We start from the raw sequence: 1,145,249 nt of genomic DNA, 5'->3' as shown, positions 1-1,145,249 counted from the left end.
CTGGGTGGGGGGAGGAGCAGCTGTGCCAGCCGGTTCTACCAGCTCCGAGACTCTGAACCCTGGTGGCCCTCTCCTGCAGCACAGGCCCTGCAGGTGCACAGCCCAGCTGGACCTCGCCAACCGCCCATGGGGGGTGCGGCACGGACACCTGATTCTAAGATGGCGGGACCGATAAATAGGAGTCTGGCTCTGATCCAGAAACCCCGTGTCTCCCTCCTATCGAGACATAAATAAGCCTAGATATAAAAACATGCGACATGGCATGAGGACCTCTACCTCTCCGCAGTTCGACCAAAGATGGATCTCTTTGTATGAGCTGCTTTATTGCTTAAATGTTCTAGAACGGGGCAGAGGGGTATGTGAAGAAAAAAACCAGGGAAGAGATCATTCAACTCTGTGAATATACTTGAGGGGGATGGGTTACATATTTCATCATATCTAAGATACTGAAAGCTATAGGATGATCCGTTATTTTATGCACCACTAAGAAAATAAGAAAGCTGCCAGACTCTGACACGGTGCTTCTAGAATCTCAGAAGTTTTATTTTCTTGCAAGAAGTCTTTTAGACTTATTTAGAAGTCAATGCTTATCCTATAAGGGACATAATCTGGGGACAGAAGGGCCCCAGCGTCCTCACCCCAGCAGCTCCGTGCTGGCTCCTAACTCTCCCTGAAGCAGAGGGATCCCACTGAATGGAACCCGCACCCACACAGGGAAAAGAACCTTCTCTGGGGGGCCCGGCACTACTCCTCCCGGCCAGGAGCCTGCGGCCACGATTCTGCATCTTGAGAGGAAAGCCCACGTCTGACTGCCCACCAGGCTGGCTCCAGAACCCTCTCAGTGCCTGGCACGGAGTGGGTTCTGGGGGGTGTTGGATTCATTCCCTCCCACATACACTCACTGAGAGCCCAGAAAAGGGAAGAGCGGTTGAATCACTGTGAAAACAGGTGTGAACTGAGTGTCGGACTCCTTCTTAATGAGGCTTACATTTTAAAGCCACAGACCCCCACCTCGCAAGTCAGGTGACCATGGAAGTCAGGAAGTACAGAGAAACAGGAAAGAGGTGGAGAGGTAGGGCGAAGATGAGTGTGGTTGTCGCTTAAACAAAAGGGACAGGAACCACAGTCCTCCCAAGTGCCGCGGGACTAACCTCCATGTTCATCAAAACCCCTGCTGTCCTGAGACTGAAGATGTGAGCACATAGACGCGTAATCTCTGAAAGCAACGACCCCGAGGTCCTGCCCTGGGCCAACACAGCCCTCCTGGGTGACAGTGCAAAGGAGGGTGGTCACCAGATTCACAGAAGGACAAAGGAGCAAGAGAAGGGCATGATTCTCATGAGCTAGAAGTGGCTCCTAAGAAGTGGGCTTGTTCAACGGAGCGGGAAAGAATGATCTCCGAAGTGTTTTTTAATACACAATTTTTACTCTTAACATGATTGGAAGGCAATTCTGGAAAGAACATTATCCAGAGGTCAGCGGAAATTGCTTTCGGTGGAAAAGCTATTACCAAAGTTTAAAACACAATAAAAGAGTTTAATAAAGTGTCCAGCTTACAAAATAAATCTGTAAAAACCAATAGCTTTGTTTTACACCAAAAACAACTTGGCAGAAAATGTAACAGGAGGAAAATTCCATGCGCAGTCGTAACAAGGAAGGTGAAATACCCAGAAACGATTGTCATAAGGTGTGTTAAAGCCCTCGATGAACACTTTAAAGTTTCCTCGCGGAGAGAGGATATGTCATAGTCCTTATAGTGGAACAGCTGACGTTGTAGTTTGAATTTTCTGTGCTGTAATTCTCCTTGCACGTGTAATAATCTGCTTTGGTGTCTGTATTCCCCACCATCCTGTAAACTCAGTGATGCCAAAGGCTCTCTGTTTCATTCCCTGCTGTGTTATGGTGTATTTCCAACTTGCCGCTTCGTAGCAGGTGCTCAGTAAATACTGGTTGGATTGACGAGCCGAGATGGAGATGACCACAAATCTAAGTGGTTTTAAAGGAACCTGGAGAATCCAAGATTGAGCCCCAGAGTCCCCACGAATGACTTCAAATGACCGTGGTTTTTCAACTATTGAGAATTTAATTGTCCCAAGACAGTGTTCCTAGAGCCTCGACAAAGAGCGTAAATATTACCTCCCTTAGGCATCATTCCCAGCAGTGGGTAAAAGTGGGCAAATAATCCTCCCCGGGAAAAAGATCATTCCCAGGAGGCAACAAGAGCCAGAAGGTTCCCTCTGATGTCTTAGCAGTGCTGGGGACCAATGAGACTTCTTACAGTGTTCCGGAGACTTCCTTGGAGAACAGGAAATGCCTCCAGGACCTCCAATCTTGATCACATTAGCAAGCATGATGGAAGGAAACTCTGTTGTTGCTTGAAACTGAACCTAACCTGATAACCGCAGTCTTTTCTGTCTCTCGCAGCCTGGGAATCCAGCACAGAAGGCACACAGTGATGGAACTGAACCCATCACCTCTTCTTGAAGACATGGGTGAGGGCAGGAAAGGGACAGCTCTGGAAAGGGGTACCCTGTTGTATTCATTTGAAAGGGACACCCAATTGTGCAGTGGAGAACACTAGTGAGTCTCTGGTCAATGAAGAGAGGCCCACAGCCTATTCTGGGGGGTGAAAAACACCTGTGCATATTAAAAGGGAGGAAGGGGGTTGGGTTTGCTGCAAGGAGGCCAAGAACGGCAGAGGAGAAAGTGAGAGACAGAACCAGAGGGAGGGCTGGAGCCCAAGTCAGTGAGAATGATCAGGCATCTTCCAGACAGAAGTCCAGCGCTCAGGGAGCCAGGCACACCAACAGAAGTTTGTACCAAGCAAGGAAAAGGAGCTGAGCTCCAAGCCTATGCCTCGTGCATAGGGTAGAAATCAGTGGGGGCGGGGTGGGGGAGAGGTAGAGTGCTGCTAAAAGTCAACCCCGATGTGCAGAAACCACAGGGCAATTGGAAGCCAGGACTTGGGAGGACAGCCAGGTTCCTAGGAAGGGAAGCCCCAGGAAACTCGTACGATGCAACGCATCCCAGGGGCAGATGAGTCAGCCATGCAGGGGGTCACAGATGACCTCGCCCCGCACCGGGCAGGACAGACCACCCTTATCGTTCAAGTCCCATAGGATACCCGCAAGAGCCCGATGCACGTGCAACCCGGGCTTGTCCATAAGTTGCCCAGAGACGAGTGGCAGGAGCAGCGTAGCCAGTGAAGACCGATGGAAGGAATTTGGGACATCTGGGCTCAAATGGGGAGCCCTGGGGATGAGATGGTCATCTCCAAAGTGGGAATGGGAGTGTGCTTTTTATCGGTTAGGATTCTGGAGGGCAAAATGGGAGCAGAGGATAGAAGCAGTAGGAAAAATAACTTGGCCCAAATATGAGGGGGACATTCCTGGCGATCAGGGGAGCCCGAACATCAATGTGACTTCCCGTGAACAGCGCAAACTCTTCTCACCTGAGCCGCGAGGCAGAGGAGGTGAGAGCCCAGCTCGGGTGGTCTGGGGAGCGGAAGCGAGCCTGAGGTGCCTCCTTGGGATTCTGTGGTTCCAATTCCCCCGAGCATCCCCAGTATGACTGCCAACCCCTAGTGACCAACATGGGAACAGAGATCTGCACAGGCCAGAGGCAGCTCCTTGCAGCAGTAAAGACAGGACCCTTTGGGGATCATGTCTAGAGTAAGAACAGACACAGTTGTGTGAACCTGGGGACAGGTGGGCAAAGACTTTTACCAAGGTCTTCCAAAGACACTCAGCACGTAGGTCTTTCCTGGGGGGGGAGAGACTCCCAGAACATCTCCTTTCCCAAGTCATTGACTTGGTGTCACAGAAATGGGCAAACAGGGGGTAGTCCCCTGTGTAGACTAATCCAGTGTTAAAGGGCATCTGTGCTGAGACCCTAGAGGGTTGGGTGGGACAGCTCAGAACCAGAAAGCCCGAGTGTCTCCCTGAGGTGTCTTCCACCATGCTGGGAGGTCCTACAAGACCAGGTTCCATCATCATCCGGTGACCGTGGGACCAGGAACAGGAAATCTGGAGTCTCAGCTTCCACGGTCGTGATAACGCTGGAGTACTCTCATCCTCGACCAGAAGAAATAGACTCTGGGGCAGGGATTTCAAAATGTCACTGAAGACTCTCATTAAACACCATTGCTTCGACCTTTTCGTGTTGCTGATACACTTGGTTTTATTCTGCCCGTTCCCCCCACCCCCATCCACCCCCTACCACAAAAACTGGCTTATATAACTTGAGCTTCACAGAGTGATGTAAGGCAGCGGGCTTCAGGGTAAAACCAGGCTCTCAAACGATCCAGCGCAAGGAAGCATTGAAGAGCTAAATAGGGTCTGGAATTTCGGGAGAGCAGGTTGGGTAACAACATCCCTATCACCGCCATATACAATTTTCTGGATCCTTGGATACAACAGCACCAGGAAAATGGCGGTTTATGTAGCTAAACATTGCTTAGACGGGTATAAAAGAGTATTGACTTAAAATTTACGGCCTCATGGTAAGGGAAATTCTATAGCACAAACATCTCATCAACAGGAGGCTGACCTGAAGCTCTTTAAAAAGATTGAGTGAAAATGATCCAAAAGGAAGGATGTGAACAGTGTAATTTTCTTGGTCCAGCCATTATACTTGAAGTGACATGTTTATTTCTTTCTTAATAAAAGTTAGAAGCTACAATTCTCTCAAGCACAAAACCCTTGAGTTTAGCCAGCGTTTGATTAAGCAAGTAAACACGCCACAAAAGCACTTAGGATTTGGCTGAAAAGACAGTTACCGCTCAGGAAAGTGCTGGGATTTTATAACGAAAACTTCCATGTCACCGAAAACAGGGTGTGCTGGTGTGGGGCAGACGAATCCTGGGATCCATTCGTCATTTTTTTAAGTAGGTTAGTTTTCTCTTAACTCAGACATTAATTGACTACCAGACGGCACTAACACGGTGTTTTCAATCTACGGTGAAAATTATGTTTATCCCTCCGAGCCCCACGGCTTTAGACAGAAGGCTGGGGGCGTTGGAGAAGAGTGTTGTGCTCCTCAAAATACAGAGCCCTGACAAATTGACACACGAGGAGCCTGACCTCGGAAGACTTACAAAAATGAGCATAGGGGCGTCTGGGTGGGTGAGTCGGTGAAGCGTCCGACTTCGGCTCAGGTCGTGATCTCACGGTTCGTGGGTTCAAGCCCTGCGTCGGGCTCTGGGCTGACGGCTCGGAGCCTGGAGCCTGCTTCGGATTCTGTGTCTCCTTCTCTCTCCCCCCACACTTGTGCTCTCTTTCTCTCAAAAATAAATAAACATAAAAAAAATAAGCATATACATGCCAAAATTTTGCAAGGGACAAAAACCAATTCTAAATAACTTAAGTCGAAAAGGGAAATGAATAGCTGGGAAACTCATAGGACAGAGTGAGGCCAACAGTTGTTACAGTGCACTCAGGTGATCCCCCCCCCCAACACACACACACACACACACACACACACACACACACACACCGGTTTCTCTCTGAGCTGGCCTCGTCCCCTCCGGTTGGCTGGCCGCAGAGGTCAGCCATGCCCCTCTGAGCACTCTAGCCTACGGAAGCCTTACAGCCTCATCGCCTCCCAACCAGACAAGACAAAGGCTTCTCTCCAGTTGCCTTTTTTGTTTGTAACTGCAGGGAAGGACTCTAACTGGGCAGCTGAGGTCACAAGCCCATCTCTGGACCCATCCCTGAGACCAGGTGTGTGGGTAGTCTAACTGGCAGTCCTTGTCAGGGCCCCCCGATTAGAGCAGCGGGAAGAAAGGGCCTGCAGAGAAGGAGGGCGATCTTGGGTACTGAACAGTGTCACCCTGGTGCTTTCCTCTTCAGCCTTTCTCGTAGGAGCCCAGACACGCAGGGCAACCAAGCCAAGGCAGTTTGCTCCCACAAGGCCCCGCCCAGAAGCCATCAGCCGCACATGGTTCTTGACTCTTGAAATGTGTGCAGGGTGGGCCCAGAGTGGAAAACGCACACTGTATTTCAAAGGCATGGTGGAAAAGGAATGTAAACTGTCTATTGACCACAAATCGAAATGACAATCTTTTGGCTGTATTAGCTTAAATACAACACATCACTGGCATTCATTTTACCTGTTTTTTGGTTTTTGTTGTTTTCTTACCTGTTTAACGGGGGCTATTCGAACGTTTAAATTACATACGTGGCTCCTGTCCTCTTTCAGTTGGGGGTGGCTCCTCTGAGATGCAGGGTCATGAGGGACTTTGGTCATTTCCCTAGCACCTGAGGCAAATGAACCTGGCAAATGGTGGGTGTATGGACTGGAGGACAGGAGCTGACTCTCCTTCCGACACGAGCACGTTGTTAGAGTCTCGGTGTGTTTGCTTCTGTGACGTGCATGTTTTTTCTTACACTAGCCAGAGTCCCTGCTTTGGTGTCTCCAGGCCGTGTCCTCATGAGAATTATATCAAAGATGGGTGTCCATTTCTTTTTTTTTTGTAATTTTTTTAATGTTTATTCATTTTTGAGAGAGCGAGTGGGGGAGGGGCAGAGAGGGAGACGGAATCCGAAGCAGGCTCCGGGCTCCGAGCTGTCGGCACAGAGCCCGACGCGGGGCTCGAACCCGTGAACCATGAGATCGTGACCTGAGCCGAAGTCAGACGCTTAACCAACTGAGCACCCCCAGGCACCCCCATGGGTGTCCATTTCTTTAGGGAGGCACAGAGCATCAACCAATCCAATTAGGAATCTTCGTCCGGGCTGCAAAGCCATAAGTTGGGGAATCTTCACATCACCCCATAATGCAGGTTGAGCAAGTGGAACAATGATTCAGGGGACAATGTACGTGTTTCCAGGGTCATGCGTCAGATTGCAGACGCAGTCACCTTGGACTCCCGAAGCGCCAGCCATCTGATGAACCTGAAGAGCCTTTCTGTGTGATGCTGCTGGCCCGTTTTCTACATGTGACCCGTTTGTCTGCAGGAGGCTGATTCAGGGCGGGGAAGGAATGAAAGTCTGTGTTGGGAGTTCATTGTCTTCCAGTCAGAAGGCTTCAGGTGGGAAATGAATTTGGATAATACAGCCTCACTTCTCTGTCTACACAAAGCACACAGGACTTTGCATATATGACCGAGTCCTCGCCCAGCACCCCGGGAGAGGAGGAAGGCAGATCTCTGCTTTTTGGTTGACGATGGGAGGATTCAGAGATGTCTAGTTTGGTCAAAGCCCGCCCCTAAAAGTTGTGACCTAAAAGAAATCCTCCAACCTTCCCGCGTGCTGGCTTCTGTCTCGGTTATATAAGAAGACATTCAAGGACCCTTGAGAAAATATTTCTAATTGCAAACCACAGCTGCCTACTCCAACGAAAATAAAATGCAAAAGTCCGCCATGGCCTCTGGGACCCTACAGAATCCGACCACAGCCTGCCTACCTGCTGTTCCTCACAGACATGGGCTGGTCCTGCCACAGGGCCTTTGCCTGGGCAGTGCTCTCTGCTGAAGCACTTTTCCCTTGGACCCTCACCTCCTCATCTCCTTACCTCCTCAGAGGGCCCCCCAGATAAACCCCTCTAAATTAATGCCATACCACCCCCTCTAGACTCGAACCCATTAGCTTGGGTCTCTTCGGGACACATATTTTTTTTAATCATTTTTTAATGTTTATTTATTGTTGAGAGAGACAGACAGACAGACAGAGCATGAGCAGGGGAGGGGTAGAGAGAGCAGGAGACACAGAATCTCAGGCAGGGTCCAGGCCCCAAGCTGTCAGCACAGAGCCCAACGCAGGTCTCGAACTCACGAACCATAAGATCGTGACCTGAGCCGGAGTCAGATGTTTAACCAACTGAGCCACCCAGGCGCCCCAGGACACATACATTCGAGATGGAATCATCAATCATCGGCGTAGTGGTTTATTGTCGACCTTCCCCTGATAAAACGTAAGCTCTTGGAGGCCAGGGACCATGTTGGAGATTGTTCTCTCCAGATTTCCAGAGTCCCCAGCTGTGCGTGATAGGAAATGAATGAAATTTACACACACATCCACACACATGTGCAGGCGAGGACAGGAGACGGCATACCCAAAGTAGTGTTAGGCAGGTGTTAATGGTTGTGACCCCCACCTCCCACAAAACTCAAATGTTGACGTGCTAACCCCCAGGACCCCAGAAAGTGAATTTACTTGAAGCACGGCTTATGGCAGATGTAATTCGTTAAGCTAAAAGGAGGTCACACTGGAGTTGGGTGGAACCCTAACCCAATGGGACTGGCATCCTTAGAAAGAGGGAAACATTGAAGATAGATAAGCGCACAGAGAACACGCCATAGGAAGATGAAGGCAGAAATTGGGATGGTGCTTCTCTACGGCAACGAATGCCCAGGATTTCCAGCAAACCACCAGAAGAGGTGAGGGGAACAGAGTCTCCCTCACAGCCTCCGAAGGAACGAACCCGGCTGGTAGCTTGATCTTGGACTCTCTGGCTTCCAGAACTGCGAGACAGTGTAGTTGTTGAATCTGCCTAGCCTGTGGTACTTTGTTAGGGCAGCCCTAGCAGACGAGTGTGGTGGTTCTCATGATATTCAGATAACAGGTCTAAATGCTTTACGGTGGTGGGTAGGCACATGTCAATCTTCTTTTTCTTTACCATGTGCTCACAGCTTGCAGCTAGAAAAAAAAAAAGTCACCGTTTTCCCGAAGAAACAGAGTGAGCTGTACGTTGAAAAGCTATGATGGAACGCTATGGTTGAGTTTTATCCAACCACCTTGTTCCATCGTTTCCTCTCGATGGGCCATCCCGGCCACCTTCTTCCCCGGCCCTACACCACCTCTGGCCTCTCAGGTCATCACACTGAATCCCAACTCAGTGCCTGAGAGGATCTGGAAGATGTTCTGGATCGGAATAAGTGCTCAGGGAGCCCTAGTTGACGCCTTTCCTCTCCCTGAAGCAAAATAGACCCATTTCTTTTCTTTTTTTTTTAATGCTTACTTATTTCTGTTTTGAGAAAGAGAGAGTGCAAGTGGGGGAGCGGCAGAGAGAGAGGGAGAGACAGGGTCCCAAGCAGGCTCTGAGCTGTCAGCGCAGAGCCCAATGTGGGGTTCAAACCCACGACCCATGAGATCACGACCTGGGCCAAAATCAAGGGTCGGACGCTTAACCTACTGAGCCTCCCAGGTGCCCCCAAATAGATCCATTTCTAAAACAGGTCTCGCACTGCCAATTCGTATGAGCTACTGTGTTTATGAATTCAAATACTTCATCGCTCATGAAACATTTGTTGAAGGTCTACTGTGTGCTAAAATTCTGGTCAGGGCCAGAAGAACATACAGACAAATAGTACACCCTCTCTACTCCGAAGACCTTACATCCTACACAGTGCAAAGTGAGTAGTTCAGGCAAATAAGCCACAAAGCACGCCAACAGTGCCCTGAGAAACACAACTGGGGGAGGGCCTGGGGGGTAGAAAACCAAAAAGAGGACTGGTTTCCAGCCTGGAAGGGCTGGCGCCATAGCACCCCAATCCATCCGTGAGAAAGACAAAAACAATGTAAAAGAGTATCTGTTTGGAACATTCGAGACTTGCCCAGGGAATGAGGACCGCTATTTGTTGACCTCTGGTGCAGTATTCAATAACCACAATGGTCTGCAAAAGATAAATACAACATGTGTCTCTCTTCCAATTCCATATTTGTGTGGCGATCGATTTTCTCCACACACTTTAATCAAAACAACATACTGACACAGGCTGAATTCAGGAGCAGATATGAGAGTCTAGCTGTCTTTCATGAAGGCAGACGTCAAAGAGATTTGAAAAATAAGGTAAAATGATGTCACTTCTGTCAGTATTTTTGGTTTTGAAGACAGAGAAATTTTTTATAAAAATATGTTTTAAATCAATTATGAATAAACAAATTTCTCAGGTTTTAGTATGGTAAATGTTAATATACATACAACCCATAGTAACAAAAGCTGTTTTGGGACTTCAGCAATTTTTAAGAATGTAAGGGGATCTGGAGACTACATATTTTGAGAATCATCTATCTAAAACACTTACTGAAATCGACCATATGCTATCGACAAGCCTTGACAAATTTCAGTTTGGGAATTATTCGGAGTATGTTCTCTGACCAGAGTAGAATTAAGTCCAAAATCAATTCTTTAAAAAAAAAAAAAAACAAAAAAGACTAGGAAATCCCCCATGTTGGGAAATCCATTCACGTCTAAATATCCTATGTGTCAAGAAGGAATCTCAATGAAATTTAGAAAATAGTTTGAAGTAAATCACAATAAAAATATGGTATCACAATTCATGGGACCTACATTATGGTGTACTTACAGGGAAGTTTGTAGCACCAGATGCATATATTAGAAAAGAAGAAAGGACCAAAAGTAAGTGTTCTAAATATCTACGTCAAGAAGTAAGAACAGCAGAAGCAAATTAAGCTCAAAATAAGTAAGAGGGGCGCTGATAACGTCAGAAATAATGATTTAAAGCACAAATATTTGATGGAAAAGTCAACATAAAACAAAAATGTCTTATCTGAAAAACTAAAAACTTATAAACCCTTAAAATACTCATCAAGGAAACTGGAGAAAGCTTAAGTTACCACTAACTTTGATATGGAAATCTGACAGGGATATTACAAGAAAGAAAAATGACCAGCCAATTTCCCCTATGCACGTAGGCCAATAATCCTAAATAAAGTATCAGCAGATCGAATTCCATCATACTAAAATAGGATAAGGCACCATGGCAAAGCCAAGTTTATTTTAGCAATTCCAGATTGGTCGACCACTCAAGTGTCAATGACATGTGCCAACCACACATGCATATACTGTCATACAGGGAGACTTGAGTTTCTGGTCCAAATTATAAAGAGCTTGGAAGTCCTCACTCTCATCCTCACAACAAGAAAAATGCTGAAGAAACTGGAAACCAGCAGGTCTTACACCAGCAGAGAATCGAGGCCACGGCACAATCTGCTGCCCAGAAAACCAGACACACGGAGAGCAGACACGGGAGCCCGCGGTGGGGCCGTTACCTACAGGACTGCTTTCAGCCATCATCGAGGACTTTGAGCCATCATCAGTGCGGACAAGTTTGAGAGTTCAGAACTCCAGGGGTGGGGGGGCAGTGTTAGCGGGCTGCCCCGAGTCTAACATCCGGGAGCCATGCCAGGTTCTCCCTGGGGAGACACCCTCCAGCTTCTAGCAGGGAGAGGGGCAAAGTCACCATTGAGAAACATGTCCGGAGTCCTCTGTTCTCCTTAACTGCTGCCCTCAAGGAGAATTATTTCACCAGAGCCTAACCTGGGTCTTACCAGGACCTCAGTGGCTTGGGGGAAGGTAAACACTAACTCAGACTCAGGAGACTGAGGCCTAATCTTGGCCCTACAGAACACCCCCCTTGCCCCACACTGTTCCTCCACCTCCATAGGGCTCCTGCATAAGAACTGGGAGGGGGGGTGTTACAACTAAAGGTTACCGTACAACTCTAAGGTTACTGCCAACCCTAGACCCCATCTAATGAGTCTCTAAGAAAACCCCAAGACAACGGGGAGGCACAAATAAAGACCCTGGAAGAAACGTTAGCCTCTGATATCATGGCTACAGCAAACGGTAAACATGGTCTGCCACCTACCAGGTCAACAGAAACCTCACACTAACGGCCTACACTTCTTTTGCCCAACACATAATGTCAGGCTTTCAACAAAAAATTACAAGGTGTGCTGAAAAGCAAAACATACAGTTGGAAGAGGCAAAGCACGTCTCAGAACCAAACTCTGATATGGCAGAGATTCTGGAATGATCAGATCAGGAATTTAAAATAACTATGATCGAGATACTAAGAGTTTTCATGGAAACAGAGGACAACAGGCAGGAGCAGATGGGTGATGTGAGCAGAGAGACGGCAGTTCTCGGGACAGAAGCCAAAACGAAACGCCAGAAATCAAAGATTCAGTAGGGGATGCTTTGGATGGGCTCATCCGCAGATTGGACGCGACCAAGGAAAGAGTCAGTGAGCCTGATGATACGTCAGTGGAAACTTCCAGAACTGAAACGAAGAGAGAAAAAAAAGAATGCAAAAGGTGGAACGGAGTATCCAAGAACTATAGGACAATTACAAAAGGTGGAGAATATTACAATAACAATTCCATTTGTGACAACATATGGAAATATTACATACTTAAGATAAATCAGAAGTCAGCAAGCCCTCTGCATAGAAAATCACAGAACAGGGGCGCCTGGGCAGCTCAATCAGTTAAGCATCTGACTTTGGCTCAGGTCATGATCTCGCAGTCCGTGAGGTCGAGCCCCGTGTGGGGCTCTGTGCTGACAGCTCGGAGCCTGGAGCCTGCTTTGGATTCTGTGTGTCCCTCGCTCTCTGCCCCTCCCCCACTCACTCTCTGTCTCTATCTCTGTCTCTCTCTCTCTCTCTCAAAACTAGGTAAACACTAAGCATTTTTTTTAATTTAAAAAAAAAACCACAGAACATGACCGAGGAAAAGTAAAGATGTAAATAAATAAAAAACATACCACCTTCGCAGACTGCAACACTCAAAACTGAAAGATGTTCATTCTTTTCAAATTGATCGATTCAATATAATTCTGATTAAAAATCCCAGAAAGCCTTTTTTTCTATAGAAACTGAAAAACTATTTCTATAATTTTTATGCAATGCAAAGGCCCAAGAGCAGCAAAGACAATCTAAAAAAAAACCAAGTTGACACTTACAGACTTAAGTGTCTTCAGTTATATTATATTATATTATATTAGTCTTTAGTTATTAAGACTTATTATAATGTTATGGTAAATAAGACACAAAGAAAGACTAAAAATGCATAGAATAAGGAGTTCAAAAACAGACCACACAGAGTCGTTTTATTTATGAGAAAGGTTGCATTTCAAAGCAGTGGAGAACGGATGATCTTTTCAATAAATGATCGGTTAAGTATCCATATTATAAAAAATGCATCTAGCTTCCTATTTACATCTTGAACAAAAATCAAGCCCAGTTGGATTATGGGCATAAATGAGGAAGGCATAAAAAATTTCTACAATTTAAGAGAATGTAAGAGAGTATCTGCACGATCTGGAGCAGCAACCTTCTTTAGCGGGACACAATTCATATTAAACATACCAGGAAAAATAATACAGATTAGACTGTGTGAAAATTAAGATCCTCTGGTCAACAAAGACAACAGTAAAGGAGAGAAAAGGCAAGCCATGGAAGGGAGAGAACATTTGCAACACACATGTCTGACAGAGAATGCAAGTCTACAATAGTTAGGGAAGCCTTCCAAACAATTTAAAAAACGAAAAAAGCAGACGATCCAATAGAAAACTGGACAGAAGACTGAATCTAATTTCATAGGACATACAAAATACCCAATAAGTGTGTAAAAATGTGCCCAACGTTTCAGTCATCAGAAAAAGGCAAATTAAGGGGAGCCCTGGTTGATATCAAGCATCCAAATCTTGATTTCGGCTCAGGTCATGATCTCACCCCATGTCAGGCTCTGTGCTGGCAGTGAGGAGTCTGCTTGGGGTTCTCTCTCTCTTTCTCTCTCTGTCTCTCTCTCCCTCTCTCTCTGCCCCTCCCCTGCTTGTGTGCTCTCTCTCTCCCAAAACAAATAAAGAAATAAAACAACAAAAAGAGAAAAATGCAAATTAAGAGAGAGCACTGTACCCTATGAAAACTTAAAGATGGGCAAGAACAATTGTGGGCAAGGAGGTGAAGCCTCTGGAACTCTCATACACTGCTGGGGGGTTGGGAGTGCAGTCTCTGGAAATTTCTTTAGAGGTATCTACCCTAATTGAATATATGCATACCCTATGACACAGCCATTCTTCTTATAGATATATAATCAACTGATTCCATACAAATATACACAAAAAAGGGATGGGCGAATATATTCATAGCAATATTATTCATGATAAGCCCACACCAGAAGCAATTCCAATATTTGTCACTAGTAGAGGGAATCAACTGTGACATGTTCACGGAATGACATTCTAGTATGGTAATCAACACAAATGAACTAGAGTGATATGCAACTAACGGTAAGGATCTCACAGGTAATCAGATAATAGGAAATGAAATAAATCAGACACAACCATTTGCATAAAATCCAAAAAAACAGGAGTGCCTGGGTGGCTCTGTCGGCTGGGCGTCCAACTGTTGATTTCAGCTCGGGTCATGATCTCGTGGTTTGTGAGACTGAGCCCCGACAGTGTGGAGCCTGCTTGGGATTTTCTCTCTCCCTCTCTTTCTGCTCCTCTCCTGCTCTCATGTGCACACACACTCTCTCTCTCTCTCACAAAATAAGAAAATAAACATCTAGAAAAAATCCAAAAAAAACAGGGAAAGCCAGTCTTTGGTGGCAGAGTGAAAATAGCAAGTGATGCTGGGAGGTGGGTGCCTGGAAGGGGGCCCTGGGGTCCCAGGGTGGTGACGCTGTCCTGTAGCTCCAGCCATCTGTGTGCCAAGTGCACGGGTGCGATCGCGTTGCGGAAGTTTATCAGGCCGCACTCCCATGATATAAGCACACTTTTCTGTGTGTGTATTATATGTGCAATCGAAAAGCTTAGTTTAATGAACAAAAGCCAGGGGTCAATTTTATATAGTTGGGGAGGAGCCTGAACCCTTTCAGAAGAATCTAGAACGCCATCTCTATTTTCATCCCGAGGGCAGGCAGTGTTGTCCCTCCATCCAGCCTTGTGTTATTCACCGATCCCAGAGCAGTAACTGACTCATGGCGACTCAGGGGTCAGTAGATCTTTGATGAATGAGAAGCAAGAAAGATGCTTCCCTTGCTGTTGAAATTCTCAGGACAATGGTTCTCTTCCGAATATGGAGTCTAATTTGCCACTTCTTGAGCCTGGGCTGGTCTTGTGTTCTGCTCTGGCCAACAGGAAGCGGCAGAAGCAAGCAGTATGGGGCCAGTCTGGAGGAGGACCAAAGCACCCAGCTGATAGCTCCTCAGCCTCCAGATGCAGAACCCCTCGGCTGAACTGCAGGGAACCTCAGAAGCCTGAGGCAGGACCACCCACGCCCAGGCAGGCCCACCACCACCCAAATGACCCAAAGACCTGTAGGCAACCATCAACGGGGTTGCTCTGAGCGACGAAATGAAATAGTCTGCTACTCAGAAATAGTGACCTGATTAAACAATCCCCCCAAGGAGGCTTTCCCAGACACTACAATAAAAATGATGCCCCTTATGGTTTACTGCAACCTGCGTGCCATAGTGGTCCTGGAAAGCAGTGTCGGTGTCTCAGCTGTTTGGACCCGATTTCCAGCCTCTTCTCCCTTGCCTGCCTTTTCTACAGATGCCACAAATGCTACAGCTGATGTCCCAGCTTCTTTTGCAGTGTGGCCTTGGGGCCTGCTGGCCACTTAGATATATGCAGGAATCTGCTCTTAAACCTTCCTTTCCTCTCTCTTCTTAAGCATGCCTGTGACCCCTCGAGGAGCCACAGTCATTCCTAAGGCAACGTTGAAAGAGCCCCTTATGGTGTCAATGAATAGGGAGGCCAGATTTAGAAAAACAATTAATTGTTAACTAGAAGAAATACAGGATGTCCTGGTCAACTGGAATTTTAGATAAACAAAGAGTAGCAATGTTTCAGTAGACGTATGCCCCAAATATATCATTGTTCCAAAGTCTGTCACGGAGACGCACATCAGCCCTGGGATTAAACCCGCATTTGCTTCCTCCCTCTCCCTGCCTCATACAATCCTAACCGGTGTTTTCAAACCGACCAACGTCTCTGCTAACCCAGCTGGCTCGCTTGGCACCCACTTCCTGTCAATACTTCATAGATATTGTTCCGCCATCTTCTGTCTGCCAATGGCTCCAGAGAAACCTCTGACGGCCGTCCTATTTTCTTCCAAATCTGTAAATAACAATTCTTTCCCGTGGGAAGCTTCTGGGATCTTCTGCTCACCCCTGGAAGGCAGTGGCATTGCCAACCTGGGTCTGTGAGTGTGGCTTTTCATGAGTCCCCACTGGAGCTCAGCTGACCCTTCTCGTCTCTAGACTCAAGCCCTCTACCGCGTGGGGAGTGTGTTCTCACATCTGCACAGATAATGCCTCTCCTCCAAAGTTACTCTATCATCTGTATATGAGCTGTCAGGGGTCGAGCATGCAGGTTTCTCCTTTTACTTCCCCCTTGTGATTTTTATCTCTAACTCTTTCTCTGGGTTTTGAGATATGTCTTCCACCTCACCTGCCAGGCCACTAATTTGGGTCCAAATGGAAGCCATCATCTCTTTGAAGATAGGTACTTAATTTTTTTTTTTAATTCAAAGTAATGCTTCAGCTCCAGTCCACGCCGTGATGGAATCAAGTGTTCTTGCTGTTTTTTAGGGCAGCTGCTGTCTTCTGTAGTGAGACTTTTTCTGGCTAGTTGATGGTTTATTCTTCCTCTCCCAGCCTGCTGGGATCCCTGAATTCCTTGTTTTTCTTCATTGCCTGCTTGAAGCTCTCCTCACCCTTGAAGCCATGCCTTGTTGCTGGGGCGCCTCGGTGGTGGTAGCCCCCGAGTGGCGGGGGCTCAACAGACTCTGTGGTGTCTGCTCAGGTCCCTGCCTGCAGCTGGGCACTGGCCCCCAGCTCCCGATTTCCCCAGCTGCAAGGTCGTTGCTCTCTCCATCTCAGAAATGGGCCACTGGGCTCACCGGATCAGTTTCCCTGAGCCATCGGATCCTCCAGGGTGGGGCTTACTGGCTGGCTCCACCCTTCCAAATGGGCGTAGGGATCTCTATGAGCTGGCACTGTAGAGCCCGAGCCTCACCCCAGGGCTCTGCCCAGAGAGGTCCAGCCTCCAGCCTCTACGTCTGCCTTACGCCTTGTGGGCCCTGCCTCTCCTGAGCCCAGGAGAGGCAGCTGAGAGTTGAGTCAAGAGACTGAGAAAATAGTATCAAGGGTATGTTTTCCACCACTATCTCCCCATAAATGCCCTCCACTTTTTATTCTAGAGTTTTGAACTTTGTATGATGGTACATCACATTTTTAATCAGAAAAAAAGAAATATTTTAATACCAAAAAGAGCTTTAGTTAAAGCATCACAAAAAGAGAAACAGGGATGCCTGGGTGGCTCAGTCAGTTAAGCGTCCGACTCGATTTGGGCTCAGGTCATGACCCCAGGGTTCATCAGATTGAGCCCTGAGTCGGGCTCCATGCTGGGTGTGGAAGCTGCTTAAAATTCTCTCTCTCCCCCTGTCTCTCTGCTCCTCCCACACTCAAGCTCTCTCTCTCCCCGAAAAACAGAAATAAGTTGTAAAAAATTAAAAAATAAAGAGAGAAACAAATGTATTTGACTTCATTAGGTCAGAATTTCTAAGTCTCCTACTTCCAAGATCATGCCCAACAAAAGACGGGAAGCCACTGTGTGCAGCAACCATGGACCGGTTACGTGAAATACTGCGTGTCCGTACGGAATGTAGTCCGTACCGCGTGTCCGTACGGAATGTAGTCCGTACTATGACTACAAAGCTATAAAGAAGACGAAGATCTGTGTGCACTGACTCAGAAAAAACACCTGCTTTTTAATGGCAAGGAGAAAGCGTGGGGCAGAGTAGTGCGTGGTGTTTTTCTGTAAAGGGTCAGCCAGGAAATATTTTAGGCTTATGGACCACAGGGACACCGGGTCATAACCACCCAACTGTGCTGTGTTAGCAAGAAAGCAATCATGGACAGCACGCAAACGAATGCCTATGGCTGTGTTCCAATAAAACTTTATTTACAGAAGTACAAGTAGTGCCCGGTTTGCCCCAGGGACCACCGCTTGCCAACGCCTAGCATAGCAGAGAAGCCCTCAAGTGATTTCCCATGAGCTACACTCTTATATAATCTAGTTCCCTCGGGTGTACTGAGTCTTTCTTTTCAGCCAATACAAGATGGCAAAAAGAAGTTTTGCAGATGTAATTAAGATCCCAAATCAGCTGGTTCTGAGTTAATCAAAGGGGAGCTCGTCCTGGGAGATCTTAACCTAATCAAGCGAAAGCCCTTATAAGAGACTCTTTGAGAATAGAGATTCTTTTGCCAGCTTTGAAGAAACAAACCACCATGACTTCATAGCTGCGAGAAGATGAAGTCAGCCGACAGCTTGAGGGAGGTTGGAAGCAGATCTTTCTAGAGTTGAGCCTGTGAAGAGAATACAGTCCAGCCAACGTGGTTTTTTTTTTTTTTTAGTTTTTTAATGTTTATTTATTTTTGAGAAAGAGAGAGACAGTGTGAGCAGGGGAGGGGCAGAGAGACAGGGAGACACAGAATCCGAAGCAGGCTTCAAGCTTCAAGCTGTCAACACGGAACCCGACGAGGGGCTCGAACTCACAAACCCTGAGATCATGACCTGAGCTGAAGCTGGATGCTTAACCGCCTGAGCCACCCAGGGGCCCCCAGTCAACATGTTGATGGCCACCTTGTGAAACCCTGTGTGAGACCCTGGCTAAGCAACACTCTTGTTCCTGACCCACAGACACTGAGATAATAAATATGCATTGTGTGAAGCCAGTAAGTTTGCGGTAATTTGTTACACAGCCTAGAAAACTAATATGCCCGTTGTATGAAGTCTGCCATCATTTACGTAAGAAGGGAAGAAAATAATAATATATGTGCACCTATTCTTAACTTTTTATAAAGCAACATTGGAAAGATAAACAGGAAATTAATCAAATTACCCACAGAGCGAGGGAGAAATGGTCAGGTATCCAACGGCTGGGGGGCAAGACTTTTCAGACCATAATATTTTGTATTGTGTGGCTATTTCAACCGCCTAAACTGATTATCTATTCCAAAAACTAAATTAAATTTTGAAAGAAATCTGCTTTCCCATTTAGTAATCACACACCAGCTTTCAGATATGCACCTCTCATGCTTTACAGTTACCACTTACGTTCATGATATCTTTTGCCTTGATTCTTTTCTGTATCAACGCTACTAATATAACCTGTTTCTTTTTCCTTCAGAATGTCTTCTTTTAATCTCAAATGGCCGCCTTCCTCATTGTTGTTCTCATGGCCCCCGACACAGGGACCAGCATGAGGGACACCCCGGTGGATGCTTGCCAAATGAATGAATGAATCATGACAACCCTCATCTGGGTGGTTTTCTTCATGGTGAGCCCACTTGAACAACTTCTGGTCTACAAAACCCCTCCCCCTGTGGTCCCGAATTTACTCTGTACTTGAAATAAAGCATCTTCACAGAACAAGCCGCCTCACCGCCTTCTTACCACCCACCTACCGTCAAGAGATGTTGATGAAACATGATTCCTTAAGCATTTTAAACATCTTTCGGGAATATGTTATGCAGAAAAGACATAGTGATGGCAACAGCAAAACACGGGCATCTGTTATTCACTGGCTCGTTTTCTGAAAACAACTTTCCATTTTTCCAATCTGCTCACTCTCAGCTGAGCCATCTTGAAGAGGTCACCGCACACGGGGACCGAGTTGGAAGATTTGGCACAGCCACTGTGCCCTCTCTTCCTCCCTCCAACCTAGCTCTTCCCTGATCAAAGTTCAATTTGGGAGGCCCAGCTACTCTACTCTCCAGTCTATAGGCTCTTCATTTGCTTGGCAAGTGGACCTCTGTCTTGTTCCAGAGATAGAGGCCCAAGTGCAATGTGTTCCCCAGAACCAAGAATCTAGATTTTTTCCCCCTTTTATTCTCTTCTGTGGACTAGAATCCTCTCTCCTTAGCCCATGATGGCTCTCTGGAGCCAAAATGAGGGTGGTGGGAGTTGAAAGGAGAGATAAAGAAGGGCAAAGGACAGGTTGGGCCAAACCACCAGGAACCCAGAAAGGCATCCTTAACTGTGGGTGAAGGTTGAAGGGTCAGGCTGTCCTCAAGCTTCCACTGGGCTCCAGCAAGGAGTTCTCTTGGCCTGACTCAAAAGTGATACAATCTGAGATGTGGGGGTGGGCTTGGGAGTGGAGACAACTTCTGGTACAAGTGCACATGCACATGGGCACACACACACACACACACACACACACACACACACCACAAGGGCTTTTCCTGGCAGTTAGATGCCTTACAATGCTCCCCCAGAGGTCTGCTAATCTGTCCTATCAGTAGCAGCTGCATTGGAGCCCCCATGGGCACTCTGGGGTGATCACCATCTGCTGGAGCACTTACCAAGTTCCTGTCATGTGCTCCTTGGCCTGTTAAGCAAAGACTGTCTAGACCCCAGTACCCTGTGCTCTTTTTTTTTTTTTAGTCTTATCTTAGTATCACCCAAGCTCCCAACCCAGAGAGATGGCATTAAACAGTCCCCGGCTAGAGGTGGGGAAAGGGGTAAACATCAGCACACAAACATACAAGATTTCCCAGGTGGCAATAAAAAGTTTCCAGCTGAATCCAAAGAACCAATATGGAGAAGAAAATGTTCACAATATATTGTTAAGCTAAAAACAAGGAGGTTATAAAGCAATGTGTTCTACAATCCCATTTTTCCAAATGTATCCATTTTTACAGTTATCTTAAGTTTCCCCAGCACCTTAGATTCACCTACCGGACCATCGTTTCTGCATGTCTACCAGTCTGTCTGCTGTCACTTCCAACATGACGTGTCCTAAACTGAAGTGAGGGCTCGCCCTTCTGTCTGCTCCTCCTACAGCTGCCTCCGTACCAGGAGAAGGCGGCCCCATTCTTCTCAATGATTAAAGCCACCATAGCTCTTCTTCTTTTTCCAGCAGGTGGTCAATTCATCAGTTGCAATAAAGTTGAAACAATCTCCTGGAGAGTAGATAGCAACAAAGACAGAGGAAACAGGAGGAAATAAACGAGAAAATTAGACATTCAGGCTAAGAGATACAACAGCCTAAGAAGTACAGTCACTGTTGCATGGGGTAAAAAAGACAGAAAATGAAAGAGAGGAAATTATTATTTTTTAAAAACTGATAGAAGTTTTCCAAGGACTAACAAATCTGAGTTTCCAGATTGAAGACTTTTTTTGCAAGTTCTCAGCATAAATGAATGAAAATAGATCCACGTCACAGCCCACCACTGGGAAATTTAGAGTCCAGGGATGCAGAGAAGATCCTAAAATGTCCAGAGAGAAAATTCAGGCCGTGAACAAGGAGTCAGGAACTGGAACAGTGTTCAGTCTCAAAAGAGAAGCTCTAGCATTGAAAAGAAAGAGGAGTGATGCCTTCAAACTTCTAAGGGGAACTTATACCAAGCCAAACATATTTGGGGAGAGAATAAAGACATTTTCAGACATGCAAGTTCTCCAAACATTTCCCCCCTGAGGACTCTTGTTAGAAAACCACTGCAGGATGTGTTCCACCAAAACAAAGGAGTAAACCACAAAAGAAGAGAAGGGTTCTAGAAAGCAGGAGTCCATCATAGGAGACAAGAGAAAGTATTCTCAAGATGATGGTAAAAAGAGGCCTGAGATGCCAATGATGCAGTAAGGGTGGAAAATAACCAATGCAGATGGAAAACATGAGGGCTGGAGTGGAGAGAACCCACCAAGAAAAAAGTGGACCTGAGAAGTTATCAGTATGTTTCTCCACACAGAGTTTTGACAGACTTTGAAGACAAAATACTGACACTAGGTACAAAGAGACTAGGAAAAACAAGGCAGTTATTAACTCCAGGGAAAAAAAAAGTTATATAAGGAAAGAAATTATGTCATAGTATATATATATATGTTTCAACTGTGAATCATGTAAATATGACCAAAATATAGTCAAGATAATATAAATGCCAAAGGCCAGTCTGAGAAATTATAACATTACATGTTGAAAGGACGTGGTGAGGGAAGCAGAGAGGAGGCTGGTGTAAAAAAGCCACAGCGTCCTCCTTTCTCATGGAGGAAAGTCATTAGATACTAATGAAAAGCAAGAGCAGAATATTCTTGTTATTTAGAAATAAGGAAGATCAGAAAAAAATAAGACACCTAAAGTTGATGAAATTGATCACCTCTCAAAAGTGTTCATGGGGGTGAGGAAGAGAGGGACAGTGGACTTTGTTTTTATCATAAACCTCATAGTACCTTTTAAACTATGTATACATTTATGTATACATATTATTTTTTAAGTTTATTTATTTACTTTGAGAGAGAAGAGACTGTGTGCATGTGCACGCACACACACACACACACACACACACGTGAGCACGTGAGGGGCAGGGAGAGAGAGGAAGAGAGAGAATCCCAACCAGGCTCCATGCTGTCAGCATGGGGCCCAGTCTCACAAACTGTAAGAGAGATCGTGACCTGAGCGAAAATCAAGAATCAGATGCTTAACCAACTGAGCCACCTAGGCGCCCCTACACTTATTCTTTTGATTTAAAAAATTGTTCAAAATAATACAAAGTCACAATGGAAGTCACCATGAATTTCCCCAAAATAAAAAAAAAAAAAACTTCAATTTTATAAAAATAAAGAAGAAAGGTAAACTCAACAAAATTTAAATCAACAAGAACAGGGAAATTAACATTCTAGAGAATTTTTTACTCTGGTCTAATCTATTTTCTCTCAGTGAATAGGTTTTGTTGCCACTGATTTGTTTTACTCCTTTTATATAAATTCTGAGACATCATAATACAAATTTGAGGTTTTTATATAAACCAGGCATATATATTACTCAGTGCTGTGTTTTGGTACCTGGCACAGTGCCCAGCATCTAGCAGCTTCTTGTTGACTTGAGTTAAAGGAACCTGATCTTCTTTGGGTCTAAATTTCCTCAGATTTTCTCAGGGGTTCCTTTAAGAACCATCTCCATGAAAAACATTTCTAAAATTTCTGTGAAACTTTGCAGAGACATTACTCATTAACTTGCTTAATGTTCCTTTCAGAAGGATCCACAAGATAAATTTTTCTCTGAATTTAAAACCCACCAAAAGAGTCAGTCTTCTGATAAAATGGTATCTAGTGATGAGAATTATGTAACCTCACTTTTGCCTTAACTCCTAAGGCTGGAAGTCTACCTTAGGTTAATAACTTGGAGCAGCTTAGATTTAATAGACTCTAAATTTTTTTAATGCATATTCAGGAGATAGAGAAGGAGTGATTTTCTCCTTTTTCTAAGGTATTGATTTTTAAATAGATATTTATTATTGAGACCAGGAATTGCTTTTTCCACTTTTTTACAGACCTGGTAGTGGAAAAGTTTCATTTCTTTTCCTGAATGGACATCCAAGTATCAGAAGCCCTGGAATTCATACAACTAAAATACTGCCACTGTATAGAGTTCGCAACAAACTACATTCTTCATGTTTGACTAGCTGGGTAGAATATGCATTTACTGCTCTTGATAATGGATCCAGGACCATCACAGGAACTCGGCCCCAAAGAAATCCTAGGGTGTCCCCCTAGGGATCCCATCCGGACAGACTTAGGATGCTGGGTTGGCAAGATGCTCTCCAGATTTTTCCTTTTGGAAACTCCTGTTCTCGGTAGGCTGACTCTTGCCCCGCCAGTCAATGATTTCACTGCACTTGTATTAAAGACTTTCATCTTCCACCGTGGCTTCTCGTTGGAAGCACAGGATTTGAGTGAATTGTCAGAAGAAAATTGTCTCTGTGTTTCTCATCTTCAGTCTGTGACCCTTAGCCCCCTGTACTGTGAACTCAATATCTTCCTCTCTCAAACAGCATCTTTCATTCTTAGTGATCATGAGCTTTGTCCGTGCTTGACTGTGAAAACAATGGGCTTGCCATTGGCTTCATTGCCATGGCATCCATCCATTAGAAAAATGCCATGAACTATCAAGCAAGCTGTCAGTGATCATTGCTCGTTTTCTTTCATAAATTTGAGTGAGTGTGCCAGCTGGTTGTCTGACCAGCAGTGAGAATCTGCATTGCTTTGTGGCATGTAAGATCAGGACAGTTATGATTTCATCAGAGACTTCCATTCTAAGGGTCCGATCCCCAAGCAAAATGACATGCTAAACATCTTCAGATCTGTTCCAGAAAAAATGGTGATCCAGACAACTTTACCTAGGTGACAGCCTCATCTTGCCTTTGAGAATCCTGCATAGATTTCTTATTCTTGGATATGTATAAACAGAGTGCCTGCCATAATAGTGTCATGGGTCTGTGGCTTACTGAACTTGACATTTTGAAGGACCTGGTCGACAGAGGCCAGTGGACAAAACAGCACTCAATTTTTCAAGTTGAGGATGGGTACGTAGAATCTGTCTCTTCAGAAGGAACTCAATCAAGTGTCTGCGGTGAGAATGTGGAGGTCTGTCTTTCTAACACTTGAGCTTGGCAATGAGATGGTTCTAATTGTTGAAATCTTCTTCACCCAAGTGGATTTATCCGGATGAAGATTTGATATAAAAGATTCTATCATCTGAAGGGAAATAGACACAACAAAATGCTCTTTCCAAGATCCAAGATCAATATAACTCTTTTATCACCAATCTTCTTGTCCAAGCCATGAGCAGAGGTTATGCCTGGTTCAGGCAAAGAGCTTTTAAAGTAAGCTAAAACTGGGGCGCCTGGGTGGCGCAGTCGGTTAAGCGTCCGACTTCAGCCAGGTCACGATCTCGCGGTCCGTGAGTTCGAGCCCCGCGTCGGGCTCTGGGCTGATGGCTCAGAGCCTGGAGCCTGTTTCCGATTCTGTGTCTCCCTCTCTCTCTGCCCCTCCCCCGTTCATGCTCTGTCTCTCTCTGTCCCAAAAATAAATAAACGTTAAAAAAAAAAATAAAAAAAAATAAAGTAAGCTAAAACTGAAATAAAAACACAGTAACAATTCTCCTGCAATTTCCTTCATCGTTTCCAGAAACGCAGAAGGGAACTTCTCAAGACTTTGCTCTCCTTCCCTGTACTCCACATGGGACCACCACTTTCTTGTGTCATTCACATATACCATTGCCCACCATTACCACCATCACGGCTATCACCATCATTATGTGAACCCAAAAATATCCAAATAAATCCTCAGCGTTGAAATGGTTTCCATGGGTTTCACTGTAGTTTGATTCACTGCACCACTACTAATCATTTGATCAATCATTCTGTGTTTGTAAAGGCCGCAAAGCTTGGGATCAGTTTCCCTGATCGTTGGCTGTGATCTCCATATTCCTTCAATAGAAGACACCCACATAAAGATTAATGTTGCCAGGATCAACAACAACCTCAGATCCATCAAATATTATTGCAATTCCTCAACCAGGAGAGCACAAAGCTCCAGAGAGGATGAGTCTGGCTGACGGAAGAGTAATAAAGGAAAATAGGAGCTCTGCCTTGTGGAGTAAACAAAAGCTGACTTACGATAATTGAAAGTTTTATGTCTCTTTATAGTCTAAACTAGAGATTTGTTTCACCTTGGATGTAACATAGCATTTTAGCTCTTTGAAATTATCTTGCATCTGACAGTTTGTCCATTAGTCATAACTAGATTACATTAGTCACTGACTAAGACTAGAGATGATTCTACATGGTAACAAAGTCATGTTTAAAATAGGCTCAGAAATGTTTTTTTTCCTGTCTTTTATGTTGACAAAATGTTTCCCAGTATTATGTAGCTCTTGTTCTCTTTTCTATTTTTTTTAAATAATTTTCTTAACAAGACCTCATGTTTTAAGAGGAATATTGTATGTTTTTCACGTAGAAGAGAACACAAATGACTCATTCCTCTACAACAGGACTGTAACATTTGCTATTTGGTTCTAGGCTTTCTAGAGACTACAACAGCTCACTTTGAGCAAATGTCGCATATTGGATTCAAGTTACAGGGAAGATCTATTTGTCACCCAAAGCTCTCAGTCACGGTAGATCTAGGCCTAAACCAGGACTGTTTGGCCATGTTTTGTTCTATTTGCCTCAGAGAGCTGATACCTCTGCTTCTGTGGAAATAGCACCTAATGGCACTCTTCACCATGTGAAGGGTTGCATAAGAAAACCTGAATTAGGGGCGCTTGGGTGGCTCAGTTGTTTAGGCGACCAACTTCACCTCAGGTCATGATCTCATGGTTCGTGAGTTCGAGCCCCGTGTCAGGCTCTGTGCTGACAGCTCAGAGCCTGAAGCCTGCTTCAGATTCTGTGTCTCCTTCTCTCTCTCTCTGCCCCTTCCCCACTCATGTTCTGTCTCTGTCTGTGTCTCTCAAAAATAAACGTAAAAATTAAAAAAAAAACAACCTGAATTAACTGCACCATGTTTTAAGTTTATTCCAGGAATGAATAAATAAATAGACACTGGTTTTGTGTTCTGTCTTCATTTATTAGAACAGAACTTGACGCATGTGAAATCCTTAGTAATTGTTAGCTATGCAGTTATGATTATCCTGTTCCTTTGCCATTCTGTTTCACACTTTCTCTCTCACCCTGACTCTTGAATTTCCTCGCTCTTTTCTCGTTCCCTCTGGTCATTTGTTTTGCATACTGGATGTCCTGAGAGAGCTTATACATGAGTGTCACCAACAAGATTTATCTAAAGGGATGCTCACAGAGTGTGCGTGGTGACAGAAAATGTGGGATCTAAAGAAGGGTCGGGACAGCACCTTCTAATGGACGCATTAGTTAGGAAGCTGTCCCTGTCACGTTGGCCAAAGCGATTTCCCAAAGACTGCCTTTTTTTTTGAGAGAGAGAGAGGATCTTAAGCTCCTATAGGAGTTTATCACCTGACTTGGTCCACAATAGTACAAAGCTGGTGGATTGGTTCGACCATCAATCCAATCATAAGGAGGGAGCAAAAGTCCGGATAAAATAATAAAGTAAAATAAAATAATAAAATAATTTTAAAAATATTTTAAAAATAAAATAATTTAAAAATCTTTAAAATGCACTCACAGCCTGGCGAAAATTTCAGACATATATAGTGGGTTGAATAGCGTCCTCCCAAATTTCATGCACACCCAGACCTGTGGATGAAAACTGATCTGCAAGTTTTTTGCAGACATAATTAAAAGGTGAGGTCATACTGGATTAGAGTGGACCTTAACCCAGTGACAGGTGTCTTTATAAGAAAAGGGACATTTGGGGATAGAGAGACACAGAAGGAAGATGGCCGTGTGAAGAGGCAAGTAGAGGTTGGAGTTCTGGTACCAAAGCCAGGGAACACCAGAGATTGTCAGCAACTTCCTGAAGTTGGGAGAGGCAAGGAAGGATTCTCTCCTAGGCTTCTCGGAGGGAGCATGGCCCTGCCTACACCTCGATTTCAGACTGCTAGCCTTCAGAACCGTGAGAGAATAAATTCTCACTATTTTAAGCCACTCTCTTTGTGGCAATTTGTCACAGCAGCCCTGAAAAACGAACACAACAGAAAGGGAATTCACTTTGAGGGCATTGGTTAAATCAAGGTAAACTAGGGCCTTGGTTCCCATGGGCTCAGAAGATGTGGTGAGCAAGAGAGAAGGCCCAGGACCCCTTAAGGTGAGGAATTAAGTAGGAATCTCCACTCAGTTCATAAAGTAGGACCCAATAGTATATGGGGAAACCAGCAAGAAAGCTACCCCCACCAGAGGCCACTGACAGGAAATTGTCTCCAAAACTGGTACTGGGTGAAAAGGAGCAAAACCCCACCCTGAAAATCTGTGGCAGAAATCAGTCTTCACGCAGTTTGAGGTCTGAAGTCACATGCCCGGATTGTGTGAAAGGTCTGTGAGTCTAAGAATCAAGGTCAGGGTGAGTTGAGGCTGATGATCCCCTAAACGTCTGCAGAAGCAAATGTAAGTTTGTTCTGGTGCGCCCCCCCCCCAATCAGCCACATTGCGAAGAACTCCTAAACACAAACTCAGCTCACTTCCAAGAGTCACAAAACACAAAAGGAAATAAGGCAACACAACCCTGAGAGAGCAGAATCCTCAACCAGCTGAGTCAGACCTGCAAAGACTTCTGCCCTTGAATTATCTGATGCAGTGGATGGAATTAGTCGTTTAAGAAATTAAGACAATAGGGGTGCCTGGGTGGCTCAGTCAGTTGAGCAACTGACTTCAGCTCAGGTCACGATCTTGCAGTCTGTGAGTTCAGGCCCCGCATCAGGCTCTGTGCTGACAGCTCGGAGCCTGGAGCCTGCTTCGGATTCTGGGTCTCCCTCTCTGTCTGCTTCTCCCCCTCACATGCTCTCTCTCTCTCTCTCTCTCTCTGTCAAAATTTATTTCAAAAATAAATAAACATTTAAAATTTTTAAGAAAAAAAAAGAAATTAAGACAGTAAAAGAAAATTAAAGACCTGAATTAGTGTAAGAGTCCATAAATACGAACCAGGAGGTTTAGAAAACAAACTTGAACTCGTGTAAATAAAAGCACAATAATTCAAGTGAGAAACTCAATTAGACACAGGTGAAGAGAGAATTAGCGAGCTAAAAGATGGGCTGGAAGAAATCTCCAGTGTGGAGATGCTAAGAATCAGAAAAGTCAGGAAATACGGAGGATCCAGTAAAGAGACTGAGCATGCACCACAGTTCCATAGGGGGGAACAAATAAGAGATAGTTACAATATTTGAAAAGATAATAGCTGAATGAATTCCAAGCTAGGACAGATAAAGAGAAATCCTCACCTAGCAAATAGTGCAATTTTCAGCACACCACAGACAAAGAAATAAAAGCCAATTGCCTTCGAAGGGATGACAAACTGGGGAGACAGCTGATTTCTCGACAGCAATAAAAAAAAAAAGCTGCAAGACAGTGGAATGATATCTTCCATAAACTGTGAGACAATAACAGCCAAATAAAATTTTATATCCTGTGGGAGGGGAAAAATGGCTTTCAAGAATGAGAACAAAATAAGGTCATTTTCAGATCAGGAAAAACCGAGAAAGTTTACTACCAACAGAACTTCACTAGAGGACAGTAGAATGCAGGTACTTCAGGCAGAAAGAAAGTAATTGCACGTTGATGGTGCGAAATGAGAAAGAGTAATGGGTAAAGACACGGGTGGATAGAGACGAATCTAAACAAAATTGACTACATAAAGGAAGAATAATTTCTTGGGGGATTAAACATTTTTAAAAAGATAGGGCTAAAATACATAATATGTCACTGGGGAGGGGAATAAATGGGGCTAAACTCTTCCGGTGCCCTTATCGTGGTCAAGATTGTCAGAAGTGGATATTCGCATTAAAATTAATTTCTAGAGTAAACGAAAGGGACGCGTGCAACAAACTAGCACAGGGACAGACGAAATAGAACAACTATTCACTGATGAATTCAAAGCAAGCAAGACAGGAGGTGGTAAGCAAAAAAAAAAAAAGAGAGAATAAATAGACAGCACAAATGAAGATGTTAGAAATGCCTCCAAATCTCTCAATTACTACATTTTTAAAAGGGACTGGATATTTCAGGTTTAAAACACATACCAAGTTGTATTTTTTTTTTAAATTTTTTTTAATGTTTATTTATTTTTGAGACAGAGAGAGACACAGCATGAACGGGGGAGGGATAGAGAGAGAGGGAGACACAGAGTCGGAAGCAAGCTCCAGACTCTGAGCCATCAGCCCAGAGCCCGACGCGGGGCTCGAACTCGCGGACCACGAGATCGTGACCTGAGCCGAAGTCGGACACTTAACCGACTGAGCCACCCAGGCGCCCCCCAAGTTGTATTTTTGAGTCCAACTGGATCTAAACATCCAGCTACCTCTTTTTATAAGACACACACTGGGGGCGCCTGGGTGGCTCAGTCGTTTGAGCATTGACTTCGGCTCAGGTCATGATCTCACAGCTCGTGGGTTCGAGCCCCGCGTCGGGCTCTGTGCCGACAGCTCAGAGCCCGGAGCCGGCTTCGGCTTCCGTGTCTCCCTCTCTCTCTGCCCCTCCCCTGCTCGAGCTCTGTCTTTCTGTCTCTCTCAAAAGTAAATAAACGAGGGGCGCCTGGGTGGCGCAGTCGGTTAAGCGTCCGACTTCAGCCAGGTCACGATCTCGCGGTCCATGAGTTCGAGCCCCGCGTCGGGCTCTGTGCTGACTGCTCGGAGCCTGGAGCCTGTTTCCGATTCTGTGTCTCCCTCTCTCTCTGCCCCTCCCCCGTTCATGCTCTGTCTCTCTCTGTCCCAAAAATAAATAAACGTTGAAAAAAAAAAATTAAAAAAAAAAAGTAAATAAACGATTAAAACAAATTATAAGACACTCACTAAATCATCTTGCTACAAAGAGATTACAAATAAAAGGCTGAACAATACATATTAGGACAATATTAAACAAAAAGTAAACTAAGGGGGTGCCTGGGTGGCTTAGTCAGTTGAGCATCTGACTCTTGATCTCGGCCCAGGTGTTGATCTCAGGGTCATGAGTTCAAGCCCCGTGTTGAGCTCTGTGCTGGGCTTGGAGCCTACATAAATAAATAAATAAATAAATAAATAAGAAGTCAAGCAAACAAAGAGACTAGGATATTTAATTAGCTACTGATAGCTAAAACTTAAGGCAAAAAAATGCTAATGGAAATAAGGTTACCATAAAAAACTCAAGTATGGTTCACCTGGCAGATATACCTATTCACAGAGCTTACACATAGAACAAAAAGTGGACAGAACTACAGAAGGAAACAAAAATACTCAGTATCGTAGAGAGAGACTTTAACATGCCTCTTCTAGTAATTAACTGACCACCCACTAAGAAGTTGGCCCCAGGACTGTGGCAGGGGATACAAGATAAGTACTGTGCCAAAAAAAAAATACAAGATAAGTCACTGTGCCAAAAAAATACGGATATGCTCAAGGAAGGATGGGGTCACGTCAAAAGAATATACAAGTCACTTCGAAGGGGCTCCCATTGGCCAAATCTCAGACAATTTGAGTATCAAAATTAAAAAAAATGATAGTAATAGATTACTACTCTTTGACTAAAATACAAATCTATTATATATATATATCAATTAGTAATTAATCCGTAAAAGAGAAAGAGAGGCTCTCCTTTACAATAGAATGCCAACTAACAAATCCCAGAGATCATAGAATTAGAAAATTGTTATTTGGCAACCAAACAATAATAATAATAATAATAATCGATCCAGGTGAAAATTATCAACAGATGCCAAATCTGAAGAAGTAAAGCCTGATGGGGAATAAAATATTTACATAGTCTCCAAGTATCTCCCCACAGGATATTTATTAACTACTTATCAATTGAGAAATTCATCAAACATATTAATTAGCTACACAGCAGAGAAACCTGACAAATATCTGAACCAGGTGGGGGAAGAGCTAACATCAGGCACGGTACCCGCTGCCCACTCTGTGTCCCGACGTGAGGCACCGAGAAGACACAGCGTCACTTCTGGGAGATTCCTGCCTGCACAGCATCACCCGAATCACACGCGAGGAAACGTGAGACAAAGGTGAACTAGGAGACACTGCACAAGGACAGGTTTGGACCCTTCAAGAAGCTCAAAGTCAGAGAAAGAGGAGGAACAGAATGAAGGAGACCAAAGAGGTGTGGCCACCGAATGCAGCGTGTGATCCTGGACTGGATCCTGACCCACGAAGGACACTGTTGGGAGCTCTGGAGGGTTTGGTGCTGTCACTGCGTCACTGCCGATGTCCTGGTTTTAACAGCCGAATCTTGTATATAGAAGCATCGCACGCAGGGAATACACCAAAGTGGACAGGATACCAATCTGTCATGTCCGCGGCTTATGCCCAGTAAAGCCAATGCCCCTCGACCGGGAAAAATCCTCTCTGCCGTTCTAGAATATGGCAGCTGGGCGTTCTCTCCCACCTCCATTTTATTACCACAATGAACACCCTCCCCAGAGCCGATGAATACGCTCACCGGAGAGCTGGGAGCTCAGTCTGACTTTCCAAACATCCAGGACAGATTGCGACACATGCAAATACAGAAAAAAAGTGAGAAGAAGGGACAGTGAGAAACCTTGGGACAGAAATCACCCCCCAGAACAAAGCCACCAGGCCTCTCCTCGCTTCGCAAAATGCCCGGTGCTTGAAATTGATATTCTTTCTTCAACCATCGGTCGGAACTGAAACGAGCCTTCTTGCCCTGGAGGAGAGTAAACTTTGCGCACTGTGACCTCCCAAACACTGGTTATAGTCCTACGATTCTCTGTGCGAACGGAATCCCCACCACTTGCTAGACAGCATACTGTGGAGGAGACAAAAACCACAAAACCACATCAGATGCTTCTCAGTCGGCTTCCTCGTCCAGAAAGCAGGGTTAATACAAGCGGCCTCAGAAGATCGGCTCCGGGGCTCAAACGCAGCAACGGGGTGGGGAGCCCGCACATACAAAATTATGTAAACTATTCAGTAAAAAATTCGGTAAATCATACCTGTTTTTATTCTCACTTATTTGTGCGGATGCATTGCTATTTTCCCCAAAGCATTTGGGGATGAAAAGATGTCGAAGGTGCTCCACTTTGCATTCAGCCTGTTACGCTGTTTAATAACCCATCAGTAAGAAAAAAAAATTTTTGCGTGTGTTTATTTATTTTTGAGAGACAGAGAGAGCGTGGGGGACGAGCAGAGAGAGGGAGACAGAGGATCCGAAGCAGGCTCCACACTGACAGCCCAGAGCCTGACGCGGGGCTCGAACTCACAAACCGTGAGATCATGACCTGAGCCGAGGTCAGATGCTTAACCGACTGAGCCCCCCGGGCGCCCCAATCTCAGGCCTTTTTTTTTAAAAAAAATAAGTAAAATTGCTTTTTAGTGACCAAGTCTTCATTTAACTAAACCCGAATCCTGACACCTTGGAACACACCTTCGCCAGTCATTTGCTTGAGTCATGAGTTTAGAGATCAGATTTCTTTGGTATCCAAATTCGAGTAAACGCATCAGTTTTCAAATATCACATTACTGAGCTGGCAGGCAATGAAAGGAAAAAGGAGAAGCGTGAGCGCCAAATGTTAACTCACATCCCAGAAAGAAAAGCGACGATGAATTAGTTCTCTCGAGACTTCGCGGATGCTTAGAAAGCGGTGTGAGGCCTGACGCGGAAAGGAAGGAGCTTCGGGAGAAGCCCGAGGTCTAGCTGACCGGTTGAGCCATCTAGATATTGGCCTAGGGTTTACCTTGATATAAAAATCTGGGGGCGCCTGGGTGGCTCAGTCGGTTGGGCGTCCGACTTCGGCTCGGGTCACGATCTCGCAGTCCGTGAGTTCGAGCCCCGCGTCGGGCTCTGTGCCGACAGCTCGGAGCCTGGAGCCCGTTTCAGATTCTGTGTCTCCCTCTCTCTCTGCCCCTCCCCTGTTCATGCTCTGTCTCTCTCTGTCTCAAAAATAAATAAACGTTAAAAAAAAAAATTAAAAAAAAAAAATCTGAAGTAAGTCCAGGAGTGTTAGCCTTTCACACTGCAAGAGTTTAGGGCTGGGGAAGGATCACAGTGTAATTATAACATACGTGGCTATAATTAAGATCTTCTCTAATTAGCGAACAATCTTGCTGGGGCTTGTCACGCCCCCCACGGTGCTCTCCTCACGGCATCCTGGGAAGTCCTTTAACCGAAATCCCATCACGTTCCCTTCCTCACCCTGCACAGCTCCACATTTTCCTAAGAAGAAAGATAAGTCTTTGCATCTTTTCAACAGCCTCACCAGCCGTGTGCGATCTGCCTCCCTTCCTGGCCTCGCCTCCTTCTGTGTCCCCCACCCTCGCTTCAGTCTGGCCACACCATCCCCCCGCCCATTGTCCCTCTGACAAGTCCAGCACGAAGCTGCCACAGTGCCTTCGCACTGGTTGTTCCCGCTGCCTGGAACGCTCCTCTCCAAAATAGACACCTGGCTCAGTCCCTCCCCTTCTTCACCTGTTTACTAGAATGCCACCTTTTCCATCAGGCTCACCTGCTCACTCAAGACAGACCTGCAGCCTCCCCCCCCCCACCTTCTCAGTCCGAATCTTTATCCCAAACCCACTTTCCTTGTCTTCCCTAGCCTCACCACCTTCAAGTATTCTGTATACTTTTCTTACTTACTGCGCTCTCTGCCTCTCTGCCCTTGCCAAAAAGAAGCTCCCAAGAACAGAGAAATACTTTTTTTTTTTTTTCCACTGGCGGGCTCAGGTACTTGATCAGGGCCTGGAACAAAGACGACAGTTGATAGATATTTTGTGATTTATAGATGGGAGTTGCGGCAGACCAGGACAGGCAAGTTTTCATGAACTCTTACTCCCTCAAAGTTTGTAACAAGGCAGAGTCTCGTTATGAAATATCTGTTCAGCCAGCCTTTTCCAAGGAGGCTAATCGACCTGTCCCATATATCAAGTGTTCATCAGAGGGCTGCGGGGAGGGGGGCAGAAAAATAATCGCTGGGGGGACTCATTGTCCTCGATCTCGCAGCGGTAATGAGAACAAAGGTTTGTAGTGTGTGTGCAGTTTACAAAGAACTTGCACATCCACGCTGTCATCGGAGCCTCTGCATCTCTGTGAATTATGTATTAATCATGTTGCACACCCTTCACCCTTGATAAAAACCGATGTTTGGAGAGGCGCAAGGTCACCTGGCTAACAAAGGCTCCGGGGGCGGCGGAGGGGGGGGGTCGGTTTGGGGAATGGAAATGCCTGTTTCGAAACGACCCCACTCTGTGCACCTGCCTCGCTGAGATAATCAACACTCGCGAGACTGTTGGTAGGATTAACCATTCGGGGAACTTTCATCGCTGTTGTTACTTGTTTGCGTTCACCTTTTTACCTTTCGCGCAGAATAACGCAGATGCAGGAACTCGTGCTGAGCAGATGTGCGATTTAGTGAACTGTTATGGGATGAACCTTGTAACCACCACCCAGGGCAAGAAATAGAGCTCTGCAGTCACCCCAAAAGTCCTCCGGGGGTGGTGAGCCCTCCCTGTCCAGACCCTCCCTCCCACCAAAGGTGACGATCATCTCAGCTCCTGTAGCAAAAAGTTTCTTATGTTGCTTTTTAGTTTACCACCCAATGTGTGTCCTCAGATACTACAGTTCACTTTTTAGCCATTTTTCAAAACTTGGTAAATCTCTTAATCAATAGTTGTCCCTGCCATTATCTCTCTTCCTTAAAGTGTATCTACTGAAGAATTTATTTTTTTTTTAGTTTATTTATCCATTTTTGAGACAGAGAACACAAGCAGGGGAGGGGCCGAGATAGGGAGAGAGAGAGAATCCCAAGCAGGCTTTGCACTGTCAGTGCAGAGCCTGACCCAGGGGTCCATCCCACGAACCATGAGATCGTGACCTGAGCCGAAAACTACTGTTGGATGCTTAACCGACTGAGCCACCCAGGCGTCCCTCTCCTGAAGAATTTAGAACTTTTGATCTGCAGGTTGGACAGCACAGTCTGGAACACGTGTGCACACACGAGAGCATACTTGCGTACGAAAAACAGCTCTTGAGTCCATGCTGATATTTCAAATTCAAAGCCAGGACTCAAGGGTTCTTATTTGGTCTCTTTTGTATCATACCTGCATAACCCATCTTCGATCCCCAGAATCCACATTCTCAGAAACACAGGGGATGACAGACTCAGAATAGTCTATAGCTTACCCATCCGCTTTACCCCTTCTCATCCACACGACCCAGAACACTAACACTGGCACCACCAGGAAGAATGTCTGAAAATGGCCAAAACAAAAACAAAAACAAACAAAACAAACCCCAGCGAAATACCCCCCACAAACCTCCTTTTTCAAAGGTGGTGCTATATCTTAGTTCTCAGAATGAGAGATGTCACACAGCGTACTCTCCTTTTTAACCTTCACTTAGCACGTAATTGTTTTTAAGACTGATGTGTAACTGACCTAGAACATTATATTAGTTTCACGTGCACAACATGATCGTTTGGTACACGGACGTATTGAAAAATGTCCACCACCAGGAATATGACGTGGTATTCTGCTCATTTGAAAGGCGTTCCATAGTGGCGTTCCTCGGAAGGGCTCATGGGAATAGTTGTCCCCAAAGCCTTTCCTGCTGATAACCATTCATCAAGCCCTTTATACTTGATGGCCAGTTTATTGGCTGAAGAATCCAGTATTTTCATTTTTTTCCCTTGAGTGTATTACATGCGTCCTTCCCATTTTGCAGGAGGAGGGGGCACAAAAGGCTAATGACATGGACTCTTATTTCCATTTTTTTTTAAGTAGTCCCTGCCCCCAGCACAGCGCCCAATGTCAGGCTTGAACTTAAGACCCTGAGATCAAGACCTGAGCTGAGATCAAGAGTCAGACACCTAACTGACTGAGCCACCCAGGCATCCCTCTTCTTTCCTTATTGAATGAAGTCCTCCCTTTGCCTGGTTGGCCCAAAGAGGTTTTCTTTTTCCCTTTCTTTCTTTCTTTCTTTCTTTCTTTCTTTCTTTCCTTTTACCTTTTTCTTTAGAGTCTAATAATTGTATTAGAATGTCTTGATGTTGGTTGTTCTGTATTGATCATCTCAGGGCACAGAGATTCCTTTGAATACAAAGTTTCAAATATGTATTGTTTAATCTCGAGCAACTTTTCTTGAGGTATCACTATTGATACTAAGTCGCAGTGTCTTCTCCATGGACTCTGGTTACCCGGTTATCCTCTTTGCCTGTCTTCAACGTTGGCCACCTTTTCTCTAACATTTTTGCTCTCTTCATTTCTTTTTCTTTTTTAATAATGACATGTAACTGACACAGAACATTATATTAGTTTCAGGTGCACAACATGATCATTCGGTACACGTATGTATTGAAAAGTGACCATGGCCATAAGCCTATTTACCATTCCATTTCTTTTTTATTTAAAAATTCCCCCTTTCACTCCTCATTTCTCATAAGGCACTGCTGGTCATTCCATTTGCTCCTATTTTCCTTCTAGCTTAGTCTTCACAACAAATTTTCCTTCTTATTTCCAACTCTTTATCAAGGTACATTCCCTCATTCTAAGCTTTTCTCAGGGTGCCTGGGTGGCTCAGTCGGTTGAGTGTCTGACTTCAGCTCAGGTCATGATCTCACAGTCTGAGTTCGAGCCCCAAGTTGGGCTCTGTGCTGACAGCTCGGAGCCTGGAGCCTGCTTCTGATTCTGTGTCTCCCTCTCTCTCTGTCCCTCCCCCACTCATGCTCTGTCTCTCTCTCTCTCTCTCTCTCTCTCTCTCTGTCAAAAATAAATAAACATTAAAAAAATTTAAGCTTTTCTCATTTATGTATTGTATCATCTTCTTGATACCTTTGAGCTCATTTTGAAAAGGCATGTCAAAGTTTTGATCTGTTATTTGTAGGTTTTTTAAAAAATATTTTAATGTTTTATTTCTTTATTTAAATTTTTTTATGTTTATTTATTTTTGAGAGAGGGAGACAGAGCGTGAGTGGGGTAGCTGTCAGCACAGAGCCTGATGCGGGGCTCAAACCCACTGTGAGATCCTGACCTGAGCCTAGGTTGGGTGCTTAACCAATAGATCCACCCAGATACAGCAATGTTTATTTATTTTTGAGAGAGAAAGAGAGAGAGAGACAGAGCATGAGCAGGAAAGGAGCAAAGAGAGAGGGAGCATTTGCTTTTTAAAACATGAGTGGTTCAGCAAAGTAGACATTGGTAGGATATGTTATGTTATGTTATACTACATTATGATCTACTATATACATATGTATTTAATATATTTTCAGAGACACTTCTATGTTTACATAAGCCGACAAGACATCCCTTAACTTCTTCCCTCCCCAGTAGGCAAGGGCGGCACATCCTGTCACTAATGGGTGTACGATCCGGACAGAAATCTAATGCAGGTTCTGGTCCAGTGCGTCTGGCGTAGGACTAGAGCTTCCGCATCTCTACCAGCTCCCAGGTCATGTCATGCAGGTGGTCCACACACCGCAGCTGGGCCAGTGAAGGTCTGGGTGTCAGCAAATTGTCGACACATTGCCGGAAGTTCAGCCAACACACGATTCTAATGAAGGATCGCTCTCAGATATTTCCCCCAATAGGCACTACTCCCAGAAGAGTTGTTTATTCTTTTTAATAATAAAAAGAAACCTGAAATCCAGTACAGGCTACTCTGAGGCCAGTATTATGCTCCGCAATGTCACACTTTCTCACTTAATCCTCACTTTGTTCATTTTTATCAATGCTAAGGTAATTCTCAGATTCGTTTGCGCTTTGGCTGGAATTGGGGGGCACACCTGAGTTTGTGACTCCAGACTCCTGTCTCCTCCTGCTACTCCCTGCTGCACCTTGTACACAATTCGCTCTTCTGGACTTTGTCATCTGGACCCAATTTTTTCTTCATTTCGATCCCAAATAGTCATTAAATTTTTAACAAGGTCTCTCTCCCCTGGTTTCACCATGTGCATCAATTTGGGGGGAGCGCTTCACAAACTCAGCCTCATCCTGCCCAGAGCTATCATCTCCGTCACCACAGCTGCCATTTAGAAAGCGAGAAAACCAATACGTGGCACGAGAACATCGTTCCTTCGCTAAGGGGCATTCTCAAGGCATCATCGTGGCGTTTCTCGCTACTTGACGCTGAAGGAAAGCTCATCAAACACGGCATGCGTACGGGTGTCATTGATTCCGCCACCGCCCTCAGTTCATGTTCGATGAATAATGTTACTCGTCTCTGGAATTTAGGAATGCGTGGAGAATAGGAGAGTTTGATAGCTGGAGAAGAAAGGAAACATGCCAGTTTCATAAACCAGGAGCAGGGTTGTGCCTTATCCACTGCAGAACGGGGTAGCCAACCCACTGGAGGGTATCTGCCTACATGCACATCCCCAGCCCTACCCTCCGCGTCTGACTGCGGAGGTCGGGGAGCCTTGGAACCGCGTTTGGGACAAGCCCTCCAGTGATTCCGATGCTCAGCCCGAGTAAGAAATCGCTGGTGGCAGGCTCCTTGTGCAGGATGCCCCCAGGACACGCCTGGCCGGCTTGCACGGTCATGCCACAGGCGACTGTGACCCGGATGCAACTTCCCTTGCCTCGCCCAGCGTCCCGGCCAGCTTTGCTCAGCAGAGGGGTGTTCTCTGGCCCCCGACTGCACACTCCAGCAGCCCCTCTGCTTCCTTTCACTCATGTCTAATTGACAGTCCAGTCTTACAGCCATTATAGTTTTCTAGCACAGCTGTTGGAATGATGGATTCTAGAATTCAAGTTTTCAGAGTATTCGTGTCTCATCCAGGGGTGCTGCAGCAAAGCACCACAGAAAAGGGGTGCCATAAACAACAGGCGTTGACGGTCCGCCGTTCTGGAGGCTACGAGTCTGAAATCGAGATACGGGCAGGGTTGTTTCCTTCCTAGGGCCATGAAGGAAGGAGCTATTCTCAGCCTCTCCCCTCGGTTTATAGATGGACATGCCTCTGGCTTCCTCTCACCCCTCCCCCCATGGTCTCCCTCTCTGCCTGTTGCTCTCTGTGTCCAAATTTCCCCTCTTACCAGTTGTATTGAACTAGCACCCTCCTCCGCCATGACCTCATCTTAATTCGATCACCAGCAAAGACCCTATTGCAAAATAAGGTCTCACTTGCAGGAATTGGGGTTAGGACTTTGACATCCTTTGGGAAAATCTGATTCAACTGGAACCACCCGTTAGGCTATTGCACTTGAAAAGATCACTGTGATCAGAAGAGCATGTTACGGACTTTAGAAACCGGGGGCGAGAAGCCATTTAAATGAGTCCGATTGAATCGGATATACTCACAACTCATTGCATAATTGCATTATCTTCCTGCTGGTTCCTGCTCCAAGGGCCCCTGTCGATATGTTTATGACTATCCCCTCCTTGTTCACTAAGTGATGAGTTGGGGAATCCCTCTTACCCACAACAAGGAAATATTCTTTGCCCCAGACACGCTATCTTGCAAGCACTGTAAGCCACGTTGTTATTAGGAAGACTAATTAATGTGGAACATGTCAACTGGCACAAAGTCAGTGTTTGGCAGGTGAATCGGGTAAATTCCCAATCTTTTAAGTGTCCATCTGGACCAAGTTCTTGGTCTTGGTCTTCTCCTGGTGAGTGAAGCTAAGAAAATCAGGCCCTGCCGTCGCCCCTTCTCCTATGTCCTGTGCCCTGTGCCCCCGTGCCCCCTCGGTGTCCCAGGGGCCCAACGAATCCCTGCCTTCCCTCCGTATAACCCCCGGGTGCTGACTTGTACAGCCCATTTTGAGTTGCGCCTGACTCCCTGTTCAGGTGTGGTCTGCAGGTGATCTGAGGGGCATCACAGGCCCCCGAGGGTCAGCAGAGCAGGAGTCTGGGGTGGCCCCATGGTTCCTAGCTGGCGTGCAGCTGCAGAAAGACAGACAGAAATGCTTTGCAGAGATTTCAAAGCTTAGAGCCACTCCGGGTGTTTCCATCAACTGCATTCATTTTACACCATTTGCCAGCTTTCCCACCAGACCTCCTGCTCCTCCTGTGTGCCCCCCGATTCCGTAGGAGAAGACCATCGACCACACACCCCAGCCAGTCACGCTAGACTCCTCTCCACCTGCTCTGCCCAATCAGGTGTCGCATCTGAGCTGTTGGCCCTCTGACCACCCACCTCTCTGTGGCCCCACTGCCCTCGCTCAGATCTTTATCCACCCCCCAACAAACTATTGCAATAGCCTCTCGCTGGGCAGATCAAGGAGGACAGAATTTGCCACCCTAAAGTGTGTCTCCTTGGCATGGGGATTACTTTAAGCTGGTTATTTTTAAGAAAATGCAGGCACAAGGGAAGCTCTGAAAATTTTGAGTAGAAGTACCCTTTTGTAAGAAACGCTTAACATTCGGGAAATCTCCACTCGTCACCATGTCTCCCGGTGATCCCAGGAAGAGGGGGATGCCTCAGTCTCTAGAAACTCTTTTTTTTTTTTTAATTTTTTAAATCTTTATTTTTGAGAGAGAAAGAGAGAGAGAGCATGAGCAGAGGACAGGCAGAGAGAGAGAGTCAGACAGACAGACAGACAGAATCCGAAGCAGGCTCCAGGCTCTGAGTTGTCAGCACAGAGCCCGACACAGGGCTTGAACTCACGGACCACAGGATCATGACCTGAGCTGAAGTTGGACGCTTAACCAACTGAGCCACTCAGGCGCCCCTCTAGAAACTCTCATCAATGGGAAGGCAAGGACTTATGTCTGCACAACAACCTTATCCTTGTTTACAGAGCTTTTCCCAGCTGCCACCCGCCCCCCCCCCCCCGCCACAACTGTACCCCACCCTCTTCTTTGGTCTCTAGCTAAAGATGGCATTTAAGGAGATGATGGTTTGGGCCACTCTGGGGAGTTACTCGGCTTTCCTGGGGCTCTCCCTCAGATAAAGGAGACAAACGTGTCTTAAACTCGTTTTCGTTTTTTCTTCTGTTCATCTGTCTTATATCCATTTAATTATTAGACCATCCACAGAATCTAGAAGAGAAGCAAGGGATATTTTTCCACCCCTACCCTGACTACCTCTATTTCTTCGAGCAGAAGCGAGTCTTTGAGCAGGGCCCCAGGACTGGACCGGGAAGCCAGGAGTGCAAAGCAAGATGTCAGCAGGCCTCACTGTCACCGAAGTTTCTAGGGAAGATTGCTTCCTTGTTTCTTCTTGGTGCTGGTGGTCCCGGTGCTCATCGGCTTGTGACAACATCATTCCAATCCCTGGTCCAGTCTTCATGTGGCTTCCTGTCTGTGTGTGTGTGTGTGTCTTCTCTTTTTATAAGGGCACCAGTAACATTGGATTAACGAGTCATCTTACTCCGGTATGACCTCTACTTAAGTAATTGTACCTTCACTGACTCTGCTTCCAGATCAGGCCACATCCTCCGGCTGGGGGTTGGGGGGGGTGGTTCAGGCTTGGACATAATCTGGGCCTATGGGTCTGGACAAGTCAAACCATAATGGGCAATACATTCACTTTTAAACTTTTTAGTGACAAGAGGAAAGTCGATATTAGAGCACGTATCACCCCAGTCAGACACTGGACCCGTCCTCTTCCTGCCTCAAGCTACTCTTTGGAACAGCAGGAGACTCACAGAGGAGGCCGAGGACATGGAAATCCTTGGGCGGCTTCCTGGAAGCACCTTGGGAATCATCAGAGGGGTCACGTTCCCGCCTTCGTTTCCGGGTCTCAAAGCAGTTCAGTCTGAGTCAATACAACACAAACCTCCTCGCAACATCCGTCAGCACCCATGTTCTCTCTTGGATTTACACAAAACCAAGTCAAATGTTCGGCCGAATCTCTCCCCTGGGGATGAACCAGGCGGTGGCTGGTGGTCACATCAGGCGGTGGGGGCGGCCGCATTTAGCTGCAGACACATTCGTACCTTCGCTTGTTTTCCTGTAATGAACCCAGCTCCCCAGGTTGTAGAGGAGCCCACAGTCCCAGGACCCCAGAAGCCGTCACGGGGCCAAACCCAGCACTGGGTCCGGGGTTAATGTACGTATGTCAGTGGCAGCAAATACTGGCTCCTGGGGTTGCCAGGCTGGGGAGGAGGGGCGTCCGTGAAGTTGGGTCTCACCACTTTCTTCCCCCAAGGAGAAGATGCTTCTGCGGTGAGAACAAGTGAAACCAGGCAGGGGTGCATGGGGTCAGAGACGAGAGAGCCTGTGAGCTGTCCTGGGCGAATGGAGTTTCGTCCCGTGCCAACCACACTGGGTCTTTAGCCCTGCCCGCCCTCACGGAGCCACATCCTCATTCCTAAGACCCTAAACCTATTGGTAGGTCGCTTCTTTTCTTTTTAATATTTATTTTTATTTTGGAGAGAGAGAGAGAGAGAGAGAGAGCAAGCGGGGGAGGGACAGAGAGAGGAGGGCAGAGGATCCGAAACAGGCTCTGCTCTGACAGCAGAGAGCCTGAAGTGGGGTTCGAACTCACACACTGCGAGGTCACGAGCTGAGCCGAAGTCTGATGCTTGACTGAGCCACCCAGGCGCCCCTTCAGTTCTGATGGCATCCCTGAGTCGTCGCTCCTGCCGCGGACACTTGCCCGTCGAGCTGGCCCTACAAGTGGACGCTACCCCAGCCCCAGGCCTGACTGCCATCTGCTCCGGACGGTCCCCCAGCCACACTCCACCTGCCTCCATCACCTGCCCTGCGGGATGCAGGAAACACAAATACTTTAGGCATGATACATTTACATTAATTTCAAATTAATTAACAGTAATTTTGCTCATCTCCTTAGAATTCAGTTAATTAATTAGGTAGGCCGTGACTGTACATTTTTTTATGCCAGGAAAAGACCGAACAAGGCTTCTATTCTTTCTCCGGCTTGAACGTCGCCTGAGATCCCGCTCGTGTAGCTGCCCTCCCATCAGGGCGGACATTCCCAAGGGCCCATCGCTGGATGTAAGTATTTTAGGCCCCACAGAGGACTTCGGAGGTCACTGTCTGAAAAGAGCTGAGCGGCCGGCTGGGGACCTGAACACTGATGAGAGAGAGAGAGAGAGAGAGAGAGAGAGGGAGAGATGCTTGGCCACCTCCCGCAGCTGCCAGCTGATGGGGACCGCGACCCTTCCCACAGCTCCCTGAGGCCCTGACCGGCCGCAGCTGCTCGGAGCACAGTCGGCCTTTGTGGAAACCAGAGAACGAGCAAGTCAAAGGGGCGGGGGGATTGGAGCCAGTGAGTCAGCTGGGTGTGCCCCGGGAGCTCAGCGGGGGACCACCGGGTCCCCTTTCTCCGCCCGGCCTGCACGTCTGCGGCACGGGAAACGCAGGTCCGCAAAGGGGACCACAAGGCGACGACAGCACAGAGCTTCCCCCTGGAGGCGAGGCCAGCCTCCCCGCGTGGCCTTGCGCCCCCTCCGCGCTGGCATCCACGCATCTCCGGCTGGCCCCGGGGACGCACACCGCCTCCAAAGTCAAGAAGCCCGTGGCCTCGGAAGCTGAACCAGCCCACCAGCTGCTGAGTGAGGGAGCTGGGGTCAAGGTCAGGCCTGCTGCCCCACCGCCCGGCCTGACCTTCCTGGTACAGTGACTTCCCAGACGGGTCCCCTGCTGATCTGGGGACCCGACGTTGAGATGGGCGTCTTAATCACGCAGAGCTGCCGATGGCCCCGCGACGGGGATGGCTCTCACGGGGGGGGGGGGGGGGGAGTTTGCCCCCTGGGGGGACATTTGGCAGCGTCTGGAGGCATTTTGGGTTGTCACAACCTGAGGTGGGGGGAGTTTGCTACCGGCATCTAGCGGGGGACGGTCAGAGACGCTGTCAAATATCCTACGAGGCACAGGACGGCCCCAGCGCAAAGAACTATCCAGTCCGAAACGTCCATTGTGCTGAGGTCGAAACACCCGCCCTACAAAATCTTGCGGGAACAAAGTCCATACCGGTATTCTGAATGAGCCAAAAACATGGTTAAGGGAGAGCACAGCCTGCTGTCCCCAATTATTCATTATTTACCAGTATTTACCGGGCGCCCCCTATGAGCCAGACATTCCTCTGACTGCTGGGGATGTAACAGTGAACCAGACAGACAAGGCCCTGGGCGCCTCCAGGAGATGTTAAAAGAGTGGGCCCGAGGGAGAAGACAGAAACAAAGCTAATCAACGCATTTTTTAAAGGCCAGACCCAGATAGGGGCAATCCTGCCACAAAGTAGTGTAACAGGGAGGGATTTTGATCTGGTGGTCAAAGTGGCCCCCTGCAGAAGTGACGTGTAGGCGGGGGTCTGAACCACCAGAAGGAGCCATCCCCTGACCAACCAATCAGGAGAGAGAGCTTTCTAAGACCGTAAAGATGCGCGGCAGGAAGGGGCCTGAAGTGTCTGAGGAACAGACAAAAGGCCAGTGTGGGAAAGGAAGAAGGGAAGGAGGGGGTGGGGACAAAACCCCCAGGGCGAGAGGCAAGGGGCTTAGATTTTCATCTGGGTGCAAGAAAATTGGCTGCAGGGCTTGAGGGAGGAGGGCGAGGGCTCCCGTCTGCTTCCAAAGATTATCCACTGATGGAGGAGAAGGGGTCACAGGTGGGCAGGGCAGTCGATTGAGATGGTTGGTTACCACGTAATCCGGGGGGGAGTGGGGCGAGGCTTAGACGGTGTCACAGTGCGGTAGAGAGACGCGTGACCGTGCACAGATCGGGGGCGTATTTCAGAATTAGGGGCTGCTTACGGAGGGAGAGGTGAGGGCAGCTCACGAGCCCAGCACAACTCCTATGTTTGGCTTATGCCACGGAGAGCTAGAGGAGAAGCAGAGCGGGGTGGGGGGTGTGGTGAAAACCGAGCGGTTGGTTTTGGCCACTTCCGTTTCAGGTGCACAAGCGACCCCCGGGGGGGCGGTGAGCAGGCAGCTGGATCGGGAGTCCCCACCACGGCGGGGCTGGAGAGAGAACGTCGAAGCTTCTCGGAAGTGACCGACACAGATCCTCCTCCCCATCTGGCTTGCGCCACTAAATGGGGCACCAGTGGGGTAAAAGAGCTGCCATGAATTAAGCCGGGTAGGTCCCCAACACCTGCCACTGTGTTCTTCCCAAGCACAGCAGGTGACTCTTTTCCTCTCCCTGTGACCGCGTGCAGACCGCCCTCTGGCAGCAGCCAGCTCAGGGCTCTGATGCCCGGTAAGTGAGCGGGAGAGGGGGAATGGGCGCTGGAGAGGAGCAGGGCCGTGGGGAAGGACAAGAGCAAACGTCACCGGGTGCTGGGACCCGGGCACACACACTCTGACATTTCCATGGACTCAGCCCCGCAGGAGAACGGACAGGCCTTCGCTGCCCTTGAGGGAGGAGGGAACACAGCGAACTTGCAGTTCCGGGAAATTTGCAAACGTGCCTGGAATTCTGGAAGCGGACCTGGTCTTTCTTGAGGAAGTGGCTCCCCTGACCTTGTCATAATGCCTGCCAATGCGGTGGCTGGAGCCTGAGGCCCCGCCGCCGGCCCTCAGCGAAGGCTCCCCAGGCATCCCGCCGGGTCTCCCGCCTCTCACACACCACGACAGAGGCAAGGGATGGCCCGCTCACGACCAGGGACTAAGGTCTTCGAGTTAACGACCTTTTTTTTTTTTTAATTTTTTTTTTCAACGTTTATTTATTTTTGGGACAGAGAGAGACAGAGCATGAACGGGGGAGGGGCAGAGAGAGAGGGAGACACAGAATCGGAAACAGGCTCCAGGCTCCGAGCCATCAGCCCAGAGCCCGACGCGGGGCTCGAACTCACGGACCGCGAGATCGTGACCTGGCTGAAGTCGGATGCTTAACCGACTGCGCCACCCAGGCGCCCCTTAACGACCTTTTAAAAAAGAAACAGCTCAGCCTTGTCTGATACAATGGTTCCCGAATTCTTGGGGGAAGTAGCTGGGCCGAGACCTGCTTCAAGGACACGCCGCGCAGGGCAGAGATGGAAGCGGAGAAGAAAGAAAAGGAACGTTTCCTCGCTGCCCGAGTACATTCCGAGCACACTCAGCGAAGCAAGATGTACTTTTTCATCGGCATTCCCAACAACCCTCCCGGCTGGGTGATCGGCTACTGAGATTCAGAGAGGTTGCGTAACTTGCTCAAGTGGCTTAACAACAATGGGGGACAGCAGGGGGAGGACCTCTCAACCCTGGGGTCTTCACAAACACCTGGGGCCACTCTCCTGCTGTCCTGGTGGCTCTTGCAAGCTGACACATTGCCCTTGGCTTCTTGGCCGGCAGGCAGACCTTCTGGTCTCTAACGAAATTTCTGGTGACCAAGTGCGGCCGCTTATGGTGCATAGTTCGAGAGTCACCAGATAACCATGGCTGGTCGGCTCAGTGGCTGCTCCGTCTCCAAAGGCTTGTGGTGTTGGAGGATCACGGCTACCATGTTCCTGTCCCATCCCGTCAACCAGCCAGCTCTGCCCCGATCCACTTTCCAATCCCTCATCCCGACTTGACGATATCTGGATTGCAAGTCTTGAAAGATTTGAATAACCTAATTAGCTTTGCTATTTGCCTTTGGGTTGGGGAGTTTCCATTTTTAGCAAAGTAGAAGGTGATCCACAAGAGGTTATTTAAATTGGGCAGTTCTCTGCAATCCAAGGCAAATAGAGGGGAAATAAACTCACTGACACCGACAAGGCCGAGAAAACTGTCAGGAGCACTTCACTCTAACCAGGGATCAACTCTCGTCTACGTGAAGTCAAAAGGTAGATGTTACTCTTGGTTCTGAAGCAATGCAAAGTGTTTTTCTCGTGTATTTACGATTTCTTTTTCCAGTGAATCTCACTGTAAGATGACTTTTATTGAACAAATTTCAACAAATTTGTTTTATCGAACAAACGTATCTATGCCGGATACCATTCCATGAGATCTACGAGTATTGTCTCAGTTGTTCCGTTAGTAACACGCTAAGGTAGATACTTCTGCTATTTATGTATCGTAGATGAGGAAGCCCAGGCAGAGGAGCACCCACGTTCACCAGCAATCAGGTGACGTTTCCAGGATCCAAACTCAAGCTCCACTCTGCTACATCTAAAATGGAGAAAACACAACAACAAAAGAGTCCCTATTTTTAAAATAAATTGGAGAGAATCACTCTGATGTCCCCAAGCATATTCCAGTGTCTTTCTTCTTTCTAAACCACACACTCCATAATCGTGTAACTCTGCCCTCGGGGCTGGCAATCACCAAGTCCTTCTCTTTGGTTCGGAAAAATACTCTGTAGCCTATGGATAAACAGATTCCTTTTTAGATTAAGTTGTTACTCATAACACAGAGAACAAAATGGACCTGTTTGATTTTTGGCGAATAGTACTTCTGTTAAGTTGTCGGAGTGACCAGATCGTATCTGATGGATGAAAACAATTAAGTGCAAGAATCAGCTGTGATAAATTACTGCATCAGAAGGCAGACTCTTTTTTTATTCCAAGACCTCTGAAGAGTGTTAAGAGTAGATTAAACACATTCCTGTAGGAGAAAGGTAGGTTATCAGAAAATTCTGCTTTTGAGTCTGATGAATTGCTATTTATTAGAATGGAAGTAGGGGAAGTCCTCTATATTAAGAATGTGTCTCCTGAGTCGCTAGTATCCATTTATCATGCAGCATCTCATATTGGAAGCCCTGGATTGTGCATTTTACCAACATCTGATATATTTATTTCTCCCCTTCTGCCATCATTCTCCGCCCCTGCTTACCTAGCCCGGATCCCACCATTTAGCAGATATATTATTATTTTATTAAAACTCCTACTCCCTGTACCCTGTCCTTTTTCCACACTCCCAGAAAAATGCCATATCCTGGTCTAGCGTCACAGTCTGCCAACTTAGTTTCTTTATCTCAGTTCCTAACGTCCTAAATTGGAGACTCGGGCCACAGGCGGTTCACGGTCTCCAGCCTCAGCTGGACCTCAGTGCTCTTCTCAGTCCTTTTACTTGTTCTCCACTATGCACTGTAGTGGGCAAAATGAGAGCTCCCAAAGATGTCCACTCCTAGTCCCTGAAACCCAGACTATACTACCTGGCATGGCAAAAGGGACTTTGCCGATGTGATGAAGTTAAGGAACCAGAGATGGGGAGATGATAGGGGTTCTAATGAGAGGTAGGTCAGAGGGTCAGAGTCAGAGAAGGAGATGTGACCATGGAAGCAACAATTAGAGACAAAGAGAGAAATTAGAAGATGTTACACGGCTGGCTTGGAAGATGGGGTATGGGACATTGAGCCAAGGACAAGGCACGGCCTCTAGAAGCTGGAAAAGTCTAGAATACAGACCGTCTCCTAGAGCATCCAAAAGGAACAGAGCCCCACCGACACCTTGATTTTAGCCCAGCAAGACCTGTTTGGGATTTCTCATGTCCAGAACTGTAAGAGTAAATTTGTGTTGTTAAGTCCACAAAGTTTATTGTAATTTGTTACAGCAGCAGTAGGAAACTAATATACTTATTATTCTCATGCCTTCAGAAAATACACCAAAACGTCACCTCTCTCTTCACCAGCTCTAGAGTTTTGTGTACTTCTCAGTGGACCATCCCACCTACCATTTTATACCCACAAAACATTAAGTTAGATATTCCTTCATCAGCTAGTCACAGGTCCCTCTCCTACCCCCACCATACATACACACAAACCCCTGTTCCTGACCCTATGTCTTGTAAACAACCCTAAAACCATTGGTTCCATTGGTCTTTGTCTATAATCTTTCTGTTTTCAATTTTATCAGTACTGCTTGTATCTTTATTAGCTCTTTCCTTCTACTATTTTTGGGGTTAATTTGCTTTATTTTCCAATTTCTTACATTTCTTAAAGTGGAAGCATGGATTATTCATCTGAGAACTTTCTTCTAATATAAGCACTTAATGCCATTAATTTTCCTCTCAACACTGTTTTAGCTGCATCCCACAAATCTTGAAATTTTGTGTTTTCATTTTCATTCAATTCAAACTATTTCCTAATTTCCCTCGTGACTTCCTTTTTGACTCATGGTTATTTCGATGCTTCTGGTTTGATTTGCCAATACTTGAGGTTTTCCCAGATACTTTGATTTTAATTTCTAGCTTGATTACATTATGATCAGAAAAATTCTTCTTTTTCATGCCAGTTTTGTTCTGTCTGTCAACACAAGTGTTCTTGCCTTACCCATTCTTAAAAAGAGACCTAATCTCGTATCTTACTTTGCCATACCTATTATTCTCTAAACTTCATTTATCCGTGTCTCCTTTTGTTCCCTCTTATTCACTCCCGAACCCTCCAGTGATTTCTGGTTTCCTCCTACTTTCCCAAGCCTGGGCCTCAGGACTCCCACTGATTCCATAAGCTTCCATAGCCTTCTAAGAATTATTCTTTTTTATTTAAAATATCCAGAGTTCGTTTCATGTGCTTCTAACCGGGCATCCTAACAGATGTCACTTAAAAACACCAGAAATGTGCCCTTCAGCCACACCATGTCATAAATCCTCTCCCAGTTTCAGCATCTTGTCACCATAGGAACCACATCTTGTGATACGTGGCAGCCTATACAGAAGTGTAGTGTTACAGCAGCCAAGTGGGGAGAACATTTCAAGAAGGAAGAGATAACAGATTAGGGCACATTCTGTTGAGAGGCCAAGTAAGGTGGAGGGGAGCCAATGACCCTTATCCCAATGGGCTGTGGGAGTGGGGGCCCTAGATGGAGGACGAGAAGTCACCGTACAAAGCTTAGTAAAGAGAGAAGCCAGGGAAGGGAAGTGTGAGAGAAAGTGTACTAGGCAGGCAGGTGTCTGGGGGGAACTTGAGTGTGGAAGACACATCCTTGGCTGGGTTTTTAAGCCCCCAACACTTGTTCTTGGGGATGGATGAGGCCCATTCCAGCCTGCAGTACTCCAGGCTCTGGACGACCCATCAAATTGGGGCTCTTAGCCTGAGCGCCCCCCCTCACACACTCTGAGCCCTGTGCACAAGCCTGGGACATGTTTACAACAGCTTCGGACCCTAGTCAGTGAGGTGTCATTCATCAGGCTCCTCGATAACACCATCAACAAGGTCTCCGGCATACACTTCAAAGGGCAACTTTTCCAAGGTCTCACTGAATTTCTCTGATAACCCAAGACAACACAGGGCTCCCAGGAGAACCACCATCCCCCGTTGGCCCCAGCCTGAAAAGCCAGGCTATATTTCACTTCTTTCATAGCAAAGAGGTCAGAGCTCAAAACTGTCTGGGTTTGGGGCACCTGGGTGGCTCAGCTGGTTATGTATCTGACTCTTGATATTGGCTCAGGTCATGATCTCACAGCTATGAGATCAAGCCCCTCATCGGGCTCTGCAATGAGCCTGAAGGCTGCTTGGGGTTCTCTTTCTCCTTCTCCCTCCGCCCCCTCCCCGACTCGCGCGCTCTCTCTCTCTCTCTCTCTCAAAATAAATAAATAAATAAACATTTAAATAAAACCATCCGGGTTTGATTTTACTAGCTCTGTACCCTTTGGAAAATGCATCCCTCTATGTCTCAGTTTCCTGAGAATTCCTTAAGAATTAAGCTGCATCCCCGGGATTTCTGACCAGCCGAGGAGCCCTGGGACGTGGCCAACATTCAGCAGCAGAACGTTCCCAGTGTCCTTGCGGGCATGAGGGGAGTGCGTGCAGGTGTGAGAAGGTATGTGCAGGTCCGAGGCCAGAGCCAAGGAGAAAGGGAGGGACGAAGGGGTTGGAAGGCAAAGACTGTGGGGAGGGGGGAGGGGAGAAGAGGAGAAAAAAGAAGGAAATGCAGCACATCTTCTTGCATAGTTTACAAAAATAATTCCCGTTAGTAACCTGTCAGCGTGCTCAGGATTCGCTTCTCCGTGTGTCTTCCCGTGGTGATGCCCTCATCCGGCCAGGGTCTGGGTTTCAATTAACTCAAGGTAAAGCTTAATATTGTATTCAGCCCCGGCCTTCATGTGACTGAGAATAAGCCTGGGGAGTTGCAAAGATGATTAAGCGAAGAAACAGGACATAAAGGTGGGCTCTGACGGGAAGGAAGGGCCCACCGGAGACTTACAACGCTAATTACACGACGCAAGTGATCTCTGCAGGGGGACCGGAGCCTCTGTTTCCTTTGAAGCTTCTCTCCTTCTGATCCTTCTGTTTATCCAAATGATATCCCATAACAAAGCAGAGAGCCGAAACTGCAGAAAAGTAGAATCCTAACGTTGCCGCGATCTCACTGGAATTGGGTCCCAGAGGATGCTGAATCTGGAAGGAGGTCGGGGAAGGAGGGAGAGAGTTGCCTTCGCGGCTCTCGTGTGGGGGCCACGACTCCCGGAGAAGCCTGACCGACATCTTTCCGCAGTGTGAGCGGCTTGTCTTCTTTCCCAAGGTTGCCCCCAGAGAGGGTTTGCGTGTGACTTTCCGATGCACGAGGTGATAGCCAGAAGGGCCGTTGTTCTGATTACCGGTCTTGCCTGTTGGGAGCACAGGGCGTCTGGTTGACAATATAACCTGGTTCCTGCCCAGCCAGGCGGCTGAAATGCAGTCAAACTGGCAGCAAAGTGTGTGGACAGGTCTCCCTCCCACTCTCCGATGCAGGGTCCGAGTCCCCCCCAAACTCCCCACTCAGTTCCGGCAGCCCCCCGGGGTCTACTGTGCTCAGGATGTCTCTGGCCATCACGGGGGTGGTCCTGCGGGCCCCACATGGGGCTGGTCCGGGTGAGAACACCGACCCTGACCGGCTCCCAGGCCCAGGATGCCGAGGTCTCCGCACAGTGCGCCCCCTGGCTCTCTCCCTGCGAGGACCCCTGGGGGAGTGTTCTGGGGTCCTGGTCCCCCCGGCCCCGCACCTGCACCGCTCCCACCTCCAGGAAGCAGCACTGGTAGCATCATCCCTCAGGGCCCAGAAGTGGTCCGTGGGGCTGAGCGGGGGAACAGAACACACCCCATGTTGTCCCCTCCATGGCCGGTCCTCATCTCTCGTCCTATCCTTCCCCCTTTCAGACCAACCTGTGGAAAATAGCAGTCTGGGCCTTGGTCACACCAGCACCATAGATGCCCCGTGTCTGGGCCCTCGATAGGCTGTGGCCAGATCTCTGTCTAGTCTGCGAAGTAGAAGGAGCTGTCGGTGTGGGAGGGGGGACAGCAGAGGGGCAAGTCAGAACACCCCTGTCTTCTGCTTCTTCAGCAGTGACCTCTGGGCAGCCCTGTGACCTTGGCCTCAGACAGGTGGGCCAAGGGCTGATCCCAACACCTGCCCTGCCCTCTCGGAGGAGCAGATAACATACGAGCGCATGACTCAGAGATCACAATGTGCTGTGCAAATGCTAGCTTACTGTCATGAATAACAATGACACTGAGAATAATATTTATGGTGACAGATGAGAATACTCTGAAGGAAACCTCATTGGATGAGCTTGGTCCCTCTGCTTTACCCAAGGAAGAAAGCAGCCAAGGTCTAAGCCCATCTCTAGGAAGCAGAGGGCACGGCTCCTCACGTGTCCCCCACCCCCACCCTGTGGCTCCCAGGACGGGAACAACAAGGAGGGGGTGGGGTGGCAGGGTGTGCTGGTTCTGATAAGCTGGTAAAACCGGGTGGGACTTTGCTAGGGGAGGAGGGCCCTCTTTGATAAAAGTACAGCTTAGCGAAATCCCCCCTTGCATGTGTTTGGGGGTGCTGCTGTAGCAAAACATCAGACACCAGAAGGCTAAACTAACAGGCATGTGTTCAAATACAGCCACCGTCCCAGGCCCTGGGAGCTAAGACTTCAACATAGGAATTTGGGGGGGGGGGAGCCCGTTCAGCTCCTAACATTGATTATTATTTCATCTTCCCACAGCGCAGTGAAAAAAGGTCATGAAAGATAAGGAAACTGAGGACCACAAAATTTCTTTAACTGCCAGGGGCCCTCGGAACCCGCTGCCCGCTGCAGGGCATGGGCGGGGACACCAAGGCTGTGCCCAGATCAAGGGGTCCCTGGTGGCCCTCCCGGTGACCGAGCACAGCGTGGAGAAGGGCTTGCCCGCTTTCTATCCACACAGGTCACACGAAAGGGCAGGTCTGTGCTGGGTCCCCTGGACTGGCAGGGACTTTGCAAGGTCCTCATCGGGCAGGGTCTGGGGCTCCCCTGAACAACCTCCCTCCCCAACAAACCTCGTGCTCCTCACTGCCCACCCCCCACCCACCTCAGTTCCTGCAGACGGTACGAGGGTCCAGACCTGCAGATTTCGGGAAGACAGATGAACCACCCAACTTCCTCTGATGCTCAGTCATCCTTGGACGTGTGGGTTGGGGCGAGGGACGTGGGTGTCATGTACGTGGTGAGTATCATAAGCCCCTTAAATATACTGAAAGTTGGTCCAAACTGATATTATTTACCTAGTGTACCTACGGACTTTTTCTGGAAGGACACGCTGGAAAGAGGTCCCAGGTGTCACAAGAGAAGAGCTGGGGGCGGGGACGGGGCATGAAGGGGCTTCTGCCCAGCAGACAGGACACTGCGAAGGCTCAGGCTCAGGGGCTCCCGGTAGCAGTGGGGTCCCAGCCGTGCGCTCACACAGACCCGCGTTTTTGTGAGACTCACCAGCACCACTCACTGTGTTCTTTTCCTGAGCCGGGAGCCTTTGAATTATATAAACCTCTGGCCCCCCGCCCCCAGAAGCTGACAGCACCCCGCTTTTCACAACCATGCTTTTGGACACTTTGAATTTTTCCCACGTGGGCGTATTACAGTGTAACTTTGTTTCGGTCGCTGTGTCACAGCCCAGAACCACCCGGCGGAAAGGGGAAAGGAAGAGAAGAAAATGAACACGCGGGTCAACTCTACAGAAAGATCTTGATGTCTCAAAGAAGGGGACGTGCAGGACACGGGAAAGGGGAGTTGTTTTTTTTGTTTGTTTTTTTTTTACAAACCCAAAACTCAGATGAAATGACCCATCAGAATCCCTTTCAGTAGTTACTGCCCGGGACGGGAAGACAGCAGCGTTGGTAAAGCATCTTTCCCGGCCCCCTTGGGTGTGCGTTCCGTGCCTGCGGGGGACCCCGGTCTGCAGATAGGGAGCTGTGCTCCCCTTCTGGCTGAGAGCGGCTCACAGACCCAGCGGGAGCCCAGTGGCTGGGCCCACCCAGCAGGTGTCTGCATGGAGAAAGGAACAGAATCCCTCCCAATCAATCTCCCTTTTAGGAAGCCCTTCAAAGCCCGCTTCCCAGAAAGGGAATTAGAGCCCGGCAAGACAAAGGCTGCCTTGCAAGGCTCCTGCGAGACAGGGCGGGGAGGCAGGCCCTCCTCCAGGGATGTCCAGTGTTCCCATGAGGGGGAAACAATACCAGACTGTGTTCGGGCCCCCAGCTGCACCGATCGGCTCAATGCGCGGCTCCGGACTTCTCGCTCAGCTCCTGTCCCGGCTGCCCCTCCTGAAAAAGGGAATCACCACGTTGAAGAAGCTTAGACGCCCTCACGCCGATGACACAGCGCGAAAACCAGACGTGGTGCTCTCCAAACGTGAAGTCTCTCTCTTTTGTGTCGTCCAGTCTCCGTGTGCGAGTGGTGGTTGTAACTTAACCCAGACACGGACTGGAGCGCAGAGCCCCAGATTTGCTAGACAAATCCTCTCTGGGGAGATCCTAACTCCTGTGTGAGGTCAGCGCCTCTGCGGGCCTTACCCCGTTTCTGTGCGTGTATCCATTCGTCTTTCAGACCCTTTGGCTCGATCAGGTTGCCCCTCCCACGGCCCCCCGTTTCACTCCTCCCCTCTGTTCATAATTCTGTCCCGCTTGCTAGATGGATCGCTTTGGGCCACACGCTTCACAAACCACCGGGCAGGCCTGTGCTCGACCAGACCCCTGGGGGAAGCATCAGGCCATCAGGGGTGATGACTCAGGGCAGTAACTCCTGGGAGGGGGCTGGGTACACGGGCCCTGGAAACGTGGCGGAGGGGTCACTGCTGAACACAACTGGGCTTCGTGGGTATCTTTATTTGTCTTCCCTGAAGGCTTGGGATGTGCACATAGTCACCTTGAGGTGCCCAGATTTTGATGAGTTGGTCTAAAATGAATTGGAAAACAGGGGAGCCTGGGTGGCCGTTGAGTGTCTGACTTTGGCTCAAGTCATGATCTCACTGTTCATAAATTGGAGCCCTGCATTGGGCTCTGTGCTGACAGCGTGGAGCCCGCTTCGGATCCTCTGTCTCCCTGTCTGTCTTTCCCCTCCCCTGCTCACACTCTCAAAAATAAATAGGGGCGCCTGGGGGGCTCAGTCGGTTGAGCATCCGACTTCGGCTCAGGTCACGATCTCGCGGTCTGTGAGTTCGAGCCCCGTGTCGGGCTCTGTGCTGACAGCTCAGAGCCTGGAGCCTGCTTCGGATTCTGTGTCTCCCTCTCTCTCTACCCCTCCCCCACTTGTGCTCTGTCTCTCTCTGTCTATCAAAAATAAATAAATGTCAAAAATTTTTTTTTCTTAATAAATAAACATTTTTAAAAAGCCAATTGGAAAATAAGGGCACCTGGGTGGCTCAGTCCTCACTCGGTTGAGTGTCTGACTTCAGCACAGGTCACGATCTCACGGTTTGTGAGATTGAGCCCCGCGTTGGGTTCCGTGCTAAGAGCGCAGAGGTGCTTGGGATTCTCTCTCCCTCTCTCTCTGTCCCTACCCGGCTTGCACTCTCTCAAAAATAAATAGACATTTTTTAAATGAATTTGAAAACTGAGAGGCGTACCTGAAAATGCCTAGATGACTTAGAGAAGCACATCCCAGGTCTAATCTGGTCATCGTCAGCGCAAGTAGCTGGTGATCCAGGGACGCTCTGTCCACTCCAGAACTTCAGAAGGAACAGAGCAGGTCATGGATTGAGTAAAGGCACGGGCACACAGTACACGTGAGCCCAAAAAGACGCTCGGCCAACAGGGACCTCTAGTCCCAATCTTTCAGACCGGTTCTTGAGGATTTATGCACCAAAATGTTCATGTCGTAGGATTAACAGAGCCGCGTAAATTGGTTGCATGTCACAACACTCGCAACAACTTGCTGAGTCAGGCGTTGTGTCTGCTGTGAAGTTATGGGACTAGAACGCGTGGTCACAGCACAATAGGGTCTCATCTGATGGAAGCGAGGGCAGGACCATCACTCCTGACTGTTCTGCTTGATATTTTTGGAAGCAAACAATTCTAGAAGCACAATCCCCAGTGGCCGTGAGGCATTAAATGGAACACCGTACTCTGTGTGATGTGTGGAAACCCACGCAGGGAAAGACTTGCATGGGCTCCATTCCAGAATGTTCATTCCTGGATCGGCCCGCCCTGGGAACCTGACTCTGCCCGCCTGGGGCCGCCGGTTGGGATGCCCACCCTTATCCCAGGACCCCGTTCAGATCCCAGCCCGGTTACCCCCAGGACCCCGTTCAAATCCCAGCCCGGTTACCCCGAGCCCTGCAGGCTGGGTAACTTCCGTGTTCATTTCTCAACTAAACCAGAAATAGAGGCGCGGGCTTTGGCGTTGCTACGGGAACTCACTGTGATACTGTGTGCTTAGCCCGATGGCCCTTGGTAAGTGCTCAACAGAAGATAAATATTATCGTAAAAGAGAGATGTTATTATTCATCAATGCTCCGAAGGAGCCCTCTGAACAAAACGTTGCCCGAGAGCAGGAAGGATTGGTGTGGGATGAAGGGCATCACGTCCATGACAAATTGTTAACCAAAGAAATGCCCCCGCCCGGCTCCTGTGGAGCAGACCCTCCTCCTAGTCGCCACCCCGGCTCTCGTGAACCCCATACGCCCCTGGACACCCCAGCGCTCTGTGCAACTTTGCAGCGAGGAGCTAACACAAACCACAGCCCCTTCCCGGGTCTTGCTCTCTCTTTCTCTTCCAGCTGCTGGAGGTTCACAATTTAAGTTGAGCCCCCAAGTCTTCATCACGTGCATTTCTCTACCTTTGGATTCTTTACACGCCAAAGACTACTGCACCGATCTGAGCAGTGCAGGAAACTAATGAAATTCACTTTTCTTTCAGGGTGCTCCAAGGAAGGGGAGCCGTCACGCCTGGGGGAGGAGCGCTCTGTGCTTTCAAGCCCCCCACAACTCCAGGTGGAACAGAAGCACATGGAAGGCCCCTTGTGTCTTTGTGTGTGTGTGTGTGTGTGTGTGTTTTCGTGGGAAGAGAATTTCCAGATGAGGTGTTGTGTTCCTTAATAGCACAGAGGTCCCTGTTACCTCTTGTGTGTTTCTTCATCACTCACCACCCCCCCTTCCCCACGGCAACAACAGCCTGAAGTTTTGCTTTAAAGAGTAAACATTTATTTAAAAGTTGTTGTTCTGCCGACCGAAGTTTATGAGGTTATCGATATCTACCTGGATCTGTATCTACATATTATATACATCTATCTCATAAATCTTATCTTAATACCTATGATATATTATCTCTCTAAATCTCTCCATGTCCTATTATACATGATCTCTCTCTATATCTACGTATTAAATGCAATTTGGGACGTGTCCCTGAGCCTCTGTCACTTGGCGTTTGCTGTTCATACATGGGCTTTGCTGTTGGCACAGTTGTGTGTTTGTGGTTGTAGAGCTCATCCGTGTGTCCAAATGTGCATTTCTAAGACGCGGGATTCTGTTCCCCACCATGCTTCCCAAAGCGCTCCCTCCTCTTACACACAGATCTAAGATCCAGAGAGAGTCCCTATTTGGGAACATTGCCTATTTCCGCAGACACAGATTTCTGTTCCTATTATCAGAGCTAATGAAATCTATCCAGCCTAACCTCGGATCTAGAATGCTCTCTCTCAGACAAAAGAGAGAGAGAGAGAGAGATAATACCCAACGCGAAAAGCTCGTGTTCAGCCAGAGATCTCAGTGATGATTCCAAGAAGCAGACCCCGCGGAAGAGACGCAGCTCGTGGGTCTGCTTCCATACACAGAGCATTTGCGGCTGGCTCTCTGGTGACACTGGACGGAGAAGCCTCCGTTCTAATGGTCCCTCTGCCTGACCGGTTTTGCATATGACCAGGCTGCGGCCTCCACGCAGTCTCGGGGGCGATCCCGGACAGCCGTCCTCTGTATCCACAGCCCCGCCTGTAACTGACTGCAGGGGTTTGTTGTCTGCAATTTCCAGCACGGCTATAAATTCCGCCTCTAATCTCAGGCTCAGAGATGTCTTTCTCCGTCTTGCCAACACCACACAAACGTCTGCGGGGCCTGCTTTTAATAAACAAAGAGGGACGGGCAGAGGGCCAGAGAAGAAAATGGTGAGCCACAGAAAGCATCTCTCAGATAGCTAGCTCTCTCTCTCTTCTGACTGAAGCCCCCGCTCCCCGCCCACCCCCCATTCCTACTAACCATAATTATTTGCCGTGACTCACCCGGTCCTTAAAGAGAATATTAAATATGGTCTTATCCACGCAAAAAGCAGAGATATAGTGTGATAACCTGCCCAGGGGTAGCATGTGTTTTAAAATCTGGAGTTGGCGGGTTAATTAAAGGTAGCGGTTTTTAACATATATTGGTTCCGTGAGAGGGAGAGCGTGTGTTCTACGAAAGGAAGTTATGAATATGATGGATTTACAACGTCTCTGTTGGGGTTCCTCCGAATCATTAATATGCTCATGAGAACTGGGTCTCCAAGAAAGAGCTGCTAGGTTCACCGTTTCCCACCTGTCTTTGACCACAGATCCCTTTTTTGCAAGAGTATCTTTCTGGACGGAGGAGTTGTTCGGGCGATTGGCTTTGGAAACACTGATGTAAGAATGCGCTTCCGAAGGTGAAAGTGAGGTCCTCGAGGCTTAATCGCCTTCCCAGTCGCTCGCTTTGTGTGGCAGCAAAGCTGGCCAAGCTGGGAAGATGCGTGGCCTCGCGGGCCGTGGCAGACGGCTGTCAGTGGCTCGGACGGTGCGAGACTGCAAGACTGGGGACTCAGACTGGAGGCAGGACGTCTGGGCCAGGTGCGTGGGGATGGGCCCACGGAGGTGGACGGGAGGGGTGAGGGTGTTGGTCCCCCCCGTGCTGACACCCACCCCAGAACGCCCACCATAGAAAAGGCACTAACCCAACAGGCAGAGGGAGTGACTCCTTCCCCAGCGGCAGACGTCACGGCCGATGATCTCTCTCCCCACCCCCCACCCCCAGCCTCTCGATGGCCCTCAGCTGCAGCGAGCTGTCTCGTCAAGGTTCCACCCTTCCTGAGCACAGCCTGTCTCCAGCGACTGCTTGATGCAAAGTTCAAGGCTTAGCCTGTTGCTTTGACTCAAGACAGCTCTGAACGGCCGTCCCAGCCCCGGAGCTTAGCAGAGTCCTCAGCCGTGACTGCGTTAAGGTCTAACCTCTCCCTCTACCCAGGTCAGCCTGAGTGCTCCCCAAGTGTGCTCCCTAATACACTTCCGGAAGGCGTGTCTCTATCTCAGGCTCTCAGGGAACCTAAGAGAAGACACCTGGATTAGGGGCAATTGTGCTCTGATATTCCATCCACAAGAGTCCAGATTATCGGGGCGCTTGGGTGGCTCAGTCGGTTGAGCGTCAGACTTCAGCTCAGGTCATGATCTCGCGGTTCGTGGGTTCAAACCCTGCATCGGGCTCTGGGCTGACAGCTCAGAGCCTGGAGCCTGCTTTGGATTCTGTGTCTCCCTCTTTCTCTGCCCCTCCCCCACTTATGCTCTGTCTCTCTGTCTCTGAAATATAAATAGATATTAACATTTTTTTAAAGTGCCCCCTGGTCCAATGCCCAGCACCAGAAGACCTATGTGGCCAGAAAATCAAAGAACACAGACAAGTCAGATGGATGAGAAGATGACACTGAAGACAGTCCCCGGCCGCTGGTCTCCAGCCAGGACACCATAGTCCCCTCCCCTGAAAGGCTGATATTGTTCTCCCCATTTGGTAGATGGAAAAACTGAGAACAGGGAGGGACCCCCCCACCACCTTAAGAGTCTGGAACACATTAGAGGTTCATTAAACCTTTGTTGAGGGTGGAAACATTGTTGAGGACATGTCCTTACTCCGTTGCACTGAATGCAGGTTTTGAGACAAGATAACAGACGACCTACACCGTCCTGGGCGTGAAATGCTTGGACATTGGCCATTCATTCAACAAACGTTTATTGGGCCCCTTCCATATACAAGACCGTCCTGGGTGCGGGGGTCCCCTCACAGTCCCCAAGCTGCAGATCGTGGGCGACATTGCTGGGATTCCTGGGATGCAGGTATCACCGTCTGTCTCCACAAACGATCCATTCTCAGTGGGGACCCCCAACCGAGAAATTCCTGTCTTTCCAAAGGGAATAAACAGATTACACAAACCCTCTGACCGCCACAGCCCAGGAACACGCACTGACTGTCCTACTGACGCACCGACAAAGCTTGCTGAGATGAAACACGGAGCTACTTTGGTGAAAACAAGTCGGGCAGACGGCCAGCACCCTTACAGAGCAGCCTGGACAGAGCCCCCTAGCAATCCCCCGTGATGTCTGCTTAAAGTGAACTTTGAGCTTTTTGTATTAGAGCTGAGGCTGAAAATTACTCCTCAGCAGATATAAGGAGGCTTTAAAATAAAAGAGCTGTATTCTTAGCACCGTCTGTATGGGACGGAAACAATGAGAAACATAGAGGGGAAAATCAGCAGAAATGGGGAGAAGGGAAAACCAGATGGGTCAGCACCGAGGCAACCCCCTTTGCCCCAGGGGACAAGGGTTGTCACGACCTCTCGTGAGGAGGAAACGGAGTCTGGTTGTTGTAGATGATTGTACTTAGTTACGTTACCGTAACTGCTGTGTGGTCCTGAACTCAGTATCATCAACAAAATCTTGTCATTCTGTGCGGCCTCAATTAAGGACACCCACCAGGCATTGACACATAGTCCCCTAGCCGTGGAGGGTCTTAACCGATAACTAGTTGAGACTCTGGTCCCCAGAGCTCACGCAAACTCCCTTTGAGGATTCTGTCTTCACAAGACTTCTTGCTTTGTGTGTGTGATACGCATTGCAAGCTGACACCTTCACGGGGAGCCGAACAGATCTCAAGAATCCTCAAGACTAGAAATAGAATTTTAATAAAATTGATACAAATGTTTCACACCTTGCAGAATTCGTTCGGCCATATGAAAGCTGGTCAAAGAAAAGGATCCAAGGCACTGTGAGCTGTGGTTGCGGGGAACACTGGTGACACAGAACTTACAGACGAGGCCGGCATTAGAACACACAGCAAAATACAGAACCTGAAAACACTATTTAGAAGACAGTATGATTCTCGGAGGCAGATGAATTTGATGCATTCATCTAACGTTTGTCCTGCATCTACTTTGTGCCCGGCACTGTTCTAGGCGTTGGAAATACAATGAAGAATAGGACCGAGGTGCCTGGGGGGCTCAGTCAGTGAAGCATCCGACTCCGGCTCAGGCCGTGATCTCGTGGTTCGTGGGTTCTGACAACTCAGAGCCTGAAACCTGCTTCGGGGTCTGTGTCTCCCTCTGCCTCTGCCCCTCCCCCTGCTCATGCTCTGTCTCAAAAGTAAACATTGAAAAAAATGTAATGAAAAAACAGAATAGGATGGACAGCTTCCCGGCTCTCGTGTCACTAAGGACGGATGACCTATTCTGTCACACTAAATTATTGCTAGTGAGGATCTAAATAGAAATACGTGCTTTCCTTGTGCCGTCTCTGTGCTAAAAGGCACACAGTGTCTGGTTAACAGCAAGTGAGGACAATCCCTAAGAAGGCGCTTGGGAGGGAAAAGAAAGCCAGTGTCAGGGGGGCTTGGCCCTCTGGTCTATGCATCTCCCGCCCCCGGGATTCACTGCCCAGCACTGTTATCTTGGAGGCTGCACTTCAGGCTCCGGAATGGCGAGGGGCTCCACACCTCTTGGACGGATTCCCCCAGAAGTAGAATCAGAGACATACATTCCAGTGCGGGGGGGGGGGGGGGGTGGAGGGGGCGGTGACAACAGGACACACAGGTATGGGAGGGGGCGGTGAGAGAGACAGGCAGAAAGCCAGGAAGGGGTCTGTTGTCAAATAAGTTCCTACTGTGGCTCAGTGCTCTGGGGACTCTGGACGCCATCTGGGATCATGACCGGGGGTTATCTCGCGTCATTCTGGGGGGAGGGACCTGGGCATTTATCCACCAGCTCCCCTCAGTCAGGGCTAAGGGGGTTGCCTGAGCGGGGAGGGCACCTCCCCGGCACTTCCAGCCCACCCAGCGTGTGGGCAGCGTAGGCAAGGAGATACAGATGGTCGCCGTTGGGAGTCTACCGGCTGCACAGAAATGTAGGAGCCAAGGGATGGGGGAGAGGCCGTCACCAACAGCATCTGGGTCAATACTTGCCATGAAGTCTCGGCTGCAACCCGCCGTGCATTTGTCTAATATGCACTTAACTGAGACCCGACCAGCGGCCAGGCCTTCTCTGGACACGGTTCCTTGTCTAGAGCTGGCAGGGGGCACTTCGGACGTATCGCGGCCAGACTGTCACCTTCGACAGAGGCCACTGCCCGTGCTGCACTGAATTTGTGCCTGACCAGTCTAAGTGAAGAGGCATGTTCCTCCAGTGAGGCCCCGGCTGTTTGGCCTGTAGTATCTTCACATCCATTCCTGTTGCCTCTCCGGCCTTCTCTCTTCCTAAAGCTCCAGTCACCAAAGGTGTCTCTATTTTGAGCTGGAGGGACACAAGAGAGGGCAGACAGAATGAGAGGTGAGATTCATTAATCACTCACTGGCGGTCGGCATGGTGTCCGTCACCTTCCTAATTCCAGTCTTCCCCCCTCAGAATCCCAACTCAATGTCTCTGTCCTCCGAGGGTCTCTGGACCCACCCCACCTGTCAGGTCCCCTCTGCTCTCCGTCCGACACATCCTGGGTCACGCCTGCCTCTGCCAACCATGCCTCTCACTCACTGAAGCTTAGCCAAAGAAGGACAGAAGAATGAGCAGGGACACCTAGAAATTGAGAGAAGAGCGGAATTGGCAGGAAGTAGATTTTGCTGCCACGGATGATGAGGCCTGTTGAACATGGCTGACAACGTGGCAGGAAGTGTGTGAAGCAAAAGGCAGGAAGAGAGGAAGCCAAACTCATTACCTTAGAAGCTGCCTGCCCGAGGGTGACTGGGCATCAGTGTGTCTGACTGTGGCACCCGATGGAGGGAATCGAAAGCCGTCTTTTTCCCGGCCACACCGCCGCGCATGTGCGATCATTTGCCATGAAGGCTGAGACAAGGACACGGGCAGCTGACTGTGGGCCACTTTGGAGAGTCCCCATTTCTGTCCCAACACCAAGGAGTTCTAACCTATTTCCTCTCTCTAATATAAATTAAAAGTGCCTCATTTTTCAAGCTTATTTGGTTATCAGCAACACTGAACATTTTTTCCATTAGCTAATTGTCCCTTTGCATTTTTTATCTTTTGTGAATCCCCTCTTTGTGATCTTTACCAATATTTCTTTGGGTTATTTTCCTTATTGGTTTTCTTTTTCTGTCAGAGACGATTCGAGTATTTTCTCTTGGTTTTATTGGCCTCCTAAATTTTTAGCATTTCTTACCATTCACAAGTTTTGTGATGTTATGGTTTAATTTGGGTTGGATTGAGTTTGGTCTTTGAAGTTTCATGCAGCCACGTATTAATCATTTTAGCCTCGGTGTCCCATCAAGAATGGCCCTTTTCCTCCCAGAATTATAAATCAGCTTGGTTTTGCCGCCTTCCAGGGAGAAAGGTTTTTTTATTTGTTTTTGTTGGGAAGGAAGCAGCTGTTGTTAATTTACTCTTTAATTCAAATGCATGAATCATTGCTCGTAGAGCAAGAAAGAAACTCAGACAATAACATGGCTCACACATCATGTGAGTAAGAGGTGTTTGCTGCCCTTCAGGGGACGAGGCTGGAGCAATGACGTGACCGGGGCAAGTCCCGTGCACGGTGACAGCAAGAGGAGCTTGGGACACAGCCCTCTGCTTTGTAGTTCTGGAAGATTCTGGCTATACCACCTCCATGAGTCACCGCTTTTATGAAGTTCCCTCCATTCAGCTGCCCCACCCGGCGGGGGTTAACGTCTCCTAGCAACGATGGGTTCACCAGTAGGTCCCACACGACCGGCACTCACGCCGCCCACCCAGCCTCCACCACCAAGAAGCAGCGAGCCCCGCATGCCTCCAGGATGCAGCCAGACCCCCCTCGTGAGGGCTCAGAACACTGGCAATCCCAGGCTCCGCCCTTCCTGCCCACACCCCACCGTTCCATCTACCTGCCCCTCTTCCAGATGCTCCACATGCCGTTCCCAGGCCCCATCTCCGAGAAGCCAGTCTTGAAATCGTTCTGACATTCGCAAGTAGCAGGTCCCAAAACAGCCAACTCCAAACGACTTTTCCAATTGCTTCGTTGCCGGGTACTTTGTGGTTGGGAATTGTACCTTACTGAATATCGCTTGAATAAGATAGATTTATGAAAGATTTCTCTATGCAGTGATTTTCAGTTTAATGTCACCTAAACTGTAATCGATGTTTTAAAGGATCCTCACTTAATAACCCTCTCCACCTCACACTGAGAAAACGCATTCCTTCAAACCCCCAAAATCAAACCTACAGATTTCGGACACTTACTGGGTATCACCAAGTGGTGTTCGATTTACGGCAAATTCGGTCCCCGGGTCCGCGTCCTCTGCGATGGGGGCTTGCCGGCCCCTCCCATCAAGAAGCAGGGTCTGTTCACCCGCCCTTGAATCTGGGCCAGCTCTGTGGCGAGCTGCAGTGAAGAGGGTGAGTCAGAGGTGGCCCTGTTCACAGGAGCCCGTGGGATTCTGTCTCTCTTTCTCAAACCTTCCCGTCGCGATGCTGAGAAGCCCAGGCTTGTCTGCTGGAGGGACGTGAGGAGTCTCATGGCCAAGCCAACTCTTCTCAGTTGTCCCCGCGGAGCTCCAGATGTGCAGAGAGCCCGGCCAAGTTCAGCAGAGCCTCTGAGCTAAGCCCAGCGCGGGTCAGCGGAACGGCCCCATGGACCCACAGAACTTGGAGCAAACATTGATGTTTATTGTCCTGTGCCACCGGGGTCTGCTCGTTATTACCCAGGGTCATTGCAGCAATAAATACCGGGTGGCAACGTGGATGTTGATGGCTCAAAAACATACACCGATGCCGTGCATTCAAGTGGCAAAAGTTCAACCAAGTCCTGCCCTCCAGGAAGGTACAGCCTCGTGTGAGCCTATACAACAGCACCCGGGATCTCCTGCGCTGCGCCCTATTAGGTAGTGACACAAAGCATGCTCTGTTGGCACGGAAAGGGGTGTCCTCAAGGATCAGGGCTCCAGAGAAGACTTCCGGGACCCAGGAGATACGTCTCGAAGGATGATCTTTGACTTTGCACGTGCAAAGGCCCGGGGCTTAATGCGCCACAACAGCATGGCATTTGGGCCTAACCGAAGCACAGAATGGTGCGGTGCAGTGTTCTCCCTCAGAGTCTCCTGAAGGCCTAAAAGGACTCACGTCTCTGAGCTCCAGCCCGCAGTTGCTGATTCAGCGGGTCTGGGCTGGAGCCCAGGGATTTGCATTTCTAACAAGAGCCCAGGTGATGCTGAGGCTGCTGCTGGAAGACCCACAGGTATAGGGGTTAAGAGCCCAGCGCGACTTCACCGGAGGGACCTAGGACGCTGTTCTGGTAGGCTCTTGCCGTTTCCGCCACTGGGAAGCAGGAATCATAACGCTCACGGCCTCGTGGGGCTGATCAGCGAGCAGTGAATGAGCTGACGCGTAAAAAGCCTGCAGCCCAGAGCTGGGTGCACCGGGGGACATTCGGGAAGATGAACAGTCATTGTCACCGGTGTTCTTTGAATTGTCCCTGTTGCTGGAGCACCGCACAGCCCCGGAGCGGGGAGTAGACGGGCCAGGCCAAGAGGGGCCCAGGTTGGGTTTGACCCCAGGGACACACGGAGGCTTAGAGGGTCGTACGGTGGCTGTAACACCTTTAGACTCACATCGCAGGACAATCGCGTGGGCACCAGAGTGAAGGATGAACTGGTGGAGAACGGTGAGCCCGGAAGGAACAGAAGCTGTTGGAGGGGCATCTGGTCATTTCTGCGCGCACCTCGACGAGTGACGGGGGCCGAGAGGGCACATGCCGATGGGAGCCTCCTGCCCCTCCTTTGATGTGGGCGCTCCGAAATGTCCCTCGTGTGGATGCCACGTGGCCGTCTAGTGGGCCAGAACAGATGCCTCCCAGGGATCACACGGGCCCACCCGCCCGCTGCCAGTCTGCCCACTGCAGGAATGGACACCAGGCTTCCGAGAGCTTCGGGTCAAATGCCTCAGAGTCCTGCCTTCCTTCCCTTGGCCCCCTCTCTCCCTGTCTGTCTCCTTCTTCCTCCACCTCTGTCGTCTCTCTGTCTCTGTCTCCCAGCGTCCAGTCCTTCAGCAGACCCTACAGCCCAGCATCTACGACATAACGGGAGCCCTTGGTCACCTCTGTCCCCTCCAAATGGCAGCCAGAATGCCCTTAAAGTGGCAGTCGAGCGGGTCCCAATGACCCTCATGACTCACAATCTGAAGCCCTCACAGCCCACAAGGCCTCGCCAGCTGCGTTCCACACCCACCCCTCACTCTACGGGCTCCATCCATGCCGGCCCCTCGCCGTGCCTCCAGCTTCACACACCTACCTCGGGGCCTTTGCACTGGCTGTCTCCTTGGCCGAGACAGTTCTTCCAAGGGCAAATGTGCCACTAATGCCCTGTCTTCACTCACAACCCTCTTTCTCACCACCTGAGCATCTCCCTTCTCCCACAGATTTCTCGTCTCTCGTTGGGCTCCTCACTGCCTTGTGTACCTGCTCACAGTCTGCGTCCTTGCTTACAGGACAGTCCGGGAGGGAGAAGACGGGCCTGCTCTGCTCGGGGCTTACCCCTGGCTGCTGGACAGTGCCTGGCATCATGGGCCACCGTCACTGAACGTGTCCCCGAAGACAGAGCACCTGCCCCTGCATGACAAAGGCAGCCCCATCGCGGCCTCCGGCCCCGTCCCTTCACCAGGGCCCCAAAGAGAAGCACCTGGTCTGCCTCAGTAACAGCGGGGCTCTTTGGCCTGACTCGAGTTCGGGAAAGACAGCGGTTTTTATGAAGTTCCGTGCGTCTGGGGCACGGATATCACTTGCCTGTATCTGCAGTGAGATCTCATCCGTCAGCACAGCCTCAGGGGGGAACCGAATTTCATCACTGGGGCTCATGTTAAGGGGAAAATATGTATGTCAAGACACGATTTCTTTGCATTTCTCTCCATCTCTCGTGACTATAAGACATTCTGTTTGGACAGTTTCGTGACTTGGAAGCAGCACTGAGGCTCCCTCCCCGCCCAGGTCCCGGCATCAGGAATGATGAATGGAAGGCCAGGAACGAAGCTGTGTTTATTTGACTAAAGGCTCCGAGTTCCCAAGCAACGAGGAGAGGAGGTTGATCAAATCCCTCCCATCTGCTGGGGGCAAAACCTTTTGCTGACAGGTGGCCTCACTGTCCATATTAATAGAGCTCCGGGACAAAAACTAGCCTTCCGGAATATTCTCAGGGCAAGCTCCACTCAAAGTTCAAAGCCAACCGCGCGTGTTTAAGGCTTGTCAACGGATTAAAGTGGAAGATTAAGAACACTCTGTTTTACAATTTTTAGCTAAAAGGGAAAGACATTAAAGTTTTAAAACCTTGAATTAAGAATAGATCCTTTCTGGCGTGGGAACCATAGCGTCCAAACTTCAACAACCAAAAGTGCGTCAGACGTAGGAAGAAACAAGAGCTTTGTTCTCACTGAAGGTTTGTGCCACCAGTTTGGGAAATCCCCCAGGAAACTGGCCTTGACCGTTTCCTCTCCTTTCCCTGTGATTGCGGCTGACGGGGAATGAAATTAGGGAAGCGATTCACTGTTGTCTGTGCCTCAACACCGTTAGGAGCTCACCGCCATGCTGTGCAGAAAGAACATAATTTACACTTCCAACAGCCATCAGACGCCAACAGCCTGGTCCTTACAAATGTCAAAGGCAATGAAATATGCCACTTACGCAAACGTCATGATGGATACGGGTCTCAGAATTCTAACCCACACTCCTTCAGACTTTCTTCAATCCATGGGAAAGCTCTGACGAATCTGACAAGAGGATTTGGGCCGGCTTATCGTGTCTGGGGCCAAAACATCACAGGTCGTGACTGCATAAAACACCGTTCTGTTCCAGATTTTTCCAGCCTCTGGACGCACGTGATTGTCTTCAGTGCACACGGTCGGCTTGAACTATTTGGCTTTAACAAATCAAGCACCTGTGTTTGTAAACTCCAGATGTGTGTTTCCGTCTCAGTTCAACTGATTTGTTAATTCTCTATGGCTACTGGAGCAAATCACCGCAAAGACAACGGCTTAAGACAATACCAATGTACTTACTATCATACAGTTGTGTAGGTTAGCGGTCCTATGCTGTCCCACTGAGCTAAAGTCAAGGCGTCTTCAGGCGGCTTTCCCTCATGGAGGCTCCGGTGGGAGAACACATGCCCTTGCCTTTTCCAGGTCCTGGAGGCTGCCTGGTTCCTCGGCTCTCAGTCCCTTCGTCTTGAGGGTCAACCAATAGCGTGTGAGTCCTCATCAACCCATCACTCTGACCTGCTTCTACGGTCACATCTTCTTGGACACTGACTCTTTTCCTCTCCCACTTTTCCTCTCCCACTTTTTTTTTTTAAATTTTTTTTAATGTTTATTTATTTTTTGAGACAGAGAGAGACAGAGCATGAGCAGGGGAGGGTCAGAGAGAGAGGGAGACACAGAATCCGAAACAGGCCCCAGGCTCTGAGCTGTCAGCGCAGAGCCCGATGCGGGGTTCAAACTCACGGACCGTGAGATCATGACCTGAGCCGAAGTCGGACGCTTAACCGACCAAGCCACCCAGGCGCCCCTCCTCTCCCACTTTTAAGGCTCCTTGTGGTTACATGGGGGTCCATCAGGATAAGTCAAGAAAATCTCCCTGTTTTAAGGTCAGCTGATTAGCAACCTTAGTTCTATCTGCAACCATAATTCCTTTTTGCCATATAATGTAACAAGCCCACGGATCAGAGATCAGGACATGGGCATCTTTGGGGGTCATTTTTCTGCCCACTACGTTAACCAAATTAACCACAAAGATACCCCACACTCAAAGATATTTACACACATGCACACGCTGTGCACACGCACGCGCGCACACACACACACACACACACACACCCTGACAATATTTCAGGCCCTAAACCCCAAGATAAGTAGCCAGCCAGGGTCCAACACAAGCTCGCTGGCCTGCCATGCCCCAGCCAGCACCCACCCTCCTTCTTGTATCATTGTGCTATTTAACCGCAGTGAATGATTGAGGCTTCACCGATATCCGAGCCTTTGAAATGTCAAGACAGCAAGGTATAAAAACACTCAGGAATATGCAAGTTTAGTATATTCTTGCAGGATGACAAAATGATGTCATAAAGTACAAATTAACTTTAAAACAAAATTTCCCGGGGCGCCTGGGTGGCGCAGTCGGTTAAGCGTCCGACTTCAGCCAGGTCACGATCTCGCGGTCCGTGAGTTCGAGCCCCGCGTCAGGCTCTGGGCTGATGGCTCGGAGCCTGGAGCCTGTTTCCGATTCTGTGTCTCCCTCTCTCTCTGCCCCTCCCCCGTTCATGCTCTGTCTCTCTCTGTCCCAAAAATAAATAAACGTTGAAAAAAAAATTTATAAAACAAAATTTCCGATGATGGAATCCTCTCGTAGACACCAAATAAACTTATGGGTAAAAGCAAATTATTTTAAACATGCATCCTTATTCCAGTCTTGAAATATGCATTTCTGGTCATGCCTTCAATATGGCACCCACATTGCTAAGGACGTGACAATGCCCTAGAAGAATAAGGCAGCAGAAATAAGTTTATATTCGAGAGAAGAGGACGGGCTGATCATGGTTCTCTCATCCCTATAACAAAATACATCTGATGTGTTAGATATCCCAAGTAACAGAATTCAGTTATGCACATTGGTGTCATTTTTACTTAACTGCCTAATTACATTTACTTCCCTTACACAGTTATGTTGGGGAGTCGAGAGGGCACTCAGTCGGGAGACAGGAGGGCCGAGGTCCTATGTGAGCCCAGCACCTGTTGAGCATCATGAACAAGAGGCAGCCACGGAAACTCTCTGGGCTTTTGCCTCCTTACTGGTAATAAGAGAATGGCCTTAGCAACTTCCAAGATGTCTCTCAACTTGCTTCTTTATGGTCTAGGCCAGGTTGGAACAAGAGAGACAATGAGGGGGCAAAAATCCTATTGGATTCTCAATATGCAGACACATGAGTGAAATACTATTATTCAAATGGGGGTTGACCAGTTGTCCCCAGCCAGCACCCCCACCCCCTCCCAGGTCACAGTAGCTTCTGCTGGTTAGAATGTTTGAAATAGAAAGAATCCCAGGAAAGGGCTAGCCCTATGCAGAATTCCTCAGGCACTGAGCATGATTCTGCCTTTGCTGGGTCCATCAGTTCCCGTGGCGGACTCTCTCTGGGCTTTCCCTCCTGCAGCTCCCGTGACCCAGGTGGATGCATCTGGGTTGTGAGCGGTCCTCTGTGTCCATTCTTCCTCCAGCCCAGGTATCTGCTGGGACCCCTCTGCATGGCCTCTGGGACAAGACCAAGGCAACTCACATGGTTCTCTTTCCAGGATTGTCCACATCCGGTCACAGGAAATGTCTGCATTCCTCATCCTGCCTGTGTCTGGGAGTATGGTCAGTCCCAGCCTGGCCTCTCTGACAGCCATAGGCTCCCAGGGCTTTCTCAGCCAAGAAGCCCAAGCATCAGGTCCTTCCAGTTGCACAGAACACAGTTCAGACGTTCCCCCATCCCTGTGGGTGAGTCGTCCCCTCCTCACTTAAGGCAAGAAGATGGCGGGGGGCTGAGGGGGGAAAGATGCTCATAAAACACTATGGTTCTCTTGTCACACATTTCTTTCTCTCCATCTGATCTTTCTGTACATCCTTAACCCTACATGCGTGCTTAGGAATTGTGAAGCATTGGGGCGCCTGGGTGGCTCATCAGTTAAGCATCTCACTCTTGATTGCGGCTCAGGTCATGATCTCACAGTTCGTGAGATCGAGCCCCATGTCAGGCTCTGCACTGAACCTGCCTGGGATTCTCTCTCCCTCTCTCTGCCCCTCCCCTACTCATGAGCGTATGCACTCAAGCTCTCTCTCTAAATCAATAAACATTTTAAAAAAGAAATTGTGGGGGCCTTTGGGTGGCCCAGTCAGTTAAGCATCCGACTTCAGCTCAGGTCATGATCTTGCGGTTTGTGGGTTCAAGCCCCGCGCCAGGCTCTGTGCTGACAGCTCAGAGCCTGGAGCCTGCTTCGAAAGAAATCTGTGTGTCCCCTGCCCCTCTCTCTCTGCCCCTCCCCAACTCATGCTCTTTCTGTCTCTCTCTCTCAAAGCTAAATAAACATTTTAAAAATTAAAAAAAAAGAATTGTGACACATATTTCTAGAAAACTTTGTCTTGTAAATTTTGTCTGCCAAAGGGGGGCATGGTCTCCCATTTGGTAAATATCTATCACATAGGGACCTTCATCGAATTTTAATTTAACCACCTGGTTTATTTACCTGAGAGAAATGCATCATTAGCTTGGGAGGCCTTCCCCACATGGGTTCTCACCAGGCAGAGCTCCCGCTGTATTCAGAGAGCTCCTTGAAGGATTCGGAGAGCCCAAAGAAGGAGCACTCCTCTAGACAGGAAGGAGAAGCCCACCCTGGATCTCAACACCATGCCTATATTTGGATCCGATTCTAGCCCGGGACGCAGGTCTGGTCGGTGAGGTTGAGGAAGAATCTACCAGGGGCTTTGGAAGAGATCTTCCTTGCTCTTTATAAGAGACCAGCAGGATAAGCAAGTGTGTTCCATCCACGTGACGGACTATTATTTGGCCATGAGAAGAAGCAAGGCAGCCTTAATGTGAGTGAAGCTTGACGACAGCATGATGCTGAGCGAAGGAAGCCAGACTCGAAAGCCCACCTACCATATGATTCCATTCACATGAAAGCAAACCTTCTTCTAGAGACAGAAAGCAGATCAGTGGCTGCCAGAGCCTGGAAGGAAAGGGGAACGGGGAGTGGCTGCTAACAAGATGCCATTTGGGGTGACAAAAATGTTCTGGAACGAAGTAGAGGTGACGATTGACAACATGGTGAACGATCTAGTGGTACTAAATTATACACTCTAAAATGGTTTAAATGGTGAATTCTGTGTTATGTGAATTTCATGGCAACTGGGGGGAGGGAGGGTGGCGAGGGAGACCAAGAAAGAGTAGGTGTTTTTCTGCAACTCGCACGACAAAGGAGGACAGTCACATGACCTGGGGGACAGGCTGGGTTCCAGCCCAGCGCCCAGGATGGCCAAGCACAGAAGCGCCCAGAGACGGGACCTTGACGTCTGTCTGAGTCTCCACACTCAATTCTGGAACATCCCAACCTATGGGTTTCTCACCGTGGAAGAATTTTTTTTTTTTTTTAATGTGCCGTGTCAAAGCAGAACTCCTTGGAACAATTATTATCTCCTTTCAGACCGCTACACAATTTCCTTTTCAACTAACCGCTGAGCTGAAAAACGCCAGTTTGCCAAGAAACATTCCCTCGAGTTCCCAAAGGATGAGAGGCTTCTTTCCTGTCCCCTTGAGAAAGTCTCTACCCAAACAGCGGAACTGAAGAAGAGATTTGATTTCGCGTCCATTCCGGATATGATTCAACCCATTTTGTTATGGGCTGGGGCGGGGGAAGGGCAGGGACGCGGGAGCAGGGGGGCCACTGGCGTGGTTGAGTTTGGGGTTTGTTTCCTGCGGCCTCTGGACTTGTGTTGCGGTGTCTCAAGAGTATAAATACGTCCTGCAGGAATCACGGAGTAAGGGCATGCTCGTGGCCTGAAAGAGGCCAGTGTGGCCGGTCCGGCCCCGTGAGGCAGGGACGTGAGGACCAAGGGCTGCACGTGCGCCCAGGATGCTGTCCAGCTGGGAGGTCACTCGGCTCGTGTCTTGCGTCCATTTCTTCAACCGCCCCTCTAGTCAGCGGCCCCAAATAGAATTACTTTCATGGCACTGAGATTCAGAAATCGAAATGAAGTTTGCAACTGAGGGTGAGAATCGTCTACCAGGCAAAAAAGAAAACCCAGCTCTGGTCCCCGGGGGGGGGGGGGGGGGGACTTTGCAGGAAACGGCTCCCGGCTGACTATGCTCTGCAAGCCCAGCAGAGATTGGTAGAGAAAAGGGAGCAAGGTCTGAGAGCAGATGATAAGAGCCGGGGAGGGGTCCCTGCAGAGCTGATAAACTCACCCCTGGGACTCGGAGCCGACAGCTTCCCCCAGAAGGGCCTGGAAATCAGCTCCTCGGGGGGAACGGGTACGACGACCAGGTGATAACATTTCTGCAGATTTTATTTTCTTCTTCATATTTCTTTCTGATCAGCTCACAGGTCCTGCAATAAACATGGATTGTTTCCAAAATAAAGGGGGGGGGACCCTTACTTTTTAACATATTTTTTTAAATTTTTTTAATATTTATTATTTTTGAGAGAGAGACAGAGCGCAAGCAGGGAAGGGGCAGAGAGAGACGGAGACACAGAATCTGAAGCAGGCTCCGGGCTCTGAGCTGTCAGCACAGAGCCTGATGCAAGGCTGGAACCCACGAACCGCGAGATCGTGACCTGAGCCGAAGTCAGACGCTCAATCGACTGAGCCACCCAGGCGCCCCAAACATATTTTTAATTCACATTGTCTACAAGTGCACGTGAAGATAAGTTCTGAAGGCAAAGTTCTTCCACACAGTCTTGCATTTAAAAAAGTTTTTTTTTTTTAGCACGTCTTATGACACTCAGCCTACTACGGAAGTGTTTTTCTGGAGTGCGGATCTGGTGGCAAAGTCATTGTCTTTACTCTCTGCTCTCAGGATAGTGCAGGCGGCTTCATCCAGGCGGCTCTGTCCGCAGCGCGCTGCCCAAAACCTCATGGAAACAGTTGTGAAACACTTACTTTATCTAAACTGATGGTATTCGGCCCATTGAACAAAGTTGGGGGAAACACGTTTCGGAGTTTGATGTTTAAACAAAACCGTAAGGCTATTGGGTGGCGAAGGGGGATGTTGCCCTCGATGATGTTTCTTTCAAAGCACCCGGAATTTGAGGTATTTCCTGTGCTAATATGGTCACAGCAATTCTGGGTGGGCAAATATCTGCAGACCTCATGACCGCCTCTTTACTAATCACCAAGCAGAAGAGGAGAACCACAAGACGATTTCTGACTCAGAGACACTCACATCCAACATTTTGCTTTGCGGGAGACTGCCTTCCTAACATTTACTGGAAACAAAAATGCCAGCCACGCCCCGAGCAAAGATCACTCAAGCTTTGCCTCCACTCTCTGCATGAGGAGACAGAGCCCCTTTCTGTCCGCCAAGTATTTTAAGCCTCCTTTAGAACTTGAAAATGTACAGATTTTCACAGATGGTCAACGCCACTCGCGTGAGTAGAGCACTTCTCATGTGAAAATACTAACCAAGTTAATAATGGTGATGATCGCAGTAACAAAGCTGATGCGTGGGCCCAGCAGCAAACGTGACCTTCCTCTGTGTATCTTCTCCCAGGATGGCGTCACGGGGGAGGGGGAACTGGCCGTATCCCAGCCACCCCCCCTAGTCAGCCACCTTGCACCTTAATTAAACAGAGGGTGTATGTGTGTGTGTGCGTGTGTGTGTGTGTGTGTGCACGCACATATAAATCTTAAAGGTTTTGATTTCAAAGCTGAGAGTCTGGCCTCTCCCCCATGGTCATTAACGCCTAGCACACGCTGAGTCTTCATGGACCCCGTTTCTAAGGCAGGAGGAGGGGGGAACCTGACCCGGTGCATCCCTTCTGAGTGAGCTGCTCCAGTCACGTGTTTTCCCAGCAGTCAGCTGGCCATTTGTAGAAAACTGCAAGCCCCCTTACCCTCTCTGGTGCATTGGATTACGCCCCCCCCCCAAAAGATATGTCCAAGTCTTAGCTCCCAGTAGCTGCCAATGTGAACGTATTTGGAAATCGTGTTTTTATAGATGTCATTAAGCTAAGGATCTCAAGGTGAGCCCAAAATGGATTTAGGGTGGGCCGTACTCCCACGACTGGCGTGCCCCTGTAAGAAAGGAGGGCGAGACTGGAGACACGGAGACAGAGGACACACAGGGAGAGGGAACCAGAGGCAGCGATCGGAGCAGTGCGTCTGAGCCAAGGACTGACAACTGCCCTCAGAAGCTGGGGTAGAAGTTTGGAGAGGGACTTTCTAGAAGGAGCACCTTGACTTTGAATTTCTGGCTCCAGAACAGAGAGAGAACACATTTCTGCCGTTTTAAGCCACAGGGTTTGTGATCAGCTGATATGCAGCCCTAAAACATTAATACATGCTCCTGACCTAGAACCTGGTGGTTCAGCCACAGTCTCCAAACTCTGACTTATTCTGCCTCCTTTTAGCTGCCAGCCCCACGGAGCCCAGCGCTCAGCCTGACCCACTCCAGACTTTTCTGCTTGCTTTCTCCCGCCCACCCATCTGAGCCCTGACTGCACCTGAATTACAGGGAGAGGTTTCTCTTTAATGTTAAAAAAAGATTCAATGCTATAAATGCTCTATACGTTTTTTAAGTTTTCATTTAAATTCCGGTTAGTTAACATACAATGTAATATTAGTTCAAGGGTACAACGTAGTAATTTAATACTTCCATACTTCACCCCGCACTCGTCACAAGTGCATTCCTTAATCCCCATAACTTATTTTTTTTATTTTAACTTCTTTTATTTTTTATTGTTTTAAATGTACACCCAAATTAGTTAGCATCTAGTGCAACAATGACTTCGGGAGTAGATTCCTTAGTGCCCCTGACCCATTTAGCCCATCCCCCGTCCCCCAACCCCTCCAGCAACCCTCAGTTTGTTCTCTGTATTTAAGAGTCTCTTCTGGTTTGTCCCCCTCCCTGTTTTTATATTGTTTTTGTTTCCCTTCCCTTATGCTCATCTGTTGTGTCTCTTAAAGCCCTCATAGGAGTGAAGTCATATGATTTTTGTCTTTCTCTAATTTCGCTTAGCATAACACCCTCCAGTTCCATCCACGTAGTTGCCAATGGCCGGATTTCATTCTTCTTGATTGCCGAATAATACTCCATTGTGTATATATACCACACCTTCTTTATGCATTCATCCATCGATGGACATTTGAGTTCCTTCCATACTTTGGCTATTGTTGATAGTGCTGCTATAAACATGGGGTGCATGTGTCCCTTCAAAACAGCACCCCTGTATCCCTTGGATAAATGCCTAGTAGTGCAGTTGCTGGGTCGTAGGGTAGTTCTAGTTTTAGTTTTTTGAGGAAGCTCCATCCTGCTTTTCAGAGTGGCCGCACCAGCTTGCATGCCCATACAGGGAGAGTTTTTAAGCAATAGAGAGACAGAGAGACGAGGGTCCCACCAAAGATCAAAGATCCATTAAGACTGTCTTGGGGGTAGAGGGGAGGGTGGTGAGGCTCGAACACCTGAATTTTTTAACCACCTCCAGTGTGGTAATGTGTAGCCAAAGTACAGGACGCAGCACCAGCCACGGGGACTTCGGCCAGCGGCCACCCCCCCCTTCTCCCCACACACTGTCCCCCGAGGTCCCTTCTACAGCCACAGTGATTATGGCTCCCTGCACCGCGTGCCTCAAATTTGAGGTTTGATGAGAATTTCCTGGGTAGTCAGTCAAAGTGCAAATTCCCTGGACCCCACCCAAAGAGATGAGTCTGTAAATCTGGGGTAGGTCCAAGAATATGAGTTCTTAGAATCGTGAACTTTGTTGTGCATTAGAATCCCCTGGGAGCTTCGCAGGAAAAAAAAAAAAAAAAAAAAAAGCCCAGACCACATCCTCAGACCAATTAAATCAAAAATTCTGGGGGAAGCATAGTGGCATCAGAATTTTTAAAATTTCCCAGCTGATTCCAACAATAAACCACTGTTTCAAGAAGTACCTATCGTGTACCGGGAACAACGATGAGTAAAAGAAATGATCCATGGCTTCCTGGGGGGTATTATCCAGGCAGATAATGAATATCCAGGTACTCTTCATTTACATACACAAATAAATATGCAATTCTAAACCATGCTGGGTACCCTGATGGGGAAGAATATAGTACTCTCAGAAAGACGCCTGTGGAATCAGAAACTGCCCTGTGAGCAGGAGTTGGAGATAACAAGTGGATTGGGGGCCGGAACAGCCCAAGTAGAGAGAACATCACATGCAAAGGCCCTGGGGCAGGAGAAAAACGTTACCTTTGAGGAATTCAGGGGCCTTTCAGGAAAACAGAGCAGGAGCAGGTTGGAAGTGGGGGGAGGGCGGAGGCAGACCGAGCTAGCTGTGTGGGATGTGTTGGTTTGAGACGTGTGGGGGTTACCCACATTGAGATGATAAGCAAGCAGCTCCACACACTGGTCTGCCCCAGGTTTGGGGACCCGAATCTAGCAGTCCTGCCCTTAGAAGGTGCCGCAACCACGGGCCACGTCGGCTCAGTTGAGAATCATCCTCGATGGCCCCCTCCCTCCCTGTGCCCCCAGCCAGTCGGGTATAGAATCGTTTCAATCCCCGCCCCCCCAGGTCCACCCTCTCATCTTGGTCAGTTGCCACCACGTCTGCCCCCGGCGTCAGATTCAAGAATCCAGTGTCTCTCCTCCCTGATCTGTCCTTTACCCCTCCCCCCCCGCCCCACCCCACTCCAGAACAAGCCGATCCAATCATTTCTCCCTCTTGCTCGCGTCTTTGCCACAACTCAGGGTCACCAAGGGGACAAAATAGGACATCCTCGGTACGACGATCTAAGCCCCGTCATCTGGCCTCTGCCTGCCTGTCCAGCCTCGTCTGCACCCCAGACCCTGGGTCCACCTGCTCCCCGGCCTCACTGAGTCACTGGCTGTCACTGGCCACCTCACCCCCCACCCCCCCATACCGAGCGTCCCAAGGAAGCAGGACCTTTGCATGTGTAAGACCCACAGCTCCCTTAGGAGTGTGTCAGGCGGGCACCTGTCTTCTCCTTTACGGGGGTGTCCTCTTACAACCTCCGACGGGTGATACAGATGGGAGCCATTGTCTCCTACACACCCATGGCCACCGCAGCCCTTCCCTGGGACTTGTGAACCTGGGATCAGAGGGAGAGGGTGGTCAGTGCCCTCCTCTCTGCAACGAGCAGGGCACGCTCACTGGTGTCCTGGCTTCCCACCAGCGGAGGAAAACCCATCTCCAGTGCGGAGAACTGAGGCTGGCGTGAGCACAGAGAAACAGGAGGAAAACGCCCCGACGGACCCGCTGACGCCCAGCCCGGGTGCGCACGACGCCGTGCGAGCCCGCCGAGCTTCTCCGCTCAGGTCTGAGCCACTTTGGATTCGAGGACTCTCCTTGGCGGCCTCAACACGTGAATCGGATGGTATTGGCGGGGAGAGAGTGGCCAGGAGGTTTGGGGGCAGGTGAGAGCACGGTCCCCACCAGTGAGACGGCTCAAGCCAAGACAGTCACGGAGCCCAGGAGAGAGGCTGAGGCGGCCGCTCAGCGTCTGGGATCCCAGAGCTTCTGAGCCTTTTGTCCCCCAAAGCTGGGGCTGCCTGTCCGGTGAGGACTTCCTGGTCGGCCGAGGCCGTGCGCAGTCCAGCGGTGGACGTCTTCCAAAAAGGCAGCGGTGACAAGGGCAGTAATGACAAGGGTGTGGAATGCTTAACCCTGGTGCCTTCAGACCCCCACTCCCCCAGACACCGTCATCTTTGCCTGCCGAGAATGTACCCTCGAGTGGCCTTTGGGGCCTCCCATCTGCTTCCCCGCCCCCTGCCGCCCCCACGATTTTCCAGTCTCAAAACCACCTGCTTCAGTCCCTGGTAAGTGACGCCCGTGGCGACCCTGCACAGGTCTCCTCGGATTTCTGCCCTCATGGCTGAGCGACAACCGCACTGGGGGGCCACCGCCTGGCTCAGGATGGAGGGCCGAGAGGACAGGGGCGGACGGAACTTTATGCCTGACTGTGCTCGCGGCCCGGAGGTCTGTGCCCACGCGCTGAGCGCAGACCGAGCACCCAGGAGCTTTCTCCAGCCACGCCAGGGCCGGGCCCGCCCTCCTGGTGCCTTCCAGAACCTCAGTCCAATTCCTGCCCACGTGGCACGTCCGAGCGTCCCCAAAAGAAATGAACTCAAGGAAATGTGAGCCGCAGGAAGCCTCTTAGAAAAACTTTGCGTTAAAGAGTTACATATTAGTGCTCGGTGCATAGCTACTTTCTTCTGGGTTTTCGGGCCTATTTTAAACCACGTGTCCTCACCTTTGGCTCTGTTGCTCCCACACACGGTTCTCGAGAAACGTCGTCAAGCCACAGCTCTCCGCCTTTCCGGCTCCTGGCAGGTCAGAGCTAAAAGAGCAGCAGAAAAGGGCACGCCTGTCAGGACGGAGGCCGTCTGCCGGGCGGTCAAGCGTGTGGCGGTCACACAGACAATCTTCGACACAACAGACCCGAAATCAAACTATCCTGGTCACATCAACCCCAGGACACCTGTTCTCCGCACCCCAGCACCGTCCCCACCCCAGGTGCCCCACCTCTGATCGCCAGATACCCCTGACGCGACAACCCCCATCCCCTGCTCTGCCCCCTCCACACTTGCTAGGATACCCACCTGTCACCTGTCACCTCTGTGCATCGTGTCTCTCTTTCGCCCCTGCCTGACCACGCAGTATTTCTGCTTGAAACCTTTTCACAGATCCTTGTTTCCCACAGGATAAATTCCAAAACACCTTCTCTTGACATCCAAAACCCTGCACTATTTAGCCACTGCCTATCCTTCCAACCACGCCGCTTGGGTGACCATCTTTGCCAGTTTTCTTGGGACTGAGGAGGTTCCCGGGATTTGGGACCTTTAGTACCAAAGCCAGGAAAATCCCAGGCGAACGGACACACGTTGCTTTTCACTCTGGAAATGCTGAACTGTGCGTAGTTCTAGTATAGGCTGAGTGCTTACGTCATCCCCAAATGTATATGCTGAGGCCCTACCCCCTCGTGGGATGGTATTTGGAATGGGGCCTTCGGGAGGTAATCAGGTTTGGAAGAGGTTTGGATGAGGTTATGGAGGTGGGGCCATGATGAGACTGGTGTACTTATAAGAAAGGGAACACAGAGGTCTCTTGCCCTCTGTCTCTCTCTGTCTCTGTCTGTCTCTCTCTCTCCTTCCTCCACCCCTTCCTACCTCCCTCCCCTCCCCACCCCATAAGCTCACGCTGAAAAAGGGCGCTGTGAGCACACATTGAGAGGGTGGCCATCTACTAGCCAAGAAGCAAACTCTCTCCGGGCACTGATTCAGGCGGCACCTTGACCCTGGACTCCCAGCCCCCAGAACTCTGAGAAGTAAGTGTCTGTTGGTTAAGTCCCCTGGTCTGTGCTACCTTGTGGCAGTGGCCTGGGCTGACGAGGAAAGTTCCCTACAATCTCTCCAGGACTTTCCCACACAAAGTGCTGTTCCAGAGCTTCCCTCAGCCCGGACTCTTCCCTGATCCCTCTTTTCACCTGGTTCACCGCTGTTTACGCTTCAAGACAGTTCAGGAGGCCCCTCGGCCTGGACCTGTTTCTTGACTTCTCCTTGGCACACACGTGGCCGAGCGGGCATCTCTCCTCTGTCCCACGGAGGACAGAGGAGACAACCTCAGACATCTGTCTGAGGATGAAGCTATTACAGGGCTGCGGTTGGGCTGACCTCCTCCTTGGGTGTCTGGCTCTCTCGAGAGAGGGGATATCATCACGGGCAGGACCTCGGTCTCAGTCATCTTGTATCCTGAGCCTGGCTGGACGCTGACATGTAGGAGGTGGTCAATCAGCGATTTCAATCAGTTAATCCATGACACCCATGCAGAAACAGCTGCTAAAAAAAAAAAAACAAAAAAAAAAACACCTAAACTCATTTCCAATTAGCCCTTTGGCCATTTTGAACACACACATTTTCCAGTTGAGCTTTTTAGGTGTGCGGGTTCCATGAGGAAACTGATCCAGAATTGGCCAGCAGTCCTGGAAAGACTTCAGTGTCTAACGACACCGTAATGATTAATTTTGGAAATATGCTCTCAGATGCTTAATTTGCTGAACATTTTGGAGGGGATTGACACAGTCACTAAACATGTTTTAAATTTGACCCTATGAATACGTCCTTGTGATTCTGCAAGGACTGTTACAGATTTAAATGGTACAATAAATATAAAGGTGTTTCAAAATATGTAGGCACTGATATAAATATCGCACACTATCACTGAGGTCATTCCCCCTCGATATTGCCGTGGTGACGTCTCCCGAAGCACCCAGCATGCTGAGCGTAAGAGAAATGGGAGATCCGGAGAGTTCCTCTGCCCGCTAGCACGCAGCTCCCCCCAGTGATGACTATGTTCTGACTCTCCAACTCCATCAGACCAAACGGGGACAACACCATCTACCTTACGGGGTTGGAGTGCAAATAATGAGCTGGTAAACGAACAAAGCCTGAAGCCCCAGAGGAGGATGGTGTCGGTGATGGCGTTGGGTGAGGATGTCCCTGGAGTGGAGTGGAACTGGATAAGATGGCTGACGGTGTTCATGACGCTGGTGTTGGGTGGTGGGTCCCAAGGCTGTCAGGTTGCCTTGACAGGGCTCAGGTGTCCTACTCATAAGGAAAGGGTTCAGTAAATGCTGACTCATGGACAGAACAAGTGGCTTAAGAGTCATTTTATTCTGCCACACTTTCTCCACCATATTGAATTCGACAGGCTCAAGGATGTATGATATTATCACAGTCCAACTTACATTAAAATAAACATGGCACCTAGGCTGGCTTTCCAGGGCCTGATTTTCCTACTTGATAATGATTACTCCAACTAAAACATGCTTCCAAATATGAAGATTTTGAATGTTTTGCCTTCTCCCTTGCTTCCTTTTGCCCATCTATGGTCTCAGCTTGTTGTATGAGCCCTACCGTACAGCTGGGGACTTTCTGGCCTGGCCTGGTGCAGAAGCTCCTGCCTCCATGCCCGGTGCACCTAAGTGTGAACACACAGAACTGATCTTGCAGCTTCCGGCTGCTTTTCCCTCGAGAACCACTTCCGAGCAGTGACTAGAAGAAAGCTCCAAGCTCGGTTCTAAAATTAGAAATAGCCACTTTTAATTAAGTCTAGGTTTTGGCAAAGAAGTCATTGCAACTCACAGTTGATCTCTGAGAGTAAATCAAGAAGTCACCAAAGGCATGTGACTCCTTCTTGGCCAGACTAGAGGGGTCACCGCCCGTGTCTGTGAATCAGAGGGAGCACCGTCGCTCGGCCAGCTGGTTTTTCCCAACCAGACACCCACACTACAACTTAATGATTAGCCATTATTCTTCCTTTCCTCCCCTTCTAACCACTCCTGCTTTAGCAAAGTCCAGACTCATTCCACAGATGCTTATGTGAGAGGAAATCTACATTAAACCCAGATGAGAAAAATATGCTTGAAAGACGAAGAAATAATTTAGTGCGATAATTGAAGGCTTAAATGCATATATATTGGCATTAGTCTGTGCATAAAAATTGTAATGTACCAGTGATAACTACATGGGAGTTCCCTAAGGGAGTCCACATAGCCACAGCATGGGACCATAGTAAAACAGTGTCATAACATGGAATCTGCTTCTAGGTGCAGAATAAATTAGATGTGTTTGCCTGGCACTTATAGGCTTTACTAATAATGAGCTCTCATTGCATACATTTAAGCTTTTGTGTTGTCATTTGACTTCCTCAAAAATGTCTGTTATTGGCATTATTTAACTCAAGATCATGAAACTGGGATGTAGAAAAAGCCCAGCATTCTAATTGAGGAAAAGAGACACTATGTACTACTCTCAGAGCTCTCTATTAAAATAGAACCAAAGAAATCAGGGGCGCCTGAGAGTCTCAGTCAGTTGAGCAACTGAGTCTTGATGTCAGCTCAGGTCATGATCTTGCAGTTTGTGAGATCGAGCCCTGCATCAGGCTCTGTACTGACCATGTGGAGGCTGCTTGGGATTCTCCCTCTCCCTCCCTCCCTCCCTCTCCTTCCCTTGCTCATGTTCTCTCTCTCTCTCTCTCTCTCTCTCAAAATAAATAAACTTTAAAATGTTTAAAAAAGAACCAAAGAAATCATAACCAAAGTTACCTAATTAAAAGCAAATCCTTATACTAGCAAATCAAATTCTACAGTATATTAAAAGAATTATTCACCATGATCAAGTGGGATTCATTCCTGGGCTGCAGGGCTGGTTCAATATTTGCAAATCAATCAACGTGATACATCGCACTAATAGAAGAAAGGATAAGAACCATACGATCCTGTCAATCGATGCGGAAAAAGCATATGACAAAATACAGCATCCTTTCTTAATAAAAACCCTCAAGAAAGTCAGGAAGGAAAGAACATACCTTAACATCATAAAAGTCATATATGAGAGCCCCACAGCTAATATCATCCTCAGTGGGGAAGAACTGAGAGCTTTCCGCCTGAGATCAGGAGCACGACAGGGATGTCCACTCTCACCACTGTTGTTTAACATAGTGTTGGAAGTCCTAGCCTCAGCAATCAGACAACAATATGAAATCAAAGGCATCCAAATTGACAAAGACGAAGTCAAACATCTACAGATGACATGAGACTCTACATGGAACACCTGAAAGACCCCCCCCCCCAAAAGCTACTAGAACTGATACATGAATTCAGCAAGTTCACAGGATATAAAATCAATGTACAGAAATCGGTTGCATTTCTATACACCAATAATGAAGCAACAGAAAGAGATATCAAGGAACTGATCCCATTTACAATTGCACCGAGAACCGTAAAATACCTAGAAATAAACCTAACAAAAGAAATAAAAGATCTGTATTCCGAAAACTATAGGAAGCTTATGAAGGAAATTGAAGAAGACACAAAGAAATGGAAAAACATCCCATGCTCATGAATTGGAAGAACAAATATTGTTGAAAGGTCGATACTACCCAAAGCAATCTACACAGTCAATACAATTCCAATCAAAAACAGAGCCAGCATTCCTCTCAGAGCTAGAACAAACAATCCTAAAGTTTGTAGGGAACCACAGCAGACTCCAAATAGTCGCAGCAATGTTGAAAAAGAAAACCAAAGCTGGCAACATCACAATCTTGGACTTTAGCCTGTACTACAAAGCTGTAATTATCAAGACAGTATGGTATTGGCACAAAAACAGACATATAGACCAATGGAATAAAATAGAGAACCCAGAATTGGACCCACAAATATATGGCCAACTAATCTTTGACAAAGCCAGAAAGAGTATCCAATGAATAAAAGACAGTCTGTTTAGCAAATGGTGCTGGGAGAACTGGACAGCAACATGCAGAAAAATGAACCTGGACCGCTTTCTTACACCATACACAAAATAAACTCAAAATGGATAAAGGACCTAAAGTGAGACAGGAAACCATCCAAATCCTAGAGAAGAAAAAATGCACCAACCTCTTTGACCTTGGCTGCAGCAACTTCTTACTTGACATGTCTCCAAAAGCACATGTCAAAGCAAAAATGAACTATTGGGACTTCATCAAGATAAAGAGCTTCTGCATAACAAAAGAAACAATCAACAAAGCTAAAAGGCAACCGAAGGAATAGGAGAAGATATTTACAAACGACATATAAGATAAAGGGTTAGTGTCCAAAATCCATAAGGAACTTACCAAATTCAACACCCAAAAAGCAAAAATCCAGTGAAGAAATGGGCAGAAGAGATGAATAGACATTTTTCCAAAGAAGGCCTCCAAATGGCTAACAGACACATGAAAAGATGCTCAACATCACTCATCATCAGGGAGATACAAATCAAAACCACGCTGAGATACCACCTTGCACCAGTCAGAGTGGGTAAAATTAACAATTCAGGGAACAATAGATGTTGGTGAGGATGTAGAGAAGGGGAACCCTCTTGCACTGCCGGTGGGAATGCAAACTGGTGCAATCACCCTGGAAAACATCGTGGAGATTCCTCGAAAAATTACAAACAGAGCTACCCTACGACCCAGCAATAGCAGGGCTAGGAATTTATCCAAAGGACACAGGAGTGCTGATTCATAGGGGCACATGTACCCCAATATTTATAGCAACACTATCAACAACAGCCAAATTATGGAAAGAGCCCAAATTTCCATCAACTGATGAATAAAGAAGAGGTGGCTTATATATACAATGGAATACTACTGGGTGATGAAAAAGAATGAAATTTTACCATCTGCAGCAACGTGGATGGAACTGGAGGGTATTATGCTAAGTGAAATGATTCAGTCAGAGAAAGACAGATACCATATATTTTCACTCATATGTGGAATTCGAGAAACTTAACAGAAGAACATGGGGGAAGGGAAGGGGAAAAATAGTTTCAAACAGAGCGGGAGGCAAACCATAAGAGAACAAACTGAGGGTTGATGGAGGTGAGGTGTCAAGGGGGCAGAAAAAATGGGAGATGGGCATTGAGGAAGGCACTTGGGATGAGCACTGGGTGTTGTATGTAAGTGATGAATCACGGGAATCTACTCTCAAAACCAAGAGTACCCTGCATACACTCTATGTTAGCTAACTTGATAATAAATTACATATATATATATATATATATAGAGAGAGAGAGAGAGAGAGAGAGAGAGGGCATGCACACATCCTCGACTTGAGATGCGATTTTAGTTTTGATGTTTGGTTACTTACATCCGTCACTCGTTCATTGACTCGCTCACTATTTCTTGAGCATTTCTCCTGTGCAGAGCACTGTTCTATGAACAGGATATAATTGTTTAGGCATTTGTTATATTCCAAAGGGAACCTCCCGCAAAAAATTAAGTAGAATAAACTGTAATATGTGATGAAGTTCAAGTTACTGTCTCACAATCTCATTAAACAAAGCTATAGTATAAACTCAAGTGTAGAGACATCTTGGATACTCTTCATTTCCCTAGTTAATGACACTGAGTTTTAAAATGTGGAAATATTTAGGGGTGCCTGAGTGGCTCAGTCAGTTGGGCGTCGGGCTTCGGCTCAGGTCATGATCTCATGGTTTGTGAGTTCGAGCCCCGCGACGGGCTCTGGGCTGATGGCTCAGAGCCTGGAGCTGCTTCAGATTCTGTGTCTCCCTCTCTCTCTGCCCCTCCCCAACTTGTGCTCTGTCGTTCTCTATCAAAAATAAGTAAATGTAAAAAAAAAATTTAATGTGGAAATATTCATTTCCTTTCGTCTAAAAATGTATATAATTTCCTACAGGGGAAACCATTTTTAGGAGCACTAAGAACCCTGATGCACTTAGACTTTAGTGCCATTTTATTTTCCCCCTCAAAATAAAATCTTCTCCAAAGAATGTCCCTCTTTCCAAACATTTCTTTCCAGACATCCTGGGCTTAGCCGTGTCTAAGAAGTATAACCGCGAGAACTCATCAATGGCCTGGACTCTAAACTCTGGATTTGTCGTCTTAATTCTGCTCCTGGCTCTTTTGGGAGCAGAGCCCGTGTGAGAAAGCAACTCCTTGAAGGAGAGCTTTCCTGACTTGGAAGCAAAGGCTGTCCCAGTGTCAGTCACCGGAACATTCCTCAAGACAACAGCCTCGAGTGACTCGGAACTGTGACATCGGCAGGTGTCAGGGTGCATGTGCCAAAAGCCCCGGATGTATTCCTCACAGGTGTCCTCGCACAGCGAGGCAACCCTTTGGGAAAGCCATGGACACACGGACGCACCCATGCACGTGTCTTTGAGAGCATCCATGAATGAGCGCAAGGGTAATTCCCGAAGACCAGAATGGCTGGGGGCGGCGGGGACACTATGTGGGGAAGGGTCTATGTCATGGCCACATAACCAACTTTGAATTGACAACCGGGCACCCTGCTTTGAAAATATCCTTTGGCCGCTAAAGAATTTCTACTCAACCCTTTCCCTGTGTTTTTGTCCTCTCCCACCTGACTTCCCCAACGCCTCTCACCTGGGATTATGCCTCCTCCCTGGTCTGGAAATAGCTCTCATGACTCCGAAACTCATTCCCCCTCTCACAGTGAAATTCTGCCCCAGGCCCTCCTCTGTGCACCCGATGCCAGGAAGGTGCTCAACAGGATCTGAATGATTCCATTGCCAGGGTCCACCTGAAGGTAACAGCGATTATAAGGGAAAACGTATTCTTCCTTTATCGTTGTCCTGTGGAGCGTTGCTCATAATTGTGACACACTGAAGGCAAATGATCAATAACGCAAACATTTAAAAATTAATTCTGCTAGTGGTTACCTAGGGCTGGGGGAGGGGGAGACTTGGGAGTCATAGCTGAAGAGCATGGCGTTTCTCTCTGAAGCGATAAAAATGTTCTAAAATTTGGGTGGCGGTTGTATACAACTCCATGTATATACTAGACACTTTAATTGTACACTTTAAATGAGTGGATCGTGCACTAAATAAATCAATATCTCAATAATACTATTGCCAATACTAATTACGCTGTATTCTTATGGTGAATATATGTCAAATAAAATATATGATAGTGAAGTGATCTGGTCCTCCGCCCTCAAGACCACCTGTGTTTTCACCTACTTGTTTGGGCATTCACGTTTCCTATTTGTCATCTGGCTTCTACATCGGCCTGTTCTTTAAACTCAGCTTCTGGGGCGCCTGGGTGGCGCAGTCGGTTAAGCGTCCGACTTCAGCCAGGTCACGATCTCGCGGTCCGGGAGTTCGAGCCCCGCGTCAGGCTCTGGGCTGATGGCTCAGAGCCTGGAGCCTGTTTCCCTCTGTGTCTCCCTCTCTCTCTCTGCCCCTCCCCCGTTCATGCTCTGTCTCTCTCTGTCCCAAAAATAAATAAACGTTGAAAAAAAAAAATTTTAAACTCAGCTTCTATTACGACTTAGTTTGTTCTTGGATCCCGCTCTCTGCTCTGGCAATGACTTTTGGACTAAAATGCTTGGTCTTGGAGCCCATGAATCTCTGGATTTGATTTTCCTTCTGGACCATTCAAGAATCTTGAGCAATCCAACTACACATTGGCTTTGCCTGAGAGCTACCCTATATCCACTGTCCCGCTAGAATGCATCCCTGCCCTGCCCAGGACCAGGCTAGGCCAGGGCCAGACAGGTGCTCAGGACACATTTAAGGAGGCACTGACTCTGCAGAGGGTGAGAGCAGGGACAGTGCCCGAGTGTGTGTGCCTCCTTAAGAGAAAGTCGCTCACTCAGCATAATACCCTGCGGTTCCATCCATGTTGCTGCAAATGGCAGGATTTCATTCTTTCTCATTGCCAAGTAGTATTCCATTGTATATATAAACCACATCTTCTCTATCCATTCATCAGTTGATGGACATATGTTTTCACTCATATGTGGAACTTTAGAAACTTAACAGAAGACCATGGGGGAGAGGGAGGGAAAAAGTAGTTACAAACAGAAAGGGAGGGAAGCAAACCATAAGGGACTCTCAAATACAGAGAACAAACTGATGGGGGGCAGGGGGGAAAGGGAAATGGGGGATGGGCATTGAGGAGGGCACTTGCTGGGACGAGGACTGGGCGTTGTATGTAAGCGATGAATCATAGGAATCGACCCCCACCACCAAGAGCACACTGTATACACTGTATGTTAGTCAACTTGACAATAGATTATATTAATAAAAATAATAATAAAACAAAGAGAAAGAATCCCTCGGGTTGGAAAATTCGAAGAGGCATCCCTCTCAGGTGTAGATCCTGCTCTTGCAAGGACACGAGAGTGAGCCCCTCGTTAAATGTTGTGTCCAGAGTGCCTCTCTACCTCACCGACGCCAACCAACCAGAAGGCAGCAAGATCAGACACCGGACAGGCAGGGTGTGTTCCACGCTCAATTGATAGCCTTTATCCCTTTGTTAATACTGTCCTTTTTTTTTGCCAACACATTATACATGCTTAACAGTGTTCACTCTTTCAAAATGTAAGACTCCAAATTTAATCTAGTCCATCGAGCAAAATTTGTTTTGAGGTCATAGGAACAGAGCACGATCAGCAGCACAAACGTCCCACGTTTCCCTTAATAAAAATTCAAGAGGTAAGGCAGAGTCCTTGGATAGGACCTCGAGAGTATGCCTCTCTTATTGGAGTCACCCAAGAAATACTGGAACGTATCGCCTGTTCCCTGTCCCAGCCTGGGGACTTCAGGCTGTTCTAGGGGCCGGCTCGGGTCTTTGGAAGCTATATTCACATATACTTTGTATCAGCAGAGTAGAGCAAACCGGTTCCCTCCCCTAATCAACTCTCCTGGAGGAACGATGTCTCTTCCACTCTACTTGGCTTGGGTATCATATGGAATCTGACCCATGCCAGGCTTCAAGGATCGTCACGTGACCCTGGTATGGCCAATCATTCTTCATTACACCCTTCTTTCCAGTGGGCCCGTGGCTCCGTGGAACCAACCAGAATCCTGCATGACAACTGACATGCACGCACAGTGGAGCTGGAGGTAGAGGTGATCTCTCTCCCCGCGAGGTTCTCAAGCTGGTCAGACCCTGCGAGCTGGCAGCGACTGGGGGCCCTGCTTGCCAGCATGCTCCGCTGTGGGGTAAAACCACCACTGAGAAGGGCAGCCCCTGAGGATACAGGCAGAGACCGAACCCCGATGGCGGTGTTTCAGTGCTGAATCCAGCTGGACCTTCAGCATGGCGCTGTGGTGGGCCTCAGAAATCTGAGTCACGTTTCTGTCAGTTGTGACTCTGTGCGAAGAAAGCAACCTGAGGCCAAGATCGTACTCTCATTCAGCATCTCCCCCTTCCTGTCCATCCTAACTCCTTCACTGTCTTCCCTTCCCGCCTCCTCCATGCCCGCCATCACCAACATTCTTTCTCATTCCGACTCAGCAACTCCTATGACAGACTCACCAGCACAGGCCATCTCTGTGGTCTCCTCATCCGTCAGAACATCTGACTTCACCCTCGGGGTTCTGAATTCGCGGTATCGTGGTGTAGACACTGGCCTGTGTGTTCCCCCCGGATGCATGAAGCCTCTAGCGCTTGACTCCAGAGAGAATGGCAGCCACGATGGCGCACGTCCAAGGCTCTCGAGGTCGTGACAGCACGGTGACCGCTAGCATGTAGCTTTTCTTCATCCCATATGGGCCGAGGTGAGTTGGGAAGGGCTTACTTATCAGCTGAGACCATGCTGGGCAGAGCTATCTAATTCATGCAAGTAGAAGTAGAAGGAAATCATATGCCTCCAAGATTTCTAAGATTAAGACACACAGTGGCTGGCTTCAGCAGGGGCAATGTGAAGAAATGTGGATGCATTACTAAGGAACTGGAAATAAATACTAAATGTTTGTAGTGAATGTTTGAAAAGCCAGATTCGTGGGTCTTCTCATTGAACGGCTAACAAAAGTGGGTATCTTCACAGATCCACGAACACTCTTTCCTTGTTAGGTATAAAATGGATTTTCTCTTTTTTTTAAGTTTGTTTATTTGTTTTGAGAGAGAGAGAGAGAGAGCACACTCACACGAGTAGGGGAGGGGCAGAGAAAGAGAATCCCACGCAGGTTCTGAGTTGACAGTGTGGTACCAGACAGGGGCTCGAACCCACAAACCATGAGATCATGACCTGAGCCGAAATCAAGAGTCAGACACTCGACCGATAGAGCCATCCAGGTGCCCCTAGACTGGATTTTCTTAAAGGCTATGGACGTTGTTCAAGCACAACAGCCTTGGGATAAAAACATTCATCATCAAATTAGTCATGGGAATAATAAGAGATTAAAAACATCCAAGAGAGAAGGGAGTGGATATTCTGGTCCACGCCATTCAGTGGGCGGCAGGTCTCTGGATAAGGTGTCAAGCAGGAGATCAGCTAGGAGTAAGGACCCCAGCAAGAGACTTTCCATGGTACCGATTAGGGGCCAATGACTAAAGCCATTTGGTTCGACAAACACTGAAAGCAGAGGAACCAGTTGAAGGAAGACAGATTCAGAGTCCAAGCAGGACAAGAACAGATAGCGAAAGACCTTGAATACTAAGCTAAAGATTTGGACTTATTCCTGCAAGAGGTAGGAAGCCACAGGAGGCTCTGGGCCAGGTCTGGTGTGAACAGCGGTGTTTCTGGAAGATCATGTGGCCTCACAGAGAGGTAGACAACAAACGGACAAGAAATGCAGGGGTGCCTGGAACCTCAGAACTGGATGGCACAGTGTGGTCGTTTGGATCAGATCCAGCGAGATACTTGAGGCCGGGAACCCCCGGGCTCTGTGGGCATGAGTCGGTTTGTGTGAGAGACAGGAATCCTCCTAGGGGGAGATTTCATGCTTGAGCCCCCAGAGATGACAAGATCAAACCAGAGAGAGGAGCCAGGAGACCTTTTCTTCTCCAGCCCAACCCCAAGAACTGAGGGGACGGGGTTGTGAGCAGAACTCAGATGAGCTGCTCCTGTGAGGACCTTTGCAGGGATCAGGGCTGGGCCAGCTGTCACCTGAATCACCGGGGACACAGAGGGGAACATGAGTCAGAAGGAGAATGTAGCTTCCTCCTGCCCCTCATCGCCTGCCTGGTCCCAGAGAGACTCCAGGTTATGTGGGACTGATGCTCATTTATATAACATACACGCCCTCTCTGACAAAGGGAATCCAAAATCACAATCTAATTGGATGTGAAAAGGAGTACATCTTTTGCATGAAAAAAACAACAAGAAATTGCGATTGTTAAGTAACCAACAGACATCACACTGTCCAGAACAGTATTTTATTAATTACCTGACACACTCATGTAATGTGATTTTCTCTTTCCAGATGTTTTGGCCTCATGCTCTCGATGCCTTTTAAATTTGTCAACAACCCGATATCATTTTCTACAGACAGGAAAAAAGGTAAGTTAGGTGGTCAAGCAGGATTAGGGTTTTCGGAGTGATAGCGCGGGCAAGTTTCAGCTTCGCAAACCTTTATTGGTAACGTCATATAAATTTTTGGAAATGTTATCAAATCTAGCGACGTTTCTATAAAATTCATATCGAATAGGAGGTGTAAGAATTATTCGGGGGCATTCCAGAATATCTAGTCTGTTAACTAATGCTATTAGTTCATATTTTCTGGATTGATGACATTACTTCAGAATCTTGTCACCGATGTCCTCACTGGAGTGATGCATTACAAGCGTATGGTTTCACTATTGGGATTTTGTATCGAACAGGGAGAAATTAGTAAGATCTCCCAGAGATATGACTGGGCAAGACCTGTCATGCCAACGGAAGAACATGGGCAGAGACACGTGGCAGGGGCACAAGTTTGCTGGAACGGGAAGCCGGCAGCAGTGGGGGACAGGACTACGCCAGGAGGTAGAAATGCCAGCACATGTTCGATGCTGGCACATGGCTGAGACTTTTCATCCTTTAGGTTAAGAAATCAAACACCAGGTTTTGGACCCAAGCCCAGGAAAGCCAAGGCTAAGTTCATTATCATTTAAATGAGATAATCCAAAATTTGAATCCTAATTGCCACTGACAAGCTTATGGACTTTGTTGAGAGTAACCAGACTCTCCGTGGAGATGACTTCACTCTGTGCGCGCTTGAGTAGAGTATATACACAGCACATATATATGGTCTTGACGTCTGCTTCTTGGAGGGCCCAGACTAATGCAGTAAATATTTTATTTACATTTATTTTATTTTTCCCCCTTTTTTTGAGAGAGAGAGAGAGAGGTCAAGCAGGGGAGGAGCAGAGTGAGAGGGAGAGAGCAAGGCTCAATCTCAAGACCCTGAGATCACGACCCGAATCAACATCAAGAGTCAAACACGTAACCGACTGAGCCATCCGAGTGCCCCTGTTTACATTTAGACATTATAATTATCCATGCAATATTAACATTATCAAAAATTCGAAGGCTAGAAAAATTACCAATGCAATAGTGATAACAGCTAACCATCATGGCGCACGTCCCCATTACCAGCTCTGAGTGACTTCCTACGCTGGTCTCTTCAGACCTCACAGCGTACGAGGAGAGGGGTGCTGCTGGCATCCCCGTTTTACAAGTGACGAAACTGAGTCAGGGAGAGGTTAAGAGATTAGCCCAGAGTCCCACAGCAGCTAAGTGAAAAAGTCAGGACTGAGCAGGCAGGGGCTCGCCCCCATCCTGAGCCCCGGTTCTGCCACTCGGGCTTCTGTGCAGCCTTCCAGCCTGCAGTGAGCTGCCTGGTTAGCTCTCGACCTGCCATCCTCCCTTAGTCTCTATCTACTGTGTCCTCTGTGTAGATGCCATGCAACTTATTTAAGCTGTCGCCGCGTCTTCTGGGCCACTTACGTAGAACTATCCATTGGTCCTTGTTGGGTCTTTGTTTGCCCCATCCCCGCCTCAATGGACCCCATTCTAGGAGAAAACAGAAGCTGTCCATTAGGATGCAGAGCCCATTCCTCCTGGGCACACGTAGGTGCTCAATAAAACCTCGCCAACCGCTGTTGTACGTCATCAGACTGCATGTAAGATTTCACGCCTGCTTTCCATTGATGTCACGCCATGAACACTTCCCATGCTGCCACCGAGTCTTCGTGACTACGGATTTTAATGACTGGTCATAGACCTCGGCTACTAGACACGGACATTTAATTAACCATTCCAAACTGAGACATCCGGAGCTCCTGATGATAAAAGGTAGTGGTATAAAAGGCGATGTGATGAGCATTTCCACGTACACAGCTTTTCTGTTGCAACCAAATTCAAAATAATCTGGGAGCTCAGAGATGAGGAAAGCCCCCAGTTGAGTGTATTTCCGCTTTGACCCACTCTGTCCCCCAAAGCACCCCGACGCGAGGCCTAAGTGCTCATCGCAAGGCGGCAAACAGCTTCGCATTCAATGCCAGACCTCCCTGACCTAGAAGTGTCATCTGAGTCCCTTATGCAGGGCACTGCTTAAGGCTGCTGCTTTCCTGTTAAGTCCTGGCCTCTGCCAGGGGCCTCTGGACCTCCGCCTCTCTCCTCCTGGTCCCTCCACCCCTGGTCAGCCTCCCATCTCCTACATTCCTATCACACACACACACACACACACACACACACGTTAAAATGTTTACAGGCCCACCTTTGCACTTTCCAAAACTCACTAAGGAGCTGCAGAAAATCAAGGAGCCTCAGCAGCTGTCAGTTTTGACATCAGACTTGTCTTTATTGTGGGCAGATTTAGAGGGATGTTCCTGCCTCTCATGCCCCGGGGGCTTGCACCTCTATGTGGCGTCTGAGGTCACCGTAGATGTCAGGCCACCGTGCGAGCCCCCGGAAGGAAGCTGCACAGAGCATGATGCTATGGGGCCGGTGCACGCAAGTGGCCTCAGGAAGACAGGAGTGAGCCTGGTGCTCAGGGGGGCATGAGACGTAGATCCTCAGAGCAGAAGCCACATAACTGTCCCTCACACACAGCTTGTCACGGTGGTATTTGCAGGCACTTTGTTAAGGTGATCAGTCACCGGGGACCAAATGCAGCCTCCCTCCTCCTCACGCTGGAAAGTGTTTATAACACAGTTAGGGCAGCATAAGAAATCCCGGGTGCGGTCGTGGGAGACCAAGGGCCAACATTCATTGAATACCCTTGAGGTGCCTGGCATTGGGCCGGCCGGCACTCCGCCTGCCCTATTTTCCCAAGCTGAGTGAGGACAGGGCTTGGTACACAGCCGCTCGCTGATTGCACGAGTAACAGAATCCTCAGACCATGACCTGAGTTACTGGTGCCGTCTGCATTTTATAGACTGGGAACTGGCGTTCCGAGAAGTTAAGTTCAAAGAGCTGGTAAACAGGAGGGCCCGGTCCCAGCCTCCAACGGCCCCACCTTCCTGCCATGATCCTTGTCAGCGGTGCCCCAGATATCCCTGGACATCAGCAGACGGGGTGCTGCGTACCCAATGCTGCTCTTAGGCAAATCTTCGTAAAGAGACGTTTGCCTTCCAAGTGCACCGTTGAATCACAACTGCACAGGGTATGATTTCCCATGAACTCAGCAGAGGAACTTACATTTGAGTCAGTTCCAAGCCAAATAGTTCAACAGAAGCCCCTAAGATATATCCCCTGAAGGTGCCGTTCTTTGTGCTGTCTCTGATTCACACACACACTCTACATATCGGCGGTAGAAAGGAAGACTTGAGAATTCTGCCAACAAACAATGTGCTTCAGGACTCTGAGACCTGGAGAGCTGAAAAGAATCACGAAAACCATGTCTGCCAGTATTTGATTTCACGCTTGCTCCTGAGAACCCACTAAGATCACAAGTGCAAGTAGCTTCTGAGTCTGGAAGTTACCGGGTGAACTGTGTTTTAACTCGTGCCGGAGTGACGTTCGTCAAAATCACCTTCAGAAGAGGACTTTCCAGAGGCTGCCAAGGGGAAGATCATGGTACGGACTTTCCGAAGCAGATTTTATGTCCAACATTCCTAACCTGGGTGATTGTTTTAAAACAAACACAGCAAAGTTGGCCATCAAATTTCCTGTCACGCCCCGCGGCCTCCGGTAAGAAAAGCCCACAAGAGCATTAGAGCCAGGACGGAGGGGACCGCAGGCCACGGGGGATATTTGTGGGGAAAAACAGCAAAGCCTGCTTCTCATAAACCGATGAGGTCGACACACCTGATCACTGATCGTTGGCTAAAAGTTCCCCTGAAACACACACCAGACATTCATACGGGAACTGCTTAGGCAACACAGTGTTTATTTTTATAGCAAAACCAGAATTCTGCCATTATATGCCTGGTAGGATCCATATCAACACAACATCAGGCTTTTGAGAAAGTGAAGATGGTGTCTACTTCAGGAAAGGGTCGTAGTGGCGGCAAACTTGGTGGTGAACATGACGTCATCCCCTGGACAGAGACCAGATCCCCTCAGAGTCCGGACCAGCTCCTCAAAGGAGTGAGAAGTGGGGCCCAGGTGAGAAGTGGGGCCATCGGATAAACACACCCCTCCTGGGTTTTCAGGCTGTACCGGGAGAGTCTTTGGAAGCCTTGTGTGGGTAAGTGAGAGTTGCTCGCCATTTCAATATAAAGTAAACGAGCATGCTTTGCCAAAACACATTTACCCAACTGAAACACTAGTTGTGTTTATGGAGCGTGGTTGGTGGATGCGTTTTGCCTAATTCCATCTTCCTCAGAATGACTCAACAGGAGTAGGCACAGATCCACAGGGTTATGCCATTAAATAAGGTCATGTGACATGACCTGCTCTGGGACACTCAAACCCAAGATCATCCAAGCCCAAGAGCATCCAGGGCAGAAGGGCACCCAAACTAAGGCCACCCAAGCCCAAGACCACCCAAGCCCGAGGCCATCCAAGCCCAAGCCCACCCAAGCCCAAGCCCACCCAAGCCCAAGCCAACCCAAGCCCAAGGCCACATAAGCCCAAGCCAACTCAAGCCCAAGGCCATCCAAGCCCAAGCCAACCCAAGCCCAAGCCCACCCAAGCCCAAGCCAACCCAAGCCCAAGGCCACACAAGCACAAGCCAACTCAAGCCCAAGGCCATCCAAGCCCAAGCCCACCCAAGCCCAAGCCCACCCAAGCCCAAGCCAACCCAAGCCCAAGACCATCCAAGCCCAAGCCCACCAAGCCCAAGCCAACCCAAGCCCAAGGCCATCCAAGCCCAAGCCAACCCAAGCCCAAGCCCACCCAAGCCCAAGACCATCCAGGACAGAAGTCTTGGGAGGTGAGTCAGGGGTCCTTTTCCTTCCTGCTTAACCTCAGCTGACAGCGAGTTTGACACTGCAAGCTTTGCTGGCCGTCTAAATAGTTTGCCTTGAAGCCAACACTCAAAGACCCTACACAATGTCTGTAAAGAATCTCTTGACAAAGCAAAGAATCCTTTGGTTACATATGTACTCACCTCTTAAATCACACGTTTGCTATAAAACAAACCAGCACAGCTACTGTCTGGTAACCACAAAGGGCAGTAATTTGCTTACAACTCAGAATGAAGATTTATCCTCGAAATGGACCCTTTTCACCCAGTAGCGAATATCTGCATTCAGGGCACTGGTGCTGGAATTGCTTCACTCCCCTTCGGAGATTGTGTTTTCTGGAGCCTCTGGACGGGCTCGGTGACTCTGTGGAGGTCCTTCACCACAGCTTGAGCTCTGCCCCTGAGGCCCACGCCCTGTCACCCGGCTCAGCCAACAGCCGTGTGCAGAAACCAGGGGAACAGGTGGCTCTCTCCTCCTGGAACCAGTTACTGGCTTCTACGTTCCTGCTTCTGTACACGGCCCCACGTCCTGAAGCCTCACTTTGAAGACAGCAGCTCCCATGTGAAACCCAGTGGGCAGAGAAGGTGGCAGTGACCGGGATCCCTTCTCCGAGCCACAGCACGGTGGCCTCAGTCTGCCTTATTGTCACTTTCCTCTCCGCCAGGACTCCTGGCCACAGGATTCTGTCTGGAGTCGGTATAGATGACTCATGTTCCAAGAATTCTTACACTTCACTTGAAAGACCAGCCAAGGAGAGGAAACTCCCTTGCGTCTGGCGTCCTTCTGGGGGCCGTGGGGGATGGTGGTGCTCTCTCCGGCAGGCAGGGAAGGGAAGGCTGTTCTGTCACAAAGCTGTAGATGTATCTGTTTCCTGAAGTTGCTGTTTATTCTGCTGAAGGCTGAGAATACCGAGTGAGAAGAACGTTCGATTACACCCAGAAATACGGCTCATGTGGATTCTCGGAGGGATTGGTTGATGATAATAGGGCTTTCTGAGACAAGCATCCGTGATGGTCACAAATACCTATGAACATCTGGGGCCTGGTTCTCTCCTTTATATTCAGCAAATAAATAATAGCATAGATCATTCTAGAAATCTGGCCCCGGTGTCCCATGGCACAAGCTCAAACTAGAGCTCTCAGGTTCCTGCACGGAAGGATTCTTGCCAATATGTGAAAAGAGGGATCCACATGCCAATAAGGGCAGTAATGCAGATTAAAGAAATCCCTGGGACGCCTGGGTGGCTCAGTCAGTTGAGTGTCTGACTTCAGCTCAGGTCATGACCTCACAGTTTGTGAGTTTGAGCCCCGCATCGGGCTCTGTGCTGACAGCTCAAAGCCTGGAGCCTGCTTCGGATTCTGGGTCTCCCTCTCTCTCTGCCCCTCCCCTGCTCATGCTCTGTCTCTGTCTCTCTCTCAAAAGTAAATAAACATAAAAAAACTTTTTAAAGAAATCGCTGTGCCGTCCCCAAATCTAGTTCTGAAGCCCAAGCCGGCAGGAACTACCCCAGAAACTTTGCACAGTGGTACGTGAGCTCATTGCGAGCTGTGTCCGCATTGACCAGGGCCCCCCATCACACCCAGAACCAAGAGAGCCTGAGGTGCGCCCCACAGGGCTCTGCTCAGAGGTGCCTCTCCGAGCACAGATGCCCAGATATGCAAGAATTGGGTAAGCTACTTGTTAAACTGTTAGTAGCTGGAAATAGTCCGTGGTGGGAGTATTTATACCACAGAAATTGGCAAATGCTACAAATCATAGCTTTCTTTCTTTTTTTTTTTTTTTAAAGATGATTTGCCAACACACCATCGCCCGAGCTGGAGTAAAAAGAAGGAAACGGATCCAGCCAGAGGGCAGCACTGGCAGGCGGGTCCCCGGGTTTGAAGGGTGTGAACCACCCAGACTTGGCTTGATGGGTCCCCACGTCTGGACACGTGCAGCCGCGGTGAACGTGGTAACAGGCGACCAGCAAGCGCCAGCTGCGGGTCGGGGAACCGAAGGCTTTTCCCAGGCGGAGTAGATGCGCCCAGCCTGGAGGAAAGCAAGCGGCGACCTGTGAAGAGAGCAGCTGCGGAGACGGCGGGCCAAATGAGGGGACAAGGCAGAGCCAGGCACATCCGAGAACAAGGTGCATCTGGACCAGGATCTCCCAGGAAACACACGAAAGGGCAACCTGGTAAAAGGCAGGACTCTGTAAGGCCATACTGGATCGGGACACGGGCTCTCAGTTACGCAAAGGTACTGTGGCCACCGCGGCCAGAGGGCTCCCCGATACACAGGTCACTAACTAAAATACTATCATGTTAATCGTGTTTATGTAGGACTCGCCCTGCTCGGCGCTATTTAGAGAGCTTTACCTGGAATATCTCATTCCGTCTTCACAGACACAGCACGGAATAGAACTTGCCGACTCCATTCTACACACGAGGAAACTCAGGCACAGAGACTTTATTCAGCTACGGGGCAGAAGGGCCAAGGCTGGAACTCAGGCGGTTTGACTCCAGGCCGGCTCTCTGCGCCCCCTCGGGATTTGCCGGTCTCTGCTTCCTACAAACTTTCACCCACCGGTTACAGTCTCACCCTCTAGAGGCCAGAAGGGAACAGCGGTTGCTCTCTCTACAAGCCTTCAGATACTTGAATGCAACTGTCATACCTCCCGAGTCCCGTTCTGTTCTCCGGGCTACACATCCGTTGTTCCCTGGGCCACTCCTCCGGGGACACGGCTTGGATTCCCCACGCGGTGAGTGGGCCGTGGGCAATCCAGCAGGTCAGTCTCTGTGGGCAAGATCCGGGATCCGTAGAGTGCGGGTGCCACGTCCTTTCTTCCATCGTTGTCAACCTCTCTTAAAACGCTAGCCAGTGAAAAAAGGACAAACTTCAGCACCGTGTGTTGCAGGGCCGGGGGCAGGGGGCGCCTGGGTGGCTCGGTCGGTTAAGCGTCTGATTCTTGGTTTCAGCTCAGGTCATGATCTCACAGCATGTGGGTTCGAGCCCCGCATCGGGCTCTGCGCTGACATTGCTAAGCCTGCGTGGGATTTCTTTCTCTTTCTCTCTCTGTCCCTCCCAGCTTGCTCTCTCTTTCTCTCTCAACAGATAAACATTAAAAAATTAAAAGAAAATAATAATAACAGTACGCTGGTAGGGTTTCCCTTCTGTAAAGTGGCTGTTTGTGTCTGAAAACATACGTGTGCACACACATAGTGTCTAATCTGTGCAGAAAAAAAAGTCTCCCAGAGGAGAAGACGGCACCGCCCCCCGCCATTAGACATGGGGGGTAAGACTGGGGATGGGAACAGGCAATGGAGGGATTCCACACAAAACATGCTTCTGCGGGGACTGAAGCTTGCGCAACAATCATGTATTGTTTTATTGTTTAAAAATTAGGGTAAAAAACATGGACTTCTGGAAGCCCTTCCTTGACTCTCCTTTTTAAAAGAAGCGATTTAGAAGCTGTGTTTCGAGGGGCGCCTGGGTGGCGCAGTCGGTTGGGCGTCCGACTTCAGCCAGGTCACGGTCTCGCGGTCCGTGAGTTCGAGCCCCGCGTCCGGCTCTGGGCTGATGGCTCGGAGCCTGGAGCCTGTTTCCGATTCTGTGTCTCCCTCTCTCTCTGCCCCTCCCCCGTTCATGCTCTGTCTCTCTCTGTCCCAGAAATGAATAAACGTTGAAAAAAAAAATTTTTTTTAAATAAAAAAAGAAGCTGTGTTTCGTAACGCGAAGATGGAATCTGCAAGAAAGCAAGCAGAAACCTGCTCACATCCTAATTTCATTCTGACTCTCACGATTCAATTCGATTTCAACTCACCCTTTTCCCCAAAAGGCTAATACGAAATTTTGAAATTCATGGTCCCCAGCTCCTGCTGGGGTCCTGGGGCAGCAAAACAATTTTCCAAAGATGTGATAGATGCACAGTCTCCCCCCCACCCCACCCCCGAGGCGTCTCTGGGTGTCCGGGACCACACGCCTGGCAGCTTCGTGCTTTATTGGCCGTTTCCAAGCCCATGCCGTCGAGGGGAATAGCAAAGCAGCCGATGATGTCGCAAACCCTTCCAAATGTGGTACCTGGTACTCTTCCCCGTCACCTGCTTCTGGGGGTGCTCAAGGTCTTCGTGACCCCACAGGGAAAGAGGACAAGACCTCTGGCAGGCCTGGAGCAGACGCTTCACGAAGCTGCTCGGTGGGGAATGTTCTGGAGCTGACGAGGCCTGGCCTCCCGTGCCTCACCAGCTGCGGCGCTGCATGGAGCCTCGGTATCACCTTTTCAAGGCATGGAAACCAAGCTCCGTGGAGGGCAAGTGAGTTGCCCCCGGTTCCAACCACTGGGGCCAGCTACATTCTTTCCGGCCCACAACGACACATTTGAGCCAGAATGTGGACAGTCTGGAGCCTGCCTCGAATACCACGGGGGGTTAAACTATGTCAGCCTCTTCAGGAAGCAATTTGGAAAGATCTGTCAACGTTGAAAATTCTCATGCCCTCTGACAGCTTCACTTCCAGGAATCTATCGCACACATACTCCCATGTGTTGAAACGATACGTGTCCATGCACATTCGCTGTAGCATGATGTGTATCAGAAACCAATTAGAAACGACCTAAATATCCTTCCAAAAGCAATATTCAAATACATCAGGGCACACAAGATGGGATCTATGTAGGCTTTTAAATAAGAAGGGGGGCACCCGGGTGGCTCAGTCAGTTGAGCATCTGACTTCGGTTCAGGTCATGATCTTGTGGTTTGTGGGTTCGAGTCCCGCGTTGGGCTCTGTACCGACAGCTCAGAGCCTGGAGCCTGCTTCGGATTCTGTGTCTCCCTCTCTCTCTGCCCCTCCTCCACACGCATGCACTCTCTCTCTCTCTCTCTCTCTGTCTCTCAAAAATAAATATTTTTCAAAAATTAAAGAAGGAAGCAATTTGAGGGGCTCCTGGGTGGCTCAGTCAGTTAAGCAGCTGACTCTTGGCTTCAGCTCAGGTCATGATCTCACAGTTTGTGAGTTTGAGCCCTGCATTGGGCTTTGCACTGACTGTGCAGAGTCTGCTTGGGATTCTCCGTCTCTCCCTCTCTGCCCCTCTCTCTCTCATTCTCTCTCTCAATAAATAAACTTAAAAACAAAAAAAAAAAAAAAGGAAGCAGATTGATACACCCCGATGTGGAATGAGCCCTGAGAGGTAGCATTAGGTATCAGAGGAGGGAAAGCCGTTTGAAAAGTATGCATGGGTGTGTGTGTACAAAGGGGAGGGGGACAAAGATGTCCAGGCTCAGGACACATCTCATATGCTTGGACTATGTCTAGAAGGGGACACAAACACAGGCAATCCCTCTTGATTGCCACAGGGAGAGGGAAGAAGGCACGAGGGGGACCGGGCCCAGGGTCAGGGGGCCTAATATTTACTCTCAGCCCCTTTTATTTTTTTGAAATTTTTTATGAATGTTTATTCATTTTTGAGAGACAGACAGAGAGAGAGACATATAGCATGAGTGGGAGAGGGACAGAGAGAGAGGGAGACACAGAATCTGCATCTGAAAAGCAGGGATGCCCAGCTCACGTCTGCCATGAGCATTCAAAGGAAGACACACGATAATACCTCCCGGTGCCTGGCACGTAGTACGTGCTCCGTAAAACGTTCGACCTGTTGAACGTGAACAACGCAGAACATCGCAGACCTGGGAACAGGCCCTACACCCTCTGAAATTCCTCCCGTTCAGCCCTGGCACGCGCAATTCCCCTGTGTCGTCCCGCGTGGCTGTCTGATATTCCACTGCCGGGAACTACCGTTTTCTTAGCGGCACATTTACTTTGCTTTGAAATTTTCAGAGGTAAAAATACAGACGTGAGATAAGCATCTTTGTGTGCATAGTACATATCTTTTTTCAAACGTCCTTATTTTAGGGGCACAACTTTCAAACAAAGGGGCGAACTTTTTGGGCCAGTTGGGTGTTCGTGAACCGTAACGCATTGCTACGACGTTGACATTTGGAAGCCCCTAGTCTAAAAACAAAAGCCCAAAAGGAACGAGTACGGGGGGCAGGGGAACAAATATGGCCATAAGCAAATATGGAGCCCGGGTTAAAAAGAAAAAGGATTCAAGGTTAGTCTGGATGGGAGAACCAGGTGTCTGCTTAAATCTTCAAACCCCAAACCATCTCTGGGGCGACCAGAGTCCTGTGACATTTTAGGACCTGTGCGCAACCTTTTGGCTAAAAGCAGAATCATCGGAAGGTCCGGCGTCTCAAAAGCCTAAAGACGCGTGACATCAAAATGCAGAAAGCTTTCATTTCCTCTGTCCCCCAGAAAGAAGTCTTTTACCTGTTGAAAGAACAGCATCTTACAGGCGGAAGAGTGGGAGGCTCCCACGCCCAGGCAGGAGGCCGGGGTACTGGGGGGAACGGGAGCTTTGCTGGGGGGCTGTGGGGTCACAGTGGCTGGTGACCTTGGACGAGGCAGTTTCTCTGCCCACGGCGCCCCGAGCCCCCTCTTGCCTCTGTCCCCACGCCTCCCTCTCCAAGAGCCCCAGCCTCTCCCAGCCACACTCTCTCCCACACGGGCTGTCAGGCTCCCTGTCTTCCCACCCACCCTCTCTGGGAGCTCCGCATTGTACAGCAGGGGAAACTGAGGCCACACTCGCTCTGTCGAAGCTGAGTGCGGCCCTGGGCCCTCGCCTCGCACTCGCGGTGGGACCCACAGCGCTGGTCCTCTCCCTCCCACCCCCTCCTCTCCTTCTGTAGGTCCTCACGGCAGACCTTGGAGCCCTGTCTTCACCACCTGGCTTCCAGAACTGTGGCGATTAATTCCATCCCAGCTCGTCCCGTGGCAACAGGAGGGGGTTTCCTTTCTCTGGACAATGCCCTCCACCTGACAGCAGTTTTGACATCACTTTCTTGCCCCCGTGACCGGGGTGGCCACCCTTCAGCTCACCCCAAATCTCACCGTCCTGGCCTCACTCCCCTTCTGGGTGGTAAGTTCTTCCTGCCTTTCGTGCCTCGCCGAGAGTGCTTTGCACTTGACCCCTCTCCCGGGTCAGATCTGGGAATATACACAGAACAAACTCCAAAGACAGAGGCTTTCATAAGCACCAGAAACGTTTATTTTTATTCTTTAGAAACATCAAAGTGACCACTCACTATGTGGGTTTTTTTCAACTTAATTTTACTTTTTAAATCAAATATGGGTCCTCCTCACCCGAGTGGGAGGCCTCTGGCTTTTAAACTCGATGTTTCTCTTTTCCGTAGAGATCCAGACATCAAAATGGTAACTGCTGGAGTTTCAACCATGACCATGACCTCATTTTAAAATCCAGTGTCATCTGGCTCGGACCCAGTGGCCAACAGTATTCAGCTCCCCGACCTCCTGATGGAAAAATATCTCTGGTGGCCTTGTTACAGGGAAGAGGTGAAAAGAGGATTCTCCAGGGGCTCCTGGGTGGTTCAACTGGCTGAACGTCCAACTCTTGATGTCAGCTCAGGTCATGATCTCACGGTTCGGGGGTTTGAGCCCCATGTCGGGCCCTGTGCTATCAGCGAGGAGCCTGCTTGGGATTTTCTCTCTCCCTCTCTCTCTCTCTCTGCCCTCCTCTCCTCGCTCACTCTCGCAAAATAAATAAATAAACTTAACAATGTTTTAAATTTTTACAAAGAGGGGTGCCTGGGTGGCTCAGTCCATTAAGTGTCTGACTTCGGCTCCGGTCATGATCTCACGGTCCGTGAGTTCGAGCCCCGCGTCGGGCTCTGTGCTGACAGCTCAGAGCCTGGAGCCTGTTTCAGACTCTGTGTCTCCCTCTCTCTCTGGCCCTCCCCCATTCATGCTCTGTTTCTCTCTGTCTCAAAAATAAATAAATGTTAAAAAAAAATTTAAAAAAATAATAATAAAGTTTTACAAAGAAAAGAGCATCCTCCAAAAATCCAGTTGTGAGTTTCCTCATCCAACCCTCGCTCAGAAGGTGTCATTCTGTGCTCAGTGGTCCAGATTCCGCAAAATAGCCCACAACTCCCAGGATCGAGGTCAGAGCTCCCATCCAAAGACCCTCAGAGCATGGCTGCAGTCTCACATTCTGCTCCTACCCTGGAAGTTTCCAGAAATAACAAACCCTTTCCACCATGGTACACCATCTCCTAGGGAGTTTAGGATTTTTTTTTTAAATCATTTCATTAATTTTGCACATTACTTGATAAAGAAATAGTTTAAGGAGTAAATAGCTACTCTTTATTTTAGATGGGTACATTATCAGAGATTTATTATAGGTTTACAACCCTGTACTCACAACTGCAGAACCCAAAAAGCTCTGATAAAGAGAAGTTCTTTCTGTGTTTAGCATAAATTTGTCTGCAAATCTGACCTTAACTGCCATGAGGCTATTCAGAGTCTATATTTATCCTACGTGGTATGAATATTCAGAGGACTCACTACAGAAATATTAATGTCCTTAATTACAGGCTATAGCCTCAAACCCCGCTACGGGGTGTTATATAACATAGGACACACACAGTGTATTACCTCTTTAAAATGTTAAAAATTCTGAAATCTGAAACACATCTGCCTTAAGATTTTTAGCTAAGGGGTTTTGGACCAGTATAAATGTATCGTACTATAGCTCTTAGTAACATATGAAATATGTCTTTAAAAATCTAGAGGGTCAGGGCGCCTGGGTGGCTCAGTCAGTTGGGCGTCCGACTTGGGCTCAGGTCACGATCTCACAGTTTGTGGGTTCGAGCCCCACGTCGGGCTCTGCGCGGACAGCTCGGAGCCTGGAGCCTGCTTCGGATTCTGCGTCTCCCTCTCTCTCTGCCCCTCCCCTGCTCATGCTCCGTCTCTCCCTGTCTCTCAAAAATGAATAAACGTTAAAAGATTTTTTAAAAAAATAAAAATCTTTTCCTATGTAAAGTAATGCCAACCCCCACTTTTCTTCCTTGTAGTAGCTTTAAAAAAAATACAGCCACCCTCAAAAGATGGAACTTGATTCTCCTCCCCTTGAACGAGGACCGGAGTAAGAGCCTCACTTCTAATGAAGCAAATACGTAGAAGGGCTAACGTGTCATTCCAAGCTAGGTGAGAAAAGCGATGCGGCTTCCATCGTGGATGCACATGATCCCTTACGCTCTGTCTCTCTCAAACCACTCCTCTGGGGGAAGACAGCTGCTACGGAGTGAGCTGTCCTGTGGAGGAAAGGATCAAACGTTGAGTAACTGTGGGCGAGGGGGGCTTCAGCCAACATCTAGCCAAGAACTGAGGCCCTCAGCCCCACAAAGCATTCAGATCTGAGGTCGGTCAACAGCCCCAGAAGTGAGCTCGGAATTAGCTCTCGGCCCCAGTTAAGCCTTAAGATGAGAGCTGAGGCCAGGGAAACACCTTGACTAAAGCTTCATGACAGCTCCTGAGCCAGGCTCCCCCACCCACCCCGGCCCCTGCCCGGCTAAGCTACTCCCAGAGAATCTGAAATAACAGATGGTTGTTGTTCAAAGCTGCTAAGCGTGGGGTAATTTGTTACACGGCAATAGATAGCTAATACATCTCTCAGTGTTTTCTACCTAAGCATCCTAGTTCTTTCTTCATTGCACATGATCGCAAGCTGAAGATTTATTTAGTTTTTAATTTAGTTGCTTGTTGTTTATCTTCTCCTATGAAGGAGGAGCCAGAGGGTGTATTCAATGTTGTACTCACACCCATGTAATGCAGGGCCTGGCTCACAGATGTTGAATGTGCACGGAAGGATGAAAGGAGAGGGAGGAAAGAAAATTATTCTGGGGATAGAACCGGGGAGGCAGTGATCATTTGAAAGCTCCAGACCCCAGAGAACAGTCCTCCCCTTCTCCTGACCTCGTCTAGGTGGTCACCAGGCCTTGTGGACTCTGCCCTCTCCTCCCTCGGGCATGTCCCCTCCCCGCCGGCCTCACCGCCAGCCTCCATCGCTCCTCACCAGTGTCCTCACGGGTCTCCCTGCTCCCACCCACCCCCACTAATCCATTCCAAACACTGAACTGTGCACCAGTTGGGGAAAAGGAGAGAATACAGGGTAGTCGAAGGTCCGTCTCTTTCTTCAGGGTCTTAAAGGAGCCTATAACCACCCCCCAAAAAATTAAGAACCCAGTGGCTCAGTATGAGATTTCTCTTCCTACCGCCCTCCTTCAACAAGACAAGAGGAGAAAGTTAAGCCAAAGTATCATCAGTTCTAGAAAGAGTGACAGCAGCTCCCCTCCTGCTCAGGAGGGTAAACCACACCATCTTTCCAGAAAGTCGTTTAGCCATAGGTTCACAAAGACTTAGAACCATCATACTCTGCTTCCCAGTGATTCCACCCCTAAGACTCCAGCCTGAAGGTGCGTCCTGGGACTGAGCACAAGTTTGAATAAAGATCCGTCTACGCACATGTGCAGCTCAGTTAGCTTCCAGCAGATTGGAAGCAACCTGGGTACCCAACGATGGTGGAAGGAATACATAAACTAGGAATTAGCCTTTAAGTGAACGTTATTCACCCAGTGAAATTATCCTTTCACGTATTTTAATGACAGCAGAAAACGCTCACACCAGAATATAATGAGGTGTTCTGTATAAATGCACCTCTATTCTCTAACGCACACACAACGACTGAAAAAGCACATCACGCTGTGGCCACCGATTATCTCTGAACAAAGAAGTAACGAATGGACGATCTTCATCTTTCTCGTTCCATGCATGGTCCCCATTTTCTATGTTGAGCAAGGATTGCTTTAACATGCAGCCAAGAATTAGCATTTTCTTAAGAACGAGGAGGAAAACAATCTGACATAACATCCAAGGGCCTTGTTTGCAGTCTCCGTGCGACGTGCCTGCAGTGACGCTGCCACGACCAGCAGTCGTGTCCACGGGGAGACCGAAATCCAGGTGACGGGAAGGTGCCACCCTCTCCCTGAGTGTCCAGTCCTTCGACTTCAGGGACAGCCCAGCAGTGCCGAGTCTGGGAAGGCTGCTGTCAGGGACGGGGCTGGAATCCAGTGGGCCGAACGCAGCAAAGGTTGACTTTCTGCTGGCTCTTTGGGGGTGGGGACGTGACATGGGGGGACGTTACCCCACACCACCCTGCGGCACTCAACTCACTCTTCTCTGGAGGTGCTGCCACACGTGACTCACAACGTCCTCCGGGCATGGGTCCTCAGAGAAGGCGGGGGTGAGGGGATCCTGCAGGGGAGACTTGGTGGCCGGGCTAGGACGTGGACTTCGGCATTTTTGCCCAGTTCCACAAGCCCCATCTCAGTCCTGTGGCTCCCGCTGCCTGCAGGGGAGCACTGAGAAGTGCACTTCAGCTGGACGCCCAGGAGGAAGGGAGAACAGCTCTTCCGGGGCGTCGAGGAGCCCAGCACCATCCCTCACCACCTCCCAGCCGCCAGCTGGGCAGAATCTGTCACCTGCAAGGCAGACGGCATCAATTTCTGGGCGTGTGGCTCGCGGCAGCCTGGACCCAGGTCCGTGTCAGCCGGGTCCTCGGCTGCAAAGTCCGTCTCTCATCTACTGATCCAATTTCCACCACTCCTCTTTGCTGGAAGGCAAAGGTGGATGTGGGTGGCCGATCGAGAGCGAGAAAGCCGGATGGAAACCAGGCTTCTCTCGCGCAGAGTGCTCCCGCCCGCCAAGTCCTCCTCCCTACGTCTGCCCTCCCCACGGGGGCAGAAGGAGGGAGGGTGCAGGCACCAGGTGATGGCCTCCCTCCGGCCACCTCATCTCCCTATAGAATGAACCGTGCACAGTCCCCCCAGTCACACGACACGACCCAAGCGAAGCCCCAAAGGAAACAGGTGACAGAGAAGGTGTGGGCTGTGGGCGCGTGAATGCCGAGCTTGTGGCAAACTCTTCGGCAAGAAGTGGGCGTCACACTAAAATACATTTATTGTTTCAACCCTATGGGGGGGCTCAAGATTCTTTACTACAGCGAAAGGCTTTAGAAATGAAGTCTCTCTTTAAAGTCTAATTGGATCCTCAGGGGCCGCAGATTTATTCTGCAGAGGAGATTCAGTAAATGTGCCTCGGGCTCCCAAGGAGAATCCCAGGGCGAGCTGCTCCCACAGGGGCACGAAGCTTCAGCCCAACAGAGGGCTCTGCAGAAGGGGCCAAGGTCACGGAGGACAGACCCCGGGAAGTCACACGGCCAGCAGCCGGTCCCAGGCGAGCATGCGAGTAAATGCCCGGACACAGCACTGCTCAAAATTTCCCAGCCAAGCATTTCAAAGACAGAACGGCCGTGTGGGGGCTGGAGCTCTAGCCCTAAGGGGGTGGCCTAGAGTAGATTTCTTTATTTATATTAAAAATGATCGGGAGGGACGCCTGGGTTAAGCACCTGACTCTTGAAGTCGCCTCAGGTCATGATCTCGCGGTTCGTGAGTTCGAGCCCCACGTCAGGCTCTGCGCTGACCGCTCAGAGCCTGGAGCCTGCTTCGGATTCTGTGTCTCCCCCTCTCTCTCTGACACCCCCGGCTCACACTCTGTCTCTCTCTATCTCAAAAATAAACGAACATGAAAAAAATTTTTTAAAACATACATAAACAAACTTAAAAGAATAATAAAACGAATGAAATGCATGGGAACCCTTTATCCACTTACATATTCTTATACTCATATATAAAAATATATATTGTATACTTTATATACATTATTATATATTGTATATAAGTAATAAATATTTTAATATAGTATACACCAATAATGAATACATATATTCGTTTAACATCACAAAAATTACCACCAAGCTACTGTTAATGTGCTACGGGTTTCCTGAGGTTTCATTTCATAGCTTAGTCTGACACCTGCTCTACTCCAAGTGTGGACCCCAACTGCCAGCCTCAGCGTGCCCCCACCCCCATCTGGAGCTGTGGGAAATGCAGAATTTTGGTCCCATCCCAGCACTGTCACCAGATCCTGGGGTGACTCATTTGCACATCAAAATTCAGGAAATGCTCCGCCAGGTGCTTTGAAGAGTGTGGTCGCCCTAACTTGGGAATCATGGCTGTATAGGACTTTCCGGAAGTTCTGTTTGTGATTCTTACAGCCCTCTACCTCATTCTCCAGTTTAATTTTCTCCAGAGCACATATTTGTGTGTACATTTAGAAAATAAACTGCATGAAGCAGGATCTGTGGCAGACCCATACCCAGAGAATCTTGCCTGTAGTAAGTGCTCACTAAAAAGGAATTTGAGGGGCGCCTGGGTGGCTCAGTCGGTTAAGCGTCCAACTTCGGCTCAGGTCATGATCTCGCGGTCCGTGAGTTTGAGCCCCGCGTCGGGCTCTGTGCTGACAGCTCAGAGCCTGGAGCCTGTTTCAGATTCTGAGTCTCCCTCTCTCTCTGACCCTCCCCTGTTCATGCTCTGTCTCTCTCTGTCTCAAAAATAAACGTTAAAAAAAAAAACAAGGAATTTGAGTGAATGGATCTAACTGGAAGAGAGGAGAAGAGCTGGATGTGAAAGGTAAATCAGGTGTTAGTCTTTTTATGGGAATTTCTCTATAAAGAGTAATTTTTTTTTCTCTTCCGAAAATCAGAAGCAAAAAGTCGTACTGGAATTTTCATGCAAAAACCTCTACCTAAATGTTCAGCGTGGCTTTATTCATGATAGTAAAAAACTGGAGGGGCGCCTGGGTGGCGCAGTCGGTTAAGCGTCCGACTTCAGCCAGGTCACGATCTCGCGGTCCGTGAGTCCGAGCCCCGCGTCAGGCTCTGGGCTGATGGCTCGGAGCCTGGAGCCTGTTTCCGATTCTGTGTCTCCCTCTCTCTCTGCCCCTCCCCCGTTCATGCTTTGTCTCGCTCTGTCCCAAAAATAAAAAAAAAAAAAATATTAAAAAAAAAACTGGAAACAAGTTAATAGACGGTGGTATACATAGACCACAGGACACTCCTTGGCGATAAGGAGTGGACTACTGATGCACTCAACAGCTTGGATGGGTCTCAGGGCCGTTACCGTGAATGACAAAAGCCAATCCCCCCAAAAAGATATTGCTATCCATTGAATGTCTGTGTTTCCTCCAAAATTCAGATGTTGAAAGACTAGCTCTCAAGACGATGATATTAGGAGATGGGAGGGATTATTTTGGGAGGGGATTAGGTCATGAAGACAGAGCTCTGATAAATGCAGTTAACGCCCTCATAAGAGAGACCCCAGAGGGCTCCCCCACCTTGTACCGTGTGAGATCACAGCAAGAAGTCTGAGAGCCAGGAAGAGAGCTCACATCAGACACTGGGTCTGTCGGAGTCTTGATCTTGGACTCCCCAGACTCCAGAAGTGTGAGAAGTAGATTTCCACTTTTATAAGCCCACCAGTTCATGATATGTTGTTATAGCAGTGCTGACAGGCTAAAACAGGAATTATACAATTCCATTTACAGACTAGTGGTTGCCCAGGTTGACGAGGGAGGAAGGATGTGAAAGGGCAGCACGAGGGATCTTTAGAAGGACGGAACAGTTCTGCATCTTAACTGGGGTGGTGATCACACATCTGCACAGGTGATCAGGTGGTGCAGGACCATAAACACACACACACACACACACACACACACACACACACACTACACGTGCAGGTAAAACCAATGAGATCTGAATAAGGTCTGTGTATCGTACCTATGTCAATTCCTACATCAGTTTCCTGGCTTTGATATTATGCTATAAATATGTAAGATGTCACCATTGAGGGAAACTGGGTTTAAGCATACACGAGGCCATTCTGTACTAGTTTCGCGACTTCCCGTGAATCCCTATTTCAAAATAAAAATTTTTTAAGGTGTTACTGAAATGTTCATGGTTGAGAGAGGGAGGATGTCTTGTTTGAAAACATTTAAGAGGGGCGCCTGGGTGGCTCAGTCGGTTGAGAGCCCAACTTCGGCTCAGGTTATGATCTCCCGGTTCCTGAGTTCGAACCCCACGTCGGGCTCTGTGCTGAAAATTCAGAGCCTGGAGCCTGCTTCGGATTCTGTGTCTCCCTCTCTCTCTCTGCCCCTCCCCCACCTGTTCTCTCTCTCTCCCTCTCCCTCTCTCTCTCTCACTCTCTCTCTCAAAAAAAAAATAAATAAGGGCACCTGGGTGGCTCAGTCGGTTAAACATCTGACTTCGGCTTAGGTCATGATCTCCCGGTTCATGATTTCGAGCCCCGCGTCGGGCTCTGTGCTGACAGCTCGGAGCCTGGAGCCTGCTTCGGGTTCTGTGTCTCCCTCTCTGCCCCTCACCTTCTTGTGCTCTGTCTCTTTCTCTCTCAAAAATAAATAAGCATTAAAAAATTAAAAAAATAATAATAAATAAATAAACAAACAAACATTAAAAAAAGGTTTTTTTTGGCTTTGAAGAGATAATTGTGTACTGTTGAGCATGACCTACCCATAGATGTGCCTGGGTTTCTGCTGTACAGAATGTCTCCCTAAGAGAGAGCAGCGGAGACAAAAGCAATGAAGCCTCTATTTTCACCTGAGTTTAGGAGAAAACAACCCACGAGGACTCAGCGTCTTACTCCCCACGTGCCAGTCCTGGGGCAAAGTCTGGGCAGAGAACTGCCCTGTTCAGGTGCGGGAGGACTGAAAAGACACACGAAGAAGGCTGCACCCGGCTTGGGAGTGACAGTGACTGAGACCTGCCAGGAGCCCCACGACTCAAGCAACGGGCACTGGTGTCCATCCAGGGAGCCACCTCCTTGTCCAAGAGGAGCCATCGCGTCACCTCCGTCACCAGCCACAGTCTTCCTGAGGAAGCGGCACCACGGGGAGAATCTCTCCCCGACCTGGACCCGCCGTGTGGAGGGAGGAAATGGGGGCAGGCCACGGGCGACCTTCACCTGCCCTTTCCTACTCTTCGTCCCTCCGCACGGAGCCCGTCCCTCTTCTTCATGTCTGGGCACACGGTTCTCGCTCGGGTCAGACTGTGTGTGGCCTAGAGGAAATGAAGGAGAGCTCCAGAAATAACGGCGCTATTCTGAAGGCAGATACGACAAAGGCAGGCCTTGAAAACTCAGAAGCCCGCGGGGGCTGGACAGGAAAGAGAGCGAAGGGGACCACGTGGGCTGTGTGAGCCGGACAGCACACACCCCATCTGACGGGAGCAGCGGCCGACCGCTCCCTGGGGACCCAGAACACCCCGACTGTCCACTTCCCAAGACAAGCTGGAAACCTGGATTTTTATGTCAACTGTACTGTTTTATATGTAACGACAATGTTTAAGACACCGCTTATGCCGACAACAGCTCGCTGGTTCCTACCAGCCCCCCATGACACCCTGGGGAAGGAGGCAGGGACCACAGGGGGGCCAAGACGTCGGTGTGCGGCCAGGGGACGCTGGCTCCCGGTGGCGACTGTCTTATAAATGACAAGGTCACTTAGGATGACCAAGGCCAAGTGGGGGCAGAGCCGCTGGCCCCCTTCCCAGCCTGTCTGGGAGGAGAGGAACTCCCGAGTAATTTAAGGGCAGAAGACTGGTGTGGGGAGAGGACACAGCGTGAGGAAAAGCTCAGTTCACCGCTGGCATGGGGGCTGGTCAGGACAGAAGCAGAAGCCGGGCAGAAGCCCATTCTGAGAAAGGACTGGCAGCAGAGTCTATTGGGATGGAACTTTCCCAAGATAGAGTCAGGAGGAAGATGGGGCTGGAACAAAGCCTTAGTCATCAGAGGACGACAGACTCCAAGCCCAGCCCAGAGATGCCTGATTGAAATCCTGGGGACAGGAGACTTGGAGCTAAGATGCAAAGAGGGATCCTCATCACAAACCAGCCAGACCTGGGCTGGAGAAGACAAGGCTTTGTCCCCACTTGTCCCCAGAGAAGCCCACACAGTGCTCCCACCCCCACCCCCACTGGCGTCAGCAGAAGGGTCAGGGGAGCAGCTGGGTGCCCACAGAGGGGCCAGAGCCTCCTGTCCTTAAATGCAGATGCGACATTTCTAAGAAAGCCCCAGAATGAAGGGGGGAGAGGGCGCCAGCCATCAGATAATGGTGGCAAGAAGCTACATGTTTCAGTGTGGAAACCGTACACATTCGACTTCGCTCTTGGGGCCAAGAAAGCACAGCAACCATTTGGGGCATAATGTTTCACTTCCCTAAGGTCACGGGCTCCTTGAAGGCAGGCACGTCTGTCTCCTTCGTTGAAGCCTCTCTCCAGCCACTAGAAACACGTCTGTATTTGGTAGCGTCGATACTTAGCCGGTCGAATAAGTTCCCCCATAGCGTTTCGCCACTGTAGACCCTCATGTGAACAGCCCTCAGGCTCTCTGCGGCAGCCAACCAGTTTCCGGACATTGAACCTCAGGTGCGAGCAAAAACGAGAAACAGATAAGCGGGAAGCTACCCCTCTTGCAGAAGACACGGAGGGACGGGTCCCCCCGCCCCGGGGGGCCGATTCCCCTCCGCCGACCCTACGAATCCGCCAGGCAGTTCCTGGGGCTACAGACATCACAGCTTGAAACGCAAGCAAGGTCATGTCATCCAAAGGGAGGTCACGTTGTACAAGGTCATGCTGGACAAGCAAGGTCACGTTGTGCACGGACAAAGATGCCAGTGTGACCTCTCCCTCGGGTGGCGGCTGCCTAAACTCAAGAGAGGAGGCCCCTTGGGAAGGTATTAGTGATACCCGAGCACCTGCATCGATGGGGACAGGAAAGTCAGAGCAGCCTTTACTTTATTAGGCGGGCACGGAGGGCAGAGCGAAATCAAACCGCAGAACATCAGCCTCCTCCAGCCAAGGGGTCAGCGGCACCCGGCAGGCACTGACACCTCATACATATTAATGCCATTGGCTCAGCAGTTTCTGAACGTTCTTGAGTTTCGGCTCTGCCCCAGCGCTTCCTGGGACAAGGAGCCAGGTTGAATTAAGGCACAACCCTCACGGTGTTGTAAAATGTTGAGTTTCACTCTATTATTATTTTCTCCTTCCCACCCAAACCTCGAAGTTTGCATTTATCTGGAGTTATTCCTGACCAGGGCTAGTCACGGTGTCCCTGTTGAGACGCATTCCAAGCAGCTGAGGTGACCCTCTGCTCCACATCAGCATCTCCTCACGTTTACCAAGTCTAATTCCAAAGGGAAAATGACACGAGGTCATTCTCCCAGTGGAGAACCAGCTTCCTTGAGCCGCGTGGTGTAGACCCAGCGACGTACAGACTTGAAGCGGCATTTCAGCTCTGCTGTTTTTTGCCTGCGAGCGTTGCTGATCTGGGCAAGTCACTTGGTTTTTTTAAGTCTCGGTTCAGCACCTCTAAGGCGTGGAAAATAGAACCTGTATCAGTTTCCTATCACTCCTGTAACACAGTATCGCAAACGTGGGCGATTAAAACAACCCAAACTTATTATCTTATAGTTCTGGGGGGCCAGAGTCTGAAATGGGTCCCACTGGGCTAAAATCCAGCTTCTTGACGTGTGGCCTCTCCTCTGTCTTCAAAGCCAGCGATGACCGGTTGAACGCTTCCCACACTGGGTCACTAATTTCTGCCTGCCACTTCCCTTTATAAGAGCCCTTGGGCCCACATGGATCATCTAGGATAAGCTCCCTCTTTTAAGATAAACTGATCAGCAATCTTGATTCCCCTTTGCCACATAAGGTAGTATGATCCAGGGATTAGGAAAAGGACATCCGAAGGGGCCATGATTCTATTGACCACAATATTTATCTCACGGCATGACCTAAGGTTGGCGTGGGGGCAAACGGCACTGCGCTCGCCATAGGCTTTCTCCGGAAGCTGGATACGCCGGGGCGCGTTAATGCCGGAAGCTGGAAAACATGCACAGTCCTTCATCGTTCCTTCCACCTGCTCGTTCTAGTAAGGGCGGCTACCCCACGCTGCCCGCCCAGCGTGCCAGGACAGAGCAATCATCCATCATGGTCCAGCCAACCTCCTTTTGCCTTCCTTTGCCTGGAATTAAGATGACAGCCACACTCATTGTCCAAACTCACTTACTTTCCACCTGCCCGCCAGCAGCGATGACACCAAGTAGGGCGCCCACAGGACAGACACATCAGACCACATGTCCATGAACCTTTCCTTTTGACATTTGGGAGGTAAACCCCAGGATCCCTCCTGGAGAATACAACCCCCTCATACACTCTTGAAGCCACTAAGCCCGCCTCTCAGGAGACACGTTCAGTGGCCAGTCTCTTCTTGACCCAGTGGATGCGCAGGAAGCCTCCACGTGGACATGAGTGGCCGGGTTGTGCAACAATCCCAGTTCTCATTCACTCTGAGTCCCTCCCTACATCCTTGTCCTCTAAAGCCTGAACACTACCGAACAGACAGGACATCCTCATTTTCAGGTGGCCTTTCTGCTTAATATACGCACCATTCACCAAGCTAACAGTCTGTGCAGCCCACATAACCAAAAGTCCCGCTAAATTGTCCAGGGAAGTTTCTGGAAATGAGTCAACTCTATAGCATCCAGTTATCATAGCTATACGACTTGAAGGGCATGAAAGGAGAGGAGAAGTCTATGTATTCTCCCATCAAATGACCAAGTTAGGAGCCGCCGATGTCTCTTCAGCAGACAATGTGGTACAGGAACAAGAGTATGAGTTTGGACCAAGTCAACGTCGGGTCGAATCGTTACGCCACCATTTTAGAACCGTGTGACCTTGAGCTGGTTAAACTCTCTGGATCTCAGGGTCCTCACCTGTACATTCTCAAGAATACCTACTTTGCGGTATTATCCTCAGAAAGGAAAGAGAGAACACCTACCAAAGTTGGCACATCTGGTACCAAATTCTGCTCTCACTGCCTATGGCTGCTTCTCCAATGACCCCAGCACACGGTGGATTAATCAGCAACCATTTTATCGTATCTCACATTCAAAGAGCAGGCGCTCAGGCCGGCCCTAGCCAGCAGACTTCCTCCGCCGCTCATGTTGTTGGCTGGTGTCCCTCAGCATTACTCAGCTGGTGACAGACTGGCCTCGAGGATGCACAACAGATTCACTGATAAACAGTCACGTCTCATCATTCACACTAGCTGTGTCCTATAAAACTGCCCTGAACCCTGAACTAGTGAATCCTGAGCCACAGATCCTAGGGGAAATTCAAGGTTAGGTCCCTGAGAGCCTCCGCTCCCCAAATTTGTGTCAACTGATCCATATTTAACCTTGGTTTATGAGTGTTTCTGTTTAAAGACACTTTATTTGATATACGTTTCTTCAAAATAATTAGATTTGTTCCAATTATAATCTAGCAGTGATTCTCTATACAAAATCTTAAAACCCTGGCTGAGAAGGGTTTAACATCCTCCTGACCCCGCGTAATGTGACCGTGAGTTCCTTTGGCCTTCCGCCTCACCACAGTGCTGTCCACCATGTTTCGTTTATTTTTCTTAAATCAGCCACCATCTCCTGAATCCACGGATTCAGCTGCTTTTCCGTAGCATCCTCACACATATACATGCTCTGTTAGCACTTTCGGAAGTGGCCTCACGTACAAATTGGCAAATTTCCCCTTTCTTTTCCGCAATGTACCATATTGTTGATTCATTAACTCTGAACTCGCGGCCAACAGCACCAGAACCCGCGGCTGAACGAAGCTTCTCCCACTCTCGTATTTTCTCCATAAGCACGTCACAGCCTTCCTGAGCGTGGGAGTGCGAGACAGCTCTTCGGCACTACCCTTGAGGCCACTTGAAGCAGCGAACTCACCGACACACAGCACAAAAATGAGGGAAACGTGGCACTAAGTGGACCGTGAAAAGGACCCTTGTCTACACTATGAGAGCGGAAATAAGAAAGACTTGCCCATCTTCTGCTGGGCACGTGCATGTCCGGAGACAAATTCTTTCGCCCCACCGCGCACATCCGTGAATGACCACGAAGGTGCTGCCAGCATTGATTTGGAGTTACAGATAAATTTTAGTGAGCAGGAAAATCCGCAAACTCAGGGCCTTTGAATAACGAAGATCAACTCTGTCTGGTGTTTTTTGTGTGGTAATGGCTGGAGGGCCACGAAGTCTGTCCACCAGGGCGTCTGCAGGTGGCTCTCCAACACGGTGGCCTAAAGGTAGCTGGCTTTCATGTGTAGTGGCTGGCTTTCCCCAACGTGGGCGTCCTAAGAGAACAAGGAAGCAGTTTCGTGATCATTCCCGACCTAATTCTAAAAGCCACGCAGTGTCACTTCTGCCACATTCTGTTGGTTGCAGGAGACCCCAGCTCCAAAGAGAGGAGAATCTTTGTAAAATACAGTCTGCTGTAAAACCGGAAGAAACAGCAGCTATTATCTGATGCAAAACAACAACAACAAAAGGTGTTTCAACCAAATGCCCCCAAGCTTAGAAGCAACTACTCAGAAGGATCGCCTTTATAATCTCCTCCTACCCCACAAGACTTTGACAGCTGGCAGGATCTCTGCCCTGGCTACATCTTCAAGGAAAAGAAAGATTGGAGCTGAGGAGAATGGCAAGGAAGCCAGCCAGTCACACAATCCAGGATTTTGGAGAAAAAAATCTTAGAAGTCTTTAAACCCAATTAGGACCATAGTCTGGTCCCAGCCAGGAGTAAGGAATTCACATTTGAACCGCCATGATCTAGAGCATTGGTTTACTGAGGAACAAGCGTCTGGAAAGAGTGTTAAAACGCGGGCTCGGGCAACCTTGACTTAAATATACGAATCCGTAGGTCTGTAGTGTTTTTAACAAATACTCCAAGTTATCTCGGCAGAGCCACTAGAACAGGTGCCCTTCTCCAACCCAGGAACCTGGAGGAAACGATCAGCCCCCCTACCATCAACTCAACTCAGCTCCTTCAGGAGCTATCAGAGATCATTGTGAGGCACTTGTAGACTCCCAGGTCTACTGAAATGGCTGCTGGGCCAGGCCCATTTCCCCAGCTGACATAAAGGCTCCGGGTCTCCCTGACTCTGCCATGGAGCTGGAGGGGATGATGCCACACGTTCCAGTGGGACAACGGAAATCCTCCCTGAGAGGCACCGCACTGCCAGCCACGTAACATGGTCAGCAGAACGATGCTCCCACCAATCCCTGTCCCCATACCTGGAACTTATGGATATGTCACCGCACTGGCAAGGGAATTAAGTTGCAGATGGAATTAAACAAGTCCTGCATTGTACAGTCACTAACTTTTCATGCTGATAAAAAGACAACACAATGGATGATTGGCATAGAGTGGGGGTTCAGTACATGGCAAAGAACATGACTGGAGGGCTTCTTTACTTTGCCTTATTCTTATCTTCCAACACGTTAAACTAAGCATTCAATTTTGCGTTCGTAAAAGAATAGTTAATGCAGAGAATTTTGCAGAAAGCGTGCAGTAAGGCGACCAACACAGGCTTGAAGGGTTAACATGGAGCTTTTCTGTAAACATCAGTGACCAGTAGTCTCCTTTGAATTCATCCAGATTCTAGAATCACTTCCAGTCTTTATAGTCAAAGGTGATAGAAACATATTCAAGCACACAAGAAATATTTACAACTCAAATCACAGGCAAAGGGCCGATCTCCCTACTACATATCGAGATCCTAGAAAGTATTAAGAAAAAAGACCTTAAAGAACGAAACAGAAGCAAGGACAAACGACGTGAAGGATATGAATAGCTACTTGACGGAGAAGAAAATACAAAGGGCTGTTGACACAATTCAAATGCCCTGAGCCTCTCCCATAATGAGAGAAAAGCAAATCAAAAGTGTACGAGAACCCAAAGTTTAATAACACTGCCAGCAAAGTTCTCAGGGAGCAAGTGCCCTCATGCACAGCCAATGGAAATGGAAGTTTGTAGAGTCCCAATGGAGAGTCAGTGGACAGTATCTGTCAAAATAACAGGTCAGTCACTCACCCCACTGAGCCACCCAGGTGCCCCTAAAAGCATTATCTAGTAATTAAAATTTTTAACGTTCCAAATTGCAAACAACAGACGTCTCTTGAAGAAGATAAGGAGTGTGACAGAATGGTTAACAGCAAAATACCTTCCCCTCATGTAAACACAAACAAGTAGCTTGTTACAGGAGAGATGCGGTCATTAAAGTTTAGAAGCACAGATCATGTTAGCCTTTTAAAAAAAAATTTTGTTTTAGTTTATTTTGAGAGAGGCAGAGAGAGCGTGCTGGCATAAGTGCGGGAGGGGCAGAGAGAAAGAGAGACAGTATCCCAAGCAGGGCTCCCGGCCGTCAGCGCAGAGCCTGATGCAGGGCTTGAACTCAGGAACCGCGAGGCTGTGACCTGAGCCCAAATCAACAGTCAGATGCTTAACCAACTGAGCCACCCAGGCACCCCTACGAAAAACACAATTGTATTACGGTTAGATCAAAAGGCGTTAAAGGGAGACGTTCTTGGATTGTGTTCTGCATTGGTCCCTTAAGAAATGACCAGATTTGGGGCGCCTGGGTGGCGCAGTCGGTTAAGCGTCCGACTTCAGCCAGGTCACGATCTCGCAGTCCGTGAGTCCGAGCCCCGCGTCAGGCTCTGGGCTGATGGCTCAGAGCCTGGAGCCTGTTTCCGATTCTGTGTCTCCCTCTCTCTCTGCCCCTCCCCTGTTCATGCTCTGTCTCTCGCTGTCCCAAAAATAAATAAACGTTGAAAAAAAAAAAAAAAGAAATGACCAGATTTGACATATTTTTAGAACAGAAGTCCATCACCAAATCGTGCCCTTTTAGTTACACAAACTTGCGTCCGACCACAGTCTTTCCTAATTCCTCGATTAGGAATTAGGTTCAAATCATTTATCGTCCACCTGGGATTAGGAATTAGGAATTAGGATCAAATCATTTATCATCCACCTGGGACACTTTATGGAGCTAAAACGACACTCGGTAATTGTGCAGGGACAAAGACCTAACCCAGGCTGCCAGTGCAAACACAGACACTCTATCTGTTATGGAATTCATTATAAATGTAAACCGCAGAATATTTATAAGGCTGGTTTGGCTGCAATGAATCGCATCCCTCCAGTTATGATACGAATTGCTTCCAAAGGGCGTAGGTTGAACTATTCCCTGTAAAAGCACATTGCACAGGCCTGAATCCGTTCACAAACCCCCTGCAAACTCTCTAGAGATCTATCCACAAAAGCACCCGACTTCGGTCAAAATGAAAGATGTGTCCACGATGATTAATGACCGCCCGGATAAGTGAGATGACGCCTTTCTAACGTTACTCTTGCTGTGGTTTGCTGGAATTTACTGCGGTGACATCACAAGGGTTGCAATCGCTTTTCAAAAGTGACCTTCTCCCACGTTCGTGTCGCTCCAGTATCAGAAAAGAAAAGTTCTCCCTGACTGCATCGCACCAATGCACTGGTGGTAAATTAAAATCCACATGTACCGGGTTAGAGTAAACATTAAGTCTTGCTTTCTAATATCTGTTTTGACAGACACTATTTGGTAAAGAAAGAAAAACTAGCCATTTGACACAAGTAAAATGCAAAACAAATTTTCGAGAAATGACTCAGGAATCTCTGAAATCCTAATCTGCCTTTAAGCATTCCACAGCCTCGGAAATAATAAATGTTTGTGGGGGGGACCTGAGTTAGCTCATTAGATCCGGGGACAGGCTGGGGACACTGCTGCCTTGCCGGGAATACCCCCCGGGGGACCTTGGTTAGCACTCTGCCCAGCTGGTTGAACCACGTTCAGAGATTCTAAACTGATCTCAGGCCTCCTTTAGAATAGATTTCTCGCAATGTCCTCCCTCCCTCATTTGTTAAAAAGCTCAGACTAAATCACTCACCCGAGGGAGGTCTCGAGGTAACGCCACCTTCCGCCTTCTCGGGATGAAATTCGAAGAAGCGGCCAGACTTCCGTATCGCCCTTCGCGAAGGACCCTTGTCCCGTTTGACCGTCTCGTAGACAACGCGCCCAGAGGGACCCAGGACGGTTTGCAGTTCTGATGCATTTTTCCTGGCCTGTGATCCTGTAGATAACGCTCTGCCTCTTCTGCCCAACAAGGGAAGTGTCTGTGCCCGGTGCACTGTGACTCTTGTCTCAATCTTTGGGTCACGTGGATTAGGAATTGGAAGCTCAGTGAATGGTGCCTCTGGTAGGCTCCGTCCCAAAGCCGCAAGAATTCGCCCCATTTTATGTGAGTAACTTTGCCTTTGCCAGCTTTACTTGGCCTTCTTTGTAACAACAAAACAGAACAAATGACTACAGTCGGTTTCAGAGCCAAAGGGCCGGCAAGAGGATTGGTGCTGAAGCCTCTGGAACGTTTAGCCAAGGGCCAGCGATGTCTCCACCGGCGTTAAGTCACTACCGGCGGGGCTGACTTCACTCTGAAGTCACAGCCCGTGTGGTTGGGACGCTCTTTTCCAACACTAGGGCATGAAGAAACGTGTGATTTAGTTTAGACTAAAGCTGCTCTTACTTTTTATTTTTTTATCATTATTATTATTATTTTGAGATAGCATGAGTGGGGGGCGAGCATAGAGAGAGGGAGAGAGAGAGAATCCCAAGCAGGCTCCGCGCTGTCAGCACAGAGCCCGGCGCGGGGCTTGAACTCACACACCATGAGATCGTGACCCGAGCCAAAGTGGGACGCTTAACAGACTGAGCCACCCAGGCGCCTCGAAGTGCCGGTTTAAACCGGCCACATTCTGCCCCTGCCGCGAGCCGGCGGGCGGGCGGGCCCCCACCTTCCTTAGCCCTGCTGCTTCTCAGGGAGATGGTCACACATTCGCCTCCACGACACTTTCAGAAACACGCTGGTTTCCTGCCTCTTAACGACCATCCACATGTCCGCTTCCTGGATTTTCTTTAACCCAAACTATTTCAAATCTATTGCCCGCACAAACCTCACGGCCTCCTATCCCAAATGGCATAAAGGGCCAGAGGAGAACTTGTGTGTCTTCTGAATCTGAAGCAACGTTGTCTGTGACGACGTTAGTCGTACGTCTCAGAAAATGCAAAAATGGTATTTGTCAGACACACTAAGGTGATTATTTCGGCCTTCCAAATAATAACACTTTATACATATATAATAGCTTTGCATCAAAGTTGATCTATGTTTCAAAACCTCTGGGCCCTGTCTGAACACTCAGATATGGGACTTGGGACAAGGCAGGGAAAAAATAAAACAAAGTGTCTGGGTGTTGAGTCTCTCCTGTGTTACTGCATTTTTTATCTCATTTAATTCACAACAGCCCAGAACTTGATATTATCATTTTCCTATTACAGATGAGGAAACTGAGGCTTAATGAAGTTCCATACCTTGCCTGTCCTTCCATCTAGTGGAGTCCAGATTCGAACCATATTCGACTCCCTGTGAGCCCATGTCCCTGGGGTCAGGGATAAAGGACAGTCCCTTGAGACACAGAACCTTGAGCGGTAAACCAACTTCCTGCCAAATAATCTAGCATGTGGCCTAAACCAGCGTATTAGCTTCGTTTTTTCTTTTTAATTTTTTTTAATTTCATTTATTTGAGAGAGAGAGTGGGGAAGGGGTAGAGAGAGACAGAGAATGCCAAGAATCCTGATGTGGGCCTCGAACTCAGGAACCAGGAGATGATGATCTGAGCCGAAACCAGGAGTCGGATGCTTAACTGATTGAACCACCAGGTGCCCCTAAACTGGAGTATTAAGTATTCAGACAGAAAAAGAATCATCCATGAAACAGTGGTAAAAGGCTATCTTCAGATATGACCTAAACCTGCTCCTCAAAGGACAACTGGGGGGCCTTGGTGACCCTGTCATACCGATGGGACAGCTTGCGGCCGTCTGGTCAGGAGGCATCACAGCTTCAACATATATCCAGGGTAGCAAAGAAAGTCACGCCGGGGAAAGGGATTATCTCCATAGGCTGAGCTGAACCGTGTCTTAGGACACAGTAAGGTCACACTGATCAGGGGAGGGTCCAAGACTCAGGAAAAACCAATGGTATTGGAAAAATCAGAGAGCAAGCTTAGAGGAAGCCGGGACAGACCCCAGGGGAGCGGCAGGTGCCCAGCTGCTGGGCTATTGGAACGAGGGGTGAAGTCACGTGGCAGGGAGCCTCCGTCCTGGGGCACCCGCCATGCTCAGCATTGCCTTGGAAACTCAGCAGGGAAAAGGCCCCGGCCACTGGCCTCACCACCCCCGCTGCCCAGCTCTGAGGAAGCACGCGCGACAAGAATCCTCAGGACAGATGCGGGAAGGCTCTGGAAGCCAGCGGCAAATGCATCCAAAGCCAGTCCGCTGGGCAATGAGAAAAGAAATAGAAATTTCTTGTAACCAAAAAAAAAAAACCCGACTACACATCTTCCCCAACTTGTGAAGGGATTATGTGCCGCTAAACCCGTCCACAGTGGAAAACACCGAAAATCGAAAATGCGTTTAATACATCCAGCCCACCAGACCTCAGAGCTTAGCCTAGATGACCCCGAACGTGCTCGGAACACTTACAATTTGCCTACAGTTGCCCCAAATCATCTGACACAAAGCCTGTTTGATAATGAAAGTGCTGATATGTCATGTGAGGCACTGAATACTGTGCTAGAAGTGACAGACAGCTGTGTGGGCACAGAGCGGTTGTCAGGGCATGGGTTGTTGACTCTGGTCATCGCTGGCTGACTGGGAGCCACGGCCGGCCAGCATCACGAGAGAGGCTCAGGTCGCACGTCGCCGGCCCGGGGAAAAGATCCAAATTCCAAATTCCGAGCACGGTTTCTCCTGAACGCCTGTCGCTTTCACGCCCTTGTAAAGTCCTAAAGCCAGAAGTCAAACCATCGTACTCCGGGGACCATCCGTAGAAGTCTAAGAATCAAAAATTGGAGTCTTCTCCTTTGGAAAACATGTCGCCTACAGTGGCTTTGTTTCTCAGCTGGTGCCCAGCTCGGCCACAAAGCACAGCAGGTGTCTCCCGCTTGGACAGAACGGGCAGGACGGAGTGGATTCCAGGTGGAAAGAAGACGAACGGAGGTGGAAACGTTGGAAAACACAGTGGGTGTTTGGGTGATATTGAGCCAAACGGCGTTTCAGGCATGGGCTGCGTCCCGGAGGAAGGGGTGCATGCGGAGTGGGGCTCGGGTGGGTTCTGCAGGTGTCTTCTCAGCTGTCACCTCCTCCAGCCGGGCTCGAGGCTGAATCCCAGGCCAGGTGAGCCAAATGGGATTCTTTCGCTGCTCCGTGCCTTGCTGAGTCGCCTGTCTGAACTTCCCCTCCGAGCAGAAGTGCGGACGCTGCCCCGGTAACACGCAGTGCCCAGGAACCTTGGAAAGGAGTAGGGAGGGCGTGTCCACCGGATGCTTCCAGAGACGATTTCTGGACAGCGTGATGCAAACCTTCGGCATGTCCACATGTGTCGTTGAGCTCAACATACCAGCAAGCATGTTTCTGAGATGCTTAGAAAGGAAGACCTCTTCCCTGCGTTGCTTGAAAGGAAAAGTCTGGACTTCTCTCTCTGCAGACGCAGAAGCATTATTTTCTCCATTTTGCTACATTTTTCTCTGTTCCGGTGTTTATGTGGCTTATTTACTAATATTTATTTTATTAGTAAGAGGTGCTTTTAAATTTGCCCTCGTGAAGAAGTGGAATTGAGAGCTTCTTTCCTCTACATTTCCAGTGTTGAGCTGTCCTCTGCCTTGCCTGTCCAAACGCACCACCTTTGTTCTCTATAGACGGTTGTTTCCGAATGACTTTCGCTCAAAATTCTAAGGACGCCACTCCATGGCTTTCTGGATTTTTGACTCGGTGGAGAAGTCAGGAGCCATGCTGATTTCTCACTCTTTGGGGGTTTTCCGATTTGTTTTTGTTTTCATTGCTGCCTTTTTTTTTCTGTTTGTTAAGAGTCCCTTCTTTACATCTGAAATAAGACAATATCCAGATGTTGGACTCTTTTCATGAATTTTGCTTTAATTTTAATGAGCCTCTTCAATCTGAAGGACGAATTTTCTTTAACTCAAGAAAATTCCTATTTGTTTACGGCTTCTTTTCCATTTGCTCTATACTCTGACCTGCACATGAGGTCCCCCTGAACTGTCCTCTGTGCCTTGTTTGTGCCCATCACTTTCCTTCCTCATGTCTTTCATGTCCTTGACCTTCATTCTTAGGTACAAGGAGAATTTCTCATGTATAGTATCTACCTAACTGATCCAGTTTTCTACTGCATAGAATCTGTTACTCATTGCCTCCATTTAGGATTTTAAATTCCACTGTTGTGTTTTTCATCTCCGCACTTTCTTGCCTGATCCCACCAGTCTTCCTCTAGGATGGCCTGCTCAACTTTCACAGGTTGAATCTCTTCCTGAATGTTCTAAGGAATGCACACTAGCAAACTTGCAACCTTTTCTCCTATTCCTTACAGAACACCATTTCATTGGAAAACATCTCTTCTGGTTTCTTTTTGAAGCATGTTTTTGTATTTGCACTGGTTAGTGACGTTTTTTTCTATAATATCACTTTATAAGGCTGTTCATTTTTTTTCTGCCTCTGTTAATACTTACAAACTGTTTGTTTGTTATCAGGAATCAACATGAATTTTGACATATATTGTTCAAATCCCTCCAAATGCCTTGGACTCAATGAAATTGAAAAACATTTATAGAGATTTAGCCAGCCAGATCAGGTAGGCAGCACTGTAGAAGGAAGAAACCTGAATCAGCACTGTGGCAACCCAGAGCATTATCTCTGTACCAGAGAGCCTCTTCCCAGCAATGAACACTAGATTTATGCTTCAAAAATATCCAAAATAGCTTGACTTAATCTAAACATATCTTGAGTTATAAAAGCAAATTAAAAAATAGTACAGTTGTCCACCACATCAACACACTAAAAAAAGAAAAATCACGTGATCATGCTAACAGATCGGAAAAAGCATTTGACAAAGTCCAACTTACGTTCATGGTAAAATTTTTCAGTAAAATAGGAATGGAGGGGAACTTTCTCAACTCTATAAGGAATAGCCATAAAAAACTGACAGCTAACATCACACTAAATGGTGAGAGACTAGAAACTTTTCAACTAAGATCGAGTACAAGGTTTGTCGCCTCTCCCCACTCCTTTTCAACACTGTATTAGAAGTCTTCGCTAATGCAATAAGGCAAGAAAAGGAAATAAGAGGTAGACTGATTGGGAAGGAAAACATAAAAACTGTCTTTGTAGATGACCTGATTATCTTTGTAGAAAATCCAAAAGAACCGACCAAAAAACTCCTGGAACTAAACATAAGCAATTATAGCAAAGTTGCAGGGTACATGGAGAAGTAATAATTATAGTATACAAAACTATACTGTTGTGTTATAAAGGGATAATACCGTACAGAGTATTTTGTAACTTGCTTTTTTCACTTAATGGCATACCTTAGACACCTTTCCACTTCAGCGCATGTAGGTCTCCTTCCTTTTTCATAGGTGTCTAGCATTCCATTACATGATATCAAATTCATTCACCCAGCATAGTACCGATGACCGTTAAGTTGCTTCAGGATTCATCGGTTAGTTGATTGGTTGGTTTTTGCTTGCAGTATGATTTCATAGCCCCCCTTATTACTTAAGTTTTCCTCTAAATCTTTTCAAAACACAAAGGCATTTACAAAAATGTGTCTATTAATGTAAAGAAAAATTTTCGAATGACGCCGTTAACAACGATTACCTCTGAGACGTGAGATCGGAGAGGTGGGTCACGTGGCAGAAACGTGCTAACATACTTCCTTTTATATCCTCTTCTACCATCAGCGTTCTTACAAGTGAATGTAATGCTTTTCTAATTTTCATTCAAACGGTAAATCAATAAGGCTCCAATAACAGTTGCACAAATTGTTCTTCTTCTGTAGGGCTACGTCTCAAGGGAAGTATCCAGAAGTTAGCTTACAGGGCTAAATGGTATGCTCTTGAAAGCGTTGTGCCGACTCTCATGTTCCGGAGGGATTCCAGAGGTTCAGCAGTCTGGGTTCCCACCGGCAGGAAAAAAAGAGTGGAAGTTTCACCCGCGCATCTAGTGCAGAGGATTTGGTCTTAAAATCCATCAGAAACGATCGATGGAAATGCTGAAGCAGGTGCTGTGTGATACAGCTGCTTTCTTGTCTGGTTGCCGATCTGGATCAAAACCCTGAGGGGAGCGCCAGGGACCGTCTCTTCTCAGGAAAGCTCGGAGAGGTAGCTGGGGCGCGGAAGGGTGGCAGAATGGTCAGGTAACTGACGAGTGGAGCTCGGGCTTTGTCCAGACAGGGTTCCCACCTGTTTCTTAGAGATCCTTGGTTCTACCCTTTCTGTCGCTGGCTTCTCTTGCGATCACAAGGCACCTTCCACGGCAGCCAGGGCTTCGGCTACTTAGCTCAAATACGCAGGGAGGAAAACAAGTTGCTGAGCTTTTTGGCTGATGGGGCCACCTCTGAGCCAATCGCTGCGGCCAGGTGACTGACATGCCGACCAGCTGCGGTCAGCAGTTGTTAAGAATCAGTCACACTCGCAGGAGGAGAAACAGGTAACTGTAATTAGCTGAGATCGATCAAGACAGGGCCCTGCCACCCTGGAGGAGCTCCCTCCCCACCCGAACCAATCCGTGCCACTGCACAGAGACAGAGGTGGCCGGGCACGGTGGCGGGAAACCCACTCCGTGTAGCACATCGGTATTTTCCGTGGATGGAAATGAGAAAAAGAACAACATGTACTGAGCCTATATTACATGCTAGGCCATGAATGGGGCCTTTACTATTGAATCCAAGCCTCACGACAATCCTTTGAGATAGGCGCTGTGACTCTTATTGCACAGATAAGAAAACTTTGGCTCAGAGAGTTTGAGTCATTTGCCTAAGGTCACACAGCTAATATGCATCAAAGCTTATCTCACTGATTTCATATGCTGCTTGGCACAGCTTGCTGATAACCTTGAAGTGCGTCCAAGTTCAGCAAGATAAATACATTTTAGATCTTATTCCTTTGAGGTCTTTTTTTTTTTGGTTATTGTTATTTAAAAGTCATGTGGAGTTATTTGGAATATATATATATATATATATATTTAAGTCTAAAGTCAGAAGGAAAGATTTGTTTTGTTTTTTCCAATTAAGCATCTTCTAGCAGTCGAAGTATTTGGTTTGCGTTATCAGATTCTGGCCTAGAACCAGATGATACGAATGAATCACAGCTAGTGTGCTATGAATATGCACCTTGTAGAGCTATTATGCGGCACCCAGGTGCGCTGCACTTTACAATATGAAATCAAATCTCTGCCCTTGTCTCGGGTGAGCAATTATGACATCACGAACTGGGCGCTTGGATGCAGTTCAAAGAGCCGAGGGCACGTTACGAAACCCAGGAAAAGCACACGCTAGAATTCCAGAGAGGTCACACAATCGCCCCCAGGCTTGCAAAGCTGATGATAGCAACTCTCGGCGGGACCTGGTGGAGAAAAGCGACGAGTGCACATTTGTGCCTTTTCCCGGAGAGAACAAGCGTGGTCGAGAACTGTGTAGCTTCGGCTACAGTGAGTCTCCCAGAAAACCTGTTCCCCAAGGACTTCATGGGAGAAGAAAGCCCACATTCCCTGCAAACCTGGGGCTCCCTGCTCCATCACCAGCATGTGAGATCGGACCAAGAGTATCTGATGGAAGTTCTGGGTGCGGGGAGGGAAATCACGCGGGGGCGAGCAGGGGAGGTGGAGGCGGGCGCCTGGGTATGTGTACCGACATACACACCCCTGTGTGGATGGTCGTCTCTGCCCACGTAGGGGGACGTTCCTGTGCAGCAACAGGGGGGGAAGCAGCCGGAGAAGGAAGGGTTATACAGCCTCAATTCTCTGTGCTCAGGAAGAATTACAGTTAGGAGCTGTTGTCTATGAAGGAGGAGTTATTCCACAGATCTGCACATCTAAGCAACAAAGAAACAAAGACCAAAAACAAAAACAAAACCAAAAAAAGATTTGAAGGCCTAACATTTCCTTAGGATCCATTTTTCTCTCTCTTTTTAAAGTTTGTTTTGGGGAGAGAAAGAGAGCAAGCAGGGGAGGGGCAGAGAGAGAGGAGAGAGAGAATCCCAAGCAGGCTCCGTGCTGTCAGCACAGAGCCTGACGTGGGGCTTGACCCATGGTCATTTGTGTTTCTGACTGCGATTGACTCCTTCCTGCTTTTTTTTATTTTTTTTATTAAAAAAAAATTTTTTTTTCAACGTTTATTTATTTTTGGGACAGAGAGAGACAGAGCATGAACGGGCGAGGGGCAGAGAGAGAGGGAGACACAGAATCAGAAACAGGCTCCAGGCTCTGAGCCATCAGCCCAGAGCCCGACGCAGGGCTCGAACTCACGGACCGCGAGATCGTGACCTGGCTGAAGTCGGACGCTTAACCAACTGCGCCACCCAGGCGCCCCCCCTTCCTGCTTTTTAAGCAAGTTCTGCATCTAATGGAAAGTTTGCCTCATGGGGTCATCTCTGTCTCCCTCCCCGAATCCAGCCAGAGATACAGGGAGATTATCACTTACCTTTTACGCACTTTGAGTCTCCCTGAACTCCCCTTGCAGCCTGGGTCCCCGGGATTCTGGGAATTCTGGGCGTGTGGGGCATCACAAAAGCTCCATGTGCATGGGGACAGATGCACCTCCTCTGAGCACACGTGTGCTCCATTGTCCCACTGGGTTTTGCTTACAAAACACAAGTTCAAGCCAATAATTCGAAGGAGCAAATAATTTAATAATTACTAATAATTATTAATTTCAAGTTAATAATTTCAAGCAGCAAAGTATCAAACCAAGCACAGGGAATCTCGGAGCACAGGGGTCACCTGTCCACAAAGCTGGCCCTGCTCCTGGTAACAAACATCACAGTAAGTGGTTTGGCCAATCAGATTGTCTCTGTCGGGAACTTAAACACAGGTGTAACAAGGAGAGAAGCATCAGTCACCTTGAACCCGGAGGAGGAGCAGAGGAAGGAAATACCTGAGCCACAGAGGAAGCACCGTGACGACTATTCATAAACTTCTGGTCCTGAGGTATCCGGAATTTTCCTTAGCTTCCCGTTTCTATCTCTGCGTGCTCTGCGCTCCATACAGTTTCTGCGTTTTGCATGAGGTCCGGATGTGTGGCTCAAGTTTTGCTTATTACCACACTTATCCTCGTGATCCGTCTGTCATTATCCAGCATAATGTGAATAATTATTTGTGTCTTGCAGCCAGGAGTTCGATAAACACTTAACGTAAATGGTTGCTATTGGTATTCTAATTTTTTCGCAAGAGGACGAGAGACAGCTGGATTTAGATAAAGGAGCCCCAAGAAGGAATGTGTCAATGTCCCTAGCACGCGAGCTGAGATGGTACCTGTTCAAATAGCAACTTCCTTTGTTAGACAAACAAATGAAATGGTACCTGTAGTTACCGGATTATTCAACTCACTCCCTCTCTCTCACTTTCATATATATTCATATATATTCATATACATATATGTGTGTGTGTGTGTATACACATACATATACACAAAATCACAAACAACCTGAATGTCCAACAGTATAAGATTAGCTAAATAGATTATGTCATTTGGATGATAATTTATTCAGGCAACAAAAAGCATGTTTTTTTAAAAAAAAAATGTTTAGCGGCATACCTGTGAAGATGGTCATAATATAACTGGAAAAGCAGAATAAACATGTGTACGTACCTTAACATTGAGAATGATGCTCTGAAAGTAAAATATTTGTTTATTTATTTATACGAATAGAACAAAAAACTATAAAGCTACAAGCTATTTGTCTCTGGACTGAAAGATTCATAGTTGTTGTTTTTTTTCTATTTTCCATTTTGAAACTTTTAATTTTTAGGTCTATTGGAGGAGATGATATAAAATTAGTAAATTGCTCCAAGAAATCGAATCAATTCCGATCGTTGTCATGCCACACTCAATACATAACGTTATAATTATGATTTGACCTCTCATGCAGTTAAGTAGAATGATTAAGACGATGTGTTTCTGAAGTCAAAGAGCCCTTGGCTCAAACTGTAGGTCTCTCATTTTCTAGCTCTTTGACCTTGAGCAAGAAAACTTAATCAGCCTGTTTCCTTATCTGTTAGATGAAGTTTTTAATAAATAACCACTTTTAGGACGATACTTCTTTGTTTTAAGTTTGTGTAGTAATTTTGAGAGAGAAGGAGAGAGCACGAGTGGGGAAGGGGCAGAGAGAGAAAGGGAGAGAGAATCCCAAGCAGGCTCCACGCTATGCTGTTAGCACAGGCCCTTGCACGGGACACAAACCCCCGAACCATGAGATCAGGACCTGAGCCGAAATCAAGAGTCAGGCACTTAATCGACTGAGCCTCAGGGTGGTATTTCTTATAAGAAGTAAATGAGATGATTCATTCCCTTCCTCTTTTCATCCCTTGTTCATTGTGTATCTGAGTGACTAGGGTCGTGGCTGGCACATAGTTGCTGCTTTATAAATAAATATTCAGTGAGTGAGTGGACACATACAAATTCACATGCACGCTGTGTGAAGGTAATGGGAATCACAACAAAATCAGGCCAGTGTAATTTTATTTTATTTGCCACCTTTTTTTTTTTTCTGGCTGACATTTTGTGTGACCTGTGTTACGTAAAAATAAATATCAACTTCAGCTTCCTTTTCTTAAAAAAATCGTAATGTTCTTTTATGTTTTGTCTATAAGCTTTCGGTTGAGGATCCGAGGTGACATTATAACTGATGATACCTCCATTTAACTCTTTCTAATTAAATTTGTTTATTTAATATTTAGCAAGTAACTGATTCACTGGGTTCAAAACTTTAAATGGTTTAAAAATGGTAAAGAGGCAATATCTCCTTTCTTCTCCTGTTTTGGTCTCTCCTCTTCCTATCATTCTCTCCAAACAGATAACCAGTTGTCAATCTCTTAGGTGCTTCTCCGGAGATTTTTAAATCTATTGTCATTTAAGTTTTGGTCCCCCCAAAATACATCCAAGCCTAATACCCAGTACCTATAAATGTGACCCTATCTGGAAATAAGGTCTTTGCGGGTGTAATTAAGTTAAGCATCTAAAATGAGACCTTCCTGGAGTTAGAGTGGCCCTTATGTCCAAAGACAGGTGTCCTTCCAAGAGAAGAGAAAGGCAGAGGAAGATTTGAGATACAAAAGGACCATGTGACGATACAGGCAGAGATCGAGGGGATAGTAGTTTTTACTTCTAACCTCCGGAACCATAAAAGAATAAATTTCTCGGGAACCTGGGCGACTCAGTCGGATGAGCGTCGGACGTCGGCTCAGGGCATGATCTCACGGTTTGTGAGTTCGAGCCCCGTATCAGGCTCTGTGCTGATGGCTCAGGTTCTGTGTCTCCCTCTCTCTCTGCCCCTCCCCTACTCGCGCTTTGTCTCTCTGTCTGTGTCTCTCTCTCTCTCAAAAAAATGAATAAACATTAAAAAAGAATAAATTTGTTTTTAAGCCACCCAGACTTTGGTAATCTGTTACGGCAGCCCAAGGAAACGAATGTAACACGTAAGCAATGTAAGAGCATCCATTGACTTGTATTCACCATATAACAGTCGTTCTTAGAGTTTCCATGTGTTAGCTATACTGTTGTTCCCCAAAGTCAAAACCCTGAACAGTTTTAAACCATAGGAAAGTTGGGCGAGAAAATGTTTTCTACTCTCTGACAAAGCTGGGGCTTTAATTAGATGTTTCTTGAGCTGTCGCCTCTGGGAATTTCACAACACATAATTTAACCTTCTTTACCGTATGAAATATTCTATTAGAACAAACAAGATCAGGGCTCTTATATTCAGCTCATCTTACCCAGAAGGCAGGCATTAACCCTTCTGTCTCGAGAGAGTGGGAACGGGATGGAAGGCGCATCCGGGGGGCACTGGGGCGGTCAGCGTCCTGAGGAGCTCCGGGGGCGGGCAGAGGGGGCTTGGGAGGGCCGTTATTTACAAACGGAAGCACTTCAACATTTAGCAGCGTGCAACGTGCTGGTGCGTGGAACAGCCGCCTACAGTTCCCGTGGGATTAGTATGAGCGCGCGTCGCCAGATCCTTCCACCCCCGTCACCCTGTCCGATTCTACAGTAGTGCTCTAAGGTCACCTGCTCTCCCCATTTCACAGATGCAACCACTGAGGCGTCCAGGATACAAAATGGCTTTTGCACCGGGGTGGAGCCAATAATAAGCTGTATACCTGCTTGCACCCATATTTGGGGATTCCAAATTCATTCCTTCGTCCTGGTAAACAACAGCTGCTTTTTCAAGGACAGCAAATCCGCCCTGCTCAGGCGCACGACTCTGTGCATCCCATTTGAGACGAGAGAGGCAAACGGAGCTGGCCCGGGGCGCGAGGACCGGAAGAGAAGTTGGCGTCAAGGGTGCCGCGGGGGCTTTCGTGAGGACCGGCTTTCCAAATGAAGCACTCTCAAGCCTGTGCCCTTGACCCTGACATCACGATGGGGGTGGGCTAGGCGGGCAGACGGACCTCCTCAGTGAATTACCGGAGAGGAGTCCCCACCAGAGCGAGAAAACGTGCCCACTTTGCCCAAGACGTAGCAGAACGTGGTAACTCAAAACGCCAAACGAAACATTTCAAAGGGAGCCGCGTTAAGACGCAGGTGCTATCCAAAAGGGATTGTGTTATGGGAGAAGGGCACCTCGTTGCATTGCTAACAAAGCACCCAGCTCCCCTCCAGCAGGGGAAACCGCAAGGCCGGCCCGACCCGAGGCCTCCCAGGGAGGTGGGTCTCGTGTTCTCGGGCTGCCTCGTGCTGATGAGGGTATCTCTGAAGGTCAGCTCGAAAGATAAGCAGTTGGTCCAGCAGTCTTGTCTGAGAAACGCCGGGCCGTGGCTGAGGTCGGCATCCCTTTCTACAGGCTTGCCGGCCGAGGAAATGAAGCATCTCTCTCTTTCTAAAACTCCTGTGGGCCCAGCAGTTGCCAGAGTTGAAGCAGGAGGTGTGCTGGGTGCGCAGTTTTTCATGCTGCATTTGCATATTTTATTCCTGTTTGAAGGTTGAATAACGGGTGCAGGTTCTGAGCAGTCGAAACTCTACATAAATCACCAGCCAGGCTGTGCTCAGGTGAACCTTGCCCCACTTTTGCTTCCGCTGGTCTCCACGAATGAACCCCAGGCGGACGCCTCTGAGGATGGAGATCCGGGGGCTCAGAGGGGTCCGGGGGAGGCCGATGTTTTTCCCGACGGCCAAGGAGCGTGTGGTCTGTGGAACGTCAAACAGCGCGGGAGGCCGGCCTTGCCCTGCTTAACCCGAGCAAGGACTGAAGGCCGCCCCGTGGTGGCAAACGCTGCCAGTCCTTGTCACTAGGGGTGACACTAGGGGGCTAGATGATCTCCGCGGAACACACGACACGCTGGGAGATACCTTTGTGACAACGACTCAGGAAAAGATGTATTCGGCCCCACCATTAATGACCTACCTGATGTTCTATGGTGTGTTTAGGATGAGAGATAAAGGGAAAAGAGTCTCCACCCAAAATATAGTAAATTGACTACATGTTATCAAAACTAATAAGAAAGGTGGGGCGCCTGGGGGGCTCCTTCGGTTGAGCGTCGGACTTCGGCTCAGGTCATGATCTCGTGGTTCATGAGTTCGAGCCCCGCGTCGGGCTCTGTGCTGACAGCTCGGAGCCTGGAACCTGCTTCCCATTCTGTGTCTCCCTCTCTCTCTGCCCGTCCCCCGCTCCCACTCTCTTTCTCTCTCAAAAATAAACATTAAAACTTATTCTTTAAAAAAAGCTGGTAAGAAAGGTTAAGTAAGCTGTTGGGCCCAAAATTAACATGAAAGTGTCCATGGTGGAAATGATATGAAATCCAGGATTTACTCTACAATCGTTGGGCAGGGAGGGGGCGGGGGATTTGGTGAGACAGAGAGGAAGTGAGTTAGTAATTGTTGAGGCTTGGGTTTCAGTCCATTAGGGTTTCTTTTTCTATCAAGTTGTAAATGTTTCTGAAACTTCCCACGGTAGAAAAAAGAATTTAATATTTTATTTACAAAGCCCATCAGACACATTAAATTAAACCTTCCAAGAACTGTGATGCACCTATAAAGAGAAATCTGTCTATAAAGAGACAGACACAATATTCCTGGATGGGAATTTTTGCTATCGTAACAACATCGATGTTCACCCTAATTAATCTATTAACTCAATATGGTCCCAGGCAAAATTCCGACAGGCATTTATTGGAACTTGATTCTTAAGTTCATATGAAGAAAACATGTAGGAAAAGCAATACAATTAAAAAAAAAAAAAAGCATTGCACTGCTTCTCGTCAAACTATTTCAACTATTTTTTTGCTTCGGGACATTCCTAATTCTTCTAGAATGGAAAGTTCTTAAGGCGACTTCAGATCAAAGAACTGATCTCCTATCAAAGTTTTCAAATCGTTTCTTATCCCTGTGACTCTGGAAGCCCTTGATCGTGTTATGGATGTGGCCGTCAGGAACAGCCCAGGTTGCGAGCCGGGGGGGTGTCCTTGCAGCCAGAACATTCTCAGCCCTCCCAGAGGGGAGGAGGGGCAGTGGGGCCAGAGGTGGCACAGACCAGAGAAGGCAAAGCCTGGGGGAGGGCGGTGGATTCCTGTCTCCCGGCAACGGCCAGGGAGGGCGCCAGAGGACGAACCGGGCTGAAGAAACGATGTGGTCGAAGGCTGGCGAAAGCAGTCCGTGCCTAGTGGTGCCGCCATACAGGTCCCAGGCGAGTAGAGAAGTCACCCTGGGTGTCACAGCATGAGTGTCATGGGACAGAGCACTGGGAGTGTGAATGCAGTTACCTGCATCTTTGTCCACCATCAGCCAGCTGTCAGTCACTGTCACAGCAGAATTTCACCCCTTGATGGAAGACGGGGCATTGCCAAGTGCATGTAAAAACCATCAGTGCCGTTCCAGGGGCGCCTGGGGGGGGGGGGTCAGTCGGTTAAGCGTCCGACTTCGGCTCAGGTCACGATCTCGCAGTTCATGAGTTCGAGCCCCGCGTCGGGCTCTGTGCTGACGGCTCGGAGCCCGGAACCTGCTTCGGATTCTGGGTCTCCCTCTCTCTCTCTGCCCCTCCCCCGCTCCCACTCTCTGTCTCCCAAAAAATAAAAACATTCAAAAGAATTTTTTTAATTTAAAGAAAGAAAAAGAGAACCATCAGTAGCATTCTAGAAGAGCCCTTTCCATATTCCGCTTGGAAAGAGAGGCGCACAACCAGTATGTATCAAAGTTAATTACCTGGAGGCGTTGTTTTTCAAGAAACAATAAAAATTATATAAAAACAGGGGCTGCCGAGACAGGGCCTTGTAATGATGATGATACGTACAGGGTTTTAGCTTCTTGAATTGCAAGTCTGTGACCCACAGAAGTGGGTGTGAGTAGAGCCGGTACAGTTGTTTGCCGAGAAAATGTCACGCTAAATATAATTATTTTCTGAATACCCTCTTCCCGTCTCCAGTGCGCAATAAGATGGAAATCACCAGGTATCTTTGGAAATCATCTCCGAGTTGGAAACATTTGGGTATTACAGAAAATTGAAAAATTTACTGGGGGGAACAATTACCCTACTTTTCACATATTGTGCAACCGGGACAAGAACCTACAAATAAAATAAGGCTTCTTCTTAAGGCAGCCATCAAATAAAAAAAAAACAAAAAAAAAACAAAAAAAAAAACCTCTGGCATCATCATAGCAGAAATCAGTGTGTTTTGAAGGGCAAAAAACTACGAATTGGAAAGAATTTTACTATTGCCTAACAGATACGGACCCCAACAGACATCATTTATTTTCTCAACTTTGGGGTTATTCCGTGGCTGAGCGATAATCCCCTGCACAACTGTGGTCAAGCACAAGTGTGGCTTCTAGGCACTGAGAGCGATCGGAGGCAGGTACAGCCTCTGGAATGAAGGGCGATACTGCATTCCAAGCCCATTATCAGTCCCTTTGAACCCATCTCTAGCTATATACCACACGTCTTTGCAAATGGAACGGGTGACTAAGACATATAATAGGCGTTGTAAATATGTATAAACATGAACCATCTTGAATGTCAAATATTCTAATAAAACAAAAGCAGATATGTTTTCCTCATTACCCACTCAAATATATTCTAGTCCTTTTGTTTGATAATGAACTTCTTACTCTATGCCAGTTCATTCTGCTTCTCGGACTGTTTCTCACTTCTCCTTTTATTTTAAAAATTTTTTGAGGGGCGCCTGGGTGGCACAGTCGGTTAAGCGTCCGACTTCAGCCAGGTCACGATCTCGCGGTCCGTGAGTTCGAGCCCCGTGTCAGGCTCTGGGCTGATGGCTCGGAGCCTGGAGCCTGTTTCCGATTCTGTGTCTCCCTCTCTCTCTGCCCCTCCCCCGTTCATGCTCTGTCTCTCTCTGTCCCAAAAATAAATAAACGTTGAAAAAAAAAAATTTAAAAATTTTTTGAGAGAGAGGTGGGGGGAAGGGGGGCAGAGAGAGGGGGACGGAGGGTCTGAAGTGGAATCTGTGCAGACAGCAGCGAGCCCGATGTGTGGCTTGAACTCAGGAACCACGAGATCATGACGTGAGCGGAAGTCTGACGCTCAACCGACTGAGCCACCCAGGTGTCCCTCTTATTTCTCCTTCTGGAAAGACCCGATGAGAGTCTTCAATCGGAGGCGGCTAGAGGCAGAGGCAGCTATGAAGACAGAAGGCACATACATACAAATGTCTTCTTTCCAGGTGACGTTTCATCATGACTTCTGGGTCTCCAGCCATTGTGACAGGGGCCCCGGTAACCCAGAAAGCCCACAGGCTATGCCCTACACCGTAGCTGGCCTCGTACCCCATCTGGAACCCCATCACTGATGCTTGAAAGTCTGAGATCTTGAGATGAATAATGATTAACCAAGACTAAATGTTTGGAGTTCCCCTTGCTGGAACAGCTCGGGCAGAACCCGTAAGAGAGGTCACGGGAAATGGTACCCCCCGTGAGGGGAGCAGCTGGCATTCACACAGGGAAACTCGGAGGGGCTGGGGGTCCAGACACCATTGATGGAGAGGGGCTATAAACAATCCGTGCCTTTCACATTTTCTCTCCAGCTGCTCCGAGTGGTAACACCTAACGGCTCAGCATGACCATCTGTATCATGGCCGCTAGGAGCCTGGGGAGAGCTCTCACTTATTAACCACTGACTCATATTATTAACTGTCCCCAGGTGACCAAGGAGGCAAACAAGGACGAGAAGTTTGGGGCACTTACTGGAAGTCACTTAGAGGTAGAAAGAGGAAAAGCTATAATACAGGGCAGAGGGCGGGCGGGGTCCAGCAGGTTCACTGCTCTGCGCCTCCCCTGCGCTTAGTAGGTGCTCTGGAAACCGCACTGAGCAGGTTGCAATCAGTAGCAAAGAGGCATTGTCCCTGGGCTGGGCAGCACAGAGTCGCAGCCGAGGAAACCAAAACACGAAAGGAATTCATGTCGTCACTCTGTGTCTCAAAAATGCCAAAGGGAAAACAGACAAGCACTGAGAGGCAAACCTTCTTTGACACCCTTTTCCTTCTCGACTATTCCTCATCTTGCGCCAACAGCTGCCCACTGCTTCCAAAACTGACGTTCTCCTCTTCAGATCTGCCCCTGGAGAAGCCCACTCTGAAATCCAGCCCTAATGGCTCCCAACCTTTCCTTCCCCCTGCCCTTTTACCAGAACGTGTAGATTCTCTTCCTGCTAGACACGCTTTCTCTTTCCAGATCTTCACTACTGGGGCACCTGGGTGGCTCAGTCGGTTGGGCGTCTGACATCGGCTCAGGTCACGATCTCGCGGTCCGTGAGTTCGAGCCCCGCGTCGGGCTCTGTGCTGACTGCTCGGGGCCTGGAGCCTGCTTCGGATTCTGTGTCTTCCTCTCTCTCTGCCCCTCCCCTGCTCATGCTCTGTCTCTCTCTGTCTCTCAAAAACAAATAAATGTTAAAAAAAAAAAAATTTAACAGAATCTTCACTACCTTCCCAAGGGTCCAGGCTGTGAACCCACAGGCACACACACGCGCGGGCACACACAGTCACCAAGTTGGAAAGAAGGAAGCAGTGTGTTCAGCAAGAATTTCCCCACGCGGAATGCTGGGCATCAGATTGTGTGCCCTGACTTGATGACATTATTTTGACCCAGGTCAACCCACCCCCCCCCCTTTGGCTCCCTGCCCTGAGGGCCACCGTCAAGGGGTCTCTCTCAGCCTGAAGAAGTTGTTTCAGGGTGTTTAGCACGCCTACTGTTCCATTTGTTTGTTCGTTTCTGATTTTGTTTTCCAGAAACGTTGCGTTTTTGTTTGAGTTGGTCACATAAAAGATTTCTGTTCGAGAATATAGTCTAGACTTATGAAATGTAACTCTCACTGGTTTTTTTATTTTTTTATTTATTTTTTATTTTTTTTTTAACGTTTATTTATTTTTGAGACAGAGAGAGACAGAGCATGAACGGGGGAGGGTCAGAAAGAGGGAGACACAGAATCCAAAACAGACTCCGGGCTCCGAGCAGTCAGCACAGAGCCCGACACGGGGCTCGAACTCACGGACCGCGAGATCATGACCTGAGCCGAAGTTGGATGCTTAGCCGACTGAGCCACCCAGGTGCTGTTTTTTTTTAAACTGTTTTTTTTTAAATGTTGATTTAATTTTGAGAGGGGGGGAAAGCCGGGGGGGGTCGGGACAGAGGATCCAAAGCGGGCTCTGTGCTGACAGCCAAGAGCCCGATGCAGGGCTCAAACTCAAAACTCATGGGATCACGACCTGAGCTAAAGTCGGAAGCCTAACCCACTGAGCCACCCAGGAGCCCCTCAGTGTTTTTCTTTTAAATTATTTCTTTACTGTCCTGGTTTTGTCTTTATCTTTTCACTGTTATGAGTAGAATTGTGTCCCCCTGCCCCGCCCCACCCAAATTTCTTGTGTAGCAACCTTGACTCCACGGTCTCAAAATGTGAATTTATTTGGAAATAAGATCATTGCAGATATAATTAGTTAAGATGAGGTCATACTAGCCTAGATGGGTCCTGATCCGACACGACTGTATCCTTAGAAAAGGGCAAATCTAGGGGGCACGTGGGTGGCTCAGTCCGTTAAGCATCCGACTCTTGACTTCGGCTCAGGTCATGATCTCACGGCTTATGAGTTCAAGTCCTACATTGGGCCCTGTGCTGACAGTGTGGAGCCTGCTTGGGATTCTCTCTCTCTCCCTCTCTCTCTGCCCCTCCCTCACTCTCTTTTGCACTGGTGCTCAATCTCTCTCTCTCTCTCTCTCTCTCTCTCTCTCTCAAATAAATAAACTTAAAAAAAAAAAAAGAAGAAGAAGAAAAAGTTTGACAGAGGCACACACAGGGAGGATGCCCCGTGAGCACGAAGGCTGGGAATGCACTGTGTTTCTACAAGCCAAGGGACACCAACGATGGCCGGCAAACCACCAGAAACTCGGGGAGGGGCCTGGAACAGATTCTGTCTCATGGCCGCAGAAGAAACCGACCCCACGACACCTTCACCTGGCACTTCCGGCCTCCAGAACCGGGACGCCCAGTTTGTGACCCGTTGTTATGCGACCCTAGCGAACGAATACGGACTAATACCAATAATCTCCTGTTCTCCCTCCACTCCTGACCCTTACATTTTGTTGTCATCCTTACGTCTCTTTCTCTTCCTTTTGATTTGATCTATCTGAATACCTCAATCTTGTAGTATTCAAACTTTGGATCTCTGCTCCTTTGTTTTTTTTTTTTTGGTTCTTTGGGTGACGTATCCTCCTTTGCCTCTGGGTCTCTCAGTAATTTATCAGGTGGGTTTTATCAACTTTTGGCCCTGTCGTCAGCAATGACTTCTTCTCACTGTAGCCGGGAGCGACGGTGCAACAGAAGTGTGCACCCCACAAGCCCCCGGGGTAGTTAGCGCTTTCTTCCTTTTCTCTGTGTCCACAAATTTTCCTTAATGGATCTTCCATTTCTTTCCGTGTTGATCTTCTAAATATTTTCAGCGTGTTTATCTTGAGGCTCTCCCGCCAAAAGCCTTCCCCTGGGACAATGATGATTCTCTCTGCCCGGATTAAACCCTGGGTCGTTGGAATGTGTTGTTTCCTATGCCATCCATCAACACGTCCCTTTCGGAGAGAGAGCCACCCCACGCGCGGGCCACCCCCACGGTCACACAGGGGCCAGTGCTAGGTTGAACGCTCTTCTCTTGCTTCTTGAACTTTGTGCACGGGGCCCTGCAAATCAACTTGTCTTGTTCGGAGAGGAGCGTTTTCTAACATCCAGAGCTTTGTGTCTTTAACCGCTTGTGTGCCGAGCAAGTTGCACACACTTCGTGTTATGCGACAGCAGGTCCGCCAGGAAAGGAGCATCTGTGTGAGCCATGGGCAGGTTGTCCTGAATGTCCCGCTTGGTTTTCATGGAAGGAAGCCCAGAAGAGGCTCTGCGGTCAGTCTTTTCAAAGCATTTCTAGGCAGCCTGCCCTGAAAGTGGAGTATTTCCAGTAGGACTGGGGCTCATCAATACACAAAAATACGTTGTTACAGTCTTCGATGCCTAAAAGAGGAGTTTAAGTGAAAAGAATTCTCTTTTTTTTTTTTAAGATCTGATGTTTAAGTAATCTCTACACCCAACATGGAGCTCGAACGCACAGCCTCGAAACGAGAAGTCACGCACTCCACCGACGGAGCCAGCCAGACGAACAAAAGAGAATTCGACAGCCGGATGCCGGGCTGTTGAGTGACACTCCAGCTCTCGCTGGAAAGATCACGAGGCCTGTAGGTTTGGCAAACTCCCGGACCCCAGCTTGCAGCAGCCCCGTATCCCCCACAGGCCCCACGGCGCAGTGCGTCTTTTGTCCACAGACGATCTCAGCGGCTGCCAGCTATCTGGGCCCACCTCGGCTTACCTCCCACCCTAAGTCACCCCGGAGACTCAAGGCCCATCTTGACCCGCTGGTTACATCCCTGCCTCCCTCCTCCTCCTTTCCAGACCCTTCCCCTGTGTGGCCCTGCTCTCGCTGTCCAGACCCCTGGAAACACAGTAACACCCACTTTCTTAGTAGAGGTGGCCTCAGAGAATGTCTTCTTGATCTGCTGGGGTTTTCAGAGCGGGCCTCCCTGTCCACCGTCCTCCCCTACTTGCCTTCTCACAGCTGAACAAAGCCAGCCTCCCCAACCCAGTGAGGGGCCCTCAGCCCATGCACAGGCCTTGACTGCTGACAGATTCCCAGCATGCCCCAGTTTCCTCTCATAAAACAAAGCAGAACGGAACTCATCAATATGCAAAAATGTGTTTTCATAGTCTCCAAAGCCTGAAAGAAAAGATTTTTTTAAAAAATAAGGCCACAAGAGCTGTCGGTTAAATTTTCTTTCTCTTGTATCCCAAAAATACTATAAATATTTTTGTTTTCATTTCTTTTTTTTTTTAACATTTATTTATTTTTGAGACAGAGAGAGACAGAGCATGAACAGGGGAGGGGCAGAGAGAGAGGGAGACACAGAATCTGAAACAGGCTCCAGGCTCTGAGCGGTCAGCACAGAGCCCAACGCGGGGCTCGAACTCACGGACCGTGAGATCGTGACCTGAGCCCAAGTCGGACGCTTAACCGACCAAGCCACCCAGGCGCCCTTTTGTTTTCATTTCAACAAAGAAGAAAACTGTATTTGACTTGCCAAACATTGCAAAATTCATCTGGCAAATAAATGTTTAAGAACATCTAATACGTTTTTGAAGAAGAAAGGTGCTGAACTGAGACGTATTCTAAAGAATACCTTAAAAACATACCCTGAAAGCAAAACAATGATGATTGAAAAGGAGAAAAGAAAAAGAATGACAACAATGCAGTGATGGCCCAGAAACAGAAAGGGCAAAAGCACGTGCTATAAATAAATGTAACATGTTATAAAGGTAAAGTCACAAATTAGTGAAGAAGTGAAACATTTTTCAGCCAAACCACATGTGTAAAATTGACTAAGAATTTGGGAGACAGAATTAAGTTCTTACTTTTCATCTTAAAACCAAATGAATTCCAGATGGAGTAAGGATGTATATAAAACAAAGCCATAAAAAAAAGAGGGGGAAAATGTGGTGAAAAATTTATGTCACGTCAAGGTGAAAAGGGGACACCAAAGATAGACATGTTGACAGGATCGTTCTGACCAGGATTGCCAGACATTTACGAGGCCAGAAATACAGATTACAAATCACAGCCCACGTATCACAAGTATAAATATCCGAAAGTTACAAATCAAGCTAACACACTGTTAAGTGAAATCTGTTTTATCCTTCTAGTTTGACAAATATACTGTCATAACAACAGAAACAGAAATTTGCATAAAGCTATGGTTTTCATAGGATCGGAAGTCGCCAACGTATCCAAGACGGAATTTAATAATTATTGTGTGTATCTGGTGTTCTGTTGCTGAGCCAGCAATATTTGGGCCATCCGCACAACAAATATATACATAACTAGTAAAATCTGTTATATTTTTTCTATAAAAATGCTTTTCGTATCTTCACTTCAGCAAAAATCACTGTGTTTATTTTTTAAATTTTCCACAGAATTTACACTCCGTTGACACTAATGTTCTAAGGGATTAAAAAGCGAAACTTAGGGGCACCCAAGTGGCTCAGTCGTTTAAGCGCCCAGCTCTTGACTTCGGCTCAGGTCATGATCTCACGGCTCATGAGATCAAGCCCTACATTGACCTCTGTGCTGACAATGTGGAGCCTCCTTGGGATTCCTTCTCTCCCCCTCTCTCTCAAATAAACGTTACAAAAATAAACTGTAAAATTTAATTACATTCCAAATGTACAAAATTTGAGTGACGTTAGCACATTTTCAAATAATAGTTTTCTTCTAAAACATCCAAGATCACCTATTACAATTACAAGGCCAAGTTCTAATTCATGGCCATCAGAATTTTAAATGATCATTATTTATGTAGAGCAGCGTTTTCACACATATTTTCATTAAGTCTTACAAAATATTTTTATTTGTTTTATATTAAACATAATTTATTGTCAAATTGGTTTCCATACAACCCCCAGTACTTATCCCAACAGGTGCCCTCCTCAATGCCCATCACCCACCTTCCCCTCTCCCCCACCCCCCATCAAAATATTGTAATAAAAATAACGCTATTTGCAAGTTCAGCATTCACAGTCATGGTTGCCAACATAAAGCAATGGAATCACACTCCACACTTACGTTCACATGTGTGTGTGAGAGAGACACTAACCCTTACCGAGAAAGTAATGTGTGTGTGCACATTGGTCTGGAGACAAGGAGACTGTGAATTATTTAGGATTACAACATGCTCCTTGCCACCACATGCAATCATGAATGTCCTGCTAATCTGGAAAGACCTCCAGATTCAAGAACTTGCAGGTGCAAAGAAGAGAGGAAGTGGACCCTCAATCTAAGCAAAAACTTACACTTTAATATGCAAGAGTGTGTTTAATTCATACTCCACAAGAGACAGGTTTTGACCAATCTGTCCTTTTTCTTCCCAAAGCACTCATATGCCCTAGTGGTCCCCGCTCAGGAGCAGAGGCTCCCCTCCACTTTAACAATTGCCCAACACACATCTTCGGGACGTGATCACCTTTTATCGCAGAAATAGGCAAGAGGCGAGAAATTTTTTTCTAGGAACGGGAGTGACGGTGGTCACAACAGCTGTCCTTTCGGGTATGGACCCCACTGTACCGATGGCAAGCATTTCCACCTCATAAAGGGCGTTGGCTTGGGCAACATTTTAAAAAATCACCTTCTTATAAAACAAACAAAACAAAACACCCATGAATGAAATAAAAAAGCAAACTAGAATATACATGGCTATGTACACACAAAACTAAGGATTAACACCATTGCTATGTTAAAAAAAAACTCTTGGGGCGCCTGGGTGGCGCAGTCGGTTAAGCGTCCGACTTCAGCCAGGTCACGATCTCGCGGTCCGTGAGTTCGAGCCCCGCGTCAGGCTCTGGGCTGATGGCTCAGAGCCTGGAGCCTGTTTCCGATTCTGTGTCTCCCTCTCTCTCTGCCCCTCCCCCGTTCATGCTCTGTCTCTGGCTGTCCCAAAAATAAATAAACGTTGAAAAAAAAAATTTTTTTTTAAATAAAAAAAAAAAACTCTTACAAATGATTTTACACATACCAGCCCCCAAAGAAAAATGCCCAAAGATTAACAGCATCAAACAATTCACTAAAGGAAAACTATAGATGGCAAATATATATACACACACACATATATATGTATGTGTATATATATGTATATGTGTATGTATATATACATATATATGTATGTATATGTGTGTGTGTGTGTATATGTGTGTGTGTATGTATATATCACTCAAACTTATTAAAGGCTCACCTTCCAGGTAAAAGGGTCTTGATGGAGATCCTAAGTGGCCTAAAGTCTTGCTATTTGCAAGTTTGAGAACAGCAGGAATCAGAATCCACAAGGACGTGGGGGTTAGGGGAGAACTGTGAAGGCACCGAGGATCTCAGGAGGCAGGGGGGTGCAGGTCACAGCCCACAGAGAGGTCCAGGATAGAGGGGCCTGTCGACTTCACCACTGGAGTCTGGAGAGGAAGGAACAGAGCGGCTGCACTATATCCCGCAGGGTATTTTCTGCAGCCCCAGATGACCAACCACCGCCATGGTTGTTCTGCTGGTCCGTTACGTGTCACACATGGTGCTAGACGCTCGCCGGGGACACTTGTTTGGAATCTGACAACCTTTACTTCTTCCTTTGCCCGGAGACAAAATACGGTGCATGGCTCTTGGGAGGTCACCAGGGATCCCTGAAAGAGTGACTCAGTAACCTGATGGCTTTTGCCAAATGCAGGTTTGCAAATCAGGGACCTGACGCTGGTTTAATTAGCCACGTCCTCTACTAGCTCAGAAGTTTAAATAGCTGCTTATAGTTATTTGCCCTCTACATCTAAAGCATCACTTCTTGTTTTTTAATAAAACACACGGCTAAAAAATGTTCTGCTACCACAACTAATTTCAACCAACAATAAACACTTAAACTAGAATTTCAGGACGAATAGGTAGTGAGTCTAAAAATAATTTCTTTTTATTTGACATTAACTGTGCTAAGCACCTTTTTGTTTAACAAAGGACTTTAGAAGTCCTTATTAAAAGGAAATATTACAAAAGCCAGCTCTTGGAAACCAGCGCCTATCATAGATTTACATATTAAATAAGAGTAGCCCAGATAAAATTATAACACCCTTTCCCAAGTCATCCCTTGCCTAGCCATATTCTCATTGGGATACTGTGCTAAAGAAAGTGGAAATAATATTATCCTACCTTCAGCTAAACTAAGATCATCACAACCTTAAATTTCAATTTACAAAAACACTGTGCTCGGTGTGTCTGGGGGGCTCAGTCGGTTAAGTGTCTGAGTCTTGATTTCAGGCTCAGGTCATGATCTCACAGTTTGTGAGACTGAGCCCCACATCACCCTGCACTCATAGCATGGAGCCTGTTTGGGATTTTGTCTCTCTCTCCCCCTCTCTCTCTGCATGCCACCCCCACTCTCCAAATAATAAATAAATGAACTTAAAAAGGTAAAAACATTGATTGTCCATTGATCCAGTAGATTATTGCACGATGCTACTCTCTTGGACCTCCCACCGGCATATTACCACCTCTACTTCATAGAGAAACTCTTCATGGAAATTACATTTGATCTTGGAAATAACAGAAGAATTGCAAACAAAAGTGTTAATCACTTACACCTTTGGAAATGAAAGACCCATATGTTGAAAACTACAAGACATTAATGAAAGCAATGGAAAAAGACACAAATAAATGGAAAGGTATTCCATGTTTGTGGACTGCAAGAATTGATATTGTTAAAACGTCCATACTACCCAAAGCAATACACAGGTTCGGTGCAATCCTTATCAAAATTCCAGAAGTATTTTTTGCAGAAATAGAACAATCTTAAATTTTGTATGGAAACATAAAAGGCCACAAATAGCTAAAGCAATCTTGAGAAAGAAAAACAGAGCTGGAAACATCACGCTCCCTGATTTTAAACTATATTACAAAGTTACAGTGAACACTATGGTGATTCCATAAAAGCATACACAGATCAATGGAACAGAATAGAGAGCCCAGAAATAAACCCATGCATAAATGGTCAATTAATTTACAATAAAGGAACCAAGAATATAAAATAGGGAAAGGACAGTCTATCTGATAAGTAATGTTGGGAAAATTGGACAGTCACATGCAAAGAATGAAACTAGACCACCGTCTTAACACCACACACAAAAATTAACTCAAAGTGGATTAAAGGTTTGAACATAAGACCTGAAACCATAAAGCTCATAGAAGAAAACATAGGTGGTGAGCTCCTTGACCTAGGTCGTGGCGATGATCTCTTGAATCTGCCACCAAAAGCAAAAGCAACAAAAGATAAGACAAGTAGGACTACGTCAAACCAAAAGGCTTCTGCACAACAAAGGAAACAGTCAACAAAATGAAAGGGCAACCTACCGAATGGGAGAGAAGAATCGCACATCGTATATCTGATAAGAGGTTAATATCCAAAACACAACATACAGCTCAAGAGCAAAACGATAAGCAATTTAATTTTAAAAAGTGGACAGAGGACTCGAATAGGCATTTTCCCAAAGAAGACATCCAGATGGCCAACAGGTGCATGAGAAGACACTCAGCATCCCTGATCATCAGGGAAATGCAAATCAAAACCACAATGAGATAGTGCCTGCCACGTGCTAGAACAGCTAGTAACAAAAAGACAAGAAATAACAAGTGTTGGCAAAGATGTGGAGAAACGGGAACCTTCATGCGCTGTTGGCAGGAATGCAAATTGGTGTAGCCACTGTGGACAACAGGATGGGGGCTCTTCCAAAATTAAAAATAGGACTACCGTAAGATCCAGCAATTTCACTACTAGGTATTCATCCAAAGAAAGTGAAAACACTTACTTGAAGAGATACCTGCACTCCTACGTTCTTGGCAGCATTACTGACAAAAGCCAAGATATGCAACCAACCTAAGTGTCCACTGATGATGGATAAATGAGTAAAGAAATTGTAGTGTTCATATATACATATATATATAATATATATATTATGATAATGGAATATTATTCAGCCATGAGATAGAAGGACATCCTGTCATTTGAGACGACATGGATGGACATTGAGAGTATTGTGCTAAGTGGAATAAGTCAGACAGAGAAAGACAAATACCGTGTGATCTCTCTCATAAGTGGAATTAAGGAAAGGAAAGGAAAGGAAAGGAAAGGAAAGGAAAGGAAAAGAAAAAAGAGAAAAACCCAAGCTCAGAGATATAGGAAATAATGGTTGCAAAAGGCAGGAGTTGGGGGTAGAAGAAATCAATGAGTTGTTTTGTTATGTTTTGTTTTTAGTTTAAATAAAATTCATAACAATTTCAAAAAAAAATCATATATACATTTCACTGAAATTACAAAAAAAAAAAAAAATCCTGAGATGCTGTTTTTCCCTGGATCATGCTGTTGGTGCTCGTGTGTGGCTGTACTTCAACCATTGGTCTAAGTTCACATCACACCCAACAGTTCTGTGTCCTGAGGGTTAAGGAGAACAAGCCTAATAGTGCAGGCACACATAGTAGGTGCTTAAAAAATACCTGTCTAATGAATGCTAATGAACTGTGTGCTCGCTAGACCTCTCTGTGCTTATGACTGTTTCCAAGAGCACAAAACGTTCTTGAGATCTGGAACCGCTGACCCCTTATAGCCAGTTGTGCGGGACAGAAGCCCATGGCTTGCGCCCCAGACCCTGCACTGGGGTGGGGCGGATGCAGGGGGAACCCGCAGAGATGCTCCGTCCGGCGGGAACCATCACTGTGTCGAAGGGACGCAAAGTTCTCCGGACGTGGCTCAGGAAATCGACGATGAGACCACACAGGGCGACTTGTTGATGTGTGACGGGAAAAGGGCAGGTGTCAGGCAGGAAGTGAACACTGGGCTGGGTGAACAGAGGGAGCATGGGGATGTGTTAGATCTTAGTCCCTGGGATGAGCACGCCCAAAGCCAGGAGGGAAGGACCATGAATGGAAGCGGGACAGACAGTAGACCCATCACAGAAATGAAAATAAGGCCCAAAGCCAAGGTCCAGGTGGAATGACTCGGACCTGCAGGAGGTATGGGGCTCAAAAATAAAGGAGGGGTCACTTATAACGACCCGCCCCAGTCAGACTAGCTGCAAAGGGGAAAGCTCGCTAAGCCTCTCAGGGCCGTTCTGACCACGTTTCGACATCTGTCCAAGAAGTAAAATGCAGTGCAGTGGGGGGGGGGGGGGGGCGGGGAGGATTGTCCTTGGGACCCCAGCTAAAGGAAGAGGAGGGTCTTTGAGGCTGGGCTACAGAAGTGGGAACCGACACAGAAAATTACCGTTGGACGGAAGTCATTCGACCAAGGGTATAAAATCATTTCATTTGACCCAACGTGTTTATAAAAACGGGGAGAAAGGGGAGGGTGAGGTAATTAGGCGGGAGTTGGGCAGTACGATGTAGCCCGTACGGATGCACAAGAGAAGACAGTTACAAAGAACCTTTTGTTTAAACGTCTGTTATAGAGACTCTCCATTCTTAAGTCACACCTGTCACTTCCTACTGCCGTGAAGAAGGCTTTTGACAGCCTTCAACAAAAAAAGGTTGCCGTGTGTCCTGTCTAGCACACCTTTCCGGGGTCTCCGCTCACTGCCTTTGAGCTACATTAAAGTCTGTAAGTTGTAGAACAGAAGTACCAATGCAGTTTTCTCTTTTTGTGTGTAAAAATGCAAATTAGTGGTGTCTCCCGGAACGCGACTGATCGCCGACCGGTTTGCACCTCTTGGTGAAATCGTTTCTGCATCTTGCCTGCTGTTGTCTGTATGATAGTTTGTATTCTCCTTTGAACAGGTTGTAATATCTTGCTGGTTCCCTCATTCGTCAATGAGTTACAAGAATTCTTTTTATTTTTATTCTTTTTTTAGAGAGAGAGAGAGAACGCAAGAAGGGGAGGGGCAGAGAGAGAGGGAGACCCAGAATCCGAAGCAGAATCTGCCAGCGCAGAGCCCGGCGTGGGGCTCAAACTCACGGACCGTGAGATCATGACCTGAGCCAAAGCCCGATGCTTAACCGACTGAGCCACCCGGGCGCCCCTAAAAATTGTCTTTTGACACTACGCAAGGGGTGAGACACCAGAAAGATGTCAGGTTGTATTTACGTGTACATTGGAACAGGAATAAAAAACTCAAAATAACAGCACTCACGACAGAAGTTCTGTGAACCAGTCTTGGGAAGCCCTGGCTCCTCCCACCACCCCCCTCCCCCAGGGGTTGGAATAGATCGTGCGGCCCTGGGCAAGTCCGGGCCTTTCTCTGGGACTCAGTTTCCCCCTCTGGGGAAATCAACACTAGCTCCAGTTTCTGTGATCCCACACCGTCCATTCAATTTGATTTGTTTTCGAACAGGGGGCTCATAACCAATCCCTGGCAAGTTTGAATTTGAAATAAAGGAGAGGGTAGGACGGAACGGACAAAGTGAAGTCCATTCGCTAGGAACACATATATCTATATATTCAGAACCGCCAACAGTTCCAAATATCATGAAATTGTTAAAAGTTATTCTTTTGCAAATCTTTGATGAGTATTTATAGGCCCGCATTTAGCTGGGCAGGAAGGTAGGGAGTGGGTGTGAAAAGGAGTTACCAGCTGGCCGCCGCGTTGGGACAGGTGGCCTGTCTCGAGGGACAGCTTTAGAGATGCTTTCAGAAGTGATTACAAATCCGAACCGTCCACCCACAGGGAGGAGGAGAGACTGGAGCTCCGAGTTCACTCACCAGAGCACTTGACCCTGAACTTGTGGGTTGGGCGTGCAGGCACCTGGTGGGTCCTAGCTGGTCAATCCTTGGCGACGACAGGGATGCTGGAGGCAAGAGACAAGAGACATGTGTTGTGAGTGCAAGGCAGGACACCATCCGGTGCTGCCCTCGGGCCACAGGAAGGACTGGGGTGGCCACTTCGGTGGCTCCCTAAGGTGCCCATGGCCTGGCTCCCTGTCAGTGCCAGAGCCGCTCTGGTCAGAAATCAAGGCACGCACACAGATGCGGGAGGCGCAGACCTGGTCCGCATACATGGTAATGTTCCCGTGGTCTTTAGATGTCATTCTATCCGGCTTCATTTGCCCTCTTCCTTTTTCCAGGAGAAAAATGCCTGATCACTCCCATGTTCGTGCCTCAAAGGAGAGGCCTCGATTTCTCATTCCTCTCGCTCTGCTTCGCGAGTCAACATGAAATATATTTTACAACAACCCCGTAAGGAGAGCCGCATTTTCGGCCCGCGCACAACCCAGGTAAAATCACCTCTTACGCAAGAAAGTTCACCGCTATAAGTTCAAATTGTCCCCCGAGCCAGTAAGATCCTGTTCCTAGAACCTGCGTACGTTTTATGCCTCGCTTCCTGTTACCAGGACCTAAATCTTCTGGAAAGGAGTCGTTAAACCAGAGGAATGTTAACCAGCAGATGGGTCTCGTTTTCCCACATCTGGCCCAGCGCACATTTCTAGTTGGATGAATGGTGGTGGTAGTTCTCACTCACTCCTTCCAAGTCCCATTTGACACAAGTCTGCAGCTGTGTGCAGCACAGGCCTGGCCTGGTTTCTGAGTTGTCCCTTCAGCAACACTTCCCTCCTTCTTCTGATGCTGTGGCTGGTCTCTCATTTTAGGGGTTGTGCTTCCGGTCCTCTCTGCCGATGCAAAAATGGGTCAAAGAGGAAATGTGAGCTCCCTGGCTTGTGTTCGTCGTAGCATGGCACGTGGCTCAGCGTGACAGATGAAAAGGACCTCGTCAGTCTTAAAGAGCTACACGAGGTCAGTGGCCCAGGTGACACGACCCCGGAGATAAATTCAATCGCAGTAAGTCATTCGCAGAGATTATTTTGCTCTGGCCGCCATCTGCTGTGTGAGCTCCCGACCTTTCCTTCCACCCACTCCCCCCTGCCCCCCGCTCATCGCTGGGGTGTCTCCCGGGGAAGCCTCACGCGGGCCACGTGCAGATTCTCATCCTTCTGCTGATCTGTAGCTGAGTGTCTGGTTATGGGCGAACGAAGCTCAGATTCAAGCAGAGGCCCATGTTTCCGTCTCCCAGGTAAAACTTGGCCATCTTGGCAAGTTTGTCTTTTTTTGCTCAAGGATCCTTTCCTGCAAGGAGGCGTGGAACGATGAGCCACCCTTGCAGTGAGTTCTCAGCGGCTCTCCTGGCGTCGCCTCTCGGGTTCCCCAACTCTTGAGCGAGGTTTGGCGGAACGGGGGATTCCTTTGAGAGGTGTCGCTGAAGCCACTGGCATCCCCTCGCCTACACCGTGGTCCATACAGAAAGTTGGCTCCTTGTTACAGAGCTCAACCTCATTTAGCTCTAAGGAACCTCAAGCTTGGAGTGTCCCGAGTCTCACCTGGGTGGCCAACGGGTCTCGAGACCCCCGGGGGAGGATCGTGCTTCGGAAGAACGAGAAGTCTGAGCCCAGAGCCTGGGTCTGCACCCAGAGAGACCAACTTGTCTTGATTTGCCAAGGACATGTCCAGGGAATTGACTTGGTCCCAGGAAAATGAGACAATTGGTCACCCTACCTGTATTTCATGTGTTCACTGGTGGCAGCGGTGGGTACCTTTCTGACCTGTTTGCTCCACAGGCATGAGAGCGTTCCAAGGGAAAAGCATCTCTTTCCTGGAACAACCTCTTCCACCATCAACACGCATGTCCCTACCTCCGTGGGAAGTCCATCCTTCTCCCTCTTATGACTTCTACGAGGACACAGAAGCTTCCCTCTTCTAGAAGTGCTGCAAGGTGCTGCGATAACTAAACTAGGACTCTTGGTTTGAAGGCACATTGGGTATGGCCCCCAATGCCCATTCCAAAATAAAAATGCTCTACACCCCCAATGCCCATTCCAAAATAAAGGTCAGTGGGAAAGAAAGATTCCTGACCAAGCATAAGACACTGTAAATGCCAGGCATAGCTGCTGATCCCTCCACTTCGCCAAGCCTGCTTTCACCTCAGGCCCTTTGCACTGGCTCTTCCTTCTATTTGAAATAGGTTCTCACCCTTCAAATCTTTGCATGGGCCACTTCTGCACTTCATCCAGATCTCTGCACAACGTCACCTCCTTAGAGAGAGCTTCCGTGATTAATACGGCTGCAAGTACACTTCCCCGTTCATACTCTGCCTTGTTTGTCTTGACAGCCTTAATACTGTCCACACTTTATGTCTCAATTTGCCTGTGATACCTCTTCTCCACTAGCATGTAACCTTTATCGAGGAAGGGACTAATCGCGTTCATCACTATTGTGCCCCAGTCCCTGGGACACTGCTTGCAAAATAGTGGATGCTCAGTTCAAAACGCCAGTGTCATGGAAAGAAGTGTCACTTGGTTTCTTGGGTTCCAGATAAGATTTAGCATATCACACTCCGTACATATTATATAGTAATGGTCCGGTGACCTCCCCTGAAAGCCTTCTCCACATTCTCTAGGGAGGTCCAGACATTTCATGGATACTTCTGGTACTCACCATCTGGGATTTCTAACATTGTTCAGTTTAAGTAGCTCGCCTCCACGCAATTTCAGTCTTTTAAATTGGTCCAATCCATGAGACGCTCAGAAAAGTCCCTTGTGTCAAGGAAGATGGAGATCACTATACTGTGGCAATGCTAGCAACTTAAAAAAGAGTGCTGAAAGAAAGTCAGCAAGACAGAGGTGCAAAGAACACCATAAATTTGCATGATGCAATCGATGTGATTGACTACCCAACAGCAGAACACACATTTTTTGCAAATGCATACGGACCATTCGCTGATATAAACCATGTGCTGTCTACAAAGCAAGTCTTAATAAGTAAGAAGGGTTAAAATCATATAGAGTTTTTTTTTAACGGACAGAATATTTGAATAGGCTCTTCACAAAGGAAGATATATGAATGGACAAAAAAATATCATGAAACGAGTTCATTCGCATTCGCGATTCCGCGGGAGAATGATAATGAAAACCGTCGTAAGGTAGCAACCACACTCACTGAAATACCTAAAATTAACAAGACTGACAATACCATGTGCTGGAGAGATGGTGCACCCTCTTTGGAAAACCAACCAGCACTCCCTTGCGAAGTGAGACATATACCCACACTGCCCCCCCACGAGTCCACTGCTGGGATTTATCCAAGATCACTGAAAGCATCCTTTCGGAAGACTCGCGCAAGAATGCTCGCAGCACCTTTCTTCCTAACTGCCAAATCGGGACCACAAAACTCAGGTCTCCACTCACAGGAGGACCGAAAAAGCGACCACTGTGGTGTATTCATACAATGACTAGTACTTAGAGACCAAGTACCGACTCACTACTGATCCATACAACATGGACCGCAAATCTCCGTGATCCCAGATAGATACTGCATGGTTCATTTGCATAAAGCTGGAGAAATGACAGATAAGCCACAGTTACAGAAATCAGAGCTGTAGTGCCTCTATGAGGCGGGGCATTGACAAAAGGTGGCAAGAGGGAAGCTTCCGGAGTGATCGGCGTATCGTATATTTCGACCGGAATGTTGGTTTTGCAACCATCAAAGTCATCAAACCGAACACTTAAGATCTAAGCGTTATATTCCATGTGTTTCCAGACGATACTAAGCTAGATTTTTAGTGATGCAAAAGTCAAAGCAAAGAAAAGATCTCATCAAAAACATGAGAGTAGCAGGTGTTCTGGGGAAGAAACACATTTGGGGGGCTTGGAGTCCTGGAACGCTCTCATCCTCCACCTTGGACAGGACTTTTGGTTTCATATTTGTTAAAACACATATTCTCGGGGCGCCTGGGTGGCTCAGCCGGTTAAGCATCCGACTTCGGCTCAGGTCATGATCTCACGGCTCGTGAGTTCAAACCCCAAGTCAGGCTCTGTGCTGACAGCTCAGAGCCTGGAGCCCACTTCGGATCCCGTGTCTCCATCGCTCTCTGCCCCTCCCCCACTCATGTTCTGTCTCTCTGTGTCTCTCAAAAATAAACATTGAGAAAAAAAATTTTTTTAAAGAATACTGCATTTTCAGGATTCCAGGATACCACGATCCTAATACTTCATTCTCGGTTAGAGAGTCCCAGTTTCTATGACGATGTACTGCCCCCAGCCATCACCACCTTTTTCTGAGATCCCTTATAAAGGAGCTATGACATTTGATAGCAAATCCTGGATATGCAGCCGAGGGAATAGTACATGATTTTGACAATGCATTTCACGCTGAAACGCAAATGGGTGTGCATTCAGACTGTACATCACACACACTTGTAGGGTGTTAATTACTTGGAAAACGGAAATGCAGTGTTAGCGCCCTTTCAGAGCTCAGATCTGTCCTCAGTTGAAAAGGGGTGAGTATAAGCAGCCTCTGTCTCCAGGTCCATTTACAGGCAGATTCCTGGAAATACCAGGGGACTCATAACGAAACCTTGCTTCTCAACATAATCCCAAAGCATAGAGTCTGTTACTAAAACAGCAAGACTTCAATATACAGTTTTATGTTCAGCCTATTTTAGGACACCAAAAGTATGAGGATTCGTGGGCATTTTGTAATTTGTTCCTGATTTCTTTCCATCGCTCTAGAAATTGCATTCATCTGTATGATTTTAGTCCCTGGGGTATTTAAAAAAAAAAAAAAGGCAAGAAAAAGCACGGAGCATAGGTCTCAGGCATCTATCCAAAGGTGGCCTCACTACTAAGCTAGCCCCCCGGGAACGAGCTGGGCTCACTGACGAACGGGTTCAAGGGGGTCATGCCAGATTCGGGAGGCCATTCTATCACAAAAGGCATGCTCGACATTATCTGCCATTCTCTGCAGAAACACCTACTGAGGCCAGGTAAGGGGGGACCACAGAAGAAAGCAGCCTTTGCATCAGCGTGCACCAGTGAGCCCCGCCCCGTCTGCCCGTTCCGTCCATATCAAATCCTAGGTGCACAGCTTGGGGAAGAGCCCATCATTCCAATGATGCGTTTTACAGTGAAACCCCACGGCTCACCGTTGTTCAGAGACGACCAGTAAAGACAGAGCACCGGACTCCTTGGGGTCAGCCAACAAGGAGCCATGCTCTAGCACCGAGTAAAGGAGGGCAGGATGAGGTCCCCGTGAGCCCTGAACGCAGTCATCCAAGCAGTCTAGGCTTTGAACAAATGCAGCAACACACCTCCACCACCGTGGCCCAGTCTTGTGGTTGGTTCCCCCAGTATGAGGTCATGCTCTCTGCACCCCAGTTCTGGGGCGTGGGTCCTGTCTGTATAGAGAGCAGTGATGGTACCGAACGTTGCCCGACCCTACCCCATACTCTCGATTATGACATTTGTTAGGGACCGGATCGTGTCCCCTAAAAATGCAGAGGTTGAATTCGGAGTGCCTCAGAATGTGAGCATGACCTCCGAGAGTCCTACGAACGTGGGATCCGAAAATCTGTTCTGTAGCTCTGAGAGTCGCAAACTGAATTAAAATTCACTGGAACTCTCCTCTGGGTAGGCACAGTTCTTGGCACGTGAGAGCATCCCAGTTAGGAAAAGACAGAGTCCTTGTCATTGAAAAGATGAGAAACAAACACGCAAAAAAAAATTGAATAATCAAAATTCCGAGTAACAGCTCAAGGGTCACAACTGGGTGGATACCATATTGCGGCCCAAGGATAATCTCTAGATGACTTGAAAGATAAAATTGTTATTGGAAGAATATCGAATTTTAGACCAAGTCCCCGGGACATCTAGAAAACATATTTTCCAGCAGAGTGACTAATTAGGACACATCTGCTATGTGGTCAGTTTCATGAAATCTTGGTGACACCATCCAGTGTTAGGACCTTGATAAATTGTGACGTTTCTAGACTTGGACACAGTGTTGGTTTCTATTTGTCTGTTTTTCACCAACACTCAACTCAGGGAATGCAGATGTGTCCGATTTGTGGATTTCTATAATCAATATGAGGTTCCAATGTTTCCGCTCTAGCCACTTTGGAAGCGACAGTTTCCTGTGCGTGGGTAGGGCTTGCTCAGCACCCATAGGAAGGTGCGCCCCGAATCCCCACCTAAGAAAATACACTTGGGTGGGACAGCTGGTTGGAGGCACCCAGGGACACCCTCTGAAGCTAAAAATAAAGACGCTTAGGTTTAGTGCCCATGTTGCATTATCTTCTCATTACCTCCTCCATTAGCACAAATCACTTAGTGGTAAAAAGCACATCAAAACTATCACACAAGCACGAATCTTACCATAAACTCTCCTCCGAGCTCTGCGGAAGGGTTTCCGTAGCCCCGTCAGACAAGTTCTTTTCCCAGAACTGCCCCTGTCACCTCAGGGAGAAAGGAAAGGGCTGGAAGCATTTTTTGGAAAGCAAGTGACATAACGCAGGCTTTCTCGAGCTTGACTCCCCGAGTTACACTTGACCAGAGGATGCTCACAGGCGTGACACAGCCCCCGGGGGCTTTGCCGGGGCGGAGGGGCAAGCCACCGCTCTCTGGCTGTCACTCCGATGCTTTTCTTCCAACCCAGCAAAACGGATGCCAGCGAGTGAGGATGGTGTCCTGGAGGTAGCAGCTCAATTTATTCTGATGCAAATCGTTCGCTAACTTTGGTCCTTTACGTATCTGCCGTAACAAATTGTGCGGGGTGTTCCAAGTGCGTCTGATACCCCCCATGGGTTGCAAACCCCGGAGAGAAAGAGCCAACACAGAGTATAGAATAAAGCAGCCCCCACCATGTGAAGTAACGCACGCCAAAGAAAAAACAAGAGTCGCATTTATTTTGCAGGCATACGCAAAACTTCAGCACAAAGCCTCAGAGCCTTGAGTGTAGACGTGCTTAAGGGAACCCTTTCTCTCTTACCAAGTGAGGTGCTGAAGGCACCAGTGAGGGAGGATCACAATTTTCACGCCAAAAACTGGAATACATCTGCTACAGGCAGCTAGAAAACAGACGAACTATCTAAATTCCAGATGGTTCTGTAAGATCTGAGAGATGTCGTGAAGTCAGGAGAGGGAAGGCCCGTGCCATCCAGCCAAGAGGGGGACAAAGGTGGACAATTAGGAATGGGAGAGGTTCTGGAGAGGCAGCAAGGACCCGAGGCGCTGCCCTAACCATGTGACAACGAGGAGCGCGTGTCTTGTGTCCTGGTGCCCAGGGTGGCGGCACTGGGTCGTGTCCATCGGGCGCAGCCGTGAACCAAACATTGGAATCTCTACCTGTGATGCTCAGGTGCCCCTCTCCTCTACGGGACGGTGAGGACGCCACAGATACCTGCCTGCGTCTCTTGTTGGATAAGCGTTTCTGAACATGGCGGCCACTGCCCAGAACACGGCAGAACCGAATCTATTCACAAAACGGCGGGGGCGCCGACGGCCAAACACGTTTCCAGCGCTGTTGTGAAAACCGCTGCAGGCCTGTGAAGTTGACATTGTTCTCACTTCTTCCTGGCGATCCTATAAACTGAACTTTGCAAGCCGATTCCTAAAACGTAAATATTTAGAAGGCGTGCTTGGTGATAAAAATACTCCATTAATAAATATTTAGGGAAACCAAAGTGTTTCTGCAAATGGTACCAAGATGAGAAATTCTTACAGCAAGAGAAAAAAAAAAAGTCTGAGGTTACTCATAAATGGCCAAGCCACTTGAATTCTTTGTTTTGAGAATCGAAACTTACTCCACAAAGTTGAAGGAATCCAAAATCCCCAGAAACTGAAATGCGTGCAAGGGTTAAACCTCTGGGCAGCGAAACAAAGGATACAAATTGAAAGGCGGCGGGAGAGTTTTGAGGAGATGGAGGCGCTCCAGAATGTTCTCTGTAGAAGATGGCCAAACGGAACACACACACGCATGTGCTCACACACACACACACACACACACACACACGCAGTTATGTTTTGTCATTGGATACTTTTTGAAATATGTATTTAAAGGAGCAAAAATTTGGGGGGTTGTGGGTGGCTCAGCCGGTTAAGCTCAGGTCATGATCGCACGGTTTGTGAGTCCGAGCCCTACAGCAGGTTATGGACTGACGGCGTGGAGCCTGCCTGGGGTTCTCGCTCTGTCTCTCTCTCTCTCCCAAAATAAATAAATAAACTTTAATAAAATGAAAGTAAATAAACATAGGAGCAAATTTTCGGAAGCTGCTGCAGCACAAGTAGTTTCCTGACTATGGTGCCATCGTCATTCTCGTGCTGTTTCGTGCAGTGGGTACTGACTGAGCCCTGAGACACCGAGGGAGAGGGTGGGACTCAAAGACAAAAGACCCCAAGCGCAGGCTTCGCCCTCCTGGGCTTGGGGACAAAGGGAACACACCCGGGCCTGAGGTACAATCTGCAGTGAGCATCACCCATTGTCGTGAGAACAGCAGCAGGGGGACTTCTCTGTGGCGGGAGACTCGGGCGGCCCACCCTTCCTGGTGCGCCTGGGACTGCCCAACCGAGTACCCAAAGTCCCTGGAAACTGCATGGTCCTGGGCCAGCGGCCGGGGGGTGGGCAGGCAGGTGTTCGGGTCAGGGAGGAACGGGGTGCCGAGATGACAGGAGAGAACCGAACCTGGGTGTAAGCTGGGGATCGTCAGCACGAGGACGACAGATGGTACCCAACCGCGGGGCAGGGGTTTGGGCCCCCTCCCCGGGACACGGTGCGCGTGCGTCTGGGACCCAGGCACCGGGATCGCCCTTTCCCTGGGAGGCTTTTCCCTCCGGGCTCCGATGCCCACATGCCCCGTCTCCCTTTCCAGTTCTCTTCCAACTGGCGCATGTTTACCCCTGTTTACCCCCGTCTCACCACATTTAGCCCTTCCCTTTGTGAGGGCATTGCGGGGCTCTGTTTTTCTAATTCCAATTTATTCCTTTGACGTGGAGAGTGAACCCATTGCTACTCCTTTCTCCCTTCCAGTCAGCTCAGCCACTACCACAAACACCACCGACACTGACTTGTCACAGTTCCGGGGACAAGCTGGGAGTCCCGGATGGGCCCAGCTTGGGGGGGCTGGGCCTGCTCTGCGGAGATCCCTCCTCCAGGTCTGGGGCCCGCCCCTTCCCGCTGTGACCCCCGTGTGGTGGGAAGTGGGGAGACAAGGGAGCTCTCTGGGGGTCTCCCACTCAGGTGCTAGTCCCACAAGGAAGACTCCACCCTCGTGACCTAATTACCTCCCAAAGGCCCCACCTCCAAACACCATCCCAGGTCGGTGAGGGGTTAGGATTCCAACATACCAATTTGGGGAAGACACAAGCATACACTTATGTCCTCCTGTATTAGACAGTGGGCTGTGGTCCTTCTGTTTGCTTCTATCAGCACTCTCCCCGGCAGAAAACAGGTATTTACCAAAGCCAATTTTCTCCAAATCCCACTTAATGGGAACCAGGAGCAGTGGAAGTGATGAGGCAGGAGAGCGTCTAATCCAGACTTGACCTCGGACAGGCGAATGGATGCATGACGAAGACGCAGAGAGACACAGAGCCACCGTGCTCCCTCCCATCACCCGGCCTTCGTGGCCACCATCCCAAATACCCCCACCTCCGAAATGGTGCTCCCCAGGGTCCCTTCAGACCGTGCCTTCTCCTTTATCCGAATGTCACGCCCCCCGCCAACATACAGCAAGTTGGAAAACAAAACCTGGTCACCCTCTTGCTATCTTCCTCCTTGTCCTCACACGTTGAGGAAGTCCTGAGTGCTGGCCGTCCGCCTTCACCTCCCAGGCCTCCTCCAACCCTCCGCCGTCTTCCCTCTGCCCCCCTGCCCCTCCTCCATGGCTATTGCTAAAGTGATTCATTTTCCCGCTGCCAATCCAATGGATGTTTTCCTGCGTTTCTCTTTTTAGCCATCCTGCTGACACCAGACCCTGCTGATGCGCTCATATACTTGAAATCTTTTCTCTACCTGTCTCGAAGTCTCCTATCTACCCCGGATCCCTATTACTTTGACTGCCCTTCCTTAGCCTTCTTCCACCTCCTCTTTGGATGTTCATTTACTCACTCAACAAACAGCTATGCAACATCACCTATTTGCCGGTGCACAAAGCCGTGGCAGTAGCCTCTTCTCTGGCAGAATTTACAATCCAGCATGCAGGGAGAGGGAGGGAGAGCAAGGGGTGACGGACAAACATGGAATGAACAAGTGTGCACTCTGATGTCAAAGAACTCTGTGTGTAGGCAAAGTCAGAGCTGGTCAAGGGTAGCGGTCGAGGAGGTCTCTAAAGGGAGAGAGGTGGTCGGAGAAGGTGTCTCCAAGAAGGACACAGTCGATCAGAGATGGGACAGGGCGAGGGTCTGGGGGAGCGCGGGTCTGACAAACAGAACAGCAAGTCTAGGACGCCGAGCAGGTGCCTGGTAGGTTGGAGGGAACGTGAAGGCCAAGGTGCTTCGGCGTAAATGACAAAGTCGGGGCCTGCACACGGAGGAAAAAATGCCAGCGTTCTCCAGGCTGCTGTCTGAGCCTTCTCTCCCTTACATTTTCGTAGAGGAGCCTTCTCATCCATCTTCAATTAAGCTTCTGTTAAGCCCTTCATCCCGGTGACTCCAAATCTACAACTCCAGCCCGTACCTCTCAGTCAAGCGTCAGACCCGTAGTTAAGGCATCCGAGACATGACGCACCCAAACCTGACCTCAGCATTTCCTCCCAAACTGCCACCGCTCCTCTTCTGGGATTCTCCATTCCCGGGGGGGGGGGGGGAGGGGGGACACGTGGTCCACTAGGAAACTGGGGCCCCTTCACTCAGCCGCCAAACTGTGGTTTCTGCCTCCACAATCTTTACTACTTTGGGGGAGGGGGACACACAAGGTAGTCCGTAACGGCTCGTAAATATTTGTTAGATGAAAAAATGAACCTGGAATCTTGGGGCTGGTGGGGACTTCAGAGGCGATCTAGCCCATCTGCTTATGGGACCCAAACTGAGAGGACAGAGTGAGCTATTCCGGGTCACGCAGGCAGCAGGGAGCACACGAAGGACTGCACAGGCTTCACTTGTTAGGAAGCAGCAGCAGGTGCACGGCTTGCTGGGAAGGACATCGGATGTCAAAGAGACCTGGGTTCTGGGTGCCTGGGTGGCTCAGTTGGTAAAGCGTCCAACTTTGGCTCAGGTCATGATCTCACGGTTCGTGGGTTCAAACCCCACATCACGCTCTGTGCTGACGGCTCAGCACCTGGAGCCTGCTTCAGATTCTATGTCTCTCTCTCTCTCTCTCTCTCTCAAAAATATATAACCATGAAAAAAAAACTGTTTAAAGAAACCCGGGTTCAAGTTTCTGACAATGCCACTTTCTGGCTCTGTGCGATCTCAAGCAAACCTAATTAATCATCGAGAACGATTTCGGCAGAAGGGAAAATAATATGAGGTAAAATGTGTAGCATCACACCTGGCACTCTAGAAGCTCTCAAGAACGGTGGGTTAAATTTGACTCGGTGCTTCCTGGGGGAAGGTGCTGCCCTGGAAAGCGCGCTGTGGCTCCTAAGATGATGCAGACAGTCTGTGCCTTTGACGGACTCTTCCTGCGGCTGCTGGAGAAACGGGACGTGACGGTGAGGCGGGCAGAGGGTCCCCACGCTGGGGCTGGGGGGTCCCCCTGCAAGGCACGGAGCAGAATAAATGTCGGGAAGAGCTTCTCGTGGAAACAACTGACGAAGCCTTGGGAACTCGAGGTCTGCATTCTGAGCAAGGGCATCAACAGAGGACCCATCACCCGAGAGTGCAAGTCCCCGCGTGACAGATGCAATAACAAGACCGAGTCAAGGGGGGCTTGTGCAGACGACATGGGTCAGGTCTACGAAGGACGAGGAAGCCTCCCACCGCCTGAGCTCCACACCACAGCCTCTGGGAGGAAGAAACTGGAAGTTGCATCAGACGCGGAGGTTTGGGGAGTCTTTTAGTGCGCAGTCTGGAGTTGTACGTTCTGAATACACTTCGGTACTGGATGCACACTTCTAGAGCAAGTGTTTTGCTGTCGAAAAGAACCCTCACGTCTGAGACTCCAGAAACAGATGGTCCCCCTCCCTCAGTCTATGAGAGCTTAGATTCTGATGCTCAGGGGAAAAGGCAAGGTAACCTCGCTGACCCCCTTGCCCAGTGTGCCCTCTCTGAACACGGCCAGTTACCCGGAGAGGGAGCAGGGTGAACTCTGCGGGTCACCTGCCGCCTGCCCTCTGACCCACCTGATCCCTGATGTGGCCTTGTCCCGGGAGAGCAGCTGGGGGGCCCTTCAGGCTGATACCCTGAGTAATCAGCCTAGAGGGAGGCCACTGGAGAGGGATCACCCCAAGGCCAACCCCATAGCAGGCCGCCTCCCAACGCCGTCCCCTCCTCCTATGTAACGGTTCCAGCGAATGCTAAACACTCCGCTGGCCAGAGCAGAGGTCTGCTGACAGCTTCTGGATTCATCTCCGGGGCGAGCTGCCTGCTTTCAGATAAGCAGCGAGGGCTGTTGGCAGCCAGGGAGGAATGAATCATGAGGGAAAGACCTAGACTATCTTAGAGTCACGACAAGCATGACCCTCCCCTTTGATGCCAAGAGAACGAGAGCGGCGGGGATCCAGGCACCGGACGGTGGCTGGAATCTCAGAATCTGGTGTGAGGCCCACCCACAGCTCGGTTCTCCCTCTCTTCTAGCCGGGATCTCCTCTGAGTCATCCAAATTCCCCGAGCCTTGGTTTCTGCATCAACCACATCTTCGATTTCCTGCGTTCCGCTACTCGGACATTCGACGCTCAAGAGAGTGAACAACTTGCCTGCCAGGACAGGTTTCAGTCAATCCAGATCTCATACTCTTTATTGGGCCTCCCGCTCCTAAGCCCCTTTCCAGTGGCCCTAATCACCCTCCAGCCAGGTCCCAGACAGCTAGTGACAGTCCTCGCGCCCCAGAGTCTGAGGCGGTTTTTCTAAACGACTAACCCTAAGCCTGTTCACCCTGCCTTGACCGTCCCTTCCTGTTCCTCACCCGTATCTCCCACTCTCTCTGCCTCCCCACTGACCCTGGTTCTTCTCCACGTGGCCGTGTGTCCCATCCTTCTCTAAGGGACCGTATGATAAACTCCCTCCTTCATGACCGTCCTTTCCACGTCCGTGTGTCTTACCATACCTGATTAAAACAAGTCTTGGATACTCTTTCTTTAAATTTTATTTTAGAGAAAACGAGAATGCGGCGGGGGAAGGGGCAGAGGGAGAGAGAGAGAGAGAGAGAGAGAGAGAGAGAGAGAGTCTGAAGCAGGCTCCACGCTGAACACGGAGCCCAATGGGGGTTTGATCGCACGACCCACGGATCATGACCTGAGTGGAAATCAGGAGTCGAATGCTCCACTGACGGAGCCACCCAGGTGCCCCAAGGCAAATCGTGGGTACTCTTAAAATAGTTTCCATAACTTCAAAGAAGGGATGATGAAAACTATGTCTACCTCAAAGGGTGGCTATGGGGATTGAGTATAGTTGCCCACCTAAGGGACTTGGCATAAGGTCCCTGTCGGGGCCTGATAAAGCACGGTGATTATCACCATCATGAGCACCTGGAAATTTCTATATGCCTGGGCTTCCAATGATGCTGCCAGAACGTGTCTGTCTCCATCCCAGGGTCCTCTTTCCCTTTTAATGGGCTCAGGTGGGCCCTCTCCTGGCAACAGCAAAAGGCCACCATGCTTCCATGCAGCTTCTGTCCCACCGTGCTTCCAGAAAAAGTCTGAGGTTCATGCCCCATTGGCTTACTTGAGTCACGAGTCCCTCCCTAAGGTTTGGAGGTTCTGATGGGCAGGGCCAGAAGTTGGGGGTGGGGTCATCCCCATCAGAAGCACACATACGAGAGGGTGATTCCTTAGAGGAAAACTGGGGTACACGAGTGAGGGGTTCTCTCTCTCAAAAATAAGTAAACTTAAAATTTTTTTAAATAGTGATCTCAAGTCCCCAGAAAGGGCAATGAAGACAAAAATGCGGCTAAGATGGCTAAGAGACAAAGAAAGGTTCTTATCACACAATAGTATAAGAGGAAGGAAGGAAGGAAGGGAGGAAGGAAGGAAGGGAGGGAGGAAGGAAGGGAGGAAGGGAGGAAGGGAGGAAGGGAGGGAGGGAGGTAGGGAGGGAGGAAGGAAGGGTGAGAATGCCCTTCCTAACATCTTATCCATGGAAAAACCCACTCCACCAGTAGACATAACAGCAGAACAGAAGAAAAACTTAGAGGTTTTACTAAGGAGTATCTGTCCACCTCCATGCTCTGTCATTAGGAAGAGATTCAAATGTTGCCTGTGGCTTCCTTATAAATGAAAAAATTTGTATTTGTAGTTAGATTTTATATAGGCCATGGTTTTTAGACTGAGGTGCTATTTTACGGTACGATCCTCCCTTTCTGACAAATAGTTATTTCTTGGGAACAATAATTTCCTCCTGTAGGGCTTTAGACTTCCGGGATTCTGAAGGTTCCCAAGGTTCTCCTTCCCACCGCATGGACATCCTTGGGTCTTTCTGGGGTGACTGCTGGACAGGACGGGGAAGCAGTGTGCTTCACGGTGAGGACAGCGCAAAAAGGAAGCCGCATTCCCCACTGTTGCATTGTGACGGTCTTCCCAGGTTCTGGAAAGTCTAACCCCAATTTAAAGCCGTATTTAAGCCCAATCTAAACCTACATTGGTATGACCAGTACTAACTGATTAAAAAAAAAAGAAGAAGAAAGAAAGAAAGCTACTGCCCTGGGCCATGTGGCCAAGCCACTTGCAGAGAGCAGGTAAATATCAGCCTCCCGGTAGACGTTTTTGCTGATCGCACTGTTTCCTCCTCACGAAATTGGCCACGGGTTGTAGAACTGTCATCTCTGCTGTCTATTCCCAAGCCGACTGAGCACTTTTATTAAATTCTCACGGTGTGACATTGAAATACTCCCTGTGGGGAGGCCTGGCCTTGCGCAGTTGGGGTGCTCCGGGCTGCACAGGACTCCCCGGGGTTAGAGCTACACTTTGCGTCCGGCCCATGGACACATCCCGAGCCACGCCGCACACGCAGGCTGCCCCCTCCGAGCCCACAGCCCCTCCAGCCTCCAAGCCTGGCACTCGCACTTTCCACCTGGATGCCGCCCCTGTTCCCTGTTCCTACACCTGTCACAGTTGCATTCAGTCTCAGCCATCCAGCCATGAGGGTCCCCGTCCCCTCAACTAGGCTGGGTCAGGGGGCTGTCCTGTGTGCATCCTGCCACTTACTTGACTACCTAACACTCTACAGCATAAGTGCTTGTTCTCACAACTTCCTAGCCAGAAAGATCTAGAATGCACTTCTTTTCTTATCCCCGGGTCTAGCATGTTACCTGACATACAATAAGCATTCCAGACACTAACTGTTAAATGAATCACTGAATAAATGAGTAGGACTAGGAGTATCTATTTAGAAGTATTTCTAGAAGTTTCCTGAAAGCCCCAGAACTCCCCTCAGCTGACTATTTTGTCCGCGTCCCTTCTGGACTCTGCACGAGAGACTCGCGTGCTCCGGTGATGCCCTAGTTATGCCCTTGTGTGTACGGGTTAATTAAGGACAACCAGCAAGATGGAGGGCTAGGTGTCACAGCATCTCAGAGGCTCCCCAGAATGGCAAACGGGTCACCCAACATTTTCTGACTAAAACAGACAGTCTCTCGTAAAGCTAGTGCCTGACGGATTTCTTGGCAAAGCAACTTTCTCTGAGCTGCCGCAGGAGTGGCAGAGGACGGGGCAGTATCTGGACGCCCCACATCCCTATACAGGCAATAGGCTTTAGGGGCCCAGCACCCACCATCTCTCTGTCCTCACCTGTCCCTCTGTCTTCACCTCACTTTTTCACCCCAGACACGTAGGGCATCATTTCAGCTTCCTAAAGGTGAAAAGCTCTTTCTGGCTTCAGGGTCTTCGCACATGCTGTTCCCTCTGCCTGGCATGCTCTTCCCTGGCTCCTTTCACTTTGTCTGATGTCACCTCTCTTGACAGGGCCCTGCCTGGCCATCATACCTAAGGCAGGTGTCTCCTTTCTCAGCCTCTGGCGCTTGCCTTTAGGGCAGGTGCCACGAGTAAGCTGGCCCCTTTCCCGTCTCAAACCACTTCTGGTCTCTCGGCACCACGAGAGCAGAGCTGATCCTGTCTCTCCCAGCCTCATATTCTCAGGGGCTGGCACACAGTAGGTGTTCAAGAAATATTTCTCAAGTACACAAACCTCATTCTTCAGGCTTATGAATCACGCAAAGACCACCTTCTCCCTCCACTTAAGTCCACAGAGGGCATTTATTCAGGCTACGGTTTTCACATTCTGAGTTGCAGACAACAAATGTGAAATTCCATTTGGCCACATTGATGATTCACTGCCTGTTTTATGGAGTCGATTGGAAAAAAAAAATGCCTTATGCCTTATACTCTTTTCTCCCTTAGCTGTGTTTTGTATCTTTTTATTCTATTTTCTTCTTCTCACGGGCAATTTGGTCATTCCTGATTTCACGTCACCAAAAGAACAGTATTCTTTTTATTTCCTTGTTGAGAACGCCCTCGTCCATAGAGAGATACTTTCACGATGGGCCTACGTGAAATTTCTGGGTGGTTCCACCCTAACAGGAAGTGTATTTTGCAGGCGGCCAGAACGCTATAACATGAGCAAGTTTTGGCGGAGTTCAGGACCATATGTGGCCCTTGGGAGTTTTCTTCTTTGACCTGCTATCTCTGGGGCCGCTGTGTCTATTTTGAGAAGCACTTAGAGTGAATCTTCGGTGGTGGCGATTGGTGCGGATTAAGCTTAAACTACTGCGGGTTGAAATAACAGAGGCACGTGTTGACAGTCCAAACCACCCCACTCCCTTCCTCTAACCTATCTGTGCATTTTGCTTTCCTACACTCAAGAATCTTCCTAGAATGGCATTTTTCCTATGCACAGAATACAGACCCTTCTAGAAGAGCCCACACTCGTGGAGGAATCCTTTTGTGAAGTCTGAAGTTCGCTTTCTCAGCCTGTCTCCTCGACTCTTTCCCCTCAGAGCAAAGTTACCAAGTTGTCCCCTTAAGAACTACAGGGACTCGAAAAAAAGGTATTTCTGTGCACAGATGATACAAACCTAAGATTGCTCTCTTGGGTTTTATGTGACTCAAAGCACACGTGTAGATATGTGCGTGTGTAAGTAATGATGACAAGGGCTTATGTGTATAAATAATATACACGCAACACGGAGCGATCTGCATGCATTCTCTCCCATCGAATCCTTGCGAGCACTGCACCCATTTCCAGATGAGTAAACACCCAGCCGTTAAGCGGTGCGGCTGGCATTCAGCCACGGGAAGCCCCATCTCAGTGCCCATTACAGCCAGCCTGGCTTCCTCTGTGTACTTGAGCTTGTGTTTACACATACGAGAGTGAGTACACACATTCACATCACACACCCGTGTAAGATAAATTCAGGCACAAACACACTAACACATATGTAAATGCTTAGGAAATGTTTCTGCAGGGACATATAATAATGCACTGTTAACCCGTGGACTCTAGGGAGAAGGTATGAAATTGTTACACAACACACTTTTCTAATCATCCCTGCCCTTTGAAACAAACATGCGTTAGTTTCGTACCTAAACCCCCAACTTACTGATTTTGCTGTACATGTTCCCACTAGAAATGCTTGTTGGGTCATTGAACGTTAGGAATAGCTTACGTGTTTGTTTGTTTTTTTCTTTTGTCTTTGGAAGGGCAAGGAATAAAAATTGGTGGAACGAGAAAGCATACATTCAACAGGAAGCAACCTCTTGAGACCTCCTTGCCTTCAAGAACAGGAAAGGCAAAAAGAGTCCGCACACAACTTACCCCTAAACGTGTAACGTTGTCGCCCAGCTTCTCCCAGACCCGACTCTGGCTTTCTTATTTGATTATTTCTGTGTGTGGAATGCTGATCTGTGCTAATCTGCTAAACAGTTTACATGCAGCATTTAATTTTCATATTTGTTTAGGAAACTGAGTCACAGAGAGGTAAAACAGCCAGAGATTCAAGCCCAGCAGGCTGGCTCCTGGGTCAGTGCTCTTAGCCTGTCCTGATACCATTGAGAATTTCCTGGGCCCCCCAAATGCCCCTTTGATGTTCTCTTCCTCTCTGAGTCTTCTCTACCTGCCCTTTCAGGGTGACTGCCTCCTTTTAAAGGCTGCAACATACATTTTAGGGCTAATTGTATCATTTGCAGGAATTCAGTTGCCCACACCAAAATCAGAACACCAATATTCACCCTTCTTGAACCATGTCTCTGTCTTCCTGTGTCCTCTGAAAATCCAGGGTTTGCATTTAGAATCCTGTGCTCCCGTGAGATCCTGATACAGCACATAAAATGAGCATAATAAGGGGCGTGTGGGTGGCTCAGTCAGTTAAGTCTCCGACAGGCTCAGGTCGTAATCTCATGGTTCCTGAGTTTGAGCCCAGCATCAGGGACAGCTCAAGCCTGGAGCCTGCTTTAGATTCTGTGTCTCCCTCTCTCTCAGCCCCTCCCCTACTCGTGCTCTCTCTCTCTCTCTCTCTCTCTCTCTCTCTCAAAAATAAATAAACATTAAAAATTTTTTTAAATGAGAATAATAAAAGTATCTGCCCTACTGGTTAATGGCGAAAAAGGACTCAAGGGGTAACTAGCTATGGACCTTGGTCAGCCAATGATAGCTTTTGTCCCAGGAAAGACCCCTGATTCCTCCAGGTTTCTGCATTGTCGAGGGCCCTCAGTCGTGCAGGGGGGACTCCCGTGCTGCAGTAAGAAGGCTGGCAATTGCCGGAAGTGGTTAGAATCCAGTGTCCAGAGTGGTCTCAGGTCAAATTCTGGTTCTATTACTTTCTTGCTGTCCAATCAAACCCTGGAGCTTCAGTCTACGCAAATGTGAAATGGACTAAAGAGAGTAGCCAAGTATGGGATTTAGGATTAAGTGTGTCACCCCATGGAAAGTGCTTGCCACGCAGTAAGTCAGCGGTGGTTCAATTTACTGAGCATTTATTGAGCGCTTATTGCATGCCTGGCTTAGGGACACAGGCTTGGCGAAACGTAAACGGTTATGATGCTACGTATTCCACTTGCATTCTGCGCAGCAGGAAGTACTCCTTCTTTGTAACGTTCACCGTGACTGCCTTTCTTTTCGTCTTACTTTTCCATTTTGCACTTGCCCTCACAGCCCCGCAACCGCCTGCATTCCACCGTCCTCGACCGGTGTTAGAAACAGGATTCTCAGAGTTAGGCACCACCCTCCGCGTCCTGGCCGACGCTGGAGGATCCAAACCTCACCCAGGGGTCCCTCTTGGAGTTCTCCAAGAAGGGGTGGGAGGACAGGGGTGCGGGGAGCACAGGAGCGTGACCGAAAGGTCACTATGAACCAGGCGCATCTAGATCTGCTCGGTGCCAGGGACCACGACCCCGGGGGCGCCCGGCGACCGGGACCCCATTCTCCGGGCTGGCGCCGGGAGGAGGAAGAGGAGGAGGCACCGAGGCCAGGTCCCCGCCGGGGGTAGGAGAGCCGCGGCGCCACCCCCCGCCGGCACGCTCTCTCCCGGGCGGGCCTCCGGCGGCCCCGGCACAGCCCCGCCCCTGCAAACCACACCCGGCTCCGGCCTCCCGGAGGCCCCGTCGGCCCCGCCCCCTTCACGCTCGCCCCACCCCCGGCCTCCGGCGACAACGGCTCGGCCACGCCCCCTAATTATCCACATTCCGCCCCCCGGCCTCTCGGCTGCCGCAGCGAGGTCCGCCCCTCCATGTTGGCCCGCCCCCTACTTATTCCTACCCCGCCCCGGCCTAGCAGCCGCCTGGGCTAAACCCCGCCCCCACGGCCTCGGGGGAGCGGGGGGACCCGCTGGTCCACACCCCGCCCCTGCCTCTGGCCCCCCCCCCCGGCCCCATGATCGGCCACGCCCCCTCCGCTCTTGCCCCGCCTCCGTCCGATAGGCCTGCGGAGGCCTGCTCCCCCTCCCTGTCCCCCTTTCTCCCTCACTCCCCGTCTCCCAAGTAGCCTCGGCTCAGGCACCGCCCTGCCCCCAGGCCCCGCCCCGGCGCGGAGACCACCCCTCCCCTCCGAGCCCGGGTCCCCGCCTCGCGCGCCCCGCCCCCGCTCCCGCCCCCGCCCTCGCGGCCCCGCCCCGGCGCGGGGACCACCCTCCGCCCGCGGAGGCGCGGGCCGAGCGCTCGGGGCACTCTCGGCGGTCCCGGCCGTTCGCCGCCGCCGCGCGGAGATTCGCGCGGAGATTCCGCGGAGCCGCGCGCGTCCCCGGCCGGGCTGAGCTCCCAGACCGCGACGAGAGCCGCAGGAGCCCGCGGGGACGCAGTGCGAGCCAGGTAAGCTGGCGGCAGCCCGGCCGTCCCCTGCGGGCCGCTCCCGCCCCGCGCCCGGCCTCGCTCCCGCGGCGCCTGCCGGGGCTCGGCGGGCTCGCACCCTCGTGGGCGCCGATCGCTCGCCCGTCGCCTGAGTTCGGAGCTCCGGCTGCCTGGGCACGGCCGGCGCCGGGAGGCTTCGGGAAGACTCGCGCCCCTGGTCGCCTCCTGGGCTCCCGAGTCACCCCGGCGCAGGCGGCCGGGCCGGGGTTCCAGGCGCCGAGCCGCTGTCGGAGCCCCCCTCTCCTGGCCCTGGCGCCTCCCAGGCAGGCCCTGCGGGGTGGCCCGGCTCGGTGACCGCACGCGTCCCCGGGGCGCCCCCTCGCGCGGCCCTGGGGAGGAGAGGGGCCGCGCGGTCCCGGGTTAAACTTGTTGGTGACAGTGCATATTTCAACTTCGGAGATCCCTCGTTTTAGGATGGAAATGAAAATCCCGGGTTCTGGCCCGGCTGTCCGGTGAGCGAGCAGCCGCGAGCTGATAGCGCGGGCGGCCGGCGGGTGGGGACGGCCGGGAGAGAGGCACGTTGTTCTCCCAAGTGATGTTTCCCGGGAAGCCGGCTCCGCGCTGCGGATTGGTGGTGCCCGGGAGTGCGGGCGGCTCCTGGCCCGCGGCCGCTCCTGCAGCCGGGGGACCAGGCCGGCGCTGGCCCTTCCCCGGGGTGCCGGGCGGCGCGCGGGCGGCGGGCCCTCTACGTGCCGAGAGGCCGGGGAAGTCTCCCGGCCAGTGAGATTCAAGAAGGGGACGTTGGGCTGGATTTTATTCGTACTGATTCTTGGCAAGTTAATGCAGCAGATTTGCACTGTGTCCTCCATCAGTAATAAGTTCGTGTAACTTTTGATCACAAAAGCAGTATACGCTTTGGGTAGAAAACGTAATAAAGAGAAAAACAGTAAAACAGAAACCATCTGTGATCGCACTCTTCCTACCTGCCTTCAATGTTTACATTCTTGGGGTCACAGGCTTGCCGATTTAATGAGTAAGTTACCACTGGAGCCTCTCCTGCCTAAATCAAAGTAATCGCTTTATGCGACTCTACCCTTCCGCACCCTTCCAAGTGTGATGGTCTCTGAACACCAAAGTTTGGGTTTATTGGCCTGGCTCCCTTCTCAGCTGGCCACGGGTTCCCTTCCTGCAGGCCTGAGGTGGAGAGAGAGGGCGCAGTCAGCTTAGAACACTGGGTAAGACTTGATTGGCCTGGTGCCTCTCCACCTTCCCCTGTGGTTTTGGTTCCTTGCCTTGTAATAATGAAGGTAATGATTCTCAATCTGCTTCTCAGGCCACCATAAAAATTAATGGGTGGTTTGCAAAGCGTTTTGACATTCTTGGATGGACAGCGGCTGTACTTTAAGGGGCTAGGGAGCGTTTTGCTGTTCCACGTTGCTGTCGTCATCAAATAAAAACAGTCTACCTCCCACCTGGCCGCCCTGACCAGGAAACAGTCTCTACTGATGTCCGGTGGGGCCTGGAGAACGTTCCTGGCTCCCTGCTCAGTGCATTCTGTCCAACAGGTCGGGGAGGGGGCGGGGGCTTGGAAGGAGACAGCACCCCCCCAATCCGCCTCCTCGCTCTGCTTTCCGCCTGTGGGCGGTTGTGGGGAGGGTGAGGGGAGACTGGCATTAAGTGGGCCCCCCGTTGCACAGGCCCCCGTGCCTGTCCATCTGTGGAATGCCAAGGCCACGCTGATCCCAGAAGGAACAGTTAGTTCTGGGAGGACTCAGAAAGTGAACAAACCTGGCTTCCTAGGGATTTGTCTTACAGCTCGCTTGTTTACTAAACGAACAATGAGCAGCTCAGATCTGCGGTGCCGGAGAAGCTTCTGTGAGCTTTAGTTTTTTTCCTGTTGTTCCAAGACGCAGGCCCCACACTTTGTGGCCTTTGAAAACAATTACTAGGGACTCGGACCTGGTGTGCGAAGCCCGCGTGGGGAGCGGTGCACGCACGTTGCCTTTTGTTCCCCCGGCAGAGAAACCACGGTGGCAGAGCCTCTCTGTAGGCCGGTCTGCAGGGCGCCTGTTTGTCATTTGATAGTTTCGTGTGTTTATTGTTGCTACCACCAGCACTTTGATCTGCCCAAGGTCTAGCTGATCGCAGCCCAGACACAGGGGGATTTCCAGAAGGACCCAGAATGAGGGCTGGACAAATTGCAGCTAAGTGTCCTTAACTGGGCCGTCTGCCAATTAGTGTTGTGCTCTTAATTTTCTCGGTGGAGGGAGGAAGAGGCAGTCTTCCTGAATTTTCTCCCTTGCTGTTGTTTGCTAACTTGATTTCTGGTTACCCAGCAGCCTGGAATTACTTTCCTGCGGCTGCTGGTGCAGACTTCTTTCTTATTCTAATGGCTTCTAGTCCGTCGATAAGGTATGCTAATGTGAATGGGGTTTACGCCCTTGGGTCCTGGGAGGCCGCTCCCACATTTAAATCTTCAGATCGCAGCCAGTTCCTTGTGGGAGGAGGCCCCCTGGCCTCCCTCCGCTTCTTAGGGGAAGCCCTTGACCCAAACAAGGTTTAGAATCCCTGAGTTCGACCCTTGCCGACCTCATGCCGGGCTCCACGCAAATGTCTGTGGCTCCCTGTTTAGGGCATCAGCCTTGTTTTGACTGAGTAGAAGCTGCTGTCGTAGTGAGCGGGCCTTGGGCCAGCCACGTGGGTTTTCCTTAGGTCTGTTATTTTCAAATTCAACACCTGAACCGGGCAGTGCTGTGACTTTTCTTCTGAGAACTGGAGTCAGGCCCCCGGGATATTTTCGAAGGCCCTGGAGATGCACACTGGGGCATCTTTGCCCCGAGGTCACTGCCTGACAACCCAGTTACTGGGAAAAGGGTCACCCAGCAGCTGCCTAGACATCACCCAGAGTGCTCTGGCTGGCTTTGCTCCTGGCCCAGAGGGGAGCCTGGGGTCTTTCAGTGTTTACACTCAGCTCCCAGGACTCTGCGCCTCCGGCCTCCCCAGCTATTGGCACAATAGAAGCCCCACCTTCCGCCTTCACCCTCCGCGGGAGGGACAGAAAAATAATTCACCGAGTCCCCGAACACCCAGGGCACAGTCCCGCGACTTACTCAGGATCTCTCAGGAAGCCTGAGCCTGCTTTTCAGTGGGCCCTGGGGCATCCGTGTGTTACGTAACAGCACCTGGTGCCATCTGGCCGCACGTCTTAAGGGAGAGGATGTCAGTATTCGGCCTTTCGAAGGCAAGAGAATGCAGAAGGTATTTTAGAAATAAAGGGGTGTGTTTCAGGGAGGGAAGGGTGAACCCCACCCGGGGCATCACGGCCCCCCATCCGCCAGGTGACCCAGTGCCCGCCCGAACCAAACGCTCAGTAAGCGAGTAAGATTTCAGGAAGTAGAGAGGTGGGCTGGGTTCACCTAATTGAAGTTGAAATTTGGGGCGGTTTGGGGGCAAGAAGGGCTTACGAAGCATCGGGCCTGGAGTGCACGCTTAAAAATCCCTCCAGACACCGCGAGGGGTTCCATTTTACAAGGAAGCTACGAGAATTTAAGCAGCTCTCACAACACAGTGGTCCAAAAAGTGCTTGAGCTGAGAAATCAGCCTCTATCTGCCTGAGCCCAGAGCTCGTGATCGCATCTCCCAGTGTGCTAAAATGAAAGATATTCATACCTTTGGGTCACATGAAGCCACGCACAGGAAAATAGCAGAGTACCTGCCTCCCTTGCACAATTCTAAAAAAGCTTGCACTCTGAAGGTGAGACATCTCTAAAACCCGTAAAAATCTCTGCAGCCTAAATGGAAGGCAGCCGGTTGGCACCTTTATTCCCCAGGGTTGGGGGGGGAGCGAGCTGTGTCCCGCCCTGTCCGCAGGGTCAAGGTTGATTTCTTTGGGAGACTGAGGTTTTGAAGTTGGGGTAACTCGGACAGGAGCCACCGTGAAGTCTGTTCTGGTACCAGGAAGCGAGGGTATTCCGGGCAGATGAGGTCACTAGAACAAGGTAAAGATTATGGGAAGTCTGTTAAGTCAATGTAAGATAAGGATTCCGCCTTCCGCGTCGTAATCAAATAAATGACATGCCCCGCGATTATGCTTATCTGCTCATTAAAAGCTTGTCTCTGGAGAAACTCTCTGCTGGTTCCTGTTAGCCCCACTCCTCTGAACGACTTGAGAAGAAAACTTCCCGTGGAAGGCTTCTGTGGTTCCAGAATTCCTGGTACTCCTTTCTCCTCTCTCTGTCTTCCTCTTTCCCCCGGTCTGTGGGACTGAGGCAGGAAACCCTGTCCCATTTTTAGGAACACGCAAGCCTGCTCGGGTCCCCGGGCCTGGAGGGAACAGAGGTGTCCTTTGCCGGCCCTCCCGGGCCTGTGCTCCACTGAAAACCCCACTCTCCGAGGAAAGGAACAAAGAGCCTTTCTGGCGGCACCTGCCGGTTAGGGTGCTGTCGTGTAAACACCCCCTCTGGCACCAGCTGCGGCCCTAAATGTCGCACAACCTGTGGGAGCCAGTGGGAGCCGGCTGCAGCCCGCCTTCCGTTGCACTGAGCCTCCGCAGCCCGGCCCCCTTTCCGAGTGGGGGAACCCGTGACCCAGTCGCCCGGCTTCTGCCCGGACCGCGTGTGCCCGGCAGCTGGGCCGGGAGAGGACGTGGATGTCGCTGGTAGCCTGATTCGGCCAGCCTCAAAACGTACTGGATGTTGAAATCTCCTGGGAGATTTCGTAAAAATCCACCTTCGCCAGCCTGGTGCCCGGTGGAATCCAGATCTCTGAGGGTGGGGCCCAGACACGGGCAGTTTCTGCAAACTCCCCGTGAGAATCCCCGTTCTACTCTAGTACTCAGGGCTCCACTCCGCCGAGGTGGGGGAATTTGTAGGAAGGACTGGAGATGTGGTTTGGGACCGGGTGGGGCAGACCCGGTATTTGAGGCCAGGGAAGGTTTTTAGGGCCAGGTTCTTGGAAAGGCAGGCAGAGGTCCCCGATCTTCCCAGTTGCCATTTGGAGACCTTACTCCGTTGGCCCTTTCCTTCCGTGGGTGGCGATCAGCATACTTCCTGGTGGTGCCTTGGTCTAGAACAGAGAAGGGTGTTCGTGGACAAAGGGATCGGGATCAAGCCAGGAGGCCTGTCCTTGGGGCGATCGCTTCTTGGGTGGGTTTTTGAAGAGCTGATTTTAAAGCAGAGTGCCGGAGTCGAGAGGAGCTTCCCAGGACCACCCAAGCGAAGAAAGGAGAAACTAAGGGCTTTGTGAGTCTGAGCTTGGTTACACACATAATCTGATTATTTGGTCTCTATCATCATTAGCAGCCAAATTATTTTAAAACAGCGAGAGCTCCTTGGGAGACAGCAAGCACGTGGGAAGGGGGGAGCGTCCTTGAACTTCTGAGCCAGGCTTGTTAGCAGGCCTGTTAGCAGGAAGAGGGAAGCGAGGCCCCCGGGATGCAGAATTGGAGGAGGCGTCCCTGGGGTTGTTCCCTTACAGGGTGATGAGACGAGGAGGACCGGTTGAGAGGTTGAGAGCGCCGACTGGGGCCTCGTTTCCTTAGGGTTGAGCCCATGAATGTGGAACAGCTCACTGGAGACTTGAGTGTGAGCTGGGGCCCCTGGGAGCACGCTTCGGGTCACCCCATGAAGATGGGGCAGGAAAGCCAAGGGGGAGGAGGAAAGAAGCTGCTGGAAGCGGGAGACCATGCAGGCTCTGTGTCCCACCGAGCCAGGCAGGAGAAGATGGGGTGTAGAGGAAGGGGGTTGAGAGCCTGACATAAACAGGGTGGTTGTGGGGTTGATCAGAGAAGCAACATCAGGAAGACAGGGGGCCCCTGGGTTTGGCTTGTTAGACCCGTGTGATTGTGGTGGTTGGAAGCTTCTAGAAAAAAATCGAGAACACCGAGCGTGGACCACTGAGAAGAATGTTAGCGGTAAAATAAATAGGACTGTCGTTTGATGGTGTCGAGACCAGAGGGACCCAGGGCTGGGTCAGAGGGCCTGCGATGCTCCAGGGCAATGAGTGGGTGAGTGGCCCCAGGTCCCCTGAGGGAAGGAAGGAGATGGTTGTGGGTGGTTGTCATCGGGAAGAACAGGTTACAGAAGACTTCCCCAAATGCCTTTTCGCCCTGTGCTCATCTGGCTCGTTTTTTTGCTAGCCTTTGGGGGGTGCTGGCTGGGGGGACTCCTGGGTGCAGGCCCCTTCTCGAGAATCCCTTCCTGGATCCCCAAGATGGGGAGCTGACCCTGCTCCCTGCATGTGTGTTGACCGCTAGGCTGGACACTGCTCAGCACCGGTTATACTCGATCGCCACACCTTCCGTGCACAGACAGTGTGTCCCCTGAACGTGGGAACTGACAGGTGGAGAGAGGGGCTGACCAAGCTGAACACTCAAGGTGGTGACCTCCCGTATAACCATTTGGGGAGCACGTTAACATTCTCTTCTTAGACATCTTAACAGTTCAAAACGCACACTGGGTGGCGGAAGTAATTTCTGGCTTTTAAGAATTCTGGCCTGTGAATGGTAATCAGCTTACTCGGAAATGTCGAGTGGCACCTCTGTCACTCTGCCATTTAACGTTTCATTCAGCGAGGCTCACCCCACCTTTGCTTACCCATTTTCCGCTACTGCCCCAAATTCAAATGGAAAGGATTTGAATTTTTAATAGGTTTTGAATACAAAGAAGTAAGTGGAATATGCTAACGCTGCACATGCGTTCGACTCTCTGTTTCTTATGACCCTGAGAATCGTGGCTTTGAGAAGTGGTATCACATGTGTGTACGTGTCCTTTGGGCGAATGGAAAGTCAAGGCGCTGTGTTGAAATTTCACTGGAAACCGTCACTGGAGCTGATACAATAATACGTGTAAATAACTCACGTAAAGTGCCGGAATCGCTCAGTTGACGGCGCGGAGGTCCACGGTCACAGTCAACATGGTCGTCTGCTCTGATCGGGTCTCCCTTTTCCTCTCCGTCGCCCCCATCCCGAATACCCCTCGCGGAAGTTGGGCTATTTGTTTTTCCCCCTTTGTGGTTACAGAAATCAGTGTTCAAGACGTTTACAGGAGAAAAGCTCTGTCCCTCAGAGTCCTGGTGTCCTGGCGACACCTGTTGGATATTTTACCTTTGTAGTGCCGGATGAGGAAACCGCAGTGTCCCATTTTGTTCACGTTTCAGGCCCTCGTCAGAGGGTGCTGGCTGAGGGTGACGTCTCGGGAGATCGGACACTGGCTGTACGTCCAAAATGAATTTCTTCGAGTTCATGCGGCGCACGTGTTTCGCTCGTATTTTATTAGAACCATCTATGATTTCAGGACTGTTCACCTGGGGACAAGTGTATGCTGGTCACAGAGACAGGTGCCTGAGGGACCTTCTCTGCTCCGTAATCAGGGCTGTGGCGGATGCTGGCAGTCACAGGTGGTATAGTGACTGTGGGAAGAAAGGAAAAGGCCACCAGGAGTTCATTTTCTCCAGGTGCGAGCCTTGTCCTTTCCCTCACTTGTATTTTATTTGTAAATATCTTAAGAGCCCGAGAAATTCAGTTTCAGGTAATTTGACATTTAGATGCTCATCTTTCGGAATTGTAGTTACTGTTTGAAAGGGATACACACGCACACACGCACGCGCACACACTTGAAATACTACTATCCACCTTTTAACATGGAGATTTTTCTGTGGTTTCAAGTATTCATCGGGCTTTTCCTCCTTGTCAGGCACTGTGCCGAGTCTCCTATAAATGGCCTTTTCTTTTCAGTCAATTAGGAAACAGCCTGACTTGCACAAGCGAAAGTCACACGTGCTTCAAGGAAAATCTTCAAGGAAAATGAAGAATGAACCGACCAGCCCCCTATCTTGTTCTTCCAGCCCTGTTCTTTGTACACAAGCTGCTGTCCGGGAACAGAAATAGGTGAAACTTAAGTTTTTCACAGACCGGAATCCGGGAAGTTCCTCTTTGCCCTGGTGTCTCCAATGACTCGGGGCACACCTGGGGTTTCTCAGTCCCATGCACCTGTCCGTGTCTGGAACTTGGGCTTTTCTGTTTACTTCTGATTTTGACACTGGACAACTTCGAGACCCGGCTTTCTTGTCTGGGAAAGGGTGGTGTAGTGCTTACTTCTGGGAGCTGGGAGATGTCGACGCGGAGGTGTGGATTTTACCGCATCAGCCCCGTACCTATCCTGGGAGGTTTTTGTGACCGTGGCCTCTTTTGAGTCCTGTGTGCACCGCAGGTTTTTCTTAAATACTGAGTAAATAGAGATTCTTTGGTGATGTTTCGCCATCTGAATTAAACCGGAGTGCAGGGCTTCGATATTTTTAGGTGTTCAGTCTGACCTTTGGCCCGCGTACAGGCGCAGACTGATGGCGTGATGTATTGGTAGATGTCTAAATAAGGATCACTTCCCCAATCCTTGCCCCATTCCTCAAATTTCTGGGAGCAGGAGGAAATGGGAGGGATACAGTCAGCAGGTTGTGCCCCAGGCTCAGACCTGGGCTGGATTGTGGCTCTGGCTGGTCTCACGTGTGGGGGGACCAGCAGCCGGTCCCTGGTGGCCGCTGAGCCTGCGTTTTAAAAGGCCTGACCTGCCCGGACTACCCTGGGGGCTGCGAGTGGGGGGACTGAGAAACGTGTGTTTAATGCAAGTACTTTTTAGATAAACACATTTTTCTGGAGGAGTTTATTGTGATTGTTTCCTTCTTTTCTCTTAAAAAAATAAAAAGACCTCTCCCCCTGAGGTTTTTTAAATTAGTCAAGTAATCATATGTTCATCTTAGAAACATTACAAAACGTGGGGCACCTGGGTGGCTCAGTCGGTTAAGCATTCAACTCTTGATTTCAGCTCAGGTCGTGATCTCAGCGTTTGTGAGTTCGAGCTCCTTGTCAGCCTGCTTGGGATTCTCTCTCTCCTCTCTCCACCCCTCCCCTGCTCGTGCGTGCTCCCTCCCTCTCTCTCTCTCTCTCTCTCTCTCTCTATCTCTCTCTCTCTCTCCCCTCTCAAAATCAATAAAAGTAAACTTAAAAAAATATAAGATGCAAAAGGAGAAAAAAGTTCACATCACTGGAAGTCGGCCACTCACGATAACCACTCCGGTGTGGACAGGACATTTTTCTCAGGGTCTGTCTGACGTCTTCAGAGGTCAAGTCCAAGCCCTTGCAAACAGAGCAGCATGGTAGAGTGGGGACTTGTTCAGTGCGCACCTGGTGCGTAGCAAGTCCTTCTTATTTTTGAATGAACTCTGTGCTTTTGAAAAACTGCTTTTTACCTAAAATTGTTGCTGACGTATTTTCACATCAGCAAACACAGACTTGGACCCCCAAATGACCGTCAGATTTGTACGGGAGGTACCCTCTTTAACAAATCCTTATTCAGAGACCATTTCCAGCTCCTCTGAAATTATAAACAGTACTACAGTGAACATCTCCATACACACATCTTTCTTTCAGTACATGTAAGTTTTTCCTTTGGATGAATTTTTTTACCACTATTGTGCTCAAATTCTCCAGAGGACTTCTAATTCTATTAACGGTTGGACGAATGTGTAATCGCTACTCAGAGAAACACCTCCAAAGGCAGTGACCTTGAGAAGAGTGTCTACATCCGATTCATGCAACCGGGTGAACTTTAAGACCAGCCTTTGACCTGCCGGTACCCCAAACCCTCATGCTCTGCATTGTGAGGTTTTGGGGTGGGCTTGGAAACGCACACCTGAATTTTAGGATGTGCACTTACACGCGGGTTTCAAAAACATTAACATCTGGGGGGGAAGTGTGCGTCTGAGGACACAGGAGGAGTTTCTGTCGGAGGTCCTAGGGGCCCCCTCCGCCCTGGAAAGGAGTGACTGATGATTTCCTCGCCGGCTGCTTCAGGAACTGTCATTGCTAGGGGCCCCCCCTGCCCCCCAGGGCCATGTCATTCTGGGCACGGGGGTGATTTGTGGGGCGGTGTCTCTGATCAGCTGTGAGGAGACAGACTGCGGTTGGATCTGGTGGGTCTGGCCCAGGGCAGCGCCCCAGACTTGGTTTTCAACTTCCAGGTTCATTAAGAGGAGAAAGTGCTTGCTGCCTTCCACGGACAGTGAGGCCGTCCTTTTGATTCCTAACCGCGGTCTGCTGTCACAGGACTTCTTCGTTCTGGCAAGAGAGGAAGACTACGTTCGGGGTGGAATGTGTTTTGGCCTGTGTCCTCAGCGTGGCTTTGCAACGGGGGCCTGGCTGCCTCCTCTTGGCACAGCCGCGGCCATGAGTCACTGCTCACCTATTGTAACATGAGGCAGCACTGTGGAGGCTGACGGGAAGGCCTGGGGACAGCTCCTTCGCTCTGGGTATTTGTTCTCGGTGGAGTTTGGGGGGCGGGGAGCCCCTAGACTGGGCCTGAGCGCTGAGCCTTTTGTAACTCTCCGGGGCGCTGTCCCTGGCCCTGTTCCCCCCGATTAGCTGTTGTTTGACTCAAAGTCCTTCATTCCCTCACTCACACTGACCCTGCTCTGTGCCAGGCAGGAGGCTGGAGAAACCACTGGAGGAGGCCTCTGTCTAGGGAAGTGGCCGCCAGAGTACAGGAGGAGAGGTCAGGGTTCGCGAGGTTAGGGAAGCAGCCACCAGTGTACAGGAGACGAGGTTAGGGAAGTGGCCACCAGAGTATAGGAGGAGAGGTCAGGGCTCACGAGGTTAGGGAAGTGGCCACCAGTACAGGAGGAGAGGGCAGGGTTCACGAGCTGTGCTGGGGGCTCAGGACACTAGGTGAGAGACAAAGAACTGGGCAGGCGCCTGCAGGGGACTTGGGGGCGGGGGCAGTGGGTAGTTGGGTGAGCACAGGAAATCAAAGGAGGTGACTGCTTTCTGGGAGACCCTGGTGGGGGATGCCAGGGGCAGGTGGCTGGATGGAACAGTCCTTCTGGGCTTCATTCAGCTTTGAACTTCAGGCCCTGGAAAAACTTGATTAAACATGTGGGCGTGACTTGAAAGGGGTCTGACACCCTCCCCTCACCCCGGATCACCTCACAGCCCTCCTCTCCCCACCTGGGACTCCCGTGACCCTGCCGGGTGACCGGCCACTTCTCCCTCCCGACCTATTAGGAAAGTCTCCTACAATCATCCAACTAAATGACCACTCTGCGCAGGGTTGCATTACCTTTGTTAACAGGAATGACACAGGAAGCTAAGGCAGCTGTCAGATTAGTCAGAGAGCCACAGCATTTTTGTGTTCCAGAAAGGAAGAGGTATTGAGGAAGAAGGGGAGGTCTTTCAGCAGAAGCAACATCAGAGGGACCCTGTGACGGAGATCAGAGCACCTCTCCTGGGTCGCTTGTCTCCGACGTGTGCACCCAGGCCGTGGCGCACAGGGGCGTCAGGGTGAGCCCTGGCTTTCCTGGTCAGGCCCAACCCCCCAGGCCAGGCCATCCTTCCCCTCCTGACAGCCCCCTCCAGGGACCGCAGCAGCCTGAGCCGCTGAGAGGCCGTGGCTTTGCTGACCGTCCAGTGGATTTCTGTGTTTAACCCACATTGACCTGGCTAATCCCGGTTCCGCTTGGGGGGAAACTTCAGTACAGCCTTCTGTCCCAGGAGGACAACCCGCCGTCCTCAGCGTGCCCGGGGTAAAACCATTACTTTTTCAAGGTTAAAAGAACATGACTGAAAAGCTGGAACATGATGTCACAAACACCGCTTTTTTGTCATTAGTGGAATTGTCAAGAAATTGGCTGCTGGCTAAATTGGGAGTCTGATTATTTTTCTGGGAAGGAGCCGGGTTATTTTGATGAGCAGGAAAAGGGAGAGAATGGCAGTGATCCCCTGGGGGGGTGGGCAGGGGGTGCGCAGAGGCTGGGAGTAACAGGTAAGGGAGGCAGGCAGGACACAATGCCGAATTATGGCTGAGCAGACGACTGGGACTCAGGCACTCGGGGGGGAAAAACCTGAGCGAGTGTGACTTCGAATACGTCAGGTGGTTTGTGGTTGTCCTTTGCCTTCAGGTTTTAGTGCCGGGAATTGCAAATAGGCAGTCGGGGCTGGAGGGGAGCGCCCAGAAGTAAGCAGTAGTTGTTTGGATGTGTACAGGGGCGGGTGAGGGCTGGGGTGGTCGTCACCGGTCTCCCCCCAGCCCCCTCCATTGTCTTCCACAAAGCAAGGAATCTACACATTGAAACTGTTGTGGAAGAGGAGAGGAGGAGAGAGAAGCGGTAGCTACCTCCCCCTGCACCTGCCCCTGCAGGCAGCGAAACCGTTTGGTCCCGACTTACCAATGAGGACACTGAGGCCAAGAGACTCATGGATGTGTCCGTGGACCCTGCGAGGACCTGGAAATACCAGGCAGTGAGGAGTTTTACGTGGTGCCAGTGCCTGGATGTGAACTGACGGGGTTGTTTGCCGAGGCACTTGACCGGGGGGGGCTCTCCGTGTAATGGTTGTGGATAGCAGAGTGGAGGGGCTCAGATCGCTGAAAATGACCACCCCAGACGTGTCCCTGGAGGACGGTTGTTCACGGGTACTTCTGGGCTCAGCACCGAAGCAGGGTTAACTCGCTTTGACTGCATGTCAGGGGCCGCGCGCTTCTCCCCAGCCCCCACCCCCGCCACGCTTGTGTTAGACACCGGCGTCTCATTTTTAGTCTCCCGTCCACACCCTGGGGGGGGGGGTGTCTGTGTCTTTGATTCCCATATCTTGCTTTGAATTGTAAGGATACTCAGAAACTTTGGAAGCCAAAGTCATTTTCCTGGACGTTCTTGCATAGCACAGATACGTTATGCATATGTTAGTAGTGATGGTTAATCGTAGTAGAAGAGAGGTCAGTAACACTTGCTCTGTGCATCCCATGGCTTCACGGCTTTCCCAAAAAACTCTTTGTCCTCACGACCCGCGACGGGAGGACTCTTGCCATCTCTGTGGAGCGGGGAAACTGAGGCACCGGGAGGGTAAAGGACCTGGCAGAGCTGTGAGTGCAGAAGCAGATTTGAATCCAGGCTGTCGTGCTACACTGCTCTGCGCCCCCCCCAGCTGGGTGCCCGGGGCAGGGAACCCCCCAGGGCAAGCGAGGTGATTTCCGGAACCAGGCCAGGGAGCAGCGTGGGGGCAGTGCTGTGGGCACACAGGCAAGATGACGTCTCAGGCGAGATGGGCATGGGCAGGTGACAGCCAGGCGGGTACTCTGGACCGTTCCAGTCCACCAGCAGGAGCCAAGGGTGGAGCAGCCCCTAACGCTGGGAGGTTGGGGACCTGGGCAGGAGAGAGTGTCCACATTGCCTCCCGACTGCGCCCTCACTTGGCAAGCCCACGTGAGCCCTCCCGCTGTGCCGTGTGGCCGTGTGACCATTTCCCTCTCGTTCCCATCGAAGGTGGCCCTTGGCAAGAAGTACACCACATCGGGCACCGTACGGAGCTCTCCGTTGAGATAATCGGGAATCGTGGATCTTCACAGCCCTGAGCGGTAGGTGTTCAGACAGCAGTCTTTGTACCCGAGAGGTCTGCCCTCAGATATCCCCCATTTTGGGGTGCCTTTCTGAATGGCCATTATCCGTTGAACTAAGAATCAGCACAGTACGAGAAGCCCCCTGCCCAGATGGGTGAAGGAGCCCCTGCTTTTCCTGCCACCCTTGGAGAACCCCCGGTGGGGCTCCATTAGGTGGTGGCGGCCACTCCAGGGCCACCTGGTCCTCCATAACCTGGCCGCCACTGATGGGATGAATGGTAGGCAGGCCCCCTCTGGGTTGTAGTCACCCAGAAATCTGGAACTCAGGTTAGCTTGATGGTAGAGGTGATGACTGATGGAAAGTTCCAGAATGTTGGAACCCAGAGGGAATAAATGGAAATGGCAGCATCAGTAGAACCATGGCGGGGGGGATGTGTGGTTACAGTTGGTTTTCACAGTGGGGCCTTCCAGACATAGTCACGTGATCAGGGCCTAGAGCCAGGTGGACCCTGAGCTATTCTCTTTGTTCTTTAAGTATTTAGTTCTTTTCCTTTTCTCTTTTTCTCTCTTATTTTCTAGTTAGCTTCTGGTATTACTGCATTGGGGCTCAATAAAGGCCTCAGGAATGCTTCCAGTATTTTCGAGTATTCCTTGGTTACTTGCACAGCAATTGCATTTTCTCCAGGACAGGGAGTTTGACGCAGGTCGATGAGATTAAGCTCCTCGATGATGTTGTGGTTTATGTCGGGTTTTATTTAGGTTGGGTTTATGTGGTTTATGTGTGTTCCGCGTGTGGGCCCATCGGATTTCGAGAGCTGGGCTCACGTTCCTGGAGGTGACCGCGGTTCCGCCGTTTTCTCTGGACGACCGCTAACGGTTTCGGTGAGCATGATAACCAGACCCTTTTGCCACTTTGCGGTTTTCGTTTTGTCGGTGTAAAATTCCTCTTTTGTGTGTGTTCGACATTTCCGGTCCCGTTTTCTGGGTCGTTTTGTTTCTGATGGATTTCACGCCGCGCCTAAGCCATTCGCTGGCGGATGGACCGCCGCTGGCTTTGTCGCCACCTGATCTTTGAAGAGTTTGCGTCTCGGCCCACTTGGCGAGCTCCTTCTTCCGGACGCGGGGGTTACGCCAAGTCCCGGGGCTCTGGTCTACTTAGCTCGAAACGACACGGAGAGCGTTCCCGCCGAGGTCACCTGACGTATGTCGGGACTGCGTGCGGTTCTCGTGGACTGTGCCCCGTGGGCCACGTGAGAGGCTTGGCCGGGCTCCCGTCCGCCACCCCTCCTCTTGTTTGGGCCCCCGGCCCAGTTTTCACCGAGAAGCGTGACTTGTGTGTTGTTGGGTCCACCGATCCTGTCACCCAGGTTTCGCTGTGTGGAGATTCTAATTAGTTGGGTTTTCCAGTGCTGTGTGCGTCTGCTTTTGGTTTGGGGCATTTAATGCCTTCGTCTGGGGGTGCCTCTGGGATGTGGCAAGGGTCTAGGTCCCAGCCCCTGCCCCGGTGCTCAGAAGCCCCCTTCTCTGTATTTGGGACGTGGCGTTGATATGTGTGCTGGTGGGTTTCTGTGGGACTCCACAGTCGCATCACGTCCCGTGCGCGCTGACGTCAGCTGAGAGCCGTGTGGCTCTGTGACCCCGGGCGTCCCCCTTGTTCTAACCATCCATCCATCCATCCATTCGTTGATTCCCCCAGCGAATGCACACTGGTGGCTTCAGCCTGCCGGGCACGGTTCACCCCACGGCGTTTGCGTTTTCCCAAGAACTGGAAATACGATCTGGCCTGCAGGTCGCCGAGGCCTTCCTGGCTTTGCAGAGTCAGCCTAAACTTTTCGGTGTGGCCTGCTTCCGGGGACTGGCAGGCTGGTGTCCGAGCAGTTGGATCTCTGACCTGCTCTTGCCTGCATCCGCCAGGCCCCGCCCCCAGATTCCACGGTGGTCCCCTAAGTGATGCGCGTTCGTACCCCTGGGCTTTGCTTTTGCTGCTTCCCGCCCAGCGGGACCCTCTGCCTGAGGCCTTAAGGCTACATGGCTGCCCCACCCCCACCCCCAAACAGGGACCCTTGGCGCCTTACGTCTCAGTGCCAGCTGCATTGGTCAGAACTCAGAAGTCGCCAGCATTAGCACCGAGCCCGGCACAGGCGCGTTCCTTACTTTTGTTTTTAAGTTTACTCATTTTGAGGGGGGGGGGGAGGGACAGAGAGAGAGAGGGAAAGAAAGAATCCCAAGCAAGCTTCACTGTCAGCGCAGAGCCCGACACGGGGCTTCATCCTGGGAACCGTGAGATCGTGACCTGAGCTGAAAACAAACGCCAGACGCTCAACCGTCTGAGCCCCCCAGGCTCCCCACTTTTCCTTGAAAAAAAACCTCAGCAGATTTAAATTTTGTTTTAGTGTTTATTTATTTTTGAGAGAGAGAGAGACAGAGCACAAGCAGGGGAGGGGCAGGGAGAGAGGGAGACACAGAATCCGAAGCAGGCTCCAGGCTCCGAGCTGTCAGCACCCAGCCTGACGCGGGGCTCGAACTCACAGACCGCAAGATCATGATCTAAGCCGAAGTCAAATGTTTAACTGACTGAGCGCCTCCTCCCCCCCCCCCCCCCCCCGAGGCGCCCCTGAACCTCAGCAGGTCTAGAATATCACCTGTGAGGATTACAAACATTGCTCAGGTCCCTTCCCTAGAGAGTTAGTTGGCCTGGGGCTGGGGTCTCTGTGTCTCTAAATTTAAAAGCATCCTAAGGTGACTGTAGGCCCAGCTGAGAAAATCACCAGGTTAAAGTGACCCCTCCCCCGTGGGAATACACATCTTGGTTCTCATTCCCAAGATGGTGTTTTTTCTAAACTTTTCGCGTGCCTAAATCTGTATTGTAGGAATAATAAGTGCTTTTGTAGCCATTCCAAGTACTACGGCCACGTAGAAGGTGAAAAGTGAGTCTCGGCTCCAGGGCCTTGGCTGCGTTCCTCGGGCAAGTGACCTTGACTGCCCTTGACCTCTCGGGCCGATTCCACTGAGCCGACCTGCATCGCTCGGGTTTCTGTGTCTGGATTCCCAAGTGCTGTTCAGGTACAGTTTTCTTTTTTGTTTGTTAGCAGGGTCACTTTTGTCACGTAAAACAAGGGGAGTGGACGTTCTTTTTTTGTTGTTGTTTTTCCCCGCTGCTTCAGACCCGTCTTGCGGGTACCAGGCCCGACTCGCAAGGAGTTTGGCGCGTGTCGTCGTAGGGTGTGGCCGGACGCGAATTTCTTCAGAAACAACATGAGGAAACAAAAGAGGCTGTTGTGTACGACCTTCCTCGCTTTAACTTCTTTTTAATTGTGAACACAACCAAAAAAACCCCGCCTGATACGAAACTTGCCATCGTAATGGTGTTTAAGTGTAGAGTTCAGTAGTGTAAAGCGTGTTCACACGATCGTGCAACAGATCTCCACAACTTTTTTGCATCTTGCAAAAGCGAAACGTACACTAAACCTCCCCATTTCTCACCCCCCACGCCCCGCCGCCCCCGGGGACCACCTTTCCACCCCCTGATTCTACTGACTGTGTTAGATACCCCCTCCGATGCGTGGAATCATCCAGTGTGTGTCCGTCTGTGACGGGCCTCTTTCACTCAGCGTGACGTCGTCCGGGTTCATCCGCGCTGTAGCGTGTGACCGGATCTCTTTTCCCTTTCAAGGCAGAACAACGTTCCACTGTGAGGACAGACCCCGTTTGCTTCACGCGTTCGTGCACCCGCGGACATGTGGTTGCACTTCTTGGCTCTCGAGCGTAATGCTGCTCTGAACCTGGGTGTGCAAAAATAGCTTTCAAGACCCTGCTTTCCGTTATTTTGGGTGCATACCCAGAGGTGGGATTGCTGGATCCTATCGGTGGTTCTCGTTTTAATTTCTTTGTTAAGTTAATTTATTTTGTTTTATTTATTGTTTGTTTATTTAGTTTTGAGAGAGAGGGAGACAGACAGTGTGAGCAGGGGAGGGGCAGAGAGAGAGGGAGACACAGAATCGAAGCAGGCTCCAGGCTCTGAGCTGTCGGCACAGAGCCCGACGCGGGGCTCGAACTCACGGACTGTGAGATCATGACCTGAGCCGAAGTCGGACGCTTGACCGACTGAGCCACCCAGGTGCCCCTAAAGCTAATTAATTTTAGAGAGACAAGAGACAGAGAGGGTGAACAGAAGAGGGGCAGAGAGAGAGGGAGGGAGAGAATCCCAGGCAGGCTCCATGCTACCAGCACAGAGTCCGACGCGGGGCTCAAACTCACGACCGGCAAGATCATGACCTGAGCTGAAACCAAGAGTCGGACCCTTAAGCAACTGAGCCCCCCAGGCGCCCCCTAGGTTTAACTTTCCGAAGCACTGCCATCCTGTTTTCACGACGGCTGTACCTTTTTCCATTCTCCGCACCAGGACGCCAGTGTCCCGGGTTCTCCTGTTTTCTGTTTCTGTATGTTTGATCCGAGCCGCGCTCACGCAAGTCAAGTGATACCGGGGGTTTATGATTTGCCCTCAGTGATTATTGACATGGAGTATCTTTTCATGTGCTTGTTGGCAGGTCTGCGGTTTCCAAGTGGCATTTATTTACTTAGATTTTCCATAAAGTGCTTTTGACAAGCCCTTTTTATAGGTACACTTTATGGGTACACACGGCTTGTGGTAAAGACGAAAACTCTAGTGAATCGTCCTGTGTGTCCTCCCATCACACAGTAGATTGGGGGGGCTCCTTTCTTTCTTTCTTTCTTTCTTTCTTTCTTTCTTTCTTTCTCCCTTTCTTTCTTTCTCCCTTTCTTTCTTTCTTTCTTTCTTTCTTTCTTTCTTTCTTTCTTCCTTTCTCTCGTAAGAGAGAGCACGAGCTTGAGCAGGGGAGGGGTAGAGAGAAAGGGAGAGAGACTCCCAAGCAGGCTCTACATGCCAGCGCAGAGCCTGATGTGGGGCTCGAACCCCCACAAACCATGAGATCATGACTGGAGCTGAAATCAAGAGTCGGAAGCTCAACCCGCTGAGCCAGCCAGGCGCCCCGGAACCTTATTTCTGAATAGATCACTTAGAAGAGGAGTTTCTTCGTGAAACGAGGGAACAAGCCTTCCCCTGGCATCGCTCCCAGAGAGCCACCTTCCTTCCCCCTTGCAGATTATTTAAAGAACCTATGTAACGAAAGTCCACTGCGATGAGCAACCTCTAAAACACCCATGTGTCCCCGGGGACCTGAAATCTGAGACTAAAGGCCACCCAGTGACTGCAAAGCTTGGCCCTTCATTGTCTGTTCTGTTTAGGAGCGATCCATGCTAATCACAGATTTAGAAAACGCAGCCTGCGGAAGAAATGAAAACTCCTCTGACTCCCGGTGGCTCCCTCCCTGCGAGGTAAATCACTAGGACATTCTCAGAAGTAGGGCCCATCGTGCTCAGTCCTGCAAACCTGCCTTTTCACTCCGTGGCCATGGGAACAGCGTTTGCTGGCCGCACTGACGTCACCGCGTGCCATTCGGCGATATTGCCGCCCTGGCGCCGGGTGGAATGCTCTCTTCCGGGCGGTGTTACTGGTGGAACCCTTGACGACCCCTGAGTTGACTGCCCCCTCCTGTGCGTGCCTGGCCAGTCTTGCCCGCTGGATGGGTGCCCTCCCTTGGCATAAGTCCTTCAGCACTCTCTCCGTCCTGAAGTCAAGCCAGCGAGGCATTGGTGACCACCCTTTACGTGGCAGGCACCGGTCTGGGAGCCATTCTAGCTTTGGGAGAAGAAATACACAGTTTGAGCCTTCTGGAACAGACAGGAAATGCTTTCTCGCACTTCCCTCAGCCCTCCTGCCCTTTCTACAGCCTGCATTTGGGACGACTGCAGGGGGCACTGCCCCCGTAGACTGCGAGCCCTTTGCCACGTGTTTTTCCGGGTCTAGGTTGACAGGTGCGGTTGGGAGACTTCTCCTGAGCCTCTGACAAGGAATGTTTTCCGTTATCGTGGGTCAGCGCCTCGCCAGCCCCGGGAACACTCATTCAGAGATCCCCGAGAATGGTGACCTTGGCCCGCAGTGCTCCCCGTGAGACACTTCGTTGGGCAGAGCAGGTGGGGTGGCTCAGCCTGTGTTCGCACGGCTCTAAGCTACCAGTGATCCTGACTCACAACTTGGAGGTGGGCACCTCTGGGATCTTCGGCCTGTCTGGGCCCCGAGGCTCCTGCCTTGGTGATGGGCTGGCCCTGGATGTCAGCGTGGCCCTTGGGTGCTCGAGGAGACTGGGGGCTCCTTCCCTCACTGGCATGGGATTTCCTGGCTCAGAAAAATCTCAGGGATTCGTGGCCGGGCACAGCTTCTCCAGCTTCTCTCTACCTCCTCCCTCCCCGTGGCGCCCCGTGTGTTCACTGGGTGGTGCTGGGGTGCTTTTTGGCTGATGAGTGGGAGGCGGGAGGGAGTTAGGTGGGTCCTAGCCAGTCAGTGCGCCCACACTGGAGGGGATACAGTTCATCTTTAGCCACGGCAGGCCTGCCCGTCCGGGACACGTGGCGATTTGTAACGGGGATAATCATAAAGCTCACCCTGATTGCAGGCGTGTGTGGCATCCTCCGGGCACACATCTTGGCCTTGCCCCTGGGGATAGGCCGCGCGTGGCCCAGCCAGCAGCTGCCTGGCACTTTGCGGAGTTTGGGGCCTGGAAAGGGGAAGGCCGGGGGGGTAGGGTGCAGGAGCTGAACTGTCACCACCCCGAGGAGCCTTGGGCCACAAGACTAAATGTCATGTGGTGTCCTGGAACAAAAGAAAGACACCGGGGAGAAACCCAGGGAATCTGGGTAAAGAACGGACTTGGTTAATTATAATGTATCTGCGTCAGGGACGTTGGACAAATGTGCCCTCCTCACGCAAGAGGTCAGTCACCGGGGAACCCGGGTGTTGGGCAGTAGAGGGCAACTTCCTGCGTTTTCTCCCCAGCTTTTCTATAAACCTAAATCTAGTCTGAAAAGAAAGTTCATCTTTAAGAATAGACAAGAAGAGCGGCAGAGAAGTGAGTGGGCAACGGCGGGGTGGCCGGGCTGGCCCTCTGCCCCCGTGTCTGCGACGCCTCCGCCACGGTCGGTGTCAGCATGAGGGTGTCCTGCCGATGCCGGCCAGTGGTACCGGGTGCCCCCTGCCAGGAGGAGCCCGGGGCCCCCCGCACCCCGGCCAGAAACGGCCCTTCTCTACAAAGCCAAGTGCAGTGGGCCCGGACCGCTCCAGGTCAGGCCGTGGCCTGTCTCTCTCCGTCAGCACATTCTTTGTTCTCTCCCGGACCAGACGTTTAGAGGTGAGCTGCTCTCCTGGCCAGTGAGGCAGCTGGCTTCTAAACACAAACACGGATCATCTTTTTGCCAGGTGAACTTGAGAAAGGTAGCAGAGCAGCAGAGACAATGGGCCCGTTTATAAGCTGCTCTGAAAATCGGAGTCCAGAACATTGGGCTTCGTAGCGAGCACAGGTGTTGGGGGCCAGAGCCCCGCTGGTCCTGTTAGCATCTCGGGGTCGATGCACGGAAAACAGGGTGAGATTGTCTCTTGTCTGTGTGCACAGAGTACACACGGCCGCTCTGAAGGGTGTGCTCCTTGAGATGTTTTTGGTTTATGCAGTGAGTCGGGGTTCAGGGAGCAAGCAATGTTACATTCCAGCTGCACACGCGTGTGCACACACGCACACGCACACACGCACAGACTTGTGGTGCACAGGCTCACAGGCACAGAGTTTGGAGTCTTAGGCAAGAAGTCTTTCTTCCAGGACCCACCTCGAGGAGGGCGGGTGGACAGAATGCTAGTCTCCGGCTGGACCCGACGTCTCCCAGCCCAGCGCTTCTCAGATCTTAGGTGCTCCGGAATCACCCCGGGATCTTGTTAAAATGCAGATTCTGGCACAGAGGGCCTGGGGTAGGTGCATTTCTGACCGGAGACTGCGCTTTGAGTGGCCGGGGCCTCCGCGATCAGCAGAGTCTCAGTCTGGGCTCTGGGCTCGCGGTGGCGTGGCATTCGGGAAAAGTGGACTCGTGCTTCACGCTTTGGGGCCGGGGCTGAAATTTTGCCAGAAGGGTGAACTGGGAGATAAGCCTGACCGTGCGTAGAGGGACAAGATTCGGCGAGAAAGAGACGAGGAGGTGGCAGGGGGGTAGGAGCAGTAGGCTTGAGAGCGTCCCAGGGGGCCTGTGTGTGTGCACCTGGGGTGCCGTCATCAGAGAATGACAGCTGTGAACACTTCTGTGGCGCTGACCGTGGGCTTGGTGCTGTTCCAAGTGCTTCACACATGCTGTTCATTCCCCACGGCAGCCCCGTGAGGTGGGCCCCGTTTGTGCCCGTTTTTTGAGATATGAGCGTTTCTGCTGCCCGCTGAAGCCCTGCAGGTAAGAGAGGGTGGGAGCTGGGCCCCTGAACGCTGGGGGGTCCAACGTCTGCTTGGAGGTGCTCAGGTGGGACAGGTGGCCTTTCCCGGCCGATGCGTCGGCACTCACGCGCATCAAAGCTCTCGGGCCCTGCACTGGGTCAGTGCCAGCCACCTGGGAGCTTCTGGACTCCACCCTGCTCAGGGACGAGCACTGGGGCCCCGAGGGCTCCCGGGAGGCGACCTAGAGCCGGGAGGGCGCCTTTAGGGTCCTGACTGCACCGGGGACCCCTTCACGGCTGGCCGGGCTTTCCAGAAGGTCCTTCCCCTGGCCTCCCTTTGCTTCTCAAACCCGGGTGTGTGTCTCTCCATCCCCGACCGAGACTGGCGGCACTTTGCAGCTCAAAACCACAACCTTCCCCATCCAGTCCTGGAAGAAGCTCGTCCAGATTCCTTACATGCTTAAGGTATGTGAGGGAAAACACATTTTCTGGTCCCTTCTCTGGTAGAAACAGGCAGTGCGGTTTCTCCCGGAGAAGGCCTGGTGTTTAGGGGGCTGGACTTCCAGAAGTCTTTTCTCCCTTGGGTCCCTTCCTCCCTCTCAAGATGCCATCGGGCCGCGGGACAGGCGTCCGGAGAACAAGGCGACCGCCACCGCCATGGGCCTGGCAGGGGGTTCGCTCTGCTGCCCAAAGCAGTTTTGTCTCCCTCAGACGATCCATTTATGGTTGGCGTTTCTTCATGCCATCTGGAGAGGCGCTTCGTTCACCCATTCACTCAACAACCGCCTGAGAGCCGGCTCTGACCAGGGTGCGGAGGGCTGGCCCAAATGCACGGTCCCAGGCGCCGTCTCTCCTCTCAGCCCAGACGCTCTGGCCCGCAAACCCCGGAGGTCAGGCTGGCACACGCTCAGGCTACTTGTGCCCGCCGACCAGTGCCGACCCGTGCGGGAACTCTGGCTGGGCTGGTTCCCTTGCTGCAGACGGCACGTCTCTCTTCTGTAAGCCTGCGTAGAAAGTTCTTTTGTTCGGCAATATTGGCATGACTGAATCGATGCTGCAGCCAAACAGGATGTGGTCTGGGTGGCTCCCAGCTTCCAGCCATCGGTGGTTCTTGTTTGCAGTTGCCTCAGGAGGTAACACCCACGGCCACCGCCCGCCACGGCGGGGCACAGGGCACTTCAAGGCCCTGGAGGGGAGCCTCCGGTCTGATGCAGGGAGACTGAGTTCTGCAGCGCCTCTGACCCCGCCTTTAACTGCAGGGAAGGGAGTGGGGGGAAGACGCGCGGGGCCAGTTCTGAGTCATAATCCAGCCTTGGAGGAGAAGGCTTCCAGGTAGAGCTTGGAGGCCTTTGAACTTAGTTTGCTGGGAGGGGAGACGAGGACTTCCAGGTGGGCCTCCCTTCTAGGTCGAAGCTGGTCTGTTTCTTTGCAGGGCGGGGTGAACAGGAGGCGGCTGTAGTGTGCGGGGCACCTGTCCTCCCTCTTCCATGAGGTGCCGGAAGGCCGGTGCCGTGGTCCCTAAATCTTGAGAAGATACAAAGAACGCTTTGGGGGGGTGAACAGGAACTCACAAACGCAATGAGCGCCTGTATAGACCTGTAGCCACTACCCAGGCCGAGACATGGAAGTTTACCTTTGAGGTCCCCGGCCCCTCCCCCCGTGCCAGTGTGTTTTATCCAAGATAGCGTAAGCGTTCAAGTGGCCCCCTAACCTGAACTTTGTGGTTTCCCCCTGCTATTTATAGTCTTTCCACATTAGCCAGTAAACATTGGGTCCTTAAGCACTGCCCTCTGGTTTTCACATCCGTAATGTTTGTATTGATGGAAGCATGCACATTCTGTTTGAGGCTGGCTGACCCTAATAGGGTCCCCAGTCATCCCCACCTGGGATCCACGCCCTTGGCTCATCCCTCCCCCTGGTGTGGCTGGCCCGGCAACCTGCTTCAGACAAGATTCTTCCGGTGATGGGTGCCATTTAATGATAAGGTTACCTAGATTCTAACTGCTGGATAACAGCCTTTATCTCTTGCTTGCTTTGATAAAGTAGGATGCCATACAGAGAAGCCCACTTGGCGAGGACCCGAGGCCTTTGGTCCAGTAGCCAGCAAGGGGTTGAATGGCGCCAGTAAGTACGTGAGCATGGACAGGGGGCCTCCAGATGAGCCCCTAGCCCTGGCTGACATCCTGAGTGTAGCCTGACGTCACAGCTGAGCCACATCTGGATCCCCAACCGCAGAAACCACAAAATAATAAACGTGTAGTGTGGGGTCATTTGTTACGCAGCGCTGGCTAACTGATGTGTATTCTTCTGAGAGTTCCTTTCTGGCTGCACACCGTGTCCCTGAGGTTCACCTGTGCTGTGATAACCTATAGCTGTAGTTTATTGACTTTTACTGCACTGTGGTTTTCCACTGTATGTTAATACCCTAGTTTACTTACTCGCGGGCACCAGAGCGCGTTCACAGCCCTTGCTGTTACAGCCTGCATGCAGATGCCCATCTCTGGGAGCCGTCTAGCAAGGGGCCAGCGTCACTTCCCGCAAGCACTGTTCCGGGTCGTGGTCGTTCGGTTTGCTCCACACCGCCACCATTGTCCCATGTTGTGTGACTTTTCATTTTGGGAGGAGGTCTGATGGAAGGGAGAGGGCATCTGATTTGCTTTAATTTATGCTTTCATGACTATAGCTAATATATTAATGTTTATTGGCTTTTCTGGTTTCTTCCGAGGTGAAGGTCCCTTTCAGGGTTTTTAACCGATTTTCCTTATTGGATTGCAGGATATCTTTGAATTTTGCTGGAGAATGAAACTTTCTTGGCTTTGAGTGTTGCAAGGGTTGCTTCCCAGTTTGTTACTGGGCCACAGGGGCGTTAACAGTCCCAATAACGTACATTCTGAAACCTCTCCCGAGGGGATAATCTGCAGCATTGCTTTGGAGGGTTCCACTTCTGGCCTGTGGTCCAGTCTCAGGGCCATGGCTGTGCCTGTGAAATTAGGCTCCTGGTCTGGGAGTACTTTCCTGTCCAAGGAGCTCCTGTCAGTCTCTGTCATTCTAGAGAAATCCGTGAGTCAGTGCTGGGACCCGGGTTCCATGTGCGCCGCCCCCCCCCCTCCCCCCGGCAGGTCTAAATCCGCATTTTTCTCTGCGGTCCAGATTGCTCTGCATGTGGGTCTGGGGAGAATGTGCCCCGCGTGTTTAGAACGAGTGCATTCCTGAAGAAAGTTAAAGTTAGAGAAAGCGGCTGTATTTCCTGCCATTCAGTGGCAGTTGGCTTGTGTTTGTTTGCACAAGGATTTTTCTGGTAACAATCTGTAGTCTGTTTCTGGTGGAATGGGAGGCGAAGTCATGATTTTGGGGATGGAGGTGATCTGTTTCCATGGCGATCTTTGTTGCCGGAGAGCGGCTGTGTGTTTGTGAGCTCTTGCAGATGATGCAGGAATGGAAAAATATTAATGGAAACAACCCTTTCGTCCAGCCGGCAAGAATTATTTTATTTTTTAACAAAGTTCTTTAGTGGGAAGTTACTATCTGGGAGCGCACCTCTTTGTTGGTGAAGTCTGGCAGGAGTGGCCCTGGTGGGCTTGGCCGCTGATTGCCCTCCTCCTCCCACCTCTCCCCTTGAAGCGAGCCTTCTTGGGAAGTCCCATCTGGCACAACCTGGAGTGGCCACCCCGTCACCCCCCACCCCTGTAGGGGTGCTAGGTTTAGCAAGTAAAAATGCACGACATCCAGCTATATTTGACTGTTTGGGACATACTTACGCTAACAAAATTGTTCGCTGCGGATTCGAAATTCACATTTAATGGGATGTCTCTGGAGATCCAGCGTGTGTTCTCTGCCGATCCCATGCCCCCTGAGCCCCGGCTGTGCTTGGCAATCCTGGATCTTGGTCTCTCGTGGTGCCTGGGCCTCTCCCAGGTACGGAGAGGACATCACCTGCTCGTGGCCGACTGGCTTGTGGCACCTGGGGACACACCTTTGGCTTCCCCAGCTTTGCTCCGTCCTCCTGCCGGCCGCTGTGGGCACCGAGCTGAGGCTGGGAGTCACAGAGATGCCTTAGGGCTCACAGCCTGTCCAGTGGCGGCGGGTAGCTCGTAAACGCAGAGTCGGGTCTGCCTGCTGGAAGGCGCAGGAGCGAGAGAGCCTGGAGACATGTAGCACCTTCTGGAGAGCCGGAGTGCTCATCAGACTCACCCCCAGGGAACAGGGAGGAGCTCGCGTGTGCGGGAGGCCCCGGAAGTGCCACCCTCTAAGTGGGGGGTAGGGGGTGTTGCCAAGAGCTGAAGTGACAGGCTTTGTCGGGGGGAGGGGGAGGGGCTGGACCCTGGGTTTATTATTTCTTTTGCACGGGCAGGGCAGGGCCTGGGGAGGCCTTCGCTACTGGAGCAGGCGGGATGTGTGTGTAGGAGTTTAGGGTCAGGCGGTGGAGCTGGTCAGTGAGAGGAATTGGCAGTGGGCGCTAAGGAGGCTGGGGGTGACACGGGGCCAAAGCGGGGAAGAGCCTTGGGATGGCTCCGGAAGGCCGGGCTCCACGCGGGCAGGTGGCCGGCAAGCAGGGCACCTTGTGTTCAGGAGCCGGGGAAGCGGGTGAGGCGGCGGGCAGGTAGGTGTGCGGAGGACGGGGCGGCTGGGACCCCTTGGGAGGCGGGTGATGAGCTGCTCAACATCAAACGGCAGATCGCAGCCACCTGGGGGACTTTCTTTTACTATCAGGCGACAGGTCCTGGTGATGGAGCGTCGTCCCCGGGGGCCAGGCGCAGGCCTGGGGCCGGCGACACGGCAGTGAGCGGACAGGCGGCTCCCGCCCCCAGGGGCCCAGCCGGTTAGCTGCTTACAGAGACGGCTGCTGGCTCCTCCAGGGGCTCCTGGAGTGTCCACCGCGTGCCAGCTGTGTTCCAGGGCGTTCCGGCTGAACAGGATGAAGTCCCTGCCTTCGCGGAGCATTTTCCTCCGGTGGAAGAGAAAGGAAATAAACAAAACAACAGCACAGAATGTCTAGAGTGATCCGCGAAGTCAGCCGAGGGGGCCGGGGGGGTGGAAGCGTGCTGGTTTGGGTGGATATGTGGGAGCCTGAACGACGGCCCCCCGAGATAGTCCTATCCTCATCCTAGGACCTGTGAGGGGTGCTTTAAATGGTCAGAAAGGACTTGGCAGATGTGATTAATGGAGAGAGACATCGCCCTGGATTCTCCTAAATATAATGTAGTGACAAGTGTCATTTTAAGAGACAGGCAAAGGGGATCTGACCTTAGAGAAGGCCTCGTGATGACCGAGACCAAGATCGGGGTGGTGGGCTTTGAGGATGGAGGAGGGGCCACAAGCCAGGAACGCAGGTGGCCCCTAGAAGCCAAAAAAGGCCAGGAGACAGATTCTCTCCTTGGAGCCTCCAGAAGGAACGGAACCTGCCATTGCCCTGACTTTAGGACTGGTTTCAGATTTCTGGCTTCCAGACTGAAAGTGAATGAGGTGGTGTTTTAGGCCACCAAGTTCTTGGGGGGTCGAGGAAGCGACATTTGAGCAGAGCCCTGAATGCGGCTGACTGAAAGTCACAGCTCATGGCACTTCCAGAAGGCTGGGGTGGGCGTCCCTGCTGGTGTGGGCTGGGGCTGCGGGGCCTGAACCGGGATCCAGGCCCAACTTAGCGTCAGGAACTCCTTGGAAGCCATGAGCTCTGATGGCCTTGGCCTCCAGCCTGCACGTGAGCCACAGCGAATTTATTTTAATGTGAAAGGTCAGTTGGAGTACGAGGACCCTTTGCGTTTCCCCAGTTTAGCTGAATATAAATGTATCTTATTAATGGAATGGTGGTGGAAAGGAAAAGTTCCTGTTTCACATTTGCCTTGTGTTCTGGTTTGGGACCCCCAAGTGCAGAGCCTGAGGTAAGGACGTGGGGACCGGTAGCGGGGAGCCAGGAGTTTGAGTTGAGAGCGGGGATAAGCAAGTGCAAGGTGAGTGAGTTTCTGAGCTCATGGTCACCGTGATGCTGGGGCTCCTTCATGCTGGGGACCGTCCTAGGAACCATGTGACTATGCCATAGAACCGTTCCTTGGAGGACAGGAGGCTGGGGCACTGACCCAGGGCCGCCCCAAGGAGCGTGTCCCTCCAGGCTGAGTGACGGCTGAGGCCTGGGGTGTTGCGATTGCACCTGTCCGTTTGGAGAGCATCTTTTCAGCACAGCGAGGGGGCAACAGATCCAATACTGTGTGGCCTTCGTGTAGTCTAGACTTGGTGACGGTTCCCTGGGGACGTGAGAAAGGCTGATAGTTCGGCTCCCTCCAGCAAGAGCCGAGACAGCCAGCAAAGTCTGGCTTAATGACTGTCGGCCATCAGTGTGACAGGAGGTGTTCCAAGGATCATCAGAGAACGTTCAGATGTGTGTGGGAATGAGGGCGCACGGGGATCACGGGCCGCACACCTGCAGAAGGACTTCTGTGCCGTGTGCCTGGCGTCCTCCCTTGAGACCTGCTGGGTGGCGCCTTCTCTGTGCCCCAGCAGCCCCTTCCCCTCCTCGTTCTGCGCTCAGACGAGGACTTTGTCTCTCCGTGTCTTCCGTTTCCAGCCTCGAATTTCCCTGCCTGCTTTCTCTTCCTTCCAGCTCCAGGATGCAAAACCCCAGTTTCTTACTTACCGCGCTGCCCCGCTGTGCTTCACGAGGAGCAGAGGCCCAGTGGGATCTTTGAGACGACAGAGTGGCCGGTTGACCCTCGAAGCTCGTGTCCCCCAAACCCGAATGAGCAGCAGCCCCCGAAGCTCGAGCCGCGTTTATAGTGGTGTTAACCTCTCGTGTTTAATCGGTGGTTGCTGATCAGGAAGGCAAGCGGAAGCAGGTGTCCAGAGCAGTCCCTGGGCGGAGACACCGATCATACGGGTGCAGGTGGCTTTGTTGGGAAGTGCGAGACGGCAGTGAGAACCCACCTTTCACGCCCCCCGATGACCACCTGGACTGCTGCGTTCTGACCAGGACCCGGTTCCACACGTTCACCCTGTCGCCGGGAGCTGGGGGGACCAAGAGGGAGCTGATGTTCCACACAGCTATGCCCTTTGCCAGCCTTGCCGGTGGGCAGGGGGGCACGGCGGTCACCCAGCCCCGTGCCCCCAAGGGAGACCTTTCCCCGGGTGGACACCGCTCCGGTGGCTTTTCCAAGTTTGCAAGGTTTTCTTAACTCTTTCTTTTTTTCTTGTTTGAAGATTGCGGTTTTTTTTTTTTTTGGTTTTTTTTTTTTTAAGTTTAATAAGTAGGATATTCCCCAAGGATGGGGACTGCTTTGCATTTCGGGATAACAATGTGCTTATCTCAACAAGGAGATCTAGAAACTGCAGATTCATTTCGGGTAAATATTTAAAACTACAGAATGGTCCTCTTGTCCCATTATTTGGGTCTCGGGCTTCAGAAAATGTTTATTCCAGTCAGTGATTCTGTCACTGACCCAGTTTTTATATATGCTTCGCGGGTGTGGCTTGTTATCTGCGGAGGGGAGTGGTCTGTGATATGTAGTCAAATTTAACGAATTATGAATCATTTAATGCCCCTAGTGAGTATCCTGCCCTTTGCTCCCCCGCTCCGGCTGGGCTTTCTAAACTGTGGGTGTTTCCACGGTCCCCGCGGCGAGGCTGGCGGAGGCCCCCCGGGCCCCTTTACGAGGCTGAATAGCGGAGGGGGCTCTCGAGGGCCTTAGTCTGGGATGAGTCAGGCGTGGAAGGGAACTGGAATCGGTCGGAAAAGCCGACCCCGGGGGGCTCCAGCTGCATTTCTCCCTCTTGTCTCTTTCACTGTTGCTGAGGTGACAGGTTGCCAGGGTGAAGGTTGGACCCCAGGAGGGAGGATCCGAGAGGTCAGGCGGCTGGCGGCCCTGGGCTCTCCCTGCCGTCGGGGAGGGGCGAGCAAACACGGAGGGCGCCCCGGGGGAGGAGGTAGCCGTGGGGTTCTGGAACAAAGCCCGAGTCAGGTGATTCCCCGCGCTGCCCACCGCTGAGGCAAAGGGGTGAGACTTCCCACGGTCACAGCATCCGGACAGAGCCAGGACCCGAGTCCCTGTTCTGTATCTGACAGCGTCCAGGTGTTCAGCACACCAGACTTCGACTTGCGCCCTCGCCCAGGACTCACTCCTGAACTCCCTTCGCCTCGTTCAAGCGGCCCATTTGACTTCCTCCTGCTTGAAAAGCCCTGAGAGGTGTTTTTAATCTTCTCCCTGCCTTGGAGACATCAGTCTTACCGCAGCCTGCTTTGTCCTCCTCTGTTGGCTTTGCATTTGACCTTTCTTCTGTGGCTCGGTCACGGGTGCTGGTCTGGCACCGAGCCTCGTGACCCCCGCTCTCCGCCACCGGACCTCGGCTCGGCCATCTAAAGCGTCCAGTCTTCGTTCTCCCATCTCGGAAATGGGCACAACGGTTCCTGCCTTTGCCCACCTCACGGTGTCATTGTGGGAAACAGCCGAGAGGCTGAGTGGGAAGGTATGTGTGCAGCCATCATGCGTTGTTCCAGTGGTTCTCGAAGTCTGTTCCAGGCACCCGTCGCGTCACCATCACCTGGTGGAGCCCAGCGGTCTGTTGTGGTGAGGCCTCCAGCGAGTCTGACCCGGGCTAGGAGGAGAACCGTCGCCTGATGCAAATGTTAAACGTTAGGTTCTCACCCGTCTATTTATTCCCCAGGCGTTTTGTGGGGTCTCTGCTCTTTAGTCGGCACCAAATATCTGGTCTTGCGCGTTCCAAAGAGGAAAAAGAAAAGCCTAATTGGACAGACTGTAGCATGGCACGGAGAGCCCTGTTTTACCCTTGAGGAAACCGAGGCGCAGACTCAAGTTAGGCCGTTTGCCCGAGGCCGTCCAGCTGGTGAAGGGCCGAGCTGCCCCGTGGGCCCACGGACGTCCTGCATCCACGCGGCTGCCTTCCGCCACCCGGGCCGCTCCCAGACGCCACTCCCTCCCTGACTGGAGCTCGTCTCCCTCCCACTTATTCGGGGGAAAAGTTACGGGGGTCAGACTCAAAAGCCCCGGATGCTGCCCTGGGGAAGCTGTCTCCTTCATTGTCACTTGGCCAGACGCTGGACTTACACTTCTGGTCCCCCACGGGAAGCCCAGGATCACAAGCGGGTCAGATCGCCCGCGTCCTTACGTAACCACCCGGCAAGGTGGAAAAGTTAGTCAAAGCCTGGAAGAACAACTTTCCTTTTTTTGTTTTTCTTTCTTTCTTTTTTTTTTTTAATGCGAAAGCCCAGGCCCATGCATCTTCCGTTGGGTGAAGGTCTTCTCCGAGCGAGTCTGAGAGCAGGGTCTGTTACCCTGTTTTCCGGCTTCAAGTCACATAACAGCACAAAGACGCCAGGGAAGCAGCCTGGGTCCAGTCGTCTTATTTTTCCCTCAGGTGTTCAGTGCCGTCTCATTCGGCCACCTGCTCTTAAGCGATTCACCTTCATGGAGCCTTTGCGGAATATTCCAGCTGATTTTCGTGGAAGCTGCCCTTGTGCACACTTGGCCATTTGTGTCATGTGATCGTTAAATACGGAAAGATTTCCATAACAGGCCCCCCACCCCCCACCAGCTGCAACCAGAGGGGACAAAAACCCAGAGGACGAGAGGCAGCGTCTGGCCACAGGAGTGCGAATCCACGTGTCTGAGACAGAGAGGGGACAGAGAGTGCCTCTGTCACACACACAAATGGAAGCCTCCCCCTGGGGAGGAGGGACAGCCAGACACGCCGGCCATCGCACACAGCGACCAGCACGGACTTGTTCCCGCGTCAGGTGCCCCGGAGGAACCCACAAGTCGTGGAGAGTGAACGGATGGACCCGTAAAGAAACCACCGTGGGTGGCTGGCGGTCTGTCTCAATAAACCCCTGTCCCCTTGTGCTTAATTTTCTGTTTTTTTTTTTAATTTTTTTGTATTTATTTATTTTTGAGAGCGAGAGACCCAGAGCATGAGTGGAGGGAGAAAGAGAGAGGGAGACATGGAATCCGAAGCGGGCTCCAGGCTCTGAGCCGTCGGCACAGAGCCCGACGCGGGGCCCGAACCCACGAACCACGATATCATGACCCGAGCCGAAGTCGGACGTTCCGCCGACTGGGTCCCCCAGGCGCCCCATTTGTGCTTAACTTTCAATACAGGTTTAATACAGGAGAGAGGAAAGGCTATTGCTTCTCGCATACCCTGTAAGACTTGAAATGTTGTGTAATTATGGGAAAGGTCCGTGAGCCAGGTCCCCATTCTGTGTGAGGAAAGTTCAGCACGTACATCAGGTGAGATTTCAGACACTTTCATTTGGCTCTGTAATCCACCACCAGGCTAAATACGTTGTCCGTTAACAGCGTCGAGTTTCAATTTTGATAACATTAGATACAAAGGTCGTTGCCCGTTACCAAAGTGCCACGTTTTCAGTTTTATTAATTGGTTATCTTGGAGTGGAATGGTGTTCTTCCATGACGAAAAGCCTGGGGTGAAGTCCACGGTCAGGCCAGGAGATCCCGCTTTGTCTTGAGGGTCACTTGCATAAAAACTACTGGTGTTGCCCTTGGGGGTCGGGGGCGGGGGGGGGGTCACCGCTGCCCTTGGGAGGTCAGGGATGCCTCCATCACTGAGGTTAGAGGTAGGTCTAGATAACAATTTTGAATTGATGAAGTTTGCCTTTGGGGCCAGTTCTCTCTCTGTTTCTGGCCACAACCCCTATTGTTTTCTTTCCCTCCTTGTTGCCATATCTCCTCCTACCTACGATCTTGGCCAGCACGTCTGGCGTTTAGCCAGGCACCTGTGGATATATGCCCACTTCCCTTTGGCCTGAGCCAACCACGGCCTGGCCCTCTGCCCCATTGCGCAAGTAGGGCCGGGAGGGAAATGGGGTCGGCCGACTTTCCCCGTAGAAGGTCAGACAGTGACTATTTCCGGCTTCGTGTCCCCTCTCCGGCCCGGCTGCTGAGTCCTGGACGTACATAAGAACTAAGGACAGAACGTACACACACGGGTATGGCTATGTTCAATGCAACTTGACTTATGGCCACTGCAACTTGCATTTCATAGAATGCTCACTCACGAAACATTCTTGTGTTTGTTCCCCCCAAACTACTTACGAATGTAAAAACATTCTTCGTTCGTGGGCCACGCGAAGACAGATGCAGCACCGGATTTGGCCCTTGGGCCGAAGTTTGCCGCTGATAGAGGACGGGAATTTATCTGGTTCTGCTTTCCCCTCTTGCTCTGCTACTGTGGTCCCTTTTAGGACGGCTGTGTGATGAGGGTGAGCCAGTTCCTGTCGTAGAGACACTCCCGAGTCCGGCAGGCTCGGGGTGCGAAGGTTCCTTCAGCACATGGCTCCATACATGTCCCTCTTGGTGGCTTGGAAACCTCAGCAAGTCTGTCATTCCCACAGCAGCCCCTGAGGTGGACGAGAGGGATCATGGGAATTTCTTTTCCCGTCTCGCAGAGACGGTGTTACGGATTCCTAGGGCTGCTGTAGCCAAGTACGCCGTGGGTGGCTTAAGCACCAGAAATGTACCGTCTCACGGGTCTGGAGGTTAGACGTCTAAGATCGAGCATCGACAGCACTGGTGCTTTCTGAGGGGGTGAGGGCGCGTCTGTTCCACGTTTTCCCCCTGCTTCTGGTGATTCGCTGGCCATCCTTGACGTTCCTTGGCTTGTGGACACATCCCCCGATCTCTGCCTCTAGCTTCACATGGCGTTATCCGTGTGTGTGTGTGTGTGTGTGTGTGTGTGTGTGCGCCTCCAGATCTCCCCCTCTGTAAAGTCAGATAGGATCAGGGCCTATCCTAAGGACCTCGTTTTCCTTCCATTCCCTCCGTAAAGACCCTATTTCCAAATAAGGTCACATTCTGAGGTCCTGGGGGTTAGGGCAAGACTCCAACATAGGAACGTGCGGGGCAGGGGGGCACAATTCCCATGTTACAACAGAGGAAATGGAAGGCCTGGCTGAGCGTCTTGTTGGTGACCGTCCTGGGGTGAGAATGTAGGACCAAGCTGTCACCTCTGTGTTGGTATGAATATAGTTTCCCATCTAAATGTCACAAGCCTCTTGGTATTCATGCACCCAGCCTTCCAGACCTTTTTCAAGTAGGGTAAACCCTCTGTACTTGTGTCTTCAGCCGAGACTGTAAGCTGCTAAAACAGCTACTGACAGGTGCCCAGGGACATTGGACTGTGGGCAAAGACACTTGTGTTTGGAGACTCCCCAGATCAACAGAATCTTGTGTATCCTCCGCATTGCTTTTTGACAGCTCGGTGGTTCTTGGGGATTCCCCTTAATTTTGTCCAATGACAGCGTTGACGTTTCTTGAAATAAAACCAGGGAGTGAGGCATCTTCCCGACTTCAGGACTTGATGCCCACTTGATGAACATACATTAAGTCCTGTGGTTTCTTCTGGGGGGCCGTGGGGACTGGGGGGCCCACTCAGGCACATGGCCACTCCCTGGGGAGAGCAGCGCTTCCCCGAAATACCACACCAGCTCTCCTCCAGGAAAGCTGGTCGCTGTGCAGAAACCTGGGGCTCTTGGAGGGGTAGAGCATGGAGCTAGGGAGTTGGAGAGGGGCCAGCAGGTCCTGTCCACTCAGTCCATCCCCCCTGGACCTCCCGGGCAGGACCATTCACAGCCAGACCCCCTCCCTTCCTGCACTCTCAACACCGAATTGCCAGAGGGTTCCGTGTGCGTGTGTGTGCACGCGCACCAAGTACCTGCCCAGCGTCCAACACAGACAGCTCTGAGCCAGCTTGTTGGGCAACACGGGGTATTAGGTATAAGGTAGGAGCTGACCCAGTCACCCCCACGTCTGCCAGAGACTCGTGTGATGCAATACAACTCAGCTTCAGGGCCACGGGTCTGTAAGCGAAAGTTCTCTCCCTAAATAATCCTCTGGAAGGAGCGAATGGAGAGCCCAGAGAGCTTGCAAGGAAGGTCCTTACCCCAAGTGCCGAGTGACTCAGCCCTTCATTCAGCAGTGAGTAAGCGTGTTGTGGTAATCTCTTCACGAAGAAAAATCCTGGCAACGTTTTCGAGTTAAGACGAGGTAGCAGCCTGCAGTTTCCCAGCAGAGGTTTATTTTGTGCCTGGGAGATGGGCTCTGGGTAGCCCGGGGCGGGGTGAGCCGCAGCAGGGGTGAGGGAGGCCAAGGCAGGGATCACGTGGAGGTGCTCCTCCAGAACTCCGGCCTCGCCGGCCTCCCAAGTACCCAGCCCGCACAGGGACCAGAGCAGGGGAACGAGGCCTCCAGAGCTGGCACCCGGTCAGAACGAGGCTCGAGATTCCCAAGACCCCAGCCAAGATTGAGGGGTTTGGGGAACAGGAAAGGAGGCACCCCGAGTTCTGGAGTAGGCTGGTATCGTGACTTGGGAGGAGTGACTTTTCGCAACGGGAAACGCGGGCTATCCTGTCCTCACCGTCGAACAAGTTGGGATCAGAGAAGTCTGAAGACGCAGAAGCCCCCGTGAGCCCCCTTGTGTTAACATTGTCACCACCTCCTGTCCTTTCTCGGCGCCTTGAGCACATTATCCCCTTTTAACGCGATGAGGTCTCCGTTCTGTCTTGCCATCAGTCTTCCAAGGGCCGTGAGCGCCTTGCTGAATATTCGGGGAGTCCCTTGAGTCTCCTCGAGTCTTGGTGAATATTCGGGGAGTCCCTTGGCCCCCGTGGGTAGCAAGGTGGACGCATCCCAAACCAACGTGCCGGGTGGACAGCGGCCTCTGGTTTCCTGTGCCTTGAACGTCCTGTCCCCATCCCCCCCCTCCCCCCCGCCTTTTTCTGGCTCCTTTAGGATCTAAATCTTCTGTCGTGTTTGAATATATTTTCTCACATTGTTGCCTTTTTCAGCGCTCGTTGACTTTGATCGAGCTGTCTGCCTTGCCTCTGTGATTTCATTCATTGCTTGCGAGGTTTAGAAGTTCTGTCTACCTCGAGATTAACTGTGTACGTGCCACATTTTCTCTTCGCTTCGGGTTGGTTTCTTCCTGTCCCCACGCCTCTCTGTACATCTGGAAATTGTTTACGTTTGAAGCCCCCGGGCGGGGGGTGGGGGTGGGAGGGCAGACAACATACTCCCCGCCCCCGCCCCATCTCAGCATCACAGGGAATGATTCCTAATGATGCCCCTTTTCATCGCGTGTGACATATTTACACGGAAGAGGGTCTGTTCCGGGGAAGGGGCAGGGGCCAGGGGGCCTTGATTTAAGGGGGGCCTCCAGAATGAGATTTCAGCCTCACATTCCACGACGTGATGGGGCCGGGAGGGAGTCACGCATTGGTGACCTTCAGCCCCGCCGCTCTGTCCTGCCATCCCCGCTTCAGGAGTCCTTCGCGGCCGTGGGCTCTGTAGTGTCGCGTTAGTTAGGTGGGATTCGAACCACCTCCTCCTGAGCGGCCCGCCCTGCGTGGTGTGCGTGAGGAGGCAAACCCCACTGCCGGCAAGGCGACTGGACTGTGTCTCTGGGGTTCAGCTCCTGAGATTGTCGTGTGGAGCTAAGACTGCTGGTCTCTGCAGCAGATGTAAGAGCAGGTGAGGGAAGACACGGCACTGGGGAAAAAAACAGCCAAGGGGAAAAAAAAGCCTTTGTCGCAGGCCGGGCTGCCCGGGAGGCCAACTCTGACACAGGTCTTTGTGCGGGAGGTCGACTGGGGGGATGCATGCTTGGGGTCCGCCCTGCCGGGGCAGGGCTTGCAGAGGGAAAGCGGGGCTGCGGTGGGTCTCAGGGACGCCTGGGGAGTAGGGTGGGGGCGGCTGCCCGGGGAGGGTCCCCAGCATCCCCACCTTGCCGTGCGAACGTGGCTCGGAGCACAGGGGACTCTAGACCTGGAAGGGGTTCCGGCCGACCGACGCCCTGAACCCTAGGCACCCCCTTGTGTCTTGCAGCGCCCCCCTTCTCTGGAAGGAAGGCCGGTTCCCGGGACTTCTGCTCTGACGTCTGGAAGCCCGTGGCAGGTAAGCCGCGCGGGCAGGGTGTTGGGGCGGGTGGCCGCCCCGGGCCTGCTTCGTGGAGACTGTGTGTGGTGTCGTGGCCAACGTGCACAGACCCGGATGGGGAGATGGGCCCGTACACCTGCAGAGCAACTCCCGAGGGAGGAGTCACTTCTGGAAGCTTCCTGGCCGTTTATGGCACGGCACATATCTCCCTCGGGGCTCTCTTGTCTTCTTATCCTCCTCCGCTCTCAGGGTCCCCAACACGGGAAGGTCAGGTGGCACCGGTGTGCCTGGCACCGGTGACTTCCCTTCCTGGCGCCACCAGTGGAACATTCTCGCTCTACCCAGAAACCAGATGGGCAGCTTGCTCTGCCCTGACAGCCATGGGGCAGAGCCCAGGTTAGCTGTCCTTCTGTGTATGCACAAAGGAGTTATTCTTACAACGGGAGAGTTTAGGAGCTCCCAAACAATGACCACCGGCGACGGGGTGCGGGTTGAGAGAGTGCCATGTGGCCGCGGTTACGGGTCGCCCACCCCGGAGCTCTGGGAGGGCATTTGTCCCGGAAACGCGTTGGCAGGGCGTCAGGAGGAAGCATTACCAGCCGTCACCAGGAGCAGGCGTGCCGCAGCAGCGAGAAAGAGAGAATGGTGTCCTCGTGGAACGTTCCCGGGTATTTTCTTGGCTTTTCCTTTTTTTTTTTTTTAACTTTCATTATTGAAGGTGCAGTTGACATACAGTGTTACTTGGTGAGTTCCAGGCGCACCGTGTTGTGACCGGATAAGTCCGGATGTAACTCCCTGCTCCTCGGGGAAGTGGAGCCCGCGTGGGATTCCACTCCAAAGTGGGATCCTAGCAGCTCGTGACTCTTACTCGCTTGGCCAGCCATGGGACAGTCACCTCGGTGGGGTCGTCTACACAGCGTGGTGCAGGCTTCCTGTGTTTAAAAACCACACACGTGTCCTCCCCCCGGGTGAAAGGATCAGATAGAATTACATGGAGCCTCTGGGTAGGAGAGGGGAGCTCGTAAGGAATGGCTTAGAGGCTGCTGCCTTCCAGATCGTGTCTGAGTGATAAAAGCCCTTCCAAATAAAGTGGACAGCTGCTTGACTTATTCCAGGTTTTTCCTTAAGCCTTATGTATCCTCTGTTCAACTGGGGAGGGGGCTAGATGGCTGGATTCTGTTCCAACATTCTTATCCCCCCACCTTGTAGATCAGGTCTCCTTGTTCCCCAGTATCTGCAAGTGCTTTAGGACGGAAGGAATGTTTGGGATGTCTGCAGGTTACGCCCTGGGGGCTTTTAATAGTGATGTAAGGAATTTAGGAGCCTTCTGACCCCAGGGTCAGTGCGGCACCCCCCCCCCCCCGCCCTGCCCCCAACACTGAGGTCTCAGGATTTAAAATACTTCTGCCCTTGCCTTATAAGTACAGCCCCTTGCCCTGGAGGCTGCGGTCTGTTTGGATTGCAGCAAAACCCAGTGAAAGGCATCCAAATTCCTAGCATTCTTCTGGCCTGGCATTGGCCAGAATGCCAGGGGTTCTGAAATCAACGAGCAAACACAAAGCTTGGCTCTTTTCTCTAGATAAACGTGATAGACACCAGTGGGTTGTACAACACGACTCCCTGTCCGACCCCCACGTGGTCTCATCTCCGGGGTTGGATGCGGGGTGCAGCTTGGCAAGTGCAGGCCACCCCCTCCTGAGTAAACAGCAGAAAGTTAGTGGGAGCCCCTGCCTGGGACCCCTCTCCTACCCCAGCAGCAACCTGAGTGGTATTCACGTGGCTTGCTTTTCCTGGCATTGAACCAGGCAGGGTTCCCAGGGCGGCAAGTTGCCTGTGAAGAGGAAACAGGCTGGTGGGACAGCGCCTTCCTTCCAGACAGGAGCCAGAGTGGTGCCCCTTGTCTCTGTCTTGGCATAAAGGGCTCCCAGGAGCCTGGGGAGCTTGTTTTGGGGGCTGAAATTTAGGGGAGTGGATGTGTGTCCTACAGCGTTTAAAGAGATCATCTGCTGGCTGTGGCCAAAAAAAAAAGGGGAGGAGGTTCTTAACACATGTGGTCAGTGTTTGTGGCTTTCCCCCCACGGGAACGTAAATGCAGTTTTTTCTTTGTGCATTTTAATATTCAAGATCTGATTTGTGTCAAGTTCATCGTGCGGTGGGGCTTCCCAGGGTTTCAATGGGGATGTGCAGAGTTTTGCTGGTGCCCGATTCTGTGATTTGCCTGTAATCCCAGCAACTCCGAGTTAGAGTCTTAACCTGTTAGCGAGCGCCTTGTTACCACCGCCAGACATGGTTTGTTAAAGCACCTGCTTTAATGTTGGCTGCTCAAGATGATGGACCAAGGCAGGGAGCAGAAATGAGCCCTGACTCTGTTTCTCATCACTTTAAGACCAGTGTGAATGACCGTGTCGCCGTGTCTCCAGCAAGTACCAGAACTTGGCCCTACATCTCCTCGGGAAGTGTGCCAGCCGAGGGCAGAGCTCCGTTCCTCCTCCGCAGGGGAGACCGAGGCTCGTTCCCACGGTTCTGCCAGTGCCTGGGAAGGCTTCCAGTCACCACCCTCCGCATGTTGTATCTGCTCAAGCCCTGCGACACTCTTGTTGTCCTGCCCATTTTACAGATCAGAGATGTGGCTCAAGGGAGTACCTCATTCAAGTTCAAGTTCAGAGAGTCATTAGGAAGTAGAGAAGGCACTCCTTCCTTGCCCGCCCCCCTTTACCTTGATCCTGGGAGGGCGCTTCATGGCTCACGTGGGCTAGGGTCTCCGGGTCCAGTGCTGGCCAGTGGAAACAAATTGCAAGCCACAAACGTGAGCCACAGAGCTCATTTTTAGAGTAAACAGCTGATCACGTTTCTTTTAGAACTCTAAATTTACCTGAAAGTCAAGGATACGATTCAGGAATGAGTTGCTCTTAAAGGAAGGTACCTTTCAGCTACCTGGATTCCTCTTCTGGAGGAGGGCCAGCCCTGGCCAGGCGCCCTCTGTCTAGACCACGTCAGAATCACCTGCTAATTCTTTTCAGGGGCTACTTTTCAGACCGGGGATCTCCAGACCTTTCTGATTGTGTGGGGTTTGGGAGTGTTTTGTTTTGTTTTGCAGTGAAATTCATGTAACATCCAATTCGCCATTGTACTTTATTTATTGATTGATTATTTAAAAAAAATTTTTTTTAATGTTTATTTATCTTTGAGAGAGAGTCAGAGCGCGATCAGCGGAGGGGCAGAGAGAGGGAGGCTCAGAGACACAGAATCCGAAGCAGGCTCCAGGCTCTGGCACAGAGCCCGACGCAGGGCTCGAACCCACAATCTGTGAGACCACGACCTGAGCTGAAGTTGGAAGCTTAGCCAACTGAGCCACCCGGATGCTCTATTTTTTTTTTTTTTTTTTTTTAATTTTAGAGAGTGAGAATGTACACACACAGGCACATGGCAGTGAGCAGGGGAGGGACAGAGAGAGAGAGAGAGAGAGAGAGAGAGGGAGGGAGAATTTTAAGCAGGCTCTACACTCAGCGCGAGCGTACGCGGGTCTCGCTGAGCCGCCCAGGTGCCCCTCAGTTAACCGTTTTAAAGCGTACCATTTCCTGGCATCTAGTGCCTTCCCCGTGTTGTGTAGCCACCGCCTCTCTCTGGTTTGCAACGTTTTCATCACCCTGGGAGCAGAGCCTGCACCCGATAAGCAGTTACTCCCATCGTCCCCCTGCCCCCCCGCCCCCACCCCCTGGCTACCACTAAGCGGTTATTTTTTGCGGTTTGGGTCTGGCCCCAGTGTGTACGGTCTTGAGAGCCTCTTTCATATGCCCTTGAGACAGAGCAGGCTAAGTCCCGCATTGTCCCCGGGGTGACACCCAGGCCTGCTTGGACTGCCCCTGGCCAGATGACCTAGAGGCACCCGTTCTGCACCTGCCGAGCGCGGACACCCCCTGGGGCAGGGGCTGACCTCACAGGGTCAGAGGGCGTGACCCAGGAGCAGGCAGAGGGCAGCCCCTCAGCCATGCGTCCGACCTGAGACAGCGCTCAGCCTCTTTCAAAACCTCTGCGTGAAAATGCCTCACATCGGTGCCGCCTCATTAAGTCAAGGGTGCAGTTGAATCTGAGTGAGGTCGCGGGCCAGCAAAGTACAATCTGGGGAATGTGGACAGATGAGAAACCCGAGCCACTCCCGGTGAGGGGTTACACTCAGAATGGCACCTGCCTTCTTAAAAGCCTCCTGTGTTAGTTGTGTTAACCCTCCTACCCGGCCTGCCTGAGGACAGATGAGAAATTTTTAACATACTTGAGGGTTTGGAGATAAAAGGTGTGAGTGAAGGAAGAGTCCACCATTGTTTATTTCAAGAGCCTCCCAATCTCTGGCTAAACCCCCGCTCAGACGACAAAGAACCGATCTAATCAGAAACTCCCACATTTCCCTATCTCTCTGGCTTGAGTTTACCCCTTTGTTAGTTCATTGTTTAAAGCTGACGGGGCCGGCTGCACTCGGGAAGGGCAGAGTGAGTGTATTTTATTCTCTGGTCAGAAAGCGTCCACGCAAAGAGCTTAGCGCTTTCATCTGTCCTGAGTATAGACGAGTTTCAGTAACGAGCCCGTGAACATTTTGCGGACGTTAATTTCCTTGGCCTTCACTTTACTTGTCTGTAAAAATAGAGCCAGTGTCTAGAAAGTTCCTTCAGATCAAATCCAATTAAATATGCACTCCAACTTGCTCAAGAGTGGGGCGCCTGGGTGGCTCAGCGGTTGAGCAGCTGACTGCGGCTCAGGTCACGAGCTCACGGTGCGTGGGTTCGAGCCCCGCGTCGGGCTCTGTGCTGACAGCTCGGAGCCTGGAGCCTGCTTCGGATTCTGGGTCTCCCTCTCTGTCTCTGTGCCTCTCCCGCTTGTGCTCTGTCTCTTTCTCTCTCTCTCTCTCTGAAAAATAAGTAAACATTAAAAGACTTTTTTTTAAATAAAAACTTGCTCAAGAGGAAGAAAAAGGATTATCAGAAGGATCGAGACCAAGCATAGTGGGTTACGGAGGACCCGAGAACCAGGATTTGAGAAATGAAGCTGCTTTCCAAGAATTGGATGCCCACCCCCGCCCCCCCTTCTCCCCACCCCTTCATGCTTCTGCCCTGTCACCTGGTCTCTGCTGCTCACCCAGCGTGCACCTGGCCCAGGAATGGCCTCCAGCCAATGCACCGCAGTCCTCAGCGGGACCTGCCCCTGGGCCATGTTGGCTTCCGGCACCCGGGAGTCGCTTGGGCCAGCTCATCCTTTTGGGCCAGTCCTCGCTGAGTCGTTGGGTCAGCAGGCAGGTCGTGGACTGGCTCTCCGGTAGGGGGTGTCCCTCTCGGACCCATCAGGGGGATGGGCGCGGGGCCACGGGCGTGTCCCTGGGCCAGGCAGTGACGGCTGATGGTCCTCCCGGGCAGGTGAGAAGGAGATCTGCATTCACCCTCACCTGGACTTACATGCAGTTTCCTTTCCCTCCTTCCCTCTCGCCTCCCCCCTCCCTCCCCTTCCTTCCTTCGGGACCTGGCACCACCCCATCATTTTGGACTAGCCATTTAGCCCCTCTGGGCCTTCCTTTTCTCGTGTCTTTATTGAGGGACCGAGCATCCGCCATGTGGCTCCTCCGAACATGCGGTTAATGTGGTCAAGGGGGCGGCCCTCCCCTGACATTTCGGTCCACGCTGCCCATCAGGCACGTCGCCCTCCCCACCTCGGGCTGTCCCGAGGGTCCCAAAGGTCAGAAGAGGGATTAACATGCCCCACTGGCCAGAGTGAATGACTTGGGGCCCCTCTTTCCAAGAAGTGAGCAGCTGGCCTGCGGGACGGCCGGGCAGAGGCGCCAGCCTGGACCTTCCTGGCACACTCTGGTGGTGTTTTGTCGGCTGTCGTCGGGCAGACGCATGTCCTGGAGCTCTACCTGTGATGCGCCCGGGACCTGCTTTCCCGCTCTGTTGAGAGTAAGAAGGGACTTCAAAGACCCTGGGGCCAAGCCTTGCATTTGACAGGAGAGGAAGCAGAAACTTAAAAAAAGCCGGCGTCCAAGCTCAGCGTTTTCCCAAGGTCACGGTGTCTTCCCAAGGTCACGGTGTCTTCCCTTGACCACCCGGCCGTCTGCTATCCCAACAGGTCAGGGGTCCGCCCTGGTGAGGGTCTGCCATGTTCTACACTGTGTGGTGTGCCTGTCGCCTTGGCTCCTTGTGAACACGGACCCCCGTCCCCCATGCCCCCCATCCACCCCCCAGGCCTCCCTGGACTCTGTGCTCAGTAAACACAACTTGATCCTTTTTCCTTCCTTTTCTGTCGTCACTGGAAATCCTGTTTACACTCTGTTCCCTGTAGGAGCTGGAATGTGCAGCCTCCTTCAGTTGTCCTTGAAATTAAGTGTCACCGAGTGATGCTTTAGGTTGGCCTAGGCTGGCCTCTGACAGTGTTCACCACCCTCTGGGTTGCTCCTTGTCCTCTTGAACATCATGTTTATCAGAAGCGAGCAGATGTGTTTCACCTGGGGCCCACGGCCTCCTAGCGTGGTGCTTCTAGAGAGTCTGTGGCAGAACTTTACAGGTACAGGTGGTTTTCTGAAGAGAAAGCCTGTAAGCCCTTACCAGGTTTCTCAAAGGATTTGCACCCTCAAAAAGGCAACAGTTCTGGACTTGGAAGGAAGCCCACGACAGGCTTGGAGATCAGATAAATTGGAGATAAATTAAGCGGGGGTCGGGTCCCACCGAGGCACCGAATCTCTCTCCTTGGCTGGAGTACTGAGCGGAAACCAATGTGGAACTGGACAGAAACCGGTTAAATCTCTTCTTTCTTTACCTTCCCTTTGTTTCTTTTGCTTTTTGTTCAATACAGCTATCATTTGCTCAGTTACAGAATGGGGAAGACTTGGCTTATGAAAATGCTTTGGATTTTCAAAAAAACAACACACGAAGAGCAAAGGCGCCGTGCAGGTGGCTAATGGAAACCCAGCGTCCACATTACCAGCAGGCCATCCGTGGGTCCTCCCGAATTGTTTAGGTTCCACGGCGTTGAGGTCTTGAAGCAGCATTAGAAGAGGAATTAATGAATTGTGGCTTTCAAAGGAGGCTATTTCTTTTTAATGAATGGTACAGGAAGTCCTGGGGCCAAAGTCAGATCGGGCAAAGAGGAAGCTTCAGGGAGAGAAATGTTACTTGTATGGTGTTTGAAGACCTCTTCTGTAGCTTTGTTTCGTATTTAAATTTCACGCAGCACTTTACAGTTTGCAAAGCTGTCTTAGATTTGTTCTAGATCTCCGCAGGGAGAGGTAGAGCGAGCCACATATTAACTACTAGCCTCGTCATACAGATGAGGGAGCTTTGTGCCTCTAGAAACTGAACGGGGATTAAAGTGAGGTCAGACAGAACCTTCCAACCTCAGCACCATCACCCAGGGTCCCCATAATAAGAGATCTGGGGTCCCGTGGTGGAAGGCTAAAAGCAGGGTTCTGGAATTGTCCATCTGGAGAAGTGGCCCGACTCTAGCGGAGTCCAGGGGCTCCTGGATGGGCCTGCCGGGAACAGTGTTCACCAGATTCCTATCTGGCTTGGATTTCTTGATTTCAGAGGGATTTAATGAGAACCAGGCCCCCATCTGCCAGGGCGTGAAGATTGATCAGGGGGCAGAGTTGCATATAAGTCACCAGAAAATAGTTTGCCCACCTTGGGATGCCAAGTTTCTGTGGAAATTTCTTCAGGGCACCACACGGGAGTCGGTGTCACAGTGAATCTGAATGAGGCTGCGTGAGGCCCGCCGTCGAGAGGCCCTGTGGACGGGGGGTGGCCAGGAGGCAGAAGGCAGCACCCCCACTTTGCAGTCCTCTGGCGAGTCTGGACCAGCACGACCCAGAGAGTCTCTGCTGGCCCCAGATTCAGACTCAGGGGGGGACTTACATCCTACAGACCCAGGCCACGGAGGCCAGGCTCCCAGTTCATGGATTTGGTGGGAGGGGAGCAGACGCTTTGGTGAGCGCATCCTGGCTCGGGGGGTGCAGCCGCTGGGTGTTGCTTTACCGGTTGGGAGAAGAAGAACCCTCTTGACCAGTGTGGTTCTGCAGGGCTGCGGTCCAGACCCTGGAGAGAACCTGTCTGGGTGACCAACAGCTGTGTGGCCCCAATGACTGACCCGCCGTTGTGCCTTAATTTGCTCATCTGTAAAATGAGAATGAGGAGCTGCAGTTACGCGAGCGTGGTGCCTTCACGACTGCGCTCCCACCTCGTACAGAAGCGCATCTGTGGATAGAGCTGGTCCCGCAGGGACGGTGACAGGGGCTGGAGGCTGGGGGACGTTGCGTGTCCGCGTCCGAGTGGCTCCAGGGCCCAGCCCTGGCCTCCCTCAGCTGGACCATGGGCACCCCCCGTGTGTTCCCGCTTTCGCTTAGTGAGCCGGAGTTGGGTCTTGAGAGCCCCAAAAAACACCCCAGCTGGCCCCACACCTGTCTCTGTTCGGGGTGTGCGGTCGCAGCGGGACCCCCGTGCTCCCGGTTTCTCTGTCAGCACCTGTGGCCACTACCGCCTCGATCCCGCCTGTTCGCGGCTTCTTCCTGCACCTGCTTTTCCCCCCGAGTTTTCCTTTCCTTTCTCCTGACTGCACGTAAGTTCCTTTTGTCCTGTAGTGGTTTCTTCCTGGTTGTAACTGACAGAAGCCTCCGTGTGTACACGCTTCTCAGCGAAGGCGTCTTTGCGGACCGTTGGCCCAGCACAGACACAACATTTTAGCCCCTTAATGGGTTCCTGACGGTCACATTTTGAAAGCGTCCCAACTGAGCGATGTTCGGCATAGTCACGAAGTGGTGCAACCACCACCTCTGTCTAGTTGCAAAATATTTTACCCAAAAAGAGACCTGCGAGCAGTCACTCGACCTCCCTCCGTGGCCCCAGCGCTGGAAACCGCGAACCTGCTCTCCGTCTCTGTGGATATGTGCCTGCCTGGAGCCCCACGATGTGTGACTTTTTGTGACCGTCTTCTTCCCTTTGCCAGAGTGTTCTCGGGGGTCATCCGTGTTGGGGCATGTGTCAGAATTGCCTCTCTTTTGTGGAGAGTAACGTCCATTGTGTGGCTGGACCGTGTCTTGTCGGCTTCTTCTGTCCGTGGACACTTGGGCTGTTTCTTCCTCTTGGTGATTGCATGTAACGCTGAGGCTCGTTTCTATTTTGATGTTCTAACTAAATTCTACGGGCTCTCTTCTCTGCTCCCAGCTCTTGGAGAGAGACCGCTCGCTTTGGGCTCCAGCCCCCCCAGCCTGCCCCCGTGCCAGTCCCAAGAACCAGGGCTTGACCCAATTGCTTCTTTGTGAAAGTCCTTTCGAAGGATGCTGATCCGAGCACACCGTCCCCTTCCTGTCGGGACTCTCGAGTGACAGCTCAGCCTGTTCCCACCCAGTGAACCGCCAGGGCAGGGCCCGGGAACCTGCACTTCTCAGACCCCGACTGACCTGGTTGGTCGCTGCCAGTCTCGGCTGCCTGTCTTCCCCGGTTGGAGGGCCCATCAGACGAGAAGCAGATGCAGGGGCGCCCCCTGGTTCGATCGGGTGAGGAAGCAACTCTTGATCTCAGCGTCGTGAATTCAAGCCCCACGTTGGGTGTAGAGATGATTTAAATAAATAAAAGTTTTTGAAAGGTTTAAAAAATAAGAAGAGGCAGATGTTTACTGAGCCCTTCCCGACAACCAGATGTTAGGCGACCGCACTGGGCGTCCCGAGGTTGTGTCCCTGCGCCCCTGACGGTGCAGGTGCCCCTGCAGCTGTCCAGCTCTGGCCCCCTGGCTCCAGATACTAACCAATCCTGTCCTGGGCTCGCTGTGGTGGAGGACGCCCGAGGATGCTGCCCTCTCCCTACCGGGGCGTGGGCTGGGCACCGACCCTTCCCGCCCACAGAGCAGGTGCAGACCGAAGCCGGATAGCAGGTGGGCGGTGGGGCCTTGGACTTCGCCTCCTTTGTCTCTTCCTGCTTCGAGCCAACCAGGCTTTTTCCTCCTCCTCCTTTCTGTCTCCCTTCTTTCCCCTCCCTTCGTTTCCCCTCCCCTCCCCTCCCCCCCTCCCCTTCCCCCTTCTCCTTTGGAATCTCTGAAGGGCTACTTGCTGTTTTGGGCGGTATCCTACCTAATATTCCTGGGTCTTAGTGAAGAATAGCTCAGTCAGAAATCCGCGGGATAGCACTGCTATGGGAAACAGAGCATATTCCCTTTTATTTCTAATGCCTTTTTAAGGGTGATACAAGAACTTTCCAGAAAGGAGCTGGTGGGGTGGAGGCAGCCAGTGCTCTAGGATTCTCAGCACCGGCGTTCCCTGCACGCTGAGCTCACCTCACTTGCCCCCTGGGGCCACCAGCCGGGGAGATCCCTGCTCCACCAGCGTCCAGACCACTGAGAGGAGCGCTGCCACAGGCCTCCAGGGCCACCCCTCCGTCCTGTGGCTGTACCCGGGGACCCAGAGGAGGGCAGAGACCAGGAGGTAATAGGGGAGGGCTTGTGTGGCATCACGGTGAAGGTGAAGGTCGGGGGCATCACACAGCACCTGTGTGTCCTGGGGCGCGTTGCTTCTCCGGATCTGTTTCATCATCGCTACTAATCGAACCTGCCTTGGAGACGTTTATTGGAAGCCAGCCTCGCCCACCCGTTCGTCATCTGTGCTGTCTTGGGCCTTCGGAGGCGGAGCTGAGGGGTCACAGTAGAGGCCCACAGAGCCTGCGAAACTCCCCGCCTGGCCCTTCGTGGCAGTGCTGTCCCGGGACATTGGGCAGCGTCTGGGGACATGACCGGTGGCCGCAGCTGGGGCTGGGAGTGCTACTGGCATCCAGTGGGTAGAGGCCGGGATGCCGCCCGCCTCTCCACGATGCACGGAACAGCCCCACGGCAAGAAACGACCAGGCCCCAGATGGCAGTCGCCCCGGGGTTGAGAAATCCTGTTTTCCAGAAGTGGTTTTCTGTGTTAACTGGTTGGGGAAGGGGGCGTCTAGGACGGGTGATTCTGAGTGGTGCCCTTGGCTGGGATGGGGATGCAGGGGTGCAGGGGGGGAGGCGAGGCCAGCGTGTCGCCGTCCTGAGTGGGTGCGGGAGGCAGATGGCTGCCATAGAGACGTGAGCTTGGGGATCAGCAGAGACGAGGCGGCCCCGTTGCTCGGGGCGGCCTAGCTGTGGCGAGGCTCACCCCAGCCTTGGGGGGAGGGCAGGCAGGTCTGCTGGAGATCCTGGAGCCCCTCGCCCTGACGCTTGGGAGCGGGGAGACCTTGGACCAGTTCTGTCACTTCTCCGAATCTCGGTTTCTCGACTGTACGGTGGAGGTAGTGATCGTCTGTCTCGGGAACAGGTGCGCGGAAGGCACCTAGAACAGAGCCTGCCAGTCACTCAGTGTCCAACAGGCGCTGTGCGTGCTCGCGTCCACAAACCGCGTGGCTCAAAACCACGGGAACGAGTTCTCACAGCCAGGAGGCTGCAGGTGTGAAATCCGGAGACTTGCAGGACCACGTTGCTTCTGGAAGAGCCCACCCTTGCCTCTTCCCGGCGTCTGGGAAGTCTCGACGGGGGACCCGCCGTCTTGACGGTCTTCGGCTGGTGGCCGCATCTCTCGGATCTGTCTCTGTCTCCACGTGGCCTTCGTCCCTCTGTGTCTGTCTGGGTGTCTCTGTCCCGATCTTCCTCCTCTCGGAGGGACACCTGTGATTGGGTTTAGGGCCCACCCTAATCCGGTCTAACCTTACTTCAACCTGATCGCATCTGCACCCTGTTTCCAAATACCAAGTTCACAGACGCTGGGGGTCAAGATCTAATGGACCTTTTCGCGGTAGGGTCGGGGGAGGGGGTGCATTTAGCTGACAGCGGTCGGTGTGGTTGTCTGGATTGCCTGTGTTACGGTTTCTGTTGGAGTCCGTGTGCCTTCGGCCTTTCTGCGGGCCGGCTCAGCAGGGACAGGCTTACTTCTCTCTGTTCTTGTAGCAGCTGACGTGGCATGTGGCCGATGCATCTCTGTAGTTGACTGAAATTAAGGACGACCCCCCCCTTCTGACGACCCTCGTCGTTTTCAGAACAGCAGCCTGTGCTAGACGGGCCTCAGGAAGGCCGCGAACCTAGGAAGTCTGGCTTTGGAGAGGCAGCCACATCCCTAAACGGTGAGGTTGGGACAACCCGCGGGCCGTTCACTGGTTCAGGTCTTTGCCGAGCGGCTGTCACTCTGCGCGGGGCGCTATGGGGCTGCCTGCTGGAGGACACCGTCCTCGCCGGGCCCGGAGCTTGCAGCCCAGCTGGAGAGGCGCTCGTTTAAATACAGTCGTAGTCAAGTGATTGGGTCCCATGGTGCCTGGGGCGCCGGGGCTGGTGACTGCAGATGTTGGCGTTGGCGCCCAGAGAAGCTTGCTGGTGTAAGGGGTCTGGAGCCTCCTGGCAGCTTCCTTTCTGCCCTGCACGGGCTCGCGGAGCACCCCGAGGGACAGCGGGCCGGAGGAGACAGCAAGGACAGGAACTGGGGACGGAGCACCCAGCTCCCACAGTGCCCCCTCTGCATCACAGCACAGTCAGTTCAGGGCTTGAGGACCAGAGCCGGTGTGACCCGGTTTGCTGGGCAGGTCACCGGAACGGGCCCTGGGTGCGCCGGTTGAGAAAGGTGCCGGTTAGGGGCTCCGTGAAATTCTTCTCGTGGGGCCTGAGGGAGAAACCAGAGTTAGCCTGTCAAGTGCACCTTGTGTTGTCTTCTCGAATCTGTGTGTCCTCCAGTCCCTCCGAGATGACTTTGCGCCTCTCGTATCTGAGTGGGGCGGGTGGCCCTCGTCACCAGGAAAGTGGGCTCTTGCTTTTACCGGTGACCCCTGTGCCCGCGAGGCCTGGCCTCATCCCAAGCCACGCACCGTTTTCCTCTGTTACCTGCCCGGCCCGCCGGGCCCAGCTGCGCACCAGGCTGCCCAGGCAGGAGCCAGCCCCAGGCCCTCTCTCTCACCGCGTCCGTTGATGTGCCAGGTGCGGTGGCCTCGCTCAAAAGCTGTGTCCACCGGAGCCACGAAAGGTGAACGTAGTTGGAAACAGGGTCTTTGTAGATGTAATCGGTTCCGTTAAGATGAGGTCGTGTCTGGGGCGCCTGAGTGGCTCGGTCGGTTAACCGCCTGACTCTTGATTTTGGCCCAGATCCCGATCTCGTGGTTCATGAGGTCGAGCCCCACAGCGGGCTCCGCGCTGATGGCGAAGAGCCTGCTTGGGATTCTCTCTCTCCCTCTCTCTGCCCCTTCCCTACTCACAAGTGCACGTGCTCCCTCTTGCTCTCTCTCAAAATAAATAAACTTAAAAAAAAAAAAAAAACTGGAGGTCACGCCACAGTCGAGTGGGCCCTGATCCCGTGACTTGTGTCCTTAGAAGGCAGCTGTGTGAAGACCGTGGTGTGGAAGCCGAGATCAGAGCGCCCGGAGTCGAGGAGAGACCAGGATTGACAGAGGGGACAGAGCAGTTCCTTTGATTGAAGCCGCCCAGTTCGTGGCGACTGATTCCAGCGGCCGTGGGAAACAGACCCATCCACCTTGTCCCAGCCTCGTGAGCGGGGAGGCGCTGGACGGTGCGGGCCGTGGGGCTCAGGGAGTGTGTCCTGTGGGTGTGTGGGCCGGTAACAGTGCCGGCCACGTAAGCCCTTGCCCGGGGCTCTGAAGCCTTCACCCCTCAACCTTGACTAGGAGGAAAGCCCGACCCCCGCTCCCCTTGGCGAATGTGGGCAAGTGGAGGCCAGGTTGGGGCATCGGCTGCAGGTGGTTCTAGCTGATACCAGAGGGTTCTGTCTACTGCAGGGAAGCCCTCCCGTCATTGGAGGCGCCACGGTGGATGTTCTGTCCCTCTGAGAGCGCCCCAGGCTGGGACCCGGAGCCCTGGGTTCTCAGCTCTGCGGGACTGATGAGCTCTCTGACTTGGGTCAGCAGCTCCGCGTTTCTCTTCTGGTCGCTTCATTATACGCCGAGCGAGGCGTGCTGTTACTGTATCTGCACACGTCGTGCGCTGGTCCCGAGCGCGTGAGCTTTCACGCACCCTTCCACCCGCGTGGCCACCCTCCCGTCGCCGGAGAACCTTCTCCGGGCCCTTCTTCCCTGCCGATCCCGCCGTCTCCCCTCGACCAGTATTCTGGTTCCCAGAGTCAATTTCCACCGTGCTCGTGGGTCACATGGTGTGTGCTCTCTTGTGTTGGGCTTTTTCTTGGCCATAATTCCCGTGGGCTTCCTCTGTGTTGTCACATGTGAGCGTTTCCAGTTGGTGGACACGGGGCTGTTTCCAGCGTGGGGCCGTTAGGGATAAAACCCCCGCAAACATCGTCAGGCAGGCCCCCTCCGTGGACAGAGGCTTCTTTTCTCCCGGGCACGTGGGCCCAGGGGTACGATTGCCGTGTCTGGCACACGGAAAGTGTCCCAAAGCGGTGGATGTGACTGACACTTCTGGCCGGATGGATCTCGAGGGATTCGACCGCCTGGAGCGGGCGGGGGGCAGCCGGTGGGCAGATGGGTGGGACCCGGCTCCTCCTGCAGACGCCTGCCCGGCCCCCCTTTCCACCTACACGTAGAGCTACTGCGTAGTCCCCTCGCCCTTGCCTTGGGCTTCTGCCAAGACCCAAAGGATGGGCTCTGCTTCTGAAGATGGAACGCTGTGCCCTCCGGGCCTCACGATGCACAGCGACTGCTCCCAAGCGCTCGACTGTGCGTTTATGTGGTTGGTTCGGTTCAGACCCCGGCCCCCCACCGCAGAGCTGGGCTCGATCGGGACCGCAGGTTTATCTGCACGGTAACCACACCAGGAGACCGTCCCGGGGGTCCCTGCTCTGCAGGGACTCACCGTGTCACTTTTCTCTTAGGACACACACGGATCTTCTCAAGGTCAAAGTGTTCTCTCTCTCTTTTTTTTAATGTTTATTTATTTTTGAGAGAGAGAGAGAGGGACAGAGCATGAGCAGGGGAGGGACAGAGAAAGGGGGAGACACAGAATCCAAAGCAGGCTCCAGGCTCCGAGCTGTCAACACAGAGCTCGATGCGGGGCTCGAACCCACGAACTGTGAGGTCATGACCTGAGCCACCCAGGCGCTCCTCGAAGCGTTCTTTAAGACTGAGTTGCCCATCCTTTGGCAGAGCTCCCATCACCTGGGCATTCGGAGTCTGCACCCGATGGGGGACCAGTGACTCCAAGAGCCCTGTTGTGTGTGCCTCGTGCACGTCTGCAAACGAACTTCGCCTCCAAGAGTTTAGTGTGGGGGGCGTGTTGACTCGGGACCTGTGTGTGACACCCAGAAAGGGCTGCTGCTTCGGGGTGCCTTTGCGCTGGGAGTTGGAGCGGGGGACTCGGTGATGGCAGAGCAGTTTCGGGAGCATCGGTTGAAGGGTTTGGCCAGCAGCAGGCGGGGAGAACCTTCCAGGCAAGGGAAACAGCCTTGGCTGAGCGGGCCGCATTGGGTTTTCAACAGGGGGGATACTTTTAGCCGGTCAGAGGGTGGGCTGACCCAGCATCACACATGAGGGCAGTCACAGGGGAGAGGCTGGGCGGGAGATAGCGGGGGTGGGTGAGCAGATGTTATCTTGGGGGCAGAACAAATGAGGATTTTTTCCCAAATAATGAGGCCACAGAGACGGGGGCAGGGATTTCAAGGGTGTCGGGGAAGGGCCACGTCCTCACCCGGTAGAGTTTGTTTGGGTCTCGAGGAGGCCAGGTGGGGGGCACCTCAGCCCATCATTTGCACTTGAGGCTGGTTCTGTGTTGGGGCGCGACCCCTCGGTGGGTGGGCGCGTGGGTGCAGGCTGCTCGGCGATTCTCTGTCCTGTCTGTGCGTCGTGGTTACCTGAGAGCCTTGGCAGATCTCTGGACTGGGAAGTATTTGAAAGCCTGCACGGGTGCTTGTCAGCGGCATATCCAGGGTCGAGCAGCGGTGACGGGGACCGCTTTGGGGCTCAGGCGCGTGAGGGCCGTACCAGCTGGAGGCTGTGGACGGAAGAGAAAGGAGACAGAGAGGGGATCACGCTGGCCGGTGGCTCCGATCGAAAGGAAAAATAACATTAATCGTAGCCCTCGCGGAGGATAGCGGTTCTCAAAACGGGTGCTTTCGCCACCGGGGACGCTTGGCAGTGGCCGGAAACATTTTGGGCGGTCTGGAGTGGGGACGCTCCTGGCTGCTAGTGGGGAGACGCCAGGGGTACAGCTGAACGTCCTCCGGGGTGCCTGACAAAGGACGATCCCGTCCAGGATGTTCACGTCCCGAGGCTGGGGACCGCGACCTGGGGAGCCGGCACTTACGTATCAGCACATTTCATCCGCACGCTTTGCGGAGGTGGATGGTGTTATCCCTGTTTCATAGAAAGGAAGCGAAGGCACCATGCAGCTGAGAGTTTCAAGCTTGGAGCAGTGACATCACTGAGAAAGTGGGGGCGGGAGGAGGTCCTCAAAGGTGAGAAAGTGGGGACCTTGGTTTTGAATAGATGATGACGTTGCCAAGAGGAAGTGCAGAGGATTCGTGGCTTGTGGGACACCACGAAATCGAGTCCCTGGTACGGAGCTGTGTGGGGACACCAGTGCCATTCCCATTTGTGTCTGTTCCCCGGGGAACACGGCGGGGAACGACAGACCTCGAGGCCCGCTGTGGGCCCACCCGGCAGGGCAGGTTTTGCTGTCCTCCTGCAGGTGCCCGAGGCTCAGAGAGGTTCAGTAACTCGGCCAAGAGCACACAGCTCAAGCTGGTGCTCACGCTCAGATCGACCCTGGAGCCCCGTGTTTTCTGTGCCACCTCCCCTAAGTTCAGTCCCCACTGCAGTCCGAGGGTTGGAGGAGGAAGACGCGGGCGATAATTTAATGGTTTACTGAACATCAGGTGAGGAGACCGAGGCCCGCGGCCGAGGACAGAGCCGGGATGGGGCCGGCTGTGGGGCTGGAGGCCCGGGCCAAGCGTATGAATGCGGGCTCATACGTCCGACTTGGGCTTAACCAACTCACAGTCAGGATCTCACGGTTCGTGAGTTCGAGCCCCGCGCCGGGCTCTGTGCTGACAGATCTGAGCCTGGAGCCTGCTTCAGATTCTCTCTCTGTCTCTCTCTCTCTCTGTCTCAGAAGTAAATAAACATTAAAAAAAAAAATGCCTTCGAAAGGCCGCTGTGGTGACTTGGCCAGACTTTTCCAATAACACTTAGGAGGTACAAGTCCACAGTTGCCCTTTGCCTGCTGACACCAGACTCCTCCTTCAGGAGCCTGAGGTGAGCACTCATCAGCGGTGCCCTGGTCGCTGGGGACCCGGGGATGGAATGTTCTGGAAGTGTGGAGGCAAGGTCACATGTTTCAGTTGAGTCCGTGACTCTCTGTTTTAGGACCTTGACTCTTGTCTGCTTCCTGGCGTTCCGGTCGTATTAGATGTGACGGAGAGGGAGACACAGGGGGAGTACGCTGGGACAGGCGTCTATTTTCCTGGGGCCGCCGTAACAAAGTACCGCAGACCGGGCGGCTGAAAGCGACAAGTTCACAGTCGGGGTTCCAGAGGCCAGACGGCCGAGATCACGGGGTCCGCAGCGTTGTCTCCCTCTGAGGCCGTGAGGCAGACGCCGTGAGAGGCCTCTCCCCCTGGTGTGTGGCCAGCCAGCTTCTTCGCGTGTCCTCCCACTGCCCCGCCTCTGTGCCCAGTATTCCCCTTTATAAGGACCCCAGTCACAGTGCACGAGGGTCGTCCCAGTCACTTCGTCTGCACCGGATCATCCACCAAGATCCTATTTGCAGTGAAGTCCTATCTGCAGGTATCAGAGGTCATTTGATGAGGCACCCGTGAACCCACCTTGGTGTAATTCTTCACCACAGCAAACGGTAGGTCTCTGGACCACGGTGGTGCAGTTGGACAATAGCGAGGAAAAAAAAGGATATTTCGCGGGGACTCCGAGCACTTGTTGATGGAAAGTACAGGGCTTGTATGGGCGCTGGGTCCCGATAACAGCCTCCCCTCTGACCTCTGCGGACTCTTTCCTGTGCCTCAGGCCCTGTGCACCGCGTAAGGGCATCACCTGTCGTGGGAGCTCTCAATACCGCTTTGCCTTCCTCGGGCAGGCGAGGACAGTCGGGCACAGAGAGGTCGGGGTGAGTGTGGCTGAGGTGGTGAGTGGTCACATGGGGACCTTCTGAAGCAGTGAGCAAGACCTGAGTGACAACAGCTGTCAGCAAAGTGAAGTTCGGGGGGACGGAGATTGCCCGCCAAAGGGAACTGTCGGTGCCAAGGTCCTGGGGCAGAGATGATTTGCATTCGGAACAGGAAAAGTACCAAGAGGGAAAGAAGGTCATGGAAGGCTGGGTGGGGCCAGATCGGGGAGCCCTGATAAGTCTGCTAGATTTAATCTAAGTGCAGGGAAATGCCACTGGAGAGACTTTGTTGAGAGACCTCCAGCTGTTCTAAGGAAAGTGTGTTTAGGGGTCAGGGGAGAAGGGAATGAGACGTGGGAGACCAGGTGGGGGGCCGCTGCAGTGAGAGAAGGGTCAGATCAACACACTTTGGAGGCAGAATTGCCTGGATTTGTGACAAAGAATGTGTGGTCCCCAAAGTTTAATTTATTCTTTGTCCTTTACAGAAAGAGTTTGCCTGTCTTTGCTCTATGCCATCCTGGGACTCATTTAAAAAAAATTTTTTTTGGTTTATGTTTATTTTTAAGAGCGGGAGAGACAGAGTGTGAGCAGGGGAGGGGCAGAGAGAGGGAAGAGACACAGAATCGGAAGCAGGCTCCAAGCTCCCAGCTGTCAGCACAGAGCCCGACGCGGGGCTTGAACTCGCGAAACGGGGAGATCCTGACCTGAGCCGAAGTCGGACGCCCAACCGACTGAGCCACCCAGGCGCCCCCTGGGACTCATTTTTAAATAAATGAGACCCACCATGTTTCTAGAAGAAAATAAAGTATATAAAGATGCCAATTCTTACCGATGCCATGCCAACAAAATCCCAGAGGGGTTACTTTTGTGAGGGAATGAGGAGGTGGGGAGACATTTTATTAGATTATTTTAACGTTCATTGGGAAGAAACAATAGATAAAAATTGCTGATAAGAGACTGAAGTACAAAGTTGCTGGACCTTCCAGGTAGGCAAATGTGGCCCAACTTCTACTGTACTAAACACAGGCTGATGTTGTTATGAACATTTGCAGACCGGTGGCACAGAATCGATGGGATTCAAACCCTGGTGTCCGCCCACACTGAGTGCACTGAGATGACATCACATCCATCAGCAGGGGATGAATTGATCGGGAACTGACATAGGAGTGATTGCTTAGCCGTTCGGTAATGAATTTTGTAAAGTTCCTCACCGAGCAGCACAATAAATTTCTTGTACGTTAATGTCACTGTACAAATCATTTTTTTAAATAAAGGAGAATAGATGTGAATGTTTATCAGGTTTTTCATTAAGGTAGGCCTTTCTGTGTTTCCAGGCAAAATCACAAAGGAAAGATTGATACGTGGCTGCATAATTGAGACTTTATCAAGTTAGCAAATGGGTTTGTGCATGTACAAAGCAGCCGAGCGGGGAAGACATTTGCAATGGCTAGGATGAAATTTTAGGCTGTAATTCAGCAAAGGATACGAAATAATAGTCATAAAGCAGGAAATAGGGGGGGCCTCTGGGGGGCTCCGTCGGTTAAGCGGCTGGCTCTTGATTTCGGCCCAGGTCATGATCTCACCGTTCATGGGATCGAGCCCCGAATAGGGCTCTGCACCAACAGCTTGAAGCCTGCTTGGGATTCTCTCTCCCTTTCTCGGCCCCTCCCCTCCCAAAATAAGTAAATAAGCTTAAATAAAATAAAAAAGCAAGTGCCTGTGATTTTTTTTCAAACAGAAAGCAGGAAGTAGTAGATATTCGAAAATTTCTGACCGTCGTGGCCAAAGGAATGTGAATTTAAACTTTAGTGTTTGTTTCCAGGAAAGTGTTTGGCAACGCTTCATACTCTTGCTAGAAAGTCGTCCTAAGAGGATAATCCAGAATGCTGAGGAAGATTAGTTATAAAGATGGTCACCACCGCCGGGCCATTTATAGCAGCAAAAATCTGGCTCCCGCCAGGAGGAGCGGGGTCAGGGTGTTCTCCGATTGCGGAACCACGGAGAAGGCCCAGCTGGCCGGGTCGGAGCTAGCCAGCCCATGCATGAAACTTTCTGTGTTGACTTTCCCTTCTCCCGCTCAGCTCCCATCAGGCAGCCCGCGTTGCAAGGTTCGTTGAATCGGAAAGGCCAGGAGGGAGGCTGTGGATGAGTATGTCTGGCATCCGCTCGCCTCTGTGGCTGGTTTTCAGCTGTGCCGTGTAGCGGGCTCAGCCCTGCTCTCTGCCTGCGGGGTTTTGCAAACACGGTCACTCATCCGCGTGGCCCTTTTGGCTTCTCGGCTCCTGCCATGTCTTGAGGATGTTAAACCCCTGCCTTGAACTTGAGCCTCAGACATGGCCTGCGCGTGTCATGAACGAGAGCGGTCCGTGGGGTCGGGGCAGCGTGGAACCGAGGAAGCCGCCTCCCGTCTCTTCCTTGTCTGAATCTGGCACTTTAATCGGGGTCTCAGAAACAAACCTCAGGGGCAGTCTCTCTCCGTGAAAACCAGATAAGCCTCCGCTTCCTTGTCTGCACAGAGAGTGGCACCGGCCAGGTGTTCGTTTCCCAGAGTGGTATCGAGGACAAACCTTGAAAACGCTGTCTCCAAGTTAATGTATTCTGGAAAAGTTATCCGCGTATCTAAGGAATATTTTTTGAAAGGATCGACTAGCTTCCTCTTCAAAGCGACAGAAAGCTGCCTTTTTTTTTTTTTTTAAATTTTTTTTTTTCAACGTTTATTTATTTTTGGGACAGAGAGAGACAGAGCATGAACGGGGGAGGGGCAGAGAGAGGGAGACACAGAATCGGAAACAGGCTCCAGGCTCCGAGCCATGAGCCCAGAGCCTGACGCGGGGCTCGAACTCACGGACCGCGAGATCGTGACCTGGCTGAAGTCGGACGCTTAACCGACTGCGCCACCCAGGCGCCCCAGAAAGCTGCCTTTAAAATAACTTCCTTAGGGGCGCCTGGGTGACCAGTCGGTTGAGTGTCTGACTTCGGCTCAGGTCATGTTCTCACGGTCCGTGAGTTCGAGCCCCGCATCGGGCTCTGTGCTGACAGCTCGGAGCCTGCTTTTGGATTTTGTGTCTCCCTTTCTCTCTGCCCCTCCTCTGCTCACTCTCTCTCTGTCTCTCTCTCTCTCTCTCTCTCTCTCTCAAAAATAAACATAAACAAAATTAAAAAAAAAAGAAAAATGATTGTTCTTACAGAGCTTCTGCTTAAGAATTTTGTTAGGGGGCACCTGGGTGGCTCAGTCGGTTAAGCGTACAACTTCAGTTCAGAGCACGATCTCATGGCTCGTGGGTTGGAGCCCCACGTCGGGCTCTGTGCTGACGGCTCGGAGGCTGGAGCCTGCTTCGGATTCTGTGTCTCCGTCTCTCTCTGCCCCTCCCCCCGTTCATGCTCTGTCTCTCTCTGTCTCAAAAAATAAATAAACATTAAAAAAAATTAAAAAAAAATAACTTCCTTAAATACACTTGTTATAAAAAGTGGGTTGATCTAAAGACAACTATTAATTTAGTTGTTGTTTTTTTTAAGGAAGACAGTTAATCAATGACCCACATTTAGAAATCACAACCCCTTTTAGTGCTGCTGTTTTGCCTTTTGATGACCGTGTCAGACGGGCGTCCGTCCCCTGACCAGCAGCCCCCAGGCCAGTGAGCGGACCTCTCTTCTCGTCGCTATGACTGCATTTCAGAGACGGCCACACTCGTTCTTCCTGGCCACTGGCTGGGGACCAGGGGTGGTGAGTATTTCTCATCTGGGCTGGTCACAAGACCCTCCCTCACAGCCCGTCTGCCGCCAGGCCCGTCACAAGGTGGCCCGGCCTTCCCATGTGACCCAGCGTGGCAGATCGCAGACCACCAGACCTCCCGAACCCCGCGCTTGACGAGCGCCACATGAGGGTTATTCTTTGAACTCCTAGCCGTTTTCCGCAGTAGGCTAATGAGACACCATTCGTGACCAGCAGCCACCATAACACGCTCGGGATGACAGGCGAACCGAGAGGTCTGTGGGCCTCCGGTCCCGTGCGTGCCGGGAAGACGCGGTAGGACCCACCTCGTTCTCCTCCCGATGTGTCACGCGTGTTGCTGTCCCAGCTACATGACAAGCAGTGGAGGGAAGGGACGAGGGACTCCACCCGCTTGTGTCTTTTGGCGGCCCTCGGTGCCCCGTGGTGCTGAAGAACTGGTCGCGTGAGACATCTGTCCATTCAGCAGATGACACCACGCACAGCTTGGGCCAAACCCCGTGTTTAGTGCCGGGGAATCCAAGGAACCGTGTCCCCCGCTTGCAAAGAAACGAGCGTGGTCATCAGGGGACCAAGTCACGAGCATGATAACAGCTGTGATGTTCAGGCTCAAAGCGGCCGGTGCCCAGAGGGGACACTGAGAGCTCGGAACGGAGATGGGATTCCATTGGCAAAGGCCCTGTTGGCCGAGGGTCCCTCTCAGATGGGCAGGTTTTAATGGGGGAGAAAGTAGGCCCCCCGGTGAGTTCAGGGGTGCCTTGGAGGCAAACGAGAGGAGCAGCTCCTGTGTTTGGCGAGAGTCTGGGAAATGGGAAGGAGCATGTGGGCAGACTGGGGAGAAGTGCCTGGGACTGCGGTTTTCACCCCAGGACCCTGGGCGGCAGGGCGCTGGTCGAAGGAGGCCGGGCAGGGGGAAGCTGGGCCGCTCCAGATCCGGGGTGTCCTCCTTTGTCACTGGCCGGAGAAACAGGCCGGCTTGCCCGGCCCTCACTCCTTGGACAACAGAAGTATCGAGTGAGATGTGGGGACGCGGGTGGGCACCCCGCAACCTGAGGGACCCCTGCCACCCGTGGGGCCCTGGGAGGTGCTTCTTGAGCTTTGGGGGAACAGATAAGGGCTTCCGCGCGTGCCCCTTCTAGCATCTAGCGCTCGGAACCTCCCCTCCTCCAAGCTCTAGGCTCCCAGTGGTGCCTCGGGCGTGGGTGCCTTGAACACGTCTGCTCTCACGTTTCCTTCTGCTGAGCACAGAGCCCTGTTCTAGAAGCCGGCGCTCGGTGGGTTTTCACGGAGGTGCTGGGGGCCCCGCGTGGCCCTTGCTGCCACTGCCCTGAACTAAAACCCGGGCGTCCAGCCTCAGTGAGGCCCACTCCCGACACGGGTCAGGGAAGCTAATTCCCCGGGGCCCCCGCCAGTGGACCCACGCTCTTGGCACCCCCAGAACGAGGCACCGTCTCGTGCTGCAGGTGCACACAGCAGCAGAGCCCCGGAGAGGAGACTCCTGAAGCCGCCTGTGCGAGGTGGCGTGGAAGCTTCGGGTTTCTCTGGGCCGGCCGCTCCCCTCTCGTAACTGGAGCCCGTGCCGTCCCCGCCAACCGAGAGCGAGCCTGGAAAGGGGACACGGGTCACGTGCTGGTTTTCCACTTGGGTCGTTGCCCAGCCCGGATGGGTCGGGGGTCAGGACGCGGCAGAGAGCTGGGAAGCTGGGAGGAGTGGGCCTCCTGCAGGGCTGTTTGCCTCAGAGGGAAAGAGGTGACCGAGATATTGGCAGGCACACAGGCTTGCCCTGGCCTCGCCGGGTCACTGCCGGGCTCCAACCTTCCGGTGTCCTCGGTGTGACCCCCGTGGGAATCAGGTGTCCCCAACGGCCCCCGCTGGCCCCACAGGCGTGCTGGGACGTGTGGCGGCTTCTCCACAGCTGGCCCGTGGGGTCATGGCCCCGGGGCGTCGGGCTCCGGGCTGTTGCTCGCGGGGACACAGGTCAGCTGGGGAGGGGGGGTCTCCGAATTACCTTGCTTCTCCGGAGGCCGCTGTTGCTTGGGGAGTGGGCCAGGTGGGCACACGGGATGCAGTTTGTGCTGACGGTCCGGGGACCGAAATCACCGAGGGCGGGTTGAAACTCGTGCCTGCTTTTTAACCCGGAGGAAATCTGATGCAATCAACACGACACTCTTACTCCAGAAATCAAAATCAAATGTGGAGATGAGTCATCTCCAAGAAGGCACGAACAGAACTCACCGGGGAGGAACCCAGAGCGGTCTGGGTGCCCCGGTTCCCCCGCAGGCCCGGGGCCCGGCCCAGAGCTTGCCCTCTGCACCTTCAGGTCGGGGCCACCGGGGGAGCCCCGCGTGTCACACACACACCCTGGGGTCCTGAGTCAGGGACCCTACAGACGCTCGCGTTCTTTGGGTTTTCTCGGTTGCTTTGCTTTTGCGATGTTCCTGGGGCGGGGCCTTGGCAGAGAGGCCCCCACATGAATATTCTGTGAGTCTGGAGCCCGAGGAGTGAGGCGGGTCTGCATGGGTGGCCGGTGGGCTGGGCCTAGGTTCCCAAGTTTGCCTCGAGAATCTGGAAATAATTCTGTGCATGTACAACGATGTTGTCTGTTCCGAGGCCAGCCTCCTCGTCCCCGGGGAGGAGCTAGGAGCAGGCTCTTGTCTCCGCAGATGAATCAGCCTTTGCGCTAAAGAAAAGAAAAACTCATTAGTTATGAGTCAGACACAAGGAAGCTTTAATGCCCCTTCCCGTCTTCCCAGACTTGACTACTACCAAGGGGGCGGGGGGTTCCCGAGTCCAGGCGTGGCCTGGGGAGGATGGGGGGGATGGCGTGGCCACACACCTCCCCCCCACTTCTGAGAGGTCCTGAGGTCCTGTGCCAGCCGCCCCGGGCAAGGGTGCGTGCAGCCACAGGCCGTCCTCGAGAATTGACTGACTGTAGCAGAGGGAGGGTGGCCAGACTTGTAGGTCGTGCCATCCAGGCACATCTGACTGAGGTGCCCCCCCTCCCCCGGGGCACCCATCAGTGATTAAGCACGTGCACGTAGATTTCCAGAATAGGCCAGGATTCTCAGAATCATCCTGCTTTGTATAATCAAGTCACGTGGCCATCTGGGGGACACTAGACATTCACGGGGGATTTTGACTCTTGCAAGATTATCCCAGGGATACCTTTCAAAATGGTGTCCGAAGCCTTTGTCTTGATTCGAATAGAATTCATTGGTGCTCCTGCTCTATGCGGGTCTCACACAGCAGAGGGCACGCAGAAGCAGGGTGAGCGCTGTGGCCTCGTAGAGCTAACGTTCTCTTGGAGAAATCAGGCTGGAGGCAGGACAGCGTGTGATTTGTTGGGTCCATAAGGAAAGTAGGGAGAGAGGGTGGGGTTAGGGATGTTACCGTAGCAGGCACCTGTCCCTGCTGATTTGGTGACATTCGAGCAGGGAGCCGAACGAAGTGAGGGATCAAGCCCGGTGAGCATCTAGGTTTGGGCCTCCCAGGTGAGGGGACAGCAGGTGCAAAGGCCCTGAGGTCGGGAAGAGGGAAAGAACTTCCGGAAAAGGGTCCACAGAGCTAGCGAGGACCCGTTATATGAGTCCTTGAGGGCACTGTGAGCACACGAAGAGCTAAGAGGCTTTTGCAGGGCGTTGAAGAGAGTCCTGACTTCTAAAATCATTCTGAGGGCTAACTGAGGGGTAGGCTCCCCGAGGGCAGAGTTGAACACAGTGGACCTGGTGGAACGATGCCGATTACTGTAAACGTGGAAGGTCAGGCGAAGGTGTATTCTGAACGGAGCGTGCGTGGCGTTGGGCATACACACACTTGCGGGCCCACCGGTCTCCACGGAGTAGGGGGGTGGCTGCTGGGGCACAAGGGAGGAGGGAGGGAGCTGCTGGGGAGGGAGACCGAGCTCTGTGGCTGGTTGAACGTGCCATTCAGCCACGACCGCGGTGGTGAAGCCTGGAGGGGGCCTGAGGCAGCCCCCGAGCTGGGTTTGGACCTGGGAGGTTCCGTTCTGAGGGGGCCCTCGGTGAGCTGGGTTTGGGGTTTCTTGTCCAGCTGAGCAGGAACCCGGCCGTGTCTCCTTGTGCTGTGAGGGGGCTCAGCGCCTTGGCCATGTGACCCCCATGGCTCCTTAGAGTTTTTCCCCGGGGCAAAGGGAGACACGTACAACATTCCCTGTCTCTCTCTGGCAAGGCAGGTCATGAATGGTTCCTCACATCACCTTCCTCGTGTTTTTTGTTTGTTTGTTTGATTGCAGGCCCGTTAAAAGACGTACGCACATAGGAAAATAGTAATAAAATAGCAAATAATTTAAAAACAGTAAATGGGGAAAATGGCATCGCGTCTAGTGGATATAATAACACGTGACAACAGTGTCATGTGCTGGAAGATGCCGTAGGGAAGCTTCACGAGCTCGAACTCGTTACAAAGCGGATCAGAGCACTGAGCCGTTCACCCCGACACGACTTTTCTGACCGAAGCAGGGACTGATTCCGGGGGCGTGCTCCTTGAGCTCCGGCAACTTGAATGTGGAGCTCGGGGACGATGACTGCGGATCTGAGGCAGCACATGAGTCACTGGAGAAGCTTGCAGGCCTGTGGGGAGGAGGGTGGAGCGAGAAGGGTGGAGAGGACCGTTTTCCTGGAGGCGCAGGTGAGGGGAGGGTGCTCAGGGAGCGGTAGCCACAGAGCGCCGGGCGCACCTGAGAGGCAGCAGGTCCGCGTGTGGTCACTGACTCACGTTGGGGTGCAGGTGAGTGACAGGCCCGGAATGGCAGGTGGAAACCGGGTCGTGGGGGGGCTCTGAATGCCGGGGCAGGGAGGTCAAACTTCGCGGGTTTAAAAGCAGGAAGCAACACCAGGGAGTTTTGAGCTGGGCAGTGACCTGACGTCGATGGGACAGCCTTGAGACAAAACGGCGCTTCTGTAAGGGACAGCAGGAGGAATCGGGGATCCCACAGCCGCCGGCAGCACGGGCCTGGTGCACTCTGGGCCTGGAGAGAAGTGGTTAGCAAGGCTAGGGAGAGCTCGAGGCATTTTGTCCCTGCTGCCTCCTGGAGTTTTACCCACCCGCTAGAGCATCACTCGCCCCCTAGAGCATCACCCGCCCCCTAGAGCATCACCCGCCCCCTAGAGCATCACCCGCCCCCTAGAGCATCACCCGCCCCCTAGAGCATCACCCGCCCCCTAGAGCATCACCCGCCTCCTGGGCAAGTTACTCCAGCAATCTCTCCATGCCTGGCTCTGGAATGAGTGGAGATGCGGAGCTTCTCTGGGAACCCTCACCCTGATGGTATCTGGTCAGGGAAGGTTCCAGGTTCCAGGAAGAGAGAGTCTGCCAGGCTTGTCCAGCGAGGGCCGGCTGCCCTCTTTGCTGTCAGGACATGTCCAAGGATGGTCTCCCATTGTCTCTGAAGAAAACTTGCCATTCTGGGCTTCACACAGGGCATTGAGCGCCACGGGACAAGCGTCCCTCTTCCCGGGAAGGGGTAGCATGAACGAGTGCGTTGATAACTCCGTGAGCACGCGATGCTTCTGGCTGCCCGGGAGCCTCGCTCTGGTGCCTCGACTGAATTCACCCTGGCTGATGAGTGCTGGGCTTGTCAGGATGTACAGTCAGTGGCTTATCTCTTCCTTGAATGGCACCCTCTCTGGGGGTATCTTTGTTTTTAAAAAGGACTGCAGATCTCTTTATGTAACTGCTAAACATGCCTTTGTGTCTCTGCTGGCTCAGGGTAAAAAACTAGGTCCCCCATCAACAGTAAACAAAAACAACGATCCATCTCCAGAAATCCCAGTGACGTCCTGAACTGCTTTCTCCTCTGCTCACCCCTAAGCCCGGAATCACCCCCCCCCGCCCCCGCCGCTGCCTTCTCGGTGGTGATAGCGAATGCAGGAATCTGACCACTCGTAAACGTTTATCTCCAGTTCCATCTGCCAGCCCGCAGATTCTCCCGAGTGCTCGCTGGGAAGCCGTGCCCTGTCCTGCAGGCACCTCAGGGGAGCTGCTGGCTCTCCCTCTCCCTGCCCTGCATGAAATCAGCCCCTCCGACGACCACACCAAGTCGCCCTGCAGGCCTTTGTGGGGGTGTTGGGGCAGGTGCCCCCTGCCGATCGCCACGTGCACCTGCTCCCCACCCCCAGCCCTCTGCAGCCTGTCCATAACTACACTGTCAGTAACGGCATCGCTGCTTCCGTTTTGCTCATCTGCGGCCAGGTGTCCTCCATCAGAAAGCTTCTGTGACTTCCCGTGGTCTCCAGGGCCAAGGTCGTGGTCTCCAAGGTCAGCCCCATTGCCACCTGGGCGGGCTGCCTTCTCTCTCCTCACTTTGCCGGTCCCCAGCGCTCAGGTAGCCCCCGGGCCCCGCTCTGTCTGCCGACCCTTCCTCGGCCTCCAGAACCCTCCGGCATGTCCCCTACTCTGGGTAGCTTTCCGGGCCTCCCCCCGGCAGCTAATCGGGCTGGACTCTCAGTGTTATAGCGCGGGGGCCCCCCCAGCCCGCCTCGGGGTCCTCGGGAACAGGGCCACGCCAGCCCTGTTCGCCGTGAGAGCGAAGAACTCGCCCTCCCCCTCCCCACCCCGTTCACCGAGTGCCCTGGGCAGCTCTGCAGTGGGGGGGAGGGGGGGCCCTCATGGGACGAGCCGAGGGTGCCAGTCAGATTTCACAGCCAGCTGGCTTGGGCCGTGTCTGTCTGTCTGTCTGGCTGGCTGCTGTATCTCCGGGAGGCACCGTCAGACCTAGAATCTTGGGTGGTTAATTTGCAGGTCTACCCGGCAAGCACAGGTCTCAGAACTGTCCTGAAGCTCCCCCCGCGCCCCCCCGCTGCCTGTCCTCTCCGATCCCCTCCCCCCGCCCCCATACACGAGTCCCATTTTCTCTGTTCCTGCCGGTAGGTGAGACCCGTCTTTCGGACCCAAAGGATCCTCACATCCTCTCGTCTCAGTGATGGATCTTATCATCGCGCTTCTTTTCTGAAGCCAGGTGCTCCAGGGGTGGGCTCTCCTTGTATCCCGGGCCCCGCGGGCTCCCCCATGCACGTGGCCACATCTTGCCTGGTGGGCACAGAGCCGCCTCTGGCCTGGTGACCGGCCTCCGCGGCCAGCTCCGCTCCCCCTTCTGTCCAAGAGCATTCCGGTGAGGAGTGTGGCGTTCGGCGGTTGAGAAGGAAAGAAGGAAAGCAATCCTCCCCGGGGCCGTGGTGAGCCCCTGTTCCTCGTTCCAAGCGCCTTACACGGATTCTCATATTCGGTCTCCCCACACACCGGTGAGGGCAGTGCTGTCTTGGCCCCGCCTCACAGGTGCAACAACTGAGGCCACCGACTTAAACGCTGAACACAAGACGTCCCCGCGGACGGCAGAGCTTGGACGCAAACCTGCGTGTGTTCGCTGCACGGTTGGCACTGAGCCCCCGGGAGGCTGCGTGCGGAGCCTGGGGGAAGGGTAGAGGCGGACGGGCTAGGTCACCCCACCCCCCTGCCGCTGCAGGAAGCGGTGTTGGGGCCATGCGGGTCCCTCTCATTGGTGAAGGCCACTCATCTGGGCCAGAAGCCGTATTCCCAGCTGTCCTTGAAGGGCGCAGCCAGGGAGCCAGGGACCGGAGACCGGTCACACGAGCCGTGTTGAAACAGAGTGCAGTTTGCCTGCCCTCGGGTCCCTCCGTGCCCCGACAGGTGCGGCCAGCTATGGTGTGTCCGCCCGTTTCCGGGGAAGAGCATGGGGTATTTGCCGCTTTGAGGTTGGCTCCTGGTTGTTCCTTTCCCCTCCGTGGGCTGGCGAGGGTCATCCCACAGCTGATCATGTCACCATCTCCTGAGAGAGCCCCCCAGATGCCTTTGTGCCCCTTCCGGAAAGAAACAGGCCCTAGAGTGGCTCTGAAGGCTCGGTGACACCGTCTGGGTACATATACCAGCTTCAGGGGCACACGTTCCGCAAAGGCCTCATGCGCAGAAGTGGCGACGTGTGTGTCTTATTTAGGACTGTCGGTTGTTGGGGATCCAGGGAGGATTTTAGGGGAGCGTGGGCAGGCAGGGAGCAGCCCCCCCGGCCCCCCCCAAGGCGGGGCCACAAGAGGTGCTGTGCTGAGTGCTGCTTTCCGGAGTATCCAGCATCGCGGCCGGGGCTGTGCCTCTAACGGGACCAGCCATTGTCTGGGCACACGGACTCATTTCTTCTGCCCTGAACCCCGGAACCGGTCACGTGGAGTCTACAGATCCCGTTCGTCCCCCTCTTCGTGATGAACAGGCCGGCCAGGTGCTAGAACAAACTTCACAAGGCCCTTTGTACCCCAGGAAGAGAGGGTGCGAACAGCAGGCCAGGATGTGCTGCCCGGCTCTGTGTGCCCGCACAGCGGGTGAGATGGGCACAGGGTGCACACAGGATCCGGGGAGTGGGTCCCCCCTCGCTCTCTCGGGCCAGGAAGACTGTCCTGGGTCTGTCTTGACTGGAATGGCCCTGGAAGAAAGAGGACTCCCACTTCCCACAAAATTCCTGTCCAACCTATGTCGTGCTTGCTCAAGGGAAATTCCTTTTTTTTTTTTTTCCTTTTCCCCCACTTTCAGGAAGAAGCACATCGCCCAGCTGACCCGTGTGCGGCATGGTTGCCTGAGGAGAGCTTCAGCGAGCGCCGGGATACCTGGAGGAGGAGATATGACACGTTAGCGGTCCCCCCAGGAAGAGAGTTCAAGATGGCAGCTCAGCGGATCCGAGCGGCCAACTCCGGCGGCCTCCCTCGGTGCAAGTCCGAGGGGACCCTGATTGACCTGACCGAAGGGTTTTCAGAAACGAGCTTTAGTGATGTCAAAGGTGAGCTCCCAAGAGACACAATGGTGGCTGAGGGGGCAGATTTGCAAGTGCTCTGAGACCCAAGGACTTCTCTGCCTTCAAGTGTCTCAAGGCCCCATTCAGATGTTAAGTTTTAGCTCTCTAAACTTCATGACGACACATTCAGCCCTGGAACAATAACCATTTGTTTTGTTTTGTTTTGTTTTGTTTTGTTTTGTTTTGTTGGTGGGTTGGGAGGTTATGAATTCCCCGTTGGTTATGAAACTTCTTCATACAGAATATGTTTGTCTTTTCTCCTCTTGTTGAGTTTGGGTGACATTAAGGTAGGGACCTGGGTCACACAGGGAGTATGTTCATCCTTGTAGGCCCTCCGGGTTCCGTCACACTGTGCCGCGGCAGCTCGAGAGCAGTCACAGGAGAGAGTAAGCAATGGATATGGCTGTGTTCCAATAAAACTTTATTTACAAAAACAGCACAGGGGCCGTTGTTTGCTGACCCCTGGTTTAGAGGTGGCCCCAGGGTCAATCACCCTAAGCCTCTGGGTTCCTCTAACAGACACTTACAACTGGGTCAGTGAGATGGATGGGTCATTTTCTGCCTAGAAGTCCACCTTGACCTTACTAGGTACTTACTGGTGTCATGGGTTACATCCTCATCATCCATCGTTAGGCGGCTTCCCTACAGCGTTGACCACAACGTGTTGAGGTTACCCACTGGGCCGTCCAGAATACAAGCTGCGCAGTGGGAGCGGACCTTTACCCTTGTATCTTTAACTTGGCACAAAGTCAGTGCTAAGTGAATAGTTCTTGAACCAAACTGCTGTCTCCTGGGTCACACTGTGGCCCTCTTCCCTGATGTCCTAACAACCGTATGTCCCCCATTTGTCTCTTCCTAATCCCTTCTCCCTTCACTGTATCCTCAGTCGCTTCCTGTCTCTGCTTTATGCTGGGAGCCTTGAGCACTGCTTTAAATGTTCCTCAAACAAACATACTGGCAAAAGAAATCATGAGATTTTATTAATAACAGTAACAGTTACCAGGTAGTTTTATAAATAATGGAACCATTTATTTTTCATAGCCCAGTAATGGGCATTGTTTTCTTACTTTATAGCCTAGCTGATCATGGTTAAAGTTGGAAAACGTGAGCATAAATTGTGGGGTTTGGGCCGGGTTCTCGAAATGAGAGAGCTGAATTTTTAAAAATTATGATAACGATCTGAGAGGCATCAGGGTCCTAAAAGAACACCGCGATTGTGGGAAAAAGATAAAGGAGACATCCTGGGATGTGAGCTGGGGCTGGTCCACTGGGGAGGAGCCCCAAACCCATTTCCCAAGGGCAGCGGGTGGCCTCCGCTGCGTCCCCACGGTAGACAGGTGGGAATGTATTCCAGCCAAAGTGTCCTCTGTGAAATCCTCTGCCCCCTGATAAATGTTCCGCCTGTATAAGAACCGAGGCAGAGGGGTAAGAAATGTATTATTCAGTGCACTGAACTTCCCGACACGCAAGGATTTTTTTTTTTCGTATGGAAATCAGGGATAGCTGTGAATCTGAGCATCGCTCCCCAGAATTCATTAAGATGGGATTCGATAGGGATTCTCCTGCGTTTCATTGGATAGACGCCCCACCAGGTGTCCCCGGGTGCTCTGTGACAGTTGACTGATGGAGGGACCCGTCTGGCAGGAGCTCATACCACAGTCCATTTCCACGGAAGGATCGCCATTTCCCATTGGATGAGCCTGATCCTTGAGTGAAATATGTTACTGCTTCTCTGCTAAGGGGAGTGCTTGGAATTTTAAGTGAAACCATTTTTATTCTTCAGTCGGCTGAAACCAAAGTGATAATTTGCATTGATACGTTCTCTTAGGCTATATACAAAGCCTGCTTAATAGCTTTGGTTTTTAATTTCAAAAATATCACTCTAAGGGAATTGTTCTGGGGAACATAATAGGGATATAACTTCTGAGGGACTCTAACAAGATTTTAATAGCTGGCACGCGCTCTAATTTTCATTTGGTTTTAATTTTTATGTGACATTTTCATTAGATGTGTCAAGGAAACACAAAGCGGTTTCTATTACAGGAGACGGTGGCTGGAAAACAAAGCAAGAGAGGTCTGCTGTTGTCCCCCGACCCCAGCCTGACCCGTCCCCTGTCTCCCCACCTCTCCCTCAGGGTCCTTCTCTTGTACTTGAATGTGTTTATTCACTCCCCTCCCTTCACTGTGAAGTGGTTTCTCCTTGGGGTGATTTTATAGCAGGGCACAGCCACAGAGAACTCTGGCTTTGCCTTCGGCCGACACCTTGACCCCAGAACATGACTATGGCCTCTCTGGTGTGTGCATACCGGAGGAGCATTCATTCCACGAATATTTGTCGAACACCTGCTATGTGGCAGGCTGCCTTCCAGGAATACCACTGTGAGCAAAACACCCTAAGAGGGCTCTCACCCCAATAGGGCGATGCAGCACCCCCCCCACTAAAATATTCGTGGTATATTGGTTAATGATAAGTGCTACGGAGAAAATAAAATTAGGAGGGGTGGGGGCGATGTCTCCTTTAACATAACCGTTTGTGTGTCCTTAGGCATCATTATGCTAAGCACATCATCAGAACGCTATCTCCACCAGAGCCCGTTGAGAGAGTATGTCGGGCTCCTGAGGTCTGGACGGGAAGCCCGTGCCCAGTGAACCCAGAGCCAGATTCTCCCCACCGCCCCACAAGGAGGGCGGGAGGCGACGGCCTTCACCGCCCAGATGAGCTTTCTACCAAGCTTCTCTCTCTAACTTGGTTCATGGAAACAAACAGCAACTTCTTGCTTTATTTCCCCAGACTTTGCTAAGGAAATACAATTCCAGTTCCATTATTTCTTTTCAAAGGCAAGGGAAACTGGCAGACGCTGTTTTTCTGGAGGGCCAATTTGGTAGAATAGAACGCTTCTCGACTTAATCGTATATTAGAGAAGATGTGGGTGTAGGTTCCACTAAAAATACGGTCCTTTCTTAACGTTTTTTACAGGAAGTCAGAATATCCCTAAACCCTGTGAAACAAGGCACAGCTGGGGTGGGGGCTCTCTTTTCTTTCACAAGGCGCTTTCCTCCTCCTCTAGGATGTGCTTTGTCATGTTTGGGTGGGAGAGAAGACACTTAGGTATTTCGTCGTCCGATCTTTTCCAAAACACACACCCCTTGTTGAGCTGACTTTCGTGGTTCCCATTGCTGTCTACATCGGGAGCACACATAGTTGAACGCCGTGAACCCGAAATTAGCTCGAGTCGCTGTTGAACGAGTTGGGGGTTTTTCAGACTTAAACACTTGCTCGGAGATGACATGAATGACAGTGGACATAAACCTTTCATTTTCAAGGCATGCGGGAGAGCCCCTTTCCAAGCTGTCATTTTGAATGATCGTTTAAAGGAGGCTGGAAGGCACCGGCCTCAAAAGTCTTATTTTATTTATTTTTTTAAGTGTATTTATTTTGAGAGAGAGAGAGAGAGAGTGGGGGGGGGGGGGAGAGCATGAGCAGGGAGGAGGCAGAGAGACAGAATCCCAAGCAGGCTCCAAGCTGTCAGCCCAGAGCCCGACACGGGGCTCGAACCCACGAAGCACGAGATCATGACCTGAGCTGAAGTCAGACGCTTAACTAACTGAGCCACCCAGGCGCCCTTCCAAAGTCTTATTTTGATGAAGAGTGGGTTCAGCTTGGAAACGTAAGAGACGGGTCTGCTTGTCAGGGAACCTTCCCCCCATTCACGTGTTCTGCATTCAAGGCAGAGCGTGGGACCAGCTCACGAACTCAGATTCTGTTCCAGGCTCTTCATGTCCCGTCCCTGGCTACAGGCCATGGGTCACCCCACTCAGAATGTGACAGGTTTTAAGTCGGTCACATTCGGCTTCTGTCTCGACCCAGGGGCAGCTCCGGGTAAGTCAGTTACATGAGGAAAACTGGCCAAAATCCGATGGCATCGGGGGCGCCCGGCTGGCCCAGTCGGTGGAGCCTGCGACTCTTGATCTCGGGCTTGTGAGTTCGAGCCCCACGTTGGGTGCAGAGGTCACTTAAAACTAAAATCTTTAGAGCTTAAAAAAGGTTTAAAAATGAGATGGCGTCTTAAAAGCGATCCCGGGGAAATGGGGGTGTATGAGCCCTCCCGCCCAGTGGGCTGGGACAACAGTGCCGGCCTTCGGGAGCACAGTGGAGTTCCCTGAGACTTCTTTATGGCACAGCTGCCTGTCGCCCAGAGCGCTCTCCCTCCTCCCTGGTTCCGGCCAGTGCTCCGCGGCGCCCGTGGGCCTCGCCCTCACCCCCTGTTTCTTTGTGTTTTATGCAGTGCCTTCCCCCAGTGCCTTGCTCGTAGACAATCCCACACCGTTCGGGAATGCAAAGGAAGTGATCGCAATCAAGGACTACCACCCGGCCAACTTCACCACCCTCAAGTTCTCCAAGGGCGACCACCTCTACGTCCTGGACGCGTCCGGCGGGGAGTGGTGGTACGCCCACAGCACCACGGAGATGGGCTACATCCCGTCCTCCTACGTGCAGCCCTTGAACTACCGGGACTCCACCCTGAGCGACAGCGGGGTGATCGATCATCTTCCAGACAGCCCAGACGAGGTGGCCAAGGAGTTAGACCTGCTCGGGGGGTGGACAGAGGACAAGGGACCGAGCAAGACCTACAGCAATAACCCCTTCTGGAACGGGGCCCAGACAAACCCGTTTCTGAACGGGAACGCGCCGGCGATGCCCAGCTTGGACGAGCTGACCCCCAGAAGCACCGTGGATTTGCTCCTTTTTGATACGGGCACGTCTTCGTTCACCGAATCCAGCTCCGCGACCACCAACAGCGTCGGCAACATCTTTGACGAGCTGCCGGCCGCAGGCCGCCTCCAGGCCGAGGCGCCGGGCAAGCGGGACAACCCCTTCTTCAGAAGCAAGCGCTCCTACAGCCTGTCGGAGCTCTCCGTCCTCCAGGCCAAGTCCGACGCCCCCGACTCCTCGGGCTTCTTCACGGGCCTGAAATCCCCGGCCCCGGAGCAGTTCCAGAGCCGGGAGGACTTCCGTGCCGCCTGGCTGAGCCACCGGAAGCTGGCCCGGTCTTGCCACGATCTGGACCTGCTGGGCCAGAGCCCCGGGTGGGGCCAGACCCAGGCGGTGGAGACGAGCATCGCGTGCAAGCTGGACAGCTCCGGGGGCGCCGTGCAGCTGCCCGACAGCGGCATCAGCATCCACGTGCCCGAGGGCCACGTGGCCCCAGGGGAGACGCAGCAGATCTCCATGAAAGCCCTGCTGGACCCCCCGTTGGAGCTCAACAGCGACAGGTGCAGCAGCGTCAGCCCGGTGCTGGAGGTGAAGGTGAGCACCCTGGAGGTGAAAACCTTCATCATCGTGGAGATGAAAGTGTCGGCCGAGGTGAAAAACGACATCTTTAGCAAAAGCACGGTGGGTCTCCAGTGCCTGAGGAGTGACTTGAAGGAAGGGCCCTATGTCCCCATCCCACTCACCTACAGCTATGGGGACACGGTCCAGGTGCAGCTGGACAACCTAGAGCCCTGTATGTACCTGGCCGTTGTGGCCCACGGCCCCAACATCCTCTACCCTTCCACGGTGTGGGACTTCATCCACAAGAAGGTCACCGTGGGCCTCTATGGGCCCAAACACATTCACCCATCCTTCAAGACCGTGGTGACCATTTTTGGGCACGACTGTGCCCCGAAGACGCTGCTGGTCAGCGAGGTCACCCGCCAGGCCCCCAGCCCTGCCCCCGTGGCCCTGCAGCTCTGGGGTAAGCACCAGTTCGTCTTGTCCAGGCCCCAGGATCTCCACGTCTGCATGTTTTCCAACATGACCAACTACGAGGTCAAGGCCAGCGAGCAGGCCAAGGTGGTGAGGGGGTTCCAGATGAAGCTGGGCAAGGTGAGCCGCCTCATCTTCCCCATCACCTGCCAGAACCCCGGCGAGCTGTCCGACTTCACCCTGCGGGTTCAGGTGAAGGGCGACCAGGAGGCCATCCTGACGCAGTTTTGCGTGCAGACTCCCCAGCCGCCCCCCAAAAGTGCCATCAAGCCCTCCGGGCAAAGGCGGTTTCTCAAGAAGAACGAGGTCGGGAAAATCATCCTGTCCCCGTTTGCTGCCACCACCAAATACCCGACTTTTCAGGACCGCCCGGTGTCCAGCCTCAAGTTCGGCAAGCTACTCAAGACCGTGGTGCGGCAGAGCAAGAACCACTACCTGCTGGAGTACAAGAAGGGGGACAGCGTCGCGCTGCTCAGCGAGGAGAAGATCCGGCTGAAGGGGCAGCTGTGGACCAAGGAGTGGTACATCGGCTACCACCAGGGCAAGGTCGGCCTCGTGCACGCCAAGAACGTGCTGGTGGTGGGCAGGGCCAGGCCGAGCCTCCTCTCGGGGCCCGAGCTGAGCACCTCGGTGCTGCTGGAGCAGATCCTGCGACCCTGTAAGTTCCTCACCTACATCTACGCCTCGGTCAGGACCTTGCTCATGGAGAACGTCAGCAGCTGGCGCTCCTTCGCCGATGCCTTGGGCTACGGCAACCTGCCGCTCACCTTTTTCTGCCGGGCCGAGCTGGACAGTGAGCCCGAGCGGGTGGCGTCCGTTCTGGAAAAGCTCAAGGAGGATTGTAACAACACGGAGAACAAAGAGCGAAAGTCCTTCCAGAAGGAGCTCATGATGGTAAGTGCCCGGCAGGGGCTGGAGGGGGGCCAAGTCCAGTCTTGCCGCCTTTCCCCCCGCCCCGCCCCCGCCCCGCACACCCGGGCGTGGATTCGGTGAATCGCCGGACCGGCATCTGGGCTCACCTCCGCTCCCCGAAATACACGCACGCGCACCTGGAGATGGGCGTTTGTGTAGGGACCCCCAGACGGCTCAGGGTCCAGCGTGGAGAGCCCCGTTCAGGCGGCTTCCCGCTGGGCTCGCGAGCTCCTTGGAGGCCTCAGGCGGGTCTCCCGGGTGCCCGGTGGGTGTGGGGGCGCAGGGAGGCTCGCGCTCCAGCCCCCTCTGCTCCGATCTCTTGGGAGAAGGTGCAGGTTTCATCAGGTTCCCCGCAGGATCTGTGCCGCCCCGAAGTCTAACTTGATCGAGGCATCTTTCTCTGCCTCGTGTGTGTGTGTGTGTGTGTGTGTGTGTGTGTGTGTGAGTAGGGATTGAGGAGGGCCTCTGGGAACTGCGATCTGAGAAGAGGATGGGGGGGGGGGTTGGTGTCACACTACAGGATACACCCGGGCCGCCGGGTGAGGGGGGAAAGCATTCGCTGCACTGCTGAGCGAACACGGCCTCCCCGGCCCGGGTTCCCCACCTGCTCTCAACAGTTCATCTGCTCCCGGTGGCCTGTCTTGGAGAAGCTGACTTGGAGGAACTCAAACGTCCTTCTCTTGGCGTCCGCCTCGTTTCTGTGGGGGACGTCCTCTCGATGGGGAGAGCCTGCTTCGTTCACCTCCCCCCCGCCACCCCATCTTCCCAGTAGGACACATCCCCGGGCCTGTTCCTCTGGAAACCCTTGTGATTTTCCACTGGAAGCCTCTTGGTGTTCCTTCCTTGCTCCGTCAGGCTCCACACAGCCTTCTCGCCTCCTGACTTGTGTACGAAGTGAGTCTCAGCGGCCCTAGGATTTCTGCCGCCCGACCCGGCACCTGCCATGCTGTGTGAGCGCCTCTGGGAACGGCCGAGCCGGGTGTGTGTGCCGAGGTCCGTCCGTGGCGCACACGGCTCTCGGGAGCCGGAGATACCCAGTCCGCGGGGCACAGCCACCGCGGCGGGGAGCGGGCGTTGCAGCCTGACGGCGCCCCCAGGAATGTAAAATGCCAGGCGCGTGCCGCACAGTGAGAGCCAAACCTCGTCCAGAAGAAGGGATGGGAACCGAAGGTGTCGATCTTGGCAGCCCGGAGGCTGGGGGCGCTGGTGGTGGCAGCTTCCGCGGGGAGGACGAGGGATGGTCGTGGCTGGGGAGGGCCCGAGGCAGCAGGGGGACGGCGGACGGCACATGGGCCCTGGGCATGGCCGTCACAGCAGTGGGACATCTCTCCCTTCAGGGCATCTGCCCCCTCGCTGGCCCAGCCTGGAATCCTCCCCGGAGCTGCGTTGAGCCCTCGAGGCCCTCTCCCCTCCACGGACCTCGAGCACCGGGCAGGGGCGTGTGTCCCTCTCTCGCGGGGCCTCAGGCTGGGATTCGCCACGGGTTCTAGAATCGGGTGCTCTCATGGCACATGAACAGTGTTGATTGTTCCTTCATTGCCGCCTAGAAAACACCTCCCCCCCCCCCCCCCCCGAGTGGGCGGAGGTGAAAAACAACACAGCGAGAGCGGCCCTTCCCAGCTGTGGAAAAATAAAGACCGAGGAGGCGGCTTGTTCATCCCGGTCCTTCATGTCAGGCCTTTTCAGACTTAAGCGAAGCTCTTTCTGCCCCGCTTGGGGGACTTCTCTGACAGCACAGGTTTTCGGGGGGCCGTCCCTGGGTTCGTTTGTGGGAGCGATGGGGGGGTCTCTTGCGCCCCTGGGTGGGAAGGCTGGCACAGCAGGGTCTGCTCGGAGGCTTGCGGGTTTCCCTCGCCCGGGCCCTGGGCTGAATCCGTCACCATCTTGAGAGCGGGCGGGTCTGAACGTGGGCCAAACCTCCAGAAACCCCAGGCTGCTTTGTCCCAGCACGCAGAGGAGTCCTGAAAACCGGGATTCCTTTCTCCCGCCACTCGCATCACTGAGCAGCGGTATTCTGCAGTCTCGGCCTCGGGTGAGCCGGCCCCCTGGCTGTCACCGCGCGGCCGCCACGACCCACCCCGGCCGCCAAGTCGTGTCCCACCCCCTTGCATTCTGAAGATGGTTTTCTGTTCGGTTATGCGTCCGTGGTCTGGAAACCGAGTAAACGAATTGGAAAGGGGGGAGGTTTGAGACGGTAGGTTTGCGGGGAGATGGGAAGGAGCCCGGAACGAAATGAGAACCGGGCGGTTCCGTCCTGCCCACCGTCGAGTGGGGTCCGGGCCCTGCCTCAGGCCTGGAGCTCTGCCCACAACGTCACGTGGAAGGCCGTCACGTCCCTGGGGAACCAGCCCGGAGGCCGTGCTGGCAGACCTTTCCCGCGAAGCGACCCGGGGCCCTGGGTCACTGTACTTCGTCGCCCCAGACCCTGGGCTTCACTGGGCTTTCTCCCATCCACAGTGGCCTCGTTTACTCGTGTTCCGGTTTCTTCTTATTGTCCGCATCGGACATAAACGCCGCGATCGAAAGGACCCTGGCCCCCAGGACACAGTCTGCTACTTGAGGAAATGCACGAGTGAATGAGCGCAGACCCCGCCCCGGGCTGAGAACCTGAAGGGGCGCCGCCCACACGGCCAGCCCGCGCCCTGGCCCCACTTCTTTGATTCCGTGTCCTTGCTGTTGCTTCAGTGCGGGTTTTCGATATCAGAGCTCCTCCGAGGGCCGTCTTGCACAACCACGTGGGCTCCTTGGTGCGCCTGCCTCCGTCTGCCCTTTCTCACCCACGCGGGGCGTGACCACCGTCAGAGAATGCCCCGTCTGTCCCCGGCTCACCGAGCTCTGCAGGAGAAACCGGGACGGCCCGTGACAGAGGATGGCCGGCCCGTCGACGGCCCACCCCGGACCTTATTGAACGTGGTGGTGAGGGGCACTGCCGGGCTGCTGTCGGGAAGGGGCGCGACTGGCACTGACCGAGGAGGGTAGGCCGGGTGGACAGAGCCCCTGGGGCCCAGAATGAAAGAGCCACCACAGAGCGTTTGTACTCAATATTCACGAAGCGTGTCTTGGCCGCCTCCTGTGTGCTTAGGGGCGATGCTGGGTGCTGGGCTTCCCAAGAACACGGGTCTTTGACTTGAAGAAGGCACGGAGTGAAGAGTCACAGCGCAGGACTTACTTGTCTCGAGCCCTGAAGAGAAGGGCCCCCCGGCGGATCAGGGAACGGCGAACAGGGTTGGGGCAGGGTGGATCCTGATTCGGGCAGGAAGCACCTGATGAGGGAGGGGCTGTCAGGTTGGGGGTACCGCGCGGGCAAGGACCGGGGTGCGCGAGGGCATACATAGATGGGGTCCGATCAGAGGCTGGGGTGATAGAGGATGGGGAGTCAGGCTGAATCCAGATGTGTCCCTGGGCCTTGGATTCCAGGTGCGTCGCTGCTCCTTGCCACGTCTCCCAGTCTCCGAGCCACCCAGAGGCAGCGGTCGGTGGAGAGCCCCAACCCTGAGTGTCCTTCCTTCCGATGATCAGGACGCCTGGGGCTGGGGGACCTAATTTTCGTACTCCTCTCCAGGTAGATTTGTGTGAAGGAAACAAATGAGTAATTCTGACACGGATTCCCCGGGCCACGCCCCCTCCGTCTGGTTTTCACACCTGGCCGTCCACAGCCGCAGGGCGCGTTCTCCCTCCTCCTCTGGCGGGTAGCCGTCGGGTGGCTGGTGGGTCCCAGGGCCTGCCGTCACTCTCTCACTGCGTCGCTGGTGACAGGCTCTGTCTTCCTGCACATCAGTGTCGACCTTCAGACCGTGGGGGGGGTCTTTGAGTTTGCATAACTTCCTTGACTCACCCCAGGTGTTGTTTTTTCCTGAATGAAAACAGTCCTCACTGATTTTTGTTTGTCTGTAAACACAGCCTGTGTTTCTTTTTTGCACCGAAATTTTACACGCGTGAAGGACAGAAGCAGAAGGCGGAGGGGTCCCCGGCCCCATCGCCCGTCGTTAACCTCTTTGAGCGGTTTGGGGCGTAGACGCTGCGGCTGTTTATAAATTCCGTGGGGTTGGCCGAGGGGCTGTCCCCTGCCCCGCGGTGCCCAGTGGAGAGCGTGCGGGCAGCCCTGGGCGCGTGCCTGCTGCTTCCCGGGTCTGCGGAAGGGCCGGGTGCTGGTGCCTCCTTGTCCGTGTGTCTCTGCACGCCTGTCCACACTGAGATGTCCCAGGGGCTCTGCACGCTTGTCCACACTGAGATGTCCCAGGGGCTCTGCACGCCTGTCCACAGATGTTCCAGGACACTAAGCCGTGGGCCCTTCCCGAGCTCGAGAAGCCATCCGTCGGCGACGTCGCGAGCGTCACTGGGGGTGGGGGGGGCACAGCTGTGAGTGGCAGGTGCTGTTACCGTGGTGGCCGACCGCACGGTGCGTACCCCTCCTCACTTTCATCGACCTTGGGCTCCGTGTCAGGATTCTTGCTCTCTGGGGGGACAAACCAAGGCCGGCTCTTTGCCGTCGGCACGTTGAGGTTCTCTACCGCTGCTTCTGGTCCACTTTGTGCAAAACACGTATCTGAGTGTGTTTGTACCAGGAACTGTGACGACACTGAAGGAGAGGGCTTGGCTCAAGTGGTGGCCCTGAGTAGATCTGGGGGGCCGAGTGTGTGCGTGGAGGGTGGCACACGGAACCCCGAGGTTTTCGTTCCGCGACATGCTTCCGATAGGAGAAGTTATGTCTCGTGTCCGGGAATCCCTCGCAAACAAGACACAGGGTCCGTCCTCATGGCGGGGAGGGAAGGGCCGTCGGGGACAGGGGCAGGCCTCCCTGGAGGGACCGAGGCCAGCGCTCAGAGCTCGTTGCTGGAGCCGCCAGGGTGGCCGGGGGTCACTGGTGGCGGCTATGGCTGGGGTCGTTTGAGTCCGGGTGCGGGCTCTTTGGAGAAGGTTCTCTGAGAAGAAAAACTTACTCTAGGGTGCAAATCGAGGGAGGGGCGGCTGTTTCCAGGAGTGAGGTGGGGTGGGGTAAACCCCCAGAGCCTTGGACGCTGATGGAAATCACGGGGAACATCGCGAGGTGGGGGCAGACGGGGGCTGGACGGGATGGCGTGCAGCGATTCTCTGCGAATCTGCAGAAAAGCCTCCTTATCGCCCCAAACAGGAGGCAGGTAGCAAACCAGTGTGCGTTCAGGCAGGTTCCCGGGCCTCCTGTGCCCCCAAAGCAGGGGCTCCCCTGCCCGCCGCTCATGGGGGAGTGCGGCCCTTCTGGTGTCTGCACATCTCGGGAATAGAAGCACGCGCGGGATTCGCACACAGCAAAACCAAAATGACACTTCATTATGTGTTTCTAAGAGTGTCTCCCAGAACAGCGCTTGGCACACCGGCTCCTGTGAAGGAAGTCGCGCTGGACCGAGCTGTGCCCGGCGGTTCCTACACGTTTCTGCTGCTTTCCCTCCACACCGGTGGCTGTGGCAGAGACCGCGTGGCCCGCAGAGCCACGTGTGGCCCTCTGTCCACCAGGTTTGGCCACCTGGCTGAAATTCGAGTTCACTCTGAGATTGCAGCCGGAATCAGCATCGTTTTGAATGGGGTTTTCTGGGATGACGTGTGTGTGTGTGTGTGCGCGCGCGCGCGCGCGTGTGTGTGTGAAAATTGAGGAGGAAGCTATAGGGAAAGGTGTCACAGCCTCCTATGGTGAAGCTCTCTACTACCCAGCTCTGGTGGCACCCGAAATGTGCCCTTAAAAAAGTGTCTGAACTGCCCCTTGGTGGTGGTGTGGCAGTTTTGTGACGCTTGAAGCTGGTGTGGCTCGATCAAAGTTGTGTCACCGGAGCTGAAGTTGGTAAAGGAAGGCACCTCCGTCCCTGTGCTCCCCGCGCTCCACGGGATAGAGCCCCCGTCCTTGCCCAGCGCCCCTGGGGACAGAGGCGCAACTCTGACACGTTCTATTACCTGGAAAATGAGGTCGCCTCCAGAGCCGGGCGGCTGAGTGAGTGCACAGACACACGCTTGCTTTGTGAGTGGAAGCTGAGTGGGGACACTGGGGGGCCGACCGTCCAGCTCTGTGAATAGCCCATTTTCTGAAATACATAAGTAGTTGAAACGAGGCGCAATCCAGACCCGTGTTTTATCGGGTTCCGTTCCTGACGTCGAGTAGCAAGTGTCCGCAGAACCGTGGAGGCCGTTCGTTGGCCTGAGCGCCACGAAATGTGACCCTGCCTCCACCTCTGTCACCCCGAGCGGTGGGACCCCGGACAGGCCACCTGGCGTCTCCGGGTGTCTGGATCGGAGCAGAGGACAGGCAGGCGGGTCCGGCTCTGACGCTCAGTCGGGGTGGGGGCCTCTCCGTCACTGTCTCGGCTTCATCTGCAAAATGGGGTGAGCTCAGCCCCTCCTTCACGGGGCTTCTGAGGAGCGGATGAGCCCGTGCCTGGCTCACAGTAACTCACTAGTAGTGGTCTACTGCGAAACAAAACAAACCGGAAAAGGACCACGGGTCCTCAAGCTGCCTTCTGGCTAACCACAGGTGCAGCCAGTTGCAGCTTTGGGACCCGGGACAGCACCACATTGACCCATCACCCCTGTTTTCAGTTGCAGAGCTTGGGGCGCCTGGGTGACTCAGTCAGCTGACCGTCCAACTCTCGGTTTTGGTTCAGGTCATGCTCTCGCGGTCTGTGAGTTCGAGCCCCATGTCAGTGCGGAGCCTGATTATGATTCTCTCTCTCCCTCTCTCTCTGCCCCTCCAACGCTCACGTTCTCTCTCTCTCTCTCTCTCTCAAAATAAATAAATAAACTTTAAAAAAAAATTGCAGAGCTTGACCTGCTGGGGGCATTCAGGAAATTGCCAAAAAAAAAAAGTCACGAATCGTCCGTACTGTTAAACTCCCAGACATCGAGGTGAGGGTTCTCTGTCTCGATTAGCTGCGCCCTTTATTTTTTTGTTGTTTATTTAAAAAAAATTTTTAATGTTTACTTATTTTGGGGGGAGAGAGAGAGAGAGAGAGAGAGAGACGGAGTGTGAGCGGGGGAAGGGCAGAGGGAGAATGAGACACAGAATCCGAAGCAGGCTCCAGGCCCCGAGCTGTCAGCACAGAGCCCGACGCGGGGCTCGAACTCACGGACCGCGAGATCATGACCTGAGCTGAAGTCAGACGCTCAACCGACTGAGCCGCCCAGGCACCCCTAGCTGCGCCCTTTAAAGTTAGCGACCCGGCAGACCATAGCCGCACTCATCCAAGGCCACCTGTCATCCTCACAAAATACGGACAGAGTTCTCAAACGAGCCACGTGTTCGTCTCAGTCGGGAAGGGGCTGCTTCCTTTGTTGTTCTTGACGTGCTCTTCGGAGTCTGGAAGTGTCCACAGCAGGTGCTCCATGGAGCGTGGAGGGACAGGACGAACACCAGGTGCCTTTCTGCCTCTAGCCTCCCCAACCCCGTGCTCGCCTAAGGAACCATCTCCAGGGTGCTCCCACTTTTCCCACTGTCGGGGTATAGTCCGAGAGGGTGCTGGGCGGCAGAGGCCTCGTGGATGGTGCCAGGCCCGCGTGCACCCTGCAGCCGTCACGAAACGTGGGTGGCCGGACTTCTGCATCTCCCCGTGTGCAGACGCGTGGGCCTGCTGGTTTGCGCCGGCTGCTGTGATTTTCTTTAAGACCCCAGCCCGGGGTCGCACAGAACACACCGTGTTGGAAGCCGGCCTGATCCAGCCCCTTTCCTAGATGGGGAAGCAAGTCCCCGGTGGCCACCAGCTGGTCCAGGGCCCGCCTCTGTCGCATTGCCTCCTTCCCGCCCAGGGTGGCGGGCATTCCTTGCCCTCCTGAGTCCCTCCAGACTCCTGTCCTGAAAACACACTAGAAAGTTCCTGCAGCTTAGGCAAGGGAGCAGTCCTATCGGTTCCAGAAAGTATTCTGATGGTGCTTCCTTGGGTTCAGCCTCCGGCCTCCCCGTTCTCCTTTTCCTCCACACCAGGCCTTCACTTTGCCCCCCAAACCCGAGAGCCCAGATGTCCGGGTGAGCTGCGGGCCCCAATCTGAGCCCTCTGCCTGCGGAGCTCTGCATCCGGCCGAGGCCCGCGGCACCTAACGTCAGCCCGGCTCTAGGTCCGGTCCCCTAAGCCCCGGGTGTGTGTTCTGTCTCCCCGAAGCATCGCCCTCTGCAGCCGTCCCGAGGGTGCAGAAACGGGGCCAGCTGCGCTCCCCTGCCCTCCCACCGGGAGTCAGCATCCTGGGGCCACTGAGACAAAGTACCACAGACCGGGTGGCCTGGGACAACAAAAGCCTATTCTCTCTCAGCGCTGGAGGTGTTCGAGGGCCTGGGTCCTCCAGGAGCTGCGAGGGAGGGGCCGCCTCTGGTTGCTCTGACAGCAATCCTTGGCGCTCGCTGCCTGCGGCCGCCTCTCCCCCGTCTCTGCCTCTGTCCTTTCGACGTGGACATGTCTCTCTCTCCTGATAGAGACAACCAGTCACTGGCTGAGGGGCGGCCCTCGTCTACCGTGACCTGGTTTTAACTAATTCACGTCTGCAAAGCCGCTGTTTCGAAACGCAGTCATTGTGAGGTTCCGGCTGCCCGTGAACTTGGTGGGAGAGCACAGTCAAGCCCAGGCCACCCCGCAAGCCATTGCTCTCGCTCCGTCCCGTGCCGCAGCCACGCTGGAGTTCGGGGGGCACTTACTAGGCTTAAAATTTTTCGGGGGAAAGAGTGCACCGCCTCCGCGTGGAGCTCTGCCTGAGACCAGAGCCAGCCCTCTGACCTGCCCGGTGCTCTGCTCCTTTGTCCTCAGGCCTTACTGAAAATGGACTGCCAGGGCCTGGTGGTCAGACTCATCCAGGACTTTGTGCTCCTGACCACGGCGGTGGAGGTGGCCCAGCGCTGGAGGGAGCTGGCCGAGAAGCTCGCCAAGGTGTCCAAGCAACAGATGGACGCCTACGAGTCTCCCCACCGGGACAGGAACGGGGTCGTGGACAGCGAGGTGAGCGTGGGCTGTGAGACACAGTCACGGCGACATCCACCCGACAGTGCGTTCGTGGGGATAAGCGAGTTAATGCGGGAAAGCACGTGGCGGGCTCTCCCTGCGTGGGGCAGGCCCCATCCCTCCCGGGACAGTTGGTTCTGACCGTGTCAGGGTCGCTGTGCCCAGAGGAGGGAAGTCAGAGCGGCCTGAGCAGAAATGCCCGCCCCTGCAGATCCTGATCTTAAATTACCTTCCGTCGGACGGAGAAACTTTACCTCCCGTGTGAACGGAGCCCTTTGTGGCCGCTTGTGGTCGGTCTCCGTCCGGGTCTGTGTTGGATGGGTACCAGGTATGTTGTGTACCTTCGGCCACAGCTGGTGGGGTTCCTGCTCAGAGGTCCTTTGTATCCTCCCTTGTTCGCTTTAAGCTTCCGGAAAGATGGCTCAGGCCCGGGAGACCCGGGAAGCAGGAAGTCCCCAAGAATAAGGGCGTCCTTTATTAACGCAGCGAGTTTCTAAAGAAATGGCCCACACGGAAAATGCCACAGGGGTTGTAAGGAGAGAAATCCTTCCTGTTGGCCCAGACACGATTTGCCACTTACCGGCTCTCCCACGAAACACGTTCCTCCCTCAGTGTGCTGGTCCCAGGCAGAGTCCGTCCCCCCTGCTTCTCTGGGCTTCTCACTCTCAAAAGAAAAGCATAAGTAATGAGCCCAGGAGCTGCGGGTAAGAGGATCGAATCAATAGGATCAAATCTCTTTGCTGTCCCCTAACCTTTTCTTCCCCCTCCCTCCTTTTATTTTGGACGCCGCCACCCAGGCCATGTGGAAACCCGCCTATGACTTTTTATTGACGTGGAGCCACCAGATCGGGGACAGCTACCGGGACGTCATCCAGGAGCTGCACATAGGCCTGGACAAAATGAAAAACCCCATCACCAAGCGCTGGAAACACCTCACGGGGACTCTGATCCTGGTGAACTCCCTGGACATCCTGAGGGCAGCGGCCTTCAGTCCTGTGGACCATGACGACTTTGTCATTTGAGCGGGTTCCCTCCCGTCCACTGCTGCTCTGGGGCGTGCACCCCCCCCCCCGCCCCCCGTCTGTCCCAGATGCCCGTGCAGTCACCTGGAGCGGGGGAGGCAGGAGGGGCCGGCTGCCCGGACACATCCAGGGTCCCTCTCGGCTGGACCCGCACCCGAGGACCAAGCACAGACAATGCTCCGCCGTCCTCCTCCGTTGAGGCGGGAGAGGGGGTGCCGAAGGGAACTTCTACCACGGGTCGTCGCCAACCAAAATAGCTTTCTATTTGTTAGGTATAAATTTAAATTTAAAATCACTTTTTTTTTTTTTTTTTTTTTTTTTTTTAGGACGGGGGGAGGCCTATGAGACAGGTGGTATCTAATTTTTTTAATGGACCAGAAAAGTTTAAAAAACAAAACAAAACAAAACACCTTCATAGGGGCGGATGCTGTTGAGGTTTTTATGTTCTAGAGAGACCTTTTTAAATTATGTTACAGATGTATATATGTATTTAAAGGCGATGCCCAGCCTCACTTTGCATTTGAACACTTAGCACAGAGAGATGCTTGTTCAAGTGTTGGACCTCTTTTGCTCTGTCCTTGTGAAAAGGGTGAATCAAATAGGAAATGTGGTTTTTCGGTAGATGAGTCTAGCTCTTGCCCGTCCTTTCTGGGAATGTCCTGGGCCCTGCTGTCCCCTCTGAACTCCCGTTCTCTTCTGTACCTTTGCCCCGTGTTACAGTAAACGATCAGCGGCAGCACTTGTGACCCTTCCGTGAGCTTCAGTGGGCAAAGTAAAATCCTACACGAGCCAGCAGGTGCCCTTGAGGTGACAGGCCGCTGGGAGCTGGCGTTCGCTGTGGCCCCCACCTGCGTGCGGTCACTCAAGAGAACGGTGCCACGTGCAATGCGGTGGTCCCTGCAGCTCTCAGATGCCATTACCCTGGGGGCAGGGGAAGGCTTCCGGCAGGGCTCCAGGCCTCTCTGCTCCATGGGCCTGAAGGAGACTTCGCCACGAGGGACCCCTGTGCTCGTGTGTGTGCAGACGTGCCTGCCGTCACTGGCCAAACTCCGCTCCGTTCCATGTGACGTGAACCCCGCTCCCTTCCTGGTGCACCCATGTCCCCCAGGAAAAAACCGCGTAAGGGACACCTTTTTTTTTTTTTTTTTTTTTGTACAATTAGAGATTATCCGAGCAGGATGTATGTTTTCTACAAATGAAAACGTGCCCCGCCTGGAACCAGAGGCAGGAGGCTGCCCGCCTTTAGGCTGTAGATCAGCGTGGCCGTGTGCGGGCGAGCGGTGTCGGGCCCCTGATCGCACCGTGGTTGCGCCCAGCCCAGAAGGGAGGAAGGGGCAGGACTGAAGAATTGGAATTATGTGGCACACGGAGAGAATTCCTGGGAATGGGTCAGCACCCGCGCTGGGCGGTTTGGGATTCCTGGACCTCGTTCTCTGAATCTGCTGTTTGGAAACACGTCATGTTGATCCCTGGGTGTAATCAGCCTACGATCCCTATCGGGCTGAAACATTCTTATGTACCTATCGACTCAGATACTGAAGACCAAGTGGCTAGGAAAAAAAAAAAAGAAACACCTAGAAAAACTACGTTTTTTACGCTGCAAGAAGCAGGACCCGCAGTTCCCCAAACGATCACAGGAAATAACCTTAAATCCTGCTTCCCCTGTCCGCCCTCCTTCTTCCCAGAGATTGTCTCTCACCTTCTCCCCAAAGAAGAGACAAACCCAGTTGCACCTTAAACCGTGGATATTTTTCCTCAGGGGCTTGAAGTAGTTTCCTATGCAACATGTCTTGTAGCACAAATTGAATTCTACAAAAGTTGCAGTAAATTTTATTTGCATATTTTAACCTATTAGCGTGCGTGTGTTTTTCTGTACCCATCCAGACTTTAAATTTTGTTTAATGTTTATTCATTTTTGAGAGAGAGAGAGAGAGAGACAAAGCAGGGGAGGGGCAGAGAGAGGGAGACACAGAATCCGAAGCGGGCTCCAGGCTCCGAGCCATCAGCACAGAGCCCGATGCGGGGCTCGAACCCACGAACCGCAAGTTCACGACCTGAGCCGAAGTCGGACGCTTAACCGACCGAGCCACCCAGACACCCCTACCCCACCAAACTTTTAAAAAATAATAAAACCTAGTGTTTTATCTGTGCATAGAATAATGGCTCCCTCCTTAAAGAGCCAACCCCGGAGGTCGGTGTGACAGTTGGTTTAGCATGTTACTTTTCTATTCTTACTGAATATTCTCTAAGCCGGTCCAAGAAGTTCAGTTAAAACCTCCATTTCTTTATTGATGTTAATTTCAACGCTTGTAATAATAGTAATTTGCATATGAAGTGAGGGTATTTGCAGGTGTTTTTGAGGACCAAATATTCAGGAAAAGAATTTGGTTGAAAAACATTCTAATTTCCCAAGAAGAAGACCATTGCGTCCATGATAAATTCCCGCCTTGGTCCTCGCTTGACCGCCACGCAGTCATGTCACGTGGGGCCCATGTCAAATCGCTTGTGATCACCGAGCCCCCACCCCTGTGTCAACCTGGTGCAGCAGCCAAGCCCAGGCTTGGTCCTGGGACCTTCCCCACCAGGGGTCACCAGATCCCAGCACCCTGCGATCTCCCAACCATTGCTACTGTCCTGACCGGACCACAACCTTTGCCTTCTCTCCTGCTCTCCTTACTACTTATTACTTAGCACCCTCCCATCTGGTCCACGGCCCGCTCTCCCCTCCTGCTTCCCGCCACACGGTCAACTCTGGGCTCACCCTCACCCTTGGCTGTGCCTCCCACGCGCTTGTCCCAGGCTGAGCTCCCTCGACCATCGCCTACACCCACAACTCCCTGCCTTTGAGCCGTTCCCCCAAGCTGGCACACCTCTCCTTTCTTCAAGGAGCCACACTGAGCTCCTTAAGGGCATCCAGTGTCTAAACTCGTCGCTGAATCCCCAGAGCCTGGTGCCATAAACATATCACGGGAGGGAACTGACCATACCTCCGCAATAGAAACGCATCCCGAACGAGGATCGCTTGGCTCTTGGAGGGCCTAGAACGGCCTTTGTACTGGGTTTACGACCCGTGTGAACGTATTCGGCCCAGCAATGGGGGCATCGGACTCAGCTTAGTTTTGGGTGTTCAAAGGGGGAAACGTGGCGGGGGTGGAACTCAAGTGTACCCCAAAAGCAATTAGTTTTCCTACTAGTTCATTTCTGGGCACGAGGGAAACACTGTCAGTTTGGCCCCACGATTTATGCTGTAATAAAATGCAGTATTGTCTAAAATAGGTTGAGATGGCTTCATCTGAAACCGTCAAGTAACCTGAATTTAGGGGAAAAATTGTCCTGCCAAGTGTCCAGCCTTTGCTGCGCACCTGTGGTCTATGAAAGGTGTGCTGTTTCACCTTCGTGGTGACCTTGGTTTCAAAGATGAGGAGGTTGGCCGGGGGCAGGGAGGGGGCGGGCGGCAAACAGGATGAGCGGGGGCCAGCGAGAGCCCCGTCCACCCCAGCCGTGCCCTCCCGCCGCACCAGAAGCAGAGAGAACCACGACAGTTCACGGCCACCGCCTGGGAAGCAGGTGCCCGGGAGCGAGGGGTTCCCGTTGACGGCTGCGTTCTGGGAAGGGGGCTGGGGGTCCACCCCTCTCGGACCTCTGCCGGAGCGTGTGTGTGAAAACCTTCAGTATGTAACGTATTTGCACTTAGCCCAAATTTTTCTTTTTTGACAAATTTTGGCTTTATTGAGGTACACTTGACATAAAAACAAAAGTCTTCTGGGGCACTTGGGTGGCTCAGTCGGTTAAGCATTCGACTCTCGATTTCAGCTCAGGTCATGATCTCCCAGTTCGGGGGATCAAGCCCTGCGTCGGGGTCTGGACTGGCAGCGTGGAGCCTGCTTGGGATTCTCTCTCTGCCCCTCCCCCCCCAGCCCCCAATATATTTATACAGATTTTAAGTCTTCCTTTTTTTCTAAGTTTATTTATTTTGAGAGAGAGAGGGAAAGAGAAAGAGTGAGTGCACATGAGCAGAGGAAGAGCAGAGAGAGGGAGAGAAAATCCCAAGCAGGCTCTCCGCTGACAGCACAGAGCCCGACGTGGGGCTCAATCCCACGAACCGTAAGGTCATGACCTGAGCTAAAACCAAGAGTCAGACACATGACCAGCTGAGCCACCCAGGCACCCCGAGATTAGCCAGAATAGTATTTCTAAAGCTTTTGCTTCTCTGAGCCGATTCCACCGAACGGAGGAGAAGGGAATCTCGAAAAAATACACCGGTCGTGTCTGTGACTTTTTCAATATCCAAAGTCATGTTTCTTAATTTTCCATTTCAATTGGTGTGCTTTTCAGAAGAATGTCTATAAACTCATGTCCTGAGTATATAGCACAACCTTCTTTATAATCTTCACCTCGGGGGTCAGCAGAAGACCACGAAAACGGAGTGTGCGTGCGGCAGGGAGGGCCGACGGGCTTCTCGCCTGCCGTGTGTGCTGACCCTGATGAAGCTTCCCCCGGCCCACACGAAATAGAAAAGTAAGGACAGCACGCTGAGCACCTCCGTTCGGCCAAACTTAGGTCCACCCAATAATCACTCCTGATTCTGAGATTAAGTCCTTCATGCTTTTTGGTGTTAAAATATCCTTTATGTGGGTAACTGATAATAGTAAACTGTAGATATTGCGGTTTTAATGCCTGTCTTGGCAAAGTAAAATGTTGGCCGAGGACAGACATCCACACTTTTTTTTTTTTTTTTAAGACTTGAATCTTTGGACAAATAAGGGAGAAACGACACGAAACCGTCTATTTCTGCGGCTCTTTGTGGCTGTTTCTACTCAGACCACCCTCTTCACCCGTGGTGATAGCATGATCATGTTTTCTGGGTGCTCGAAGAACATGTTGGCTATGTTTAGAACCCAGAGCATGCAAACTTGCAGCTTCTCTTGCAGCTAAATGCGGGCGTGTGGCTGACTTACGCCACGCAGCTCCCTGATTCACAGACCAGCGACCTGCAGAGGGAGGAGGGGGTGTGATGGACCTTCCGGCGTTCCGGGCAGCGGTGGTCACGGGGCACCCTCCTCGCCCCGTCATGGCATCGGTGCTAGCCAGCGTCCGTGGTTGGTGTGCAGGGGCACATCCCTCACCAGGCCGGTTCTGGACACCGGCATGGAGCGTGGCTCCTCTCCCAGCCCTCTGGCGAATGACCCAGTTCCAATTTCTGTTGCCTGCAAATAAGCATGTGGGCTTCCGACCGGTTTTATTCCTTCAAGATTCCGCTCTGATAATCAGACTCCCCTGGGAAGTCCTCTGGGATGCACCAAGGAAAACCCTTCCCCTGTTTTCCCACAGCCCTCCGTCCTTACCCCAAGTATAATCTGAAGCTTTCTGTGTCCGAGCTGTGCCTTTGCTGGCTGGCCCCCCAGACCATAAACTGAGCAAGGGAGATGTCTAGCTCACGCTAAGTTCAGACGCCCGCTCACTAAATCCTCGGATGCATGGCTGGATGAGTGGACAACTCCCCATCCATCCAGGGGACCGGAAGCTAAGCCCTGGCTCCTGAATAGCTTTGTGTATAATCGTAGGGGGTTCTTTTTATCAAACACATAGAAGTTTTTTTTTTTTTTAATGTTTATTTTTACTTTTGAGAGACAGAGCATGAGCAGGGGAGGGGCAGAGAGAGAGGGAGACACAGAATCCCAAGCAGGCTCCGAGCTCCGAGCTGTCAGTGCAGAGCCCGACGCGGGGTCGAACTCACAAGCCGTGAGATCATGACCTGAGCCGAAGTCGGACGCTTCACCGGCTGAGCCACCCAGGCGCCCCTCAAGCACATAGAAGTTGTATGGGGAGACTATTCTGGATTTTTTCTAGAAATGTTTATATCTCTACTCAGTTCACCGGTCTTCCTGCTATAATATTACATGTCTTTTGCTCGGCTGGAGCTCACACTCGGAAAAACAAGGGTTTGCTTTACTGTTCACACATCCACATCTTCTCCGTCCCAAATGCAAAGTCATCTCACACCCAAGGTGTGGATGATCACAGCTAGGTGAGAACAGCAGACGCGGAAGCACTTGGTGAACATCTATAGCCCCCCAGGGAACGGTCTTGTCACAGGCCTACCTGGACACCTGAGCAGGCAGGACGCAGGACGGGCAGGCAGGACGCAGGACGGGTTGCCTGGCAACCCCAGCCATCCCAGGGCCCTCCTTCTCCCCCAGAAGGGAAGAGATCCGGAGAATTGCCTCCCTTTCATTTTCGACTCTGAGCCTGGTTAGAATCAACGTCCACAGAATGAAGACTGTATGGTACGATCCAGGCCGACAGGTCAGCGTCACGACTTGTCCCATCGCACCGTACAAATAGAATCCTGTGTGTGGACAGAAGTAGGTGTATTCCCTGTGCGCCTGGTGAATTCAGAAGGATACGTTTATGTGTTAAAAATCTCTTCGGAAAATCAGGGGGCGCCTGGGTAGCTCAGTCGGTTAAGCGTCCGACTTGGGCTCAGGTCATGATCTTGTAGTCCATGGGTTTGAACCCCGCATCGGGCTCTGTGCTGATGGCTCGGAGCCTGGAGCCTGCTTCGGATTCTGTGTCTCCCTCTCTCTCTGCCCCTCCCCTGCTCATGCTCTGTCTCTCTCTCCCAAAAATAAATAAATATTTTAAAAAATCTCTTTGGAAAATTAGATTCCAGTTCTCCAAGTATTTTTGCAAAACACCTTCACCGATACCTAATTATCACATTTTCCATGTGAGAGATGAGTTGAGAAAATTAAAGACACAGAAGGTAATGGATGTGAGTGAGGGATGCAGGCACTTGACCCAGTTAGAACTAATTTATACAGCCCTTGGAGATTTATGTATTGTTCCCAGGCCCCGGGAGTTAGCGATCATTTTTCAAATAATAGATTTGTGCAAAATACATAGAGAGGTACCTTGGTACCTGGTGATGGCCAGCGTCACGATGCCACGCACAGGACAATCAGAGCTATCAACACAAAAATAAATTGGTTTTGCATTCATAAATCCATACCTAAGTAAAAGCAGCTCCCTTTTCTGTTTGTGACATGTAATGTATCCCAAAATTGTGCTTAAGATATTATTGGATATCTTTGGTGCACTCGGGCAGCATTTTCTTCCTAAATGACAAAAAAAAAAAAAAAAAAGCTTTGCACAACGCTCCTGCCTCCCTTCTGACAATTAGCGTCCTTATTTTCAAAATGTTTTCAAAACATAAAACTTCACTCTGTGTCATTCAAGTGTTTTTAATCTTCGCTCCGATTGGGGTGTTTTGCAAGTCAATCAGATTACAACAGGAGTCTGGTTGAGACATTATTATCTTGGATTCCTGTACGTCTTCCACCCACAGCTCTGGGCGGAAGTGAAACGGGTCCCAGCCTAACAATCTTGAGAAAGAAAATTCAGCTACTTCAGATTATTTTTTAAAAACCGTAATTGCTGTGACCACTCGCCTGTTTTTATTTCTTTATTTTTTTTAATGTGGCATTTGTTTTTGAGAGAGAGAGAGAGAGAGAGCACAAGCAGGGGAGGGGCAGAGAGAGAGAGGGAGACACGGAATCCGAAGCAGGCTCCGGGCTCCGAGCCGTCGGCACAGAGCCCGACGCGGGGCTCGAACCCACGAGCCGCGAGATCACGACCTGAGCCGAAGTCGGACGCTCAACCCGGGCGCCTCTCGCCTGATTTTTTAAGCGAAGTTCACGGACCGCCTGAGTGAGACTCACGGGGAGGAAGCGTATTTTTAAAATGCAGATTCCAAGGTCTTCCTAGGCCTTTAGAATCTGATACTTGTGGCAGCCCAGGAGTCTGCATTTTTTTACCAGGCTTTCCATCCGAGTCTGGGGTGGGCTAACGTGTGAAGACCAGGCTCGATTTTTGATTTTACGGTAAAACCCCAGGCAGAAAAGAAATGGAAGTGACTTCCGTTCCTGGGCAGGAGGGACAGGTGCGGATTCTGTTTAGTGGGGTCCGCGTGTTTCCGCAGCCACAGCTCCCCGCTTCTGAGCCACCTGGACTCGGGGCATTGTCCCATGTTCCCTCGCCCTCCCGCTGAACTTGAACTCAAATCCAGCCGATTGTTTGGGAGGCTTCTCGGACGCGAGCCGTGTCGCAGGCCGCTGTCCCCGCCGAGGACCTAAGGGGGCCGCCGGTGCTTAGCGGCAGGCAAGCCCTCCCTGTCCTGTGCCTTCCCAGGCCTCCTGGTTGGCAGGCAGGGATTTCTGCCCCCTGCTGGAGACTGTGCTCCGCAGCCCCGGGCCCGGGTTTGGGCCTCACCCAGTGTTCCGAATGCAGGGACCCCGGTCCACGCCGGCCGTGGGGATTTACAGCTGCCGAGTGGGAGGCCTCTTGCGGGCAGAAGCAAGTCTTGTCATTTGGTTAACGCTGGTCGTTAGGCAGGACTCCGGAGAAGTCCCTCCCGCTGGCCAGTGCAGGCTCGACGGGCTCGGATGTCCCCGGGAGGTGTGGGGGTGTTCTTGCGTGTGCGTGTGTGCGTGAGCGTGTGAGCGTGCGTGTTGTGTCTCCACCAGACGTCCAGGAGGACTCTGAGGCAGGCCCCCGCATTGCTTACCTGGGGCGACGTCACCGCCACAAAGCAACCGGCCCTTCAGCTTTGTGCCAAGGCCACCCAGACTAATAACAGCCAACACTTAGCACTTGCTTTGTGCCTTGCCGTGGTCCTAAGAACTCGAGAGGCTTTAACTCGCTTGATCCTTGCAACATCCCTGTGAGATACGTATCATTATTAGCCACAGCTGACAGATGAGGAAGTGAGGCCCAGGGAGGGTAAGTAACCTTCCCAAGGTCACGCAGCGTCCAAGTGCGGAGCTGAGATTCAAAGCCCGGGCAGCTTGGCTCCAAAGTGGGCATAGAGAGGCAGATGATCAAAACTGATTTACGTGCCTCCAACAGGATGTTTTCAGACAGGGTCCCCGGATGGGTCCGGGGGCGTCTAGGAGACCCTCAAGGGGTGCACTGCGTTTTTGTTCATTCTGCTCCGTGTATCTTTTGAGGAGGCTACGTGGAGTTTTGAATGGCTTGTCCTGCAGGTCAATAATCCACAAAAGTTTAACAACCACTTGCCTAGAAGCTATGCAAACAGATGATGTCCATGTAGAAGACTATACTATTCAGAATTGGGTTTTTGTCATTTATTCATTTAGAGAGAGATAGAGAGAGACCAGGGTTGGGGCAGAGAGAGAGGGAGACAGAATCCCAAGCAGGCTCCGAGCTGTCAGCACAGGGCCCCACGCGGGGCTCGAACTCACGAACCGCGAGACCATGATGTGGAGTCGGACGCTTAACCGAGTGAGCCACCCAGGTGCCCCTGTACTATTCAGGCTTTTAAATGAGTATCCCAGAGGGATCCTGCAGCCTCCAGCTAAGGAAACGTAAAGTAGGGAGAGGCCGGCACCCGGGCCATGGTCCGATGCAGCCCGCCTGCCTGTGCCCGGGGCACGCCCCACCCAGAGGCTCTCGGCAGCCACGCATCACGAACAGCCTACGTGTGACACGTATCATCATCGTTCAATCCGCAGGGACGGCATCTGGCTGCCTGTCACAGAAACCTAAGAGGGGCTGGGTCAAGGGAGCGGTTCGTTTTTGTCACCTGACAAGGTGGCCAGGGAGGGAGAGTGCTTGGGGGCTGGCGCCCTTGCTCAGGGAACCAGCCTCCCGTTCTCCCTGCGCGGCCATCCTTAGCGTGTGGCTTTGTCCCCTCGTCGAGACTGCTGTCGAATCTCGAGGTGCCAGGTCTGTTTTCCAGGCAGGCATAAGGGGAGGGGACAAGTGGCATGGGGTCGTCAGCTAAGCTTGTCTCCTTTTACAAGGGAAACCAGAACTTTCCCGGCAACGGCACTCAGCAGAATTCCCTTCCCTTCTGGCCTTTCTTTAGCCAGGGCACGGTCACACGGCCACCGCCCGCTCCAAGGAGGCTGGGGGTGGGAGCACTGTGTCCGCTGGTTGGTTGCAGTAACCAGAAGCTAACTAGAAATCCTGCTGGGATGAGAGGGGGGCCAGTGGAGACTGCAAGGGCCCCATGTGGAGTGTGTGTGGATGGACCTCTTTTTCTGCCGGGAGTTGGCAAGCGTGGTTTAGTTGGTCAATTGGCCCTAAAAACTGGCCTAACGCCCTCATTGTGAGGGTGCAGTCAGGGGTTATAACTCACGGACCTGCATTTATTAGTGCCGTTGGAATCGGAGATGAATATAATTGCATGATTTTTTTTACATGTTATTTATCTATATATTTAGTTTTGAGACAGAGCACAAGCAGGGCAGGGGCAGACAGAGAGAGAGAGAGAGAGGGAAACAGAATCAAGGCAGGCTCCAGGCTCTGAGCTGTCAGCACAGAGCCCGACGCGGGGTTTGAACCCACGAACCTCGAGATCATGACCTGAGCCGAAGTCAGACGCTTAACCGACTGAGCCACCCAGGCTCTCCCTTTTTTCTTTAAGTTTTTTTTTTTTTTTTTTATGTGTAAGCAAAACGCATCCTAATAAAACCGACCCTGACATTCAAGGAAATAAATGAAGCAAACACCAGGGGCTGCTTCACTGGAGCCACACAGAGCTCGGATCGGAGTCAACCTGTTACCGCCCCGATGTGCCAGGAGCCTGGCCCGTAGGCAGATTCTGTCCGCGTTCTTCACTACGATAAAAAAACAAGGATGCTTTTTACCTGAGCTCCTTTCCCAGACACCGCCAGATGCTAGAACCCCTCCTAACTGAGGACAGGAGGCCCGGGGCCGGGGCTGCTCCCGGGAACGAACCTGCGAACTGTGAGGTGGTTTGAGCGGAGCAAGCGGGAGCTGGAGGTGATGTGAGAGAGTCTTGAACCATAGTGAGCCAACAGGTCCCTAAAGGAACGGGCCGTGACTGGCCACGGAAGGAGCAGACCCGCACTCACGTACGACTGGCGTCTGTTGACCTGACACTATTACACGATGTCGTCTCCAGTTGCAATAGAAGCATCTTCCCGGGGGACCAGCAGGTGGCCTCCCGGGCTCACCCCTCGCACGCCCACCCCCCTCTGGACCCCAGCCGCCCACGGTCCAAGCGGCCCCACCAAACAGCCAGGGAACTCCTCGGCCGAGCTGAGAAGGGTTGCTCTGGGGGACGTTTTGCTAAGACATTTCTGCAGAGGCCAAGGCCCCACTGATGAGCAGCCCCGCCCCGCCAGATGCCGAGTCTGAATATAAACTTAAAACCCTCCTCCCCCTTGGAAATCTTCCATTTTCTTGACAGTAACGCTGAAGCGTTCGTTTAAAAGCCTCGTATTTGAAAGAGATGCTGCCGCAAAGCCAAATCTTCAGACTTCGTCTCCCCTGTCTGTTGCAACGTGATATCTGTCCTCAACTCTAAGAGTTCGTCTGGATCCGGGTTTCCTAGGTGAGGAAAACTTGCCGGAGTCTGTCTTTGCAGAAATGGCCACAGGTGAGGGAAAGGAGTAAGAGTTCATGTTCCAAAAGGAAAAGAAAAAAACAAAAAAAAAAAACGACTCGAATACATGGCACTTGCTCCGCCTTTGGGGGAAATGATTGGAGAATGAGTTCAGATAGAGCTTGCCTTTTATGGTTACACATGATGGTATTTTTTAAAATCACACAAGGCACCTTCGATTTATGCTTTCTACACACCCACGGGAGTAACTGTAAGGTGATTCAAAAGCTGCAGTTGGGGAGGAAACATCAGTTCTTCCATTTGGTTTCATTTGGCTTTAGTTTCTGAAGATAAATTTAAATCTGTCTCCCTAACGTAAGTACTCCTTGTTTATCGTAGCCCTAAAACGTTTTAAAGAGGTAGATTTCATGTAGTCTGGTTCTTTAGAGTACTTTGAAACATTCTCTGACAGCTTGTGAATCTTTAAAACGTCCCTGTGGGAGTTGCGTAAAAAATTAAAGAGAGACCCACTAAAAAACGTAGGGAGCTGTGAGTGCTTTTGTTGAGAACGCCCACAGACATTTCCAGGGTGCCTGCCCGGCCCCTCCTCGGGGGGCTCCACTCCCTCTGAGAATGGGTAGCCAGAACTCTCTTATCTGGATAGACTTGGGAGGCAATGGCATCTTGCCAGCCCAGAGAAGGCTGAACCTTGGCCGAGATGTCCTTGAGGACAAGAGGAACAGAAGGGTCACATCTGAGACCCGCTCTCGGTTCTCTGACGCTTCCGAGGCACAAGTGGGGTCCCCCTCTTTGAGATGGCTCTCTCTCTTGCACCCCTCCAGGCCCACCCCTGGGTGGTTCCTTCTCCGGCACCTCCCTAGGGTTACCCTCCCAGCTGTGGCCTCGGCCGGGTTCCTTTGTAAACCACTCGTACGTAGATCCGTGACTCTTTCCTCCTGAGAACTCACCTCACTTGGTCATTTACACCATCTTTCTTTTTTTTTCAGGCAATGCATTTAGAGAGAGAGCGAGAGAGAGAACAAGCACGAGTGGGGGAGGGACAGAAAGAGAGAGGGAGAGAGAGAAGCCCAAGCAGGCTCCACGCTGACGGCCCAGAACCCAGAACTCGGTCTCGCAAACTGTAAGATCACACACAACCTGAGCCCAAAGTAAGAGTCAGACGCTTAACCCAGACGCCCCTACACCGTCTTCCACGTCTGCCTCTCTTGCAGGACTCTGGGCTGACGCCTTGTCTGGCTCCGCTCACCGCTGGGCCCCCTGGTGGCCAGCGTTGGGCAGCGCAGTAATCGCTGGTGGGAGGAAAGCAGGGGAGCGGAAGGGAGGGTCTCGCCGGTGAGTGGCTCAAACTCTCACCCGGACGGTCTGCTCTGACAGCCTGCAGAGCCCCAAACTTGCCGAGCACAGTATTGATTTTGTCGGTTACCTTGATTCCATCCACATGGCCAACAGTGAGACTCTCCTTCCTTGGAAGAACTCAGCCCAACTCCTGGCTCATTCACCGTCGTTCACGTCGCTTTTAAGCAGCATCCTCTGTTGTGCTTGGAGCCGCTTCAAGGAACAAAAGCGCCGTCCTAGTTTATAAAACCCTTTCATACCCAGAGATCCGAACGTATGGTAGCCTCCTGAAAACTGCCTGCAGGAATATCTGCTTCTAATATCATTACCTGTGGCTTTAGGGCTCAACTTGGTCAAGCCGTCAACAAACAGGAAGTCGGCTGAAGTTCCTTTTAGTCCGCCGAGAAAACTTACGGCCTTGAGCTGCACCTAACCACCTTCTGCCTTGCAACAAGTGTTTTCCACGTCTGCTTTTGCTCCCCGAGTCATCCGCACAAAACCGGAGCTAAATGAAGAAAGACAAAATGATGCCTTCCTTACCTCCGCGACGTCAGCCTGAACCTCACATCGAGGGAAACAGGATCCTCTGTGTTGCAAGTGGAAATCAGGGAGGAGCACAGCTCAGAATGTTGGAGACATAGCCCCGTCCGTGACCGAGAGGGGCTGTCGCTGGCTAGCACCCTCCCCACCTGCCCCGCGTTCTAGCATATCTCCTTCCACCCTGGAGGGTCAGATGGGAGCTCCACCAGGCCAACCACCCCACGGGGACACAGAGAAGCCCGCTCTGCCCTGGACCCGAGAGCCTGAGGGAGCAGGTGGGCGGTCCTGAAGAGGAAACCTATGGGGATTCTCTTTCCCCTCCTCTCTGTGCTCTTGAATAGGCTCGTTTCTTTTGAATTCACACTCATGATAAAAGTGGTTTCTACCAACATCCTTCCGCTCAAGGACGGTTATTGGCAATTCAAAGCTTTCTGCGTGCCACTGAGAGCAGTGCGTGGTTATAATGTGTTGGGTCCAGACGCTATTATGTGTGGGTATCGAGGGTGTCCTCGGGGGGAGGAGGGAGACTTCCGGGTTTCTGCAGGGCTGCTTGCTCATCATTCACTCTAAGGATCGGATTTCTTTTAAAGCTCTTTGAGGGGCACCTGGGTGGCCCAGCTGGTTGAGCGTCTCGCTCTTGGTTTTGGCTCAGGTCATGATCTCACGGTTCATGGGATCGAGCCCCGAGCAGGGCTCTGAGCTGACAGCGTGGATCCTGCTTGGGATTCTCTCTGTTCTTCTCTCTCTGTCCCTCCCCTCCTCAGGCTCACACAAGAACTCTCTCTCTCTTAAAATAAATAAACATTTTTTTAAAAGTCTTCCAGGCCTGGGGTGCCTGGGCGGCTCAGTCACTTAAGCTCCTGACTTCAGCTCAGGTCACGATCTCGCGGTCCGTGGGTTCGAGCCCCGCGTCGGGCTCTGTGCTGACAGCTCAGAGGTTGGAGCTGCTTCGGATTCTGTGTCTCCCTCTCTCTCTCTGCCCCTCCCCTGCTCATGCTCTGTCTCTCTCTTTCTCAAAAATAAATAAACGTTAAAAAAAATTTTTTTTAAACTTCGAGGCCTATGGGAACTGGTTCCTTTCTATTCTGATTTACGGTTGTTTTCTTTATCTGTCCTTTTTTTTTTTCTTCCTACAAAGATCACAAATGTAATATAAGAATAAGACAATATAATGAGTCATGGCCACTTCTTACCTTAGGTGTCCTTCATGCTGGCCAGAAAACACTAACCATACTTCTGTCTAGACCTCATTTCTGCCTTGGTTCATTTAGTAGAAGGAGTTTCTAGACTGATTAAATGTGTTTGTTTGTTTGTTTTTAAGAAATGGTAAAATTGGACTCTTGCTTCCAGCCACGAGGTGAAACCAGTGCTGAAAAACCTGACCAACTATAAAACTGGATGAAATGTAAGCGACGACAGCATTCAGACTCTGGACCAAAGTCAGTGCAGGATTTTCAGAAGAGAAAAACAAGGGAATGCCACCATCACCCTAGATTCCTGCCTGGAGGTCCTCTCCAGAGAACAGCACAAGGAGAAGAAATCCAAGTGAACCACAAAGACCCCACCGAGCTAAGGGTCAGGGACCGGGGTTCGGAGAGTTCAGGGTACGTGGAGCACAGCACTGGAGCAGAGTGAGCTACCCAGAAACACTGCTCTTTGGAAGGTCTCCTTTAGCGTCCTTGTGTCTTTGGGTAAAAACTATACTGCGCCCACATGAGACCACCTCTCTGGGTTGAAAGTCCTACTTTCGGGGAAAGAAACACTTCAGGAACCCGGCCTGAAACTTCAGAAACTTCGTGCCCCCAGCCTCCCATCGGCCCCTCCCTAGGAATATCACCAACAAAGTGATAACTAGTCGCTATGTCTCCAGTAACGCCACATAAAAAAATTAAAAAATAAAAAAGACTTTTTAAAGAGCCACTCTGGAGATTTGGAAGGCAAGCAATTTCCAGAGATCGTACAGTTCCAACCAGCCCAGTGGAGAGGCCCCACTGAAGACACAAGGCGTTCGGAAAAGAATTCAGAAAAGTCATGCTTGAGTCGCAGACAAAACTAGCCCCAGAATAAAGATGATTCTAAGCCTATCACCAAAAAAAATGAATGAATGAATGAAAACAACACTCAAAAAGATCAATCTGATGCAAAAATAATTTCACTGGCTTCCACAAAGCAAAAAAGAAACCCACAAAAAAGCCAAAAACAAAACCCTGCCACACTCTTTAAAGGAAGACAACAAAATCTGGACACTCGGTAACGTAATATACACAATGTCCGATATCCAATCAAAACGTACTAGACAAAGAAAGGAGTGAGAAAACGTGACATATGGGCAAGATAAAAATCAGTCATAGAGACAGACCCAGAAATGCTATAGATGACAGAGAGGCGATGGCCCTAGCAGAGAAGACCTTTAAAACAGTTACTATAATAGGGCCCCACCATTTTCAGGCAAGCAGACTATAATGAGGAGAGAAATAGAATATGGAACCATAGGAAACTGCTGGGCTGGATAATACAATACCTGAAATAAAAAAATCTCTACACCTTTGCTAAACCAAGGGAATGATTTTTTTTTAATCTTTTAACATGAAAACATTTCAAACACACGAAGGTAGAAGAATACGATGACCTCACAGCGCTTGTCACCTATTTCAATGTTCACCCACCTTCCGTTCTTTGTATTTCTATGTCCTCCTAAAACTTTTTTCTTTTTTTTTTTTTTGGAGGAATTAAAATAAATGCCAGATATCATATCATCTCACTCATAAATACTCCAATATTTACACCTAACAAATAAGTGATCGAAGCTTAAATGCACACCTAATACCATTATTCCACTCAAAACACTATCAGTGATTTCTTCATAGGACATAATAACTACTCATTCTTCAACTTTCCCGATTGTCCCAAGAAACTGGACTTGGCCTTTATGGTTCATCTGCCCTCTTTATTGCTTTCAGTTGATGTGTCTCTTAATTCGCCTGTAATCTTCACAGTTTCACCTCCTCCTCTGGTTTTTCCATGTCAGTTACTTGCTGGAAACAAGCTGATCATTTTCCAGGTCATTTGCCCGACAGAATGTCTCACTTCCCGATTCGGCCGGCTGAGTCACTGGGGCATCATTTAAATTTATTCTAAACCTCCTATTTCCCGTGAATGGCTAGATCTAGAGGCTTGATTAGGTTCCAGTTCAATTTATGGGCGATCGTGCTTCACAGGGGGTGCCGCAGACCTCTCACCGCAGAGCTTTGGGAAGCGCCTGACGCCTGGCCCTCCCTTGGTGACATTAAGATAGATGAAAGGGATCAGCTATTGCCAGCCTAATCCATCCATTTTAAGTCCCCCATCACCTCTTGACCCGAGGTGAGGTCTCTTAGACCTCCCTTGGAATTATAATTTTTAAGTATCTTTGCCAACCTGACAGCTGAGAAATTGGACCAGTTTTTACTCGGTCAGTTGTGGATTCATTGCCTATTTGTCGAGGACCCGGGAGGTCCTCGCCTCCTTGCCAGGCCTCCTCGCTGGGTCTTTATCATCTCCGCTCTACTCCTTGTCTTTCCCATCTCATCAGGCCCTTTGGTCTGCTGGGTGTGGAAGCCATTCTGTGCTCAGCCCCCAGGATCTGTCCACGTTCCAGGCCACAGGTAAGTACGAGATGCCAGGCCTTGCTTCCGGCTGTGCAAGGGGAGGTCTACAATGTCTTTGAAGCCAATGGAGCCGCAAGAGAGCCGCTGAGGTCACCACGCTCGTTCCTAACCACTTTTTAATTTCCAGATCCCCTTCTTCAGACACAGGTATGAGTGTGCATGGGTTGGGCCGTGGACCAGTGTATGGGACAGACACCGTCCGGAGTCCAGATGGTTCTCCCCTCTCCGCTCTGTGCTCTCCTACTCTCCTCTGTCTTCAGATGAGTTATTTCCAAATGTATCCTTGGTGCGCTGACCCCAGAGGCCATGTACACAGGCCACAGAGACCCGTCGAGGTCTGGCCGAGCCCTAGGCTGAGCAGAGGCTAGGCCGGCCTGCGGGAGCCCCGCCCCTGCCTACACGGTACCAGGAAGCAATGAGGTCACTACCCACAGAGAGATGCTAAGTGCTGCCTAAAGAATGCTTTTCCAAAGGGTTGTTTTGTTTTGTTCTAAAGGAAAACAATGGAAGAAAATCATTTTAGTAATCCAGGTGTCTTTGTGAAAAATGTTGAAAACCCCCTCTAGGAGTTCCTACGCATCTCCCTAGGAAATCTACAGGACCTGTGCAGCTCTCCCTCCGGGACTGGGCAGAGCACCTAGAAGGCTCTTTCCGTTTGCCCCCACCGCGCCCCACCCCCCCCCCCCCATAAGAAACTCTCTCAAGCCGCAGGCCCTCATCAACGACACGTTTCGAACCGGGTGTAGTTTGGGCCACGTCGCGTCTTCTGCAGCTCTGAGAGAACTCCAACGCAGAGTCACTGTGAGGGGCTCCGGGATGGACCCAAGGTCACTCACTGCCATGACCACCGTCCCAGTGACATTTAAACATTCACAGAGCATGCTGGGGGATCACGACGAGACCAGCAAGCCCTTGAGTCAGAATCTCGTCCCCAGCACCAGCCTGGGGTCACAGACGCCTCTCTCAAAAAGGCTCTGATTCCAGCGCCCCCTAGCTCCAAGGGGGGGAATAGTCACACCTTGGAAACCAGCAACATGAAGAACGCGGGCTGTCTTACTCATCGTTCACATGACGCTTTGTTTTTTCTTTGGAATAACAGAGGCAGTCACTTCCATTTCAGCCACTGACAAACCATCAGCTCCCACTGCGCTCCTGGCCCCACGGCCTCGTCCAGACCACCGGACATCTCGGTCGCCAGGCTGATTCCCCTGCTGCCAGCGCCCTGGGCTGCTTCCTTTCTCCAGCCGGAAAGCCGATGGATCCCAAACACTATTTCCCTAGAGCTGGCAAGGATTCTCCTCTTTCTCAGAGTGGATTTATTCCAGTTGAATCTCAGCTCATTCTATCTCACTCAGGGAGGAGTCGCCAAGCCCCAATGACAGCTGGTGAGGACATCTGACCGGAATGAGCCGTGGACCACTGAGCAATTTTGTGTCTGGACAGTCGGCCCTTCGCCCTATGTGGCTGGATTGGGGCGCTGTGCAGCCCCCCAGCCCTTGTCTTCTGGGGGAGTGGGGCCACGGGCACCAAGTCTTCAAGCTCCCCGGGTCGGGGTCCCACCACCCCACCTCCAGCCACTGCCGGTATCTCCTGGGACTCCCCAGAATGGCGAGCTACCCTTTCTTCCAGATTCAGCTTCCTTCCCCTGCTCTCTGCAGTTCTTAGAGGGGAGTTAGTCATTCCTCCCATGCTGATGCACATTCTCTGCACCCCGCACCCCAAAGCTGGGAGGACAGTATGGCAAATGTGAGGCTGTGTGACGTCTGAAGTCGGGACAAGAGACCACGTGGTTTCGGGAACATCTGCTCTTGAAGTCCCGACTGCCATGTGAGAAGTCCAATTATTCTGAGCAAGTCCACACCACGAGGAGGCCATGAGGACACGCTCTGGTCAACAGTCCCAGCTGAGACCAGCCTTCGGGTCAGCCTGGCCCAGGTACCAGACAAGGGGGTGAAGAACATTCCAGAAGGTTCCAGTCACTGAAACTTCTCACCCTGTGGAACAGGGACAAGCCATCCTGACTGGGCCCCCGTGAATTCCAGACCCACAAAATTCATCAACATAGTAACGTGGCCGTTGCCTTCCACCTCCGCGTTTACGGAGCTTTGCCCTGTGGCGCCCAAAAACTAGAGCCTCGCTCGGTGGCTCTCCTCCTCGGTCTCCACCCACGCGTGGGTGGTCTCCCTCTTTTATCTCCTCCTCCTTCTGTCTTCCCTCTCTTTTGCCTGGCATCCGTTATGTCTGGGGAAACCCTGAACTTTCCAGGCCCTTCTAGAAAAGCCGAAGGAGCATCTCTCAGGCGTTTAATAATCAACAGTCCATCCTTCACAAGTCTCTAGAAACGTGCCAGCGAGAGAGCCCGCAGGGGCACAGGCGGCTGAGGTGGACGGAAGGTCTGGGGTGACCATTTGCTTCGCTGACCCTCATTCTCAACTATCTGAGATGACAGAGAGCTGAGCAGCAGAAACGAATCTCAGTACAAGGCAAGTCGCGCCATCAGCACGCTTGTGGTGGATTTAGCCGCATCCGCCCTGAGTCACGCCCAGAGGTGGCTGTCCGGGAGACGGCTTCGTCCCTGTGACGGAGTCGTGAACTCCGCTTAGAATGATGGAGTGGGGACAGCAGAGCTGTGGTGTGCACTTGAGGAGCGAAACAGCCACGGGGGCCCCGGAAAGAGTCCTAAGAGCAGTTTAGAAAGAAGAGAGACAAACCCGGCACATAGTGCCCACGTGCAGCAGGGAACTTGGACAGGAGTATTCACCGCAGCCCCGGTGGCCTTCGCCGCGACATGGGAACGACCCCCGGGCCGTCAGGGGGAAGGGTGGACAGAGGAGCTCTGTTGGTCCACCGCTCTGCGGTAAAACCGCCGGCAGCAGAGCCGGGTTCCGGCGACGATTCGCCTCGCGTGGGAGAAGGCACGTGGAGGGAGGCGAAACCACCTGGGTGCGGGGTCGCTGCTCACCCGCCACCTGTCGCTGGGGGCGGGGAGTTCTCAGGTACTTACAGACGCCTCAATGAGCAAATGCACAAGGGGGCGTCACCCAGGGGCCAAGGACGCGTGGGTGCCCCAGGGAGCAAGGACTGTGCTGTATCCAATTCCGTGTGCGCGAGGCTCGACACAGCAAAGCGAGGGCAGGAACGTGGCGGGAGGGAAGGGCGGAAGGCGGGCTGTGACCGCAGCCCGGGGGAGCGGACAAGTTCACAAGGTGGTTCCGCGGGTGCTCGTTTTGAGTTGCTTGCTTCACGGGAACAGCGCGGTAGCCGGAAAGACTATAAATGCAGGCGACAGGGAGGTTCAGGACCCAGATCCTCGAGGAGGCAAGACGGAATGCGACCCGGGGCCGCATGAGAGTCACTCTTTGGAGCAAATTCTTCTTCCCAATGTATCCGTGAAGGAGCCTTGTCCCCGCCTGGTAGGGTACGGCCTCCAGCAAGGGGGGTGCTAACTGAGACTTCTCCCTTGTGCCCACGTGGCTCCGCTTACCAGCCACCATTGACACGGGTGGCGTCTTCTCATTGGCAAGGTCTGAAAAGCCAGACTGTCCCCGTCCACCCGGCTGCCTTTCCTCTGAATCCTGCCTCTGTCGCCATCCTCCTGGGAGAGTCAGGTACGCCATCTTTCCAAGGGGGGCACACTAGGCAGCCATTAAGCCACCAGCAGGTTTGTGGGCCGCCCCACCTGTGCAGAGAGGGGCCCCGAGTCCCCTGTACCTGCTCAGACACCCCCCACAGCTCCCCCGTCCCCAAGCCCTGAGCTCCAGACAGCTGGGCACTGAACTTCCTCCATCATTCTGCTCCCGGAAGGTCTTTCCTCCTTCTCATTTGTAAGAAACTACCTACCATTTTAAGCTTAGTTCAAAAGCTGCCTCCCACATGAAGCATCCCCGGCCTCCCCTCTGCCCGCCCCACCCTGCCTTTCCCCTGCCGCCCGTACCTCTGTGTCCCCCGCCATCTCGGGTCCCCACAGGAGCCAGGCTGCCAAGGCCCTCTTCTGCCCTCCCAAGCAGCGGGCCCACAGAGAGAGGCTGGGGGAGCCGGGAAAGAGGCCTAACCCTGAGTCAAGCTCATCAGTCAAAACCGAGCCTGGGCGACGCACAGTTCTACTTTTCCTGAAAAGTCTTTGTTCTTTGAAAAGCGGACTTCGCCGTCCGTGACGCGGTTCTTAACCCCAAGCTGGAAACAGATACCTCTAACTCCTTCTGGAACCTTCCTCCAGGGTTCATCCTGGGCACGCCCTGCTGAACACCCTCTCCTTCCTCCTCCCCCCTCAAGGAACCTCCTGCCAGTGGGGGCTGGGCTCCCCTACTTCAGACCTCACCCCGCCCTGGCCCCATGCCCAGTCATGCCCATTCCTGGATGCCAAGGGTGTGCCCCCCGTTCCCTGCACTTCCCCCTTGTCCACCCCTCCCGTGGTGGGTGCCCCCCGCCCTGTTCCTGCAGCTCCCTTGCACCATACGCCTAGACCAGGGGCGGAGGCTGACCTTGGCTGAGCTCCCTTCTGCTCCCTGGGGAGCTGGGCACCCCGGCTGGAGCGGACACGGAAGGCTCTCGTTGATCGTGCCCCTCTCCGGGCCAGCTGCCGTTTCCTCCCTCCTGCAGCATTAACCAACCCCTGCCTCCCACCCCAGACCCTTTCTCGCAACCGGGAAGGTGGGCTGGAGCAGAAGGAGAGGGTGGAATCGGGTCTGGCACTCTTGGTTGCTATTAATTATCTGCAGAGCAGCAAGAAACCCGGAGGAGGGACCCACCGCACGACCCACTACCCTGCCTATACATTTCCCCAAAGTTTGCATCTCTAGGTACGCAGGGGAGTTGAGGGAGCAGGGCTGGGGCCTTCGGAACAGAGGTCTCGCACAGCATTGCCAGCCTGGGGCCTGCGTGGGGGCCCCCCACGGGAGGGTAAGGGCGGAGGGCTGGAAGCATCCGAGGGTCCGCGTCCTCAGGGCTGATCCTCTCGGGAATTTTCAGATTCCGTTCTGCCCCGGCATAGGAATCTCCCTTCCTTCCACTCCAAGGCGAAAATAAGAGACAGGTTTCCTCAGCAACCGAGGAAACATCTCAAGAGGGCGGTTATGTTGTTTTGAAGTGTTTTGAAATCTTATCAATGGTTTCCAGGGAAACCCAGGATGATGAATTGAGGCCTTGCGAGGTAACTTTAAGACGAGGCACAGAGGAACGTATTTGAACTCACGGCACACAAGCAGGGAGCTGTTTATTAAGGCAGAGACGCGTATCTCCCTCACCCCTGACGTTTTCATTTCGTTGCCAGTTCAGTGTTCTCTGAAGTGACTCCTCGGGGAGGTCAGCATTAGTTGGATCGCAACGTAAGAAATGACACGAGGCTTAAAAATTTTGAGATCTGTGAATCGCAGGAGACTCGAAATTTTAATTACCTGTGTATTACACTTTGGGAAAATCAAGACTGAGACTGAGCGCCTCGGCTGCCAAATGTTGGGCAGAACAGTCTGTAGGCCCAATACTGCAATGACAAATGAGCTCAGTGAAAGATGACCGAAACCCCTGTTTCCCACCGGACCGTCCTGGCTGAGACTCTGTCCTGCCGGTCGCTTCTCCCCTGCTCATCAGTCAAAACAGCGTCCGGAGAGCCTGGCTCCCTAATGGATATTGGGCTTTAATGCGCTTTTGGTTTGGGCTTTGCCTCCGCTGAGATCACCCGTGCTTTTGCAGCAAGCCACGTCTTCTTGGTCCGTGATGCCCTCTCGTGTCATCTTGCTCCCCCGTCTCAAAGTCACCTTGCCCGTATTTACCGTGTGACTATTTAGGAAGTCTCCCCAGCCCTCTGAAGGCTTCTCAAAGGTGCAGGGAAAGAAGCAGATGAATCTATGTATCAAATTGGTATAAATCGATAACCAGGTAGACAACCATCTAAGTAAATTTAAAAAAAATTTTTTTTAACGTTCATTCATTTTTTTTTTTATTTTTTTTTCAACGTTTATTTACTTTTGGGACAGAGAGAGACAGAGCATGAACAGGGGAGGGGCAGAGAGAGAGGGAGACACAGAATCGGAAACAGGCTCCAGGCTCCGAGCCATCAGCCCAGAGCCTGACGCGGGGCTCGAACTCACGGACCGCGAGATCGTGACCTGGCTGAAGTCGGACGCTTAACCGACTGCGCCACCCAGGCGCCCCGTTCATTCATTTTTGAGAGAGAGAGAGACAGAGACAGAGTGCGAACGGAGCAGGAGCAGAGAGAGAGAGGGCCACAGAATCCGAAGCAGGCTCCAGGGTCTGAGGTGTCAGCACAGAGCCCGATGCGGGGCTCGAACCCATGAACCATGAGATCATGACCTGAGCTGAAGTGAGACACTTAACCAACTGAGCCACCCAGGCACCCCACAATCCAAGTAAATTTTGAAGAGTTTTCTCTGGCTGTACACCCTCTGGTGGGATATATTTTGAGGACAAAGGGGCTACAAAGAAGCTTAAAATTTACTTAATAGGTTTTGGGGCACCCGAGTGGCTCAGTTAAGCATCAAACTCTTGATTTCAGCTTGTAGTTCATGAGATCAAGCCCATTGTTGGGCTCTGTGCTGACAGTGTGGAGTCTGCTTGGAATTCTCTCTCTCTCTGCCCCTCTTCCATTCCCGTCCTCTCTCTCTCTCTCTCTCTCTCTCAAAATAAATAAACAAACTTAAAAAATGTACTTAATAGGTTTGGTTTTAGTAGTGATATTCGTGTAGTAATTACAGAATACTATTTCATGCGTATTCTAAGACGGGGCAAATGAGTCATTATGCAAATGTTGGAAACAACAAATCTTGCTGTGAGAGGGGAAAAACTAACATGAGCTATGGCGATATGAAAAGGACCCCTCTGATTTGTGTTAGAGGTAAAGGCATCTTCAGTAGGAACTCGTAATTTAAAATATATATATATATATATATTTTTTTAATCTCTCTGCACTGACAAGATATGGATACAATGACCCTTGGTGGCTATGAGCACACTCAGTCCCCAGAACGTGGTTTCTAAATTCCTTTCTCCCCCAAAGGGAAATTGACTGACTCCGGGCCTGGAGCAGGGAAACTACAAAGTCATCCTGGAATATCTTACAGCCTCAGAGAGAAGGAGGGGCCCAAAGACTGATGTGGACGTGTGAAAACAGCTTTCTTGAGGGGCCTCTCCCTGTACAAATTTGGGATGATTTGAGTGGTAAAGACAATGTGATTATATAACAGAGTGAATTTTTTAGGAAGGTGTTCGTGAATCCAAAAGAGTACTTTAAAAAGCGGTGAGGGGATAGGTCTGCTTTATGAAATAATGCCAGCAAATAAATTGAGAAGAATCAATAGATTACAAGAATCACAGATTTAATTATTCAGGTAAAGATCGTAACTGATGTCTAAAATCATTGGGTGAAAGGTTTCTGCGGAACATATTCACATGGGCTCAAAATGTCACCCCGCAGGTTAAAGGATAATGTATATTTAAACGCAGTAACTTCACGGGGCGCCTGGGTGGCTCAGTCGGTTAAGCGTCTGACTTCGGCTCAGGTCCCGATCTCATGGTTTGTGAGTTCGAGCCCCGCGTCGGGCTCTGTGCCTACAGCCTGTTTCGGATTCTGTGTCTCCCTCTCTCTCTGCCCTCCTCTAATTGCACACTCTCTCTTTGTCTCTCAAAAATAAATGAACATTAAGCCAATTTTTAAAAAATGGTAACTTCATGTTACCCGTAATGGGATAAAGTCACGATTGCCATGTGTCTCTTGATGGAGGGCACCTGTCCACACATCATCCATGTGACATACCTGCCCAAAATGTCTGTCCTCAAGTCTGTCTTGAGCAAACAGTGAGACAAATCCAAGCCAAATTATGGGACATTGGGAAAAAAAAAAAAAGGCTGGCCTGGACTCTGAAAATATCAGTCATGAAAGACAGTGAATGGATGGGCTGCTTAAGGTGGAAGATGAAGAGAAAACCATGAGAACTGAATCGAATTCATGGCTCCTGATTGAATCTTGGATTGTAAAACAATCATGAGGGACATAATTGGAAAGATTTAAATACGGATTAATTATTAGGTGATATTATTATGTTAAAGGTAAGTTTCTTGGGTGCAATCGTGGTATAGATGCTTATAAAAGACAATGTTTTTATTCTTAGTGTTTAGGAGTAAAGCACCAGGATACCTGTAACTTCCAAAGAGTCAAACAGTCCAAGGGGGAGATCATTGACGTGATATATACACAGATATGTAAAACATGCCGTGTATTGTAGCACACACATTCACACACACACACACACACAGCAAATGGGGCAAAATGTTAATTGATGGATCAACGTGTAGATTATTCTTTCAACTTTGCAGTAACTTTGGGGAAAATTTTTCAATACAAAGTTTGGGGAGAAAGTCAAAAACTATATTATCTTTCTCGTCTTACCACGACCTAGGGGGCCTGAAACAGCCGGCTTTCGTCTCACACGGTGCTGCAAGGCAAAAGCGGGAAATCAAGGGATCAGCAGGGCCGGGCTCTTTCTGGTAGCTTCAGGGGAGAATCCTTGCTTCCTCCAGCTTCAGGGGGCTCCAGCTTCCTTTGGCTGTGTCACCCCGGTCTCTGTCTTAGTGCCCACACGGCCGTCTTCTCTGTGTCTCTGTGTGTACAGTTCACTGTCCTGGCTATGATATTGTACTATATTAGACAATATGCTCCCTTCTGGGACACCACGTGGAAGGTACCGGAGATCCTCTGTGTTCTTTCTTACAACGGTATTGGAACATACGCTTATCTCAAACTAGAAAGTTTGTGTTTTTGTTTTGTTTGTTTTTTTTTTTAAGTTGGCAGAGACAGAGACTGAGGGGGGAGGAATCTGTGGGTCTGGCCATCTGGCCACGGGCGGAGGGAGAGGTTGAAGGTGACATCACAGTCTCAGGCAGGGATGAAGGGAGACGGTGGAACCAGAACAAAACCGAGGCCAGAAAAGGAGAAATACAACCGAGGCTAGGGGATCCATGGCCAGCAGCATGGGCTTGGGGGACCAGAAGCACATGTGTCTTTGGGACGCAAGGACCATGCAGGACCAAATAGAGCCCGCTGAGGCAGACATGGGCCATTTCCTCTAAGTCTGCAAGGGAGACCCACTGAGGCTAGGGCAGAAATGCAATTGGGCTCGAGGGGGAGCCAGGACCAGGATGGGGGTGAAGCCCTCTCTGTCTTTTCCCCTAACAGACCAGCTCTCTCCGCGCCTTAGTCCGCACACCGCCCAGAAAACGGTGGCCCCCAGCTCCCAAGTTCTCGAGCGGCCATCCCAGCCTCCGGGAGAAACTGACCTCTTGCAACTGGTCTCGCTCCCAAATCCCCAGGGGAAAAGTTCTGACCGGGTCCCCTGGGGCAGGGTGCCCTCGCCGCCACCGTGACCAGAGTGCAGGGTCACTTTACACAAGCGTGGCCGGAGCTCGGTGCCCCCGTCCGAGGCGGGTCGTTGCGAGCTGGGCAGACGTCTCCAAATGAATCGCTCACAGAAGTCCAGAAAGTGCCTTATGTTGAGGCCAATGACCTTATTAGAGCCGGAGAATTAACCACCACGTTTCCTTTTTCAAAAGAGAAGTCCCTGTTTTCCAACCATCACGTTTTAGAAAAACATTCGTCAACAGGAGCCGAAGCAAACATTTAGATTGGCTTTTTCTTAACCAGGAAATTAAAGGAACCAGAGCATCTAGTCCCCGAGCCTTCTGAGAATCAGAGTCTTATTTACTTTTTTAATTTTTTTAATGTTTATTTATTTTTGAGAGAGAGAGAGAGAGAGAGAGAGAGACAGAGCACAAGCAGGGAAGGGGCAGAGAGAGAGAAGGAGACAGAATCGGAAGCAGGCTCCAGGCTCTGCGCTGTCAGCCCAGAGCCCGACACGGGGCTTGAACTCATGGACCATGAGATCCTGACCTGAGCTGAAGTCAGACGCTTCACCAGCTGAGCCACCCAGGCGCCTCCAGAGTCTTATTTTTTTTATAAAATCCTGATCTGGACAAATAAAAGTCACTCTTCGGTGGATTTTTAGCAATCGCTCCCCGAAACGTTCTAAAATCATTACTAATGGTTCTGATAAAATTGATCGGGCAATCGCTTATGGTAGAACAGCCTGTCGGTGCAAGGCCACTCTCCTTTCACGGAGAAGCATGGCTTCTTCGCAGAGACAGACACAGACGGGCGCAGCCCGTGGTCATTCTCCGGAAGTCTGCGGCAAGTGGGGTGGTCACCTGCAGGGTCACACGGCACCAGAGCGTGGGGCTGGGGACAGGTGGTGAGCATCAAAGCCTCCAAAGCTGGGACAGGAAGAGGGCTTTTCTTTCCTTCACTCGTATGAAAATACAAGAAAACCTTCTGGGAGAAGGGCTTCCCCTCCTGTTGTGGTATTTGCGGAGCCACGTCACAAACACCACACATCTGAATAAATAAATAGGTCCGCTTCCCAGATTCGGGATCTGTTGCTTTAATCCTACGGTTCGGCCTCCCGGTGATTCTTCATTAATTGCACGCTCTAGAAACAAAGGAACTTTGTATTCTTTAATCATGGAATTTCCAAAGCATCAAAGTGGACAGAGAAGTTTTCGGCTGCCCTTTGATTTTACACATCCCCCTCCCCCTCGGGGCGTCCACCAGTGAAGGGGGCTAAAGGTCAGCCCCAGGGTAGGGGGGTGGGGCTCCCCATAAGCAGGGAGGACAGTCTAGAGCCCTCAGGGACAGTGGCTCAGGCAAATGTGGTTGAAAAAGGAAAAGGCTTTTTATTATTATTATTATTATTATTAAACCAGAGCTTTTAAAAAAATTTTTTTAACTTTTTTTATTGTTGAGAGACAGAAAGAGACAGGGCATGAACAGAGAATGGGCAAAGAGAGAGGGAGACACAGAATCGGAAGCAGGCTCCAGGCTCCGAGCTGTCAGCACAGAGCCCGACGCGGGGCTCGACCCCACGAATCATAAGATCATGACCTGAGCCCAAGTGGGATGCTTACCGACTGAGCCACCCAGGCGCCCCATTCCCTGGTATATTTTAAAAGTCCAGGGGCACCTGGGTGGCTCAGTCGGTTGAGCATCCGACTCTTGATTTCGGCACAGGTCGTGATCCCGGGGACATGGGACCGAGCCCTGTGTTGGGTTCAGCCTGCTTGAGATTCTCTGTCTCTCTCTCTCTCTCCCTCTGCCCCTCTCCTCTGCTCATGCATGTGTGCTCTCTCGCTCTCTCTCTCAAATAAAAGTCCAGCTTATGTGGCCTCACCGATATTTCCAGCTTGTGTTTTGTCCCTCCCTTGTCACCTAACTCTCCGGCTTAGCCAACAGCCCTTGGAGAGCCACCCTTCTCATACAGGTGCGCCCACCTGTACACCCTTGTGCACCCGCCACCTGGCCCTGGCCAGGACAAGCCCCCTAACCTCTTAGTGTCCCATTTTTTCTCATCTATAAGACGTACGTAATGATACTGTCTTGTCTTCCTTACAGGTCGCTCATTTATTCCGCAATCATTACTGAGGACCAGCACTGTGCCACTCCCTCGTTAGGTGCTGGGGTTACAGTGATGAATAAACTACACAAAATCCCCAGCCCTCTGGGGCTTGCCTTCTATACGGGGCGGTGCACCAAGGCCTCTCTGATCCGATGAGATCAGGACGAGCCATGAATGAAGCGAGGTCACAGCCGTGCGGTTGTCTGGGGTGAGGGCACCAGGCGCAGGGAGCAGCGAGGACCGAGGCCTGGCTGTGTGCGTGGCACGCTGGAGCAGCGGAAGCTGGGCGGCAGTGGGCAAGATGTCCCTGTGATTCGTGGGGACCACAATGGCCCCGCAGGCCTGAGCACGGGGCCCGCCCTTGGGGACAGAGCGCCGTCACCGGGAAGGGAAGGTGTCCTTGAGTAGCTCGCTCTGTTGAGAGGTGTGAAGGAGCTTTATCTTCCGAGGGGGTCGGACGGCTTTGCTAGATCACGGGATGTGGTTCGGGGACCTCGGTCCCCACGCGGCCTGGCAAGTCCCGGTCGCTGGCACTGGCTTGCTCTGAAACTGGGGAAGTCGCGTTGCCTCCTTGAGCCTCCTCTCATTCGTGCACAGAAGGAGCTGGGTTCAGTCAGTGGTTTCCAACCCAAGGGCTCGGCTCTGAGGGCCACAAACAAAACACTGCAGGGAGGAGCCCCTTGTCCTAGAGCCGTTGTCGCTCGGGACATCTGCCTGAGCCCTGGTGCCGTAGACGTGCTTTCAGAGCTCACCTGCACTTTGGACAGTTGAGAGGGGTGAGTGGGGCGAGGAAGTCACGGGCCCCTGGTGCGCAGGTGGCTGTCCCTGCCTGGGCTGCGGCCTGAGGAAGAGAAGAGGTCGATCGTAAAGACGCCAAGTGCTGCCTCCGTCGGCGAGAAACTCACAGTTCATGCTGCCTTTGGAAGAACGTTCCTCGTCCTTAAATGCAACTTTAGACCGCACCGTCTCTGAGAGTTACCACTGAGGTGCGTGTGCGTGCGCACGTCTGTGCATGCACATGTGTGCGTGTGTTTGTGAGTGCTGTGTGTGTGGATGTGGATGTGTGCCTGTGTGTGTAGGTGCGTGTGTGAGTGAGTGTATGTGAATTTGGTTATTTGTGCGTGGGTGGTGTGTGGGTGTGGGTGTGGTCTGTGTGCATGTATTGTATGTAATTGTGTGCGCATGCGTGTGATGTATGTGCATGCGTGGGGTGTGTACGTGTGTTAATGTGTTGTGTGTGGCGTGCATGTATGTGCATATGCAGGTGTGTACATGTGTGTACATATGTGGGGTGTGTGATGGGCGTGTGTGTACTGTGTTGTGTGTGTGCGTATGTGGTGTGTATGCATGTGTGTGTACAGATGTGGGGCGTGTACATATGTTGTGTGTAGTGTGCATATGTGTGTACAGATGTGGGGTATGCACATGTGTTGTGTGTGTGCATATGTGGTGTGTGCATGTTTATGCACATATGTGGGCTGTGTACACGTGTTGTGTGTGGTATGCATGTGTGTGTACAGATGTGGGTTGTGTACATATATGGTGTGTGCATATGTGTACATATGTGGGCTGTGTACACGTGTTGTGTGCAGCGTGCATGTGTGTATACATGTGGGGTGTGTACATGCGTTGTGTGTACATATATGGTGTGTGCATGTGTGTACATCTGTGGGGTGTGTACATGTGTGTACATATGTGGTGTGGTCTATACATGTGTGTGCATATGTGGTGTGTGCATGTTTATGCACATATGTGGGCTGTGTACACATGTTGTGAGTAGTGTGCATGTGTGTGTACAGATGTAGAGTGTTGTGTGTGTACATATATGGGGCGTGTACATGTGTTGTGTGTAGTGTGCACGTGTGTGTACACATGTGGGGAATGTACATGTGTTGTGTGTGCATATGTGGTGTATGCATGTTTATGCACATATGTGGGGTGTGTACATGTGTCGTGTGTAGTGTGCATGTGTGTGTACAGATGTTGGGTGTTGTGTGTGTACATATGTGGGGTGTGTACATGTGTTGTGTGTAGTGTGCACGTGTGTACACATGTGGGGAGTGTACGTGTGTTGTGTTGCGTATGTGGTGTGTGCATGTTTATGCACATGTGTGGGGTGTGTACACGTGTCGTGTGTAGCGTGCTTGTGTGTGTACATGTGTGGGGTGCGTACACGTATGAGTGTGTTGTCCACAGAAGACAAGGAAACCAGAGGAGGAGGAGGGGTCGGTAGGTCCCACAGGAGATCGGCGTGGAGACCGGACCCCGGGACGTGTGCCCGTGGGAAGATGCCACGTGACGTCAGAGATGGTGCGAGACCCCGGACGGGACGCTGCGATGGTCAAGCGCCTTCCGTAGTGCAGTGCAAGGGAGAGAAGCCCGTCCAGGGCGATTCCAACCCCAGAGGCAGGAAGTGATGTGTTCTTCATGGAGGGGAAGGACTGGCGGACAACCTCCCAGTCGGGGTCTCTCCTGGGGTCTCTCAGAGGAGGAGAAAAAAGGCGATTCCTTCCGTGCACCTGGGCGGGCTAACCTCATTTCCCTCTGGTCCCCAGGAAGCGTGGTATCAGAATCCAGGTGGTAGCACGTCCCTGCAGCGGGGTCATCACGACATCACGTCTGCTGCTCAGACGCCATCCAGGGTGCGTGCTGCGGCGGGACGGCTGGAGAACCAGGGGTCGGGGTAGGCTCCCATTCCCTCTGGTCACTCGTGGCTTCAGTGCCACTCACCGGCTTACCATGTGCCACGCGCTATCCTCTCTGGGAAGCACAGGTGCATCACTGTAGGGCCATCCCGGCCTTCTGGGCAATGGCAAGAGTGACAGACACAGTCCAAGGTGGGGAAGGGCAGGAGGTGGGGACAGGGCAATCCTGAGAGCAGCTGCAGGTGGTGGAGGGGGTGGGAGGTGCCCTCATGTCCCTCCCGACACAGCAGGAGAGGGTCCGGGGATGGCCCACAATCAAAGGATCCTTGGTGAAGAAACTTGGGGGTGACCGAGCTGCAGAATGTCTAGGTCCCCCCAGTACCGGCCAGCTTTCCTCGTCCAGCGTCGGGGAACGCTTTTGCCTCTGCCCTCACAACACGACACACTTACACCTCCTACCACCCCGAGGCTGTCTGTCCATAAATGCCATTGATGGGGCAAGGGTACCACCTTCTTGTCGAGGGACTTAGTTTCCAGCACCCATGGACACCAACCCACGGTGGAAGGTCACAGCACCAGGAGACGCAGGGTAAGAGTTACCGCTAAGTGAACTGGGAAGTGAATGTAGTAAGGTTGCCAGATACAAAATCAACGTGACATTTTTATGTTCTAATAATGAAGCAACAGAAAGGGAAATTAAGAAAGCAATTCCATTTATAATTGCACCAAAAATCATCAAATACCCAGGAATAAATGTAACCAAGGAAGTGAAAGACCTACACTCTGAAAACTGTACGACTGCTGAAAGATACTGAAGATGACACAAACAAGTGGCAAGATATCCCATGTTCCTGGATTAGAAGAATAAATATCATTAAAAATCCATAGTACCCAAAGCAATGTACATATTTAATGCAACCCCTATCAAAATACCAGCCCTATTTTTCACAGGACTAGAACAAACAATCCTAAAACGTGTATAGACCCCAGAAAGACCCTAAATAGCCAAAAGGCCTTGAGACAGAAAAACAAAGTTGGAGATATCAGAATTCCAGATTTTGGGTCATACTGCAAAGCTGTCGTAATTAAAACAGTCTGGTGCTGGCACAAAAACAGACACACAGATCGATGGAACAGAATGGAGAGCCTAGAAATGAAATACATTTATATAGTCAATTAATCTTTGGCCAAGAGGGCAAGAATATGCAATGGGAAAAAGACAGCCTCTTCAACAAATGGTGTCGGGAAAGCTGACGGCTACACGCAAAAGAATGACAATGGACCGCTTCGTTATGCCACACACAAACATAAACTCAAAATGGATTAAGGACCTCAATGTGAGAGCTGAAATTATTAACATCCTAGAAGAGATCGCAGGCAGTAATGTCTTCAACATGGGATGTAGCAACTTTTTTCTAGACATGTCCCCAAGGCGAGGGAAGCAAGAGCAAAAACAAACTTTTGGGACAACAACAAAATGAAAAGCTTCCGCACGGCAAAGGAAACAGTCGACAAAACTAAACGATAACCGACTGAACGGAAGAAGATATTTGCACGTGACATATCCAATAAAGGGTTAGTATCCAAAATAAGGAAAGAACGACACGACTCAACATCCAAAAAAGTGATCATTCAACTAAGGATGGGAAGAAGACACGAGTAGACATTTCTCCCACAAGGACATACAGGTGGCCCCCAGGCACTTGAAAAGATGCTCAACGGCACTCATCAGGGAAATGCGGATCAAAACCACAGTGAGCTATCCCCTCACCCCTGTCGGAATGGCAAAACCCGACAACACAAGAATCAACGGGTGTCGGCGAGGATGTGGAGACAGAGGAACCCTCTTGCACTTTGGGTGAGCGTGCAAAGCGGCGCGGTCACTCTGGAAAACGGTACGGAGGTTCCTCAAAAAGTTACAAATGGAAGTACCCTACGACCCGGCCGTTGCACTAGTAGGTATTTACCCGGAGAATAGAAAAATGCTAATTCAAAGGGATATGCATGCACCCCTATGTTTATGGAAACATTATCAGCAGTAACCAAACTATGGAAGGAGCCCAAGTGTCCATCGATGGATGAATGTCTAAAGAAGATGTGGTATATATGTTATATATACATACACACACACACACACACACACATGCACACGCACACGCACACAATGGAATATTACTCGGCCATGAGAAGAATGAAATCTTGCCATTTGCAACAACACACATGTAGCTGGAGAGTAGAACGTCAGGCGAAATAAATCAGCGAGAGAAAGACACACACATGATTTCACTCCTATTTGGAATTGAAGAAACAAAACAAACGAGCCAAGGGGAAAAAAGAGAGAGCGAGAAAACAAGAAATACACTCCTAACTCTAAAGGACGAACCGATTTGTCCCTCCACCAGAGCGGAGGTGGGCAGGGGTGGGGCGGTGGGGGGAACGGAGGAGTGCACCTGTCGTGATGAGCGCCGGGTGGATGTATGGCAGGGTTGAATCACTCTATTGTACCCCCAAAACTAAGACGACACGGCATGTTAACTATGCTAGAATTAAAATAAAAAACTTCCCTCAAAAAAAAGAGAGAGTTATCAGCAAGCAGGTCAAACCCTGCCGTCTGTCTCTGAAGTTTCCGCACCGGCTGGAGTCCGAGAAGGAAAAAAGGAGGGAAATGGCTTCTCGAACTCCTACCGCTGGGCCGCCCACCTGCTCCATGGCAAAGAGAGAGGCGGGCCGTTCAGACTGATGCAAGCGTGACTCAAGGGAGCAGAGCTCCTCCCGGAAGGCCGAGCTCTGATGAGGGAGCCCCCTCCCTGAGCAGTGAGGAACCGGGGGACACGTCTCTGTCCTCAGAGGTTCGGCTGCCTGCACGCCTGCTTCCCCGACGGCGCCGCGGGTACGGTCCTCTCTGCGCCCTAACGCCACACTTCTTCAGGCAGTCGTTTCTCTTGAACGGGAAGCCGGCCCCCGGCCAGCCTTCTCTCTGGCTTTTAAACATTTTTATTTTGTTTCGCCCTGGGCTTGTAGATCGGAGAAGAAGATCTACTCAGGGCATTTCAAGGTACTCGAAACAGTCACATAAACGTGGGCCTCAGTTTCAGCTGTTCCTTGGGCCCTCGGCAACGGGCGATCACGTCTAAGTCAATATTCGCTGAAATTTGGGCTTTGTCGATAAGTGTTTCTGCCTGAGGGACGGGGTTGGGGATGCTACCAACACAGATGGATGGAAAAGGAAAACCGGGGCCCGGGAAAACTCGTTCGGAGGGAGCAGCCCGTGTGTGTGTGGCTCTCCAGGGTTGCTGTCGGGATGCCGTAGGATGCTGGCCCACCGCCTAGAACATTGCTCGCCCTGCCCGGCTCCCCCTGCCCCTCTAATGGGTCACCCAACACCAAGGAGTCTGTAGAGAGGAGCCAAACCAAAGCTCTTAGGACGCCTGTGCTTGGATTTTCACCATCAACTGCGGTCGCCCTTCTCCCTCCCTCTCTTCCCTTCTTATGAATGGTTTTCCCCAAAGACATTTTTCCTCAATGAACCACTGGCTGATAATTCTACCACGGGGCCCCATCGGGCACAGAAGCGAACCAGGTCTGGTGTGGCGCCTCTCACAGCATGGCGCTGGGAGCAGCGTCTAGGCGGGAGGGTCCAGGAGAGACTCACACTAGTTAATCGTTTGGATGGTGTCGTCCCTTCCCCTCGCTCCGAGAAGGCTGCCCCTCCCTGCTATTCAGCTCCCGCCCAGAGGGGCCTCCGCCTGCCGGCCCCAGGAGCCCACCGGTTTCAGTTAGTCTCTGCCGAGGGGCCACAGGACCGAGATCCCGCCCGTGAAGTTCTCCAGCAAAGTTGCTGATTTGATTCTGCCTCCGATGTAGGCAAGGGGAGCTGCGTCCTTGGGCCCCCAGTTCTAGAGGGCCGCAGTTATTACTGAGAAGGACAGCTGGTAAAAGCAAGATAAAAGGGGCCAGCCGGATGTCCGAGGCCGGACGCCCCCCTCGCCTGCTTTTGGCTTCTGTAATCTTGCTGGCCTCCTGCATCCGTCAACTGCCCGCGTAGCGCAACCGATGAGTGCCCCCCTCCTCTTTTTCTTTCTTTTTTCTCTCGAGTCCCTACAATCCCAGCCATAAAAAGTGGCTGACACCAAGGCTCGGGCCTCAGCCTCTGGAGGTGACACCGCTGGGCCGGCACCAGTGCGAAATAAACAGTCTTTCCTGATTCCCCAAGTGCGTGTTGCTCGTCTCTTCCTGGGCACCGAGTATTTGCTGTAACGTGACGAACGCTCTCCCGGCCCAAGAAATATACCAAGAAACACACAGGCCCCCCTTTTGCTCAGGCGCTGGCACTCGGCTCTGGCACCGAGTGACCCTCAACCCTACACCTCTGTCCTCACGAACAATGCCCTCCAGGTCCCAGGGAAATGCTTTCCTGTAGGTCTCTGGCCTCGAGACCAAAGGTGACTTTACCCCAAAGCTGTGAAGGTTTGTAGAGTGTGCAAATGAGCTGTGAGCGCAAGGAGAACTGTGAGCCCTGAGGAGAGAAAATACAAGATAATCCCCCTGTCACATTCCCCCCAGGTAGAGATCACCCATCCAAGTGCCTGTTGCGTAACGAAGTATCATTCCCGACAAAGTGCCGAACATCCGTTTGCTTACCTCTCTGTGTTCCTGTTGGTGATTCCAGAAATATTCCTGGATAAGCAGAGTGCTTGGAGCACTGGCATCTGGCCCCAGAGGAGCATTTTCCCCTATCAGACCATTTGTTTTCCTTTTCCTTTGCCCACACGTAAGCCTGGGTGTAGTATGTGCAAAGCTAAAACCACTTCCTGATCATTCCCTATGAATCTCGATATTGCTTTAAGGGGTGGTGAAAATGATATGAGTGATAGGACAATGTACGTGGTAAGACTAAAACATTTTGCCATGTTTCATGCTACAATGATGGTCTATTTTCCAAAGTCCTGTTACAACGTTTGAGTGAAACTTGTAAATTCCTGGTGCATTTCTGCATTTAAGACTTTTATTGACAATTCCAGTTGCTAGTGCTTCAGCAGATGGACGTTTCCTAAAAATCAAACCAATAAAAAACCATCTGAGAACTCCGATGACTTAGGAACATTTGTCTCCTTTGTCATCGTTATCAATAAAACACAGATTATATGAAAATAGTGAATATAAAAACATAATCAGTGTGTTTTCCTGAAATGAAAAGATAGAAACGAGCGGACAATATATGATTTATGAATTATGTAGGTTGTTATTTACTTATTCGAACGGCATAACCTACCTACAGGACACTCTGTTGTACCGAATAACAAAGTCCCCTGTCTGATATCTTGCCAGCTTTCAGTCACTTCAAAGCACAGTTTTACGTAAATACTCAGGAGGTCGGGGAAGGTCGGCAAGACCTAGAAATGTGGCTGACAACCTCAAGAGGAAGGAGGTTCAGCCAATGAGGAGTCCTGGAGAAGACATTCTGTTTGGGTGTTACGCAGGGGTGACATGAGCTTTGCTGTAGAAGCTTTATTGAGTCCAGGAATTCCCACATCGGCTCGTGGAAATTGTCCCCCTCTTTTCTTCGCAGCAATGTGGAAACCATACTTGGCGTTGACATCGGCCGTGCTTCGTGCTCCAAAGCTACAAGAGATGGGGACTTCACACCATGAAGGCCTCTTAGGGTCTAGCTTCATGGAATAGTTTTAGTTCAAAACCACTAACTACAGTTGCTCCAAAAGTTAAAGATAGAATTATCACGCGACCCCGCCATTTCACCTTTAGGCATATACCCAAAAGAATTGAAAGCGGGGTCTTAAAGAGCTATTTGTACAACCATGTTTCGGCAACGTTACTCACCATGGCCGCAAGGTGGAAACAGCTGCAGTGTTCATCAAGTGATGAGGGGATAAACAAAGTGTGATGGGTACATACAATGGAACATCATTTAGTCTTAAAAAAGAAGGAAATCCTAACACCTGCGACAACACAGATGAGCCTTGAAGACGTGTGGAGTGAAATAAGCCAGTCACAAAAGAACAATCCTTTCTGATCCACTTCCGAGAGGTGCCTGGAATAGTCCAATTCACAGACAACAGAAGATAGCCTGATGGTTGGTGGCCGGCGTGGGGCGGGATGGGGGGGGGTTGCGTTGGGGCAGAGCGCTGTGATACAGAGTTTCGCTTTTGCAAGACGAACCATTCTGGAGATGGATGGGAGTGACGGTTGCACAGCAAAGTGAACGTGCTTAATGCCTGTGAATTGTGCACTTAGAAACGGTTAAGTCGCTCAGTTTTCCAGAATGTCATGTAGTTGGAATCATACAGTACGTAGCCTTTTCAGATCGGCTTCTTTCACTTAGCGATATGCGTTTAAGTTTCCTGCACGTCTCTTTATGCCCCGATGCTTCATTTCTCGTGAGTGTTGAGTAATATCCCTTCACCTCCGGAAGGATATCTTGGTTGCTTCCAAGTTTTTGCAATTGTGAATAAAACTACTACAAACTTCAGCACATTTGCGCTTTTGCGGATGGAAGTTTTCAACTCGTTTGAGTAAACGCTAAGGGGTGCCCTGGCTGAGTTATCTGGTGAAAGGAGGTGCAATTTTGTAAGAAACTGCCAAACTGTCTTTCAAGGTCATTGTGCCAAGTTTGCATCATCACCAACAACGCATGGGAGTTCCCGTGGCTCCACAGCGTCGTCAACATTTGATGTTGTCAGTGTTCCAGATTTTGGCCATTTTAAGAGGTACGTAGTAGCAGTTTTTGGTTTTTGTGTTTTTTTTGTTGTTTTTGTTGTTTTGTTTTTCTGGTAAAGCTTTCCTTCCTATGTTGTGGTCAATATATTCGTCAGTGGAGAAGTGAACATCATCTGGTGGGATGTCCGGTGAGAGGAGGCCTTCAGATTTCTAGGGAAGAACTCTAGCCGGCAGGAGTGAGACCACGTGAAATGATAACCCAGGGCTGGCAGACCATGCGTTTCTTGGACACAAAACGCCAACAGAGTGTTCAGATGCTGAAACCCTCTCTGTTAATTACAGGACAGACTTTCTCTCACGAGTCCTATTTCCAGCTTCGAAACGGAAAGGCATTTCACAGCGAGGCTATCATTTCAGCCCTGGCCGCCTGCATAGATTTGTGATCTTAATGAAACCAAGATTGGCCTTTTATTCTCTGGACATGGCAGAGCTTTGACAGTATGCAGGATGAAAATGCAAATGGATCCTTCACATCCTTCTGAAATAGAAATCTGGGAAACATACCAGCAGGCCGTAGCTGGGGGCGGGCTCATCTTAAAGTGCACTGACCCTCCCGATACTTTCCAAAACTTCTTTATGCATTTCTTCCCAAATTGAAAGCCGTGAACATTCAGACAGGGACCATGTAACTCACTAAAGTAAAGAGTACCAAAAAGCGATTTACTCGGTATGATAATTAATGCCATGTGTCCACTTGGCCCACTTATGGTACCCAGACATTTGGTCCAACACTAATCTAAACACTGTTCTGAAGGCACTTTTTCGATGTGATAAATATTTAAATCAGCAGACTTTGAGTCAAGCGGATTTCTCTCCACTTTGTGAGCGGGCCTCCTCCAATCAGTTGAAGTACCTAAGCAAAAAGATGGAGATCCCCTAAAGATGAAGGGGTTCTCCCTCCTGACGGCCTTGGAACTTGAGCAGTGTCTACTCTTGCCAGAACTCCCAGCCTGCAGGCCCGTCCTGAGAATTTCAGACCGGCCAGCCTCCACCATTGGGTGAGGCAATCCCTTAAAAGAAATAGCTGTTCATTCCAGTCAATCTCTCCATCTTCCTTGACATCAGTGTGTGCTGTCTCCTCACTGGAAGATGTCTTCCATGCCTAAGCCTTCCCCAGACTTGACCCTGGTCACCCTCTACTCCTCACCTCAAAAAGTGCCTCCTCTTGGGGGTGACAATGCCTCAGGCAAGGTGGGATCTCCGGGTCGGTGGTGATGTCAGAGCATGACGGAGGGCTCACTCTCGGGACTCTGAGCTGGTGAAATTACACATGAGTGAAGGGGTCTTGCCTGGTTCAGAGTCCTGGAGCTTGCTCAGTTTGTCCCCACCTCCATGTGTTTGGACGATAACGATCCTGGGTGGTGTTGAAGGTAAGACATCCCACCAGAGATCGGCGGGATGTCTCTGCTGGGCAGGGAGGTGGAGAAAGGAGGGGCTGGCCCCCTCCTGGCCAATCCCTGGCCCCAGTGCAGGCAGGGGATGGTGGCGGGAGGGAGGACATTGTCTCACGCACTCAGCACTGCCCGCTGGCCCTTCTCTCAGTTCCCCGTGACCGGGGCAGAGCCTACACCCCCATCCTGCCCACGTGTTGTGGGCCGCCATCATAATAATAATGAGATTTAAATTTAAAGAAATCATTGAGAATTGCATTCAGTAATTCCAAAGCTGGCAAGTAGCACAAATTCTAGCTTGTCTTCAGGCTATTGTCATAAGGCCGGGCACCTTAACTGTCAACAGAAATCCTACCCATCCTGGTAAAAAATTTGTGTGGACCACATTGCTGTTTGTTTGCATCTGAACCTCGGTGAGCCGTCACAGTGGTGGAATTTTAATATCGTTACGGTCTCCTGTTGGACGTCGTCGGAGCTACAGACGGCGATGCCGGTGCTGAAAGACCCAGGAGAAAATTCACGCCCTTAAGACAAGTCCTGGTGAGAGCAGGCTATGAGGGAAGGCGAATTATTGTTGTATGCCTTGCTACGATTTTTCTCAAGTTTTTAAAATTTATTTATTTGAGAGAGAAAGAGTGGGGGAGGGGCAGAGAGACAGGGAGGGGGAGAGAGAGACAGAGGATCCCAATCAGGCTCTGCACTGTTAGCACAGAGCTGGACGTGGGGCTCAAATTCACGTGCCATGAGATCATGACCCAAGCCAAAGTCAGATGCTTAACCGACTGAGCCACCCAGGTGCCCCTGCCTTGCTACTATTTTAAGAGAGGCCACTGCAAACTATTAGGGATGATCCTGGAAAAATTAAAGGAGTGTGACAGAGGTAATGCCTTACGTTTAAAATATATAATCCAGGAAGGGCAAAGAAAATTACAAATGGCGCCAGCTGCATGGCGGATGACATACTTGCCCTGAGTCAGGTCCAAGGTCCCGTTGGTCGTGGAGAATCTGGTGACGGTTACAGAGGGAAGTGAAGAGAAAGCAGAAAGCCCAAGCTGGCTTAACTAAGGAGCTGAAAGATGCAGGAAGGAAGAAGAACAGAAAGGAAAATAGGGGGAGAAGCTTGGGGGGTTGTACAGAGGGAGAGCAAAGAGAAAAGAAGAAAGGAAGCTTTGAAAATGATTGCTAAAGGGGCACTAAGCGGGCAGCTGGGCGTCTGGCTCTTGATTTTCGCTCGGGTCGTGATCCCAGGATCGTGGGATCCAGTCCTGCATCAGGCACTTTGCTGAGTGCGGAGCCTGCTTGAGATCCTCTCTCTCTCTCTCTTTCTGTCTCTCCTTCTGCCCCTCTCCCCTGCTCATGTGCTCTCTCTAGAAAAAAAAACAGATAGGGACACGTGGGTGGCTCAGTTGGTTAAGTGTCCGACTTCCGCTCAGGTCATGATCTTGCAGCTCATGAGTTCGAGCCCCGTGTCGGGCTCTGGGCTGACAGCTCAGAGCCTGGAGCCTGCTTCGGATTCTGTGTCTCCCTCTCTCTCTCTCTCTCTGTCCCTCCCCTGCTCACGCTCTGTCTCTTAAATAAACATTAATTTTTTTTAATTAATAGATAAAATGATCTCTGGAATATGTGAAATATGTCACCTCAAACGCTCTTTTCCAGACACACTGTGGTTGGCATCAGTTACTTTGTTGGCATTTGCTGTCATTTGTTACCTTGGATGACGCCATGGGTGGTGAGATGGGCCATGTGGAACCCTGACGTATACTCGGGCCTCACAAGGCAGAGAGAGTCGGCTGAACAAGCATTCGTGACGTGTCTGTTTTTGCGACTTGCTTTACGTGAGATCCTTTTGTTTGTTTATTTACTTATTTATTTTTGAGAGAGAGAGAGAGAGAGAGCACAAGCAGGGCAGGGTCAGAGAGAGGAGACACAGAATCCGAAGCAGGCTCCAGGCTCCGAGCTGTTAGCACAGAGCCCGACGCAGAGCTCGAACTCACAAGACATGAGATCATGACCTGAGCCAAAGTCGGCCGCCCAACCGACTGAGCCACCCAGGCGCCCCTATGTGAGATCTTTCTTGACTGGATCAGATGTGAGCATGAGAAAGTGTTGACTGAGCCTGGCTCTCTGGGTGAGACTCAGAAACACCGTGCACAGTCCTCGTCCGCTCACACGCCCACCTGACCCTACTTCCTCCAGGCCACATCTGGCCACCTCCTTCCTCCTCGGCCTGGCCCTCAGCGTCGTCCATATTCACACCCAGCTCTTCAGCCCTGCTCCTCCCGGGCTGTGGTCCTGCCTGAACCTCGCATCCTCCGTGCTGGCTCGCAGCTCTCCAGGCTCACCCCTCCCTGCCCATCTGCTTGCAGCCTCCCCTGTTCCCTAGGGAGCAGTTCAGGTTCTGGAACGTCCTTGAATCTGTGGGCCCTTTGCCCTCTCACCCCTTTGATCGCCTGTAGCACTAACTCTCTCAGCCTTTAAGCGTTGGTGCTTTCTGTGTGGTGCCTTGTTTATACCTCCCCTTATGGACCAGTGCTTGGTGAAGTCCCAGTTGTTGAAATTAACTCGTAAAATGCACAATTACTGTCATTCAACTCTTGCAGCAGGTCAGTTAGCCTTGATGAAAAGTTGTAATTGATGTTAGATGAAAGTGATATATATGAGAGTGAAATTTATATCTATATCTGTATATATATACATATATATATATATATACATATATTTCAAAATCATAGTATGTCTTTTTCTGAAGAAGCAGGACTAATTGTTATCAAGTGTCTCCACAGGAGTTTCCCTAATCCCTACCAGGTGGCACAAAAATTAAACGTGAAAGGTCCATTCACATCGCCTTAGAAGTATTCTCTCTGTACCTTGTTTTAGCAAAACCAGCAAACACTATATTCCGAATCGTCGCTATTCCATGACCCTTACTTGGTAAATGACGTTACTTTATTTGCAATACTACACTTCCCCCTGGTGGAAATAATCCAGCTATAACAACTGTAATCTTCCTTCTCCTGAACCCGCTAGCATATTATAAAAGGAACGGGGAGGAACATCTCGTCTGTTTATTTCCAGACTTTTCACCCCAAAGCTAATCATTTCCTCTCCACTGGTCCCATGATTAAAATATGCTCTTGTGTTGATTTTCCTCCCTACTTCTGATGTTGTATATAGTCTCGCGATGTATCTTTCTATTTAAATTAATTTATTTTTCTATTGAAGCAGAGTTGACATACAATATTATATGAACTTCAGGTATACAACACAGTGGCTCAACATTTGTATACATTATAAAATGCTCACCAGATGGTCTAGTTACCATCTTTCCTTTCCTTCTACAACGTTATTACAATATTATTGACTAGATTCCCTCCGCTGCACTTTACGTATCCATGTGTGGTCTTGTGATGCTTTCATAGTGTTATACAAATGAAAAGGTGTATCTTGGGGTGCCTGGGTGGCTCAGTCGGTTGGGCGTCTGACTTTGGCTCAGGTCATGATTTCATGGTTTGTGAGTTCGAGCCCCACCCCGCATCGGGCTCTGTGCTGATGGCTCGGAGCCTGGGGCTGCTTCAGATTCTGTGTCTCCCTCTCTCTCTGCCCCTCCCCTGCTCATGCTCAGTCTCTCTCTATCTCTCAATAATGAATAAATGTTAAAAAAAAAAAAAAAAGAAAAAGAAAGAAAGAAAAGGTGTATCTTTTGCAAGGTATTTTTATGTCCCCAAATTTCATTGATTAATCATGTTTTTACCTTTAGAAGTTAATATATATACATATATATGTTATATATATAGCATATATATAACATATGTGTGTATATAGCATATATATAGCAAATATTAACCAAAAAGTTTAATTTTTATATTAACTATATTAATATGAAACAGAACATTTAAGGTGAGAAGCATTATTAGAGAAAAAGAGGAATACTTCATACTGACCAAAGGGCCCATCCTGCAGGGAGATATAAGGATTTTTAATGTATAGGCATCTTATTAATACAACTTCAGTATATATGAAGCAAAATTAGCCCGAATTCAAAGGAGAACTAAACAAATCCTTGGTAATAGAGGCTTTCCCTGTCTTTTAATAAAAACTTAATAGGAAAGGCAGACTAAAAATTCATCAGCATTTAGAGGAAGTGAGCAGTTGCAATTAACAAATGACCTAATTTACGTATGACAATTAACAAATCAGATTGCTAATATGTATATCATTCTATCCGGCTGCTGAATATCCGTTTTCTCAAGCGCAAGGGAACGTTGATCTGAACTGACCACATGCTGAGCCACAAAGCTGATCTCAACCCATTTCAAAGGATTGGATTAGATAGGTACATTCTCTGGCTATAGTGGATTTCAGCCGAAAATTGCCAACAACAAGGTAACTAGAAAATCCCAATTTAAGAAAATTGAGGAAGAAGTAGGAAACGTTTGGAACTAAGATATGAGAAAAAAAGCTACACATGAAATCTGTAAACTGCTTTCTGTGACCGTGAGGCCCGGGAGAAGACAGGAAATAATAAACGTGAAACCAGAAAGAAAGAAAATAGCAATCAGACAATAAAAAGGCTCAAAGGTCAAAAAGTCGTTCTCTGAGGGGCGCCCGGATGACTCGGTCGATTGAGCCTCTGAATTTGGCTCAGGTCGTGATCTCACAGTTCGTGAGTTCAAGCCCCCCATGGGCTCTGACAGCTCGGAGCCTGGAACCTGCTTTGGATTCTGTGTCTTCCTTTCTCTCTCTGCCCCTCCCCTGCTTGTGCTCTGTCTCTCTCTTTCAAAAATAAACATTAAAAAAAAAAATTAAATCTACTGAAAAGTAAATAAAGGTGTAGGTTTGCTCTTTCTCCTGTAAAAGAATTTTTATTTCTAGTCTGAACATAAGCTACGTATGTCAGTTTGATACACTTGGGTCAAAATCTACCTCCTGCAAAAGTTTCAAAAGCACTCTGTAGGATATCCAAATCCTAATTTTTAGTATCGCTGACTTTGTTAAGGTAAGAAAAAAATTCTAAATGTGATTTCCCAATTTATTGACATATGACCAGGTCTACTGTAATAAAACTGTAAAGACTAGAGATTTAAATCTTTAAAAATTCAAATACAATGCTAATGATATTATATTAATTGCATAATTACTCATGATTTAGTATTGTCACGAGTGCACTTTAGAGAACACTTAATCACTCAACTTTCCTTACAATGTGTTTTTCAAAGTGGCAAAATGTTAAACTCTTCCTAATAATTCGATTAATCTAAAAACTTTACTGATCAAGTCTGGGTTTCAGAATGGGACCACAGCAAGAGTGAGGGTACTACACTACAAATTGTTTTGAGAATTATTAGCAAGTAGATAGAGTCAGTCCTAATGCCATAAAGGCCTCATAAGAATAAAGATCTGGGGCGCCTGGGTGGCTCAGTCAGTTAAGCATCCGACTCTTGATTTTGGCTCAGGTCATGATCTTGCAGTTCATGGGTTCAAGCCCCGCCTCAGGCTCTATGCTGACCGCTCAGAGCCTGGAGCCTGCTTCGGATTCTGTGTCTCCTTTTCTGTCCTGACCCTCCCCTGCTCTCGCTCTTTCTCTCTCCAAAATAAATAAACATTAAAAAAATGTTTTTAATTCATTCTTTGAAAAGGCTAAAAAAAATTTCAATGTGAAACATTTAAAATGATATAAGTTATAACAGCATCAAAATATAAAACATATTGTTAAACAAACCTCAGGCCCAAAATGGAGTCTCTTGGGCCAAGTCCTCAAACCAGGGCTTAATACCTAATTGCATTCAGCCTCCCCAGAGATGTGGTCTTAACTGGTCAGTCCAGAATTTTCTGACCAGTGCTAATGATATAATCTGTCACAATGGTCCCCTCCAGCCCCCAAAAGGAAGATGAGGTCATCTACCTAGTAAGAATCCCCTGCCCTTCCCCCTAAGGGAAGTGACCTTGCCTGAAGCAATCCTTTCTTTTCCTTTGCTAATTGTTCCGCTTCTTTTCTGCCTATAAAATCTTTCCGTTTTATACAACCCTTCCTTCTTGCTAGATGGGATGTTGCCTGACTCATGAATCGTTGAATAAAGCTGACCGGATCTTTAAATTTACTCAGCTGAAGTTTGTTTTTTTAACCACACGGAACCATATCTACCAAAAGATTTGCAAGGTGTCTCTACATGAAACTATACAACATGTGCGTGGATTGGAAGATCCCACATGATAAGAGGTCCGTTCTACTGAAATTAATCCATAGATTCAACGCAATGCCAGTCAACACACGGGCAGGTCGTTTTGTGCTCATTGACGAGGTCACGGTAAGTTTCATGGAAATGCAATGGCCAAAAATAGTTCAGAAAATCTTGAAGGGGAATAACAGAGTCAAAAACTCTACTTGTTATTAATACTTACAGTAAAATTACAAGAATTAGGATTACGTAGCATAGGTACAAAATTAGACAATAGGCCGAGCTGCAGCGAACAAAAATACACCAAACTAACAGAACAGAGAGAAAGCCCGGTAACAGACCCACATATATTTGAACACTTGACTTACAACGCTGTCACGATACAGCCGTGGATAAATGACACTGTTTTTGTCTTACTGGTGCTTTGGTCGGTTGCATATCTATACAGTTGGAACAATGCATAGCGACCCCTCCCTCACACTGCACACAAAATATCAAATAACCTGTGGATGGATGATAGGCTTATGTGAAAAAAGGCAAACGATGAAGCTTCTAAAACAGCAGTATCCAAAGAAGTGTTGAGATGATGGAAATGTTCAGCATCTGAGCTGTCCGATAGGGTAGCCCCTGGCCACGGGGGGTGCTGGTAAGCATTTGGAATACGACTAGTGTGACTGAGGAGTTCGATTTTTCTCCTCTTTAGCTTCAAAGGTACTTAAAGAGCCACATGTAGCTAGTGGCCCCCATCACAGATCATGCATTTGTAAAATACAACATAGGAGACTGTCTTCATGGCTTTGCTGTAATTAAGGACAAGTTGCTGAAACAGGACCAAAAAGACGCTAAACATAAGGAATGCAACTGATAAACTGAACGTAATTGACAAATTGGCATTAAGTATCTCTATTCACCAAAAAATTCCTTTGTCATAATAAAGATGCAATAGATACAAATATATATTTATGTTTGTAAAGCATATAACTGACCAAAGGCCTTTGTCCAAGATAAACACAAAGAAAAAAGTGTAAGAAATGTATTGAGGAATTTTCCAAAATAGACTAAGAACGTCAGCCTCATTAGCCAGCAGGGAAATTCAAATTAGAAACACAGTAAGATATTACTACTGCACCTGCTAAATTCTAGGATTCATGTATTTTAGACTAGCTAGAATTAAAAGATTATGCTACGTGTTGGCAAAGATGAGAGGAACAAACTCACAAGGACCAGTGGTGGCAATAAGTTAGTATGAGCCTTGGAAACCAATTTAGTCTTATCTATTAGAGTTAAATATGCTCTTATCTTACAGTCCATGCACAGGCAAACCAAAATTCAAGTGTTGTTGTCTCATGTTGCATTAGACATAAAGCCAAAAATGTGAAATAATGAAATGTCCTTTAAGAGAATAATAGGTAGAGGGGCGACTGGGTGGCTCAGTCGATAAAGTGCCCGACTTCAGCTCCGGTCATGATCTCACAGTTCGTGGGTTCGAGCCCCGCGTCGGGCTCTGCGCTGACAGCTCAGAGCCTGGAGCCTGCTTCGGATTCTGCATCTCCCTCTCTCTCTCTGCCCCTCCTCTGCTTGCACTCTGTCTCTCTCAAAAATAAATAAACATTAAAACCAAAAAAGAGAGAGAACAATAGGTTTATGAATTGTGGTACAGTCCTACACTGAGTGGAAAACAATAAAACAATGGCAAACAACATGGATGAATGTCACCCACACAATGATGAATAAAAGAAGCCAGACACAAAATAAGGCATGCTTACAATTCCATTGGCATAAAATTCAAAAACAACAAAAGTTATCTACAGTGTTGGAGAACTCACAACAACGATTATGTTTGGGGAGGGAAGGGTCGTGGTTAGGAGGGAGAGCAGGGGGGCTTTCGGAAGGGCCGATCGTGTTTTACTTCTTGAACTGGATCCTGGTTACCCGAGTATGCTCTCTTTGTGACGTTTCATCGAGCTAGAAACACCACGTGACTACTTTTCCAAGTGTATGTTGGAAACCAATGAAGAATTCATAAAAGAATAAATCAAAGCTGTATGTCCCACCCAGTCTATGTGATGGGAAATTTGCCTCTGCTTCCCCCCCCCCCCGCAAGCCCTCCCACCCGCCCCGCCATGGGAAGTATGCATCTTCCCATGGATACATGACCATCAAAATGACCACTGGATCATACATGACCATCAACAAACTTCCCTTCAAAAAGCAGAAATTGTGCAGATCTGATTCCTTGGCCCAGCTCAATCAATCCGGAAATTCCTATCAGATTTGATCCCCAAATACCCACTATCTGGAAACCTCTTCCCAAGTAGATACTGAAAAAGAAAGAAAGCAAATATTTCAAGATTGTAAGAGGGTATATAAAATGATATAACCTCTAAGTATAACTGATTGAAAGAACTTAAAAACGTTTAGTGTTAGGAATTCGTTAATATATTACTCACAATAGAGTGAAGGATAGAAATGAGACACAAGATATGTTTTGCTTGGAAAGAAGATCTCTTTTTGATAAAAAAAAAAATACAGTTTAGCCAGCTGGGAAATATGGACAATTTTTTCCCTTTTCTTTTTTGGATTTCAGGTGGAAGAGTTTGAAGTCCTCACACAACCAGTTTGGGGCACATCGTCCCATGGAGCGTGTGAGGCTCCCACCTGAATGTTGTGCACACACGTTCGTTTATTCCCTTTATGTCCATTCTCCAGTCCTGTATTCTTCCCCCTCCCCTCAGAGGTGACGGCTCTGAAGGGTCTGATTGGTCCTTGTCAAATAAGCCTGGGGGAGAGGCAGATCGTGGGTAGGGCACCTCATCATATAGTTTCTTGCTTAAACTAAACGCTTACCTCTCCATTATATTTTTAAGAGCTCTGTAATTCACCGTGTGAATATCTAATGCGCTGTGTCTAACTCTGACATCGGCTTCTGTGTTCCCCTCGCGATAAGCACCTAGGTCGCTTCCAGCTGTGGGATTGTCCTCCTACACGACCCCACGTGGCCTGTGTCAGAATCGCTGCGGGACGCGAGCTTGCGTGTCCGATGGCGAGGACACGGGAGTGCGTGTGTGAACACACGCACGCGGGCATGAGGTTTGGCTTCAGTCCTGGCAGATTTGCTCTTTGGAGCGGTCGAACCCATCGACGTTCCCCTCATGCCCCATGTGTGTTCTTGTTCCACATCCTGGCCAAATACAGCTAGGATTCTGATGGTCACAGGGACAAGATTTAAGAGGTGCCTTACTGCTGTTCTATTTTAACTCCTCTGATTGATGACACGTTTGGGGATATTTTCGTATTCTTGTTAACTATAGGATTTCCCCTTTTATGAATTACTTGTTTCATATTTGCACCCATTTTTCTCTTGGCCTTTTTGTCTTCTTGGGTAGTCACACAATAAACAAGATTGTAACTTCATGAAATTGTTCCAGGACCAGTTATTCACGTATTTTTAACCAATCTCTCATCTGTGACCTTGTCTAGGTGATACGTTAGTGGACATAAATCTTTAATTTTGATACAATCAAATAATAATTTTTTTCCCTCACTGTTTGTACTGTTTTGGCCTTCTTTGCCTAGGTCCAGATTCCCTCCTGTTTCTTTGCCTTTTTTCATGGGTTTATTGAGGTGCAATTGATGTGTAATAACCTACACATATTTAAATGATACAATTTGATAAATTTAGAAATATATGTACACCTAATAAATAATCACATGAAGATAATGAACCCATTGTCTTCCACTCCCCCAGACTTTCTTATAACCCTTTATAACCCATCCCTTCTGTCCCCCACCCCCATCCTTAGAAATCACTGATTCGTTCTCTGTCACTATAGATTGCTTTGAATTTTCTAGAAATTTCTATAAACAGAAGCCTAAGTATGTACTGTTTGGGGGTCTGCCTTCTTTCTTTCAGCATAATTATGTTGAGATTCATTCCACATTGTCATAGGTCAGTTTCTTCTTTCTCTCTGAATTCCTGCCTGCTGTGCCCTCATACGGATATCCTGCCATTTGTTTATCCATACACTTGGCGTTGGACATTGGTGTTGTTTCAAGCTGTTGGATTGTTACAAATATAATTTATAGTATTTTATAACCGTACATTATGATAAATAGCCATACTTGTACTTTGTGTGTGAGTCTTGCGTGTACGTCTGTGTGTGGACACCTTTCCATTCTTCTTGGGGAAATACCTAAGAAGTGGCAGAGAGATGTCCCTCCACCTGCTGCTCGCCTGTAAAGCCTCAGGGCTCAGCCTCAGTCTCACCATGTGCAGATGGTAAGCTGGGTGCTCATGCAGTCACCCCATATTTCCTCCTTTGCTAGGCATTGCTATTCTCTGTTGCCTGCTGTCCGATGTTTGAGCCATTGTTTCACGTATTTTGGTGGGTTTTGTTTTGTTTTGTTATTTTTGGTTCTTTAAGGTGGGAGGGTAAATCTGGTCCTATTATTCTATCTTGTCTGGGCTCGGGGGCTCCCCCTGAGCTGACTTATAATTTCTCCTTTTCCGTCAGTCTTCAGTCCATCTAGGGTGTACCTTTATGGGCGGCTACGTAAGACCCACTGTCGTTTTCCTCTACATAACAGAGGCCGGTTCTCCCAGCCGGTTCTGCTAAATAATCTGTCTCTCCCTATTGACATCAGGTTCTCAACTTCCAGGGCAGTGTGACAGCTCTGAGTTGCGTGAGCCTGTCTCTGACCACAACCAGCTCCATCTAACTGTCCCTGGGCTGAGTTGGTAGGACAGGTCTGCCAAGGTTCCCTTAGCTATTGTGAATCTTTATTCTTCCATATAGTAGGAAATGTGTTATTAAATGAGAGATAGGGTTAAAACTTGGAAAAAAATCTTCTCTGAAAATTTCAACGTGACTGCTTGTAATTTACAGAAAAACTGGGGAAGAAATGATGCCTTTATAATGTAGGTCATCTCATCCAAAGGACAGAATCACCTTTTTGGTTTTAATTTCCTTAGGTATTCTTTTCATTTTTTAGGATTTTAAGTAATCTCCACACCCAGCGTGGGACCTGAGCTCACAACCCTGAGATCAAGAGTTGCGTGCTGACTGAGCCAGCCAGGTGCCCCTTAGATATTCTTTAAAGCACTTTTGCTTTTCATTTTAAAACACTTTAGAGAGACAGTGCAAGCCAGGAAAAGGGGCAGGGGGAGAGAGAGAGAGAGAGAGAGAGAGAGAGAATCTTAAGGAGGCTCTACGTTCGGCATGGAGTCCAATATGGGGCTCCATCCCGTGACCCAGGGACACCACCCAAGACAAGGTCAAGAGTCGGACACTCAACCGACTGAGCCAATCAAGTGCCCCAAAGCCCTTTTCTTTCATAGAGTTCGCATGTATAAGGAAATTCTTGGTATTGAATAGTTGTGTTACTATCACGAATTGTCTTATTTTGAAGTACAAATATGTCACTGAGATTTTATACTTTGCTTTGGAATCTAGAAACCTTCCTAAAGTCTCTCGTTATTTCTAAATAGTTCTGCTTATTATACGTATATAAAGAGAGAGTCAAAGAGAAATTATTCCCCAGACTTTTGTTAAAAATAGCAAAATAGATTTTATTCCGACTACAGCTGGGGAGGCGATGTCTTCAGTATAGAGCTGAGTTCCCCCGCCTCCCCACCCCCACCAATGTATGTAGAAGCGACCGGGTATTTCAAAGGGAGGAGAGGGGAGGAGGGAGAAGGGTGTGAAACAGAAATTCCCAAAAGTGACTAGGGGATTGGTCAATGAGATTGGGCCATCTGTGTCTGGTCTCTAATAACTGGGGCTTATTAAGTTAGGCTCCAACCCTCCACAGAGACTGGGAGGCGGACATAAAACCATTTCTTTTAATGTTTATTTTTTAGAAAGGGAGAGACACAGAGTGCGGGCAGGGAGGGGCAGAGAGAGAGGGAGACACAGTATCCTAAGCAGGTTCCAGGCTCTGAGCTGTCAGCACAGAGCCCGACCCAGGGCTCGAACCCACGAACCGCGGGTTCATGACCTGAGCTGAAGTTGGACGCTTAACCGACTGGGCCACCCAGGTGCCCCAGATGTAAGACCATTTGTGATGGGCAGTAGCTTTTACAGGCCAAGATCCCATAAGGCTCAGAGGAGCCTGATGGAGTTTGGTCTAGGACAGTGTCTTTGTCAATAGGTCTTTGTCAATTTGCCTTTGCAAATGATGCAAGTTTTATACCAACCCTTCCAATTCAATGCTACTGGGTTTTGACAGTTGTCTTACAGGTCAGTACCACCAGTATTTCTGTAAGCCACACTGGACACCCTTGCTCTAATCTGTATTTTGAAGGCCAATGTGTCTAAAGTGTTCCCATTAAGTAGGACATTGGCTGAAGGTTGCGGTGATCTTCCTATTTCCTGGTTTGCTGAGAAGACTAATCACAGATAAGTGTTCTAAGTGCTGTGGTCACAAGTTTTACTTTATAAAAAAAGAGTTTCAGGGCACCTGGGTGGCTCAGTCGGTTAAGCATCCGACTTCGGCTCAGGTCATGATTTCGCGGTTCGTGGGTTCGAGCCCCACGTCGGGCTCTGTGCCGACAGCTCGGAGCCTGGAGCCGGCTTCGGATTCTGTGTCTCCCTCTCTCTCTGCCCCTCCCCTGCTCGCACTCTGTCTCTCTCTCAAAGATAAATAAACATTTTTAAAAAAAATTTTTTTTTAAACTGGCAAAAAAAAAAAAAAGAGTTTCTGAGTCTTCGGAGATCATCCTAAGGGCTGTCTCATTTAACTAATAATGTGGTAAACGACATCTTTAGATTTTTTTTTTTGAGATTAAACTAGCCTTGCTGTTCTCAGACAAACCTCACGTAGTCAGAATATAACCTTAAAAATGCTTTCTAGTTTATGTTGACTGATACGTTATTTGAGACTTTTGCATGAGCGTTCAGAAGCAAAACGCAAGTGTGCATACCAGTTTTGGTACGACCTTATCCAATTTTGGAATAAAAGTTCTGCAGCACAGTACAATTAATTTGACAGCTTTCCACTTGCTGGAATAACTTACATAAAATAGAAATTATCTGTGCCTTGAAAGTTTGGTTAACTGTCCACCTGAACCTAGGGGAGGGAGGGGTCTCTAATTACCATTTCAAGTTTTCACATTTTTGTTCTTCTATTCAAATGTTCTATCGCTTCTTGTGCTTATTTTCACATTCTACGTTTTCCCAGAAAGTTACCTCTTAAAGTTTATTAGAGTAGAGTTGCTCATCGTATTCTCTTATTTTAAAATCTGTGGTTTTCCATCTATCGACTCTCTCTCTCTCTCTAATTTATCACTTTTAAATCTTTTATCTTAACTACTTTTGCTAGAGCGTTCTTCCATTTTTCTTTCCATAAAATCAACTATTTGTTGCTAATTATCTGTATTTTTATTCTCCTATTTCTGGCATGACCTTTATTATAGATATCTGGCTTTATTTCTATTATTCCATGCCCGTTTGATTTGTGTTTGATGTTCTTTTTTTACAAAAATTTATTTATTTATGCTTGAGAGAAGAGAGAGGGCGTAGGCATGTGTGAGTGGGGGAGGGGCAGAGAGAGAATCCCAAGCAGGCTCCACACCGTAAGTGTGGGCTCGAACCCACAAACCTCGAGATCGTGACCTGAGCCGAAATCAGGAGCCTGGCGTTTAACCACCTGAGCCCCTCGGGTGCCCCGATCCGGTGTTCTTTAACGATGCTTAACTTGTTTGCTTACAGTCTTTCCTACTTTGTATGAATACATTTATACCTTTCTGTAAGTATTGATTTCTTTGTTTTCCAAAACCTGTTAACCCGTGGGGTTTTCATTATTATCGTGTTCTAAGTATTTCATTATTTTGAGGATGCTTTGCTTCGCAGTCTGATCTTTCTTTAGAAAACTATTGTTTGGTTTCCAGTCCCACGGGACTTTTTAGGTTTTGTTAATTATTTCAAAACACATTTTGTTACAGAAGTTATGAAGGCTTCTTTTGTCCAACAAAAAAGGTCTTTTTGTCTAACACATGTTTCTGCGGATACGTTACGGGCCTGAAAGCACCACGTTTTCTCCAGTATTGGGGGGAGATTTCAAGCTCAGTAATTGTGTGGTTCAGCTCTTCTTTTTTTTTTTTTTTAATTTTTTTTTCAACGTTTTTATTTATTTTTGGGACAGAGAGAGACAGAGCATGAACGGGGGAGGGGCAGAGAGAGAGGGAGACACAGAATCGGAAGCAGGCTCCAGGCTCTGAGCCATCAGCCCAGAGCCCGACGCGGGGCTCGAACTCCCGGACCGCGAGATCGTGACCTGGCTGAAGTCGGACGCTTAACCGACTGCGCCACCCAGGCGCCCCACCCCCGCAGCTCTTCTAATTAAATTTGACCAGTGTGTGTTATTTCTGGCCAAATCTGTTCTTGCTTATTACACTTGCTATTGTAATGAAGCAATTTATAGATGCTTAATTACAACAAACAGATGAAATAGGACGACCGAAGCCCATGTTCCTGGGAAATTGAAGATGAATCTTCTAGAAAGACAAATAAAATCCATTTACTTCACAATGCATATGGAATTCAGGGATGAGGTGTTAGGGAGGTCATTGTAAAGGCTGGGGAAAAAGAGCAAAATCTAGGAGGATTCTACGCTTGGATTTTGTGTGGGTGTCCTTAACAGGCTTGACTTCGCAGAAAACGACACGATCCATCGTAAAAAGTGCATCACGGGTGTGGTTTACGTAGGAAAGGGGACTTCAAATTCCAGTCAGAGCCAAGGCATCATATGAACCCCCTGTCGATTTTCATTTCTGATAGGTCTTAAATTAAAATAAAATATTTAAATGACATATATATTTTTTTATGACTTCCTGCTTTTGTTTTTTTTGATCAACCCACTGATTAATCATTTTAACTGTGTCAGGTAAACCGGCATCCACTGCCTATTATTTCTGTGAATATTAGAATATCTATAAAAAAAGATTGATGGTCAAGATTCTGAAATGTTGGCAGTACGTCCTCGCTCTGTGAAAGGATTATATCTTCCTACAGCTTTCGTCTATTTGACACATTTTTAGGGCAAGTTTGTGTTATTCCTGTAATCAGAGAGGAGATTTTTTTAAATAGGAAAAAAAAAGAAATACTAATAAAATTAAAAGTGGGGGGGTCACCTGGGTGGCTCAGTTGGTTGAGCATCTGGCCCAATTTCTGCTCAGGTCATGATCCCAAGATCATGGGATCAAGCCTGGCGATGGGCTCTGCACTGAGCATAGCGCCTGCTTAGGGGTCTCTCTCTCTCTCTCTCTCTCTGCCCTTCTCCCCTGCTTGCATGCTCTTGCTCTCTCTTTCTCTCTCTCAAAAGGAGTATGTAAACAAAGAAGCAATCGACAGACAAAAGCAGTAATAACAACATATAGTACTTTACAGATCCCAAAGCACTTTTATTTGATCTTTACAAAAGCCTTAAGTATCAGCTACTCCAGAAGATCATTTTCTTTCTCTTTTAAACAGATGCAAAAAACAGGATCTGAAAAGTTGCGTGGCTAGCCCAGGGTCACTCTTCCCATTTTCCTTTCCACAACATTCTACTGGCCAACCAGTCAGTAAGACCAGCCCAGATTCAAGAAGAGGGGACTTCTAGCCCCTTCTCTCGATGGAGAACCACAAAGGGGAACGCCACCGAAGCCATGTGGAAGGGGAGACAGTGTTGGCGGCCATCTTTAGGAACACAGAATCTTCCACAGTCACCCAGCCAAAGATCCCGGAACAGGATGACACGGGGGCTCTTTTTTGCTTATTTCTTTCTTTATAATAAAGACTTTTTGAGGGCAGTTGCATTTTTTAATGAACATCAAGACTGGCATTTTATTTCATTTCTTTAAAGATTCTATTTTTAAGTAATCCCTTCCCCCATACATGGGGCTCAAACCCACAATCCCAAGGTCGAGAGTCGCAAGCTCTTCCCTGCTGAGCCAGGCAAGGCAGGCGCCCCCAGGACTGGGGTTTTCAAAGCTCTGAAGCGGATTGGAGTTTACGGACTGTTTCTAACGCCTGAAACGAACACTGGCTCGAGGGGAACTATGATCTCACCCTTCATCGATTTTCTTAGAGTAGAAGTTAGTGTCTTTGGGTTGCTGATTGGTTCTCGGTAATGAAGCGATTTCCCTAGGCATAAAAATAAAACTTAGTAACTGCTTTCCATATTAAAGTCGTGAATCGCTCAAAGCAGCTTCCTGTCCCCCAGGAATCTAAAACAAAGCCCAGAGTGACTTTTATGGCCTCCTTTATCCCGCCCCCCCCAGCCCACGTGATTTACGTTCTTTTTTTTTCTTCTTTCTTCTTTTCTTGCCCCCCCCCCACCCCTACCCCTTGGGCCATAATTTCCCTGGGAGGGAGTATCCGGGACCCCGGTCACTGGAAGATTCTGGAGCCTGGGTGACTGGTGGTGCCACAGGGTCAGAGGAAGTCCAGGCCTCGGGGGACTAAGTATTTTTTTCTTTAAAGAGATATAGTCTATTTGGTTTTGTTCCTCCTGGGTCTTAACACGGTTAAAGCACGCTTTTATGAGCAAAACCAGAATCTTCTTACAGTCTATCCAGTTATTTGTTGTATTCGTTAGGACTTTCAATTACGCTCAGTATTTGCTTCCCTTTGTACTGCTCATGGAGGTCACTGGGCACTTCTTTTCTTTTTTTATATAATGTTTATTTTTGAAAGAGAGAGAGAGGGGCGCCTGGGTGGCGCAGTCGGTTAAGCGTCCGACTTCAGCCAGGTCACGATCTCGCGGTCCGTGAGTTCGAGCCCTGCGTCAGGCTCTGGGCTGATGGCTCGGAGCCTGGAGCCTGTTTCCGATTCTGTGTCTCCCTCTCTCTCTGCCCCTCCCCCATTCATGCTCTGTCTCTCTCTGTCCCAAAAATAAATAAACGTTGAAAAAAAAAATTAAAAAAAAAAAAAAAGAAAGAGAGAGAGAGAGAGTGAGTGGTGGAGGGACAGAGAGACGGAGACACAGAATCGGAAGCAGGCTCCAGGCTCCGAGCTGTCAGCACAGAGCCTGACGTGGGGCTCGAACCCACGAACCGTGAGATCATGACCTGAGCCGAAGTCGGACGCTTAACCGACTGAGCCACCCAGGCGCCCCTGGACACTTATTTTCTAATGACGTCCATTAATTGTCATTTTTACTGCGGGGGATGTTCCAAGCATGCTTGACAAATTGTTGGGGACCTTCCTTTTCTCCAAGCACGGCTTGGCCAGAGCCGCCGAAAGACCCCCACGACTCACCTGCTGAGAGCACCTCCTTCCTCCCCTCGCCCCACCAGCCCTGCCCTTGGCGGGTGCCTGGGGTCAGAGACACGCAGGACGGAGTCCAAACGGGTGGAAGCAGGCGGCCCTGACCGCTAGAAGATGCAACAATTTTTGTTTGGGGAGGGGGTCGCTGTGGTCACCCAGGACAGCGACCGAGACCCTTAGCAGGGGCTATGGGGAGCCAGAGAGAAGACAGGGGGAGGGGGTACCATTTGCCGGTGCTGCAGACTGGCCATCCACCCCCCCGGGGGCACTGGGGTGCAGCCCCGGGTCCTAGTAAGCCCAGGCTGTGCTTTTGGGGTGCCCTTCAGCAACTTCTCCCCCTTCTGTCATCTGCAAACTCTGCAACCTCGGTTCCATGTTCACTTGTTGGATTTTCAGCGTGTTCTCTCCCCGGGTTTGGTTCCATCTCTTCTCCTCTTCTCCCTCTTGTACCTCCTACATTTTTGATCTCTCAAAACCCGTCACCAGGAAGCCGCCTTTCTGCTGACGCTTTTCTGGACGCAGCCCAGGTCCATCAAAACTGTTCGCGTCTCCTTTTGAAAATCAAGCATGTTTCCAGCCCAAGTAGAGCCCGGTGCACGCACACAGGGCAATCTCTCTAGAAGTGGCCTGCGAATGGCTACCTTAATGAGTTCCTCTGAGCAGCTCAGCCCTGGGGAGGCTGATGCTACCGGGGTCCCATTTCTTCCAGGGTTTGGCTTCACGATTTGTGACCCGCGCTTTGCTGCAGGCTTCGCCAGCCTGGAATACAAATGAGGCGCGTTGACATTTATGCCCAGACCGAAACGGCCCCCACTGGCACTTCTGAAATAAATCCAAGCTTTTCTGAAGATTTCCCTGCTCCAATGTTAAATAATCCCAGAGTCGTTCAAAGCCACGAATCAGCATCTGAGCTGCCCTGTGGTTGCCTGCTCCCCTCGGCCGTGGAGTCGACCTTCCCTCTGCATCCAGTTCCTCGAGAGAAGGAGGGTACAGACTTAGGGGCGTCCCACAGGAAGGACTGTGGGGTCCTTTCCTTCTATTCGTCTCATTAGGGCCAGTCCAGCGCCCTCCCCCCCACCTTCCATGGTTTTTTGAGCCTGAAGCGAAGGGGAGAGTGGCTTAGTCCCCTTTTGCCCTGGGGTAACCCCACCCTTGTAAAGATCATCGGAGCCTATGCAGTCACATCCAAGCCCCAAATTCAAGCGTTAGTGGGAGACGGGAAGCCTGAGTTCCCTAGGGAGTGAGACAACCACAGCGTGAGTTCCATCAGCCACTCAATTTCTTGAGGGGACAGATGAGGAGCTGGCGCCTTCAGAGCGGTTTCTCCCTGCAGCCAACAGGCACCTGTCTTCGTGGGGCGTGAGGGGTCTAACCCCCAAGGTGTGGGCACGCTGGGGGACCCTGATGTAGGGCAGTCACATGGAGTACCCAGCATGTCTGACTCCCAAGCGGGTTGCATTTCAACACCTCCCTTTTTAGACGATGAAATTATTTTTCATAAGGATTATGATTTGATGCGACAGGCGGGGTCCGAGGACCCAGAAAGGGGGGTTCCCATTGGACTAGCCAAGAGGACCCTTGACTTCAACACAGTCTGGAGATCAAACGTGCGCCAGCAGGAAGTGAAAGTAGAGTTTATGGCAAATAGAGAGAGGGGCGCCTGGGTGGCTCAGTTGGTTGAGGCTGAGAACCTCTGACTCTTGATTTTGGCCCAGCTCATGATGCCAGGGTTGTGGGATCGAGCCCCACCTAGGGCTGCCCGTTGAGCACGGAACCTGCTTGGGATTCTCCCTCTCTCCCTCTGCCCCTCCCTCCCACTCAAGCTCTCTCTCTAAAATAAATAAAATAAAATAAAATAAAATAAAATAAAATAAAATAAAATAAAATAAGAAAAGGAGAGAGAGAGAGAGAGATGGAAATGGAAAAGTGTCCGGGAGGCTCAGAAAGGAAAAGAGCATGAGTGTCATCATTGCTTGGGGTCTGGGGGTTTTATTGGTGATCCTGGCCCGGTGCCTGGGTCCTCATCCAGGAACAAGACAGAACGAGGACAGGGCGCAGGTGTGTTTCAGAAGCCACTCATTCCCTGAAGCCAGAGGTCTTGGTGTTAAAGTGTTTGCAGTCAGCAGTCCTGGAGAACGTTCATGACGACCCAGACAGGTTACTCCTTAGAGGTTAGCTACCGTGCTGGAAGCCTCCAAAGATACCATTATCTCTTTGCCCCTTACAAGGAGGACATATGCTATTTGCATTCTAGGGCATGTGTAGAGCCAGGGGGTGGGGGTGGGGTGGGGGTGGCAGGTGCAGGTCCTAGGAAGAATAGAAACTGGAAAAGGAGCAAAGGGGCGGGGGGTGGGGAGAAAGGCTTTTTTTAATGGGATTCCTTCAGTTTCCCTGTCTCACATTGAAACAAACAGTAATCATGGCCAAAAAAGAAACATAACCGGTGAGGATGTTCTTGCTTTGAATTACATAGATACAATCATGCCAGTAAAATTAAATAATAGAAATAAAATAAATATTGCAGTACAGAAAATAAGCACACTTATTTTTTTTTCCAATGGTTCTAAAATCTACATCGTGGTTTAAACTTTGATCTTTTGGTTACAGCCTGCTAGAATGTTTATTTTTTACCTTATTTTTTCCCCGCTTTTATTGAGGCTCAATTGACATATAACATGGGATCAGTTTAAGCCGTACAACCTAATGACTTGGTCTATGTGTATGTTGCAAACTGATTATAGCAGTTAAGTTAACATCCATCACCTCTCGTAGTTACAGACTTTTTTCTTGTGATGAGAGCTCTTAAGAACTTTTAAGATCTCCTCTCTCAGCAGTAGGTATCTGTGCCCGTCTGATATAACATTTTAGGTAAATAATTGGCCAGTAACCAATATGTGGGTTTTAATAAAACTGAAACGTTTACAAAAGGCACAGTTCGGGCAGCTACTAAATCATACCATTTTTGTAAATTTTACTTTCTTGATTTACTCTTTAGACTTTTTGTAAACCTTTTTAATGTTTATTCAGTTTTTGAGAGACAGAGAGAGACAGAGCATGAGCAGGGGAGGGGCACAGAGAGAGAGGGAGATGCAGAATCGGAAGCAGGCTCCAGGCTCCGAGCCATCAGCACAGAGCCCGACGCAGGGCTCGAATTCACAAACTGCGAGATCATGACCTGAGCCGAAGGCGGACGCTCAACCGACTGAGCCACCCGGGCTCCCCTCACTCTTTAGTTTTGAAATGAGCAATGACAAGAGAATATACTTCGTTTTCCAGATGTTCAAATCTAACACACAGCTGCATACCTGGACCCCGGTTCTTCTGGTCACCCATCAGTTTGCTTCGGGTCTCTGGCTAAAGGTGGGCCATGCGGGACCAGCATCAGCGAGCGGGACCGTGGGTTCTCGGGATCACCTTCCTGTGCATCCAACGGTACTAAGGCAGGCGTGATCACAGATGGGCAGCGTGAAGCCGTCTCTCTGTGACAGAGACAGTGACAGCCGCGGGCTGTCTGTAACTTACACCCAAGACGGATTCGGGTTCGCGTGGGAGCTGTGTCCTCACGGGCACTGTTTGGATTTGCCCGCACATGGAGACGATAAAAGCCAGACTGCCTTTTAGTGGGTTCTATTATTCTTTTCAAAGTAGTCCAGACAACGCCATCCCCTCTCCTTATTGTCTGCTCCGGACAGACCTTCCCACGGCTGCGGAACACAGTTCCTGCTTAGTACAAATAGACAGGGGAACAAACACGACCCCACCCCAGGATCTGGTAACAGAGAAGGAATGTCAGTTGGCCACGCGGACAGGCCGGGTGAGGACCCCGAGGGGGTCCTGCGGGACCAGCCGAGAGGGGGCCTTGGCTTCCAGAGGATGGAAATGAAATTGAGCCAGCGGGATGGGACAGCAGAGTTTATTGGAGATATCGATATTATAGGGAGAGATGCAGACAGAGCTTTCTAGAGACTCAGAAAGGAAAGGAGTATGAGTCTCATCTTAGTTTGGAGTCTGGGGGCTTGTATCAATGGTAATCTGCCACACGTGTCCCCTCAGGCATCCAGGAACCAGTTAGAACAAAGACGGGGGCCCAGGTGTTAGTCCTTGGAGCCAGAGGGTTTTGGTGTTGAGCTGTCTCTCTGGGGTTCTGGAACACTCATATGCTGGCTTCCTCTGGTCCCTCCTTAGATGTTCCCTATTCTAGAGAAATCATGAATTCCCCGTCCCTCACAACGAGGACGTCCGCTATTGGCTGAGGCTTGTGTAGTGTGGGGGTGAGGGTCCTCGCAAGAACAGAAACAGGAAAAGGAGCAAAAAGTAAATTTTTATGGAGTCCTTCAGCCGCTCTGTCTCACAAGGAGTCCTGCTTTTTCCAAATACTGATCCGAAAAAACTCTTCCGGAATCTCCCAGACACAGAACCTTCCAAGGCCACAGCCTCACCAAGGTTAACCTATATTCCAGGCTCCTGACATCCCAGGAGTGTGGGCACGCGCGTCCCTGGTGCGCAGGGTGTCAGCGAAGGCTTGGGGTCTCCTGGGAGCGAGCCCTCCACGGCCGTGCCGAGAGGCCTCACCAGGTGTCCGAAGGGTTCTGCTCCTCCCTCCCCAAAACCCCAGGCCGGGCATCCTCGCCTCCCTGCTGAAAGCGCGTTCACACCTCCACAAAGTCATTCCGATTCCCCCAAATCCTCAGATGAAGAATTAGCCTAATAACTAGTAATCATTAGTTGCATACTGAATTTCTTTGGGACTTATAGCTAAACATAACTGGAGTAAATTGCTCTAAAATGGGGAATAAACAGACCAGACTGAACATTTTTTTAGTGAATTAAAGTTATTTAAGACTGACACTGGAGGGGCGCCTGGGTGGCTCAGTCGGTCGAGCGTCCGACATCAGCTCAGGTCATGATCTCGCAGTTTGTGGGTTCGAGCCCCGCGTCAGGCTCTGTGCTGACAGCTTAGAGTCTGAAGCCTGCTTTGGATTCTGCGTCTCCCTCTCTCTCTGTCCCTCCCCCTCCCACCCCTCCCCCTGCTCTCTCAAATATAAATAACATTAAAAAAATTTCTTTGGAAAATGTAAAAGACCTCAAATGTATTATCTTACAGTTCTGGAGGTCAGAAGTCTGCACATGGGTCTCTTTGGGCTCAAATCCAGATGTCAGCAGAGCTCTGCTCCTTCTGGAGGCTCCGGGGCGGAATGTGTCCTTGCCTTTGCTGGGTTGAGAGGCTGCTGGCTGTCCTTGACTCCAGGCCCTGCCTTCCGTCTTCAGGTGCCTCCGTTACTACGTCTCTGACCCTTACATCCTGCTTCCCTCTTCCAGAATCCCTTATGATTGCATTGGACCCATTCAGATAGTCCAGAAAAATCTTCCCATCTCAAGATCCTTAGCTTAATCATATTCTCAAAGTCCTAAGAATAAAGAAAGGCAACTCAAGATTAGGTCTCAAGGATTAGGATGTGGGGGGGCGGGGGGGGGGCGGGGAGAGGAAGGGGGCTGTGATTCTGCCTGTTACAGGGCCTTCTTGCCATTTAAAAAAAAAAATTAATGTTTATTTTTGAGAAACAGAGACAGAGAGCACCAGTGGGGGAGGGACAGAGAGAGAAAGGGAGACACAGAATCTGAAGCAGGCTCCAGGCTCTGAGCAGTCAGCACAGAGCCCAACGCGGGGCTCGAACTCACAGACCATGAGATCATGACCTGAGCTGAAGTCAGATGTTTAACCAAGTGAGCCCCCCAGGTGCCCGCCTTCTTGCCATTTTTGAAAAATAATTTTAAAAATTAGCTCTGGTCGGGGCGCCTGGGTGGCTCAGTTGGTTGAGCGTCCAACTCTTGATCTCAGGATCTTGGGGTCATGGGTTCAAGCCCCACATTGGGCTCCACGCTGGGCATGGAGACTAAGTAAAAAAATAATAATAAAATAAAATAAAATAAGATAAAATACGATAAAATAAAATAAGATATAAAATAAAATATAAAATAAAATAAGATATAAGATAAAATATAAAATAAAATAAGATATAAAATAAGATATAAAATAAAATATAAGATAAAATCTAAAATAAAATAAAATATAAAATAAAAAAGAATAAAATAAAATAAAATATAAAATAAAATAAAATAGAATAAAATAAAATATAAAACAAAATATAATAAAATCTAAAATAAAATAAAATCTAAAATAAAATAAAATCTAAAATAAAATAAAATATAAAATAAAATAAGATATAAAATAAAATATAAAATAAAATATAAAATGAAATAAAATATAAAATAAAATAAAATAAAATATAAAATAAAATAAGATATAAAATAAGATAAAATATAAAATAAAATAGAATAAAATATAAAATAAAATAGAATAAAATAAAATAAAATCTAAAATAAAATCTAAAATAAAATAAAATAAAATAGAATAAAATAAAATATAAAATAAAATAAAATAAAACATAAAATAAAATAAAATATAAAATAAAATAAAATATAAAATAAAATATAAAATATAAAATAGAATAAAATAAAATAAAATAAAATAAAATAAAATAAAATAAAATAAAATAAAATTAGCTCTGGTCTGTTCACTTCTCTGATTCTTAAGTTCCAACAGTTTGCCCCAGTTTATGTTCAGCTTAAGTCCCAAAGAAATTCAGCATGTAACAAACAATTACTAATTAGGCTAATTTATCATTTGGGACTCGGCTGTACTTGTTCATTGAACTGAGAGGTGGCGGTACATTCGTTTGTCATTTTGATTTAGGCTGTGTGTGGGTCCTCAAAAACAATCGAGACAGTTCGTAAACTTCAGATAGAACGAATACACTTCAGAGAGATGAGAGAGACTCAGAGAGATGAGCAGGTGTCACCAGGCAGGGTCACAGAGCGCCCGCGGACACAGCCAGGGTGGTCTGGCTGGTGGTCTGGTGCCCTCTGGGGTAGACGTGAGCCCCTCTGCTTCCTGGTCACGGGATCTGGGGGTCACAAGTACACGGCTTTGCCCAGGCCTGGCCTCCAGGGGGTGTCTCTGTACGTCCAGGTTCCGGCCAGGTTCTGAGACCCAGGCTCCCCTCTGGGGTGCCCTCAGGCCTCCACACCTGGACCTCGAAACCTGTCTCTAGATAATCCCGCCTTGTCTGGTCCCCTCTCCTCCCTGCTGTCCCCAAAGCAAACCCCTTTTCCTTCCTCCAGCCTCCCCCCAAGGCCCCTCCTGCTTCTTCCTCAGTGGCCCCAGCCTCCCTCCGCCCCCCCGAAGGCCTCATCCAGCCCTAAGTGAACATCCGTCATCAGCGGTGCCTCTCGGCCTGGGCGGAACCTCTCCCTGGGGCCCGCACCTGCCCTCCCTGCTCGTTAGTGGAGGCCCTCTGTTCCCCCAAAGCCCCCAGGCAGGGTCAGAGGTCAGGGGTGTGGGAGGTCATCATCCGTATTCTCGGGGGTACACGCAGACCCTCCTCTCTGAGCCCCCACCTTAGTGCCCCCGCCCCCCCCCAGAAGCTTATCCTGAAGGCGCAAGTGCAGAGAGTCCACTGCGGCAGGAGCCACCCCCCTGCCGCTCCTGTACAGGGGACCCCCCCGGCTCCCTGCCGTCCCACCAGCCACAGGCCCGCCCTGCCCCCGCCCTGGCCATTCTCACCATCGCCCTTCCGCCGGGACCCCCCCCTCGGCAGCCTCCCTGTGCTTCATCGGGTCACCCGGCGGCTCACACCGCAGCCCGGCGCCCACGGGACCAGCCCGCTCCCGCCGCGACGCCGCGACGCCGCAGGAATTCGCGGGAGCGCGGCGACCCCGGGTCTCCGCCCCTGCGCAATTCACACCCACGTGTCCCGCTGTTCCACACCGGTTCTCCCGTCCCGGATGCCACATCCATTTCTCTCCGAGGCCCCTGCCTCCACCCTCGCAGAGGAAATCGCGTGATGGAGTTTCACGTCCCTGCAGCCTGGAGTCTCGGGTCCTTGGACCGCATCACGTGGCACTGCAGTTCTTTCTTTTTTCTTCTTGGATGTTTATTTATTTATTTTCCAGAGACAGAGAGAGAGAGAGAGAGAGAGAGAGAGGAAAGGGCAGAGACAGAGAATCCCCCGCAGGCTCTGCCCCTGTCAGCGCAGAGCCCGACGTGGGACTCGAACGCTTCACCGGCTGAGCCCCCCCAGGCGCCCCTGCAATTACTTCTCTGACCTTCCCCCAGAGCCACGAACGCCAGGCAGGCAAGGACAGTCCCCTCTCTACTCCTGCCCGGCGCCCGGTGGGACCGAGCACGTCTCGTGGATGAGGCTCCAGCTGCCATCATGCCAACCGCGAGTCCTGTTTTGCTCAGCTGTCACCTTCCTTGGAAAGACACAGTGAGACATACCCGCTTTGTGTTGTTCCTGCGTTCGTGCAGACACATTTCTAGACCACCTACCACGTGTCAGGCCCTGCACCCGGTCCTGGGGACCCTGAAATGACTCGGATGCCCTCAGACCTGGAGCACAGCCTCGTTAGGGGGTGGTGTCGTATTTATGGCAAGGTTTTGAATTCAACTCGAATAGAAGGCTTCCGGAAATAAAGGTTTCCCATGATCCGGAAAAATGTCAGTTTGGGGGCATCGATGGTCAGTCCTGGGGGCCTTGCCGTAGCTCACAGGGAACCCAGAGAAGGGCTCTTGAATGTCTCCAAAGAAGTCACCGTCCTCCTGAGCTTCCCTGGCCAGTCAAGCACGCAGGCACGGCGGAATCATCACAGGGGCCCCGCGGGTCCCTTCAACACCTGCATGGGAGATGCCTGGCCCCCACTGGTCACAGCCTAGAGAGAAAGGCTGAGAAATAAAAGGAGAAACCCATGGGGGGTGGCCCATCCCATCCCAAGGAACCTTTGCTCTTCGCCATCCCGGGGCGGCCTCCTGGACAGACCACGCACAGAGGCCCGTCTAACAGGCCTTGTGCATCTGGCCAGTCAGCCTTCCCACCTTAGCAACTGAGAATTTCCAGGGGCACGGCTCCCAGTGGAGAGAGAGCCCTGGCGTCCCGGGACGGGCAGTGCCTGTTGACATTTATCCTCAGGGAACGCGGAGAGGCCGCCATAGCTGGATGGAGCTCACTCTCAGCCAGAAAGTCAGAGCGGTAATGAACCCTAGATCTAGAGGAACCAGGGGCAAGATCCCAGGTCACTGCTTACAGTTCATTGTTTCCGTCCCTTAGTCCTTACGTTATCAAAGTCTCACAGGCCCACGGTTTGAAAAGTCCAGGCGTTCTACAAGTCCTGTTAGAAATAACACGGTCCCCTTCCCCGTCTCCCCATTTCCTGTTTCCCAGGGACAGCCGCCTTCACCAGCGTCGGGCGGTTCTTTTGGTTTCCGCCACCACGTCTGAAATCACACTGTGCCCTTGGGATCTGTCAACCCCAGTGGTCAGCTAGGGACTCTTCTCGGTGGTTGAGGGCTCGGGTGTCTCTTGCGCCTCTGACCACACAGCGTGCATATGCCACGTCCTGTCCTCTTACCTCCCCAATTGGGTGACACGGTCACTTCTGTGAGATCAGTAGCCAATATCTGCATTAACAGAAGTTTGCAAATGCAGTTCCGAGCTGTGATGGTGAGTTTTGTGCCAACTTGACCAGACCCCAGTACCCAGTTATCTAACCGAACACTAACATAGGTGTTGCTTCGAAGTTAAACATCATCCGCGATCACTTGCCTTTGAGTAAAGGAGATCACTATCAGGGGTGTGGGTGGGCCTCATCTAATCAGGTGAAAGGCCTTAAGAACACGACTGAGGTGTACCTGAGGTGGAAGATGTTCTGCCTCCAGACCACAGCAGCAGCTCCTGCCTGAGTTTCCAGCAGGCGCCTTACGGGTTTTCGACTCACCAACCCCACAACCCACTTAAAGCCGATTCCTTTAAGCAAATAAAGAAATAAATAAGTTCGTGTGTCCTATAAGCTGTGTCTCTGCAGGGCCTTCACTCTGACGATGCTGAGCCTATAGAATACGGTGCTGACGCTTTCTTTTCCACATCACTCTGTTTTTCCTGGAGTTGTTGATCGTTGGTTTTTGCTTGCCTGGCTTGTGACGTAGTTAACACTCATTTACCCCCAACTCCCTGAGCTGCTTCACTGTCCTGCCTCCCCCTCCTTTGGTGCCTCTGTGCAAAACCTCAACTTGCCTCTTCCAGACTGTTCTCTGGGCCCCGTGGGGCTGGCCTCCTGGGACTCCCCCTCCAAGCCCAGGGGCATCCACATGGCCTCCTTCTCCTGCGGACCCCCTTCCTGGGTTCGTACCTTCTCTCGCCTGCTTTCCTCCCTCGGTTCAACAGAACGCAACTTCATGGCGCCCTGACAAAAGGGGACCAGAAAATAATTTTCCTGAAGTCGTCAATGTCTGAAAATGTCTGTTTCTGTCCTCAGCCTGGCGGGTGGGGGAATTCTAGGCCGGAAACTGCTTTTCCTCTGGGTTTCGAGGGTGTCCCTCCTTTGTCCTCTAGCTCCCAGGGCTCCCCTGCTCAGTCCCGAAGCGTTGTGGTTTTGGATGACCCACGAGAAAGCTGTCGCCCACTCCCTCAACGCCTACGGGGCTCTTTTTGTCCATGCCGTGCTAAAATGTCATCACGCTGTGACTTAGGGGGGCTGCCTGTGTCCACCCCGCTGGGCACCGGATGCTCCCTTCATGGGGAAGTCAGATCCCTTGGTTCCAGAACCGGCTGCTGTCCTCCAACCCCCTTCCGGTGTCCCCCGTGGAATTCACGTTATTTGGACAATTTGGACATTGGTCCCCTCGGGCAGGTTCTCTAACATTCTCATCTCTCTTTCCTCTTGATTTCAGCTCTTTTCTTTCTGCTTTGGTTTCGAGGAATTGTTTTCAACTTTCGTTTCAAAATTGTTGTCAAGTGTTGACTTTCTACCCTCTCTGTCTCTTTTCTTTGTTAATTTTTTTTTTTAATGTTTATTTATTTTCGAGACCGAGAGAGACAGAGCACGAGCTGGGAAGGAACAGAGCAAGAAGGAGACCCGGAATCCGAAGCAGGCTCCAGGCTCCGAGCTGTCAGCACAGAGCCCGACGCGGGGCTCGAACTCATGGACATGAGATCATGGCCTGAGCCGAAGTTGGATGCTTCACCGACGGAGCCACCCAGGCGCCCCGGATTCCCCATGCTTTTTGGCTGGGTCCATTGCAAGCTTCACCTGTGCTCTTCAGCATTCGTATCTGTTTGCTCTTGTTTTCTTGTTCCATTTGCCCTTCGAGACTCAGGAGTAAGGACCAGAAGAAACAACCGAAGCACCGACTTTCCCTGTTGTCTCAGTGGGGTTTCAGAAGGGAACCGGGGTTGAACGCACATGCTCAGTTCCTGAGCTCTTACAGGACACTTCCTCACATGCTTTCTTGTGCCTTTAGTGGCCGGCGTCCTGAAGCTTCCACCTGGAGGCTAGCTTTGGTAAGGACGCTCTTCCTGCAGGAGAGCAGTTCGGGTTAGGAAGGAAGTCCAGGCGTGAGGAATTCTCCTTCCCCGGGGACGCCTGCAGGGCTCGGTGTCCAGAACGAACACCCAGCACCTTTACTGCCCCCTCCTCAGCTGTGGATGTGCCTCCCCGGGAAATGGGTGCCTTCGACCTCACCCCTCAAAGTGAGCTTCCTCCTCGTAATGAAGGTGCCTCTCTGGCTCCGGGATGCGGGGGACTGTGAGCATGGGAAGCAGGGACGGTCTGGACGCTGGCTTGGTCCCCGTGCTGTGGCCCGGCAGGCACGGCCCATTCCCACAGGGTGCTCGTCTGGGCCTCTGGTTGGGGGTTGACACTGAGCACCGAGCATTCCGGGTCAGGGAGTACGAAGGTGGCTCGCGAAAGCATCGTGCCTGGCGTCGGCTTGACTTCACCGTCATGTTCGTGGAAGTATGACTCCAAGCGTGCAATCTGTGCCTTAGAAAATAATTTGTTTCCTTTCACGTCATGGGCTGGAGAGAGCTCGGTGGCCTTAAATTCACCACTGGCCTGATGGCAGCCACCAACGGCTTGCCCCGTGGTATCTTCTGCCGTCACCTGACGTAGGCAGATAGCGAAGCCAGGGGTCTATAGGACACCAATTTCATAATTTGCGTTTGAAGAGCTGCAGGGAATTCTTCAAAACCAGCATGTAACTGACATGAGATAAAACTCACCCATTTTAAGGGTAAAGCCCAATACGTTTTGTGACAAAATTGTACGGTCGCGAAACCACAGCTATGTGCCAGACACAGGCTATGTTTCCATCCCCGGAAAGTTCCCTCGTGTCTCTCTTGGGGGGTGTGGTCTCCCTGTACCCCCACCTCCCATCCTCTACCCTCGGGCGACCACTGACTCCTCTCCAACACTGTAGCTTCCCTTTTCTAGATAAACAGATCACATAATCATACAGTCCAGCCTCTTTCGCTTAGCGGAACATTGCCGTGTATCAGAAATGTGTTCCTGTTTTACCCGTGGGGAGCGTTCCATTGCCATGGACATACAACAATGTGTTTTTCTTGCATCCGTTGATTGACATTTGAGCTATTTCCAATTTCCGGCTACGATGAATACAACTGCCACAAACATTTGATACATTTCTCTGCGTGTTCGTGTGTCCTTTCTCCTGCACGAATACCTAGGAGCGGAATGGCTGGTCACGCGAAAAGTGTCACGCATCAGACGGAATTGCATGACTGTGCCAGGGGTCTAGATGACGCACTGTCCACTTTTAAACTAATTAAAATTAAATACAAGTTAAAAATCATTTCCTCAGTGGCAGTAGCTATGTGGCAAGCGCTCGACAGCCACCCGTGACCAGTGGCTGCCACACGGGAGAGCGATTCGGAATGTTTCCACCATCCAGGGAAACACCGCTGGACAGCACGGGCTTGGAACTGAAAACCTTGAGATTCAGAATAGAAAGCGTTTCATTGTTTTGGACAAAAGACGTTTTAGAGGCAGTGGGTAGTCTTTCTCACCGTTGTTTACATAAACAGTAACACCCTTGCCAAATCTCCTTACAAGCAGAGCATTCCCGTCTTGTACGCATTTTGCAGAACTTGTGTTTGGAGCCGCCCAAGGACCAGGGAGTCCAACAGCCTGAAGAAGTTATTGTTCGTGCTGGAGCAGCCGCCCACGGGGACCCCCTGCCCTCCCAGCCTTGCTAAATTCCTATCAACAGCTGCAAGACCCCAGCGACCCTACAGGATGGAGAGGGGGCTCTGCTCGTAGCTGGGAGAATGTCAGAGGCTCCATGACAGGTCATGTAATAACCGATTGGAATCACAGTCTCAGAAACGAGCTTTATACAGTGCTTCTCAGATGGCTCCTTCGTTCATCGCGCTTTTAAACAACGGCACGACGCCCAACGGATGGAGCGCAGGTCAGCGGTCAACGTCGACAGTCTACGTTTCAAGTTCCAGCATCCTTGAAGACCTTTGGATTTAACAAATAGAATTCTTTTCCTGACCACAGCCCAAATAGGTTTGTTTCACCTTGGCTTTTCCATTGAGGTTCTGATTTCCCGGCAGCTGGGGCTCATGGTGGGGGAATCTGGACTCAGGACAATCAGGGGCATTGACTGTGGGCATGGCTCGGTCCCTTGTGTGTGGTCTTTCTCAGAGAAGGGAAGTCCCATCACATAAGAAGGGGGTTTTGTTACCTCTGGGGCAACGTTGCATTTTGTGAAAGAAAGTATTTTAACCACCAGTTTGAACAAAGCTGGCGAAACAATAGTCCTTCTTGTGGTCTTTGCCATTAATCTTCTTTTATGTAGGGGGAGAATCAGATGCCTCGATGACGTCATCGCTTGGCCAGGAACAGAACCAATGGGACCAAAGGGCTGCATTGTTTTCCTGACACGGTGGTTCAAGATGAAGCTGTGCTTGCTTTTTCTTTTCTAGAGAGAAAAGGGAACATCTGCATCTGACCACCAAAAAACATGGCTGGAGTCTTCACATTGGGAGAATTTGCCGGAATGTCTTTGTGGAAGAGATTCAACATTTCCAAAGAGGGTCCCCCATCCGTCATCTGCTCTCTTTTCATCCCCAGATAAAAAGAGCTCATTTTCTTTTTAATGGTAAGTCTGGTGGCATCTTTTTTCCCCCTTCACTGTATTGTTTCTTTCACTCTCCACCTTTGGGAGGCAAAGACGTTTAGGGCAATAAAGCAATAACGTTATCTTCTGAAAGGTGGTCGGTATTAGCAAGGAGAAAAGGTGTCGTTTACAGACGCTTTGTGTGAAGAAGTTGAGTGGCACAACAAGCCTGTTCTCAGGGAAACACAAAGGCTGGGCACTGCCCTTCCAGGATATTCTGAGAAATTGAAATCTCCATGGCGTTGTGAGGAAGGCTCCCTGGGGAGAGGGGAGGAAAAGAGCAAACAGATGGGAGGGAGGGGCACTAGACCTGACAGAGAGGGGACTCCCGGACGCCTATCGAAATCTAACTTCGTGTCCATCCAAAGCTGCCAGGATGGCGAAATGCAGGTCACAAAATGGCGCGCGAGTGTGACCGCTGATGCTCTGTTTTACGTGCCTTTGCTGAGATCGCAGGCCACACCAGCGAGGTACCACGACTGACTTCCATTGCAGAAATGACCCCAAGTTTCCACTCCTTTCCAGAGTCATGCCTTTCGCAGTGTGACTTTGCACCCTCGCAATGAAACCCCAACGACAGTTGGCACTGTCTTGTGCATGAGCTGTGGCTGCTGACGAAGCAGGACCCTGCAATGAGTTCTCCCCCACCCACACCCCCCAGGCTGGCACAAGGGGCTCGAGGCGTCCCAACCAAACTTCCTCTGGATTGCCTTCTCTCAGCTCCCAACTCAGAAGCCAGCACTCAGCACTCACGGACAAGCCCCCCGTGAGAGTGGGCAGTCTCTGACCCTCGTGTCACATAGCCAGTCACCTGTCAACTGGGTTGCTTAAGAGTTTACCGTAAGAACGAGATCTATTTATTGAAGCGAATGCAGACTGAACTCCCCTCACTTAGAGAAAAAAGCTGTTCACGTATCTGCGTACCGCCTTTTAACACGGCATTGCACGCATGCGTGCACACACACACACACACACACAGCTTTCGTAAAGGGGTTCTTGTGACTCAGATGTGTGCTTATTGCTTTCCTAAAATGACAAGATGTCACATGTCCATGGCAGACCATTCAAGTAACAAGTTAACGATTCTTCTTAAACTTTTTAAAGCCGAGTATGAAAGTCCTCTATCCCCGTAACTGCCGATGACCAGCTTGTGAATTTCTTTCAGATCCGTTATCACAACATTATCTCTTTGTCAGTTTGGTTTATATCCTGTGTTCTAAAACAATGCTTTGTTTTACTTAAAAAGTTTTTTTTAACATTTATTTATCTATTTTGAGAGAGACAGCGAGCACAGGCTGGGGAGGGGCAGAGAGAAGGAGAGACAGAAAGAGAATCCCAAGCAGGCTCTGTGCTGCCAGCGCAGAGCCCGACGTGGGGCTCGAACCCACGAACCGTGAGATCGTGACCTGAGCCGAGGTCGAGAGCCACGAGGTGCCCCAAATAATGTTTTGTTTTTCAGCGACGTCCGTTACTTTATCCAATTCTTCTACTGAGGCTCTTGTTTCAATATTATTGGTTTTTGTTGTTTATTGGTTTTAATTTCCAAGAACTGTTTGACTGATTGTTTTCATAGCAGCCTGTTCCTGTTTAATGAATGTAGTATTGATTCCCAAAACGCTCTGAGGATATTAATGAGGATTCTAATGGGCTTCTCTTTCTTTTCTCTCCACCATCTTTTAACATAGATCACGGGGCGCCTGGGTGACTCAGTCGGTTAAGTGTCTGACTTTGGCTCAGGTCACGATCTCACAGTCCGTGAGTTCGAGCCCCGCGTCGGGCTCTGTGCCGACAGCTCGGAGCCTGGAGCCTGCTTCCGATTCTGTGTCTCCCTCTCTCTCTGCCCCTCCCCTGCTCATGCTCTGTCTCTCTCTGCCTCAAAATAAATAAAAACATTTAAAAAATTAAAAAATATATATATCACAAAAATAACCGATAGATTAGAAGATTCAGATAAGCAACCAGTATGCGCTTTACATCCTAACTCTCTCTCCGTGAATTATCATTGTTAGATTTTGTTTTCTGTTTCTCGCGTTCTTATATTAACCGTGTTTCCCTATAAGTCATTTGCTGAACTTGGCACTTTCCGGCACTTGGCTCTCCTTCAGTGTCTTAGGATCCTTGTCTGTGGGTTTGTGCTGGTTGATGAAAATCTGGGTTCATCAGCAGTGACGGCTGTTGTGAGCATCTTTCACAACGATGAAGGTCACTGTCTTAATTCTCTTGTCATGAGTATTCACGGACTGCGGCGTTTGGCGCTCTGTCTTGGGGTGGGCTTGTCCTTGCCTGTAAGGCGAGTATTGGCCAACAGGGAGATTCTCCATAGTTGGCTTGGATGGGGAAGGGACTAGAGGACTGGAGATTCTCTTGGGGGAAGAAAGAGAGATACTGTTTACCCTGGGAGCAGAGTATGTTGCGAGTATGGAGTTGCTTGGAGGCCGTCTTAAAGCAGCTTGCTGGGCCCCTCCTGCTGAGTTACCGATTCAGAGGGTTTGGGGTAGAGCCTGAGAACTGGCATTTCTAACACATTCCCCGTGGTTGTTGCTGCTGGTGGTCCAAGGATGGCACTTTAAGAAACCCTGTAAGGGGATCTGACGGCCGAGATTCCCGGCTGTTTACCCCTCCATGCTGATGTGGGGGCCGGAAGCCACTCCGGACGGGACCTCCCTCCTCCACAACCTTGATGTTCTCCTGAGGACCACAGACCTGCGGCAAACCCACCCGCTCAGGGGTCTGGGGGTCTTCTGGAACCTCCCACCAACTCCCAGCCCCCGCCTGCTCCCTGAGTTCCGGAGGCTCCCGAAAAAGTCTATGCAGGCTTCCTGCAGCCTCTCTTGGGCTGTGAACTCTTTCCGTTCTGACCAAGCTTGTCCGGTCCCGTCGACTGTGTATCATTCACTGATTTTCAAGAACCCCTCATCTGTTGGTTTTTTCTCTTCTCTGTTTTCCAGCTTTGCCAGAACTCCTCCTCCTCCTTTTCCTCCTACTTCTTAACGTTTAATGTGGCCATTTCTCAACATACATGGAAGTTGAGAAAATAAAATGAGTAAACCCTGCTAATACACGCATACATACATACATAACCCACTACTAAATTTTAAATGTTTCTGTTATTTAAATATTTCTTGTTGTTGGGGCACCTGGGTGGCTCAGTCCGTTAAGCTTCCAACTCTTGGTTTGGGCTCAGTTCATGATCTTATGGTTTGTGAGTTCGAGCCCCGCATCAGGCTCTATGCTGACAGCACAGAGCTTGGTTGGGATTCTCTCTTCCCACCCCCCCACACCTCTCTCTGCCCCTCCCCTGCTCTCTCCCTCTCTTTCTCCCTCTCTCTTTCTCTCAAAATAATATATCAACTTAAAAAATTTTTAATATTTCTTGTTGTTTAAATGAGATCTGGGAAGGCAGATACATAATGCAGGCATTCGATCTGCCTTCTAGAGTTGGCGGTCTCCTGTCATCTTAAATAAAGCCCCATCGGCGCCTGGGTGGCGCAGTCGGTTAAGCGTCCGACTTCAGCCAGGTCACGATCTCGCGGTCCGTGAGTTCGAGCCCCGCGTCAGGCTCTGGGCTGATGGTTCGGAGCCTGGAGCCTGTTTCCGATTCTGTGTCTCCCTCTCTCGCTCGGCCCCTCCCCCGTTCATGCTCTGTCTCTGTCTGTCCCAAAAATAAATAAACGTTGAAAAAATAAAATAAAATAAAATAAAGCCCCATCCAGGCTGGTTTACAACACAACATTCCCAGCAGTCTAGTCCTTCCGGTTATACGTTGCTTTCTGGAAAAGTCTTGCTCATGTCACATATTCCACTTCACTTCATGAATCCATCTACAGATAAGCCAAATATATATACGGGGACCAAACGGATGTAACAGGATATGATCTGCATTGTAAACGCCACAAGCCTTTAAATCTTGAAGACAGAAGACGGCTGATGGATATGATTATCTGCCTCATAGGAGGGTAAGGTTTTGTTCATTTATGGGTGAAACTTTACCCTGGGTTCCATCCATGCTTCTACTCTGTACAGTCTCGCTACTTTTCTCCATCTGCCTGACCGTGGCCAGCCTTGGCCACGTTTGAATAAGTTTCTAGATGCCAGTGACTTACATAGGTGGAGATCAGCTATGTTGACTTAGTTAACACTCTTCTGTATATGTGAGAAACGCATGTGGACGTGGGGAATAGGGATCTAGAAAGCTCTGCCCCTCCCTGGCCAACACTAGCGTCTTCCAAGCATACAGCAGCGTCACCAGGCGGAGCTGAGCACCTGCTGTGGACAGCGGAAACACAAAATGTCCCTCTGACCGCCTCTGGCCAATTTGTCTCTTCCAGTCGGTAAGCTGTGCCAGGGCCCTATTCTTTTTAATTAAAATTTTTTTTTTTTAAAGAAAGAGAGAGGGAGAGCAAGAGTGAGGGAGAAGGGCAAAGAGAGAGAGAGAGAGAGAGAGAGAGAATCTTAAGCTGGCTCCATGATCAGCACAGAGCCCAACGTGGAGCTCGATCCCACGACCCTGGGATTGTGACCTGAGCCCAAATCTAGAGGGGGACACTCAACCCACTGAGCCATCCATGTGTCCCGTGCCAGTGCCCTATGTTTTTAAAAATTGCAGGTTAGGGGCGCCTGGGTGGCGCAGTCGGTTGGGTGTCCGACTTCAGCCAGGTCACGATCTCGCGGTCCGTGGGTTCGAGCCCCGCGTCAGGCTCTGGGCTGATGGCTCAGAGCCTGGAGCCTGTTTCAGATTCTGTGTCTCCCTCTCTCTCTGCCCCTCCCCCATTCATGCTCTGTCTCTCTCTGTCCCAAAAATAAATAAAAACCTTGAAAAAAAATTTTTTTTAAATAATAAATAAATAAAAATTGCAGGTTAACGTTTCTGCAGGGGAAGTGGGTTTTAAACAAGAGAGCTCGGCGGGGAGTGGATGGGTCTTCACCCGTGTCGCTGATCTGTGGGTTTGCCCACCGTCAGCATCAGAGACCAGGATCTGCGCCTAAAAACAAGGGTCGCGGGGGTGGAGCCCCAGGTCCTGCCTGACCCCTCCCTGGGCCAGGCACATGGGAGAACCTGCCAAATGAGTCACTGGACCCCGGTTATCATTTCTTGCTCTTTACTGCCTTTGCAGATGATAAAAACACACGTACAACTCAAAAAATGTATTCAATAGACAGTATCCGAGAGACATGAAAGTCGGTCTCTCCAGCCTTACATCCCCAAGGCAGCCACTGTTAGCCGTTTGGTAGTTTTCATCCCAGAACCTTCTGTGCCTATAAACCTGCTCCTTCACTCCCTTGTACCTTTTCTTTCTCTAGCCTATATTAAAAACATATGATAGACATTTCCCCAAGTTGAGAGTTAAATTCTACCACGTGCGTCCCACAATTGCTGACTCGTCCTTTGTATGATACACTGATCCTAGCGGAGGAGCCCTTAGGTTGTAGCCGTAAGCATCCGCGCGAGCGTATCTCTACCAGGAGTGGCGGCTCAAAGAACAACTAAATCTTGGGACGCCTGGGTGGCTCAGTCGGTTAAGCGTCCGACTTCAGCTCAGGTCACGATCTCGCGGTCCGTGAGTTCGAGCCCCGCGTCGGGCTCTGGGCTGACGGCTCGGAGCCTGGAGCCTGTTTCCGATTCTGTGTCTCCCTCTCTCTCTGCCCCTCCCCTGCTCATGCTCTGTCTCTCTCTGTCCCAAAAATAAATAAAATAAACGTTGAAAAAAAAATTAAAAAAAAAAATTTAAAGAACAACAAAATCTTCAGATCAGGGAGTCAAGACCCAATGCCCCCCAGCTCCTGCCCCTTTAAACCTTAGCACTTGAGGTGCGCCCCTTCCTGAGGCCACGCTGAGACCCCCTGGCAGGCCCAGGGACTCACCGCTCCGAGAGTGCCTGCTGGTTCCTCCACGTGGGCTCTGCTCTGCGTTTCTGCCCTGACGTGTTCTTTAAAAGTCAGGATTCGAAGTCGGGTGCCGATCGACCTCGAAACCCCCTCCCGTCTCATTCTCGAGGATTGCTGCTGTCGCTGCTTTCTTCCCAGTCTGGTGCGTCCCCGTGAGCGGCCGAAAATAGTCCTCGGCTCAGCCCGCAGGCTCGCTGCGGGACCCAGCCCTCACTCGGAGAGCCCTTCCCCGGGGCCCAGGCAGGCAAGACCCACGTCGCCTCTTTGGCCCGTTTCTGCCATCCTAGGTCCCCCCTGCCGGGTGGAGCGTCCTCCAGACTGAGCTCACTGCTGACGGAGGGCTTAGAATGCTGGGGAAAAAGAACTCGCCCCGGACGCTCCCGGGGCGCCGTGATGCGGGCCCAGTCTCTGTGCCCGGTGACCACTTCTCCACCGCAGCCAGGGAGCGCGGGCACTGGAGGTGGCCCAGCGAGCGCGGGCAATGCAAGAAACAAGCCCAGTGCCAGCCGTCTGTTTCAAAAGGCGTCCTCCAGCCAGAGGAAGGAGTGTGTGCTTACGTGTGCACGAGTGTGCGTGCACATGTGCGTGCGCGTGTGTGTTTTCTGTTCCGCAGCCTTCCCCTACCTGAGCATATCATCCCGACCACGGTTTCATGTCCCTTATGCCGTGGGGACGACAAACAGTGGTGAGCCGGTAAACGTGAACCCACCAGCTGCCCGGAGGAAAAGCCCCGATGAGCATCCGCTGCCTTCCAGGGTATAAATCCTCCCACCGCGGCCAATTTGCAAGCTATCACCGTGACATCATTAAATTCGGAGTTGGGAAGAAATGCAAAGTAACCCCCCCGTTATATATATATCGGATTTCTGCCACACAGACACAACAGACGTCAATAGCCTCAAAAGCACCGGCGTTAGTCGAAGAGGCGGCAAGTGGCGAGTTTTGAATGCTTATTGCTTCTTTTTAAATACAGCTCATTTCTAAGTTTATATGCTTTGATTTTGAATAGCAGCTGCATTTAATAACTGGCTCAAAACATTCGTCTGACTGCAGCAATTTGCTCCTAGAAACTCGTCCAAGCCGCCCAAAACTTGGTCCACCGCTGAGTGGCTCTCAGAGGGAAGCAAACCCCTGAGATTCAGCGTTTCCTTAAACATTGACGTGAACCAGTTTCCCTCTTCGCTGCACGGCCGTGGGGGCTGAGTGGCACATTCTCTCTCAGCCGTGATGCTGGACACCCAAATCTCAGCTCTCCGCCCTTCCCAACTGGACTTCTGATTCTTTTTGAGAGAAGGGGGGCAACTTCTAGAAGGTTCTGAAAAGAATGATTCCGGGGAAGTACTTGTTCTGAGTGCCTCTCACAGAGGTCAAGCTGGGCTTTAATTCTAGTATACAAATCTGCACATATTCCTTGTTTCTGAATCTCTAGAGTATCTGAGCAGACAGGTATTTGTCCGAGCCTCCACGAAAGGAAATTAAGACCCTTCCTTGGTCACCCCGACTCCCGGGGACATGCTTACCTGAGACCAGGACAGAGACCTTGCCGCCAGAGAGCAGCCGGAGAAGATTCCAAATGCGTTTTCGGAAGCTTTTCTTACGTAAACTTTCCATTCTGACTTCCAATAAAAGAGCCAGACGATCTCTTTCCACGAATTAGGAATCCAAATCCAACGTGTGGATTAAATCCAATACACCAACGTAAATCTTCCAGTTGGCACAACGCATGAATTCGTCAACAATAACTCTAGAAGTCAACGGCCGTGCGTGTGATACAGCCCTCCTGGGCTTGGCCTCCCTGTGGTTGGACGTAGAAGCTGAATTCTCCCCAAACCGGCCTCTGTCTTTTGCTCCAGAACGTGCGTCTCGCTCGCTGGCTTTTCTCACTCTGGGCCCGCTGCGTCCCAGTCCCTCCGATGTTGTTTGGGATCCTTTCCAGCACAACCCTCCAAGGACCACCTATCTACTGGGGCGGGGCCACAAGGGAGGAAGCAAGTGCATTATTCCCTGATCCCCGAAACATACGCGCACATACACGAATGCACACACATGTATACACAGGCACACACAAGCACGGACATTCACAAAGACGCGTATACAAACACACGCACAAAGACAGACAAGACCAGATACACACACGTGCACGCGCGTGCACACAGAGCTCATAATCTGTCTTCCAGGGAACCTTTCAGACACCTAATTTCTCCCCTTAGCCCCGCCTACTTTTATTCTCCCAATATGGGTCAGCTTAACCAGCGAGGGCTTCCTGTAGTGATCTTCCCAATTCCACGCGAAGACATTTCCACGCGTAGCTGGAAAGGTTTCTGGTTTGGGGAAACATCACGCTGAGGATTGTGCGCCCAATTAGGACGTGGGGGAGGGGGCAGTTTCCACACCACCAAGCAGGGTTCAGACACCAGCTGGTTGTCCTACAGTTCGACCCAGTTCGGACACTCTACCCGGGGAGAGCGTCAGATCCCACAGGTTTAGGGCTCGGTGCCCCCGGACTGCCCTCCACTTCAGACACCAGTCGTAAGCCCAGCTTGTCACCTGTGCTTCTCACCGACTGGCTACAGAGTGGAGGTCCCAACAACTCCATTCTTCATTAATTGACCAGACTGGCTTTCAGAACTCAGAGAAACATTGGATTTATCAGGTCACCAGTTGATTATAAAAGGGTATAATCCAGGAATAGCCAGCATGGAGGGCATGAACAGGACAAGGTGTGGGGAAGGGACACGAAGCTTCTATGTCCTCTGACACCCCCACCCTTCCCACATCTCCACGTGTTCGCCAACCCAGCAGGGGCCCAAACCCTGTCTGTTTGGGGTTTCATAGAGGCTTTATTACATAGGCACCACTGATGAAACCATTGGCCATCCACGATTCATCCAACCTCCCCTCTTGCGGGAGTGGGTGGGACAGAAGCTTCCAGCCCTCTGGTCACACTGTCGGTTCTCCAGCTAACGGGCCCCCATCCTCAGGGGCTTTCCAGAAGTCACCTCAGTAACCTACCAAAGGACACCTTTGTGACTCTTATCACTTAGGAGACTCCAAGGGTTTTAGGAGCTTTGAGCCAGAACCAGGTAGGGATAAAATAGATACCTCTGACCACAAATCACAGCATCACAGCCCAGGTTGAGTGGCGGCCGGCTGGGCGTGCAACACGGGAGAGCTCCTCTCATTCCTCCTCCTCCATCATGTCTCGATTCAAAGAGGTGATGGAGGGATCACGGGAAGGGGGAGGCGGGGGGAGCTCCACGTGGAAGGGGAACACGCACCTGCAGGCTGGCATTGAGCCTGAGTGTCAGCATGGAAGCACCTAGAACAGAGAAGATGGGACAGCCGTGGCAGGGACACGTGAGTGGCCAGGGCGCGGCTCACGTGCCTCCTGGTGGCATCCATGAAGTCTATTCGATGTCACAAGCATAAACCACAGCTTCCCTGATAAAGAACAAGACTGGTATTTTCTTTTTCTCTTTTTTTTTTTTTTACGTTTATTCATTTATGAAAGACAGAGAGAGACAGAGCACAAGCAGGGGTGGGGCGGAGAGAGAGAGGGGGACACAGAATCCGAAGCAGCTCCAGGCTCTGAGCTGTCAGCGCAGAGCCCGACGCGGGGCTCGAACTCACGAACCGCGGGATCATGACCTGAGCTGAAGGCGGACGCCCAACTGACTGAGCCACCCAGGCGCCCCGGGACTGGTATTTTCCAATTAATTACTTCAAAGTCAAATCACATCATGCTTCAAATTCCCAGAAAGGTCACTTCTCAGGCCTTCACCCCACGTCGCCGCCGATCTCCAGTCTTCCTTGTGCTGTGCGTTGAGCCGCGCACCTGTCCACGTGATTTATGATTCAAGGCTCCGGCCTTTTTATTACTTGGCATTTTCTGAGCACCTGCTGTAGGTCAGGGGCCTTGCACGTTGACCTCTTTCCTACACAACCATTCCCAGTCGGTGAGTACTGGTATCATCCTGATAGCCCGGGCCTCAGAGGCTCGGACCGGCCAGCAGACGTCACGGGGCCCCTCGCACTGCCCCCTACACTGGCCACGAGCCGGAGAGCTCTGTCCCCTCAGGCCCACCACCTCTGGACCCCGCAAGGCTGCCTGTGCATCAACCTGGGGCTCTGGTTCAGAGGGTTAGTGACTGGGGCAGCCAGCAGGGTGTTAGAGGGGGAGAAGTTGGGGTGTTTATCTCCCCAGAGCCCTCCCTGTGGGTCCCTTCAGGTTGACCGTCGCTGCTCTTCTCAGGGAAGTCGTCTTTACCTGTGCTCCTTCTTCCAAGTTCTGGCAGCCACTCCCCGCGCCGGTCCCGGGGCCTGGAGATGCTGTGATGAGCCCCCGGGTATGGCTCTGGACCTTGTTCTTTCCCTGCACTGGGCCCAGACCTTTGTAAATGTCTCCTCCGTTGCCACTAATAAGTTCCCGTAAGTTCCACCTCCACAGCAGACCTGGATTCTTGTCTGTTTTCCCTGTCTCTGCAGACATCACCTCGCTCATCTGGACCACAGGGATGGCCTCCTGAACGCCTCCTGCTTCCGCGCCCCTCTCTCCTCCCTAGCGCAGTCTACGAGCATCCGGAGGGATATTTTATAAACCTAGGTAAGATCACATCACTGCCGCACTGAAAATTTGTCAATACCTTCGCGGCCCGTTCTTGCCCTCACTCACCTCACTTTTTCCGGACCCCATTCCCACCTCCGCCCTCCTCATTGATATCCCCATGCCTGGAATGATCTTGCCCCCGTGTCTGCACTCGCTGGGTTGTTTAGTCTGGGTTATCCAGGGCTGAGCACGGTTCCCAGCGCGGTGGAAAACCAGAGAGGGCGCTTCGCGACGGGGCAGCTGCAGAGTCACCTTGCAAAGGGTGAGAATACCAAGAGGAACGAGGGACAGTGGCCCTGGGCGGACCCCCCCCATGGGGTGGACAATGGTGGAAACCAGGGCGATCCAAGAAAGTGGGGCTCATGATCTCCCCAGAAGCAGAAGGACCTTCCGAGTCCTGAATTCGTTCCGGACTGGCCATCTGTGCCTCCTGGGTCCCCACGAGCGAAGGTTGGACTGTTGCTCCTGGACAAGAAGCTCCTGGCCCGTGGGGAAGATTCTGTCCATGTCGTGTCCCCGTTCGAGGTCACTGGAGGGGTCTGATCAGCGAAGGCTTGTATCACCATCGCTTGTACGTGTCATGCGACCCTTTGTCCCCATGTCCTGAGCCTGCTGTCCGGGTCTCTCGGCCTCCCGCCTCGGGGCAGCGATTGACGGCTGGAGGAGGAAGTCCAGATTCCTGCTGAGTGTCGGAGGAAGGCAACCCGAGATCCGGAATGAGTCACAAAATAAAAATATCTGCACGGGCAATGCAGATGCACGGTACCCAAGCTGAAAAAGCGCAGGGGCGCCTTTAAAAACGCTACTGTGGCCAGAAGTGACGGCCAGAAGCAGCTTCTGACCACACGCTGCCGTGTCTAAGAAGGCACTGCGGAATCCGAGCCGCAGGCTTCCAGGGCGGTGAGGGGCTGGAGGGGCACCCACGGTGGGGCCAGAGGCTGGGGGTGGGGACAGAGGGGTCTCAGCAGCCGGAGGGTCCCCTGCACTTGCTTGCTCTAAAATTACCCTCAAGCACAGGCATAAATCATCGGTGTTTTCTCCTCCCCGCCCTGTGGTCACTAGATGTCACTGCAGGAAAAAATCTGCCCGGGAAACTGATGCAAGGGCCAGAGATATTAATGTTTGGAGCCTACGGAAGTGGTTGCCTTGGCAACAGGGAGCGCGTGAAAGAACTTCCTTCTTCGCCGACACCAGCGGCTTCCCAGGGATATTACAGTCAGCGCTGCAGACAGCAGATGCTGTCGGGCACCGAAGCCCGGGTGTGGGACCCAAGGGACGGCCCAGGATGGGGCGGGGGTGGGGACCAGCGGGCGGACCCATAGACAGAGGGCCTCTGGCAGTGGGAGCACTCATCAGTAACCTGTGTCGACTGTAACGCTGAATTCCGAAGCCCCCAACCCAAAGTGCAGGCGTGTCCCCAGATGTCATGACTCTAACAAAGACGCGTCCTTTGGCGCATTCAACCACGGGTGCAGAAGGCCCGAGAAGGAGCGGAGCCCAGACAGGTTCAGACACTGAACCGTGACCGAGGGGCGGCGCGGGGCAGAGACTGGGCACCCGCCACCAGGTGCCACCCCCTGCTTTTCCACTTTCTGTCCCCCCTCTGCAGGAGGGGGACTGTACCCCAGGCTGTGGGGATGGGAGATGAGGGGGGAGGAGAGGGCAAAGGGGAGGCTGGGCTGGTCGACCTTCCACGCCAGTCTTGTCTTCATTCAGCCGCGACTAACCAGCTAACTGATCGGCGGGGCCAGGAAGGGGCAGGCACAGATCCTGTCGCCTGCGGGACCTCAGCCCTCAGTAAGGCGGTACTGCCCTCCGCCCCCCCGCCCCCTTCTCCTCCTCCTCTCCCGAGGTGCCAGTGCCCTTGAACTGCCCTCTGGCTTTTCCAAACGTCCACACTACGGCCACCTTCCTTCCCCCTCCATCAGACCTGGCTCCCGGACCCCAAGGACCTTTGCACGTTGGAAGCAATTCGCTCACTGGAGCCCCAGGTGTAACCCTTGGGGGATACCAGCATTTAAAGGGTAGCTTCCTCTCCAGATGCACATCCGGTGGCTAGAATGTATGCAAGTGAGAGCAAGGAGGATTCTAGACCTGACTCCATCCAGAGCCGGGAAAACCAGGCATCTTCCCCCTGGCCAAGGCGTCGGGCAAGGTCTGGCAGGAAGCCTCGGGTGCAAGGGGGAGGGTCAGACCCCGGGGCCGGGCCACTATCCCAGCCTCCGGGTGGGAGGGGCTGGGTACTCAAGCGGCTTGCCAGGAGAAATCATACCCTGGAGAGCCGAAGACAAATGAGAAAAAGACAAGAGACGTGAGTTCTGAAGACCGAGGTCCACACAGACTATAAGGTCCGGTCCGTCCGTGTCCAGCCACGCCTGCTGTCGGGTCTGGATCACACCAAGGCCATGTGCGAGCCATGGGCAGGGGCGCAGGAGAGGCAGGAGGGGCTGGAGGCCCTAGGGGCTGCTCACATCCCCCCAGGGCCCCTGGGGGGCGGGGGGAGGGGACAACTTTCAGGACCAGCCGTATTTTTGCGTTTCTGTATTTTTGCGGTTCTGTAGTTTCATTCTTCTACAAAAAAACACTTGTTACTCATATTATTTTAAAAGTACGAAATCAGGGCACCTGGGGGGCTCAGTCGGTTAAGCGTCCGACTTCGGCTCAGGTCATGATCTCATGGTTTGTGAGTTCGAGCCCCGCGTCGGGCTCTGTGCTGACGGCTCGGAGCCTGGAGCCCGCTTCAGATTCTGTGTCTCCCCTTCTCTCTGCCCCTCACATGCTCATGCTCTGTCTCTCTCTGTCTCTCAATAATAAATAAACAGTAAAAAAATTTAAAAAAAAAAGTACAAAATCATTCTTGGGGCACGCTGCGCACAGAGCAACAAGCTGGTCCCCAGCTACTTCACGTGTTTGTTTCATCTCCTGCTTGAATTGTTACCAAGTGTCTATTAAGTACACGGAGCCACATTAGCCACATCGGCTGTGGTTAAGACGACACGATTTGGGCTCCGTTTCAGACGTGCGTGCATGATGAGGACGCGGCAACACGCTCGGGGGGGAGGCCTCGGGTCCCGCCATCAGATGGGTCTTGTAGCCTCGGCCTGGCTCGCCAGCTGTCACAGCTCAGGGAACCTTGAACGTTGCGACGGGAGAGCTAGGCTTCGGCTGCCCCCCAGGCCCCCCAAGACGTGCGGCCCGTTGTCCCCGCATGTGCTACAAAAGGGGGCGGGCTCTTTGTAGCTCCGGGGGTTCCTGCGGCCGGTTCCAGAGTGTGTGTGTGGCAGGGGGCTTCCTCATGTCAACAGGCAATTCTCAGACACCAGCAGGTTGAGGGCTCTGTCTTACCAGACCGCCTCCACCCCGCACCCCTGCCCGCTTCAGCCGCCAGGCGCCCGCCCACGCGGTGGCCTGTGTTTCTGACCTACCGGCCACACATCAGCGGTTCCAACAGCCCAGCCTCGGGGTTCAGACACCAGCTGCGAGTGTAGGCCGTCACCTAGGCTTCCGACTGACGGGACATAAATCAGAGGCTCCCACAAGCTGTTCCTCTGCTTGCGGTGAATTTGCCGGAGTGGTTCACAGAACTCGCTAGATCACCGGTTTCTCATAAAAGGATCGAACTCAGGAACAGCCAGATGGAGGAGACACAGAGGGTGGGACGTGGGGAAGGGCGGGGAGCGTCCCTGCTCCAAACACTTCCTCGTGTTCATCAGTCTGGAAGCTCTCGGAATCCTATCCTTTGCTTTTCTTTGGAGGCCTCATTACACGGGATTGATTAAATCATTGGCCTTCGGTGACTGATCCAAACTCCAGGCCGCCTCCCCTCCCCAGAGGTCAGGGCGTGGGATTGAATGTTACAACCCTCTAATTAGTCTATTGGTTCTCCTGGCAACCAGCCCCTCAGATGCTTTGCAAAGGTCACCTCACCAACATGACAAAAGCCACCTTTATGCTGTCGTCACTTAGGAAATGCCAAGGGTCTTAGGAGCAGTGTGCCAGAAATAGGGACGAAGACCAAATACGTATGTCTTTTGTCTCTAAGTTTATTTATTTATTTTGGAAGAGAGCCAGGGGGAGAGAGAAGGAGCATGAGCAGGGGAGGGGCAGAAGAGAGAGAGAGGGAGAGAGAGAATCCCGAGCAGGCTCCACACCGTCAGCCCAGGGCCAGACCCAGAGCTCGATCTCAGGAACCATGAGATCCGGACCTGAGCTGAAATCAAGAGTCAGACACTCGACCGACTGAGCCACCCAGACGCCCCCCCAAATACATATTTCTTATAAATCACAATATCACCCAGCCAAATACCATCCACGAGAAAGCAACACACGCAAGTCAGGAAAAGACGCCGCGTTTTGGTTTTTGGCAAGTGCCGATGCCTCCGGCAACGCTCGCCTGGAAACGTGCTCATTGTGGAATATTCCACCCGTACTTAAGGTGCCCTCCCCACCCCCCAGCACAGGAAACCACAGTGCCCTCCATCCCGCAGGCGCCGTGGGCCGACTCCTTCAGGGTCTGTGCACCTTGCTCGGATGCCTCTGTTACACCTTCCGGCCTCTGCCTCAGTGGTTCTCAGAGGGTGGAGACAGAGGACTGAGGGTTGTTAGAAACTGAGGGTCCCGGGTCCCGCCCCAGCCCTACTGGTCAGAGTCTACGGTTTCACACGGAAGCCTGAGAAACGCCAGTGTTCGCCGGGGCTTGCAGACTATGGCCCGTGGGCTAAATCTGACGACCACCTGTTTCTGTAGGGCCCACGAGCTAAGGATGGGATTTCTGTCTTTAAATGGCTGGTGCTATGGACTGAATGTTCGCGTCCCATGACATTTATATGTGGAAACCTAACCCCCAACGTAATGGTACTTGGAGGCGGGGCCTCTGGGAAGTGATCAGGTCATGAAGGCAGAGTCTCGCGGATGGCATTAGTGTCCCTTAAAAGAGAGACCCCACATGATGGAATATTACGCAGTCATAACGAAGGCAATCGTGCCATTAGTGACGTTACGGACGGACCTGGAGGGCGTCGCATTGAGTGAGATAAGCCAGACAGAGAAAGATAAACAGCATCTGATCTCACGTATATGTGGAATCTAAAAAGAAAAACCCCAACTGATAGAAACAGGCTAGAAGAGTGGTCACCAGAGGCGGCAGATGGGGGAAGGTGATCAAAAGAGAAGAAATTCCAGCTATAAGGTAAATAACCCCTGGGGACGTAATGCGGCACGGTGACCCTGGTTAGCACTTTTGTGCTGTAGGTCCGAAAGTTGCCAAGAGCTTGGGTCTCCAAAGTTCTCAGCGCAAGAAGAAAACGTTGTAACCACGTGAAGCGATGGATGTTAGCGAGGTTTCTTGTGGCCACCACTTTGCAATACACACGTATGTCAAATTGTTACGTTGCTTACCCAAGACGAACACCAAGTTCCGTGTCAATGAATGTCTAAACGAGACTGAGAGAAAGAAGAATGGAGAGCCCAGAGGGCCACGTGAGGGCACAGGGAGAAGACAGCCACTGATGAACCAGGGAGCGGGGTCTCACCAGATACGGAACGTGCAGGTGCCTTGATCTTGGACTTCCCGGCCTTCGGAACAATGAGACATAGACTGTTCCTGTCAGCCACCCCGACCCGATGGCATTCTGTTAGAGCAGCCCCTGTAACAGACCAGAACAGCTGGAAAAGAAAACAAAAGAAGAAAGTATTTCACGGAGTGAGGATTATAGGAAATCAAGTTTCAACATCTATAAATAAAGTGTTATTGGAACACAGCCACCCTCACTCCTTTATGTGTTTCTATGGCTCTTTTCACACCGCAACCACGGAGTGGAGAGTTGCACCAGGGACCACAGGTGGCCCACAAAGCCTGAAACACTTACTGTCTTGTCCTTGGTGGGAAAGCTTTGTCCAGCCTCGATCTGTAGGATCAAATGCTCTCGACTCATCTCCCATTTCCCAGGATTTTCCAACGCTTGTTCCCAGGAAAGCGTAAACGTGGCCTCCTCTCTGACCTCGTCACCCCATCTTACATCCTGTGTGACTCCCGTCCCGTTTCCCGTGTCCCCACCCCTCACCCTGCCTTGCACTGTGCCGAACGCAGAGCCCTCCTCTCCTGAAGACTTGGTGGGTTTCACACTTCGCCTCCATTTCTCCTTTGCTAAACTCTGACGCGGCCTGGCCACCAGGACCGCGTAGTTCGGCGTGACCCTTGACGCCTGATTCCACTTGTGTCTGTTTTTCAGGACGGCTGATCTGAGCACCGTCTTCGTGACGCGAGGATTCGCGGAGCTCTTGGCCCAGAAAAGGCACTCCATAACCTCTTTGCTGAGCCAATGACTGAGTTGATGGGCCATGAGATCTAGTCCTGGGTTCTCTTCATGGCCCCCAGCACAGCTATGGGTAGACAGTTTCTAATGGAATGATTAATTGATGAATTGACTTTCCTTCAAGCGGTCCGAAATGCCTCGTCTCTCTCGTTCACCCATTCATTCTCCACGTATGTATCAAGCATTGATGCTGTGCTAGTTTCCAGGGTTACAGAGATGGACGGGGATAGAACACACCCGTTGCTGTCCTGCCAATCGGTGAGAGAGGGAGGCATGGGCCGTCAGTGCCGGCTTGTTGGCTCCTTTCTGCGTAGACAGAGATCTCTCCACCTGGCAGGCATCCCTGGGAGCCCCAAGTCCGCACGAAACACACCAGCTTCCAGACCGAGGGACGTGGTAGGTGTGGTCCTGCTCCCGCCCTGCTTTACCTGCATTCCCGGCACCGAGTTCCCCGCCACGGCTCAGGACCGGCCAGAGCCACTTGGAGGACATGACAGGTGTTTCCAGTGCCTTGCTGGAGTTTCACAGGCTGCGGAGGCCTCCCTGAGGGTTACCTGAACTCCTGGGACGCTGGAGGCTTTGCAGCCGGGAGCAGCGTGATAGGGATCGTTTTCCAGTGAGGAGTGAGGCCGCGCTATCCCATGCCAGGCTCCCAGGGTGTCACAAGCTGCTTATATTGAAGTCTTAACCCCTGGGACCTCAGAATGGCACCTTATTTGCAGACAGGGTCATTGCGAAGGTAACTAGTTAAGCTGAGGTCGTCCTGGAGTAGGGTGGGCTCCTGATACAATATGACCAGTGTCCTTATCAATGAAGGAACTTTGGACCCAGAGACGTACATGCAGAGGGAAGACGGTGTGAAGACACGGGGAGAGGACAGCCACCCACACGTCGAGGAGGGAGGGAGGCCTGGAGCGGCTTCTCCCTCACAACCCGTGGGAGGAACCAACCCCGTCAACGCGGCGACTTTGGACTCCTAGACTACAGATTGTGACGCAGGGCGTTTCTACTGCTGAAGCCAAGGACGCGGTCCTCAGAATCCCCACCCCTCTGGCAGAAGTGGAAATTAAAAAGGCGGTGAGCAGTCCCCCGCCTGCTCACATCCTTTAACCTCTGTCCTAGAAATCCGACACTTAGGCCAAGAAACGGTATTTTCCCTTCATCCCCTGTGGCCTCTTAAGGCAAATTCTCAAGGCCTCGGGGACTTAGTGGGCGTCTTTATTTTCCCAGGGGCGCTGGATCTTTTCAAGGTCACCCCCTGGTAGCCTGAGCATTTTCTGCTTAGTGGAACGAAAGCGAACTTCTGCAATATTCCACGGTATCCGTCTCCCACGACAGGTCGGGTCAAGGAGGAGAGTTAGCAGCAAATGCCCGACCCCCTGGGAGGTGCCATTAAGGCAAGCGAACACCCCGAACACCCCGCAGACATGACAGGTGGGAAGGAAGGAAGGCAAGTTTCTCTTCCGTGCGAACCTGCTCTCCCGAAGGGGGCAGGATACACTCGAGCGACTGGCGGTTGATAGAAGCCGTCTCCTAAGCCCTCGGGCTTTCATGTCAGAAATCCCACTAATCATCTCCCACCCGTATGGAGTGAAGCCTGGTCAACAGCATTTACTGCTAAGGATGTTATTAAAAGTCAAACCGGGTAACTCCTGCCAAACCCCAGGGGGAACGTTGCAGGGAATGAATCATTCTGGAAAGATCCTGGGCATCTGTGTGCATTAACCACAAAGAGCCATTAAAATGGGAGCGGTGAGGGGAGGGGCCCATACGAGCCGAGATGCTGGCTCCCCTGGGGCGCCGGTGCTTGGGCGCCCCCTGTGGTCCCAGCTTGCGGGCTGTCCTGTCCCTCTTTTGATCATTGCAAAAGAACAAGCAGACCCCTTCTCTGCAGTTCGGTCCGGAACTCAATTCACCAAGACGGTTCAGCTTGGCCTCTCCTTCTGTGTTCCCACCAAAGACCAACATTCCCGATGTTGCTGTCTAGATGATGCTGAGTTTGGGCATCGGTCTGCATCTAGGATGTCGGGCGCATTACTTAACCGATCTGAACCTCAGTTTTCTCGTCTGTCAAAGGGGAATGATCCCCTTCTGGTTGCAAAACAGAGCCTCATTTAGGTCACCCCAGAAGAGGTAAGGAGAGCCTTTGAAGAATGGCAAGGATCTTGAACATGGGGCCATTTTGCAAAGAGACTGGATTGTGGTAGGCACTAAGGAATAACTCTAAGGACCTCCAGCTGAACCGCTGGCCGGCCAAGAACACTGGGGAGGTGTCCTCAGAAGGGGATAAGCCCCATCCTTATATCATCAACATGACTCAGCTCATTTCTCTGTGTGTCTTTCTCTGTCCCGTCGGCATTCCTGGAAAAACACGCTGTTGGACTGGGAACCACCATTTCCCCTGTTTGGTCCTTTTTGTGTGAAGCTACATTGTAGGGTGGTGGCCGGACGATAGGTTACCTGACCTTGTGCCACATGCCTGTCCATGTTTTAATCAGACTGTAGAGGCCAAGGGCAGTAGGAGGTATTTCATGCTATACCCTCAGCAAGTGTGTGGGCCGTGCTTCCCAAATACACCCTGTCATAAGAATTGAAATGTCTTCAGAGGCAAAGGAAGTAAGAGAAAAATGCACTACTGGGACCTCATCAAGATAAAAAGCTTCTGCACAGCAAAGGAAACAATCAACAGAACTGAAAGGCAGCCATCGGGATGAGAGAAGGTACTTGCAAATGACATATCGGATAAAGGGTTAATATCCAAAATCTATAAAGAACTTCAAACTCAACACCCCCCCTCGAAAAAAAAACAATCCAGTGAAGAAATGGGCAGAAGACATGAATAGACACTTTTCCAAAGAAGACATCCAGATGGCCAACACACACATGAAAAGGTTCTCAATATCGCTCATCATCACGGAAATACAAATCAAAACCACCATGAGATACCACCTCACACCTATCAGGATGGCCAACGTGAACAACTCGGGCAACGACAGATGTTGGCAAGGACGCAGAGAAAGAGGATCCCTTTTGCACTGCTGGTGGGAATGCAAGCCGGTGCAGCCGCTCTGGAAAACAGTCTGGAGGGTCCTCAAAAAATTAAAAATAGAACTACCCTACAACCCAGCCATTGCACTACTAGGTATTTAGCCAAAGGGTAGAAAAGTGGTGATTCGAAGGGGGCACGTGCACCCCAGGGTTTATAACAGCGCTATTGACAATAGCCAAACTATGGAACGAGCTCAAATATCCATCGACTGACGAATGGATAAAGAAGATGTGGTATACAGATACAATGGCGCATTACTCGGCAATCAAAAAGAATGAAATCTTGCCATTTGCCACAATGTGGCCGGAACTGGAGGGTATTATGCTAAGAAAAGTAAGTCGGTCAGAAAAAGAGAAACATCACATGATTTCACTCACATGTGGAATTTGAGAAACTCAACAGATGAACGTAGGGGAAGGGAAGGAAAAATCAGATGAACACAGAGAGGGAGGCAACCCATAAGAGACTCTTAAACACCGAGGACAAACTGAGCGTTGGTGGGGGTGAGGTGTTAAGGGGGCAGGAGAAATGGGTGATGGGCATTGGGGAGGGCACTTGCTGGGATGAGCATTGGGTGTCCTATGATGAATCACTGGGTTCTGCTGAAGCCAAGGCTGTACTGTATGTTATCTAACTTGAATATAAGTAAAAAGGAAAACAAAGAATTATTATGAACATCCAGGCCCCTGCCGTGGAGAGTCTGTTCAGGTCTGGGTGGTCTGAAAAATCTGTAAGTTTGGTAAATAACCTTCAAGAGCTTTTTACGACTCCCACACAGGACGGGCTTCGTGGATGTGTGATCAGCACAGTGGCACCAGGCCCCCCTTCAGAAGGGCCCACGCTTAGGGTTTAGTTCTCTGGGCTGCTGTCTTAGACTTTTTAATCATTTTTTCTGTGAATTTGTGTTTTATAAGTAAAGTTGGATGGGATAAGGGGGCATGGCCCCATTATTTCCCTGCTCCCCCAGAGTGGGTTGTGGCCCCAGCTCACTGTCCCGGGCACCCCAGGTCTGGGTGTCCCAAACCACGGCGGCCATCTGCCTGGGACAGAACCATCAGTGTTTCAGTTGCGTTGGCGGGGGAAAGCCTTTGCTCTTGGGCCACCCCCCACCCCTGGTGGGGGTCTCGGCACGACCACACTGGGGTCAGGGTCGCATGCGTGTCCAGCAGCGTCTCAGGACAGAGCCTGATGGGACAGAGGCCATCTCTGTCCCAGATCGGCAGGCCACATCACGGCAAGCAGGTGACTTGGTGGGGAGGCCTCTGTTCCGGGTACGGAATGTTCTCCCAGACGGCGGCTGCCCCCTGTGGAGGTGCCCGTCCACCGTGGGCTGGGGCAGCGGTCCTGGGGAAGGGAAGATCGCAAGAGTCCTTGCTTCCGGCAGGGGCCCGGAGCCTGTGCAGGAGGCCGGCAGCCAGGAAACACCAGAACGGCGCTTCCCTTGGGGTGTGGGGAGGACGCAGGGTGCCCGTGGGAGTCTGCACTTGTCCTGCCAGGATCCCTAATGCCCCAGGGACTGTCACATTAAATGGCAGATAAGAAACACCATGGCAAACCAAGAGAGAGACTGCAGAAGGAAGGAAAACAATTATTACCTCAGTACCTGCAACACCACTTTCCCCCCTAATAACAAGGGGCCCCACAAATAATGTAGCTGGCCCTGCCCCACGTTTGCGAAAAAGTGTCCTAGCCCAGAGGTGTCTGTAATATCAGAAACCACCGCAGTCGGATTTAACTGTCCGGGAGGAACCCCGGGCATCAGACCGTGCTTTAAGCCCCCAGCTGATTCGGAAATGCAGCCACGTTTTAGGGGGCCGCGTGCTGGTCTCCCGAACCTTCAGCCTGCGCACAGCTCCCCGGGAAGGAAGGGGCTCACTCGGTGGGGGTGGGGCTGAGACCGGGCCACGGAGTGCATTTCTCACAAGTCCCTTGGCGGCCCCGAGGCTGCCCGTCCAGGGCCCAGACCTGCTAGAGCAAAAGTCCTAGACTTCAGGCGCCCAGACGGTGGTTGGTAACTCGGGATGCCCATCAGAATCCCCCGGGGGTGGCTTTGAGAATTCCGATGCCCGGTCCTCCCCCGGACCGATCAAGAGAGCTCGTGGGACCTGCGTCCTCAGGATGCTTCAAACTCCCCTGGAGATTCCACGTGCACCCAGGATTGACACCTGCCCTGGATGATAAACGTCTCTCTCGCATGGGGCGACTGGGAGGTCCGAGCGAGACCACGGGTGCCGAGAGTGCCTTTGCCCCTCCCCGCCCTGGCCTCTGGCAAGCTCTTGAGCCTGGCCCAGGCATGAGGTCAGTGTCAGAGACTACGGCCCACACACCTCCGTAAAGGAAGACTGAGGAACCAGCACAATGGCATGGAAAAGAAGGCCAAGGTGAGCCTTGAACCCTGCTGGGCACCCCGGGAGCCACGATGCTGCAGGATTTCGTGTCCTTTATCAGGGCAAGACCGTGCGGCCCCCCAGTCCGTTCCCTCCCCGGCCAGCTCGTCCAAGCACCAGTGTGATGATGGGAGTCAGTCCCAGACAAAGCAGCGGCCCTCACGTTACAGCACGTCAGAAACCCCTGGGGGACTGGTCGATTAAAACAGGCCTCAGGCTCCACGGGAGAGTTTCTGACTCAGTACGTGTGGAGCGGGGCCTGAGGATTTGCGGGTCTATACAGTTCCAGGTGGGGCTGATACAGAACTCGCAGAGGTTGTTCTCTTCCGTTCTCTTGAAGGCTGAATAAGACTCCCTTGTGCGCACCGAACACATTCCGCCAGCCATTCATCTGTCGACGGGTGTTTGGGCCGCTTCTACCTCGCGGTTCTCGTGGGTACTGCGGCCGTGAAGACTGGTGTGCGAATATCTCTTCGAGGCCCTTCCTGGAACCCTTGTGAATGTATGCCCGGAAGGGGGATTGCTGGGTCGCATGGCGGTTGGATTGTTAACCTTCTGAGGCTCTGCCATGCCGGACCCCAGAATGGCCACCAGCCTCGCACAGGGTTCCCGTGTCTCCACGCCCTCGCCCACGCTCACCGCCTGTTGTTCCGATGGCAGAGCCATCTTCGGCGGGGGGACGTGGCATCTCGCTGCGCTGGGATCTGCGTTTCTCTGAGGCCGAGGGATGCTGACCAGCCGTGTGTCGTCCCTGGACGGGCACGGTTCCCAGCACGGGGATGCAGCCCAAGGAAAATGAGCTTTCGCCCTCCCTGGGCGTCCACGGTACCGGGCAAAAACAAGCCGAGGGTGCAGCCGTGCTAGAGGGTCACGCGGCGACAGAGGCCACGGCGAACCTCCAGGTAGGGCTGGTGGCAAAGGCGACCCTGGGGCGGGCGGGGGGGGGGGGACTCTAACGCGTAGGCATCCCTGAGGAAGTCTGCAGGGGGAGCTCTGTGCATGGAGCGTGTGGGAGGCGCCATCCAGGTAGAGACAGCTCAGGTGCACAGACCCCAGGAGGGGCGGCCGATGTGTCCGATGACCCAGGAGGCCACGGGCAAGGACGGGGGAGGAGCTCTGGGGGGCCGGTGTGGGGGGCAGTCATGTGGGCTCTTTACATCCAGTGGAGGTCCTCAACTCTTCCTCTGGGCAAGATGGGGACACCAAAGCGTCTAGCACAGCCTCCGGTGTAAAAAGGGCTAAATATTAGTGCTTCTCATTAACATCAGCCTATTTTGTTCATTGAAGAGAAAACATCTTGGCTGGTTTAAGGATACGGTCAAAAGAAAGAGAGAGTCGGAGAAGAAAACGTGTAATAAGATCCCCTCTTCCCTCTGGGAGTCGCTCTCCGAGTGGCTCCCTGGTTTTTCGGAACTCGCTCACGTCTGGAATGCGTCCCGCCTGCCCGGTAGCTTGGCTGCTTTCTGGAATCCTTGAGACTCTTCAGGAATTCCAGCGGCCTGGTAACTGTTATGCAAGACAACATTCCAGGGAGGCGAGGGAGAGCAGGCACACACGGCCTCCGAGACCCTACTAGAACCTCAGCCTCTGCTGACAGCCCGGCCCAGGCTCCTCCAGGAGGAGGAGCTCAGGCTTGGCTCGTGTCTGAAGCAGACATCTTTGGATGTTCTCGTGCCTTCCAAAGAGCGTAGACAGGTTGCTATGCTTCACAGCACAGAGGTGGTCTTCAGACGTCCGGGCGATCCCACGGACCGGGTCGGCCCCAGTGCAGACGTGAGGTCTTGACACAGAAGAGAGCACAGCAACTTCTTGAGAAATGAGTCGTTTCCCACAGCGGAGGCTCCAGCCGGCCTCCCTGACCCCTGGGGCAGCTGTTTCCATGGCACCCGCTGGCACTGGACACGGGGAGAGAAAGAGCCGGATTGGACTCAGAAGGATTCATCATACGCATCGGGGAAGGGAAGAGAGAGACGTAGGGGAGAGCGAGTACGCAGGCTGCAGAGCCTTCTTGATTGTTCTTTTATCTCCAGCCCTGTGCTGGCACGGTGCTCTCCTTTCGCGAAGAGCGGGTAGGGTCGTCATGATGGCACTGTGGCATCACAAAGATTTTTGCTGCAAGTGAAGTTCAGGCTCGTGCGTCGGAGGGCTCCCGAGTCTCTGGGGTCAGATGGCAGTGCCGTTTGCCGTCTCTGCCGTGAGCAGCTAAGCCACGGAGCAAGGCCAGCAACGGTGGTTTTGTGCTCTGCGTTCCCGGCATCGTTAGCGTGGAGCGGGGCACGAAGTACAGCGTACCTTCTCGAGGGACCGAGAGATACGTGGACGCGGTTTCACCTTCAGGAGCGAGAGTCTGAAGGAGAGAAGGACCAAGCCGACCATGGGCGTTGACGTGAGTCAGGCAGCATTACAAAAACAAAACACCAAGCCACCGCCCGGACCTCCTCTCTCAGTCAAGCAGGGCACAGCACAGAGGAAACCATTAACCCCCCAGTACATTCAGAACCACTTAGAAATTTCTACTCGAAACATTACTAAAGGGAACACTTCAGCTTAGGAGAGAGAGAGTAGGTCTTCCCGCTTAAACATTCTTCTTCTCCAAAATGATTATCGGTTAGCTATACCACATTTGTTTCTATAACAGTGATAACATTTACAATATTATGATTAAAGCAATGCATGCGAATCAGAGAAAACGTGCAACATATGAAATTGTAGAAAAGGAAGCACTGAAATTGCCCTTAATGTACCACCCAGAGACCATCACTGTTAAGATTTGGGGTTGTGCCCTTTATTTTTATAGTTTGTGTTATAAACATGTATTTACGATACAAAATATAATTAGGCTAAACTGTGTACAGAGTAACTTGATTTGTTCTCGTGTAATATTATGCACTTCTTTCCATGTCATTGAAATTTTGTAAGCACCATTTTATGTTTTAAATTTTTTTAGTGTTTATTTCTTTTTGAGAGAGAGAGAGAGAGAGAGCGCGCATGAGCAGGGGAAGGGCAGAGAGAGAGGGAGACACAGAATCCGAAGCGGGCTCCACGCTCCGAGCCGTCGGCACAGAGCCCGACGCGGGGCTCGAACTCGTGGATCGTGCGATCGTGACCTGAGCCGAAGTGGGACGCTTAACCGACTGATCACAGCGCTTAAAAAAAATTCAACAGAGTAATGGGGCAGAGAGAGACCACGGGATTGAGGAGGTTGTGTTAGGTGAGACCCTCAGAGAAGGCCTTTGAGAAAGTGAGGTTGGGCCAGAGACCCACGTGCTGGCAAAGCACCTTCATGGCAGGCCAGGCAGAGAAAATAAAGCTGATTACGGCCTCAGGAAGATGGCAGCCTGGTGGGTTAGAAGAACCTCAAAACAATGAGTGTGGCTGCAGTTAAGGGAGCAAGGGAGCAGGTGGCAGGAGACAAGGTCAAGGCTCAGGCAGCTGGGCATCGGAGGCCCGGGCAAGCGGTGTGGATGGTGAGTGCGATGGGCAGCCATTGGAGAGGAAGGTCAGAACATGGCGTGGCTCGGTTTATATTTAACACAATTACTGTAGCTACTAAATTAAATTGGCTGTGGAGAGCAAGAGAGTCGAAGCAGACCCCAGCTCGGTCTGCAAGGACAGTGTTACTGTGATGCCCAAACCAGATGAAAACATCGCAAGAAGGAGGAAAGACCCTACAGGCCAACCTTCCTCATGGATGCAGACGCAGAAACTCTCAACGAAATACCAGCAAGTCAAGTTCAGCAGTCCACAGAAAGGATTATTCAGCATGACCAAGTGAGCTGTATCTCAGGAATGCAAGGTTGGTTTAACGTCTGGAAATCGATGCAGGGAGGGGGCTGGAGTTCTGGACACGTCCACTTCTCTGTGAAAACGAATCCTGAGATACAGCATGTCTGAGTGAAAATATAGAGAAGGAGATTTACTTGGTAAAAGTTTAGGGTTAGCGGTTCGTAAGTCACCGGGGTGACACGGCAGTTGAAGTGGTGAATCATCCCCTAGTCCCGGTACGACTCAGGCTTCTCCGGACATGTGTGTGGATGGATGCAAATGGGAGAAAGGGCCCAGGTCCAGTTTTAGGGACTTTGTCCAGCAAACCATCCATGTGCCCCCCAAAAAATCAGAGCTAAATTGTCCACAGTCTCTGGATCCAAGCTCTGTTTCCCTCCCACCAGAGGATTGCAAGCTACTTTGTAGAAATGTGGTTTAAACTTTTAGCTGGTGCTCGTAGGAACAGACATCATCTCCTAGAGGAGATCTTGCAGTTTTAACAAGTTCAACAAGCTGTAGCACGTGGGGACCTGAAGGGAAAGGAAGGAAGGACCAGAACAATGTTTAGGAGGAGGGGAGATAAGATGCGGAAGAGAGCTCTTGGTGGAGGGCGTGGGGAGAGGAGCAAGCATCTAACACAAAGCCTGTTCTCCCTTCCTGGGCCCCAGAGGACTGGCCGTGTGAGCCTCCAGGGGTCACAGGACCGGAACCCACCAGGGAGAAGCGCCACCCCCCCAGCTGCACACGATGTAGGTGTGGGGAAAACAGCCCCCTGGAGTGAAGACTGTGTTCGTCTTTCTGGACTCTCTGTGTACTTGAGACTCCCTGTGTACGCTTTGAGAACGGCAAGGAAGTGAAGCCAGGATGAAGCTCCGTCCCTCTCATCTCTGTTTTCAAGGGCCAGCAGTGGACACGCACCTGCTCAGAAGTGACTTTCAGGGAGGACGCCGCTGCTGTTCATCTCGAAGAAATGGTCCCTGACGTAAGATTGTCAGTGTTCGGCTTTGAGGCCCAACGAGCTGAGCCCTGCGAGCTTAAAAAGTATCTGTAAGCAATGGACTCAGAGCCTCGAGCTCACTTTGCTAGTGGGGGTTTGCATCCTGTCAAAGGATTCCAGAATGTTCCGAGGTGCTTTGAGCCGACTCCATGTTGGGTCATTTCCTTTGTGCACAGGCGGTGAGGTCACCTCTGACAAGCCTTGCTCCGTGTACTCCTGTGTTGTGGCAAAGAAAGGATCACACATCCACGTTTCAACCTGACGGTCATCAGAGGAAAGAAATCACCAAGAGTTTGGCATGGTTTCCAGATTTCTCCACGGAGAAGAGATACGAGGCCTCGTCACCCTGACTGCAGCCTGCCCGGCGCTTACTCTAGGAAAGTCCATCCACCTCCAGCCTTTTCCTCCAGGGAGGCTAATTTTCTAGCAGCCTCTGTATCTGTCGCAGACTCTCGACGTAAAAGATGTATCTTCCTCGTATGTCCTAAAATACTCCCCCAGGAATCCAAACTGTGAACGAATGCCATGTGAGCAAATAGATTTTCTTGTTTTCTCTCGAGAAAAGCAAGGCTGTGTAAATCTATGCTGTAGGTCTATGACTAAGTTCTCCCCCACGTCCCCCGTATCTAGAAAGGCTCATTCGGGCTTCGCCATCCACGATGTCTGGGAAGAGAGAAAGCACCAGCTTGAAGGATTTAAGATTGTACTGAGAGACACTGCTTGACGTGGAAATACCTGTAACCTCACGACGATTTGCGATCCGCATTCTTCCTGGCGGTAGAGCGACTGCCTCGCCCGGTTGCTGCAGAGATTAAGTGAAGCAGGAGAAAGTGCCCGTGAGGGTGCCGTGTGTTACTCAACTGTAGGGATTGTTCTTTTCAGAGCATCAAATAAAATCCTACTTGCATGAGAACTCTTTATCCAGGTGCCGCTAATATGCCGGATACTTTGATTTGTTGTCAGCTTTCCAGGGACTCTGCGAGGTATTGGTCCCATTTTTTTTTTTTTTAAAGATAACCTCCAGCTAGGTTGTCTACAAGAGATGTTCCTAAGGGCTTAGAGTCTGGGAGACATTTTCCGCGCATATGAAGTATCTCTAGATGAAATTCTTGGACACAAGAAGAGTGTGGCGCTTGGATTTCGCTGAACGTTAACAGCACGGGAGCCAGAGCTGAGCATTCAACAGGTACACCGACGTTCATTGCCGTGGGAGCACGGACGGTCAGTGGACATCCATTCCCCTGAGAAGGTGAACGCAAACATGAGAAGGCAAGGCGAGAAAGAGGGCACGCTTCTCCGATGACCTCAGCTCCCAGGCGTCACCTCACTGGCTCGTGTTAAGGAGAGGTAGCTAGCTCAGTCTTCCCGGAGTTGTTCTCAAACCACCGGCCTGGGGATGGGAAGAGAGGCTCACGGTGGACAGAGGCACAGGGAAGGGTTGAATGCGGATGCTACAGGGACACGAGACACAAAGAGACCCCAGGCTCTTCGGAGCAGCTAGAAAGAAGGGTTTCTTCTCGCATCATGGGTTCGGAACGTCCTAGGCTGGACAGCGGACACAGAGAGAAGAGAGAAAAGACAGACTGGACGTTATCGTAGAATGAATTCACCAAGATAAAGAAGCAGACAATGCAGCTTCTGGGTCTGTTGGTAGGCATGCTGTTCCTTGGGAGTTTACTTTCTGTGTGTCCCTGTGGCAGAGAGGTGGAGGACCGAGATCAAACCCAGGCTGACTTGTTTTAAAATAGCTACTGGCTGTGTCTTGTGGACCCGGTGTTGTTCCAGGTGCTGTTCCAGGCGCTGCAGAAAGGACATCGGGTGGGCCCAACACTCCCGTCACATGGGCTCCTGTCGAAAGCAGAAGTCGGCACGTTAAGCAGAGGTTATGAAGCCGAAGGATGGCCCTTTACCAAGGACGATCCAGATCCAAGCAGCCCAGACTACGCCCAGCCGCCACAGGGAGATGGGAAAGGGAGCCCCCGAGGACCCTCCAGGGTCCCGCCAGCTCCTCATTTTATTTATTAATTTATTTTTAAATTTTACTCACTTATTTTGAAGGAGCCAGAGACAGCGCGAATTGGGGAGGGGCAGAGAGAGAGAGAGAGGGAGAGAGAGAATCCCAAGCAGGCTCTGAACTGTCAGCGCAGAGCCCGACGCGGGGCTCGAACTCATGAACCGGGAGATTGTGACCTGAGCTGAAATCAAGAGTCGGCCGCTTAACCGACTGAGCCACCCAGGTGCCCCTATAATATCTTAAGACAAATATTCCTTCCATTAACAGATGAATCAATAGACAAAATGTGGTATATACGCACGATGGAATATTACTCGTCCACAAAAAGGAGAGGACCTGGGGCATCGTGGAGGAAGCTTAAAGACCAGATGCTGAATGCAAGGAGCCCGTCACCCAGGGCCACCTGTGGTGCGAGCCCATTTATAGGGAATATCTAGGATAGGCAAGTTCAAGGAGACAGGAAGTAGGTCTGAGGTTACCAGGGGTGGGGGAGGGGGCATGGGGAGTTACCGCCAATGGGTAGAGAGTTTCAATTTAGGATGTTGAAAAAGGTTTGGGGAAAGATGTGATGCTGGTCACACGACACTCCCAGCGTACTTAATGGTGCTGAATGGTGCGCTCAAAATGGTTCAGATGGAAAATTTTGTACCATATGATATATAGATGGGTAACGATTGCCATAATTTTACAAAATAATGTAATTCACCCTAAGCCACTGAATCGTATGCTTTCAGTGGGTGGCCTGTACGGGATGCGACTGTCTCCATAAAGCTGTTTAAAAAATAAACAAGTATTCTTGATTGTCGCGTCCGCAGCGCGTGAATGTTACTGCTCTCGCTTTCAGTTCTTTTAAAGGGAAAATAAAGAGACGGACTAGAAAGAAGAGCTTGGCGTCCCCAGTGGCCCCCCAAGGACCCGTCTCCACCTCACCATGCCCTCCGTCTCCTGGGATACATCTCCAGCCCCCTCCCAGGCGGGGACCCTCCGGCCGTCCTGCTCAGCAACCCGGGGAGGGACCCGTGGCAAGTGCCGGCCGGTGGACACGCTGAACCACAGCAGCCCGCGGGGCAAGGCGAGTGTGGAAACACCATCGCTTTTGAAAGTCGGTCCCTCGGAGTGGACACAGCTGTGCGCATTCTTCCTGGCTCTTGCCTTTCAAAGCTGCTCCGCGCACTTTGATCTACAAACGTCCAGCCTGTCGATGCGAGGCGGTTCTCTTTAATTAATGACGCGCAACTTCGTTCTGATTTGTTCTGTGTTTGTTCACTTCCAGGGTGCCACTCGGGCCTCCTCTCTAAGCGAAGCAACTATGAAGGAACGGCTCGGGTTGCATAACGGGGGCCCCCGGGCGCGTGTGACCAAGCTGCTGCTTCTGGCTTGTACCTTTCGCCTCCTTGCAAAGCCACCCGGGAGTCAGCGGAAACGTGTGTGGGCGAGGGAAGGGAAGAAGTGTGCTCCGAGGACAGGAGAGCGATCCAGCCGGTGCCCGTGCATCTGTCAAGCCAAATGTGGTCTTTTGGGGGAAATCAGCTTCTGAAGATGAGGTTTACAGCAGGAATGACCTTCTACAACTTTGCGTATCGTATCTCCCCCTCCTCCAAAAAATTAATAAAGCCAGCAGAGTCGCTTTTTTTGTTGTTTTTGGTTTGCTTTTATTATTTTTTATTATTTTAATTTATTCATTCAAATTCAAGGGAGTTCACATAGAGTGTAGTGTTGGTTGCAGGAGCAGAACCCAGTGATTCATCATATGACACCCGGTGCTCAGCCCAGTAAGTGCCCTCCTTAGTGCCCATCCCCCATTTAGCCCTTCCCCCCACCGCCTCCCTTCCCCTCAGCAACCCTCGGTTTGTTCTCTGTATTTAAGAGTCTCCACCAGGCACCTGGGTGGCTCAGTTGCTGAAGTGTGGACTTTTTTTTGTTAATGTTTATTTATTTTTGAGAGAGAGAGAGAGAGAGCGTGAGTAGGGGAGGGGCAGAGAGAGAGGGAGACACGGAATCCGAAGCAGGCTCCAGGGGCCTGAGCCATCAGCAGAGAGCCCGACGTGGGGCTCAAACCCACGAACTGTGAGATCATGACCTGAGCTGAAGTCAGATGCTTAACCGACTGAGCCACCCAGGCGCCCCTAAGTGTCGACTCTTGATTTCGGCTCAGGTCATGATCTCACAGTTCATGAGACCGAGCCCTGCAGTCTGGCTGTGCACTCATAGCACGGAGCCTGCCTGGGATTCTCTCTCCCTCTCTCTCTGCCCCTCCCCCCACCGTGCTCTCTTTCTAAATAAAATAAATAAATAGTCTCTTATGGTTTGCCTCCTTCTCTGTTTTTGTCTTATTTTTCCTTCCCTCCCCCTATGTTCATCTGTTTTATTTCTTCAGTTCCACGTATGAATGAAATCATGTATTTGTGTTTCTCTGACTTATTTCGCTTCGCATAATACCCTCTAGTTCCAACCACATAGTTGCAAATGGCAAGATTTTATTCTTTTTGATCGCTGAGTAATATTCCATTGTGCATATAAACCACGTCTTCTTTATCCATTCATCCGTCGATGGACATTTGGGCTCTTTCCATACTTTGGCTGTTGTTGATAACGCTGCTGTAAACATCGGGAATCACTTCTTATTAAGATACTTGTGGGGTGCCTGGGTGGCGCAGTCGGTTAAGCGTCCGACTTCAGCCAGGTCACGATCTCGCGGTCCGTGAGTTCGAGCCCCGCGTCGGGCTCTGGGCTGATGGCTCGGAGCCTGGAGCCTGTTTCCGATTCTGTGTCTCCCTCTCTCTCTGCCCCTCCCCCGTTCATGCTCTGTCTCTCTCTGTCCCAAAAATAAATAAACGTTGAAAAAAAAAAATTAAAAAAAAAAAAAAAAAAGATACTTGTAACTTACTCTGAGATGCTCATTCTAGGGACAAACATTCATTTCCGAAGAACTTCCAATTCTGACACCTACATCTCCAACACAATGCTCCGGAAGACACACACACACACACACACACACACACACACACACTCACGGGTACATGCAGACGTAGTATGTTCCAATTTCTTCTTTAGTGGTGGGAGACACAACCCTGTGACTGCACATCTGGGTTGAGCCGAACACCAGAGACCGGACCGCACCTCAGGCCTCAGCAGAGATGTGCGGCTGATTATGGAAAACTTGTCCTGGGGCAGCAAACGATTGGTCTGGAACTGGGGGGACTCCAGGGGCAGAGCCAGCATCTGGACCGGGAAAGGACTGTCACCCGGGGCCAGAGATGGAGCCATGGCTGAGGCAAGACCAGGAAGGCAAAGTAGGAGAGCTGGGGTGTTGGGGGCTTGGCTGTCCATATAAGAAAGGCTTAGTGGTTAATCCTTAACCTTCTTTCCAACTGTCCCCCTCTTACGTGCACGCCCCAGCAGCCACCTGAGGATCGTCGGGGACCCTGTCCTCACTCCCTCAAGCCCTTCTCGCATCCAGTTCTACCAACTTTGTGTTCTTACTCTGGCCCACTAGCTCTCGATGGACAATTACGACGCTATTACAAAGTCGTGTCATCTCCACCTGCCCTCTGTCACGCGTAGCCCGATATAATCCCTCCGTGTCCTCCCCCCTGGAGATCCTTGGAAAACACAACTATGCTTGTGTTCCTTCTCTGCTTGAACCCCTTCTACGGCACCACACCTTCAGGCTAAAAACACGCACACTGGACGTGGCCTCTGGCTCTACGTGGTGTGGTCCATGGGCCTCCCTGGCATCTAACTTCCATTCTCATGCCTCGCCTTGGCTGCCTCCCACAGGGCCCTTGCACGGCCTGTCCCTCCTGCATGAACCCCCTTCCCTCCGTCTTTCCTCAGCCAAGTCCTGCCTATCCCCAGATGTCAGGACACCTGTCACCTCCCCAAGAAGCCTCCCCCGCCTCCCTCGAGCAACACCCCAGTTCACCTTGGAATACGACTCCATGCCTTGTCCACTGAGTAGTGAGACTCTCACCATTTTACATTTACTTATAGATTAATGGTGAACGGCTGCCTCCCTGTGGGCCACCTGCCTTATGAAGACGGAGCCACGACCACACCTGCGAATGGTTCATCAGTTCCTAGGTATACATTGTCTCTCTGGGAGCGCGTACGGCGTGGGCTTCCGGGGCCCTCTGGGCTCCCTCCCGGCACCCCAGACCCAAGCGAATACTTTTGCTCCTTGTTCTGCAAATGGTTCAAAGGAACAATTAAGAAGTCATGTCCCTGTAAACGTTCCACGTGAGCTGTTGAGAGTTAGATGACCTTTCACGAAAATAGCAAAGCAAAGGCTTTATAAACTACAAATAAACGTAGATACATAATGAAGGTAGTATGAAGAAATGAATCAATGAGCAAAGGGCAGGAGGGAACGTTACAAAGAAATAACCATGAGGTTCCTTACTGGCTGATTACGCAAAGGAACATTTTTAAAATTACGTAATGCTAAGAAACATAGATGACACACGCTACAAGGAAATTGCCAACAAACATACACCCACATCAGTCAGGTGGCAAAATGGTCAGCGTGCTCCCCAAAGCGTGAGGGTACACAACTGGGGAGCAAAGGACCTCCCCAGGGGGTCCCAAATATTCTTCTATTCAGAAGCATGTATTGGTTTGTTTGTGCGTTAAAAACATACACAACAGGGGCGCCTGGGTGGCGCAGTCGGTTAAGCGTCCGACTTCAACCAGGTCACGATCTCGCGGTCCGGGAGTTCGAGCCCCGCATCAGGCTCTGGGCTGATGGCTCGGAGCCTGGAGCCTGTTTCCGATTCTGTGTCTCCCTCTCTCTCTGCCCCTCCCCCGTTCATGCTCCGTCTCTCTCTGTCCCAAAAATAAATAAACGTTGAAAAAAAAAAAAAAACATACACAACAAGCATGTCCAATGTGGGACTTCATAGATATTACTGCTTAGGACAAGGCTTAACAAGGAAGAAAATAAATAAATAAAATGTAAAAAGTCTATTTACAGGGGGAAAAAATAAGCTAAGTCAGAGGTTGGCAAACCATGGACCAGGGCCAGGTCTGGCCCCCAGACTGGTTTTGTACAGCCCGCAAGCTAAGAATGTTTACTTTTATATGCTTTTCAAAGGGTGTTTAAAAAAAAAAATGAACAGATGGCTGAGATCATGTGTGGCCTCCACAGTCCAAAATGCTTTCTTTTTTTTTTTTTTTAATTTTTTAAAAATGTTTTATTTATTTTTGAAACAGAGAAAGAGCGTGAGCAGGGGAGGGGCAGAGAGAGAAGGAGACACAGAATCCGAAGCGGGCTCCAGGCTCCGAGCTGTCAGCACAGAGTCCGGCGCGGGGCTCGAACCCACGAACCGTGAGACCATGACCTGAGCTGAAGTCGGACGCTCAACCGACTGAGACACCCAGGCGCCCCCTAAAATGCTTCCTATCGGGCCCTTTTCAGACAAAGTTTGCCAACCTCTGAACTACATAATCACCGCGAGGCCGGAGATGTGGCGACAATGTGGAGAGTGCGTGGTGGGGGGCACTGGGGAAGCACAACGCTCAGGAAAGAGTGAAGCCGGCCACGCCTGAATCCACATCTCTACCTTCAGCTCCGTGGCCCCGGTTCGCTATGTAATCTTCCGAAAGTGTTGCCCTCAAAGCTATAAAATGGGAGTCATAAGAGTTCCTGTCTCCTAAGGGTGACGTGCGAACTCAATGGGTTCATTCATAGAAAGCACTGCGTATTATGCCTGATGCCTGGTAGGTACTCAGTGCGTGTTAGTTATCGTTGTTTTTTTAAATGTTTGTTTTCTCCATCACAGAAAATTGGACAAATATCGCAATGCTCTGAAAGATCCCGCAGAGACAATCGCCATTGCTATTCCGGCACGATACCTTTGGCTAGCCAGTTTCATTCGTGCGCTCGTCTACTCCGTCCTTCGTTTATTTTGCGCAATGTGCCAGTTGGGTCCTCTGAGAGGCAGATGCTGAGACGGAATCAGGAATATAGGAAGGTTATTGGAATTAGTAGCTGTGGAAGATGAAAGAGGGAAGGAGGGAGCGGGAGCGGGCAGGGGAGCCTTCGACGGCAATGCAGCTCGGACGAGGTCCCGGCCGCCGAGCAGGAGGCGTTCCCTTGCTGGGCACAAAAGCCCAGATCCCAGCATCCTCTGTGCCGTCACTGCCCGGGGCAGCCCTGCAGGGGGTCTGTTCCGGAAGCTGAGATGGAATCTGAATTCGCTACAGGCTGCAGGATAGCAGGTCATTGTCCTCCATCCTGCAGGGAGAGACAGCAGTCCCCACGGTGACCGCCACAGTCCACCCCTTCCTCCTGGGCATCTGCTCTTCGTACATCACCAGGAACTGCACCCCAGGGGTCCAGGGGGCCTCTATCTGAGGGAGGCTGCAGCTGGTACTCCCCTGTTTTTTTAATTTTTTTAAAAATGTTTATTTATTTTGAGAGAGAGAGAGAGAGCAAGTAGGGAAGGAACAGCAGGAAGGGGAGAGAGAATCCTAAGCAGGCTTCACACTGTCAGCGCAGAGCCCGATGCCGGGGTTTGATCTTACGAACCGTGAGATCATGACCTGAGCCAAAATCAAGAGCCGGATGCTTAGCTGAGTCAACCGGGCACCCTGGTACCCCCTTCTCCTGTCTCCCTCCTCCGCTGCCCATTGTAAGTTCCCCTCACCCTCAGACATCACTTCGGCAGGCCTGGGTCTTGTGACCCCCGGTGCTGTGACCCAGGCTGTCCTGTCTCTCCAGCGGGCAGAGCCCCTGGTTAGCACCTCCTTCTCAGGCCGAGGTTGCCACATGTGACCCACTCATAGTCACCACAGGGCACCAAGAAGCTTGAAGGGGGTCACCCGCATTCCATGTGGGCTCACCCCCACCCCCCGCCACCTGACTCTGTAAAAGCATCCCTGCCCCCTCTGGGTGAGCAGATCCAATTATCCCTGCCAAGACGGTGACTCCTCTCTTACCTGCCCAAGCCTGGGGGCAGAGTCCCCTGAGCTCCGGAAGCAGCTGCGGCTGGTACTTTACTTCAGGGGGCTCTGGAGGTTTCCCCCAGCAGCGAAGGATGCCCTTTGGAGACCGGGAACCCTGAAGAGCCCCAACTTGAAGGGAAGGGAGGTACAAGGTCCCCGTGGAGTCCTTCGGAAGGATGGCATGCTGGCTCGGGTCCTCTGAGGAGCAGGTGTCCAGATGGGAGTCCCCGTGGAAGGGCTGTGAGGAGGGGAGGGTGGGAACAGCAGGTCCAGGAAGAGCCTTCAGCTCTCGCAGGCGAGACACCTGTGAGGGAGAGAGAAGCCAGGACCAGGGCAGGAAGAGTCCCAGACCACAGCGCAGTTCCAACAGGGGTGTGGCCAACCCCATGGGGAGTCCCTGAACAGAAGTCACCATTATGGGGCGGGGTGGTGGCTCAGTCGGTTAAGCCTCCGACTTCGGCTCAGATCACGATCTCGCCGTCCGTGAGTTCGAGCCCCACGTCGGGCCCTGTGGCGACAGCTCGGAGCCCGGAGCCTGCTTTGGATTCTGTCTCCCTCTTTCTCTGCCCCTCCCCTGCTCGCACTCTGTCTCTCTCTGTCTCTCAAAAATAAGTAAATATTAAAAAATGTTTTAGAAGTCACCATTAGAAGTGCTGGGTAAGAAAGACTTCCCGCCACGATAAAGATGTGACTGGTGCATGGGGAGAGGCGGGCGGGGGCAGGGGGGCTCTAGGCAACCAGGAGAGGGCCCCAGAAGGGAGGCCTAGAGCCCTGCTCAGCCTCAAATCTTCTACAAGCTGGAGCCAGCTCACTGCTGTCCCTTGCAGTGGGGGGCGGGCGGGGGGGGGTGATTTGAGCAGTGCGCCTCCAGGACCGCCTCACCTGGCATGAGCGCGTGATCGGTTTCCACTTTATTGCCAATATTGTCAAATGACTGCTTATCTTCTTTAGGATGAGTCAAACAAGGATGAATAATTTTAGTGCCTATTTACAAGTATTTATATTGCTTAGGAGAGGTGTCTCAAAATGAAATCCCAGGGTCAACACTATGATTATTTTTAAGATTCTTGGTACACGGCGCTAATTTGGAAGCATTTTCTGCTTCAGCTGGAAATAGAAGAGCATGTTTAACTCCTTGAAAAAGGCCAGCTTAGGGGAGTCTAGTTAAAAGAAAAGAAAAGAAAAACCACTTTCATACTGGTGTTTCTTTCTTCATTGCAACTTCAATGGGATCTTTGCGTGCCATACGGATTAGACATTTTTTCATAAATGTCATTGAACCAGTAATGTTTTTGTTTTTTGTTTTTAACTTGGCAATGTGCATCTTCTGACAAGTGGGTGCCAGGACAGGACTGGCCGTGCCAGGGACCCACCAGAACGCTGGCCTGCCAGGGAGGCTGGGGGGGGGGGGTGGACGTGGGAAGCCGGAAGACCGTGATGAGGGTTTGACTCCACGGGAAGGAGAGAAGGAAGGAAGGAAGGTTCTGGGAGAGGCCCTCAGCTGCAGTGCGGCCCCACGTCCCCAGGAATGGCCTCCTTAGTGGCCCTGCTGTGCTCGGTGCTGCCTGGGAGCAGCCCGCAGGACGCTGGCCCCCGTGTGAACGTGGTTGACGGGTTTCAGCAGCAGCCAGGCCCTTGCTCAGTGAGGGTCCCTGCAGTCGGAGATCTGAGAGGTGAACTTCCATGGTCGCGACTAAATGTCTCACGTGTTTCGTCCACTCGTCGGTGGGTACTGTAGCGGCATTTAATTGATTTATATGAGAATTGAATGTAATCGCTAGCATTTCACTTGCCAATAATGTCTTAGATGTGTCTTAAGATTCTCTTTCAGTTTTTCATATAGGTTGTTTTCAAGTAGCCTAATGTGTCTGCTTTTTTTAATGCCCTTTTTTACACCGTAACCTCAAGAAATAGGTTTGCTTCATTTGAATTTTTGTATTTGAGTTTTGTTTGTCGGAAAGTGTTATTTATTTATTTTGAAAGAGAGAGCACGAGCTGGGGAGGGGCCGAGGGAGAGGGAGAGAGAAAATCCCAAGCAGGCTCCGTGCTGTCAGCCCAGAGCCCCGACTCAGGGCTCGATCCCACAAACCGTGAGGTCCTGCCCTGAGCTGAAATCCAAAGTCAGACACGTAACCGACTAAGCCACCCAGGCGCCCCCCCTGCTTAACTTTTTGAATCGTTTCTAGACTTGATTTTAACGTAGGGTTTCAAGTTAAGTACGAATGGTCTTAAAATGCCAAATCGCTAGCTAATCTCCCCCCACAGCTGTTTGAACACCCCCTCCCTTCTGTGTTGAGTCCAAATGTCACTTTTATCAGATGGTATATCCTTATCTATGCTTCTTGGCTGTGAGCGGTGTGTCAAAACCTCTCGTTTTCCCAGCACCACAGCTGAGTCCGGATGGTGGCCTTAGCAACATCATTTTCAGGACTGCAAGTTTATCATGTGTCGGCCACTTTGCTAAGAACTGTGTCTGACTCTCTCGATTCCCACCCCCAACTCCATTACAGACACTGTTCCTACCCCGGCCTAGAGAAGAGGGCTCTGGGGCTTCTAAGGGTTCACTTGAAGTCGACGCTGGCGAGTTACGGCGGCGGAAGACTCACACAGGCAGGTGCGCCCCCATCGTCCAGCCGGGGACAACTGTGGGCGTCTATCTTGCCTCGACAGCTGAAGACGCGGGAGTGTGTGAGCTCCCCACTCTGTCCCCTGATCCATCAGTCTCTTCCAGAGCAAAATCAGCTGCCGGTGCCTAGCTTTGGGGCACGTATGGATATCCCGCTGGGCAAGTCATGTTCCCCCCCCCTTCCCGCTCAGCGTCTCCGAGCAGGCATAAGTTAAGCTCCAGTTAGAGGGACTTAAACCACGAACGGTTGAAACATGTGTCTTAGTTTCCGGAGCCTGCCATAACAAAGCATCAAGAACCAGGGGTTTAAAACAACAGAAATGTATTCTCACACAAATCTGGAGGCCAGGAGTCTGAAATGGGGATGTTGGCAAGGCTCCGCGCTCTCTGAAGGCTCTAGGGGAGAATCTGTTCCAGAACTTTCTCTTAGCTTCTGGCGTTGCCCAGCAATCCTCGGCGCTGCTTGGCTTGTAGAGGCATCCCTCCCCCCTCTGCCTCGTCGTCGCCACGAGGTACTCTCTCTCGAGCTCCCATCTTTTCTCTTCTTATGAGGACACCGGTCACCTTGGATGAAGGCCCCCCCCCCCCCGCTCCAGAATGACCTCATCTTAAGTAATTACATCTGCAAAGGCTCTCTTCTCTCGGATGCGGTGAGAGGAAGCCCAGAGCCTGTGTGGGTGGTTTGTTTCCTTCTCTGTGCCCGCAGGGTGGTCCTTCCACCGTGTCCCTGTGACCCTGTGCTCAGCACGTGGACTCAGGCCCCATCTTGCCCTTTGGAGGTCTCGGATGAGTCGGTCTGCTCAGCAGACCCAACCCTTTCCATGTGCAATTACTCTGGGGGGTGGATTCGTGGCCCCCAGACCCCAGCTCAGGTCTCCAATCCAGAGTCCCCTGCACAAAAGCTGACAGACGAGGTCTGACTGACCTGAATCGTGTGTCTGACCTTCAAGTAGTCTGGGATCTGGGAGTCAGACAAATTGGAGACGTGGCTGGAAAGGATTGGTATTGGAGGGCCAGAATTCACGCATGGAGAGAGGGAAGCTTTTGGCCGGGACGGGGGCAGCAGCTGGACGGCTTGGGAAGCTCAGGGTGCAGGGGGCATTGCTGGCAAGAGAGCGGCCAGGGCGTGGGGAGAGGCCGGCCCAGGTCTCCGCAGTCGCCTTGACCCGACTCACCCGGGCCAGCTGGGTCACAGCAGGGACGGCAGAACCAGAGTGAGTCTTTGCAGCCCCAGCCAAGGGAGCTGCCGGGCGCGGGCTGTTCAGGTCACAGCGGCCGGCATCTCTCTTGGTTTTCTCCGGTTTTGTAGCCGACTCGGGGTGTCTACTCAGAGAGGTGCGCTATTCTTCTCTGCATCTTGTCTGATCTGCATCTAAGGTCAAGGCAGAGAGATCAAGGGCTGGTGGGGTCTCCCCACCTCAGAAAGCGAAACGAACCCTCTGGGAGCGCTGAGATCCGGACATGTGGCCATGAGGATTCTGGGGTTTGGAAATCAGAGGTGGCCGTCGCACAAGGCACAGGAGGTCTTTCACAGACACGTGGAAATGCAGAAAAGTGGAGTCCGGGTGAATGACATTAACACGCCTCTGAAGGGCAAAATAATCCTGCCGTGAGCATCTGAAGGGACGTCCCAGCCCACGAGACAAAAGAAAATACACACGCTCTTCTGTCCCCGGCTCCTGGCACAGAGCTGCTAAAACTCTTGTAATTTCCTAAGGGAAAAGAGAAGCCTCTTTTGTTCTAATATCTGGTCTTTGACCTGGGTTCCTGACATCGAGCTCCTAAGTCCCCTGTCATTTCCTGGGTGATACGAGTGACTCTGGATCTGATGAGGCGACTCTGGGGGGCTCCTGGATGGAAGGGGATCACCGGAAACACTAAGCCATGTTCAGAAGCCTGAATTTTCAGCCCCATCCTTAGTCTCCAGAGAAGGGAGGGGGGCTGGAAGTGGAGTTTATAATCCAACATGCCTAAGGGAGGAAGCCTCCAGAAAATCCCAATAGTGTGGGGTTCAGAGAGAGCTTCTAGACTGAGGAACACATCCATACGGGGAGGCTGAGTGATGGGGTTCTGGTTGATGGCGGGGTTCGGAGCCGACGGCCAAGAAAAAATTCTTGGAGACGTTTTCGGTGCAAAAAGGTGATTTTCTTAAAGCACGGGGAAGAGGACCTGTGGGCGGAAAGAGCTACACCGTCAACATGAGGATCTCCAACTTGACAGGGACAGAAGATCCTGAGCTCAGGGCCCTCCCACACCTTGCCCTCTGTGTCTGGTCATCTGGCTGTCTGTTTGTCCTTTTGTAAACTGGTAAATGCGTTTTCCCGAGCTCCAGGAGCTGTTCTAGCGAACAATCGGATCCAAGGGGGAGAGGAGGTCGTGGGAACCTCCAACCCGCAGCCAAGTCAAACAGAGGCTGCGGGTAACCTGGGCACCTACCGCTGGTTGGTGATGCCTGAAGTAGGAGGCGTCTGACAGAACTGAGCCCTGACCTGGCGGGATCTGACGTTATTTCCAGATGGGTAAGTTGTCAGAACGGAGTTGAAATGTAGGGCACACAGTTGGTGTCACAGAATCCCACACATTTGATGACCAGAAATGTCAGAAGTATTCTGGCTAAAAGTAAAGGATATACATGAAAATGAAAGACTGGAGGTTTTTCCCATACACAGACCCTGCGGAGACCGAGGGCAACAGTTAGAGAGGTTTCCGGAAGCGATGGAACTGCACAGAGAGAGGCAAGTCTGGATACAGCCCGCTCCCATGTTGGGCCTCCGGTCTACAGAGCGGAATGCTGCGCAAAGATAGGTTTGGGGGAGGGCAGAAGCACCGATCCCACCGGGCCACGAGGCACTTCAGAATCCTCAATGGCAGCTGCTCTTCGGAAATCCGCGGAGGGTGATTGTCCCGCCAAAAGAAATGCTGAAAGGGAGAAATAAATTAACCTCTAGGAGGTAGGTTTTATGGGCTGGCCCAATTCCCCAGCAGGAGGCAGCAGAAGCAGCCAGGGTGGCCGGGCCACTATCACTCAACGGCCTACCCTCAGTGGAGCGCCCAGGGGCCAGGAGCTCAGGGCTCAAAGGGAGGTGGAAATTAAAAGTCTTTCGAAAGTCAGAATGCGCAAAAGGGAACCCAAGTCTAAGACCTGGTGATCGGAGTCTCATCATTCAGTGTCCTAGAATTTTCCGGAATATGGGACATCTCAGATGCTCATCTTTCGACTGTTTTTCTTTGTATCAAACCGCTGACAGGAAACCATCAAAACCCTAGAGGAGAAAGCAGGAAAAAAAAACCTCTCTGACCTCAGCCGCAGCAATTTCTTACTTGACACATCCCCAAAGGCAAGGGAATTAAAAGCAAAAATGAACTATTGGGACCTCATGAAGATAAAAAGCTTCCGCCCCGCAAAGGAAACAATCAACAAAATTAAAAGGCAACCAACGGAATGGGAAAAGATATTTGCAAATGACCTATCGGACAAAGGGCTAGTATCCAAAATCTAGAAAGAGCTCACCAAACTCCACACCCAAAAAGCAAATAATCCAGTGAAGAAATGAGCAGAAGACATGAAAAGACACTTCTCTAAAGAAGACATCCAGATGGCCAACAGGCACATGAGAAGATGCTCAACGTCACTCCTCATCAGGGAAATACAAATCAAAACCACACTGAGCTACCACCTCACGCCAGTCAGAGTGGCTAAAATGAACAAATCAAGAGACTATAGATGCTGGAGAGGATGTGGAGAAACGGGAACCCTCTTGCACTGTTGGTGGGAATGCAACCTGGTGCAGCCGCTCTGGAACACAGTGTGGAGGCTCCTCAAAAAATTAAAAATAGACCTACCCTATGACCCAGCAATAGCACTGCTAGGAATCTACCCAAGGGATACAGGAGTGCTGACGCATAGGGGCACTTGTACCCCAATGTTTAGAGCAGCACTTTCAATAGCCAAATTGTGGAAAGAGCTTAAGTGTCCATCAACTCACGAACTGGATAAAGAAATTGTGGTTTATATACACAATGGAATACTACTTGACAATGAGAAAGAATGAAATCTGGCCTTTTGTAGCAACGTGGATGGAACGGGAGAGTGTGATGCTAAGTGAAATAAGTCAGAGAAAGACAGATACCATATGTTTTCACTCTTATGTGGGTCCTGAGAAACTTAACAGAAGACCGTGGGGGAGGGGAAGGGGGAAAAAAAGTTAGAGAGGGAGGGAGCCAAACCATAAGAGACTCTTAAAAACTGAGAACAAACTGAGGGTTCGCGGGGGGTGATGGGGGGGGGATGGCCATTGAGGAGGGCACCTGTTGGGGTGAGCACTGGGTATTGTATGGAAACCAATTTGACGATAAATTTCATGTTAAAAAAATAAAAATAAAACGCGGAGGCCAAGGGCTTGTGCATTTTGTTGTTTTGTTCTAACTGCTTTCTACGGAATTAAAAATTTTTTTGCGCTCTTGTCCTCACTAGAAACATGCCCCTCACCGAGGGTTCAGGTCAGACAGTGGGAGAGACCCTCCTACTTCAGCCTTGGCAGAAATTCTTGCTGCCAATTAAGTGACTAAGTTACAGATTTCGTTAAAGAGTCGCTGTTCTGTTCAACACCTTCCCAAAAGACACAGTGACGGCACAGAGGTCCAGGACCACTGCAGTGACCTCATTTTCCCTTTGAGACTCACCCCTTTGGATTTCTCACGATTATTAAAATGCTCAACTTTTTCCGGAAGCTGATTTGAGAGCAGAAGCCCTGAAAAGACTTAGAACTTCCCCCACCAAAGGGGAAAGGGCGTGCACGTTTTGGGGAGAGGTTCTGCACTGAAAAATGACTGTATCGTGTATCTTGCTTAATTCAGGTGTAACAAAAGATCATTGAAGATTGAAGTCATTGAAGATCATTGAAGATCAGTGAGGAGTGATGTCCCTTGAAAATTCACTTTGCCTTAGGCCATTTCAATTCAAGCATAAATATTCTGAAGACAGAACAAGTTAGATGTTTTGAAAATAGAAGAGAGTAAGGAGGAAAGCACATATGCAAATGGGTATGTGTGTCTGTATTTTCTTTAATTCTTGTTTTCTTTCCTGGGCCATAAAACTAGGGAAACTATTCATATAACAGAAAACATACTTGAACAAGATGCATTTGGTTACACTCACTTTTTAACTTTTTTTCTTAATGCTTTATTTATGTCTGAGTGAGAGACAGAGCACGAGTGGGGAAGGGGCAGAGAGAGAGGGAGACACAGAACTTGAAGCAGGCGGCTGGCTCTGAGCTGTCAGCCCAGAAGCTGACGTGGGGCTCAAACCCATGAGCGGTGAGATCATGACTTAAGCCGAAGTTGGAGGCTTAAACGACTGAGCCACCCAGGTGCCCCATTCATTCGCTGTTTAAATGCACTATGTGGAGACACAATATATTTGTTCTTATTTACATGCATGAACTCTATTACACGAGCGATATTTGTTTGGAGAATGAGACAGAGTTCTCATTACTGCTGAGGGGTGGGTGGCACACAGATTCCTGGAGGGAGGCGGGGGAACCCGACTGGGTCATAGCTACGGGCAGCGTCCTAGATCCTACCACTGGGTCTTGGCTCTACACCACCAGGTACCAGCCACAAGTGTAGACAGGTTTCCCAACTTCCTAAGCCTAGGTTTCCTCCTCTATAAAAGGGTAATAATAATACCAACTTCATGGGGCACCTGGTGGCTCAACTGCCTAAGCGCCCAACTCTTGATTTCAGCTCGGGTCACGAACTCATGGTTGGTGAGATCGAGCCCCACTTCGGGCTCTGTGCTGGCAGCACGGAGCCTGCTTGGGATTCTCTCTCCCTCCTTTCCTGCCCCCCCCCCCCGTCCATCTCTCTCAAAATAAAAAATAAACTTTAAAAGGAATTTAAAAAATAATAATACCAGCTTCATAGGGTTGTTGGCAGAATTAATTAGGACAACGAATGAAGAGTATTTGGCACGGGATAAACAGTCGTAAACGTCAGTTGTCATTCGAAGTCTCATTAACGAGGCAAAGAGTGATGGACAGCTCAAGCTTTCCACAGAAGTTTGGAGACATGAATCCCAAGGCTCAGTCTTCTAGAAACAGCTAGGAAATCTCTTGCTCTCTCTGGGGTTCAGCCCCCTCACCTACAACGTCAGGAGCTTGGACGTTGCGATGTTTAAGACTCATCCAATTTCCAGATCCTACGCTTCTAACTCAGCCTCCCACCAAATACCTTGCAGGTGCCATGGCCTCATTTACTCCCCGAAGGACCCACCAAAGTGGGTGCTGGTGCGTCTGCTTGTGTCACACGAGGACACTGGGGCTGACTGGGTGGGACAGCACGGCAGGTGGAGCTGAGGGCTGACCCAGGGACACTGCACACCTTTCTCAACCTCCCTTTGAGTCCAGAGGTCTGCGTAGAGATTCGACTAAAGGAAACCCATGCGTCATCCAGCTAAAACCGTGCCACAGGGTCCACACTGATTTCTGCATTTGTATTTACCGGTGTGACCCTCCCTCCCACCCTTCCCTACCCTGCTGTTCACACACCACTACCCCAAGTGTCCTTCCCAGCATCTGGCTGTGTTAATTAGCTTGGAAATGACAGCTTGGACACTGACATGTGGTTATGACCCCCACATACTTCCCCTTGAGCTATGTATGAGGACTCTGTGAATATATTTACAGCTGTTTGTATGGGCGAATTTTGATTCATGTCAGATTTTTAAAAAATCAATGTACTATGTAAAAGAAAGCACGTTCCCACCCCCAACCCCCAGCATCACTGAGCATTTAAAAGATGCGGGTGGTTCCACTTATGAGAATCACATGGGGAAATTTATCGACTGATACATTTATGATTCTATTAAATGGATCATTCTGTTTTTAAAAGCAGAGGGAAAGTTTATCTCATGAAACTTCTAATTAATTTTTTTAAGTTTATTTATTTATTTTGAAAGAGAGGGCACATGTTCGAGAGCAGGGGAGGGGCAGAGAGGGAGAATCCCAAGCAGGCTCCACACTGTCAGCGCAGAGCCCGACGTGGGGCTCGAACTCACGAACTGTGAGATCATGACCTGAGCCGAAATCAAGGGTCAGACGCTGAACTGACTGAGCCACCCAGACACCCCGGAACTTCTAATTTAATTCGACGATTCCATCACTGTTGCCGGGGACGCAGAAGTAGAATACTCAGGGGAAATTAAGGCAAACGATTGCCGTGGAGTTTACAGCACAGTAGTGGGCTGGTGTCCCCAGGGCTCGTGACAATCCCAGATTTTCTCTATACACACTTATGGTTTTTCTAGATTAGGACATAAAATCCAGTCATTTTTTTCGCCCCAGGTGATTTTTTTTTTTAATGTTATTTTTGAGAGACAGACCGAGCACGAGTGGGGTAGAGGCAGAGAGAGAGGGAGACACAGAATCCGAAACAGGCTCCAGGCTCGGAGCTGTCAGCACAGAGCCTGACGCGGGGCTTGAACCCACAAACCATGAGATCACAACCTGAGCCGAAGTCGGATGCTCAACCAATTGAACCATGCAGGCGCCCCTCATTTTTTTTCACGGCAGCACAGTTTTGTGTGGAACCGATAGGCCACATTTGATTTATCCTATTTCCAAATAAGGAAATAAACATTTCCTTATTTGTTGCTATCAAGAACACTACATCTATGGGGGAAAAAACATGTTATTCACCTTAAAAATTTTAATTTATGGGGAGCCTGGGTGGCTCAGTCAAGTGTCCGACTCTTGATTTCGGCTCAGGTCATGATCCTGTGGTTCGTAAGTTTGAGCCCCGCCTTGGGCTCTGCATCGACAGTGAGGAACCTGCTTGGGATTCTCTCTCTCTCTCTCTCTCTCTCTCTCTCTCTCTCCCCCCCCCTTGCCTCCTCAAAATAAATAAACCTTAAAAAATGTTTTTGTTTATCTCTGTGGGTATATTCTCTTTTTAAAAATCTAAATGCGGTAGGTTTTAATTTCTTTCCTTTTTTTCTCCTTGATCATACTTCCTGAAAGTTTCTATTTTGCTCATCTTTTCAAAGAACCGACCTTGGCTCTACTGACTATTTCTACACATTTTATTTCCACCTTATCATGTTCTTTTATCATGATCAATGCCTGTTTTGCTTTTTTTTGGCTTATTTTTCTGTAACTTCCTGAGTTGGATTGTTAATTCTTTCATACCTTTCCTATCTGATGGTAAAGCACTGTAGAACTATGAATTTAAATGGGCAACTCACAGGTTTGATTTGAATTTTATCAGCATTGTTACTTTCTAATTCATTTGTAAGTCTACTTTGACAATCATTGATTTGCTCTTTGACTCGAAACTATTTGAAAAGAGTTCTTTCAGAATGTCCCATACTTAAATTTCATTTTTCATTATTTACTTGCAATCTGTTTCCGGATCTAATACCTTTTGGGTAGATAGCACGACCTACGTAATTTTGACCTTGGAACATATCATTGAGTTTTCCTTTAACCTGCATATCACCAACTTTTGTAAACATTCCATGGTTATTTGAGGGGAAAAGAAGCTTTGTGTCTATGTGTAGGGTACAAAACTCAATGTGTGCCTATTAAAATAAATATGTTAATTGGAATGTGCGATCTGCTTTCTTCCTTAATTAATTCTTGTCTCCATCTGGCCAATTCTGAGCTGGTGCATTCACGTCTCCCATTATTATCGTGTCTTGATCATGTCTTTTAGCAATTCCAAAGATTTTCGCTTTACACGTTTCAGCGCTATGCTGTTTGTGCATCAAATAGGTTCACGACTTTACACAACCCACAGCCTTTCAATGGAGTAGAAAATAAGTACTCGAGAGTCACGTGAACTCTTCCTCATTTATAGAGCGGGCTGTGGAACCACTTTCCTGCCTCCTGTGGAATCTCTCTAACCACCAAATTTGGCCAAACCACAGAGGGCACAGAAATCCGTTTGCTCAATAATTTTACCCAAGTTCTCAGAAACTCGGCCAGTATCTTTCCCTTGAACGCAATCCAGCCATTTCATGGAGCTCGTTAGCTCTCCCGAGGTATTAGTTTATGATTTCTTGAATCATGGGGTCACCATAACAAAATGAGCAGGGGCTAATTTGTACCCAGACACAAGTTTCTACTCTTGGCAAAACTTGTGCTATTTCATCCCCCAAAACTTACTGTAAAGAAACTCGACCACAGTTTGTGGGAAGTTCAACGTGACGGCAAGTTAAGCTGTAATTCACATTTTGCTTTGCTAAATAAAGCTTACCTTATCGCAACAGGGGTGAGATTTAAACACATTTCTCAGTCCCGAGTTTGCGTGCATTCATATCTGGGGGTTGATATTTCATGGAACTTGGAGAGGTAATAGAAGGGATTTTTTTCTTCCCCTCTTGACATCTTTCTGGCAAAACCTTATTTTAAATATCCTTATATACATACTTTTATGCACTTGGGCTACACTCCTTAACCTAAATAAATTCCTCTAAGTGAAACTCTGATACCAAAGGATGAGAAACTTAAGGTTTTCATGTATAATCTGAAATTGCCCTTTGCAAAGCCTGTTCCAGTCTGCACAATTTGGTGTGGAGCGATGCCTGTCTGCCCGGGCCCTCAGCGCTCCAGATGTTACCAGCCCCCAGTGTCTTCAACCCAGCAGAGCAAATAAGTCAACCCTTCAATCTGCTTTTCTTCGGTTGCTAGTAGGTTTTACAGTTTTCCTAAGTCTATTGATTGACTTTTCCAGTTTTATTGAAATATAGTTGACATACGCCACCGTGTGAGTTTATTAAGGCGTACGACAGAATGATTTGATATATACGTTATGTGTTACAAAGGGATCACCACAATACAATCAGTTAACATTCATCACCTCGCATAGTTATGATGGCTTTTTCCTTATAAGGAGAGCCTTTGAGGGGCGCCCAGCTGACTCAGTGGGAAGAGCGTGCGACTCCTGATCTCAGGGTTGTGAGTTCGAGCCCCGTGTCGGGTGTAGAGATTACTTGAATAAATATTTCTCAGAAACAGAACCTTGAAGATCTACTCTCTCAGCAACTTGCAAACACACGATACAGCATCGTTAACCACAGTCATCACGTTGTACAACGTTTTCCAAACTGAAAGGCTGTTTGTATTTCTTCTGTTAGTTGCTTGCCCTATTCATCGCCCATTTTTCTATCGGGTTATTTGTCTTTTTCTCATCTATCTTTAAATGCCGTGTGGAGGGGTATGCGTGCATCTTCTGTCGTCTTGACGAGATTTGAAAGCATTCTATATTCCATCCTTTTACGTATGACCCAACTCTGTTCTTCTTATCCATCATTCCTCATATAAAAAGACACCACAAAGTAGATCGTTTGTTCTGCCCATTCTACAGATGGCAGGAATGGGACTCAGAGAGGTTCAGCGCGCGAGAACCGACTCTAAACCTGGATGGGGCTCTCGAGTCCCACCCGTGTTGTGTTGTCCTCAGTCCCCTGAAGGCTCATGGCACAACTTCGCTCCCGCAGCCACGGCTGCTACAGGGCTTCAGGCTGTGCAACCAGCTCCCACTCATTTGACCCGGAAACACCCAGGCCCAGAGAGCACCAACAGCCCCGAAAATGCTCTCTTTCCCCTAAAGTCCTAATCTAGAAACAAGCTGGTGTAAAGTCCTATCCCCTGAAATTCACGGAGTTGCAGTTTCCAAGAATCTCTGTGTTCTAAGCAAGGGGAAAATATGATGACACTTCGGTTTGTCTTGGGTTCAGACCCCAGAGACCAGTGCTGGGGATCGAGACAGTCCCGAAGCGGGTCTGCCTCCCGTTGGGTATTCGCCACAAGCCCCGGAGCGCTCTGATCGTCATCCCAGAGTCGTCCCTGCCAATCTCCCCCAGAGGGCTGAGGCTGAGTGGATGGACGAATCGTGCTAGTAGCCATCCATCCACGCCAGCCAACTCTACTGCTTGGGGGAGGCGCTACGGGAAAGCTGCGACTCGCGAGGCACCCTGCTTCTCGGCGGTGGTCACACCGAGCCAGCATTTTTCCCTTTCGGAACCACCACTGCTCTTCAGGGAGTGGACATCTGCGCTCCGGGGGCGAGCGGCCCCACCTGGTTATGAAAGCCCCTGGGCAGGTGCAGGTACAGGGCGGGGACCCCAGGGGACCTGCGCTCCAGCGCTGGCTTCAGGGGTTCTCGGGCCACCTTCGCCTTTTGCTTACACTCCATTAGAACACTACGTTTGTGGATTTAAATCATGCAGATCTGAGGGGCGTCTAGGTGGCTCGGTGGGTTGAACCCCCGGCTCTTGATCTCAGCTCAGATTTTGGTCTCAGAGTCGTGAGTTCAAGCCCTGCATGGGGGTGCATGCTGGGCATGAAGCCTGCTTCAGGCAAATTTTAAGTAGCATAGTATTTTTTATCTTTTTAACATTTGTTTCTTTCTTTTGAAAGAGAGAGAGTAAGCAGGGGAGGGGCAGAGAGAGAGAGAGAGAGGGACGGAGAGCAAATCCTAAGCAGTCTCCACTCTGCAAGCACAGAGCCTGACACAGGGCTCGATCTCATGAACGGGGAGATCATGACCTGAGAGGAAATCAAGAATCCCACACTTAACTGACTGAGCCACCCAGGCGCCCCTGAAAACAGCATGTTTTTAAACGAATATATTTTAACGATGTGCAAAAGACTTGAAATAATTCTGTGCCTTAAAGTCAAAACATCGTGACTCACATAATTTTAAGTCAGGCCAGCTGGGAAGAATCTGAAACCCTGTTCCTGTCCTTGCCGCCTGGTGGCGCCATGTGCACAGGCGGACAGCCCCTCCTGAATTCCTGGGGTGGGGGGGGGCAGGTGTTACTCTAGCATGATGCAAACCGGAACCACTGTCTAGCTTCAAGAGTGCGTGCTTGTCCCAAAGGCTTCCTTCCACGCGTGTCACTACGGCTGCTCCGAGTGACGCTTCTCTTCCTGCCACTGAGGCTTCGGACAACGCGTTTCTTGAACAGTTACTTTGCACCAGGTACCGCGCTGGTCGCTGGAGATGCGACAAGAAACAGGACAGAATTCTTTGAAGAACTTCCACTCTAAGGTCAGAGCATCCCGTAAGTAGACGCCAGTGTAAGGTGATGAGCGTGAAGTGGGGCGCCTGCTGGTACTCGGACGCCCGCTCCGAGGGGCTGTGCGGGCTTCCTGGAGGACGCAGCCTGAGAGGCGAAGGATCAGGAAGGACGGACGGGTAAAAATGGTTGGGGTGGGGGCAGACAGCGGAGGCAAGAAACCAAGGCAGGTGAGGGCAGGTGCAAGGACACAGAGCAGCAAAGAGGGGGGTCTCAGCAGCCCCACTGGCCTGCGCTGGGCTCTCCTGCCTTTGAGGTTGTCCCCTGGGTTTTACCGTGTGTTCATAGTCAAGGACGCTTTGTCCTTGCTCGAGTGGAGATCCCCCCAGGGACACACCTTCAAGTCTGTGGCCCCCAGACTTAACAAACTTATTGGCCAACCTAATTACGCAGCCCCTGTCCTCAGGGACTCAGGTGGACAGTGGCCTCCTGGGACCAGCGAGCCCTTCAGTCACCCCTGGAAAAGACAGACCCTGAACTTCGCAGCCCAAGGGTTTCTTGTCTCTGGGCTGACGGGGCTCAGTGGAGCTTCCTCTCCATTTGGAGCCTTCTGGAAAGGACCCTTACTGTCCCACCTCTGAGCGAATGTCCAGTTCCTGGCACTGGCAAAACCATCCTTCCAGAAACTCCTGCTGGCCTCTGCTGGCCTCTTCGTTCCCTTCCTGCAAACTCAGTCAGGGATGTTTTCAGCTCCCGTATTAGAGCAAATGTTTCCTTTTCAGCCCTTGGGGCGCCTAAGTGGCTCGGTCGCTTGAGCGTCTGACTTTCGCTCAGGTCATGATCTCGTGGTTCATGAGTTCGAGCCCCGCACCGGGCTCTGTGCTGACAGTTCGGAGCCTGGAGCCTGCTTGGGATTCTGTGTCTCCCTCCGTGCCCCTCCCCTGTTCGCATTCTGTCTCTCTCTTTCTCAAAAATATACATTAAAGACTTCAGCCCCGTGTTGTCTATTCCACGTAAGGTTCATTTTAAGAAAACGTTCTTAGAAGCACACACTGGCCCACGCTGGGCTGCATGATTCCTGCCTGTGCACCTTACAGCTATTGCATTAGATCCCACAGTGAGCCCCGAGTGTGAGTTTTCACCTGCTTATCCTGAGATCTGGGACTCGTGGAGCGTCGGTTTCCTTGACCGCAGAATCAAGACGGCATTCATTATGTCTTGGGTTGTTTGGAGAATTAAATTCAGAATAGCACATGAAAAACTCGTAGCACAGTACTTGGCACATAGCATAGCACTTGGCTGAGATTATTATAAATATTATTATTGTATCTTTGAAAAAAGATCATGAACATTTATAACATCTTTTTTTTATATGATGTAGAGTTTGTTGTTGTTGTTGTTGTTTTTAAACCAGAATTTAAAGAGTCGTTATACTCTGGTCTCTATGGAGCTCAGTTTTCTATGAGAAGTCCAATCTGGTTGTCTCAGTGTTACCACTCAGTGTCAGCATTCTTTCAGTTAAAACTGTGACTTTTCTCTAGCATTTTGACTAGAGGTTCATTTCTGGCCCTGGGTGTTCACCAACAGATTCCATTGGTTCCCAGCCACATTTAATAGGATGGCCCACCCGGGGCACCTCGGTGGCTCAGTCGGTTGAGCATCCAACTCTCCATGTGGGTTCAGGTCATAATCTCACCGTTCACGGGATCAAGCCCCGAGTTCACACTCAGCACAGAGCCTGCTTGGGATTCTCTCTCTCCTCTCTCTCCGCCCCACCCCGCTCGCTCTCTCTTTCTCTCTTTCAAAATCGGCCGATAAAGAAACATTTTTGAAAAAGAGGAGGCCCGGCCCCACGCTCTCCTCAAGCCCCAGCACACCTCAGCGACACGTGACCGTCACTTTCCTCCTTAGAGAAAGACACCAACACCTGCAGATGAGTAAAACAAAACCACCACCTGCTTGTTCTAGAGTTCTACGCGCGTAATCCCCGTGAGTCTCTCCGAAACAAATAGGACAGCTTCGATCTTACGGACACACAACGAGACTAGGAGAGAAAGAGTCATGGCGGGGGAGGGGGGCACACGGTGGGAAGGGGGCGATTCGGCTGGGCCGCCTCCACACTACCACCCTCCGTCGAGACGCTGGCCGTGCGATGCCGTGTCAGACTCTCAGGTCACAAGGATTCCTCCTTCCCTGCAAAGCAGCCCTGAGCTGCAGGTCCAGCAGGGCGCACACACCCTCTCTGCTCTAGCTGACCCCACCCTCCGGCCCATCCCTGGGGGAGCCGGGGGTGGGGGGGTTCCGCGGGGGACACTTGACCTAGGCTGGGCCAGATTTCCACCCCGGGAATTTAAAGGGGAACCCGTTTTCGTCAGTCAGGTAGCGTATGAGCGAGGTCAGCCTTGTGAAAGCCGCGAGCGGAGCCGGCCCCCCCATCGCGTGGGCCACAGAGGAAAAGGACAGCTGTCCGCAGAGAGAAAGGCAGGCCCCGAGAGGGGACAGGGGACAGCGGTGGAGACGGTCCTACAGCCTCCGAGTCCTACACCGCCTCTCTCTGCTCTTGGCTGCAGGGGAGGCTCCAGAAGCCGTATGGTGTGGCCCACTTTGACTCAATGCGTCCAAATTTTACCTCCGCTGTTTGCAACTTAAGAATCTCACGTTTCGCCCCTGACCCACCTCCACCGTATTTCTGTTGCTTCTAATTGAAGAATCTTATAAGCCAAGACAGTCTGTTGGTCCCACACGATTTGCATGCTCAAATCTCAAGACGGTCCATGAGGACGTTTTATTTTTTTTATTTTTCTAACAAATACCCTTTTAAGGTGAGTATTATTTTTTTTTAATGTTTATTTATTTATTTTGAGAGGGGGCAGAGACAGAGCGAGGGAGAGAGAGAGACAGAGAAAGGGGGAGAGAGAGAGGGATTCCCAAGCAGGCTCTGCACTGTCACTGTGGAGCCCCATGTGGGGCTCGAACTCACAACCCCATGAGCTCATGACCTAAGCTGAAATCTCCGGATCTGGAGAACCCGGAGGCCTGCAGGGTTGGGTTTTTTTTTCCTTTTTTTTCTGTTGTTTGCCTGACTTTCTGTTCATTTGGTTTCCACTCGTGCCGAAGGCACCACCAAGAACATGAGAACGTAAATCTTTAATTCTTATCTAAGTCCGTAGGATTGCTATGTAATTTTCTGCAAATGTGTACCTCGTTTGAAAACAACAGTGAGACCACAGTCCGTGAGTTCGAGCCCTGCGTCGGGCTCTGTGCCGACAGCTCGGAGCCTGGAGCCTGCTTCGGATTCTGTGTCTCCCTCTCTCTCTGCCCCTCCCCTGTTCATGCTCTGTCTCTCTCTGTCTCAAAAATAAATAAAAACATTTAAAAAAATTTTTTTTAAATACAACAACAGTGAGACCAGACCGTGGAAGTACAATCCCTCCCTCCTGTGGTCCTTCTTGCCATCCACGCTCAGGGTCAGGGTCGCAGAGGGGAGAGGAGCAAGGCCTCTCCTCTAGGAGGGCCAGCAGAGGCAGACTGTGTGGCACAGAGAACCCCTACCTTCCAAGACGGAGATCACCTTTCTCAGGATGCCAGCTTTTCAGGACGTGTTGATGCGGGTCCGGGAAAAGTAACAGGAATGGCATTCTGTGCTCAGAGGCGTCACCAGGCACTCTTGAGGCTGATGAGACTGCTGCTGGTTCAGCCCAGCATCTGCCCTGTCAGCATTAATGGGAGCCAAAGATGGGAGGAAAGGAGAGACGCAAAGGAAGCCGGGCGGGGGGTGGGAGGCGATGGAAGACTGGAGGGGAGGGGGGCAAGAAGACAGAAGGGGGGCGGAGGGAGGAGGCCTGCATTGCCCACCAGGCTCTTTGCACACCCAAAGAGGTGCTAGCCTCTCCCTGGAGCCTGGAGAGCAAAGCCAATGTCTCTCCCTCCTTCCGTCCTTCCTTCCTTTCCTGCCTCTTCCCTTCCCCACGCTCTTCCTCCGTGTCTCCCCCCTCCTCTCTCTTTCCCTCCTCCCTTTGTCCTTCCTTCCTTCCTTCTTCCTTCCTTCCTTCCTCCCTCCCTTCCTTCCTTCTTTCCTCCATCCCTTCTTCCTTCCTTCCTCCCTTCTTTCCTTCCTCCTTCCTTCCTTCTACCCTTCCTTCCTTCCTCCTATCCTTCCTTCCTTCTTCCTTCCTTCCTCCTTTCCTTTCCTTTCTCTTTGTTCTTCCTTCTTTCCTCCTTCCTTCCTCCCTCCCTCCTTTCCTTTCCCTTCCTTCTTCCTTCCTTCCTTTTTCCTTTCCTTTCCTTCCTTCCTCCTTCCTCCCTCCTTTCTTTCCTTCCTTCCTCCTTCCTCCCTCCCTCCCTTCCTTCCTTCTTCCTCCCTTCCTTTCCTTCCTTTCCTTTCCTTTACCTTTCTTTCTCCTCCCTCCTTCCCTTTCTTCCTTCTCCTTTCCTTTCTTCTTCCTTCCTTCCTCTTTCCTTTTCTCTTTCCTTTCCTTTCCTTTTCTTCCTTCCTCCCTCCCTTCCTTTTTTCCTTCCTTCCTCCTATCCTTCCTTCCTTCCTTTCCTTTCCCTTCCTTCTTCCTTCCTCCCTTTTTTCCTTCCTTCCTCCTCCCTCCCTCCCTTCCTTCCTTTTCTTTCCTTTCCCTTCCTTCCTCCTTCCTTTTCTTTCCTTTCCTTTTCCTTCCTTCCTTCCTTCCTTGCAATTTTTCTTTCTTCAGAGCCTCAAGGGAGAGTTGGTAATTCTTTATCCTTAAGGAATTATAACAAGGTTTTAGGAGCTCTCGGAATGTGCCACGTCTCAGAAACACAAATAATTTATTTTCTATTTTCCAAACAAAGCAATAATTAGATCACTCCAGATAACTAATATCATGTTTTCGGAAGCCCTGAGTAGATGATAAGCTAATATTTGTACAGTTGACCTTAAAAATGTGACAGTTCAGAAGCTCTTGGAGGGATGCCCAGAAAGCCACCGGTTACTGCAGGATTTAGCAACACCGTGTGAAAAAAAAAACTTTCACAATTCTTTTAAAAATACATTTACAGTGTCGTAAGCCACTACGCTAGAGTAACTGGGGAATTATTGTTTGACAGCATAATTACATTTTAATTGTACAGCAATTATGTGTTCAATAGGAATGGAGGGGAAATGCTGCCGCTGCCGTGAAACGCAGACTTCGGGGTTCATACAGCAGACGAGGTGGCCATTCGCGTCCTTTCGTTGGGTCCCGGTTTTTACAAAGATGGCGAGGACTCTCTCAAAGACGTTTGGGCATTCACATTTCCCAAAGAAACAGCCAGTGTCTGTCGAAAACCCAGCTAGAGGCTATTTGACAAAATGTCCCAAGACCTATTTAGGAAAATATTCCCAGTTGTGCAATCAGCTTCCAGGGGACAATGAAGGCTACAGAGAAAAAAAGGAGCATTTTGCAGGGGGCTGGGGCGGGCGCAGGGGCCCCATCCAAGAATCTCCTCGGACGGTCCCATTTGGAACTGGTCTGGTCTCCTTTTTTCTGCTCTGAATGGGAAGCAGTTCAGGCTAGAAGACCACAACCAGCACTAATGAGCAGCGAAGTGGCTCTTAATCCCGAAGATCTGTGTGTTATTCCCCCCCCCCCGCCACCCCCAACCACCCCACCTCTCCCGCCTCCCGCCTCCCTCACTTAACAGATCTGCTGTCTGGGCTCTGAGGACGGGAAAACTACAAATCTCCCTCGCTGTAAACCATTTCCCCAAACACCAGCTTCCTAGAACACTAGGTTTGTCCCCATTGTCATCTGTAACCGTTTAGTGGTGCACACTGTGTCTAAAAAGGTAGTTGCGGCACTTGAACAACTTGGCAGTTACCTGGAAAACGGAGTCTGTTTTAAAACGGATCTGGGTAGGGGCGCCTGGGGGGCTCAGCCGGTTAACCGTTGTTGGCCTTCGGCTCAGGTCATGATCTCACGGTTCGTGGGTTCAGGCCCTGCGTCCGGCTCTGTGCCGACAGCTCAGAGCCTGGAGCCCGCTTGGGATTTTGTGTCTCCCTCTCTCTCTCTCTCTCTGCCCCTCCGCTGCTTGGGTGCTCTCTCTGTCTCTCTCAAAAATAAATAAGTAAACTGAAGAAAAAAGAAAGAAGAAATTGCATCTGGGCAGTTCTATGACACATTCGGTACTCACCGATCTATTATCTTGAAGGGCGGAGAAGGAAGTCATTCTGGACCCGAAGGCAGGGCCAAACTGAACCGGCTCAAGGAGAGGCAAGGGAGAGGAAAGGACTCAGCAGAGCGGGACGTAGGTGAACTTGACCTGGTGATTGCAGGAAGCCGGGAAAGGCAGACGGGAAAGACCTTCCTAGCGGAGCGCTGGAAAAAGCTTAACAAACCAGCTGCCTGGGGGAAAAGGTTTGCCACCCTGTGTGGCATCCATCCCCCACCGTGGCCGAATGCAAGCCCTCGGCGGGACTGAATTCCCGCTTGCGAAGAATGCCCAGCGCCTGCTTTCTCAACCCTCCTTCCCTCTGTCTCTTCTTCTCAGTCTCTCTCTCTCTCTCTCTCTCCCTCTCTGCTGGATCGTTTGAAAGTTAAAGACTTTATGTCCCCCTGAACATTTCGGATCACGCTGGGTGATAGGTTTTAAAGACGCTCATCAAGCGGAGTAAAGACTGGCCATTCCTTTGTGGCGTCCCAGAATCCAACACCTGCACCCGCATTTCAGGAACGGAGCGCTCAGCGCATCTCCGGCGCAAGCAGAACCGGAAGTGCCGGTGCTTCACCGGAAATGCCTGTTCGTCTCATTCCCAGCGCCCCTTGCATCCTCTCTTTCCCAGCATTCCTCGCAGCAGGGTGTGATCATGTGACCAGGCTCCACCAATGGGGCCTGCGGCCCATCCGTGGACTCGGAAGTTGGGAGTTGGTGAGGCAGGAAGCAGCGCTGCGGACCCTCGATGTGGGGGGTGGACCCAGCTGCCTCGCGGGCCCAGGTTGGCCGTGGCCATCCGCCGTGTGGGGTCCTCACCAGCGGCGGCGGCTGTGGTCTCCGAGCCGTCGGGCGTCTCTGCGCCCCGTTTCCCAGCCCGGTTCTGGGGGACGCCCCATTCCCTGTCCCCGGACGCTTTTCTGCTCAGTAGCCAGAGCTGCCCCACGGCCCCGACCCCGGATCTGCAGAGATCTCACGCCCACCACACTCTGAGCAACGCGGGGCCGCTTACGGCGAAAGCGAAGTTGGGGCCGGAACCTTCTCTTCATCCCCACTTAGTGGAAAATGGGGTCTGGACATCATGCGGGGGCGGGGAGGGCAAAGCTGTCTCTAGAGGCAGGCAGCTCGGCCCCCTTATCCTACTGGAGCTGCGGGACCGGGGGGTGCCCCTCACGCTGGGCCTCGGTTTCTGTGGGTCTAGTGGGTGTCGCGCACCGGATCGTCGTGGAAAGAAGAGGTGGTGGCGGAAGCTGGAGCGCAGCGAGGCTCAGCAGCTGGGGCCCCTGTTCTTGGGGTGTTCCTGCTGTTCCTGCGCGTCCTGCTTTATATGCACAGTAGCCTCGCCGTCACTCAACCTTGTTGGGAGACCATCAGTATTTTTATCCTCTAACACGACCGTATTTTACAAAGGCAGTTTTCGGGATTTTGTGATCTTCAAGGACCCCTCCAAAAGTCTGCTCATGTTCTCCCGGTGTCTGCGGGACCCAGTGAGGAGCACCGTCTTCAGAGTTAACCAGACCTGCTGTGGAGGCTGAGAGGCTGTCACCAGACGTGTCTTAAACCTTCCCTCCGCCTACCCTTCGCCGGGGATGGAAACAACTGTGTGTGTGTGTGTGTGTGTGTGTGTGTATGTGTGTGGTCAGTTGTGCCCATCGTGAGAATAAAGCTCTGAGGCTCTGAGTGGTTACGTGACCAGCGGCTTTTACGCGGCAGAGCCAGAGTTGATCCTGGACCTTGGGGCTCCCTGGTTTGGAACTTGGTGCCATTTTGCCGATGGCAGCAAACTATTAGGACATACCCAGACCCTGTGTGTAGGAGCTGGGGAGGGGCCGTGGGGGAAGGGGACTTCCTCACGCACAGAGAATGGGGATCGTAAACTGGTGCATTTTTTTATGAAAAGGGATTAGGTAATATGCCGGCGGCACCTTGAGAATATTCCCAATCTTTGTCTAATTCGGCTTCCAGGCATCTGTCAAGGGGACTCCCATCAGACATGCACTAAAGGCTTCAAACTCAAGGTTGTTTATTTCAGCTTTATCTATAAAAGCAGAAATGGGAAACATAAGTCAAAGGGTGGAAATGATTCAGAAATGATAACTCATCCCTTTATGCGGTCATCAAAATCTGTTTCCAGGGGCACGTGAAATTGCTCATGAGGGCAATGTTAAGTGAGAAAAAAAGGCATAGAAGTATATTCAGCCTATCAATTATGTGTATTTGTATATTTATGTTTAATACATATTTATAATTATATACATATGTATGATTAACACAAAAATGTTAGAATGATTCTATATGGCCAGAGGGATCATTGCTGATTTATAGTATTTTCCAATAACTCGACAATGAGGTTTTGTCAGAGGATCGACGGAATGCTGCAGTGTGTTTTATTTTACGTGTGTATTTTTATTTTCCCCCCGCTTTGTTGAGATACAGCTGACAGACATACGGCATTGTATAAGCATGCGGTGCATAACGTGATGATTTGATACACGAACTGGAAAATGATTGCCACAGAAGCTTTGTGAACACCTACATCACCTCACATAACTACTATTTTTGGGGGGGGGGTCGGTCATGAGAACACTGAAGATCCAGTCTCGTAGCAACTTCAAGTACACATCCGGGATCGTGAACTGCAGCCAGCACGCCGCACCTGTGAGCCCAGAACTTACCTTCTAACTGGAAGTTTATACCCTTTGACCGGCGTCTTCCCCACCCCCACCCCCCAGGCCCTGGAGATCTGCATTCTGCTCCATTCTAGGGCTCGTTTGTGTAGGAAAATAAGAACGTGTATAGCAATGGGCCTGGCTCCCCATATTAAAAAGAAGAGGTTCCGGTAAGATTAGATTAAGAGCCAAAAAACAAACAGCTGACAGACCCACGAGAAAATGACGAGAGATGATGAGAGGGAGACAGCGGGAAAGCAAAGAGAAGGCAGACGTCTAATATTGACATAAAGTGGAGATCTATTAAGAAAGTGCATTGTGGAAAAGCTCGTCATTTTTAATGAGTGCAGGGGAGTATGGGGGCTCCAGTCTCTCTTTGCACCATTTTCTTTGTACTTAATGGCAGAAGTACCACCAGCAACCCCAGGGGGTAGCCGTGGAATGGATAGACTATACGTGAAAGCACTCATGCGATAATGTGCCTCGGGAGTTGCTCAATAAATTTCCCTTTTATTGCATGTGCTGAACAGCGTGGCAACCAAATATGCAAAGGGAAATTTATTAGATGTTCAAGGGAGTAGACGGAATTGCAGCTATCAGACGAGACGGTAACTCACCGTTGTCCAAACTGAGACAATAGCGACCACCTCGGAGGGTTGCCGGGGGATCACGAGAGGTACCGAAGGGTTTTGTAACCTGTAAAACAGCATAACAGTATTAGTTGTTTTCAAGATGCAAAATAATATTTACGGGAAGTGATTACATTTTTCCCAAGGTCATAAAGAAATTCTCAATAAATTTTGAGGTGGAAATCTTGCAGTCCACGTTTATGACCCCAATATAATATCTAATATTAGCCATTTGTATTTAAACCAGAGAAACTCCATTCCCTCCAACATATTTAAGGGCTCTCCTGATTAATACTTATGTATAAAAAATGAAATAAAGTTAATAGTAACTGATTTGGAAAATAAAACACTATATATTGAAATCAAATTATAAATTATAATAATAAATCAAACCATGCCTTAAAAAGGGTAATGTAATATTAGATTTTGAATGCAGGATTAACTTATGAACTCGGATGTAATTTTTAAAATCACAAAACAGACATTCCAAAAGTTTGGTAATAAAAAAAAAATGTTTAAATTATATAAATGAGGGCAGGCTGAGATAAAAATATTCCCAGAAAATATCTAAACTCCATAAAGAGGTCATGAAAATTGAATAAAAACAATTAAAGGTCTGGGGCCCCTGGGTGGCTCAGTCGGTTAAGCATCTGACTTCAGCTCAGGTCATGAGCTCACGATTTGTGGGTTCGAGTCCCACGTCGGGCTCTGCGCTGACAGCTCAGAGCCTGGAGCCTGCTAAGGATTCTGTGTCTCCCTCTCCGCCTCTCCCCTGTTCACCCTCTGTCTCTCAAAAATAAATATTAAAAAAAATATTTACTGTTTAAAAAATCAAAGTTCCAACAGGCAAGCAGACAAAGGGCTTTAACCCGCAGTGCATCCTTCATTATGAGCTTGGTATAATAGATGGAAAGGTAAATAAGAACACGTAATTAAGTACCAATCTATTTTTCCAAGATGCTGGGCGTATTTCTAAGCACTGACCTACTAATTCTCGTCAATCACAGCAACCCTGTGCGGTAGATAGTGCCGTTCTCATTTCACAGATGGGGAAATGAATCCCAGGGAGATGGAATGATTCACCCACAGTCACTCCACCGGGATGTGGCAAAGCCAAGATTCAAGCCCAGGTGGGGGTTTCTCTCCCTCAGTCGCTGTACTACATCACCAAGGTCAAGGCCACAGAAGGTGTGTGGGTGAAGATTTGGATGCAAGATTTAGCGTGTGGTTAGAACGCAGGAGCCACCAACGAGGCGGCAGGGCTGAAATCAATTATAGCCACCGAGGAACTGACACCGTCCTTAAATTTGTAATTAAACCAACTGAGAGCAGCCTGAAAGACGGGATCAATGACAAGAACTTCAGCTGGTCGGCTATGTTTGCAGTGATGGGGAAAACCGTGTGCCCGTAAGCCAGCATGGGGAGGGGGCCTAGAGGGTGAAAACAGCGGACACGGCTGCAAATTGTCACACGACGTCAGGCGACAGCATTAATTACAGGGGAAATTTCACCAGCATCCGAGAACTCATTGTCTTGCCCGGATACAGTGTCGTCTCTTCCTGGGGCACAGCAGGTCCCTTCTGCTCCTGGCGGCTGCCTGCACTCCACCCTTCCATCTCCCCACCTCCTTTGGGGGGCCTTCCCAGACCCAACCTGACTCTGGGAGTCCTGGGTCTCCACTGAAGCCTGCTTCTCCCCACTTTGCGAGGCCGGCTCCTCTCCCTGCCTGCAGCCCCCAGACCCTTGAGGGTGCGGCCAGGTAGCCCCAGCTTCCGCCTCCGAGCCTGGCCCCGGGGATACCTGCCGAAGAACTCAGACATCTGGGTGCTGTGGAGGAAGCTCTAACGGCTTCATCAGAAAGTGCAAATTTTCCCTCCGAGAACGCTGTAAATTTTGACCCAGAATTTCATATTGTGAGTTAGGCATTCTGGGGCCCCATCAGTGGGAGGAGTGCTAGATGATCCTGCACCCTGAGAGGGAATGTGGGACAATACATGCTGCTAAGCTGAGACGTCAGAGTTTTTAATTTTAAGTCCAAGAGCCCACTATACTAACACATCTTTTAAAACTTGCGCATTTTTCTTTTTTTTTTTTTCTTGCAAACTTGCGTGTTTTGCCAGATAGTGATTTTCAGTGCAAAACGCTTTGATGAGAATTTGCGTGATCTTTAAAATCGGCCTGGGGTGGGGGTGGGGGCCTTTAGTGGCTCAGTCGGTTAAGCGTCCAACTTTTAATCAGGTCATAATCCCAGGGTCTTGGGATCGTGCCCCACAGGTGGCTCTGCAATGACGGTGCCTGGAGCGTGCTTGGGATTCTCTCTCCCTCTCTCTCTGTCCCTCCCCTGCTCGTTCTCTCCCTTCCTCTCTCTCTCAGTAAGTAAACTTAAAAAAAAAAAAAAGAAAAAGGAAAGAAAAAACGGGCCTGGGATGTAAGGTCATTATTTGTCCCATTTACCTACGCAGGGTGGATTTACTGCGGCGGGTGATGTATTTTCCCACAGTTTTCTAGCTAAAAAAGGCCACCTCTGGAGGACACACTGAACTACGTGTAGGAAAAGCATTTAAAAGTGAATTCATGGGGCGCCTGGGTGGCTCAGTCGGTTAAGCGTCTGACTTCGGCTCAGGTCATGATCTCACGGTTCGTGAGTTCGAGCCCCGCGTCGGGCTCTGTGCTGACTGCTCAGAGCCTGGAGCCTGCTTCAGAGTCTGTATCTCCCTCTCTCTGCCTCTCCCCTGCTCATACTCTGTCTCTCTCTGTCTCTTAAAAATAAGTAATGTAAAAACAAAATTTTTTTAAGTGAATTAAGTGCCTACTGAGATTGCTGCAGCTTTTCTGCAGTAATGACAGAATCAGCAGTGGCTCACACTTGCAGGGGCACAGTGTCAATTGCAAAGCTTTGTAGGTTTCAGCTCAGTTTCTACACCCTCCCTGTGAAGTTTCCAGGGTTGCATCCGCCTCACTTGACCGGGCTGGGCTGTAAGGAAGCTGAGAGGTTGAGAGAGTCCACCAACAGCAGGGAGCCTTCCGCGGGTCCCCTGCGACCTCCCTCCTCTCCTCTCCCAGTGGCATCTTCAGAGGGGCGCGTGCATTGAGATGCTAATTGTATATATACAGGAAATAAAGCTGAGGGAATTTAAGTAACACTACGAAGATAGCACAGCCAGTGAAGGGAAAAACCGGGGCTTGGACACAGCGGTTCTGGTTCTGAACCCACAACCAGGGTGGTCCCCAGTCCAGCAGAGACAGCAGCCCTGAGGAACTTGTCGGAGACATGGATGCCTGGTGGATTCTGCATTTGAACCCCTGGGGTGGAGTCCAGCAATCTGTGTTTTTGCCAGCCCTGGGCGCATATGCATACACATATACATACCTGTGCACATGCACACACACACACACACACACACACAGACGCACACGCACACGTGTGTGCACGTACATGCACACAGCTGCTGACTGCTGGGGCGAGGGCTCAAATCCGGGTGTTCTGACCCCTAATCCCTACCCTACCAGCTGTTGTCAGTCCCTCCCCAACACTGAATCATTCGGAGGGCTTAAAAGCAACTCATTCACAACAGAAACAAAGAGAAGATGGAGAAACAAACGAAACACACTGTGCGGACCCCACCCCAGAGCCACGAGGTCGGGCCCTGGGGGTGGTGCCAGGCACCGCCTTCGTCTGAAATTCCCCAGATGCCACACAGCTGTTTCCGCAGGCTCTCTGATCATCTTTGGCAATCGGTTGATATCCCAGAGCCAGGCCCTGAAAAGTGGGTTGGGAAAGTCTGTGTGGGTGGGAGACGGGCGGGGATGCTCTTGGTGTCGGGGTCCCGCAGGGTGAGCCTTCACCGTCGGGGGACCGCCTGGGCCGTGTCTTTGGGGAAACTCCGCGTTTGTGTTGGAGCCCTAACCTGAGCGGTAAGGGTTCCTCTCCGGCTGCTCTGGGCACAGAGTAATTTCTCCTGATGTCCTCCGGGGAGGTGGCCGGGGCCACGTGGGTGGCCAGCCTGGAGTCTGAGCGCCCTGCAGGAAAACCGTGCCGCGGGGCCTTTGGGGCTGTGGGGGAAGCAGGATTGCCTCCCTCGTGTCCCTGGCACAGGTTCCCCTGCTCCCCTCCCTTCTTTCATGCTGTCTTTGTGGGTCTATATCCTTTGGTTCATGTTTATTTGAAAGAGAGAGAGAGAGAGAGAGAGCTTGAGCAGGGGAGGGCCAGAGAGAGAGGGAGACACAGAATCCGAAGCAGGCTCCAGGCTCTGAGCTGTCAGCACAGAGCCGGACGCGGGGCTTGAACTCACAAACTGTGAGATCATGACCTGAGCCGAAGTCGGACGCTTAACCGACTGAGCCACCCAGGTGCCCCAAGCCTGCCACTTCTAACCGGAAGCCTGTACAGAATTCCCAGCGGGGTCCTCCTTTATCCCAGGTGGGTGTGCAGACACACTACCCCCACCCCCACTCTAAAAAAATAGCCAACTCTCATCCTTATATACTTACTGGCTTCTCTCCTCCCACCGGGCCTTTGCACATGCTCCTCCCACTGCCAGAAATACCCTTCCCTTTGCCTTCTGCCTGCTAAATCCTTTCTTCCCTCCATAGTTCAGTCCACGCACTGTCCCCGGACTGGAGACTTCCCTGCAGCACGTGGCCTGTGTCTGCAGCGTGTTGTAGTGTAGTGAACGTCTGTCTTCGCGAGGCCAGAAGACTTGTCTCGTGGTGCGCACTGTCGCATCTATCCCTTCCACTCGATAAGTATTTTCCGAAAGAACCAATGAAAGAGTGGACGTGTGGAAGCTCGAAGGCTTTCCAGTTTGGGCAACAGCACGAGCCTGATATGAACTGGCCTCACAGCCTGGTGACGCGGGAATATGTCACAACTCCTGCCCTGACCCACAGTCCAAACCCTAAGGCAAACTAAACCAGGCTTTTACTAAGAATGGCTCTAAGACCAGAAACACCCGGGTAATTAACACCACCCCCTTACACACCCCTTATTACTACCTTTCAGCTTCCAATGTTCAGAGTCCCATGCAAAGCAGAGACTTTGGTCACCTGCATCTGGTTCGTTCTTTCTTTCTTTCTTTCTTTCTTTCTTTCTTTCTTTCTTTTAATGTTTATTTATTTTTGAGAGAGAGAGACAGGCAGGCAGAGCGTGAGCGGAGGAGGGGCAGAGAGAGAGAGAGAGAGAGAGAGAGAGGGAGACACAGGATCCGAAGCAGGCTCCAGGCTCCGAGCTGTCAGCACAGAGCCCGACGCGGGGCTCGAACTCACCAACTGCAATTTTATGACCTGAGCCCATGTCAGACGCCCAACCGACTGAGCCGCCCCGGTGCCCCCATGGTTCTTTCTTGTACTTCTCCACAATAATCTGGTTGCATAACATGTTAGGGTCACAGGAAAAAGGAAACCAAATCCATGGGGTGTAGGAGAGTGGATTTTTGTGGAAGCATTAGGAACATTCAGTAAAATCCATAAAAAAAAAAAACAACAAATAAAGCTGCAGATATCCCGGACGGAAAAAGACTGCCACTGACAACGATGGGTCTTTGGTGGTTGAACACGGTCTCTGAGCTGAATTCCCTTGAACCAGCAGCCTGTCTAGGAAGGGTGGATGGAGTCGATGGCGATGGCCTGTCCTGTAACACAGCTGTTCAGGCTTCCTCCAGCTGTCATGATGTCAAGCGAGCACAGCTCGGGACAAGACCCATACTGCCAGCCTCCCTCCAGGCTGCTGCCCCTGCCTAAGCCCCCACATGGGCTTTCAAATCAGGACCTCGTCCTGACAAAGGCTCCCTCTTCTTCTACTTGGCAACTGAAAGCAGGCTGGACCAGAATCCAGAAATTTCATACCAGCACAACCACTCGTTTGCGGGATGGGAAAAATCCATTCGTGTCTCTTTACACGATGATGAAAAAGTGGGAGGAGCGTTAATTCCTTCTAATTCTGATCTTCTGTGCTTCTCTTGTGCGTTCTGAACCTCAGTGTCCTTTCTTCACATAGGATGACATCATGCCTCGTTTGATCACGAGTCACAGGAGGGGAGGTGCCCGGGAGAGAAGAGAGAAGCGGAAGAGCCAGCTGTCCCCTGAATCACATGACATATTGATGGAGATTAGAGAAACAGAACACCGTAGATTTCAGAGGGGGGAAATCTATCGAAAACACGTTGATAGGAAAATCGAGAGGCTATAAGGAATGTGTATAGGCCACATACTGCTGCATAACAAATGACCCCAAAGCTTAGTGGTTTGAGACGCTTCCCTTCTCCTGGTTTCTGTAGGTCGGAAATCTGAGCCCGGCCTTGTGGGGTCTTCCTGCCTTCTGCTCAGGGTGCCTGAGGGGCAGGAATCCAGGCACCGGCCAGGTGTTAGCAGCTACCAGCAGACTGGGGAAGGGTCAGCTTCCAAGAGCACGTGGTCGTTGGAAGGATTCAGGTCCTCTCTGGCTGTCCCTGGGGGGTGGCCCTCAGTTCCCACTGCACCTCTGCAACGTGACAGCATGTGTCATCAGCGTGTGCAGCCTGGAGAGGGGTGGAGGGTCCGCCAGCAGAATGGAGGTCACCGTCTCACGTAACCTAATTATGAAGGTGCCATCCCCCTCCCCTGGGCCACGTGCTGTTGGTCAGAAGCAAGTCTCCAGATGCCGCCCTCAAGGGGGTGGAAGATGCCATTCCTCTGCCCTTCTGGGAATGGAGTCTCCCGGGGACTGGCAGGCCTTGCCAGGGGCCAGCACAGGCATCAAGAGGCCACTAGTGCTGTGTTAGTGTCCAGGGGCCCCCCTAACAAAGCACCACGAGCCGAGTGGCTTAACAACAGGAATTTAGTGTCGCACAGTTCCGAGCCCCGAAGTCCAAGATCACGGTGTTGACGGGGCTGGTCCTTTCTGAGGCTGTGAGGGGGCATCTGGTCCAAGCCCCTCATGGCCTCGGGTATCCTTGACTTGTAGACACATCCTCCCCGTGTCTTCAGGTCAGCTGCCCTTTGTACGCATCTGTCTCCGGGTCCACATTCCCCCTTTTTATAAGGACACCAGCCACCGTTAGAGCCCATCCCAATGACCTCGTCTTAACTTAATCATCCGCAAAGCCCCTATTTCCAAATAAGCTCATAGTGCTGGGGGCTCAAGGTGCTGGGGGCTGGGCTTCAACATCTATTTCGGGGACACGATTCAACGGAAGGCAAGTCCTAAGACAAATATTATTTTTCTCACACGAGCCACACTTGGCTAGGGCTTTGGTTTTTGAAAACTAGGCTATGGTTTTGTTTTGTTTTTCCCAAAACACGGAATCGTTTTTACTAAGCTGGAGTGAAATTTCACACAACGCAGAATTAACCATTTAATCATTCGGTGAGATTGAGTACCTTCACCGTCTTGTGAGACCACCACCTCGATCGAGTTCCAACATGTTTCATCACCCCAAAAGGGAACTCTGTACCCATTAAATAATCATTCCCAGTTCCTCTTGCCCCCAGCGCCCGGCAACCGCCAATCTGGGCTTTAGCTCTCTGAGGGTTATTTTAACTGGCCTGTCACTGTACTCTTTCCCCGAGTGTCCCAGACAGACTCACAGCACTGTCACAGGCACTGTTGTAGTCATAGCATCCTCCATATAAATAGAACCAACAGGAGTTATATATATATGGTGGGGGGAGGGGAGAGGGAGAAGGAATTTTATTTTAAAGAATTGGTTCCCATGATTGTGGAATCGTGGTGAGTCTCAAATCTGATGGGTCTCTGATGGTTCCAGCAGACTAACTCACGGAAGCACTACCGTTCAGGTCCAAAGGCCACCTACTGGCAGAATCAGTCTTTGTCCTACTAAGGCCTTCAACTGATTGGATGAGGCCCACCCACGTTTATGGAGGGCAATCTGTTTTATTCAAAGCCCATCAACTTAAACGTAAACCTCATCCAAAAACACACCCACACAGAAGCAAGCAGAATACTGTGTGACCAACTCTCTGGGCCTCATGGCCCAGCCAGGCTGACACATAAAATTCACCGCCATGGCTATGACTCATCGCTTCCTTTTTAAAAGTGAGGAGACTGAGTCACGGAGAAGTTATGTCACCAGCCCCTGGGGAGATGGGGTGCTGTGTGAGCCCGGACAGTCTGGCTCCGTGGTCCACACTCCACCCCGTGCCCCACCGCCTGTCCCACACCTGACTTAAGTTCACCACAGAGATGTGCTTCTGCTGAGACCACGGAGCCCTCCCTGCACCAGCAGGAATGCACTGGTGAAGGTGACAGCCTCCCTGTGGGTCCACCCTCCACCCTCCACCCTCCACCCTCCTGCTCTCTCTCCCCACCCCTCCCTTCCCCTTGGCCCCCTGCTTGTCTCCAGGCTGCTGGGAGGCAGGGAGCTTGTAGGAACTCCTCTGGAAGTAGCTCAACATCTCCATCAAGGACGTTTCTGGGTTCTACCCACCCTAACAGTTATTTCTTACAAGGGCACTGTAGTCCCCTCCTTCCCTGCCTTTCTGGTGTCGTTCCGCCTCCCCCTGTCCCCCGTGCTCCACACTTTACCACAGGGCCCCCGTGGCTCATACGCTCCCCTGCCTATCTCTGCACTTACTAGCCTCAGAATTTTCCATGGGATTTGCTAATCTAAACCTGCGTTAATCTTCTGGGCTTCTGGAAGTTGCCGTGAGAGAAGCAGATTGCGGGCCACACATTCAGCTGTGCAGGAAGACGGCTTTCACTTCCTGAGGGTGACAGCACTGGGGCCACGCCAGGGGCCTGAGGACCGCAGCCCTGGGGCGAGCCGACGTCCTATCGGTCATCCTCACTGTGCCCTGTACCTGTCCGGGCCTCGGGTGTCCTCTCTGCCGAACTCTGGCTCGGCACCCTTGCGCCCTGTGCGCCCTAACGGCCCGCCCTCTGAAGTCGGCCACGTCTGGGCCACCGACGCGAGCCCAGCCCCACCTCCGAGCTAGCGGCCCGGAGACCTCCACATCCCTTCTCCCCAGGCTCCTGGAATGGCCCCTGGTCAGGACGGTCCTCTCCCCACACTTCCCCAGAGGCACACGGTGCCACTTCACGTGAGGACGCCTACCCTCAACTTCCAGAACTGCCGAGGGGTCTGGAAACCAGAGCCTTGCCCCAAACCTGGTCTGAGGTCCTGAGGCCACACGGCTGCCTCCGCCTGGAAGGGGCAAGTGGGGAGGTGGGAGGGGCAGGGAGAACGGCCTCAGTTTGTGTCTCTAAAAGTTGTTCTGCCACATTGAAGGATGCTCTTCCAGAACTTTCTCGGGATCGCCTCAGAATGGCCTCTGGGGAGAAGGATTTACATGGGACCCACTGCTGTGACCTGAATCCGGTTTCCCAAAGCCCCGGCTTCTCCCTTCGGGAGTGACCACGAGGTGCCTGTCACGGGCAGTGGGTGCGGGCCACGGGCCTCCTCTGTGGGCCGGTGGGTCCCACACCGAGCAAACTATCAGCAGGATGAAGGAGAGAAGCTGAACCTGGATTTCACTGAATCCGGCTTCCTGTTATGGGTGAAGTCAAGGGCCCGGAGAACGAAATGATGTGTCCAGGCCAGCGGGTCCCTGAAGGGCTCTCGGTGGCCGGTGCCCGACCCCCTCCCAAAGCCACCGGGACCCACGGAGCTGTGTGCACGCCCGCCGGTGATAAGCAGCCGCAGGGAAATCATGCCGAAGGAACGAACAGTCACTTTTCCGGGCGCCTGACCGCAGAAGTTCCAGAAGGATCTTTCCAGACGTGGCTCTAGGCATTTCACAACACACAGTGCTTTTCAAAGACAGATTTCACACACTGCCAGTCCTTGAGGAGATCATCGTGGGTTTTCAGAGCAAGAGGAAAGGGGGTGGCTGAACATTTCTGCCGTCTTTGAAAAAAACCACAAAAACCACAGCAGGAACAAATGTGACAGAAGAAGGCTCCCCGCCAGACGTGGGGTTGGGGGGGGGACGAGACCCCCTCCTTCCACAACTGAGCCGGAGACCGGCCCTCCACCGGAAGTGAAGGATGCCTCTCAGGAGGACAGGCCGTTCCCACGGTCACAAAGCACGCTCATTTTCCAAGAGACAAATGGGGTGACCCTCCAGCCTTCAGCCTGCGTAATAATGCAACTGGGTATTTATGAGACGTTGCGACAAAGGATAATTAAAAATGGGAACACAGCTACATACAATGGCTTCTTAAGAGCCGGACGCTTGGCTTTGACAACAGGCCCATGACAACAAGAAATGGCACTGATGTACTGAACACTGGACAGAGAGTTTGTGTCTTTGCGTTGCTTTTTAGATTACATTTCGTCTTGTAGGAGACCTAAAACATCTCAGAAGCCACCAATTGACTTCTAGCTCCTTCTCGGGCTGGTTTCAGGGGCGCAGCCACCCCATCCCAGCTGAGATTTTAGCTGCTGTGAAGAGAGACCCCACCTCACAATCCTGGTGGCCGTGCAGCGCCAGCCAGGGTGTTTTTGAGAAATGGTTTGCAAAGCAGGTTCAGAGAAACTAGAAATAAGCACAAAGATTCACTTTAGGAGCCACATCCTTTGGACGTAGCACCATGACCAAGAGAGGCTGAGGGGACACTTTGCATGGACACTCCTAATTATTTCCTTCTTTCCTTTTTCTCGTATCAGTGGTAAGTATAATTGCTAAAAGGCTCTGGGATATAAAGATAAAGGTGCAGGTTTGTTGTTGTTGTTTTTTTTTTTTTAATTCACATCCAAGTTAGTTTTCATACAGTGCAACAATGATTTCAGGAATAGATTTCTTAATGGCCCTTACCCGGTTCGCCCATCCCCCTCCCACAACCCCTCTAGTAACCCTCTGTTTGTCCTCCATATTGAAAAGTCTCTTAGGTTTTGTCCCCCTCCCTGTTTTTATATTATTTTGCCTTCCCTTCCCTTATGTTCTTCTGTATCGTATCTTAAATTCTTCATAGGAGTGAAGTCATCTGATTTTTGTCTTTCTCTGACTAATTTCACTTAGCATAATACCCTCCGATTCCATCCACGTAGTTGCCAATGGCAAGATTTCGTTCTTTTTGATTGCCGAGTAGTACTCCATTGTGTATATATACCACACCTTCTTTATCCATTCATCCATCGATGGACATTTGGGCTCTTTCCCTACTTTGACTGTTGTTGATAGTGCAGCTATAAATATGGGGGTGCATGTGTCCCTTCGAAACAGCACACCCGTATCCCGTGGATAAATGCCTGGTAGTGCAATTGCTGGGTCGTAGGGTAGTTCTATTTTCAACTTTTTGAGGAAGCTCATACTGTTTTCCAGAGTGGCAAGGGTGCAGCTTTAAAAAAAAAAAAAGAAAGAAAGAAAGAAAGACCGTCGTGGGGCTCCTGGGTGGTTGAGACAGTCGGACAGCATCTGATTTCAGCTCAGGCCATGATCTCACAGTTCATGGATTCGAGCCCCGCATCGGGCTCTGTGCCGACAGCTCAGAGCCTGGAACCTGCTTTGGATTCTGTGTCTCCCTCTCTCTCTGCCCTTCCCCTGCTCACATTCTGCCTGTCTCTCTCTCTCAAAAATAAATAAACATTACTTATTGCCCACTGGGGGCCCGACAGGAACGTAGAACAGTAACAGCTTAAATGACCATTGTTAAGACAATTTCAAGAGCATTTTTTCCAGATTGGACTATAAACCCATCCTAAAGACCCCCCTTCCGAGCATGGGCTTAATGCTGCCACCCTGGAAAAGAATAAAATAAAATGAGTTTAGATGGTTCACCCAATTGCACGTCTGAGTCTCTGCTGAAGGAAAAATGCCACCCAACTCAGCCATTCAATGTAGCTGGAGAATCAGCTTCCGACAGCAACGTAGAACGGTAACAGATTAAAGAAGGAAAAGCCCGTGGTTATCTCACCTGACAGAGAAAAAGTATTTTGTCCTACTCAGTAGCTAATAATGAAAAAAAAAAAAAGTCCCCAGAGAACTGGGAGAAGAGGTGAGCTTCCATCAGGTGACAGAGTTTTATACCAACCACCTGCAATCAATGCTCCGTGACTGGTGGAGAAGCTTTACTGTTTAGAGCAGCAGACAGACGGGGGCATTCGAAAGTGAATGCCCCCTGATGGAGAGACTTTAGACACATTCCTTTTAAGATTAGTGACAAGATAAGAAGGCCCATTATTGCTGGGAATGCTCACGGTACTGTCGGAAGTCCTGGCCACTGGTGAAAGGAAAGAAAATTAATAAAGGGAATAAGAAGTAAAGAGGAAGAGATAAAACCACCGTCATTTACAGAGGGGACAATGATTTACCTGGAAAAGCTGATCGGCTCCACAAAATAGTAAAGCTAAAAACTGTTATTCATCAAGTTTGGGGTCCTGAGATCAATCTCTGGCGGTATTTCTTGGGCGCCTGGGTGGCTCAGTTGGTTAAGCGACCGGCTTCGGCTCGGGTCACGATCTCACGGTTCGTGAGTTCGAGCCCCGCGTCGGGCTCTGCATTGGCAGTGCTGAGCCTGCTTTGGATGCAATAACAACAAAATGTGTCATTAAAGTAATTACCCACCCACAAGAACAACGCCTTCTTAAGTAGTTAGAAATTTAGAAATTAGCTTAATTTAATTTTTTATTATTTTTTTTTAGTTTATTTACTTAGTTTGAGAGAGAGAAAGAGAGCAGTCTCCACACTATCAACGTGGAGCCCCGATGCGGGGCTCAAATTCACGAACTCTGAGATCATGATCTGAGCCAAAATCAAGAGTTGGACATTCACCCAACTGAGCCACACCGGCCCCCCTTAGAAATTAGCTTAATTTAGAAATGAGCTTAACGAGTAACATAGAAGATTTCTGTCGTGAAGCCTCAATCATGATGAACGTCCTAGAATACATGCAGAAGCCACACATTAGGGGAGGGATGGTTGAATATTATGAAGATGCCAGTTATCACTTAGCTATTACATAAATGCAATACAGCCCCAGTCAAAACTTCAGTCCAATCCAATTTTTTTAGAAACTCGGAAACTTACTAAAAATTCTGTGAAGACATAAAAGGCCACCAACATGGAAGTCAACCTTACAAACAAAGAAACAGAGGATTTCCCTCACCAGATATTAAGACATACTTCAAGGTCATAGGAAAGCAGCATCAGCCCTAGAATAGTCAAACACAGAAGAGACAAGAGAGAGCTCAGGAAACAGCGCCTTGTGGGAATTTAAAGCTCATTAATGCACATGTCCGAGAAGAAAGAGCAAATCAGTTAACAGACTTCTTGGGAAAATTGGCTCACTCTATGAACAAGAATCAGATTGGATGCCTACACCAAACCACATCTGAAAGTGGTCTCTGCTTGGGTTGAAAACCAACTGTGGCAGGTAAAATTATAAAGTAACTAGAAGAAGATGTAGTAGAATGTTTTTGGGACTTGGGTTAGGAGAGCATCTGTGAAACAAAACTCCAGAGGGGACGTTACATGGCAAAGGTAATAAATTTCTGGGCACTAAACGGCAAAGATTTCTGTGCGAGGAAGGATACAATGGACGAAGTTATTAGATCACAGAATTGTAGTGTCTAAAACTGACAAGGGCTGGACACTTACAAATTCTTACAAATCTACCAGGAAAACAGGGCCATAAACAACAGAACGGCAAAAGGATATGAACAAATTGCTTTCTTTTTTTTAATGTTTATGTTTTATTTTCGAGAGAGAAAGCACGCAAGCAGGGGACAGGCAGAGAGAGAGGGCGACAGAGGATCCCAAGCAGGCTCCGTGCTGTCAGCATAGAGCCCGTTGTGGGGCTCGAACTCACAAACCATGAGACCATGACGGGAGCCGAAGTCGGACGCTCAACCAACTGAGCCACCCAGGCGCCCCTCAAAAACACTTCTTAGTGAAAACTAAGAAACACGATGAAATGTATATGAGCTACACATCATATTTACTATCTCACTTGTGACATTTTATATTAGAATTTACACATATTAAAGTTACATAGATTACCTATCATTTACGTATGTTTAAACAAATTAAAACACACTCCCAGAGTTTATTCTCTGCCATTTTTCGATGAGATTGTTTTAGGCCAAGCATCCCATTTAGTAAGACTAACAACGTTGAGCAAAACATAGAAAATATTTGTGTGAGGGAGGATCCAGAGAAAGAATGTCACCAAAGAGGGACCCCAGCATTCAGGTTACATTTGCTCTTTTCCAAAAGGATAGATGGAGGGACCCCCCTTTTTCAGTAAGAGCTCTCAGTGGTCTCTCCTGCCTTTGTCTGGAGGATAAAATGGGTGTTGTGGACACAACAACAGGGAGGGGCTTTTATAAACACACCAAGCTTCCATGGGGCGCTGAAGACCGCATCCCAGCGAGAAAGGTGAACAGGAAACAGACCAGCCCACACGAGGACTGACAGCCAGCAACGCGCTCCAACCAGCAGAGGTGACAGGTAACCAAGTGACCTGAAGCCCAGCGGACTTCCAGAAGCAACAAACAAACAAAACATCCTCTCCGTTGGGAGACCAAACCCTTCACATCATTAACAGCTTAAGGATACCAGTTACCTTTCCCTGAGTACAAGTCCGTCTACTATCTTCTCTCCCAGAGCTCGTTAATCTGAAAATATCTTTTTTTTTTTTTTGTCTTTGCTCTTTGGGGTTATTTATCGTATGTGAACAGACTTCACTTACACTGTTACACCGTGTCCTTTGGGTTTCTTAAAATGCTTTTTCATATTTTCGATCACTTATTATCTGTGTGCTAATTCCCTCCTCACGGTATCTAATCTGCCCGTAAGCTGTGTGCGTAGAATTCCGGGCTGTTAATTATCATGTCTCAGTGCTTTCAAGATTATCCATTGTCGTCTAGGTCATTTCTGTTGAGAAGTGGACAGTCTTACTTTTGCTTTATGTCAATTTATTTTTAAAAATGTTTTCAAAGTATATTTATTTATTTTGAAAGAGGGAGAGAGAGAGAGACCACACAATCGGGGGAGGGCAGAGAGAGAGGGAGAGAGAGAATCCAAAGCAGGCTCTGCACTGTCAGGGCAGAGCCCAATGTGGGGCTCAAACTCGCTAATCAAGAGATCATGACCGGAGCCAAAGTCGGACACTTAACCGACTAAACCACCCAGGTGCACCTATTTTAAAATTTTGAAAGAAACTGAAATTTGTAGAGAGAGAAAAAAACTATCCCCCAAACAGATGATACAGTTATAGTTAATAGTCAATAGTTCTCTAGTCCAACCACAAAGAAAACTTATTCTCAGATGGTGCCACCAGTGAATCCTCCCAAACATTTAAAGGAAGAAATAATACTGCTCTTTCACAGAAACTTCCAGAAAATAGGAAAATTCATTTATGGTTCCAGCATAAGCTTGATATTAAAGCCCAACAAGGACATGATGAAGGATGAACATTACAGGTCTGTCCCACTCAAGCACACAGATAGAAAAATACTTTATAAAAATCTTTTATTTTCAAATCAAATCTGGTGGTTTTCAAAAGAATAATAATCGTGACCAAGTTAAGTGTAGTCCAGGAATGTATTTTAAACACATCACGGCATCTTTCTGCATAAACAGAATAAAAGAGCATCATCACCAGATGATCATCTTGAAAGAGGCAGCAGGAATGTTTGACAAAATTCAACACTCCTGATGTTAAAAGTTGGCATCAACCTGACGGTAAAGGGAACCACCTTAATTTGATAATGACTACACACAAAAGAAGAAAAGAAGTGAAAGGAAAGGAAAGGAAAGGAAAGGAAAAGAAAGGAAAAAGGGAAGGAAAGGAAAAAGAAAAGGAAAGGAAAAGAAAGGAAAAAGAAAAGGAAAGGAAAGGAAAAAGAAAAGGAAAGGAAAAGAAAGGAAAAAGAAAAGGAAAGGAAAGGAAAAAGAAAAGGAAAAGAAAGGAAAAAGAAAAGGAAAGGAAAGGAAAGGAAAGGAAAAAGAAAAGGAAAGGAAAGAGGAAAGGAAAAAGAAAAGGAAAGGAAAGGGGAAAGGAAAGGAAAGAAAAGGGAAAGATAGGAAAGGAAAGGAAAAAGAAAAGGAAAGGAAAGGAAAGGAAAGGAAAGGAAAGGAAAGGAAAAGAAAGGAAAAAGAAAAGGAAAGGAAAGGAAAGGAAAAAGAAAAGGAAAGGAAAGGAAAGGAAAGGAAAAGAAAGGAAAAAGAAAAGGAAAGGAAAGAGGAAAGGAAAAAGGAAAGGAAAGGAAAGGGAAAAGAAAAGAAAAGAAAAGAAAAAAGAAAAGAAACCCTTCTCAGCCTCAGGGTTAAAGGTAAAGTATTGAAACCTTCTCCTTTGGACCAGGAACCAGACAAGGAAGCCAGCTAGCATGCCTTCTGCTGACATCACACTGGTGGTCCCAAGCAGGGCAGTTGATCAAGGGGACAAAAAGACATAAGGATTGGAAAGGAAGATAAAAAACTTTCAGTGCCTGCCGACAACATGATGTTATTTGGAAAAGCTAGGTTAAACATCACAATTAATAAGCAAATATATCAAAGTCACAGAGAAAAGGTCAGCATTTATCAACCAGTTTTATTTCTTCATATCAACAATGAGAAACTTAAATCTAAAAGCCTTTTTCAGTAACATCGAAAATTATCAAATACCTTATCAAAGATGTGTAAGGCCTTTAAAAAACAAGCTCTGAATATTGATGAGAAAAATTGAATGAAACCTAAATTAATGGAGAGATATACCATGTTCCTGTATTAAAAGGCTCGATGTTATAATGATGCTGGTTTAATTCAAACTGATCTCTAGATTCAACACCATCACACTTGCAGGTCTAGTATTGTGTGTGTGTGTGTGTGTGTGTGTGTGTGTGTGTGTGTGTAAACTGGCAAGTGTATTCTTAGATATATATGTAAATATGAAGGGCAGAATAGGCAAGATAATCTTGAAGACTAAGGACAAAGTTGGAGGAAGACGCTACTAACCGATATGGAGTCAAAGATACCTAGAAAAATGGAGCCAAATAGACTCCAAAAACAAACACATTAAAAAGATGATTTATGGCAAAGAGCACTACAGAGCAATAGGGAAATGGCAGTCTCTCACTAAATGTGCTGGGTCAGTTAGCTATTTATCAAGAACGTAATGAATCTATTCCTGCTCCAAGGACTTTAATCTCAAGGACTGGAATTCTACATGTTAACGATAAGCAATAAAATTTCCAGAAGAAAACACATAGACTATCTTCACGATCTTGCGATTGCAAAGATGTATTAAACAGGAACCAAGAACTATTGATCATAAAGGCAAAAGTTGATAAATTATGCTGTGTTTTAATCAGGAGCTTCTGCTCAACACATGACATCATTACGAGGTTCAAAACACAAACCTCCGAGTGCAATAGAATGTTTGTGAGACACACAACTGACAAAGGGTTTGTATCCAGAAAACAGAAAGTGTTCCTACAAATTCATAAGAAAAAGACAAGCCAAATAAAGAAGGCAAGAATTTTAACAAGCCCTGAACAAAAACCCTCCAAATGACCAATAAGCCTAAATAAGTTTTTATCCTCGTTATTCATCTGGGAAAAGGCAATGAAAGCCACAGTGAGCCATCACTGGACACCCAGCAGAACAAGGAAAATTAAAAATATTGACAAAATTAGGGGCGCCTGGGCTCGGTCGGTTAAGCGTTCGACTTCTGTTCAGGTCACGATCTGTCGGTTCATGAGTTCAAGCCCCGCGTCCGGCTCTGTGCTGATGGCTCAGAGCCTGGAGCCTGCTTCCGACTCTGTATCTCCCTCTGTCTCTGCCCCTCCCCTGCTTGTGCTCTCTCTCTCTCCCTCAAAGGTAAATAAACATTAAAAATTTTTTTTAAATAAAAAAAAACAGGCAAACTAATCTTACGGTTTTGAAAATCAAGATGCAGTTACCTTTGGGAACCAAGAAGAGAACAGCATTTGAAGGGACCCACATAAAGGAGCTCTGGGGCCAGAAAATGTTCTTATTGACCTGGTGCTCATCACGTGAGTGTTTACTTCATAAGCATTCGTTGACATGAGCTCACTTATATGTGGAATTTGAAACAGTCAAATTCACAGAGGCAAAGAGTGAAATGGCGGTTTCCAGGGACTAGAGGGTGGGCGACGGGGGGCGGGGGGGGGAGCAGATGTTGGTCAAAGGGTACAAAGTCTTGGTTATGCAGGATGAACAGGGTTCAGAGATCTATGTGCAGCATAGTGATATTAACTAACCATAATGTGCTGTGTACTTGAAAGTTGCTAAGACAAAAAAACTCTTAAATGTTCTCACCTCCACCCCACCCAAAAAAGGTAACTTACGGGACATGATAGGCCTGTTAATTGGCTTGGTTGTGGTGACTTTTTTCCACAATGCATAGACATGTCAAAACATCACGTTGTACGTCTTAAATATATACAATTTTTTTTTCCAACGTTTATTTATTTTTGGGACAGAGAGAGACAGAGCATGAACGGGGGAGGGGCAGAGAGAGAGGGAGACACAGAATCGGAAACAGGCTCCAGGCTCTGAGCCATCAGCCCAGAGCCTGACGCGGGGCTCAAACTCACGGACCGCGAGATCGTGACCTGGCTGAAGTCGGACGCTTAACCGACTGCGCCACCCAGGCGCCCCAAATATATACAATTTTTAAACATTTATTTACTTATTTTTGAGAGAGACAGAGAGAGCGCGAGGGAGGGGCAGAGAGAAGGAGAGAGAATCCCGAGCGGGCTCTGTGCTGTCAGTGCAGAGCCCAACTCAGGGCTCGAACTCACAAACCCTGAGATCATGCCCTGAGCCAAAACCAAGAGCTGGGCACTTAACCGACTGAGCCACCCAGGCGCCCCAATTTTATTTGTCGATTATACCTCAATAAAAATGGGGGGATTCATTCAGCTACACACTCATGATGTTTGCAACAGGCTGGAAGAAGATATCGGCAGGCTACATTCAGACAATGAAGCAGCGTCCAGAACATAGATTTAAAATAGCTCCAACAAATCAATTTGAAAGAAAGATCCACAACTCAGGAGCAAAAAGGAATAGAGACAGAAACACATATCCTGGGAGAAAAAAAACAACAACAACACAATAACATACAAGACTATAAAAACATGAAAAGATGCCCAACTTTACTTTTAAAAAATGCACCCAAAGCAAAAATACACTTTTGTCGGCGATTCACGTTGTCATGGGTGGAACTGCGTTTCCCCAAAATCCGCGTGGTGGAGTCCTGACCCCTACTATCTCAGAATGTGATCGACTGTGGAGACAGGGTCTTTAAGAAGGTAATTGAGTTAAAAATGAGGTCATCGGGGTGGGCCTCGATCCAATCCATCTGGCGCCCTTGTAAGAAGAGGAGATTAGAACACAGACACGTACGGGAGGAAGACCGTATGAGGACTGAGTGAGGAGACAGGCATCCCCACACGAAGGAGAGAGGCCTCAGAAGACACCAGCCCAGCCAAACCCCGATCCCAGACCCTGGCCTCCGGAACCGGGAGAACATACATCTGTGTGGTTACAGCCCCCGGGTCTGCGGTCCCTTGTCGGGACAGCCCAAGAGGCCTGATGTACAGGTGAACAAGGAAAGGGACACTAAATACATCAGAATTGTTGAGCGTGGGAGGACAGAAAGGGAGGACCCAGAATGGGTTCCCAGGAACCACAGAAGCACCTTGCGCGGGTCCCTCGCAATTGTGCGGGTCCCTCGCAATTGCGCGGGTCCCTCGCCAAAGTGTGCCCTGAACTGAGAAGGCGCTATTGACTCACCCTCTTACCCTGAGGTCGGAAACCAAAAAGAAAAGAAGTGACGAACCAGAGCCTTGCTGGTACTGACACAATCTGAGCATCCAGCCAGATTCTTCGGCTGTCTGTGTGTACGTTTTCACCTCTACCATGTTCCGCGGGAGGGTGTTTTTTCCTTCCTTTGGGGTTTCCAAGGCCCCGGCCATGCCCTCCCTCGGGAAGGCGGTGCCTCGCCTGTCCCTAGTTTTCCTCTTCCTAAAAAGAAATCAAAGTGATTTACAGACCACTCAGGGTGCAAAAACTAAGACCAAATATTTGAGGAAGTTAGAACTTTCAGAAAATACGTACAGGAAGATAATACAGATTATTGCACATTTCCTAGTGGGTTGGCAAAGGTGGTCACTGATGGAGCTCTGAGGATTTAAAAAAATTTTTTTTATTATGTTTTTAATGTTTATTTATTTTTGAGCGAGACAGACGGAGGGCAAGCAGGGGAGGGGCAGAGGGAGAGGGAGACACAGAATCTGAAGCAGGTTCTGGGTTCTGAGTTGTCAGCACAGAGCCGGACGCGGGGCTCGAACCCACGAACCGCGAGATCGTGACCTGAGCCAAAGTCGGATGCTTCACCAACTGAGCCACCCAAGCTCCCCTGCCTTTGTTTTCAATACAATTTATTTTCTTGTGAATTTGTGCAATTTAAGTTTTAATCATGGCTGTGTTTAACAATAGGCTCCGAAATTTCAAGATTCCTGATGATCTATGTCACTGCCATTCTCACCAGCCGATGCAGCCGGCTCTGGGACTCCACCCACCAAGCAACTGAAAAAGACACGCGTAGCGGGGCTAACCATTCCCAGAGTCCCTCCCGTAGGCACTGTGGTCACGTCCACAGCCCTGTTCCCAGGAGGCTGGGGGACCGTCCTGCTGCTGTGTGACTGCCCAGGCCAGAGCTGGTTGGGTCAGACTGAACACACGTGACCCGAGAAGATAGACTGAGTCGGGTTCTCTGTTTCCCAGGACGAGAACGGAGACCCAGAGAAAGTGGCCAGCAGCTAGAAGGAGAGAAAAGAGACATACAGAGCGATGGAGCCTGTCGACCACGAAATGCCAGCGTTGGAAGAAAGCATCATCAACTCTTTGCTGAGGTCGTGAAGCCGCCTTCCTTCCTGAGCCCTGATTCTTCAGACTCCCCCCTTTTTACTCACCTGGTTTTTCTCATCGTTACTCTACCTCCGTCCGCCTGCCCCACCTTTGAGCTAGGAACAAACCAAATCTATGACAGCTGTCACATCATTCACTTGAACCTCGTGTTGCCTGCACACAGACACGCACAGGGGCACAGTCCTGACAGAAACAACCATCAGCGGGCTCAGGTATGGGTCGTACGTAGGGCGCGACCGTGTACTCTCGGGAAACGGACGCAGCTCAAGGATAAGGTCAAGGACGGGTCAGCAACGGGACCGCAGAGCCCTCGATGAAACGTTAGTGAGATGTCACGAACAGGCCCATGAAGATTCATTTCAGCGCTGAAACCTGGGGCCAGATCGATCGGGTCGGCCACGTTCTTTTATTCTATAGCAGAAAGCACGCAGCGTGCTTGTGCAAGCCTCCTGATTCCCTCTGTTGAGTTAGTAATTAAAATACTCATCACTTCACATATTTACCCTTTTTTTGCTAAGAATATTTAAGTTCAGGGGCGCCTGGGTGGTTCAGCCGGTTAAGCATCCGACTTCAGCTCAGGTCATGATCTCACGGTTCATGGGTTCGAGCCCCACGTCAGGCTCTGTGCTGACAGCTCGGAGCCTGGAGCCTGCTTCGGATTCTGTGTCTCCCTCTCTCTCTGCCCCTCCTCCACTCACTCTCTGTCTCTCTCTGTCTCTCTCTCTCAAAAATAAATAAACGTTAAAAAATTCTTTCAAATAATATAACTGAAATAAAATTTCAATTATACCAGACAGTGTTATCAACTATAGTCACCATGTTATTATGTATTTTTTTTAATGTCCAGAAGCAGATTTTTTTCTTTAATTCCTTAAAACTGGAGCTAGAACTTCGGGGCTGCCTCCTCAAGGAAGCCATCCCTGACTTCCTAGGGATGAAGCCTATCAAGGCTCTCATCTCACACTGTACTCGCCGAGGGTTCTGGAATGTTCTGGGAGGTGATCCCCGCACCATGTGGGCATGGCACGGGCCTGGGGAGTGGGTGTGTGATGCTGGGGCTGCAGCGGTCTTTGGGGTGATGAACAGGCTGGTGTCGGGGCGCCAACCCCGAGGAGGGGGCGGCACCAGGAAGACGGCTCCTCTCTGGGCTCCCAGCAGGCGTGTGGACGGGAGTCCGAGCAGAAGCCCAAGCAGAGAGAGAAGGCAGAGGCCAGCAGAAGAGGCAGGAGTTGCCGACATTCTCGGACAGATTCCCCAAAAGAAAGCCAAGCATACTTATTCCTCATGTTTAAAGTAACGTCTGCATATTTTACAAGAGTTCGACAAGGCAGAAAAACATAAAGGAAAGAGACATCACCCGTGTCGCCAGCCAACGGTGCTGGCAACAGGCTTTCTCCAGCCTTACGTCTGCACCATGGCGTGTGGGGGACCCTGGAGGCTCTTCTACGACCCTGCTCTTGAACCCTTAAAACAGCAACATCAGCATTTTTCCAAACGCTTGTCATTCTAAGAGCGTCACAGCGGACAACCAAGATTTGCTTTGGAAGGAAGACGCTGATGAATTGAACCGGACGTTTGCTCCAGACCTGCAAGTGTCTTCAATGGAGGCAGCTGTGAAATCTCAGAAGGACAAACCCAACAGCAACCCCAGCGAAGGCTGTCGGACATTTCGCGGACGCAAACAGGAAACTGCAAATATATCCACTCAACCACTGGATAATGCCGAGGCTGTAAGACCTTTTACAATCCTAGGTTTTCCATTCACACATATTCAAATCTTCCAGAACTCCTTGAGAATACAAAGCCAATGAACTTTTATCTAAAAAAAAAAAATATTTGAAGTTTGAAAATAAAAGCAGACGATTTTCTCTGCATCAAGAGAGAAGTGCAGTTAATAAATGCACTTGTCCAGGGGCGCCAGGGTGGCTCAGTCGGTTAAGCATCCAACTTCGGCTCAGGCCGTGATCTCGTGGTTCACAAGTTCGAGCCCCACATCCAGCTCTGTGCTGACAGCTCGGAGCCTGGAGCCTGTTCGGATTCTGTGTCTCCCTCTCTCTGCCCTTCCCCTGCTCATGCTCTGTCTCCTTCAAAAAAAATAAACATAAAAAAATGTTTTTAATAAATAAATGAAATAATTGCACTCGTCCGCATCAAGCGTTGTAACCAATGCAGTTTCTGTAATGTTCCTACACAGGCTTGAGTTTACTAATCAGCTCTTATCCAAGGATAAGCTCGAAATACGACAGGAAAGGTCCTTGCCTCTCTTATGAAGCAGACTCAGAAATTTATTTCTAAAGAGAGAGAACAGTTGTATATTTAGCTTACATTTGATGGCTTGTATTTATATTCTCTCACCTCCCTCATTGTCTAGATTGGGCGGGGCTGCCCACCGAAGGCGTCACATTCTCGAAAGCGTTCTTATAAACGTGTCATGAGGCACTTCTCCCTAAGTTCTGCTGAAGTTTGTGTTTGGTTCACACAACTTTTAGACAAGGGCCGATTATCGTATTTGGGGCTAAGGAGAGTCTCATCCCACACGCAAGTCTGATGCTCACGTTCAAGGCCATTGGAAGTGTTTGGGACAACAAACTCAGCATGGCTATGGAGAGCCTTTGAACCTACACTTCACCTCTTAGCAACTTGGCTCACTCAGCTTCTCTGTTTCCCTCTCTTTCCCCTCAGACGTTCTCATATCTTTGCTTTAGTTTCTCCTCTTTGTCTCCCCCTCCCCCATCCCCCTTTCTTTCCCCCCTGTGTATTAGGTCCCCACATTGCACATGGCGGAACAAGAAGACAGTGGACTGGCTCATGCGGTGACTCTCCGGGGCCTGGAGGGATTCCAGTCAGTCCTCATTCTTCACAGTGTTACGGTCTATAAAATCACCAAATCATAGCTCCTGGGGAAACGCAGGGTGAGGTTCCCGCTGCCTTCTTGTCATGTTTTCCAACACGTTCATCAACCAATCAACACATGCCCTGGATTATATGGATTTATGTTTAAGATGTGTGTGTGTGTGTGTGTGTGTGTGTGTGTGTGTGTGTGTATACACAATGGAATACTGCTCGACAAAGAAAAAGAATGAAATCTTGCCATTTACAACAATGTGGATGGAACTAGAGGGCATTACGTTAAGGAAAGAAGTCAGTCAGAGAAAGATATCATAGGGTTTCACTCATGTGGAATTTAAGAAACAAAACTGATGAACATAAGGGAAGGGGAGGAAAAATAAGATAAAAACAGAGAGGGAGGCGAACTGTAAGAGACTGTTAAATACAGAGAACCAACTGAGGCTTGCTGGAGGGAAGGTGGGTGGGGGGATGGGCCAAGTGGGTGACGGGCATTAAGGAGGGCACCTGTTGGGATGACCACTGGGTGTCGTATGAGGACTCACTGGGTTCTACTCCTGAAGCCAAGACTGCAACGCATGTTAACTAACTTGAATTTAAATTAAAAAGAAATAAAAGAAAGAGAGACACCTTAGTTAATATATATGTATGGCTTCATTACCGTTGAGATCACAGCCAACAGCACCGTGACCACACTGAGCTAACACTCCTGTTTTCCCCACGAGGCACGCCACACCCTCCTTGCACTTAGCGGCACGAGACCGCACTCAGCACGGCGTCCGGGGGCCACTTTCAGCAGCAAAAACACCAACAGGGAGCACAACAAACGTGAACAACGTGGCACTCAGCGGCCCGTGCGAGGGACGCTCGTCCACAGCCTGAGCGTTGAAGCAAGAAGCCAGCGTTTCCCCCCACCCCCGTTCCACCTGCCTCGGAGGGACTCCCGAGTTTTCGAGGCTCTGCTCGTGTCTGCGAGTGACCACAAGAGTCCCGGGAGTACTGATTCGGGGGTTTCAGATTTCAAATGAGTTTGAGCAGGTAGGAAAATGTGCCAATCGTCATCTTCAAGTGATGAGGATTGGCTGTATTTTGTGTCTCCCCTTCGGTCCTGGTTTTCTTATTCGCAAAATGTATTGGGGGAGGAGGTAGCGGGAGGGGGGTGTTGGGTGGTTTTCACGATGCGCCCTGGGGACCCTAGGGAACGGGGGGCTGAGCCTCAGAGCCGGGGTGCGGGGAAGCCAGTGCCTTCGCTGCGTCTCTTCCCGTGGCAACCGCTCCTTTGATCTCAGACCCACTTCTGCCTCCCTCCACCGCACGTTTCTACCGAGCACAGATTTGCGGCACAAGCCACCAGCCCAGAGCCAGGGCGTCGGACCCCCTGGGGCTCATCGAGGCCCTGGCCTCCCTCTCCCGCCTCAGTAATCAGCCCAGGGGGGCAGAGTCCTCTGGTGCACAAGAGGGACCCTGGAAGGAAAGCCACTCTTGTCCTGTCTGGACACTAGTGCAAGAACAGCGAGGGCCCAGTGTCACTATCGGCCACCTCCCGCCCGCGAAGGACGCCGTCACCAAGGACAACGGAGCCAAGAGATGGGAGAGGGAGGAGAGAGGAAACCAGCCCAGCCTGACAGCAGGGCTGAGCCTCTGACACGGCCGTGCCTGAAGTCAGCTGACTTTCAGACTCCCCAGGAAATGCACTTGAAAGAATATGTTTCTTAAGTAAATTCAAGCTGGATTTCTGCCATTCGAGAAAAAGCAAAGCGCCCTCCTTTGCGCACGGAGCCTGGACCAGTTAGAACTCACTGGCCTAGGTGGTTTTTATGATCCCTTCTTCTTATTTTTTTATATTTCCTCTCCTCCCACCCGTGTCGCCTCCCCCGTTTTGCCCATCGCAGCATCGGGCTGCGGAATTCAATCCATTACATGTTACGTGTTTCCCAGGCACATTTCAAGTCTATTTTTCCTATTCTTTTTAAAAATCTCTTGATGTTCATTTCATTTTGAGAGAGAGAGGGACGGAGCACGAGTAGGGGTGGGTCAGAGAGGGAGACACAAAATCCGAAGTAGGCTCGGGCTCCGAGGTGTCAGCACAGAGCCCGACGCGGGGCTTGAACCCACGAACGCAAGATTGTGACTTGAGCCAAAGTCAGACGTTCAACCGACTGAGCCACGGAAGACGCAAGCAATGGGTCCCGTCTCCTCTTTCCCTTTGGATTCTCCCACCTGCTTCTCAGCAAAGTAGAATGGCGGCCGCTGGCTGAGTTCGAGCCGCCATGTGGCATCTTAAATACACTCATTCACTCGGTTATCACAAAACCCAGAAGGAGTAGGCATGTTCTTGTACTTTACGGACGAAGGCTCCGCAACTCAGAGAGGCGAAGTGACTTGCCCAGGGCCACCCAGCTCAGAGATGACGGGGCCGCGATGGGAATCCAGCCCCAGCAGACTCCAGAGCACGCGGGGTTGCCGTCAGTGCTCCGGTGGCCCCTGCGTGGAGGACAGGGAGAGCGGCCGTCCCTCCGCATTGAGGGAAGTGTCCCCGTTTGCACCCTGACTCAGCTGCTTGGATCAATGTTCCAGGGAAGCCAAGGTTGCAGCTCCAAGTTCTCAAATAGGTCGGCCTTCGTTTGGTTTTGTGCAGGGGGCAGGGACTGGGGACTTTGGGGAAGGAGCCCCGCTTGAGGGCAGCCTACGCAGGAGGGGAAAGCGAGCACCCGACACGAGTTAGCAGGCGGAGTGTAGACCTGGGTTGTCTAGCCAGTGACCGCTCGCTGCCCGGGGCTGCCGAGCACGTGGCGAGCGGCGAGCCCGAGCCGAGCTGTGCTGTCTGTGTAACACGCAGCAGGTTTCAGAGACGGGGAACGACACGGAAGAGGCCAAACGTCTCGTCGACACAACCTTCTTATTGGCCATATGCTGAAATGACAGTATGCGGGATACACCGGGTGCAATAGAATATGTTTTAATATTAATTCCACCTGCTTCTTTAACAGTTTTAATGTGGCTACCAATAAATTTTAAGCCACGTATGTGGCCCCCATTTTAAAATTTTTTTTTTAACATTTATTGATTTTTGAGAAAGAGAGAGGGAGAGAGCACAAGCAGGGGAGAAGGAAAGAGAGAGGGAGACACAGAACCCGAAGCAGGTTCCAGGCTCCGAGCTGTCAGCGCAGAGCCCGACGCGGGGCTCGAACTCATGAACCGCGAGACCACGACCTGAGCCGGAGTGGGATGCATAACCGACTGAGCCACCCAGGTGCTCCATATGTGGCCCCCACTTGAGGCTCGGATCCCATATCTACTGGACGGACTGGACTAGACACATAGACGCACTGAAGCAAGTTAGCGTCACAGCTACCAGAACCTTCCGAGGCTTGGAAGCTTACACGCCAGAGCAAGAGAACAGCTCAGAAGGAGGAACCTTCAGGGTAGAATGGATGCTTTGATGAAATCCTTAAATATCCAGACAGGGTGTTGAATTTCCAACGCCCACGAAGCGATGATTAAGAACCTGAGGCAATAGAACGAAATGCATGATTAACGTCGGAAGCCAATGAAAGCCATGAAATAATGGGATCGATGGGGTGGCCTTGAAGCACGCGCTGGCACTCTCTGATGGCCCTGCGGGCCCAGCCCTGTCTCTGCCCTGCACTGTCATCCTTCAGGCAGAACGGGCTGGGCCCCCAGGCAAACAGTGGGTTTGGCCAACTCGAGGCACTGGCAGGAGTCAAAGGGCAAGCGTGGAGAGAGGCCATCGTCTCGGCCACACCTTGCTGGGCTGTGGCTCGTGTGGCTGTAACTGCCTTGCCAAGACCACAGCTCCTTCCAGATGGCCACTCCACAGCCACTGCCAGTGTTCAGGACCAGTCTGCCCCCCAGCCCCCGGGAGCTCCACCACACCTTGTCGCTTTCCCAGAATGCCTCCCGCTCCTTGTAAACACCCCTTCACCGTGCTCTCTTTGCTGATCGCTTTTGAGCCCACCAACCAGTCCCCACCCCACCACCCGGGGGTGCAGAGCACAGAACGAATGAATGACAAAGGGCACCTGGGGGTGATCCCGGCCGAGCCCCAAACGGCTGGGAGAGAAACCAGGCAAAGGCAAACCATGACGCCAACAAGAACGAGCTTCAGGGCCACCGGGGAGGCCCCTGTGCAGAGTTCAGGAGGGGATGGGGCGCAGAAGGGCGTGGAAGGGAGAGAGGAGGAGAGCCGGCTTTGCAGCCCAGCATCCGGGGCCTCGGTGGCCCTCTGCCGGGGCCACCTGTGTGACCGCACGTTTCCTGACCACCTGAGCCCCATTTTCCTCGTGTGTAAGATGATAATGTCCATCGGGCACGAGCGGTCAGTGCAGCGCAGGCCTGGCCTGGGGACGGGGGCTGCCGGTTCCTGGCTTAGGGGCTTGCTTGTGGGCAGATAAGAGAACCCCTGGGGGACACGGGTCCTTGCATCAGCCGTGAGTCAGGAGAAGCCGCTGGGACCGGCTCCCTCGTCCTCAGCGGCCTCGCCTCCTCCGGCCCCCCCACTCTGGAGCAGGGCGAGCCGTTGGGAACCGTCCCCGGCCTTCCTCAACCTGGGGCCTTGGGGAGAGGGCGAGAAAGAGCAGAAGTCGTGCACCTGAGCCCGGGGAGGCTGGGTGCCTCCTCGGACCCCCCTCCCCGCCCCCTGTCGTGGGGCAGAGGCGCTTCGGGCTAATTCACACTCAGGGAGCACTCAGAGTCTCCTCTTCCCACCCCACCGGCCCATTCCACACTCGAGCCCGTGATGTCCCGTGGTTTCTTGCCGTCGCTGGCCCCCGGTACTTTTCATCTGTTCAGGCTGCCCTGCCCCCCATGCCCTCTGCAACCTGCCCTGCAAGACCACTCTTCACCTGCTCGTCAGCGTGGTCACGCAGCGCTGTCCTTGACGGGCCGTTCTCCCTGCCGGAGGTCACCATCCCCGGCAACCGCACCAAGGGCTGGCAGTCAATGGCTCAGCAACCCCTTCTGTCCGGGGTGAGACCTGGTTTGCACCCCCTTCACTTGGATGGACATGGCTGGACCGCGTCCCTCCTGCCTCCGCGAGGTCGGCCTCACGAGCCCCTGTGCTGTGCCAGATGGGGGACCAGCGGCGACACGGCCCAGAATCGGGTGGAGAGCATCGAAGCCTTAGCCCTCATTTCCCGTTGCCACTGTGGCCGGGTTAACCTGGACCTTGACTTCCTGACCTGCCATCCTCCTGTCTCCTTGTGCCCAGCTGGTCTCCAGCTCTTCACAGAGCCCAGTACTTCCTGCTGCGCACAGACCCCCCCTCCAGCTCCACTGTCTCCCCCTCTCCCTCCCTCCCTCCCTCCTTCCTTCTTCCCCTTCCTTCCTCCCTTCCTTCCTTTCTTCCCTCCTCCCTTCTTTCCTTCCTTCCCTCCTCCCTTCTTTCCTTCTCTCCTTCCTTCCCTCCTTCCTTCCTTCCCTCCCTCCCTCCTTCCCTCCCTCCTTCCCTCCTTCCTTCCCTCCTCCCTTCTCTCCTTCCTTCCCTCCTCCCTTCTCTCCTTCCTTCCCTCCTCCCTTCTCTCCTTCCTTCCCTCCTCCCTTCTCTCCTTCTCTTCTTCCTTCCTTCCTTCCTTCCTTCCCTCCCTCCCTCCTTCCCTCCCTCCTTCCCTCCTTCCTTCCCTCCTCCCTTCTCTCCTTCCTTCCCTCCTCCCTTCTCTCCTTCCTTCCCTCCTCCCTTCTCTCCTTCTCTTCTTCCTTCCTTCCTTCCTTCCTTCCTTCCCTCCCTCCTTCCCTCCCTCCTTCCTTCCCTCCTTCCTTCTCTCCTCCCTTCCCTCCTCCCTTCTTTCCTTCTCTCCTTCCTTCCTCCCTTCCTTCCCTCCTCTCTTCTCTCCTTCTTTCCCTCCTCCCTTCTCTCCTTCCTTCCCTCCTCCCTTCTCTCCTTCTCTTCTTCCTTCCTTCCTTCCTTCCTTCCCTCCCTCCCTCCTTCCCTCCCTCCTTCCCTCCTTCCTTCCCTCCTCCCTTCTCTCCTTCCTTCCCTCCTCCCTTCTCTCCTTCCTTCCCTCCTCCCTTCTCTCCTTCTCTTCTTCCTTCCTTCCTTCCTTCCTTCCTTCCCTCCCTCCTTCCCTCCCTCCTTCCTTCCCTCCTTCCTTCTCTCCTCCCTTCCCTCCTCCCTTCTTTCCTTCTCTCCTTCCTTCCTCCCTTCCTTCCCTCCTCTCTTCTCTCCTTCTTTCCCTCCTCCCTTCTCTCCTTCCTTCCCTCCTCCCTTCTCTCCTTCTCTTCTTCCTTCCTTCCTTCCTTCCTTCCCTCCCTCCCTCCTTCCCTCCCTCCTTCCTTCCCTCCTTCCTTCTCTCCTCCCTTCCCTCCTCCCTTCTTTCCTTCTCTCCTTCCTTCCCTCCTTCCTTCCCTCCTCCCTTCTCTCCTTCCTTCCCTCCTCCCTTCTCTCCTTCTCTTCTTCCTTCCTTCCTTCCTTCCTTCCCTCCCTCCCTCCTTCCCTCCCTCCTTCCCTCCTTCCTTCCCTCCTCCCTTCTCTCCTTCCTTCCCTCCTCCCTTCTCTCCTCCCTTCCCTCCTCCCTTCTTTCCTTCTCTCTTTCCTTCCTTCCTTCCTTCCCTCCTTCCTACCCCCAATACTGCACAAAAGCCCTCACCAGAGGAACTTTCCCATAACCAGACCCTGTTGTGTTGTTGGGGTGAACTTCTTCCCTGACCCTCTTCTCTCCTGTATTCCAGGCCACTCCTTCCCTGAACCCCAGTTTCCCCAAACGCAGATCATTTTCACCCTCCTTGGTCCACGCCCGTCACATGGAGGCCAAGCCAAGGGACCCTCACCTTTCGTGGCCACTGTGGCTCTTTGCCGAAACAAAGAGCAATTTTCTCCGAAGAGGAATCCTGCGGCCTCTCTGAATCATAGCTCTGTCACCTACAGACAGATTTCGCAACTATCGGTGTCCCTTCACGTCCCTTGTCACTGTCTCCTTTGCACTCCTGCTTTCCGCGGAAGCCCCAACCCAGGCCACAGTGGCTCACACAGTAGACGATCTGTTTGTACTTGTTTAGTAAGTGAATGGATGCCTTAAGACGAATCGGTAAAACCTGCCACAATTATTAGAGGAGAACCCCCAAGCCTATGGCTGTGGGGTGATAGACCGTCCACCACGGCCGAGGAGAGACTGGAGTCCGTGTGGCTGAATCCCCCCGGTGTCAGTCAGTGTCACCTGCTCTCATTTCTTTTGAAACTCATGGGCTCTGAACAACCTCACTTAATCTCATTTTAAATCGGGGTGCAGTCTTCTTAAAAACGGAGGCCTAGCATTTATAAAATGCATAATTCTTCTCTAGTCTGGTCTTGGTGTAACCCCCCGAGACAGAATCCACTCCCCAATGTTGACATTCCCGTCTGCAAAGCACACCCCCCCATCCCTCCCTCAGAGCAGGTTCAACCCTCGTCACTGGCGGCAAGGACAGAGAGAGCTGTCAGGGTTCCCCGCGTTTCCTCCGGGCCTGGGGTCCCTCCACGCAGCAAAGGCAAAGCCGGACAGGTGTATCCATGCTGGTTCCATCCCATTGGTGGGAAAATGGTGGAGGGAAGGCATGGTGGCCGAAGGTCGGTCTGTCCCCGACCGCCCCCCTCTGTCGCTCCCTCTCACGATCAAAACCACACAGTCGCCTTCCCTTCATCGTCTCAGTGTGTCTGAATATCATCGCGCCGAACGCACGAGTTGGCTAATCCAGGCGGCTTCTCCTTATTCCGTGAGACCAATGTATTTTATTTCAACCAACAGATCTTACCTTTAAACATATTCCCAGCTTTGCATGAACACATTCCAACTCTCAGAACCTTGAGGTAACCTAACTTATTTCCTACAGCACATTCACCTGGGGATAAGAGGCAGTGGTTGAAGCTAGGTGTGGGGTGGGGTGGGGAGGGGGCCATCTTGACGTGCCCGGCCACCCTCCAGCCCTGGGACAGCCCCTGATCTCTGCAGATGTGTGTACTTCATGGGGCACTGACTGGATACCATTTGCGGGACATTTTCAACCGACAGGAACCTGGAACCTGGAAGAAATACCTGTTGGTGACGTTTTTTTATGTCAGGTAATGTATGAGTTTGCTGGGTCTGAAACCACAGACATCTATGTCCTCACAGTTCTGGAAGCTGGAGGTCCGAGGCCAAGGTGCTGCAGGGTGATACTGTCTCCTGAAGCCTCTCTCCTGGGTGTGCAGATGGGGACCTTCTCGCCATGTCCCCACACAGCCTTCCGTCTGGGTGTGTGCAGCCTCACGTTTCTCTGTGTGTCCCCATGTCCCCTTCTTATAAGGACACCGGTCAGATTGGATCGGGACCCTCTCTAATGGCCTCATTGTAACTTAACTGGCCCCTGAAAGACCCCATCTCCAAACACTGTCACGTTGTGAGATATTGGGGTCAGGACACCAACATGTGAATTTGGGGAGGACGTAATTCAGTCTATCACAGATATGGTATCATTCTCTACATGGCTTCAAATGCTGGTCTGCCACGTTCAAATTGCACAGCCAGGGGCAAATATCTTAACCTCCCCGAATCCCAAATACCCCATCTTCCAAGCGTAGGTGATGATCGCTGTCCCTCAGGACGTAGGGGAGGATTCGATGAGATAGTGCGGGCAAAGGTTTGGCACAGCGAGTGGCCCATACTACGTGCTCGAGTAATGGAAAGGAATTCGATCCTTTCCTCCCCTTCTCTGTATCTGCCGACAGGAGTCCTGCTTACACTTTCACAAAGAGGAGTGAGTGGCCATCGTCACGATGATGATGACAGTCGGCATGGCACCTTCCCGGTGGCCCGTGACGGTCGGACCCCGTCAGCTTCGAGGATCTTCTGGGCCGGGACTGCGGAAGCTCAAGAGGAAAGTGGCTACACTTCATTGCAGTAGGAAACCTGTGTTTACATTCTGGGCCCAAAGAGAAAACAGAAGCGTTCTTTTAACGTCTGGTCACAAAATGCTTCATGCTGTACCTTCTTGCCTACCCGGAAGTCCCTGGAGGGTTACACACGCGGCTTCCTGTCAAGTTTTGCTTTTCCATTTCCACCTACTATTTTTAAGGTGACTTTTCCATGTTTTCAGCTTTCTTCTTCTCTTGGCTAAACGTATTTCCCTAATTGATATATTTTCACTTCACAGATTTGTATTTATCATCATTACTGATGCCCATCTCCCCTTCCGCTTTTCTAAACTGAGAAATGAGATTTTATTTCAGCCGGTTAAACATTGCTTTGACACTTCTTCTCAACCATACATTTTCCCCCTTTTCCCCCTATTTTCCCCCTCCTTCGGCTTTGTTTCCCTTTTACTTTAAATGGACAGAGCACTCTGGGGCGTCTGGGTGGCTCAGTCGGTTAAGCGTCCGACTTCGGCTCAGGTCATGATCTCGCGGTCTGTGAGTTCGAGCCCTGTGTCGGGCTCTGTGCTGACAGCTCAGAGCCTGGAGCCTGTTTCGGATTCTGTGTCTCCCTCTCTCTCTGCCCTTCCCCCGCTCACGCTCTGTCTCTCTCTCTCTCTCTCAAAAATAAATAAACATGAAAAAAATTTAAATGGACAGAGCCCTTTGAGAAAAACTAAAATATCGTGTGACAAATAATTTCTCCTTCCACCCGTAAGCAATGAATGGACCTATTATATGAAGTTTGTCCACTTCTCAGAATCAGAATTATCCATTTCATGTATGTAATCTTATTGCCACCGTGTAATATACCCATTCTTCCTGGGTTCATAGAGTTTCATTCATTCAATACATTTCTGTTTAACAACAGATGAACTTAAGAGAAGGGAAGGAAAACGAGATAAAAACGGAGAGGGCGGCAAACCATAAGAGACTCTTAAATGCAGAGAACAAACTGAGGGTTGCTGGAGGGGAGGTGGGTGGGGGGAAGGGTTAAATGGGGGATGGGCACTAAGGAGGTGCTTGTTGGGATGAGCACTGGGTATCGTATGGAAGGGATGAATCACTGGGTTCTAGTCCTGAAACCAACGCTACACTGTATGTGAGCTAACTTGGATTTAAATAAATAAATTTTAAAAAATACATTTCTGTTTCGAGGTCCTACACGGAAGGGCCGCAGCCCTCCTCTCTTGCGTACGCGAATCCAGCTTTGGCGATTGCTGAATGGACGTACCCGCTAAATGGCCACCCAGTCTCTCCAATGGCATTCACAAAAGACTCACCTTTAAGATGGTGCAAAAGGGTTGGGGCACCTGGGTGGCTCAGCCGGTTAAGCATCCAGCTTTGGCTCTGACCGTGATCTCGCCGTTCGTAGGTTCCAGCCCCTCGTCGGGCTCTGTGCTGACAGCTCGGAGCCCAGAGCTTGCTTCAGGTTCTGTGTCTCCCTCTCTCTCTGCCCCTCCCCTCTCACGCTCTCTCTGTCTCTGTCTCTCTCTCTCAAAAATAAATAAACATTAAAAAATATTTAAGATGGTGTAAAAGGGCATGGCAGTCCATGCCTCCAGTGGAATTTTGAGCAAGAGGACACCCAAGCCAAGCCCTGTCAAGCCTGCGGTTCTAATAGTCTGCAAGACGCCTCACGCCCCAGATACACTGATGTCTTTCTTTGCCGTGAAGTCCGTACATAATCGACTCTGGTCAAATACTGTCAACTTTGTAAGGAACATGGCACTTTGCTTTTCCTTCGTAAAGAGCACAAAAACAACATTAAACGAACCAAGGAAAAACTCAGCGTGGAAACGGAAATCTCTCGGTAGGGCCGGGCGAAATCAGCAAGGCGAAACAAGAGCCCTGAAAATTAGGCCCCTGGGAGTTTTGCTCAGGACTTGAATCGTTTTGTGTCCGCTGCCGAAATGGAACTTGGCGGATATGGTACCAAGTTCATAAACAGGTTACCTTGTGCTACCGGGCACAGCGGGAGCATGCCTTCACAACGTCCAGCGTAGGTCTACACGTGCACGTCAATGACTTGTCATCCAGTCTGGACGGTCAGAAAGTATTACCATCAGAAAGTGAGTGAATGAACGGCCTGGTAGAACAAGAATGATTATATTCCTCTATAGATGGAAGCCAGGACCTTCATTTTACAGAATCCTAACATCTATAGTTTCTCACTCTGGAAAAAAGGAGAAACTGAGGCTCAAAGAGATTAGACGATGCGGCTGATATCCCACTGGAGCGAGACTCTTCCCGACCTCTGGTTTTCTGCTTCCTCCACTCTGTTCTCTCCCGAGTTGCCTTGCATGGTGGAGAGAACTCCAAGCAGAACACGGGCACCTGGCTTCCTTACAAAGTGAGTTACCTGGGGCAGAGACTCGTCCTCCATCTATACGGACCCTTTCCTCATTCTGACAATGAGAACAGGATAGCTGTGCCACCTACCTCACTAGAGATGCAGAAGAGACATCCTCAGATGAGACTGTGGGTAGGATTAGAAAAAGCAAACCGACAGTAGATACCAGTGACAAACCTTATTTTACTAGCATTGTCACTGAATGCTACTTAAGGTCATATTTGTTCCGTAACTTTGGTACAACTGGACATTTATTAGGAAAACGTCCTCCTGGAGGTCTCTGAATTCTTTGGTTCATGTTTAAAATCCTGGAAAGAATGTGGGTTGACCAGAGAGTATTAAATTCTGCAGGTATCGTGCCATACTGCAACCCCAACACAACCTCAGTGGCCAGCCACAGAAACACAAGGAATCTTGGGGGAAGTTACATCTTGGTCACAGGCCACCACAAGGAACTTGCTATCGCCAGTTGCCATATGGTTGTAATGCATCTACTAAGAAGCAGACTTTCTTTGGGTCTGTGAGTCATTGTCCGAAATCATCGTTCTCCTTTGAGTGCATGTGAAATCGGATGATCTATTTATGCATTTTTCTGAAAATTGCACAAGAATGGAGCGCACGACAGGCATTGTCTTTCCTTCGTTCCCAAGCCTTTGGAATTCTTTGGTCTTAGCTCATTGCTGCCGGCTTGTTGTTGAGAAAGCCTGAATTCTTCCATGAGAATTCTAAGTGCCCCCAGTGATCAAGGTTGAAACAATGTGAACAATATGATGTAGTAATATTTGATTATAACCCAATATAAAATAAATATCCATGGGCCCATACTAGTGTAAAAAATGAGTCAATAAATAAATGAATGGGGGAAGGACAGACAAATCTCCCATGGAGAAGAAATCCAAATAGCTGTGTAAATACTCTGTCCTCAAGGAGGAGGTGGGAGGGTTTGCGTAAGACCCCCGCTCTGTGAATATGGGCCACCCATGTAACCCCTCACCGATACTCCTCAAAACCGGCCATGTCTCAACCAAGAGGATCTTAAGGGGACATATAAGTAAATGTCACATGGTATCCTACGTGGGCTCCCTGAAGAGAGAAGGACGGGGGTGGGGGTTCTCTTGCTCACAGTAAACATCTGAGACCAAGCTGGTAGCTGCGAGGGAGAGATGGATACAACAACCATCATTTGGCAAACGTCTTGGTGAGGACGGGATCAGAAAAGAATCCACAAAGGATACACAAACCTGTGACGAGGAGCAAATCCACAGCGTGGGTAGGGACAGGCAGGTCCCAAAGTGAATACAGCAATTCAGAAGACGCAGAGTAGCCAGGACACTAGTGAAGAAGAAGAAGAAAGTTGCAGGGCTGACATCACCTGACCTCAAAATGTGCTGTGAAGCCACAGTGATGAAGACAGGGTGACGTCAGTGAAAGAGAAGGCAGATGGATCACGGGAGCAGAATGGAACTCCCAGGAGAAGGCCCACGTACGCGCCACCCACTGGTCTCAGACGAAAAGGCAAAAGCAATCCAGTGGCGAAAAGGGTCGTCTTTCCAACCAACGGCGCCGGAACAACTGGACATCGCAGGCAAAATCGTGACTCTAGACCCGGACCTTGCCCCCAAAAGGGATCATAGACCTAGATGGAAGATGCAAAACCATACGGCGGGAGGTAATCTGCGCGGTCATAACGTGCATTTATTAATTTACAGTGATGAATAGTCGTTCAATTGAATGGTGTCATAAATCATGAACCACACATCAGGAGCGTTTTCTCTTCCTAGGCAGATCTGCACAATAAATGAACTGGAACAGGAAGGAACAGAGGAAGGAAGGAAGGAAGGAAGGAAGGAAAGTAGGAAGGGGCGCAGGGTGGAGGAAGGCACGCAGGGAGGCAGGAGGTGGGGGTGGTGCTCGGGAAAACCCCCTCCTCTCTCTGCAGTCTTGACAAGCCATGCCCAGGCCAGTCTGTAGCTGTGGAGCCCAAACCTAATGCACAAAACAAAGCCCAGTGATGTGAAGGGGCACACGCTTCTAGGTCTTATGGTAAACCCACGAGCCTAACAGATCCACCCGAGAGAGGGGGTATGGGCCAGGAGCAAGACTAATTTCCCTAATTTAGGGCTTTCCTGCTCTGAAGTTCACAGTGACCAAGTACATGTTAAAAAAAAAAAATCATTGCGAAACATGGGCCCGCGTGAGTGCCCCTTGGTCTGGGGACAGTGTGTGTGGCTCCCTTCAGATTTTCACAGGGGTTCTGGACACACCCACCTTTGCCTCTATTTCCTTCTTGGACTTGAAGACAAATGATGCAATCCCCTCCTCGTAGACCATTCCATAATGACAAGAGCCCATGGGAACTGCATCGTGAGCCAGAGCACTTAATGGAATCACAGGAAGGGGTCAATATTCTTAGATGGAGCCCCTCATTGGGCTCTGTGCTGACAGCATGGAGCCTGCTTGGGATTCTCTCTCTCCCTCTCTCTCTCTCTCTGCTCCTCCCCCGCTCTCTCCCTCTCTCTCAAAATAAGTAAATAAGTAAACATTAAAACACACACACACACACACACACACACACACACACAGAGTTTCTCAGTGAGGCATATCACAGCCTTTCAGAAAAAAAAGACACAAGAACGAAACTTTGTCACCTTTTCTCATTTTTTAATTGCTGCTAAGAATGAAACCTTTTGAGATGACAGTTCTGATGTTGAAATCAAGTTATTTTTGGAAACTGGGTTACAGATTTTTTTTTTTTTTTTAAATCTGGGATGCTTCACGACAATGGTCGTGGTTTAACGTCTTTAAAAGATCTTTGGGAAGCCATGCTTTTCTGAGAAGTGTACGCATTTCAGAAAAGGGAGGAACCATTTTCTAGGCAAAGGTACACTTGGACTAAAACCACGGCCCAGAACTGTCCAGACACCGCGAGCCTCTTTCCCTTGTTTGGAGATCTTAAAGGGTCTGGCTTGCTTTACTGCTTCAGGTTTGCTAACAAACACTCACTCACTGTACTGCCTCTGAACACACTTGGCCCGTGGAGAAGGCTTCCTCTCTTGGCGGAACACCTACCAAGCTTGGCCGATTAATGGAGTCTTCGCGGGATTCACTCCTGATCATAGTTTGCATTTTCTCCTAGCACACCGGTATGATAACAAAGACATTTGCCCTGAATACTTATTTATATAGCCAATGATTAACCCTACGTGGTATTTTAAAAGTGTTTTCTGCCGTCAGGGGTGGCCTCACGATTTTAAGTGGAAGCTGTCTGGTGATCTTCTCCCAACGTATTCAGGGAGCTCAGGAGTTGGATGCTCTCGGTCAACAGTGGACTAAACCCCTCTATTGGTTGTCCGTTACTGTGTAACAAATAGTCACGCATTTAGCGGCCTAGTATCGTATACGTTTACTAGCTCACGGTTTCTGCGGGTAGGGAGTCTGGGCATGGCTTCGCTGCGTCTCCCGCATCAGGTCTAACAAGACAGCTATGGTGTGAGTCGGGGCTGCGCTCTCATCAGAAGGCTCCAATAGGGAAGGATCCCCTTCTATGTTCACGTGATCAGTTGGCGGGAATCAATTCCTCGCAGGTTGTTGGACTGAGGGTCTCGGTATCCGGAGCCCTCCTTCCCCGCCGTCAACAGCTTCAATGAGAGAGCCCCAGAGGGAGACGTGTCCTCCTCACGCCGTGGCAACCTTGGGTGTCTCTCTGTCCGAGGTGCAATGACTGTACCAGGCTCATTTATCTTCAGGTACATGATCTCCACTGGGTCAAGAAGAGATAAAGGGCCGGTCTGGAGGAACTGGCATCCCGGCCAGGAGTCGGGGAGGACTCTGGCCAAAGGACACGTCCGAATTCCTGTGTCACTGATGCGAGTCCACGAGCGCTAGACCTGACCTCAAGATAAAAGCCCCTGAGTAGCCACATCAGGGACAGTGGAGCCTTGGCATGGCCTTTGGGGTTCCACAATAAGGGGGACTTTGTAGAAGTACTTGGGCTGTAGACTCCAGTTCCAACCTGTGTCTCGGCTTCAGTCCAGACGGGACTTTCAGACCAAGCATCTAAAGACACCCGACTTGAGGCCGCGGGTGGCTCAGTCAGTGGAGCGCCCGACTCTTGATTTTGGCTCAGGACATGATCTCGTGGTTCGTGAGTTCGAGCCCCGCATCTGGCTCAGAACTGAGAGCTTAGAACCTGCTTGGGATTCCCTCTCTCTCTCTCTCTCTGTCCCTCCTCCATTCATGCGTGCTCCCTCCCTCTCTCTTTCTCAAAATAAATAAACATTTAAAATAAACAAATAAGGGTGCCTGACTTGACCCTTTTCGCAACTGTGCCATCAAAAGTACTGTTTTCAGCCCAACCCCAAATTAAAACAAACAAGAGTTGCTAATAAGTTCCAAGTGTAAGCAACTTGATAAACAAATTCTATTCATCGATTACAAAACAACAGGGGAGAGAAAAACCCTTCTAATGAGGCTCGTGAGGCATCAGCCCTTTTGTGTTGATTTTACTTATAAGGAATATTAAGGTACCTTACAAAACCCCAGTGATCATTCTGAATACGTTTATTCAGTCATTCAACAAACAGTTGCCAGGTACTGGGGATACAATGGCAGGAAAAGAAACAAGAAGAACAAAAAATCCTAGAATCCTGGAATCACAAGATATTTTAATATTTAATACTTTCCTTAAAAATTGTTTTCAGATCTGGGGCGCCTGGGTGGCTCTGTCGGTTAAGTGTCTGACTCTTGGTTTTAGCTCAGGTCATGATCTTGCGGTTCGTGGGTTCGAGCCCCGCGTCGGGCTCTGTGCTAACAGCTTGGAGCCTGGAGCCTCCTTCGGATTCTGTGTCTCCTTCTCTCTCTCCGCCGCTCCTGCCACTCGTGCTCTGCCTCTCTGTCTCTCTCTCTCTCTCTCTCTCTCTCCCTCTCTCTCAAAAATAAGTAAACATTAAAAATTTGTTTTAAATTGTTTGTAGATCAGCAGTAATACATTTTGGATGCTGCAAGAGTCTTCCAAATATGACAGAGGTAGGAAGGGCCTCTTACGCTCACATTCATGTTTCCTGTTAAATATTCTAGGCAAAATTCTCTTCCATGTACCGCTCCGTCGTATTTCCAAATAAAACACGTAGGGCCAGAAATATCAGGATGGCATTAAGGAATTGCTAACACTGAGTTAGCACCAGTCAGGGCACTCGCTGGCTTGCTATGCTGATGACAATTCAGAGCGACAGGCTGCCTTTCGCGTACAACGAGGTGGGAGACTATAGGTCAGCTCACCCGATGTCTGTTCCTGCCTCCTTCTCCCCTACCTGCCTCCGCTACAGAGGCCGCAAGCAGAGCTGGCTTCTTGAGCCTGTGATGACACAGGGACGTGCCCCTCAGAAGGGGCCCCTCCGTGGAGTTGAAGTCTCTGTGGCTGATGTCTTAAAATTCTTAACAGTTTTCTCTTTGAGTTTGCATTTGAGTGAAGTACCATGGGACCAGAGGACGTGCCCTGGGGTCCTAGAGCCTTGGCTCACCTCCTACTTTCTCCTCCACCACGAACCCGTTCTCAGCCACCTCCTCCACAGACCCAGCACCTGCAACTGGGGACCTGGGCACAGGTATGGGGGAGGGTCAGCAGGTGCACTGAGTCTGGGGGCAGGGCCTGGACACCAGGGAGCGTCTGTCTGCACTTCGTGACCATCCGCATCTCCGACATGAAATAGCGAATAAAAACCACCATGGTAGATGGAGAGGAAAACCACAAAAGAAAGGAGAACTTTTCCCGTACTCTTTAATTGAATTTATTTTTTTAAATCTTTATTTATTTTTTAGAGAGGCAGAATGTGAGCAGGTGAGGGAGAGAGAGAGAGAGAGAGAGAAACACAGAATCCAAAGCAGGCTCCAGGCTCTGAACTGTCAGCACAGAGCGCGACGCGGGGCTCAAACTCACAAACCACGAGATCATGGTCTGAGCCAAAGTCGGACACTTAACCAACTGAGCCACCAGGTGCCCCACTTTTCCCTTACTTTTTGAGCTGAGGTCTGTTTGGCATGGGATCCTGAAAATTATGTAGCCCAGCCCTGCCTGTTAGCACCTCAAATTCTATTTCCTAGCCTCCCTCACGGCTTAGAGGTGACCAGCCCCAGGAAACAGATCTGGCCAGCCCAGCCCACTTGCTGAATGTGGTTGCTTGAGAACTAGAAACGTTTGTCTTAGTCATTGCTAATTTCCTAATACAGAACAAAAAAGCAGGTGTTCAGCAAAGTCTGATAGAATCAACTAATTAAAACACATTGTGTATTTGTGCGCTGGCTAATTATTGCTGATGTATTACTCAGGTCTCGCGTTGTTTTTTTCTGTTGATCTGTTGAATCGGGAGAGTGATATGCTGTCCTCCAGGAGAGCTTCTGTCCAATTTTCCTTTTGACTCTCAACCCTTTCCTGTGTTAGATGGCTGTGTTCAGTACCTAAAGGTTTCTATGACAATTGCTTGTGGATTAGAGCTTTTGTTCATGTAATCATTTCTTTCTACGGGAGGCAATTATTCAGCCTTTAAAAAGAAGGAAATCCTTGATTAAACAAAGTGAACGAAGTGACAGTTATGTAAGATGAGTCCGTCTAGAGATGTAATGTACAGCGTCTGACCAAAGTTGCGAATACTGTATTGGAAATTTGCTAAGAGAGTAGATTTCAGATCGTCCCACCATACACAGAAAATCAGCGGTCACGGGCGGGGAGATGAGATGTTAATTAGCTTGACATCAGTTAAGTGTTTCACTCTGTACATGTATACCAAATCATGTTACACTTCAAATGTAAACAATTTTTTTAATGTTTATTTATTTTTGAGAGAGAGAAAGAGAGCATGAGTGAGGGAGGAGCAGAGAGAGAGGGAGACACAGAATCCAAAGCAGGTGCTCCAGGCTCTGAGCGGTCAGCACAGAGTCTGACGCGGGGCTCGAACCCACGAGGCGTGAAATCACGACCCGAGCGGAAGTCGGACGCTTAACTGACTGAGCCCCCCAGGCGCCCCTCAAATGTAAACAATTTTTATTAAAATCACAAAATAAGAAAGTCCTGGCATTTGCAGCAACATGGATGAACATTTTGCGAAGTGAAATTAGCAGACCCTTTCCAAACCGCCTTCCGGCAAACTGATCGCTGCTGGTGCTTGAAACAAACGCATTGTGCGCACGTGGAAGGTATAGATGGGTATGTTTACCTGCCCGGCACCCTCCGCTCAGCCCAAACTTTCAGATGTTGCCTCTTCCAGAGTCAACGGTAGGGAGATTGACACTACCAGGAAAGAGGCTGGTTAGGAAACGGCCCTTGTGGCCCACACAGCGTCTCTGGGCGCGACGTCTGACCCTGCTTCATTGTGGCCGCCCCAACTGGGAGCCTCCGATCCCCACAGCGCCAGCTTGCAGCTGCCGGGCTCCGCTGACACCGCTTGCCTTGCAGCTCTTCAAGGATCCTGAGACCACAGCTACCTGACATCCAAATAACCCATCTGCTTCAAGACATAATCAGCAAAACCATTGTAAACAAAACAGCTGCTTGAGCAACTGTGTTTCCCCCCCCTTTAACTGCTTGTTTTATCCGCTGACAACTCTAGAAAAAGCCTTCGCAAAAAAGGATAGATTGTGCGTGTGTGTGTGTGTGTGTGTGTGCTTGGAATGACGTCCTGGGTAAGGGTGATTGACGCCTCCATGGGTCTTGGATGGACAAGGATGTAATTAAGAAGCCAGCCGATGCCGGCTGCCAACCCTCCTCTCACTTTAGAACCCTGATGCGTGGAACACATTTCATTCTTGACGTTTAAACCAGCCTCCGAATTAACCATTCCTTTCATTTGCCCTCTTTTGCAGCCTTCACTTTTTCGTTGCGTTATAAAAAAAAAAAAAATCTTTTTCAATGGTTATTTGTTTTTGAGAGAGAGATGGGGGGAGGGGCAGAGAGAGAGGGAGACACAGAATCTGAAGCGGGCTCCAGGCTCCGAGCCATCAGCACAGAGCCCGATGCGGGGCCAGAACTCACACACCGCGAGATCATGACCTGCGCCAAACTTGGACACTTAACCGACTGAGCCACCCAGGCAACTCTCGGTTGCGTTTTTTGACATTGGTTCCAACAGTCTGACATTCAGACCGTAACGTTGTCTATGAAGGGTTTATCTATGACCGTTATTAATCTATTTGGGAATTTATGTCATTGATTGAATTGTTGTTTAACAAAAGAAAACCTGCCCTTGGTTCCAATAAGCGAAATAATCCAGGAAGAGTGTTTGTGACAGGGAGCAAACCCCATGACCGTTATTAATCTGTTTGCCCCCCGACTCTACTCGTTTCTCTTCAGCTCTTGTTCCAAAGGCAGCACCGTGTAACTTTCTGTTCTTCTTTCCTGATGGTTCTTCCATATGTCTAAACACTACGTGTCTACCATTCAGTTCTGAGTTATCAACCTGTAATCTGCTGTTGGCGTTCTGTTATGGTCTATCTCGTTATATCAACACCCCACTTCCCTGCGTCCAACAGCGTTGGGACTCCCCACTTTCAGCCACCTACACAGACATTGTCCCCTGCAATCTTTTTTTTTTAATATGTAATTTATTGTCAAGTGGTTTCCACACAACACTCAGCGTCCATCCCAACGGGTGCCTCAATGCCCATCACCCACTTTCCCCTCCCACCACCCCCCATCAACCCTCAGTTTATTCTCAGTTTTTAAGAGTCTCTTATGGTTTGGCTCCCTCCCTCTCTAACTTTTTGTCCCCGCAATCTTGCACTCCTAATCTGTCTCAGTGTCTGCTTCCCAAGGAGCCAGAAATTCACACAGTGGTCCCCAAGGTATCTGAGAAAACAGCTGAAAGACAGGGTTGGAGTAGGTAATTCAATTCCAAGATCTCCATTCTCTCCCCGTTAATTTATGAATTCGTCCAAGTTCTAATCCAAATACCAGCAAGTAGTTTTGTGAAGCTGGAAAAGTTGACGCTGATGTCCGTGTGAAAATGAAACACGAAAGAACAGCTAAAGAGACATAGGAGGGAAAGGTATGATGGGGTCCAGCTCTTTCAGGCATGAGAACATCCTATAAGGCCTCTGGCAGTAAAACGGTGAACCAATAGACAGGTGGAACAGAATTTTAAAAGTCCAGAGATAGACCCAAGTACATATGGAAACTTAGTATATGGTAAAGATAGTATTTCAAGCCACCAGAGCAGAAACAAATGTTTTAATAAATGGCACTAGGCCAACCAGGTACCCATTAGGGAAAAGATAAAATTAGATTCATGCCTCCCACCATATGGGACAATCACGTCCAAGTGGACCAGGGGCATGAATGTGGAAACATGAAGACATGTCCACACTATGCAAACAGGGGTGAATTCTCTTTAACCTGAGTGTAGAGAAAGGCTTGTAGCTATGATCCCAAAAGGAAAAACAATGAATGTTAAGGAGTGATAAACTTGACTTCATAACTACATATGTGTGTGTGTGTATAGACATACAGATATATACATATATATGTACATATAGATATATACAGACTATATATAGATGATAGATAGATAGATAGATAGATAGATATAGTGTATATGTGGTTTATATATATCTATCTATATATCTATATAGACTATATACTCTATAGACTCTTTCTATATATAGACTATATACATACTATATGTAGATAGATAGATAGATAGATAGGTAGATATAGTGTATATATGGTTTATATATATCTATCTATATATCTATATAGACTATATACTCTATAGACTCTTTCTATATATAGACTGTATACATAGACTATATGTAGATAGATAGATAGATAGATAGATAGATAGATAATGGATAGCTAATGGATAGATGATAGATAGATAGATAGATAGATAGATAGATGGGAGGTATTGTAGGTCATTGTATGAACATGTGACTTTAAAGATAGGAATACAGGGAGGAGGGGCAAGGGAGAGAGGGAAGGAAGGAGATAGGTAGATAGACAGATAGATAGATACATAGACACATATATACATAGATAATGAATGGATAGGTAGATGGTAGATAGATAGATAGATAGATAATTGATAGATAATGGATGAATAGATAGATAGATAGATAATGGATAGCTAATGGATAGATGATAGATAGATAGACAGATAATTGATAGATAATGGATGGATAGATGATAGGTAGGTAGGTATAGTCTATGTATATAGTCTATATATAGAAAGAGTCTATAGAGTATATAGTCTATATAGATATATAGATAGATAGATATCTATGTATAGAGTCTATGTATATAGACTATATATATAGTCTATGTATATAGACTATATATAGAAAATATATATGTATAGACTATATATAGAAAGTATATATATATAGACTATATATATAGTCTATAGAGAGAGAGTAAATATATATAGTCTATATATGTAGACTATATATATATAGTGTGTATATATATATATATATATAGTACTATTATACAGAAAAAAAATATCATAAGTAAAGCTAAAAGGCAATGACATTTGGGGGATATATTCACAACATGTATCATGGCTAAAGGGTGATATCTCCAATATAAAGAATCCTTTAAAATGGAGAGGAAAATGACCAAAAACCTGACAGAAAAATGGGCAAAGGGTACGATTCACAAAAAGATATAAAGTCGTGAAGACACATGAAAATATTTTCCATCTCCCTCAGAAGGGAAAGGTAAATTAAAACCAGAGAGCGATTTCATTTGTTGCTTATCAGATTGGCAAAAATGCGCAAGTATGACAACGCGTCCTACTGGTCACCCTGTGAGGAAACCTGCTCTCTCCTGCGTTGCTGGTGAGAACAGAATTAATACAACCCTTTTGGAGAGGAATTTGGCACCACCTGGCAGAGCTACTTATGTGTTGTCCATGTGCTGTAGCAATCTGACCTATGAAGACAAGGGTATTCACTGCAGCGACGGTCATAATCGGAGGCAACCTAGTCGCCCGTACCTAGGACAGCGGGTGAATAAACCATGGTGCGTCCACATGCACATCGAGTACCTTGCAGCTGACTGGACGATGTCAAAGGTCAGTGATATGGAGGGATTTCCAGGAGGCAGTAAGTTAAAAACAAACAAGCAAAATGCAAAAGAGGTCTAGGGTACGCCAGCTCCCGTGTAAGAAACAGGGAAGAGTAAGAAAATAAACGCGTGTATTTCTGCTCTTTCCTGCAGAAAGATAAGCCAGAAGCTGATGGCGTTGGTTAACCTCAAGAAAATGGCGTGAAAGAACGAGGAGGGGCGGGTACCTGTGAGTCTAGCTCTGACATTTGGAACCACATTAATGTCTCTCTTACTTAAAATCAATAAGGATGAGAACAGAACTAACAGTGAAGGGCACACAGAACTTAACGTACAAATGAGCTTCATTATGTGACTTCAAATCAATAACATGACCACACGGAAGGACGAGGAAGGTGAACAAACCCAAATAACGTTTCAAAGCAATATTTGGACCCTGCATCCTTGGGCCAGAGGCGGAAAGAATAACAAACAAATACTGGACTGTCTGTACGGTGGGTTTTTTCTCAGCAGCATAGGTTAGCGTTTCTGAAACTAGTCTCTGCGTTCTAGCTTTGAGGAAGTAAGTAAATGTATTGTGGATCGTGGGAGCCGGATTTCTCATTATGCGAAAAGGAAATTAAAATGTTGGAAGAAAAAAGAGTGACCTCTAAGGGAGGTATTGTAGGTCATCGTATGAACATGTGGCTTTAAAGATAGGAATACAGGGAGGAGGGACGAGGGAGAGAGGGAAGGAAGGAGATAGGTAGATAGACAGATACATAGACACATATATACATAGATAATGAATGGATAGGTAGATGATAGATAGATAGATAGATAGATAGACAGATAATTGATAGATAATGGATGGATAGATGATAGGTAGGTAGATAGATAGATAGATAGATAATTGATAGATAATGGACAGATAGATGATAGATAGATAGATAGATAGATGATAGATTTAGCCAGGAGCTATCAGTCAGACTGGTAGAATCGCTTCGCTGCTATAAGCTTCCATCCACGGCAAGGTGACGGGGAGGAAGGTGGTGTTCTTCTGAAAGCCAGTGGGTTGGCTGGCTTCCGCAGTCTCCAGATCATTCTCTCCCTTGGAAATAGCCCCTCGGATCGTTAACACCAACAGCCTCGCCTCTTCCAAGCACGAAGTCACGAGTCTCAAATCGCAGGCTCTGAGTCCCTGCACGCCGAGAGGGTCTCCTGTGGCTTGCAGCATTTTTATGACGTTGGATGTTCCTTGTCATCGTTCAAACCGCACATATCAAGACGGTCCTGGGGTGGGCACCATATGGCTATCCTCCCCCGTCTCTGAGTGACACTGAGGAGGATAATGACATTCTTCCAGATCTGACTCGGTCATCTTAATCACGTAACCCTTGAGCACCCCCACTGCTAGTCCCAGCTCTGGGCTTCCTGAAATCAGCCTGGTAGGGAATTCGATTAATGAGCGGCCCTTGCGGAATAGCTCTCTCCCGTCATTATGACCGGGAAAACAGATTCGCGGCAGAGAGAAATGGAAATTGTAGGTTCTGCTCAACCCCTTTGTGTCTCACGACCCCAGGAGCCGTCCCTGCATATGGAAGGACGGGGGTTTCATTTTGGTGCAATTATCAAACCAAAATTTCTACTTTCTCGTCTGTCCGCTGGTTACCATCTGTTTAGCTAAAGGGCTATGAAGATCCTGATCCCATGTCTAGTTTTTTGCAGTGTTGACGTGCCTGCTTCCCCATCCAGAGTTTTCTCCTCATGCTGTCTTAGAAGAGAGGGAAACCCACGCATGTGTGTGCGTGATAGCAGTGTTTTCTTTCCGGACCATGGAAAGTAGTCAAAATTTAAATTTTGTGTTCTTTAATTTAAAACAATTTTTTTAACGTTTTATTTATTTTTGAATTTTTTTTTAATGTTTATTTATTTTTGAGACAGAGAGAGACAGAGCGTGAATGGGGGAGGGTCAGAGAGAGAGGGAGACACAGAATCGGAAGCAGGCTCCAGGCTCTGAGCTGTCAGCACAGAGCCTGATGCGGGGCCCGAACCCACGAACCGTGAGATCATGACCTGAGCCGAAGTCAGACGCCCAACCGACTGAGCCACCCAGGTGCCCCTTATTTATTTTTGAAAGAGAGAGAGAGAGAGAGAGACAGAGTGTGAGCAGGGAGGGGCAGAGAGACAGAGAGACACAAAATCCGAAGCAGTCTCCAGGCTCCGAGCCGTCCGCACAGAGCCCGACGCGGGGCTCGAACTCACAAACTGTGAGATCATGACCTGAGCCGAAGTCGGATGCTCAACAGACTGAGCCACCCAAGTGTCCCAGATTTTGTGTTCTTCAATTTAATTGTAATATAGTTTAGAGGTGGTATCCAAACAGATTTTCTTTCATTTAATGTTCTGAAGTCCTTCATCTCAAGACTTCGTTAAACTGCCAGGTTTATGAGTGTTATTTATCTTAGAAAAGGAAAAAAAAAGGCTGTGTTTTACTTCTCTCTTTTTAAGATGAATATATATGCTTCTTGGAAGCATCACATTGGAGAGAACACAGAAAATATAAAATATTATCCATAGCCCCAGCGTCAGAAGATAAATGTTTGGTGTTTGTTAGAACTATTTGTCCCCAGCCTGTTTGCCAGTTTATTTTCACATTTTTAAAATTTTTTTTCAATGTTTATTTATTTTTGAGACAGAGAGAGAGAGAGAGAGAGACTGAGCGGAAGCAGGGGATGGGCGGAGACAGAGGGAGACACAGAATCGGAAGCAGGCTCCAGGCTCTGAGCTGTCGGCACAGAGCCCGAAGCAGGGCTCGAACTCACGGACCGTGAGAACAGGACCTGAGCCGAAGTTGCACGCTTAACCGACTGAGCCACCCAGGCCCCCCAAGTTTTGCATTTTTGTTGCATTCACAAGCTTCCATTTTTATTTATCCACGTGTTGATTGCTTTTATCGCTTTTAAGTTTAGAAAGTTATTTCTTCTCTCCAGTCGTGGATTTTAATTTCTTACCTTTTTTTTTTATATCTGACTTTTTAAACTCTTGAATCCATGTAGAAGTTACTTCAGTGAAAGAGGAGATGTTTTTTCCTGCAAGGAAACACCAAGACATGTCTCGGCGAATCACCGGGGTTCCACATGCGCCCCTCCCCTGCCCTTCTGTGTAACGCAGAACCCGCCACCCCGTATGTCCAGGGTGATGACTTCTGCCAAGAAAAAGACTCCTCTGGTTTGCTGACCTGTGGACGCAAGGAGCCCGGAGCAGCCCTGACAGCGTGCGGTTCAATGGAGCCCTCGCTGTGACCCCTGGCAGAGCGCGCCCCATCCAGGAGCCAAAACAGCTTATCCTGCAGGGTCTGCAATTGTAGGGACGGGGATCACCAAGTCCCCCGTGGGTCCCTGGAAATCAGGGTGAGGGAGGGCATCCCTGCTTTGCCCGAAGGTTCTAGGACGCAGTCTGCCTACTACGGGAGCCCAGTCTGATTCAGGGTGCCTCGTGCGCTCTGGGGGGTGGCACCCCTTGTCAGAGCGCCCTCCCCGCTGTGCCTCGGCCGGCCACCTCCGCGCTTTGTCAGCCCGGCAGCTTCTGGATGACGTGATCTCCGGAGATCTAGTGCTCGTGGGCTCACTCCCACCTTCCTTGTACCCTTCCGGGCAAATGCTATGTTGTGTGAGATCCCAGGCTTGTGGATCAGGCACCTGTAAAGCTCCCAGGTAGTGGAGATTACAGAGGTAGCGGAAGTCCCTGGACTGCCCCGGGGCCCCTCAAAGCTGGCAGCCTTCCACGTCACCTCGAAAACAACCCAAAGCGATGTTTTTAGGCTTGGAGCATGCTGCCTCCAGAACCAAAAGAAGCTTACCAGGCACATTCTTGCTTTTTTTCTTTTTTTTTTTAAAGGATGCAAGAGGGGGGCGCCTAGGTGGCTCAGTCGGTTAAGCATCCAACTTCGTCCCAGGTTATGATCTCACGGTTCGTGGGTTCGAGCCCCACGTCGGGCTCTGGGCTGACAGCTCGGAGCCTGGAGCCTGCTTCGGATTCTGCATCTCCCTCTCTCTCTCTGCCCCGCCCCTACTCATTCTCTCTCTCTCTCTCTTAAAAATAAATAAACATTAAAAAAATTTTTTTGATGAAAAAAAAAGGATGCAAGATGAAGTGATTTGCTTTCTGTTTTGGAGGACATTCGGAATGTGCCCTTGACCCTAAACTCTGCACCAACGTAACGGGTCCCTGGACCTTCAGAGCGTTTACCGGCCACCCTGTAGCCCAGGCGTCTTGCCAAGGCCTCTGGCATACCGGCCACCTCTTGCTTACCGGTCGAACCCACGAGCTGTGAGATCATGACCTGAGCCGGAGTCGGTCATTTAACCGACTGAGCCCCCCAGGCGCCCCTGCATAAGCTGTAATCCTATTTTTTATTTGGTGGAGGAGGCCGTTTCAGGGGCTTCCACTTGACCCCCCGCCCCACACTATGATAGCTCTCATTTATTTCTTGACCCAATGAACCAAGATGGGGGTTCTTCAAACTATGAAGTACACTGATTCTAACTATATAATGGGGAACTGAGGAAATGACCACCAGATGGGATTTACCAAACCGCTGGCACATTCTAAGGTGTACTTTGACAGGATACCACTTATTATCTGGTCGCCAAATGCCCTCATCCAACAGGGGACCAGGATGACACTTTGGGTCTCTGAGTAACAATGTCAACACAGAGCCTTTTACTACTAGTCCTCACAAAGTCGTGGTACTTTTCTTTCCACAGTGTCTGGGAGCTTGAGTAAATGGCCATAGTCCAATGGGGACTATGTGTACTAACAGTACACAGTTAGGACAATGTTGGGGGCCTTGACTTCTGGGAACCTGGGGAGCTCTTCAATCGATGGATTTCGCGTCTGAAACCTAGGACCCGGGCAACAGTTTGTGACTTTTTCTTGGAATGACTGCCCTCAGTCTCCTGCTCACCCATTCCGACTTCCTTTTGAATTCATATATGAAACACCACTTGTTGGAGGCTCATCCATTTCCCCCCTGGGATACCATGTTTTATTAAATTATCGCCACCATTCATGCCCCTCGCTGCCACTCCAATTTTGCGGGTTGTTTTGATAACTGTGACCATCTGGCTTCTGGTGATTAGGTGCTGGTCCCCGGGTGTCCATTGCTTTAGGGACTCCAATGTCCCTAAAAGTCACTATCAACGAGCCAAACTCTGTGACCATCTCTCCTACTATCAGCCCCGGCCCAGGGCAACTCCAAGGAGAAACCAACAGCTCACAGGGAACAGAGAGGAGATGCCTGAATTGTCATGGCAGACGGTGGAAGAAAGGACTGGAAGGCCCAGAGGTATGGGCGTACTGGAGTGAGGCGAATGGGAGACCCTTCTTTAAACTTCTTGGCGATGCTGGTGCCCCTCTTACCAGCACACTCCTGATGGCCTTGGCCCCAGGCTTTCCAGTGAAACATGGAAAACCACACTCTAGAGAGTTTTCTGGCCTCTGCCAACCTAGCAGGGAGCTCTGGCATGAAGACTTCCCATAACAAGAGTCTTACTGAGTAGGAATTACCAGGTTTTGGTATTCTGACCGGGCTCTATCATTAGCAAGGAGCCCAGGAAGGGAATGGCCTCTTCTCCATTGCTGAGGCAGGTCCTAAGGGCACTAACCACTGGAGGCCAGCAGCTAACTACGCTTCTCGTAGCTGAATGGCAAGTTCTTTCTGGAAGGAAAATGGAAGCAATTCGCTGCAGGCTTGCTAAATCTCTGATGTGATTACAGGTGACTTCATAATTACCTGTCTCCTTTTCATATTTTTCATATGTGTTCGAAGAACTGCGTTATATTTATATTCGCAAAAAGAAAACCCCACAAAGGTATTTTGTAAAAAGCAATTGATCAGTGTGGCACTTTTCCCATGAGACCGTGTGGTCATTGGTGACCTTGGAAAAGGCAGAATTGCAAGAATGGATGACAGATGAAAGGAAATAAGGGAGTAGTCGGGTACCGACTCCCCGATCAGTAACGTGGCTGTTAAATTATTGCATCGGAGAGGCTTCACGACCGCCCATCAGACACCCTGAACTGGCTTCCAGTGCCATGACGGACATGTGGTCAGTTGGTAGCTGTCGTGGCGTTCGGGCGCCAGAACAGGGGAGACCTGGGAGTCATCTCAGTGAGAGGTCATCTGCCGTGACAAGGTATGAAGCTGAAAGGGCGGACACATCAGTGGAGCTGAGTTCATGAGGAACTGAGGTTAGGTGAAGGACAATGTCTGCAGGAGACTCTGAAAGATGGAAACAATATGAGCCGCTGAAAACAATCATTCCAACCTTCCCACTTGCCTTCACCTCTCGGGGGGGGGGGGGGGGCTCGTCTGCATGGTGTTGGGCTGGTGATGCCTCTTCAAGTATCATCACAGTCGTGACCTGAGCCAAAGTCAGTCGTGTAACTGACTGAACCACACAGGCGCCCTGGAGATGTACTAATTCTCAAGTAAAAAAGAAAAAATCCTACCTTATGGAGCCAATATGAAGACTAATAAGCTAATATTTACACAGAACTATGAGAACACTGGTGGGTATTATTGTTTTAATACAACGTTATAACCAGAGCATTATAATAACCTCTTACGTTCCGGATGCTGGAGAGCTCTTATTTCCTCATTAATTCCCAGTTAAGGAAAGCATGGCTTACAGCTGGCACATTTCTTTGAAGCAAAGTAAGTGTCCTTAGGAACCGAGGATGGATTCTTTGCAAAGCACAGTAATGGGGGGAAAGCAATCTGGGACTTTGCAGACTGTATTTCTCCTCCAGGCTTTGCCATCATCTACCCACAGGACCATCGCCAAGCCCACTGCTCCCTGGGCTTCCTTGTCTTCATCTGGAACAATTGGGTTGAATGGTGGATCTTAACCAGTTTGGGGCCACGAGTCCTAGGGCAACGTGATGAAAGCTTAGCCTTCCCCCAAGAAAAAATGTAACATACAACATTTATGTACAACCTCAGGGGGGTGTGGAACAAGGGAAACCCACTCCAGAGTCCTCGCTGAAGAACCCTGGATGACCTCTCAGTTCTCGCCAAGATTACAAGTTTTATAATTCCGAGATGAAGGTGCCCCTTCGGAAGAGGGGACAGATGGGGATGTGCAAAGCTGCCAGCTTCCCCTGAAGAGCAGCTTGTCCCTGCCACACCTCTTCTGGGTCTCATCCAAATAAACTTGCGGGAAAGAAAGTTTATGATGCCAGTAGAAAAAAGACCATGGGGTACGGCCAGATGCTGGGCATGCTTTGCATTTTTTTGAGACCACAAATATTTCCATGCTTTGAAATTACTTTTTTCTTTTTTCCTGATGTGAGCTTGAATTTGTCCCTATAACTGATGCCCCCTTTAACATTCTTATCACCTTAATTTTCATAGCTAAGGCTGTTGGGTGATCATCAACTCTGGTTCCATTATCCAGTCATTAACTAACTCCATGAATCCAAAAGGCGCTCATTGAAAAAATTTTAGCCTGTGGTTTTACATCCATTCTTTACATACAGTGATGTGATTCCTCGTATGTAGATCACGCAAGGACATCTTGATACACAAAGGGAATGTGTCTAATCAGACACTCTTATACACTCCAAACACTGGGATCTGAGGGCTACACTGGACTGAAGCTCCTCTCACTGGAAAGACTCCTGAGACAGGATTTCCTAACCCCCTTTCTAGGCAAGATGGCAGACCCATTCCTCTTTGCATCCTCAGTGGGACATTTCATCTCCACTTTTCTTGTCCTGCCTTCAATGATTCAGAGACCTGACCCTCTACCGTGTGCCCTGATGGAGGAGGATTCCCCTCAGTTGGGCTAAGGTTGAGCCTTGGACAGACTCTGCCTCTCAATCTCTTGAGATTTTAGCAGGGAGAGAATTCCCAGGGTTGCAAATCACAGAAACCCAACTCAAAGTAGCATAAGCAAAAAGAACGGGTATATTTTAATGATCCTGGGTTGTCTCAAGAACTCAATCGTAAGAATCCATCCAGACTTGAGAAGCCAATGAATCTGGGGTGGGGGTTGCAGTCTCGGGGGGGCTCTCATCCTCCATATTCCTGCCCAACTTCCTTTGCTCCTTTAGCCCACATGGCAGAAACCACCACTGCGGGTCTCAACTTTGGGCCCCTGAAGGAGGCTGGCTTCCCTTTCTCAGTTCGAAGTCCAAGACCCCACAAAGCACTCTTGCCCACGTGGAGTCAGGTGCACACTTAAGACCCAGCCCACTGCAGCCAGCAGGTGGGTAACAGAGCACTGTCATGGCAGCTCCCGTGGGGACCAAGAAAAAGAATGGAAGACAGATGAGCAAATTTCCCCAAAGGGGGCAGGGGTTATGCTAGGTGGATAGACTCCTGTCTCCTTTCCATCTCCTCCTCCTCCGGTCCTATAACCACCAACCCGAGTTCCTCCAACCCCTTATCTATGAGTAGTTATATTATTATAACTACCTTAAAAGAAGCTTAGCTCTCCCAAAACTTCTCTTACTAGGGCGTCCCTGGACAAACTCTGTAACAGGCACTACCTGGAAAGTTGAGGCTTAAATACCTCTTGAAAATAACACCTTCACTGTGAGTGACAACTAGAGGGCCCCAAGGTGCGGGCTTTACCACAAGGGCCCTTTCCCCTTCCCCCGACTCTCCACTGCCACCTGGAAACAGAGATCTTGCACAGGTCATGAGTGACGGAATGGAGGAGTTCACAAAGTCAGTGAAAGGAACAGCTTCAAAGGACACACTCAGAAATTGGTACCCGTAGGGCACACTTGGCATTTTTCCACACTAAGCAGACCACGCGGTTCACGATGTCCCGGGTACCACCCCCACGCGCACACTCGCCTACGTCCATGCCGCACCTCTGACGTCCATCACCGTCCCTGGGTGGGCAGCCAAGTGGTACATCCCCAAAGTGGAAAAACATGTTCAACGCTACTCCGACCTCTGCTCTAGAAAAGGAAATTGCTTCAAGCTTCCCACCGTTTATGATTTATCTTCTGGGCACCCTTGGGAGCTCTGACCCAGAGGCTTTCCACACACAGCCCTGCTGCTATCCCGACCGTCTAGGGCAGGAGTTGTTAATCTGAATCTTTGGCTCCCAGGAGACTTCAGGATGGTGATCCAAGGAACCAAGATGCTGCTCATGTTACGGATAAATTTCTCTAGGAAGTTCTTAGCTTTCGTCAGATTCTCAGCATGACCCGTAAGCCGAGAGAGATTTCAAATGGCTATCTTCTGGAAAGAGCTACGACTGATACTTTCTTCAGCAAACCGGGGCCAGAGGCAGGGGACTCGGTGAAAACACAGCCTGTGGAGGCAGCCCACCCCAGGTCACAGCGCCAAGAGTTGGGAAGGGTAGACCAGGAGCACGAGAAACTTTGGAACGTTTTTCCTCCCCTGGGGTTCGCGTTAACTCCCGCAGACTCAGCCACGGCCTCCAGCTAGATGGGTCTGAAGCCTGGATCCCCACCTCCCAGGCTGCCTGACCTGCACTTAAACTTGGGTGGTCAGTAGCTGCCTCAAACTCAGTGTGAGGGGGGGTAGAGCCGAAACACTGGGGGCTCGAGAGATGAGCCCGCGCTATTGGAAGCCCGGCCGTATCACCTACTAACCAAGAAGCTTGGGCAGCTCCGGATCTCTCCGGGCCTCACTCCTGGCACTGCAGTGGGGGTGATGAGCCCTTCCCTGCTGGCTTGGGGGAACATTAAAGACCAAGGCCAACGCTTTGTTCAAGATTGAAATCAGTGTCTTTCCCTTTAAACTAGACTCCATCCAGTGTCCTGCTGTGCTGTGATGCTTGCTGAGTGCCCGGCCCCAGCTCTGTGCCTTGCACATGGCAGTCGCGGCCTGCCCTGGAGGAGCTTCCACTGCATCGCGAGAGAAAGACCGAGAACGAGGAAACAGACTCACAAATGAAATCGTACAAGTGGGGTGAAGAGTTTTGAAGGAAACGAGGGGCTAATGTGGGGGGTCACAGGAAGCACCTGTGCAGGAAGGCTGGCCGGGAAGTCTGTCGGAGGGAACAGCATTTAGGTTGAGACCCGGAGGGTGGGAGGTAGGCCGCCACTGGGAGGGCAAAGCAAAGAACATTCTAGAAGAAACAGCACAGATTATCGGAGGGGCGTGTTTCAGGAGTGGAGAAAAGGCCCTGTGACTGCAGCAAAGTGTCGTGAGATGAGGCCAGAGGCCAGAATGGACCTCCCACCTGCAGCAGGAAAGCCCTCAGAGGGGAAGTGATGTTGGGGGGCGGGGGGGGGCGGTCCCTTGGGTTTCCAGCTCCCTCCGAGCTCTGCGTGCAAGAGAGTCGCAACAGGCGAGCCTGGCAGCCGGGACACGTCACACGCCCTGCAGGGGTCCAGTAGCAGGTCTCATCCAGGAGTGAGGTTGGACGGAAAGCCTGGCCTCTGTTCTCCTCCCGACACCCCATCACTTTTCCTCTAAAATGTATCTTTCCCTGACACGTCCCTGTCCCACACCTGCTGAGGGGGTCGGGGGAGGAAGGGACAGAGAGCACTTGGGGAGCAAATCTGGTTTCAGAGAATCAGTCCCACCACACCAGGCTGTCCTGCATGCACGGCCACCGGCAGCCCACTGCACACACTGCCAAGCACCCTTCCCCCAAAATGACCCATCCACCCCACGGGGCACCTTTGTTTCCCGAACCTGCAGTGACCCCCAGTCTCTCTCATCTCTGTCCCCATAGGCCGCCCTACCTCCCACCCACCCGTCCACCCTGTCTCCCTCACACATGCATGTGAGGGCAAACTGGAGAGCTTTTTAAGAGAAGATTTTAATTGTTTTTTGACCTGTCTCTGGCAGGTTCCATTTGTTAGAGATAATTGATAAGGCAGCCCACGTATGCAAGAGGGACAGTGCTTTTAAAGGAGGTTTTGTGCATCTAAAAATCAACTTAAAAATAGATCAATTTAAGGGAGATCCCAAGCTATATTTGCATACGATGTCCTTTATCGGTGAGTCATTTGCTGTCACCTCTGGGGATTTTGTAGGTAAGAGGATTTCTTTCCTTCTCATTATTGTACTATATTATTTTGTTCCGGTCTGAAGCACGGAGATATAGCATAGATTGGAAAAAAAAAAAATAGATGAACAGGACTGCTGCCTCGTTCCTAGTGCAGAAACCTGCTAATAAAACCATAATCCCTCAGCTCTGCGGTAGTCAACAACGGGGAAAGTCAGCTTTATTGGCTGAGATCCTTCCCCAGCCCGGAACTGGGAACTACGGAGCTTCGAGAGATTTCTGCGTGATGCTGAGCTCTTTCCGCAGGCCACAGAAACACACCATACTCTCTGACCCGTCAGTTTCACGTGCCCGAGAAATACTGTCTTGTCCTGCAAATACGTTGGTTAACAGCCAACAGAATGCCATGCTCTTTAATCATAACCCTTTCCTGGTTAAATCTCCGAAGATAATTCCTCCCATTATCCTAAACGCAGGTCTTTTTAAAATAGCTCCCAATCCAGTTTTCCCCCTCAGCTTACATTTTCCTAGAGTTCCGACAAACCCTGGATTTAGACAGTCAACTAACTCGAATATCACTAGTCAACTAGTTTAACTGAAATACCCTGAAGTTAAAATTCGGTTGCAGGGGACGTTTTCCAGAATTTGAATTTCCTGTCTTTTGGAGAACAGAAGCCCGTCCTCACTCGTAGATGGACACTTGTCTTCAGCTCCCTTTGCTGCCCGCCCTCCGAGCGCTGGGCTGGAAGCCGTGCCCCAACACTAACTTGGCTTTTGTGAAAGAGGCGAAAGGTGAGCCCTGGAGAGTGCACGTACGCTTACCAAACTCCTGCGCCGTCGGTAAACTGAGGCTCGCGCGCTTCCTTCGGGGTGTGCTCACCCACATGGAGAGCCGGGGGCTGTGTCACCTCCATGGGTAAATGCAGAACAATCCACATGACAGACTTCCCTTCTGGCCCCCTGAGGGTCGTCCCCGTGGCCGTGACTTCTGCACGGCCGCCTTTGCTGGTCAGAGACGGCCGTCGCCCCAGCTTTCATGGTCTCCCCTGCCTTGGTTTTCAGAGCTGGTGAGGGTCTGTGCGGCTGCGAGGTTCTGGCTCCCTCGACGGCGGGGTGTGCGTCAGCCTCTGTTTTCCTGGGGTCCCCGCAGGGCTGGTACTATTCCGGGCTGTTGAGGCTGCCGACAGGGTTTGCAAACTCGGCTTTGAACTCCAGGGGTCCGGGAGAGGAGAGGCGAGGTTGGAGTCAGTGGCTGAGAAGATAAGACCACGAAATTCCGTCTCCTGGGAAAGAAGGGGATTTCTGCGTGAACACGGGCATGACATCAGGGTGAGTCGTGGGCCAGGACGGTGGCGAAAGGGCCGGGATGGTGGTGAAAGCCTATGGGAGGCGAGCTGAGTGGTGGGTGTGGCCACTGCAGCTTTCTGAGCACCCCTCCCAAGCCCTCAAGCCTCCTCCCTGTAATGCAGGCCTGCTGGCCTCCCCCACCCCCAGCAGCGACATGGCTTTGCCGGAGGCCTTTCTGCTGAGAACTAAAGCCCCCGGGGAGGAACCCTGGACACCAGGCTGACAGGTGGCGCATAAATACCCCAGCAGCCGCGATAGGATGACTGAGGGGCATCCGCGTGGTCACCCAAAGTTCCCTAGCATTTTACAGGCCAGGGTCCCACTTGGTCATTGGCTTAACAAGGCGCTCTTCGTCGGATCTCCTTCCCAACCTGGCTCATTTTCCATTTGCCCCCCGTGCTTGCAAGGATTAGGTCCCAAGTCAACCCCGGGGGCGGGAGTCCTTGCCCCACCTGCAGCCTGCAGCCAGGGGAGATGGGAGAAGACAGCCCTCGCTTTCACCGTCCCCGGCTCTCCGATGACCGCTCATTTGCGCAACCTGCTCTCATCAAGGAAGCCTGCGCCGAGACTACAGGTTCCAGCCGGGACGTTCTTCCTGCACTTGAACCTGGAGCAGACACTGTGACATCATATGGCTTGCGATGAAACCCAACGGGGGCTCCATCCCACGTGGGAGTCTTTAACCGGTTCTCGTTAGGGATCTAGGAACTGAGTAGAGAATGGCTGGTGGACTTTTTCATTTAAGCTTTACTACGGAAATTTTCGGGGCGCCTGGGTGGCTCCGTCAGTGAAGCATCCAACTTGATTTCGGCTCGGGTCATGATCTCACCGTTTGCGAGATCGAGCCCCGCATCGGGCTCTGCACTGACAGTGTGGCACCTGCTTGGATCCTCTCTCTCCCCCTCTTTCTCTGCCCCTGCCCCATTCAGGCATGCGCACGTTCTCTCTCTCTCTCTCTCTCTCTCTCTCTCTCTCTTTCTCTCAAAATAAATAAACATTAAAAGAATGAATTTTCAAGCAGACATAAAGTAGAAAACTGATAGATGCCACTATATCACTATATTGTAAGGAGACGAAGGTCACCCTATGGGTGACGGGCCCCCAGGGGCCTAGTGTAGCTGGGACACAGGACAGAGTTGAAAGACTGTCTGGTACATCAAATGGGCTCGCTCCCACGCCCCGTGTGAATGAAACACAGTGACTGTATCAGTCAGAATCTGGCAGGAGGCAGAATCCAACTCGCATGGTCAAGAGCCATGTGCCATTAAGGAAGAGCCAATTGGCAGAGCTGTGGGCGGGGTGTTGCAGACACAGGAGGGTGTCCAGGCGCCCAGGGCCCAGCAGCGGTGGGCGTTACCACTGCCATTACCACACCGGGTCACGGGGACCTGGCCCGAAATGGCCTGAAAGTGGAAATGGCCCAAGAGGAGCCCAGCAAGGGTCGGAAGCCAGGAAGCTAGGGCAGCCTGGGAGGAACCAGAATCACGCAGGAACACGGCCCATGGCAGAGAAAGGCAGCCCAGAGCGGGGAAGGACAAAGAACTATCCGGATCCCTCTCTCTGCTCCCACTGTAGCTACCGCCTCCCAAATGCCAAAGCCAGCGGGAAGCCTGATAGAGAGCACAGACCTCAGGAGCAGAGCAGAGAAGGGTATGGGATGGATGGATGGATGGATGGGTGTAGAAACTAACCATACAGTGCTCACTAACATTAAATCAAGAAAGTGCCATTCTTGTGGGACAGGTTTTCTCTACTGTGGCCCTATTAACATTTGGGGCCAGATCACTCTCTGTTGTGGGGCTGTCCTCAGCATCCTGGGATGTTTTAACGACATCCCGGGTCTCTACCCACTAGAGGCCAGTAGCAGCCGCCCAGTCATGGCACCAGAAACAGTCAACAGACACTCCCAGTTGTCGTCAGGGGCAACTCATCCCCAGCCGAGAACCGCTGCCGTTGGGAAAAAATACGTCATCGCAACGAGATGATAAGGTCAAAGCTTCAGACATCACAGTGTCACCAATGAGCAGACACCTTAAGCTCCACACCACGTCTAAGGCTCCCAGAGAGAGATGAGGGTGGGAAGTCAACGAAAGGCACTTCTGTTTCTCAGAAGATAGCTGACAGAGAGGATGCGAAAGCCTCCGACTAGAAGCGCGGGGAACATGTGATAAAATGAAACATGATCACGCGTAGCTAGGCCAGGCATCGCTGCTTGGACCGCCCTGCACAGCCCTGCAGCCGGAGTGGGTGTAGCACAAACCTGGAAGCAGAGGACAAGCTTTGGGAAATCTTTACAGGAGTAAAATGGAAACTGAGGTCCAGGCATAAATCAGGGCTCTTAATGTGGGGGACGAGGAAAAATCTGCCAGCCAGTGGGAGGAAAGGACGAGGAACTGATGGCTTGTTAGACTCTGGGTGGGGAGAAATGTCTCCCTTTGCCTCCCGCTGGTTTGATGTTTGATTTCAAAGTTCTAGGAATCTCCAGGCTGTGAAGTTAGTGGAAAAACCCAAAAACATCATAGACATTGTAAAAACAAAACAAAAACAAAAACAAAAACATTGTAACACAGCACAGGCACTGGTGACTTAAATGGAAAACCTCTGGATTCTTCTGGACTCAACACAGGAAGGAGGGGAGGGGACACTGAATGATCTTGAAATTCAAACAATAACAAAGCAATCGACCACGAGGGACACCCAGCAGATGAGCATCAAATTCCCAGCATGACAGAGCAGACATTGAGACAGAAAGACGGATGGAAATCGCAAGAAAAGAGCAACATACAGAAGGACAGCTTTGAAAAAAACACATGGGCTACCACATTTTTAAAGTTATAGCTACCGAAAAAAATTTTTTTAAATAACAAAATTAAATTAAGTTAAAAATTTACAGGGGCGCCTGGGTGGCGCAGTCGGTTAAGCGTCCGACTTCAGCCAGGTCGCGATCTTGCGGTGCGTGAGTTCGAGCCCCGCGTCAGGCTCTGGGCTGATGGCTCAGAGCCTGGAGCCTGTTTCCGATTCTGTGTCTCCCTCTCTCTCTGCCCCTCCCCCGTTCATGCTCTGTCTCTCTCTGTCCCAAAAATAAATAAACGTTAAAAAAAAAAAATTTTTTTTAAAAAAAAGAAATACTCTTACAGTGTCCAGAGGATTCCTTCCTGTGGGGCCAACGACAACAATGTAATGTAGAAATAAACCCTTCTTCCACATTTGAGAAGCTGTAAATTGCATACTGCCCCTGCCCCGTAGAAAGCTCTCTCAAGAAAAATATGGATCGGTTATTTCGCACAATAGGGCAATTAATTGTATAAAGTTGTGCATGGTGTGATTTCTTAACAAGGTTCCACTACAAATTTATTCCCTTGCATTCCCGTCCTACTTCCTTCTGGAGTAAGCCACACCGTTATGGGATCAGACAGGTGTTGAGGGCTTGGCTGCCCTTGAATCAACGTCACTTGATGGTTTCTAAGAAACTCACCATTTATTGGTGAAACTCACCAACTCACTCAGCATTTATTCACTCCACAGGTACTTACTGAGTACCTGCCATATACCGTCCACTCTTCCAAGCACTTAGGATAAATCCAACGGAGGAAAATCCATGGCCTTAAGGAGCTTGCATTTATGATAATGGAAGAAGAAGAAGTAAATGACACTCTGTGCTGAAAAGAAATAGCTGACCTTCACCTGCCCTACTTGTTGGCAAAGGCAAGCGTTACCTCCCCTTTCTTATGACAGATTTCCCTGAAACAAACGTACGTTTTCCCATAGCTTTCCTTGTTGAGTTTCATGTCTGCAACGCTATCGGTGATCTGTTCTGTCATCCGTGATGTCAATGATAACCTGGACGTAAGGTCATCTCTCTTGTCGCTGTTTCTGTCACGCATACAGAGATGACCCAGAGGTGAACAGCCCAGCTTCTGCTGGCCCCCCTCAGGAAGACAGTGGGGAAGAGGCCCTCCATCAGGCTGACCAGGTGACCCTACGGCTGGGCCTTCCCGGGCTCCCTACTGATCAACCATCCCAGACAACCACTGGCAGCAACGTCGCCCAGAAATGGATTGAAAGCCCCGTTGCCGCTCCCCAGCTGGGCGGACCCCTGGATCTCTGGAAGGCTGGCTGCTGGGGAAAAGGATTTCACATCCTAGGAAGCCAGGGGATGGCCCAGAGTACGTCTCCGGGGAGAGTGGAAGGAGACCGCTGTCGTTTCTGTGCAATCACCCAGACCCTCTCCCCTCCCTCCACCAGGAAAAGTCTAATCAGGACGGGAGGCAGAGAAAGGAAAACAACAGAGGAGAGAAGACTGACCGCATAGTGTGACTGAATTTTAGGGTGACAGCAGAAGCAGGGGTGCGATGACGCTGCTGCTGGAAGGTGGCCAGGGGCTGGAAAAGGCAAAGAAAGGCTCCCATCCTTCAGGATCACAAACGTCTTGAAATACGACGGGGGGCAGAGGGAGAGTCCCTAGAGAGTCTAGGGAACCTGCCAAATAGGTGTGACAGGAGGGCCAGAGGGACATGGAAGGGGCCCGCGGGGTCCAGGCAAGCCGAAGACTACCGGGCGGAGCCGGAAGCCCCGCTGTGCCCAGGGCCTAGACAAGGGGCCCACGTGTGCTGGGGAGAAGGGAGCCGGTCTCACAGAGCCACAGTGTACTTCTGCTGTGTGTATAGTGGTGAATATACTTTCCCACGCACACTGACGCACCAAGTCTATCGGACTCAAACACCCACACGTCTGATTAATTCGAGCTTTATCTAAACTGCGCTATGCAGTAAAAAAAAGTGTGCTCCGAAAATTCCACTTGTAGGAACTCTTTTTTAAAGCTTATGTGTTTATTTTGAGAGAGAGAGAGAGAGCGAGCACACACGAGTGTGTGTGAGCAGGGGTGGGGCAGAGAGAGAGGGAGAGAGAGAATCCCAAGCAGGCTCTCAGCGCAGAGACGACATGGGGCTCGATCTTGCGAACGTGAGCTCACGACCTGAGCCAAAGTCAAGAGTTGGATGCTCAACTGACTGAGCCACCCAGGTGCCCCCTTCACTTCTACGAATTTTGTCCAAGTGGTAGGCACCTACCGACAACCTATAAAGACACTCATTGTATCATTTCTACAGCGGCAAAGAAATAGAAACACAAAATTCACAGATGCATAAAATAACTTATAGGACATTATTACATAGTCCTTAAAATGTGCATTAAAAGAAAAATTACGATAGTTGGGATTTATTAAGCACTGCCTTGTAATTTCCTCAAAGAAACACCTAGCGTGTTGTATCGGCTCGTTAAATTCCCACAACAGCCTTATGAGGTATACACTACTATTCTTTTCTTTCCAGATGAGAGAATAAGGCACAGAGATATCAAGCAACTTCCCTAAGGACACATCGCTAGTAATTCTGAGAGGCAGTAAGCAAACAAGAGAAATGTATTGCTTAGCGTACTGCCCTTGGCATCAAATTCCAGACGGGCAACTCTAGACAAAAGTGCTTAACGGGTGTGAAGGGAGAAAGGAGGAAACGCTCATTCTTAGAGGAAGACCCCAATTTTCTTTCCCTCAGTGAAACCCGCAGCCCTCTGAGGTTTAACGGAGTCACTGTGACTTCCTCCCTGGTCTGTTCATTGAAGTTCCCATCTGAGAATGTCAGCCCTGGAAAAAGGTCTTGGAGGGCATCTCCTCCAGTCCACACATCGTGCAGAGATTCTAGAACAGCGCTCTCTTTCCATGGTGGCATTTTCCTTCCGTGGGAAGAGATATGCCTCAGACCCAGCCAATTATGTCATTCAAGTTCTGTCATTTGTAGAGATAAAAACAAAGTCCCCCTCCGTTGGGTGTCTGTGGTAGATCAAAGATGACCACAAATTCTTGGGGCGCCTGTGTGGCTCAGTCGGTTAGGCATCTGACTTCGGCTCAGGTCATGATCTCACAGTTATGAGTTCGAGCCCCGCGTCAGGCTCTGGGCTGATGGCTCGGAGCCTGGAGCCTGCTTCGGCTTCCGTGTCTCCCTCTCTCTCTGCCGCTCCTCCACTCACGCTTTGTCTCACTGTCTCTGAAAAAATGAATAAGCTTAAAAAAATTTAAAAAAAAAGATGATCACAAATTCTTGACATGTATCCCATGGGGAAGGAGCTCAAGGAGGGGATCCACGTTCCCTCCCTTGAATGCAGGCAGCTCTGTGACTACTTGACCAATAGATCGTGACAGAAATAGCGATGTGTCCCTTTCCGGACTCAGATCTTAAGAGCCTGGCAGCCTCCACTTCCTGTCTCTTACAACACTTGCGATTGGATTCCAGCCACCTGGCTATGGGAAGCCTGAGCCACAGGGAGAGGCCACATACAGACGCTCTGGTGGCGAACCCCAGCTGAGCTTCCAGTGGACAATCGCCATACCAGAACAGCCGTGTGAGTGTACCATCTTGGACGTCCCATACAGCTGAGACCTTAAAGGATTCCAGCTCCTGCCATGCAGACCGCCACTGCGTGAGAGCCTGCCTGAGAACTGCCCGACTGAGCCCGGTCAACCCACAGAACCACAGTAGGCAATCATGAGTTGGTGTTTAAGCCACTAAATGTTGGGCTGCTTCGTTATGCAGAAACAGGAACCGGGGGCCAGTCTGCACAGCCTCCATTCTGGAACGACAATACTCAAGAAAGTCTTAGAAGTCATCACTTCATTCAACAAATATTTACTGACTATTTTCTGGGAGCCAAGAGACATTCCAGGCACTCAAGATTCAGCAATGAACAGAATAAGCAAAGTCCCTGTGCTCATGGAGCAGAAGGGGACGGAAAGTACCAGGTAGTGACAAATGTCAAACAGAGAATTAAAAGAGAGACATGAATGTAACCTTAAATTGTATATATATACTCTTACATTAATACTGCTACTTTCTAGCTATAAGCACGGGCTTTCTTTCTGTTAATATTTCTCTGGTACATCTTTTTCTACCTCTTTCATTTTAATCTTTCTGTGTCGGTTCATGTTTTACCTTTGTAAACAATGTATATTTGAATTATGCATTTTTAAAAGTAAATGTGTATTCAATTTGGAGAGAGTGTGTGAGCGGGGAAGGGCAGAGAGAGAGGGAACAAAGGACCCGCAACGGGCTCCAGGCTCTGAGCCATCAGCACAGAGCCCGATGCAGGGCTCCAACTCACGAACCGTGAGATCATGACCTGAGCTGAAGTCAGACACTCAACCCACTGACCCAACCAGGCGCCCCTGAACTATGCATCTCTTAATGGTTGCACTCACACATTCCTGTTTGTTTTAATTGTTGTTGTATTTTGGACATATTTCTTCCATATTGTTTCCCTTTTTTTTTTTTAAACCATGACTTTTCTTCTATTCCCAATAACTGAAACTCCTTTACAATATCTCTTCTAAATGTCTCTCCAAGCCCAGTTTCTGCTTAAACGTTTCCAACTTGATGTATATGTTGGTGAATATAAAATTCCCTTTAACTGCCACCCAGTGGTCTTCCTGCTGTATCCACACAGAATGAGTCCCATCCATCTCGGACCTGCAACACTGCAAATCTCTGACATGTATGGCACACTCTTCCCTTCCGGAGTCTTCTCTCTGTCACACCCTCGTTCCTTCACCCTTGCCCCCGGGACCCAGTTTGAAGAACCATTATTCCATTTTGCTATGACCCCTTTACAGTGTGGTGCCCACATCGGAAAGAATGAACATGACAGAAATCTTATCAGTCCCGAGAAAAATGACACTGTCTCCTCCCTCCTTTGGACCAAGCATTAGCCCTGCGGGCTTGGCTTGCGCTGGCTCTCGGGGGCTGACCCACAGTTGGTTCACAGCAAACTCACCACCAACCAGAGTCCCAGCGTCACCTCCTTGCCACCAACCCACATCCCCCCCATGCCTGTTTTGCACTGAACCTTCCTAATGCAAGTTCCAGACTGCACAATTATCCCCAATCAGACTTAATCTTGTTAGAGTCAGACTGTGGCTCCAGGCTGTCAAGTATTTTTGGATTTCTCCCAGTACAGTCACCCACAGAAGTGGATGTTTTCTTCGTTCAGATTTTTCTCTCTGTCATTTCCATGGCCCTTGTCCAGTCACTCTTTACGTCCCTTGGTTTATTTTCTGGAAATATAATCGTATCTGTTGGCAGTTTGGGGAGGGTGGTTGAGGGAACGGACGGGAAGCTACCTCCAAAGAACTTGCACATAAACGCTCTCTCCAAGCTCAAGGAGGAAAGCTTCCACATGGTGGGCATGATTAAACGTCTGCGGGAATGAACTGAGAAGTAGCTAATGCGTGACGGAAAAGTTTGAACGCATCCAAAAGACCAACCAAGAGAAATCTCAGGAAGGCAGGATTATGTCGTGACCGGCATGTAACAAGCAGAAATATACTAATTTGTATCACAGCTCGTTTGTATCAAGAAAAGGTGGGCCAGCAGTGGCAATATTAAAAAACAAAAAAAAAAAAAGCAAAAATAGAGACTCTTAGAAGCAAACGTTATTGGCGTCCTAGATTGGACCATGTTACAGGCTCAATTGTGTCCCCTCAAAATTTGTATGCTGAAGGCCTAACACCCAGTATCTCAGAATGTGACTGTATGTAGAGACAGCATCTTTACAGAGGTAATTAAATTAAAATAAGGTCATTAGGGTGGCTCTTAAGCCCATATGACTGGTGTCCTCATGAGGAGTGGACATTAGGACACAGACACACACAGAGGGGCGACCATGTGAAGATACAGGGAAAAGATGGCTGTCTCCACGTCGAGAAGAGAGGCCTCAGAAGGAACTGACCCTGCAGACCCCTTGACCTCAGACTTCTGGCCTCCAGAACCATGAGAATAAATTTCTGTTGTCTAAGCCACCTGGCCTGTGGTCCTTTGTGACGGTAGCTGGAGAAAGCTTGCACTAGGTCAAATCATAATGACTTGTCTGGCAAGGTCACCCCTGAGTGGCAGTGACTCAGGCCACCTTCCTGAGATCAACCAGCTTCCTTTGTGTTGAGTCTGCACTCCCAGGAAACTATATTCCCTTGAGGTCCGTCTTCTCAAGCATTTACTCCACGGGAACATCTCTCCCGAAAGAGGACAGACTGGGAAGTGGCTTGACACCTGCAGGTGTGTGCACATGGACACATCTGCAGCCCATGGTCATAGCTGCAGGTAGACCCAGGCACCAGCCTTGGGGAGACGGGTGGATCTGTGGCCTAGGGAAACCTCAGCCTCAGTGCCCTGGCAAGATAGGGTTTTTGAAGAGGCAAAATTGAAAACCAGACCCTGGACATTAGAGAATGGGCCAAGAGTCTGCCACTTTATGGGGCTGTCCAGGCAGCCAGTTGGCCTTGCTCTGTCTTACCACTCTTGCTCCATCTTGGAAATGCAACACCACCACTGCAACCTAGAGATTTTGTTTGTTTGCTTTGCAAACGCGGAAAGAGGGAATGAATTAAAAATTCAGTCAGGTCTACAGGAAGCTGATAGGGAGGGGCTGTGGTGTGTGGCCTGTGAGGGGTTAGGTCAGCCTTGACATCTGGGTTGACTCAGCCTTGACTGAGTCCTGCCTAGGACTGCACAAAAGTGGCCCACCCTGAGAATCTCCTAGTCTCAACAGTTCTGGAGATGGGGACAGAGAGGGTCTCAGACCTTTGGTGTTCTTTGTTCTACATAATGAGTTATTGACACATTTGAGACCAGAATAGAGGTGTGGCTTCCCACTGGCTTCTCTTGGCCTCTGAGTGCTGCCAAGGAAGGCCATGCGACTGGGTGCCACCTCCAGCACAGGCCACGGGATCTTGGGGCCTTCAAGGAATTGAAGGGACTCTCCAAACTATCAGGGTCCCTACCTTAGCTCCTTCCTCCTACTGACCCTTCCTGGCAAAATGCAAATGGAGCCCTATCAATCTCACTGCCCACCATCCCCATGGAGACTCACCCAAGACCACTCAAAACCATTCTCTTTGGTCTCTAGCGTCCTCCACCATGTGGCCCTGACACAGCCCCCACCTCACCTTATCGTGCTGACTTCCAGGCCCAGCCTCACGGCCTCCACTCCGCCATGGGCTCTCTCCCGACAGAGCCTTACAGGTGGTTCCCAGTGTCACCCCAGCCTTCTTTTCGGGGAAATTCCTCCTTCCCCATGGAAGCCCTCCAGGTGAAGTCAGGCTCCTCACTGACACGCTTAGATGCTCAGGTCAGATCCGGTCTCCATGCTGTCAGAGACTACTCCAGAGTGTGCATTCAAACACCCGGGGGGTGGTAAGTGGCCGGCCCCCACGAGGCAGTGAGAACAGAGACAAAAGCAGAGTGTCTCTCCATCAATACTGGCCGAATGAGAGAATCAGCAAATCAGCCCTCACCGTGGGCCCTGGAATCAAGGAACTGGAAGCAGTTATTTCACACTTACTTTGGACACAGTTCCCATAGGACTGTTTTCTTTTTTCTTGGGAGATCAAATTAGCCCTCTAACAGAAGGATTAGGACATTCAGAGGTGAGTATAAATGGCGGTTCAAGAAGCAATGCTAATAGCCTGACAATAAGAAAAAAAAAAAGATTAAAACAAGTGATAAAAAACAAAAGACAGTTGATTCTCATGACGGCTTAATATTATCATTGGAAACACAGCACATATGATGCCCTCAGGACTCTGGGTGCGGTCAAGACGCCCATCGCTACACGGAATGGCCAGTGGCTGCCATTTTTCTTGAAAGTCAAATTGTTGCCCATCTTAAAGACAAAGACAACATATACAGTGCATTCTGGGTGGGTTTCCACCTCAAAGCATCACAATGTTTTGGTGGTTCAGTAAACCACCAGGGAGGATAGAGATTGGCAGACTTTTTATGTGTGTTAGACAATCTCTACAGCAATCGTAATCTCCATCAACAGCACTAAGCAAATGGGTATGGCTGTGTTCCAATAAAACTTTATTTATAAAACCTGGTAGCAAGCCAGATTCGGCTCCCGGCTGTAGTTTTCCAACTGCCATCGAAAGCACTCGTATTGTGGGGCCCCTCACTTACCACCCATGTCAGATGAGAAAATAGAGAGACCTCTAAGTCTTAAATAGCCTAGATGTCATCTCATCAAGTCTGCGGGCTGGTTCCTTTCCCTCTGCACTCTGTTGGAGGTGGGCGGAGTTTTCTCAGAAAGAGAAAACTCTCTTTCTGCTCCGGATCTAGACCCCTGGTCTAGCGCTACCAGGCCACTGAGGGGTCTCCACGAGCCCTACAGATGAGAATGCGTGCACCAAGAAGTCCCCACCCACCCCTGGAGGAAGCCCTAGAACGATAATGGTGTTACTTGTGGGTCTTGCTGTCTAATGAAGAACACTACTTGGCTCTAATAATGCTGCTAATTAAAGCCAGGACCCTCAGTCAAACAAAAGAAGCTTATTTTGCCACTTTATTCTAACTGTGGGCATGAATTTAAATGATCCATCCGTGAGGTGCCTGGGTGGCCCAGTCGGTTGAACATTCAACTCTTGATTTCGGCTCAGGTCATGATCCCCGAGTCATGGGATCCAGCCCCCCATTGGGCTCGGTGCTGAGCATGGAGCCTGCTTAAGATTCCCCCCCCCTCCCTCCTTCTGCCCCTTGCCCTGCTCTCTATCTCTCTCAAATAGAAATAAATAAATAAATAAATAAATAAACAAACAAATAAATAAAACAATCATCCTAGTACTGAAGTAGTGATATAAAATACTACATGAATTCTCCATATTTACATTTTACGAGTCTTTCAATTATATTTTTACCATTTGCCTGGGTAAGCCCTCCTCCTCTTCCTTTTTTTTTTCCTCTCTCTCTCTCTCTCTCTCTCTCTCTTTAAATTTCAAGGGTCATTGCCAAGACTCAGCTTAACACCAGAGTTAATAAGCCATAAGTTAATTGCCACCCCAAATAGTCAGTTCTGGAAATGACTCCGGTGGCCATTAAATTCAGACTTCGGTGATGCTCCTTGAAGGCCCTGTTTATGGGAGGATCAGAGGATCTGAGATGACCATGAACCCACGAGACTGCTTGGGCGGGGTCCCCCTCCCGCACTCCCAGTTTGAAGATGCAGTGAGGTAATCTGTGCTGTAACAACAGAAAAAAAATATCACACGGAGAAAATTGCAAAGAGAAGCAGTTTTCTCGAAAAGAACATGAACCATAGCTTTGGAATTCCAGAATAGCTAGGTCAACGAGGCCTCACTGCCTTGTGATTTCTGGGTACTTAATTTTGGTCTAGGTTTCCCTGAATATCTGTATTTCCAGGACATATTTAGAAAAGAAAAGCAGGACTACTTTGTATGATATGGGGAATAGCAGGAAGGAGGACAATTTCAAATATTTGTTAATCAGATCTCGTCACAATGAGGCAATAAAATAGGTCAAGCCTATGGGTTTAAAGGAAATGTCAGGTTATCCTAAGGCCTTTAATTATCAGGTTAAGCGTGCTATAGATTTAAAAATTAAAATTAAATTCAATCTTTGGGGCCTCTTGTCACAGAGACTCAGAGGGCCTGCAAAACTAAAGCGGCTTCTGGAAGCTCCATTAGCCCCGAGCATCAAATCTGGGAAGAAATCGAGGTTTTTCTCAGAAACATTAAGAGGGAAATCCCAAAGGAAGACGAGAGTTGAATAGAGAATAAAGGAAGCAGTGTTCTGCTTCCATCTGGGGTGTAGAAAGCTGGAGAAAAGCATCACTCCTACCCTAACGACGAGAGAACACAGGATAAGTCACAAAATCACAACGTGTTTTGACCTACCAGAGACCTGAAATTGCAGGGCAACCAAGTATCCCAAAATCCAAAGAAACGAAGGTCGATCTAAGGTAGGGTGTCATCACCTGTTCGTCTGTAGCACAGTATGAGAGGATATGCTGAGACCTATATGCAGGCAAGACAAAGGCAGCTACAATTCTAAGGAAATGCAAAAGATTGAACATGGGCTTGCATGACAGTATAGAACCTCAGCAGACACAAGGGGAGTTTGTACCCACTGGTAGGCTCTTTTCCCCAGACTTGTGGCAAATGTTTGGTCAGGGATGGACATAGCCACGGCAACAGGAAAACCCAATCCCGGCTCAATTCCTGACCAGAGTGACTCACGCTAACAGGGTAGGAGAAAAGTTGTGCCCACTTCCGGCATGATGCCATTTACATCAATCTCTACTCTTTTCTACATGATGTCTGGTTAACACAAAAGTTCTGAGACAAAAAAAAAAAAAAAGCAAGAAGCATCAAGCTTATTCCAAAAGACAAAGAAATCAACAAAACCAGACTCAAAAATGACCCAGATACACTATTATCAGACAGCCGATTTCAACTAAATATGATAAGTCAAAACTCTAGCAGAAAAGGTGGGTGTCATGTATTGAACAGATGGAGAATTTCCATGGAAAAGTGAAAACTGTAAAAGCCAAAAGAAAATGTTAGAAACAGGAGAGAAAAGGCTATGGTAACAGAGAAGAAGAAAGCCTTCATCAAGCTGATCGGTAGACGTAACTTGGCTGAGGTCTACTAAGACCTTATTAATAATAAGGCTAAGGAAAGGATCAGTAAATCTGAAGATAGACCGATAGGAAATACCCAGCTGATACACAGAGGGGGGAAAGTGAGAAAATAAAACCAACAGACCACTAAAGAAGGACATGATGTAGAACGTATGGACGAAGACCAGGCTCAAAATGTGAAGCCGGAAGGTCTGCAACTCTTACTGGGAATATTAAGTAAGCCTTTTGATAAAACACGTAAAAACATGGGAAATTCAAGTGTCAGAGACATTATGCTTTAAACCAGTAAGGGCTGGGTCAAAACTCTGGAAAAAGCTCCCATCAGCATATCATGACACGTTTTTTCATTCAACAAGTTATTTTCTGTATTGTTTCTGTCTCAGGGTTTAATAAGTTGTCTTTGTCAATAATCTTCCTACTTCATCTAAATCTGCCAAATTTAGTATTTATAAAATCCATAAAAATATAGTATCATATCTTACTATCCATTAAATGTCAGGTTCAGTACTAATTTTTCCTTTCCATTCCTAATCATGATAATTGTGTTTTTGCTTTCTTTTCATGCTCAATCTTGCCACGAGTATATCAATTTATGAATATTTCCAAAGATCTGACATTTGACTTGTTTTCTCCACTACAAGTCTGTCTTCCCTTTCCCTGACTTCTATCTTTACTCTTACTATTTCCTTTAATCTTTCTTTGGTTTCAATATGCTCCTACTTCTAAACTTTCTGGAGACGAGTGCTTAAAAATTGATTTTTAAACTCCTTTTTCCTTACATTTAAGATTATAAATACTTCTCTATTGCATCCCAAACATTTTGAGACGTTGTATTTACATTATTATTCATTTGAAAATGACTGTTTTTAATCTCCATGATAATTTATTTTTTGTAACCTCTAGCATATTGATGTGTTTCCAAATATTTAGGAGAATCTTAGTTATTTAGGAGCTAGTTAAATTCCATTTTTACCAGAGAACATATTCTATCCTACTTCCGTCCTTAAATATTTATGGAGACCTCCTTTGTGGCTTAAGCGTATGGTGTATTTCGGTGAGGGTTGCATCTGTGTTTGAAAAAAATGATGATTCTGTAGCTGTTGAAGGTGGCGGTATGCTGTAAATGTCAACCAGGTCAGGTTGGTTAACACAGTTGTTTCAATCTTTTATGTCCATAATGACTTTTTTCTGCTTCTTCCATCAGTTACTGAGAGTGGTGTTTTAACGTCTTTAACTGTAATTGAAGATTTTTCTATGTTTCCTTAAAGTTATGTCCATTTTGTGTCTCATGTATTTTGTAGCTGTTATTGAGTAAACACACATTGTTATTCGTATGTCCTTCCAATAAACTGTCCCTTCTATCGTTATGTATTGTTCTTTATTTCTAGTGATACTCCTCTTGAAATTGACTTTATCCAATATCAATGTAGTCACTCTAGCTTTCTTATGCTTAATGATTACACGGTACGTCTTTTTCCACCTCTATTTTTCAGTGTATCTCTGTCCGTACCATACCTAATGTGTGCATCTGTATCTTGTTTACAAATATATTGGGGATGCCTGGGTGGCTCAGTTGGTTAAGCATCCAACTCTTGGTTTTGGCTCAGGTCATGAGCTCGTGGTCATGGGATCAAGTCCTGCATCAGGCTCCACATTGGGCGTGGACCCTGCTTAAGATTCTCTCTCTCCCTCTCCCTCTGCTCCTCCTCTGCTCACTCTTAAACATTCTCTCTCTCTCTCTCTCTCTCTCTATATATATATATATATAATATCCAACTCTTGACCTCAGCTCTTGATCTCGGGGTTGTGAGTTCAAGCCCTGCATTGGGCTCCATGCTGGGCATGGAGGCTACTTAAAAAAGAGAGAGAGAAGGATCTTGACTTTGCTTCAATCTGACCACCTCCATCTTTCATTTGGATTGTTTAATTTATATATACTGAATATAAGTATGGATGTGATTGGGTTCAAGTTTTTCATCTTGTTTTCTATTTGTCCCATCTATCCCACCCCTTTGTTTCTTTTTTCCTGTACTCTTTTGGGTGAGTCAAGAATTTTTTCAAAACTTTTCCACCTTCTCTCCCCTCTTCGGGGGGCGTTGTGGTGGTGTTCCTCATCCCCACCCCCACCCCCCATCCCCTGCTTAACGGCCCATCCCTTTCGATTTCTGCAGACCACGCACTCAGCAACCCCACGAGAGGTAACACGTGGGCAAAGAGAATCAGCCTGCTGATCCGGGTCTTCTGCTGATTCCCATCCGTGTGTCCGGTCCACATGGTCATTAAAACGCCTCTGATGTCTTCTTAGCCCAGAATAGGTTCTCAGTCTGCTCTTGACCAGGCTTGTCGATTTCCCTCAGAAAGAAAAGTGTCTGCTGATCTCACTTCCGAGGAGCCACTTGCTTCTGCCTCGAATCTTGTTCCTTTGGATTTCTTTGCATCACAGCTTTTTGGTGGCTTTTTATTTTTATTTATTTATTTATTTATTGTAATTTAATTGAGTGTTTTTATTTATTTTCTGCATCTGCATTCTTTTTTTTTAATATGCAATTTTATTGCCAAATTGGTTTCCATACAACACCCAGTGCTCATCCCAAAAGGTGCCCTCCTCAATACCCATCACCCACCCTCCCCTCCTTCCCACCCCCCATCAACCCTCAGTTCGCTCTCAGTTTTAAGAGTCTCTTGTGCTTTGGCTCTCTCCCTCTCTAACCTCTTTTTTTCCCCCTTCCCCTCCCCCATGGACTTCTGTTAAGTTTCTCAGGATCCACATAAGAGTGAAAACATATGGTATCTGTCTTTCTCCGTATGACTTATTTCACTTAGCATCACACTCTCCAGTTTGGTGGCTTTTCAAAATATGCTGTTTTTCTATTTCATTGAGTGTTTTCTTGTTGGTTTTTTTTAATGTTTTTATTTATTTATTTATTTTTAAGACAGAGAGAGACGGAGCACGAGCGGGGGAGGGGCAGAGAGAGAGAGAGACATAGAATCCGAAGCAGGCTCCAGGCTCCGAGCTGTCAGCATAGAGCCCGATGCGGGGCTCAAACTCACGGACCGTGAGATCATGACCTGAGCTGAAGTCGGACGCTCAACCGACTGAGCCACCTGGGTGCCCCTTCTTGTTGTTTTATGGTGCAAGTGATGGCCCATTGTGATCTTTGCATTCTAACCTGAGAAGGCAACTCCCGTGTAACAAATATCGGTTGATAAATTATTCTGTACCTGTCCCCCTGGTCATTGCTCGGGATAAAGTGGCAAATGTGTTCAGAACTCTGGACCAGAACATTAGAATGCCACCCTAGTGTTTCCAGAAGAGTGGAAAACAGTGAGTAGGAAGAGTTGCCACTTCCCAGGACAAGCTTTTATGACTCCAAAGAACCCGGTTTGTACTCGAAGAGAGTAATTTTTTCAACACGATGTCTATGTCATTTTTAATGTTTCTCTTCTGATCACTTTTTGTTCTTCAACTTTAATCTCGCCACCTGTACAAGTGTGTAAAACGTCGCACACCTCTTTTTTTTCTTTTCTCTTTTTCTTTGGAATCCACTGTGTTCAGTTAAGGTATCGGAACATGACAAAAACGAGCCCATGAGAAAAAAGAAGGGATCATTAACTCCAAACGAGGTGTGTGAATGTAGGTTTTGTGTAAATCTGGGGGAAAGAAAAGTAAGGGTATCAGAACTCTTTCCCAGAACAGAGATGCCCATCCTAGGTTTTGTAATGACAATCAAAGGCTCTCAACATGGCTTTCCAACGTTGAATAAATGAACTGGGTAAAGTTACAGGCTTGAAACGAATATGTTAAGGCAACGACAGATATAATAAAGGATGAAAACAATAAGGAAAAGAAAATAAAGTGCATGCTTCTTCCCTTTACCTCCTTTGCCCTTAAGAAGCACAATGAAAGCAGCCCAACGATCTCGCTCTCCGTAAATACAGGCAGCTATTGAAAAGAACAGATATTAAACATGTAAAAATATTACCAATAAACCCCATTCCTGGGTGGCTTTTCCTCTGTAAGCCCATCACTCCATTGGTTTTGCAGTTCTTTACTGTTAAACAAAACAGATCAACGGACAGTGAAGACTGACATCACTGCCACTAAATAATTTGTGAGAATATACAAATGCCAAGTGGTCGCGTGTTGTGTAAAACCCATCACGGCTGTGCCTACAGGATGCCAAGCAAGCAGCTGTAAACTGAAATTTTCAGTCTGTTTGCTTTGTTGGACCTAACTACGCAAATGCTTTGACGGGTTCCTCAGGATCAATTGAATGTTCTGTCATGATCAATTAGGCAGGAAACCCTCCCCGGCCGGTGGTAGTCAATACCACCTTCAGGGCTCCCGCAGAGCCAGGAGGAAAACGAAGCACTCCATTTGGAATTACAAATCTACTTTTCACCTAGGCCTGCCATTAATGAACCATATGTCCTGGGCAGGTTACCTCCCCTCGCTCAGGCTCCAATTCCTCATCTGTAAAATGAGGAGGTTGGACTAAACATCCCGGTACCTGCCATCTGTCACATCCTCCCTTCTTGGTAATTGGTCATTAGTTGTCTTGGAAATATGCATGTCGGTTCTGGGTTAGCTCAAGAACAGGTAAGGGAACAGGAGAGCCTGGCTTTGGCTTTGAGCTTTGTGCTTCAGTGACTCCCCCGGTCTCCCCTTAGAACTTCTTTCTCCCTCTGTCCCACCATAACCTCCACCAGATCGTGTGCACCAAGGGGAAAGCGCTGGCAATAAATAAAAGCTTTACCCAACCTCACGTTTGGAAAAGAAAGAAGAGGAGACCACTGAGTAGCGTGAGTGGGGCTGGGAAAGTTGGGTTGGCATCTGCTTCTTCCAGAGTTGTGTCTCAGGAAAACCGCACACGCATCGTACTTCTTTCCTACGATCGTTACGAGGATTCAGTGAGAAAACGTGTACAAAGGCTGCAGAACTATGTTCCACATTTAATAAGGACTCAACCAATGTTAAATGTTGTGACCGCTATCTCAGAAGGCAATGATCAAAAATTTAAGATAATAGAATTAAGTTATTAGGGAGTTTGAATTGCCATTCAGAAAATGTTCCTTCTTTCCCCTTCCCCTCACACTGTGGGTGGAATATACCACCCTGCCTCACTGAGGCTGAGTTCGGCCAAGGGAATTTTAGTGGATGTGATACAAGCAGACCATTTAAAAGTGCTTTCCCAGCCTGGAATGGTCTATAGAAGCTTCTGAACTCTACCAACAGGAGAACATCCTGGGTAGCCAATGGCCATTCAGCTTGGGAGCCAGAACGAAACATGTAGAACAGATCTGAGTCTGAGACCCGGCTGCACTGCAGCAAACCCATGAGCGTAAGAGTAAATGATTGTTGTTTGCTTCATTACACAGCGTAATTACGGAAATAGCTGACTGATACATGTCGCAATGATGTTATTGTGGGCCAAAGCCTGGGTATAAGGGAAGCCTCTCAGGTTGAATCATGTTTTCTGTCCTGCTTTGTTTCCTTGCATCTGCTTTCTTTTAAGTATTATGTGTTTGGTGGGGGCAGGGGCGGGGGCAGGTGTGGTTTCCTGCCAGAAAACCTTCATCGAATACCTCTCTGCCAGGTTCTAGGAATATAAGATAACCAAAACATCATCCTTACCCTCTTATTATCTAATAGGAACCATGGATAAGTTAACAAGAAACAACAACTCTGTTGGTTAGAGACTGTGATAGAAAAACATCAGTCCACTATGGGACTGAACGGAAGGGACACCTGACCCAGGTAATGGGGCAAGAGAAGGCATAAGGCGGGACCTAAAGACTGAGCTGGCACAACTAGGCAAAGAGCAAGAGCGAACCTCTCACCCTGAGAGCAAAGAAATAAGGCACGAGCCAACAAAAGCCCATCTTTCAAGATGGAGTTCCTGCCCCAGATCCCTGGTTGCCTCTCCCACCCCCACCCCCGGTGATCTGGGTTCAACCACAGTGAAGCTTCAAGACAGATTAATGTTTGTCTCATGCTCCCTTGGGGAGCTGCTTGGAAATACCCATGCTGGGGCCCACTTCTGGAAATTCTGAGTTAGCACATCTTGGAAATGGCTCAGGCAATCTGCTGAGTTAAAAAGCTCTCCGATGATGCTAACGCTTACCCTCCTCCCCACCCCACCCCCAACTTTCCTTTTTCCTACTACCACCCTGCTCCTGCGAGCCAGGATGCCTGGAGGAGACACCCCAAAAGCCTGTCACACCAGTTCAGCTCCAGGGGCAGAAAAAGCCATGGGCGTGTGGGTGGTAACATCTCTGCTCTTCCCACTGAAAACTCCCAGCAGCAGCGACTGGACGTTCCCACAGTTGCCAGATGCCCGTGTCCACAGGGACGATTTATAGCTGGAGCTTTGCGACTCCCACACAGAACAGAGCAGAGTCAGAACAGGAGAGACCCTGGATTGGCCTGGAGGATGCAGGAAGGTTCTAAATCTGGAAATTTGGTATCAGGCTGCTGCCTAGCCTTTCAACCCAGATTTCCAAAGGGAACGCGGATTGAAGCAATTTACTCACGCAGGTCCCTGGAAAGCAGAGTTTAACTGGATCATTTATGAAGCTGGCTCTCCTCAGCTCTGCTCCCACACACGTGATTCCTGCCTCTCCCCACCCCCGCCATCCGGCTACACATTCGCACACGAACACACATTCACACACTCACCCCTGCAGACCCGAGGAAGAAAGAGAAGGTCAAGCCAGCCCTGAGCTTCAGCGAATACAGCCTCAGCTCACGCATTTGTGTTTTGGTCCTGGCACGATGGGTCACCCGGTTAGGGTGCACAGGGACAACTGCCGGGGTCTGAGCGGTGGCCAGCTCATCCAGCCTCCTCTGTGACCATCGCTTCTCTACAAGAGAAGGTCATCCAACTTGGGGCGCCTGGGCGGCTCTATCGGTTAAGCGTCCGACTTGGGCTCAGGTCATGATCTCGCGGTCCGTGAGTTCGAGCCCCGCATCGGGCTCTGTGCTGACAGCTCGGAGCCTGGAGCCTGCTTCGGATTCTGTGTCTCCCTCTCTCTCCGCCCCTTCCCCGCTCACGCTCTGTCTCTCTCTGTCTCCGAAATAAATAATAAAAGAAAGTTAAAGAAAGTCATTCAACTCTATATTGAAAATCTAATTTCCTGTCAGGCAGTCTGACTTAAGGGAGAGATGGTTGTAGTAAGCGGGGTGCAGTGTGTGTGTGTGTGATGTGTATGTATTGTGGAGCGCGTGGCCATGTGATGTGGCGTGTGTGTGTGTGTGCGCGCGCCATGCGCAGCGTGATCTGTGCGTGTGCGATTACGTGCACACGCACGAAGAGAGCGTCCTGAGAAGCAGTGTAGTGATGGGGAAGGAAATTTCTCCCTAAAGCCCTATTTTCCAGGTCTTCTCTTTTTTTTTTCAAGTTTTCTTTCTGAATGTCATTTTCCCAGGTTGGACCTAACTCAGAGGTGACTTTCTCCTCCGGAAATAGAAATTGTCTAATCAATACACTTCTGAGTAACATCAGCAAATGCGATGTAAGGGCAGATTAAAGTTCAAACTTTGTCGTCAATTTTCTAGAAACACATTAGATTTTGAAATAGCAAAACAGCTCCCTCCCCCGCGAGAAGCCCCTGTCGTTTCCGGGGAGGAGGGAATTTCCTCATTGGACCACGCGAGGCAAGCCGTGAGCACCCACGCTCTCCCCGCTGCGGCCCTTCCTTCGCGCGGGTCACTCGGCCCAATCCTTCTCCCAAACAAGCTTCGGGTTTCCTGCCCGTTGAGACTTTTGAGGCTCACGTTCACATCTTCCTTTGCAAAGGCAAGTCCAGAAACGGAGACGAGAAATGGATGAGCTTGATATCCTGGGGCCATTAGGCCCTTCACCAGCTTTGCAGACGGCGGAGGATGGAAGGCCACGCCTTGGGTCCACGGAGCCACCAACAGTCACTTCTGAGAGTCGCCTGGCACCAGCTCCCCTCCAGGCAGAGGGCGTCGGAGTGGAGGCAGGCGCAAGCAGAGCTGAGGGCAGTGTGTTCATCCGGGGCTCTTCTGAGAAGGACGAGGCAGAGCTGTCCCTGAGCAGAACAGCCAAGGAGGTGGCCCAGGATGGTTGGAGACGGCCTCACAGCACAGCCAGTGGGTCCTCAACCAGCTGAGCCCCAGGGTGCTCCCCCGTCCGTCCTTCCCCTTTTGTTGCCCCACTGTCGGCCCCAGGAGGCTGGCTGGCACGGGCTTCTGGATTCCGGAGGGCTTGGCCAATGGGGAGCCCAGTCAGGAGCTGGGAAGGAGGAACATGGTGAGGGCGACTCCATCCGAAGGCTGGCAGTCCACCTCACCGGACGACCTGAGATCTGAGCTCATGGAAGGGCTCCAGGGCTACTCCTGCCCTCTGTCCCTCCAGCCTGGGAGTGACAACAGCGCCCCATACGACACCTGTCCCAGGATGGTGTGCCGTCTCCTGGCACTCTCCCTGTGTCCTTCTCACGCCTTTGTAAATGGCCCTTGGCCAAACGCCCCTTGCATGACCCAACCTGCATGGACACCTGTCTCGCCAGGACCCCACTGATACACCCGGGTCTTACGTTTCTCCACCTTTACATCTCCATTCCGTCCAAGCTCCAGGAAAGCATGCTTAGAGCACCAATCATGGCTGCACCTCACTGCTCAAGGCAGCCTGTGTGTCACACATCCCGGCCTGGCAGCCACCCCAGTGCCAGCGTCTCCAGCCGACTCTGCCCCGAGCCCCGAGCCTTTCTGCTCTGTCCTTGCTCCCTCAACCTTCCTCCTCCTTTAGGACTTTATTGCTCTGCCTTCCAGAACTTTCATTCTTTTGAAAACATATACCTAACCCCACCACACCCTTCCAGAATGCTCCTACCACCTCCTGGCTCCCCACCAAGGACACCGCTTCGGTGGTAACCCTCTCCAGGGTGTTCCTCATGCCCCAGAACCCCCAGCTGAGGCGGGAGACTGGGTCTCCCAGATGCCCAGAAGCGTCCGCTTCCCCAGCCCTGCGTCTCCATGTGTGGACAGAACTCGTCAGAAGCAACCCCCACCCCGACCTGCACACCAAGACCCAAGTCTAAGCGTGACCCCGCTTTCCCAGTGTTCCCCCGCTGAAGGCATGCCTCCGCCTTCTAGCACTTTCCCTAATCCTAGTCTTTATCACCAAGCTTCAACCTCTCTCTGACAAATTGTCCCTTGTCCCTTCGCGTGTTAGAAAACTTGACCAAGCTGTGTTCTCGTAGGTGATGAGTCCCTGCTCCTTCAAACCTCACCAAGTCCTGTGACTCAGAAACCCCAGCCAGGGGGCCCCAAAACGACGGTCACCCAGCCTCGGGAGGGCCCCCTGAGACGTTGCATGAAGTACAAATAAGACGAGAGTCTCGCATCAGTGCGTTCTGGGCACTATCGGATGCATCGCAGTTTGAGAGACAGATTGTCACGGCACCTATTAGCGTTTTACTGATTCCAGTCATGATGAGTCTGATTTACAGCGAATGCCTTTCTTTTCACTAGGGACGGTGCCGCGTTGAAGAACATCTAAAAATAAGCTCAAAAGAACAACTGTTTCTGGCTTTATTGCCGTGACCACAGCCTGCTAAGACTTATGATCATACCGTTGATAGATCAATGCCTTGTCTTCGGAGAGCAGATTTTCTTCGTTTGCACGGAAAGGGAACAAAACGCCTGGGACGACAGCGTTGCCCTGTGGTCGCACGCAGACGACAAAGTCCCCGGGGCCGGCCTGGACCCCTGACTACGTGGAGTAGGTCGTCAGAAGACCCCTGAACGGACGAGAGAAGATAACGGAGCTTGCAATCCCATCAGGTGTCTTAGTGGCTCCCGGCGGGGCTCTCAGAGAGCAGAATGGGTGATGGGGCCGGTCTGCTCCCCACTGAGACGCTTCTGCCTGGGCCCAGCCTGCCCTGACTTACCCTCCTCTACCTCAGACACTCCTGAGGGGCTCCGCAGGTCCCGGCCGTGTGAGTCAGTGTCCGCTCGGGCAAGGACGGGACACCCAGGCGAGCCTGTGCGGGGGGCGGGGGTGCAGGGTCCCCTGGCCAGTGAGAAAACCTGGCAGGCTGGCTGGAGCCGGCCTCTCAGCTGCACTTCACCTCTGCTCGCCCCTGGCTGCGGGTCTGAGGGGTCAGTCGCCTGGGACTGTGTTTGTGTTTGGAAGGAGGTAAAAAATTGTTAACACTCGTACTTAGCATTCGCAGAGCACTTGCTACGTGTCAGGCGCTGTGCTGAGCACCTTCCTGCCTCAGCTCACGAAATCCCTACGAGGCAGGGGCTAGTTTTCGGGAGCTGATGCTCAGAGAGGTTGAGTAACTCTTACAAGGTCACACAGCTAGTGACACAGCTGGTATACGAGTCCAGCTGTAAAACCGATGTTCTTAGCTCTTAACCACTCCTGGGTCTCGAGACACGATCCCCATGGATGTCAACGGTGTGCTGCCCCAGTTACTTGGTCGCCATTCGTTGGACACATCTTCCTGCCAGCCCTGTGCCGTGCGATGCGTCGTGCGTGTGAGTACCGTGAACGAAGCCGCCGTCTCTGGGGCAAAAGGGCGTGTGCATCACGAGGGCGGCTTGTGCTAAGCGTGCAGGTTAAGAAGTCGTGGGTGAATCGAGAAGCAGCATGGACCGTTGCAGCGGGAGAGCAGAGAAGGGGGACGGAGGAGGCAGGAGGGACACGTGTGAGGTCAGGACGCCAGGCACCCCAGACAGAGGGGACGCAGAACAACAGCGGGGACGTGCCGGGCGCTTCCCGGAGCCACGAAGCTCCCGGCTCTGTGGGAGGCATTTACGCGGAACAGGACACCCCAAGTGGTCTTGGAAGGAGCAAACCCCCATCAGATCCCCAGCAAACTAGGGAATGTGAGTTTCATTTCACTGCCAAGAAAGTTTTGAGCAGAGGTCATATCACGATCTGAGCTATGATTTAGGGAGCTCAGACAGAAGCCTTGGTGCGTCCGTAGGTTGGAAGGAGGCCCAAACGAAAGCAGGAGGACCTTCCAAAAGAAAATACGGCTTCCCAGGAGAGGAACACCAAGGATGTTAAACCACAGCCTCCGCAGGGAGGTGGAGAAAGAGGGAAGGACTTCGGGACCACGGGAGTGGATTTGAGAGAATGGGGGCTAAGCGGAAATGGGGGGACCGGAAGGGCGTGAGCTGAGCCCACTGAGAAAGGAGGGGTGTCATCAAATCGTGGTTTTCCGTGTTTGAGGTGCAAGGTCACCGGGCCGAGGCGAATGTAGACTTAGAAGGTAGGAGAGCTGTTCCCCCGAGACGCGGACTCCGGTGACGCGCGCGGCCCCCGGAGCAGGTGAGATCACACACACGAGTGAGAGGCGGGGGGAAAAGCGTGGAGGGGGCGCCTGGGGGGCTCAGTCGGTCAAGCCTCCGACTTCAGCTCAGGTCATGATCTCGCCGTAAGCGAGTTCGAGCCCCACGTCAGGTTCTATGCTGCCAGCTCAGAGCCTGGAGCCTGCTTCGATTCTGTGTCTCCCTCTCTCTGTCCCTCCCCCGCTCATGCTCTGTCTCTGTCTCTGTCTCTGTCTGTCTCTCAACAATAAATAAACATTAAAAACAAAAAGGAAGAGCATGGAGAGTGCTTTGGGGGGCGGGGGGAGGCACCCCGGGGCCACAAACGTTCGGGAAACATGAGACAGGAGACAGATCCAGAGGTGGGGAAGAAGAAGGCTTGCAAATTGCTCCCAGGAGGAAAAAGACGCGAGGATGTCCAGGAAAGGGGCCAGGACACCGAGTCAGGTGCTACGGAAGGAGCGAGGCATGGGCTGCCAGCGTCAGCGGCTTTTGCTTTCCGCGCCGGTCAGGTTGTGGCTCTCCCGAGTGCAGGGACCACGTGTGGCTCTTCTTGGTGCCCTGCGACGCACAGAGCACAACTCACAGGGTGAGGGAGGAAGGGTGGCAGGACACGGTGATCCAGCCCCCTTCCCTAACCTGGGGGACCGGAAGCACCCGCCCCCAGCCCCCACCTGCTCCCCTGGGCTGGGAGAGGCGGGATGGCACCCAGAGGAGACTGCAGGTCCCCCCCCCCCCCCCCCCCCCCCCCCGGCAACCAGGACGGGGCACCGCCCCTCTCTCCACAGCCCTGCCCCTTCCTTAGAAAAAAACAGAAGCTGTTTTAAACGGTCAAGGAGACATACAATCGGTGTAAACGTTTCCTTTTCCCTCTCGGCGGTGACTAACAGGTGCCAGCAGTGACCTGACCGGCTGCTGGGGGAGCCCTCTCTCAGCCCCTGATCCCGAACAAGCGTCAACGGGGAGAAAACGGATTACTGAGCACATGAAAAGATTTGCCGGTTCCAGAGGGAAGATCGAGTCAATCAAACTTAAGCCCAGGGAAAGAGTTACTGCAGGTCAAAGCCCAAACATTTTTAAACTCTACCGTTTTCTCAGTGCGACGCCAAAGGACTTTCTATCCTTAGAACCAAAGCAGGCTGTCTTGAAGGAAAAAAACTCTCAAATCAGAAAGAGACCTTACGTGGAGAATAGGATGACCGAATACTTTCACTTCATAGTGGTAGGAAAGAGTAGATTGTATTGCTGCGGAGAGCAAACGGTCCCTAACAGAACAGATGGGGAAATGCTTCCAGAACTATCGGGGAAACGATAAGCTGGGAACTGAGAACGGAGAAACGAGAGATTAATTCAGTCACATACATCCATGTGACAGACACTTAGGGAGCACCTGTTGGGCTCAGTGCTGGGATGCGTCAGGGAGCAAAAGGAAGGAAGATCCCTGCTTTTGAGGGTCTCACATGCTAGCAGATGCCAGACCTCAAACGGAAGCTGAAACAAGGTAGGAGACATCAAACGCTCCAGAATAGGGGGAAGGGGCGACAGGGACGGGGACCGAGAATCCCTGGGGTTCAGCAGTCCCTGAACGCAGGCTCAGGCGTCAATAGGGTGGCCATCGTGGGCCCTATTGGGAAGACGTTATCCCAAGACTGGCAGGGTGAGTCTTGGCATGGGGTTACTGGGGCAGGAGCATCTCAGGCTGAGGGAATGAGGACAGAGACCCCAGGGTGAGAAGCCCAGGCTTGGCCGAGGAACAGTAGGCACGCAGGGTGGCTGTTAGTGACATGAGGAGGGGGGCTGAAAAGGCCAGGAGGTAACGGGTGGGTCTTAGAGGCCACTGTGAGAGTTTGGGCTTGTCTTCTAACCAGATGGGAAACCATCCCTGGGAGGTTGCTTTTGAGCAGAGGAGTGACCTGATCGTATTTCATTTTAAAAGGATCACTCTGGGGGCGCCTGGGTGGCGCAGTCGGTTAAGCGTCCGACTTCAGCCAGGTCACGATCTCGCGGTCCGTGAGTTCGAGCCCCGCGTCGGGCTCTGGGCTGATGGCTCGGAGCCTGGAGCCTGTTTCCCATTCTGTGTCTCCCTCTCTCTCTGCCCCTCCCCCATTCATGCTCTGTCTCTCTCTGTCCCAAAAATAAATAAAAAAAAAGTTGAAAAAAAAAAAAAAAGATAAAAGGATCACTCTGGGGTGCCTGGGGGGCTCAGTCGGTTAAGCCTCCGACTTCAGCTGAGGCCACAATCTCACGTTTCTTGAGTTCTAGCCCCGCGTCGGGCTCTGTGCTGACAGCTCGGAGCCTGGAGCCTGCTTCAGATTCTGTGTCTCCCTCTCTCTCTGCCCCTCCCCTGCTCGCTCGCTCTCTCTCTCTCTCTCTCTCTCAAAAATAAATAATAAACATTTAAAACTTAAAAAAAAAGGATCACTCTGTCTACTGCATCAAGCAAAGATTAGGGGACAGGGAGGAGATAGGGACACAGGGATGGGACTGAGGAGACCAGCCCAGCAATAGAGGAGCAAGAAAACAATAGCATAAATAAAGGTAGTAGCAAAGGGGGGTGTTGGAAGGTGGTCAGTTTCCGCACGAATTCTGAAGCCAACCCGGTGCCAACGGGATTTCTTCATGCCTTGATGTGGGAGCATCAGAAAGAGAGAAGGGACGGTTTCCCAGTCTTCTGCAGGGCCGCGGGGAATCTGGAGTGGCCATGAGCTGAGACAGGGAGGAGCTGGCGAAGTGAATCCAGAAGTCAATTTTATAATTTTTGTAATGTTTGTTTTTGAGAGGGGTGTGAGGGGCAGTGAGAGAGGGAGACGCAGAATCCAAAGCGGGTTCTAGGCTCCAAGCTGTCAACACAGAGCCCGACGCGGGGCTCGAACTCATCAACAGTGAGATCATGACCCGAGCTGAAGTCGGACGCTTAGCCGACTGAGCCACCCAGGCGTCCCCAGAAGTCCGTTTTAAACATAAGAGATTGGAGATGCCTGCTGGACATTCTGTTGTCGAGTCTGAAGGCTGGAACTCGGGAGACCAGCCAACACTGGAGATGTACCCGTAGAGTCTCGGCACCTGGCCCGGATCAAGAACACTGCATCCTGGGCTGTGTTGTGTGACTGGGTTCTATTAATCACAACATAGTACACATTCAGTACACACAGACGGTATACACAAACGTGTCGTTTGCACCACATCCTGGGAATTTCATCTGCAGTCTCCTTTGAATCGAATATTACCACATATTTGTAAAAAATAATTCAGTGCTGTGGGTAGTGCTTTAAACGCCATAGCATCACCCACTGCAAGAGTGACAGCTGCAGTCCACCGCCTGACCTTGCGTCCCCGATCGATATTCAGAGCCGTGGCACCACAAGGAGAAGGTCCCGGTGGTCGGTACTCAGCAATGTCCTGGGAACAACTGAGTTCTTCATTTCAGCCAGCCAGCCAGCCGTCGGACCAGCCAGCCAGCCGTCATACCCAACCACCAGGCAGTCAGGGATTACCAACAAAAGAAGGATGGAAATATCAGTAAGTGGGAAGGAAGGTAGCAAGAATGGAACATTTTTATCAAGTTATACAAAAGACGTGATACTTGCTGGGTGATTTTGACCCAAGGTCTCGAGTCCCCTCTGCTCACCATGAGGATGGACGCCACTGTGAGTGGTCAGAGGAGACGTCATTGCTGTTGCGTGGGGAAGGCTTCTAGATGGAACTTACGCAAATTTCACTCGAGCTCGGTGGATGCGCCGATCACTGAGCACCTGCCGTGTGTCGGAGCTACAGACATGAAACAAAACATGGCCGCCTTTATCCCCTTTCCACCCCTCACCTCTCCACTCCTGGTTTCAGCCTGACCTCATGGCCCTGGAAGACGGAGAACAAGCTTCACAGAGAAGAGTCCTGCCTTGCCTGTTCTAACTGGGGAGAAAAGGGGAAAGGAGAATTATACCTTCTGCTACCCTGGGTCCTTCCTCCCCACTTCTCCCATGAAAATCCTGCCAAAAGGGAGCCATTGAATTAACCTACTCACCTTGGATCCCACTTTCTCTCGGGGGAGGGTAAAGGAGGGTGTCCTCCAAGAGCACGCGAGCCATGACGGTCCAAAGCAGTAGGTCACGACTCCCTTCCCCTGGCTGGGGACATCCGGCAATATCTGGGACACTTTCAATGATCTCAGCTGGGGGTGGGGTCTGCTACGAATGGATGCACCCGGGGGTAGATGCTGGGGATTCTGCTAAGCCTCCTCCGATGCACAGGACAGCCTTACTCCAAGGAATGACTCAGCCCAAAATGTCAACAGTGCCGAGGGAGAGAGACTTCGATCCAAAGAGAAGAAGCCAGATAACATGGAGGACCAAAAGCAAACCCATCACTCTCCTGAGGAAACATTCTAACAAAGGCTCTACCAGTGCGTGATCGGCAGCATGACTTGGGCATCCTTTATCCTTTTCTACCTTGACGCTGTGACACTGACAAAGCCGAGGTAAGTGTGAGGAGAAAAATGAGGGGCCGGCAAACTGTAGGTAGATTTCTTTTAACCTCACCGCACGGCTGCCCACGATTTTTGTACAGACCTTCTGCCTCATCGGCTTCCCTATCATCTCATCTCACGCTGGAACCAGAGACGATTCTGCCACCAGAACACAAACACTTCCCGAGATTGGTACCTTGAGGGAACTGGAAGGAAAAAGGCAATGGCAGCTGGCCAATGGAATCCTCTGAAGCGTTAGTAAAATGGAGACTCCTGTTTTACAGAGAGTGATGGGTAAAGACATTGACTGGACATTCTAATCAGATGTCAAGCTTGATTTTTTTGAGTGTTTTATTACCTCCATAATAAATGGAAGCCTAAATGGAAATAGATATAAAGTCAGAGTTGATTTTTACATTAACATTGCCTCCCATGGTGAAAGGGCAGCTCTCCGGGAAGGCTCCTGCCTCCCCCAACTGCAAATAATGTGGGAAAATATTAAGAGGGTTTCTGACCATAAAAAATTGTTTCTCTTTGTTCATCTTGCTGCCATCACAGCAGCTCGGTCTTATTGTCTGGACTCTGAGGGTTGTACTCCACATCTGGTGATTTTTTAGATTTGTGGGTTACGTGTGGTCGCTTTTTGTCTTTTGATTACATCGACCACGGGAAGTAACATGAATAGAGACACGAAAGAAATGGCTTCCTTTGGCATCGTTGGTAGGAGTGTCACACATCCCGTGAGCTTTGTTTGGTTAACTTGGTTAACGTGGCCTCGGTTCCACCAAAGGGTACTGTCTCTCTCTCACAAAGAGCTGTAACGAGGTCCCCTTTAACAACATTCAGGTGGGTGTAACAGCAACCAAGAGACAGAGTGGAAAGGTGTTTGCAAGAAAGAGACATCCCACCGAGATAATGCATACAGCCGGAGAAGCTTCGAAGCTTCATATGCTCCTTCACGGAGACTCGCGTGGCTGAGTCATGGAGTGATTCGCATCTTTCCACTTCACCTTGAGTCAGGAAATAGCAAGGCAGCCGAACGGTGAAAAAAAAAAATGAATATGACTCCATCGCTGGTCACGGGTGACACAGACAGACCTTAAAAGACCAAAGTTCTGCTAGCGAGGGTCCTAATTTTCGGGACACAAGACAATCTTACTTTAATTTAATGTTCTTTCATGGCACTGCCTTCAAGGGCTAAGACGATGCTGGGAAGGGAAGTGTTGAGGGGCTCGGCGCTCCCTCCGAGGTAGGACGGGAATCCCCGAGGGAAGGAGGAAGGGGAAGAGCTGCCAGTGTGTCCATCGTGCACAGACCCCATAGAAGGCGCCTCACAGATGCCCCCCTGCCCCTCCCCACTCCCAACCACCCTGCGGGGTGTGCATGGTCAGCAAATTGTGCTCAGGAGGCTCAGAGGGGTTGGCCACCTGCACAGTCGGAGCGGAACGTGGTGGGGACAAGAGCCGGCCCCAGGCAAGACCTTTCCACAGCTCATTCTGTGTTGTTTGCGACTTTCCAAAGACAAGTGTCCAAGTCCGGGAGGAGACGAATGCGTGCCTTCTGGCCCCGTCTCCCATTGGTTGGATTCCCCCAAGGGGCGTCACCTTCCCCGCATGTCCTGTCGCACTTGTGTGGGCCTAAGTGGCCTGTGGCACATCTCAGCCACGATGGGGAAGCAAGGAGAAAGGCCAGCACTTGACTGGCCAGCGGCCCGAAGGATCCGGAACAGCCGCCACAGCAGGCCCAGCAGTGGCAGGGACCTCGATCCAAGATGGCAGCCTGGCCGCACCATGGCTGAGGCTCTGAAGCAGCGCGCGAACCGAGTCCTGGCCGAGTGGTGCCTCCGCGTGGCACCTTCTACTGTCCTACGTGTATTGTACGTCTCAGGAAATGGACAGCTTCTAGCCCTGTCTCTCCATGTATGGGTTCGGGGACTAGAAACATAACGATAGGGTGCTTTGAACAGCCCACTGTGAGTTCACTTGGATTCTGCAGAAGGGCGTACGTCCCCCTTGTAGCAGCAGATGCCCGTTTTCTGCTACCGGCTTCCAAAGGCTGCCCTAAGAGTGGCCACAAGCTGGGTGGCTCGAAAGAACGCAAATCTCTTCTCTCACAGCTGTAGAAGCTGGAAGTCCAAAGTCAGGATGTCGACAGGGCCATGCTCCCTCTGAAGGCTCTAGGAATCCTTCTTTGTCCCTTCCAATTCCTAGTGGTTATTTGCAGCCCCTGGTTGTAGCTGAGTCCCTCCAATCTCTGCCTCGGTCATCACATGGCCTTCGGCCCTGTGAGTGTATCTCCCGTGAGTCTCTGTGTCCAAATCACTACCTCTTAGGAGGACAGCGGTCATTGGATTTGGGGTGCCCCCAATTCAGTATGGCCTCATCCCAACTCGACTAGATCTACACAGACTTTATTTCCAAATAAGGTCACATTCACGGGTGACCGTACAGGGACTTCTACATATCTTTCTGGGGGACACAAGTCTACCCGCAACATTTTATCGCAGAAATCAAGCAACACCCTGCTAGGGGGTCCATCTCGTTCTCTCCTGAGAAAACCGCCATCCATCAAGTCAGTTTCAACACAGGTCCCCTGGGGCCAAGGCCTCCTGCTTCCCACAATGGCCTTCGTCCCCATCACTGAGATTACCTTCACTGTCTGCTGGCCGGGTGCCCAGGACTCCATCCCACTCAGTTCACCCCACTTCTACAGGGGCCTTTCTGGGTCAACCCCAGCCATGGAGGATGGCCACCTGCAAACTCCCGAGAGATGCCAGTAGCCCCTCCTCTGGTGCATTTCCCGTCTCTTTAATAATGGGGATCAGGGCGCCTGGGTGGCTCACTTGGTTAAGCGTCCGACTTCGGCTCAGGTCACGATCTCGAGGCTCGTGGGTTCGAGCCCCACGTCGGGGTCTGTGCCAACAGCTCGGAGCCTGGAGCCTGCTTCGGATTCTGTGTCTCCCTCTCTCTTTGCCCCTCCCCCACGCATGCTCTGTCTCCCTCTCCCTCAAAAATAAATAGGAAACATTTAAAAATAATAATAATTAGGCTATCCTCTTGGCCCTCTGAGTCCTCAGATCCACATGGCAAATCCATCCCAATCCCCCAGCCTCCAGGAGCCTTCTGACACATTCCTCAGCACTGGGCCTTTGCCAGGTTGTGTAGATGCGGGCACCTCCCAGGTCCAGTGGGGTCTCACGCCTCAGTGGCAACAGGAGAGCCAGGGGTGGGGTGGGAGCAGCTGGCGGCGCCAACCCGGGGGAGGAGCTGTCAGACCGCGGCTCCCATCGCCTGAGGGACCAGGGGAACTGTCATTACAGGTGCTTCTTACCAGCGGGCTCCCATCCAGAGCTAGTGCTGGGCCCTCTGGCCACAAAGCAAGGCAGAAACATGGACCCAAGGGGCTCCCAGACCGAGTAGGGTGGGAAGGCACTGACTCGTCCCCGTAACCCTCTGCAGGGGTACGTTCTGTGCAAGGAGAGCGAGGCACGGGGAGGTCTGGCAACTTGCCCCGGGTCACCAGGGTCCGTACCGGTTCAACTCGCGGCCATACCAGCTTGCTTCTGCAGGACGGCCCGCCTGGCTCACCGGCACCCGCTGGCAGAGAAGCAGAGGCAGGCACCGAAGCTTCAAGCGAAGTTGAAGTAGAGAAATGCTTACAACGGGAAGAGTATGGCCCACTGACGTCATGCCCTTGGAAAAGCGGGAGGAGACTGCCACTAGTTTCCTTCTGCCGCAGAAGCCCCTGGCCCGGCTCGGAAGCAAAGCTGGAGAACTCCTTTCCCTGGCACTCCGTATTTGTCAAGAGAGCTGGGGCGCCCAGGGGATCCTCCCCACGGGGACAGAACACTGTCCCTTGACCAGGGGAGGTCAAGCTGAGGGCGTTAGCTACTTCCAGTCCCCTTGCCTGCAACATAAGGGATTAAACAAGACACGTCAGGAAGGTCCCTCTCGTGTTATACCAGGTTATACAGCATTGTGGTTAATTTTATGTGTCAACTTGGCTGGGCCACTGGGTACCCAAATATGGAGTCAAACATTACTCCGGACGTTTCCATGAAAGGTTGCGGGGTGAGATTTACGTTTAATCGATGGACTTCAAGCCCACGGACTGCCCTCCATTGCATGGCCTCATGCAATCCGCAGAAGGACAAATCTTTTGAACAGCAAAAGACTGACCCCACCCCACCCCACCCCCCCGGAACAAGAGGGAGTTCTGCATGAGACCGTCTTCTGGCCTTGAACTTCAACATCAGCTCTCCAGAGCCTTCAGCCTGACAGCCCACCCTGAAGAGTTTGGACTTGTCAGGCCCCATAATCACATGAGCCAATTACTTAAAATAAATCTCTCTACAAATGCCCAGCCTACTGGTTCTGTTTCCCTGGAAAACTCTAATACATACGGTTTGGGACAATGCAAACCTAGGAGCCCTTCCAAATTGCAGGCTCAGCTTAGTTGGGAACATCGGCCCCACCACCGAGCTTCGTAGAGCCAGAACCTCCGACCTGAAAGACTTTGGCTTGCTCTTAACCTGTTCTGCCCCACTGACTGTCCTTTGAGAACATAACGCTGCCAGCCAGAAGATTCCACAAAATCGGTTCCGAACAGGGAGCGGTCCACAGAAAAACGGGCCGTCCTGGGCTGGCCGGTCCTTCTGCTTCTCCGTCTAGGACTTTGGGAGCCACATGCTGCACTGAACGCGTTCGCAGCTACGAAAGTCTGGGTTTCTTTCTTCTAATGCTTGAAGGATTCACTCTTGAAATCTGTGCCTCTGAAAAACAGAGACTCATTTAGAGGCAGCAAGACTGTCTCCATTGTTCCCTGCTTCCTTCCGCATCAGGATCCCTACTACCCATTTCCTTATTCATAAGTCACCCTGACGACAATTTCTACCCTTAGCCGTGCACGCACTCAGCTGACCATCCTTCTCGCTTAGCTCACCCACAAAACACACACACACACACACACACACACACACACACACGCCAGACAAAGCTGCTCCTTTTAAGCTTGGGGTTCCGAGGATTAGCCGACAGGAAGGCCCAGACTCCCCCAAGTTGCCTTGTTTCCGCACCGGCAGCAAAGGGATTTGTTCTAAAGCAAGAGAACCAATCTGCATCGCAGAAGCACCGGGTAAGTCAGCTACTCAGGATCTGGGATCCTGATAAAAGCGCTTTCTTTCCTTCCTCTCCTCCTCCAAGGCAATGCTGCGGATACTCATCTCTGCCCCTTGAAATCCTTCGTTGTTAAGTAGGATTTAGGAATTCTTTGCTTGTTTGTTTTTTTGAGGTCTTTAAGGGGGGGGGGTGGCTATTTGTTTGGTTTGGGTTCGCTTTATTTAGTCTCGTGAGCACGTAGTGGCAAAAAGCAAATGCCAGATCCTATGAAATGGAAAGGTCACATTCCCAACTCACCCGCCTCTGGTCCTTGCAGGGAATCAGACCTTCATTCTCCTGGCCTGTGGTTCGCGGCCCGCCTCTCCTGGAAATGATTCCTGGTGTCTCTCAAGCTTCTCCAAGCCCTAAGCTGGTAGGGCGCTGTCCTCATATGTCAATGTGCCTCAGAATCGCCTAGAACAAGCCACGTCGGTGGCTTTAAATTTTCTCGAAACCACTCTAAAAAAAGTAAGAGGAAGCAGGTAAAATGAAGTTTAATAATATATTTTAGATAGCTCAATGTATCGAAAATATTATTATTTCAACATGTAACCAGTACAAAAAAATGTAATGCAGTATTTGACGTGCATTTTTCATACGAGCTCGCGAAGTCCAGTGCGTCTTCCCAGCCACCTCAGAAGCCACAGCAAGGCCAGCGGCCCCCACGCGGGACAGCGCAGGCCCGGAAGGCTTGTTCACACACACGTTCCTGGGTGCCAGGCCCAGAGTTGCCGGGTTGCTGGGTCTGGATGGCACCTGAGAACCTGAATACCACCGAGCTCGCAGGTGCTGCTGATGCTGCCGTCCGGGGACGTACTCAGAGAAATGTCACAGGCAACAAATGGGGGCGCCGGGGTGGCTCAGTCGGTTAAGCATCTGACTTCGGCTCAGGTCACAATCTCACGGTTCGTGAGTTCGAGCCCCGCTTCGGGCTCTGGGCTGTCATCGCAGAGACCTCTTCAGATCTTTTGTCTCCCTTTCTCTCTGCTCCTCCCCTGCCTATGCGCGCGCTCTCTCCCTCCCTCTCCCTCTCCTCTCTCTCTCTTACTCTCTCTCTCTCTCAAAAATAAGCATTAAAACATTTTTAAAACTAGGGGCACCTGGGTGGCTCAGTCCGACTCTTGATTTTGGCTCAGGTCATGATCTCATGGTTCATGGGCTCAAGCCCTGCATGGCATTCAGTGCTGACAGTGCTGAGCCTGCTTGGAGCCTCTCCCCCCCTCTCTCTCTCTCTCTCTCTCTCTCTGTTCCTCCCCCACTTGCACTCTCCCTCACTCAAAAATAAGTAAACTTTAAAAAATAAGTAAATGATAAAATAAAAAGGTGACAAGTGAGGAGACATAATTATGTCAAAGCAGACATTAACTATCACTATTTCTAGGTGAGATGAGGCTCCCGGTGTTGCAAAGCCTCAGCTGCCTGGACAGAGGTCAGGTGCACGGGTCTGGTGATGCACCTGTCCGTGCCCGCCCCCCCCCCCCGCCAGCTGAGGACACAGGCAACCCACCCTGGTGCCCTCTGCTGTGCCTGGCTGGCACATGGCTGGCACATGGAGTTATTCTGATGACTCGCAGCCCGGGCTCCGGTGTGAGACCCCTTTACAGAGACAAGATGGCCATTTCTGTGCATCTTGTGTCCAGACACACGTGCTTTGGAGAGTCGTGGGTCCTCGGCCGGCTCAGGCAGAGAACCAGCATCCAGCCCCGCTTCTGGGCACCTGCTCTCGACGCACACGCTTCCGTCTGGGTGACAGCACGGCGGCCCTTGGGCCAGGAGTGAGAGGTGTGCCCACCGCGTGGAGGAAAGGGGCCTCCAGGCAGGCCTTCGTGCCAGGCACAGGGGCCGCTGGGGTCCATTTTAAAGACATTATGAGTAGGTGAGGTCAGTTGCCAGCAACCCGTTCTCCAGTCCTTTCCTCTCCCCCAGTGAAGAGAAGACAGCTTCCGAGCATAAGCAGAGCCACAGGAAAGACCTGAGAGTGGGGCGCAAACACTCAAGGATTGTCTTTTGCAAGAGGCCACAGCCCTGACCCGTGTGTCCCCGAGGCTGAGATAAGACAGCGGGAGCGGGAGGGGAGAGTGTCTCAGTGAGGCGTCCGTCCAGTCAGACAACCGAAACTGAGCCTCCCCCAGCCCCAGCTGTCTGCCGGCCACGACCCGGGTCTCGGAGTCTTCGAGACTTTATCAGCCACTTCGTCATCTCAGATCTCCGATGCAGACCACACGCACGAGACGGTTCCCGCGGGCCGTTCGGCTCCCCGCCCAGGCAGGGAAGACAAGATGAACTGAGGCAGCTGCACACGGAGAGCACTCGGGGTCAGTAAGGGCTGAAGGTTCAGTAGAACAAGGTGACCTGGGAGGTACATGTTGTGACCCCAGGTTCTGTTCCAGCCTCCTCGGAGGGGTGTGTCGGGCATCAGAAGCAAACACAGAAGAGGTGGAGGGGTCAGACAGGTCAGAGGGCGGGACACCCCCAGGATCACAGACCCAGGAGAGAGCCTCCTGGCGGGTGAAGGGAAAAGGGAAAGGATGGTGATGGCCCCTTCCACTCTCTGCCCCCAGCCTCCCTCCCGAGGGGGACTGTGGAGGGCGGGCGGAGACCATGGGGGAACCTTTGTCAGGAGCGAGAAGAGTGGACAAGGGGCCAGGGGGACTGCCAAGGGTTGGAGGTTCCAGGCTCCAGACCCCAGTGTCAAGGGGGCATTACAGTGAGGTTTCCTTCTGGCTTGTCGGACCGCCCACCCCAGCTAGAACGGGATATGAGATTCTGGGCAGAAACCTGCTCCAAAACATGCCCACACATGCTCACACACACACATATCCAGCACCAGCAATCTTGCAGCTGATTCTCCAGATCCTAGTAGAACACGAGGCAGATGGGTGAGGGGTGTGCCAAAGACCAATGCAGTATGAACCCCTTTTGGCAAGAAGCCCCATCACTGTACTTCCAAAGGGGTCTCACTGAGTGTGTGTGGCCTCTACACGTGTCACATGGGGTGTGGAACCTGCACTGGGCAGAGACTGGAATAGAGCCACACTGTCCAATATGGCAGCCACCAGCCCCATGGGGCTGCTGAGCCTTTGAAAGGTGGTTAGTCTGAGCTGTACCGCAGGAGTCAAGTGCCTATCGGATTTTAATGAGGTGGTAGAAAGAAAATCCAAACATCAATACTTTCATATTGACTACATCTTGAAATGATAATATTTTTGATATGAGTTACGTAGGTCATATATAATTGTACATGTATTCCTCATTTATACCTAAGGATTTATATATTTTTATACATAATTTTATATTATATGACACATAATATATTATTAAAATTAATTTCACCTGTTGGGTGCCTGGGTGGGTCAGTCGGTGGAGCGTCCAAGTTCGGATCGGGTCACGATCTCAGTTCGTGGGTTCGTGTCCCGCGTCAGGGTTCGTGTCCCGCGTCGGGCTCCGTGCTGACAGCTCAGAGCCTGGAGCCTGATTTACATTCTGTGTCTCCTTCTCTCTCTGCTCCTCCCCTGCTTGCGCTCTGTCTCTCAAGAATAAATAAATATTAAAAAAAAAGTTTTTTTTTAATTAATTTCACCTGTTTACTTTTATTTTCTTAACGCGACTATTGGGAAACTCAAATCTCAACCGTGGCTTGCCTTGGTGGCTCCCATTATGTTGCTGTTGGGCAGTGCCGGCCTGGGAGATCGCAAAGACTTGATCATTTCCTTTGAGAGCAACATTTCCCAAAATATGGACCTGAGCATAAGAGACCCAGAGTGGGTTCTACACCAAAAGATTTCCTTGCCTCAGGAAAGGAAGTTTGAGAAGTGCCCTCGACGCCTCCCTCCTTCGAAGACGCACACTTGTGCAAAGGACCCGACGTAGTCGTGTAACGAGAAGACCTGTCTAGCCCAACATTCCCCAAATAATTGTATTTTTCCATCCTGTCCTTGTACAACCCACGGAACGAGAGTCCCACGGGACCGACGCTGAGATTGCTTCACCAACCCACCACGGGGAGCACGAGCCCTTAGCAGCGAAAGAAGCTGGAGACGTGGTACGAATGCCACATGCAGAATTTATGAGACTCCGTGGGAAAGCAGCAGAGGAAGATGCGATGTCCCTGTTCCGGGTCAGTAGCGCTCAAGATCAGAACTAATGGCTGCAGAAGGATTGACGCCCAAGCTCATCAGTCAGCGACGAGATCATCCTAATGTCTTAATCACAGCCTGTTTTTCATGGGCAAGACAATTACTTGGGGAGGGAGTGAGAATAATAAGCTTTAAACACTCTGTGCTCTCCACCTATGTGGTTCCCAGGCTAACAATCATGACTATTTCCACTAATTCAGCAACCGTTTGCCCTCGGAGGGTCTGTGACTTAAACGGTGTGTCTGTCAAACTGTCAACCGACTGTAGCAAGTTAGCGATATTCCTCTCTCCACCGTCTTTCCAGGGGGGTCCTGGTTGGGGGAGGGGGCTTGAAATGACCAGCAAGAGGACTGCCATTAACCCCAACAGCTGCTTCTCTGACCTGGGGACAGCAGCCACCTCGGTCGCCTGGAGTGACTTCTGTGTCCTAGAAGAATCACTTGAGTGTCCTCTCCTACGCCATTAACTGAGCCATGGCCTTGGGGAAGCGATAGCGGGACCCTCTTTGGTGTCTCAAAAGGTCCCGAGACCTAGGCTCCCTTCCGACAAAGCTGACACGTTGGATCTGCCTGACCAGGCACTGCCTCCTCTCGGGACCCCCCGTCACATCGATGGTGCTGCTTTCAGTGAAACAGACCTTTCTCGACATCGTGGGCAGAAGCCGGTAAAAGGATTTTCTCCGCCCGCCATCCCCTATCAAGGGCGACTTCGTGCTCTGTCCGGAAGCTGCCACACCACCCCAGCCTCTGCCCCAAGATAGGGACCTTCGATGCTGGGAGACGCTTGAGACCCAGAGAGTCTCAGAGTAACAGAGGCTGTCACTCCGTGACAGAGAATGGATGAGCCAGGGCCTCATCTGTGACCCCCTGTGAACCCTGCGAGGACCACCAGGGTCCCTTCCAGTACATGCGTGCAGAGCTTCCGAAGCTTTCTACCCTTACCCTGAAACAAAAGCGACAAGGCCATGGTAAAAGTCTGAGTTCAACTTCCTTCTTCCCTCTTTGGGATGAAAAAGATAAGTTTCTTCATAATCTGTCCATAGAGCTATCCATATAAGAGGAAGGAAGAAAAGTGGGTAGAGTGGGAAAGAGGAAAGGAAGAAAGAATGGAGGGAGAGATGGAGGGAGGGAGGGAAGTAGGATGTGTGAGGATTTTTCCCGCTTGAAACACTTCATTTCTGGGATGACCTTATTTGACCTTGGTTGGGATCTACAGCATAAAGCCTGAAAAAGCATAGCAAACTTGACATTACTTGCTTAACAGTGATGTTCTTGGGGCGCCTGGGTAGCTCGGTTGGTTAAGCGTCTGACGCTTGATCTTAGCTCTTTTTTTTTAAACTTTTAATGTTTATTTATTTTTGAGAGAGAGAGAGAGAGTGGGGGAGGGGCAGAGAGAGAGGGAGACACAGCTCCAGGCCCCGAGCTGTCGACACAGAGCCCGACGCGGGGCTCGAACCCACGAACAGTGAGATCATGACCGGAGCCGAAGTTGGACGCTTAACCGACCGAGCCACCCAGGTGCCCCTCAACTCTTTTTTTTTTAATGTTTACTTTTTTATTTTGAGAGAGAGAGAGAGAAAAAAAACACATACACACGTGAGCAGGGGAGGGGCAGAGAGAGAGGGAGAGAGAATTTCAAGCAGGCTCCACACTGTCAGCACAGAGCCCATTGTGGGGCTTGATCCCATGAACCATGAGATCATGACCTGAACCTAAATCAAGAGTCCGATGGGGGGGTGTGGGTGGGGGGGGGCACCTGGGCGGCTCACTCGGTTAAGCGTCCAATCTCGGCTCAGGTCATCTCATGATTTGTGAGTTCGAGCTCCACATCGGGCTCTCTGCTGTCAGCACGGAGCCTGCTTCAGATCCTCTGCCCCTACCCCACTCTCTCTCTCTCTCTTTGTCTCTCAAAAATATATAAACATTAAAAAAACGAAGAGTCAGATGCTCAACTGCCTGAGCCACCCAGGTGCTCCTCAACTCAGGTCTGGATCTCAGGGTTCTGAGTTCAAGCCCCGTGTTGGGCTCCGTGCTGGGCAAGGAGCTTACTTAAAGAAAAGAAAAAGAATGATGTTCTTGATAAAAGTCTCCCCTGCCTTTAGAAGGTGGAATCATATACTCCAGGGGTCTCCTAAGGCTCCCCTCCACCACCCCCTGAGGCTCCCCGGCAGGAAAGGTTCCAAGGGCCCTTGGAGAGAAGTCAACATGGGGAAGGGGCTCTAGGCCAGCTTTCAAGGGAAGGGCTACCTGGCAGGGAAGAACAGCTTCTGGAAGATGCCCCCACCCCAGGCCCAAGAGCAGAGCGTGAACATATACGATAAAGCAAGCCGGAGCCAGCAAGTGGGGGAGGGGATCTGGGATGCTCATGGGTGCCCTTACAGCAGGGCCAGACACCCCAGACGAGGAGGCCCCCTCTTCCAGCTGCACAGGCAACAGCACCGGCCGCCAAACCCGGGCTCTGCTCCTAGAGCAGAAGGTCTCCACTTCCCTCTCCAAGAAGCTTCTGGAGCAGAACTGGCCTCTTGGCAAAGGAGCCCCACGGCTCACAGACAACACTGGGAGTGGCAGAGGCCCTTTCCACCTGCAGCAGGAGGTTTTCTCAACTCTATCTTCAAGGCAAGTAGGACTGTAGTTATTCGCCGTGAACAAGGAACCCGGGAAGATTATGAGTGAAGTTCTCCTCTGCGCAAAGAAGACTTCTCCCAGAAGGACGCTTGTCTTCCACAAACATCCTCTTCTCTTGCCATCCATTGGCCATTGAGCCATTGGCCATTGGCCGTCCAGTGAGGGCAGCGAGCTCTTGGCCAACGGGAAGCAGTGACATTTGCCTGTTGAACCACAGCCCTGTGGCCCGAGCTACGGAGGATGACAAAGTCCAGAGGGGCGTGGTGGTCAGGAGAACAGGCACCGAGCAGGTGGGCCAGGTGCCCCTTGCCCTTCCCAGCTGGGACACGGGGAAACCACGCAAAAACTTCCTTTACGACGCTTTGCTTTAAAACTAAAGAATGAATACATGGATGTCGAAAACCAGCACCCAAGCTCTCCCCTCGGTCTTATCAGGAAGTGCTGTTAGCTGGGGTGGAAGGCACTGGAGCGGGGCGAGAATCCGCAAAGCTCGCTCACACCCCGGGCTTCCAGGGCAAATCCACTCGCTCCCCTCCCCCCCATCCACACACACACACTGAACGAATCTTCCAGATTGCTCATCCGCTCCAACCGTGCGCCGGGCTCTAGCTCCTGCAACTGTCTGCACCCAGGACGTTGAAGCACCTTCTTGCCACCTGCCCCACTCCCCCGCGTGAGGACGACTTCCTGCCCGCCCAGCCGGAAGCAGAACAACAAAAGGGACCATTCTGTGGCCTGAGAAGGCATCAGCAGTCGGGAATGGAAGGCTGGGACCTGGCCTTGCCAACCCAGGGCTCCGTACGTCCTCTGCGTGTTCCCGGGTCTCAGTGTTTCCTCACCTTGGTGCTTGCCTCACGAGGGAGGAGATGCGTAAATCCATCATCAAGGCCACATTAAGGATGAGCTCATTCGCTGGCAAAGACCTGGGTGAGGGTTCTGCAGTGTTGTTATTTTCGGTCAGGGGGTTGGGAGTTGTGATGTGAGGCATCATTGCAGTCGTCTGTGTCAGCTTTAATGAGGTACCCATTTAAGCCCAAGGACGCACACTGACTCCCGTCCTAGGTCAGGCCCCCATGGGCACAAGCCATTATGGGTCATTGGAGGAAACTGGCAGGGGGCTGGGCAGGGCCAGGAGCTAAGATGTTAGAAATCGTCCCAACACGCCCAATGGCCTCTCAACCACACTGCCGCCCCAACTGCATTTTCCTGCTCTTTGCAACAAAGCCCTTGGAAGGAGCTGTCCATACACGTGTCTCCAGGTCCTTACCCAACATGCTCTCTGCCCCCCATACCACTGGCATACGCTCCCTGCCCCTCCATCCTAACCACCCTGGTCAAGGTCACCGATGACCTCCCGTTGCCGATTCCAATGGCCAACTGGCTCCTCTGTGTGTTTGTCCTGCCCCTGGCTTTCCTTCCACGCATACCCAACGGCCTCCTCCTCATCTCCACATGGATGTCTCGTAAGCACCTCAAGCTCGTCTGCCCAGACAGATCTCTCATTTTAGTGCCTCACACCCGCTGCTCCGTCATGAGGGGTGAACCATCCACCAGTCCGATCGGGCCAAAGCAACAGCCTCCTTCTCAAGTCCTCTATCCTCTCCCCCCCTACTCATCCGATCCAGCGGCAGATCGTGTCGGCCCACCTCCAAATATAACTGGAACGTGAGTAATCGTCACCCTACCTCTCACACGCCAGTCGGAAACGCCCTCACCTCCCCCAGACCCACAGTACCTCCGTGCCTGTGTGGCATCCAACCAACAGTGTCAGGGGAACGTGGGCAGCAGGGGACATCACAGAAGGACCTGAAGATTTCTAAGTCTCAGATTGGCCTGCTGGTCATAGCAACCAGGACAAGCACGGAAGCATGTGGGTTCTCATCCTTAGAAAAGCCACCGAGGGGTCCCAGCAAGGACACGGTAAGGGAGACCAGCAGGCCCACCAAGGGCCATCCTCCTCTTTGGGCACCCGCTGGAAAGTGAGGCACCAAGAGAGTCGATGTGTTCATAATGGAATTCTTACGCATTCATCATTTACAAGGTGATTTGGGATGAGGAAAGTGCCTAAGGAAAAAGCGCTTTATCACACGGCAGAGAAAATCTAGACAACACCACACGGAAAAGCATCTGTCAGTATCTACGGCTAGGGAAGAAAATCCTGTTCCGATTTTTGGAGCTCTACCACAGATGCGTTTTTAAGGGTTCACCATCAGTTGTAGGCTTTCGTTTTCGCAAAGAAAAGGAGCAGCAGACTCAGTCTGTACGAATTTGCATCGAAGCCCGAGGAAACGAAATTCACTAACGCAGGTTCTTGCTCATTTCACGTGCAACGAAGAGCGTGTTACCGTGAAGAGCTCGAAAATCACAGTTTAAACACATCCTGAGCTCAAAACGTGGGCTCTGAGCAAAGCAAATTATCACATTTTCAAGAGTCATCACCAGTGGGAAGGAGAGGGAAGCAGATACGTGTGTGAAGAGTTAAGAACGAGCAATTTGCCGCTCTGCTCAAAAGTTTATGAATAAAACAAGGGAAAGAACTTCTAGCTGTGTCCTTTCCCATGTAGGCAGTGCTCGGGAGACTATGACTTGGAGGATATGACATTTGGATGGGGTGGTGAATGCCAGAGACGAGGAGGGGCTCCCAAGAAGCCAGGCCAGCACGCGCAAAGGCCAGGGGTAGAAAAGCACACCTAGGGGAACGGTGGCTATGCGGCCTGGCTGCTGGGGTCATGCGAGGTGCAGAGCGAGACAGAGAAGGGGAAGGAGGTCTAGAGCAAGGCCAGGCCGGGGCAGAGGGGGCCTTGAATGGCATACCACTAGAATTGGAGCTCGATTCAGAGTTTACAGGCCTCATTCTGGTGGAGACTGCTCTCCAAGCATCACAGAGCTGCTCTCCCCGGGGAGCGAGACCCAGAGGCCCCAGCCAACCCCACCTTCTGGCAAGGGTGTCACTGTCACATTTCTGGGTTCACCCTGACGCCCAACTCAGGGGCATGGAGTGGTTTCTTTGGCGAGACTCGGAACGGGCAGAAATCAGCCTCTCTCCTCCAAAGACTATAAGTCATCGTGTTTCGAGGCTTTCGCCACCTCCTGTGACCTTTATGTATCTAAGGGTCAGACTCAGATGAAAGTCACGGTGGGCCCTCACTGTCCCCAGCCACTGCACACCCTCACGGAAGCGCGGGCCTAGCCGTGGGCGTCCCGTGCTACTCCTAATACCCCGGGCCACTGGGTTGTGCCCCACCTTCCCTGCCCCTGGGATGGGAGCAGACGCTACCGTAAGTGACTTACCTTCAGCGGCCGCAAACTATTGGATCGTACTGGACCGACCCGGGATACCGGCTCAAATTTGTCAAGCAAAGCACAAATGACCACTCGGAGATTATGTGGCAACCGCAACTCCTGTACCTAGAATTGTCACTTAAATGAAACCCACAGGCCACTCCACAGCACGCCCCGCGAGGCACGGCGGTCGCCGCGAGGTGCGAGGCGGGCTGTGTGACGTAAGCGCCACCAGGCAGATCTTCCGTCTATTGTCCTGCCTCTGGGTCCCGTCTGCCAAACTTGCTGACGAGCCAGTTTTCCTCTGGTCTCCCTCCTGCTCGTTCATGAGGATGGACGGACAGACGCCCCCATCAACGTCCCAGCTCCGGCAGAAATCCCACCTGGAGGCCACCCTCCTGCCTCTTTGGAAATCTCCCTCGTAGAGGTAGGATAAAGCAGCCCCAGGTCAGAACCTCCCAGAAGCTCGCCTGTGCCACCCCCCCACCCCCACCCCCCGCAGACTCTAAGCAGGCACTCAGTGCACCCGCCGTCGCTTGCTTCGGCCCCCTCCTTCTCCAGCCAGCTCAGCTCGGCACCTGCTCTGCCCACCTGCCACAGCATGGCTCACAAACGCGACAGGAGCCTAAAATGCAGATTTCCAGGCCCCTCCTTTGTATGCGGTGGAGACTGGGAAGCACCACAGCTGATCCTGACCTGGAGTCAAGCCGGTGAACGCCCGCCATCCTGTGTGTCCTGGCGTCCAGGTTCCGTGCCCTCGGGCATTGCTACAAAACCACAGCCGGCCCTCCTTCCCCTGTCGTCAACACAGACGTCCTGAGTACCTTCCACGGTCAGGGGCTACGCTGGGTGCAAGGGGCGGGGGGTAATTATGAGACGGTAAGACACGAACTCTGCGACGAGAAAGCTTAGCGTCAACGACAAATAACAGAAATACGAGTAAATCGTCGCCGTCCACAGTGAACACGTCTCCGTTAAAATGACTATCCGGGGCGCCCGGGGGGCTCAGTCGGCTAGGTGTCCGCCTCTTGATTTCGGCTCAGGTCAGGATCTCACGGTTCACGAGATCGAGCCCCGAGTTGGGCTCTGCGTTGACAACATGGGGCCTGCTTAGGATTCTTACTCCCTCTCTCTGCCCCTCCCCCACCACTGAATAAATAAACATTTAAAAATAAAATAGAATAAAATAAAACGATTACCCAAGCTCCTTCAGAGAAAGGAGAAGCTAATCCTTCCTGAAAGCCAAAGGTGGCTGCCCAGGACTGCATCTTGCAGGACAAACGGACCAAACAGATAAAAAGAGGGTCACTCCAGGCACCTGGGTTCAGTTGGGAAAGCAGTTAAGCGTCCGACTTTGGCTCAGGTCATGATCTCATGGTTCATGAGTTTGAGCCCCACATCGGGCTCTGTGCTGACAGCTCAGAGCCTGGAACCTGCTTCCGATTCTGTGTCTCCCTCTCTCTGCCCTTTTCCCGCTCACTCTCTCTCTCTCAAAAAAAATAAACATTAAAAAAAAAAAAAGCTTTTAAAAGAGGGTCACTCACCACCCCAACCCATTCTCTTCTATACCTTTGTTTTCCGGGGTTACGAGGATAGCCATTTTAAGACTGCCCCAGAATTTATAAAATCAGTCTCCCTTTATTGCACATAGAGTTTACTTCTAATTCTTTTCTATTATAAATATACTACAGCCCTGAAGAATTAAAAATAACACTTCCCTCAGGAAAATTCCACAACATACAACTCCCCTTTCAGAATAATGAGTTTTAACATTAAAAAAAAAAAAGTCTGTGTAGGGGCGCCTCGGTGGCTCAGTCAGTTAAGTGTCCGACTTTAGCTCAGATCATGATCTCATGGTTCATGGGTTCAAGCCCCACATCGGGATCTGTGCTGACAGCTCGGAGCCAGGAGCCTGCTTTGGATTCTGTGTCTCTCCCTCTCTCTCTGCCCCTCCCCTGTCTCTCTCTCTCTCTCTCTCTCTCTCAAAAATAAATAGCATTAGAAAAAAAACTATACAAGAATTTGTGTCAATTTTTAAAGGTGAAAATTTGATGATTACTTTGATTTCTATCCCTAAGAATATGAATAAAGAAGTATTTAAAAACTATTTATTGGTAATTTTTAATTCTCCACTTGAGAATTTTTTTTGTCTTTTGTCTATTTTAGTTGGTCTTTTTTTTTTTTTTACTGGTTTCGAAGAATTTTTTAATCCTGTAAAAACACTGACCCTTTATTACATATATGAAATATATATTTTGAAATTCTCTTAATTTGTCGTTCATGTCTTATTTTTGAACATGATGTGTTTGGGGATACTAAAGTCTTCATTTGCATAGTGAAAACTACCAATATTTTGCTTTATGATTTCTGCTTTGGTTGGTAGTATCTCATTGCTAAATTACACTTTTTAACTGTTGTGTATTTCATAGCTTCTTCCACGTTGTCCTATATTTTATGTTCCATCAGGCAGGTCCAATCAAATGTCCCTTCCAGGGGCGCCCGGGCGGCTCGGTAGGTTAAGTGTCCAGCTCTCGATCTCGGCTCAGGCCATGATCTCATGGTTTATGGGATCGAGCCCCGCTACGGGCTCTGCGCTGACATCGCAGAGCCTGCTTGGGATTCTGTCTCTCCCTCTCTCTGCCCCTCCCCAGCACACGCGAGTGCTCCCTCTCTCAAAATAAATAAATAAACTTTAAAGAAATGTCCCTTCCAACAGCTACAATTATCATTAAGAGCACACGTCTAGACCAGTCTAACAGAATCTCTGTCCTTCTCTAGTGATGCCTTTGCAAAAGTTCTGTCCCTGTTCAGTTTCAAGTCAAGAAAATGCCGTGAAGTAGAGAGTCCCTGCTCCCTCTCTAACCTCCTGCCCCTGTCATCAGACCAGCCTCTCCTCTTTAACGAGAACTAGCCTCTCCCCACTCTTAATTCCCAGACCACTAAACCAAGTCCCCAGTGGCCAGATTTAGCAAGCACGTCCCTGCCCCATCAGTCAGAGTATTTAACTCTGCAATCCTGTCCCATTTCCTTGAGGCCTTTCTCCACTTGGCTTTTGGGACCTGCCCTCTCCGGTTCACCCTCACCCATTCCATCCTTCTTTGAAGGCTCTCTCCATCCACTTTCCTTTTTTTCTAAGAATCCCAAACTCAGCCTCCTTTGCTCTACCCCAGCTGTTCCCGAAGTGTGTCCCCTGGACCAACGGCATCAACTGGGCACCCTCTAGAAATGCAGATTCTCAGGCCCCACCCCAGACCGACCGAGTCAGAAATTCTGGGGGTGAGGCCCACAGAGGCTAACATTTGGGAACCCTCGCTTTGCATAATCTCATTAAAATGTTCCAATCATTTTCTCCAGGCCAAACATTGCTCGTCAGCTCTACGCCGACACACTAACCCCTCCACAGGACATCCCCTGTTCTGACGTCTAACACGGATGACTCCACATATGACAATAATGTCACCCTCGTATCCCTCCAGCCCTCCTCTGTCCCCTCTCTCCATGAATAGCACCCCTGCCTCGCACTTGCTTCCAGGCTCTGGGTGAAGCCTCACCTTCCCATGTTCCCAAAATTGCCACCTGCCTCCCACCCCCTCCCCAACCCCCCTTCCCCTGGCGATCTTTTTCCCCATAGCACTTACCACCTTCCACATAGTAACTATTTGCTGTGTTTACTGTTTACTGTCTGTCTGGAACAGAACATCCATACGCCCTTCAGGAGGGATCTTTGTTTTGTTCACTCCATACCCCGAGCGTCCAGAATAATGCCTGGCGCATGGGAAGCATTCGTTAAATATTTAAATGAAAGAACGAATCCTTCTGATTCAGTTCCCCCCCCCCCAACATTTTTATGGCGTTAAGTCAGACTTACAAAGATGAGCAAGCCATGACTTCATGAGTTTCACAATCTACCGCTGAGTGGAAAAGTAGATTGTAGGGCACGGGCTTGGTACGATTCCATCTGCAATGTGTGTGCAGAGATGCTACACGTACATGGCCCTAGAGCAACGTCCAAGAGGAAAGTCACCAAAACGTCTGAATTAGTTATTCGTCCCTGGTGACCTCAGTCACGCCTCTGCCTCACGCACGCAGGTTTCAGACTCCACCGCACCTCGGGTCACACAAGAGTGCCCACCTGCCCCGACCCCGATGAAAGGCGACGTCCAGAAGCTTGGCTGCTTGGTCGTTTCCTCCTTTGGGGAACTTGCTCTCCACCCCCTTGTTTCCTGTGGCATTTTTCCTTCCTGGTTCTCTTCCTTTCCCCCGACACTTCCTCCTTGGCCCCCCACCCCCACCCCTCCCTCTCCACCTGCTCGCCCTCCTCACCTCCCTCTCGCCTGCACTGGCCTCCAATACCAGCCTTTCCTGGGGCCTCAACCCACCCCTAAGGTCCCTCCCAGAAAAGCCCACCGTGTCTGTTCTTGCTGGTTTGTTCTTCCCAATGAACTTTAAAATCGGCTAGTTTAATTCCAGTAAAAGAAACAAACAAACAAAAAACAACTGTGGGAATTTTTGCTGGAATTCTGTTACAGATGTAAATTAGTATCTAAAATCTCCTCTGTTCAAGCACATGTGTGTCTTTCTGTGTGCTTACGCTTTGCTTCTGTTTCAGAAGAATTTCACAGCTTCCTCTGGGCAGGTTGTAGGCATTTCTTAAGTGCATTCCAGCTGTTTGATTTTCTTCCTTGACTGTCATGTTGGATTTTCTCTCCTGCTGTATCGTTTGTCTTGTTTGTATACAAAGGGATGGATATGTATACATTCGTTTCGTAAGTGGTACTTTATAAGTTCTCTTTTTTATGGCTTTCCATCAGTTGTTTCGTGTTTTCCAGATATATAAGCATGTCATTTACAAATAGAGATGCTTTTGGCTTTTCCTTCCAGCACTAATGCCTTTTGTTGCTTTCCCTTGTCAAAAGGCATGGACTGGAATTCCAGGGTCTTTAATAATGATGAAAATAGAGGACATACTTGTCTTATTGTTCCCTTTAATGGAAAACCCTCGAGTGTTTTCTGATTAAGTAAGATGCTAGTTTGGGGGCCAAGACGTATATATTTTTGATGTATTAAGAAAGTAGTCATCAAGTCCTAATTTATTGACTGGGTATTACCCTTTGTTAAATGCTTTGGCTTATGACACCTTTGGAGATGAGTTTTAAATTTTTATCCTTATTTCTATTAATATAATGGAGTCTATTAATGGATTTCTTAATATTGATTCAACCTCACTGTGTTAGTTACCCATTGCTGATAACAGATCATCCCAAAACTTAATGGCTTAAAATAACAATGAACATTTATTTTCTTATAGTTTCTGAGGGCCAGGGATTTGGAAGCAAGTTATCTGTGTTAACTAGACATTAATCATCAACAGCTGTTAACATCACACACACACACACACACACACACACACACACACAGAGTTGGGTATTATGCAACTCCTGATAGAAGAATATATCATCACTGTTAAAAAATTGAACTCAAATTAATTGATGGATTAATTTACAGGGAATATAGAAGACAGAAAAACATGTAAAAGACATCATAGGGAAACAGCAAAAGCCAGGCCACAGGAGATAACTATGTGACAAATTATCTGATTTTCCAAAATGTAAATTATAAAGAAAAGAGAGACAGACATACAGAGAGGGGGAGAGAGAAAGATGTAGGGAACATCTGTAGATAAAAACAGATTCAAGGGGCACCTGGGTGGCACAGTAAGTTGGGCATCCAACTTCGGTTCAGGTCATGATCTCACGGTGTGTGAGTTCGAGCCCCGCATCAGGCTCTGTGCTGACAGCTCAGAGCCTGGAGCCTGCTTCGGATTCTGTGTCTCCGTCTCATTCTGCCCCTCCCCTGCTCACACTCTGTCTCTCTCTCAAAGATAAATAAACATTTTTTTTAAATTTTTAATTTAAAAAAAACAGATTTGAAAGACACACAGTATTCAACCACAATGTATGGATCTTATGTGGATTCTGACTCAGAGAAAGCACAAGAAAACAGAAATTTGATCACTAGCTGACTATGTGATCATATTCAGGAATCATTGTTAATTTTTTGTTGTCATATTCGTATTTTGAACTTTTTAAATTTCTCATCTTTTAGAGAGATTTCCTGAACTGTTCATGGATGAATGAGATACGATGTCTGGGATTTATTTTAAAATAATATGGACGATGAAGGCACAGAAGACCTATACTGGCCGTGACTGGTCATTGTTGAAATTGGGTAATGCGCACACGGGCTTTCATTACTCTCCTCTGTGTGCTTTTGTATGTGTGTGACGTTTTACCATATCCGAGCTTTTTAAGCATCTTAACATCTTCTTGTGTCCTGAGCTGCTCTTTTTCTGGAAAGTCCTAGTTCAGTTATGACATCACCTTCCACCCAGGTACCTGCACCAGAAAGCTCGCAGACAGCCACCCTCCCTCGTCTCCCCCGCTTCCCAGAGTCCATCGAATGCTGCGTCCTGAGGTTTTCTATCTCGCACACATTTTCACAGAGGTGAAACTCACATGACCATTCTGATGCGGACGATTGGGGGGCGTTTAGCACACTCGTGCCCGTGTGCGGTCGTCACCTCTCTCTCCTTCTAAAGTTTTCATCACGCCAGGGAAACGCTCTGTACCCATTAAGTAATCACTCCCCGCTGCCCCCTCCTCCCAGCCCCTGGTAACGGCTAATTGGCTTCCCGTCTCCATGGATCCGCTTAGTCTGGACATGCCCCATCAAAAGAACCATGCGCCCATGGCCTTGGGTCCGGCTCCTTTAACTTAGCACCATGTTTTCAAGGTTTATCCAAATCATAGCAGGATTGTCCTAAATCTTTATGAATCGTTCCATTTCTCTCCGTCCCTACCACCCTTGCTTGACTTCAGGGCTTTAACCTCTCTTCCCCCGGCTGCCTGAACAGTCTCTGAAGTGGCCTCCCCGCCTCCCCAGCCTGGTGTCCCCACGGCAGCCAAAGCGGTCGTATATTTCCCCAACACATCCTGCTCCCCACATGAGCCAGCCGCCCTCCCTCCAGGCTTCACGCCTCAGTCCCCTTCAATCCAAACACCTCCTGCGTGGTCCTTTCTTCTCTCGGTCCTTGATCACGTCCATTCGTATCATTCTAAGTTGGAAACGCTCCTCGTCACGGTCACGCTTTCGTTTGCCAAACACCAGGGCCAACCTAAAAGCCCATCCGTGGAGGGAGGATTGGAGTCATGATGTGGCAGCCACGGGGTCGAATGTCATTGTCATGCAGCTGTTAAGAGGACGCTGAGGTGACCCTGGACCGGCCGCTGAATCAGAAAACTACACTGCACGTACGGGCGTGATTGGGGCCGCTGGTGGAATCTGAACGTGGACTGGACATTAGGGAGTGGTGTTCTACGGATGTTTAGGATTTGTTTTGTAAACTATCGTCACGTCGTATCCGCTGGCGTGACGGTCTAATTATCTGACCCTTGGTAGAGTGTTTGGGAAGAGTTTGTTAGTGCCTCACTTTTATTTCAGCCAGGGCTATGGTGCACCTGATGGGATTTACCCCTACGGCCATCCTTCGCGTGGTCTCCCGTTACGGTGCGGGTCTCTGAGAGCTCCGGGAATCAGGTCACGCAAACTCCAGGGCCGGCAGAGCCGCGCCCGCACCCCTCACTACCTGACTCGGCCCAGCCTGCCATTTTCTGTGTAAGCCTCTCCCGTGGGGAGGCGCGAAGGGAAACCGGCCCCCAGGCCAGCTGACTCCCGCACACAGGGCGCCTTTGTGCCCCCCGCCGAGGCCGCACATGACCAGCGTGGCAATGAGGGCTCCCGACGTGCAGCTCAGCCTCTCCCACCGAATTCTCTCGCCTAATCTGCTCCAGGGGCCCGCTGGTGCTTCTTTCCTGCTTTCCCAGCCATTATGCCAGGCCCGGCGGAAGAGAGGCTCCCCCGATGCTTCCCGCGGTCCCGGAATGTATAATGAAGTCACCAGCCTGCAAAAGAAAAGGCCTCTGTTTCTATGGGTGACGGAGCTCGGTTCCGGGATGTGCATTATGCAACTCGATCTTCAAAAAATAAAGTGGTGACTGTTAGGGGCATGTCGTGTGGCCTGGCAGCTTTGAGAGGAGACCTTTTTATTTTTTTTTTAATTTTTTTTTAACATTTATTTATTTTTGAGACAGAGAGAGACGGAGCATGAACGGGAGGGGGGCAGAAAGAGAGGGAGACACAGAATCCGAAACAGGCTCCAGGCTCCGAGCCGTCAGCACAGAGCCCGACGCGGGGCTCACGGACCGCGAGATCGTGACCTGAGCCGAAGTCGGTCGCCCAACGGACTGAGCCACCCAGGCGCCCGAGAGGGGACCTTTCATATCTTGCTCTGTGAGTTCCCGGACACCCTCGGATTGCTCTGTGGCCTTAAAACCAAACGCTGGCCCCTTGCTTTTCTGCCAGGGTGGTGTGCACTACCCACAGGGAGGAGCCCTGGTCTGCACTTTCCCCCAGGCCATGCAAGCCACAGAGGGCAGGTGTCCACTGTGAGCAGAGAGGCTCCTGGAGGCCGTCTGGGCCCTTAGTGGCTCTTAATCCAGGCCCAGATGACATGGCCTCACCCTCAGTGAAGACAAGAGGCGTCGCCCTGCCGGAGCCAAGAGGCCACAGAGGCTGTGAGCGCTAAGTTGGGATCGTGGCCGTAATGAAACCAGCGGGGCAAATGGCAGGGGCTAATGCCACGTCCGCCGGACAAAGCCGGAGTCAGGGCCAGGCCCCCCATCAGGCAGCACAAAGCGGACCACAGATGCCCGCCGAACAAGAGCGGCTGAGAATCCGCAGGCCAAACCAAAGCCAAACCCCGCAGCCGTCGTCAGGGAAAGGAAGGGTCCGAACCTGGAGCATGAGGTATGTCTCGCTCAGTTTCTCAGACTGACCAAGGGCCAGAGTGAGCCCGTTAATTCACAATCCTGGTTCTCACCCCAAACCAGCCGAAAAAGAAGCTCCAAGGCTCTAGAAACCGCATTGTGAGAAGAGCTCCAGGGAAACCCTGAACTTCTGCAATCAGAGCCTGAGCAAGGCCGTCAGAGCAGGTGCACCTGTTGCTTTTCCAGGGGAGGAGGGAGAGAAGAACCTTACTGGCTATTTTTAGGATCATCTCCTCTCATCGTACTTATTTTGTCCCCTCCCACCCCTATTTCAACCACCCCAACAAGCAACCATGCCCGTGGGTTCCTGTGCATCTTTTCCTTTAAATGTATCCTTAACGAGGGCACGTTTCGTGCCGTGTGCCCCCATTGTGACTTCTACAAACAAGGTTGCCTCGAATAGCTGCTTCTTATGTTTTTCATACCACACTGAGTGTTTAACACACATCCTTGCTGCTAAGTGGGCTTGTCCATCGTTTTCACGTCCTGCTCAGAGCTCCATGGTGTGTGTGTGTGTGTGCCCATCACACCCTACCTCTCCACCCTCCATGGGGTGAGTGCCCCAGGTGGCCTCATCCCCTCACCAGCCACACATACACACACATACACGCATGTACACATACATATACATATACACAAACATGCATGCATACACAGACACGTGTACACACACATACACACATGTACACACAAACAAGCATGCATACATAGGCACATGTGTACATACACACGTGTACACACGTATACACATATACAAACATGCATGTACACATGCACACACATACACATATGTATACACATACATGTATACAGGTACACATGCATATATACACATACACACATACATATACACATATTCACAGGCACACACACATACACATACACTTACATGCACATGTACACATATACACACATACATATACATATGCATACACACATACACATGTATGCATATATACATACAAACATACACATGTGCATACACATATACATACACACTTACACACATACATATACACATGTACACATATCCATACACATATATACATGTGCACCCATATATATACATGCACACAAACACATACATATACATGCACACATATCCGTACACATATGTACGTGTACACACAAACGCACACACACATGCATACATGCACACACTCATGCCCACAAGCACACACATATACACATACAGAACATTTTCTTCTTAATGGGTGTGTGTGTGTGCATGTGTGTGTACCCAGAAGCAGCACTCCGTGGTCATACTGGAAATGACCCAGGCTCATCAATTGATGAACCCAGAGCTGATGATGGAGCTGGAGTCCGTCAGTTGAACTCTGCCAGACTGTCCGCCAAGGATCTGTCCATCCGCTCTCCCACCACCGATGTACACGGGACCCCACCCCCTGTATTCCAGCATTAATGCCATCCAGCTTCTATTTTCCTGATTTTTGCCAGGCTACTAGGTTTGCAGTGAGGCCTCACTGTGGTTTTAATCTGCATTTGTCTTTTTGCAAAGGAGTCAGAGTGTCTCTTCATATGACCACTATTCTTTGAGTTTTCTCTTCTGTAAATTGCCGGTTCGTACCCTTTTCTTGTTAATTTGCAGCATTTCCTTACGTATTCTAAATATTACTTCCTCTTTAATTTTAGACATTACAAACTTTTTATCTCACTTTTACATATTTTTTTCTCACTTTCTGGGGTACTTTTTAATGATGTATTTTGAAACATTTTCATTGAGGTACGATTGATATAGAACATTAATTTCAGGTGTATAACAGAGATTCGATATCTGTGTACATTGCAAAGTGATCGCCACGGTAAGTCTAGCTAATATCCATCACTGTACATGGTTATAAAAAACTTCTTTCTTTGTGATGAGAACTTTCAAGATCTACTCTCTGAGCAACTTTCTTTTTTTTTTTTTTTCTTTTCAATGTTTATTTACTTTTGAGAGAAAGAGAGAGAGAGAGGCACAGAGTGAGAGCAAGGGAGAGACAGAGAGAGAGGGAGACCCAGAATCCGAAGCAGGCTCCAGGCTCTGAGCTGTCAGCACAGATCCCAATGCGGGGCTCGAACCCACAAGGTATGAGATCATGACCTGAGCCGAAGTCAGACGCTTAACCGACTGAGCCACCCAGGCGCCCTCCTCTGAGCAACTTTCAAAGTTACAATGTAGCGCTATTAACCAGGGTCAGCGTGCTACACATTACGTCTCGTGACATACTTACTTTATAACTGGAAGTCGGTGCCTCTTGACCACGCATTCTGCGCACTTTCACCCCTGCCTCTGGCAACCACCCATCTGTTCTCCATGGCGTGCTTTTTTTTAACTACTTAATTGAGATATAAATCACATGCTGTACAATTCACCCAATTAAAGTGTACAATTCAGTGGTTTTTAGTGTATTCACAGAGTTGTGCAACCGTTACCACAATCAGTTTTAATAACATTTCCATCATCCCCCAAAGAAGCCGTATATCCATTAGCGGTCCCTTCCCATTACCCACCGCCTCTCCCCCCTCCTCCCCGCCAAGCACACCAGCCCTTCAGCAACCACTAATATCCTTTCTGTCTCAATAGATTTGCCCACTCTGGACATTCCATGTAAATGGAATCATACAACATGTGGTCTTTTTTGTCTGGTTTCTTTCACTTAGCAGCGAGTTTTCAAGGGTCATTTGTCATATAACGCGTGTCAGTACTCGGTTGTCTATTACCAAATAATAGGTATAGGTACACCACATTTTTGTTCATCCATTCACCAGGTGATGGACAACTTTGGGTTGGTTCCAGTTATTGGCTGCTGTGGCCTTTCGTGTATACAAAATTTTGTGTGGACACATGTCTTTCTTTCTCTTAGGTAACTACCTAAAGGTAGAATCGTATGAAGGTTCCATGTCTAGCATTTCCAGAAACTGCAAAGCTGTTTTCCACAGTAGCTGCACCCTTTTACATTCCCACCAGCGACGTATGAAAGTCCGCGTTTCTTCACCTTCTCACCCACTCTTGTTACCCCTGTCTTTCCGGGTGGGTGGGGCGTGGTATCTCCACTCATGATGCCGAGCATCTTTCCATGTGCTGTTGGCCATGTGTGTATCTTTGCGTTGGAGAAATGCCTATTCAGATCTATTGTCCATGGTCAAGTTGGGTTAGTTATCTTTTTACTATCGAGTGGTACTCGTTCAGTACGCTTTCTGAACAAAAAAGATAGACCCTTAATTTGATGTAATCACCTCAGGTTGGTTTTGTGTTTGCCTTGTATATGGTTTGTGATCTGTTTGTGATCTGATCCCTGGGAAGTTTCTTCTGTTCTCCATCTGTGCCTCTATAATTATTCGCTTTAGAGTTCCTGTAGGACTTGGATTATTTTGGTGCCCTCCAGTTTTCTAGGTTCCCCATAACAGAGCCAAGGAGAAACTGCTGTGACTTTATGTCTAATGCTGTCTTAACAACAGCCCTTTTGACTGGGCCAATCATTTTTTTTAAGTTTATTTATCTATTTTGAGACAGAGAGAGACAGCTGAGTGGGGAGGGGTAGAGACAGAGGGAGAAAGAGAATCCCAAGCAGGCTCCACACAGCAGTGCAGAGCCCGACGCGGGGCTCAAACTCACGAAACCGTGAGATCATGACCTGAGCCAAAACCGAGAGTCGGACGCTTAACCAACTGAGCCCTCCCCCACCGGTGCTCCTTGACTGGGTCAGTCATTTAAATTAGCCAAATCTGTCTTCAAATAGCCAGGTTCCTAAGTCATTTTTTAGGGAATTCTGTAAAGCATGACTCTATAACGACTAGTGCCTTGAGATGGCAAGACTGGTTTCATTGTCACAAAGGTTCATGGCCTCCTCCAACGAGACTGACACCACACTCTTCCTGGGGGTCCTGAGCGTCCCCACCTGGTGTGGATACCAAAGGAGGAATGCTACACACACAGAGTCTAGATAGCGATGGGTCCCCGTGTGGTCTAACGTCCTCTGTCTTTTTATGGATGAGGTATTCAGGTGCTAGGACATCCCTGGTGACATCCCGGACAGCACCCAAGCCTCCAGATTCTGAAAATACCACACTTTACGACCGTGTAACACTGTACAATTTTAAGAGAACATCTCCTCATTCCACTAGACACTCAAAGCCCCATCTTGTTAGCTCCATTTTAAAGGTGGGGAAACTGAGGTGCAGAGGTGATACGGGATCGTCCGCGATCCCACAGCCCATGAGTGATGGACAGAGCTGGGGAGAGACTTCAGCTTTTCTGACCCACACTACACAACTGTACGAGTCTGCTCGGGCCACCAGGGCCAAACGCCCCAGTCCAGGGGGGTGGGTTCAGACAACAGTCATGTATTTCCAAGTCCAAGAGCAAGGTCCTGCCGAGTTTGGTTTCCGGCGAGAGCCCTCTTTCTGACCCGCAGACAGTCGCTTTGTGCTCACGTGGTCTTTCCTCTGAAGGTGCATGTAGGGGAGTGGGGGTGGGGGAGAGAGGGAAAGACTGTGCCGGTGTCTCTTTTATAAGGACACATCCTATCGGCTCAGGGCCCCTCCTCTATGACCTCATTTAACCCAAATTACTCCCTAAAAATTCCGTCTCCAAATACAGTCACGTTGGAGGTCTTATTCGTTAGCATATGAATTTGGGGGGAACACAGTTCTGTCCACGGCACCGCTGTAACAAATTGCCACAAACTTGGTGGCTCAAGCAACACAGTGGCACTGTGTCACAGCTCTGGAGGGCCAAAGTCAAGGCTTCACCAGGTTTCGGCACAGCTGCATTCCTGCGGGAGGCTTCCGGGTAGAAGCCCTCTCTTTGCCTCTTCCAGCTCCCGGGGGCCACCTGTGCTCCTCGGCTCACGGCCCTTCCTCGCGTCGCCCCAGCCACCTGCTCTGTCCTCACATCTGCTCCTCCTGACTCTGATCCCCTGCTTCCCTTCACGATGGGACCTCATGATGACGTTGAGCCCACTCAGATAAACCAGGAGAATATTACCGTCCCAAGATGCTTCACTCAGTCCCATCTGAGGAATGTCTTTTGCCTGTTTAGGTGACGCTCTCAGGTTCCAGGGATTAAGATGTGGACCTCTCTGGGGGGAATTATTCACCCCCCATGTTCACATAACCCCTCTAGAACACGGATGTCTCCTCTGTAAAGTGAGAAAGTAGAACAAGAAGATTTCTAAGACCCTCACAGACTCTCTCTGGCTGTGGCTTGTGGTTAAGCCTGCCCGGAAGTGTAAGTTCTGATTGTTTTGCGCGTACGTTTCATCCACCAGCCATGCTTCTCTAGCTCGGAGCGCCAGTGATGTTACGTATCTGTTAGCGTTTCTCCTTCCACGGCTTCTTTCCTTTCTTGGAGCACTTCTGTGTCAACGCTTTGGCTCATCAACATTATTTTCCAGTTTTAGGAAAACCAAAATGAACATTTTTTGCTCAAGTCTTCTTCGACACTGCACTTCTCAGAATTTCTCATTTTTTCCGCACACATTACAACGCACACACATTCACTAACTCATTCCATAATGTTGTGCACGTGCCTGCAAGTCCACGTGCGGAAGGAAGAAAAAACTCGATGGGGATTTGGGACACCTGCTTCCTGTTACCTGGATGCCTCATCTATAAAAAGACCGATGATGATGATGATGATGATGACGATAGTCGATCGCTTAAGGACCTATCACTATTCGGGACACCTTCAGTCCTGAAGATGGCAGGAAACGCAGCTCAGAGACCCCAGTGAAAGGACCCGTGCCTTGCCCAGAGGTGTGGACAGGGCTAGGGGACCACCCGTGGGTTGGCGGGGATCCCAGAGCCTTGCCACAGTGGGCAGTGCTGTCCTCCCCAGGGTCACGGGGACAAGGGAGACAGGTGAGAAATGGAAGCCTGGGCGAGGGAGCTGTCATCACAAAAGGTCAGAGCGACTATCAGAGACAAGATGTCAAAACAGACAGTGGGTAGGTGATGAGCCCTACGGGCCCCAGCCCCTCCTTGTCCTGCCCACCCGTCTTACGCCAGTGCCTCCCAGTGGTCAAACCCAGCCAGAAGGGACCCCAGGAGATGCAGCTACTGGGGGTTCATCTCTTGGTGGCACAGAGAGGACAGAGAAAAGCAGAGAACGGACCCTGCTGGGGTGAATGGAGGGAGAGAACCAAGAAGGGCCAGCTCTCTGGCCCTGTCACCAAGTGACTTTGCCTCCTTAGGCAAGTGACTCCCTCGCTCTAGGCTTTTGTTTTTTTCACCTGGAAATGAACCAGAGGGGCGCCTGGGCGGCTCAGCCGGTTGAGCGTCTGACTTCGGCTCAGGTCATGATCTCACGGTTTGTGAGTGTGAGATCACATCAGACTCTGTGCTGACCGCTCGGAGCCTGGAGCCTGCTTCACATTCTGTGTCTCCCTCTCTTTCTGCCCCTCCCCCACTTGCGCTCTGTGTCTCTCTGTCTCTCAAAAATGAATAAATGTTAAAAAAAAAAAAGTTTTTTTAAGTGAACCAGAGAATTGGAGTCCACTAGTTAAAGGATGATCGCTCCCGTTTATTTCAATTTTAATAATCTCTGGTTCGAGATACAGACATAAAGTCGAAATACAGAGATATGATATATGTTCAACACACCGCCAAGCCATATGTTTGTTTTCTGTAAATATATAAAATACTGTGAAGATGTGGCTTTCGAGGCAGCACTATGTGTAAATATATCAACTGGGTTTCCTTCAGTGCTCATAATTCATAACTGACTCGCACAGAGGTAAGAGGCAAGCCAACAAACAAACGCATATTCTAGCATTTGGTCTGGCCTGATCGGTGGGTGGGTGTTCAAACTCCCTCGGGATTTTAATCGATACATGAGCAGCTGTCACGCAGATAAATGAAGCTTGGGGAACACAATGCATCCTTCACGGTGGCCTTCTCTCCTTACGAGCCATAAACCCAATGATGGGACAGTTGACCGCGTGCATGGGGGGCAGGATTCTGCAAAGAGCCAGGGCCTCTCCGAGGCAAGGGAGGGAGATGAAGCCTCTCAGCCCGGGCCCCAGCTATGGCGATGGCATCTGACAGTGGCCTAGCACAGAGCTCTTTCAACCTGGCTGAGAGTCTGATGACACCTTTGAACAGAAAGAGACGCCCCCCGGCAACAACAGAAAATACGGTGATGTATTCAGAGAGGGCAGCGGAAGCCAGCCTTCTGCTGCGTGCATTCTGCTACTGACCCGCCGGCCCATAGCTCGGGGCTGTGGCTCTTGCTAGAGCTCGTCCCCTGCCCTGGTTCCATTGGGACGCTTCTTTCTTCGTCCTCACAGTGGAGACGCCTCCGACCCTCTCCTGGTGCCGAGACCCAGTGACAAGAGGAAAATCCCAACTGACCGAAAGGGGCTGGTTGTTACTTCAAAACTGAACACATGCAAGGAAATTTCTGGAAGAGCACACAGGCAACAGGGGATCCCCTGGGAAATAACAGAGATTCCCTCTGGGAAAGAGAATTGAGGTTTTGCGGTAGGAGGAAGAATTCTGTATCTTCACTACATGTCCCTTACGCCCGTCTAAACCTTTGACTTACGCATGTATATCTTTTTTCATTAAAAAAAAAATTCCCCTGAGGCACCCCACCGTTGCCAGCCCTGGTGCTCAGTTTTCCGATGAGAAGTTATTTACCACAGAATGGTTTGCAGAGAATCTGTGATGTATTCGCGCGAATCACACGACCCTGGGGAAGGCATGAGGAATGGGTTTGCTTTGAATTCATGGAGTCCAAGCAAATAAAACCAAAAGGCCATAAAACATCTGAAGAAGGGCCATCTCTGCGCGCACTGACAGGCACTTGGCACGCTTAGCTCACAGCGGTGACAGATGCCATCCAAACGGGGTGGAGGGTCCTGCGATCAGCGGACCAGGAGAACGGACGTTTCTCTTTGAAGGAGAGGGTGTTGCTGGCGACAGCGTGGCCACCACCAGCTCTTCCTCTTTACGGGAAATCGCCACTGGTACATTCCTTTTGGCTTCCATCTTTTTGGACTTTTGTCTGACTTTTCCCCCCAAAAGTGGAAAGAGAGCGGAGACAACCTCTGTGAGCTCGCACTGGCCTGGGATTTGGATGTGGTCAGGTCTCCACCACCTTATGACTCAAGGCTGCTGCCCATGGGGCAGAACTTGATGTCTCCAAGAGCCATGATTCTGTACATACTCCACCTTGACCATTTGACCTTCGGACCCCAGCCTGTGATAACCTGTGCTCCGGTACTCTTGATCTCTACTGTTAGGTCTCAGTAGCCCCTTTGGCACTTTGTTTCCAATCCAGTGTTCCAACCCCATCCTCTTTTCCAAGCTCTGGAACTTGTCTTGTCCCCAACTTCAGGTGCAACCATCCTTGGAGTGAAAGGTCTAGAGCACTTGTGTTTCCCAGCTCCAGCAAATCTGGCCAAGAGGAATTCACTGGAAGTGAGTTTGAGATGTTAACTAAATTGAATGAGGAAAGAAATCTGGGAAAAACGAACCAAAACGCTGCTGCAAAACCATCTTTGTGGCGCACAAAATTACGAATACTCAAAACATCATGGGCTCTCATTATCAACAAAACTGCTGTCTCAACCAAATGGTCGCGTTGACCAATTTGCTTTCTATCAAACTGCTTTCATGCAAATAATTTTCAGCTTTGTCATTTGTTGCCCTGGCCCCCAGCCAGCTCTCCACCCAACCTGGTCATGCCACACTGTCACCCAGGACACCGCCTCCCCACCCAGCATCCACTCCCACACCTTCCCTGCCATGAGGCACCGTCATGAGGTCAGACGTGACCCAGTAATTGGGGAAATTCCATTCCTTTAGGATCACCTGAGAGCCACTTGATAAAGAAAGGGTCAAAGACATTAATAACCTTTTGGCCAATGAACACTACCAGCTAGAGGACCATATGAGTGAAATTCCTAGAATGGCTCCCCTCCTGCCCTATCTACAACCACCCTGCCTCAAGGTGGGGTAAGACATCTGAATCCATTCCTTCCCATGGTCTCCTGCCCCTGCTCCCTTCTTCTAGCCACTTAATAAAAGCTCTGCTCGCCCTCCGCTGAGCTCCCCTATAACCAACCCATCCTACCCCTCTGTCCCATGTCTTGCTTGATGTCTCTCATTTAGACCCTTTCCAGCCCTACAGCTCGGAAGATGGCCATCAAGGTGCTGCCCCACCTGGGCCAAATCCTCACACGCAGTGTCCTACGTGGAACATCTTAATCCTATAGAAGCTTCCTCAACGTGGGGGAAGAATCCCAGGATGAGAATTTTCTCAAGTCGCGTTCAGGGCAGCCCGGTAGGTCACCATCATCTGACACAGCCTCCTTCTCCTTCTGGTTCATGATGTTTATCTATGTTTGGAATTGCTTTTTATGAATCGGAAGCCAGGGTGTAAAATTTGGAGAGAAAGGGAGACAGAAAACAACATTGTAGGAATATATTTGTCATAGAAGTTCAGACACATAAATGACCTGAGATATCACCGTCCAACTGCTGCTGGACGTCTGGGTTAGCTCTGCGTCAGCCTGTACTTGAACATGGGGCATGGCAGGGGTTCGTTCACCGGAGTCAACACGAACACTGCGTCTGGTTCGATTCTTCGTGTCTTCCTTATTCCTTTGTTTTTTTTTTTTCTTTTCTGAGAGAGAGAGAGAGAAAGAGAGAGAGAGCATCCGTGGGGCAAGAGCAGAGAGAGAATCCCAACCAGGCTCCATGCTGTCGGTGAAGTGCCCAACGCAGGGCTCGACCCCATGAACCATTGAGATCATGACCTGAGCTGAAACCAAGAGTTGGACGCTCAACCCGCTGAACCACCCAGTCACCCCCTCTGTCTTCTTTTTTCTTTTCTTTTTCTTACTCAAAATGCCTCATCACTTGATTGGTGCCCCAGTCAGGCAAGCCTAGTCCTCCCACAAAATGAAGTGATAAATGGGCTTTGATGCAGATACTGGCCACTGAAACCATCAGATGTATCGAAGAAAAGTTTCCCCAAGTTCAAAACACTCCACCTTTTTCTTCGTCCCCAACAATGATTGAAAATATAAAAACGTCTCATGTTAATTTGGTACGCTTATCAGTATTCCGAAACTGTCATGAACCAATTCCAACCCTATTATGTAGACACATGGATTAAAATATATCTCTGTGATTTACAACAGTTAATCTTTTCCTGAATCCAATGCTCCGAGGCTCACCCTGGCTTGGTGACATCAGAACCAATTAATGACAAAAAGCTTATGCTGGCTGAGTATGAATATTTCTGTTCATTTCTGCATCTGCCCCCTTTGCCTTTGTCTTTATCAGACACCATCCCCCAACAATTTTCCATTTTGGCGGTGAGATTGGAGACACGTGAGTGTCTGCCTTGCACCAACCTCTGCCGTGTGTGTGTTTCCATACGAGTTCTGGTTTATTTCCCACCTCCGTTGGCACTAACCCCTCTCACTGGCTTTCCAAAGGGCGCAGTAGACATTCTCTCCTGGTAGAGTAACTGAGAACTTTGCCCGGGCCACTTCCAATCGGAAGGAAAGAATGTTCTCCTACCCATGAAAAGAAGTGTGGCATTTTCTTCTACCCATGGATCGCTGCTCAGTAGATTTATATTAGAAACTTGACATTCCTTAGCAACGCCCTAGCAACAAAAGCTCACCTGAAATTTCATAAAGCTTTCCAGAAATTGTTTTCTAAAAGGACTCATTCCCTCCCAACATTTTTACCCTCGAGGAAATAATTTCTCTTTATTGCTTTTCCTGATCACAAAAGTAATACAGACTTGCTTTAGAAAATTCAAGCAATAGACAGATATGAAAGTAAAAACTCCTGGCTGGCACTACTCCTGTCCCCGCCCCCCCCCCCCAAGGAAAATCTCCCAACAAACGTTATTTAAAAAGGTTGGTTGGTTGTTGTTTTTAAACAGAGTTTAAGTTACTCTCGTGGGCAGGAAATAACAAAACTATGTTTGGGTGTCAAAAATACAAAGTGACTTTCCTTTTCTTTTTAAGAAAGTTACCACCATTTCTGCCTGATTTTGTTACTGTTTCCCTTTCTTTCCTGAACAAAGTTCCCTTTATCCTGAATTTCAGCTTTCTATCCACCTTATTGAACGAGAATAAAACCAGATTGAGTTGATGTAAGCATAGACTCCGTTGAAAGAGTGAGTTCACCCAATCCAACAAACCGGGTTATGGTACGAGGTATAGACGCTGAAATAATTAATGTAAAGGACAAAAGATGATATGGTTACTCAGCAGCTATCACACCATTAAGATGAGCCGGAAACTTCTGTGCCTGCAAATAACCAAGGTGCTTTTTAAAAGCTGGGCGAGCATCTGACCTCATGCAATTGAAATTGGAAGAGAAAATCCATGATCTCAGCCTCACATACGTCCTAAAACAATCCAGAGTTGTTCTTCTCCTAACTGTGGGAAGTCTCGGCTGACACTGAGAAAATTTCATATTAGCCGGCACTGAGAAAATGTGCATGATATATTAAGGTCTGGCCTCTGTCCTTAGAAAAGCTTAGCATCTTAATTCCAATTTTCTGTATCCAAAGTAAGTCGATGTCCTAAAATAAGGTCATCTATCCTATATGGTATAGACAAGATTAAAGTAATGCTCAAGTCATCACGGATTTCTCAGGAGAAAGAAAAAGACTGTGTTCTGACAGTCATTTATTCATTCAAGAAATATTATTAAGTATAAATTTTTTGTGTCAAACCTCCCACCCAGACGTGTGAGAATAATGTGTTTATGAATCTTGCAAAATGAAAGAAAGAATAAATTCTTAATCAGACCCGTTGCTAGGCTTTGAAGATGCCAAAATTCATAAGAAGAGACGAGGAAACAAATATTAATACCACAAAATGCACGCTCCAGTCATTGAGAGCATCTACAAGGGCGGTGAGTATATCCCAAAAGGAAGCCTGTCCCTAAGACAATGTGAAGCCTCGGGGAGCCTGGTGGCTCAGCTGGTTAAGTGTCGGACTTCAGCTCAGGTCACGATCTTGCAGTTTGTGAGTTCGAGCCCCGCATTGAGCTCTGTGCTGACAGCTCAGAACCTGGAGCCTGCTTTGGATTCTCTGTGTGTGTGTGTGTGTGTGTGTGTGCGCGTATATCTGCCCCTCCCCTGCTCTGTCTCTCTCTGTCTCTGTCTCTCTCAAGAATACATAAATATTAAAAAAAAATTTAAGACAATGTGAACCTCAAATATGTCAAGGAACATCTTCTCACTAGAAACAGCTACGAGTCCTTCTTCAAATTACCCACATGGCAATTTTTCACTTAAAAAAAAAAAAAAAAGGCTTGACATGTGTTAGTTCTCCAGAAATGCTGTGACAAGTGACCACACACTGAGTGACTTAAAACAACAGGAATGTGTGGTTTCCCAGCTCAGGAGGGCAGAAGCCCAAAGTCAAGGTGTCAGCAGGGCCACGCCTTCTCCAAAGGCTCTGGGGGGAGGGTCCTTCCTCTCCTCTTCCGGTTTCCGGTGGTGCTGACAGCCCCAGTGATCCTTGGCTTACAGAGGTGTCACTTCAAAATGGCTCTGTCCCCACACGGCTTTCCCTCCTGTTTGTCTCATGTCCCAATGCCCCTACTCTTTTTTGTCCTAAAGTTTATTTATTTATTTCGAGAGAGAGAGCAAGCATGAGCGGGGGAGGGGCAGGGAGAGAGGGAGAGAGAAAGGATCCCAAAGGCTCTGAGAGCACAGAGCCCAACGCGGGGCTTGAACTCACAAACCACGAGATGGTGACCTGAGCCGACGTCAAGAGTTGGACGCTTAACCGACCGAGCCACCCACATGCCCTAAAATGTCCCTGTTCTTAAAAGGACAACACTCATTGGATCTGGGGCCCACACTCACCCAGTATAAGTTCATCGTAGCTCAATTTCAACTGCAAAGACTATTTCCAAATAAAGTCACACGCACAGTTTCCAGCAGACCTTAATTTGGGGGGAACGCTAGGCTACCCAGTACAATTTGTGACTGTTTAGAAGGGAGTGCTTGTTGGAAATTGCCATCCGAACTTCATCGTCAAGCAAACTTGAGATCTATTTTTGGTCGGTTTTCTGCTTAATTTGAAACATTTCTCACACACATAAAGACTTCCAGAGTAAAGAGCAACGTGACCAACTTAAAGTCATTTAAAGTCAGCTAACTCTCAGAAGGAACCCGGGCCCTGATACAGAGGGTCTCAGAAGGGAGCCATGTTTCTGTTCACAGGTTGACCAACCACGCCCATTTGCCTGGCACTTTCTAGTTTCAGCACTGAAAGTCCTGCATCCCGGGAACCCCTCACCACCAGGCCGCCTGGGACAGCTGGTCACCGCACCACGCCTACAGACGAGCTACACAGCTTTGAGAAAATCTGGACGTCACCAGAAGGTGAGCACACTCTGGGAAAGCCACCCTAGAGATCTGTTTTTAAAGTGTGCTTCTACTCAAACAACAGATTAAAAGGTGGATTGGAATCTTGTTATGAGCACCAACACATGGTCTGCCCTTAACGAATATGTCTTAGCTGGGGCGCCCGGGTGGCTCAGTCGGTTGAGCGTCTGACATCAGCTCAGGTCATGATCTCCTGGTTCGTGGGTTCGAGCCCTGCGTTGGGCTCTGTGCTGGGAGCCAGGAGCCGGGAGCCTGCTTCAAATTCTGTGTCTTCTTTCCTCTCTCTCTGCCCCTCCTCTACTCGCTCTTTCTCTCTCTCTCTCTCTCAAAAATAAATAAACCTTTAAAAAGAAAAAGAGTCAGATGCTCAACTGACCGAAACACCCAGGCACCCCTTTCCTTTGGATCTTAAAGACAAAGTTCAAAACTCTCATCAGTGCAAAAGCCCTCAGAAGGAGGAAACCCTCCAGCCGTAAACTGTATTCACCGAAGAGTTGTCCAGGCCTCAACACCTAGCAAGTCCCCGAGGGAACAGGGCAGAGGCGAGTGGAAGACCGACAGTCTGAGACACAAAGTATTTAGACCAAGTCTTCTGGTACAGACGCTGATTGATATAGGAAGCACATAAAACAGCCCTGCCCTTGTGGAAACAGGCAGGTGAGTTTGTAAATCCCTGGTACGGTGGAGAATAAGTGGGATTTTTATCTCGAATCCTGGCTCCGACACTCATTTTGTATCTCGGTCCAGGCGAATCACTGAATGTGTCTGGGCCTCAGTTTCCTCAACTGCAAAAAGAGGGAAATAACCTGTGCCTCCCGAAGTCACAGGGCTGGTGTGAAGCGTGTTAGGGACTGTCCGTCTCGAAAGCACAATTTCAATATAACGTACGGTTAGGAGAACGGCAGAGGAAAGGAGGCTTGTGGGGCAGCCTGCCCACGGGACTGGCGTAAAGGGATATCAGCTCGTGACTTCAGAAATTCAATTCCACTGCCTCCAGCCGGAATTTTCGTTCTGAGATTGTAGATTCCTTCTCTGGATGAAAATAATCCTCACTATACCTGTATCACGTGTAAGACGTTGTTCACATGCGGTTTCGTATTAACAATAAAAAAGAAATACGCTTATCGTAAAAAAATTGGGGGGAGGCTAGAATACAGGTTAACATGAACCAAGACGAGAAATATTTTCCAGCACTTATCCCGTACCCACCTCAAATTGTATCATGACTCTTAGCCACCCGATGGTTCCTGCCCACTCTAAAATGTGTGAGGTCATGTACAGAGGTCCTTCTTCGAGGGACCGGGGCTGCCCCACGGCCTTTCCTGTTTACCCTCACGTGCAAGGGGCAGTGGAGTTTGCACACGAAATCACACCGCCTTGTACAACCTGCCTGTGTTTCGTTGCCTTTTGTGCAAGTCGTGGCAGAGCCAGGTGGAGGGACTCTCGGCCGGGGCCCTCCAGGTGACCGGTGACAGGATGGGTTGGTGACTCATTATGCTCTCGGGGGCCGAGCTGGGGAGGCTGTGTCCCCCCCGCCACCACCCCTGGGCCCTAAACACACACATGCGTCTCTGCTGAAATTGCGTGAAAACCAGTGTTTGACGTCCTAAGCATGCGAAGGCGATCCTTCTAGAGAAGGAATATCCTGGCTGAGAGAGTTGAAGCCTTGCACAAGGACTTTATCCCAGCCTCCAGAAGGAAAAAACAGCATCCCCAAGTTGAGCAGAACCCAGAGTCCCCATAACACGGTCCCAAATCACCTCTCTCCTAGCTGGACCCCCAGCACTGACCAAGAGTGATGGCTTCCGTACATTGCTTTTCAGTGTGTCCACCCCTCTCCCTCCTCCCCGCCCTCCTCCTCCCTTCCCCCTCCTTCCCCCTCCTTTCCCTTCATCCCCCTCCTCCCCTCCCCTCCCCTCCCCATCCCCCCCTGCTTCCTTCCTTCCCCCCTTTTTCCCACTTCCCCCTCCTTTTCCTCCTCCTCCTCCTCCTTCTTCCTCTTCTTCTCTCTCTCTCTCTCTCTCTCTCTGTCTCCCCCTTTTCCTTCCTTCCTTTTAAACCAGTGCAACACTTTCTTTAAACGAAATCTTGTGTGGGAGCCCCTCACGAGCTTTTCCTTCCCAATCCCCCTTTCTGGACAAATCTCCTTCTTTAAGACCAGAAATCTTGTTGGCCCAAGTCACTAATTTCAAGTTATGCTCTGAGAGCTGGCCAATAATCGTCAGGAAAGGGCTCGTTTGCCCTGGTGATAGGACCTAAAGGACCTGAGGGCTCCTCCAGGCACCCACGAGCCCTGAAGGACAGAACACAGATGCCGCAGGAACACAGGGAAGGGAACCGGGAAGGGAAGGCAGAGAGGCGTGGTGCAGAGAGCAGGAGGGGTGCCCTCTCGCTTCCTGGGTGTTGGCGGGGTTGGTGTGAGCCCTGAGCCCGGGGGGAGTCCCAGCCTCCACTCTCAGTCTCCCCACCACTGCCCGTGGGCAGCTTGCCCCTGGGTTTCTTTCTCGTGATGAAATAACCCTGCGTGCGTCTCCAGATTTCGGCCACAACCAGAGGGTTACAGGCGAAAACTGAGAACTGAGAAGCCGGGCTGCTCTGGTCGCCACGGAAGGAACACAGGTATCAAGCCACTGACTAGCGCCTCCAGACCCCAAGTCCCCAGCCGCTCCCGACACCGGAGGCCGGAGCACTGAGGATCAGGACCAAAGTCCCGCAGAAACTGCTCTCAGGGACTCCTGCGAAGGATAGGAGGGAGGACACGAGGCCAGGGAGCACTGCGGAGCAGGGCCGTGAGGGAGGTCTCGGAGGACGGGGGAGCCATGGGGCACTTCATCAGGAGTCCCTTTCCCAGACTTGCCCTCCAGCCCAAGCAGGCAGGCCGAATGGCCCCCTCCCAGCCTCCCAACCAGGAAGAGACCCTGTAGGCGGCACCATCCATAAAGCCCTTGGAGGAACATAATGCCTGCCCTTTGGGCCCGCGGCCAGTGCTCTGAAAACAACTCTGTGGGTGTTGAATTCCTTGAACTTTGAGTAGGAGAAATGACTCTTCTGAGTTTGAGAATGTTGCCCAGGGCCTGGAGTCCAGACGATCATTTCAGAATAAAAGCTTCCACGGCATCCTTTGAAATTCACCTACCTGCTACTCCATATTCTTATCTTGAGAAGGAATAAAAGCAAAAAACAACCCAATTTAAAACGGGCAATGTCTTGAGTCGACATTTCACCGAAGATACACTAACGGCCAGCAGGCACACGAAAAGATACTGGACGTCCCCAACCATGAGGGAAAACTCAAATCAAAACCACAAGGAGATACCACCTCATTCCCACCGGGAAGGCTGCCGTCAAAGAAAAGCGTAAAATAACAAATATCGGCGAGGATGTGGAGACATTAGAATCCGTCCGCACGGTCAGTGGGAATGTGAAATGGTAGAGTCACTCCAGAAAATACATGATGTTTCCCTAAAACATTCAACATAGAACTACCATGTGATCGCACTTCTGGGTGTCTGCCCAAAAGGCTGAGAAAGCAGGGTCTCCAAGGGCTATTTGCACCCGCGTTCACAGACGCAGTATTCACGACAAGCAAAATGTAGAAGCAACCCAAGGGTCCACCGACCACGAATGGATCAACACTGCAGTCTATCCATGGGACGCAATATTATTCCATCCTTAAAAGGAAGGAAACCCAGGGGCGCCTGGGTGGTGCAGTCGGTTAAGCGTCCGACTTCAGCCAGGTTACGATCTCGCGGTCCGTGAGTTCGAGCCCCGCGTCAGGCTCTGGGCTGATGGCTCGGAGCCTGGAGCCTGTTTCCGATTCTGTGTCTCCCTCTCTCTCTGCCCCTCCCCCGTTCATGCTCTGTCTCTCTCTGTCCCAAAAATAAATAAAAAGCGTTGAAAAAAAAAATTAAAAAAAAAAAAAAAGGAAGGAAACCCAATCCCACGCCACAACACGGATGAACCTGGAAGACGTTACGTAAGTGAAATAAACCTGGTCACAGAGCAGACAAATACGGTATGATGTCACTGATTTGAAGGATCTAGAGGAGTCGAATTCTAGAGGCATTCTAGTCTAGGATTCGAGAGGCAGGACGTAGAACGGCGGTTGCAGGGGCTGGGGGAGGCGGAATGGAGCGTTGTTCATCACGGGGACGGAGTTTCAGTCTGGGGAGGTGAAGAGATCCGGAGACGTGTTGCGCAGTGTGAATCTACTTAGCACCATTGGACTACACCTCAAGATAGCGCATTTATTTATTTATTTATTTATTTATTTATTTATGTTTTATTTATTTATCTTAAGAAAACCCAAAAATAGGGGCGCCTGGGTGGCTCAGTCGGTTCAGCCTCCGACTCGGGCTCAAGTCATGATCTCACGGTTCATGAGCTCGAGCCCCGCATCGGGCTCTGTGCTGATGGCTCAGAGCCTGGGGCCTGCTTCCCATTCTGTGTCTCCCTCTCTCTCTGCCCCTCCCCAGCTCATGCTCTGTCTCCCTCTCCCTCAGAATAAATAAGAACATTTTTTTTAATTTAATAAAAAGTTAAAAGGAAAGGAAACCCAAAAATATCTAATTACTACCTCTTTTGTTGATGTGGTGTAGCCTGATAGGACGCGACCAATGCTAAACAAACATACTCTACTCAGCCAGGAAGTCTAGTTGCCTAAAGAAATTGACCTTTTAGATGCCAGCTGGGCCTTTAACCCAAGAGGGCCTGCTTTCAAGCAGACTGAAAGTACCCATTCACTTACTACTTCTAAAGTCATTTAAAGCACTTAAATTCTTTTTATTTTTAGCTATTGCATATTGGTCTTCCATTAAGCCACAGAATTGGGCATTATGTTTTAAAATTTTTATCTCTGCTCACGCATTCAGAAAATTTCCATTCTTTCAAAAAAATTTTTTAGGAAAATGAAGATAGCACATTTAATGTTATGTATATGTTACTACAATTAAAACTCTTTAAATTTTTTTTAAACTTTTTTTTTTTAAGGTTTATTTTTGAGACAGAGAGAGACAGAGCATGAACGGGGGAGGGGCAGAGAGAGAGGGAGACACAGAATCGGAAGCAGGCTCCAGGCTCTGAGCCATCAGCCCAGAGCCCAACGCGGGGCTCGAACTCACGGACCGTGCGATCGTGACCTGAGCTGAAGTCGGACGCTTAACCGACTGAGCCACCCAGGCGCCCCAAAACTCTTTAAATTTTTTAAAAAATTTTAAAGTTTTTGAGAGAGAGAGAGAGCACGAGATGGAGAGAGAGAGAGAGAAGAGAGGGAGAGAATCCCAAGCAGGCTCTGTGCTCAGCACAGAGCCCGATGAGGGGCTCGATCCCACAAACCGTGAGATCATGGCCTGAGCCGAAATCAAGAGTTAGACGCTTGAGCCACCCACGCACCCCAAAATTCTTTAAATAATAATATTTTGAAAAGAAAGCTGAAGTCTAATCACATAAAGATAAATAAAGGCACAGCGATTTACAGTAAAAGAGAATATGAGTCATCAACAGTTGGTCCTACTTAATAAAGAAGGAAAATGTGGGAAAATGAGAGGCTAAGTGATGCTTAATGATGAAGAACAGAGCAAATAAATATGAACCAAAGCAAAAAAAAAAAAAAAAAAAAGGAGAGGGGGAGAAAAACAGACCATGGAGAGTTTCTTTGTTAGTTTTTTTTGTTTGTTTTTTTTTTTTTAATTTTTTTTTTCAACGTTTATTTATTTTTGGGACAGAGAGAGACAGAGCATGAACGGGGGAGGGGCAGAGAGAGAGGGAGACACAGAATCGGAAACAGGCTCCAGGCTCCGAGCCATCAGCCCAGAGCCCGACGCGGGGCTCGAACTCACGGACCGCGAGATCGTGACCTGGCTGAAGTCGGACGCTTAACCGACTGCGCCACCCAGGCGCCCCTGTTAGTTTTTGAAAGATCGAAATACTGCACGCCAGATCGTCGTTCCTGTTTAGATAACGCCTTGTTTGGGGGACATCTTGGGGGGTAAGGAATAGGATTGGGCTTGAGGAGTTTTGAAGTCCCCGAATTCCTCAGGGTAGTCTCAGCTCTGCTTCAATAATGAGTAGACCCTCAGGAAAGGTTGATTTCTCGCAATGCAGATTGGGCAGCCCACCTACTTCGGCGACTTCCTAGGTGGTTAGGGCAGAGGCAGAGAGGCAAGTGGAGAATCCGGGGGAATGTTCTGAGAGGCGGGCTTGCGGGTGGCTCCCGTAACTTCTGCCCACACCCCGCGTCCCACGAGCCGGAACCCCGCCACAACCCGACTTCAAGGGAGACGGGGAAAGGCAGAGAAGAGGACTGGCGTGCAATCAGTGACGGCCACAGCCCGGGCACCCTAATGTGTATCGTGACACCTGTACCTGCCGACGTCCCTGTGATGTAAAAAGGGAAGGCGCGTTTCTCCTTTTATAAGACAGCGAGATGAATGGTTTGTTCGGCATCGCAGAGAAGCCAAAGGCCAGGGCGTTAGCGCTGATCATGCGTGCACCGTGTGCCAAGTGCTCTGTGCCAGGGGCTTGACGTAAGTGACCTCGAGTCTCACAAGGAGTTAGTGTTTTTCCCATTTGATGGCCGAGGAAGCATGCTCCGAGGTGGGCCGCTCCTCCAGATCAGAGAGTGCCGAGGAAAGAGCTGTCCGGAGAGCCCAGGTCTCCAGCCCCTGCAGCCAAGTGCTGTCTGCCGTCCCGAGGGGCCAGCCAGCCCCCCGCGGACCCTCCACCTCTCTCTCTTCCTCCACCATAATCGTCTTGGAAGCCACAGAAGCGGGAAGGCTGCTGCACCTGCCACCAGCTTGGCTTCCCCCTGCGCCCCCATCTCTGAGCCAGTCCTGGTGGGGACCAATCCAGCCCCGGCCCCGCCAGGAGGAGGGGGCCAGCACCGTTGTCACTCTCCCAGGACACCCTGCCCCGCGCGTGCACCCCGGTCTCCCGATTAGAACTCTGAATCCCATCTGGCCTCAGAGTCTGAAAGCCTGTAAGGATCTGCCGATCTACACCCCGCCGGCCCCCCAGCCCCTGACCATCCTCTCTGGACAAGTTGAAGACTGAGCCCTGGACTCCCTGGCCCAGCCCTCCTACAGCCTCTGACTCCAGAGGCCCACGTCCTACCTCCTCAGATGGCCTCACAGGAGAGGAGGTTTCCTGGTCCCTCGTGGGTGTGGTCTATACCTCATGACCGTCTGAGCCCAGGATTCCAGAAAACCAGCCCCGGACATCGAAGCAATCAGTTGTCTGCCCGTCTCCTCGTCCTGTCTTACTGACCGGGTATCCCACCCAACTCCTGATTGCATCAACCAGCGTGCAAAATGCAGGCCTTTGGATGTTGTCAGGAGTTCTGAGGGCTTCAAGCCTCTCCCTCGTTCCTGGACCCTGCCCCCTGTGTCCCACCACTAGCTGGGGCCCTGCCCCCTCCCCTCAGCGTCTCAGTGGAACCTCCACTGTTCCGAGAGTTACCTATTAAATCTTCCATGTTGGAGCACCTGGGTGGCTCAGTCAGTTAAGCGTCCAGCTCTTGATTTCGGCACAGGTTGTGATCTCGAGGTCTGTGGGATCGAGCCCCGCATGGGGGCAGAGCCTGTCTGGGATTCTCTCTCTCTCTCTCTCTCAAAATAAATACATAAACCTAAAAAAGTAAATTAAATAGTCCATATTGCAACGTAAGGATCTATAAATTGCTAGGGAAGCAAAGCACCTTTTTTAAGGAAACAGAGCCGAGTGGAAAAGAGTTTAGAAAAACGGCACTATGGTTGTGGGAGGTGCTGTGAAGGTTGCTGATCAGGGGCTGGAGCCCTGAACCCTGTCCCCTTCCTTCTGCTGGGACTGCCCACCGTGGCCACGTGGCCCATCTGCGTGAGCCCCTGCAAGCACCCAGGCTCACATAACAACGGCCACGGGAAGCTTACCCAAGGCGAAAGAGCGCTCTGTGGGGGGAGGAAGCCTCTGAAATCCCGATAGTGTTGAACAGTGTTGAACAGGGTGCTTTTAATTCCAAACTTACCAAGATTAAGTCTAACGTACACCTGATCGGGAAGTGAGGCTTTCCGCGTCAGCCTGACGGCTTGTCTTCGGAACTGAGGTCAACACGGGAGCTGCTGGGGTGCCATTTTGAATTCTGTCGAGATGGGCCTTCCGCAACAGAGGAAGGACTGACGCAGAAACCCAGGGAAGGGGAAACCGGAGTCCCTGGGAGTGGTCTCCTTGAGGGTCCCATCAAGCTCCAGGGCCTGACTACTTTCCATCCTGAAACCAGTAGCCTCCAGGCCTTGGGTTCTTAGAGGCCCCTACACCTTTCAGATGAATTTCCCTTTGTCACTTCAGCAGCTCACATGACTCTCTGGGCTCTGCAACCCAAATTCCTCAGTAACACAAGGTGTAATTGAGAAAGACCGGCATTAATCGATTAGCAATCAGAATTTCCCATCAATACTCTCAAGAACTTTTATAGAATGCGTCTAAAGTGCGAACAAATTGATTTGGCAGCCAGGCGACAGATGTTTAGCTTCCTTGAAATTATTTACTGTTCTGACCAACCCTTCCCAGCATCGGCAAATTGCGAAACTAAATCTATTTTGTTTATTGTCCACAAGCCAAAATTCACCGGCAGCACAAGGTAGGTTGCTATTTTTAAGGTAATTGCCTTTGGCTTTTTGGCATTCAGAATCTCTAGCAGGATCTGCCCGTCCTTCTCAGCCCTGGGTGGCCGGGTGGCCAGCTCCCTACATTCCAAACCTGGTTTCTGTTTTGTTTGTTTCTTCACCCACAATAGGAACGTTCATACCTGACCACTTGTCCCGAATTTAACGGGAAGGAGGAAACTGGCTAAAAAGAAATTCAGTGAATTCCGCTCGTGTTTGTGTGGGCACGCACAGTGCCACCCCACACGCACGTACCTCGTCCCTGCTGTCTGCCAGGCCTGTGCCAGCCACCGGGTACTCAGAGATAAAGGGGACAGTGTCTCAGCCCGTCAGGGGCCTCACAGGGTCATCAGGAAGACAGACAGGTGGCCAGGAACCATGATGCTGTGTGACAGGTCCAAGGTCCCCAGGCACACAGTCTTTGGGGACAGAGAACAGAGAACAGAGTGAGGCCGCCTGCCAGACCGATCCAGGAAAACCACAGAGAAGTGCGGGCGTTGGGGGGGCAGGGCCCTGGTGGTGGACTGGCTGGTCTGCGGGCAGTCAGGAATGGAAAGAGCATTCCGGGAGACAAGGACGGACAGAAGCATGGTGTTGAGGAGCCATTCGGAGGTCTCGAGACACTGCTTGTAGGCCAGTTCCCTGAACCCAGGGAACCCATCCGTGCCCTATGAGCACAGGAAATAGAAATGCCTTTGCATCTTTTTTTCTTCTTTACTTCTTTCTGTTTTTGTTTGATAACAGATATATGTATATTTCACATACAATTCGCCCGTCCAAGGGTACGATTCAATGGTTTTTAGTACAGACATCTCCACCACCTGATTTCAAAACAGCCCATCGCCTGGGGCGCCTGGGTGGCTTAGTCGGTTAAGCACCTGCCTCTTGATTTCGGCTGAGGTCACGATCTCACGGTTCGTGGGATGGAACCCTGACCGGGACTCTGTGCACTGACAGCACAGAGCCTGCTTGGGATGCTCTCCCCCCACCGCCCCTCTGCTCCTCCCCAACTTGTGCTCCCTCTTTCTCTCTTTCCATAAAAATTAAAAAAAAAAAAAACACTTTAAAAAATATATCCCATCACCTGAAAAAGACATTCTGTACTCAGCAGTCACTTCCCCTCCCCCAGCCCCTGGAAACCCCGATCTAGTTCCTGTCTCTACAGATTTGCATACTGGACAGTTCATATAAATGGCACAACACAGTACGTGAGCTGCGACCAACTTGTTCCGCTGAGAATCACGTTTTCCAAGTTTACCCAGGTGACCGCACGGATCAGCACTCCGCTCTCTTTTACTGTCAAATAACTTTCCAGGGTATGGATAGACCACATTCTGTTCATCCACTGATGGACACTTGGTCTCTTTCCACCTTTTGGCTGTTATGAATTCCATTTCGGTGAACATTCACCCGCAAGTTTTGTGTGGACGTACGTTTTTATTTCCCGTGGGTACGCACCAGAGCGGAATGGCCGGGTCCTTTGGTGACTGTACGTTTAACGTTTTGAGCAACCACCAGGATGCTTTCTGGTAGCTGTGCTATTTCACATTCCTACCCGCTGTGCGTGGAGGTTCTCATGTCTTCGTACACTTGCTAACACTTCTTATTTTCTGTGCTTCTGATCAAAGCCATCCTAACAGGTGTGATATGATGTCTCGTTGTGGTTTGGGTTTGTATTTCCCTGATGACTAAAGAGACTGATGATCTCTTCCTGTGATCTTTCTTTTTATTCTGTTTTTGAGAGAGAAAGAGAGAGAGCGCAAGGGAGGGGCAGAGAGAGAGAGAATCCCAAGCAGTCTCCACGCTCAGCATGGAGCTCGACATGGGGCTTGATCTCGCAACTGTGAGATCATGACCTGAGCTGAAATCAAGAGTCAGACGTTTAACCCACTGAGCCGTCCAGGCACCCCTCTTTCTTCTTGAAAGTTCTTTCTTAAGGCTCAATAAATAACCGATGTCTGGACTTAAAAAGTGACTCAAAGGAGCCAAGGGACATCACTTCAGACTGGGTAGGTAAAGGACTGCCAGTCCCAGATTTAACTGGGCGGCTTTGGGCAATTTACCTAATCTCCAGAAGGCTCAACTTCCTCATCTGTAATACGGGAAAACAGATACCTAATTCATAGGCTTCTGGAAAGTAAATAATATATGGAAAGAACCTGTTGCTTGATGGTCAATAAATGTTGTTTTCTTTCTCTTTCTTCTAATAGCTGACTGGGGACAGCTGTGTAGTAACACATTGTCAAGAATTTCATAACTGCTAATGTTTCACAGCAGTAAAATGCCCCTGAGGGTGGGAAAGGACTTTCCGACTGTATTTGCTCGGTTGTTTGGCAAAGGCCGAGACCTGGGGCCTGAAGCAGACAGCAAACCCGGCCACGCCTCCCCTAACCAGGTCCTCCACAGCTGAGGAGGCTCAAAGAAGGATCTGCTGGTATCTTCCCCCGGCCTTACAGACCTCAAAGTCTCCGTGTGGACGGCAAAAGGACTTGGCAAGGTGGTCCAGATGGTACAGAGAATATGTGCTATGCGTGCTCAGTCGAGAGATTCCTGGAAGCCTGAGTTTCCGGGGAAGGTCATGGCGATGTTGGTCTCTGAGCCGAAGAGGGGGAAGAGGGGGAAGAATTGGATGGTTAAAGAGGAGGGCCATTTCTTCCCCTCCAAAGGGAAACTGATATGTGAGCCGGGCCTAGGCTTGCAAAGTATCTGGGGGTTGGAAGGAAGCGAGTAAAGCTTTGGTTGACTGGAATTCGCGTGGAAGGGAGCAAGAAATCCAGCAGTGAGAAACGGCCTCTCCGAACTCCTACCATGCCACCATCCACGGCTTTGGTTGTTCATGTGTGACTGCCAGGGCTCTCCCAGATGGCTGCCGTGGGTGTTGCCCAGCGGCTGTCTCGTGATCTGTGCTCTCATCCATAGTCAACTCATGGACAAACAGAAAGAGCGTCGTCTTGCTGCTACCATCGACCCCCTCCCACCCCAGGTGTACTGAGCAGGTGCCCCCCAGAGCTGGTCGGGGAGCCGGTGCCCGGCAATACCCGTGACCAGGCCAGGGCAGGCTCCCTGCTGGGATCTTTCCCTTCTGTTGCGCTCAGTTCCTGTCTGGCCGCCCCCCTGGCCCTGGCCGGGCGTTCCTGACTTTCCTGGCTGCTGGCTTTCAAGGCAACTGTCTAAAGATGGACATCTTTTGGGTCAATATATATATATATATATATATATATATATGAAAGTCTGTATATTTATACTCTATATGTACAAAATTATGTTATGGACTGAATGCCTTGGTCCCCCTCCCAAATTCACATGTTGAAGCCCTACTCCTCAATGGGACAGTGTTTGGACAAGGGGTTAGATGGAGTCATGAGGGTGGGGGCCCCATGATGCAACGACAGATACCAGAGTTCTGGTCTCTCCTCACTTTTTCACAGAGAAGAGGTCACATGAACACACAGCGGGCTGGCGGCTCTCCAGAAGCCAAGAGAAGAGGCTTCAGATTGCAACCTGCTTTGCCGGCACCTTGACCTGGGACGCGCAGCCTCCAGAACTGTGAGAAATGAATTTCTGTGGTTTAAAGCTACCTCGTCTGTGGTGTTCCATTATGGCGGCCCAGGCTAAGACAACATCTATACAAACATATTTACTGCCTGGCAAAACTCTTGACCCCCACTGCAGTTGTGCAAAAACATCTGTTTCTCTTTATTGTTCATCGGCTTTTAAGGCAATGGTGAATTTTTCTAAGTTGTTCTCGAAGAAACCTGTGTACCTCGTGGCAAAGACCTCCCCTGTGCCTATGGCACTCAAGGAAGCGATTTCATATTACCAGGATAGCGCCCTGCTCCTGGCTCGAGTCCTCTGGGTCCTTCTCAGTTGTTAGAGAACATACATGCCTTAGAACATTTTTCTGAAGCTCTTACTCTGTGAAACATTGCATTTGTCTTTATTCCCGTGTCAGAATGCATCAACAGTGAGTAGATTTCGTTTTATCATTTTTCAACTTCAAACTAACATCCCAAACACCTATAGTGATTTTATAGTTTGGGACACGCATTTTTCCAAAGAGCGTATTTTTTTGTGAGTGTCTTAAAAAGACACGGTCCCCTGGTGAGTCTGTTTGCTGCCCAGCAGGTCTGAGGGATGTTAAGCTGGAGACCAGGTTAGCTCACCCCTTGTGGGGAGAATTGGAACATCAGGTGGGAGAGAGGCACAGTGGAAACAGGTGTCCCCTGTGAAGCTGTATTGACGCAGAAATATTTTCCTACAGGCCTTGCATATTATCTGAGTGTGAATAATATTGATTTGCCTACCTCGAACACACCTAATCTTTGGCTCCATTCTGATATCGAACCACTTCATCAGGCCACGGTCAAGTTCACGTGTTACTATTCCAAGGCACGATGGCTTTTGGAAGATGCGCTTGTATGGGAGACGTACCAGGCCGAAACTTAACAGAAAAGCCTTTGGTCTAGTCGCTCACACCTTAGGTAATTTTCGTAAATGTCTTCAATAACTGCGTTGTTGAACAACTGGAAAAACTCTAGCATGAACCACCCCGACGGCTTGACCACTTGAGAAGGCAGGGGGCGGGTCAGACCTCCGTTTGCGCGTCTGCGCTGTGCCCAAACAGCTTCAGTAGCGCCCGCCTGACCTCAGCCTTGGCCCAGCCTCCGCCAGCTATGCCGAGCTCCGGAGTCTGTGTCCTGTTCCTCTCTGCGCCGCCTCTGAAGCCGAGAACGTTCGAACCCGGAGGAGATCACAGATCCAAAATGTCTGCGATGAAAGGGACCCCCGGGGTCACCCATCCAACCCTTCCGTGGATGAAGATATTGAATTGCAGAGATGCGAGGTGATCTGCCAAGGGCATTCGGCGCGTCACAGGCCGAACACGGGCTGCCTCCTGGGCTCCTGACTTCCGGGCCCTTCCCCCGCCTCGAGTGGTGGCAGGCAGGTGCCCTCAGCATCGGGTACTCGTGCTCCTTCTGTGTTCAGACTGCAGCCGGTCCCCTGGGGCCGTTTCACCAGTATTGTTAGTCACCTAATTAAATGGGAAGCCACAGCCACCACCCTGCCCTTAATTATTTCGAGGCATCCTGTTCCCTTGGAGTTTTAACACCTCCCCCCTCCCCCTGCTCCACCCAACGCCCACACCCACCTCTGCAGCAAGGAATTATTGTACAAATTTGAGCTGTTTTCCCAGTAAGAAGGCAAGTTTCAAAATAGAAGGTGCAGCCAAGAAGAGGAAGGGGAAGGGGAAGGGGAAGGGGAAGGGGAAGGGGAAGGGGAAGGGAAGGGGAAGGGGAAGGGGAAGGGGAAGGGGAAGGGGAAGGGGAAGGGGAAGGGGAAGGGGAAGGGGAAGGAGAAGGAGAAGGTCGGTTGCGCTTCAAGAGGAACCAGAGCTGACACAGACCTGTGAGTCGTGTGGACACGGTGGTGTCGTCCTTGAAGGAGATTCCAAAAGAGAACAGAATAGCAACGGAGAACATTTCGCTTTGGCCTTCCGGTTCTGTTCAACGGCTGAACTCGGTTGCACCTGCTGTGCCCAGGCCCCTGGCTCTGTGGGGAACGAAGATAAAGTGCCGCACCTCTGGCCTCAGAGAGCGATACAGTTTCCAGGGGGAAGAAAAGGTGTATCCAAATAAAGCATGTTTATTAGTGGAAGGCAGGAAGGGTTCTCAGGCAAGACAGGGGCAGCGCCCGCTGTTTTGGGTGCAGGGCGGAGCTCTGTGTCCGCGGAGAGCGGCTCAAGGCCCCGAGGTGCTGGAACACACAGAAGCCCCACGCCAGCGCCGGCCCGTGTGCCGCGCCCTTCGCCAAACCCGCAGTCGCGGTTCGGGTATAACTTGGGGATCTCCTTGGGGGTCAGATTTGGGGTCACGGGATATCCTGGAGCCCCGCTTGCACGGGAGGCTCTAAATGCCACGAAGGGGGCCCTTAAGGAGGATTTGGAGCTCAGGTTAGATGGCCCGCATTGAGGTTAAGATGCTCCAAGTCTAAACAGGCAGCAGGGGGAGATGGGCCCCTAGGCCATCTGTGCTGACAGCTCGGAGCCTGGAGCCGCTTGGGAGTCTGTGTCTGCCTCTCGCTCTGCCCCTCCCCCGCTCATGCTCTCTCTCTCTCTGTCTCAAAAATAAATAAACATACAAAAATTGTTTTTAAAAAATAAAAAAAAACAAGTTATTTAACTACCACAAACTCATGAATGCTTACAGAATATTATCACATCTGGCTTAGCAACGGGGGTAGGGACAATTCACATTTGTTGCAGCGCATGCGTGTTTAAAATTGTTGGAAAACTCAAAAGAATAAGTGAGGAAATGCATGCCAGTGCCCAGAGAGAACAAAGAGCCCACAACTTTCCACATGCGTTAGCAGAAAGCTCAAATCTTGTAATGTACAACTGAAAAGTGAAAAGAGGGGCGCCTGGGTGGCTCAGTCGGTTAAGCGTCCGACTTCGGCTCAGGTCACGATCTCCTGGCTTGTGAATCTGAGCCCCACGTCGGGCTCTGTGCTGACAGCCGGGCTTGCTAGGCTTGCTAGAAACGTCTAACACCCGCAGCAGCCAGTTTTCCTAGAAGCCAAGAAAAGGCATCTCAGCACATGCTAGTAACCATCAGTTCCAGCTGCAAAATACTCATCGCAGAAGCGGCTGACATCCCATGAGTAAGAGCGCACGGTCGTCAATCAAACACGAGTCCTTGGGTGTGTTCCCTAGCCCACCAGACACCAACGGTAACTTGCCCGTGGGGACCCCTCTGAGGTCCATCGGTTGCATCTTGCTCAACATCCAGGGTTCACAAAGCACATTTGGGGATCCCTGCGGTACCCACGCCTCCCGCCGCATCAGGAACCGGAGGACGGCACGCCAGGCCACTCACACACCTGGCGGCGTTGGTCGTGCGTGACAAACCGTGGTCTCCCCCTGCGCCTCGCCTGTCTCCCGCCCAGCAGAGCGACAAAACAGACGGTTTGCTGTGAGCTCTGTCCTCGTACCTCCAGTCCGTCCTGGGCCTTGATGCCCATTACCCGGCTGTGACCGCCCCCGTGGAACCTGGCAGGCACCCAGTCCGTCTCAAGGAAGGCTGTCTGCTGGGCCCCACGTGCCCCATAGCACGGGGACCAGCTTTCCAGCGGGACGTTCTCTCCCGGGCAGGCTCCGCCCTCCCATCACCATCCCCCGCCCCAGAAAAGTGCAGCCCGGCCCACAGACAACCACAGGCCCCTTGCCCTGTCTTCTCTGTCTGCACGTAACAGCCCCTGGATCACAGCGAAGGCTTGGGTTGGGGGCCCCAAGTCTGTGCAGTCGGATGGAATGCAGGGGGAAACAGGCATCTGTGAATGCAGCCCCCACCTTAATTCTGTGGACACACAGAGAGGCGGAGGGCCACGGCCCGCAGGTCTAAATGCTGGCAAATTATACATGAGGCTGCATTTACAATCTGGCCCTCTCCTTGCCCCCCCCGGGACCTTCAACTCTCACGCCAGAATCATCCTCGTGACCCGGAAGCTAACCCAGCGACCACGGATCAGCTGTGCCAAACCCAGGACTCCCGGGAGATGACTGGCCTGGTCAGCTCCCCCAGAGCCCAGGACCGACCCACAGGTGCGCTCCCCTAGCGTCCCTGGGGGTGGGGGAAAGTACAGCCATCAGGGGGCCAGGCCTGCCTAGACCCCACTTCAGGTGGCTGGTGGAGAAGCCAGGTTGGTACAAAAGCAGCCCCACTTTGGGGGGGGGGAATGTGTGGAGCGCATCGGGCAGCACGGCGGGGCAGGGGTGGGGTCAGGCGGCCGGCTGAGCTTGGGCCACGGGAACGTGCAGAGCCACTGAGAGTGACCTTCCTCCGGCTGTGTGCAGCCTCCCAGATGCAGGAGGAGAGGGGTACCTGGGTGGCTCAGTCAGTTAAACCAGATGCAGGAGGAGAGGAGCGGCCCACGGATCCTGAGCGAAGGGACCATTTCTTACCCTTGTTTACGGACCCGAGAGTAATTTTCACAAGGACATAACTCAAGCAGTGTTTCTATGTTTGCTCTTGTCGTCATTGTTAAGTAGGTCCTGTCTGGTGCTTTCAATATTGGCATGAACCAACTCTCCGAAAAGACAAACAAAACTTAGCTCTGAAAGACGTTCACGGAAATTATGATTTCGATGCACTTGAAAGCAATGCATTTTATTCTTTATTTATTTTTTCATTTTTTTGACGTTTATTTTTGAGAGAGAGAGAGAGAGACAGAGCGTGAGTGGAGGGGTGGGGGCAGAGAGAGAGGGAGACACAGAATCCGAAGCAGGCTCCGGGCTCCGAGCTGTCGGCACAGAGCCCGATGTGGGGCTCGAACCCACGAACCGTGAGATCGTGACTTGAGCCCAAGTCAGATGCTTAATTGACTGAGCCACCTGCGTGCCCTGAAGAAAGTGCATTTTAAAACAATGAATGCAGAGGGGGGTGACGGTTCATGCTTTGCCCCTGATGCAAGGACCCCATCTGTCCCCGGTAAGAAAATAGACCCTGGGGAAAGGGAATGCGGAATGGGCACATGCCCAGCTACCCCTCACTGGAGTGGCCACGTCCCGGCCAGAGACGGGGACACATAACCTCAGTGCAACACATGTGACTAAGTACTCTCCTGACATGAAAAGGGAGGGAGAGAAGCTGTGTACCTCAGCGAAAGGAAAGTTTACTATGCCGTGCTCAATGGAAATTAAGAAATGCAAGTTTTAGGGGCGCCTGGGTGGCTCAGTCGGTTGAGCGTCCGACTTCGGCTCTGGTCATGATCTCACGGTCCGTGAGTTCGAGCCCCGCGTCAGGCTCTGCACTGACAGCTCAGAACCTGGAGCCCGTTTCGGATTCTGTGTCTCCCTCTCTCTCTGTCCCTCCCCTGCTCATGCTCTGTCTCTCTCTGTCTCAAAAATAAATAAAAACATTAAAAAAAATTTTTTTAAGAAATGCAAGTTTTAAAACACACAGGATAATACATAATGTTTCCCCAAATTGCATATACAAAGATCTAGAGAATAGATCAGAAGGACACACATGAATTACTCAAAAGTAGGATCTATGAAGGGGCAATGGAATGAACCTTGGGTTGGAATGAATAAGGGAATAAAATAAGATAAGATTTTTCTAATGGGTTAATGAAGACAGGGCACCCTGAGCTGGCGATCAGGCGCAATCCAACTCTGTGCACCTAAGATCCAAAACGAGCAAGAAACCGATGAACTTGCACGGCCATTGCACAGGAATAACTGTGAAAGGCTAGAAGCTACTTAGTTATTCAAGAATTAAGGGGCCAATCAAATAAATTATGGTACATCCATAGGTTGAAATAATATGCAGCCATTAAAAATTACACTGCCCTGTGATATTGTGATTTATGAGAGATACACACTTGGTCTTCATCCAATTCCTGGCACAAAACACCTAAAACCCTTGGAATTTCTTCTAAGGAGAGCGGCAAAGATGTCTTTTGTTATGTTAATGAGGCGGCTTTTGGAGAGCACCTTTGGAGGGGGCTGGTCGCCAAGGAGACCAACCTTGTAATTAAAGGCTTGCAACATTTAGTACCCCCTCCCCACTCAGGGGAGGAAAGAGGGCCTGAGATTGAGTTCAATCACCAGTGGCCTTGATTTAATCAATCGTGCCCCTGTAAGGACGCCTCCTTGTAAAGGATGGGGTTAGGACAGCTTCTGGGTTGGGGAGCTCTCAGAGATGCGGGGAGAACAATGACGCACTCAGAGCAGGGAAGTTCAATGCCCCTTCCTGTTCACCTGGCCCCGTGCATCTCCTGTTTTGACTTGTATCCCCTGATAATAACCCAGTAACCTAGTGAGTGAGACGCTTCCCTGAGTTCTGTGAGCTGCTCTAGCTAATCCGTTGAACCTCTGTCCGTGGCCTCTATCCATCGGAACCACAGATAACAAACAGCTTGGACTCATGATTGGCATCGGAAGAGGGGTGGGGAGGCAGCCAGTCTTGTGGGACTGATCCATTAACCTGTGGGATCTGAGATCTGAAGCTGCCTCCAGGTAGTGTCAGGGTTGGGTTAAACCGTAGGACACCGGCTGGTGTCCGAGAATTGCTTGGCTACATAGAGGAAAAACTCCACATGTTGGAACCGGAATCAGAATCGTAGTGGCATCAATAAATTCATTGACGTGGAAAGTTATTCATGATGCATCAAGAAGTTAAAAAGCAGATTATAGAATAGTATGCATGACTGGGGCGCCTGGGTGGTTCAGCTGGTTAAGCGTCCGACTTCAGCCTAGGTCACGATCTCACCATTCCTGAGTTCGAGCCCCGAGACGGGCTCTGTGCTGACAGCTCAGAGCCTGGAGCCTGCTTCAGATTCTCTGTCTCCCTGTCTCTCCTCCCTTCTCCCTTGCTTGTGCGCTCTCTCGCTCTCTCTCGCAAAAATAAACAAATAACGTGTTAAAAATTTTTAAAAATAGTATGTATGATTGATTCATACATAACATAGAGACCACTCCATAAGAATGTATACAGCAAAGGCTTGAATGTGGTTACTGCTGAGATAACAAGTACTTCTCCCACTTTTTCTCCTGGTTTCCCTGTGTCTTCCCATAGTTCAGCAGTAACATATATTGCTTACATGATAAAGAAATACAACATTTTCGAAAGGGGCTTTAATGCAGTAGGAAATAACGTGCTAACGTGCCAATTCGCACGTGCGACTCCTCTCTCCGCCTTTAGCGTATTGTAGAGATTGCGAGTGTCCAACTATCTTTGTGCCGTTCGGGCATATCAGCCCCTAGAGGTGTTGACTTCTGGAGGAAAAAGAGATCAGCACCTTGAGGTAGAGCAGGAATATGACCTGCAGGTGTTTCCCGCGATGAAGGAAGAGCCTAAATATAGAAAATTCAACTCTGGGAATGAACTCATGCTGTTTCATGATGTGAACCTCAGCAAGTTTTCTTCCTGTGCCATTCTTCAAGTGCATGTGGAGGGGAGCCGTTTGGGCGGCTGTCAGGATATAAGGTAGTTTTCCGCTCTCTCCTCGGCTCGCCGCCTGTTTCTGGGTCATTTGGCACCCGTATGCCCACACCATCCTGTTGGAAGGGGCCCAAGGGAAAGACCATGGTGGTTAAGGGCACAAAATCTGGACTTTGCCAAGAACAACACTCAGGCCACTTGGGCTTCACAGGGTAGGACTCCATCCAAAGAGGCGGGCTTTTCCTGCCCGCCCCCCCCCCCCCCGCCCCCGGTAGAGAGCACAGCTGAGAAAAGTAGAATTTGCCCAGGACTTGCTAAGACTTTCCTGGAACTTACAAAAGTAACTTCCAAAGTTAGAAGGGACATTACTTCAACTGTGTGCCCTTCTCCCAACTGAAAATCAAACCACAGCCCAGAACATAATTTCCACTGTGACTTTGAAGTGCTTCCTCGTATGTGCGTGGCCTTTTTGCAGGTTTAAATGTTTATAGGGGAAATAATTGTGTCATTGTCAGAAAAGGTTTTAGGGTCAGCCCTAAACAGTCCACCAACATAGTCATTGAGAATTCTCATTTTCCAACCCCACGGGAGTCGTTCTAAGCGTGCTTCAAACCCCGTTAGCTAACTTAGGCAGGATTTGGAGGCCCCAGGTGTGCCTATAAAGAAACAGAAACTGATTTGGGGAAGGAAGGAGGGAGAGAAAAGATTGATTCCAGGCACCAGAAACGCCTGGAACAAACATCCTAAACAGGAGGGAGTGTGGCCTTTCAGAAGACGGGTACAATTCCATCCCCCCAAGTCATCCAGCATCAAAAATGTGTTACAAAAACCAAATGTGGTGTGGAATATATGAAGGAGATTGGTGCCCCCTGGACACTGAAAGGAGTGTTGAAGGCAGAGCCCCTGAAAATGCTAGTTTTCGCAACAAGTTCACTGCCAAAGTAACTAAGGCTGTAAGAAGAACTGACATGCTCCTTATAGGCTAAGCAACAAGGAAGAGCCGATGTGTGCTGTGGACATGTGAGAACTTGGGAGACAGGCCATCTTGGTGTTCATGATTGCCAAGAAGGGGTTTCTGTGCCAAACCAGTTCCATGGCTGATCTAAGCTACAGAACGGTAGCTAGGACCAAGTCCCTGAAGAGGACAACCTCCCTGCAAATGAGAAAGGGACTTCTGAAAACCCTTTTTAGATTTAAAAAAAAATAATAATGTTTATTTATTTTGAGGGGAGGAGGGGCAGAGAGACGAAGAGAGAGAATTCCAAGCAGGCCCCACACTGTCAGTGTAGAGGCCAACGTGGGGACTGAGCCCACGAACCCGTGAGATCATAGGTGGGCTACTGTTAGAGACGTGAGTTTCTGAACGTATCATGAGAGCTGACCTCCAGGAGATATGCCCTGTGGCAGACAGACTGTAAGACGGCACCCATGACCTCACCTCCTGGAGTGGCTGTGCAGTTTCTTCCCCTAGAGTATGGACAGGATTTGTGACTTGCTTCTAATGAGCAGAACATGGCAAAGATGATAGGGTGTCACTCCATGTCTATGCTCCATTATGTGAGACTCCATCTAAGCAGACCAACACTAGCGACTCTCGCTGATGAAACAAGGGGCCGCACTGGGAAAGCCCACGTTGCGGGGAACATCAGGTGGTCTCTGGGAGCTGAGCACAGCCTCTAGCTGACAGTCAGCAAGAAGCCACGGCCCTCAGTCCCACAACCACAAGACAGTTAATTCTACCAACTATCCAAATGCGCTTAGAAGTGGATTCTTCACCATTCAAGCCTTCAGATGAGAACACAGCCCGGCTGACATCTTGATTACATCCTCATGAGATCCTAGGCAGGGGGCCCACTAAGTGGTGACTGAATTCCTGATTTGAAGACACCGTGAGAGGATAAACATGGCAGGGGTGGGGGGGTTAGGCCACTAAGGGTGTGATAATTGGTATGAAGCAATGGACAACTAAGACACACGCCTGGCTAATGTAGGACGGTGGCAGATAAAGTCTGGTGAAGTTGTTGTCCTTCCATTGGAACATCAGGGCTAGAAAAGCCTCGATATACCACCTTAGTCTACACACACACACACACACACACACACACACACACACAACCAGCTGTAAATCATTCCTTTTGTCATGGCAGGAAGGGGGACAATAACCAAAGACCTAGTGCTGTGGCATTTTCTGCAGGCTGCTCACGGAATTGGAACAAATGCTTCAAGAAGCCCAAATAGAATAAATCAACTCCTTGAGCACGGTGTTTGCACCAGAAACCAGAAGATCTGCTTTGACCTTATTATATCGGGAACGTTAATCTTTCTTACGTTTATCTTTAAAGTAAATTAACTAACTAATGGATAGATAATCTATTATCTAACTTACCTAAGATAAATTAGTTAACTAATAGATAACACCCATTGTTCTCTCTTATGGGATAATTTTGAATCTCTAATCATGCAACAAACGTGTCCTTAGACCTATGTCACCACCAGTGTCCAACTTTGAGTTTTAAAATCAACACCATGAGAGGCACCTGGGTGGCTCACTCGGTTAAGCATCTGACTTCAGCTCAGGTCACAATCTCACAGTTGTGAGTTCGAGTCCTGTGCCAAATTTGAGCTGTGCTGACAGCTCAGAGCCTGGAGCCTGCTTCAGATTCTGTGTCTCCCTCTCTCTCCATCCCTCCCCTGCTTGTGCTCTCTCTCTCTCTCTCTCTCTCTCTCCCTTGAAAAATAAATAAATAAACATTTAAAATCACCTCCATGACTACAAAATGGATAAACATGACCTTGCAACAGTTCATGGTGCAGAAGTTGACCACAAGTTCAAGGGCAGGGCCGTCATGTGTCCAAATATCATCTTGGGCTGCAACGATTAGAGAACCACATCCACGTCCGGGCAGGTAAGATGTCTGCTGTGTTAAAGCACATTCATTCCCTGGGGTCAGTCCTAGGAAACCGGTTGAAAGGAGACAATGGGAGGGACCAGCAGTGTTTAAGGGAAGCACGATCTGACAGGTTCAATCTTGAAAACTTGTAAGAAACCAGGAAAGGACAGGTAACTCTCTTTCAATACCTGCAGGGCTCTTCTCAAAGACAGAATTCTAATCCGTGACAAGCGGTACCCATCACCCACCCAGGCACCTGCCCCACCATCGCACCAACTCTTTCCTTTGCCTGAAAGTGCTTTTCCGGGGAAGTGGACAACCCCTTCCTCTCCTCTTTTGCATCTCTGCTCAATGCAACCTCCCAGTACAGCCTGTCCTGACCACCCCAAACCTCACAGCCTCCCGACCTGGAACTCCCATCCCTGCTTCACTTTCCTCCATGATTCCTGGCACCTGACATACAAGTGTTTTACTTGTTTGTTTCCTGTCTGTGTCTCCCCTGGAGTGCACGTTCCGTGAGGACAGGCAGTTGGCTCACTGCCATTTCCCCAGTGCCTCCATTTGTTGAGTATACAGAGTGGGCACTCAATAAATATTCAATTATTAGGTTAATTAATTGCTGAATCAGTCTTATTCATATTATTCTGCTCTTTATGGAGACATTTGCCATATCCTTCGTCTCTAGGTTATAGCTTCTTAAGGGCAGAGACTCTAAGGGAAACATTTGGATTCCCTAAGTACTTAGCACATTGATGAATGAATGAATGAATGAATGAGCCAACCAAGGAACAAACCATCTAAGGCCTAAAGGGCAAATGACACATTAGAAGAGGACAGGGAGCCACCAGGAAGCCTTTGAACGGAGGTTTGGAATTTCTTCTTGTAGCAGAAGTCAGGCTTCTGTTTACAGTACTTGCAAAAGAGTAAGCCCAGTGTTAAATTTATTTTTTATTTACTCAATACGATTCAGAGTTTTTCAAACCAAACAGGAATTAAAAAAATTTTTTTTAATGTTTATTTATTTTTGAGAGAGAGACAGACAGAGCATGAGTAGGGGAGGGGCAGAGAGAGGGGGAGACACAGAATCCGAAGCAGGCTCCAGGCTCCGAGCTGTCAGCACAGAGCCTGATGCGGGGCTGGAACCCATGAATCGTGAGATCACGACCTGACCGAAGTCGGACACTCAACCGACTGAGCCACCCAGGTGCCCCCAAATGGGGATTTTTAAAGAAAATTCTTCCTAGAGTCAAATAAGTTTGGAAAATTCTACATCTCACAACGTTGAACACACTTCTTTATGACAAAGCTTATTCACAGATGCTTTTAAAATGCTAATATCCATTCTGAATAATTCACCAACATTCCCAATATTTTTTTTTCCAATTTTGTTTTGTTACTGTTTCACCACAGGGCACTCTGCCCATGGAATGGCCATGAACACCTTCCAGTGTTTCACAGCACAGTATCTGGGAAATGTCACTTCAATATATAGGTTCAAAATTAACCCTGGAAACTCTGTCCGCTACGGGCTTATTTAACTGGAAAACTCGGCGTTCACTCCTCTGTTTGCAGAAGATCTGACGTGTAAAAGTAAAGATAATAAGACCCAGAAGAGCTGAGCAGGACCTCTCCGTCTGTCAGGTGATCAGAAAGGATCCAGCACTGTTTTTAAATAATAATAATAGTAAACTTTTAAAAAGTCTGCAGGTGGCAAGGTAAGGACACATGAGGAGGGGAGAGAAAGCTCGACCCCCAGGAGGGAGAAAGACACCCCTGTTTCCTTTGAGGGCAGAGCATGTCTCGTACGTTGGGGAACGTCTTGCCCTCTCTCGGTCTTCTTCACGCTCAAGCGACAGCTAAGGCGGAGGGCGAGCTCCGTGCCCAGTGGACCAGGGCTGTGCTGCAAACCTCTAGCGACAGCCCTCAGAGCCACCCAGCTCACCTCCAACACTGTGTGGCTTCCAGGACGTGGGTGGCCAAGCCCCGACTCACAAGATGATGGCAGACGGGCTAGTGGAAGAACACCTACAAAAAGCTCTTTTTCTTCCTTCATCAAACAAGCAAGCGCGGAGGTTCAATGCCACCGGACGTCTTTTCTCGTTTCCACGAAGAAAGTGTGTTTGCAGAAAGCTGCTTCCCGTCCAGCGCGTGCCCCCGGCTTCTTCCCAAGGGTTTGAAATATCAGAGTCTGTCACTTCCCTTCTTGTTGGCAGAGGAGACTTGGCTGGGCTTTCCTACCCAAAACTTTACTCAAAGTAGCACATTCACGTTACATAAGCACGTCTGTGTCATAGATGAGCGACGCTGACGTCTGGGGGGGACTGTAAACCCAGACGCTTGCCATATGCTGGTGGAGGGTCTAAACCCTGGGGGTGGAGGGGGCTGATGACGGGCATCCCTCCCTGCGCCCGGACTCCAAAACCCCCAGGCAGCCGGACAGCGTTCCCCAGGGTTGCTGTCCCACCCCCGTGGCAGGCTTTCCGTGACGGTGTGCCTCCGAGGTGTGGAGACATGTGTCTCTCTTCTTTCCTGCCCCTCTCCCAGCGAGGACTGTGTGGTTAGCGGTACTTCTGAGCCGGGGAGGGAGAGGCCTTGTTCTGGATTGTGCTTTTTCATCTTCAATGCCAGGCAGGCCCTGGCTCCCTGGGTCCTGGGGGGACAGCCTTCTCCATGATCCGGCCTATTTTCCCCTGCAGATTTCTTATGTCCGGGAGTAGAGGGCGTTTTGTTTTGTTTTGTTTTGTTTTGTTTTGTTTTGTTTTGTTTTGTTTCCTGTCCCTTCCTCCAAACACAGTGAGTCTTGACCTGCACCCTTGGGGACCACGGTTTGCTACCCCTACCCAAACAGCTTCAGGTTTCCCACGTGAGCAGGTCCTGGGTGGGCCTCTAGAGGCAACTGCTCCTGTCCCCAGACCTACACCGTTAGGGAGCATTCCTCCCGTGTCCCTCCCCACCCTGGTCTTTCCCATGAGCCATGCACTGGTGAGGTCCATGGAGAAGAGCCAGGAGCCGGCACCAATTTCCCCAGCGTCTGCCGCTCCCAGGGATTCTAACCTCTCAGAAGAGCCCACATTCAGCCTCGACAATTAGTTAAAACTCTGGATGGAGACTTCCGGCTGCTTGTGTGCCGGCCCCATCCTTCCCACGCCGTGCTCCGTATAAGCTGGCACTCCCGTCCAGCTCCTCGTGGGGACACGAGTCTCCCCCCCAGATCTCAGGCTGGTGGCTGCCCGTCTCGCTGTTAGGGTGCATCACCCTTCCCTCCACCTTCCTACCTCCTCGGCAGAGTCTGGAAGTCCCCTCCCCGCCCCCACCTCTTTCTGAAAAGAATAAAAAGGTTTCAAAGGGATTCAATTTCTTTTGAGCCGATTTTGTTTTTGTTTTGATTTTGATCAACGTAACAACCCTGGGGTGGGGGGGGGGGGCGGGTGGAGTGCTTTGTTTTTTTGTATGACCTTTCACATGCAGCAAACAAAACCCTTGGAATTTCTGCGTGGTGTTTTTACAATTTACAATAGGCATTCTCTTGAGTGCATTACCTAATGATCTTCTCGCAGTAACCGGATTCTCATTCTCGCGCCCCGTCGCCGCACTCACACGCCCGCAACGCCAAGGCCTTAACCCCCGCTCCCGGGGCCAAGTCTATGATTATTCTCTCTATGACATGCTTATCCTTGTAACAGTTGTGCTCATGTCATTTTAATTAAAAAGAAGCTTCGTTTTCAAGCAATTAGGGCCCTTGCTCAGAGAACAGAACTGAGCCTTTCAGGGCAAGGCTGGCTCTTGAACCCCACTCTTCAATCAATAATGATGTACTGTGTGCCCCGGGCCAGCTGTTGTATCAGATTCAGGATTAGTATTCACCGAGACCCAGCCTTCGGTGGGGCACAGGCTCGACTCGTTCGCTGCCATCCATTTAATTCTTAAGACAGTGCCATGAGATCGAGACCATTATGTCCACTTAAAACATCGTTTTGTCGTTTTTTTAATCTCTCAAGTAGTACTCGTGGTTTTTTGCTTTTTGTTTTTGCTTTTAAATCAAACTTTGCAGAAGTATATGAAGTAGGGGCGGCTCAGTGGGTTAAGCGTCCAACGTCGGCTCAGGTCACGATCTCAGGGTCCATGAGTTCGAGCCCCGTGTTGGGCTCTGTGCTGACAGCTCGGAGCCTGGAGCCTGCTTCGAATTCTGTCTCTCTCTCTCTCTTTCTCTCTCGCTCCGCCCCTCCCCAGCTCTCTCTCTCTCTCTCTCAAAAATAAACACACATTAAAAAAAAAGTATATGCAGTAAAAAATAAGGCAAACCTCCTCCATCCCAACACCTAGGCTCCAAAGCAACCACAAGTAGGCTTGTGTCTTGTGGAGGTTCCTTATATCTCCTTCCAGATAATATTTGTCCACACAGAATCAGACCTATACATGATACATTTATAATACATACTTTTTTCTGTCTATGTGGGCTGACACTCTTTGCTACTTGACTTTTTGCACCATATATGTGTGTGTACTGTGTATTTATAGATAGTATACATATCTATATAGAGATATATAGGTATCTATCTACAGGGATGTGTTTATCTTAAACATCTTTCCTTATCAGTAGGTAAATAAGCATCTACGTTAATCTTCCCAAGCAGCTGTTCGGTATTGCACTGAAGAGCTGTTCTAAAGTTTCTTTGCCAGTTCCCTCATTGAGAGCCATGTAAGTTATGTCTAGATGTCGTGACTCTGTAATAAATTAGCTGGGTGTTTTATGGGCAAGGTAATTAATCTCTATCTCAATATTCTCATCTGTGTAATGGAAATAAAAATAGTGCCTCCCAATAGGCTGTTGTAAAGACAAAATGGGAACATAATATAAAGCACTTAGAAGAGCATTTGGCATGTTGTAAACATTCAGCAACCGTTGGATGTTATTATTATAATAAATTTCTGTGTTCTTTTGCGAGAACAAACAACGCATTTCTGTAAGTAAAATTCATGTGTAAGAGAGTACAGACACTTAAGAGTTTTGGGAAGCCCAGCCAAATTGTCTTCCTAAACATTTACTCTAAAAGCATTCAGCCTCACAAAGAAAAGCAAGTCAAAGCAACAATGTAATTCCATGTCTCACCTACTTAATTACCCAAGACTGAGCAGTTGGAAGGGAACCCGTATTGGTGAGGATTTTGGGGAAAGGTGTCTTCAGACTGACCCGAATCATGTTTAAGAAACTCTCTTGCTGGGTGGCTCAGTTGGTTAAGTGTCCGACTTCGGCTCAGGTCGTGATCTCACAGCTCACGAGTTCAAGCCCCGCATCAGGCTTCCAGAGCCTGCTTTGGATTCTCTCCCTCCTTCTCTCTCTGCCCCTCTCCCACTTACATTTTTTGTCTCTCTCTCTGTCTCTCAAAAATAGACAAATAAACATTTTTTTAAAAAAAAGAATCTCTCGGGGCGCCTGGGTGGCGCAGTCGGTTAAGCGTCCGACTTCAGCCAGGTCACGATCTCGCAGTTCGTGAGTTCGAGCCCCGTGTCAGGCTCTGGGCTGATGGCTCAGAGCCTGGAGCCTGTTTCCGATTCTGTGTCTCCCTCTCTCTCTGCCCCTCCCCCGTTCATGCTCTGTCTCTCTCTGTCCCAAAAATAAATAAACGTTGAAAAAAAAAATTTTTTTAAAAAGAATCTCTCTTGCTAATTTTGCCAGGCACCCTTGGAGTATCTACAGGTTTTGTGTGTGTGTGTGTGTGTGTGTGTGTGTGTGTGTGTTTTAACAATTATGCAAAGTCTAGGTTGGCCTTCAAGGACCCTGAGGCTGAGGGGTGGTGGGTAGTGTCCCTCTGCTAAGAAATCCCCTCTGGGTGCCATGAGTCCACTCCTGGGCCCAGATGGTTACCAGGGAGCGGCTCTCGTTGTATTTCAGCTCCCTAAGTCACGGGGTTAGCTCTTCGGCCGCTCATAGGTCCATATGCAGCACCCAAAGGAATAAAATAAATGATTTAGGAGGAGGGGACCCTTCATTTAAAGTCTCTGAGGCCAGTGGTGAAGAGAGCGAGCAGACTTCTGCCTCTGTCACCTTCCACTGTGTGAGCTGAAGCAAATTACTTGAGCCCTCGCCACCTCTCTCTCCTCAGTAAATGAATGCCAGTATCAGTCCCTATCTCCAGGGCTGGTCTCCATGGCTATTGGCCCAAGGAAGACCATAGGATCCACAGAATGCTGAACCGCTCCTGTCCCAGTGGGTGAAGAGCCACTGTCCTCAGCAATGCGCCTGACTCTGCAGGTCAACTCTTCCTTCCCATTCTCCCGCAGCTAAAGGGTTCACGTCACGCCTGGCGCGGCAGTGGGCCTCCCCGTTTTATCGCTGGAGCCGAATCCATTCCCGATCGAGCACCACTCTTGCCCTGACGAAGTCGGATCATTCGACTGTCCCTCTGGCCTGTGCGTGGAGTCACTGGGGATATTTGAGTGCACAGGAATCGCCCGGCCCCCGGTTCAAGCTCACCATCGATAATAAATTATGATCACAATTGAAACTAAACTCTTAGTGCGGAACAAAGACAAGCAATCCTGTCACAAGGTCCCACTCAATCTTCTCCCTGTCTCTAGCTTCTCCGGGGAAGGGATTCCTGCTGGCAGTGTCTTGAAGAGGAGAACAAAGATGGCCAGAGAGCAGAAGGTGGTCCTCATAGCGTGGGACTAGCAAAGGGAAAGGTGGGAAACAGTCAGAAAAGGCTTGCTGGCCAAAGGTCTGGGAGGGGCTGGCTGGGGAATGAAGAACTGAAGGTGGGAGAAAGCCACAATCTCAGTTGAGGGGGACGGCCAGAGGCTGATTCAGCTGACGGGGTCTACGCTTTGGGGCCATTGGTTTGCGGGGGCCCCTTCCAAGGCCCTGGGAGGGGCCGAGTGATGTATTGACATGGCCGTACATGTTTCTGAAAACTTTGCAGAAGATATTTTAACCACAGTTACTTATGATCTCTCCCTGCCTCTTTCTCTCCTTCCCTTCTGTCAACTTCTCCTCGTGTCGCTGGTATTAGAGTGAAGTTGCCTTGATGATATATTTAGTTGGGGCTCAATGGGCAGATTTATCTGGGTTGTGGTTATCTTTGTGCATAACTGTGGTCATTCCAGCCAACCCAGCATAGGAACAATGGCTGCCGGGAATAACCCTATCACCCTCCCTGGGACTCCCCTGATGTACGGCCCTGGGAGCCACCTCGCTACATGAAGGTACCCCTTTACGTTCCCAGCATCGCAAGGATGTATATAACAGAGCAAAACTGAGTTTAAAATAAGAAGCAGGAGCTAGACTGTGAAATATCCTTCCAACACTAGGTGCAAAATTACAAGCTGAGAATTCAGTGCTCATAGATGCCTTGCTAACACGGAAGCCCTCTCCTTCCCATCAGGGACGTATCTATGATGCTGCACGGACGGCTGTGAACGGACCGTCTTTTTTTCCTTCTTCACCGCGGAATTGCATAAATAGAATTATCAGAGCCTCTATGTAACTGCAGCAGTGGGAGAAACGGTAGGCACGTCTGGGTATAAAGATACATAAATCTTAATGCACCCCAGCTCTTGGATGCTGTTTTCGCGTATCTGACGCATCATATCCTTGCAACGTCCGATGGTTCTAGGCGAAATGACGTGCGAAGTTGCTGCCCACACAGCAAAACAGCCTAAGCAAAGAGGGTTCTCTTCGAAAACAGTACTTTTCTAGAAGTCTGCATTTGTGGGGCGAGTGCAGTTCAATCACGAAATTATGTGTAATCAAAAACCTATTGCACTTTCTTTACTCTTTATAAACACTCACTTTTGTGCCTAATTTTATATTCATAGTTTTGTACGCTCCTTCCTAATGAGGCCCTCCAAAGTTGTACAAGCTTCAGACTCCACAAAATCTGGGTCTGCCCCTGCATAAACTCACAGGGGGAGAGAAAATGTGTTCCTTCGAACTCACTGAGTTCGTTTCAGATTTAAAACAAAATCGTCAAAGTAGGACACCCTGTTTCCAGCTTCTGCCACCCCAACCAGAGTTCAATCAAGAACAGGAAATTAGGGGCGGCTGGGTGGCTACAGTTAAGCGTCCAACTCTTGATTTCAGCTCAGGTCACGATCTGGTGATCGTGAGATCGAGCCCCACACGGGGCTCCGAGCTGGGCGTGAAACCTGGTGCACCTGCACACCCAGCCACAAAAAGAACAGGAAATGAACTAAACTGCAGACCTTATTAGAATCTCACTGATTTTTTCCTCCAATATCTCTTTTCCGTTCTGAGGTCCCATCCAGGATTCCACACAGCACTTAACTGTCGTCTTCTGGTTAGTCTCTGTGGTCTGGGTCAGTTCCTTAGTTTTCTACCTCCCGCGACTCTGACGCTTGGGGTGAACGCTGACTGGTTATTTCGAACAATGTTCCTCAGTTAAGGCCAATGTTTCCTCAAGACTGGAGCAAGGTGATACATATTCAGCAGGAATATGACAAAACGGACGTGATATTCTTTCGGTGCGTCTCCTCAAGGAGTTCATGACGCTGGTGTGTGTTCTTAATTATGACGTTCCTCTTGATCATTTTGGTTCAGTTGGTGTCTGCTGGGTTTCTCCATTATAAATTTACTCTTTTCCTCCTTGGTAGTAGATAAGAATCTCGGGGGAGATGCTTTGGGACTCTGGAAACCCTACTTCTCAAACTTCCTCCCTCTAACCTTAGTATCAGGGCTCTTGTCTGCAAATGTTATCACTGAGGTGTGTGCATCACGGTGATTCTTTATTTCCCTCTTTTTGTCTCCATTCAGCATTTGAAATTCTTTTTCAAGGAAGAGATGTCTCTCCTCCTCCATTTGCTTACTTATCGTTCAATTCTTTATGTACCCCAGTAGGAAGCCATGATGGCTTTGTATTTTATTCTATATATTATTCAATACGGTCATCATCTATTTTGTAGCTCAACTGTTTCAACTTTGGCCACTTTGGGGTTCCCTTAGGTTGACTCCTGTGTCTGTTGACAGGCTCTCATCTCTTCTTGAGCTTTCCCTTACTTTTCGGCATCACAAGATGTTCTAGGCTCATCTTGTGTTTTCCCTTTCCCAGTACTGGCACCAACCACTTCCTTTTATTGGAGACTAAGATATGGGCAACAGGCGTGCTCACGGTCCCTGGAATGTCACTGCTTCCAGGCTCTCGCAGAGGACAGAGCTAAGAAATATATGGAAGTATAGTCATGCTTGTGTATACCCACATCTGTATCTATCTACCTACCTATCTATCTATCTATCTCTCTATCTATCTATCATCTATCTATCTCTACCTATCTCTATAAAATAACGAGCTTCTCCTAGTACCTCTTATCCCAGTTCAACACCTTTTTAGGTAAACAGGTGGCGGAGGCTACCAGTGTCACAGAAATAACAGCAACACCCATCCTCCAGAAACCCCCAGTCCATCCCACAGCCCTGGGGTCTCACAGATACTCCTCAAGGGTTCCCATTATTTGAGCTCCCTCTGTAGTGTCCAGACATGAGGGCTCAGCTTCCACTGGGAATAAGTCAATCACCTTGTCCTTCTTAAAACCAAGGACACAAAACAAAATGAAAATGATCGGATTCCAATTGTTAGTCCTCCAAATGTTATGACTGGCAAAGACTCAGGTATATTAAGATGCTTGGATTATGCCAGATTGCATCTTTAAAATTACGCTTTGTTGACATTGGAGCTCTGCCAGTCCTCAGCACCCAATTGGATCGAAGGTAAAGAGCTTCATATAATCTGAGTTAACACTTCAACCGGGGTGACTGAAATCACAGGGCTTAGGTGCTCATGTGTGCGGTGCCTTCTGTGTTATGCAAGTCAACACAACACTTTATCAGCAACGACCCCAGAGCAGTGCTAATGCTCCCAGAGGCAGCCAGTTTCTCCTCATTAATAATGTAACAGTAATAGCATTTAGAAGCTTGTCCCTCGCTACACTGGTTTCCACAAGAGGAATTTCCCTAAACACTCTGGTTCCTGTCCTACCTTCCATTTTTTCCAAGAGAGCTGGGGTCAGTGAGCAGATCGGGAAGTCAGGAAAAGAGAGCAGGCGTGCACAGCCGGCCCGTCCTCCTCCTCCTGAGAGCAAAGAGGAGACACTCTGGTCTGCTCCTCGCAGCCCCAAGGGCTCCGGGACCACAACCATGTATGTGGAGGGTTATGGTGTCTCGTCTCTGCCTGTGGTTGAGCAGGGAGGTCTAAGCCCGGTGCTCCTGTACATGCTAAGCCATGATCTGGTCCGGGAGTACCTTTTGAAAAATTTTTAAATGTTTATTTATTTTTGAGAAGAGAGAGAGAGAGACAGAACACGAGCGGGGATGGGCAGAGAGGGAGACACAGAATCCGAAGCAGGCTCCAGGCTCCGAGCTGTCGGCGCAGAGCCCGACGCGGGGCTCGAACTCACGAACTGACAGATCATGACCTGAGCCGAAGTCGGACGCTCAACCGACTGAGCCACCCAGAAGCCCCCCAGGAGTACCTTTTGGACTGCAAAAGACACAGGTCAATCAACGCTGTAGTGAGGACAGGTCTTGCAGATTTTTGAATATTGACAGTTTTAAGCTGATTTAAGATCGTCCAAGTGAGATTTGATCTTGGTGCGTCACTGCTTTGGACAGTTTTGTTTCTCAATTCTGTTTTTTGTTCCTTCAGAAAGGAAGGACAGCAGGACCTGACCTTGAGCAAGCACAAGCTACCCACACCTTAGCAAATGCTCCTACCCTTAGCAAACTCAGGTGGGTGGTAGAAGGCCACAGAGCCCCGGCCTTAGCCAAGGCGGGTGCTACTGGGACCAAGTAGGTGCATTAGCCAAACATGAACTGTGTGTGGGCGGCCGCGGTATGCCAGCTGCTACAACTTGACCTTGAGCTGTGCAGGCACAGCTGACATTTAAACATGCACACCAGTATCACAGGTGAGGCTAAAGCTGGAGGAGAGCCTCCTCGACCTTGACCTTGACTTCGGTAGGCAGAACATTTTCTGCTTTTAAACTAAGAGGCAGCTGAGTTCTGCAGGGAGTTCTGTCTAGCTTTTATGTGGGTGACAGGCGTGGGGAGATGGGCAGCGATGCACTGGCCGCCCAATCCCATTCTGTAAGCACATCCGAGGAGGAGGCTGGAGGGACAAAGCTTTAATCATGTGGTTCCCCACAGGGCCCTGCGCTGGCTGTACATACGTTCATTACAAAACCTCTGCTCCTGGCTTTAGACTTCAGAGACCTGAACTGAGTCACCTGCACGAGGTGGTGGGTTTTCGTAATAAACAAATAAAAGGAAATGGGAGTCTCTGAAGAAACAAAAGCTGTCATTTTGGATTAAGGTAGAGAAGCAGCTCCCCAGAACTGTTGCAAACCTGAAAGCTACAAATGCCTGTGCCTCTAAGAATCACATTTGCTCAGAACATCAAGGAGAAACCAGAGTGACATTAAAAAAAAAAAAAAAATCTTTAGGCTTATAGTCAGAACAGTAGCCCTGGAAAAGTAAAAATAAAATAAAGCAGACTGGGAGGATTGAACTGGAGAGAGAGAGAGAGATTTCTTAAAGAGGCAGCAGAAAGGGCAGGCTTTAACAGACATCCAAAAGAGTGGTGAAGGAGGAAGTATTGACATCTAAGGGCAGGAAAGACAGATATAAATGGGAAAGATCTAGCCCTAACAGGGAAATGGTGATCTTGGTTGTTCACAGATCAGAAACAGTGATGGAGTCCGATGAAATCTGGCAAATCTGCCCTCTCAGGAGCTATGCCAGGAGGGCTTCCTGGAGGAGGTAAGGAAGAAGCCTCAGAGCCAATGGTAAAAGCAACTGGGAAATCGCCATTAGTGGTCGGGCAGACGTTCCAAGTAGTCAGAGAAAATCTGAACAGATTCGAGAGAAGGCCACGCAGACCAGTGTGAAATGCTCAAAGTGGCATCCTCGGGTGGATTTCAGAGTGACCCGGTCGATGTGGCACCAGTGTGTCCTACCCTGTGAGGACAAGCCTCAGGAATAAGCACTCTGAGAAAGGACAGCCAAAACGCTTTGAGCCAGGAGGACAGTGAGAGATAGGTCAGGTCCAGACCTTTCTGAGATACCCATCCGATGGCAGAATGTCCTCTGGCGGAATGATCCGGCTCAGGAAGGGAGTTGTAGGGGCACGGGCAGTGTGGATGGTTGCCACAGACCTAGAACATTTTTTTTCCTTTTTCCTTACTATGACAGCCTCGAAATCTGGAGGGACTGTATGGAGGGATACGTTTGAAAAACAAAAGCCACAAGGAAATAGAAGGAGAAAAGGCACTCAGACGAGGCAAACGGTTCTAACCCAACATGCTTGAGACAAGGAGAGGGAGCCATTCGGCAAGTGGCTTAAGCTGCTGGAAACTCAAAGGCCCTCTGAAGAGTGGGATGCAGAGAGAAGCCCACGCCACCAGACGCGTCACGATCAGACCCTGGAAAGGGAGCACTCCCAGCAGAGCAGCACCGAGCATGGGCTCAAAGTGCCCAAACCAGAGGTTTCCTTATGGGGAATGGAGATAAGCGTCCAACAAAACTGGGGGTGGGTCTCAGACCACGAATGTCTAAGCTCTGCAAGAAGGCGGCAGTGTTGGGTCGCATGTTAGCAGGTGGATTCTTCCCGGATGAGATGAGCCCAGCTCTGTAATCATATCTCAACACTATATTTCTCCCAACTGAATTTAACTCAGAGGTCAAGGACTTGAGCCAACTGACATAGCCTGATGGGCACCTGTGGGGGAGGGGGTGAAAGCAAGATTGTCTCCATGCACACCTTTTGTTCACATGCCCAGGTCGCTGCAAGGCTGGGCACTGGCTTGCCTCACTAGGGCCGTGAGCGTGGCATGGGTGCCCTGTGATTCCTGTCCTCTTCAGTCTTGGATTATTTAAAAGAGGCACACACGAGACACTCAGGCACCCTCCTGCATGTTGGAATCACCTGAGAAGCTCTGGGAAAGTCCTGATGCCTGGGTCTCACCCCAGAGATTCTGAATTCACAGGTGTGGGAGTTATATATGGTCTCCAGGTATAGTAGGACACCCAGAGCTCAGCATGTTACCTTATTTGGAAATGGGGTCTTTGCAGATGTAATCAGTTAGAAGTCAAGGTCAGAGCACACTGGATTAGGATGTGCCCTAAATCCAATGAGAGCGTTCTTATAATAGAACAGACACACAGAGACCCAGAGAAGTCAATATGAAGACAGAGGCAGAGACAAGATGGCAAGGTGGGTCTATGAGCCAAGGAACACCAAGGATTTCCAGCACCACCAGAAGCTGGCATGGGCTGGTTTCTCCCTCCAGGCTTCCAGCCTCAAAAGCTGTGAGCAAATGGATTTCTGTTGTTTTAAGCCCCTCAACTTGTGACACTTCGTTACAGCAGCCCCGGGAGTTAATGCACCAGTGGACTGTCCCATGTGGCCGGGGTGCCAACCCCTGCCCTTTCCAATAGAAGAGAGGCCGGATGCACGAAGAACCTTCTATCCACTGTGCATCCCATCAAGAATGTGTCTGGCTGAGCCAGAGAGGAATTAGAAACGGGAGCTGGATTTCTGGTCTTTAATTTCTTTGACTTTTAACTCACGAGGAAAAAAAAAAATTAATTCCAAACACTATTCTTTTGGATTCCCACTTCTTTGAAGTTTCCCTTGCAAGGGGACCTAGTCTGGTTTTATTTTATCCCCAGCAACTTCCTAATGAAGAGAGAGTTTGTATTCAAATTGAGGAATCTTATCACAGCCTCAGTTTTTGGAGAACCTTTTCGGATGTCACTTGATCATACTTGTCGCTTGATCGTTGCCGACAGGCAACGTCAACAACGTGGCTGGATAGAATTGGAAAGGGCGAACAGAAGACAGAGTGAGGGTGCGACCTTGGGGAAAAAGTGACCTTGAGCTGATATAACTCGTGCAGTGTTCCCACTGATTCCCGAGCTCTCTGGGAGCCGAGTATGTTGCCTCCGAGTCCCTAAGGGAATCTATAATCGAGCAGTGCCCGGCTAGGTGCCAGCATCATGGGAAGATGGGGCGGGTCTGTCCTGACAAACTGCTCATCTCCTCCGAGGAGATGGAGGGCTTGGGCGGCCCTTGCCCCAGTAGGCAAGTCCTATGGGTAACAGAGATAGTCAGTTGGGAGTGGGGAAGCCACCCCTCTGGTCATTGGAGGAGGGGTTTCCCCAGAAGACCCCAGGCCTCCAGGCCTACCCGACTTCAGTAGAGCAAGCTTTCCGTGGCCTTCATTGCTGGGCCCCATGAAAAAAACCTATCGCAAGTTTGTGGCCCTGACAGTCTGTCTTTCCCCCTCTCTCCCACCCAGACCCGGGCAAGGTAGAACAGGATAAAGCGTGTCAATGGGTGCAGGCTCCATCTCTCCCCTTTGTAGCCTGTGCCAAATCTCACGTGCAGGCCGGGAGCTAGCAGGCCATATCTTGAACCTGGCCTTACCAGTGATAAAGGTGCCTGCTGATTGTCTTCGTTTACCATTAGTCAGAAATCGGGAGGGAGGGGAATGCCATTTGCTGACCCTGAAAGCAAACGCCACTGGCCCCTACTGAGGACGGGCCGGATGCTGGGCTCTATGCCAGGACCCTACAGGAATATCGCAATATTGCTCTTTTGGGTTTCGCTACTGCTCTAGAAGGCAATCTATCATCCCATTTCACAGAGCAGTACACCGAGGCACAGATAGTCTGAGTAATATTACAGAGACCGGGAGTGGGAGAGCTGAGATTTGAAGCCATGTACTCTGATCCCCAAATGCCAAAGTTAGTGAAAGAAAAGCAGACCTAGGTAGTACCAAAACCTTTTCTGGCAAGACATAATATATAATATATAATACACATAGGTGTATATATAATACATATGGGTATAATACATTTGGGTATAATATGTATGAATATATATATATATATATATATATACACTCAAGTAAGAGTTGAGTATATATGTGAGCATATGTAGACTTACTTTTTTGATACATACATATCTTATATAGTAAATCTATGTATGTGTATCCAGCAATTTCTCTTACAAGAATTTATTCTAAGAAAGAGTCAAAAAGCTGTATAAACATATATGTAGAAGACTGTCCAACATTTGTAATGAGAAAATGGAAATTATTTGAATATCCAAAATAAAAGTTGATTCATTAGGGGCGCCTGGGTGGCTCAGTCGGTTAAGCATCTGACTTTGGCTCAGGTCATGATCTCATGGTTTGTGAGTTCGAGCCCCACGTCGGGCTCTGTGCTGACAGCTCAGAGGTGGAAACTACTTCAGATTCTGTGTCTCCCTCTTTCTCTCACCCTCCCCCACTCATGCTCTCTCTCTCTCTCTTTCTCTCTTTCTCTCTTTCTCTCAAAATTAAACATTAAAATTTTTAATTTAAAAAAGTTTATTATTTAAATATATCACAATAGAGTCACGCAGCAGCAGAAGGATTTCTTTTAAGATTTTTTTTTTTTTTATTTTAGGGGCTCCTGGGTGGCTCAGTCGGTTGAACATCTGACTCTTACTTCCAACTCAGGTCGTGATCTCACGGTTCTCAGGTTCGAGCCCCGCATTAGGCTTCGCACGGAGAGCACAGAGCCTGCTTGGGATTCTCCCTCTCTCTGCCCCTTCCCCCTCCCTTTCTCGCTCTCAAAATAGTTAAAAAAGAGTCTTAAAATTTTATTTTAAGTAATCTCTACACCCAATGTGGGGCTCAGACTTACAACCCTGAGAGCAAGGGTCATGTGCTTTACCGACTGAGCCAGCCCCGCACCCCAGGAAGGATATTTTAAAGGCATACAAGTACCACAAGCGGAAGCCTAACCAGTAGAGGGAAGGTTGAGAATCGGGGAAGCCGACCAAAGAGTGGCAATGACCTAGCAGGGTTGAGACACCTTAAGCAGGACGGGCGAGCTAAGAGCCAAGGAGCAGAGTCCCCAGAAGGTCCAGGAACTGGGGCACCAGGTGCATTTAGTAGGGGGTGAGTGGGGGTGGCCCAGAGCTACAGCAACGGGAAGCGGGTGAGGAAATGCCTCTTCTCAACCCCTGCAAAGACTGAAAGCGGACCCTCTGGTGGGAGTGAGCCCCATGACCTCTAGGCTGGCTGCCCCAAGCTTCCTCGAGAGCAGGGCCACCTCTGATGACAGGGAAGCTACGGTGTTTGCCTTCCGGATGCCGAGACCCCAGGCCCTTTCCTCCGACAGCTCCCGGGCACAGGGTCCGGGACTTCAGCTTCGGGCAGGATGCTAGCAACGTCTCTGGAAAAGGCCTGAAGATTTCAACATCAGGAATTTCCAACGAAACGTCCAGCCATTGGAAGAGATTGAAGAGGCGAAGATCGGGATCCGGTTGTGCAAACGGGAGAAAGGGGTAACGCTGGAGGGAAGGCTACTGGCCCGCGTGTGCCTCTTGGGTGACCACAACGATTGTCCAGTGTGAGGTTTCCAAACTGAACACAGTGAGAGCCAGATGGAGGAGACGGGATCGACGGAACGCTCCATAAACACTGGTGGAAATTACACCCTATCTGGGGACACGGCCCAGAGTCGTGCTGCCAGGGGGAGAAGATGAGAGCAAAGCCGTGGGTCTGCCAGCACAGGAAACAGCATGGGTGTTGTGGACAAAGCACCAGAATTAAAGTGCCCAGAATTCAAAAGAAATTCGTTTCAGATCTCAGAAGGAAATCAATGCACCCGGGGTACAAGCATTGTAATTCAACTAGACCAAAGGCCGGTGGTGAGAAAAATTTGCCACGTGTGGCTAAGAGGTGAAATAGATGAGAGCAGTTCATTTCCTAACCGTGACCTTCCGCCTTTGTTTTTTATGCATCGGTTTGGGGGTTTTGTGACCAAATGAAAACCACTCGTTACAACCGTTGGTCTGCCATGAGCCCTTCAAGAGCGCTGGGGAAGGTGCGGTTGTGCACGGGCCAGCGGGATGTCACCAGGAAGACAGGCTGAGCCACGCTCCGGCACCAGAGATCTCCCTCCCGACACCCACGGTCAACACGCAAACCGCGGAAGCCAGGGTTCGAGGGTGTGGAAGGTTGAATCGTGTGCCCCTCCAACCACCACCACAAAAGATCACTTCTGGCACCTGTGAATGTGCCTTTATGTGCAAACAGGCTCTTTGCAGGTGTAACTAAAGACATAAGTTAAGTAGCGGTCATACTGGAGTGGGGTAGATCCTTTATCCAGTATGACTAATCCTTACGAGAAGAAGACGAGAGACACAGAGACACGGGCAAGTCGTGTGTCCCCAGGCGCACAGACGGGAGTGGTATCTCCACAAACACGGGAACGCCAAGAACGGCTGGCAGAGCCGGAGAGGGGCACGGAGGACTTGACCTTGGAGCCTCCAGAAGGGACGCCCTTGATTTTTGGACTTCTGGCTTCCACCCATGAGAGACTGAATTTCTACTGCCTTGGGCCACCCAGTTTGCGGGCTTTGTCTCAGCAGCCCGAGGGAACCAAGACAAGGAGGTGCGCCCAGAACCAGCATCAGAAGCCACATCTCCCCACGCGCTTCCCCCACCTGCCTCGACTCAAGTGGGAGCCCCTTACAGACACTCCTCCAGGGGCTTGCGGCAGTCGAGACGATCGTCCCCCCCACCCCGAGAGAGGAGGCGGAAACACACAAGTGCAGAGAACGGAGTACAAATGGAGTCCTGTCCAGGCGGTCCAGCAGCCCCAAAGGCGGCGGCCTGGCTCTGGTTATGGATTTGTATCTCGGGTAACTTAAATACGAGCCTAAAAGCCCTCCAACCTGGATTTCAAACGCCAATATTGGCAGAGAGGTAAATAAGCCTTTGTTTTCCATTGGCGAGGAAAGCGTCTCTGTCCACAAGCAATTGAGGAAAACGAATGTGGAAACAGACGACACCTGTCTCCCCAGAGCCCGTTTTCTGCCTCTTGACCGCGCTCTACTGTTTTTCAATAAAGGACAATTAGGCCCATTAGGGCTGTGCGGTCCCTCAATAGCCGCAGGTCTGTGGAGCCTGTGCACCGTGGAGCACAAATCGGTCCTCTTTAAATTCTTATTAATTAGATACCTCTTATCTGAACGCAACATAATCTCTGCCTGCTCCCCCAGGGAGACCCTATAGCTGCGCTAAGCGTGGAACTGTGTGCCGCCCGCACCCGCCCCGCGCACCAGCACTCCCCGCACCGCCAGCCGAGGAGGCTCCTGCCTGGGGAGCTGGGGTGCTCGGTGTGAGGTCGGCCTCTGCCTCCCCGGCAGCGCCCGGCACATAAAGAACTGCACAGCCGGTGTAGTATCTGCCAACGTTCTAAAATTTCTCTCCCCCCTCCCCCTAACCGTGGTCCTTGTACTTTGCTATAAAAGAATCTGAGAAGGGGTGCTGGGTGGCCCAGTCAGTTAAGTGTCCAAGTCTCACGGTCATGAGATCGAGCCCTGCATCGGGCTCCAAGCTTGAGCGCAGAACCTGCTTAGGATTTTCTCTCCTTCTCTCTGCCTCCACCCTGTTTGTATGCTCGCTCTCTCTCTCTCTCTCTCTCTCTCTCTCAAAAAAAAAAAAAAAGAATCTGAGAAGCTCTGAGAAAAGAGCTAGGAGATGTTAAAAAGAAGAGAGGGAGGAGGGGAAGGAAATCAGGGAAGATGTAAAAGCCGAGGAGGAAGGCGTTAACGTGCCATCATATTTGTTTCTTCTCTCTTAGAATTTCAGAGAAGGTCCCATTCCTGAGGGCAATAGGTAACAAGTAACCTCGCGCTCTAACATAGACCTTCAAGACACATGCCTGGGGGAGTTATCTTCAGTTGACCATGTGGGCTCTGCTCTTCAAACCTACTACCATAAGCAGGCTCTCCAGGCAAAGACTAGAGCATAGTGGAGATAATTGTAGGAACAGAGAATGGTCATGCTGCGGCGGGGGGGGGGCGGGGGGTGGTTAGGTATTTCACATGACTCCCACCTCCAACCCTCAAAAGCTCCAAGACTCAGGGTTGTCTGTCTCCCTCCTGGATGAGGACTGAGATGCAGAAACCTGTGGCCATCCTGCTGCCCTGGGCTGGAGAGTAGATGAGTGGGCTCGGGAGAACCGTAACCTGGTCCCCGCTGGAGGGCCCTGACGTGGGGTGCTGACTGGAACACCTATAATGGCAGGGCCGGGAGAGAGGGTACCACGCAGTTGCACAGATGCCCAACATCTGGTGTAGCGGTTTTCTTTGGGCCAAGTGGATGCAGAAAATGTAGCCTGGCAGAACCGACTTTATGGGGACCCACCCAAGAAGGCAGCGTTTGAGGGCAGTAAGAGGCTGGGGGTGGACCCCTGGGCGGGAGCTCAGTCAGGGTGCAATTGTCAGCCAGAGAGCCGACCCTCAAAAGGGCTGATGCCTTCAGAGCTACAAGAGAGCCAGCATTTGGACACCTGTCATAACCAAGAGCTTTGGGAGTGGATCAAGATGGGCGAGGAATCTCTTCTCTGTTTGGAGTGGGAGGGCCCACAGATGTACAGCTGAATCCTCTACCCATCACCATGTGCCTTGAGCTGGGTCCCCATAACACTTCGGGGCCCCGTGGGGGTGCGTGTGCGCGCTTGTGTATACATCCATATAAGCATTTTACTTCTTAAAATGGCACCTCAATGCTTGAACTCTGTTGCTATAACATCACGGTTAGTGTAGATATCAGATGTTAATCTCTGCCATCACTAAGATATTAGTGCCATCATTAAGATATTAGATGTTAAATATTAAGGTGAAAACAGATGGAAATGAGATAGAGAAGTGTAGGAAATACCAAGGAACGGATGGCCATCTGCTGCGCTAAGGCTGGTGCAGAGATGCTTCCGTTGAGCGAGCCTACTGTTCCGAGCTGCTGTAACTAGAGAAGCTCTTAGTTCTTTGCAGATACAGAGGTTCGGTATAATCAATGGAGCCAAGCAGAGGGTCCAAAAATAGACTCCGATGCACACAGGAATCGAGCGTATGATAATGGCGACATTTCAAATCACGGAGGAAAGGTAAGTTCAGTAGATGATATTGGGACAACCCGGTTGGGCATTTAGGGGGAGAGAGGAAGCAATCCTTACTGCAATCTTAACACCAAAGTAAATCCTAGATGTATGTTTATAGGACAGTAGCCACTAGCCGTGTGTGGCTATTTAAATCTAAATTAACTAGAATTATATAAAAGTAAATACTAGTTTATTTAATCACACTAGCCGCATTTCTGGTGGTCAAGAGCCACAGGGGGCCAGTGACCGCCAGACTGGACAGCACAGAACATACCTGTCATCGCAGAAAGTTCTATTGAACAAGACTGTTAGAGGGTTCAAATGTTCAGATGTTACAACTTACCTTATTAAAGCACTAGAAGAAAAATGAACCCAACTTTTTAAAATATCGGAATGAAGAAGTGTCTACAAATGATTCAAAAACATAGATACCAGGGGGTTGCCTGGGTGGCTCCATTGGTTAAGCATCCGACTATTGATTTTGGTCCAGGTCATGATCTCATGACTAGTGAGTTCGAGCCCCCAGTCGGGCTCTGGGCTAACAGTGCAGAGTCTGCTTGGGATTCTCTGTCTCCCTCTCTCTCTGCCCCTCCCTCACTCACACTCTCTCTCTGTCTCAAAAATAAATAAATACACACTTTAAAAGAATGTAGACACCAGATAAAAGTGATTCAACTCGGTAAGTAAAATTTAACCTTTTCTCTGTATGAAAAATAACCTCGTAATCTAAGTTTCACATAGTGAAAAACCAGGGGAAGATTTACAATCCACAAGCAGATAAAGAACTAATTTCCTTAATAAAATAGTAAGAAAAATGCCAACAGAAAAACGTGCCAGGGGCCAGGCATTTCATAGAACCAAAGCTATAAATGGCCAACAGATATATGAAAACCTTATATGTAGTTAAGGAAATGCAAATTAAGTAATGATACCATCATTCAATAATGGAAGAGACCACTTTTTAAGTATCATTGATAAAAATTTTAAAGTTTGCCTAACCACAACATCACAATGGCTATTATCAAAAACACAAGACTTAACAGGTGTTGGCGGGGATGTAGTGAACAAGGAATCTCTTGTACTATTGGTGGGAATGCACACTGGTGTAGCCACTCTGGAGAACAGTATGGGGGTTGCTCCAAAAACTAAAAATAGAACTACCCGACGATCCAGCAACCCCACTTCTGGGACTATACCCAAAGGAAATGAAAACACTGACTTGGAAAGATATCTGCACCCCCCGTGTTCACTGCAGCATGATTTACAACAGCCAAGACATCGAAACAACCTAAGTGTCCGTTGATGGATGAGTGGATAAAGAAGCTATGCTATTGAAAGACAAATATCATATGATTTCACTCATATGTGGAATTTAAGAAACAGAACAGATGAATATGGAGGAAGGGAAGGAAAAACAAGATGGAAACAGAAAGGGAGACAAACCATGAGAGATTCTTAAACGCAGAGAACAAATTGAAGCTTCCTGGAGGTGGAGGTGGGCGGGGGGATGAATTCGATGGGGGATGGGCATTAAGGAAGCCATGTGTTGGGATGAGCACTGGGTGTCATATGTGAGTGATGAATCACTGGGTCTGACTCCTGAAACCAATACTACACTGTATGTTAACTAACTTGGATTTAAATTTTTAAAAGAGCAAAATAGTGAACATTAGAAGAAGAAGGAGGAAGAGGAGGAGGAGGAGGAGGAGGAGGGAAGGGGAGGAGGAGAAGGAGAAGTAGAAGGAGGAGGAGGAGGAAGAGAGGAGGAGGGGGAAGAGGAGGGGGAGAAGGAGGAGGAGGAGAAGAGAAGAGGGGGAGGGGGAGGAGGGGGAGGGGGAGGAGGGGGAGGAGGGGAATAGGTGCAGGGGGAGGAGGAGGAGAAGGAGGAGGAGGAGAAGAGGAGGAGGGAGAGGGGAGGATGAGAAGGGGGAGGAGTAGGAGGAGGAGAAGGGAGAGGAGGAGGGGAGGGGGAGGAGGGGAGGGGAGGGGGAGGAGGGGGAGGAGGAGGAGAGGGAGGGGGAGGAGGGGGAGGGGGAGGGGAGGAGAAGGGGGAGGAAGAGGAGGAGGGGGAGGGGAGAAGGGGGAGGAGGAGGAGGGGGAGGGGAGGAGAAGGGGGAGGAGGAGGAGGGGGAGGAGGAGGAGAAGGGGGAGGAGGAGGAGGGGGAGGAGGAAGGAGAGGAGGAGGGGGAGGAGGGGGAGTAGCTGGAGGGGGAGTAGGTGGATGGGGAGGGGGAGGAGGAGAAGAGGAGGAGGGGGAGGGGGAGGGGAAACAGCAGCAGCAGCTATGATGTTATCAGCCACGACACACAAGGAAATCCAGCCATTGGTGACAACACGGATGGACCTCAATGGCAGTATGCGAAGTGAGAGAAGTCAGAGAAAAACAAGTACCATATGATCTCACTCATATGTGGAATCTAAAAAGACAAGAGCCAAACTCATAGGAAAAGAGGTCATATTTGTGGTTACCAGGGCAGGGGAGGGAGGAAGGGGGGACAGAAGGAAGGGGGGCAGAAGGTGCACGCTTCCAGAGACAGAATAAGTGAGCACTGGGAACGGAGTGCACGGCACGACGGCGGCACGGGGGACGGGGCGCACGGCCCGACGGCCGCAGCTAACACCACTGGCTGGTAGACGGGAACGTTGCTGAGAGTAGATCCTAAGAGCTCTCATCAAAAGGAGAAGTTTTCCTTTCGGCTCTTTTGGCTTATTGTATCTATATGAGATGGTGCACGTTAACATCATCTCATGATACGTGTGATTCAAACCATCATGCTGTGCACATTAGTGGGTCCGTTACATCTCCATACAGAGAGAACATTTTTAAAAAGTTTGCGCGCATCATGAGCTACAATGTGGAAAATCTGGTGAGGTCATACAGGGGTCACACAGAATAAACTAGAGCATCCTCTTGGGAGGCAGTTCGTCCGCAGAAATCTAAATTTCAAATGCACGTTACCTTTGACCCAGTAATCCCATCGTTAAGAACTTAACCCTACAAATTAACTTGGAAACGTGTACACAGTGATGTGCACGAAATGGTCACTTGCAGCGTTACCTGTTCAGCAAAAACAAAACAAAACAAGACCTCGGATGCCTATTAAACGGTCTATCTCAATAAATCATTCCACAGTCATGTAGGGAGCTATCATGCACCCATTAAAAATATATGTGCTGGGGCACCTGGGTGGCTTGGCCGGTTAAGCGTCCGACTTCGGCTCAGGTCATGATCTCACGGTCCGTGAGTTCGAGCCCCGTGTCGGGCTCTGTGCTGACAGATCGGAGCCTGGAGCCCGCTTCGGATTCTGTGTCTCCTCTCTCTCTCTGCCCCTCCCCTGCTCCTGCTCTGTCTCTCTCTCTCCCAAAAGTAAAAAAACATTAAAAATTTTCTTCAATAAAAAAAACATATATGTGCCGGTATGTTAAGATCCCCGAGATACATGAGTGAAAAATGTAAGGCAAGAACAGTGCGTGGTGCGATCCTAACTTGGTTTTGTTTTAAGATGTACAAAATATACATACAGATGCTTCATACGTGCCAGTAGGCACAGACATTAGGGTACATGAGAGCCTGCTAACAACCGCTCCCCAACAATAGAACTGGGGTGGGGAAAGGGGACATAGGTTTATTTTTCTCTTTAGACCTTTTTGTGCTTTGGAGGTTGTTTTTCTGTGGTTTGATTGTTTTTAGCATATGCGTTCATTTGTTTGTATTAGAAAGGCATTAGTTTCAAAGAAGGATAAAGGCACGGCATCAATGGAAAACAGCCATCGCCTCTTACCTACATTTAAATAAAACATTTTTTTTTATGTTTATTTTAGTTTTGGGAGCGAGAGAGAGTGCGAGTGGGGGAAGGGCAGAGAGAGAGGGAGACACAGAATCCAAAGCAGGTTCCCGGCTCCGAGCTGTCAGCACAGAGCCCCACGTGGGGCTCGAACTCACAGACCGAGAGATCATGACCTGAGCTGAAGTCGGAACGCTCAACCGACTGAGCCGCCCAGGTGCCCCAACCTCTCACCTAAATTTAACTCCAAAAGGGTGGTATGCCCCCAATAATGTAGACAAAGGGACGAAGATAAGTTGGGAGCTTCTGAGCTCAAATTGCCCAGCACACGCCAAGCTCGGGCCGTAAGCCAGTCACCAAGGAAACAAAAGCGCCCCGTTCCTGACGTCTCAATGTCAAAATGCCAGGCAGGTGTCACCTAACTCCGGCTACCGGATACTCAGGAGAGCATCCAGCTCTGACTCAGAGAAGGATCTAGTTCCAGGGAATTTTGTCTTCAAGAGCCAATCATGTGATAAGCCAGTAAGAGAAACAGCCAGCCAGCGTGAAGCCATGGAACGCTGAAGTTGGTCCTGGCTCCAGGCTTCACGGACGGTTTTCTATTAACCAGAGGTGAACTCGGGTGCCAGGTTATGGAAAGGTGCGGAGCCAGCTGTCGGGGACGGCTGTCACGGTTTACACTGCTGTAGAGGACACGTCTCTGCGGCAGGTGGATGTTCTATTATCCCCCAGCACCCCTGGGACCGAGGCTCAGAGGGCCTCTTGTGGGTCTGGAAACAGCCTGGAGGAGACAGGCTGGCGAGAGGCACCGCTGAGGATGTAAGCTGACAAGTATAAGCCTTGTTTTGTTCTCTGTAGAAACAATGGAGCTTCCATGATAAGGGAAAATGTTTAAATTTTTCACATTCCCTAACATCCCACCGCCCGGAGTTAACTCCTTTAGTTTGGACGTAGTCTCTTCCTATCTTCCTTCACATGGGTACATATTTTTCACATTTCTAATCAGAACATACCAAAGAAAATAGCATCTGGCCATTTTAAACCATGTAACATTAAATGTATTGTCCACATCTCTGCACGGCAGTCCTACGTACCGTTTCAATGGACTACAAGTCCATTACTTGACCAAGCGGACACGCTGTTCCTGTTTTGGGTAGTTCTATGTTGCCGGACGCTTCTGATTTGGTAACCTGGAAGATGACGTTCCCATGAGCCTCTTCAATGCATACAGATTTTTTTTACTCCTATTGAATTACTTCCTAAAAATACTCAGGACTGAAATCACAAGACCAAAGCCGTAAGCATTTTTTTTTTTTTTTTGGCAACATGTCGCCATATTGCTTTCCAGGCAGGTTATGAGGGTATTTGGTGATCTGACAAGGATTCAGCCACAAAGCCAGGACGGCCTTAGCTGTCCTAGTCAGCTGGGCTGCTACAACAGCATGCCATAGATGGGTGGCTTAGAAAAACGGGAATTCGTTTCCGACAGTTCTGGAGACTGGAAGGCTGAGACGAGAACGGTGGTGTGGTTGGGTGCCGGTGAGAGCTGTCTTCTTGGCTCATGGATGGCCACCTTCTCGTTGTGTCCTCACATGGCAGAGAGACAGAGAGAGAGAACTCTCCCTCTTCTCATAAGGCCACCAATCTTATTGCAGTAGGACCCCATCCTTATGCCCTCATGGAACCTTAATTGCCTCCGAAAAACTTTATTTCCAAATACAGTCACACTGGCAGTGAGGGCTTCAACATATGAACTTAGGGAGAACACAATTCCATCTGTAGCAGCAGCCTTGCCCACCAGGGAAGCCCCTGGACCATCTGAGCCCAGCCCCATCCATGGATACATGATCACACCGCCACTTCTCTGGAACAAAGCCAGAGTGTGGTGTGTGGAAGAGGGACGTGAGCTCTGACCTTAAAGGAAAGAGTTCAGGGTAAAGTCAACAAAACAGGGGAGTGGGGAAGGCTTTACAATTTCCATACAGAGACCTGGAAACTCATTCAACCTGGTTTGTTTATAATCAATGATAACCATCGAATGTGAGGTCAGCCAAAGTGAATCGGGAACGAGGCTGTTACATTCTAGACCTATACCTGCTCTCAGGTGCTCCCACCGCCAACCTTTTTGGACCTTGCCTTGACCTGATACCACCACCAGGACCTCCCCAGCCTCCCTGGCATCCCGGGGTAGCTTCACGAAGACAGGCTTCGAGAATCTCTAAAAGCATTTTTGGCCTCCTGACATCGCCAGGCGGTACATGAGCTCCGGCTGAGCTCAAGGGAGTCAGCGTCACAAAGATGAGTCCACGTCGCATCACCTTCCCCAAGCCCCGCCCAGTTCAGTCCCCATCCTCTCCCGTCCCCCTGATAAATCATTCCACACAAGCGAGCCTGTTCCTTTCAAGGCAAGACGGAAGAGCATGCCTGCAATGCACTCCCTTGCCACACTTGTCCTCTGCTGGACCTCTGGTATGTCCTGGGCAGTCGGCACCGGACAGCCCCACAGGGATCAACACTTGGGCCGTAGGGATTTTCTTGAAAGCACATATGGTGACCCCAAGACCACAGCTGGCGGCTGAGGCTGAGGAATCAGCCTGGCAAGACTCAGAAGCCCTGCTCTTACCCAACCACACCCTGTACCCGTGGGAGAACCCTGGAGTGTGGCTGCGCCCTCCCCACCCAGACTCATCGCTCCTTCCATCCAAAATGAAAGCTCCATATCTGGGTCCAACACATGTGCAAGTAATGTCGATTTTACTGATTTTCCATGGAAAGAAAAGAATGCCATATAGTTTAAAAAAAAAAAATCACGTGTCTCATCATAAAATTTAACGAGGCTTCCTTGTGAGTCATGCTGTTTCTCTCTCTAGGTTTTTGACCACAGGTTGCCCGTCACCGGCTCTCTCCCTGTCCCCACGTCTTGCCACAGAACCTCAAAAATTACCTTTTAGCCTCTGAGGCTTTTCAACTCTATTCTTGTGCAGACCTTTGGTCTCTTTCTCTTCAAAACAAGCAATCCTGTCATTTGATAAAACTTGACCGGATTCTGCTCACGCCCATCCCTGGAGCTTCAGCTCACCTTGGCCCTTAAGGCCAAGGTCAAAGGAAAGTTGAGGTGCTACAGGGTAATAAAAGCACATGAACCTGGGAGAAAGGAAAGCGGAAATCTGGCCCAACCATCAGGCCAGATCCTGAAGCAGATACAAAGTGTAACTTACCTCATGTGCACTGGAACACACACTTGAAATGAGCCAAGTGGCCATGAGAAAGTATTCACTCACCTGTGACCACCTGGACGGCTCTGAGAAGGAAGTGACCATTTGTCACGGTGGCCTAAATCTGGGGCACGCTGCCTCACAGAGTCGGTGCTCAATACACGTTTGTTGACTGGCTGACTAGCGCCATTTTAATATATATATTTTTAATGTTTATTTATTTTTGAGAGACAGAGCATGAGTGGGGGAGGGGCAGAGAGAGAGGGAGACGCAGAATCCGAAGCAGGCTCCGGGCTCCGAGCGGTCAGCACAGAGCCCGACGTGGAGCTCGAACTCACAAATGGTGAGATCGTGACCCGAGCCGAAGTCAGATGCCCAACTGACTGAGCCACCCAGGTACCTCAGACTGGCGCCACTTCAATGCTGCCCAACCTAGTCTATGCAGGTGTATATACTGAAAACTAAAATAAAATTGCCGAGGGCGTATTCAACCTAAGCTCAGTTAGATACGCTTTGAGTTTGAGAATATAGAAAGGCATTCAATGTTGTCGTAACATGTGATTAAATTAGTAACTGATGTTACTGATCAGATTGCGGGTGAAGTCAGTTCCTAGAAACATAATCCTAATACCGTATATAGCAGGCATTTTAGTAGCTCCATTTTACAGATGAGGGCACCGAGGCCTGAAGATCACAATAAATTCACCCAAGTCACACGGTAACCATGGCAGAGACGGAATTCGAACCAAGGGGCCTGGCGGATCCAAGCTTGTTTGTGGTGAGTTTCGGGGTTCTCTGGAGAGGTCCTGGACTAGACATTTTGTCCTACCGCTGCCTCTGCCGTTGACCTTTGGGTGACTGGAGGCTAGCTTTAAGCCACTGTTTTCTCATCCGTAAGTAAGAGCCATCTGGAGGTGCTGTGCACAAGTCTGGCACGCTGACATCGTAAGTGCAAGGCCAGCGGAATCCATTACCACTTCCAGGAAGAGCAGTTTGGCCGAGAGTGAGTCTGGCCGTGGCCCGGTCTGCTGGCTAGGTGGAGGCAGGTGACCTGCCCAGGGCCAAAATTGTTGCCGGAAGGACCACAAAGTTCTACTCCACCTCTAGGCGGGGGGCACGGCGGAAAGAATTGGCTAGAGCACCGACCTCACCCCAATTAGGACATTATACCCTATAAACCTGGGAGTGATTCTGTGCTTTTAATAACCAAGCAGGTGGTATGGGGTAATGGCACAGGCAGGACCTTTGGAATCTCAGAGAAATGCCCTTTGAGAGAAAGACAGAGGGGTTGCGTTCATTTCTAAGAAACTCCTAGAAATTGCTTTGGTTTTCAAAAATACCATGACTTTCCTGAAACAGAGCTGTGGTCTGAAACATTTTAGAAATTGAAGGGCAAGGATTAGCATAGCAACAACCAATATGTTTCCACTAACAGCTGTGTAAGTTGTAGGACCCCCCCCCCCCATTCCCCTACAACCTGGTTAACCAGAGATTTTTGGTGGACAGGTGCACTACAGCCTGGCTATTCAACATGAGAGGGGCAGACGAGACCAATGGCTTCACCTGGAATCTGCTCGAAGTGCAGAATCTCGGGCCTTAGTGAGGCCTACTGAACCGGAAGCTGCGATGTTAGTGAGGCTCGGGTAATCTGTGAGCACATTAAAGCCTGAGAAGCGCTGGCCTGCAAGTCCTCTGGGCCATCCTGTGATTTTCAAGTTGGGAGACAGAAGCCCAGGTGAGGAAGTCATTTACTCCGGGGACAGGGAGTTGGTGGCTATGCCGGGGGAGCCCCCACACACCCGGTCCCTGACAGAGGCAGGATTGCTACCGCTTCCTGGGCCCCAGCCCCTCCTCCCCACTTGTGACACTGTCTTCCCCTTCCTGCAGCCCCAGAGATGGATGGAGTTGGGACCACCAGCTGGGTGGCCTCCGAGAGCATCAGACTGAGAGGGACACAAAACACTTCTGCAAACGAACCGAGATGGGGGCTGTGCACATCCCAGAATCCTCACACGATGTGTGGCGAGGGGGGTGGAGAACATGAAGGGTGCCTCCCTGCACCCTAGGCTCACTGCCCAAACTCGCGGATGGATCTTCCCAGTGGGAACTCGAGGGATGTCTGTGATCACAGGAGTCTGCTAACCTTGAAATGTCAGGGAACCAACACCTCCGAGAACAGCCCTCAACCGGTGGATCAGTGAATAGATATCTCAGCGTCCTCCCTTTTGGGGTGACACATTTGCACTCTCCTAGAGGACCCTGGGGGACTGAGCCCCAGTCGCCTCTAGAAGCACCCTTCCCGGGAGCACACCCTACACTGGCTTCCTCCCTTTCCTTCTCCCTTCCCAGCATCGCTTCTGGGGCTTCCTGGGATCACCTCTCAGGTCAACTCCCAGCGCTCAAATCCTCGTCTCCAGGTCTACTCCTTGAGTCCAACTGGGCTGCAGCGAGAAGCCCGAAGACAGACAGTGGCCAGGCTGCCTTCTGCAGATGGTGATTCCGGGTGATTCTCCTACCAGAGCCGGATGTTCTCCTGAATGGGTGATGCAGGTTTGGGGCAGAGCTGAACAGCTGTGAATGGAGACGAGGGCTGGCGCGTGATATCCCCCAAGTGCCTTCCTCTTTAGCCTCCTGAGATGCAGCTTTGCAACTGCGTACATTAACTATTTAGTGAATGTTGGTGTGGATGGCCCCCCCACCAAGCTCCGTTCAGTTTTGCGTGATGCTGTTGGTTACACAACTGCTTCAAAGACCAGACTGGTACAGCAAAACCAGTGACATTTAGAAATGAGCTGCCAAAGGTCGGTGTATGCTATTGGCATATTCGTAAACTTCCTGTTCCCTCAGTCCCACAGCATCAAGATAAAAGCTCTGTACTGACCTGGTTACCCTCTTCCTTATGGATGCATAGGTTCCCCCGCGGGGACAGCTAAAACTACAGGGGAGTGCCGATGACTGACTCCCTGACCTTCATCCCAGACCCTTCCCGTGATTTCCTGTGTTCTGTTACCACTAGAGATCTGCCTCTAAAACCAGGCAGCACCCTCTAAAAGTAACGTAAGGATCAGCAAAACCTCTATGGAGAGGGCCCACCAGGAAATAGTGTAGGCTTGGCAGGTCTTATGGTCTCTGTCGTAGCTACTCAACCCTGTAGTATGAAAGCAGCCATAGGCAGCATGCAAATGAATGGACCTGGATGTGTTCTAATAAAACTTTATTCAGACGCTGAAATGGAAATTTTATGTCACTTCCCTATGTTGTGAAATAGTCTTCTTTTGGCCCTTTAGAAACCATTAAAATGTAAAGATGAGGGGCACCTGGGTCGCTCAGTCGGTTAAGCGTCCGACTTCGGTTCAGGCCGTGATCTCACGGTTCGTGGGTCCGAGCCCCGTGTCCGGCTCTGTGCTGACAGCTCGGAGCCTGGAGCCCGCTTCGGATTCCGTGTCTCCCTCTCTCTCTGCCCCTCTCCCACTCACGCTCTGTCTCTCTCCATCTCTCAAAAAGGAATAGACATTAAAACAAATTAAAAATAAAATAAAATGGAAAGATGATTCTTACCTGAGAGGCCATAGAGAAACAGGCTGTGGGTGGGACCTAGTCTGCAGGCTGTGCCGTCGTCCAACCCACAACCCAGTGTTCTGTTAGCCCCTCTCTGCCGTCAGTGGAGGGAATGATGGAAGGAAAACAGAATCCGAGGGTGGTGTGAAAAAGAAAAGCAAAGACTAATCTTCATCGGTTCCCCCTCTGCCCACATCATCCCTTTGCCCTCTCCTTTGATGCGTGGGCAGAGCAAAAACGCCCCAAGCCGATAATGCCCACAGATGATACTAAACGCTTAGAAAGCATTTTGATGCCCTGTACTGGTGCTTGGTGCTTCTCAACTTTCCCCAAACGTGAATCCAGTGGGCAACCTCATATATTAAGATAAAGTGGAGGCTTTGATGTAGAGAGAACCAAAACACTGGGGAGCAGGGGAGGTGGGAGAACCCAGCGGACTCAGGCCCTCCCCACCCACCGCCGCTGGACTTCCTCGGGGGTTCCCAGGAACACGGTTTGACAACCGCCGGTCCCGGAAAAGGAGGAGGGGCGTCCAAACAAATGGCTGCTGTTCTTTTCCAAAGGCAGCCCCGTGTTCTCGGGAGACGTGCGGAAAGCTGGCGGCTCGGCCCCCTTGGCAGTGCTCGCTCACACTCTGGGCAGTGGTGGGAAGGGATCCTTGCAGCCAGTGCGCCAAGCCGGGTGGGTCCCAGCTTAGCAGCGCGTCAGCTCCTGGTCCCAAAACGTGCCTGGTGCAAAGACGAGGGAACAGGGTTAGGGCAAGAAAACGCTCTTTGGTTTCACAGGAAACAACACTCGATCCAGATCTATTTTGTAACGGGGCCCGTCTTCCATGTCACAGAAAATGTCTCTGCCATCAGGCTCATGAAAATTCCGCCGTGTTTTTTAACATCAGGAGGGACGCTGCGGTGAGGAAGGAAGGCACAGGGGCTTACACTCAGAAAACAGAAAGCTGGGCTTTCATCGTGGGTGCGTGTGTCTCTTCCGGCGGTGGCTTGGGGTAAGTCACCGCCCCCTGACCCAGCCCGCAAAGGTCTGAGAAAGGTTAAACGAGATAACTTTGGAAGACGCCAAGGACTCAGTGGCGATTCGATAAATATTTAAACTGAACCTATATTTGGAAACCAAATGAAAATTGGAGAACAGAAAAGCACTCCTTGGTGGTCGGTGTCGTTTTGCATACATTCAGAAGGTACGCCGCGAGGAACAGATTACCAAACGTACGAAATCCTAAAGTGGAACGAAGCCCCCAAAGAGACTGCAGCAGTTAATCTAGAAAACAAAAAGCGTGAAGGGGCTTTCAAAACTACGTGACAAATGTGATGAGAGATGGGCGGTTGGTAAACATCACAGAAACCGTCCTTTTAGCTGCCTCGGTAGATTCATTCTAAATCATTACTTGGCTTTCACATGATCTGGGAGACGATTATATAATTTCAGAAGTGTCTGTAAACGACTCATTTGCATCTGATTTCTCAATGTCTCATTTGTTCATCAGCCCAAGCCCTGTGTATCAAACCAGCTCCTTAATCTGCGCACAGAGTGTGTATAGGCAAATTAATCTTGCATTTTATGAGAGAAAAATTCATACACTCAGAATTATCACGCGTTTTGCACCTGATACGCAGAAGTGATTTGCACAATTGTGTGAGCACGTGTCTCCATCGACGCCTGCCTCTAAAACTGCTGCAAATCTAAGGTCAGCGTGCAAATTATGGATGCGTTTTTCACACCCCCGTAGCTGACATGAACACTCCCCAGTGTTTTCGTGGCACGCGGGGAATGGCTTGAGGGGGTTGCTAGGAGAGCGAGGCATCTTTGCCTTTCACCTTCGTTCGGGAGAGGGGAGAAGTAACGGCAGCTGGGCCCGCGGAAACCTGCCAGGGCGACAGTCGCCGTGTGGCTGTATTGCCACCGGGAAGGGGCAGGGGCATTTCCACTGAGCAGTGCGTTTCTGCCCTGGGGCTGGCACTTCCTCTGCTCTGGGCACCCTCACACCACAAGCCTGCTGGGTCTGCAGCCGTGTGCGGTGTCCCCACCCCTGTGTCCCCACGTGGGGACCTGGTGGCCCTCACAGGCTCAGCCCCGCTGCTGGGTCTGTTTCTAACAAGCGGTGCAGGTTGGGGAAGTGACTTCATCCGTGGGGCCTCAGTTTTCTCATCAGTGTGGGAAAGGGACTTCGAGGTCCCTTCCGCAGCGATGATTCCATGGCACGCTCAGACTGCAGCCTTCCAGTGCCTTCTGTCCGGCACGAATCTGAGGAGCTGCAACCCCGCCCTGAAAGCAGACTGAGTTTCGCTTTGACATGCGGTTACGAGGACTTGGCTTGTCCAGCGATCCCTCCTCTGGATAAACACCCCCAAAGGCAATGAAGGCAGGGTCTCCAGGAAGTATTTACACACCCGTGTTCGTAGAGTCCTCGTTCGCGATAGTCAAAAGACGGAAACAACCCAAGTGTCCGTTGATGGATGAGTAGGTAAACAAATGCGATATGAACATTATGTATCATTTATACACATATAACGGAAGGTTACGTAGCCTTCAAAAGGAAGCAAGTTCTGGAAGCCATCACGCTCACTGGAAGAAGCCAGTCGCGGAAAGGCAGATCCCACATGATCCCACTTAGAGGAGTCAAATCCATACAGACAGAAAGAAGAATAGTGGTCTCCAGGGGCTGGGGGAGCAAGAATGGGAATTGTATTTAATGGGGATGTTATTTCAGTTTTACAAGATGGAAAAGCTCTGCAGATGGGAGGCACAGCTATGTGAATGTACTTAATGTCACGGAACTATATACTTAGAATGCAGTATTTGCCTTTCTGTGACTGATTCTTTCATCAGCATGATGTCCTCAAAAAAAAAATATATATATATATAGAACATGACTGTTTAAAAATGTTTTTAGGGGTGCCTGGGTGGCTCAGTCGGTTGAGCGTCCGACTTCAGCTCAGGTCACGATCTCACAGTCTGTGAGTCGGAGCCTCGTGTCGGGCTCTGTGCTGACAGCTCAGAGCCTGGAACCTGCTTCGGATTCTGTGTCTCCCTCTCTCTCTAACCCTCCCCCACTCATGCTCCATCTCTCTCTGTCTCTCTTAAAAATAAACACTAAAAACATTTTTAAAATTTATGTTGATTTATTTCTGAGACTGAGAGAGACGGAGCATGAGTGAGGGAGGGGCAGAGAGAGAGGGAGACACAGAATCGCAAGTGGCTCCAGGCTCCGAGCCGTCGGCACAGAGCCCAGCGCAGGGCTCGAACCCACGAACCGGGAGATCATGACCTGAGCTGAAGTTGGATGCTTAGCCGACTGAGCCACCCAGGTGCCCCATGACATGACTGTTTATATCACATTTGTTTCTACTGCATTTACAGCATCAGAGGTAAGAGGAATAAAGGCCCCAAAGATGTCCACACCCCATACCGGGAACCTGTGAAAAGTCTATCTTGCGTGACAGAAGGGATTTTGCAGGTGTGGTTAAATTAAGGCTCCTGAACTGGGGCGATTATCCTGGATCACCCCGGTGGGCCCCATGTAACCACACACGCCTTCTAAGCGGGAGGCAGGAGAGTCAGAGGGAGGTGAGAAGATTGGACACACGGCTGGCTTTGAAGAGGGAGGAAGGCCGGGCAGGCGGAGTCAGTGGCTCAGCCGTTGAGCAGCCGGCCGATTCTCTAGCTTGGCTGAGGTCATGATCTCGCGGTTCTTGAGTTCAAGTCCCAGGTCGAGCTCTGTGATGACAGTGAGGGGCCTGCTTTGGGTTCTTTCTGCCCCTCCCCTGATCATGCTCTCTCTCCCTCTCAAAATAAATAAATAAACTTAAAAAAGAAGTGAAGAGGGAGGAAGGGGCCATGAGCCAGGGAACACAGGAAGCCTTTTGCAGCTGGAAAAGGCAAGGAAACAGGGGCACCTGGGTGGCTCAGTCTCTAAACTTCCATCTTTGGCTCAGGTCATGATCTTGCGGTTCGTGGGTTCGAGCCCCGCGCTGGGCTCTGTGCCGACAGCTCGGAGCCTGGAGCCCGCTTCGGATTCTGTGCCTCCCTCTCTCTCTGCCCCTCCCCCACTTACCCCCGTCTCTCTCCCTCTCAAAAATAAATAAAACATTAAAAAAATTTTACAAAAAATTCTTGGAAAAAAAAGAAGAAAGAAAGAAAAGGCAAGGAAAGAGATTCTCCCCTGGAGCCTCCAAACACTTTGATGTCAACCCAGTGACACCTATTTCAGAAAGGTAAGGCATTAAAGGCGTGTTGCTCTATACCGCCGAATTTGTGGTAATTTGTTACAACAGCCATAGAAGCTGATACAACATGGGGACTCCGGAAGAGTTATGCTGAGCAAAGACATCCAGGTGGAAGGCAAGGTGGGCGTTGTGCTTACATGCTTGTCCTCTGAGAGACAGTTCTTACTCTCTGCATTACTGAGTCACAGAAGTTCACGAGGTAATCGTTCCCTCTATAAATAGTACTCACCCCTACCGCCTCTGATGCACTGATATTCTGTTGTGTTGTGCTCTATTCTGTTCTATTCCATTCCGTTCCATTCCATTCCATTCCACCCTATTCTATTCTATTCCTTCTATTCTATTCTATTCTATTCTATTCTATTCTATTCTATTCTATTCTATTCTATTCTATTCTGTTCTATCCTATTCTATTCTACCCCTTTCTGCCCTATTATATCCTATTCTTCACTGATAGAATTAATCTTTCAACCTATTGAAGAATCATGACCCATAGAAATCATCTCTGAGTGACAATTACTCCTTAATTCAGAGGAATATAGTGGTGGACCTTTTTTTTGGCCCCCTTGGTCTTTATCCAAAGACGCAAAGTGAGTACCACATGGTAGCGTGGTTTGGGGCAAATTCCTTCCTGGCAATTCAAGATGGGCGAGGAGAGGAGCATGGCCCCAAGAGAAGGGAGGGGCCTGAGTGGAAAGATCAAAGGTGAGGGATCCCAATGGCCGTGACCAAGGAACTTCTGAGAAAAGTAACATCCAGTGTTCAGTTTTAATTTGCCCTATCCCTTTGAACTCTGATTTACCCTTGCCCTGTGTCTGTTATCCCTAAAACTTTCTGAGAGCCCTTAACAACCACACCCTCATTTTCATGACACGTGGAGGGGTAAAACTTGGATTTCAAGTAGGAACCATTTGCCTTGCTGGTGGGATTTTGGAAATGTAGATAAAATGAAATTAATTTTAAGGCTATCTATTACATGCGAAATCTTTTTAAAAGGACCTTACGCAAAATAGTACTACTGCTCATTTTGTTTGCTTTTCATAAGAGGAAGATATTCTTCTAACCCTACAAATAACCACGCACTGACCTAAATATGCCGGCATGAAAGACAGAAAGGCATGAGCCTTTAAAAGCCGTGTTCGTCTGTATTTCTGTTTTCCTTCACCTTGGGTTGGGGGCCACGGGGTCCTGTGTGGGGTCCTGAACGTGTTGGTGGCAGGTGACTTACCAGGTTACACAGATCTCATGAATCCCAAATAGCTACCTGGCAATTGAGTGTTGCGAGTGGGCCCAAGGCTGATTGCGGCAACCTAGCATTTCCTCTGAAAACTCTTCTGGTTACTCGTGGGTTTCAATGCAACTATTACCTGTGACAACACCAAATAGTCAACAACAGTATTAGATATTGCCCGTTGGACAATGGCAGAGTTTATTACTGTGATACCGACAGAATAACGTAACCCCTCCCCAAAGATGTCCGTGTCCTAATGCCCAGAACCCTTGGAGATGTTACCATACATGTCAGAGAGGAACAAAGATTGCAGGTGGAACTAAGGTTCCAAATGAGATGACCTTGAGAGGGGGAAATTATCCTGGATTATCCATGTGGGGTCAATGTAATCAGAGGTGTTCCAAAAAGCAAGAGCCAGCAACAAAGGAGCGGGTCAGGGTGATGTGATGTGAGGAAAACTCCACTCATCTTCGCTGGCTGTGACATCGATGGAGGAAGGGGCCACAAGCCAGGGAGCGAGGACAGCCTGAAGAGGTTGGGAGGCAAGAAGGAAACAGATCCTACCCAGAGCCTGTGGAAATGAACGTGGCCATTGAGACCTTGATTGCAGTCTGGGGAGACCCCGGGAAGTCTTCTAGAAGGAGAGAAGAGCACACTTGTGTGGTTGAAGCCATTAAGTTTGGGTAGAAATAGAGAACAGAGAATACTGCTCTGGATGAGGATGAGGCGTGGCCCTCAGATAAGGGCCGCCTGGAGCTGAGAAGCAGAACTGGCGGCGAAAGTGGGCTCTCTCTCAAGCCGTCCCTGGTTCGGGGTAAAGGCTCAATGAATGATGACTCAAGAACGAAAACGTCTTACACACGTCCTCTCCCATACGCGCCACGATTCTCCGACATTTTCACAGGGTTCAAGGACTGTCTATCAGTATCTATTACTATGGCACAAACTACTCCAAACTGTAGCGGCTTGAGACGGAAAGAATCATTTATTATGTCTCCGAGTTTCTGTGCGTCAGGGATTCAGACAAGGCACAGAGGGGACGACAGGTTCCTCCCCCTCTCGCAGTGGGGCCTCAGCAGGAGAGCTGGGATCATCTGAACGGTGTCTTATCCACATGTGGCATCTTCATGTGGCTCAGATTCTTCACAACGTGGTGGCCGAGGGCAAGCGGAAGGGGCCGGAAGCGCGGGGAAGAGGAGGAAAAGACGAGCAGAAGTGGTCCTGCTGTACATGAGCCCCTCTCAGACATCCTGCGTCACTGTCCTTGCTGCATTCGATGGTTGGGAGGTCACGCATAGAGAAAAGGTGCACGACGTCCCTCCATGATTCCCTTAGGGAAGTGGAGTCAAACAGGTCCGGACTCAGTCACCTATAATAGCCATGTGAACTTGGGAAAGCTGTGTTTAAATTTTTTTCAATGTTTTACATTTTGAGGGCCGGGAGGGGCAGTGAGAGAGGGAGACAGAGGATCTGAAGCAGGCTCCGTGCTGACAGCACAGAGCCCGACATGGGGCTCGAACCCACAAACCGTGAGATCGTGACCTGCGCTGAAGTCAGATGTCTAACTGACTGAGCCACCCAGGGGCCCCGAAAGCTGTGTTTTAGGTATTGTTATCATCTATCTTTTACAGCTAGGAAAACTGAGGCTCACGGAAACGCTTACTCCCTTGCAAAGCACCTGACACATAAATCATTTCATGCTCATGACCACCTGTGACATGTCACTGCTTTCCTCCCTGGGCCAAATGACTGACCGATGAACACAATGTCAACAGAATCACGGGGTTGCATGGCCAAGGATGGCACGATAGACCAGGCTAGGAGCCGACTCTGTGCTGCCTCCCAGTAGCGGGATTATTCATCCACACCTGCCCAGTCACTTCGCAGGGCCATCCCACTGGGAGTGGGCCATGCTTCCTTCCCCTTACTCTGGGCTCAGCTTTGTGACTTGCTTATGGATGTTTGAAATACGCTTGCCCGTTGGGGCTTGTTCTCTTGAACTTCCGCTGTTACTAACAGATGTACCTGCCTGGTCTAGCCCATGGTGCCAGGGGGAGAATGAGAGCTATGTGGGGTAGAAGCGAATGGCCCTGCACAGCGCAGCCAAGATCAGCCGAGTGCCCAAACTACAAACACTATGGGTGTGTTCTGATCTCCATCCCAGAGTCATTTCCCCAGAGGCAAAAATCTGTCCTGGGGGAAATGCAAGATGAGGAAGTGTAATGTGGGCACTTTCTGAATCCCCCCTCCTCCTGGTCCCTGCTCTTCTCTCCTACCTCTATACGACTCTTCCCCACCTTCCCCAGGAGCCCAAAGCCTTTATGGGACACTGATTCTCCAAAGCTCCCCACTGCCCTCTGCAGATGACCCCATGAGATGAGTTGACCTCTGTCATATTACAGCCCACACACATGCCAAATCAAAATCCCACAGCCCTTCAACCATATGTACAAAATAATCCGACGAAAGCAAATCAAGCTTGGGCAAATGGGTCAAGCACACAAAAAATCCAAAGACGCATAATACATCATGAATTTTCTAAAACACTTCTTAGAGACGATTTAGGTGGAATAGCTGGGTGTAAGGGCAGCTCTGTGGGTTGGGGGATGGGGAGCATTTTGATGTTTAAGGTTATGGCTGTAAAATTATTCCTATGGACCACCCAATCTGCACTGCTGTGCTGTGAGAGAACGTGTAGGTCTATGGCCGGTCACCCGCAGAATTGCCCTGAATTCCCACTTTTCATTAGAGATTACCAGAATTATTCACCCAACTCTAACTCAGCCACGGGATGTGTTTGTGTGTGAACTCAGTGTTCATGTGTGTGTGTGTGGAGGGTCTTCATGGATGCTTTCATCCACAGCTGTCCTCACTTACTCTCTGGTCATGATCTTGGACTTGGATTCACATGCTGAACCGTGAAAGCAGTGCCTCTTCTACAGATAGTCTCCTGGAATGTGAGCTCATGAAAGGCAGGTATCATCTTTTTCATCTTTGTGTTCCTAGAACGTGGCACCCTGCCCAGGATTAGTAGGTAAATGAACAAAGATTGGTTGAATGAGGAAATGAGAGAATAAATGAATGAATGAATGGGATGGTTATTAGCGTTTTCCTGGATTCTTCTGGTCACAGGAGAAATTCATTACGGTGAGGGCCAACTTGGTCTCATAGTGAGGTTTTCACTCATAAATAGAAGTCCTTGGAAGGACTATCATATCAAAAATGGCCAGAATTCTTGGCTGTATTTGCATACGATGAATCTAAAGTAACCTTCTGGTGAATGCCACTGGGTCTCGTGTTGCTGGGGAAAGTAACTTTCATTTCAATTTGGCTAACATTTGTTGAATACCTGCTACGTGCGTGGCAAGAGGAGAGTCCTACTTTTTGAGAGATGTTTGCTCTTTCATTAATTTATTGGCTATTTATTGCTCCTGCAATGACCAAGCAACTGTGCAGATGAGAGATGGTCCTGTCTTCATGGAAGTTACAATTTAATGGGGAAGCCATTCGTTTGACAAGCATTTACTGGGCACCTACTATGTAGGGCACTTCTTATAGGTGCTGAGGATCAAATAGGGAACAAAACACAAAAATCCTGGCCTTTGTGGAGCTTATATTTTAGAGGCAGACACAGACTCTACCTAAGATAAGTAAAGTACGTATTGTCTCAGACAGGGAAGTGCTAAGAAAAAAATAAAACAAGTATATTAGTTTCCTATCTGCTGCTGAAACAAATGAGCACAAACTTAATGGTGTAAATACAAAATTACTACCTTATAGTTCTGGAAGTTACACGCCACAAGTGTGTCAATAAGGCTGTGTTCCTTCTGGATCCTCTAGAAAAAGATCCTTTGTGCTGGCTTTCCGGCTTCTAGAAGCTGCATACGTTCCTTGGCTCATGGCTCCTTCCTCCATCTCCAAAGCCAGCACTATGTAGCATCTTCCAACCTCTCTCTCTCTCTCTTTCTCTCTGACCCCCACATCTGTACTCCCATCTCCTTCTCTGACACTGACCCTCTTGCTTCCTTTTTATGAGGACCCTTGTGATTACACTGGACCCACACACACGGTCCAGGAAAATGTCCCCATCTGAGCATCCTTAAGTTGATCACATCTGCAAAGCCCTTTGCCATGAAAGGTAACATATTTACAGGTTTCAGGGATTAGGATGTGGGCATCTTCTTCCTGCCACAGTGAGGAAGTGAGACATGAAGTATTGGTGAAGAGGGACGCCATTTTAGACAGGGTGTCTGGCCAAGCCTTCCTGAGAAGGTGCATTTGGAACAAATACGTGAAGTAAGCGGAGGAACCACATGGTTGCTGAGGAAGCATATTCCCGACAGAGGAAACACCGAGTGCAACACCTGAGGCGGGGATGTGCCTGGTGTACTTAAGGAAAGCAAGGAGGTCCACAGTGTGGCTAAAGAGGACAGACCATCCTTCATTGGTCTCTCATCCTTCTGCCCATCTGCGGGCAGAGACACGGACTGTCTTTGCTCTGAAACACCTCTTCAAGATCCTTTGCAGGGCAAACAGCTTTGGCAGATGGAGTTAGTGTTTCCTGTTCACAGTTAAGGGCAGACACGCTTACTTTCCATATAAAAGGTTCTCTAAGCTCAGAGTTGCCTCTAGGGCAACCCACTCAGTGTGCCTCTGGACCTCGTGGCCCTGTGGGAAGGGGGCTCGGTGAAATGGCGCATGAAAGTGCTGATAATCTAGCTGCTGCTATTGCTGGGAATGATAAAGTCCTTTGTTTCTGACCCAGGAGTCTCTTGTCTTCTGCAGGCATCCATGACATTGCGGCACGCTAACTTGTTAGCTTACCAGTAGGGGAAATGCTCAGACCCTGCATAGCTTTTGACAGGCACTGGTGCCTATACGGCTTCGGAGGCAAGAGTGAGAGCTAGATTTCACTCTGAGTGGGACGGGAGTCATGGGAGGGTTTTGAGCAGGGGTGTCACATGACCTAACTTAGGTTTTAAAAGGTTCATCAGAGAATAGACTGTTATTGAGAATAGACTGTAAGGGCACAAGGTAAGAAGCAGGGAGATGGATGGTTAGATCAATCACCTAGCGATAACCCAGAGGCGAGATGATGAGGACACAGCAGTGGTGACAGGGTGTGGTGAGGAGCAGTGGGATTCTGGATCTTTTGGAGTATAGCTGACACCATTTGGGCCATGAGAGGAGAGGCATCCAGGATGGCACCGAGTTGTTACCCTGAGCAAACAGAAGAGAGAAGTTGCCCATAAGTGGGATGGGGACGATTTCAGGAGGAGCAGGGGGAAGGGATAGCAAGAGTTCAGCCTGAGGTGTTGGATTTAAACTGCCAGTGGGCGTCCCAGTGATGTAGAGGCAGTTGGATACGCATTTGTTATTCAGGGGTGAGGTCTGGGCTGGAGAGATGAATCTGAGGTTCATGAACCTGTACTGTGTGTGATATTCAAAGCCAAATGACAGAGATCACTGCGTACAGAAAAGAGAAGAGGCCCAGGGACAAGCCCCACCTCCCTCCATAGTTCAGAGGTTAGGGAAGCAAGCAGGAATCACAAAAGGGGCTGAGAAGCCAGGGAAGTAGTAGGAAAGCCTGATGAGCACGTTATCTCAGCAGCCAGGAGAAGAAGGGGTTTCCAGGAGAGGGAGTGACCAATGCCTGCTGATAGGTTAAGTAAAATGAGGCCACATGCCGGCATCCCGGTTATTAGTTACTTACAATAAGTGTAAAGCCAGAGGCATATCACAGATGGAGCAGTGAACTCTAAGTATGTCAGGAACCCTGACGGGACTTGGGGACCGGGAGGAGGGCAGGAGCAAAGGCTCAGAATGCCAAAGATGATGGGCACATTTGCCTGCGGGGGGGGGGGGGCTTGTGAGCCTAGCGAGGTTGGATATCAGGGAGGAGGGCAGGAGCAAAGGCTCAGAATGCCAAAGATGATGGGCACATTTGCCTGGGGGGGGGGGCTTGTGAGCCTAGCGAGGTTGGATATCAGGGAGGAGGGCAGGAGCAAAGGCTCAGAATGCCAAAGATGATGGGCACATTTGCCTGGGGGGGGGGCTTGTGAGCCTAGCGAGGTTGGATATCAGGGTGCAATATGCAGGGTGCAGGCGAACCTGGGGAAGGCTCAGCCGGCTTTGCTCAGGGATGGCTGGGAGGCGTTGTTCGGTTTCCAAAGGACCACTGGGGTGGGTGGGGCGCAGGGACTTGCCTAGGGCGCACAAACCGGGCCCCGTGGGGCCGCCGATTGGCCCTGGTGTTCCGCACGTCTGCAACGACCCCATTTGCTTGCGGGGAGAGCCCTCTGCGCGCCGAGGCCGCTGCTGCAGTGCGGTCCGGATCCGCGGGGTCCCGGGGCTGGGCTTACGCGGGGGTTGCGGTGGGGGTTCACAGGCAAGGGACTGGGGACCCACTCGGAGCCGGCGGAGTACGATCCGTAGAATCCATACCTCTCAGCCCTTTTGTCTAGGGGAAAGGATGCCTAGGAAGCCTCCGTGGTACATCATCCCCCCTCGCACCCACGTTTAAACTTCAGTTCACCCGTGGAGTGTGAACTCCACGCCCCGCCCCCCCCCCCGGGTAAGGCGGCTTCTCGCCTTCGCGAAGAAATTTCCCTCATTAAGGGGAAGCACTCAGGTCACTTTCTGAAGAGGCAAAAGTTAAAAAATGCGGGTGGGGGGGCAAGCCAACCCGGCCCGGCCGTGGGACACCGGCGGGTCGCAGCGCCTTCCGGAGCCAGCCGCTGGGAAAGGAAAACGCGGGGGTGCGGAGGCGGGGGGGGGATTCGCGCCCCGCCTTCCGGTCCCGAGGGCACCGGGGCAGCGCAGGGGCCCGCGGGGAGGGCCGTGCGCCCCGCGGGACCGCCCCGCGCCCCCCGCCCGCCCCCGGCCCCGGCCGCGCGCCCCCTGCCTACCCGCGGTCCCGGCCAAGAGGGACGCGGCGCGGCGCGGCGCGGACTACAAGTCCCAGGAAACCCAGAGGCGGGCGCGGGGCGGAGCCTGGCGCAATTCCCCGGGATCCGGCGCGCTGGGAAGCGCCGCGGAGGACGCAGCGGCGGCGGCCGGAGGGCGGCGAGCGCGCGGGCGGGCGGGGCGCGCGGGCGGAGGCGGGGCCGACGTGGGCCGGAGCCCTGCGTGCCAGGGAGGGGGCCGGCCGGGCAGGCGGCGGGCGGCGCTCGGAGCGGGCTCCGCGGCTTGCGCGGCGCCTGCGGCTCGGTCCCGGCTCGGCGGGCGGCGCACGGCGGGCACGGCGCGGGGGGCCCCGGCGCGGCGGGCGGCGCAGCACGCAGCGCGCGGACCCACGCCGCGGCCGGGCGCCCGGAGCGGCGCGGCCACTGTCCGGGGAGGGGGGCGGCCCTCGGCCCCGGCGCTCGGAGCGCGGCGGCTGCCTGGCTTTAATGGCTGCTCGGCGGGGCAGCGCCTAGGGGTGGAAGGCGGCTGCGGCGCAGGGAGGCGCCCGAGCGAGCCTCCTCCGGGGCCGGCCGCGCCCGCCGCGGCGCGCTCCATGGGGGCCCGCTGACCCGGGGCGCCGGGGCCCCGCTCACTCGCCGGCCGCGCGTCCCGGCCATGAACTGAGTCCGCGGGCCGGCCCCGCGCCTGCTCCGCCCGCTCCTTTCTTCTCGCGCCTCCTCCGCCCGCCGCCGGCGGGCCCGGCTCCCCGGGGGCTGCGGCGCCCCGAGCTCGGCGGCCCGCGGGCCCCGGGGCGCGGGGCGGCGGCGGCGGCGGCGGCGGCGGGGGGCGCGCGGCTCCGGGCGCGGCGCCTGCACCATGAACTACCAGCAGCAGCTGGCCAACTCGGCTGCCATCCGGGCCGAGATCCAGCGCTTCGAGTCGGTCCACCCCAACATCTACTCCATCTACGAGCTGCTGGAGCGCGTGGAGGAGCCGGTGCTGCAGAACCAGATCCGGGAGCACGTCATCGCCATCGAAGGTGAGGGCCGGGCCGCCGCGGGGCTTCTGGAAAGCGCGGGGGAGCGGGCGCCCCCGGCGCGGCGGGGTGCGCGCGCGCGCGTGTGTGCGTGCGTGTGTACACACGCGCCGGGCCGTGGCACGCGGCTGCCCCTGCTTCCTGTCCTGCAAGGCCGGGCGACGGCCGGGGGGGAGGCCGAGGGCGCCGCCAGCTCGGCCGGGGAGGCTGGACCGGCGGCGTTCATTTGATAATGGGCAGCGGAGTCTAGTCTCTCTCTCCTGTGTGAAAGTGGCTCGGTGCTGCCGCGACCTGGGCCGCCCTAGTGACCCGACCGATGCCGGGGCGGGGGAAGGCAGCCGGAGGGGTTGGTGCCCCCGGACCCGTGGCAGGTTACCAGGCCAGGGCCGAGCGTCTTTGCCAGACGCTGGAGACGTTTTGAGAAGTGCTGCTGGGCTGGGGGTTCTGGCCCGCGTGTTTAGTTGGGGCCAGGCCGCCCCCTTCCTGTCTTTGCCCCACTCAGGGGCCCTGTGCAGGCCGCCGAATGGAGCCCTTGCAGACAGCCAGCCCGGGTCGCAGGCTGTGTCACATCCAGGAGCGTGTCCACCTGCCTCTGTGCAAAGGCTGGTCTCCATTGAGTGTTTTCTCCCAAAAGTCTTGGGTCGTATTAGAAGAGGAGCCCTACCAGAAGGACAGGGGGGGGTCCCTCAGTCTCTGGGTTTCACTTTCACATGTCCGGAAGGCCCTTTACTCTTCCCGCTGGTCGAGGGTGGCTACAGGAGAGGTGCGGAGCTCTGCCTCTCCTGGGCCTGTGTTCTCTTGGGATTAGGGATGGCTTTTATTTCTCCGATACTAGGCTTCAGGATTGTCTCCTTGCCCTGTCCGTTTTGGTCTGGCCGAGATCCACCTGGGGGACGAGGTGGGCAGTCAGTGTGGAGTTCTACCCCAGCCACGCTCAGTCAGCATGTTTTCCCCCTCGGTTGGCCAGAGATGGTACAAGGCCTGCGGGGTGGGCAACGGTACCGACTGTCCTAACCAAAGGCCACTGGGGCCGCTGTTGAGGAACACTGAGAATGTTCCAAGGCCTGGCAGGAGATTGTCCAAAAGCCTGGCTGCAGGCAGTCACCCAGCTCCCCTCCATCTGTGAGGGCATCGACCACAGGAAGGCTTTGCTTTGGCATCGTGCATTCTGTGCAACTGGCCCCAGAGTGTCTTGCTTTGACGCTTGGCCAGTTAGATGGGGAGGGTGGATGTGGTGCTGACCTTCTTGGCATTTGGCAGCCCCACGGACTTGAACAGTGCCCCGTCCGGGCTGCTGATTGGCTAGCTATGTCCGTAGGGGACTCCGTAATTCACTGGGAGGATCTGAGCAGTGCTCCAGCCTTGTGTGGGACCTGGCTGTCAGACCACACGGCCGCCTTGTTGGCGATGTACGTAAGATGTTTCCAGATTCCTCGAGAGGTAGACTCTCCATGTGCCTCCGACAGGATTTGTGGGTGGCCGTGGGACCCGCATGCACCTGCCGATGGCCTGGGTGATACTGCATGAAGGTTCCTCTAGAGCCGGAGCCCTGGCTCTGTGGTGGTCAAAGTGAGAGAGGCACTCACTGGGCCTGTTTCCCTGGTTTCTCTGCAGCTCTCTGGCTGCATCCACAGAAGTCTGATGAAACATGATGAAAGCTCGAGACAAGGATTGAATGCACCTGACCGAGAGCACCTAGTGGCTGTGCAGAGACCTCTAGCTGAGTGATTCATGACGCCTCGTTTTCATTTCTCATTCTTGAAGCCAAGCTCTGGGGTCTCAAGCACTCCCAGCAAAGCATCCTGACTTTCTAGCAAGAGGATGTGGTTACATTTTTCTTTTCGCTTCTTTCTCTCTTAAAAAAAAAAAAAAATCACGTGGTTCCTAGATGGTGGTTTTTGGTAGCTTGCTTTGGTACCTTTACCATGTGACAAGTTAAGCCCCTTCTTGGCTGGAATCTTTGTCATTTCTAATAAGGTTCAGAATCAGTGAACGAATCCTAGTTGGGGCTTTGATGTTGCTGTTATTTTTCTGTTAGAAAAAGGAATGTCTGTTTTGCATTTGGCTGTGAACGGAGCTTAGGAACCATTCAAATGCTCTTCTGTTCTTTGCCTTATTATCAGCAATGATACCACCTTTCATTTGTATAGAACTTTAGCAGAAATACTCTTGCATTTGTAATCTCATTGTGCGGCCCTGCAGCAACCCCGTGAGAATGTGGGGCAGCTTCATTATCTTCGTGTGGTAAAGGATGGCCGTTCAAGGAGGGATAATTTGACTGAGGTCATTCAGTCTGGTCTGAACCAAAGGATCATTTGAATGGAGAGCCTTGGTCTGTAGCCTCCCAAAGCACCTTCCACTGCCCCTTCTCACGGAAGGCCAGTCCGTTTGCGATAATGACACGGTCTCCTGCTCTGTGCCAGTTTTAAGGTACGGTTGTGATTTATGTCTGTGCTCTTAGTGTTTTGGAAGTGGAGGGGATTGCTCAATTCTGGCAGGGCGACATTTTTTGCTATGCAAAGAACACTGTGCAGAAACACTTTTGTGTAGTTGTGCAGGGCTTGGGTTACTCGCTCTTACTGAAACCAAGAGCACTGCCACGGGGCCCAGAGACAACAGCTGTTTGCAGGAGCCCCGTGCTGTAAGGGAGCAGGTGCCTGGAGCGGCGGAGTTAACTCAGAGCATACACGGATCTGCCCTGCCTGAGAGCCTTGCGGGTTAGGGTGATATAGTGGCAAAGTACATGTCTTTCTGAATTTTAAAATAGAGCCACTTCCCATCAGGAAAGTATGTGTACGTCATAGCAGATAGTTTAAAAATCGTTTGTCCCGCCAAACAGAAAACAGTGCATCTCAGAGACCATCCAGCTAGGCCTTCCCCCACCCCAACCCCTGTGTGTACGTACACAACATTGGATTCATAGTTTCAGAGCTTCTTGGTGAACGTATTGGGAGCACTTTCCACTGTTACGAGAAACTTTGGAGAGACAGTTTCTCGGAGTGATAATCCAGCACTTGGCTGTGCCATCATTTATTTAAAAATTTCCTGCTTTTTTTTCTTTTCTTTTTGGCGTTTTCAGGAATTTTTGCTGTTGGCGTGAGGACTGGCCTTGTCAAAGGGAATGGATGTGTAGCTAACGTCCATTCAAAGCTCATTTCAAAGTGATCGTAAGTGGGTCTGGATCGGAAAAGTGTCTCAGTGATGGGCTGAATTGCACGATCTCATTTGAAAGAGCTCACCAAGATTCCCCAATAAGAATGTGTCTGTGACCCTGTTTGTGGGCATGGGAAATGTGATTCTGTTTTTGTTTTAAAATGTTACCTTGTCCAAAAAAAAAAGTATTTTTTTCCAATTTTCATTTCAGACTCAGATTTATTTTTTCTCCCAGATCTCTGGCTTTTAGGGAAGCATGGCTGTTTTTCACATTTACCTGATCAGATCTGCGGGGTTCCCCACAGGGGTGTGGCGTGCTCTGAAACGCGGCTTGTAGCCTGGGTATTCTCCACACCCGGAAATGAGTCCGCAACTGCTCCTTCCAGGGTGGACAACCTGTTGGGTTCCCGCCTCGGGTTCTCCTTTAGAAAGCGTGTTGGGTTGACAGGGCCGAGGTAAATGAGCCAGCTGCCTTCCTTGTTAAATAAAACTTGTCCTTCTCTTAGGGATAATGCATCTTTCAGCATCGCACGTTGTGATTTCAGCCTGCCAGCAGCCGAGCTGTGGTGGGGAATGACAACACACAGGCTCGTTGAGCTGGGCCAGCGGTTGGGCCCCCCACCACCCTTACCAGGTGGCAGATTAGGGGGAACCAGGCTCCCCACTGGCCCTGCCGCTGGTTTGTGTGGCTTCCTCTTGAAGGCTTCGGAGAGGCACAGTGGCCCGGTCCTTACCCGCAGAGCTCTGCTCCGGTGAGGGCGCTTTGACAGAAGGCTTCAAGGCCTGAGCCCCAGCAAGGGGGGGACCTGAGAAGTTGGGGCGAGGGACCACTTAATCCCATGGCCCAGCGGCATTGCCGAGCATCTGTGCACAGCAGAGTGCGACGTGCTTCCCCCGTATCATCTCCCATCATGCTGTCGGTGATCCCATGATGCCACCCCTGAGGTCCCGAAAGGGTCGGAAACTTGCCCCAGAGAGTTGACCTGGGTTGGTATGATCTCCGCTGGCTCCGTAGCGCCTTGTGAGTTGGAGATAGAGGTCCTGGTTCTTGATGGTTTCTGCGGGCTGTATGTGCAAACCGTCCCACGTCCGTGTTCCCTTCGCCCAAGACGAGAAGGGTTTGAGATGCTGCATGTGGCTGCAAGTATTACGTTCTCTGCAGCCTTGCTTATCACGGCAGAACTTGTAAGAGTTGGTTTCCATACAGAAGATTATTTAATCTGGTTGTTGCATGTGTACGTGTCTGGGGAACAAATACCTTCTTCCTGCCTTGGATGAGTGTAATTTTTCTCTGCCAGTATGGACTGTATTCGAAATGTTTCAAGTTTAATCAAAGGGTGCAGGTATGGGGCCTTTTCGTTATTGATACAAATGTTGTGGTTTCTTCCTTAAAAATAGTTCTCCCTCCACGGGCTGGCGGTTCTGGCTTCCAGGTTAAATTTCATACCTTACCGGCATCTAAGTCCTCCCCAATCCAGGCATCCCTCCCAACCTGGCTCAGGGCAGTGTCTCTCCGACCTCTCCCAGGCAGAGCTCAGGCCCCCTGTTTCGTGTCCCCGGCTTCCTTTGGCTCAGCTCCAGCCCGAAGGACTGAGAGCGTTTCGAGGGCAGAAATAAGGTCCTGTTCATTTTTTTTTTTTTTTTTTTTAATCTCCTCAGTGATTCAGGATGCCCAGGGGTTGCTTGCCAGAGGGGCTAACATTTTCTCTGGAGTTTGGGTCTTTTTGCCCGTCATTGGTTGTATGAATGGCACTTATCCTCTGGCAGAAGTGGAAGGTGTTTTGAAACCTGCTGCAGGAGTACAGACGTTAGGGCCGGGCACCTTTTGGCTTCGACGGGGTTTGGCTTGGGTGGAAATGAGTCCAGCCACATGTGGTGTCTGGGGCGGAAGTGAGCTTTCCTTAGTGTGCGGAGGGGAAGGGCAGGATCTGCTTGCTGAATCCTAACACCTTTTTCAGCCAGGCTCTCCGGAAAACGTTGGTGTTTCTTTACGTTGGGTGTAAGCGAAGGTCAGACGTAGGCAGCTGACATAACGTAGCGTCTTCATTATAACACGGAGAGCCGCCTGGTTCTCCAAGCCGAACGTGTGAATTACATGGAGGGCTTGGGAAGGCAGATTGCTGGCCCCCAGCCCCTGAGTTTCTAATTCTCTAGGTCTGGAGTGGGGCCCAAGAATGTGTTTTTCGAACGAGTTTCCAGAGGCTGCCCGTGCTGCTGGTGCAGGGACCGCACTTTGAGAAGCGTCACTGTGGATGGAAAAGCTCCAGCAGAAGGGGCATGTTCTTTGGGCCCTGCTCTCCAAGGCTCGTCTTGTGCAGGTTACAGGTGAGGGGGGGGGCAGCTGCCAGGGAGTTGCTTAGGGCCACAGAGCTTAAACGTAGTGGAGGAGGGATTTAAAGCCGGTTCCGAATGAATTGACATCGATGTCCACACTACCTCCTCGATGAGGAGTGAGTGCCCTGTGAAGGGAGTGGTTGGATGGGTGGGATGGACATCATCAAGGGGATCCTGCAGGGAGTTAGGACCACTGATGTCCCATGTCCTTTAAGTCCTAGTCTGCTGTTCTGTGGACCTTCCTTCCTGTCTTCTCGGAGATTGTTGATATTTAGCGTGCATGCCCTCCGGTGTGTGATGTATTTAGATGGGGTTCCTCAGTATTCCCTTGTTCTGATAATTTGGCAGATGATGCGTTTTGGTGTCGCTGGTTTGGAGCTACAAGAACATTTCAGGGAAAGAGGAGAGCTGTGTGTTATTAGCAGTTTGGGGGGGGGGGGCTGTCAGGGAGCCTGAAGGAAGTGACTCAGAAGCAAGAAGCAGCCACAGTGGCTGCAGGAACCTTTGCAACAGAACGTGTGGCCCTGTTACGACCACTGTGTTTTTTTGTCCCAGAGCAGGCTCTTTATTTTCTTAAGACTAAAATCCCTTAGTTTGCATCCTTTTTTTCCTGTGTCCCCCGCAGGTGTTTATAGCTTGCGAGTCTCGCTCTGGCTTGTTTGAACTACTGATGTGATCTTGTCTCGTGTTTCTCAACGTTCACACAAACCCGCGTCCCCCAGCCCCCTTCTCCCGACACCGCAGATCCTTTGAATCCTTTGCTTTAAGTGATTGAGTTTGGCAAAGCGGATCAGGCTTAGTTATTTTTAAAATCCAGGGTTCGGGGGTTCTGATCTGGCGCTTAGCTGCATAATTCCTTCCCTTTGTTAAGTACCTTTCTCTGAGACGCAAAATGCACTGTGCAGATATTAATCTCCAATCTCTGCAGCATCTGTTACTTTTGTGCAGGGTATGGGGGCAAGGCTCTGCATGTGCAGTGGCGCTGGACCCCCTTCTTCTGGGAGCTCCGTGCCCCTGAGGGACTGACGGGGATTTTTGGTTCTTCTAACAGTGCGGGAAGCCTGCTTGCAGGGCTGTGTGTGGAGTGACTTACCCAGGATACAGCGATGGCCCATCCAGAGACAGGGCAGTTTGGGCCCAGTCCCTCCACCTCCCTGGGCTCCTGCTCACAGCTGATCAAGGCCAGAAGGGGGTGTTTTGGTTGCCTCTGGGGCTTGTGCGGGAGGGAGAGCAAATACCACCCCCCGGCCAGAAGAGGCTGTTAATGGACCCTTTGAATAACCAGCCCAAGAGCTTGTCTGTGTGCGAGGTCAGAACATTTTCCATGAAGAGCAGACTAAATATAGGCTCGAGGGTGGGGACCAGGGCCCAAGAGGGGGCTGTCATTGCTTAGATATTGTTTCTTCCACTGGTAATCAGAACTTGCCACCAGCCCGGAACAGGTGGCCACCCTAAGCTGTCTGGGAACAGATTGGTGTTTTTGTTTAACCAGGGGCTCATTTGCAAATTTCACACTTCTCCCGCTGTTTGATGGGGATTGTCTTTTTTTGGGCTGCAGTGTTGGAGTATTTGTACAGTGTTTCTACACAAGCAACTGTCTCCTCTTTAAAACTGCTCATGCCGTCTGGTTGTCATTAGCATCGTGGTTAGAAGCTGCTTTTTATTTTTCATTTTTTAAGGGTGGGAAACACTTTTCATGGTTCTGGGAGAAGAATTCCAAATAATTACCGGCCATGTTCACAAGCGATTTATGTTTGGTCTTAGAAATGTCAACATTCAGCAGGCTTTCGCAAATAGAACCATATTGATTTCCAGCTTAGGACACAGCCTCACCAAAGCTACCGTTACCTTATTCTCAGATAATAGTCTTCAAGGGAGAGTAGCATCTTTAGGAAGTAAGTTTAGTTGAAATTCAATGAGTTTCACTTGAAAAGGGACGTACCAACAGTATCGGGGAAAGGAAGAAGTTAGTTAGAAAGTTTTGTTTTGTTTTTTTTAATCAGTGCCTTCAACCAAATAAGACCCAACTTAGCTTCCTAACGGGCTTTTTACTCCTGAAATACAAGCCCAGAAGCATGCTGTCTGTGTGAGGGTGGTCGGTGGTCCTCAGCAAGATTTGGTAATGTAGGTAAGCTAATTACTTGCTAGCTTTTGTACTGAAAAATAAATTGATTTGGAGAGAGCCGATGGCCCTGAGGTTCAGCTGTTTGTGTTTCCAGTTGTCCTTTTCTGTGGGGGAGAGCTGGCGTATTTTCCAGGGAGGGCACTTCCGTAAGCCTGCCTGCCCACCCTTTGTTGTTGTTTTTAAGGATCTGGGGTGCTGCTGTGAGCCGTGATTCCGTCTCCTGTTCTAACAAGGCCCCTGGTAGCTCAGGCTGGTGAACCTGATTTCAGACAAACAAACAAGAGCATTGTTTTAATTTCGGCATCAACAGGCAAGTCTGGGGCTCTGATTTCCCACGTGCTATTATTATTTCAAGTTTGGGATTGCCGGGATTGAGACCACTTCAAACTCCCTAATTTTTTTGAACTCTTTATTTTATTTTTTTACATAGCACGTAAATACAGAAAGACGCCCGAGTCATAAGGGAGGAAGTTTTCACAAACTGACCATATGTGTGTAACCCGCATTCAGATCAAGAACCAGAAGGTGGTCGGCAAGGCAAGACCTATCTGTGTTGCGTGTAGTTAAAGGTCGCCTTTGTTTTTTTGGTCTGTTCTACCATTGATAGGCATTTGCATAGTTTCCTGCTTTCTGCTGGTACAGCAGTGCCTCTGTGCACATTCTCGTGCCTGACTTTTGGTTCCTGTCAGGTGCCTGGGAGTGGAGAGCTGTGTTGTGTTACCTGTTCTCTCTGGTTGGACACAACCAATCATGAAACCACTCTACCTGGTGGGCAGCCCCTATCTGGAGAGACCTTTCATTGCTGTTCAGAGTTCATTACATGACACTCAGGTGGCCTTAGGTGCTGCATTCGTCCTTTGGTTTTTGTTCTTTCCATTGTTTGTTCATAAACAAATGTTTAAGTGGCTAGTAAATTTCCGGCACTGCTTAGACTTCCGGATTTTCTACGAACTGTTAAATCCTTGTGAGTTGAATAATTACAGCTCTGTAAATGGGGAGCTGCCTGAGTGAAATCCTTCACCAGGAAGTACTTTTCTTTAAAACGTGAATGGCACAACTCCCCTGAGACCAGAACGGGCCCCTTTCAGCTCTCCCTGGCTCACGGCAAATTAGTAATCAGTTGGGGTACTCTATCCCGCCGATCCCAGATCCCAGCCTGGCCGGCATTGGTCTCCCCACATCCATCCTGGGTTTTAGATAACCCTTGGATCTGTGTTGGCATTTGAAAGGAAACTCATTTTCTACTCTGGGCCTGAACTGTTCTGTGGTCTTATAGTTACGTATTAGCACTACTCAGTTTCTGTTGTTTGTAGCAATTATGTGCAAGGCAGGAAAGAAGGCAGGAAAGAAACAAAAGCTAAGTGTTGCCAACGGTGCTACCCTCAAGGGGTTATTTTCTTTGTTCATTCTGCTGCGTCCTGGAACTGCCCATCTCCCTCCACAGAGGCCCGCTGAGGCCATACCTGGTAGTTGATAAGGGTGGAAGTGTGTGAGCTTCTCCAGTGGCCTCATAGAGCAAATGTTTACTTTGAGGGATGGGGGTGGGAGGGCTCTGTTTATCTTCCCTGTTTAGCGTGGGAAGTGGCTAGTGTGAGAAGCAGTAGGCACAAGATTTTATTGAGCACCTACAAGGTGGCAAAGGGGAATTTTTTAATTTCAGGTGTGCAGATGTGTGGGACCTGAGCCTTCTCCCGGCACACGCCAGATCTCGCTCGGGAGGCCACAGGGATGCAACCTGAGATCACGGGCAGCTGTGGGCGGCGTGGGGGAAGGGAGGGCTGCCTCCCAGGGGATGGGATTAAACCCAACCTGGAAGCCGGGTAGGAATCAGGCCACGGAGGGCTTTCCGGCCGGTGGGTAAGAGGACTGAGACATCTGCACTGAATCCTCAGCCTCCAGAGAATCGAGGAGGCCAGGAGGAGGGAGAAGAGCCTTACAAGCCCCAGAGAGCAGGTCGAGAGCACTTTGGGCAGTGGGAGACCACCGGTGATGGATTTCTGCGTGGGGAGGGCAGTGCTGTGACGCTCAGCGGCGGCCGTGCGGCCTGGAAGCTGTGTTGGCCGCTGCAGTCTCTGCGGTCGTGGGGAATGGCAGGGAGGGCTCGAGACTGGGAACCGCCTCCCGGCCCTTGTGGCGGAGGGTGGGGGTCTGGGCGGGAAGGTGGGGACACGGAGACCAGGTCCGTGGGATGCTTATGGAGGTGCAGGCCCGAAGCCGTGTGGGAGCCTCAGGATGGGGGGAGGGGGGGCGAGAGACTGGGATTCGATCCTGGGAACGCGAGAGTGGGGCCGCGTGGTGGGGATTCCATCTTTCGATGTCCTGAGGTTTGGGCGGGGGAGGTGCTTGGCCACGCGTGGCAGGTACCCAGGGTCTGTGGAAGAGGACCCTGTCCCTGTGGGGTTGGTCTGCGTATGTCAGTCAGGAATCGCCCCGTCTGTGGGACGGGCCCAGAGGCGGGCATCCGGGGTGCATCCCGGCCCCTCCCTCCTCCGCAGACTCTTGGGTGGGGGTCCGAGGCACCTGCACGTGAGCCCCCTGGGAGTGTGGCTGTTGTGCCTCTCTGTCCAGGAGCTGAACCGGTTCACACGGGGACTTCTGTGATCGAGCTGTGGCTCACAGAGCCTGGACTGTGGTGGCCCTTGAGGCCCTGCTCGTCCCGCCGGTGGCCTCCTGGCCGGCGGTGCCTTTCTCAGAGTGGATACCACATGATGCTTGAGGGATGTGTCCGCCCGTAGCTACATCTGACTATCTGTTCATGCGCATACCGAGCGTATGTCTGTGTCTATCTGTTGGGTGTCGGTGAGTTTCACTCAATGGCTTGAATCCATAGACCCGTGGAGCCGGGTGCCGGGACTACAGAGGGGAATGGGCCGTTTGCCGTGCGTAGACCGGGCAGGCGTGTGCTTTGGCCCGGGTGCCTAGTGGGCTAGGCAACCTAGAGGGGGCGCCATGAAGAGGCCTAGGGGCTCCCAGAGGGTGCCCTGCTTGAGCCCCAGAAGGTGGGAAGCTGATGACATGGGGGAGGGGGTCGTTGACAGACGTGTCATCTCGTGTCAGCAGGAGGCCTTGGAAAACTCTCATCTTTGCCGGAAGGAATCTCACGGTCTTGCCACAGAAAAGTCAGGTTCCAATTTTTTCACTTAGGAAATTTCAGTTTTGAGGAGCCTGGGTGGCTGAGTCAGCTTAAGCGTCTGATTCTTGATTGCAGCCCAGAGATTCACGATCTCACGGTTCCTGGGTTTGAGCCCCACGTCGGGCTCTGTGCCGACAGTGTGGAGCCTACTTGGGATTCTCTCTCTCCCTCTCGCTCTCTGCCCCTTCCCTGCTCATATGCTCGCTCTCCCTCCCTCTCCTCCCCCCGCTTTCTCTCTCTAAATAAATATTTAAAAGAAATGTTTAAGAAGTCATTAAAAAAAGGGAAAATTTCAGTTTTACCAATGTTTCTCAATTTGTGTTTGTCCTCATGCTGGGGAGTAAAATGAAAAGGTTACTTAATCTCATTTTGCCCATCATCTACATCTAGGGTTTTTTTCCGTGCTTCAGACTCCCCAGGCCCCACACTGTCTCCCTAGACCCCCAGCTTGCCCGGAGAGGCTTGGGTGCTGCTGAAATCCTGGCCAGGTGTGTTTTGTGCCTCTCCCTACAAGTCTCTGCGGCCCCACCTGGAGGCCAGGTGAGGTCCGGATGTGCTGGCAGTGCAGCTCCTCTTGAAAGTGGTTCAGAATTCCAGACTCAGACGTGAGAGCCCGTGTTCTAGCATCCCACCGTGTGCTCCTGATGGCATGTCGGCTGTGGGGCACTCAGATTTTTCATTTCACAGACTGCCTGCTTGGGATGAAAGAATCCCAGAGTGCTGTGGTCTTCCTCGTCTGGGGAGATCGGCACCCCTCGACTTGTTGAGATTAGTATCGGGGCTCTTTGTGTCGAGCTGCTCATGGAGTTGACGGACCATCACCCCAGGCGCACCCTCTTCTGGGGTCGGCTCAGGGAGGGGGATATGCCACTAGCCTAGGGTCTGGGATTCATGCGAACAAGGCGTTTTGCTACTAAGAGATGAAATTTGTGGCTTAACCACAGCCCTGGGAGGCTCTCTTTTCCCCACCGTTTTGTGATGAACAGTTGGAAACGCACAGAAGAGTTGAAGGAACGTGTAGAGGGAGCTGCTCTGTTCTCACTGCCCTGCTTCTCTGCTCTGAAGTGTTGTATCTCTATCCATCCAGAGGGTTGCTGTCTAGCTCTTTCTATAGAATGCAGAGTTTTCCAAGGCTGGGCCGACTAGGGCTAGGAATCCAAAGGATTTGTAGAAACAGTGCCAGGCAGGGTGTCGTGGTGTCAGGTTCCAGGCTTAGTGTCGGCACAGTGGGGTCAAGGCCCTTACTAAGTGTGGGTCCCACATGCGGGGGTCTCATTCTGCAGGGGAAGTCAGTTTCACTTGTGCTTTGGAAGGACAGCTTTTTGTTGTGTTAATCTTGATTCAGTTTATTTCTTTAAGGTTATGTGTGTGTGAGAGAGAGAGAGAGAGAGAGAGAGAGAAAGGGAGAGAGAGAATCCCAAGCAGGCTCCATGCTGTCAACACGGAGCCTGATGTGGGGCTCGAACTCACGATCTGTGAGATCATGACCTGAGCCGAAACCGAGTCAGATACTTAGCCAACTGAGCCACCCGGGCACCCCAGTCTTGATTCAGTTTAGATGTGAACCCAAAAGGAGACTTTGAATTGAACTCTGAGTTGAGTTCTGTGGCTCGATGTGTGTGTTCGGGAGGGCAGCCCCTCCTCCGGCCTCAGTGGTTTTGCAGGGGTTGGGGGGGTGGCTCAAAGGACTGTGGTTTTCGACGTGGCCGATGTATTGATGTGCAAGACAGGCGTTTTCTTGCTTAACTGGTTTATACTGCGGCCACTTCCCTGGAAGTCGAATGATGTCATAGCGGATCACAGCCATGGTGACTGTGGCCTGTAAGGCCTGGGGATCTAAGGCCCCCACCTCAGTGACTTGCCATGGAATTCTTGGCAAATACGCGTTCCTTTGGGCCTCAGTTTCAGAATCCATACGATTGAACTTTGATCTCAGGCTTCCTCCTGTCTCTGGAGTGGCTGCTGAGGCCTCATCCGTGACTCATCGTCCCCCAAAATGACCGGGTCTGGTGGAGGTGGAGGGGGGAGGTGGGGATGAAGGGTGGGGAGGAGATGGTCTGACGAGGCCAGCCTGCCCTAGGGCCTTGTGTTGAATGGTCTCATCCGAGTATCCCTCCTCCAGCAAACTCCGAGTGAGATTCCACTCAGGAGAGTAATACCCAGCAAAGGGAAGGAAACACACTGTGGTGTGTGTGTGGAACCCATGGAGCACATGGAGGGACAAGCACTAGTGTGCCTCGTGTAACAGGGGTACGTCTGCTGAAGGCTTCTGACACCTGGGCGCGTGCCGGGGTGAGCAGATGGAACCTCACGGGTACTGACCTCCAGTGTCCCGAGGTCCCCTGGTCCCCCATACTTAGGGTAGAAAGCAGGTGTGTGGCCGTCTGACCTGGTGATAGTGCGTCAAGGTCGTCACGAGCACGTGGTAAATGTTGCAGGTGCGATTAATGAGTCTATCACGTGCCCGACTTACACGGCAGGTTTTCAGGCACATCCGAGAAGTCTAATTAAGCTCTCCATCACCTCCCTGGCTCATGAGTTTTAGGGAGCAGCCTCCAGAATTGGAGTCATCCTGGCCCTGAGTTGGGAGCTGAATTACAGTGTGATCCCTGTCTTTGCCATGTTAATTGCAGCGTTCATTACAGAACCCGATTGGCCCCAAATTCCTGTTCTCCAGAGTGGACGCAAACGGGGCGTGTCTTCTGAGTTGTCCGCGAGCCGTGACCTCACAGGGGCTGATAGTCGGCGGCTTCCTCCTCATCTGCCCCCTGCAGTGCTGTCCACATCCTGCCCAGAGCTGGCCCAGACCCCGCGGCCTTGGACCCTGCGGCCGCGGACCCCGCGGCCTTGGGGGTATTGAGTCAGCAGATTCCTTCCCAGATTCTCTTGCGAGGCTCCACCACAGCCCTCTGCTGCCGCGTGCGTGTCGCCGAGTCCCCTCGGGGCCGGCCCGGGTTCTGCCGGCCGGTCGGACTCCACTCTCCTCTTCTCAGGACTTCAGCATCCCTGCTCACAGCCCCTGCCTTGGTTTCCACGCCAGATTTCTGTTCGAATGGGCCCCTGCGTCCAAAATCTCTAGCCGGAGCCCCGGCTTCGGTTTCCATTTTTGTCACAGTCATGTGTTTAGCGCGAGCAGGCTTTGAGCTGAGGGGGATTTATGGCAGACCCTGTCTGGGTTGTCACCTCTTTGTCACTCAATGAGGGAAGGGTCGAGTTTCTGAAGAAAGGGTGGTGGCTCTGAGTGCCCCTCCCTCTCTCACAATTACCCCCCGGCCCCCCGCAGTGGGAAAAGCTTGACTTTTGAACGCGTCCTCTGCTGTGAGCCAGGGAAACTTGGGTTCTTCCGGTTCAGTTTGTGAAAGAACGTTCTAGTCTCGTTCGTGGGTTTTCACGGTGGAAGACGTTTCCAGGAGACTTGCCTCGTACGTTTCATCGGGTAGTTTCCTAACGGGCAGCCCAGATTCTCCTTACTGCTTGCTCCCCTCCTGGTACCAAAAAGCCTCTTGTTTCTGAGGCTTTATCTTAAAGGCCACTTTGCAGGGATGAAGGGACGTCTGCCTTTTCCACCCCTGTGTAGACGGACCCCCTGTTCATCCCTCCCTCTTCTGCTTTGTGTGGTGTGTGTGTGTGTGTGTGTGTGTGAATGCACAAGGGAGTCTTCCCCCGTTTTATCCTGAGAACAACCTTGGCCACCTCACCAGTGGCTTGTTCACAGGAAGGGTGGGTGGTGGAGAAGTGTGTGGACGGTCTACACTGGGGTGTACGTCTCCTCCCACTAGAGCACAGTTCCCCACCCTGCTGCGACCACATGTTGCTCCTGAAAACAGTCCCTGCCTGAGAATTCTTTAGGAAGATACCACGTAAAGCTAATTGCGGTGAACTTTTCCAGAAACTTGTGTTTGGAAGGTCCGTTTTCCATGGTTACTGTTGCCTTGGCTCTTGTTACATAAGTCCTGTTAGATCCTGGGGTTTCTGGAGCTTGGGTTCCAGTATTTAAAAAACATGACTTAAACCTTAGCGATCATGATACTGCCTTTTTGGGGCTTTCTGGACATAAAAACAGGAATCGTAATCAGAAACCTGAGTTTATTTGACCAAGAGTTTCTCTGTTGGTTTGAAAACATGCCCCTGGGAACACTCCTCAGTGGAAGCCGTCAGGGGCTGCGTCCACGTGAGCAGGGCCACCGAGCCTCGAGGCCACCGACGCAAGCCGGGCACTTAGACTTGTTTTCCCCAACCCAGATCCACGCTGGCCGGTTCCCCCCCATGCTCCACAGAGATGGGGAGCCAGGGGCTGCTGGGCAGGGGGCTGCACGGACAGGACGTTAGACTGAGGCCCCAGCCGGCCGCCGATGGAATCTGCTAGAGTGTGTTTTCCTGGTATTTGCTCTACGAGCGTTGTGATCTCGAGTAGATTCTGTCTAGGCTTTTCCCTGAGCTCGAGGGAACCCTCGGCTGCAACAGCCTCTTGCTGATTCTTTGTCCCTAGAGCCCCAGGCAGCCAGGTCCTACTGGGCTGGGCCGACTCTTGGAGCCGGGCTCTTCCCCAGAACTTCCTGCTCTCTCGTCTGGGGATCAGCTGGTGGTCACTCGTGGCTGGTTTCCACGCCGAGCTTGCGTACCTGGGAGGCCCCAAGCGAAGAGAGCAGCTGCTGGGAATCGGGCAGGAGGTCGGTTGACGGCCGCTCACGAGCCGTGCGCTGTGCCAGGCCGGGCACCGGTGCCGACTGGCCAAGCAGCCTCCGCACCCTCCTCCCCTGGCGGTTCCGTTCCAGACGTCAGCTCCCGTTCGTTTTTAGGAAGAGGAGACCTGAACGGCCGTTTACCGCCGGGGGGAGGCTCGCACGGCCGAGGCCGCTGCGGGGGTCCGGGTCTCCCCGCGACCTGGGCACAGCTCTGCGCCGGCAGCCAGGCGGGCGGCTCATGGGTTTGCCTTGTAAATGACACCGTTGCCTGGAGGCGTCTCTGACAGCTGCTCCCGCTCCGGATTCCAGAAATTTCTACGAAGCATTTCACGACCTGCTCTCCCAGCTCCTTCCTCTTCTTCACTTAATAAAACCCGTAATAATAGCTCCAGCTGTTTAGTGAACGTGAGCCGTGCCCGGGACCCTGTGATCAGGGTTTAAACCTGCTTTGTGTCATTTTATCCAGGTCCCCCTGGGGACAGAGGTGGTAGAGCCCCCATTTTACAGGTCAAGAGCCTGAGGCCCAGAGTTTAAAGCCAGGCCCAAATGCACCCACGCCCTGGAGCTGGCCGACTTAGGATTTGAACTCGCGAGTCACGGTCGTGATGTGCTGATGAAACAGAGCGGAAACCTCTCAGATCAGCCCCACCCAGGTCTGCAGGGGCACAGGGGGCCTCCCCCTTCGTGGACCGTCTTGCAGGTTCCAGTTTGTGATTCGAAGCTCGCATTCCCACCTCGCCTTTTAATCACTACTGAGGTGGTGAAGAAGGGAGCAGGCGCTGGGTCACTTCTACTCCCTTGCTGAGGTTTGGGGGTGCCCGGGCACTGGCTGGCCGTTTTGATTGCTGGAGGAGGAGATACGATGGCAGGGCTGGCTGCCTGCAGTGACAGGTTCGCCGCCTGGGACAGGGACGATTTCCAGATGGCGTCCGTTGACACTTCACCCGAGCTCAGAAAATCTGCAGCACCTTTAATCTGGGTGGGCTGGAAATACGGCTCTTAAATTTAAGCCACTCGAATTAGGTGACATTTTAATAATGGAGATGCTAGCACGCAGTTAATTTTTAACACGTATAAATAGAAGCTGCTTTTCCTCTGGGCTATAATTAGCATAACAGGCAGAATTGATACCCTGAGAATCCAAGGGATTTGCCTGAGGTCACGCAGAGTTAGGTGGCTGAGTTGGCGGGACCGAACCCAGCGGGACCGAAAGCAGCGGTGCTGTTTTCACGGGGCAGCAGAGCTGGGCACGGGATTTGCTTTCCACCACAGGTGTGGGTCCGGTGGGTCAGACGGCCCCACCTGTCTTCCAGATCGGGCCCCGGGCTGCAGAGCGAGCAGGGACTCGCCCGGGTCGTGCGGTGGGTGGTTGGCTTTCCAGGATGGTGTCCTCCGATTGCCGTCCGGGGCTGGCGGTGGTCTGGATTCTTGCCATGTTCCGGGCCCGACTCCCCGCACCGTCCGTGCAGGGAGCCGACCGCAGTGTCCTGCCCGGGCCGCGGGCTCCTGAGGGGCGGTGGGGCCTCGCGCCGGGTGATTGGGAAGTCCGGGCCCCCCCTGTCCTTTCCGGCCCAGCAGCAGCGCAGTTTCCTGAGGGTACCCCCCACCCCGGCCGGACGGTCCGCACGAGCTGAGGCAGGACGCCTGCCCTCACGTGATGGAACGTTTCCCGCACTTTCTGTCAAAACCGCACAGCAGTGCTCTTTCTGCACACGTTTCCGTGAGCAATTTCAGAGAGTTAAGATTTACGTGAGAGACACCGCACGAATCTGAAGTTGACAGTTTTGACGAGTTTTGACAGACACACCCGCGAAACCACAATCAGGATATTGAACACGTGCGTCTCCCCACTTAATTGCCTGTTCCCCTTCGCGACCCGTCCCTCTCTCTGCCGCCATCTGCTCGCACCGGAGTGCTTTCTGGCCCTCTGGGTGAATTCGCGTTTTCTGGAATTTAAGAGAAATGAAGTCACGCGTGCTGACTGCATTCACACACGGTGGTGATTTTGAGATTTGATCGGCTTGCTGGGAGCGTCAGAAGTGTGTTCCTTTTCATTGCTGACTAGGATTCCGTTATGTGGGTTTCCTGCAGTTCACCTTCTGATGGACGCTGATTGTGGTGGTTGCAGGGTTTGGCTTTTGCACATACAGCGCCGTGAACATCCGCGTTCAGTTCACGTGCGCACATGCTTTCGTGTCCCTTGGTCAGTACCTGGGACTGGCGTGGTAGGTGTATATGTAAATTTGTTCTTTATTAGGAAAAAATTTTTTAAGTTTGTTTTGAGCCAAGACAGCACGAGTGGGGGAGGGGCAGAGGGAGAGGGAGGGAGAGAGGCCCAAGCAGGCTCCGTGCTGCCAGCGCAGAGCCTGACTCCGGGCTCGAACTCACGAAACCTCCAGATCATGACCTGAGCTGAAACCGGGACTCATACGCTCAACCGGCTGAGCGGCCCAGGTGCTCCGGGTGTATATCTGACTTCTAAAGAACCAGCCGACTTTTCCAAATCTGTTGTTTAATCTCATGCTCCCACCCACAGGGTGGGGGTCCCCACTTAGGGTGTAGGCTCAGCAGGCTCTTGGCAGTGACTGCTTGGGGGTAGCACCTGTCCTTCAGGGGCAGGATGCGTCGTCTGCGTGTCGTGGGCGTGTCTTGTACTAACGCCAGATGTGGGGGTGAGGCCGAGGTGGGGAAGAGGCAGAGTGGGAAACAGGGGAGGACGCCCCAGGGAGAGGAGCTGTGACCATACTCGTTTCATGTTCGTAAAAATCAGACCCATCTGGGTGCTTATAGGAGATTAAAAATTAAAAGCATCTGGGCAGAGTCCGCGAGCTGGCTTGTAGGTGCCTCCGTAGCACACACGAGGCGCAGGCGATGGGGTGAGGCGGGCGGAAGGCTCGGGCAGACATCGACGGTCCGGTCCCCACCCTCTGCATCACGCTGAGAGCCCCCGGCCTCAGTTTCCCTGCTTGGTTCCCGGTGCTTCTTAGGAAGGGGGCAACTTTGCAATGTTTGGGGAAGTTTTGAATTGTCACAACTTTGGAGAAGAGTGTTAGTGGCATCTGGTGGGTGGCGACCAGGGATGCAGCACAGTGCCCAGGGCGGCCCTGCCTCCCAGCCTCTCATCTGCATGCAGAGCTCTGAGCTGGCCTGTCATTCCCCCCCCCCCCCCTTGCCAGCACACACCACAGGTGTGTGTACCTGTGTGCTCCCTGGGACCCAGTACTTCTCCACGAGGAAGGAAGACGGGAGGGCGAGGTGAGGGGTTGTGCAAGCCTCTGTCTGCTCCTTGTCCCCAACGTTTTCTAGGAAACTGCCCCCCCCCCCCCCCGTGGGGATGTGACTTTCTCTCCCCTCCCAAAAATGCCACCCAGCTCTTTATGACTAACTGCCTGGCAGCCTGAGCTCAGGGTCAGGACAAGTTAACGAACTTCTTTGTTGATTAACCTTTGCTTGGCTCGGGGAAATTACTCACTTGTTCTCTGGCCAAAGAGTAAACCTGGAAACTTCTATCTGTAAGTCTTTTTCGACAGCTCCACGTTCTGGAGAGTGTCTTTCTTTTATTTATAGGACGGGAGAGAACCCTGTGTGACTTCCTCCTGTAGTAGATTTTGCTCCTACAGAGGTTTTTTTTCACCAAAGTGCTGGTGGTGGGGTTCGGTGTAGGGGTGGGAGACGACGGTCAGTGTCCCTGTCGCTTCCTGCCCTGATGCCACATCAGCAGGACGCTGGAGAGCCACCTTTTATCTTGGTGTGTGGGGAGTTTGGGCATGTTTACCTTTTCGGGGGAGGATATACCAAGGATGAGGGGTGATTTCCTGGACGTGGCAATGAGAAAATAGCACGTGCAGGCCAGACCTCTGGGCTGGACATACGCCCTGGCTCACTGCGGCCCCGCGTGCTCAGCAGCTCCCGTGTCCCCTGAGAGCTGTGGGCTTCTGTGCCAGCCGGGGAACCTGCCCCTTGCCTCCGCTTCCAGGAATTAAGATGCCTGAGTGCAGATGTCATTCTCTCAGGTGCCTCTGGAGGTTACGAGGAAAGCATGCCGTCCTGGCTGGCCGGGGCCCCCGTGCTGGCTTGTGGGTTGCCGAGGTGGGCGTGCCTTGGCCTGCACGGGGCGCTCCTCGGGGTGAACTTCACTTCTCTCCAGGTCTCGTCTGTAGTTGATGGGCCTCGCGGTGCTTCTCTGGCTCAGGTGTGGCTTCCCTACGGGCTTCTCTCGACACCACGCTGTCTTAAAGGTTCGAGATCGTGAGTTTGGAAGACGTGTTCACATCCCCGCGTTCCTTTCGGTGCGTCCGAGGGTGCCGTGTGCTGCCGCCTGCCAGCTCGTGAGGCTGGCCCCGCGTCCCCCCCGCACACCCGTGCCGCCAGGGAGGCCGTTTTTAGTTAAAAAGCCAGAAGGTGCCACCACATACAGCCCTCTCCCGCCCCTCACGTCAGACCTTCTAGAGGACTGTTGAGCTCTTCCAAATAAATACTGATTTTCTAGGGGCGCCTGGGTGGCTGAGTCGGTTAAGCCTCCGACTTCGGCTCAGGTCGTGATCTCAGGTTCGTGAGTTCGAGCCCCTGTGTCGAAAGCTCAAAGCCTGGAGCCTGCTTCAGATTCTGTGTCTCCCTGCCTCTCTCTCTTCCCCTCCCTGCTCACACTCTGTTTCTCTTAAACATTAAAAGAAAAAAATCACTTTAAATAAAACGATTCTGTAGCCTTTCAGGGTTTAACAGTGTGATGACCCCCAGGATTCTCTCGAGACGCTTTATGCTCAGCCTTACATGTTGTGCGTGGTCCCCTGCATTGTGTGTGCATGTGTGTGCATGCGTGAGATGAGCACGTGTTTGTATTTACAGGATCCAGCACAGGCCATCCCGTCGGGTCACGGGGTCCGGCACAGGCCATCCCGTCAGGTCACAGGGTCCGGCACAGGCCATCCCGTCGGGTCACGGGGTCCGGCACAGGCCATCCCGTCAGGTCACAGGGTCCGTCACAGGCCATCCTGTCGGGACACGGGGTCCGGCACAGGCTGTCCTGTCAGGTCACAGGGTCCGTCACAGGCCATCCTGTCGGGTCACGGGGTCCGGCACAGGCCGTCCCGTCAGGTCACAGGGTCCGTCACAGGCCATCCCGTCGGGTCACGGGGTCCGGCACAGGCCGTCCCGTCAGGTCACAGGGTCCGGCACAGGCCATCCCGTCGGGTCACGGGGTCCGGCACAGGCCATCCCGTCGGGTCACGGGGTCCGGCACAGGCCATCCCGTCAGGTCACAGGGTCCGGCACAGGCCATCCCGTCGGGACACGGGGTCCGGCACAGGCCATCCCGTCGGGACACGGGGTCCGGCACAGGCCATCCCGTCGGGTCACGGGGTCCGTCACAGGCCATCCCGTCGGGACACGGGGTCCGTCACAGGCCATCCCGTCGGGTCACGGGGTCCGGCACAGGCCATCCCGTCGGGTCACGGGGTCCGGCACAGGCCATCCCGTCGGGACACGGGGTCCGGCACAGGCCATCCCGTCGGGTCACGGGGTCCGTCACAGGCCATCCCGTCGGGACACGGGGTCCGTCACAGGCCATCCCGTCGGGTCACGGGGTCCGGCACAGGCCATCCCGTCGGGTCACGGGGTCCGGCACAGGCCATCCCGTCGGGACACGGGGTCCGGCACAGGCCATCCCGTCGGGTCACGGGGTCCGGCACAGGCCATCCCGTCGGGTCACGGGGTCCGTCACAGGCCATCCCGTCGGGACACGGGGTCCGGCACAGGCCATCCCGTCAGGTCACGGGGTCCGTCACAGGCCATCCCGTCGGGACACGGGGTCCGGCACAGGCCATCCCGTCGGGACACGGGGTCCGGCACAGGCCGTCCTGTCAGGTCCCACCTCCTGTGCCAGCACGTCTGCTCAGCGGGCTCAGATGTCCCAGGATGTTGATGGGTAATTCGTGTTGCATAGCTTGGCTCTCCCGTAAATAGATTCCAAAACAGATCGGCCAGGCCTTGCCCTGCTCAAAGCCTCTAATGGCTCAAGGAAGTCGGAATTCCTTGACCTCACCCCTCACCCTCTGAGAACAAGTCATGGGGTAAATAAAGACAACGGAGTCACTTTGTTTAGCGCCTGGGGCCCTTTGCCTGGGCCTGCCTGGTCTTGCCCATCCCTGGGGGCACGTCACTTCCAGCTGTCCCTCGGGGGCCCCCTCGTCCACCTCGGGTCCCAGATGATCCACATCCTGGCTCCAGGCATTCTTCTCTTCTCCTGACCCGGCTGCCACCGGCTGCCACCTGCACTGCTCAGGTCAAGTGCCACTGCTCCCCGAGGTCATTCAGGAGGCTCCCGACACCAGTGCCAGGCGTGTGGCCTGTGCACCTGGTCTAATCGTGGGGTGACCCGTCCTTCCCCAGCAAGGGCTCAGAGAGCTCCGGGACTGTGGTCTTGGGACTGGGCCCCAGGGTCTCATCCAGGGCCTGCGGTGCGGGTGGTGAGAGCTCCTTGGAGCCTGACCGCCTGAGAGCGGAAGGACCGCGAAGGCCTCGTCCCTTGGCTGAGTCCACGGATGGCAACGAGGAGCACGCCTGATGTGTGGCGCACATATTCTCGTACTCAGATGTCCCAGAGGAGGGGCCGCCCACGGTCATAGTGATGAGTCGGCGAGCCTGTTTGTCCGTAGCTGCCATTTTGGGAATTGTCTTCAGATTGAAGGCGCTAAAAAAAGTTCCTAAATGTAGGCAGTGTTTGCCCTAAGCGGATAGTCTTTGCTGTTTAAGAACGGAATTTGCTTCCTCTTTATGCTGGAGGGCACGGCAAGTTGGTCTGTTTGGGTCCTTGGTTGAAAACATCAGAACCCCATTCTGGCTAATGCAAGCCGATGTGGAATTTACCAGAAGGGTGTGGGGGTGAGCCAGCATGGGAGGCCAGCCTGGGAAGCAGGCCTGGGGATGGACTGGGCCCGGATCCACTGGCGGAGTCCAGGGAGCAGGCACAAGTCGCTGCGTCTGGGACGCCACGCTTGTCTTCCTGTTCCTGGGCAGAATCGGCCACCTCTTGGCCACCTTGTTGACAGCCCCACCGGGATGGCAGCAGAGGGGCCGGGCGGGCCCACAGACGCCGCCGTGGGAGAAGCTGTGTCCAGAAGCCGGCGTGGATCCTGAGCAGGAGGGGACCGCGCCCACGCCGTCCTGTCAGCAGGGAGGTGCTCGCCGGGGGTCGCCGGCGTGATTTCAGGCATCTGCTCAAGTCCACCACTTCCTCGTGATTCCGTGTGGAAAATTCCGTGGAGCCGAACACTTTGTGCTTTTCAAAGAGAATGGGAGGGGCTCCTGGGTGGCTTTTGACACGGATGCTGATCTTTAACATGCACGCACATCACAGGCCAACTCATTGGTGGCTTCAAACGTTTTGAATGATTGCTCGCAAATAGAAAGGACAGAATTAAACCTACAGGGAGCTGGGACGATGCCGGAGGACAGGGTGGCCTTTTAAGCCTTCGTGCAAGTGAGGTACTTCGTAGGGCGGGGGTGGCCTGGTGATACCAGGTGTGGGGAGACACGTGGACCGGTCGTCCTGTGGGCCGTGACAGGTGGCTGGGGCCGCTGCTCACGCCGACGGGGCGGCTCCCGCGGGCGCGCACTTGGCCACGCTTCCTTCCTCTCCAGATCTCGTGGCTCTAGCCTCTGGTCTTCCCTGCCCTCGGGGACACCCACTTACGTGCGCGCTGCGCAGGGCTGGGTGCCCTGGGGAAGGAGCGCCTTTCCCGAGTGTTCTCTGCTCCCGGATCTGGAAATGAAAGAGGGGTGCCGTGTGCTTTTCATCTCTCAACCTCGGGAATCTTCTGTTTGAACCTTCCCTGTGGCAGTTCTGCGTCTCCACCGTAGATACTACTGGTCGAGGGACAGCGCAGGTCTCCTGGTGCTGCTTTCCAGCTGTGTGCCTCGGGGAGGTCTCTGGACTTCTGAGCCTCAGTGTCGTCCTGCTTTCCTCAGGGGACATGAGCGTACGTGCGTGGCACCCGGGGTGTCTGGTCCGTGCTGCCACTCTTCCTGGCTGCCCTCCCTCCACCTGGCCTCTCCTCACACCCGCGGACACTCGGACAGTTGTCTGTCTGGTGGGTGCACATTCATTTGGCTCCCCCGGGAGACTTGAGGTCATGTCCCTAGCATGGGGGTCAGTGGTGTGGATGCCCGGCTTGGGGATGCGTGCCGTGTAGGGCTGTCCTCCTCCCGCGGGGTCGCCACGGTGGGATCCACCCTCCATCATGTGATTGACCCAGAAGTTAGCCATGCGACTGCTGTTGGTGGACAGGGTCCTGCAGGGTCAGATCTGAGCGTCTGGGGACGCTGTGGGGGACGGGAAGGGCTCAGTGTCTGTGTCAGTCTGCAGGGCTTTCCCGACAAACTGTCACAGCCTGGCAGGCTTAAGCAGCAGACGTTTACTGTCTCAGGGTTTAGAGGCTGGAAGGCTGAGTTCAAGGTGTCCCCTAGTGTGGTTTCTCCTGAGGCCTCTCTCCTTGGCTTATGGAGGGACACCTTCTCCCTGTGTCCTCGCGTGGCCTTCTCTGTGTGTGTGCGTCCCTCGTGTCTCTGTCCTCTTAGAAGGGCACCAGTCTTCTCGGACGAGAGCCTCACCCTTATGACCTCATTTAACCTGAGTCGCCTCCTTAAAGGCCATGCCTGCAGGTACAGCCACATGGGCAGTTTGGGCTTCAACATGGAATTGGGGGAGCGTAGTTTAGTCCCTAACAGTGTCTGCCCCTGCCCCTGCCTGTCCTGTATCACTTGGTGATACAGCGTGACGGGTGCTTCATTATTCACTCTGATCGGGGCTTTGATTTCAGCCCTGTCGGATCCTGTCAGTGCGGGTGTAGGTCAGCCATGGGCTTCCTAAGTGAACAGAAGCAAGGAGCAGCGAATTTCCAGACGCAAATGGAACTACTTACTTCCTGTCTTCATTGTAATTTATTATTATAATATTTATACTTATTATTTATTTACTTATAAATGTTTATTTTTGAGAGAGAGCACGAGAGAGGGAGAGACAGAGAATCCCAAGCAGGTTCCCAGCTGTCAGCACGGAGCCCAACTTGGGCCTCGAACTCCCGAACTGTGAGATCATGGCCTGAGCCGAAATTAAGAGTCCGACACTTAACCGACTGAGCCCCCCGGGTGCCCCAGTAATATCTTTATTTATTTTATGTATTTAATTGTATTTATGTGATATCTATATTTTGATATCTTTGTTATTTTAATTGAGGTTGTTTTTACTGGGAAAATGTAAGAGCCATTAGGTTATTATGTTATGAACATTTGAAAGAATGTGTGTTTAGATCTGAGCAATGTTTAAAGGTATAAAACAGATTGTGAAAAAAATTATAAAATGTGGCTAATGACACATGGGGTGAGGCCTCAGTTAGGACTGCCTCTGGCTGTGCCCACAGAGCCTCCTTGCCCCAGCAGGGAGGGGAGGAGTGGCCGACTCAGGCAGGGCTCTAACCCTGCAGTCCCCGGGCCTTGAGCTTGGCCCAGAAGGAATGTGCAGGCAGAGGGAAGGGGGTGGACCATCTTCCTCTCGCCTGAAGACCGCAGTGTGGCCACACTCTGTTTTGCAGCTGTGTTCTGTAATCCAAGTAGGAGCTGGGAAATGTGTTTTAGCAGTTGACTGATTAACTGATCCCATCACGAGTCTCTACAGCTTTTGGGCAGAGGGGCGTTGAGTCGTCTTCCTCTGCTGACAGGATCTTTGAGTGCTTTTCAGAAAGGGGTTTTGATGAAGAACTTTAAAGATGACAGAAATAAAACTGGCTACCAGCCCGGATCCCAAGCCCCTTCAGTTAACCTTCTGAAGACTTCCTGTGATCATGGCCTCCCCGCCCCCCTCCAGCTCCCTAGCGTGGACTTTGATCTCCTTGTTTTAGGGTCAGCCTGTGTCAGCTGCAGATCAGCCTTTTGGGGGGGGGGGGCGCGAAGCTTCCAGAACGGCTCTTAGGCTGGCGTTTTCTGCTGTTGTGCAAAGAGAAGAACGACACGTAAACTTTTGAGTGTTGACTAGGAAAACAACCTTCAACCCACACCACGCCAAGAAAAAGAGGAGTGATCTTTCCCACCCTCTTAAAAAAGTGAGTGATTATTCACTTTTGAAATCGTCAAAATAATACCACTTCTGTATCCTGATGGACAGTGGCATAGCTGTCGGTGACCATCGTCCTGAAGTTAACTTTGTTTCCAGGCTACTGCCTCTGATAGCCCTTCTTTGTGCCTGCTGGTCCTGTAGCTGAAGGGTCCTCTTGGGTCTTGTCCTGGCGGCCGGCCATGGTAACAGGGGCTAAGAGGGGACTGTGGCCGGGGGGGGGGGGGGGGGGCCCGCCCTGTTCAGGGCAGCAGAATTGTCAGAGCCAAAAACCTTGACACTTGTGAAACTGGCACTGGTAATGATAATAATTTGCAGATTATGTGACATGAATCATGTTAATCAGCTTACACGTATTAATTGGCTTAATCCTCTAGCAACTCAAAGACATAGATTTAATTGCCAATTTATAGGTGTGGAAACTTGAGACCAAGGATATTGAATGATAATTCATCTCTCCCCTTCCCCAAAGGTGTAATGACATGCATAGAAAATACAGAATTCTGTGTATCTGTGTGTATGTGTGTTCATGCGTATGTATGTTGTAAACTTAAAAAAAAATGTTTATTTTGAGAGAGAGAGAGAGAGCGTGTGTACAAGCAGAGGAGGGGCAGAGAGAGAGGAGACAGAGAATCCCAAGCAGGCTCCATGCTGTCAGAGCAGAGCCTGACATGGGACTCAATCCCACGACCCTGGGATCATGACCTGGGCTGAAGTCGGATGCTTCAGCGACTGAGCTACCCAGTTGCCCGTTTAAAACCTGCCTCCTTTGAAAGTTGAGATATCAACGTGATCGTAAGCAAATAGCAGGACGGAGAAGGCTGGTTTATGAAGTGGGGGACCGAGTGAGGGCTGCATCCAGATTTCTGTGTTTCAGATGAATCCAGGCACATTTGGGCTCTTGCAGCTGATACACCATCTGCGGGCCGGCCACGACAAGCGTCCCCAGGGCAGCCGTGCGGAAGGCGCTTGGTGTAGCTCCGATGCCAGGGCCTGCCTCCTTCCAGGGAAGGCTTGGACCTGGCTGCCGCCTTTGCTGAGAATTCATCTCTGCTTCCTCGGAGACTGTGAATTAGATTTTTATTTCTGCAGCCAGAAAATCATTCGAAAATATAGAAGATCTGTCTTGTAATCCTGTTACATAAAAAGGTTTACATTAAAAAAAAAAATCTCTTGTGGATGAGTGAGGGTAACAAGCAATGAATTATTTAGAGAAAGAACGCCCCCCCCCACCATAAAAAAAAAAAAGACTCAGAGGCAGTAGGAGCCTTATGAGATCGTTGTGCCTAAATTAAAATGGGAAGAAGGTGCTGGTGAGGATGGGCACGCTCAGCGTGATGTGTAAAAGGCCATCGCCACCACGAGATTGGAAATCTGAGGCACGTGTTGCTTCTCTAGGTTGAGAATAGTTTGGATGCATCACGAGCCTGAAAGTTAAAGGAGTCCTGTTTTCCTGTCGCATCCTTAGTGGCTCTGAGGTTCGGTAGCGTTCGTCCACAAAATAAATAAATACACAGGCAAACTTCCGCCGAGATGCCATAGCAGCTCCTCTCGGGAGGCATTTCCCTACACGCTTTGGGGAGGGGGACGGTCCGGTCTTGTTTTTCTCCTGGAATGGAAGTATTGTCACGTTTGGAGCCTTCCCGAAACCGTATCCAGCGAAAGTGAAACGGCGATCCTTCTGCGTCAGCTTCGTATTTTGTTCCGCATGCCACAGACGAGCAGGGACAGGTAGGAGCCGAGAGGTTGCACAATCCCCGAGAAGCAGCACGCGGTGGGTAGCTTGTGGCCACCGGAGGGGGGACCCGGGCTGCCTAGCGAGCCACTGGCCAGGTAGCAGTGGAGCTGTGGTTTGAAGGGACCTCCGTTAAGACGTTAATAAGTGGTAAAATGCCTGAAAAATAGCCATCCTGTTATTTTCAAACTGTTACTTTGAACATCTATGATTTGTGTTCATTGTAGAATTATTCAAAGTAGAGATGGGAGAAAAAAGAAAAACAACCACACCCCCAGACCTAGCATTTCAAGATGCCGTGTGTAGGTCTGGCCCATGTTACACGCCGTTTGGTCCCGTCTGCGCACATCTCGGGACAGAGGCTCTTGGGAGGTTTTCACACGCAGCGGGTTCGAGTGGAGCCTCTTCGCTGAATTCCACCTGTCGTCTTTTCCGGTGTGTGGATGTTTCGTAGTTGGCCGCTTTGTTCAGTAGTATCCTAAACCGTGTGCTAAAGTGTGCGGCCGAGGGCGTTTTCATCGTAACTGCGCTGAGCTCTCGGTGACGTTGTCCTAGATGGGTCATTGTTGTGCCAAGATTTTCTTCAATATAAACGGTGTGTTGTTGCATTGACTCCAGAAAGTTTGTACCGATCTACCCTCCGCTGAGGAGAAGGCCCTCCCCCCCCACCAGGCATTGGGTCGGAAGAGGGGTGGTGGTTTCAGGAGGAGTTAGTGCTTCCACCCTGCAAGCCCCATGGCGCGGGCAGGGGCAGGGGCAGGGGCAGGTGGCCCCACACACTCAGATTCCCCCCTCCACCGGAGCCTTCTGTTTCTTAGGTTTCATTAGAATGTTGATTATGGACTTCGGGCTGACTTCAGGTCTGGAATTTGAGAGTGACACAGGGACATGCCCCGAGCCCCGGGGAAGGTCAGAGCCAGGGTTGGGGGGAGGAGGCAGAGGGGAGAAGCAGGAGACGGTCGGTTCAGCTGGTCCGAGAAAGAAGATGGGCTTCTCAGCAAATCCCGTCTGCCCAGCTTCCTCCACGCGGGAACTTGGGAAAGATGCGCGCCTCCGGCCTTCCCTCGTGAGCCTGGGTGTGTGCAGGCACCCTCGGGTTCCTTCTCGTTCCTTCCTTGTCTGCAGGGCCGATTGTAGCCGAGGGCTGCAAACCGCCTCATTCTCTTGCTTCGGAATCTTAACTCCGCGCACGCGGGGAGTGGCTCCACGCCAGCCCTCTGCCGCGGGGAGGGGGGAGTTCCAGCTGCGCTGCAAGAAAGCCTGCGTGTCGCCCTGTCACAGAGCACTGAGCCTTTGTTGTGGGAAGTGGTTAAGTCCTCTCCAGGGAACGAGCATTTCTGCAGCGGGTGCCAGGGGTTGCTCTGTGCCGCTGATCGCAGCGGCTGCGATTTAGCGGGCACCTACTGTGCGCCAAGAATTCGGTGTACGTTGGCCGCCTCTTCTAATGATCCACCAGATCCGTGTCATCGTGTCATGGTGGGGATTCAGAAGCTCAGGGGATGTGAGCCTCACGGGAGGTTCTCCAGGTGGGGATTGGAGAAACCAGGTCTGGTATCCAGGCTGCCCGACCCCAGAGCCCGTGGGCGGAGATAGAACTGGCAAGAACTTGCAGGTGGCTTGTGTCAGGTGCCCCCGAGACCAGGGAGGGCGGTGCACAGCCAGCTTTAGGCTGCACAGCTCTGGGGAGAGAAGACGGGGGGGGGGGGGGGAGGGGGGGGTTGGGCCAGGAGAGTTCAGCTCCCGTGCTGCAGAGTCCGGGAGCTGGAGGGACAGTGGGCACCTGGTTGTTTCTGATCCTGTCTTAATCTGTCCCCAGCCGGCTGATCCCCTAAGTGAGGTGCACACATTCGCATGAGAGCCTTTGGGACCATCGTGCATTTCACCCCCCGCAGGCTGACCTGTGTGACTCAGGGCTGTTGGCAGCATCTGGAGCAGAGGTGGAGAGGAAGGAGCAGGACAGGCACAGATCCCGCCTGGGCCTGCCCGGCCGCAAGCCTCAGCCTCGGGGTGGGGTGGGGGGAGGGCGGCACGCAGCTGTGACAGCACCGCCTCTGGGGAGAGGCTGTGCGCGCCTCCCAGGGCGATGGGGACGGCTGGAGAATCCTTGCCCTCCGGGGCTTGGAAAGTGGCGGTAAGGCACATCAGTGTGGCTTTGAGATCCTAGGGCCGGGGAGGCAAGGATCAGCACCCGGGCTTCGGGGAAGCCCAGGGCAGCCCGCCGCCCCACGCCTCTCCTCTGTGCGGAGACGTTTACAACAGAAGCCGACGTGCCCGGGGTCGGAAGTTTCTGTGGAAGAAGGGGCGGTAAGTAGAAGTGAGTTATAAAGTACCCGGGAAGGTGAACCGCACCATAGTGCTGGATGGGGCCTGCAAGGGGCAGTTACATAAAACACGGGTCGGGGGGGTGGGGGGTGGGCATCTGGGTGGCTCAGTCGGTTGGGCTTCCGACTTCAGCTTGGATCATGATCTCACGGGCTGTGGGTTCGAGCCCCATCTCGGGCTCTGTACCGACAACACGGAACCTGGAGCCCGCTTCGGGTTCTGTGTCTCCCTCTCTCTCTGCCCCTCCCCTGCTCATGCTCTTTCTCTCTCTCTCTCTCAAAAAAATAAAAACATTAAAAAAAACTTGAAAAACAACAACGACGACAAAAAACACGGGTCAGATTATTGCCGGGTCGCTGAGCTGGCTGAGCCACTGCTGCCCATACACGGTCTTGGTGGGTCAGAGTCGCCGAGCGAGGGTGTCCTCGCACTGCTGGTCCGGCCCCTGCCGAGTGTGATGTCCCGTTAGACTGTGCTTGTACCTCCTTAGCGAGGGGCTACACGGTCGTGCTCGGGCTCCCTAGTGATCTTGCTGTTAGTTTCCTGTTATCCCAGCTTCGTGGTGCATACTTGTCCTCTTGTGGTTCTGGAGGGAGCACGTCCTAAAGTTAAGCTGTTGCCAGCAGACCTGTGCTCCTTCAGAGGCACCACGGGGGGTGGGGGGGGCCATCCCCTTGCCTTTTCTTCCCGTCTCTGGCGGTCTCTGGCACACGGCTCTTCTCTGTCCGCAAGGGCAGCGGGGGTAGCTTCCTCCAGGCCCTGCCCGGCCTCTGCTTCCCTCCTCACATTCCCCTCTGTCTCCCGCTTCCCCTTCCCAAACTCTCAGGACGCTCACGGTTACATGGGCCCGTGTGGACAATCCAGAACGAGACCCTTAACCTCCTCACACCTGCAAAGCCCCCTTGTCGTGTAAGGTAAGGTCACAGGATCTGGGGGTTCGGTGTGTGCACATCGGGTGTGGGGGGCACACTTCTCTGCCTGTCCCCTTTCTCTGTGTTTCTGAAGGTCCTGTAGGTGATTCATCTCCCGGACTGCAGGGTCGGGGGCACGCCTGTCATCACTGGGGCTCAGCCGTCTACTCAGGGTGGGGACGGGGCGTGGGCCCTGCTGGGCGTCAGGTATCTGGTGCGTCTGCTAGCTTACAGCACAGTTGAGGAAGTACAGTTAGGAGATGAGTAGCAGATAGTGATTTGCGGCCGTTGGCACAGGCCTGCTAATGTGTGTGTACCCCACGTCTAGTCGCGTGGGGAGGCTGAGTTTGGAATCCCAGCTTCTTCTCCTGGTCCAGACCGATGCCTGTGGGCATCCTTCTCGGCTGGGATCCCCCCCCCCCCCCCCCCCCGTGCAGCCAGCCTCCCCCCTGCTCATCACCAGCACCGAGGAGGCCTCCTTACTCTGCCCTGCACAGCTTTCCCTGCCGCCCACTGCTCTGTCCCCTCCTGCATGCCGTTGGGGACACTACCTGCCTTTTGGCCTTGGTACACCCTGTCCACATCTCCCAGACACTGTTTTTGAGTCCCATCCCTTGTGAGTGGCCCTCTCCCATGTCACTTGCCGCTCTCTGCCTGGAGATGCAGTAATGATTTGTGCCTTGTTCACATGGTGTCTCTGGGGGGTGTTGGGAGACCATGGTTCTCTGTCCACGTTTGCCCCAGCGGGAGCCCCAGCTTTGCAGGGAGGGAGGACGCCTCCACTGACCCGGACACCTGGACACTGGCCGACGCTTGTCTATGCTTGGGATTTTTATTTATTTTTATTTATTTATTTATTTATTTATTTATTTATTTATATTTATTTATTTATTTATTTATTTATTTATTTTTAACATCTATTTATTTTTGAGACAGAGAGAGACAGAGCATGAACGGGGGAGGGGCAGAGAGAGAGGGAGACACAGAATCGGAAACAGGCTCCAGGCTCTGAGCCGTCAGCCCAGAGCCCGACGCGGGGCTTGAACTCACGGACCGCGAGATTGTGACCTGAGCTGAAGTCAGACGCTTAACCGACTGAGCCACCCAGGCGCCCCTATGCTTGGGATTTTTAAACGGGAAACAGGGAAGACAGGAGAAGAGGTAGTATTGAGCCCCAAAAGCAGAATTTGCAGGGAATAAATTCAGCTCTTGTTCTGGTTGCTAATCTGTTACCTGCTCAATACAGAAAATGTGGGACATGAAAAGAAGGGAGAAAATCGCCCATTATCACTCCATGGGCAGGCAACCACGGTTACTTTGAGGGGGCGTGTGTTTTCCCCACCTTTCTGTTTGTTGAGGAGTCCTGGGTATCCCGTGCACAACGGCGCGTCCAGTTTCCTCCCACTTAATCTTTGTCAGTGACGTTTTTCTGTGCCCACCTTCCCACCGATGCGGTTTCGGATGGCTGTGTGGTATTTAATTGTGGACGGATTGGAATGGACCCGTCCCAAACCAGATCTCTTCGTAAAGCTTTTTGAGTGCTTCAAAGAAAAAAATGGCAGAAACTGATGTTATAAAGCAGGTAAAACCAAGCACTCCCACCTCGGTTCGCCCCTTGTCTCCTGTCCGCCTGCGGCGAGTGGTGGCCATGGTGACCCTTCCGCTCGGAGCCTCCTGTGTGTTGGCAGACACATGGTTTGCCGTCCTTGGTTTATGTCCTCCGTGCCTCGTACTGGCATAATGGTGTTTGAAGTAAACAAAAACGTGGATTGCTTTGCCACTGAGCCTAGAAAGAGAAAAACCCCAGGGAATGTGGGCGGCTCACCCGGATGGGCGTCCGACTGTTGAGTTTGGCTCAGGTCGTCATCTCATGGTTCGTGGGTTTGAGTCCTGCGTCGGGCTCCACGCCGATGGGGTGGAGTCTGCTTGGGTTCTCTCCCTCTCTCCCTCTCTCTCTGCCCCTCCCCCTGCTTGCTCGCTCGCTCTCTCTAAATAAATAAATAAACGTCTTTAAAAAAGGCGGGGGGGGGGGGAATCTCCCCAAAACCATTAATGGTTCACACTTAAGTGTGAAGGCTGCAGAGCAAACCACGACCAGGTTAGTGAGCATCAGAGCCGGGCAGGGTCATGGGCCGTGCTGTGGGTGCTGCGTTCCAGACGAGTTACTTTTCAATCTACAGGTAGTCCATTAAAAATCAAACACGTTTAAGTTCGTTAGCAACCACAGTCAGCCACCTTCTGATGAAAGAGGTTTTGACTCTTTTCTTTATAAAATAAATGAAGATCCAGATGTTTGCGGTAGGCAGGAAATCAAGTGGATTTTAGTAGGAAATTATGTAAGGAAGCTTAATGATTATTAATGTTTCTGGATCAGACAAGTGTTGAACGGTCTTAGGGAAACGTGTACATCTCTTACTTACGAGTTTACTATCTTATAATTAAAACTGTATAGGAGCATGTCAGACAATTAGAAACTGGGTGGCATTTTGTGCTGAGGATGAAAACAAAGATTTTACTGGGAATGCTGAGCAAAATTACACTCTGGCTGAGATTAAACACATGGCAGGCGTCCTACTCCAGTGTTTAAAATCATCAGCCAGGCTTTATTATAATTTTTGGGGGGCTTTGTTCTTTTGTCTTTTGCTCTAATGAAAAGGAATGCTCAGAAAATGGCATTGGGAGGCCAGCGTGGAATCAGTGTTGGAGTTTTTCTCACGGCTGGGAACTATCAGATCTGTCTGTCTGCTGCTCCCCCTGGACCACCCCTCCGCCCCTCACTGGGCTGTTTTTGTCTCCATAACCCAAGTGAGCATCGAGGCCGTTTACCTTTTTGGATAAATTTGACAAGTAATCAAATCAGAAGGGTACTTATGCACATGCATTCATGTATACATTCTCGAGTTCATCATAATATATGCCCACAGCGGCTTGTTTCTGTAAAACTCAGGGCTGCCCTATGCCTCAGTTTCCCGGTGCAGTGACACTGGGATGGTGGTAGTGCCTCCTCTGAGCAGTGTGGGGGGTGTAAGCACGGTGACCCCTGGAAGCCCACCTGTGCCCAGGAATAGTGGCAGCTTCCCTCCCTCTCTCTCTCCCTCCCTCCCTCTCTCTCTCCCTCCCTCTCTCTCTACCTCCCTCTCTCTCTTTCTCATTGTTGGGCACTTGGTTTCAACCTCACTCTGCCCTGTTCAGGGCTCCTTGGATGAGTCATCAGTTGCAGCATTGACTTTTCCCACAAAATAGCGCAGAGAAACTGGGCAAGTAACGGTAGGAAGCAAACGCCAGCCTTAAGGGAGCGACCAACCCGGGGGTGCTTCTTTCCTGCAGATGCTTCTGTGCGCTACCCCCCACCCCCCGAGTTCTGCTGGTGTGTCTGCAGGTGGGGAAGGATCCACGGCTGGTGAACACCACCACCTCCCAGGGCTGAGCCCCCCACCCCCCCAACAGCCTGGGTCCCTGCAGGAGTGCCCTGCGGAGGGGGCGGGTGGCGACCGCAGTGCTGCTGCCTGTCCCCAGGGCTCCCTTGTGACCTTTCAGGGAGAAGTGCGGTCTGGAAGAGGCAGGACTATGTGTGAGTGGGGGTCCCAGGTGCCTGGCCTCGCTGTAGGTGGTCACTGCAAGTGCATTCAGAGCTCGGCAGCTCTCCGCATGGCCCAGCCACGGAGCGGTCTTGGGGGGCCCTGGGGGAAGACTGAGGCCTCATCAAAGGCTACTCTCTCTGGGGCCTGAACGTCTGCAGCCTTCAGCAAAAATGGTGTTTCTGCCCAGTTGGTGAGTTTGTGCGCATAGTGAGCTGTGACAGTCCACTGTGAGGTTGGACTGGTGGGAGGGTGTTGGCTTCGCCTGCCCTTGCGTGCCCCCTGCAGGCAGCGGTCTGCTTTCCAGAACTTTCTCTGAGCGGAGGCATGTGTGTTTGGAACTCAGGGCCCCAGCTGTCTGGCCTTGGGAGAGCCCTCCAGGAGTCTGACCACAGAGGCCTTTCTGGTTTATCCTGAGGAGTTAGTTAGGCCTTTGCTTCTAACCCTGTTACTGGCTTATCCCCGAAAATGGCTCATCTTTTATACTTCTGTTGCGTTGCATTTCCCTTTGCTCTTGATTTTTTTTTTTTGATGTTTATTTTTGAGAGAGAGAGAGAGAGAGAGAGAGACAGTGCGAGTGGGGGAGGGGCAGAGAGAGAGGGAGACACAGAATCCAAAGCAGGTTCCCAGCTCCGAGCTGTCAGCACAGAGCCCCACGCGGGGCTCGAACTCACGAGCTGTGAGGTCAGATCATGACCTGAGCCGAAGTCGGACGCTCAACCGACTGAGCCACACAGGCGCCCCTGATGGTGTTTTTCGTCAAGAAGAAATAATTTCCGTATCCATTAGTGGAAGTCCTAATCGTTCAAGGACAGCTCAGTGGATCTAAACGTCCAGTTTTCCATGAAAACTCTCTTGCTCCCCATGGGAGTAGGTGCCCACCTTCTTAGTGGCTCTTTCTTTAGCACGATCGAATGGAACCCAGTGTGTGTGTGCGTGTGTAAACGCGAGAGTGTGGACGTGGGTGCATGGCTGTGTGTGCTGCAGTTACTGGCGCTGTCCGGTCCCCTCTGGCCCCCTGCACCGTGTACCTTGGTGCTTTACGGGCGGCTGCAGGAGATGCACGTGCCGGGAGCACTGTGGGCGGAGGGAGCACTGTGGGCGGAGGGAGCACCGTGCGCAGAACTCCTTCCGGGAGGAGAGCCCACCCGAGCTTCGCACAGAAACGATTTGAACTGCGTGCCCGGCTCAGACAGCGTGTCCGCTTCTCGTAGGTCTCCGTGGCTCTGTCTTCCTCCCTCCTTCTGGTTCTTCGCCGCCCTCCCTGAGCCTCCCGACATGACAGACTCCGAGCCCCCTGCTTTTCTGGCAGTTGGGCAGGTGTGGGAGCCCCGTGGCTCCTTTGTGTGTTCATGTATTCACTCGCTCAACCGCAGGGTCGCGGGTCCCGGGGGAGCCGGCCCCCGGGCCAGGCTGAGGACTCAGCAGTGAAGGAACCTGGCACAAACCGGCCTTTCTGTAGCCAAGCCCGCGGTGGGGCGGGAGGGATCAGCGAGAGGCTGAATTCGGTACAGCACACGGCACAGAGGCGGGGAACGCGGGATAAGGAACGGGACACAGCGGGGAGCGGGGGCTGTGCGTGTGCAGGTGGGGGCGTGAGAACTGGCGCGGTCACGGCGGGAGGCGTGGCTGAGAGGGGACGTCTGGCCGCAGGGCTGGAGGAAGGGGGCCTGGAAGGACGGAGACGTCCGGATGGGGTGGTGGGAACTCTGTGCGGAGCCCCCGATGGGGGGGGGGTTGGGGTGTCATAGGAACATCTTGGGAGCCGGGCGGGGGGGGGGGGGGGGAGCCATGACGCTCAGAGGAGCAATGCACCCGCATAGGGCGAAGGAGCAGCAGGGAGTGGTGGGCGGGTGGCTGCAGGGGGACAGTGCAGTTACAGCCTCCGCGAGTTTGCATCTCAGGTCACCCCCCGGCCCCACCATGTCGAATAGTGGCAGTCTTAGGGGCTCGCAGCTCTCTGAATGAAAACCGTCACTTGGATTCCAGTGATCACTTCCAATATTGCTGTTGCTGAACCTGTAGGAGTTTTCAAGTTCAAATGCTTGAACTCTGGACCCTGTCCAATAGTTACCTCAACACTTGGAATACCTTGGCTGTGGATCATGGATGTTTTGAGGCCCGAGTCACTGAGTGACTTAAGGGGACTCACGCTGGAAGTCACTTGCATTCCCCCCCCACCCCCCTCCTGTTTTTCCTGCACAGCATTAAGTCCGTCACATTTTTTTTTTTTAATTTTTTTTTTTTAACGTTTATTTATTTTTGAGATAGAGACAGAGCATGAACAGGGGAGGGGCAGAGAGAGAGGGAGACACAGAATCTGAAACAGGCTCCAGGCTCTGAGCAGTCAGCACAGAGCCCGACGCGGGGCTCGAACTCATAGACCGCGAGATCATGACCTGGGCCGAAGTCAGACGCTTAACTGACCGAGCCACCCAGGCGCCTCAAGTCCGTCACATTTTAAATTCTGTGCCTTGTCACCAGTAAACCCGGCATGCTTTCCCCTAAGTAGCAGGCTTGAAGACTCATTTCTTCAAGAGGTGAGTGGCTGTATTTTGTACCAGCCACACTAAGTGACTTCACGTTACCCTTCATTCCTGTTTTCTGCATCCCCTGATACGCCTGCTGTGGTCACAGTTGTTGCACATTCCAGATAAATGCTGAATCTCCGCTTACGCCCTGCTTTCCTCAGGATAACCTCTGAGAACCACTGTGAAGTCTCATCCATATTTGTCATGTTGTTGAAAAGAAAATAGGGTTAGAGGCTTATTTGGAGCCTTTGAGTGTTTACGGTGGTACAGACGGGTGTTAACTGATTTATAATGTAAAGTCTTGAACTCGCGGTGCAGCAGCCAGGTCTGTTTTCGGCCGAGGTGTGCTGTGCCAGTGCTGGTGCTGTCGAAGAAAAAGGAGGCTCTTACGTGAGTAGCATTATTGGGTCCCAGGGTCCATCAGATTATGCCCTGGCCTCACCCCCGGGCTTAGGAGGAAACCTCAGCCACTGCGTGTGTGCGCATGCACGTTCCTGCACACAGAGCATGGGGGTGCCCCTGACCCCAGGGGCCGTGTTCTCTAGGACGTTCTCTGTGCACAGGTCTCGTCTGCTTTGCTTCTCCTTGTTGGGTGCACGGAGCAGGATGTCACTGGCGGCCCCTCCCCCGCAGCGACCGTCCCTGCTTCTGGGTCCACAGTGCCTTTTCCTTTTGGGGACGCTTTGAAGTGTGCCATCCCACATGGGATTTAGTATTCCAGAGGAGGACCTGGAACACCCTGGGGAACCAGAGGAAGGATGTTTTTTTAAATTTGTTGTGAGTTTATTATGGTGTTTTAACGCCATTAAAATAAACGGACGACTATCACTGTTACTCCTTCTAGCATTTAAAACCAGTTTTTCCTGGTGGAAGCCAGAAAGAAAACCTTGTGTGTCTCATCAACTACTTTTGAAAGTTTTTTCTTTTTTTAAGTTTATTTATTTGAGAGAACGTGCGAGCTTGAGAGAGAGCAGGAGGGTCGGGGGGGAGGGGAGAGAGAGGGAGAGGGAGAGGGAGAGGGAGAGGGAGAGAGAGAGAGAGAGAGAGAGAGAAAATCCCAAGCAGGCTCCGTGCTGTCAGCCCAGGGCCCGACGCGGGGCTTGAGCTCATGAGCCGTGAGATCATGACCTGAGCTGAAATCAAGAGTCACCCAGGTGCCCCTCATCACCACTTTTTTTTTTTTTTTAACGTTTATTTATTTTTGAGACAGAGAGAGACAGAGCATGAACGGGGGAGGGGCAGAGAGAGAGGGAGACACAGAATCCGAAACGGGCTCCAGGCTCCGAGCTGTCAGCACAGAGCCCGACGCGGGGCTCGAACTCACGGACCGCGAGATCGTGACCTGAGCCGAAGTCGGACGCTTAACCGACCGAGCCACCCAGGTGCCCCACCACTTTTTAAAGTGCAAGTTTTAAATTGCTTATTTTCTCACAGCAAAGCATCACCTGTGTTTTACATGCAAACTTCCAGCTCCCGTAAGAGCGAGCAGCAGGCTGGCGCGCCTGGCAGACGGTGGTGATGTCCGTGGGTCTGGAAGGATGCCTACAGCAGGGCAGCCGTTGGCGTGACTCGCTCTGCGTGCGCCTTCTGCTGGGATTAGGAATGTTACCGTCTGTGGCCGAAACTGGGGATGCGCGGGGAGGTCAGTGTTGAAGAGATGGCAGGAAGGGCATGGAGCAGGAACGGGGCTTTGGAATCTTGAGCTGTGCCAGGCGCTGATTTTTAGGGAGTTTTAAATTGAACCCCGTGCTCTCTCTCGAGATACAGGGATGGTGACAGGTCTTGTCCCTGAAGGATGCCGGTCTCTCTGGCCTCCCGTCCGTGGTCCTTTTTAGGGATGCTGTGGCTGCCACGAGTGCTTGTTTCCGCATTGCACCTGCTTTTGTAAGTTTCCTCTGTAGCTCCTTCCTGCATTTTCCCCCGTGGAGTGAGAGGAAGGAGCCCTAGGGGTGAGGCGGCACGGGTCACCGCAGTAGCCCCCAGAGGGCCCGCGCTGGGGACAGAGGCAGTGGCAGTAGGTTTGCATCCTCATTCTCCTGAGGACACTAGTCATTCATTTCTGAGAAGAGAATCTTAAAGGAGCTTGAAGGAGGGGTTGTGTGGGGCCGCCGGGGGCAAACGTGTTAGCTCTGGGGCCCTCCTTGGGGATGGGAGACACGGTGGGTGTGGACGGAAAGGAGGAGCCACTGGGGGACACCTGGCTGGCTCAGTCCCTAGAGCATGGGACTGTTGATCTCAGGGTGGTGAGTTCGAGCCCCACGTTGGGCGCAGAGCCTGCTTCTAAAGAATAAAAAAAAAAAAGTTTTACAAAATGAAGAGCCAGGAGAGGAACATAGATTTCCTTCCCTCCAGGGTTTTGGGCGTTGGAAAGGAAGCCCTTTTTTGGTCCGGGGCAAGGAAGTTCCTGACGCCTCCGTCTTGGCCCTCCTGGGTCTGCGTTCAGTTCCCGCTTCCTCCCGAAGCTTGGGGAACGGGCACAGGCAGGGTGAGTGGCAGCTGTTGGGGACGCTCCGGTTCTGATTGTCCCCCTCAGCCCTTGTCCATATCCTTGTTGAGGACAGAACAAATCATTCTCATTTAACAAGACCGAAAAGAGAGAAGAGCCTGGTTATCAGGAACACAAATGATGTTTTTCACGACTCCACACGGCTGCTGCTTATTCTCCTGGGAGAAGAGCAGACTCGAGAAAATCTCTACAGAATCTTCTTAAGGAGCCTAAGAGAGTAGCTGAAGCGCAAATCCTCGACGCGTTCGGGGGGGGGGGGGGATGCAGAGACCATTACGAAGGGATTAAAGGTACAGGAGGAATGGGAACTGTCCGTGGAGACAGGGCGTTTCTCCCTTCTCATCCGGGAGCCTTTCGGAGTGAAAAGGAGGAGGCGATTCAGGCTGGCGCGGAAACTTCACAGAGGAATCAACGACTACTGCTTTTGGTGCCGTGGAATAAAATAGTTGCAGATCCGGAGAGATGTTTGCAGCCTCATTTTAAACCCAACATCGTTCTTTACGCGATCAGTTCCTTGAACTGCGTGCGTCTAGATAGACGCAGCTTTGGAGAGCATTTATTTAAAAAAAAAAACAAAGTAATATACGGTCAGGGTTTTTATTTTTGTTTTTGTTCTTTTTTTTTGTTTTTTTTTTTTGTTTTTTGTTTTTTTTTGCTTTTAAGGAGTATAAATACCAAAAGTAATTACAGTTAATTTTCTCTGGAATATTCTGGAAATTTTTGTCCTTATACGCATGGACCTCTTCCTCAAACAGTTAAAAAAACAGTTATTCTGTTTAGCAGTCACAGTGGGACAGGGTCCTGCATCAGGACACGTATTGACTACACACAAACAAGCATTCACACGACAAACACGTGCCTCTTGAGGGACAGTAAAATGAATGCCTGCGTGTCCCCATGCCCTTGGAGACACACACAGGAGGGGCCCCGGCGGCTCCGTTGGTTGAGCATCCGACTTCAGTTCAGGTCACGATCCCGCAGTTCGTGGGTTTGAGTCCCGCGTCAGGCTCTGTGCTGACGGCTCGGAGCCTGGAGCCTGCTTCGGATTCTCTGTCTCCCTCTCTCTCTGTCCCTCCCCTGCTTATGCTGTCTGTCTCTCTGTCAAAAATAAATAAACATTAAAAAAAAATAAGCGTTAAAAAAAAGGAACACACAGGAACAGGTGATGTTCTGTGAGTACCTCCCCTCCGTGGACTTCTCATCTTCCCTCGTCCCCGGGCAACTACTGTCCTACATTTTCTCCTCGTTAGTCCCTTTCGTTCCTTTGCAGTTGGACCATTTAATCGATGTATCCTCACATAATGTATTGCTCGGTTTTGTCTGTTTTTTTTTTTTTTTTGGTGAGCTTTGCATAAGTGTCATTTATGTGTTTGTGGTTCTGTGACCTGCTTCTTTGGCTGACCGTTATTTTTGTTAGCGAGCCGTGGTTAGTGCACGCAGCTGTGGTTCCTTCGTCCTTGCCCCTGTCGCGTTCCATTTTGTGGATGAAACCGCGTGACCGCCACCGGGCTTCTGTCTTGCTCTTCCTAATGGATGCATTGTTTTTGTTTCTTGTTTTTTTTTTTTTTTTTTTCCTCCTGCTGACGCTGGCTGGTATCTGGCATTTTAAATGGATAAAGGGCCCAGATGGTGAGCGATCATTCTGTGCCAGGAAGGAAGTTGCTGTTCTCTCTGACGGTGGGGTTGCTTTACTGCTCTTCAGGCTTCGGGACTATTCGTGTGCCCTGCGTCTTTCACTTTCAGGCATAGCTAGTCTGTGGAGCTCAGGTCCACCCAGGGAGCAGAGTGCAGTTCAAACAGCGGGGCCTGTGGGCCGCCGTCAGGGATCCTGAGGTCAGGTGTTTGAAGGCAGAGAGCAGGGACCCATCCTGAGCACAAGGGCCAGCGCCAGGCCTGGGTCGTGGCCTTGGCCTTCAGGGAGCCTTCCTTGTGTGGACATGTGCAGCCGAAGTGAGTCCCTAGATGAAAAGGAAACAATCCGTGCAGATGACTTCCTCCTGTGGTTTCGGGCAGCTTCTCTGTCAGATCAGAAGAGCTTATCGGTCCCCGGCCTCCATCACAGAAAAGTATAGTCTCCTCGCCCTTCTGGTAATTCCCTGTTTGCTGTGGAAAACAAACAACCGCGCAAAGCCAGGAAAGACCCGAATCCTTAAATCCTCCTCTCCTGCCTGATACTAACACATGCTTTTAATGTGTCCCTTTATATTTCTAAAAATGATTATAAAACCGTGTATGTTATACGTGAGATGATCTTAAAAAGAAAGTTGATCTTCTTTCAGGCTGTTATTTATTTTTAAGGTTTATTTATTTTGAGAGAGAGACAGACAGTGGTGAGTGGGGGAGGGGCAGAGAGAGAGAGACAGTGGTGACTGGGGGAGGGGCAGAGACACAGTGGTGAGTGTGGGAGGGGCAGAGAGACAGTGGTGAGTGGGGGAGGGGCAGAGAGAGAAAGAGACAGTGGTGAGGGGGGGAGGGGCAGAGAGAGAGACAGTGGTGAGTAGGGGAGGGGCAGACAAAGACAGTGGTGAGTGGGGGGGCAGAGAGACTGTGAGTGTGGGAGGGGCAGAGAGACAGTGGTGAGTGGGGGAGGGGCAGAGAGAGAAAGAGACAGTGGTGAGTAGGGGAGGGGCAGAGAGACAGTGGTGAGTGGGGGAGGGGCAGAGAGAGACAGTGGTGAGTGTGGGAGGGGCAGAGAGACACAGTGGTGAGTGGGGGAGGGGCAGAGAGAAAGACAGTGGTGAGTGTGGGAGGGGCAGAGACACAGTGGTGAGTGGGGGAGGGGCAGAGAGAGTGGTGAGTGGGGGAGGGGCAGAGACACAGTGGTGAGTGTGGGGGGGGCAGAGAGACAGTGGTGAGTGGGGGAGGGGCAGAGAGAAAGACAGTGGTGAGTGGGGGAGGGGCAGAGACACAGTGGTGAGTGTGGGGGGGCAGAGAGACAGTGGTGAGAGTGGGGGGGCAGAGAGACAGTGGTGAGTGGGGGAGGGGCAGAGAGAAAGACAGTGGTGAGTGTGGGAGGGGCAGAGACACAGTGGTGAGTGTGGGGGGGCAGAGAGACAGTGGTGAGTGGGGGAGGGGCAGAGAGGGAGAGAGAGAATCTCCAGCAGGCTCTGCACTGTCAGCACAGGGCCTGACACTGGGCTCCATCCCATGGACCGTGGGATCATGGCCTGAGCTGAAACTGAAAGTTGGACGCTTAACCGACTGAGCCCCCCGGGTACCCCTTCGTTCAGGCTTTTAAAAAGCATTTTGCGGCATTTGCCTCACATGTCCGCGTCTACGTAAATAGACGTGTGTTTTCTTTACTGAACCATTTGAGGACAAGGACGCCTTGCAGGCATCAGGACACTTCACCAAATACTCCACATGTGGGTCCTGAGAAAGGAGGAAATAATTCTCAGTAACCACCGACCACGGAACGTTAGTAATCCAGTGCTACCCTCGTCTTTGCTGGCCGTATTTACAGCTTCCAGTTGTCCACTAATGGCCCGTTGCCTTTTTGAAAGTCTCTGAATTTTATTTTTACCGCTGGGAGCCGGACCGCTGGGATAAGGGGGCACCACACTGCAGTTGGGATTTTGTCGTCCGTTTTCGGGATTTGGGGCCGTTCACGTGTTGGCTGAGGGCTGGCTTTCCTTGGGACCTGTTGGGTAAGTTGAGGCACTGTCATTTCGTGGGCATTGTCTGGCCCCCTGCCACATGGAATCAGCCTGTGGCAGGTCCTGGGGCCGGGCTGGCCTGTCAGGACCGCTGAAGGGGCTCCGTGTCACCTGCAGGTTTGGAGTGGGGAGGTGAGCAGGCTGGCGTAATTACGATGTAGCCGTTTTCTCCAATAAGAGGTATCTTCTTCAAGGCTATTAATAGTTTCCACTCCTGTGAGCATGCTCTGTGGGAGACTGTTAACTCCATCCTGGCGTTGTGGGTGGATGTTCCCTGTCCGCCAGCATTGGGAGAATTATTGGCTGGGAGTGAAGGGCCCTCAGAGTGTCCAGGTGAGAAGTTGGAGGAAGGTTGTTGGACCGAGCTTCAGGACAGGGGTTGTGGCTCCCTGGGGTAGTTTTTGGGGCCTCCCCCGGGCCTGGAGCTGTGCCCTGGGGTCTGGCAGCTTGAAGGCATGAGGCTTCTGTCCCTACAGGGCCCTTTGTGCCTGCCAGGGCCCCGGCAGGCTGGGAGTCTGGGATGAACCACACCCTGTCAGCTGGAAGCTTCTCCGGGGCTGCCCCCCCCCCCCCCCCCCCCCGCGTTGGTTTCCCTTTAGCATTTACCCTCTGGCCTGTCCTCCAAGTCTGAAGTGCCTCCCTGGAGGCTGCCTGGAGCAACCCTGCTTGGAAAGGTCATTTTTCCTGCTTTAGAAACAAAGTATATCTCTTAACTACTAGCTCCAGAGGGTGCAGACCATGTTACAGCAGAGAAGGGCACAGATCTCGGCCACCCTGGAGTGAGGCAGGGCCGGCCACTGCCCCCCGTCGGGGTTCTGGGGGCACCCCCACTCCTGCCATACCTCCTCCCTTGGACATTACCCCCTCCCCCTCCTCAGGGGTGTGGCTTCCTCCTGGGGAGGGTCAGTTGGTACAATTTGCCATTTTGTTTCCAAACAGATGGAGGAAGAGAAGATAGGCTCCCCATTTCTGTATCTTTTTCTAGGAGTTTCTTGAGGACTCTTCAGCAGGACGGGATGCCCCTGGGAAGAGAAAGAACTCTCCTGTGAAGGCAGAAAGTATTTTTCTGACCAGATCCTGTTAGGCTTTCCCCGTTGCTTTTCCAACTCCTGTGAATTTCTTTTGCTGCTCGACACCCCTGGCAGAAGAGTCGCGGGTGTGACCTCAGCCGGGTGCACCTGCGGTGGGTGAGCTCAGGTCTCACTCGAGCCTTTGCCTTTGCGGGAGTTGCGTGGGAGCTGGGAAGTGCCACGCTGAGCCCTCCCCTGTGCTAAGCAGGTGTACCCTGGGGCGTGTGGTGGTGGCCTGTGTGCTCCGAGATAGGCTCAGGAAGATGATCACAGGACGGATGGAGAGGACTCCCCACCAAGGGCGTGGCATCTGCTCTCTGCTGCCACAGATGTGACAGTTCATCTGTCTGCCTCCTGGCTCTGGTCACGCGCCTCTCCTCGTGTCCAGGCTGCTCCGTGGCCCTCCCTTCCCCCCATCCAAGGAAGCCTGTTTGAATGCACAGTGACGGGGGCATCTTTTTACGAGGCTAACCTTGACTGCTCAGTGCTTACTGAACAGTTAGCCTCGAATGGCCTTCTGAGTGTTTGCTCAGATGTAGGTTCCACTGGTTCTGGGACGGGAATGAGCGGCAGAGGTCCCCAGTCCAGGTGGCCACTCAGTGGCCCATCAGGCACTGGCAGGACGGACGGAACGAAGCTGGCAGATGGACATGGGAAGCTGCCTTTTGCTTTTGTGAAGAATGTGCTGATTCTTTTTGTGAAGAACCAGCGAGGCCCATGTGCCACTCTGCGATGCTTACAAGGTCCTGGTTCCACAGGGACCGTTTCCCCTCTAGATGGGCCACTGTTTAGTTTCTATTATATAAGGTTTATAAGGAAAGGATGCTCTTTGGGGTTTGACCAGCCTCCGTGGGGTAGAGATAGGATCCTTCCCAGAGTCACTGTGGCTGGAAATAGGCTTTGGTCACCGCAAGCCAAGTTCTCGAAGTACGGAGGCTGAGCTCGTGAGCGCTTTGCCTTAGTTCCGACCGCCGCCCATGAGGGTGGGACAGCGTGTGCCTGGCCTGGTGAAGATGGGAGGCCCCTCTGAACCCCACCTCCACTGGAGATGCCTGGAGCTCCTTACCACACGAAGCCCTTCGCTTCAGGCCCTCCCTTGCTGTAACCGTCAAACTCGAATTTCCAGTTGATGAAAAGGGGAAACCTGTCTTCCCATTGGAAGGTTGACTTTGTGAACCTTTTTTCTCGGGTTTCAGAATTGCTTGCTTTCTGTGGGTGAGACTGAAGACAAGCCAGGGTCGCATTACCACCTTCTCAGTGGCCCTGTATTATGTGGGTGGAAGGTCTTAATAGTTTAGCTTTTACATTTTGGCTTGAGTTAAACAATATTCTGATGAGACAAGCGGTGGTTTCCACACACGGATGGATCTGTTGCAGCCCGTGGAGTAGAATCAGGTAGAATCAGGCCCTTTCCTTCCTCAACTTTCCCTCTCTGCCCTGGGTTACTGCCTTTTTGTTGTGCGGATCACAGCCCGTTAGGGGCACAGGACTCTGTGCTCTCATTCACGTGGGCACTTCTGAAGCCAACCCCAGCGACCCGCCTGGGTTCAGAGGGCTTGTTAATAACAGTGCTGTTGGTTAAGGTCATTTTGACTCTCTCTTCCTTCCCATGTCGAAAGTAGTGTAAGTGTTCGAGAATGGCGTCCATGAACACAGCTTCATTTGATCACGTGGCCGAGTCTGAGCACTTCGCTTGTGAAAGGAAGGGACGCTTATTAGATAAGTTCAAAAGAAACACTGCCTCCTTCCTGTGACAGTTCTGCAGGGCCAGACCCTGCCTCCTTTCTAGGGACAGTTCTGCAGGGCCAGGGTATGAAACCTGAGCTAGAGGTTTATTGAGAGGAAATCGGAGACCCAGCTGAAATTTGGTCCGGGTCTCTTGGAACTGCAGGTAAGGAAGCAGGGAAACGGTAGGTGGGATGTTGTGCTCCCAGCGCCTGGTCAGATTTAGTCCGACTCGGGAACCATTCCTGAAGCTGTTTGCTCCTGAACACGGAGGGCTTTTGGGCTGTGGTGAGGTGCGTGTCACTGTTGTTAGTGGGAGTTCATCCCCTACAACCGCCCCTGCGGACTCTGCTTGGGCAGAGCAGCGTGTACCCGCTCCAGGGCCCCTCTGGGAAGCTGGCCCCGTTGCTCCTGCTGTCCTGCGCTTCTACTCTGGCCCTGTTGGATGCAGCGTTGGGATGGACGGACCTGAACTGTTTCTCCTCTGCTGACGTTGAAAGCGCTTGAGGCCTGGGACCATCTTTCCCACGCCCCGTTATCCGCCAAAGCACCGGGCACTGGTTGGCTCTCGCCGAGTCCTTGTTGGACACAGAGCACAAGGTGGGGGCAGGTGCGGCCCGGGAGACACGGCCTGGCCTTGGAGGACAGGGTGGGCTGCCGAGGGCAGGCATCCACCAGCTGGCAGAGCGAGCCCCGTGCTTGCTGGCTTCAGCAGTCGAAGCTCCTTGTAATCCCTTTATACCGTGTGCTCTCAACGGGGGTGAAAATTGGTTTGAGAGGTGAACGAATCCCAAATGCTACGATGGTTTGCGGCTCTCAAAGGCCATAGGACACAAACAGATGTGCAGTATATCTCGCTGTTAGGGAAAAAAAATCTGAAGAGGAATTCTGTAAAACAGATGAGAAGTAGGTTCAGAAGCACTGCTTTGTACTAAACGCAGTCCTTTCCTTCAGGCCTTGGTTCCTGGGGGGTCCTGTGTGCCTGGATGTCCGCCCCCGCCCCAGGGTCATGGCTGGACCCTTCTCATTCCTCAAGATACGGCCTTGGCTTCACTTTGTCTAAGTGGTGATTTCTGTACTGGCTGTAATGGTTCTTGACAGAGGGGTCAGAGGGCAGAAATCAAGGGACATGGGGACAGCTGTCGCCAGAGCAGGCCAGACCGATCTGGGCTGACCCCCTGTACCTCAGTTGACTTAGTGGGGCCACAGGAATACCGAGGGCACGCCCCCCGCCCACCCTGATGAGAGCCGTCCTGCTTCCTTAGGGCTCGATTATCCTGCAAAAAAGACAGTAAGAAGCTTAAAACGCTTTTTTCAGGGACACAGGGGACGAGAAGAGTGGAGGCTGGAGTCTGGAAATAGCCTGGTCTTGAATTAGCCAGGTTGGACTCCTTGTGGTTCCTGGCATCCTATCAAAAGAAGGAATTATGGTTCCAGAAGCATGCCTGGGATCTGTGCATCTGTCCCAGACCTCTGTCGGGAAACGGGGCTGGGGTCCTTCCAAGATGACTTTGGTTTCTGTCCAAGATTCAGGTTATTTAGCAGGGGATGGCAGTGATGGGGGTGGGAGCTTCTGGGGAGATTAGGGAGTGATCATCGGGGGGTGACAGTGACGGCTTGCCTTCTTACCACCGGTCCTGGGGTCCCGCGTATCGAGAGAGCCCTTGTGGGCGCGGGGGTGGGGCGGCAGAACGAGGACCTGCTGGCCAGAGACCTCTCAGTCAGTGTCTTCCTCCTTGCCTGGAAGCTTGCTCTGCCTTTGTGCTCTTCAGTTTCTTTGACAGAATAGAAGGTTTTATTTGGATGCTGCTGTGAATCTTGAAACAGATCAAAGAAGGTTCTGGAATATCCTACTGGTAAAAGAAAACCAAGCAGTTTGAAGCAGAGTGAGCAGGTGGGCACAAGTGTGGTCATCAACTCATGATGCTCACGGACCTGCTGAGTTAGCCACGCGGCTGTGCAGAGGTGAGCCACCGAAGGAAAAGACACTCGGTGTCTAGGAGCCTTTGACTGTCTCCCGGGAAGCACACAGTTTTAGGATTGTGGTGTAAGATGCCACCAGGGAGGGATGTTCTCTACCCTCAGCAGAGAGCAGAGTCAGACCCCACGTCGCCAGTCCCAGCAGCTAGCTTAGCCATGTGGTACCCATGTACTTTCACTTCTGATTCTAGAAGGCTTTAAGGGCTCTCTGAGCAAATCTTTGCCACAAATCTGTCCCCCCCCCCCCCCCAGCTTCCAGTACTCGAATAAAACTCCAGGGACTAATACGCTGCTTTTATGGACTTTTTGAACGTTTTTCCCAAACTCTTGGAAACTCAAGAGAATGAGCTTGGGGCTGTCCGCAAGCCTCCTGGTCCCAGTTATGTGAACATTGCTTTGCTGCCTGGAATATCTATAATAGAATAAGAGAAATGAATCACATTCTTCCAGCATTTTCCGCCAGCCACCCTAGGAAAACTAAATACTGATGAGTGAGACCACAGACTTGTGGGGCCAAATTTCTAGCCTGGCACAGGCAAAAAACCTGTGGGTGCCGTGAAATCCGTTAGCTCAAAGATTAGCGAACCCTAGGCATGCATCTGATTGAAGGAGAGTGGGCCTTCGGTGTTCTTGCTGGTGGGGTGCCCTCTGCCTGCATTGTTATGATTTCTAGACTCTGCCTCCCACGCCCGCCTTCCCAGCAGGGCGTGTCTAGTGTGCGGACTGTTTGAAGTGATGCTATGGAGAGCGTGTATCTTCTGTGCTCGATTTGGAAAGGCATCTGCTTCTGCTAGAAAATACTCAAATCCCCATGAGGCCAGGGTCCCAGATAAACCTCAGCTTGTGTGAGTCTCTTCGGCCGTGGGGATGGGCTTATTCTACTTTGTTCCCCTGAGAAGCTGAATTTGTGGCTGGGGGGGGCGAACTTGGGAGTGGAGGCAACCGACAGATGCTTTGGTGGGGGGGGTCTGTGCACCAGAAAGAAAAGACCCCAGTAAAATTCTCTGCTGGTCTGCGTGTAACAACCTGTTCCTGAAACCGTCTTACGACAATGCATATACACTGGCAACAGGTGTGATACGTGCCTGTTAGCGGGACTTGGGGAGGTTAGTCTCTTGTGGCCATTTCTGCCCAAATGTCATGAGAAATAGTGATGTCCATTTAAAAAAATTTTTTTAATGTTTATTTTTTGACAGACAGACAGTGTGAGCGGGGGAGGGGCAGGGGAGAGAGGGAGACAGAATCTGGAGCAGCTCCGGACTCTGAGCTGTCAGCACAAAGCCCGACGCGGGGCTCGAACCCGCTGACTGTGAGATCATGACCTGAGCCGAAGTCGGACGCTTAACCGACTGAGCCACCCAGGCGCCCCGAGTTATGTCCATTTTAGAGCGAGAAAACAAACGGTGATTGCTAGGAGGTTCCTGTTAATTCTGGAGCAGAGGGCAAAGTCCAGTGCTTTGGGCACGGCTTTAGTACTCAGACAACTGACTTCTGTGTCCCCGGTTATCGTAGTGGCGACCCTGTCCTGGGGCGCCTGGGTCCAGAGGCACTCACCTGCTCCACATCTGTCTCCGTGTTCCAGTCGTGCAATTCAGGTGGTGAAACACACTTGCAAGGCCGCCCTTAGTGGGCGCGTCTCAAGATTTCTCTCTCCTCCCCCCACCACTTACTTTCAGAAACCCTGGGGGGTGTGTAGAGGCCAGCAGCCCCTTATCTGGAGTTCAGAAATCTAGAAGCTCCTACGTTTGCAGCCAAGCCTGGGCTGTTCAGCCAGGAGACTAGTTCTGGTCTTCACGTGTTTGTGCATACGAAAGTGCACACATTCCACACTCCGGTTTTCTGTGTGTTTGGTTTAAGGCTGCTCTGGAGCCGAGGTCAGCAAACTACGTCCCTCAGACCAAACCCGGCCCTCCACCCCTGTTTGTGTAAATAAAGCTTTATTGAAACGGACACACACCTCTGCTCATGCCTTCCCTCCGGCTGCTTTTGCATCTGGCCTCCTGCGGAAACAGTGCCTTGACCCTTGCCCTAGAGACAGACTTGCTTGCAAGGTGGTGGTGGTTCAGTTCTGCTGGAAAGCACCGCGTTTTGGGGCTTGGGCCCCTAGGTAAGTGGAGCTCACCCAGGTGGCTAAGCGTCCCCCTGGTGTTGTATGTACTTCACCGTTTTGGAGGAAGTTATGCTAAGTAAATGAACTTTTCCAGGCCTTTCGTGTTTAAGGAATGTGGTCTGGAAGAGGCCCCTGGAGGAGTCCAGCGGGCAGGGCCGGGGAGGACCAAGACAGGTGGGGAAAATCCGTGAGTGCAGGCCGACGGGGGGCCTACTAGCTCTCTACCTCCTTCTGGAAGGACAGCGTCCAGGTGTCCAGACCGCATAAGCCTCCGGCCCTCCGAGGACTCCTGAGAACGCCCCCCGCCCCAGCCGCCTGTTGGGAGGGCTGCCGTGGCGGCGTAGAGGAGCTGCAGAATATTCGCCAGCCCGCATGACGCCCTCTGTTCAGCCTCTATTTTTAGCTCTGCCAGCCTGCCCTAGCTTTCCTGGTACAAGTGGAGTGTGCCCGTTAATTTTCTGCAGGCCTTGTGGGCAGCCTTTGTTCCTTTAAATTAGTTTTCTTGTTGTTAGAGCCCCTTTCCACAGTCTAATTTTTAAAACCGAGCCTAATGCTGTTTACCTTTTAGCGCCTGGGGAATCACATCAACAGTACGGATATATCCGAGCACTCCTGCGAGTCTATTTTATGAGCGCCCTTAGCAGTTTGTTCTGTACAGGAGCCCCCTTTCATCCACCCGGAATTGTTAATTTGGGAAGCGGGGGTGCATCTCACAGTGTGACTGGAAGACCAGTGTCCCCTGGGAGCATGCTGGAAACGTAGGCTGCGTGCCTGAATCACAAGCGCATTTGGGTCCCCACGTGATTGGCGGACACGTCGTGATTTGAGAGGCTCCGGGTCGCTCCGTGAACCCCTCACCCTTACGTTTTGTGCACGGCCCCCCCCGTTTGGAGGGAGGAGGGAAAGGAAACAGTGGCAGCTTCGTTATTCTCTCTGGTCCGTGGTGCACCTGCGGGGTGTCCCCTGTGCCAGAGGCAAGGAAGGGCACCGTCCTGCACAGCATCCCTAGGTCAGGCTGGGTCTATGAGGGGGAGTCCCCTCTGCGGGCCCGGGAACAGGCAGCTCCTTTTCTCCTGCTCCTTTTCTCCGAGACCCTCCCTTAGGCCGGGCTGCCTCGCCAGGGGGATTCCTGATGGCACTCTGGGCCACCACAGCTACAGGGACCGTCATGTTCCCCGGGGAAGCCTGTGGTCAGGCCTGGGCCTGTGCTGGGGCCGCTTCATGCAGCTTTTATGCAGAGTAGTCTGCAGACCTTTATGTAGCCCATTTGTGATGAGTTTAGTCGTTACAGAGTCACCTGCATCTGGTGGCACTTGCATTGTCCCCTCTCGTGAGCTAGCCCTGAGGCTCCCGAGTAGCAGGCTGCCGAGTCGCTGGCTCCCGAGTCCCCTGCTCCCTGGGGAGTTCCCTGTGGCTGGCTGGGCTGGGCTAGGTCAGCTCCCCCTTGCCCGTCAGAGGGAGGGGTGAAGACCGCTGCTGGACCCAGTGGGAAGGCATCGTCCGGGTGCAGGGCCGCGAGGGGCTGTGACCAGAGGTGATGTGTTTGCACCTCCATGATGCAGGGGCATCGGCCCTCGGCTGGGGTGGACTCTCGTGGACTCAGCTCATGCTTCCGTTTGTTCTCACGGTGTCGGGTGAACTTTTAGGGGCGTCTCCGGGGGGGGGTGCTGCTTTAGCGGTCGGGTGCACGTCCACGTCTGGGTGGAAGGAGGACAGAGCTTGGTTTTCCAGGCGTGCCGGCCGCGAGTGGGCAGGGCAGGGCCCGCTGGCCCCCAGCCCACGCCTGCGGCCGGCTGCGGAGAGCGGAGCGTTGGCCCAAGGCTGTAACCCTCACTGCTCTGTCGGGCCGGCCCGTCCCCACGTCCGTGCCCGAAGCTGGAGTCTCCTGTGCGCTTCTTTTCCCGCCTTTCCCCTTTGAGCCCTTCGCTGCTGGCGGCTTCCCACCAGTCATTCATTCTGCAGAGCTCAGCCGAGAGGAAGTGGCTCCCCAGTGCATCACCAGGCTCTGCCTCCGCGTCCCAAATGCCGCTGGCAGCAGCGGTGGGAGCTGCCGGGAATGGGGTTCCCGGGCCCCGCTCCACGGCCGCTGGCTCAGGAAGCCGGTGCTGCCGGGCCGCCGCAGGCCCACGCCGGAGAAGCCGGGGCTGTAGGCAGGATGCTGGAATGGGATGGAGAACCTGGATCCTTCTGGCTAAAGAGTGCACTCTTTGAGTCTGCTGGTAAAATGGTGTTTCTTAACGGGGAGCGCGCGCTGGGGGGAAGTGGCAGGCCTGGGGGCACTCGTCACCCGGTGTGAGTGTGTCTGTCTCTCAGGGGCCTGTTTGCTGCTTTTCCTTCCTTCTTCTGGGAATGAAATCTCCAGGCTTTCCGTCTCCCCCGCTGATTCTGAGCAGGTGAGGGAAGGGAGAGGAGCCAGACAGGTTCTCGGCCCCCTGGTGAGACTCATTCCAAGGAGTTTCTTTCCTGGGCGCATTCTTGGAGGGCATTTGCCGAGGGTTCCTGAGTGGGGCGCCTGTTCTGGGGCTCCTGCCCCCTTCCTGCAGCTCTGAGGGAAGGAGGAGGAAGAACTCTCGTTCCCGGTTTATTTCCCGCTGCTTCAGAAAGGTACAGGAAGTTTGCAAAGCTTCCGGAAGAACTCTAGTGTGGAGTTAGGGTATGAGCGGTGCACATCTGGCCCCTGGTGCCCACTTGAAGAGGACTTTGGAGAAGCCTCCCTCGGATGAGTTTGAGAAGTGTCTGAACGGCTGTTACCCGGCCCTCTGGCCACGTGCTTCTGGACGGTCCCACTTAGATCTGCTTTAACTTGTGCATGTTGCTGGCGTTGAGAAACGCGGTTACCGCAGGGAGCAGAGAAAAGTTGGCACCAAGAGATCTCTCAAGGGACCTTTTATAACTGGAAATAGTTCAGGAAACCAAGCTTGGAAGGCTTCCCTGGGGTACTTGTAACGCCAGTGGGACTTCGTTGTGTGTTTAGTGCTTGCTGTTGCAGGAAGCCAGGAAGGCCAGTGGAGTCGTTTGGTCGGGGAGAACCGTTGGTTCTTTGGATGCGGTGCGGAACCCTGGGGAACGGACCTTCCGGGCAGTGTGGAGTCCTTCCGTCACCGCTCCGTCCCCTCAGCCATTCACTCACCACACACGTTAGAGGAGCGGTGCCCTTTTGCCAGGCAGTGGGGACGTGGGGGGTGGGAGCAGCTCCCTCGCCTGCAGGGGTGATGGGCGGGTGCAGACACCTGTCTGAGGTCTGGAGACAGGTGTGACGGGGGTAGGCGGAGCTTATGTGGGTGTGAGTGTGGCAGCCCCCGCCCCCCAGATCTAGTGCCGTTTCTCTGAGCCTCCGTTTTATCAACAGGTAGCGTTGATACCTGTCTTGCAGTGTCCTTAGGGTAAGTTAAGAAAAACGAGTGATCCCAGAACACTAGCACGCGGTCAGTACCTCACAGATGATTCCTGCCGTCCCAGTTACCGTCGTCGTTCTCGTCGTCCTTGGTATTAAAAGGAGCCTTGGTGTGTGAGCACGTCCCTCTGCCCTGTTCGTTGACGTTTGGTGGCACTGGGATCTGTGTGTGAAAATGGAGCCTGCTTCCTGGAGTTACTGGCTAGCCATTTCTATCTGGAGCCACAGTCGGACCCTTGGTTGGGTGAAGACCTCCCAGGGCTTTGGATTTGGAGTCAGCAAAGGGCAGGTGTGGGTGGTTCTGGAGGAGCCAGCCGTTCAGGGCACCTGTGAGCGTGTCTGATATTGCTAAGTAGATCTCTGCAGCGGAAGTAGCATGTTTTCCTGAAAACGGCTCAAATGAGGTCTCTTGGTGGGTATAGGAGCTCAGCGAGCCACCACCCATGCCACACCCTGACCCCAGTTGCCCCGAGCCAAGGCCAGACCCCTGGTGCCCGTTACTGGGTGGACAGAGGCTTTTCTCTTGAGTCACCTGTGGCCACAAACTCGGGGAAGCATATTTATAGCTCCAGGGAAAGTGATTCTCACAAGTGCAGAGGTGTATTTGAAGGTAGGCTTTGGGGAGGAAGAGGTGGGGGCCTGAAAGACAGTCCATTAATCTGGCAGGTAATTAGGAACCCTGATCTCGAGCACCGCGTTTTACTTAGCACGGGTCTGCCTGTGTGTTTATGCCGGAGCCGAGTGTGGCCTGCTTCGCGGCCCTTCCTGATTTGTTTGGATTTCTCATGTGGGAAGTCTGCTTGTGACTGGGGCTCTTGATTACATGCCCTGGGGTGGGAGTGGGGCACCGTCTCGGGTGGGGGGGCCCTGGGGGGGCGCTTGGACCTTCCCGGTAGGGAAAGCAAACCAGGACCAGGCTGCCGTATCACAGCCCTTTCACCAGAAACCCCTCGCTACCCTGGGGCTGCTGTTCGGGTGCCTCTCTCCGGAGACCACCAGGGAGGCCTGCAGCTTCGGGGCAGAACGAAGGAGTGTTCCGTTTACACGCCTGTGGTTGGAGGTTCCCGGGGCCTCATAAACGTCTTGATGCCCATTTGGAACTGTTTTTTTGAGTCTGCCAAACAAACTTTCTCTCCAGCCAATAAAATCGTAGGGAGGTCTGGAGAGGCGGTTTCCCACGTGTGAGCCCTTGGTTTCTTAGCATTTCGGAACCCCGCAGGGCGGGGGGAGGGTGCCGGGAGAAGTGTGGCGGCTTGGAGTGGCCCAGGGCCCTGGTGCCCCTAGGCAGAGCTCTGTGGGTCTTTTCTCCACGTGGATCCTTTCCTCGGAATCTGGGTCAGTGAGGAAAGTATTTCTCCTCTAAGCAGCCAGCGGCTTGCCTGCTTTGTAATGGGATTCTCCCATCTGTCCCCATCCCTCTGAGGCCGAGTGCCTGCTGTCCTGCTCTGTGGGCCTCCCGAGAGGCCTGTCGGGTCTGCTCAGCCGAGAACCAGAGGTGACACAGCCCCGAGGAACGGCTGGCTGTCCGCTTGTGCCGGCCGGTCCGCGCTTCCAGTCTCTGAATAAAGGCACCGCTTGAATGTCCGAAGCCGGGCCGCACGCTCGGGCAGATGCTCGAGGTGTCCTGGGTTTGCCAAGTGAGTGTGCGCGTCTCCGGGCGGCCCACTCCGCAGGTGCATCCCGGGCCGGGCGGGGGCCAGAGAGCTGGCCTCTGCAAGCCACCAGCGCCCCCCGGCTGTACGGCAGGAGGACCCGCCGTGTTCGGAGCCTGGGCTGTGCACCGGCAGTTCCGGCCCGCGGTCTTTCTGGCAGGATGGGAGGTGACTCGGGGCAGCGTGTGAGCCTCTGCTTTGGTCTCGGCAGCCTGGCTCCCGAATGAAGCCACAGTTGGCCGGGGGAGAGAACTGGGAGGTCTCCACCTTTCTCTGAGTACCTGAGGTTAAAAGCCGCTGGGCAGGTGGCACGCAAGGCGTCTGAGGCTGTGGCCGGTGGCCCACGCCGCTGCAGTTTGGGCCGGGACATTTGATCGGTTGCATGACTGATTGGTTGTTGGGTACTTGGGCCCCGACTCTGTGTGATGTGCTGTGTGAGCAAGGCCACAGAGACTGATGAGCAGGCCGCCCAGGCCTCGCCTTCCTTTGTCCTGGAGTTTGGTTGTGGGCCCGGTGGGAGCTGCCGGTGGGAGGAGCTGCAAGGGGGGTGGTGGTGGGTGAGGGGCTGCAGCCCCCCCCCCACCGGAGAGGAGAGAAGGGGGGTGGTGTGTCCGTGGTGAGTGGGGGCCGCACCCGTCCACCTCCACCTGGGAGGTTGCTCTCCGAGAGCAGGCCTGTGATGCCCTGGGTCCCTTTGTCTTGGGCCTCCACCTGCCTTGTGCATTCGAGGACTTGGCCGCTGCTCCAGTGGCCGCAGATGAGATGCGAGGGGTGCTGCCCCCACAGTGCAGGCCAGGCTGGGCCCCGCTGCCCCCACCTGGGCCTCACAGGATGGAATGTGGCCCAGGTGGCAGCCCCCGCCCCCTCCTGTGAAGTCCCGGGTGTCGTGACCCCGGGAAAGGCTTCAGTAGAGAGGCCGCCAGGGCCCAGACTTGCACCTTTCCCCTCTCAGGCTGCCCCTGGGTGCCTGGGCCCCGAGCAACCCCTGCCTGGGTGGAGTCCTGATTTGGCCCAGCCCTCCGAGGCCCCGACTGCTTCCTCGGGAGTCACAGGCGCCTGCTCCTCCGGGAGGCTGTCCGGGGGGGGGGGGGGGATTTTCTCCTGGGGCTGCAAAGCCTTAGGGAAGGCGGGGTCGGAGCACAGCACAGCACAGAGGTGCTGGCAGGAACATGGGGCCGTTCTGATTCGGTGAAAGGAGCAGCGTCTGGTCTCATCCCAGAGGTTCTGACTTTGGAGAACTAATGAAAACGGGAACCAAGACGCGATGGAGCGGATGCTGGTGTCAGGGAACATTTGTTGGCCTTCTCTGTGCCGGGAACTCTAAGCGCTGTCCCAAAGGAGCCCACTGCTCCCCCACTGCCCCATGCCAGAATGTTCCCTGCTGTCCAGATGAGACTGAGGCTTCTCCAACTCACCAGGGACCACGGTACCATTAGGGAGATTGGAGTCCGCTGCTGGTGCAGCGCTGAGCGGCCTGCTGGGGCTGGTGTGCACCGAGTGCCAGGGCCGCGGGGTGGGCGTGCCCAGCTCAGCGCCATCCCAGGCAGTCGTGATCCGCATTTAACCACTGATGCCACAGTGAGGGTCGAGGTCTGCGCTGGCCCTTCCTCGGGCCCTGCCTCGTTCAAATGAGGTTTTGGTCGTGAGCTGGTTGTCTCACCTGTTCGCAAGGTGACAGGTGGGGTGATGGCCGGGCGCCTCTGCGGAGGCAGGACTGAGTCCCCGCTGTGGAGGCAGGCCTGCCACCGAATCTCCGCTCCGCCCGTGTGTGTGACGGTGGGCCGGGTGCCCCGCCTGCCCAGGCCTCAGCCCCATTGTCGAGGGGAGCAGAAGGCGTGCCCTCCGGGGGCTGCTTTGTGGGGGGGTGAGGCCTGCCCGGCACACGAAGGGTGTGGCTCTGTCCAAGGAGGACACACGCTCAACGTGCAGCTGTAGGCTCGTTCAGGTCCTGGGAGGTCGTGGGCCCCGTGTGTCTGTGTGTGTGTATGTGAGAGTGACTGTGTGCGCCCGTGGGTGTGGGTGAGCCAGTGTGTGAGAATCTGTGTCTGTGTGTGTGTGCACCTGCGAGTGTGAGAGAGCCTATGTGTGTGTGCCAGTCCGTGTCTCTGAGAACCTCTGTGTGTGAGACTGTGTGTCTGAGCCTGTGTGTGTGTGTGAACCTTTGTGTATCTGAGAGCTTGTGTGTGTGTGTGGGGGGGCGATGCCCCTGGAGATGCCCGACTGCCCCTCCCACGCTGTTGCCCCCTCAGTGGCTCCTCTAAACATGCGTAGCCTTATTCCCCGTTTCTTGACTTCTCTGTGACGTCGTTCTGTGTTACCCTTGCTGCAAATCTGTAGCCAATGACCTCAGCCACTTCTTTTCTCCTTATTTCAAACTGCTTTTCCTCCCTGAAAATCCTTTCTATCAACTCTTCCTTGTTACCCATGAAAACACGTCTGCTGTTTGTCCCTGACGGGATTTTGTTCTCTGTGGGCCTCTGTGTGTTTCTCTCCGCCTCAGTTTCCCTCTCCTGGTACTTGTAGTTCATGTGATGGATTCCAGGAATGACGTCCGCCCAGGAAAATCGCGTGTGTTGAAATGCAGCCTCTCGAGCCCTTGAAAATACTCAGAGTTCTTCCAGAATGTTCTCACGTCTCCATCCACTTCCTTTCTCTTTCTGGTCTAACCCAGCTGCCCTCCAGCCTCTGCCTTCAGGAGAAACGAGCACCCCCGAGACTCCAGCCCACTCTCCCTCACACTGAGTTCCGGGAAGCCTCGGCTGGTTTTCCCACGGGAACAATGTGATGATGGGATTGGGGCCGCGTTCCTCACAGAGACGCCGCCTCGGAAGGTCTGATTGGAAAGACGCACCAGCTCGCCACAGCCGTCATTCATGATAGGACATTCATGCTCTCGGCCGTGAATACGTTGTACACGTTGAGGTCTGGAGGAGCCCCGAGGTCGGGTGGGTAGAAGTTGAACGTCTACACAGATGGGCTCTGGGAGATTGTGACCATCGCCTCTGATGGGTCCGTCTGTGATTAGGAAAAAGAAGCTTATCACACGTTTCGCTGAAGGTTTTTGTAATTATTCACCACCTTAGGATTCATGAGAATATGACTATGGGGGTGTCGTGGGCGTCCTGAGACCTTCTGAAAGGTGACCAGGGAGGTGAGCGCCTCATTGTGCTTCTCGGTGGCGCACAAAGAGGGCCTCGCAGCGAGCACGACTTGGGCCGCTGGGTGCGAGCTCGCCTTGTGTGGGCGGGTGGCGGGGGCACTGCCGGGGTCTCATTCTGAGTACTGCCCTCTGGGAAGATTTTAAATCCGTTCTCCATCCTGGGACTATTGTGGACTCACTGCAGAAAAAAACCAGGTGGCATGGGAGATAGAACGTTAAAGAACCGCCCTCACCCAGATCCCCAGAGGGAACCACTGTTGTATTTCTTGGAGATCGTTCCAGAAATTTTCTCCGCCCGTGGAATCTGATACATAATTTTTTATAACTTTTAAAAAATAGCTTTATTGAAATATGATTTGCATGCCATAAAGTTGAGCTCCTTAAAGCATACTTTTCAGTGATTTTTAGTATATTCACAGGGTTGTGCCTATTGATAGATGGTTTCAGCACCACTGTCTGATTCCAGAACGTTTTTGTCCCGTCTCCCCCCACCAAAGACAATTCTGTACCCATTAGCAGATACTCTCAGTTTCTCCCTCCTCTCAGGCCCTGGCAAACTTTAATTTCTGTCTCTACGGAGTTGCTTATTCTGGACACTTTGTAGAAATGGAATCATCGAATACGTGGTCTTTTGTGGCTTGCTTCTTTCCCCGAGCGAAGTGCTTTCAAGGTTCATCCATGTTGTGGTGTATGTCAGTCCCTTTTTAGGACTAAATTCGTAGAGAATGGGGGAGAAGGTGGGGGAGCTCGCATTTGCTAAGACATTCATTCACGAACGGACACATTGTGGCTCTTGTGAACCACTTCTCACCAGCAATGCACAAGGGGTCACACTTCTCCACATCCTCGCTAATACTTGTCATTGTCCGTCTTTCTGATTATAGCTGTCTTAAGGGGTATGAAGTGTGCTGTCTCATGGTGGTTTTGATTTGCAGTTCCCTAATGATCACTGCTGTTGAGCACTTTTTCATGTATTTATTGGCCATTTGTATCCCTTCTTAGGAGAAGGGCCTGTTCAGATCTTCTGCCCGTATTTTAATTGGGTCATTTGTCTTTTTTTTTTGAGTTGTAATAATTCTTGGTATATTGTGGGTCACTACAGTCTTACCAGATATATGATTTGCAAATATATTCTCCCATTTTATAGGTTGTCTTTTTATAGTGTTCTTGGATGTACAGAAGTTTTTAAGGAAGTCTGATTTAGTTATTTTTTATTTGGTTGTGTGGGCTCTTGGCGTCCTGTTGAAGAAATCACTGCCTAATCTAAAGTCCTGGAGATTGACTCCTATGTTTTCCTGTAAGTTTAGTGGCTCTGCCTGTTACATTTAGGTCTGTTTTGAGTTAATTGGTGTGAGGGAGGGGTAATTCTTCACTTTTTCCCTTCCCAGTGTGTTTGGATGTCCGTCCACCTCGGGATGTACAGATCTCTTTCTTTTTTAAGGGACGTATGTCACGTATGGCTGTGCCATCACCTGTTTACCTGGACTTCTGTTCAGTGCTGCTTGGCCTGGTCCCCATTTTCCCTTCGTAAACGGTGCTGTAGGGACCATCCCAGAGCCTATGTTGAGATGCATTTTTAAACATCAGGGTTAGTCGGCCTCATCTTTCCCTATTGGGGTGGGCAGAATAACGTCCCCCAAAGACGTGTGTTCTCTAATCCCCAGCACCTGCAATTACGTTACCTTGTATGGCACAAGGGACTTTGTAGGTGTGATTATGGTTAAGAACCTTGAATAGCGGGGATTATCCTGGATTATCACATGGGCCCGGTATAATCACGAGGCTCCTTAAACGTAGAAGAGGAAGAGTCTGAGAGGGAGGTGTAACTTGGGAAGAATGATCGTATCAGATGTGATGCTGCTGGCTTTGATGTTGGGGGAATGGGCTGTGTGGCCTCTAAAAGCTGTCGGAAAAGGCAGGGGATGGGTTGTCCCCTGGAGCCTTCAGATAGGAGCGTAGCCCCACGACACCCATGTCAGACTTAGGACCTCCAGAACCGCAGCGTCGTTTTAAGCCTCCGAGTCTATGGGAGTTTGCTACAGCAGCCCTAGGGAGAGAGGACATGTAGCTTTTCAGATGCTGTAAACTTCAGGGGTGACATTTTCTACTAGACCAGGTGATGCTCCAGGAAGTCTCCGGTCCCTGGTGGACACTCTGCCCTCTGTCACAGTCCCTCGTGTTTTGATGAAAAGTTATTGGAAAAGGTTGGCCGTGCCGTCAGTGCAGCCAAAGGGCTTAAGTGCGTCCTGAAGTGTGCGTGCCGTGGGGACGTTGGGGCCACGTGGAGAAGGGCTGCGGGAGGGCAGGACGAGTCACCCTGGGAAGAGGGTGCCGAGATCGGAGCTGCAGGACGCCTGGGTCCTTCCTTAGGGCCCTCGCGTTGTGGATTTGCTGGCGTGCCGTAGCACGGCTTCCTGAGATCTGTCTTCTTCCAGGAGCGGAGTATGTCCGCTTTGTCGTGGGCCGGAGAGGCCTCGGGGCTGGCCGTGGACCTAGCCACCATTCCCAGTGTCCATTCTCTGTGTCCTGAATTCTGAACTGCCGGCAAACCAGCGACCCGTGGGAACCCTGCAGTTTGAGGGCCTCCAGGGTATGTGGGGGACGAGGGGGACTGTTCACAAAGGTCTGCTGCTGCTTTGGGGGCGGGGGGTGTGGTGGGTCGCTAGAGAGTTTCCCTAACATGTTGGAATTTTCCTGAATCTCCACCAGCGGGTTCAGGTGTGTAACCAGGTGCCTCCTTTATCTTGGGCTTCCTCTGGCTGCCCACCTGGGGCGGGGTGGGGGTGGGATTATGATACTGAGGGCCTGCCTGGCCCCGCCCTGGTGACCAGGGACCCTCGTCATGGCCCCAGGCCAGTCTCTTTGAGGCTCCAACCATCTGCCTCTGTGGTGGAGATGTAGAGAGGATTAAGCAGCTAATTCAGTATTTGGAAAAAATATCTGTGAGTTTAAATAAAGGCTCATTAAATACCTTTTTCGGATTAGAACTGTAATTGACTTAGTGTTTAAGGCAGAAATGGAGGCCTTTGATTTAAAAACTGTTGACAGATTTGAGCCTGAGCTGCTTCTGTTTGCAGAGGAAAGCCGCTGACTTCCAGTCAAGTTGAAACATAACTTCCTTTACGCCTGCCTGAGTTTGACTTTTGTCATATTTTATAAAACACAAGGGTTTTAATTTTAGCTCACATTTATGGTGCTTCCACGAGCTCCCTTAAGGTTCCCCCCCCCCCGCCCCAACTAGCTAATACCGTGACATTGTTGAAATGAGTGGACACACAAAACACTCAACAAAAGATGACAAAATACATGAGCTTAGAGATTGGGGTACGTGTGGTAGTAAATGTTTGCACGTAAAAGATGATCTCAAGTGATCTTCCTGAAGGAAATGGGTGTTTAACTTTTACAGCTGTTCCCCACGATTGAAAGGGATTCCTTTCTTCGTCTGTGACATTAGCTGTAATTGAAACGATTCGTTTATGTTCTCATACCATAATAAGCAGCGTAGTCGAATCATAACATATTGTGGCCTGTAATCAAGTGGTTATAGCGTATGAGTGTGTTTTTTTGCCTCCGCGGGGCTCAGGAAGGAGGAAGGGATTGTAGGTCCTTTGTTAATGCTGCCGATCGCTAACCGTGGCAGGGGTGGTCGAAGCTGCCTCTTTGCGTGCGTTCTGGAGCGGAGCGCGTGGTTCCCGATCGGCGTGGACCCCACACACCCTGGCACCCCCAGCACGGCGGGCGTCTGCTTCTCTTCGTCACCTGGGTCTCCAGCCTTACCCCACCCCCCAAGCCCACCTTGCAGCTCCCAGCCTGTGCCTGGAGTTCTCCCTTCTCATGGTCAGACCTGGAGGCTGTCTTTCAGTCCGTTTTCCTCGAAACCGTCGTCTCCTGTCGCTTCTGTTGGGGAAATCCTCTGTCCTTACTAAGAGCAAGACCTCTGGAGCCAAACTGCTTGGGTTCCAGTCCTGGCTCTGCTCCTTTGCAGCCAGGAGACCTTGGGCAAGTCAGGGTGCCTCCGCATGCCCATCTGTAAAATGGGTATGGCAGCAGCACACGTACTTAGGGGTTGCTGTGGGGCTACGTAGGTGAACGTAGGTGCGGTGCCCGGGCGTGTCTCCAGTGTATGATGGAGCTTTGTGGGCCTCCTCTGAGCTTCTGTCCTCACTGTCCCAGCACTTCAGGACGGTGACCCCTGTCCTGCCCCTCGCCTTCTGCGTCGGGTTCTGTTGCCTCACCCTGAGCACCCTCGCCAGTCTGCCTCGGTGCCCTCATCTGTGCGGCTGTGGCTCCAGTCCACACTGGCTTTTAACTCTGGTCCAGACAACTGCTGTGCCCCCCGCCCCCACGCCCTGCGCCCTCCTAATCAGCCCCGATTTCCTCCCCGTGGCCACAAGCTAAGATGCGCTGGCTCCTTCTGTGGAGGAAATTAGTACATCAGTTGGATCCAGGGTCTTTGACAAACGCTGCCCTTCTATTTTTACAGTCGGACAGGAAGTGGTGGTTTTATAAGTCTCTCTGTAGAGATTATAACCCTAGGGACTTGGAACGTTATAGTCAAACCATCCTATTTTTGGTAGGGTGATTGTTTGATTTCTGGGTAAATTCCAGGCATTCGTCATATTCTCTTAATGCTAATTAACTTTGCTGTGGGTAAGGGGCCCTGCATGGAGAGAGAGAGGAGGGTAGCGTTGAGTGTCTGGGGTGTGTTAGGCACTGTGCCAGCTGCTTCCAAGTGTCGTTTGATTGAAACCTTGCTACGACCCCCGTGGAGTAGGTGCTGGTGTCTCACTCCCAGATGAGGGAACTGAGGCTGGGGCCAGTTGAGAAGCTTGCTTAGGTCGCTTGGCTATAAAGAGAAGCTGGGTGATCCGCCCAGGTTGCTGGTTTTCAAACCCACGCCTCTTCCTGAGAGCCTGTGTATTGCTGCTGGTATGCAGGTCCCTGCTTAGGGGAAATGATCTCCGGAGAAGTCAGTAGGGCTTCCTCTTGGCAATTACCTTTCATCCTGCACGCTGTTTTCAGCCCACACAGCCTTTTAAAATCTGTTTATGATCTTGACCCTGGCCTCTATTCATCGACTCTTAAAGTGGTCCAGCTACTACTAATGACCGAGATGTGACATCATATGACGCTTTCCTTGGACCGATGAACCGGGTTTAAATTACAGCCTTGCTTTTGAGCAGTCAGACTCTGGGGGGATGCTGTTACTATTACGGAGCGTTATTTTGTACAGAGATTGACCTTGTCTGACATACAGGAGGCCAGGGAGGCTTCTTGGTTCCTCCATTGGGGAAGGGGTGGGGCAGGGGAGGGGGGGGGGAGATTTTATTCCATTCGCACAGGGCAAATACCCGAGACCGGCTTTCTTCAACTTCTGTGGAAGTTTCGGTACTTCTGAGAATGCCTTCAAGTGCCCCTTCTGAACTTAGGTTCTCGTGTTGCACACGCACGTTACACGTCGAGGGCCTGCCTGCTGCGAGCTGACTCAGGAGCAGGCTCCGCTCAGATCCTCACCAGGGCCTGGCATCACCCCCTGCCGACACTTTAAACCAAGATAGAGGAGTCCCGCTGAGCTTTGTGGTGTTTGGTTTAAGGGAATTAAGGGGATCCTTTTAAAAGGTTCATCTGTTTACCCTGTTCCAACGCCGTGACCGTGGCGGGGGCGTCCTGCCCAGCACCCTGGGCGCCATGACTGTGGAGGGGGCTTCATGGGAGGAACTAACCGGCATTTGTGTATTCGGATGTTATCATGAAGACGCACGTTTCTTAGTTATTCGCGATGAAAATGTTCTTAAGAGGCCATTGTGAAGCATCAATCCCCAAGCTCTTCATGTTGTTGATATTTACAAACTTTCAAAGGATATTATACGAGTGAGCTATTTATTGCCATGTTTTAGTATTAAAATTTTCAAACACAGAAATGGAAAGGATTTTATGGTGAGTGCTTGTGCACCTGCGACCTGGATTCTACTGACTGTGGACATCTAACTGCCTGCATGTATGTCCCCCCTCCCATTATTTTCTTTCTTTTTTCCTTCCTTCCTTCCTTCCTTCCTTCCTTCCTTCCTTCCTTCCTTCCTTCCTCCCTCCCTCCCTCCCTCCCTCCCTCCCTCCCTTCGTCTGTCTTCGTCTTTCTTTTTTTGATGCGTTTCAGAGTCCACTGCAAACTTCAGTCCACAGCCCTCTGAGTACCGTGGTGAGCGTATCACCTGTTACTGACTTGAGTTGCACGCTGGTTACCAGGTGTTTTCCCTTTTGAGAGAAGCGTTTGTAAACAGCGAAATGCAGAGGTTGTAGGTGTGCCGTTTGATGAGTTTTGACACCCGTTTTATGGTACGAAACAGAGTGCCGGGTTGTCAGCGATGTGGAGCGGGGGTGTTTCATCTCCATGTCTCAGGTTTCTGTTGGGGAGACTCTGCTGGAAGAAGCCGCACGTGGACGGAGACCCAGGCAGGAAGCGGTTTGCGTCGGACATGAGTGGGCCTAGAGTTCCCTGCCCACAGGGCCCCCCGCCTTAGTCTCCTGGGGCTTCCATAATAAACTACCATAAACTCGGCTGAGAAAAACCCGGAAATTCATTCTCTCTTAATTCCGGGGCCAGGAGCCGAAAATCGAGGTGTCGGCAGCGCTCCGCTCCCCGCAGAGGCCTGCCTTGCCACTTGCGGCTCCTGGCGTCTTGTTGGCGGTCCGTGGTGCCCCCGTGGCTGGGAACTGCATCGCCCCAGTCTCGGCTCCGTCATGCCGTGGCCTCCTTCCCTGTGCATCTGTCAGGTGGAGGGGAATTTTGGGGGGACGTTGTCCAGCCCCGTACGGCCCGAGCCCCGTCTCAGGGGCTGCGTAGCTGTGTGGCCTGCCCCCCGACCCAGGCCCGCAGGTAGCTGCTGGCGGAGGGTGTAAGAGCTTGGGTGTGTGGGCTGGGGTCTTTGTCTCTCTTCTTCACTGTCACAGTTGAGTCAGAAGGATGTTTAGAAATGAAGATCCTGGAAAAAGGTAGAGAAACTGATGAGAGAGGGCCTGCCTTGCCAGGAGCCCCTTGGTCCCAAAGGAAACCCGCACCGGGGCCTCTCTCCGTCAGGTTATTTCCCTTCTCAAGGTCCCGTGGCTCCCTCCCTCGCCTGGGAGGCGGGCACCGGGCACCATTCAGTTTGGGCGGCTGCCTCTTTGTCTTCCTGTGTATCTCCGGGCCCCGGCCCTCCGCACCCTCCGGTCACCTGTCCCCGTCCCCACACTCCCACGCATCTGGGGCCTTTGCTCCTGTTGTGCTCTCCTCCTGCCCCCCTTCCCCGCCGGGACTTCTCTGCTGTCCAGGACCTTGCCCGCTCTGTACCTGGGCTGTGTGTCTGCAGGTTGGAGGTCATCTGCCAGCAGACACCGGGGGGCTCTCTGCACCACGTTTGCAAAGATCGTGCCCGCAGCCTGCTTGCCAGGCCATCCCATTTTGTGGGACTGTTAAAGGGACTAAATTCTCAACCAGAGATCCAGGGTGGGGAGCCCGAGCGGAGAAATTTCCGGAAGGTAGCTTTGGAGCCAGCACGCTTGCTGGTGTCCGAGAAGGGCTGGGAGGACGCCCTCTGGGAGTTTGTCCCGAGTTGTACTGGGGGACGGGGTGGATGACATCGTTGGTGCCCTTTGTTCTCTGGTGGCTCTGACTCCGGGAACTTCCATTAGGACCTTGTGATGGCTCCAGTGCCACCACGGCCCCAGGTGGCATCCTGAGATGGTTGTCTGCAGGCACCAAGGTCAGGTCGAGGCCCCTGTGGGTCTTTGTCAAGTTGGAGGGCAGGGCGGTGGTGACCAACCCACGTGCATTTCCACCCGTGTGGAATCGGAGCCTCTGTGTATTAGCTGCCCGCCCTCTGCCAGCGCTGTGCTGGGCACTCACACCCATTCTCTTGTTCCGTTGACCTAGGAACCCATCAGAGTGGCGCTCTCCCTGTTGTAGTTGGGAAGGAGGCTGAGGTTCACGGGCAAGGGTAAGACGTGTCCCAAAGCCACTAGCACTTAGCGCGTGATGGGCACCAGTGGGTACGCGTCGGACAAGCGTTGACCCGGAGCGGCAGAGCCATGTCTTGGACACAGGAAAGAGACGTCCTGTGTGTGTACTGGGAGAGAGGATGTGGGTCACTCCCATCACCGAGCATTGTGCCCGCGTTTTCTGTGGCTGCCGTAACCAGTCATGGTGCACAGCAGTTCTTGAGGTCCAAGGTCCTTAAATGTACACTAGGCTGCGTTCCTTCTAGAGGGTCTAGGGGAGAGTCTGTTTACTTGTCTTTCCAGGAAGTTTCTGGAGGCCAGCATTCCTTCTAGAGGGTCTAGGGGGGAGCCTGTTTACTTGTCTTTTCCAGGAAGTTTCTGGAGGCCAGCATTCCTTCTAGAGGGTCTAGGGGGGAGCCTGTTTACTTGTCTTTTCCAGGAAGTTTCTGGAGGCCAGCATTCCTTGGCCCTGGGCCCCCCTCCTTCTTCAGAGCCAGCCTCGTGGCATCCCCCAGGCTGTCTTTGTCCTTCTGTCACATTGCCCTCCCTCTGACCCGGACTCTACTGTTCCCTTGTGATTATAGTGGGCCCACCTGGATCGCCTAGATTGGCTTCAAGGTACTTAATCCCACCTGTGATACCCTTTGCCACGTGAGGCGACCTGTCCACAGGTTCTGGGTACTTGGAAGTGGGCATCTTGGGGGCCCGTTACTCAGTCCACCTCATGCCGTGACAAAGGCTCTTAGAGCAGCGACACTCAGGCCAGGCATCCCTGTTCGTATGTTCTCATTTACTCTGCCTGGCAAGCCTTCCAAAGTAGGCTTGTTACTCAGTTTTACGGACAGGGAGACTGAGGCTCGACTCTCGGGGGCCCCCGTGCAGTAAGGGCAGAGTGGAAAGAGAAGCTGGTGTCCCCTGCTTCCGAACCCAGAGTTCTGAAACAGCCCGGGAGCGGCGCTTGTGTGCAGATTCAGGGTCTCAGAGGAGGGATGTCGCCGGAGGGTTGTACCTGCGTACCAGGTGCGTCACGCACAGCCTCCCCACCTGAGCGAGGCTCCTGGCGGCTTCTTGGTCACCGAAGATCCTGGTTTCCTCCTGGATCCTGTTGGTGCAGAGACGGAGTCGTGTGCGTATTTACTGCCCGGGCTGCCTGCGTCCAGAATCCCCCTTGCTAATCAGGACCCCAGAGTGGATGCTCTCATCTTCCAGATTGGTGCTCTCTCGTCACCCCCTTAATCAAGTAAGTGTAAGGTGCTCGTAGGATCAGACATTAAAGCCGGAACTGCACGTGTAAGGGAGCGACTCACCCGTGACTAGAGATCTGTGGGGAACCAAGTCTTCTTTCCTTTGCCTCTGTCAGTTCTGTGTCCCTTTCCTTCCTTATCTCTGTTTCTTTGAAGGGTTTTGCTTTTTGAAGAGGAAGCCAGTGGGGAACTACTTTTCATTTTGTCCAGAACCGAGTCTGCAGACTTCCCTTCCATTGAGCCTTTGCTTTATTGCTGGGCTGAGCCTGATTAGAAGAGTTTGTGATAATTGTGTTCTTCCCGGAGCTGTTTGTTTCAGTGTTCTTCTTGGGGCAGCGATCAGTGCTGTCTGTCCGGTGTCTGTCCTGGGGCAGCCATCGACGCTGTCTGTTTCAGCGTCTGTCCTGGGGCAGCCATCATCGGCGCTGTCTGTCCCCGTGTCCGTCCTGGGGCAGCAATTGGTGCCGTCTGTTCTGGTGGGGAAGGTACATCAGACTCGCAGGCAGCCGTCTTGCTTGTCTGCCCCCACCGCACTGGAAGGCATCTGTGTCAGGCCTGGGTGGGGAGGGACGTTTGTCCCAAAGCAGCTTCATTAAGGCTGGTCTTCGTCTTGTTGGCTGAGAGGAATGTCAGAGCCAGACCTTCATCTTACAGCGCCTGAGAAACCCCTTCTTGCGAAGGATGATGACCTTGCACACAAACAAACTTGGGTCCTTTTCAACATAGCACATCGTATGTCAGCACACCTTTCATTCTTGCCTTGCAAAGATGTAGAGAAAGAAGGGACTCGTTAATTGGAGATTCTTTTGATTCTTTTCCAGGTGGGTTTGGAGTGGTTTTGCGGCTGCTGAATATTCAGTGCTGACCTTTGGCCATTATGTTAGAGACGGGTTTTCAAAATTAATTTCGTTAGGGTGTCCCATGATTCTTTTGTGCCCAAAGAGTGCTTGGATTCCAGCTTCACTGAACCTCAGTTTCTTCTTCTGTAAAGTGGGAATAAGGGCAATCCTCTGGTACCTTTTTTATCAGGATTGAGCGTGATGATGCATGTAGGGGGTTAGGACAGTGCCTGGTAAAATAGTATTACTCGGGAAGTCTTACTATCGTAAAATATTTTAAACTATGTTTCTGTATTGAGCCTCGCATCCACCACTATGGTAGCCATTAGCCACACGGAACAATTTAAATTCAAATTAAAGGACAAATTCAGTTCCTTAGTGGCACTAGCCACGTTTACTGTCCAGTGGCCGCGTCTTTCTAGTGGCTACCACGTTGGACAGTGCAGATAAGAACCATTGCCAGGATTGCAGAGCTCCGTTGCCCAGTGCTGGTCTGGCGAAGGTTGAAGTATTAGCCCCCCGAACTTCTTTGCCTGTACACGAATTTCCTCTCTTCTCCAGTATGTATTTTACTTGGCAAACTCTTTTGTGTTACAGGGGAGTTGTGAATCTTTGTTTTAAAGACAGGTTTGGTTGTTTTTTTTTTTTTTTAGAAGACAGAAGGATGGATTGGCTTTAAGAGGCCAACAGGGCCCTATGGTGATGTCAGTAAAGGATGTTGGTAAAGGAAAAGTGACCTCCCTGAGGCCTGGCGGGCTGGAGGTCCACTCCTCCAACACTGCTCTGGGCTCAGCCTCTGTTTGTGTTTGAACGTCACCGTACTTTGCTCGGCAGCTGCAGTGAAAGGCGTTAACCACAGAGCATCGCTGAGAACCGTCAGTGGGGCGGGGAGAGCTCACCCTTGGGTGCTCCTTCGCTTTCCCTGTGGGCACAGGCTCTGCCTCCCCCTGGCATCGCCTGGCCCATCTTCACGGCCGCCCACACCTGTGTGCGCGCTGCACGGCCCCCCTGCTCGTAGTCCCATAATTCCAGGGACGATGTTCGGGACGACCTCTGTAAGTTGCCGTTGGCTTAGCATCTCCAGGTGTGTGCCCCCCGACAGGGCTGTCCGGGAGCTCCTCTGGGGTCTGCGGCTGCCACCCCTGCAGGTGTCCTGGCCTCTCTCCACAGTGCCACCTGTGTGGCCTTGTGAACCCAGGACCCGGTCCTACCTGCTGTGTGTGGGCTGGGGTACTTCTCTAGGAGATCGGGGTGATGCCCGTCAGCTGGGTTCTGCTGCTCTGCCCTTTCCTGCCCTCCGGACTTCCCGCACTTGCACCGTTTGCCCCACGGTCCCCGACACCCCAGCATGTGCTGCTGCGTTCCCTCCCGTGGGTGCCACCTGGTCGCGGCCCAGATCTCCTCTCTCTGGGGAAACAGTGACTTCCTTCCCCATCCCCTTAGCCAGAAGTCGCCTCTCAGCCTTTGAAATGCTACCTCGGCCGCCTCTCCAGAGCCAGGTTATCATATGTGTCACGTTGTTGACGTCAGCCCTGCTCACAAGGACCTACTGTGTGCCGAATATGTGCGGGGGGGCGGGCAGACCGAAGCCTGGCCCTGCAGGGGCCCCCAGACGTGGCTGTGCCGGCCATGAGCACATGTTCTATGTGACCTTTTGGACCAGGAACAGATAGATACACGCGAATCAATAAGGAGCCACGCGACGGCTGCCAGTAGACCTTTGCTTTCTCCTCCCGCCCTTCAGGTTGTCCATGTACTTACTTAAACCTTTTTTTTTTTTTTTTTTTTAAAGCATTTTGTCTTCATCAAGTCTTTCCCAAAACATTCAACTTAATTTTCAAAGGAAAAAGTCCTCTTCAATTCTTATTTAATCAATGTGTGTAATGTTTAACCAAATGATGTAATTATAGATACTCTTATTAAAACTTCCATTGAATCGATGTGTGTAGCAGTTAATTAAGTGATGTAATTACAGTTACAAGCACAGTGGGGATACGGAGGTGTGGAAACAACGGCGAGGGTCTTGAGGACCACGTTCTCCGCTGGTGGGTCTGAGAGGGTGTGGGAAGCTCAGCCGCCAGCCCTCGGCGTGGGTGGGCTTGGCAGGTACGTCTTAAGAGGAAAGGGCCCCTGTGAATCAGCCGTTAAGCACATGGCATATGAGTTTCTGAAATCCCGTTCTTCCTGTGCCTTGTCGCTGCGACGGGCCAGCTCAGAGGCTGGGGTCTGTGTGGAGCCCCCCTGCCGAAGCAGCTCCAGGCAGGAGCACCTGGCCAGTGGGTACTCTGTTCAGCTTGACCGCACTCCTGGCGTGACCTCTCCTTCTAGCCCGACCCTTCCTGTGCTGGCCAGGAGCCCCTGGCTTTGCCGAGTCCCTAGTGTTGGCTTCTCATGAAGATGGCCTGAGCAGCTCGGGGCCCTGTTCACCGTTTCGTATGCGGAGCCGGGCCTGGGCTCGGAGGTCCGGCGTCTGCCTGGATATCACTTAGGAATTGTAATCTGCTTAGTAGCGCTCAGAATCATTTTTAATTTTTTTTTTAGCATTCATTTTGGAGACAGAGTGTGAGTGGGGGAGGGGCAGAGAGAGAGGGAGACACAGAATCTGAAATAGGCTCCAGGCTCTGAGGCGTCCGCACAGAGCCCGGCACGGGGCTTGAACTCCTGGGCTGTCAGATCATGACCTGAGCCGAAGTCGGACGCTCAACCGACTGAGCCACCCAGGTGCCCCCCTCTTTTTTAAAGAAAAATTTGTTTTAATGTTTATTTGCTTTTAAGAGAGAGAGAGGGAGAGCACAAGTAGGGGGAGGGGCAGAGAGAGAGAGAGACAGACAGACAGAACCCAAAGTGGTCTTGTTATCAGCGAAAAGCTTGACGTGGGACTCGAACCCAAGAACCGTGAGATCATGACCTGAGCTGAAGTCGGATGCTCAACTGACTGAGCTACAGAGGGGCCCCTAGAATTATTATTTTTTTTAATGTATATTTATTTTTGAGAGAGAGCAAGAGCGGAGTAGGGGCAGAGCGAGAAGGGGACAGAAGATCTGAAGCAGGCTCTGCTCCGTGCTGACAGCAGAGAACCCTATGTGGGGCTTGAACTCATGAACCGTGAGATCATGGGCTGAGCCGAAGTTGGACACTTAACCGACTGAGCCACCCAGGCGCCCCGGTAGTGCTCGGTCCATGCTGGGTGTTGAGTATTGGCATGAACGCATTCTGGAACCTGAAGGGTTTGGGGCTGGATGGACTGTTTCCTGTTCTTCTTAAGCGTGACTGAGGAGTCTGTCATTCTAAAAACACCTCTTTAATCTCCACCCTCTGCAATGGGCATTCAGATCTAATGAACTGAGACACCAAGCGTGTTCCTCTACCTTCACGGAAAGACATAATGGATTGATTTAATTGTATGTGTTGTGCAGTTTTGTTTTTTTGCTTTGCTGAACGCATAAACTGTTTCTCGAAATGTAATTAGTTATGATGCACGATCTGATAGGGATAACAAATTACAGCCACCCGTGGAGAACCTTTTATGACAGTGTAGCCTCTCTCTTAATAGTGGCTCTCAGGTTATGCCTTTAGATCTCTGTAGACACTTCCCACCACTGAAGACTTAGGTGTCCTTGACTGGACAGTTCTCATTGGACTCTTGGGAAAATGGAGAATTCTGTTTTCAGGTCCATTTTGGTGTGACAGTGGTGAATATCCCGTGCACGCAACTCAGGTAAGGGAAGGTCTTTTGCTTTCTGAAGAGACTGTGTCAAGAGCCGTGGCGAGCCCAGGCAACCAGGAGGGAAAGAACAACCAGAAGGAAAGAAATGAACCCAAACGAGGCCAAGTGACTAGTTTTGAATGTTTTCCGAGATCACGGGATTAGGATCTGAACTTTTGAGCAGTGATTTAGAGAACGAAGAGGCCGTTGGAATCGTGCTTTCCCACCCGTTCAGTCGTTATTGAATAAAATGTAGCGAGGTGTAACTGTTCCCTAAACCGGGGTTGGCTGCGGTGCTCGCTGAGGACTTGCAGTTGTATTTTATTTTATTTTTTTTTATTATTTTTTTTTTTTAATTTTTTTTTTTCAACGTTTATTTATTTTTGGGACAGAGAGAGAGACAGAGCATGAACGGGCAAGGGGCAGAGAGAGAGGGAGACACAGAATCGGAAACAGGCTCCAGGCTCTGAGCCGTCAGCCCAGAGCCCGACGCGGGGCTCGAACTCACGGACCGCGAGATCGTGACCTGGCTGAAGTCGGACGCTTAACCGACTGCGCCACCCAGGCGCCCCTTGCAGTTGTATTTTAATGCACGTTAGAAAGAAAAGCTTGTGGGAGCGCCTGGGTGGCTCAGTCGGTTGAGCGGCCGACTTCAGCTCGGGTCGTGATCTCGCGGTCCGTGAGTTCGAGCCCCACGTCGGGCTCTGTGCTGACAGCTCAGAGCCTGGAGCCCGTTTCAGATTCTGTGTCTCCCTCTCTCTGACCCTCCCCCGTTCATGCTCTGTCTCTCTCTGTCTCAAAAATAAATAAACATTAAAAAAGAAAAGAAAGAAAAGCTTGGGTTCCTAAGCGACCATACTTAGGGTACATCTCAGATGTGGAAAGTGTGCGGTTGGCTGAAAGGGTGGGTAGCACGGCTGGCATTTGACATGAAGGTGGGTTGTGATGCTGGGTGTTTGGGAACAGATCCCAGGAAGCGTGATTAAGGCTGAGCCTTTTAAGGACCAATTTTGATTCTAAGCCTCAGGAGAAAATATCGGTGAACGCCCACCTCGCGTTGTCCCTGTCACTTCTCTGGTTTGGTGACCGGCACGCTCCTCGCTGGTGCAGTGACATCAAGGCGCTTGACCGAGGTGATCCTTAGACATGCTCGTTCCATGCCTCGGCCCTGTCCCTCTAACCCGCGAGATACAGCTGCCTTTGGGAGAGGTGGAAATGCACAGGCTGGCATGTTTACTATTAGGGAAGTTTTGTTTTTTTTTTTCTTCTCTCCCTTCCTTCCTTCTTTGTTGTTTATTTCAGAGAGAGAGAGAGAGAGACTGAGCATGAGTGGGGAGGGGCAGGGGGAGAGACACAATCTGAAGCAGGCTCCAGGCTCTGAGCTGTCAGCACAGAGCCCAGCGTGGGGCTCGAACCCACAAACTGCGAGATTATGACCTGAGCCAAAGTCGGACGCTTAACTGACGGAGCCACCCAGGCGCCCGTATTATGGAAGTGTTCTTTATTGAAAAGGTTATTTTCAGCTCTTTCTTTCCACGTGGACGTTAATCGTAACCGTCTTGTGTTTCTGGTGCCCTTTTTCTTCCTATTACGCAACAGCTACCTCATTCCTGAGATTGCGGAGGGAAGTCTGTCTCCTTTGAATGATCTGTTGATATTAGATAAAGCATGCCCTTCTTTCTGTTCTCTTTTCAAGGAAGAAGCTGGGGGAAAGCGGCATTTTATCATGAGGCACGCTGTGCCCTCACGTGGCTTGTCGGGTGCCCTTCCTCAGTCCTAGGGACCCAAACTCCCTGGTTGTTACTGCCAGTCTGTGAAAGCCCCTGGGTGGCAGAGATTTGCAGTAGGTGCGGTGTCCCCCCAGAGGCCTGCTGCAGCCCCCCCACCCAGGGCTTTGGGGGGGACCCGGCTTCCCAGCTGTTGCCTTGGGCTGTGGTGCTTACTGATGGGTGATGCTTCCCTCGTGTGCCGGTACAGGGCGGGGGGCTGGGGGGGCGGTGGCCAGGCAGGCACAGTCCTGGGGATCCACAGTGTGAGTGTGCCGGCCGACCCTGGCAGCGAGCTGTGGCTCAGGGAAGAGGTTTAGGAGGGGCTCAGCCGGGGCGGGGCTGCGGGCCGCTCTGGGGTCTGGCCGAGTGCTGGTGCGAAATGGTTTAGGACAAAGATGGCATAAAGCAAAACACGTGGGAAAACCGGCAAAGGCCAGAACGCTTGCTGGTTCGTATGGTGTGCCATCTGGGGGCTGGTAGCCCACCCCTGACGGGTCCGCAGGATGTGGGAGACGTGAGGTTAGCTGAGGTGGTGAGTGGGGCCCACGCACACCCCAGTCCCAGCTCGCCGCTAAGGCAGGTGCCGTCAGTGGGGAAGGAAGGACACGAACCTCACATCCTTTTCTGTTTTTTTCAATCTCTTGGAGACATCTAGGGGAGGACGTGCGAGGTCACGTTGAGGGGTACCCCGGCCCCCGTTCCTCCAGCCTTCCCTATAGAGACGTGCTGTCGGCTGCTGCTGCCGTGAGTCAGACGGTGATACTGTGACTTCTAAGAAATGTGTGTGTGGTCATTCAGACGACTGAAAGTATATAAGTATATTTCTCATTCGTGCACAGTTCCCCAAACCCTTGGGATTTCCAAGGTTTTCTTGGAAGTGTGGAGTTGATGCCTTTGTTGCCTTAATGAAGGGCCCCCTCCCTGTAGGATGGGCTCCCTGCGGGGGGGGGGGGACCAGGTAAGACTAGAGGGTTGGAACTTCCAGTCCCACTGCCCCCACCTCTTGAGAGGGGATGCGGTTGGAGGTTGGATCAATCAATCATGCTTATGTAAGGGACCCTCCATAAAGTCCCAGTAGTGTGGGGTTCCCAGAGCTTTCGGGCTTGTGAATATGTACACACTGGGTGGGTGACCCCTCCCCCCCCCCCCCCGCCGCCAACTCCACTAGGACAGAAGCGCCTGTGCCCCAGACCCCCCTCCCCCACCACCAAGAACTTGCCTTGTATGTCTGTTCATCCATGTTCCTTGTCACAACTGTTAATAGGCTGGTAAATGTGTGTCCCTGAGTTCTGTTAGCCACTCTAGCAAATTAGTCAAAGCTGGGGCGGGGATGGTGGGAGCCTCTGATCTGTAGCTGGTTGGCCAGGAGCACAGGTGACAACATGAGCTCACTGCTGGGATCTGAGGAGTGTGTGTGTGTGTGTGTGTGTGTGTGTGTGTGTGTGTGTGTGTGTCTGGGGGGACTGAGCCCCTAATGTGGGATCTGACACTGTCTCCAGGTAGACAGGTCAGAGTTGAGTTAAACCATAGACACTCAGCTGATGTCGCAGAGAATTGCTTGGTGTAGGGAAAAACGTCCCCATGTTTGCGGACTGGAAGTGTCGGGATTGAAGTGTTCTCTGTGAAGGGAAAGGAGACACACAGGGTAGAAAGACGTAGTGGGGAAGAACTGTGTTATTTCCTCCACAGAAGGAGGGGAACATTGAGATTTTTCCATTTTCCTGGGCTTCCTTCAGATGAGCTGCACATAAGTGGCCTTCTGGTCCCCCTTCTGCTGCACACATGCACCACTGAGGCACGAGGCCCTTTGCCATTCCGGCCATCCTGGATGGTGCCCACGGGTGCGCTCGCTCCAGTGCTCCCGGTGCCTGGGCCCCTCCCTCCTATTAGTCCTGTGTCCTGCCGGCCTCCTGCCGGCCTCATCTCCCGTCCCTGGCCTAAATGCATCTTCCTCAAGGAAAGAATTTATATTGTTGTCAAATTTGGGACTTTTTTGATATCACTTAGCGCACGTGTCCAGTGGAAATGGATTGTGAACCACACGAGTCCTTTAAAATTCTCCAGTAGCCACATAAAAAATGTGAAAGAGGGGCGCCTGGGTGGCGCAGTCGGTTAAGCGTCCGACTTCAGCCAGGTCACGATCTCGCGGTCCGTGAGTTCGAGCCCCGTGTCGGGCTCTGGGCTGATGGCTCAGAGCCTGGAGCCTGTTTCGGATTCTGTGTCTCCCTCTCTCTCTGCCCCTCCCCCGTTCATGCTCTGTCTGTCTCTGTCCCAAAAATAAATAAACGTTGAAAAAAAAAAAATGTGAAAGAGACAGGTGAGATTAGTTTGACTAATACATTCTGTTTAATCCAGCATATCTGCTGTATTATCCTTCTGGCCTGCAATTATACGGAATTTAGTAAGGAGGCATGTCCATTCTTTTTTGGCGTTGAGAGCACATCCTGGTTTGGACCAGCCACGTTTCAACGGCTCAGAAGCCACGTGTGGCTGGTGGCCCCCGTATCGCACAGCGTGGCCTCGGAGTTTTGGTTCAGTTGCATTCTTGTGACCCTCTGCCCAGAGCCTCTGCCCGAAAGGACACTACCTCTTGGCGAGTGCCCTCGTGGACCAGACTCGTGTATTTGTATGGAAGTCGTCTGTAGCTCCCGCATCCCTTGCCGGGCTCGGTGGTGGCCCCGGTCCTTGCCGCCCAGGGCACGGCGGTGTGGCCCGTGGGCAGGCAAGCGGTTTGCCGCCCCCGTACCCCCACCCCTTTAATTTTGTGTGGCCGGTTATCTCGGAGCATTCTGCACGTTCGCCAAGTGGGGAGTGTGTGCTGGCACCCCGTGATGGCTCGGCTAATTGAGCCGTAAACAAAAAGTGCATTCAGCACAGACGTGTCGGCTGCCTCCTCCAGGAGAGAGTAGGTTGGCTATTCCTGAAATGTAATCCCTCTTTCAGCCCTGCACAAAAGCCTCATGTCTGCGGGCTTGGGACCTGATAGATTGCCTTTGTACTGATGGAAAAAACCCAAACCGGGGCCTGGTGTGAATAGGGTTGTTTAGGGGAGGCCCCTGCTGCAGAGGCGGGCGGCACGGCTGGGTGCCTGGCCTGCACCTGAGCCCATCCCAGGTGTTCCATGGTGGGGACTTCAGGCTGGTGGCCCCCGCTGTCTGACTGGAGCTCTGGGAACCCCAGCATGAGGAAGCCTTTGTCCTGGGAGCCACCCTGTTTGCATCCTGAGACCCGGGAACGCTAACACTAGGGCCTGCCGTCCTTGCTACTCCTGGGGTTTGGTGAGGAGTCAGGGACGAGATCGAGACCTTTAAAGTGATAGCGAGCACACAACATGTGAATGTACTTCGTGCCTCTGATCTGTGCGCTTAAAAGTGGGTAGAATGGAGGGGGCTGCATGGCTCAGTCGGTTAAGTGTCTGACTCTTGATTTTGGCTCAGGTCATGATCTCAGGATTTGTGAGATTGAGCCTCTGTGTCAAGCTCTGTGCTGACGTCGCAGAGCCCGCTTGGGATTCTTCTCTCTTTCTCCCTCTCCCCCTCCCTCTCCCCCTCCCCCTCCCCATCTCCCCCCTCTGTCCCTTTGCCCTTCCCTGCTTGGACTCCCTTTCTCTCTCACTCAAAATAAGAAAACATTTTTAAAAAATGGGTAGGGGTGCCTGGGTGGTTCAGTCATTTAAGCTTCCGACTTCAGCTTGGATCATGATCTCCTGGTCCGTGAGTTCAAGCCCCACATCGGGCTCTGTGCCGACAGCTCGGAGCCTGGAGCCTGCTTTGGATTCTGTGTCTTCCTCTCTCTCTGACCCTCCCCCGCTCACACTCTGTCTCTTTCTGTCTCTCAAAAATAAATAAACATTAATAAAATAATAATAATAAATGGATAGAATGGTAAAATTAATGTTATGTATATTTTTGCCACAGTTTAAAAGATTACCGTATTTTAAAAATGTCTATGTTGAAACCCAGTAGTTTTTCAGTGCTTAAGGTCAAAATTATACACCTGTCGTGTATTTGTATCTGCCTCTCTAACAGAAATTTCAGCTCTGCATCTACATGTAGGGACAGATCTGTAAGTTACTTCTGTTTCCTCTGATAGAGTATGAGAAGTGTTTTAGTGTTACTGGCCAAAGTGAACAGGTACTCAGTTTAATAATCTTGGAGAGAGAATCAGGAAACAAAATTACCATCATGAAACAGCTTTCCTCATCACTTGTCACAGCGATGTGTTTATTTTCCTGGCTTGTTCACTAGAATAAAACCTTAGTGTCGGGGCACACTGTGTCAGCCTGCCCAGCGAGGCCTTCAGGAACGAAGGGTTTCCTCTGTTATGACCAGCGGCTTCTGGCGAGCTGGGCTCTGCTTTCTCCTTGCCAGAAGCATCGAAGGCCTTACCGGGAGGTCAGACAAGGAGCGTTTGGGGGCGGTCAGGCCACCGTCCTGAAAGCAGCCATTGTCGGCATGTGAAGGTTTGCTCATTGGCAGGTGCTTCCTGGTTAAGCTGACCTTCACCCCGGCGCCCCCGTGGCCACAGACCTCTTCCTTCTAAACGCCTTCTTGGGCCTGGCACTCTTGCGACAAGAGTCCAGCTTTAGGTCACGCCCCCTCCCCAGCAGGTGAAGTGGCCCTTTTGTTATTGGCATTTTTTTTTTTTTTATTGAGGTAAAATTCACAGCCCATAAAATTAACCATTTTATTTTTTTAAATTTTTTTTTTTAACGTTTATTTTTGAGACAGAGAGAGACAGAGCATGAACGGGGGAGGGTCAGAGAAAGGGAGACACAGAATCCGAAACAGGCTCCAGGCTCTGAGCTGTCAGCACAGAGCCCGACACGGGGCTCGAACTCACGGACCGCGAGATCGTGACCTGAGCCGAAGTCGGACGCTTAACCGACTGAGCCACCCAGACACCTCGTTGTAAAGTGTGTTTTTTAAGTTTATTTATTTATTTTAAGACAGGGAGTAAGAGCAGAGGAGGGGCAGAGAGAGGGAGAGAGAGAGAATCCAAACAGGCTCTGAGCTGTCAGCACAGACCCTGATGCAGGGCTCGATCCCGGGAACCGTGAGATCATGACCTGAGCAGAAACTGGGTCAGACCCTTAACCGAATGAGCCACCCAGGCACCCTCGTTGTTTCTTTTTTATTAATGGTAAGAATATAGAAATAATGGTCACTTGCCTGTTGTAAGGTCAATCTGCCTGTTGTAAGGTCGAGTGTAAGGTTTCCTTATTTTCTCTCTCTGCCACAGTGGCAGTGGCTTCTGTAGGTATGGCCCGGAGGCACTGGACGCGCTTTCTCTCTCCAAGGGTCACAGTGTGGCAGTGCCGAATCACCGTCTTGTACACCTAAAACTGAAATAAGCGTGTTAACTCTACTGGGATTAGAATATAAACTAAAGAAACAAAAATCTGGGTGTGCTGTTGCTCTTAGAATACGTGACATTCGTTTTATAAAGAAGGAGGTACTCGTGTGGCCGTGTTGAAGGGCGTCCTCGAGGACAGGAGTCGTTTGGGTGAGTTGTCCATCTAGGATTGCCTTCGTAATCGATAGCTGTCTTTTCTCTTTGTGTTGAGTCCTTTTGGGCGTCTTTGGCCTCTAGTATTTTGCTGGTGGTGCTTCAGTGATTGCCAACAATGCCAATAATGAGTGAAAGCAGACCGCTCACCTGTTGGGGTACAAGCTAAAAAAAAATCAAGAGAGAACCTTCGAACAGGGGTCCGTGTGCGAGGTGATCTCTCTTTTTCCGAGCAGTGAGTCCTTTGCTCTAGGTGGTATCTAAGCCCTCGTGCGGTTGCAAGGGTGAATAACCGGCACTAACTGCCGTGTTCACAAATGTGCCTTTCCAGTTGACTCAGCACGTTCGCGTCTGTTGATCCTGATAATAACCCTGGGAGAGGTGGGGTGAGGTTTTCTTATCAGGAAGCTGGCGCTCAGCGAGATTGGGACTTTGAGCGCATCCAGGCCCTGAGATGTAAAACTTCCGCTGTGACCCCAGATTGACGTAGGATCGGACCATGAAGGACGGGGATGGTCTGTGTTTTCAAAGGCTCGAGTGTGAAACTCCCAGAAACACATTCATGGTAGTAGGTAGGTCTGGAGGAGGGACCCGAAAAGATCCCACAGAAATGCGAGCCCGTGTTTGCTAAATCTATTTTTTCCTTTCTGGAAACTCGGAGTTAAAAGCAGCAGTTGTGTTCAAGGCTGCCATACACACAGCTTTCATCCGTTGGCGTCCCCCGCCGGCTGGGTTTCTGCTGCGGAGTCAGCTCACGCTTTTGTGTGCACCCAAAAACAAAGCCAGTGCCCCGCGTTCTGCTTACTTGGAGGGTGTCTTGAGATGTTTCCTTGGAGGGTGGCTCGAGGTGTTTCCTTGGAGGGTGGCTCGAGGTGTTTCCTTGGAGGGTGGCTCGAGGTTTTTCCTTGGAGGGTGGCTCGAGGTGTTTCCTTGGAGGGTGGCTCGAGATGCTTCCTTGGAGGGTGGCTCGAGGTGTTTCCTTGGAGGGTGGCTCGAGGTGTTTCCTTGGAGGGTGTCTCGAGATGCTTCCTTGGAGGGTGTCTCGAGGTGTTTCCTTGGAGGTTGTTGCGAGATGTTTCCTTGGAGGGTGGCTCGAGATGCTTCCTTGGAGGGTGTCTCGAGGTGTTTCCTTGGAGGTTGTTGCGAGATGTTTCCTTGGAGGGTGGCTCGAGATGCTTCCTTGGAGGGTGTCTCGAGATGCTTCCTTGGAGGGTGGCTCGAGGTGTTTCCTTGGAGGGTGTCGCGAGATGTTTGCTTGGAGGTTGTCGCGAGATGTTTCCTTGGAGGGTGTCTCGAGGTGTTTCCTTGGAGGTTGTTGCGAGATGTTTCCTTGGAGGGTGGCTCGAGATGCTTCCTTGGAGGGTGTCTCGAGATGCTTCCTTGGAGGGTGGCTTGAGATTGCAGGCTGCAGCCACTTGCGGCCCCGGGGATGGAGCGCGCCGGACCTGTACGGAGGGGTCTGTTAAATCCCGGGCTCATCAGAAGGCAGCTGGCGCTGAGGAGCGCATCTGGGCAGGTTCTGAGGACGGATTGGATGTGAAACTGGGGTGCAGGGAGGCTTAGGGTCTTAGCGCATCTAATCTGCTAGTCACACACCTGTCGGGGAAGTGGTGGCTGAAGAGAAAGAAACACCTGGAAAACAGGAGGTGGAAGGGTTCTTCTGGACTTCAGGCTCAGTATGAGTCAGCACCTCGGTGTGGGTGCGAGAGCTGGGGTGGGGCGAGCCCTCAGGCCGCCTTTATGGGCGTGTTATCTGGAAGAGGGACGGAAGCTCTCCGCACTCACCACCGCCACCCACGGTGATCTCTGCAGATTGCTTCCGGAAGCGCAGCCTGCCATGGGCCCCGTGGGTGTGGCAGGGGGCGAGGAGGGATGGTGAGCCTGGAGGAGAGGCTGTGTGTGGGGGGGCAGGGACCGGGGGCCCCGGCACGGGGAGCACAGAGAGCAGCAGGGACGAGTTGCGGTGCCCCACGCCCAGGCCCCCGGGCCCTTCCGGGCTGAGGCCTCTCGGTGAGGATCCGCGTGCCATCCGAGCCCCAGCTCCGCTGCCCGTAGGGTTTTGTCAGCCTGAGGACCCCCGTGCGACGTCTTCACTGCTCTGCAGAGTTTGGTTTTGATACGCGAACAAAACAGACCGCTAGGAGATGCGACCGACTTGTCCTTCCCGCGTCCTGTAGGGGGGTGCTTGCCCAGGGGGGACGGGCATCCTGCGGTTTGCTGGGGCGCGTGCCCCGTTGGCGTGTAGTTCACGTCCAGCGCGTGGTGCAGCCTCGTGCGGCTGGGAGAACTCACGCGTGTGGCTGGCAACGGATCAAGACGAGAAAGTTACCGGGGTGGCGGCTGGGGGGTTAGTCCTGTGAAAGCAGACACCTTACTCTGGTTACGTCCCTCATTAGTCAATTCCCGCGCGGTTGAGTGAGGAAACGCCCGCTGAATTCTTTTGTGAAGGGATGGATGAGTCAGTGGCTGGAATTGGAAAATTTTTGAGCGGTTTGGAGGGAGAAGGTTCCTACCCGAGGAGAAACTTGGCGGTGATGACAGAATACCTTTCTCGCTTGCCAAGTGAGCAGACACCTCTCACCTCCTCCTCACGGATCCACGAGGCACCAGCAGGTGGAAAAGGAGGAAAGCGTGTCTTGTCTCTTGAAGCAGGTGGAGCTGCCGTGAGCCGGAGGGGACGGAAATCAGGGACAGCGGCTTTCTTTCCCTTCTGCCTCCTCCTTAGAGAGATCATAGGTGTCAACACAGTTGGGGTTCTGAGCTCGCCACTGCCTGAGGCTCTTCTGAGGACGGCGACACTGACTCACCGAAGAGGGTCCTGGAGGTCCCCGTGGTGGGGGACCTGCCCAAGGCCGCTGCGGCCCCAGGGGAGCCGCCCAAGGACATCAGGTCCTGACGATGCTCCTCCCACAGCTGCCCAGCAACCGAGTCCAGTCTTCTGCCTGGAGGGTTTTGTTCTACTCTGTCAAATGCAAATTATTATGGTGGTGGTGGGGGGGTCGTTCTCAGAATTCCTTACGGGTGAAATACAGAACGACGGGAAAACCTAGGATTTCTTTCCCTAAGATCGCTTCTCTGCGATGCAGCCCCCTCCCCCCTTTATTTAATGCCCTCCCACCCCTCACCTGGCACCTTCCCAACCCTCGATGCTGCGAAGCGGGAACTTCGGCCTCTTTAGAACCCGTGGCTCACTCCCGCCCACACACCTGCTCATGCCCGGCCTCCAACACTTAGCCTTCCGTGTCGTGAAATCCTGGTGAAAAGAATCACGGGCTTTTAGTAGAGCTACTGACAGTCCTGAGCAACCAGGTCAGGAGTTTTACTCTATTCATTCAAATACCTGAGTTTTTTTCTTGGGAAAATTTCTGAATTTTCTTAAATTCGCAGAGTGACGTAGTTGTCATTTTTCTGTTTTTTTTTTTTAAATTCTAGATTTTATTTTTTATTTTAATTCAGGTAGTTAATATACAGTACAATAATGATTTCAGGAATAGAATTTAGTGATTCATCACTTACATATGACACCCAGTGCTCATTCCAACAAGTGCCCTCCTTAAGGCCCCTCATCCCTTTGGCCCATCCCCCCACCAGCAACCCTCAGTTTGTTCTCTGTATTTCAGAGTCTCTTATGGTTTGCCTCCCTCTCTGTTTTTATCTTATTTTTGCTTCCCTTCCCCTATGTTCATCTGTTTTGTTTCTTAAATTCCACGTGTGAGTGAAATCATGATATTTGTGTTTCTCTGACTGACTTATTTTGCTTAGCATAGTACCCTCTAGTTCCCTCCACGTTGTTGCAAATGGCAAGATTTCATTCTTTGTGGTCGCTGAGTAATATTCCATTGTGTACATATACCACATCGTCTTTATTCATCAGGTGGACATTTGGGCCCTTTCCATAGTTTAGCTATTTAAAAAAAAATTTTTTTTAAACGTTTATTTATTATTAAGAGACAGAGCATGAGCAGGGGAGGGGCAGAGACAGGAGGAGACACAGAACCCGAAGCAGGCTCCAGGCTCCGAGCTGTCAGCACAGAGCCCGACGTGGGGCTCGAACTCACAAACCGCGAGGTCATGACCTGAGCTGAAGTTGGACGCTTAACCGACTGAGCCACCCAGGCGCCCCCATAGTTTGGATATTGTCAATAGCGCTGCTATAAACATTGGGGCACATGTGCCCCCTTCGAATCAGCATTTTTGTATCCTTTGGATAAATACCTAGTAGTACAATTGCCGGGTCGTAGGATAGTTTTATTTTTAATTTTCTGAGGAACCTCCAGACTGTTCTCTAGAGTGGCTGCACTAGTTTGCATTCCCATCAGCAGTGCAGAAGGGTTCACCTTTCTCTACATCCTCGCCAACATCTGTCATTTCCTGAGTTGTTAATTTTAGCCATTCTGACAGGTGTGAGGTGGTATCTCATCGTGGTTTTGATTTGTATTTCCCTGATGATGAGTGAGGTCTATTTCTTTTTTAATCCGCCTTTTTCTTGGAGATTATTAGTGTAAATTATAGATCAAGCGTACTGTAAGCGTCTTTACTAAGTAGGTTTATCGATAGACTTCTGTGAATCCACTTGGTCTCCCGGTACAGAGCATGTCGGGGATCGTTATTACCGATGGGACCTTTGAAAGAATCTTCCAGCAGGAGGGTCCTCTGTGGCTTGTTTGCCTAGCTTATTTCAGAATTATAACTAGCCCCTAGGTGATCAGCTGTTTGGATGTCTTGCTGTTTTTCAGTGAAATATGGCCGTGTTTCCTTTACCTTGAATATGTCGGTCTCAGCTGGCTAGGGTTGCTGTGACAAACATAAGCACAGGCTGGCTGGCTCACAGAACATTTCTCACACTTCCGGGGGTCGAGATGAAGGCACCAGCAGATGTGGGGTCCGGTGAGGGTCTGCTTCATGGCTTACAGATGGCTGCTTTCTCACTGTGTCCTCACATGGCACAGGGGCTGGGAGCTATCTGGGGTCTCTGATCCATTCACAATGGGTCCCTGCTTGTGACCTGATCACCCCCTGAAGGCCTCACCTCCTAACATGATTGGCACGGGGGTTTGGTTGCAACATAGGAGTTTCGTGGGGACACAGTTGGTTAAGCATCCGACTTCGGTCATGATCTCGCGGTTTGGGAGTTTGAGTCCTGCGTCGGGCTCTGTGCTGACAGCTCAGAACCTGGAGCCTGCTTTGGATTCTGTGTCTTCCTCTCTCTCTCTCTGCCCCTCCCCTCCTCTCTCTCTCTCTCTCTGTCTCTCTGTCTCTGTCTCAAATATAAACAAAGATTAAACAAAAACAAACAGAAAGCAACCATAATCTCTCCATAAGAGAGATATTATTAACCCAACGGTGCCTAGCCAGTACACTTTCGTGAATGGTGCTTCCCGGGCATTTGCACATCCTGATGATGAGGAAGGAGCCCTGTGTCCCCGGCCTGTGGGTTGGGTGCTAAAGCCGGTGATGAGCGACCATGGGCAGGACGGGCATGAGGCTACCTGCGCAAAGACATGCTGATGAGCAAGGAAGGCGAGGAGCCTGGCCAAGGAGCCAAAAGTAGTTTTAGGGGAAAAAATGTATCTGCTGTTTCAGGATGGGATGCAAAGCGGGCAGACCCCCTGCATGGGGCTGCATGGGTGATGGAGGCAGCAGAGGCCCCTGCAAGGGCTTTCGTGTCCCCTTGGGCCAGCGGGGAGGCGGTGCTGGAGAGGCCTGAGCACAGGGCTTCCCCCCAAGTCACCAGCCAAGCTCCATATCTGCCCTTGGGCACAGCCTGCCCAGGGGACTCCTTTCTTGTAGGATCAGAGACATTTTTGTAGAATTCCACAAACAGAGACAGGAAGAATGGGCTTTGAGATGGAATTGGGTAGGGAAGAAGGCATCATCCTGGCCTTGGGTTTAGATAGAACCCAGCAGCCCTGGCGGGACCTGTCATAAAGGCTGACGGGCTTGGGCTCAGAGAGTCACTCTTTTTCTTAGTGGATGTGGTTCCAGAGGAGCAGTGTGCCCCATTTGCTGTGCTGTGTCTGGGGTGGGAGTAGATGAAACCTCTTGGGTTCTGAGGGGTCCAGGCCAAGCAGGACAGGGGGCGGTATCCAGGCAGGGTCACTGAGGTGGCCACAAGCTGTATGTGTCATCCCATCCCTGCCCTGGAATGAAGGAGCGAGTGTTCGGCCTGCTCGGCTCTGACCGCTGGCATGTGGCATTTAATCCGGACACCCTACTCCTGAAGGACAAGGAGCCAAACTGTAACTTCCAGAATGAGCACGATGGCGAAGGGGCCTTTGCTTTGGAGAAGACTCTGCCTTCCGGTGGCTCCAGAAGCGGCCGGTTCTAGGCCGATAGTTTCAGAACGAGGACGGTGGTGGGTTTATGACCGGTGGGCGGCCTCGAAGAGAGCTCTCCAGAAGGAATCTGTGCGAGGCTCTCCATCCACCCTGTCGGGTGTGTGGGATTCCCAGCAGGCCTCGGGAGTTTACCGGTGTTTCGTGTCCCGGAGAGATGCGGTCATCCCTGCAGAGCTGACGCAAGGAATGCGACCCTCAGCGGCCATCTGTGCTGTCGAGCCACACGGGAACATGGAGTCTGGTTTGGGTGTTGGTCGAGAAGGCTGAATTTGGCTGAGGTTGTTCAGGGAGGCAGCGGCAGGAATGCCCTGGCCTCTCAGGGCTGAAGGTACTGGGTAGGCTGTTTGCCTGGAGGAGGAGACCAGCTGGGAAATAGAAGATAGGGGCGTGACTCCTGCCTGACCCCTGGCGGTGCTGGGTTCCCAGGAAGGCACGCGGTGACGCGGTCTAAGGAGAGGCAGCCTGTGTGTGCCAGTCAGTGATGAGCAGATGAGTGGGTCTCGGGACTGTGGACTGGAGGGTGCCCTCAAGGGCCACCGAGCTTCTAGAAGAAGCCTACGGCACATCTTCACCTGGCCAGGTGTGTGACGGCTGGGAGGTGATGGGGTGCACAGTGTGGGTCTGTTAGTTCTGTACTGATGTCAGCCATCCTCGCTGTGGGTGAATCGGTGTTAAGCTGTGGCTTGGTCCAGGCCAGCTGTGTCCGTAGAGCCTTCCAGAAGATTCTGTTTGCCACTGATGGGAGCAATGGATGAGTGAGCATGGGCCCTCCTTGTGCAGGGATGGATGGTCCTCCCCACAAGTTTCTCCAAAGACAGAGGCCCTGACACAAGACTGACCACAGTCAGAGAAGCAGCTCGATTTCAAAATTTGTTTAAGGGTTAGTTTCAGAATGAAGTAGAGTGAGATTATTAACTTTCCCTGGGGGGTAGGGGGAGAAGTTATGTTTGTTTTAGATCACATGTTTCCTGCTTGGTTTACATTTTATTTTTATTTTTATTTTATTATTTTATTGTATTTTATTGTATTTTATTTTATTGTATTGTATTGTATTGTATTTTATGTTACGTTATTTTATTATATTTTATTTTTTTTAATGTGTTATTTATGTTTTGAGAGAGAGAAAGGGTGAACCACTCTCTAGATTAATTTATGTCATAGATTTAGATGTTATATTAATTACAAACTTATTTTAATTGCAGGTTCACATGCAATAAGAAATATTCTTAAGCGATGTAAAGGAAGTGGCCACTGAGATATTTAAATGGAACTTGGTACATTTTCAGTTCTCCAATGGACTTTCAGTATCCGGGCTTCTTACTGAGAGACAGGATGGTGTTTCCATAGTCTTGAAGATGCTGCCCCCTTCTGGTGATGAAACTTAGTGTGCTACCAGCTCTCTGTAGCGAATTTGCATTCTGATTTTTGTTCCTATTTAAATAATATTTTTATTAAATCTGGAAAAGACAACTGGAATCAGCCATGGTCTGTCCCTCTCCTGCTCCATGAGACACGGGAATAACTTTCTAGTCTTTCTACCAACCCGACTTTGAAAACGTTTGTATTTTTCTGTCTAGTGTACTTCTCCTTCCACTAGCCGACACGTGGAACATGTGTATTTACGTGCCAGGCACCGTGATCGGCATCTCATGAGATACTGCACTTTTGTTTTTGCAAAGAATTGGGAATGTGGTGTGTAGTTTTCCAGATCATTATTTTTTATGATACAAACACATGGCAAGAGCATTAAAATACTTACTTTTATTCTTTGTTTTAGAGAGAGAGCAGGAGCATGTGACAGGGCAGAGGGGCAGAGAGAGAGACTCTTAAGCTGACTTCACGCTCAGCACAGAACCTGACATGGGGCTTGATCCCACGACCCTGGAATCATGACCTGAGCGGAAATAGAGTCAGACGCTTAACTGAGCCACCCAGGTGCTCCGAGCATTAAAATAATTTTAAAGTTTATTTATTTTAAGAGAGGGGGGTGGAGAGAGAGAGAGAGAGACAGAGACAGAGACAGCCCTAAGCAGGTTCTGCACCATCAGCATGGAGCCCGACACAGGGCTTAGTCTCACAAACCGTGAGATCTTGACCTGAAATCAAGAGTCGGATGCTTAACCGGCTGAGCCACCTAGATTCCCCAGAAATAATTTTAAAGGAATTTGGTCTCTCTCTATCCAGAGGAAGCGGCTGGAAGCAGGACCCCGGCTTTGAGCACTGACGAGGAGACAGAGGCATACCTGTTGAGACTCTTGGGATATGGGGGCAGCCCTGGGGAGATGGGTGTGGGGCCCAGAGGAGCCTTTCAGGCCTGAAGGGCCCCCTAGGATTTCCCCAGGAAAGGGCTCTCAGAGAATGAGGGGCAGCCTTGAAGCAGTGCCTGGAAGAGGGGCAGAAGGATCACCCAGGGGAAGCGGCTGGGAAACCATGGATTTGTAGGGGGGCCGCCCAGCGTGGTGACAGGCTCAACACCAGCTCTTAGAGCTGACACTTCCCTGGGGAAGCGTGCTCTCTTGGGGGGGAGGCGGGAGCAGTGATACTGACCCACGGTGTCCCATGCCCAACGTGGATGCCGAAATACCTTCTCAGACCCCGTTACCTGGGTCTAGAATTCGGCTCGTTCTTCCACACTGGACCCGCTGTTGCCTTAATTTGCCGCTCACATGGTTTTAGTTTTGTGAAATGCGTACAGCCCTTCAGAGCGCGCTGCCGTTTATAACTGAGCAAGCCGTGTCTGGAGACTTGTCAGTGGGCTTTTTGGGGACTCATTTTCAGCAGCCACCGGTAGATGGAGGGAGTGAGACGTGGAAACAGGAGAGAGTCCTTCCTGCTTGGAGACGGTGTAAACCCGTCGCGGAACCTCACTCGCTGATAAATCCCCCGCAGACGTGGCAGAGGCACTTGTAGCTGACGATGTATGTGAAATTGACAAAAACAAGCTGTTGAGGGCAACGGGAGGTGGCAAGGTCTCTTTTAGAAGGTTTCTGTTTTTTTTTTTTTTTTTTAAGTTCAGAAAAATCGATCCTTTTATTTGCCTCGCTGAGAGCCGTTTAAGAATCCGTCCACAGAAACTGGGGTGGGTTATTAAGATACACGAGGCCAAAATGTTTTTCAGAAGAAAGCAATGGCGTGCTGGTTTGCATGCATCGTGCACTGGGGTCAGGCATTGCTCATGCTTGAGAGGTTGTGTTCTTGGAGGCGGTCGTAGAGGTGCAGTGGTTTGCCCCGATGGGTGTTGCGCCCTTGACAGGGGCGGTCATGCCGTGGTTCCGTGGAAATTACCCACGAGAACAGCCTTTACGCTGATCTCAACTGCACGTGGCAGCGCTGTGCCAACCCCACCTCTGTACTGGGGTTTGGGCAGGAAGTCAGCACCCAGGGTAGGTGCTCAAACGGGACGGGGTCCAGATGGCCGCGGGGCTGTGGCATCTTGAAGTAGACCCTCTTGGGAGTCCCGCGAGTGGATCTGTGTCTCTGACTGGAAGCCAAGGGACCTGGGCAGGGGCATCAGGCAGGCCTGGCGTGCGGCTGCTCTGATGGGATTGTAGAAGTAGCTATTAACCGTTGAATCGATTTTTAGAGCTGTAGAATTTTAGATCTCGGGGAGCCCTTGGGGACCGGCTCTTCCCACCCCACACCCACCCTAGAGATAGGAAAGCCAGTGACGTCTCCCAAGGTTCTGCTGTGCACTGAATTGGATGCACACAAATTCACACATGCAAGCCCTAACCCCCACTGCGATGGCATCAGGTCAAGAGCAGAAGAGGTGTCAGAGGCCTCGCTCTCCTCTCGCTCCTCCACGTGAGGACGCAGCGAGCAGGTGGCCGCCTGCAGGCCACGAAGGAGCTCTCCCACGGAACAGAAGCGGTGATACCTGGGTCTTGGACTCCCGGACTCCAGAAGTGTGATAAATGGATTTCTGTTGTCCAGGTAGCCCTGCCTGGGGGACTTTGGATTTGGTGCAGTGGCCTGAGCTGAGTGGCACAGCAGATTGGGGGGATGGGGAGGGAAGAAAGTCAGGGTTCCGGACTCCAGGGGCAGAGGTCTTCCCTTTGGAATGATGCCTCTCCCGACACCATGCCTCACGGGCAGGGGTCCTCTCCTGGTCATCATCGTGCCCCTCTGCCAGCCCGGTGGGGGGATACAGTATGGCTCTGTGTCTACCCTCTTGGAGCACACGTGCATCCTGGCGCCTGTGGAGCACTTTGTCCACGTGACCCTGGCACCACCCTGAGAACCATCCACACCTGAGGGAGCCTCCCGGCTGGGCTCCCTGGCCACGTAGCGGGCCCTCCTCGGTTTGCTGCTCTTTTGGTCCTTCCTCCTCTCCTACTTGTGGGGTGATTACTCCGTCTCCTGGGACGAGAGCCCTGAACCCCAGAACGGTTGGTTCCAAGCAGTGCCCACAGCACTGCATCATGTAAGGAAAGCTTGCAGAGGAAATGCTCCTGTGCCCCTTGGCACGCTCCTGGCTGGTGCCATTGTTGTGTGGTTACCTGATGTATTGCGCAAAGCTAGGTTTGCCTTCTTAGGCTCATCGCTCTCGGATAATCCAACTCTGAATTCAGAATTACTAACCTAAATGCAGTAACACAAGGAACCACTTTATTTTAAATGTGACAGATGATGTGCTTTTGTTATAACTAAGCCACCTTCTGGGGGTGACCCGTTGTAGTCCAGGGGGGCCCCGGGCCCTGTGTGATGGGGGTGTCATAGATCCCCAGATGCCTCTGCTGCACTTGTAGCAGTCTTTAGTTCCTGGAGATATTGAATCACAATGAAAACCCCCATCACCCTTGAAGGTTTCTGAGGCTGAGTCTGCCGCGGGCCTTTTAGGGAACCCTGTTCAGTCGCTTCTCAGCAAGTAATGCTCAGTCTTTACTTCCCGTGCGTCGCCCATTAAGATCAAGGAACACATTTAAAACATAGAGTTCTAGGGAGCTTGGATTCGGCTGCCAAGGACCTTACTTTTGAGCAGAGAGAACCTCATGCAACCGAGTCCACCCACCAGTAAAGATATTGGAGGCATGCTCCTGGGAATTACATTCTGAGGCCCAGGCCGATAACGGCAGCTTTGGGAGGGTGTCACCGCTGCAGCCTTGAGATCAGAGCCCACTGCCTCCCCTGGAATTACGTGATGCTTAAGGCGCGTGGGTCTGGTCATCCAGGGTGTATGCGAGAGACCCACCAGAGGACGCTCAGGGTCCCTAGAGAGTTGTTCCTCCCTTGCGAGCCCCAGATCCCTGGGGAGAGGGGGTGATTGGGTTATTTCTCATTTACAGGCAGAGGGGTGAGCTAGGGCCCAATTCTCCTCTCACTTGCGGTGTGCACCAGATTGAGTGCCTTTATTTTAAAAGCACGCGAGTAAATGAGTCCTTGGTTCGCTGATCTAAATATTTGGGGCTGTGGATGGGCTCAGCTGCTCTAAATACTTGGCCGGTGCACTGATCCGGGAGCCTGTCTTCCTTTTGTCGATCTTCCCTGGTGTGGTAGATGATGCACAGATGAGCTCATTGTTTTCCTCTGAGCAGGTAAAAATGCATTTACTTTGGTGCCTTTGTATACTCGCACTAAATCAGTTTGAAATGCTTCCTCTGTTTTTATTTGTGGAAAACTTGCTTGAAGCCAAAATGTAAACTTGTAGCTGCTTCTAGAAGACATCCTGGTTTACTGCAGCAGATTCCTTCCCCATATGCTGACGGAGCCCCTGCAGGTATATATTTTTAGCTGCTGAGGGTGTGTGGGCTGGAGTAAGTTACACTTAAGTGTAGAGTGTGTGTGTGTGTGTGTGTGTGTGTGTGTGTGTGTGTGTGTGTGTGTGTGTGTTGTGTCTTCCTGTCCCAGTTTTGTAGTTGGTGAGGCTACTATGGAAACCAGTGTGGAGGTTCCTCAAAAAATTAAAAAATAGAACTGCTATATGATCCAGCAATCCCACTTCTGGGTATATAACTAAAGGAAATGAAAACGGTGTCTTGAAGAGAGATCTGTATCCCCACATTCACGGCAGCCTTATTAGCCACAGTAGCCAACATGTGGAAACAGCCTAAGTGTCCGTGGGTGGACGGAGGGGTAAGGGAGATGGGGGCGTTCGTATACATACAGCGGAATATTATTCAGCCACAAAAAATAAGGAAATCCTGCCTCGTGTGAACACACGGATGGCCTTTGAGGGCATGGTGCTAAGTGAAGTAAGAGAAGACAAATACTGATCTCAATCACTTGTGGAATGAAAAGCTGCACTTGCCGAGAAAGAAGAAATTAGTGGTTTCTGGGGAGGAGGAACGGGGAGATGTTGATCAAACGGTACAGGCTTTCAGTTATTAGGGGAGTCAGTTCTGGGGGGTCTAACGGGCAGCATGGTGGCTGTCACCGGCACTGTATTGTGTGCTTGGAAGTTGTTCAGAGTGCAGCTCTGAAATGTTGTCTGCACGAGACAGAAGATATTCGCGGGAGGGGTGGAGGTGTTACCTAACCCGTAGCGGGGTGTGTGTGCAGGGTCACCAGGCTGCGAACTGCGAACTGGCTTGTGTTCCGTGTTAGTTGGGTCACGGTGAGGCTGGACGACGCTCCTGGGCTGCTCCTTTGTGGATCCCCCTTGTTGCGCTCGGGCCAGAACACTTGTGAGCTGTGCCTCTCCGTGAAAGGGGACCAGTCTTGAGGATGCTCCAGACAGAGAGAGTTCCTGCCCTGTGACTGACGGAGCCCGAGCGCCCACACCGCTCGGGCTCAGGGCTGAGGCAGCCCCCACACCCGGCACACGGAGGCCGCAGAGGCCACGGTCATTCCGTGTAATCGACTCCAGGAAGCTCCTGCTTCCGGGTAGAGGTTAAGTGGTCCTGTGAAAATAGCTAATTTCACGTTAAGGACGAATAGGGATTAGGTTCACACTGCAGCTGCTGTAACCACCCTTCGGGGAGCCCCCCCCCCCCAGCCTTTGTAGTCACTCATTCGGCTGAGGTAGGGTCAAGTCCCTTGTCCCACGTGCAGAAAGCAGTGAGAATGGGAGTAGTCTGTAACTCATCTGGACACGGTCGTCTGTGGCCTCCGTTCCTCCCGCTGGGGTGAGGTGCTTCCTGTGGTGCACCGGGTTACCTTTCTCCAGTCCTTTTTTTTTTTTTAATAAGAAACTCTTCTTTTTTTAAGTTTATGTTTATTTTGAGAGAGAGAGAGCACTTGAGCAGGGGAGGGGCAGAGAGAGAGAGAGAGAGAGAGAGAGAGAGGGAGAGAGAATCCCAAGCAGGTTCCACGCTGTCAGCGCAAAGCCCTACGTAGGGCTCGAACCCGTGAACTGTGAGATTGTGACCTGAGCTGAAACCGAGGGTTGGACTCTTAACCGACTCAGCCACCCAGGCACCCCCCCCCGCCCCCCGCTTTGTTCAGTCTTAATGCGGCGCTGCCCGTGGTGGTCACCAGCAATGCCCGCTGAGTGCGCCCCGCCTAGAGCCCGAGTCCCCACCCGCCCTCCCTCAGCCTCTCCTGGCTCGGCTGACAGCCGCCGCGTTTTTCCACTTAGGCCCCAAACCTAACACTGAGACATCCTTACTGCCTCTCTTTGTGTCACTACCCCACGTGTCCAGTCAGGCTGGGACCCTGGCTCTACTCTCGGGACATGAAGAATCCTGCCGTCTGTCACCTCCACCTGGGTGGCCACCGTCCCATTCCGGGATCACCGCAGTGGCCTGTTTGTCATTCTCAGAAAGCTTCTAGGTGACTCTTAAATTACAGCTCTGGTCATGTTACTCCTGGCCTTGCCCCCACAGTGACCTCTGTGGCACCTTACGGCGACCCTCGAGGCCCCCAAGCGGGGAAGGGCAAACTGTGGCCCTCGAGCCAAATCCTTCCTGCTGCCTGGTTTGCATGGGTCTTGAGTTAAGAATGGCTTTTTTAGCCGTGAGTGGTGGGATGGATATCTTGTGATGTGTGAAAGTGATGAAATGGAAGCGTCAGGTTCCGTAGGTGACACTTTACTGGGTCCCAGCCACAGCCGGTGGCTTATGCACCACCTGTGATTGCTGTCAGGTGACATCCGCACAGGTGAGTAGTTGGGGACAGAAACCACGGGGTCCCCTTGGTGTTGTGTCTTTTGATTCCCCAGACCTAAACTCTGGCCTTTGGCAGAAGTTGGTGGGCCCTGCCCCAGCCTCCGCCCCTCCCTGACCTCCTCGCCTGCCCTGTTCCCTCCCTGCCTCCAGGCTGCCCTCTTGGCTGTTCCTGCAGCGTGCTGGCCTCAGGCCTTTGCCCGCGTTGCCCTTCCTCCCTGGTTTTCACTTCCTTCAAGTCCTGCTTGGCCAGGCCGCCTGGTTGAGAGCCATGTGTCTTCCCTCCTCCCCCACCGCCCCTTCCCCTCTTCCTCCCCCACCGCCCCTTCTCCTCTTCCTCCCCCACCGCCCCTTCTCCTCCCCCACCGCCCCTTCTCCCCTTCCTCCCCCACCGCCCCTTCTCCCCTCCTCCCCCACCGCCCCTTCTCCCCTTCCTCCCCCACCGCCCCTTCCCCTCTTCCTCCCCCACCGCCCCTTCTCCTCCCCCACCGCCCCTTCTCCTCTTCCTCCCCACCGCCCCTTCCCCTCTTCCTCCCCCACCGCCCCTTCTCCTCTGCACACGCTGCCTCTTACTATACTGTTTCTGAGCTGTCCTCCGTCACAGGGCCATATGCTCCCGAGCACGGGGTCTTTGTCTCTTTGGGCCCCGATGTGTACCCAGCACAGCTTCGTGGTGCTCAGTCTGTGTGTCGAGTAGCTTAACGTAGGGAAAACGTCAAGCAGTTTAGGTGCTTGGGTTGGTGTGGAAGTCACAGATTGGATGCTCGCAGTCTCCATAGTAGACGCCGGAGAAGGCGGTTTTTGGCCCATGCCTCCTCTCGGGTGTATGGAGAACACGTTAGATTCTTTGCGTAAGAAACTTTCATTTTTTTCTTTTGAAGAAGTCAAAAAGTTGGGGCACCTGGTGGCTCGGTCGGTTGGGCACGTTGCCTCTCGGTTTCGGCTCAGGTCGTGACCTCATGGTTCATGTGTTCGAGCCCCACGTTGGGCTCTGTGCTGACGGCGTGGAGCCTGCTTGGGACTCTCTCTTTCCCTCTCTCTCTGCCCCTCCCCTGCTCATGCTCACTCTCTCTCTCAAAATAAATAAATAAAACTTAACAGAGTATCTTCTCTGCCCACAGTGTCTCCGCGTGTCTCTGCCTGCGTGTGACCCGTTTTCCCGTATCTGCAAAGTCTGTCTGTAGGCGCTGTGGCTGTGAAACATTTCACGGGGGATCTGAGCACTAGGCGCCTTGCTAGGGAGCGAATCAGTTTAGGCTCATCTTACTTTGTCGGGAAGGGACGCGCTGGGCTGGTTCCCCGTCTCTCAGTGAGACGCGGCTGTGCGTGGCCGCTGCACCCACACCATCCGTCGGCAGACCACACGTGGCCCCCTCTGGCTGCTTCTGGCAGTCGTGAGGCCAAGGCCCTCGTCCAGGGCTGGTGCCCCATCTTGATTTCTCTGTCGCTTTTGGGAAGCTTACTATTAATACGCCCCTTATCTAACAATGTAGATTATAAAACCGTTGCCTGGCAGGTAGTTCTTGTTAAAAGCTCTGTAGCCATGCAGTGCGCTCGTTCAGTTCTTTCTCTTTTAAGAGAAAACAGTCATTGCCCTCACGATGGAGGCAGCCTCCGTGTGTGTAACTTGGCATCAGGAACGGAGTGAAGATTTTTTTTGTTCAGCTTTGGCATGGCTTCCCTAGGTGTGTACGTCGAAGGAGTATTACTTGTCGCTCGATTCTTTACGCCGTTTTTTTGTTCCAGGTTGCACATCCCTATTTCCTCTGACAAATAACATTTAACTAAAGCTGTGATACTCATCATAGAAGTCAACAGGCGGGGCCAGCATCGGGTGCTTTCCCTGGTCCGTGCTGTGCATTTCATGTTCAGTTCTTACCAGACTCGTCACGTAGCCCTACATCCCTGGGCATCCTATCATTCTTATCCCCGTCGCTGTTTTCTCCTTGCCGCGTCACCAAGCGAAATGGGGGCACCTGACCGGAGAAACTGGACACGCTCGGGGAGGACGTAAGGAAAGCGGCGTTTAAGAAATGGAAGCACATTTACAGAAATCTCCAAACTCTACGTCACAGATTGGGAGTCTCGGAAGACGCTGCTTTCCAGACACTGCCAGTTCTGCCCGCTCGGCACATTTTTGTTGTGCAACATTTCTTCCCAACCAGCAATTAGTTGATGACTCTAGAATTTCTGCCACGGGTCTGAAGAGCGTTAGCGGAAGCGGTGCACACCCTCTGTGCCTCGCGTTGCCACGGTAACGGGCACGCACATCGCCTTCCTCCTGCGGCTCCGGGTCGGCCCATCCAGAGCTCCACACGAAGCCGTGTCGGCCTCCTGGAATCCCATGTTTTTTTTTTTTTTCTTCCCCCTACTTTTGAGAATTCTCTAGACTTTAACAAGCATGTGTTTTACGATGAAAACAAAACAAGGAAATAGGTTTACATGTCTGCAGAGAATTCTTTGGACACTAGTAAATATTGATGAGTGATCGCCAAGATTGGCTGTTTGCTAAGCCTCGCAAGGTGCAAAATGAGCTTTCTCCTGTGGCCACGTGTTGACTTGCCGACCGTTGGCGTCCTTGTTTGCACTTGGTCTGCCAGTGGCCTTTCTCAGCCTCTTGGTGAATGTGGTGCAGGAAGAGGGGAGAGCAGGCTGCTGTTTTCCACCACAGCCCGCGTGAGAGGCTGAGAACTCAGTCGTGTGTTAGGTTTTTTCATTTTAGTTTTTTAGAGAGAGAGAGAGAGAGAGAGAGAGAGAGAGAACATGGCGGGGGGGGGGACGGAGGGAGAAGGGCAGAGGGGAAGAGAGACAAAAATCTCAAGCAGGCTCCACACTCAGCACGGAGCCCCTAATGTGGGGCTCCATCCCACGACCCCAGGATCATGACCCGAGCTGAAATCAGACGCCCCACCGACTGAGCCCCCCAGGTGCCTGCTAGCGTGTCAGTGTTTATTGAAAGCAAAATTGGTTCTCCTGAGATGAGTTCCATTCACCCCATAGCTGTCCATCCTCTCAGGGATTGTGTGTGTGTGTGTGTGTGTGGGTGTGTGTGGGTGTGTGGGTGTGGGTGTGTGGGTGTGTGTGGGTGTGTGTGGCTTTCAGCAGTTCGGAGACCAAGACCTGCTTTGAGCCGTCAGCCGGTTCCAGAGTGAGCTGTTTAAAGAACCAAATGGTAACTGGGCATCACTGTGACCCCTGCATGTCACCAGAGGAGCCGTGAGCCGTCCTCGGGGAAGAGTGGCAGAATGAGTCACTGGGGCCACGGAGCTTGGACGCAGGGAGCAGCACTTTTTACCATAAGTTATAGCTGTTTACAAACCCGTTATCATTTCACACCCGTTATCTCCTTAGCCCATTGAGGCCGGGAGGAAGGAAGAGAGGGTATTAAATCCTGTTTATGTCCTGTGGATGAGAACGAGGGTCAGGTGGGTGAGGGGCTTTCCCAGGTTCCCGTGGAGCAGAGTTGGCACCAGAGTGAGTTCCCGTGTCTCCAGGCCCGGTCCTGCTGTCCTCGGACCATGTGGGGGAGGGGGGGCTCCTAGGTGGGAAGCGGGAGACTTCGTGGAAGGACCAGAGCGTGATGCAGCCTGTGGATACTTGGTTTACGGTTATTCCGGCACATCCTGGGCACAGTGTGCTTGTCAACTTCGCCTTGTCACCCACGCCGTCTGGCCAGCCACACACAGTTGTCTCTGTTCCTTCAGTGCTCCCGCGGGGACAGCGACACCAGCACCCTGGGCTGGAGGAAGGCCTTCTGGGCATGGGGAGGCCTTCCCACTGGCTGGGAGCCCGCAGGCCGGGGAGGGGTGAGGGTGGGGGCCCCCAGCCTTTGCTCCATCTGACCCCTCCCTCCCCCGAGCACTGGGCTCCGAGGCCTCCTTCAGCCGGCACACGGTTGGGGTCCGTTTGGGTCCCTCCAGGACTCTGAAGATCCAGCCACAGGGCGTCCTCCTGGAGCTGGGGGCGCAGCAGGGAGAGGAGGCGGGCACGCTGCTGGAGGTTTGTGTCCCCAAGTCCCCTGGCACTGCTGGGAACGTTCTCTGAGGATTTATTGGTATTTTAGAGTTTTAAGAAGGATAGATGGTATCTAGATGTTGTGTTCCACGAAAACCAATATTGATCTTTTAAAAATATGTTAGACCAAGGGGCGCCTGGGTGGCTCAGTCCATTAGGGGTCCGACTTCGGCTCAGGTCACAATCTCATGGTTCGTGGGTTCGAGCCCCGCGTCGGGCTCTGTGCTGACGGCTCGGAGCCTGGTGCCTGCTTCGGATTCTGTGTCTCCCTCTCTCTCTGCCCCTTCCCCCCTCAAAAATAAGTAAACATTAAAACTCTGTTCAACCAAAAGTGTACCCCCATCTCCTTGCAAGGCAGAAATGCCTCGTGTGAACGCCCGCGGTGTCCCAGACGCAGGGGAGCCCAGGGGAGCTGGGCCTCTGCTCTGAGGGACGCCCGAGCCTGCAGGGTGGGCCGCTGGGGTCGGGGTTACACTCTGTCTCCTGCACGTGGATCATTAGCTCTTAGTTTTCTCCTTGTACTTTCGACATCACAGCTGCCTTCTCTGGGGCGTCCCCTTGCTGACTCCCAGTGTTAGTCTTCTGCCCAGTACACGTCTGAGCTCTTCATAGGGAAGGAGCGCTGGCCAGCCGTGTCACAGACCTTCGGAATCCGAGCTGGCTGGCGGTATTCTGTAAAATTCCATGGTGTATGTTTTTCCCCCTTGTCATCTGGCTCTGGGAACAGAACTGCCAGCTGAGAGGGCTTGGCCAGGACTGCACTGGGTGTGGTCCCAGAAGGTGGAGCTGTCCCAGGCCGGCCCGGGGTGAGGGGGGGTGCTCGGGGAGGGGGCGGCCAGGCCCCGGATCCCTGGGCCACAGCCGGCCCTCCTGCCGCCGTGGGGCCTTCCGCTGCCCTCCCCCGGTGTGGCCGGCCCTGCCGTCTGAGTGGGGAGGACATGGCGGGGGGCACAGTGTTCAGAGAGGTTACATGGTCAGATGGGTCCTCCAAGGTCACAGACCAAGAGCGATTTCCCGGGACATGTAACTGGTCAGTCTGTCAGAGGCCTGGAGGAAGCCAGGGACAAGAGTGAAGGCAGCATTGCTTGGGATGGAAGGGACTCTTGAGATTTCACCAGAGACGTTTCCTGTTTAACAAATCAAACCTTTTAACGAGTCGGGGTGTCAGCTGCCAAGTTTTGGAAGGAGTCAAAATTACACCTGTTATAAGGTGGTGATCTGGGGTTTTGTTCTGGCCAGTACTTACAAGAATCTGATTTCTCATTTCCCAGGGAGATTCTGGGCTCCCGCAAAGTACAGCAATCATCATAGGGAAAGAATTAACAAGAAGATCCCTTGCTCCAGAATTGTACGGTATTCGCTTTAGGTGGGTTTGCCCCCTCCTTTTGCGCTTGGATTGAACACAGTTTTCGTGTGTGTGTTTCCAGAAAACGAGTGAATATTAATATTTTTAAAAGTACTTTTTTTATTAAAGGCTATTTATATTATAGAAACTCGTTAATGTTTATTTTTTATTTACCAAAAAAAAAAAAAAAAGAAAAGGAGGAAGACAGAGCTAGGAAGTAAGGGGAGGTTTGCTCTGGCAGAACGCGCTCTGGGGTGTCCCGTCCCGTCTTCCAGCTTTCTCTTCACTTTCCAGGTAACCCCCTGGCTCCTCCCAGAGTGCTACTGGCAGTAACAGTAACAGAATAACAGAAATAGGAGAACAGCTTCAAGAGACCACAGAGAAAGGAAGCAGCCTGGGTCCCGTGGGGTCCAGGACGCCGCTCAGAGCTTTGTCATTTTGGAGGAATGTCTGTCTGTTTATGACAGAAGGTCTCCTTTCCTTCTTTCCGGTCTTCTTTATGGGTGGTTTTCTTTTCTTGATGTGCAGGGGTGGGTGGCGGGTCCGAAGCCAGGAGTTACCACACCTGGGTGGATAACTGGGGTGCTCAGGCCTGGGGTACGGGTCAGGTGCGGTCAGAGAACCTGCGTCTGTGTGTGTTTTCTGGACGGGAGCCCAGGGCTCGTCGGGTCTCCTCGCCGGTGAGCAGGAGACGGAACCAGCCGTACAAACATCACAGACTAAAAAATACAATCTTGAGTTTCCGCTAAAATGGAGATTTGGTGTGACTGTCTTTGTTTCTTTAAAGGGCGTTCATCGATTATAAATGTGATTCGGATCTCATACCTTTGTGGGGTTTTCACCTGGGTATGTTTACATGGTAGACAAAGAAACCCTTCCTTCTTCTGCCCCGGTTTTAGAACACGTGGTGGCCGCACGGTACCGCGTTCGTGGGTGCGTCCTTTAGGGGCCGGAACCGCATCTGAGGCCCGCAGGTCAGAGCCCCGGGCAGCGGGGGGCCTCGCCTGCAAGAAGGGCTCCGTCCGTGTTGATGTTGATAATTATGTAAAATTATTCTGGTCTGCAGCCTGCAGACTCACTGGAGAACGATCAGACATGCTTGACTTTCTAATTATAACCATAATCCGAGCGCAATTTCAGGATTTTGTTTCCCAAATTGCTTATTGTTTCCTACTTCCCCTTAGCTCAGCGAAGCCCCTCGTCTGCTGCTGGGAGGGAGGGAGGGTTGGAGGATTTCAGCCCGGCCTCCCCGCTTCTCCTCTCCCTGGGGCCCCCGCCGGCCTGTTAATTGATCGCACCTTTCCGCGCTCTCCGAGCCGGTGCCCCTGGACGGTAGCCTGTTTCAAGCGGGGCCCAGATGCACCTTCTTGCGGACGACGCGTGTGCGGAATCAAAGGACGAGGGCGGCAGTAAATAACTCATGTCAGCTGGGGCTCTTGCCGTTGGTAATGAGATCTCAGGGGCGATGCCTCGAGTGCCCAGACCCCTCCAGATGATCTATGAATCGGTCTCTGCCTTTGTGTTCATTCAGACTGACAAATACACACTTAACCAGCTAATCACATTCAGGTGCTAAGGGAACGGAGCATGACTTTGGGTGGGTGGGTCTCCCTCTGACTCTTGAGAACCCACGAGGCCGTGGAGCCAGGGTAAGAAGAGTTGTGGCTCGGACGGGCACAGTTTGGGAGTTCCCAGCCGATGGGTCCGGGGCCACGTGGCGGTTGGGTGGGACCCCGGCCAGGGAGCCCGGCTCAGTGGTTCTCCCCGGATGGACGTAACAGCAGCACGTACCGGCTGCTTCCCGGGGTTGGTCCTGACAGCCAGCTCTGTGCTCCTGGGGCCGCATAAACCACGGTCCCTAGAGTCCAAACTAACACCTCCGTGTGAGGCTGTGACAGGGCTTTGCGGTGCCTTTCATCTTTCAAATGTTCCGCCTCCCTCATCATCGTGGCTGGGGGTGCTCTTGTCGTTGGGCAGTGGTGTGGAGGTGACCCTGTTTCCCAAGGTGAGGTGAGCAGAGAAGTTAGAAGTTGTATTGAAATAGTTTTACCTTTACTCTTTATATGAGATGCCGAGGCACACAGTCAGGAATACAAGGGCCTTAATAATTTGGCAACTTTAGGAGAAAATGGGTCCCACCTTGTAATCTAAAGTTGTTTACATTTTTTTAAAGTCTTTCAATTTATTTTGAGAGAGGGGGAGAGAAAAAGAATCCCAAGCAGGCTCTGCACTGTCAGAACCTGACACGGGGCTCAAACGAGATCACAACCTGAGCCGAAATCGAGAGTCGGACGCGTAAACGACGGAGCCACCCGGGTGCCCGTAAACTTGTTTACATTTAATGTGCTTGTTGGAAGCCCTGTCCCCCAAACCTTTATGCTTCCTTTATTGAGAAGTATTACATCTATTTGAAGAGAAGCTGGGGATTCAGAAATTACCACCACCATGTTCCTCCGAGGAAGAAAAAGGTCAGGGCAAGAATTCTTAGCTAAATTTTTGCCTATGGCCGTTCCTTTGTCTCCTGCTCTCCCTTGAAAACTACTGGCCGTCGTAAGGAAAGGGAAACATGAAAATATATCACAGGTAAATGCAACCGCTTTATTGCTTATCACTCCAGGTGATCTCCCGATAAATTAAAAGAAGTATTTAAAATAAACTGGCAATCATTTAAAGATACTCCTTTGTGAGCGAGCCTAATTGGCACAGCCCTCCCCACGGAACAGGCTCTTCGAGGGCATTTCTGAGGAGAGGCTGTAATTAACAGCAAATTAGCATATCGCAACACGGTGCGGTCCACGGGTGTCCTTCCCCATCTGCTGTGTCAGGAACTGAGGGGACACCTGGCCAGCAGTGGCCCGTAAGAGTTCTTTGTCATTTAGGAATGTGCGGATGAATCAAAATCTTTGCCGTGATTTTCTTCCTACGTTAAAAAAAAATACATATGTAGGTATATATCCTAACATGCACATATATATGTTCTGGCCAGATGATCGTGAAAACCCCTAAATTTTCTTTGTTGGTGTCTGTTCATTTACTGAACGCCTGCAAAGGTGCTAGGCACCCACCCCATCGGTGCTGGTGAGCGAGCAAACGAGGTCTTTGGTCTCGGGGTCCTTGGAGTCTAGAAGGGAAGGCAGTGTTGGCCATAGGCCCCCTACTAACCATAAAGTTAACAGTGTGGTCAGTGCTGCTTGGTGGGGAGGTGGCTGCTGCAGGGCATAGATGCCCGAAGTGGGATCGGGATGGGCGTCTGTGGAGACAGGAGCCCAGGAGTCCGTAGCAAGCTGCTGTTCTCCTCTGACATCTCAGTAGAGGGAGGAGTGTGGGTCATCCCAGAAGGGGCAGCGTGCGCAAAGGCCCTGCGGTGGGAGGGATGGATTTGAGGACGTGGAAAGAGGCTGTTGTTGCAGGTGCTCTGGGGATGGAGAACGCGGGAGCCATGGAGTGGGGGTCAGGGGCTTTGTTCCTTATACGGCCTGTGAGCAGGGAGACGTCGTTGTCACTGAAGGCTTTCCGGTGTTGGATGTTCCATCAGCCTCGCGTTGGGAGCACGGAGGGTCTCTGTAGGAGCCTGGGTCCGGTTCCCCCGCCCTCCCCCACCCCCAACCCTTTGTAACCTGGCAGGGGATTTAGGATGTACCAGGCACGGGGCACACACCAGCATCCACGTGGTTGGGGAAGAGGCTGGATTTGCTGCCTCTGTATTCACCATGAGTCCTTTTGTGCAAAACACAACAACACATCGGGTACCACGAGGTGCTGTCTTTCTCCATTTTCTCTGCCTCTTGGGAATACATTTGATTCTGTGGCTGTTCATTGTTCAGCTGAGATGTTTGCTCCACTTAGAGCACGTGCCATATGTGATATTCTTACAACACATTCAGTTCCCTCGGCCTCCGTAATCCTAGGGCCAGCTTCCCAACAACCAAGGCCAACTCCGCGTCTGCCTGTGGGTGCTGTGCGCAAAGAAAGAATTCTGTGCGAGGCGAGCGGTTTATCTGTGGGTAGTTTTTCTTGTAAAACGCAAATGACTGTGTGAGGAGGGTGACAAGGAGCGTCTGGTGGTTCACTTGGTCGGAGGGGGTGTGGCCACTGGCCGGCCCAGCTGTGGGGAGTGGCGGCCAGGCTTCCTCTGCCGGTCCAGGGCCACGTGCCTGGGTGTCAGAGAACCAGTCTCCATAGGGCATCTGAGCACAGCATCCGTCCTCTGCCTTGCACTGTCTCTTAGCTGAGCCCACTGGGGAGCCCGCCAGGATTGTGAGAATTGCAGTGATCTAAAATGACCTAAAATTGGAGGGATCCCATTCTTTACTCGCAGCCCAAGATTAGTTTTTCAAAGCGTTATCTCTCTAGTGTTTCTAGGCACAGACTTTATTACATTTTGCCTAAATTTATCCATAAACATGGATCAGATGTACAGTTGGCACGACTCTCTTCTCTGAGCCATTGTAGCCCTATTTCTTATGCCAAGAGAAAGTATTTTAAGGCAGCAAGGGTCAGCTGTGCTCTGGTCCCCTGACTTCACAGGATAACTATGCATTCTGCCTCTCTTGGGGAGCTGGGTTATTGTGAAACTAGGTCAAGTGATTGTTTTTCTCTTTTTGCCTATAGCCGTTCAAAAGACAGAATCATTTCCTCAAAAACGAACCTTCTTGAAAGTCATATAGTCTTGGGATGGCCATCAAAGGCAGAAAACAAAAGAAGTTTGCCTTGACAACATCTGAACAACTGAATGACTTTTGAGCACGACAGACACTTTAGCCAAAGTTAAAGGCAAATAAAAAACAAAATAGTTACGACCTATGGCAAAGGGTTGTCTTTTATATACAAAGAGCTCTTATGAAGCAATAAATAATTCCCCAACAAAAGGAATGGGCACAGACTCATCAAAAGAAATAATGGGGCAGATAGTGTGTACATATATTTAGCTTTACTAAGGACCAATTGAAGTGATGAGGTGACTTTTTCTTAAACCCATTGAAGTACAGGGGCGCCTGGGTGGTTCAGTTGGTTAAGCGCCTGACTCTTGATTTCGGCTCAGGTCATGATCGCAGGGTGGTGAGATCGAGCCCCATATCTGGCTCCTCACTGAGTATGGAGCCTGCTTAAGACTGACTCTCTCTGTCTCTCTGTCTCTCTGTCTCTCTCTCTCTCTCTCTCTTCCCCCACCCCCCCCCACCCCTCCTGCCTTCTCCCTTGTGTGTTTTCTCTCTCTCTCAAGTAAGTAAACATTAAAAAGAAAAGCCTAGTTAAGTACAATCTTAAAACAAGAAGAGACCCTGTGTTGGCAAAGGCGTATGGAAATCGGTCCCTGTCTGGTCTGTTTCGGCTGCTGTGACAAAACACAGGTGGGTGGTTGAAAAACCACAGAAATTCAGATCTCAACAGTTGTGGAGGCTGGAAGCTGAGATCACGGTGCCCGCGTGGTCGGGTGAAGGCCATCTCCCAGGTAGCAGACTTCTGGTCGTGTCTCACATGGCAGAAGGAGGTGAGGGGGTGCCCTTGGACCTGTCTTAAGGGTATTAACCCTGCTCACGAGGCTCGTGATAGCACCTAATAGGTTAGATTTCAACCTACAGATTCGGGGGAGACACGTGTAGGTCATGGCATTACCCTTTTGCATTAGTGGAAAGAATGTCGATCAGGATAGCCTCTTGGGGGGGGGGGATGGACAAAGTGCAATAAAAGCCTTAAAAAAAAATGTATGTAGCCTTTGAGCACTTGTACCTGTGCCTGCCAACCCTTAACCCTGGTCAATCCAACCCATTAAATACAAACACATACGTCCGGTGCACAGAGACCGCATACGTTTATGGCTTCCTGCCCCACGTGGCGCCTCTGCCTCCCCAGCTGTGGTCCGTGTGACCTCACTCCGTGCCTAGCATGGGGTGGCCCTCCGCTGAATGTTTTTGCCCTGAACAGATTTTTTTTTTTTTTTTTTTTTTTTGGTCAAGATTAATGGTAAAGAAAACAATTTTTTTTTTTTTTTTTGAACACACAATTTAGAAAACCACTTTGCAGTTTAACAAAAGCTTGGGAAAGATGCCCTTTTTGTTGCGTCTTTGAAGCCAGGGGGGACGTATTGTGTAATTTTTAAATGCCTTTAACTTCCCTAGAGATGCTTATAAAATGAGCAAATGTGGATCTTCAGTGTTTTTTTTTTTAAACTTCGAATGAATTAGAAAGTCAGAGTCACAGATTCTCCGGGGATTGGGCAGGGCCCACATTTTATGAATTTGCAGGGAAGAAGGGAAACATTTCCTTTCATTTTTGGCACGCTGGGGCGGCCTTACCAGGGGATTGTGACTTTAAGGATTCATTATAATGTGGGGGGGAAAAATGTTTTAAAAGCCAGAACAGATATGTGCAAATTAGTGAGCGACGGTAATAAAAGTAACGATTTTTAAAAACGAGGTTCACACGTCCAGAGAAGCGGATTTTGTTCCGTGTGTCTGAAGCGCAGAAAGTTGCTCTTTGTGCAATGTTGAAACGCCGGAGTTTCAGAGGAAGGTAAATGGTGGTTGAAATAATTAAGCCCAAATCGGCGGCAGGCCGCTGCTGCTGCTGCTGCCTTGTGAAGAACGTTGGCTCGTGAGTGGTCACCTCTGATCTGTGATGTGGCTAAAGGTTTGGGTAGAAACAGATTTTACCTGTAAGACATGTGCTTCTTTAAAAAATCCTCTGAAATCAGCTTCCTTTTATTGTGGAAGTGAATGCAGTGGCTACTTTTAGCAAGTGCATGAACTTACTTTTGAATCCAAGTCCTAAGACAGTGAATCTGGAAGCCTGGGTCTCTGGTGGGGGTGTGGGCTGGGGGTGGGAGGGAGTCCAGGTCCGTGGGTTAAGTAACACTTCACGGAGCATCCACCAAATGTGACTTGTCTAATTTTGAGAACACCAGCATTCAGGAGGCTCACGTCTTTATTTGACTGCACATGTGTGTTTGGAAGGGTTGTACAAATTTTTTTTTCTTTTAATGTGTATTTCTTTTTTTTTTTTTTTTTAATTTTTTTTCAACGTTTTTATTTATTTTTGGGACAGAGAGAGACAGAGCATGAACGGGGGAGGGGCAGAGAGAGAGGGAGACACAGAATCGGAAACAGGCTCCAGGCTCTGAGCCATCAGCCCAGAGCCCGACGCGGGGCTCGAACTCACGGACCGCGAGATCGTGACCTGGCTGAAGTCGGACGCTTAACCGACTGCGCCACCCAGGCGCCCCAATGTGTATTTCCTTTTGAGAGAGGGGGAGAGAGAGACAGAACACGAGTGGGGGGAGGGGCAGAGAGAGAGCGAGACACAGAATCCGAAGCAGGCTCCGGGCTCCGAGCTGTCAGCACAGAGCCCGACGTGGGATTCAAACCTACGAACCGTGAGCTCGTGACCTGAGCCAAAGTCCGATGCTTAACCTACGGAGCCACGCACATGCCCCGAAGTGTTGTATAAATTCAGTCTTCCGGATGCACAAAATTTTTGCTCCTTTTTTCTTTTTTTCCTGTTAACTGCAGTTTTCATTTGTAAACTCCTGTCCCTTAATGTGACTTCTGATTGTGTTCTGGTTGGAACCCAGAGCTCCAAAGTCATGGGATACTCGTGATTTCTGTGTGGTCGTTACTGAACCACGAGGGCTGAAAATTTCCAGTAGGTTTTTGTGGGTGATTTGGGAGAGCAGTGGCTTTTGTGGGCCCCACCCCTGCTCTGTCGAGCCATACATCATTTTTGGGCACCTGGTCGGTTCTTGCAAGTTTACGCCCCGATCTATCCAGTTTAATTGGCTTCCTGCAGCACGTTTTCTTTTCTAACTGAATTTCCTGTAGACCCATTTTACATCGATGCAGAAATTTTGGGGCACAGTTCAGGCACAAATTAACAAGGTTCAGGGTAAGGATTTACAGACTACAGGGGCTTTAATTATTTTTTCCTTGTTTCCATGAATAAGATCGATTATTAAGCTCGTATTTAGACAATGTACCCTAAGTTGGAAGACTTAATTTTAATCGTGCCTATTATTAATAAGCTCTGAATAGTAGTATTTAAATTTTATCAAGCTGTGGTTAAATGGCTTGTATAATCTCACTTAATATTCACCAAAAACAAAAACATAACCTGGGGGGAGGGGTGTGGTGAATATATTAGAACAATGAATGGCTCCCAAGGACACCACATCCTAATCCTGCGAGTATGTGACCTCAATCCCGTAAAAAGGATTTTGTAGATGTAGCTAAATTAAGGCTGTTTGGAGGGGAGGTTAGCCTGCGGTATCCCGGTGGGCCCACTGTCATCACAGGGGTCTTTGTAAGAGGGAGGCCTGAGGGTCAGGGTGCCCGGAGGAGATGTGGGCGGAGTCAGGAGCCAAGGAATAGGGGCTCCTTCTCTAGGAGCTGGAGAAGATGAGGAAGTCGATTCTCCCCCAGAACCTCCAGAAGGAACACAGTCCTGTGGACACCTTGATATTAGCCACATCTGATTTTAGGTGTGAGATACGAAGGCTCTCGTTTTAAGCGATTCGTAGGTGGTAATTTCTTTACAGCAGCAGCAGGAAACTGACGGGGTGCAGGGACTTACCACCAGGCATCTTGCTCACTGTCACCTTAGCCCATGTCCCTTGTCAGCGTTCAGATGTGGGCGATTCCTTCTGCTCTGCCTCACCGTGTGCCGCTTTGTCCGGGACGTGTGCCCTCGGTGCCGGTCTCGGTGCCGGTCTCGGTGCCCTCCGGGCCCTTCTGATGCGGGCTGGCCGCCTGTGCCGTCTCCAGCAGAAAAGTGTTGTCCCCCCCGTGGGGGGCGCTGCCTTCTTGGGGCCTCTGCAGCGCCCGCCCTTGGCTCCTAGAGCCCTCCTCCTTCACACCCGCTGCCCTGCCCTGCCTGTGCCCAGATTCCTCACCTCCTTAGGCACCAGCTCTCTCGCCCTGGCCCTGGGCAGCATCACTGCCCGGTGGGTCACTGCTGGTCTTCTGGCCACTGCTCCTGCCCTCCCTGACGTTTGGCTTCGCGCAGCAGCCAGGGGCGCCCTCGAAGCCCAAGTCAGGGCGTGACCCCCTCCGACCAGAACCTCCCCCTGGCTTTCCAGGCCCGATACAGCCCTCTGGCTCCCCTGGCGCTCGCCTCCTGTCCCCTCCACGCGCCACAGTAGCTCTTCTGCCCGTCAGTGTCTTGGTCTGCCTTCCTCTTCCCGGACGGCCTTCCCCCAGTGTCCTTGGGGCGCAGCCCCCACTGTTTTCAGCCTTCACTCAGGTGTCACTGGAGAAACCTCCTGGGCGACCACCCCCACCAAAGCCCCCCTCCCTTCCCCTGCCTCACGCTTCACCATGGAACACAGCCCCAGGCACACAGTGCTCCTTTCTTTCCCTGCTGTGGATGGAGTATGAGATCGGGAGGGCTGGTCAGTGCCCAGTGTGTCCCCAGCACTAAGGTGGGGGTCCAGCCCCTAGCAGGTGCCGTCTCCGTGGTTGTCCCCAGCACGAAGGGGGGGGGTTCCCCCCAGCAGGTGCCGTATCGGTTTGTTCCCAGCGTGGAGGCGGGGGTCCAGCCCCTAGCAGGTGCCGTCTCCGTGTTTGCGAGGGATGCAGGTGAGTGAATCTTGCACAGCCCCGTTTTCCTCAGTTGTGGTGGACGGATCTTGAGCCACAGCACCTGTACTTTTAAAAAAAAAATTTTTTTTTAACGTTTATTTATTTTTGAGACAGAGACAGAGCATGAACGGGGGAGGGGCAGAGAGAGAGGGAGACACAGAATCGGAAACAGGCTCCAGGCTCCGAGCCATCAGCCCAGAGCCCGACGTGGGGCTTGAACTCACGGACCGCGAGATCGTGACCTGAGCTGAAGTCGGACGCTTAACCGACTGCGCCACCCAGGCGCCCCCTCACCTGTACTTTTGTTGGTGACGGGGGTTGGCACCCCCTCCTCACTGCTGGGAAGGTGATGAAGTCTGGGGGTCGTTGTGACTTCTGGAGCCAGGGAGCCCCGTTTGGATCTTGGCTCTGCTCCCAGATTGGCTGGGTGACTCTCAGTCTCCTCATCTGCTAGTAACACTGGCACGTTATAGTCCCGCCTTCTCAGAGCAGGTGCGCCGGTTAAGTGACATGGGCGCGTAGAGCAGTGGGTGCAAACCACCACTGTGGTCTTTCTCGCCATCCTTACCTTGGGCACCCCCCAAGTTCTTGTGTCTGCGTCAAGGGATGCCATCCAGCTCCTTAGGGATCCGTCACGTCTCTGGTGTGGTTCCCCTGGAAATGGGGAAAGATCCCCTACCCGTTGTGCTTTGGAGGCTTCTCTGACTTAATGTCAGTGACCCCACTGGTCGCTCCGATAGGAGGATGAGTCATTCCCCGTGTCCGTGCTTATTTCCTGTGTTAGAAATTGGATGGCCTGCTCTTGGCACGGGTTTATATCCCGAGTATTTGAAGACAGAGGAACTGTAGCTGTTACTTTTGATGTGTTCCCGGTGCAGTAGGAGGGAGCACGATTATGTCCCCGGGGGCAGCTGTTGATGTCCGGGCTCCATGTGGGACAGGGTGCTGCTCAGGTGGCCATCCACGCCGAGGAATGGTGGCCTGCTTTCTGAACATTTCGTGTTGCCTCTTATGGACTCGGCCCCTTTTCTTGCAGCAGAAACGCAAATACGCATTCTATCTAGTGTTTGGCCTGCTGCTGTCCGTCATTAAATCCTGTTTACTGGCTCAGAATGCCTCGACCTTCCCTTCATGTGTGGCGAATAGGTTACACGGAGACAGCTGTCCAATGGGATGACACATCCTTGGTTGCTTTGGTTTGGTTTTTTTGGCTGCCCCAAAATCAGTTTTAGTAAAATAGTTCAGGTTAACAGCTGATGGTTCCCTTCGTGTTCTTCCCAGCCTTGAGAAGACAACTTTCCAGAATGGTCAGTGCCTGCTGGCCACCCTAGCTCTCCTGCTGGCTTTATAGAGTGTTGGTTGTGGTTTAGCCTGTCAGCAGGTTCCGGAACGAGCTAATGAACTCTCTCTTACGCTGTCCGGCCAGTCAGTGGCCGGTGGTATCTTCTTCCTCCAGAGTCACCTTAGCTTCGCGAGACGGGCACCGCCCTGTCATCTGTGTGCCCACACGTGCCTGGGGTGGCGAACGGAGACTAGACCTTGTCCCTGGACTCGCTCCACAGAGCCAGGTAAGCATGATCTAAAGACAGGTGTTGGAGAGGACAGCGTTGGCCTTGCTGTGCCTTTTCTGTAACTGAATTCTGGTAGGTCCCGTTGCTCCTGTTCAGGGACTCCCCAAAGTCAACCCCTCGGTCAGTGTCCGTTTTGCAAACCAGACCTCTAACCCTGGGAGCCCGGCCGGGACAGAAGCAGGTGGTTCTGTGGCCACTCACACCGGTCTTAGGAGTCAGTTGGACCATAATGTTTATTGAGCACTTAGGGGCCGGTCTGTTCTTACCACTCAGTCACGTACCCCACCCCTGTTGCACGGCAAGATTTCGGGAAATGCGTGTCTCTCGCACGTCATGCACACCGGACAGTTGTAGGAAGTAAATCACGATGCTTGTGGTCTCCCCTGCCAGTCAGCACTGCTTCAGGGGGTATGGGACGTGGGAAGGTGCGGGTCTTGGTGGGCTGGGACCCACGCTCCTGGCCTTCCCTGCCCTCACCCTGGAGGGAAGCGAGGGGGAGTAGGGAGGCAACAGTAAGGCCCTCAGTTATTTGAGCGTATTCTAGGGTCGTGCTCATTTTCCGTTGATTGCCCTGCGTTCAGAGGCCGCCATGGCTGGTATTTTTACCTACCTGGGCCTTTCTTTTCCTTTGGGACTTGTGACAGAGCTGCAGAAACAGTGCATCCAAACGGAGGGACCGCTCAGGGGACGGATGCACGTTCTGTGGGCTGTGCACAGACAGATCTGCGGGTGGCAGCTTGTGGAGCGAGATTTGCTTTGCCTCATGCCAACTGGTGTCCATGCTAGCAAAACATGTTTTGGGGACAGAAAATGAGCTAATTTGGAAATGGAGGGTTATTAGACTCCATTGGCTCTGCACGTGGCAGCTTTGAAAGTCGCTGCTGCAAGTTTTCAGGGTGTGGTGAGCTGTCCTGGGTGGAGACCTGGGTCTTAGCCCCTTCCTCAGCGCCCTTTCTGTCCCCATCCCTGTGCCACTGGCCTCCACACTGGTGCCCATGGGCCCCCTGCAGGTATGCGGGCTTTCCGGCAAGGCTGGTCACGAATGGAAGTCTAGGCTGCCGTGTTGTAGGCCTCTGAACTTACACTTCTGGAAGCCTCCCAATGACACATTTGGGGTGTATTTCTTGACTTTTGGCTTTTTAACCCCCCCCCCCCCCAACTTGAGACATTTTCTCTGAATGAATGACACATCTCTGCTTTCTGCCACCCTAGGTCATTCCTTCCTATGCCAGATTTTTTTCTTTTTTTGAGTATTGTAGTGTTTTTTAATATCCGTGAAACGCTTAGTATTTGTAATATGGCAAAAGGTCGTATTTAATAAGGTATAGCCCCCAAGAGGAAAATTTTGTTTCCGTTTTGAAGATGATTCCAAAGCAGGCTGCCTCATGGATAAGTTAGATCACACCGAGTGTGTCCATAAGCAGGGCCTTGGGGGAAATCTCTCACCACTAATTACTAACAGAAGAACCCCGAAATAGGGCCAGCCCACTCCGGAGAGCGTGGCCAAACATTAGCTCTGCAGCCTGCGTCCCGAGTGACATTTTGCTGAGAGGAAACTTTAACTGAGCGAGCTTTATATCCTAACTTTTGAAAGCGTTGAATGATTCCAGTACTCAAGTCCAGAGAGGAGACCAGGATGGGTGTTGCCATGCAGCTCCCTGATTTAAAAGTTTGCCTTGTTTGCTTTCTCTGTAGAGGGTATGTGCGTGTTTATGCTTTTTTTTTTTTTTTAGGTTATTTATTTTGAGAGAGGAAGAGAGAGAGCATGAGCAGGGGAGGGGCAGAGAGAGAGGGAGGGGGAGAGAGAGAATCCCAAGCGGACGCTGCACTTTCGGCCCAGAGCCCAGTGCGGGGCTCGAACTCATGAACTGTGAGATCATGACCTGCGCCGAGATCAAGAGTGGGTTCCTCAACTGACTGAGCCACCAGGCACCCCTGTGTTTATGTTTCTGAAAGAAAGAGCCGTGGACCCACTGGGGGGCCCATCCCTGCTCCCCTTCGCCATTGAAGACGGCCGTGCCTTTCCCACCATCTGTGTCTTTCTAAACCGTGATGTGTGTGTCCTCACACGGTATCTGGCATTCTGTGTGTACCAGGGGCAAGAACCTGCATGCTGAAGATACCCTTGTGCAGTTTGAATGGAAAACGGTGTGTTTCTCATTTTACCTGCTATAGAATATCCCCTTTAGAATTTTACTTATTTCATAGTTCAATATATCTCTTTAAAGACTTACGAAATTTTATTTTCCGTGTTTAAAAACATTTTCCTGCCGCGTATGCGTGTCCCTGCGTTAGACTTGTGCTAAGTGCCTGCGTACGTGTGCGGAGGGGGCCGAGGGGACCCATGTCCTGCCCAGGGATGAGTTTGTAGCCTCTCAGACCGTGTGGGTGTGTTTGATGGGAGGGCCCTCAGGATGGCTCCAGCCTCTGGGTAAGGGACTTGGGGTGCCTCTGTCTTCCTCCTCCCTAACCTTGAGGTCTCCGAATGTAGCAGGAAAGCGCACAGACCTGGGCTGCTTCCGGACGCCATCCAGACAGCCCAATCGCGGGCTCTGGGATCGAAGCCTTCCTAGCAGCAGGGAGCGTAGGTGCTTGTGTGGCGATCTGAGTGCCCTGGGCGGTTGACAGCCTGGCAGGGGCAGCTGGAGGCAACCGGGCAGCTGGGGTCAGGGCTGGCTCTGCCTGGCTGGGAGAGAGGGTTATTCCTACCTGGGGGGGGGGGGGGGAATCGTAGGCCTGATTGTCCAAAAGAGAGCGAAACTGTTCTGTGAAAAGGCACTGTGAGCAACCCAACAAAATAGCAATTTTCACATTTACGAGTCACCAGGTTTTTAATTCGTTAAAAACATCACCTCGGAAGGGAATTACGGGATGACGGTGTAAACACGGGTGCGTGAGCGTTCAGACCATCTTCGTGCCCCTTTCCAAATGCGCCGTTGGCTGTGACGCTTTGTGCCAGGAGTGAGATGTGTGATCTGAAAGGTGATTTAGGACACTGTCACTGTTGGTAGGAGTGTGCACTGGCCGACCCGTCTGGAGGGGCACGTGACAACCTGTGAGCACTGTTTCAGAAATGTTCACACATTTGATGTAGAAACTCCACATGGAGAAAGGCATAAAGCGAGGTCGAAGGTCAGCAGAGAGGGTGTCAGAAGAATGCACGGGGGTTAGTTGCTGCATCTTATGAGTGAAAACCTGGGAAAACGTAGATATTATCCCGGTTTCTGTCTTCGCTGAGCGGTGGGTGGAAATCACCGAATACAGGGTGCGTGCGCTCCCTGGGATGTTTGTTTGGTGGCTTAACGGGGAGACCCCAGGTGGGGCCTGCAGCATCCCGGCTGGCACTTGGTGAGTGTGTGGCACGTGGGTTAATGCCATTATTTTTAAAAAGCACATTCTGTGTAGAGGTCGCGAAGGACGTCCACCAGCCTGTGACTGGAGGTCACGGTAGGTGTTATGGGATCATTTTTTCCCCTTTCACTTTTCTTTTTCGAGACAGAGAAGGCATAAGTGAATGAGGGGCAGAGGGAGAGAGAGGGGACCCCACGAGTGGCAGAGAGGGAGAGAAGTGGGGCTCACCCAAAGTGGGGCTCGAGCTCACCCAGTGTGGGACTCGAACTCACGAACCGTGACGTCATGACCTGAGCCGAAGTCCGATGCTTAACCACCGAGCAAGCCCTTGTGGCCCTTAACGTTTTTCTTAAGTATATATTGCTTTCCTCAGTGACCTTGTATTACATACATAAATGAAGTTATTTACTTAGTACTTAGCGTGCACAAGCAGGGGAGGGGCAGAGAGAGGGAGAGAGAGAGAATCCCGACCCGGCCCCCCACTGTCAGCGCAGACCCCGACTCGGGGCTCAGACCCGTGAGCTGTGAGGTCATGACCTGAGCTGAAACCAGTAGTCGGACGCTTGACCGACTGAGCCCACGATTGAGGCTACTTAAAAAGAAGTTAACGAGAGGCGCCTGGTGGGCTTGGCCCGGGGAGGCCTGGGACTCTCGTTCTCGGGGTCGCGAGAGCTCAAGCTCCACCCGCGGCAGAGTTAAGAAGGGTTTACTTGAATGGCACTCACAGCGTCTTCTCAAGGGGGCAAAGCGCAGCGAGGCAACGGGTGCTGGCTCAGAGGGCAACAAGCACTGTCTGGACGGGACCTGGCCTCTCGGGCCGTGACGTCCTGTCCCACGCAACCTCTGAGCTGCTGTTGTAGCGGGAAGTACGTCAACACGTGGGCGCAGCCGCGTCTCAGTAAAGCCTTATTTACAGAAACACACGGTGGGTGGGATTTGGCCCCGGGGCCCTCGTTTTTGACCTGTGTCCTGACAGATTGAGTATTCGAAATCCAGCAAGACCTGTAGGCGTGTTGATTTGTTTTCAGTGTTCTCATAAAGCAAAACTTCAAACTGCGTACGCTGAAAAGAGGCCACGTGTGTTGTTATTTACATCGATGCTGTAGAAGCCCCTTTTTAGGAAGAGTATCCCGTCTCTCCTGTAAGGGGACCGGTCTTCCTTCTGATGTGTGGACAGCGGCCACTGGGCTGTTTGGGGTTCGTGGGTCGGGTGTGCTGATCTCGGTAGCCTCGGGGGCTCTCCGTCACGGGACCAAGTCCGGTTCTGCCTGTACACATTTTGGGGCACCCTCTGATGATTCCAGGACGGTCACAGTAGAATGCTCTGTCTCTGAGCTGTTCGCCACGCGTGTTGTGAGGAGACTCCATAGTGGGGTTCGCGTTTATTGCTGAGGGTGGATCCCCCCCCCCCCCGATTACTCTCAGTGGTTTGAATGTTATTTTTGAGTCCTGGCCAACAGGAGAGAGGGATGAAGTCAGAATAGAAAGATATGTCCCCGAACCTCCTCGAGCGGAGGAGGAAGAGGGTCACTGGTAGTGAACTTGGGAAGAGAACGGCACACTGGACAAGAAGGGGGTGAGCCGGGTGGGTATACCTCTCGCAGCCAAGCCCCCACTCACCTGCCGGTGAGTCTCCTCCGGTACCTGGGGGGCTGTGTCTGGTGGGAGGAGAGGGGAGCACAGGAGCCTTGTGGTGAGTCGGGCCCCCCCCCCGCCCCCCTCCAGACCGTGCTGGGTGAGTTCTTTGGGGCGGAGGGAAGAAAGCACACAGGGAGGAGCCCCCTCCCGGGGGCTGGGCTGGGCCCGGAAAGGAGGAGCTCTGGGCCTGGACTCCTGGATGGACCTGGCAGAAGGGAAGGGCCCAGCGACCTCTGAGGGCCGAGGGCCGGACGTCTGAGGGAAGAAGAAAGGAAGCACCGGGGGACGGGCTCTCGGGGGAGGCGCAGCGGGACCGGACTTGGGGAGCCAGGGGGACACAGGCTGCCGTGGCCATGGCCAGACCCTCTAGACCAGGAGGAGGAGAATGGGGCAGACGTGCAGGAGGGGCGTCTCCAGCGTGGGGCCAGGGGTCCAGCATGGTGACCGCTGTTAATAAGCAACGTGAGCGGACTTCATGGACAGCAGCAAAAGACCATCACTTGGAGGCTGGATTGTACCGACACTTTATTAATCACCGCGTCGTCTTCTGAAGCAGATATTCCCTGTTTCGTCGCGTTACATGGAACAATTCATTGCACTTTCTTTGTCCCGTTAGGGTAGTAATATGTTAATATGGAACTTTAAATAGGGACCTGTAGAAAGGTTTTGTGGCGATTAAAACACATATTGAAAGAAAAGTTGGTGGAATTTCTCCTAACAATTTTTTCTGTATATTATTATCATTATTATTAAAAAAATTTTTTTTCTTCATGTTTAGTTTTTTTTTTTTTTCCAACGTTTTTTATTTATTTATTTTTGGGACAGAGCGAGACAGAGCATGAACGGGGGAGGGGCAGAGAGAGAGGGAGACACAGAATCGGAAACAGGCTCCAGGCTCTGGGCCATCAGCCCAGAGCCCGACGCGGGGCTCGAACCCACGGACCGTGAGATCGTGACCTGGCTGAAGTCGGACGCTTAACCGACTGCGCCACCCAGGCGCCCCTTGTTTAGTTATTTTTGAAGGAGAGAGAGACAGAGTGGGGGGGGCAGAGAAAGAGGGAGACACAGAATGTGAAGCAGGCTCCGGGCTCCGAGCTGTCAGCACAGAGCCCGATGGGGGGCTTGAACCCATGAACTGCGAGATCATGACCTGAGCCGAAGTCGGATGCTCAATTGAGCCACCCAGGCACCCCTATCATTATTATTATTGCTTTAAAGTTTTATTTTTATTTTTGAGAGAGAGAGCGAGCGAGCATGAGCAGGGGAGGGGCAGAGAGCGAGGGGGACAGAGGATCCGAAGCTGGCTTTGTGCTGACATCAGCGAGCCCGATGCGGGGCTCGAACTCACGAGCCGCAGGATCGTGACCTGACCTGAGCCCAAGTCGGACGCTCAACCGAGTGAGCCACCCGGGTGCCCCTGCACATTATGCTTTTTTGAAGATGCTTGAGAGCGGGTTTGGAGCCTGCCGGCACAGGTACTTTCCCCGTCATGTGGGGTCCCGCACATCCAAGCTCTCCGCACCCTGGATTTGGTGAGGAGCCAATGGGACGCATCGTGCTTCAGTTTCCACCTGAAGTCCCCGCCGCAGTGCCTCCGGGCTCAGCCCCGGCCTGGGTCGGGGCGCATCTGTCTTCCATCCCAAGGCTACCACCTTCCCCTGCCGCCTCCATGGCAACGCCCTGCCCCGCCGCCTCCATCTCGTCCCTCCCCCTAATTATGTGACAGCGAGGCCCCCGCTCGGTGCCCGGGCCTGCATAATGCATGAATCCCCGCGACAGCCCGCGCAGCCTGAGCAAAACAAAGAGCCCGCCTCGGAGAGATGGGCAGATTGCGGAAACATATTGTGAACACATTCGCTGCTAACTGAGGATCGTGTCATAAAACGCGTCTCTGGCCTGTCAAAAAATATTTTGACAGGGCCTCCCGTCTAGCTCCTTCGTATGCAAATGTGCAGGCAGTGCCTGGATACCGGGGCCACGCTCCGGGCGCAATCCACAGAGGGGGCGACCCACGTCGTCAGGGTTCACGCTCCTGCAGATAAACACGCCCAGACCCTCTGCGTGTTTTCCTTCTGATGTGTAAGCAGCCAGCTTGATGATTCTAGTGCTGTCGGATCCTGGGGCCGCAAGGGGGTTCCCTGAAGATTTGAAGGGTTGCTTCAGGGGAGTTTAACTGGGCAACGCACGCCTGGAGCCTGGCATGAGCGGGAGGGAGGGTGGACCGGGCAGGCTGCGGGAAACAGCCAGATGGAAGCTGGCTGGGGGGGCTGCCCCACCAGGGCGCTGTCGGTCGAGAGGGGGCCTGTGTCCAAGGACCAAGCCACGGGGTCCTGGTTGTTCCTGCCGTGGCTGGCTGGCGCTGCCTGCCGAAGGCCCGTGGGCTCAGGGGGCATTCTTCCTCGGGGTCGAGTCTCCCCCATGCTGCTTCCTCCAGGCAGTAATCCTGGGTTTACGATAATCCAGTGCCAGCCTCCCTGAGCTGGCTTCTGTAGGAGCCTGGCCAAGGGACTTAACCCCTCTGCCATGGTGTCCTCAGCTGGACAAGGGGGGCATCCATGAAACACGGTTGTGGAGAAAATTCAGCGAGCGAGGCCTGGAAAAATGCTTGGACACACATGTGGTGCATGGAGACGCTGACAAAGTACAGGTTGTTGTTAGAACCAGCCCTGAGCTGGGTCTAGAATAGATCTTCTCCTGCTGTTACCTGTGGCCGCTCCCTGGAGACCCCACTGGAGGTACTACCTGGCAGCTTCTGGTAAATCTCAATACAAAAGAAAGGGTGGGGCCCTTTGCCCCATCCTTCCCCTTATTGGGCCCAGGCAGTGACAGTCACATCGGAATTGGGACGGGTCTGGGTTTTTGGAGCCTCCTGCCCACCTGGAGACTTCACTGATGGGAGAGAGACATATTTGCCTCTTGTGAAGCCGCTGTTGTTTTGGGGTTTTCAGTCATGTGTGGCTAAATCCAGTTAATGTGCAGGCCGAGAATGTGTTCTCCGCAGGACCCGAGAGGTGAGCTGCCCCTGCAGGTAAATTAACAAACCGGCTCTCGGTGGATCTTACCTCTGGAGCAGCGTTCCCAGGGGCGTGCCCAGCGGCTGGCCAGGCTAGGGGGAATTGTCAGGGCAGAGCCTGGGGGGGGGAATCTGGAGCCCCCAGGCTTCCCCCTGCCTATGCACGGAGCCCCCACTTTGTCTCGGTGCCGGCCACAGCCGTGTGAACTCTGCATGCGCTCCCGGCTTTGGTGAGCGGGCCGGTCTGAAATCCACCTGGGGCTGGCCAGGACCATCTGCCCACGGCCACGGTTCACACGGCTTGCTCTCTGAGCTGGGATCGGGCAGGCACATACAGGTCGTGGCTGCAAGCGAGAACCTTCGGATGCTTCGGTTGTCTTGTTGAGCCTGCCTTCTCCCCGGGGATCCAGGCTCTGTTGTCTCTCCTCGGTTTAGGTGGTCGTGTTTGTCCTCCGAAACCACGCCAGCCAATGTCATCAGGAGACGTGCAGGCAGGCCGACCATCTGCTGTCTTCCTTTTGCGCTTGCCCGATGGCATGTTGGCGCGTGGAATATAAAACGTGCCCTGTAAGTCACCTTGATGTTCCCGTTTATTTATTTATTAAAAATTTTTTTTAAATGTTTATTTTATTTTTGAGAGAGAGAGAGAGACAGAGAGACAGAGCATGAGCGGGGGAGGGGCAGAGAGAGAAGGAGACACAGAATCCGAAGCAGGCTCCAGGCTCCGCGAGCCGTCGGCACAGAGCCCGACGCGGGGCTCGAACCCACGGACCATGAGATCATGACCTGAGCCGAGGTCAGCCGCTCAACCGTCTGAGCCCCCCAGGCACCCCTTGATGTTCCTCTTTAGATCGATAGTTGTTTTAGCAGAAGGTTCAGGTGCTTAGTGGCTGGAAAACGGAGGGAGCCACGTGGGAAGACCTGGCTGCCCCTGCCTGTGCCGGAGGGTGTCTCTGTTTCTTTAAGAACCGGAAGCCTCGTGCGAAGTCTTAGCCTCTCACTCTGGATGAGCTCGGCGGCCTTGAGTTCTGCTTTGCTTGAGCCCCTCCCCCAGAGGCTGCAGCCCGGTGCCCAGATTTTCCCAAACCTGTGAGTGGGTGCACCCTTGCACTTGGCCGGTCACTGACGGAAAGAAGCCGCTGTGGCTTTAAGACAGGTGGTGGGGCTTTCCCGTCAGTCATGTATCTCTGGATTTTCTTCTTTCAGTTCTGGTAATAATTTATCATGCGCGTTTGGAAATACCTGCTTGAGCTTGCATCGGTGCACTGCTCGATGCCAGTCCTGCTTTTGAGGGCTCTGTGTAGGGACAGGGTAACCATTTGTGTTTGATGCCCTGTCACCTCTGCCTCCTTAGGAGCCTTGACCACAGCAGTGGCAATGTCACCGCCGTGATTATACAGCCCGCGTGCGGTTCTGTTCAGAGCAGTAGAGAGCCCAGACGTTGGAAGGTCCCCTTACTTGGGACTGGGTCTCACTGGAGACCGTGCCTGTGGAGCTTCTCATGGGAGCCGGAGCCTGGACATTGTCCATCGGAGAGTTGGTGGCCCAGGCTGTGAACTCACCCACCTCTGATCCATTCTGCCACCTGGTGCCGTGACGAGCCGTGTGCAAGGCACTGTGGGTCGCCAGAGGCCGCACCCTCCGGGGGGCTCGGGGAATCTTTCTGGAATGTTTGCAGACGTCAGCCAGCCCTTCCTTAGCGCCCCCATTCCGAGTGGGGCTTTTCTCCCAGATTTCTCCACGTTCCCACTGTAGTCATGCAACTGAGAACAAGACTACTGGGTTTTTATGTTGGTCACAATACCATCTTTTCGTGGTGTCGAGATGGTCTGAATTGTCACCGATGGGGGCCACCTGTATGACCTCAAATCCGCGTGGGTGTCCCGTGACGCTTCCTCAGCTCCAGAACCAACTCTCCCTCAGAGGTAGGAACGTTTCTTCCCTGCCAGGGAATCTTCTCCAACCTTCAGGTGGTCAGCGCCTGACATATAAGTAACAGGTGTCCCGAGTTTGAGTCTTGACGTTGTAGCCCAATCTTACATCAGTAGTTGAGGCGTGAAACCTTTCTGAGCCTCTCCCTCGTCTGCAAAGGGAATGAGAATAAGTACCCCTAAACTCCTACCCCAAGTAATTTTAGGAAGGAAGTGGTATACTTCCGTGAACACACCGTGTTCACCACCAAGCTCCCCATACATGCAGGCAGTATTTCTTTTCTATTTCCCTTTCTCTTTTCCTCTGCTTGATGGGATTTGCCTTTCATCATGCTTGGTAATAGACCCGCCTAGAAAAAAAAGGTTGCCCTGTGTATTTGGCCGTCCTCAGGTGTGTAAGGTGGATTAACTCTTTCATCCATCATTCAGAAGATTCCATCAGCTAGATCAGTGACTCTCCTGGTGCAAGCAGCCACGGGGCCCTTTCCGGACTCTGCCATTCCCTCCACGAAAGCTGTGCTGCTGGAGCCACTGTCCCCGGGGGACGTAGACTTTGGTGGGGATGGCTGAAGAATGTCCTTCAGGGCGGGACGGTTTTCCTTTCTGTGCTCTAAGGGCTCACGTTCCGGAGAATAGGCTTCTGAAGAATAAGGTTGGTCCTGAAATTGTCACCCACCTCAGCTGTAGTTTTCTTTCCTTCAGTGAGTGCATTGAATCTTTGGGGCGTCTTTCTAGGACTTTGGCCTCATGGAGAGGAGGGGGTAGTGTCCCATGCACTGTGCTTTTGGCGGTAACCATACTAAAGGATAAACACCCCTCCCCCTGAGTTTCGGTGGGGTCACTGGGCTCAGAGAAGGAGTGGGAAGGGAAAGCTCGTTAGTTGTGGATGTGGTCATAGCTGTGGGACGGGAAGTGGATGTCCAGATGCGAGTCTGGGTAACGTTGGGGACGTAAGAGGGCTTGTCTAGAACCCTGCCGGCTCAGCGGTGGGTCAGCCTGACCGAATCCTCGTGTCGCCACTCGTTATGGGCTGAGTTGTGTCCCCGCAAACTCCGTGTGTTGAAGCCCTGACCCCCGCTGCCTCAGAGTGTGATCTTGTTTGGAAGAGGCTTCGTTGCAGATGTCGTTAGTGAAGATGAGGCCTTACTGGAGTCGGGTGGGTCCTGAGAAAGGTGCTCTTACAGAAAGGTTGGAGATTTGGAGACAAACACGCAAACCCGCCTCGGCCCCCCACTCCCTGTGTGATTCAGCCCCTTGTATGCGGCCGTTGTTTGGATATCAGCTCCTTTATCTGCACAGCGAGCATTAGCCTTGCTGATAGGGTTGTAGGGTACCCAGCACCTCGTCGCATCTCAGAACGTCCCTCTTTTTAAGAGGAGCGTGAAGGTAGGTGCTCTGGGCCAGAAGGCAGAACGTTCAGGCCTTTCCACACGGGAAGGTGAAGCAGTGCCACATTATAGAGGCGTGGCCACGAAAGGTAGGCGGTAGGTGGTTGTGTGGCCACGAAAGGTAGGTGGTAACTGGCCACGTCCCATCCTAGCCGTATGGCCTGGCTATGTGCCTCCTGTTTCCTTGGGCCACAGTGTCCTTGGCTGGAAGATAGGAAGTTGGACTAGATGGCCACGTTCAGCCCTGAGATACTCTGACCATGGGAAGGTGAATGTGGTGGTGTCGTGGCTGCGGCCCTAGGAATGGAAGCGCCTGGAGGTGCCTGTCTGAGTCTTGTCTGCTGCACTGCACGTAGTAGGTGTTCCACGCACAGTGGCTCAAACAGCGGAGATCGGAGCGAGCTCCCAGAAGAAGTTGTGAAGAGTGTAAAGATAAACATCAGGGATGCTAATGTCTCTTTATTAAATTAAAACAAATTGCAAAACAGGTTGGTCTCTCAATTTTGTTAGTGAAATTAAAAATTAGGAAAAATCTTGGGGTACCTGGGTGGCTCAGTCGGTTACGCATCCGACTTTTTATCAGGTCGCGATCCCGGGTCCGTGGGTTCGAGCCCCGCGTCAGGCTCTGTGCTGACAGTGCTAAGCCTGCTTGGGATTCTCTCTCCTCCTCTCTCTCTGCCCCTCCCTCACCCCCACCCTCAAAATAAATAAATAAGCCTTCAAAAATAAAAAGCTCTGTATATACTCAGATAAAGGATCGAACAGAAAAACCTCACGGCATTAATAGTAGCCATCAGTGAGCGGGGAGATTACAAGTCACTGGCGTTGCTTTCCAGGATTGGGGGAAGAATAAACCGCGTGATCATGTGTCTGGGAGTCAGATGAGTACCCTGGCTCCCCTCTAGAGAACAGTCTGGGCGAAAGCGGAGACAGGAAGGGGGGGGGAGACCAGCCGGGAGGTTTGTAGTAATCCGGCAGAGGGAGGAAGTTGGCCTAAAATATGGTTTCTCAACTTGGGCACGGGAGGCAGTTTGAACTGGATGATTTTTTTGTTTGTTCGGGGGGCTGACCTGTGTTCCTGAGGGTGTTAGCAGGCTCCCTGTCCTCTGGATACAGCAGGTGCGGGCAGCAGCCCCTTCGCAGATGTGACAGCCAACAGCATCTCCAGGGTCCCCTGTGGAGCAAAATGGCTTGCTGGGAACCACTGTCCTAAGATAGCAACAGTGGAGGTGAAGGAAGGGGGCCAGTCTGGAGAGATTTGAGAGGGAGGTTGGAGGACCAGCACCCTCGCTCCTGGCCTGGGGCCACAGCGGTCGGCTGGGTTTGGCACAGGGGACAAAAGGGGGAAGTGAGGCTCGGGGCTGGACGGGGAACCGTGGCTCTCGGGTTCGGGGAGGGTCCGGTACGTGTTCTGCTGTGGCCATGCCATTGCCGAGTAGGAAGTCCCCGTGGGGGCGGCTGAGTGGGGGTTGTTTGGAAGGCTGTTTGGCCGGGCGCCCCCCCAGAGCTCAGATCTGAGCCAGAGCATTTGAAGGTTGTCTAGAGATCGAGAACAAGCCTTGGGGGTGGATGAACTCACCCAGGGTGATTGTGTAGCATGAGAAGTGGGCCTGAGACAGAACCCTGGAGAATCCCAGCGTTTCCAGGGCGGGCAGGGGACGGGGAGGCTGAGGCGGGAATCTGTTTCTCCGGCCAGAAGTGTTGCTCAGCGACCAGACCGCTGGGCGGGGAGGCTGAGGCCCCCGGACAGACGTGAACGCGTGGCGAGGTGACGTCATGTGTGGTGGGACCTGCCCACCCCCTGCATCCGCTCAGTACTCGCCGGCCTTGCGTTCTGGGCCTGTAGGAGGTGTGTTTTTTTGTTTGCAGAAGCAGCACAGAGAACCTCTCTCACTGTTGGGAAATAGAGTCTGGCCTGCGACGGCTCCGTCTGGAAAACCAAACGTCGTGTGCCGTGCTCCCTGCTGCTGGGCCATTCGTTGCGGCTTCTCAGAGCTGTGGAAAACACCTGAAGGGCAGGTTCCACTGCCCCAGGCCTTTCTTTTGGGATGGTGGGGTGTTGACCTATTCAGGAACTGGTAACGTTGTCAGGAATGGACCGTTTCCCCTTTGGGACATCGGCACGTTTGCCGCTGTGGTTCGTCCGTTACGAACGAGGTTGGGGGCCCACCGCTGCTCAAAAAGCACTCACGGTTTTCCTGGACGTGAGGGTCTCCTCCGGTGTTTGGTGTCCCCTTAGGGCAGGGGGTATCAGCCTCCAGAGCAACCTAACTCCGTTTCCCTGTCGGCAGACGCCCCAGCTCTCCTCCCCCCCCCCCCACCCCGAGGCATGCCCACACCATCACTCACTGGTGCCATCGGCCCCTGACGAAAGTGGCCGGTTGTGCACAGCCGTGTCGGGCTGGGATCCGCTTGGCCGTCTTTGCCGGGTTCCCGGGTCACACGTGGACGTTGCTGTGCCAGCCTGAGATGCTAACGTTTCCTGCCCTCTGCTTGATCCGGGCTGGCCCATCTCCCACGATCCTGGCTGCTTTATTGTGCAGTTACACAAGAGAAACGATTCCTAATGGCCATTATGGCTGCCGGCCAGAAGGGAAGGTGCTGTTCCTCGCCCCCCTCCCGGAGTTCAGGGGTCAGGAGAGGCTGGCCCGACACAGGCAGAAGGGTTATCTTCCAGAAAGGGGACCAACTGTGTGTTACCTCCCAGATCACGAGTCCCCGTCTCAAAACCCAGAAGCAAGGAAATGCTAAAACTCCAAAGTACCATTTTCCCCACCCGTGTGGCCTGACAGGCTCAGCTTAATTAGAGGCCAGTAAGGAGTTGCCCTTCCTGGTCGGCTGCTGGCTGTTCTAGTCCATAAACAGCGAGGGTCTGTAATTAAGCTGTCTAATTGGGGGCCACCGAGGGGGAAGCCGGGAGCCGGGCAGGCTCTGTTACCTGCCACTCTTTCTATCCCTTCGGCACCTGACGGGAATGTCTTGGGAGAAAATTCTGAAGACCTTGGCAGGCCGACTCTTTGAACTTCCCTTTGGTAGTAAGCCCGCCTGAGAGGGTGAGGCAGCCGTCCAGAGTTTGGTGCATTGGGGGAGAAAAGTCCTCGTCTGTGTAGCTGGGGGTCGAGGCAGGTTATGGAGTGGCCCAGTCGACCCCTGCGTGTTCTCTGGCCTAATAACAACGTGTCCAGCCTGGCATTTTTGTAATGACCAGCCTGATGCCCGTGCCTACAATAGTGCTTTTTTCCGCTGGGATTTTAATTCAGGTTCCGATGGGAGGGTATTTCCCATAAATCAGCCGAAGCACATGTCCCTGCCCACCAGCCAATTACAGAAATGCAGTCGGGCAGACCTACACATTACCCGAAACAATGTATAATGGCACTTTTGAACTTTAAAAAAATGCTCTCTAATCTTACAGTCAGGCGCAGGCAAATCAAACCATACACAAGCGTGTGTGTGTCCCCAAAACGTGGAGTTTTTTTTTTCTTTAGATGTGCCCTGGTTGTATTCTAGGGAAACTTGTAATTAGAAGAGAAATGGGGCGTGTGTGTGCAGAACGAGAACGCCTGCCTTCTCATTCCAAAGCAGTCGTGCAGGCGGCACCTTGGTAAATGTCAGAAGGTTGGAGCTACCGAGCTGGCCGCGTCCGCGTTTCAGGGGCTGTGTCGTGCCACTCCTTGTCCCCCACCGGGCTGCCTGCCGCTTAGTGGCCCCCGAGAACTCCCTGTGCTCTATCTGTCCAAAGGCTTCGCTGTCCTCCCTCCTCCTTTGAGTGACGTCGTCTTCTAAACGCAAAAAGTGCACATTTTCTTTTGCACACGGCGTTATTGCTGCCCTGTTACCACAGTACAGGAAACGATCAGCGAAGAAGATTCTCCCCAGCCTGATTTACCTGTGCTCCTCTCCCCACGCCGTCCTCCAGCCTGGTTCCTCTGCGTGCGGGCGTGACCTTAGCGTGGCCCCGCTTGGCCGTGCTGACAGGTGTTCTGCTGCACAACCGAGCCTTCAGGATCATCCCCTTCATGTGGCCCAGGGTCCCCTGGACTGTGCCTCTGCCCCCGCTTCTGTCTCCCTCTCCTTGCCACGAGCCTTAGGCTGTTCCCTACTGACCGGCCGTTTCTGTGCTGTGTTCTCACTCAGCGTGCGGTCCCGAAGTGGGTCCCGGGGGGTCTGCGTGCTCCTGTGTTCCGCGTTGCTTCCCCGAGGGTCCCAGAGCATCCCTGTTCGTGGTCTCAGCAAGTCAGCTCAGCCACCCCCGCACCAGGGAACCCTCTCCTAAGACCATCTGGCCCCTTGCAGGTGGGGGGGGGGCGGGTTTCCCCTTGCAAGGTTTCCTCACCTTGCAGGTGAGGGGGGGGTGTGCGTTTCTTTCTTCCCTGCAGTTTGGGGGCATTTGGTGGGGAGGATTTACCAAGAACCATGTGGCTGGGGCCTTCTGCCTTCCGCACGCACCCTCCCGGGGCGGCAACCACGGACGTTGGCGGGAAGAGAGTTTTCCTGACCGAGGAAAGCCTGGCCTGCAGGTAGTGAGAGCCTTTTGCGTTTATCTGGAGGCAGCAAGCCAAGTCCTCCGGGAGAGCCTTCCCACAGCGGGGCATGCGCCTGGGGATTCGGGCTTGGGTCAGCCAGGATTTAGTGCTTGAACTTGTCCTTCCCGCCCTCCGTGTGTCCCAGCGGCTGTCGGCAAAGGCATCTGCGGGGGCCAGCTGTCCCAAGACAGGCCCACCCGTGACCTCCGCTTGGCTGACGCGCCGGGAGGTGCATCATTGCGGCTCCCGCAGCCAAGGTCCTTTGGCCTCAGGAAGTCACAGGGGGTGGAGGGCCGTGTTTGTGAGGAAGCACAGACGGAACGCTTGGCTTTCAAAGGAAGAAAATGCGACTCGAGGAGCAGTTTGGCCTTGCAGCAGATTCCCTCAGGCGGGCTGGGAAAGTTCTCCGTGACCGTCTTTTTCCTGTGCCTTCACGCTGCAGGGGAGGAAACCGAGGCCCAGGGAGAGGGTGCCCGTGACCCCGGGGTTCTTGGAGAGCGTAAAGGACGTTAATGCTTTCCTCCGAATGGTCTTTTTCTTTTTTTTTCTTTTCTCATGCTTATATATTTTGAGAGAGAGGGAGAGAGAGAGTGTATGCACACTAGCAGGGGAGGGGTGAAGAGAGAGAATCCCAGGCAGACTTCTCGCTGTCAGCACAGAGTCCCGACGTGGGGCTTGATCCCACGACGCGTGAGATCATGGCCTGAGCCAAAACGAGAGTCAGATGCTCAGCTGACCGAGCCACCCAGGCGCTCCTCCCTAATTGTCTTCTAAATTGTGTTTCGTCCTTCAAGAGTGATCATAGTGCCATGGAAGAAAGGGAAGAAACTAACTGTTTGCTGTAAGGGAAATCTGCCTGTTCGGTGTTACAAGCACATCTTTACTGGGGAGTCCCTAGGGATTTACCTTGCCCGTCTGCAGGGGCCCTGGGGGTCAGGTTATCTACCTTGTGGGTCGTTGTGAGTGTGATCCTATTTCCCTGACTTCGGACGGGAAGCCTGGGACTGGGAAGCGTGCCGTTGGAGCGTAATTTAGAGACAGACTTATCTTCCCCATCATACTGTCTCTTGAAGCGGGTCCCCGATGTCTGAGCCAACAGGCACATTTGGGTCTTCTGAGTCCTGTGATCATCCACTGCGGGAAAACATTATCGAACCAAAGGAAGCGGACGACAGAGCCCCGCGGTGTGCTTGCCCTCGCTTTGTGCCGGTGCTAGAGGAGGGCTGGAAAGGCCGGAGGGGTGGCGCCCCCAGCCACAAAGTGGGGGTGCTCGTTCGTGTTTTGGAAATGGGGAGTTTTAGAAGCCATGGAAAGTCAGCCTCGCAGATGTCACAGGGCTCTTTGAGCTGCTTCCGCCGCAGGTGGCTGGGAGGTGCTGGATGGAGTCCTTGGAGGCGAGATGATAGGATGGGAAGAAATCCTGGAGCGCAGCCAGATTTCTTCCAGATCAGATAATAGCGAGGAGGAGTGGGAAGGAGGAAACAGCACATTGCCAGTGCATTCTCTTTCCCATCTCCCGCTCATGTGGCAAGTCCACTGATAGGTCTGTCTCCATGGGGACTTCTCCTGAGAGTTTGTTGTTCATGTTTGTCTGTTGGACGTGCTGGTCCTTACACAGGCGTTTCCAAGGAGTCCACGCTTTGCAGCCCCGGAGGAGCGCCCCCGTTTATATGAGAGGCTCTTCATCGTTCTCGGCTCTGGAATAAACAGTCTGCTCACAGCGTCTTTCTCCCCCCGAACGGGAGATCAACTGCGGTCCCTCCACTGGGAGGGAATCATTCAGACGTCCACGTTGAAGAAGCACGAGGCAAAGCCACGTCAGGCATTCGGTCCACAAGGTGACCTGTGAGAAGTTGGCTAAAAGGGCTCTGGGGTTTGACATAGTGGACCGTGGTGGGGAGGTCCCGCCAGGTGGCATCGCATCCATTGGTATACCACGACCTGTTGATTGATATATTTATTTAATTAATTAACTTTGTTTAATGTTTACTTATTCTTGAGAGAGAGAGAGAGAGAGCGTGCGCGAGTGAGTGGGAGAGGGGCAAGGAGAGAGGGAGACACGGAATCCGAAGCAGGCTCCAGGCTCTGAGCTGTCAGCACAGAGCCCGACACGGCGCTCGAACCTGGGACCCGTGAGATCATAACCTGAGCTGAAGTTGGTTTAACCAACTGAACCACCCAGGCGCCCCAAGATTTTTTTTTTAAAGTTTATTTTATTTTTGAGAGAGAGAGATCTGGAGAGGGGCAGAGAGAGGGGGACAGAGGATCCAAAAAGGGCTCTACGGTAACAGCAGAGGGCCCGATGTGGGGCTCGAACTCACAAACTACGAGATTGGACGCTCGACCGACTGAGCCACTCAGGGTGCCCCTCAGTTGGGATTTCTGATAGATTGACCTACATAGAAATATTAAAAAAAATTTTTTTTTTATTTTTGAGAGAGAGAGAGAGAGGGAGAGAGAGGGAGAGAGAGAAAGTGGGGGAGGGGCAGAGAGCAAGGGAGGCAGAATCCGAAGCAGGCTGCAGGCTCCGAGCTGTCAACACAGAGCCTGATGCGGGTGGGGCTCGAACCCACGAACCGCGAGATCATGGCCTGAGCCGAAGCCAGACGCTTAACCAACTGAGCCACCCAGGCGCCCCTTAGAAGTATTTTTTTGATAGTCATCGTGTCTGTCTTTCAAGAGTGACTTTCTGCCGAGCACGTTCAAGCATAAGGGGGCACTGCTGACGGGGGTAAGGGCTCCAGATCTCACACCCCAGTGCCTCAAGGCCAGCAGAGTAGAGTCAAGGTTGAACTGTCACTGGCTGTACGTGAAGTGAAAGGTGGGTTCACCAAACTGTGCCGAGTTGATGACCCAGACAGACGTCGCCAACGTAAAAGGAGGTTAGGGGGGCGAGTTCATCCTGACCTGGAAGGTCCGCGTGGGGTTGGTGTCCTGACCGTGACGGTAGCCCAGCAACATGAAGGGCGGCCTCGTTGGCTTTCTGAAGCGCCAGCTAGTTGGTCACAAGCGCGTGGAAATGAGTCCTGTTGACGACCCATCGCAGTCTGCCTGCCGTGAAAGCATTTAAGTGATTTGCTGAGCAGGGAGAAGATACGTGAGGGCACCTGAGTAATGTGAAAGTCCCCGCTGTGCCAGGAGGCCTGCGAGCCTGCGTTACGGAGGTTTTCAGTTGAGGAATCGCACTGCGGTCGCCGACCAAACGAATCCTGGTATTGACGGGGTGGGGCCTCCACATCTGGGATCCACTTCTACCACGGTGTAGCCTGATCTCATCATCGTTGTCACTTTTTTTTAAGTTTCTTTATTTGTTTTGGGAGGGGGGAGAGAGAGATTGAGAATGAGCAGAGACGGGGGGAGAGAGAGTCCCAGGCAGACTCCGAGCTGCCAGTGCAGAGCCGACGCGGGGCTCGAACTCACAAACTGGGGGATCGTGACCCGAGCTGAAATCAAGAGTCGGACCCTCAACCCACTGAGCCACCCAGGGGTCCCTGATCTCGTCGTTATTTTATCGTCCAGGACGTGACGGTGTGGTGCGGGCACCGCCCCCCCGCCCCCCACCCTGCGGGCACCTACCCCCCATCATGGACCACGTCCCCCATCACAGCAGGTTGTTGCCGCTTCTGAAGAACTAAATCCTTCGGTTAATGCCCCCCCCCCCCCCCCCCCGCCGACACACACACACAAAATCTAATCAAAGAAGGTTGGAAAGTACTGGGGTGACTGAGGTGAGCACGGATGACCTCTTACCTTGAGGACACCCCCACTCCCAGTGTTCTTCGACAGCCACACACTGCTGTGGGCTGGTGCCGAGAAGGCTTCGTCTGGGAGCGTGTTTGTTGTGTCTGCACCAGGCCACCTCCGCCTACCGCTGTCTTCTTGCAACGTCCAGGTCCCCCCCAGGCCTGCCCCTCTCCGTCCTCTGCCTCCGCAGGCAGTGATCTTCAGACTCTTATCTTTCCCTTTGCCCTGTTCTTGTTTGGGCTGTGTCCTGAGACTGTGACAGTGTCCCCCCGTCCCTGTAGCGGGGCCAGGGATGGGCCATCGGTGGGCCAGCCCGGGCCCACGTAGTAAGGTCCCGTGAAGAGTCTGCACGTGGCATTTTCAGAGTTGCCTGAAGTAGATGCCTGAAGTCGGGCTCCAAAGGCTCGGTGGGCGAGGTTCCGCTGTGCAAACAGCGTTTTCCATTCCCCTCGTGAACTCAGCCCCAGCCCCAGGAGCACGCCCTCCCCGCACCCGTGCCAAAGCCACGTTCAGGGAGGGCTGCGGTGGTTGGCCTGTGCCCGGCGGCCCTGCTCAGAGCATCCTCCCCTCCTGAGCGTTTTCCGGCTCTTACATCAGGAGCTGGCGTCTTGGAGCCAGCCTGACTCGAGTTCAGACGGCTCTGCCCTCCCTTCCCGCTCTGCTGTGCAGCTCGAGTGACTCTACGCCCCTGGCCTGTTGTGGGAAAAAGTTGGCGGGTAGAGGTACCTGCTCGGGGAGTTGCTGGGGACCAAGTGCCACCGTGTGGGACATGCACGCGCCCTGGCGCCTGCGATGCTCTGAGCGCCTGATCTGCGTTAGCTTTCCGTGGTGGTGGTGTTGGTCCCACCTGTCGTCGCCCTGCTGATCCCTGACTGGTACCGTGCCTCCTCCGACTGGATCTTGGCGGACACAGGGCGGTGTGACTTTTGTGACAGTCCCAAAGGAGGATGGTTAAACATTTTTAAAAGGTTTCTTTTAAACCCCTGTGCTGGATATGCATTGGAACAGTGGTATTGCTGTTTAGGGAGACGGGCAGAGGGCTCCCTGGAGGAGGTGTCCCCCCCCCCTCCCCCGATGGGGAGGTGAGTGTGGTCACTGGGCAGAGAGTTCCTGGAGGACTTTGTGGGGCGGAGGGGAACGTCAGTTTTTCCTAAACCACGGAGTGAGTCTAGCCGAGAGGTTTATTTTTCTATGACAGAGTAAGTTCTGGTGACCTTTTTGGGTGCAGCTCTGTCTCTACTTCCAAAGATTTTAATTTTTCCATTATTCCATCATTGCCTTTGTCATACTTTAAAAGCCTCTCACGCTTGTGTATGTCTTTTAAAAATGTGTTACTTTAATGATCCTTTCAATGATGTACCATTCTTCCAAAACTGAGGGGAAGGGGAGGGAGGGTGGGGAAAAAGAGAACATTTGGCTTTTTACTAAATCAGTCATTTTAAGACATTTAGTCAGTTGTTTATCTAAAACGTAGTCTGTTACATCTGAAATGTCACAGAAGATATCAACACTCCGTGCCCGGGAGCGGTGCTTTGCACACTTGTGTGGAGATGCATGAGAAGAATCTAGGGGCTTCTTGAAACAGAGTACGGGGTCCCGCCCCCCGAGATTCTGATTCTGGGAACGTGGGCCGGGGCCCAAGACTCTGCATTTGTAACACCCATGCCACGTTCTCTGCAGATTCTGCTGGTCCAGGGACCACATGCCAAGGAGCAGTGCCTAGAGGCTCCACGATTTCAAATGGCACTGCTCAGGATCACTGCCTGATGTGTCACTGATGTAGGGACCAGGGGGTGTGCCTAGGCGTCATGGGGTTGACGAAAGGGAAATCAATTAGAAATACTTCAGTGCTTCCGTTAGATCATAGGCTAGCTTCTCTTGGTATTTATTCTGGAGTGCCTCTTGTATCAAAGTAGAGGCTTTGTCATTTCTAGCTTGGGTTAATTTACGGAGTTTCCAAAGCAACAGAATTCAGTAAGCCAAACTAGATGACTGACCAGGCTGGTGGGCGATCAGAAAAATGTCTTTTTGATTGGAGCATGATCTTTGGATGGAGACGATGAAAATATGCATAGAGCAGACCTGAGAGGAGGGAGCCCTTTGCTGCTCTGGGAGCTGGGTGGGTTTATGGGTTCATTCATCCCCTCATCCCCCCCTCCCTTACGCTCCCCTCCCTCTGTTTCCCCATGTCCCATCACCTCATCCATCTGTTCGTCCATCCATCCGTCCATCCATCTGTCTGTTCGTCCATCCATCCATCCGTCCATCCATCCATCCGTCCGTCCATCCATCCAATGTTAGTTGTTCTCCATGGCAGTTCCAGGCACTGGGGATACAGTAGGCAGAGAAGAAAGAAAATGAACTCTGCACACTCCTGTATGGTATGCAGTGTCTTCTGAGGTCCTGGGGCTGCTTGCACACGAGCTCGTCCTCTACCCCTCCCACCCTGCTGCTCTGGAGTACCTGGCAAATAGCACACAGAAAGCTCAACATGAAAACAAGTGCCAGTTTTCAGAGCAGAAAAAAAGTGTGGTTTCTGCAAATTACAAACCTGTGAGCTTAGCTGCAGTGGCAGTTAGAAGTCTAGAAAAACTATATTCTAGCCTGTGCCCCAGGCTCTGCGACTCTCGGCTTCATTCAGAGTCAGCCAACACAAGATGGGGACCACTGGATGCGTAATGCCAGCGGGAGAGAGACTCGTATTGCCGAGAGAAGTGCCCCGAATATTCACATCAGCAGCATTCTTCATATTCTTTATTTTTGATGTATGCTGATCCCCATTTTGACACGGTAAGGAAAACATACTTGCAGCGAATGCCGCAGACGGAATGGACAAAAACCAGTTAATCTGAGATACGATTTGAGCAAATAAGCAGACATTAAAACCACTGATGACAGTGACATAGAAACCCCCTCTTCTTTGGCCTTGCTGTGGGGGTAGGAAGAAGCGGGTGTGTTGGTGGGTGAGGGTGTGCGTGGGCAGCCCTGAACGCCCTCCTCTCCCACCCTCGTAATCATGGAGTTGAAATCGTTTACCTTTTCTAGAAAGCTGTTTGGAAATGTGAATTGATAAAAGGTTTGTACGTTGTGACCCTGGAACTATGCTTCTAGGAACCTAAGCTAAAGGAATAGAGATTTTCACGGTGCTTGATAGGTCGATTTATATTTTTTACCCTGTCTTGTTTGAGAAAGGATATAAAACAGCCTACAGGGATGGGCGGGTATTTAAAGGCAAGATACCATCTCTGAATATGTCTTCTCTTGATGAAAATTAGTCTTACATCACACCAGGTGTCTTCTGAAATGCTTAAGGTTTAAAGCACCCTGTTTGTTTTTTACACTTGATTTTTTAATCGTTATTTAATTGGGAGAGAAATACAGAGTGATAATGACTGTTCAGCATACCAAAGGGGTTCAGCTGACCTTCATTTTACAAAGTACCTTGACTGAGCAAGAGACTCTCTGACCTGCCTCCCAGAAGACAGAGGAAAGGGTCTCAGTGAGTGCCCCTGTGGACAAGCTCGCCCCCTGGGAGCAGCCCGCCTGACCCCCCCTGGGGCCGGGCCCTGTTTCCATGTTTATCAGGGATGCCACCTGGGCCATCTGGTCACTCTCCAGCCTCTGTGTACTGCAGGCTGCGATTCTGTCCTTCCAGCCCAAGGCCCTCCCCGGGGCCCCTGTTTCCCCGAGACTCCCTGTCTTCTACATTCTCCCAGTTGGGTCACCCAACCTCAAGGCACTGCCTTAAGCAAGTGAGCCGGTCACACGTCTGGAAGGTGACAACCCAATCACACCCAAAGAGAACAGCGCTCTACTGGGGGGCTGGGGAGGGGCACACATGGGAAAGCCAGAGATCCCCCATTGTCCTTTCACAGACCTCGCTGAACCCTCAGGGAAGAGGGCTCGGCTCCCGGCATGAACAAGAGTGGAAGCAAATACCAGTTCCCCCATTGACAGGTGTGGGATGGCAGTTTAGCCCCGAGAGGGGACAGAGCCTCGCTTCGGGGCTCCACATACCTCACCATCCACGTGTTAGCTCGCTGGCCCTGGGCAAGTCCTTGACCTCTCAGAGCCCCTGCCTCCTCTGCAAAGAGGGAATCGTGCCCAGCTGCTGTGTGGGGCACCCTCTTGCTTTGTTACTTAAGGAAAAGGGGTGTCGATTGACTGGTTTCTTCTCTGTGATTTGTCCCAACTTAGCATATTGTGGGGGGATGAAGTAGCAAAGGGGGAACTTTCCAAGAAGGATTTCTAGGTGGTCAGCACAAGTAGAACACAGGGGGGTAGATGGAAAGATGCTTGGTTTTTTAAATCAGTTAGGGGCACCTGGGTGGCTCAGTCGGTTGAGCGTCCGACTTCGGCTCAGGTCGTGATCTCACGGCTGGTGGGTTCAGGTCCCGTGTCAGGCTCTGTACTGACGGCTCGGAACCCGGAGCCGGCTTCGGATTCCGTGTCTCCGGCTCTCTCTGCCCCTCCCCCGCTCATGCGCTCGCTCTCCCTCTCTCAAAAACAAATAAACTTAAAAAAAATCATATTTTGTTCAGAGCATAAACAAACTTGTTGAAAAGCCAGCCTACGTCTAAGCTGAAAAATTAAAAATAACCTTTCTCTTAAAAAACAATACAACTCAGGTTTAGAAAGTACGAAGAACCAGAAGAGAAGTCTTCAGAGTTCCTGGGAGGAGATTATAATGAATGTTCTCTCGCTGGGTATTTCGGTCTGGACCAGGGGAAGTGGTAGATGCAGAGAAGGGGTTTTATTCATAACGTGTATTTAATGTCATGTGGGCTCTTTTTCCTTCTTCTTCTTGTTCCCTGGGCCTCTCTGTGCAGCATGTGAAATCGTTGACAGGAACCCCAATTGATTCTTCTCTGCCCAATAATGTGTTCATTGCGGTGGTATTTCCTGGACAGCTGGGGTTGCTTAACTGCGTAGCTACGATGGTAAGGAAACAGATTTTCCAATTGAATATCTTAACACATGACGGATTGAAAAGGGTCACAGTAAACCACATCATCACGTACGCTGCAGACCGTGTGAGGGGCAGAAAGATATTAATAGGTTCATCACTGTCGCACGGTGGAGACCGGAATAAAGAGTGGGGTCACCCAGCCGAGGGTCATCTTCAGACGTCCCTGCGTGGGTTTAGTGGAGATGAAGTGATCTCGGGACAGTGACACATTACAAGTGACGTGAACTGGGTATTGGTGGTCAGTAGTGCCCCCGGGCCAGTCCTGAAGTTGACATTGGTCCAGTCTTAACCCACAGGGCTTTCTGAGGATCTTCTCTTTTCTTGCCTTCCCGCAGGATAGGCTTGAGGATGACTTCCTCTGAAGAGTCCCCGTCAGAGATCTCTGCTGTATTTCCGGGGAGGCAAATGGTCTCAAGAAAATTAGAATAAAAATATCCAACATATTCTATCCGAGTCTCTGAGCTGCTTCTCACAGCTAGATGGGGAGCAAATTTAAACATTTATTAAGGAGTAAGCAGTGCATTTTCAATCCTTACGTTGTGTCTTTGTCACTGTGATTTGCATTCATATAGGAAGCCCAGCAAACTGGGAAAGAGAATGACTTTCTGATTGAATCCTATAATTTCAAACAAAGCAATTTCATGAATAAGGAATATTAATTACCGAGCCCAGAGTGATCCCCAGTTTTTTCATTTTGTTTTGTGTTTAGCTTTGTGTTAACAGAAACATTTGCGCGTTCCACACAAGGTCAGCAGAGATTTAAAAGCAGACATATGCTTTGAAAATTTATTCATGCTGGAACCGAGAACATGGAATTAATGAAGTGTACAGAAGCCGGAAGATAGAAGAAGGGGCACTGCCTCTATTTTTGTTCCGTGAGGCACTTTATTCCACTGGGAGGTCATCCTTGGCTGTCGGGTGTATGCAGTCTTCCTGCTGCGTATTAATAACCTGGGTGGGCGGACGCCGTGACAGATACAGAACTGGGAAGTGACGTGTCTCGAATCTGTTTCTAGGAATGGTAATCCTAACGATGCCCGGGGATCTCTTTGGGAGTCCCAGTATCCTAGATCTGCACAGCCCCGTCTGTCCCAGCCTTGATGGCCTCACTTCTCTGTGAGTCTCTTGTGTCCCCGTCCCTTTAGTTCACCGCTATTGGACTCCCTGCCCCCAGTTTCCAAAGGGAAAGCTTTTACCTGATCGCCCAGGAACAATTAAAGTGTATCTCCGGCCAGGCTGTGGCTGGGTCTGGTCCCCAGTGCTGGGCAGCTGCATTTGACAAGAGCAGGTGGCTTCCCTGTGTTCCCCTGGCCTCCCCGGAGCAGGATTCCTGACTTTGTGGGCAAGTAAGCTGCAGTGTCTTATACATATTTGTAATGACGTTTCAGAAAGTGTGATTTATTCATGCTTGAATTTGTTCACTGGAGATTTCCAAGCTCCTCTTTTCCATCCCCAGTGAGGCTCTGTCTGTCCTGCATGCCATGGGGGCTCTCTGTTGGAAAAAGGTCCTGGTCTTTGATCCTGACCTGTAAGGAAGAGGGAGGGGCCGGTGCAGAGTGAGGCTAGGCCCTTGGAGCTTTGATTCTTCCAGGAAGCGGCTGGCAGGGCGGCACAGACTTTGCTGGGCATCATGTACCCAGAAGGTAGTGCCTGGCATGTCTTTTCCTTCCCTGCACAGATGTACAGGTCGTCCTTTAAGACTCCAGTAAGACCCAAGGGGTGCCTGGGTGGCTCAGTGGGTGAAGCATCCGATTTCGGCTCAGGTCATGATCTCACGGTTTGTGGGTTCGAGCCCCACGTCGGGCTCTGTGCCGACAGCTCGGAACCTGGAGCCTGTTTTGGATTCAGCGTCTCCCTCTCTCTCTCTGCTGCTCCCCTGCTCATACTCTGCCTGTCTCTGTCCCTCAAAAATAATAAGTGTTAAAATTTTTTTAAAAAATACACCAATTCTTAAAAAAAAAAAAAAAAAAAAGACTCAAGTAAGACCCAAGACTCCAACCCCCGTTTTCCTACTGGCCCAAGCCTGCTGATGATTGCTAATGAGGCAGGAGAGAATATTGCTGTCATTTATCTTGGGGCCTTATTTCCACCTCGGAGGCAGATATGCTGGTCTGAAAGAGACGCCTTCTTTGCGACAGGGTCATTGGTCATCGTATCCCTGTTTTTAGAGCTACATTCAAAACAAAACAAAACAAAACCAACGGGGCTGCTGGGTGGCTCAGTCAGTGATGCTTCCAACTCTTGATTTCGGCTCAGGCCACGCTCCAGCCTGCTTGGGATTCTCCCTGTCCCTCTCTCTGCTCCTCCCCTGCTCATGCTCTCTCTGTCTCTCTGAACACAAATAAAATAAACTTAAAAAAAAAAAAAAAAGAACCAAGAGCTTCAAGCCTAAAGTCTTGATTTGTGTATGTTAATAACGCAGTTTAACAAAATGGCATAAAAGAAACCGGAGCATTGCATTCGGCCTCGTGCTGGGGGTCTTCAGCGGACGTTGCCGACCGTGTACACGGATCGTGGTTTAATATGTGAGCGACACATGCTTGCTTTTAGATGAATCCAGTAAAGTGTTCCAGGGAAAGGCAGAAACCCGAACCGATCCCAACTCTCACGTGTGTGGTTGATTTCCCCGGTTTCTGTGAGAGGATGGCAGGGAGACTGAATGGGGGGGGAGCCCCCCCGGGGGGGGGTGTCCCCTGCTTCCAGGTGGAGCAGGCTGTACTGGGTCATCACGTAGGGGGAGCCGGGCTTCTTGCCCGACTAGTAACTGTTATTCCAGCGGGAGCACCGGGCAGCCCGGGAGCTGAGCTGTGCCTTGAAGGGCCTATTGATGGCGGGGTTGCTTTGAGATCTTACTGGGGGAGGCAAAGAAAAGTGTTTTGCAAATCCAAATGTTATACACCAAATGCTCCCCTTACTTTAAGAATCGTAACTGTCAGGAGCTGAATTGTTTCGAACGTTTAAAGCTCTAGGCCCCCTGACCCAGTATGTCAGGATATGACTATTTGGAGAAGGGTCTTTAATTTTTTTTTTTAGTGTTTATTTATTTTTGAAAGAGAGCACGAGTGGGGGAGGGGCAGGGGGGGGGGAAACACAGAATCCCAAGCAGGCTCCAGGCTATGAGGTGTCGGCGCAGAGCCCGACGTGGGGCTCGAACTCACAACTGTGAGATCATGGCCTGAGCCGAAGTCGGAGGCTTAACTGACAGAGCCATCCAGGTGCCTTTGGAGAGAGGTCTTTAAAGAAGTCATTAAGTGAAAATTGAAGTCACGAGGATGGACCCTAATCTGTGACTGGCATCCTCATAAGAGGAGATTAGGACACAGGCAGGCACAGAGGGACCACCACGTGAGGACACGGTGGGGGACGCCATCTACCAGCCAAAGAGAGAGGCCTCAGAAGAAACCAGCCCTGCTGACACCCTGAACTTGGAGAAAATAAACTCGGGTTGCTTAACCCCCTCTCACCCCCCACCGCAGTCTGTCATACCCTGTTGTAGCAGCCAGAGCAGACTATGAGCAGACAAATTGAAAAATTTGTCTCGATGGTTAAGGTTATTAAAACCTTGGTGGCCAATGAAACATCTGTGGAAATTTTTCCTTCACACTTTCACCCCGATCTTAAAGCGTTTTTGCTCCTTTGTGCGCACTTTTTCATTAGCAGAATGTCTTTGTTACTAGAAATGAGGTTTTGCTTTAAACATTTTTTCATGCTTATTTTTGAGAGAGAGAGAGAGAGAGAGAGTGTGAGTGGGGGCTCTAGGCTCCCAGCTGTCAGCACAGAACCCGACGTGGGGCTCAAACTCACAGACCCTGAGTGAGATCATGACTGACTGAGCCACCCAGGTGCCCCAGGATGTTTTGCTCTAGAAATAATGCTGCTAACGCTCCCTTTGGAGGGACTGAGTTGACAGACCTCAGAAGGTCTCCGTGTTTTCTGCGAAGCGCTCCGTTTTCCAAAAGCCCAGGCCTTTGTACTGATCTCATTATATCCGGAATGTGTCTGATGGTGAGAATTTATGGCTTATTTATGAGTGAGTATTTCTGCTTTGAGGAAGGGAGGTCCTCCGCAATTGGCCGACTTTCCTGTGGCCTTCCAGGGTCAAGGTCAAGGGCGAGAACGTGGAGGGAGAGGCCACTGGGTCGGGATCTCAGGCAGAGAGAGGTGGGGCCGGCAGATGGGCTGGGCAGTGGATTTAGTGAATGGGGATTTAGCCACTTTGGTTTTCCTGCGAGGCCACCCTGGAGACCTGGGTGGAAGCAGAGGCCAGCTTGAAGCCAGTGCAGGGCGTGGGGGGTTGGGCGGGCAGAGTAACAGAAGCCAGCTTGAAGCCAGTGCAGGGGGTGGGCGGGTGGGGGGGGCAGGGGGTGGTCAGGGTAGCAGAGGGTTTACTCAGTCTTTCCAGGAGCTCTAGAAGGAAAGCAGAGTCCTGAAGGGGAATTTGGGGATAATATTAATCTCAGGACTGGGACCTGTCCTTGAGATACAGATCAGAAAAGCGGGCTCTTTTACCCCAGCCTGCCTTGGGCTTTCGGTGTCCCATCCCTGGGAAGTAGGGCGGTAGGGTGAGGGGCGTGTGTGTGTGTGTGTGTGTGTGTGTGTATTTTAACCACCTTCTCTGCTTGCTCCCAAAGTCATTTCCACTTTGCTCTCCTCCTTTCCCCTCCCCTTTCTCTCCCTCCCTCTCCTCTCCACCCTCACCTTCCGAGCAGAGCGGAAGGACTAGCTCCAGCAAAGCCCTTCAGGATTTTATTGGAGGCACCTTGACTGCCTTTGCTGCTTCCCTTTGCGGACCCGCTGGGCTCTCCCTAGAGGCAGGGCCACGTGGGGTGGGGGGCACGTGTCAGCCTTACCTCTTGGGTGGAGTTGGTGCTTTTCCTGAGAGTCTGGGGGTCAGGGCTGCGCTCCAGTCCAGCTCCACCCCTAACCCTGAGATCCAGGGCCCCCTTTCCCACCGGCGACTACAACTTTCTCTGTGTTAGAAGAGGGATAATAATAGTCCTTATGACACAGGAGCATTTGGGGGAATAAGCTGGGTTCGCCGAATTAATGTCTCTCAAGTGCCTCCGGCTGAGCCTGGCCTTGGCGAGGATTGGAAGGGGCAGCTGAGAGTTGGTCTGGCTGAGCCTTGAGGCCCATCGAGGGGCCCTGGGCTGCAGAGGGAGGGTCAGGGTGAGCAGGCTCCTGCCGTGTAGGCAGAAGGGCTAGAAGGTCTGGCTTGGGGTGGGCCAGCTGACGCCTGGTGCCTTTAAACCCAGGCTACCCCTTTCTGGTAGGTAGTATAGCCCCATACACGTAGGCTTTTTTGGGCCTGGGAATCTCCAGTCAATGTAAAGCACATGTTTTTGTATCTCCCCTGAAGCCAGGAGGCGCACGGAAGGTGTGCGTCTCGTGGCCACACCGCGGCTGGACGTTGTTTCTCAGGAACGAGGCTGCCGCCGGCCAGGTTGGCAGAGTGTGGACCCAGGCAACCTGCGTGGTGCCCAAGTGGTGTGAGCGGGCTGGAGGCCCCACGTTTATCCCCTCGCCTTGGCATTCGATGGCGTCCTGTGAATGCTGGAATGTGCCGAAGCAGCGGTGGGGAGTCTGGGTAGCCTGCTTGGGTCAATGGCCATCTCGGGTGTTAGATTTCCTTGCATGTTGACTCCTAATTCCCTGGAGTTCTTCCAGGGAAAAAGACCTTTTGTGCAAACGTCCCGTTGTACATGCCCAGAAACGCCCGGTGCCTTCTGATGCTTCTCTGGAAATTCTTTGATGGTACAGTGGCGGGTGGTGTTTGCACACACACACGTGCAGCCCTCTTCATGGGGGACTTCTCAGCGTGCAGTCCCCCGCGCAGGGTCCCCTCACAGCTCCCGACAGCTTTCCGGAATGTGCCATTTGAAAAACGAAAACCCATCATTTTGAGCACTTCCGAAATGCCAGGTGCCAAGGCCCGGGCCGTTAGATCCTTGTGTTAACTGTGGGTTCACTCGTCATTACCCTCTCCGTAGATGGTTCTAAGTTATTTCAGGTGTTCTAGGTCTTAGTGAGGATCCCGAACTCCAGGATCGATGGCTTGCATTTCCTTCTATCTCGGTGAAGGCCCAGGGCCCGCAGGCAGCCCTTGCTAGCTGAATCTTGGCCAACCAGCTGACCCGCTCTCGTCCTGGCTGTTTCCTCTGCATAGTGAGCGTGGCCCAGGCTGGATGGGCGGGCAAGGAAGGAGCCGCCCACCAGGGGATCCCCCCCCTCCTTGGAGTGCTTACTTGAGGCTCCAGACCCTGCCCCCTGCCCCCCTCAATTCTGGCCAGCTGCGGGCAGGCTTTCCTCCCCAGGGCAGTCACACTCTGGAAACTCCCCACCCCCAAGCATGGCTTCATGTGGTCCATGAAGGAGGGTCACGTTTTCTCAGGGGCGGCCACCCAAGATCAGCTGCGGCGGGGGAGGTTTGTGGCCACGGGAAGAAGTGAATCACCCTCCCCTCCACGCCTTTCCCTCACCGCTGGAGACCTCGAAGATAAACTCATGGGGGTTGGGGGCTGCCGGGTGGTGTAGCAGTGTAAACGGGCATCAGCCGACCTCTGCTGTTACCTGCAACATGACCGAGGCACCACTGCTCCCTTCCAGAATTGATCTCGAATCAGCCGCCTGGACTGGTAAAAGTTAACCCCCGGCACCATTTATCAAGCAGAACACTGATAGGGCCCGGGGTTCAGAGATAAAGTTGCTGCTCCTGTCTCAAGGACCCAGGTCTTCTCGGGGAGGTGGTTATGTAAAGGGCAAGTGTGAGGTCAGACAGGGGATTGACACTGAGAAGGGGTGGCCAGGCCCCAGCAACGAGGTGGACTTGGCTGATCCTGCCAGCCCCAGCAGATGACCGTGGAGAGACCGGGTGTGGCGTGGTCAGGACTAGAAAGGAGTTGGAAAGGCCTGGGAAGGAATGAAGGATCTTGGGAGGCAGCAGGCAGCACACATTTGTTCTAAGCACTGGGACAGATGCTTCATACACATTTCATTGTCACATCTCCCCTGTCTTCACGGCCTTCCTGCCAAATGAAACTGGGCCCGGAGACTCAAGGTCACTTTCCCGAAGTCACACAGGGCTTGCTTCGCATCATTCTGGCCTAAGAGCTCAGCCCCTTAGCCACTCTGCCCAGCAGGGGTGGCAGGGGGCTGTCCCAGGCCTGGAATGCCAGGTTAAGGAGTGGCCACTTCCTTCTGCAGGTGACGGGGCGTCTCTGAGCGGAATTGTGGCCTGGGCTCCCATCGCTGCAGAAGGGCTGGGTTGGGCTGTCCGCTCGTTCTGGAAATCCAGTGAAGGGTGAAGAGGAAGGAAGCACAGTGCACCCTCGAGGAGGCGGGAGGCGCCTGGGAGGGGGCCAGAGGGCACACGGAGGGAGGGGAGGCCTCTGTTTGGTTTTTATTCAGTGGGAGATCACTGAGTGTTTTCAGCGCTGGCTGAGGGAGAGGAGGTGATCGTGGTTGATGGAACGTGGTCCGGTGGCCAGCTCTGAGCAGGAGAGGCGAGTGTGGTTGGGGGGCCCGGAGGACAGCAGCTCCGGGCTGTGGCACCCCGTGTTTTCAGGGCAGCCTACGGGTTTGCGTCGTCGGAATGGGATCGTGGGGGACCAGGGCTGCGGGGCCCCCTCACTGTGTGGGCAGCTGCAGTGGGGCCCCGTGCTCCCGCTCTTGTCTGCTCCGCGGACACAGTTTGTGGCGCCCTGGTCCCGCGGGCTGGAGTTCGGATGGACCCACCCGAGTCCACGGTGGGGTCTCGGGCGTCAGGGACCGGCACTAGACAAGGGACGTGCCGTGGCCTCGGCGGGACAGAGGAGGGTCTGCAGGGTTGGGAAGGACACATGTGTCAGCCGAGCCTCCTGAAGCAGGAGTATGAGAGAGAAGACGGATGGATGTCGTGGATGGTTGTGGCCAGGAGGGGAGGGTGGACGGGCACAGTCCTGGGTGGTTCAGGGCGTGACCTTGGGAGGAGGCCTTAGGAAACAGCGAAGGGCAAGACCTGAGTGCAGGAGGCAGTGTGGCCTGGCTCTCCGCATGGGTGCCGTGCTCTCTAGGCGCCTCCCTTGGGGTGTCTGCCAGGCAGTGACAGGAGGAAAGGGGACCTGGGGCACGGCATGAGCACCCCCTCACTGCCAGGCCACCTGGCGATCCCCCGACAGTAGTGTCCTGAGCTGGATGGCCCAGGGGCCACAAACGTCCTTGTCCGGATTTGAGGACTTCTGCGTTGGTACCAAACCAGCCATGCCGCTGTCTTCGGCACCTCTCCTAGGGACAGAGGTGGCGCTACAGGGGAGGGTCAGGAAAGACGTCTGCGCCCCACAAATTGTTGGGCCACGGCACTTCTGTCTATCATCCCTCCCCTTGCCCTCATGGAAGGTTCTGGAGCTGGTGTTTTTTTTTTTTTTTTTTCCCCAAGGAGGCGAGCTTAGCACAACATACATCAAGGCGCAGGGAGGAGGCTCCGGGGCTGCCGCGGCTCTTTGGCACCCCCCCCCCCCGCCAGAGCAGCGTCTTCCCACCGCAGGGACGCCTCCCCCCTGCTCTGTGCCCACAGGTTGCTGATGAGCCGTGCGTGGCAGGAAGATGAGACGGCACGGATGTTTTATTTCATCTTATTGTGTCAGAACTGGTCCCCGTGACCCACTTCTCCTCTTTCTCAGGAGCTTTTATGCAAATCGTAAGGAGCAAGGGGGTGGCGGCTGCTACCAGCTTGCGTTTATCCTCCGCCCCCCCGGGGAGTGCGGGAGCTGGTGACACATTGGCTAATAAAGGCAGCAGGGTGGTCACGTGTCTCCCACTGCCGACTGTGGTGGGGGTGGGGGGTCTGGGCTCTGAACCCACTTCTTAGTCATGTTGTTTTCCACATTTAGAGAGAAATATATCAAACCTTCAGGTCCCCTGGGCACAGATAAAAGATTTCCAGATATCTCAGCAGCCAAATCCCAAAAGGGGTGCAGAAGTGATAACTCTGCCCAAAGAGGCTTTTCTCGAGCTTTGTAATGGTACGGACAGAAATTCCCAGGGTGTTATCTGTGGCCTGGATGTTTTTTATTTTCGTAGAAGTCCCCGACTTCACAAATCTTGGGCGGGGCGGGGGTGGGGTGGGGTGGTCAGCGGGTCTGAAAACAAACTTGGTAAGCATCCAGAAGTTGTCAAAGCATATTTAAGTGGCTGTTTGACAGCTCATGGTATTTGCTTCCACTCCTGGAGGCTATTCGGGGGCGTCTCTGACCCGATCGGACCCTCCTCGTGTTTTAATTGTAACGTCTGTAGGAAGATGATTGTGCAGATGGTATTATTAGAAGAATCTCTTCCGGCGGATCCTGCAGGGGAAGTTTCGCGACCCGACAGGCCCGGTCCCGTGTGCTCTTGAAGACGGGGCAGATTAGGTAATCGGTAGGAATTTCTTGGTCTTTCTCCACACAAATTCCAGAGCTTCTTTGCAGCTGTTCGGGGGACAGGTGCACAGCTGAGTGTTACCCTTGATTAAATCCTCCTGATTCCTCAGCTGTGTGTCCCCAGAGCGCCGAGGACTGGAGAGAAAAGCTGAGCATTCCTGGGGGAAGCTCTGGCCGCAGCCAGTGCCCGGCACCTCAAGAGTGACCATCCGCGGGGGACACTGTGGTTGTGACGCAAACCACAGAGTGTGGTGTGTGTGTTCGTTTCACCAAAGCGACGCTTAATATGTGTGCTTTGAATTTCATCTTGAGTCCCCTTTGTCTGGTGTTTAGCAAGAAGGACCACCAAGAAATTTCTGCCGTTTTCCTTTGTTTGCGGAGTGCGAAGCTACTCATGAGGGACTCTTTGGGGAATATTTTTAAAGCCAAGGCTTTTCTCCCTTGGCCTACGGAAGTGCGGGTGAGCTTTCAGCTTGGTTTTCTCTGCTTCCTCTTGGCTCCCTGCACCAGATTGTGTGGAGGAATCTGCCGTATCTGTAAAATGGGCTGGATTAAGGTTGCTTCTAGCCCTCGCTTGCTGTAAGTGGAGGATGCCAGCGTGGCCTCGTGCGGGAGTAACCGGGAGGGGACGGTGGGTCAGGGCAGCTCCAGACCGGGGGTACGCTGGCCGGAGCAGCCCCGTGCACAGGTCCCGGCAGAGGCTCATTGTGGGAGCTCCCTGCAGGGCGAGCCAGCGAGCTTACCTGCGATCACAGGTGCTCATGCGCTCCGTCGACCCCTTGTACGTGCTGGCCCGTCTCCCCCACGGGCGGCTCATGGCCCAGAGTGTTCACGCATCATGCTTAGGGTGTTTTCTGATTAAGAACGACACAACGATGCTTTGGATTTTAAATCACTCATTTTCGGCAAAACTTAGTTTTATTTCCTTTCCCGCATTGTCATCATGTCCATGATACTTAACTGATTTAAACCAATGGTAATTGAGGACTCCTCAGTCACCGAGCGAGGACTCCTGGTGGCCTCGTCTGTCACTCTTGCTCTTCTCCCTATCTGGGGAAGGGTTACTGGAAATAATTGCTTCTTTTCTTACAGAGGGACCGTGTAGAGCTTTCTCGTATCATATACAGAGGCAAGAGAGGATGGCTGCATCAATAAAATAATAAAATGAGAACTCGGAGACACGGGAACCACCCCTTCCCTTTTCACGCAAGTGTGCCTTGCCTGTCCCTTGGGAGCAGTGGTTCTCCCCTGGTGACATCTGGCAATATTTGCACACATTTTTAGCTGCCGTGGCTTGGGGGAGGGGTGTATTGGCATGAGTAGGGGGAGGCCAGGGGTTCTGCTCAGAACCCTATGATCCCCAGGATGGGCCCTCGGCAACAGAGGACCCGAGTCCGGAGCGTCTGTGGCGCTGAGGTTGACCACCCTGTCTGGGTGAAGACCAAATACCGCTCCCTCTTGAAGCCGTTTTTGAATGTTCCAGCAGGAAACAACCGTTTTCTGCCTTCTTCTTACCTGCCTCCTTCCTATCCTATGTAACACTTCCTTCTGGATAGTGTTTACTTAGGACACTTGGGTGTCCCCTCACCTCCCAGCTACCCCATCAGCGAGCAGAGTGCTCTGGGCACAGTCCGTGTGTTCTACACCATCATCTGGCTGGGGAGCAGAACATGTGCGGGCAGGTGGCCTCGTGCTGTCAGGTTGGGGGGGGGGTGTCACAGACCGCCGGGGTCGCCGGTTCTGATTCACCTTGCCGAATCTTCTGTGAGCAAAGTGCACCTGCGCAGGTGTCCTGCCGAGTGTCAGCGTCTCGTCGTGTTCACCTGGCGCCCAGAACCAGGGGAAGGCTGCCCAGAGAAGCCCTTCGTTTGCAGGCCACCGAGCTGAACTTGGGGTGCCACAGACCAGGGCTTGGGGGGGTGTCTCTCACTCCCCCTCTGCCCCACCCCTCCCACAGGGGCACCCAACTCTGGGCCTCGTATAAAACAGCCTGATTCTCTGATCTCCAGATGCCTTCCAACGGGAAGTGGACTGGAAAAGCCCTCTCCCCGTGAAGTCAACCCAAATTCGGTTTTGATTAAAGTAGTTGCTGACCTGTTGTTCTGGCTCCTTCCATCAGGAGCGTGGTTGGTGCTGCCCATTGAGGTGACACCGTGGGGCCTCCGGTTAAAAGTGAAAAGAGGGGCGCCTGGGTGGCTCAGTCGGTTGGGCGGCCGACTTCGGCTCAGGTCATGATCTCACGGTCCGTGAGTTCGAGCCCCGTGTCGGGCTCTGTGCTGACAGCTCAGAGCCTGGAGCCTGTTTCAGATTCTGTGTCTCCCTCTGTCTGACCCTCCCCTGTTCATGCTCTGTTTGTCTCTGTCTCAAAAATAAATAAACTTTAAAAAAAAAAAAAGGTGAAAAGAGCGTGGAGCCCAGGCACAGCCTCCCGGGGTCTTCGTGTTCATATGCGTGGGACCGTCCAAGGTTGGCGTGGCCGTGGCTGCATTATTGTTGGCCCCCGAGGACAAATGTAGGTAGGACGTAAGTGCTGAGACCTCTTCCCGCTAGACCAGAATGTCATGGCCTCAGGGACCGAGCCCACTGGCCCCTCCGTGATTTGTCAGGTTCTTACCTCTTTTGTGTTTGTTTTAACCCCCAGCTTATAAAAGGAGAAAAGTGGGGCCCCTAATGAGTCCAGTCCAGGCAGGGTTGACCGCAGGGTCGTCCTTCTGCAGAAGCCGAGCAACACAGTAGATCTGAGAGCGGAAAGAAAGCCTTCCTCCCCCCCGGGGTGGTCTGACTTGAGTCTCATGCCAGAAGGTGAATTGGGGAATTGTGGGTTGAGCACAAATGCCTTTCCTTTTGCTTCTTCTGTATCTTTCAGTCAACCTGCTGCCAGAAACCGGTCTGGAGAGTGCCCCGTGAACTGGGGGAGGGGCTTTGTTGCTGCTGGGGTGGGAGTGCAGAGCCCGGCAAGGTCAGTGGTTGGCTGGTTGCAGTGGCCCACACACGTGGTTCTGCTGTGATGCTGTAAATGTGATTACTAGCTGGCAAGTTCTGTGACTTAGAAAGTCAGCTCCAGGAGCAGACGGCTCTGCTGACTACCAGAGATTCCCTTTGACTAAGGCTTATCAGCTCTAGTAACACTTGCAAAATAATACTCTCATGGAGGATGTTTAATTTATAGATAGCTAGAAATGGCCCAGGCCGGGGGAAGTCGTGGGAAGGTGGCCAAAAGATCCCATAAACCCGGAATAGGAGTGCAAAGCCGGCTGCGGCGGGGGGGGGGGGGGGGGGGGGGGGGGACGATGCTGGAATCGGGGTGTACGTACGGCCGCTCCCCATTCCTAGATCCCTCTGCATTCCTTCTCTATAAGGAGCCCCTGCAGCGTTGAGGATTTGCCTGCCTTCGATTTGGTTTTGATTGAGTATTGATAACACCTACAGACTTTTTTTTTTTTTTTAATAAGCCAAAATGGTGATCTATTCTAAGGCACAGAAAAATTTAAGAAACGATTGTCTAGATGGGTCAGTTTAAAGAGCAACAGAAAAAGAAAGCATAGTGCCACCTGAACATACATAGCATGACCGTTTCTATTTTTAAAAGGCAGGTCTGGCTGCATTAAAAGAGGATTTAGATTTTGGAGTGGCAGGATCTGTCTGAGCCTCTGATTCTTTGCATCGGGCGAGCCCATGTATCCAGGGCAGTAGGGAGAGGTGATTCTCCCGGGTTGTTTCAGCCTAGACAGTCAGGCCTGGTGCGGGATCATTGTGCTTGGTGTGGAAAATAAATGCTTTCCTGTGAGGCGAAAGCAGTGTGAGTCAGTGGGCATCCCGGGCCGTGGCAGAAAGAGGTCCCCTCATTTAGCACCATCCCAGAGATTCCTGGTCATGTAAGGTGGATCAAATGGAACCTTCTACTCTGCGGACTGAGTCCTCCCACAGCAACGTGCAAACCCTGGGCTGGATTCAGGATAACCCTGCCGGCATCGTGCAAGACCCCAGCAGTTCGTATGGAGTGCTCTAGGAATGGGGTTTTACTTTTTACGTTTGGCTCTACGAATACCTCGGATGACAAGCAGGATCTGTGTCTTGACGATGGGCTAATTTCATAGGAAAACCTATCTCCAAACTTGAAAGTTGCCTTGGTCTTAAAAAGTGAGAATAGGTCCCAGGGGAAGTTAGGAGCCCTGGGTTCTGATTACCCATGAGTCCCCCTCCCCCCGCGCACGCAGAGGCCCCTGCCTCTCTGCAGGTGAGGTTTGAGTCGCCACTTAAAGCCGGCCTGACCTTTCTGTCCACACAGCTACAGCCTTGAAAGGGTAGACCCCACCCAGTGTTATTAGCGCTCACCCTGGAGACAGACCTGCTCTGTCTCCCATCCTTGTGCCTCCCCCACACCGGCTTTGTGTGAAACCACGTGGCCTTGAAACACCATTTTTTCCCACAACTTTGTGAGTTCTTTGAGGACAGAGGCCCTGCCTTCTCACTGTGTAGCGTTGCGGTCAGTGTCCAACATGCATTTGATGAATAAATGAGCAAACAGAAAAGTGAATGAGTACATGGAAGCTTGCTAGATGTTGGTATTATTTACATCTGATTAGCATCAAGCTCAGCCTTACACATTTCTCTCTCTCTGCTGTTAACAAAGCAAACGGCGATGCTCGCAAGGACCAAAAAAAATGCCACGGTGGCAAGGGGGATGGGCACAGGTAGTGCGACCCCCCCCAAAAAGACCCCGGGTTCCGCGCTCAGCAGTGAGCTGTGTAGCCTCGGGGAAAGCACCCACCCTCTCTGAGCCCCCTCTGCACCCACCTAAGCTGATGGGCTCTAGAAACCTCATTCTGAGAGCTGATCAGGGTCTGTGTGCCGCTCTGAAAGTTGCTGGTTCCTGGGTCTTATCAGAGAGGGCTTTTCATTGAAACTCTGAAGGTAAGCCAGATCTGTTCTGGGGTTCCCTACTTTTGCACTCGAGGAATGTTAGAGGCACTGCCCTTGAAACCTTGAGCGCCAAGAGTAGGTGGACAGAGCTTGCAACGATCTGTGATTGTGGCAGTCGTGTCCAGGTACAGCCACCGGGGGTGGTCAGAATTGTTTTAAACTTTTGTTTTAATGGATTTTATCTTTTAGAGCAGTTTTTGGTTAACAGCAGTTTTGAACAGAAGATGCAGAGAGTTCCCATGTACCCCCTGCCCCGACCCATGCATAGCCTCCCCGCACTATCCACATTCCCTCCAGAGTGGTACGTTTGGTATAATCGATGAACTGATGTTGGCACCTTATTATCACTCAGAGTCTATAGTTTACCTTGGGATTCACTCTTGGGGCCGTGTATTCTTTGTGTTTGGACAAATGTGTAACGACACATGCCTACCCTTATGTGGTATCATATATTTTCCCCACTCTAAAAATCCTCTGTTCTAAAGTATCTTCTTAAAAGGAAATAGAATCAACCAGCAGTCTCTCTGATCTGTGTCACTAAATCCGCATGTTTAATTTCACTCTGAGTAAAATCCAGATTTCCTCAGCTATAACTTCTTTCCTAAGAGGCCTCGTCGTGCATCTTTGTGTCCTTTTCAGTGCTCTGGGCACGGTGTTTGGTGATAGGCAAGGAGGGGAGGCCAGGACCAGCAGTCACAGAATCCCAGAATGGTGGTGGCCTGCCAAGGAGCTCTCTCCCTCAGAAAGAGCGTCTCCTGTGTCTTTTGCATTTCCAGGCCTCGAGAAGCCTGTGTAAGCATCCAGTTTGATTAGCGGACCCTTCGTGACATTTTCCTTCTGACACTTGGAAGAAGCCAATGGAAAGCCCTACATTCGAGACCTCAGGAAGAACTAACAGGTTGATCTGCATAAGAATATTGTTCTGCATCAGGTCATATCAAGGACCAGGATCTATGTAGCCAGGAGGGAGCAGGCAGGGAAATCTGATGGAAGAGAAACCCAGCAGGCAGCGTTTAGCACTCCCACACACTGCCTGGCACACAGCACCTTCGCTGATTCAGTCCTCACAAGACCGCAGAGAGTTTAGTTCCGATTTTCTTCCTCCCCACCTTACAGGTGAAATAGGAGACGGTGAGGTGGCGGACAGGCTTGGACACGCTTGGACACGCACATTTGCAACACTGTGTTCTCCTGCCTCTTAAACCGGCAGGGGCATTTCCCACACATTGGGGAACTTACTCCTAAAACAGTATTTCAGGAGTGAAACTGCATGGTCCTTCACTTGGAGGGCAGTGGTGTGAACTGCACCATCACAGGAAGCAAGAAGGTCCCTCCCTTGCTCCCTCCTTCCAGGCCATGCACTTGCTCCTTCCGAGTACAAGTATGCAAGTACACTTGGGAGGGGTAACAAGCACCTGAGATCTCTCGCTTTTTAAATAAGTCGTTGTTTGAGTTGCATCCTCCACAGAGCTCTACGGGGAGGACAGATGCTTCAAATAAACTGGTGAGACCGGCCCATGTTTTCTTTTTGCGGGCCACGCCCTGGAGTGTAGGGTTAGTGTAGGGTGGGGGTTCAGGCCCGGTGCCAGGCCTGCCCCCCGGAGGCTCCGGTCCGTGCGGCGGCAATCCAGCCCGGTGCTTCTGCCTTGCCCGCGGGGCCGCGCTCCCGCCGCCGCCGCGCTCCCGGGACTCGGCCGCCGGGCTGGGCGCGCGGCCCGCGGTCGCTGCACGTCGGCCCCCGCCCGCCCCGCCCCGGCGCGCATTTCCATTTTAAACCGCCGCCCGCCCGCCCCTCGGCCGCGGCCGGCGCAGCTGCCCGCGCGGCCCATTTCGGGGAGTGGCGGAGGCTGCGGAGCCGCGAACTGTGCAGAAAAGGCCTGGAGATGCGAGCGGGCCCCGCGCCGTAGACAATGAAGCCGCGGGCGCCGCCGCCCGCCCCGGGCCCCGCGCGCCGCGGCCGCACCTGCCGGCGAGACCGTCCCCGCGCCTGACCGCCCGCCCGCCGCTCCGCCCACCGGCCCCGCCGGCCCATGGCTGGGCGCCCCGGGCCCGGACCCCCGCACTCGGGCCGCGCGGCGCACGGGCCGGCGGGCGCCAGGGGTGCCGTCCCCGCAGCCTGAGCGCAGCCCTCGAGGCGAGCGGGGGTGGGGGGGCGTGGGCCCACCCCGGGCGCGCCCGCTCTCCCCGCCTCGCCCCGCGACCGCCCGACCCGGCCCGCGGCGCGCTGGATGCGGCGGGGCCCCGGCGGGCGGCGCGGCGGCCACGGCCCCGGGCGACATGTACCTGCTGGACGGCAGCGGCGAGCCCGCGTCTCCGCCCGCGGACACGATGCCGCGCGGGACGCCCCCCCGGAAGACCGTCTACCGCATCTCCGTGACCATGGTCAGGAAGGACCAGCTGGCCGCGCCGGGCCCCGGCGGCCCCGACCCGCGCCCTGCTCGGAGGCCCCGGCCCGCGCGCTCCCCGGACGCGCCCGGGCGGCTGGTGGAGGAGGCCGAGGAGGAGGCGGCGGCGGCGGCGGCGGCGGGCGCTGAGGACCCCGAGGAACGCCGGCCGCGCGCCTGGGACTTCCGCACCTTCCGCACCCGCAGCACCGGGCAGCTGGAGCTCGGGCGGCTCCGGCCTTGCGCACGCGGCCCCGAGCCCGCGGACCTGGCCGGCAGCCCCCCGGCCGTGGAGGAGGGGCCCGGCTCTCCCGCGCCCGGCAGCCCCGACGTGGAGGGGGTCCGAGCCGCGCCCCTGCGGCGGAGCCTCAGCTTCAGGCACTGGAGCGGGCCCGAGGCGCCGCGGAGTCGGGCGCTGGGCCGCGGGAGGCGCCACAGCAGCTCCGGGAGCCTGGCTTGGGCGCCGGGCGGCGAGGCCGCGGCCGACCCCGGGGCCGCCCTGGAGCCCGCGGAGGCCCCCGCGCCGCCGGCCTCGGAGAAACGCAACACCCTGGACGTGGGCGAGGTGCTCAGCAAGAACGACGCGCTCTCGGACCTGGAGCGCTGGGAGCGCAGCAAGAGCAAGAACCGCACGCTGGACAACAGCGACCTGCAGCGGCTGGAGCGCGCGCGGGCGGCGGCCGCGGGCCCTGGCGGCGCCTCGGAGCGCCGGCTGCTGCGCTTCTTCAGCGGCATCTTCGCGCGCAGGGATGGCGGCGCGCCCGGCGGTCCCTCTCCCCGGAGCGGCGCCTCGCGGTCCCGCGGCTACTTCAGCCTGCGCAGGGCTCCGGCCGACGCGCACTCGTCCAGCGCCGAGAGCATCGACGGGTCCCCGCGCAGAGGTGGGCAGCGCGGCCGGGGAGGTGAGGGCAGTGGTGGGAACTGGCCTGGTGCCGCAGCGGCCCGCGCGGAGGACGCTGGGACTCGGGGGCGGCTAAGGGAGCCGCCGTCTCCGGCCGCCAGCCGGCGGGTGGCCACGCCGGGTGGGGGCTCGCGCGCTGCGGGGTTTTCCCCGGGAACGCTGCTGCGGTCGGGAAGATCTTGGCTTCCCCTGCCTCCGGCCGTGTCTGGTGGTGCCTTTCAGGGTCTGTGTCCTCCTGGGGAGAGATCACCTCGCCAAGCGGTGTGTTTCTAGGGCAGGCGCTGGCACCGCCTTCTTTAAGCGGGGCCATGAGCTCCGTGGGCTCCCTGGCTGTGGTACCTGTGGGCTGCCTGGGACTTGGCCTGGAAGCAGCCGCACAGGTGGTGCGCCCGGCCTCCGGCAGCCGCGTTCCTCCTGGTTAATGTTTTCCTCCACCCTCAAGCCTAGTCTCCCTGTAGGCGCTACAGTCTGGGAGTGCCGGTGGCGTGGCCCCCACTGATTGGACGGCGCTCACCTATTGCCATACCGGTAAAGATTGTTCACCCCGGCCGTCAGGGATACAGGCCTGTCCCCACAGCCTCTGGTGTCTCAGCGGGAGAGCGAGTCTGGGGCAGGATTCCGTTTGCTAGTAACGTATCCTATGCGGGTAGGATAATCACAGCCCGGCAGCCCGTTCTGAAATTTCGGTTCCCTTTCGCCTTAGGCCCTCCAACAGGGGCCTCGCAGGGAAGGTTTTGAAGGCAGATGTGACCATACTCTCTGGGAAAAATTAGGTAAGCTTGATAGCATTTGGGAGTCAGAATCGTCCAGAAGTCGCGACACACAGATCCCCTTCTCTCCACGTGCGGGGTCAATCACCCTGAAGGGAAGAGACTGGGGGTGAGTGGAGGGGCTGGGTTGTTAACCCCCTGCTGATGTTGGGGGTAGAGGGGAGACTTAAAGGTATGGTCCCCATGCATTTCGCCGCCGAGAAATCCGTGTGCTGATCACCTAACCCTGCTGTTGGTGGAGATGAGGGGTAGCTGAGACCCTGCGGTGTGTGCTTTTAATTAGAGGCTTTCAGATGGTAACTCACCACCCCTGGAGTGCGGGGTCCTCCCCGGCGGACCTCATGAGGCAGCTGGCTGCCCAGGGTCTGTCTCAAAACCACCAGCACAGAGAAATCACTGACCTCGCTGAACTAGTTTGAAGGTAAACTGGAGCTAAACCTTGTCACGTTCTCATGTGCTTCTAATGATTCTCGGAACGTGTTAGAGAATATTTGGAATTAAGCACTTGAGCCTGCAGTAGAGTTTAAGTCTGATTTTTTTTTTTTTTTTAAAAAGGTGAGGCCGTAATACAAAGTCACTTGTTGCAGGCTTTCTCTAGTTTAACTTGCTGCCTGTACCTTGCGGCGGAACGTGCCTTGGGATATTGGAGAAGGGGCTGTGTTCGACTCCAGCCATTACCCACCCCTCCCTGGATGCTTTTGAGATACTCAGAAATGATGGGCGTTACTTTGTTGAAGTCGGTTTGTGTAAAGTTGCTCCTGCCGTCCTTTGCGTTCCTTGGGTGGAAGTTCAAATCCACAGGACCGCCGGGTTCTCCCTAAGATAGCAGGCCTGCGTCTTTGCTCTGGGTTTGGCGAAAATAGTGATTAGCTGCCTGGGTTCCGGACAAGCACCCGTGGAGGGGAGGGAGGGCACACGCACGGTTTAGAAAGAATGCATTTCTTCGTGGTCCCTAGCGATACAAGTTAGAAGTATTGGGGTTTGGGTATTTGGGCGCCGGTCAGGTGGATTGATAATAGATTTGGAAAGTAGAGGCGTAAGGCGTGTTGGAATTTTTCCCTCTAGGGCGGCATAAGATTATAATAGTAATAATTAGAGTAACACTCGCTTTGTTTGTTTCTTGTGGCCAACCCCTCTCGGTGGAATTGCTTTGGTCTGAGACATAACACTAGTTAGCATTGTGGGTTGAGTAGAAAAACTGAATGTCTCTGAGCTGGGTTATGGCACACACAGTTTGAATTCCAGGATCTCACTTTATTCTGGAGTTTGAGGTAATCACACAAAAAAAGGCCACGTCCCTCACCTGCCTTTGGCTAAAAGGCCTGAAGTGTCCCTATTCTTGGGGTTATTTATTGTAAAGTCAGCGTCTGTCACAGGTTAAGATGCAGTCCCCACAGCTTTCAGGCCTTTTCATGTTATTACACTTTCCTACTTTTTGTAGATTTGCTTCCTCTGATACACAGTGTTCAGATTCAGGTGCTATTTAAGTGAAGCTCTGAATTCAAGGTAAAATACTGTAAGGTGACGTTCAGACACAGCAGAACCCAGACTCACTTTCCCCGTAAACGTCCATAGAGCAGAAGTCCACAAAGTACAAAGTCTTGCCTAAACCAGGTTTGGACAGGTAGGTTTACAAGACCTAGAGAATTTTGCTTTTAGGAAGGTGAGGTGCTGTGTGTTACAGAACATAGCCAAGTGTGTGGTACTCCCATTCGGAATGAGAAATAGTTTTGCCATTGAGAGTCCGCGAAACGTTGCAGCCCCTTTCTGATTTCAGCACTGCGGCTAAACCGTCGTGGAACCAAAATGCAGCATACAGAACGAACAGCACCTCTAGCTTTCTTTAAGTCTTGGCCACACGGTATTACACTTTGAAGTTCTTGGGGTGGCCCAGTGAGTTTAGCTTCTGACTCTCAATCTCGGCTCAGGTCATAATCTCACGGTTCGTGGGCCCCAACCCTGCGTCGGGCTTTGCGCTGACAGCACGGAGCCTGCTTGGGATTCTCTCTCTCCCCCTGTCCCCCCTCTCTCAAGATGAATAAACATGAAAAAAAAATTCGAAGTTCTTTCAAGTCTAAGGGGAATTAGAGGACATTTGTCACCCGGGACAGGTTCTCCTTTTGTTGGACTCTTTTTCAGCCCTTGTGAATTGGCCTCGGGGGGAAAAAAACTTTAAGAGACAAAGTAACTGTTACATTAAATAGTTTACGTGACTTCTTGGAATTACAAGCTTCATCTTAGACGAGGTACCTATATGCCAGTAGTAGGGAAGGAAGAGGGTTAATCTTATTTTATTTTTAAAAAAATTTTTTTTCAACGTTTTTTATTTATTTTTGGGACAGAGAGAGACAGAGCATGAACGAGGGAGGGGCAGAGAGAGAGGGAGACACAGAATCGGAAACAGGCTCCAGGCTCCGAGCCATCAGCCCAGAGCCTGACGCGGGGCTCGAACTCACGGACCGCGAGATTGTGACCTGGCTGAAGTCGGACGCTTAACCGACTGCGCCACCCAGGCGCCCCGGGTTAATCTTATTTTAAAACACAGGTTCACACATCACGTGCGTATGGTTTTTCTGTATGTTTTAAAATTTTTTTACATTAGAGAAAGATCAGAGGAGAGGAGCAGAAAAGGGTAAGAGAGAGGGAGGGAGGGGGAGAGACAGATTCTTGAGCGGGCTCCCTGCTGAACACAACCTGGTATCATGACGTGAGCCGAAATCAAGAGTTGGGCGCTCAACCTCCTGAGCCACCCAGGTGCCTCTCCCCTGTATTCTTCAGGCTTTAGGGCGAAAGGATGGGAGCACCCACCTTTGTAGGGTGACTTTCTTGTACTTCTTCATCCCCGTCATGCTCACCTATTTAGGCTTTTCCTCTTCCTCGTTACACATCCGCCTCCCAGAGACCCCTGGCAGGCTTCTCTGTCAGGTTCATTATCATCTGGAGCCCTAGAACGTTTCAGAGGGGCTCTGTGTCAGATCAAGGGCAGTTTCCTATTACCTGATGCACATGTACCGGGGCAGAGTCTGTTGACACAAGTATAATTTAATGCAAAAAAAGATCAAATAATAAATGATGAATTACCCTGTAGGGCGTCCCCTCCCATTGCGTGCTCTCTGCACCCCTCCTGTTTGCCAGGGCGGCAGGTGTCTGTAGGGTGTTCTGATGCTGTCCAGGAGGATTGATTACCACAATAAAGTGATTCATTGATAGCCCCGACTGAGGTTAGTTAGCTTTTTAAATTAGTAATTTGCAACTGATGTGACAGCACATTTTTAGGAGTGGCTTCGTTCTTTAATTTCTGCTTCCCCTGGTTTGTATCTTTCAGCTCGCGCAGCTTGGTGGACTGTCTTATGGTTAAAAATAAATAAATAAATAAAATAAAAAAAAATTGAAGCACAACACCTTCGTGGAGAAAGAGAGGAGGCAGCAATTAAGTGAAATAAAATTGCTGAAAAAACTTGGTACCTTTTTGTTAACTTGCTCTGTTATTGGGAAGGGCGTGCATGGTTTTAAAGAAACAGCATAATTCAGTTTCTCATGCGAAGCATTTAAAACTAATTAGGTGCTCCGTATTTGGGAGATCGCATGCTTTTTATAAATGACTCTAGATAGTAATTTAGGAAAACCTTCGTTGTTTTTGTCGTGAGGTCGGATTGCTTTCCTGGAGAACAGAGCAGCCCCTGAAGGTCAGCCAGGGACGCCCTAAGCAGGCACGGGAGGCTCGGACTGTGTCTTGACGCGTTAATTTTCTCCACGTGGAGCCCGTCGTATCGGCATAGTCACCTGTTGGCGCCGGCCGGGAAGATCGTGCCGGCAAAGGCACGTTCAGAAGTCCACCTGCCAAGGACATCTTCCGGTGTCACGTCAGCCCATTGCAGCAATCCGGCTGGTCATGCAGTTCACAGACCGAGGACTCAGCTATGAGGCAGTGGTAGTGCTTAACCCTTTTGTTCGTTGCTTGTTTTTCTGTTGCGTCAACAAATATTTGTTGCGTTTCCGTGGCATGTTCCGAGCGGGAGCAGGGGGCTAGAGCTCTTGTCTTCAGAGGCCCGACAGCCTGCTGGGGGAGGGAGAGGTTCCTATGAAGCTTCACGGGATACTTAGGGGAAGGGTCGACTGCATTTCTCTGCACCGCATTCCTCCGTTAGAGCACTACTAATCCCAGCGTATGATAATAACCTCGTCCGCATACGTGCCCATTCTGACTGTGAGCCCCTCCTGGGCAGGAAACGAAGCCTGTGTTCTTCCTGTCTGTACGGCAGAATTAAGGGTACTGTGGTTCCACTTGGACTCTTATTAAGCGTTTGTGGCAGGAATTAATGAAAGGGCTGGCGGAAAGAAAAAAGGGAGCAAGGGTCCGTGAGCAAGAGAAGGAGTTAGTGAAGACCTCACCGAGGGGTAAAAGGATTTGGGTCTTGTCGGATCACTAGGAGTTGAGCAACTGGAAACGAGGAGTTTCTCCGTCAGCAAGTTGGCTGGGATTTCTGGAGTTAACCTGTAAGAAATCATTCCTCTTCGCCAACATCAGGCATAAAAGCGGATGTTATGGTTTCCACAGTGAGTTGTTTTGCTTTTTTAGCATAAGGTGTTTGTTTTTCATAGGAAATCTCTTTCAGGCTGTTTCTTTTTCTTTTTTCCTCTGCGATGATTTGGAACAATAGTTCATCAAACTGATGTCACAGTAGGGGCGCCTGGGTAGCTCAGTCGGTCGAGCGTCCAACTTCAGCCCAGGTCATGATCTCATGGTCTGTGGGTTTGAGCCCCACGTCGGGCTCTGTGCTGACGGCTCAGAGCCCGGAGCCTGCTTCGGATCGTGTGTCTCCCTCTCTCTCTGTTCCTCCCCTTGCCCACGCTCTGTCTCACTCTCAAAAATAAAGATTAAAAAATTAAAAAAAAAATGATGTCAAAGTGAGTAAGATAATGAAGGAAAGTAAAGCTTTTATTAAGGACAGTGACTGAGATAAAGCGTGTACAGCTGCTGTTATATCCCCAGGTGGTGAACAGAACTGGTATTAAGGTCAGCAGATTAGCAAAAAAGAAGGGAGATTATTGTCTTTGCATCATTTTGAGAGAAGAACCATCTGCCCGCCATGGTTTTGCTCTAGGTTTTGTTCAGCCCAGATTAGAGTCTGCTGGGGTGTTGATGTTTACTTGTTTGTAGGCGACGGCCTTTAAAATTCTGTTTCTTGTGATGTTTTTCAGTTGACAGAGGCATTCCCGTTAGTTGTCTAGTCTCTCGTTAATTAAGAATTAATGTAGACGCCTCTGAAATTCAGAATATGTTAACAGTCCACGTCTGGCTGGTTTTCTCATAATCTCTCGTTATCCTCTTTTCTTATACAGTCTCGTTATTTCTGTTTCCAGGGTTGGTTTTCAGTTCTAACATCACTCCTGGGCCTAAAGACTCAGAGCTTGGGGAGAGATCTGCTCTCCTGGGTTGGGAAGTGGACTTTCCTCCCTCATTCGGTGCCGGGGGTGGGGGTGGGGTGGGGGGTGGCACACACCAGCGGGAGGCTTGCGAAGGCCTCATTTGGCCTCTCTGTATCTAACAAATGCAGGTAATCTTAAGAGGTGCATTTTCAGTTGGCAGGAGGGAGAGGGAAAACGAGGGTCACTTTCCTCCATAGTCCTCTGTTGGGGACCTTACCAAGGGCGGAATGTATTTCTGGTGCGATAGCAGGTCCAGGACTTGGCAGGAGGTAGCATGCCACTTGTGCTGGTGAGGACACGGGGCCGCCCCGCCCCCTTTGTTCAGTGGATTGTCTGTGGGTGCCAGTGGGACGCGAGCTCATTCGAGTGGATGTCAGAGGGAGTCTTGTGTTCCCCTGTGCCTGTCATCGCACGGGCTCCTTTCGCTGGTCCTGCGGACGGACCCTTGAGAGCGGAGGCCGTGAACAATGCCTCCGGCCTTTCTGGTGCAGCCCCTGCCCTCCTCTCCAGTTCTTAGCCCAGGTCAGAGTCCCTCCGACGGCCACTTCTTCCATTGATGGGGATGGGGAGCCGGGGCCGTTTATCCGCTTTGTGCTTTTCTGTTCACGTAGCAAGGGCTTTAGAACAACCAGACACCGGGTGGTCTGTGAAGCACCGGAAACAGGATCCTGATTTAGGGATGCACACCTTTGATTGCTTTCCTGCAACTTACATCCTGTTACCTTAGCACCGGGCAGGTGTGGGAGACCTGAGCAGGGCTGGTTCTGTCTCCTTTGGTGCCACACAGGTAGCTCATCGATAGCTCCCAGATACTTAGAGCCCTTCCTCCTCCGCCTCCTCCTTTAAAAAACAAAACAAAACAAAACTTTTTTTTAATGTTTGTTTACTTTTGCGAGAGAGAGAGAGAGAGAGGGTGAGCATGAGCAGAGGAGGGGCAGAGAGGGAGACACAAGTCCGAAGCAGGCTCCAGGCTCTGAGCTGTCAGCACAGAGCCCGACGCGGGGCTCCAACCCATGAACCGTGACATCATGTCCTGAGCCGAAACCATGAGTCGGACTCTCAACCGACTGAGCCACCTAGGTTCCCCTGGAGCTTATTCTTCTGATTATTTTCATTCTCAAACTGGAATCCCAGCCTTCTGAGAGTCTGATATCTCTTGCATTCAAGAGTAGGTGCCTAATCCGCTTTCCTGATCTGGTTCATGGAAGATTCTGGGAGCCAAGTACATTGGAGACACCGGAGATTTTTACTTTGAAAGAGACGCCCGGGAGTGTGAAGACTTGTCTCCCGGTATTTGAGAAGCGGACATAAGAGGGACCCAGTGGAAAAGGATCCTGCCTCACAACGAGGCAGTCTCTTGTCACAAGCCCTCGCGGTTTGGAACAGGCCGCCTTCCTGTGTGCAGAGTTCGCCGTCTCTGGAGGCTTCCACGCCTGGGCCAGTCAGGGAATGTTGGAAGGGGTGCTGTGTTCGCTGTGTGGGGGTTTGCAGTTGCTCGTTAGGCCTCATCCCAGTTTTCAGGTCAAGAGCCCCTTCAGGATCGAGGATTTTGATGGTTTTGCACCTGCTGTTCTCCTAGGAAGCGGCTTTCTCCCAAAGTTAAAGGGAGGTTTGTCCGTAATTTCTTGGTCTTCTTCCCTGCCCCTGCCTGGCTCCCCCTGTGGCTCCCGCTTTGTTCTGCTGGCTAATCTGCCTGCCAGTCAGAAATTGTCTGCCCCCAACTCCACTGTCTCCCCAGTGGCTCCCCGCCCCCACCCCCCTCGGCCCCAGCTAACTCTTCCTGGGCTCCTGTTCGGCCATTGATCCCCTGGAGGTACGGACACCGTTAGTCCCTTGGGCCCCAGGGTGCCGGGGGACGTCTGAGCGTGACATTGTGGCTTTTTCCTTCTTGCTCGCTTTCCTGGGTGCCTTCGCCGGTACGTGGGGGATGCCACGATGGTGGCGGGAAGAAGTGTCCTGTGCATCCTGGGAGATGGGAAGTTGCCACGTGGAGGAAGCAGGCTTAGGTGGGGGTGGGTTTAGTCTCGGCTACAACTCTTCGGCTGGCAGATGCTCAGACGGGTCCTGTACCCAACTGCCCTGCGCCCCATCTGCCTCATCCATTTAAGTAAGGGGTTCACCCCGCACCTGGCTGGCGCTCTGGATGACCAGGAGTGAATGTGAGAGCAGGCGCTAAGCACGTGGTTCAACGGCATCGTCTTGGATTTACAGGGGTTGCCTCTGTGAAGTTCGCAGGAGACTCCGAGGCGGAAAATCCCAAACGCGTGGCCGTGCTTGGATTTGTACGTGCCGCGGAGAAGGCTGATGGCCTTCCTCACGCTACAGCAAGGATACACTGACCCCGGGTTTTGTTTTTAGTCTGTCACCCTGTATTTTCCCACGAGGCTCGGTGTAACTGCAGCTTTTTAAATTATTGGCCATCGTACCTGAAAATTACCAGGCGGGAGAAGACAGTCATCTTTCTTCTTTGGCTTAATCGTCCCCCCTCTTTCTTCATTCACGTCACTGGAAGATTATTGCTTTGCAGCACATGGGTTCGCGTCATCCCGACCCAGGCCAAGGGCGTGTGCATCTCAGAAAGCTGGTTTCTCGCAGCGCCTTTCCCGCAGCGCTCCCGCTTCCTCCCAGAGGGCCGGTGGCCAGAGTGCGCTGCCCGGCGGACAGAGGACCCCGCCTCCTACCTGAAGGACGACGCCCCTTTCTGTGGCAGTGAGTGGTGACGGATCGTCCTCTTGCCACTGACGTGTAACCTTCAACGTGATAAGCGCTGGTATTTACCCAGTGTGTTCGGTGGAGTATTTGGTAACAAATGTCGTTTGGAGCGCTCCACGTCTTCTCGAAGTCCTTTGGTTTGCCAACATAATGGTACAGAGATGGTGTCACTGGACCTGTGTTGCTCTGGGGCCGACGTTCTCACTCTTCACAAGGAGATCCTCCTGGGCTCAGCCATGGGGTGCGGGGCCGGTAAACCCGTTGTAATTGGAAGCATCCTAGGTGGAAAACGCACGTAAGACGCTGAACTGAACTGGGCATCCTAGCTGGGCCCGGCCCACCTGAAGTGAGCCCAGAACGCTCACGTCAGCCTGCGGTCGGGCAGAGTCGTCTGACCCAAAGCCTATTTCGTGGTAGAGTGCTTGTGCTTGTGCTTGTAACGTGTTGAATGCCGTACCAGGAGTGACAGAACGTCCGTGTGGACGCAGAGCGGTGGGCCGCGTATTGGTTGCTGACCCCCGTGGTCGCTGGGTGACGGGGGGCCGCTGCCGGCCCACATCTCGGGACCCGGGTGGCCTCTTCAAGTCCCCACACAGGCACTGCGGGCGGAAGTCTGGCCTCCCCTAGGCCTTGTCTCCGTGTGGCAGCAGGTGACATGCCTCGTGACTGGTACTGGCGTGTGCCCTGTGCCTTCTCGTGGCGCCCTGGCACCTGTGCTTGACGCCCAGGCTTCACCGGGTCGGCATGCTTGTTCTGCCGGTTCTTACCGTCGGAGTGTCCCCTCTGGGTCTCGTGGGAAGAGTGGCCGAGGGCCCCAGAGGCTCTGCTCCGTCGCTTGTGTGGTCCCCGCAGGTGCACTGCTGGTCCGAACACCGGGCTGTCTTAGGGCCGTGGCGCCGGGTCAGGTGGCCAGCGCCCATGGCTGTACTTGAAGACTCGGTGGCCACAAGCTTCTCTCCTCGTCCTTTTCCCCAGTCTGTCTGCTGCCTCTCGAGAGCTTCTACTCCTCTCGCGCTCCCCACGGCCCTTCCCCGGGTCTCCCCGCGGGTGGAGTGAGCCCTGGGAGAGGGGGCTTTTGAATCCAGCGCTCCGGTCCTGAGCCCCACTCCGCTGGAGTTAACTGCCTTGCCCGCTCCCTTCCCCCGAGACAGACACACGGACCCTTGGGAAGGCATTTGTCTCTTCCCAGACCTGTTCACGTTTGAAGACTTCGCCTACCCTGTGCTGGAGCTAAGATCTCAAGTTTCTGCCCCAAGAGCGAAAGTCAAATGCAGTAGAACCTAACAGGCTAACGTGGTTGCCGCGAATTTGTGTCTGCCACCTGCCTGGACCGGCGCCCACGGGCCGGCGTGCCTGCGGCACCATTGGGTTACTGGCTTGTGACAGTAGAGAGAGGCACAGGTGCAGAAGGACGGTCCTGTGGGTCTCCCATCCTCTGCGCACGTAGAGGGGCGGTGGGACCTCTGGAGGGTCGGACCTGGTTTGCGTGTGTTGCCCTGTGGTGATGCTCTGCTGTGTTTCGTTCGCTTGTTCCCACAGAGGAGGAGTGATAAATGTGCCATGACCTCCTTTCAGGCTGGTCCTAGGGCCCAAGCGGCTCCCCGGCTGAGGAGGGCATCTAGAGTCGGATGTCTGTCCTTCCCATTTTCCAGAATGAGTGTCTTTGAGCAGACTGTTTACTCTCTCTGTGCCTCAGTTTCCTCATTTGGAAAATGAGTATTGATAATGACACTTGCCCTCCTGGGCTAGTAGTAGGGGGATCAGGGATATGTGTGGGTGTGTGACTTAGGGCACTGCGGGGTGTACGTGTTTTGTCCCCATTATCTGCTCTGGCCCCCTCAGTGGTGACCCCCCCCCCAATCCGCCTCCAACAACAGGGAACATTCTGGAAGGAACTGCTGCCACCCTGGCCAGCTCGGAAAGTGAGGTTCTGCATGTATGAGCTCTTCTATCCATGAAAAATAAAAAATAATTTCTTCCCCTTGAGATGGAATGGGTAAAAATGATCCTGTGGTGCCTGGGAGGCTCAGTCGGTTAAGCCTCTGACTTCAGCTCAGGTCATGATCTCACAGGTCATGAGTTTGAGCCCCACATCAGGCTCTCTGCTGTCAGCACAGAGCCCGCTTCAGATCCTCTGCCTCCCTCTCTCTGCCTCCTCCCCACTTGTGCTCTCTCTCTCAAGAATAAACAAACATTAAAAAACAAAAAAATCCCTCAGAAGTAACAGTCAAATCCATTGACTTTTGTATTTTTAAATGCACTTGTCTTTATTTTTATATATATTTAAGATTTTATTACAACTTACTGTTTTCTATAATACTTATGTTATATAAATACAAAAACTTGTACGTTAAAAAGTAGTTTAGGGTAATTGAAATCAGTAACTTTTAAATTTTATGACTACCTTAATAGGCAAAGTAGCCCTGAACTGAAAAGTTAACACCAGGGTCTCGAGGCCACTGTGCTGTCCCTTTGGGAAGAACACTTAAATGTTTACGGTGCTCGTTGGGGCATCTGGGTGGCTCAGTCGGTTGAGCATCCGACTTCCGCTCAGGTCATGATCTCTCAGTCCTTGAGTTCAAGCCCCACGTCAGGCTCTGTGCTGACAGCTCAGAGCCTGGAGCCTGCTTCAGACTCTGTGAGTCTCCCTCTCTCTCTGCCCCTCTCCTGCTCGCTCGCTCTCTCTCTCTCTCTCTCTCTCTCTCAAAAATAAGTAAACATTAAAAAAATAAGAAAAAGTATTTACGATATTCGCAGGCAGTTTGGATACAACCACTTTCAAATTCTTGTTCCCAGGAAGGCATTTTGAATAACCGTGTTCCTGATTCCCTCCTCGGCCCAGATCCTGAGGACTCCCCAAGGCTTTGTTACTTACATGTTCCTTCACCTGACATTCCGTTGATGTGCAGGGTTGAAGGTCAGGTGGGTGCGGCCGACAGCATCCCTTGGCCTCTGTGTCCAGAGACATGATTCTCAACAGAAGATTCTAGGGGTTTGCCCTCAAACAAATCCACATTCCCGAGGCAGTTAATTTTCCACGCTGCAGGAGATTTTTGTGGCATTTCCTTAAAGTCTTGAGGTAGATATTGATCCCTCGGCGGGAGGTTAAATTGTCAGGTTCCTTGGGCCACAGTTTGGGTTCAGCATTCCTGGGTGGGACCCGCCCACCTGAACCTTTTATTCTCCAGAATTCCATCCCTGTGTCGGCCTTTGAAACCCCACCCTCGTTTATAGGACACGGGCCTTTGCGGGGACAGCGAGGTTTGTGTAGAGAATGCCACGCAAATCCCAGAAAGGTCGTTCGCCCTCAACGCCAAGGCTCTGCAGACGGTTGAGGTGCCCACGTTGTGGGTCCCGCTTCCGTGTGCCTGTGGGCTCCCGTGTGTGTTCGTGAAGCACGGTCCTGTCCCGGGAGTCGGCGAGGGTCTCGTTCGCTCAGATGCCTTTCAGGTTGCCAGCCCCTCTGATTCAGACACACTTCTGGAACCGTCTGCCTCCCCCAGGTCTTCAGTGTGCCCAGCCCGCCAGCCCGCTTTCAGGAACATCTCGTCCCACCTCGTCACTGCCCAGGCTTGCTGTGAGCATTTCCCGAGTCGGGTGGGGGTAGCCGTGGGGACTGGAATTTCCCCTTTCTGTTGAAGTTTCTGTCGTGACCGTGCCTGGGCTGGCTGGTGCCCACACGGCCAGCACAGGGAGTTGCCACTGAAAGGAAAACTGTCCTCTGTTTCAGTGGACGCGGCCCTCCAGGGTGCCCGGCGGGAAGTCACCGTGTGTGGAGGTGCAGGGAGTGACCTTTGGGTTGTCCAGGGGACGGCTCGGGAGCAGAGCCTGTGGGCCGCAGGGCCAGGCGTGGGCCCTGTGCTCCGCCCTGCAGTATGGTCCTCCTGCCACCAAACTGCCACTTGAAGAACAGATCTGGTTGCTGTTTTTAGACTGTTTTTGCTGCTCTGGGTCGGTAAAACAACGACAGCACAGTGGTGGCGGCGACCCCCTCTGAGTGTGTGCGGGCTGGGTGCGAGTCCTTGATTCCAGCGACAACCTCGCGAAGTGAATTATTACCCCATAGGTCAGTAGGGTTAGCGGGTCATCTGTGGAGAGATGCACAGGTAAACCCGAGGCCCCGGGCACTGGGGCTGCAGTGACACGTGGGAAGGGTGAGCGGCTGCATCCCTCCTGCCCCATCGGATGGCCCCACGTGAACGTGCCGCCCTTCTTAGGCTCTCCGGATCTCTGATGCAGAATTGGCGCCTTTCGAGGGAATTAAAAGCAAAAATGGACTACTGGGACCTCATGAAGATAAAAAGCTTCCGCACTGCAAAGGAAACAGTCAACAAAACTAAAAGGCGACCGACGGAATAGGAAAAGATATTTGTAAATGACCAATCGGACAAAGGGCTAGTATCCAATATCTATAAAGAACTCACCAAACTCCACACCCAAAAAACAAATAATCCAGTGAAGAAGTGCGCAGAAGACAAGAATAGACACTTCTCCAAAGAGGACGTCCAGATGGCCGACAGACACATGAAAAGATGCTCAACATCGCTCATCATGAGGGAAACACAAATCAAAGCCACACTGAAATACCACCTCACACCAGTCAGAGTGGCTAAAATTAACAACTCAGGAAACAACAGATGCTGGCGAGGATGTGGAGAGACGGAAACCCTCTCGCACTGTTGGTGGGAATGCAAACTGGCGCAGCCGCTCTGGAAAACAGTGTGGAGGTTCCTGAGAAAATTAAAAATAGATCTACCCTATGACCCAGCAATAGCACTGCTGGGAATTTCCCCAAGGGATACAGGAGTGCTGATGCATAGGGGCACACGTACCCCAGTGTTTATAGCAGCACTCTCAACAATAGCCAAATTGTGGGAAGAGCCTAAATGTCCACCAACTGACGAATGGATAAAGACGATGTGGTTTATATATGCAGTGGAATACTACTTGGCAATGAGAAAGAATGAAATCATGCTGTTTGCAGCGACGTGGATGGAACTGGAAGGTGTTATGCTGAGTGAAACAAGTCAGTCAGAGAAAGACAGATACTGTATGTTTTCACTCATGTGGATCTTGAGAAACTTAACAGAAGACAATGGGGGAGGGGGAGGGAAAAATAGTTACAAACAGAGAGGGAGGGAGGCAAACCATAAGAGACTCTTAAATGCAGAGAACAAACTGAGGGTGGATGGGGGGTGGGGGAGAGGGGAAAGCAGGTGATGGGCATTGAGGAGGGCACCTGTTGGGATGAGCACTGGGTGTTGTCTGGAAGCCAATTTGACAAATTATATTAAAAAAAAAAAAAGAATTGGTGCCTTTGTTAATGTGCAGAAATGAGCAGACCGCAGGATGTCTCCCTGTAGCCCCAGAACCTAACATTTTTGGACTTCAGAAAGGGAGTCTGGTGCAAGAGAATGGGGGAGTGTTCGCGAGCCACAGGGAGCTTACAGCGTGGTGCTGCTGGTGGTCTTGTCCTGTGCAGGTTCGGAAGGTCTCAAGTCTGTTTCTTCCCTGCCCCCTCCCCTGCCCCCACTGATTCCATTTCAGGCAAATATTTTCTTTTTTTTTTTCTTTCTAATTTTTTTTTAATGCTGCTTTATTTTGGAGAGACCGAGCGTGTGTGGGGGAAGGGCAGAGAGACAGGGAGACACAGAACCCGAAGCAGGCTCCAGGCTCCGAGCTGCCAGCACAGGGGCCGACGCGGGGCTCAGACTCACCAGCCGCGAGATCATGACCTGAGCCGAAGTCAGACGCTCAACCGACTGAGCCCCCCAGGCGCCCCGTCAGACAAATATTTTCTGATGGGCCTCATAACTGGCAGTCTGCAACAGGGGTCTTCCCCATCCTGCCTCCTGCATCTCAGACCCAGTAAGAGATCGGTAACATTTCCACTGCTTTTCAGAGCAGTCCTGGAACTCCTAAAGGGTGTTGGTAGAATCTTCTGCAGGCCTGTGGGCACCTGTGGAGACCTGGCTGGCAGGGCTGGGGCTGCTGTCTGAGCACTTGGGCAGTGAGCTGGAGTTTTATCCTCCCTGCCTGGGAGGCTTGAGGCGTCAGGCTGGATACTTTGTTTTCCAGACTGTCTGGGGCACTTAAGGACATTGAGTGGTATTTACAATGTTTTGGTTAAAAAAATTCTTTCTGAATGTTTGTTTATTTCTTTGGGGAGAGAGAGAGGCACAAAGAGAGACAGAATCCCAAGTAGGCTCTGTGCTGTGAGCACAGAGCCTGATGCGGGACTCGGTCTAACGATCTGCAAGATCACGACCTGAGTTGAAACCAGGAGTTGGATGCTTAAGTGACTGAGCCACCCAGGCGCCCCCGCCCCCCGGTTGTTACAAGTTTTTGTTGAAGCGTGGTCGACACACAGTGTTGTATTAGTTGCAGGCGTACCGCACGGTGATTGGACAAGTCTATACATTACTGAGGCGCTCGGCACGATGCTACCGGGGAGTGGTTACCGTAGTTACTGTGTCACCATACAACGTCATTACCGTGTGACCGACCGCTCCCGGTCCTGTGCTTTTCATCCCTGCGCCTTATTTTATAACGGGAAACTTGTACGTCTTAACCCCCTTCGCGTATTTCATCCATCCCACTAGCTCCCCACCTCTGGCAATCACCAGTTTGCTGTTTTCGTGAGTCTGTTTTTGTTTTTTAGATTCCACACATAAGTGAAATGCAGTCTATGTGTTTCTCAGACTTATTTAAACATAGTACCTTCTAGGTCCATCCATATTGTGGCAAATGGCAATATCTCATTTTTTTTAATGGTCGAGTAATATTCCATTGTGTTTACGTGTGCGTCTTTATCCATTCACCTATCTGTGGATTCAGGCCACATCCATATCTTGGCCATTGTAAATAAGGCTGCAGTAAACATAGGGGTGCATGTATCTTTTTGAATTAGTGTTTTCGTTTTCTTTGGGGAAATACCCAGCCGTGGGATTACTGGATTATATGATAGGTCTATTTTTAATTCTTTTCCTCTTTTTAAGGGAGAACACAGTGGGGAGAGCGGGACGAAGGGAGAGAGAGAAAGACTCTCAAGCAGGCCCCGTGCTCAGGGTGGAGTCTGATGCGGGGCTTGATCCCACAACCCTGGGATCATGATCTGCGCTGAAATCAAGAGTCGGACGCTCACCTGACAGAGCCACCCAGGCGCCCCTATTTCTCATCCTTTTTAGAACCTCTGTATTGTTTCCACAGTGACTGCACCAGTTTACATTTCCTCTGTCAACGCATAAAGGTTGCTTCTCCGCATCCTTGCCAACACTTGTTGTTTCTTGTGTTTGTGATTTTCGCCTTTCTGACAGGCGTGAGGTGGGATCACATTGTGGTTTTGGTTTGCATTTCCCTGATGATGAGCGACGCCGAGCATCTTTTCATGTGCCTGTTGGCCATCTGGATGTCTCCGTTGGAGAAATGTTTATTCAGGTCCTCTGCTCATTTTTAATCAGATTATTTCTTTTTCTGGTGTTAAGTTGTATTAAGTTCTTCCTGTGTTCTGGATACTAACCCATTATCAGATATGTTGTTTGCAAATACCTTCTCCCATCGGTACATTGCCTTTTTATTTTGCTGATGGTTTCCTTCACTGTGCAAAAAAATTTTTTATATCGGTATAGTCACAGTTGTTTATTTTGGCTTGTGTTTCTCTTTCCTCAGGAGAGCTATCCATAAATACCTTGCTAAGGTCGATGACCAAGGGATTACTGCCCGTGTTTTCTTTTAGGATTCTTAGGCTTCAGGTCTCCCATTAAGGTCTTACATCCATTGTGAGTTTATTTTTGTGTGTGGTGTAAGAGAGTAGCCTGGCTTCATTCTTTTGCACGTAGCTGTCCAGATTTCCCAGCACCATTTACTGAAGACTGTCTTTTCCCCGTTGGATATTCCTGTCTTCTGTGTCGTAGGTTCATTCCCTGTACAGACGTGGGTTTATTTCTCTGCTCTCTCTTCTGTTCCACCGACAAGTGTGTCTGCTTCCATCCCGTTTTGAGTACTGCAGCTTTGTAGTGTATCTTGAACTTGAGGATTCTGATACTTTCAGCTTTGTTCTTCTTTCTGAAGATTGCTTTGGCCATTTGGCGTTTTTGTTGTGGTTCCATATAAGTTTTAGGGCTATTCTCTTTCTTTGAAAAATACTGTTGGTGACAGCTCAGAGCCTGGAGCCTGTTTCCGATTCTGTGTCTGCCTCTCTCTCTCTGACCCTCCCCTATTCATGCTCTGTCTCTCTCTGTCTCAAAAATAAATAAACCTTAAAAAAAAAAAAAAGAAAAATGCTGTTGGTATTTTGATAGGACGGCATTATATCTGTAGCTCGGTGTGGTCGCGTGGACATTTTAACACTATTGATTCTTCCAGTCCGTGAGCATGGAATGTCTTTGCGTTTATTTGTTTGGTTTCTTTCATCAGTGTCTTACCGATTTCATCTCCCTGGTAATAAGTTTGTTTTCAGGTGTTTTATTTGGTGTACTGTGTTTTCTCAAGTGCTTCTTTCTGCCGGTTTTCCTCGGACGAGGTTGCTGTGATGTGACGTCCAAGGATCTAATGCTTGGCAGGTGCTGGATGGGTCCGATGCGATTGTAAATGCGTGGGTGACCGGAAGCCCCTCGGTCCTCACTGGCTTTCAGGCTGTACTGACACGTGTCCCTTCTCCTCGTCCCTGGTGGTCCCAAAGGCTTCTCTTATCTCGTCCTTGGGTGAGGAGGCATCTTGCTGCCTGACCCACACCTGCGGCCAATGCTGCCTTGTAGCTCTCGGAGGACTTCGGGACACGTTTCTAAAAGATGGCCTGGGAAGTTAGAGCTAGAAGGGACCTTGACCCCCACCTCCCAGCCTTGACCCCTCCCCTTTTGAAGGTAAAAGCAGCACCTGGTAGGGGTGGGCTCCTGAGGCTGCGGGCAGGTGCAGGCGGCCCGCCCTACGCCCCTCACCTCCCTCCCTCTTGGCCTGCAGGCTTGTGTTCTGTTCCAGAAGCAGAGCCCTAATGGGAGCACTTGATACTCTACGTCCGGGACATTTAGGTGCAGGTTGAGTTTTAAATAAAGGTGATAACCAAGAAGCGAAGCGCGGTGTATTCTTAGCTCCTGACTGGAGCCCTTCCCTTCTGTCCAGCAGCGAGATCGGTTTTGAGAGCAAACCACTGGTTTTATTTTCAGAGTTCTAAATCCAGCCGTGTAAACACTTGGAGTCTGAGCCTGAGGCTTTGGCATGGAGTCGTGGCTGCTATTTTAAATATGCCCGAAGCCTTCTTGGAAATCACTCGCTGCTGGTTTTCCTCTGATGAGGCTGTGAGCTTGGGATCTCAGAGGGAGATCAGAGAGAGCTGGAGCACTGGGGTAGGGCTTGTTTCGTAGAAGATTCTTTCCCTCCCTCTAGATCCCATTCCCAGGCCAGGCAGGGCCCGGAGCGGGGAGGGGGGGGGGCGGTGTTCCCCTTACTGAGGGGCCCGGGCTGTGGGGTACTCTGCTGCCCTGTGGGGAGAAGGCCAGTGTCTTCTGCTCAGCCAGGGAGGGGACAGGTGGGCCTTTCCAGAGGCTGTGCTAGCCGGTGACAGAGTCTCCTAGGCAGGAATTGCCACGCACTTCCATTACAGGAAACAAAAGTAAACTGAACACATCTTGAAAATCTGCTTGCAGCCTCAAGTTAAAGAGAATCATTCGAGGGGCACCTGGCTGGCTCAGTCGGTAGAGCATGTGACTCTTGGTCTCAGGGTCACGAGTTCAAGCCCCACATTGGGTGGAGCCTACTTAAAAATGAAAAAAAACCGAGAATCGTTTGAGACGTGCCAGCATCCTGTTAAGGCCTCCGGGGGTCTGTGACTGGCTGTGATTCGCCTCTTTCTCCTCCCTGACCCACCATACAGCAGCACTGGGTCTAAAATGGTTAGATAACCACGGTCCGTTGTTGGTGCTGCACGGTGGATGCCACTGGGGACTCCCTAAGAAAATCAACTGTTGTTCTGGGTGCCCCTCTGCACAGGCCCCTTCCCTCCCCTCCCCTTCTCAGTGTGGCCTCCCTCACGTGGCCCCTTCTCCACCCTGCCCCCGATCCACCCTCGGAAATGAAGCACTCACCTGGCTTAGGGACAGTGGCTGATGACCTCCAGGGAGCTTGAGGCAAGTTGGGGACGCGAAGTTAAGTCTCCTGGCACAAACAAACGTGCAGTGTATCGAGAAACTTTTCAGACACCATCGTGATAGCTAGTTGCAAGGTAGACCACGTGACCAAGGGTCGTAAAACTTTCTTCAGAGGATGTGAATCAGTTAGAGTAAGTTCAGACACCAGATACGCATATCGGGTTTGATTTTGCACGTCCGTCCGAGGAGCTTTTGTATCCTAAGCCAGAAAGTGAGGGGGCTTCGTTGGCGGGCTCCATGGGAACCAGCCCCTCCGTGGTCAGTGATCATCATGGGCAGGTGTGGACACCTCTGCATAGGTCCCCGCCCGCCCCAGCCCTGTGCTTCTAGCCTCTACCCGTATCGGAGCTCGGGGTCCACCCTCCCTGTGCTCTGTCAGCTGGACACCTGGCCTTCTCCTGCATCAGGTCCCCAGCGGCTCTGTGGGTGCAGCCCTCCCTCCTCCCCCCTTCTCTTCGGCCCCCCACTCCTCTCCCGTCTACTTTCCTCCTTCCATACCTCTACTACCTGGGTCTGCAGGAGCAGAAGGGGCCTTCCAGCCTGCCCTCCACAGTCAGCCCTCACACATCAGCCAGAACAGAAGGCACGACTCGGGTCGTCTTCCCACCATAAAAGCCACCAGGTGGCTTCCACTGCCATCGTGATAAAATCCACTCTGCGCTCCAACAACCTCATGTCAGGCCACACTTGATCCTGCTCCCCTCCGCCCCCCTGCTCACTGCCCTCCTGAGTGGGCACTGCCCCTCCCCCTCTTCCCCATGCCAGCACCTCAGAGAAGCCTTCCTGGCTGGCCTTCCCCTAGCCCGCGTCCCCCTTACCAGGGTCCCTTGTGTTCGCGCCTCGCGTCCATGTGGTCTTTTCTACGGGTCTCTCTGGGCTTGTTGGTCATCTGCTGTAAATTGGTGCTTCCCAAGGGCGGCATCAGGTAGGAGTCGGTCACGGGTATCGCTCTCGTTCTTGGCCTGGGGCCTGGCTGCAGGAGCTCCGGGTGAATGAATGAGTCAGTAAGTGCACGGGACACGGCCGTGGGCGGCAACGTCAGGACGCTGGCCGGGTGCCGTGAGCGGGCAGGGTGCTGTTCTCTGTGTCACCTGTATCAGATTCAGATGCCCCCTGGGTGTGGCTGTGTGGTGCCAGAACCTCCCCGGTGGGCAGCATTTCCCATCAGGTCCGGCCGTTGTGGGAGGTCAGCTCCTTAGGAAGCAGGTTCTGGAAGGAGAGCACCATGCAGGACTTTCCCCGAGGCCTGCTCTCGGGAGGAGGGTGGTGTGGGGCCACGGTGCGGTCACCAGAGGACTTCAGGCACCCCGAGAAGGTGGACAAAGCAGGCCTTTGGAAGTGGACAGTTCTCAGAGTTGTCCCAAGTTAGGTAAGGGGGCTGGGCCCTTACACCCATGACCAATCTGTGTGCCTTCCGGGGGTCATGTCCTTGGATCACACCACTGTCTTCATTCCCAGGGCAGTGACTGGAGGGGTCTCAGCTTGGAGTGGTCAGCCACCAGCGCTCCGCAGGCAGGCACGGAGGGCTGGAGGGAAGGATGGGGCCGTGCCCATATGATCACGTGCAGGTATTTCTAGAAACCCCTTAAAAGCCCATCAGAAGCGGTACTCGCCATCGTACTGCGTTAAGGGAAAATCGACTTTAATTAGCTTTTTTTTTTACTCACACGTAGAAAATCATCTATCTGCTAGAAATATTTTCGGTTCCTCTGCAGTAAGAGCGGTCTTACGAGTTGCTCTCTAGCAGGAGGTAATTAATGGCGTTTCCAGTTGGAAAACCTAGCCGTTTGGACGTCTTACTAATTTTGCAAAACCTACCGTGAACGTTTTATAAAAGGTGAGAGAAATCGCTCTCTGGTACCGGAAGGCGTATAGGCAACCGTCCTATAAGGTTAAGGTTTGGCTTTAAGGTTAGTAGTGTAAAGAATGAGGAATACCCAGATTAGGTGCACCTGCTTGGTTCCTGGTGTCACTAGAAGGTCAGCACGCCTCACACTCAGGACATGCTACTAGGAGTGAGTAGGCGCCAGGAGGCGTGGGGACTCAGGTTTCTTCTTCCCGGCTCAACCTGGTTTTGCGTGCGTGGGGTTAACGGGATGCCCGTCAGGGCCTCCCCCAGGCGGCCTGGTTCCTCACGTGGCTGTGAGCTGTGCCAGGTGGGCAGAGTGTGTTCATGGCGGGCAGGAGATGGTGACACAGGCCCGAGAATTGGAGAGTAGATGTAGCAAAAGAGCTCGTAGCTGTTACCTTCCATGGACTTCGTAACCAGGTAAGAATCTCTGACAGTCACAGTCTGAGGAGTAAGGAGCGCAGAGATGATGGAGACCTTCTCCTTGTGTTTCCTTCTTCGTTATGCTTTGTGGTGCCTGGACGCTGAGCCTGACCTTTGAAGGCGCCACGGAATGCCTCCTTGATCACCACGAGGATGGGCCATCTGACACTATGGTTCTTTTTTCCTTTTTTAAAATCCCCCCCCCCAAGAGAGAGTGCGTGTCTGCGTGCATCAGCTGGGGAGGTACAGTGGGAGAGGGAGGGAGGGAATCCCAAGCGGGCTCCGTGCTGAGCACTAACTCCAGGCTCGATCCCACCCACTGTGAGATCACGACCTGAGCCGAAATCGAGAGTCGGGGGCTTAACCGACTTAGCCACCCAGGCGCCCCCGACACTGTGGTTCTCGGAGGCGTACAAAGAGAAAGCGTTGCTGCCTTTTCTTATTACAGAAATAATACGTGCCCGTGGCAGAGAATTAAAGCAGGACCCAAATCGTTAATGGAGATAAACCGCCCCCCCTGCTGTGAGATCGGTTGGACGAAACTCTAGACCACATTCTCGGTTGTTGGATGCTATCAAACCAATCAGTTACCCGGTGTGTGACCCTGGGCTCAGGGGACGTGTTCTGTCACTCCGTTTGGATGCCCGGCGTATTATGCTGCATCTGCCATGGGGCTTCTCCATGCACAGCTGGGGTTGGTTGAGGGTGTGGTAGTTTGTCAGGGGAAAGGGGGGGAGGTCTGCATCCGTGCCGTCGCAGCAGCGACTGCTGAGCCGAGCAGGGCGCGGGGGCAGGTGCACTGGGGGAACCGTGCTGGAGGAAAGAGGTTAGAGGTGGGGCGTGAGTCACACGCCACAGGTGGCACCGAGAGAGCGCTGACGTGCATAGGACGCCATGGGCCCTGAGCCCAGGTATCAAGGAGATGGGCAGGGTAGTGACCGTCCTTCCTAGGGGGCCTCCTGAGCGGACTGAGGTGGGCATTTGTAGACCCCACACGGCATCGTTAGGCAGAGGTGCCTGCCACTGATGCCCGTGACCGCTGCCAGCCCCTTTCTGCGTAATTCTTTTGTGCGGAGAACAGAGGACGGTGGAGAAGGGAGCGTGCTAGGGTTGGGGGGGGCGCATGATGGGCAGTGCAGGGTGGGGAGGGAGTTGGCGTGCTTGTTTTCCAGTGTCTTTTTTTAAGTGTTTATTTTTGAGAGACAGAGCATGAGCGGGGGGGGGGGCAGAGAGAGAGGGAGACACAGAATCCTTAGCAGTATCCGGGCTCCGAGCCCTCAGCACAGAGCCCGACGCGGGGCTCGAACTCCTGAACCGTGAGATCATAACGTGAGCTGAAGTCGGACGCCCAACCGACTGAGCTCCCCTGGTGCACCTCGTTTTCTAGTTTTTAATTCTTGCCCACGACCAGTAGTGACCCTGAACGTCAGCGGCAGAGGGGAACCCAGGCGTCACATGGGGTCCTGGAGTGCACGGCAGGCATTTACATATTGATGACGGAGATGACCCTGTGGCTTCTGGACTTTGCAGCTGCCGGCGGAGTCTTGGATGTGAGGCGGGGACCAAGCCCACAGAGAGGCGGATCCGTGTTTGTTGGCCAGCACAGCAGACCAGATTAGATTTGCTGGGCATCGCAGGCTAATGGGCAGCGTGTTAATCCTGTAACACAGCCACAGAATCAGCAGTGGTGCCGTGAGATCACTGCCCATTTCCTGTTGATGGGCTGCAGGGGTGTGTGTGGGGGGGGGGGGGGTGTGTGGGGGGTGGGGGGGAGCATTCAGGCTAACTCTCAAGATGAGCCCTGTCTCCATCCTATAAAGAGAATATCCCTTTTTTTTTAAAGTTTGTTTTGGTTTGAGTTTTATTGGCATTAAGTAGAGGATTATTTTATTTTATTTATTTATTAACATTTATTCATTTTTGACAGAACAGAGTGTGAGCGGGGGAGGGGCAGAGAGAGCGAGGAGACACAGAATCCAAAACAGGCTCCGAGCCGTCAGCACAGAGCCTGATGCAGGGCTGGAACTCACGAGCTGTGAGATCGTGACCTGAGCTGAAGTCGGACACTGAACCCATTGAGCCACCCAGGTGCCCCTAAATAGAGGATAATTTTAGCTGAAGACTGTTACGAGGCCACGTGAAGGATCCGGGGTCTCAGTAGCCTCCCCGGTGGTCAGGGTGGGCTCGTTGAGGTGAGAGGGGTTGGGACCACCCCAGGCGCCAGCAGCTGTGGGTTTGCACGGAAGGCTGTTCTAGAAGAGAAGATTCCAGGTTGTGAGAGTCAGAAAGGACCCCCTGCAGCCCTCTCATTTTACAGACGATGGGACTGAGGCCCAAAGAGCCTAAATGACTTGGCTGAAAGTCGCACATCTGCTGGGTGCGGAGCGCAGATTTGAAGCAAGCTTCCCACCTGTCCTGTCAGCTCACCTGTCCCGTGTTTCCAGGAGTCCGTCCCCATGAATCTCCTGCAGAAGTGGTTGACCCCACGGGACTCCTCGCAGTTCCAGAGGGGTGACATTTCTCTGTAGGTGGTGGTGACAGATGAGCGGCCTCTCTGTGCCCTTCTCCCTGCCGTGGGGCACAGGTGACCCTGGCCCCCTGGCTGGGGCTGTAGGGACCCGGTAAATTCTGATTGCTGGTCCCCTATCACCTTTGGATCCGTTGTCATCTGTTGTCTGCCCGTCTCTTATCATAAACATTAATCGCACCGTGAATTTAAAAATGTCACTGACTGTGTCCAATTTTTTGTGGAATTAAAATTGCCTGGCCGCGTTCTCTCCAGCACAGGACTGACTGAAATTCTGCATGTGAATTCCAAATATCTGGGCCTTCTCTCCTGTTTCCTTAGCATTTAATTTAACCAGGGAAAGGTTTGCTTATTTCAGCTTTGTCATAATGCCCACAAATGCAGTGGTTGTTGCCTACCTGGGGCATCTAAACCGCGTGGCAGAAATTCCCTTGCAATCCGTGTGTCCACTCAGACCTCAGTAAGAAAATCAGTTGTAAGCCATCTCGGAAAAATGGCTGTGAATTTAACCTCCTACCAATTTTGTTTTCTCTCGTAATGTCTTACTCCTACCTTTTCCTAAATTGTCCTTATTTCAACGTTTTCCTTTTCAGGGATCCTGCCGCTTCATTTTAGGCATTAACCTGTTTTCAGGAATCCTAACAGTTCTGTTTACAATTTTAAGTCTTGTAGAACGTGGGATTCTGACCGATCTGAGCAACAATGTTCCCCGGCTTTTTGGCTATGCCGGGAGCTGCTGGCAGGAGGCTCTGTGTCCTTGGCTGTGAGGGCAGGCGTGTTTGTGGTGGGGCGTGCTGCCAGGGTCGCTGTGTCGGGGACACTTCACTGCAGCCCTTGTGTCGTGGGCATCAGTAATGTGTCCTAACTGTTGATCGCACCGGCCATACAAGTTAAAGTCCTTGCTAACCTACCCACGTTATGGAAGCTGTGACCCAAGGCCCCGACCTGAGTCCTGAAGGACAGTGTGGAGCCTACTCTGTGCTCAGAGCCTGGGATGGCAGTGTCCTGGCGGTAGAGCAGAGTAGGGCGGAGGGCCTGTCCCTCTGACTGGTCTGGGGGCCGCGCGGTGGCCATTGGTGGCCCGGACCACCATGAGCATCCGATAGGCTCTGACCCCCGGCTCATGTGGGCACGAAAGAAGGAAAGAGCTGGGGTAGGTGAGGTGTCACAGAGACCCCACGTCTGGACCCGTGCTCTCCTTGCCCCACAGTTTTCCTGACTCTGCGAGGCGGGAGGGCGGGGGTCAGGTGTTACTGCCTGCGAGTGGGACAGGCTGTGTCCGCCTGGTTTGTGGCCAGGACCAGGGAGACCTCAGGCAGTATCTCCGGTTTGGGATTGTGGTGATGTAGAGGATAAGGTTTTTGGGTGGCAGTAGCTGGATTAGCTTCTGTTTCAGGGCAGGTTGGGGCTGACTTCTCGTAACACGGTAGTTCGCCACCCAGATACCTATTTGATCGTGGGAATGTCCTTTTTCTCCTGAAAGTTTTGCGGCCCCTTTGAATCCCCGCAGGTCAAGTGGGGTTCCCCAGCCCCCGGTTGAGTCTGTCCCTCTTTCCAAAACCTGTGGAGCATTGCACGGCCAGAATTCACGCTTGACAGCCATGAGATAACGCTCCGAGAAGTGAACGGCCACGTCCAGATTGCATCCTGCTGCCATAAGGCTAGCATAGCTCAAAACCCACATTTGGAAACGGTTTTTGTTTTATTGTTGGTGCCTTAACCGCATTCTTTCTGCACGAGGCTTTGTGGGCCCTGCTTTTCCTGCAGCATCTCACTCCCAGTGATGGTGTCTAAACTCGTCCCTGAGCTGTCAGGGTTTGGGAGTGAAAACTAGGATGAGGCCCCGCTGAACTAAGGAGGTGGCAGGTGTGGTGTTCTGCCAGAAGTGCTGGGGGAACGTGCTTCTTTGGGGACCTCCGTGCTGAGACAGGGCCCGTTTTGAGTTGGAGACAGACCTGTCACCTGTGTATGTTGAATTGCTTGTGTTCTGTCTCAGGTTAGCAAGAGGTGGGACATAGGGCTATCCGGCCTGGGGAGCCAAAGCCGCCCCCGAAAGATGTTTGCTGCTGGAACTGTTACCACCCTGGTTTTGTAACAGTGGACCAGGAATCAGGTGGAATCAGGGCCCAGGCTTTTAGTTTAGTTCTTGTTTATGAATCAGCTATCTGAAGCAGCATCAGCAGTGAAATGCGTGTCCTTCTGAAGGAAACAGAGAACTTAGAAAGGCCCAGAGCTGCACAGAGGACCCCCCCTCCCCCCCTTCCTGCCTGGCTCTCCTGTCCTCCTTGAGGCTGTTGATGGGCATCTGTTTTCATGTTTGAAGAGAGAAAGGAGACTTCTTCCTCTGTGTTCTCTTTCACAGGTCCTCATACCCTCTACTTTTCTTATCCTCAGACACATCTTCCAAGGTGTTCTTTGCACACCAGGCACAACAGTGGTGTTCTCAGGGTTTTGGAACAAGGTGCACTGTGATACACTTAGGAACCCTGTTGGGGACAGTGTAGGGAAGGGGGATAGGAACCCTGTTGGGGACAGTGTAGGGAAGGGGAGTCATGATCCTCTGAAAAGTTAAGAACTTGGCACATTCCCTGGAGTTCATCTGGGCAGGCACCATTTTGCTTTGGGGGCCCTTTAGGAGAGAAGAAAGGGTCCCACTAATTGTGAATAGCGCCGCGAAGTGTTTTGGGTCACATCAGGGCTCGGGGAAAGGTACCTGGGTTGCCTTGCACGCCGAGTCTGGTGGTGGGATGGGGGTGTCTTGGTGGCCCCACTGGTCACCCTGCTTTGGGAGGGGCTTATGAAGGGGCAGCACCTTGGCAGGGAACAGGGGTGTGGGAAACTGTCTTGTTCGTGAATCTTTGAGGCCACTGAAGAAAGCAACCTGAACTTCCGGGGAACCTTAATACAAACCTGGCATCCCAGTGGTTTACGCTTTATCCCATTTACCATAGAGATCCGGAGATTTTCAAATAAGAAATTAAATCCTACTATGGCAAACGGTGCCAGTGAGCTTCTGTTAATCCTCCATTTACGAGACATCAGCGTATTATGTATTAGCCAGTTTGCGGCGTGGCTCTTTCCTGCTGCGCTGAAATGGAGTTCTTTATTTTATTAAGGACGTGCATGTCCTTCCGCAGCACAGAAATGATGCCACAGTGGGAGCCACGGCCTCCGCCCGCGCTCCTGTTCCGTGTGGATGTGCATGCTGTTTCCCATTGTTCCGGTTTATATTTTGGGATTACGAATGCTTTAAAGTAAAAATAAATGCTCCTTCACTTCTGTTGCTCAAAAGAATTTTTTTTTTTAAATAAAATCCTTGTGAAATATAAGGTTTTTAAATAAGCATCTCTGTCCCTGAGGTAATGCGTTATTTGTAAAATTTCACCCGCAGTTTCAGGTTCCTTTTTTTTTTTTTTTTTTTTTAACCCTTTGTGCATCATTTCACAAGTTTTGCTGGGAACCTGTATTTGTGGTCACTGGAGCCAAACGGGATCGCAGGGGGAAGGAGAGACCCTCAGGTCGTTCTAATTGTGGCCACATGCGGTGCTTCTGGTTGATCATTTGGAAGAAGAAATGAGAGTCCATAGCTCTGCTGGGGATTGAGCCCACCAGCCAAATGATGGCGAGTTTAATGTAGGGAAATGAGGTTTCTTCTCTGTTGTCCAATGAAGGTCACTGGCGAGCCTTTAGCTGCAGGCTCTGAGCCCCGAGGAAGGGCTCAGGGCCAGGAGAGGAGCTGGAGCCTAAGTGGGAGCTGAGCTGTCTCTTTGGTTCTTGGGTAGGTAGGCCGGTTCTCATGGGCTGGGGGGCGGGGCTCGGGGGGGCGGGGCTCATGGGGCGGGGCTTAGGGGCGGGACTTTATCTCCGCTCAAGTCCCTTGGAAGAGCTCTTGCTTCAGCTTATTAGTGCTCCTGCCCTATTGCTCTGAATGTAGGTATTTTCTGGATTTTAGAATTTGGCAGCATTTCCCCTCTATGTCAGTAATTATGCCACACGGATATGATTTTTGCCTGTGCATTCGTGGGCTATAGGCTGAACCATGTGAAGTTGTCATTTGTCAACCCCTTTCAACCCCAGTTACACCTGGTTCAGTGTCATGGCAATTGGGCTGGGGTCAAAAACTAACCGACAATACCTTTTAGCTGGTTTTACTCACTTTAGACTTTCAGGTTGCTTTGTGCTGTGAGAGCTTGGCCGGTGCTTTTTGAGCCACGTGTGATTTCGGGCTCCCCCACGGCTCACTGTCACTTGTGGCCCCAACACAGCTAGCGTGCGTCCACCCCCGTGGCTGCAGCACTCCCGGAAATGGGGCACCTGAAGCCTTGTCCTTCATCCCACGCCCAGAGGCAGCAGGAAGGCTTCCCCTGTGGGTAGTCAGACCCTGTGCTGGACACAGGCCGCATCATCTCTTAGGTCATTGTGGAGTTCACAGGGGGGAAATGCCTGCATTTTACCAGTGAGGAAACTGAGGGTCCGACTCAGAAGGTCACCTAGTTTGAGGACACCGCCAACCGGGACTCCTGTCTCTGAGGCTCTGGCACGGAGTTCCCTCTCCCCTGGGACCCTGGACGTCGGGATGACAGCCAGGTGGGAGAAGCCGGGCTCCCCACCCCCGCCACGGTCTGAATTCCCAACGTTGCAATTTTACGTTTGCGACAACTGCCGAGCAGATTCTGAAAAGCTGAAGAACTGGGATAGCGGAGCAGGGAAGTCCTGCGGGGAGCTTGTTGGGAATGCAGATTCCGAAGGTCTTTCTTCTTTTGTTGAAGTGTATCGTTGCCACACGATGTCACACTAATGTCAGATGTACAGCCTCGTGATTCAGCAGGCCTGTGTGTTACTGGGTGCTCTGCGGGCTAAGTGTGGTCCCCATCTGTCCCCTACGTGTCACTACAGTGTTATTGACTTACTCCCGTGCTGTACGTCTCAACGCCTCCTCCCCGTGACTTGTTTACTTTGTAACTGGAAGTTTGTACCTCTTTGTCCCCTCTGCCTGTCTCACCCATCCCCCACCGCCATCCCCTCTGGCAACCAGCAGCTCGTTCTCTGTACTGGTAGTGATTCTTGTTTCTGTCTTTTTGTTTTCTTTTTTTTTTTCCATTCCACGTATGAGTGACATTGTATGGTATTTGTCTTTCACGGACTGATGTAGCATCAAACTTCCAGGTCTGTCTGTGTTGCTGCAAGTGGCAATGTCTCGTTCACGCTCACGGTGGCGCAATATTCCCGTGTATACATAGCACATCTTCATTCACTCATTCGCCTGTCTGCGGACACTCAGGTTGCATCTACGTCTCGGCTGTTGTAAATAATGCTGCAGTAAACACGGGGGTGCAGATACCCTTCTGAATTAGTGTTTGCATTTCCTTTGGGGGGAAATACCCAGTAGTGGAATTACCGGCTCACCTGGTATTTATGTTTTTAATTTTTTGAGGAACCTCCACGCTGTTTTCCACGGTGGCTGCACCGGCTTCCCACCGACGGCGCACATCCCACCAACCCGTATTTCCTGTCAAGACCCTGAAGTTCTGAGCTGGAGTCTGAGGCAGATCGGGTGGGGGGTAGACTTTGAGGAACACCGAAGGTAAAGAGGGAGGGAGTTGAGATCTGCCACCACTGATCTGACCCTTGTGCGGAGCAGCCTGGAGGAGGGAGAACCTACTCTCGGCCTCCTGTGCTGTTTCATGAGCCTGGATCATCGCAGGTGCTCAGGAGATGGTCATCAGTATCACATGTTCAGTCGTAAAACACGAGCGAAATGCTGTATTTTCTCTGTGTGCTTCGTTCAGTATGGATGTACAGGGTTGATGGACAGTGGGAAAGTCACATGTACTCTGGGCAATGTTCTTCTAAGTTTCTGTTTTGTTTTTTTTTTTTTTAATGTTTGTTTATTTTTGAGAGAGATAGATAGAACATGAGCAGGTGAGGGACAGAGAGAGGGAGACACAGAATCCAAAGCAGGCTCCAGGCTCTGATCTGTCAGCACAGAGCCCGACGCAGGGCTGGAACTCTCGAACTGTGAGATCATGACCTGAGCCAAAATCGGATGCTTAACCAACTGAGCCACCCAGGTGTCCCAGGTTTTTTTGTTTGTTTGTTTGTTTGCTTTTTTTAAATGAGTGAAATCATTTGTCTCAAACCAAATTAGTTGTGATGGAAAAATTGCATTGTGTGCCTGTATCACAAAGAAATGTAATTGCATTTGGTAAAGAAGACGTGCGTTTACTCATTTCTGCGCTCCTCAGGAGTCTTTCCCAACGGTGTCACGGGCGAGACAGAATATTCTGTGTCAGTGGGAGAGGTGGAGGCAGGAAGTCCAGCAGAAACTAAAGCGTGTCCCTTTTTTATTTTGGCTTTAGTCCCCCCCCCCCCGCCTGATATGCTAATAAGATTGTTCTTTATTATTTTAAATGAAATTTACTGTTACTCCAGTAGATTCGTGTGTTTATTCCTACAGAGTGCTCGTTTTCAGCATGCAGGAAGTCACATTACAGCTTGATGTTTTTCTGATGTCCAAGTGTAACTGCTTGGTCCAGGCTCAGCAAAAATAGGACAAACGAAGGGGTAATTTCACTGGTAGATTTTACCCCCAGCATTCCTGGTTATTGCCGGAACCGAAAGGTTAATGTGGTCTGTGGCCATCTTCACTCATGCCCCGCATTTAAATTAACTCGGAGGTGTCGGAGGAAAGTGCTGAAGGACAAGGTGCAATATCTTAGCCAGCTTGCAAAATTCTATCCGTTTCAGGACCTGAATTTTTGCCTTTAATACGTCAAGAGCGTGGAAGAGTCTGGAAGGGTCGGTGCCGCAGTGGTACCAAATACAATGGGGGGAACACGGGTTTTCTGAAGTCTAATACGGAATTATCATGCTTCCGTCTGCTTGCTGGGTCCTTTCTTCACGTGCGTTCCTACCATTAGGAGTTAGATGATCGATCTGGGAGCCCTGATGGGCAGCAGGGAGCTGATGAAGCCGTTGGGACGCAGGCACGTGACCCCACAGCTCCACCCGCGCCCCATTGTGCGTGCTCTTTGGTGCACAGGGGGGTTTCCAAAAAGGAATGTTCCTGGCTTTCAAGTTGGAACATATATTTTTGGTGTAGTATAATGAGGGCCTTAAAATTCCCGGTTAAATTGGTGGTTCTGCATATGAATATTTTTGAGGGCAGACCTAAAGCCGTGTTCCTCGGTTACTGTTAGTAGCAAGCAGAGAATAAAGGGAGTTTAGTAGTCAGGACGAATTTCAAGAAAATCTGGGCAAGGGGGACCTCACCATTCTTCCTGGAGTAAAAATATAAATGAACAACCGGGTGGTTTCTTCCTGTGGCTCCCTGTTCCAGATGCTCTTAGGGCCGTCCCCTTACCTGTCAGCGTCTGTGGGTGTTTGCATTCCTTGGGGTCCAGAGTCTTGTCTTGGGGTGTGGCTGGACAGGGGAGGTTCTGGAAAGACAGGCTCTCTGCCCCTTGGCTTTTCTCTAGTGCTTTTCTTAGAAAAGCAGCTTGGGGGAGGGGGCGCGCCTGGTGGCTCAGTCGGTTGGGTGACCGACTTCAGCTCAGGTCATGATCTCACGGTTCATGAGTTCGAGCCCCGCGCTGGGCTCTGTGCTGCTGACAGCTCGGAGCCTGGAGTCTGCTTCGGACTCTGTGTCTCCCCCTCTCTCTGCCCCTCCCCCACCTGTGCTCTGTCCCTCAAAAATAAATAAATGTAAAAAAAATTTTTTTTTCAATATATGAAATTTATTGTCAAATTGGTTTCCATACAACACCCAGTGCTCGTCCCAAAAGGTGCCCTCCTCAGTACCCATCACCCACCCTCCCCTCCCTCCCAGCCCCCATCAACCCTCAGTTTGTTCTCAGTTTTTAAGAGTCTCTTATGCTAAAGAAAAGCAGCTTGGACTCTGGGGAGAGGAGCTTTTCTCTGAGATCAGCTGCGCGTCTTCCGTAGCGGGGTCTCTTAAGGAACAAGGCAGGACTTTGGGATGTCTGGGGGCACACGCGGAAGATGCTTTCCTGAGACCCACCGAGGGTCCCGGTCTGTGTGTGTGTGTCCTCTGCAGAGGGTCCAGTCTGTGTGTTTCAGAGCCTAGCAGGACGCAGGCGGTTGTGTCGTGCAGGGGTGTGGCGAGGGGCGTGGAGGCAGGCGGGTAGTGGAGCCAGCAGAACAGGGCAGCTCCCACCTGGAGGCTCCTCTCTCTGGCACGTGGATGCAGGCTTCTGTTTGCATTTCCAAGTTGTCCGAGCTGTTCTTGGACTCGTGGGAAGGCCCTCTCTTGCTCGCGGCCTGCAGATCAGACCCGGTCAGCCGGCCCTGCACCTCGGGAGGAGGAAGCCAGATGGACACCGGTACGGGGATGCCTTGGACCTCTGCGCCCTTTCCTGAGAGGGGGGAGGCCTGCCTGGAGGACAGGGGGCAGGGCCTTTCCCCTCCGTGTTTGTGTGACCGCGTTCCTCCGCACCACCGGCAGCATGGGCTCAGTGCTAGGAAGTCCCGAGTCACGCTCACCCCTCAGAGGGAAGGAAAGGAGCTTAGGGGGTGCTGAGCAGGGCTGGCGGCGGCCTGGTGGCCCCTGTGCAGGTGCCGAGCGGTCCTTCTCCGTGTGGCACCTGCTGGAAGCGGACGGTGAATGTACCTATTATTAGCAGGAGTGCGGGCAGCCTTTCCGCTCTGACCCTGAAGCCGCCCTCCATCGGTGTCTCGTCCACGTCCGTGCCACGTGTGTGAGTGCCTGTCCCCTCGGGCGTGCGGGGGACCCGGACGGGAATAAAGCACTGTAGTATAAATACGCTCCTGTCTCAGGCCGCCTCGCCCAACGTGGAATGACAGTCCCGGCTCAGACCTTGCATATTTAAAAAGATGATTAAAATGAAGGAAAGTCGACTGTGAAAAATACACGTAAGCCAAAGCCACAAAAAAACCTGCTAAAGATACCCTGAAATTGACCAGGTACTTTGAATCGCACCTTTCTCGTGAGCGCGAATTCTCCGAACCTCCGGGACCTCACCTTCGGCAGTGCTGCTGGGGCGGCCTCTCCGCTCGGCATTGTGGTGATGACCCTGACCCCGGTGTATTCCTGTGGTTACCAAGCATCCTCACAGTCTGAGGTGTATCGGACTTGCTATGTCTTAACACGAAGTTAAGTTGGGAAGGAACTCTGCTGGCACGCACCTGTAGTTGTTTAGAACTTTCTGGAACACCAAAACAGTAATCCGCCATGGGTACGGCCTGGGGAATCTGTGCCACTTTGACAGCGGGCATTTGGGGTGTTTTCCTTCAGTTTCACATATTTTGGTTATCAACTCAGAATTTCTGTTTAATTGAAAACATCGTTTCCCCCTGCTGTTGAGAAACTGGTTGCCTCTTCATGTAACTACCGACCCCACCCCTGTGACTCTGCATTAACCATCCCCCTCTAGGGCTGTGTCCTCGTGTGTCTGCCTTCAGAATTCTGTTCCAGAGAAGCTAACAGTGTTTTACTCCAAATAAAAGTTCCTTATTACTTCATGGTCCCTAATCTTGGAGTTCTTTGAGCGTTTTCTTTTTAATATTATGACTTAAATTTAAGTCCCGTAATTTGAATTGGTGCCTTGTTAATGGGAAGAAATGCTTTCATGTCTTCTTTCCCTTCAGTTCTTCGACTGTGTTGGGATCCCCCACGGCACCAAACAGCTGGGGCCTTTCTGCCCCATAGAGACGGTGGCTGAGGGAGCCCCAGTGTTGCCCACAGGCTGAGAGCCGTCCATCGGGGGTGACCACTGTGCTTTATTTTAAATTCAAGTTGCGTAGCATTTAAGCCGGCGTGTGAGAATGCATTTTCTTAGTCCTGTCTATCCAAGAGGGGGGAATTGAGTGGGGCACAGAGTGGTCTCTTCTGAAAATGAGATGCAGCTTAAATGACTTTTGATTCTAGTGGTTTGAAAACTCACTCTCTCTCTCTCTCTCTCTCTCTCTCTCTCTCTCTTTCTCTCTGTCTCTCTCCCCCTCCCTCCCTCCCTCCCTCCCTCCCTCCCTCCCTCTCGTGCCCCCAATGCATGTTCATTCTTCCAGTGTCGCTGCCCTGGGAAATTGAAATCGGGCAGCCGGCCTGGTCTTGGCCCGCTCACCATGAGATGGACCAGCTCCCCCAGGCAGGGGCCACAGCCTCCAGCCCTCAGAAAGGTCTCGACGGAGGAGAAGGATAAAGGCTTGTCCTGGGATGTCCATCTTCGCAAATTTTTGGTTATTTTTCATTTAGCCTTGCCTGAGGCAGCATTCTGTTCTGACCAGCGATCAGGGTTTTTTGTTTTTTGTGTTTTTTTGGTTTGTTTTTATTTGTTTCTTTTGAGAGAGAGAATGAGCCAGAGAGAGGCAGGGAGAGAGGGGGAGGGAGAATCCCAAGTAGCTTCCACACTGCCAGCACAGAGCCCAATTTGGGGCTTGAACTCACGAACCGTGCAATCAGGACCTGAGCCGAAATCAAGAGTTGGACGCTTAACCAGCCGAGCCACCCAGGCACCCCCGTCTAATGCCTATTTAATATTTGTTGTGATGAACACAGTCTTAGGTGGTGGCTGATTTAGAATCAGCAGTTTGTTCGTGAATCACGCTCCTTTCAATTCTCATTTTATGCCTGTTGCTTCATTGTTGTGGTTCGTATTAAAAACTATGTTGTATATATTTTTTACATGCCAGATGGGATAAAGTTTAACAGGGTTCTGAGAGGTAACAGTGAAAAGACTCTCCTCGTTGCCCCTGCCCCCAAGCCACCCAGTTCCCAAACCTTCAGTCAGGAACTGTTGACCGGAAATATTCTCGAACAAGCCTGTGTATGTATTTTCCACGTGTAGTATCCCCTTACGCGGGGAACGGTTGCATTTCTGCGTGTTGACGCTTCGTTTTCCCAGCCACTTAGTATTCCGTTATGTGGGTATATCTAAATCTACCTAAGCCAGCTTTGGGTTTGTTACAAGTGACAGGGACAGGGGGACTCGCTGGGACGCTCTGTGAGTGTGCGGTTCATGTTGACTCCCCTGGATCATTGGGGTCACCCTGTAGATCTATAAGGCCACGTCCCCATTTTTTTCAAAAAGAGCAGTCGGTGACGGAAAAGACGTGTTCTGCAACTTGATAAGTAATGCTGTTCGCTCATGAGGGTGTTAGTTACCATTCTCCCAGTGCCTACCCGGGGTCATCTCCGTGCTGGCTCTATCATTGTTTATCTGTTTGCAGGCTGTGTTTTCTCTGGGGGCTGCTGGGCTCACCAAAGAGTGGGTGTTCAGGTGCACCCCCAGTATTTAGCCCCCAGTGTGCTGGCCCCATTGGGGGAGGGGTCAGAAGCAGCTCTCGGTCTTCGTTCTCACGAACGTCTTTCCTTCTGAGTTCCTGCCGATGTACTTCTGTCCATCGCTCTGCCTGCCGGCCAGGCACTCGGGTCCCCAGGGGTCCAGTGTCTCCAGTGTTGAACACCGGTCACTTCCAGCTTCCAGCTGAGGATTCGAGGCACATGCATCAGCCTCGCATCCCCATCTGCTGTGGCCGCCCGTCTTCTCCACTGACCCGTCCTTTCCTGAGCACGGGGTCCTTTGTGATGGGTCGTCCCACCTCCTAAGCGTCTTTGCAGGGCCAGCGGAGGCTGGTTTCTTGGGCGGCCACCCGCCTCGTTTTCATGTCACTGTGGATCGGGTTCACCTTGCTCCCTTCAGACACATCTCTCGTCCTTCTCCGTGATACCCTCCAGCAGCACTGCACGCTTATGCCCTCTGCTTCTATCCCGGCACCCGTGTTTATTTGAAACTGGTGGCATTGCTTGACTTTTAGGTATTTTGTGAATCGCGTTACTATTTCTTGGACGTAACGGAGCGATGAACGTTTCTGAGTTTGCGGAAAATACATAGAAAGTGAGAGGTGTTTGCCCTCAGCTGGTCGTAGTGGGAACGGCTGTCACCTCCTTGTGACTCACTCTGTCTGTTGACGAGGGCATAGTGTGCATGGTGGTGTGGGGTCTCGTCCACAAGAGATGGTGAGCGGGAGGCGTGGGGAATCCGGTCCTTTGTGTCCTCTGTTGTGGGTGGGCGCACCTGACCTGCACCCGTGATGGCCGCCCCGGTGTTCTGGCCAGGGTGGGACTGGCTCTGTGGAGTCCCCACGGCGGCTGGGGACCCCTCGTCTCTCGTACGTATCGTACAGTCTTGACTGGATCTCCGCTGTGTCCTGTGTTTGGGAGGACCAAAACCCCAGCACGGTCTTCCGAACTGTCAATGGCTGTTGTATTGTGCACATGGGGATTTTCCAAGCCCAGTCATTCTCTGCATGACTTTGTTGGTGGGATTTCAGACAAGACTACCTTAGTGAAAAACAGACCAGAAGTTCACTGACAGCTATAGGGGCAGTTCTGGGAAAGCCTGGGACCTCCTCGGTCTTCCTGATGACAAATGAGCAGGATCAGAGGGTCTCAACTCACCCCCGGACAGTGTGGTCCTGTGGGGCTCGGGCAACGGGGACATTCGAGGTGGGGAGGGACCAAGTTCTAGAAGCTCCTTGGGGTTGGATGGAGCGTGCGTTATGGTTTAGGAGATGCAGACTTGGGAGCAGGAACGGGGCCGGAGTAGCATGAGAACCTGGTCTGTACCATCCTCGGTGTTGTTCTGGCTGGGGAAATGGCACGTTGGGGGCATTTTGACTCTGCGCTGAAGTGAGTTGTGGCACCTGACTTTGCTTTACCTCCTGTTTTACAGATGCCTTTGTGAATAGCCAGGAATGGACATTGAGTCGATCTGTCCCGGAGCTCAAAGTGGTGAGTGGTCCTTCCGGCCTCAGTGGCTGTCCTTCCTTCCTCACCTCCTCACCCTGCAGGAGAGCGGGGCTCTGTAAGAGGCAGGATGTGATGTGTGAGCACGCTCGGCCTGCATCCCGAGGGGGCCTGCTCGTCCCTGGGGCCCAGATGGGGGGGGGGGCACGCTTCTGGGTATGTCCCTGGGAAGGGCCAGGTGTAGCTGACCGTTGGGGACCGGAGCCCTGAGTGTGCCTGGGATGGCCACACCCGTCCGTCCATCGTTCTGTCTCTCCTGCCCTTGTGCACACGCGTGTGAGAGAGCGTGTCACACACGCATGCACAAGTAGGGCTTTATTTGTCCTCTGCCGGGATGTCATGGGCGGTTTCTGTGATGAGCCGTCAAGCTTCAGAATTCATGGCTTAAACCACGCAACTGGTCGTTCACCGTGTTACAGAGGAATGACATAAGATCAAAAGAAGAGTTTGTGTATTAAGAATTTTATTCTTACATTGAGATTATTTAAAGCTTCAAATTGCCTTCTATAAAAAGTGACTTGGTTCTTTGCAACCACACCTTGGAGCACCTGTAGTCTACACACTCCCCGTGTTAGGATGGAGGGAAGGGACCAGTATAACTTTTAAATAATCATGTTCTTTGTCACGTAAGCAGCATTTGGGAGAAGTGTGTGTGTGTGTGTGTGTGTGTGTGTACACGTATGTGTGTGTGCGTATGTTCGTGTGTTTATATGTCCGTGCAAGTATACATACCTGTATACACATGTATATACCTTTGCGTATGTGCACGTATTTTTGTGTGTGTGCATGTGTGTATGTCTGTATACACAGATGTGTGTGTATTTGCCTGGGGTATTTATATGCGTGTGTGTGTGTGTGTACGTAGACACGTATATGCATATGCGTGTGTAGGTGTGTGCTATGCGTGTGTCTGTATGTTTACATGCAGACACGTGTAGTTGTGTGGTATACGTGTATGTTTGCACCTGGGTGTGGCGTGGGCGTCCACTTCGAGCCACTCCAGCGTTGGGCCCTGATGATAGAACGCGGGCAGGCAGGCCCTTCTCGTTCACTCCCAGCAGTGACGGGTGGCTTGGGCACAGGCCCGCTCGGTTCTCCCTGCCCCTCGCGCTCAGCCTTTCCCTTCCTGTGCCCTCTGTCCCGAGTTCCGTGTTGCTTTTAGCAGCTCCAGCCTGTGTGCCAGCGACCCCCCCGGAGGCCCTTGGATGCTTTCTCCTCCTGGGCCCCAACCTCAGTGGTGCTTTGTGGGTGACCCAGGGCAGGGGCACGACCCTTCGGGTGTCTCACTCCTGAGATGAAGAGACGGAGCCAACAAGGAACATTCTGGACCTGGAACAGAGGATATGTAACTTTCGTCACCAGGAAAAACACGTTTTTTTTTTGTTTTTGTTTTTTTTTTTTTTTAATTTTTTTTTTTTTCAACGTTTATTTATTTTTGGGACAGAGAGAGACAGAGCATGAACGGGGGAGGGGCAGAGAGAGAGGGAGACACAGAATGGGAAACAGGCTCCAGGCCCTGAGCCATCAGCCCAGAGCCTGACGCGGGGCTCGAACTCACGGACCGCGAGATCGTGACCTGGCTGAAGTCGGATGCTTAACCGACTGCGCCACCCAGGCGCCCCGAAAAACACGTTTTTAAACCGAAGAAACAAAGGATGACGCGGGAAGGCATGCTGAGATCTGTCCGCACGGTCTCCGTGCCCTCCTGTCCCCTCCTACGTGCCTGTCCCTGCTGCCACCGCTGGGTGTCCTGGTCGGGGGACATCTTGTCCCCGCCGGAGCTCTGACCTTCCTCTGTAGCACCTGCCAGCGGGTTTCCTTCCTGGTGGGAGACGTAAGATCTGTCGGTCCCACCCCCTTCCCGAAGCCGGGCCTCTGCCTTGAAACGGCCACCTCTTTCTGCTTCGCGTTTTGTAACCACGGTACCTGGCACAGGAGTGGTCCCACCAGGCGCCTTCAGGAGATGCCCGTCGAATGAAGTTTGTCGGCGGCACTGTTGCTGGGAGGTTTGGGGGAAGATGGAGCAGTTGCAGATACGCCCCCACTCCTGTGAAACCGCCAAGAGCGCCTGCATGGTCCACGATCAGAGCGCCAGGACGGAACGATGCTGGGGTGACGGTGACGCGGGCCGCGCCAGGAGGCGCTTGCTCTGCGCAAGGCATGTTGTGAGGGCGTCACACGAGCATCTCGCGCTCACCCGCCTGCTGCCCATGACTCGGGTACCGTTGTTACCCGTTGCAAGATGAGGAAACGCCCTCCGAATCCTGAGAGTCTCCCCACGAGCCGCACACAGTCAGCAGGTGGCGGACCTGGGATTTGAACGCGGTTTGCGCTTCTGCACCAGCGGGAACCTCCTCTGACTTGCTGCCCAGGCTGCTGGCCCCACGTGGCCACTGGGCGCTTGCAGGGTGGCCCGTGCGACTGACGAGCTGAGTTCAAACTTTTCGTTGACGTTCAGTCAAGTTAAGTCGAAGGAGCCGAATGAGGCCGGCGGCTCCCCTTGTGACGGTGTTAACAGTCTGACTGTGATCCTTGAGTGTCGAGCTGTCTGATTTGGGGAGTTTGGGGGGGTGGGTTCTGCCAGAGCCCCCATGTTCGTGCCGGCCCGTAATTGAGAATGGTCACTCCTAAAAACTGGTTTTCTGCTGGTGTTTCAGAAGCATGTGATTTCCTGGAGTGAATGCCTAGAGGTGTAGGAAGGGTTATGTTCGGAGGCAGCATGGATCTGTGCTCCTGACGGGTGACTGTTTCGAGGCTTGCTAGAACGTGCCAGAGGTTGACTACGTCCCGTGGATGAGGAACCAGGACTCTGCCTTCATGCGGAGGAAGTTCTCTTTGTCCTGCCCTGTGTGTGGATGGACAGACCCCGGCGGGACAGCCCCGCTCCGGTCAGGGAGCCCTCCCGCCGAGCAAGGGCAGCTGCCTGTCCTCAGCAGGTCCCTTCTGTGCCGAGGAGTTCTCCGCGTCTCCAGAAAGTGCTCCTTTGTTCAGAGGCAGCCCCCCGTGCATCCACAGGGCCGCCGTTGTTCCGCGCCCTCGCACGACATCCCCCGAGACAGGTGGCCCCTTAGGTCAGCGCCTCCGGGATCCCTGACTTCTGTGTCACAGACGCAGCAATTAAATGACATAATCGCAAGCCTCAAGTGGACTCTTTATGTGATATTTTGCAATAAATCTTCTGGAATCTGTCAGAGAAGAGAATCTCAGTGTTTGCTTTCTTTTCAAGCGTGGTGGTACCATGCCTCATGTTTTGTCAAGTTGTGTTCTGCTTGGATAATCAATGATCAGTTGCTCTTGGATCCGAACGCGGGTCACCGTCCTCGGGCGGCAGGCAGTGGGTGCTCCCTGCTCACATCTGGGCAGAAACAGGAAATACGCCCTCGACGTCTCGCCCGCAGAGGGAGCGTTAGGCACTTGTCACACCCTCCTGTGGGCTTTCTTTGGATTCCCAGCTGGGATTTTTATGGACGGCCTTGATTTTCTTTTCAACAAACTGCACTAAGTTTAGCAGGTAAGTGGTGAGGTTTAGGATGACAGAAAAATCAGTCTGAACAGAGACGGTGCTCTTTCCCTCTTGTCGCTGGAGAACGTGGAGCAGTGGCCCTGACAGTCGGGGCTCCTCCCCCGGGTGCAGGGCCCGTGGCACCGTGACGGCGTCTGTCTGCCGTCGTGTCATTTTCCGGACGCCTCACCTGTGCTCCTGAGCGGCTCCGTGTGAAGCCCGTAGGCGAGGGTGAGCTCTCCTCCTTTTATCCAGAAGCGGTCGTGGAACCCGGAGGAGCTTCACCGCCTAAAAAGCGTTTCGTCCCTTTTTATTTCCTCCTCACAGCCGGCTGTTTGTTTCTGCCAGTGGTTCAAATTAACACAAGGCCCATGGGGTGCCAGTAGAAGGTCTCCGGGGTGGCCTTCCCCCCGCCACCCACAAGACTCATTGACTTTTCTCCTGAAGGGGAAGCTCATTCTCTGCAGAGCACTGTTGTGCGAGGAGGAAGCAATGTGCCACACGCAGGAAGCACAGACCGAGCAGTGTTTGATTTTGAGCATTTTCCTCCTCGGGAAAGAGAACGTCTGATCTTAATTAAAAATTTAATTTTGCGGCACGCTGGTTTGGGTTTTCTCAGCATGAGCTGACAAACAGCAGGTGCCCTTGAGCAAAAGAATAATTAATAGGTAGAGATTCTCGGCTTATAGAGGCCCCAGGTAAAAAGAAGACAGGAGTCCCGTCGGAAAGGGAAACATCTCTATTTCGGGTCTGCCCACGTCACCTGGCTTTGTGCCCCGGTAACAAAGCATCTCTGTTTGTCCTGGTGCTGGAGCCGCTCACTCGTTTGCTCATTTACGCAGCGGGTGCCGTTGGGAGACTCCCGGGCCGGGTGTAGCACTGGGACCCAGGGAACAGAGACCCAGACCCTGCCCTTCGGAAATTGTCAGCATCTCCGACAGACCCGCATAGTGATGCTGGTAACACAGAGGTCACGAGACGGCGTTGTGAGGAGGGCACTAAGGGGGCTTTGAGGAGAGGTTCCCGGTTGAGGCTGTGCTTTAGGAAGGCTTCTCGGAGGAGGTGACCTCTGAGCCGCTTGCTGAGCAGTGAGCCGGAGTAGTATTTCAGGAAGTGATTGATGAGGAAAGGTCCAGGTGTCTGGAGACAGATAGCAAGTCCTGTCAGGGCGAGGCAGTTTCCAGGAGTCTCTGCTATTCCTGGGGTGAAGGGGGGAGCCTGTAGACAGGCCAGCTAGCATCTGCCCCGTGACCCAGTGTGACTGGGAAAGTGCTTAGGAGCACCAGGGCTCCACGGGAATCTGGGATGGTTTCCACGTTTCCGGTTTGAGAAGCCTGGTGAGGTGTGGCCATAGAGGGTGACGAGCAAACCGGGGCGAGAACGTGCGATCTGGACGTGCTGGGGTTCGAGCACCAGCTTGGGTGGCGTGGGGTGCATGCGGACGACCGGTGGGGGGGCTGGAGAACGAGATTTGGGAACAGCAGGTTGGTCCGGGAGGGCGGGACGTGGCCAGGCGCACCGGGGCCCGAGAGTCGAGACTCTGGAAGAAACCAGGAGACCTGGAGAGTGCTCACGTGGGCTTAGCAGGAATTCCAGGAGGACGCTCCGGCAGGAAGTTTGGAGAAAGCGCGTCTGGTCTGTGGCTTCCGGTGATGGGCTGGGTCAGGAGCAAGAGGGAGGCTAGCACTTTTAGGAATGAGGTCATCTCTGACCTCAGGGCCAGCGTCCCTGTGGCTCTTGGATCAATCAGCACTTGACATTGTGAGGGTCAAGGGCGGGACCAGGAGGGTGGGAGTGAGCTGTGAGCCTGGCCCTGGTGGGAAAGGGGAGGCAGGCTCGTAGGAGGCCACCTGCGTCCGGAGGCAGGGCTCTGGTTTTGTGTTTCTGAAAGAACTGATTTGGGCGTGCTTAAACGCAGAGAGGAGAGATGTGGTGGGGAAGGTACAGTACAGGAGGGGGGTCGCCGATGGGCTGCTTGCAGAGAAGGCAGAGGGCGTGAGGTCCCCAGCACAGGCGAAGGGAAGCCTTCCCAAGGGGCTGGCTGCCCTCAAGTCCATGTCTCGTCTGGCAAGCCTGCTGCCTTGCCAGAGCAGTGGCCCTCCTGACTCTCGATGGGCATTTTTAACCCAGTGCGGACCCCTCTGCTGCCTTGACCATGGGCCGAGCCCCTGCAGCCCCTCCCCCACACCGTCCTCTTGAGATGTTTCTCAGCTGGCCTGGCTCCGGAACCCCCCCCCCCCCCCGAGTCTGGTGGAATGTACCAGAATACCCTTCTCACTCCCATTTTACTCTGTCCTGGACCGCGCCCCGTTCGACACAGCAAACCCCGCCCGGGACGGTGAGGGTGCGCAGTCCGTGTCGACGGGCCGACTCAGCCTACGCTCTCCCGATACACCCGCGGCACACGGTGTCGGAAGAAAGCCGCTGTCTGTGGGTTCACACGGCGTTGACGCCCTCTGAGCTGGCAAGGCCGATGAGAGCAGGAGGTGCAAACGGAGGGCACGGGAATCTCTTCCACTTGCGGAGGAGAATTTAATGAGCTGGGTTCGGGCCCTCCAGCCGCTGCTTGCCTATGGTCGCGCTCAGACTTACGTTTTCCCCTCCCCCTGTTTGCAGATCGACGAGCAGAGTGATGTAATGATACTGAACGGTCGTCCGATTCTTTGTTTCAGGGAATCGTGGGTAACCTGGCCAGCGGAAAGTCGGCCCTGGTGCACCGGTATCTGACCGGCACATACGTCCAGGAGGAGTCTCCCGAAGGTATGCTGGGTGGCAGGCCACGTCAAGCTCAGGAGCGTTTAGCTTACGAAAGTTTTCTGTAGCGTATTCTAAATCGTTACTATGATGCATCACACGTTTTGAGAAAGAATAAAATACCAGGCAGTGAAAGTCCTTAGATATGTTGTTTCTTTTGTAGTATTTTTAGCTAACTGATGATATTCTCTTTGGCATTTGGAGCCGTAGAGTAGAGCCTTGAAATGCTGTTGAATTTATCTCTTATCTAGCAGTCCTGGCGTTTCAAATGTTAATCCAGGGTCACCCCTTTAAACGTGACTCGGACATTTGTCTGTTCCGGATACTAAGTTTGTACATAATCTGCACGTACTGTTACCTAGTGGTAGATAGGAGCCTCTCAGGTTACCACCACCGTATGTTTGAGTATGTTTCCCCCATATATTGTATTCTGAACATTTAAGAATCATTTTGCATGAGAGTAAGAGATTTCTTTTGCCATTAGGCATTTGCTTCTTCAGTTAACATGTTCACATTTTATTTTTTGCTTTAAGTAGAGTTAAGGCAGTGACAGGAAGCCACGTAATCCCTGTGTTCTTTAATCCACGTAGAGTTCACAGGAAGTTTTCTGAGTTATATTTTCTCTCCGTGTAACCTTTTAAAATCCAACTCTGAGACACTGAATTTCTGGTTCCTTCTTTTTCTTACTGGCTGTTCCATTCTTTGCAGATATGGACGCAGGTAACTATACATTTTCTTCATGGCAGAACTTGTCTTGTTGGAAGAGAGAGGAGAGACACAACTTCGCACTGTAGTGTTCCCTTGCCTCCTCGTTCTGTGTATCATCCGATTTTGTTTCATTTCATCCTTTTATTTCAGTTAAACATTTCACCCTGTTTTGTCCCTTAGATGTCTTCTTAGCAGTAGTCCTGAGTAGCTTCCCATGTTTCCTGTAACACCTGTTCTAGCATTTAACTCTTGTCCTGGATCCCGTGTAACCATTCAGAAGAGTCTGGAAGGCTGGCGTTCTGGGGCCCTTCAGGGCTCTGCCGTCACTGTGCAGAATTTTGCAACCCTGTCATCACGGCCTCGTGGTGGTCACCTCAGGGAAACGCCCGCTTTTCCGTTACCCGTGTGGAGAGGGGGGTTTAGGGAGATGGGTCGTGGAGGCTCCTGGGCGGGGATCGAAGGGAAGCAGGGTGTCTATCCGATGGAAAACGTATATACCTGCTAGAAAATGGCATGGTTTGGAGACAGGGGTCGGCGGGGGGGGGGGGGGGGCGGTGCAGGGAGGAGAGAAGGTTCCAGGTCTTTCTGACGTCTTTCCTGGGACCTGTGCCTGAGTCGTGCTGGTGTTGGATTTGTTCCTTGGTATCCGAGCGTGGAATGTAGCCATGGTCGTTTTGATTCCACCTGGAGAGTCAGAGCATTTTTCTCGGGCTTTCTACTCACTCGTTGGGGTTAGGTGTTGTGTAGGTCGGTGACCCCAGATGCCGAAGGACTGGCTGACCTGACCTCAGATGATCCCCTCCTCCAGTAAATCCACTCGCGCTCTCCTCAGATGCTCTGATTTCCACCAGGGGCCGCCGGTGATGTGGTGTGGGCCCCTGGTTTTGCTGCCAGTGCTCTGGCGTTGGGACACCAGTCCCTGAGCCGTGGATGCCGTTCTCGTCCCCACGTGGTGCTGTTTTGTCATTATTGTAGCTTCTGCTGTTTTCCCACTTGCTATTTTCGGTCTGTTCCATCACATTTGGGCCTGTGGTTTCTTTGCCGGGGGCCCTTATATTTTGATGAGCATGAAGGCATTTTTCTTGAACGTTCATACTTCAAAAGTAAAATTTGTACCCAGTGGGGTGACTTAAACTGTGGTCTCTAATGAACCCACTTGCTTGACACCTTTTACTCTACTAAAATTTCATGGCATCGCATACAGTTACAAAAGTACATTATTTTAAAGGAGAGCGTGTGACTACACCAAAGGCCGTCCCTGTCCTCGTCGGCAGAGTCTCATCCCCCCTCCCCTCCTCCAGTGGCGCCTGTGCCCAGGGCCCCCTGGACCAGGGGAAGGACTGTCAGTGGTCTTTTCTCAAGGGCTCAGCCCACCTGTCTTCTCATGTGACCCCAGGTCATGGGTGGGGCTGCCAGGTGGCCCCAGTGGACCTGCATCAGGGCCGCTGGCTGCAGAAAGAACTGGGGCAGGTGCCCCCCTGTGCCTGGAAACCCCATAAGCCCCAGTGAATCTTTGTTTCCCAGGAGCTGTCTGCATGTGCCTTCGTGGAACCAGGCATGTGGCCATGTCCTTGCCTGTCATGCAGGGGGACCAGGGAGCCACCCCCCACTTCCTGTCCACTTGCCTGGGCCTCTCGTGCAGGGGCACCAGGGAGCCGCCCCCCACTTCCTGTCCACTTGCCTGGGTGAGTTTCAGAGCTGCAGGAGAATCCGGTTGTTTCTGAAAGGACACGAGCAAGGAAAGCCTGGGTCTCTCGCCGTCTGGCCACACTGAAGTTCTTTCTCACCACCAGGGAGTCTGTACCTGGAAAGTAATTATAGTTCTTGTCGGATGTGTTAACATCGACCGAGTGCCTGTGCCCGCCTCATTGAGAAGCTTTACACTCAGAACGTTCTGGAGTCGAGACGTACCAGAGTCGTTGCCCAGGTTTATGGAGCACGTCCGAGCAACGGAATCCCGTCCCACGAGTGTGGACGGCAGGTGAAGCCGATTAGAGCTCAGCCCCACCTGCCACAGCTCACAGAGGCCAGAGGTCAGGTTCGAGGGCAGCTAGCTGCTGACGGGCATCTCCATCGCCACGCTGGGGGTGGTGCCCTTCAGGTGAGCTGCAAGGCCTGTCCACTGCTTCTGGCTTGTCCTCCTTTTCCTCTCGCAGCTGCCGGGGGACCAGCTGCCTCTGGCCGCACGCAGGCAGTGACTTAAGGCACGAGGATTGTTGCTGCTGGGACTGTGAGGTCTGCTTGCGCACCTGGCACCCTCCTGGAGCTCTCCTGTTCCCACCTGGTTGTCCCTTGATTTAATTAGTGTGCAGTGTCCTTTAGCGTCACTCTGACCTGTCACAGGATCTGTAGGTTGCTGGCTGTGTGAGGTGGTGAAGGCCTGCTGTTTTCAGACGAGTGTGCTCTCCGTAGAAAACTCTGGCATGGGATGACCCCAGACGTTTGCCGGAACGTACTTTGCATCAGACTGGTTGTAGCTGGGTTTCTGAGGATAACAGCTGTTGTGTTTTAGTCGTGTGATTCCTTCTCGCTGGTATTTTATCCTCGTAGTAGAGAGAGTTGAGCAACACGATTTCGGTAATTTTAAAGATGCAGTTTAAATGAGGGACGGATTTAAATATTTTGTGTATTTTTTTTTTAATTAGTAAATTAGCAATGCAAAAGTGGGCACCTCAGCAGGGAGCCAGTGATCCCATCAGAGGAATCCAAGGAGTAAAATTTTGTGTAGGCGGATATCCGTTCAGCCGTGCATGTGCATGTGTGTGCGTGTGTGTGTCTGAGTCCTAAGGTCGCCCTGACAAATTACTACAAACCAAGTGGCTTAAATCAGCAGAACTTCACTGTCACGGCTGTGCAGACCAGAAGCCTGAGATGAAGGTGTTGATGAGGTTGGTTCTTTCTGGAAGGCTCTGAGCGGGAGTCTCTTCTGTGCCTGGCTGCTGACAACCTTTGGCTCCTTGGCTCGTAGACCCATCACTGCAATCTCTGTCCCTTTCATGCGACGACATTCTTCCGGTGCCCTTGTCTCCGTGTCCAGATTTCCCTCTTTTCGTGGGAACGGCAGTCACTGGGTGTAGGGTCCCCCCTCATCCCCCCGTTCTCTAGTCTGACCTCATTTTCATCACATCTGCCAAGACACTCTTTCCAGATGAGGCCACGTCACAGGTGTCGGGGGCCGGGACTCGAATATCTCTCTTGGGGGCTGGACTCCAACCCACGAATGACCCTCCGTGTTTTGCGCACACGATGTGTGAGCAGAAGCTGCAGTCAGCGCCGTGAAGTTGCCCTGTTCCCTCCCGGGGCAGGAGGAGTGAGAGGCGACCCCCGCTCTTCCCGGAGCCTCACGGACACGAGATGAGCGTGTGTGTGTGTGACCTTCACACCTGTGATGGGAATTTCACGGCTGCCGTTCCCCTGCAGTAGAGAGAAGATGAAAATGACCCCTTTGCTCTCAGCGCCCTATTAATGGCTGCGAATTAGAATTGTGAATGATGTTTTGGGCATGGAATTAGAGTCTCCACCTCGTGTAGGTGCTTAATATTCACGGTGCATCCCTCCTTCCCCACCGCAGACCTCCGTGACCACCATTCGGCGTTTAACTCTCTCCCCTCAAAACTGAGAAAAGGAAAACAGGAGAGGAAACCAGGCTCTCCAGGGTTAGTGGGAATTTGATGGACACTGTGGACCTGCCCCGAGCCACTTGACCCCGGGCGGGCTGGAAGATTGTGGGTTGTGGCGTCCCGGAGACACTTGGAGCTTTGAAACGGAGTTGTTCCCCTGAGACCCTGTCTCCGTGACATCCCTACGTTCTTCTCCCTCATGCCGTGGGCCCTGCCGAGCTGTGCGGATGGCTCGTGCCGAAGCATCTGGAGCCCGGGGACCTCACACCCAGAGCTGCCTTTGTGTTCGTGGGGTAGGGGACGGGCCCAGAGCTAAGATGAGACTCAGCTGTCTAGTGGATTGAGTGGGAGATTATAAGGTTGGTGGAGACAGGCTTTTTTTTTTTTTTTTTTTAATTTTTTTTTTCAACGTTTATTTATTTTTGGGACAGAGAGAGACAGAGCATGAACGGGGGAGGGGCAGAGAGAGAGGGAGACACAGAATCAGAAACAGGCTCCAGGCTCTGAGCCATCAGCCCAGAGCCCGACGCGGGGCTCGAACTCACGGACCGTGAGATCGTGACCTGGCTGAAGTCGGACGCTTAACCGACTGCGCCACCCAGGCACCCCGACAGGCTTAAGAATGTCCGTGGACCCTCCTTCCTGGGATAATAAGATTAACTGCTCTTTGCTAATTTTTCAAGAAAGTACCAGAACTAAACAGGGCAGAAGGTGCCAGGGTGTCCGTCCCTAGTTGTGGGTGTCACGTGCAGCTGGACAGTTCTCTGGTCACTGCCCCCTGCAGCAAGGGCTTGCTGGTGGTAAGGTCCCCGCGAGCTGGCCGTCCCTCCCCCGTTCCTGCCCGCAGGACTCTGCCTGCGTCGGTCTCTGGGCAGCAGATAGGTTCTCAGGAGCACATGTATCCGAAATAGTTTTTTAATGAATGTTTACTTAGTTGCTTAGAAACAAACCATGTGGTAAACACTTAGCCGTATTTTCTGGGACACATGAAATGTGTTTAGGCCGTCTGCCCCCAAAATCCTTTCCAAATCAAATAAACGTGAAAAAAAAAAATTTTTGTCCACTACCACTGCTCAACAGATGTTAGGGCTTATTTCTAAACACGTCCTTTTGTGCTGTTTAACGTTCCAATGAAAAAATCTGTAAACTCTAATAAAAGTTGAGTTGTTTTGAAGCCCAGCCATTTAAATGTTTTCAACATAATTTTAGCATGTTACTCGTAACCAAGTGATTATGTGTACATGATAATTTTTTAACGAGGATTATCTGTAACCCTTAAGATGACGAGAAGCCTGCCAGTAGGTTGCTTTAATAGATCGAGCAGAAGTCCGGTCTTTCACATTCCCTAACTATTTCAAAGCAGCTTCTGACCGTGGAAGTTTCACTGAGCTCTCCTTCCTTCCGTCCATAGAACAGTCCGTTAATTCTGTCCTCTCCCAGCTAGGCCATAGGGAGGCTTAGGTGATGTTGTCCAGAGTAGGTGAAGGCTACTAAAATTCTTAGTAGAGCCACCAAGAAACAGTAAAAGAGAGGCATATTCTCTATGGAAAAGAAAGCTGTAAACTAAGAATAAGGAGGGCGGTGCCTGGAGGGCTCAGCCGGTTGAGCGTCCTGCTTCGCTCAGGTCGTGATCTCGCGGTTCGTGGGTTCGAGCCCCGTGTCGGGCTCTGTGCTGATGGCTCGGAAACAAGAAACTGCGGGGCTACTGAGAGTCGCTACCTTCTAGATGGAGAGCAGAAGAGCCTCCTGGGTAAACAGCTATACTTCACGGCAGCGACTGCTGCGTGGCCGGTGAGTCTCTGAGCACCCAGAAGGGGGCGTGCCGGCTTGTGCCACGGGACTCGGAGCCCCCATGCGGTCCAGTGCATGCTGTCCGCACAGCCTCTGCGTTCCTGAGACCCCTCTTGACGTCACACGTTGTTGTCACCACACCGTTTCCTTACTAGGAAAGAGGAGAGGAGGACTCGTTTCACTGTTGAAATTACAGACGATTTTTTCCCACGGAGAGGTTAGCACCAAAGGTGTTTTTTTCAGGGCTTTAAACGCGTGACCTTTGCACTGCAAAGGAGAAAACAGTCACTGGGTCTGTCAAAGCTGAACCCCCCTCCCGGCCACTTAGGTGCCCTCGCCCTCGACCTTTGCCACATCTGTCCCCGTCTTGGGCCCAGGTTCTCGTCATCTTGGCAATTGACGCCCATCCCAGGGAGTCCGAATGGCAGTGGGACCGTCTGCCACCGGCCCGGGCGGCGCCTGCCCTGGTCTGGCAGCCACGGGGTCCGCGTGTGTTGTATTAGCCTAGACCCCCGAGCGGAAGGGACGGACTGGATGAGCAGGTTCAGTGCGCCTCAGTAGAGCAGAGATTGACTTACTTGAGGACCGGGAGCAGCGGAGGGCGTGGGTTTAGCTCTGGAAAGCCCTGCTGATCTACGTAAGCTCGTGAGGAACCGCCTCTCCCACTTCTTGCCCCCGTGGGCTTCGTGCTCAGCTAGGTCTCCCCCCTTGGTGGCAGGCAGTTCGTGGGTGGCCCCGTGAGCCCGTGATCCTTAGTGTTCACAGCAGATGGGGGAGGGTTGATTGTTTCTCTCCGTGGCTGCGGCAGCCGGTCAGACACGGCCCCGGCTGCCTTGCTGGAGCCCCGTGCTCCTCCTGTGTTGTAACCACTGGGGGGCTCGTAGCTCTTCTCCCCTGACTCACGGGTCGGGCGTCTCTGTTTGCACTGTGACAACCAGGTGCCCTGGAAATGCCGCGGGCACGGTTGAACTCACCCCAGCGCTGCCCCCGGCGGATCTCTCCCTGTGACTCCTGCAGTGTCCCTTTGGCTGCGGACCTGGGGCTTTTCGGGCATTGCTTTTCCTTCTTGGTTTTCAGGGGCACAGAACTTTGGAATGTTAGGCATTTGTTTGGATCCTAAGGTAGCAGCTCTCAGAACCGATTTCCTGCACCCCCCTCTGCACTGTCCTCTTAACTCACCACCTCTCCTTCCCCCTCGCTCTGTTGCATGGGTCCTGGGAAATGGGAGAGATCACGTACCTGTAACCATTCCTTGGCTAGGGCGATCTGACCATCGGGGCGGAGAGGTTTTCTGTGGAAGGCAGTGCAGAAAGGGAGAGATCCCGGGCCGAGGCCAGCCTTGGGGCGAACAGAGAAGAGGGTGAGGGACACACCGTGCCCGGGGCAGAGAGGAGGGTGCGGGAGAGGGAGGCGGGGGTTGGGAGAAGCTCCCTGCGTGGTCGTGGGTCAGGGTGGAGGGAGAGGAGGCTGGGAGTGAACTTGAAAGTACGGAGCTGACCTTTCAGTCGTGGCCGATTAGAGGTGGAGCTGTCGGCGTCGTCGTCGGCAGAAAACGTTGCATCCTGTGAGACCGCACTCGCTTGACCTCACGGCTCTGAGCGCGAGCTCCCCTCTGGGCTCGTGGCCAGCTCCAGGGGCAGGACTCAGCGAGAGGGAGGTAGAAGTCAGCAGCCGTGAAATAGGCCAGGTGCCAGGAAGAATCCGTAGGGGAGTCTGTGGTATCCTGAAAGTGCCCTTGAACTCGCCTCTGGGTCCTGTGCTCCTGCAGGAGTCAGGCGTCTCCGGCCTGAGGGCAGGGCATCCGCAGGAACCGGCCGTGTGCTCTGGGAAGGACCGGGGCCGGTCGTGTGTGTGTGTACACGCGTGCACACGTGCACAGCTACCAGTGGCTAAAGGTCACAATTTTGTATGGTTCACGTGAGTTCGCAGACGACCGACCCAGGCCAGAAGTGAAAACCAGATTCTACTTCAGCGTCGTGTTTTATCCATCCTGGCCGGCTTCCTGGAGGTGGTGTGTTGGGAGACTCTGAGGCAGGACCTAGTTCAGGGAGAGTATGAAGCGTGATGAGGAGGTGATGCCTGTCCTGGGTCTGGAAGCTGCTTGTGTTCTGTTCCCGTGGCCCCGGGGAGCACCGGGTGCGGCCGGCACTCGTTACCCTTTTCTGAGCCCCGCCCCTCCATTTTTCTTAAAAGTGTTTTGTTTATTTTAAGCCATAACGTCACAAACAAAAGAAGAAAACAGCTCTTGCTCTTTGAGGGCCACTTGAGTCTGTTGATGGTGTGGAGAGTGTGGAACCCCTGGGCTTGTGGACAGACCGTCTCTCTTCGTACTGCAGGACGAGGGGAGCGGGTCCGGGCTGCACCGAGCAGGGGGTCAGCGCCCGGCCCAGCACGGGGGGTGGGGGGGGTGGGGAGGGGAGGGCCTGTCAGAGCGCGGGGGCGGGGGATCCCTGCATCGCCTGACAGTGGGTCAGGGCAGTTGCTCTGTGAGTCTGGGGGCCCTCGTGAGAAATGGCTGATGTAGGAGCCTTCTGGAGGCAGTCGGGGAGGCCTGACGGGCCATTGCTGGAGCCTGGCTCTGGAGCGGGGTGTGGGGACGAGCTCTGGAGGCTGGAGCTGACGGACGGATGGATGGAAGGAGCTGCGGGCACCATACGTCCAGGCCCCCCATGGCCCCGTCAAGGGTGCTGGCTGCTCGTGGTTCGTCCGGGGCCCTGCGCCCTGGCACGCTCTCCGGCCTGGGCCGGCGCCCGACTGTGCCCCAGTGGCCGCTGCAAGCTAATCTCGTTCCGGGATGTTCCAGACGCAGCTTCCTGGGCCTCGCAAGGTCAGCTTCGGCCTCAGAGGCAGTGACACACAGGGACCCCCCCCCCCCCCACCCCAATCAGTGAGGGCGCCCGGGGCAGTTCTGTCTCCTGCCAGGCCTTGGTGCAGCCCCGCCCACGCTCCGTGCTGGCCACCTCAGGTGTTCCTGGGGACGAAAGCCTCCCTCTATCAAGGATGGAGACAGGCCTGGACGCAGAACCTCCTGGACTCCTTCCATTTAAGTAAATACACTGTTTCCATGGGACTGTAACAGTTGCAGAGAGAAGCTGGAAAACAGCCGTCTGAATCATAACGTGGACAATGTGCAGGCGTCGGCATCAGCATCAGAAATGGCAGAGGCGAGACGGACTCTCCAGCAGGGCTCCCTCACCCCTGCTCGGGCTGTTACGCCCATGAGCTGAAAGACTTGTTGCTTTTTTAAAGCTTTGTAAAAATAAGCCAGTAAACACCCAACAGGAAAGAATACGGCCCACGGCGCCCGATACGCTTGGTACCTGGCCCTTTACAGAGACAGTTTGCTGACCCCTCACTCTGCAGAGCATAGAAATGACGTCAGTTCGTTGAAACATGTAGGATTTGTTGGTTTCTCCGTAGGGTCCCATCTAACAGCAGCCTTTTTTAATTTCTTGAAGCAGATACCTGACTGATGATCAAAGAATGGTGAGGGAGCATTCCTTAAAGATACTACTTTTACGTATTCGGTTCTCGGATTGCGTATTTTAAAATAGAGTTTACGTGACGACAGCTTATGTCTTTAACGGGAGGTTATTTTCACACGGGTAACACTAGCTGAGAACAAGGAGTCTGAGGGACTGAGAGGCCATCAGCCAGCGCGCCGGGAGCTGTGTTCCCCCGCTCGCTGTCGCTCACGTCCTGACCCTCCAGCCCTCAACATGCACGTCAGGCCCCTGGGGTGTCGCCGGTCCAGGAAGCCTTGTTTAAATATTCCGGGCGGGGAGTTTGTGCCCAAATCTGCAGTGCTGTCTGTACCTTTACGTTTTCTCAATGCTTAAAATAAATGTGCAAAATATTAAAAATAAAGCAACCACCAGTATATTTTACCCCAAAGAAACAAACGTGCAAGACTAAATATACTTTGTTAGGTGTCACCACACAAGCTATTTCAGGGGCAGCAGTGGATGCTGGAATGTTCAGGCATGACCACAGCGGTGGGTACTGGAACATTTGTAATAAACAGTTTACTGATTTGCCCATAAGTCAGCAGGGCCCGTCATTACGTGACTGCTCTCTCTAGACGGCAGATTCGGGACCGGGCGCCCCAGCCCCGGCCCCATCTGCTCTGGGTTCTGGGGGCAGGCTCTGCACCTGCTCATGGTGCCCATCCCCCTCCCCTGCCCATCCCCCACCAAGCCTGGCCCTTCTTCCCCGCTTCCTGTCCTGCCCGCTGTCCTTGACGGTAAGTCCATGAGGGCACAGGTTCTGTCTTGTTCCCTCGCTCCCCGGCAGCGACGCTGTGCGTGGCCCCCGGTGGGGCTTGCTCAGTGCTAGTGGTGGTTCAGACCAGGGTTCGGTCCACCCGGTGCCAGGAGGAAACGCAGAATTGGCCAGGAAGCAAGTCCCAAGTGGAGCTGAAGGAAAGGATCACACATGGCGACACCCGCGACTCGCCTGCTGCTAGCTAGAACCAGAGTGTCATCAGAGTGCAAATCGGATGCCTTCTATCCCTTTGTTCCCTTATCACTTGCTCACGTGGAAGCCTGGCCTGAGATTAGAAACACAACCTTATGTTTAGGTGAGAGTCTCTTCTGTTGGGAGAGACTTGGAGCATCTTCTCTGTCGCGCATTTGGAGAAACGCTGTAGAGGACTTGCTGTTTCGACTTTTGTTCTCCCAGGTCTTCTGGAACACGTGGAGTTAGGACCACGTACGGGGCAAGTCTTGGTTCTCCTGTGCGAATCGGAGCACCGTCTGCGGCCGTCTGGTTGCCGCTGCCTTGGTGCCCTCTGGTTTCACCGAGTTTGCAGGGTGAGCCCCTCTGAGTGTGAGTTTGCCTTTGGAAATCACAGAGCTGTCATTGTGACATAGCGTAGCGGTTTCTAGCTGATGTGTGCGAGGCCCCTGTGACGTTTGAGGACCCTGGCGGGCAGCTGGCGTGACCTAGCTGGTGCCCCCTCCCCATGGCCGCAGGGGCTGCCATTACCTGAGTTTTCACAGGAACCACTCAAGGTGGGGGCCCGGGGTTGGCCGCGGTGGCGGCTGTGCGTCTGTTCCCCTTTGTTGCCGGAAGCACCCGCACCCAACCTCACGACTTTGCAGATCGCCGGCTGGGCTCAGGGCGCTCGGAAGGAGCCGGGGTCCCTGCGTGTGCTGAGCTCTGCCGTCCACTGCAGGTGCCTGACCCCTGGCACTGAGTTACTGGGGAAAATACCGAGTTCACGGGAGGAGTGCAAGTGAGCTCTGGGCTTTGGGTCCTAGTTTCTCCAAACAGGAAAATCCCGAGTGTGTGGCGCCAGGGCGGACTGAGTAGGTCCGGTGGGGGGGGTAGGAGGGGCGGGCTCTGAGCCCAAGGGCCAGTCGAGTGCCGGAGGAGGTCTGGCTCGTGACGCCAGGGCTGGAAACAGAGGCCGGACCCAAGGCTAGAGGCCCGGGTGGTCGGCATTATGCCTGGAGCGTGCGGTGAGGGCAGGCGGGCGGGAAGTCATTCGCACGCACGGCGTTCCCCGCGTCTCAAAGCGGACCCCGGACACCTGCAGAAGGAGACCAGGTGCCTTGGGCTCTGTGGCCCCCCTGCCTTCTGGAGTTGATGACAGCCCAGAGCTGACCTTCTGGTGCTCTTATCACAGAGGACTTTGGGGGGGGGTGGGGGGGAGGGATAGTACTATCGTATTCTAGAGAGTGCTTTTGTGGGGTAGGGGGAACCCATAAAACTTAATGAGAATGCTGCCGGGTCTGTCACTAGATCTTGAAAATGGGAGACTGGCCGGGGCCACCCACCCCACACACCTGCCCGGAGTTGCTAGGTTTATTTTAGCCTTAAAAACGACATCAGCTGGGGGAGAGAACTCTCCCGTAGGTTTCACATATTACAACACTGCTGGTGTACGTATCCCTCAGAGCCCTTGGAAGCTAAGAGTGAGGAAACGAGAACTTTGGAGTAGCAAAACCGCTTCCACAGACGTTTAATTTTCCACCTTCTGCTCGAGCAGCAGCTGCGGATTTCCACAGAGCCCCTGAGTGGGGCCCGTGGCACGTCGCGGGGGTCCACCGGTCACACTGTTCGTCAGGGGCGGCAGAGGAGCTCTGTGCACACGAAAGAGCGCCTCAGCTTCTCCGGTTCCAGCGTCCTGTCTGCCTTTCCGGCCGGTTAATTTTGGTGCTGTGGGCGTGAGGTCAAGAAAACCTGAGCTGCCCGAGTGACACTTCAAAGAAGTACCTTAGCGACCTGTGTGCTCTTTCGGGGTGCCCTTCCAGTGACTAGATCCCGGAGTGTTGAAGGAAAAGGAATGGCTGTGCTTTCACAGCCCCCACCTTGCAGTAACGAAAGCGAGTGCTCTCCTCGCGCAGAATCGTCCAGACGGGGCCCCCTACGTCACGGCCAGCACTAAACGCACCGTGGCCTACCCCCGAGTCAGCCGGTGAACTGTTTTCAAGTGACTTCTGTCTCACGGAAGGCTGTCACCACACCTGTGCCCGGCTTGTCGGTCATGAGAAAGCGGGACGTGTCCCGTAGCGTAGCAAGGCGCTCGTCCGCATAGATTTTAGGCGCAGACACGTGCAGGACAAGGTTTCTAAAAGGCCAGTCTGAAGCCGCCACTCTCCTGACATTCCAGAAGGTGGGTGTCTGAGTTTACATTGGAGTTTGCTGGACACACTCAGATCTGTGTGCACCACGTACTTGATTTGTTGTGAACTGTGATACAGTTCCAGAACCAGTTGTGCGTATATGAAAATGCTCACTGAATCGACCATGTAACAAACACTTGTTTTTAATGTTTGTTTATTTTTGAGAGCGAGAGAGACAGAGTGCAAGCAGGGGAGAGGCAGAAAGAGAGGGAGACACAGAGTCCGAAGCAGGAGGCTCCAGGCTCTGAGCTGTCAGCACAGAGCCTGACATGGGACTTGAACCCACGAACCGTGAGATCATGACCTGAGCTGAGGTCAGACATTCAACCGACTGAGCCACCCTGGCACCCCAAATTGACCTTTTTTTTTTTTTTTTAATTTTTTATTTATTTATTTATTTTTTTTTTAACATTTATTTATTTTTGAGACAGAGAGAGACAGAGCATGAACAGGGGAGGGTCAGAGAGAGGGAGACACAGAGTCTGAAACAGGCTCCAGGCTCTGAGCTATCACCACAGAGCCCGACGCGGGGCTCGAACTCACAGCCCTCACGGACCGCGAGATCATGACCTGAGCCGAAGTCGGCCGCCCAACCAACTGAGCCACCCAGGCGCCCCAGTTTTTTTTTTTTTTTTTTTAACATTTATTTATTTTTGAGACAGACAGAGCATGAACGGGGGAGGGGCAGAGAGAGAGGGAGACAGAATCGGAAGCAGGTTCCAGGCACTGAGCCGTCAGCCCAGAGCCCGACGCGGGGCTCGAACTCACGGTCGGTGAGATCGTGACCTGAGCTGAAGTCGGACGCTCAACCGACTGAGCCACCCAGGCGCCCCAAATTGACCATTTTTAAAAGCCTGGCAGCCTCTCTGGACAGAAGGCCTTTTGAGTAGCTTTGAAACCCTGCTGCTTGCTGAGAAACCCCACCTTTGCCGGCAGGGGCAGTGTTTTGCCAGGGCCCCTGTTTTCTTACTTTGTTTTTTGTTTTTAATGTTTGCTTATTTTTGAGAGAGAGCACATTTGCACAAGCTAGGGAGGGGCAGAGAAAGAGAGGGAGAGAGAGAATCCCAAGCAGGCTCCGAGCTGTCCGTACAGAGCCCAACACAGGGCTCAAACTCACAAACCATGAGATCATGACCTGAGCTGAAACCAAGAGGTGGACGCTTAATGGGCTGAGCCACCCAGGCGCCCCTGTTGTCTCATCTTTAAAGTGACGTGGAGGGTCTGTGTCACTTTTTCCTGGAACATCCTATGGTCTCTTGATCAGCAGATTCAGATCTTTTCTGCATTTGTGGAAAATTCCTTTGCATTTTATCTCTGAAGGGTCTCGTAGTTCTTTCTGGAGGAATTTGTTGTTAGCGGCCGTATTTATCCTTTTGTCAGACTGGTCTGCCTTCCTGTCTGCTCACTTGTGCCCAAGGACTTTATCTCCAGCTTGCTGATCTCACCAGCTGTTTTATTTCAAGCTGTCTCTGTCAGAAACTCAGCTTTGAGCCGTGTCTCTTCTGTTCCGTATGTGTTTCAAATCTTCCTCATTTGTTCCAAAATGTTACGCTGGTTCTCAGTTCTAGAGGTTTCCATTTCATCTCCTATTGGAAATTCTCACCCCTGGCATTCGTGTCGTGTGGAAAGCGTGTTCTTGAGCTGTGTTAGAGAGGGAAGCACTCGTGATGGGTTTCCTTCTGCTTTTTGGGTTTTGTTTTCATCTGCATTGGCTCTTGTGTTTTGCGTGCTTCCTTCCTGTCTCCCTTGTCGCCTCCTCCCGTGTTTCCCCCAGTAGTGTCTTTGCATGATGTCCTTACCATTTCTCCAGCCACCTGCTCCTTGGGCGTCTGCCCACACCTTCTCTCTGCTGAGACTGGTGCTGTCCTGGCTCTGCTCTGGGGTCCCCGCAGGGTCCCCAACACTGGCTGGGGCCACCGAGGAGGCTTCTCTCATTCCAAGTCAGGTATGGGGTGTGGAGAGCCCCTGACCATCTGGTTTCCTGTGGTGGGAGTCACCCCCAGTCTGAGTGTCCTGCACCAGAGGGCTGGACTGCTCTGTCCACATTGCCACCAACCAGACCTCGGTCCTGCACGCAGATCCCCTGCAGGGAGGTGCTTCGGCCACCTCCCTGAGGCTGGATGTTATTTTCCTGGAGAATACAGTATAAATGCATCATCCCGCCCTTCCCATCCCTTTCCTCTCCTCTCTCAGGGAACCACGTCCAAACCACGGCCACAGATGGGCTCTGCTTTTCCTGTGAATGTGCCAATCTCCTGATCCGGGCTCTCTGCACTCATGGGGTGGTGGGGGTGGGGGGGGAGATGGACTACATATTGTCATTCCCCAGGGGCCCCCTGCATCCTGGAGTTCTTTTCGCCTCCAGAGAGCCTTAGGGCCGTTCACATCCGTGGTTGTGCTGCCACATTTCTTCCTCTGCCTTTTGGGGGGGCTGTTGTTGACCCCTGGGGTGGAGAGGGGGTGGGAATTAGGAGCCCTGTCCTGCCCAGCCCTGGAGTCTTCCTTCTCATCTTAGGGCCACTGTTTTCGAGGTTTTATTATGAAGCTACACCTCTTTTCTCTGTGGACAGTGAATGTTCTTCCTCCTGCTGCTTAGTTTCTTCCCTTCGTTTTATTAGGAATAAAGAAAAGGAAATCCAGTGATAGCGAAGTTCACATCTGCTCTCTTAATCTAGAACTTTGACTTCTTTCCTGATCTTCCTTTGTTATTTTACTTAGATCTGGGTGAAATGAAGTCATGAGAGACCAAGGCCTGCCCAAGGAAATACCGTGTCCATGCTTAACCCCTCTTTTTCCTGGAGTCATGACCCTGAGCGTTTACCCAGGGAAGTATTTAGCAACCACCGCATTCATCCGCTGGTCCGTTTCTGTAGTTGCTACTTTTTTTTTTTTGTAAACAATGTAGGTTTTAAAAAAAATTGGCAGAGGCAATGAAATCTGACTCTGTTAAATTTTGTAAACTAATACATTACCAATGAAACTTTTTTCCTAGCATAAAAATAATACACGGTCCAAACAAAATTCCTTTTAAATGTCACAGTACAAAACCTCTGTAAAACCTCCATGTTAATAAGTTGCTGACTTTGGTATCTTCATCGCACTTAAAAAGACAAAGTCAACTTTAAAAAATTTCTGGCATGTTCATGATGAATTTTTTTAATGTTCTCCCAGGGAGAAAGAAAATCCTAGTCTTTTTCAAAGTGTCCCTCTCATTCCACTTGTCTTAAATAATTAGGAAACAACAAAATTTGCAGATACTCGTTCTGTTGGGGCCATGCGGAGAAGAACACTTCAGGCGAGTGTTGGGAAGGTTTTCATGGCCGAGAATGTCTGCGTGGTGAGCGCAGGGGGCTCAGTCCCTGATGTCCCAGCCCGAGCCACAGCCCGTGATTGCTGACCAGCCCCGAGGCCGGCTTGTGCCTCCGGGAAGCCTCGGATCCCAGCCACGTCCTTATCAGAGGCTAGGACGATGCCCCTCCCCTTTCCCTTGGAAAAGGGAAATGATATACTCTACAGATGCAGATTGAAAGTCAAAAATCATTTTCGGGGCGCCTGGGTGGCGCAGTCGGTTAAGCGTCCGACTTCAGCCAGGTCACGATCTCGCGGTCCGTGAGTTCGAGCCCTGCGTCGGGCTCTGGGCTGATGGCTCGGAGCCTGGAGTCTGTTTCCGATTCTGTGTCTCCCTCTCTCTCTGACCCTCCCCTGTTCATGCTCTGTCTCTCTCTGTCCCAAAAATAAATAAACGTTGAAAAAAAAAATTTAAAAAAAAAAAAAAATCATTTTCATCCTTTGCCAAAGCATGAAAAAGTGAAGATTAAAATCCACAGGAGAAAAACAAACAAACACGGTGAGCAGTTTTCTGTTTCGTGCTCTCAGTACAGGGCTGATCTTGGAGCTGTGGGCAGAGCAAGGACAGGGCCATCCCCCGTGTTCCCAGGTGGCCCCTGGGTGCTGGGAGATTGCGCAAAGGCCGCGAGGCGCATCTGTGGCCTGGGTGGTGTCACGTGCACCCTGTCTGAGCAGAATCTCACGTGGGAGAGAGGAGTGCAGGGATCTCTGGGCACATCTGGGTTTGGGTTTCCTTCCTGCCACGCGCTGGCGTGGGGGCTTGGTCAGCGTCTGACCTTTTCCTCCCCAAGGACACGAGGATGTCAGTAGTGATGTTTGTGTCCTCGGCAACAGCGGAGACCACGTGGGAAGAAGAGTGCTTTGTGATCTATCGCGTGTTCTAGGTCTCTGTTATTAGCGTTGCTTTCTCTTGCTCAGAGAACTGTTAACGATACATTAATAGCTTTCAGTCCCATCAGACAAAATGATAGAAACAGAAATGTCAAATATCTGTTGGCAGTGATCACTCCCAAGAAAGCTTCTTTTTAATAGGAAAATTTAGTTTGCTTTTTCCCCCCCCTTAAAGCAGAATGACAACAAAGATGAGCACTTAGACCTCTCCGTGTAAATCGCCCTCCACTGTAGATCGATCCCACCTACCGTGAATTAAATATTAGAAGGAACCCAGGTCCTGCTCAGGACCAGTTGTTTTACTCACCCTAAGCATCCCAAATTTAAAACTGGTTCCCAGGAATGAGAGCGGGACTCCGTTTCAACCTTGAGACCTTTAGAGTAATTGATCACGTTGGATCGTAAGAGACTTCCTCGAGTCTTTTTGAAAGACGTGTAGAATTGCCATATTCCTGGTGTGCTGTTCACAACACACATACATCCGCGTCCCTGTTCTTGGGAGGTACAGTCCTTGCCGCCTCTTACCCGTTTTGGGAAGAAATGAAGGGGACTCGCTTAAGAACGCAAGCCCAAGGGCACACAGAGGTAAACAGGGAAGTTTTCTGGGAAGCCTGAAAACCTGCCTTTGGGTGAACCAGAGAAATCACTAAATCGCACGTGAGGTTGAGTTCGGACAAGAAGAGCCGCTCCTCTCTGCCGAGTGCTTAACGTGGTGCCGTTTCCCCCTGGTGGCCTCACTACATCTTTGGAAGGAATGGACATAAGGGACGAGGGGCGTCAGTTTTCTGTTCTCGTGGACATGTCCTCACGGGAACGGGGCCCTGGTGCCACGGTAGGGCCGGCAGATCAGCAGCTGTGTGTGGGCTCTGTGGCCCCCGGGGTCGGCTCTCCCCTGCCCCCCGCGCCCTCTGCACCTGTAGACAGGTGTGCCGGGCCAGACATCTGTTGGTGGTTTCCACTACGAGGTCAGGTTGGGGGACACTTTGGAAAAGTAACAGTAATTTGATGTTACATCATGATATCCGGCAGCCCCAGAAAGCTGAGCGGCACCCGCATAATAAATGCGGATTATCGTGTTGGCTGCGGGGAAGACTGGGCGCTGCGTGCTAGGAACACAGAATTGGGTCGCGTAGACCTGCAGGAAAGTAATTGGAAATCGGAATATAAAATAGGCATCAACACATCTACATGAAAAGCGAAGTAGGTTGTGGTGTTGGTGGTGTCCTCTAAGATTTTGGGAGGAAAAGATCTGATGCCTGGGACCAGGCGGTGTGTTCGAATTTAAGTAGCAAGAGTGGTGGCCTCTGCTGAATGCGGGCCAGTGCGGAGCAACACGGTTTCCTCCTGAGGCTTTGCCCCTTTGTTTCTGAAGTAAACGGTAGAGGGGTGCCCGGCTGGCTCAGTCGCTACAGCTTAGGACTCTTGATCTCAGGGTTGTGAGTTCAAGCCCCACGTTGGGTGTAGAGATTACTTTAAAAAAATAAGATAAAATCTTAAAAAAAAAAAAAAATCCGTAGAAAATGAGCTTTATTTCCATGCCAGACCGCGTCTCCCCAGTACACAGTGGCCCCATGCTAGTCGAGTCTGCTGATGATCAGTGGTAGGAGCTTATTTATCTATCACTTTTACTGACCCCATTCTTAATGCTTAAGCACCTGGCTGAATTTTATCTAATTGTTAAATCTTCAGGTTCATGACAAATGCATAGGAGTATTTAATCTCTTTTCCTGAGGTATGTATAGTACCAGGAAAAATAACATCAGCCAATCACAGGAAGCTAATACCTGTAGTTGTAAAGTATTGAAAAGACATACTAATTATATATCGGGGGGGGGGGATGTAAAGTGATTTTAGAATTGAGAGGGGTCTTTCCGGGTGGAAGAAAGGATCACCCCTCCTTTTAGGAGGTCTAGAATCCTTTGCTGAGGTTACAAAGACAGGGATTATGGAGGAACAAACAGAGGGGTCGGTGTAAACCCTTCTTGACTTGAATACGATGATTGAACCATCTGGAAGCATCATTTGTGAACAAGGCTCCACAAACACACATGAAGAGAAGAGAACGAAAGAGTTGGTGTGAAATTCACCCCGCAGGTGCCGCGGAGCAGGGCGTCCAAGGGGGAGGTCCTCAGTCAGCCCCACGCCGTTCCGGGAGGACTGGGTGCTGACGCCCAGCGGGTTCTTGCTCCCTGGAGAGGTGGGGGAGGCAGCTGGGCAGCGGAGGGACGCTGGGACTTGGGGAGCGGGTGTGGTCCCAGGGACAGGCTCCGCTGCTCCCTTCCTGCCCGGAGACGACCCGGACTAGTGAGGAATCGGATGTGTGTGGCCAGGATGCCCAGGGCAGGCCTCTGTGCACTTGGGTGCTGGGGGCTCAGGGCCTGCTGGCGGGGAGGCAGGGTCCCAGGGCGAGCGTGGGCTCGGGGCCAGCTCTGCGGCGTTGTGCGGTTCCCTCAGGTTGTGGGGTGCTGTGGGGTGGGCCTGAGGCTGAGAGCAGGTGTGAGGCAGGCAGGAAACTCGTGCGGAAACCTAGCTGAGAAGCCTAGGTGATTTCAATGAATATGGACAGTTGGGATGGAGAGAACAAAGGGGGTTTTGAAATGCTCTAGGGATAAGCTGGGTGGAGAGAGAGAGTGTGCGAACTCATTCTGGGGGATGGCGGACCACCAGGACAGAAACTTGGCATCAGAGCATATTTTAGCTTGCCAGGGCGGCTGTAACAATGGGCCACGAACTGGGGCGCTCGGCACAACGTAGATTTGTTCTCCCGCCATACTGGAGGCCGGAAGTCCGAGCTCACGAGACAGACCTGTTCCAGGCCGGTCTCCTGGCTTCTCATGGTTTGGGGGCATCTTTGGTGTTCCTTGGCTTACAAAGCCCCTGCCTTAATCTTCACCAAAATTTCCCCTTTCCTAAAGGCACCAGTCATTGGTTAAGGGGCCCATCCTGTGCTAGTATGAGCTCATCTTAACGCCGCACATGTGCAGTGGATTTATTTGCAACTAAGATCACATTCTGAGGCCCTGGGCGTTAGGACTTCAGCGTGTGAATTTGGGGGTGCACAGCTCCACCCATAATAGCAGTAATGCACTGCATGAAGTTGATGTGGCTCTTTTAGGACGTGATAATTAGCCACTTGCAGATTGCGGGATGCTTGACGATCACCGGGGTTTTTAAAATACCCGCTGGGACACCAAGGGTGCCATGCCGCTCGGCTCCCGTGCCCACCAAGAAACCACTGGTCTCCGTTTCCCTGAGCACAGGCAGAACTCTGTGGCCGAAAGGACATGCAAGGTGCTGCCCAGACCAGTCCCGCCCTGCAGAGGGCCCCGCTGATGTGACATCACATGACCTGCCTTGAAACCACTCAGCTGCGAGCACAAATATTTTCCTGTGATGTGAGGGCTTGAAAAACGTGCGTCAGATCTTCTCTCGGCAGACTTGGTCTGAAGTGCACTGTTAGCTCGGGCAGGTTCGCGGTGACTGTCACCCTCATTCAGGAGCCTGGATCGAGGCACCAGGAACCAGAGGAGAGATTTTTGAATTTGTAAACAAATACCTGTTGGCTTTCCCGTGTCGCTCTCAGTATGACTTGTCAGACCTCTGGCAACAAGAGGGGAAGAAAAAGGCTTTTCCCCCAGTACAGATTTCGCATCTAACATTGTATTTTCACGAAAGGCTAAATTCAGTTCATCTCGCCAAGAAATAGCGGGTTCTTTTAAGTTGTGGAAAATACAGAAGTGATATTGATTACTATCGCAACTTGGGCTGACTTTTCTATTACAAGTAGGTTTATTAAACGTTAAGTGTGTCTTTTATAAAAGCGCGTGATGACCCTTGGCAGAAACTTTGAATATCGCTAGTAATAATTGCCAATGGCACTGCCCTTCAGGTGGGCGCCTGCCCGCAGGATGAGGTGGTCCCATTTTACAGCTGGGGACACTGAGGTAGAGAGAGAGGTGAATAAGGGAGGCCGGGTCCCCCAGCATTGCAGTCTTGTGGCCGTGTCGCACCGGGGGGGTAGGGGGCTTCTGTGCCACACGTTTCCTGGCTCACTTTATAGTCACGACAGCTCGGCTGGGAAAAGGGTGCCATACTCGTTTACCTACAAGGAGTCTGTGATTTGGGGACCGGAAGTCATCGGCTAGTCTTCCGACAGGCGCAGACACGCCTGTTCCCTTCTCTGTCCTCTGTCCTCTTTCTTCAGTGTCGTGCCCACGCAGGGGATCAGAATGGGAGTTTATGTGTTTGATCTGAATGTTGGAAAGTTTTCTTCGGTTTTTCTTATGGGAGCAGACTGAACACCAGATAAAGCAGGTGTGTTTTACGTGTTGCATCGGTGCCCGGAAGGGAGTGGGTGTGTGCGTCTGTGTGCATGTGCGTCTGTGTGCGCGCACATCTGTCTGTGCACACACGTGTGCTCGCTTTGGAAGATGAGCCCACCCGGAGCCGATGCGACCCCTGGAGGCGGAGGGCGGACACACAGCCTCTGGGCCGGGGAAGCTCTGCCCCCCTGGTTCTCCAGGGGGTGGTCATTTGGGGGTGTAGGTGGCGTTTCTGGAAGGTGTCTGTGCCAAGGCCTGAAAATGAGAGCAGGCAGTGATGATGTGTTCCTCTCTCAAAAACAAGAAATCAGAATCCCGCTGATTATTAGCTAGAGTGGATTCAGAGCCCGGAATCTCGGAAGGTAGTTTGTCCTTGGAGACGGCAGAGGGACCCCGAGGTGCGCGCACTTCCCTCATCCACCAGAGGCCTGGCGGTTCTCTTGTCCACCCGAGGTGGCACGGGGTGCTGCGAGGAGCTGCACGGGACCCTGACGTGTCCCGCCCCACCTGGGTGTGTGCGGGGCCGAGATGTGGAGGGCCAGCCCCCGCCCCACCTCTGTATACGCACGGCGCCCCGGCAGGGTCCCTGGTGGTTTCCCGCTAACACAGCGCGCTCTCTAACCCCACCCCCCTCCGCCAGCCAGCTGCCCCGCTCTGTCTCGACCCGTGGGGAGATACCATCCAGTAGTTGTGTCTAACACGTGTGTAGTATTGAGCATCCTTCCCTTACTTGTGCCCCGTGAATACGGAAACACCATTCCCATGTTCTGTGTTTTCCTTTCAAAAACTGGGTTTCTCTTGAGGAGAATACAGGTTCTCAGCCCTTGAATTTATCAAAATCTTGTACACTAGGCACCTGTTCAGCATGAAAAATTCTTTCCCGTTTTGCAAAACCCAACAAGAGAATGATCATTTCAATGCTCTCTGTTTCTGAACTCTGTGCATCGTGTTCCCAGTGAGAGAGAATTCCCGAATTTACAAACAAAGCCTACGTTAAAATTCTTCTCTTCTCGGCCACGGGTGATCCTGGCATTGCACGGGAGGCTGTGCACTCTAATCAGAAGTGAACACGGGTCCTTAAAGACAAACACTTAAATCTGAGTTCAGTAGTTGTTTTAAAATCCAGTGGTTGCTGGTCCTAAATACTGAGAGATGCCTCCAGGGCGACAGCCAAGGGTGTATTTTTCCACAAGCGAAGCCCACGTCTATTTGCCCTCCTCACTCCCGGTCTTTCTTGTATAACGAGATTTTTTGTGTGTGGCAGGTGGCAGATTCAAGAAAGAAATCGTTGTTGACGGACAGAGCTATCTGCTGCTGATTAGAGATGAAGGGGGCCCCCCAGAGGCACAGGTAAGTATTACAAGCAAGCGGTAAGCAGCCTTCTCTTTCACGTTTGCTTCAGCGTTGAGGTTCCCATTCAACAGAAATGGCTCTGGAAATCAGGTGTGCTCAAGAAAGGTGATGCAAAAGCCCCACGAACCTGTTTTCTCCAAGAAACGAATTCTGTTGTTCCTTCAGACAAAATCCTAGAGCGAAGTTGGGTCTGCGTGGCTGGTTTTCACTTTGTGTTTTTAAGAAGGAAGGAAAGACACGATTTGCGCTCATTTGTCAACTCCGTTGATTTGACTTCTGGAAAGACCCATAGTCCTCTCCCGTTCCCTGTAAGCGGTTTGCTCCCTAGAGCAGCAGGAGCATTGAGAAAGTGGCTGGTCCGAAATCGGGAAATCCGATGTTGGGGGTGGGGGGATTCTGCTCACTGGGCTTCTTGGCACAAGTGCGCCTCCTCTGAACACCGGCGTGCAGCCCAGTGTGGTGTCTCCGGAAGTTCCCTGAAGGCTGGGCATCCTGGAAATCCAAAAGCACAGGTGGCGGTTTACCTGCTCTCCAGTGCCTCATTTTACTAGCATAATAATTTACTGGCCAAGCGCATACTGGGAGCTGAATCCAGGAACGGTGGGCGAATGCCTGCCCCGTGTGGGTCGGCTCATGTAATCCTCGAGACGACCCTGCAGGACAGTGTGCTGAGGAGTCCCGTCTCCACCGTGGATGCCGAGGCCGGGACTTCTTGCCCAAGGATGGACGTGGTGAAGGGGCACAGACTCCGGGGCTCTGCCTGTGAATGGCACCAACCTGGGGGTAGAACCATGACTCCCCCCGCCACTGGAGTCTCAGTCTTGGCGTCTTGCCGTGAGAACACGTTTACTCGGTTAACTGAGGACCAGTCCTTTATTCCGGATGTACTGTGTTCAGGGGCGTTATTTAGCCCAACGGCTTCCCCTCATTAAAGATTTCTACCATGGGGGGCTGTCAGTATGGAGCCTTTTACAGCTGACCGACAGGATTTTGTACACAATTAGGCAGAGCGTGCTTGAATATTCAAGGGGGAGAGAGTCCTGTTTTTAAGTTACCGTTCCCAGGCACGTGGAGGCATGATCTTTGTTTTCATTGTTTCCGAATATTTTCTGGAGCTTACCCAAGCATAATGGCTTCACGAATGAAGTCGTAGGACTTTTTTGTGGCTACTAGTGTCATCCTAGGGTTGTGTAAAAACTCTGCCAATCAACTGGCTTTTGTGTGTGGCAGTTGCCGGGGGAGCCACGGGGGTGGGTTGGGGGGATTTACGGAGTGCTCACCACCTACTAGGCGCTGGGCAGTGAGCGCCCCCTTGGGAGAATGAGGTGTGGCGTGCACTTGCCAGCCTCGGTCTGGTCCCCGGGTCCACGATTGCTCTTCAGATGCGTGGGGACACCTCACCTCACTGCTCAGAAGAGAAAGGAAAAACATACCTCCAGATAGAGAGAGGGCAAGGTAGGTGCCCCGTGTCAGCCTGGTCCTGGGTGCTCTGCTGGGGCGGCGGGCCTGTCCCGGGATCCGTTCTTCCCAAGATTTTGATCTCATCTCAGTTTTTCATTTGGACTTTACGTATATTTACATTTTTATCACGTAGAATTTCCACATATAAGCGAATACGCTTTTCAGTTAACACATGAAGTCAGAGCTTAACCCCGCCCCTCCCCCCCCCCAAATTCCCCCATGTATATCCAAGCTGGTACCTTGGCTGTAAAAACTTACTTAGGAGCTGTGGCTTCTCAGAGAAAGGAAACAGGATTAACGTTACTATTACTGATTTTTCCATTTTCCCTTGGAAAGTGGAGGATCTCTGGTGCCGGCCTGACCGGCTCGTGATTCTGCTGTTGCAATCACGTGCGACCCTGGGAGGCCGCTGAGGTTCCAGGACCTTCTGTTCTGTCTGCTTCGGCCTTACAAGGCGGTCATGCGCACTGAACAGGCTTGTCCGCGCCTGGCAGCGCAGTTGTTTGCCCCGAGGCACATTTGCTGTAGCTTCCCCTGGATGCGTGGAAAACAAGAACAAAATGGCCCAGAGTCAGGTGGTTGTGGAGTTGGAGAGGCTCTGCTACGAGGCTCGGTTTGCCTCACATTTGTGGGACCGCCATTGGCTGGATCAGGACGGAGGGTAGAGGGTCCCATGGGGAGGCATGTCTGGTTTGCATTCCTTGGAGACGGGGTGGCCTGGGTGCGAAGGGGGTGAGGGTCCCGTTCCAGGCTGTTACGAGAAGGACGGCAGTGACGCCACAGCAACGTGTTACAGCCAAAGTCCGGCCTCAGACTCGGCCTGACGGAGGGGTCTGCCGGCCACGTGTCCTCTGCTCATGAAGATGCTGTTCCCACCCTTTTGCTCCCCGAGCCTCGTCACTCAGTTCCTTCTTCCCTCCTCCCCTTCTTCTCTCCCCAGTTTGCCATGTGGGTGGATGCTGTTATATTTGTCTTCAGCTTAGAGGATGAGATCAGCTTCCAGACTGTTTACCACTACTACAGTCGGATGGCCACCTACCGGAACACGAGCGAGATCCCTCTGGTTCTCGTGGGGACCCAGGGTGAGTGCCATCTGCACGCAGGTTGAGTTTAAAGGATTCCAACACTTGAGCAGCGAGTGGAGTTGTGGCCTCTGTTTTTGGTGTGGAGGAATCTGAAAATGCTTCGAAGAACAAATAGTTTCCTCCTGAAGGCTTTTTCCAGTGAGAATCCACGAAACTGAAATTGTCACATTTCCTGAATTGATTCTGTGGAGAAATCACTTGGTCAGCAGCCTCAAAATAAAACCCTCCCCCAGTACTCTAGGGAAAATAAAATCTGTTTTCTGTCGTTTTCTGTAGGAGGGGTATCTTAATTCTTTTGGTTACATAAACCAATTAATAAGCAATTAAAAAGTTTATTTTACCTTTTAGTGCATCTTTAAAATTCTACCAATTTCTTATACACAGCAGAGTTTTGTTTTATTTTGCTCCGTTTGTTAGGTGTTATGATTTGTAGCTAATTTTTTTTCCCACCTAACAGGCCCCTCAGAGTCTAGAATTAACCCTGTATGAGTATGTTTCTTTTCTTCTGGGTCACTTAAAACTTGGCCTCTTAGCAGAGCCACAGCCCTTAAGTGTCCTTGTTCTCAATCAGATTCACTGACGTACCGGTGTCTGCATCTGGGTCTTCAGTAAGAGGCCACATAGAAAGAATGTCTTTAAGAACCAGATGGCAGGTTGACTTTAAAAACTGCTTTGTCAGCAACGGGGGCAACTTAAAACATAATCGTGTCAAGAAAACTTGGATTATACCTTCATTTTTGTTGTTGTTATTCATACACTGTTTTTGTTAGAACGTCCACATCTGGCCTCCCTTTCTCCAAGCCCTGATGTGACACTTTTCTAAACAGGCACTCGGCTGTGTTGAAGAAGTTGTTTGTGTGATACCGGCTCCAGTGTGAGGAGAGTGAGCTCAGGCAGATGAGCCCGGGGCGTGGGGCGGGTGTGTGTGTTACAAGAATGGAAGTAGCAAGGAACCAACTGAAAGCATCATCTGTGTGCTAGATATGAAATGTTAGAGTCAGGGTTTCATGGGGAGCCCCCCCCCCCCCGCCCTCTTGCAGCCGATGCTGCAAGTGGTCCCAGCCCTGAAGCCTTGAGAGCAGGTGGATTCCACCCGCAGCCCGATGGGAAAGACGTTCTTTATGCCCGAGCGCCCCCTAGTGGTCCCTGGGAAACAAGGGCGCGCCAGTACGGAGTTGGCATGTTTGAGGTGGCATCCTGAAAATTCTTAGTAGTGTTTTATAGTGGGTGGCCCGTCTAGAGCAGATCCTGCTTTAAAGCTTCCCTGAAGATGCAGCGACTCCTTCCCAACAAGCACCACTCCGGCAGCCCAGCCCAGGGTATTTCTGAGCAAAATCAGAGACCGGGTGTGGGCATCTCCTTAGTGCCTGCCCGAGTTAAGGGGTTTCTGTTTACGACTCAGAATGCCTTTTTTTCTGGAGACTCGCTGTGAGAGGGAGCAGGGACTTGTTCAGCCCAGGCCAGAAGGCTGTATGCGATCATTAGTTGTCGTCTTAACACAGCCAGGTTTTGGGTAGTGGAGAGTGGAGCGGAGTGTCCTGTCCCTGGGTGTTGGGGCCACGCAGTCCTGGCATCGGGGCATCCTGGCTGTGTGACCTTGACTGCCACCTCCTGTGGCCGGGTTTAAGTGGAGGAACTTCTGTAAGGCACCGGAAGCATCCGTGGGCACATACACGTAAGATAAGTGGCTGCTGCTCAGTAATCAGCTTTGGTGAGGTCCTGGTTGGGATGCCAGAAGCACGTCTGTCTCTCTGTCCCCTTCCTTGGGGACGAGCGGGGCTGTCTGTGTCCCACCTCAGCCGAAGGAGGGCATATCCATGTCCCCCACCAGGATGGTCCATGTGCTTGTAGAGGAGGCTGACGGAAGGCTCCGTAGAGGCTCTGGGGAGGCCCTGACGTGGGCCCTGACTGCAAGGACCTACCCCTTTTTATTCCTGCTGGCGATAGAGGCATCTGTTGAGTGAGCGCATTTTGTCTGAAGAGGCCCCGGGTGAGTGAGCACCCGAGCCAGGGAGCCCGCGTGGAGGAGGGATTCCTGGCAGTCTCCTCACACTCGTTTGTGAGACGTCGTTCATACTTCAGCATAGCCCCGTCCCAAACGAACGGGACGTGAGTATTAGCAATTAGGCAAGTTCCTCTTGGTCCTTGATCAGACCTTTCATTTCCAGAGTGCCCCAGACGCCCCCCAGTGGCGAGATGGTGGAGTGAGTGTGGGCTTTCTGGAAGGTTCTACTCCCAGGTACTTTTTACTGCTCACAGACTTGCTTTCTGTGAAGCCTGCTCGTTTGTTGTGCTTTCGCACAGGTTTTGTGGGCTGCTGGAGATACAAGGTGGGTCAGGTTATAGATGAGGGACTCTGAGCTTCTCTCCCCGGTGTTTGGGGTTGGTGGCCTGGAGGTAGGAGGTTCTGGAATGGGAAAGATGAACCATTACGTTCGTTCTCTAAGGACGCCTGGCACGTGGCGCGGCCTCATCCACAGGCGGGAGGAGGGGCTCTGTGGGAATACGTGTCCACTCGTGGAGCCAGGGAGCCTGTGTGAAGGTCCCGTCAGGGCGCAAGACATTTCCGAATGAGGCGGCTGTGTAATGGTTGACGAGCAGGTTCTATTTTAAATGCCTGCAGACTAAATTTATTTGAGAGAAAGGCACGAGCCCCGAAAGGATACAGAGTTAGGATGGAACGAAAAACAAGGCTTGTGGGGCGCCTGGGTGGCGCAGTCGGTTAAGCGTCCGACTTCACCCAGGTCACGATCTCGCGGTCCGGGAGTTCGAGCCCCGCGTCGGGCTCTGGGCTGACGGCTCGGAGCCTGGAGCCTGTTTCCGATTCTGTGTCTCCCTCTCTCTCTGCCCCTCCCCCGTTCATGCTCTGTCTCTCTCTGTCCCAAAAATAAATAAAAAAACATTAAAAAAAAAAAAAAAAAAAAAAAGAAAAACAAGGCTTGTGTCGCCCTGACCGAAACGAGGTGCAGATACGACACGGCCACACCCGTGACGTGTCGCTGTACCTGGGAAGATGAGACGGGACAGAAGCGGGGCGGGCATCCCACTGAGGAAAGGGGGCCGTGGAAGTGTCCGGGACTCCAGGTGGCGATAAATCATCAGCCGGATTGACAGATTTCAAGCTTTTTTCCCTCCTGTTTCCTTAAAAGATGTTTACACCTTTAAAAAAAAAATACATCTTTTTCTTAAGTGTTGCGAAATTTAAGTCAAATTTGTTAACCTGTAAGGCAAGACAGGGCAAGATAGATGTTCTTTGAACAAATCCCTGTAACAGACCTTGCCAGGGAATGTTCCAGAACATCTCTCGAGATGGCGCAGGTCTTTGTCCGCAAAAGAGGTATGAATCAGAGTTAGTCTTGATTTCTCTGAGGGAAACTGTCAGGTCAGGCCTGTTCCATAGGGCTGAAGATAAGATAGGAAGCAAAGTAAGAAAAAAGAGAAAGAGAGGGAAAAAATGAATAAATTCTTCCCTTAAGATGCCCCTTTTTTATGCACTTCCTGCCCCCAAGTAAACAAAACATATAAGGTTGTGGCTGCCTCGTAGGTCTTCTCTTGTGCTGCACCTCCTCTGGGTAGTAGGGAAAATCCCACCAGTGGATTTTTGTTTAAAGAGCAGCTGGGCGTTTCCTGTAGCTCGGGAGCCTTTATGCCGCTGAGAAAGCTTCACGGCAGGAAAAGTCCCTGAAAAGTGCCTGCTGTCTCACACCTAGCTCCGTAGCCTTAACATCTTGGCCTTCCTGCGTTGGCGTGTGCCAGGCACGAGGCTGGCACTTAGCAACTCCCTGGGAACTCATGATAGGACGCATCTGGGACACTGAGCTAATAAGGGCTGAGTCTTCCTTTTTTCGGGGACTGGTGGCAGGTGCCTGACACGTCTGCTTTGCCGCTCAGACGTCCCCATCTGTACATAGATCCTGTAGGAAGTGGGTCTGCCCAGGAGCGGCTTTGTTGGAACCAACACCCCCCGACTGCCCCACCTCCCTTCCCACTCCTGCCTCAGTCTCCCTTAAACACACCAGGTGCTCTCCCCCACAGGTAGTGGCTGGTTGGCCCTGCCACCTTCCTGTAGATGGGGCTGCCCTGAAAATCACACTGAGCACACGGACCTTCGACCTCCTTCCCTGCCTGACGTGGCCCTGGTGGCCACACTGTATGGTTCAAGGTTCCTCCCCATCTGCGCCCCGTTCTCTGCCTCCCTCCCCAGCTGACCCCTCTCTCCCCGGCCCACCTCTCCCTCCCTGGCTGACCTGGTAGCCCCTCCGTGAAGCACAGATTTTTGTGTACTCACTGGGGTAGCCCTGTGCCTGGAACAGGACCAGACACCTAAGGGCGGCTCTGCGGACATGCACCGAACGGGTGAATGGCTGCACCTGTAGGAATTCTGCTCATAGAACGCATTTCGCAGGATGCTTCTTGCACCAAAAGTCACCTGCAAATACCGAGCGTGGGGTGTCTTTTTCCCTTTTATTTTCCTCCGGAGCCACATTTAACTCTCACGCCTTCCTTCTGGTCTTCCTAGGCGTTCTTTTGTCCCAAATTTCAGAAGCAGGATCCTCTGAAACGGATTTTTACAAAGGATGACTCTAATAAAATGTTTGAGATTATTACTAGGAGGGTAAGCTAGGTTTTAACAACCCCAGGTCCTTAAGTTCCGGGAAGCACCCGAGCTACTCGTGGTCACCCTGCCTTTGCTCGTCTGTTCCAGATGCCATAAGTTCCACGAACCCGCGGGTCATCGACGACGCCAGGGCTCGGAAGCTGTCCAGCGACCTAAAGAGGTGCACGTACTACGAGACGTGTGCCACGTACGGGCTGAACGTGGAGCGCGTCTTCCAGGACGGTAAGCGCCCCCCCGCGGCCGGCGCAGCACCGACTCCCCGGTGGGCGGGGCCCGTCCACGTGACCGCTGGCCCCGCCCCCGTCCAGAGGGGGCTTTTGGCTGCCTGTGCGCATGTTCAGAAGCCCCTCCCCCCGCCCCTTCGCAGGCGCTCCGTGACCTTGGCGTTCAGGGTCAGACATTTGCAGGTTTCTGCGCGCGGTGTGTCGGACTTGATGCGTTTGCCGTCTCTTCTCCACCGTGGCTACTGGTTCTTAATTCAGGCTTGTTCCTAAAAATGGTCTACGTATCGCATGTTGGGCTTTTAGGAGGATAAACGGAAAGAGTAAAGAGAGCCAAGCGTGGACCGAAAAAACCCAAAACAGAACAAAAGCCCAAACGCACATCGTTCCGACCCGTGGCTGGGAGCCAGCGCCACGGGGCAGGAATTGTTTCTTTGTGACTGAGTTCATTAGTGACCCCCCTGCTAATCCCGGACCCCCGGGACAGGGGGCGTCAGACAGGAGGCTCTCCGGGAGCAGCGCAGGGTTCCATATGGGGGGGGGGGCAGCACCACGGGCACAGACTCCGATGCCAAGTGTGGGCTGGGAAGGGGGTGGGGTGGATGGAGACTTGGCTTCTCTGGTCTAGGGGGGAGGGGGGTGTCAGGAAGGTCTGGGGGAAAGCCGCTTCCTCTGGAGGGTCCCGCTTCTGGTCGTGGTCGTGGGGACTAAATCCGGGGTCACCCCCCCAGCTCGGGCTCACATCCGCGGCGGCAGAGCAGACCGCCCGAGCCGCCGGGTCACCCGGCCTTGCCGGGCACCAGTGCGAATAGTAGTGACAGGGCTGCACTTGCGGGACAACGTGCGAACGCTCGTCTAAATGTCCGGATTCGTTTTCAGTCGGGGCTGTAGGAACTGCACACTGTGACCTGTTTCATTACATCGCAAAGGTGACCGTTTCCACACAGCACGTTTTCTTCCCCTTAAGCACCGCCATGCTCTAGGCTTTCGGCCTCTTTTCTTCCTGCAGTGGCCCACCCTCCCCCCTTCTCACAACGTGTCTTCCAGAGACCTTTGTACCCGCGGTCTTCACTGTCTCCCCAGGGCCCGCTCGGAAGCCGCAGTATCCCGCCGAGGGTCCTGGGGTCTCCCGGCCCTTCCTCCTGCCCTGCACGTTTGGGGGCCCCCTGTGGTGCCCGTGCAGGCCCGTGTTTGCAGCACCTTGAAGGGTCGCCCGTGAAGAGCCCTGCACGGAAGCGTGTGGGGTCCCGGGAGGGTGTCCCGCGGGGCAGGCTCCCCGTTCCACCAAGCAGTTCAAACCCTGTGCGACCAAACTGTCACATGTGAAGGTCCCCAAGCTTGAGCCCACGACCGAATCTGGCCAACAGCCTGTTTCTGTAAGTAGTGGTTTCGGTGGCCCCGGCTGGGCCGCTTTTGTTACCACTGCTCAGTTGAGTGGTGGCAACTAAGATGTCAGGGCCCCACGAAGCTTGAAACGGGGACCCTCTGGCCCTTGGTGGAAAACATGTCGGTCCCTGATGGGGATGTTCAGAATTTCCTTGTATGGGTGAGCTTATTCTCCGCAATGATTGCCTTACTTGTGCGTTTATCGCAAACGTGAACTTCCCGTAAGTAAGTGAACGCATACATCATAATCCTAAGAATTAGTAAATAGTAGGGGAGGCCAAGATTGTTATGCGTCCCTGCCCTGCCTCCAGAGTGTGTGCAGAAGCACTTTGTTGTCTGCAAGTTGGGATGCCAGCAAGGGGAGGGGAAGGGCCTTTCCAAACATCATCATCTCACGTAATATTAAGGTGTTGCTGTTGTTGGGATTTGAATGGTGAAGCACGTTATGCTCTTGGGAGTTTTCCCAGGCTTAGGAGATTTTCAATACGTTCGTTTTGTTACTTCTACTTTTAGAAGTAATGCCTTCCCGTTAAACATTTGGATTGTACAGAGTCAGAAAAGGAAATAAGGCTCACGATATGACAGCTTGTGACTATTGTGATTTTGTCCTTAAAATATCTTTATATGAAGATAAGTTTGAGAAATAAAATTAGAGTCGGGGCACCTGGGTGGCTGAGTCGATTAAGCAACTGACTCTTCGTTTTGGCTCAGGTCATGATCTCGCGGTTTGTGGGTTTGAGCCCCACGTTGGGCAGAGTCTGCTTGGGATTCTCTCTCTCTCTCTCTCTCTCTCTCAAAATAGGTAAATAAAACTTAAAAAAAAAAATAAGGGTTTACTCTTATTTTGTAGGGTAATTATGTGGTATATCTTTTTATTGGTTCATACATAAACTCCTTAATTGTTACCGATAAAAGTTCTTGACTGAGTGGAGATTGTGCTTGGTACTTAGAAATCGTGAATGTTAAGAATCTGTATTAATCTTTAAGGAAAAAACACCCCGTAGGGTTCAGAGTTCAAGAAATCAAGGCTCAGAAAAATGACGTAGCTGGACCAAAAACTTTGGGCCTGGATTGGACGCCTGTCTTGGGACCACGAGCCCAGAGCCTTAACCATCCTGTCATTACACAGCAGGGACCTGGGTCCTGCCCACTCACCTGGGGGAAGGCTGGGCAGAGTGGCTTCAGGGACGCAGGTTCACTGCCCGCTCACAGACACTGTTCGTGTAGATTTGTCTTTCGGTTTTCTGGCAAGCCTTAGGACTTGTTTTTATTTACGCACTCTTTACTGTTGCATCATATAAAGAGAAAGAAGGGGCACGTGGTTTCTTTGTAAGGTTTAGCTTATTGCTGGAAAAAAAACGGAGGCCGGACTGTTAACCCAGCAAGACCTTATTTGTACCTGCCCCTGCCGGCCAAGCATTCTAGTCCCCTGGCTCCCCAGGTTTCTTCTTTAAGATACCAGGGACTTTGAGTCTTTGCTTCTTTAACTTTGCCTTCTTAGTGTCCTAAAACTGAAGACAGGATGTTTGCTTTTCTGTCCGTGGTGTCATTTTCAAATGGCTCTCGGAAAGTAATTCAGGAGGGAGCATCCTTACGAGCCCCAGCGGTGTCAGGAGGCAGGGAGGTAGATGGATCCATTTGTTCATTTGTTTATTCTTTGAGTCCCTCGCCTGAGCACCAGCCTTGCCTGCACCGTGCCTCTGGTTTGGGGTAGAGAACAGGGAGGGCCTTGGTGAGGTGAAAATTCAAGTACCCAGAGACCTAAGCTTGCACCTTGCCCTAGGGTGGAGGGGGCGAGTGACGGACAAGGTTGCTTTTTGTCACCTGCTCGCAGAGGTTCGGGATCACCCTTGACCCGACTCCTGCTGAGTGTGTGTGGCTCGCACAGCAGAACTATCTGGCCCCCACAGGGAGTCTTATAAATAAGATTCACTTTCTGAGAATGCACGTGCTCACCGGTTCTGCATCTGGGCTGCTGGGTCTCATGGGGGCGTGGTTACCCATCTGTTTGGAGAGCCCTACGGGAGCCCTGGGCCACCAAAGTCTGGACCAGAGGGGATTGAGGCAACCTGGGGCTGCACGTGCCCTCCCCCCCACCCCCCATGTCTCTCAGTCTGTCTAATTCTGTGCAGTTCTGTTTGCCCCCGGTCGTGTCTGGGAGATCAGCTACAAGCTTTTGTATTTTTAACATTATAATGGTGATGTCTGGGTCAGCATTAGATTTTTCAGAAGCCCCTGGTTGTCTGTTCTCTCAGGGCCTGGATACATGAAGAAACAGGATTACAGGAGAATAAAGTTCATTCTCGGTAGACGTCATTCCTCTGATGTTAGGATTCTTACTGAAGAAGGGTTTCCCTCACTTCCTAAGGCAACGAGCTGAGTGGGAGAAGGCCTTGCAGTGGCACATCTTTTGTGCCATGTTAGTTGAGTCTCCGGCTAGGGGTGGTGGGAGTTTTCAACCTAGATGTTCAGGGACAACCTACGATGCTTAGGACTTATTGACAACAATAGACTCCTCCCCTTGAAGGCCGAGCAGTGCCGAAAGGTAAAAACTCATGTGTGTAAGCTGTCGAAGGGCCCCTTAGACCATCAACGTGCGCCATCTTGGGAGGAAGAAAGTGGACCCTGCCGCCTTATCTTCATGACGGAGCATTGGGGATTTTCGTTCCCTCCAAGTGGGTTTTTGGAAATGGTGAATTATGTTCTCTTTTTGAACATTTGAAAATTTCCTATCCTACGTTGAATGTCCTCGCTTATAGTTTGTTTTGCTTCGACGACGGTGCTTGTGTGATGGCCGTGTGTCGGGTGTAGTGAACTGCCACAGCGTGGTTCCCTCATTCCAACTAAGCAGGAGGTAGAACCAGTTTGTTGTTTGTTTTGACATTTTTTGGCATAGAGCCAGTAGAACCCCTACTTTTTTTGGGGGGGGAGTATATTTTATATTTTTTAATGATGGGATCTGACTGGTATGTGGTATTTTAAAGATCCCTGATGTCTAAAGAAAAGTGGTTTCCCTTTCGTACAGAATGAGTAGAACTTTGGTGGTAGTATAAAAGAATTTAGTTTGTCCTTACCCAAGCCCTTTTATGCCCTTGCCCTCTCTCCCTCTCCTAAAATGAGCTGATAGATTTGCCTGTATTGTAAAGCAGTATCGTTTTCTGTGTGGGTTTCCTGTAATGCATCTGGACACCGGCTGTTTTGTATACCGAATTCAGTATTCTGAGCACATATATTCTGAAGTTGTAGTCATTTGTTAAATCCCACCAAAAGCATCCTATTAGACGTTAAATCACACTCCCCTGGAAAGCTTAAACTCCCTACCTTCTTCAGCTTGTATTCATAGGACGATAGGAAAGCCTGTCTGCAACCTATTCTGCTCCGACAGTAATTGTCAGACCCGGTCAAGATCCGTACTGACCAAGATCTGGATAAATTACAAATTACCATCTGTCAGCTTGACTCTCCCCAGGGCTGCTGAGTTTTGTCACCGTGTCATCCAGTTACAAACTGGACACCGTCCAGTTCGGCGATCCCACGTGGAAGACTGTTCACTCTAGAATAGATGATCTGCGTTGCATTCATAAGAAACGGTTCGGTTTTAGGTGCGTGTGGGCGGAGAGGCTGGGCGACGGCATTAGAGGGCTCTGTCTGCCCATTGCTGGTGCTGCCATAACCCGGGCTTACGCTCGGGCTTCCGGGAGCTACACGCCGACGTGCACTGTCCTGTGGACGGGCCTCTGTCTGACGGCGTGGTCCCGTTCTGGGAGGACCCACATCAGGCTCCCGGCACCGTCACGCCAGCTCTTTACAACCGTGTTGCGGTTCACGCTCTGGAAAGCACTTTCGTAAGAAGCTGTTCCCCTAGGTGCCCCCCGGCCGGCGGATGGCTCACCTGGGCGCGGGGACCCCCGTGCTACGGGCTGAGCCGGGAGGGGCTGTGTGACTGGCCCAGGGGTTTTCAGGAAGTCAGGGAGCCTCCCTTTGCTTTCTGGCCTTCGCTCCCAAAGACGGAAATCCTGATGTGCACAGAATCCCATTTGCCATGAATTGTATGCGGCTGCCTGGTCCTCATTACGGGAGCGTCCAGCCTGGGAGTAGCTGTGTTCACGAGCCCGGTTTGTACAACCTAATTGCATGTATTAGAGCATCATTAAGTGGGAGCAATCTTCGGGGACTTTGCTCCGAGTGCCGCGTGGTGTTTTGCTGACGCCGCCGTCTTTTGTTTGTGCCGCTAAAGGATGTGTCAATTAGGCCCATTCCATGCTTTCTTGGAACCAGCGTAATTTCCATTGTGGGGGTGGCCTCTTTTATTATTTGTGTTGTGGCTGCTGTTTTTCTCTTTATTGTGTTGAGATTAGATTGGAGTCCATTTATTTTTATGTTTGGTAGATTTCTTTTTCCAGAGGAGTGCTTTCAGAAGTAAGATTTTTCACGTTTAAAGGCAAGCCGTATGTCTGTGTACATTGGCATTTAATAATACATACGGAAAAGGTGAACTGAGTCCTGAAGTGTCTGTTCGTTTGTATTTTTTTTTTTTGTCATTTGTAATAATGACTGATATTTATGTCACACTCCAAGGACTTGATGTCAAATAGTAGATCTTTTAAAATTTTTTTTTTTCAATGTTTATTTATTTTTGCAACAGAGAGAGACAGGGCATGAACGGGGGAGGGGCAGAGAGAGAGGGAGACACAGAATCGGAAACAGGCTCCAGGCTCCGAGCCATCAGCCCAGAGCCCGACGCGGGGCTCGAACTCACGGAGCACGAGATCGTGACCTGGCTGAAGTCGGACGCTTAACCGACTGCGCCACCCAGGCGCCCCTCAAATAGTAGATCTTAATAGGCCCTGTTTACCGCCGACGTCAGCCTGCGTGTCCTTTTCTGACCATGGCTTTGTCTGTGCCTCTGTGCCCGTCGCTGGCCCCGTGTCCCCATGCCCCGCCCCCCCCCCCCGCCCTTGGAGCATGCTCACTGCCCCCGTACTGCACCGAAAAGTTGTACATTCAAGACTTCCTGGGACAGATGGGTAGTTAGTTAGTTTATTATGACAGGGTAAATTTCAGCTGCTTAAATTACACTTTATTCAGGGGCGTTCATATTGAAATTTGTTTTTTAATGTTTATTTATTTGTCTTGAGAGAGAGAAACAGAGAGCAGAGGGCAGGCAGAGAGAGAGGGAGAGAGAGAATCCCAAGCAGTCTCAGTGCAGAGCCTGACACGGAGCTCATGCCCACGAACCGTGAGATCATGACCTGAGCCGAAATCAAGAGTCGGACACTTAACCACCTCAGCCACCCAGGTGCCCCTAGGGGGTTAGTATTTTAGAACTTCCTAAGAACAAGGGTGAGAGTTACGTACATATGGCCCAAACGGGAGAAAGGAAGAGAAGGAAAACACTCAACAGGTTCTTCTACAGGGAATTGGTTGAGTCCACTGCCACGGGCGTGGCCCCAGTTTGGCCGTCGTTCTGCTGTCATGAACCACAAGCGTCATTGCCTGTCGCTGCCTGGCGGCTTCTAATGTGGTCGGATCCCATGGAAGTTAGAACCTGCAAGTTGATTCCAAAAGAGCCATGTCTGGCCCATTGTTTATAACCTCTCATTAAATGGAAGAGATACCTAGCTGGTGTTAACACAAAGTAGACTTTGGGTCGAGGCTGTGGGTGGGAAGCGTATATGCACGGTGAGGAAGAATCTGTAGCTTTGGGTGGGTCTTTCTGTTTCTGCCGTAGCCCTCGGTTATGTTTGGATGGGAAAGTGCGTGAATGATTTACACTGATTCGTTGTATGAAGCATGACGTTGTCAGTACCCTTTATATACGTGCATTTTTTTAATGTTTATTTCTGAGAGAGAGACCGTGCATGAGCGGGGGAGGGTGGAGAGAGACGGAGACACAGAATCCAAAGCAGCTCCAGACTCTGAGCTGTCAGCACAGAGCCCGACGCGGGGCTTGAACTCACGGACCACGAGATCATGACCTCAGCCGAAGTTGGACACCTAACCGACCGAGCCACCCAGGCGCCCCCGTATGTGCATTTTTTTTAATGTTTATTATTTATTTTCAGAGAGGGGAAGAGCATGAGTTGGGAAGGGTCAGAGAGAGAGAGAGGGAGAGAGTGAATCCCAAGCAGGCTCCACGCTGCCAGTATAGACCCCAATGCAGGGCTTGATCCCACGAACTGTGAGATCATGACCTGAGCTGAAATCGACAGTCGGATGCTTAACCGACTGAGGCACCCAGGCGCCCCTGTATGCTACAGCACTTTTAAATTTGGTTTATTTCTTACAGAGATGCTTTAACCTCTATAACGAGGTTAAATCACAAAATGAAATAATACCAAAGCTAAAATAATCAGCATTAGCTGTGGTAAGTCATATTCTCAGGGGCTAAAAAAAAGCAAAAGCAAAACCAAGAGAATAACAAAAGAAGTTTTGAATTAGTATTTTCAGGGGAAAAAAGTTTGAGTTAAAAACTTCTTGGAGTTGAGAAGCTGTGAACACACGTGTTCTGGACGAGCCAGACATCTGGCACTTGATCTACCTGACAAACGGGGAATTTGTTAAGTTAAGCTGAGACTAGTGACCGGGTGACAGGGAGCACTGTCAGGGCTCATTTGAGAACTTGTTGAAGGTGATGACCTTGGAATAATCCGAGTGTCTTAAGATACTGTTTTGAATTGGACACAGGTATGATATCAGCTTGTTTCTTGTTTGGAGTCTCTTTGTCCAGAAGCTCCGTTTTGAGAGTTTCCTCTCACCCGTTGAACTGATCAGTGGACCCAGAGGCTGGACTTTTCAAGAGGGATTATGTCCTTTGAATATCAGTTGATTCGCCTAAAATCGTATATCCAAAGGGAAAATGTTTAGGTAGGGGGCAATATTCTCAATTATGGGTATGATTCACCGACTGTAGCTGCTGGCCCTGACGATACAGAGTTATGTGTGAAACTCAATAATTTTTTTTTTTTAACGTTTATTCATTTTTGAGACAGGGAGAGACAGAGCATGAACGGGGGAGGGTCAGAGAGAGAGGGAGACACAGAATCTGAACAGGCTCCAGGCTCTGAGCTGTCAGCACAGAGCCCGACACGGGGCTCGAACTCACGGACCGCGAGATCGTGACCTGAGCCGAAGTCGGACGCTTCACCGACTGAGCCACCCAGGTGCCCCGAAAGTCGATAATTCTTAAACTCATTTATGGTGGGGTGGAGGGGAGCATTACAAGGAAAAAGGCATTTTGATTCTTTCAAAAATAACATCCAAAGAAGTCCTCTTAAAGTCTTGATACCAAGATTGATGTGATTACAAACAACAAGAGACCATAAATAATCTTCTGTTTCACAGTTTTGTGGACTTACCGTGTTACTAGAGGCTTTGCTCCACCCTGGTGGTTTCTTACCCTAAGTCGGGAACATTTTGTGCTGTGTTTCCCTTACCGGCAGCCTCGTGCGGGCACCGGTCCCCACACGTGTGCACATAGACGCCTGCTTTAACTCACACACTGCCAACGCTCCTAGTACGTGTGCTTTATCCTGATTTTCACGTTAAGACCCCTGTCTTTTGCTCCTGGAATTGATTTTATCAATGACACAGAAAATGGTTGTGTTAATACTTGCCTGCGCTGTGGCCTCGGAGCTGGGATGTGCCCCGGGATTCTGTTAACGGCTTGAGCCAGCTTGAATTAGCTTGATGTATCATTAGTGCATACAAATGGCTTTTATTTTTGTTCATAATCTGTTCACGATGCCACGGGATTGTGCCCTTCCTAATGTTTTTAAAATGACGCAACGGTGATGTACTTTTTGACCTATTTCACCCTCCGCCGCCTCTGATCAAAAGAATACAAAAATATTACTTAAAAAGCATAGTCGGAAATTGTTCTACTTTGTAGCTGGTGTTTCCAATTTATTTTGAAATCTTCTGTTAATTTTTTTTCTTCTTTCTTTCTTTCTATATTTTTAATTCACATCGAAGCTAGTTAGCGTGTAGTGCAATAAAGATTTCAGGAGTAGTAGATACCAGTGACTCATCCCCTTGTATGACACCCAGTGCTCATCCCAACAAGTGTCTTCCTTGATGCCCCTCCCCCATTTAGCCCATCCCCCCACCCCCCAACCCCTCCAGCAACCCTCAGTTTGTTCTCTGTATTTGAGTCTCTTAGGTTTTGTCCCCCTCCCTCTTTTTATATTTATTTTTGCTCCCCTTCCCTTATGTTCTTCTTCTGTTTTGTCTCTTAAAATCCACATATGAGTGAAGTCATATGATATTTGTCTTTCTCTGACTGTGGAGTCTGGTTTATTTTACAACATTATTTCCCCCTGGAGAATACGGACACAGCCAGATTCTGAGTAGCCTCCATTCACTGAGGAATTGTCCGCTAATGACTGGATTAGCAGCCCCAATATGTTGTGTTCATGAGAGAGAAGGAAGAGGAATCCTCCAGGGAGGAAAGTTGTGAAAGTCTTTGACACTGGAAGGCGTAGCTTTACTCCACGGGCGCTGATACCTGTGCATACTCCTGAGCTGGGCGGGGGAGGGTGCTGGTCAGTGTCACCTCCAAGAGTGCCCGGGGGTCCAACTCGGAGCAGGTGCCGGGCCTCCCCCGAGGCAGGCCTGGGGTCTGCGGTTGGCCCGTGTGGTTCACGCAGCGTCACTGCAGACTTTGCGAAGAGAAGAGGGCACACCGGCAGGTGTATGGAATCTCCCGGGCTTCAGAGAGAAGTCCGCCGTGCAGAGCGGGTTGAAGCCGTGTTTGTGTAAAGAAAAATAGGCTAAAAGCTTTGATGACTAAGTTGGATTTGTGCGATTTGCTAAAGACGAGGTTTTTAAAGAATATGAGATACGGAAGTAAAGACCGCCCCCAACGCCACTGCCCGGGGGCTGTCGTTGTTACGGGGTGGGGTGTGTGGCCGCGTGCATGCCCGCGTGTTCGGAGAAAGTGGGTTATCGGGCCTCGCGACGTTGGAGAGCCTGCTTGATTACATCCGTACTTTTTCTACAATAGTTTTCTCATTATTCCATTGCATTCCATTAAGTGAATACAACTACTTTTTTGGCCCAATCGCCTAGTAGGTATTTGGTCGTCCCCCCTCCCCATTTATGTATTTGGTTCAGGTTCAGGGCCTCGGTGGAGGGCTCTCTGTTTAAGTCTTTGTCTCCATCCTTAATCCTTTCTTTAAGAGACCGCTCTGGAGGGGAGACTGCCGGCTCAGTGGCCCGCGTGGCCTTATGGCTTTCGGTCCTCACTGTCCCCAAAATCGTCCAGGGAGTCGTCCCCGCTCAGGCCTCCTTTTTCTGTACCCTGGTCACACTGGGTATTTTCTGTTTAGAAACGTTCATCATTTATAGATAGAAAAGAATCATAGTGGTATTTTTTTTTTTTATTCTTCAAAATACTGTTTTTACTAGGTTTGTCTCTCAGTGTAAAAAGCAGCTCCTCTTTGGCAGGCAGGAGTTTGGTCAAGAGATGGGGCTCGGAGGTCTGGCGTGGCAGGTGACACGTGGGAGCAGATGGGCCTCGCTGCTCTTGAAGACGTGGCCTCGGTGCTTCCAGGGGGTTCTCTGCAGCTGGAGCGGCGCAGAGACCGCCCCCGATTCCGTGTGTGGCCGCGATGTCGGAGCTGGGGTTCCCTCCCCCGTCCGGCCCTTCTGGCTCCGCGGTGTTACCTGTGCGCTGCCGCGTGTCCCCTCCGAGACAGACGCCCGCAGCGGGGTGCCTTCTGAGGGAAGTGGAGAAAACCCTTCCCGGAGCTTCGTGTCGTGTCAGTGCCCCGGGGGGTTTGAGGGGCCCCGGAAACCCAGCCTCGTTTCCACCCAGGACAGTTCCCGAGAAGGGCCGCGCCCGCCCCGGTCCCGGGACGGGTCCGCCGTGCCTGCAGCCGGAGCGCGGGTGCACTGCCCCCGGGGGTCGTCCTTCTGCAGTGGTGGCCGGGGACCAGTTCCCCGAACTGGACCAGTTCCCCGAACCCTTGAAGCGCATGTCCCCGCTGGCGAACGTGAAGATCCTACCTCATCGTTTCACGTTAGATGTGTCAAAATCTGGGAAGAAGACCATTTCATCTTTGCCCTTTCTGCAAACGAAAGCAGAAACGTGCATCCGTTTTCCTCCGTCACATCCTGAGTCGGCTCGCCGGCACCGGCGTCAGTAACTCAAGCACGTGGTTGTGGCCTTACCTTTCAAGGCTGCCGTTCAGATGCCGCCCACTTTCAGCCACCATCGTACGCTGGCCCCTGCCTTGGGCCCGCGAGCAAACAGCAGCCCCGTCTGACAGAAAAGGGAGCCGTCTGGGGGATCGTCTGGCCAGCTGTCGCATGGTCAGGCCTGGCGCCGTGAGGAGAGCGGGGCGATGGCACCTTGAGCTTCTCTGTCCCAGTCCCCGCGCCATCAGGTGGCGCCCCCCTGAGGCGCTCTGCAGTTCTTTCCCTCGTACACGTGCCTGCCTGCAGGGGGCGCTGCGTTCCGTCTTCCCACAGCTGTCCTCCTGCAGTCCAAGGGTTTTTTTGGTCTGAGTTTTGGAATTTCAGGAAGCTCCCTCACATTTTACTTCGTGTGTAAACCGTAAGAAAAAAATACTGAACACTGACGCGGTCGTCTGGATGCTAGAAATACTCCTGTACCTGGGCCAAAATTTTGTTATCAAATGCAGCACCAAGGCGCCTTTTGCATTTAAATTCATCTCTTGCCTGAACTGCACACTGGTAGGGTATCATGTCTGGAAGGACGTGAGAGCCTGGCTAGCCTGGCCCTTCACTTTGCAGATGAACAGGTGGGGCCCGCGAGGCCATCCTGCCAGAGAGCACCGTCAGAAACTAGAGACTAGGTGCGTCTGTCTCAGCCACATGGTCTTACCTTTGTTCTGGAAATGTTAAAGGCCACAGATTACATTTTTTTAAGGTTTATTTATTTTGAGAGAGAGTGAGTGAGTGGGGGAGAGGCAGAGAGAGAGAGAGAGAGAGAGAGAATATCCCAAACCGACTCTGCCCTGTCAGAGGAGAGCCTGACATGGGGCTCAATCCCACGAACCATGAGATCATGACCCGAACTTAAACCAAGAGTCGGACACTTAAACGACTGAGCCACCCAGGTGCCCCCGCAGATTACATTTTAAAACCTGGAAGTGAATGAAGACGCTCCTTTAGTTATTTTAAATAAAACTGAGCCACATCCCCACTGGGGAATTTGGGGTTACATGTACCACTGTAATCAACATATGAATTATTTGCGATAAGCCGTGTGATAAAAGTTCATCTGCACATACTGTCTTCACGTAATAGAATATGTGGGTAATAGAACGTTGGATCTATAAAGAGGTCTCTGAGACTCCATGAAAATATGGCAGAAAGGAAATGTTTGCTTTCGAGTACTTGATTTTGTAATTTAGTGACATGCCACCAGGGGGCATCAAAAGAGCTCGTAAGGATGGTTCTCGCTGGCGTATTTTTCCCCTTTGCTGTCACTGTGGAGAATACAGACATAATAAAACTAACACAGTGGTTTAAGAGATCATTTAGGCCTGTAATAAGATACAGTCCATAAAGCGTGTGAAGTTACTGGATCAGCAGTACAGGAATACAGAAGGAAAGTTTCATTCATTGGGATGGGGAGGAGGACAAAATAAAGATGAAATGATACATTCTGTGGTTAAAGGGACCCAAATCCCTTCTTGGTTTTTTGGTTTTTTTTTTGCCTTGCATGTAACTTAAGACTTCGAAGAAAATTTGTCAAAAGATGTGTACTTTTTTTACTAGAGTATAATAAACATTTATTATTTAGTCATATTATTTTTTTAATGTTTTTATTTATTTATTTTTGAGACAGAGACAGAGCATGAGCAGGGGAGGGCCAGAGAGAGAGGGAGACACAGACTCCGAAGCAGGCTCCAGGCTCCAGACACAGGGCTCGAACTCACGAACCATGAGATCATGACCTGAGCCGAAGTCGGTCGCCTAGCTGACTGAGCCACCCAGGCGCCCCTAGTCTGTCATACTCTTAATGGAACTCCCCAAGAGTTCTTTTGGCCTGATGACAGCCCGGATGTCCCACTCTAGGGTCTGCGTCATTGGTCCAACACCAGGTCTGAGCAGGTGGCCGTGCAGGTCTGGGGTGAGGCCACTGCCCTCGGTCTCTCTGCTGGGCTCTTGCCTCCCCACTGCGTGGGATGCTGTGGGTTCTCCATGGGCCGGAATTCCTGGACAGGGGGAAGGGAGTCAATCGGTTTTGGGAAATGTAGATACTCTTGTGGAAGTGAGGCGGGGTGTGGTGAGGAGTGGCTATGGTCCCTGAAGGAGTTGAGGGCCCTTCAGAGAGCTCCCATCTGCTGCTTCTCCGTGCGCCCTGCAGTGGGCTGGGCACGTAGAAGAGCCTCACTTTTGGGGTTCAGGGTTTTCTTTTTTCCTTCCTCTACTTTCCCAAAGTTGAGGGCTTCTCAATGCTGTTTTCCTCTTGTTTACTTTTTTTGGCTTTTACCCTTTATTTTCTCCCACTACATAAATTCCATTAGAAATTGTAGCAGCTCAGCTCATGACTTTTTTTTCCAAGATTTTTAAAAAACATTTAAGAGGGGGAGGGCAGAGAGAGAGGGAGAGAGAGAACCCCAAGCAGGTGCCGTGCTGTCAGCACAGAGCCCCATGTGGGGTTCGATCTCATGAACCAAGAGATCATGACCTGAGCCAAAATCAGGAGTCGGACACTTAACTGCCTGAGCCACCCAGGTGCTCCTTTAGATTTTATTTACGTAATCGCTGTGCCCCACATGGGGCTCCGACTCACAACTCGTAGATCAAGAGTCCCGCACAACCAGCTGAGCCTCAGCTCATGACATTTTCAACTTCTTTACGTGGTCAGTGGGACTTCCTCCCCTTTTTGCTACGTCAGATGAGAAACCTGTCACATCACAGGCTATTCTATACAGATGGCGTCTTTTATCAGATTACTTACGAACTGAGTGTTTGGAATTTATAAGGAAGTAAATATAACTCCCAGAGTTCTACAGGCCAGTCCCCCGCGTGGGGTAAACACAGCCGGACACTGAGCAACAGGAGAAGTGAGATAACACAGGGAAATTTCTGCTGTGGGACAGCAGGTTTCACAGTCTAGTCTTTTAGTGCCGTGGAAGGGTGTTGCACCGGCCCCTGAAAGACGAGAATTTGGGGGAAGGGGCCGTGTAGGCGGAGTCCTGGCCCAGGCTCTAGATGCTTCTTCCACTGCATTTAGTAAAGTCTGCATTCATCCATTTGCAAGGCACTGAGGCGGGTGCCCGGGACCCGCAGGAAATGAGCACGGCTCTGAAGCCAGACGCTTGTTGACCGCTACAGTGGGATCGTTCTTCACCAGAGCTGCGTGATGGAATTTTTTAGGGAGCAAGGAAATCCTGCTGCAGAAGTACATTGAGCTCCTAAACAATCCCTGATGATAGACCTCCGCACGTAGCCCAGCCAGTGCGGCCACTGAGAAGAGCCGTGAGTGCAAATCCCCGTCGCATCCTAAACGGACAACCCCGGATCTTTTCCCGGGGGCTCCCCTTCCTCGGGTTCTTTGTCCTGCGTGCGTGCCGTCAGCCTGTGCCTGAGGGCTGGTGTTAGGGGCCTGGTGGCGGGCAGGACGCCTGCTTTTGTTTGCTACTCTCTGTCCTCGACCGGCTCTGCCCCCCAAAGGTTCTTAAAGAAATGCAAACAGGTAGTCCGTCCAGCTCACACTGTTGTGCAGTCTGAAGACGATCGGGAAGCCCTCGGAGACGTGAAGTGATGCGCAGAGGGAATCTTCTGGGTAACCCGCAGCTAACTTAATTGCTATGAAATACGATGGCTCACGTAAGGAGGGACCGTTGGGAAAAGGCAATCAAATGCGTAAGGACCGCAAGGACCGCTCCATGTGCCACTGCCGTGTGTTCCTGCTCAGGTAACGGCGTGGAAGCCGAAGCTCGCTGCTAGCACTTTCTGTGGCTTGAGTGAGTCTGCCCCGTGAGGCAGGAGGGCAGGACCCTCGGCTGCTAAAATAGCATCACATCCTGTGTATGGATTTTGCTTTTCAGAGTTACGTTTTCAGGTCCGTTTCTGTTAAAATACACAGTTGTGCGTGTTTTGTATGTTATCTATTTACATCTATTTAAACATTTTAGTATTTCTCACTAGAATAACAGCCGTTTATAACAATACAGGAAACTGTAAAGGAGCCAGTTAAAATCGCCTGTGATCCCACCACCTAGTAAGAAACATTTTATTGAATGCCCGTTGAGTCGATTTTCAATACTTTCAAAACAAAATTGGGACCTTATTCTATATTCTTTTAAATAACCTGCTTTAAAAAGACCCGAAAATAGTTACTCTGTGTTGTTTCATTTCTTCTAAAGTCTGTGTTTTCTGATATGACACCACAGCATTCCTCCCTCAACTTGTGTGTTACCAGCATGGATTTTCCAATCCAGAGACAGAAGGCTGGTCTTGAGACCCACCTTCCAAGACCTGTTCCGTAAAGAATTCTTGGGTGCCTGCCGGCTGGCAGAAATGCCCGCTTGCGGCTGAGAACGTCTTCGACTCTTACCTTTTAGATCCCGGGTGCGGTCAGCTGTGACGTCCTGCCCAGAGCACTGGGTGCAGAGGGACGCACTCCCGCATAGGCGTCTGTATCGCCCCGCCGTGTGTGCACGGGGCCCCCTCTCCCGCGTCCCTGGTCACCAGTGAGCTTGCGGCCACAAACCGGCCTCCAGATAGTCGTTGCCACCAGAAGTCACTGGCCCGAAAACCTGGGAGTCTCTCTCTTTGCACCGTATATTTCTTATGGGAAATAAAGGAATTGGTATCGTTAAATATACATGAGACAAAAATTACAAAGGACCGGATAGGCCCTTTTTGTCCCCCTCCACTTTCTGGCAAATCAACAGAACTAGGACAGATTCTGCAAAGATCCATTTCTAAATCTCATGTATCCATTTATCCAAATATAAACTCAAAAGATTCAAACAAAACAGAGGCTCAAATTGAAGGGCAAGTCTTAGAACACTCAGCATCGTTTGGTAATTTTGTTAAAACTGCTCAGAGGGGCTCCTGGGTGGCTCGGTCAGTTAAGCGTTTTGGCTCAGGTCATGATCTCAGCAGTTCGTGGGTTCAAGCCCTACATTGGGCTCTGCGCTCTCAGCTTGGGATCTCTCTTTCTCTGCCCCTCCCCGGCTTGCTCGCGTGCTCGCTGTCAAAAGAAAAAAACAAAAAAATACATAAAAACTAAAAAAACAAACAAAAAAACTACTTAGGAAAGCTGGTAGATTTGAGTAAAAAACAAAACAAAACAAAACAGAATGGCTTTGGTGGCTCATTGGTCCGCGTGAGGGTACTAAGTGTCGAAGTCACAGACTCCAGGGCCCAAGGGTGTCTGAGCCACGGCCTGAGACGTGTGGTGGTGAGCCCCTGCTGGTCCCCCCCCCCAGACAGCCGCAGCCTCACCCCTGCAGCCCGTGAACAGTGCCTTATGGCAGAATCAAGGCATTTGCAGATGTGGTTAAAGATCCTCAGACGAGGGGCCGGGCCCTGAGCCACAACCACGTGGCTGGCAAGAGGGAGCAGAGTCGTGGCCGCACACGGGGAGAGGACAACGCCCGGGTAGAGACGTGAAGGTTGGGGCGACGCGGCCACACGCCAGGGCTCGCCGGCGGCCCCCGGAACCTGGGTGAGGCAGGCGGCTGATTGTCCCCTGGAGCTTCCGGGGCCAGCACGGCCCTGCCGGCACCTGGCTCGGCCAGTGATACAGATTGGGACTCGGCCCCCAGAACCGGGCCAGGCCGTTTCTGCTGTGTTGTGCCCCCGGTCTGTGGGACCTCGTTAGGGCGGCCCCGGGAAGCTGCTGCAGATGGGGTACCGTCATCTAGTTCCCACCCCTCGTGAGAGCGGAGAGCTCCGTGATTCCTGCTCCCCACTCCTCCCCTCTCCCCCCACACCTCGCCCTCCTCGTCAGCGACCCTTCTTCCTGGACCCGGGAGCCACGGTCAGTCCTCATCCTGCCCTCCCCTGGCGGCCTTGACCCACACGCACCCTTTCGTCCTGTCACACCGGCTCCCCATCCCTGTTCTCGTGTTGTTGTAACTCCCAGGGCAGCCGCGCTCTCTCCTCTGTGGGTTTTTTTTTTTTTTTTTTTTCTGCACAGCCTTTCAGTGATGAACCTCACGGAGACCTGGTCCCAGGCCACCACGTGTCTCTCCACACTGGTCACCGAATCCAGATCCGTTTCCGTGACATGTTATGGGCAAGAAACTATGTCCGGTGCTTCTGCCGTGCAGCAGCGAGAAACTGGGGGCTCAGGCTGACTGCCCCCAGCAGGGATTTGCTGGGTGCCGTGTGTGGACGTGAGCCTGCTCGTACGAGACGCTGGAGCCCCGTCCGGTGCCCAGAGGCGCCGAGGTGCGTAACCTCAGGTCCGCACGGCCCCGACCAGCTGGAGCAGAGACTGGCCGTACCCTGCCCGTCAGCCTCACCAGCGCCCAGCAGCTGGGTCTCTGCCCCAGCTAGTCTTTCCAGAACAGAGAAAAACCTGTCGACAGGAATGCTGCTGCTGTGGGAGGCTGTGGGGACCGGTAGGAAAACGCCTGAGTGGGAGTCTGAACACTTTCTCCTTTTTGCTTTATTGTGTCTTGTGTTTTGCCGTTCCGGCCTTTTCTGTTCCGAAACGAGCACCAGAGAAAATGAAACCTGTATCCGAGGTTTCAAAGACAAACCACAAAGCTCGGACGGAAGTATTCAGCCGTTGTGTTTGGAACTCGGTCGAAGTAAATGAAGATGCCGAAACCCAGATGTCTCCGGTAACTTTGCCAATAACCAGACAGGCTGAGCCGGTGCTGATGACGTGACACGCTGAGAAACTTCAGCTTCTGTTGACAAACTTCCTGTTTCATTCCGTAAAGACAGCTGCTACGGAATATCCGCTCGCCCACAGGCGTGTGAATTCAGATTATTGAGTCACAATCTCGTTTTCTTGCCGAGTCAGTCACCAAGGAAGCGTCACTCCCGGATGCCCACGGATAAACGCAGGGCAGCAGGCCGAGCTGGGCTCTGTCTTTATCTTCTCGGTCTGCACGATGATTCAGCTGCTCCCCTCAGTTTACCCAGCTGTGAAATGGGTAGGTCTTCCGTTTATTACTTCTTGGGATGCCTGTAACAAACGAAACACAGCTGTCACGTGCTTGGAGGGCTCGGAAGGAAAACACCCGCCTATGATAAAGTAATGGAAAGCCTGGGAAGGTGGAGCGATTCTGAGCAAAAGCACAGATTCACCGTAGGATCCATCCACTCTACGTAGACTCCTTCCCGAGGGAGGCCAGTCTGGCTCGGCCCTAAGGGAGAGTGCCCTTCTGGGCCTTTCCCTCCTCACCTGTCCAGATGTGGGGCACAACACTGAACTTTTTTGTAACCAGGTCTTCCCCTTGTGTTCTGGAAGCAGGTTAACTCAGCATAAGCTCTCACCCTTCTAACTAAGATGGACTGACGCCTTCAGAACTCTTCTCCGGACCTGCTCTCCCCTAGCAGTGTTCCTCGAGATGGTCGGTTACTCATTAACTGAGCAGTGACGCTGGTTTCCTTTCTTGTTTTGGCACCTAAAAAATGTCTCTCTTGACAAAATTACCAAAATTCATCAGAGAGGGTCCCCCCCCCCCCCGCCCCTGCTTAAAGGTAAATACCTTCTTACCTGCTGTCACTTCCACCCAGTTCTTTTTCTGGGGTCCTTTGCACGAATACCCGGCATTGACAACACTTACAAGTTACCACTGAACAAAAAGCTAAATTCTTTAGTCTTGCTCACATTGATAGATGGTCAGATGGTCCTGCAATTAAATATCCAGACCCACGAACTTACTGTATTTTTTAAAAATTTTTTTCAGTGTTTATTTTTGAGAGAGAGAGACAATGCAAGCCAGGGAGGGGCAGAGAGAGAGAGAGAGACACGGAATCCGAAGCAGGCTCCAGGCTCCGAGCTGTCAGCCCAGAGCCTGAGGAGGGGCTCGAACTCATACGCCATGAGATCATCACCTGAGCCGAAGTCGGACGTTTAACGGACTGAGCCATCCAGGTGCCCCCACGAACCTAGTATATTAAGGCTTGAAAAGAAGATTCAAATAATAGGTAGCTTTTCTCTGGGAAGGACACACGTTTCCCCCCACCCCAACCCCAGAATATGGGATCCACCTGATTTAGGAACCCACGTCTGGCGAATGCAGAGAACAGAAACGACCTTGCTAGGAATCTGGTGTTTGTTATCTCCCTTCTCTGGGTGAGGGGACAGGAGTGTCTACGGAGGACGGGCCGGGCCTAGACGGTGCACCTGGGGCTGCCAAGACGTGGGCACTGCCCCTCCGGTCACTCCAGCGCCCCCGTCCAGTCCACACGCAGCCTCGGGTGTCCCACGCAGGCCAGTGGGAACACAAGAATAAAAACTCGGAACCTTCGAGTGTGCAGCCTAAGAACTGCTGATAGGGAAGCGATCACGGATTGAGAAATGGAGCGTTTAAAATGGAAATAACGCCAGGGCTCTGAAGTAGGGCCCGGTTTAAGTGCAGTAATTACAATAGTTGCTAGGCGGCTCCCACTTACCGCTGCTACAGCAGGCCGCCTTTATCTTTATGGCGGGGCTTTGATTCCAATCAGAGCTTTCGAATGAGCGGATTCTGGTGTTTTCAGTCAAGTTGCAGAGTAGGAAACAGATGCAGCCGTTAAGTAATTAGAATCGTTTCTCATCCCGCGAAAGGGAATGAGAATGAGAAAGAGAGATGTGCACGCCGTGGGGGGGACGTGCCAGCCAGGTGACCCGAGTGGTGGCATCATCCCGCTGTATCCTTTCACCCGTGGCTCCTGGCCGGTGTCTGGGCCACAGCACCCCGAGGAGGCCGCAGTTTACGTGTGACGGTGTCAACCTGGGAAAATTCAGAGCCGCCTCCTTCTGAGAGACCAGTTTGTTTTCTCGTGGAAGGGGTTCCCTCGGCTAAAAGTCTGGGGAAGGTTGAGGAGTGGTTCGAGTAGCCGTGGTCTTGGGTTAGTGCCGGTGGTGGTGGGGGACGGACCGGCGATGCACGGTGACCCCGCGCAAATCTGCCCGGTCCCAGCTGTCTTCGCCCGCCGCCGGGCACAGAGCTGTTACCTGGAGGGTCACCCTCCGTGGGAGGAGACCTGCATTGATATCACCCTCATCTGGCGTCCTGACAGCTGAAATTGACGGTCATGAAAGCATTTTAAGCCAACAAAGACACAGTGCTGTTGAGAGAAGGATGAAGACTGTTCTCTGAAAATCGTGGATGTACTCACATTCTTTCCATCGGAACAAGAAAACCAATGGCTTCAGGATCGATCTTGTCTCAAGACAGGACGGGTCACCACAGAAAGCTCAGCAAAACGGTACTTCCTTGGCCGTCACCACCTGGGTTTTCCGTCCTCCGAGAGGTTCCTGATGCCTTCGCTTCCTCACCCTCCTCCCGGAGACCAGGGTTCAGAGCCAGTCTACTCCGCTCGCTCTCCGACCCCCTGGCTGCCCTGTGCTGGTCCAGGTTTTCCCTGGGGACCCTCAGACGATGGAAGAGCCATGCCTTTGGCCAAAATTGTACACCTGTGTGATCAATCCAAAATTCAATCTCCTGGAAGTATTCCAAGACGGAAAAATGTTGGAAACAAATTTTAGGAATTCAGGGCATTTTTTTTTTTTTCCTAACGTGGCGCTGTCCTGTGCCATATAAACGTACAATCTAATTTAAAGACTGCCTGTTGATTCCTTTTGAACTTTAAAATTTCCTGGTGCCTCAGGTTACTGTGTGTGTCTGCTAAGTCTAGTTCTTAAGTGGTCCTTCTGTGGTATTCCTTCGGTGCCTTGGAAAAGTATGGACGAGGGGCGCCTGGGTGGCTCAGTGGGTCATGGTCTCAAGGTTCCTGGGTTCCAGCCCTGCGTTGGACTCTGTGCTGACAGCACAGAGCCTGGAGCCTGTTTCAGACTCTTGGTCTCCCTTTCTCTCTGCCCCTCCCCTGCTCTCTCACGCTCTGTCAAAAAAAAAAAAAAATTAAAAAATTTTTTAAGAAGTATGGACGTGGGACATTGGACAGCTAAAGGAGAGTGCGTTTTGTTTTGTTTTGTTTTGAGGACGTACTGGACGTGAGATCCTCTGTAGAGATGATTTACTTTGATAAGCTCTACGAGAGCAGGAAGTGGGTCAGTTTCAAAATTTTGGTCATGGGGTCTGGCACGGTGTCGTGGCCGTGATGGTCTCGCATCCAGCCCACCTTCCTGAGCCAGACACGTGATCCTGCCCCTCATCTCTCTGGGGCCTAGATTGCAGCTCAGGGACGAGTCTGTCCTGCTCACGAGTCTCGGCCACTTCCTGGCACCCACCACCTCCACGGTCTTCACACTTGCTTGTGACCGTGAGCCGCTCTCTGGGAAGGTTTCCTCGATTGGAGAGCAGTATGCACAGTTGATGGCAGGGATGGGAGCCTAAGTTACCGACTGCAACAGCCTCCACCCCCGCGGGCTTCATGCACTTGTCCCGCAGCTCTGCATGGATGGCAGAGCGCCTCCGGGGAGCCGTCCTGTTCCCCTGGGGGCAGCTCGTCGGGAGCGAGAAGCTGAGGGTCCTCCCTGCCCCATCCCCTCCTCTGCACACCTGTGCTCCTGGCGCATCGGGCTGCCTTACGGGGAAGGCGGCTCTACCTGGGGAGTAAGTAAGGAGCGCCTCACTTGGTGAGTTCTCAGCACATTTTATCCTGCATGTCCACTCTCTGGAGAGGATGTGTAGACAGAAGGGATTTCCTGAGCCGTTCGTCCTGGAGAGAGCAGAGGGGGGACAAACAAGAATAGAAAAACAGTTGCGACAAGCCCTCACGGGGTTGAGCTCTCCCCTCCCTCGTCCTCATCAGCGGATACCCTTGCTCTTTGGGGACAAAGCCACTGTTGCAGATGAGAAGCTCCCAGGTCTCCTCCCCCAGCTGGTGGTGCCCCCAGAACTGGACAGAACCCGCCTGTGACTGTTCCCAGCATGTCACCTAGCAGGCAGGAGCCTCTCCCACGCACAGGTATGGACACTTCCAAGTCGCCAATGGTGTAGTGGTTGTGTTGGCAAATGTCCTTATTTTGAGAAGGAACGTGTTGAAGTAAATATTTAGGGAAATAACGTCTGTGACTCAGTTCATTCGGGTAACAAAAAAGCCAAACACGGGAAAGTATTTGCTTTGTCGGAAGTGAGTGGTGGGTTCCTCGCTGTTCTTTGTACTGTTGGTTAAATTTTACCGTAGGCTTAAACACGTTCCTGATAAAATGGGGGCTGGGGGGCAGGGCTTTCTGTGGCCCCTCCTGGCTCTGTGTGGGGCTGGCATCCCTCCTTCTCTTTCCTCTCCGAGCCAGGCGGCATCGTGTGGCCTTGAACCAAGGCTTCCGGGTCCCTGTCGGCTGAGAGCTTCTCGGAGCTTGAGACAGTCATCAGCTGTCTCCTTGGCATCTCTTGGGCATCTTAGAGGCACTTCCTGCTGAGCACATGCCTCTTCTGTGCCGCGGTCCCTGTGCACCTACCCCGATACTCAGGCTGAATGGCTGGGGCACATTCTGACTCCTCTCTCTGCCTTCCTGCCCAGTCACCGAGGTGTGTTGGTTTGACCACATGGCTGTCTGGTCACGTGTCTCGTGTGGCCACCAACCCCCGTGCCCTGGCTGGAGCCACCGCCCGTCGACCAGGTTTGCTTGTACTTTGTACGCTTGGTAGGTGTCCTTCCCCTAGTCCTTCTCACAGTGTGGCCAGAGGGGCTTTTTAAATTCACGTGTTATCAGGGGCAGCTAGGGGGCTCAGTTGGTTAAATGTCTGACTTCGGCTCGGGTCACGATCTCACAATTCCCGAGGTCGAGCCCCGAGTCGGGCTCTGTGCTGACAGCTCAGAGCCTGGAGCCTGCTTCGGATTCTGTCTCCTGCTCTCTCTGCCCCTCCCCCAGTCACACTGTCTAGCTCTCTCAAATTAAACAAACGTTTAAAAAAAGTTAAAGAAGTTTAAAAAAATAACACATTCACATATAATCAGAGGGTGCCCCCTGATGTCTTTTCAGCCTCCCGGCTTTGCTGGGGCATAGACGCCTCCTCCCCCCTCCCCCCCCCCATCAATGACTGGTGTCTGCATCTGGGCTCCTGTGTTCCAGGCTCCTCCCCTTCCCCATTCCAGGCTCCTCCCCCCCACCAGCCTTGCTTTCCTTTCCTCCTGGAGGCCAACGCTCCGGTGCCACTTTCTCAGGAAAGTTGGGTCCTTGGATGGGAACCCCGAGCGCAGGCACCCGGGCAAGGTGCCAGTTTCCTCAGCTGGTAAACGGGGGTGACACAGAGTACCTGTGAGTTAGTCGTGGCAGAATGCCCAGAGCAGATCCTGACAACAGAACCAGGGTTTCGGCAAGCTCAGTGCCGAGGATGATCTACGCAACGTACCTACTGAGACCCCGTGAGAACAAGGTCCGTGTTCGTTCTCAAACCCGTGTGCCCAGTGCCACGCCGTCTTCTTGGCACCATGGTGGTCCTTCTGCCTATGGCACATACAGATAGAGAAGCCGAGTCACCGAATGGCTAGATCGCCCGCCGTGGGTCCAGGGCCTCAGTTGCCGAGCTGAGATGGACACCCGGATGTCTGGCTCGGACGCCCATGCTCTTTCCTGTGACACTTACCACCTTCGTTAGGGATCAGTAATTACGTAATTACTTGCCAAGAGTGCGAACGGAGTACGTTACCAAAGAATCATCGGGGGCCTAATAAACGGTCTCTGCGGCACTTAGGAAAGGAAATCCTTCCAGAAACGTTAAGGGATTGGGTTTCTCCCTCCCTCCCTTCTTTCGTTCCTTCCTCAAGTCACAGCTTCACTGAAACGTAAGTCACCTACCATCAGAGTTACCTGCTTGTGTCTGGTTTGGAGGTTGGTTTTTGGCTTTCCTTTTCTGTCCCATCTTCTCTTGGGGTGTTTGTAATCTGAAAACGCTTGGCGATTAATACGGTGTGCTCTTCGTCTCTTCGTACCGCGTGAAGTCGATGTTTCTCGTCCTAGCTTCTTCGCCTGAAGTTCTTTCAGTAGCATCATCGGCTGCCCCGGAACAGGTCAGAACTCGGCGGCTTTCTGCGGGTCTCCAAGGTTTGTGGGCCCAGAGCCCAGGCGGCTCAGGGCACCGCTAGGTGGCAGCAGTGTCCCGGCTAGAGACGCCCGCCCCGGGCTTCCTGCAGGTGAAGTGAGCCACCCGTGGGCTGTGCAGGCCCAAGGTGGGAAGTTAACGCGCCACATCCATTTTAACTTGAAAGGTACGATTAACTGGATCAGGCCTAAAGTGGACGTGCTAGGGAACCGGGACCTCGTGGCAGAAGCTTGGTCAGCTGCTGGACGTTCCGACTCCTCGCCACGGGCCAAATACGAACTCTGCTCCGAGTGTTACGGGAAAGCACTCCCGTAGCCTGTGTTTCGTGACAGGTTTGGACTACGCCATCTCATTAGAGACTGCTTGACAGGGCAGCTCACGTAAGGCTCAGGGTAAAGGTGTTGACATGCCAGCCCGACAAATAGAAGCTAGTGGGTCCCACGCGGTAACGGGGGGAGGTGTCCCTCCCAACCCCCATGTCTGCCATCTCTCGATACGGTCGTGCCCAATTTTATGTCAAGATTTTTTTTTTTTAAACAGCCTTCAAAGTAAGTTGAAGAATTTAGGCCTAAAAAAATTAATAGCCACAGGTAACCGCGCGGGATATTATTGGCAGGTACAGCGAAAAATATATTTCCACAGAAAATTGGATTTTGCACATAAAACTTAGTAATACTAATAAAGACAGGTCATTACCGGTTTTAAGCCAAATAAGCAAACTCAAAGAGACCCGCTGTCAGTGTGAATCTCGGTGGTTTTTTATTTTTTTGGAGACGTGTAAATCAGCTTTAGTATAGCAAGTGCACCACGGATTTGCTGAAATCATTCCCACCCCTTCTGACGGTGGGTAGAGTCGCGCTTGCCGAATAATTTACAGTCCTGTGGCAAGGTATGTTTATATTTAAGCCGTGCAACGGTGTAGTTAATGAGAAAGATAAGAAATTTATAGTCCTTGGTGATTGATAGGATTACTGCCTCGGCATTAATTGAAATCTGAGGGATCACAGCTGTGGGCTTAAGTTAGGGGGAAAAATTACTTCAAGTAAAGGAAAACTTTTAGATTTGCTTCTGAACGTTTTAAAGATAATTTGCCTGCTGACAGTGTGGTTGGTGGTAGAAACGGGCGCTCCTTGCCAGGGCGTGGGTAATTACACAGAGATAATTACGGCATTTCCTCTGTGACCTCCCTATGGTGGGTGGTTATGAGTGTGGAAACAAAAATTAAATACTGTGGGGTTTTTTAAATGGCTTTAAAATTTTACACGTGTAATAATAAAATTCTCTCTGGCTACCCTTTGCTAAATATTCTCTGAAATATTTAAGACATTAGGGGGAGAAAAAAAAACCCCATACTAATAACGGTAGAGGCAAGTCTGCGATCTGAGTCGTCGCCTTAAAACTTCCTCTGATTGTATTTAATCTGGGTATGTCCAAAGTAATCTCGCAGAGCCCTTCCCGCCTGCCATTTTTAAATGCACCATTCTTGTTTAAGCTCAGTCTTGTGAAAATGTCTAAATTTTCCCATTAAGTGCTTAAAAAGTAATAAAACTAAAGTCATTAGCCTTCACTCATCAGAGCTATATCAGGAGAAATATTCTTTGGTGCAATAAATCTGACCAAGGGTTCGACATTCATATCCCTTGGATTCATTCCCTGGAAATGGACGTTTGAAGGTAAATTGCTTAAGTAGGGCAGTTTAAATTTTTAATACAATCTTATTGTAACTGTTAGCAAATGATTGAAGTGCAAAGGGGCCTTATATGTTCTGTAAGATTTATAATAAATGCTCTATGATGCCTTTTCTGGGCTGAATTATAGATGTTATGGCAGCTAAACGCTTATAAAGGCCAGAAAGTCTCCAATGCAGAGTTGAGTCTTTATAGGAGACTAAATCATGCTTTCCGAATGCAGACATCTTTCCCGTGGACACTTGTTAATCCCAGTGTTAATGGGCTTCAGGCACCTGAAAGCTGTCTCACGAAGGGTGGCATCCAGTGCTCCGGAGCCCGCCGCGCCGCGGTTTTCAAAAATACAAACACAGCAAATTACGGCTCCCATCACCAGTTTGCTTTTGAGATGTAAATTAATCTCATCAGATGTCTTTTTCTCTGATGGAATGCCTTTGATTTAGGACAAGTTCTGGCCTCCCTTTCCCGGGATCAAGGAGGCTCGTATTCGTGAATCATGGCCGCTGTGATACTCTCCTTGCCTTCTAGACCCAGGGATACAATGAGGTTCCTTTGGCTGTCTGCCGGCCAGCTCTCGTCGGGCGTGGATTTGTCGTTGGAAGGCGTGTGACTGGATGGCGGGACTGGCTCCTCCCGGAGGGTCTAGTTGCAGCCCTGGAGAGCCACCGGGGGTGGGTGGGGTGCCCCCGTGGACAGAGTCGCCAGTGCAAGGTACGGGGCACAGTGTCATCCTCTGCCTCATGTGCATCTCGTGCAAAGCCTCTGTCAGGTGCCTCTTTAATACGTTTGAAGGATAGAGCTCCCTGCTGTACGCTTTATATTTTTCCTCATCTTTTTGGTGTGTTTTTGCCCATCAGAAAGAAATCTGGGGGCGCCTGGGTGGGTCAGTCACTTAAAGTGTCCGACTTCGACTCAGGTCACGATCTCCCGGTTCGTGGGTTCGAGCCCCGCGTCGGGCTCTGTGCCGACAGCCCGGAGCCCGGAGCCTGCTTCAGGTTCTGTGTCCCCCTCTCTCTCTCTGCCCCTCCCCTGCTCTCTCTCTCTCCCTCTCTCTCTCAGCTCCTCCCCCGCTCATGCTGTCTCGCTGTGTCTCCCTCAAAAATACATATTAAAGAAAAAGAGAGAAATCTGTTTTTTAAAGACGAAAGACAATACTGTTATCTTTTCTCATTTAGATTGTAGTTTTTTGGAGGAAGGAAATAAGTACCCAGATTTTCTAAACTTTCTTTGACAGCGTTACCATTTAGTGTTTTTAAATTTCCTGGGCTGGAATTTGCCTCCTGCTTACATCTCTCGTTCACAGATGTACTTTGAGGGTCTTCGGTGAAGAGAGGATATTCCTTTTAAATTAAGTTCTCTAATTCTGGAGGTAGATATTAATGATTTGAGTTATTAACCAGTATACACTCGAGTTCTTTTTATCTATCCGTGTTGGGTTTTTTTTTTTCCTCTTAAAATGAATTCCCAAAAGCTTCACTAGAAAAGCTTGTCTGTGAACATACCTGTTGTTAATAGATATGATGTGATGTGTACCAGTATCAGTGGAGGGACCTCAGACCCCAGGGGTAAAGTCTGCCTTCTTTGAATAAAGAAGTCACCATCACTTCCTTTCTATTTGTTTTTTAAAGTTTTTTTATTTACTTAGAATGGGGAGCGGGGCAGAGAGAGGGAGCGAGAGAAAAAAACCAAGCAGGCTCCACACTGTCAGCACAGAGCCCGACGCGGGGCTCGAACTCACCAACCTTGAGATCACGACCTGAGCCGAAATCCAGAGTCTGAATGCTTACCTGACTGAGCCACCCAGGCGCCTGCCATCACTTCCTTTCTCTTTAAATACTGCCCCTGAATGGTGCTGAAGCAGCAATATTGTGGATTTAATTTTCATAATTTTTTTGAGCCTAGGATAAACCTGGGAATGTGTTGAAGTTTAGGTGTGCCTTTTGCTTGTGTTCTTAAGCGTAGGCTCTGTGCATCCCGAAACAGTACAGTAGGTATCGGACAGGAGGTGACTGTCTCAGCTGTAAGTGCCATCGCCGTGTGGACTTCCTTTGAGTTTTTAACCTCTTAAACTGTTGGGATCCAACTGATAACTTCTTGTGACCTGCTGGTTGCCGTATGAGAATTGAGTCTGTGATTCTGTGACTTGGGTCCAATGTGCCCACCATGCGTTTTTCTGGCGCCATTTTTCTTGGTGAGTTTGATCCATGAGGACATCAAGGACGGCATTCCTTAGTCTCGTGTTAGTGAAGGATATGTTCTTAGGGTGGGGTGACAACAATACTTTTGAGTCAAGGAGAAAGGGTGTCGAGCTTAGGACCTAAAGGGTCATTTTATAAACTTTTCTCTGCAGCCAACACGTATCCCCCAGGTCAGATAAATTTAGAAATAGGTTTATTGTTCTAAAAACATAGGTACTTTGAGTCCCTTTCTCCTCCTAGCTGGCCCAGAGAAGTCGATGATAATCAGGTGTCATTTGCGGTAGGAGATCACCATCTTCTGTAGGCACCTGTTTAAGAAGGGAGTGAAGGACCATCGTGTCTCGCTGGGACTCTCTCAGGACTCCAGTATGTTGGCACAACGGTGATGAAGTTAGTTGGAAAACTTGTGAGTGTGGATGAATCCACAGAACGTGAAGAGCCGCCAAGTGGATGATTGCATTTATATCGGGTTCCACAAAAGGCGAAACTCCTCTCTGGCCGAAAAACTCAGAAGGATGGCTTTGGGGAAGTGAGAGTAAAGGACTGCTTTGGGTGGAGGTGCAAGGGACCCCCCCCCCCCCAGGGGATAGAAGCCTCTGAATCTTCATGGTGATTTGAGTTCTATGACATTTGTCAAAGCTCAAGGAATGGAACAACTAAGGTTTCTGCATTTTTACGGTACATGTGTTTCATCTCAAAAAAAAAAGAACCCTAACCAGTTAATGAGTGAGTTAATTATGCGCATGCTGAAATGCATCGGGGTGAAGTGAACTGATGTCTGCAACGGATTAGAAATGCATCAGAAACTAAGATGGATGGCTCGGTGGGTGGGTATGTAATAAAGCCGCGGTAGCAACATGTTACAGTTAGAGAATCCAGGTGGTGTGTGGATGGGCGTTCAGTCATTCTTTCAACTTTTGGGGCAGGTTTAAAAATCTGCATTAGAAAAATTTAGGAGGAAAAAATCAAAACACAGGTTGTTCCATTTAAAATATTGTTGCAGGGGGACGCCTGGGTGGCTCAGTCAGTCAAGCGTCCCAACTTCGGCTCAGGACGTGATCTCCCGGTTCGTGAGTTCGAGCCCCGTGCCAGGCTCTGTGCTGACAGCTCGGAGCCTGGAGCCTGTTTCGGATTCTGTGTCTCCCTCTCTCTCTGCCCCAGCCCCACTCACACTCTGTCTCTCTCTCTCAAAAAATAAACATTAAAAAAATATATAAAATATTATTGAAGGTATTTTACGTTAAGATGGGTCCAAAGAAACTAAACTTCATGCGACGTACTTTCCCACCCACAGATGGAGGTGTGCAATGTCATTGTGAGCTCTCTCTCTCTTTTTTAAGATGAATTAAATGGGTTTTTTAGTCTGGAATTAAAATGCATGTATGATTCTTTGAAGAATTTCAATAATTCATAGAAACTGGCGGTAACGGAGAGGGATAGTGTAACTTCCTCACGGTCACTAAATCACGGCAGATTACAAATTCAAAATCAATCCGTATTCTCCACTGGACTCTAATTAACGCTTAAACATTATTAGTCACAAACATGAAATCTTGATCGGCGATGACCTCAGGTATTCTAAATGTAAATAAAATTAGATTTAGATCCTTTTTAATTACCTGAGGTGCTGTGAGTAATTACAATGGCAATTGATAAACTTAATTTCTCGTTAGAGAAAAAACAAAAAAAAAAAAACTTACACAGAAAGTGTCTCTACGTGATACGCTTAACTCTTCAGTAGCCATGATCTGTGGGAAAGAATTCTCCAGAATTCTCTGCTAATTAAATAAAACTGTCATAGCATTTCTTTGTTTGGGCCCTCGAAGGCATGTAACTGAAATGCCTAATACTGCTGTGGTATCACAAAAGGCAAGACTTGCCGCAAGGAAGGAATCTTGCACATTTGAAAGGGTGGGTTTCCTGGGTGGTGGTCCTAGTTACATAATAATAATTGATGGGCGGCAGGGAGAACGTTACAATGACTTAATGCACGAAGCCCCGTTGAAGACCAAGTGGAAATCCGTTTTGTCACATCATCCTTCTTCCTAATTGCATCACACTACATTGTATAATTCAGCCTGTGTGTCACTGTCACTTGTTTGAAGGCCTCTTGTGCTGGGCCCACCACCGCTGGCTCGTTATTAACGGAGCCGGGGGAGAGGAATAATTTTCTCCGGCTCCAGCCAAGACATCTCCTCTCCCACTTTAAGAGGGAAATGTCTTTTTTATGGAGATTGTTGTAAGGATAATTATTTCTGGAAATAGGAAAACAGATTCACTTGTGATAGAGAAGTCCATTTTTCTTGAAAGTTAAAAGCTCTCCGACGGGGAACGTGCTTGTGGCAAACCGGGAGATTAGAGAGATGTCTAAGCTCCTTTTTCTTTCTTCCTTAAACCTGTATCTCCAAATAGGAAGCAAATTAGACCCGATAAATTGGGCGAGGCCAATATTAATCAAACTCTGTTCACTTCGGGAAAAGAAACCCGGTGGCGGTACGTCCCTGTGTTCGTCTCGGGTTCCCTGGTTGCAGCGTCCGTACGTGGCCTGGATGTCTTACGCATCCTCTCGTTTGGGGCCCTTTCTGTCTGGTCCTCGTTGCCCCTCCCCTCCTCTCCTCTTCTTTAAACTGTGCTGCAGTTCCTTGGGCCTGAGTAACAGCACGATCAGTTTCATGCTTTTCTCATTTTTTGGGTGGTGTCTTCCCCGTGTCCGTGTTTTAAAAACCCGTCCTGCGGTCTCTGTCCTTCTCTGTCAGTCCTGCGTGGGACGCTGCGTCCTCGGGTGTCCCTGCTTTACCCGCTTTGGCCCTGAGGCTGTCATGAGCACGCGAACCGTGTTCGGTCTGTCTCGTGGCCCGTCATTTGGTTTAAAAGGGGGTGGGTGTGAACGGTGAGTCCCGCCGCCATCCCCGGTGCCGCAAGAGAGGCGCGAGGCTCGCCGGGCCGGGAGAAGAATCCCAGGGTGAGTGTTCACCTGCAGGGGGTGTCAGAGCCATTTCTGTTCCGGAATCATCAACTTTCTCTGCAAGACAGCTTGATGAGTTGAGAAGAAGTGACAGGCTCATTTTTCCCCCCTTTGTTTAAGCCATTTATCTTGGAGGCCCTTGCCTGCCATCTAAATTGTATTGCCAATTTATTGGGATATTCACTGGCCTCGTCTTGAAAGACGCTGATTCGTATCCAACGTGAGGGTAAGTGAGAGAGAAAGTTAATCGTCTCTCGGCCTTTTGAACAGATTTGCACCGCCTCTAATTGTAGCATTTGGAATGTTTTCTAACCAGAGTTTGTGTTCGGCGCTGTGTGGACCGAGGTTCGGGGGGGAATATCCTAGTGACCCAGTCCAGAAAGCCTCCCTCTTTGGAAGGTCTCTAGTGTATGCTTTTGGCTCCTCTGTTCTGTGTTTCAGGTTAACCTAACCTACATTAGCTACTTTCTGGCCCTGCTGACTTCTCTTAGTGATCAGGTATTCGATTAAGTGGAATAATAATAATACCGAATGCTAGATGGACGCTGAGTGAAATGCTGCTCAGCCTGTAGTCTTACGGCCCCACGATAGCACAAGAGCACAGTGCTCTTGTGAGCTGGCGAGGTCCCGAAGGAGAAGGCCCTCTGTCCACAAGGTCCAGGTGACCGGCCGGCATCCCAGCCCCCCTGCCCGAGTCTCCACACCTGCCGGAGGGACCAACTCCGGCCACCTAGCATCTCGCTCTGGCGATGTTCAGAGAGCAGCGCTGGGACGCGTGGCCAGCAGCGGCCCCCTCGCCTCTCCTGGCTGTGGCTCGTCAGCACCCAGACTCTCTACCTCCTCTTGGCTGAGCGCCCGGCCAGCGGCCCCACACCGTCCCCACGTCTGTTGGAAGGCGGGCTCGTCCCATGCTTCTGACTGCCCGCCCCGCGGGTGTGATGCTTCTAGTGGTTTGTGCCTTCTCGGCCATCTTCTCCAGATTCTTCCTGCTTTTAAGGATTCTTCGGTATTCCTGCAGGATTTGTAATTTCTCAGGATTTCCCTTCTGAGAATTATCCCGACGTTGTTTCCACTCTGAACATGGGCCTTCCTTCAAAGCTGTTCGTGCTCCCACAGCCGTCAGGGATCTGACACTGGGGTGCCCAGAGCGCCGTGCCGAATTCTGGAACAGGGATTGGGGGGGGGGGGTCCAGGGGTCCAAGGCCAAGACCTTCGAGCTCTGCTTCTTGACCCCTTAGTGAAACGTCCTGGAAAGTTGCCTGAACGGTCTCTCCGCCGGGGGTGCTCTGACGGGGAGGGCACAGGCCGTGCTCGGTCACCGCTGTCGTTGGTGGGGCCAGCGGGTGGCACGGCCTCCCCCGCCCCGCAGGCGGCCTGGCACATACTAGTTGCTCTGTGACGTAACGAAGGAATAAACAGAGAGTGAGTAGGGATGCCATAGAGCCTGGTGGGGACGCCTCCCCAACCCCCCAGAGCGAGCATGGCATGGTCAGTGCTCGGGCATCAGCGGGGGTGTTTGGGGGCCCTCCTGCGTCACTGGTGTCCATGCCACACCCTCCGGGTCACGCGTGCCTCTCGGGTTTCACCCCATCCTCACCTGTGCCCTGAGGGGTGGGGCTCACCCCCCAAGTGTGAGTGATTGGCAGAGGGGGTGGCAGAGGGCAGTGGGGGGGGCGGGCGGAAATGGGATGCCTCCTTCCTCCCTTTGCTCCTCCTGAGTGGCCCCTGGGGTCCTTGGTGCTCATTCCCGTTGGGGGACCCTGGGGGCCCCGAGGAGCTAAGCAGCGCAAGTTACTCTGCGTGGCCGGCGCTTTGGGGGGCGCACGGCCATCCCAGCCTGGTGCCCTGCTTCTCTGGGCATTCGCCGAGCACCACGCTCATGCCAGATGCCGGGGGTGGTGGTGTCCCTTCTAAACCCCCTGTGCTGGCCCGCCGGCCGGAGACACAGGAGAGCGCCCTCCCGCTGGAGATGGGCTCGGATGAACACCCTCCCGTATCCCTGAGCACAACGCAGACCTGCGGAAGCTCTAAAGTGGGCAGGTGCGTGGAGAGGAGAACCAGCCAGCCGCCTGCACAGGGACTAGGGATGATGTGGTGAAGGTCTCAGACCAGGCTGCTGGAGGGGCCCGTCAGCTGGAGAGAGCGTGGCTGCGAGCGTGGGGCTGACGGAAGACCGGACGGCACGTGGCGAGCGGAGGACAGAGCAGCTGAGGGATCCCCCAGAATGTCCACAACTAACCGTCCTGTTCTCTTGGCACAGGGGGCAGGCCAGAGCCTGAGGTGCGGTCTTGGGGGCGGGGGGATCTCCAGGCAGTGCCGTTTGGAATGCCCTCCTTTTCTCCTGGGGCCAGATGCCGATAGGAGCACATTTGAGCCCCGGAAGCCCCATGCCCAGACTGCCTGAAGCCAACACCAGCTGGAAGACATTTGACAATACGGTGTTGGGATAGATCGACACTTCTTTCTCAGAGAAGTGAGTGTTTGCGGTCCGTGGGGCTGGACACAGGAGCCCTGAGTCCTTTGGAACCTAGAACCCAGCGGGCGGTCAGCGTCATGGTTCCCGCTGCCCACCGGCCCGGTGTCCACGGCCCCCATGGGGCTCACGTCCCCGGTGTGCACGGCCGCTGTGGGACTCACATTCGCATTGGCAGGTGCACATTGGGACTCGCCTTTTAGTGGACAGTTGTGTTGTGAAGAGATGCGTAAAAGAGAGGCGTGTTTCCTGCGGGAGGATTTGATGTCCCCCTGGCCACAGCTGACAACTCTATATGGGAATTACATAGGTGTATAAAAAACATTGAATGGACCACGTTTATTTCAGCGTGAGCTTCTCTTAATCTGTCCTTTCACTTCCGGTGAAATGAGAAAGGCAATCCAGCTGCCCTGGACACGGTAGAAATTTCCCCCCTCGTTCTGAAATTCTGAAATTAATGTCGGCAGCCATGACTTTGCTCCGTCCTGAAGGTAACTGTTTATTACAGTCGGCGTTTAAATCCCCCTGTTAATAGGAGCAATTAAACAATAGCTTCATTTCCAGCAAATTAACAAGCCTAATAGGTAATTGCGACATAAATGAAGATAAATTTGTTTTAATACAACGAGATAAAAAGAATACAGACAAGAACTGAATCTCAGATTAAGAATTCAGAGTTCATTACTTCATGGAAAACTTGAGAGCTTCACCAGAAGAAACAAAAGTGAGCTTGGCTTTTTAGGGGCTCAGTCGGGCGTCCAACTTTGGCTCAGGTCATGATCTCACAGCTCGTGCGTTCAAGCCCTGAGTCGGGCTCTGTGCCGACAGCTTGGAGCCTGGAGCCTGCTTTGGAATCTGTGTCTCCCTTTCTCTCTGCCCCTTCCCCGCTCATGCTCTCTCTCTCTCTCTCTTTCTTTTTCAAAAATAAACATTCCAAAAAAAAATTGCAAAAGCGACCTTGGCTTTTTAAACCACGGCCTGTTTTGGATTTGCAGCGTTTCTTCAGTGTAATAGAGATATAGTCATGGTTTGTGCCGAGGAACACATAAGGTAAGTCATAAAGGATCCCCCCCCCCCAACACACACCCACGCCCTTTCTCCTGATGACTCACTTAGGGCACAGCTGCCAGCAGGTGATTCTTGTCCAGAGCCTGTCCTGTTGTCACTGACAAGGAAACGGAACAGGCGTGTAGAAGGGCACGTACTTTGCACACACCCCTAAGTTACTTTTGTGACCTGCTCAGTTACGGGGTACCTCTCCTTCCTTATTAATATTTGGTACGGTTAGAAAGCTCTCCTGGTGGTTTGTGGTTTCTTTTGGTGGAACGTGGAAACCATCGGCCTGTTTACGGAATGACAGGTGTAGTGTCGGTGCAGACGGCGGGTGGCATGGGACACGTCAGCCTCCGAGAGAGCAGTGGGGTGGTCTTCCAGGTAGAGGCAGAAAAGGTGAAAGCCTCGCTAGGTTGAGGATAACCAGTTCCCCTGTGGGTCACCCGTGCCACCGGGAAGATCTAACGTATGTCAGAAAACAGGAACAGGGTCCAGGCTGTCTTTCTAATTTTTTTCTATGTTTCTTTGTGAGAGACAGAGAGAGAGACAGAGCACAAGCAGGGAAGGGGCAGAGAGAGAGGGAGACACAGAATCCCAAGCAGGCTCCAGGTTCCAGACACAGGGCTCGAACTCACCAACCATGAGATCATGACCTGAGCCGAAGTCGGGCGCCTAACGGGCTGAGCCACCTAGGCGCCCCCAGGCTGTCTTTCTAAAGGGAACGATATACTCACGTTTCAGGAACCGTAACTTAGAGTAGTTCCTGTGTCCCCAGCTGCTTTGAAAGTTTTTAAACTGTGGAGGTTTCCCTAAATTCTATCTCTGAGCTTAGATCCCCTTAGGAGAGCTCCTTCCGGTAGCTTTGAATCGCGATAGGATGCACGGCCAGCCTAGAGTTCCGTACCCTGTGAGAATGTTAACCAGGTGTAAGGAGAGCGGCAACAGTTTTGGAGAGGAGTCTCAAACCAGAAGGTCCACATGCCGCTCCAAGCCTCGGGAGCCAGGCTCTTGCGTCCTGGCCGCAGCAACTCTGGCACAGCCCCTCGCCCACCGCACAGCCCCACGCTCCCTTGGTCACGTCCAGACCGACAGGACCCGAGACTTCCGTTCCGCACCAGTTGTCCTTCAAACACAGATCCCGTCACCGCTCCTTGAGTGTTTTGCTGGCCCCTGTTGCCTCGGGGATAAAGTCCACACTGCTCACTCCTCTTTGCATACGAGACCCTTAAAAATGTGTATGCGGTTGCCCCTTTGAGCTTTGCCCCCACTGTCTTCTCCTAACGTTCTCACCCGCCATGAGACTCGTCTGCTCGCTCCTTGACCCGCTTGGCCGGTGCTTGTCGAGTGTCGGGGACACCTTGGCCCTAGGAAGGTGAATGGAGCTCGGTATCCAGCATTTCCGGAATAGTTTGGAGCCCTGTGGAATTGATCCACTGTCTTAGAAGGTCTCCACCGGTGTGCTGGTTCCAGGCCAGGCCGTGGTTCTTGCTGGTTCGCTAACGTCATCAAGCATCCGACAACCCAAGAGGCCTTCAAGAGCTCACGTCTCCCTCACTGCCCTCCTCCCTGCCCCCCCCCTCTTTTATTATACTTGTTTTTCTGGCATAGCTTCACCTCTACTCAAACTCAGATAACGTGGAAACAAATCTAAGAGTTGGGAACAGGGACACCAACAAAACGGAATACACACCTCCGGTAACATTCACCAACTTGGAGATCTTCACAGTGAGAAAAATCCCACCCCCGATTTCTTGTCATTCCTGACGAAGTCACAAATTCGAAACTACGTAGGTAATTTGGTAATTAATTTCTTCTTAATTAATAAGATAGTTTAATGATCACTGAACTGTAATTTAACACTGAGTTGAGACATTAGAGGATCTTTTATTTGTTCCTGGAAGATTTACGGTCCCTGGTGGTTTCCATTATTTATGGGGGTTCTCCTCGCGGGTTCCAGAGGAACAGCCGTGAACGGTACGGCGGACATTGCCTTGGGGTGGTAGCACCAGAGGCCAAGACGAAGCCCCATCCTCACACGATGCTTTTAAAATACTTCTCCTGGAGTAGAATTAGAACCTCATGCTCGTTGATTTTTTTTATTTATTTGTTTAGAGCAAAGGGGTAAGGGCAAAGAGAGGGAGGGAGAAAGAGACTCCCAAGCAGGCTCCACACTGTCAGCACAGAGCCCCGCACGGGGCTCGAACTCCAGAACCGTGATATCGTGACCTGAGCTGAAATCAAGAGTTGGACACTTGACTGACTGAGCCACCCAGGCGCCCTGCTAGTTAATTTTTGTAAGTGTGTCTGTCGTAGACGTTTTAAAGACTATTCTTATGAAATGCATCGTGCATACTTCAATTCCCGTCTCACATTGCTTCCTCAAATTTGGCTCAATTTCTACCAAATATCCACGTGACATCTCACTGGGGCTCTTCGGTGTCCGTCAAATCGACGTGCTTTCAAGGTGCCATCCTTGGCTACAGCCCCCAGTGCTCCCCACTCCCTGCTCCCCAACATAGCCCGAGTGCGTGGGGCCCACCCCAGAGCCCCGCTTACTCCAGAAAAGGCACTTACTCCAGATTGACGGCACTCAGGTAGCAGAAGCCATGTCGTGAAGGACGTAATAACGTAGATTTAAGAGCAGAGCTTTGTGAAATCAGTTGGCTGGTCGCTCACCTAGCAATCGGGGTGAAGGGACCCCACCACCTTGGGGCCTAGTCACTCAGGACCTCTGCTGGGGGTCTGAGCGGATCACGAGTCAAGAAGGGACCAGGGACAAGGCTGTCCTCAGTGGCCCTATCTCTGGTGGGAAAACGGGAACCACCGACGTGGGGTGACGATGTGCCTGGAGTGGGGAGCTCGCTGAGGCGAGGGGCCAGGTCATCCTCCTCTCCCCCTGCCTCGGTCCCTAACTTTGCTGGCCTGTAGGTGCTGGCTGAAGAGTCCCCGTTCATTGATCAATTCAAGCAAATCATCTAAATGGGGGGAGATATTCAGCGATTAAATTTACTAACATGTATTGGACTATGCCAAAAATGTCATAATCGTCAATGAAACAAAAAAGCTTAATTTAGGTGCTTAATTGTGGATGTTGCAGAAGCCAGGCGGTGCCGTGCAGGGAGCTCACGGGCATCCCCTGGCCCCCAGAATCTCTCTACAAGTGGAGAGCAGGGGGCCAGACTTCTCTGCGAAGCAATACATGCCTGGTTCGGGCTTGCTTATTACACGGTCGTCTGTTGACAATCCCGTAGGCCAGGCGCTAGGGATCCAGGGGTATAGAAAGTAGGGCCGCAGCCCTTTAACTCGGCCCTGACCGCGTTCACGCGAGTTGTGTGCGCATGCGTACGTGTGCATGCTGCTGCGCGCTCGGCGATGCTCGCTCACGGCGTGGGGACCCTCCCAGGAGCCATCCGGGCACTGGAGCGTATCGGGGGTGTGGGCCTCCACTGACCATCTGGATGGTCGGACGAGGCAGGCTCCCTGGGGGAGGGGGAAGGTATGGTTTCTGAGAAGGAGTTGGAGGAGGAGGGGAGCCATACCCGGGACGGTGGCGACAACTCGTGCAGCGGCCTTCCGAGCCCCCAGCGCCTTGTGACCTCTGTGGCGAGCCCTGCGTGGCTTGGCCGTGAGGCTGGGGAGGTGGCAGCATTGGGTTTTGAAGGGATCCTTGTCCTCCCTCGGGTTCTGAACCAACGATGAAGAAGGTTAAATTGCTGCCTTTTACTGGTAAAGCTGTCCTGGGAAAACGAGGCTCGTACTTCTGTGGAAACCGGAAACAGACTGTGTTACCCGGCAGGTTCCATGCCGCGCGGGAGCCCCACACCCCTCCGCCGAGCCCCAGGCCCACAGGCCCCCAGATTGGAGGGGGGAGAAGGGACAGCTTGCTGCCAGGGGTCGGGCGTCTGTACAGGGGGGCCCGTTCAGAGGCCAGGAGTGTTCGGGCAGTGGGAATCTGTCTTTGTGGGAGGAAATAACTTGGAGTGGAGAGTCCTCTCCGCAGAGACACCAAACAGTCCCGTTTTGCTAAGGAATTTCGGTCATAATGTGCGTCCTCCGGGAGCTCTCGAAGAACCGTAAACGGAGCAAGGCCAGGGTGAGATTTGCCTTCGGAACAGACGCCGTGCAGTGTTTTTTGTGGGGGGGGAGGCTGCAGTGAACAGGACTGTTGGGGAAGCTGTTTCAGTAACCAGCCACGGAAAAGCGAGGTCTTGGACCAAGGCAGTGGCCATGAAGAGTGGGAGATTCCGGTGGTAGAATCAGTAATCTGCCGTGTCCCCTGCGGTGGCGGTACAGTCGTGGAGTTTGGTGGGAGGAGCGTGAGGCTCAGGTTGGGCCATGTGGACTCTCCCTGGGAGAAGTGCAGTTGGTAATTGGATACGCCGTTCTAGAAAGCAACGGGGGTTCAGATTGGGGAGCCTTTGGCATTGAGGTGGAGGAGACTGCCCCGGCGGAGGGCACGGAGGTCAAAGAAAGCTAAGGAAGGCAGTCTGGAGGCACCCACGTTTAAAGAGCCAGAGAGGGAGGCTAAGAAACAGAAGTTCCAGCCGGAGGAGGACGACTGGAAGCCGGTGTCCTGGGAGGACGCAAATGACTCAGGAAAGAAGGGAACCTTCAGCACTGCCGAATGCTGCCCGGAGGTCAAGTGAGACGGCGGCCTCTGGTCAGCCAGTCACCGGTGGTCTTGGCAGGGGGGCAGGCTCAGCCCCGGGGGTGGAGACGGGAGCCGGGTTGCAGGGGTCAGAGAGCAGAGGGACATTCCAGAGAGCTCCCTGCTGGGGGAGGGCTGACTGGAAATGGAGCTCGGCCAACAGCGCGATGAAACCAGCCTCGGCCAAGCAGCTCCTGGGTGCCAGTCACCACGCTGGCTCTCTTTTATCTGCCATCCAAACAAAAAGCGAAAGTTGTGGAGAAAGGGAGGACGCAAAGTGAAAGGATGCATAGACTCTGTCCTGGGAGAGGTAGAGTCTCGTGGGGATGCTGGCGGGTAATGCGTTCCGTCGCCAGGCGGCATTGCCACCCGCCGTGACACGGCCACACTCGCTGCCCCGGAACCCCAGCTCTGCCACCGGCTCAGCCCCCTGTCTGCTTTATTGACCTCATCTGTGGAACCAGGGCCTGTGGGCATTGAGTGAGCTCTCGGAGGGGACTGCCCGGTGCATCGTCCAGATGGAAGCCGCCACGGAAAGGAGGACACGCGGGGTTGCTGGACCGACTCCCACGGTGACCAGACATTCGTCTCCTCGTTCAGTGCGAATGATTGAAAAAATAAAGTCAAAGCAGAAATGGGGCATCGTGCCAGGATTTAATGAAGTCTTATTTGGGAACTATCAGAGAGTTTTATTTTTATCGCTAACTAGAGGGTGCCCTTTATCATTTTCCGATAAGAAATTTTAAATTTGTGGAGAAAGTTAATGTGTCACTCACTTTTCTTGTTCCTTAAGTTTTTTTTTTTTTTTAAGTTTATTTATTTTGAGAGGGAGGAGGGAGGGAGGGAGGGAGGAACAGAGAGAGGGAGAGAGAATCCCAAACAGGCTTCGCACTGTCCGTGCAGAACCCGACACAGGGCTCCGACTCACGAACCATGAGATTATAACCTGATTTGAAGTTGGATGCTAACCACCTGAGCCACCCAGGTGCCCTGACCGTTGCTGAAGTTCTTCAGTAAACATCTTTTTATACTGAAGAACGGAAATACCTGTATGAATGTCTGCGTAAGAGTGTGGTTTAAAAAGTGATCTCTGGGTGGTCACTCACATCAAGCAAGAGCCACTACCAGCCCCCGGGAACTCCTTACGCCCTGATTACGGGTACCCTAGTTAAGGGATATCTGTGTCATCCAAATAAAATTTCCGAGTGATGGCAGAAGTGACTTTTAAAACAACATGGAGCCTTGGTACTGAAGGATCAAATGGTTAAGGAACTTGGTTAGCAGCGTCTGGTGAGAGAGCGAATGTTTCACTACATAGTGGTGACACTGGTTAGGACTCAGGTGTAGCTCATGTCACCAAGGTTGGTAATGTATGTCACCGAAATGGAGGAAGCATCACCTCCCAGTGATAGAGTCCGGATTCATAGCTCAAGTGATTGGTTTATCCTTTCATTAACACCCACGTATTTATTTATTTATTATTAAAAAAAAATTAGGGGCACCTGGGTGGCTCAGTCGGTCAAGCGGCCAACTTAGGCTCAGGTCACGATCTCTCAGTCCGCGAGTTCGAGCCCCGCGTCAGGCTCTGTGCCGACAGCTCAGAGCCTGCAGCCTATTTCCGATTCTGTGTCTCCCTCTCTCTCTGCCCCTCCCCTGTTCATGCTCTGTCTCTCTCTGTCTCAAAAATAAATAAATGTTAAAAAAATTTAAAAAAATTAATGTTTATTTCTGAGAGAGAGAGAGAGAGAGAGAGACAGAACATGAGAGGGGGAGAGACAGAGAGAGAGGGAGACACAGAATCCGAAGCAGGCACCACACTCCAAGCCGTCAGCACAGAGCCCGACGCGGGGCTCAAACCCACGAACCGCGAGATCATGACCTGAGCCGAAGTCGGACGCTTCACCGACTGAGCCACCCAGGCGTCCCCACATCCACGTATTTATCTAAAACATGTAAGATACTCCATGTGTTGAATAAGCACATGTAGACAAAAACTCAGTTCAAAATTGCCCAGCCACTGTCATCTGGGGTGATACTCATGTTTTAAATCTGTTAACACTTCAGTGTGGTAAACATCACAAGTAGTTAATGACGGCAGTTCAGGAGAGTGCTGCCTCACTCCGGCTGGTATTCCGTTGCCTTCCGGAGGGGGGCTTATCCACTCAGACGGTCCATCCTGGCTACCCTGGGGGTAGCTCTTGTGAATTCACCCTGACTTTGGCAAGGTGATCCAAGGGATGGACCGTCTCACTGTCTTGGCAGACAGTGGTCACTCTAGCTTTTGCACACCTGGACGATTCACCTGGCAAAGTATTGAAGCGAGGCACACAGGGACATTACCCCTCGGGTCGCATCCTTGGGACATTCAGCAAGTAACCGTAGGAGCAGTTAACCATAGGGTAGATTTTGCTTTTCAGTATGGAGGGGGAGGATGGCCGCACCTTACGGGACCGTCACTGCACCTTCCCCTTTCCCTCTGGGTGTTCTTCTGAGTCACCTGCTTTCATTGTTCAGCATTCAGTTTCCACCCTGTTTTTTATGGGTTATCCTAGGCTCTGAAGCAGTCTGTGTACTTCAGAACAAGATATTTGTAAACCATTTCCTTTTGCCGTTTGTTTATGGAGGCAGGCAGGCCACAAAAATTATGGGGAAATTGAACAAACGTGAATAAAAGTTCTAGTAAAGAAAAAACAAAGGTGCTACAGTTCTTAGAAGTCGTAGCTTCAGTTTATGTAATTAATGTGGTAGAACCACAATTAAACGGACAGAAGAATTTTAGTACCTAATGTGTGGCTTTGGCCTTGCACAGCCATCCGGCACTGGGGGAGAAGCCTCACTGTAGAAATGTTCTTTTTGGCCACGAGCTCTCTCCCTCCAGCCTCCAACCGGAAGAGGTAGAACACTCATTTGCACTTGGATTTTCACAAAATGAAGATTTTGTAACATACTTGACTTGCCTTAGAGAGTTTCTCAACTCTCCTCTTAGCATAGAAATCATCTAGAGAAAATGTCTACAGAGCTCTTCAAAGAGCTTAGCCCTTAGCCCAAAGAGCCCTTAGACCTTTTGTGGTCATCCAGCTGAACAGCAACTCTGAGGCCGGGAAGAAGACAAAAGCGCGTCATCGTTGATAATCAGTCCCCCCCCCCCCACACCTTTTGCTTCCTCCCCTCAAAAAAAGAAGGACATTAGCAATCACCCAAACAATCGTGATTTCAAGTCTGCTTACTTTTGGTCTTTGGAAGTTTATTTCACCCAAATGACACATGTTTTGCAGCTGTTGGAATATGAGCTTAGATTTTATTTTTGAGTTCACGTAATGATTTTTAAAATGTTCTAATATATGTCTTCAAAGACCCCCAGATCAATACGCCAATGGTTTTGAAATGACAGAATGCTGCGATATTCCTCTGTAATTTAAACATGATTAGCTGATGAAGGTTATGATCAATACACTGCGGGAAGATAAATTAATTGATATCATCCTTTCAGGATAGGAGGCCTCTTGGAGGTGGGTTGTAACTAATGAAGCTGCGGCTTCGTCTCCAAGAGCCATTTTTTATATCCTGCACTTTGACGTAATCATATTTACACGATCGTTCATTTCCACGAGAGCCATGAGCGGTGGGCAAACCAGTTCCTTATTAAAATTTTGTTCACTCGGAAAAGAAACTGTCGGTGGCCACTCCGTGTGCTCGTTCAGTGTTAGAACCCACCCCTAGGGACGAGGGCTGTGTTCCTTTGCACGGGTGGCTTTCAAAATAGCCACCCTCCAGCCCAAGACAAGGATTGAATACCATTGAACTTCATTACAGCCAGTCCCCAAAGACACCCATCTATTCAAACAAAGGCTATAGTTATTCTGTACTGACACCTATTGGTGTGGGAAGAGTTTTCTTATTGTTGACTTCCTTTCCAATTAAATCCGGCATGCTTTATCAGCGAGCCTATTTGCCAAGAGAGGCTATGGCTGGTTGAATTTAGATTTGTATTGATTAAGATAAACTCCCAATGTGTGAGGTGATGTATTTAAATAAAGTCTTTGATATAATTACATGTCCTCGGAAGTAATTCTGTGCAGTAGCTTATAAAGTTAAGAGTAATTCTTCAGGCTGTGCAAAAAAACCCCCACAAAACCCAGTTTTTTGATTCTCCGGGTGGGATGGGGTTCATTAGATGATCCTATCTTACTTGGCATCACTTTTGCTGCCAGTAACTGGAAGAAATCACGTTAGAATAACTTGAACGGGACAGGTGCGTATTTTTGTTGGTTTCGTTGTAACGAGGTGGTCTGGGCAGGGCTGTTGAGGCCTTTGGTGTAGCCAGGGGGCCAGCTTCTCTTGATATCACAGCTTCTGTCCCCAGCGTGGCTGCAGGGGCTACAGCTCACACATGTGCATTTTAAGCAGCAAGAAGGGAAAAGATGTAAGGAAGAAATGGGCCAAGGGCAGCCCTCTGAGGGAAGACTCTTGGAAGCTGCCCCATGCCCCTCCAGCCGTCACCCCACCGGCCAGCGCTGGCTGGGACGGCCGCCCTTAGTCGGGGGGCGGCAGGACAGAGTGGAGGAGGCTCTGGGAAACGTGCGGTCGCTGCTGCCAGCCGCGGCCCGGAACCAGGGGCCTGGCTGCTGCGGAGGAAGGGAGCGGCGGGCCACAGGGACAGCTCGCGGTCTCTGCCACATCCCCCGTATTTGGAAGCTGGCCTCACGCTGATCTCTTGTGTCTCCCATCCACTAGTTGCCCAGAAGATTGTGGCCACAAGGAAGAAGCAGCAGCTGTCCATAGGGCCCTGCAAGTCGCTGCCCAACTCCCCAAGCCACTCGTCTGTCTGTTCCGCACAGGTGTCCGCTGTGCACATAAGCCAGGTACGCTGGGGGGGTGGGGGGGGCAGGCAAGTCCGAACCGAGGGGCGCGTGGCGGTCCCTAGAGCGCTCTCAGCCCGTTCCGAAGTGGATTTCTTTCTTCCTCTTTTTTTTTTCCTTTTCCACTTCACGAGTAACAGCATGTTGGTAATTGACGGAACGTCTCCTTCGGAAAGTGCCGTGGTCAAGTGGGTTTTACGGGCATCATTCTTTACCGTTGCCTGTCTTCACGCTGCCTGTGTTATGAGGCCTGCTGGCTTGGCCAGAGACCCGAGGTGTCCAGGGCGCCCCGCGGTCTTTGCTGGTGATCTAAATTACCCTGCGTGCGTCCTGCTCCCAGTCCGCTTCTGGGTTGAACGGTTGTGGGTGAACCTCAGCGGCTGACCCCACTACGTGCTCGAATGTGGTAGCCGCCCTCCGTTCTGATTGCCGTCGCCCTTGGGCCCTCCAGACCCCGCTGTCTCTCCGTAGTAACCTTTTGGCAAATCGTTTACTTGGAAGCAAACGAAGTAACGGTCACTTAAGAACTAGCCCCACCGCCTGCTCAGGATCCCGTGGACCCGGTTTTGCCTGCGTCACATGTCTTCGAGGAACGTTTCTTGGGCAGGCGTGGCGTTGGCACGGGCTGCAGCGGGAGGGTCTGGTAGGACGCTTTCGGGTTCCTTGGGAAATCAGGAGGTAATTGTGTTTACAGTAGGGGCCTATGGAGTCACAGATGTTGATGGCCCCACCATAGGCCTCTGTCATTTTCTGCGCCTCTTTAAACGTCCTCCCCCGAGCGTTCACATTTTCAGAGTGCGCATTGGGTTCTGTGGCACAAAACCACGCTCTTTCAGCATCTGATCTATGAGGGAACCATAGGGCCCATTGTTTCAGCCACGCCCTTCATTTTTCAGAGGAAGTAGAAAATAATTACATTTTCACTCCCCCCCCCCGCCCCGCTCCCCACCATTTTTAAAGCAAATGACAGAGACTTCTCTTTCTTAAGTCACTTTTCTTAAGAAAAAACGACTTTACGAGAAGATAGGGATGTTCTAGAGTTAGGCCGTGTTCTATGTGATGCTAATCAACTTGCCACGTCTGAGAAGCTATCTGACCTGTCACGCGGGCGTCTCTTTGGCGTGACGTGCTGACCTGTCACTTATGACCCCACCGAGGTGGTGGCGTTGGGCTCCTGGAGCGTGCCGTTAGTAAAACCCTGGTGTTTCATTGTTGCAGACGAGTAACGGAGGCGGGAGCTTAAGCGACTATTCCTCCTCCGTCCCGTCGACGCCGAGCACCAGCCAGAAGGAGCTTCGAATCGACGTCCCTCCCACGGCCAACACGCCCACACCCGTCCGGAAGCAGTCCAAGCGCCGGTCCAACCTTTTCACCGTGAGTGTCGTCCCTGGGAGGAGGCCGGAGGGTGACTCCCCACAACTTCAGTTCCCGTCCACCTGTTAGTTGTAGAATCCACACTAAGTTAAGGAGCGGAGCACTGATTTCTGTGGAAGCCTAGGAAAATGATGAGAGGCAGAGGCTGGAGTACTGAGTAAAACGTGCATGTCGCGGGGCGCGGGGCATTCGGGTGCGGGTGTCCCAGTGAAGAGTGAGGACTTGTGGACAGTATTTATGACCTCGTGATCGTCTCCGTCTCCAGAGAAAGACTGGTCACATTGGCTACGAGGAGGTGACAAAACTGTGCCAGAATTCCCAGACGTGTGCCTGTAACCTGCACGTGAGACACATAAGCCATTTCGATGCACAGATCCCCCTCCTTCTTCTCAGGCTGTAGCGCCTAAGAATCTACCACTGGGGGTGGCTCTCGGCACCAGGAGCCTTCAGTGTTTTTAGAGGCTCGTGGACATGAGGCTCTCCTCTTGGACTCTTCTTCAGAGTCACTTACGGAGCCTTTTAGAAACTGTAAATCAGCTGTCTGGGCTTAGATTTATGAACTCAGAGCCTGTATGTGGGCCCCAGGCATGTGTAGTTTTTAGAAGCTCCCTGGACGATTGGGAGGCAGAGAACCCCTGAACTAGGGGGGAGGCAAAGGTGCTACTACTGAATCCCTTCCCGTACACACGGCAGACATTACCAATCAATCGTGAAAGGCTCTGCAGTTGAGCCCAGAACTCCAGGCAGAACAAATGTCCTGTGACTGGAGTCGTTTGACTTGAGAAGAACATTTTTCTTTCTTGGGACCAGGTCTGTGCATTAAAAATACATGCTTTTGTTTTGTCTTATTTATTTTATTTTATGACTATTTTTGAGAGAGACAGAGTGCGAGCAGGGGAGGGGCAGAGAGAGAGGGAGACACAGAATCCGAAGCAGGCTCCAGGCTCTAGCTGTCAGCACAGAGCCCGACACGGGGCTCGAACCCACGAGCTGTGAGATCATGACCTGAGTTGAAGTCGGATGCTTAACTGACTGAGCCACCAGGTGCCCAAGTATATGCTTTTAACGTAGCGGTTGTCAACCAGGGTGTTTTTGCTTCCTGGGGATATTTGGCAGTTTCTGGAGAAACTGTGAGTTGTGACAACTGGGAGCCGGTCGGGTCATGGGTAGCACCCGGGGTTGCTGCTAAATATCCTACAAGTACCAGCCAGCCCTACACCAGAGAGTCACCCGGCCCCTAATGTCAGTTGGTGCCCCGTGTTAACCCACCGGACTTGTCCTTTTGGTGGATTGCTGCTGACCGAGGTGCGGATAAGCCCAGTGTTTCCTGTCTTGACCTAAAGGGGGGCTCTGCAGGGGTGGCTGGGGGCCCTGCTCACCTGCTGCCCTTATTTAGAGATGGCGTTCTGGTGACCTGTGTGGCTGCCGAGCACGGTAACACCCCCCGCACCTTTCCTACCAAGTTCGAGGCCACTTTCCCACTGGATGGTCATAACCGCCAAGGTCGGCTGCCAACGGGCCCGCCCCTTTTCTGTGCCGTACCGCGTCGGTTCTGGCAGAGGCTGCTGCTGCGGGAGGCCCAGAGCGAGGACCAGACAGACCAGGCTCGGACCCCAGCCTCCGCTGCTGGCCGCTGGTCCCCCTCGGCGAGCTGCCTAGCCTCTCTGAGCTGCAAACTGCGGCATTCTCTGTGGACAGTGCTGCTGGAGGAATCCCCCGTGGGGGCGAAGGGCCTTCGTGGCCTGGCCTTTGTTTTTCTCTCGGTGCTGTTGCAGTCAGAAAAAGGATTTCGGACGGCGCGAAGCAAAAGCAGGTGCAGGACCACGTGACAGCCTGGGAGGGAGGGGAGGCGGGCGTCCGGTTTGCTTAAGTTCGTTCATGGCTTCAGAGGCCGCGTAGTGAAATTACACGCCCAAGAGTGATAGCAGTCCCCAGCTCGGCCCGACACTGGGAGCCCCGTGCACCCCAGGCCAGGGTCTTTGGCTGCGGAGATGTCACCCACAGACAGGCTGTGTGCTCACTTGGGACTCGTGGACTCAGGACACCAAGTCCCAAAGGCGCGGGGAGGGTCGACGGTGAGCAGGACGCCCCCCGGGCATGAGTGAGGGAGCAGTGAGGGCTTCGAACACGGACCAGGAAGTTCTCTGTATCCTTGCCACACCTGTTAGGGCCCAGCAGGAAGAAAGGACACTCAGGCTCACCGTCATTTCCCAGGGTCACATTTACCGGTCACTGGCTTTGGTCTCTATTCCAAGGAAAGAGGTGAGAAGCCAGGGAATATCGTTAAAAAGGGGGCTATCGATAAAGAGAGCGGTGGCCCATCCCCATTCCTGCCCCTTACGAGGCTGGCTCTGGAGTTGGAACATGCCAGAAAATCTTATCCCTGGCCCTGCCCACTAGGTGACCATGACAACCCCGGTCGCTTACAAAGGAGAAAACTTTAAGGCAGGAAGAATGCAAGTAATAATAACTCAGTTAATACATACTTCCTTGCCGTCTGCAGAGACTGGTTTTCCTCTCTGTCAGGAGTAGTTCTTGCCAGAGTCAACCCACGTTCAAGGGAAAGTGTTGTGGAGAAGAAGAAGGGGCGAGAGAGAGCAGAGAGGTGAGGATACGGTCCTTTTGCTGCTGCTTTGGGCCGTGCGTGCGTCCGAGAGGAGGCCGGACCCCCAGCTGTCCCGGCCAGGCGAGGCAGGTGCGAGAGCCAGCAAAAGTGCCCCCCGAGGGCTACTGAAAACCCCCTTCCGTCATGCCAGGAGCAGCGTATCTGATAACGCAGAAGCCTGCCCGTGGACGTGTTAGTTACTCCTGCCCACTCTCTCTTTAAATGTTGGAAAACAGTCTGAGAGTAAACCGTTTCAGAAATTGAGTCCAGCTGCGCTGCTGTTCTTGGCGGGAACAGAAACTTGGGGTCATGAAAGAAGCCAGCGCCACGGTGGGTTTGCCTCATGGTGTTTAAGGAGAAAGGCTGCGATCCCAGGCGGGAGCCAGATGTGGGCCATTACTGGGTTTGTCGTCGAACCAATCCGTGGCGGTGGTGATGGTGACGTGTGCGTATTTTTAAGGTGAAGAGCTTAGAAATATTAACTCCACTAGATGTCAGTGTCATCCAAGGAATGAAAAGCGGCAAATTAATTTTGAAATTGTAGCAATTAGGGAACTAGATTCTCATTACTAGTAGCGTGCACCTATTTTTAAATACGTAAAATTCGCAGGCTCTTCATACCTGGCAATCGTTGGTAATTATGGGCTCAAATTGGCAAAACGTGTATTTATCTAAAAGCGTCTAGTAGGAGGACAGATGTGCCTTATGGCGAACATCTTAGTAAAGATCCCTACAGCCTGGAACTGTAACACCCGGGTGAAGGGGCGCTGTCCACCTTATTTATTAGACCGTCATAAAGAGGCCAGAGTTAATTAAGTAGTACACACATCATTTTTCAAATACCGTGCTTATAAATTTCACAGAATAGACCTGTAACGTACCCACCACTCCGGGCTCACGTTTTGCGGTCACAGATGTTTGTTTGCATATACGTGCGTTTTTAGACAGAAATCACATGCACTCTAGAATAAACTGGGATAAACACACAAGCTAGAATAAACTTAAAATCGCTCCTGTGGTAGCCAGTTCGTGTTACATTTGCAGTAGGGATCCATCAGAAGCTAAATAATACCTTAACTTTGCTTTTTGCTTTGGAAAAAAAAACCACGGTTTTGAGAAAAAGAAGTATTAAAAGGCTCCGTCCATTCAGTGTTTGGTTTTCTAATATAGGTTCTTAGGACAGTTAATTCCGTGTCGTTGCACTAAAGTACATGTGGTTAAGATGTACGAGAAAATATTTTCATACAGAGGAGTAAAAAACACGTGCACATACGTACCACCCAGCTCATCAAACACAAGCACTTTGCTGCCGCTGCTGCTCCTACGAAAGAAATAACACGTCTTGGGTAAAAGTTGAAGCCCTCCAGGTGTGCGTCCTGAATACAGCCCCCAACCCCCCCCCCCCACCCCTGCCGCGTGTCTGAGGATCAGCATGACCTTGAGTTTGGTGTTTATCGTCTGTATCCGTGTCTGCAACTAAGGCATGTGTCCGTGACTGCGCGCTGCCTTGCCTTGCCTCTTTTCAGATGTTAAAATAACAGTGTCATTGACACGATCCTTTCAAAACCTCACCCTGTCACGCCGATCCCATTAGAACAGAGCCAGGCGTACCCAGTGACCACGTTGTGAAAAGACTCCAAGAAACTCTCCGTAAAAACAGGCAGCGAGGTTCATGGTGTGAATAGACGCGTTTGTGTTTTGTGTGTCATAGAGGAGAGTGTGGGTCCTGTCACCGTGTGGCCCGGCAGCCTTTGACTGGCGATGGCTTGCAGGGGAAAAGCAGGCTTCTGTCCGGCGGTGAGGGCTCTTCAGCGATGCTTCCTGTCCCCGTGCGCAGCTGGCAACGGGGGTCCCCTCCATGGCTTCTTGCATCACGTGGGGAAAGGTAAACATTTTTGCAAAGACGGAGGTGGCGACGGGGCTGTCTCTCTCTTCCTGGCCCCCGTGTTCGGTGTCGGCGAGGGTGGAGGTCTCTCTCCGGGCCGCTGCCGACCCCCTTGCGGAGTGTGATCAGCCCTTGTTGGGCGCCAGCTGTGTGCACCTGGCCGGTCGCGTCGCGCGGTGACTCCTGACACGCGCAGCTGGCGCCCGCAGCCGCTCTGTACCGGAGGCTGTCACGGAGCCATTTCAGCACGAGCACAAGGATGCGCTGCGGCTGGTGTCGTCTCAGGGCTGGCGGATGGCTCAGGGGATCTTACTGCAGATACGTGCGTCGCGGTGCTTATGTCCGGCGGGTTTGTCTCCGTGTGGCCCTTGGGTCTCTGTCCTGTTGGCGGGTACTGCAGCCTGCTGGGGGACAGCAGTCGTGGGACTGAGGATCGCGGTCCCTGAGACGTCCGTGTTCTGGCCGTCTCCACCAGAACCTTAGAGCCGTCCGGGAGCCTCTGGGGCATTTTGGCGGTGGAGTCTTACTAACTTTCAAGGTCATTCACCTCCCAGTGCATGATCAGACACTGAGTTTAGTTCTCCAGAACCTGCTTCCGCAGGATCTGGAAGTCTCCTGCTCAGAGACAGGGGGACTGTGGGGACAGATGTGCTGCCTTGAGGACGATGTTAATTTTTTGTTTGTTTTGTTAATTATTCTGGTTAATAGAGAATAATGAAGGTGGATTTTTCAAATTGGGAAATTTGGAATTAACCAGATTTCAGAAGTATCATTAATGATCTCTGTTGATTAAAAAAAAAAAAAGTTTGTTTTTTTTTTTTTTTTTAAATATTATCACTGGGAGCTTTGAATCTTACTTTACAAATAGAAACCTCGAGTTCCGACTTGCCTGAGCACGTTAGGATATGGCAAAAGGAGACTTTAGGGCTATTTCATGGCTGTAACTGTACGTTATTAATTAAAGAATTAATTAGAAGAGTGAGCCCCTACCCTGTGGCTAAAATTCATGACAAGGAATGGGCTCCCTTTTAGCCCAAATGGACAAACTTTCTTCTACAGTTTTCTTCAACTTTCTCTTTGCTGCTGGTTTTATGTCCTGTTACCCCATGCCAGGCTTCTAGCCTCCTAAAGAAAAAAGGTGCACAGTGTCTGGCACGTAGTAGGTGTTCAGTGAACGTTGGCTCTTACACCAGCAATGTGGCATGTTCCCTAACGAGCACACATGCTCTTTGAAGCGCCACATCTGAGTTTATCGCGGGGACTTTCCTCTCTCACCCCATGACGTTGCCCCTTTTAATATTTAAAAAAACTCAGCTGCCCTGTCTTACACCCCTCGGAAACTGGATTTCATTAGCTTTTCATTGCAGCACTGGACACCGCAAAGTCTATTCATTTCATATATCATCTCCGATTTGAAAAGCACATGAAAATGTTTCTCCATTTTCAATATTGCGTGAGTAATGTTCCCATTGAAAAGTAATGGAGTGAAGTTGTCACTTGTCAGCACAGTTATTAAGGAGGACGAGTTTCAGATCTTTCTCTCATAATAAAATAAATCTGTCAGAAAATCATTGTGCTCACACTCTCTCTCATGCCATCGAGAGACGGAGACTGAGCCGCGGCGCGCCTTCCACTTGCCGAAGTCACGGCGTGCGCGGGGTCGCGTCTTCCCCGGGCAGCACGCGGCCACCCTCCCCGCCGGTCGCCCGCGCCCGGGGCCGTTCACGGAACGTGGACAACTCCACCAACAAGGCTGTTCGACCGACCTGGCCGACCAAGCTGCTCGTTTTCTCCCAGGCGCTGGTATTTTGCCAGAAGAGATACTTTCAACTTCTTTCCCCTCTGTTATGTTTTGCGGTGTGGCAGGCCAGTTGGATGTCGAGGGTGTTGCTTTCTAACCATTCAAAAGCAACACTAAAAAAATTTTAAAAAATAAAAAACATTAACGGCACCTAGCTACGAATGAAGGGTGTACTGTTCAATCGCCCAGCTCCGTTGTTAGCAGAATTTAGAAATCCTTCAGACGTTCGTTAAATATATACGTTTACGTGGTCGGTTTCTCAACCAAGCTGCAAGGAAGGAGGCCTCTGCTCCTTGGCTGTATTAACTGCAGGCCCAGAACGTGTTTTCCTGTTGGGTGTTGCTTCGCTATATGGTCCATTGGTTTCCAGTAATTGAATTTTGAACTCTTTTAAAAAAAAGAATTAAAAGGTAATTCTGCGGTGGAAAAGTAGGGAGAAAAGTTGAGAAACGCCTGTGTAAAATGAAAGATCAGTGGAAATTCAAAGTACTAAACGGTCTGCTTCTCGGACGTGCGTGCATACACGCGCACGCCGTCCGTGGCTTCTCCGTATGGGTGTGCAGAAACTATTCAAATAAGGGCAGGCCTGCAGATCCGTGAACCGCAGCTCTCACCCAAATGCTAACTTTATTTTTGCTTTGCAGTCTCGGAAAGGGAGTGACCCAGACAAAGAGAAGAAAGGCCTGGAGGGCCGAGCAGACAGCATCGGGAGCGGTCGAGCCATCCCAATTAAACAGGTACGCCGTTTCCCCCTTTCTTCCCTTCCTGGTGCTGGAGGCACACCTCGGGTCTCTCCTTGCTATGATGCTGGCTCGTGCACCAAGGTTTGTTTGATGTGCTCTGTTGATGAATGTAGAAGTCACTCACTTGACATCAATTAGAAGAGGTTCCTGTGTGTATTAAAATAGGATCATTAGAATAAGAAGAGGGAAAATGTGACAACAGATCTAATGAAGTACAGTCTGCCCGCTGCATATGGAGAGTGTTTCGAGGCTGAGCTGGCTTCAAAGGCCGCCTTTGTAGCTCGGCTTTGATTGGGCCGCTGGCCGCCAGTCGACAGGGGTAAATCAGATCGCTGTACAAGAGCCCCTTGTGATCACAGGAATAGCCCGATGTGGCCCTAATTTGCTCTCGCAGACGGACATCTGAACACTGTTTCAGGCTGGTTTGTAACAACGAGGCAATTAGTTGTGATAATCATAGCCGGTGTGTCAGCTGCGCGCTCTTGTTTGTAATTTGCTAATGAAGGAATTGTAACTTTGATTAGGTTCAGTTTCATTTAGACCTTATTATATAAAGGAACATTTACAGCTGTAATGTGGGGCCTTAATTAAACTTCCTCATTACACAACAGGACTTGAATTCAAGCATTTGTTTTGGCCTGTGTTGCTAGCCTGGAATAGGTTTTCATTAGCCCAGAAACCGGGAACCAAATGACTTTGTGTCTCAAGTAAAGTGGGAATTCACGTGACGTATTTTGCTGTTACGTTCCCAAGGAAAATAAAAATAAAGACTTCGACCCAGCGCTGTGGCTCCTGGAAATAGCGTCTTTTACTTTGTGAAAGTATTTGCGAAGTCCAGTTGATTGAGAGTGCATTCTGCTTGAGAGAGAGAGGAGGGGAAAAAAAAAAAAATCTGTGGGCAGAATAATAACTCTGCCTCCTGAGAACACGGCTGTGACCAGTTTGTCCCTCTGGGTGATTGCTCTCTGTCAGCTTCTACTGCGGGCACCTAGGCCGTTTCCCAAACCCTTCGGCAGCCCGGCTCGGCCCCGGCCGCCCTCACAAAGGGCCAGAGTCTGGCGCACACACACCTTTGCGCCATCAGGAGTGCAGCCGCAGGGGCCGGGCAGGTTCGGTGTGGACGTACCGGAACAGGTTGGCTAGAGCCCTGGCATCCCGGGTGAGGCCCGAGCAGGCACTCCACGGGGTGTTTTCACAAGAGACGTTCAGTTACTTTTTCTTTCTTTGTGTGCCTTCATTTATAAATGGAGCCGTCTAATGAGGCGATTTCAACGTGTGATTTTTCTGCCACCGACGCCGTTTCAACCAGAATTATGAAAACCGTTTAACTCATTTTTCTCTCATTTAAAACATCGGTCCTGGGACCTTTCCTTTTGGGAATATTAAAACTTAATTCCAGACTGTTTCCTTAATTCACTCCTATTGCCGAGGAGGGGGGTGCTGTCCTCTGCGCGAGCCGGGCAGGCCCCCGGTGTAATTGGAACCTTCACTCAATCTGTACCCGGCTCGTCTGCAGCGGGCGGGGGGTGGGGGGTGCTTTACGGGCCGGGTTTCCAATACGTGTGCCGATTGGAGTTGACCATCAAGCGTAAAATGAGTATTATCCAGTCCTTGGAAGCCTTTCAATTGTGAATGTTCAAAACAATCACGTCAAAATCTAAATCATGGTCTGATTTCCCGAGGAATCGTAGTTGGGGAGCACGTGCAGTTAGTTCTCTGTCCCCCGTAGCTGCCCCCACGTGCAGCCACGGGTGGACCCCTCCCCGGAAGTGCACACCTGTCAGAGCCCCCCGCTGCGGCAGAATGTTCCAGGCCTCAGATTCCTCATCTGTTAAATGGGCTCAGGATGATACCGGCGTCCCCCGTAACGCCAGGATGCAGACGTTCCAGAGAGAATTTTTTTTAATGCCAGCAACACTGGATTTTCAAATCAGTCCTGCTCGGGGTTCTTTCGTTGGAGCCTTTCTGTGGGTCACCGGGATTGATGTGGGTCCAGAGACGGTCATACAGATTTGTCTCCCACGCCCGTGTGTGCCGTGTTTATAAAGGAGCCCAGATCATTAGAGATGGTCTGAATTTCTAACCCTCCCAGCGTCGTGACTCCAGCCAGAGGAAATGAGGAGCCGGGGCTGCGGAGGAAGGAGCCCGTGGCCGGCATGTTCTAGGAGCTCGCCAGACCCGTTGTCGAGGAAACAGTATAAAAGACACTTACGGTTTACGCGCTTTTCCCTCCGTGTCCCCTTGAACCCTCCACGTTGCCGCGTTGAGGTGGCCGTGTCGCTCTCACTTTGTGTCTAAACCCAGACCGGGCGGCTTAGGGAAGCGAGGGGGCCAGGGTTCGGAGCCCAGCGCCTCTGCTCCTTGCGCGGCCTGTGGGTGAAAAACCTTCAGAAAGCTTAGAAAGCAAAGTGACGTGTTTTAAATGAAACACGTGAGCCCTGACCTCAGACAAAAATGCCTTCTGCCCAGGGGCGCCCGGGCGGCTCAGCCGGTTAAGCGTCCGACTCTTGATGTGGCTCGTGTCCCAGTCTCACGGTTTGTGAGATCAAGCCCGACATGGGGCTCTGCGCCGAGAGCGCGGAGCCTGCTGGAGACCCTCCCCTCTCTCTCTCTCCCGCCCCCCTGCACCTCCTCTCTGTCTCAAAAGAATGAACAGATCTTAAAACAAAAAAACAAAAACCTTCTGCCTACGAAGAAGAAACGTCCGAGACTTCCAGAGGCCACAACACGTCCCTCCGGGGACGACGCGGCCACGCTCGCGCTCCGGGCTTGGGCTTGGGAGGACTCACTCCCCTCCCCCCTCCGCCCCGCCCCCCCCCCCCCAACCCCGGTGGTGGCCTGTGCAAGTCCTGCCCTTCTCCGGGCACTTGGTCCTCACGCACAGCCGTGTTCAAGACTCGCTCTGCCCGGGGGAGCTCGTGGGCCCTTTGCCCAGCGGCAGAGAGATGGCCCCGGAGCCTCCGTGATCCAATCCCCCCCCACCCCGGGGCCGGTGAGGCTGGTGGGTGTCGCTCCGGCTGGTGTGTTTGATCGAGGCAGGCTCCTTCCTGCCCCTCCTCCTGGGGATCCGGGAAGACCCAAGCCAAGGCGGTCTTCAGCCCGCGCTGCAGGCCGACTCATGTTCCTGTGGAACGCTCACGTTCCAGTGGATTATTTTCACCATGTTCTGCTCACGTTTTACAGCTCGTTCATTGTGGGAACAGCGGCTCCTTCCCCCAGCGTGGGAGCTAGCTGGATCGTGACGGGCGAGGATCCCTTCACTTCCCCTTTTCCGCAGTTAAAGATTCCTCATCAAGAACATAACTGATTTTTCTGCAAAGTAATTTCGTTTTTCGAGGACCCGGGCCCACCTCTCCTTTTTTTGTCCTTTCTGGGGCCTTAGAGGAGAATTGGTTCAGAGAGTTCTGTTTTTCCTTTTTTTTATTCCTCTCTCTCTCTCTCTCTTTTTTTTTTTTTAACTAATAAGATAAAGTCTGTTGGAATAAAAATTAAAAAGCAAAGCAAGAAAAAAAAAAAAAAAGCCAGAGGCCCGGCTCAGCGGCGAGTGGGCTTGTCACGTATTAATTTTTCATTGCTGTGGAGAGTTGTACATACATAATCACTTGATTGCAGTGGGAGTTAGGGAGCTCCTATGGTGTCATTTGCATAAATCTTGTTAAGTCAATGGCAGTTAATGAAGTACAAATGAGCCCGGAGAAGGTGACATGGAAATCGTGGGTGGCAGATGGGAGGTCTGTTTGGGGGACGGCAGCTGTGTGCTCTCCTTTCTTTCTTTCCCTTTGGCATTTTTTAATCTCTATATTACGGTACACATACACAGCCTCGGCCCTGGCCTCTCCCCTTCCCGGCAGACTCCTGGCCGGAGCCGGGCCTCACCTCGCCTCCCGCCCAGTAACGGGCACTGTGGTTTGTTTCAACATCCCCGACCTTGGGCCGCTTGTCTTGTGCTTCTTATACAATTGAAAGACACACACGTGTTTTATCTGGTGGGACGCACGAGCCCCTCGCTGAATACTTTGAGAGTGTGTTTTTCTCCTGCAAGACCTCGAAGAATCACAAAGAGTAAAAACTGTCTTTGCTTCATTATGCGTCTGTGTGGAGTCTGGTCTCCCCCCCCTTGAGGCAGGCCACCAGTGTTTCTCTGGTGTTAGTCTCCCGCCCGAAGCGGGGTAGGTATTCCCTGGGATGCCCGTTCTCCGTCAGGAGCGAGAGGTCCTGGAAGTAGGGGGCCATCCAAGTCAGGCTGCGGCAGAGAACCCTCTCCGTCGGTGCAGACCCCTCCCACGGGCCCCCGCAGGCCTGTCTCCGTCATCACGAGGGTGTCCCTGGCCCGCTGGTCTGTTTTTCGAAGCTGCAGGTGCCTGCAGGCCTCATCAGGGACTTGTAGATTCGTGGGCAAAACACAGCGTCTGCTTCCTGCTCGAAGAAGCTTTTTCTTTTTTTTCTTTTTTTTTTTTTTTAAATCTGTTTCATCAACTGGTTGATATTTTGAGAGGAGCTGGTCTCTGTGGCTTTTGAAGAAAGGCAAGCAGAGAGGTGTCTGTGGGCAGGCTGCGTGGGGTGGCCGCCGTGGCAGTCACATGGGAGTCGCCGGGCCGTGGGCTCTTGGTCTGCGAATCCGGCTGAGGCCCTTTCCGGGTTCGGGGGCCTGCGGGGTACCGCTGCGGGCCGAGGTCAGCACACTTCAGTTTGTGACGCCCCACGGATACACCAGAGGCATGAAGTGTCCTCGGAACACCTGCTTTTAAGTCTTAATTTTGACCTTGAACCTGGTTGTCACGGTCCCCTCCGGAGCGGACAGTCGGCCGGGGAGAGTGGGCACTTGTCAACGGCCGCCCGGAGCCGCCAGAAAACCCTTCCCGAGCCTTGAGCGGAAGCGCTGACCGGCGTGGAACTTTCCGGTAGCACTCCGCCGACGGGCATGGGAACTGTTTGAAGCAGTGCGCGGTTTTGATTCTCAGCTGAGTAGAAAGAAGCAATTGTCGATGGAGTGAAAGGCGCCTCTGGAGTTAATCCCCTCGGCCAGCCTGCCGCAGGCCGCTGACCCGTGTTGTCTGGTCCCCGGGATCAGCACGAGGGGGTGGAATGTGTGGGGCTGACGGAATAAAAGCCCCCTGATGACGCTCACTTTCACCTCTCAGAGTTGGACACCGCTCGCGGCCGGTTGGTCGACTGCCAGCCGGTGCGTCGGGAGAGGGAACACGCTGGAGACCAGGCTGAGACTTTGGGGAGATTGAGGGAGAGGAGGGGACGCCGTGTTCTTCCTCCCAGGAGCGCAGGACAGAGGCCGGTTCTGGGGGCCTGCGCCGCCCTCTCCACAGCACCTGCAAGGTGTCCGCGCGATGGCTCACGGCGGTCAGGCCTGACCACAGAGGAGCCAAGGTGAGCGAAAGGCGCCCTGAGAATACGTTGTTCACCCATGTGGCAAATCAGGTCTGCGCGGGCATCAGGGGCCCGGTTAGTTCCCCAGAAGCAGATAATTTACTGACGTGGACCCCAGTGCCCTGAAAGCTAATTTACCTCACTCGGGTGAACAACTCCCTGAGAGCATTGCATCTGGCCTGGTTCGCGACAGACTCAGCCAATTACGATTATTAATTTAATGGGTCAGGTGGGTGCGTCACATGCTTTTAATTTGACTCCTCAAATATCACACCGTCGTTGGAAAAACAGCGCAGAATGTCTGGATGCCTCGGCAGGAAGTTACAGTCGTCTGTCTTTGACTAAATGGGACACGCTTCCCCCCCACCCCCAGACCCCTTTGTGATAATGTAGGGGGACGATAATACGGTCTGTACAAAAAATGCCTGAAGAAATTACATTAACCGAAATGCCGAACCCATCATTTCAATATAAATCTGCGAGGCAGTTTCAAACCATACCTCCCCGGTCTTGCTGGCCGGGCTGCAGGAGGGTAGGTAATACAAAGCCGTGTGTGCCTAAGTGCTTTGTACGTTGTAAACTGCCGTGCAGACATAATGTTCTTTCCAGGAAGACTCAATGTGTCCTCTGTGTATCCATAATCCAGGAGCTGGGATAATATCTGACTAAGTGATTCATTTCAGCAAAATGTTGTTTATTTTCTCTAAAAGTTCAACAGTGATGGTGAAACCCAATTCCCAACGAGCTCAGAAACATAAGCTCACACACGAGAAGAGGAACGTTCCCCAGAGCGGATGTTGGCAGGCGTTGCCAGAATTTGGTTTTGTCGGGATGAATCAGTGATATTTGTTCTGGGCATTGGTTCTTATCAGGCACAGTCAGCCTATAGCAGTCACATGCTCTCCTGTGTAGACGTGCACTGGGTTCCGTGCTGGGGAAGATGTCCACGACCCAGGCTGGGCTCAGAGGCGCGGTGAAGACCGCAGTCCTGGTGAATAAGTGTGTGGAAGGGACGCTGGGAGCCCCAGGAGCTAAGGAATGATGGATTCTACTGAGGCGGAAAGGTGGGGAGGAGGAGGGGTAGGAGGGTAGAGGGTAGGGGATGGGGAGGCAGCCACCAGAGGCAGGAGGGGGACAAAATGAGCAGAGTGGCGGGAAGGAGGGGTGCCGGAAGAGGATGTGAGGAGGGGAGTCTGGAAGGGCTGGGGATGTCCTGTGGCCAAAGGCCTTGGCTGGCCTTAATGGGATGTTGGGAGGGGTGCTGGTTTCCCCGTGTCCGCTGCGGGGCGTCCTGCCGTGTTTCCGCACAGTGGTAGGGTGGGAGTGGGAGACTTAGGACAGCATAGAGCTCGGGGCTCCAGGCTCCCCATAAGGGGACTGCACCTGCAGGCAGTGTCCCCGAGGGCCAACCTCTGCAGAGCCATCATGGCCACTGTGCTTCCTAATACGAGGGTCTCCTCCCTCTTGCTACTTTATCCCGTAGGGTTTATGATGCCGGGTACTTAAAATCTGTAAGAGTATCGGCAGTGGCCAACGCTGACTGTTTCTGAGAGCCAGAAACTGTCTCCGTTCGACAGATGAGAAAAGGAAGGCCCGAGAAAAAAGTAACTTGCCCAGCATCACACAGTGACTTAGCCTGCGAGGGCTGTGAGGGCTGGGATGACAGAGACCCCCTCGACGAGGGGATTCAACAACAGACGTTGGCTTCTAGAGACTGGAAGGCCGCGATCAAGGGGATGGCAGGATTGGTTTCCGGTGTGGCCTCTCTTCCCGGCTTGCATATGGCTGCCTTCCTGCTCTGTCCTCACACGGCTTCTCCTCTGTGCAGCTGCTCCTGGGCTCTGTTCCTCTGCTGCAAAGGCCACCAGTCATACTGGAGTAGGGCCCCACCCTTGGGACCTGAGTTAACCTCCATTACTCTCTGAGGTTCCCTGTCTCCAAGTATGGTCCCACTGGGAGTTAGAGCTTCAACATCTGGATTTGGGGGACACATAAATCAGCCCATAATGTGGGGCCGATCATAGCAGAGCTGGGACAGGAGCTCGGGTGGGCGTGACCACAGGGCCACCTGCAACGGTCTTTACGATATTCTTCTGCCTTAGGCCTTCCAGATGTTACGAGGTAAGGCCACTGTATTCCTGTCCGTATGTTGGAGAATCGAAAGAGCCCACTTTGTGGGGCTCCGTGTCCTGGTCAACAAACACAATATTCAGAATGTCCTGGCTTGAGAGTTTCAGCATAAATCCTCTTAAGTTTCAGTAAACGGTGGTCGCTTGAAATAAGACGTAGGGGAACGCGTGCTGTCACCAAGCACGTAGCTCCCTCTGTGTGCGGCACATCTCATAGTCGCTAAGGCAGTGGAGACCCTTCAGATGGCTTTTCAAAAGAGACACTGAAATAGTCCGTGGTTTCGGTGGATGCTTTCCCGGGCAAAGGTAGCTCTTTGGGACAATGAGCAGATGTCAGGCCTATGGCTGGGAGTGGCCAGGAAACGCTGGTTGAGTCCGTGAGTGCCTGTGGTTCTGGGGTTTATCTTCCAGCTCCCCTGCTGGCCTTCCAGACACACACTGTGTCGCAAGTCACCTGACCTGCCCCTTTGATAGAGGCCACAGTGCTGTGTGTTAGTGTATCCCAGGTAGAGGGGAGGCCCAGAGAGACATACATCTCATTCTTGAAAGGGGTTGGCAGGAACGCCAGGACCTCCCTGTGAAGGTTCGGATCCCGACGCATGATGCGTGGCTGCGGACCCTTCACCACAGTCCACACGTTTGCAAACACCGCATGGAAACAGAGGGTTTGCGACGCCGCCTGAGGAAGTCCTAGCATCACAGTCTGACTTCATTTCTGTTCCGTTGAGCAGCTGTGAATGGAAGATGCGGGGTCTCTGCATGTGAGAACCTCGACCACAGACAGGGACTCCTCCCAAGCTGGCTTTTGTCCTTTGTGAATAGAACGTGGACACCTGTCCTCCAGAGGAGTCACACCGGCTATCAAAATCGCACATTTTGTGTAAAAAACAGCACGAGTGGAACCCCGTGGGGCGTTTGGCTGCTAGACTGGACACTTTCCCCCCAAAATGGGGGCGGGGCCCAGGCCTTACCTGCTGGTACCCCAGGCGTCCTGGGGCCACCGTGGCCCCAACGCGCGCTCTGGGCCCACGGCGGGCTCCTGCTTGGTGCTGGCTCCAGGGCCTCTCGCCCCGAGTTCTAGAGAAGGGGTCCCCGAGTTCTAGAGAAGGGGTCCCCGAGTTCTAGAGAAGCGGTCCCCAAGTTCTAGAGAAGGGGTCCCCGAGTTCTAGAGAAGGGGCCCTCTTCTCAGGAAAGACAGCAGGCAGTGACATTTTCACCAGGTAGTTTTGAGTAGCAAAAGCACCCTCTCCTTTCCCGCGTCTCGCCAAGGGGACCTCTTTCCAGCTGACTTGGCGGTGACCAGGTTTTCAGAGCCTTAGTACCAAAGCTGGCAGCTGTAATTAAATAAGTAGGTATTTGACGAAATAGTAGAAAACAAGCACGGAAGGGTTTAGGCACGGGAAGTGTATTTGTACGTAGACATCTTTTATAAAGTACCGAATAATACGGTTATGTTTCTGGACAGGCAAAATAGATAACAGTGAACATCTCAGGGCCTCCCCAGACCTAGTCTTCCCCGATTCCGTGAGACCTGCACCCCGCCGTATTTACCTGCTCCCATTTCCACCTGCTTAGGAAGTCCGCACGATTAGGCAGGTTATTGCTGTGTTGGGTTTAGAACAGCAGTGCAGGCCTCCTTCCCCGGGTGCCTGTTGCGCATCAGTTACTGTACTAGAGGCCGTAATGAGATGAGCTCATTTAATTCCCCGCCGACCTAGGGCGGCACTCCTGCCGGCAGCAGACGAGGAGTCCAAGGAGGTCAGGTCATGCCGTAGACGAGGTCTCCGCACTAACAGGTGTCAGAGCTGGGATTCAAATCCAGGAGTTCTCTTGAGTTTCTTTCTAGAAAAGTCTTCCCTGCCCCATTCCCACTGACTGAAAGTGTCCTCACAGCGACCGTCTTTTCTAAACCGGATCAAAATTCAAGTAGATGGTAGCCTTGCCTTGTGGGGTTCCATGTTTCACACGGGGCCATCCTCGAAAGCGTGTGCTGTCTGGCACTTAGACCGACCCTGGTACCCATGTGGCAGCATGACCCAGGGTCACCTTCAGGCCCTGAGGTTGACCGATTGATCAGGGCTGGCTCGTGAGAGATTTTCACCCGTCTAGGCACATGGGGTCACTTGGGACTCCTTCCCTTCCCTCGTTGAACATGTATGGCTTTGGTTGCTACTGGTCCCTTTTATCTTCCTGTCTTTGGGGCCCAAGTGGAATGCCTTCTGTTCCACAAAAACCTGCCTTGTCCTCAAGGAGAGGTAATGGCTCTTCGCCCTCCTCCTTCCAGTGACACTTCATCAGGTCTTGGGGTCTTGGCCGCCATCTTGTCTGATGAATCCGCTGGTGCGCTTCACGCATCTGCTTCCCTGCCTGCTCACACGCTTACGCAGGGGTGCTGGCTGGCGGAGCTCCTCTCCTGCAGTGGTGAGTAGGGGGAGAGTAGAAGTAGTAGACGAGTAGGCCGCTATCGTAAACTTTGATGTTTGTTGTGAAGAGTGTGTTCCATTGGAGAGGTTGTACTCAGCGTTGGTCTATATTTGAAAAATTGCGTAAATTTTAACTCAGCGTTCTTTATGTTTGATTCTTGCATGTACCTAGAATACTATATTTAGGTGTGACACGAGAGGTACATTTTTAAAATTTTTCTTTTAATGTTTGTTTATTTACTTTTGAGAGAGAGAGAGAGAGAGAGCACAAGGGGGAGAGGGACAGAAAGAGGGGGAGACACAGAATCCAAAGCAGGCTCCAGGCTCTGAACTGTCAGCACAGAGCCTGACACGGGGCTTGAACTCACGAACTGTGAGATCATAACCTGAGGCGAATTTGGGCACTTAACTGGCTGAGCCCCCAGGTGCCCCAAGAGGTACATTTTTTAACCTTCAAAGAAGCAAACCATTGTCAGTGACCAAAATGATTTTCTTTTTTTTTTTTTTTTTTTTTAAATTTTTTTTTTCAACGTTTATTTATTTTTGGGACAGAGAGAGACAGAGCATGAACGGGGGAGGGGCAGAGAGAGAGGGAGACACAGAATCGGAAACAGGCTCCAGGCTCTGAGCCATCAGCCCAGAGCCCGACGCGGGGCTCGAACTCGTGGACCGCGAGATCGTGACCTGGCTGAAGTCGGACGCTTAACCGACTGCGCCACCCAGGCGCCCCCAAAATGATTTTCAAAAACTTTTTTTCTAGAACCTCTCTGCTACTTTTTATCATTCATACAGAAGAAATTCCATCTAAGTATCTTCGTTATGTGACTTGGTTTGTAAGAATTTTTTTTATGTCAAACCTGCAAATTTTCATAACACTGGAGTGTTCTGTAATTGCCAGATTTTTACCCCATTTTTACCCCAGATTTTACCTCACTCTACGTCAACTACAGCCTTCGTGATTGTAATTTGTGCTGAAACAAGAATATGTTTATCCTCACAATGTTATTCTATAGGGAAATAATTCATATTATTTTTAATGTGCATTAAATTTTATGGAGATACATAAATGTATCTGTTGTACAGACATACCACTGTGGCTATAAGTAACCCTCAGGAGACAATTCAGAAATGAAAAGCCGCAAGAAGCAAATAACATGGATGGATATTTGGCCTTTCTTTGCTAATACCCAAAGTATTGGAAATTTAAAACAATGAGAAGTAATTTTATGCTTTGTTTTATAACTAACAAAGCATGATAAAATTCTACTCTTAGCAAAAGTTAGTTTAACAAGAATGTTTAGGGGCGCCTGGGTGGCTCAGTCGGTTAAGCGTCCAACTTCAGCTCAGGTCACGATCGCACGGTCCGTGAGTTCGAGCCCTGTGTCGGGCTCTGTGCTGACAGCTCAGAGCCTGGAGCCTGCTTCACATTCTGTGTCTCCTTCTCTCTCTGCCTGTACCCTGCTCATGCTCTGTCTCTCTCTCTCTCAAAAATAGACATTTAAAAAAAGAATGTTTTAGAAACGCATTGCTGTGTTACTGAACATTGGATGATGTAGCAGTACATAAAGGATGTAAAAAATCCTATTCACTTTGTCCTATTAATCTCTCTGCTAGAAATTTATCCCAAAGGAATGAATGATTCACCAAGAGAAAGGGACAGAATCTTAGATGTACAAAAATGTTCATAGCAGAGTTATTTATAATATCAAAACCCTGGGAACTACAGATGTCCCACAGCGAGGACTTAATTAGTGATGGTCAGCTAATAGTGCTAGGCAGACAGCGTCTGGAACTTTCAGAGACCATTTAGAGGTGTGACAAGTGTTTGTGAAATAATCATGGAGAGCGTAAAGCTGTGTATTTATAATAATCAGATCACCAAATGTATACTTGGTTTAAAGTTGGGTGAATAGGAAGACAGTGAGAAACAAAGAAGGCCTTTAATATTTTCAGCTTCTGGTTGTGAAATAATTTTGCAAAAGCTGCAGCAACAGCGTCCCCCAAGCCCCGCGCCCAGCACCCCCTCAGGCTGGCAGGTGCACACAACCCCAGCGCAGCGATCACCGCCGGGCGCAGACGGCGGCACTGTGTGCTGAGCTCCTCCGCAGACCTTGTTCTGACTCCATACCTGGCTGCAACCCGGGGTCCCCGCGTGCGTGGGGTCGCTTCACCCCCTTGGCCACCTCCACCCCGAGAGTGTTCCGCGGTCTTCCGTACCTTCCGGAGCTCGCTGCCGTCTTAGGAATGCCGATCGGGGGTATGTCGAGTGCCCTTCAGCACGCCCTGCCTGGAGTGACTGGACTGAGGCTGGGCCTCTTGGGCTGGGGTACCGCAGGAGCGTCGTGTCCTGGGTGCCCTCAGCAGGGGGCACGTGAGAGCCACGCAGCTTCCTGTCGGTGGTGTTGACCTTGGCCATTTGGCTAGGGTGGGCTCTGTCAGGGTTCCCTGTAAGAAGTGATTATTTTTCCCTTTGCTGACAACGAATTGATGAATATCTTGGGGAAATACTTTGAGACCACGGTGATAGTCTATAAAAACGTTTTTAATGATAGAAGTTGCATTCAATAAGTAGGTTTTAAAAAATGAAGACAATTTCCTTCTGATCAATGTGTATTGTCTTGAATAAAATGCCCTGGGTGGCGTGTGTGTGTGTGTGTGTGTGTGCGCGCGCGTGTAAGTAGAGCAAAGCTAAATTTCCCCTCCTTCACACGGAATGAGCTAGAAGTCTAAATACCACGAAATGCCTCTTCCAATCAAGGAAATTTCAACGTCAGTAGCTACATATACACTAGTGCTCTTAAACACTTACTGGCCTTTTAGTAATATGCACCACGCAAAATTATTTCGCAGCCCAGAAGGACAGCTAAGGGGAGCCCCAGGGTGAGGAGGAGCCTGGAGGGGGTGGGTGGGGTGGGGGAGGTGAGGAGGAGCCCCAAGTGGGCGGGGAGGAACCCCCAGGGCAAGTAGGGGCTGTCCGCATTGGGAGTGTGAGCGGACCAGGTGAGAGTGCAGAGGCAGTTTGCAAACTTACAGGGAGCCGGAGGCTGTGGCCTTGAAGGGTGAGCACACGGTAGGTTCTCAGCGGATCCTAAGAGCGAGTAAAGCTCTGAGCGCCACTCTGGCCCAGGTGCGATGCCAGGTTGGTGCAACGCAGGAAACTTCATGCAGGTCCTTCTGCCAACCAACGTGTGTTGGGTTTCATCTCAGATCTTTTTTTTTTTTTTTTTGCATGAAAATTGAAGTTCTATTTGAGATTTCTCCTGTTTTTTTTTAAGTAATTCCTTACGTATTCACATATCTGTGTGTTTTTGTAATATATTAATAGAAACAAATGCTATGCATTAACCGTAAGAGGTTTTTTTTCCCCTCCTGATCATTCCATTTTTACCCAAACAATCATGTGCTCTGCTGGTGTTCATACTGGACTTACAGTGGCCTCGCGTAACAAGCATGCTGTTTCCAAAGCCAGACGAGGTCCGCGGTTTACACGTGGGGAAACTGAATCCCCGGGAAGGTTCTGTGACTTGCCCAGGGTTCCACCTCATTATGTGACAGGATCCAGGACCCGTCTCTTCAGACGCTCACTCTAGCGCTCTTTCCACTATTAACACAGACATCCTGGGCATCTTCTTCTCCCTTGGGCTTAAAAATAGGTAGAAATAACAAATAATGTTTGCACATACCCTGATTATATTGCGACTGGCCACTTTTTTCCTAAGTTGCGTCCTAAAGCTCCCTACTGTTTGATCTCACTATTGTGAAAACGAGGAAGAGAATAACTAAAAATGATCACGTTTGCAAGGACCTGGTTCCTGTGCCATTTATTTATCCAGCAGGCTCGCCGATGCCCCCACCGCAACCCAGTGAGACTCGGGGGTGCTTTTCTTTACGTCTTACAGATGATCAAGGTGAGGCTTCGCTCGCACGATTTCCTAAAGCCTGTAGGAGGCAAAGACGGGATTCAAACCCACGTCTGCCTCTTTCCAAAGCTCCCCCCTCGCCCCCGCCCCCGGTCTTCGCAGTTAATGGCCTCATCTCCGGCTGAGCTTGCCGTGTGACTCCCTCGGTTACAGTAAACATCCAGGCACCGGGTAACCCAGAGGCCGCTGCAGCCGCGTCTCCTAAATGACGCCGGCACGGCGGGGCCTTCGGCTGGGGGCACCCGCGCTCCACGGTACAGCCAGACCTTCCGCGACAACTCCTTCCCAACCCCCACCCCCGCCCCCCGTTCCAGAAACCCTCTAAGTATATTCCGCAGCGGTTGTTTGTAATTGGAGTATCTGGAATTCACTGTGGTTTTAATTAGTTGATTACTAGTTCTTTAAAATGTACTGTACTCACTGTGGGTCTTGCAAATTGGTAACTGGTAGCTACCAGTATAATTAAATATTTCAGAGCACTTGGCTACAGCGGCATTGAACTGTGAAGAAATAATATTGTATAGCCAATCAAAAAGAGATCCTTGTAAACTCATTTACGGCGGCAGTGTGTGTCAGGGCCATCATAGACATGCTTACTGTAGGAGAAATTAAAGATACAATTTTGTGCTAAGAGGCAATATAGAAATTAGTTCCTGAATTACTTGTTAATTGATTTGGTAATTCCCTTGGGTCTGTATGCTCTTCTCCCCCCCCCTTTTTTGTTGTTGTATTCAGTTAACGGTGACTGTTCCCAGAGCAATAAAAATATTTTTCACACTTAGATTAGCTACGTCCTTCCATCAGACTGCTCGCATTCGTATTTGCAGAACCAAAAAAAAAATACCTGCCTTAACTACAACCAGCATATTGTTGTTTTATGTGTTCTCATCAAGGTAACCAGCGCGTGCATTTGTGGGGCTGGATAATTTCAGCAAAAAGGAAGCGCATTTTTATGTCTCGTGTTTGAGGAGGTTTCTCTGATTTTTTCCCCCCTTTTCCTAATGGAAGCCCTCATTTTATTATCAACAGTGGAAGAGGTTTGGCAGACTTGATTTATGGAAGTCTTATTGTTTGCAATTCAGCAAGAATAACCGTACAAAAGGCCATTTGTAGGAAAGTGCAGATTGCTCCTAGAAATGATACTGGGAGAGGATGAGGCCTGTTTCTCCTGTGGCGATTGAGGGTGTGTCAGAGGAGAGCACTGTGCCCCACGGGCTGGCAGGGGGAGCGCCTGGGGCCCGGCTGCCTGCCTCGGGGCTACCCCTTCCCCTCCTGCCGGCTGACGGACGGGAAACGACGTTGGGCTTCGTGTACGAATTTATGCTGCTCTGTGCGGGAGGCAGCGACCGTCGTCCTTCGGGACTTTTGAGACCAGACACGGTGGCCTCATACACATTTCTCGTACCTTTTGGCTGTACTTGGGGCCCAAAAGGGGATATAGAAGACTCCTTACCAAATAGGGTTACCTTAATCTGAGGCCAGTCGGTTATATTTTCTGTTGCCCTCCCCCCCCCATCACCGACGTGTCTAACTAAGCATCATTATGCTTTGGCTAAATTCAGGGCAGTGGATGTGCATTTCAGCGTCTGCTTTTAAAAACCTGTGATGATGATTTATATTCAGTTGGGCAAAGCAGACCGTGTTTGCATTCAGCCCTGTCTCTATTAAAAAGTACGAAGGTACGGCAGTAGAAGGTAACCTTGATTCTGAAATGCGAAAGCCCTCCCAGTTTTAAGAGGCGTCCTCCGTTGGGCTACTGTTGAGCATGCCCTTTGGCGAAAGAGCCGCCTGGCCGGTCGTTGGCTTTGGTGGGCAGACAGGGAATACTTGTGTGTGCCCTGAGCTCGAGAGGGAGTCCTTCTCGCTGCCCACAAACGGGGTGGCTGCTGTTCCCCTCGTTTTCGTGGTTCTTTTGGGGCCCATAAGGCAAAATGCAGCCTCTGCCAGGAGGTAACTGCTTGGGCACACCTGGCACCTGACTAAGGCTAACAGGTGTGTGCCCAGCCTCACCGTCGTGCACTGTGGTTCTGTTTATTTCTAACTCCGTCTAAGTCCATCCACTCCCCTTACCCCCCGTCTTCAATCTTTTCTCGCACGGCCAGCCATCTTGAAAGTTCTTCGTGCAGGTTCCTCGGGAACTTGACCTTTTATCACTTTCCTCCACTGATGATTTCAAAATGACCCGAATTTAGCTTAGCAACCCCGGAAGCGGTGGTTTTATAGCCCCCTCCCCAATGCCTGTGACCTTGCTGGAGTTGGAAAACTGCTTTCCGTTTTCAGGTGGCACGGATGGTGGCTCCGTTGGTAGAGAACTTAGCACCAGGTCCCATCACTGACCCTGAAGTGGGGTGGGGGCAGTTCACAAGCCTGGGCAGTTTCGTAGTCTTGAATTGTGCCTCTCTCCACACTGCAGAGAAGAAATACGTCCCCTCGAGGGATTAGAAGGACACAGCTCTAAACGCTGTATTTTTTAAATATATGTGATTTTTATCTCCAGCTTCATAAGTGTATCTTACACTTGAGTATGTTTTCTGTGGTTAAATTGCTGATTGTCTCCCAATGTTTGAGTGAAGTTCATGCTTCACTAAAGCTCACCTTGCTTATTTACCAGGGCCCTGACCTGAGCTCCCCAGTGTTTACCGGGGCCCTGACATGAATGCCCAGGGTTTACCGGGGCCCTGACCTGAGCTCCCCGAGGTTTACCAGGGCCCTGACCTGAGCACCCCAGGTACAGATCATAGGCACATCTCCTGCCATGCAAGGACTGAGAGATTTGGAGCAGGAAGTGAGGGCTGGCAGTGAATCTCCAAGGTGATGAATATTTCTCCATGATATTTCTCATGATATTTCTGCACTTTAATGACTATTTCTACTAATACTTGTACTAATAATTTTTAATGGTTCACACTGAGTAGGTGACATTTTGATACATTAATGAACCTTATCAATGACTTTTAAAAGTTCTCTGGCCTGCCAAGAGGCCTTGCCCCGGCCCCCCAAAGGAAGGGTGAGAGTGGAGTGTCCAGAGTCACGGGCTCTCTGTGAGCTGTAAATAGTGGGTGCCACACCAGACACCGGCTTTGAGAGTCAAGTCCGTCACCACCTTGGGTCAGAGGCGCTGGCTCCCGCTTCCAAGGTCTGTTGCAGAGGATCTCCCTTCAGAATCATCTGCTTGCACTGAAATCTGTCAGAATACTTGAGAAGCCTGAGCCTCATGAGCGGAAGGGCGTTGCACAGTGGTGGCTGTGTCTGGCTGGGAGGCAGAGGGCCCATGGGGGGCCTGCGGGTCAGGAGAAGCTTCAGGAATTGGAAATGCTGGAGATTTGGACCAGGCGGCTCAGGGACACTCCCGCTGTGGGTGCACGAGGCCTCCCGGGGACCGAAGCTTGCCTGGGCCACCGTGGGTCCCAATGATGGGGTGTGTTTGCGCTAGAAGGTGGGGGCGATTGGACAGGATCATGACAGATGTCCCAAAGAGAGGACAGTGCAGATAATCGTAGTGACTTTGCTTTTTGGGGGACGAGGGTTTTCTGGTTTGTTGTTGGGTTTCCGGGAAGTAATGGACATGACTCTGGTACCTTCTTGGGCGCAAGATTTGCCACAAGAGGAAACCTGTTGAAAACAACGAAATAAGAGCCAACCGATGCTGTGACCCGTGCCAGGCCCTGGGGCTGACCCGTCCATGTGTCAGCCTGCTCGAACACACACACAAGGTTTGTTTGGGGTTTTTTTGTTTTTTTTTTTTAACCTTTTTGGCAACTGGTGTATCCCAAGCCTCTAGAACAGTAGGCTCTCAATAAATAGTTATTGAATGGAAAAAACCCTCAGTGGTCACAACCACCTTATGTGGATAATAGCGTACTTCCCATTTTCCAGACCGAGCGAGCGCTCGGAGAAATCAAGTCGCTCACTCAGTGTCACACAGCCTGGAAGTGGTATCACCGAGGCTCGGGCATTATGTGACTTCCCAGGAGTCACGTTTGTTCTGGAAGGACCCGGGGAGGCTCAGCGAGGACCCGCCCAGTGGAGGGTGCCTTAGCTGATAAACTTCTGGAGCTGGAGGGCTGGAGGATGGGCCAAGGTAGGATTCAGGCTCGAGTTTCCCTGGACAACGAGTTGACCTCAGAGTGGAAGGTGGAGAGAGTTCTGGGAGCTTTCGCTCACCTGGGCAGTGTCCCAAGTGCACTCGAAGACTGCAGAGGCCGCGTGTCACGTGCGTGTCACTGGGTGGCGCACGGCTGAGCACGGGCTGGGCCGCGCCAGGGTAACGGGTACCTTCTCCCGGGGCTCACGGCACCTTTACCGCTCTTCCCCCTGCGGGTGCCTCCGAGAAAGGGCGGAGCTCGTGTCCTCATTTGCAGGACACCTCACTTGGGGCTCGGTCCTCAGTCTTGGAGAATCAGGTGTTGCCGTTTGGAGCTGTCGTTCGACAGGCTGCTGGGAAGAGGTCGGTCTCGGGATCTGGGACGGCGTGGACCGGGAGGGTGGCGTCAGGACGTTCCCTACAGCCCGCGTGTCTCGACGGTTCGCCACGCTGCGGGCTTGCAGCGGAGCCTGGCCGTCCTCGGCCAGCATTGTCCTGGGGCCTGCAGAGGACCGCCTTCCGCTGCCCCCGTTCCTAGCGGGTTCTGGCGGTGCGGGGGGAGCCGGGCCACTCGTGACCTTTGTCACAATTCCATTTTATTGGTCACGGATTAATTTCCTTCGTGTCCTTTATAGCACGGGGCAGCCTCCGCACCGTGTCACCTTGATTTCCGAAGGCGGACGTCTTTTCAGGACGGACACCCTGTGCCGTGTTAACCAGGTTCTGACTGCCTGAGAACTCTGAGCAAGAAAGGGCCGCGGCTGGGTGTCTGAGTCAGTGTTGGCCAAATAGGCACTGACTGCCGCAGAGGATTCGTTCACGTAGCAGGGGTCTGGTAGTGTTCCTTCCCTTCTGCGGGGAGAATCGTTGGCTTTTTATACATCGTAAAGAGGTTTCTTTCTAACGTTGACGATAAATGCTTTTTAGTTTTGCAGACCACATACCTAATTTCTCCATCTGTGTCTTTGTGGGAAATCCCACGCACGTGGGAGCGTTTGGTGTCCAAGCACGACCGTGACTTCCGTCCTTGCAGTGCTGGGTCGTGGCTTTGTGCTGGGCTGTGCGGCAGGCGCGGGACGGACAGCAGGCTCCCTCGGGCCAGTGCCGGGGGCAGGAAGACCTCAGCGTGGGGGGCGTGTGACCCAGAGCTGGGGCACGCTCTCCCAGGAGGGGGGGGGGGCGGAAAGGGCAGCGTGAACAGCGTGCCGTGGGCAGTGGGTGCGTGGTGGGGGGCAGGAGAAGGGGCTGCGGGAAATGACAAGTTTATGGTGACAGACAGACCTGCAAATGGACGCTCTGCAAATGGCAGGAAGGGTCAGGAGTGGGTGATGCAGGGCTTGGATGGCGGGGGGAGCGCCACCTCTGGAGACACAGGTGGGACCTGAGGCGGGAGCTTCCACAGACGTGTGATGACCCCACCCACGGAAGAGGTGGGAGAACCGAGTGGGGACGCCCTCGGAAGGCGTGGACGGGAGCCACCTCGGCTCTGTGAGTTGTCGTGATGATGTCAGGTGGCTGGCACTGGCCTTGGCTATTTTGGTGGCCGTGGCGGGTTGGTTGGCTTAGCAAAGTAGTTGTGTTTCACCAGGCCGCTTAGTTACGTGGTAGCTTGTGTTTCTCTCTGCACTTCGGTGATGTCGGCGAGCGAATGTGTGCTCTCAGGCACCAGAGGGAATCTATGCCGTCAGGCTCGGGCAGAACCAGCCACCGAGTCTCCTCTGGTTGTGAGGCCATTGAAGCAGGAGACACGTTCATTGGTTTTCTTTCAAAGAATTCCTTTCCGTGAACGTTCAGTGATTCAGAAAACCCCCGCTAAGCATCCTGGCCTCAGGGGAGTGCAGGTCGGGAAGCTTACCGTTCAGAAAGATGAAGGTTCTTCTTCACAAGATGCTTTGCAGGCCGGGGGGGACTCAGGCTTCCTTTTCGGAGAGCCGGCCTGGGCTGGGGGCAGTCCCCAGGCAGTCCCCGAGGGTCTCCGGGCCCCGGGGGCGTCCCCCCGCGTTAACAAGCTGCCCACACCACCCTCCTCACAGCAGGTTGTGAAGGTGTTTACAGATCACTTCTTCCATGGGATTTTTCGCTTGTCTTCCATCGGATGCTGAGAACGGTCACGTCCTTCTCAGATGCACCTGTCAGTGAGTCCAGCGGGCAGCTCTTAGACATTGGTCGTTAGTTGTCCACGACCAGAAAGGGGCGGGGACTCGGGAGATGTCAGTGGGGAGTGATATTGTCGCCATGCGTCCCCAGTAGGTGAGTTAAGGCATTTGTGTGAGGCTGGCACGGCATACATTTACAGGACGTCTCGTGGCCAGGAGCGGGCACAGGACTCGTGCTGATGCTGGCACCTCTCGGACACTCTTCGCGGTGATGAGAGCTGTTGGTGGCTCTCTCCTCCTCCCTCTCCTCTTCCCCCCTCCCTCTCTGTCTCTCTCCCCGTCTCTCCCCCACCTCCCTCTCTCCCCCCTCTCCCCCTCCTCCCTCTTCCCCCGCCTCCCTCTCTCCCCCTCCTCCCTCTCCACTTCCTCTTTTTCCTCTTCCCTCTCCTCCGTTTTCTCCATCTTCTCCCTCCTCCACCTCTTCCTCTTTTTCCTCTTCTTTCTACTCATCATCACCAATAGATTTTCATTTTTAGGACAGTTTTAGATGCACAGCACAATCAAGCAGAAGAGACAGAAAGTTCCCCCAACTCTCTCCCCAAACACACCCAGCCCCCTCCACCGCCAGCACCCAAACCACAGCAGCACCTGCCTGCATTGACACAGCAGTGTCACCCAGAGTTCACAGTGTCCCTCGATGTGTACGTTCTGTGGGTTTGCACGTACGTACGGTGACATGTCCCATCGTTACGGTGGGTTTCACTGCCCTGAAAATGCTCCGTGCTCCCCCTGCTCATCCCTCCTCCCCCACCGCTGCAAACCGCTGACCTTTTTATTGTGACCGTACTGTTGCCTTTTCCAGAACTGCGTGTCGCACAGTTGGAATCATAAAGCATGTTGCTTTTTCAAAGTTGCTGCTTTCACTTAGTAACACGCATTTAAGGTTCCTCCACGCCTCTTTATGGCTTGATAGCTCATTTCTTTTTAGTGCTGGATACCATTGCGTTGCCTGGCATAACACCGTTTGTGTATCCGTTCACCTACTGAAGGACACATCTTGGTTGCTCCCGAGCTTTGGCATTTTGAGTAAAGCTGCTCTCACAGACATTTGCGTGCGGCTTTTGGTACGGATGTAAGTTTCCATTCATTTGTGCAAATACCGAGGAGTGTGGTTGCTAGATTGCACGGTAGGAACATTTTTAGTTTGGTGAGAAGCGACCAGACGGTCTTCCCGAGCGCCCGCACCCCTCGCACCCCCCCCCCCCCAGCAGTGAATGAGCGCTTCTGTTGATCGACGTCCACGCCAGCGCTCCGTGTCGTCACTGCTCAGGACGCGGGCCGTTCTCACAGGTGTGAAGGGCTATCTCGCCGTCCTCATCCGCAATTCCGTAGTAGCTGGCTTGTCATCCGTGCATCTCTCTTGGTGAGGTTTCTGTCCCGATCTTCTCACTTCCCAGCCGAAGCGGGTTGTTTTCCTCCTGTTGATTTTTAAGAGTTCTTTGTACGTTTCGGCTAGCGCTCCTTTATCAGAGGTGTCTGTGGCAGCCTGTGGCTTGCCTTCTCGTTCTCTGATCTCCCCTGCTTTCCCTTCTAATAATCATCCTTCCGTGCTCCCCACCATCAGTATCAGTGTGCCCCTTTCCCTGTGATGTTGGGCTGGTTCGGTTTGCCTGTAGTGTTTCATCAGGTGTTTTCTTTAGGGGTTAGTAGAATGCTTGCATGCATTTCAGCCACTCTACACGGTATGGAAATGCGTCCTCAGAATCCTCAACTCTTGTGTTACACAATTGGTCAGAAGCCTGTGCAATTCTTCCAAGTACTTTATTACACATTGTGCCACATTTAGAACGGGTGAAATACCTTATAAGCAATATCTTACAGGCGTTCTAAACTTAATTCTAATTAATAAGCATTCAGGAATGTGCAGAAGTTCTTATGAATAATAACCCTCCCTGTCCCATGTCACTGGCAACATCTGTAATTAACAGCTGGGGGAGTAACCGGTGGCCTGTTTGCTTCTGTGTTTATTGGCTAGAGTAACCCTGTGCAAGGGGGAACGTACCCACCCCCAGATAAGAAGCCCCAGCACACAATGCAGATCGGTATCCGGGGGGAGGCTGGCTGGCTCTCCCCACTTTTTCGCAGGCATATTATGGGAAGCCGCACCTCCCCAAAAGGCAGGATCGCCTTTGGCTGAGACCCCATCACATCTGATTCTCGAGGCATGGACCTAGTCGCAGGTAGTGAGGCTTAGGGGTGCCGATGGGCTGGGGATCTAAGCAGAAGGGGACAAGGCAGCTTAGAGCAGGTCAGGTGTCTTTGGAGAGAGGGAGGAAGGATTGCTGCACTCAGCAGGCAGGCAGGCTGCTGGGTGCAGGGATTCTCAACCCGGGCAGCACTGCAGAAGGACCCTTGGCCTGCAGCCAGGGTGAGGGCGTCAGCAGGAGCACCTTGCGAGCCTCGGAGACTGGAGGGAGGCCAGGAAATGTGGGGGGTTGCTTGGCAGGGCTTGGAGCTGGGGTGGGGAGAAGAGGCTCCCCTGAGGGTGGAGAGGAGCCACAGACGGCCAGGATGGGGGAGGAGAGCGGGAGGGCTGGGTTTAATTGTTGCAAACTACAAAAAGCCCGAAAGTAATTCGGGCTCATTGTATCAAAATTAGAAAACACACATGGTGAGAAAGAAGAAAAGTCATCCGTGTTGCTAACCCCTGAGCTGACAGTGGTTACCACTTTTTCAGACACCTGTTGGAGTTTCCTGTCCCCTGCACCTGTGCAGACTCACCCCCGTCTCCTGGCCCCCACAGAACATCTGTGTCACCCGGGTTGGTCCCCTCTGCTCTGGGCTCCATGAGGGAAGGAATGGTGACTGTTGGTTATGGTTAATATCATAATGGTGCCCAGTAAATGCTTCTTGAATGCATGGATGGAATAGTAACTGGTGTATCTTCAGTTGTATTTCTGAGACGAGATCGCGCTGTGTGGGCCATTTCCAACCTGCTTCTGCTTGCCAGCCTTTGGGCCTCGGAGGCGTTCTTTGAGGCTCATTATCCACAGATCCATTTGCCCTCCTGGCTCCTGTTGTTGGGCAGCAGAAGGGGTGCAGGGACATCCAGGCAGCCGGATTGCGCTTGTGCTCATTCTTCCCAGCTTCCCTGGTGTAAGTTTCCAGCAATAGATTTGCTTGGTCAAAGGGCATAGGGATTCGAATCTTTAGATATGTATTTCCAAGTTGTTCTCCAGAAGAAAAAAAAATTTACTCTTTTAAGAGCAATCTTTCTACATACGTCTACATTTGGGTATCTTGCGTGTGTGTGTTTTCATCCAAACGGGTTTCTAAGAATTGTTTAGTATTACATTTTCCTGTTTGAAAAAGACAAACTTCCTTTATTATCCATTTTAAAAATTATTGTCATTGGCTCCCTTTATTTTGTGTGTGAAGTACATGTCTGACTGTCGGCTCATTTTTCCACTGGTGTTCTCATCATTGGCCTGTTAACTCACTATTTGTTAGCCGTTTCAGCCACTTGTGTGTGTGTGCACGCGTGTGTGTGTTTAATATTTATTTTTGAGAGAGCGCGAGTCGGGGGAGGAGCAGAGAGGGGCGGACAGAGGATCCCAAGCAGGCTCTGTGCTGACAGCTGGAGCCCGATGAGGGGCTCGAACTCACGAACCGTTGGAGATCACGACCTGAGCCACAGTCGGTCACGCAACCGACTGAGCCACCCGGGTGCCCCAGCTGTTTGCTCTTACATACTTCTCACAATTTCTTCATTTACCTTTTGGCTTCCATTTTATTTGTGGTAATTTTTGGCATAGTCCAGTTTTTCCAGAATTTTGGAGTCAAGTCTTCTTAAGACTGTGTTTCCTCCTTTATTACGCTTTAAAGGTCTTCTCTTGTCCCAAGTCCTTCTGGAACTTCATCCTTTTCCCGCTGACCTCTTTGCTTCCTTCAGCTAGTTAACCTTCTGTCGATGGGGAACATTATCCACTTTCTGCTCGTCCGAATGCCGCCTTGATCACATTCCGTAAGCTCTCAGAGTCTCGGAAACTCCATCTCTGTTCCGTTGGTGGGGTCCACGCTGTACTCCATCAAGTACAGGTTTTGAACTAAGCCTTAAAATCTGTAGGAGAGGGGCTTTTATGGAAGGGTGGGGAGGAATGGTTTGTAGGTGACCTTGAGAGGGGAGCCAGTGCTGTCCCACCCCTTCCTTCTGTCCCCACGGAATTGGTGCTAGTTATCAGGAAGGCCGTCGGTTTGCAAGGGGGTCAAACGAAGAGAAGGTTAGGTCGCGAACGTGAGACAAATTGAGAAGTAACACTCATCACCGGTTCGGAGGGCGTGCTATAGGCCGGGTGCTGGTATCAGTTTGCTTCCGTTGTGTGGCCTTGCAGAGTTCCAAGGCACCTGTACGAGGTGGTGTCGCTTGCCCAAGGTCCCCCAGCTCATAAGCGCTGGGGTCGGGGACCCCCAGGCCAGCATTGTAAACTCATGCTGTGCAAAACAGCCAAGGTGGCAGGGATGTGTGAGGCTGGGGTCTTCTGGGTCCCTCTGGGCTTGTGGTCTGGACACAGTCCCTGTGGCCTTGGTCTTCCAGTGACATCACACCTGGGCTGAAATGCTATTCGGGCAGAGGCCCCAGAAACCTGGTCTCTAGGAGTCTGGCGGCTGAACACTAGGGGGTACCTAGGCAGAGGGGAGGAGTGGCCTTGTGGAGGGAGGTGACTGCCTGGGCCCTAAGGTCCCGCGAAGCCCTCGCTCCCCGGGGCCCGCGGTGCTGAGAGCTGCCCGGTCTCCGGAGGCAGTGCAACAGCCCTGAGGCCCAAGTGCCTCCGTGGGCCTCTCCCGCTTCTCCTGCTGGAGGCCAACCGATGGCCAAGCTTCCCGAAGAGTCAGCTGCCGGAGGAGCTGCGGAAGGAGCCCCGCAGGCACCACAGGCCGAGACTTCGGGAGCGCCTGGTGTTTAATCACATCCCTTTGCTTTTTCAAGTGAGTTCCCTCTCCGGGACCTCAGTGGCTTGACTCTTGCGTTGCATTTTCATGTGCGTTCCACATTCCAGAATATAATTAGAGCAAGGAACCGTACGAGCTCATTTTGGCCGTATTCGTATGCCGTGATGGTTACAAAAGTCACCACAAAGCCAGCTCTCTTTGACACTTCTACCCGGTGCTTCAGAGTTTGTTTAACACAAAAATCAAGAGTCGAACACTTAACTGACTGAGCTGCCAGCCTCCCCATTTCTGTCCTGTTTTTTATTTAATTTAACTTTTTATAATTTTTTAATTTTTTCTTTTTTATTCTTTTTTAATATGAAATTTATTGTCAAATCGGTTTCTATACTTCTTTTTAATGCTTATTTAGTTTTGAGAGAGAGCACATGAGTGGGGAGGGGCAGAGAGAGGGAGACACAGAATCGGAAGCAGGCTCCAGGCTCTGAGCTGTCAGGACAGAGCCTGACGTGGGGCTCGAACTCACAAACCGCAAGATCGTGACCTGAGTCAAAGTCGGATGCTTAACCAACTGAGCCACCCAGGCGCCCCTAATTTATTTTTGAAAGAGCATGCACAAGCAGGGGAGGGGCAGAGAGAGGGGGAGACACAGAATCGGAAGCAGACTCCAGGCTCTGAGCTGTCCGCACGGAGCCCGACGTGGGCCTTGAACCCACGAACTGTGAGATCACGACCTGAGCTGAAGTTGGTCGTTAAACCCACTGAGCCGCCCAGGCGCCCCCGCCCTGTTTTTTAAAGAGTGCTGCTTATGGCTCCTGGTGGTGGTTCCGTGGCCTGCTGTTGGCATGAGTCACGTTTTTTGCACACACCGTCCTGATGGCATTGGCTCCAGGGCCCGTGTTTGCCCTCCCAGCGTGCATGGTCCCGTCTTTCCGTGGAGTCACCCCTCACGTTGACTTCTGACCCGCCCCACTGGCCCAGCAGAGGGGCGCCTTGGTGGATGAGTGCCAGGGGACAGAGCCCTCCCGTTACCCCAGGGCTGCACCCCCACCACCACCTTTAATTCCATGCCCGCCTTATGTAGAGCGTCAGTTTTGGGGGGCAGTGTCTGTTGGAGCTGGGATGGACTTTCGCTGGTTACTCAGCAGACGGTCCTGAAGGAGGTCTCCACGAGAGGACAGGAAAAGGCCACCGAGAAGGAAACGCTTTGAACTCAGGCAGCTGGCGAGAAGGCTGGTGAGGGAGGCTGCTCTGTGGGGGGCTTGGCGGGACGCCGAGGTCCTGCCATGGGACCAAGGGTGCAGCGTCTCTCTCTGGAGCCCCGTGGGAGTCCCTGTGAGCAAGCAGGGCAGACTCCAAGGCAGGACACTTTTTATTTTATTGTGTAACGTTACTTACTTGTTTAAAGAGAGCTCGAGAGCGTGCATACGGGCGGGGGATGGGCAGAGAGAGAGGGAGACCGAGAGTCCCAAGCAGGCTCTGTGCTGATGCGGGCTAGAACCCACAACCCTGGGATTGTGACCTAAGCCGAAACCAAGTGGGACGCTTGACTGACTGAGCCCCCCAGGCGCCCCTAAGTTACAACAAAGGCCACATGGGAGCCTTTGATTCATTAATTGTGACGAAACTTTTGAGAAGCTCCATGGAGAAGGGACTTGCTTAAGACCTTGGTGTCACCGCGCCCGTGCCCCCACCCCCACCCCCACCCCAGCCAGCCGTGACCTTGCTTCACGCCTCACCAGGGAATGCCTCCCCACCTTCTCCCGTCTTGCGAGACAGACTCCCTGGAGGGACGGCCCGTCCCCCACGTTCCCCCTGCACCGGAGTCCCACGCCGGGGCCAGAGATTGCTCTCAGAAAATGCCAGTTTGATTCTGTCACCACTTAGCTTCGGATCTTCAGCGTCTCCTCACTTCGTGCACCAAGGGGTCCGGAGCCCTCCTCCACCGGGCAGCCCTGATCTGGTTTCAGGCAGCCTCCCCACCGTTTCCGGTTTCTTAACACCCTGTGCGTCTGGAGCCTCCCCGCCTTCCGCAGAGAGTCTCGTGAGCCAGGAGCGTGCGGCCTCCTTCAGCCTCACCCCTCACCTAAACACATCTGTAAGATGCTGCCCGTGGAGCCCCCCTCCTTTGAAACCTTCCGTATTTATGGATGTCCCCACCCCCGCTGTCCCTCTTCGCACTTTGTGCCTTCATTAAGTCACCTGGCACATCGGGCTAACTTTTCCCTGGGGACACCATGGGGGGGTTACATGTCTGGCTCCCCGAGGGACAGGGTGTTCCTGGGGGGCTCTGGGTCCTTGACTTCAACCGCGGCTAGCACGTCGAAATGCAGAAAGTTTGCTCCACGTAACACATCGCCTGTGTGGTTTACCAACCCGTGTGTGTAGACGTTGAAGGCAGAAAGGAACGACTCAGCCACCACATCTCAGCGGGACAAAAGGACGCGCGGCTGAGAAGAGCCAGCCGGTGACTGGAGAGTCCTTGGCTGTCACCGCCATTATTAATACATTGTAAAGACGTTTTGGGGATCCCGCCATATTTTGTATGGTTGCCAACAAAACGTTGACAGTTGTATTGTGGTTAATAAATTCATTGAGATTTATAAGCATTGTTTACAGAACCTGTTCGCCTGCTGAAACTCTAGCAGCATCTGTTCCTTCTTACTAATTAACTGCTAATTACGAATGAGCTTTGTGTGTTTGTCAGTATAACTGGCTCATGCATTTTGTAAGGAACATTAACAAATTGATTTACATAGTCGCAAAGCAATCAAAAAAGTAAACTGAACAGCAAGCCTCTGAAGCCCTTTAGCCGGTTTCTGAACGAAGCAAACTTTTGATGCTATGTGTATTGTAAATTTCCCGTTACCTTAATTCTTCGCTGAAGGTGCGGCGATCGGAAGCAGTACTCGCCGAGTTATAGTCGAATTAGAGCCCCGCAGCAGGTGACGGTGACCCCCGGGGGGGCGTCTGGTGGGGATGCCACGGGGGAGAGGTCCTACAGAAGCGGCCCCGTGGGAGGCGGGTTCCGCTCCCTCGAAATCCTCGCATCGGAATTCTGCCGCTTGATAATGCTTCGCGTCAAAGCAGCAAAGTAAATGTTGAGCCCACGTGCAGCAAGGCGGCTGGCCGGAAATTTGAAACCTGCTGTTCGTCACACTCTTTTCCTTCTCTCGGATCCTCCCAATTTCAGACCGCGTAGAAGCACAGCATGCTTTTAAGAGCAGGCATTTAAAATTCACCAGTTTAGATGGCTGATTCCAGCAGTTCTGGGCTCATCGACTTTAAGTCCCCTGCCTCGCTGGTGCGACGGGCATGTCTGCATCCTGACAGCTCCAGAAGAATCCAGCCCCTTGGGGTTTTCTCTGCAGTCGCCTCCTTGCTTAGAGCTAAGGGACAGAAAAATAGAACCGAGAGGCAAGGGAGACGTGAGCACAAAAAGAAGGGAAGAAATGTGTTGCACCAGTGACCATTATTTTCACGGCTACCTCTCCAGATTCTTTAGAATGTTGGTATAAAACTGGAGAGCACGAACCAGGCAGACAGATGGATAGTGGGGTCAAGGGTTTGCAGACTAGCTCAGGTTAGATATGATCACAGCGTTACGTTAAAAAAGGAAGCAGCACTGGTAAGTGTTTACTGAGATGGAATGTTCGGTATAAAGGATCAAAGTAGACAGTGCTGGTGTGAGCCCCCCCACCCAAACCCAAGTCACCTCCTGTGTAGAATAGGAATGACAGAACAGTCCCCTTGCAAGGTCATTGGGTGGATTAAGAAGAGAATAGGTAAGCTCTATAAGGCAGGTGGCAGAGAGTAACCGATCAGGAAACACTAGTCCTCCTCCTCCTCTTGGCGTTCGTACAAAAGCAAATGTACGTAAGCACCATATATTCAACTTTATCAGATCATAGTCATTACCTGCGGGAGGAGATCCTTCTTTCTCACCAATAAATTTATTGCTTTTAATTTCAGATAAATGAAAAAAGTTTAAGCGAGCATAAAAATGGAAGATGAGGAATACAGGCTCCAAGGTTGTGTTAGGGTGGACTGGCAGAGTTACTGTACAAAGCCGTAAACATGTTTGACGGCCGACACAGCCGACGGATGCCTTCAGATGGCACCACGGACGAAGATAGGTCTGTGCCTTCAAAGTCATTCTGTTAAAAGGGAGGAAGAAATTACCCGATGCAACATTTCACATACTAGAAGGAAGGACAGAAGCCGTGCTTTCCAAAGCATTCATTCTTGCGGTTTTTTCCCATGTATAAGTTAAGTTTAGAAAACGGAATTAATTCCAAATAGCCTGCTCCAAAGTATCACGAACGAACTCACAACCTAGCAAGAAAGCCAGGATTTTGTCAGCGTCTGCAGTATGCATCAGACTCTATCAGGCGCTACGACAGAAAGGGCCGGGGGAGCCCAGAAGGGAGCATTCACTCCGGCTCTGCATTTTATACGGGCTGTCCTTAGCGTTTGAGTGTTTACCACAGATGACGTTTCATGAACAGAAAGCCTTTTCTCTTGGAACCTAATTGGTTGAAGACTTCTTTTAAAGCATAAATTAAAATGTAAAGCTTTTTTTTTTTTTTTTTTTTTATTTATAGTAGAAATCCAGTTTCTAAGACTTTCTGGTTAAATGTTGCCCCTCAGGAATTTAAGTTGGAAACATAAAGCCATCTTTAAGCCTCCTCTAATGAACATGGGATTGGTTCAGGAGAGACACTGTGGATGTTTCAGTATTTAACAAATTAACCGTGCTGGATATTTAATGTGACACAGGTCTGGAGACCACAAGACGTGCACGTGGGTATTTTTCTCTCTCTCCCCCGGGACCTTAATCTGTGCTCAGCGTGAAGCAATCTTTTGTGTAAAAAGCTTAAGAACGATAGGATGAGCTTGGAATACAGTGTCTGAGAACAACGGGTAGTTCTTTTCCATTTAAATATTGCACAGGGGACTCGGAAGAGCCTTCGGGCCAATCGTTTTCTATCTTGGAGACGTATCTGCGCCCATCTCTGTGCACACATGCAGAATCACACATACGCTCCATCAACATAACGTTGGGGGAGCCAGGCGGGCTTTGGAAGTGGGCTTGTGGGGTGGGGGGTTTGTTGGTCACCAGTTTTCATAGCCACCCTACCCCGTTGAGATGTCCCTCTTTAGGGGAATCCTAGGCAGCGACGAGGAGGCTGCTTCGTGCCTCCTATCAGGGACTCCTAGGAGGAGGGGTATTTCTGTTTTCGCACGTGAAATCGTTCCTTAGTTACAGATTATCATCGTTTGAAAGACATTTTTGTAGCTTGATTGCCACTCAGAAATAGATGTCACCAACACAGGATGAGAGAAACTTATAAAGAATTACGAACTTCTTTTTAAAATGAGAAAGTCAGTGAAGAGAGGCAGCATAACCAGAAAGGGGGAAAATTAAAATCTGAAATAATTTATGAGCAAGATAATTCTCCAGCTAAGAGTATATTAGCTGTTTACTCAAAATGGTTGAGAGGAATGTTTGTAATCAGACCGTATTGTGGTCTTTGGGGGATTCACGATCCCCCTGCAGTCCGTGGGTTTGGTTTCTTCCTCGTGGGCTTACAGGCAGGCGGGCATCAGGCAGGCTCCCCGGGGTGACACATCTGTGGATGGCCAGTCTTTCACGACAGTAAGCCGCCAGCCACCGGCAGCCCTTCTGGAGGCTTCCGCCATTGTGAAGAAACGGTTGAAAAACAGTTTAAGGAAAGAAACGGCTTAGTGACGTTTACGTAGGGAGGGAGAAGACACTCCTCGTCCCCCGCCCTGTTTTCCCCTTTGCCCTGAAGTCTCTGGAGACACCCGCTCTGTCTTCTGGCCTCCCTCTCCGCTCCTTTTCTGGCTCCTTCCTTTGGAAGCCTTGCAGATGAGGGGCCCAGGCTCAGCGTCCGTTGGCCCAGGTCTTCCTGGCATAGTAGCAGCATTCAGACGTGATGTACTTCAGCGTTGCCCTTCTGGCTGCAGGATGAGGCTGGGCCGGAGGGAGCAGGAGCCCAGAGAGGACGGAGGCAGAGCAGCGGTCCAAGTGAGAGAGGCTGGCGCAGCCCGGGGAGGGCTCGCGAAGGCCGTGCTGCCGGAGTAGAGGGAAGGGGACGCACCTGGGAGTTTTGCGGCAGCGGCTGATAGACGTGCAGGATGAGGGAGGAGGAGGAAGAAGGATGCCGCTGAGGTCTCTGGCTCAGTGAGCGTCGTAGAAGACGGTCCTGTCGCGGGATGAGAGAAGACGGTGGGGAGGGGAGAATGGGGCCCCAGAAGAAGCAGCGTCACGTGGTTTAGACATCCACGTCTGAGGAGCCCCTGGAACAGCCAAGCAAGCCCCTCTGGTGGATGTTTTGCAGCTGGGGGAGACCTGGGCTGAAGTGTGTGTTTGGGGACCGCACGTATGGACGGGGCGGTCGTAGACCTAAGGGGATAGGACGTGCGGGCTCGCACAGAATGAGCGCAGAGGGCTGGGGCGGCGTCTCAGGAACACGAGCACGCTAAGAACAGGCCGACCGGGAAACAGGACCAGAGAAGTAGGAGAAAGCCTCCGAGACCGTGTCGTCGTAGGGAAGACAGAACGTGGCCTTTGCAGACAGAAACTAGGAAGAGGACTGGAAGGTATCGGTTGGCTGGGGGGTGACAAGGTCTCCATCAGTGATGCCATCAGTGACGTCAGTGGCACCACGGAGAGAGGCTGTTGAATGACGAGCAGCAGGGAAGACGCCGGACAGCGAGTGTGGACGACCTTACAAGCAGCCTGATCCGTGAAACAGAGAAAAATAGGTCTCGGAGTTACCGCCTAGCGCGTGGTGATAAACAACGTGCGAACAAACTGCTCTCGGCAGCCTCACTCATTCAGAAACCCTTGAGTAGAAATACGTGTATTTTTAAATAGTCACTCGCTTACCATTTAGCAACACACGAATAATCGCCAGTGTTTACGAAGCACCGACCACGTGCGAGGCGTCGTGGTTTGGCTTCTCGTTTCCGGATCCAGGGGCTTTCCTCCACAGGCCCGTCTCTCCCCGACAGCTGTGACTTCCTGGGGTCTCCTGTCGGTGCTGAAAGAATCCATGATTTCAAGCGTGCATCCCTCCTCGCGGCCTCGTCCTCGTCATCCCTCGTGATTTCCCGTGACCTGACCCACCCGCCGCTACCCTCTTCCTTCCCCCAAAGCTCCAGGCGCCGCTTTTTCCCGCTGTTATTTGTGGCCTCACCTACGCCCTCACCAGTGAGTAGAAGGCCTTTGAGCACCGTGTTGGGAAGCATCTGCATCCTGAAAAGACACCTCGTGGTCACCAGTCCACGATGATGGCAGATAATCCGCGCCTACTCCCGCAAGGTGCCACTGGAGGGGAGGAGGTCCTCTCTCCGGAAGCAGGAGCTCAGCCGGTGGTCGGCCCTCCCCGACGTTCTCCTGGCGCTGGCCGCCCTCCTGTTCTTCACGTTCAAGAGCACAGCCCACTTGGCTACAGCAAGGAAGGCATGCCAGCTCCCGAGCCAGAGTCCCTAACGAGCACTCTGCAGAGACCTGAGGGATCTGAGAACACGGATGGGGGCGGAGGGGGCGTTCATCTCTATGCCTCCCAACCTCTGGGACATTAGCATTTCCTTCCGAATGTAGGCAGCAACCCGCAGTAGCGGTAACACAGCCTGTGACCTCGTCACCCACAGAAATCGCGAACATTTTCCCTTCACGTGGTCATTGTCACAGATAGTTTGATTGGGTCCCTTACACGCTCACCGTGTGGAAGAATGGCCAGGCTGCCGCTAGGTCTTACTTGAAGTGTCAGTAAAGGGGCACGCTGTTTACCTGCCGCCGATCGGTGTTAAGTTTGGATTACTGTATTCAGGTCGAGTTGGTTCTTTCGTGTTCCCGTGAATTTGAAGGTGGTGTTCTTGCAAGAGGGCTTCTGGGAAGTACCTCCCAAGACTCCACCGGCTGGGAGCAAGGCTGCCGGTGGATCGAGCTTTCCTGTCAATTCTGTAAACTGAAAACATTTTCATCTCATGCATAAAGTTGCGTGTAAGACGAGAGGTACGGTGTTCAAAACTCAACAGAGATGTTTGTTGTCCTGTGATGCCCCTTCTCAGTTTTGCCCCGTGGAGCCCTTCAAAGCCAGAGGAATCATTCAGTCAGGGTCCCACTCCGTGGCTCAGGCACCTGCCCACCCCTCCTGGCGTCTCGCTGCCCTGTGTCTCCCTTCCCGCCCCACACCGTCTCTCCCGTCCTTCCCTCGTGGACCTTTCAGAATTGCTGCTTGTGCCCCACTCTCCCGGTGGAACTATGCTTACTGGGGCCACTGGGTGACAGTCCCATTTCCAGAAAAGCAACGCCCCTTCTTCCTGGAGCCTGACGTCTGCAGCATGTGACGGTGACATCAGTCTCCTTCCCGCGTGACTTTCCTCCCTGGGGTTGCTACACCTCCCCTTCCCGACCTTCTCAGCCTCCGTGGCAACCTTCCCCTGCCCCATCTTACCGGGTGCCCTCCATCGTCTCTGGGCTCCCAGCCCTTGGTGCCTCGGTGCCCTGAATCAGAGACCTCCGTTTTAAGCCTGTCCACTCCAGGATCCGTAGCCCTTGGAGATCTTCCCCATCCCCTGAGTACTGTTTCCACCACCGCCTTTCCACCTGACCCCAGGATATCAGCGGACAGCTTGGACTTGGGTTATCTGTGGCCAAGTGAATAAAAATATTTAACGCAGGAGTTGTAAGCATAATGCATTATAGGGGCCAGACAGATGCACCTTTAAAGAGCACGTTCGGAGGGTGGGGCTTAAGCATTTGGCTCACGGGCAGGGAATCTCCTACCTACGGCAGCCGTAGTCACCCCCACACTCCTTGTTCTGCGGCCCGTGTTCCCAGATGGGCCTGTTTTGTTTTTTGTTTGTTTTTTTTTTTATGTTTATCTATTTTTGAGAAAGAGAGCCAGCAGGGGAGGGGCAGAGAGAGAGAGAGAGAATCCAAAGCAAGCTACGCACTGTGAGCTCAGAGCCCGACGTGGGGCTCGAACTCCCAACTCACGAGATCATGACTCGAGCTGAAGTCAGATGTTTAACCGACTGCGCCACCCAGGCGCCCCAGATGGCCCAAGTCTTAAATTTTTTTTTTTTTCAACGTTTATTTATTTTTGGGACAGCGAGAGACAGAGCATGAACGGGGGAGGGGCAGAGAGAGAGGGAGACACAGAATTGGAAACAGGCTCCAGGCTCTGAGCCATCAGCCCAGAGCCCGACGCGGGGCTCGAACTCCCGGACCGCGAGATCGTGACCTGGCTGAAGTTGGACGCTTACCCGACTGTGCCACCCAGGCGCCCCAGATGGCCCAAGTCTTTAAAGGAAGCCAGGAGTCTGGGTTTGCGTATCAAATGTTGCCATTTTTCAGCATTGCCAACTGATGGCACGACGCGGGAAGCGCTCGTAAGGGCTAATGGAGGCACATCAGTAGACTGGAAGCAGCCCCTGAGCTCCCGGGGCCGGATCTTAGCGCCAGGCCCTCCCCACCGTCCGGAGGATGTCCTGCATCTAACTCGGCGTCGGGCCGGCTTGCCCTGTCTCTGCTCTCCAGCTCCAGCCCAGCTGCTGCGGCCCAGCCGCGCCACTGCCCGCATCCGGGCCCGCGTGCTGCGTCCCGGCTGACCACCACTCGTCCGCCTGGCCCGGGCCTGCGTCCTCCGGGAAGCCTTCCTGGCTTTCCTCTCCACGGCCCAAGGAGATGCCCTTTTGTGCGCGTTGCCCTATCCCTTCATTCCCTAAATGACCCTCTGCACACAAACACCATTGCGCTTGTCACGCTGCGTAATGACAAGTCACGATCTTTTCTGCCTCCCCCGTTGGACTGCCCTTCTCGTTTGGGCCCCAGTTACAGCTCACTGTTTGGGGTGTCCCCAGGACCTCGTGGGGACCGGGCAGCCGGGCTCTGTTGTCGAACAGGCAGCGAGGAGCTTTCGAGCCGCGGGCTCTGCTTTGTGCCAGGCAGGTTACCTGACCAGGGACGGACATGTGTACCAGGCTGGAGCTTTCTCCCAGGAACCAGGCATGTTGGGGAGCCGCGGGGGCGGTTAAAGCCAGGCCATCGCAGGATCTCAGGAAAGGGGCCGGCAGAGAGTACGGGGGTGGCTACCACATCCTGAGTCAGACCAGGCCATGAGGCTAATTCTGTGATGCGTGCAGCTCAGACCACATCTGGGATGTGTTCACCTGGAGCCGAAACGACTTGGTGCCCGCATCTATGAGTGCAGGTACTTAACGGACAGGGGCGCAGAAAGTCATGCTGTGCCCAACGCTTCCTAACGGGAAAATGGTCTGCGGGGGAAGGTCGGGGAGCTGGGCAAGCCCTTCGCCCAAGGACACTGTTCTTAGCCGTGGCTCACCTCTGGCCCTGCTGATCTCCGTGGACCTTTTCTTCTCACCCCTCTGTTCCCAAGCCCCTAGCTCTCCTTGTCTTTGCATCTCTGTCGTGACGTTCTTGGAGTCACCGGGTCAGGAACCAGGGACTGCCCCTGCTCTTGTATATTGTCCTTCCCTACTCATTCCTGGACATTGACCATGTCCTGCCCACTTGTCGACCCGGCTGCTACCCTTGGGAAAGCCTGCTTGGGAGGTGGCCCTCGGCTGGCATCTGGGAGCTTTGGGGGCTTCCCAGCATCCCCAGGACTGACGAGAGTGGCCGGCTGTGCCCACACTGTGTGCAAACAGCACGGTCGAGGCCCAGCGCTCGCTCTCCTCCCGGGGGGCTGGAGTTCAGGTATGTGCCAGGCAGAGGGTGCCTATGGACCAGCCCCCCGTGAGGTCCCCGGCGCCGGGCATCTAATGAGCGTCCCCGTAGACAGATGTCACATGCATCGTCACAGCCTGTGGCTGGAGGAACGAGGGGTGTCCCGGGACTCCTGGAAGCCTCTGCCTGGTTCCCCCGGCACTTCTCCCTTTGCCGACCACTCCACCTCTTGGCACTGAAATAAACCACAGATGCACACATGGCTGCAGGCAGTTCCCGGGGCCCTCCCAGCAAGTGAGCAACCCCAAGGACAGTCTTGGGGACCCCCCAGCACAACAACTCTCAAGACTAGATTTCACCACCTCCTTTCTGGAAACCTTTGTTTCGCGATATGCTCAAACTTTCTTTTCCTCACACTTAACCATTTCTTATCAAGAAAAAATATAAGAAGGTGAGCTTCTGTCTGGAGGCTGGTGAGTTTAAAGAGGCGTCTTGTTAAACACTTTACTGCCTGTTTGGAAATTTGGATCAAGGACTCAGAGGAAAAAAGATTTTGAAGAAAGCCATTTGTAGGCTCTTTCCCTGAAGTTCACAGACCCCCTGAAACCCAGGTGGAGTGTAAGAGTAGGTGTCTCTCTTCTCAGAAGGAATCCTGCTGCTGCCCAGCAGGCAGGAACCTGAGAGCCACAGACCGGTGGGCATTCCCCAGGCTGACCGTGTTGAGCCACATGAGGGGAGGAATGTTCCCGAGACGGCTGACCCGCACGCACTCCAGAACTCCGTGGCGTCGTGAATCTCGTGTCGAAATAAGGAGCATCTCGTGAGACCAGGTGCCCGTAAGGATGACCGTTCTATTCTCAAAATTGGAACCTGAGGAAGAAGAGACCATTCAGATAGTTTCTTGGGCTTCTGGTTTGGGCTAAGATCAAATGAAAAAGATGGCTCCGTTCAGAAAAAAAAAATCGCTGCTCTTGAAAGGAAGCTGGGACCAAAAAACACGCGATCATCTTTTGTTTTCCCGCAGGCACAGCCGTTCAGACTTTCATACAATCCCCAAATCCAGAGCCCTCTTTCCATTCATGTGACTTATGCTTGCAACTTGGTCCAAAAGGAAAACGGCTCACTATGGAAAGGCTTCGGGGCACTGTGTACATAGGCTGTATTAAATTCATAAGCAGTGTGAACCCCTTCATAAATTATTTAGCTTGAAGTTCATTCTCTGTAGGAAATTACGCCTTTGAAAAGATACGACGGGGTTAAACTGAATCAGATCTACCATAAAACTCTTCTAAGCATAGTAATTCGATCTGTCATTTTATCAAATAAGAAGCATTTCCATGCTTTTGGATACTCATAACAAGTCGTGGTGCTAGCCCAGTAAAGGGATCATATCCACCACTGCAGGCATGTTTCCAGTGCTCTTCCGGGTTTGCTGGACAAGACCGTGGCCCTCACACATGACGCCTGACCCGTGGCGTCTCGTCCACGGGGACCAGCCTGAGCTATTTGCTTCTTTTACCAAGTAGGGCAAGATTCCACAGAGTTGCTTGGTTTGTGACATACATTTTACACGGTCAGTACGAGAAGTTGGACTTCACCAGGTGCCTTTAAACTCCATTCCCATCCCAGGGTTAGAAGGTCTTCTAGTTTCACAGGATGGTCAGTACAATGGCGGGGCGGGGGGGGGGGGGGCAGCATTAAAACCTTTAACATAAAACAGTTTCTGGTCAATCCTGCACAATCTGCACATGTGTGTTCACCTACCAGAGTGGTTCACAGGTTGAGGGAATGGCCGTGTCTCCACCGCCTCCCCCAGCTCAGCCCCTGGGGCAGAGTCTGCACTTGGTAAGCGCATGGCGGGCAAAGTCATGCTCATGGGCCGGTAGTTGGGTTCTCACACTGGTGTCTATGCCGTCTCAGAGCGTGGTTAAGGAAAGGAGGGAAATAATCACTGTCTCAACAAAGATTTGGATTTAACGAAAGGACAAAACAGTTCACGGTGAAAATAATAGTCCGTTGCCCGTCATGGCCATGATGAGATCATTGCCCACGAGCATACGGATAACGTCCACTTGTAAGGTGCTGTTCTCAGAGCTCTTTTCCACTCTCCGCATCCCCCCCCCCCCGCCACGTTTGTGCATCGACAAGTGCACGCACCGCACACAAAGTTTTTCTGGTCTTCCAACAGAACTCACCGCTGCGTCTTACTAACTTATTCAACTTTTTGCTCCTTCTTGTAAATATTTGGAGGCGTTTCTCTCATTTGGGCTCTTCGTGCTTTTGCAGTATCGGAGAGGGTTTTGAGTTGCGTCCGTGGCTGAGTTCTCCTCGCCCGCCGCCTGCCCCTCAGGGCCTGGGGTCTTCGGTGGATGGAACCCGCCGTTCACGTGTGTGTTTTAGGGGTATGCTGGCCATGTTGCTCCCCAAAGCTCTAAGTAAAAACGACTTTGTTCCATGGCGCTATGTTAAATTGGCTGGTTAATTCTGGTGTTATTTACCCTGTAATTCATTAGTTTCACCCCACCATTGGCAGCTGACAGGCTGTAATTTCACGCCTTGCAATAAAAGATGTCTCATAATCTGCTTCATTTAGCAGCAAGAGAATTTAATGAAATTAACTGCAGTCCTAATTATGCCAGTGAATACTAAAGACTGCCATCAAGTTTTCTCAGAAAAAGGACGAGGCCCACCTCGTGAAGGATTTAGAATATAATTTCCTGGGAAAAGTTGCAAATGTCTCCCTGCTATTGGCCAACAAGGGCCAATTATGACCACGCATATGACTATAATTAACTGGTTTTTCTCTGAATGCCTCTCCAAGTATTCATCGTTTCCAATCAAATTTAAGAGTGATTCCTCTACGGGAGCGGTGTTGATGATGTAAACATACTGACGTTCCATTTAGCATTCGTGATCTTTCCTCCTGTGGTATAGGCTTCCAGAAAGTCAACGCTGGGCAACAGGTTTTCACTCTGTGACCCTGAGAGCTCTCCTGAATACACCATTAGCTCTGCCCGTTCCAGGCGCTGGAGGGTGGGGACTGCCCACTGCAGGTGGCTACCTGTGGGGCTTGGAGGTTCCATCTGACCTGCTCCCTCGCCCCGCCCTTCTCCAGGACACCTGGAGACGCCCTTCTTCCTGCCTCACCTGCCAGCCCACTCCCTGCCCTCCAGGTGGGGGGAGATGTGTTCTTGGCACCTGACGTCCCCAATACTCTCGCACCTGGAAATGCTCTGCCTACTCGCGCACACCTTTCCTGCCCTGCCCTCACTCCTACGGTCTCCTTCGCTGGCTCTCCCCCTTCAGTGGAGGACTAGGAGGAGAAAGGAAGGAAGACTAGAGAAAGCTCCCCTGCCACCCCAGCCCTGGCCCGCAGGGGCCCCTGTCCCCACCCTGAGGCTGCGTCCCTCAGCCGCGCCTCCTTGGGGCGCAGAGAGAACACAAGCATGACGTGAGTCAGTACAGTGACCACGAAGGACACGCAGATTGGGACACAGGAGCCAGAGGAGTGGAGACACACGGAGGAAGGGCCGCCCCTTCTCACCCGCCCGGAGAGCGAGTCAAACGTGTACGTGAGAAATTCTGTTTTATTTAAGTGCGATGGAAACATCAATAGCCACGAGTTATTCACCGCTGCCTGTTTTGTAATCACACTTACAAATGAGTGACATTTCTCATGTTCTAAAAAGTAATCACCTGCCTGGGGGCGTCACCTGCTCCTGTGGGCCCCCCGCACCTGTGCGTCGTGGGCTCTGCGTGGAACTATCCGCGTCACACGTCAGCACGCTGGCGGGGTAGTCCTTGTAGGCGGCTTTAGTTTCGGAGGCCGCGTTTGAAAAATGATGGTGAGGCTTTTCTTCACCTGGGGCTGCTGGTGGGCGGGGGCGGCGCTTTGTGGAGAACCCCCCCGGGGCACCTCGGAATCACGGCTGTGTGTGCGCGATCACCCTGATCTCGCTGTCCCTGCCCAGCGGGCCCTATGCCAGCACGCCGGCTCAAAGACAGCGATTGTGCTGCAAAGTGAGGCCCGCCCAGGCCAGTCCTGTCCAGTCCAGTCCTGAGGGTCTGCGTCCACTTGGGGGCCCCGGGCGGGGGGGGGGGGGAACCTGCCCAGGGGCATTTAGCAGGTCAGTGGCCGTGCTAGGCCCCGACCCAGGGCCTTCTGCCCCCCACGGCCTCCTTCACTGGCCACCGTGTCCGTCTCCTCTCCGACCGCGGGGTTCCCGGGCAGCGTCCCCCGGGTTGGAGCTGGCGCTCCACGCGGGGGGCTCTGAGCCCACAAGGTCCGCAGCGCGGCCCATGCCCAAAGCCACCTGCAAGGCCGCCGGAGAGGGGCAGGTGCAGGGGCACGTGGCCAGAGGAGGGCGGGCGTGGGAGGCGCGTCCTGAGAGCCCCAGAAAAATAAGCGCGCGGAGACGCCTCCGCCGCCGGGGGTCCCGGCGGCCTCCCGTCCGGGAAGGAGGGGAACCGGCTGTTTGGACGCGCCACGAGCACGTCTCGTCTGCAGCGCGCCAGCGGCAGTTTTGGCGACAAGCAGCAAGGAAACCTGAAGTATTTCTCTCGCGGACCCTCCCAGCTTATTAAAAGAACTTATAGACATGAAAATACATTAAAGGGGGCAAAGCGGAGAGGGTGAAAGAGATTAACAACCCTCGCTGAATAGAGCCTATTGATGAGACAGGCCTGTGGGCTGCCGCCGGCTCTGAAACAAGGTGTTAGGAGCTGAAAAAGGAGGTCAGGCCTGTCCAGAATCTCGAGGGGAAGCGGGAATTTAGATTTGAAAATCTTACCCGCCTGCGTGCGCGCCGCTTCCCCCCCTGCACCCCCGCCTCCTGCTTGGGAGCTGCCCTCGGGAGGAGGAAGCCCGCGACCCGGTGTTCGCTCCCACGCTCACAGACCCGCTCCAAGCGCAGCCCAGCCGGGAGGGCCCGCGGGAAGGGGCGCGCGTGTCGCGTCCGTCGTCTGGCGACCCGACCGGGCGCCGCGGTTTCCTGCCGGGCGTGGCGTGTGCGTGGGGGGGGGGGGGGTCTGGGGGGCCTCCCCCCGCCCGGGATCGGGGGACCCCGCGTCGGGCCGGCCAGCGCCGGCAGGCTGTGGGCGCCCCCGGAGGGGTTTGCAGGGGAAGCGGGCGCCGGCGAGGGTGCGCGGACGGGAGCCCGCCGTGCGCATCTGCGTGCGGGGAGAAAGTTAGCCGTCAGTCAAGTTTTATCTCTTAATGAATAGAGACTGCTGAAGTAAGGGTTAGGTAATTGAGTTTATAATTAATTAGCCATAACCCTCATCAGATAAAGCAGTTGTGAGGAATCTTTTTTTTTTATCTCCTCTCTCTCCCCAGGGCCTGCCCTTCTTTGTCCTTGCGCTGACAGCCCGCACTTATCTCGGGCCGCCGCGGCCCCGCGCCGCCCGCCCTCCCCCGGCCGGGGCCCAGGGTGGTCAGCCGGCCCGCATTGTGCTGGAAGGGCCCTAATCAGCCCAGCTGTCCGGGCCGTGATGAATTAGCGGCGGGAGTCGCACAGAGGTGGACTCCAGATCGGCCCGATAGCCCGCAGATTGCCGCGCTCCGTCCCTGACTTGGGCGCGTCTCTGATAGACCTTTGACACCTTCCAACAAAGAGGTTAAAGAAGGTAGAGCCGGAGAAGCCGAGTGCTCTCCCAGAAAGTTGGGCAACTTACAAAAGACCCCTTAATTTCTATAGCCCGGCAATTCACGGCACAAAGGGAGGAAATCAAAGAGCGTTTGCCCTCTCCCTTTGAGGAGCCCTTTAAAAAAAAAAAATCCCATTTATCGGAGCTTTGCGTGTTTGGGGTCCGAACAGCGGTGAGCACGTAAGGCATTAACATCCGAGACTGTGCAAGGGGATCGGTCTTCGCTGCATGTCGCACACTGAGCGGGGCAGCGTCCTCCTGCCTTCCCTGCTGGAAGATTAGAAATCTTGTGTTCAGGCAGGTTAAGTGAGGAATTTTTTACAGGACAAGGCCGTGGCCCTCTTGCTGCTGAGGATACTGAATTAGAAAAACTCTGGGCTCATAATGCCACTTCCTGGTGATTTTAGGCGTTTCTGATTCACCCCCGGGCAGGCACAGGTAAGCCCCCCAGCACCCCAGGGGGTGCGGCAGGTCAGCAGGTGTCCTCCTCCTTGCCGTCTGTGGCCGCTGTCCGTTGTCGTCCGGGCGAGAGCTACGGGTACGGAACCGGGTACCAGCTCTTATTTGGGGACTCGCAAGCCAGAATGTTTGAGCAGACGATATGACTGAGTAATGATTTTGAATGTTAATGAAAATTTAATCAGACGGAATATATTATTCAACCTCATTTAGGGAGTAAAGTATGATAAGTGCGTTTACAAGTGCTGAAATTTATAGAACAAACGAGTTCACTTTTGTGGGGAGGAAGGCAGGAGACCCACACGCTGATGCGCGGTCATTCAGGACGGTAGCTGGTGGTTCGTGTTGGCTTTGGTTACAAATACAGACGGTCCTCAGAAGTCACTTGGCCAGTGCCGTTCTTGGCAGACATTCCTGGTAAATGCAGACTCAAACGGTATACACGTGCTGGATGCTACCGTTGAGCCACATGGAGCGACTCATTTTTAAAGGAAGCGAATACGGTAAATGCATCAGTTCTTCGTGTTCTGTGGAAGGAGCAAAAGGAGTCGGATGCACAGGCTCCGGGGACAGTTTGCCACCAAGATGCAGAATCACTCAGCTACAGCAAGTGGCACTGCCTTGCTGACCAGAGTTCTTGGGATCACCTCCAGCACACCCAGTGTGGAAGCCAGTGATCAGGCCCCATCAGCTGCTGTCCCAGCTGGGGTAGCGTAAGCCGGGCTCCTTGTTCCAGTCCTGCTGACGGAGGGCACCGCGCACGGGAGCCCACGTTCCTTCTCTGCCTGCAGTTGAATCGTGCGTCGCGGCCCCGTGCGAACCACAGGCGCAAAGCGGACGGCTCTCACACGTCCCGCCCCTCTCCCGTCCCTTTGGTGGTATGTGAGGTTCTCAGTGGGGTCCGATGGGCCACCCCGTGGATTTCACTTCCCAGCTGGTTGCTCTGCCCTTCTTCACGGAGACGGGCCAACCGACTCATGGTTCTGCCTTCAGCCGCTGGGTTGTCGACGCACATTGACAGCCTCCTCGACCTCAGGATGCTTCGGGGGCCTGGAGACTGGCGGGAACGGGGGGCCTTGAACCCCCCGCCAGCCTGGCACCCGGTCCCTGCCGCTTCTGCGTGTCAGCCGTGATTTAGGGAAGCGTCTCAGCCCATCTGAGTTTCACCTGCATCGTGTGTTGAACTAGTGGAATTGTCGGCGGTCTCATGGCAGCGTCTCAAAAATGGCTGGTTCTGCCCTGCGTTTCCCTCTTACCACTTTTGTTGTTGTTGTTCTTTCCCGTCAAGAAGTTAATGGGACAGATTTCAAGAAACAGTTCTTTAGACGTCCTTAGTTTTGGAGCCAGTGTTCTGTGAAGCATCCTTGACAGTCCAGGTCACTTCCAGGGCCCAAGTCCCACTGGGCGGTGGGCAGCCCTCCCCTCGGGCCGCGCTCAGTGGGATCGAGTCACTCGAGGGAGGTCCTGCCTTTCAGTCCTGCTTTACAGGGATGTCACCTGAGTCCTCAGCTTTCCTTATTGTATTGTATTTTAGAAGTTGGTTTATTTTGAGAGAGAGAGTGGGGTAGGGGTAGAGAGAGGGAGACAGAGAATCCCAAGCAGGCTCCTCACTGTCAGCTCAGAGCCCGACACGGGGCTCGAACTCACGGACCGTGATGTCATGACCAGAGCCGAAATCAAGAGCCAGGCACCCCTCAACCTCCCTTATTTTAAACTGGGATCACTAGGGAACCCTTTCCAACTGTGTGAAGGACAAGCAGAAAAGGTTTAAAGGAAGAAATGACGAAGGTAGTCCTTTGGGATGTTCTCAGGCTGGGCACGTAGAAAGTCAGCATTGCTGACACCAGTTCCTCTGTTCCTTGGGGGGAGCGGCACAAGGGGGAGTGGGAACAGGGGTCTGAGCATCTCAGGGATAGCGGTGAAAGTCCGTGTGCAAAATGAGTGCTTGGAGGTGCAAGGAATTAATGGTAGCATGGCAGGCATTTCCAATTCAGTCAGCAATATGTTTGATTCAGAAGTCGACATCACCTGAAATTCTAAATCCCCTTTGCTGTCCTTTGTTTAAATAGCGTCACTATTTTTTAGACGTAGTTATTAAACCCGTAGTTATTTCGGGTTTATCATTTTTTGGACCTGATTGTAAGCTCATCTCATCTTAGATATATTTTTGAAACTTTAAAGTTGAGTTACACTAAATCAAAAACAGAGTGATTTCAGGTTTAGATATAAATAGAGTCTCAGTCTTGCTTTCCTTTAGATTCGTTGCCCTGAGCTTTTGGTTCTCATAGCGTAAGTACATGTTTACTCAGACCTCATCCTCTTGCCCCCGCAATGCTGGCAACACCAGGAGACCCGAGCTGCCTCTCTTAGTTCAAGCCTGGGGATGCCCAGTGGAGCTGGACGAGTCGTGGTGATGGCAAATGGATGATCAGGCCTCCGGGTGGAGAGGAGAATTCCTTGACCATCTTGTAGAGACATGGGGTTCTTTACCTTTTGAGGGTCTTTCCGTGCTTAGAGGCGGCCGCGTTTCTAGGAAGCCAACCTCGTCTCAGGAATACCAAAGACATTTACGTTTTTCACCTTAAGTTAGCCTTTCTGAGGCTGTCGCTCCTTGTCTTAGATGTGTTCAGGGCCCCGTTGGCTCACCCAGCATTACCTGGGTGGTGTGTGTGTGAGAAAATGCACCTTTCCCGGTGTCCGCGAGGAAGGGTTTGTTGGCTCACTGAGGTGGAAGGGTGACCCCAAATAAGGGCAGCGGGAGGCACCCGTTGGCTCTGATCTTTGTGGGTTTGGGCCCTGCACATTCTTGTGCTCCGTGTGCTGAAACCCAGGCACGTGTGGTTCTCGTACCCTTTGCACGTGTGAGCCGGTAGTAGACTCCCAACAGAAGTCCCAGAAATGGTTTTCTCTAGTTGTGGGCATCCCCGTGTGGACCCGCCTGCAGTCTAATACTGAACTAGTCCCTGTGAATTCGGGCATGAAATGTGCAGCGGCCAGGCAACGACCTTGATGTAAGACCTCATGTTGGCCCAGAGTACACAGGCCAGGATGGGAAAAGGCCAAGTTCCCGTGCAAAGTCAGATACCTGCAGCCACGTGAATTCGGGGTAGGATGTAGGACAGCCACCAAAACACCTTCCCCTGCCCAGAGCTACCATTAAAACTTCAAAACATCGGGTAGTGCTGCCTGCTTGAGGCTGAACCCGGAAGACCTTTTGTTGAGGGTCAGCTCGTGCCATGAGCTCTGGTATGTGGCAGGCTGCTTGGTTTCTGTGGTCTGGTTGGGCGTCGTAAGTGTGTGAGCAGTGCCTGAGAGGACATGGCTATGGGTGAGCAGAGAGGTACACAGACGCCATTGCTCCTTATTTAATGGGCCCGGGTTTGTTTATGTGGCAGCCAGGCGTTCCCGGTGACACGCCCCCATTGGAGTCCCCTAGATTCTGGCTCGGCAGTCAGTAGCTCAGGGGGGAGGCGCTCCATCCGTGGGATGCAGCTCTCTTTGGAGCCTTCCCGAGCATCCCAAGGAGGCCTCAGACACGGTGTCCTTCCCGCCTTCTGTCCCCCACCCTCCTAGGTTGCCCAGAGCACGTCCATCGAGGAGCGTGCACCCTTCTTGCAGACATTTCTCTTAAAACAGAAGCAACGAGAGTGGATACACACAAAACTTGACCGTGTGACACATCACACACAGACCTTGCGTTTCTCCCCGTGTGCACCGTGCATGAAGGACACAGAGGAGCCTACCAGCTTGTAGATAGTAGCAAACACGAGGCCAGTTAGTGATAAGGAAAGGCGAATAGACAAGCATTTTCTATGTATGTCTGTAACTGATTTCCAGGAATTCAGCACAGAAGTCATTTGGGAATCAATTGAGTACAGAGACAGGTTTTCCAGTTAAAAGCACCGAGGAAGCCAAGTCTGCTGAAGTTCCTCCTGAAATACGCCTTTTGATCTGTGCTGCCGTGCATGTTTTTTGTTAGACCATTTGTAATGCATTAGGTGAGCATAGCTGCAGTTGGCCGTGGTGCCTGGTTGATCGCAAGGAATTTTCACCGACAGGGCACCGTGGCTGTACGGGCATTTAATTTAGCATTGCCCTTGTGGGAAAGTATGTCTCTTAATTGCTAAGACCTTTAACTTTGTATGAATTCACACCGAACATAATTCAGGCTGTATGGCGATCCTTAACAAATTCCATCGTCAACATGACTACAGGAAGGGAGCCTAAGTAGGGCATGAAAGATTATAATTCATTAATTTTTTCTTTGGCTGGTAAGCCCATGACTGCTCACTGCTCTAACGCATGTTACCCAGCATTTTGGTAGAGTGCAGAAATGAAAAGGTGCTTCTGTAGAGTATGAATGTAACATTTTTGGAGAAACATATGTATCTAACTTTATAGCTGCAGAGTTCTAGAGGGCTTTTTAGCAACAAAAAGTGTTTTTCCTTAAAAAAGATAAAGTTTATTCTTTCTTTTTCAAAAGACATTGAGCCTTCAAGTTGGCAAATTGATGCTCAGAACATATACGTCTACTTGAGTTGATTTAAGATACAGTGATTTAGGAGGAAATTATTTTAAAACTATGTAAGACTAAGAAAGCAGACCTTTTAAGGAGTTCCTAAGACTCTTACCCCAGAGATGATAAAAAGTAATGAATAGGAATTATTTCACAATGAATTATATTTTGTGTGCACAATTATATGTACTCATTACTTGGTGTGTACTTCCCCTTTGTCAAACGTTATAACGTATCCATCTACCATGAAAGGTCCATATAACATGAAAGGTGGTTTCCTTCCGTGCCTGTGAAATTGATGAACTGATGAGCCGGGAAAGACTTACTCATATTTTAACGCCAGCAGTAACAGTCCTCACACCCAGAGAACAGGGGCATCAAAGTTGGTGGTAGCAGGGAGTATTTGCTGCTGTAATTGACAAATAATACCCCTCATAAATACTGCCAGTCTTTTCAATTAGTTTTCATCTAAAATTCGGGCTACAAAATGATGGCCTGTCAACTGACAATGAATGGCAAAAATTAATAAATTGTCTTCTAAATAGAATGGACACTTAAGAAAAATTGGGCAGCCAATTTAGCACAGCATGAAGCGAGGGGAACCTTTTGTAGGGATGCCGGGCACTACGGTCGTCTCCGTCTTTATTAATGGTGCTCGGCGGCTGCTGACAGTTTTGTTGCTACTGGCAACTTTCTTCATTAAAATTAAAGCCAGCATCAAATTCCATTAGCCGTACTCTGGGCACCTTGCATTTTCTTATACACATTGTTTCTTTTATTAACTCCCTGTCCACCCATGAGAAGTTTTAAAGGAAGTTAAATGGAAGGAATTATTTGCCAAGGCCAGAGAACCATTGTCTGTTCTTGGGGGAGGAATGACTGTTACCTGTCCGATTAGAGGCTGCACCCTAAAATCTATAAACCCCTCGTTTTTGTTCCCTCCGCTTTCAAAAATGGGAGCACATTACCTCTAAATACAAACTTTTAGGGATCTTTCAAGCTTTCAGAGAGGAGCAGCCTATTCTAGTTTCTGATTTTTTTTCTGAGCCTTTTTTTTTTTTTTTTTTTTAACTTCTGGCTTCCCGTTTCCAACTGTATTTCCATAGCAGACTGTACCCTGACACAATAGTGGGTTGATGCTTGGAGACACTTGCATTTGTCACAGATGCCTTAGAGTTATTTTCCCCAAAGGCATTACTTTTATCTGTAGAACAAATTTCATCCTTTGAAGGAAAAAAAAAACCCAAGCTTTGCTGAACAAGTTCTCAACTATTGTCTGAAAAGCTGTTGCCTGCCCAGCACTGCAAGCAGTTCAAAAGCATGAAATGCCTCCGCCCTGGAGCGTAGCCTCTTTGGGCAGCAAGAAGTCACAAACAGCTCCGATTCTAGGACAGCTCGGGTCTTGCCTGTGCACGGACGCCCGTCCACCACCCCCGAGCAGAGGTCGTGTGTCTGCTGGGGTCGGCTCTCAGGAAGGCACGAGGCTGGGATCACCCACCACTCAGGTCAACTTCCCTTCTCGAACCAGCCTCCTAATTGCTTTCTCATGCCCTGAGTCACGGTAAGCTGAGGGGCTAACCCTGCCTCTCCACTGTTTTTCTTCCCCTCTTCCTTCTTTCAACTCCTGCCTTACACCGAAAGAAACCCAGATACTCATTAAAACAATAGAGAGTTAGGTGCCGGGCTACGAAGGAAAAGGCAAAGGCATTATGCCGGAAAACCTGCACTCTGAAACACAGCCGGCGTGTGAGCATCCGGGCACTGGAGGCAAAAAGGAAACCGTTGTCCTGAGCTCTGCTGGAAGCGATTGCTACATACGAGCCTGTAACCTTGTGTTAACCGACTTGTAACCATAGGTTACAGTTACTTCCCCCGCCCCCGTACCTCAAGGAGAAATACAAAAGAGTTAGCGTTCTCTGATTGCACAGTGTCCCGTCACCACCCTCTCCTTGTACCTTCTCCTTTCCTATCATACATAAATAAAACAGTATCTAGGGTAGCGTTAAATAAAAGAGAATCCCAACAGGTGAAACACGTCCTGTCTTATTCTGTATTTTGGGTTTCGTTTTTTAATGTAAGAAGTACTGAGATTCCAGAGTGTACGTGCTTTTGCTTTGCGGACAGGTGGTAGCTATTGCAATCTGTTGTTTCTAGGAAGTATTTCTGACGTTTTATTTATTTTTATTTTTTTTAATATTTTTGAAAATTTATTTATTTTGAGAGACAGGCCCAGAGCGTGAGTGGAGGAAGGATAGAGAGAGAGGGAGACACAGAATCGGAAGTAGGCTCCAGGCTCTGAGCTGTCAGGACAGAGCCCGACACGGGGCTCGAACTCATGAACCATGACATCACGACCTGAGCCGAAGTCGGACGCTCAACCGACAGAGCCACCCAGGCGCCCCTATTTCTAACATTTTAACGGTGAAGTGAATCAGTCAAATAATTGCAGGAAGGCTCTGCTACCCAGTCTTCTTTTTGAGTAATTTTAAATAATTAAATGAAGAGCAACGTGTCCAATAGTATTTCAATTAGCTGCGTCTTAAAAAAAAAAAAAAATGAGTATTCACCAAGATTGTGTTATTTGCTGAAACGTAGACACGCAATCATTTAATAGTGTTGCGAGGCCTCTAAAATAAGCAGGACCGAATCTCTGTACCCGCGGATAGCCATCTGCAACTCCAAGGGCTATTCTTCCACTGGAGACCCCCCTCCCCAGTATCTGCACCCACTAATATGTTACAGCAAATGGGGCATGAAATACAACACTTTATATATAGTATGTACTAAGTGATTCTTATATCGAAACAACGAGGCCATTTTTAACACGCTGACACAATGTTTGCAGTGTTTCATCATTGGATTGTCCTGATTAACAGTCAACTTCTCTAGTGGGACCCCTGGAGTAATTTCTTTTTGAACGCGATGAATCCGATTTGTTGGACGCTGCTTCGTCCCGTCACGTATTTTATTTTATTTTATTTTTTTTTAAATTTTTTTTTTTTTTCCAACGTTTATTTATTTTTGGGACAGAGAGAGACAGAGCATGAATGGGGGAGGGGCAGAGAGAGAGGGAGACACAGAATCGGAAACAGGCTCCAGGCTCCGAGCCATCAGCCCAGAGCCCGACGTGGGGCTCGAACTCACAGACCGCGAGATCGTGACCTGGCTGAAGTCGGACGCTTAACCGACTGCGCCACCCAGGCGCCCCCCGTCACGTATTTTAAATTGCGAGAGCGGAGTAAGCAGCTACGGTGTGCTCTGTGGGCCCACTTCCCTTGCTGCATTTTTGGCCAGTGCTGAGAAGTTGGGTTCAGGCGTTTTCTCTTGGTAAGCCGTCACAGGCACCGTTCGATTTTGCTGCCTGGTTGGGGCAGGTCTCCCTTGTCTGTGGCAGCAGCAGTCTGCCTTTGTCGCGGCCTCGGAGCTGGCACAGAGGCGACGCTCGCGGGGGACATTTGGTAGAAGGGAAGCACATCCGGGCCGCCCACGTTCCGCGTCGCCTCTGTCACCCCGACACACTACGTACATTTGGCAGGGCAGCCCCTGCCTGTGGCTGGTGGGGGGGGCGGCCCCCGCCTGTGGCTCGGGGGGTGCGTGCCAACACCTGTCTCCCCTCTCCTTGGCTGCAGAGGCATGCAGACAGGCCGGCCGGGTTTGTTGTCTGTGAAAAGACCCACCGGGGTCCCTGGTGGGCAGCTGGTGGTCTGGCAGCAACACTCGTTCTTACTCAGCGAGAGGATGACTCTGGGGATGACCCTTTACCTTCTCCACCCATGTCTGTGTAGGTCCGTGTTCGTGAGCACAGACGCGCGTGCCCGTTTCATCACGATTTCCGTCAGCCTGTCATCTCCTCAAGTGGAAGGGGTGGGGAAGACCCTGGAATCTGTAGAAAAGTTCTCCCTGACACCTGTGCCGTTAGCACAACTTAAAACGGACCTTCTGGGGGAACGGAACCATTTTGAACCCTGCCCTATTCCTTGCTCGAACTTACTCCTTTAGGCAGAACATCGGGAGCACGGGTGCCCCCTCCAGCTGGCACATCCTGGGGACCGAGCACCTGGTGGGTGGCCGTCTCAAAGAGGAAACCAGCCTCGTAGCGTATTTGGACCACCAGGGACCCTGCTGTCCTGGCGATAGCTCCATGGACAGACAGCCCCAGGGCAGGACACTGACTGGATTTGTTTTACCAGAAGCACAGTCTCTTTTTTTTAAAGAATTTCCAATCCGTTGGTGATAGCATTGACTTTCCCAGAAACTAAGTAGCCGCAGCAGTGGGGGTCATCGTCTCGTTGTTGTGATCGGACTGGCCGCAGAAGGAAATGTTTGTGCTACTCATACGCCCGCGGGAGTTTCTGCAGGTTGGGGCTTGGCGTTCTCAGGGACCGCCGTGGGACTCGTTGTCCGTGCCAGCGGGGACAGACAGTAGAGGCCACCGGGAGCACTGCGTTGACAGCTTCTGAGGCTCTTCATGACAAGTGCCTTGTGCCGTCAGTCCAGGCGAGGGAAGTGGGAGCCCGTATGCCAAGGGGACGCCATCCCTGGGTAAGGACTGGCCTGAAATCGAAACACGGCTGTTGGCACAAACCTCGCTCTTGTCCTTGACCAGGAGGAAAAAGGAATCCTTCCCTCCTCTGGTTTCTGCAGTAGAAATTCCGTCCTAGTCTTGAACTGCCTTCCACTCCCTACGGGCCACATCTTAATCTCCATAAGGGAAGAATCCTGAGGGCCACACCCTGGGTAGTGTTTCTCGGCAAGCCTCCCCACGTGCAAAGTCGTGGTTTACACTTAGGGTGTGGGCAGTAAGACTGTTTGTACTGCTTTGGTCTCTGATGAGATCGCTCGATGAGCGTGTCACTTCCGACCCGTTTCCCCACGCGGTGCAGGGCATACGCGCGCGGCGACAACAGGTGTGCAGGCGGAGCCCCACAGACAACGTGAATTCGGAGTCGGGCTTTGCCGCTCCCTGGTCACGTCGCCTTGCACAGTTATCTTATCTCCACGGAACCCTTCCTCGCTCGTGCTAACGGTTCTGCCCCTTCGGCTACTTGTGCGTTCATTCAGCGGGCATATTTTGATCACTTGCTATTTGCCAGGTGACAGGAAACAAATGGGCAAGACGAGAGTGGCCCCTGCGGTCACTCCGCGAGTGAGGCAGAAACGAATGGCTGGCACCGTCTGCACAGCATTGCCCGACAGAAACAGAATGTGAACCACGTGCCCCGTTTCAATTTTAATTTTCTTTCGGCAGCCACGTTAGAAAGAGCAAAAACAAGGGGCACCTGGGTGACTCAGCCCATTAAGCACCCTACTCTTGATCTCGGCTCAGGTCATGATCTCACAGTTTGTGAGTTGGAGCCCCACGCCCGTCTCCACGCTGATGGTGCGGAGCCTGCTTGGGATTCTCTCTCTCCCTCTCTCTCTCTCTGCCCCTCCCCTACTCGTGCACGCTCTCTCTCCCTCTCAAGATAAATAAATAAACCCTAAGAGTAAAAAAAAAAGTGAAGTTTTAACGTGTTATTATAAGCAAACATATCCAAAATTGATTCAATGTGTAATCAACATAAAAAGTTATCTTTTTCTCTTCCTAAGCTTTCGGGAGTGGGTACGTCGGTCAGAACTGACCACGGGTGGAATCTGGTTGTCACGTGGGGCTCGCGGTGGCCCTCAGAATGGAGCTGGTCCAGAGTGAGGGGCCGCTGACGCGGACAGGGAGGCACCAGCCGAGGAGGAGGGCGTTCTGGGCTCCCGTCTGCACAGGCTGAGATCGCACTGCTGTGGGACACCAGGTCGTGCTGTGGGCAGCCATGGTGAGGCTTTGCAGGGCAACAGTGTAACCGGTCGAGAGAATTAAGCTCCGAGCGTGGCAGCCGTTGAGAGTCAGGTAGGTGAGTAAGTGGCAGAAACACAGGAGAGAAACTCGGAGCAGGAACAGGTGCGTTCCCAGGAAGAACATAGTATCCACAGTCGTTGGTGGACGGATCTCCCGTGCAGAGAACTTCCAAAGAGCTTCTGCGGACGTGAAGTCTTCTCCACAGCCCGCCTGACCTGTCGGCTTTCCACTCTCGTTCCGCCCGACTTCAGCGCACAAGCCTGGCCCTCGGAAGGACGTTAACGGACAGTTGCCAGAGCCTGTGCAGCGTGTGTGGAGACGATGGCTCAGGGATCGTTGGCTCGAACAAAGAAGCAGCCGCAGGCTTTACGGGAGTCCCTCTCTGCGGTGCCCCCGTGTCCCCATGCAGGTGCGCACACCGGGTTTTGCGAAATGCCCACCGTGGCCGGAAGGCATCGGGCCCCTCCATCCCTAGCCTCGCTGGGACTGCCTTGAGGGGGCGGGTGCCCTGGCTTCCTGGGCAGGTGATGGAGTTCAGCTTCTTCTCTTTTCTTTTCTTTTCTTTTTTTAGCTAAAACAGAACCCCCCCGGCTGCACAGAGCCACTCGCAGGCAGTGGCGTGCTGGCCCCCGGGGCCCATCGGGGCGGGAGGAGAGGCCGCCACCCAGGGGGGCGAGTGACTGTGCCCCGTGGAGCCCCAGGGAGCCCCCCACACTCCGGCCGGTGTCGGGGATGTCCCCCCGCAGCCATTAAGTGCAGATACCGTCATCCCTGCTGCTGAAAACCTGGTGACAGGAAGGGGCAGGTTTGAAAGGCAAGAAAAACGAGGTGATCAAGAGATAATATTAACTGGAAAAATCAAGAAGGGATCTGTCAGTCCCGGTGCAAACACGTTCCTTTCTTAGCGGCCTCTCCTTTTCTGTGGCCGAGGGAGGCGTTTTGTGAAGGTGGTGGTCGCGGGGGGCCCAACACGGGCGGCTTCGGCGGGTTTTTTCCCCGCCCACGTTGAGAATCCATTTGGTTCTCTCTTTGGGACTTAAGAATTCCAGCCAGAGCCAACGTGAGGCGGAAATCTCCGCGGCCTCACGGCCGACGCGGGGCCCAAAAGGGGAGAAACCCAACAAACTTTTTTCCCCGCTTTGCCGTTTTGTTACTCCGTGGACACGGTATTAAATCGGATTCCGTGTCCATCATTATTAAAATGTGAAGTGTGTCGGTCACAAAGCATCCATTTCGGGGCAGTTAGCTGAATAATTCCTTTCTTTATTATCCCAAATTACTGCTGAGCTCTGGAGAGGGGATCGGTTTAGCCAATTATTGCCATTTGAGCTGGATTTGTGGGTGATTAGCTCCTGGTCGAATCCAGTCCGGGCCGGCGCTTTGAAGCCCGCGCCGTGTGATTTTCTCAGCAGTGAGGTAGGAATAGACGCGGCTAATGACAGCAAGGTCGCGCGGGTGAGCTGACCTGTGTGTGGCGCAGGCTTGGGTTTCACAAATAGGGCATCCACAATAACAAGTGTGGCACTAACCCTGCCGTGCATAATCGGGGCTTTCTAGGATTGTCGGAGATGCTGACAGCTCAATTACAGGGTAACCCTTTGTACCCTACAGCCTGGCAGAATAACGGGAATATTACTAACCAGCGAGGGGAGGGGGTCACCAGGGAGCGGGTTAGAGATTCAGAACCGGCTCCTCCGCCCCCTCCCCCACGCCTTCCCGGCAACAGCAGGCTGGGAGAAAAGCCTCCATTTGTGGGATGATAGATCCTCTGGAGGAGAGAAAGGGGCACAAATATTACGAAAAAAGCAAACAAACAGAAATTCAGTTGGGGGGGCGGGGGGGGGGGAATCCTTCCTGTCGTTTCTATGGAAACACTTGAAACTGGGAAGAAAGTTAAGATGGTCTCATTGTGGCCGAGCTCCCCTGTGCTGGCCAAATTGGTCCGTCTCCTGCCCGGGCTCTCGTCCAGGCATCGTGTCTGTGGATTTGCTGCAAGTTTTCCATTTGAGGAGAATCTGGGGAGACCGGTTAATTGGGAGTATTTTCCTGCATGCGGTGAATGATTATGTTATTGATTTCCTGCTGTCACCCAAGATCAGCGTTTTCTACACCTTGAACGACAAGCTGTTCTGACCTGTGGCGTGTCTGGTGTCTTGTCATTTTTGCCACGCTTGCTTTTTTTCTCTTAAACCCTCTTCTCACTCGTCCAGGTTGAACTTGACAGTGTTTTCATTGAATGGCAAAGATGTTACTCTTTCCCCACATTTTAATGTTTGGTTTTTAACTGCTTGCATGTTTGGGGACACTTTAGATTTTTGGAGGCGTCCTAAAACTAGGGCTGGCTTGTAAATTCGGCTAAGTATTATGGGGACTGACCATACACGGGTACTGAGAAGGGAATCTGGGAGCCCACACCTGCACGAACGGCCCAGCCCCCCATAGAACCCCCAGGCACTGGAGGGACCTGACCCATGTGTCCCATCTGTTTGGGGACCAGGGGTTAGAGGCACCTCATAGACCCTCGGGGAAGGACATCCTGTTGGGACTGAAAAGCAAGACTCCCGTGGGAGCTGTAGGGACTCCCCCCTTCTTCTCCTGAGGACACTAACCATACTGGATTAGGGCCCGTCCTCACGGCCCCATTTAACCTTAGTTACCTTTTTAAAGATGCTGTCTCCACACGCGGTCATATCATGAAGCATGGTGGGCATGGTAGGACTTCCACACGTGAAGTTCAGCTCATAACAGCCAGTATCTAAGGGTTTGGGTGACGCTGGTTTCAGTAGAGGTTATGGAAGCCCGGGACCCAGGACCCGCACCTCGGGGCTGAAGGGTGGGCCGTGTTCACCTGGACGGTAAGGGAGGAAGAGGACGAAGCAAGGAGGGCGTTTCAGGGAGAAGAGAATTTGCAGTTGTAATTCCAAGTGACCCCCGTTGGCTGCTTTCGCAGTTTCGTGTCCTGGGGCTGGGCTGCACACCCTTTTTCTGTCAAGGGCCAGAGAGCAAGTACTTGGGGCTTTTCTGCAAGCCCTGAGCTTGGCCAGGTGAAGGCAGCCACACCTTCGAGTGGAGGTAGCCTTGTTCCCATTAGAGCTCATTTGCAAAAAGAGGCAGAAGGTTAGATTTGGCCCATAGGCCAGACTTTGCAAGCCCCGGGTCCTGTGGGATTCCCAGCACCAACGGCCCATGTTCGAGTGCCCTGGACTGGGAGATCCTGTCGAACAGCAGTGCACAGAGGGCTCAGGGTCCCCCATCACGACGCAGACTTTGCGGCCATCAGCGCTAGGCCCGTGTGTCGGTGATGGGGGGCCGCGGGGGTGAGGCCTGGGGAGACTTTACCATCACATCAGGTGCTACGTGTGTGACTTTCCACTCGTCTGGGTCCAGGCACGCTCTCAGACAGTGTGCATTTGCTGTTTGCGAGGGACAGCTTAGCAAAGGGGAGAGCGGGGGCAGGACAGGTAAGTTTTCATTCTGGAAGAGTAGCTAGGTATTAGGAGGGACAGCAGGGAGCCTTTGACGTGGACGAAGAATGTCCCTGCTCCTGGTACCACCCCCGTGCTTTCCTCGGTCTAAAGATGAAATTCCGTCCACCTTCCACCCACCCAGATACAGTTTTCTAGGTGGTTCGATGTTTAGTGAGCTCTGTGCCCAGCGTGGGGCTCGAACTCACAACCCTGAGGTCAAGAGTCGCGTGCTCTACCCGCTGAGCCAGCCAGGAGCCCTTCTAGGTGTTTTTTGTTGTTGTTGTTAAGTCAGTTATCTTAAATAAGCCACAAGTTTAATGCATGTTACAGGGAAAAAAGAATCTCAACTAGAATCAAAGTAAAAAACACAAATGTGAAGATGGAGCGATTGGCGTTCACACTCAGTGGGTCTCCGTTACACCAGCGTTTCTCTGCAACGTTTCAGAAGTACGTTGAGAGCTTTACCTGCTATAATGTGAATTTGTTCAGCCCTGTTAAGAAGGTGAATCATAAAACACGGAGGAACTGTAACAGGTGTTTGTTACAGAACCAAAGAAGTACTCGAACGTCACTGTTTTTTTGTTTTTGTTTTTTTTTTTTTGGAAGTATAGAAACATTGAACCTTTCTGAACTCGGGTGGAGAAACTTGCGTTTTTAAACTTGGTAATTTAGGAAGCTGTCGGGACCCCCCTCAGTGCAGCAGGATAATTCCATGCATGTCACTGCGAGGTCAGGCACACGCTCCCCTCCATGCGTGCGTGGCCTCCAGCCGCTGTTCACACAGGTAGAGAAATGCCACCTCGGGAGAAAACGTGGTCTGATCTTCCCACGGAGCAGCCCGCAGCCGGCTAATGCCCCCTTGCCACGTGGGACCCCGGCCATTAAATGTCCCCCCGTGTCATGATGAACTCTGTGCTAACAGACCCCGGTGCCACCCGGTCCCTCGGACTCGAAACAAAGACCGATGTGCCTGGCGAAGACCCCCAGTCTCTAATGCAGTCAGTAAATCTTTGCTGGTAAATAGTTGGCGATCGAGCAGAGTTTCAATACAAATTTACGAGTGGTGTCTTATCCCAGCTCGGGGCTGCGGCAAACACGAGGGATGGATTTCAGACAGCACTTGCGTTCAGTACGTTAACTTTGTAAGTTATTTGAAGCTGGTACGCTTAACGTTGCTTTTGGCTTTCAGTGACCTCTTGGGACGCGGCGGACAATACACGTGACTAATAAAGAGATTGCGGCCCAAAGACAGTTCTACCCTTTGCCCCACCGCAGGAAAAGTTCCTTGAGCAAAAAAAAAAAAAAAAAAAAAAAGCGGAAGTGCCCGGAATCCCGGTGTTCTGGCCGTAGATCATCAAAACCACAGTCTTTCTGATGCGCCAGCAAATTAACTAGGTGGCGGCAATTAGATCAGCACGTGACATTTCCACATGAGATGACAGGAACGTTGGAGCGGTCACAGAGCCCTTCCGTTGCCTACTATGCAAACAAGTAAAAGAGATCCAAGCTGTAAAATCGGTCTGGGAGGGCAGAGTGATTCACGGAGAGGCAGCCTGGCATTGGGGTCACAGGTATAGACCGCTGCTCCTGGCTCGTCCTACCACGCTGGTCCCCTACTCGGGCAATTAACCCAAATCATAGCGGTTTGTTTAAAACCATAACCATTTTATTATTTCTCAGGCTCCTGTGGGTGAGGAATTTGTGCCAGGCATAAAGGGGACGTCCCTGCCCCACGGGTGCTTTCGGCCAAGATCGTTTCTTCGCTGACGTCTTTGGTGCCTCACCAAACGTGGCTCAGAGGCCTGGGCACGGAGCCAACAGCTCAGGGGCAGTCTTGCAGCTGGGACCTCGGCTTTCCCCCCCTCCCCCCCCCCCCGTAGCCCCAAGGTCTCCCTCTCGCCAGCCTCCCCAGCAGGACAGTCTGAATTCTTACCAGGCCAACCCGGGGCTCCCAAGCAAGTAAAAACAGGAACTGCCAGATTTTTCTGAAGGCTTTGGCCGGAACGGGCCCAGAATAATTTGCACCACATTCTGCTGGTTGAATGGAGTCAGAAGGCCCGGGTACCACACAGCAGCAGTTTTTTGAGGGTCATCTCTGGAGACCAGCGAGTTCAGCCCGCCCTCCCACGTGCAAGGCACCTTCACGCTGCCCCTGGATTCGCAAACCTCTCATCCCACCATGGCCTCTGGCTCAGGCTCGACGTTTGGGGTTGTCATTTTCATCAGGGGCACGTTTGGAGGAGGCTCTTTGGGTACGATCCTTGCCCTCTGAAGACCTGGGGACTCCAGAGACAAGGTGCCCTCCACACACGTGCACACGTTCACATCTACCCAGTGCTGACACGAGACAGAGCTGAAGCAGGTGCCCTTTCATCCAAAAGGAGGAGAGAGGCGGGACGCCCGCAGCGGTTACTGGTCCGTAGCGGCTCTGAACGCAACCGGCACGTACTGCTGATCACCCTACTCTGGCTACAGGGTGTGTGTCCTCCCCCTGGGGCCTCCTACTGGGTCCGGGGCTCTGCTGTCTCAGCCGCCCTTCCTTTTCCGTAAGAAATGGCCTGTTTTTTTGCAGCTGTGTGGCTTTTCAGCCTGCTTCCTGCTGGTCTTAGTTTGAGGGTCAGGGGACTCTTTTCATTTCAGACTCTGTCTCTATGCCTTGTAGTCTAACCTGGTACAATTCCTTTAAAATCCTTGTGGGTGTCCTTTGTATCAAATTGTAATTTATTCCATTAGACAAAAGCCAACCCACAGATCCTTGTCTGTGGTCCACACGTGCTCTCTAATTGGAAGGGTCTGAGAGGCCCTGCCTTAAGTCTTAGAGTTCTTGAGATGGGGGTCCGACGGCCGCAACCTTGCTGGGTCTTCATTCGGAGATCACATCTCCTGGCATCCCCTGGGTTAGATCTTTGTTCTGAGGAGAGTTCTTACCCTGAGTTTTCTGCTGGCAGAAGAAGCCGGGAGTAAGAAACGATTTTTCTCCTGTTGGTGTTTAAATCGGGAGTATTTTCTCTAATTCTACCGAAAACCTGCCTTAAGCAGCCTTGATTCCCCGCTACCCCCAGGTTCATCAGAACCAGTAACACAGTGGGCACGTTCTGCTCGGAAATGTCCTCTCCCGGTTCCGTGCTCCCCAGGCACCCCGGCTGTGCTCCACGTTCCTGCAGGGAGCAGGTCTGCTGTTGGCTCGGCCAGTGCCCAGCTTGGGCACCCTTTAGGCAAACTCCGGTAGCATTTCCCTTCCTGTCCTTGTAGCCTCTGTGAATAGCTGTTCTGTTCCTGCCAGCCTCAGCCAACTGCCTGGTTCCGGGCCAGTGCCACGTGTTTGTGGATTTTATCAAAGCAGTAGAAGCTACTAAGTCTGTGTTTCTTACCTGTTGTTGCCTAAGAATCTGCCCCAAAACTTAACGATTTGAGAAAACCATCATTCTCACAATTTCGTGGCTCAGGACCACAACAGGGCACAGCGTGGCTCCCGTCTCCGACCTCCCCACAACAGAAGCTGCAAGCTGCCAAGATTTGTGAACGTGAAAAACCAGTGTAGATCGCGTCTCTACCAGTTCTCTTGAAAGTGAGGCTCAGGCATCCCCGAGTCGGGGTGGGGTGATTCTCACGGGGGCACGTGTACCTAGAAGCAGTGTGTTGGGAGCCATCTTTGGAGACCAGCCGCCATGCCAGCTGTATAGGGAGGTTACAGAAAGTCTCTGTGCCTCATTGGCCTCATCTGTAAAATGGGGATAATCATAGCAACTACTTGCATCAGGTGGTGAGCTTTTGGTGGGTTAATCCTTGTAAGGCCCTTAGAGCAGCACCTGGCTCACGGCCCAGTACTGTTTTGAAAGTGAAAATTAAACAAAAAAATTTTTTTTTAATTGAATATTTATTCTTGAGAGAAAGAGACAGAGCATGAGCGGGGCACGGGCAGAGAGAGGGAGACACAGAATCCGAAGCGGGCTCCGGGCTCCGAGCCGTCCGCACAGAGCCCGTCGCGGGGCCTGAACTCACGGACGGCGAGATCGTGACCCGAGCTGAAGTCGGACGCTCACCCGACTGAGCCACCCAGGTGTCTGGAAACTGAAAATTTTAAAAACAGATGCATAAGCCACATAAAGGTCAAATGAAACAGTAACTGTAACTGATGTCTACAGTGTGATAGCTGGCCAGCGAGAAGCGGTCTTAGGTAAGAGGCGGGTTTTGTGGGTGCAAAAGTAGCATCTAAAGACCAGGTGTGCATCTTGACCTTCGCCCGTGCAGTTTTGCCCTGGGTCACACAGCGTCAAAGAGGCTTAGGATCGTAAGGACTGTTTGGTTTGCACTGGCTGACGAGGACTGTCCCCCGTGTGGCTCTGGCAGAGAGCCTTCTGGCCTGTGTCATCTTCTGGCTGGTGAGACCATGGTTTCGTGTCCTTTAACAGCTGAAAATGAACTCTTTTTAGATTTTCCATCTTCTTGGTACTTCGGTGGACAGTGTGTAAGTTCGGGACGGCCAAAGCTAAGAGGCGAAGCCTGAGGGGCTCCGCCTGATGCCGCGAGGGGGCTGCTGGGAGTAGTGCTTGTTTCCTGTGCGTAGTACTCCGTCCCAAAGGTGCACGGTGGGTTTGCAGTCTTTTCTTGGGCACATTGGTGGGCGCCGTGTTCAGAGGAGGGCCCCACACTGGTAGAGCCACCGGGACCTTTTGCTTCTCGAAGAGTCTGGGACTAAGAAGGCGTTCTGGTGTGTAGGCACGTGGTGGGTGGGGTCTCTCGCTGGGACTTTGTGGTGGCTCCCCTTGGTTCCTGCAAGTGAGGGCAGGACTGCAACTGAAGGGGGACCCCCCGTCTCGTGTAGCTGCAGGGCCCAGAACCAGGCTCGGCCTCACCACCCCCCCCCCCGCTTCCCCCTGGAAACAGACGACTCCTCCGCCAGCCCCAGCTGTCCAGACCCACGGGCCCCCTGGCACAGTGCTGTCCAGGCAGGACCGGGTGACTCCGGACCCGGATCGTGCAAAATAGTAGTCTAGCGGACTCAGGATCGAGTGGTTTAACTTCTGGTGTCTGTTTAGACTCCGAAATGCCCTGATTTTTTCCCCTTGGTACAAATGCTCTTAAAAAATCAGTGTTTGGAATTAATTGTCAGGAAAAAGAAAAAAAAAAAGGAAGGGGGAGAAACTGAGAGAAAACGTGCTTTTGATCCACTGAAGCTGTTTGCAGCGTCTTGTCATTCGTCGTCCAATCGAGCCTCTGGTTACGAAGCCTCGCCTTGCAGCCTCCTTGGCTGCTCATCGGAGAGCGTGTGTCTCTCGGCGCCTCTTAGGCTGGGCCCTTGCTGACAGTCGCAGAGAGGTGGGGTGCGGCGACCAGCCCGTCCAGTGTTCTGGCTAAACGTGGAGGCTCACACAGTCCAGGGCTGGCGGGCCCTAACTTGGGGGCAGCGGGGCGGCCGGGCGGCTTTGTCGCCACAGAAATCCCAGGGGGCCGGGCAGTGAACCCAGCCGGGGCCCAGGCCGGAGGACAGAGGCACGGCTCCTCGGACACCGGGGTGTTCTTCAACCCTGCTGACTCCTACAGCATTTGAACCGTAAGCAGAGAGGATTACCCTGCAAGGTGGACCGTAGAATTTATTTAAGATTGTCGAGACGTGCGTTTTCTAGCTTTCCCAGCCCCAAGATCAGTCCACCTGGGGTAGTTCCCCGACGATGTCATCTCTTCTCGTCACCTCCTGGTTGGACTATTTCCCTTTACCCCCTTAGGAGGAAGTCCCGACAGCCCTCACGGGGGAGAGGATAATCGTGTGTGTGGGATCTGCTCACGAAAGTACCACAAGCTGGCCAGGAGCGGTGGGGTCCGTGTGCACGGAGCCCCGGGGATGGGGTGCCTCTCTGTCTTTGTCTGTGTGGGGCGGGCCAGAGCTCGCTGAAGCCCAGAACCGCTCTCAGCTACCAGTGACACCGAGGTGACCCCTGCGCCTGGTATTACAATTACATCTCAAACGGGCGTTGGGAAAATGTGAGCCCACACGAGAGCCTCTGTGAAGTTCTGTTGAGCTAAGTTTAAAAATCTGAGAAATCCGCCGGAGAGGGAAATTTAATGATGTTAAGTGATGGCTTGTTGACCGTCGAATCACCAATAGTGACTTGCCCTCTGCCTGGTGCTCACTGTGCAGTGGGACCTGAATCGTCCTGGTTCGTCACCAGCATCCGGCTTCTGTTCACTGATCCCCGTGCCATATTTGGATTAGGTTGGTTTTTCGTAGGGCCTAAGAAATCAAGGTACGTTGAGCTTTGCCTTGTGTTTTCTTCAAATAAGAAGACCCCGCAAAGAAATGACCTTCCAGCAAGGTTCCCTTGTGCGTTTCTGCAACCTCAGGAGTACTTTCCTCCAGAAACGACGTTTAACCGGTGTCCGGACCCCCCAGCTGGCTCAGCATCCATCACGGTGGTGAAATTTCAGAGACAAAGCAGTATTGTCACAGGATCAGGAATTATTTGGAGCTCGAACCTAATTATCGCCTAAAAGTGCTTACGTGATAGTTTCTTGGATTTTTTCTTGCGCTGTGGCTCTGGGGGGATAGCGGCGTCAGTTAGGAGGTCGGAGGAAGCAGGTCCCAGTTCCCCAGGAGACTCAGGGGCGTCTGCTTCTAGGAGACTCCATCTCATACCGAGAACCTGCCTTGGGCCTTGGTCCAGGTGAATTAACTCGCACCATGCTTGGGCCTTCTCAGTCGTGGTTTCCATCCTGTGAGTTCCAAAGTGGACTTGGGGAGGAAGAGCAAGCCGGGAGACTCTCCAGTCTTCCTTGTTCCACGAGGTCAGGAGCCGAACGGTCCCAGTGCGGAAGCTCGAGTCGAGATAGTCCGACCCGGGAGGGCGTGAAGCCCTACCAGGGAGGGCAAGCGCAAAGTCAAGGCCGAGCTCAGCGCTGGCCACCAGTTTTCAACCCAGAGAGGCCAAGAGAAGACGTGGGAGGTTCGCGGGGAACTGAGCATTCAAGCAGGAGGGAGCTCCTTCAGTCGTCCAGGGAGCCTTCGTTAAACATGCTTCAGAGCGCAAGGGCATCAAATTCCTAATGGTTTTCAGGAAGTCCTAACACGATTTCATTAAAGGCAGATTGATTATACACGATTGTTCTATTAAATCCTGCCACTAAATTTACAAGTGGAATTTTGTTTTTAGTAAGTTAGAAATCCGAAATGAAAAACTATAAAACAAAATGTTCTTATTTGGGGGAGCCCGGGTGGCTCAGTGGGTTAAGTGTCTGACTTGGGCTCAGGTCATGATCTTGCATTCGTGGGTTGAAGCCCCACGTTGGGCTCTATGCTGACAGCTCAGCCTGGAGCCTGCTTTGGATTCTGTGTCTCCCTCTCTCTCTGCCCCTCCTCCACTTATGATCTGTCTCTCTCTCTCTTTCTCTCTCTCTGATAAATAAACATTAAAAAAAAATTTTTTAGATGTGCTTATTTGTAAATATCATAAGTTTCAGAATTCAGTTAATGTGTTATTTTTAGAAAAAGGAACTTAGGTTTCCTTTTTTAAAACATACCTTGGGGCGCCTGAGTGGCTCAGTCGGTTAAGCGTCCGACTTTGGCTCAGGTCATGATCTCACGGTCCGTGAGTTTGAACCCCGTGTCGGGCTCTGTGCTGACAGCTTGGAGCCTGGAGCCTGCTTCAGATTCTGCGTCTCCCTCTCTCTCTCTGACCCTCCCCCGTTCATGCTCTGTCTCTGTCTCAAAAATAAATAAAACTGTTTAAAAATTTTTTGAATGAATGAATGAATGAATGAATGAATAAATAAATAAATAAATAAATAAATAAATAAATAAAACATACCTTTAGTTCCAAATGCGCTTAGTTATGGGAAGGGTGTGGGGCACATACATCACGGTGGCTTCATGGCGGTTGGTATCGTATTTGTTGAACAAACGGTCCCCTCTGCAGCACTCATGAGATTCCCAAAGTGAAGTTCTACACGCACACACACAAACTGGTTGAACATATGTCCTGTGCGTAAAAGAGAGGAGAAAAGCCAAATTGCCAAGTGAAAAATAAGTGTAAAGTTTCCATTTTAAGATGATAAGAGAAATGAATGTTTCAGATTGGTAACGTTATCTGTCTGCTTTTTAAGAAAACTCACACAAGACTTTGTGAATTTATATTTGGCTCCTTTTGCTTCAGGGCATGCTGCTGAAGCGAAGCGGCAAATCTTTGAACAAGGAGTGGAAGAAGAAATACGTCACCCTGTGTGACAACGGCGTGCTGACCTATCACCCAAGTTTACATGTGAGTATGGCCCCTTGGCTCGGTCAGCAGGCCCAGAACTCAGCTCACACGCTGGGCGTGTGTGTGTGTGTGTGTGTGTGTGTGTGTGTGTGTGTGTGTGTGTGTGTGTGTTGGGGGCTGGGGGTCCCCACAGCGTCAGGCCTCTGGCCCCCGTTTGAAGTTAAAGTAGTATTGGGTCTCCTACTCCATCACGAGATAAATAAAATGCCCCTCGCTCTCTCCATCGGACCACATGTCTCTCTCTTCCCCTTCCTAACAGCCGATCTCTGGCTCTCTGATTCTGCGAGGAGTTACAATAAAAGGGACAGGTGAAGTGAAATTTTAAATGGAAGTAAAAAGACAAGAGCAGGTAGCAAAAGAGACAAGAGAGCTTATATCTGCAAATCTAGAATAAAGGAAATGATTGCACTGGAACCCAGGAATCGGCTCTGAGCAGCTGAGAAAAACAGTAAGTTAAGCGCAGTTCGTGACTCAGTTTTTATTGTCAGACAAGAGCACATATTGTAAGGTAAGAGCCCCCTTTCTACATGTGTTCATGTAAAGTGCATTATGTTGGCGATTTCTAGAAGATGGATTAAAAAGCAGAATCAATGTCACTTTGGGGGGAAAGTGCAAGGCTTTAGAAAGCTTTGATAAAATCTGAAGATGGGGCGCTAATGATATTTCTATAACAACACATGCCATGAATCTTGCATGATAATCTGTCTTGAGGTAGGTCAATGTGGAGATTAGACTATATAGCTCATTTGGATGTATCACTGTGTTAAGCTTTGCATTGAAAAATTACAGTTATGAACCAGAAGTTAGACATAAGGGCATTGAAGAAGATTTAGAATCATTCCCAGAGGGCCACCTGGGGAACATGACTGCTAGCACTTGGGGTATACACTCCCAGCCATTTCTATGCGTATGTGCTTTTTCCTCCCACAACCACGCAGTCACCCTGTGTTCGCTGTCTGGGGTCCACCTTCCTAGATGATGACAGATCACGTGCACGTCCCCACGTCAGCAAATACACTCGTGTGCCACCATTGTTGACGGTTACGTGACATCCGTCGTGGGGATGTGCCCTCATCGGTCTAACAGTGTCTCCAAAACGGGCATGTTTACTTTGAATTACTTTTAACGTTTTGAGTAACTCTAATCAGTGTCCTCTGTTGACATCACTTTGCCTTTACCTGTGTTCCCCCTGATGCCCAGCAATCGGCTTCCTTAGTTGAAGAGTCTCGCCCTCTCATGGCTTTTGGGCATATGTTGCCAGACTCCTGAAAAGAGTTATCAGTTTTTCTCCTCTGGCAGGAAACCAGAGGGCTTTTACCCTGCACGCGGATGAACGTTTACCTTCACAGTAATGTATCTATGATATTCCACTAGGATAAGTAACGAGTGGCATCCTTATTGTTTACTTTGCTTCCTGGGGTGAATTCCTTTCTTCTCCTTTGTGTCCTACAGCTCTGCCTTTGCCTTTCAGGAGCGTGTTGAAAAACGGGTGTTTCGTTAGGCATCTCTGACTTATTTCTGATGTTGATGGGGACGCCTCCCATGCTTTAACCATTCCAAAGCCTCCAGAGCTATAAATTCTTCATTGTACTGAGGGGATTCCCTTGCGCTTGCCTTATTTTGGCTTATTTGGGAATAGATTCGGGTTGCTTCTCTGGGTGGCCTCCCAATCAGAGGGACTTCATGCCAGTCCCAGGAGGCCTGCCTGTGACCATTCCCGCGTCTCCCGCAGCCCGCTGCCCGCCTGCATGGGAGCGCCAGGATAGTGCTGGGTCTGCCCCTCTCTCCCCAGCACGGCCCCATCCGCTAGGGAGCTGCCCTCTACCTGGCTCCCTTCTTCTGGAGACCCTGCCAGGGAGCACAGGAGGTCTGACTGTTGCCCCAGTTGCTTTATGTTAGTCAGAGAGAGAAGAGTAATCCAAATATCCTTCTTGCCGCGGACTCACCGACCAGTAAAAAGTGGGGTCTGACCGATGAGCATTTCAGGCCACCTTACGCTCGCCATCCAAGCTCAGGCTTGGTCAGAGGGACGTTTGCTCCTTCTTGCCAAGGGGGAAACGTGTCACAACGGTATGTCCCTGCCCATCCCAGCCTCTCCGTAAATGTCATCACCATTCGGTCTTCGAAAATATTCCCACATGGGCTGCTTCTTGTGGTGCCCCTCCGTGTTTGCCAGTTCCTTTTTTTTCTTCAATACGTGTGTATGCGTGGATGTTGTCGGAGTACGGAAGAGGAGCTCAGCAGGGCTTTGTTTTATAATTACATGGCAAGCGAGAGCCAATCGTTTTAAAGTGCAATTCCATTAATGCCGGTCTCCCGGGAACTGAAATTATTGATGCAAATACACACGCCCCACCCCACCCCCCCAAGGGGGCAGGGTCACCTAGGGATAGACTTGAATTACTAGAGCAGGGAGAGAGGGCACAGCCTTCGTTGTAACCCTCCTCTGATGTTGTCACAACCAAGCTTTGGAAATTTGGAGAGGAAGTGAGTTCCGGGTAGGTGTTCTCTTCCAAGTTGCTGGAGAGCTGCAGATCCCTCACGGTGGAGTGAGTCTGGCATTCTTTGGCTCACGACGGGAAGAACCATCAAGGGAACACCCATGGGCAGAGGCCAGACTTTTTCTCGTAAGACATTGGGGAGCACGCGGGATGTGTCGCAAATTCAAGTCTTAAAATTGTAGACCGTATAGAACGTCCCCATTATTTTAGTGTAGGAAACGCCAAAGGTGCTAGAAGGCAGTGATACCAGTTAAACTGATCACGCTGTAACACCCACTTTCTCAGTTGCCCCCGGGCTGTACTATGGCTGGAACCCACGAAGGATGCGTCTGCTGCAAGTGGGTGAAATATTGGAGAAATCTGCCCAGATTGGTGGCTTTGGGTTTCATTACCGTTGACCATCACCCCTATTACTGGTCCCGAGCAGGGCGTCTGCACTGAGCTGAAATAGCATAGCCTACAGCCCGCGTCTCTCCAGGGAGCAAAGGAAAAGAACCCGGCTAAACCATCTGGTGTATTTAGATAGAGTTTTCTAAAACATTCAGTGTTTCTCAGCAGTGGAGTCACCGGGCCAGCTGCTGGCATGTACCCCTGACTTTCGATGGTTAGGTAATTTATTCACCAAAAAGGAACCTGGCATGTTTTTCTGCACATGGGATTCTAATGAGGTGATGCTTCCATAATGGGGTGAGCTGTGGGGGTTTGAGAGCACCGGGCTTGAGGATGCACGAAACATGGGGAATTCAGACAGGTACCGGGTGGGGCCGCACAGCGGCCCCTTCGCAACCCACGTGTCGCCCTGTGGCTCTCGTCACTGGCGCAGACGTGTGCTTACTGTGCGCGTGTCTACTGCTCACGCTCCCCTCAGGCTGGACCCGGACTCCAGCAGCAGCCACCTTCAACTTGGTGATCGTGGTAAACCCAGGGAGCCGGATGGGGGTCTTGCACCCAGAGAAGATTGGAGCAGAGTAAGGGACTGAATCGAGTTCAAAGGGAAGTAGGTCAGCATGGTGAGGGCCCTAATCATTTCATTAGAAGTTCAGATTGTGAGCACCTGCGGGGCTCAGTTGGTTGAGCGTCTGGCTCTTGACCTCCGCTCAGATCGTGATCTCGAGGTTCGTGAGTTCGAGCCCCGCGTCGGGCTCTGCGCTGACAGCTCGGAGCCTGGAGCCTGCTCTGGACTCTGTGTCTCCCTCTTCTCTCTGCCCCTCCCCTGCTCATTCTCTCTCTCTCTCCCTCTCTCAAAAAAAAAAAAAAAAAAAAATCTGCCAGAAGTGAGTTATGATCCTTAAAGACGCCGATGCCATTCGCTTAGGACGCCGCTGTCCGTGGAAGTGTTCACGTAGAAGATCGTCCTTCAGACACGAACCCCGAGTTTGAGCCCCAAGGAGGGGTCCTGTGCACGCTGGTGTGGTGGAAAACGAAGGCAGCCCCTCAACAGAACACACCGTCAGTGCGTGGTCCCCAGCTGTGGGCCGAGCTTACGGGATCCCGGTGGAAAGACGAGCTTTTTGAAACCGTGGCTTAGGACACAGGCTGCGGGTCATGAGTTGGGGGCCCCTGGCCCTGCAGCCCTCGGTGGGGTTGGCGTGAGGCCGACGGGCTCGCCGTGTGCCTGGAACGGGTCAGCTACTGGGGAAGCTCCCGGAAGCCGGTCTCTGAGGACTGCCTGCCGATCTCGGTGCTCGGGCAGGTTCTACAGGCACAGGGACATTAAGCAGGGACCTCTGTGGGGTGGGGCCCCCAGGGTGTCATTTCCCACCGGTCTCAAGGCTTCACATTCCTCTTCCTTCCCTCCCATCCTTTTCCCAGTCAGCTCTTCTTCCAGGCCTTCATTCTTCCCAGGGTTGTGGCATCATCCCTAGAAGGGTCTGTCCGTCCTGAGCCCCAGGCTCAGCCCCGGTGCCCTGACACACAGCATGGCCTCGCTCCGTCATTCCTATGGCGCGGGCTTTCTCTGTGCTGGAGGTGGGAGTCATTGAGAGGAAGCCTCTCGCCCCGGCCCTGTTTCCTGCCCTTGGGAACCTTGAACAAGAGACCCTCTTGTCCAGAAGCAGAGGGTGGAGTTGCGTGTGCGTGGCCAGACCGTAGGAGGCGACGGTCGCTCTGGAGATGAGGCGCAAACAGGGAAAGGACTGACCCAACCCAGACTGAGAAAGTGTCCCGGAAGTCGACCGCAGCAGTATCTCCAGGCTCCGGACTTGCTCGCTCTGCGCTCCGTGAAGTGTGGACCCACCCCACCCGTTGCCACACCTCCTCTCCTGTTCGGGCTCGTCCCCAGAGGCTCAGGAGCCGTCAGCTGGACTGCCTCCCGCCCATGGGTCCCTACACCGCCTGCGTCACGGGGAGCCGTGGGAGGTGCGGCACAGGCGACGGGAGTGACCGTGAGTCTCGGCTGTTCCTCAGGACGGGTGGTTCCCGCACCGGCTGCCCTCAGCCGTCGCAGGTGCGGTGACGGGGGCCGGCTAGCCGAGGAGGCGCTCTGGCCAGCGTGGGGACGGCCGCAGGTGCGGAGCGACGGCTCCACGCCTGAGCGTGGCCACAGCTGCTCGACGGTGGGCCTGGGCCACCCGCCTCTGCACAGGTTGGAACCTGCCCCCGGACCTTCTGAGCCCACGTCCGTGTTCTTCGGCATTCCTTCCGGGCCGTGCCTGTTACCGTGGACATCGAGGACCCGGCCGGCCGGTGTCCACCCTGGAAATCTGGAAGAAGAATCCCCTGGGTGGAAAGTTGGGTGACGGTGTCTTCCAAGGTCACTTCCGATTCCAGAGGTACCCCCTCCCCCCCGCCAAACCTCAGCAAACCGAGGCCGATGGAGTCAGCTGGACTCCCGAGGGCAGAGCTGCTGAGTGAGATCAGGGAGTCACGTGGGCAGGTGTGAAGCCCGGGGCCCAGGAAAACCCAGTTCACTCGATTCATCCTTCTCAAGATGCTGCCTGTCATTAAATCAAACCTACAGCTCGGTGTAGATAACAGGCCGAAGGCGCAACCAAAATAATGACGCCGCTCTGGGTTTGTGAATGCTCCCGTCGGGTGATCAGCCGCACAGGTTAGCCCAGGCCGCAGGACTGTCCCTGCTGAGACCTGGCGGAGGTCCAGGCCCCCTGGGACTTAGTGGCCACCCTCCCTCCGGAACTGACCAGCTTAGCTCCGCCTCCACCTCCACTGGGCACTCTACAGACAGCCCCAAACTCGTAAGATTAAACTGTGCGGGGGGCAGGCTTCTCAGGCTGCTTGGTGGTCGGTGTTTTCAGGTCTCTGAAAATGGGTACACCGACAAACCTTTAAAAAGCCCTCCCTGCCTAACTTTCTCGGGGGAGACAGGGTGCGTGTGTCTGGTGTGTGACACTTGGCCGGATCACGGTCAGGCTGGGCGAAGGGCGGCCTGTTGTGTGGACTTAAATAGGAGCCTTAGGGAGCACCTTGATAGAAAAACGGAGGGGATAATGAGATAGAACTCAGACCTCGGGGCTCCACATCTCAGCATCGCTGCCTATTCATCTTCCGTGTCGAGAGAGCAGCCGTCGAGGGCACGGTTGACAGAGGTGCACGCGCCGGGATTCCGAAGAGTGAGCTCGTGGCCACGCGGTCAGGCCAAGGACTTCATGGGGCCCCGCCCGGGAAGGCTGCCCGGGCTTCCTCTGAAGGCACGGGGTGGCTGGAGGAGCCCGCCTGGCTGACATGGGCTCACATTGCTCACACTTTGGAAAACCTTCTCCTGGGATTCCTTTCTCACTCTGCACGGGGCCCGAGTTGGAAGCAGCCGTGTTTCTGTCCGCTCTCCCTGACGCACAGAACTGGACTTGCCCTTCTCACGGCAACACTGCCCCCTGAGCGGCTTAGGCCCTCCCGCTGCACAACACCTCTGATTCTGAATGCTGTTGACGTTTGTTTGTTTTTTCCGTGTTGGGGAGAGTCAGACTTGGACTCTTGAGTTATCATCAGAATGCTGATTTCTGCACATCTTCAGGTTCTGATCAGGTGGAAAATCCACCTCTTGACTGATGCAAAAGAGACGAAAAGATCCGGGGTGATTTCCTGAGTGGGTATTTATCTCAAAAGAAATAACACGAGAGGAAAAGGAAGATATTTACGTTGTGAGAACAGCAGCTCTTGCCTGTACCCACTGCTGGTGATCACCATTTAAAATACACACAGCCTTCACATCGAAGAAGGACATTTTCCTGGAGCACTGAGGAATCGCTCCGAATCCGTGATCAGCCCCTTCAGCTAGCTTTGCACACCTGCTCAGGTAGACCTCAGATTTCCCGAGGCCGTGAACACTGAGTCACGGTCAAGAGAAACTCTTCATTGGTTTCCCCAAGACATTGCAGAAGTCAGACTAGCCTGAGTCTACATGATGAGGCAGATCAGTTCAAAGCCCAAATTTCTAGATGCGCAACGTCTTGAGCGATAGAATGACTGATGATCTTGAGGACAGTGTCCCCCGTTCTTAACCGAGAACGGCAGCGTCAGACGCGCCCCGTCTGTGACACGCTACTCCACGAAGCGTGATTCCTTCTGTGACGAACAGCTGTTTGGTCTTGCTTCCCCTTTATAAAAAGCCGCAGTGCCACAAGCTGTCTTCCGGTCTGTGTGTTCTCTTCCAGCCTGGCTTCTTCTGTTTCCAGCGTGCTGTCCATCCTGCGGGGTCGGGGGGGACCTTCATGCCCTTCCTCCACAAGAAGTCCTCCCTGATTGCCTGGCAGACCAGCTGTTCTGGTGTCTTCCAGCATCTGAACTGCCCCTGTCTAGCCTAGTCTAATTGAAGGCAAGGACTGTGCCCTGCTCCCCACTGTCGGCCCAGGGCTAGTGTGGGTGGCATAGAGTCCAGTCACGTGACCCCTGCGATGTCCTTGCTCCTACACGGCCTGGGCTGAGAGCCTCACGGGTGATGATCCTGGCTCTACTTTGAAAATCACAGCGAGACTGGGGCGGAGAAGATGAACCGTGTTGCACAGCCGTACCTCCCTGGGTGTAGATTAGCTTAGGGCAGGTGGGGGGGAGGGGGACACACACTCGTGGTATTATATACAAAAGCCACGAAATCTTTAACCAGTGCTGGAATCCCCCCCTCCCCCAAACAAGCCATTTTAAAGTGGATTAGGAGAATAGGTAGTTACTGAGGAGCAGCGATCTGGAGCTCTGGCTGCGGGTGAGCCTTTCTGTTGTGGTCTGACCGCCAGCAAATGGGGATGGGTTTGTAAACTGGGTGGAAGTTTCTAGAGTGGCTGGAGTCAGCCCTGGGGAAGCCGAAAAACCCCAAGTTTGTTGTGATGAGGGTAAAGGGATACCCCCTAGGGGGATACGGTGCGGCTTTGTTGAGGTTAAGGTAGAAGTTGGGAGTGTTGTCTGCCTCCCCCGGGAATAACCGCTGTCGGGTTGTCCTGTGTGAGTGGTTTCACGAGCAGACCTGGCCCTCCAAGCCCGAGGTGGGAACGTCGCCTCGAGGAGTTCCACGTATAGGTTTTGTTTGCTTCAAATCGCAGTTAATGCTTTGCCTCTTTCCAAGAAAGGCTTTCGGGCAGCTTAGGACAGACAGTTGACGGGAAAGTAAATTAAGAGCATACATCTGCGGGGGCACCCGGGTGGCTCAGTCAGTTGAGCGTCCAACTTAGGTTCAGGTCATGATCTCACGGTTTGTGGGTTTGAGCCCTGCGTAGGGCTCTGTGTTGACAGTGCAGAGCCTGCTTGGGAGTCTCTGTCTCGCCTCTCTCTCTCTCTCTCTCCCTCCCCCCCCCCTCGCTCTCTCAAAAGTAAACATTAAAAAACCCACCACACATAGTCACCTAAGAACATAGGCCATACTTGTACACACAGAACTTCGTTTGAATTTGTTTTACATAGAGAAAGAAGTCATGATATGATGGGTCTCTGGCCTTCAGAACACCATTACCTCCATTCATCTTAAAATTCCTTCCTTCCTTGATTTCCTTCCTTCCTTCCTTGATTTCCTTCCTTCCTTGAGGGGTTCCTTCAGTTTCCTGTGCTGATTCCTTCTGATGCACAGCTGAAACCCGCACTTGTGATTTCCACACCGCGATGGCCTGGATGTAGCCCCGAGGAGCACCAGGACTTGGCGGCCCTCTTTGGGAACCCCCAAGCCCCTCATTCAAGGTCCAGGACTCTGGTTACTCCACCATCACATGGATCTCCGCCTTCCCTGCTCCCTGGGAACTCATCTGGGAGGACCTCTGCCTGCAGCCCCACCGACAGGTGGTTTCCGAAACCCCACGTCTCCCAGACTTTCAGACCTGCACGTCTGCTCCATTTGGCCAGCGTGGTATCCTGCCCACCAGGGTTTCCAGAACTCAGCCACTGTCTGCTCTGCAGGGAAGGGCAGTTCTCCCTGTGATTTTGTCCACATCACCTTGTGCTTTTCATCATATTGTTACTTCCTTCCCTCTACTTGATTCTCTTAAGTGTTTCCATGGTGGAGAAGATCCCCACTCTGCTTAGGATGAAGGCCTCACCCCTTATTGAGACCTCCCCAGGCCTCGCCTGGTCCCCCCTGCCGTGTTCTCTGGCCTCCCGACCCTAACAAATACAGCCGCTTGCGCCAGAAATGCTCGTTCCTGTCCCTCCCCTTTGCCAGACAAACTCTGCTCATCGGTCCAGACTTGAATGTCACTTCTCCGGAGTTCCCTCCACCGGGCGTGCTGGGGCGCACCTGCTGTGCGTGCCCTCCCCTTGCTGTGTTCCGTCGTTTCTCTGTTCTCTTGGCTCATCTCGCTGCCTGATTCTCCCACGAGACTGGGAGCCTCTTGGAGCAGAGACCTCTGGCGTCCTGTTGCCTGCATCTCCTTCACGTCGGCGCCGTCTTGTCGAACGAAGAAGAAGGCTCGAGTGGCCACACGCGTGGGCTGTCCTCACACCTGCGGGCCTGCGGTTCCTGGAATCAGAAGCAGAGGAAGCCGCCTCCTGATGCTTTCAAGCCACAGAAACAAGGCACAGCCGTACCCAGCCTCCACCTGCTGCAAACAGAAGAAAAGGTCCCCACGGTGGGAGAAGAGCTTAAGGTTTTCGTTGTGTCTTGTTTTTTAATTGTAAAATACACCTCGCATGAAGTTTACCACCTCCACCGTTTTCCAGCGTGTAGTTCAGCGTTCAGTGTATCCTCCTTGTGCAGCCAGTCTCCAGAACCTCTTCATCTTGCAGCACCTGAGCCCGCGTGCTTTTCACGCCAAATCCCCGTTTCTCTCCCCGCACCCCCGTTTACTGTCGGTCTCTGTGAATTCGCTCTACTCTTTGATTACCTCGCGTGAGTGGAATCGCACGGGATTTGTCGTTCTGTGACTGACGCATTTTCATTAGCAGAAAATCCTTGAAGTAGCAGGGGCTAGGGCTTCCCTCCTTCCTAAGGCTGAATAATATTCTCTTCTGTGTATAGAGAACATTCCGTTTTGTCCGTTCATCTGTGGAGGGATGTTTGGGTGTCTCCCTCCTCCGGGCCGTCGTGAATAGTGCTGCTGTGCACGTGGGTGTGCGAATGCCTCTTGAGGTTTCGTTGTCTGAACCACAACACGCAAAAACTATAGAGGATGACTGAATTTTGTAGACGTCCAGCCTTCTCCAGGGCCTGCGGTGGAATATGCTGGGTGCGGTCTTGAACAGAGTGAACTGGGGAGGGGTCCCTGGGGTATGAAAGCAGCAGCCCGGCCCTAGTCATATGGGTTTGTCAGGAGCCCTCTGAGCGTTGGGGACGCGGTCCCCTCTGTGCCTCCAATGACCTGGGAACAATCCCTGGCATTCACCCATCAGTTTCAGATGGGGTGATGAACCGTTTTTCCCAGATGGCAGTGCTTTCAAACACGTGCAATGATACTGCCAAGGTATTCTGAGTATTTTCAGGGAATATCGACAACTTTTGTTAAAAAGAATGACTGCAGGGGCGCCTGGATGGCTCAGATGGTTAAGCGTCCGACTTCGGCTCAGGTCATGATCTCACAGTTCATGAGTTTGAGCCCTGTGCCAGGTTCTGTGCTGACAGCTCGGAGCCTGGAGCCTGCTTTGGATTCTGTGTCTCCCCTCTCTCTCTGGCCCTCCCGGCTCACACTGTCTCTCTCTGTCTCTCAAAGGTATATAAACCTTAAAAAATCATTTTAAACAACAAATTTATTTTTTAAAAAAATGACTACTGATACACTCCTACCTTTTGCATATAAACAAAAAAGTTAGATTCTTCATCAAAGTCTTATTTCTGCCTAAGTAATTTCTTATTTATTTTATAGAGCCCTGAAGGTTTGCAAAGTGTTTAGATATCCAAATAAAATGGCCAAAATGCATGCTCGCTATGGAACAGGTTCCTCGTGTTGATCACACAGTGTGTAGGGCGTGACCAGACCAAAAAAAAAAGTCCTCTTTCTCTATAAAAATTAAGCCACCAAATATCCTAGATCCTACCTAACCTATTTTTTTCAACATTGAAAAATCCTTCTGCCTTCTTTTCTTAAAAAAAAAAAAAAAAAAAAAGTATATGTGTGTTTCTGTAAATACACAGATTTAAACGTAGCCTGTGAATTGGAGTCTTGAAAGCTTCTAGTAGAGTCGATGGGACATTGTCCTATCATACACAGCATGATATTTCATCATTTGAGCCCAATCTGTATCATTTTGTTTTCCATCTTTGGTCTTTTTAGTACTCTTAACCATAGCCAGAATTCTCGCGAAAAGGTAAATAAATCAAAACCATTGGTTTTCTTCAACTGACAGTAAGTCACAGCCGAGGACTCCGCGGGAGAGGACGGACGTGGGGGGTAGTGAGGAAATCTTTCACTTCTCCTAAGAAATGGAATCCCATTATTACGTTTTATAAATATTTTCTTCTGCGGCTCGTAACCCAATTGCCGGCTTGTCGCTAAGGTCTTGCAAGGAGGAGAGGGGTGGAGGTGGAGGCCCGCCGCTTCTCAGGTGTGCCTGTGGCCCCAAATGGAAACCAATCAAGGTGCGATTTATGTTCATTAAGTGCTTGTCAAAACTGAAAAATTTTCTAATCAACAGCAATCTAGCCGCGGCCCCCTCAATGGCTGGGAGTGCTACCTCCGCGGCGTCGGCTGTTTGCCTGTTACAACTCTAGGCTAAAATCCGCTGATGATTACATTAGGCTAAGCTGCGGAGTAAATGAACCGTATCTTATTTAGGTGCCACTAGCTTCAGTGTAGTCCTGCCCCGCAGGGCACTTGATAGCGTTTTATGGCTTTAAAATTAGTGTAGCTTCCCATTTGCTGCAGGGCGCTGCATGTTATGCCTTTGAACTCAATAAGCAAGGGGAAGGGGGCCTTTTGTTTTCCCCCGGATTTTTCTCCCTTGCATTTTAGGCAATTTTGTTTTGCATCTTTTCCAGACGGCATTTTGCAATAAAAATGTCTGACTACCGTATACAAGCCTCCCCCACCAAAAAAAAAAAAAAAAAAAAAAAAAAAAAAGAAGGAAAGAAAAGGGGAAAGAAAAAGAAAAGAAGGAAGGAAGAAGGGTGGGGAGAAAAAGAAGAGAAAGTAGAAACCATCTTGCGTTTGCAGAGGCCAATTATTTTTTTTTCCTATGCTGGGAAGTGAAAAGTCACTTTGAGGGTCACCCCCAGTGACTTCTCATGTCAGAATTGCTACCCGAAGTGGGAACAACACCTTTTTAAAAGAAAAAAAATGTTAATGTTTATTTTTTTTGAGAGAGAGAGAGAGAGAGAGAGAGAGAGCGAGCAGGGGAGAGGGGCAAAGAGAAAGGGAGACAGAATCCAGAACAGGCTCCAGGCTCTGAGCTGTCAGCACAGAGCCCGACGTGGGGCTTGAACCCACATACCGTGAGATCATGACCTGAGCCATAGTCGGACGCTCAACCGACTGAGCCACCCAGGCGCCCCTGGAACAACACCTTTGACTCAGGAAATGCCCACATAAAATCAGAGGGCAAATATTCCAGAATTTTTATTGGACACAGTAGGCAGAGCCGTCATTCGCTGAGAGCTTTGACCCTCTCGCAGACACTTCGCACATTATTTCAGGTGATCCTCGCACATGAGGTAAGAACTGTTCATCCCCCTATTTTTAAAGATGTGGAAATGGGGACCAAGCATGATTAAGTAGCAGGTCTGAGGACACAACTCCAAGGTTGGATCCTGGGCTTGGTCCCCAAGGCAATCCTCTGGCCAGAAGGAGGCTGACTTTGTCCTCGGCAGACGTGTTTAGTTTAGGAAATCAGAATGTCTCAAGAGTCAATGAACTGACTGCTCCTCATTGGAGATGAATCTGATCGAATCACTGTAAACCACCATGGCAGCAGTAACATCAGGGAAATGGATGAACTCCTGTTAAAGCAAGGCATCAGGAGGAAAGAAGCGATGAGACTTCCGTACGGGTGTGGTGAATGTTTCAAAGCTAGAAGAAGTCCTGGGGCGCCTGGGGGGCTCAGTCGGTTAAGCGTCCGACTTCGGCTCAGGTCATGATCTCAACGGTTCATGGGTTCGAGCCCCACGTCGGGCTCTGTGCTGACAGCTCAGAGCCTGGAGCCTCCTTCGGATTCTGTGTCTTCCTCTCTCTGTGCCCCTCCCCTGCTTGCTCTGTCTCTTAAGTATGAATAAATTTTTAAAAATTAAAAAAAAAAAGTCCTTAAATTTTGTGGTGGGCAACAACGGATATGGGAGATTTCTGTCCTACTTTGGGTCAACTGGTAGAAGAAAAAGCATAGCGATCATTAGTGCCCCCCGCCCCCCGAGGACAGACCATGTCCTTAAAAATCTGCTTTTCTGGCAAATTCATCGTGAGAAATCTGGAATCTTAAAGAGCTTCAGATCTGATACCGTTATGACGAGCATTCCTATCTCATTCTAAACTTCCCAGATCTAACTGCCGGTCCAGTTGTTTCAAGCCATAATTAATTATTAAAGTACTCATATAGCCAAGGAAAGGCGCTAGCTCCTTTGAGTTCATCGTCATGAAATTTCACTCATGCTTGCCTTTCGAAGAGGCCTACAGTGACTGGGAAGACAGGAAGCCATTTCCATACCGACACATTCATTTTGTACGGGCTGGGTTTGAGCACGCATGGGTTACAACTGGGTAATATTCAATTTAACCTAAAATGAGGAAAATCTTTCTTGCAGTGGAAAGCTCAATCGACTAGGTCAATCAAGACAGATACAATCAGGGAGCAAAAGGTATATTCATTATTCAATTTAGAGTTTTCTGCTGTTTTGACTTCTATTATAATAACCCACCCCCCTGGGCTAACGTTGGACTTTAGCCCACGTGTGTTGGAGGCTAGCCACCAGACTGGAGAGGTGGGCCCTTGGCATGTTTGGAGCTGTCCATGGTGCGCAAAGTGCACCGCCTCCGATGCCCCGTGATGCTTCACCAGCCTGCCCTTCTACCCAGTCTTATGTCACTACCTGGCCCTGATCCCTCATGATGTTTCACCAGCCTTCCTTCCTACCCGGTCTTATGTGACTCCCTGGCCCTGTAAAGCTTTTATTAACTAAAGAATTGGATGTCATAACCGTGGGCTTTCGTCTCCGTCACCGGTAGACATCCACTTCACCAGGTACCTTCTTCCTGTGGTGGCCACACGTCACGTTGACGTGCGCTCACAAGCTTTGGTCGAGTGGTCTTCACAAAGGCAGTTCCGAAAGCGAAACCCTGCAATTCTGTTGGCTGTCTGGGGAAACAAAAATCATTGCTCATAGGGTGTTTCGCTTTGAAGCTGCCTCCTACCTCGCTATTGTGACTGGTCCTTTGGAGAGAAGGAGAAATTGTCTTCTTTGAGTTATGTGATCTGAAAGGACACGGCCAGAAGATTTCTCATAGTTTTACGATATTTCCATAGTATTTTTAGGGTGTCGGTTTCCTCTGTGCCCATGACTATAGATGAGGCTATTGTTTATTATTCAGAAATGTTGGACTTGAACATTTGCTTAGTCTCTTTGAATGGACGGTATTATGTGTGTCTTTATAGATTAGTTTCCTTTGAAAAGAGTATTAAATGGAGTTGGGAATAGCAGTGCATCTAACAATGGGCTCTCTTACATACTTTTTTTTTTTTTGAGCGCAGAAGTAAGGATTTTTAAAAATAGAACTTATACAAACTACAGTTCCTCTTTGAACCTGGACATTCATGAAGTGCAGTGAAAATCAGGAGAATGAGTCAATCCTTTCCTCCAGGAAAAGACAAACAACCTGAGGAACATCTCTAATGTCTCTGCGTAGATCTGTGCTGTGCGCATAAAGTCACGTGTGCGTAGCCGTTGGCCATTTTGCAAACATTGAACTGGACGAGTGGTTCTTGAGCCTTGTGGCCTCAGGACCCCTTTGCCTTCTTAAAAAATAACTGAGGAATCCAAAAGTGCTTTTGTTTCTGTAGGTTGTATCTAATTGATACGTAGCACATTACAATTCAAAACTAAGGAAATTTGTAAATATTCACATAACTCATTTAAAATCATAAACCATCTGGAGCGCCTGGATGGCTCAGTCAGTTAAGCATCTGACTCTTGATTTCAGCTCAGGCCATGATCTCGTGGTTCTTGAGTTCAAGCCCCACAATGGGCTCTGCACTGGCAGGCAGAGCCTGCTTGGGGTTCTCGGTCTCCCTGTCTCTCCGCCTCTCTCTCTCAAAAATAAAGGAACGTTTAAAAAAATAATAATAAATCGCCCTTTTGTAATATGATTACATAAATCACATTTTTATGAAAAACGCCTTTTCCAAAATGAAAGAAAATCTTGACGAGAGAAGATTGTTTTCTTCTCGAAACTCATTGATGTCTGGCTTAATAAGAGAGAGCTGGGTTGTCATACCGTCATCTGCCATCAGTTCGCTATGTTATGTCATTTTGGTGCTTAAGGACCCTCACCTGGTACAGACATTTTGCTGGAAAAGGGAAGAGTATTCCAGTAGACATTTCTGATCATTGTGGGTGTTCTGTTTGGTTACTACACCAAAATGCAACGTGACAATTTGTCAAAACTTAGGAACGCAGCACAGAATCTGAACAGCTACCGCTAAATCTTTCCTCTCTGCTCCCTTAAAATTCATTCAGCCTCACATGTGACACCGTGCATGCGTCATTTCAAAAATATTGTTTAACTGAGGTATGCAGCTTTCCAAATGGTGACACTTTTCATCAGATGATATCCAGAAGCTGCATTCATTTATATCACTGCCCATCTTACCAGCAAAGGCCTTAAGTATTTGGAAAGTGTCAGGCACATGGTGAGAGATACAAGTCTCCAAGGTTCTCATGCTCACTGGAAGCTCAAATTATATTTTATACGCTGGATGCGTATACTGTGTGCTATTTTTCTTGCATTGTTCATTTTCAAGAAAATACCTGCCAAAGACCCAAGACCGAATAAGCCTGGTTCATGTCTGACATGGTCATTCTTGCAAGTAAAAGTGTGTCCCAGCCAAAAAACTGGCTAGTTCAGCTTGCAACTCCAAGCAATTGCAGAAGAGCATTTCTGCAGGACACTGTCCAGCTTGTGTGTGTGGCACAGACACTCATACGTACTTACCGTGTCCTTACGCAGAAAATTAAAAAGGCATGTATGTACTCAGGGTTGAAATATTGATGAATCTGTAGCTTTTTGGTTGGTTTGGTTTTTTTGCTGCTTGTTTTTTGGGGGCTGGTTGGTTGGTTGATTAAGAGCATTCTTAAGTGCAACTTTTTTTTTGTTTTTATTTAGAGAGCATGGCAATGAATCTTATAACAGCAACAGGGACTGATACAATTTGGTGCCACAGCCTTGGTTTGTGCTCTGGGCCAGCACTTTTAGCCACCATTAAAGCAAATTTCAACACAGTGAAAGAGGCAAAAAGTGCCTTGGAATGTTTTGAAAACAGTACTGAACCTGTGAACCCCTTGATCGGGTATCAGGGACCACACTTTGAGGACTAACAAGCTAGCTTATCCAGAGAGGAAAAATCCGATCTAATGGCCATGGCCAGTCATCAGTCTGTCCTAACAGTTATCTACCCCAGAGAAAGTATTACATGTTAACATAAAATATTAAATCTCTGAGCATTTATGTGTAGTTAGAAACCAGAACTTATTGGGAAAACCTAATTGGAACAAAAATTTCTGTGATTCTTTTTGCATCACTTAATTATGGAAATGAGGAGTCTCCATACTTTAAAAAAAAAAACAAAACAACCCAGTGTGTAAAAGCAGAGTGGTGTCGATTGCATCATCTCTGCAAAGAGAGTACGGTTTCAAAGCCATGGGTTTTTATTCAGATGCTCTCATTCTGAGATGCCAATCATACCGTTTCTGCATTTTGGGTTAGCTTTCAGATCTTGTTAACTGCTTTTGTACCCCCGTGAACACATAGGGCAAACCCATCTTTCAGCAGACAGCCAAAGGTGACGTCGGGATGGGAGGCAGGGAGAATCAATACAGTAAGGGTATTTTTAGGGACTCTTGATGGATTGCTGTATTTTGAGCTTAACTTCGAGTGCCAGATGCCCCAGAGCTGACTAAGATGAACTCACCATTTGCTGAGAACCGTGGGGCCGTCGTGCACGCAGAGGGCTCTGAGGTCACCAAGACAAGACGCACCTTCTTCCCCGCCCCGTGCGGTTTTGGGGAGAACCCCTGTGTCATTCTAGCAGCCTCTCGTGGCGTTTGGGTGAGGGTTTACTCTCCTTGCAGGAGCTCAGCGTCACCGAGCTGATGACCTCCAGGTCCTGGTAACGCGTAGCTGTGAGCTTTTAGGACAGGATCGTATGGCGGCAGATCAGATGAATCCTGCGTACCGGGAGCGATCGGAGGCACCGCGGCGCTAATGACTCCGCGGCCCTCCCTGAAGGCGGCCCCCCAGAAGGTGGGAGCCGTGTTAAGCTGTGCTTCCGTCAGCAGGCTGAAAGCTGTGGATCTGACACGGCTCCCAGTCGCTCGCAGGTTTCTCTCATTGCACCTCATTTGCATCTGGGACATCAATTAGCATGTTTGTTGAGGCTAATTGAATGAAACTCAATCATAGCTCTTAATTGCTTGACTATGTGAAAAGAAATCACATTAATGCAGCTAATTAAGTGTACGGCAATAGATGCAACATAATTAGGAGCGAGAGGTAAAAAACAAGGGTTGGCAAAGGTGTGGGAGCCGGGTTGCGGGGGGACCCGGCGCACAGTCACCAAGGCTATCGACACGTTCAGGAACGGGTCCCTGTGCTCCCGCGCCTGCTTGGAAAAAAGAATCCTCGAGACAAGAGCGCGGACAACTTGAGAAGAAAAATGCAAATAGGTTGGCAATTACTACTTTTTCAAGCTGTTGTGGGGCGGGAGATGGCGCCTCAGAGGGGCCTGGCTCTTGAGTGGGCCCCGGGGACTTGTTACGTGCTGTTTAAAAGTACTTGGCTTTGAATTACCCTCATGCCTCGTTAAAGGGTTTTTTCCCCCTTTTATCATCGATCAGCATTTTCTACGAGGAGCACAAGAAGGGTAGTATCTGTAGCATTTGCATATCAAAATCAAAATCAAAATCAAGCTTGCTGGCTTTATTTTACCCGGCGAGGTCCCTCTCTCGAGCCCCGCAGGGCCGCACGTCCCGCTTCTGAGGAGGCCACGTTGTATACTGGTTCTGGCTTTAATTCCTCAACTGCCAAGCTGGGGAGACATGAAAAGGGATGGATTCTTTCAAACACGGGAAACTCAGCATCGTTTCTCTTGGGGGAACCCAGAAGCCACATACTCAGGCCTCCTTGCCTTCCACTGTTTCTGAAGCACCACCTCCAAGGGCTTTTCGTGGATTAGGAGATGTATCTTGTAAGGTCTGTAAAAAAAAAAAACAAAAAAAAAAAAAAACACAGTGGCTTGCAACGCAAGAATTGCCAAGTTCATATTCTGGGTTTTTTTTTTTTAGATCTAGTTCCTCTGAAGTTTCGACACCTAACTCAAGCGAGGAAACAGATTCCCTGGCCCATGCTGAGCCAAAGATAAATGTGTTCCCTTGCCGCGTTCACATCCAAAGAGCAGACTCTTGGTACATTTCTATAATAATTTTAAATAAAATATCCTGGTTATTGTATGTTAAAACATGCCTATTAAAAGAGCCCATGCTGAGGCTTAGTCACTATCTGATTAGCCTCATTTTAGAGCCCATAAGCAATAAATGCTCAATTACACTCCTGTTATTGTATTTTAATTTGTTAAGAATTGGCATTAAAGAAGAAAGTTATAGCAAGTTGATATTTTTGAAAGAGCAAGTGTGGGAGAATGAAGTCATTCTGTACAAGCCTTGACTTTGGTTCTGAAGCTTGGGTTTGCCCATTTTCGTTGGATATTAATGGAAGTACGTTGAAGATGTCTAAGATGACCTTTGTTTTTTCTTTAATGACCTTGACACTTTGCCCTCCACTAAGCAAGGATGGCTTCCTTGGTGCTTTTTGTTCACATCCCCAGAACCTTGAGCTCAGTCATGAGTCTTCCCGTATTCCTTCCCGTCTGGGTCTGTTTGCTCCTTCACTCTGATTTCGTAACCACCGTCTTTCTGTCTTTGGTCCATATCCTTCCAAAACCACAGCTCTTTCATGGTTGATTATATTTTGGGGTGTTGCCCAAGCGTCTTGACTTCCACGTGGAGTCTTCAGTCTTGTTGGACGGCGGAGACTGACTCCAGGCAGCGCGTCCTGCGGGGTCAGCATGCCTCGGGACCTCTGCTCCTGGCCTCCATGGCTCACGGGAGGCTTGTGGATGCCACTGCCGCTCTCCGGATGGCTGGTTTTACAAGTGCTGATGAAGGCCCAGCCTCCCCACTGCCTCTGAAGAGCTGGTCTGTATCTGCCCCGCTTTGGTGCAGCTCCGATCCTTTCTCTGGCCGTCTTCAGTCCCAGATTCCTCCTGGCTCTGGCCTTGCTTGGCCTTGTGAGTGTGTGTTTGCCACCAAGAGTTGGCCATTTGAGTTGTATCCTTAGGAAGTCATCAGGGACCTTGTGGCATCTTTTCCTTCTGGGTTGGTGCTTTTCAAACCTTCTAGAGTTCTGTGTTTGCTCATCAGAACGTCTCCCCCCCCCCCCCCCCCCCCACCGTGGCCAGGCCTTCCCATTCTGGGCTTTTTCTTCCTGCCCTTCCTCCTCTGCTGAGAATTCCCACGCCCTCTTTCCTGAGTCTGGGTCGGCTCCCGCGTGCCCCCCTCTAAGTGCTCTCTCTCTCTCTCTTTTTTTTTTTTTTAAATAATTCTCATTTTTTTAAAGCGTGGCAGAATAGGGATTTTTGTTTATTTTGTCTTATTTTAATGTTTTTTTTTTTTTAATTTTTTTTTCAACGTTTATTTATTTTTGGGACAGAGAGAGACAGAGCATGAACGGGGGAGGGGCAGAGAGAGAGGGAGACACAGAATCGGAAACAGGCTCCAGGCTCCGAGCCATCAGCCCAGAGCCTGACGCGGGGCTCGAACTCACGGACCGCGAGATCGTGACCTGGCTGAAGTCGGATGCTTAACCGACTGCGCCACCCAGGCGCCCCCTAATGTTTATTTTTGACAGAGTGCAAGTGAGCGAGCAGCAGAGAGGGGGGACACGGGATCTGAAGTGGGCTCCATGCTGGTGGACTGACACCAGCGAGCCCAGTGTGGGGCTTGAACCCACAAACCGTGAGAGCATGACCTGAGCCAAAGTCGGACACTCAACCAACTGAGCCACCCAGGTGCCCCTCCTCCCCACCTTTTTTCTAAGTTTATTTATGTACTTTGAGAGAGAGATCGAGAGAGCGCAGGGGAGGAGCAGAGAGAGAGAATCCCAAGCAGACCCTGTGCTGCTAGCACGGAGCCCGACGTGGGGCTCGATCTCACGAACCATGAGATCATGACCTGAGCCGAAACCAAGAGTCAGATGCTGAACCGACTAAGCCACCCAGGTGCCCCGTAAGTGCTTGTGTTGTGGGGTGAGGTCTCTGCTTTTAACACTCGAGGCCGACCCTCCCTGCAGCAGACTGCGGAGGGACGATGCCTCTTCTCGTGCTGTCTGTCCTGAGGAGCCACGTGCGGGTTCCTTCCCCTGTGTTGGAATCTTGTGCTTCTGGTTCCTTTTTTGTGTCGTGGCTTCTGTCCACAACCGTCCTGCTGTTTGATGACCCAGTGACTGCTTCTCCGCCCCTTCACCGGCTGGCACGTGAACTTAAAGGCTCCGCAGCTTGCTTTCTAGAAGCGGGGGATCCTTGCCTCGGCTTCCCTGCTGCTCTCCAGGCCCCCTTTGCCTCCCTTGGTAGACTTCGGCCGACTTTCCTCATCCCACAGCCTGGGTCTCTGTCCCTTGTGCTGTGCTTCTAGGACTTTATCCGGTTCTCTCTGCGTCACTTGACCCTACAGGTTAACAATTACAACTCACTTTTCCAGCCTCCCTGGGTCCCTGGCGGCCCACACCCTGGTTTATTTGGCGGTTCTTCTGAAATTACATTGACAAGAACTTCATCGTTCATCCTAACTACAGATTTATTGGCTTTTCCCCTTTATATTCTGAAAGGAATTCTACCAAGATTCTGCCAAGGAAGGAATGCGTTTGTTGCATTTCATGCTTAGCCTTAAAACACTTGACGTGCTATTTGCCTAAGAATGTTTTAGAATATGCCCTTTCTTAATGTGTGAGGTCGATTTAACATGTCTACATGTTTGGCCAGGGGGCACTTTGCCAAAAAAAATGCATTTTGAAGGGTCAGTAATTCCTAACTCACCAGTCGGCCCCTCACCCTGACTCTCAGCTGCTTCTCCTCTCCCCCCACCCGACAACCAACTCTTAGATAATGTTTTACTCTGCACGGAATTGTCCAGCGACCCCCACAGAGACCATCCCTGTCTACCTAGACATCCCTGTGGCTCCCTGTTAACTGGGTCATCCACCTCCAGCATGAAGAGAACACAAAGATGCTTTCTCTGGGCACGGTGAGCCGCTCGGAGAAACACAATGTTTGAGTACCAAAGAACGTTCTTTCTTTTTCCACATCACATCTGGCCATTACACACCCATCCGCGAGCTCCACGTTTTCTCCACACCGTACCACCGACGCCCTCAGACATTTTCCTGGTCCTTATTAGTAAAATGCTTGGCCTTTTATTTCAGGAGTTTCTTACCTGAGTTCCCAACAGACCGCTTCATTCTTATCTAGAGGCTTCGTGGTGTTGCCATCCAAGGCAGAACAGGTGTTATAAAATAGCTCCCTACTCCCTGGAACTTTACCTGAAACTTACAGGAAGACCCCGGGGTCCTAGTGCACCTTCTATAAGCAGCAGTTTATAAAATACGATTTCACGTGGACACTTGTTTTCTCCAGCTGGTTTCTAATCCCCCTGATGGAAGCATTTCCTGTGTCTGCTTGGATTTGAGGGACCTGGGTTAGTTCAGGACAAAGAGACTGTGGTTTCAATATAACGATGATGCCACCATAGTAGACAGATCAAAACCTCATTATTTTTAAAGTGCTTGCCACAGTGGAAGGGTCATAGGATTACAACTCGTGGTGTCTGATAGAACCTTGTGTCCTAGATTGTGAAAGGTCGTCTTTTTAATATCTCTTGGATGTTTAACATTTTGAACAGGATTACATGCAGAATGTTCATGGTAAAGAGATTGATCTTCTGAGAACCACTGTGAAAGTCCCAGGGAAGAGGCCACCCCGAGCCACGTCGGCCTGTGCGCCCATCTCCAGCCCTAAAACCAATGGCCTGTCCAAGGACATGAGCAGTTTACACATCTCCCCAAATTCAGGTAAGCTCGCAGCGGACGTGCTGAAGAATCCAGCGTGACGACGGCAGTAGATGTCGCTGGTTGCAGGAGAGTGCGGAGCCCTTGCGGTCAAGTGAGATTTTAACCATTAACATTGTACGTTAAGGCTTAGAAACCTCTTCGCTTCTGTGGGTGGTTCTGTGACTGCCAGCCAGCACCTGGTGCCATTTTGAGTCATGGCCGCCCAGACCAAACCACGAGGTCCTCCCCTAGTTGTGTAGTTGAAAGTCGAGGCTCACATATGATCGAGGATTCGAGGGCCTTGTAAAATACGTAAATTAATCGTGCGGATATCAAGGGTTGGTATTCATTTGTGGCGACCAAGTGGATAAAAGTAGGAGAGCTATTTGGAGCAAGATTTCAAGGAAACCGTTGGACCTAAGATTTCCGTTCTCTCGGTTTTGTATGGTAACTGTCGGGTCATTCTTTAACACAACTGTAATTTTTCCTGTTCTCTTTTAAAGGAGCATTTGCTTTTTAATTCGGGATCAGAGAGCGTGTTTTCTCAAATTTAGACGTGTTTAGAGATTCCTGGCCTTTGTGTGCAATTGCAAGCCATTCAAAATGTCATGGGTCGTTCTTGTTTAAGAATCTTTGCAAATGACTGCCCCCAGCCCTAACCTTCTGGTGATTATTATCAGAGAAAAGGCTGGAGTCCTCCTTCTGACACACTTCAACACATGGATTTGTTTTCCCCAGCAAAAAGTCCCTTTCTCCTCTCTAACCTACATCCAGTCTTCTCAAAATAAATTATGGTTATGCGGCACTTTCTAGCATATGTCTTTGCTTCTTAAAAATGCTGCATTTTCCCCTTTCTGAGATGTTAAGTGCTTTTAAAGAGGGATGATGCTAACCCCACGGTTCTGTGGCATAAATATGACATTGGTTGGTGAAAGCAGGGTAGGAGAAAGGGGCCAGAATTGGGGGCCATAGCTTGGGCTTTACTTCAGGATGCCAAGTGGTGTTGGATAGCTCACTCAGCCAGGTTTTACCACCACATCAGGTCGATCTTGCCTGGCCTGCCTACCTCACAGAGATGTGATGGCAGGTAAGATAACACATACGACAGTTTTGGGAAACTCATAAAGTACAATACAAGCAGCAGCCGTTATCACCAATCAAAACAAAACTGGGCTGGGCTTGCCATCAAAGGAGACATCAGTTCATTCCAGAGTGGTGACAAGGTCTCTTAGGACCTGCTGACCTGCCTTCCAAGACATATATGAAGTTTCCCTCTTCAGGGTGGTGTGCTAATGCTGGGATTAGAAGAGAGAAAAGAACCACCCAAGGGAAAACAAAAATTCTGTATTGAATGAAAAGCTAACGTCTTCACCACTTTGTATTTATTAATTTACTCAAAACATATTTACTGACCACCTGTTCTGTGCCAGGAATGGTGTGTGCTGTGGATACAGGGTCCCTGATCCGCAGAACTTCTGCAAGAGGCAGGCCTCTTCAAACCAGCTAATTTTCCACTTCCCCTTGTAACCCATCGTGTCAGATCCACACGTTTATTTCTTCAAGTCAACAAACGTGTATGGCATTTCTGACGTATGCCAGGCCTGGTCCTGGGCCCTGGGGACGCAGAAGGTTAAGACGTCATCTCTACTCTCCAGAATCTCACCCTCTGGTGGGGAAGACAGACGAGCAGACAAGTAAACGCAGTGCCACATAGCAGGCCACGGCAGGAGTACGTACGGGGGCCTGCAGGCCCAGGGGTGATGTGTTCAGCGCTACCCTAGGAGACGGGGCAAGGCCTCAGGGCTGGGGCACCACCTGTGCTGAGTGTAAACAAAGGAAGGGAGTTTGCCAGGCATTAGGGTGGGAGAGGAGCCTCCGAGGTGGAGAAGTTGTGAATACGTAAGGTTTGCTGTCTAACTTCCTTAATCTTGAGACTTGCATCCCATGGTGCCACTGCTCGTTTTCCTAAGGAAAAATGTGACATTTGGTAAACAGAAAGTACAGAATGCCATTTAACCATGTCCTGTCCCATGCGGTAGGTTATGTATGGCCTGGGCCTGGGTTAAAGGAGTGTTTTTCAGTGCCCCCATTTCTTTTTAACACCCCTGCCTTGGGTGGACGGGAGGGCGCGGGGAAATGCCGAAACCCCTTTTCCACGCTCACAAGCCCAGTTGGTTACAGCGCATTCTTTCAGCCCTAAGCCAAGTTAATTCCTCTTTTTTTTTTTTTTTAATGTTTATTTATTTGTCTAGAGCAGGAAGGGGAGAAAGCACATGAGTCAGGGAGGACAGAGATAGGGGGAGAGAGAATCCCAAGCAGCCTCCACAGTCAGCACAGAGCCCGAAGTGAGACTCAGACTCACAAACCACGAGATCATGACCTGAGCCGAAATCAAGAGTCGGACGTTGGGGCGCCTGGGTGGCGCAGTCGGTTAATCGTCCGACTTCAGCCAGGTCACGATCTCGCAGTCTGTGAGTTCGAGCCCCACGTCGGGCTCTGGGCTGATGGCTCAGAGCCTAGAGCCTGTTTCCGATTCTGTGTCTCCCTCTCTCTCTGCCCCTCCCCCGTTCATGCTCTGTCTCTCTCTGTCCCAAAAATAAATAAACGTTGAAAAAAAAAAATTTAAAAAAAAAAAAAAAAAAAAAAAAGAGTCGGACGCTTAACGGACTGAGCCACCCAGGCGCCCCGCTAAGTTAAGCTTTCTTAAAGGGAGCCTGCTTGGTTTTTCCTCTCCTTTGCATCACAAGTGGGGACGAGGAAATGGGGGTGTGACATCTGCAGGATCACAGTGCCCCTTTGGGGGAAGAAAGGGTCTCGTGGTCATGGCACGCTTGTCTCAGCATGCAGGTGACGTCATCGGCGGGCGGCCCTCCATTCCCTGCTTCCCAGGTGCTCTCTCACCTGAACACAGCAAATTTACCTGGCAGTGAACTGGCGTTACACTTACGGGGTGGACTTCTGGCTAAAAATAGGTATTATTGTAACTGTTTTAGAGCTCTTTGCCAAAGAACTTCCCATGTGCTTAACAGTATCCTTCTTTACAACTCCTTTGAATTTTGCTGTTTTGTTCTAGAGCTCCGAGTTAACTGGTCATGGTTGCTTCTTTTTATGCTGTTCCTTTTTATTTGTTTTCTTACCTCAGTGCTGTTGGAGTAGATAAGTGTCTTGTGCACCTTCCCTTCTAGTAACTTTTTCATTTTGCACAGACGTGACACTTGCGTGTCCCTAAATCCTTGTGCATAACACTTCTTGTCTTAGAATAAAGGTCCATAAGTGAAGCGATTCAGCCAGTGAATATAAACACTCATGAGATTCTTGATATACATTCCAAATTAATTTCTGGAAAGGTTTTGTTATACAAATACCCTACCACCTATAAAGTGAGTTCCCATTTCACCCCCACACACTTGTGGCATTGCTATTATCATTTTTAGAATCTGTAGTAATCTCATAAGCAATAAAAATATCTCCTGCTTTATTTGGATTTCTTCAGTTGGGACTAAGGTTGGCCATCTCACGTTTATTGTCACAGGTATTTCTTATATTGAAATTGTTTAGATGTCGTCTTTTCCCTTTTTTGTACTAGGTGTTTGTCTTTTTTATTGATCTGTAAGAACTCTTTATATATTGAGGATATTAGCGCTTTATAATACATTCTGCAGATAGTTCCCCAGTTTATTATTTGCTTTTTTTTTAATTTTATGGTCTTATCTGCAGGTAGAGGTTTTCCCCGTTTTTAGCATATGATCAAAATATATACGCAGAATCAAATCAGAAGTCCTTTACTTCTGTGGTTTCTACTTTAGATATTTAGAAGGCCTCTTGAAATCCTGAAAACAGTTAACAATTCACATAATGTATTTCTGAGTTTCACAATTTTATTGCCTGTTTTTGAAAAATATTTAGCCTTTAATCCATCTTTAATCTGTTTGGGTCAATTATGTGCAAGAATAAATCTAATCAAACTTTTTATTCAAATTGATAACTAATTGTCCTTTCTGTGTTGAATTGTTTTCTTATAACTGTATGCATCACCTTTATTGTACAACTAATTTAATCAAATTCACCATGTTTCTGGCCTTGAGACTCTATTCAGTTGACCTACTGTCTCCACATGATGTTATCATGTATGGGTTTACCACAGTGTCTCAGATTCATGACTCAATCTGTTATCTGGTAGCAATATTACTCGTTCATTTTATTGTCGTTCTTGACTGTTGCCACTCGTTTATTTTTTCCAGTAAACTTCAGAGTAACTTGAGACCTTCCCCTTCCCCCCAGAAAAGAATCCCACGGTGGCTCTAACTGGCATTGCTTCTAACCTATCAGTTAACTGGAGCAACTGACGACTATGTTTGCGTTTCTTGTCGTGGAACACAGGTCTTGCCCAACTTGCTCAAACTTAATATACATCCCTCAGTAAAGTTCCAGGACTTCGTTTAGATGTATCGTGCGGATCCGTTCTGTTCATTTTTGGTGACGTGTGAAGCTGATCTTTTTGGGGGGTGGGGGAGGAGAGTGAAGGGGGCTGTCTATTCTATCACTTACTTGGCAAGAAATAAGAAAGCTCCTAGTCCTTATACTTTTTATCTCCAGCCGTCTTCCTGAACTCTTGTTAGTTGGAGTATTTATTCAGATGTGTGTCTTCATTTTCTAGTATACGGTCATAATGCATCTTGCATTTCAAATATTACAGTGCCTCGTTGTACGTCAGTTTGGTTTTTAGCCTTTACATCCAATGTCATGATTTGGGTACTTTACTGCTTCGCTTCCTGTTTCCTGTACGCTTCATCTTCCATCGTTGTTGGGTCTGCCGTGTGTATGCCCAGTCCTGATGAGTGGTCTGGAGACTTGGGGGCAGTACAACGCCTTCCCTCCAGGGGCCTTGTACTCCACAGTGGTGGCAGAGGAGACAGAAGAAACAGAAACAGATAAGGCCATTGAAGTTGGCGATCAATGCTCAAAGGACAAAGGAGGCAAGGGGCTAGAAGATCACTGGGGGGGGCGGGGGCGGCAGGGAGGTCCTATGTTATTCCTGGTATTGGGAAATGCTTTGCCAGTCTTGGAATGTTGACCACATTTCACACACGAGAATGCTGGAAACGTGATGATCTTGATGTAAGGTTTTGCCCTGGGCTCGGGAAAGAGGAGAGAAACATGTCAAAGCAGCTCCCTTGCGTACTAATAACTGAGCTCACCAGTTAAGCAGAGTAAATGAGCCTTCATGAAGGTGGGGTGGCCCCACGCTCCTGTTGGGCAGCTGTGGAATGCAGGCATGGCGGGCTCAGGGACACATTCCGGAAGAGCCAACCCTGGGCATCCCCGCCTCCAACCTGATGTGGATGCTGATGCTTGAAAGAGAAGGGAGCAGCTTGGGAAACTCAGAGCTCTGCACAGTCACAGAGAAATGTAAATAAGTGGCAAGGAATGTCCGCTCTGACCGTGAGGGACATAAGTGAAGGGCACCAGCCTGCCCGTGAACCCTGGGCCGTCGATCTGAACTGAACCTACCCGTCAGCGTGTGCCACACCCGTGTCCAGAGGCCGCAGGGAAACCCCTGCATCGGCCTGATCGACCCTCAGGCTCTGACTCATAAATACGAGTACAGACAACCAAGAGGTCTGTGGAATCCAGCAGTAAAAGCAAACAGGGACCGAGAGAAACAAAAGGACCAGTGATCCTAGAATAAAGGGAGTGATACTGAGGGAGAAGGAAGGAAGAGATTAATTACTGTTTTCATAAAATGCAACAAACTAAAGAGTATATGAAAAACCTGGGGGGAAAGACTTCTTGCAATTTAAAGGAAAAAGATGACAAAAATCAAAAATTCCGTAGATAGGTTAAATACTGTAAAGAGGGGCGCCTGGGTGGCGCAGTTGGTTAAGCGTCCGACTTCAGCCAGGTCACGATCTCGCGGTCCGTGGGTTCGAGCCCCGCGTCGGGCTCTGGGCTGATGGCTCAGAGCCTGGAGCCTGTTTCCGATTCTGTGTCTCCCTCTCTCTCTGCCCCTCCCCCGTTCATGCTCTGTCTCTCTCTGTCCCAAAAATAAATAAAAAACGTTGAAAAAAAAAAAAAAAAAAAAATACTGTAAAGAACATGGCCAAGGATACCATTGGTGACATAGGTGTGCAGAAGAAGACATATGTTGGCGTCTTCTTGTCCGAAGAGCCTGGTATGAAGCTGGAGGGGACAGGAGGCTCTGAAAGCTCAGAGAAAATCCCAGAAAGCATCCCAGGTAGGAGGAGAGAGCGAGGCTACCCGCCAAGAGACGGAACTCTTCTGGCCTGTCGCCTTCTCAGCGCAAACACCACGTGCTAAAAAGTAACGGAAGAATTCCTTTCTAAGGACCAATCACTTACGGGTGGCTGGGTGGCTCAGTTGGCTAAGCGTCCGACTCTTGATCTCAGCTCAAGTCACGATCTTGCGGTTTGTGGGTTCGAGCCCCACATCGGGTTCTGCACTGACAACAGGGAGCCTGCTTGGGATTCTGTCTCCCTCTGTCTCTGCCTCTCCCCCACTTGCTCTCTCTCAAAATTAAATAAAAATAAACTTAAAGCAATTAAAACACTAAGGGCCAATCATTTTGAACCTAGACGTCTATATGCAGGGCCAAACTACTATCGATCAAGTATGACGATAGAAAAGAATTGTTTTAGATGACGTATAGGCATACAGAAGCCAAGTGACTTTTTGAAAAATCCGCTTAAGCATCTACTCCAGCAAAAAAGAAGAGGAGGAAGAAGAAAAAGAAGAATCCAGAAGATACTTATTCAGGCCTGGTTAAGTCTCCCCCTCCCCAGGGAACCCTCCCCCTCCTCCAAGGTCACTCACGCAGGATGTCTGCGGCGTCATCCGTCTTTTCCATTGCTTTGGCTTGGAACCCACTTGGCCGTTCTAATCCCAGGCCACATTTTTGAGAATCCACCCAATTGTAATCGCAGATATGCTTCCAGAGAAGACGGTCAGATGTCCGGAACTGTTTTCCGGCCTGAGTTATTGGCCAGGCTGGTGTGGTAGAATGGTATCCACCGATGATGGAATGCAGACTCCTATCAGGCCCTTAAGTTCCTCTGACATTGAAGTAGACAACAGGACAGTGTAATGGCCAGCGGTCGGGCCCGGGGAGGCAGAAACACTAACTTGGGTCCCACCTTCACCATCTCGGGACCTTGAACAGGTGTCTCTGCGCACGTCAGCTTCTTCCTCATCGTTACGGTGGAAAACGGGCCCACCTCCGCTCTTGTGAGGGTAACACGCCGCGTGCTGCCTTTCCAAAGCGTGGCCCAGGGCGAGTCTCCAGAAGTGTCTCAGGAATCCGTCATTACAGCTGTGCTTGTCCCCCGTGAAGAAAAGGAAGAAATTGCGGAATTAATTTTTCCTACATTTTTTTAACATTTATTTATTTTTTTTAATTTTTTTAAAGTTTTTTTTTTAACGTTTATTTACTTTTTGAGACAGAGAGAGACAGAGCATGAATGGGGGAGGGTCAGAGAGAGAGAGGGAGACATAGAATCCGAAACAGGCTCCAGGCTCTGAGCTGTCAGCACAGAGCCCGACGCGGGGCTCGAACTCACGGACCGTGAGATCATGATCTGAGCCTAAGTCGGACGCTTAACCGACTGAGCCCCCAGGTGCCCCTGGAATTCATCTGTTTTCATGCCACGCACTGTTGTTTCTGTAGCCTCTGTGTAGTCGTTGTGGGTTCAACACCGTAAACCCGTGCCGCCTGCAGACCGCGTGCCCCCTGCCGTGGCAGAGCGGTGGGCAGAGAGGCGCTCTGCGGGGCTTTCCGGGATCTCCGAGGGCCCTGGGCTCGCGGGCCGTGGCCCAGCGTCTCTTTTTTCCTGCCACATTTGGTTCTGAGCTGCCACATACCTCCCTGTCCTGAAAGGGTGTCTTTGTTGAGTATTCGGGACCACGACTGTGCTTTACCGCACCGGGGCGACGCGTGGGCCTTCGTAGCGGGGGAGACCTTGCCCCCTTGCCTCCCTCCCTCCGCTCCTGGCCCCCGGCGGTTTCAAAATACGAAAGAAAGCCGTCGGGAGGGTTGAGGCTGCTTTTCCGGGGTGGGGGGCGGGGATCTGGATGTGTTTTGAGTATCGAGCCGCCGTTGACATCTAAAGTCTCCGCCATGCTGTTTTCCTCCACACTTCAGTAATCAGGACATCCAGCAAACCCATAAAAAACCAAACTAATAGCATGAATATTCAGTGACCTAGAATACTAATTATTGTCATGAATATTAATGTGATCGGACTTGCTTTTTCCTCTCCTCTTTCTCTCCCGTCCTCTTTCTCCCTCTCTCCCTCTCTCTTTTTTTCCACTTAGCCGGCTCTAAAGATGGGTCATAATGAGAGCATTTAAGAGGGAGCGCGCTCTCCGCCGTGACAGGGACTGGGGTAATAAGGAGAGCTTGATTAACGCGGTGCACTTGGGGGAGAGATGAGAGGCTTCACGTGGGCCTGTTCGGGGGAGGCAATGAGACACCGGCGGCTCTGTTACTGCTCCCGGAGATTAATGAGGCCTAAGAGTGCATTAGGAACAGTGACAAAGGTTTGATCTAATGGGCTCAGTCATTTTTCCTTTGAGTGACAGACGCACAGAAGTAATTGGCTGTGCAGAATGGCAGCTCATTGGCGGTACTTAAGGATACATTATCCCCGTTGTGTGGCCCACAGAGGCTGTTTATCAAAACTGCTCACACCGCAGACGCCGAGCCGCTAAGCTGCTGTTACGGCGGTAATAGCTATTACCAAAAAAAAAAAAATAATAATAACGCAACATCAAAACCCGATCCGTTGTTGTCTCATAGAAGCAAAGTTTTTCTTTGTTTAGTTTCACATGGTCCGGTGCCGGTCACGTGCGTCTCCCGGTCTGTCGGGCCACCCCTCGTCAGCACCCCGGGGCTCGCTTCTCACCGCGTGCCGGCCTCCGTCACCCCTTCCTGTCGCACACTTTGGACTTTGTTTACAACGTTCATCCTCTGATACATAAATCGGGCGCCGCCGCTAAACCCCCTCCTAGCCCCTTGGTAGAACACTTGCCTGATTGGCTGAGAATTATTTCTCGAAAAAAAAAAAAAATCCAAACAGCAGCATCCCGTGATATCTGCATCCGTGCACTAGGGTTTACCGGGAGTGGGTTTTGATGGCTGTTTAACAACCCGTTATTTTTAGGAAAAGGAAGAAACGTTTTGTGGGGTTTCTGTTAGCTACATCTGTAATTAAAAGACGTGAAAGTTATTATTTTATCCTTTAGAAGAGCCCGGACATCTGCAGCTTCTATGAGACATGCATTCTTATTGCTAGCTGTTTCTGTGTTTATACGTTTCTCCCACTGAGGTTTAGGCAAATATCCGTTCTGTTGCTTCTGTCATTCTTCCAGGCGTGGACCGTTAATTCTCTGTTATCCCCTCCCAGTTTCGTGAGCTCACAAATTATGTTTTTGTTGAGTCCATACTAGTGCCCGTCACCCGCCAGGTGACATCTAGGAGGTAACCATTGAGGATGAGCACTGTTTGCTTTCCCCCGCCCAGCACCCTGTGGGCAGGACCACTGGGGACAAGTTCAGGAGCCTGCCTTCCATTTTTTGGAAGCCGTCTTCAATTATTTGAACTCTAAGTGGGGTGTTCTTTTCTGTAAGGACTGCCAAAAGCACCTCGATCGTGGTGATTTCAGTTAAAAACCCTGGAAACGCTGAGCTGTCTGCCACTCTGGGGACAGACACACCTATAAGTAAAAGAACAGGTTTGGAAACTTTTTCTCCCTTTCAAAAGTGTGTGTGTTTGGTGACAAATAGTGTTTCCAGCTGGACCAGCAAATGGTCGGCATTTGAGAGAGGCTGGGGGGGGGGGGGGAGGGGGCGGGGCCAGGGAGGACCTCAGCCATCAGGAAGGCAGCTGAGTGCCGGCCTGGGCCTCGGAAGGAGCCGTTCTGGGATAGAGGAAGGAGCCGTTCTGGGATAGAGGGGAGGCCACGATTGGCCCCCTTACTACGTCCCCATCCCCACACTGGCAGAGGAGGATCTTCAGGGAAGTCATGACGCTTGCCATCTCCCAACCTTGTGGTCCAGTGTTTCGTGGCTTCCGCTCATATGGAGAACGTTCGCCTTTCTGGAGTATTTCTGGGGGGTGGTAAAACCCAAGGACATCCACAGCCAAGCAGTTCACCTCCACGCCACTGACGCGGTTTCTCTGCGAGCACCGGCTTCACGAGGACTGGAAGGGAGAGGGAAGGGGGCACTTTGAAAGTAGACCCACATGACCACCTCGGCCTCCTCCCTGAAAGGGAGAATAAATGTAGCGATAGCCAGAGAAATTGGCTCTCAGAACGGTGTTGGCGAGTCAAAATGGATTTTGTGCAAAGCACATACTGTATTTACCAAAGAAAGAAGAAAGAACATCTCAAAGACGGAACCGTTACCCATCACCAAGGAAGAAAGCGAACGGTTGAATGTAGTGGTTGGGAGTATGGAGGGCAAGATACGGACGTCTCGGCGTTCTGTTTCACAGAACCCTATTATACGAATGCTGTCATCATATTTTGTTGCTTAAAAGAAAACCTTAGTTTTGTTTTCCTCCTTGTGGTGGCGCCATACCTCGTTACTGCTGCATCGCAAGTGAACTTGGCCGTGTCACCCATAGGAGTAATGGGTCGTAGCCAAACAAGCACGAGGTGCGCGTTGTGTAAGCCAGCGCAAGGAAGCATGGTGACTGACGCAGGTCTCCATCAACACCTAGGAGTCTGTAGCAGCAGGTGTTCTGAAGCAGAGAAAATCGGGCAAGATGCAAAGAGTGTTTTTGCAGCGACAAGCGTGGTGCCTGACGACTGGGATAGACAGACTTTGCCTTTGGAAAAAAAAAATTTAAACCTATTTCTAAGTACAGTCACTTAAGTGAGAACTGACCTTCTGGTGTGCTTAATATCTTGGTCTTGAATTGTCCCAGACAGCAATTGGGACATCCCCCGGGGTGCAGCGCTAGCCCGGAAGCGGGGGGTGAGCAGGCCCGCGGGTTCCCTGGCTCCCCTTCTTCACCATCGGGTTACACCAGCATCCACACGGCTTGCACCGTGTCCCAAGCACACGATTTCGTTTATTCCTTTCCTTTTATAAACTGTGCCTCTGACCCCTTGGGCGTAACTGGTCATAATACTTCGGGGATTTTGGAAGACCGAGGGTGGGAGGCGCGTGCCTGCATTGCCCCAGCGCTGAGCGTGCACTTGGGCTCCCGCATTGTGAGGAGGACGATACCAGCAAGACACAGGCGTGAGCAGGTGACCGCGAGGAGATGCTATCACGAGAAAAACGTGAGGGAGACAGACTCTTCAGAATTTAGAAACAGGCAAGTTTAGCAATGTCACCGTTTTAAGCTTTTATTAAAATATAAACGATAGAGGGGTGCCTGGGTGGCTCAGTCAGTTAAGTATCCAACTCTTGATTTTGGCTCAGGTCATGATCTCACGGTTCGTGAGACCGAGCCCTACGTCAGGCTCTGTGCTGACAGTGCGGAACCTACTTGGGACTCTCTTTCACACTCTGCCCCTCCCCCACTCATGGTTGGTGTCTCTCTCTTTCTCTCTCAAAATAAATAAATAAACATAAAAAAATTTTTATTTAAAAAAAATTGTTTTTTTTTAACGTTTATTTATTCTTGAGACAGAGACAGAGCATGAACGGGGGAGGGGCAGAGAGAGAGGGAGACACAGAATCGGAAGCAGGCTCCAGGCTCTGAGCCATCAGCCCAGAGCCTGACGCGGGGCTCGAACTCACAGACCGTGAGATCGTGACCCGGGCTGAAGTCGGACGCTCAACCGACTGAGCCACCCAGGCGCCCCACATAAAAAAATTTTTAAATAAACTACAGAGAGAAGGAAAAGTCACCAATGGTGAAATTAACAAGTGCTCCTGTCTGCAGAAGCTTTTCAGTTTACCCAGCGCTTCACACAACGCGATCTTTGTGTCATTCAGCCACGTGAGGTATATTCGTGTCCTCGTCATTAGTATCACCGTTTCTCCTCCTCCTCCTTCCTTGTCACCATCGCTGTTATTACATCCACTTTACAAATCGTGAGCTGAATTGTTTTCACGATGCCTGGGTTCCATCTTCTTCTAGCCCACTGGCCTAAGAAAATCAGCAACGTGTGTCAGGCCACACGTCAGAAGCCAGGAAGATACTAATGCTGTTTGACTGTGTGATGACTCTCCTGGGATTTTATCCAGAGGAAAAGCGTGAATAAAAGATGTCCTTTGCAGTGTTGTTTACCCCAGTGAGAAATTGGAAACGAAGCGATCCGGAAGTCGGAAAGTAGCAGTGTAAAAACTGCGTTAGATCAGCAAGATGTTACGTATCTAAAATTATTCTAAAGATGATGGGCCCACGTGCGAAAATGGTTAGAGAGCTGTAATTAAGAAGCGGAATCTAAAATCACACCATTTCTGCAGCCGCCACTAAGAACATTTGATGCTCATGTTCAAAATGAGTTGCTCTGTGACATGAGATTTTGGTAGACTTCTTGTTTATCTCAGTCATTTTTATCTATATAATTTTGCCAGATAAGTTTTAAAGACAATAGAACTGACTCATTTTTTTCCCCCTTGGCATCATAAGTAGAAGAGGGAGAAGTCAGAGTAAAATGAGCTTTTTCCACATTTGAGGAGATAACTGCGAACTGATCCCAAGACTTGTCGTTCTGAGTGTGGCCATGCGGTTGTGTTTGGTGGCAGTCACACTTGCTGTTACCGCCCAGTGTGGACCCCGTACGTGCTTTCTTCCCTGGTGTGGAAAACACATCACAAAAAAAGATACTTGGTAATCTCAGAAGCCCACGATTCGGTCTCAACAGTAGATGTGTTGAATGCACCCTTTCACAAAACAAGTGTCACGTTACAACAATGCAGAATCCTGGACGCCTACATCTTTAAGACACCGAATGTGTCCTTGGAAAAAAAATCCTCTTAGCCTGAAGTCTTGGTTGCCAAAAAGGAGGGCAGATTTCCAATGCAAATAGTGAGGCAACGGCCCTGCTCATAGGCACTTAAATCACCCGTATCTCACTTTTTATGGTAGTGTTGTGAATTATATTCTTTTTGGGTTTATAATTAGAGGACGAACAGATGGCGAAGGCCTAGTTTGAAGTGGCGTGGCCGTTAGAGTAGCCTCCGCCGTCCTGTTCCGGTTCCAGCAAACTGGTCTCCCCGCCCACACGCAGCGGGGGTCCACACCCCAGGAGGTGTGCAGGGCAGCCTCACACCCAAGCTCCCAAGCTTTTGTAACATCAGAAGCCAGGTGGGAATGAGAATTTACCTAAGAAAGCAGTCTCTATGGGGACGCCTGGGTGGCTCAGTCGGTTAAGCATCTTACTGTGGCTCAGGTCATGATCTCGCGGTCTGTGAGTTCGAGCCCCGCGTCGGGCTCAGTGCTGTCAGCTCAGAGCCTGGAGCCTGCTTCGGATTCTGTGTCTCCCTCTCTCTCTGCCCCTCCTCTGGGCGCGTGTGCGCTCTCCCTCTCTTTCTCAGAAATAAACATTAAAATAACTAAATAATCCCTGTGTGTTTCTGAGAGTGAGGACTCCAAGGGGGGAGGGTGGAGCTCCCATCAGTCCTGTCCTGTAATTATGATCTGTTTTTAAAAGGTCTGAGACTCCACAGTGGACATAAAGGTCTGGTTTCTACCCACGCACTCAGAGACCCCTCCGTGGCTCTCGTGCCCCCCTCGCTCGATGCGCAGGAAACTTCAGTGATCTATCACCTGTCGCCAACTGCTGCTCTTTCTCTGGCTGCGTAACCGATCATTCAGACGCCAAATATTCTTTTTCCAGTTCGAGCCTTTGGGCAGGCCAGGCTTGTTCGTGAAGACGAACCAGAACGGAAAGTGCAACGAGCAAAATTCTGTACTTAAAAGAAATGACTGTTGACGAATCTTTATTTGAATGCTGTGAAAGACCTTATATCTCAGAGTATATTTTTAAAAAACCAGAGCAAGCTACTTTTTATGTAAGAAGCCTATAGCTTAAAAGAGGAATGCTGTCTTTGATGTCATTTGGCGGACGAAAACATCCGCGTTCAATAGAGACCCAGCGTCTTTTTCAGGCTCGTTTGAGACCAGTTCAGGCAACACACTGATCTTCATTCAGATATAAATGCCGTAGTCACTTTGAAATGCAAATTGTTTTCAGAAAAATAGCATATGGTGGAGGTAAGTACCTTTTCAAATCAACTCTTACACTTTAGGGATGTAAGTAAAGCCAGAATTATTCTTTGGGAAGAATCTGGCGCTTTTGACACATGGAAGCTCGCGCTAATCAGGCCGGCCCGTGAGCACACGCATATCCATATCAAGGCGATGGGGCTGAGGCCCCGTGGATTAGCATGGTAATGGAGCTGCCCCCTGCTAATCAAGGCCAGCAGCCAGCTGATCGGTAGATGGGGCGTTGGAGGAGACCCTCCTTCTGAGTTCAGAATGGGCCAGGTAGTCGACCCTGTGTTTCCTGGTAATGCGGATAATGTTCGGGGGAGGCAGATCACAAACAGGTCTTCTCGTGTCCCCCCACCTACAGAAGCACCGTCTCCTCCGGCAAAGGGCTGGGCCCCTCTTTGAGGATTGAGGCCAGTGCACCTGTCTCCTTGTCCCACTCAGCTCTGTCTCTCATGCTCGCCGACCCGACCTGTGTGTGCACAAACCATTCAGATGACCTACTTTTACCCTTTCGGGGGGGTTGGGGAGACGTCGCATCACGAGAACGTACACAGAAAGCGCACAGTCCTCAGTTACAGCAGAGCCTGTGGGTGGCCACCCTGCTGCCCCTCTTCACACACGCACGCTCCCGTGAGGTGGTCACCGCGCTTTCTCCCGCGTTGCCTGTTGGCCGTGGGCCGTCGGGCGGGCGTCCCAGCAGTCGGTGCCTGGTCTCTTCCGCACGTCCTTTCTGTGCAGCTCGTCCTGTGGTGGCCACGTCAGTAGCTCATCCCTCCCGCCCGGTGTGTGGGGCTCCCGTGGTGGGCAGACACCCAGCCAGCCCCGGTGCGGGCCGTCCCGAGGGTGACGCTGTGAGCGTTCTTGACTGATGCCAAACACAAAGAGCCACCTTGAGAGAGAGAGAGAGAGACTTCGTATCGGACCGTTCAGGGGACACTTCACGTGAGGTGAGTCCATCAGAAGGGAGTTTGGGTTGTCCTGGGACAGTGCGAGACCCCTCTTTCCATACCATTCTGGAGAGAGAGGCCTCCGTTTCCCAAATCTAAAATAAGCCTGCAGTGTCCCGCAGAGTCTGTCCAGAACCTTCCAGCAGGTGTTCTCTCCCGCCCCTCGTACCTTCTCACGGCCCTTGTGGTCCTTGGCCTTGTGTCTTTGGCCATGTGTGGGCTGGCCCGGTACAGCCGTGTTCTAAGGCGCAGACTCTGTTTCCTTCACTGTGCCCGGCACACGGCATCCGCGGGTCCAGGGTAGGGAGACGGGGAGGCCTAGGAGGTCAGTGCTAGGACGGGCGGCAAGCCTCCACCCCGCCGGCGAGCTAAGGAGCCAGCCTGCCTGTATCTGAGATGCCAAGAGTCCTGGCCTCAAGTGAATCCTCGCGGCCGTAGCAGGTGCCCAGGGCATCGGCCTTGTCGTGCACCAGTTTCACCAAGGGCCAGGGAACGCCAGCACGCACGCTGGGCTGCATTACAGCAGAGGAACCCCAAGTTTAGGAAACCCCAGTCTTTTACAGTGGGAGACACGCAAGCCTGCCCGACCCCGTGCCGTGGAAGGCGATGCCGTTACCCTGGACGGTAAACAAACCTGCCCTCCTCTGGAGGCAGACGTGTATCCCTGCCGTCCAAGTCTGTTCACCGTACAGACGTCCCTGAACAGATCACCGACAACAAAAGGGCGCCAGTGCCTGTGCCCCACCACTCGAAGAGACAGGAGATCATGGAGCAGTCTACCGGCAGTGATGGGGCGGGGGTCTGGTCGGGCACTGGGGGCATGGAAGGCGGGGATGAGGTGGAGGAAGGGCAGGAGAGAAGAGACGGCACCCCTCCTCCCGCCCTCAAGGAGGCCTCAGCTCTGGTGCTTGTCCCTGGGAGGAGGGGGGAGTATCCCATTGGCTTCCTTTTAAGCCCTCTTGTCCGTTGACCCTGGCTTAGAGCTTAGCGAGACCTGCCTCTTGTCCCCAAGAGAGAGGATGTTCCAATCCAGCCTGTAGAGTCTGTCCCCTCCGGGGACACGCCGCCACGGCCACCAGACAAGTGGTTCCCACCCACGTGCTGTGTTCTTCCCCGGTCTGATAGCCACACTCCCGGTTTCTCAGCCACACTGACGGAGTTCTGCAGCAAACGGACGTGCGTCGAGGTGGGCACCTGCCGGAGCCACTCAGCCTGCCCGAAGCCTCGTCCTGCACTTGAGGCCCACTCTGACTGCGTTTAGCACAGTGCTCAGGCCACACTTGCATCCCAGGTGGCCTTGGTCTTTGATCCTTAACTGCCAGGAAATCCGAGAAGTCATGGGCGTCTTTCCCAGCTGAGAACCCCAGATCCTCAGCCTTAATTAATAACTTGTTAACGTGAAATGAATTACCATCCATTCAAAGATGCAGCCCTCGAGTACTTGGAGAGAAAATAAAGTGATTTTAAGCATAGCATCTCCCTTACATGCTTCAGAGGTATTTTCACAAGTGGTGAAAACATCTCCCTGTGTGGTGACACACAGGGCAGACATCGCTGGATGCGTACATATGAAAATCTAGAAGCAGGGGACAGCGTTGCCTGACCGGAGACAATTGGTGACATTTACTCGGGAATAGACGTGAAATTATGCGTTAGCCTTTGTTGGATGGCCTGAGTGTGTAAAGTGACCTATGATGCCGTAATTAGATTTTGAATCTGTATAGTCATTGAAGATATTCAGGAAAACACTTGGGGGTTGTCGCTTTCTTGGACCAGCGGACTCACGCAGAGCAAGTAGAAAGGCCTCAGAGAGTGACCACTGGCCCAGGACCGCTCACACGGGGTGAAACGCTCCACGGGCCACAGCAAGCCAGTGAGACTGCTTTCACGGGGCCGTGACCAGTCTGCGGGCCACTGGTCTGCCTCAGAGTTAAAACCTGTGTCTTCATGTATTTACATTTAAAGGCACGTGCCTGCTTGTGTCGATCCCCAAGCTGTATGTTTAGGGCAAAAACAGTATATTTTTTTTTTAACCCTTCATAACTTTTTTGTTATGTCACACAGTTCATGGATCTCTCTCTTTTTTTTTAATGTTTTTATTTTTGAGAGAAAGAGAACGAGAGAGACAGAGTGTGACCGGAGGGAGGAACAGAGAGAGAGGGAGACACAGAATCCGAAGTAGGCTCCAGGCTCTGAGCTGTCAGCACAGAGCCCGGTGCGGGGCTCGAACTCACGAACCGTGAGATCATGATCTAAGCCGAAGTCGGACACTTAACGCACCGAGCCACCCAGGCACCCCTCATTGATCTTTTGTTATTTGATACTGGGAAAAGTTTTCACTGATGTTAAAATAGAATGTTTATGAAAAAGAGGTTTCCTCTCTTGAGAGAAGATCGGAAACGTTTTACTTCTGAAATGAGATTCTTCTTATGCGTAACTGTGAAAGATTTCATAGCTCGCAGTTGCCAAAGATGAGGATTAGATGGGCTGCGCGGGAGGGCGGCCGGGTGCCCTGGCTGCCACCTTGTCAATTCAGAGAGCTCGGGCACGATCCCATTGCTGCCAGATACTAAAACAAGTTTTCAAACAATGCCAGAAACCACGTATTTTCAGAAGAAATCTCCCCAGTTCTACTTTAAAAAAGAAATCATTGTGTACCTAGCAGAAGTGCGTCCGTGAACCCACCCCAGACTTCTGGCCCCAAGTCTATGGATCTGTTTTAAAACGTTACTTTTGTGATTATGTGTCCACAAACGTGCAGTCCTGTGGCCAGAACTCAGTCGTGGGGTTTACCTGTAGTCCCAACAGTTGGGACTTGGGTGTGGTTGGCACAAGGAAACCCTCACAGGCGGGAGGGCCCTAAGGTTCAGCTTTCTGAAGAATTTTGTACAGCTGCATTGGGTCTCACACCAACTCCACAATCAGACACCAGGAGCGCACAGTCTTGCCAGAAGGTTCTTCACCCCATAGGCCCCAGTTTGGTTCCTGGGGGGGGGGTCCCCTCAGGAGCCAAACCCCCAGCAGCTTTAAATACTGAACCTGTGCTTAAAATTTCATCTGACAATGGGGCGCCTGGGTGGCTCGGTCGGTGAAGCACCGACTTCAGCTCAGGTCATGATCTCAAGGTTCATGAGTTCGAGCCCCACATCGGGCTGTGTGCTGACAGCTCAGAGCCTGGAGCCTGCTTCAGATTCCGTGTCTCCCTCTCTCTCTGCTCCTCCCTGCTTGATTGCTCGTTCTCTCTCTCTCTCTCTCTCTCTCTCTCTCTCTCTCAAAAACAAATAAACATTTAAAAAAAGTATTTCGTCTGACAAACAGCCAGAAGTTTGAAAACCAACAGACCAGCTGCAGATACGTGAGCAGCACCATCAGGTAGACTGGCTTTAGTGTGTCCATTTCAAGGAATCTCTTCTCCGCCTTCTATAGTGGCTGTTTGGCCTGGAGACGAAGAATTTGTCAACCTAAGAGCAGCTCTTTGTCACATACCTCCGTTAGAATACCGCCTGTGTTCCTGTCAGAGGTCAGACTGACTCCGCTGTGCTTGTGCACACAGGTCCCTCTGGAGTCCTGTCACGTGTACGCAGGGTCAGACGCACTTGGAGAACATCCTCTGCCTTTGGAGGGAAGCGTGTCAGGAGCGGTTTAGGCTGGTTGTGCTCTGGGAGCCACACTCCCGGGAAAATGAACAAGGGAAGTGTCATCCTGGCGTCGTCGGCAGAGACCGTGAACTTGTGTTGGTTTCCCCAGCTGCTTTGGCCTCGTGTGCGGAAAGCTGGTGTAAGGTGATGTCTTGTGGGCAGCTTGCACACTGGGTCGTGACGCGTCACAGGTGTGAACGGGCAGCATAAGGGCGAAGGATCGTCTCCTTGTGGGTTTCGGCAAACGGCAGGTGCACCTGCGGGCGGTTCGGGCTCGGGGGGCCTGGCTCAGCAGTGGGGTGGGAATTCGTGGCGTCCTCCCTCTTTCCCTTTCCCCCTACCGCAGAAATGTTGGCAGTGTCCTTGAAGCCCCTGTCTGCTGAGAATTCACGTGATGACGGGGGGAATGGCTTCAAGGGCCCCTGGGGGGTGAGGGCGGGGGGGTAGTCCCAAATGTGGCTCTTGAGTGGAGGTGTATATGAGGGTACCCGAATGGAAGAGAAGGCCCAGGGTCAGAAGGTGTGGGCACCAGGACGGGCAGAAATGGCACAGAGACCGGGCAGGCCCAGTGGGAGCAGGAGAGGGGTGCCCCAGCAAGGCTTGGGGACTGCCCACCCCCCGCGGCAGCTCACAGAGGAAGCCTGGTTCTACACACACCATTTCACACCCCTTGCGTGCACCCGCTCCCCACTGGTTGAGGCCAGTGGGTGCCTTCCCAGGAGAGCAGGGCAAAGAAAGGGTGCGGCAGGAAGGTGGCAGGTGGACCCGGGTGTGGACGTGGGCTGCCGGGGGACACCCAATGGGAGCAAGCTTGTCGGCTGCCCAGACGCTGCCCTGTTGTCACAGGGATCTGGCCAAGGACGAGCACATCCAGGAGACCGCTAAGGGCACCCTGAGTGTGGCGGACCCCTGGAGGAGCGTGCGGTTTCCCCCTTAGCGCCACCCCCACCGGCCTGGGCTGCTCCTCTGTGTCTGAGATGCCAAACACCTGGCCCCCCTCCCCAGGATGCCGTGGGGATCAGCGCCGCAGCAGGTGCAGGACTGCTAGCCAGCGCCGTCATTCGGGATGTGTGTTTCCAGGACTCTAGGGACTGAGCGAGCCTGAAAATCAGAACCTCGGTGCTTAGGAGGGATGTAGTTAAACTGGCTCCTGACCCTGTGGGTAGACAGAGGAGCCCGGACGGCGGCTCCCGACCACGGCCCTGGGCACTGCCATCGGGCATCTCTGATACAGGAGCTCGAGGTGATGAGGAACTCTGGCCGTCGGTGTTGTTCCATGTCCGTAGTGATTTCCGGGTACCTGAGCTCTAGCAGGTGCGCTCAGAATTACCTGCGGATCTTCTGAAAAGACAGGTGCCGGGGCCGGGCCTGGGAGTCTGCATTTCTGACGTGCTCCTAACTCTTGGGAAGATCTGGGTCTGTCTTTTCTTTCCTGAGGTGTCGCTTTCGGCTTTTTTTTCTTTTTTTCTGGAATCGGGCAGACCTGCCTAGGAATAATTTCCCTTATGACTTTCCAGATGCGCCCAGTTCACATAACAGCCTAAAACCAGCCTCCTTTCTTTTTTTTTTTTTTTTTTTAAATTTTTTTTTTTTCAACGTTTATTTATTTTTTGGGACAGAGAGACACAGAGCATGAACGGGGGAGGGGCAGAGAGAGAGGGAGACACAGAATCGGAAACAGGCTCCAGGCTCCGAGCCATCAGCCCAGAGCCTGACGCGGGGCTCGAACTCACGGACCGCGAGATCGTGACCTGGCTGAAGTCGGACGCTTAACCGACTGCGCCACCCAGGCGCCCCTCTTAAGGTAGAAATACACTTTTTTGAAGCAAAATCTTTCATGTTCCTTGATCACTGGCTCGTTATGTTTGAGTAGATGATTTTGTGACTTTGCCGCGCTCCGTGGGATTATGGTCAGGGTGGGGTCCGTTGTTTGGCGTGGAGCCCTGGTCCCCACCTCCAGTGCAGCAGAGGCACCAGAATCACCAGGTGCTGTTGGAGACGTGCATTCTTTCAAGCCCCACCCCCAGGCCTCCCGAATCAAAATGCAGACATTTTGAAGCCTCTGCGTTCAAAAAGCTCCACAGGTAATTCTGGTAATTGGCCAGATTTGGGAACTACTAATCCAGCCTATGTATTTAAAATCCTGTGCTATGAAAACCTTCTATTAAGGCAATCGAGAACTTAATTGGCTCTAAACTAAAATAATCAGGGGAAAGTTGAAAACAAAACAGACCTAGCGCCTTTGAAAGTCTGCAAAACCCGACAAACGACTTCGCTCCCAGCAAGGTGTGATTGGCCCGGCTTTAGAGAGAGGCACTTAATCATGTTTTGGGGTCTAAGATTGGTGTGACCAGACCATCATTCATTCTGATGCTGAGCACCTGTCTCATATCATTAAGCGTGTGATGGGACCCTTTCCATCACAGCCCCTCTGCCGTGCGTTCACTGAGGCTGTTCTTCCTCTGCTCGGTCTCTTCAAGGATAAGAGTAAACTTACCTGGTTCAAAAGAGCCTGCGTCTCCTCCGATGTCACATTTAGGAGCTTTGGTTTGTGCTGATCGTCCAGTACAGCTTCACCACGAAAGCCGTCCTGTGGCATCAGGCAGTTGGCTGCCTCTCGTGGCCGTTTTCGTTTCGGTTGACGCGTCGCCACGGTGGGGCTCCTGTGGGGTTCGTCTCGCCGGCCTGCTGGGACCGTGGCTCTTCTTCCGTGTTCACCCCTGCTCCGCCTAGACGTGACGTTGTGTCGGCATCTTCGTTTGGGACCGTGCCGTGTGGCTAGGCTCCTTTACGGGGCGTCATCAGGCCCCCGAGACTTGCTCCCCCCGCTTACTTTCGTCTCGAATACCGTTTTGTCCGACTCTTCCGTTTTCCACTTAGGACGCAGCCGCTCTCGGTGCCGGGGCGCACTCGTGTGTAAGCACGTAGGCCTCTAGACTAACTCGTGCTGGCTTCTGGGGTCTGCAGTCCGAGGTGGTGTTCACCTGACTTGTTTATTCCTAGGGAATGTCACTAGTGCGTCTGGGTCTCAGATGGCAAGCGGCATCAGCCTGGGCTCCTTCAGCAGCCGGCCGGACAGCATGCAGCAACGCTCCTACTCTGTCTCCAGTGCCGACCAGTGGAGTGAGGCTACGGTCATTGCAAACTCGGCCATCAGCAGTGGTAAGAGAGGGCGCGGCCCCCTCGCGGTCCTCGGTCGCGAGCCGGGGGCTGGACGTGGCGCCCTGACCGCCCGCGCGCTGAGTGCGGGCCCCGCGGGGCAGCTGCGGGAGCAGTGCGCGCGTCCCGTTCCATCCGTGGAGCGTGGGGTCCTTGACAGAGGTTGACAGAGGTGCCACCCACGTCGCCCCACGTGTTCCAGGTGGTCAGGGAGGAGCGGATCGCATCCCCGCCTGACGGCTTTGGGAAGCGGGGCTGCAGACAGGGCGCGTGGCCTCCCCACGGCCACGCACGGGAAGGCGGCGAGACCGGGAAATAATGCAGAATTTACGGCCTCGTCACGCTTGCCTGTGTGACCCCGTGTGCACTCTCACCACCGGTGCGCAGTTTACGTCGTGGGGGCTTGGGGGGGGCGCGTCTGTCTCCTGTTCTCGTCAAAGGAAAACACGCAATTCGTGCTCCTTACGACTTTCCCCCAATTCCTGATGCACCCTCTGAATTTTGGAGCGTTCCCCTCCCACCCTTTTTTGGGGACGGCGGGGTGGGGGGGAACGTAAGTGTGGACGTCGGAACCTGTCTCGACACGTGTGTGCAGACGTGCGTTAGGTGCTGGCTTTGCCGCCACACGCTTTGCCCGTGGCGTTTTGTCGACGGCCCGTTCACCGGTATTTAACGGAAATCCCCACTGTTGGATGTTATCTATCAGACAGGGCTTTAAAGTAATTTTAGCACGATTTGTGCTAATTAAAAGATTCAGCATCGGGTCTTCCCCGTAGACCCAACAGCTGCTGCGGCAGGACGTTTGCCGTGGGTAAACCCAATCCTGGCTTCCAGTCGCCCGGCTTCCTCTGGCATCGCACCATGCCAAGCGACCGCTGTAAACGAGGGCGTCTCAGCCTGGGCACGGGGGAGAGACTGAGTCTGTGGGGGGCTGCCGGAAAAGCCTGCGGCTTGCGGGCCCAGGTGGAGCGTTGCCCCGTGCCCAGCACGCGCCCGCCCCCAGGGCCCCTTCCTCATTCGAAGGACGATGCCCTGGCAGGTGCGTGTGCCTGCTTCCTCGTCTCCAGGGACTCTTCCGGGCGTCCTGCCTCTTGTCTGAACCGCAGCCAAGGGGGTCCTCGAGTCCCTGAAAACTAACCACCTACGGTCTCGTCCCTTGGAACGTGCCATCCGCGCACTTACAGCTGCCGCCTGCCTGGGCCTTCTCATCGTACAGCCCGTGCTCCGGTCAGAGCACCCCTCCCCCCGCCCCACCGCCAGGCAGCCCTCCCCCCCCCCCCCCCCGGGAGCGTCTGTCTGACCCCGGTGAGTGGGCGTTCTTCCCCCGCCCCTTGTCATCCTTGGGCTTGGAGCACAGGTGTGGCCCGTGGCCTCTGTGACTAAACGCCTGCTCTTGTTCTCGCAGTGACTTTCCTTTCCAGGGGGAGCAAGCAGTTCACATAATCACCGCATTCTCCAATATTCGGGATCCATCCGGTGGCTTTTCAGTCAGTATTAACCAGCCAGTTGGGTTTATTCTGTGGCCGCCTTTGTGCGGAGGTGTTTCCAGAGCCCAATGTGCACGGCACCTTGTCGGGCAGCGACCTTCTAGAGCTTTCCTCCTCTGAGCGCATTGTGGGGCTACCAGCACAGCCTGCACAGAGTGACGGGGTTCAAGTTCTGCTCCTTATGCGCAGCGGGAGTTCTGTCTGGGGGAAGGCAGCAAAATAAAAGAGCTAGGTTCCTGAGAGAGACCATCGCCCCCAGCTTTGCCTCCCCCTACGCAGAATGTTTTCTAGGAAGGGCATGGGAAGCAGCATATTCATCTAAATCCGTTCTCCGCAAGCTTTCTTCCGCACAGTTCTGCCTCTGGTGCTCGCCACGGCTCTCTGCGTCTGGCTAGGCGTGCGCACGCGGGGCGCTCCGCCGCCCCGAAGCACGGGACTCCGTGATGTCCAGACCCTCGGTTTGGCTGGAAGTGTCGTCCCGCAGGAGATGATCGCGTCGGTCTGCGCACACACATTTGTAAAGTCCCTGTAAGAGCCTGAGATCACCTACGTTCGTGCGCTGCTCTTACCCCCACAGAGCGGTCTCTCCTGTGTTCACGCCCTCGAGAGTCCGTTTTTCCTCCACGCGGCATGCCTGTTAGCGACTAGCTAGGCTCCCTGACGCCACGGAGCCTGAACCCTGAGCACGGGCGATGGGGCGCTCAAGTCTGCCCCCACATCGTGCCGGGGGATCCGCAGGGAGAGCTCGGGAGGAAGCCCGGGGCTGGAATGGTGCAGGTCGTTTTAAGGGTTGTTGGAGTCCGTGAAAGAAAACTTCTCAACAGAGAATGAGACTTGAGCAACGCTTAAAGGACCAGGTGCTTTTTTGTACGTGTGCGGCCACACCGCAAGAGGAAGTTATTCTGAGCATCGAGGAAGTTTGGACAAAGGCTCAGAGAGGAGGAGAAGGGGAAACGAAACAGGCAGGGGGTGGCAGTGACATGGGGTCGGCGGGTACGCGCGTGGCTAACTGGGTGCAGACGGGACAAGAAGACCATGGGGAGGTCAGAATGGCAAAATCAGTTAGCGTCTCAATTTTAAGGCGTAGAGCTGGCGTCACTTTAAATAGCAAAGATCCGGAAAGACAGCAGAGTGCTGCTGGGGAGTAAGATTCCTGCCGTCTTACACGATCCCTCCTTATCTCCTGCATCTCCTAGGGGTTGGTGGCACGTCACAACCAAGATTCGGTTGAAAAGGGGAACAGTAGCAGTGATAATAATAATAATAATGAGAGATACTATTTATGAGGGCTTCACGTGGATTATCTCATTCGATCCTCGGGGAGCAGACGCCTTTGATGGGTGGGGAAACTCTGGTCCGGATACGTACCGCCTGTCGAACGTCACACCCCGGCAGGGGCCGGGATGAAAACCTGGGTGGCCTGATTCCAGGTCTGAGCTCCACGCCGGTGCTTCTCCAGATGGGCTTTCCGGGCCAGCAGCAGCAGCAGCCCCCCGGGGACTGGTTAAAAGTGCAAATTCCTCGTCTCATCGTGGACCCACTGGGCCAGGTCCCGGCACCCCATGTGCTAACAAGCCCCCCCCCCACCCCGGGGAATGATGTTGCGTGCCGAAGTTTGAGAACCACCGCTGTGGCAAGAAATGCAGCCACCCAGACTCCACCGAGATTTGCTGGGTGGCGGGTGGGAGCCGCGTGTTCCCGGGACCCCCGGGGGTGCTCGGGTACACGCAGGAGAACCCCCGCCCACCTCCAGCGAGGCTAGCATCACGACTTCCTGCTGGTGAACACCACCCCTGCCTTCCATGATCTATCAAGTGGCCAGACCCAGAGCAGTTTTTAATGAACACGAGGGCACGGGCTCTGACAGGCGACTTCAAGAAAACGTGTTTATGAATGGATTTCCAGACCTCAGCCTGGGCATCAACATTCTGTGCTGTGTTGGAAAATAATCACAAAAGAAACAAACATGATTAAGAGCTCTCTCTCGTGCTTTTTCTGAGTTACAGTTAATACAAATCCCACCCTCTTTTTTTTTCCTTTTTTTAAAATTTTTTAAAATCCTTTTATTTTTTTCCCCTCAAGTCTCTGGTGTGGGTGTCAGAATCATGAAAGCTTACACTGTGCTAGCAGCAGGCACAGGGAGAAGGTAAGCGGCTTTTGAATCCAGATGCCCCTGAATTGGTGAACCCGCCTTCCCATTGTCATCCACTCTTATTATCAAATATGAGAACAACAACATTGGGAGTCCATTTCTCTCTGCCCCCTCGTCCGCACTAAATTAAGACTTTGGCTCCAGAGAAGTTTTCAAAGGCTGACCCTCTGCACCCATAGGTACCCCGGGGGGTTTTCTCTCTTTTAAGCAGCTGTGAGCAACTCCTAATTAGATAGATTACTACGTAGTGTGCAAAACCACAAAACAGGAGGCTCCGGTGAAATTAAAGGTGGGTGGGGGGGGAGAGAGAAGAAGAATCCATTCTGTGAAATGGAATGCCCCACTGCTTTATGACTATTACTGTTGTAAGGTTTTACATTAAGTACCTGAGGTTTAAAATTAAACGTCTAATATAATTTGGCGTCGCTAACATGAGACCCGCATCTGCCCTTAGAGGAAATCCAGACAGCTCAGTTCAGGGTTTCAAATTGCTGTCGGCTGGCTTGCGAGCGGCGCAGAGGATTGGGTCCCTCTCCGGCGGTACGCCACATGCTGCTCGGCGTAATTTTTTAAATGCAGAAGCGTATTCATCTTGAGCCCCTGCATTGGAAAAGGCTGTTCCAGTAGTACATGAAAAATTAATTTTTTTACATTTTTCCTCACTCTCCTAAGTGTTTGACAGAAGTAATTTTTGCAGCAAGAGAGAATAAAAACTGGTGGCTGTAAATTCCTGTCCTGGAACCTGTTGTGTAGAGATTCTTTATGGACCCAGAATTGATCTACACGTCAGACCCTGTTGTGGTTTAAACTGTTTATCACCGTAATGGCAGCGGTGAGCCTGTGAACACCAACTTATAATCCTGGGTGAAAGAAATGGTTGTTTGCAGTCAATGAAGGGGCAGCTCAGCCATATTGATAGATTCAGAACAATTATCTCAGCAACAGCTATTGGCCGAGAGTTTTCTTGGATCCGATTGGGAGCCTGTAATTTTCGGGGGGATTAATCATGTTCTCTATAGGTAATTTTCTCTAAAGCGTTAGCCAAGAGTTCGCATTCCTGTGGGTAGCGGTGGGGGGCGGAGGGGGGGGACCCCAGGGGGTCGTTTGTAGATACTTGGCTGTCATATCCTGCTGCGGGGCAAAATGCACTTTCAGATGAATCACACCTTTGCGGAGGGTGCAGGCCGGGCAGGCCTGCCACACCGTCTCTGCCAGTGCCAGCCTTGGGCCAAGGGCCGTGACTTGCTGTTGCCATGGCCACGCGCAACCCCCTCCCCATCCCCCCGACACCCCTTTCGAGGTTGTTCAGATGTCTCCACCCCGTCCCCCGATTGCTCTATTCCAACAGTTCATCTTTGCTGCTCTGGCTGGCCATCCCCGTGAATATTGCACTGCTCCAAACGACTCTCTTCCCTTCAGCCCTCCCTCAGCCTGCCTCCACCGGCCGCCAGACAGCCTCGTCAACGCCAGGTATAAACCCCGCAGCCACTCGCACTGCCCTCCACAAAGGGGTGTGTGTGTGTGTGTGCGCGCGCACGTGTTTCCTTCCAGCGGTTTATTCCTCTCTCTGCCAGAATCTGCTAGAATCTATTGTCGGACCCCTGATCCCGAACCCGAAGCCTTTGGGTTTCTTGTAACTTCTAAACAGTCTTTCTCATTAGGAACATTTTGTTTCTTTGTTTGCCTGGCTGTTTTAAGGATAGAGGTTGGACACAAGTTTCAGCGCTGCTCCCGCCTCCTACACTTCCCTCTGTTTTTCCCATCCCCGGGGCCTGGCCCGAGGGTGCTCAGGCGGCCCCGCGTGTGCCCTGACAGAGAGGGTGCTGTAACGGGGTGCTGGGATGTTTACGTCCATCCGTCCGTCGATTTTGTTACAGTTAGAGCTCTTTTTTTCTCTGTTTCGATATTATGCTGACAATTTTGGCATGTCACCAGCAGGTGGTGGTAGTGTGCCACGGCCACTGGGACCAGGAGGCTTAATTTGTAGGAGGATTTTTGAGGGAAGGAGAAGCCCAAGGTGGGGACCGCCTTTGTTGTCAGTGGCCTCTCTGTTCCAGCAGCTTGACGTCCAATGTGCATTTTCTGAGAATCACTAGTGCTGTTTGATGACTGAGGTTCAAAAAGGCGGAGAAGCCCAAGACCACACTCACGATAATTAACCAAAATGCAAACCCGGGTCTTTCTGAGTCTAGAGTGGATAGTTTCCTCCTGTGCTGTTTAGTGCGTGCGTGCGTGCGTGCGTGCGTGTGTGTGTGTGTGTTTAAGGGGGACGGATGCTTAATATTAAAACATTGCATCATAAAAGTTGTTTATCTTTATAAAGCTTGCTTTTAAAGGAAACCGCGTTTTCCCTTCTCTGGTTCTCCTGAACTTTTCCCTTTATCATTAGTTCCTCCCGGATCCTGGCTGGCATTCAAAAACCATTCCCTGGGGTTTGTCATCAACCTTCAGCTTCGCGCAGTGTTAAAGGGCCCGTGGGCTGTCATCTCTCAAAGCTGGACAGACACCCTGTCTCAGCTGCCGAGGTCTGCCCCCCTCACTGGGCCGGTCGGCCTAATTAAAGGGATGACCCGGTCCCCTCTGTGCTCCGAGCCTGCTTTCCTTTCTCTGCATGCGGCCAAGGAGAGAGCAGAGGCTTCCTAGGGTGACTGGCCACAGGGGGTAAAAGGTGTATTTTTTTTTTTCCCTCTCAATCAAAACGCTGTTACTTTGTACTTTGTCTCCTTAGTTCCTTCCTGCCAGCTATTTCTAGCAGCGGGTGCTGACCAGAGGAAACACTGCCCCCGATACCAGGACGAGGAGCACTGGATTTCATGCGTAAAGGCCAACAGTTCCCACTTTGCTTAGCAAAAGTCTAGGAACCATTTTAGGCAGACAGTAGGGAAGGATACTGTTGCCAATTGCCTTGGCACCTGGACTAAGTCTTTTAGCCCCTCTGGCCCTCAGGATCTTCATCAAGACCAGCGGTTCTCCACCAGGGGTGATTCTGCCCCCTCTCCCCACCCCCGGGGACATTTGGCAACGTCTGCGGACGTTTTGAGTTGTCCCCGCCAAGGGGCAGAAGGGTGCACTACTGAGACCTCGCGGGTAATAGGCTACCAAGTGCAGCGCACAGGACAGCCTGCCCACCTCAAAAAGTGATCCCACCCGAGAGGTCAGCAGTGCCAAGGTTGAGAGACCCTGACCGAGGCAATGACAACTTCAGGTCTGTGACCCCTCCCAGCCACCCTGGCTGTGCTCCACCATGAATTAAATAATCCTTCCCCAAAGGGAAGGAAGCCCGTTTCCTTACTCGAGGGAATTACAGCCGCCAACCCAAGGCAGTGCCTCATCCCAGCAAGACTTTGAGCTTGGTCTCAGACCATCCCCCAGGCGGAAGACCGAGGCTAGCCGCGTCCCCCGGAGTCCTGCCGCCGCTGTGCCCGCCAGGATGTTCCCTGGCGTCCAGCAAACTCTCTCTGCTCTCCAGGCACCAGGGCCCCCACAAGATGAGGACCTGGCGCGATCCCCATTTTATTTTTCTTATTTTTCTTAATGTTTATTTTCGAGAGAGAGAGAGAGAGCACGAGCAGGGGAGGGGCAGAGAGAGGGAAGAGACAGGATCCGAAGCGGGCTCCAGGCTCCGAGCCATCAGCACAGTGCCCGGTGCGGGGCTCAAACCCACAAACCATGAGATCATGACCTGAGCCCAAGTCGGACACTCAACCGAAGGAGCCCCCCCCAGGCACCCCGCGATCTCCATTTGAGATGAGGCAGAGAGGGCAGCAGGTACTGGCCGGGCTGGATTCCGTCTCAGGCACTACGCTGTCCTCTTAACCACCCACTCAGCTGCCCCCGGCAGCGCTGTGTGACGGAGGGAAGGTCTGCAGCTGGGCCATCCCGGCCTCGGCTGTCGGTGGGTCCGTCTGCTACCTGTGTGGGGAGGCGTGGACAACACACGTTGACGGGCGTGATCCTGGCACCCTCCAGATTTAGACGCCACGAAGTGAGTTAAGCTAACAACGTGAAACCAAGAACTAGAATACTGAGTTCGGGTTTGGCACGGCATTTGTACAAACGGGGTGACCGACCTTGGTGGGGCCGACCTAGACGCTGCTCGTCAGCCAAGACACCGTCGCGACTTGGCTGTGCCCTGAGAGTGGGGGCCCTCGGACCACCTCCCGTGCTCACCTCCGCCCAAACCTCACTGGGCCTGCCGGAGCCTCCTGCGGGGCCACGTTTCCAGAAGGCCCCTGGCATACTGGGAGGTGTCCAGAGCAGCGGACGGGGAGGCAGAGGGGTCTGAAACCCACATCAGATAGAGAAGACAGGGATGGGGAAGGGGCCTCCGTGGCGGGTGGGGGGGGGTGTCTCATACTGGGCTCCACATCTGAGGATTGAGGCTGTTTTTTAGAAATCTCAGTTCCTGGGGCCGAGGGCTGGGGATGGGCTCCCCTGGCCTGGGGTGAAACAGCACCAGAAGGTTCCCCCAGGGGTTTCTCACGTGCAGCCACAGTTAAGGTCCAGCCTTCGGGGAGGGGGGGGCGAGGGGGGGCGGGTGTGAATAGGGTGTGTGCCTCACGGTCACGATGAGCGACATGAGCCTTACTCTGTAGACATCCCGAGAACAGAACCAGGGGCAGTGACTCGTCACAGGAAGGAGTGTTGTGACAGTGTTGACACAAAGTGGCATGAAGTCACGTGACATCGGTTCCGGCTTTCCCTTCCCGCCTCTTACGTTGTCTTCCTCCCCTGACGACCCTCTCTGTGCTTTACCAAGGGTCTAGGGCAAGGGGCTCACTGGCTCCCCCACCCCAGACCCACCCGGGGTACAGGGTCTGCCCTGCTTCCCTCCTGCACAAGGGGCGGGGTGTCTCTTCCACGTCTGGACCCGCCGCCTCTCCATTGCAAAGGACCCTGCTTCCGCATTCATCCCGTCTCCTTCCTGTGCCCCCAGAGGTGATCAGACCCCGCCCTGGAGCCTGCAGACCCGACCTCTCTCCTCCCGGAGCCGGCCAGGGCCCTGCAGCTACCAGGACTCGGTCTGCTTGCTTCTCGGCAAGCTTTCCCGGGGGGGGAGGGGGGGGCTGTCTGTCCTCACCGTCTCTGGTGACCCCTGACCCCTTTCTCTTTGACCCGTCCGGGTCATCCTGCTTCCCAGCCCCTCGAACCCTTGTGTCATCCATGGCCAGCCCCTCACCCTGTCAGTCCCAGGGCCCTCCTTGGTTCCCTTCACCGTCTACTCGTTTGAGACTTTCTTCTCTTGGCTTCTCCAATGACACCTTCTTTGCATTTCCCTGCTCTTTTCTTGGCTCTCTCTCCGCGTCGTCCTCCTCCACTCCAGACCTCAGATCCCTGACGCTGCTCCGGCCACAGCCTTCTCTCCTCCCTGCACGCCCCCCTTCCCCGAGTGGGCCTAGACGTCTGTCCAGACACAGAGGACGCCCACGTTCATACGCCCGGCTGGACCACACTCGCCTCCGTTGAACACACGTAACCAGCCCGCGACTGGAGGGGCTCTTGAGTAACTGACACTTAGCATTTCCAGAGCGGAACTCGAGATTTCGTTCTGCAACCCTCCACTTTGTGCTCCTGGGAGCTCAGGCCACACGGCCTCTTACCGTCACCTCGCTGAATCCGCTCCTGTGGCCGGTTCTCTCTGCTCTCTCCCCAAGGGCACCCCAGGCTGCCCGCTGAGCTGCCTCTCCTCTGCCCACGGGTCCCACTGTGGCTCTGCCTTGTCGGCCTCCTTTCATCCCCTGCTGTGTGTTTCTGCTTCCCTGAGGTTGGCCAGACTCATCTTCTGGGAAAAAAAAAAAAAAACATGAATCAGATTGCCACTCCCCCCACATGACACTGCAGTGGCCCCCCCCCCACCCCTGCACACGGACTGTGTTCCTGATGTTTTATTTCTGGCTGACAAGGCCCCAGCTGGTCTGGCCCCCGATGCTGCTTTATCCTGTGTCCCACCCGCCCCTCCCACCTCCCCGTCCTTGTCTCCAGCCCGCTGCTCTGCTCAGACCTGGGTGAGCTCACGTGTGCCCATGTCACCCCCCTCCCGGTTCCTCTGCTTCCCCTCCAAGCCCTTCCCAGGCTTCCTTCTCCTTGCGGCTTTATCGGGACCTGGCTGACACGGTGCCCCTGCTTGTCAGTCTCCTACCCCATCAGAAGGTCTCCCTGCCCTGCCATTTCCTAACCAGTCACCACGTTGTATTGTCTGAAACCTCCCTGTCTTGCTTTCCTGTTTGTTTTGTCTTCTCCTGCAAGAAAGTAAGTCCACCAGGAAAGAGTCTTCTGCGTCCCCGAGTCCCAGGGGCCACGCCCTGCACGCTGTCCCAGTGTTTGCTCCCTGCGCTGCTGGTTTTGCTCACGAGTCCTCGAAGGAACTCGCGTGGTCGCCAGCAGAGCTCCCCCACCCCCAGAGAAGAACGGGCCACACGTGCCGGGGGTGGCACAGTGGGCTTGCAGGACGAGCTCCGAGGCCTCTACCAGTCCGATGCGACAGAATTCCTTGGATTTTCAAGATGTTTCTTTCTAAACGAAAGGCTTTGCCTGGTGCTCTGGAAACGGCCGACCCACAGAGTCGGTGCCCCTTGCCCAAGACAGAGCGCGGTGAACGAGGCGCACACACCTGTCCACAGAGAACACTCGCGGGGGACCGCCGGGAGCATGCCATACACGTTTTTAAAATTAGTTACCAGTTAGGTTTAAAACTGCATTTCCTACCTTCGGTTATCTCAGCCCGTTTCGGAATCGTAAGTCAGATCACTGCTGCATTCAGGAGGAGTAATCTAGGTGCGGCTCCCAGTCGTTCCTTAATCTTTCACCTAACTTCATCTCACAAGTATTTATTGACCCCTTACCTTGTCCCAGCCACTGCCCTGGCCCTGGGGGAGAGCGGGCATCCAGGCAGAGCTCCTGGGTCTGCAGAAGGGGAAGGGAAGAGAGAGAATGGGTGAGGGGACACCCCGGTCCGGGCAGCTCGCGGTTCTCCAGGAAGTCTAGAAATCTCTGGTGGAGACGACACCCGGAGACTTGAGTTTCTCGCCCCCTGAGTGTTTTTAGTAACAGGATTTCTCATCGGCCGCCACACAACAATGTGTTACATTTTCCAGCTTCCTAAAACACCGATGTCTAAAATGTTATGAAATTGTTTAGTGTTTTATTATTTTTGGTGTCTGGTCCCTGCAGCTTTCATTGCAAACGTTCATTTTGAGAGTAAATTTTTTAAAAAAGAGACAAGCGTCATTTACCACCCCAGCATCCAGTTGTATGCAGGTAGACCAGTATAAAAAGGTCTGTCCGGTGGGTGTGTTGCTACTCCAACTAGAAAGACTCTAATTGATCTTTTGTGCTGGCACCATTAAAACACCTGATGTAATATCGTGGTATATTTTTAAGCAACATAGGACTTTTTCTCATGGTTTTATATCACTCTTGAGCCAGGAAAATATTCGTTTTGTATTTCTGTGTTTTGCTCAGGTCGTCAGCCTGGGAATCCAGTAGCTTATAAAACTCCAGTGACACTATCTTCCTGGTGACTGTCCATTATTAGAATAAAACCTGATCAGAATTTTTTCAGTGCCTCCCATGCTCCCTGCTATCGAATTTACAACTGCATGCAAGAACAAAAAGACCTAAAGGGCTTAAAAAACTTTAGGTGCCAAGAAGAAAGAAAGGAGTAGAAGTAAGAGGGAAGGAGGAGTGGCTATAAAAATATAATTGTGAGATGGTTAGAAGGAGATATGTCAGGTAGAGTGGATGGATGGATGGATGGATGGATTGGTGGGTGGATGGATGGATAGATGATGAAGGGATGGATGAATGGTGGATGAATGGATAGATGATGAAGGGATGGATGGATGAATGGATGGATGGTTGGATTGGTGGATGGATGGATGGATTGGTGGGTGGATGGATGGATAGATGATGAAGGGATGGATGAATGGTGGATGGATGGATAGATGATGAAAGGATGGATGGATGAATGGATGGATGGATGGATGGTTGGATTGGTGGGTGGATGGATGGATGGATGGATGGTGGATGGATGGATGGATTGGTGGATGGATGGATAGATGATGAAGGGATGGATGGATGATGGATGGATGGATGGATGGATGGATGGATGGATTGGTGGGTGTATGGATAGATGGTGGATGGATGGATGAATGGTGGATGGATGGATAGATGATGAAGGGATGGATGGATGGATGGATGGATAGATTGGTGGGTGGATGGATGGCTGAGATAGGTAGGATGATAGATAGATAGATAGATAGATAGATAGATAGATAGATAGATAGATAGAGTGGATGGGTGGAAGGATGAGATGGGTAGGTAGGGGGGTAATAGATGGTAGGCAGACGGGTGGATAGATGACAGATAGAGTTGACAGCTATGTGTAGGTGGTCAGCACCATCCTCAAACCCTCCGTATTTCTTCCTCTAGCTTTTGTGTATTGCTTTGGTTTTGCATTCTTCAACTTCCTTCACCGAATACATCTTTTGTTACATCTTTTGCTTTATTATCTGACAGAAAAGATTATTAACAGAAAGTGGTATTAATATTAATTATACAACGATACTAAAAATTTTATATCATGGGGAAACAGATGGTTATTTTAAATGACTTAAAATTTTATTCTTTTACATGTGGAAACATTTTAAACATACGTGGTTATAAATGCTATTTTAATTGCTACATTATTTCTGCAGTGGGGTTTTTAAAAGCTTACTACATTTGCAGGGAAATGTTTCTACGTATATCGCAGAGTTTCTTAAAATGCATTCTTATTTACAGGAAAATAATCATAATTGCATTTGAGATACAGTTTGGGGGTGGGGGGCAGGTGTCACGGATGCATGTGCCGTGAGGTTCCCACAGCCCGGCTTGCCATCTGGTCCTGGTTCGGGACCATGGTTCCTCCCATGTGAGGGCCGGTCTGCGTGTGCCCAGGCTCACAGCCTTGCCAGCTTTCTTTGCAGATGGGCACTCTTCTCTTTCAGACTGTGTGTAAGCAAGTAGCCCCCCGCTGGCCTCCAGAATTGCAAGGGAGATACAGCTCACTACTCTGGAAGTATTTTCCACGTGTAATGTAACGAGAGAACAGAATTATTTAATGCACTTCAAAACGTTGAGCTCATTTTTCCGAGACTGGAAATCCAGCTTTTCAACCAGCTGTTGAGTCTCATTTCGTACCACGCTTTGCATTGGTGCCAGAAGCTAGCGTCCCGAAACGACCCGCCAGAAATCTCGGGAGCGCTTGCCTCTGGTCTCAGAGCCTGTGGCCAGAAGCACTGCTCCATGCGAGATGCCTTGATGGCCGGGAGTTCAGAGGGGAGTTGAAGTCTGGGGGCACGTCAGCCCCCATCAGTCAGGCCAGCCGGACACGCGGGTCGGGCCCCCAGATGAGACGTATGTGGCCACAGCATCCGTCCAGGCCGCACATTCTGGAAGAATTATCATCATATGATACCATCTAAAGCTGTCAAGGTGTGGGTGGTTATTACCTGAGCCGGCGCCTGGTTTTTATCCACGACTTCCTTCCCGGGGGGCGCTGGCAAACTATAAACCGCATTTATACAGATCGCATTAACACAAGTTCCTGAACAACTCGTTATTTTTTTTTTTTTAATTTTTCAACGTTTATTTATTTTTGGGACAGAGAGAGACAGAGCATGAACGGGGGAGGGGCAGAGAGAGAGGGAGACACAGAATCGGAAACAGGCTCCAGGCTCTGAGCCGTCAGCCCAGAGCCCGATGCGGGGCTCGAACTCACGGACCGCGAGATCGTGACCTGGCTGAAGTCGGACGCTTAACCGACTGCGCCACCCAGGCGCCCCAACTCGTTATTTTTTAAAAAGGAAAGTACTTGTCTTTTCATACAACATGCCTTTCTTTTTTCCTTAAAACTGTATTACTTATGCTCGGGTTTTCATGTAAGAGATTCTTTGATTCCTAGACACACAGATAGTAGACGCACTAGTGTAAAAGAGTCCCATAAGTGGACGGGACACCTGTCCTGTGGTAGAACACGGTATGACGCTGGGGTGGGCGAGCCATACGTCAACGCGTTCTGGTAAGCTTGCCTCCTTCTCTCTGGCAACTGGCTAACTACCATTTTCCTTCATTAATTTTTGCAATAATAACTTTACGTGTTTCCCTAGCTATAAAACATAGCAGTTTAGAACTTTTTTTTAAGTTTCTTTATTTATTTTGAGAAGGAGACAGCGAGCGAGCAGGGAGAGAGAAAGAGAGAGAATCCCAAGCAGGCTCCGCACAGAGCCCGACCTGGGTCTTGATCTCACAAACCGTGAGACCGTGACCTGAGCCGAAATCCAGAGTCAGACGCTCAACGGACTGAACCCCCCCGGGGTGCCCCTCGAAAAATTTAAAATGCAGAGAAGCTTTTTGCTTGAAAAACAGACTCGCCACCCTGAGTTACGGTGTTGGAAGTCCACACCCTTCCAGTTGTATCTGTATTCTTACGTATTTCCGAAGTTGGATTATATCCTAACTGGCTTTAGCTGTAACCCTGTTAACTTCCCACTGTGTCTAAAAACGGTTCAGAAATTGGAAACAACCTCTAGGACCAGGAGCAGGGCACTAGAAAAGAAGTCCCGGGAACTCCCTGCAAGGGGGTACTATGTAGCCGTGAAAATGTTGCTCTCTCTGGAAAGATGTGCCTAGGCGTCCTTGTTCTGTGAAGGGGCTTTAGCTCTGCTCTCGTGTGATTCCACCACCGCCCCCCCCAAGCACACCTGGCCTCCCCACCCTCGTGCCCCAGCAGAGACCACCTTATCCAGGAGGCCTTGGTGACCCCCACCCACTGCCCACACCCCCCTCCCCTGCACCGCTAATCTCCTTCCAGCAGCCTTTGTGATTTCCTCGAGTGTATTACCTGCCATTTTCCGCCACCAGGTTGTGAGGGGGAGGACCCCGCCTAGCTCACGTCTCTGTCCCCAAGGCCTGAAACAGGACCTGCCTCGGTCAGGATCCACCCAGGGAACGTTCCTCAGGTTTTATGTAATGATACGAACGGCTGAATGTTACTGTTTGCCATGTGGTCGCCCTGAATTGGGTGCCTTTTGTAGATTGCTGGTTAAACTTACCGTACAGCTCCGTGAGGAGGTACTGTCCGCCCCGTTTTTAAATGAGAAAACAGTCTTACAGGGTTTTCACACAGGGTCACACAGCCAGCGAGGGGCATGTGTGATGCAGGCATAGCACAGAGCTATGGGCCCGGCCAGACCCTCACGCGTGTGTGTGAAAAAGTCACCTCGGGGCGCCTGGGCGGCCCAGTCGGTTAAGTGCCCCTCTCGATGTCAGCTCGGGTCATGATCTCACGATTTGTGAGATCAAGCCACGCCTTGGGCTCTGCGCTGACAGTGTGGGGCCTGATTGGGATTCTCTCTCTCCCTGTCTCTCCGCCCCTCCCCTGCTCTCTTTCCCTCTCTTTCAAAATAAATGAATAAACTTAAAAAAAAAAAAATTTAGAAAAAAAAAAAGTCACCTGAATGGAAAGAATAAGGAGTCGTGGAAGATAGTAAATGTTTTTCCCTGTTCTGTTTTCATCTTTCAGTAATGAGTATATCCTACTTAAGTTAAAAAAAAAAATGTTTTGAAGAAAGTTATCTCACATATGAACCCTGTAGTTAGAAAGCGCACATTAAGAGGTAAACACTTGAGGATTTCCACCTGGACCTTGTCAGTAGGTATATTCTGTGGGACTCTCTCATTTATCCAAAACGCAAGAGCAGTGAGTCTTTCTTGGCGATAACAGAAAGGGGTCCTTGACTAGCTGTGGAGGGGAGAAGACAGGGAGACACTGGGGACTCTGGGGGCAGCAGTGGGCGAGGCGGGACACCGGCGTCCCCGCCCCCATTCTGCCACTTGCCACGCAGTGAGAAAAATTCCAGATACAGAGATGCCAGCCGAACGTGGAACCAGTAGCCGAGATCATGGGGGAGCTCTGCAGACCCCGTCCCGTCTGCTGCCCGGCAGACAACGTTCCAGAAGTGGGATTGTTCACACGCAGGAACTGGCCACGGTGGGATGCATCGCGGCTCGCGGTTTCCGGAGCAAATTGCGGGGCTTCCTGGCCAGTGAATATGGTCGTCGGCCTGGACAAGGAGCTGGGCCCTGACTTCCTGCTGGTGCCTGGTCCCCTTCTCCCTCAGCCACGAAGCCCGACTCGAACACGTAGGCCTGTTTCTGAGAAGCCGCAGATGTGAAGTCAGATACGAGCAGACCCCTGCTCTCCTGTGCGATTTCCTTTTTAGTGTTTGCCTGCAAATGCGTATCGAAGCTGAATTCATACGAACTGAAGCCATCACACTTCGCAAGTGGGCCGTGCTTTCCCAAAGGAGCTGGAAAATGCTATGAAATTCCCAATTATGCCTCATCCCAGCCCGTTCCTCTGCACCGCGTCTCCCTGTCATCGTTCTGTGCTCTTTCTTCACAGTGGAACAGATCCACTTAAATCCCCCAAGCATCCAAGGCTGCATGGACTTGTGACTGTGAGGACACCTCGCAAATTCCATTTCTGTGCCCGTTTTGCATGAAGCGCGTAACTGGCACACTCTTTTCACTAATGCCAGCGTCTCCTTTTTTCTGTTTTCCACTCAGCCTCGTAAAGAAAATGAGAGCAAAGTATCTGTAGCTGCCTTAGCTGCACGCACACACACGCACACACACCCTGGGAGAGCTGAGCTGGCCCGGCCAGGCTGGATCTCTCGGCCAGTGGGACATTCTTGTCCCTCAGACAGCTGCGGCTCCCGAGATCAGAGTCTCCTTTCGTGCAGCGTGACAAGGTGTGCCCAGAGACGGGACTCAGCTTCACCTGTGAAGAAGTGCCCTGGACCTAGAATGGGGAAAACGTGCTCGAATTTCACAGAAGAAAAGACATAGACCCGTTTCTTCCTTTTTTGTGGCCAGAGCCAGGGAGTCAGAGAGGATGCTAGAAACTAGTGAGGGGGCTGCTCCCTAGAATCCTTGGCCGCCGGGAGGGGAGGGGAGGTGTTAAGTGGTGAAAGCCAGCTGGGGTCGGACACATCCTCACCAGAGCTTGCGGCCGTGGAAAGTGGGGTGAATGTGCGGGCCTCAGAAACGCGGAGTGAGAGACTGTCTCACGCCCAGAGGACCTGGGGAACCCTGCCTCCCGGCGACAACTCAGAGACTTCTGCAGCCCTAGACCCCCAAAGACCGGAGATGGCCAATCCCGGCCACCCTGGACCGGGCGCCATCCCAGGGTGTGTGGGCAGGGATGATGGGCAACTTTCGGGAGAAGGTTACCTTCTGCAGAGGTGGAGGGAGAAGGGGAAAAGAAATGTATTCTTGAGGAAAGGGGTGGGCAGAGCTGCAGAGGTAGAGGAGGCCCACGTCTCCTGGGGAGGCTGGTGGCCAGTCGTTCCTTTTAACCTCGCCCCAGGGGATAAGAGGCAACAGTAGGGAAGAATGGGAAGGAGCGAATCTTTGATGAATAGCGAGCGGCAGATTCTACTTCTCCGCTGGGGCTGCTGCCCCTTCCACTGACCCTTCCGTCAGCCACAGGGGGCTGGGCTTCTGCTTCAGGAAAAAGAGAAAAATGCCCGTTACTATGTTTGGGGACACAGTCTTATCCTTCACTTTATTTCATAGCCGTTTCCCCAAAGATCAACCATAGTGTCTGATTGAACCAGATTGACAAAATTTTAGCCATGATGAAGAAAATGCTTTAAACCCAAAGCCGACCCAACTCAGAATCTCCGCCAACACTTGAATTTTGTGATGTTGCGTTTTATTTTATTTTTGCCAGGACAAAGCCTGTATTCCAAGACAGTGGTGGAAGGACTATTGACAAAAAAAAAAAAAAACAACTGTTGTAGTAGCAATGAAGTCCGTTCTTTTGTTTTTTTATCTTAAAAGAATGTTCTAGAATTAATGCTGAATTATTAACTACTCTTTGTGCGCAGCAAGTGGAATCTTAGTTTTTAAACGCCATCAGTGATTTTAGAGATGACCGTGTTTTCTTGCTTTTGTGGAAAAGACAAGAGCCACTCACTTGACCAGTGGTGTTATCTGTTGAGGAAGGTTGTACTGCACACTTCAGAAACGCAGTGATCTTTGGACTGTGGTTTTGAATGAAGATATTACTCACGGTATCTTTATCCATGGGGTTGTTGGTGGAGACAGTTATTCCGGGTATAATATTTGACAGATTTTCAGTCAAGTTAAAATTATCTGTCATGTTACAAACTTTCCCTACCCTTAACCAGTGCAGGCGGGTTTCTTGGCAATTGACGTGAGATTCTCATGAGATTCAGTCATACAGAACACCAGAATTTAGGGCAGGTTTTCAGAGCGGTTCATGCGTTTTCATGAAACCCCACACTTGCCCCAAAACTTAATAGTCATAATTATTAGATATCCTTTGTTCTTGTTTTTTTTTTTTTTTTCTCATTTTTGGAAATGATTGCAGAGGGGGATCAAGATTATGGTGCCCACGTGTTAATAATCATGGTGGGGAACAGGCATACACAGGATTGTCCCAGGCAAGGCAGGATGAGCGTCACCCTAGTTAAGGTGGCTCACATGGGTACCCTTAGGGGTAGCCTCGGATTCTCAGGGGTACCACCCATGGGAATCCCTCACTTTATGCTGGCACAAAATCAGCATCCTTTTCTCTCGGGATGATCAGAATCTTGGCAGATTCGATCTTGGCCAGATGCATCACACCATGCCAGCCTGCCAGGCCCTCCGTGGACTGGGCCGTGTTGACACCCCTAGAACGTAGAGCTTGCCACACGTAGGCCACAGGCTCCTCTGCAACAGGGAAAAACCTTAACTACAGATTTTGGATGGAAACAAAACCGTCCGCACTGATCTACTCGTTTGTCATCTGGTTTAGGGGGACCTTCTATCATCCTACCTGCTGCATACTTGTGACCTGGTAAATATTTTGAAGCCAGTGTTTTTAGTAGCTGTGTCAAAAGTGAGAAGTCATTAACCTCTCTTCTCCTTAACATCATACCAGATGGATTCCGGTATTCAAGGAACAGATGACCTTAACGTCTCTCACTTCCTTATTCAAATGAGCGTTGCCGCAGTTCACACCAGTTACAGACTTGAGTGGGTTGGTGATACCTAGTTTTCAGGCAGAGGAGGTAGAGATCAACCCCAGCCTTGGAAGCGACATAAAATATGTAGCACAGTCATTAGGCATTAGCCGCAGGTTAGCAAAATTCTGAAACAGCAGGAAACAGAAATAGTCTCTTCCAGTGGCTGTTAAGGGGGTCGTGTCACACTTTTCAAAAAAGAAAAATAAAAACTTTGTGGGACAAATCTTCACATTTAAATATGGGAAGTTTTTTTTTTTTTCCCTCTATTTTCCTCAAGAAATGCTTATCTTGTTAAAAGGTTATTTGGATACAAAACAGGTAACCAACGCAGCTTGTGATGCAAATTTAGGTTAAAGTATTTTGATGCCTTCTGCATCCCCATAAATGGACCTGTAGCAATGTGGAGTTTACAGTTGGATCAGTTAGGGTTTTGCAAGGTTAATTGTTTCTGTGTTCCTTTAAACCCCTCGTACCTTTCTGTTTGGTTCACTTCTCTTTCCCCGGGGCGTTAAACAGTACCCCCCTCAAGCCAGGCACTGGGTAGTTGTTTATTGAATCTGTAAACGTCTGGCGTCTGCACATGCACAGGCACGCATGCCCTGAACGTATAGTCAAGGTCAGGCCCCTCTGAGTGCTGAACTCCATCATCACCTGTGGTCCTGAGTCATTGCAAGGCTGCCCTCCCGTCAACTCCAGGGTTTCCTGTGGATGGATTACCGATGGAACCCAACCCTTCCAAGTTCCCCCACGGGCTGAGCGGGCTCAAGAAGCAGGGGAGTCCCGCTCAGTAACCTCAAGCCCATTGACTGGAGCTATTGTTAGGGCCCAGGTGTGGCGGAAGGGCATGGAGTTTCTGAGGCGTGTAGGGCCTCTTTTCAGGTGGCCAGGCTTTCCGTTTGAGCCACCTGATACCACAGTACAATCACTGACTCCTCTGATGGCATGCCACCCGCCATCAGTAAAAGCTTGGGAGCCCTAAGGGTCCCTTTTCATAATCAAGCTGCCTGTCCCCCGGCTTAGGAGAGAGTAGTGGAATTACATAGAGCAAGAAGTTTTTCAAGTACTCTTTTAAATGGCGACAAGACATCGTTTCTGACTTCGCAAATTAGCATTTGATTTCATTCAAGAAGAAAATAACCACCATTGACTTCAAACATAACAAAATGTTACATGGGATGCCTGAGGGGAATTGAGCTCATTTTAAGAAGATACAATTTATCATTTTTGCAGAATAAATTTATTCTGCAAAGTGCTTAAAACTGTGAGGATAGTTTCAGCGGGCATTTAAATAATATTTAAAATGCCCGGGTGTTAAAGGCACAGCTCTAGATAGACTGGATTTTTGTTTCCTCTGGCTTTCAAAACAACTTGACTCAAATTTATGTTCTTTGTACTACCATTTGTGTCTTGAGACGTTCTTTTTTTGAAAGACCTTTTTACTGAGTACCTATTTTTGCTCGTTGATGCCTACTGGCTACTAGGCACACATGAAGAAGTCAAAAAAATCAGAGGGACGCTACCGCATAAGGGAAACACCAACAGACCAAATCACAGTTCTCAGAAAGCAAAGATAGGAGGGCCATGTTGAAAGGGGGTGGGAAGAGGGGCCGGGAGGTCATGGTGAAGATCGTCTGGCCCTCTCCCTGCCTGTTTCCAGCACTATAGTTTGTCTAGCTTTAGTTGTGGCATTTCTCAAAGTAAATCTCCCAAGATCCTTTCAAATAGTTGCCATACTTTCCCCCTTACATTTGTAATATTTTGGTATTGGGGTGTGTGGTTTTCTGTGTTGAGAGTCCTTAGTTTTCAGCTTCTTGGATGATGATTGTTCTAGAAAACTTGACCACCCTCTGTGGCCATGCTAGCATGTTTTTCAGGATTCAGAGCAGCTAGAGGTGTGCCAGCAACTGCCCCCCCCAGCCTCCGCCTAGGTTCCGCCTCTGCCCCTGTGTTTCGTCTGTCCACAGCACCTACCACCATTCCACTGATGTGTGTGAATGTGTGTGAGTGTGTTCTGTGTGTGTCGGTAATAGTTTTGCACTGAAATGTAAGCCATCTAGGACAGGAGCTGTGTTTTGTGTACTTGTGTTGTTACAGTTCCAGAAGAGAGCCTGATGATGCTGCCGAGTGCTTCTGCCTGTCCGTTTGCTTGGCACCTGACTGCCACCACACTGAGCACAGGCCAAAGTACTGCGTGGTGCTATGTCCTCTTGGGTTGGGGTGGGGTGTAAGAGGAAGGGAGGAGGCAGGGCAACCCAGGGCCCCTGTGCTGAACAGCAGGAAGCTGGAGTTGCTATCGACCAAGACAGAGAAAGACCAGGTTGGAGTATGACGGACCAAGAGCAGGTGTTCAGGGGGCTGTTTTGCCCATTTGACTCGTGAAGAAATTGAGACTGATGGAGATGAATTTCCCTAAGTCACATAGCCAGTGGCCAGGCTAGGATTTTGAACTGCCTTTCTGATTCTGCAGCTGTGCTGGTTCCTCTTCATGGAACACATTGTGGCTGCCCCCCTGCCCTCGATATGCTTCTGTCTCATTCCACTTGGTGTTGGCCATTCTGGAGTACCGTGAGCATCTTCGTGGAGGTGGGCAGGGGAGGAGCTGAAATGAAAATTGGCCAGCAGACAGTATGCAAGCTCAAGGACTTGGTGGTCTGGATGACCTCACGCACAGCTAGTGAGAGAAGCGTGGAATTCCTAGAAGCGGCTTAGCAACACATACCCAGAGCCCCACAGATAATTATTTTCTTATGCCCACGCCTTGAAAACTGTCCTAATGTAATAATTCCAAAGATCAAGCTGTATGCAAGTGTTGGTTTTGATCAAAATTATTTCACTAGGCAGTAGTGAAATAATTAAGCAAAGTAAGAGACATACTCTGTTCTTTCTGATGTTTTTGTTTTTGTTTTTAAACCTGTAGTTGACCCTGGAGCAGTGGGATAGGTCACGACCAGATTACCTCCTTTTCTAATCTGGGCGTCTGTGTATCAGGTTTTCTTAAAGCTGAGGACACCAGGACTCTTATTTTTTTTTCAAACCACATGATGTCAGCAGGTTAAGAACAGGGATGTGCCCTGAAGAAGCAGCCTTAGTTTGGTGCCTTTCTGTACCTTGAACAGAACGGGTGGATGGAACGTGTTCAGGACCCTGGACAGAGCCCTCCATGGCCTTGCCTAACTGAAAAGCTAGATTTTTCTGCCTCACGCAGGGACACTTCCTAGGGCAGCAGTTGGCAGTTTGACTCCACGTCTCTTTTAGGAGAAACTGCTAAATTCCTAAAGAGGGGAATTTACGTTATCAAAGAGGGAGCGTGTCCATTTAATTAACTTCTCTAATTGAGTTTTCTTCTAGACACGCTCAGTCTTCCCCCAGCCTGCTTGGCCGGCCGGTAGACCCTCCCACGTGAAACAGAATCTCTTTTGTAACTGACTAGTCACGACCACCAAACTCGAGAAATGGTTGTGGCTGATTATGTAAAAAGAGATAAGGCTGGAAAGAAACAGGAACCTCTTGAAATGATTTCATCTCTACCCAACGGCTCAGAGCGCCCTTGCACCCCTCGGAGTGAGCTGGATTAATTTAAGCTTTATGTTGCATTCAGCTCAGAATCAACCAGAGAACAATTTGATTTTTGACCCTCGAGTGCGAAATCCTGACTTGCATTCCCTAGCCTACCCCTTCCCAGTACGTTCCCAGCATTGGCTCCTTCAGGCCGTCGGCCTTGCCCAACCACTGCAGACCCTGCCTTTCATCCCCTAAGATGAGATTGTGATATTTCAGCGCAAGCTGGCCATCCGGCATGAGAGAAAACCAAAGAGACTTGAGAGGAACAAGGCCGTCCTGCCCGCCGGTGTGTGCTGTGCTCCGTAGGATGAGGGGGAAACTGGGACAGCTCCCTCAGGGAAGGACAGAACATTCCAGGGCCTACCATTCACCTGAAGCACAGAGCCGGGTCCTGTCAGGTGGCTGGAGGCCCAGACCGGCACATCGCTCCCCCGTCCCCCACTCAGCTTTGAGGCCCAAGTCCAGTGAATGGCGACTCTAGCTGAAGTGTGTGAGTGTCCCCAGGCCCCCGTCCTGACCTCATTCTGATGTCATCTGCATCTTGCTAGACTGTGAAGTTGACCTTTTTTGTTTTCTTTGTCTCCTAGCCCTTAACACAGTGACCATCCCCCCCGCCCCGCTTTTTTTTTTTTCTTTTTAACAGCTTCATTGAGATAAAAGCCACGTAACGCTACACTTCACTCGTGTAAAGTGTACAATTCAGGAGTTTCGGCGCTTTCCCAGAGGTACGCCACCATCACACGGTCCTTCCTAGAACGTTCCCGTCACCTCAGGGAAAAAATCCTGTACCCTAATTAGTGATCAGAACTTGTACTTGTATGCTTAAGGCTGTCACAGAAACACGTCTCCGTAAGTAAGGGCTTCACGTAAATGAAGATCGCGTCCCACGCTTCAGCTTTATTTACGGAGCCGTGTTGGGGTGACTGAACGCGGCCCAGGTAGGAGATGGTTCTCCCCCACATTTTCTCTCCATTCTGGCCTCCTCCTATTGTGTTCCTTTCCTCCCCACTTTGTAACTCCGTCTAACACTGTGGTGTCTCTTCCTTCCCCCAACACCTGTCATCTTCCTCGAACCCCCATCGTGTCCCCGCTGCCCCTTCTTCTGACACCGTGTACCTCTGTGTGAGCGCCGTGAGCGGCAAAGGGAACCGGACAATATACCAGTCTCTGAAACATCTTCAGAGATTGGGATTCAAGTAAACCTCCTCCTGTTGAAAGCTCCCGTCAAAAGGACTGTGAGAAGGGGCGAGGTTTTGAACTTCACTTCACACTCACCTTTTAACAGAGGCCGGGATGTTGTGATTTCCTTGGATGGCAGAGGTGGCCTGTTCTTTATTTACCAGCCTGCACATCTCTCTGAGGTTCAGAAAGGACAGAGCCCTTCTTAAAGATCCAAATTAGCTTTATATCGTCGGCCTTGTCTCGAAGGAAATGTGTTTTAATTCACTGGCTCCTACATGCCCTCATCTTGAGTTGTTGGAAGGTCTTAGCCCTCAACTGATGCCCCCAGCCCCAACCCAGCCCCGACAAATAGCCCTGCCTTTGATCACTTTGAATTCTTTTAATACCAAAATAAAAAGGATTTTTAGGAATATCTCGTACCTGATACTGCCAAATGAGTGAGTTAGGGTATATGTGAACGCAAGAGAGAGAGAGGAGGGCTGGTATCCGTCCACCTGTGCTCTTCCCGTTTCCTGTTCCTTTGTTTTTCTACAGATCCGTATCCTCCTTTTCAGTATAAACTGTAAGGTGTGTTTGTCTCTCTTCAACACCTGGGAAATTCACAGCCAGCCAGCCCTTGGGACCACCAGCAGCACGTCCGGTGGTGTGGGTGGCTTCCTGCAGCAACTTCTTGGCGTCCCTTCTCCAAACCAGGCCCACTAAGGCAGAGTGGGGAGAGGCACTGCCTCCAGAGTCTGGGAACGGCCTGACCTCTGACCGCGCTGGGGACCGGGGATGGGTGTCGGGACGGCCAACGGCAACAGTGGTAGCAGGTGGCGGGTGCGGTCACACAGTCGCGGGGGGACACCGCCCCTTTCCGGCGCGGGGCCGAAGGACGCCTCCCCCAAGGCAGACACGTTTCCAGACGCTGGGGAGCAGCAGGGCCTTGGAAATCACATGCACGGAACCCCCGTGTATGGGAGTATCAGCCGGGATATCAAAAACCTATCTACACCCACCTGGCAGTGACAGCTCTCACCGAGGCAAGCTCCCTGCAACAGTTCATCAGAAATGGCCCAGCTAATGATCGGCTGGGCAGATAATCGGAGGAGAGTTAATTGTAAGGTTCGATATGGCATCTTGTCAGCAGAGATAAGTTGTCACGTTTTCCACTTGAGCTGAAACTAAATGATTGTAAAATAAGTTATGAGTGTCCTTGGGCCTGTCTGCCGGAATGATAGCTAAGAATACATTCCTGGCCATCAGTCTCCAGCAGGCTGCTTGATATTTATGCGAACGGAATGTTATTTTATTCCCCTCTGGTCATGCTTGTCAGCTCCCCGAGTGAAAAGTGAGGCGCGTCTTTGACTCCTACTTCACATCCCGGAGCCTGGAGAGACTGCAGATTGTTATCATTATTGCTCATATTATATATTTTTTGGGGTGTGCGTTGAACATTGATGCCCGATTGGGAAGAACTAATGGCTGGCATTGAGCACGCGGGATGCCAGCGGACCAGCCCATCCCGGCCCCGCGCCGCGCATCCTGGGGACTCCCAAGGCCCTCCGTCAAAGCCGGTTTAGATGTGGAGTAATGAGGCGCTCGCCTTTTTTAATTTGGCATGCCTCCCTTCCCTTCGCTTCGACCCGCCCGTACTTAGCGCCGTCGACCGTCGGCGCCTGTCCCGGTGCCCAGTAATTGATACAAAATAAAATGCATTATTTGTATTCAGTCAGGAGGAGCGGATTGCGTTCCGTGGGCTGTGGCTAGAGCTCATTTACAGTGTCTGAGGCTGGGCTTTCCGGGCCTCTTTCACTTTGAGGGATACCTTGTCAGGCAGGAAGAGTCGTCGGAAATGGAAAAGCACAGCATGGAAGCCTAGTACGTTTTGATTGCTCATATTTTAAACCGGAGGAATGTTACACAACTCCTGTTGAAAGGGAGTTTTCGGGATCTGGAAGCCAGGGGCATCGGTACGGCAGCTCGAGACCCACTTAACTAGAAACCGGAGCTTTCTCGGCATGACCCAGCCCCAGCCTCAAGCACAGGCTGGCCGGCCAGAGTCCTGTCTCCTGCCGCGGCCTCCCTGACCCAGGGCCCTGCCCCTCCTCGACCCCTGTCTGTTGGCCACCGGGATCGGCTCCTCTGTGCCGCGGTTGTGGCCCCCTCGCGTCCACTCCTGAGCTGCGCCTGCTCCCGCTGACCCTGGCCCGGATCATCTGCTTTTTCCAGGCACTTGTGGCCCCGCCCCGCCTCGGCCCACCCTCCGGAGACACCCAGCCTCCAGGTGGCCGCTACCCGTGCAATGAAATTTCCAGGGCCCGGGCCATGGGGCGTTGGGGCATCGACACAGGCGGGGAGAGGGTGGTGGACAGAGGCGGGAAGCGTCTACAGGAGACGGTAGACGGAGGAAAGTCACGGCCCCAGCTTGTCAGCTCTAAATCGGGGCACGGATGGCACTCTCTGTGGGACCCAGCCCCTACGAGCAGCAGGTCAGGCGGCGGATGGGAAGGACTGCTGGATTCGCGTGTACTGTGTGCACATCGTTTATTCCTCATCTGCAGTGGAATGTACGGGGCTTACCGGTGCTGATCCTGCTTTTGCGTTCTCATGACAACCCTGTGTCCTCTCAGACACTCGCCTCCCTCCCGCGGCCAGGTTCGGGCTCGTGTTTCCGGTTTTCCCCCCACCGCTCCCTAGAGCCTCCTCCTGACTCAGTGGTCCTTTGTCTCCCTGTCACTCTCCATCTCTGAGTCCTGACAGCCCAGGCAGGGGTCCCGAGTCACATTTCTGTTTCTCCGGGGATGCCACAGGGCTGGCCTGCCTGCTTGACCCAGGAAGGTGGGCGTTCAGACGGCTCCTTACCTTACCTCTGTCTGCGTGCCGGGGTGCTTGTGTTAGCCCACCGTTACACCCGTGCAGCTGACATGCTCCCTGGACACATGATCCCTCTCTTCGTTCTCTGAGTAGCGTGGCCCCAGAAAAGCAGTCTTTTGTGAAGGCACCAAGCAAGAAATTAGATCGGCATCCATTTGCTCCTTAGAAATTGGCTCCGCGGGGCAGGGGTTCCCCCCTTTTTTCTTTGATGAACCCCAGGTGCCTGGATAGAGTTGGCTCATAGAGTACTCGGTGCCCGTGAAGTGTTTGTGTCACCTGTACGGCTTCTTTAAGGGAAATACTCTCGCAGCGTAAATAGATTTCATTCCGGGTGTTAGATGCTCACCGAAAAATAGGTCCCGGACTGCTGGAAAGTCGCACAGCTGGCTTGACACAAGCATGCTTGTGGTTTTAAAACGAAGTCACAAAGTTGATCGCACTTCTCGGTTATCCTCCGGGAAGTAGTACCATCCACCTGCATGAGCACCTCTGGAAGGGAGGTCGTCAGTTCTGTATAAAACTTAATTCCACAAATACGCGCAGAAGTCCCATTTTCATCCAGTGTCTCCTCCAGGCTGTGTCCCGGTAACGAGGTTGAGCCCAAGTCCCTGCCTTCGTGAGGCTCGCGCACTCTCCAGGAGGCATTTGTCAACGAGGAGACGCGTGTGTGGGTGATGCGCTGTCACACGTGGTGAGCGCCACCTGGCACGTGAGGCGGGTGGGGCTGGATGTGAGGCAGCTGGGGGCCGTGGCCGGAATGGGGGAGCCTCTCGAGGGGCCTCTCCTTGGACTTCTAAGACCTGCGCCTTCCTAGTTCCCCTGTAATCTGACAAGCGTCAAGCTCGCTTTGGCTTCCCCATGAAGGAGGGGGTGAGGAGTTATGTGGGGTGCTCCCAAGACCCACACAGTCCCTCTGTGGCCGGTCCACTGCTGGGGCTGGGGCAGCGGCTTGACGGGAGCAGGGGTCAGCCATGACCAGACACAAACAGCAGAGAGGGGCTGTGCTTTGAAAAGGATCAGAAATCAGGTGGTGGCTGGGCGAGGGCATGGGGTCATGGAGGGTTTTGTTAGAAACGAGAGACAATACAATAATACAGCACGTTTGATGCAGCCCGGGGAGGGTAGGAGAGGCTGGGGGCCAAGACACTCCAGCGGCAAAATGGGGTGGAATCCAGCTCCCAGTTGCAGGGAGGTCCCAGGTCCATCAGGGACCGGCACAGGAAGGGGAATGCTCACTTCTGATTGCTGCTTTTGGGGGATTTTTCTTTTGTCTTCAGCAAAATGAAAAATGATGTCTCTGTGGGGGATGGAGTGAGGTGTGGGGCATTTAAGGAGAATGGAGAAGGTGTGGTACAGCCTCTTGCAGAGCAGGGAGTGGCTTTATTCAGTTTCCTCGTGCATCCAAGGGCAGGCCAGAGGTCTGGCCTCCAGTCCAGCCTGGCCCAGTTTGGGGGTCATAAAGATAGAGGAGGCCAGTGAGTGTGAGGCTGTTTCCTCCCTCCCCCCCCCCCCCCACGGGGCCTGAGGACAGGTGCTGAGCCAGGTGCAGGGTGGAAACTAGCAGTCAAGTCGGGCTAAGGGTCAGGAAAGGCAGAGGGAGGAGAGTGTCACCAGCATAACCCTCAGAGTGTGGGTCCCGGTGTAAGTGAGCTGGGAAGACAAAAATAAGACCCAGAACAGCCGGCTCGTGGTGGTGGGTCTGGGTTAGAACCATGAGGGCTGGATGGAAGGAAAGAGCTTAGCAAGGGGGAGGCTCGAGAGGCCAGGCCGCTGCAGTGGGGGTCACCTCGGAAGATCTGGACGGCATCACTCGTGAGGATGGGGTGAGCGGCTGCCGGGCAGTCCGTGAGCCAAGGGGCATAAGCCAGGGGGTCGGCGTGGCGGGTGTGAGCGGAACCGTCCAGGGAATGGTGTCTAGGAGGCCGGGGCTGGAGGAAGAGTGGCTTGCAAGCCGCACCTGTGTGTCCGGTTGAGGGGGGTGGGGGGGGGGCTACCAGTGCCGTCACCTGAGAGGTGTGTCCCCAGGGGAGAGCCAGGTCCTACCAGCTGAAGCGAGCGTCCCGAGGAGTTCGCTCGTGCAAGGGAGTTTGCACGGACAGCCCGTAACTCCCGGACGAGTCTGAGAGGGCGATGAAGAACAAAAGAGCAGTTCTGATTCCGCACTTGTCTCACCATGGCCGTTTTAGAGCAGGCGGGTTTTTGTGGCGGGAGCCGTCCTTTGTGTCCTGGCGCATTCTTCAGCGTCCCTGGCTTCTCCCTAGTCCGTGCCTGGAGCGCCTCCACCTGTCTCTGTCGAGAACCCAAAGTGTCTGCAGACGTGACCAGATGTCCCTGGGCAGGGGTTTCCGATGGAGAGCCGGTGGCTTAGTGGAAACACGGAGCCACAGGCGGATGACGCGCTGGCCTTGAAGCTTCCCCATGGAAGAGAAGGCTTGCGGTAAAGGCTGCCGCTGGTCCCTCGGGGGAGGGTGGGTGTCATGACTGGTGCGTTTCCTTCTCAAGACTGCCACTCAGCTACTTGCCCCAAGCGAGTCAGCCAGAGAATTCTCCCTGAGTTACAGATATCCCAAGATGCCCAGATAACTCGGTAATGAGATCGCCGTGTCCCTGACGATGATCTCTAGGAACAGTTTTCTGAATCTGGAATGGAGGGGCATCCCTAGAAACAGACACCTGTCGTTTTGTTCCACAGGAGGGTGAGTTATGACCAATATACCCGTGAGCGCAAGGTCATTCCCAAGTAGGATTCTAAAGTACATTGTGAGAGGGGCACCTGGGTGGCTCAGTCGGTTGAGCATCAGCGTCTTGATTTGGGCTCAGGTCATGATCTTGAGGTTCCTGGCATCGAGCCCTGCGTTGGGCTCTGCGCAGACAGCACGGAGCCTGCTCAGGATTTTCTCTCTCTCTCTCTCTCTCTCAAAATAAATAAAACATTAAAAATAAACAGATTGTTAGAGAAGTGCTTTGTATATATATAGAAAAGGGAACAGCAATTTAATTAAGCAGAATAGTTCGTTGAGGAGAAAAAACATTACATAGATTTCCCTTTGTTGTTTTAAAATCATCAAAAACATGACTAGGTTGGACGCCCACGTATTTGACAAGAGTGTTTGGTGGTTTATCAGCAAGTCCGAGGATCCGGGAGCTGGCTTCACAGGTGACCTGCCGTACCCGGGTCTCGTTCGCCGGTCTCCCCGGTGCTTCCTGGTGTGGATTACCGCCTCTGAAATTTGGGGCTCGGTTTGGACCCCTCCCTCTTTAATGTCTTCTCTGTCGCCTTGGGTGGATGTACGAAGTTGTGTGCTCGAGGCAGCCAGGAGTAAATAGGCAAGGCAGTCGTGAAGGATAATGATGTGCAGGGCCCTGCCCTACCCTGTGAGGAACCAGGATGGCCCAGCCGTCGCATTCCAGATCACATGCTGCTACCGTAGAGACATATGGGCGGAGTGTTGGAAGAGCCTAGAGAGCCCAGAAATAGAGCCACCACACACATATGGAAGCTGTTCTGTGACCATGCACAACTCGCATGTGTATTCTGAGCATCTGATCCAGAAGTGTTGGTACGTGCCTTAAAAAAGAACTGGGGCGGGGGGGGGGTGCCTGGGTGGCTCAGGTCGGTTGAGAGTCCAGCCCTTGGTTGTGATCGCGAGTGTTTGTGAGTTCGAGCCCCATGTCAGGTTCTGTGCTGCCGGTGCAGAGTCTGCTTGGGATTCTCTCGCTCTCTGCCCTTCCCCAACACGCTCGCTCTCTCTCTCGCTCTCTCGCTCTCTCTCTCAAGTAAACAAATAAATAAACTTTAAAAGAAAAAGAGAATGGGAGGGACCTGGGGCAGCCGCTCCACGCTCAGTATCATATGGGGGAAACGGGCGTCTAACTGCCCTAGGGAACAGGCGTGCCACTTAGATGCAGGTAACTGACAGACGTCCACGTGCAGAAAGCCCATCTTCGGGGTCAGTGGTTCAGGGATGAGAAATGTTAGTTTGGGAGAGAGCGTCACAGCAGTGGGGGTGACATGTGGGTTGGGACGCACAGTTGGGAATGAAAATGGTGCTCTGAATTGAGTGGGTGCCCAAGGGCCAGAGTAAAATAGTACAAGGGCAGTTGTCATTGCCTGTTTTCCTCATCCACCTCCAGGATGGATAGTGGGGACGGTCATCGTGACAACTGTTCTCCTATTGTGGGGACAGTCATTGTGACAACTATGCTCCCGTGCCTGACACAGGGTAGACCCTTAACCCTTAATGGTCAGAGAGTGAATGAAGACTTTTGAAATCTGGGCGGAAAATGGGTGAAATGGACAGAAATTAAATCATGATAAGGTGTGAGTGTGGAGTAACATCCTAAGTGGGTTGGACCAGCTTTAGGAGGCTTAGGACCAGCTGACGCTCTTGTCCCAACACCCCTTGGCAGCACCAGGCGGACTCTGAACTCTCTGAAATTGTGTGCAACGTGTTAATTAGAATAGCCTTTTTCTCTGGGATATTTACAGTTTTCATCTGCTATCCAGTGGGCTCTAGTATTTTTAAAATATGTAGAATTGCTGCTTTTAGAAGATGAATATTGTAGAAAAAAGTCTGGGAAAAGAAGACAGAATGCCCGAAGAAAAGAGACACATCAGCTGCTCCGTCCAGGCCAGGGGGGGCAAGGACGGGACCAAGGGCAACTGTGGCTTAAATGGAGAGCAGGGGCGAGCTCGAAAGGCCATACCAAAAAGAAATGGTGACTTTGTGAATAAAGACTCCTCTTCTAGCCCCAGCCTTCTCAGGCCTGTGTCCCTCACCCAAAACAGGGACAGAAGCAGCCAAGAGGGGACTCAGGCCTGCTTGCTACTCCTTGGGCAAAGTTACCCAGTGAGGTTTACCAGATGTCTGGCCTGGGAGGGCAAGTAGAGGGAAGTCAGTTTTGGGGGAGGGCAGATCCCTGAGACATCCAGTTGTCACTCTTCCTGAGACTCCTTAAAATGGTTCGTTGCCAGTGTTTCAGTGGACCCTGTTGACCAGTCTCCGGGGTCTCGTGCCATCAGATGTTCCCAGGTTACCCTGCGGGAACTTTGGGGTGGCCCAGCCTCCGTGCAGCCCTGCTCCTTTTCATGATACTTTACCACCTTCTAATGTATCTGGGGAGGGACTCTTTTTCTGTCTTTCTCAGTGATGGATCCCAAGCTTCTACAAACACGGCCCACAGTCGGTGTGCAGAACGTACTAGTTGAACAAATTAAGTACTTTGCAGCAAACTTTCCGTCTTTTGAGCTACCGAGATGCTGAATCATGAATCCTTCAGGCTTTGCGGGTGTTTGGTTGTGTTTCTCCATCACTTTTTCAAAGCACTTTCTCCTTCTGGTTGAATTACATGTTCATTCCCTGAACAAAGAGAACTACTCTGCTGTTCTCTCTGATAAAGAGGAAAATGGACATAAGAAATTGAGTTTCCCCTGTAGTGAATTATCACATCTGGGCACTGGTTTTAAAATTGTATAAATAGCTTCAGTGGATCAAGAATCGGCGGGTCCGCCGTGGTGGGAGAGTGAGGTGGCGTGCCATTTCTCGATAATAATAAACGGGTGTTGCAGTCGTGTTAACGTTGAGGGTGGAAGTTACGAGAATCGGGAATCCCTCCGTCCTGTGTGCACGCACAGAACCAGACCCCCCCACGAGGACGCCTTCTATGCATTCTTGTACATCTCTAAGTTACTTTTAATGAATGTATCGGTGTAATTATGGGAAGAGAAAAATAAACTAATGAAACGCATGAACTCCCCACTTTCCTTTTCCAGAACACCAGTCGGGCAAAGTAGAGAACTTTAAGTTCTCCACAGCCTACAGATGATCCAGAAATAAAGGCCTTGTTTTTGAATGGCAGGCGGTGCATGAGAGCAGGTGGCCCCGTGACGTTTGAATACTGGATGCTCTGGGCCTCCAACCCAGTGATCTCACATTAACGTAGTACCTGTGGGGCCTGATATGATATTGGAGGAACATTGCTTTCATATTTTTGCAAAGCCTGCCTCTTTTCGAGTGTTAACTTTTGCGTTCTTTTGCCTTTTCCGGTCTGATGGCAGACACGGGGCTGGGCGACTCCGTGTGCTCCAGCCCAAGTATCTCCAGCACCACCAGCCCCAAGCTCGACCCGCCCCCCTCCCCTCACGCCAACAGAAAGAAGCACCGAAGGAAGAAAAGTACCAGCAACTTCAAGGCCGATGGTCTCTCCGGCACTGCTGAAGGTAAGGCTTCCCGGGGACTTCAGGGTGAGAGTCTGCATTTCGGAAAATTAATTTTTCTTTTTCAAACTGGCGAAGTCGCATACCCTTAGAACCACAGATGCACAGCAGCGCAGGTCACCGCGTGTGCCCTCTTTGTACAGGATGGCACTAGTGGGGCCCTTGGAAGCTTCTCGTCGCTGACTGATTCTCGAGATTTTTCAACCAAATCAGTTGTCTTACCTCCTGGCAGTCCTCTGGTGTGAGGCAACTCTGGTCTCCCTGTCACACGCCTGGCCAGGTTCTCCGTCTTGCCCTCCCTCCACACCCTGGGGCGAGCACGTCCACTCCCAACTGGGAGGTGCGCCATGTTGTATTATTCCAATAAAGGTTGTTGCCTCTCCTACTCTAGGAGTCTTTTCTGATACTGGCTGGTCTCAATCCTTACGAGACAGCTACCTCAGTTCCGGCTTTTGGCCACCTGTTGTGAATACACGCTCCTTCTGTGAGTGTCTATCCACTCTTTTTGTTTTGTGGCCTCTATTAATACTCCAGCTGTCACGGTTTATCACGGTTTGGCTTGATTCTCCTTTCGCTTACGTCAAGTCCTTCATTTTTATTCTCGGTGATGGCCAGATGTGACCTTTCTGAAGTGGCTCCTTCAGATGGATTTACATGTTGTTATTCCAGGGATACAAAGTGGTGATACACACACACACACATACATCCCATTATGAGAGGCGAAATGAATGAAGTTGTAAAAAAAAAAAAAAAACAAGCTGAAGAAATACTTCAAAGGAAAATTAAAATTTCATAGCATTCTTGTTGACCACGAATTGTTACTTGTGGCACCGTCCGCAGTGAAGGGGTCTGTTTTCAACAAGGATTCCACACACACACCAGAAATACTTTTATAACTTCTACTCTTGTTCTTTCCCCATTTCTGCCGTGCTTTTTCTGAATCCTCTGCCCGTTGGTCCGGAAGTACAGTTTGCAGCATTCGAGAAAGTGGCTTATTCCTTCCTAATAGCCAGCGAGGAGCCTATAAGCCCACAATGCATCCACTAGTAAGGAAGGAACAGAGTTTATGGTGCACGCGCAGAGTTTGATGTTTACGCGATTCTGGGAGCTGAGTGGCGGTGTGGTTTCTTGCATAATGAGGGGTCAGACGTTCAGAGTGGCCAGTAGCTTGCTCTCATGGCGGCCAAGTGGGGAAGAGCCTGAAAGCCCTTCTTTACATTTCTTACCGTTTTGCCTCCCATAGGCTCCCTGCTAATAAGTTCAGCCAATAAAGACCGACATTTTCCTGTTATGACAAATGAGGATGATTCTGTTCTATCAGCAGTGGTGAAAAATAACGATTGTGGATCACAGCACCCACCCAGACGTTACTGACCTTCCCACTGGAAGAGAATCGGCCCCAGATGCTGAGCCTTGCTGAGACTCTTTCAAACAGCCCTTTAGCAAAGGCCACCCCCCCCCCCCCCCCGGCCATAGCCAGGGGCGTGTGGACACGCCCCACCCTAACAGGAGGCTTAGAGCAAAACCAGGAAGAAGCCTGGCCTCTCATGAGGGTGGGTGACGTGTGCCACACATACCCAAGGGCAGAGTAAGATTTGCTTTAGGGAAAGGCTTCCTGTCCGGGTCACAGATAAACACCTTATTGGGTGTGTCATGTTTCAGACTGATGACTTTTTTCCAGGAGCGACACTTGGTAGACACTGATTGTCAGGTCGACGTATAATGTACATTATCCATACGTCACACTTTCCAAGTATCCCACCTACCCACCTGACAGAGTGAAAGCCATGCGAATAAGATACAGCCGTAAAGTGAATTAGTAGTTTCATGTGTGATTGGACTCCTGCTTAAAACCAGTGTCCCAGTCAGCCAGTGGGGAATCGAAGGAAGTTTGAGAAGTGTCCATGAGCTTGTTGGACACCTAAGAAGCTTCCAGCCCATTTCGTGCGTTACCGGGATCGTACCCTGTGCTCTGAGCAATAGCGTGTAATAAGGCTGAGACAGATCCTCGATCCAAAAACAACCACGGACCCTTTCATCAAAAGGCGTTACTGCTGAGGTGATGACACAGACAGAAAGACAGACTTCCAGGCACCACAGAAACACCCAAATTAGAAGTCACAATGGTGTCGAGAGGATAGATGATGAGTAATGGTTGACGTGTGTTCACAAATTCAACACCAACGATCAGAAGGGAAACTGTGCCCCTCACTTCCTAGTTAAGAGATTATTGTACCTGTAACGCCAATGGCCGTGACATCTTTTCAGTAGAAAATAAGGCAACAGGTTCTCTATAGAAAGAAAACGTATCATTTTTCCCTAGGAAAGGTTACGCACAAAACAGTAAATGAGTCATTTTTGTGAGACACGCTATATTGCGTTATTTCTAAGGTACACTTTTTCCCCACGTTGTAACGTCTCTGAAGTCATAATGCAACCTGCAATTGAGGTCATTTTAGATTCAATGATACACAATATTTTTTTAACAGTCTTGACAAACTAGTAGCTCCTTTAGGTAAATAGTGTAAACCGTCTAACTGAACCATCTGTTTTTGAAGTTAAAGCTAGCTGTACTTGTTTGCTTTTTAGAGGATAGTGTTTAATTTTAATTATATCTCTATAGGGGTGGTGTGGAACCCCAGGGGCCAATGGGGGGGGGGCCAGTTATCAGGGCCCAGAGGGAGAGCTGTCTGGAGAACGCCTCCGGTCGGGAACAACGACCCTCAGGAGAGGGACGTATGCAGCCTGTGGGGAGGGACCCGAGAGGATCACCCTAACCTCATTCCTCTCCCTGATTTCTCTGATCCCCTTCCTCCCCGCTTTGACTAAACCCAACCGGAAACCAAAGAGCACCAGTCACATAGGTCCAGGTTCAAGGCAGAGACAGAAAAGGCAGAGACGAGGCAACGGAAGCCAGGGACTCATGCCTCTTACGTGCCTCTTAGCAATCCCTGGGGAAGTCCGTGCCACTGACTTGCAGGAATGTAGGAGACCAGCAGCCTCTCGCGCAGGGGTGTGCACTGCCCAGCACCGTCTCCCGAGGGCCTGACCGAAGCCCGGCCAACGGGGCGGTCGGAGCTTCCTAAACGCACTTTGGTATCATTTCCCAGCCGGGTGCAGGAAGGAGCCCGCCACACAGCCTTCCTAGACTCCCAGCCAAGCACAAATATTCTGGTGCCAGATGTTCCTCAACTCGGTGGCGTGTGTGTTCCCAAAGTATGAGCTAAAAGTGCGTATCATCAGTATTTATGTTGCCTCAAAAGCCAGAAACCCTGTGTCCACACGGGGGCTCTCGGTCTACCTGATAGAAATAAGGACCTCCCTTCTAGCCAGGTTTTTGCAGCATCAGCTTTCGTGGTTAGTTATCCTAGTTCTCTTATGCTGAAGAACAGCGATTAAACTCCACACTCAGTGGCAGATGATGGTGTACCCAGGGCGCCTGGGGGGCTCAGTCGGTTGAGCGTCCGACTTTGGCTCAGGTCATGATCTCACAGCTCGTGGGTTCGAGCCCCGTGTCGGGCTCTGTGCTGACTGGCTCAGAGCCTGGAGCCTGCTTTGGATTCTTTGTCTCCCTCTCTCTCTATCTGCCCCTCCTCTCCTCCTTCTGTCTCTCTCTCTTTCTCTCTGTCAAAAATAAATTTTTTAAAAAAAGGTGCTGTAACCTGTCAAACAGTCATTTACATATATTTATAACTTAAAATGAATGGGGTGAAATCTAGTAAGTTATAGGAGCAGATACTCTGATCTTCAGAAGTATAAACATAAAACAATTCCTTATCTTTACGTATATTTGGAGTTCCAAATCGCAACTCGATTGTGTATGTATATGCATGATGTATATGATGAGCCCTAGAGCAGATGTTTGGATGATCAAGCCAGTCACTGGGCTCATGTATAACTATTCGTGTCATTTAAAGAGTCAAAAATTAAAAGCGATCGAGCCCCTTCCTTGTGGCGTGGAGGAAATGTGAGGTACAAGCCAGGGCAGTGCGCTCTTTGTGAGAGTGACACCATATGTCACATAAAGCAGAGTACTCCAGGAGAGTGATGGATGCCTGGTTGCTCCCAGTGCTGATAGCTGAGGTTGCTAACTTTGGGCGGGCATAGGACACCTTCTCACTGAGATTAACTTTGAGAAGAGGGAGCCTCTTAGAAGCCAACATCCTCTAACCACCATAAAAGAGGGGCAGGTGGTTACTACGTTTTTTTTTTTTAAAATTCACGTATCCCATCTCTACCCGTACTCCTATTTAATAGACCGTTGGGAACATTGGATATTAAAGTATTGGTGATCTTGATTTTAAATTGGATTTGATTTGCTCAGAATTAATTACATTTCGGAAAGCGTTGTATGTTCAGATCCGGGCTCCGTACGCTACGATGGTTATAGACCGATGAAGGTCAATTCAGATGTGGGCAGGGAGCCCGGGCGTGGGGACAGCCCATGTCACGGAGGGAACCTTTGAAGTGAGTGGGAGAAGAGCTGCAACAAAGGACGGTGGCAGGAGAGACACGAACTATGTTCACATAATGGAAGGGACCCTGGCTGGCCCAGGAGTAGATTTCTTTGGGGCCGCTGGGCAGAAGCTTCAAGAAGCTGGATTTTGGTTCGGATATTAAAAGGGAAACTTTGTGAGAGTCAGGGCTACCCTGAGAGGTGGGGGCACCGTCCCCCGCAGTGGGCACCGCACTGGCTGCGGTGGATTCCGGCTCTAGAAGGACGCCCTGGGCTCGACAGAACCAAGCTGGAGGGCACGTGCCCAGAAACCCCTGGGCAGCGGGAACCACGCAGACCGTTAACGACTTGCCGTCTTTTGGCACCGTCTTTGAATGGCGATCCTGCCTTGGCCACTTCGTACCCGGGGTCCACTGGGGACTCACCATCTCTGAAACGGAACCGTGGACCCCGCAGTCTCGTTCTCTGGTGCCAGTTCTGGTGGTTCTCGTTAGTTTTGCAACATGGATACAAGTTTGCGTCAAGTGCTAATTTCCCTGTTTCCCCAGTGAAAAGGTGGAAGGAGAGAGAGGTTAAGTGGCTTTCTTGTCCAGGGTCAGGTTGCTGGTAGGTGACAGAACTGTCTCTTGATTCTCTGCCTCAGACTCTTTCCACCAGGCAAAAAGCAGGTCTTTGAGGTATGTGGAGCGGCTTTTGAATCTAGGAGTGGGGCAGACAGAGTCGCTTCCTCGACATTTCTTAGATTCCACGTAAAGATCCTTTCATATGGATCATGACATCCAGAAGTTGCGTAGCAGAGACCTTCCTTTAAAAACTCAGAGCCAGTCTGGATTTGCCCAATCTTAGTATACAGGAGGGTATGCAGAAATCCCGACGGGTGTCTTTCCCCCTTGGGTTCGCCGCCCTCTGTTCTGAAAGTCTCAGAAGAGAATTTATTTTATCCCTTGGTTGTTCATTCTGGGTCTTTATAGAACCATTGTGTGGTTGATCCTGGATGGATACTGAAATATTATCTTGTGGAGGAAAAGTCACAAGGGCCTCTCTCCGTTTAGGATAATTAAAAAAAAAAAAAAGAAAAGCCGTCACAGCTGCATTCGCTGAGCAATCGGAGGCGAGGCCCGAGCCTGTGTACAAATCTCATTAACTGTAAGTTGCAAAGGTCGGGCCACACAGAGTTTTCCTTCCCTCTCTCACAGAAGAACCTGACGTGGTGAGTCATCTTATTCTTCATCAAATACCAAGCAGCCAGCAGCAAGGAAGCACTATGTGTTGGGCTCCATGAGACCCGCGAGAAGTGAAACTCCGTTCCTCCCTCCCCTCTCTCTCTCCCTCCAGTCCTTTAGAGCCTTAACTTGGAGATCACATTACACAAGAGACCGGCTACCTTTTAAACCCATCTTTAAAGAAGCCTGGGTAGGGGCACCCGGGCGGCTCAGTCGATTAAGCAACTGACTCTTGATTTTGGCTCAGGCCATGATCCAGTGGTTTGTGACTTCAATCCCTGCATCAGGCTCTGCACTGACAGCTGATAATAGCGTGGAGCCTGCTTGAGACTCTCTCTCTGCCTCTCTCTGCCCCTCCCCTGCTCAGCCTCTCTCCCTGCCTCTCTCTCAAAATAAATAAAATTTTTTTTTTTAATTTTTTTTTTTCAACGTTTATTTATTTTTGGGACAGAGAGAGACAGAGCATGAACGGGGGAGGGGCAGAGAGAGAGGGAGACACAGAATCGGAAACGGGCTCCAGGCTCTGAGCCATCAGCCCAGAGCCCGACGCGGGGCTCGAACTCATGGAGCGCGAGATCGTGACCTGGCTGAAGTCGGACGCTTAACCGACTGCGCCACCCAGGCGCCCCAATTTTTTTTTAATTAAAAAGAAAAAAAGAGGCCTGGGTCGTTCTGAAGCAGTACAAAATAGCGAAGTTAGGAAAAGGTAATGTGCTGTAGAGCTTAATTTTACATTCTGCAGATTGAGTACCCGTGATTCTTTCATCTAATAAAGTGCTGCAGAAAGCATCACCTTTTCATCAAATATCCTCTGTTCACAACAACTTAAAGCCCCACCGGTGATGATCGGATTTGGCACAAAACGGACTTTGGCCTTCACTGAGCTACTCCTAAGAGGACGGGTGTGGCCGTACCGGACCAGTTACCTTTTACCTCAGGAAAAAAATTGTTTTTCTTCAGTAGCTGAGGTTTTGGAAGGCACTTTGGAGAGAAAATAAAGAACTGTGCACGAGCCTTGTCCAGGCTTCTTCCTGGATACTTAGAATTACCAGAAAGCAGTACCCAGGTGCGTGAAAGCTCTCTTAGCCTGTGACCAGCAGGCTGCGTTGACTGTCCCACAGTTTGGGGCATCGCTGGGCCATTGGGGGCGCCTGGCACCTCGTGACTGGGGGGCAGTCTGTTCCTTTTGTCACAGAAGTGTCTCGTCCCCATGACGTCCTCACTCTTCCTCTCTCCTTGGCCACAGCCAGCCACTCCTTGTCACCTGCGATGGCACACACGGCCAGCATGGGGTCAGGGCCGAGGAAGTGGTTCATGCCTTGCTTCCTGTCCGCAGGGTTTTCTCATTTAATTTCGTGTTGTCTCGAGGTCACTGGAGGGGGAGGGAAGGGAGGTTTATGAAAGCCATGCAGGCATTACTGTCACACGTCACCTTGGGTTTGCGCCTGTTAACCTTCAGGAACATTCCCGCAGCCCCCCTCATGTCTGCTCCTTGTTTTAATTGTGGCCGCCACCTTGCGTAAAAGGAGAAGGCATGAGAAGCCCCCATAAATGCCAGCGATTTTTCTGTAACAATAAGGACTTCCTGATGGAACTTTCTCATTACTTAAACTGGTTTAGTGCCTCCGAGTCGTTGAGTTGAGCAGTTGATCAGAGTGAATGTGGAAAAGCCAAGCATTCAAACTTCTTCCGGGAAGACACTCCTAAAATACAGTAACTCGGACAAGGCAGCCAGGGTGGCTGTGTTTCTTCGCCCTCGAGCCGGAAGTTAGAGGAGACGCCACCTACTCGGAGGGACTTGTTACTCCCCACAAACCGGATTGTTTTACCAAAGAGAGTTCTCAGGTTGTAACCCCGGCTCCCACGAGAACAGACTTGCTGGAACGGAGTCGCTGTGGGCTTACTCTGGACATTGACATTATAGATGGGGCACAGTGGACTCAAAAGCCATCCTGCAGGGTACAGACCTCCCAACACACACGAGCTGGAGGCACACACGGGTCCTTTGTGGAAGCCGGCGGGTCGGAAATAAACAAAGATGAGTCGACCACAGCAGGAAGAGCCAGAACAGAGGATCCCCATCACGATGCGCTGACAACAAGAGAAGGATTTTTGATCATGTTTTTTTTTTTCAAGTACACACAAACTAAAGAGTGAGATTCAGTTCCTGGAAGTGCATTGATCCCCTGCTGCACGGCCAGAGCTATGCCTGGTGCTGATGTAAAAGTGAGTGGGGTGGCCCCTGCCTTCAGGATGCCCACTGTCAGGTGCAGGTGGAGCGTGCACGTCCGGAAACCAGCCGTGGCCCCCGAGCAGCCCATCCAGGAGCCCAAGGCACCCGGCGCCTTGGGGCCCCCAAGGGAGGCTCGGCGGCAGAGGTGAGCCGTTCATCCGCCTCCGGCCGCGTAGAGAACCATCTGCTGCTCCGGAAAAGGAGGGGGAATACGAATAGCGGATATGTGATAAATCTTGTTATGAGGCACTTTGGGGGTCCAGGCGTCCCAAGGAGACTCCTCGTGGGACAGGACGGCTGGACCTCCTCTGTCTCCTGCCACCCACGAGCACGGGCTCCCCTGTGAGAAGCACGAACTCCTTTCAAGGTCCCTGTCCTAAAATACAGGCGCGTGACTGACCTCAGTGCCTCTTTTTTTCCCCAAACGTAGGGGTGCTGGCGTGCAGTGGGGTTCAGCCGGCGGGAGTCGCCCACGGCCTCCAGCATCCATCAGTAGATCGGGAGACAGCGTGTTTCCTTCTGGGCGCCCTGGGGTTGGAATGCTGCCGAGATTTGGGACGCCGGGTCACGTGACCTTTCGGTGGGTGTCAGGATAACCCCTCGAAGTCCTTTGCTTAATGTTCTCAGGACGTTAGAGCTGTCGGGGCCTTCGGTTGTCACTTAGGTCTGCGACAGAACTGAGACCACGGTGTGATGCACTGTGCTTCCTGAGCTGGGCAGAGTCAGCACTGCTCAGCCCGGGTGATCCTTCTTGGTTTTCCGGGCACTCTTTACGCTTTCGCTCTGCCGCGTGTATCTTGCCACAAAGAGCACGGGCTGCCAACTGAAACTGATGTTCAGAAGAAAGCGGTGATGATGTGTGTGCAACTCCCGTGTCTCGGCCTCGTGGGGGCCGCAGACGTCGGTGCGTTCCGCATTAGATGCTTACACCCAGGGGACTTGGGGACGTGGTGGCACCTGTGAGGTCTCTGTGTCGGAGGTTGGAGCGCAGTTCACGGCGTCTTCCCTCCCGGAGCTGGCAACGATGGAAACCATGTGTCGAGAGGACTTCATTCCTGAGGATGTAAAACAAAACAGAATAAAGGTGGCAATTAAACCTAAAACTTAGTCTACGTAAAGACAAGTTGGGGGGTGCCTGGGTGGTTCAGTCGTTTAAGCCTCCGGCCTCAGCTTGGATCGTGATCTCCTGGTTCGTGAGTTTGAGCCCCGCGTCGGGCTCTGTGCTGACAGCTCAGAGCCTGGAGCTGCTTCGGACCCTGTGTCTCCCTCTCTGCCCCTCCCCTGCTCACACTCTGTCTCCTTCTCTCTCTCTCTCTCTCTCTCAAAAATAAATAAACACTTAAAAAAATTTTTTTAAAGGCAACTTAGTAAACGGGAAGTATAAATAAAATGCGCATACACCTTGTATCTTAGTCCACGGGGGCCGCCAGGACAAGATAACACAGACTGGCGGCTTGGGGGGTAGGACTCATTTCTCTCCATGCTGGAGGCTGCAATCCGGGAGCGGAATGGGGCCCCTCTAGTTCCTGGGGAGGACCTGATTCCCGGCTTCTTGCCGTGTCTTCGTGGCCTTTCCTCCTTGTGGCTCGGGCTTCCTCTTCATAGGAGGCCACTCACTGCATCCCGAAGGCCCCGCACTCTCCACATTAACCCTCGTCACCTCCCCAAGCCTCCGTCTCCGGAAGCATAGCCTTCAGAAGAATTTTGGAAGGGCACAGACATTCAGCCTGTACAGCCTTGTGACCTTCTGTTCCTTGTGACTGACTGTGGGTTGACTGTGCCCCGTCATGCCATTTAAAGAAGGTGTTTCGGGGACTCGGTGAGTCAGGTTGGAAACGGGTCTGCCGTCCCCGGGGCCTCGGACCCTTGTCAGGACACGTCATTAATCTGGAAGGAAGGAAGCCAGCGTTGATTCACCGTCTGCTCTTCAACACGTGTTACGTCATCGCGGCCTTCAAACGCCCCGGTGGTGTTGGCGGGCGGGACGGGTGCCTCCATTTTCACGGGTGAAGGAAAAGGTTCAGTGAAGTAATTGCCCAGGATCTGAAGGTGACAGGAATCCGGGGTCTGCCTCGGGCCTCTAGGACGTGTGCCGGGGGCCTGTGCTGTCCATCTGTCCCCAGCACCCCTGCTGTGGCGCAAGCTTCTCGGCACACTTGTTTCTTCCCTCTCGTGTGTGCATGCCTGCACGCTCTGGTGCATTCACGTGCAATTTGGGTGTCACTGCTTCAGCTACTCTGCAGGATTAGAGGACAGGCTGTCTCCCGGCGGTGACGAGGGGGCATCGCTCTGGAAACTTTTTTTGCAACTTCGGTAGGGACGTGTAACTGCGATGCCATGAACCTGCGTTTTTATGTTCGTCCTGAGGACGGCCCCCTTTTTGGAGGGGGGACAGGGCAGTGAGGCGGTTTGAAGATGGGAGGGAGGAGGGAAGCTCGTGGATGAAGCCCCCCCCCCCACCGTCTGCTTGAACCCCGCGTTGCCGATTTATGTATTAATCAAATGTCTGCCTCGCGGGCTCCCCGGGTCTGACCGCGCGCTCCTGCGTTACCGGAATGTGCCGGGGAGGCTCCGGAGCTGGTGTGGTTTGAGGCCAGCTCTGTTTGTTTCGTAATCTGTGCTAATGCGTTACCTCCTGCTTTCAACTCCACCCCCTTCGCGTGTCAGCTGCGCCGTGGGCGCCAGGCTCTGAGCTCGGGGTGTCCTCGCCAATGAAAGAAGTAGGCACCGCGAGCCCTTCGGCAGGCATGGCCGTCCACACACACACACACACACACACACACACAACTTATCAAGGGCTCCTTTTGTACTCGGGACATGGAGAAAATTGGCTATTTGTCTGTGGGGTAATGGGCTTTGCGGCAATATGAAAATCTCGCAAATGGTTAAATTCAATGACATTATACCAGAGTTCATGAAAAGTGACAAACTGCACACAGCTTAATTCTATTTAATTTTTTTTTAAGGGGGGAAAAAAGCAAAGGGAGAATGTTTTAGTTTTTCTTAAGCTGATTTCTCTCTGCTTTTCCTTTAAAAGTGCCTTTCTAGTTGCCACACAGTGATGTGATCATTATCTGCCACCTCGTCGCCTTGCTGCCTCTGCGTGCAGTAAAATACAAAAAAAGAGAGAGAGAGAGAGAGAGAGAGACCAGGGGAGCTTGTGAAGTATGACTTCCTATCCCAAGACTCATTGCCTACGATTCGTAGCGGTTGACAGTAATGATCTTATTACAGTACTCTGGACCTTGAAGAGATTTCATGAGGAGAGAGAAAAGGACAAGCCTCCATGTAATCAAGTGGTGCTGAATATTCCACGCGTTTTTGATCACACACTGATTGGGCACAGTTTTAGCCCATCTTCTAGTCAATTATGCATGGCCCCTGTGCTCCCGGATAGTCAGAAACATTGATGGTGTTGTCTGGGCTTTGGCAGGCAGCCAGGGGTTTGAAGTGCCTTGCACACCATCATCCCAGGATAAGTGCTTTTTAGTTGGAATTGATTACCTTTCTTTGGGTTTTGCTTAATAGCAAAACTGCATTTGGAGAGGGCTTCAGGTGAAAAATGGACATATTAGCCATTTAGAGCATCTGAACTCCCCGTCAATCTCTGGGCTTCCCTTGTTTCCGTCTAATTTCTGTTTAATGATACAACGTTTGATAATATTTAAGATATTCTGTGTCGTCTGCCTCCAGGCACACATGTTGAGCATGGAAGACAGGTTCAATGACACGGCCAGCGTGTCCGGGCTCCCGGGCTGGTCCAGGTGAAGCTCCGGGCTTCTAGGGGATGGGTCTCCGTCTTGGCCGGAAAGCACTAATTACCCAGAGATATTTTCACGGGCAGGGAAATAAGGTAGCAGACGCAGCCTACAGTTGACCGGCCGGTCGCAAGTAATTGTGGGGCGCGCATCGACACAGCTGGGCCCGGCGTGCTCGCTGCCTGGTGCCCAGGAGGGCTGTTAGCACATAGTTCATGCTGTCGTTTCCCTCCCGTTACTGATCTCGAAGCCAAGTGATATGTGAAAAGATGGGATTTCTCCTACCAGAATGATCACTGAATGTTGTCCATTGTGACGCCAACGCAATTAAGTGAATGGTAATATGCATAAGAGAAAACGGTCATAAACTAAACCGGGATTTTTGCTTCCTCGTGTTACACTCTCAATTCAGGTTCTTGGTGGATAGATAGGCTCAGAATCATCGGATAGGGAAACTTCAAAGTTCTTTTTAACACGTGTGCAAGACTGAGAAATTGGACGTGGAAAAGCCAGGGGGTCGGTGTGGGATGCTTCTAGAAATCTATCTTGAATCCACCAAAGGCTCTGTGTTCAGTGGCCTCTGGTCCTTGAGGTGACTGACACCGGAGATGGGAACCATACCGTTTCGCCACTGGGTACCTCAGTAACCTGACTTGACTCTTCTTAATTGAGTAAATAGGTAGCTTTGTTCTTTTACTTGGTTTTCATTTAGAGCTTTCTTGCTTTCTGCAGGTGGGAATAATTTTCCTCTTCAGTGGCTCTCTGCAGAAGCCATGATTCACTGTAGGCAAGGTTACTAAACAGCCATAGGAGAACTTAACAGAATCCCTAACTTCATGTTTTCTGAGCACACAAGCGCGCGTGCGTGCACACACACAAACACACACACACACACAGAGGGCTTTTTCCTTTCTCAATATCATGAAAATAAAGTATTTTCTATCAGTGTAGATTTTAGTGATGATTCTTTAAAAGACAAAATCACGAACAAAATCAAAGTTGACCATCTTTTAGCAGCAATAATTGCAGCCTTGCAATAATTGCTTCCTTGCAATGTGTGGGTGATTAAACCCGGTCTGTAGCCTCTCAACCCCCCATGGGAACCTCTGGGTTCACATCCTCCACATCCGTGGCTCTCTAGGACTTATCCTAAGGAATAAATTCATATTAAATAAAAGGTCTTGTAATAGGCTGTCAGAAGGATATTCCTTAATTTAATCATTTCATATTCAAGCCATTAAAGACTATTGTCATTTTACCCATGGCTGTGTTTCAACAGGTTGACAAAATGTATTTTTACAACTGGAAAATACCAAATCCACAATTAGCAAATAATGCAAGTTTTAAAGGCCATAATTTTAGCTGGCATACAGTGTGATCTCTTTTCGGCCTCGTAAGTTTACCTGAACAGGTGAATCTAGTACTTACATTTAAAGAGAAAGAGTCAGGAGCGCCTGGGTGGCTTGTTTGGTTGAGCGTCCGACTTCGGCTCAGGTCATGATCTCACGGTCCGTGGGTTCGAGCCCCGCATCAGGCTTTGTGCTGACAGCTCAGAGCCTGGAGCCTGTTTCAGATTCTGTGTCTCCCTCTCTCTGCCCCTCCCCTGTTCATGCTCTGTTTCTGTCTCAAAAATAAATAATAAAACGTAAAATAAATAAATAAATAAATAGAGTCAATAAATGTATACAGTTTCACCAGTGAATGCAGACTATGTCTTGTAATTAACATGTAATTTACCTTGAACAGGCCAATCAATTGATGTAAACAATTTAGAATCATCTACTTTCTTGAATCCTCCTCCCCCACCCCCAGATGTTGATTCTTCTCACTGTTGGGAGATCAGTCTCTTGAAGGTAGGAGACAAGAAGGAGGGAGGGATTCACCTGCCTGTAGTAACCTTGACCCTGTGCCTGGATTGTCAGGAGCCACCACTGTGGTTGGTGGTTTGGGGCCGTCTTCTTGAACAACTCATAACAACGAATGTAACCCGTATTGTCACTGGCTCTCGGGGCATGCTAAAGACAGGTATTGGCAAATTTCCCCCCAGTTCTGCCAGCCGGGGAGAAACGGACATAGCCATGGTTTGGCCATTTTGCTTTGAGCAGCAAAATGGGGGGGGGGGGAACACCCCACCATGAGTACTCATGGAAAGGAAACAAAGCCAGCCCTCGGCCACTGTCTCCTCGAAAGGAGCACCTCCAACCCTCACATGGTTCCAAAATGGCAGTGAAGGGGGCCATTGGTCTTCTTGCCTTTGGAACACTTGAAGATGAATATGTTGCTGGTGTCAATAACTCATTCCCTCATCCCCTTTGTTTTCAAGCTTATTTTATTTATTTTGAGAGCACAAGTGGGGGAGGGGCAGAGAGAGATGGAGAGAGAGAATCCCAAGCAGGCACCACCTCTCTATCAACGCAGAGCCTGACACAGGGCTTGAACCCATGAACCATGAAATCGTGGCCTGAGCCAAATTCAAGAGTTAGACACTTAACCAGCTAAGCCACCCAGATGCCCCAATAACTCATTACCTTCAATTTCTGATCACAGCTTCTCAGCTTAGTTGACCCACGGAGGACTCTGTCCCAAGTTCCTTTGCTTGAAGAATTCTAAGACCAGATTTGAGAGCCATTAATGTATAGGCCAAATCTAGTTCCTGGCCTAACTTTGTTTCCAAACCCCAGAGTGTTTCAAATTGTCCGCACTGTCGACAAGTACCTTATGTGAGTGTGATGGAACATCCCGTAAGCGCTCAAGGTCTGCGTAAAGGCACTCACCGCTGCGGGGCTGTTTGCAGGTGGTCTCCATGGAAAGGATGGGAGAGGAAGCCTGTGTCAGGGGAAACTTGGGGCTCCCGGGAGGCTGGGGCTGCATGGGGGTGGGACCTAGGGCCCGGCAGGGAAAGCTGGAGCCTCAGCGGAGATGTTGGGGAAGGACCAGGGCCGGGAGGGCGTCCGTCCCAGCAGGGCTGCGTCGCGGGTGAACGACCGGTGGTCACGTCTGTCGCCTTTCCCGTGCCTCCATTCTTCCCTTCTAGCTCTTCTCTCCATTGTCCCTCATTCTGGCGTCTCCTCTCCTGTTTCTTTCTTTTTCCATCTTCCTCCATCCGGGATTTTCTTGCTGTTTTCTCTCTGTTCCCATCCACCCCTTAATCTACTTCTTTTTCTCCCTTGCTTTCTTACTCTCTTTCCTTATGTTTTGCTACTTTTTGAACATTGTTTTTTTTTTAATTTACATCCAAATTAGCATCTAGCGCAACGATGATTTCAAGAGTAGATTCCTTAGTGCCCCTTACCCATTTAGCCCATCCCCCTTCCCACAACCCCTCCAGTAACCCTCAGTTCATTCTCCATATTTATGAGTCTCTTCTGTTTTGTCCCTCTCCCTGTTTTTATATTATTTATGTTTCCCTTCCCTTATTATGTTCATTTGTCTTGTCTCTTAAAGTCTTCGTATGAGTGAAGTCATATGGTATTTGTCTTTTTCTGACTAATTTTGCGTAGCATAATACCCTCCAGTTCCATCCACTTAGTTGCAAATGGCAAGATCTCATTCATTTTGATTGCCGAATAATACCCCGTTGTATATACTTTTTATTGTGAGAAAATATATAACAGGAAGTTTGTCACATTTGAGGTTACAACTCCCTAACATCGGTTACATTCACGGTGTCGTCCAGCCATCACCACTGGTGATTTCCAGAACTTTATCATGGCCCCAAAAACCTGCATAGCCAAGCCCCGTCCCCCAGCCCCAGGGAATGTCTACCTACTTCCTGGCTCTGCGGATCTGCCCGAAGTAGATGTGTTCTGTCAACAGGTGTCTGTCCTTCGTGACTGGCTGCTTTTACCCAGCATGTTTCCAAGGCTCATCCAGGCTCTAGGAGGTGGCAGGGCTTGACTCCTTTTTAAGGCTGAGGAATGTTCCGCTGTGTGGACAGACTACGTCTTGCTTACCTGTTCAACTGTTGAGGGACACTTGAACCGTTTCCACATTCGCCTGTCGTATAGCATCGCACTAAACATCGGCAGAAAATATCAGTCCCTCTTGTCAGTTTTCTTGCAGCAGACATGTAAGAGCACATTTAACTTTTCGAAGAGTAGCTGGATTCCGTCTCTTCTTACATTTTGCTGTCTGCTTTCCTTTTCTTCCTCATCTGTAACATGGATTTGAAGGCTCTCCCACAATTGAGTGCATCAACTTTTGTTTCTCTTAATTACAAAGATATATATGACTTTGACGTGTTTTAAAATCTTTTCTATTTTACTTTTTTTAAGATTTTTTTGGATGTTGGTTTATTTTTGAGAGAGACCGAGCACGAGTGGGGGAGGGGCAGAGAGGCGGCGGCGGGGGGGACAGAGGATCCGAAGCGGGCTCTGCACTGACAGCACAGAGCCTGACGCGGAACCCACGAACCATGAGATCGTGACCTGAGCCAAAGTCAGACACTTAATCAGCTGATCCATCCAGATGCCCCCCTATTTTCCTTTTTTTAAAAAGCCCTAAATACTTTTAGTTAAAAGCTCCTTTCGTTGGTACGTGAGTGTTGATTGACCCCACGCCTGCCTCACAGCTCGGTCACACCCTGCGGGAGATACTCCGCATCTCCCTGAGACCACAGCCTCCTCCCGACCAGTCCGGACTCCTGGAGCCGCAGGGCATCGTCCCCAGAGAGCGCGCTCCTGTGTCCGCGCTCCTGTCGCACCTGTCCCTTGGTGTGGATGCAGGCATTGCTTCACCGTGAGAACTCATTTGCAGAGGCCAGCTTTTTCCCTTCTCTGCCTTGAGCCTTAAACACAAGAGATTATTATTCCTCACCTCTGCGGATTCCACTTTGGCCAAGACGAGCTTTTACGCTTCTCTTCCGAATTAGTGACTTCACGGCTATCCGCCTGTGTTTGCCCACCGATCTCGCTGTGGCCGACGTCTCCGTGCTGGGTAGGGTGTCCCTGTGATCACCTGCCCCGTCCTCCTCAGAAGACTCCCCAGCACATGATTTCTGTGTGCTTTCTGCCTGGTGCCAGTCACTTAGTTTTCAAGATGACTTTGGGCTGGACGGTGGCGACCTCCTGGGTCCTGTGCGTCTCTGCCTATAGGTCGTTACAAAGTTCAGCGTGGGTCTTCCTAAGCCATGTGTCGGGTTGCCGTGAGCTCCGTGTTTGCGTGTTCCTCTCTGCAGTCGTAGGGTTTTTTATCCTTCTGTCCTTCAGAGTTTGCGTCCCCTGAGGCCTCCTCTCCTCTATCTTTCAAAGAAAACTGTGGGATTATTGTCATTATTAGTAAAAGTGACTGCGAGATGGAGACAATAGCAGGCCTGTACACCGGGTTATTCCAGCACCCTCCTTTCGGTCCTTGGATTGTAAGAATCTTCACTTCACATTCATAGCGAACGCTTACTACCCGTTCGCTACCGAGAGGACGCTGTTCTGTGCTGCTTCCGAGAACCAGAGATCGTCCCTCCGGGACCCTGCAGCCCACAGGCACGTGGCCCTTCCGGGACTTTGTAAAGTCACAGGGGCCTGGATAAATCCAGATCCCTGAAACCGCATCTCAGCTGGTGCGGTGGGTCGGAGACAGCAATGCTGATGGTGACGTCAGGTCCGCAGCTACACCATGACGCATCGAGGGACCTGTGGGCCATCGGAGAGGACACACTGAGCTAAAGGAGCACGACTTGCAGGGCAGAGGCCCGAGGGTGCGTCCTGGGCCGGTGGTGGTGGTGACAAGGAGAGCCCTGTGTGACCGTGAGGGCATGAGCCGTGCAAGACTGTCTGGGCCACGGGAGGAGATGTGAGAGACACGGAAACAGAATCAGGAGAGTTGAGGCTGTGCCAGCCTCCAGGGTGCAGCGGGGAGCAGGCCACGAGGATGGGGGTCTGGAGTCCGGGAGATCAGAGACACGCGTGACAGTGTCCCCACAGGAAGGGCCGGAGCGGCCGGCTCTCTGGACAAGTTCTAGATGTCTGCTCTAGAGGTGGGGCTGGGGAACCGGCCTGAGAGAGCCCGCGCCCCGGGTGACTCACGCATGCCGCCAGGGTTCAGAGTCAGTGTTTAGGGAAAGGCCGAGTAGGCTGTGTGTAGGACAAGTATCACCAAGGGTCAGACACCCACACAGACAGACGGTCGCATGCCAGGACCCAGCCGGCCCCCGAAGACGTTCTCGTAGTGTCTGATGATTAAACCGCCCCACGTGGCTCGTCATACGTATCCTCCGTTCGTTATGTTTTTATTTTGATCCTATTTATTTTACTGGTTTCAATCAAATCTCAGACCTATAAAAGCTCAAATATCGTTATCTGTCTTGCCAGAGGCTGGAAACCTCTGGAATATTTGTCCATTACTTGTTGGTGCTGCCTGTTAGGACTTCAGCCGGGGCTGTTGGCCAGCACACCTGCACGTGACCTCTCCACGTGGCCAGGACTTCCTCCCGACACAGTGGGCAAGCGTTGTAGGAGAGCTGCATAGCCAGGAGGAGGCCATCCGTGTTTCCTTCTGTGCCTAAGCATCAGGGGACACAGGGTGTCAGTTCTCCTGTAACCTATCAACAAAGTCCCACCTTGGTTCCGGGTAGAGAAAGAGACTCTGTCCCTTGCTTGGAGTGTGGCAGGGTTCTAGAAGAGCCTGTGAACCCCGAATACTGCTGTTACCGTTATGGAAAATTTGCCGCAGATAGTAAATAAATACGCGATAGCAATCGATGCAATGGAAAGAGACATAGCAGAGCGGGAGGACTGAGGACCTCCGGGGGCAGGCAAGGTTATTTTCTATGATGGGTAAAGGGGCCAAGAAGGCTCGCTGAGGACACCTTGGAGCAGAGACCCAAGAGGAGAGGCTGGGAACAGGTGGCCCTCTAAGGTTGTTATGTTCCTGGCAAAAGAATCATGTTCTCACTATAGTTACAGTGGCTTCATTAAACACAGCACTTGTCCCCAGTTAATGTAGGGACCTATATGCATTTTATGTTCTATATTGCTGAAAACAAGCTGACTTTTACCTTGATTTCTGTGTTGCAATTATTTAGTGATGAAATAGCTGTGGGAATATTTCACTGTCTTTTAAAGAGCAGTTCTCCGTTTCTCTCTCCGTTCTTTAAAAGAAGAGTCAATATAAAAGTATTTCAATATCTCTTAGCTTGTTGCCCCACATACAATTGTCATCCAGTATTATGGGATTTATCCTTCCCAAGTAGCACTATGGAATCAGAAAACGTGCCATTTTTAAAGGTGGTCCGGAGACCCACCAGATACAAAGGGATACTCAAGAAAAAAATGGTCATTTTCGCGCATACGGCTTTCACGGCTTCAAATAAAGAAGACGAACTACAAAAAAGTTTTTTAATAATTTAATGCTGCATAGAATTATTCTCAGAGTTTGGTCAATGGCACTGGGCGTTTTCCAACAGTTGGAGAAAGACACGAGCACTTAATAGTGGGCATTCTCCATTCTAGTGCACTTAAAATGAAGGCAATCACATAAGGTTCTCTTGCTTCATGGGTAATTAAAGCATTTCACTCCGCCATTCCTTATTCTAATGAAGAAGAAGAAATTTCTCTTTTGCTGAATTATCTCGCCGAAGGGTTTTATTTCCCCTCGTTGCTCTGACTGTGGAAAATGTTCCTTTTACTTGTGATTGTCTGCTATATGAATTGTGAGTCAGGGGTAAAAAAATGTGAAGATTCTCCATGGCATCAAACTTCTAAAAAAAAAAAAAAATGCTTAGACACTCACTGTCCGTGGAAACAAAACAGCCGGGACCACCAGCGCCCAGATTCCTCTCTCCTCCTCCGGGAACCAGCGAGACTCTGCTCGCCTGTTTGTTATCTTCTGACTTAAGAGACCACTTTTTTTTTTAATATGAAATTTATTGTCCAGTTGGTTTCCATACAACACCCAGTGCTCATCCCCAAAATGAGACCCACTTGTTAAATGGCGCATTTCAGATGTCACGGACAGTAACAATGACAGATTATCCACTAAATAGCATTGACCAGAATTGTTAAGCTGATTCTTCCCCACCCCCAGGACACCTGCCTGCGAACCTTCTCCCCGCCCGTGGCAGGCACCAGCAGAGAGTGGCCACCCCGTCGCCCTTTGGGGTGGACAAAAACCATGTCCACGTGGAACTGGTATGTTCCTCAGCCTCCTCTCGGCCTCTCGTGGTGGATCTCCGGTGCAGACCGTGCACCGTCCCCCGCCTCCTCCAGGGAGCCCGTCCCACCACACAGGCGAACTGAAAACCGCGCCCTCATGACTGCCATTAACATTGGAAATTCCCGAATAGGATAGTGGCCAAAGTACCTCAAAGGTGGGGGGAAAGAAAAGACTTAATTTTCAGGCTTAGATCTTCGTTGGTATGGCCTGCAAAAGGCTTTGACACCGACTCCACCTCTCAGGACTCCGGTGGAGTTGTTTCCCTCAGCACTGTCGGCAGGAGCCCTAAAAGGCCCGCAGTTCACAGTCATAGAGCCAAACAGGCTGGCCCTTTCGGGGTGAGCACAGGGGAACACGCTGATTTTTTTCCTCATTTTTCTACACCGTTCAGTTGACAATTCCTTTCTGCCCAGGGCAGTCTTGTCTTCTGTCCATGACGTGTTTGTTGGAAACATTTCACATGGGCTAATCTTGCTCTTCCAACTGTTTTGAAAGCCCAAGAAGACAGGACACACATCAGATACTTGCTGTGTCCCCCGAAAGCCCGGCACCATGCACGCATGTGCTGTGCTCCAGGCATATGGCAGTTCACCGGGGAGAGGAGGGAGGGGACCTCCCTGGGCCCACGTGGAGGTTCTAATTGGTTTTCCAAAGTATTTCTTTTTTGAGAGACAGAGTGTGAGCAGGGGAGGGGCCGAGAGAGAGAGAAGGAGACCCAGAAGCGGAAGCAGTCTTCAGGCTCTGAGCTGTCAGCACAGAGCCCGATGCGGGGCTCGAACTCAGGAACTGTGAAATCATGACCTGAGCCGAAGTCGGACGCTCAACCGACTGAGCCACCCAGGCGCCCCTGGTTTCCCAAAGCATTTATTCTCTATGGATTGGCTCTATGTGATCTAAACCAGTGTTCCCCAAAAGTGTGTGTTCTAGACTATGAATCCAACAAGATGCACTGAAGGAAAAGTTTTGGAGAGCGTGGCCTAGTCTGTCTCCCTGTTGGGGGTTGTAGAGACCCCAGCAAGTCGAAGTCTCTTGGAAGCCCTCCATTTAAAAGAAGAAAAACAAAAGCCTCATTTAACTTGTTTAAACTGTGATACCAAACATGTGTGGCCATACCCATCTAAACTCTAGTTCAGTCCTCAGGACCATTACTCTGTTCTGGAACACATTTTGGGAAATGTTGAAACCAAAGAGTACAGTGTTTTTTGTTTTTATAAGATTTTTTTCTAACGTTTTTAAGTAATCTCTACACCCAACATGGGGCTTGAACTCACAACCCCGAGATCAAGGGTTGCAGGCTCCACCCCTTGAGCCAGCCAGGTGCCCCAGGAGAACAGTGTTTTAATTGTTTATCCAACAGCCTTATGGGAAGGCCTGTTGGATTAGAAGTGTCCTCACTTCTAATTTGGGAAAGAGCACGTGGGATTTCACCCGTGTGAAAACCCAGAACATTCTCAGAAGCACAGAGGTCTTGAGTGCTTGTTTAGCTTTGGAAAGCTGCCCTCCCAGGACTGCTCTGGTGCGGGCCTGGCCCCTGGCCCCTGGCTCCCAATTCCTGTGGAGCTCTGGGTCGGAATTAGAGCTCACATTTCAAATCTGAAATTACACAACCCGCTTCACTTTTGTGTCCTTTTTCATAACTGTGTGGTTTCATTGTCTCATTTCAGGTCATCTTAGAGAAGGCTTATCTTTGCTTGAATCTCTTACGTTTAGCATCTTTTCCACACATATGCTTTTGATGCACTCCTGAAAGCTAGTTACATTTAGGATTCTTCTCCAACTTTTTCACTGCTGTTCAGTAGTGGATGGAGATAATACTGTCTTTCAGTTCTGGTGCTTGTATATCTTGAATGTGCTGATTGACATGAGAATATTATAAATGGAGGCTCACTTCTTTCTGTTTTGGAAGTTGAGAAATAAGTCATTATCATCATTATATTTAATATTTATTATCTACGTTCACTACGTACACTAATTGTACTCAATGCATGACCGTATTTAATCCTGACTTTTGTCCAACCTGATGGTACAGGCATTAAGCAGGACTAGAGGGCTCAACACGCTAAGTTGTGTTGGCTTCCGTGTTAACATGAATTTCTCGGGAGTGTGTTGAACTGATTTCACTTTTATCAAAGTTAGGATGAGACTCGGCATATGGTGCCATAGAAACAACTGTGTTATTTTCTAATAACTTACTTTTTTTAATTTTTTTTTTTTGAGAGAGAGAGAGTACAAGCAGAGGAGGGGCAGAGAGAGAGGGACAGAGGACCCGAAGCAGGCTCTGTGCCGACAGCAGAGAGCCTGACGCGGGGCTCGAGCTCACCAACCGTGAGATCGTGACCTGAGCTGAAGTCGGACACTTAACCCCCTGAGCCACCCAGGCGCCCCCACGACTGTGCTATTTTGAGCGTCGTTCAGAAGTACAACTTTTAATTCACTTAAAGCCACACTACCTACCCCCTCCCATTGGGGGGGAAAAAAAAAGGAAAGAAAATCGACCTAAAGAAGAACCATACATACTCCATGCGACGGGGACAGGAGGCAGGCTGGCTGTGCACAGCAGCCCTGCACTGTCCAATGACAGACAATCTTGATGGGACACTTTGATGCAACAGATCAGACTCTGCCATTGAGAAAATCTGTGAGCTCTCCCGAGCCAATCGAAAGCCCTTCTGCTCTCCTGACGATCCCGTGCCTCTGTGTCAGGACCATGCTCTCTGTGCCCGGCTTATCCATCTTTGTTCTTGTTGTGCTGCTTCCTTTCTTTCCCTGGTCTCTCCTCTCCCCTGCCCATCGCCCAAAAAATCCATCGTGCAAATTGATTCGGAGATCGGGCTTGATAAAACACCAGTGTTTCGCCCTCGCAGCCTCCGCGCGGTGGTGTTATTAGCTCTCGCTGATTATCTGGCTGTGCGAGCCGAAGCTGCCACAGCGGGCTTGGAGGTGTGCCGAGATTAACTGGGGGCTTTGCAGCCGTTTGTCACACAAATAGCGGTGCCAGTAAACTGAAAAACGATCAATCATTTTTCTCAAGATTGAAACCTTTTATCAGCTGTTTCAGCTTCATTATTCGATCAACGATTAGCAGCCAGCCATTGTCACTCAGTCACCCACGGTCACCGGTTCAGAGCTGCTGCCGGCTCAGCGGCCGCCCGGCACCTGTCCACAAGGTGAGGGCGCCTTCCTCCCACCTGTCTGCCTGCCGGTCACTGCCACTTGGCACATTAGAGATAGGTATCTGGCGGGCATCTCCTGTTTTCGTTGAAGTCATGCTTTGACACATATTTCGTTTCTAGGTGTGAGATCAGTAAATGGGGGGGGGCATTTTTCTTTTACGTCCCCGTGGGTGTTTCATTTAAAAGATTGTTGCCTTTTAATTGAAATGCCAACTGTCTTGATTGGAGCAGGGAAGAGGTGTTCTTGTCCACACCTAAGTCTTTCATGTCACTGTGAACGTGTGATAGAGCCCTTTGGCTACCCGCTCCGGACTTTTCTGGAGCTCAGAGCCCAGTTCATCCGGAGGGAGGAAGGAGGACGGAGCCATGGCTCCTGCCTGCAGATAAGCAACCCTTCGTAGACGCCAGCGGCTAGAGTCCACAGGTGGGCCTGTGTAGACGGAGGGAGTGTATGCCGATACCATGATTCATGGGAAGCAAAGTTACTCTACGAGGTTGCCAAATCATGGTCATCAGAAGGGGCCTGCATATTTGTTTAAAAACAGGACCACTGAGGGGCGCCTGGGTGGCTCAGTTCGTTGAGCGTCAGACTTCAGCTCAGGTCACGATCTCACGGTTTGTGAGTTTAAGCCCCACGTCGGGCTCTGTGCTGACAGCTCGGGGCCTGGAGCCTGCTTCGGATTCTGTGACTCCCTCTCTCTCTCACATCCCCTCCCCGGTTCATGCTCTGTCTCTCAAAATATAAATAAATGTTAAAAAAAAAAACTAAAAAAAAATAAAACAACACTGAGAGATGGATCTTTGGCCTTTTTTTTTTTTGCTTTTTTTATTCAAATCTATCAGAAAATACAATTCTACCACTACGTAAAAGTAGAAGAGGAAAAAAAAATCACTTAGTTTATTTCTATATCATCGAGACCCTACTTGATTTTTCAGCCAGAGCTCTACTTGGCCAGGAGCGGAAGGGTGTGTGTGTGTGTGTGTGTGTGTGTGTGTGTGTGTGTCTGTGCACCTGTGTGCATACATCATGTCTGTAGTGGAGACTTCTAAAAATATTGTAATTTTACAAATCGTTCTGAATCGTGTTTGTACCATTTTCAAAACTGTTTCCATAGCATCTTGAGATTAATCTTCCGCGTGTTTTTCCTTGGTGATACGTCTTCGTGAGGGCTGGGACTTACCTTGTGCCTTGTGTTCTCGTGGCATCCACATCAAGATAACTGCACACGGCATATGGTGAGCGGTTGGCCGCGTGTTGACATCTCTCGTCCAGTTTATTGTTCTAGAAGAAGTAGTTTGGAGAACATCTCCAGCTTCCTCAGTGCGGTCGTCTCTGAGATAACCAGTAGAAACCCATCTCCTTGCTAACTGAAACATTGAAAGCCCACCCAGATGGAAGGTTCTGGTCTCCCCTGTTGATCATACTGGTTCAGTCCCTACTGTTGGGATCCCTCTCCCCCGCCCTTCCTTGTCGTCTCCCTCACGCGCGTGTGAGACACTGTGCGTGGACAGGCACCCCGCCCCCACCCCACAAGGGAGTCCCCGGCTCTTGTTAAATAGTTTCTTGGTGAAAAAGAATTTCATCTGTATTTCTCCGTTAGAGGCTCTTGGTGTTTGAGGGTGGACCTTCTTGCCTCCTCCTGCCCTTCCTGGGTGAGTGACTAACTGGAAGAAAGGGGTGAAGGCTCTTAGAACAAATACAGAAGTTCACTAGCAAGTTATTCAGATAGCACTTCAGCCAGCTGTTTGAGATTTTCTTTCTGTGGATGCGTCTGCTTTGAACTGTCTTGATCTCGCTTAGGCGGTAAGGGGAAGACACCGGCACGTACTGACTTTGTGCCCCTCTTGCTGTGGTGGCTCCTTCACCCCTCATGGCAGCCCTGGGTTGGAGGTGGAAGGGGACCGTGGGACACGGACCCGAGTCACCCCTTGGCCACCCTGTGCCTCTGCCAGGCAGGGCGGCCTCGGTTCCCCGAGCACCAGCTTTCCCGCCTCCCCCTCTTCTCTGTTGTCCATGACCTTCCCTCGTACCTGCAGCACTGGGAAGAGGGCGCACGTTGCCACGTGGGTCAAATTCAGCCACTGACCCACTGAGACCCAGCAACGCCCTGCAGCCACCTCTCCTCCGTGAAGGAAGCAGCTCATTGCCATCCTGACACTTTTTTCTTGGCAGTTTGCATGTTCTTCGCAATCTGTAAAATATCATTTTCCCCCCAAAAGAATTAGAAAAGAAATAATAAAAGAAAACCTTCAAATAATGCATATTTGGTACAGTTTCATATGTTCCATATTCATTCATGAAACTGATGGCTGGAAACCATAAGGCCATGAACTCTGTCCTTCTGTGGAAGGAGCCAGTTTAGTAGTTCTGTTTCTTGCGATTTGTTTGGGGTTTTTGCGTACGAAATGGGCTTTGGTGAGAATAGCCTCACCTCCTATCTTGTGCCCAAGTGAACTTTGGGATGGTATTTTGTAGATGAACTCGTGATTACAAACTTGCTTTTCATACACGATTTTATCAGTACTCGTATTTAAGAACGGTGCTGGTTCTGTCTCCTGACCCTTGTGAGCCTGAGTTCAGACCTTCCCCCAGAGCAGATAATTCACCACAGGTGTGTGCCTCCACGGATCTCTTGAAACCAGAGTAGCCGTGATTCGGGTCTTTAACTTCGTTGAGCTCTTCTGCTTTTAGTGAAGAGGTGGATTGTTGTGTGTGTGTGCTGATTACAAGCAAAGATCTAAATTTCAGCACGAGGGCAGACATTTTTTTTGTCAACGGCTCAGGCCCATTTTCTAATTCTTATAAGCTAATCCTGGAAGTTAACAAGAGAACTCATACTTGGTACGCTTTTTAAAAATATACGTTGTAATTCACTGAAGGGGGGGCAAACGTAATTGCAAGTTCAACAATTCCAAATGAAATACAAGGAGACAGCATAGTATCCGGAAGAACTGGCCTGGGTGGATTGCTGCCTCTAAAGAACATTAGTTCAAGGGTGCCCAGGTGGCTAAGTCGGTTAAGCGTCCGACTCTTGATTTTGGCTCTGGTCATGATCTCATGGTTTCGTGGGTTTGAGCCCTGTGTCAGGCTCTGTGCTGACAGTGCAGAGCCTGCTTGGGATTCTCTCTCTGCCCCTCCCCGACTCGTGCTGTCTCTGTCGCTCTCAAAACAAATAAAACTTAAAAAATGAAGAGGGGCGCCTGGGTGGCTCAGTTGGTTAAGCGTCCAGCTTCAGCTCAGGTCCTGATCTCGAGATCGAGTCCATGAGTTTGAGCCCCATGTCGGGCTCTGTGCTGACAGCTCAGAACCTGGAGCTGCTTCACATTCTGTGTCTCCCTCTCTGCTCCTCCCCCAATTGCTCTCTCTCTTGGTCTCTCAAAAATGAATAAACATTAAAAAAAAAAAAAAAGCAAGGAAAGGGAAAGGACATTATTAGTTCACAAACATACCATGAAACCTGCATTCACAATCATAAATTAAACAGCTTATCTCTCAGCAAAACTGTCCAATGGAGCAGGCATTCACATTGTTAAGAGCTTCTATTAGTACATCTGACACATACTGTTTAGGCCACACAGAGATTTCAAATTGCCTTTAATTTGTAAAAGTTGATTTAAGGAGAATAAGTGATACATTACGACCAGGTAAATTTCCTCTGTACATATGCCAAGCTACAGGATAATCCTTTCATATGGCAGTGTTACTGCTGGCATTTCATTCTGAGGAAACCATTCAAATGACTGAAAGGAAAAAAAACTCATACTCCTGCCCAGAGGTGCTTATTACAGTATTTTTAGTAGACTTCATTTTCTAGAAAAGTTGTAGTTTCTAGAAAAGACTTCTAGAAGAACTGAGGAGATATTATAGGCAATTCCCAAATGACGTCCCCTTACACACATGTGTGCACATGATTTCCCGTTGCTATTTACATCTTTAATTAGTATGGTATGTTTCTTACAATTAATGAACCAGTATTGATAACCTTAGTATTAACTTAAAGTCTGTACTTTTTTTTGGATTTCCTTAGTTTGGACCCACTGCTGTCTCCGTTTCAGGATGCCATTCAGGGTCCCATATAACATTTAGTTGTGACGTCTCCTGAGGCTCCTCTTGGCTGGGATGTTTTCTCAGACTTCCCTTGTTTTTGATGGCCCTGACAATTTTGAGTAGTACTGGTCAGGTACTCCTGACCTTGTAGGATGCCCTTCTTCTGGAATTTGTCTGCTGTTTTCCTTAGGATTAGTCTGGGGTCGTGATTTTTGGAAGGAAGGTCACAGAGACAAGAGCTGTTTTTATGACAGCATGTCAAGGGAACATAGTACCACCGCCATTTATGACTGCCAGTGCTGACCTTGATCACTGGCTTGAGGTTGTGTTCCTCAGACTGCCCCTCTGTGAAGTTACTTCTGTCCCCTCCCCACTTCCACGCGGTCCTTTTTGGGAGGAAGCCTCTGTGTCCAGCCCTCACCTCGGAGGGAGGAGTCATACCCCTCTTCCTCTCGGGTGGGGTATCAACATAAACTATTTGGGAAGCTTTGTCTCTTCTCCCCATTTATTATTTTCTTCAATCATTTCTTTACATCTGCATGGACTCTTGGATTATTTATTTTATACTTTAGGCTATAATCCAGTACCGCTGTGTTTATCTTCTTGCTCGAATTATTCTGGCTTCGGCCACTGGAAGCCCCTGCCCCCATCAGTGTAGGGCAGGTCTGTTTGTTTATTTTAGCAACTTCCTCACTGCGGGGGATCTATGAAATGCCCCAGGCTCACCTCTACATTTCCTGCCCTGGTCCCAGAATTGGCCACCTCCCCAAGGAGCCCTGGATCTTTTTATTGGAGAATGGTATTAGAGACTGAGCTCTGTGGGCTAGATTACTAGCTTGTCATTCCTCCTTGGCTCTCAGCAGACAAAGCAGAGAAAAGGAATCCATGTGTGTGTCTGCACACATATCTATAAATATTTCTATATGTGACCACCTGTATCTATATTAAGTTCAAGAGAAGATAGCATCTTTAGTAGCATGAAATTGGCAATAACTCAGTGCTTAATGGTAAGGAACTGTGATATGCTGTCTCCACGATGCCACTGTTAAAAAGGATAATTTTGAAAACGATCCTAACCTAACACCTTACAGGTCTTCATAGAAGCCGTACTCATAAGTGTGGTCATTATTCGTGTATATGGTTAAGAACTTTAAGAGGAAAATTGAAGGGATAGTTAGATTGGTCATGGTATATTCTTAATATTAAAATAATATGAAATTAACTTTGCTTCTGCAATAATATTGAAGCCGTGTTCCACTGTGTTCTTGCTTGAAGCTGAATAAAGTTGGTGTATTTAAGTTACTTTTACAGAAAAAAATGAGACTTTCGTTGTTGTGCTGTGTGAGTACAGCACTTTCCTGGGCCCTCCTAGGATAATCATGACCTTGTTTAATTACTCAAAATAGTAAAAAGTTGTGAAGTTATGGTCAAAGCAGTTTTATGGGAAGAAGTCTGTTAGTCTTTCAAGGCGTGTATGTCCATAATAGCAGAAAAGAATCAAATGATTAGAATTCTTTTGTTTTCCACTCTGCTCTTTGTACCCGACTTTGACTAAGTAAATACCCACGTATGTTAAAGCCTCCGAGGTTTCTGAAACTGCGAATCAGAATGCTATCGGGAATTTCCGGGGAGGTTCTCCTGAAATGCGTAAGGTTACAAATATTTTCTAGAAGATATTTTCAGTGGTGTTCCCCGACTCGGCCACGTATAAGGGGACTGTGGTTGACTGAATAACCCTGAAGTGTCCCATTTCACTCAGGCAGGTGTAGGAAGTCAACTACAAAGATGTCAGATCAAATGCAGTGTCCGCCATTGTTGAGGCTGGTGGTCCAGTGATCACAGCCCCTCAATTACAGCCCCAGGAGGGAGCACGAGCAGCCATCATTACATAATTATGCCTTTGATTAGTTGCTTTAACTGGTCATCGCCTTTGAAATATGATAGCACGATTTAAAGTTTTATTAAAAAACTATCTTTTCTGGAATTGTTGGAGAAAGATTTTGTGTTAAAAAAAAAAAATCCAAAGACAAGCCTGCAATATATTCCTAGAGGAGATTGAGAAGGAAGAAAATGAAGAAGAAAGGGAAGGGGGGGGGAGGGGAGGGGGATAAATGTTTCCCATTATCACTCCTTTCCGGGGTAAGAAGCTCAGACACCCCGGTGCCCAGCCTCCCTCTCCCAGCGTCACTCGCCCCTGGCCTGCCGCCCACCTCCCCGAGCCCTGAGCTGGCCCTCGGAGAGGGGCCAGGAGATACGGCCAGGGCAGGACAGCCCTTGCTTTGCTGCAACCTGCCGATGTGAACCCGGATGAACGGATCTCACACATTTCGCACACATCATTCAGCTTGGAAAAACTCGTTTGAACCTCGTTTTTTCCTTAAGTGAGAATTTGGTTTGCTTCTTGTCTCTATCTGCAATGCCAGGTGCCCCAGTCCTGCAATATTGAAGCCCTGTTCGGGGAGTAACCAGACCTTTAAAAAAAAAAAAGGCTGGGGACCCACTCCCCTCCCAAGTCTACAGCATGCTTAGTCTCTGTTCTCGTGTCCTGATCATGTGTCTGGAAGAGGGTGAAGCCTAGAGACCGAGGGGCCCCGTATCAATATCCTAACAAGCCACCTCCCCCCCCCACTGCCCCCCAGCCAGAAAGCCCTTCCTTCTCAAAATGAATAGCTACTCCATGAAGACAGGGCAAGAAGTTAACATTAAGTGTTCACGTATTTCTAATCTCCGTCTGAGAACATGCCCGACCTGAAATCTACATTACGAATGTATCACAAAGGTATATTCGACTTCAACTCCTATTTTATTTTAGTCCCTGTTAAAAGTTACCCTCTTGGCATCGTACTGAAATACCCAATTAATTTTGGGTGCGCTTGAACCCTTGCTCTGCAACACAGTGTGTTTCTAGGCCAAGAGGAAAACCAGCCCTCCACCTAATTGGAACTTCTGGTTTTTATGGCGTATCCTGGAGCTTTCGCTTAGTTTTTATTTTCACTGTTTTCTGGGGTTAATGGTATTTTCTGTGCACGTCTACATTAACCACTATGCGGAAGCCTTCGGCGGCTTCCAAGCCTTCGCAGCTTTAAAGAAGCCGCCGATATGGAGATTGTATTTGCTGTAAAGAAAGCCATTATGGGTTATTGGAAAGTGAATTAAAATTTTATAATTAAGGGTCAGTGACTTCTTTCAGGGCTTTGTTGAGTTGGGTATTTTAGCTCCTGCATTCAGGAGCTTCAGGTTACAAAAAGATTATACCAGTCTTGCCAGAAACTGGTAACGACGAAGTTATTTTGCTTCCTGAACATATGTCCTATATTTGCTTGGCCTCAGGTTTTGTTTAATCCTCTCAAAGGCCCTTTTAATGGACGTTTCAACGTGACTACTTCTCTGTGTGGCCGCCTCTGGGAAGCAACCATTATGTCAAGCCCCTTTACAGCTAAAGTAGGGAGTTCACATAGCGTAAGAATCTTTGGGGTCGCATCTTATGGGGAAAAATAAAAAAAAAAAAAAAAAAACCACTGCCTCTTTACAAGAGAACAGAAGATTTACACAGTCTTGTTGAGCAAATGAACGTTCAAATGGCCAGCACAACAGAAATCTCCAATCTCTAACCTCACAATGAAATCCCCACCAACAAAAGATTGCGGGGTACTGGGGACGCTAGACTGGAAGTGATAGGGAACCGCAGTGTGACCCACCCCCACCTGCTGGGGGGCTCCTGGGGGGACGGTCTTTATGTGGCCTCTCTGTGGAGCAGAGACGGTCCCCTCTGCACGAGTGGCACTTATACTGATGGCATCTTAAAAATAAATAAATACCCGTCTGGTGTGGACAGGGAGTGGGTGCTATCTGACAAGGTTATCATTCGCCTTCTCTAAGAGGTACAAGTTTGCAATCCCTCGTGTGAATGGAGAGGGTTATTTGTTTCGTTCCGAGACAAGACATTCTTAGAAATGAGTGACACGCCTTCTCTGACCCAGCCCCTTCCTGCGTGTAGGTAAAAAGATCCTATTTGTTCTCATAATTGATTGTGAGGGCTGCAGCGTGCCTTACTTAACCAGCCCTGTTCGCTGCACGCCGCGGATGTAATTCATGCACACTTGAACGTCCAACATGGCTGACAAGGCTTGGACATACAACCTCACAGCTACATCATTTTTTAATCAGCTATCTGAGGAATATTTATCTAATCAACAAAGAGCGCTGTCAGAAGGAGACCAGAGGTGACATTAATATAAGTCTGTGGTCTCCTGGCACACTGATGGAGGAAGAGTTCAGGAGAAAACCAGGCTCGTCTGAGCACGCCAACAGACTAAGGTGCATTTTTATTCCACTTGCAAAGAGCTAGTCGAAAGATTCTCACCTTGGAAATTCGGCTGTCTGTCGTCAGTTCTTAGCCATTCATTTGCATGCGGTAGTTAAAAATACAAGAATTTTGGTTTTTTACTTTTTTATTTATTTATTTATTTTTTTGCTTAGAGAAACAAAATAACAAGTGTCCCTTTAAAATAAAATCGTAAGTCCCTCACAATCATCGTGTGAACTCGGATGAAAAGGCAGAGCTTGCAAAAATCAGGAGACGTGTCCTAATTGGGAGTTGTTAACTCTAAATGATTCCAGCTACCCTAACTTCGTGGAAAGCCGTAATTTGCACATTTTCCCCCTTTGCTCGCTGTCCTTTGAAAAGATCATGACTGTCTGTTAGTAATTAGGAGTCGGGTGTGTTGTGCCAGACCTCATTTTGGACACAGGGACACAAAACGCATCTAACTATCATCAGATACCTTAAAGAAATATTCTGCGAACTGAAGTTTATAGCAGCGTCTTTTCTTTATGCGAATGACTCAGGATGAGCAGCATTTGAGACCCGGATGAGCTGGGTCACAGCCACCCCCAGCTGTCAGTGTGGTCACCCGCTACCCAAGAAAATGAGTCACCCTCCGGATGTGAGTGTCCACAAGGCAGCTTTCCGGAAGGGGCCATGTCACTAGATAGCCAGAGCACACGTGCAGGTGCACTTGTCAGCATTAGGATTCGGGTACCAGGACTACCACTCACCTGTCTTTTCCTTTCTTTGTAATCCAAAGATTACAAGGTGCTCATATGCAAGAGGGCTCTTGGTTAATTTGAAGGGGAAGTTGATGATGCCACTGGCACTAAAAGGCAGTAAGCTTTTTGTGTTCGCATAGGTTGCAGGAGGAGTCCCTACTATCTTACCCTGTCTTTCTCAAAATTGTGATCCTTTCAATCGTTAGGAAACACATTCCAACCCGTATAAGGATGAGTTCCGCGTCCCTCTCTGTTTTAATTCTCGAGCGTGAGCCATGTGTCCCATGCACTGCCTCTTGCTGTGGTATTCACGTAACAGTCTGGTATTGAACGTGAGCTCACGGTTCGCATTTTGACACCATTATGGGGAGAATGCCGTCCTGCTAATGGCTTCCTGTCCCCTGCTGCCCCCCCTCCCCCGCCCCGGGCCCGCCGACTTTCCTGCCGAGGTAGATTGGGGTTCAGAAAGTTCCACTTAATTTGCAGGTAGTGAGAAGAGCTCCCTCTCCCCACCTACCATTCGGGCTCACAGTTAGCTTCCATCACATCTGAAATTACACGATGTAGGGTTGTACACCCAGGGAGATTTGAATTTGTGCTGTCGACATTTGAGACTGCGCGGAGACATCGGGCTGTTGAAATAGCCACGTAAGGCACCCGAAACTGTTTAGAGAAGAGGACTTGCTTATCCAGTAAGCACAACAGTAGCGTGCAAACTGCTGGAGGATTGCTCGCACCCCACTGCCTTTCCTCCAGGTGATGTGAAACTCCGTAGTTTTGTGAGAAGTCACACTGGTGACGGAAATCAAAATAAGTTAGCCTGTGTTGAAATGGAAGAAACTGTATCCCTGAAATTAAAAAAAAAAAAAAAAGTAAATCGCGGTTTGTGGGTTCAAGCCCCGCGTCGGGCTCTGTGCTGACCGCTCGGAGCCTGGAGCTTGCTTCCAATTCTGTGTCTCCTTCTCTCTCTGCCTCTCCCCTGCTCGCGCTGTCTCACTCTGTCTCTCAAAAATAAATAAACGTAAAAAAAAAAAAAAAAAAAGTAAAGATTGCCCAGAAAATGTAGCATTCTGAGCTAGTCCGTGTGAGGCAGCCCTCAAGCGTCACTGCTGTTGCAAAGGTGGCGGCCGCGGTGTGTGATGGCCGCGTGGTTGGGGAACGAGGCGCCCAGCCAGCAGCGTCGGGATGCAGTGCCCTTCCGTTTGGCACAGTGTCCCCATTTCCTGCAGAAGGGAGCACGGGCGGCAGCACCCTGCACAACCTGAGATTTTACCGATGATAATACGATTGTGTTTTCTCTTTGAGAAGCTTCGAAACAGGTGGACCTAGAGCAGTCGATGCCCCAGGAGACAAATGCACGTGTCGGGACCTTGGTATCATCCCGAAAAAGTCCATTTGTTTAAGAGGAAGGAAAAGGCATGGCATTTTACACATTAAAATTGATTATTTCATCAATAGGTTAATAGAAAACCAGACTGCGAGCTCACTTCTTACCTCTACATCCAAACGGTAATGGGAGATCGGAGCATGAAAAATGCAAGGCATATGCAGGTGAGGGAAGAGGTTTGCACTAGAACTCCCCCCACCACTCCCTCCAGAAGGGTGCCCAGCCTCAGCTCTGCCTATTTATATGTAAATGTTTGAGAAAGAGGTAAGTTTCGAGGCTGGGGAGTGCAGCCTCTTTCGTGGCCACCGCTTTCTGGAACTTGTAAAACTGGGGCCAGGACACCAGAGCATCATCTATTGAGATAATTAAACACGCAATTAATTCTGCAAAAGCGTCCGCTGTACCCGAGGGAGCGGATAAATATTCATTGAACGTTTCTAAAGTAAACATTTGAAAACCGTGACTAGTTTGGTTTCCTTTGTCTCGGGTGCCTGGTGTTCATACCGGAGGGTGCCGGCCGTGACGTTACCTGGGACAGACACCCTGTAGGTAGTTGGTGCCTCGAGGATGCGGAGGTAAGGGGAGCTTCTCACCGGGGCGAGACTAAATTCAGGCCCATATACGGTAGAAGGGCCTGCATCCCCAACCTTAAGTGCCCACTAGTTTAGAGATTAGATTTCCTACTAAATTACCAGTGGGTTTTCAAGCTACCAAGTAACTCTTCGGTGTGTTTAGTCATAGCTTACTTTTTCCCGGTTTTAAGTCGGGCGACCACTAAATTACAGCTGCTTTCTGCTTTCCTCATTAGCATAAAATTTGCATCCCGGATGTACGCTGTTTGAGAATCACTGTGCTTGCTTCCGTAAGTGTCCTTATTTCTCACACGTAGTTCCTGTTGCCCCTGCAAGTAAACCCCGTGTGCACAGAAGTGCTTGGGATTCAGCTCAGCAGCAAAGCTCCTCGCAGAGCCCTGGTCGTCACGGGGGCTCCTTTCGCGACCACCGGGCTTGGCACAGCTAGAGCTGAGCCCACCCTCTTGGAGACCGAGCGTCTGGGCTTGAACACGACAGCAGGAGCCAGCACCGTCCTGAGTCCGGAACGTGCTGGGGTGACCCCTGGCCAGCGTGTTCCTTGTCTCTGCGTCAGTCCGTGAACCGGAGGGTCGGCCTGGCTTCCCCAGGAGCGCCTCTTACCCCCAACGTTAAACGGTTAGCCCCAGAGAGCCTGATGGCGGGTTTGACGGCTCTCTTCTCCTGGCCGTGGAGGTCGAGAGAGAGAGATGGCCCGGCGTGCCTCTTCTTCCGAAACCTGGGTGACCGCGTCCGCCACGGACAACGCTGGCGTGCGTGCCCGTGTGGTGGCCGTCCGGCCCGTGGATCTGTGGCTGTGCCTTCAGCCGGAAGACTTGCACCACAGGAGGCTCCCTACTTAACCTTCGCTCTTGATGAAGTGCGTCCTCTGAAGGGCTGACCCGAGCCAGCCTCTCCGCCACAGGTGTCTCGGCCCCGAGTGTGCGGTTGGGAGGGTGGGGGCCAGGTGAGGCGAGAATGTGTGCCCGGAGAAGAGTGCCTGAGGAGGTCGGGGACCCCTCCCGCCCCACTCTGCACACGGTGGCAGGTTCATGCTGCGGCTCTCTCCCAAACCCAGGGTTCTTCCGTGGGTAACTGGCCATCTGTCTTTTTTTTTTCCCCCCCTCGGATGCTTTCTTTGATGAGTTGAGAGCTTGGGGCGTGTCCTCTGGGTCCCTCAGAGCTCCCTTCAGAGCCTCCAGAGGCCCCCATAGGAAGGAGAAGGGCCTCCACCCTCTGACAACAGCAAGATGGTAGCCGAGTTTTGCCGGCGCAGGCTGCTGTCCAGATGAACGCGTGTCGAGGGGGAAACAAGTCCAGTGTTAAGGGCTCCGGCTATTCAGGGCCCCTACCTTCTGCAGCATACACGTGAACCGCGAGTCACCGGGGTCTCTTTTGATTTGACACATTCCCAGCATTCTGCCAAATCAAAGGGCTCATGGCTGCTGGCATCCTAGCTCCTTCAAAAGACGCCACCCGTCGCCAAGAAGGCCAGCCTGGCACTGTTTGGAGTGGCCACGTGTCCAGCCCAGCAGGGCGGGAGCGACGCATGGGCTTCCTTGCCCGGGCCTTCGTTTGATTTCATGCCAACCTAATGATGCCGGCTGGCACGCCTCCCCCACTCTCGATCGCCCTGTGCCAGGAGCAGTGGGGGGAAGGGGGATGCCGGGGGTGGGGGGGTGCGGGTCTCCCTCCCCTCCCCCCCCCCCCCGCACCCCGGTGCACACCTGCCTCCCAGGAACCGCTGGCTCGGAGGGGACGTCACGAGCTGCTTTGACATTTCTCCCCTTTTCATTTGTTTTATTTTCCTTTTTGTTTTCTCTCTTTCCCCCCGCCCCCTTCTCTGCTCTCGGGATGCAGCCAAGCGCAAGGCATGGAAACTAAACCGTGTTGGTAGCCTGCGAAATATATACAGCAGCAGCGGCACCAACACCGAAGGTAACGCCGCGCCCCCCGCCCTCGCGCCCGCGTGGAGCCGCATGCCCCTCATTGTGTCTGCAGACTCATCCCCGCCGTCTCCATCGCCCGTCCGTGTGCTTGATTTTGCCATTCATGTTACTTTTCAGCTTACTTAAATTTTGACCTTTCGCTTCAGTCCTAGAGTAGTGATGTTTAAATTACTTCAGAAACCTATTTTCTCCTCTTTTTTTCTTTCCCTTTATACATGCGGGCACTCAATGTAATATTTCCCGAGTTATTACAGTTTTTAAAAGTGTTAGTATCAGGTGTAATGATCTGTAGCCAAACACAATAGTGTGCCGTGACATTTAAGTAACAGTCTTAATTTGTTTTGTGGACGCATACTCCATAATGCCGTGTGCAGCTCTAATCCAGAGGCAGCCAGGCCCGGGTCATTTGCATGGGGCTGCTGTTGCTTGTAAATTCAGTATATTGTTGTGTTTCTAAAGGTCGTCTGGTGCCAAAGTTCACAAATTGACTTGCGTTGCTTTTTCCACCGAAGACAGCCGCCCCTGCTTTTGTATAATAGCAGATTGAATTTTTCCCACCTTCATTGGAACAACACAATTATAAATTGCCTCTTTTTTTTTTTTTATGATTGCAAATGTCAAGGGTCAGAATTATTTTGTTGCCAGGCAAAGGAAAACCAGCGTCAGCCCACGTGAGTTTGTAAGGGAGGCTGGTATACAATGAGCACGATGCAAAATAGGTCACAATCCAGCGATCTTAGTATAATAGGGGGACATTTTTTTTCACTTAAGTGCAAGCCAAATGGGTCAAGTAATCGCCAGCTCGTGCCCTAACACTAATTGACTTATTTGGGGATGATTATAACTGTAATATTTTTCTTAATGTCACTGTTTTCTGGGCTGTTGATTTTAGCGATTGCCAAGCAGTGGCATTAAATCTCTTGTAAATTTTAAATTGCACGCTATTTCTGTAAACAAGTCCCTCTCTTCACATCCTGATCATTAACCTTTGCTGATTTATATCACCATCCTCTTTTCCTTCCTTCCACAATTACTCCTGTCTTGCTGCTGAAAGGCCTCTTCTCAGCCAGGAAAAAAAAAAAATGAATCTGGAAAACAAAACTACATTTTCACGATGGCTTGTTAAAGGCCTATTTTTTAATCATAATTTTTTTCATTCCTCAAGGGGACGTTGTCGTCTGTGAAGGTACCAATGGAGCTTGACCCCCTTGGTATCTTCTTTCAAAGCATTCATTCCAGAAAGACAAAATGAGAGAGAAAAATAATAGACTGTTAAGAACACTCACACGCAGCCTCATTTTTTGTTGTGTTTTAAAGGGTGTTACATGTACTCCGTCCCTACTCTTGGGTGTCAGTTTTTCAACTTAGGCCGCATATCATTTCTTCTCCCTGTGTCCTTTTCAAATATGTTTTCCTCTTGTGTGTGTACGCATTTGTCACAACAAATTTGTTTATTGACTTCCAGCCTTTAAAAAAAAAAAAGGTGACGTCTGGTTTCACGTGTGGTTGTATACAAAGCTGGGGGACAGTAAGGAGGCAGACAGACAGTTCCCCTGGGACTTGCTGACGGGCCTTCCTGGAGACTGGCCGACAGGTGTGACAGGTGTTACGTACGATGTGCAGAAGTGGGAGCTTCTCACCTTGACCAATCAGGTAATCTGCGGTGTCTGCCCCGCCCAGTGCTCCTGGCCGGGGAGGGACAGTGACGCACACGCTGCTCCCTGAAATCTGTAAATGCCAGATAAGGCTGCATCTTGGGGTCCCACAGTCGGTTGCCAACAGGTACTAAAGGCAGGCAGTCCTGGGCATATCGGAGTAAGTAACGACCACAGAGCCTACGGTGCATCCCGTTTTCTCTCGCTTCTGTTCAGTGTCGAGTTACACGTGTGAATCTCTAATTGAGCGGCATGGTCTTTCTTCATTGACTTTGGGTCTCAGATCCATTCTGTATGCACAGTCTCATTTCATACCACTTTTAACTGTACGTTACCAAATTCGTGTAGTTATATGAATTATCAGGACGCCCTTCTGATTTCCAGTCTTTTGCCGTGTGACATCATCATGTCTGTAAGACGATCTTTGATGAAAATTCGTTCCCTGAGCATTCCACGTTGTGTGGTCACCTGAGGTCTTGAGCATTCCATTAAATGTCCCCATCCCCAGGTCGAGTATTTTTTGAAGGGGTCCCTTGCGTGATACACACAGAGGTGCCTCCGGACACCCAAAGTGCAGTTGATGCCCAAGTTTCCTGGGGAGAGAGTTAGAAGCTGAGTTTCGGGAGTTTACGGGAGGGCACGCACCGTGAACCAGGCACCGTCCCAGGAGCACATCCACTCCTACGAGCGGCCCTCCGTGCGACCCGGGGCAGGGGCGTCCGCACCCCCCCCCCCCACTTTCCAGACCCAGAGTGCAGCTCAGGCTGCCTGGAGCTTCAGGCTGGTGAGAGATGGGCAGGACCGGGCTTGAACCCCGTGACCTCTCTCCAAAGCCCTTTTCCTCCTGCGTCCACTCTTTTCCGACCCCTGGGCTGCATGATTTCAGCTCCCGTACGTGCCACCCTGCCGGTAGGTACCACATCGGAGACGGGACGTTGGAATCCCGGAGGCAGAGTGCGCGTCCGGATAGCTCAGCTCCGGGACCTGGATGTGGACCAACACGGACCGCCCAGAGCTAGTGAGGGAAGCACCCAGACGAGGTTAGACAACAGACAAAAGTGTGCTCTCTCCTCCTCTTTTCTGTCCGTTTGGGTTCATTATCTCCGAAACCGAGATGGAAACTTGATCTTTGATGTCGGGCTACGTTTTACATCTCTGTTACTTTACAAAAACTCAACTCTTTGCCAGGGTTGGTGAGATTTAAGTTCTTCCAACGAGAATGAGCTGGAGTTTTGCCATCTCAGAGGTTGGTGAAATGGGGATGGAAGGTGTGTCGGTGATTGGATTCCCCGGTTCGTCGCTGCCTCCGAGCCCAGAGGGAAAACACCTCCACGCCAGGCGGCTGAGGGCAGACGTGGGAGCGTTCGCCTCCATGGTCCGCGTCTTTCCGAGGAAGAACAGAGAGAACTGGGCAGAAGGTGGACGCTGCGTCTGGGAGACGTGGAAGGAAGGCCTGTTGCATTGTGGGCAGCGGGTCCCCCAGAGCAGGGGCCACACGGAACCCAGGCGCTGCCTTCAGGCATCAGCTTCCCTGCACACCTGGAGACAGGTGCGATTGTCATCCCTGTGGGATGAACAGAGGGAACAGAGAGACTGTTCCGGGACACGTGATGAAGCATTAATGGGCAAAGGCAAGATGCGTTGGGGAGCAAGGGGTATTTCTTGGGGTGCGAGGCCCACGCGCATTTTGTGAGCTGAGAAAGCCACCTCAGGCCACAGATGATGCTCTCACCCAAGTCCCAGCCAGGTTCAGTTTTAGCCTGAAGTCCCAATTCAGCCTTGTCTTGGGTGCATTTCCGTGGATCTGGAACTTGCCCCAGCGACAGGCCTGTGAGCCCTGTTTGGACTGCCTCCCCGCGCCTCAGTGGGCCAAATGGAGGGACCCAGGGGTCCCAGGCACTGTGATCGCAAACAGGCCCTACGTGGAGAAGCCCAAGCTTTTCGGAGACCAGCACAGCTGATCGCGTTGGACCTGTGTCCGGGCCCCTCCTGCACCGGATGGCGGGGACAGTCCCCACTCACATGAGCAGACCTCACCACCCAGTGTCCCCGGTCCCAGTGCCGAGGCTTCCGCCCCATTCAGTTTGAGGCAAATAGATGACAGGCATATGTTTACGACTCACACGTGAGGGCATGACAGGCTTGCTGGGGTCTCAGGTCCCTGCCTGGGTGGGTCCTGGGCAGGGGGACAACGGAAGGGCTTACCGTCAGGTCGGGAGGTTGGGCGAAGACCCTGGCACGCAGGGAGGGAAAAGAAGTTCCGAAGGAGGCCCTGGGCGCCCTGGGGGTCCGTGGAGAGCAAAGCTCCGTGCAGTGGAGGGGTTCAGGAGCGGCCTCGCCGTCCACGGGATTCAACAGGAGCCACAACTGAACACAGCTCTGGACGGCTTCCTGGCACCCCGCCCCGTGACTCCCAGCCACCCCCGAGGGAGGCCATATCCTCCACATTTTACAGAAGGAGAAACTGAGGCGTGGGGAAGGGCGGTCCCGTGCCCCTGGAAAGCACCTTGGCATGTGGAGACTGGGCTGGGCACTGGGGTTGAAGCCGCAGCCCAAACCCTGGACGTGGGCTCAGCCACAAGCACGGAGCACACGTAGGCTTGAGCGGAGAGGTGTAGACGCCCTGCTGGGGCCGCGATGCTCTGTGGACAGCCGTCACCTCACCGCAGCGAGGGAAACGGGGCTGCTCCTCCTTAGCAGGTGTGGCCGGTTTTCTCCTGTGGTGTCTGGACCCGGCCCCGGCCCCAGGGCCCCACCGCCTGAGGCTGCCGTCTACACTCAGGTCTCTTCGCTGTAAGTCACTCCAGATACTTCCAGTCACACTTTGATCCTTGGTCAGAAATTTTGCAGACCTCGTGTTTGTGAGCAGCAGCGTGGGCAGTGCTTGTGAGCCCAGACCCTTGAGCCAGAAGGTCTGCGTCCAGTTCTGGAGTCCCCACTGTTCCTCTGTCCCCCCATCTGCACACTGGGGGGGGGACGACGGCCCCTACGCAGGCGTGGCGAGGAGTCGGCACGTTAACCCATCCAGGGTCCACGCGCGCCCCTGCCAGTCCTTGTCTCGTGTCCAGAGTACCTCAGATTCTCTCATTCACAGAAAACTCGGAGCTTGAGAAAACGTTCACATGGCGAGGAGCAGACGTTCAGCAAGAGGTGTTGCCCTGAAAGCGTAAGAGCCTCTTTTTTCCAGACTTTTAAAGCTACCCCTTCCCAGTTCCATCACTGTCCTCGTCAAAGGAACCATCAGAGGCAGAAATTTGGCGTCGGGAGCAGTCGTGCCTGGCCGATCCCGGCTGTCCTGCCCCCGCCTGGCTTTCTTTCTCCAAAATGAAGACACAAAGCCTGCCTCGAAGGGTAATCGAAGAAGACAGACGCCCACAAATCTCTCGCCACAGAGCTTGGGCCCCCGGTCAGGGTGACCACAGGGCTCGCCGTTAAATTGTTAGAAAGACTTGCTTCGTTGGAAAATAACTCCAAGAATACAGCCCATGGAGAGGATCCAGAGGACCATTTTTTTAGGCCTGTTGAATGTATCAGTGGAAGGCGGAATCGGCCAAAGCAGGCACTGGCCAATGGCGAGCGGCCCAGGTTAAGAACTCATCCAGATAAATTAAGATTTGGGAAACCCTTTCATGGGAGATAACTCCAGAATTGACTTTCGGGGGAGAGAAGCAAGGTTGCTTGTTTTTCCAGCCCTCGACTTCTAAAAGAATGACAGTACTGTTGGCCATCCCCGTGGTGATGGGGGGCTGGGGGGGGGCACCCCACACGGGCAGTGCACGAGCCGCCCAGCACGGCAGAGCCCACGCAATCCTTCCACCAGGAGATCGGGGACCCTGGAAAGTGATGGATGTAAGTTGGAATGAGTGACAAATGGTAACTGTAGAGCACTGCTTAGGGACCAGATAAATTACAGCAGGTACCTCTGGGTTTTCCTTCTCTCTCTAAACCAAGAGCTTGGACCTTTAGCTTTCCTATAGTGCCTGGACCGTGAGCAAGCACCAGGAAAATGTTAACACAACCTTCCTCCCCCTCCTGAAGTGTTGTCGGTTTTGGATCGGACCGTTTATTTTTTTCAGGAGCTCTGTTTTAGATACCCTCCTTAATTTCAGAAATGCCTCGTGTCCCACGGTTCTGGAAGCCAAAGCTAATAGAATAGAGTTTCGCGGTGCCTGGCTCTCAGACTGCCCTCCCAGCTCTCTCTAATGTGTTTGGAAAACAGAAACCTCCTTTGTGTTTCACGAGAATCTTCCTGCGACAACAGCGGTAAACATCCCTAACTTTGTGACCTCCCTCTGGGGGCTCACTTATTCCCAGAATTAATTCCGTTCTTGTCCTAATTTAAGCCACTGTACAAAACCTCTGTGGGACTCTGGGCTAAACAAAGATATTTACCAAATTCAGAGCTTGCAGAAATATTTACCTGAGAACCATGAACCTCGTGTGTTCATAATGACCAGAAATCACGGGTTGGTTTTTTTTCGTTCCCCTTTCTGCTTAAAATCAACTCCTCAAGCGGGAGGAGGGAGTGTTTTCTTATGTATTATTCTGTTGCCATGGGTCTCAATTCTCCACAATCCTGGACCATAGTCTTTAGGCTTTCTTCCACATTTATCTTGTCCTACGAAAATGGGAGAAATATTGAAAATAAATAAAAACTGACTTTTTATATCATGGTGGGTTTGGACTGAAACCTTAAACGTGTGGTTTTCATAATCGAGTAAAATATCTAAACCACATGCCTATTTCATATATGCTTTGGAAGCAGAAATATTGTAGTATTTTACCACATGTATGGCTCAAAAATTACCATACAAGCCTGGGGCTGTGTACCACATAACCTTGAGCGATCTCGTAGCGCGGAGATCGTGGTAGGCCCAGAGAGGGGGCCGAATGGCAAATGCGTCCCCTCTCTGTTTCCAGCATCAACAAATTGATAACGGCGGCATGGGGAATTGCGTTGGGAAGGATTCTGAGGCTGTGTCGGGGGTTTGGGAAGTTGTGGACGTCTCTTCTGGCAAAAGAAAGGGAGGGACAGCACGCCTTCGTCATCCTAGTCCAGCCTAATGCCTCCCTCCCAGTTGACGCTGAGATCAGAGTGGGGGACGCTGAGATAAGAGTTGGGGGGCAGGGGGCGGGCAGCTGGCAGCTCCCAGTCCGAGGGGAGCAGAGCGGGAAGGGCGGTAGAGGGAAGCGTGTTCCCAGAGAGGGCCCCAAAATCGGTAGGACTTGAAGGAAAGACAGCGTGGAGTTCTGGGCAGAAACTGGGGGAGACCCATGGCTATACTCGCTTGATAGTGAGGAAAAATGACTTGGCCAGACAGTAAAGTCGCTATGAACACATGAATCGGGGTGCTGCGGCATACCCTAAGACGAAAGTCCTAATTCTCCAACAACGGAAGCCTGAAGTGGAGAAGACCGCTGTCTCCCTACAAGTCTTGGCTGCTTTATCATCAGATCACTTAAATGGTGACCACCCGGAAGCCCCTGGGCTTTGTGGACCCCGGACTTGTATCAGCCGCCTCTGGAAAGCGGGCGTGTCTCTCCTCTATGCCGGACGTCTCCTCACCGCACGGCTTAGATAACACACTCTCATCCTGTCCGTTGTTAACTATGTCAGGAAGGATGCTTGGCCTCCCGGATACCGCCGAGCATCAGGGGTCTAGGGTCCAGGTTTGTAGGGGCTCCCCAGAAAATGGACTCCGATTTTCCGCCTGGCCGGTGGAGACAGCTGCAGACACCTGAGCCCTTCTAAATTCAGAAGAGGAACAAATCTGCTCGATATCGTCACTCGCCTCACCCCTGCATCTCAGAGACATTTGAGCCGTTGTGCATCCGTTGGGCACAAGGGTCCGGATCGCCTTGGCCTCTGCGTTTAAAACAGCGCAGCTGCTGTGTTTCTTGGAACCACCGCCGAGGACAGAGGCGCGCATCCATCCGACTCCCCTCCCCTTTGACCCGCTCGCCCAAAATGCACCCCCGTCAGCCATCTCCTGTTGCAAACAGCTTCCAAATGTACAACAGTTGAAGCCGCTTTGAGTCCTTTTAACCCTTTGTCTGCTCAGGCTCCGCAAAAATAATTGATGACTGATTGGCCCATTAACCTTTAAAAAAAAAAAAGTTTGACAGCCCAGACTTGTGTAACGAGGAGGGATTCCTTGTGAAATCGGTCTGATGGCTGACTTGCTTGCCCCTAAGGAGGCAAAATTAGCCCCACGGGGCCTCGTCTGCATAGAAACTGGACGCAATTAGTGTAATATCCGGTGTTATTAATGTCGTTTGGAATAATTGGGCAGGTTGATTTCGACAGGTTCATGGCGCTAAAATACTATTATAGTGGACCTTTCCGCAGCTAACTGTTAAACACGGAAAACTGTTCAAATCCCTGCGAGCCCAATCACAAAACTTTATTCAACAGCTCAGCCCCGGAATGTCATGCCGTGAGACAACACAGTTCTTCATCAAGGGCTTCAGGGTGTGGGTGGCACTCTGATTTGTCCTTGTCGAGGGGCCGGGGATTGGATTCTGCTGATGACGTTGTGCATCTGAGACCAAGAAAACACGCTCGTAATGTCCATGCCCTCAAGACTCCTTGCAACCTGAGTTCTATTTTTGCAGGATGAATTAAGTGTGAGCCGCCATAATTGTCACAAGCAGGCGGTTTGTATTAGCGAAATGAAACCACTCGAATGGAAAACCAGCAACGGTCCCTTCCGACGGTCCAAATGCCCACTCTGCACATTTTAAATGAGGGTGGCAGGGGAGAGTAACGTCCAGTCTGTCTCCCTGACTGGCCTCACACCTGCCGGTTATTCTTGGTATGCATAAAACTAAAACGTCACCGTCGTCACTTCACGATGTGATGGAATCCTTCTGGCCCGGCGGCGACCTGAATAAGCCAGTATCATCTGGTAGAAATTCTTTTCTGAGCGTGAGGAGGAACGTATTAGTGTTTGTCCCTACAGAAGAAGGGAGAATGTGGGGGCCCGGAAATCGGCTGTTTACTTAATCGGTGCAAATAGTCGCTTGCCATGAGCGAGGACCAAGTCCAGAGATTGACCAGGCATTGACCTAACAGGATGGCCCGTGGGCAGGTCGGTGCCCCCCACCAGAGCGAGGCCTTTTCTCCCCTGGATTAGTCAGGACTGGCTTTGGAAGCGACAGAAATCCAATTTAAAGGAGCTTAAACCAAGAAAGGAAGCAGGCAGGCTCACGCCAACTCCAGCTGGCTCCGGGGGCCCCTGCACCCCGGAACCGGGAGCATATTGGGCACTTTCATTCTTCTCACTGCTGGACAGCGGCCTTCTCACCTTTCGCGGGCAGGGGCTTCAGTCCCAGAGGTTTTCCTTGGCGTGGAGGCGCAAAGGCTCCTGTACCCGCAGGGCGCGTCTTACCAAGTCCCAGGTTAGAGAGGAAGGTGCTCTGTGGCCCCAACCCAGCTACGGAAGCTTGGAGAAGGAAACGTGGCACACGTGACCCCTACTAGAGAAGAGCAGCCACGTGCTCGGATCGTCCTGGCATAGATGGGACTGTCCCTCCTCCCGGTGCTGACTGATCACCAAAGACGTCAGCTGGACAGTCCCCGGCTTATGACTGTCACATCAGGACCTCATGTCACGGGAGCTGTGACCACAGCAGGGCAGATGAGATGCCTTCTGCCAGCCGATCATCCTGTCCCTCGACCTTTTCCAGACAGGACCAGGTTCAGAGTCGTCACTAATGACAAGCTGGGTAGATATTTCTGGGAAACTCCTTTCCAAAGACCCACTACCTTGGGGTGCCTGGGGAGCTCGCTCAGTTGAGCCTCCAACTCTTAATTTCAGCTCAGGTCCTGATCTCCTAGTTTGTGGGATCGAGCCCCCCTTGGGGCTCTGCGCTGAGCATAGAGCCTGCTTGAGATTCTCTCCCCCTCCCCCCAACTCATGCGCTCTCTCTCTCCCTCAATAAATTAGAAAAAAGTAAAAGACACACCACCTTGACTTTCTGACATCGGCAGCAGAAAAAGGCAGTGGGAAGTGGGGACCCCCTTCTCTCTCCCACTGGACACCTCATGAGAGTTCCTTTCCTTTATATGTTGGTTATTAAGGGGCACCTGGGTGGCTCAGTTGGTTAAGCGTCTGACTTCGGCTGAGGTCATGATCTCACGGTTTGTGGGTTTGAGCCCCTCATCGGGCTCTGTGCTGACAGCCTGGAGCCTGCTTCGGATTCTGTCTCCCTCTCTCTCTGCCCTTCCCCCTCACCTGCTTGCGCTTGCTCTCTCTCTCTCTCTCTCTCTCTCAAAGGTAAATAAATATCGGTTATTAAGAAACAAAGATCACTGCTGCCCACTTTAAAGAGAGAAGAATTAAATGTAATGAAATAATGCCAATAAGGTCTCAGCTATTTTCCTGACACAGAATTAGAGCCCAACAGGATTGTTTTTTATATTTATCATTCCATGAAGTAGATTCATTACAAAGAAACAAAGTATCCCTTCTTGGAAATTATATGTAACATGATTGAAAATGCAGTTGCTCTTCAGGGGCGCCTGGGTGGGTGAGTCGGTTAAGCGTCCAACTTCGGCTCAGGTCATGATCTCACAGTTCGTGGGTTCAGGCCCCGCGTCGGGCTCTGTGCTGACAGCTCGGAGCCTGGAGCCTCCTTTGGATTCTGTGTCTCCCTCTCTCTGTCCCTCCCCAGCTCGCGCTTTCTTTCTCTCTCTCTCTCTGTCTCTACTCTTTCAAAAATGAATCAATGTTAAAACATATATATTTTTTTTTAAAAAATGCAATTGCTCTCTAATCCTTGTTCTTTTTTTTTTTTTTTTTAATCTTGGGAGGCAGAGAAAAGCCATACGGTAGATATAATTCAGTTCTGAAATTCTAACTATATCTGTGAGTATTAACATATTGCTCTCCCTCAAAAAAAAAAAAAAAAGAAACACGTAAAGACAGTAATATCTGGGGAAACGCGGGATGCCGTAAGCATAAGCTGGGCGCCTGCGGCGGGTGGCGGGTGTGGACCACAAGTAGTAGACCGCGTGCCCAGGTTTCAATCCCTTATTCAGGGAACGAGGCATCCCAGCTACCCAGCTTCTGATAAAGACATCTCCTCGCCAGGGCCCAGAATCTACAAGAAGGCTGAGTAGCTGTGGGGTTCCACCCTCCTTGTCCACAGTGAGCTGGACCCCTCTCCTCCGGGCGGCCCACCTGGCAGAGGCCGGGCCCAGCATCAGAGGCACCACCAGCTTAGCCCTCAGGAGCCTTGCTGGAGCCCACAGGGGCAAGACCCGAGCGTCTGTCTTCTGCCAACTCTAGGCCCGGGGTTCAGCTTAAAACGGAAACAGTCGCTGCAGAATAGCCTCGGGGATGAGTCCTGACGTCCACACCTGCCCCGTGACGGAGGGGGCCTCTGTGCGTGCTCCCACACGCCTTAAAAACAGCACACTCACAGACCGTCACAGTGACCAGTCACGACGCTTACTGTGGCCCCACCTGCCGTCCCCGTTCGTGGCTTCGTTATTTCTAGAAGCGGGTGCCTTTCGAGGCGGACAGGCCTTCCCATCTAAAAAGCACGCTGTCTCAGACGCATCGGGGTTTTGAGTGTGGGTACAGTTGGGTCTGAACTGGGTCGTGAAAGTTCCTCGTCTTCTCCAGGGTTCTTCCGGCTGTTCGTCAGCCTTTCCTCAAGAGCGCGTGTCCGCCAGGCCCGGCTCCCGGGATGTCCTGCATCCGTTTATTTGCTCTTTGCTCCGTTGAGGCTTATCGGTGCTTCGTTACCATCAGCAGGCCCCGCCAGGGTCTCAGCTGCCAGGAGGCGAGGCGTGAAACCCGCCCCGGCCGCTTGCACACTCTGACCCGTCACCTCAAAGCTCGGGACGGGGTCCGCTCCTCACCACCTGTGTAATGAGTGCAGGCTCCAGGCCATCCTTTATATTGTTGCTTTTGGGGAGTTTCCCGCTGTTCTCTGTATCTCTCCTTCCCTACCTCACAGATGGAAAGAAATGTATTTATAAACAGATGTATGCAAATATGATCTCTGTTTTAGGGTACAGAAATGCCACCAGCCTGGGTTCAGGCCCTGCATCAGGCAATGTGCTAACAGCTCAGAGCCTGGAGCCTGCTTCGGATTCTGGGTCTCCCTCCCTCTCTGTCCCTCTCCAGCTCGTGCTCTCTCTCTCTCTCAAAAATGAATCAATGTTAAATATATATATATATATATATTTTTTTTTTTTTAATGCAATTGCTCTCTAATCCTTGTTCTTTTTTTTTTGCTGGTGGCATTTCTGTAAACTGGTCTTGTAACTTGTCCATGTTCTATGTTCTTATGTCTCAGAATTTGTCAGTTGTTGAGGTTTCCTACATAAACAGTCTTGTAATCCATGAATTTGTGTCTTTCCAGTCTTCAGATCTTCTATTTCTCTATGTTGTCTTACCGCATTGCCCCGCAGGGTCGAACAGAGACTGTTATGATGAGCTGCTTTGCCTCAATCACCTTTTAAATTTTTTTTTAATGTTCATTTATATTTGAGAGAGAGAGAGAGACAGATTGCAAGCAGGGGAGGCACAGAGAGAGAGAGAGAGGGAGACACAGAATCCGAAGCAGGCTCCAGGCTCCGAGCTGTCAGCACAGAGCCCGACACAGGGCTCGAACACATGAACCATGAGATCGTGACCTGAGTCGAAGTCAGATGCTCAGCTGACTGAGCCCCCCAGGCGCCCCCACCCTGGGCACCCTTTAACTGATGTGAAAGGAACTCTTGTAACATTTCATCGTGAAGAATAATGACGCGGTGGGGTGCGGATAGGTGCTCTGTCCAACAGAAGGACAAACTGTTCCTAGTTTGATAAAAGATTTCGGTCACAGTTATTTTCTTATTTAAGTGTTTCCCCCCCTCTGATTCGGAAGGTGCACATTCTGCTGCTTTTCTCATCAAGGTCGACCCTCATGTTCCATCATGTGAGCCTCACTTGCCCAAATCCTACGTCCATTCTTGGCCTCCCTGCGGAAGCATGTGCCGCCCTTGGACACGTCGGCTCCACTCGCACATCTCTGATTCTTTCGTTTTCCCTAAAGGAGACGTTATTGTCAGAAGTAGTTTGTGACACAGTTTTTGCTTACACATATCGACATATCTGTCTATTCATCTGTACACCAGTCCTTCCCTAGCTCTCCCCTTCTTTCTAGAATCTTCTGAAGCTTATCTCAGTAGTTCCTTTAGCGAGGATCTGTTGGTAATAGGCTTTTTCCATAGTTCTTTTTTTTAATGTTTTATTTATTTACTTATTTATTTATTTAGAGAGAGCGCACACGCACACAGGAAGGGACAGAGGAGGGGGAGAGAGAGAATCTGAAGCAGGCTTCACACAGTCAGTGCGGAGCCCCACGCACAGCTTGGTCCCACAACCGTGAGATCATGCCCTGCACCAATACCAAGAGTGGGATGCTCAACTGACTGAGCCACCTAGGCGTCCCTGGTTTTGGGGTTTTTTTTTGTTTTTCTTCCTGTATAAAATATATTGCATTCTTTTTCTTCACGGAAGGTTCTCCTGGGTCCCAGGTCTACACTGACATTATCTTCTCCCGGGACTCTGAGGACATTATTCCTCTGTCTTGCAGCTTCGATTGTCACTCTTGAGACGCCCGTCATCATATGGCTGCCAGTTTGGTTTTTTTTAAGAGCAATCCACCCTTTCCTGCTTTGTGTTCTTAAGGGCCTCTTTTTGTCTTTGGTTTTCCACAGTTTCCTAAGCTTTTGGTGTGGTTTTCATTGCTGTGATCCTTCTGGGTGGATGTCATTTCCGTGTCTAGAGCTCCGATCGCTTCACAGCCCCGCGCGGCTCCCACCGTTTGCCCGGCAGTGAGATGTGTGTGTCGCACCTTCCCCGCACCCGTCATTTCTGACCCACAGGGTCCTTGCTCATTTGTCTACTGTTTCAGCCAGTCCCTCCAGGTCTCTCCTCTCTGCACTTACCAGCCCCCCCCACCAGCTCCTTCTTCACCCCATCCCTGGTGGGCTTGTTTTGTTAACCATTATAATTTGAATTTCCAAAAGGTCTACCTTTTTTTAATGATCTGCCTGATGGGTTTTCCTGGTCTCCTTTTTTTGAAAATTTAGGATCCCGTGTTTGCATTTCTTTAAACATTTTGCGCATAATTACTTTGAATTCTGTACCTGAAATCGTCCGGATCTAAATCCGCTCCCCCGTCTCCCGTGTGTTCGGTGTTTTGGGTTCTGAGTTCACACGTGGGGGATCTTTGTGGAATGCTTTCCCTCCGAGGAGGTGCCGGGAGCCAAGGAGGTTCTGCAGACCTGAGCCCGTATCCCCTTCCTTTCCGGATCGCTGTTGGGGGTGGGGCGGGGGGGTCGGGGGGGGGGGAGCATTCACCTGCAGGCGTTTAAAACCCAGTGCTCGCAGTTCTGGTTTATTAATCCATGGGTGTGATTTGGGGAGGGGGAGACAGGGTAGGCTACGGGCTTAGAGATGATGCCTTCCTACACATCCATGGACGCCATAACACGTGTGTTTCCTAGGAAAGCCCCACACACCTGTCTGCCGCATGACAGGAAGGTTTGGTGGGAAGGGGCGGGGTCACACCCAGGGCTGTGGAAGCCACGCCCAGGCCGATGCAGGAGCACTCACCTGCTGGTGTCAGGAGTGCAGCACGCGTGTGTTGCATAAGCTCAGAGGGACCGTTCAGGCCGAGCCACGACTTGTGAAGTGGTCAGGTGAGGGCCGAAAGGAGGAGATGGGGAGAGTGGTACAGAGCCGGCCTCCGTAAGCAGTGTTGAGCTGATTAGGGAGCAGTGGGAAGAGGGAGAGGATGGAATCTGGGTGAGTCTGAAGGTTTATGACTAGAAATGGCGTTGTAAGCATCAACAGAAATCATGAAAACCAAAAAGGAGCCTTCAGAGATGACAGCAGATGTGTTTCCATGCATGTTAATTTGGTGCGAGGCCAAAGTATCTAAAGAGTATCTGTAGGCATTTTTTAAAATCCCTAAGTGATTGGATTTGGGGGTCAGAGATACAGACCTGAGAATTGTCCGCATAAGTTAGAAGTGACTGTCTAAGCGTTAGAAGGAAAGGAGCCCTGAGAAGTGGTGAGGCACGGCCATGAAATAAACGCCCAGGGTATGTATTCACACCTGGCCGCCTGAAGAAGGGCCAGGGAAGGCAAGAAGAAGCTGTGATTTAAAAGATAGCGGAGCGCCTGGGTGGCTCCGTTGATTGAGCCTCTAACTTCGGCTCAGGTCATGATCTCACGGTTTGCGAGTTCGAGCCCCACATCGGGCTCAGTGCAGAACCCACTTCAGATCCTCTGTCCTCCTTCTCTCTCTGCGTCTCCCTTGCTTTCCTGTCTCTCAAAAATAAATAAACGTTACAAATAACTTTAAAAAAAATAAAGAAAACTCTAGCTGAGTATGAAAAAGCTATGGCAAGACGGTACTGAACCCATCCATCCCTCCTTCCCGCGGGGCAGACATTGCTAGTTGATTGTAGCACTCGTTCTCCAAGAGCCTGGGGCCAGCCTTGGAATCCTCAACACGGATTCTTGGCAGCTGCCCAGAACTGTTTCAAAAAGGTTGAGAACTGTCCTGCATCCCTCCCATAGCATCTCAGGGTAGAAAGGCCCTATGGGTCGCCTCTGAGATGCCAAATTTCCACCAGGCTCCCTTAGAAGAGGACACACAACAAGGGATTGAACTCCTCAAGGGTGCAGAGACCCAAAGTTGGCTGTTGCATCTGTGGGTAGCCCCAAGGGGGAGAGACCCTTCTGCAAGTACAGACAGGAATATTTCGCGACCTAGAAGGTACTAGAAAAGGAAACTTGTATCCGGTATAAGTAGACAGAGAAGACAGGTGCTGGAGTTGACCGTTAAGGTGATTGAGAAGCCACAGAGGACATGCTGTGGGGACAGTACATTTGGAAACTTGCAAGAAATGAACTCCGACGTTCCTGTGAATGCTTAAATGTATTTGTGCCCGAGAGGAGATCTCACCTGCGCAGGTGAGCCTTGTTCACGTAATTAAATAGGGCAAAGCCAAACTTCAGCACTTGAATTTGAAAGTTCTGCCTTCACATGGGGTATGACCAGCATATTAGTGGAAACGCTCAGTGCCAACTAACTTCACTGGAATGAAACACGAAGTGTCGATGTCCCTGTGTCGCAGATCACATCCCTTCCCCCCCACCATTGTTTTCACTGCTTTGTATTCAGTCATCAGCTTTGTATCAGTGTGTGTGTGCCCGCCCTCCCGGCTCCGGACCGTGTGTCCTGCATGCCAGAACCCTTGCCCCCTGCGTGGTAGCCGGCAGCCATGTGACTGAGCCCCAAGGCGAGCTCAGTTCCCTCCCTTCGTTCAAGAAGATGTAGCCCGTGATTCAGGCTAGAAAGCTTTACGGCAGACCAGTTGTGCAGAACTTTAACTGGGAAGCTAATGGTTGTCATTTTTTTTTTTTTTTCACTGAAAGAGCCAATAAATCCTGATCAGGGGGCACTTCTGTCACGCACTTGAATTTCACATATTCAGAAAAGCGTGAGCCTGTTGAGTAGATCTAATGAGCGGCTGTCACAGTCCACCCGTGAATTAGCACGTGTTCCTGACGGCCCGGCGGTGACTTAGCTCGTTCTTTCTTATCTTGCCTACCAGTTCCCTGGGAAAATTTTGCATAAAATGCATGAATTTGGGGCTCTGTATTACAAAATTCAGTGTGGAAGACGTTGTAATTTATAGCGTTAGGGACATAAAACCGTGTGGATCAAAACGCTGGACGTTTAAAAATCCACGGATATAGGGTCTCAGCCAATAACCGCAAGGTGTGCTCGCGGGTCAGTCATGGACAAACCTGTTGGAAAGTCACAGCTGGTTTTGAAAATGAAAATCCCAACAAGGCCGCGAGTGACCGGGGGCGGGGGTCCTGCGGACGCCCCGAGGCTTCCTGCCCCACCTGTCTTTCCCACAGCAGGTGTGGTGTTCCACTTCTGCCTGAACACGGGGGTCGGTTGTTCTCTGACTCAGAGCACAATACATTGGGGTAAAATTTCTGACGGCCCCCCTCACTTTCTGAACTCTTATCACTAGCTCTCCAGAGCTCAGGAGCCAGAGAGAGTCAGGGAGCATGGGATGATGCCCAAGGACCCTGCAAGCAAGCAGAGGACCCCCTGAGGCTCCACTGTTGTGTTCCCATGGCCCGCCCCTTCCCCTTCCTGGGACACCCCCACCCATTCCTTCCCCCAAGCTTTCCTGGGTCTTCTCCAAGTGAAGCCCAGCTTGGGGGGGGGATGGGCTTCAGCCAGGGCCCGTCCTGACCACTCAGCACCGGCACCCCACCACACACCCTCATCACACGAGCCTTTAGCGACTCCAGGATTGTCGCGGACCTTTGAGAAGCTAGGGGAAGCCGTGGGCCTTCTTGCCAGACGAACCTCATTCACGTGCCCTAAGGCCGGGTGCGTTCATCGGAGAAGGCTTTCAGCAAGTTTTGCCAACGGACGTACCTTCGGGTGCTGTTCAGAGCGAGGTCCAGCTCCCCAGCGGGCTGAATCCGAAAACTGCAGCAACGCTGACTTTACTCAGAGCACCTTACCGTGAGTCATCAGAACGTGTCGGGATTTTGCGTAGAAGCGGCACGGCCCTGTTTCCGAAGCAGGTTGTGGTCGTTTAGGGGAGTGGTTCCCCAGAGCAGGCCGTGCATTGAGAATCCCCGGAGAGGGGTTGGTGGCATCGACGGGGTCAGGCGGAAGGGGTCTCTCCGCCTCGGTGGCTGAGGCTGCGCCTCTCCTGAGACAGAGGGAAGCAGGGAAGGGTAGCTGGAGAAGGCTGCGATCGCTCTCCGGAGCGGAATGGCACCCTTATCTCGAGGCTCAGGGGCTCCCGGGGAGGCAGGGGTCTGGGAGGGAAGCCCAGAGGAGGCCGGGCTGACCCGGGCAGCAGGGAGCCAGGCGAAGGTCAGGGGCTGTGAGGGCTGCTCAGGAGCTGGGCTAGGGGAGCTGAGAGCGTGCGAGATGGGGGGTCTGGTGCCGCAGACGTGACCACGTGCAGAGCGGTCATCGAAACCGCGGTCTGCCGCACAGGCCATAGGTGGTGCTCATCACGAATACCACCTTCTCACCGGGCAGTTGTCATGCAGCTTCACGACTGGTGACTGGAAACCACAAACCAAATGAGGTGTTGTGCCTGTAACTCGTGCTCAAGATTTCTTCGTGGCTGCTGGTAACTGGTCACGCGGTCCCTTTTTTCTCTGTGGCAGTAACGAGGGGAGGGGGTGAGAGAACAGAGCGTCTCCCATGGCCCAGGCCCTGTCAGCCTCAGTGGCACACGTCACTTAGCCAGTGGGTGACACTATGGAGTAGGTGACCTCTCCCCTCATCTTCAGGGTACGCACGTGAGCCTTGGAAGAGTCGAGACTCTGTCCCAAAGACCCCACTGCGGCAGGTGCTACAGCAGGGTTTCATGGCAGGTCCCCCTCTTCTCCGTGCGGACGGTCGCCCCACGGCAGCCGTGAAGTCACCTCCCGTCACCCGGAGTCCCGCCCGCTCTCCAGGCGGGAGGTGATAGGACGAAATTTCCGCCGCAGTAACTCTTGTGCCGTCAAAGAGCAGAAACCCGCAGGCATCCCCGTTTGCCGCTGCGGTATCCGCGGATCTCCACGCAGACGCTAAGAGAAATCAAGAGTGTACCCCGACATTGGCGGGTATTAACTTAATTTTCGCCCCACAGATACCTCGACGGTGCAGCGAGCTGCAGTGTTATTTTTCCCGCAGTCGCTTCCTCTGTGCCCAGCACGGAGACGCTGACATCACTCACTGGTTTTCATTTTTCCTCATCCCCTGAGCATCGATTGAACCCTAGCTAACCCACGCTGGCTTTAGGAACCAAACCTTGAGTGTTTGGAGGTCGGCGGATTCAGATCTCCGCCGCGTGTGCTGCTGGCCCCATGCAGGCGCGATTGAACCCAAAGGCGCTTTTATGGCCGAGGCCCGGCAGAGGGGCCGCGGTCGCATGAAAGCTAAAGTCTTCATCCCCACCACTCTGTGTTTCAGAACAAGAAGAAAACTTTGAGTTTATCATCGTGTCCCTCACTGGCCAGACGTGGCACTTTGAAGCCACCACTTATGAAGAGCGAGATGCGTGGGTCCAGGCCATCGAGAGCCAGATCCTAGCCAGCTTACAGTCCTGTGAGAGCAGCAAGAATAAGGTAAGACCCTTAGCATGCCGCCCCCCGAAATCAAGAGCCGCTGATCGTTAAAGGGAAGTGAAGGCCCCGGAGTGATGCCCCAGGGAGGGGAAGCGTCATGTGATGTGTGTGATGGGCAAGACCCAGTTATCCTTCCTGAGCCACAAGCTGAATAATTGAAAAGATAAAAAAAACACTTTGTGTCGATATGTGTCGCGTGTTAGCGTCCTCGCTCAGCCACGTCCGTGCGGCAGCACATTCTAAACCTTCTCTCTCTCAGCGAATCCCAAATGTAAAGCGTTGACCTCCTTGTGGTGCACGATGGGATCTTTTAGTTAGGCTCACGCAGCCACATTGATTTTGTTTTACGCAGAACATGCTCGGGAAAAGAGGGGCAGACTTAAAACGTTAGCCTGTTCCCTCCTCACAAGTGCGCCAAATTCAAACCCATGTCAAGCTGGAAGACCCAAGTCGTCACAGATGGGCGTCCGGGAGGAGGAGAGGCACGTATGTGAGCGTCCGGGGAGTTTGGCGAGGACGCCGGGTCCGTCGCCTAGACTTGGCTGATGACGCCCGATACGTGTTTTATTCGGTAACCCAGACGGGATTCTTGGCAGTCATTGAGCCAGAAAACAAACAAAATTTAAGCTGCATTTTCTAGATCCCTCCGGCGATACTCCTCCGAGAGGACTCATCTTTCCCATGAGGGCTTCCCTCCGATTCCTGACTTTAGTGGCCTGGATGCTTTCAAACCCTTCTCTGGGACATTTTAGAGTCTCGAAGAGCATTTTGATTGTTCAAACTACGAGCGACCGGAAACCGAGAGGCAGAGGCAGAGTTTCACTCGTAACCATTTAAGGAAATTTCTGCCGATGATTTATGCTCAGCTTTGTCATTGAGAAGGGAGTCTGTCTTTCAGAAAGGTGGCATGTCCTACTTGATCCCCTCTTTCACCAGGGTAAACCAGGCCACAGCCATTATTATTATAATGCGATTTGCTTCACTTCTGTAAAGATGTTTTTTACCCAGGGTGGGGAGAATCAGCGCCTTTCCTTTTCCGAGTCCCTTGGCTTTACTGAGTCACATCCACAGATGGGGACTCCTGAGGCGAATGCGGGGAAGCTTCCGGATCTCCTCGAGGGTGGGGGTTGGTGACACACGTCCCACACAAAGCATGGGAGTCTAGTTCCAAAACCGGAGCGCAGAGAGCGCGTGGCTGCACAGACAGACGCATCCCCAGGCTTTGTACACAATCACAGTATTTCAGGTTAGGCTCTGAATCCAGCCCACGTCGTCCAGATTCAGGAAGAAGTGAATCTCCCGTTGCCTTTTTTTCCATTTCACACACTTTCCAGACCCTTACCAGCTCTTTGGGAGAAGAGACGGCGTCACTTCTGGGCCTGACGCAGACACCAGCCTAAAATGCTGTCCCTTTCTTCTAGCCGTGTGCACCCGGGCAGCGGTCTCCCTGGCGGGGGCGGGGGGACCCATGGAGCACCTGGGGGGACGAGGTCGCACCTGTTCACCTTGGATGTTTGAGTGTCAGAGTGTCCAGCATGGAAATCCTGTCCAATTTCTCTCCCAATAGCTGGAGGGAAAATGCAGACCTAGTTGAGAATGAACTCTTGAGAAATTGTAGCTGCCTGTGGGTAACTCAGAGTTGGTGGCGGGCATAGGCACACACACACACACACACACACACACACACACACACACACTGTGGAAGTCAGGTAGACAGACGCAGGTAGGCACATGTACACATAGTCCAGATGCCAACGCAAACTGTTAAATACACTTTGAATACTTGGGTGTCTAACCAAAGGGATTAAAATCCTAGTGCATTGTGTTAATTACATAGTACAAGTGAATAAATTATAATTTCTGTTGCTAGGTAGTGAGCACTCAGTCGTTTCCCATCAAACAGTTGACATGAGTTGGTTCAGCTTATGCATTCTGACATGAAAATCAAGCTTATTTTAAGTGTCCTCTGAAATTTGTTTGGGTTTGTCCCAAATTAAACTGACACACCATAAGCCTTTAAAAACAGTACGTAACACCATGGGGGAGGGGAAGGGAGAAAAAAGGAGGGGAAGGAAAAAAAAAAAGAGAGGGAGGGAGCCAAACCATAAGAGACTCTTAAAAACTGAAAATAAACTGAGGGTTGATGGGAGTTGGGGGGGGGGGGTTGGTAGGTGACGGGCATTGAGGAGGGCACCTATTGGGATGAGCTCTGGGTGATTGTACGGAAAGCAATTTGACAATAAATTTCATATTTAAAAAAATAAAAAATAAAAACAGTACATATCCTGGGGCGCCTGGCTGACTCAGTCCATAAAGCATGCAACTCTTTTTTTAATTTTTTTTAATGTTTATTTTTGAGAGAGACAGAGACAGAATATGAGTGGGAGAGGGGCAGAGAGAGAGAGAGAGAGAGAGAGAGAGGGATACAGAGAATCGGAAGCAGGATCCAGGCTCCAAGCTGTTAGCACAGAGCCTGACGTGGGGCTCGAACCCATGAAACGTGAGATCATGACGTGAGCCGAAGTCAGACGCTTATCTAACTGAGCCACCCAGGCACCCCAAGCATGCAACTCTTAATCTGAGTCGTGAGTTCAAGACCCACATTGAGCGTAGAGTTTACTTAAACAAACAAACAAACAAACAAAAGTTAGCTTAAAAAGACAGTATATATTGTTTCACCGAGCACCTCTGCTTCCAAAAATTTGTCATTAGTAAGTAATGACAGAAGCAGGCAAATTTTAGCAATAAGCAAGTTCTTTACAGCACTGTTTACCCTGGAGAAAAATTGGAAGCCACTGAAATGTCCATCAAAGAAAACTTCATAAAGAAGTTCTTGTAAGTGGAACAACAACTTCAGATGATGACATTGGAGGACAGCATGGTGGCATTGAGAAATGACAGTCATTAGGCTAAAAGGCAGATCTAGGGGTACGTGGGTGGCTCAGTGGGTCGAGCGTCCGACTTCGGCTCAGGTCACCATCTCGCGGTTCGTGAGTTTGAGCCCCGCGTGGGGCTCTGTGTTGACAGCTCGGAGCCTGGAGCCTGCTTCGGATTCAGCGTCTCCCTCTCTCGCTCTCTGCCCCTCCCCTGCCCACACTCCGTCTCTCTCAGTCTCTGAAAAATAAACATTAAAAAAAAAATAAACTTAAAGGGCAGGTTCTAAAGCAATATATGCCGGCTTTTTCAATAAGTACGTGTGTGTGTACAGATCGTGCTAGAAGAATAGATATCAGAATGTTAATAAAACCAAAGTATGGACGATCACATCAACACTTACAAATTTTATATCGTTCCTTTCTCCCTTCTGTATTTTTTTCAACGTGTTGAGGGAAGACAGTTACGTGTCTGTTTAAAAACAAACGCCGCTCCCCGCCCCCACCCGCATCGGTGCCCTAGTTGCTGTGGTAGCCGAGATAGTCTCCATGTGGAAGGGGCGTCTCCAAGGGACGAAGTGTGGTTTGGATGTGGCTTCCCGGCGAGGAGCCCCGGGCTGTGTCTCACAGCGCTAACTGAGCCCCGATCCGCGGCTTGTAAAGCGGCTTCTCATTCTCTCACCTTTACGGAAGCAGGCACCCGGCGGGGCGTGTTAACCAGCGGCAGCTGGTCTGTGCCCACTCTCGAATGACCCAGAACTTCCCTCCGTCCTCCTTTCCGGTGGAGTCCTCTCATCTGCCAGGTCTTGACCCGGTGCAGGAAGCCTTCTCCATCAGTTACGCTTTTTGCCCAGAGACCTCGGGAGAGGAAGGGACGGCTCGATGTGGTCCTCATCCTGTATCTGCTGACGGACGGTTTGGTTTTTCCCCGACGTCTCCAGCGGACGTGGAAACGTGTCCCGGGTTCTTACCTCTCGCATTTGTGTGTCTTCCTCCATGCGCAGTCCCGGCTGACGAGCCAGAGTGAGGCCATGGCCTTGCAGTCGATACGAAACATCCGAGGGAACTCCCACTGTGTGGACTGCGAGACCCAGAGTAAGTGTGGGCCGGGGCGGGGGGCTCGGGGGCCGGCAGAGGGCGGCGGGATGGTCCGGCAAAGCCCCCCGTCACAGCAACCCCGCTTCTGTCGTTTCCCGTGTGAGGGTAATATTGTGTCACGTAGGGGCTTTTAAGGAATTGACACATTCTCGCTTGGATTTTATTTTACCACCATATCCTTCGCCCAGAAGCCCCACTGATGGCACCCCAGGTCTCGCTTAGGCCTCGGGCCTCGGCATTCCGAGGAACGGCAGTCACCCCACGCCACGGGTTGGCCGCGCGCCCGGATTTCTGTGCCAAACCCAGGAATTAACCTTTTGCTTAATCAATGATCATGTGCTTGTTTGCTTTTCCATAAAAATACAGTGCCGTTGTTAATTCCCGCCCAGAGATTTCTGGAGTTTGGGGTTTTTTGTTTTGTAATTTCAAAATCATCTTGGCATCAAAACAGTTCTCTCTTTTTTTTTTTTTTTTTTTTTTTTTTGCAATGTTAAATTCAGTATACGCTAAAGCATCTGATTGAACTCCCAGACTTCATAATTACTTCTTGGTGCCTTGGAGTAGCCCAGTTTTGCTTGGTGCTTCCTGCTGTCCAGTACGGAATATGTTTTTCCCTCTGAGAAAGTCATTTTGTTATTTGTATCCTTGAGGTTAAAGACCGACTTCTAAATCTCTGTACCCCCAGCCCTCAACACAGCACTGGGCGCATTCGGTAGAACTTTCTCCGGCCATGTTTTGTGTCATGAAGGTGTGTTTTGATGAGAGGGAAAGACAGGTGAGACAAGGTGAGAGGCCTTGGCACCGGCCGTGGTGTCACCTGGGAATCGCAGGCGTGTGATGCGGTCCTGGCCGTCCCCGAGCCCGAGCCCGGTGGGCGAGGCGGGACCCAGAGACCACAGAACCCGCCACCGCCGAGAACGGCCGTTTCCGGACGCCCAGCGCCTCCAGCCGCCTCTGTGCAGAAGCCGGGGTTTGCAGGGAGCGGGGGGCGCCGGTGGGACGTGAGCAGGTGGCTGCAGGAGTCGTGGTGTCCGGGGAGCAGCGGGACAGGCAGCGGAGTGGCGCTCGCACGTTGACGACCAGCGTGTCTGCTGCCTGGGTTGGAAGCTGGTTGGAGCTGAGGGGGGTGAGGGTGCTGAGTGGAGAACGTAGGAGCCTTTCTTCTTCATCCGTAGACACGGGGAACTCCTTCCCGGTGTGAGAGCAGAGGTGAGATGTGTTCTGAGCCACGCGGCTTGGAATCGAGCCACGGAGGGAGGCGGAGGCCGCCGTGGGGGTGGTCCCGTGAACAGAACAAGCAGACGCGACCTCGGGGCTGTCACACAGGAAAGGGGACGTGCTTGGGGCGCCTGGGGGGCTCAGTCGGTTGAGCGTCCGGCTTCGGCTCGGGCCATGATCTCACTGATCGTGGGTTCGAGCCCCGCGTCGGGCTCTGTGCTGACGGCTCGGAGCCCGCTTTGGATCCTGTGTCTCCTTCTCTATTACTCCCCCGCTTTCTCTCTCTCTCAAAAATAAAGATTTAAAAAATTAGAAAAAAAAAAAGAAAGGGGACACATCCGCTCTGAGCAGCCACTGTGTTGCAAGGCAGGGACGGGAAAGGTCCTGAGGCCAGCGTCCACAGCCCCCACGTGAGAGAGAGGGTCTCTTCTTCAGGTGTCTTGACGCACTTCCTTGAAGCATCTTTTGTTTGAATTTTTGAATTTTGCTTTCAAAACGTGTCAGGAGATGAAGTTCCAAGAGAGTAGTTATTTGACCTGTGTGTTGTTATCACAAAGTCTTTAGAGTTAGAATTCTAAAAGCACAAAATCTGAAAGCTCTTAGAACCTCCGCCAGGAAAGGCACCTACGATTGCTTCCGCCATAGAGCTAGAGTCCTTGGAAAGGGCCGATTCCGTGGCTCACAGGCTCCGTGGTATGTGGTGCATTGGAGGCCAAGAGTCCTTTCTGAGAGCAGGTAGGTCGCTCGAGTGCCAAGGTGTGGGGGGTGAGACACAGAGCAGCGGGAGAAGGGAGGCTGGTGCGGGGGTGGGGGGCGCCACTCGAGTTGGGGGGGCACCACCCAAGCAGATATTCAGGGACAGAGGGAACAAGGAGAGGCCGAGTGTGACAGTTGCAGAGGAAAAAGAGATCACGGGATCCCATTCCGTAAACACCTGGTCTCCACCAGGCCCGCACCCGTTTTCTGTGATGCTCGTGACTGTAAATGCTGGTGTGGCCGTGGGCCCCACGTACAGGGGAGGAAATGGGGCGTCTGAAAGTCCGAAAATAGCCGATTTTGGTGAAAGTGCTGGGAAGTGCACCACCCACACCCTCATGATGAACTGTGAAACTCCCACAGGGCAGTTTGGCATCGTACATAAAAAGCCGTAAGCAAGTGGCCGCCCCACACTCCAGCTGTGCCCTCCAGGCGCCAAGCCCGTGGGGATGAGCAAAGGGCCTCAAAGACCTGGCTTCAAAGGTGTTCGACACAGCGCTCTTTATAGAGCAAAAAGTCGGAACATCCCACGTCTGCAAAACCGGAAGAACAGTTCGTGGGGATGTCTTCTCGGTGAAATAATGTGCAACCTGAACAAGTCGTGTAAAAAATACACGAATGGAGATGGAGAAACTTGGGAATGTACTGGAAACGCAAGAGTATTTAGTCAGTGAGTCAAGGAGAGCCCAGTGAATCATTTTCGGTATTTAGGCGGAAAAGATCTGTAAGGATGCATTCCAGAACGTCGACCCCACTTGTCTCTGAGCGGTAGGGTCCTTGTGATGGGGGTTGTCTCGATTATTTTATAAGTGAGCGCGGATGCGGAGGAAATCGCACACTGGGTGGTCTGTGTTTTGGTGTGTGCGAGTATGAGGTCAAACGTTAAACGCGAGAAAAGGCTCTTGTTTCTGGGTGTTGGAGAAGAAAAGCTGTTAAGGTTGCAGCCCTCTGCCGGCCCGAGAGAGCCTGCTTGCTCCTCACGGGCTCCCATCCAGGGAGCTGGCCCTGCCTGAGCCTTCCTGGGGACCGCACAGGACCCCCCCCCCCCCGCCAGCGCCCTGAGCATCCGAGCTGAGAGGTCATCTCTCGTGCTTCCAGGGGGTCTGGCGGGAGGGGGTGGGCCTGCCAGACCACAATTGTGGCTTCCGTGGACATCACGGGGCCTGGGCTCCTGTTTTCTACTGACGCCATAATCCCCTCTTCAAGGGGGGCCTGGGGACTGGGCCCCGGGGACCTCTCATTGGCACGGAGCCGAGGCTGGTTTTTATTGTTCTTACTGACTAAAGGGCTTTCTTTTCCATTTTGTTTTCTTTTTTTTCTTTTCTTTTTTTTTTTTTCTTTTGTCGAGAAAAGAGAAATTGAGCCAAGACAGACAGTGACTGTTTTTGGTCCCAGGTAGCTTTGTGCGTTCTCCGCTATAGTCTCGCCATGCTGTGCCTGTCAGCTCCTTTGACTTCCAGAAGGTTCTTATCAAACCACGACGCAAAGGAAGAGGTCCGTGTCCGCCCCGGCGAGCTGCCTTCAGGACTGTGTACCATCGGCGACAGCATGGCTGTGCCTCTCTGGGAGCCCTGGAAGTGGCCGAGCCCCTCCGCACAGCCCAGTGGCACCCGCATGGCACTACGGGCTGGCACGGAGCTTCGCTGGGGGGTGGCTGGTCACAGAGGGCCGACATGGGGCTCCGTGCCGGCCTGCAGGAACAGAGCGGGCCCTGGCTGGCATGTCCATCAGCTAGCAGTGCTCAGGGGGTTGCCTCCTGGTTCCCTCCGTTGTCTGAAGGCAGAGACGCCCTAAGGGGCCCACCCCGCTGGGGTCCCTTCTCCCAGAGCTTTGGCAAAGGGCCTGGCTCTCGAGATAACGGTGGGTCAGTGCTGATGGCCACAGGAGGCACGGGCCACCCGGACGGAAGACTGTCAGTGCCAACCGTGCTTGATCTGTGGCCAGAGAGGGTACCGGTGCAGATGTGACGCCCACCTCGGAGAGGGACAGGATCAAATCCAGGGAAAGCGGCTGCCCGCTAACCTGCGATGGGGCAGGGCAGAGGTGAGAGCAGGGCACACGCTCCTGTCCTCCACCGTGTGGTTGGAGACAGGTGGCAACAGCCTCCGTCACCAGCCATGACGGTGGCTACACAATGAACTGTGACAACATGAAGAATTTTTTTTTTCCACGTTCAGTTACTTACTTTGAGAGAGCACATTTGCATGGGAGAGGGAGCAGAGAGAGAGAGAGGGAGGGAGAGGGAGGGAATCCCAAGCAGGTTCCACGGTGTCAGTGCAGAGCCCAGTGTGGGGCTCTGTCTCACACATCGTGAGATCATGACCTGAGCCAAGATGGAGAGCCGATGTTTGACCGACTGAGCCACCCAGGCTCCCCAAGCACTGTTTTCAATAGAAAGTACTTTGGATATCGTTAAGTGTGCAAAAGCAAGAGAAAGCTTTTTTCTTGCACGTGAATATGCACAGGTCAAAAAAATGAGTTGACCGTAACGGAAGGGGGTGGTAGTTCTAAAGTTTTCTTTCTTTGCTCTTTATACGTTTCTTTAAATGAGCTTATTGTTTTTATAATTATAAAGGGGTCTTAATATTGAGAGGGACTTGAGGATGTGGGTTCCCCCCATTGGCAACTTATTGTCCCCTCTGAGGGTGGGGCCCAGTGGTCCAGTGGTGTCCCGTGGTCATGTGGGAGGAACGTTGTGGGAGGTCCACTGTGTCCCATGGTCTTGTGGAAGGAATGTTGTGGTAGGACCACTGTGTCCAGTCATCATGTGAGAGGAACGTTGTGGGAGGTCCACTGTGTCCCGTGGTCATGTGGGAGGAACGTTGGGCTCCAGATGCCACATCCCCTTCTCTGGGTGATCCCCCCTGGCTTGTGAACACATACCCCCCATCTCCAGTTCAGTTGTGTCCCCGTAGGGCTTGGGGATTTCTGTGTCACTTGGGATTTGGGGCTGTGGAAGCCCCCACCCACTTGTTCTTCCTGAGAATGTGCCAGACTGCGTGGAGACACTGTCCGCACAGCTGGTAGACCCCAGAACCCTGTTTCCCAGAGTGGGTGCCCATCGGTGGAGGGAGTCCGTGATGTAGGGAGTCTGGAAACCCACAGCATCTACCTCTTGAGGAGCCGTGCCTTAGGATATCTGTGCTTCTAGGAAATCCTGCAGCGAAGCTAACTATCAAACAGGGTCCAGACTCCTCGGAAGCCTTTGTTTAGAACCCCTGCTGCCAACCGTCCACCGGGAACACGTTAACGAAAGTCTCACCCCTGAGAGCCCTCGAGAACCCGAGAGCTTGGACCCCTGGCGTGGATCTCGCCAGCATGCCTGACCTTCATGGCCAGGCTGGTAGAGGCAGCTCAGCCTCTCCACTGCCCCAAGGCCCCCTCATCCATGATGCCTTGCTGCCTACCCGGTCAGAGCTGATCCCTCCCTCCTGGCTGGTCTGCGACGCCCTGGATGGAAATCACTGGCGTGAACTCCTCCCGCCATGTTGTATTAACGTTGTCAGTGCCTTTCTCTCTTGTGTCCCCCTGGATCTCAGGGGCCCCGTCATTTATCTTTGTGGACCCCAGGCCCGCACACAGGAAGGGACACCAGCCCCAGTCCCCCAACTCTAGACGTCCCAGAAAAACCTAAAGTAGGAGCACGTTCAACCTCCGGCTTCTGTCGCTTGCTCTCTCCTACAGGCATAGACAGGAACTGCAAATTACGTAACCGTCAGCCTGACATCCTTGGGTCTTTGCCCAAATGTCGCCTCAAAGAAGCCTTCCCTGACCACCCCTGGGTTCAAATCACACACGCGAATCCGTCTCCCTCTTCTCCCTGGTGGGGTTCTCTCGGGGCACACCCTTACCAACGCGTCGTGTGTTTGTGTGTGTTGTTCTCGCTTTTTACTGTCGGTCTGCCCCGGAGAACCCAAGTCCCACATTTCTGTTTGCAGGGGTGTTTGTGTTCCGTTTGCTGCTCCGTCCCCCGAACCTGGCACGGAAACAGCGGTGGATTTGTGAAGGAATAAACGTAATTCTAGCCGACACGGAGCACTGCGTTTCCATGTGTGGTCACCTCACAGCATCTAACACTCGGACAGCCCCACGGGGACGGGCCTCATTAGCCTCATTTCCATCCACGGCCTGGAGAGCAAGAGACATTTGCAAGGGGCAGACGGGGCAGGAGGGCGTGTGCTGACAGGCCCGTGGGGGTCCCTGCGCTGGAGAGGGAGGGCCCTGAGGCCGGAAGGGGAGACAGGAGATGATTCAGAGCTGCCAGGCCGTGTGGCCTCACCTGTAGGCCTAAAGTGGCAGCCTAGGGCCGCGACACCCCAACACGTCCCGGGAGGTGCGGGGGGGTGTGACTGGTCAGTTCTGCTGACGCCTGCTAAGTTGTCGTTCTCGTCTGTTGGAGCAGAGGCAAGGCCATCCTTCCTGTGGCCCCAGTGGCAGGGCACTCAGACAAGGCCACGTCCCTGCAGCCCTTGGACTTAGGTGACCCCAGGTCACAGCAATGCTTTACTCCCCTCTCGCCCTCGGTATTTCTGATTCTCTAGCTTTCACGGAGATCCGCGTGTGGTCGTTGACTTGTGTCCTGTGCGTGCTGTCCTCCTTCTGGGGACACCACAGCAGGGAGGCCTCTGAAGCTCATGGGGGAGGGCAAGGCGACAGTGCATTGAGTTCTAAACCGGGGGTTGGGGGTGGTGGGGTCCTGTGCCCATAGGAGAACTTGGAGAATGGTTGCGGTGGTGGGGCGGGCAGTGGCTCCTGGTGAGAGACTCTTCCCACGGCTCAGGTGAGCGGCATGTGGTGACTGTGGGGACAGTGTGTGAAAGTATTCACCAGCAGTGCTCAGTGGTGGGTGGAGGTGGGCACGGGAACCTCATGGCTTCCTAGGACGTGCGCCCCGCCTCACGCCAGCCCTGGGGACAGGTCCCTTGCTGTCGTTGGGCTGTTCTCTCCACCTGAAACTACACACCGGGGCAAGCTATGCGGAGAGGTCACGAACGGGAAGAGGTTGGCGCCCCTGACCCTACCCCTTCCGCAGGGAAGGTGCCGTGAAACGGGGCACGTGTGGGGAGCACCGGGGACAGGAGGAAGGGGGCGGACGTTGAGAGACTGAGGTGCTTGGTGATTGGCTGGCTGTGGGAGCGATGGAGAATCAGGGTCGAGTCCCAGGATCCCGGCTTAAATAACCGGTGAACCGGTGCCATTTGCTGGCATGGGGTTGCCCCTGGCAGGAGACGACGTTCAGTGAAACGTGGACGGGCAGGTCCCTGCAGGATTTCCAAGTGGAAATGTATGACGGTAGTCACATGTGCAGCGCGGAGAGAGGAGCGTATCTGTGACCGCTGAGGCAGATGGTATCTGTGGACAGTTGTTAACCATCGGGTAACAACGAGATCTGTGGGTTGCATTGAGTTGGCTTAGGAAAGAGTATAGAATCAAGAGACAAGCCTACAGGACCCCCTGAGGTAAGGGGCGGGTTCAGGAGGAAAAGTAGGGAAGGAAATCAAGATGGGGAGCCAGACAAGTGCTAGAAAGATCCAGGGAGGGTACCGACCAAAAAGGCATCTGGAGGCAGTGTTGTAAGGAGGGCTAACCAGAGATCAAGTGAAATGATGGTTAAACACAGCCCTTTAGATTTTGCATGACCTGGTGACTTTGGCTGCCCTGCTCCAGCGGAAAGGTGGGGATAGAGGCCAGGTTGGGATCGAGAGGTACAGACACAGAGGTGGTGGGTGTAGAAGTAGGGCTGTGAAGAGGCGCAGCAGGGGTGTCCCGCAAAACATTCACCACCCCACCCTCCTCTCTGATCATCCCACAAGGCCCAGGCCAAGCCTCCTCCATGCAGCCCTCCTTCTTTCACCTGTGATGGCCAACCTCTTCCTTCCCACTCTGCCCGTACATTTACTCTTTAACTGTACCCTTCAGTGTTTAGTCTGCATTTCCTTACTCTGTTTATTTTTATGGTTGACTATTGCTGTCATTAGTTGGGACGTACGTTTCCTCTTCCCGACCACAGTGTCTCTGAGTCACGGACCTCTCTTCTCTTCCATCTCCCCCATGGTATCCATCACTGCTTTCCATGGTGTATATGAGATACGAAACAAATGGCTGGCTGATTTCTGGTGAATGGGTACAAGGCCCCTTGACTCTTCAAGGGGACCTGGAGTAAATACCGATTATTCCCAGATGACTTAAACCTTACTTGATTCTGTCGGTGGTCAAAGCCATTGGCTGTCAAGGTGAGAGCCATCTTTGCAAATCCGCCTCAGCTCTAGAATCTGGCACGCAGCCAACCTGCGGCCTGCCTTCTCAGTCTTCCAGTGCTGCCAGCCAGTTTCACACTGGGAGTGACCCAGCTCAAGGGTTCAAGCTGTATCCCCTAAACTCATTCGTCGCCCTTGGTGCATCGTCACAGCCTAAAGCGCTGCCATTCACTCTGCAGGTCAGGGTTGATCCAGCGAGGTCATCACCTAACCAGTGGACCCTGCCCACCATCTTGCCAGCAGTAGTAGATAAGTCGGAGTTACTCCAGTGGTCCCCCTTATGTAAGATCGCTGAAAACCATGTCTTCATTGTCGTGTGCCTGCCTGACTTTTGTCTTTGAAATCTGCAAATGTGTCCATTTTATGACTATTGAGAACTCAGATATGCCTGTGGTTGCTGAGGTAGTTGTTTACAAGGGATACCGTAGCGCTCTCGAGTGCTCTCTTTCCTTCCATCAGCAGCCGTCCACAGTAGATGGAAGTCATGTATGGTTCTTTTCCACGTGCATCTGCGCTCTCGAGAATGCTACTGTCGGGGGACTGGGAAATGCATTTCTCTGTCCAAATCACTGCCGGCAGCTGTTTTTATCATGTAGGGAAATTCCTAGGCTTTGGCCGAAGCGAGATTGTTAAGAGGCGCCCCCAACGTATCATCAAACCTTCTGAGATGCCTAAGACACTATGGAGTCCTGGCCAGGGAGCATTTCCAGGCCACGTGATTCCAGGGAGGGACTGCTGGGTGTGAGGTCTAGCAACTGGCCTCTTTGTTCCTGAGATCCTAAGGGCGGCTGGAATGAGTCGGTGATGGTCTGACCCCCTGTTCCTCTTCCCACAGATCCTAACTGGGCCAGTTTGAACCTGGGAGCCCTCATGTGCATCGAGTGCTCGGGGATCCACCGGAACCTAGGCACCCACCTTTCTCGAGTCCGGTCTCTGGACCTCGACGACTGGCCCATCGAGCTCATCAAGGTGATGTCATCCATTGGGAATGAGTTGGCCAACAGCGTCTGGGAGGAGAGTAGCCAGGGGCGGACGAAGCCCTCGCTGGACTCCACAAGGTAGGGGACGTGGGAAGGTGTATGGCGCAGGGGCATTCCGCCAACAGTTAGACAACTGGAAATGACCTTACTGCTTACCGACAGGCTCAACATGGATGGCCCTGGCAACCTGTAGGAATAGTGAGGAGCCCGCACAGAAATGTCTGTGTTTAAAATTGGTGTTCAGCAGACATGGATAATTCAGACTCCTTAATTTTTTATGTTTGTTTTTACACCTTGGGGATTCCTCTCTCCCTCTTAGAAATGTATTAAGCTTCCGACCTTATGAATATATCACTTTAATTAATACATTTCTAATAGGTGTAAGCTGTGCTGTTAACACTAATTACGAATTTTTGATTCTTTAATGTTGTTATTCTTATATGTTTGATAAGCATCTGCTCAGTTGGTTTCCCTCGCCCCTCCTACACACACACACACCCACAATAAGTGAGTTTATAGTAACAAAATATATTTTATTTTCCTAAAATATATTTCTAACACTTTTAATCAGCCAAGTTCGGCATAACGTATGGTGAGTCCTCATTAATGTTAATTGTTACGCAGTGTAAAAAACGCATTTATTTTGAGCCCATTTATTTTCTCATTTTTCATTTACAGCTATTATAAACCGTTTTTGAGTACACATACATATTTAATGTACCTAAGAGGTGATAAAATGGCATGTCTTCCGAGAAAGCCTGCTTCATCGAGGAGAGTGGGTCATTCCATCTCGGCGGGCGGCTGCCCCCAGGAGGAGGCGTCCAGGGTCACGTCTCCACCTCTGACGGAGGGGCAAGGGGCTCGCTTTCCGCTCTGGCCTCTCGGGTGTGTGAAAAGAGGGACGGAGAGAAGGGGTCTCCCATCATTAGCACTTTTTAAAGCCCTATGGCTTGTTTTGCTGGGGATGAGACCGTGTGCAAGTGCCCATGGCGGTCTGCGGTGGTGCCCCACTTGAGGCGTGAGAAGGCGGTTTCTGCCGCTGAGCAACCATAATGCGCGCAGCGTCGGTGGACTTTGTTTTACGAACGCTGAAAAATGAATTTGTGGTGCCACCTTCGGTTCACTTTAGAGAATGAAGCTAGTGTGTTATTAACCTGCTCTTCACGTCAAGCGTCCTGTGGGGAGGGGGGCGAAGGGAGCAAGAAGCACCCAAAGCGTATTTGTCTGGCGTTGCCTCAGTTGGCTGGGTGAGCTGCTCATGGGTGAACTCCACCACGCAGTGCCTACGGGGACAGCTTAACTACAAACTGAAGAACCAGTACCCTTTTCTGAATTTTTTATCTTGACCTGTTTAACGCTAACATAGAAATTAGCAGGCCATCGAGTAGGAGCATTCTTAAAAGGCAAATTTATGTATTATTAATATCTATTTTTTCACAGATATGGTTTCCTTGGGGGATAGTTAGGTCTAAAAGCGAAATATGATTGGAAATCAGATTGAGCTTAATGTAGGAGTGCAGAGAACATTGAGATAAGTTGGAAAAAAAAATTAATCATGCATTTTATTGTTTGTGTGTAAAAGGAGCAGATATGTTATTTGTAATACCCTGAATTGGAAAAGTTTGTTTTTCTAAATCTATCATAATTAGCTACTGTTTAGAGTGTTCAAAGATACGGGTTGATACTTTTAACTGATAAGTGTTTTATATTAATTTCATCTTCATTCATAAGTGAAGGTTGTGTGCGTACAGAAACTTGATTGTTCTAATTTGTATATTTGAGTTAAGTTCTTGAGTGCATAACTTTCTCTTCTCTCCAGCATTGTACACATCCCATGTTTATATTTTGGACATGTTTTATAGTCTTCCTTTCTCACATACGAAGTGACTGCAGCAAAATCCCACCTTTTCTTGGATCCCATTCGCTGTTGGCTAAGAGCCGCTGAGTTTCAGCCCTCTCTCTAAGGCTGTGGTGATGGTGATGTTGCAACGTGGTGTTTCCAAAGGGAGCTTTGGAATGTCTAAGAGGATGAACAGCTTTGAGAATTGAATGTCTCTTCGTGCCTTTAGTAATTCTCCCAGGGAGTTTTGTTTTTAATTTATATTCAGCTGTTACTCAGTGAGCGCTTTCTCGTAGAAAAGAAGCGATAAATGATGATTTCGCACCTACAGTGATTTGTGAATGTTCCAGGGGGCCAGCTGAGGGTTCCAGGACTCAGGAGAATTCACAGTATGGAGGGATTCCTATAGCCGGTGTGTCCCAGGGAAGTTTCACTGGAGAAATGGCACCTGAACTGGACTTTCAAATGTGCGGTGACGTCCAGGCCTGGGAGGGTGGGGTGTGTGGGGGAATGAGCATGGCCTGGGCAAAGTCAGGGCCTGTGGGGGAGTACAGAAACTGGGGAGTCACCACCCATGGAGCTGGGCCACCAGGTAAATGAGGAGGAGGGGGGATGTTGGGGCCAAAGCAGAGCAAAGACTGGGGAGAGCCTTTGAGCTGGGGTGTATTATAACAGCACCTCCGGAGTGGCCAGAGGGTGAGGGTTTAGGGGTTCACGTGTGATCCACCTGATCCAAGAGTGCTAAAGGCAGCTAGCAACGTTGTTGGACAGGATGGAGAAGAGGCAGGGAGGCCAGCTGGAAGGCTGTGGTCCCGGCGGGTTATACCTAGAAAGGCGTAGATATACACCGTCAAAAACAAAGAAACAGCTCTGCATTAGTGGTGCACCAATAATTCAAACCCTCACCATCTTCACTGCCTCGTGCAGTTTCCTCACATAGAAAGGAAAAACGCAAAGTTGGGGCTAGAATCTCCGCGTGGAATTCGGTCTGTGAAAGGAGAGTGGGTATGGAGCCTGGATCCCGCTGTCCCGGGACAAGGAAACATGCCCCCCACCCCCCCACCCCCCCGCTGACGCCCACCACCTGTGGTCTCTGCAGAGACCGTGATCGTGATCGTTAGTCCAAACAGCAGGGGGGGAGGGGGGAGGTCTTCTAACCTGGCCCTAAGGTAATTTCTAAAAAGAAATACTTCAGTAAATTTTTATTCCTATCCAAGGATAGGCCAAGTGCCACGGATCCAGCTTTGGATCTCTTTGGAAAAGAGAATCTTCGGAATTCTTTGGAAAAGGGCCCAGCTGCGTTCCCAAGCAGCCCCGTCCATTCCGTCTTGTTCAGAAGATTCATTCTGACAGTGGAATATAATTAGAAATGGGCCGTTCTTCCCCAAACACACACGGCGCGCACGCACACACACAGTTAGGACCGTGGGGAAGTAGAATACAGCCCATCTTTCTGCAGAGAAACAACCGGTTCCCCGAAACCACCTCGTACTGGCGTCACCCAGGCCTGCGGGTGAGGTAGGAAAACAGGCGCCTTTGACCAGCTGGCTGGCCTTCTGCTCGCTGTCCCTGCACCCCTGATGAGGGCAGCTTCGGACGGCTCGTAATTGGTTCCAGGGATTCTCAGCCGCCCTGAGAACTGCCGTTCAAGCTGGAGCAGCGTTGTGATCAATCGAAGCTGACGGCGGTGAAGCGGTATTGACTTCCCCTTCCTAAACCGGGGAATCATTAGTCAAGAAAAGCATCTTTTAATTACTCCCAGGAAGAGAAAAAAAAAAATCTTTTTGGACGGATTCTGCAACAACTGCCATTTTTTCCCAGTGCATTCGATATTAAATTTATTGTCTCAGGAGGGGAGAGGATGCCCTTCATCCCCCCCCCCTCGGTAATGGAGGTTTAATTCAGAGAAAGGAGCAGGGTAGAGGATATTGATGCCACGACAATTAACTACATCTGGGGTGGAATCAGAATTCCCCTCTCTAATTGCTATTGATATCATTTAAGCACACACTTAAAATATTGATTTTAAGTGCAGATGCTGAAGTAGGAGAGCGGCGGTGACAGTGGATGGAATTTACTAGATTTTAGGGGCGTAAGGAGGGGCAGCGGCAGGCTGTCTTTGGGGCGAGGACTCCGGGACGCTTGGCGTGCGAGTTGCGTATCGCACCATACGCTGTGTTGTTGTGTGCGGTCGGGGTGTGGGGCCTACGGCAGCCAGGCAGGACTCTGGTCCCAGTGTTAGCACGCACGTTGTGACCATAGGGCAAAGTCAGGGAGCTCTTTGGTGACCCTTTCAAATCAAGGAATCGTAGGCTCGGAGGCAGAGACATCAAGTGCACGTTTCTCGAGTGAATGAACAAACGAGCAAACGAGCGCATGGGGCAAAGCAGGAACGGGTCCGCTTGGAACTCACGTGTCCAGTGCTCTTGCTGACCTGAGCGTCGAAATTCCTCGCGCGTTCGTGGAGGAAATTGGGGCTCCCATGTTCGCCAGCACGCGGCGAAGGCGTCCGTCCCTGCAGACCTCTGACATCTTCCCCTCCCCGGCCACGCGGTGGCTACTCTGCCTCACTGTGGTGTGTCCTTCTTCTCTATTCCTATTCCCCGTTCCACTTTGGAAGCTTTCCGGGTTGACTGCAGTGACAGCAGTTTCCTAGCAGGGCCCAGCGGAGCCCTCTGGGACGTGTTCCTCGCGGCCGAAGCTGGACTCTGCCCGGCTGCCCGGTTTGTCTTCCCGACTCCCGTCTTAGGGTCTCAGCATCGAGGCATCTGGCCCGCGAGGGTGTGCAGGGACCGGTAGCCGTTTGCATCTCGGGGCAGGTAGCCTATTTACACGGTGGTCTGAGAGCCAGCCGATCCGGTCTCGGCAATCAGAGGAGCCTGGACGTGTGTTTTCGGTGCTATAAAGAGCCCTTGGGAGAAGCTTGAACCCCAACTGAAATCCCCCTTCCTTCTGATCCCACTTGGAAGGGAGCCGCGTCGCTGATTTAGTAGACACTCTTCTGCCTCTTTGAGCCTTCTTTTTCCTTCTGTCATTGTCACCTGCATGCCTCAACTCCCCTCTTGTCTTTAACCTATAAAAAGATGCCACCTTCGGGAGGAAGATTTGGGGCCGGACGTCAGAAATCTGCGTGGGAGAGACCGGCCGCACACTTGCAGACGGACCAAGTCTGCCCAGTGACACGAGTTCCGGTCCTTTTTGATTTGGGAACACGACTTTCATCTTATTTATGCACACGGAGATATTGATAAAGGGGAAATGTATCCAAACTGAAAATAATTGGATCCCCACCGCTAACTCTGAGATATTAAAAGCAGTACCACTTGGCCACGTCTTTGTCTCGTTAGGTTTGATCATAAGATCACAATGTAGTAATCTCGAGCTCAAATTTCTGGCATAAAGATGCACTGTTCCAAATGTGGCCTCAGGGAACACGAGTCCCCGCACAGCCCCAGGATTATCTCATCTTATTATTTTTCAACAGTTCTTGGCCCGCCGAGGTCAGTGTTTTGTCTCTTTTGAGTGTTCCTCTATGCTTGCCACCTTTTCCTATTTTCTTTCTTTAAAAAAAAAAAAAATGGGCAGGGGGAGGAATGGGGGGGAAAAAAAGGACTCTGCCGTGATGACCAGAACCCATCTGTACTTGGGTGGCATCTGCTCCCCACATGTCACTTCCCTCATTAACAAGCAATTGAATTAATTAAATGCTACTCAGAACACGCATAACAAGCTACCGGCAGTGTCCAAATTAGCACTGATAATCAAGGATGATTTCCTTTATTATCCTGCTAAGTGGTGCACAGACTCTGATCTCCCTGTCTGCCCTCATCTATTTACATACCCCCAGCTTCTGCCTTTGGAAGCGGAGGTTATCTTACCTAGTTAATTTGCCACGATCACCAAGCATGGCGGATTGATGCCCTGCCCCCGCCGCCACCGCCACCGCGCGGCCCCCTCCCCGCCTGCCCTCCCCCAACCCCAGCCTTTGTATCTCAGGCTCACTGATAAATTAAAGGCCACCCCTGTGGTCTCTCAAGTGAGTAATAGAGGCAGAAATTTCATTTTGCAACTGGCTGATTTAATGATCCAAAGGGTAATTAATGGCCTGATTATCTTAATGTTAAATATGTCCGGCAGCAATTACTGTGACCTCCCGCTTGTCAAGGTCCGGGCTGTGCTCTTCCTTCAATTAAGTTCTCTGGGGCTTAATGGTATGAATAAACTCCTCTGATTCTATCATCCCGGACGGACGCAGAGGGTTCAGGGAGCTGGGGGCTCGTTTGGAGTTTTAATCAGCCTGTCTCCTACTCCGGCGATCAGAGTTAACAATTAGAGCAAGGACAGCTTAACTTTCTTCTTCCCCGTGCCCAGCGCACCACCACCACCCCCCAACACCACAACGCACGCACTTTTGGGTTATTTTATTTTATTTATTTTGCCTTATTTATTTCAGCGCTCTCAGGGAGAATCCTGTTTGTGGAGGAAGACGTTGCATTGCATGAGGCTCGTCTCTTCCGATATAAATTATCATGTGAGCGCTGTGGTTTTGCTGTTTGACAGGCTTAATTAATTGGCAGGAGCCCCCGAAAATGACAGTGCCACTAATTGCAACTCAGAGTGAATTTCTGTCATCGTGGTGCGCCTGTCAGCGGGCATGCCCTGGCCCCAGCCGTCAGAGCGGCCGGCCCTCCCCGTCCAGGCGGGGACAGTATCCCCAGCGAGCGAGGACACAGGCACGCCGTCCGCGTGCAGGGGCGACGTTTACTGCCAATAAAGTTTATGTGGCCACAGCTCTGCAAACCCAACAGCTGCTTGGGGACCTCGGATTTTACTTCAGATATTTTAGCGACGTCCCCCTAACAGGCCGGCTTGGATTCGGACTCCGAGCACCATAACTCACTTCGCACCCCTCCAAGACTGGACGGCCCTCATTAGCACGTTGCTAAATAATGCTTGAGTTTACCCGAGCTTTCCCCAGATCAGAAATATTCCACCATAAATATTAAGCCAATTAGGAAAACGTACAAATGAGAAGTGCTTTAACACTGCCTCAAACATAAATACCTATAGATTACAGTTGACAACAGATACAGCAGTTCATCCAGTAATCCGCGGTCGGGGAGCGTGGCGGGAATGTGCACTTGGTGGCAGCGGTCTCCGATGAAGGTATCGTTAAGGGACCAGCTCCAACTGTAAGAAAGGGGAATCGAAGAAGATTCTCCTTACGGCTAAGTGAAACGGGATCTGCCTTTCGCGCGATAAGTGTACCTTACGTTTGCCTTTGAACCAGGTGGACGAGAGACTGCTCTTGGCGTCTTATGGCCGCCTGCTGCACGTGATCCCCGGCTATTTCTTTGATCCTGCGGGAAACCAAATGTGTCCTGGGAGCCGGTTTTGCTCCCAGGGAGCTGTCTCGAGCTGAAAATCCCTATCGTGTACTCCCTGAAATGTAGCAGTGGAGACAGTTAAGGGGTTTTTTTGTTTCTAGGAAATGTCATTACCACTGCCACATGAAAATGCAAACCCAGCAGCCTCTAGGTGTCCTGGGCACGCCTGAGCCTCTGTCCATTTGTGAGCGGATATAAGGGAATGGGATGTTAAGGTTAGCCTTTCGGGGTGTGAAGTACAGACCATAGAAGACATTCTAAACGTGGGCCTGGAAATACTTTCTAAAACAGTTGCCTCTGCCTGGGTCCCTGCAACAGCAGAGCGTTTTCCGAAGGGTCTTTTCTTTCCGTGTCGTTTTGATTATTTTGCACCGGCAACTTTCTGGCCCCTGAGGAACCTTTCTGCTTCGCGGCGCTGTGCGCTTTCCCTTAGCACGGAGCCATCCTGTGACACAGGACGATCCCCGTTTTCCAAGTTGAGGAAAACGCGGAGTTACTTACCACCTCGAATCATCTGTGCAGGGTCGCACGCAGGACTTCGGGAAAGATCTCTTGAATTCACGATCTGACCACTGGCACCTGCTCGTGGTCCCTTCTTGCGACTCCTGTCTTTGCTGTCTCAGCCTCGCGTGGCCAAATCCGGCGGCCGGTTGTCGCATCTAGAGATACTGGTGTCCCCTTCCTCTCTTCCCCTGGGCCCGGCTCACAGTCTTAAACTAGCGTGGTGTTTCCGTGTGTATGTGTTACTCATGTAAAGGTGTAATACGTGATACTCTAACTGCCATTTATCTCCACTCCTGAAGTCCAGTGGCCTTGCTTACGTAACTTAGGTATAAAAAAGCATCATCCACTTTAGTTTTTTGCATTCATGTGGCAGACATGATCTCTTAAGTCATGCAGCCATGATTGTAAAGTCTTAATTCTCTGCAGTTGGTGCTAATCCCAAGAGCTTCTACAGAAAACAGGGCTGAGAGCTCTAAATATCTGAATCAGCCACCATAGATGTGTGGTCTGAGCCCTGCCTTTTCACGTAACTACATCCTCTCCCTGCCCGAACCTCCCTCTGTTCATGCCCCTGCCCCAGTGTTGCCTGTTGAAACGTTTGGCTTGTATTTAAAGAAACAAACAAACATGGGGCGCCTGGGTGGCTCAGTCGGTTGAGCGTCCGACTTCGGCTCAGGTCGCAATCTCACAGTTCATGAGTTCGAGCCCCACGTCGGGCTCTGTGCTGACAGCTCAGAGCCTGGAGCCTGCTTCACATTCTGTGTCTCCCTCTCTCTCTGCCCCTTCCCTGCTCATGCTGTGTCTCTCTCTGTCTCAAAAATAAGTAAACATTAAAAAAAATAAAATAAGCAAACAAACAAACCGCAATCCTGTTTGTTATCTGCATGATGAAATGCACAGGCAGGCCGGAAGATTTCTGGTTTGGGTTCCGTGACCGGCACCTTCTGAGATTTTTGATTGAAGACAAAACAAGAAGGCACGTTCTCATTTCTAAAATGAAACTCATCATTATTTCCACCCACTTGGTCATGTACATTTAATGCTCAAAGAAAACAATATTTATGAAGTCTCCTAGGTTCCATTTTATCTGGAAGACAGAATCAGCTTTATACCTGGGTCCTACGGGCTGATGGAGACAAGTGGCCCATGCCCTCTCGGGTGCTGGCAAGGGTCTGCTGATGTAGAAGATACGGTTCATGTTTATTTTGCTTTATGTCTATAGAGCGGTTTATTGTAGCATCAATATCACCCAGAGGTGCACGTCTTTGGACCCTACCCCACACCTACCCAATCAGTATCCCTGGGGTAGGGCCCAGCGATGTGCTTTCACTCTCTAGGAGATTCTTATGCACATTAAAATTTGAGAAGCATCGGTCTACACCTCCACCAAGCAGCATAAGTAGATATCCACAACCCTGCCTGGAGTCCACTCCCTGTCTTAGCCCAAGTGCCTGGAATTCATTCCTTACATCTTGAGACCCAAGTGTCTACCCTTTTTCTTTACCAGATGCTTGTCTGCCCTAGCATATCCAGTATGCCAACCCAGCAGATGCTACTACCCAGGGAGAAGATCTCTGTGTCTGGCCCCAGTACAAGAGGATTATACACTATGATCAAATGTCATTTTCCCCAGAAATGCAAGGTTGGTTCAACACACAGAAATCAGTCGAGGTAGGGGCACCTGGGTAGCTCAGTCGGCTAAGCGTCCGACTCTTTATTTCAGCTCAGGTCACGATCGCACGGTTCATGGGACAGAGCCCCACAGTGCAGAGCCTGCTTGGGATTCTCTCTCTCCCCCTGCGCCTGCCCTGCTTACGCTTTCTCTCCTCTCCAAGTAAATAAATAAACTTAAAAAAAAAAATCAATGGATGTAACACACTACATTAATAGAATAAAGGACACAAAGTACATGATCATCTCAAGAAATTCAGAAAATAAATCCAACAAAATTCAGTACCCTATCATGATATAAACACTCAGCAAACTGGGAATAAAAAGGAACTTCCTCAGCCTGCATCTGTGAGAAGCCCACACCTAACATCCTGCTTAATGATAGTGTCCTGAAGGCTTTCCCCCTAGGATCAGGAAGAAGGCAAGGATGTCTGCTGTCTCAACTTCTGTTCAACATTGTGCTAGACGTTCAACCCAGGGAATTAGGCCAGAAAAAGAAACCAAAGACATCCGGATCATAAAGGAAGAAGTAAAACTACTTCTCTTTGCAGATGACATGATCTTGTATGTAGGAAATCTAAAGGAATCTACAGTGAATTATTAGAGCTAGTAAGTGAGTTCGGCAAGAGTGAAAAGTACAGAATCAACGTACAAAACTCAATTGTAATTCTGTACACTTACAATGAAAATCCAAAATAAAATTAAGAATAAAATTTCACTTATAGCATCAAAAAGAATAATATAGTTAGAATAAGTTAGCCTGTGTACTGACAATTTAAAGAGATCATTGAAAGAGATTAAAGAAGACCTAAGTAATTGACAAGATATCCCATGTTCATGGACTAGAAGACTTAATATTCTTAAGATATCAATACTCCTCAAATTGATACATAGATTCAACTCAAAATCTCTGCTTTTTTTTTTTTTTTTAAGAAATGGACAAGCTGATTGTATAGCATATATAGAAATACAAGAGACCCCCAGACAGGCAAAACACTCTTGAAAAAGATAACAAAGTTGGAGGACACACACACCACAATTTCAAAATTTACTACAAAACTAATCTAAGGCTGTGTGATATTGGGCTGAGCATAGACATACAGATCAACAGAACAGAGCTGACTGTTTTGAGATAACCCATACGTCTGTGATCAATTGATTTTTAACAAAGGTGCCAAGAACATTCAATGGAAAGAAACAGCCTTGACAACTGATTATCCACACGCAAAAGAATGAAGTTAGACCTCTGTCTCGTGCCATCTACCAAAAAAATTAGCTCCAAATGAATCAAAGACTTAAAACTGAAACTATAAAACTTTCAGAAGACATGGATAAATCTTTGTGACCGTGGATTTGGCAGTGGTTTCCTAGATACAACACCTCTAGTACAAGCAAAAGAAGGAAAAATAGATTGGACTTCATTGAACTTAAAAGTCTCAAGCTTCAAAGGACAATATCAAGCAAGTGAAAAGACGACACGCAGAATGGGTGATGATATTTAAAAACCGTATATCTAATAAGGTCTAGTATCCAGATCATATAAACAATGTTTACAACTCAACCATAAGAAGACAACCCAATTTTTAAATGTGCAAAAGACTCTGAAGAGACATTTCTCTAAGCAGGATAGACAAATAGCCAGTAAACTCATGAAAAGATGCCAGACATCCTCACTTCCTAGGGAAATGGCAATCAAACCCATACTGAGATACACTTTACACCCACGAAGGATGACCTTACTCAAGAAGATGGACAGTGGTGGGTGTTGGCAAGGATGCAGAGAAATTGGAACACTCATACACTGTCGGTGGGAACAGTCAATGGCACAGTGCCTTGGAAAATAGCCTGGCAGTTTCTCAAAAAGTTAAACAGAAGAGTTACCATGTGACCAAGCAGTTCTTCTCCTAGGTGCGTACCTAAGAGAAATGAACACATGTCCATACAAAAATTCGTACATGTGTGTTCGTAGAAGCGTTATTCATAATAGCCAAAAAGTGAAAACACCAAAGGTCGTTCAACAAAATATGGCCTGTCTAGACAATGGAATGTTATTCAGGCATAAAAAGGAATAAAAGACCTTACGTGCTACAACTTGGGTGAACCTTGAAAACATCGTGTTTGGTGAAAGGAGCCAGAGACCAGAGGCCACACATTAAATGATTCTGTTTATACGGGACCGCCAGAACGGGCCGATCCATGGAGACAGAAGGTAGATTCGTGCTTATGGGGGCGCTGGGTGAGGCAGGGCAATGAGCTACAGGGAGTGACTTCATTTGGGGGATACTGAAAAGGACCCGTATGTCCATGGTGGCGATGGCAGTATAACTTTGTAAATACACTAAAAAACCACCGGATTATACACATTTAAAGGATGAATTTGATGGCATTGTAAATTATGTCAATGGAAACAAAAAGATGAGAAGGAATTTCGCAGGAGAAAGGCGGAGCAGGACATTCCACAAAGACTGTGGGCCAAGGTGCAGAACTACGTGTGGGGGAAAGGTTGGCCCGGTCGGTACATCGGCCCCTCGTTTGGCACGGGGGGCCCGTGGAGGAGTCTGTCTGGTGCAGTGCTCTGAGCAGTGGTCATACTTCAGCCGGAACCTGTGCCCATGGAAAGATAGTCCAGAGGTGAGTGAGACCAGGTTGAAGAAGGCGGTGCCTCACGTCCAGGTGCACGAGTGAGCCGGAATCTGGGATCATCCCTGCCAGGGCTCCAGGGGAGCCTCGAGAGGCCAGGCCCGGCCCGGCCATTGCGTCACAGAACCCACACGACAAACCGACATCATTCTCCGTCATGATAGACGAGGAGCTGGCCTGAGTGCAGGAGCCGAAATCTGGCCCAGGTCCCGCTGGTGGCAGGACCCTTCCTGGGAGGCGGAGTCAGACCAAAAGGACCCAGGAGGGTCCTGCCGTATGCACCGGTACCCAAACTGAATGTGGGTGCTGGGATAGGCAGGCATACACAGTGCTGACTAGTTTTCTTCCTTGGGCTGTAGGACAATGGCTGAGGCCATTAACGGACTAGCAGAGCAAACAAGGTAACTTCAGTCACGAGATCCCGACCGATCAATTTCGTGTCAGTAAAGGTAAAGCTGAGGAGGTGGTGGTTAAGCCAGGGACGGGGCCCAGCCAGGCCTGTCCTGTCGTGGCTTTGGAGCAGGATCTCTGGGCTCCCGGGGCCACACCCTCCAAAAGCAGCAGAACAGAGCCCTGATTTCTCCCGAGAAATTGCTTGTGGTCCCAGAGAGTGGGAATGGCAGTGGCAACACCATTAAATCTTCAAATACTGAAATTGTCATTTGTAACCGATACTAAATTTCACCAACCTGGGGGTCCAGAAGACGAATGTTACCTGAAGTACACGTCACTCCGTCTTAGGGACTCGCTCCTATAAAAAGCATCCCTAATGCTGATGATCTGATACAAATGACCGTGGAGAACAAATACATAATCATGGTAACTTACCCGTGACTTTCTCCTCAAGGACCTCCAAGTGCTGCCCTGTATGTTTTCACATGGGTCCTCACGATCTCAATGAAATTGGAAGATACCTGCTTAAAATCAGAGAAGAGGAAAAAACTGGGGCGCCTGGGTGGCTCAGTCGGTTAAACGTCTGCCTTCAGCTCGGGTCATGATCTCACGGTTTGTGGGTTCGAGCCCCGTGTCAGGCTCTGTGCTGACAGCTCAGAGCCTGGAGCCTGCTTTGGATTCTGTCTGTCTCTCTCTCTCTCTCTCTCTCTCTCTCTCTCTCTCTGTCTTACCCTCCCCTGCTCACACTCTCTCTGTCTCTCTCTCTCTCTCTCAAAAATAAACATTAAAAAAATTAAAATCAGAGAAAAGGATCCCCCCCCCCCGCCATGTGCGCAAAACGACTTATCTGTAATCTGATCCAGCCTTGGAGCAGGACTAGCTCACGGACTTGACATCTGGAGGCCCCGTAAGAGAAGTCTACCGCATGGCTTGTGAGCGTGGAATGCTGTCAACAGCCGACCACAGCCTCGGGCCATGCCTTCCCACTGCTCCAGTGGTTTTCAGGCCAGGAAACATTTGGAATTGACCATGGGGCAGGGTGTAAGGCTGGGGGGCTGGGATGCTAAAGTCCGAACAGGAGGAATTGCTTTACCCACAGTGACTGTAGCCCCTGTGCTGAGGAGAACGAGGAAGAGCCAGCCACAAAGTAAATCCGCACTGCTCAGAAGGAGCTGAAGCAGCCCTCCCCTGCAGACCTTTGGGGTTCTTTCCAAGCCCTCCAACAGAGGGCTCCAGGAAGCCATCCCCCTTCCCCGGAGATTTCTCCTCCGTGGGGGCAGTGGACGAACTGACAGAGACGAACACGTTTTCGTTCTAGAAGGCCAAACTGCACCTTTCTAAATGCATTAAGTGAAATGAGTGTAATCACGTGATGATACTCCATAAAGTTCCAGAGAAGCCATAGTAGGTGAACAGTAAAAAGGAAGCGGCCACCAAAAAGCCCCAGGGTGTATCCGTCCAATGGAAGATTCCACATGCACAATAGAGTGAATGTCTGTTCTTGGAGAAGGAGACATGGCAGAGTCGTGTGCCCCAGCTACGTACAGTTGTGTAGAGTGCAGACTCATTTAAAAGCTCAGAAGACAGTTTAGGCAGGTGTAAGGCATAGAGCATCCTAAGACTTGTGTACGAAGCAGTGTTTCTGGGACAATAGGCGGTAAAAATGGAATCCAGATTCCATCGAGGGGGCTCTAATCTCGTGGGAACGGCAGACCCCATGCAGCTAGAGTAACACGAGACCAGCAAGCATGCTGACCAACCACAGCACAAATACAGATCAATGTACAGTTGCTGAAATTTGTAATAACAAGCAGACTTTGCCCCGGGAAAATAGGTGGGATGTTATATCACTCTCTGTCACAGGTAACCTTACAGTTAAAAAAAAAATTACTTGTGATTTAAAAGTTCTCGTGCCCTCGCCGCAGTCCTGTCTGCGACAGTTTTGTTTTTTGACGACCACATTTCATCTTGAGGGTTTTTTTTTAATCCCCCCTCCCCCCTCCGGGATCGACCCTGTTTTCCAAAGTGCAACAAAAGCCGCTGGCAATGCCATGTAGGGAGCTGGCATCGGAGGATGATTTCGCCACCTGTCCCGGAGGCGACGGCTCCTCCCATAGGGAGTGAGGACGCCCCTTCCTGGACCCACTTATAACAGCCGAGCACCCTGTCCAGATGGAGTAAATGCCAAGGGGGTCCATATCTCTGCGAGCAGGAAGGTGGTGGTGAGGGCCTGAAACGGAATCATGGTGACACTGAGGAGACCGTTTTCAAGATGGCAAGGCACCAAGTGCTAAGGAGCAGTGAGGAGAAACGTGCAGGAGTCGAAGGGCCGGGATGTCCTGTGAAGGAAAGAAGATTCAAAATGCCCGGTCAGGGGCACCTGGGTAGCTCAGCCGGTGAAGCGTCCAGCTAGCTCTTGATCTCAGCTCCGGTCTTGATCTCAGAATCACGAGTTCGAGCCCTGCGCTGGGCTCGGAGCTGGTCGTGAAGCTACTAAAAATAAATAATGAAATAAAATGCCACCCAGCCGGGCTCACGTGTTTGGTGATGACCGTGGATGTGCGGTCATATATAAAGGCCAGTGCTGCTTACGCGGTCATTGGGCTTACAAGAGTCTTCCCCCGGAAAGATCCTGTGGCCCAAAGCAAGGTTACTTCCAGGGTGGGCTTCATCCCCTCCCCCACACACAGACCGTGGCCTCTGGCATCTCACCTCTCAAGTTCAGCACACCGAAGGCATCAAGGTCAGAAATAAACCGAACAGGTCCGAAAGGCCTGGGGTCACCTGGAGCTCTGACCTAAGTAGGTAGGAAGGCTGGTGTTCGTATACTACTGCAACCACCGGGAACCACGAGACCCATCGATGCCACAAAGGCCAAGTGCGCCCGGCCGTCCACAGCCTTCTCACTTCCGGTGGCTCCTGGGGCAGGAGAGGCTGGCCCCTCGCTCGCTGTCCTAAGCAGCACTCCAGGCAGCCGGCACCTGGTTCTCCCTGTGGCCATGAACGCGGCCTCTGTAGGTAGCACTTTACACGGTCCTGCTACTTAGGCCTCGTTGTTGTCCCCGTGTTACAGCTGAGAACACACAGGCCACACGGCAGGAGTCTGTGTCCAGGAACCCACAGCCCAGGCTCTGAGCCTCAGTGCTGTGCTGCTGGACTTTCGGGCTGGCGACCGAAAGGTGACCGCGTGTGACGCTGGACGGCAGTGAGACACGGTGCGGCGGCTGGCCGCGTCCACGGGACTCAGGACGTCAGCGAGGCGGTGTGTCCGTGCCTGAGTCCCTGCATCCCGTCCCCTCCAAAACGGGCGGCTTGGGGCAGAGGGCTCGCTGCTTCCCACGCCCACCCCTGCCCCCTGGCACACCATCTTCTTTCCCGTGCTTGGCGACCGTAATGCGTCTGAGCACCACAGACAACGGGTGGCCAAAAACACATCATCTGAAATGTTTATTTCATCTTTCAGGCTTAGCAAAAACAGACACGAGTGGTTCGTCTCAGAAGTCAGCGTGTCGTGCGGCGCGTTCTTACTTCCCCAGATGCCTGTGGGTCACACCTCCCTTCCTCGCGGTGAGGAACCACAGGTCTGCTGTGCAGAGTTTGCCGGGATGCCCACGTCTGCTTTGGGGAAGGGGGCACGGGTCCGCTGAGCGCTTTGTATGAGGAAAGAGCAGAAAAGAGGAACGTTTCGTGATGTTATCGCAAATACTGATTTTGCTCAGAAACCCAGGCAAGGATGGCTCTTCTGACAACAGGTCCTCGTGGGAAGAAAGCCTCCTGCGGGGTTGATAGAGTCGAGGAAAGGCCGGGAGACGTTGCGTGATGCCAGGAGAAGCTTCTGGAAGGCGATAAAGATACAACCAAGATAACGAGCATAATGGCTTTTCTCCTCGGTCTGTCTTAGACGCTGTAAATGGCAGCTCGGGAGGGGAGGGGACAGAAACAGTAAGTGGCTCTGGAGGAGGCCAAAGCTGGGTTCTGGGTCTCGAGCTTCCCTGTCCTGGCGGGTTCACAGACCAGACTCACACTCAGTCTTGTCGTCTGTAAGCTGAGAACCAGAGCGCCCGCCTCCTGGGTCGGGAAGCTCCGTGTGGAAGGGACACAGAGGTTCTGACTCGTCTCCCGTGGTGACGTGGGGATGTTGGTCAGATGACCTGTGGAAAGAGACCAGTGGTTCTCAACGGGGGACAGGCTGAGGTGGGGGACATTTGGCAGTGTCTGGAGACGTTTACCATTGTCACAAGTGGACCGGTGGCGGGGGGCGGGGGGGGGGGGCTTCTGAACATCCTACGACATGTACGAGGGACCCCACCACAGAGTTACCCAGCCCCAATGCCTGTAGCACCAAGGCCACCACGCCCTGAGGACGGAACAGAGGCAGGCCGGGTTCCCTGTCCCGGCATGGTGGAAGGCTTTCTGGGAAGAAGCTTGTGCTTCTGAGGGCCAGCCCTCAGAGCCTGGGACAGTCACTGCCTTACAGGTTTCTGTGGACTCGAGGCTGCCCACCCTTGACAGGCTCCTGTGCAGGGCGCGTGAGCAGAAGCAGGACCAGCACTGGGCTCAGCAGGAGAGGGACCGGGCAGGATGAGGGCCAGACCAGGCACCTTCGACCGTCCCTCCAGCCCGCCCTCTCTGGCTGCCTTGCTGCGGCCTCTAGCCTCTGGCTTGGTTGGTGGAAGGGTGTAAGTGGCCTCCAGCTCTTCCCCTGGGGGTAGGTCTAGGCCACCTGACCATCCCTTGGGCTGGGTCGCCCAAGACACTGGGCATTTTGACGGCCTCGAGTGGATAAGACTCGGGGAGCACCGGCCCCTCCCGGCGGACCTACAGCTCCGAGATGGGCAGAGAGCGTGTCCGAGGGGTGGCCGAACAGGGCCAGGAGGGGGCAGGCCGCCCCCAGGTCATGGGCCACGCTCCAGGGGGAGGTGCTACAGCTGCAGGTAGAAGAGGGTCGTTTCCAGGCAAAGGGAAGACCAGGCTTTGCTCCACAGTCCCTTCCGGCCCTCCTTTCCAAGCCCCCTGGAGTGCAGCCACGTTGCCAGACGAACCGTATTTGCTAAGACGTGCAGAGTCTTGATTAATCCCACCTTCCTCCCTTGAGTTCTCCAGGGGGGCAGCTGGCCAGCTGCCAAGGCCACCGGCAAGGTGAGCTGGGCCGCTGCAGAGCCCTGCGTGCTGACCGCTGGCCGGGGCTCCCGGGCCGCTCCTCCCGTGTTCTCCCCAGGCCCCCAGGGCAGCCCGTGTGGGTGTCGGGGTGCGCCGTGCAGCCACGGAACGGGACGGCCGCCCCTGAGCCCTGGGCCTGCCCTCCTCTGTAAGCGCGAACTGCCCCTGTTCCTAAATTCCCCAAGGCCCCTTCCGACAGTTCCCCTCACCTAAACCCCAGAGCGGGTCCCCGCAGGGAGGGCCTCAGATGAAGCCAGCCGAGTGCCGACCCCCGTGCGTCCCTCAGGGCGGCCGGGGAGAGCGTCAGATGCCCCGGCCTGACCCGCGGGCCCCGGAGCCGGCGGAGACCGGAAGACAAACCCAGCAGCGGGCTGCCTTGCCCCGGTGGCACCTTCTCGAGGCGAGTGATGCCTGCAGACCGACAGTGAGGGGGCTCGTCCCCTCGAGGTGGCTCACGTTCAGGTGAGACGGGCACAGACGTTCCGAGCTGATCGCAGGCTCCCCAAAGAACCCCTGGCTTCCGCGGTGTTGAAAAGGCTCTGCCCCTGATGCGTCGCACGTGTGGTTTGGCGATCGCCGAGCCAGGTGCGGCGGAAGAACTTATTCAAGCGCAGGGGGCACCTGCGTGGGCTTTGAGTTAGGAGCGCCGGGGCACCTGCGTGGGCTTTGAGTTAGGAGCGTCGGGGCACCTGCGTGGGCTTTGAGTTAGGAGCGTCGGCACGGTTCTGGAGCGCCGGCCACCCTGTTGTGGCGCGGGCTTGTTACTCCGCGATCCACTGGCCGAGCTTCGCTTCTGAAATGCTCTCCCCTCGTGGCCGGTTTTCATCTGGCTGTTGAAGCAGCCATCAAAGAACGCTACCCTAAATGTTCTGCTCTCAGCCCGGAAGCCTTTGCTGACACGTCGCTGACGCTCCGGCGGCCTCTCGGGGACGGGGATGGTGTTTGGCCGGCCCGTGGGCAGTTGGGTGCTTATGGACGGAAGAAAAGGAACAACGCTTTTAACGCCCGTTATTTACAGGGAAGCCCTGTTTCCCGGCGCGGGGGAGTGGGTCCAATCGTGGCCGGAAGGGTTCACCTAAGTAATCCTTTTAAAAGGGGCGGGGGGGGGGGGGGGGGGGGGGAATCTCTGAGGCACCTGGGTGACTCAGTTAAGCATCCGACTTCGGCTCAGGTCGTGATCTCACGGTACATGGGTTCGAGCCCCGCGTCGGCTCTGTGCTGACAGCTCAGAGCTTCTGTGTCTCCCTGTCTCCCTGTTCCTCCCCACCCTGCTCGCTCGCTCTCTCTCAAACATTACAAAAATTTGTTTAAATAAGTAAGTAAAAGGTGGGATCGTTCACGACTGCTTTGTGTTGACTTTGAGAGCCCTGTCATAACCAGCTGGGCCACCTGATCTGTGAAAGTCCAGGGCCTGTGTTCTAGAAGTGGTGTTAGCATGGCCTTCCAATGCCGAAATACTCCTCATCAGCTGCGATACTCCCTTTGCTGTTGAACATGAACTTTCAGGTCACTGTGGCTTCCCCCCCCTCCCCCCGAGCCCCTCGGTGTCTCTCCCCCTGGGAGTCTGTGCAATGGCCGTCATGTGGGTGGCGTGCAGCCAGCAACATCCGTGTCACTGCTCGTCACCTCAGTGGGATGTGCTCCAAAGCTTGGCTGTGTGTCCTGAAAATCCCCGCTCCGAGGAAGGTCCTGAGGTCTGAGGGTCACATTCGGGCCATTACTTCCCTGCGCTTCTCCCCTGGGGGAAGAGGGATCCTCTCTGCCTTCTCCGTTTCAATCACATGGCCACCCTCCCAAGCTCAGGGGAGGGCACCCACTTTGCAAATCCATTTGCTGAGACAGAGTGCACGAAGCTTTGACGTGCAGGCTGACGCCCGCGTGTGCAAAAGTCAGAAATATGAATGCCTTACTCTAAAAATCCAAATATAAACCAGAGACTCCCCCAAAAGCCATCCTTTTCAGGTTGTTGAGTTGAATCATGAACTCTTGGAATCATTGGATTATTTAGTGAGACAGGGGAGGGGTCATTTTTTAAAGACTTATTTTGAGGGGTGCCTGGCCGGCTCAGTCGGTAGAGCATGTGACTCTTGATCTCAGGGTCGTGAGTTCAGCCCCACGTTGGGTACGGCGCCTACTTAAAAAAATTTTTATTTTGATGTAAAACTTTGCACACAGTGCGTGGCACACATCTTGAGTGTGTGATCAGTTCCAGCCATTTAAGGGTCCGGTTAAGGGTCCGGCTTCGGCTCAGGTCATGGTCTCACGGTTCGTGGGCTCGAGCCCCGCGTCAGCCTCTGTGCTGACAGCTCGGAGCCTGGAGCTTCAGATTCTGTGTCTCCCTCTCTCTCTGCCTCACCCTCACTTGTGCTCTGTCTCTGTCTCTCAAAAATAAATAAATGTAAAAAAAATGTTTTTTTTAAGATTTTAATTCTAGTATAGTTAACATACAGTGTAATATTAGCTTCAGGTGTACAATACAGTGATTCAACACTTCCATACATCACCTGGTGCTCATCATGACAGGTGCAATCTTTAATACCCATCAACTATTTCTCCCATCCCCCAACCCATCTCCGTTCTGGTAACCAGCAGGTCTCTAGAGTTAAGAGTCTGTTTTTCGGTTTGTCTCTCACTTTTTTTTTTTTTTTTTTTGCCTTTGCTCATTTGTTTTGTTTCTTTAATTCCACACGTGAGTGAAATCATGTGATATTTGTCTTTCCCTAACTGACTTCTTTCTCTTAGCATTATACTTTCCAGTTCCATCCATGTTGTTGCAAATGGCAAGATTTCATTCTTTAACTAAACAGTATTCCATCGTGTGGGTGCATGTGTGTGGGTACGTGTGTGTGTGTGTGTGTGTGTGTGTGTGTGTGTGATACCACATCCTTTTTATCCATCTATGGATCGTCACTCGGCTGCTTCCATAATTTGACTATTGTAGATAATGCTGCAGTAAACATAGCGGTGTGTGTATCCCTTTGATTTAGCGTTTTCGTATTTTTGCAACAAATGACCCAGTAGTGCCATTACTGGATCATAGAGCAATTCTAATTTTAACCGTTTGAGGACCCTCCATACTGTTTTCCACAGTGGCTGCACCAGTTTGCATTCCCACCAACAGTACATGAGTCTTTTCTCCACATCCTCACCAACACCTGCTGTTTCTTGTGTTTCTGATTCTAGCCATTCTGACAGGTGTGCCGTGATACCTCTTTGTGGTTCTGATGGCATTTCCCTGATGATGAGTGATGCTGAGCATCTTTTCATGTGTCTGTTGGCCATCTGGACGTCTTCTTTGGAGAAGTGTCCGTTCTTATTTGGGTTTGTGTGTGTGTGTGTTGTGTTGCGAGTTCTTTATATATTTTGCATACTAACCCTTTAATTGGTTAAGTCATTGGCAAATGTGTTGTGTTGTGTAAGTTCTTTATGTTTTGGATACTAACCCTTTAATTGGATAAGTCATTGGCAAATATCTTCTCCCATTCAGTAGGTTGCCTTTTATTAGTTTTGTTGATTATTTCCTCTGCTGTGCAAAAGCTTTTTATTTTGATGTAGTCCCAGTGCTGGATCTTTGTTCTTATTTCTTTTGCCTCGGGAGACATATCTAGAAAAATGTTACCACCGCCAGCGTCAGAGACATTTCTGCCTGTGCTGTCTTCTAGGATTTTCATGACTTCAGGTCTCACATTTAGGTCTTTCATCCATTTTGAATTTATTTTTGTGTTCGGTATAAGAAAGTGGTCCAATTTCTTTCTTTTGCATGTCTCAACTTTCCCAGCACCATTTGTTAAAGAGAATGTCTTTTTCCCTTCGAATATAATTTTCTGCTTTGTTGAAGATAGTTGACCATGTAATTGTGAGTTTATTTCTGGGTTTTCTATTCCATTCGATTGATCTATGTGTCTATTTTTGTGCCAGTGCCACACTGTCTGAATGATTACAGCTGTGTAATAAGTATAGCTTAAAGTCGGGAATGGTGATGCCTCCAGTTCTGCGTTTCTTTTTCAAGATGGCTTTGGGGGCGCCTGGGCGGCTCAGTCGGTTGAGCATCTGACTCGATTTCAACTCAGGTCATGATCTCACGGTTCATGAGATGGAGCCCCCCCACGTCGGGCTCTGTGCTGACATCAGGGAGCCTGCTTGGGATTCTCTCTCCCTCTCTGCCCTTCCTCCACTCTCATGCACACACATGCACACTCTCTCCCTCTCTCTCAAAATTAATAAATAAGCATTTACTTAAAAAGCTAAAAAAAAAAAAAAAAAGATTGCCTTGACTATTCGGGATCTTTTCTGGCTCCGTATCAATTTTAGGATGATTTCTTCCAGTTCTGTGAAACATGCTAGTGGTGTTTTGATAGAGGTTGCATTAAACGTGGAGATTGCTATGGGGAGTAGAAACATTTTAACAATATTTGTTCTTCCAACCCATGAGCGTAGAATGTCTTCCTTTTTTTGTGTGTCATCTTCCATTTCTTTCACCGGCGTTGAATAGTTTCCAGAGTATAGGTCTTTCACCTCTTTGGTTAGATTTATTCCTAGACATCTTATTTTTGATGTATTTGTCAATTGCTTTTCTTAATTCTCTTTCTGCTGCTTCATTATTAGTATATAGAAATGCAACAGATTTCTGCACATTGATTTTGTATCCTGTGACTTTACTGAATTTATCATTTTTAGTAGTTTTTTGGTGGACTCTTTAGGATTTTCTATATACAGTATCATGTCATCTGCAAACAGTGACAGTTTTACTTCTTCCTTACCAATTTGGACACCTTTTATATCTTTTTCTTGTCTGATTGCTGTGGCTAGGGCTTCCGATACTATGTCGAATAAAACTGTGAGAGTGGACGTTTTTGTCTCATGCCCGATGTTAGGGGAAAAGCTCTCAGTTATTCACCATTCAGTAGGATGTTTGCTGTGAGTTTTCCATGTATGATCTTTACTATGTTGAGATATGTTCCCTCTAAACCTACTTTGTTACAACAAATTGGACAACCTGGGAGAAATCGATAAATACCTAGAAACGTATAACCCACCAAATCTGAAGCAGGAAGAAATAGAAAATTAGACTCCCAACAAACAAAAGTCCAAGACCAGATGGCTTCCCAGGGAAATTCTACCAAGCATTAAAAGAAGAGTTAATACCTATTCTTCTCAAACGATTCCAAAAAATAGAAGAAGGAAGACTTTCAAATTCATTCTGAGGTCAGTATCGCTCTGATACCAAAACCAGATAAAGACAGCACAGAACAAGAGGACTACAGGCCAACAGCCCTGATGGACGTACTTGCAGTCCTGTCATTGTTGACCACTGCATACACCTGTGTGATTCACACCCCAGGAAGTTCACTGTCATAATCCTTCCAGCTAATCTCTCTGTTAAGAAGCAGTCATGGACTTGATCTCTATCAGGACAGAATAGTTTTTGCCTGTTCTAGAGATTTCTGTAAATGGTATTATATGGCATGTACTTTTTTTGTGACTGACTTTTATCCCTCAAAAACTACACTGAAAAGTATTAGGGCTCTATCGGTGGTGTGTTCTTTTGTATGCTTTATTCTTTCAAAAGAATATCTGGAATATAGTTGCTCATGGTTTTTCAAGCATGGTTTTTCCCATTTTGTAAATGTTTAATCGCCAAGATCTAAGAGCTTAGTGTATGTCGGATGCGTTCCTTGTGGAACTGGTTCAGAAGCTGAAGTCCAAGTTCAGACTCAGGTTCACCTGACCAAGGGTCAACCCTTAGTTTACAGTGACTTGTCATGTATCCTGGGCTGTCGGACCTCTCCTGTCCCTCAGTTGCCCTATCTGCAAGTAGCAATAATTATAATAGCTGCCCCATAGGATGGTTCTGAGAAGTAAACGAGAAATACAGGGCTGAATACCTAATCTTCTAAATACAGGTCAAAATTGTAGACAAATGTCATCTATTAGCTTTTGTTAGAAACGGGGAAAAATACTAAGAGTTCAGATACTTCGGGGTCTAGTTCAACAAGCTCATTTGAAAATTACAGTTGTGCACACAGTGTATTTGCTACAGTGTGCTGAATCAAGTGATCAGCACGCTTCATCAGTATCTCCCGTAACACCCAGTACTGTGCCAACCCCTTTGGGACAGACAAGAATATGTCTCAAAAGACAGTCCAATGACTTTCTTATGACATAATGTAAAATCATCCATGTTACTCTGTGCCGAGTTCTGTGTCTAAGACTCCAGGTGGCACGTATCTGAAGAAGAGAATAAAGTGACATTTCTTCTTCCGGTTCTGGGGAGGCAGCCTTGTCTCTTAGAGACATCCTTCTCATCCTTTGCAGCCTGCATGCTCTGAACCTGTGAGGTGGGACTCAGGAATCACGAGTGATTTTCCCATGTGGTCACAGAAGCCAAGGAGCAGTGGCCACTTGGGATGCGGATGTTCCAGATCACGGCCACCGGTCTTTTGGTGCCAGCCGTCAGTCTTAAATGCTGGCTGGTCCAGCGAAGGGAAGGGCGTGTTGTCTGTGTTGCTGTGAAATGGAGTGGCTCTTACTGAAATCACGTAATTGGCTTTCACATCAATGGGTAACAACTTACGGGTAAAGAAGGTAGTTGCATTTTTTAAAATAATAATGCTTAGTGTTAGCCAGGGTTTCATAGACATGTACCCATGTTCCCCCCCTTCTCCGCCGGCAAGAGTGAAAACTGGCAAAATCTTCCTGGAAGGAACTTGGCAATATGTATAAACAGCCTTCAAAATGACATACTTTGTGGGGCACCTGGGCGGCTCAGTCGGTTGAGTGTCCAACTTTGGCTCAGTTTATGATTTCACAGTTCGTGAGTTCAGGCCCCGCATCGGGCTCTGTGCTGACAGCTCAGAGCCTGGAACCTGCTTCGGATTCTGTCTCCCTCTCTCTGCCCCTCCCCTGCCACACGTTTGCACGTTCTCTCTCTCTCTAAAATAAATAAACATTAAAGAATTTTTAAAAAACACATGACATACTTTTTGAACTATCAGTATTTCTCACACGCATTCGAAACAAAGAGGCAGTGAGGAAGGAGTTCATTGCAAAGATATTCATGGCATTGTTGTTCCAAAGTTAAATTTCTTTAAGTTTATTTATTTTGAGAGAGAGCACAAGCAAGGGAGGGGCAGAGAGAGAGAGAGAGAGAATGAATCTCAAGCAGGCTTTGTGCTGTCAGCACAGAGCCCTTCGCAAGGCTCAGTCTCCCCGACTGTGAGATCATGACCTGAGCCGAAATCAAGAGTCAAATGCTTAACTTACTGAGCCACCCAGGTAACCCCCAAAGTTAAAAATTTTAAATAAAGCAGGATTCCAAAAAAGGTGATTAAATAAGTTATTTATTTTAGTATACAAATAAGATATCTATTTACATAACATAAAAGGCATGTATGAGTAAAGCATTTTGAAGACTTTAAAAATGATGCCACTAGGGGCACCTGGGTGGCTCAGTCGGTTAAGCATCTGACTTCGGCTCAGGTCATGATCTCGCGGTCCGTGAGTTCGAGCCCCACATCGGGCTCCGTGCTGGCAGCTCAGAGCCTGGAGCCTGCTTCCGATTCTGTGTCTCCCTCTCTCTCTGCCCCTCCCCCACTCATGCTCTGTCTATACACGAGAGGAATGAAAACACACATCCACGTGCCAACTTGTTCACCGGCGTTCACGGCAGCGTCCTGCATGTGGTCAAAAAGTGGAGACAAACCACATGTCCATCGGCCGAAGAACAAAGTGTGGTCTGCCCGCACAATGGACTGTTTCTCAGCCATATAGAGGGTGATGTACCGATTCATGCTCCAACATGAATGACCTCGAAAACACCATGCTAAGTGAGAGGGGCCGGTCACAAAGACCCCATATTGTATGATTCTGTTCACATGCAACACCCAGGATAGGCTGCTGCACAGAGACAGACAATAGACTGGTGGTTACCAGGGGCTGGGGCAGGGGGAGGCGGGGGGGAGATGGGCAGTGACCCCTACTGGGAACAGGATCCCTCTGGACAGGGCGGGGGTGGGGGGTGGGGGGGAGGCGGACGAACGTGCCCTAAACTTGATTGTGGTGCTGGTTGCACAGCCGTGACAATGTAAAAACCCATTGAATTGTACGCTTTAAATGAGTGAATCCCATGGTATGTGAATTACATCTCGATAAAGCCGTCAGTTAGATCAGGAAAAAAAAAATATGCCACACATTTTCAGTGGGGAGAAAAATAAAAGGCGGCAGGTTCTGAAGCTTTCAGTGAGGCCGGAAAAAAAATCACGTTTCCCCGGCAAACAGTAACCGTTCGCAGAGCACCGGGCATCGCCAGTGCAGAGACAGGGCCAGGCGGGAACAGCCGAGCCGCCGGGCTCTGAAGGCAGCACTGCTTAACGGCTTGGCGTCCGTGGCCTTATCCCCGCGGAATCTGTGCGGAAGGTCAGAGCGCCACTCAAGGTCAACACGCGGGATTTCTGAAGCGTCCCGTGGCGTTCGGTTTGCGACAGCAGGAGGGACCTGCGAACCCTCTGGCACGGTCGTGCCCGAGTCAGAGCCCAGATGTGCGTCCAAGTGGCTTCCGGCTGCTCACCTCCCACCCTGGCCTCTGCAGGGGGCGTCAGCCCTGCACAAGGACAGGCTGAGGCTGCCCGGGGTGGGGGTCTGCCGGTCCAGCCGAGGAGACGGCCGGGATGTCGGGGCCTGACCGCGTGGGTATATACACCCAGCGCCTCCAGACCCGCGCTGGAGCCGTGTTATCGAAACCCTGGCGTGTGTCCTGTTTGCGCTGGGGACACCAGCTCCGCGAACGCGGTGAGGCTCTGCTACGGGCCGGGGAGCTTGGGAGCCGAGCCACTGGGGGTGAAGCAGGAAGTACCACATCATCCACAGCTACCTGACTGCTAACGGCTTAGTGAGGCCATGTGGGTGAAGGAGTCTGGAAGAGATCGATTAAAGGTGAGAGTTTTAGTAACAGAATTAAGAAGAAAACCTGGCAAGGGGCGGGGGGAGGGGTGTTTCCTGACATCGCGGTGGAACTTCTCTGCTGTCCCGCCCTCCTGGGTCTCCTCCGAGCCCCCGGCCGCCTCCACAGGCAGCGCAGGGTGGGTGTTGCGGCTCTGGGTGTCGGGGACGCCAAGTCGGAGACCTCAACTTTGAAAGCCAAGCCGGATTCTGGAATTATCCACCTTTGCCGAGCGAGAACTGAGAACTGGCCATCAATGCTGGTGCTCATGGCCTCGGTGATTCTCCTTCCAGTGGGCGTCCGTGGCCATCTCTAGGAGCAAACTAAATCCATACCCACGAGAGGAAAACAAAACGAAACAAAACAGATAACCTGTGGTTTTCCAGTGCTCAGAAACTGGTTTCTTCTCTCGGAGAGAACAGCCTTCTGTTTTGCCCTCAGATTTCTCATGCATCATCACCGCTGTCTCTGCCAACACTATCCACACATACAATGTGAGCTCTGTAGCCTTTCGGGTTTCCGAGCAGCTTTAACTGCTGTCCCTTGATAAACTGATTGGAGCAGTGCAGTGCAAGCCTACCAAGAATTCTGCTTCTGCAGACTGCCTGGTTCTGAGTGCTGGCTCCCTCGCTCACTAGATGCGTGGCTCTGGGCAAGTCCGTTAGCCTCTCCAGACCTTGGTGTCCTTGTCTGTACCCTGGAGAGAAGAACGTCTGCTTCATAGGGCCGTTCATAGCTCTAGAAGCGTGTAAAACCCCTTTCGTAATACGTGGGTCCATAAGATGTATATATGTGTATCAACACCACTGGCGATCTCGAGGCCTTATATGCCACCTGCCCGGACTCGAAGTCCTACGTGGCCACGGCTCTCCTGGGCCAGCGGAGCCTCCTCCCTCAGTCTGTCTGCCCCTGATGACCACCACCTTCATTCCCCGGCCCCTTCCCCAAACACAGACCTGGCTCCACTATTGGCCGGGTGTTGTATGTATCTGCTGAATCGTTTCCGGGAAGGTCAGAGCCACCAGAGTTCCCGAAGGAACTCACGGCTGTGCCCAGAGAAGCCAGAGGGAGATTGTGGAGAAGGTTACAGACCTCCCTGGGAAGAGATAGCCTATGATTTTGGACTTCCAGACGGTCCTTTAGAATAGACCCTCCTTCCCATTAAAGATCCAGGGACGGTTTTCATTAGAAGTTTGCCCTGACGTCCTTGATGAGAAGTCCGCCCAAACTAGTCCTTCCGTAGCAGCAGACTGAGAGGGAGCGTCTGGAGGAAGTGGAAACCCCAGACTTCCGGTGAGAATCTGCAGGTTCTTGGCCCGTTTGGGCCGCAGGTCAGTTAACTTCGGGTCACTCTGAAAAGGGAGGCGGTGAGCGGAAGATCACCAGGGAGCCCCCTTCCAGCTTGAAGAGTCTGCAGACCTCTCTCCTCTCCCTCCCCAGCCGTAATCCGCGACAGAAGGCCTCGATGTTTCTTTGGTGTGAGTGTAGAACAAGACGCCGTGAGGAAGAGACTGTTCCGTGGCTCCATGGGAATCCCCTGACACTTTCTTCAGAAGGGGACAGCTTCTTCATGGGGTTAGCGCGCAAAGACACTGAGGCGTCCGCTCGCACCCTGCAGTCTGGAACGTCCCCGATCAGTTTCTATGTGACACGGCACAGGCTGGTCCTGACTTTCAGAAGTTGGAACTCGGCGACTTCAGGTTCATTTTAAATACCAGAAAGGTCCGTTTGCTCTTACTAAGCGATAGTCGGCACAAAACCTAATGCCTACACGCAGTAGATATTTCTGAGCCACACGAAGCCAAAATACACGTGTAGAAAATTTGCGAAGCATAAACCAAACGACTTGAACGGCGGCCGAAACGTGACTTTGGTGCAACACCTTCTCTCAGACGGGTTTTTTTATTGGCAGTTCCTGTTTTTCTTCACCTGTCGTCTCTGCCACGCACGTCAAGACTCGAGTCCCCTGTGAAAGGAGCCAGACGGAGAAGGCCTACCTGGCATGTCCGTTTCCGTGAGATGTCCGGAAGAGGTGAACATGCAGACGCAGGAAGCAGACGAGTGGGGGCTGGGCGTGGGGTCCAGGGCGGACTGCAGGTGCATCTTTTGGGGGCGACAGAGATGTTCTAAAGCAGTGATCGTCGCCCAGCTCTCTAGGTTTACTAAAAACCGTTGAATCATATCCTGAACATAGGTGATTTTTATGGTTTGTAAACTACACCTCAATAAAGCTGTTGGGGGAAGAAAAAAAGCCTTAGCACTGCCCTCCCCCACCCCGGGAGCTCTTGGTTTATTAAGAAAACCGAAGAAAACCCAAGACAAAGAGGCAGCATCAATGAGGGCAAAGCCACAAAAGGGTCCCCTGTTGCAGTCGCAATAGTGACCCATATCCCAGCCTGTGATGAGAGGAAGGATCTCTTTTCCTTGGTTTTCAAAGCCTCTCGTGTAAACATGGAAGCTGCTGGGGGCCTCTTTCTTCAGTGCTGGAAATGGCCTGCTGTCCCTCCGCGGGACCCCGCTGGGAACTCCCCACGGCACACTCTCCCCAACCTCGCAAACGTGCCTCCCTCTCTGACTGCTTCCGGAGGGGCCTCCACCACCAAGGGCAGCCGTGCAAATGTCCTGTGCGTCAGGAAGACACCACCGCTGACTCTAGGTTTGAAAGCTTGTGTCAGGGTAAGTGGTTCAGAATCTGAAGTGTATCTGGGAAACGAAAGCCTCCCAGGGGAGCCTCAGTGGGAAGGGCACAGCCGTGGCCGTGGGGCAGGTGGAGTCAAGGCGTCTTACATGCCCACACGGGCCTCAGGACACTGGGGGGGGGGTGGCGAGGGGGGCTCTGCTCTCCACCGAGACCCGTCCTCGTATACATTTCGCAGAAAGATCTAGAAAGTGGAAATAAGATTCTTTTCACAATCAGGAGAATATCATTATGTGGGGGTTTTTTTGTGGGTTTTCTTTTTTTAAGTCTTGAAAACACCTATTTCCTGAATGCTTCCAACACGGTCCATAAATCGGCCCAACCTTCTCAGCAAAGAACCAGGATGCCGTATCAAAGCCCTCTGATTTCCAGAATACACTCCTGTGAATTTTAATTCCGGCAAACGATGATAGATGTTTCTGGAAAAAGAGTTGTGTTTGAGAACCGAAGTAAACGACATTCGAGCGGCTTCTTTACGATGCCTACAGCTTCCCAAACCAGTAAGGGGCAGAGGCTCTGGGCTGTAACATCCCAGCCAAACCCCCAGATTGCGTGGACAACAGAACGCTTCCTGAAGAGATAACCTACTAATGACCAAGGGCCGCGTTTTAGGAAGTGACGGTATTCTGCGGAGAGCTGAAAATGCAGACAGCCACATCCACACCTCTGTGATTCCATCCCCAGTCAAGGTTCACGTGTGATGTATACCCTTCGTGTGTACGTTTTTCTGGAAAGAATCCTTTAAAAACCACTTTAAAGCCCTTTTCAGCCTAGCATCATGTCACGTACCTCCTTCCACGTCACATATCTCTTTGAAAGCACTATTTAACGGCGTCACGGTAATCCATCTGATGGCTGAGCCAGTCCTTAGCCATTCGGCTGTGGACACTGGGAATCCTTGTAATGGGGCAACTGGAATATGTGGGGGGGGGGGCACACGCTGTGTGTGCGTCTCAGGGGCTTACGGCTCATCCTTTCCTCTGGATGGCTTCCTAAAAGGAGCCCAGCTACCTCAAGAGTTGTGGACTTGTTGGGAAATGTCACAGCGGCACTGAATCGCTCTCCAGGAAGGTGGTGGTGCCCCGCCCCCACGCATCCCTCCTTACCCGCGTGCCCTCACCCCGTGAAGCTGGTCCGCGTAGCACCTCCCGGCTCGTGGTCCCACGGCACTGCTTTGACCACGTCTGCTCGCTCACCTCCTCCGTCGTCAGGGTTCTCCAGAGACGTGGAACGAACGGCATGTGTGCGTGCGTGCTCACGCAGAGAGCGAGATTTATTTTAAGGGATTGGCTCACACGATCGCAAGAGGTGGCTGAGCTGCAGGGCAGGCCAGCGGGCTGGAAACTCGGACAGAAGTTAACGCGACAGGCTTGAGGCAGAATTCCTTCTTCAGGAAACCTCAGGTGTTTGCTCCTGAGGCCTTCGGCGGCTTGGCTGGGGCCCACCCACGTTGTCGAGGGTGACCTCCTTTACTTAACGTTGTTAACCGTTCACAGCGACACGTAGGCAGGTGTTTCATTCGATCACCGGGCGCCATGGCCTGGACACCTTGACACATGAAATTGACCATTAGACCTGCCATGGCTCCAGCTGCCCAGAGAATTCCACCCCAGCAGAGCCGCAAGCTGTCTGTCCTTGGGGAGGACGTGCGTTTTATTGGGCCCTTTCGCCTTTTAAAGGATAATCTCCCTGGATGTGTGTGACCACGAGATGACACCTTGAACAACTCACTGGCATCGCCTGATACCAGACGGGTTTCGTAGATTTCTGGTTCCTGTGACTTAGTGCTTTTGTAGACCGGATGGGGTCTGCCCTCCAGCCCCCTTCTCGCCATAGAGCCCTGCACTTGAGCCTGTCTCCTGCTGTTGCCCGGATTCTGTCCTCCTCTGCACCCGGGCCACCCCGCGTCCCTTGTGCTCAAACAAGTGACCACACCCCCCGCCTTTCCTTCCTCACCCCCAGCTCAGCTCTTCATTCCAGCGGCAGGTCTGGCGACAGATGGCGACCCGCGGGCTCGAGCAGTGAGGTTCCAGTCCTGTCCTCATGAGGCCGGATCCGTGCTGCCGAGGCACGCCACGCCTGCCCCCCAGGGTCTCACAGACACGCTGAAAGTTGTCTGATGATGTGACCCGGGGAAACAGCGAAGCAGGGCAAAGGGGAACGGAGAAGTCCAGGGGGACTTCACCGAGGAGAGCGGGCACAGGAGGCAGGAAGTTGGCGGGACTGGGAGAGGCTGGTCCAGCCAGAGGGACCTGCTGGTGCAGAGGCGTGAAAGAGGGGCCCAGCAGAACACGCGTACGTGCATCCCGGGCAGGTCGTAGCAGGGAGAGAGAGAGAGAGAGAGAGACAGAGAGAGAGAGCGTGCATGGTGGGTCTGAGACGGTTCCTGACTTTCCATGGAGCTGGTCAAACGCATCCAACTCCTGGGCCGGAGACAAAGAAAAGCTTGTCAGCCAGAGCAGCTGTGTGGGTGTCCCAGCCCTCCCTGCCCAGTCCCTGTGGGAGGATAGAACAGGGCCCGTGCCACCCGGGCACGCAGTGGACTGCCCTGAGCTCAGGGAACCCACGTGTGTAATAGTGGACAGGAAGCACCTTTGCCTCCGTTCCGACAGAGACGCTCCGGTGCAGGGAGCCTGTGCAGACCTTCCCGATAGAAGGATAATCAGCAAGCAAGGGCAGGCGAGTCTCTGCTGGGAAGACAAGAGAACGTGGGAGCGACCTCTGAAGACCCGTTTCCCGACAAGAGACAGGCAGACGGGGTCAGAGGGTCTCTTCCATCGTGTCTCCGGTCTAGAACGTGTGAGAGTCCAGAACCTTCCTTACTCGGGCAGGAGGGGCAGCCCTGAAGAGATGAGGGCGGCTTGCGGCCCGATAGGGCTGGGGGCCTGTGGAATCCCTGGGCCGAAGGCAGAGGGCTTCATGGGAGCACGTGGCCGCGAGGCCTCCTGCTGCCCAACGTCAAGTGCTTCGTTGAGCTCCTTGCCAAGCTGTGTCGTCTGCGTGTTTCATCCACGCCTTTCTCCTTGGTGGTGTGGGTACTGGATTCCCACCGCTGCTGTGACAAATGACCACGAATTCAGGGCCGTAACACAACAGTTGTGTTATCTTGCAGTTCGGGAAACCGGGAGTCCAAAACGGGTCCACACGGCCGTGTCCCTTGCATGCGTTTGCTTGCGGAGGCCACCCCCTCGCCCTGCCTCGTGGCCCCGCAGCCCCGGTCCTCTGGTTCTGTCGTCACCTCTTCTCTGACTCGGATCCTCCCGCCTCCCGGTGATCTCGCCAGGTGGGGCAGTGGGTTCCCAGGAATCAGGACGTGGACCTCTCTAGGGACATTTTGTGTGTCCGCCGCATCCTCGTGTTGTCTCTAGATGCCGTGGCCCCCACCACGCGCTCGGCCCCGTCTGCGTGTTTCTCTCCACCCGACGTGCTGTCTGTAGGCATAGCTCAGTCTGGGGTGCAGAGCCAGCCATCTGTTGTTGTAAGGAAGGTCACGGAGAGTCAGGACAAGGAGCGCCCCAGGCTAGAAGGAGGGCATCGGGCAGGACGGGCTGGGTCAGCCTCTGCCATACTGCGGACCGCCCAGAGCCTCAACTTTCTTCACAAAAACAAAAAACAAAAGGAGCCCAACACCACTTGCCCTCCCCAACCCACCAGATGGTCGTAAAGCTCCAATGAGAACAGCCCAGGGATGGATCTCTGAACTATACCACGTTGAAAATGTTGTCACCTTTTCTGTTCTCTCCATTGAACTGAGAGCTCTTGTATGTCAGGGGTGGGCAGGGCGCCTGGGTGGCTCAGTTGGTTGGGCATCCGACTCTTGATTTCTTGATTTCAGCTCAGGTCATGATCCTAGGGTTGTGGGATCGAGCCTCGCGTGGGGCTCCATGCTGAGCATGCAGCCTGTTTAGGATTCTCATTCTCTCTCTCTCTCTCTCTCTCTCTCTCTTTGTCTCTCTCCACGCCCCCACCCCTCTCCCCCAGTCCCTCTCTCTCTCTCTCTCTCTCTCTTTTTCTCTCTTTGTCTCTCTCCCTCTCTCCACGCCCCCACCCCTCTCCCCCAGTCTCTCTCTCTCTCTCAAAATAAAAAGAGTAGGCTACAATGTTGACCAACTGCCAGGCAGATACCACACCTCTTGGTCAGAAGCCACCAAGGTTTGAGTCGATGCTTCTTTAGTAGAGATCAGTGACTTCTGCCTTGAAATAACCTCCTTGAAAATACGTGGTTGGTAGAAAATGTAATGTTTCCATCTACCTAAAGTTCTGCAGGGTTTTGCTGGGCAATTATCTGTATGAAATACTTTTTTTTCCCCCCCAAGTAGAATCCTATTGCTAATGAAACCGTATTTTGAACATGAAATTGTTACAAAGAGGGAAAAAATGTCATTATCCAGAAAAGCAGCAATAGCTCTCGCATTTGATGGTCTAAATAGAATATTCCTCTTCCGGGGACATGAAAGTCACCCCCCTGTATCAGCCTGTGAAATTATTTTAGAATTGAGTTTTAATCCCTGGAACAAGGAAGGGAAATGGAACCCTAACCCAGGTTCCATGCATGGGAAGTCACATCTGAAATTTAGAGACAAGGTGTGTAGGGTAGCAGGCCTCGTCACTAATCCGAAAGAAATATGAAAAAAGGGGGCTGTTTTAATGTTGGAAAAAGGCAGCTTGAAAGGTAAGGCTTCCTTCCTGCAGTTTCCCCTGGTGCCCTTTTCCCCTGATCACATTTGCTAGATGTCCATTTCTGTAAGTTTTCCCTCTAGAACAAACCTATCATTTTTCACCACAGGATATTTACAGCTTCAATCAGTGCCAAATTCAATTGGCTTCTGATCTCATCGCTGGAAGTTATAGATGCAGATATTATTTGCACTGCGGTTAATTATGGAGCAATCAAACTTTGGCTTTTCCACTGTAATTTCCTCTGCCAGCTAATTTAATTAATCACCCCCAGCTCAGCTCTTCCAGCTGCGACCAGCAGGGCCATTAATTAGGCATGTGGCTGTGGCTCACCGACCAGGTCCCCCTTCCAGGCTGCTGCCCATGTGATCTCTCCGGGAGGGAGAGCCCTTCCTAAGCACCCAGGCAGGATTAGGGGTGGGAAAGCAGACTGCTCCGTCCCCTCCAGAAAGGCAGACAAACCCCTTAAGGACCTGTCGGGGCGAAGAGCGTGCCCGCAGTGGTGACGCGTCAAGCTGAGCGGAAGAAGGAAGGCCTCACCTTCCCTTTCGCCTGGCCCGTGAGCTGGGGAGCAAGTGGCGATCGATGGTTGGCCCTGGTCTTGGGTTTTTCAGTCAGTCTAGGGCACTGCCTGTACTGCTGCTGTCCTTGTCACACAGAAGTGTCGCTTCGCCTCCGAGGGTTCGTTACATCGATACCGTGGCTTTGGAGGCTGACTTTTTTCCCTGGAGGAAAGATTAAAGCGCTGTTTTGCTTATATCATAAGGTGGCGACTTTTCTGGTCTGTACCCATTGAAATTGACGCCTCGGTTAGATTCAAGGGATTCTCCCATCGCGGTGCGTTGAAGAGCCGGTTCATTTTCAGGCAGGTTCCTGCTTCCCATTCTCACATAGAGAACACTCATTATTACTGAGAAACCGTTCCTAGAATCCCACACAATTGTCTGTGTGTGCGCGTACATGCACAGAGAAATAATCGCCCAGATACGGCAGGCTTTCTTACGGTTATTCTTAGAGTTTGTTTGTGTTACAATTAAGTGAGGGTTTTTTTTCCTAAATATATATTACATAGGAAGATTTTTTTTTTTTAAGGACTGGTTAGGAGGTCTGAGTTTTGTACAAAAGGATAAATTGATGAACAGGTGTTTTCAAGAGCTGTAATAAATCATCCTAGAACAAGGAATGCCTCTTCTGAGATCCCATCCCGCGCCCTGCCCTCAATTAAATGAATCAAAGAGATAAATGTGAGCGTGCGCACACACACGCGCACACACACTCAAACACACACAAAGGTTCGACTCGAGAGGGAGCGGGGCGGTCCAGCTCGGTAATTAAAGGGATAATAAGGACGCATTCTGTGCAGGTGGAAGAAAACGGGGAGAACTCACAGAGTCCGTAGGGTTGGACCTGTGTGTTCAGCCGGACAGGAAGCACCCCCATCATAAAACCCCCGTGGCCTGTAAACACCGCATTTCCCTCCCACCAGGGAACAGGGGCTGGGAGGCCCCAACAGGGTCTGGGCTTGAACAGGGGCTGGTGTGAGTTGTGCCTTCCTGGGGAGGCGGGGTCCGCACGGCCCTTAAACAAGTGTATTCAGTCTTGACGGCTGGGGCCAGCCATGGGACCCGCCGGCACGTTAAAATTTAAATGCACAGCACATGCGTTCGTCTTGCCCTGTGAAGATGGTTCTGGAATGCAGTTGCAAGTGGCAGTTTCTCCCTGACATTCCCACTCTGCTGTTGGGAGCATGGGAGATTCTGGAGAATTGCAAAACAACCATAATGCAGACTTCTGGTCTCAAAAAAAAAAAAAAATGTTTTTTAGTCATTCTCTTCCAGAGAAACCTCTCTTTGGATTTAAAGATTTGAAAATCCTGAAACCAACCCCGTCTCCCTAGTGATAACGCGAGGATCCACTGTGAGATGCTCACCCATTTCTGTTGCTGCCTGAACCGGCCTGTACGAGTGGAGGGCAGGCAGAGACACCTGACTCTTCCTTTTGGAGCACAGATGTAAATCCGAAAGTGCTCTGTTCCTATCCGACCTCCCCTCCACCCCCTCACCCCCCAACTGGTACTGGGATCTGTTTGGCAGAGAAACACCGTACAGGGCTACTTTTGTCCTTGCTGCAGTGTCTATAATGCTAACCTCGCAGCCCGGGCCTCAGTTTCCCCACACATGGAACAACAGACCCCCTCCCGTGTGGGGGAGCCAGCCACTGTATATCCCAGAGGCCCAGAAGGCTTCCTTTCACTGCTTCCTTCTCTCTCCTCTCTGCACCAGCCCCTGGCAGCCTTCACTGTCAAAAAAAAAAAAAAAAAAAAAGAAATGCTACCCTAGAGGGAGCCGAGGGGAGGCCTGCTGAAGAGGGATGGGCAGGCCCAGGGCATGACCAGGCCCCTGCGGTGGCCCCCGCGGGCACCCTGTGGTTTTCCAGGCCTGGGGAGCTGCCCTGCTCCACGGGCCACCCCAGGATGTGGCCCAGCCGCCTGCCTTTGTAAAGGCTTGCCACCCTCGAGGAGGGCTCCTGGCGGGGACAATGGCTGTCCGTCAGAGATAACAAACCCCGTGTCCTGGTCTTAGGTTCATTGGGCCCGACGGGGTGGGGTGATGGCAAAAACCCTGATCACTGTTGTCATTTCTCTGCTTTTATTGCAGCCTTAGAGCAGGAGAGGGTCCATTCCATTCACTGCGTCTTTAAAACCCGCCCCAATCTTCCCCCTTCTTTCCCTCCTGCTTAGAAACAGGCTCTGACAGTCTGAATGTTGGAAATAATTGGATTCTAAATTCTAATTCATCTGTAAAGTATTCGGTGATTAAATTAGCCTAATAGATATTATTTCTTACGTGGCTGCATAATTTTACCCTGCTCGGATCTCAGAGGCCCTGACGTGCCCCCCAATTTACTATTGACGTGAAATTCTCAGAAGGGCGAGGTGGAACTCTGCCTTCTTCTGTTTTCCCAGGTTAAGAGTTAAACTGATTCATGCTTAAAGGGTATTACCTTACTGCCCCAGCGCAGTTGCACAATGTGTGTTATTCTTGAAGAAGAGCTGGAGAGGAGAAATATTATTTTATATAATTTTGGATCATCTTTTTCTTTTCGGAGACTAAGAGACATTACGGACCTTTTAAACGTGGTGGCCGGCCCTTTTCTTACAAGTTTATTGGGTTTGGTTTTTTTTTTTTTTAAGTAGTTGGAAACGTTATCACAGTAGAACTGAAATTGTCAGCTCGTTACATAGACCCTAGAAGTGTGAAGACGGTGCAAAAAACATTTTAGATATCCCGGAGATACATTTCATCTGGGGCCTCTTTAACTCTGCGGAAACGAGACAACAGGAGAGAGGCCAGGACCCCGGACTTACCTCCGAGGAGGGCATCGCTGCCCTCCATTCTTCTGCCTCGTTTTCTGTATTTCTTCACCTGAATTTAATTTCTTCAAGTATGTGCCTCTCCCCTCCCCTCCTCCACCCCCCTGCCCAGCCTCCCTCCAAACATCTGCAAATAAAATCCGCAGCTCCCTCCCTGGTTCAGTAGCTGGAAACAGCTGGCGGTTTTGTGCGGTAACTGAGCAGTGGGGGGGACAAAGTTTTGGCAAACACTCGGGAAACCCGGGACAGAGGAGGCAGGGTAAAGTCAGGAAACTGTTTTCATGAGTAAATGAAGGAAAACAAAGGCCGCTCAGCAGGAACAGAAGGGACACACACTCCCGTCTGAATAGCTCCCTAAAAGCAGAGCTGAAAAGGAAGAAGGCCCGTTTGCTTCTGGGGATCCAATAAATTGTTTCAGGAAGTGAAAGTCTGTCCAGGCTAATGGAACCGAGATTGACAGCGTGCTTCTCATTATGGAGCCCATCAGGGGGCGGGGCATTCAGGGCCGTTCGGGGGGGCTGGGGCGGGAGTGAGGGGGCCAGAGCCCCAGGTGGGGGGTCGTCCTGTGCTCACTGAAAGAGTCGTGCACCCCCACCACCCCCCCCCCAAGAAAAGACCACAAGAATAGAGAACCTCATCTCTCAGGAGCGTTTTTTTTGTTTGTTTTACCTATTCTGTCACAACACATCCTGTTTGCCACTTGTCACCCCTCTGCCGGCATCTTCTGCACCCTCTTCCCAGAGACCCTGCTGAAGCGGCAGGTTGCGGGATCCGAACCCCAGAACATGCTCCTCCAGGGATGGCCACCTCATGGCTTGGACCCACCTGGACCAATTTGAGGTTCTGGACGAAGATCTTCCCGTAGGTTGATAACACGATCATGGACATTTTTAAAAGCTTTTTTTTTTTATTTTAATGTACATGTGGTGCCGTGGCCAGTTTGTTGAGGCCAGTTACAGGGCCATATCTGTTAGACAACCAGAGACCGGCCGTTGTTTTCTTTGTCCACATAGGACCAAGCTAAGGGAAAGTTGACCTCAGTTGAATGAGATGTGATCGGTATCCAGGACTCTAGAACGGGCTCTGGGAGGTGAGGGTCCGGCCACCTCTGCGGGGAGGGGCATTTCGACTGTCCTGTGCTTCACACCCTCTACCTGCTCGGAGGTGTGGAGAGACCTCGAGGGCTGGTCAGCCTCCCCACAAAGGTGACCAGACATGGCACGTCGGGTTAAACATCACCAGGCACAGGCCAGGGTAGGGAAGGCAAGTGAGACACATGCTCGGTGTCCCTTGGCCCAAGGGATGGGTCACAAAGGCTTGGTTGTCCAGTTCGTTGATGTGCTGGTCTGACAAGACTCCCCTCTGGGGCAGGAGAGACTCGGTGACAGTCCTTCCCAGAAGTAGTGTAGCTACTGCTCTTTCGTTTTGAACCTCACCCATGCTGGGCACTGCAGGACCTCCAGCTACATTCCCTGCCTGGGTCCCTGTCCCAGCCTTGCCGGGTCTCAGAGAGTGCCACCCAACTAAGCAGTGAGTTGGGGGGCCTTCTCCACCCTCTTGGGTTCAATGGCTGGGGTGGGCATTTGGGGGGCGGGTGCGGGCTGGGAATTAAATTGACAACACATAAACCAGATAAAAGGCATACAAGTTTATTGGTTTGTTTGGTTTTTTTTAACCTGCATTTGTGGGGCGGGCATCAGAGAAGGACGTGAATACCAAAAGGGTGGAGAGGTTTGAGAGCTTATGTGCTCTCTTCACAGGGGAAAGGGAGGGGGAGAAAGGCCACTCCAGGGAGAGCAGCTGATGTGTAGAAAGGATAAATGGGCCCGTAGGAAAATAGATGGGAGACCTAATAGCCTGTGACAGGGTTTGGGTGTGGAGCCCATTTCTCTCCGGTGGTGAGAGCCCACCTTCCCTGGTTGATGTACCTCTCGGGGCAGAGATTGACCACAGTTGAGTTCTTTTCAATGGAAGACCTATTTGTAGGCAGGTGAGAGTCATTCAGAGAAGTCCTTTTCCTACATTCGTTGATTCTCGGAATGTTCTCAGGCATGTGTTGTACGTTTTGAGTCCTACACAGGGCATTAGGTGTCCTTGGACAGTGGTGTCCTTTGTTAACCGTACCGAGAGTCCATAAGCACTTTGCGTTTGAAATTAGCAAAGGAGGAGTTTTCTCGTGTCGTGCTTTGAAGGAGTTTCTGTGCACACTGAAGAAGAGGCTACGTGGCTCCAGCTCTGTTGGAAGAGGGAGGGGACCACTCCGCAGCATGCATCTGTGGGTGTGGGTCTGGTGCCACCTCTCTGTGCCGCCATCTTGAAACATCAGACGCTCCAGTACGCCTGTTAGTTGGCCGGCATTTCCAAAAAGGCTGCACTTACTGTTGAGTGAGTGGATGATAGGTGTATCTTGAGGTTGATGGCCTCTGTGAACTTAAATGTTGGTCTTAGTGATTCACAGGCTGTCTGCAAATTATCGATCCGCTGACACGAACATTTTATTTTGGAGTAATCTCGACACCCAATGTGGGGCTCGAACTCAGAACCCCGAGATCAAGAGCCACACGCTCTACCGACTGAACCAGCCAGGCGCCCCCATTCTGTGTTCTCAACCTGCAGGAAATAGTGATCTTTTCTCCAATGGGTTAGCTGCACTTTGAATTTTGTACCCGAAATCCAGGGCTGTCCACGTAGTAAAAACCAAGAGGACAAGGATTCTGTCTTTTGTTCAGCATGTTTTGTTCCTGTGAAATTACAGCAGCTCATACCGCAAATGCGGCTCTTTTCCCCTCGTGTTTATCCATCTGCCTCTATTCACCCTGTAGCCCAGAACCTAACACAGTGCGGTGCCTAACTCCTAGTGAGTGCTCAATTGATATTTCTTGAAAGAATGAATGCTTAATAGGGCATCGGATGATGGCGGTAATCAAATCAAATTCCAAGAACTCACTTCAGCCAAGAGAAAAAAAGAATTATATTTCAAAGTACAGAGGTAGAAGGGATGTCGGCATCCATCGCTTGGAGAAGTGGGATGAGAAGACGGGGGACCAGATTTGGGGTGCTGCACAGAGCTGAAAATGCCCACAAGGATAGGGTGCAAGCCAGACCACTCACATGTGTGGCCGCATCCAACCCCATGTTGTACACGTCTATGCACTTGACTTTTTTTCTTTTCTTTTTAATATCTTTTTTAACGTTTATTTATTTTTGAGAGAGAGAGAGAGCGCACAAGCAGGGGAAGGGGAGAAAGAAAGGCAGACACAGAACCCGAAGCAGTCTTCAGGCTCTGAGCTGTCAGCACAGAACCCGACGCGGGGCTCAAACTCACTAGCCACGAGATCATGACCTGAGCCGTGGTTAGGTTAAGCGTCTGCTTAACCAACTGAGCCACCCAGGTACACTGCACTTGACTTTGTCTTAAAGATCATGCACTTCTTTTCTGATTTTTTTTTTCAAAGAAAACATACAAAATTAAAATCAGTTTAGTCCATTGCTTTAATGCAAAGAGAGAATTTCCACGCTTTTTCCTTGGGCAGATCTGAATATTTCCTCGCCTTTCCAGAAGGGGCAATATTACCTCTGTGCCTGTGGGTCTCCCGATTGCCAGGACGCTGGCTCTTTCCAGACAGAGGTGCTTTCCAGCAACTCTGTGGCAGAGGTGAGCACCTACCAGACCTCAGATCCTGGCGGAAGGCTATGTGATGCCTGACTGAAGGTAGTGATACCACCAGACCAGAAGGTTCCCTGATGGCTGGCCCCCAACAGAAGGAAACCCACAACGTGGAAGTGACTCTTGTTCCGCGTCGACTTCATGCTCATCTCGGGTCCTTGTTTACCCCTCGAGAACAAAGAGAAGTTTGCATAGAAGAGGGAGGTTGTTTAACCGGAAGGGCTCTGAAAATTACAGATTCCTGTACAGTCAGCATTAATATGCTGCTTTTCAAACATATAAATGGGGGATTGAATTGCAAGAATGTCAGCAATAAAGAGTGCATTTGTGGAATGACGGCCTGATTGGTATCCCTGCCTTTTGAATGGCTGACGAGGTCTAATTGGCATATAACGCCCTATAAATTTATTAGCACGTCTCGCCTGTCATTGGTGGACCTGCTACTGTTAACCACCAAGAAATTACCAATTTTCAGGAGTTAGTCACTCAAGTCGCACTATAACTGGGTTTCAAAAAAAAAAAAAAAAGTGCACGCTGCTCATGTTATAAATCAGGCTTATGCCTCGTACAGCACGGCCCTCCAGCTGCAAATTATCCCCCGGACAGGGAAGTTTGGGACGAGGGGAGTTGCAGGGAAACCCACCGCTTCTCCGCACCCCTGCTCCACAGAGCTCTCCGCCGAGACCCCGGTTGGCACCGTCTTGCCGACCTGCTTGCCAGCCCCCCGGGGTTCCAGCTGTTCAGGCCACCGATGGGCTGGCTGGAAATTGCAGTTCGTGGAATTGCAGTTCGGGGGTCGTTCGCATCCAAGGCTTTGATGTTCTCGTGGATACATTCAACCCTCGGGCGCATCATGCAAAGAGGATTTTTTTTTTAATTTCAGGAACATAATAGAAATATTCAGGAGCAGCCGTAATTATTTCAATTACTTCTCTCTGGTGTTTGAGACACACACTCAAGAGTCACAAATTAGAAAATAATATTCACATGTGTCTTCTAATTGGTAACAGATTAGAGGCATTTTATCTTTTTCAATAATTTCCAAATGTGCCCCAAAGAGAGTGGGAAGGAGCAGAAAGAAAGGTGTGGAAAAACAAACACAGCTTTCCCAGGCCAGCGAGAGGCTGCCGTTTCGGCCGAGACCTCAGGACGGCGAGGTGTGGGAGGCCCTTCTCCTGCAACGTGTTTTCAATTGTCCAGGTTTTCGGTTTCATCGCGTTTTTGTCCCTGTCGAAACCTGGCTTCACGTGTTTGTACCGACCCGCCTTGGAAACGTCATGGTCACGTGTACGTATGTTACGAACACGCTTTCGACCGCTGCACATCTCGTCTTCCACGCACACGCACGCATTCGCATCCCTGCGCTCGTTTTTAGGTGCCGCCGGCTTGTAGAAATTTGGAGTCGCCTGTGCCTCTGCGTCCGGAACTCTGGGAGGAGTGAGGGGTGGGGGTTGCGGTGGCCCCCGGTCACCCAGCCCACCCTGCTCTGGTTTAGATGCAGGCGATGTCACGTTCTTCCGAATCGTAGGGCTCCCCACCGTTCACTTTTCACAACGGAATTTAGTTTTTTGGAATAGCGCTGTTAAAAACTCGTCGCTCCCACTCTGGAAAACACTTTGGCAGTTTCTCATTCGACGGAACATGCGGCTCCCATGCAGCCCAGCGACGACGGCACTCTTGGGCGTTTATCCCAGAGAAATAAAGACTTCCGTTCACACAAAAACCTTGTGACTAATGCTCATAGCGGCTTTATTTCTAATAGCCCAAGACGGGAAACAACCCAGAGGTCCCTCGGTGGGATCGTGAGACAGGCTATAGTTCACCGTACCACGGAACACCACTCAGCAACGAAAAGGTGTGGACTGCTGACGAACACAAGCTGAGCCTGGAGGGATCTGCGGCATCCCGTTGAGTGAAAAAAGCACATCCTCGAAGATTACATGCCATATGATTCCATTTATGGAGCATTCTTGAAGCGACAGGATTACAGAGATAGAGAACAGATTAGCGGTAACAGGAGGTTAGGGATGGAGGGATCGGGCAGGTGGCTGTGGTTATAGAAGGGTGAATGAGAGGAACCCTGGTTCTGGAAATGTCCCTGACCTTGGCCGTGACGGCGGATATAGGAACGTGACACGGGAGTGTGGTATGGTTGCGTAGAACTAAGCAGATACACACACAGGTACAAATGACTCCCGAGTAACACTGGGGAGATCTGAACAAGCAGGTGGAATGTGTCATTGTCAAAGTACCCTACCGTTTCATTGCACTGTGGTTTCTCAAGATGTCACCATTGAGGGAAACCAGCGAAGCCATCTCCCCACGTTAGGTCTTCAAACTACAGGTGAATCTCGAATGTTAAGTAACAAGTTAAATAAAGCAAAATAAATGATGGCTTTGGTAGAAAGGTCAGGACTCCTGAGGGAAAGGGCTCTTCCCAGAGCTGGGAAAGGATAAGGTCAGCCTGGAGCATGTTGCTGTTCCTGAAAGCCTAGCACCGGGCAGGGACTAGGGGTGACACATCACATACAACAGGGGCCGCTCCAGGAGGCTCCTGTTGGCCAACCCTGGAATAACATAAACATCAGAAAGAATAATGGTGGTAGTAGGTTCTAGGACATTTAAATTTTTTAAAGCCTGTGGGTCTATGGTGATAGTCCCAAAAGGAAGCACAAGGTGGGGGTGGGGGTAGGGGCTCTCCTGGACAGAAAATGCCAACTAGTGATCAGAACTGGAAAACCTCTGTCTTGGGCATCTGGGTATCTCAGTCAGTTAAGTGTCTGACTTTGGCTCAGGTCGGGATCTCACGGTCCGTGAGTTCGAGCTCCGCGTCGGGCTCTGTGCTGACAGCTCAGAGCCTGGAGCCTGCTTCCGATTCTGTGTCTCCCTCTCTCTCTGCCCCACCCCCTCTGGTGCTCTCTTGCTCTCAGAAATAAACATTAAAAAAAATTTTTTTTTGAATCTCTGCCTTGCCCCCGAGGACACGGCAGCTGACCCCACAGGCATCATCAGCCCATGCTGTGGCGCTTTGGGGAAAGGTCTTGAGGAATAGGAGGTCTGGCGTCCAGAGGAATCAATCCCCGGTCACTTGTTAGTTATACAGGGGAGGAGGTTCTGGACAGAGGACAGGCCTGGAGGCCACTGCTTTACCTGTGCCTTGACTTGGTAGTGGGACCACCCCCCAGTCTACCTCCCGATGTGATGATGTGACGGGGGGGGGGGGGGCGGTGACACGTGTGTGGTGACCTCGCCGATAATAAGTGACCCGAGTTGGATCAGGCAAAACGAGATTGGGGGACATTGTGCCATACTTGGATGCCTCAAAAATATCCATATAATGGAAGACCTAGAAGAGGGGAGGGGCTTGGGAGGTCTGTCAGATCAATGGAGATGAACGTGCCCAGGGACCAGACGTGATAGACCTGGCCCCGTCGATTGACTCCTGGTTGGAAGAAATCGGCTCTAGAGGGTGTCTGGATCACGTGGGGAAAACGGAGTACGGACCACGTGTTGTCAACAGTAACACTCTACTAACGTTAAGTTGCTTGGCTCTGATGATAAGGGCCATTGTGATACGGGCACGCAAACTGAGGGTCACACAGCAGTGTCTTATGCAGGACACGACGGCACTTAGACCCTGGAGTATTTTCTCACTGTGATGAAATACACATAAAGTTTAGCATTTTAATTTATTAAGTGCACATTTCGGTGGCATTAAATATGCTCCCGGTGGTTGCACAGCCGTCACCACCATCCATCTCCAGAACTTTCTCATCGTACCAAACTGAAGCTCGGTACACTGACTCACGCCCCCCTCCCCCAGCCCCTGGTGCCCACCAGCCTACCTTCCGTCGCTATGGCTTCGACTAGGAGAAGAGCCACGCGATAGTTGTCTTTCGGTGACTGGCTTATTTCACTCAGCATAACGTCCTCAGCGTTGACCGGCGTGGCAGCACGTGACAGGATTCCGTTCCTTCTTAAGGCGGGACAGTATTTCGTTCCTTGGATGTACCACGGTGCGTTTCCCCATTCATCTGCTGACGGGCGCTTAGGTTGCTTCCGCGTTTCGACCCTTGTGGATAATGCTGCTATGAACCCGGACGTCCAAATGTCTCGTCAGTGTCCAGCTTTCAGTTGCTCTGCCTGTACACCCCAGAAGTGGCTTTGCGGGGTCTCACAGTAACACTGCGTTTCACCTTGTGAGGGCCTGCCGTACTATTGTCCCAGTTTCTGGATTGTTGACACGTTTAAACAGTGCTGACTGTCTCAAAGAAATCCTTTTTTCTAAGGAGCCTGTTCTAGAGGGCCTCAGACACCCTCGTGCAGGAGGACAAAGGGAAGGGACAAGCTCTCAGGACCACAGGGCTGCAGCGAGCAAGGCCTCTTTGGGCGAGGCCCTCTGCGGAGAGGGGCTGGGTGGGTGGACAGGGCTTCCCAGGTAACATGGAAGGTAGCTGGTTGCTACCTTTGTCATGCAGAGGACACATGATGAATCGTTTGCTGTCACCGTCATTTCACAAAAGGGCGTTTCGCATCCAGATGATAGGAAGGACCTACCCTCAGAAGCGTCCGTGCCCTGTAAACTTACAAATTTAGCTTTGCAAGATCCCCACTGCACGGTTCGTGTTCTGCCATTTCTCGGTGGACCGGAGGTGGCTTTGCCACCAACCGATACTTTAAAGCAACTGGACTGTCCAGGACCAACCAGAGAATTTGTGGGGCCCAGTGAAGAATCAATATGTGGTTTTCTGTTCGGTAACCATCAGGAATTTCAGAACAGCGGAACATTAACCCAAGCGCGGGCTCCTTCTGGGTCAGGGGCCCTGCGCGTCTGCACCCCCACGAGGCCGGCCTGGGCCAGTGAACCCAGTGTCTAGTCCTCCCTGGTGCCAGTGTTTCGGGATTCCCTCTCCAGGAAAAAGCCGGGCAGAATTTTAACGTGGCGTTATCAACGACCATGGCGTTGGGCAAGTTAAACGCGGTGTCGGTTGTGGAACATAAAACATCTGACCGGTTTCTGCCTCCTGATCCCAATTAGTTAGACAGATGTTAGTTGATTTTCATGAAAGAATTAACTTTAGCTTGTTAAAGAATCATCCTGTCCCTTCTCTACAGAATTCACGCATACGCTGTGGAGAGTCATTCCCAAGATGACCCACTCACTGTGGGACCAAACTTAGGGAAAATAGTACTTGGTGGGGGTGTCGATTGGCTCTGATCCTGTCCCCATTTGAGACGGGTTAAGAAAGAAGAAACAGCCATTATTCATCTGTTGGGTCTTCTCTAAGAGGGACGCCCAGCCTTTCGTACATTCTCAGTTGTCGTTACACTGGGAGGAGTCCACGTTGACTGGTGTGGATGGTTGCTGGAAGACCGCCCCCTCTGTGGCGAGCGTGTCAGTCCAGCTGGCTGCGCATGGGCTTATGTTTTCAAGAAAACTCATGTGCACGTACATTTTAAATGCCTTTCCCATTCACATACCGTCTGGAATGTGTTTCCTCTTTTGAAATCTGTTTTGTTTTTCTTATTGCTGTTTTGATTTGTTTGGCCGTTGAGAAACCACGTGACTGTTCCAATCCCCACCTCCCCCCCCCCCCCCCCCCGCCGAAATCAAAAGGAAAACTACATGAAGAAGATCCTTTAGGGGCGCCTGGGTGGCTCAGTCAGCTGAGCGTCTGACTTTGGCTCAGGTCATGATCTCACAGTCCGTGAGTTCGAGCCCCGCGTCGGGCCCTGTGCTGACAGCTCAGAGCCTGGAGCCTGCTTGGGATTCTGTCTCCCTCTCTCTCTGCCCCTCCTCTGCTCTCACTCTGTCTCTATCTCTCAAAAATGGATAAATGTTAAAATTTTTTTTTAAGAGATTCTTTAGTGTTCAAAATCATTAGTCTTTAAAAACGTAATATTACTGGGGCACCCAGGTAGCTCAGTCGGTTGAGCGGCCAACTCTTAATTCTGGCTCAACTCATGATCTCAGGATATGTGGGATTGAGCCCTGCATCAGGCTCTGTGCTGGCAGCCTGGAGTCTGGGATTCTCTCTCTCTCTCTCTCTCTCTCTCTCTCTCTCTCTCTCTCTCTGTCCCTGCTCTGCTTGCATACATGCATAAACTCTTTCTGTCTCTCTCTCTCAAAATAAGTAAACATTAAAAAAAACAAGAAAGAAACATAGGGGCTCAGTCGGTTGAGCATCCGACTTTAGCTCAGATCACGATCTCACAGTTTGTGAGTTTGAGCCCCGCGTCGGGCTCTGTGCTGACAGCTCGGAGCCTGGAGCTTCCTTCGGATTCTGTGTCTCCCTCTGTCTCTGCCCCTCCCCCGCTCACGCACACGCACTCTCTCAAAAGTAAATAAGCACTGAAAAAAAATTATTTTAGCCCAAGGTGCTGTATTGCTGAAGTCTGTGGTCCCCAAAGCCGTTTGTCAGCCCCTGCTCAGAGCTCGTATCGCTCTGCAGCTGTCGCCAATCCGTAACCTGCAGCCTCCACTCTCTCTCCTTATTGAACAACCACGTAGCGGACAGGTCTCCGAGAAGCCACCAGGTCATGCTTGGCCCTCTGCAATTACTGCGTTTTGCCCCTTGGTTTCTCGTTTAAGAAGAGCCATGGAGTGTCCGCTCCCTGGTGTTTAAAGGGCACTGGTGCACGTACAGCAGAGGCTTATATCCATTTTACACTATTCCGAGCGGAGGAAAAGGGCCATTTCTCTTCCCTTATCTGTTTATGATGCGATATGTTCCAAAGCGGATCCCATCAGCCACTGTTATGGTGAACTTAATTCGCTGTGATGGGGGTCCTACCACCAGGGCTGACTCGAGGGCTGCCCAGGCGCGTCCCGTTTCATGACACATTACGCGGGATCTAGGACCGCCTCACCTGACTGGCTCAGGTCCCCTCCGACTTGGCACAGATTTATCGGCATTTATGCTCTAAAACGGTTGCTCGCGTTTTCTCTAACGTTGAAGCCCGGAGACGGCGGCGTGCGGGTGGCCGCTGTAGCTTAGCCGCGATTCCAATGTGAAAACACTCACTCAGTTTGCAAATTAATTCACAAACTTAATTTGTCAGACTAGCTTTGCACAGACTAATAAAGGTGTCTGCTAAAGTTCCAACGAGATAATATGCCTGGGAGCGAAACGTGACCCTGGGGCACAGAGACGGTGAGAAGTTTCCCAGTTGAGGCATCTGTACCTCGGGTGGTTTTTCCTTTCACGTCCCGCATTTCGCTGTGCTGTTGGACAATAGATCAGAAAATGGGGGCCGGGGGGGCGGGAAATACTGAAAATAAAAATATTACGGCTGCTTCTGGAACAGTCTGGGTGTCCCGCCCTTCTCTAATAGCATAACGAGGTTCCGAAAGGATTTCCTTGGACAGACTTGCTCTGAGTTGCCCTCAGTGCCCCCACTCTCTGCCCCCACTGCCTGGGCCCTCCCCCCGCCCCAGCTCTGTCCAGGGTTCCAGGCAGACAGCCCCCCAGGCCCTGCGTCCCCTTCCACCCACACCCACCCTTTCGAACTGGCCGCCTCCCAAGTGGGCAGTGAGAGGTTTGGAGAGGATTGGGCTCCGGGGTCCGTGCTATGGTTCCAGGGACCAGAAAGTAAGCGTGAGCAGATTCTCTCGTCCTGGGACTCGTTTCCCGTGCAGAGAGCCTGAGAAAGCACGTGGGTCACTCTCAGCAGACAGGCGGGAGTCGCTCGTGGAGGGCCGCAAGCCGAGGCGGGGGTTGCGCCTTCCTCGGCCACGGTGCTGGTGGCAGCACAGCATCCACAGGTCGGACAGGAACGGACGGGAGAGGCCCCCCGGCTGCCTCTGCCTATGGCAGTGGGCGCGTGCCGGGTCCCCAGCGGACGGTTGCCACGTGTTCTAGAGGTGGCGTTTGTCCACACGGAAAGCCAGGCTGAGGCCTCCCGTTGAGTGGACCCGGCGAGAGGAGAAAGGCCTGGGCGGACACCTGGCCCGGCGGGGTGGGCTCTCCCAGCCCCGTGACTCAGCCCCTGCCTTCGTTCCATCCTGGACAGCTACCTCTCAAGTGGATGTTCCTGTGGGACCTCAGTAGGCCTTTAAATCACCCAGAGGGGAAATCGAGGCCCAGGGTCTGTTCTCTGTGAGTACCTGGTGCTTGGTAGACGACCAAAGGGGGTGAGTCTTGAGCTGGGTCTTGTCCACGATTAGCCGAATGTTTCCTCCTTCCCAGGCCAGCTCGCACTTGTGCCTGCTTTGAGGTTTCCAGGTAAAATTCCTACAGGTTGCCCCAGAACTTTAGAGGGGTGATGTTGTCTCTGCCCTGTTGCTTGTAGCCTGGTGCGTATTTCTGCTCGGCCTGGCCAGGTTCCAAACAGACAGGTGTTGGGAGGTGCCCAGCGCTAATGACAGCAAAGCCCCAGGAGCCCCAGGACTCAGCCTGAACCCCGGACTGAGGTGTGGCGGGGAGAGCCAGCTCTGCGTATGGCTAGTGCTCTCATCCGCTGCCGTCTAGGTGGAAGGGGACCCGAGGGGGCACTGGCCGTGCCGTGCCCTTGAGCACGTGATCCCGCCTCCCGGGCTGCCCCGGGCCGCACCTGCGCACTGAGCCACCCGCCCCCAACACCTACAGCTGGGCACCGCTAACTATGACTCACAGAAGTAATAAGCCTAATATAGTTGGCTTTATTTAATTAATAATGATTCTGTTCCGTTCCTCGGAACTCATAAAACACCCTGCAGGTTGGCAAAAACACTCATAATATTGATCAGAAGTCAGGCGGGATATTTATTTTGTCTTTGCCCCGTGAGCATAAATCCTTGTCCGTTGCCTCCTGCTCTCTGCATGCGGGATTTACAGTGGCCAGTTTCTTAAAAGCTTTCGGTAATTAAGGAATAAATATCCATCGGTCTTTGTTGGCCGTCCTTCCTTAGCAACGCGGCCAGGGGAGAAGGCATGCGTGCCAGGGGCGGCCTGCCGCGGGCCGGGGTCTTCTCCTGCAGAGAGAGGAAGCCCCCTGTTTTCCTAACATATTGTTCCGGCCCCCCTTCCGTGCCTCCCTCCCAGTTCCTGCTTTGCTCGAGGCAGAAAGACACTTTGGAAATTCCTTGCTGCTAGCTGGCTCTTTCTTTCCTCTCCCATCGCTGTCCCAGTCACCGTGTAAGCCACACAGGCCTTCTATCACTGCTGAGGATATTCCTTTGCTCCGATATACTTTGCTACAGAATCTCTTTTAAAATCAGCATTGACAAGGGCGCCTGGTGGCTCAGTCAGTTAAGTGTCCAACTTCAGCTCAGGTCACTGTCTCACAGTTTGTGAGTTTGAACCCCACGTCGGGCCCTGTGCAGACAGCTCGGAGCCTGGAGCCTGCTTCGGATTCTGTGTCTTCCTGTCTCTCTCTCCCCCTCCCGGCTCACACTCTGTCTCTCTCTCTCTCTCTGTCTCTCTCAAAAATAAATAAACATTAAAAAAAATTTTTTTTTTTTTAATCAGCGTTGACAAATCCTCTCCCAGCCCGCCGAGTGGGAAGAAAGATGTTCCCGAGAGGAACATTGTGACAAGTGACAGGCACCAAAAAAAGTTCTTGGCCTTTTAATGTTTGGGGGAGGGGTTCCCAGAAAAATGAACACATTAGACTTGACACAGGGCTTTCGGGAAAGGCCGCTGTTGGCCAGTGCCTTACACAGGCATCCAGTGAAAGCCTCGTTTGTGGGGAGTGGAGGGCTGCGGCCAAAACCAGCGGGGACCACTGCTCACGACACCCTCGAGGACCCAGTGGGGCGTCTGGTCACCGTCCAGGGTCTGCCTCCCCCCACGACCCGTGTCCTGTAGTGCCACAGAACAGTGCCGAAAGCCAACCCAAAGCTTTGTGGTTATTCGCCGAAAACGTTCTTTTCTGCGAATCCAACCCATTAACCTCGTTACCCCTTGGCAGCCTGCTGAGGCCTCCCTGCCAGACTTACAACGCGGCCGGTGGCAGTTCCGTGCGACTGCATCCTCGCAGCTCGCCTTCAAATGCGCGGGGAGCGGAGAAAGGGGCACCGCGTCCAGACGATTCTCTGAGGACCGTGGCCTGTGCCTAGCGTGCTCTTCCTTTGCTCTCCGGGTCTCCCCGTGGGCCCGTGAGACTTGCCCTGCCCTTTGCTCCTCACTGACTGCCGGGGTCGTTGACACTGACGGTGACCCAGGTCCTCTCTGGGACCCAGCTGCCCGGGCACCTCCCCTCACAGCACTTCTGTCGCGAGTCCCGGTATCCGTGTCGTTTCCTTCGCACTCGCTACCCTCAGACATCTGTGGTTTCATTTCTCTTCATTCCGTATTTGTTTTTAATGCCAGAGCATTTTGGTAAGGAAAAACTGGGAGGGAAGAAATGACCAATCGTCTCCATGGGCCCTATCTGCAAGCAGCAGTGGGAACGTTCCAGATCACGTGCACCGTCCGAGACAGCAGCTGCCGGTGCGCCTGGTGTGTGTGAGGCCTGTCTAGAGCAACGGAGCAATCTTGTTTTACTCGGATTAAACTCAGACACCAGCACGTGGCTCATGCTGCCCCTTGGGGGGGGGGGAGGGGACGGGGCTCAGCTCTCGATTCTCTGACACGAGTCCCATCGAACCGTTCCCCACAGGGAGGATCCGGTGTTGAGCTCGTCAGAGAGGGGCTGTGAGCAGGCCAGTGCCGCAGGCCCGACCGGGACACCCTGCCGGGGCAGTGGCCTGGGATCGGGGCTTCCCCTTCTTGGGAAGGCAGCAGAGCCCGGAGGAGGAGCTGAGACAGTGACCACCGGGGTCAGCCGCTTGGCCGTCACAGGCGGGGGACCCACCTCTCTCTGGCTCCCCTTCTCCCCTTCTAAAACGGGGCAGGACCTACCTCACCGGGCGTCGTCAGAGTGAAACCACATAATTGACGAAAGGCTCAGCCCGATGGCCGACGCATCAGAAGTCCTTAAACTGTAGCTGTGACATCGGCGGTCACGTTCCTCGTCTGGGTGACAGAGTCAAGACAGAAGCGCGTGCCCACAGGCGGATCACCGCAGGCCCACACGTGGCTCAGGCAGAGTTGGAAACAGCGGTGGAAACAGGGTGCGGGGTCAAGGCCGGTGGAAAGCAGCAGGCGTGGAGGGTGGCATCCTGGGGACTTCACGTGGGAGGCCTCTGCTCGCAGGGATTGGAAGGCGCCAGCCCAGTGCTGGGCGGCTCGAGGTGCCACGGACGCCCAGCCCTTCCCGGGACACCCCTTCAGCTACTGGGGACAGATGACCCTCACACTCGGGGCCTTTGTCATCGTGATCGTCGGCATCAGGTGTGGCTGGTCTCGCCCTGGTGGCATTCTCGGCTTCCAGACACCTCTGGCTGGCCAGTCGGAGACCCTCGTGTCTCCCCTGGAGCTGGGCACTGCAGTGGACTGCCAGGACCGGGCACAGCGGTCCTCACCCCACGACTGGCCCCGTGACCCAAGATAGAGCCCAGGGCAGCCCACACACCTCAAGCCGCCCCATCCCCGGGTCCTCGCCTCAGACACAGGGGGATAAAGCTCTGCTTCCCACCACCCCGACCCAGCTCGTTTTCTCTGCGAATGTAAATGCTCCTTTCTGCCCCTCCCCCACCTCCTCTTCATCGTCTTTTCCTGACTCTCACCTTGATCTTGCCATCCGCTGAGTTAGCTGTCCTTGCCGGTGTGCATCACCTGGCTTATTTTCATAGACCCTGGGCGTTATTGGTGCCACACCGGCAGGATGGTACCAGCGTCCGTGCCCTTCCGCCCTCTCCGTCCGGTCCCCGGGTCGGCCGAGGGGAGCGGGACTGTGGCCCAACCCTACCGAGCTCCCGGCTGCAGCCGGTCCCCAAAGCCCATCTCGAAGGCCGGGGCTGGTCTGGGAGCCTGGCTCTGCCCCGCCTGCCGGCAGCTTCTTCCTCCCACGTTGCGACCTGCCTGCACCACCCCGGGCCCCCCCGTGTCTTCACGGTCCAGCCGCCCTATTTCAAACTCGGAAAAGCCGTTCGTTGCACACCACCCACACTTGCGCCTTCTCTGAAACTTGGAACGCAGATGACCCGTCTCTTTTTCTTTTGAAGCTTTTCAGGAAAAGACCTGTCCTTTTTTTGAGAGTGAGAACGAGCAGGGCCAGACAGAGGGGGGCAGAGAATCTGAGGCGGGCTCTGCACTGACAGCAGAGAGCTCGATGTGGGGCTCGAACTCAGCAACCGTGAGATTGTGACCTGAGCCAAAGTCGGACGCTCAACCGACTGAGGCACCCAGGCACCCCAAAAGTCCTTTCCTTTTAAAATGTCATAATTTCTCTCAAAATATGGCCATGACTCTGCGATCACATGTGCATTTTGCTCGGTGTTTGACATGTAGCTCCTTTGTAGGAACGGGGACCATGCTCGGGGGCCCTTGATGAGCCCAGCGTCACTGGGAGTTACCAGGAAAGGTGGTTTCCCTCCTCCTCGTCGTCATCACCCTCAGGATCGCCACAGCAGATGCTCCTGGGACCTGCGGGCAGTATTTAGTGGCGCCTGGGAATGACGTCATTTCCGTCTGGCAAGCACTGAATATGCAGGTGGCAGCTGGGATGTGTCCCAGACTCCTCTTCGGGGGGCACACGGAGCCTTGGCCACATCAAGGTCAAGTGCGGCAGAGCCTGTCTGTCAGGCTGCAGGACCAGAGTGCATCCCAGACCTGCAGACCCTTCAAGACTCTGTGCACACACGGTGCTGGGGACCGCGGGGGCCCCACCTGCTCCCTGACCCCCAAATCCTGTGCTCGGTACCCGACCGGCCCACAGCTCACCCACCAGGCGGTTTCCCGGCTCAGGGGCCGGTGGGGGGTGGAGGGCCACCTAATAAAGGGGCTTCATTTCAGGCCGGAAGAGAAGAAAATATTTACTACTGCACCTTCGATTGTATCTTTCCTTTTTATTTTGGGGGGATTGGGTCAGTGTCTTTCTTCTGATTAGTCGTCCGTTCTCTCATTTTCTCTCACTCCCGTGCGGTTGATTTATTTAAAGGTGTGTCAGCACGGGGCTCAAATGAGGAGCTGGGCCGCCTTCTTTCTGCTGACGGCCGGCCGTGCCAATAAGTCATTTTTTAGCTCATTAGCTAACGGAGGCTGTGAGCAGCAGGCCTCCAGGGGATTGGAACGAGGTGAAGTGATCTGTTGCCAGCCACGCTGCTCTTGAACTGGCCTTCCTTGGGGAAAATGAAAGGCTCGGCCAAGACAAGCTGGGGATCCCAGAAGGAAGATTGGGACATCAGAGTAACGATTAGAGTATTGTGTGTTGGCATCCTGGCTTCGTAGGGCAAACGGTCTTAGAATATTCTCGTAGAAAAGGAAACACTACCGGAGTGTCCGTTTTTCGCGTGTTACATGTCGGCACGGAAGCCGGAGGACAATGGTGGAGGCCGTGGGTGTCCGGAATGTTACGGGTCAGACTGGGCTACCCTAACGAAATACCGCAGATTGGGTGTCTCCAGTACATAACTGTGTTTTCTCTCGGCTCCGGAGGCATAAAGTTCAAGGTCAGGGTGCCAGGGCTGGTTTCTGGTGAGAGCTCTTCCTGGCTTGCAGACCGTGCCGTCTTGCTGTGCCCTCCCTCGGGGAGAGATCCCTGTGTCTCTTCCTCGTCTCATAAGGCCACTTTTATGACCTCATTTAACCTCAGTTACCTCCCTAGAGGCCTGGCCTCCAAATACAGACACACTGGGATTAGGGCTTCAGCATATGGATTGGGGGGCGGCGGGGAGGAGACACAATTCAGTCCAAGAAGACTTGGGATATCTCAAGGCTGTGGACAGGGGCTAACCGCACTTGGCCCCAGACCCGCTGACAGCCACACGGTCCTTTACGCCGGCTGGGCACCCGTCTCCCAGCATCCCGAGCCCCTCTGCTGCCCGTGGTAGGGTGTGGGGGTCACACACACCAGGGACGCTGGTGGAGTTGTCGGGGCCCCTGGCCAAGAGTCCCCACCTCACCCCGCCGAGCACGTTGACGGCCCGGACTTAGAACCCTGAGCGTCCAGCTGGCGTTTGGCCACCACGGCCACCTTTGTCACGCCCACCACCCCCGCAGGTGCGTTCTCAGGTGCTCGATGGCAACTGTGCGTCATTAGAGCTGCTGTTTGACTCCATCGTTGCAGCACCAACAGCTGCCACTTGCAGAGTGACGGCTGGGCCAGCACATCCTCCAGACACGCAGCCTCAGCCCCGAAACCACCCTGCCTTCTGTAGACCCGCTTTATGGGCGAGGGAGGGACGGCCCGAGAAGTCACTGAAGGCGTGGAAGTCTACACCATGGAAGCAGGCACTTAGATCCCGTCTCTCCGTTGCCAAAACCAAGGCCTGTGGCCCCACCGGCCTTGGGGCGATTCTCTTCTCCCGCCCTCGGCCACCGCGGAAAGCACACGGGGTAAAGCTTACCCACCCCCCGCCCGGTGTATCGGGGTGCACGGTGACCACAGGACACGGGTTCTAAACAACAGCAAGTGCTTGAGCATAAGTAGGGGTTCCTGAACTCGCAAAACCCTCACACGCCCTCGTCTGAGTTCTCCGTTCCTACTCGCTGGATTTCAGCCGCGAAACAGAAGCAATCCCGATTCAGACATGAAGTGGCCTCGCTTAGCGCTCCGGCCCCTCCCGGTATCCGAAAAAACAGCGAGGGGCCGAAGTCCCGTAGGGCCCAGAAGCCGGCGTGGAAAGCTTCTGCTTTTAAACGGCAGAGAAGTTTTGGTGAAGAGCCGTGTTTCCGTCACGTGATGAAAGCCATACATTAAACAGCTCTGGGGGCCAGGTGGACGTGGGCTGGAAGAGGCAGTCCCCACCAAGAAGGCCACGTGGAGGCTTTGTTCTGTCTCCTTGCGGTATTCCTCGGGGACGGCCCCCAGTATCAAGCCTGTTTTCTGTATTTGAGTCGGTGGAGGCCGTGCAGCCCTATTGGTAATTGTCCCCTTGCTCCCGCTCCTGCAGGGTCACAGGTGGATCAGGCGTAAAGGCTGCCAACCGCCGGCCTCCAAGACCCTGTTCCTAATTTTATAGACCTAACAGTAGAGTCTTCCTTCGAAAGAAGCTCCCAAACTGGTATTCAGCCCCATGAAATCTGGACCCACCTTTGTTCCGTAATTATAAACAGCACTGACTTTTAAAAGCGAGGAATGGGGGCGCCTGGGTGGCGCAGTCGGTTAAGCGTCCGACTTCAGCCAGGTCACGATCTCGCGCTCCGTGAGTTCGAGCCCCGCGTCGGGCTCTGGGCTGATGGCTCAGAGCCTGGAGCCTGTTTCCGATGCTGTGTCTCCCTCTCTCTCTGCCCCTCCCCCGTTCATGCTCTGTCTCTCTCTGTCCCAAAAATAAATAAAAAACGTTGAAAAAAAAGTTTAAAAAAAAAATAAATAAATAAAATAAATAAATAAAAGCGAGGAATGGGGTGGGGTGGGGGAGGGTGCCTGGGTGGCTCAGTCGGTTAAGCATCCGACTTCGGCTCAGGTCACGATCTCACGTCTCATAGGTTCAAGCCCCGCGTCGGGCTCTGTGCTGACAGCTCGGAGCCCTGGAGCCTGCTTCGGATTCCGTGTCTCCCTCTCTCTCTGCCCCTCCCCTGCTCCCGCTCTGTCTCTCTCTCAGAAATAAACATTAAAGAAAAAAATTTTTTTAAATAAAAGCAAGAAGCGGTTTGAACACAATCATTCAGACACACGTCGACTTCAATTTCAGTGAATTCAGGCGAGCTTGTTTGTGGGGTGACCAGATCCCAGGGCAGAAACCAACCCCCCCCCCCCGCCGCCCCACTTCCCCAGGAGAGCACACCGCCCGCAGGAGAGGACTCAGAAGCTGGGGGCCTTCTTCATTCTTCGGCTGGAATGTCCGAATGTTAAAAAGAGAATTGGAGGGGCGCCTGGGTGGCGCAGTCGGTTGAGCGTCCGACTTCAGCCAGGTCACGATCTCGCGGTCCGGGAGTTCGAGCCCCGCGTCGGGCTCTGGGCTGATGGCTCAGAGCCTGGAGCCTGTTTCCGATTCTGTGTCTCCCTCTCTCTCTGCCCCTCCCCCGTTCATGCTCTGTCTCTCTCTGTCCCAAAAATAAATAAACGTTGAAAAAAAAAAAAAAAAAAGAGAATTGGATAACTACAGCTAGGACGATAGTTCCAGTGTTCAGTTCCCTGTTTTATCCCTGGGTGATTTGGCAATGCGAATTAAAACCAAGCAGAGCAGAATAAAACAGCTCTGACTTTAATGCCCACCAAAAAACGAGAGCTAGCAAGTGGGGACTTGAAAATCTGTATGCACCCTTCACCATTGTCCCTTTTCATTTCATTCCCGTTTTGTTCTTGCTGTTTGGCGGTTTACGAAACGCACCAACGTATGTTAAATACATTTTAAATGCGGTTTTTTTCATAGCACGAGAAACACGATTTTGTTTGGAGTGCCCGGTATTTGGGCCCAGGCGGGGACAGGGTGCGGCCGCGTCCAGCTTCAGCCTCGTCCGGGCTGCGGGGGTGGGTTCTCAGCTGTAGCCAAGTGTTTGTCCTGGAAATCTCCGAATGAAAAGGGTCGGGGGGTCACCCTGGGGTCACTCGCATGGACCAGGAAATGAAGCAAAACTAATCCAGATTTGCTCCTGGAAGAATCTGTTTGCCTAAGTATTTAAAAACAGATTAGGGCTAACCCGACACTAGATCACTGGGAGCAGTGTAAACACGAGTAAAAGGTGTAAACAAGGCGTCTTTTCTGTCCTTCGGAAGAAGAAATGTCATGGTTAATGAGTTTTCTTTCTAGAGTGTCGCGGAAGCCCTAAGTGATTCTCTGTGTAGTTTGTAGCTCTGCACCCTGATTATTCTCGTGGAGAAAATGCGGGGTTTTAGGGGGGGTTAGTTGTGAACCAGTGTATCATTTAAGTCTCTGGGGCATTAGAGTCCCTCTTCTCTGTAGGGCTTTTCTTTTCTCCTTTCATTAAGCAGCCACAGACCTTTGCTTCGGACGGTATGAACACGCTTTGCTGTGGGTCTCTTCCTTTCTGTCTCCTTTTGCCCATTCCCTTCCCATTCTGCGCTCTCCTCTTCCTCCCCAGCCCTCCTTCCAGATGTCACAGGCAGCATCCTGTGCCGCTTGGACCCTGAACCCCGCCTTCCCCCAAAGTTCAGGAAGCACATTCTCAGCAGGCCCAGTGCTGCTGGGGGAGGGACGCCTGGGGCTGCTGTCTGCATCCCAAGGCCCTTCCCCGCCCTTCCCCAGTGTCCTCCCCTCCTGCACCCCTAGCTCAGCTCTCGCCTCGGGCCGCCTGCCTTGTCTCCTGGGCTGGGCCCTAGAACATCTTGATGTCCCCCACGTATCCAGAGAGATTACAGAATCACGTAGGAACTTAGTTTGCTTGTCTTTTCTAGACCTCCACATGCCCCCATGCATCCGTGCGGTTTCATCCGTGGGCCTGTAGTAAGGTTTTCCTCAACCGAAGGATGTGGAGATCCCAGGGGGATCACATACTCCCTTCCGTGGGGAGGAATTAAGAGCTAAGACTTCAAGGTCACACCCAGGTGCGGGGAGCCCACTGGCCATCCTGTCCGCTGCGCTCCGCAATGTCCCCTGATCCCGACTAAACGCTGTCATTGCTTATCCGGCCTGTGGCATCCACCCTGCCTCGTGCCAGACCCTGGGCAGGGGGGTGGTTCCCCCTGGCCGCAGCTTCCGCGGCATCAGAACCCCCCCCCCCTGCAGGTTCTGCAACCACCCCCCAAGAGGTTCTGACTCTGGAGGTCCGGGGCGGAGCCTGAGATTCTGCATTTCTGGCAAGTTCCCAGCTGCTGCTGGTCACGGACCCCACTTTGTAAAAAAAAAAAAGTAAGCCCGTGCCTCAGGGGGCTTCCTTGTGAAGATAACTCGTCTCCTGCTATCTCGCTTCCTCCCCGATGCCCCCGGACCACGTGGGTTCTGGAGCAGAGGGGTTTCGGCCTCGGCCACCCTTCCTGATTGCGACCGCACCCATGTGGGGACTCTTGCAGGGAAGAGAAGGAGCGGTGGATCCGGGCCAAGTACGAACAGAAGCTCTTCCTGGCCCCGCTGCCCTGCACGGAGCTGTCCCTGGGCCAGCACCTGCTGCGGGCCACCGCCGACGAGGACCTGCGGGCCGTCATCCTGCTGCTGGCGCACGGCTCCCGGGACGAGGTGAACGAGACGTGTGGAGAGGGGGACGGCCGCACCGCGCTGCACCTGGCATGCCGGAAGGGGAACGTGGTCCTGGCGCAGCTCCTGATCTGGGTAGGTCGCCGCGTACAGGACAGCATAGCCGCGGGCGCCTTGCTCTGCTCTGCGGGCATCTTTCTGGTGGGAGGCGGCGGGTCTGAAGATGGGAAGCACACGAGTAGGGAACTTGGAATTGAGGCGCAGAGGCCCCTGGCTGCCGGGCTCCCCTGTGTGAGGACGCCGCTTGAGGACCGATCAGAGGGAGGGAGGGGGTCCGCGGGGCCTGCTCTGCCCAGCCCTCCCTCACTGGGTGTCTGCAGAGCTCATCTGTCCCATGACCCTTCTGGGTCAGGTGCGGGTGGAGTGTCTGTCCTGTTCCTTTTACAACCAACTGCCGTCCTGTGTTTGGGAGGGGGGTGGAGGGGGAGAATACAGCTAGTTTATATGGTTTTCCCTTTACCCAACCCAGAAATACTGGACCCAGAGTTTGATGGTAGGACTTTATCAAAGGGCTTCTTCTGGACTGTTCTGGTTAACTTCCACTAGGGAAAATTATTCTGTTTGTTAGTTTGTTTGTTTGTTTGAGAGAGAGAACGCAAGTAGGGGAGGGGCAGAGAGAGAGGGAGACACAGAATCCGAAGCAGGCTCCAGCCTCTGAGCTGTCAGCACAGAGCCCGATGCGGGGCTCGAACTCACGGACCGTGAGATCGTGACCTGACACGAAGTCGGACGCTCAACCGACTGGCACACCCGGGCGCCCCTAGGAAGAATTATTCTTAGATTTCTACGGACGCATTCGTCATGGAGCCTGAATGGCGACAAGAGGGGGACAGTGTGTAGAGCCGCGGGCACCTGAGCAGCCCACACCCACGGTGGCACGACCCGCACACCTCTGGGGCTCAGCCACCGCGCATCCCCACCGAAGGGCGACAGAAGGCAGCCTGCCGAGAGGTCCCCGGCAGGGGCGGATGGCAGTGCTTACCCATAGTAGGACCTGGATAGCGGTAACAGAGGACTTCTCTGCACCCTTGTGTTTTACATACAGATTTCCCCCAATGAAAGGGAATCACCTCCAAGATCAAGAAGTGCTTATTTTTTGTTTTTACGATCGGAAAGGCAGAAAAGAACTAACAAAGCCAGGATTACCCTCGGTCTCCTGCAGAAAGGAGGGCCTTCTGGGTGTCAAAAGCGCATGGTTTCTTTCAAAGGACGCGCCGTGGGGCCGGCTGTGGCCTCTGGCCATCCGCGTCCCTAGCCACCTCGTCTGTAGTCCTTCCCGGGGTGGTCCGTCCCCACCCCACCCCCCCGCACGAGCTGCCGCACGGCTTGGAGAAAGGCGCCTGGTCCCCTCCTCCGGCGGCACCCCCCCCCCCGCGACCCTAACGGCCCTCTCCGTTGCCTCCGCAGTACGGGGTGGACGTCATGGCCCGCGACGCCCACGGGAACACGGCGCTGGCCTACGCCCGGCAGGCGTCCAGCCAGGAGTGCATCGACGTCCTGCTGCAGTACGGCTGTCCGGACGAGCGCTTCGTGCTCATGGCCACCCCCAACCTGTCCAGGAAGAACAATAATCGCAACAATAGCAGCGGGCGGGTGCCCACCATCATCTGAGGACCGCCGGGCCCCCGCAGCCTCGCGCCCTCGCCCAGAAGTCACGACACGTGAGTCCCGTCGCGTCCCCACTCCTCCTGGCGGTCAGCCGCCCACCCGCCCTCACCCCGCGCGCAATCACAAAAGCCTGACCGTCCTCACGGGGGGCGCAGCGGAGGCCGCGAGGCTGCAGGACCGACTCCTTTTCCCCCCCGAACTCCCCCCCACCCCCCGCGACGAGCAGGGGCTGCCCGGGGGGGCCTTGGTTTCTTGATAGCACACCGCGAGGTCCCCCGGCCCGGCAGCCTGTGGACACAGAGCACGGCACAAGGGACGGGGACGAGAGGGGGAGGGGAGGCGAGGAGCAAGGAGAAGGGTAACTCTCCTTAACTGGCAGTTAAGCACATCAGTACATTTCACCTCTACCAAACGGAACACTCGGATTTCATCTCTTCTCCGAGGAGCTTGACGGCATAAATCAGAAGCAGGCAGAGTTTGTCAGGTTTGAAGCCCCTATGATGGTATGTGTCAAATCAGTTGTAGCTAATCTGTCCGGGGAGAATACTGGCTTCATTACACTTGTATAGTAGAGTTCTTCCAGCATTACCGCTGTTTAATAGAACATGATTAGTCATCACCGAGAAAAAAGCATATTAGCCGAGGAGGTAGTTACACAGCACGCTCGGATGCTTGCCACGATGTGATTGCAATACTTCTTAGAAGCATCATATCATCTCAGACATGTTCTTTCGAGCCCTTGGAGCCCTTCTTTCTAAATTCACTGTCATAATTTAGTATCTGTTTAATTTTTCAGTCCAAAGAGAGGAAATCAGTTGCTGAGTATTATTTGACTGCCGTCGCTCTCCTTGGTGCAAAAACAAAATGGAAAAAATAAATAAGGGTAACTCGGAAATTCAAAAGGAAATCACGGATCCAAGCTAATAATAACACTTCGAATACACGTAGTGAACTAACCGAAGGCATAAAAGGCTATTTTTTTTTTTTTTTTTTTGCCCCAAACGGCAGAGGTCTTTTACTTCCTTTTGCCAAGGTGGAGGTCTTGGGTCTCAGTCACTCCTGGGCCACGCCGGAGTATCACCCAGGCTTCTGTGTTATGTCTTTAGATAAGATTGTGAAAATCTATTTGAATAAAAGAAGTTCATAAATATGCATTGATTTTTGTACAGACAAATGTCACCTCTGTTAATTTATAAACTGAACTAGATGTGAACTAATAATGTGCAACTAGTTGAGATGAGAGGGTTACAGATCATTGTACATGGAAAACACTCCCAGCAGCAAACACTTCCATTAATGTGATAGACAGCTTTGAAAAAGGAACACATCAGAAGAAGATAGTAGTACAATTTGCTTATTAAAATCGAGAAAGGGGGAAAAAAAAAAAACCAGACACTGAAGCATTTTAGAGAAGAGGAAGGCGGCATGTGATTTCTCATCATTTCGATCTGATGGCACTTCTGCCGACCCAGAGGAGGGGCCGTGGCAAAGCAGGGGGCGACTTTGCGAATCCCAGGCCCACGTGCTCTGCACAGGCAGGTCACGACCGGCCGCCCACGGCTCTGCGGCACCTGCCGGCCGGCGAGAATCGCTAAGGCTTAACTTGGCGGCCAGGCCCTCCGTTTGGGTTATCAGCACGTCCCCTGGTCTGCCGTCACTGTGTGCCATCGGGGCTGCTTTCAGACGTTAGCCACCTTCAACGTGGCCAGATTGTGACACCCTGGGTTAAAAAGGAAAGGGGCAGCTTTGCCTGGAGCGCTTTAGCAGTATGTGGGAGGAGAGGGTCGTCCAATGGGAAGGCGCCTCTGGGCTGCTGTAGCACAGAAACCAAGGCCACGCTAGGCCAGTGGCCGCCCCCTCCCCCCACCCCGGGGAAGTCCCCTGCTCTCATATATGAAACCTTCTATTTTGTAAGAGTTTTCCCTCTTCTTTCACTTTAAAAAAAAAAAAAACACAATTCAAGTAGGTGGGGAAAAAATAAAGCTTTACACAGAATTTATATGTGGGTCAGTGTTTCATGGACATTTGTAACCTTGCTTCCTCTGCGTGGAGCCCAGCGGGCTCCAGGAACGATAGGTTCAGAAGGCTGAGAGCCCTGACCACAGGTCCCCTGCTCCTCCCCCTGGTTTTTAATTCTGTGTTTCATCACTGTGTAGTTATTTTAAATGTGAATAGGGGAAAAAAATGTCACTGCCTATTTTTGAAGAACTCATTACTGTTCTATTCCACCTGGACACATTCTCCTCCGCACAGCCTTTAGCGTAGACTTCACGTAGTGAACGCAGATATAGTATAAATGAAATTCTTAAATTATTTCACTGTAGTTAATTCCCACTATAGGAACACCCTATCATATAGCGAAGCCTCGTTTTGAAAAGAAACAGAATTCCTTGTAAGGCTTCTCTTTGAGATGTATATGAGTGTGTACATATTATTATATGTGTTTATAATATAATATTTTCCCAAATGACTCCTTTTTTCACTTAGCCTTTCACGACCTGAATGCTAGACCGGGTTCCCCCCACCTCCTCCACCGCACCCCTTCCCTCTCTCCGGCACGGGGACGTCATTGATTCCTCCTCAGAAAACCTGACCCTTCTTCTGCTATTTTTAGCCATGCTTCGGGAGGCAGCCTGCTTTCCTGAGCCCGAGTTTTGGCAACAGAGGAAAGGCAGTGGTGGTTTTCAAGGGTTTTCCTCTAAAATAAAGTGACTGATGGCTAATCTGTTTATATTTCAATAGTGTCAGACCAGAAGGGCTTTCTTCGCCAACGATGCTATCATTCCCATCTTAGAGCCTTACGTCACACCAAGGCCAGGAAGCCAAAACCCAGGGCTAGTGTTAGAAATAACCAATTTGAGAAGGGGGTCGAGTTGTGTTCGTTGGTTCTCGTGGAAGTTCTGCGAAGTGACCGTGAGGACACCAATGCATAGTCCAGCCTCTTCTGTTCAGAAGTAGAACTCCCCTTACCGAGAAACCACGTGCTGGGGAAGACACACGCACGCGGTCACGGGTTAGGGTAGCTTCACGATCTGGCTGGATTCCTTCTGTGCCCCAGAAACCCTGCAGAGAAAGGAGCCTTGATTCTGACCCCGTGAGAGCAGATCTCCGGTACTGGGCGGAAAGGTGGCTCTCCAAGCCCAGAGCCCCAGTCATGGGGCCCCGGCCCCCGCCCGTCTCCTGTCATCCTAGGAGAGGAGCGGCTCCAGGGTGAGCAGGTGACAGATTCCCGAGTCAGTGGCCCCATGAGCAGGTGCAGTTGTGGGTCTCCCAGTGAACGCACACCGCGCGTAATTATCCCGGGAGGCAGGGGGTGCTCGCTGATCACGCGGCAGTCGGGTGCTCTCGTTGGGTTGCTCTTGACCAGGATCCTGAAAGGAGCCCATTCTCTGCCCGTGAGCCCGGGCGGCGGCCCTTCCAGCACCACTGCCTTCTGAAGCTTTGTCTAGCCTGATGGGGTCGCCTTGGACCCAGCCTCTGCCGCCTGGCCTAGGGACTGTTCTTTGCAGTTTTGTGACACCTGCACGCATTCAGGGTCATTCTCTACATCCTCAAAGCAGCGGTCACTAACTTATAGGGGAGAGTGTGGTCTGGTGAGAAAGACAGCCCTGGCTCTCCTATCCCTCCTGTGTGGCCTAGGGCAGAGGCCCTCAGCTTTGGGGATCTTTTTCCTCATCTGTGAAACCAGGGTGGCCTTGTGGGATCTGATGACCAGTCGGTTGCCAACCAATGTGATAAAAGCCAGCCAGACACCCAGCCAGAGGCTGGATGCTCAGGAAATGGGATTGTTCATTTAGAACAGAAATGCCGAGAGCAGAAAGCCAGAACCCAGGCCTGGAAAGCTGCCCCCAGGCCGGCGGTGCGTCCCCCAGCCAGGCCCCTAGGGAGTCGGTGACGGCCCCCCCTTCCCGTCTGAGCCTCTGGGCCTCCCCTCTGCAGGGCCAGTCAGTGCCCTTCCCCACCCCTGTGTGCTGGGAGCAGTGTCAGAGGAGGGGCCTCGCTGGAGCGGCCGTCCCTTTCAGGGCTGGCATCAGGCTCGGCTTGTCTAGTCCCTGCACTTGGGGAACACATCTTCCCCGTCAAGGGTGGCCACTGGGTCCTACCCGGCCCCCAGCCCGAGCTGTGCTCGAGGATGACCTGGGTCACCGCGGCTCCAGCTGTGCCCACCCTTCCTCCTCGCATTTAGAATGTTCCGGAAATAAGTCCACATTCCCGCCTAGGGAGGTTCAGAAGCCTTGCAACAATATAGAGCCTCTAAGAGTAAGTATGGTCAGGCCTCAAAAACTTCTCAAAAGGCAAAGATAATTGGAAAGCAAATCCATTACCCCTCGATGGGCCCTTCCCCCCTCCCCCCTCTGCGCTATTTCCATCCCTCACGCGCCCCACAAGGTCGGCCTGACTTTCTAGAACTCCCCTGGATTGTATTTATGTCCTTCAAGCAAACAAATTGAAAAGCAGTCAGGAAGGAATTCGAATAGAAATGTGCTGAAGAATCACATCTTTCTTTCCCGGGAAATATGATTTATTTCTCACTGGCCTCCTCAAATGGGGGTTTCACACCTTGTGACGTCCTGTCTTCAAGTGATTCTCACCCCCATCCTTCACCAAAAAGCTAAATAAGGGCCTTTGGCATCCAGACTTGGATTTTTCACTTCGGGCCATTATCGACACGTTTCCTGCTTGAATTCCCAAGCGGCTTTCTTCTGGAAGCCCTGTGGTCAGTGAGCCCTCGGTGTGGGCCCCCGCCCGCTCCGTGCCCTACACCCTGATGGCTCTGTCATCGTTCAGGCATCGAAATCAGGTTGCCTTTCAGTCAGAATATTCAAAATTGAATATTCAAAATATCCAACTCCAGTTACGCAGAGGAGAGAAGGTGGGGGGCAGGTTAGATGGAAACAGACTTTTATTTCTATTGTTGCCAGGAAGTTGTCCCTGGAACCCAGAATGGCCAGGCCCCTCACGAGGAGAGAGAAACAGCGCCACTCAGGGTCAGCACGCCCCCACTGACCCCTCACCTCTCCCTTCGTGAGGAAGAAAGGACAGGTGACAGCTTAGAATTCATATTTCAAAAACACCCTTGGAGGAGAAGGGCTGTCCTTACATAGATTTTTTTTTTAAACAATATTAACGGACTTCCTGTTTAATTTTGGATGTCTGCTGCTTTTTAAACATACATTGGCACTTCTTTCCAGTTCCGGTTTTTCGGTTTGGGCCAGAGTGGCAATTAGAGGACGAATTCATCAGCCATCAGCATGGGATTCTGCAAAACCAGAGAGTCTGTTTTTTAGTCTGTGATCTTCAAAACGCCCAAGTTCTAGAAGGAGTTTGGTTTCACCAGTGTAGGAAGCACCGTCCCAAAGCAATGAGTCAGGACCGCAGATTTGAAAACCGCTCTTACCGCGTTTCACTAATGAGGCCCTCGTTTTGTTCTCATGTGACGGCATTTGGTTCTGGGGCTTGCACCCGGTTGGTAAAAATGCCCTTCTCCGAGGCCTTTCCGTCCAAAGGGCCTGCGGTGCCCGGGGTACGTGCAGGGCAAGCCACCTTGGTCAGTGTGCGAGGGGTCAGCTCAGGGCTTGTGTTTTATTTTGGCCTGGTGTGTGTGGCTTCTGTAGAGAAGGTCCTCCGAGGGTCACGTTGGAGCTGTATGCTAGAGACTCGCCTGTCAAGGTCGAGTTAGGTCCCCTCTGGAATATTCCCTGGTGGCAGGGATATCCTGTCTTCTGTTTTGAGACGCGGGTAAAAGAAAGGAACCACACTGATGTGAGAGCTTTGGGGAATCTTCCAAATGGAACAGCCCGGTGTTGGGAGCACTTGCCCCTAAATCAGAGTCTGCCCTGACCTCCCCGTACCTCCCCAGATGGTGTCAACACTGGCCTGGGAAGCTAATATCTGAGCTGGCCCAAACTCGTGTGAAGAAGATGGGGGGGCCCCGACCCCAGAAGCCCACACAGTTAGGGATTCCTCGTGTAAGATGGCCAGTGTCCGGGCTGGACGAAGGACGTCCCGGGGCTTTCCAGCTTAGCACCTGGATGTTGAAAGCCTGAGTGGGCAGCCCAGCCAATGTCCCCTGCACCCTGCTCTGCACCTGACATGCCGCTGAGTGGCCTGGGGGACATGTGCATCCTGCCCGGGCCCTTGGAGGGTCAGGGGACAGTGGGGACCAAGGGTGCATGGGCCAGAGCCAGGAGTTAGCTCACTGACCACTCTCAGGAACACAGCACGCCTTCCAGCCCCGCCCCCAGGTGCCCAGGCAGATCTGAGAGAGGACTGGGTTGTCACACGGCTCATGGGCAGCAGATATGCTTAGAAACCGCTTTGCGGCCGTTCGCACATCTCGAGGTTAGAAATCACGTCTTCTCCAACCCTTGAAAAGGTCGCGGTTCCCCTCCTGCAGCTGTCCTTTTGTCTAAAATCTGTCGAATTCTTGAGGTGGCACCCCTGCCCCGGTCTGAGCACCCGCGTGCTGGGGAGGATGCTACGTGCACTTGACCAAGGGCACTCTGCAAAGCCTTGGGAGGCCTGGGCCGGCTGCCCCGGGAAGGGCTGGAGGGGTGGGCCACGCCAGCCACGGGCACGGCCACGTGGGTTCCAGGAGAGCTTCCTGCCCCAGAGAGTCCCCTCCTCTCCTGCCCATGACCTCGAATGGGGTTCTCGTGTGGCCACGGGTGTGTTTCTGAACGGGAGCCTGGGCGGGTCAACGGTGGCAGCCAGGAGGCATTTCTAGGAGGGAACAGGGAAGGCCGGGTCCCTGCCCACCTCCCAGCACGTCTTGTTTCTGTAAATAGCAATGTATAGAAGACAGAAGAGCGGCCCAGGGTTTATCCAGAGACGGCTTTGGTTTCTTTGGGTTTTTTTTCCTTTTTTTTGGTTGTTTTTCTATTACCTCATTCAGCAAGTTTGTTTCACAAGGACTCAATGACGCTTTATTTATACTGTTTGTACTGTAATTAAAACCATTGACAGACATTTCACTTTGCTTGTTATTTCTTATGATTTTGTTTTGATTAAATATGCCAGTTTGTATTTTCCTGCATTGGGATTTTTTGTGTCGGCTGTACAGTATTCTAAGGGGGAAAAAAAAGAAAGAGAAAAATGTGTAAAGTAATGGAGAGAGGTGGCTATAGTGTAGAGGCCTCTTTCTAATAAAGAAATGAAAATATGTCTACACTGCTTTCCGTGGAGGTTTTGTCGGGCTTTGGGGGGGAGCGGGGGGACATGTTGGTCATTTGTCACGACTAATTGGGTTTCGGCGCTCAGGCGAGGTAAATCCGAGAGAAGAGGTGATTACAGAAGGGAGTGTGCAAGGCCCAGGCGGCCTCTCTCATGAGGAAGTCGGCACGTGGGTGCTGTGGTCGTGGCGCGAGGGGACATTAAGGAGCATCTCTTCCAACTTGTTCGTCTACGAGCCACTCTAAGGAGCAGTGGTTTCCCCAGCCTGAGATTGGCTGGACCACACCGCCCCAGACGTGTGAGGAGGGCTCAGCAGGTGGCTAGGGAGTAAAACCATTCCAGGACGCTGTTATGAATAGTGTCGTTATTAATAGTGTGACATTCTTCTCATACAAAATACTTATTATCTTTACCCCCCCCCCAGCGCCAAAATCAGAAAATTAAAACACCCAAATGCCGCCACCCAGACATCCCCCCTGGCAGCAATTTGGCAAACACCTTCCAGGCACTTCTTTCTGCAGATGGCCTCCCCTCACCCACTCTTGCAGATCATAAATATACAGACACATGAGCCCATTACATTTCCTGCAGAGATTTTCCCACGGCACAGGCAGCCAACAGCATGCCCCCCGGGGGGAGCGTCCCACCCAGCCCCAAGGTCACGCGGCCCCCTCGGCAACAGGGTCACAACACCCCAGCAGACCACATGCACAGTGTTACGGGAGTTATTTGTCTTCTAGGGAATAAAAGAAGGAGGACGAAGGAAAGGTTTAGGAGAAATCAGTTCCACTTGCACGCGTGTTGGTCCTCTTGTATCTGGTAACGTAGGGCTTAAGTGGACGAAGGGGTTGTGTTTCCTCGTCAGAGAAGATACCCAAAGAGAGCAAGCCAGGGCCGGCTTGAACCAATCCAGAAGGATATCCGGGCCCAGCCTCCTTCCGGCCATCTGGTCAACCATCGTTCGTGGGTGGGTGTTACCTCCCGGCACCCACATGAGGGCCCCTCCACCGCTGGCCTCTGCATTCCACGCGTGGAGGAGAGAAAGGACAAGGAGAGAGGCATCTGAACAGGCCTCTCCTATTCAGTGTTCCCCGAAGCCCCACTTAGGACTCTATTGACGCCCCATCACATCAGCCACACAGGGCCGAGGTCAATCAGGGCTGCAAAGGAGACTGGGAAGGAAACGTGGTGGCTCAGTGGGGCAGGGTCTGGCTGTAAGGCAGAGGGGTGTGAGCGGTCCCTGCCCATTCACCCTTTGGCTCCCCAAAATACCCTCTGTCAATACCCAGAACAGTGGCTCCCCCAGAGAGATGCCCGTGGGCAGGCTTCCCAGGACTCTGTCCCCACCTTCCATCCAGTGCTCCAGAGTCAGTCTTAGAGTGTCCATCCAGTCCCAGCAGGTGACGGCTTCTCCGGCCCACTCAACCTTTGCAAGCCAAGGCACTTGAGCCAAATGCCCTCCCTGAAAAGCTCGGTCAGACCGGCAAGGTAGCGAAAGCAAGATTGAATGTCTGGATTTAGTAGCCAAGATTGTGAGAGTCATGGTACCCAGCTGCAAAGGGACAGTTGGTGGAGACAGAGTGAAATACCATTTCTGCAAAGCAATACGGAGTTGTGTACAAAGGTTCCGAAAACCTTCCCTCTGGCCCAGGAGCTCAGGGCCTAGACAACAAGCCATCCCGTAAATTTGTGTTGATTACATGAATGAATTTGATACCTAAGAATCTGGCCAAGGAGAAATGGCTACTTCCCCATTTGCATAAAAGATGTTCATGGGGCGCCTGGGTGGCTCAGTGAGTTGAGTGTCCGACTCTCGATTTCAGCTCAGGTCATGATCCTAGGGTCGTGGGATCGAGCCTGACGTCGGGGTCCACGCTGAGCATGGGGCCTGGCCGAGATTCTGTCTCTCCCTCTGCTCCTCTCCCACTCACTCTCTTTCTCTCTCAAATAAAATTAAATTAAAAAAAAAAAAAGATGTTTGTGGCTGTGGTATTTATATAACAAAATACAGGGAACGAGCCCAAAGTCTAACAGGAGGGGGATAGTTATATAAAGTACCGTATGGAAACATCAGTCATTCCAAATGTGTTTATCACATGGAGAAATGACACCATGTAACTTAAAAATTAGGATACAGAATATATAATGGACTCCGCTAGTAAAGAATGTAAGGTCTCTCAAAGGTATTTTTATATGCTTATTTCGTATTGAGGGGGAAAAAATCCAAAATGTAGGCAGCGCTGTCTCTCTACAGGGAGTTCCGGGTTGTGTCTATTTTCTTCCTTATACTGTCCACCTTTTCTCCATAAGAAAGTATTTTTAAAAAGTTATTTCGAGGTACATTTTAAAAACCCATGGTTTGCCACTGACTTTGAAGACAGTGGTTGGGTTTTTTATGAATATAATTTTTGCTTATACTAAAATCGGAGAAATGGTTAACTGATTCATAAAAGGCTGAAACAAATTGATTAAAAATCAGGAAGCATTCGGGCTAGGAGCACACCATAATTCACAGACTCCAGAGGAAAAAGGTTCAAAGAGACCGATCACAGCAGTCCCAGCACACAGAACCTTCCAGAAGGCCAGGCTGCCCCAGGTCCCCAAGCCTCCTCCCCCACACCAGGTGCTCTCCACCCTCCCAGCCCTGCCCCCAGGGGACCACAGCAGCTCCCCTCCTCTGCTCTCCCTCCCCCCCCAAACAACCCTTCTGGGAATCTGATCTTGCCCCTCGGTGCCGAGACCCCTCGCCACTCCCCACTGTTCTGACAGCAAGCTCTGCCCCTCACTGTTGGCTCCAGCCCAGTCCCAGCATCCCCCTCTTAGGTCCACCTTTCCCTTCCCCTGGGAGGTCCCCACTCTTTGTGGCCAGCTCCTTCTAAACTTGGGGTCTCAGGTGAAATGTCCCTCCCTCTGAGGGAATCCCCCCCACCCCCAGCCCGGCTCAGTCAAGACTCCCTGCACGTGCACGGGCGCCCTCCTTGCCCTTCCCTGTGCGCTTCTCTGAGGGACAATTCTCCCCCTCCTGAGCCTCACTTGGATCCATGGCTGGGTGTGTCTGGTCTCCCCCCGGCCCCCCGGAACCTGCCCAAGTGCGTGAGAAAAGGAACAAACTCTGACCACCAGTGGCTGCCCCGCCTGGGGCACCGGGGCACTGAGGGCCCACCTGTACCAACATTCTGACTTTCAGGACACCAAGCCTCGGTGTCACTGTGACAGGTCTGAGGCGTGCCCGGGGTCAACACTCGGGGCGGTCACATCCCCACAGCCACCCCAAGGTGCCCCGGCAGAACCTCAGTTGTGGTGGGTGCCGGGGCCCTGGTCCAGTGGTCCATGTGTCTCTCGGGCCTCCCTCAGGCGCGCCCCCTGGCCTGCTCCCCCCCCCCCCCCGGAGGTGCCCTCTTGGGCCCTGGGCTGCCCCCTGCCGTGGGCCACAGGGCTCGGGCACGGTTACCGCGCAGTTGCGCGGGGACAAAAGCCTCTCGGCGCGTGCCAGCAGTGAGCACGGAGTTCCGGTGGCCCCTTGTCTCCTGCACGTTCCAGAAGCCGCCGAGCCACAATCCATCACCACTTGAGTCCGGTAAGGCGCCTAATTGGCCCATAAATGTGGTCCAATAACCGCACCTGACACCCAAAGACACTGCAGGCAATTAGCACTTATTTATTTGCATACGGTATTGACCCATCTCCGGCTTCGCTGGCTTTCCACACCCGCCTTTCCTGGGGCCGCAGGGAGAGGGGTCTCGCTTACGGCACGGGACGGGTTCACTGGCAACACACACGTGCACCGCGCGCACACAGGTTCACACACACACACACACACACATCACACATGCTGCACACGCCACGCACACACCACTGACCCCCGGGGACACACCCCACACGTGCCTGTACCGCACACGCACCCCGCCCCCGCACACACACCAGCAGGGGTGATGGGAAGCTGGCCCTGCCTGGGCCTGGCCGAGGACCTCCGTGCGTGTGGGGCCCAATCCCGCCCACGCTGTGTCGGAGGCACCTGCGCGCCTGTGCGGCCCGTGCGGGTGACTGTGCACCGCGCAGGCCGGGGGACGCCAGGATGGTCGAGGCCCAGGGCCTGTGCCCCGGTGGCGCGGACTTTCAAAATGCGCAGAGATTTGGTCCCTTCCTTCCGTGGAGTTCATCTGGGCATCGCCAAACCTCACCCCAGAAAGCGGCTTCCAGAAAACAAGCTGCTGCCCGGAGGCCGCGCCCCCCGGAGCCTCGGGGCCGCGCGCCCTTTGCCGTGGAACCCGGAGCATTGCCTTCGAACGACAGAGCGCCACGCTCATTGCCAAAGCCACGCACTGGGCTGGTGAAGGCGGGGCCGAGCACCCAGACAGCCTGGGCTCCCGAGGCCCTCTGAGCGCACGTCGGTGAAATGGGTGTCGTCTTCCATGTGAGTGCATAATGGGGAGGACTTAGAAGTGCGCTGGGTCCTTAAAGAGCCCACAGGAGGTATTAAGACTCATTATGGGGGCGCCTGGGGGGGCTCAGTCGTTAAGTGTCTGACTTCGGCTCAGGTCATGACCTCGTAGTTCATGGGTTCCAGCTCCGCACCGGGTTCTGTGCTGACGGCTCGGAGCCTGGCGCCTGCGTCGCCTTCTGTGTCTCCTCTCTCTCTTCCCTCCCCCCCGCTCTGTCACTCTCTCTCTCAAAAACAAGCCAAAAAATTTTTTACAGAAAATGAAACAATTACCAACCCCACCCCGCCCACTGGCACTTGAATGTGAGCCCCCCCAGCCTTCTAAATACACACTTACGTGTGCTTTCACTAAAAACATAAAATAACATCCTTCCAACTATGTGATAACCTACTCGTCCCTCCAAATATTCGTCTCGAAGTTTCACAAGCCGACAGACAAGCCGAAGAATGGGAGATTTCAGCGAACGCCCCGAGAAGCCCCATATGCATTCACCAGTTACTAACAATTTCCCATCTTGGCGATCTACAGACAGATGATACGGAGAGGACACATAGACGATAGATCGATGACAGTATGCACACACACACTAGGGTGAACCATTTGAAAGTAAATTACCAACATCATGATTTTTCACCCTTAAATAAATAGGCACAAGGACGTTCTGTCGTAACTACAAGACCATTATCCCTCCCCAGGCAGTTACCATTGATATGATATAATATGCCGTCCATATTCAAATCTCCTCAATTGTCCCAATAATGTCTTTTATAGCTGATTTTCCTCTCATCCAAGATCCAATCAATAATCACACAGAGCCCTTAATTGTCACGATAACCTACTTCTTTAAACTTAAATGAGCATATGAACAACTTTTCATGTCAGAAAAAAAAATAGCTAATATGATTTAAACACTCACCAGCCAGGGAATGAAGCTGCCTTGTTCCCGGCACTGCACTAATATGGGACTAACATTTTATTGAAGTTTTTTTCCCCCAATTTTAAAGGCAAAAATTAGGATCTCTTGGCTTTTCTGCATTTCAACACGGCTGGGTGGCAATATTTTATGTTTAATGACACTTTGTATTTTCCTGTTGCTCCCCTGGTGTATTCTTTGCTGGCTTTTCTTTTGGTGGATTTATCTTTTTCTTAATGATGTGTGAACTTGGAGGGCACTCGCCCTTACATGTTACATGCCACAAAGTGTTTCTCATTGTTTCATTTTCTTTTTAAACTCGGCGATTTTCTCATGTGCAGAATTTTGACACTTGTGACCTCAAATCAGTGTTTACTTTTATGAGTCTTGGCCTTCGTGCTACACTTAGAAAGTCCACAATTGTATAAACCTCCATTTCTCTTCCACCACACTCCCCTTGTTTTCTGCTACTTTGTTACAGTTAAACTTTTCATCCCTCTTCCATTTGTGAAGATTTAATTTTCTCCAAATGGTTAGCTAATCAGACCGGTTCCATAAATTTTTTTTTTTTTTTTACCAAGTCCATGTATTAAACAACAGGATGAAAGTCCTTTTTTAATGAATGACATAAATTGTGGAATTTCCATGTGATAGAATGGTAATTGGCCATTAAAAAGAATAAGGTAGGGGGGCGCCTGGGTGACTCGGTTAAGTGTCCGACTTCGGCTCAGGTCACAATCTCATGGTTTGTGAGTTCGAGCCCTGCACTGGGCTCTGTGCTGATGGCTCCGAGCCCGGAGCCTGCTTGGGATTCTGTGTCTCCCCTCTCTCTCTCTCTCTCTTTGCCCCTCCTCTGCGCTCTCTCTCTCTCTCTCTCTCTCAAAAATAAACATTAAAAATTTTAAAAAAGAATAAGGTAGACCTATAGGTTCTGACAGGGGAAGGTCTCCAAGATACACTGTTAAGTAAAAAATTCAAGTTGCAAAGCAGTGCACAGACATGTAGCAAGTGACCCCAAAACAAAGGTGTATTTGTGTGAACATACACACACAAGTACAACAATCTCTTCTCCTTCTCGGTCTCCTTAGATGGCTGCTGCATCTTCTATTTTGACTTTCAAATTTTGGAAATCCCAGGACTCGGTCCTTGACCTATCCTATGCCTCCAGGACCTCCCTAAATGATCTAGGCCCGAGGTTTTCAATATTTGCCCCTGACTTCCAAAGTTTTCTCTATCCTTCCCTCTCTCCTGACTTCTAGACTCTTCTTTCCACTGCTAAGTAGATATTTGGATGCTGTAGAGCTTGGGATGATTTTGGCTACAAATAATCAAATACTAGGAGAGAGGAGAGAGGTTTAATTGTATCACAGAAAATATTTTGAGGCAGACAGTCCGGGGCTGGTGCTGTGGCTCAGCAGTGTTATTGAAGAAAAAAAAATCAGGTTCCTTCATGCTACAATTGTTAGCAAGATGGCTGCCACAGCTCCAGACATTGCATTCACATCCCTGGGATAAAAGGATGGCAAGACCATATCTATCCTTTTTATCAGGAAAACAAAGACATTCCCAGATTTCCCACCACTCTCCAGCAAATTTTCCCTTCATGACTGTCTCATTGGCCAGGACTTGGTCACATGGCCATCTTCAGACGGGCCACAAAAGCAAGTCGAGGACCTTGTCCTTTCCAGCCTCTGTCCGGTGGGTGGGAAAGTGAAAATAAAGGCTGGGAATAGGTGTCAACCAACCATAATTGGCCTCCAATATCTAACAGTCACCTCAAGCGCACTTTTTCAAAACAAAAATCCGCCATTCCGTCCCAACACAACCCCCCCACATACGCCTCATCTTAGTGGGCAGCACCTAGTTCTCACCGGCACCTCTTGCCCAAATGCACGGGAGCCACCGGGACTTCTCTCTCCTTATCAGCCTGTCCTGCCATCTCCAGAGATACATCCTAGCGCTGACCACGTCTCACCCCCGCTGGGTCGGCACCCATACCCAAGCACCCGGTCACTCCCGTGGCCCCAAGATGCCCTTCCCGCTTCCCCTGCCGGACCCTTTGTCGAAGCTCCGTCTGGAAGCCAGAATAACGCTCTTAAAAATGAAAGTCAGCACCTGAAAAAGCGCTCTCAACGCTGATGGCTTCTAGCATCCCCGGAATAAAGTCCGGCTGGTCACCTTGTCTCGCTAAAGTCCCACGCGAGCTTGCCCAACTCTCCTCTGACCTCCGGAGGACCCCTGACCTTGCTCTTTCCTGAATGTGCCATTTGATTGCCTACCCGTCTTTGCACAGGCTGTTCCCTCTCCCGTTCTGTTCCTTGTCCTATAACAAATAGATCAGAGTTATATCTAGGTTCTAGAAAATGAACCAAAAAAAAAAAAAAAGATGGGAACTTAGAATATGACAAAAGTAGCAATTCATATCAGTAGAAAATATGAACCATTTAATAAATGGGGCGAATTTTTGTGAATGGTCTTAGGCAGGTGATCGTTTCAGAGTAACATGGGCCAATGTCTTTATTCTCAGAAAATGCACAAAGGTTTCGAGTAACTCAACAACAAATAATAATAAAAATTAAATATTAAGTGGACAATGGAGGGGCAGAGGCTGTACAGGTGTTCACTTGCTGTCCTTTTAATTTTTCTGTATATGTTTGAAGACTTTCAAAATTAGAATTGGGGAATATTTATAATTAGATAACATGTGATAATAGAATGGAGTAGCTATTATAAGCCACGAAAGTGAAAAATTAAATAACCCACCATCCCGGTGCCTCTGCTGAAGGTAACCACTGTCTTGAATTTATGCTAATTGTTTTCTTGCTTTAAAAAAAGAAAGTTTAGGGGCACTTGGGTGACTCATTCGGTTAAGCATCCAACACTTGGTTTCGGCTCAGGTAATGATCTCACAGTTCATGGGATTGAGCCCCACATTGGGCTCTGCACTGTCAGCTTGGGATTCTCTCTCTCCCCCTCTCTCTGCCCCACTCCTGTGCTCTCTCTCTCTCACACACACACACAAAAAAAAAAAAACCCTTAAAAATAATAAATAAAATAATAATAAAAATAATAATAATAATAAAAATTTAGCTGGATACCACATTGGGTTTATTTGCTTCTGAGTTCTATAAATCTGGAGTCCTATATTTTTCCCCCCCAACAGATTTTCCAAGATTTCTCTATGCCGTGTGTCACTGAAGTTCATCCATTTGCACTGTTCCAGAATGTGAATGGACCACAATTTATTTATTCTCCTGATTTTCATTATTTCTCCAGTTTTTGCCATCACCAACCAGGCTGCCAAGAATATCCTCACACGCTTTTCCCGAGCAGGTGTTCATGAGTTCCTGCAGCTCTGTGGTCTCCGAGTTTCCCCTTTTGTACTCTCTAAAATTAAATAAATTTGAAAAATTACGTATCCTTTCCCATCCTTTAAAGTTGAAATCTCAACTTTTATCATGAGCTTAAGGGTTGAAAAAAGAGGGGCGCCTGGGTGGCTCCGTTGGTTAAGTATCCAACTCTTGATTTTGGCTCAGGTCATGATCTCACGGTTCAGTTCATGAGTCTGAGTCCCACATCAGGCTCTGTGCTGAGCCTGCTTCAGATTCTGTCTCTCTCTGTCTCTCTGCCCCTCCCCCATTTGTGCACGTGCATGTGCTCAGTCTCTCTCTCTCTCTCTCTCTCTCCCTCTCTCGCTCTCGCAAAATAAACGTCAAAAAGAAAGAAGAGTTGAAAAGGACATAATTTTGGTACATTGTAAATATTAACATTTTAAAAATAATGACAGGGGCGCCTGGGTGGCTCAGTCAGTTAAGCACCGACTTCGGCTCAGGTCATGATCTCACGGTTCGTGGGTTCGAGCCCCGCGTCGGGCTCTGTGCTGACGGCTCGGAGCCTGGATCCTGCTTCGGATTCTGTGTCTCCCTCTCTCGGTGCTCCTTCCCCACTCCTGCTCTGTCTCTGTCTCTCAAAAATAAACGTTAAAAAAAATTAAAAAATAAATAAAATTAAAATAATGGCAGTAGTTTTGCAAATAAAGTAGTTTTATTTCATTGTATTCCAAGTGCACTATCCTTAACATCATTCCTATTTTATAAGGAAAAGAGAAAAAATAAGGAATTTTGTCAAAGATACGAAGAAGGATGACTACATCTAGTGTGATGGTTAATGGCTAATAAATACATTGTTTTTGTCTCGGTTTACAGCCAGCTCTTGTAGTTCCTCAAGCTACCCCATTTTAAAAAACGTGTCCGGTGTAGATGGTGACCCTGCTTATGGTGGTGAGTTCTGAGGAATGGATGGGATCGTCAACTCGCTGTGTTGAACACCTGAAACTAACATACCATTGTATGCGAATCACTCTTCAATAAAAAATAAGTAAAAATAAAAATGCGCCCACTGGAATGCAAACACCATGACAATTTCCTGTCGGTCATCACCCCCTTTAAAATTACATGACGGAGGTCCTCGAAGCTCAGAAATTTTCTATTACCCCCTCTTTTTTCTTGAAGTTGTACTTCCATTCTCCCCACAAAATGTAATCCTACTGCTTGTATCCTGAACGGTCATTTCTTGGTCATGCTATGACACGTCTCTGCCATGCAGATATGTATATAACACAAATGTTTAATTTATCTTAACTTCCTGTGGCCTTATTTCTCTACTTGTTAAACATTTTTTTTAATGTTTTATTTATTTTTAGGACCGAGAGAGACAGAGCATGAGTGGGGATGGGGCAGAGAGAGAGGGAGACACAGAATCCGAAGCAGGCTCCAGGCTCCAAGCCGTCAGCACGGAACCCAACGCAGGGCTCGAACCCACAAACTGTGAGATCATGACCTGAGCCGAAGTTGGACGCCCAACCGACTGAGCCCCCCCCCCAAGCGCCCAGCAACTGACTCTTGATTTCAGCTCAGGGCGTGAGCTCAGGGTTGTGAGAATGAGCCACAATGAGCATGGAGCCTGTTTGAGATTCTCTGTCTGCCCCTCCCCTCCTCATGCTCTCTCTTTTTCGAGAGAAAGAAAGAAAGAAAGAAAGGAAAGAAGAAATAAAGAAAAAAGAAGGAAGAAAGCAAAGAAGAAAGAAAGAAAAGAAGAAAGAAAGAAAGAAAGAAAGAAGAAAAGGAGAAGAAAGGAAGGAAAGAAGAAAGAAGAAAGAAAGAAAGAAAGAAGAAAGGAAGGAAAGAAGAAATAAAGAAAAAAGAAAGAAGGAAGAAAGCAAAGAAGAAAGAAAGAAAGAAAAGAAGAAAGAAAGAAAGAAAGAAAGAAGAAAAGGAGAAGAAAGGAAGGAAAGAAGAAAGAAGAAAGGAAGAAAGAAGAAAGAAAGAAGAAAAGAAGAAAGGAAGAAAGGAAGGAAAGAAGAATGGAAGAAGAAAGAAAGAGAGAGAGAAAGAAAGAAAAGGGGGAAAGGGAAGGGAAGGGAGGGGAGGGGAGGAAGGGAAAGGGAAGGGAAGGGAAGGGAAGGAAAGAAAGAAAACGATGAATTAGAAACGACTTGACTTGCAGAAGTTTTTATTCGACAGTCACTAGTCATTCTCTTTTTACAGCCTTGATGCCAGAATCTCTCATTGCCCCTTTGCCTGACAGCCCAGAGTATTTTCTTACAACCTGGGGTGATGCGCCAAAGGAAAGACTGGGCGTGGTGGCCGGAAAGTGGACGAGGGGCTCTCGGTGAAAGGAGAAGAGAGAGAAAGGAGGACATTAGGAAGTTTGACTCAGGTTTCCTTAAAACCATCAGTTTCTCGTTCCTCCTTGGACAGTCTTTGAATGCACCACTGTTCTAGAATAAATACCGAAAAGTAAAATTGCCTCGTTGGCTCTGCACATGTTTGACTTTACAATATAATCGACAAATTGTTTTCCAACGTGGTTGTGTGAATTTACGTTCGTATGAGAGGGTTCCAGGTCTCCATACCTTTGCTCCTACTTGGTATTATCAGGCTCTTAAATGTTTGCCAATCTGATAGACGAAAATGATATTTCAGAGTGGCCTTAAGTAAATTTCTCTGGTTACAACGGAGATTGAGCATGTACTTATAAATTTACTTGCCAACCTGGGGCGCCTGGGTGGCTCAGTCGGTTAAGTGTCCAACTTCGGCTCAGGTCATGATCTCGTGGTCCACGAGTTTGAGCCCCGCGTCAGGCTCTGTGCTGACAGCTCGGAGCCTGGAGCTTGCTTTGGATTCTGTGTCTCCCTCTCTCTCTGGCCCTTCCTCTTTCTCTCTCTCTCTCAAAAGTAAATAAACATTTAAAAACATCATTCTTTAAAAAAAGAAACAATATTATTCCATAAATGTTTCTAGTTTTTTTTTAAATTTTGTCTTTTACACCAATATCTTTATTTGTAATTTGTGTGTGTGGTATGTGAGGGAAGCATCAGTTTCATTTTTTCTAGGGAGATCATCAATTGCTTCAGCACTGTTTATTTAAAATTTTCTGATAGGGGCGCCTGGGTGGCGCAGTCGGTTAAGCGTCCGACTTCAGCCAGGTCACGATCTCGCGGTCCGTGAGTTCGAGCCCCGCGTCGGGCTCTGGGCTGATGGCTCAGAGCCTGGAGCCTGTTTCCGATTCTGTGTCTCCCTCTCTCTCTGCCCCTCGCCCTTTCATGCTCTGTCTCTCTCTGTCCCCAAAAATAAATAAACGTTGAAAAAAAAATTAAAAAAAAATAAAATTTTCTGATAAATCAGGTTTCTGTATATGCATGGGGTGTATGCACCAGGCTTTCAATTCCCTTTCACTGTTCAAATTGTCTGTTCCCATGACAATACTACATTTCCTTAATTACTGAACTTTATAAGACTTTATATCTTATAGGTTACCCTCCCACCACCACCTATTTTCATCTTCAGGCATGTCATGGTTTTTCTTAACCCAAGTTCTTCAAACTTCCTCCTAGAGTTTTGATAGGAATGACCTTGAATCTTATAAACCGGTTTGAGAATAATTGACACATTTATGACACTGCATCTTTCCATCCACAATCATTGTGTCTCTCTCCATGTATTTTTATATGCTTCAATGTCTGTCAAGAAATTGTTGCAATTTTCCCCAAGTATCTTATATTTTTATTGTTGTTAAATGTACGCTTTCATTTCCCTCCCTCTTCATCCTTATGCCTTTTAATTTTTCTTATCTTACTGCTTTGGTTTTGACCTCTAGTTACAATGCTGACTAAAAGTAGTAACAATAGTCTTCTTATTTGTTTTTTGATAGTAAAGCTTAAGACATTTAAAATACACTGAGAGAAGGGCGCCTGGGTGGCTCAGTCGGTTGAGCGTCCGACTTCGGCTCAGGTCATGATCTCACAGCTTGTGAGTTGGAGCCCCGCGTCGGGCTCTGTGCTGACGGCTCGGAGCCTGGAGCCTGCTTCGGATTCTGTGTCTCCCTCTCTCTCTGCTCCTCCCCTGTTCACACTCTGTCTCTCTCTCTCAAAAATAAACATTCAAATAAACAAACAAACAAACTGAGAGAAAAAATGTGCTCCACGTCCTGAGCCTGGATGCCTTGTTTCTCTTGTTCACAGTCACTTCTCTGGCTCCTTGAAGTCTGACTGGCTCACGGTGGCTGCCCAATCATTATTTATTGAATGGATGCTTTTCCTCCAGCCATGAACGAGTGTCCCCTCACTGTGTTGTGTCAGTGTCTGGTCTTACAAACGTTTTATATTACTAATTCGTATAATATTTGTATATTATAAACTTCGCTAAAGGATTACAGTATTGCTTCGTTTTGGTTTTAATTTACTTCTCTTTGAGTTTGACCAATTTTGTGTGTTTATTAGCAATTAAAGCAAAAAGCATGCATTCTTCTGCTCTAACCCCTCCAATGGCTTCTTGTATCCCTTGAAATAAAATCCAAAGTTCTTCCCAAAACCTCCAAAGCCTTCCATGATCAAGTGCCTGGCTATTACCTCTACGACCCATTGTCTCACCCACCACTCTCCTCCTTGCCAGTTTGCCCCAGGCACAGTCGTCTTATTTCTGGTCCCTCTGCCTGGAATGTTCTTCCCCCACTCTGTGCATTTCTTGCTTCCTCCTTCTTTCAGGGAGCTACCCACTTTCACCTTAGCAGCAAGGTTGACCCTGAGCCTCCTCATCTAAAATAGCACCTGCCAGTCTACCCAGCCTTGTTTTCCTTCCAATCACTTAGTTGTCTGAGTAACATCTGATATTATATTGCATTCACTTACTGTTCTGTGTCATGTCGCACCCCCTAGAATGCCAGCTACACCCCAAGACCAGAACAGTGTCTGACATAACGTATCCCCGTACATACTTGTGCGATCAGTGAGTTTGGTTTTCAC

The 1,145,249-nt window shown here is 51.4% G+C and overlaps 2 protein-coding genes across 4 annotated transcripts; both read left to right on the top strand.

Moving 5' to 3' along the window:
• The first annotated feature begins 208,244 nt into the window (after nt 1–208,244).
• On the top strand, nt 208,245–257,351 carry SH3BP4 (SH3 domain binding protein 4). The gene is made up of 5 exons (XM_047085811.1): nt 208,245–208,310; nt 238,621–238,864; nt 243,166–245,522; nt 254,291–254,479; nt 255,280–257,351. The coding sequence occupies exons 2-5, from the start codon at nt 238,747–238,749 to the stop codon at nt 255,502–255,504; spliced, it is 2,889 nt and encodes a 962-aa protein (XP_046941767.1). The 5' UTR covers nt 208,245–208,310; nt 238,621–238,746; the 3' UTR covers nt 255,505–257,351.
• A 320,039-nt stretch (nt 257,352–577,390) lies between these two features.
• AGAP1 (ArfGAP with GTPase domain, ankyrin repeat and PH domain 1) lies at nt 577,391–1,127,088 on the top strand. 3 transcript variants are annotated; one of them, XM_047085686.1, is made up of 18 exons: nt 577,391–577,553; nt 766,061–766,119; nt 772,309–772,396; nt 794,964–795,049; nt 797,454–797,595; nt 802,304–802,438; nt 846,691–846,818; nt 848,034–848,189; nt 855,125–855,217; nt 918,996–919,100; nt 941,115–941,283; nt 963,045–963,203; nt 995,577–995,738; nt 1,050,409–1,050,563; nt 1,054,441–1,054,531; nt 1,063,601–1,063,823; nt 1,122,631–1,122,886; nt 1,124,219–1,127,088. In XM_047085686.1, the coding sequence occupies exons 1-18, from the start codon at nt 577,391–577,393 to the stop codon at nt 1,124,420–1,124,422; spliced, it is 2,574 nt and encodes an 857-aa protein (XP_046941642.1). In that variant the 3' UTR covers nt 1,124,423–1,127,088. The 3 variants fall into 3 exon arrangements, with proteins under 3 accessions (XP_046941642.1, XP_046941643.1, XP_046941644.1); XM_047085687.1 differs by lacking the exon at nt 963,045–963,203; XM_047085688.1 differs by lacking the exons at nt 918,996–919,100; nt 941,115–941,283; nt 963,045–963,203; ... (4 more) ...; nt 1,122,631–1,122,886; nt 1,124,219–1,127,088 and adding an exon at nt 896,266–896,397.
• The last annotated feature ends 18,161 nt before the right edge of the window (nt 1,127,089–1,145,249 follow it).

This window comes from Lynx rufus, unplaced genomic scaffold, assembly GCF_022079265.1.
Source record: "Lynx rufus isolate CCGP_SWC_20201006 ecotype Redwood Valley unplaced genomic scaffold, mLynRuf1.p SCAF_2, whole genome shotgun sequence".
NCBI classification, from domain to species: Eukaryota; Metazoa; Chordata; class Mammalia; order Carnivora; family Felidae; genus Lynx; species Lynx rufus.
The sequence above is the reverse complement of the archived record's forward strand: the minus strand, read 5'-3'. Positions and strand labels throughout refer to the sequence as shown.

Excerpts from the sequence above, each read along its gene's own strand:
- SH3BP4 (XM_047085811.1), top strand. The coding sequence starts at position 238,747 with ATGGCAGCTCAGCGGATCCGAGCGGCCAACTCCGGCGGCCTCCCTCGG. Across the intron at positions 238,865-243,165 it reads GAGCTTTAGTGATGTCAAAG|TGCCTTCCCCCAGTGCCTTG; the intron begins GTGAGCTCCCAA and ends TGTTTTATGCAG. Across the intron at positions 245,523-254,290 it reads TCCAGAAGGAGCTCATGATG|GCCTTACTGAAAATGGACTG; the intron begins GTAAGTGCCCGG and ends CTTTGTCCTCAG.
- AGAP1 (XM_047085686.1), top strand. The coding sequence starts at position 577,391 with ATGAACTACCAGCAGCAGCTGGCCAACTCGGCTGCCATCCGGGCCGAG. Across the intron at positions 797,596-802,303 it reads GGTTCTCGTGGGGACCCAGG|ATGCCATAAGTTCCACGAAC; the intron begins GTGAGTGCCATC and ends CGTCTGTTCCAG. Across the intron at positions 919,101-941,114 it reads CCTATCACCCAAGTTTACAT|GATTACATGCAGAATGTTCA; the intron begins GTGAGTATGGCC and ends CATTTTGAACAG.